At 47.1% G+C, this 1,153,433-nt stretch overlaps 1 protein-coding gene across 1 annotated transcript; it reads left to right on the top strand.

Annotated features, from left to right (window-relative positions):
• Positions 1–15,939: 15,939 nt before the first annotated feature.
• On the top strand, positions 15,940–951,491 carry AMMECR1 (AMMECR nuclear protein 1). The gene is made up of 6 exons (XM_069612614.1): positions 15,940–16,399; positions 252,139–252,249; positions 446,533–446,647; positions 535,267–535,357; positions 632,161–632,257; positions 947,458–951,491. Exons 1-6 carry the CDS (start codon positions 15,975–15,977, stop codon positions 947,570–947,572), a joined length of 954 nt encoding a protein of 317 aa, XP_069468715.1. The 5' UTR covers positions 15,940–15,974; the 3' UTR covers positions 947,573–951,491.
• The last annotated feature ends 201,942 nt before the right edge of the window (positions 951,492–1,153,433 follow it).

Consider the following 1,153,433-nt stretch of genomic DNA (forward strand, 5'->3'; position numbering starts at 1 on the left):
ACTGTAGTTAAGTAGCTGACTCAGTACTCTGTCTATTGTTTCAACCATCTTGCTTTCCTTCCTCTCTATTGCTGGTTTCCTCGTTATTGATCTGTGTGACATTTTAACTGTACAGTTGATGCACTTTAATGAGACTTGATAACATTGGTGGTACCACTTTCGAATTGTATATATTTATCATTTTTGATTTCCGAGTACAAAGTGCGTTATTGTGATCGTGTACATACCTTTGAATATTAATTATATAAAGACTGTGTTTTCAGTAATACAGTGGGGGCTTGGAGACTACACTGTACTTAATAACCAGTCCGCATCACCTCCCAAGAAGCTACACCTTGATTGCTCGTCCATTGCTACCATAATGGAGAATCTTGGCTGGGGTCTTCTGTGCCTCTCCTCTACCATATAGAGAGCAGAAGTACAGACACCCCTCTCCAGTCTTTACACTGGTGGCAGCGGTGGGATGCTTATGGTTTTAAGAATCAGTGTATAACCGTGCCACTTACAAAATATCTGCACTTTATTAAATTAAGGTTTGGTTGTGTACAAAATAACTGCATTACAAGCAACGGAGTCTATTGCAAATGGTAAATTGACTAGGATGAGCTTAGAGGTTCTCCAGAGTGCTTGTGAAGCCAGGGAGTTAGGCTTTGTGGATGAGTCTAGGGCTGAGCTGATAGCTGCCCTGGTGGACTACCAGACTGATGGTGAAACTCTGGATGAGGGGGGGGGAGAGGGGAATGCAACCAATGAGGACTCTGCCCCTGAGGTTTCTTCTGAATCTGTTTCTGGGAATGCCACCATTCCTGCTGCCTCTGTTCCGAACCCCAGCAATTCCTCGGAGCTTGAGTTATTAAGGATGAAATTGGCCTTTGAATATTGCAAGTTGGAAATAGATGCTGAGCTTAAGAAGGAGGAGTTGGCTCAACAAGTGGAGATCAAAAATAAGGACCTTGAACTCAAGAACCAGGAGACTGAATGTCAGCGAATCCAGCTAGAGAAAGCTAGAGTGGAGACTTCAGCGAAACCCAGTGAGAGTGTCAGGTCCCCAGCAACTAAATTTATGAAAGATTTGGTTGGTGTGTTTGTGGAGGGTTCTGATATCTTCCAATGGATTGAAGCGTTGAAATGGCTTGTGCAATTCATGATGTTGACAAAAGAGATTGGGCTAAGTGTTTGTTCAGCAGAGTGCCTCAGACTGGGTATGACTGTATTCTGAAGCTGAGTGTGGAAGAGAGGGGTCAGTATGAGTGTATGAAATCTGCTTTAATTGCCATGTTTGGCAAGACACCTACCCAATACCTTAAATGGTTCAGGGATTTTAAGAAAAGAGAGAATGTGTCTTGGGTTGACTGGGCGAGTGCTGCGCATATGAACATGATGGGGTGGATTGATGGTTACAAGGTGAAAACTTTTGTTGAATTGTCCCACCTGTTGTTTTTTGAGCATTTTTCTGAAGCCTGTTCACCGGAGCTGCGTCGGTATGTTGCTGACCAGAACATTTTGGATCCCTTTAAGCTGGCTAGGCTGGCTGACAAGTGGGTCTCCCACAGGGGTGTCCCCTAAGGACTCCAGTGGGAAGGACAAGGACAAAGAAAAGGGGGCCTCTCAGAAAGCTGAGGAGTCCCAAAAGCAGTCACAGTCGGGTAAACATAAACCCTCCTCTCCTAAGACCCAAAAACCTAGTGGGGATAAGTCATCTGTAGGTGGGAATGAGAGTAGTGGTCCACCTGCTGCAAAGCAGGCTCCCAGTGGTTCCAGTACCGTACCCCGCACTCCCGGCACTTGTTGGGATTGTGGGCCTCTGGATCACAAGAGGGGTGACTCCAAGTGTAAAGGTAAGGCACTTGGAGTATAGGCTGTTAGCCTGACCTACCCTTACCCCATGTCCGAGGTGGAGGCCACTGGCCTCCCCTCCTCTACACGGATCACATTTGGTGCTCCTGTAGAGATTTCCTTAGTGTCCCTTGGGGCCTGGGACCAGTACACGGAAGTACTGGCGACTATCCCACAGAACACCCATAGATTTTTGAGAAGTGTCCTCCTGAATGGCCAACCTTCTACTAGTTTGAGAGACACTGGGGCAAGCATGACAGTGGTGGACAGGACCCTGCTCAAGCCAGAGGACTACGTAGGTGCTCCTCTGAGAACCACCAGGTTAGCTGGTGGGCCTCCCAAATTATCGCCTGTAGCCTCAGTCACACTCGTAATTGGAGACAAGACAAGCTTCCTGTCCTGGTTCAGCACAATGTCCCTGCTAACATTCTGTTAGGTAATGATCTAGGAGAGTTGGGTTTGATCTCGGATGGTCTTCCAATGACTGCTGCTGCGGTCACTAGGTCACAGGTGACCCCGGGTTTGACTGTGAGTCAGGTACCCGAGCCAAAGGCGCTGCCTAAGGCAAGATGAAGGTAGAACAAGAAGGCCACCTCTGTGGAGGGAAATCCTTCTCTTCCTGCTGTTCCTACAGCACCCATTGGAATTAATGCTCCGGACGGGCTAGGTCCAGTGCTCAACCCCGTCTCAGCTCCTGTGGGAGAAGAGCCAGAAGACTCTCCTGTGGGAGAGGTTCTCAACCCGGAGGATCAACCCGATCTTCAATGATTGTTAGCTGAAGGGGGACCCTCCCGGGCAGACTTTTGTAAAGGACAGAGAGAGTGCCACTCTCTCTCGAGGGTCTGAGGAAACCGGCCCTGTCCCAGGCACAAGGAGAAGTACCTAGGACATTCTGGATTTATTGGGAGGGTGAGCTCCTTGTTAGTGAGCCCACTAAGCCTGAACCTGGTGCCTGTTACGCTCACCTGGCTCCCACAGAGGCGTCGATCGGAACTGGACAGCTGCGGTCTCCACCAATGTGACGCGTAGGGCCGAGATGACGGACTGCACTGGCCCACCTAGCTTCGTTTGCTTGGCCCGTAGGAATATTCTTCTGATGGTTTGAAAAGATGAGCTCTCCATCCTGCATTGAGCGCAGGGGCGCGTTGATAACCAGTTGCCTCACTGGCTCAAAGGAATTGGTGAGTTCCAGAACAACATTGACTCCAAGATTCCCGGCAAGACGCTGTAAGTATAAAGTTCGTAAGAGTTCAAATGCCTGACTTTCACTCTTGTCCAATTCCTTGCAGGTTGCAGCTTGACCCTAATGAAGAGTTCCCCGTGGCAACCGGTAGTATTCTGGTAAGGATTTGTATTTTCCAACACAGTTCGATAAAATAATGTCAATATGTAACCTGTTGCTTTCTCCCTTATTGAGGCACTGAGAGAAAGTATGAAGTCTTGGGGAATAATACCTCAAGCGGTAAAATCTGGTAAGTCTATTGTGGTGAGGAGGGTTCCCCTTGTTAGTCCCTTTGTTTCACCTTGCTGTCCTTTTGTTTCCCCTTAGGGGCCGGGGTTCGGCAAAGATACAGTGGAAGCTGAATAGTATCAGTAATCAGGTAAGTCTATGGGGGGTAACTAATATTCCTCTGTATATTCCCTTGGCTCACTTTGCTCTTCTTGTCTTCTCCTTAGGTGCCGGAGTGTGGCGGGAACATGCAGGAGGATGCGATGGAATGTGAAGATGCTGCGAAGGCCGGTGAGTTCAGCGCGGCGCTGCAGCAGGTGAGGCGACGCGCATAAAATAACTTCTTTCTTCCAGCTCGAAGGTGCGATGGATCGGGAATTCAGGTAAGAATTAAAGGTATTGCTCTTGTTCTAACCTTTTCTCCTTCTTTCTCCCTTTTTCTAGGAGCTCCAAACTCGAGGCGGGCGTGGCAGAAGGCTGGATGCAGACTTGCAGGCACGGTGAGCATTACGCTGCTAGATGCAGAATAACGCGAAGCGTGTGCTGCTCTTCGGGCGTGGTTTAAATAGCCTCCAAAGTAGTCCCAGGTAAGTATTCCTCCCCAGCCCCGCCCAAGTAAAAAATAGTCCCTCAGTAAAGTAGTCCCTTCCAAGCCTCTTTTGGCTTGGAGCTCTTGCAGCATGGTCTGCATCAGGTAAGTTTGCAGCATGGTCTGCATCAGGTAAGTTTTAATCTTTGAGCCTGGCGCCTATGGCGCCAGGGCTGACTCTCCATATGAGCCTGGCGCCAGAGGCGCCAGGACTGGACCCAAATAGCCCCTTTCAGGGGTTGTTGGGCTTGCTTAGGATAACTTGATGCCTGCTTCCGGGGTTGCTGGACTTGGTCTGGGTCCCCGGGGGTAGGCATCATGACAGCACTCCCCCCAAGGCCCCTCCTAAAGTCGTTCTTCCCTGTGGTTTCGGTTTGTCTGGGAAATTTCAGTGGAATTTTTTCACCAATCGGGGTGCATGAACATGGTCACTAGGTTCCCATGACCTTTCCTGTGGTCCGTAACCTTTTCAGTCGATTAAATAAAAGAGTTTTGACTTTATCAGCTTGGAGTCCAGGATGTTCCTAACTTCAAATTTGGGTTCTCCGTCTACAAGGATATGGTCTGGTGGCTTGGTTAGTCTTGTCCCTGGTTGCACTGGCTTCAAAAGTGACACATGAAAGACGGGGTGAATTTGACTATTAGCAGCTAAGTCCAACTTGACAGCCACCGGGTTGACAATGGCCTTAATAGAGTAAGGTCCCAAATATCTGGGGTTAAAGGTCCGTGTTACCTTTAGAGGTATATGTTTTGTGGCTAACCATACTTGGTCCCCTATCTGGTATTGTGGAGTATCACTTCTATGCCGATCAGCATCTTTCTTGTATTTTTCTTTCGCCTGTTTTAAATGTGTAGTTGCTTCCTTAAAGGCTTGTGTAATCATAGCGTGCAGATGGCCCACTGCGGGCATTTCTAAGTGTTGGGGTGAGTCAAGGTCTGAGGTTCGAGGATGGTGCCCATATAAGGTATAAAAGGGGCTTTGTCCACTTCCAGAGTGTATTGAATTATTGTATGCATATTCAGCGATCCAAAGAATGTCTTTCCAATTACTCTCAGTCTGATGTAACATACAAGGCAGCTATTGTTCAAGAGTCTGGTTGGTCCTCTCCGTTTGACCATCGGTCTGGGTTTGGTGACTGGTCGATAACCTCACATCGATTTGTGCCAATTGACAGCATTTTTTCCAAAAATGTGAAATTAATTGACTGCCCCGGTCAGAGACCAATATGGACGGAAATCCGTGTATGCGAACACTGTTTTCGAGGAACTCCTTGGTCAGGATTGAAGCTGAAGGTAATCCCTTTAAAGGAATAAAGTGGGCCATATTGGAAAAAAGATCCACAATAACTAGAATGGTGTTAAATCCATTGCATGGGGGTAGATCAGTAATAAAGTCTAACGATAAGGTGTGCCATGGTGTAGGCGGAATGTCTAAAGGTTGTAAGAGTGCAGCTGGTTTTTTCTTTTGACTTTTGTTTTGGGCGCAAATGCCACAAGACATCACAAATTATTTAATATCCTTTTGCCAGGTGGGCCACCAGAATTGTCTTTTAATTTTAGCTTCAGTTTTTGCAATACCTGGGTGCCCCTCCATTAGGGTATCATGATAGTTGGAAATGACTAGCTCTTGTAGTTCTTTGTGTGGCAGAAATAGCCACCCTTGGTAATAAGGCAGATCATTGCTGACAGAGTAGTCCGGGCCTTTTTTTAACCCAGTCCTGCAGGGCTGTAAGATCAAAGAGTTGCTGGATCTTTACCTGAATGTCCTTTAGTGTCTGTAGAGTAGTCATGCCAAGAATTCTTTGTTCGGAAATTATAGGTACTGGTTCTGGGTTCACTTCTGCCTCTCCCATCCCTATTCGGGATAAGGCATCTGCTTTACCATTCTTACAACCTGGTCGATAGGTTATTACGAAATCGAACTCGGCAAAGAACAATGCCCATCGGAGTTGACGTGAGGATTGGGCCTTGGCTGTCTTTAAAGACTAAGTTCCGGTGATCAGTGATCACAGTAATGGTATGCCTGGCACCGAGAAGATAGTGTCGCCAAGCCTTGAAGGCGGATTTAATGGCCAATAACTCCTTGTCGGTAACTGCATAGTTTAACTCGGGTGCCGAGAACTTTCTGGACCAAAATGCTACTGGATGAAGCTGGCCAGTTTCAGGGTCCTTTTGAGACAGGACAGCTCGCATGGCTAGACTGGATGCATCAGTTTCCACTATGTATAGAAGTTCAGGGCGCGGGTGCTTTAATACAGGTCCAGACGTGAATTTCGCTTTCAGCTCTTGGAAGGCATTTTCAGCTTCTTCAGTCCACATAAAGCATTTATTTTTTAGCAAGAGTGCTGTGATGGGATGTACAACGTGAAAAATTCGGGATGAATCTGCGGTAGAAATTGGCAAAGCCTAGCATGCTTTGTACTCCTTTAACTGAACTTGGTGATGGCCACTTAAGAATTGCGTCCACCTTTCGGGAGTCCATTCGGACTCCCTTTGGGGTCAGGATAAACCAAAGGAATTCAACTTCTGTGGCATGAAAAATGCATTTTTCCAGTTTTGCATATAGTTTGTGCTGGCGCAATTTTTCAAGGACTGCTCAGACGTGCTTCACATGGTCAGATTCTGAAGAGGAGTATACTAGAATATCATCGATATATACAACAACACAAACGTCAATGAGTTCACGAAGGACATCGTTCATGAAGTATTGGAAGGCTGCTGGTGCATTGCACAACCCGAAAGGCATCACCTGGTATTCGAATAACCCATACTTGGTGCGGAAAGCAGTCTTCCATTTGTCGCCTTCTTTTACATGTACCAGATGGTATGCCCCCGGAGATCTAATTTAGTGTATATACAAGCGTCCTTCAGTTGGTCTAGTAGTTCAGGGATCAGAGGCAATGGGTGTAAGTTCTTAACAGTTATCTGGTTCAATGCGCGGTAGTCTATGCACGTTCTGAGGTCACCTTCCTTTTTGGGCACGAAGAACAAAGCTGAAGATGCAGGGGACTTGGATGAGCGAATAAAGCCATTGGCAAGCTACTGGTCTAAGTATTGTCGTAGGTGAAGGTTCTCAGGTTCCATAAGGGCATAGATCCTGCTACAAGGGGGTTGTGCACCGGGTATGAGATCGATTTGACAATCGTACGATCTGTGAGAAGGTAAGGTGTTTGCCTGTTCTTTTTGGAAGACATCCTGGAATTCTTGGTATTCTGGAGGTAGTTGCATGACTGCTGTGGTTACTGTGGCCAGGCCTGCATTCTGACTTTTCTTTGGGTAACAGGTTTGTGCACAATCCAGGAAGGTTATTCTCTTCTCTCGCCAATCAATACAAGGATTATGCGTTTCCAACCAAGGTATCCCCAGTATTATTTGGAACTGTGGGGCTTTGATTAGATCAAACACAATAGTCTCTTGATGCCCATCCTGACCCAATAGTGTCATCTCTGCGGTGGAATGAGTTACAGGCCCAGAGGCAATTTCAGTTCCATCGACTGTGGTGATGACATCTGAGGTGGTTTTTCGGCAGAGAGGTAGATTCATCCTGGAAGCCAATTCATAGTCCACATAGTTTCCTATGGCCCCGCTATCAATGTATGTCCTTACTGCGTGCATACGCGATGGCTGCCCTGGATCTACGAGGACCATTGGTATGATGAAATGCGAGGTCTGAGTATCCTTCTTCCATCTCGGCAAGCGGACCTCTATGCTTGTCGGGCGTGGTCGTTTCCTGAGACTGACTCCATATGGCTTTTATCAGCAGCTCCTACCACCTTCTTGGGTGGTTTTACAGGGCAATCCCGTAGAAAATGCCCAGAAGTTCCACAATATAGACACAATTGCATTAGCCGTCTCCTTTCTCTTTCCTTCTGGGTTAAGGATCCTTTCACCCCTCCGATTTGCATGGGTTCTGAAGCATCTGCTCCTTTGGGGTTAGAGTGGGTTTTGACCAACACCCGATTCTCAAACTTGGCTCGATCAGCCTTTCTGTTCTGAAATCTGTGATCTAACTGGACCACTAAGTCTATATATTCAGCGCAGTCTTGAGGTGGGTTCACGACTTGAGCCAAGACATCCTTGAGTTCTCCTCGAAGCCCTCGATGAAATAACGTGATTCGTTTTACCTCAGGCCATCCTGTTTCCACTATCAACCGATTAAAGGTTGCGATGTAGGATAGAAGGTCCTGGTTACCCTGTCGTAGGGACAAAAGTTTGTTATCCAGGGCCTGTACTTGGGAGTGCCGGGCAAATAGTCTTTCCATGCTCATTTGAAAGCCCTGAAAATCCTGAAGAATTGGGTCATCCTGAGTAACTAGTGGAATTGACCAATCAGCTGCACTGCCGCTGAGATATGACAATACAAAGGCTACCTTGGCTTAATCGTTTGGGAAGGCTCCAGGTCTGAATAAAAAGTGCAAGCGGCATTGGTTCATAAACACGGCGAACCTTTTGGGATCTCCGGCAAAGCGTTCGGGTGGAGATAATGGAATATTTCCTGGTAGGTTTATTTGCACGGGTTACTCGATAACACAGGAGCTGGATTTCCCCCGGAACCAGGTAGGGGTGCTTGTCCAGCCTGGCTTTGCAATAGTTGCCTAGCAAGGTCATCAGTTCGCTCCTTTGACAAAATCAGTTCTCTCCTAAGAGCATTGGCTTCTTGACGGGCGGAATACACTTCAGCCCTCAGTTCCCCTAGTAATTGGGAAAATTGGTTAGTCTCTGAGGTATCCATAACGCCCGGGTGGGAATTTGTGGGTAGGCTTTGCGTTCTGTTACGCTCACCTGGCTCCCACAGAGGCATCGATCGGAACTGGACAGCTGCGGTCTCCACCAATGTAACACGTAGGGCCGAGATGACGGAGTGGACTGGCCCACCTAGCTTCGTTTGCTTGGCCCATAGGAATATTCTTCTGATGGTTTGAAAAGATGAGCTCTCCATCCTGCATTGAGCGCAGGGGCGCATTGATAACCAGTTGCTTCACTGGCTCGAAGGAATTGGTGAGTTCCAGAACAATATTGACTCTGAGATTACCGGCAAGACGCCGTAAGTATAAAGTTCGTAAGAGTTCAAATGCCTGACTTTCACTCTTGTCCGATTCCTTGCAGGTTGCAGCTTGACCGTAATGAAGAGTTCCTCGTGGCAACCGGTAGTATTCTGATAAGGATTTGTATTTTCCAACACAGTTCGATAAAATAATGTCAATATGTAACCTGTTGCTTTTTCCCTTATTCAGGTGCTGAGAGAAAGTATGAAGTCTTGGGGAATAATACCTCCGGCGGTAAAATCTGGTAAGTCTATTGTGGTGATGAGGGTTCCCCTTGTTAGTCCCTTTGTTTCACCTTGCTGTCCTTTTGTTTCCCCTTAGGGGCCGGGGTTCGGCGAAGATGCAGTGGAAGCTGTGCCGACCCGTGAAGAGGAATAGTACCCCCGGTGGTAAAATCAGGTAAGTCTATGGGGGGTAACTAATATTCCTCTGTATATTCCCTTGGCTCACCTTGCTGTTCTTGTCTTCACCTTAGGTGCCGGAGTGCGGCGGGAACATGCAGGAGGATGCGGTGGAATGTGAAGATGCTGCGAAGGCCGGTGAGTTCAGCGCGGCGCTGCAGCAGGCGAGGCGACGCGCAAAAATAACTTCTTTCTTCCAGCTCGAAGGCACGATGGATCGGGAATTCAGGTAAGGATTAAAGGTATTGCTCTTGTTCTAACCTTTTCTCCTTCTTTCTCCCTTTTTCTAGGAGCTCCAAACTCAAGGCGGGCGTGGCAGAAGGCTGGATGCAGACTTGCAGGCACGGTGAGCGTTACACTGCTGGATGCAGAATAACGCGAAGCGTGTGCTGCTCTTCGGGCGTGGTTTAAATAGCCTCCAAAGTAGTCCCAGGTAAGTATTCCTCCCCAGCCCCGCCCGAGTAAAAAATAGTCCCTAAGTAAAGTAGTCCCTTCCAAGCCTCTTTTGGCTTGGAGCTCTTGCAGCATGGTCTGCATCAGGTAAGTTTGCAGCATGGTCCGCATCAGGTAAGTTTTAATCTATGAGCCTGGCACCTATGGCGCCAGGACTGACTCTCCATATGAGCCTGGCCCCTTAGGTGCCGGGACTGGACCCAAATAGCCCCTAGTAGGGGTTGTTGGGCTTGCTTAGGATAACTTGATGCCTGCTTCCGGGGTTGCTGGACTTGGTCTGGTTCCACGGGGGTAGGCCTCATGACAGTGCCCTCAAGAGGTTGGTGGTACCCCAGGTTTACAGGCCCTTCCTACTGCAGTTGGCGCATGAGGTGCCCTTGGCTGGTCATCTTGGTACCAAGAAGACTAAGCATAGGCTCTCTGCCCATTTCTACTGGCCCTGGATGGGAGTAGAAGTGGAGTCCCACTGCAGGACCTGCCCAACTTGTCAGTTGTCTGGCAAGACTGGAGGCAGTGTCATTTCCCCACTGCAGCCATTGCCAGTGGTTTGCACACCATTTGAGAGGGTGGGCATCGACATTGTCGGTCCCCTGCCCACTCCCACTTCAGGTGGACATCGGTTCATCCTAGTTTTGGTAGATCATGCCACCAGGTACCCTGAGGCTATACCCCTTCGGACTGTAACGGCCAAGGTTGTTGCCAGGGCTCTCCTGGGCATTTTCACCCGTGTTGGATTCCCTAAGGAGGTTGTCTCTGACAGAGGATCCAACTTCATGTCTAGTTACATGAAAACCATGTGGAAAGCGTGCAGGGTAACCTACAAGATCTCCACCTCGTATCACCCCCAGACCAATGGTCTGGTTGAGAGATTTAATAAAACTCTCAAGGGCATGCTAGGTGCTTTGGAAGAGCCCCTAAGGAGGAAATGGGATCTCCTCCTGCCATGCCTGCTGTTTGCTTACAGAGAGGTACCTCAAGAGGGTGTTGGTTGCAGCCCCTTTGAGTTACTCTTTGGACATCCCGTGAGGGGCCCCTTACCTTGATCAGAGAAGGTTTGGAAGCCACTCCTCCAGGTCCCGCCAAGCAAGTGGGGGACTATGTGTTAGGCCTCAGAGGGAGGATGACACAGATGATGGGTCAGGCAACAGCGAATCTCAAGGTCAGCCAGGAATTGAACAAATACTGGCATGACCTTAAAGCATCACAAGCGGATTGGACTCCGGGACAGGAGGTCCTCGTGATGGAGCCTACCAAGGCTCGGGCATTGGCAGATAAATGGACTGGACCCTTCAGGATAATCTCCAAGATGGGCGAGGTCAATTATCTGGTTGACATGGGAATCCCAAGGGTAGCTCCTCAGGTATTCCATGTTAATCGGCTCAAGCCTTTCCACAGGCGAGCGGAAGTCTCATGTCTCTTGCTAGCTTCAGAGCAAGAAGAGGATGATTTGCTGCATAGCAACCCTCAGGATGGCTCAGTGGAGGGAGTGCATCTCTCTCCAGATTTGACAACAGAGCAGCAGAGGGCCTGCCGGACTTTTCTCCAGCAGTATGCCTCTCTGTTTTCGCTGACGCCAGGCCTTACACCGTGGTATAAGCACGCGATTGACACTGGTGACAGCGTGCCTGTCAAAAGCAGGAGCTACCATATGTCAGACACTGTTAAGAACCACTTCCAGGCCAAGGTCGCCAAGATATTGGATCTGGGTGTTATTGAACCCTCAACCAGTCCTTGGTCCAGTCCCGTGGTCCTTGTCCCCAAGGCAAGTTCCCAGGCAGGTACCAGGGATTGGAGGTTCTGTGTGGACTACCGAGGAGTCAATGCCGTCACCAAAACTGACGCGCACCCATTGACCAGGGCTGATGAGCTCGTGGACACCATAGGTGCTGCCAAATTTGTGAGCACCTTTGACCTCACCTCAGGCTATTGGCAAATAGCTCTGACGGACCATGCCAAGGAAAAGACGGCGTTCTCAACACCAGAGGGACTCTACCAGTTCATGGTCATGCCTTTTGGGTTGAAGAATGCCCCCGCCACCTTCCAGAGATTGGTCAATCATGCTCTCAGTGGGCTGGAAGCCTTTTGTGTGGCTTATTTAGACGACATTGACGTCTACAGTTCCACTTGGGAAGAGCATTTGACACATCTGGATAAGGTGTTGCAGGCCTTGAAAAGGGATAACCTCACTATCAAGGCCACCAAGTGCCAGATAGCTCAGCGGAAAGTCACATATCTTGGTCATGAGGTAGGAGGGGGTCAAATCCAACCTCTCCCCAGTAAGGTACAGGATGTACAGGACTGGGAGACTCCCACTACTCAAACCCAGGTGAGAGCCTTTTTGGGCCTCACTGGGTATTATCGCAATTTCATGGCGGACTATGGAACCATAGCTGCACCACTGACCGCTGACTTCCCCCAAACAACGTAGGAAGGTTAATTGGATGGAAGACTGTCAGAGGGCCTTTGATGGCTTGAAAGAAAGTATGTGTAAGGCACCTGTGTTGTGTGCGCCCGACTACAGCCGACCCTTTATCGTCCAGACGGATGCCTGCGACACCGGAATTGGAGCAGTCTTGTCCCAGTTAGATGACAAAGGGAGGGAACATCCTATCATCTTCATCAGTAGACAACTCAGGGGTAGAGAACTTAGGTGGGCTACTGTTGAGAAGGAATGTTTCAGTATAGTTTGGAGCCTTAGGCGTTTTAGGCCCTACCTTACGGGGTCTACCTTCAAGGACCAAACAGATCATAAGCCCCTGAAGTGGCTTATGCAAATGAAGGGTGAAAATCCGAAACTGCTCAGGTGGTCCATTAGCCTGCAAGGGCTAGATTTCACCATAGAGCACAGACCAGGGAAGAGTCACGATAATGCAGAGGGCCTTTCCAGAAGGTATGTTGACCGTCTGGATGAGGGTGTCTATCCCGTGGGAGATTAGACACCCTCCACCTCAGTCTGGGGGGGAGCGACTGTGATGCTGGAAATGCATTGGAGGGACAGGGCCTCCGTATCCTTGTCCTTTACTGCCTTTTTATCGTGTGTTCTGTCATATTTTCCGCGCAGGAATTCATGTGGGACTCCTGGCGGTACAGCTCTCTCTTTTGATTTGGTGTACAGACCCATGGGATACCCTTAGGGCACCCATGGGAGGAGTTACAACCCTGTGCCCCTAGTGTATGTTTTTGGGCACCTGTGGGTGGCCCACAGAGCAGGGTATGGGCTGGTGGCAGCTCCATGCTGAATTTGACAGGTGCTCTGGGTGTCCTCCATTTTGGGATACCCAGGCCCTGCCATTGGAATCAGTTGATTCCTGATAGGAAACAAGATGGCTCCTGTGGCCTCTTGCTTTCTATTGCCCGTTACCTTGTTTTCCCAAAGTCCTGGGAAGCCCTGACTCTGTCCCTTCCCCCTGACTGACTGTTGGGTGGAAGTGCCATATATGGTGTTATTGTGAAGGCCCAGCCAGACTAGCTGGAGCCTTCCCAGTGACTGTATGTTGTGGGTACCGCCTGTGGGTGGGACCTGGGTGAACGGAGTGTGTGACCAATATGCACTTCTTGTTGTGGTGGTCTGGTTTCTGCATGAGAGACAAAGACTGAGACAGCCCTGCCCGAAACTGGCCTGAATGCAGTGTGTACTGTTGAATGGCTGGGTACTTGTTCCAATCCACATTCCTTGTTGTGAGTGTCTGAGAGGGAGGAGGATGGCCTGAATGCACTGTGTGCCTGATTGGCTGACTGACTGCATGAATGCCCTTCTGTATGATTGGCTGCTGAGAGTGACCCTGCAGTGTGGATGAGAGACAATAGTATATCTGCGGACCTCTCACCACTGGAAATTGTTCAGAAGCGTTCAGAAGCTGTGTCTACACTTTAAGAGTAACTGGAACTGCTGATCCTCGACGCCCAGCTGGAAGAAGACTTGCTGTTGCATTTGCTTCGACCGATCTGAAAGCTGCCGAATCCGTTGAAGACTGATCCGAGAGAGGACCTGGTAAGGCACCCTCTTCCCGTGCTCCGAGGGACCATCGAGCACTGCTAACCTTTGCCGAAGCTCCCTGGAAGTCAGACCCTCGAAAGGCTGCCGACCCGAGACGGGACCGCTGAGGAGAACGAAGCAAAGCACCCGGACTTCGCCGCTGTCGAAGTCCATTGCTGTCGAACAGGGTTTGCAGGTTTGTGTAACCGCTGGAGGCCCGTCGAAGTTGTGTTGCCCAGATGCGGGGACCGCTTGACGCCGTGACGCCGACGACCGGAGCGACCCGCTCCTTTGCCTAAGAACATTTGCATCGAAGGACCCCCTTGTCCGTGCCGTCGACCACTTTATCCCGCCGGAGAAAGTCAAGGACGACCACCGCGCCGAGGAGAATCCGCCGGTGGGATTCCCGCCACCTCACGACCACAAAGACTTCAACGACTCGACGCCCTTGCTGGGCCACAGTTCTTTACACTCTTTGCAGTCCAGAACTATCGTCACCGAGGTGCCCCGCACGGCTCTTCCTTGCAGGACGCGAATGACCCGTCGCCGACGAGCACCGCTCGGATTGAAGCTGCCGCCTCATCGACGCCCTTCTACCCTGTTCACCGTCGGAAGTTCGCCGTCCCTTGACTCCTGCTTTAAAAGGAGGGCACTCAAGAACGGTTGTTGATTCCCCGACGCCGAACGCCAAGTTCGCCTTCTTCGACGCCTCGTGACTCCTGCTTTAAAGGGGGTCACTCAAGAAGGATCTGGCGATGCCTCTTCAAAGAACTCTACTCCACCAGGTACATTGGGGGGTAAAAACATTATAGGAGGGAATAAGACTATTGAACAATATACAGACTGGGCTTGTGCTATATATCTTATTTTACAGGTTGCCCAGGTGGGGGGGGGGGATCTCCACACAGAACTGTAGTTAAGTAGCTGACTCAGTACTCTGCCTATTGTTTCAACCATCTTGCTTTCCTTCCTCTCTATTGCTGGTTTCCTCGTTATTGATCTGTGTGACATTTTAACTGTACAGTTGATGCACTTTAATGAGACTTGATAACATTGGTGGTACCACTTTAGAATTGTATATATTTATCATTGTTGATTTCCGAGTACAAAGTGCGTTATTGTGATCGTGTACATACCTTTGAATATTAATTATATAAAGACTGTGTTTTCAGTAATACAGTGTGTGGACATTCCTTTGTGGGGGCTTGGGGACTACACTGTACTTAAGAAGCAGCCCGCATCACCTCCCGAGAAGCTAGGCCTTGATTGCTCGTCCATTGCTACCATAATAGAGAATCTTGGCTGGGGTCTTCTGTGCCTCTCCTCTACCATATAGAGAGCATAAGTACAGACAACCCCCTCCAGTCTTTACAATTACGGTGTTTGGTTTTTGGAGTTTCTTTGTGCTTTCCTCCGTTTTGTTCCTTGTTATATAAGGGGGGGAGATGTGTTGTGCTCTACACCTGTCTCTCCTTGACTCTCTCTGACCTGTGAGTGTGTATGTATGTAGGTTAATTATTAATATGGAATGTTGAGATGTAAGACTACTTGAGATTCTATCAAGTGTCAGTTGGGATCTGGAGCTGGAGTTAATGAGGGACCGGTGGATGTCTCCCTACATAAGAACTTGACCTACATGTAACTTACCTGTTCCCCGTGTACCTACCTGCGGTCCATGTGAACCTACGAATTTAGTAAATCTATATGTTTAACCCCAAGTGTTTCGGTACAGTCTGTACCTCAAGGGTTAATCCCATCAGCGTCAATGCGCCTCTTCTCCATAGCTCTCAACCATTTGTGTTGCAAAGGCAGGTGAAATCACCCGATTTTGTTTGAGACTCCCATTGGAATGAATGGGCGTGCAGGAGTCTTGGCGGGTGAGTCAGCCCTTTACAAGGCGGGTGACACCGGCCAAAAGCATGTGAATTGAGAGCTAGGCAATTTCTCAAGGCGCCTCTTTACAGTACACAGTGCAGACTTCGTTCCAGATCTCGACTCCGTCCCATATCCCAATCCTCCTCGGCATCGTGATGGCTACACCTCCCTTGGCTTCTGTTCTTCCTCTAGCTGGAAACCCTCCCAACCTTCGGAAGCCGCTCCTCAGACACGGATTCCGGGATACGTCTACCGGAGACGCGCACGCCCCCTCCCCTTTTCTCAGCTGGTCTGCCATCCCGCGCACGCAGGCACGCACGCGCTGACGTCCGGGCCAGTGGAGCCAGGAATGGGTCGGAAGCGGAGCGTGGGGGGAGAGCGTTCCAAGATGGCGGCGGGTTGCTGCGGGGTGAAGAAGCAAAAGCTATCCAGCTCACCCCCCTCCAGCGCAGGTGGCCCCGGCGCCGGAGGAGCCTCGCACTGCAACGGCGGGGAGCGGCAGTGCCGTGGCGAGCTGGGGCTAGGCGGGCCCGCTGGGGGCGCGGCAGCAGGCAACGGTGGCGGGCGGGTGGTGAATGGCCTGGGGGGACTAGGCGGATGCACCTCCCTGTCACCCGCTGCTGGATGCACATCCCTCTCTCCCTCCAACCACAGCCCTGGGGCCCGCAAGATGATTGTGTCGGCCGAGATGTGTTGCTACTGCTTCGACGTGCTTTACTGTCACCTATACGGATACCAGCCTCCCCGGAGCCCCCGCTTCACCAATGACCCATAGTAAGTGCTGGGAGCTACACACCTCTAAACTGTTCAAAGCAACCAGGGGGCACTGTTCACTCTAGTCATAGGCAAGGATGTGTTCCTATTCCATTCCTGGCGTTTACACACATTCTATTATTTATACTAGTGCATTTCATTTGCAGAGTTGGGCATGTCGCGAGAAACTGTTTTGGAAGTGAAAGAAAACATCAAAGGAAAAAAAATCGCACCTTCAAATAATATTACCAAAGTGCCTCTACGCGCACCAGTACAGTACAACCAAGAAAAACGTATACACGCAACGTGCTTTTGGAAATGCACATGGCATTGTGTGCCTGACGTAGAAAAAAAAAGAATTCAGAACAAAACACATGCTGCTTCTTTAGAACTGGTAATGTGATCTGGACTGACTTACAAAAACATACATACACTAGGGATCTGCATTTAATGGGATGCCCTTGTTTCAGGTAGGCCACTGACAGAAGTAAACAGTGGGCGTCTTCAAAAGACTGACTAAAATGACTGTTATGAAAATAAATTGCAATGTTTGTTTTTCCATCCGCGTACATACTACTTTCGGCTAGGGACATTTGGCAGCTGTTTTTCATCTAATATTCCTACCAAGAAACACAACGTGATGTTTTTTTGTTTTTTTTTAGTCTTTTTTTTTTTTTTTTTTTTTTTAACTGCCTTACGATCCTCTTGTTATCATTTGTGATTTCTACCTTGTGAAAGGATAAGTTTGATGTCAGCATTAACATTGTTATTACATGCTGACTGTTAAGGCCTCTAGCTCTCTCTGTCCCGCAGGAGCTTACATGGTGCAACCTATGTGTGGTTCATGCATCGTATTTGCTGCTGGCGGTTCAGTCACATGTTAAGATGGCAATATTTACACACTACTGCAGTGCTTTAAATTTGGTGAGAAATGGAGGGGGTGCAGCGACGACAGGGTTTGGCCTAACTTATGGGCGTGATCTGAAGTGTTCCCAGCACACGACCATGAAAAGTTGTCGGGTTACTTTTTTTTTATTTTTTTTTTTTGTCTCGTACTGGGGATTCAATCGAACCCTGCAGGTGACAAAGCATTGTCGAATTGCACTGTGCTATTTCGTTGGTGCTCTACATTTTGTTTCATTCCATTAGACTGTCATGCAATCAATTGGACAAAACCAATAGCATCTAGCATCTACAAAATGGCGCAATGTGGTGTGACACTGGCTTGTCAGCAGGCCTCGCGTTCGATTGTCCCAACACGGGACAATATAATACGTTTTTATCAAATTGTCTGTTTTCCAACCCGTGCCCTGCTGCTGTCAAACCAGTATTGCAGCAGACTGCTATTTCATATTTGCACAATTTATATCTGTGAATGAAACAAATTAAATCCACCACCTAAGTAACACTACACTGGCTAGTAGCCAGTGTAAATCCCACGAAAGGAAAAAAAAGTGGCTGCCTGGGGTAGGGTGAGCCGAGGGCTTCGACTCGATCTAGATTTTAAAAACGAAGCTTCGTTAGTCCATTTTATATAAACTGTCATGGGTTTAAATATCAATGTCTGCTGAAACTCACTGTTGCGCTGCCATTCTCTGCCCCAAGATTTCAATGTAATTTAATCCTATGAAGCTGGTGGGTTGTTAGCGTTATAAATGCAGTCCCATGCGTTCTGTTTTACACCCACAGATGTACGTTCTTTATCCATGGCATGTAAAACTGGAGCCGTGTCCGTATATTGTAACGTGTTTCAAAGTAATGCTAAGATATGGCAGTTAACGTGCCTATACGCAAGCGTTTGAAGGCAAGAGGGGGAACGGATGGAAGACTGAAACAACGATCTTACTAGGCCAGGTGACATTGAGATTGCGCAAGAGGAGAGGGGGCGAGGGGCAGTGCAGTACATAGGTTCAACAGTAGTAAATAAATAAAAATAATAGGTAAAGTGCCGCCAGTTGGTGGCAAGTACAGGGGTAAGTGCAGACATGAAGTGTCAAGAACCTTACTAACCCTTCCCACCGTTGGTGACGGTGCGCTATATAAGTACCTATAACATAACCAAGGGCATGGGTTGCCCAGGAGGCAGTGTTGGCCTGCAGCTGATGGGGTAGGGCCCCTGGGCCCCTGTGCCACAGAAGCTGACATATTCATGCTACATTGTCAACTAGCCTATGCTCTAAGTTCTTTTAGTAGGCATTCCACTTGTGCAAGATTTTCTTCTTTTGGGCTTGGTGGCCCTTGTCAGTGTGACCATACCTGTCTACACACCTGCAGCAGTCGAAATTTAAGCTATCGTAAACGATAGCTAAAACTAGTTGCTGGGTATCGGCATCACTTACTAGGCAGGGGCCTACCCCCTAGACAACCCAGCTCATGGTTGTCTAGGGGCAGGCCCCTTCCTAGTAGGTGATGCCCGATACCCGTCAACTAGTTTAAGCTATTACCCTAATTTAGCGTGCCCCAAATCTAAATTTTGTGGCATGCAAGCATTAACATTTGGTAATTATGGTTCTTTATACACCTTTCCAGATACAGTTGATGTCTCATAGGTATGTTGGTATGTCACTAGTTTTGTCTGTGAGCCAAATGTAGATCCTAGTAGCTGTTGGTGTTAAGCTAATCGGGCTCTCCCAGGCTAGGAGCAGACGCTAAATAACTCGGCAATTTCGAACCCTTCCCCCACCACATTAAATTCATTTGGCCACGAATCCGCATGTCTGTCAATAACCTTATTTATTTTAACCTCCCTTGGCATCAATTGATATCTCATGGTTGTGGGGCCGTCCCTGTTGCTTTTATATTCCCAAAGTAGGCCAAAGTGAACATATGTAGCTGCCTGGAAGAGCCCAGTATATTATTGTTGCTTCTTCGATTTGTGTGAAATAACGTTTTCCCTGAGGGGTGGGAGTTAGGGAGCCCGCGGGGGTGGTGGGTGGAAGCGAGTATTGCCGTTTTGGGTCCTGCCCGAAAATGGCGTTATTTATTTTATACATGTGCATCTTTTCTCTCTATTTTCTGTGATAAAATACTGCTTAGAAATGAACTGGCGTTGAAACTTTAGAGCCTTTTCTAGTCTTTTGGTTGTTCGCTATACATTGGAGCTAGAGGACACATTGTATAGGTTCGTTGTCGAACATGTAATGTTATTTGTAATAAAGTATTTGCGTGTTTACCCATTGGCTCTCCTTTTTTCCTTGTGTACTTATTTCCGTCAAGAACACGTTCACTGCCAGCTTTGTTTTTTATGTTCTAGATCGTGGCAGTTTCCTCAGTTTTCCTGTTTATAGGCGGACGATTCATCTTGAAAGAAAGCTCTTTTCTGGTGTGGTCCAGTGGTGTATGTGCGACGCTTCACGCCTTTTCTCTGGTTTGTCGGAATCTAGTCTTTCCCAGTGCATACCTATTAAACCGCCTTCCCACGGGCACCTGGTCGAGCTTCATTGTCACGTCAGTGAATGAACTGCCTTCATTGTACTCTGGGGAATTTACGCGCGTTTCACAGATCATTTCACTAGCAAATCGATCGCCTTGTCAATTTAGTGTCTTCGAGATGGGTAGGGGGCGCCTATTGTTAGTCTGAGCTTTTCCAGTAATCACTTGGCAGCCAACGTGGTTCTGTTGGGCAGCCACAGATTCACACTTACTGTTGCTTTTGTAAAACTTGACCATTGCAATGTTATGACCAAGGCAGCAGAGGCGAAACCACGATAATTTTCATTGTGTGAATTCACCACAAACCAGTATTACTTTGTTTTCCTCGCCAGATTTACAAATTGCTTGATGTTGCCCTTTTTTTTGGCGAAGTAATATTGGAAGTTTAGATTACTGGCAGAAGTACACTTTATTGCCGTTGCAAACGATAAGTATGTTTAGGATAACCTTGCATGACGCCAGCTTTTTATGTAACTACACATGGTCAAATATGTTTGAAATAAGAATGCCTATTAAGCACTTTTCTAGTACGAGCCAGCAAACGTCGGTTGATTGCAGGTTTCTTATGAAGATTATACAGTAAAAAGTTGGAAAACCCGTATCTTTCCTGTATAATGCATACATCGGGAAACACATCTGTAATTGTAATTTGTTTATTTGTATAACGCTGAGGGGGCTACAACATGTCTTTTGGTAGCAGCGCTGGATAGAAGTAAAGGGACTACACCCAAAAGGCTGGCGCACGAGCAAGTTCACGGCTAAGTTCCGCTTTACCGCTCGTGAGGACTTTGTGGCTGTTGCTTCTCTGCACTTTTGCATTTGGACTGGACTGCCTCTCGCCTAGCCAGGTGATTGCTCTGGCTAGAGGATTTGGACCATTAAGCCCACTAGAGGGAGTTTTCAGCTTTTCAGCATTTTAGCAATCCCTTGACATATGTTTGTTTGTTTTGTTTCACAGTGTTTCCTCTCGCATTGAAGCGGATTGCATTACTGGTTACACCAGCCTCGATGATTGACACCTCCTGCTAGCCCTGCCCAGGAAAAGGCGTGTTTTTCACTCCCTCACCTCCTACTAAAGACAGCCATACGCGCACAGCGCGCGCGCACGAGCAAGTTCACGGCTAAGTTCCGCTTTACCGCTTCACCGCGTTACTGCGGTCACGGCCTGGCTCCCTAGTGCTGGTGTTCCTCTACCCAGTCCTTATCTAGTTCTCCGAGGTCAGTTTAAGTGTTGTCTTACAACGAATGTCCTTTGTGCCGTACTCACTGAAATCAAATATGCCAGATCTTGCTTTACATCCCAAGCCTAGCTGTTCTAGCACTGGACTAATCCAGACGAAATTTCCAGCATTTATTCTCTCTCCGAGAACCCCAGTCGGCCCCACTTCTACCACTTCCACCATGGGCCCGTCGGTTGGTCCCCCCCGGACTATCCCCTCCTTGTCACAAGGGTCTGCGGGGTCCCACATTCCGACTATGGGTCAGCAAACTGTCCCATGTGTGGTGCCCCCCTGCTCACCCTTTGTTCTGACGAGTCCTGCTCGTACTCGGGGCATTTCCGACAAAACGATTCTTGCCTCATTGAAAGTACGGAACGTGAAGAGGAAATTTAGTACTTATTCTAATGAAACCCTCTCGCCTATCACTCCAGGTTCTCCTATAATCCTAGATAGCACTAGTATTTCACTATATGCTAGCCACCATGAAACTTTGCAGTCTGTACAATCCCATTGTGATGTGGCCCAATCCGGCCACACTCCTCAAGATACCTACACTACACCGATAGACTCTGCAATTGCTTCCTTTGCCCTTCCTACGCCTCGTGCAGTCGTGCCTGCCCGCAATACGCTTGCTACAGGCTCCAATATTGGTGTTGAATTAGCTTTGCAGGCCATTAACGCCTCTATTCTTGGAATGCATAAAATGTTTGATATTATGAATACAAAAATCACAACTCGAGGCATACATCTGGAGGAACTCCTACACTGGAGTCGTCGCCATGATCAGTTGAACCCCTCTCCACCTTTACCATCAGAAAGGCCATTGGAAAGCTGTGAGGCCTCAATTATTACCTGTGGTAGCCTCACTACTCTAGACAGGCAGACAGGTACAGCTGTGCCCCCCCGCGATTTGTGTTTCACATGTGAAAAGTGCGAATGCTCCATCTTCCTTGCCGCATTTCCACAATGTTATTTGTGCTCTTGACGCTTCTTCTAGCTCTGTGACACCTATCCCTGTGCCTCTTACTCAGCCTGCCATAAATAACATTGTTTCGGTGCCTGTCCCTGAGGTGCCTCTCCAGTTTGCTGCCACTGCTCCCCTTGTCACATTGCCCACCTCTGAGGGTTCCTCTCCAGCAAATCCCATTGTGGCAGTAACGCCGGCAGCCTCTAGCGGCAAGTTTAGGACCACAACGATCTCAAAAAATTCACATGCCGTATTGAAAAAAACAAACAGCTGCATCGTCGAGGCAACAAAAACACTCTGAATGCCTTCTTTAAAGCTATAGGTGGGTCTTTGGAAGCAGAGCCGAAAGTTCTTCCCCAGAGTCTCCCCCTCACAAAACCCCTAGCTACCTCTGCCCCTGTACTGTTGCAAGCGAGTATTCCATCGTCTGTTCACACAAAGGAGACGGCATCTGCCGTGCCTGTTGACACTCCGGCACTGATAGCTCCCCACCCCCCTTTTGACGATTTGGTTGAGTCACTTGAGACGTTAGAGCAAGATGCTGATCGAGTTGTAATCGATATGCCACCCAAAAAAACTGTCTCTTTTGCCCCAAGTGTTAGACGGCCCGCTGCTGTGTCGTCTGCTTTAAATCAGGACCCATTGAATGAGTTGAAACAAGCCGTTGACAAATTTCTGGAGGAAAGGTTCTCCGCTGTACCCACGTCACAACTCACGTCTGCTATGACAGATCCCCCTCAACCTATTTCTAAACCCTCTGATATGTCTAATTATTCTAGTCTTGAGCAGTACAATCTTGAGTCTCAAGTGTCTGGGTTCAAAGACTTGCACTCTCAACACACGCACCAGCTCAGACTGCCTAAGCCTCACCATTCTGAAACAAGGCGTCCTCTTCCTCAATCCTCTCAAGCCCCTTCCACTCTCTCGCCTTGCACATTCATTTTAAAATGTCGAGATGGTTCGTACCCTGCTTATAACTTGAATAGAAGGAGTGTCTTAAACATCTTTAGCGACATTGATGAACTAAGGGATATTACTACCTTTGATATAGCACAAATCGAATTTATCTCTGCTTCCTCCAATTCTGTCATCAGACTATGGATTCCATCGACCATTGTTGCCAATACTATTTGGCGAGCGAGAATGACTGTTTGAAATGGGCTTTCTATTGGCACATGAGCCGAGTGTCACCACGCCCCAATCTAGGGTCCCCATTCCAAATCCACGCATTTATGAAAGACAACAAATTGATAGAAGTGACATTAATACAGTGCATGATTCTCGGATCTTCACTCAGAATTAACCATCATTGTGCCAGAATGGCAATCTTCTGAATCTTGCATGTTGGAATACCAGGGGGCATAATCATTTACACGTTTCTATTAAATCCATGCCTGTAATCTATCACATTCTCACCTTACAAGAGACTTGGCTTTTAGTCCCCCCGGTGTGGGATGGGTATGAAATTACTCTGCTACCGGCCATTCGAACTAAAGGCAGACCCACTTCAGGCTTGTGGTTGCCGTTCTCCAAAAGGCTGGTCTTCATGTACACGCATGGGCTTCCTTTGGGGCTCACCTACAACTAGTCAAAATTGATCTGAATACTGCCTCGCTTGCATTGTTGAATGTGTATAGAAATACTGCTGCTTGTTCTGATGATGACTTTTATTGTGGTCTTATTTCATTGTTGGATATTATTAATATGGCGAACATCACCAATTTTACCATCATACTGGGGGATCTTAACATGAATTGTATTGCTAACAACCTATACTCAAAAGATAGCTCCCGGTGGATTCAACTCATGAATGAACGTAATTTTATTATGATCAATGGGGCCCTGAAAGGTGATTCACCTCCTCAATCGACCTGGTATCGCAATAACAGTGCAAGTACAATTGATTACATTTTCGTGGATTCACCATTGTTTAAATTCTGTCAGGACCTCTCAATCACTGCCTATCCTGGCAGTGATCATAAGCTACTCTTCCTGACCATCTTATGGCAAACTTTTGCTCCTAAATCTTCTTCAGTCAGTTTTGGATTTGCCATCAACTCGGCCAGATCCAGACTGAAATGGACAGATCACCGTCTCTATGAATTTGAAAAATTAATTCAAAAGAATTTGCATACATTGGGTGTACAATACACTGATATACTTGCACCGTTTGCGCATACCATTTCTACTCCCACGCAACTCCAAACTAAACACCCCCATATCTATAATCAGTTGGTTAAAGAACGAAAGACTGAGTTTAGGCGTCTAAAGCGCCAGATACAAAACTCCTCTTCTCGCGATCGCTGGCAAGCGCTCATAAATCTGAAAACACAATACAAAAACTGGCTCAAGGGACATAAATCAATGATGTTTCAACATGACAGTGAAATAATGTTAAAATCCCTTGCCAATAAAAACTCGGCCCAAATGTGGCATCTTCTACACAATCATGCATATAATAGAGATGCTGAAGCACAACTAAATGCAGTAAATGAATCACAATGGATTTTGTATTTCACAAATTTATATGCTGACGCCAATTTTGATCCAGACTCCTTTCGCTCTGTTAGAGCACTTTATTGGAACCTGGCTTTTACAATTGAGGACATTGTATTAATCATCAAAAAAGCTAGTCCTTCTCGAGCTGTTGGCCCAGATGGCATTTCCAACGCCATGTTGAAATTAAATCCTGACATATGGGCTCGTATACTTTATTGCATCTTTCAAGATATATTGCATTCATGCACCATACCTCTATCCTGGAAATCCTCTATTATCATCCCGATTTTCAAAAAAGGTGAAAGGTGTTCCCCTCAGAACTACCGTCCAATTGCACTTTTAGACTCACCGAGTAAAATTTTCACTAAACTTGTACTGATTGAATTTAATAAGTGGACGCTTCAGAATTCATATAGAGACCCGTTCCAGACTGGTTTTATTGTGGGTATGGGTACCCAGGTTAACCTCTTTGCACTGAACTCTATTAAAGCACAGTGCCAAGAGTCGAAACAGTCTTTATTTCTGGCGTTCATTGATTTACATTCTGCTTTCGACTCCATTTCTCGCTCTCTTCTTTTCACAAAACTAAAACGTGACCACTGTCCGCAAACATTGTTTGAAATCCTTTTGGCTCTCCACTCTGATACGTGTATTCATGTTCGACTAAGCCTCGATGGAGCCTTGTCTTCCTCTATCCACACGGCTCGTGGGCTCAAACAGGGCTGTCTTCTGGCGTCATCCATTTTTAATTATTTTATTCATGACATAGCTCTCGCATTTCAAAATCTTGGTTCAGACTCTCCAAAAATTAATAATCATCACGTTCAAAGTTTAATGTATGCTGACCATATGGTATTGTTGTCAAAAACTCAAATTGGCTTGCAGAAATTGTTGACAGCTTTTGACTCCTATATTATTCAGAATGATTTAAAAATTAATACCAATAAATCTCAGATAATGTTGTATCAACCGACCAAAAGAAACAAACCATTTATGTGGAACATTAATCAGCTACATCTGCTGATTGTCCCTCAATACACCTATTTAGGTATGATATTTGAACTGCGGGGGTCCTTTAATGCACATTTAGATGGAGTTTTGAAAAAGGTGATAACGGCCTCGTCACAAGCTAGTTTGATTATGTCCAGATATGGCAAATTTTCTATTATACCGGCTCTTGCTTACTGGAATCAGAAAGCAGTGCCATCAATATTGTATGGTCTTGAAACTCTCACATGCCAGTCTAAACTTGTCTTTCATAAATGGGAAAGCCAATTTTGGAAAAAGATATTACGATTACCAGCTTGTATCCCCATCTCGTGGATCGGATATGAGTTGGGCATAATTTCACTTGAAACCTTATACATTTGGCGTCTGTGTGCGCTCTTCAGAAAATGTCTCTTAGCATCCAGAGATCGCACCTTACTATCAGAACTTGCATTTCATGTTTCACACTACGCAAAAATTCTTTGTCTCATGGGTGACTACTGCATACTCTGCATTAAGTAGTGCAGATGTTTCTCTTGATACATTAATTAATAATCCTGATAAGGCAAAGCGACAGCTGTATGAATTTGACTGGATTAAGACAAATAAATTGTGCCTAACTTATTGTGATGGCAATGCTCTCCGCTTTCCTCCAAAAAAGATGAAAACACTTCCTCTCTATCTAGTCAAAGCCCCAGCAGTCAATATCCGCTCAGCAATCATGCGTCTACGTTTTAACCTTTGGCCCACCAAAGCCATTCTTTACAGACGCAAGATAATATCAGATTGTGATAATTTTTGCCGCTTTTGCAGGAACAGTTGCCAACCTGAGACTTTGGAGCATCTGATTATTGAGTGTCCTGCTCTTACTTCTCATAGACTTAAGTTTTTGGGACGTCATTGCCGGCATCTGGGTTTTTTAGAATGAGGCATGTTGGCTCACAATTTTGAATTCTGCGTACTTGCCCATTCAAATTGCAGTTGTTAAATTTATTGAAAGTCTGTCCTTGACAAGTTCAGATGTTTGATTTACAAACACAATTGCATTATTATTTGGTCATACTTATTGAGATCTAGTTGCTGGCCTCTTGATTTCGTGTATAAATAATTGTGGTATGAAACAATGAATGTATTGCCAGAGATAATTCGTTATCATGTTCATTTTGTTTTATGTGTTTTATGTGCTTATTCAGTCTGACAGTTCACTCTTAACAATACGACTAGATGTGGTGTTCTGTTGCACACTATTCAACTGTTTTAACATTTTTCATTTTTCGTTAATTATGTTTTCTTTTTACCTTTGTATAATATTTATCTTTGTTTTGTAATTCTTTTGAAAGGTTGATTTGTTTCAACCATTTCAATAAAGAAAGAAAGAAAAAAAAAAAAGAAAAAGAAAAAAAAAGGCTGGCTAGCTCTCAGACCTGACAAGCCCCGGATCTTTTCCAGACCTAGCGACATCCGTATCTCTACATGGAAACAGACATGAAGGTCCCTGAATCCCCATCTATACAACAGGAGAGCTGTCCCACATTTTCCCTCTCGCCCCAAATTTAACCCAGTTTTGTAGTTTATTTTTATTTTTTTTTTATCCACAGAGCACCAGGGATCATACAAATGGTAGCAAACCATTTCATTGTTGGATCACCCCCACTCAAAAATTCATTTGCAATCTTGTTTACTTCTACTGGCAACTCCTGAATGGCTGAGGTTGTCTCTTACATTGTAAGAGCTTACTGAACTATCTCACAACTTCATAGATCCGCTCCTACCACCACGTAGCTGACCTATCTAATTGAGCACTCGCTGCTGAAATAAGCAGGCAATGCAACCCGGTCGACTCGCCTTTTAAGGTTGTTCTTGTGTATCAGTGAGTTGGGTTACACTACTTTTCTGGCCTCAAGTTTGCCCTACCCACTAGCCTTTGGTTTGTGATAATTGGCGCATAAAACGTGTTGTACATTTTGTATGTGGAGAACTACGGGGCCAGGTGAATTTGTATGCCTGTCTGGCAGTTTGAAACTTGAAATGTTTACTACTCCTACTTTGGGTACAGCGTTACTAAACTGCACGTTAATTAAAATTACAAACATTAAGGCAGAGCCAGGAGCAAAAGCAGTGCCCCGATTCCCCCAGGCTTGTACCCACTACACCAGCAATGGCTTGTTAAATAATCCATATTTGAATAACGTATTTGTGATTCCACCTCATCTTTTTATTTTTTTTATTTATTTTTCTATTTTTTTAAAACTTTTTTATTAGTGGTTCGGGAACACACAGTACCAGCAGCGTCGTACAAATTAAAATCAACATGATACAGAAATAGAGAGGTAGCAGTACATATAACCTGAATCAACAAGGGGTATCGAGTCTAAACATCACTGTCATCATCAGGGATCATATCACAAAGAAACATTCTGAGGGGGCCCTAAATGTCCCTGGGTCTGCTCACAGAGGGGCATGTGAGGACAAACTGTTCTTCAGCCTCATTCACATAGACCAGCTCCCGGAGGAACTGTTTCATAGTGGGTGATGCCGGGTTTTTCCATTGTTGCAGAATACATTTTTTGGCCACTGCACATGTGACATTAAATAGTCTTCTGATCTTTTCGGAGCATTTTCCTATATCCCCAAATAAGTATTTCTGTGGAATCAACACCGGGGGGATTTGTGTGATTTCATCAAGTACATCTGCCACCTCCCTCCAGAAGACAGTCACCACCGGGCAGCTCCAATACATGTGGAACGAGCCCGCATACTGTTTTGCATTTGGGGCATTGACTCGGGGCATCAGGAGCTAACTTGGCTATTTTGGCAGGGGTGTAGTGCAACCTGTTAAGGATTTTAAACTGGATCACTCGTAGTCTGGCGTTTAGGGAAACCTTCTTGGTGAGAGAGCAGTACCTGTCCCAAGTTTTATCATCTAGAGGGACCTGGAGATCTCTCTCCCATTTATCTCTGCTCAGATTAGCTGTTGGTGAGTGTCTGTACTATGGCATATAGGCTGGACACCTTCAAGCGGTCCCCGGCCGTGATCATCTGAACGCAGGGGTGTGTAGGGAGTTCATCAGGGAAGGTTGCCCAGTGTTTTTGGAAAGCCGATCTCATACGGTAGTACTGCAGTACCCTTAGTGGGCCTCTGCCGAGCGCACCAGTTATCGGCTGAAGGGTTGCGAAATTCCCCTCAATGAACATATCTCCCAGGCGCATCTCGTCCCCCGGGTCCCAGGCTGATCGCAGACAAACATCATGTGTCGGAGGGATACCAGGGTAGTTCCAGAGAGAGACCTCCGGGTTATACAGGGTCGACAATCCCAGTTTCCCAAATATTGCCCTCCAGGCCTTAACAGTACAACTAACCGGGTTGAAATCACACGTGTCCTTATAGTGGGCATCAAAGATTACGGACTGTATATTCGTGGGAGCGGTGGTGAGTTCCTCTACATCAACATGCGGTGGGCCGCCATCCCTGGAATACCAATACTTAGAGAACTGGGCCTGGGACACATAATAATATAATTCAAAGTCCGGGGCCGCCAGGCCGCCCGACGAGTATGGTTCAGTTATTTTTCCCCACCCAATTCTGGGAGTCTCCCCATGCCAAAGGAAGGCTGTAGCCATTGACTTAAGTTTAGTGAAGAAGAGTCTTCCCGGCCAGATCGGTATGTTTACAAACGGGTATAGCAGTTTAGGTAGGCCTACCATTTTAAGAACCGCTACCCTGCCATGTAATGATATCGGAAGGCGGTCCCATAATAGAAGCTTGGTCTTTAGGGCCTGTAATGTGGCGTCGTGGTTATCAGCGTATAACCTATCCTTACCGTGTGACACAAGTATTCCCAAGTATCTGATAGATTCACTAGACCATTTCAGCCCACCCAATGAGCTGGGGCAGCCGGTTGCCGGTGTGAGAGGGAAGACCTCCGATTTATCCTTATTTATGGAGTAGCCAGAGTATGAAGTGAACTCTTGAATTTCCGCCATCACAGGCTATAAGTTGTTATTCGGTTCACGGATATACAGTAGTGTCGTCCGCGTACAAAGAGATCAGCTGAGTCGCCCCCTTTAGGTTAATGCCCCTGTTGGAATGTCGGAGCCTGACCGCTATTGCCATTGGTTCTATTGTTAGGGCAAATAGTATAGGTGAAAACGGGCAGCCCTGCCTAGTGCCCTGTCCCAGAAGAAACATATCTGAAACTGCCTTGTTGGTTAGGATCCGGGCCCCGGCTTTGTGTAAAGCAACCTCATGTACCTGATGAAGTTCGGGCCTATCCCAAATGCCTCAAGTACTGCTAGTAAGTAGGCCCAGGACACAGAATCGAAGGCCTTTTCAGCATCCAATGAGACGGCCACAGCGTTTCTTCCCGGGTCAATCTGGGCCATTATGCCAAATAGCCTACGCAGGTTAAGCGCTTTAGATCTAGCGGGGACAAACCCATTCTGATCCGGGTGAACGAGTGTCGGAACCGCCGGCAAAAGCCTGTTGGCCAGCACCTTGGCGAATATTTTGGCATCCGTATTAATAAGAGATAGCGGTCTATAGGACGACATCCTGTGGAGGGCGGCGAGGTTTAGGGAGAGGTTTAGGGAGAACAGTTATCAACGCCTCTCTCATGGATGTAGGCAATATATTACATTCAAGGCATTCTTCCCAGACCCGCCGCAACAATGGAACAAGCTCAGCGCTGTATTCCTTGTAGAATTCTGCACCCAGGCCGTCTAACCCTGGAGCTTTATTAGAAGTTAAAACTTTAATCGCCTCAGAGATCTCATCTGCAGTGATAGGTTGGTCCAGTGTCAGGCGGGTCTCCTCTTGGAGTTTCGGCATCGACAATGCCACAAGGTATGCCCCTATCTCAGTAGCCGACTTAGTGTCTCTATTTTTGTACAATTGTTCGTAGAACACAGCAAACTCAGCATTAATTTTGTTCTCGTTAACCAAAACCGCACCGTTGGGTTTCTGTATGCTGGTAATTTGATTAGTGTGCCTGTCCTGTTTGAGTAGATTAGAGAGTGTCCTACCCGCCTTGTTGCCCTCGCCATATCTTCAGGCACGGATTGGTGCGGCAATGAACTGCACTTCCCTGGAGGCTGTTAAATTCTTGGAGATGTTGTTGTATGTCAGCTAAGTGTCCTCCAGAACTTTCAGTTTGCCTTCAGTCAGGGCTAGTTCAGCCCGCACTCCCTTAAGAAGACCCACAGATTTGGAAAGTAGCGTACCCCTGACCCAAACCTTGAAGGATTCCCACACAGTGGAGCATTTATCGACTGAGTCGATGTTAATCTCGAGGAACTCAGAAATCTCAGTGTGCAGTGCCTCCACCACCCCGGGGTCCCTAAGCAAGTCCCCGGGCATCCTCCATCTCCTGGAGGGTCTAGGGCAGTTATGATAAGTGACCTCCAGTGTTATAGGGGCATGGTCAGACATCGTGCGAGCCAGTATTTCACATGCCTGTGTTCCTGCGATCAAGGAGGGGGAGACAAACCAGTAGTCGATTCTGGACTCGGAATCATGAACCGATGAATAGTACGTGTATCCCCTCGTAGTCGGGTGGAGGACACGCCAGGCATCCTCTAGGGAGAGCTGCGAAAGGATACTTTGCATAGTGAGGGCAGCCCTGGTTGGCGCTCTAATAATCGTACTGGATCTATCCAGTCCCGGGTTCATGGCAATATTAAAATCCCCTCCCCAGATTATATTAGGTATATCGATTGCAGAGATCTGTTGGTATACATCCGTATAAAAGGCAGGGTCATCGATGTTCGGCCCATATGTGTTGACCAACAATATCTGCTGACCAGCGATCATGCCCCAGACGAGAACATGCCTACCCTAAGGGTCCAGTTTATGGCCTTCGAGTCGGAGCCCAAGATTCGGGTGTATGAGCGTAGCGACCCCCCTGGACTGGGATAAGTAGTTGGTACAGAACCTGGACTTGCCCCAGCCAGGCAACAGTAAATCATTATCAGAACCAACAGTATGGGTTTCCTGCAGCATAATAATCTGAGCCCCATGCCTGACCATGTAGTTTCCCAACTTCCTGGCCTTCAAACGATTATTTAGACCCCTCAAATTCCATGAAACAAGTTTAACCCTCAAAGCGTGAGCAGAACCTTGCAAAACGATTGTGAGGATAATAACCCAAGACCCTCAGACGTCAAGTCGGGCATAATGGACCATGCTAGTGCTCTCCAGACCACTTGTTTCAACCGTAACTTATAACCATTTTCCAACAAAACTTTCCAGCAACAAAGACCCATGCAGCTGAGTAACCATCCAACCACAAACCGTGGGGTTCGAAGAAAACAGTCCCCAACTTTCCCCATTCCACCCCGCCCACCACCCTCACCGTCTACCCCAACTCAACAGTGACCAATCCCAAACTTGTGGAATACTCCCAGGGTAGCCATGTTGCCTCACATGACCGCCAACCCCGGCCACCAGCGCCACCTCGCACAGGAGATGGCGGACTGTTATCTCCCATCACAAGGGCCAAAAAGCCACTGAATGCCAAATCATGAAAATATGTGATTCCTAGTCTGCCGGCCGGGGTCTATTGTTCGGGGCAGGTCGCTCCCCCCTCGGAGGGAGGGGTATAGAAGATTCGATGTAGGATAGTGCTTCAGATGGGTTCTCAAAAAAGTGCGACCTTCCAGCATGTTGGATTCTCATTTTGGCCGGGAACATCAAGGCGTACTTGATCTGCCGTTCTCTAAGGAGTCTCTTTACCGTTTCATATGACCGTCTGCTAGCCTGGACAGAGGCGGAAAAGTCAGGATAGATATGTATACGGTTTCCCTTGTAATGCAATGTGCCGGCCTCTCTAGCCAAACGGAGGATTGTGTCCCTGTCTCTGTAGTTCAGCAAACAAGCAATTATGGTTCGTGGTGGTGCCCCCGGCTTGGGCGCCGGGGCAAGGGTACGGTGCGCCTTCTCAACAAGGAAGTGTTCAGACAGTGCCTCAGGCCCAAATGAGGATTTAAACAGTTCTTCCATGTGTTTCTCCATCTGGCCCTTGCCGAAGGATTCGGCCACACCTACAATGCGGACATTGTTTCTTCTGGACCTGGATTCAAGGTCCTCATACTTGCTCTGGAGCTTGCTCATCGTGTCTTTAATATAAGATATATCACGGCTGTGGTGCCCAATAGTATCCTCATTAGCTCTTATCCTGCCTTCAGCCTCGGTGACCTGAGCACTTTCCTTATCGATCCTGGCCTTCAGTGAGCCTATGGTAGCTACTATCTCGTCCAGTTTAATATTCACTGCCAAAAATCCGTTCTGAACTAGCGTGGCCAGTTTATCCTCCCTGTCCAACACATCCCTTTCGATCTGTTCTTCCTCATCTGGCTGCGTGCAAGTTGCCACAGTTTGGATAGCCGTACTGGTAAATGTGTCCATGGGGCCCTTCTTCTTGCCCCCAGGGGTCTTAGTGGCTCTGTTTGACTTACCAGACTCCCCCATTGTTGTGTCTTCACTGTACATGTAATAGACCTGGCAACGGATCTCAGTAGGGTCGCGGCCCACCACACAGGGAGCAGACTCAGTGTCCCAAATGAAAAGAGAGGAGCGTGGGCCCAGCGGTCCGCGTATGTCGTGTAGCTGGCACCCAGCCGCGCAGACAAGCGGAGGGGCTCGGAGGGGCAGGTTGTGCAGCAGGGGAGGCCCACGTCTGATTAAGAGGGGGATTAAGAGCCTGGGGGGTTACGGACCCAGCGGCGCCGGCGGGGTTCCGCACCCGGCAACAGCTTACTTCGCCAGATTGGCAGCCTCAGGACCAAGCACCAGCGAGAGTCGGATAATACCAGAATCAGGAGAGGCAGTCCAGCAGATAGCGTCGGGTCAAAGCCAGGACCGGGGAAGGGTAGGCCATCCAGCGCCTGGTTACTGGTGATTTGGATCTGTCCAGTTACCAGTCCCTAACGCAGTTAAACTCGCCCCCCCAGATGCAAAGGCTGTCTTGGCAGCAGGCTAGTTTGGCTCCCAGTGTGTTTTGGAATTCCGTAGTTGGAGAAATAGGAGTTTATTATGCTGACTTCGGTCTGTTCAATCCAGCCCCTCACCACCAGATATCGTCCGTCCCTGGTCTGCCTCCCAGCTCGATACTTTGAATGGGACCATTGGGCTAATCCAGATGAGCACTCCCCGGGCATATTTGGAATAGGGAGCCCCATAACACTGCCCATCCCAGTGATCTCTCAGCACCCCCAGGGTTTGTTGCGTCAGGTGGGTCTCCTGAAGCAGAGCAATGGACACTCTCCTCCTATTAAGGAAAGGCTTAATTCCGTTTCTGCGTCTGTAGGTGCCCAAACCCTGGACATTCCACGTTAGTATTCTAATGTTGTTGGCCATTTCGGTGTGTGCGTCCCCGCTGGTTGGCTCTGGGGTCGTCCAGCCACTGATCTCTCCCCAGCTGATGAGCTGGTCCACCGCTCCAGCTGAGCCCCCCCCCCCACCCAATAACATTCAACAGCACACCCGTTCTTCATGTAACATGTCCCAAGGCGTGCGGGCTCTGATGTGTCAGCAACCGGCCGACACTGAACGGTTTGTAGGGTGTGTACTTTCGCCCCGTCTGAAACACTTGTGTACGAGCGCAATAGAAATACAATATCCACCTAGAAATAACTTTTGTCTGCGTTTCTCCCCGCCTCACATCTCACTTTCAGCTGAACACCCTCGATTCCTTCTAAAAGGGTTACACATTTTGTGTTCTTAATAGATACTGACTTCTCAGTCACTATCCAAATCAATTAAGTTGCTCGAAAATAACATTTCCAAATCCATAGTATGAAAAAGATCATTGCTGTCCTTGGGATGACCTACAAAATCAATCTGGCAAGAGCATTACTTCTGGCTAAACTTGATTACAGAAACAGCTTCTACTTGGTACTGAATAAATAGGGGGGCCGTCGATTTCACCTCCTTAAAAAGTGCGGACAGAATTGTGCAGTGCCTGCCTTCATTTATAAATGCACTGTTTCCCGTTTCTTTATCTGCAGCACTTCTGAAAGGGAGGCAGACGCCTGACAAAAAGGAAGAATGCAAAGGCAGTGCTTGCCACAGGAGAGCTGATTAACAATGTTTATCGCTTCTGTTACTGCCTTTCAAGAAATAAACACAGCACCACAATGTGCTTACTTCTTAAAAGGAGCGCTCTGACCGAAAGGCACGCAACACTGCCGATAAACATAATCGGCTGTCAATTGTTGCTCAAACTGAGGTATTTGCACTCCCTATGTCCCCCAACCATGACATGGTGCTACTGCCGACGAAGGAGGCGCGCCCCGCAGTTTGAAGAACACTGGTTTAAACGCACCAGGAGGCTGTGTAGATTAGAAACCTGCCATATTTCAATGTGTCATACTGGGAGGGATATTACCTCATTCTGTCTATAATATATCAACACTAATGTGTTATGACAATTCCTATTCTCTGGCATGACACTGACTTTTCCAAATAAATTCTCAAATAGCCCTTGTGATCTGAAACTGTTACTGAGCCAGGAGGATAGCTCTGGGGCAACACGTTTGTCTGGACACGGCCACACTGGGTTTAATCCCGGTCCCGCACTTAGACTTGTCTCCGGTTTGAAGCGTGCTATAAAAAAGTAATCTTAATTACGGGCTTCATGTTGTGTTTTTTTTGTTTTTCTTTCAGTTTGTTGTAGCCCCCTGTAGGCTGAACAGCAAACTTGCACATTCTCAAACTCAGCCCCCCACCCTCCCTCAGGACTGCAAGCAATATGTATGAGGAGCGGTGGAGGGTGGGGGGGGGGGCAGGGGCCTCAATCTAGCATGGTCAAATTGGCGTTGTTTTGGTCCCAGACAGCTTTCTTGCAAGATTTCCCAATTGAGTACCTTCCTTCTCCCAAAATGATCTGCTTTACTTTCTTGTTGTGAACCAGGAATAGGTTGCCGCTGGGTGCAAGGGTAATAGTGAGTTCAGTGGACTTCTCGCTGTTTTAGACTAGCAACACATTGTCCAGGATTTCCCCTTCCTGTTCCTCGGAGGTGAGCACGGCTTGAGGCTTGCTGGGCGTGTTTACAAACCAGACATCTCTCTTGAGTCCCCTTTCTGTTATGTAACCCATAAACAAATTTCCTAGAGGGAAAAACAAGAGGCCTGTTGCTCACAATGCGGCTATAGAGGTGATTTCCAGTAATGACCATATTCAACTGTTAACTCCACAATTGTGACTGTCGCAAGCCAGCCAGTGATCAAACACGCTAGAAAAAGAGCGGCTCGGAAGAAGAAAAAGCAACAAAGCACTGTAGGGACAGTGACAAGCTGGCTTCTCAGTGATTCGGTTGAGGTTACAGCTTGTCCTTTGGCAATCCTGCTTGAGAACGGCTGGGCCTCAGGCCAATGCGCCGCATTTAAATTTAGATGCGCGCCAACAGGCTGGGGGTGTCTTGGCGACTGCCTCTACACAGGCTGGGAATTTACCAGTACGATGGCGCCTATTGTGCACCTGCAGTCTGCCTGAGGAATGATCATCCCCTTAATCGGAACATTTACAATCCGGAAGGAAGTGGCCCAAGCACTGAACAATCATTAACGGAAATTAACTGTTAAGAACTTGTGGCAAAATGGCATCGCTGCACACCATGAGTGCCTGTGACTTTGATTATATCGAGCCCGTGAAGTCAGGGTTGGGTGTGGGGGGAGGAGGGGTTTGCGTGGGTGCACTGTTTATCGGTGATGGCCTCTTTTAATAAGAGCTCAGTCCGATTGTTTTTTTTTTAGTACGAATTGGACACTAGCCTTGGATACTGAGCCTATTGTAATTACTGTGCAAATTCATTAAAACATGGTATGGTGCCGGGGTTAAAAGGGAAGAATGATTTGGCACCTGTGGCATTCAATGTCCAAAGCTGGCTATGGTTAAAGAGCTGGGTTTGTAGGTATTGCAAAATGAAAATGTACAGTGGCCTGTTAGAACCCCAGAGTCCATGCCATATTCTTCCAGAAGGGCCCTTTTATCAGGTTTTGGTTGAATCATTCAGTTCCCTGCTTCAAGAAAATTGGTTAACTGCCATTTTTGGGGTTCATGGGTACAGTATACATACACCAAGCTTTGGCCGAGAAAGGAATAGTACCCCTATGGTGGACTATTAATTGTTGTAAAACAGTTTGGATCTACCATGTTTCTCCCTATATACTCTAACAGTGATGCACTTGCAGTGGAAGTGAAACTGGGGGACTGACGGATTAAAACGTAATTGTTCAACATTTCCGACCCTTCTGTAGGAACGGGAACTGACTATATATCTATGTGGACAGGTTGATTACAGATTGTTAAGGTTTCTGATGAGAATGGTACACTGCTGCGGGGGGTGATCTGAATGCAAGATGTGCTGGCCACTTGAATAATGATACATTCTGTACTCTAATCGCGGGCAGCAAAATGCCATTGAAAGATGTCAATGCCAGGGGTAAAAGGTGGCTGTGCTTTTTCTCTGAGTGGAAGTTGGTGATCCTAAATGGGAGAACCAAAGGTGATATTCCGGGAGAGCCCACCTGGTCTGCTGGAACAAGGAGGGCAACTCTGGATACTGTGTGTTGTAATATACTGACAGACAGGATTGGCTTATTGAAAGTTTGCAGCAGAGCGGCAGTGATCATGCAGTACTGAGTCTTGCGTGGTATTTAGAGTTGTATGAGCAGGGGTCTAGGGGCCCGGTTGATCTTGTCTCCTGTCAGGCAGGAAATAGATTGGTCTGGACGGAGTGTAATGTCTCGAGCATGTAGCATGCTGAGGTTTGAAATGCAACACTCTAATTCCAATTTAAATTTGCGAGCTGTTAACGACATTGAACATTGGTCTAAAGTGCTGGCTAGTAGATCTGGTAGGAGGGGAGGAAAGATTTTAGGGTCTAATAAACAGTCCACACTTATCGTCAATCATGAGATTAACCTGACTAATAGAAGATTACGAAAACAGTTGAAACCTAAAAAGGAGAACCAACTCGTCTTATATCTTGCTGAGAAGTTCCCGTAGGCTGAAGAACCAATATAGAAACTAGCTCGCCAGGAGACGACGTAATATACGTGTCTTCTGTTTCCTTTACACGAGACTTGGCTCGTGGCTACATTAGTCCCTGTGTTCCGGGATCTGAGAACGCCCGCTGCGAGAATGCGAATGCAAGTTGAACAACTGTTGCAGTGGAGGCGTCATTCGGTGGGGCCTTTTAGTCTATCTAGGATGTAATCACAATAAAAGGCAAATACCTTAATATAATACTCTCTCTCGCGTCATCTCATTACTTACATTACAAGTGGCAATGAGGATTAGCCCCTGGCCCCACCGCGTCTGAGTCCGGCCATCCCAGAGCATCGTAGCGGCTCCTTGCAGTCCTGCAGGACACTGCTGCCGCTCCTCTTACTACGTGCATCGAGTTTCCCTTCCAGCAATCCGGCAGGTACTCTCTCTTACCATTGCTATATATATATATATATATATATATATATATATATATATATATATATATATATATATATATATATATATATATATATATATATATATATATATATATATATATATATTTCTATGCGGCCCTACTCACGGAGAGTCCCTGTGTGTCAATAGGACTCCTCCGACTCATTTCCTGTACATGCGCAATTGCCTGGCACGATGCCGTGGGACTTAAAAGAAATACGCTCGCCGCGTTCGCAGCAATTTAAAGGCACATCGTTGGGAATCCATGCTTTACATGCTCCAATCAATGGAAACAACGTATTTGCTCAAACCTTGATGGCAATCAATGAATAATGCCTCGTTGGTGACAGTCACTGTTTATGCCCCTATCTTTCTGCAACTACAACAGGGAACATTCTTTCTTGATTTTTGGTGGACTCATATCATGCTGCTGTCAACTATACCTACAAGTAAATACACAGTCACTTCTTTTGTATGTAACACTGAGCACTGTCTGCAAGTTGAAATAAAAATTGTTTAGAGTTATTGCAATCTACTATCAACCAAACCTGCAATATAACGTGATAGTTACTTTGTGATAGCTACATTTCTGTGACCACTTCAAAGGAGAAATGAGAAGAAGCTAAGCACAATCCTAGAACGGTACAAATACGGAGAGAGTGCAATTAGAAGGGTAGAACGTGGAACAACACATAACAGAATTGAGGAAATTGGCCAAAACTTGAATTTTAATGCACAACTGGAGGAAAGATTGAGAGACCAGTTCATGCTAGAATGCATTAGCAGTAAAGTGAGGGAAAGATTGTGGTCTGAAGATGACCCACCTTTGGATACTGTCTTACGTGTGGACAAAGAGGGTCTCCAGTTAAAGTTTCGAAAATAAAGGATCGAATGACCTTTTATTCGAAAGTCAAAGGGTTCATTTTTTAAAATAAACATTTTAAAAATTTCTATATTTTTAAAATTTGGTTTGGTTAAAAAAAAATGTTTTAATACAGAAAATGGAGGGGTTAGGGGGAACCCCCATTAAAAAAAATGGAACCTTTTTTTCGACCCTTTGACTGTCGAATACATTTTTTGATTTGGATACTTTAACCTAGAACTGCCAAAGAGGTGGAACACACAGAAAAATGTGTCAAAGAATTGGAAAATAGTCTGAACGGTTGAGATTAAACATGAAATTCCAAAAATAGCCACCACTGCAAATAATGCCAATAAAAATAATGAATCCATAGCCCAATCGGCGGAAACAGTGAGTAGACGGAGCGCACTTGAGGGTTCGTGAAACACCATGGAAAGAAGACAGGAGAAGCGGGATGTCTTCCAGGACACAAGCTATGAATTCAAGGAGAAGTCCACGCAGACAAAGAGAGTCCAAAGAGAAGGAACACTGGCAGGTGTTTCAGGTGTGATGGTACAGACCATTGGGCGAATAACCCGGAATGTCCTGCTCTCAAGATTGTGGCAAATGCAAAGGACATTATGCCAGATGTTGCAGAGTTGAGAATACCTTGACAAATTGGATAGGAGATGAAAATTACAGTGAGAAGAATGTATGTTTGTCATAACTGATGAAGAAAATGAAAGAAATGGAATGTCCCAAAGCCACAGTATGTGTTGATGGTATTGACATGCATATGATGATACTCAGGTGCCAAATACACCCTTGTACCGCAGAATCTATGGGACAGAAGTAAACATGAATACTTGCATGAATCAATATATAAAACCCAGAGCATATGGGGGAGTTAAAATAGATATCATTGGGTGATTCTGGGGCACATTAAAGTTTAAGGACAGAAGAGCAAATGGCAAAATATACATCACAAGAGCAGGAATGACACCTTTTATTAAGTTGGACTCATCAGAGCAAGCTTAAAGTGAAACTTGATGCCGGTGCCAGTGAATCTGTACTGGGGGTCAAGAACGCCACAATCAAACTCTGGAAGTCTAAGCATACCACAGAGATCGATAAAGTGTTTGTGTGTTCAGGGATGAAATTGGATATCTTCGTGGCTATGCACATGAAATTAGAATGAAGCCAGGACATATCCCCGTAGCACAAAAAATATATACCATTCCACTTTCCATGAGAGAAGAAGTGAGGAAGGAGATCAAAACTCTAGAAGACCAGAGCGTTGTAGAAAGCATAGATGCCAGTGAGTGGGTCTCGCCACTAGTCGTTCTCACGAAAAAACGGGGAAGTTGAGAATGTGTGGACATGCGAGAACTCAATAAGTCTGTTGTTCCTGACAGACACCCTCTTCCTAATATCCAAGAAATTGTGTCCACAATAGGTCTGTCGAAATATTTTTCCACTCTTGATCTAACTTCAGCACACCAAGTTAAGCTACACAAAGATTCAAGAAAGTTGACGGCCTTTATCACACCTGACGGTTTGTATCAATATAAAAGACTACCTTTTGGATTAATATCTGCTGCCTCAGTCTTTCAAAAAATTATGTACCGGTTCTTTGAAGGAGACCAGGGTGTCCTCTGCTTTCAAGATGACATTTTAGTACACGCTACTGATCAGGAATCACATGAGACTTCAATATGTATGTAAGAAACTGTATGAAGATGGTATGACTTTAAGTAAAGACAAATGTAACAACCATCATGAAATTGATTATCTGGGACACATGATCAGCTTAAGGGATACGACCAAAAAAAGAATTAGCTGATTCTATAAAGAATATGCCTGGACCTAAGTCTAAGGAGGAAGTACGTACCTTCATTGGGATGGCGGAATACTATTCCAAGTTCATACAAGATTTTGCACTCCACACCATACTACTTCATGAACTCTTGAAGAGTAAGACATTCGAATGGAGTGTTGAATGTGAAGAGGAGTTCGAATTAATTTAATCAGCACTGAACAAGACACCGTCATTGAAGAACTTCAGAAGTGGCAGGAAAACTATTACCACGGATGCTAGTAATCTAGGGCTTGGAGCGGTCGTCACTTGGGAAGTTGGCGGAAAAGAAGTCTTAATTGCTTTCGCATCTAGACTTTTGAAGGGTGCAGAAAAATCTTATGCAGCCATAGAAAAAGACATTAGCAATTAAATGGGCGGCAGAGAAATTCAGAAATTTAATCTGGGGTGTAGAAGTAGAATTTCGCACTGATCACAAACCTCTGATTCATGTTATCATGAATAAAGGCCTGGATAAGGTGTCTAATCGAATAAAGAGATGGGTGATATTCTTAGAAGAGTACAACTGCACGGCGCGATATGTGCCAGGTGTGAGGAATCTCGCTGCTGACCGCTTATCACGTCTTATGGCCATTTCTGAGACTGATGATGACGACTCAGAAGTTGTTCTGAACATGGATACACTATCTATATCGAAAGAGGAATGGGAGGAGACAGAAAGACAGGATTACTATGATGGTACAATTGAAACAAATAATCTAGAGTCAAAATCCTTTTGAGGAAGGCAACATTTGAAGAACTTAATCTTATGGACTATTGGAGTGTTGCTGAAGGATTAAATGTGGAAAGTGGTGTGCAGTCATAATGTCGACATCAATAATGTCGACAGTCAAAATGTCGACAAATTAATGTCGAAAAACAATGTCGACAAACAAATGTCGACATTATTCGATATTTTTTCGACATTAATTTAGTGTATGCATAAATAAATAAATAAATATATATATGATGTGTTGAGTATGAGGGGTGGTTGGGGGGGTGTGGGGGGGTCGGCAGGGGGGTGTTGGGTGAGGGGGGGTTGGGGGGGGACCCCCCCATAGTAAATACAATTTTTATTTATTTAATTATTGAATAAATAAATAAATAATTGGTATGTGTTGCGTATGAGGGGTGAAAGGGTGGTTGGGGGGGTGTGGGGGGGCGGCAGGGGGGTGTTGGGTGAGGTTTATAGTCATAATGTCGGAAAAAAAATGTCGACAGACAAAAATGTCGAAATAAAAATGTCGAAAATAATAATGTCGACATCCTATACTTATAATGTAAAAAGTCATTTTTTCGAAAAAAAAATGTCGACATTTTTTTTTTTTGACATTATGACTATAAACCCTTAAAACTATCAACACCTCACCCAACACCCCCCTGCCACCCCCCCACACCCCCCAACCACCCTTTCACCCCTCATACTCACCACATACCAATTATTTATTTATTTATTTATTTATGTATTCAATAAATAAATAACCTAAAAAAGGATCATTTACTATGGGGGGGGGGTCCTCACCCAACACCCCCCTGCCACCCCCCCACACCCCCCCAACCACCCTTTCACCCCTCATACTCAACACATACCAATTATTTATTTATTTATTTATTTATTCAATAATTAAATAAATAAAAATTGTATTTACTATGGGGGGGTCCCCCCCCAACCCCCCCTCACCCAACACCCCCCTGCCACCCCCCCCACACCCCCCCAACCACCCCTCATACTCAACACATCATATATATATTTATTTATTTATTTATTTATGCATACACTAAATTAAATTTCGAAAAAATATCGAAAAATGTCGACATTTTTGTTTGTTGACATTATTGTTTTTCGACATTAATTTGTCGACATTTTGACTGTCGACATTATTGATGTCGACATTATGACTGCACACCGTTGGGTGAGGGGGGGTTGGGGGGGGACCCCCCCATAGTAAATACAATTTATATTTATTTAATTATTGAATAAATAAATAAATAAATAATTGGTATGTGTTGAGTATGAGGGGTGAAAGGGTGGTTGGGGGGTGTGGGGGGGGGTGGCAGGGGGGTGTTGGGTGAGGTGTTGATAGTTTTAAGGGTTTATAGTCATAATGTCAAAAAAAAAATGTCGACATTTTTTTTTCGAAAAAATGACTTTTTACATTATAAGTATAGGATGTCGACATTATTATTTTCGACATTTTTTTTTCGACATTTTTGTCTGTCGACATTTTTTTTTCGACATTATGACTATAAACCGTGGAAAGTGACAATCGGGAGAGGTGACACAATTATACCACACACAGGATTACGTGAAAGAATTGTTGAACTGGGTCACAAAGGCCACCAAGGAGTAGTCGAGATGAAACCAAGAATACGTGACGATTATTGGTGGCCAGGATGTGATTTACAGATTGAGAGATTCATCCGGGACTCTATCCTTTGTTATTAAAGTGATAGAGTAGGCATGTGTGAAGTATCCCATGGCGGTGACGAATATTCCAGAGAAGGTTTGGGATGATCTGGGTATGGACATATTGGGCCCAATTTATAGTGATGGCAAGCAACAATTTTGTCTGGTGGTTATTGACCTCTTGACCAGGTGGGTGGAGGTTTTAATTAAGCCGTGCATGACGGCTAAAATAGTTGTGTGTTTTTTGTTTTTTTTTGTCTGAGATCTGTGCAAGGGAAGGGATTCCTAAAAGCATAATGACAATGGTGTGCAGTTCCGTTCGAAAGAGATGCAAAGTTTCTGTACGAATAATTGCATAGTGCACAAGAGAAGCACCATTTACCACCCACAGACGAATGGAGTAGTTGAGCACTTTAACAGGGTACTCAAGGATGCCATTCATTGGGCGTGGGCAAATGGGTTGAGAAGGAAGGATGCTGTTAAAAAGAAAATCATTGTTCACCGTTTCACCCCACATTGCACGACAGTATTGTCCCCATTTGAGTTGAGTAGGGGACGTAAGGCGAACACGAAATTGACTCCATCTTAGTTGGAGAGAGCGACTGTAAAGAAATATTTTGGAGATGTGTGTGAGCATATTAGGAACACCCAATTAAAAAACAAACTATTTCATGACAGCTCCCGATGTGGCATCAAAAGGAAAACCTTTCCAACAGTAGGAGGCTTAGTAAGAATTTAGCTTCCTCCTGTTCTAAAGGATGGACCACTTAAGTGGTCAAAACCTGTTGGAGTGGTTGAAGCTTTTAAACATGCAGTGAAGGTTGAGGATGGGGGAATCTGGAACATGGTGAGGTTGTATGTGATGAATCATCATAGTGTGTGTGTGCACTGGAAGAGATAGTCACCAGTAGTGAGGAAAATGTGAGTGGTGGTGAAGATATTAGTGAGAATGAAAGTGGTCAAGGAAGGAGTGAAAGGAAGTGATGAGAACATAAGAAGGTATGAGAAGTATGTTAAAGATGTAAGGAGACGAAAAGTGGCTTAGAAGATTTCCTTGGCTAAACCAGATTTTCCCCACAAGTCAAGAGGGAGAATCATTCGCAGACCTGACCGTATGAGAGATTTTGTGTAGGAACACAAAACGTGAAGAAACATCACTGAAACCCTGGTTGGTCAGCGGAAGGCTAAAGAGGGGAGATGTGTAATATACGTGTCTTCTGTTTCCTTTACACAAGACTTGGCTCGTGGCTACATTAGTCCCTGCGTTCTGGGATCTGAGAACGCCCGCTGCGAGAATGCGAATGCAAGTTGAACAACTGTTGCAGTGGAGGCGTCAATTGGTGGGGCCTTTTAGTCTATCTAGCTCCTGTGTACATATAAGAATGTAATCACAATAATAGGCAAATACCTTAACATAATACTCTCTCTCGTCACCTCATTACTTACATTACAGACGTAGAGAGGGTTTATCTGTAAATTGGCAACACATTTTCGAGGTCTTGAAGAGTGGGGATGTCAGGAATATGTGGGGGGAGATGTCCTTAATGAGGGAGGGTCCCCTGGTTTGTAAATCCAAATCCCATCATGGAGGGGGCATGGGTAGATAACACCGAAGACAGAATGTTTATACGTAAAGGACAGGACAGAGGTAGTAGGAATTCCCTCCCAGGAATAGCCTATTGAGTTTGACATTGCTAATTAGTGTGCACATTTGCCTAAGTAAAAAAAAAACCTCTAGGGCCCCGGGACCAAATGGGTTGACGGCTGCAATGTTGAAGGGGGACTTAGAACTAGGGGCAGGCATATTTGAAAGTTTGTGCTGCAAGGGAGATACCGGACTCAGATTTTGTTTCCGGTCTTTGAAGCAGGGGACCAACTACCACCTGAACATTATCGTCTGTTATCACTGCTAGACATTACTGGAAACGTGCTTGCATCCTACTTGTAAGAACATCTGCAGACCTGGGTAAGCAGTAACATTTTCATCACTTCTAGACTGATTTTCGGCCGGGGTCTTGTACGACACATATCCGAACCTTGGACACGATAATCGCCAAAGCAAAATTGAGTCAGTGTGTATTGCATATGTGCACTTTAGGTCCGCTTTTGATCAAGTTGACCGCAATAACCGATGAAGAAAATGCGAAAGTGCAGCTGTCCAAGTTGGCTACTAGAAGCAATCACGACCTTGCAAGCCGACACCGCAGCCCAGATTCGGTTGAGAGATAATGGACTTATCTCCAAAAAGATGAGAATTAGAAGGGAAGTAAGGCAGGGATGTATGCTTGCTCCCTTGCTGCTCGGTATCTATATCTCCAACCTTTTGGGTCGGCTGATCGATAGTGCAGGCTGCCCCCCGTAAATTGGTACTTGCCATGTTGTATGCGGACGATTGGCTATATTTGATCACATGCTGACAGGGATGAAGTCCATGTGAATAAATGGGGGCAGTATTCGATAGAGAATCCGCTATTGGTGAACTTAAAACAAAGGTAATGTTGGTGTCTGCTAAAAGAATGAATAGATATAGTATAACTGTAAACATGGGTCCCTTTTGAATACACTGAATCGTATAAATATTTGGGACTGGAGATGTCGACTACTTCTGAGTATGGTGATATAATCCAGAAGGGCAAAGCTAATAGTTTGGTGAGAATTTACCACCGAACACGCAGGCTTCTCATTAAATGATTGATACTCAGTGGTTTTGCGCCACAATTCTGAATGGTTTAGATGCATTGGCGATAAAGGACCTGAAGTTGATAGATGTTACAGAGGAGCACTTCTGGCCGAACGCATTGGGGTTACCTAGATCTTCCTCGATTTAATGTGCGTCTTGAACTAGGGCTGCTTTTATTGAAAGCTGAGCTCTTGATACGCAAGGGGTGTGGGGGTGTTTTTTTTTGTTTTGTTTTTTATGCAACAACGTCCCCCAGTTGCCATATTATTGACCAAATTGGGTTAAGGTTATGACCCTGACCTAGTTTTGACCACCAAGGAGCCGTTTGAAATGCTTTAAGGAATCGTGCTCCATTTGACTGGTTCCTTGATCTATATTGGTGCTCAGATTTTTCCACTTTAAAGGGTGTGCTTATAGCAGTCCAGTAAAATGGGACTGGCAAAGCAACTATGACCATCTTGCCAAATTAAGCGGATCTAAGTGGGGCCCAGGCGTTACATCGGTATATGAAACCTGAATTATAGTTGTTACTTTGCCCGGAACCATCAGTGCACAGTTTTTGTTTAAAAATGCACATGAACCAGTTGCGAGTTCAAGCTGGTGGTGGGGCAAAATAGAAGCTTGCAAAAGATGACAGATTTTGCAGAATGTATACCATCAAAAGAAATCGAGATACTGCCAAACACGTCCTTACTGAGTCCCTGTCTATGGGACTGTTATACATGGCTACTCTGGGACCCCTTGCACATGACCTTAATTCGATAAAATCCTGAGTTCTCGGACTTTTGTCTAAATGCTGAATTTAGTAAGACTCATTTGAGTACTCCCTTATCTACTTGATTGACAAAATGGGGAAAGCGGGAATATTTGAAATGTATTTTACTGCCTGACATGCTGAAATTGTTCCAAGAGAAAGATGTTTTAAACATTGAATTGATACGTGAATAAGTTAAAGAATGATGATTGTGTTTTTATTGTATTAAGAGTTGATAGATCGTGCATGTATATTTATTTTGTAAATGGGTCGATATTACTGGATTTTGTATTTGAAAGTGTTGATATTGTAAACGTTCTTGTTAGAATTATACACAAATCAAAACGCAAGCATTGCCTGGGTTTAATAATAGGACGTTCTTTTAGATAGCTGTGCATAATATGCAGTTATTTGACATTTTCTTGTACACGTGTTGAGTTTGATCCGAGTTATAATCCCCATGGGAATAGCAATCAATAAAGTCATTGTGTCACTTAAAATGCTGGCAAAGAAACAGGGGAGTGCATTTTGTTTACCAGAGTAAAGGAATTAAGTGGCTATTTTCATGTAGTTTTTGGGAGGGCAGGGCTTTTATTTGGGGTTTTCCGCTGGCCACACAATTTACACTTGTCCATAGGCAACCGAAAATTCCCTTTTGGCAAGTAAAAATGGTGTGCTGTATGCATGTGGAGAACTGGCATTCATGTCTGGGGTAAAGTGACGTTTATGCCTGGGAGTAGTTTGCAACTTGATCAACCCCCTATGCCAGGGTACCAACGTTTGGGCTAGTGGCTCCCTTGAGGCGAGTTATAATTGGGGCGCCTTGACTTTCTCCAAAGGCAGATTTCTCAGGTCTGCAAGTTGCCAGAAATGCCTTAATTGAATGCACTTTATTCTAGATGGGATAGTGGTCTGACATGCCATTGTGCCAGTGGAGTAAAACTATTCAGTAATTCTAGCTGTTATTATTGAAGGTGGCTGGCAATTTGTCCACCCCACCCGTTGATGATTGGGATGATCCTTGCATAATGCAGCACAGATAGTACAGAACATTTCTGAAGGAGTGAGAGGGGCTCTGTTAAGTTATGCTTCTTGTTGGATTGTGCATTTCGCTCGCTGCCGTTATGAGAATAATGCCCTTGTAAAATGTGCGGTGCAAATAACTGTGTGCACACCCGAGACAGAAAATGCAGCCTTTGATTCCAGAGACTGGCTGGTCAATGCTTAAAGGAATGGTTCGGTCAAAAAATGTTATTGCCCCTACGGGTCGGCCATTTGTTTTTAAGCCTAAGTCTCTCGATTTTAGAAAAATCTGCTATGGACCTTACCCGAGTTTTCGTCCATTAAACGCACGCGAAAACAGGCACCAGGGAGCTGCCATTTTGTGATAATCCTATCATTTCCCCCATCGCCCTGGCTGACCTGCTTTTGCGGCACTAAATCATATCCCCCGCCCCTGAGCCTGTCATCAGCAGACGCGTACCGCCCATTTCGCAACGCCAAAGCACGTCTCGTGTCAACATTCGCTGCGCTTCAGCTAATGACGTGTCGCCATGGAAATGTCAGGACGCCTCTTTCCTCAATAAGTATAAACAGACCGTTTCACAACACACAGCAGCAGATTTCCGATTCCATTCCCCTCTCTGTGCTACTTTGAGTATTCTGTGACTCGTTTCTGTGCTCTGGTCAGCTACCTTCGTTGCTTGTAGCCCGTGAACAGAAACCAGTACCACCGCTATCAATTGTTTTAGTTTGTGTAACACACAATGGATACAATAATGCCCTACATGTACGAGCCCGAGTATACCGAGGAGGAAATACTGGAAAGGGAAACACGCAAAAACGATGGGTCTTCGGACGGCAGTTGGGAGGACGATTCAACAGCTGAAGAGCCTGGACCTAGTCGCATGTACGGTGTTTCCACCTGGTGCACATGCAATCGGTGCAAGCTAATGCCAACCAAGGAGGAGAACTGCTGCTGCTGTGAAAACTCGGGATGCGTGGCCTACATTTCGGTGGCGAGCCACGACCGCAATGCATCACCGAGCTGCCAGACCTCAGGGCAGCCTGCCTCACACGGTCCGTGTTGAGGATAATGATGGTGCTTATGCACGAACTTCGTGCAACTGTTCGTCCTCGTAATCCGAGTAAAGAGTAAGTATACTCTGCTTGTGATGCCACTCCTATTTCATGGTCTTCTACATATCATGTTGACGCATGAAAGTCGTTCAATAGTTTGCAGTGTCTAGATGGCATTTGTCCGAGCAGAATGCCATTAGTTATAAGAATTGTCATTGACAACAAACGTTTATTAAACTTATCATGGTCATTTAAAAACAGTTTGTTTCATTCTCCAGCATGGGGTCTGGCATGGATTCACATGCTCATGAATATTCCCCGTCGTCAGGCCGGGAATCCTCGGTATAGAAAAAAAAATCGGTATCAGTTTCGTTTCTGATCCAATCACTGGTCTCTGGGTCATACTGCCCCCAGCCAATGACTGCCTTCTCCCTAAGCCCCGCCTCCGGCAGCCATCCTCAGATTTATACCGCATGTTCAAGTGTTGGGAGTCCTCGTGCTGTAGCTCTCGAGCTTTTGCTGCGTTTTCGTGCTTTTTCAGGAGATTTTTCTCATTTTTCGGTTAAATAGAGCCTCAAGCTCCACCGTTCTACATCCGATCAACGGGGACCCGTTTCGGAGTTTTCTACGCCCCTCAAGGGTGAAGGTTTCGTCGAGTTACGCTTTTGGAGGATCCCTGAAGTTCCCAGGCCTACCCCGGACATGGCCCAGGAGAAAGGAAGCTCGATGCCCGGGAAGCTGTTTAGGACCTGCCCTGGATGCCAGCTTCAGAATGTTTTCAAGGAGAACGAGCATTCGTTATGCCTCTGCCTCCATGAGGACAAGACGCACAAGGAGAAGGACTGCGTTTTGTGGGAACATGTCGGAGCGGACCATGAAGGATCGCCACCTCTGTCTCGCCAACTGGCTGGAAGGGAAGAGCCCGTCAGGCGAGAAGAAGAAAAAGTCAGAGCGGTCTTCTAAGTCCTGTGAGGGCGCCCCGGCGACAGGGGCCCAACAAAAGGCTAAGCACCGCGGGCACCGGGAGCGCCGAACGGTCGGGCTCCTTGGCTGCCAGGCAGAGCGCATCCTCCCCGGTGCCATCAACCACGAGCCAACGCTCTGGCTCGGGTAAGAGGAAGGAAAATCACGTCCCTCAACTACTGTTTGAAGTAAGGGCGATGCTCAAGAAGGGTGCCATCGAGCTCGTCCCAAAGAGGCTTCGGGGCTCCGGAGTTTACTTAAGGTACTTCTTCGTAAAAAAGAAGACAGGACGATGGCGCCCCATCCTGGACCTACAACGACTGAACAAGTACATCAAGGCACAGAAGTTCCGTATGGTCACCCTCCAGCATGTGCTGGGACAGCTGGAGGAGGGCGATTTCCTGTCGTCGTTGGACTTGGAGGATGCCTACTCCCATATTCTAAAAAGACACTGAAAGTTCCTCAGGTTCGTGGTCCAAGGGCAGCACTACCAGTTCAAGGCCCTCCCGTTCGGATTGAAGTCGGCACCCAGGGTGTTCACCAAGTGCCTCGCACCGGTGGCGGCGCGGCTGCGCCCACAGGGGATCCACGTCTACCCCTACCTGGATGACTGGTTTATCCGGGCAAGGACAAGGGAGCTTGCCGTGGAGCACACTGCGAAGACCTTCCAGCTGCTCACGGACCTGGGATTCTCCATCAACTTTCCAAAATCCCACCTGGTTCCGTCGCAAGTCGCCCTGTTTCTGGGAGCCAAGCTCGACACAGTGGCGCGGCTGGCCTTGCCGTCGGAGGAAAGGACCAGAACCATTCTGGGCAAGGTGCAGCGTCTGCTGGCCACGGACATGGCCAGGGTAAGATCTATCAAGTCCCTCCTCGGGATGATGTCCTCCTGCATTTATCTGGTGCGCCTTTGCAGGTTTCGGATGAGACCCTTACAGGAGTTCCTCGACGCCAGCTGGATCCAGTCGACGGGCAGCTTCGAGGACAGGATCCCTCAAGTTCTGTCAGGCGATCCGGTGGTGGGGTACCCGTACCCGCTCCCATCTGTCGGCGGGCACGGACTTCCAAACCCAGCTCACCAGGTGACGGTGATGACGGACGCCTCCCTGGAAGGTTGGGGAGCACACTCCGGAGATTCACGCGAGAGGCCTTTGGCTCCTGGAGAAGTCTCTCCACATCAACATCTTGGAGCTCCGCGCAGTTTTCTGAATCCTCAGGTCTTTTCTTCCGTCCCTCAAGGGCAAGGTGGTGAGGATCTTCACCGACAACACCACCACGATGTTCTACATCCGGAAGCAGGGCAGAACCAGGTCCCCGGCCCTATCCAAGGAGGCCCAAGATCTGTGGCATTGGGCTGTCGCCCAAGGGATGTTTCTGGTGCCTCTTCATCTGGCAGGAATAAAAAACGCGATCGCCGACTCACTCGGCAGGGAGCTGCGCCAGGATCAAGTGGATCGACTCTTCCGACGATGGGACGAACCCCAAATCGATCTCTTTGCGACAGCGACGAATTCCAAGTGCCGGAGGTTCGCCAGCAGGTTCCCCCAGCCGAGGAGCATGGGCGATGCTTTCTCGTTCCACTGGGACGGCCTATTTCTTTATGCGTTCCCTCCGCTGCCGTTGCTGCTCCGGCTCATCAACCAGCTCAAGAGGTCCCGGTGCAGGATGATCCTCGTCGCACCGGCGTGGCCGAGACAGATCTGGTTCCCGGACCTTCTGGACTTGTCAACGTCCCCACCAGTAAAGCTGCCGATGGACGCAGACCTTTTCTCCAGAGAAGGAGGTGCCATTCTTCACCACAACCCGTAGTCGCTGAACTTGCAGGCCTGGCTCCTGCAGCACTAGAGTTTGGAGGGTACGACATCCCGGCCGACTGCAGAGAGGTTCTTGCAAACGCCAGGGCGTCCTCAACTCTCGTGCTACGGACATAAATGGAAGAGGTTCTCTGTCTGGTGCCATGCACAGAGTACTGTCGCTGGCCAAAGCTGGACTGGCTCACGCCTCCATCAAAATACATCTGGCTGCAATCTCCCGATATACCAGGACGACGGGACGGTTGTCCTTGTGGTCTCATCGCCTGGTGAAAGAATTCATGAAGGGACTATTCCGATCATTCCCGCCGGTGAAGGCTCCTGCCCCGGCGTGGGAGCTTAATGTAGTGCTGACCAAGCTCTTGGGGGCCCCATTCGAGCCTATGCATTCGGCGCCTTTGAAGTTCCTGTCATGGAAGACAGCTTTCCTCGTGGCCATCACCTCCGCACGATGAGTGGGAGAGATCCGGGCCCTATCTTGCAAGCCTCCATACTTGACTTTTCATGACACGAGGGTGTTGCTGAGGACACTCCCATCCTTTATGCCCAAGGTGGCGTCGGACTTCCACCTCAACGAGCCCTTGGTGTTGTCAGTTTTCTTCCCGTCGCCGGCCGAGAGGACTTTGCACTCGCTGGATGTAGCTAGAGCACTGAAGTTCTACGTGGACCGCACAAAGAGTTTTCGGAAGACGTCACAGCTGTTTGAACTTTGGGACTGTGAATCAAGGGAAGGCTCTCTCAAAGACTTCCATTTCCAGATGGTTCTCCGGCTGCATCATGCACTGCCACCGGTTGGCAAACCGACAGCTGCCCGGCCGTCCGAGAGCCCATTCGACCAGAGCTATCGTTGCTACCACGGCTTTCCTGTCTGGTGTGCCCCTGCTGGACATCTTCAGGGCTGTGACGTGGAGGTCGACGCACACCTTCACAAGATTCTACTGCGTCGATCGGAACTCCAGGGAGGAGTCCAGGGTCGGCCAAGCAGTGCTGCGCAACCTTGTTCGCCTAAGGTGAGCCTGGTGAGGAGGTAAGAGTTGCTTAATTTTGAGTTGTTGTATTGCTTAATGTTGAGCCTGTTGCCACCTCCCGTGGTTGTGCATGTGTTTACTGCTATGTATTCTCTTATTCATAAGCATGTCAATCCATGCCAGACCCCATGCTGGAGAAGGAACAAGTTACTTACCTGTAACTGTTGTTCTCCAGCATGGGTCTGGCATGGATTCACATGCGAACCCTCCCGCCTACCCCTCTGCGGCTCTTCACTTGGTCATACTGCCGCTTTACGTGCTACCAAATCTGAGGATGTCTGCCGGAGGCGGGGCTTAGGGAGAAGGCAGTCATTGGCTGGGGGCAGTATGACCCAGAGACCAGTTACTACTAAGAAAGACAGATCAGAAACGAAACTGATACTGATTTTTTTTTTTCTATACCGAGGATTCCCGGCCTGACGACGGGGAATATTCATGAGCATGTGAATCCATGCCAGACCCATGCTGGAGAACAGTTACAGGTAAGTAACTTGTTCCTTCCTTTTCACAGGTGGTACAGGCTGGTGGCCTATCGTTCCTTTACAGGGTGGCTTCACGGGAGGCTTGGACACCGCATTCGAAGAGTGATACCCGCCTGTGCCGTTCGTGCCATAAGAGAAACGTTCCCGAGTGACAGTGGTCAGTACAGGGGATTTTCTCTTGCTGTGCTGCAACCTGAACTGTACAATGTGTAAAGTTTTGTATTTTTGTGTCATCAAAATAAGCTACAAAATAAAACACCATATATTTTAACAACATTGTTTCGATTTTTTAAATCAGTCAAGTGTGTCTCCATTCAAGGATGGACGTCGGATACCTGTGCTCTGAATGGGTGAAGTTAAGGTCGCTGTGAAGCGGGGTGGTCACTATCTAAGCTAACATAATATATTATCAATAATGCATGCACTAAATAACACTTGTTCAAAGTCTTTCAGTCGGTTATGTCTCTATAAAAGTCGCACATATATCAATACTATCAATTAACATTGGATTATACAGGCAATACAAGGGTCTTGACCACTATAATACACTGAAGTGTGGGTCTGTGCTCACACGAATCTCCGATATGTGGCATTTGTTATTGATAGGCAACGATATACTGCAGTAGGGGGTCTAATGTTAGTTTGGGATCTGCTAGGTGGGCATCATGGCGTGGTCAGTGGTCTGGCACATGAAGAGAATACCTTGCAGGGACACAGGGTCAGAATGGCAGTAACTTTCCACTGGCGAGGGTGCGTGGGCAAGGACACGTTTGTGGAGATAAACGAGCCATGTGCTTGGTTCAGGCCGGTTCACATGCAGGACCGTGATCTCAGAGTGATGTTACATTTATTAGCTGTTGCAAATACCTCTGGAGTTTTCCAGTCAGAGTGGGAACGAGGCTGTGGGCCATGTGCTCTGCGCGCTGTACTATCGCAGTGAGGCCTGGTCACCAAAATGGAGTGGAAAGGGGGTACAAAAATGGATGCCCGTGTCCTGCTCAGTGTTCCCATTTACGTGAATGTCATGCAAAGTTAACATCACATAAGGGCAAGGGGCGAGCCCACTACTGGAGGCACTTGGCACGAGTTTCTACTGAGAAGTAAAGGTTGAGAGGGGCCCGATGGCCCCTCGCTCCCACACACTTGCCTGCACGCCAAAAGGCGGTTCGCACCCAGGGATGAGCGCTGGCATGGGGGGGCTGTGACGGGCGCAAACGGCCAAGGTGCCAAACAGCATGTACACTTCAAAAGGTATCCCACGCCCAGGGGCCATCGCTCACATGGCCTCCTCAGACCCTGTGTCTCCAGGCAGGCCTCCCCTGAGGCAGGCCGCACCCCTGCAATAAACATAATACCACGACATACACACGTCTTTCATTCACAAACACACCCCTGTTTCTAATACTTTATAAACCACTTGATATGTCTCATGAGAACATCTTTGTGCTTTGCAAGTCAACTCCTGAACCTTCTACCTGAGAAGCACTGAGATCTATGCTAATCTGCTCGTCGCCGTGCTATCTGTGACCGCTTCGAGCAAACTCGTCAGTGTGCTACCTGTGGCCATCTACCTGTTCGCCTGCAACATACTGCTCGGCCTGCTGAATCCAACTGTTTGTTGGTCAAGGTAAGGCCATGTATCCTAGTCATATTTCGGTCATTTTTACATTTCAATCTATTTGCTATTACAGTACCCAATAGAGCTATGGTCATTGGTCTCATTGCTGAGTTTCAATTGTTATGCTATCAATAGATCTATTTATTTTCATCTGTGTCAATTGTCATCGAATTGCATCCTTCGGGGGTCCAGTCTATAATGTAAGCATGGTTCCTTTTCGTGCAAGACAGAACATCCAAGGGACAAGTCACATGTTCAGAGTTTAGTCACATAATTTAAAAAAATTCTGTAACTTATGCAAATACTAAGCCGCACATGATGAACTGGTATAGTTCCGGCGACCAAAACAAACCTTGCATTGAGCATGGTATGGTTCATTTACTTTTTTGACATTTTTATTCATCAAGGTTTTATCTTGATATTTACTTTTCAGAATTTTCAACAATGCCTGCCTGTTCGATTAGCGGTTGCCCTTCGAAGATCCATGCTAAATCTGAAGGCACTACAATGCATGTATTCCCGAAAACTGTTGATCGAATAAGAGAACGGGTCAGACATTGCAGATATCCACTGGATGAGCCGGAAAGTAGAGTCCAACAAGTCTCTGAGGACAAGAGGGGTGATCGATACCGCATCTGCAGCCGGCACTTTCCCTCGAACATGTACACCACATCTTGGGTAACAAAGAAGAATAAACGGCGATCGACACAAATTGCTCGCAAACGCTATTCCCACTCTATTCGTCCACAATCCGCCACTGGTGAGTCAAGTGTCCGTTTTTAGCTTTAGGCCTTGCGGTAGTGTGTAGGTAGCCGAATGGATTAATTGATATTTTAGGTGTTTCCAATTTGTAATACTTTCGACATTGATTTGAGTGTATAGCTTTTTGAATGACATTTATCAATATATTATTTTTAGATTTCATAACCCACAAACGAAATCTATGTATGGGCACAGGGAACTGTGCTACATTGCGCATTACTCAAGTATTCTGTCTCCTTACATGGCAAATTTAAATATTGGCATTTCATTATCAAACAATAATTTACCTTTACAACTTCTTGACTATCCCTTGAATCTGAAGCAAGAACATTCTACCTCCGTCACGTGCTCGCAGTTATCAACCACTTCTCGCTTGATCAGGTAATCATACTTGGCTATTCCGCTACGACTTGTTTTATGCATGTCAAGTAATAGTTTGGATGTATCGTGTGATTATTTTACCAATTGTTTGGTTGGTGCTTTCCAATTGATAACGACCTTAGTTGTCGTCCCCTGGTGTTTGTTTTCAGTTATAATTAGTGTTATCCATACTAATGCAAGTACTGTCTTTCAGGGAGATGCTGAAGTGTCCACCACATTGTCAACAGCCCTAGATGTTCTTCAGCAGCCCGAGGTATGGATACTGACAGCTCAACTGACCGTGATCATCAGGACTGGAACACTTGTCGTTTGATTGTTCTACACCATGTTTCATTTGTGGTTAGCCGTTGATATGTACCTGTGCGGTCGACCCCAAGCGTGTGTTGTGTTTTCAATATTGTAATCCTTACTAATGCAAATACTATGTTTCAGGCAGTTGTTGAATCGTCAATCCAGGCACTTGATGCGGAGCCTGACATTCAAGTAATTACGGTGGAAGCGGGACCATGCGGATACGAATCGGCGCAACAGCTTTCGGAAGTGCGCGCCACATTGACAACAGCCCTAGATATTCTTCAGCAGCATGAGTTATGGATACTGACGGCTCCATCGAGCGTGATCATATAACGTGATTCCATTTGCTATACTTTCTTCCCTATTAACGCAAGTACTGTGTTTCAGGGAGATGATGGAGCTTCCACTACAATCGCAAGATCCCATTTAGATGATGCAGATGTAAAGAAATCGGAGAAATAAGTCGATTAAATCTGATCATTTTTAAATATTCCTTGATTCTTTTAGACAATGCAACATTTGTGGTTATCTCTGTATATGTACCTGTGCCGTCGACCCCAAGTGTGTGTTATGTTTACGATATTGAAAACCATACTAACGCAAGTACTGTGTCCCAGGGAGTTGCTGATGCCTCCTCTTCAATACAATCATTCGTGGCAGTCCATGTAGAGCCAGAGGTATGGATACTGACGGCTCCATCGAACTGGGTCATCAGAGCTCGAATACTTGTCGTTTGATTGTTCCACACAATGTTTAAATCGTGTTTGGCTATTGAGATGTACATGTGTGTTCGTCCTCAGGTGCGTTTTATGCTAACAATATTTTGATATTCGGTAATGAAAATACTATGTTTCAGCAAGTCGATGGAGCCTCATTCCGTGCTGTCTATGCGGATACAGAAAATATAGTCGTTGCAGCGCAAGAGGAAGGGGAGACATGCGGATACGTATCGGAGCAACAGCGTGCAGGTGTTGACGGTCGAGTCAAAAAAGTTGCAAAGAAACAAAAATAAGGTTAGTTACAAACAGTTCATAACTTTAGAAATTATTTTGTGCTGGGGACTATTTTATGTTTTTTTCCAGTCAATTGTACTATACTATATCTTGTTTTTAAATTGAACATCCCTTTTCCAATCTGTCCTCTAGTTACCCGTCGGTCTACGAACTATACATACACAGACAGTGAAGCGAATGAGAGATGTTGCTTGCCAGACCATTTACACTATGGAGGAACTATTAATTCAGACGCAGCATGTTGAGACTTCGGATGCTCATGTCCAATGGCCAGAACATGAAATGATTGTGTCCGGAGAATCCAGTAAAGTTGTATTGGACCATTGCTACAGTACGACTGCACCGCCGCAACAACTTGATACTGGATGTATTGAAGATAGCTCTGAAGTAGTCGCAGATCAATTCACACAATCTACACCCGCCAAAAAATTGCCACCAAAAAAGCTGTCGACATTGTTGTGTTCTCCCATCAATGTTGAAGTAACAGATGTTGAAATGACAGAGAATGAACCAGCAGCAGCATTCACCGACGCATCAGAACTTGATAGCAGCGATATTTCTTTCAAATGTGGTGATATGTCCTCAACGTCACAGGCCGAAACAACTTTGACGCAGGATGACAGTCTAATGAAAGAGGGCAAATACATAGTATTTGACAGTTGTTTGATGGATATTATAAGTATGCTGAAATGTGGGCATTCTGTCAGAGGGAAAGTATGTGGGAAGCCATTGGTTCATGTGACTCGTCAAAAACAAGGCAGTAACGTCACAATACATGCCGCCTGTAGATTACATCATACGTTCTCATAGTCTGCACAACCAATGCTGGAGAAACTGCCAGCAGGCAATCTACTGTGTGCAGCTGCATCACTTTTTAGTGGCTCCAGTTTTAGAAAGTGAGTCTTTCTTTCAGTTTGTGGGACTCCATTTCATTTAAAAAAACGCAGTACTACAAATACCAACATGATTATCTGTTTCCGGCCATTAGTGATGCTTGGAAAATTGAACAATTGTCTCTAGCAAGTACATTCGAAGGCAAACGATTCAGGCTAGCTGGCGATGGACAGTGCGACAGCCCTGGATTTTCTGCCAAGTACTGCACCTACCACTTTCAGGACATGGATAATAAGAAAATTGTGAGTTTGGTGGTCGTGCAGGTAACAATTTACATCCTCAGTGGCCATGGAGAAACTAGGATTTATAAAATCAGTGGAATATCTACAATCGAGGGGAATGCACATCGACCTCATAGCCATGGACAGACACTTTTCAATTGCCAAGACAATGAGAGAGCAGTTCCCACATATTAAACATCAATTTGACGTATGGCATCTTGCTAAATCAATCTATAAGAGAATCTCGGCTGCAGGGAAAAAAAAAGGTTTGGAAAGTATTTCAGAGTGGTCCCAGTCTATCGGCAACCATCTTTGGTGGAGCTCCAAAACTTGTGAAGGGTCAGTGGAAATACTACTTGAAAAATGGCGGTCACTGATGCACCAATGTACCAACGTGCACCGCTGGTCAGAAAACCTACATTTCCACCAATGTGAACATGGCCCATTATCCCCAGTGGAGGCACGGAAGAAGAAGTGGTGGTTGAATCCATCTTCACCGACACACAAAGCCATTGAGAAGATTGTTTTCGATAAAACTCTATCAAGAGATTTGAGGGGACTGACAGAATTCTGTCACACAGGAGGTTTGGAGGTGTTCCACAATATGTGCCTAAAGTACAGGCCAAAGCGCTTGCATTTCAGCATACAGGGCATGAGACATAGGACTCTACTTGCCGTCTTGGCCCATAACGAGAATCTCGGTCGTGAACAATCTAGGCCTAGGGGTAATGTAAGGATGCCTCGCTACACTAAGGCCTTTTCAAAAAGAAGTAAGCAATGGGTGATCAAACCAGTCTATGAGGAAATGGAGTTCGACTTTGTCAAAAGCCTTATTGTTGCTGTATTAGAGAAGCACAGATATGGAATTTTGAACGTTTCTGTGCAGAGCACTGATCCATTGCCACCCAACATTGCCACTGTGCCATGTCCACCCAAAGGAGAGCTGGTTGTGAAGTACAAATCCCAGTTTAAATAATTGTAATACGATTGTCTTTTTGTAAATACATTTTATTGTACAGTGTGCATACAAAGTACGCTAACCCTAACCTCTACCTTCACCATCCTGGGTGCCGAACAACCTGGGTGTCATCTTTGAATTCTCTCTCTATACCTCATATTGCTGACCTTGTCTATATGTGTATGTATATATTTTTGTTGATGTAACTAATTTTCGCAATCTCTTATAAATGCTGGGCACTGTTAACCGAGGGGAGGCTTGCGTATTGCAAATAAGAAAACAAACAATAAATCTCACTTTTAACTCAACTCCTCGGGTACTTTATACTTTACCTGACCTTCCCCAAAAAAATGAAGTCTCAATAGTTATGGTTCTTTGGGGCTTCAAAGCTCGCAGACAACTAGGACAAAATTGGGGGCCTTAGAACGCGCCAAGCGAGCCGTTGCAGATGGGAGAGCCAGTTCGCATTTGCACATTGAGGCGCACTACATAGATGGATTCGAAACTTCAAGTTCTCACAGATGGCTTTACTATGGGATGTTGCAAAGAAAGAATGTATGCTCATTTCGAGTGAAGGTCAGCAGCTTTAATTTTCAGCTTTCGCCCTGAAGAGGCCCACAACTCGCACTGGCAGTATAAGGGTCTATTGTTTTTTGACCTTGAGAGACGGGGACCATGCAGAAAGAATTTCATTTGAAGGGGTGCTTGGGGGTGCAATAACGTAAGAGACGATAAGGCAGAAAATTCTTAAACTAGAGAGTTTCATGTTAGTTCAGTATACGAAAAATCGTTGTCAAGAGCACAGTGGGATTTATGGACTGCATTACGCAGAGACACAATGGAAATTGCAAATATAATGTAACTCTTTAGACACTTTTATACCGTAATGAAGAATTAATGAATGGATGCATGAATAAATGAATGAAGAGCTTTGAAAACATTTGTGGGATCGTCCTTGTAGCGGGCACATGGGCATGCAGGCCCACATTCCACACGCATGTAGACAAAAAGTCGTTTCTCATTGTGTACTAACCTCGATTTATTTTGTTAGTTTTCGCATTGATTTTAGAGCCGAACATACTCCATTGCACTATGCTTGAAAGCAAATAGTTTCAGCTCGGCCGTAATAAATAAAATGAATAATATTAATAAAGATCGGATGGCGAGACTAATTATACATTTTATGTTTTCAAAACGGGTATATACTTCCCTTTTGCCACTGCCACCAGTTTCAGACAGCGGCAGACGGTTTCTTCAGCCGCCAGCTGCAGCTTAATGTAAACAACTGCACCATTCTGATGATCTTATGGGACGATCGCCAATGGCCCATATGCGCTTACGCGGTACTAGCGGCTAGAAGCAACATATCAACCTTTACGCTGGCCTAGTGCCTACTTGAGGGAACAGCCTTGCGGTTCAAAGTGCGACAAAAGTGCTTCTTTGAACGAAAACCAACACCCTGTGTACCATAAAGGAACAGCGCGTGACTCGCGTTAACATTTTACGGATTTGCGGATAGAGATAAAAGAAAATAAATGACTTTCGGAGTTCATATGGCAATTGCTAAATATTCTATAAACGTTTAATGTCAAATGTACTTTACCAAATTTACCGTGTTGCTGTTTGATTTTAAAGTACAGTTTCATATTCCGAATTGTGGCGCGCTGTGTTGTGAGCTGATCTGTGTTGGTTTCCGGGTTCTGTGTGAAGTCGCGTAGAAGACGACTGAGCGCGTTTGCCTAGGCAGCACAGTAAGTTCACGGAGAGAGGCGGGGAATATGAATGTTTTGATAATGTCAGGCTCAGGGGATATGATTTAGTGCTGTAAAAAACCAGGTCAGCCAGGGCGATGGGGGAAATGATAGGATTATCAAAAAATGGCAGCTCCCTGGTGCCTGTTTTCGCGTGCGTTTAATGGACGAAAACTCTGGTAAGGTCCATAGGAAATTTTTCTAAAATCGACCGACTTAGGCTTAAAAACACATGGCCGACCCGTAGGGGCAATAAAAAATTTTGACCGAACCATTCCTTTAAGGACATGACGAGAACTGCACTGCAAGTAAATGGAAACCTTTCTACATGTAAAAGTTCAAAAATCCAGATTACGTGCTTTTAAAGACACATCCTATATTGATTCATCCTTTGCCTAATCGGTATGTGAAGACATGTATAAAATGCAAAGTGAATTGGGAACTGACATGTGTATGTGTAAAGTGTTTGTCACATCCAAAAGAATGTCAACACACTTCACAGCATTTGTTGGCGCATTATAAAAATTAAAGGACAATTCCAGGATTTCATCAGTTATATTTCTAATATTGTTTGCAGAAGATGTACTTGGGGATCATAATGAAACCTCATTCAAAGTTCTATTGTATTTTGCCTTGCAGTTCACTTCGAATAACACCATTTTATTACATTTGAAACAAGACCTGTAGAAAGTATTGACCACTCTTGCAAGGTGGAAAGCTGTAGCAATTGCTCTAATCCTTGGTACATGTAGCTGGAGTTAAACTAGAATTCACCTCACTTCAGCGGCCCCAGCCACATCACAAGATATGAGGCCATGATTAATTGTGTAGTTTCAAGCCTCATTAAACATTCAGACATGGACTAATGAAGTACAAAGAGGCCAATCGCATATCAAATCCAGGCCCTTCTAAAATAAGTTTTTCTTGAGTCATGGGATCTATGTGAACTAGTCAGACTTGTAGTATTATCACGATGGTACACCCTCTTTTGGCGCGGCCGTTTCGCCGCGGGCCGGTTTGGCGCGCCCAGTTCGGTACGCCCATTTTGGTGCTGGAGCCTTTCTGGCGCCGTCGATTTGGCACGAGGGACGTTTGGACGTGGCTGACATTGCAGCCACGTCAACTCCCTCATGCCAAATTCAAAAGAATAATTCTTTTCAAATACAGCACGTTGACAGGTACTGTGCCTGTTAACGTGCTGCATTTGAAAAGATTAGTGGGTGGGTGTGGGTTGCACCTTTTTGTTTGGAAAATCATGTCACGAGTGTAAAAAAAGTCGTTTTTCATCTCCCACTCGCAGAGCCAAAGCGGTGAGCCGTTTTAAAGGGCAGCGCACACACCTGTAAGTTCAAGCAATCACGATAACACAGAAAGGGCTAGATTTGCCCTGGATGGCATGTGTCCTTGTTTACTTTTTTGGAATCGATTTTCTCGTGGCTGTTTCGCCCAGGCATTTCTAACACAGGCCCCACAGCAGGCGCCACAGGAAGACATGCGGGCCCCAGAAATGACAACCGCTGCAAACGGCCGTGGTTATTTTGATTGCATTATTGGCGCCCAGTCTACTGCCCTTCAAACCTGAGAACTCTACAATGGACGGTGTAAGCAGTGGGAACACAACCCCTTGAGCTGACTTACCCATGTTGTATCTTTGCCCTAGTTCAACGGGACAGAGCTTTACCATACTCTATATTTTTCATACCTGCCACCTTACACTGACCTGTAAACTAAACCCCCGACCCGTCCACCTTTACCGTCCCTTTTATATAGTGCTGTTTGCAGTAGCTGAGGCTTCTTGGAGCTGTTAATGGCAATTGCCTTTGCTGCTCCTTGTACTGTTATCCGGATTGGGGCTTGTTGTCCTCCTTGCAGTATTGGACTTTTCTGAACACCCTGGTGTACACCCCCAGCTTAGAAGTGCACCAATTCTTTAGGAAGGCTTTGCACGGCAACCTAACCAATTGTGCTCTCACCTTCCAACAGCACCTCTTTAAGCTTCTGTCAGTGCCAAGATAGCTTAGGGGGAAGGTAGCGCTGTGCTTTATGAAACTTGAATAAATAAAATAAACCACGGAATAGATCATGCGCAGACCTATGCAGCAAATGCATTGGCCCACTGAGCTTTCTGACACTTCTAATTCATGCTTTACACACAGCCCCCGCATTAAAGGCATCCCTGCCCCCCTCCCCCACCCAAGCACTTGCAACAAGCAGAACAGCGGGGCTCGCAAGAGAACACAGGAGCCTGAGATGTTCTGAATTCCAGGCGCAGGGAATTCAGCATTCCTGGCGCCAAAAGATCCCGCGGCGAAACGTCCCCGCGCCGAACTGGGCGTGCCAAAATGGGCGCGCCGAAGCGGTCGCTGCGATTTGGCCGCACCGAACTGGCCGCACCAAATCATCCTGCTCCGTATCACGAAGGAGAATATGCATGGGATGGATCAACAGTGACCTCTTTTGGCAGATGTTGGCATTGCCTCACTTACAAAAATGAATAGGAAAGTTACATGTTGGTTTCTAAACCTAAAATATATTAATTTGATAAATAATATATCTAACTTAAAACACATTACATTTTGTCAACAAAAAAAGATCTTGTAGCATAACTTTCTTAACACAAGTCATACATACTGTCAGGTGTCTTGACCCACATTTGAATTATTACGCTACAACATTGGTGCTTAGAAAATCCAAGATGGCCGAAAAGCCCACACTTGCGCCAGAATCCAGGAAAACCAAGCAGTTTGCGCACACCAAGATGGTCGCCTAACCTGCCACCCACCAGTGCAAGTGTGATGGGCCCGAAGCGCCATGAGTGAAACGTAGTGCCAAAGGAAAAACAGCAGTGCTTGTTAGCTCAAAAAGCGCTTTGAAATCACCTTTGTTTCTCTGAAATGCAAGCTCAAAATGCCTATTCCAAACATTGCAAGATATTCAAAAATCTCACTGAACACCAGCAGACATTTGGCAGAATGTAGTCTTGTGTGCATACAAAATCTGGAAAGATGAAGAGCCTAAAACAATGTTTATAACAAAACTGGCTGAGCTGTGGATGTCAGCAGCTTAAGTGAAATGGGATTTAAAGCCACTAAAATCGAAATGTTTAAAATAAATGAGTGACCTACTTTTGAGTGGCACATAGGTTGCAACTGTTTAAATGTCATAGTTTTGAACTTAGAATCAGCGTTCTAGCTGCATGTGGAAATATTGTAAGTTTGATTTGAATGAAGAAAAACTGGGACAAAAGTGACACTTAGCTGAAGCCTGGCTTAAGGAGATTGAATTCTGCCTGACAACTACCCCCGACAGGAGTGCAAACTTGCCCAGCAACTGCATTCCCATGCCTGGCCTCCCTTCTGCTGCACCACCAAAAGGAGATCACACCTCTCTGATTGAATCAGAGGAGGGGCACCTGGGACTGCAAAGGAAACAGAACAACGAACCTTCCTTGGCTCAGGCAAATGTTAAACTAGGAGGGTCGTAAATGGCTTCCTCTTGGAAGAAACTGGCAGGAGCAGTGCTTCTGGGAGCCACTTGAGCTGGAGGCGGGGACAGACAGAAATCCCCCCCATTGTGCTTTGAAACCTAAACCACACCCATCTGGGCCAGAGCATGATTTTAAAAAGAGGGATAATTCATAGTACGAAATTATCAAAATTATATAATATTTATTCTTGTGATTTTTCTGTGCACATTTTAAGAGGTGTTAGGACTCAGTGGTATGTTCTGGGCGGTAGTAGCGGAAAATAAGGTATTATTCCAAATGTCTGTCTGTTCAGAATCTGACACTTTATCATCTGTTGCCCATATTCCTTGTGCACATGTTTGTAAATTCTGGAAAGGTTTAGAGGTTGTTCTTGATGAAAAGGGCAGAATTCTGTCAGAAGTGGACACATCTTACAAAGACAGGGATCGGATGATTTGGTGCTACAGAAAATGTTAAATGGACATATATTAGAAAAATTGTACATAGATAAATATGTATTTGGATCAAAAATAGATTTGTGTGCAAATTGACAAGGGGAGGATCCTCTGACCCATAAAACTACCACATCACGATGACACTTCATTTTCTTCCCCAATCAGAGGACGGTAGATTCTCTCACCTATCGGGATCCTCAGAGGGTTGGGCATAGAAAGTTAGCCTTCCCACCCACTTTCAAAAGACATAAAAGGAGCCACTGGGACCCAGGTAGAGACATTCACTTTCCACTTCAAACTGATTTCTTGCGAAGCATTTTGCCGGACCAGACAATATCCAGAAGACTCCAGAACCAGAACTTAGAATCCAGAACTTGTAGCAGAGGGGCCTCAACCACCAGCTGAATGCTTTTTCAGCAGGCCTCAAAATCTTTTGCACTCTTCAACAGCCAGGCTGTGCTGTTTGATTCTGGCCAGAACCCTGAGCCAGAACCCAGAAAGCAGTGCTGTATCCAGAGAGACCCAGACCAGATCGCTGTGACCAGAACCAGTGCCAGAGACCGTCCCGTGGCGAGAGAACTCCAGCTAACCTTACCAGACCTTGACGGCCTAATTCAAACTTTTCGTGCGAGTACCCAGCCAGAACTGTGCATAGTCATCTATTAGTTTAAAATAAACTTATCCCATCCAATTCAACCTGCCTAGAACTGCATAGAAATCATGTGTCCATTCTGTGATTTCAAACCTGTGAAAGTCTCTTGCCATTCTGAATCATTATTCCATTTCTGAAAATCTACCTCCACAAAATTGTCTATCTTTGGAACCGCGTGTGCTAGGAACTTTCATTTTAAAGCTAAGATCCTGAGCTTTCCAACAAGCCCTAAACCGACTTTCTACTAGTAGTTTTTCCGTAATCGCGCTCGACGCATTCTGAAAAAGTGCCGCGAATTGAAAACTAGCTCAAACTTCACCTGTCAAAAATAGCTGTCTTTTGCTTTGCATTGCTGAGATTCGTTTCAACCTAATAATCCCTCAGGAATAATTGGTAGTGTTGACCTGAACCAATCTTAAGTAGCTATTACCTACCCTGAATCTCCTATAGGGCATTAAAATCTTTTTTAGCATATTTTCACTTCAGTACAAATCGCATTCAAAATATTTTTGCATGTTTTAAAAGCATACCGGTTGCTCCAAGATTACTCGAATTTGAACTCAATCTGTATCGCGTGTTGATTGTATTCCTGAAAACTGTGTGCTTTCCTTCCATCTCTTTATATTGCATAGGGGGGAGTGAATTGCCACAAGGGGAAAAGTGATTATATTATCTCTTGTTGAAACCATATCAGTTTATTTCTGTACTGCATTCTTTTCCATCATTGAATTTCCTTGAAACCATAAAGCATCCTTAGCTATCTTATTCTTTTTATACCAACTCCTAAATGATTAGAAAAGTGTGCTAGTGTAACATTATCCATTGTTGATCACTGTCATATTCTTTAAGTGTGCTATCAAATATTAATTTATTTATAAAAGTGTGATACATATCGTTTCATTTTCCAATAAATTTGTAAATTACAAAACAAACCTACTTCTTGGCTCAGTGAGGTCAGGGGATTCAAAGAGGGGCGTTATACTAGGGTTTATTATCCAGATCCATGAACTTGTCATAAAAATATATAATTAAGGGCTTCCCTCGGGCATCCCAGACTCGACATTGACTTAGTTGGAGTGCTGAATTGAAGTCGCTTAACAGAGTGGGGACTCGAGCCGGGCCATCTGGATTAGATCTACCACTTGTGCAGCTTGATACAGTGTGCTAACTGATAGGATACATAAATCTTGTTGGATCACCACGCTGTATTACACTGTAAAAACACTCCTCAAAGGAACGCTTTAAGGAAACGGTCTGTTTTGCAAAATAAAATACTAACTTCTGTAAATCAGGAAGGAAATCAATTTCCAGAATGACTACCTTGGTAGATATCAAAACAGCCAGAGAGCACCTCTTACATAAGCTATTTGTGAGAGGCGAATGGACGGAACGGGACCAGAATGTGTGGTTGCAGGCAATCGCGCAACAGGTCACTGTAACTGGGTCAGATATATGGAGAGATCAGGGTCACTTACATGTGGCCCTCAGTGAACTATATATGGCCCCTAAGGCTAAGGATGAGCACAACAAGATTGCCAGGGTAGCGGCATATTTATATATGGGAGCCATACAGGACAAATGTGCTGAAGGCCAAGATCTGGCAAATAGGCAACTGATGGCATTAGAGAAGGCCCACTCTGACCTGGTCTCTTCCGAGCAGAGGCTGCAGAGGAGCCAGGAGTCAGAAAATGATGGTAGGCAGTATATCATTAAAATAAGAGGTTATGGGTATCCTGCAACAGGAAAAGTCTGACCAGGTTACCAGATTTCTGGCCTTGCAGAAGGAGTACCAAGAAGGTTTGGACGCCCTACTGCAGAGCTAGAAAAAGCTGGAGCAACAACTGGACTTCAATAGGGCATGGGCAGAGCAGGGAGTCACCCTGCAAAGCCACCTAGATAGGGAAAAGGCAGAGAGCAACAAACCGATTCTGAAAGACCTGGATACCCAGGCAGAATTTGAAGAAGAGCGCCAGAAAGCTGGGGCCCTTAAAAGGCAGAGGGCTCTTAGTCAGGAAAGGGACACCTTAGGCCAGGAAGTCTGCCAATTAAAAGAACAAATTGAAGAAAATCACCTGACCCTCCAGGGACTGGGTGACCTCCAAAAAGAGCATCAGAACTTGTTAGAGCACACCTGGAGGGTGGAAGATGCTCTGGCAAGAAAGGAACAGGCCAGTAGGGATGGGACTCAGGAGGTAACCCTCCTGCAGCAAAGACTGGCCCAGTATTCCAGGACCAACCAGGAGGCACAGAGAGAATGAGGCTCTCTGTCAGCACAATGATAGGCTCCAGCAACAGGTAGCCATGCAGGAGAGACTGATAGTCTAGTAAGGCCTTAACTGAGGAACTGAAAGCACAGGCTCTTGCATGGCAACAGGGAGCATGGGCTGATAGAGATGAGGTTCGCTGGGAAAGGGAAACACCCGAGCATAACCTCAGGAGCCCTAGTACCAGAGGCCTTCATCTCTCCCAGTCCTTGGACTCTGCCATCCCCATGTCGCACATGAGCCCAGGGCCACGGGGATGGCAGATTACCTTCCAGCCAAAAGTATGGGGCTCATAGGCCAGTACCACCCAGGAATGGATGGGCGGGCATCTGGGTATGGGCACCTATGTACAGTGCAATTTAGTGGGGAACCCCAGGAGAGTAGGCCCACTAAGGGCATCCTGAAAACCTCTGCCCAGTTAGGTCAGTGGGGGGGGGGGATACTCATCAAATCCTGGCAGCAAGGAGGAATCTGAAGACTCCTCTCAGCGTCACAGGAGACCAGGTCCCCACATTCTGCCAGCCATTCCCAGGCTCGCAGAATCCGGGAAAACCTGGAAGATCAGACGTGCACCTCTGGGAGCAGTGATTCTGAGTCTGAGGATGAATGGACCCGAACCGAAAAGGCCAATAAGGCAAAAAGGGCCTTGCTTAAGGACCCTTTAAAACAGATCAAGGCAATAAGGAGCGTCATCACGCCTTATCATAAGAACGCCAAGTATTCTGTTTGGGAACACTTGGAGCTTTATGAGCAAATGATGGAGACCTTCCATTTGAAGGACAGCAGTAGCTGCATTCAGTATGTCAAATGGACATTCTCCCCAGAATACTCCAGTTTCTTTGCAGGGCTGGAGGACCAAAACCATTCAAGATGGTCCACATATAGGGCGGCCATCTTGAAACATTTTTCTGTTCACAGAAATCCCCAAGAGGCTCGCAAGGCAGCCTACAATTTGCAATGTGGGTAGGATCAGGCCCCACAAGAATTTGTGCAGGAATTGAAGCGTGCCTTTGCGCAGACTACCAGAAGGGTGCGCAAGGACAGTAAAGAGTTTGTAAACACGTTTTTCCATGCTTTGCCCAAATACATCATGACCCAGCTAGTGAGAGATTTTCACGAGAAAAGATCACTAGATTGGGTCATTGAACAGGCCACCCGAATCTATGAGGTGCAGAAGCCCATAGAAAATAAAAACAATGCCCAGAAAACTCCCAAACAGACCAGCACCCCCTGCTGCTGCCAAGGTGGCAGAGGTAAAAGTTGCCCCCATTTTAGATTTGGAGAAGGGGGGGGCCTAAAAACCTGCCTGCACTGAATAATTCTCAGCCCGGAAGGCCCTTGGGCAAGTCACAAACGGGGAGTCAAGGAGGTAGTCCCACAAATGGGGTCCCTCGATCCCCTGACTATATGTAAGTCCCCGCTACAAGGGAAACCGACCCATCCTGGGGTATGTGTGGACTCCTCCAGCCCAAGGGGGGGGGGAATCCAACCAGGCACCCAACCCAGGGAACTTCCCTCCTAACTTCCCACAGGAGGGCAGAAATTCACCAAACCCTGGGCAGCACTTTTTTCCCAGGTATCCAACCAATTTCCAGCCCCAAAATCATCCATCCTTCTTTCCTCAATTCCCTGAGCCCAGACAACCTAATCCGGGAGAGGGGAGGCCAAGGGTGGAGGGGTACCCAAATCTTCCCAACCCGGGGTACTACCAGAGAAGGGATAGCTACCCTTCCCGGGATCAGCCCAGGGGAGAAAATAGAACCCCGTATCAGCCTGAGCGGGTTTCCCAGTTAGAGCGCCAGGTCCAAAATATGGCACGGGATCTGGGTCAGAGCATGCCGGTGCAGAATGCCCCAAACTCTGGACCTGGTGCTCCAGAACAATGACGGGGGCAGCACCCCGATAACCCACCGGTTCCCAGGGAGGAGGCACAGGGGGAAGGTGGGTGTAAAGCCTTGGAGGAAGTTCCTTCCCCACTTGTAAACAGCCCCTGGAAACCCAGTAACCGGAAACAAAATCTCCTACCCCTGAAAGTCTGCCACCCAAGGAGCAGAGAGGAGGTAGGAGAAACAAAAGACCCAAACACACTCATTTTGTGGAGGAGGTACAGGTCTTCTAATTTGAGGGAGAGGGATCCTCAGAGGATTCTGGGAAAAGGATCTTCTCCTTCAGAGATGGGGGAACTCCTCCCAAGGGATTCCAATCCAGACTGGGTAGATGTGGGGATTGAGCTGTCGCCGCCCATCATTCTATCACAGAACCAACGATACCGAAAACCCCTGGTTCAAACCCATCCGGGAGACTGCCTCCAAAAAGGGGGGCGCGGCCCAGAACCGGAAACGGGGGAACCAAAAACTGCATCCATAGACTGGGTAGATGTGGGGATTGAGCTGTCGCCGCCCATCATTCTATCCCAGAACCAACAATACCGAAAACCTCTGGTTCAAACCCCTCCTCGTGACTGCCTCCAAAAAGGGGGGGGGGGCGGCCCAGAACCGGAACCAGGGGAACCCAAAACCGCATCCATATTCAATTGCCAACTTTTTCTTTCAGATTCCCAAAACTCCCTGCCGAACTCTGCCCAAATCTTTTCTCTCGCAATGTCCAAAACCAGAAAATTAGCCCACCAGTTGTCCAAAAATGTGCATTATCTGTGCCCCATTGAGGAGAAGGAGGGAAGATACTATGCCCCGGTACAAGTACAGGGGCAGGATACAATTTTGGCACTGGTGGACACTGGATCCCAAGCTACCCTTCTGTCCAAAAGGGCCTTTGATGAACTAAATGCAGGAAGGGGGGAGAATTACTGAATTCCTCTCACCTCTCTTCCTGGACAACTTCAGAACTTTGACGGGAAGGAAATTCCCGTCGACGGGATTGCAGATTTGGACATTAAAATTGGGCGACACAAGGTGAAACACCCGGTCATAGTAGTGACGCCCGAGGTCACCCCTTGTTTACTAGGGAATGACCTGAGAAGGTTGTCACCCCTAATAGATTGCGTAAAGAAGGTCCTCTGGACCCAGACTAGCCGGCCAATAAAATTAAAACAGAGCGTCAACCATGTTAGTTTAAACAGCACCTGCCACATGATTGAACAAAAATCTGACCAAGTAGAATTTCACTTCTAGAACAACCAAATTCCAGACGTTACAGTAATAGCAGTAGGACAACAGACTGGGGACGGGGGTCCTCTCTATTTCTGAAAATCAACCTTCCTTCCAGTTTAAGGTGGTATTCCACACTGGAAGGAAACACTCTGAAATTCTTTACTAATCCACAATCAGACATTCCCACTCCAATAGTCCAGAAAGATGTGAAATCAGCTCAGAGCCTGGCTGATATTCAGCAAATTGGAGAGCAGTTGTTCATCCCTGTTCAGTTAAATGATGGGAAGGACTCTGTTCTCGCCCTAGTGTGTGTGAGCAACGGTAAGAGCTTCATCAGCGAAGCATGTTCCGCCAACTCCCAAAAGATCCAGCCATTCCCACATTCAAACTGATAGACAAATGGGAAATGGATCTGGAAACGCCCAATTCCAAACATCTCCTGCCAAGCAGGTGTATGCTCAAAATCTCCATTGGCAACAGGAGCATAGTCCATAATTGTTGGGTCGTGCGAGACGTCACTGCCGCCTTTTACTTAGGCAGTGACATTCTCAATCGCTTTGCCATTAGTTTGGACCTAATAAACTTCAAAGCTTGGTCCCGATTAGCAGATAATCCCCTGGGCTTTGATGATCCAGAAAAAACATTTAGGTCAGCTCAATTGCTACCTTATGCAGTTGAAATTCAGATTAAAGAGGAAGTGAAAGTTAAGAGGACAAATTGAAAAACCCTGATGCTTATATTCATCTAAATGCTTCTCTCCAACAGCAAGGGCTGGGGGGTAAACCCAACATCATTAGTCAACATAGAACATGACACCATTCCAATAGAGGTGGATAACAGCGACTTAGAGTACTCCAGCCACAGGCACCATTATTGGAATGGCGGTTGATGACCGACATTTCTCCATTGATTTAGGAAATGAACTGTTAGGACTAATCCCCAAGGACTGTTTTGACGGTGATAGTGATGACAATACAACACCAGACAGGATCTTTACCCGGCATGGGGGGGGAACTTCCTGGTGTACACTTCCTGCCCTTATGATAAGGAAGATGTGGCTTGTGACTTCAGGAGGGATGAGGTGATTTTCCAGGTCCATGAGGGCTGCCTTTCCCACCTGAAGCCTCCAGTCCAAATCAGCACTGACCAGGGACTTCTCCACCCAGCTGGAGGAGGCCGCTGAGATAGCAAAACCAGAAGTCTTTCCAGGCTTCAGGCAGATGGTTGGAGAGAGTCAACCTAGCTGATGCCTGCGTGACTCTGGAGCAGAAGCAAAAGTTGAAACAAGTTTTCTTGGATTTCCAAGATCTCTTTGCGGTGGACCCATATGACTGTGGTTGCACCGACATCCACACAACAACAATTCCCACGGACCCTGGCATGAGTCCCTTACTGAAATTATTAAGAACCTTGAGTCCCGGGGAATAATCTGTCCAGTACACAGCACCTTCAATAATCCGGTGCTGGGAATATTGAAGCCAAACGGCCAGTGGAGAGACTGCACCGACCTTGGGGAGGTCAACAAACGGGTCCATACTTCCCGATGGCCTCTTCCCTACATTGACCAAGGGCTGGCCCAGAACCAGGGGTCACAGGTATTCATTGCAATAGACCTGACCAATGTATACTGGACTGTGCCTGTCAGTAGGGAGGACCAATACAAACTGGCTTTTACCTTTGGGGGCCAGCAGTACACATGGACCCGGACTCCCTTCAGATACCTCAACTCCGGCAATGAATTTGCCCGACCTGGGTGCAAGGGGTAACCTGGCTTATGTAGATGTTCCTCCACAGATGAACTTTTGATGAGAACATGTAGCAGCGATCTGTTATGTTCTGACACAGTTGAGGGCCGCCGGAGCTAAACTTTCCTGTCAGAAAGCACAGTGGTGTAGAACTTGTGTTAATTTCTTGGGGCATGAGATTACTCCTCAGGGTCTCTGTCCCCAGGAAAAGAAAGTGGAAGCACTCCAGAAACTGAAAGACCCCACACCTCGGCGGGAACTAAGGAGCCGCCTTGGACTGACTAATTACAGCAGAAAGTTCAATGAGTGCTACGCAGAGATCACCAGACCCCTGATTCATCTCTTGAAGGGGTGGGTCAAGTGGGAATGGGGTCCAGAACAATCCGAGGCAGTAAGACAGCTTAAAAGAAGCCTCTCACAAACGCCTTGCCTAGCTTACCCTGTCAGAAATAAGGAGTTTTTCTTGGAGACGGGGTTCTCTAATACATGCTTGACTGCAGTATTATATCAAAAGCATGACAAGGTCAATAAAGTAATCTCCTATGCGAGCAACACTTTATCCTCTGTGGAGGAAAAATTCAACGATTGTGAGAAGGCACTCCTGGCAACGGTGTGGGCATTGAAGAATTACCGCCCGTTTATCCAGGGGGAACACATCATAGTGGAGACTCCACACCAGCCTCCTAAGTGACAGAATCCGAGCCGGAAATGTGAGTAATTCCCGAATTACTTCCTGGATTCTGTCAATGCAAGGCTTTCCTGTGGAGGTCAGATATGGCCAAAACAAGAAGTCTCCTCGCCCAACGTCTGGCTGACTTGCATGATTGTGCCAGAGAAAACTGTCTCGAGAAAGAAAGTCTAAAAATCAAGGACAACATGAAGGCATACCTTAATTCCCCACACAAAGTCTTTGAAGAAGACAAGTGTGAGGGACTGCCCACTGAATCCAAGTGTGGATGGATGCTCTTACCATGTTGACAACAACAGGGAAAAAGAACTTGTGGCCGGCGTAGGGAATGCATGGGTCAATGAGTCCCCAGAACCCTCCGCTGGGTACAAAATTGGCCATCCTCACTGCTGTCCAACATCAACTCCACGAACTGGTCATAATCACAGATTCAGATTATGTATGGAACGGGGTCGTGGAGCACCTGGTTTATTGGAGAACCAGAGGCATGTATGTTCTAATAACAAACCCTTGAAACATGGGAAGTTAATTCAAAACATTGATTATCTGGTCACCTCGAACGGGATGACCATCTACTGGAAAAAGATCAAGGGTCATTCCAAAGTAGAAGGACCAGACGAAACTGGAAATGACTTAGCTGATCAGCTGGCCAAAACCGGGGCCATCCAAGGGGATCTAATAGAGATTGAGTCCCTGTTGGGGGAAATCCAGGTCACTGTTGTCACTAGATCCCAGACAAATGCTCACAATGATCTTTCAACTGCACAATGGAGTAAGGAGACCCCAAATGCTGATTTGATTACTGCTCAGAAGGGGGATCCAATAACTGGTAAGTTTTACCAACACATTGAGGACCCTGAGAACTTTCCCCTGACGGATACCGATTGCATTGGGAAAGAGGACCTTAGAGTGTTGATGAAATGTCCAAAAATGTTCCGAATCCAAGACAGTTTGTTGGTAAGGAAATCCCAAGCTGGCCATGATCAGTGGGTGGTCCCTACCTCATTCCGAAGCCTGATGTTAAGTCACGCCCATGATGCGGCCACCGCCGGTCATAGGGGGTTTCATACAACACTTGAGATCTTGAGAGGTTGCATACTGGCCACACATGGGGCAGGACCTCGACCAATACTTTAAAAAAAAAATGTTTTTAATTAATTTTATTCAAACCAAACAACAATACAAACAAACCCAACACGCAGTGTAGTTTACAACAATTCCATTAAACACCATTTGTATTTCCATTTTGCCACTGCTCCCCAGGTCCCACCCTCCATTATGAGCCTATTTATACTTCGCATTCAACATCTGCTACATGTGGCCGGGTCTCACGATCATCTGATTCCGTCGGGTCCAATATAGATCAGTATAGAACAGTTCCGCTATTAATAATTTCCATGCCATCAAGGTACCCACTTCTTCCTCCCCACTCATGCTACTCGGCTCCTGCCCTACTACCGTTTCGGCCTCCGGCCATTTCTGTAACTCCTTCCAACATACCTCCACCCGTGGTTTGTGGCACTTCTTCCATCCCATGGCGATCCTCTTTTTTGCTAACACGTATGCCAAGTTTCTCAACATGTTTAAGTTTCCGTGGTCTGGGGAACCCTCCCAGCAAGCAGGCCCAGGCCATATCTGACAAGCGTGACCCCTTTTGTCACTAATTTTTGTGCCACTTCATCCCAGAAACATTCGATTACTGGGCATGACCACAACATGTCATGTCAGCGTTTTCCATGTCGCACTTAGGGCACGCCTGTCGCCCAGCGTTTCGGTTCTTGGATATCCTCAGAGGGTCATGTATTCTCTATGCGTTATGTACAGCTGAATTTGTTTAAGTCTTGCGTTTCGTGACACTTTTTTGTGATATCCTAGGGCGCGTTCCCACATCCCATCTCCCATTGGGGCCCCCACCACCTCCTTCCAATCAAGTCTCAAATGTGTCAATTCCTTCCCCACCTTGGTCATTACCATCTCATACAATCTAGAAATCTCATGCCTCCCTTCCAATATGTCATATATTGCCCCCACAGTAGCATCTGGTTCCTCTGCCAACACTGTTTCAGGCCACGTTTTCCGAATTTTCTGAACCATCCTATGGTATGTAACATATTGGCCAGTATGTAATCCCACCACCTCCGCAAGTTCTTTGAAATCTCTGATGGTCCCCTCTTGCCAGATGTCCCCTAACGTTACCAGCCCCACTGATTCCCAGTAGGTTCTGATAATCACCCTCAGCTGCTTGTCCCCTCCTGCTAAAGCGACCAGCGGTACTTGCGGGGAGCACGGGAATGGGTCCTCCATCATCCGACACACTCAACGCCACATTTTCCACCCCAACATCATCCTAGGGCACTCCTTCATATTTATCTCAGGCAACCATATCATTTCCCTTAAGTAAAATGGGGTACAAACCCGCCCAAACAACCTATGTTCAGGGGTCACTTCATCGGAGAGCCAATTGACCACATATTGACTTGCTATATAGTAGAACTCAAAATTGGGCAGCCTGATACCCCCCTTTTCGTAGAAGTTCTGCAACTTCCATAGCGCTACTCTATTCCGGGTACCATGCCATAGGAAGTCCCTGCACACACTATTTAGTTTAGCGAAGAACTTCTTGGGTATCATATGTGGGCTATTACTAAAATAATGTAAAAGCCTAGGTAGGACCACCATCTTAAGCATTGTCCCCCGTCCCATCATAGCTAGGGGCAACTTCTCCCAAAACTTCATGCATGTCCGTATTTTCTGAACAGCTACCTCGGTGTTGTGCTTATGTTCCTCTTCTGCGGTGTGATACACATCTATGCCAAGCTAACGGAAAGAACCAGTCACCCATGGTATCTGTAACACCGGCAACCTTTCCTCTGGGGTCCCCTTATAGCTACCTAGCGGGAACATACTAGATTTTTGAGGATTTACCGCTATGCCGGACAACCCCGCGTATTTCTCCATCACTTCAAGGATATATTGAAGATTCTCTTCTGGGTATTTCAAGTATAGTAATAAATCATCCGCATAGAAGGATATTAGATGCCGCTTCTCCCCAACCTCAATACCGATCGTATTGTTGCCTGAGGTATATCGCTCTGGGCTCCAGGGCTAGGATGTAAAGCATTGGGGACCAGGGCCACCCCTGCCTGGTACCTCTACTAAGCTGCCATCTCTCGGATATCACTGATCCCGTTCGAACTCTGGCTAACGGCTCACTGTATAGCATTTCCGCCCACCTGATATAACCCGGCCCTACTCTGTAACCTCCCAGGGCCGCCAACAGCCATGGCCACTTAACGGAGTCAAAAGCTTTTACTGCGTCTAGGGATACAATCGCCATTTCGCCTTAATTTCTATCCGCCCATTCGATCACACGGTGGAGTCTCCTATGATTATGGTTTATATTCCTATTCGGGACATAGCCCGTTTGATCCGGGTGGATTAATTTACTAATTACTCTCTGCAATCTGTTTGTCAGGACAGTCGTCAGTATCTTGCTGTCCTGGTTCAGCATCGACAAAGGCCTGTAGGAGCTAAAGCTACACCCCGGTTTGTTGGGTTTAGGGAGCGGTATTATGATCGCTTCTCTGAGTGACTCCGGCAACCTTCCCATCTCAAACGCTTCGTTAAGCATGTCTAGCATTGGGGGGAGCACTTCTTCTCTATATACTTTATAAAATTCGCTAAGGAACCCGTCTGCTCCTGGGGTCTTACTGGTGGGCAACTGCCTCACAACCTCCTCCAACTCCTCCAGGGTAATTGGCGCATCAAGCTCTTCTCTCTCCTCATCACTTAACTTAGGTAGTCCTAGATCTTCTAGTGTTTTGGTTATCTCCTATTGACTACTCCCCTCCTTGTCCCCGTATAGCACCCTATAATAATCCGCAAATTCCTTGTTGACTCCTTCTTGAGTGTCTAGTACATCGCCATCTTCTCTAGTTATTGTCCTAATCGGGGGTCTAGGGGTCTCACTCTCGTACAGCCACGCTAAAAGCCTACCCGTTTTATCTCCTCCCGCGTGCTGTCTTTCTACATACTTTTTATAATTGAGGTTAAAGAGCCTTTCCCAGTGTTCTGCACATTGCTGTTGTAGTTTAAGTACTAGCTCAGTGTCCACACTGCCACTTTCTAATGTTCTTTCTAGTTCATGTTCAACTCTCTGTAGGTCAGCCAGTACCCCACCTTGCATGCCCTTTGACTTAGGGCTGCCCCCCGCATCACCACCTTAAAAGCTTCCCATAGTGTACCCGCCGAGTCAACACTACCAGTATTCGTTTCAAAATAGTTACCGATCTCATCTCTTATGTCCTCACGAAAAACCGGATCTTTGAGTGCCTCCGCTCGGAGGCACCATGTCGGGATCCGCTCCCTCGGGGGGGGCAGTATTGCCACCCGAGGACCAGGGGCGAGTGATCTGAGAGGACCCTCGCCTTGTATTCTATTTGAGTGCTCTTCGCCATTACATCCGGCGTGGCAAAAACATAGTCCAATCTCGTGTGTAGCTGCTGTGGGCAGAATAATGCGAATATTGCTCATCATTGGGATGTTTTGTTCTCCATACATCTACCAAGCCAAAATCGTCTAGTAACACCTGCAATGCTTTGGCCGCTGGGGTGGGCCTGCCGATCAAGCTATCAGATCTATCCACCTTGGGGTTCATTACACAATTGAAATGCCTGCCCCAAATAACCGCACTTCCCACACACATACTAAGGTTGGTGCACAGAGTCCTGAAGTATGCCGCTGTGTTATGGTTGGGGGCGTACGTATTAACGATGCATACCTCTTTATTCTCCAACAGCCCTCTCAATATAACCACCCTCCCGTCAGTTTCAGCCACTTCCTGTAGTAGCTGAAACGGGACATGAGGCGCCACCCAGACAAGCACTCCCCTAGCGTAAGCAGAGTACGACAAACCCACCACAATCCCTTTCAATTTTTTCCCAACTAGCTCCAGCTTCTCCCGCGTCAAATGCGTCTCCTGTATCAATGCAACATCTATCTTTTGCCTTTTCAAATACAGCATGACTTTATTCCTCTTCATATAACTGTTAAGTCCCCTGACATTCCACGTCACTTTCCTGAGATCTCCCATGGCGCTCTGATATCTTCCTCCCTCATTTCCAACCGAACCCTCCCAGTCATGCTATGCAGATACAACCCTTCAGCTCTTCCATGTAGGCTTATGTTTAAACTTAAACTCCCCAAAACTATGTACACCCCAAACGTCCCAGCTCCCTTCCCTCCCCCCACCCAACCCTTCCCCAACAACGCCCCCTCCAACCTTTGCCCAGCTCCATCCCTGGATCTCAGGCACCCCCACATCTAGCCCCGTCTAGCACAAACTTATGCTCAGGGCTCAGTAGGGTAAAGTCGCCCTAATGGCCACTTAACTAGTATTGCGGGGGTGGGTTGCTTCCATCCTATTGCTCCTACTTCCAAATTTATTACGGATTGTGTTAACCCTATGCAGCTTCCAATTACAATTTACCTACTATATTCCAGTCCATGACGGGCACAAGGCCCGAATGCTATCCAGTGTTCAACCAGTCTTGCTTCCCGGTATAATCTGGTACCCCCAATGTCCGTGGCACCAGTTTTACAGCCGTCCTGTTCCTGCCGGTCACGGTCCACTTCTTGTTCCGGGTAGCCTTGCAGATCCAGCCACGTTACCACCTCCTCGGGAGTGTCAAAAAAGAGCGCTTTGCTCTTATGTAGCACCTTCAGCTTTTCCGGGTACAGGAGCATGTACTTGATGCCTGCTGCTCGCAACCTAATCTTGACGGCCACGTAGCTGTATCTCCGTCTCTGCACCAGCATCGTATAATCCGGGTATGCTGTAATGTTGGCGGATGCCTTCTGTATTGTCCCACCTTTATGGAAATATTCCAGGATCTTCTCCCTATCTCTCTAGTTCAAGATCCTCGCGATGATGGGTCTCGGCGGAGCCCCAGGTCATGGTTTCCTCATCAAGGCTCGGTGCGCCCGCTCCACCGTGAATCCCTGCGAAAGCTTATCTGCTCCTATTTCTTGTAAGATCATGTTTTCCACGTAGTTTGTACGGTCTTGGCCCTCCTCCCCCTCCGGCAGGCCGACCACCCGTATGTTATTTCTCCTCGCTCTTCCCTCCGCTTCTTCCACCCGATTTTCGAGGTTAGCAACCTGCTGTTTGAGCACATGAACTTCTTTGCATTATTTGTGCTGACATCTGTATTGGTCTTTATGGCACTCTCCAGCCCACTTGTTCTCTCCGCCAGTCCCCTGACATCTTGCCGTAACAGGGTAAGTTCAGTTCCGACCGCATCTGTTTTGCCCTCCAGGGCTGTCCGTAAATCCGCCATTGCCGCGCCCCACTTGGTGCGCAGCTCCAATATAGCCTCCAGGATTTGATGCTTATCTCCTTCTGGAGCTTCTTCAGCAGTTGTCGCGGACGCGCTCCGCTCCGATGTTGTGGGGGTCCTCTGCGCTTTCGCGAAGACCTCCATTGTGGGTTGTTTGGTCTTGGTTCTCGGACTTTTCACCGACATGATGCAACCTTGCCCACGTGTCTGGCTCCGGCCGGTGCCGCTTAGTTGTTGGGGTCTTTGTATATCAACCTACACCAATTGTTACACATGAAGTTGTTATTCGGGTGGATTGTAACTTTCCGCGTCACAATTACCTTTCAGTGTCCGTGCCCGTTATCAGCAGGGTGTTGTCTTCTGCGTTTTCAATGTTTCTTCCTGGTCTCTGCACCCATCAAAGGCCGATGGTACATACAAGATGCATACTCATTTTCTGCGTCCCAACCCTTACGAGGCCGCTTCACGGTCCACCAGTGTAATCCTTTGTTCAGGATTGGTCGCCATTTTGTTTTGAGCGGTACAGGTCTCGGCGCCACTGATTGTGTCCGTATTTGCTCATCCACTCCTCGGTGCGGCTTCGGGATGTAATCCCTGCGTGCTCGACGCTTCCAACCTATTGTGGGAACGCTGTCATTCTTCTTGTCCGTTTCGTGTATACATCGTCCTGGTCTAGTGGGAGCGCCAAGGACGTGCATCCTATCTCATGGCCCGGTGCCCCAACGCTGTGTACATCCTCTCGGGCTATTCGTGGGCTTCTCTCCAGTAGTCGGCCGCTCACTGTTCCATCCGCCGCTGCACGCCTGCAGTCCATTCACTGCCCGCCTGGCACCCGATTTCAAGTGCCGCGGGGGTCCCTTTGTGTTGGCAAGCCGCCATCTTAGTATCAATTGCGCCGCTCCTGGATCAGGACACAAAGTGGCCTAATTCCATCTGCTGTGTCCACTTTCTCCCACCGATACGCTCATCTGCTGCCCAAAGTATTCACCCAGATGCAGTATCTTTTTTCCGGTGGAATCAGCCGTCAACACATGCGTTTTGCTCCGAATCAATACGTCGGATCAGAGCTCCAAGGAATCGCAGCCTACTCCATGGCTGCTTGACCACGCCCCCCCGACCAATACTTGAAGGGGTGTCTTGTGTGTGTGCACAATTTCAGCCAACATCCCTCACACACCGTGCGCCTCTCCAAAAGAGGGGGATGACACTGCCATGGTCAGATTTGCAAGTCGACTTCATAGGCCCCGTGATTTGCTCCTCTAGGGGTAAATAAGTACATATTGACGGTGACATGCTTATTTACTAAATGGGTGGAATGTCTCCCGGCCCCAAACTGCAAGGCAGAAACAGCAGCTGCCCTGATGATCAACCACATCTTTTCGCGTTTTGGTCTACCCCAAAGGATTGGGTCAGACAGAGGTAGCCATTTTACCAGCGAAGTAATGACTAAGATGTGGGAGATATACTGGGGGTTAAAAGGAAGCTACACATTGCTTACCGGCCAGCCTCTTCTGGTGCAGTGGAGAGATACAACAGAACCATTGTGAGCATCTTAAAGTTTGTGGCAGATTCTGGGCCAAGTTGGGATATCTGATTACCTCTGGTCCTAATAGCCATCAGATCTACCCCTTCATCTGCAACTAAAATGTCACCGTTTGAGCTGATGACTGGACACAAGATGGTGCTTCCCCAGCATTTGCTCTACAGGACCCAAGAGCAAACCTTGTTCAATGCTTCTACTACTCATGAATATATTGAGAATTTAAGGAAACCACTTCAGCATGCTTTTGCCTATGCTCAGCGGAATCTAGAAAGAGTATGAAAACTCACTATGATTTGAAGACTACTAGGAAGGAATACAATGTGGGACAATTTCCAAAGGAACCAGGCCAAACAGCGAAAATTTCTGCCTACATGGGAGGGACCTTTTGAAATTGTAGACAAGATCTCCCCAGTCGCTTACAAGATCCGCATCCCCAAAGGTAGTTTGGCGGAAGGGGAAGACAAGTGGGTCCATATAAATCAGTTAGTGTTGCCATCCCAGGCGCACACTGCAGCAACTGGAGGAGTCCTCTGCAATACCAGAGGGGGCCGCTCCAGAGTAATACAAGTCCAACCCTAAAATATCCCACATATAGCCTATAAAATTCTATGATTCTTGAATGCAAATGTCTCCTGATTTATAAAATGTATATGTTCGCCCCGCCATTAATAGTGGTGGGGAAAGGTTTAAGAATATGTTTCTGCCGCTTTGCTTTGTCATCCTAGGAGAGATGAAACCATGGAGACTGACCAAGGAGGACGACCCAGGGACTGAGAGCAAAAATCCAAGGGGCCCGAGGTACCGCCCGAAACCCCCATCAGGACTGGCGAGGAGAACCGATCGATCCACCGTGATGAAGGAAAAATGCTGAACTGTGCAATCTGCGGAATCGGAAAAAATGCTGAACTGTGCCATCTGGGGAATCGGAAGAAGATGATGCGGACATACCAGCGCGTGGATCAAAACATCCTTTGCACCCGACTCACCCTCGACTCGAAATCCAAGCGTAGTCGGGCGGGGGGGGGCTTGTCGGGTGTCTTGACCCACATTTGAATTATTACGCTACAACATTGGTGCGGTGGGTTTAGAAAATCCAAGATGGCCGAAAAGCCCACACTTGCGCCAGAATCCAGGAAAACCGCACAGTTTGCACACACCAAGATGGTCGCCTAACCTGCCACCCACCAGTGCGAGCGTGATGGGCCAGAAGCGCCATGAGTGAAACGTGGTGCCAAAGGAAAAACGGCAGTGCCTGTTAGCTCAAAAAGCGCTTTGAAATCACCTTTGTTTCTCTGAAATGCAAGCTCAAATGCCTATTCCAAACATTGCAAGATATTCAAAAATCTCGATGAACACCAGCAGACATTTGGCCGAATGTAGTCTTGTGTGCATACAAAATCTGGAAAGATGAAGAGCCTAAAACAATGTTTATAACAACTTGCTGAGCTGTGGATGTCGGCAGCTTAAGTGAAATGGGATTTAAAGCCACTAAAATCGAAATGTTTAAAATAAAGAGTGACCTACTTTTGAGTGGCACATAGGTTGCAACTGTTTAAATGTCATAGTTTTGAACTTAGAATCAGCGTTCTAGCTGCATGTGTAAAAATTGTAAGTTTGATTTGAATGAAGAAAAACTGGGAACAAAAGTGACATTTAGCTGAAGCCTGGCTTAAGGAGATTGAATTCTGCCTGACAACTAACCCGACAGGAGTGGAAACTTGCCCAGCAACTGCATTCCCAGGCCTGGCCTCCCTTCTGCTGCACCACCAAAAGGAGATCACACCTCTCTGATTGAATCAGAGGGGGGGCACCTGGGACTGCAAAGGAAACAGAACAATGAACCTTCCTTGGCTCAGGCAAATGTTAAACTAGGGGGGTCGTAAATGGCTTCCTCTTGGAAGAAACTGGGAGGAGCAGTGCTCCTGGGAGCCACCTGAGCTGGAGGCGGGGACAGACAGAAATCGCCCCATGTGCTTTGGAACCTAAACCACACCCATCTGGGCCAGAGCATAATTTTAAAAAGATGGATAATTCATAGTACGAAATTGTCAAAATTATATAATATCATTTATTCTTGTGATTTTTCTGTGCACATTTTAAGAGGTATTAGGACTCGGTGGTATGTTCTGGGGGGGTAGTAGCGGAAAATAAGGTATTACCCCTAATGTCTATGTTAAAAATCTGACACTTTATCATTGATGCCCATATTCCTTGTGCACATGTGTGTAAATTCTGGAAAGGTTTAGAGGTTGTGTTCTTAATGAAAAGGGCAGAATTCTGTCAGAAGTGGACACGACATCTTATAAAGATAGGGATCGGATGATTTGGTGCTACAGAAAATGTTAACTGGACATATATTAGAAAAATTGTACTTAGATAAATATGTATTTGGATCAAAAATAGATGTGTGCAAATTGTCAAGGGGAGGATCCTCTGACCCATAAACCTACCTCATCACAATGACACTTCATTTTCTTCCCCAATCAGAGGACGGTAGATTCTCTCACCTATCAGGATCCTCAGAGGGTTGGGCATAGAAAGTTAGCCTTCCCACCCACTTTGAAAAGGCATAAAAGGAGCCACTGGGACCCAGGTAGAGACATTCACTTTCCACTTCAAACTGATTTCTTGCGAAGCATTTTGCCGGACCAGACAATACCCAGAAGACTGCAGAACCAGAACTTAGAATCCAGACTCCAGAACTTGTAGCAGAGGGGCCTGAACCACCAGCTGAATCCTTTTTCAGCAGGCCTCAAAATATTTTGCAACCTAACTCCACTCAACAGCCGGGCTGTGCTGTTTGATTGTGGCCAGAACCCTGAGCCAGAACTCAGAAAGCAGTGCTGTATCCAGAGAGACCAAGACCAGATTGCTGTGACCAGAACCAGTGCCAGAGACCGTCCCGTGGCGAGAGAACCGCAGCCAACCTGACCAGATCTTGATGGCCTAATTCAAATTTATAGTGAGTACCCAGCCAGAACTATGCATAGTCATCTATTAGTTTAAAATAAGCTTATCCCATCCAATTCAACCTGCCTAGAACTGCATAGAAATTGTGTCCGTTTTGTGATTTCAATCCTGTGAAAGTGTCACTTGCCATTCTGAATCATTATTCCATTTCTGAAAATCTACCTCCACAAAATTGTCCGTATCTTTGGAACCGCGTGTGCTAGGAACTTTCATTTTAAAGCTAAGATCCTGAGCTTTCCAACAAGCCCTAAACCGACTTTCTACTCATAGTTTTTCCGTAATCGCGCTCGACGCATTCGGAACAAGTGCAGCAAATTGAAAACTAGCTCAAATGTCTTCACCTGTCAAAAATAGCTGTCTTTTGCTTTGCATTGCTGAGATTCATTTCAACCTAATAATCCCTCGGTAATAATTGGTAGTGTTGACCTGAACCAATCTTAAGTAGCTATCACCTACCCTGAATCTCCTATAGGGAATTAAAATCATTTTTAGCATATTTTCACTTCAGTACAAATCACATTCAAAATATTTTTGCATGTTTTAAAAGCATACCGGTTGCTCCAAGATTACTAGAACTTGAACTGAATCTGGGGAAAAGTGATTATATTATCTCTTGTTGAAACCATATCAGTTTATTTCTGTACTGCATTCTTTTCCATCATTGAATTTCCTTGAAACCATAAAGCATCCTCAGCTATCTTATTCTTTTTATACCAACTCCTAAGTGATTAGAAAAGTGTGCTAGTGTAACATTATCCATTGTTGATCACTGTCATATTCTTAAGTGTGCTATCAAATATTTATTTATAAAAGTGTGATACATATCTTGTTTTATTTTCCAATAAATTTGTAAATTGCAAAACAAACCTACTTCTTGGCTCAGTGAGGTCAGGGGGATTCAAAGAGGGGCATTATACAAGGGTTTATCATCCAGATCGATGAACTTGTCATAAAAATATATAATTAAGGGCTTCCCTCGGGCATCCCAGACTCGGCATTGACTTAGTTGGAGTGCTGAATTGAAGTCGCTTAACAATACCCTGGTATGTCACCACAAATTAGTCATGCTCACCAAATTGAAAAATTAACTTTTATTTATGATTTATAAAAAATAAATGAGTATGGTTTTCAAAACATTTCAGCTTTTCAAAACTTGACTACAAAATGTTTTACATTAATTCCTACGCACAGTTTATATTAACTCATTGACACAAGTATAAAGTATCACATTTTCATCCTACACAACTCATCCAACAGCTCTTGTGAATAAAGGCTGTGACACAATAGTATATCGATTTTATATAGCAGTTAGCTAGTTTGTTATACTTGGTTCAAACTGAATCTTTGTTTGAAAAACTGTGTATTAGTAAATGTATTCTTGATATACATCTTTCTCAAGCTCAATCTGTTTCAATTCTCTTTTTTAGCAACTTTATCAGGAATATAGTTCTAATTTCAAATCAATACAATCATTATAGTGGGTAGGTGAATGTTGCGTCTTTGCAGACATACTGGACTCCCAATTACTTATACTGGATTCAGAAACACATTCTTTTGTAGAGTAGGTGGCGATAAATGTTACCATCTCAAAATATAGTTACTTTGGGAGGATAGCTCAGCGACCACGTGCTTGCCTTGGAAACAAGACGAAACGAAGCAACACAAGTTTGATCCCCGGGTCTGTAGTTAAAAACCTCTGGGTATTAAACGCATTATGAATACGCAACTAAGACCCATTCCTCTGGGTATTAAGCGCATTATAAATATGCAACTAAGAGACCTATTCCTGTAACAGCGCCTCAATGCCACAGGGCTGTTTGAGCACTTTAAAAATGTAAATAAAAACTAAGAGGTTTTATATTCTATTTCCAGGTCAAGTTGCCCAGAGGACATCTCTTCTAGATGTGTTGAAGGTTGTGTACCTGTTAAAAAACACAGGGGGCAACCATTTGTTCTACAGTGTGGGCGGCACAGTGCCAGCACTTCCAAAATAAGAGGCAATCTTTGTGACTTTCCGTATTCCTCATTATTATGTAGTGTAGATTAGCTATCTTCATGAAAACCCTTTAGCAAAACAATTTTTCCTCACCTAAAGAGCGTGTGTATTTGTGGTATTAAAAACAACAAAAAAGAGCTAGGGAAAAATCCTCAGTTCATAGTATGCTCGCGCTCTGCAATCAAGTTGCAACTATTGATCGATCATGTTATGTTCATAATACTTCAAAAGAAATAATCCAAAACTTTGTCAATTGTTTTAATTGCATGCATACAAGGCAGTATGCACCCAGAAGATGTGTCCCAACAGTGTTTGCCAATGCATTTCTGACATAGTTCGTCTTCAGGGCTTGGACACTGTATATGAAACAGGCCTTCACGTATCTGGAGTTATAACCGGTAGAGATGAATTTAATCCTGATAAGTCAATGTTATGACAATGGAACTCCAGATACGTTAAGGCTTGTTTCAAAGCCAGTGTCCAAGCTCTGAAGACGAACTATGTCAGAAATGCATTGGCAAACACTGTTGGGACACATCGTCTGGATGCATACTGCCTTATATGCGATAAAAATAATTGAACCAGTTTTGGATGATCTCTTTTGAAGTATTATGAACATAACATGATCAATAGTTGCAACTTGTTTGCAGAGCGTGAGCATTCTATGAACTAGGGATTTCTTTCCTAGCTCTTTTTTTAGATTTGTAACATCCTTGTGCCAAGGCTTTATTGGTACGCTCCAATTAATTTTGACCATCCCATTTTGAGTAATTACTGATTACCGTTCACAAATCAGTGGTGCCGACCCTTCTCTCCTTTTTATGAATAAAAAAAACAAGCAACACTGAATAATGCACAACCAATTTCCCTCATGTACCAGAAGAGTTGTCCATTCGATAGGGGGAATCTGTCTACCCTGTGGGTGCTTTGTGGTGCCTCTTCTGGCTTTGTGCCTTCACGTGTCCACAGTTAAATTCTTGTCTCTATTTTCGTACACATCCTGGTACCTTAACTGGCGGTTACTTCTCATCTTGTTCCTGCCACACATCTTGTGAATGGCGCTGCCCCATATTCAAAGAATCAGGGTACAAACAGCGTCCGTGTGTTCAAACTCGACCACTACATTGTAAATGTAATTGTTGTAGTCTAAACCAGATGGCCATTTGGGAGAAGTATTTCACGTAGTTTCATCGAATCATAGCTATCTGTTTTTTTATATTTGACAGGTAAGGAGGTGCCTCCTTCTCCACAAATGAGTTCTCTCCCATGGTGCTTTGCTGCAGAGCTTAACAGGATTTTCAGAAATGGAAAAAGCCATTATTTCCCAAAGTTCTATTGCTAATAAAGTTTGGCTTGCTGGATGGATTTCAATGCCATTTTTCTAAACCAAGGGATTGTCAAGCTATCTTCGAGATTTTTCAGTCGGGGGGGGGGGGGGGGGGAGGAATTATACACACGCGCTTAGGACATGATTGAGCAATATCTCAAACCGTGTAGCCTTCAGACGATTACATAGTGAAATGCATTGAAATATATTCAGGCAATGTGCATATATTAACTATTATGAACAGCGTTTCTTATTCAGTTTTCGTGTCTTAACTTTGTGCCAGATTGTTTTTGGAACACACAGGTACATTTCAACAATACTTTTATACTGCACTAGAATGGTCTGGGATGTGTCCAATGGTATAGTTTGTTTTGTTGATAAATGGTTCTTAATGCTCCCGTAAAGAATAACCAAAACCCATGTCCTAAAGACTACAATGGACTATAAAACCTGATGGGGTTTAGCAATACTTTTGCAACTTTCTAAGGGGGAGGAGACTGCTTAAGTAAACGCAGCCCAACTCTCCCTGCAAGCCTATGCAGGAGGGAGGTTTTCTAAGAGGGAGGAGACTGCTTAAGTAAATGCAGCCCAACTCTCCCTGCAAGCCTATGCAGGAGGGAGGGGGGAAATCCCTAATTTATTCTGGCTGAAATTGCAATTTTGGACCTCTGAGTCTTAGACTTTGCTTTTTGCTTAGAGCTACTATTTTGGACTGAGCTGCATAAAATAAGCATTCCTACCTATGGCAATCGGCTCACCACCTATTGACATTTTTATTCTTGGATTTTTGATATGGTCAATTCCAATTGACATCTTTTTAATGCATTTATCTATTTTGGGTGCTTTTTGCTAAGAGACCATGGTGATTTTGATGGGTAGTTTTTCCAAATGATTTGATGTTTGGATTATTTTGGATTGTGCAGAACACAAGTTTCCCGCTCCTGTCTCCCTACTCTGAGTACAGTAGCGACTAGGAGGGCCTGTTATCTTTAATATGACAGTGGGAAAGAGGGAAAGGGTTCTAATGAGAGTTCTAATGAGGTAGATGGATGCTTTTGTAGTAGCTTTTATTCTTCTGAACCAGTCTGTTCTTGATTAGCCATACAGGCCATGACAATGATGGCTACATGTTCATTGTTAATGTTTTGCATATGAAGTGACTTGCGTAGTTACAATAGTAGTAGTCATGTTTCTTTACTATTTATTTTGCATAAAACAAATTGCGCTATACAGGAGAGTGTAAGGGCATTCGAGTGCTCATTATTGTGAATCAAAGCAGAAACCGAGAATATAAAGTGTGGGCCTTCTATTTGAAGTACTGTATGTTGACATACTGTATATGGTGCATGTTTCGATAAGTAAAGGATTAGTAGCAGGTTTGAGCAGTGGACCATCAATAGTAAATTACTCCTGTATAGGGGAGTCAGAGTAGCTACCCAGTGCAGGGATTTGTTGCCTAATCATTTGATGCACAGTAACTGGTATCTGCTTTGCTTTACCGCTATTCCTATAACTGCTCCTACTTGGAGGGGGTGGGGTCTAGAGCACTCTCCGCAGGGTGAAAGAAAAGCTATTGTTTGTTTTCTTTCTAATGCGCACCAAACCCGAAGGTAACGGGGCACAACAGGGAAGTGCAAGGCTTACAAAGTTACAAATAGGTAATGGCGATACAATCGCAACAAAATATACAAAATAGTTACAGGTATGAATACAAAGTAAAATATAGACAAATGTACAAGTTATATACAATTAAGGTGGTCCTAGAGGGCAGTGTAATAAAGCAAAGCGCTAAGGTCATGTACGTGGAAGTAGAACAACTTGGTGGTCGGTGGAGTTGAGCATGTTAATGTAATTCTTTCTAAAGTGTAAATATGGTTGGTCTACTCTGAGCTCGGGTGGCAGGGAATTCCAGAGTTTAGCAGCCTTCACAGGGAAGCTATTACCACCGATCTTGGTAAGTCTGAATCTTGGCACCACGAGACAATTGGCATTGCCAGCTCTTGACGGCCTAATGGTCGGTCTTCTGTTTAGCCTGTCTGAGAGGTAGCTTGGGGCAGCATTGTTTAGAGCTTTATGGGTCAGGGAGACAGTTTTTAGCAAGATTTTATGGGTGGAGAACCATTTATATTGCCTTCTAGTAGCGGATATATGTTCTCGTTTATTGATACCTAGGGCAGATCTTAAGGCATTGTTTTGAAGAGTTTGTAATTTCTGAATAATAGCTTTATTGGCACCACTGTATAGAGCATTACAATAATCTAATCTCGATAGTACTAATGCTCTAGCCAGGATCATGCAGCTATCATTTGAGAGGAATGGTTTACCTGCCCTAATGAGCTTGCAGGTGTAGGCAGTAGTGGAAGCCAGTGATTTCACTTGTTTGTGAAAGGACATGGTCAAATCAAGATAAAAGCCAAGGGTTTTTACTTCCTTAGTTACTTTAATGACATTTCCATCTATGGTAAAATATTCTTGGTCTAATTTGTTAAGGTTAGTGTGAGTACCCAGGATTATCAGCTCTGTCTTCATCATTCAGGCATATTCGGTGTGGCCATCCATACCTTGATGAGATAGACACTGTTCACCAGCTCCAAATCCTTGCCATAATCCCCAGAAAGAGGGAGGAGAATCTGTGTATCACCTGCATAGTTAGTGTAGGTGACACCCAGAAGGTCAAGATCATCGAACAAAGGTTTGGTGAATGTTATACAAGGTGGGGGAGACACATGAGCCCTGAGGTACACCACACGTAATGGGGATGGGGTCTGCTGCTGCTGATGGGGAGAAGACCCTCATGGTTCTCTCGCTAAGGAAAGATTCAATCCATTTGATGGCTTCTGAGGAGAAGTGAGCTGCTGAGTCCATGTGATTGCACAAGACCTTATAATCCACAAGATCAAATGCAGCTGAGATACCTAAAATTAGGAGGGCTGTCTTACCTTTTATCTCTCAACTCGTCAATCTGTGTTTTTAGATCGACCAGGGCAGTTTCCGTCCCATATAGTGGGCGAAAGCCAGTTTCTTACTCCCAAGAGCTTGTGTAGTTCAAGAAATTTCTGTCTGTGTATATGCGACCTTATCCAGTATTTTAAGAAGGAATGGTGCCGTTGTGATAAGTCAGTAATTGGTAGGAATACGTGGGTCTAGGGTTTGCTTCTTTAGGAGAGGGAGTACCCATGATTGTTTTAGGTTGGAGGGGATGGTACCAGAAGTGAAAGAGGCATCAATCGATTTTTAAATGAATGGGGACCGGTCTCTAGCGGCATCTTTTATGACTTGTGCTGGGCAGAGGTCACCTTTACAGTTAGAGGGTTTGAGAGATGAAAAAACTTTCTCTACTTCTAGAATGGAAGTTTTGGTGAAGCAAAATCTAGTGATCTGGGCCTTAGGAGTGTCGCTAGTACAAGGGGTGTGCTGTATATTTACAGATTATTTTTATTTTTCTATTCTGGAGGGTCTTTATTTTATTGGCTAGAGCGTTTTGAATATCAGAACACCAGGGTTTATTTTTAATGCAGATGCCAGGTCTGGCAATCGGGGACTCTAGTTCTTTTAGAATAGTAAATAATTCCCTCATGCTTGAGTTAAGAGTTGGCGATGCGTTCGTTATAGGAATTTTGTTTGGCCAGGCAGATTTCATTTTTATATTGCTTGGAGATGGAAGCTAATCTGATTTTTGTTTTCGTGAGGTAGGGCTTTTTAAAATCACATCACTGCTATGCTACACAGGAATCAGAATTGGATAAGCAGGAGCTAAAAGCAACTCCTGGGTATCTTGGGTTGGTTACCACTGGGGAACAGGGAGCAAGTACATAGCATTCTGTATATCTAACTTCCACATAAGATGCAAACCTAACATTTTGAGCCTTATTTATTACTCCTTTATATGGCATGATATGATTATTCATTTATAACGTGCCTCTACACAAGTGTTTCTAGCCGCAACAAGACATGGTGAGGCAGACCGTGAGGGCAACACAACGATCCTATTAGGCCTTGTGTCATTCAGATCGTCCAAGTGTGGGGGCTGGGGAAGAGTAAAGGGGAGGGAAGGAGAAGTGCAGCCAGGGTAGCACAGCTCTGGCTAAGTGCAGGGAGGCAGGGGACTGTAGGGTTGCAGATGCAGCCCAAAGTGCGCTGTAGGCCAGGAGGCAGTGCAGGGGCTACTGGTCGTGGAGGAGCCTTGTGCCCATTAAGATTCTGAGGGTAGCCTGGAAAATAGTCGGCGCAGCAGGCGGATAGGGAAGAGAAGCTGCTTCCGGAACCTTGGGTGGTCTGGCTCAAGTTTGATAGAGGCAGAGAGGCCATTTCAGAGGGAGGCACCTGCAGAGGAGAGGGAGATCTACCCACCCACCCACCCACTCGCTGCCTGGAGGAGTTTCTGACCCTCCAAGTTGGAGATGGCTGAGCGAAGGGCTCGCGAGGGAAGGTGTTAAGGAGAGAGAATTGGGTGTAGTGCGGGCCCCGGCCCCAGAAATCTTTGAGTGGATGATGCAGATGGTCTTGAAATTGATCCTTCGAGCCAGTGGAGATTTCAGGGCTGCAGAGATACGTTCCCCGGGCTTGAGGCTAAGGACAAGTCTTGCGGTCCTGTTGTGGATTAGTTGCAGAGGGCAGAGTTTAGAGGAAGGCAGATTAAGAGACTGTTTCAGTAGTCCAGCCTAGAGAGAACCAGGGCTCTGGAGACAGTGAGCTTCTGGGGGAAAGTGAGCAAAGGAAGAATACCTCTGTGGAGGTGCAGCTGTTGGTGGGACTTCTTAGCGAGGTCTGTGAGGAGAGTGTAGTTGAAGATGAGACAAAGGTTTTTTGCCTCACAGGGAGGCGCAGGAAGAGGGCTCAAGGTGGGCAGCCAGAGTCAGAGAGGGAGTAAGGTTCCCTATTAAAAGGATCTCGGTCTTGCTGGTATTAAGGCAGAGATCGTTGGAGGCACACCACTCCTGAATCACAGATTAAGTCGGGAATGAGCGAGAGTTGAGAGGAGGCTGAGGGGAGACTGAAGTAGAGCAGTGTGTCCTCCGCATAAGTTAGAGGAGAAGGTAGAGAGAAGGTGGGCCAAAGGGGCCAATTAGACATTGGAACACCAGGTTGAGAGGTTGGAGCCCAGGGGAACACCACACGTGGAGAGAGAAAGGTGGTAGAGAGACAGGAGCCAAGTTGGACCTGGGAGGGTCAGTCCAGGAGGAAGGTCAACCAAGCCAGGGCCTGATCTGTGATGCCCAGGTTCTCACAGACGATTGATCAGGATGGCATGGTTGACCGTGTCCAAATCAGAGGAAAGATCATGGAGATCACGGTTCCGCAAGCACCTCTGACCTTCCTCTTTTCTTCTGCCTTCGCGCCCCCTCTCCCCTGCTGATCGTTCTCTCTTGGCACTGTGCACCTGGCCACCCTCTGTCCTCTGGGCCCAGGTACCTGCTCACCCTGCCACCTTCCCGCACTGCCTCCGGGCCCCCCCTTGCACTGGGGGTCTATCTATACCCATACAGCCCCCCTTTTTCTTCCTGCACTTATCAGACCTACCCTGTCTGCTGTCTTAAACCTAGCACTTGCCAATTGCTGGCTCCACTACCAGTTTGTTGCCTATATTATTTATTACTAATCCTTTGCTTCACACTTTCCACTTCTCCCCCCTTCCATGCAGTTTTTCCCTCTCCCATGTACTTGCGCGTTCTCATTGTCAATGGGCCTAGTAAGATCGTTGTTTTGTTCTCCCCTGTTCCCCTCCCTTGCCATGTCGCGCTCTGAAACACTTGTGTGCGAGCGCAATAGAAATAAAATATCAATATCAATGAAGGATGAGGACAGAAAGAAGGCTAGATTTGAGATTAGTGATCAGATCTTCGCAGGTGTTCAGGAGAGCAGTTTCCGTGCCGCTGGCTTCTCTGTCTCCATGACTATCAGCTTGACATCAACCAACAGATTCATCGTGGAAAGGTAGCAGGGAGATGGCCAGCTTTTCCAAGAGTTTGCCCACGAAAGGAGTGATGGAGATCGGGTGGTATTTTGCCAGACAGGAAGGATCAGCGGAAGGTTTTTTTCAGGAGGTGGTGAACAAGGGAGTGCTTCTGGGGGGAGGTGAAAGTTCCAGTGGCAAGTTGATTGCAGAAATCGTCTAATGCTGCACAGAGTGGTGACTATGTGGTCCATGACGGTTCTGGAGGTGCAGAGGAGCACCTGCTTGGACGACACTTTCATGGATCATACTTGTCCATAAACAAGTCAGGTGTGATCAGAGAGAAAGAGGGAGCCAGCCAGAAGGGCGTGGGGCAGAGGGAGGGAGGGAGGGAGGGAAAGGGAAAGGTAGAGGGAGACTAAGTGGCTAGAGAGGGCAGGATGTCCTGAGTTTTAGTGGTGAAGTGAGAATCCAGAGCTATACAGAGGGCCTGGGAGGGAACGGGAGAGGTGGAGACTGCAGAAGGATTGACAAGCTCCTTGTAGATTTTAAAGAGTTTCGGCCGGGTTGCTACAGGCCACAGGGACGCAGGGTCTCTTCTTGGACAGGACAGAGTCTGTATTGCCTTTTGGAGCAGGCAGCAAGCCATTTATTTCAGAGGATGCGCCGATGCCCTCTACTTCCTCTCAGGCACCCTGCACTTGAGTTTTATGGTGGTGAGGTCAGAGTCTTACGAAGAGTTGCATTTGGAGGTAGGTTTCAGGAGGATTGTCATGACCAGTGCTAGGACATCTAGAGTGTTGGAAAGATGCCGCCTGTGTCATTATGAAAGTAGCAGCGAAGGCCTCCACTGACACGCGCTTCATGGGCCGGATGACCGAGAACGTAGGTGGCAGGGCTTGGGTCGGCTTCACCTGGGGGACAGAGCGCTTCATGTGGGAGAGCAGAAAGTGGTCAGTCCAAGACTGGAGCAGTGAGAGCATTAAAGAGGGGGATGTCTGAGGAGATAATATCCATAGTGTGGCCAGCAGTGTTGGGCGAGAGATTAAAATAGAAAGAGTGAGAGCATCGCGGAAGAGCCCCAAGAAGGGGTTTGAAGCATCCAGGTGGATATTGATGTCTCTGAGGAGAAGTTGAAAGGCAGAGGCAAGGAGATGAGAGGTCAGCCCATTCTGAGAGGGCGACCTGGCCAGGTGGCCTGTAGATGGTGCCCAGTCGTTGAGGCCAGGAGAGATAGTAAGCCTGCAGACTGGGCATTGAAAGGAGGACTAGACCTGTGTAGGAATGCACTCCGGAAAGATCAGATCTACTCCAACTCGGGGACGATTGGTTCTGGGCTCAGAGGATCTTGTAGCCGGAGGGAGGGTTGTCAAGACCTGTGACAGAGGTGGCCGTGGACCATGTCTCGGTGAGAGCGAGGACATCTGGTCCAATTCTTCAAGGAGAGTTGAGAGTAGCGCGATGGAACAGGTTGCCACATTTGAAAGACTTTTGTGAAGTGGTACAGGCTTGAGATTTATCCTGCAGAAGTGGTAGAGGGACCCGAGAGAGTGGGCAGAGGAGGAAGGAGGTGGCAGAGTAGCCAGAGAGGATGAGGAGAGTGACAGAGGTGTGGTGGAAGATGAAGGTGGGGGACATGCTAGAGAGCTGCTGGTAAGAGTAGCAGGAGAAAGGAAGTAGATAGACGCGGGAGACGCCTATCAAAAAGGTGGAGATTGGGCTGAGGGCCCTGGACCAAGACAGTGCCATTCAGATACAGTAATGATCCTCTTAGAGGAGTGGAAGGGGGCCAAAAGGACCTCCCACTGAGCGCCTGCATTAATGGGGAGAGGAGGAAAAAGGAGAGAGTAGAAACCATATGAGGGGTCCATATAGCTGGAGAGGGAATAGAGTATGTCGATAAGAGTCTGTCTGAAGGAAGCCCTGATATGGGTATCGGTGATGAGGCATGGGTTGGAAACCAGGATGTTCCTTTGAACTTCTTCCTTCCAGTTTTAGGTAGAGGGTACAGGATAGGAGATAGAGTAGAAGTTGGAGAGGATGGGGAAATGGAAACCACCATAGAGTGTGCGAGGAGGCGTAGGAGGAGGGAGGGACGCACACATTGCCACACAGGATGCGGAACAGGGTGAAGGGGGGAGGGGGGACCACACAGCAGGTAGGTACACTCAACAGCATGAAGGAGCTCCCTATGCGGAGGGGGAGCAGGCGAGTGGGAGAAACCCAATGAGACACAGTTCACAGTCCCTCAGTTATCACAAAGCAAACCAAATTCAACTTCCCTAAAAGAGGGGAAAAAGACCTAGTTTTCAAACACTGCATATACATGTATTCCTAGTGCTCATTTATTGTGTTGTCCCCAACGCACAGTTAATGTCCCTAAAGGTATGTTTGTTCTGTATCAGCTGGTCTTGGGAGTCAAATATTGCTCCTGGTCGTCATCAAGCTAACAAGACTCATCTGGGCTACAAGCAGGAGCTAAATAGCTCACAGCTCCCCATAATTTTGATCCCTGCACTGAAATTTGACTTATCTCTGGACTTAAATGTATTAAGTAGACTTACCTGAAGAAGCAACAGTGATGTTTGGTTAATCAGTCAGAAGTCGGTGATTGTATGCAAGTGGGCATTGGTGCACCTTCCAAGGAAATCCGGCCCAAGTGGAGGTGGGTGCATTAAGGGTGATGCTCCCTTCTCTGCTTATGATTTCACAGGTCATTTGCTTTTGCTTGGTGTGTCCATGCATGGAATAAATCAACCATAACTTGAATTGCTAAAGAATTTTTTCTTTTTCGAAGGTTTCGGCTAGAGGGCTTGGAGCAAAGGAAACACCAGGGGAGGTGGAGGCCAGCATACACCTAGTGTGACTGGAGTAGGGAGTCATTTAAAAAAAATAAATGTAATAAATGTAATGATGCAGGGAATTCTTTTTCTGAAAGGGAGTCTGGTAATCGGACCCACATTTCAAAAAGATGAATGTCGAAAGCATGGTGCTTTAATGTGCCTTTGCTGCATCAGTCTCCTGACATCTGCAGATCCTGCCGTCCAGTGCCATTGGACAGGTTTAACAGTCGTGTCCTTTCCTGACTGTTGCTGTGGCCCAAGACCCTAATGTATGCGCCTCTGAACTAAATGTAATAATTGTGTTCTTATCATCTGATGGCCTGGTAAACTCTAAGAAGCCATAATTGGCTATATTATGTTGATTGTTAAGAGCACATGCTTATTTAAAGCCATACCAATTTGATGTCATAGGTGTCAGCTTTGTGAACCTAGACCAGCAATCTGAGGACCGTGGTTATTTAGCAAGCGAGACAATAGGCAGGATTCAGCCTTCCTTTGGATTCCCCCAGCGTAAGTAAGACTTCCTCTCAGGGCATTGGAGCTCACACCAGGAAATTATCTGGGAATCCTGCTTCAAAGAGGAACTCTCAAAGGCCAGCCTCGCACTGGGGTGCTGCAATACAGTGGGCATGGGGAAGGAGCAGAGTTAATGTAGCCTGAGAAGAGGTTTCACAATCTTGCTTTGCTGCTGGGAGCTTTTTTTTTCTTTCTGTTCCCTCAGTTTCCTGCAAGACCAGGTTCTCTTGGGTATGTTGTAATGGGGCAAGGGCCACTTGTTGTAGCAACAGGGATTTGGACACCCATATAGCAGGCTTTTTTCCCTGTCAATTTCACATTGACCTTTATAATGCAGGGAGGGCTTCTGCTTCCTTGAATCATTTTGGACTTCCAAGAAGAATACACTAGGCTTCTATTGGATTGTAGGCCATTCCAAAGTCCATCCATGAGGGGCAGATGGAAAGCATCAAAGGAAGAGGAGAGTTTTGTCTCACTTAACTGCGGGAGAAGGCAGAGCCTACAATGATTCATTATTGGAATGTAGGATTAACATACACGCTGTGATGAATAAGAAGATATCACTCCTTTCCCTGAGAGGACCTTTCCCTGTGTTGCCATGGGATGGCAGCCGCAACCAGATCTGGGGGTGACTGAGTGATGGATACTGGGGGAGAGGTGACTCTCGGGGGAGACCAGATGATGGCGTTGGAGAAAAACACAGGCTCCCCATTCCCTTCAGGCATATTTCCTCCATCCCCCATGCCTTAATGGCATATTTGTACACCCCCACCCCACCTCCTAATCTATTGTGATTAATCCCCCAAACTTCCATTAGGAAGAATGTTAACAGCTAGGACAAGAGAGAGGCAGAGAGTAGTGAGGCTCTCTTCCCCGGAGGCTCAATATCCACGTCCTTAAAGTCATTCAAAAAGCATCTCCATAATGACGGACATGAGAGTGGCGAAATGAGGATCGTGAAGACCAATGCAGCGGTCTAGTTGTTGGTAAATCAGTAAGCAAGTTGGGAAGGGTAAGTTCAAATACGGCCCACCTGCAGCAGATTTAGGAGGAGAGGGAAGAGCTGCAGACGCTGAACTCACAACCTATAGTACTGCCAAGCACCACGCTGAAGGCAAGCATGCAGTGACTGGCGACCTGAAGGCAAATCCCCTACGGGAACTGAGAAACCAGGGTGCTGGAGATCCGATGGTGAAAGTGATCGGTAGGAACTGCGCACTGCGAAAGACCAGAGTGCGCATCGCTTGACTGGGTGCACACAAAACCAGAACGTCAAAGCGGGGAGAGTGGCGAAACTATTGAGACAACCGGTAAAATCTGGGAAGGAAAATGGGTGGCCAGCTAGAATATTTAGCTCTGCAGAAGCACCCGAATCAGCCGATGAACCTAAAAGAAACAAGGGGTTACCGGGTGGCCTAATAAAGTACATTATATCTTGAGAATGCAGCGTGAGGGAAACAGTACTGTTACTAAAGAATTGGAATTATTTGCGAAGCAAGTTATCCATGGGTCTTTAGACCCCAAGCTGACAGAGTAACCCTTATAGTAAATCCGGGCAGGCAGGAGGGTATACTAGGTGAAGATTATATAATAAAGTCCTGGTAGGAAAGTGCACTGGGTGAAGTGAAAGTTAGGCATGTGTGTGACAAAGTCTGGCAGGAGAGTATCCCAAGGAACCAAATACCTACCACGGCCCTGTTGTGCACCATGCCACACACTCTGCCCACAGCCTTGCGCATGACACCACGCAATCCGCCTTCACGCCATTGCCTAATGCACACATTCATACCATGTAATCACCAGGCACTGCACAACTGTTTCTGCCCATGGCTCTTTGGCACACCATGCCACGCATCCTGGCCATGGCTCAAGCCACCACGTTTCTTGCCCCCCCTGCCCCACACTGCGCCACACAACCCCCACCCAGCTCCACCACGTTCGGCCCACGCGTTCGCCCCATGCGCCTTCTACGCATTGAGAGGAGCCTGTATTCCTGACATCATGCCACGCATTCTTCCCATGGCCCTGCTGTGCACCGCAGCTTGCAACTTTCCCATGGCCCGCCACACTCAATCAGCCTGCCGCGATTCCAACAAGACCCTGCTGCGAGTATACCGTTATCAGCATTGGGATTCAATTTGATATTTAGTCTCTTCTGATGTGACCAACTCAATAGTGGAAGTGACCCCCTTGCTGGAAACATATACCTTTCCTCTCGCTTGTCTGCCCTTGGATTCTAATATCCAAAAGCACCCTATCAAAATCTATAGGGATTACAGTCTATTTGGCACCACAGTCTACCACCATCTATGTGCTTTTCCCATCATTGTTTATCATAGCCATCAGTTTTTCTGCATCAGCGTCCGTATCCTCAATGGCATCCAACATATCTATCACGTATGTGCACTCCAATTCCTCACAACTCCTCCACATAGTCTGGCACATGGCCCTTTTTGTTGCATTTCTTCCACCATGCCTTTAGACCTGTACATTTGTCACTGTTCGTCAAATGGTAGAGGCTGTTGCAACAGTAGCATTTCTTGCTTCCTCTTTCCTTTCTTTGAAACTGGGCTTTTTTTTTGGTGACTAGTTTCTTTTCTATTCCTTTGCTCTGAACTGCTAACACATCCATTGGTTGCAGTTATCCTACCTTCTCATCTTCTGTCTATTATTTTCTCTAGTTCTTTGACACACGTGTGTGTTCAACATCTTTGGCAACTTTAAGAACTTCTTCTAGGGATGGATTGCTCTTTTACCACAAATCCTCTCACTTTGCAGTCCCTGCATACAGCATGAACTGGTCTCTCAAACGTTCTTGCAATGTATTCCCAAAATCACAGGCGAAGGCTAGACTTCTTAAAGCAGTTATGTACTGCTCTACTGACTCATTTGTTTCGTGCTTCCTCTTTCTGAAATGGTACCTGGATAACACAATACTCTGAGATTCATCATGTCTGTCCAACATCATTATGCAATGGAAGATTGGCCTCAGTAGTTCGACAAACACTTTTGTGAGGATCCTGCAAGTAACAACCTATTGTGATGAAGATGATGCATCCATGCAATCTTCATGTCCATGTAAGCACAATGTAATTCAAAATGGCCGCACATGATATGATAAGGTGCCTTCCTCAAATGCCTGTTTATTAGTGAAAGGCTTCCTGGGCCCATGCATGTACGCTCACAGTTCCACTTGTTGAGACCACTACCAAATTCCAATGGCCTCCAGATGCTCTGTAATTCACCAGGCAAGGAGAATTATCCCTGGAGCCTGCTGGCAGGCAGGATTCTCGCCTTCAGCGATTGCGTCGGACCTGCGGAAGTTGGCTCACAACTCCGGCACAGGTCCAGTAGGGCAAACCGCTACTGGCTTGGTCTTCCAGTGCTTATACAACTCGTTGCCAGTGAAATGAAATATCTGGATTCAAAGGTCGGTAATGCTTTATTCAAGTGCAGTCTTGTATGCTCCACCGCCTTCTCTCTGCAGCCTCTTGGTTTCTCAACATGCTCTCTCCAATATCATTCCAGATTCTCTTCTCTGCATTCTGATTCTGCTTTATAGCCGAATGCTACAACTATCTCTGTGTACAGATTTTACCGCCTTCCTGCCTTTTCTCTCTTCCCAGCCCCTTTCACTTCTGCCTCGTGATTGCTGGAAAGCGCCTTCTGATGCCGAGCTGTCTTGGCCTGGTGTATATAAGTTTACAGCTTCTAATGCTGGTTGGATGTTAGTGGGGATTGCTGTTCTAACCTTTGCCTTACATGAGTCGACACCTTTACAGAAAGATGGTGGCCAAATGACTGTTTCTAGTTTTTTTTCCGACAAGTACTTTTTATTGGAATTTGTCAAGAGATACAAATTAAACACAACTCAGTAACCAAACAATATCCTATGAACATAACAGGAAGAAAAAAAAGAAACCCCCTGCCCTCCCACCCTCCAAAAAACTCAGGAGCCGAAGCACCGACGGCAGATGTCCTTGTAGCAAACACAGTAACAACCAGGTATGAAGAATCAAGCATCGCATATACATTCAGGCAACCATTCCCTTGAAACATTAATTCACTAAAAGTCTGTGTCCTCTTGAGAAGGTATGATTCCAAGTAACTCCATACTTCTAGGGCACCAGGCTCTACATGCTCTCTCTGTCAAAGTTCAATAAGGGAAACCAATTCGACAGAAATTCCTCATGTCGGCCCTGTAGAGAGTATGTAAGCCACTCCATAGCGACAACTGACCACAATCTCGCCATCCACTTGTGTTCTCGAGGGGGAGGGTCCTGTGACCTCCACTTATGTGCCAGTGTTGCTGCTATCATCATATTGACGTACAATATACGCTCTGACTTTCTAGGTATGACCAGGCTTCGGTGGAGGCCCAGCATCAAGATACTGCCATTGAGCTTAACCTCTAGTACCCTTTCGATGGACTGGTGAACACTCCCCAATAGGCGGCTAACTTCGGGCAATCCCACCAAATGTGAGCCCACAAGCCCATCTCTCCACAGTTTCTCCAGCATAGCGGTGAGGCGGATGGCAGCATTTTGTTAAGTCTGACTGGCGTTAAGTGCCATTGATAGATCAGCTTCATCCACATCTCCCGGGTCTGGAGAGATCTATTCAATTTCGGGATCTGTCTCCATAGCTCCTGCCATTCGTCTATGTCTAATACAACACCCGTGGCCTTTTCCCATTTCTCCAAATAAGCTCTGAGTGGAATGGCTTCCCCCATTTTAATACCCTTGTAGATAGATGCCACAAGGCCCTTATCCCCCTCATGTGTAGCTAGATAATTCTCTAACAGAGTCACGGGTCAAGTGCCTGCCTGCTTCTGGACTGGATGGGACAACCAATGCCTCAGCTGTATATATCCAAGCCTATGAGATTCCTTCAGACCAAATTCCCTCTTACACTGTTGGAAGTCTTTCAACTTATCCCCCTCTAATCATCCGACATCCCCCTTGGTGCCAATCTCCGAATGCTAAAGTTTTGTAGCCTGGTGAGAATTGCGGGTTATCATAAAGTGGAGTGTAAGGGTAGGGGAAAGTAGTTGTATGTGGCTTCGCGATTGCTGCATCCCAAGCCCGTCCCACCGTCGTGGTGATTTGGCTCCTGTACATCTGAGGGGGTCGGTCTTCCTTTGGGAGCCAAAGTGCACTCTCTAGACATCTGGCTACTACCGCCCTGTCCATAGGTCTCCACGGCTTGTCCCGATCATCCTTCTGCCAATCCCGAAAAACTAATCTGTTCCAGTTTCTAGTTTTAAAAGAAATAGTATTAACTGCAATGTCTGCTAGACAAAATGGCATACCCCTTGTCCATGCAGGAAGCTGGTTTGAGCACCTTTTCGGCCCTTTTAGTGTAAAGGACCTGCAAGCCTTTCTGGGAAAGGGAGCCTGAGGGCTAGTGCTGGCATGCGATGCGGGAGGGTGTCTGAGAGGGGGTGGTCTGGCCCCAGTATTACTCTGAAGGGACCAGGCCCCAGTCACAGTGGTGAAGGCGAAGAGCCAAGTTTGTAGGTGCTTTCTGAACGTCCAGAGCGAAGGGTGAGCGGCAGAAAATTCCAGAGCTTGAGGGCAGTGACTGGGAATCTAGTTACACCTGCTCTGGATCTCTTGAATCTGAGAACGGTGTGGTCGTGGCAGTCGGTTGATTATGTGGCCCTTGTCGAATTGGCTTTTTTGAGCCTCTGTGAGAGGTATGCTGGGGCTGTATTGGTTAGGCATGGAGAGGGTTTATATATAATGCGTTCATGAATTGGGAACCAGTGCACCTTTCTTCTGGCATCTGAAATGTGCTCCTCTGTGGGAATACCCAGGGAGGCATGGGGGGGGGAATTGTTTTGGATGGTTTTCAGTTTGATCCGTTCAGAGGTGCCAGTGAATGGAGTGTTGCAGTCTTATTTAGATCTCGCGATGGATCGATAGATGGTGATGCGCTTGTTGGAAGAGAAAGGGTCTGCTGAATTTGTTTCGTGGTGTAGGAAGCAGAGGCTATTATATTTATAACACGCATAATACCCAGAGGTTTCGAAGCGCTGACCTGGGGATCAAACCTGTGTTGATTTGTCATCTTGTTCTCAAGGTGAGTACGTTGCTGCTGAGCTATCCTCCCAAGGATGCAATTGCGCCGACTTTCTACGGTGGTGGTTAGGTAAATTTGCAGTGTTTTCACTGCCAGTCAGACCGGGATAGAGATGGTGTCCAGGAAGGATAGCTTAGGGGCAACGTGCTCTCCTTCGAAGCAAGACGACAGAGCAACACAGGTTCAAACCTGGTTCCGCACTTAGAAACCTGGGTCTAGTTGTTTGAGTAGCTCATGTCACCCATCTACCCCTCTAAGGACAATATTGGTTAAATTAAGGAATGAGTGTGAATCAAATAATTCTATGATTTTTAAGATGACATGAGTTACCTAATGTGTCTAGAAATCCCTATTCACATTTTAGCGGCTCTATATGACAAATACCCGGACAAGGACAGCCCACAGAGAGCACATGCATGTCCAGTCCTGTCAATGACCCTAAACCCAGAAGAGAACCCTTGTTGGGGGCAGAGATGGGGAACTGTAACGCTCACCTGACTCCCACGGAGGCGCTGGCCTGGTTCGTGCTGCTGTGACCTCTTCTAAGGTGATGCGCAGGGTTCGGAAGACGGACTGGACCGGGCCCCCAAATCTGGTTTGTCTGGCTCGCAGAAGTATCCTTCTGTAGGCGAAAATAAAGGATTAACTGTCTGCGGGGTAATGCAATCAGCCTCCCACTTTCCCCTCTCACCCTCCTCGAAACCCTTCTGTGATTCCTCTTAGCGTCTCACCCTAGGGTCTGGAAGGACGATCTCTCCATCCTGCTTCTGATGCAGGGGCGCGTTGGTATCCAGTTACTTCACTGGATTTTCGGATTGGTGAGAACCAAACTTGCTTTGCTTCCAGGTAAGTTTTTTGATAAGAGGTTCCCCTTGTGTCCATGCATTAATGTACTAATGCTAGTGTCTTTTTCCCCATAGGGGCCGGGGTACGGAATGCCGGGGAACAGGCACCGACCCGAGATGAGAGGTGAAATCCTTGTAGAAATCAGGTAAGTCTTTAATGAGCGTTTTTTGGTAATGTCTTTTCATTATCTCATTAACGCTGATGTCTCTTTTTCCCCTTAGGGGCCGGGGTCCGGAAATGCCAGGATGCGGCGCGGACCCGAAATGAAGAGGGAATGAATTAACAGGTAAGTCTTAAAATGGAGGTTTAGCTTTCCTTATTCCCTTCTCTCTCTCACCTTTTGTTCTGGTCTTTTTCTCCCTAGGTGCTGGGGCGTGACTGCGAATCCGGATGATCGCTGCTGAACATGGAGGCGCCCTGTAAAGGTGAGTGGAATGCGGCGCTGCAGCGATCGATGCGATGAGCTTTTAAATAAAAGTCTTCCTTTTCAGGATTGTTGGCGAGATGTCTCCGGGATGCGGATTTAGCAGGTAAGGACTTTTCCTTCTTCTGTTCTCTTCTTCTCTTCCTTTGCAGGTGATCCAGGATGCTGGCAGGAGTGGCAGAAGTCAGGATGCAGGAGCAGACAGTGAGCGTCCAGCTGCTAGATGCAGAACAACGCGAAGCACGTGTGGCTGTTCGGGTGGGGTTTAAATAGCCTTGGAAGAAGTTCCAGGTATGTATCCTTCCCTGACCACGCCCGGATGGTAAATTAGTCCCACATGTAAACTAGTTCCTTTCAGGCCTCAAGGAGGCCGGGATCCTGCAGCATGGTCTGCATCCGGTAAGTGCACCCAAGCACTTCCATAATGAGCCTGGCGCCTATGGCGCCAGGACTGATATCTTTTATGAGCCTGGCGCCATTGGCGCCAGGACACTGTCCAAAGGGCCCCTATATGGGGTTGCTGGGTCCTTCCTTGGGGACTGGCTGTCTGCTTTCGGGGACGCAGGGCTTGAACCGGCTCCCCGGGAGCGGGCATCATGACAGGAACATACAATTCAACTTTATGGTGGACTCAGGAGCCAGGAAGTCGTGCATTAGCGAAGGTGACTTCCTGTTATCAGGCAAAGCTATCCACACGCAGGGATTCTCTGGAGCTGTTTTAACGGTTCCTTACACAAAAAATGTAGATTTAATGGTAGGGGGAAAGGGTCGTAAGAGCCTCATGGATTCTGAGAGCTCTCCCGTCAACTTGCTCAGCGCAACGCCTGGTATGTGTTCGATGAGGGAAATGCTTGTGATGCATGCCATGGCACGTGATGTGGTGGTACAAGGCAGCCCTGTCAACCCAGACATGTCCATTTACGGCATTGCAGTGCTCGCACAAGCTGTGCCCCAGATTACCAAAACCTCCCGTACCATGGCAGTCTGTCACCGATAGTGAGACTGGTAAGACAATTTTGCTTACACATTCAATAGCAAGTCGATGCACGTTCCTTGAATTTAAATGCACATGCTCTCCAACAACGGACAACTTTTGACACTGAGCAGATGCAGACACTTGCTTCCGCTAATGTAGTTCCTTGAATAAATAACTTGTGTGCTTTTAACAAAGAGCAGATGCATACACTTGATTCTTGGCTTCAGCGAATGGCGACGAGCAGAAAATCGTGTTTTTCCCTGTTCTAGCAGGGAACCTAACCGCGAATGGTAACATCATGTCTTAAACGACATGCAGCAGGGGAAAAAGATGCCTCCACACCATTTACATAAAAGCAGTCAAAGGACCGGAAACGCCAATAGACACTAAAAGCACGTGCATGTTTAAGGGTGTGTAGAAGCAATTGACAGGCTTTATCCCTTCGCTGAAGCAAAAGCCATTCAATGCAATGAAATTGCCATGGAACACACAACTCTTGTCTCTTATAAATTTGCACATAGAGGATTGTATGATCAAAAAAGCAAAGGAGAACACTAAGCATTAAACTCCCACATGGCGGATATGACGCACAAATCTGATCCCTTTTTTACATATAAAGGGCAAGCTAAGATGCGGCGGAAAAGTTTGCCCATCGTGCAGCAGACTGACAAGTCTTGGGGGTGGGAGGAGGTCCCTCAAAGATCCCAGAGAAGAGGCGAGGGAGCGAAATAACCGGGCCCAGCTGACCAGGAAGCCAAGGCAGCTCGGAAGGCATTGGGCCAGGTGCAGCACATTCTGCTCTGAAGCGGGAGTTACATTTTGGGTCTTGCTGTGTGCGTTTTGAGACTAAGGCGTATAGTATCTTATACCATAAAATAGCACAACATAACGTATAAATCCCAGGTCACTCATGCTGCTAAAATAAAAATGATCCCTTGTTCTATTCTCTATTAATGTAACCATGTTTTTCGCTCATATAGGTGTGGTGATGTTTTATATTCCCTTCTGTTACAGCATGTACAGTGCAAATTAGAGCTTGTAGAAGATGGGTCTGATATTAAATATATATGAACCTACTACTCCCATTGTCAAGTGCATAATTATGCTGATGGTCACACTCTGGCAAAATGTTCCAAAGCGCAAGGGGTGTGGATTATCATGAAACATGACTACTGACTCCGTGTCCACTATCTACAGCCTCAACTGAGGTGGAGGTAAGGGTCAATGGTCCAGCTTGACCACAGGCGATCATGACATGCCATCTTGGCACAGTATTTTTGGTCATTGAACGGGACGTGCAAGGTGTCTCGTTCAATGACTGAAAATGCTTGTGTTTTTTTGTTGTTTTTTTTAAGCACCCTGGATTACAGATTTGGTAACCCTGGGTGCTAATGGCGTTAAATCCCCGTTCCAACAGCTGGGGTGGGGGCTAACAGCCCATAGCCCTCACTAATGGCCCATTACCCCCCGTTCCAGCCCTTGGAATGGGTGCTTAACGCCACATTATTTACAAACACTTCTGCTTTAAATGTCGTGTTTCTACCCTAATGTTTATTGATTTTGTCCCAAACGGAGTTGGATTCAGATAGGTGGGTTTGTTCCAAGTCACTTGGCCTGGGGAGCTAAAAGTAGCTCCTGGTAGCAGTTTTGTGTGAAGCTAACCAGGCTGTTTAAGGGTACAAGCAGGAGCTAACTTGCTCCGAGCTTACCTTAATCGCCGAACAATATGATAAATGGCTTGCAATGCGGAGTACGATGGAATGGTCTTATTTAATGAAGCATCTGTGAAAATTGACACTTGACTAATAAGAATACACTGCCTTTAATGTGACCATGGCACTGACACGATTAGCTTGAACTGATATACAAACGTTAAGTCAGCAATACAGCAGATATTAGAGGAACCTCGACACCTTTGGTTGGGGCTTCGAACCAAAGGGCACTTCAAATAAAGCGTGTGCTGCAACTTGGTATTGAATAGATCAGTAGTATAATTATAATTTGTTATCGATAACATGCGTTAAAAAATAAACCCCAGAGGTCTCCAAGCACGGACCCTGTGTTTGAACTGTTGCCCCGCGTCATCTTCCAATGCTCCTGGGCTATCATCCCGACTTTTAAAGCTTCTGAATTTGTTACTGCAGCTACATATTAAACTCAAGACATTGTGCCTGTGAAACAACTTAAGGATGTTTTCAGCAATAGTGATGTATGTATATATATATATATATACTGGATTATGCTGTGTTCTAGCCAGTGCTCCAGATAAGATTTTTTAGTACTTTACTCCCCATTTAGTTTTTTTAAGTTTTGAGTCAAATGAATTTTATGAAGTACAAATGTAAGTCCAATAAACAATGGTAGTATTTTATAACAGAGTAACATTTTTTAACTGTAAAACTGAAATGCTTTTGTCATTATTTCTTTGCACCTAGTCATTCACACACGTACTCCTACGTCCGTCCCCTTTTCTCCTTTCTTGTGGGACATTCCGTCCTTCGGGATGGGATCGGAGCACTTTTAATAGCATCCTTTTATTTTAACGTGGGGCCACTGCATGTCACCGTAGCCCTGCCTTCCTGAGCTCTGTCCTGTGCATCACCCTTCAGTCCTTTTCTCCACGCGGTCGGCGCCGGATGCACTTGCATCACAGGGAATATTTTTCTTTTTGTTCCCTTGTCCTTCATTCCTGCTCTGGTTCCACGTCCATCTTGTCCTCCATCTATGCCGGAGTGTCTGGGATTCGTGTACCGTTAATTGTGCAAGCATCTTTTCTTGCGGGCGGATCCCTCTTCTCTTTGCCTGGAGTGCTTAGACTCGGAACACCGGTGGGGCTCAGGCTTTTACTGCAACTCCCCCTCTGTCTGTGCACTCCAGTGTCGGCTTGTCAGGTGGGTGGAGGTGTTTCAATGCATTCCTCCGCCACATTTACAGCAGTTCATCGAAGAAAAATGGAAACGGCCGGTAAGCTTGTTTCTTTTTAGGGCACGCTGTCCACTCCTTCCTGGGGTTTTCTGGGTACGGGAGGGGCTCAAGTGGCCTTATTACCATGGATCTCCCTGAGGTGTCCTGAAAGGGGATCTAACATGCACTCCAGAGTTTCCTCCGAGGACCCCTTTTGGAGTCCAACGCTAGGCCCAGTACTTCTGTAGCTATTGTCACTGGGATCAACCCCGAGGTTTCCACATCAGGAACTAAGTGTACCGAGTCTCGACTCGAGGTCCATCTCAAAGTGACTAAAAGTACCTGGGTTACTCCCAAGGTTCCCCTTCTTGGGACTATATCTAAGACCAGCAAGATTGAGGGGCCCCTTTAAGGGTCCTGGCTTCAGGGGGTGACTCTAAGCCTTCCAACGATCAGACCTGTGGTGAAACCAATCCTGCTGAGGAGGCAAAGAAAGCCGGTCAGGCACCATAAGTTGTCTAGTACCCTATTTGGGGCTAATTTATCAGCAGTCCCTAAGGTGTCCCAGAAACACTCTAGATCTGCTAGCACCAGCTCTCCTGAGGTTCTTGTCACAAGGCTAAAATGGCACACAAGTCCCCGGACTGGCAAGTTTCAGACACTTATGCATTCTGATCCCATGAAGGCGTACTTTAAGGATTTATTTAAGGAAATGTATCCTAAGCCGCCTGAACCTGCTCCGGCAATGCCAATGCAGGTTCCGGTAGTGCCACCTCCTCCACCTCTTCCTCCTCCGCTTTCACTTTCCCCTGTGGAAAAGACTTTGGTTGCTTTGTCAACCATGCCCTCGGTGTCTGAGGCGCCCACGTGCATCGGATCAGTCTTCTGCTCCCGCCTCACTGGCAGGGATAAATTAAATGGGGTATCAATTTGACGTTCTAACTGTGCAAGAAACCTGGTTTACTTCAGCAATTTAACTTCGATGGCCGTATTATACGAAAGCTTGCTAAAAGGGCTAGCTCTGGGAGGCCAAACATTTTGGTGGACAGGATCACTGGTGGGGACATTTTGGGGGACATGAATAAGCTTAATATTTATGCCTCACCAGGGAATACCGAAAGTAAAAACAAAAAAGGAAACGCAGAGCATGATTACTCATCGATTGGGTGTTGGAAAAAGAAAAACCTCAATTTTGGTACTGAATTCAGTGCTAAACTGCTTGAATATAATGTGGACCTAATGGACCGTAATGTGGGCTATCTGATATCTTCTGCCGTACAAACAGACGAACTGACAAAGTCTGAACTAGATTAGATTTTTTTTAAATTATAATTATGACCTAAAGTTAATAGGAGTTGTTGGTGGGACGTAGCCGGAGACTATACTTTTGTAACAAACATCTTTATTTGCATAGCTAATTACAACTACATCAATGGCATTATTATAGCACAATGCAAGGTAAGTGATCACAACCCTATTATAGGTAATAGTTAAATGGGCAGCAGTCAGACCTGGAATGAGGGCAAAATATTACCATGTTGGCACTGCTGATCTAAAAAAAATCACAGACCATGTAAAATGGAACAGACCAAGGTTGTTACGTAAAGCCACTGATATTTTTGTTTTTTTTTTGTTTTATAGTATTTGGGGCCAGTGGGCCAATGATCATGAATAGCTGAGCCATGAAGCTACAAACACATATACGTGATATCGATGGAGACAAGAAAAGTTTGTCTGAGAATTCCTGCTCAAGCAGTTGGTGGATCAAATTGAGATGAGATAAAATAAAGGGAAATGCACCATTGGTAGCACCAACTCTAGGAAAACCTGAAGGTCTGAAAAAAGAAATTAGGGATAGTAATTGTATGAAATCTAAGATTCGATTCTGTAATCTGAAAAAGGGTTGGATATAAAAAAATGGTTAAAAGCACAACAGATTCTGTGAAAGACAAAGTGGGCAACTACTCATTGAGGTGATCAAACTTAATAAAACATGCCTATTTTGGGCTTTGGTGAATGTAGACAAGACAGCCAATTTTACTTTGAAATTTGTTTATTGACATTTCTTAGCATTACATTCTCAACATCTTTGTCGGCATAGCTTACCAATAATAACATTTTAACATAAAATGGAACAAAACAGTACAAATAAACAGAGGTAGACTCTGGTGTAAAGTACTTAATCTAGTTAGGTTAATTGCGATGTGTCCATGGTAAGTACAAGTGTGGAATCGGGGAGTGAGGGGGGGGGGGAGAATTGGTGTAGTGGCATTGGTCCTTATGCCGCTGTTCCCAAGGGGGCAACTATGGGGTTGACACGCTGGTTATCGGCCAGATTATTTGCTCAAGGCGGTTTATTATCCGAAGAATGAAACAAATCCCATGTTAGGGTTTTCCATGCATCAAGTGCCACACTAGCGCCATGTGGGGATGTAATCTTTCCAGGCCCGGGTTTCTGCTTCTACCCAGCACTTCATCTCCCCATGCCATGTTAGGTTCTGCGGCTCATTCACCCGTTTCCAGGCCATTGCTGCAGTCCTTTTAGTTAACACACAAGCGATGTCCTTGAGTTTCATTACATGTTTTACTTAGCCAAACGGGGGTATGTGCCCAACAAACTTTCTTTAGGGGACCAGTCGTACCTGGCTATGCCAGCTGTCAGGTATGCTCTACTTTGGACCAAAGGTGGCATACCTTGGGGCATCCCCAGAACATGTGTAATAGATCTGCCTTTTCCGTGTTGCACCACATGCATTTGGGAGGGGCTTGTCTGCTGAACTGGGCTATTCTATATGGGGTCATATATGTATGATGTAGTACGTTAAATTGTATCAGCCTAAACCATGCGTTTCTGGATACTTCCTGGGGAACGCTGAAGCGCTCCCTCATTCGTGTCTGTGATCGCCTGCCCCAGGTCTGATTCCAATATAGTTTTCAGATCTGTGCTACTGGGATTGGGTCCATCGATGAGTTGGCCATATATCTGGGATACCAGTCTCCAGCCGTCCCCTAGGTTGTACAACAATGTCAAAAGGGGGTGTGCCTCAGGCTCTACAGGCCACTCACCCCATTTCATACGTGCAGTCCACTTAACCCGCTGATACCACAGGAATTGCCCACTCGGTATGCCATCTACCGTTTGAAGTGTTGCAAAGTCCCTGAAGTTACCTTGTTGGAATAGGTCCCCCCATGTGTAGACCACTTTCCTTTCCCAGCGTCTGATATGTACCAGATCAGTGCTAGATTTGCATAAGTCCAAGATCGGGACCTCAGAGTATGAGTGTTTTAAGTGTAGTAATGTGCTGGTTATGTGCCATATTCGCCGTCCTAGGACCACCAGCATGGGTGCGTTGCTAAGGCATATTTGAGGTGCCCAGATAAGTTCTCTCAGGCGTAGGGGGTCAGTTAGGTGCTGTAGCAGTCCAGTTTCTGCTGTGATATTGTCTGACAAACATCGGGCCACAAAGCTTAGTTGTGCAGTCAAGTAATAACTCTCCATATCCGGGACCTGACTTCCTCCTGCCCTGTGGGGTAGCATTAGTGTGGACAATGCTAACCTGTGTCGGCTGGTCCCCCACAGAAAACCTCTAAAAAATAGTCTCAAGTAGGCGGAAGGATGGGGGCTTGATGTAGTGGTACACGTTTTGAAAGTGGTAAAGAAATCTGGGGAGGATTATCATTTTAATAGACGCCCTACCCATCACAGATAAGGGGAGTTTGTACCAGAAGCTAATAGACTTGCGTAAGGCTCTCAGTGCAGTTCCGGTGTTGTGGTTATGTGGGGGTGTGCATTACAGTGACGCCTAGGTACCTGAATGAAGTCAGTTGCCACTGGATTCCCACCTCTGGGAGTTCAATATGTAAACCCCTGAGACCCGCTACATGGAAAAGACAGGATTTTTGCCTACTAAACCCTGAGACGACAGAGAAATTGTCCAAAACCTCAAGTATGCAAGGTACATTTAAATGGGGGTCCCTGATGTATAGAATTACATCGTTGTAACGCTCACCTGATTCCCGTAGAGGCGCCGGTCTTGACTGGGCGTATACCGTATCTTCAAAGGTGATGTGTAACACACGGCTGGCTCTTTGGGCTGGACCTCTGTGCACTGTATGTCTGACTCGAAGGGTAAGATGTCTGCAGATAGAAAATATGGGATTAAGGAACTGGGTTATTGAATGTCTCTCTCTTCTTCCCTTTCTCTTCTCCTGTAGAACCCCAAAGGTTAACGCTCTCACCTTAGGTAAGTGAACGCCGTGCTCTCCATCTGCCTCGGGGCAGGGTGCTGTAACCAGTTTCTTCACTGGATAAGGGGAGCAGGCCTCTTGACTTCAGAGGACTGCTGTCCGTCGTTTACTGCACGAACGGTAAGTTTCGAGTAATTCTAATGTCTTTAAAGTCTTTAGTAATGATGTTTCTTGTTTTGCAGGGTTCCGGCGATGGCGGATGACGGGCTGAAGTGAGTTGAAGATGGAGCCCGTGTGATGAATAGAAGCGCCTGGAAGCACGTAAGTAAGCGCTTGTTGCCTGCTTCACGATGCGCTCTAACTGTCTTTTTATTTTGCAGGTACAAGTTCGGAGCGGCTGCAGGGTGCCGGAATACCCACTGGGTTAGATGTGGAAAGGAGTAATGGCACGTGAGTATTAAAGTTCCCCAATGTCTTTAAACGCACCTTGTTTTGTCTTTCAGATGCCAGAATGCAGTGTGAAGACCTCCGGAGCGCACGAAGAGTAGGTAAGCCTTTGTCTTTCAGATGCCGGAGTGCAGCGCGAGGCGTTGGTGACAGCCGATGGACCAGGTAAGTGAAGAGCTGTCACTGAAGACCGTAATGCTAACCTGTTCTTTCTTGTCTTTATAGGTGTTGCTGAAGACTGGACTCAGGATGGTAAGCCTTTTTCCTTAGGCCCAGGATCAGATGCAGAAGACACGATGAGCGTTCTGCTGCAGAGGATGCAGAATAACGCAAAGCAAGATTCATCCATCGGGTGTGGTTTAAATAGCCTCCTGTAGTGCTTAGGTGTCTCCTTCCAGAGCCACTCGGAACCTGGGTTATGGATCTGCTTCCAAGGGAGTTGGGAAAACCCTGACCTTTTGGAAGCAGAGATCATGACAATCGTCTGCATACAGCGAAAATATCTGCTACACCCCGCCCATCTGAATGCCAGCATCAAAAAACTGTTTCCTAAAATAGATAGTGATTGGTTCTAGGCCTAATATATAAAGCATAGGAGACAGTGGGCAGCCCTCACTAGTACCCATGCTTATATCCTATATCGAGGGCACAAGCCTGCCAGACTTCACTCTTGCTTTGGGATTGGTATACAGAATTTTCACCCATTTGATAAAGCCAGCCCCAAACCCAAATTCCCCAAGTGTGGCCAGTAACCATTCCCAGTAGATGGAATCAAACGCCTTTATAGCATCCAATGATAGTAAGGCATAGGGGTCGTTATGCTGGTCAGTCTTGGCTATAATGTGTTTGAGCCTACGTAGATTTGCTGTGGTCTTACGGCGGGGTATAAAGCTGTTCTGATTGTTGTGTACTAACTCGCCAATCTGTCTAGAGAGCCGGGAGGCCAGTATCGTGGTCAATATATTAACCTCATAATTAAGCATTGCAAGTGAGCGGTAGGAATCACACTTGTCGGTTGGTTTTCTGGGTTCAAGCATTGGGATAATGAGTTTCCCCTCATGCTCTCAGGTAGGGTCCCTAGTTTGTTTGCTTCCTGAAATAGTTTGCCTAGCAGTGGCGTGAGGGATGCTTCATAAATGTTGTAACACTCCGGGGGTAACCCATCAGTACTTGGGGTTTTAGAGGTAGCTGAAGATTTTATGGCCTCTGTAATGTCTTCAGCTGTGATTTCTGCGTCCAGGGCATCCCTTTGTGCGGGTGTCAGTTTGGGTAAACCGATTTCCTCGAGTGTGCCTAGGATTTCTTTCCTGTGGTATGGGGGTGTTGTGCGAGTAAAGTTGGGTGTAAAATGACCTAAACGCTTTATTGATGTCTTGCTGTGTCTCGGAGTTGGGTACCATCCACCCCCTTCAATGTGGTCGTGAGGTGTTAGGGATGCTCCCTTTTGCAGAGCCAGGCCAATAGTCTGCTGGGTCTGTCTGCCTCTCTGTGTCCCCTTATGGTTCTAGTAGTGTAGTCTAATTTGGCCAGTCTGTCCCATGTCTCACTGCATTTACCCCGTAACTGACGCAGTGCCTCTTTGTCTTGCTGCGTGCTAGGGGAGGTGGATTCGACCTTTTTTTAATTTTTACCTTCCCACTATTCCAGTTCTTTTTGCAGTATTCCTCTGATGCTGCCTGCTTTTGCGATAATTTCCCCTCAAATTACTAATTTAAGGGCTTCCGATACTGTGCCCACCCTTTCCACACTGCCCTCGTTTTCTTCAATATATTTTTCCAAGGAGTGGTGAAGGTCGCTCTTAAATATCGGGTCTTCCAGGGCCTTGGTTGGCATCCTCCACAATGGAATGGGGGGGGGGGGGTCTGGAGCCAGTCATACTCCATTGTACCTGCAGAGGCGAATGGTCCGATATGTATCGCCCTAAATAGTGTGCCGATCCCATGTGGGCGAAACTTTCCATACCAGTAAATATATAATTTATCCTGGTGTACAGGTTGTATGGGGATGAAAAAGAGAGTAACCCTGCCTCCCCAGATTTAATTCTCGCCAAACATCTGTCAGATCGAGCCTTTCTAACGCGGAGTTCAGTGCAGTGGGGCCACCGCTGCGCGGTTTAGAGGGGCAGATCTGTCCAAATCTAGGTCGCGGACACAAATCCCCCTTCACCCCCCCACCCCCCAAATGAAAAGGCTATTCATGAGTTACTTTGGTGTACAGCATCTCTAGATGGGCTGGGATATTGCAGTTGGGGGAAATAGGAATTCACTAGACACACCTCCACCTGTTCACTGTATTCCCGCACTATCATGTATCGGCCTTCCGGGTCTGGTTCCTCCTTAAGCAACCTGAAGGGAATCTGGGTGTGCTAATCCACGTGAACACCCCCCGCACGAATCCGAAATAAGCCGCTCCAAACCCCTGGCCTCCCCAACGCTCCTGTAGCTTAGCCATGGTCTCCTTTGTCAAGGGTTTCTTGCAGTAGGACTATCCCCATTCTGTTCCTGCGAAGGTAGGTGCCCAAACCTCGGACATTCCAGGTTAACACTGTGATTTGTGTTGCCAAATTAGTGTTAAAACCGTTTGTGAGGTTAGCCACATCACCCCCACGTTGTCGCGGAGGGGCAGTGTTAAGATGACCCTTGGCAGCATAAACCGAAGGGACTGTTCCTCCCAGATCCCCATACCCCACCCCTCCCGCACCACACTCTTTCACCTGGAGATTCCGCAATTATCCAACCACCCGCTGTTATAAGTGGGAAAAAAACAATAGAAAACTGCTCCCAGCTTACACCGTAAAATGGTTGCGCTCTGGAGCCCCCTCAACCATCTGAACATGTCCAGGCCATTTGACACAGGGAAAAGTGCTGTAAACTGGCCTGCACCGAATGTTCCTTGAGGTGGGTGTTGGTGCACTACACCTGTGACCCGGTGGGCTTGCCGTCTGAACCGAGACTTAAATTGACTATGCAGTGACAATGGGATGTGGTGGACATTTTATCGCAACTTCTTTAGATAACGAGCCTTCTAATACATCCCCATACTCCCACCTCCCTGACCTCTCGTCATTCAAGTAATGGGTTTGTCGTCTTCGGCCAAATTGTTGTCCTCCAGCCACATTTTAGCCGCCTCGGGTGTTTCCCAAAAAATCGCTTCCCCTTTATAGAGCACTTTCAGGCAAGATGGATAAAGTAGCATGTATTTGAAGTTGAGTTTTTGCTTTTATCGGTACGAAAGAGTTCCTGGCTCGTTGTACTACAGGTGTGTAATCCGGGTAAATGGCTATCTTGGAGTCTCCTCGCTTGATTTCCCAACCTTCTCTTGAATACTAGCAAAAATCCTAAATTTCCGGATCGAGCCCGGGTATGAGCCAGGTGGGGGTCGTTTCTGCCGAGACCTGTGGGCCCTCTCCACTGAAAAGCCTTGGGATAGGTTGCCGGCTCCTATCTCTTGTAGTAACATGGTTTCCACAAAATCGGTTGGGTTCGTGCCTGCCATATCCTCCGGGTTGCCTAGAATGTGGACATTGTTGCGGCGGGCGCTCCCCTCCGCATCTTCAGATTGTGCCTCTAGGTGTACCACTTTTTTTCCTCCAGTCCTTGGACTCTAGCTTTAAGGTCCGACGTGGTCTTTGTGGTTTTTTGTAGACCTGCTTCTGCAGTGGACACCCTACCTGCTAGGTTATCCTGGCGCATCAGTTGCATTTCGGACTTGACCTTGTCTATTTTGGTGTCGATAAACGATCTGAGTGCTGCTATAGCTTGCTGTACCTAGGCGTCTTTAGCATTGTCCGAGTTGGAGGGTGGCTCCTGTTGTGTGGGATCCTCCGGTTGCTGCTGCTGCTTGGGGTTGGCTGCTGAAAAGGATTCCATTATCGACCAATTGGCTTTATTTTTGGAAGGGGACGTGCCTGTTTGAGTTTGCAGGTGTGTTGCTATGGTGTCAGATGGGGAAGGAGTCCCTGGGGTGCAGGGAGTATATAGGTACGACACAATAGCATGAGGGCGTGCGTCCAGCGAATCGTACACCTGCTGATCTTGTGGTAAAGCACTGCAATCCAGCCTGAGCGTATCCAGAGTGTCCGGACGCCCTTCAGATTTCAATCAGCTGTGGCAGATGCTGGAAACGTGGGTGGGTGTTTACAATCGTGCCCTCCGTCTATCCCATTATCACTGTGCGACCATGGAAGCAAGAGTGAGTTTCCCCTCGGAGTCGTTCCTGTGGCTCAGTGGGTTTGCAACTATTAGGCTAGGGTGTCTATTTCGCGCAAAGGCCTGATCAGCCAACTGGGCACCCTCTGATCCTGCACCCCGTAGAACCCGTCAAATATGAGTTAAGTGCTCTGGTGCTTGCGTGGTTGCAACCCTTGGCTAAGAGCTCCAGGTGGGTGTTTGTTCAACAATTATGGCCCAGTAGGTGGTCCAGAAGTCTCTGGGAAACCACAACAGCAAGATAGGTCTACGCACTCTTGTGTGAGATGTCCTGTTGTTGTAAATTGTTTCACAGAAGTAACCATTAAGAAATTGGTGAAAAAAGCCTTTAAGATAATGGACTATGAACAAAATGCAGTGGACCTTGCCACAAAAGTGAACACTTTTTTGCCCAAAATGGGACAGCATTCTGTTTTTACGGAATTCCCTAACCGTGATCTCAGAAAAGATTATAAGGGGGGGTCAAATTTAACGTGGTCAAATCGGGGGCGGTATTTGGTGCTTGGCTAAAGACTGAAGGATCTTCAAGATCATGCAGAATTTGCAGCGCAGACCACATGGAAAGTGTTCGACGCCTGTTCACCATATGTAGTGGTATGGAAGCGCTTAGTAGGCATTTACTGGCATATTGTGGAGAGCAATAACAAAGTATGAGGAACTACAGACCATACACCTGAATGGTAATGATCCATTTCGTATATACAACACCTGACCAGTCTATGTAGAGATCAAAATGCCACTAAGCAAGATTGTCTAGGTTACTATATGTATGAATGTACTCCAATGTTTGTATGCAAGATTGTCTGAAAAGGCCATTTTATTTTGGGCATTATACAAATAAGTTGTTTAAAAGGTTTTCTTGTAACTTGCAACTAATGGGGGGTTTCTAATGACCACATAACCTATTAGTAATCCAAACTGGTGCTCGGTTTTATATTTTACTTTTCCCATGGATCGTTTAGGGCTTTGTAGTGGATAACCCCATTTAGTGTTTGTTTCCTGCCTCAATAGGGCAACCAGTGTGCTCCACGGGGTGGAAGGAGTGAGAGTTGAGGGTGGTTTGTTCTGTCTCAAGGATGTATTCATCCTGTGCAGGGCCCCATGGAGAGCCACAGGGATTATTGATGAGGCTGTTTTTGCAATTACACCCAATTGCATAAAGCACAGAAAACTGGCACGTGGCCTGCAGGATGAATAGCAGGCTCCAACCCTTTATTTTCAATTCACAATGCAACTGTCATGAACTCCTAGCATTCCTCGTGAAGAGAGCTTTCAGGTGCAGGAAGGAGCCTGTGTGTGGAAGTGCCTGTATACCTGATGTTGTTCCTTTTTGAGATTTGGTTTCCTTTGCCCTTTAAAAGTGTAGGTGCCCAGAAAACCGTTCCATGCTTGCCTATAGCAGAGAGGCACATTTCTCTTTTCATAACAGACCTTGCAACTCCTATGTTTGCACTGTCTGTGATTCACAATGGCAATTGCAAAGTCCAGTGCAACTTGACATGTGTGATGCCTGCTATTGTGAGTAGCACTAGCTGTGTATGCAGCATGTTTTCTGCTGGTCCCTGTTCTGTTAAATGAGTCTTTCCCTGTATGCATTAAATACAATGCATACTCTCATTTCCCAACTTCTATTCAAACATGGTGTGCTGCGAACTATCTTTGCCAGTAAGACCAAGAACCTTCTCATTGGTGCTCACCTCCCTCCCTTCCCCCATTAATCTCTGGCCGCCCTCCTTGGGCTCCCTTCCCCTCTTGTGAGGCGCAAAACCTAGGTTATGCACTCTCTCCTCCTCGCCTCATATTGCTGACCTCGCCAAGAAGGCTCACTTTCAGAATCACCTCCTTAGAGGCATCCTTTAATCACTTTCCCCACACTCACGCTTGACTTCTGCAACAGCCTCTTCCTCAATCTGCCTCTTTCCTCCTTCCACCCTCTACAACTAATTCAGAATAGGACTGCAAGACTTAACCTTGGCCTCAAGCCCAGGGACGGATCACACTTCTCCAGCCTTAAAATCTTTCAATTGGCTCCCGGTAGCTGCATGGATCAAATTCAAGACCCTCTGCATCGTCCACAAGGCTTTCTGGGGCCTGGGACCGTGCTACATCCAACTTTCATTCCCCAAGTACCTCCTTGCTAGAGTCCTTTGGTCCTCTCTAATTCTCTGCAGGTATGACGCTTCCCCAAGCAGATAGTGTGGGTAGATCTTTCTTCGGCAGGAGCCCCCCCCTCTGGAATGGCCTCCCCGCCCCTCTGACTTGAGCCGGATCTCAAGTTCTGGAAACTTCTCAAGACCTTCCTTTTCTCCTCCTTCCCTCTCTCCCTTCCTTATTAATGCTTCCTTCTCCTGTGACTGGCTGCCTAGACCCTACAGAGTCCTACAGGGGCCATGCCCTACCTCAGCCTTTCTGCCTCCACACCCCACTATCAGCACTTCCCTTCGGGCACCCTTCTCGGACTACTGAGTCTGGTCCACCCTCCCTCAGTGCTCTAGCTAACCCCTTTCACTCCCCCCCCCCCCCCATCGCACTTGCCCTCCGGCTCCCTCTAGCACTTAGCAAGCCCCTGGGGCCCCTTACCTCCTGCATCACCCTCCTCCCCCGAGCTTCCCTTGCCCCGACCTGCCCTTCCTCCCCCCGCTCCTCCTGTTTGCTGCATTTGCACGATCTGAATGTCACAAGGCTTAGTAGGACTGTTTGCTTATCCTCCTCTTCCCCCCCCCCGTCTCTTTAGTCTTGGGGCGCCTGGAAACACTTTCATTTATAAATGTTCAATAAATAAAAAGAAATCTGGATATGATCAAAAAGTAATATGGCAAAATAGTTGCTTTTTTAAAGTGTTTTACAGGTTTGCAACCAGATGGATTAAATCTGCTTATGTCGAATATTTGGCAGACTATTCCATTTTCAACTGTGTTATCAGATACACTGCCTAATCTCGAAATGCAACTGTTAAAATGGATTTCTGAACTTTGACCTGGAGTGACAGAAGTTCAGAAGGCCAGCCTAGTTTCTTGGAACAGGGTAACCTCTGGCAAGCCAGACCAATCAGGGTAGCGATGGTGGCGTTCAAGACTAAGTCTCAAGAGGGGTGAGGGTGACGGAAAGAGCTTAATGAGCACACAAAGCAAGGACACTTACAAATTACTCCAGACAGGTGTTATATTAAAAATATAGACACATTTATTACAAGGTCTTTGTAACATCGACCATAGCAAAGAATCCAATAATACTAAAGTAAACCAACACATCACAATCAATACAATATATATAGAAGACCGCGGGGTCTAAGGAGTTAGGCGCACGCAATATGTAGACCACCTAGATGGGGAGGAAAACGGACAGTGCAAGTAATCATTAGACCCAGTTCGACATCCGAAATACACCTAACTAGGAGGAAGTCCGAGCCCTACGAAGAGAGTAGCCTTATGCTCAAAAGTACATGCAGGCGCTGGTGCCAATGGACAAAGGAGGGCCTCTTCAAGGATATCAGTTCAGGAAGGTGAATGACGCGATGCAGAACAAGTCCCCAATACTCAAGCAAGGCCTCCACTGGTGGGCAGAGGCAGGGTGAGAGTGCGGGATAGAGTCGCTATTTCGCAACAGCGGTAGCAGAGAAACGGGCTCCTGCGCGAGGGGCCACCGGTTGGGGTATGGACTACTCACCGGTCTCTGACGCAGGCAGACCCAGACTTCTCCAGTTCAGTTCACGTTGCTGGCAGGTTCAGCTGCGATGATCAGGACATTTTGACACCGTGTAGATTCTGCATAGCAGGATGCAGGGTCCAGGGTGTCCCAAATGCAGCGGACGTGCACAGGTTGTTACCGCAGCAGGGCAACACGGCAACCGCATTTACTCTGGTCCGGGCGCACTCGTCTCACTTCAGACCTGGGAATGCCAAGTGTACGAATTCGGTGTGAGGGTGCCGTGGACGCAGAGCCAGGCAGTAGCCCAAGTAAGTTTCAAGGGGTTCCCCGAAACGGCGGCGGTGACGGAGCAAAGCGTCCTGCGTAAACTGGTCAGGCCACTGGTTGGCCGAGGAACACTTCCGAAGAGGCTTACTTGCAGGTTTTGATGAAGGTGCCGGGAATAGTTAGTCCCACTACTTCAAAGGGTCGAAGCGCCTTTGCAGACCTTCTAGGACGATCAGATGCAGGGGGGTCTTGCAGGACGACAGTGCTCAGTGTGCCAAACCTTCAGCGGGTCACCAGCGGTTCCTCGACTCAGCTTCTTGTTGCAGGATACTTGGCTCCTTATCCCTTGTTCAGTGTGAACTCAGGAGATCGACATGGCAGTGGTGTTTTCAGCCTCCTCTTATCCAAAGTTCCCTTCGCGCCAAAACGGAGAGGGCACAATGGGAGATCGGCTCACAAACACTCACACCATACGTGGACCTATCACGGACCACGGTGGTCCCAGGCATTCAGGACACTCCAGACTCTCTGGCACCCAGGATGTGTTTTGGGAACAGACATCCCAGCCCACATCCTGGAGGAACACACAAGGCATGCAGAAGCCCACGAAAGTGTTCTGTTTCGCGGGAAAGTGCATGACCAAATGAGGACTGCCCCGGGTCGGCTCGACCTGGGGGAAGGTGAAGGGGCAAGACAGTCAGCGGACAGGACAAATAACCTCGTGGCATGGCCATTTTGGTGCCAGGCCACTCATTTGTGCCAAGCGCGGATAACATGGCGAAAAAGGGTTCAAAACACAAGAGAAACAATAGGTGCCACCAGTCCCGTCCGTGACACACTTGCACATTTCTTAAGTCCAGCGAGAGTTTCTAGGGCCTTTGGAATGACTAGAGACCCAAGAGCGCGGTAATGTAAGTTACGGTGCACTCTTGTTTCATGTTGCTCAAAAGCTGCAACATGAGGAAAGGACTAAGGGAAACAAAGTCTCCCAGTACTGACTGTCTTAAGGGCATGTCAGTTTCCCCAGAAGAATTGAGCGAAAGTGCAGAGGAGTACAGCAGAAGTCTGCGCTTCTCTGGCAAAGTCTAGATCAGGGTGTAAAACAGCAAAAAGTTTGGGGGTTGCCACATGGAGGGAAAATTACATACAATTATGAAATGTTTCCTAACAGCAACGCCGTTGAAATGACAGATTAGTCACTTCTAGGCTGCCTATTTCCTCCATATAAAATAGCAGGTTATCGGTCTGGGGATGGGGGTTAAGCAGGATGTGCAGTAGAATTAATTGGCTAAGAAATGGTGCCTAGAATCACCAAGCTTGGGACCCCAAATGCCGCTTTTAGTTTGGGCTTTTAGATGGAAGAGCCTCCTATAAGCAGGAACACTTGCTTAAGAGTACAGCTAGGGAGATATGGCATATGAGGAGGGACACAAAGCTTGTAGGTGTTTGGTTATTTGCCCACCCATTGACTGCCCATGCTAATCCCTATAGCTATTACCACCCAGTTCCTTCCGATCCCCGCCCAAAACACCACCGAATGGGAACTCTTTCAGCTTGCTACAATCAAGTCTTCCCATCAGACTTCAAAAGTGCCTGCCAGTGTTTTTTCAAATCAGTCTTCTGGGGGTTAATGACTTTATTGGAGCTGTAAACCTACTGCTGGTCTAATAAAAATGGCTAAACGTAGTCTGCCTTTAGCCACTGTATTTATAAGTACCAAGTGTCATTCACTGAAGTACTGTTTAAACAAGCCTTGGCAAAGCCAACACTTTTGGCTTGTGTAGAAGTATTCGGCAGCTGGCAGGCACTGCTATTTGATGTCCAGGTACTACTTGCACCTGCTACTATCAATAGCCAACTAATATCACTACACCAGTGCTTGACAAGAGCCTGTCCCAGAACTACTCAAAATCCCAAACTGTTGACATTGCCAACGCTTGTTTTTTGCAGCAGCTGTGCTTTGAAACACACATTTTCCTTTTTAGTTTACTCTAAAGCACCAAATATAAGGTGAAACTATTGCCGCATTGGAGTACTGATCGGCAGAAATGGCATACCGGTGTGGCATTCCTATAGCCCTATTCCTATTTACGTTCTTTGCTGTCAGTGTCAAAACCTATTGTCCCCTGGGCAAGTGGATGATGGGTAAAGTCTGCATAAGATTGTTTTGGGACTTCAATGTGTACCTGGCTGCAACATGCCTACCAGTGTGTGCTGGTGACTTGGCTGCACCGCTCCAGTAACTGTTGGTTGGAGAATCCTATTGCGCAGGTTTGTGTATGTGTGGTAAAGTGGCCACATTGACTTTGCCACATTGGCGTGGTATAGTATCCCCAGGTCCACAACAGGAGCATTAAAAGCCTATCACTGGTCAGACCATTCCCTTTGAGAAGGGAAAACCAGAAAAAAACAATGTCCCATAATTCCCATCTTGAACAAACAAAAACCTGGACTGCATCCAGGGAGAGTGAAATTTGGACCCAGGAGGTAATGGACCATATTGAAGACATTTTGGTCACTTAGACCAGCTAGAAGACTGGAAAATGTGTCCTTAGGCCAGATGGCCTAAACCATGTTAATAGATCAACAAGAAAGGGAAAAAAAAACCGGATCAGAATCTCAAAACGTGCTTGGAGATTCAGGAAGATCATTGGGAAGACTGGGGACTGGGGTAACCCACAGAAGTGTTTTCCACCCCGCAAAGGGGGAATTCTTGAGGAGAACACCTAATCACTGGTTTGAAATCCAAAGTAGCAGCAGAAAGCCCCGTCCTCGCTCCTACAGTTAGAGACACACAGAACCACACTTCTTCCCTCACTAACCGATCACCGGAGAGAAAACCTGTGTCCCTCACAATTACCAGTACAGGGGAGACCTGATTACAAGTAGCTGAATTCTCCATTGTAAAACGGAATTGATACCAGCACTGCACCAAGCAAAGGAAAAACATTTGTCTCCGAACTCTCACCCCACAAGACTAATGCCCAGTACATACCCTGAGCTGTTTGACGCAGGTCACCAAAATGAAATTGAGATGGGGGGAGGGGGAGAAGAGTGTGAATCTCCCCAACCGGAGACAGGAAACATACCATCAGCTCCTTCCCACCTAGCAACAAACTGGCTGAAGGGGGTTCCTAGGTGGCACGTATTCACCCCCTAATGAACTTAGGACCACACAGCATCTCAGCCATGGAGCATGCCCAGAGCGGGCATACAACCCCTCTGGTCAAGCAGCAGGAAGCTAGTCAGTCCAGGCACTATATAAGGGCCAAGAGTGAAAGGGAGTTTTGTGGTACAAAGTTGTGTGTTGTAATATAGAGGAAGAAAATTGCTGGAGCAGAGGAAGGTTTGCCAGCCTGGCTGTAAGACCTGGAATGGAAGACCAGAATATCTCACCCAGAGGTGAGACGAAGACTGCTGCACTAGTTTTAAGAACTGGAGCCGAGGAGGGGGAAGATTCCTTGGCAGATTGCATGACCTGGAATGGAGTGGTGAATTCTCCCTCCAGGAGAAGTGTGGCTGATTGGAAGACTCGGATAGGAGAGACTTTAACACCTGGAGACCGTAGGAGACTGAAAGCTGGATTCCAGAAATATAGAAAGGAAAGACCTTGAAGTGGAGACCAGAGGGCAACTGAATAGAGTCCTGGCCACTGCCCTAGTCACGAGAAGAGCAGAGTAAGCAAAGGTATTTCCCTCGTCAAATGCCTTTGACGAGGGAAATACTTGGAGTGTGAGGGGTCAGAGATGAGGCAGACAACTTTGGGACGGTTTTTCATCCCAACCATGACGAGGATTTCAATGCTTAAAATAAACTAAAGCAAACTCTAAAAAGGTTTCTGTATCTCACACTTGTACATACAACAAGGTAATATATGCCAGTTCAAAAGCAACTATCGCAACAGTTAAATTCTCAGTATGACGTCTGTGTCCCTTTTTAATCTTGGTGAATTCCCCTTCACCAGATTCAAGCAGGATTCTGTTCTACGTTTCCAAAAGAATAAGACAATCCTGTCTTGTAACAGTTCCAATGAAGTTCTTTTGATTCCATTTTCGTAATTAAAGTTCCTACATTTCAGAATGGTTCAATGTTTCTTTCTCTTCCACGTGTGATATTAAGAACTCAAACAACCTTCAAATAAACAAAGAACATTTCCGTAGTTCTTCAGGATCAACATAAATTGTCTTTGTCAGGATGTTGCTGCAGCAACATATTTGGTTTGAAAACGTTAAAACACTTCTGCAGCAAGTTTATACAAAACTTGCTTCATCATGGACGGTTTGTCCGGATTATTCGTTAATACCACCTCACAACACTTCATCAACTTCTACCTGGTTTACTTCCATGCCAGATCTATTATTTCAAAGTTCTCTGTTGGTGTACTCTCCTGCCAGGCCAGAATCAATTACAAACTACCAGTACTTCTGTGGTAAAGATCAGCTTATAACAAGTTGGCAATGTATCTTGCTTCACAACTCCACACTTAAGAATTTCTTCAGGGAAAATGAGATTAAAATTATTGCTATTTAAGATAAACTTGTGTTTTCTACACACTCTGCAAGTTATGCTCCACTCATTGTGAATATCCTTTTACCAGAAGGGCAGCCTTCTTGCCACTCTTCTTTATCAACCAAATACTGACAATTCAGTCTCCCTCTTACTCTTTGTTGGCTTTGTCAATGTGGATTTAAACCAGTTCCTTTTATGATCACATAGGCAATGCGTTTACAAACCTTCAGACTTTCATTTGCACCCTCCTGGCTTTGGCAATGATGCCTTGTGAAAACTAATATGGCTTTGGCAATGGTAGTTTGTAGTGGGTTCTTGAATTATTGCCCCTTGTTGCTGGCTGTCACATTGACCCACATGCCTGTAATTGCACCCTTTTTGTCTGATAATCAAGCCCTTGCAGTCTTCTGCGGCCTGCGCCACTCATACAGATGTCTCTGCTCCAAAGGCTCTCTGGTGCTCGCCTGCCAACGGAGACGGCCTTACTGTGTCGAAAGCTTTTAAAACTTTTGCTTCCCACCATGCAGCCTCTGCAATTTGGGTCTCCAGGGGGAAGGCTTCCATCTACGACACTTCCCGCTGTGAAACCTCTGCAATTAAGGCTTCTGGAGGCAAAGACCCTCTCAGGACCGGCAACTGCTCACCAATGGTCCTAGCTTCGCCTGCCTTCTCCAGATTCTGCTTCTGCTGCAACGTGGAGAGTTCACAACTCCTATGACTACTGCACTACTCCTTCTCTCTCATGGCCTGCACCTGAGGGGGCCTTTTAAACCTTCCAGTCTCCCTCATGTGTGGGTCATTTCCATTAACTGCACTTTGCAGTTTTGCTCCTTCAGCCCTCTTCATTGTCCCAGTACTTTGGAGATTATGGGACTTGGGGTCCAGAATGTAAAAATCTGCTTTTCTCATGGGAATTTTATTCTCCTGCTAATTTCTTTCCTTGTGATATTCCTATAAGGAATATGATTAAGGATTAATTGAAAGATTCGGCTTTGCAGAGAAATGAAGATCTCCAGGGATTAAATTGGTATGATTTACAGACTTCACTATTCTTTTTGGAAGTTGACGGACGTTCCAGCTATATGAATCTTAATGGTTTTAAAAGGGGTTTCATTTCTCCCAATGCATAAGTGATTATGAATGTGTTTACCCACATTAAGATGTTCAACTTGGGAATTATAAGTTCTTTCCGAAAACAAGCCATTACATATATTGGGAATTGCTGATATTTCTTCCCTAGAGGAAGACAAATACTGCGTCTCACCTAACAGAGTCCTTCTCTAATCCCCTGCGGCCTTTCTCTTCTGTGGATTCTGATTAGGAGAGCTGGGTATGTCGCTTTAGTTGGTGCTCATGTTTTCAGCAAGATTAACCCTTCTCGGAAACCTTTGAGACTTCGGAGGAAGGGCTGATAGCTTGTGACTGAGACCCTTGGTATTACAAGAAGTGGAGCCGAGCAGGGGTGTGACACATGTCTGTAGCAGAAGATATGCATTAGATATGCAACCACACAAGCAATTTCCCCGAACTAGGTGTCATGATGCCTACCCCCGGAGCATCAGGCCAGGCCCAGCACCCCCGGAAGCAGGCATCATGCCCTCGGGTAAAAGCCCAGTAGCCCCTTATAGGGACTCTTTGGACTCAGTCCTAGCGCCTTTGGCGCCAGGCTCATGTTGGACATCAGTCCTGGCGCCATAGGCGCCAGGCTCATAAAGGGAGGTGTTTTGTGCACTTACCTGATGCAGACCATGCTGCACGCTTCAGGCCTCCCTGAGACCTGAAAGGGACTATTTTTTCATAGGGACTATTTTTTCACTCGGGCGTGGCCAGGGAAGGATACATACCTATTTGGGGAAGGATATATACCTGGGACTTCTTTGGAGGCTATTTAAGCCATGCCCAGACAGCAGCTCATGCTTCGCGTTGTTCTGCTTCCTGCAGCTTAACGCTCACCGTGTCTGCTCCTGGACTACAGCCACGCCCGTCTTGAACCTGGAAGACCTGCAAGGAAGGAAGAGAAGAGAAAGCTGAAAACCAAGGTTTATTTCAAGCTTCTTACCTGCATCCGGAATCTTCTCGCCAGCATCCCTGAAGGAAGACTTCAATTTAAAAGCATTGCGTTGCTCGCTGCAGCGCCACGCTTCACTCACCTGTCCTGTCCTCGAGACATCTCCCGGCTCCATCGCGGCTGTCAGCATCGGACGCCACATCTCTGCACCTAGGGGAGAGAGGAAGAAACAAAAGGTGAGCAGAAGGACACACAGAAGGAAAGCCTGATTAACAGCCATAATACTTACCGGCTTTTCTTCCACATTTCGGGTCAGCGCCGCCCCGTTGGCAGGTACCGTACCCTGGCCCCTATGGGGAAAGGACTAGAGACATTTCAGAGGAATGATAAGGACATCTAGAGGGATCGCCCTCATTACTACTCACCTCGGCAGGTTAACCCCTCGACGCATCGCCTTCATTCTGCTCCTGAAATAAAGGACAGATCACAGGTGAGAAAGACAGCATAAAGGGGGCCTCACTTGAACTTTGAACTTTCATACTTACGGCGCATCGCTCAGGAAAGTCAAGTGGATTTTGCCAGCGCCATTCTGAAAACCAGTGAAGTAACTGGACGAACGCGCGCCCCTGCACCAGAAGCAGGATGGAGAGTTCAACCTTCCAAACCATAAGGTGAGCTTAAACCGGGTTTGGAGGAATAGAGAGGAACGTGCAGGGGAAGGGGGGAGCTAGCACACCATTCTGCAGACTGTTAATCCCCTTTCTCATCTGCAGAAGGATATTCCTACGGGCCAAGGAAGCACGATTTGGAGGTCCTGTCCAATCGGTGTTTCGGGTCCTGCGCATCACGCTAGAAGAGGCCGCAGTAATCCAGACTAGATCAGCGCCCCCGTGGGAACCAGGTGGGCGTTACACTAGGCCACCTGAAGTTAAGGCAGGCGTGGTGTGTGTATGATAACTGTTAAGCTACAGGAATGAGTTTGCAATAAATCCTTTGGGCGAACGAAGACCCGTGAGACTGGGCACGCAACCAGCTGCCAATGACTATGCACATTTTTGTCTTGACTATGTGCCAGCTATTGAATGCAATGTTAACCAAAATGTATATAAGCTGCATGAACTTTGAATGCTTAGCTCACTCCTGCGCAGTCTTTTGAGTGTGCAGGGAGTCCTGTCCTTTTGCGAAAGCCTAAATTGAATAAATGGATGACTTGACTTATTTGGTTTGAGTCTTATTCATGGGGTCCCTTATACCAGGTTTTGTTGAGCAAAAGGTGTATCCTCACCTCCCAGGTGATCCTCCCGACTAATACCACCCACAGGGTCAGGATCGGGAAACTTCTGCCTTTCCATGGCCACCTCGGAGGAAACTTTTGGTAGGGTCTTTGTGAGGACTCCACAGGATTCTTAACGGAAGGTGAAGACAAGGTCTCTGACCAAGGAGAGGGCAGAACAGGAAAGGGCAGAGGGCCTGACAAGAGAAAGAAGGGACTGAGGTCCTGAATGGAGAGGAGCAAGTGTCTCAAAGGTGGCAGAGAAAGGAAAGGTTGAGACCCTGGCATAGGAGATTGAGAAGGCAACGCACCGAAATGGGAGAAGGCAAGGAAAGTAAAAGCTTCCCTGGGGGTTAACTCATGAAAGAACAGTGTTCTTGTTACCTTTTGGGGAACACTATAACAAACACCAGCAATACTGATATCCTACGCATCAACTTGAATATCCTCAGGTTATTTGTTGTGTGGGGAAAGTCTTCAGTCGAACATTTGTTGTACTCCCTGGCATACTGCCACATTCTAATACTGAGTAGGTACTGCAAACTGCCATGTTTAAACAACATATTTTTGACCGTGCAAGTTGAGGCTGTAAGCTTTACTGCACATGTCTTTGCAATTAAGACGATTCGCCCAATGTGTAGCTATGCTCGCCTCCACAACTCACTTGGGACGTTTCCTTTTTGGCATATGTAAGCATGTTTTAGACTCCTGCTTTCTAAGGAAAATTGGCTTTAGCAGACTGAAGTCGTACTGTAAGCATGCTCGCCTGCTTTAGACTGTGAACATTTAAGTATATTCAGCTCCACTAAATGTATAATTTTATGCTGTCCTTCCTGATTACGCTAAAGATAGGAGTTTATCTCGCCCTTTTTAGTTTTATAAAATGGCAAACTTTGAAAACGAAATATTTGTGTCGTATTTCTGAACCCACCCCAGGAGCGCGAAGTCCGTGACTGGGGAAGAGGGACAGGGAGCTCCCCAATCATATGAACCAGGGCAAACTGATCACAGGCATTACACAAACGTGTACAGTGATCAGCGCAACTATTGCAAAGAGTTTGGACAAAGAGTATCTACATCAGATCGGTATGAGGTCAAGGCGGACAGCCAACTGTGCTAAGCAGCATGACTAGGTCCCAGCCTTTACCACTTCAGACAATGGTTAGGGTTGCCAAACTTGTTGCACCACTCATATCGATTGATCCTACTGCCCCAAATGTTTGTTAGTTATTGCTCGTCAAAAGATTTCATGCTTGGTTGACACTAAAGCATCACGCTCCAGACTAAAACCTTGTGTTTTATCACGCACAATTTGTTCTGATGAATTTAATGCTGTAGGTATAGGGTGTCCTATGCGCCTTATCCTGTCTGCTCTGCTTGTTCACAATGGGTTCAATGTCTGACCAACCTACGTTTTTACTGAGTGCCTATTCACCGGTAAACTTGTTTGGATTAGATTTATTGTGTAACCTAAGCTGCTATCTTTACTGTTTGACTGGCGTATACCTTGACTTCCCAGCCATAGAGAGCATGAGGTGCTGGTAGTATTACCCTGGAGATCGGGCTGACGCTCCCTGTTCACGACTGGAAATGTTGAATAGAGTCCCAGTCAAATTCTAGTCCTCTCATGCCAATGCTGGTTATTTGGTCAATGCTGAGCCTCTCAAAAATTATTTAAATCCAGCCAAGCCCCTACCATATGTACCTCCGTATCCTATTTCTCGAAAAACTGAATTGGGTGTTGGTCCTGTAATAGAATCCCTTCTTCAACAAGGTATTATTGTACCAACACATAGTTCCTGCAATGCTCTGATTTTGCCCACAAAGAAGCCAGGTAAAGAGGACTTGCGTGCAGTTCATGCCAAGGCATAAAACGAGCACTGTCACATAGCAGTTTTCTATGCATAATTACATTGCTACTGTAATACACTAGATTGTCTCCATGCTTTACAGTGAAGTTTAGGTTAACTTATCTAAATCTCAGTGTCAACTAATATTTCATTTTGCAGTGAATATCCTATTGACGAGTAAACACTTTATGAACATGATCGTACAGCAAATGCTTTTGATGGCAACACTAGTTATGTAACCCGCTGGTTGCATTCATCTGTGCACTGGTGCTCAACCCATAAGCTGATTCCATACGCCTGACATTCCATCTCATTACCCAGTGCTTTATACCAGCTATCCTGAAAGTGAGATGGCCGGAAATGAGAATATTCCACCTAGTTTGCCCATTTCTCTGCCTGCTACGCGAGCCACTCTTAGTCCCTTACTGTTTGTCCTTTTTAATGAAAACTAGCTAGATGTTTACGCAAAGTAATGATCAATAGTTCCAACCAGTCTATGGATCTACTGCACTACCCGTACACTGTAGTCAGAGCACGATTTTCTCTCAGATTAGAATTTCGTTCTACGTTAGCATCTGCGGGAGAGAGCTTGCAGTGCCTGCTAACCTTTTATATTTTCGACCCTCATCTAGTGCAAAGTCTTTTCGCCCACACGCACTGTTGAGTAGATTTTATGAAGGGCAAGTACCATTTTCAGGGGATTTTTGAAATGTTTATTTGGCACTTACTTTGGTGTAAATATGAAATATAAATGTTAACTGTGCATGGCTGGCAGCAGGGTGCCATAACCATGTTTGTGGTGATGTGCACCTTTTTGGAGAAAGTGTTGGGAAGGGACTACGGTCTTCCCGCACCCCCCAGTGCTTTAGAATCAGACACGACTTCTTTTGACTTCCTTTAGGGGGGAACTGGAAATGCTTTTTCATCCAAATAGAATCACACAAACATGGGCAGACACTAAAGAAGGAAGTTATTGTTTAAAATATAAAGCACAATTAGCTCTTAGCTGGATACATACGTAAATGTCAAATCCTATGCAATTCTAAAATCTTAGAACGGTATGATAAAAAAAACAACCTCCCCCCCTCTCTACCTGGAAAGAATGCAGCCTGTGCTAAAATTGGACTACAGGCTTTGCAGTGTTCGCGCTAGCAGTGCGAGTTCACTGACAAGCTGTTTGCTGTCTGTCAAAAGCCCATACATGCTAAAATGGGATTTTACATGCTCGATGCACACAATGCAGAATTATGGAAATAAGGTTTAAAGGAGATGATAGGACCAGATAAAAACATGAGTAGAATGAGTGGAGTATGGATAGAATGAATTAGTTTGGGAAATGTTTAGTTTTTCCTGGGGCTAGGCCTCAAGGTTTTTAAAAGGCTTAGTGTGTTTCTGTGTAAGGTAGCTATATGTAAAGTCACATGTCCTGACAGAAACCGCTGACGACGAAGAAAGGAAGGCTTTGGAGCATCCCTTGTATGTAAGCAGGAAGGCTTGGCATGGAGCCACAGCCTGTATCCAGTGACGCCACTACAGCAAGACCAGACTATATAAACCGCAGCCTGGCACCAGTGTGGCAGGAGAAATGAAGGAGGACAGGAAGTTCAGATAGAGTTCCTTGCTACCTTCCTCATGTTCTACAAGATTCAATTTGTTATCTTTACTCTTGGCCTTACTCCCCTAGAGGGGTGCATTTACTCTGGTGTGAGCGTAATTAAGGGACAGCCTTCTAATTAGGGATACCCTTACAAACGCAAAGCCATCCGTTGCCATGGGTCGATTGCAGGTCTAGTTGAATTTGCCTGTGTCTTCTGCGGTGCACACAACTGCTGTATTGTTGCTTATTTTATGTATTGGGTAAAAATTACCTCTGATGACATTAAAATATTAGTATAACATTGCTAATACACCTCTTTGCAAATATCCTGTAATCTGTAAATCTGATGTGTATACCTAAATTTGTACCATTTTACGCTCACATAATGTATATTTATAAATGTTGTATCTTACTGTTTCTTATTTTTATTTTTTTTTTTTATTTTTTTTTTGATGCATACGCACCTTTACAAAATTTACAGCAGAATTCAATACATCTCTTAAACAGACATCTTAACATTTAAATATAGGTACAAAAAAACAGTTAAAATATGTATAAAAGAAGATTAAATAAATTTATAAAACTCTAGTTTCTCAGCAAAATCATTCGTATACTTGATATGCATAATATCAGGAAAATCTCATTACTTAACAAAGTATTAAGTCTACACCACATACGACTCAAGAGCTGCATCTATAATTTTAACCAAGCGAACAGTCGCAAGAATTATCGAGTTACTTGACCCCCACATACATCGAGTCCAGATTAACTCTCTGCTACTTAAAGTGTTGGTGGGACTAAAAGAGGAAATGATTTTTAGACGTTCGATTTCAAAGGTTGGACATAGCAGAAAAAGATGTTTTAAGGTCTCATTAATTTCAGGTGTTTTACAAAATCTACATCTAGTGTCTGCGGCAGTAGTATCTTTATTTGCCCAATGTTTCATTCTCATCTTGGTATGTATCAAGTCTAAGCGAAAGCGCATATATGTTGCGCGGATTTCTTCACTTGGTAACAATAATAGATATTGCAGGCGAGGTGTTTGAGCATGTCTGAAATGTGCGTATTCAGTAAATGAAGAATACTGTGTTAATTGTTCGCACGTTTCAGCCCTGTCATTCCAAAATAAACGCTTATGTGCTGTACAAAACCTTCTTTGTAAGTCGTCTGCTGCTATGTTGATGTTCTCTAGGATAAGTTGTATACGCTGTTGAAAACATGCAATGGACCTAGGCTTGGATTCCCTTAGCATAATGAAAAAGTCTTCATATAAAGAGTTTTCTTCTGGAAAATTCATCTTAAGATAAGTTTTCAACAAACGCCAATTATGACGAGAAGCCAAGGAATTCAATCCTAGCTCATGTCGGACAATTGCATTAGGAAGGGACGCAGGAAGGCGAAGAATTGCCTTCCACATCCCAGCTTGTACTTTATTCAGGAAGGGTGATAAATCTAATAAATTCAGGTCCAGACCATATAAAATAATGGCCTCTACCTTTTTTGAATAAAATTCCAATAGGGGTACCAGGGAAAATTTGCAATGTTTGCGGAAGATTAATCATTTGATTTTGTAGAGGAAGGACTTTTTCCGCAATTGACTGTTGCCAAAACAATGCAGAAGAATTGTTAGCCAAGTTATACCCTAAGTAAGTTGTCTGAGTAACGATTTTAATATAGTTTGAATCCAAATTCCATCGAAACTTTCGTAACTTTTTTTTAGAAGATAGTATCAGAATGCTCGATTTCAATGGATTTATGGTAAGGTTATTTTGTTTACAATATATTTCAAATGTTTCTAATTTGTTCTGAAGTCCAGAATGAGTACTATCAAAAAGTAACACATCATCAGCATATGCAAGCCAAGACAGACAAAGCTTACCTAGCTTGACTGTGAATGAGTGATTGTAATCCCAGATCCCTTCAATATCCGAAAGATATAAGTTAAACAGGACTGCTGCCAGATTGCAGCCCTGTTTAACACCAATAGCAGTTGGAATAGGCTGTGTGAGGTGGCCCTTGCTAGTAATACGAACTCTAATTGAGGTTTTATGATGTAAAAGCGCTATTAACGCCACCAGACCCGGCGGAAACTTAAGATCCAACATTTTGGTCCAAAGCCTGCTTCGAATAACACAATCAAAGGCAGATGACAAGTCCAATGAAGCAATAAAGATTGGTCCATTAGTAGGGGTGTGAGCTTCAGCAATTAAATGTGCTAAAATAGATGCATTCAATTGAGTTCCCATTTTCTTTCTAAATCCTGTTTGGGCTTTGTTAATGCAATTGTATTTTTTAAGGTGTTGCTCCACCTCATTGAGTAGTAAAAGCGCAAAGATCTTAGCAGCAACGTCGATCAGAGCAATTGGTCTGAAATTGAGTGGATCATTCAAGGGACCTTTTTTATGGAGAGGAATAATAATAGATTTAACCCAAGATATTGGGAGAGTTTTGCTTTTGTAAATGGCGTGAAACATCTTCAAAAATACATTAGCCCAGAAGAGGGGATCGTCCTTTATAACGCATGGTGGAAGCCCATCCGGGCCTGCACACTTAGAGGATTTAAGCTTTGTGATTGCTAACAATACATCTTGGACGTCCCAAGGACAGGTCATTGGAATAAATTTTACTAAATCCAGGATATTCACTTGATTAAATCTTTCTGGTAGATGATATTTTTGTACAAAAAATGTATACCAAGAGTTACCATCTATAGACGACTCTATGGAAGAGGGATCAGAGTACTTAGATGCTCTAAGAAATTTCCAGATGTCCCGAATATTGTGCTTACAGATGAAACGCACCATCTTCTGATTTTCCATCAAATGAAATGCAATTCGGGTCGATTTTACCTTGTTTTTGAAATGCCTCAAAACCAATTTTTTAGCTTTGGACAAGTTGTACCAATTTGTCCTGCCATATTCATTCCGTATTGCACGCAACGCAAAATTTTTCTCCTTTTTTAATTTTGCAATAGATCTTTCTAAGGTAAAACACGGACGAGCAGGATTCAAATTATTCTCAGCATCGTGAGCCAACGTTCTCAAGTGCTGTTGTATCATCTGACTATTCCACTGAGAAATAGTCTGAGCGGAGATATCATCTAATGAGTGATCAGGCCACCAGTCGCGATTAACTAAAAAGGTCAGACGCCGACATGTGGATATGTTCCATCTGATAGAGATGAACGGTCTATCATTCTGGATTAAGCCCAACGAATGTACCCTATCAAAGGGTTCAATGTTAACCGCTAATGAGCATTCTAAAATGGCATGATCTCCATAAGGTGGAAAGTGGGGTTTAACCAAAGATAATAGACCCGAAAGGTGCCTTGAGCTGACTATGTAATCATTTGTGGAGAAGGCATTCCCCCTATGCCAAGTAGATGAGGTTTTAAGGCAGACAGCTTTACTTATACATAGGTCCCAATCAGAGAAAAAGTTGGCCCATCTTAGGCCATTCGCACAAGAGATTTTCACATGGTGCGCCAATTCAAGCCGCCGGGAAGCATTGGGATATGTGAATAAGTGGGAGTTAAAGTCGCCACCAATTAGTATCTCAGCTGTTGGGGCGCTATGACAAATGTCCATAAGGGCATCGTTTAACATAGTTATAGCATCACCAAGCAGTATTGAAGTCGGGTTCCAATAAAGGGAGATTAACATTACTCTACGTGGTATGTCCATATTAATAGTCACATCTGCCAATAGAAACAGCTGGGTTGAGACTCTATGATTTATTACAAAAGGAAAATCGTTATTTAATAAGATAGACAAGCCGCCTAACGGGCGACCAACAGGTGGTTGCACAGCTAACTGGTTGATGGCCGTAAATCCGTCTAGTTGAAGGTCATAAACACACATAGTTTCTTGTAGAAATAAAATAGAAGGCAGGCTTTTAATAGCCTTATCATGGAGCCGTGTTAAAAGGTTCTTAAAACCACAGCAATTCCATGAATGAATAATAGGGTTTATACATTACGACTTTGCCTCAGCAATAGGCAAAGATGACCCTGAAAGTGATGAAGCTTTAGGGGTAGGCAGAATCCCCACTAAACCATTTAATGCCAAGGTCAAAGAAGCCAATTGTGCCAGGATCTTTGCGTTTTCCGATTGCTCTGATAGCATTTCCTTTTTGCTGTTATCTTGTTTCGCAACCAAGGGCGTGAATCCTAAGAATTGCATGGCCTTTTCTAAGTGTGGAAAGGCTTGCAATTCCAATCCCAAAGATAGCAAATCAGTTTTATGTTCCCAAATGAGTTTGGCAATAATGGACGATACTACTTTACACAGCATACGATTATTGTTAATCAGAGGCAACCTAATCCATTCTACATCTTGAGAGACTAAGTTGCGTAGTGAAGGAATTTTATACAAAGTATTCAACAAAAAAGAGCGGTTGATGGGTGCCATACCATTGATCTGCGGATTGCTGGACCATCCAATTAAGGTCTGATTTTCCTCAGCAATCTCATGCAGAGCCGTAGGATCTATATTGGTAGATATTGTTGACGGAAAGGGCAACCTCATGTTAACTGATTGAAGCATTTGCTTCAACCCATCTTGCTTTTCTACAAAAGACGAAGGCCCCAACACTGCTCCATCATATGTGGATGCTGGGCTGCGCACAGCCTGGACAACAGGTATTTCGTGTTCCACTTTAGACATGGTAAGGGACGGTTTAGCAGTATCTACCAAGGCAGCATGTTTTACATCGCTTTGCATCAAGCTCTGTGATACTCTCGTGAACTTCAAGCACTGATGAGGCGTGATTAGGTTGATGAATCGTTGTCGAAACTGAGGCCACGTTCGATGCCTCTGAAACAATTAAATCATTCTCAGAGGTGCTTGAGGCCACATGGCAGACTGTTTTTTTGTTCTCAATCGGAAGAAAAAACCTATTCAAGTTTACTTGATTAGTAGCTGCCTGTGGTAAATTGCCCACAACGCTAGAAAGGATATGGGAATCACTCCGAGTTTCAACGGACCCTTCCAAGCTTATTTGAGGTTCAGAATTATGGGAGCCCTTCTTTTTACCCTTCCGTTTGTTTTTGGGGGCCTGCCATTGAAGTGCAATCCGACTCTCCTCATTTAGTTGGCTGGAGTCAAAGGGCACTTCTGCATCTTCAGTATCCGTCAACTGCACAACATCATCATTTATAATACCATTGACTGCCGAATTTTGCAAGGAGGAGACTGCAGTGTAATTTTTGCCAGAGCAATTCGTGTTTTTTTTAGTCTTATTTTTGCGTTTTATCGCTCTCTGATGGGCTTTTTTCATTTTGCGTGAGGCGTGATATATATGATTAGGCCCGGCCGAATATCTCGTTTTCTCGTCAGAGACAGACTGGTCCATTAACGCTGTAAGAGCGGATGGACTGTCGGGCGTAGTTTCAACTACAATAGTGGTCGAAGGGATGTTTCTAATGTCACCTGTTTCCACATTGAAAAGTTTTGAATTAAACATGGTTTGTTCAATCTGTAAGATTCTTTCATGCTGCAATTTGGCAACTTCGGCCCACTCTGTAGAATGGGATATAGAAGTTGATGAGGCCTCTGCAGGGTCTTTAACCACTGCTTTAGCAAAAGAGGTGGGCAGACCATGAAGAAGCAGAGGGGACTCATTCGTTTGCGTACTTTGGGAAGTTAAAGCATGCATGAAAGAGGTCGTCGGCATACTCCTCCTTGCAATCTCGACCATTCGTTCCGGGCAAGATGCGTGAAATTTATGGCAGGCCTCTTGGGCCAAAATGTATCCCTCGATCCTAGCCAGCTGTAGAGAATTGGCACTAATTGAGTCCTTCATATCCTTCAGAATTGCGTGAGTAAATTCATGTCCTTTATCTAAAAGATTAAGGATACGAGTGAATACTGGAAATGAATGAATTTCCTGTGCTAATGGATTGGGAGAATTCCTGTCGTTTGCATAAGGAGAGCTTGAAGTTTGATGAAAAATGGGCTCAACGGAAAACCCAGAGGGATGCTGTTTAAATGGGGATTCCTGTTTCGTTTGCTTTTCACATTGTACCTTGTTGTGAAGTAAAGATGCATTGGGGAATGAAATACTCGTGTCGCATTCAACCAAGAGAGCTTGAATGTTTGACTGAGGCACATCTCTATTAGGCAACATGCTAGAATGAAAATGAACCTGTTCATGTAGACCATGTGAGGCTGCAGCAGGAGTAGAAGGGCCCAAAGAAAGGCTAATAAGTCTTTCTAGGGCCTCAATTACGCCAGGAGCCAACATAGAGACATCAGAAATCATGGGCGGAGATTTACACATTTCTCCCAAAAATACTTCTACATTGTGATCTTCATCATTGGCTGTTTTTAACGAAAAAGGCGTATATATATTTTGGTCAAGTAACGGCTCAGTAAGAGGAGTGCCTTTTGCAAAATGCTCACAACATTCCAGTGATGTTTTTGAAGCGACAACCTGTAAGGGGCTGTCAGGGGGAGTAGAATGTGAGCTTTCCGTATTTAGGAGAGCCAAGGACGGCTTTATCTTTGCTGGAATCTTACCCGTATCCAGCAAACATTTACCATTCCTTAAGGTAGTAGATGAACACTCCATTTTTCTAAATAGCTACACTCTGTCAACTTTAACAAGACTCGTGCATCAACCAGGTTAGAGGGCAAAAAACAAACAATGCTGATCACTCTTACTAAGCCTCAAATATAGCTAAATCACAGTACCTCACTAAAGCCAAAAATGTTCAGTAAGACACTCCACTCGCCAACCGCCACGCGTCGCGCACCGCGAACAGCCAACAGTCCTTTGCGGTGCTTCGCGGTGCGCGGCGCGGGTGCGCCAGAGAGCCGAGGATAAGGGGAGGTGTGGAGGGCGTGGAAAGGCGCGGGCCAATCAACAAGTACCGAAAAAGAAAAAGAGCAAGCTTAGTGAGGTGCCGAACATGTAAATTATTAAATTAGCGCCTCCCACAGTCCAGTCCAAAAGTACAGTCTTTCCTCCAATGCTGTGAAAAAGTGCACTGAGAAGCGAGCCCAATCACCTGGAACTGACGAAAGTCAGGCACTGCAAGGGGTTACAGGAAAAGACTTCCTCCTTGCAGAACAGCAGCGCGAGTGTGGAAACTGAGATCAGAAGCGCTGAATACGTTTTCCAAGCGGCACAAAAACGGCGAGCAGCTTAGTCCAGGACAGCCAACAGTCCTTTGCGGTGCTTCGCTTACTGTTTCTTATAACATGCCTGTACTTTGTTACATGCAAGCTCAGCACCCAGTTGCCTAAGGGCTCGGTGTGCTCTATAAATATAAACTAATAAAATATTTGATTGCTATTCAACACTATTTTAATGAGCACATTTTGCTGATTAATTTTTGAAACCTAATGTATGCTTCGAATGCAGTTTTGCTTCTGGCTTTTAACATTGTACCTAACCCAGCTACCATCCTGTCATGCATTTCCTACTCCTCCAAGCACTTCACTGTTTTAGATCTGTGTTCAGCCATTTTTCTTCATAGCTATACATCCTGACTGCCAGTATCTGTTCACATTGGTTCCAACCACACCCTTTTACCCCATAACCCACACATTTGGAAGTAATTTCCACAAAGAAAATTACCACTAAGTAATGTACTTCATGGAAATGGGACAGTTTGTCTTACCCATAAATACACGCAATATACATTCACTTGTCTTCCAATGGATACATAGAAAGCCCTACCCTGCTCTCCCAAATTTTAAAGAAGGATATGGACTCAGTTTGGTTCTCGGGAAGGTCAATGCTTGTGCAGTACTGATCAGCTCCTAGCCTTCCTCTCCCTGGAAGGATGTGAGGAAGACTCTCATTCTGTTGAAAGAAAAAGGTCACGAAGCATCTTAAGACACGTTATAGTTGTGCCTGCCCTGTGTACGATATCTGGGCCGTGGGATTTCAGCTAAGGTTGGATTAAAGCGATCCAGAAAGTCCCCAAACTAAAAAGCAGATGAGGGTTCCTCAGAATGGTCAGTTACTGCACACAACGGGTCCCGGGATATGTATGCATAGTGAAGCTCCAGAACATTCTGCTTCCTGACGCCAGGGGTCGAATAATGCATAAGATGCCTTTGTCACCATTAAGCAAGCACTTGCAACAGCTCTGGCTTTAGGTTTACTGTTCTAGTGAGCCCTTTGTGCTTTACTGTGGCGAGCACAACAGGTTTTCTCAAGGTCTGTTGACTCAGTTAACATGATGACCATCGTGGCCCTGTATCCTACCACAGTGTAGCTTTAGATCCAGTAGCCGTGGGACTCCCAGCTTTTCTGCAAGCCGTCGCCACACTGTTGATAGAAAAGACTGGCTCACTAGTGCAGGGTCCTCCTGTCACGATTGTGGTTCCCCATGCTGGGTTTTCATTACTACTTAAAGGGAAGAAACAGCATGTCTAATTCTCCTCCTCACCCGATTTGAAAAGTTGCACATTTCTGCTGCTAATGTAACTTTAAATCTATGCTCCGTCTTTAATCCTGCTTTCTTTACAACACCACAGGACTGGAAACCACATGTTGTAGAGACGCTTCTGTCTTCCCATGCTGATTTATTAGATGTGCCCCTATTGAACCCAGACCTGATGCTCTTCATAGACGGATCTTCCATCCGTGTCCCAGAATCTGGAGAATTGGTCTCTGGTTATTCTTTATGTACCCATGTTGTCCTAAAAGCATACTAGTTACCTATGGCAACATCAGCCCAGGTTGCTGAACTCCTCGACCGTGCCCTTGCCTGGGATGGATCGACTACAATCTATATCGACTAAAGGTACGGCCATGGGGTGGTCCACGACTTAAGTTCTTTGGAAGCAGCGTGGGTTTTTAACATCCATGGGCAACGGGCACCCAATATTGAATGGAAAATCTGTGTTGGCCTTATTGAATGCATTACTTCCCGCAGCTATCGTTCAATGTAAAGGACATGATCTCTTGTCGTTCACATCCCAAGGAAATATACTATCCGATTGTGCAGCTCTTCTGGCAGCCTTAAATGGGTCCCTGGCTCCTAATGAATTTCTTGTTTGTGTTGCAGTCCCACGGTCACTGATTGCTTTCCTTTCCAGTTTGGCAATCCTCCAAGCACTGAAGCCGAAAAGGTCACGAGGACCCAACAGTATTGTAAATTGGGAGTAGATTCCCTGTGGAATTCCAACCCCCCCGCCCCGCAGATGGCCACCTGGTACTTCTCCCCTATCTGGTCCTTGGCACTCACGACTTGGCCCTTTCAAGTAAAAAATGCTATCGCTCTATTGAATTGAGATTGGATGGCCTCTGGTTTAGCCTCTATGGCTCAAGGCTATTGTGAGAATCATTACATACATATTGGGAGAGCGTTACCCATGAGGCTGTCTGCATGCCGTACACCAGAAGGTCCCTTACTGCAAGTGCAGACAGTTCATGCGGCTTCCTATATGTACGCACTTTACATATTGCTTAGTGATGGGGAATGTATTCTCTGGGCGAGTAGAGGCATAACCATGTAGAAAGGAAGATGCTGTTGGTGCCTAAGAAGTTCTTGGCAGAGTTGATACCACAATTTTGGGTTGCCTTTCAGTGTGTATACAGTGACTGAGGTACCCATTTTATTGGCAAGTATATTAAAGAAGTGTGCAAAGCTCTCAACAGTTGCATTGTGCTGATCACCCCATTCCACCCTGCATGTAGAACGATGCAATGGGGATCTTAACTTGAGGATGTCCAAGTGTGTAAAGAAACTGGGTTAAAATTGCCCCAATCCTTGCCCCTGTCACGGTTTGCAATGCACAATGATCCCGAACAGTCTGCCCACCAATCCTCGCAGGTTGTCCTATGAGAACGGGAACTTCACCTACAGCAGTACCCCAACTCTAAAGTTTGCCTTTAGATGAAGATCCATAACTCCAATACTGTTGCACTGTTTTATTCTCTCCACGCTCAGGACTGCGATACTTGCCTCACCCTCTACAGCCAAGAGACTGGGTAATGGCAAAGGTTAATCGGTGGAAATCTGCACACCAGCCTATGTGATGTGGCACATTCAGGATCTTGTAACTATTAATAGTTCAGTCAAATGTGCTGGGATCTCAGCCTAGATTCACGCAGCACGTTGTAGCAAATTCACAAAGTTAAGCTAGTCATGACTTATCACATACACTGAATTTCAAGTGTTTTGTTGCCTTAAATCTGGGTAACTTAACTGTACCTTAACAGTTTTTTTTCAGTGTATTTCAAGGGTTTTGTTATACCATTTCGTTTTTTACGGGCCACTATCCATGACCTTCGGCCGTGCCCTCTGATTCCCCTGTAGGTTTCCTTTGGACCTACTACTTGGCCACTGTAAATAAACAGTTACTCCTACGTCCCGTCCCCTTTCCTCCATACTTATGGGACATCTCTCTGTCATGTGGGGACGGGACCGGAGCAATTTGTAAAAAGCATCCAAAAAAATGTTTTCAAAAATGTTCCTTCCTCTTTCTGCGCGGGGCCCGGCACGTGGCCGTAACCCTGCCCGCCTTGGCTCTGCCCCATGTATCGCCCATCAGTCCTTTTCTCTTCTCGTTCATCGACGAGAAGAAAAAATGCCCTGTAACTTTTCAGAGCACCCCGGCCGGGGGATACCTTTCCAGGTTCCTCTCAGGCCGGGAGGGGCGTTGATCGCTTTGTCACTGGAGTTCGCCCTGAGGTGCCAGTTGGGCCTAATAATTGTACCAGAGTTTTCTCCGAGGGTCTCTGTAAGGGGCCTGTGGATACCAGAGCGTGCTCCGAGGCCCCTCCTGTGGGGGCTGTTTGTAGACCCAGTTCTACTAAATCGTGGGATACAGGAGCTCACTCTGAGGCCTCTGTCGGCTTCCCTCAAAAATAAGACCGGGATGCGCCCCCAGGCCTTGGTGGGGCTTGCTATTACTGAACGGATGTACGAGGCCCGCGCGGATAAGGCGCTCACCGGATGTGGGTCTGAGGTCCCTCTTTCAGAGGCAAAAGTTACCAACATTTCTGAGAGGCCTGGCAAGGCCTTACCGATGAAGGCTGTTTCTCACCGTTCCCGCTCTTGCGGCGACACCAGATCTGTTGAGGGGGCAAAGAAGAAAAGCTCTTCTTTTACCGGCAAGGCTGAGGTCCTTCCTGGGAAGGCTAATTTGGCGGTTGGAATGTCGCAGAAACATTCCAGGCCTCTCAGTACCGGCTCTGCCGAGGTTCCTTATTTTACGGCTAAAGTTAAGACCCCTGATCCATCAACGGGGACCCCTGCCTCACTTCCTCACGTGCCGCAGTTCCCCTCAGACGATGACAAAATGGCACCTGTTCCTGCCACGACCGCGGCGCCCATTTTGGGTGCTACCCGTACAACTACGCCATCGGCCTCATGTGTAGGGCTGGGTTCCTTGGGTGAACAGAGTCCCTTGTGCGCATCCTTATCGGCCAGTTTGACTGGAACGCCCGGATGCCTCTTCCGCACAATGTTTCATTGCCTGCGGGGTCGGCACCTTTTGATTTATGTGGATACGTCGGTGGGGGGGGCCTGTGTGGCACCCTTCCCCGTTACGTCCCTGGATTTATCCACCTCATGAGAGGCCTCCTCAGGTTCCGAAGCAGTCACCGGAGGAGGCCTTTTTCGGTACTGTTCAAATGTTAATGCATACCGACCCCATGAGGGAATATTTCAAAGGGCTTTTCAGGGAGATATGTCCACCCGCGCCTCCGGCTCCACCGTTCCTCTAGTGGTTCCGCCGGCACCTCCCTTGCCTGCAGTGCCTCCCCCGACTCTTCCCCCTTTGCCCCCATTGTCCCCTGTGGACAAGGCAGCGCCTGACACGGTTCAGGATCCTGACCTGTCGCATGAAGCGCAGGGCGATCAGGACAACGAAGACCTGCCCCTCTCTATTAGAGCTTTTCATGACCGGGTACTGGACATGATGTGCTTCTTAGATGTTCCGGTGCCCGAGGCACCCGCTCCGCAGGAGGACGTTCTGGCCGAGGTCCGCAGGGTCTGTGAAAAGCCACACTCTGGACTTTTTGTCAATAAGAAGATTGACGTGAGATACAGGTTGCATTCTTCGGAAGAGGTGACCCTGTCGTCTTGGGCCCCCCCCCCCCTCCTCCACAGTGGTGCCGCGGCCACTTTGCAATCCAGGCCTGCAGCATCCTCTTCCACAACGGCTACTCAGGTTCTGGGAAAGGAGGACAAGCTCCTTGACTCCCTTGGGAGGAAAATATTTGCCAACTCGGCCTTGCAGCTCAGGCAGGCCAACGCCGAATTGGTATTAGCGGGAGCTAATATGCGGATGTGGAAAGGTCTGTTGGAGTTTGAGGAGTTTATCCCGGTCGAGAAGCTGGAAGACTTTAAAGGGGGCCTATCTGACGCCACGGTCTTGGCCCAGGATCTCCTGGAGGCTGCGGCTCATCACATAAACACCTCGGCTCGGGCCTTATGCTGGAGGTTGATACCTCACGGCAGGCGTGGTTGCATGCAACTAAATTCTCAAAAGAAGTGCAGGACAAGGTGTTGGACCTTCCGTTTGATGGGAAGGAGCTCTTTCATTCTACAACAGATGTACAGCTCGCCAAGACGAAGGATAGCACTCAGACAGCTAAGTCCTTGTCGGTCCTGGTTAAGACTCCCTTCAAAACCCACAGACTGTTGTTGCAAAGTCGACCTTCCTCTGGCTTTAGGGGCCTTCTCGACCGAAAATCTCAGAGTGGATACCCCTGCGGGGAACAACCGCCGTAGGCAACAACGGACGCGGTTTTTCTCCCTCTCAGCCTCCTCCTCAGGTGGCAACGCCACTGATAAACCTACTAAATGAGGTTTTTCCGCGCTCGCACGAGACCCCGGTGGGAGGATGCATTGCGTCTCATTGGGAGGCGTGGCAGACCATCACAGAAGACAGATGGGTCTTGTCAGTCGCTCGGGCGGGCTTCCGCTTACCTCTACCTCCTACCCCACCCCTTAAAGCCGTGGTTCAGAGACTTCTGGACCTGACCTCGGAGCTGTGGAACCCGTTCCCCTTGGGGAGCGAGGGGAGGGCTTCTACTCCCGGCTGTTTACGGTGCCCAAACCCAACCAGGCTGCCCTGCGCACCATCCTAGACCTTTCCCATTTCAGTCTTTTCCTACCCCAAGAGAAATTCAAGATGATCGCACCCAGCCAGATACGGTCCTCCTTGCAGATGGGCGATTGGCTCAGTGTGATGGATCTTCAGGATGCGTACATGCATATACTGATTTGGAACCTACACAGGAGATATCTCCGTTTCTCTTTGGGAGAGGAGCACATGCAGTTTCGAGTGCTTCCTTTTAGCCTCAGCTCGGCGCTGCATGTCTTCACAAAGATTGTCGGTGATTGCGGCCCATCTTCGTCTCCAGGGTATCCATGTGTATCCATATTTGGACGACTGGCTCTTACGCAGCCCTTGTCCGCTGGCAGCAGCGGGCAATCTCCAGTCTCTACTTCAGCTCCTGTTCCATCTTGGGCTGTCGGTGAACTGGCGGAAATCTTCCATGACGGTTTTGCAGGACCTGATTTTCCTGGGTTTTCGTTGGAACACAATCGACTGCAGAGTGTACCTGACCGGGGACAGAATGGCGGATATGTTAGCCACGTGTCAGATGTTTGCGCAGTTGGAGAGCATGTCGGCCTGGAGATTTCCAGAGGCTTCTGGGCCTCATGAGTGCTGGCTCTTCCTCTTGCTCGTCTCAAGATGAGACGGACCCAGATGGCTCTTCGGAGTTCCTGACATCAGGCTGTGAACCCGGATTCCAAGCTGATAATTCCGGATTTCATGAGAGTGGACCTGGAATGGTGGTCATCTCAGCAACGTGTCGGTGGGTGCAGGGTTTCAGGACCCAGCTCCTATGGTGACGATCACGACTGACTTCTCCCTCCTGGGGTGGGGTGCAACGTTAGATCTTCTACAAGTCTCGGACTTCTGGTCGCCTCAGGACAAGCTCCTTCACATAATGAATCATCTGGAGCTTTTGGCTATCTTCCTAGCGCTCAAGGCATTCAGACCGGTCATTGCCAACAAGGTGGTCCGCATACGCACGGACAATGTGGTGTCGATGTATTACATCAACAAGCAAGGGGGAACAAAGTCTCCCCCCACCACACCCCCTCGTGGACCTGTCCATCCAGATTTTGGGAGTGGGCCGTGCTTCATGGTGTCTGGCTGCTTGCAGTGCACATCCCGGGCCAGCTGAATGTCACAGCGGATGCCCTCAGCCGGCAGACAGTGGTCAGCTACGAGTGGGAGTTGAAGGCGGAGGTCCTCTCATGGATCTTCTTGCGTTGGGGCACACCAGGGGTGGATCTCTTCGTTACGGTGGTGAACAGGAAGCTTCCTCGGTATGCTTCCAGAGGGGGTCTGGGAGCCTCCTCTCAGGGGGATGCTCTCGAGATTCCATGGCACAAAATGAGAGCTTATGCCTTCCCGCCTCTGCCTCTAGTCCATCGAGCAATGTGGAAGCTGAAGAACTCTGTGAACTGCTCCCTTCTACTCATAGCCCCCTGGTGGCAGGCCAGGTTTTGGTTCTCCGAACTTAGACACCTGTCGGTGTATCCGCCGATCAGGTTACCAGTGACCCCCGATCTTCTTCATCGTGGTGAACAGCAGATATGGCACCCCTCCCCACAATCGCTCAGCTTGGTGGCATGGTGCCTGAGTTCAGGTCTTTAGAGCACCTTAACTTGTCTACAGATAACATGCGTATTATCCAGGCAGCCAGGAAACCCTTGACCAGATCCCACTACAGGAGTAAATGGCTCAGGTTCTGTCATTGGCGTTTGGGAAAGCAGTTGGACCCAAGGGTGGCTATGATTGACACTGTGCTGTCCTTCGTGTCCTCCCTAGCAGAGTCGGGTGTTCACGTTCTGTCCTGCAGAACTTACCTTTCAGCGGTCTCCGATTATCATTCTACAGACCAATGTTCCTACTCTGAGTAACTCAGTCGTCAAGAGGCATTTTGCAGGCTTGACACGCCTCTACCCTTCAGTTCGTAGTCCACACCCACCGTGGGACCTAAACGTAGTCCTGACGGTGCTGTGCCATAAGCTTTTTGAACCCATGGCCACGGTGGACCTCAAGTACCTATCCTGGAAAGAACAAGTTACTCTTACCTGGTAACGTTCTTTCGATGGTATGGTCCGACGACGTATTCCATATCTGACAGGTAATGTCCACAGCTGTGCTGCTTCGGAAAATCTTTGGCGTCTGCGTCGATGCGCCGTCCCCGGGGACGACCTCCGACGGCCAACGTCACCCAATGTGATAAGTAGGACGCACGACGCCCATAGCCTCAGTTAAGGTTTTTTCCCAGAACGTGTGCCACCAGTTTTCTGCCAGTCAGACACACAAGGCCTTGCGGAACGCAAGCTGCAATCGCAAAAGAAATTCTGCAGCGCGGAAGGCAGGGAGGGAGCGATATGGAATAAGTCGTCGGACCATCCCATCGAAAGAACGTTACCAGGTAAGAAAATAACTTGTTCTTCGAGGGGATTGGGTCCTCCGACCTATTGCATAACTATGACAGACTCCCAAAGCAGTACCAAGCAAGGAGGTGGGAAAGAATTTAGAATACAAATTGAACATGCCCAATCAAATTGCGGAATAGAGAACTGCCTTGCCAAAGGCCAGATCTTGCCCTCTGATGGAATCAAGGGAATAGTGACGTACAAAAGTATGTACTGAAGCCCAGGTGGCTGCATCACAGATGTGACGAATAGGGACTCCCCTCTGCAGGGCAGTAGACGCAGCCACTCCTCTGGTAGAATGGGCCCGCAAGCCAGCCGGAGGGTCCTTACCCGCCAAGCGGTAACACTCGGAGATAGCTAAAATAATCCAACGAGACAGTCTGTTTCGTCACAGCTTGTCCCAAACGCTTTCCAGCGTAACCAATGAAAAGTTGATCGTCCACTCTGATCGGGGACATGCGCGAAATATAAAAGCTCAACGCTCTACGGGGATCAAGCCTATGGAGCCTCTCCTCTTCCTTACCAGGATGTGGAGGAGGATAGAATGGCGGAAGAACAACCTTCTAGCTCAAATGAAATTCCTAAATCACCTTTCGGAAGAAAAGGACGAACCCTAAGGACAACCCTGTCCTTATGAAACACAGTGAAGGATGGCTTAACTGAAAGTGCCTGTAACTCACTCTGCGAGCGGAAGTAACCGCAACCAAAAACAGTTTTCAGAGTTAACAGCCTCAAAGGGCAAGAATGTAAAGGCTCAAACGGAGCACCCATAAGAAACTTAAGAACAAGGTTCAAATCCCAACCTGGCACCAAAAAAGGTGACGAAGGGAACACATTAGTGAGCCCTTTCAAAAACTGCGAAATTAAAGGAATCTTAAAATGGGAACACTCTTCAGACGAGCGCTTAAATATGGACAGTGCCGCCAGGTAACCTTTAGTGGTCCCCACTTGCAAGCCCCTGTGGGCCAAAGAAAGCAAAAAAGAACCATGTGAATGTCGCATTCAAAAGGATCCACATTCTGAACTCTGCACCACTTGCAGAACTTTCTCCAACGGCAATGGTACAGAGACTTTGTTGCCGGCCGCCTGGCCGAGAGCAACACCTCCATCACGTCTTCAGGGAGGTCGCAATCGTTATACCTCAACCTTTCAGAAGCCAAGCATGAAGATTGAGGTATCTGACCTCTGGATGGAGAACCTGACCCCCCCCTCCCGTGAGAGCAGATCGTCTCGGTAGGGAAGACGACGTGGAGGTCAGATGGACAAGTCTAGAAGGTCCGGGTGCCACGTCCTCTGCGCCCACGCCAGAGCAATGAGGATCATCCGGGAACCGAACCTCTGTAACCTCTGCAGCCCTTGCGGGATGACGGGGACTGGAGGAAACGCGTACAGCAGTGGGAATGACCACTCCACCACAAACGCGTCTCCTAAGGCTCCTTTTGGAGGAAATTCCTGCAAGCAAAACCTTTCGCACTTCTGGTTGACACTGGAGGCGAAGAGATCCACTTGAGGGGTCCCCCAAAGGGCGAAGATCTCCAGGAGAATCTCCTGAGCCAGCTCCCACTCATGAGAGATCGAGCTCTGCCTGCTCAGAGCGTCCGCCGTCTTGTCGTCTCCGGCCAGATGAACAGCCGAGATCGAAACTTCCTGCTGGATGGCCCAGAATTCGAGCTGCCCCCCCCCCCCCTTTTTGTTGAGGTTGTGCATGGCCACCGTGTTGTCCGTTAGAATCAGGACACACTTTCCGCGCACAGTCGGCAGAAAAGCCTTCAGGGCTAGCCTGACGGCCCTCCGCTCCAACAGATTGATATGGAGTCTGGACTCCGATGGAGACCAACGACCGCTGACTGTCAACTCGTTGGCATGAGCTCCCCATCCCATGAGGAATGGTCCGTCACGATCGTCACCTCCGGCCAGGGCAGCTAAAATGGGGCCCCCTTCATCAGATTGCCCTCGACGGCCCACCACAGAAGGTCCCGGGCTACCGAGGACGGCACCTGAACAGGGTCCGACAGCCTGCCGGAGGACTGAGACCACTGGAGCTTGAGTGCCCACTGCAAAGATCTCATCCGCAGACGAGCCTCTGGCACCAGAAGAATGCAGGATGCCCTGAGGCCGAGCAGTCTCAAGAACTCGGACGCTGGGAGATCCTGGGCAAATTGAAACTTGTTCACCATCTGCTGAATATGAAGAGCCCTCACCTGAGGAGGAAAACACTGCCCCAGGGACTTGTCGAGCACTGCTCCGATGTACTGGAGCCGCTGCATTGGTGTCAAATGGGACTTCTTTAAATTGAGGGAGAAGCCCAGCCTGTGAAGGGAGTGGCAGGTGACGGACAGATGATCCAGGACTTGCCCGGGAGAGCTCCCCCTGATCAACCAATCGTCCAGGGAGGGGTAGACGTGAATCCCCCCTTTCCTGAGATGCGGTGCCATCACCACCATGAGCTTGGTGAAAACCCTCGGGGCGGAGGTCAATCCGAACAGCAGGACCCGAAACTGAAAGTGCGAGTCGCCAACCGCGAACCTCAGGTGATACTTGTGCTTGGGATGGATCGGCACATGGAAGTAGGCATCCTTGAGGTCGAGAGACACCAACCAGTCCTGAAGCTGAAGGGCCTGGAGGACTTGCGAAAGAGTCACCATCTTGAACTTGTCCTTCCTGAGGAGTTTGTTCAAACCGCGCAAGTCCATGATGGGTCTCAATCCCTCGTCTGTCTTCGAAATCAAAAAATAAGGTGAATACCATCCCTTGTTCCTCTCCGCTACAGCTACCAGTTCTATAGCGCCTTTCTCCAGCAGGGCTTGAATTTCCTGCGCAAGGAGCGGATCCGGACACTTCAAAGAGAGGTTCCCTGGTGGATTGTCGTGAGGCCTCTGCCTAAAAGGAAGACAGTAGCCGTGGGTTCTGATCTCCAGAACCCACACATCCGAAGTAATGGCTTGCCGCTCTACAAGATGCTGTGCCAGCCTTCCCCCAACCGGCGAACCATGGTACCTGGCCTCATGACTGAGTGGTAGCGGCTGCGGCGTTGCCTGAGGGCAAAGAGGCAACTGCCCGAGCGGCCTTGGCACCTCGAGTACCTTTTTGTTTCCACCTCTGGCACTCTTACGATGGCCTCTTTGACTGCTAGCTCCCCTCGCTTTACTGAAGGAAGAGTAATGGCGAAAGGAACCTCCCCTCCATTGCTGTCCCCTAGGCCGAAAAGGCGGAGGTTGGCGAACTGCATCGCCCAACCACTTCGCTGCAGCTTTGGAGGTCTGCAACCTCTCAAGGCTCTCGTCAGCCTTGCTGCCAAAAAGGTGTTCACCATCAAAGGGCATGTTGAGGAGCCGGGACTGCACATCAGGAGCGAACCCAGACTTCCGCAACCACGCAAACCTGCGCATTACGGTGCTCACCGCCATGGACCGGCTGACACAATCCGCCAAGTCCAAATCCGACTGAACGGCCTCACGCATGGCATCCTTGCCATCCTGAACCATAGCAAGGAAACCATCCCGTTCGTCCCCTTCGGGAATATGATCAGCCGCTAATGCAACACAGTTCCACAGAGTGTGTGTGAAACGAGACAAGGCACATATGGAGTTGGCCGCCAGAAGCGCCATACCCCCCGAAGAAAACGCTGTCTTCGCCCAGCCGTCAAAACGTTTGTCGTCTCTATCCGGAGGGATGGTAGGATACGACGCCTGCTTTGCCGGGGCCGTAGCCGCCTGCACCACCAAACTCTCCGGGGTGGGGTGCCTAGACAAGTAGCAGGGGTTGCTACTGGCTGGACGGTATTTTCGCGACAGACTTGCCCACTGCCGGGAGACTCTCCGGAGCAGTCCAAGCCGCCGCCACCCTTCTCTGCAGAGCCATATGAAAAGGCAAAACCGGGTCAGTGGGTGGACCGAGATCAAGAATGTCGTGAGATCATCCTGAACGAACTCCCCTGGGGGAGCTGACCAACCCAAGTACTCTGTAACCCGAGACATAAGGCGCCGATATGAAGAATCGGCATGAGTGCCAGGATCCGGCCGACAAAACTCCACCTCCGGAGAGGTGTCCAGTCCACTGGCATCATGCAGTGACTGCCTCAGGTCATCACACTGGCTATGGCCCGAGATAAGCTCATCTGGAACCGTAACCGGAACCAGGCCGCCATCAGAGCCTTCATCACCCTCTGAAATGTACTCCTGGCGGGGAGAGGAAGACCTCTGTGGACCAAAGCAGTGCCGGACCTTTGCCATAGCCTTTCTAGGGGCAAACCCCGTGCCGCGGGGCCCCTCCGACACCACCGCCTCGAAAGGCGTCGAGGGCGCCGAACGAGTCGGCGCCGACAGAAAATGCGTCGACGTCGAGCGAATCAGAGTCTGTCAGCTGGAGCGCCGCCAGCATCGGCGGCGTCGACACAGTCCTTGAAGCCGGAGCTCCGAGCGTGTCTCTCGACAACCTAGGCGTCGACGACCCCCTCTGAGGCGGAGCCTCGAGAGAAATCGTCAACGACCACGGCGCCACAGGCGTCAACGTCTTCTTCGAAGACGGCACAGGATCACACGGTCTCGAGAGTGTCGAGGACCGGGACCTGGCACGCGCATGGCAAGAACGGCTACCCTTGTACGAGCGGGACCTCTCCTGCGAGCCGCGCCGACCACTCGAGCCCGAAGGGGTACGAGCGGTGTCTCGACCGGTGCCGACCTACCCCACTCGGAGGTGCGGACGGACCGGTGCCATGCGATTCCAGAATCGCTAGCATCTGCTTCCTGAAGGAAGCCCATTCTTCCGGTGTCGCTTGCATGGAGGGATAAGCGACCCGCCGACGGGCGGAGTCCTCGGAAGAGGACGGGGAAGGCGACCTATGCCGGTGCTTCCTGGAATGCCTCGAAGAGGCGGAGGAGTGGCGAGACCGATTCCTGGAAGGAGACCCACCAGACTTCCGACGATGACAGTCGCCCCTCGAGTCATCTGTCGAAAGCCCCGCAGACCTCGACTTCCGGGGCTTAGACACCCGGCCTACCGACAGCTTCTTCTTGCGTTCCCGCAAGGCCTTTGCCGTGAGCGACTGGCAGTCGACACAGTCGTCCGTATCGTGGGCCTCCCCGAGGCACCAGAGGCAGGCGTCGTGCGAGTCCGTGACCGACATCTTGGACCCACAGTCCCCGCAGTTCTTGACGCCCGGATGCGGGGTTGAAGATGAGAAAGACATTGCCACGAACAGGTCTTCGCAACAAACTGAACAAGTTCAACGAACCGAGAATTGAAAACAGCAAACTCCGAGTCGAGGCGTACCGAGATTCACGAAGCGAACACGTTTGCGGTAAGAACAGAACTGAGGCTATGGGCGTCGTGCGTCCTACTTATCACATCGGGTGATGTCGGAGGCGGTCTTCGGGGACGGCCCATCGACGTCATTGACGCAGGACGCAGACGCCAAAGATTTTCCGAAGCAGCACAGCTGTGGACATTACCTGTCATAGATAGAATACGTCAGAGGACCCAATCCCCTCGAAGTGTCCTTTCTGGTCGCCGTTACTTCAGCAAGGCGGGTGAGTGAGCTCCAGGCCTTGTCAGTGGAGCATCCCTTCTTGGTCTTTCACAAGGACAAGGTGGTCCTACAGACAAACCCTGCCTTTCTACCGAAGGTGGTAACTGAATTCCATCTGAATCAGTCGATCTCCCTGCCGGTCTTTTTTCCGAACCCTACCGCAGAGGCAGAAGGGGTTCTGCACTGTCATGATGGCAAAAGGGCTCTTAAGTTCTACCTTGACAGGACTTCCGAGCTTAGGAGTTCTCAACTTTTTGTGACTTTAGTAACCCTCAGGGTAAGCCGGCGTCTAAGGCAACTAATTCTCGGTGGATCGCCGCCTGCATTACTGATTCTTTCACCGTCCAAGGGCTGAAACCTCCTAACGGTATTCATGCACACCTGGTGTGGGGCAAGGCAGCTGCGGTTGCTTTTCAGAAGTATGTCCCCTGGGAATCCATCGCTAGGGCAGCTACTTGGGCCTCCCCACCTGCTTTTTGTAAGCATTATTGTCTTGGCATGAGTTTGAGAGATGATGCTCAGTTTGGTCAGGCTGTGCTGAAGAACCTTTTTCAATAAGGGATATTTCCATCCACCCGTAGTTTCAGTTAGGAGTGCTTTGGAATCTCCCATAAGTATGGAGGAAAGGGGACGGGACGTAGGAGTATAACCAGGTTACTCACCGTAGTGACCACCTTACTCCTAGTACATAGTCCCCTTTCCTCCATATGCCCGCCGTCCCCTCTAATAAGGTTCCTCTGTTATTGCTAATAGGTCTCTGACCTGGCGATACAAAAGGACTGATGGGCGATGCGTGGGGCGGAGCCAAGGTGGGCGGGGTTACGGCTGCATGCCCTGCCCCGCGCAGAAAGAGAGTAAGGACACATTTTTGAAAAACAATTTTTTGGATGCTTTTTACAAAGTGCTCCGGTCCCGTCCCAACAGGACAGAGATGTCCCAAAAGTATGGAGGAAAGGGGACAATGGACTAGGAGTAAGTTGGTCACTACGGTGAGTAACCTGGTTATTTCTGTGAATGCCAGCAAACAGTGGTTATTTAAGCATGATGCACGCTCGTTCCTTATCCCATTTTCTACTATAACCCTGGATATCCCTGGTATAACCCTGGTAATGCAAAAACATTCAAACTCTGAACTTGGTCCTCAGTAAATACCTTCAAGAAGACTAAGTTTCATCACGAAGAAGTGAACTATCGAATAGAACACGGATTATGGAGCTTTAAACTGGAAATCTGAAATCTCTGAGCACACGAGAAATGCACAAGTCTCGACAGCAGTGCATCATGCCGTCTAGATACTGCATAAAGTCTTGAAAAAAGAATGTTGCAGTAAAAAAAGTGTCGGCTCAGACTCTAATGTGATTTCAGTACAATTACTTAATGAATGGCCTTAGAAATGTATTGTTTTTAATGCCCATAGCAATTGGATTGCCCGGATCAGGGGTTCTTACTTGGAATAATTAAACTTAAAATTATACAGGCAGAGCGCATGCTTGAAATGACCAGTACCACAAATCTGTCTCATCACTTCAGATCGCCCAAGTCTCTGCCCTGGTAGTCTGGGTTTAGATATTTTGCTTAATGTTCTAGATCCTTTTTTAGCACTGATGTAACTCACTTTTTCGGAAGCCTTCGGTCGGACCATGTCTGGCCTCTGCTTTTTGTCAAGCAATATGTCGCATCCTGCACCTTTCCACTTGAGAAGACCCTCTTTCCCCCAATTCCATGAGGGGCTTTGAAATATTTCACCACACAGGACAAAAATATATCCTTTTTTCCCCTCACACTTACTTGGGCCATGCAACTGCAGAATGTCTCTAGATAGGGTCCTTGTGCCGCTGTGTGCACTTCTCAAGGTATTAGTGGCCTAAATCCAATGCTTCTCGTGGTGTCAAAATTTTCAATGAAGAATTGGAAATGAAAGCTCCCTTCTGGGTTACCTGAAAGGAGCAGGATTACTACTTATTTGAATTCCTAGACTTTCATAAAACAGCCTGAAGATTGGCATGGATTTTTTTATTTGAATTTACTTTTTCATGGGTATTTTCTTGTGTACATAACAGATGGAAAAATGGCTTCAGAAAGTCTTTGAATAGTGGAAAACTCAAGTTAGTTCCATGTTGAGCAACTTGTTCTTTGTGAATGACCGTTAACTGTTTGTCAGGCTTTGAAATCCGATGGTGGATTCTGGAGTGCATTTTAAAGAGATGGAGCAAAGCGGAAAGTCAAGGAGCATTTGACCTACGCCTCCATAAGCTTGTACTTTCAAGACAATGTAATGACCAGCTTGTGCTCTTATGCTTGGAATTCTCAAAATTATTCACCATGCTCGCACAATAATCCCTAAGTTTGGGTGGTACAGTCCGTAGATGTTTAAAATCACAATACTATTGGAGGCAGCCACCGTTCTGAAACCTACAGAGAGCAAGAGTGTCGGATGAAAGCTACATGCACCACATCTAAAGTGTAGGTGAAGCGTCCATATTGCTGAAAGGCCTGCACCTGGTCACAAGCAATAATGCAGATTCAGCAAGCTGAAGTGATATGGTACTGAAAGGGAGGTTTCTATGAACATGTTTTAGAATACGTAATCTCTGCATTGAGATGACATTACAGATGTTCTTGGAATGATTGAGTAACTTGTCCATTATTAGAAATCATGATTGAGCAGTTAGTCTTTTTGCAAATAGGGGTGGGAGGGTGGTTTAGGATTCGGACATGCCATAGTAGAATTTAATGACAACCGATAAAGGTGCTTATTTTGTGTCCACCAGAAAGTCATTGGGGTTGCTTTGAGTCTTGCCAAAGACACTGCTGGACTGGCAAAAGAGCTACTTCACATGCCGCTGTGGTCCCGCTCTTAAAGAAGCCATCCTTGGATACTGCTATACTCTCAAACTTATGCCCTACCTCTACTTCCTTTTTTCATGAAACTTCTCGAGGCTTTAATTTCCCCTCCTTTGTCGTCTTTTCTGGAGTTCTCCTCAGTGCTTGATCCCTTTCAGTCTGGGGTTCGTCCCGGTAGGGGGCACTGAGTGTCCTTGTATCAGTAATGGATATGACCAGGCTTGTGGATGGGGTAAGGGGGTTGGGGGCCCTGATTTTGCTGGATTTATCAGTGGCTTTTGATAGTTGACCACCCCCCCTCCTCCATGCTCGCCTAGCTTCCATTGGTATTTCTGGCTCTGTCCTAGCCTGGTTTTGTTCTTTAATGACCGACCGATGCTAGGCTGTATCTTTGCCCCCTTTGTTTTCTAATTTCTATTCTCTTGTTTGGTCCACCAGGGCTCCGCCTTGTCCCTGATTAATATGTTGCCTGGTGGCGCTCATCCGCTCCCGTGACTTGGTGTTACTCGTACGCAGACGGCATGCAAATCCTGGTCCCTTTAGACCTCCAGTGGGCTCCAACATAATGGGGGACAAGACAGTGGTCCTGGTTGTTGGGATCCCCTTACCCCCTTTGCTGGAATCCTGATCTCCTTTTTGGCCTCCTTCGCTGGGTGTGTTCTCTATTCTGGTGACAGTGGTGGAAAAACCTAAGGGTTTATCTGTCTGCATCCTTGTCTATGGCTTTGCAGGTTAGTGCAGTATGCGAGGCGTGGCATTTCCTGTTGAGGGTTCTCCGCAAGAGTTTACCTTTTCTTCCATTTTCACTTCACCCTTTAGTTGTGGCTTCTCTAGTCTCCAGTAGGCTTAACTACTGGAACGCTCTTTACCTGGCTCAGCCAGTGGGTCTTAACCATGGACAACAACTGCTGCAGAACCTAGCTGCTCGGGTTGCCACTGCTACACCCTGTGACTCCCATTTCAGTCCGGTTCAGCAACGTCTGCACTGGCTTCCGGTGAAACAGCGCACAGCTTTGAAGTCTCTGCTTGGTCCACTGGGCCTACTATCAGGTTGGGGCTGATTTCCTTGGAAACTTCCTACCTTATATTCCTAGTCGGACCCCTCGCTCTGGGAGTGAGCACCTGGTCTTGGTCTTTAAGTTCCGCCTTCAGAGAGTTGGTGATCGGGCCTTCTCTGTGGCGCCGGGTAAACTTTGGAATAGCCTTCCACTTAAACTGATCGAGAACCATCTGCACTTTGCCATCTTCTTAAAACAGTTAGTTTCTGCTAAATCACTGATTGTTGCGGCCCTGCTGTGTTCGTCCTTGACCCAAGATGCCCTTCGGTGAAAGTGCGGGCTATAAATTCAGCTAACATACCATGAAATCCCTATAAAGGGTGTTTCCATGTCTTATTGCCAGTTCCTCAATACCAACTGCTTGGTCCAGGCTCTTCATGCGTCTTGTGTTCTGAAGTTATTCCAATTTATCCCTGACTATAATTTGTTCTCGAATCACTTATGGCTTAACTAGCCCTTTTACTCCGATGCCTAAAACACAGCCAAGTTTGGAAACGGTGGGACCTTCATTTCCTTATTAAATTCTTTGCACAACGACCTGGGCACAACTTCTAAATTTGTGATGTCAACACTGATCACCATCACTCGTTCTGTTAGCTCCTTTTAGAAAGTTGTGGATGAGCACACCCCATTAAGGGAATTTACATCTGAAAAAACAAGAGAAACAAACTGGCAAAAGAGAAACAGTATCTGTAACATAAATGGAGAACACACTATGCATTTGCTGATATGCTCAAATGTTTCTATAGGCGCACTATTCAGGGTTCGGAATTACAGTTGGATGAGCAGGAAAAACAGCTCCTGGTTGTCGGGCATCACCCAGTCGGCAGGCGCTACTACAGGTTAACTAGTAGCGAGTACACCGTGCACTGCAAATCTAACTTGCACATGAGATGCACATTTTAACAGTTTGCTTGCTAGGTTCAATTATATTTAAATGGGTCCAAGATGTATCCTAATTATTATTCTTCATTCAGTTCTCAATTTTCGGTGACCTTAGATGCCGATGGACCATGGTTCTTCTGGGGCTTTGGTTCTGTTTGGTCGTACAGCCGCATTGTACACGTTACAGGTTGGGCATAAGAGGCTTATACCTGAAATGGAAGCAGCCTTTCCTATATAACAAACCACTAATGATGGTACCTTTCTGCCTACCCACTTTGTCAAAAAAGACCTGTGTAGTCGTAAGGTTTGGCACTGACCCATTCCCCCAGAAACACTTGTGCACAGGCGCGTTATAAATGCCGTATCATATCATTCACCTTCGCCACTTCTAAATATTGGGGTGATGCTTAGTCTGGATTGTAATGATTGTTATATTGGTCGTTCGTTAAGTGTGCTCCCCAATCTTATGCCCTGTAGCATACAATCCCACTGGAGAATTCTGAAGACAAGAAGCAGGCATAAAATTGATGCAAAGGTGGTCCCCCTTTATGCAGAGTAAGTTACCACATAACATAAGATATATATTAAATGGGTTTACTTGCCCAGTTAAACGTAGCCTGCCATTGAAAATAAATCTTCCTAAAGACAATGTACGCATGCAGTCACACAACGGCACTATTAAGAGTTTCTAATAATTCGGATCCTAAGTAATACAAGGCTACCTCTAAACAGCACTTAATGCCGCTTATCGGCTAGTATGTCAAAGCACTTTTCAGTTCATTTACAAAATGATTGTCAATAATTGAACACACTTTATTTTCTCCAGTATCGAAAACAAGGAATGGTATGTATTCAATTGATATTTTATTTCTGTCGCCCACGTACACAAGTGTTTAAGAGCGCGAGAAGGGTTTATTGGAAAAATGACATTTACATACATCTACATTAATTTGCCCCACGGTGTATATGTGGCGTTATGAGTTTATAGTCTGTGCTATTTAAATGCAGACTAACAATTGCATCAGAATTCTGCAGTTTTATGTCTGAAAAACAACCCCTCTTGCCCAAGATGGGAAAATAGTTTTGTGATTTTTCGCCAGCTGGATCACCGTGCAATGTCAAGTGAGAAAACGCTATATTATATTGGGATTATTTTCCATAGGAATGGCATTAGGAATGGCGAACGCCCTTTCACCTGCCCATTTACTTATTTATATCGAAGGCATTCACGGATCATACGCTGTCGAGCATTTATTCTTTATGCATTGGTGTGGACATCGTCATATCACATCCTAATGTAACTCTGTGAAAACACTTTGGGTACTAGTTAACTTTCACCTACCAAATTCTACTCTTGCTCGCACTACTAAGCGTTACCTATTTTATGCAGCACAGAAAAAAGCGAACTGTAGCCGCCCTCTGCTAATAGAATGGAAACAGGCGATCACTCACACCAGCAATTACAATATCCTATTTTGTGAATGATGGTTCCTCAGCCTCTTTGCTTGCATTTAACACACAATTTAAAGGTGTTCTATTTGTAAGGAGTCCCCCTCCACGTGGGAATAGCCTCCCAAATCTCCTGCACCACAGGGACTGAGCAGTACAGTAGCTCCAGGGGCTTTACTTGTATTTGGGAAGTTTTCATACTTTGAATATTTCAATTCTCTAGCATGGATTCACATGCTCATGAATATTCCCCGTCAGGCTTGGAATGCTTCGTAAAGAAAAAAATCCGTTTCAGTTTTGTTTCTGAACTGCCTTTCTACTAATAACCAATCACTGGTCTCTGGGTCATACTGCCCCCAGCCAATGACTGCCCTCTACCTAAGCCCCTCCTCTGACAGCCATCTTCAGATTTTTACCGCACGTTCAAGTGTTGGTAGTCCTCGTGCTTAGCTCTCGAGCTCTTACTGCGTATTGCATTTTTGCAAGAGTTTACTCTTATTTTCTAGGTCAAATCCAGCCTCAAGCTCCACAGATTCATCTTCAGATTAACGGGGACCCGTTTCGGAAATCTCTACGCCCCTCAAGGGCGGAATTGAGTCGAATTTCACTTCTTGGAGGATTCCGGGAGATCTTTGAGGCCTACCCCGTGTGGACATGGCCCAAAACCAAGCAGACTCGACGCCCGTTGGATCCAAGCTGTTTAGGATCTGCCCAGGATGTGGACTACAGAATGTCTTCAAGGAGGATGAACATTCCCGGTGCCTCTACTGCCTGCACTCTGACAAGTGACCTGTGGAGGAGGACTGTGCGTTCTGCAAGAACATGTCTGTCCGGACTTTGAAGGACCGTCGTATACGACTCGCTAACTGGCTGGAGGCAAAGAGCCCAGCAGCAGGTGAGAAGAAGTCTGAGCGGTCTTCTAAGACCTTTGAGGGTGCTCCAGCGACGGGGGCCCAACAAAAAGCAAAGCACTGCAAGTCCGCGGGCACCAGGATTGCCGTTGGTTCAGGCTCCTCGGTCGCCAAGCCAGGCGCAACATCGCAGAGGCCATCAACCACAAGCCAACGCTCCGGCTGGAAGAGGAAGTCGGACAACCCGGGTAAGCTTCGGGAGAAGCCCTGGTCAGGCCCGATGGAGAAAGCCAAGGGGGGAGCGAGGCAGTGACCCTCACCCCACGGTGAAGGCCTCGAGACACGCCTAAGGTCGTTAAGGCCCAGATTCACCCAGCTAAGGCCTCGATTGAGGGATTCCTGGCAGCCCTGGCGAAGCCTGCAAAGCTGACCCCAGTGGAGACTACCTCCAGGCCTAGAGTTTCCCTGCCATCCCAGAGGGAATCTTCTTTCCAGCCTACCGAAAAGACCCCCGTGAAACCCTGGGCCGAGAAGGAGGGGGGCATGATAGACCTAACAGACAGTTGCCTCCTCTGAGGACGATCTGTCTGGCCTCAAGTCAGTCCACGACAAGAGGTTTGTCGAGGTCAGGGCCTACGGGAAGGATCCCGACGAGGCGGACATGGAGAGCGAGGGTGGAGCCGATGAACAGCAGATTGACTAGGAACAGGACACCACTCAGCTGATGCTCCCATTGCAACCGATGCCGACGGACAGGTCAGATGACATTTTGCTGGCGCTGCACACCTTGTGCACAGAGAGGACAAGGTTGCCCTTGGCTCCAGCGGCGCTGGACCGTCAGTCCTCCAGCCCAGTGGAGGCGAGTCCATCCTCCCCCGCCATTCCATCCTTCACCTCCATCCCCTCCGCCGAGGGATGAGCCGGCGACGGCGACGATGGGGACGGACGGTGGTGGCGACGACGGAACAGATCTCCCATCGCCCCTCCCCGGGCTTCCCCTCCTGACAAAATTGGCTCCTTTCACGCCATGATCGCCAGGGCATCTGAGCTTTACCTGCTGTGTGTTAGGCTCACCTGGCTCCCACAGGGGCGTCGATCGGACCTGGATAGCTGCGACCTCCTCCAACGTGAAGCATAGTGCAGAGATGACAGACTGGAGTGGACTGCCTAATCACGTCTGCTTGACCCGTAATATTCTCCTTATGTTTGTAAATGATGAGCTCTCCATCCTGCATGGAATGCAGGGGCGCGTAGATACCAGTTACTTCACTGGTTTGAGGGCGTTGGAAGAGTTCGGATGAATATTGACTCCGAGGTTCCAGGCGAGAACCCGTAAGTATAAAGTTCAAAGTGTTCAATATGTCCGATGTTCACTCTTGTACATTCCTTTCTTGTGTTGCAGCTGGGTCCAAGGGAAGATTGTCTTGTGGCAGCTGATGGGTAATTGAAAGGAAGCGCCCCCAATTCAGCACGATCCTCCCCGCAATGAGAGACAATAAGGGACTCTCCCGTAGTGGGAATAAGACCAAGACAGAGTGCGGGTGAGCGTAAGTGGGAGTTTATCCAAGGATAAGGCATGCAAAGAACTCTGCAACCTACGAGAGCGCTCTGCCTGACAATAGCAAAGACAGGCGTATTTCTAATACAAAAAACGTCATCAACACCTAAACACTATAGGGGGCACAAGTCAATTGGGATTGGGTGGTGTCGACTAACTATAAGTGTTGCTGGCGCGGGGTTGGTCTTGGCGGGACGACGTCACTGGTCAGCCTCGTGGGTTGGGTTGGGCCTGGCAGGCCGGCTTGAGGTCATCCATGCGGTGTTGATGTGCTGGGGCAGCCTGTGACAATAACGAATACCTTTCCTGTCTCATTTGCCCTAGGCCATGCACACTACAGTTATTCAGAAAATGACATTTACGTTCATTAATAAATCGCTTCACTAGCTTATCTTATAAAATAAACACAACACATGAGGAATGCACCTCGTGAGAGGTCTGGTGGTTGTTGGTTGGGGTGAGATTTACCTGAGTCTTATTGACCGGTATTTTAGGTCACGGGACGGGGCTCTGGGACCTGGGCCGAGTGATACATGTCTGTCTGCTGCGTTAGAAGTTATTATATAGATGGGTCTCTGTGTCTTGTCCCAATGATGGGGGTCGTCCTTACACGGGGTCAGGATTCTTGGGGGGGTTCGTGGGGATTTATGAGAGGGTGCTGGTAGATCAGTGGGTTCATCCGTGGGTTTATTACCGTGCTGTAAATAACACAGGTGGCGGGCTGTGGCCTTGGTTGCGGCGCCGGGGCCTCTGACTCTCTGAAGTAACGCCAGCTTGGTTGGGGGAGGTGAGGGAGCGCAGCACAAGTCTTAGCTTTTTTATCTGGCAGGCTTGGTGGGGTGGGAGAGGGAATGACCTTGCATATACTCACAAAGGTATTTTCCTCGTGCGTTGCTGATCAGTGAATGCAGAAGTTTTATACTGTTCTGCCTCATTTTAACGTTATTCAGACACACATATATATATATATATATATTTCATTTTCGTTACACATTTCTTTAATACAGTCGGTTCCAGTACCTTTTCATTACCTAACATTATGTTCACTACATTGTGTGCGTATTGTATGTACATTAGACGTTATACGAGGGATATCTAGGTTATGGCCTACAGAGATTGATGCTCGCCGCTTTGGGTGATTCAAAACATATATGAGTTCAAGTTTCTACATACTATTGAAAAACACTTTTACAAATAGAGGTTACACGTTTGGTCAACATCTTTCTCCGTGGTTATAGCAGCATTAGTCCAGACCTGGAGGGATATCATATAACGTTACATTTTTATGGTTCGTTCACATTTTAAACAGAGGTAGTTCATTAACACCAATACTTGAACTATTTTCTACCTTCTTCAGATAGTGATGCTTCAGCTTTTTTCCCCGTTGCCCCGGCCTTGCGGTCTGGGTCATACGGGGTGCAATATCACATTGTTACTAATATAATGTTGCCGTGTTGGCATCTCGGGTTTAGCTCATCTCCGACTTTCTCATGGGAACGCGCTCGCAGCGGACCTGCCAGGGCTGCTGAGGCGGCAGAGATGCATGAAAGGCCCTCCAAAGGTGGGGGCCTCGTTACAGTGTGCTGAACTCACACCATGTTTGCTGTGCACGATGGCGTCTAGGCCTAACTTAAGTTTCGGTAAATGCAAAGACAGGGTGCGTGTGGGCAATGTCGTCGGCGGGTGAACCCCCCTCCACCTGGGCCCGGGTGGCATGAGGGTGCTCCCACCGAGCCATGGTCCTCACCTGGGGAGGGAGCTGTAGGTGAGGAGGGCCTCGTGGCCATTCCTCCCCTACATTTCCCCCCTTTCGTTACTTAAAGTAACGAATTTCTTTAGCTCTTCTAATCTTCTACATTCTTGTTCTTCTAACACTGCACCATCCCATGCAGGGGTTCCTTTTATAGGCATCCATGCTCTGCACACCCCCCTTAAGCTCTCACCTCTCCTAGCATACTCGTCTGGTGTACATGTCAAATATATACAGTCGCCGGTCTCTTCCAGATCTACCCAGACCTCCTCATACCATTCCAGTTCTACGTCTCGTGGTTCTTTAATCGTGGTGTGCCATAGCTTATCTACTATGTACTTGTCACGGCACATAGGCACTAACTGGTACCTGGGGGTGTTGTCTGTTCCTGTCTGCACATGTACTTCTTGTGTTGCTTTAATTGTACCACCGGAGTTGCCCATTGTCACCATCATCATTGCACCGTTAGGGACTGCATTAGCACAACATCGGAGGCCCACCTGGCACAGGCAGAACATCACAAGGATGATCACCACTATTGGTATCAGGAACTTCATTGTCACTCCAAGCCATGAGGGAACCCAGGAGAAGATATTGTCGAACCACGAGCTATCCTCAGCTCCACCTTCCATTTTCATCTTCTCGCCCAGGTTATGTACTGCTTCAATAACGTGGGACAGGGACCCATTTTCTGCGTCTTCAGAAGGTACGAACGTGCAGCATGCACTTCCTATTTTTCGGCAAACACCTCCATCGATTGCTGTTAACAGGTCTAGGACATACCTGTTTTGCATGGTCATTAATCGCAGAGCTCGTAGTTCCACCTTTATTATGTTGAACCCTTCTTCAGTGTCATTGGCCAACTGGATCAGTTCCCACCGTGTGATCTGGAGCCATTTTGCATTTGCTCTTGCTTGGACACTTGATACTAGTGAAGCAAAGAATGTTTCCACGGAGCTGAACAGGCGATACTTGTCTGGGATCTGTGCCAATAAATCAGATGATGCTTGTGATATGTAGTTCGAGGCTCGCTTGTTCCTTGAGAGCTCTTCTCCTTTCCCTCCGGAGGACAGGACATAAAGGTGCGCTTGTGTAGTTGGAGACGCTGCATTCTGGTTCAAGCCTTCGTTCATCGTGTTACTTCTGTCAATATGGCTTTCAGGAATCACCATTAGTGTTGAATGCAAAGTGGCCATTGAGCAGCTACCACTCCATGATTGGGGAAGGTGCAGGTACGCCTTGTTCCCGCATACCCAGTAGGTGTCCATTAGTGCTGCTGTTCCTTTTTTCATATCTGGGATGGTGAGAGTTTTGTTACAGTTCTTGTTCGTTCCTATTGCCATTTTTCCTTCTCCCTTGAAACATAGTTTGTTTTGTATTTCACTTTGTAGCTTAAAGGGTTTTTCCATCGCTGTTACCCATGTTAATTTAGGGATGTGTTCTTTCCATATTGGCAAGCACGTTCTTTCCATCCACCGCAACTTTTCCGGTTGAACACCCTTCAGTGCTTCTGCCTTGCACAGCACTTCTTCGTCTTTCCATTTGCTTTCGGAAAACAGTGTCCCTTGTATTGCAAAGAAAGGTTCTTTAAGGCAGATCACTCCAGACGCTTGCGAATAGCACGTTTTGTTGTTCTGTACCATTCTGAAAGAGACATCGTGTGCTTGGAAAGTGTTCTTTATTCTACACAGCGTGAGATGAAGGAGACATTGGGCATCCACAATGGGCAATTCTCGTGGCAACAATACTTTAGGTGTGCCTGATGCATGGGGGATAAGTGAGCAGACATAACAGCTCTCATTGGTTGTTTGTTTAGCTGTTGTGCTCATATCTGCATACCATTTATTTGCTTGGTGAGGGTGTCGTGGGTCTTCCATTTTGTCTAACCCTAGCCCATAATACTCATCATACCCTTTTCCACCAGTCTCTCTTCTCCGCCTACTTTTCTCCCTTCTTCTGTACCTTCTCGTTATAGGAGGTGAAGAACCAGGCCCCCCTTCCTCCCTCCCACCCCCCTTTTCTAATTCTTCATATAGGGACGTGTGTTCTGTCATCATAATCACTTTTCCATCCTCATTAATAAACAAGAGATCGTTGTTTGAAATTGGGGCGGGAGGGATCGTGTGGTTGTTGTATGTTCCAGGTTGGGACATTGTGTCATTATCTACATTTTTGGTTCTCCATTGTGAGAGGACAGCAGTGGGTGGTGTAGTATAGTATCCCCACACAAAGTGTGATCCATCCCAGATCAAGAAATCACCTTCTTTGATACCTACAGTCGGAATTGTTTTCGTTCCAGGAGCAAGGGTGGTGTTGTTCCCCCCTCCCCCCTCGTTCATCTCGGTAGAGATGAACGCTATAATCCAGTGTAACACCAGACAAAACATTGAGATGAAGAACACGATAGCACACATTGATAAACCACATTCAAATGAATATGTTAATCTAGCCACTAACATTTCTCTAAATCTAACATATCTATTAGTTGCAGGCTGCCCATTCGATGCCATGATAAATCCTGTTTGAGACACAAAAGTTCATTAAATACAAACATGTAAGCATTTCCACATTGTAACGTTTCGGTGATAAAATATAGGGTTGGGTGAGGAAGGGGGTTTGTTGACAGACAAGGTAGCTTTCAGTCAATATTATTCGTAACTTACTATATATATATATAAATAATAAAAAAAAACATGACATTTTTAAAAACAACAATAATAAAAAACATCTTAAATAGTACAGGAAGGAAAAAAAAGAACCCCACGCAAAACTTTCAAAAATTGTAAAAAGAAAATTTACATATACATGTGTACATGTTTTAGTCCAGGACATTTGTTGCGCGCTAATTGTGTTCACTGTTCATCTCATGAAGCACACAAAATTCAAATCATTCATTCCGCACAACTTCATCGTCCGCTGTTGCCTGTGCCTCATCCTGCACCTCACTCTCCGCAGCGCTGTAAGCTTTACGTACATCTGTCAAATGCACCCAATATCGCAGGCCCTTAACCTTTACTGCTGTAGGCGTGCAAAACACTACCTCATAGGGGCCATGGAAGCGTGGTGCGTTCCACCTCCGCACAAAACTTCTAACATATATAAGGTCCCCAGGCATTAGCTGTAGTAGTTTTTCAGGCAAACCGTTTGGTTCAGTCGCGTTCCCCTCCTCTCTTGTCGAGGGGGGGGCTAGTTGCTTTGAAATTACGCGCGCTGCCCGTGTCAATTTTCGCAGGTATTCTGTGAACTCCTCCCCCAATATGGCTGCGCTTCTGTGTGCATCAGAACGCTCACGGAGAGGCGAATGCGCTGTGTGCATTCTTCTTCCCGTGACGATCTCGTGCGGGGACAAATGGTGATCCTTACTTGGCTGGTTTCGTAGCTCAAACAAGGCCAAAGGCAGGCAGTACATCCAAGTCTTTTTAAGGGAAAAACAAAGTTTTGATAATCTGCTTTTTAACAGGCCGTTTATCTTTTCTACGACGCCATTACTTTGAGGATGATAAATCGAACATAATTTGTGCTTTATTCCCAATAATGTAGTCACTTCTTTAAAGAGTTCATTAACAAAATGCGTCCCGTTATCTGAGCGAATAACGTCGCAAATTCCCCAGCGCGGAAACACTTCCCGCACTAGGAACTTCGCGGCGCCCTTCGCGTCAGGGCGGGCACAAGGGCCTGCCTCCACCCACCTCGAAAATGGACATACAACCACAATCATGTATCGAGCCCCGTTACACCTTTCTCCCATGTCTACATAATCAATGTGGAGCTCTCTGAATGGGCCACTTGGTTTTGGTATCGTACCCCTTAGTGTACGCAATGTCATACCTGAGTTGTAAATTTGACATGTCGTGCATTCTAGAGCTAACCTTGTGACGTGTTCCTGGAGGCAAGGTGTAAACCAATCTTCTTGTATCTCTGCCATTATGTGTTTCTTTGTGTTGTGTGCAGGAAAGTGTAGTTGTTGAAATGCTATTTCTAACAGCGTGATTGGCATTACCACTTTTCCTGAACTCTCTTGTCGCCACAATAAATCAGTCGGTGATTTGCTGCATCCTCTCTTAGTCCACAGCAATTTTTCCTCTGCACTAGCTCCCTCTTGCAGCTCTATTATCTCCTGTGTGGACATCATGTTGTATCCTGTGGGGACTTCTTGGCTTGCTGTGTGGTGCAACATGTACTCTCCTATTTCACCTTTTTGTAGATATGAAGCTGCTTTGGCAGCGGCGTCTGCTGCCGCGTTCCCCAAAGATACAAAATCTGTATTGGTGGTATGAGCTTGACATTTTACGATGGCCACTGCCGTGGGGTCTTGCAGGGCCTCAATCAGTTCTTTCAATAATTCTGCATGCTGGACTGGCGTTCCGTCTGCTCGTCGGAACCCTCTCCGCCCCCACCGGGCCAACCCGCCGTGAACTGTTGTTGTCATGTATGCTGAGTCTGTATATATGGTCACTGCGCACCCCTTGGCGGCATGCAATGCTTCTATTAGCGCTATTAGTTCTGCTGCTTGCGCTGAATAGTGTGATGGGAGGCGGTGTTGTACTAGTATCTCATATTCATCTTCCTCTAATCGTACCACTGCCATACCCACATGCTTTTCTCCTGTCTCCATGTCTATTGATGCTGACCCGTCCACAAAATACACCTCACCCTCGGTCAGGGCATTTTCAAAAATCACTTGATCCTTACTTTCGTCACCTGTGTACGTGGCGCAGTTGTGGTTTTGCATGTCCTCTATGGTGCATGCCTCTGTGATGAATGTGGCTGGGTTCACTGTTTTACATCTTACTATATGGATGTTAGCGCTGGACAGTATTATCTCATATGCTGTGGCGCGTTGTGTTGTCAATGTGCTCTTTGTTCGCTCTAATATTGCAAAAAGTGAGTGTTCCACGAACGGTGTCACCGGGCAGCCCATTACTATCGTGGCACTTTTTTCAATTGCGAACGCGGCTGCAGCTAGGGATTGCTCGCACGCGAAATGACCTTGCATTACTGCGTCTAGGGTGCCGCTGTAGTAAGCTAGTGGTTTGTGCCCTAAGGATGTTTTCTGTGTCAGTACTGCTGTCATCAATGTTCCTTTGCAGTGTGAAAATAAGAAGAACTTGCGCCCATAATCTGGGTTTGCTAGTACTGGAGCGCTTGATATCAGCTCTTTTAGTGAGTTAAATGCTGTGTTCGTCACCTCTGTCCATTCTATGTGTTTGTGTTCTTGTTGTGCTTCTTTCAGTGCCTGTAGCAGGGGCCTTGTGTACGCCGCATAGTCCAATATCCATGCTCGGCAATAGTTACACATACCCAGAAATTTCTGCATCTCTTTTACTGTTTTGGGCTCCCCAATTGTTCTAATCGCCTGTGCCCTGTCTGGTATAATTCGCTTGCCATCCTTTGATATCAACTGACCCAAGTATAGGACCTCCGTCAGACAGTATTGTAACTTCCCCTTGTCCACCTTGTACCCCTTATTTGCCAATAATGTCAAGAGTGTTATCGAGTCCTGTCTGCATTCTTCCTCAGCCTGTGCACAAACCAATAAATCATCAACGTACTGAATCACTGTGCTTTCTACAGACAAATTCCCCAGATCTTCATGTAGTACCCTGTTAAATATGCTTGGGCTCTCGCAATATCCTTGTGGTAGTCTGCAGTGTTCGAACCTCCTTCCTCCCAATGTAAATGCTGTCAAGTACCTGCTCTCTTCTGCCAAGGGAATCGAAAAGAATGCATTTTTTAAGTCAATTACTGTGAAGTGTGATGCTATTTTTGGAATGTTGCACAGTATTGTCGCCGGGTTCGGGACTAAAGGGAACTCCTTCATTACCACATCGTTCAATGGGCGTAAATCTTGTATCATCCTCCATGAACCCCCCTTCGCTTTTTTGATTGGGTAAATGCATGTGTTGCATGGGGAGTTTGAGGGCACTATTATACCCTGTGCTAGCAGTGCTTCTATTGTCTCTCTGATCCCTTCTTCTGCTTCTCGCGACAGTGGATATTGTTTCACCCGGGGTAGTATTGCTCCTTGTTTTACTTTTATCACCACAGGCTGAACTTCATGTAGCAACCCTACATCGTGGGGGCCATTAGTCCATAAGTTAGCGGGTACTGAACTCATGTCTTCATCAAAAAATGTATGCGGTGCTCCTACTACCGCCATTAGTTCAACTTTAGTTTGTCTGGCTGTAACTACGATGTCGCAGGGCATTGCCAGTTCCATCACTACTTCACCATCTCCCTCAGTGTCAGAAAATAGCTCCTCGTCCGAGAGCTCTCTCAGGGGGATATTTGCATTTGTACACAATACTGTCCGCCACTCACACCCTTCCATGTCAATACCAATCACGCATATTCTGTTTGCTGATACATGTATTGCATGCAAATCCAATGATAGTACTTCCCCAAGAGCAGTGTCAGGGCTTGCTATGGGACGAAAAAGGAATTCTGCTGGTATTCTCCACTCCACCCTTTTTAGTTCTGGTACTATGAGAGCCAATGTTCTCATGCCTTCAACAAACATCTCCTCATTTCTTGGTACCCCTCTGATCTCTTTTATTGTTGTGTGGCCGTGTATTACTGCTAATATACGGAGGGGGCATATGCCTGGCGTTGAACATACGATGCCGCTCCCTGTGAATGATATGGTCATGTTTAGTTTGCTCAAGAGATCTCTCCCCAGTAAGTTGATGGGAGAGTTTTCATAGTACAGTAAGGGTGCTTTCACTGTTTTACCCCCCACTGTCACATCCAATACCTCTGTGTAAGGAACTTCAATTACAGCCCCAGAGAACCCCTGCGTCTCTAACGTTCTATTAGATAACGGGAACCGGCCCTCTCTAATGCATGATTTCTCCGCTCCCGAATCCACCATGAATATGAATTGCTTGTCTCCTATCTGCGCTCCTATCAATGGTTCCTCTGATGCATTGTGGGTCGTAGACAGTACTGGACACGCAAGTGCTCTCTGTGGGCTGTCCTATGCGGGGTGTCTCATTGCCCCCCCTTGATCGAAAATATTCCCCGAAACTACTGACACTCCACTGTAAGGTGCGGGGGCTGGTGCCCCATTAGCTCCTGTGGCGAAAGTATTACCAGGCGTGTAGTGCACATTGTCATTATTCTGTGGGCTGGTTTGTGTTCGGTATTGATGTCCGTGTAGTTGTGCGTTACTCCTTTGTACTACATTGTCTGGTTGCTGGTATTGTCCCATGGGGAGGCCGTAGGGGCTTCCTGGATGGGGGTGTCCGTACTGTTCTATCTCTTGGAAACCGTTGTTTTGTCTGCTCCTACATTCCCTTGAGTAATGCCCCCATCTCCCACAATTCCAACAGCTCCCCTGTGGACCTCTGGGACCCTGCCACCCATTTCCTCCCATTCCTCCATACCCTTGTCCTCCTCTTCGCCCCCTGTACCCACCTCTTCCTCCTCTTGGGGCCCACTCTTGCCACGTTGGACCTCCGTTCTGCTCCTGCTCTGTCCACTGTCGTTGCCCTTGTCCTGCCCAATTCGCTGCTATTCTTCCTTGTATTGCTATTTGCCCCTCCTCTCCTTCCTCTCCCTCCCGTATGAGTGGGAGTCCCGCTACCGCTGCTGCGACCTTCACCAATTTTGATTGCACCAACTTCGCCTCGTCCGCCAACCTTTTCTGTGCTACTTCCCTCTCTCTTTCTTTGATCCGTTTACAATGGTGTACTATTATGCTTTGGATCTCCGGCCAGCCTTTTGCCTCAACACCTGCTATTTTATCTAGTGCCTTTTGCACTTCCTTTGGGAGCCCTCTTTTAATGATGAAGTAAAATAGAGACGTGGATTGGTGCCAGGGCGTACCCGTTTCCGCTCTCCACATCTCCTGCACCCGGAGAATGTAATCCATAGCGTCCTCCCCATCATTCATGGTACATTGCATTACTGACTGCAGATCAGGGGTATCTGGGAAAGTTTCCCGCAGTGCGTCCCACACCCTTGCTCGCACGGTGTTAAAAGAAGCCCCATCATGGCGATCACACTCCAAAGTTACAGCTGGAAAACCCGCTTTAGCCCACACTCTGTCTGCCTGATCCCCTACTGAGGACACTAGTAGGCTTTTCACATCGCCTACTGCCAGCGGTATACCCGCGGTATGTTTTTCAAATGCATATATCCACTTGCTTGCCCCTCCTGACAGCTGTGGTAGTAATTTCATTAAGTTAGCCTTGTCCATCTGAGCCCACGGTATATAGTTCGGCCTCCCACCTCCCCTGTGGAGTAATGGTAGTTGTAATTTCCCTTTTGCCGTTGCAGCTTCCTTTTCCTTAGTCACTGCTGACTCTAATGACGCCATCTTCCCCACCCTATTTCTTAGTCGTCCTATCCATTCATCCTCTATAGTCCCCAGTGAACATGCCCCATCTAGCTCCTCGCCTTCTCCTCCTACTGCCATGCTCAATCTATCACTCTCATCCCCCCCTCCTCTGACATCACATAACAAATCCTCTCTGATCCCTCTCTCTCTCGAGACATCACCAATGCTTCCTTCTGCTGTCCCTACTTCTATTATCCTGGTCGGTTCTTCCTCAATTCTGAACAGTATTTCCCCCTTTTTCCATCCTTCCTCAATTTGTCTACTTTCGCTCGACGCTCTAGACGTGCGTCCAGATTGTGTGGGGGCGCACGCTGTGCGTTCACATATGTCTTTTATTCTTGAGAGCTCATCTCGTGCCACTGTAAGCCTCGACTCTAAGTCACTCGTTAACTTCTCTATGTCCACTCTCTGTGTGCCTCCCTGGGTGTGCTCTCTAGTGTTTTCGTATGGTGGGGGTGCAGTTGGTCTTTGTGGCGTGCTGGTTGAAGGGGGAGGCACATAAATCGGGTCGCTATATCCTGTTGCAGGGGCTGGTTTAGGTAATATTGGGTACAACATAACCACTTCCGCAGGCTGTTCTGTACTTAACTGTTCCTTTTCCTCTCGCGGGATCATTAGTGGATTGTCTGTGGTGGAGGGTAAATCAATATTTGGAGCTGGAGCTTTGGGTGGGGGTACTTCCTCAAACAATCTCCAAAGATCTAATATCTCCTTCCTGTTCTGCCATTTTTTTCCCTTATACTTAAGGCGAATACATGTACATACCATATCAAGAACGCTTTTGTCAAAAGACCCTCCTTCTGGCCAAATCTGGGGCAACCCCTCCCCTTTCAATTCTGTTAACCATTGATCATGATATTTATTTATGCGTTCAGCATATCCCGGCAAGCTCTTGCAAATGTGTGACAAGGGAGTTTCAGCCCCCATCCTTTAAATCGCTAGCGCTACCTTGTTCGCTTTCGTTACCTTTTATTAGCTGTAAATATGCGTATGTATTCCTTTATGGCACAGACAAGAGCGGACCTCTTAAAATTATCACCCACCGTTATTCACTGCACAAATCTCTTCTCACTCACCATATCTCATCTCCTTCCCATTCCCAGGCACTCTTATGTGATCTCACTTGTAATTGATCAAGTACTGGTTATGGCCACACTCTCTGACACCACCTCGCGGCCACCCGTTCGTCTCTCACACTCGTACGGTGCGCGCACCCTTCACAATGCTTTCCACTCACACTCTTTGTCTTTCTCCTCCCTTTCCTCCCTAACCAGCTGTCCCTGTTTTCCTGCTAAGGTTACTGTGTTCACGTCTGTACGTGCCACTACTGAGTCCCCGCTTTTTAAGATGTTCTAACTTCTTTATACCCTTCTCATTTTCGCCCCCTACCCCGTGGAAATGGAAAAACAAGAAATAGAGAGAGAGAGCACAATCACTAAAAAATATTCCCGGTGTCTCCTTTTGCTAGACACCAATAACTTATTTCTCACTTCTTCATATATTCCCAGTACTAGTCTAGATAGCACTATGCGGCGCCGCCTTCCACCCCCTCTCGGAGCTAGGTTTCCGTCACTTCTACCACGTCACTTATTTCTTACTCCTAATGGCCATATGCAAAAGAAAGAATAAAGAAAATTTCAAGACCCGTCTGTAGTAGACCCCCGATATTCTTCTCCTCTACCTGTCCCCGTTCTGTTATTCCCAATTCCCTTTCTTTTCCCCTTGACGATCACTCGCACTCGGTACTCACGTGCCCGTCTTGAACCGATACTCTCCGAAACTGGGTCCGTCCAGGCGGCGTCACCGGTAACTCAACGGTCAGCCCCTGGCTCCGGCGAGCGGCACTCAAAGGGGATTTTTTTCCAATCGGGATCCCGTACCCTTTCTCATTGAGTGCGCACTTCTTATTGTGCCGGTCGCCGTTGGCGGGCGGCCTCCCGGAGACGGCTCACCGTGCGTATCCCTTCTCGACCGGAGATTCTCGTGCCACAAGGGGGTCGTTTAAGAAGGAGTTAGGAAAAATAGTTTGGAGATATCACGCTATCGGGGTCACCACTGAAAGGAAGCGCCCCCAATTCAGCACGATCCTCCCCGCAATGAGAGACAATAAGGGACTCTCCCGTAGTGGGAATAAGACCAAGACAGAGTGCGGGTGAGCGTAAGTGGGAGTTTATCCAAGGATAAGGCATGCAAAGAACTCTGCAACCTACGAGAGCGCTCTGCCTGACAATAGCAAAGACAGGCGTATTTCTAATACAAAAAACGTCATCAACACCTAAACACTATAGGGGGCACAAGTCAATTGGGATTGGGTGGTGTCGACTAACTATAAGTGTTGCTGGCGCGGGGTTGGTCTTGGCGGGACGACGTCACTGGTCAGCCTCGTGGGTTGGGTTGGGCCTGGCAGGCCGGCTTGAGGTCATCCATGCGGTGTTGATGTGCTGGGGCAGCCTGTGACAATAACGAATACCTTTCCTGTCTCATTTGCCCTAGGCCATGCACACTACAGTTATTCAGAAAATGACATTTACGTTCATTAATAAATCGCTTCACTAGCTTATCTTATAAAATAAACACAACACATGAGGAATGCACCTCGTGAGAGGTCTGGTGGTTGTTGGTTGGGGTGAGATTTACCTGAGTCTTATTGACCGGTATTTTAGGTCACGGGACGGGGCTCTGGGACCTGGGCCGAGTGATACATGTCTGTCTGCTGCGTTAGAAGTTATTATATAGATGGGTCTCTGTGTCTTGTCCCAATGATGGGGGTCGTCCTTACACGGGGTCAGGATTCTTGGGGGGGTTCGTGGGGATTTATGAGAGGGTGCTGGTAGATCAGTGGGTTCATCCGTGGGTTTATTACCGTGCTGTAAATAACACAGGTGGCGGGCTGTGGCCTTGGTTGCGGCGCCGGGGCCTCTGACTCTCTGAAGTAACGCCAGCTTGGTTGGGGGAGGTGAGGGAGCGCAGCACAAGTCTTAGCTTTTTTATCTGGCAGGCTTGGTGGGGTGGGAGAGGGAATGACCTTGCATATACTCACAAAGGTATTTTCCTCGTGCGTTGCTGATCAGTGAATGCAGAAGTTTTATACTGTTCTGCCTCATTTTAACGTTATTCAGACACACATATATATATATATATATATTTCATTTTCGTTACACATTTCTTTAATACAGTCGGTTCCAGTACCTTTTCATTACCTAACATTATGTTCACTACATTGTGTGCGTATTGTATGTACATTAGACGTTATACGAGGGATATCTAGGTTATGGCCTACAGAGATTGATGCTCGCCGCTTTGGGTGATTCAAAACATATATGAGTTCAAGTTTCTACATACTATTGAAAAACACTTTTACAAATAGAGGTTACACGTTTGGTCAACATCTTTCTCCGTGGTTATAGCAGCATTAGTCCAGACCTGGAGGGATATCATATAACGTTACATTTTTATGGTTCGTTCACATTTTAAACAGAGGTAGTTCATTAACACCAATACTTGAACTATTTTCTACCTTCTTCAGATAGTGATGCTTCAGCTTTTTTCCCCGTTGCCCCGGCCTTGCGGTCTGGGTCATACGGGGTGCAATATCACATTGTTACTAATATAATGTTGCCGTGTTGGCATCTCGGGTTTAGCTCATCTCCGACTTTCTCATGGGAACGCGCTCGCAGCGGACCTGCCAGGGCTGCTGAGGCGGCAGAGATGCATGAAAGGCCCTCCAAAGGTGGGGGCCTCGTTACAGTGTGCTGAACTCACACCATGTTTGCTGTGCACGATGGCGTCTAGGCCTAACTTAAGTTTCGGTAAATGCAAAGACAGGGTGCGTGTGGGCAATGTCGTCGGCGGGTGAACCCCCCTCCACCTGGGCCCGGGTGGCATGAGGGTGCTCCCACCGAGCCATGGTCCTCACCTGGGGAGGGAGCTGTAGGTGAGGAGGGCCTCGTGGCCATTCCTCCCCTACATAATACAGACTCTTACCTCAACACCAACACTGTCCGGCAAAAGATGCGTGTGTTTAAATTGCTGGTTTCTTTCTCCTTACAGGTGCGGCGTAAGAAGTTGCGGTTTGTTACAGAAAAATGCCTCCGGTTGTTAATCGGGTAAGTCTATGGTGTAGAGGTTGTATTTGTTGGCTCTCTCGGCTCACCTTATGTTTCTTTTGTCCCCTAGATGGTGGAATTCGGCAGAGAAAATGATGGAGGTTGCGCCGGATCGAAAAATGCTGTGAGGACTGGCGAGTATGGCGCGGCGCTGCAGCTGGCGATGCGACGCCTGTAGAATAATGTCCTTTTCAAGTTCGAAGACGTGATGGATCCGGAATTCAGCTAAGGATTGAAATATCTGTTTTCTAACCTTTCTTCTATTGCTAGGAGCTCTGGATTCGAGACGGGCGTGGCTGAAGACTGGATGCTGACTGCAGCCACGGTGAGCGTTACGCTGCTGGATGCAGAATAACACGAAGCATGTGCTGCTGTTCGGGCGTGGTTTAAATAGCCTCCAAAGTAGTTCCAGGTAAGAAGTCCCTAGAACCACACCCGAGTAAAAAATAGTCCCTGTAGAAAAATAGTCCCATCCAGGCCTCACATTGGCTTGGATTCATTTGCAGCATGGTCTGCATGAGGAAGTAAATTCTGAGCCTGGCGCCTATGGCGCCAGGACTGATTTCTATTATCAGAAAGCAGCCGGGGCTGCTGGGGTTTTATTAAATACCTGGATGCCTGCTCCCGGGGCTGATGGGCTTGATCCTAATGCCTGGGGGTAGGCATCATGACGGCACTCCCCCTCGAATTCAGGTTCTCCATTAGGATGGGTTCAAGTGGTTTGGTTAATCTTGTCCCAGGTTGAACTGCTTTTAGAAGTGAAACATGAAAGACAGGATGAATCCGCAAATTAGAGGGTAATTCCAATTTGACGGCCACTGGGTTTATAATGGCCTTAATGGTGTAAGGTCCCAAATATCTAGGATTGAAAGTTCGAGTTCCCTTTAGAGGTATGTGTTTTGTAGCTAGCCAAACTTGATCTCCAATCTGGTATTGTGGAGTTTCACTTCTATGTCGATCAGCATTTTTCTTGTTTTTCTCCTTTGCTTGTTTCAAGTGTTCTATTGCTTCCTTAAAGGCTTGTGTAATAGTAGAGTGCAGATGAGTCACTGCAGGCATTTCTAAGGGCCTCATTACACGGTAGGCAGTAAACCATGGCGCTATTAGCACCATGGTTCATGCCGGTAAAATACCGGCACCGCCTTTGTGGAAAGGGGAATTACCGCCCTATTCCAAGGTTGGCGGGGCGGTAATTCCCCCTTCCACCATTGCCCTTCCCCATTTCCATTTTTGCCCCATAGGGCTCTATGGGAATGGGGAAGGCGCTAATTACGGTACCGCAAATTGCGGTACAGTAATTAGCTCCACTGGTCACTTTGCGGGTTGGTTTTTAACGCCTGCAAAAGGCAGGCGTTAAATTCCCCAACCCGCAAAGGGACCTCGTAGTAAGGCGGTAAGGATTTACCGGTACTGGTAAAATACCGGTACCGGTAAACCCTTACCGCCTACTGTGTAATGAGGCCCTAAGTGTTGAGGCGAATCGAGTTCTGAGGTTCGAGGATGATGTCCATATATGGTATAAAAGGGGCTATGTCCGGTTCCTGAATGTACAGAGTTATTGTATGCGTATTCGGAAATCCATAAAATATCTTTCCAATTGCTTTCGGTTTGGTGTAGCATACAACGTAGGTATTGTTCAAGAGTCTGGTTGGTCCTCTCCGTCTGACCATCAGTTTGGGGGTGGTGACTGATTGATAGCCTTACGTCGATTTGCGCCAATTGACAGTCAATTAATTTCGCAATTTTGGAAGAAATGCTACCTCGGTCAGAGACCAATACGGTAGGAAATCCATGGATTCATACAACGTTTTCGAGAAATTCCTTGACCAAAATAGAAGCGGAAGGTAATCCTTTTAAAGGAATAAAGTTGGCCATTTTGGAAAAAAGATCCACAATAACTAGAATGGTGTTAAATCCATTACACAGAGGTAGATCTGTAATGAAATCTGAAGACAAGGTGTGCCATGGTGTAGGTGGAATATCCAAAGGTTGTAAAAGGCCAGCTGGTTTTTTCTTCTGACTTTTGTTTTGGGCGCAGATACCACAAGACATCACAAATGACTTTAGGTCCTTTCGCCAGATGGTCCACCAGAATTGTCTTTTAATTTTAGCTTCAGTTTTTGCAATACCTGGGTGTCCTTCCATAAGGGCGCCATGATAATTGGAGATGACTAGTTCTTGTAGTTCCTTGTGTGGTAGAAATAGACGTCCTTGATAGTAAGGCAGGTCATTGATGACTGAGTAATCTTGGACATTCTTTACCCAGTCCTGCAGAGCTGCTGGATCGAAAAGTTGTTGGATTTTTAAATGAATGTCTTCTAGAGTCTGTAGAGTAGTTATGCCAAGAATTCTTTGTTCTGAAATTATAGGCACCGGTTCCGGGTTCGAATATACTTCTCCCATCCCTATTGGGGATAGGGCATCTGCCTTGCCGTTTTTACAACCTGGTCGATAAGTGATCACAAAATCGAATTCGGCAAATAATAATGCCCACCGAAGTTGACGTGATGATTGGGCCTTGGCTGTTTTCAAATACTGCAGATTCCTGTGATCTGTGATTACAGTGATGGTATGCCTGGCACCGAGAAGATAATGCCGCCAAGCCTTGAAGGCGGACTTGATGGCTAATAACTCCTTATCAGTAACCACATAGTTTAATTCGGGTGCTGAGAACTTTCTTGACCAGAATGCTACTGGATGAAGTTGACCGGTTTCGGGATCCTTCTGGGACAGGACTGCTCCCATGGCTAAACTGGATGCATCAGTTTCAACTATGTATGGAAGCTCAAGGCGTGGATGCTTTAAGACAGGTGCAGACGTGAATTTCGATTTTAGCTCTTGGAAGGCTCTTTCAGCCTCTTCAGTCCACAAAAAACGTTAGTTTTTTCGCAAGTGCTGTGATGGGGTGTACAATATGTGAGAATTCAGGAATAAATCTGCAATAGGAATTAGCAAATCCAAGCATGCTTTGTACCCCTTTAACAGAACTGGGTGATGGCCACTTGAGGATTGCGTCCACCTTTCGAGAGTCCATTCGAACTCCTTTTGGAGTCAGTATAAATCCCAGGAATTCAACTTCTAGAGAATGAAAAACACATTTCTCCAATTTTGCGTATAATTTGTGCTGGCGTAGTTTCTCTAGGACTGCATCAATGTGCTTCACATGGTCTGATTCTGAGGAGGAGTACACTAGAATATCGTCTATGTATACGACAACACAGACGTCAATGAGTTCACATCGACATCGGACATAAAATACTGGAAGGCTGCTGGTGCATTGCACAACCCGAAGGGCATCACTTGGTATTCAATGGGTATCGGTTTTTTACTGTAATCTGATTTAATGCGCGGTAGTCTATGCACGTTCTAAGGTCACATTCCTTTTTAGGCACGAAGAATAGAGCTGAGGATGCAGGAGATTTGGATGGACGAATGAAGCCATTAGCAAGGTATTGGTCCAGATATTGTCGTAGGTGAAGATTTTCGGGTTCCGTAAGGGCGTAGATTCTACTGCATGGAGGTTGTGCACCGGGTACTAGGTCAATTTGACAATCGTATGATCTGTGAGGTGGTAGGGTATTTGCCTGTTCTTTTTGAAAAACATCCTGAAATTCTTGATATTCCTGAGGTAACTGCACAACTGGATTAGTAACAGTGGCCAGGCTTTTCTTCAAGGTTTTTTCCAGGTAACAGGTGTGTGCACAATATGGGAAGGTCACTCTCTTCTCTCGCCAATCAATACAAGGATTGTGTTTCCAACCATGGCATTCCCAGAATTATTTGGAATTGCGGGGCCTTGATTAAATCAAACACAATAGTTTCTCGATGCCCATCTTGACCCAACAGTGTCAGCTCAGTAGTGGAATGAGTTACAGGCCCAGAGGCAATTTCAGTTCCATCGACTGTGGTGATGACATCCGAAGCAGTCTTTTTGCAAAGGGGTAGATTCATCCTTGGGGCCAATTCGTGGTCCATGTAGTTTCCTATGGCCCCGCTATCAATGTATGCCCTTACTGCGTGCATACGTGATGGCTGCCTTGGATCAATTAGGACCATTGGTATAATTAGGTGGGAGGTCTGAGTGTCCTTCTTTAAGCTTGGCAAGCGGACCTCTACGCTTGTCGGGCGTGGTCGTTTCCCGAATCAGGCTCTATTTGACTTTTGTCAGCAACTCCTACTACTTTCTTGGGTGGTTTTATAGGGCAATCCCGTAGAAAATGTCCTGCGGTTCCACAGTACAGACACAATTGCATCTGCCGTCCCTTTTCTCTTTCCTTTTGAGTTAAGGGTCCTTTAACCCCCCCCGATCTGCATAGGTTCTGATGCATCTGTTCCTTTGGGGGTGACATTGGGTTTAACCCATACCCGACTCTCGAACTTAGCTCGCTCAGCCTTTCTATTCTGAAGTCGGTGGTCTAACTGGACCACTAAGTCTATATATTCTGCGCAATCCTGAGGTGGGTTCACAACTTGAGCCAAAACATCTTTGAGTTCTCCCCGAAGCCCACGATGAAATAATGTAATTCGTTTCTCCTCAGGCCATCTGGGTTCCACCACCAACCTATTGAAGGTTGCGATATAGGTTAGCAGATCCTGATTACCCTGTCGAAGGGATAAAAGTTAGTTATCCAGGGCCTGTCCCTGTGAATTTCTGGCGAATAGTCTTTCCATGCTTCTTTGAAAACCCTGAAAATCCTGAAGAGGATCATCCTGGTTGACTAGTGAAATTGACCAGTCAGCTGCGCTGCCATTAAGATATGATCGTACAAAGGCTACTTTGGCTTGGTCATTTGGAAAAGCTCCAGGTCTGCATAAAAAGTGCAAGCAGCATTGATTCATAAACATTGCAAACCTTTTTGGGACCCCAGCAAAGTGTTCGGGTGGAGCTCAAGGAATAGCCCCTGGTAGGATTACTTGCACAGGATTGCTCGATGAAACACGAGCTGGGTTCCCCTCTCTCCCCCCCCCCCCCCCCACTCGAGGTGCATCCAAAGGATTCAGCGGCAGCTCTTTGTCATACCATCAGACGTCCCGCTCTTTGCAGAAAGCCTTCAGAGGCCGCAACAAGGCTGCTGGACATCGTTGTCCTCGCCAAGGGGACCAAGGTGGCAAGGCTTTGACGAAGCAGGACTGAACCAGCCATTACATCAGGCCCCAACCCGTGCACCCCAGTGGGAGGCCGGCTGGTGAAATTTGTCAGGGTGTGGAAATCCATCTCCACCGACCGTTGGGTGCTGGATGCCCTGTCCCACAGGCACACTCTGTAGTTCCAAAGGACGTGCCCAGACTTTTCCACTGGTGGCCAGGAAAGAAGACCACATCCCACAACTACTTCAGGAGGTACGAGCGATGCTGGCAAAGAGCGCGATAGAACTTTTCCCGAAGAGACTCCGGGGCTCTGGAGTATACTCGCGGTACTGCCTCGTCCGAAAGAAAACCGGTGGCTAGCGCCGATCCTGGACCTCTGCCGCCTCAACAAATGCATAAAATCCCAAAAATTCCGGATGGTCACCCTTTGGCATGTGCTGGGACAGCTGGAAGAAGGGGACTTCCTGTTGTCGCTGGACCTGGAGGATGCATACTTCCACATCCCCATACACAAAGGACATCGAAAGTTTCTACGCTTCATGGTGCAGGGGCAGCACTATCAGTTGAAGGCACTTCCCTTCAGTTTGAAGTCGGCACTAAGGGTCCTCACCAAGTGCCTGGCACCGGTGGCTGCGCTTGCAGGGAATCCACGTCTACCCCTATCTGGATGATTGGCTCATCAGAGCGAAGTCAAGCGAACTCTCCGTCGACCACACAGCGAGGACCGCCCGCCTGCTCACGGAACTGGGTTTCTCGATAAACTTTGCAAAGTCTTGCTTGGTGCCATCGGAGGATGCCCTGTTCCTGGGAGCCAGGCTCAACACGGTGGCACGGCTGGCTTCACCGTCGGAGGAGAGGATAAAGGCCATCCTGGGAAAGGTACAACGGCTGTTGACCATGGAAGAAGCCAGAGTGAGGTCCATCAAGTCCCTGCTCGGCATGATGTCATGCATCTACCTCGTGCGGCCGCTGCAGGAGTTCCTCGACGCCCGGTGGATACAAGTGGCGGGAAGCTTCGAAGTCCAGATCTCTCTCAACGGGACTTTCTGTCAAGCGATCCAGTGGTGGGGAACCCGCGTGCATCTCATGGTGGGCATGGACTTCCAGACCCCAGCGCATCAGGAGATGGTGACGACTGACGCCTCCCTGGAGGGATGGGGCACGCACACCAGAGATTTCCACTCGAGGCCTTTGGCTCCTGGTGGAGAGGTCACTGCACATCAACGTCCTGGAGCTCAGGGCCGTGTTCTGGGCCCTCAGTCCTTCCTTCGGAGCGAACAAATTGCTCGTTTTTTCGGAAGAATTATTCTTAATTTACACTATACACCAAAGTGGTGAGGGTGACGATGTTCTACATCCGGAAGCAGGGGGGCACCAGATCCCCAGCTCTCTCCAAGGAAGCACAGGATCTTTGGCACTGGGCCGTTGCCCAGGGGATGTTCCTGGTACCCTTTCACCTGGCAGGAGTGAAGAACACCGTCGCCGACACACTCAGCAGGGAGCTGCGCTATTGCCACGAATGGGAGCTTTGGCAAGATCAAGTAGATCTCCTAATCAGACGATGGGGCAATCACCAGATCGATCTATTTGCGATGGCGATGAACATCAAATGCCTGAGGTTTGCCAGCCGGATAGTATGGGGGATGCATTCTCCTTCCCCTGGGACGCCCTGTTCCTCTATGCATTCCCGTTGCCGTTCTCCTGTGACTCATCAGTCAACTCAGATGGTCCCGGTGCAGGATGATCCTCGTCGCACCGGCGTGGCCGAAGCAGATTTGGTTCCTGGACCTTCTGGACACGTCAGCGTCCCCTCCAGTCAAGCTACCGACGGACAGGTATATTTTCGCCGGGGAAGGAGGCGCGATCCTGCATCACGACCCAGGATCTCTGAGCCTGCATGCCTGGCTCCTGCAGCACTACAGTTCAGAGGCTACGACATCCCGCCGGACTGCAAGGAGGTGCTTGCCAGGGCTTCCTCAACTTTTAAGTGCTATTGACATAAATGGCAGAGGTTCTCTGTCTGGTGCTGCACACAGAAGATCAACCATCCGTGGATTACGGCCCCTCAAGTGCTGCCGTACTTGATGTCACTGGCCAAGGCGGGGCGGTTGCATGCCTCCATCAAAATGAATCTGGCGGCTATCTCACGCTACACCAGAACTCCGGGCGGTCGTCACTGTGGTCTCACCACCTGGTGAAGGAGTTCATGAAAGGACCGTGCCACTCGTTCCCACCCGTGAAGGCTCCGGCCCTGTCGTGGAAGCTCAATGTGGTGCTGACCAGGCTCATGGGCCCGCCATTCGAGCCTTTGCATTCGGCGCAAGCTGAAATTCCTATTGTGGAAGACAGCGTTTCTTGTGACCATCACCTCCGCACGACTAGTGGGAGAGATCCAGGCCCGCTCCTGTAAGCCTCCGTACCTGACATTCCACCAGACGAGGGTAGTGCTGAAGACGCACCCCTCCTTCATGCCCAAGGTGCCATCGGACTTCCATCTCAACGAACCCTTGGTGTTGCCTGTTTTCTTCCCGTCGCCTTCATCGCCGGCTGAGAGGACTTTGCACTCTCTGGATGTGGCTAGAATGCGGAAGTTCTACGTGGACCGCACAGTTTTTGGAAGACATCACAGCTGTTTGTGAACTTTGGCCCAGTGAACCAAGTGAAGGCCCTCTCCAAGGCTTCCATTTCCAGCTGGCTCTCCGGCTGCATCATGCACTGTCACTGGTTGGCAAACCAGCCGTCGAAAGCCCATTCGACCAGAGAGACTGCTCCTACTACGGCTTTGCTGTCTGGTGTATCCCTGCAGGGCAGCTACGAGGAGGTTGACGCACACTTTCACGAAATTCTACTGCGTCGGCCGGGATTCCAGGGAGGAGTTCAGAGTCGGCCAAGCAGTGCTGCGCAACGTGTCCTCTTGAAGGTGAGCCTGGTGAGGAGGTAAGAGGTGCTTAATGTTGAGTTGTTGAAATTCTTAATGTTGAGCCTTGCCATCTCCCGTGGTTGTGCATGTGTGTACTGCTATGTATTCTTGTATCCATGAGCATGTGATTCCATGCCAGACCCCATACTGGAGAAGGAACAAGTTACTTACCTGTAACTGTTGTTCTCCAGCATGGGTCTGGCATGGATTCACATGCAAACCCTCCCTCCAACCCCTCTGCGGCTCTTCTCTTGGTCCTGCTGACACTTTACGTGCTACCAATCTGAAGATGGCTGCCAGAGGAGGGGCTTAAGTAGAGGGCAGTCATTGGCTGGGGGCAGTATGACCCAGAGACCAATGATTGGTTATTAGTACAAAGACAGTTCAGAAACTAAACTGATTTTTTTTCTTTACCGAGGATTTCCAGCCTGACGGGGAATATTCATGAGTATGTAAATCCATGCCAGAGCCATGCTGGAGAACAACAGTTACAGGTAAGTAACCTGTTCCATATGGCGTGTAGTTAGTTGAGAAATATCTCTTTCAGAGGCCTCTTAGTATTTTGTGAGAATATCCCCTTCCTAGAGGGTCTCACAAAGGACAGGGCTGCTCATTAACCCTGAAAGCTTGTTCACGGGGCCTTTTTGTCCTGGGGATTTAATGGGTTTCTTGTCAGATGGTGATGGATGTGCCTTCGACCCAGGGCAAGTGTTTGATATAAAATCAGGCTTGTGTGCAGACCATAGGGTATTTGAAGTTCTGCCCTGCTCGATTTCTTAAATAGGGATTTAACACTGTCCCTTTAAAAACCCTTGAATCATCGTAGCTTAAACTGACATGTTTTTAAAGTGCACCACATTGCCATTGGACAATAATTCAACTGTGTTGAGAAAATGCATAAAAAGATTCGTTTTGACATTTGATTTATGTCAGGAAAACTAAAAGTGCACCATTCAGAATACATGACATTGTTTTCGAGCACTGATGGGCAATTCCATAGTTTAGTTTATAAGGAAAATGCTTTAAGCTCGACCCTATGTTGATCTGAAAATATAGGCCACTACAGGAAAAAATTCATTATTACACCTCATATGGGGATACAGACCTTCCTGTTCTAAATGCACACTGAGGTATCCCATACAAAGACAGGTACAGATCAATATTTTCATCAGTCTATTAACAAATTAATTTGTTCAAACACTATCCCTAACCAGAATCGCACCCTATCCCTGTGGGGTGTGCTATCCCTAGGCTGAGGTGGTACACCGCCTATCTAATAGGATAGGAAAGAGTGAAACTGTCCCTACCACTAAAATGAATAACAATGACTATTTGAAAACTACACAATTCTACTAAAAATAGATGGGATCCTGTCCCATAGCTATCTGCACAGACGGACAGTTCACGTGGTAATATTTAATAGGTGGCACAATACCTTGATTAGTCCCCCTCCGTGAAGTATGTACCTCCTATGCAAGAGAGGTTACTTCTCTTAATAATAAGAGGTAAGATACTATTTCATCATAGGAGTTTTTTAAAGGTCTTCCTCATAATAAAAATGTGAACCTAGTTTCAATTCTACGATAAATGGAAACATAACCAAACGTGTCATCTAGACACTGAGCATTTGAAGATGTTACTTGTACTGTGTATCTCAAGGATCACTCGGATATCAGCACATTTGCGTGGTCTACCGGTTTCAATGACATTACTACTGTAGTCCTCTTCTTCAGGACCAATTTCTTTTATGAATGCATCCAGTCATCTACCCATCATATGAGATGGGGCATCCAACCCAGCCTAGGGAAGACAATTAGAAATAACCATTATTTACCCAGGTGTAATGTCATGAACTACTCTTAGAAAAAAGCACTATATGCTGGTGAATCTGTTCAAAGACTAATCAGTTGATTTGGTCCTACTCCGACATGTTGGGATATTAGATAAATAAACACACTCCCCTCCCCATCTTTTTCTATGGGCAAGGTTATTGTACTCCCTTCCCATCAGGGTCCCCAACTTCTATTTATAATGGAGCCCTTCAGGTAAAACATCATTAAAACAAAAGGCATATTTGGTTGCCAAACCATCACTATCAAGTTACCTTATCTCCTGGCCATGTTTTGTGTGGGCATTTTGTACAGGTAGTCATGACGGTTCCTTTTGCAGATCCGTCTTTTTTGGCTGATGTAATTAAAGCAAGACACCCACACATAAAAAGAGGAATACAACATGTAAATTCGTTTTGAATGCATCAATATACTATAGTTAGCAACTAGCAAACCTATTCCAAAATTCGGTTTTGTTGTTACCCCAGCCTACATGGCAGTATAATGCATGCCCTATCTCTACAAGGCTTGCTCGAGTTTTTACAGCATTCAGGCGACACTCGCAGTGGCCTTTTATCATGTGTTCTGCTGTATAACGTATGAATGTCTATCGGTCTCTTTCACATTCACGTCTTGACTGCCCGAGTGCAGGATCTCAATTATATATAATATTTATATATATTACATGGCTTGCGGTAGCGGCCATGTAGTTATGGTTAAGTTGTTAAACCCATAGGAAGAGCACTTTTTGGGTGGCTTGTAACTTCGCTCCCCCTGGACGAATCCTTACCAAACTTTACAAAAAAAGTACATGGCCCACTCTAAATTTGTTTCAAAGTTTGAGGTTTGGTCAACGGGGGGGCAAAGTTATATTGGGGGTTTCCCAAAATGTCTTTTTTTCACATAGACATAATGGGGGAAAAAACTTTGCTCACGCCTACAGCCCAAACCGCTGGACGGATTTTCACCAAATTTGCGGCAGGAGCGGCGGCTTGTTCCCGAAAGCGTGCTTTTGTTTGGTGTAAATCTGTCCAGTATGGTTTGTTTGACCAAAATGCAAGTCAAAAAAATGTGTGGCATCCACGGACAGGGCACAGATTGGCTTCGAGAGCAACATGGTGTCCGCGGACATCGGATGTGCCTGCTGATTGAGTGGTGAAAAGCATGAAGTGCGTCAGATTTCTTGTAACACCTGCCATCTTGGATTTGTGGACTTCGCTGGTGTCCATGGACATCGCGGTAAAAACATATTAAAAAACACAACATTGCACTTGTCAAACTTATCAAATAAATCTCTGGGGAGGTGAGGAGGATGGGATATGGCTGCAAGAAGCAAAAGAAGTGTTTTTCACCACGAAAGTCCGCGAACAGTTCGGATGTTCGAAAACAGTCATGTGAAGTTCGCGGACACCGCTGCATTGCTTAAAGTTGGTGAAAAGCAGTTCTTGGATGGCTTATAACTTTGGCGCCACTTAATAAAACAGCATGAAATTTTGCAATCTTATTCCTGACCTGATTTCGAATTGGTTTATAAAGTTTGGGTTTCTGTCAAGTGGGGCAAAATTAGAGGGTAGGGGGGGTCCCAAAAAAATGTAAAGGCTTATAAATGAGGTGTCATTTGACGAATCTACACTTAATTTGGCAAACTGCTAAGTCAGACATAAATGTTTTGCTAAGTTTAGTGTGATTTTGTCAAGATGGGGCAAAATTAGAGTGGTGGTCCCAAAATATTGGAAAGGCTTATAAATGTGGTGCCATTTGACAAATCTACACAAAGGTTTGCAGAAAGATTATAGATCTAGATTAAAGTCTGAATGGATTTTGTCAAGTGGGGGCTAGGTTATGACTATTGTATGTGCATACATTTGACACTTTTGGAAAAAATAAAACGTGGGTGGATTTCCAGCAACTTTGTGTAAGGAGCATTGGCAAGTACCTGAAAGCATGGTTTTGAAAATGTGCCTGTGTTTCATTTTTTGACAAGTGTCATAATTTAGGGACAAAAAAATAGTGATCTGCCTTTGGTGTAGCCTCTGGCCATGGGCAGTGGCCAGATTGTCCGGGTCATGATACGGACAATATGGCTACTGGCCCGGACCACGAGGGAGAACACTTGGGGTTAAAGTGGCTATGTCCACCTGGGACTGGCTTTGTGGTAAAGTTAACCAAAATTTGGATAGATTTGAAAGGGAAGAAAAATTTGCTTGTGGTAATAGTCATAGGGTTCTCTTTTCGCCTTCTGTGGTGAAGGTAGTGGGCCCCCACCCGGAAAGGGACGTGTCTGTCGTGACGACCTCTTGAGCTTCCGGAGATTTTCCCTTGACCACCAGCGCAAGTTCTGAACCAGTGTTGGCGAAACAACCACTAGATCGTCCCACTCACCACTTGCCCGAGACCATTGTTTCACCAACCATTCCTGCATTTGGCGCATGCGCAGGCGGGCGACTAGGTAAATGCATGATGCCATCATATCTAGCAGGCGCATTGCTATGCGTACGCTTATCCGGAGACTGGCTTGATACTGGGGTATTTGCCAAAGCATGTTTTGCACTCTTTCCATGGATGGGTAGGCGAAGCCTGTCTTTGTATCTAATACAGCTCCTAGGAACTGTTTTGATGTGTTGGGTATCAGACTTCACTTTTTCTAGTTTATTGAGAAGCCCAATTGGAAGAGAAGGTCTATTATCCTTTGCGTGTTTACTTTGCAAAGCTAGTAGTTTTCTCCCGTGATCAGCCAGTCGTCCAGGTAAGGGTACACTGGTATTGACACCCTGCGTAGGTGCGCTGCCACCACCGCCAGTACCTTGGTGAACACCCTTGGAGCCAAGGCTATACCGAAGGGCAGCAGCTTGAACTGATAGTGTTGGTTTGCTACTTTGAATCACAAGAATCTTCTGTGCGCTGGGAACATTGAGATATGAAAATGGGCATCTTTCATGTCCAATGTTGGAATGTAATCCCCCCCCTTTTAACAGAGGGAATACTTCCTGTAGCGTTGTCATGCAAAATGTTTGTGGTTTTACAAATTTGGTTGCCGGGCGCATGTTCAGATCTTTCTTTGGAACAAGGAAGTACGTTGAATAAATACCCTCGTTTACCTCTTTGTGTGTTAGGCAGAAACCTGTGCAGTTCCCTTAGGGACCACTGCAAAAGATTTAAGACAACAGGTGTTTGGCAGTAAACCCACTTGGTAGCAGTCTGTACCACACAGATTCACTTGGTAGCTGCGGCTGAGCAGTCAGACTTCCCTCAAGAAGAGTTAGGCAGTATACAGAGCATACAAGATAGGTACAGAAATACAGTAGCACAAGCAAACACTGACCAGAGCTTGGGTGTAAAAGTATATACTTATTTATTTAACACACTCTTATAAAACACACTAGCACTAAATTGGTAAGATAAGTTCACAATCACTATTATCATATGTACATCCCTGATTACTTGTTGGACAAGTCTTAGTTAACGCCACTTATTTCCAGATAGAGGTGAGCGCTTAACGTTCGATGGCACTCTAACAAGTTAAATAAAAAGGAGGGAAAAGCAGAATTATGGAAGCATACACACTAAACACTTTTTAAAGAACCACAGCAAGTTTTAGGAAGGCACAGTCTACTGGTGGGCAAGGAAGTTTAGGCGCCAGGCCCACTTTCAAGTGAGCCGGACGGAAGATGCCAAAGATCAGACAGTTACAGTCTTCGAAGTTTGTGGAGGTAGTTCGAAAAAGGTTTAGTTCAGTGCAGAAAAGTTAGCTAAGGTGTCCCAGGCTAACCCAGGCTCGAGAGACAAGGATTTAATACACCCCGTTCAAACGGCTGCAAGGGAAGCCAGGCGGAACACGGTACATTAAATGGAGAGGATCCTCCAGCGAGGGCAGTTGTTCCTGGCAGCGGGTGCAAGTCGCAGCGTCGTCCAGAGGAAGAGAAGATCTCGTTGTGGAGGAAGAATGAAGGTTGTTGCACTGCCAGGGAAGAAACCAGCCGCAGAGTTCTCCGGTACAAAGGTACTACCCTTTCGGTTTGCGGTAGTGTTTGAAAACGTGGAATCCCGGTTGCCGGGGCGCTTGGCACAGGCAAGGCGGCCACGAGATGCTCCAGGAAGCCGAAAAGAAGGTAGACTGGTTATCCCCACCAGTCGAAGGAAGAAGACTCTCCGGGCTGGAGATCTCCTCTGTCGTTGGGAAAAGTGGTGAGACGGTTCAGCAGGGCTCCACCGGTGGTGTCGTCGTTGCAGGCCGGCTCAGCTTCTCCCTCCTCGGATTCTTGGGTCCTGTGGCGACTTCTGAAGTTCCAGTCCCCAAAGCCTTGCTTTTATGCAGCACACCCCCATTCACTCAGCCTAGCTGTTAATCAAACATGCTAAGTGGTGAGCCGGCCGGCTCACCACTTGGGCCAATCACACAATAGTGCGACTTGAGTTACCAAGGTAACTCAGTCCAGGGTGCCTAAACCCCCCCCGCCCCCCACACCCCCTGTGGTAGCCAGACAGAGTGGCACCACTTTTGGAGGCTTCTGTGGAGAAGCCCGCCAAAAAGTGGAACAAAGGGCTCGACTTGGGTTGGAGTCACAGAAGAGAACACAGAGTTCTGGCAAAAAATACCAACCGGCGAATTAATATTAAAGAAATAAACCGGCGGTATGTTCGAGGCTATAAGAATTAAATAAAGTTGGTAACCTCGAACAATGGGAAAATCCCATAGAGATATATTCGCGGTTGAATATAAAAAGTAGTATCCACTGCCACCAGCCAAATCTCGATCAGGGGGGACGGAGACGTACCCCCTCGAACAGACCCCGCGGCCCCGACCAGTACGTCCACAATATAATAGTTTGTACTGGTTTCTGTTCATAATTTGGGACTAGCAAAGACAATGGTGACTTTACATGCCCTGGGAGACAGTAGTCAGTCCCAGGGTATGGAGTCTATGTTGGGGGGTCGCTACGACACCCCTGGGTTACGGCACGGAGGGTGCTGTGTAACCCACATCAAAAAAACACACGAGACCCTATGGAGTAAAAGACCCCATAGCCCATAAAACACATGGAAAGTTAAAGGAACACCTCAAATCATGTCTAAGAGTGGGAGCAAAAGAATCTCACTCTTAGCAGGAGAGAAAAAAATAAACCCCAAAAATCCAGCAAAGCTGCTGGGGATTTTGCGAAATTAGCCTTACAGAGAATTCTCCCTAACAGTGTGGCACAACCTCTATGGCGTCCTTGAGGAGTAGAGCTTTCACCTCTTCTAGCAGGATAAGTTGTTCTTCCTGCATTGGTTTCTTTTGGCGTGAGGAGAGGTTTGACAGTTTTCCTTGAAGCTCTATACAATAACCCCCATTCACCGTTGACAACACCCATTTGACCAATGTTATACCCTCCCATGCGCAGGTGTAAAACGATATTCATCCCCCCACTGTGGAGGCATGGGAGGGGACCTGTAGCGGGGCGTCATTGCTTAGAGGGTGTCCCTCCACTTCTGGTGGGGGAACCTCTGCCTCTTCCGCGGGCCCTGCACTGACCCCCTGGGGTAACCCTGGGTGGCGTGTTGATTGGTTTTCAAGAGGAACCTTGGTTTTGGTTGTATCCGGTTCCTCTCTGCACGCTTTGCCCCCGAAAGCAACGAAAATTACTACCACCTCTTTGTGGTTGTCGATTTGTCAGTTGGCCAAGTGATTTGAGGGTCTCGTATTCGTCCTTGGCGGACTTGAGGGAGTCTTCAACTGCTTTCCCAAATGATACGTTCTGCTCAACTGGCATATTTAGTAGGGTAGCTTGAGTTTCAAGTTTAAAACCGGTCTGTCTAAGCCAGTCTGTCTTAGCGTTTTAAAATGGTGGCTTCTGCAATAATGCATCCAGCGTTCTCAGCTGTGTCGAAGTTATTCTTTAAGAGGATGCCTGCTGTAGCTCTGCCTTCGGCAGCCAGAAGGGAGAGTTTTGCCTTCAGTGGCTCTGGCGCTGACTCTCCTCGTGCCTTTACCTCATCCCACTTTGTGCAGTCATAACTGGATAGCAAGGTGGACTTGTTTGCTATATGCGCCTGGTATGCTGCAGTGGATGCTATCTTCCTGACCATGGCATATCATTTTTTTGCTCTCCTTGTAGCTTTGGAGGACGACAAGGGGGTACCAGCTGTCTTGCGGGTGGTGGTAACGACCAGAGTGTCAGGTCGAAGATGGCGATGGCCTCTTATATATAGGGGTTCGGAAGGTGCAGGTCTAAATAGCTTCTCGATCCTAGGGTTAACTGCTCTGGTATTGTTAGGTTGTTCTATGGAAGGTTGGATTCTTCTTTGGACCGATGTGAGTAGGGGGATAATCTGGGTTGCCGTTTTTTTTTTTATCGCCCAACATATTCTCTGCAAAATCTTTGTCCTGTTGTACCTCTTGTGTTTCGATGCCGAAATGCTCTGCAGCCCTTATGGCTGATTTTCTACAGGGGAGTCTGGTAAGACAGGGTTTTGCGGTACTGGAGTCCATTGCAAATACCACAGACTCAGTCTTCCTGGTCTTGGTCGTCTTCTCCCCCAGCGTTGTAACCCTCAATGTAACCATAAGAGGGTTCACTCTCCTCTGTAATCATCCTCCCCTACATCCTGGTCGTAGGAGATACGAGGAGTCTTGTGTGGTGATTCAACCGCCAATTCTATTGGTGGGAGAGCTCTTTTCTTATAGGGTACATCCGATGCATGGGACTGAGAGGCTGTAGGTGTTATGTTAGAAGTAGATGCCTGTGTAGTGGGAGGCATGGTGTTTAAGTTTTGCAGAATTTGTGGGTGTTTTTCAAAGAAATTTGCTAAGCAGGTCATGCGACTCATGACTCTGTCAATATCCTGTGCAGACCATTTGGCTGAACTGGGTATAACCCCTCGGTAGGTGGAGGCAGGAGTGGGGCTAGAAGGGGTATGTTACTCTTCAAGATTTATAGGGTCAGGCTGATGTGTATCATCGGACTGTATTGTAGTGTCCTTTAAGGCCTACCTCTATGTTGGCCAGAAGGTTTAGTTTTCTCCTTGCCAAGTGAGTCTCTCTAGAGGAACTGGACTTGTCTCTCTTCTTATGGTCCCTTATGGAGGATGATTTTTTGGAGCTCGGCGTCAAAGAGGGGGTTAAGGACTCCCTGGGCTTGTCCCTGGATGTAGGCCGAACTTTGACCGTGGGGATAGCTTGCGCGGTGTCTTTCGCTGTTGTGTGGCCGGACCGGGGGGAGGGGGGGGGGAGTATTGAGTCGGGTGACTTTGGGCTTGTCATGCGGCAGCCGCTCGGAGCGCCCAGAGGACATTTGATCAGGCGATCTGCCCTTCACTGTCGACTCTTGGTGTGCGACCTTACTCGCATCGCCGTGGGGGAGTATGGTGCCCTATGGAGGACTCGGCCTGCATGGCCTAATGGGCCCAACGTTTAGTTCGCCTGTCCTTGAGGGTTTTCGGTCTGAGTAGTTTACAGGCCCGACAATGCACCTCGTCGTGGTCTCTAATCAAGCAGAGGTTACAGACCATATGCTTGTCGACCCACGTTAACTTCCTATTGCAAGAGGGGCCGAATTTAAAAGGAGCACGCTCCATAATCTATGTAGGCAGCTGGGCGACTATGGTAAAGGGTGGGAATATACATGTTTATGACAACCCCCCACTCTCCTTACTGTAAGGCCGAGGCCAAAGGGGCCTTCCAAGTCCGGGTGGCGCAGCTGAAGTCTCTCCGTCCGACTGTCAGCTTCAAAGTCGTCTTCAGTCTTTACCGCGTCAAGTCACGGCGTAGGCAAAAGGACAGGAAGAAACACTAACTTAATAGTTCAATGGCATACACTGAAAATGGACTCCGCTTATATTTAGCGACCGCTCACGATGGCGGAAAAAACAATCTGAGGAACCCCCACACATGAGGGATTATGGGTACAGGGGACGTCACAATAGGGATAGGGTATGCCAGTAATACTATTTCGACACCCATTTTCGAGTTTCGAAAAACTGTAATACTCTGCAGCTTCCACTAGATGTCGACATATGCATAGCATGTGATCTAAGCAGATTACACAAGTATCAGAAATATATATATTCAATGAAACTGTTAAAAGGACGTTATGGCTAAGTTGCACTAATAAAAACCTATGAAATTCAATAAAAAAACATTAAAGTGACATTATGGTTACAAGTAAAATCGAAAATCCCCTGAAATTCTCCAGTTATGGTAAGCTAAGCAACCATAACTTGCACCACCACCGTGCACTGCTAAGAATCACACCTAGGACATCAAAGAGGACATCACAAATATCATTGATGACATCACATGTCTAGCCCCTTCTTTTTTTGTTCACTGCCATATCTAGGCCAGATAGTTTTATTTGCTGACAGTCAGAAACGTAATATTCAAAAGATATTACATTTATAGATGTTGCTATTCTCACATGTTCTTACACTACTTTCCTTAGAATTTAATTGCATCTTATGATGTACATATATAGGGGAGGAAGCCGGCCTGAAACACAGCAGTCATTTTTGTGCGTGAATACAATCATGTAGGTTATACACAGTTGCTAATGATACTGCCTCTTGTTTACTTTACTCTTCATATATAAGACCCATATTTGTATTCATTGTTGTCTGTTTTGTGTGTATTGGAAGTATGTTGTAAGTGATGCATTATTAGCTACTCAATACGTGTTTCACAGTACGGAAAAGACTGCTACATAAGCATTCACCGTTTTATTATATAACGTTGGAAAATTTCACCTCTATGGTGTATGCTGCAGCCAATACCTACATTTCTGTATGAGTAGGTTCCTGTACTGGAAAGAACACTGCAATGGAATGTTCTAAAGAACACTACATTGCATAATGAAGTATTTAGTTTATTACACATCTCCTGATCATCCCTGATACTTTTTTGCCAACATTACATTCACAACCCCTTGTATGAAAAGTAAATGCACATGTGATGTCATCATTGAGGTCATCAATCTTTGTGATGTCATCTTTGATGTCCTGGGTGTTAGTCTTAGGAGTGCACAGTGGTGGCGCGAGTTATGGTTGCTTAGCTTACCATAACTGGCGAATTTCAGGGGTTTTTCCGATTTTACTTGTAACCATAACGTCCCTTTAACCAAGTTTTTTTCATTGAATTTCATAGGTTTTTATTAGTCCCTTTTAACAGTTTTTGTCAATTGCATAGGTTTTTACCAGTGCAATCTATTTTCCTACAGCTTATGTCATACCTACCCAATATAGCAATATTTGTGTCCAATTTACAAAGTGTCACATTAAAACTCTGCCATTTCCCACCTTCTAGAATCATTTTTAACAGGTCTATATACTTTTTGCAACTATTTCAACTGGTTTTGCAGACGTCTACGAACATCTGACTTCATTGCAGACTTCTGGACAGTGCCACATGACCATACCCTGGCGTACAGCATGATGGCGTGTCCGAGAACCGGTCCGCACGTCACAATAAGATCTGTGCTTCGCAGACAGTTGAACTGCATTTTCTACTGATCTAGGAACTTTCAACTTAAAAATTTCCCTTGCACAGCTCTTACACCTATTCCTACTCATTATCCATTAACAATCTAGTACACAGAACATGCTTTTAGGAAAACTGCTATTTATCTTAAAATGGCATCAGCTAATGCCATCCCTCCTCCCCAAGAGCCACCATGACTGCTGTAATCAAGGAGTATGAGAAACACTGCCCCCTACCTTAGAAATAACACACAGGCAACAATTTACCCTGTACACCTGCCCCTCCATATTAGTGTTTGGCGCCTCTTCCCTCATTTCCCTCCCCACCTTTCATTCTAAGCTCTCCTGCCAAAGAAAATACATACGAAAAAAACAAATGTTTCTTTAGGAACCACCTTTCACAGTTAAAAAATGGAATTTAAAAAAAAACATTTAGACTCCCATCTACTTTACATTTCTCAGTAAAGTACGTAGACTCAATAAGATTTTCCAACATTTCCATTTGCTTTTTGTGTTATGGTAATGGGAATATTGTGGCGTTCATCCCCCGTTCCAAGGACTGGGTACGGTGGATACTGGCCAGGCAGCCCAAGTTATCAGCCCAAGCGAAGCGAGGGTGGATAACGAGGTCTCCGGACCATTATCCTCCCATTTCAGCCCCTGTAATGGGGGATGAAGGCCATTAGCACCCTAGGTTCCCAAAGCGGGAACCCGAGGTGCTAAAAAAAAAATTATTTCTTCCTACACGTGTAGGAAGGAAAATCCTTTTCCAAGATGGCCACCATGGAAAGGGATGGTGGGTTCCATAGAGGGCCCCTCTTTGCTTTCCATGGCATCCTGCAGAAGGCGAAAAGAGAACCCTATGACCATATTACCACAAGCACATTTTTCTTCCCTTTCAAACCTATCCCAATTTCGAATAACTTTACCACAAAGCCAGTCCCAGGTGGACATGGCCACTTTAACCCCATGTGTTGTCCCTCATGGTCGTCCGCAGTAGCCGGCCTGTGGTCACAAGTGACTGCACAGAAACACGTAAATGTTCTGGAGTTATTGGAAGTCCTCAAGGCCCTACAAGCCTTCAAGGAACACCTGACGAACCTGTCGATACAAGTCCTAACAGACAGCACAACCGCAATGTTCTATGTCAACAAGCAAGAAGGTACACCCTCTCCAAATCTGTCCAAGCTGGCACAGAAATTATGGAAGTGGGCACTCAGACGAAGGATGATCCTGTCCTCCCAACATGTTCCAGGGATACTAAACACACTAGCGGACTCTCTCAGCAGAGACCCTCTACCAGAAGAGCACACGTGGAAACTACACATGGTCGTAGACCACATCTTCTTTCTTTGGGGTTACCCCTCTCTAGACTTGTCGCTACAAATGAAAACCAGCAATGCCCAGACTTCGCGTCCAGGTTCCCCAGCAACACTCCAAGCGAAACGCCCTATGGATGAACTGGTCAGGGATATTTGCATACACTTTTCCCCCCCCCGACTCCATTAATCAGCAGGATAGTGGACAAAATACACAGGGAACAAATAACACTCATCCTGGTTGCTCCTATGTGGGTGAGACATTTCTCCAGCATGGGGTCTGGCATGGATTCACATGCTCATGAATATTCCCCGCCAGGCTGGGAATCCTCGGTAAAGAAAAAAATCAGTTTCAGTCTAGTTTCTGAACTTTCTCCTAATAACCAATCACTGGTCTCTGAGTCATACTGCCCGCAGCCAATGACTGCCCTCTACCCAAGCCCCTCCTCAGGCAGCCATCTTCAGATTTTTACTGCACGTGCAAGTGTTGGGAGTCCTCATGCTATAGCTCTCGAGCTTTTACTGTATTTAGCTTCTTTTTTTTTTTTTTGTTTACTCATTTTCTTTGGTCAATCGAGCCTCAAGCTCCACCGTTTTCTACTTCTGATCAACGGGGACCCGTTTCGGAATTTCCTATGCCCCTCAAGCACGAGTTTTCGTTGAGTTTCGCTTCTTGGAGGATTCCAGAAGTTCTTTGAGGCCCACACCGCATGGACATGGCCCAGGACAAAGGAAACACGACACCCGGATCCGAGCTTTTCACGACCGCCCCGGATGCGGAGTACAAAATGTCATAAAGGAAGATGAGCCCTCTCAGTGCCTCTATTGCCTTCACAACGACAAATTGCACGTGGAAAAGGACTGTGCGTTTTGTAAGAATATGTCCGAACGGACAATGAGATCATCTTACTCGACTAACTGGCTGGAGGGGAAGAGCCCACCAGCAGGTGAGAAGAAGTCCGAGCGGTCTTCAAAGACATTTGAGAGCGCTCCTGTGACGGGGGCCCAACAGAAGGCAAAGCACCGTAAGTCTGCGGGTACAGGGAGCGCCGATGGGTCAGGCTCTTTGGCTGCCAGGCAGGGCACAATGTCACCGACGCCATCAACCACGAGCCAACGCTGTGGCTCAGGGAAAAGGAAGTCGGAGAACCCGGGTAAGCTTCGGGAGAAGTCCCGGTTGATCTCGACGGCGGCAGCCGAGGGGGAGCTACCCTCCCCCCCCCCCCCCTCACCCCCAGGTGAAGGCCTCGGGCGCGCCCAAAGTCACGAAGGCCCTGATTCACCATATCGAGCGATTCGTGGTAGCCCTGGTGAAGCCTACAGAGGCTATCCCAGTGGAGACTACCTCCGGGCCTAGAGTTTCCCAGCCACCACAGAGGGAATCCTCTTTTCAGCCTATCTATAATATCCCTGTGAATCCCCGGGCGGAGAAAGAGGGGGGGCTCGGTAGACATTGCGGACACAGATACCACCTCTGAAGATGAGCTGGCTGGGGTCGCAAAGATCCTGGACAAGAAGTTTGAGGAGGTCCGGTCCCACAGTAGGGATCCCGGCAAGGCGGACGAAGAAATCGGCGGTGGTGCCGACAAGGAGCCGCGGACCGTGGAGGGAGGACCCTACTCCCCAACCGGTGCCTATGCCACAAGCCAACTCAGGAGCGATCTTGATGGCTATATACAGGCCTTTTGTACGGAGATAAGGACAAGGTTGCCCTTACCCCCAGCGGACGAACCAGCAGAGCCTGGACTGTCGGGAAGCCCACCAAGCAAGCGGAGGCGAATCCATCCCCCTCCCCCTTTCCAGCCGTCACAGCTTTCTCAGCCTTCACCTCCTTCCCCTCCACCAAGGGATGAGACTGGAACGAAGACGGCGACAACGGGGACGGACAACGGTGGTGACGATGGAATGGACCTCTCTTCACCACTTCTGCGGGCCTCGCAACCACCCCCCCACCCCCCAACGAGATTGGCTCTTTCCAGCCATGATCGCTAGGGCATCCAAGTTCTTCCAGCTCTGCCCCGAAGAACAGAAGGAAGGTTTCCTCTACCAACGGTGGGAGGCCAAGAGGAAGACTGTCCTCTCGGTCCCGTTACTGGATGACATATGGGACGAGGGGCTGGCACTCCTGTAGAACCGGTCCACGGCTCCTGCTAAGATACGGTACAAGTAGTAGAACCGGGTCCAGGACTCCGCCCCTATGTGCCATAGGGCACAGCCGTCCCCGGATTCAGTGGTCTCCGCGGCAGCCAAGAAGAAAGCGGCGGGAGCGATGGCTTCGACTTCAACATCCCCGCCGGGCGGCGATGGGAATAAGCTGGACGCCATGGGATGACGGGTCATGCCGGTGGCGACGACAATTAAAGCGGCCCACGCCCTCACAATCGTGGCACGCTACGACAGGGAGCTGTGATTCAAGATCGCTCCCCTGCTGGACTTCCTCCCGGACAACAAGAAGGCTGAGGCCCTAGAGATCCTACAGGAAGGCAAGGTAGCTTTGGACCACGCCATTACAGTGGCCACGGACATCGCTAACACCGGCTTTCGTCAGATTGGCAACAGCGTTTTCCTTCGCCAGCGTGGTTGGCTTAAGGCCACCGACTTCTGCCAGGACGTGCAGACCAGGGTCCTGGACATGCCCTTCGACGGAAACAACCTGTTCAGCAAGACAGTGGATGAGTCACTGCAGGCGATCAAGGCGGACACCGAGCTGGGTCAGGCCTTGGGTGTTCAACGACGGCCGTCCTTTACGAACTCCGGAGGCAAGCAAGGTGCCTCCAAAGGATTCGGCGGCAGTGCCTCGTACCGTCAAGTGGCCCGCTCCTCGTCGCAGGAAGCCTACAGAGGACGTGGCAAGACAGGATCGCGTCATCGCCAAGGAGGCCAATGCGGCAAGGCTACGACCAAACAGGACTGAACTGGCGGTGGCGTCGGGCCCCCACCCGAGCCCCCCGGTGGGAGGCAGGCTGGCGAAATTCATCAGCGTGTGGGAGTCCATCTCCACCGACCGTTGGGTGCTGGATGCCCTGGCCTGCGGGTACACCGTGGAATTTCAGAGGTGCACCCGTGGCCAGGAAGGAAAACCACGTCCCACAACTACTTCAGGAGGTACGAGCGATACTAAGAAAGGGAGCCATAGAACTCGTCACAAAAAGGCCTTGGGGCTCCGGAGTGTACTCGCTGTACTTCCTCGTCCGGAAGACCGGCGGTTGGAGACACATCCTGGACCGTCGTCTAAACAAGTACATGAAGTCTCAGAAATGCCACATGGTCACCCTCCAGCATGTGCTGGGACAGCAGGAGGAAGGCAATTTCCTATTGTGGCTGGACTTGGAGGATGCCTACTTCCACATCCCCATTCTAAAGGGACATCGCAAATTCCTGCGATTTGTGGTCCAGGGGCGGCACTATCAGTTCAAGGTCCCTCCCTTCGGATTGAAGTCAGAGCCGAGGGTGTTGACCAAGTGCCTGGCACTAGTGGCGGTGCGGCTGTGCCTGCAGGGGATCCACGTCTACCCCTACCTGGAGGATTGGCTCATCTGAGCAAAGTCTAGGGAACTTGCCGTCTATCACACAGCGAAGACGATCCAACTGCTCATGGATCTGGGATTCTCGATCAACTTTGCGAAATCCCACTTGGTACCGTTGGAAGTCGTCCTGTTCCTCAGAGCCAGACTCGATACAGTGGCGCAATTGGTGTCACCGTCGGAGGAAAGGACGAAGGCCATCCTGGGCGAGGTACAGCGCTGTTGACCTTGGACGCGGCCACGGTGAAGTCCATCAAGTCCCTACTCGGCATGATGTCATTGTGCATCTACCTCGTGCGCCTGTGCAGGCTGCGGATGCGTCCACTGCAAGAGTTCCTCGGCGCCCATTGGATGCAAGCGGCGGGCAGTTTCGAAGACAGGATCCCACTCGACGAGACTTTACACCAAGCGATCCTGTGGTGGGGCACCCACATGCATCTTGCGGCGGGCATGGACTTCCAGACCCCAGCACATCCGGAAACTGACGGATGCCTCCCTGGAGGGATGGGGAGCCCACACCAGTGATCTCCACACAAGAGGCCTTTGGCTTCCGGAGGAGAGGTCATTACACCTCAATCTCCTGGCGCTCCGAGCCGTGTTCTGGGCCCTTGGGTCGTTCCTTCCATCCCTCAAGGGCAAGGTTTTGAGGATCTTCACGGACAACACCACCATGATGTTCTACATCCGGAAGCAGGAGGGCACCAGATCCCCAGAGTTATCAAAGGAAACGCAGGATCTGTGGCACTAGGCCGTCGCCCAAGGGATGTTTCTGGTACCTTTCCATCTGGCAGGAATAAAGAACACAATTGCCGACTCGCTCAGCAGGGAGCTGCGCTCGTGCCACGAGTGGGAGCTGTGGCAGAATTAAGTGGATCTCCTATTCCAACGATGGGGCAATCCCCAGATCAACCTATTCGCGACGGGGACGAACGCCATGTGCCGAAGGTTCGTCAGCAGGTTTCCCCATCCGAGGAGCATGGACGATGCCTTCTCATTTCCTTGGGACGGCCTATTCCTGTATGCGTTCCCACCGTTGCCAACTCATCAGTCAACTCAGATGGTCCCGATTCAGGATGATCCTCGTCGCACCGGTGTGGCCGAGGCAGATTTGGTTCCCGGAAATTCTGGACATGTCGGTGTCAAACCCCCCCCCCCCAGTCAAACTGCCGACGGATGCAGATCTTCTCGCTAGAGAAGGAGGCGCCATCCTCCACCACGACCCGGGGTTGCTGAACCTGCAGGCCTGGCTTTTGCAGCACTAGAGTTCGGAGGGTACGATATCCCGGCGGACTGCAAGGAGGTGCTTGCAAAGTCCAGGGTATCCTTGACTCTCAAGTGATATGGACACAAATGGAAGAGGTTCTCTGTCTGGTGCCGCGCACAGAAGATTAACCCTCTGTGGATTATGGTCCCTCAAGTGCTGCCGTACTTGCTGTCGCTGGCCAAGGCGGGGCTGGCTCATTCCACCAAGATCGATCTGGCGGCTAGCTCCCACTACACCAGAACTCCGGGGCGATCATCTCTGTGGTCCCATCCCCTGGTGAAGGAGTACATGAAAGGACTGTTCAGATCGTTCCTGCCGGTGAAAGCCCTGGCCCCGGCGTGGGAACTCAACGTGGTGCTGACCAGGCTCATGGGGCCGCCATTCGAGCCGCTGCATTCGGCACCGTTGAAGTTCTTTTCTTGTGGCCATCAACTCCGCGCGACGAGTGGGAGAGATCCAGGCCCTTTCCTGTAAACCTCCATACCTGACATTCCACGAGACGAGGGTGGTTCTGAGGACGCACCCCTCCTTCATGCCCAAGGTGCCGGCGGATTTCGAGCCCTTGGCGTTACCTGTTTTCTTCCCATCACCGGCTGAGAGGACTTTTCACTTGTTAGATGTGGCTAGAGCGCTGAAGTTCTACGTGGACCGCACAAAGAGCCTGCGGAATACGTCACAGCTGTTTGTGAACTCCAGCTGCATTATGCACTGTCACTGGTTGGCAAACCGACCCTTGCCCAGCTGTCCGACCAGAGCGATCGCTGCTACCACAGCGTTCCTGTCTGGTGTGCCCCTGCTGGACATCTGCAGGGCTGCTACGTGGAGGTAGAAGCATACCTTCACGAGATTCTACTGCGTCGACCGGGATTCCAGGGATGAGTCCAGAGTCGGCCAGGCAGTGCTGCGCAACCTGTTCGCCTGAAGGTGGGCCTGGTGAGTAGGTAAGAGATGCTTAATGTTGAGTTTTGCCACTTCCCGTGGTTGTGCATGTGTGTACTGCTATGTATTCATGAGCATGTGAATCCATGCTAGACCCCATGCTGGAGAAGGAGCAAGTTACTTACCTGTATCTGTTGTCTCCAGCATGGGTCTGGCATGGATTCACATGCGAACCTTCCCTCCTGCCCCTCTGCGGCTCTTCTCTTGGTCCTACTGCCACTTTACGCGCTACCAAATCTGAAGATGGCTGCCAGAGGAGGGGCTTGGGTAGAGGGCAGTCATTGGCTGAGGCAGTATGACCCATAGACCAGTGATTGGTTATTAGGAGAAAGACAGTTCAGAAACTGAAACTGATTTTTTTTCTTTACCGAGGATTCACAGCCTGACGGGGAATATTCATGAGCATATGAATCCATGCCAGACCCATGCTGGAGAACAACAGTTACAGGTAAGTAACTTGTTCCTTGTGCAAGCTGGCGGTGTGCGATCCCATCCAGCTCCCGTACCAAGTCAACCTGTTGACTCAACACGGGGGAGTAACGTTAGACCCACAACCTCACTCTTTGAACTTGGCAGCATGGCTCCTGAAGTCATAGTTTGGACACCTCAATCTTCCACAACGGTGCATGGACATCCTAAAGGAAGCACAGAAACCAAACACCAGACACTGCTATTTCAACAAGTGGAAGAGATTCGTCATCTGGTGCCAATCTAAACAGATCAACCCCATAGAGTGTATGCCATCACACATTCTTACTTGCATGCTCCACCTGTTGGATTCAGGGATGGTCTTTAATTCTCAAAGTCCACCTAGCAGATTTATCAGCATACACCGCCTCTCAAAGTAAAATCTCATGGTGGAAAAGTGCCAGTCATCAAAGCTTTCATGGAGGGAGTGAAAAGAATACATCCTCCAGTCTCTAACCTCCCTACCTGGTTGGGATCTAAACATAGTACTAGCAAAACTCATGGGACCCCCCTTCGAGCTTTTGCAACAGGCTACCCTTAGAGACATTACATATAAGACTGCCTTCTTAGTGGCTATCACTTTCATAAGAAGAGTCAGCGAGATCCAAGCCTCGTCAGTGCAGGACCCCTTCTTTGTCATCCATAACGACAGTCTGGTTTTACAGACTCGCCCTAGGTTTTCACCTACATTTATTTCAACGTTTCATGTAAACCAGTTTCTGATGCTTGTTAATCTGCTTAGAATCACATGCTGTGCATATGGTGCGACATCCAGTGGTAACCGCGGAGTATTGCATTTTGTCTTTCGGGGACCGAAAGGGGACGTCGGCATAGGCGTGTCTGAAACCCTATCCCTATCGTGACGTGTGTAGTACCAAAAATCCCTCACGCGCCGAGATCCCTCAGATTGTTTTTTTCCGCCCAGATAACTGGTCGCCCTATAGCGGAGCTCTTCATGAGACATTGTTTATCTTACCCAATTGTCGGTTTTATTCCTTGTTAAGTCACTTCGCCCATCAAGAACATCTTCAACGAAGACGAAGGGGGAATCGTCTACGGCTGTGGGTTCCGACGCCTAAGATCCGGCGTTTGGACTTCCACGTGGTCGGGCCTTCTGGCCGGCCTACACAGTAGGGAGAGTGGGCTCGGGGTTTGCCATACTGTTATGTCTTTCCTCTTTTCCACTGCTTTCCTTTTTTGGTCTGGTCACCCTTCCCTTCTGCTATGGAAAGGACTCCATTTAGATTCTGCCCTGTGTGTAGGGTCAGATATCCGTGGAAAGACTAGCACATGTCGTGTAACGCTTGTCTCCCCCCTAGAGCACGACGAAAAGCGGTGTTCGGCGTGTAAACTCCTTAAACCCTTAAGGAGCGCTGGTTGAAGCGGTGGGCCGCGTACGGAATGTCACACATGGAGACTCCCTCCCCTGCCGCGACACCAGCCGAAAGTGACGGGGGTACATCGGATGACCAAACGTCCAACGCGGACATGTTAGACCTTGAGGCGGACTATTCTAGGGCCGCCACGGGACATGGGCGTACAATCGCACCGCACAAAGCACACAACCCAAGCGCCGCCCTCGACGACTTCGTCGAAGAAGGCGAAAGCGCCAACGGGTCTGCCGGAAACTTCGGCGGTGCCCACGGATCGGTCTGATCCGAAGCCTTCCCCGCATCCGCAGCAGCGCATGACGACTGGGCATAGCAAATATAACCAGGGCGCTACTCCCCAAATTACACTCGCCGAAGTTTCCGTACAAGAAACTTCGACTGTTTCCAAGGCCCGAAAACTAAGAGTAGGCCTCTACCCGAGAAGCCATCCGCTGGCCCTTCTGGAGCCGCGGAAGACATTTTCACTGCCGACACCATCGGGGCGTTCTCCCGAAGATTCGGTGACTATCCGTAAGAGCATCAATAGGATTGCTACGGCGGTGGGCCTAGTTCCGGTTCCGCCCACAGTTATGGGCCAATCCGCTGAAAATTTTTCCACGGATTTGGAAGACGTTCCCGAAGACTCTTATGAAGAAAGCCAGGTACCCCTCTCAAGAACCCTGAGGAGATCCTCTCAACGCCTTAGGGCGGAGAACACGGTTCCTACTCGGCTAGGTCCATTTGGGTCATCCAAGTGGACCACGGAGCAATTCGAGGGGTGTATGGATCGGCTGGAGCAGTTTTTCAGGGTTTCTGATCAACCTCCGCTGAAAAAAGCTCTGGTAGACCCTAACCCTCAAACACAAGATGTCCAACACCTAGATGTCCAACACCAAGTTGACTATCAAGAAGATGTCCAGATCGACATGTATAGAGACATCTATACAGAGGAAAAGGAGTCCTCTTTTCTGGACAACTATGGGGAAGATCAAGGAGCAACGGACAACTGGGAGGACACCCAGCAGGACGATCACAACTCTGATATCGTTTACCTCGACTCTCCCCCATCCACCCCGATTCGGCAAGCTTCCCTGGTGGATGATCAAATGGCTTTCAACAACATGTTGAAAAGAGCAGTGGAATTCTTTAAAATTGCCATGCTTGAAGCCTTGCCCGAACAAGATTTCGCGGAGGACATTATTAATGAAAAGCCTACGGCAAGCCAGTCTATCCCTCAAGCTCTGTAAAGAGACGGCTGGCCCCTTCCTTACTCACACCCGCTCAGACTATGACTGTGAACCCAAGGGTCGAAAAACGTTTCCGACCCTCCGCCACTGACCCGCTTTATATCAAAGGACACGCAATCCCAGACTCGCTGGTGGTGACCAACACTCGCAAGAGAGCAGGGGTTCCCCTTGCCACGGGAGTGTCAACTCGGACAAGGAGTCCAAAAGGTTGTATGCCTTAGCCAAACGGGTTACGTCGGCGGCGGCCTATACCGTCCGGATTGCCAATAACACAATGTTACTAGCAAGCTACGTCGACACCCAATGGAACCTACTGCACGAAGGCCTTAAAAAGGTACCGGAACCAACCAGAGCCAAGCTTCTCGCCATTGTCTCGGAGGGCAAACTTGCCAATCAGAATGTGGTAAAGAATACCCTGGACACCGCAGAGACAGCAGGCAGGTCTCTCGCACAGGGTACTCTCCTAAAGAGGCACATGTGGCTGCACACGTCGGGCTTCAGGCCTGAGACCCAGGCATCCATTATCAAACCCATCGAAGAGGCCAACCTCTTTGGGAAGGCGGTAGACGATGCGTTGGAGACAGCCAAGAAGGAGCATGAGACTAAGTCGCTGCACCAAATTTCCCAGAAACCCTCTTCACAGAGGGGCAGTAATTCTCGGAGGTCCTTTTGAGGAAAAGCCTGCGCCGCTCAAAATGATTTTGGCACGGGCAACTTCAACTCAAGTTAAACCGGCTGCAAGCCCCACTTACTACCCCCAGAGGGGTCAGAAGCGCGGAAAGAATAGAGGCAGAGGCTCCAATTCCAGAGGAGCATAAACTTCGGGTCAGAAATGACCTCCAGGTCCCCTCCAATGTCTCCCCAGTCGGGGGGCGATTAACATCTTTCCTCAAGGCATGGAATGGGAGGGGATAACTTCAGACCAGTGGGTCTTAAAGACGGTCGCCCACGGTTACTGCGTGGAATTCGCCCGACCTCCACAGTTCAGACCGCCGAAACATCGACGCCTTTCACCGGAACATCTGCAGATCCTGATCCAAGAGGTGGAAGCGCTGCTGGGAAAGGACGCCATAGAAGCCGTCCGATTATTCAGGTAAACGAGGGTCATAATGGATCTCACCATGCGTCCTGCTCTAGACCTGCGCCCAGCGAACAAGTTCATAAAGCCCCAGAGGTTTTGCATGGTAACACAGCAAGAGATGATCCCATTGCTAAAACAGGGGGACTTCATGACAACATTGGCTATGAAAGATGCATACTTTCATATTTCAATGCTGCCAGTGCACAGAAAATTCCTAAGGTTTGTGATTCAGGACAAACACCACCAGTTCAAGGTACTCCCCTTTCGGCATAGCCTCGGCGCCAAGGGTGTTTACCAAGGTCCTGGCAGTGGCAGCAGCACACCTGCGCAGACTTTCAGTTCCAGTTTACCCTTACCTCGACGATTGGCTCATCACGGGGGACTCGTTCGATGTTTGTTTTTCGAACACCCAAAAAAAAGTAGACCTACTGTTCAGCCTGGGATTTTCCATCAACGAAAAGAAATCCAGCTTAGTCCCCATCCAAGTAAAACAGTTCCTGGGGGCTCTAATTCGTACAGAAGACGGTCTAGTCTTCGCTTCCAGCGAGAGGGTTCAGAACATGCTCGCTTAGGTTCCTCAGTATGTAGCCAGTCGAGAGGTAACGGTACGCAAATCTATGCGTTTGCTAGGGATGATGGCGTCATGCATATACTTGGTTCCCCACGCGCGGCTGCACATGCGTCCCATGCAAGAGTGGCTCAACAGCCAGTGTTGTCAGGCCAGCGGACAATGGGAAGGTCTGTTAGTTGTCTCGCCAGTCTTCGTTCTCTCTCTGCAGTGGTGGTCGAAGGAAAACCTCTTGAAGGGGAAACCTTCACCACCCCTGCAGTGGAAGCCACACTCACGACAGACGCATCTCTGACAGGGTGGGGGGCTCACCTGCTTCAACAGACAGCGCACGGAGTGTGGTCCCCTCAGGTAGCGTCCAACCATATAAACCTACTGGAGCTACTAGCAGTGTTCAAAGCATTGAAAGCTTTTCAGGAGCAACTGCAAGGGAAGACAGTGCTGGTCCTAACCGACAGCACAAAAGCAATGTATTACCTGAACTGAACAAACTGGGGGGGGGGCACTCACACTCCAGGGCTATCCAAGCTGTCGCAAAACATCTGGATATGGGCTCTCAAACACAAGATGTTCCTGATATCCCAACATGTTCCAGGGGAACACAATCTTCTGGCAGACGTACTCAGCAGAGATTTTCCTCTGCCAGAAGAGTACGAATGGCGACTGCACGAAGACATTGTATCCAACGTCTTCGCAGAATGGGGGTTTCCAAGGATCGACCTGTTCGCTACTCAGGAGAACGCCCAATGCCAAGATTACGCCTCCAGATACCCCCAGAACCGATCCAAGGGAAACGGTCTCTGGATAACTTGGTCGGGGAAATTTGTCTACGCTTTTCCCCCCCAACTCCCCTTCTGAACAAGATAGTACACAAGATGCACCAGGAACCAGTCACCATGATTCTGGTGGCTCCCATGTGGGCCCGCCAACCTTGGTTCGCGCACCTGATGGAAATGTCCATCTCCCCACCAGTCAAACTGCCCTGCCCGTACAACATGTTGTCTCAAGACGGGGAGGGGGGAAGACTCTACACCCATGCCCACAAACTCTGAACTTAGCAGCCTGGCTCCTGAGGTCATAGAGGTTGGACATCTGCAACTCCCTCAAAGATGCATGGACATTCTGAGGGAGGCAAGAAAGCCTAACACACGTTATTGCTATGCCAGCAAATGGAAACGTTTTGTCATCTACTGCAGTTCCAAAGGCGTCAATCCCACCGATTGCTCGCCTTCACACATTGTTATATCTAACCCATCTGTTGGACTCTGGGTTAGTCTTCAATTCCTTAAAGGTTCATCTAGCGGCGTTGTCAGCCTACACCACGTCGCAGCAGAATGTGTCGTGGTGGAAAATACCTGTGATTAAAACCTTTATGGAAGGGGTTAAAAGAATGTATCCCCCATCACTCACCCAGCCCCTGGGTGGGATCTAAATGTGGTTTTAACTAGGCTCATGGGACCCCCTTTTGAGCCTATGCATAAAGCTAGTCTGAAATACCTGACTTACAAGACAGCCTTTCTAGTAGCTATCACTTCTATCAGAAGAGTTGGCGAACTACAGGCCCTCTCGGTTTTGGACCCCTTTGTTACAGTCCACAAAGATAAGGTAGTTCTGCGCACATATCCCAGATTTGCACCGAAATTTATTTCGAAGGTCCATGTGAACCAGTCAATTGAACTACCCACGTTCTTCCAGATACCTACTAACATGGCCGAAAGAAGCCTTCACACACTAGATGTGCGCAGGGCAGTCACGTTCTACATGGATAGAACTAAACCACTGAGGAAAACTAAACAATTCTTTGTTTCAGTAGCAGCTGGTAGAGAAGGGGACACTGTCTCTAAATCGGCAATATCAAGGTGGATTGTCAAATGCATCACACTATGTTACACTCTTGCAAAGAGAGAACTACCCTTCAAGCCTAGAGCACATTCTATTCGAGGCACTGGGGCATCCATAGCATTCATTGCAAATGTTCCCCTAGAGTCCATTTGCAAAGCGGCAACCTGGAGTTCTGTACACACCTTTACAAAACACTATTGCCTAGACACTCATTCTAGGTCTGATTATCAGGTGGGACAAGCAGGACTAAGACATCTTTTTTCTACTGTTCCTTCTTACAACCCACCTCCAACTCCGGGTACTGCTCTCTAGTGTATGCACAGCATGTGATTCCAAGCCGATTAACAACCATCAGAAGACATGCATTACTTATTGTAAAAGCATTCTGATGAATTGTATCTGCTTAGATTCACATGCACCCTCCCTGCTCGGGGTCTAAGGAACATAGACTTCTTACTACTTTCTCTCTTCATGTACTCACTCACTATAGCCTTGAGCTCCCTCATGGCAGAAAAAATACAATCGGAGGGACCTCGGCGCGTGAGGGATTTTGGGTACTACACACGTCACGATAGGGATAGTGTTTCAGACACGCCTATGCCGACGTCCCCTTTCGGTCCCCGAAAGACGAGATGCAATACTCCGCGGTTACCACTGGATGTTGGACCATATGCACAGCATGTGAATCTAAGCAGATACAATCATCAGAAATGCTTTACGGTAAGTAATGCAGGTCTTCTTTCAAAAGCCAACTAGCTCAGCTGAGGTCAAACTGCACACACTAGATGTAAGGATAGCAGTTCTCTACTACGTAGATAAAACCAAACCCCTTAGGAAAACAAATCAACGGTTTGTCTCCATGGCTACAGGCAGACAAGGAGAGTGCGTTTCAAAGAGCAATCTCCAGATGGATAGTCAAATGTATACAGTTATGCTGTTCATTATAACAAAAGACACTGCCTTTTACACCTAGAGCCCACTCCACAAGGGGCACTGGGGCTACGTTCGCTTTTCTTGCAAAAGTACCATTAGACAACATTTGCAGGGCAGCTACATGGAGCTCAGTTCACATCTTCACTCGGCACTACTGCATTGACACACATTCCAAAACAGATACACAGGTGGGACAAGCGGTTCCAAAACATCTGTTTGCCGCTACTCTTTGTCACAACCCACCACCTTCTCATAACACTGCTCGTGAATCTATGCATAGCATGTGATCTAAACAGATTACTCAAGCATCAGAAGGAATACATTACTCGCCGTAATCGTATTTCTTGTGCTTGTACCTGCTTAGATTCACATGCGCCCACCATTCCTCCTGAGAGAAGGTGCATAGATGTTTACTTGAGCTTTCCATGTATGCATGTATCTGTTTGGGAACTCCCACATCACTGCATGTGGCCCGGGTACATATTTTCAGAACCGGTTTGGATTTTGTCCACGTAATGAGACAATCATTCTTACCTTGCAGTTGTTCCAAAGTACGTGAGTAAGGCAGCAGGGCTCCGATAGGAATCTCACGCAGAGTTACCATAGTGACGTGCTTGCATGTTTATCATATCTTGGCTTGCATGCAACTTGCTGTGTCACCAGTGCCTGTGTGCCGGCCATTTTATGACGGGGCATTCACGCATTCTTATGCAATGTCCTTCCATATTATGATGCTCAACGGGTTCCCCCATTACTTTATATTTCATCGATCAGTGCTATGTTTTGTAATCCTCATTGAGATTGATTGTAAACTTTCATAATATGTCGAAGTAATCTGTGTTTCTTGAATTAAATTGGAGACTGTCCATGAAAGTAGTCATTTTTAATCTATCAGCCTGACAGATTTTCAGCACAGATGTCGACAAAAACCACCTCCACAATGTGACGTTAGATATATGTATACAGTAGTTATGCTGTTTTTAATGTTTTGTGGGCCAAGGCATCCCAGTCGTTGCACCGACCATTGAAATTCTACAAAAATCGCCCGTATGTACATCAATGAATACTGAATAATACCATTCTGCCTTTATTAATGATGATGCACCAGTTTTTAGAAAAACCAGGGGTGTACCTCATGCTTCCAAGGTGACCGAAAAATGTCCTACGGTTGCAGGTTCTTACTCCATCGTTTTTGGGGATACCAAGAGCAGGCGACTTTCGTTTTCTGGTCTAACCTTTTAGCACAGTTACGATATGAATTGAAATCCATATACCATAGGTGGAGTTAAGCCATTCTTAATACAATCCCTTGTTCTCAGCACTACGTGCATGTTAAGAGTTGATGATTCACAGCTACTTCATCAATGTTAAATCATACCATTGTATTTCTTCGTTCAGACCCTTTCTGTGTCGAGACGAAAATCCAATATTCTCTTTTTAAATGGAGGTTGTGGTAATTACCCCCTCTGCGAGGTGGATTAATTTTTCTCAAGGATTGTCCATGTAAATTGTTTTGCTATATGTTCCAATTATTTAAAATGGGCCACTAGAGGTACAATCATGCTCATGGTCCTGATGTATGACTTGTGCTCCATTAGCCTCTTTTTGTTTTTAATTTGTTTTTTTTTAATGGGTCGAGAGGTCATCCCCACATATTTGAGGCTGCATGGACAAGTAATCAGATTTCTGATGTTTGTTAATCTGCTTAGAATTGCATGCTGTGCATAGTCCGACATCCAGTGGTCGCTGCAGAGTATCGCATCTTTTTTTTCGAAAGTCGAAAAGGGGACGTCGACATAGGCGTGTCTGTAATACTATCCCTATAGTCACGTGTAGTGTACCCAAAATCCCTCACGCGTTTAGGTCCCTCAGATTGTTTTTTTCCGCCCAGAATACTGGTCGCCTTATGCGGAGCTTGTAAGAGACATTGCCATTTACCATTTATTTGACCCTTGGTCGATTTGTTGGTTATCGTTTAATTCAACCGCCTCCAGCCCTCTTTCGACGGTCATTCAACTTCCCCGCCGAGTCAAGATCTTTGGTGGTGGGTTTGATGGAGGCGATCCTATCGGCGCTGCCGAACACGTGGCCCGGCCTCGCTGGCCTACACAGTTGGGAGAGTGGGTGGGTGGTTGTGGACATTTGTTTCTTCTAGAATGCCTTTCCCTTTCTCCCCCCTTTCCTTCGGGGATCGTTATCACTTATTACATCCTTGGCTATGGAGAGGAACGTAGGGTCAAAGGTGGGCAGCCTACGGTATGTCGAAGGAAGATTCCTCACCTTCGGCCGCCGAGTGTGACGAGGGGGATAATGATAACACTTCCTCCATAACAGAGGTTGGCGACCTCTCTATGGAGCGCACCCGTTCCACCGCGTCTGTCTCCAGCCCCGAAAAGCTCTGCTCCAGCCCTACTTATGGTGATGTACACCCTGGCAACACTGACGCACACTAAAAAATCACTAAACTCACAACCCACGGCCATTCCTCGATGAAATCGAAGAAGACATCCGTGCCAAGACACTGAATCAGCCGGCAGCCTGCGCCGACCGTAAGGGTCGCCAGCCCTCCCCGCAGCCGCGTACGCGCCTAGCAACTGGGCCATCTTCAACTAAGGGTGCCACCACCAAAATGTCTGTCAAAATGCCTCGTAAGAGGGTGTCTGTCTACGGTAATGTTCCGGCTCTGCCGAAAACTATTCACGACCAGCCCTCGACGGACAAACTAGTTGTGGAAAGCTTAGCTAGAATAGTCTCCAAGGACACCCGGAGATGGGTGGTGAAAGAGTCACTGAAGCCCGCTCACAAGGTCAGACGTCGAAATCTATGGAGGGTATGCCGGAACCTCCCCCCACGCCGAAGGGAAAACCCAGAGATACGTCCCCAGTGCTGGCCCCACGAGAAGGGTTCTCAGAGGGCGAAGGGGGTATATCATCCACGCTATGGGAGAAATCTCGACGCCTAGAGGCGGAGGAGCAGGCTTTTCCGCCACTAGACCGTTCAGGGTTATCCCAGTGGACTAAGGAAAGATTTGAATCATGTATGGACAGGCTAGATAGGTTTGTGTCCACCTCTGAACACATTACACCCAAGAGGCCAAGGGAGGTGCTCCCTGAAGACCCTAGGGCCAAATTTCCAAGACATTTCGACTCACTTGAGGAAGAAATTGATACATATCACCTCACTGAAGAGGATCCACATTTTCAGGAAGATGAAGAATTCCTAAATACTGAGGATCTAAAAGACCCAGGCATATGTGAACCACAGTCCTGGCAGTCACCAGGGGTGTCTACAGACCCTGATGTTTTAGATCTGCCCTCTCCTCAGACCACACCGGTCAGAGACCCGTCACCTGTGGATGATCAACCCACTTTCAATGCCATGCTACGCAAGGCGGTAGCACATTTTGAAATTGACACAGGGGAAGCTATCCCAGAAGTAGATTTTGTTGAGAAAATAGAGGAAAAGCCGCCTGCTAGTGAAGCCATACCCCTTCTTGCTCAGTCAAGGGACGCCTCATTCCCTCTTTATCTACACCTGCATTGGTAAGAGGGGGTCAATCCAAGAATAGACAAGCTTTTTAGCCCCTCACCTTCTGATCCCTTATATATTAGGGGTCCCTCTATACCTGATTCCCTGGTTGTAACCACCACGAGGTAAAGGGCGGCGGTTCCGCTATCTACTAGCGAAGCACCCCCAGACAAAGAGGGGAAGAAGCTTTATGCCTTAGGAAAGAGGATTACATCCTCAGCAGCTTTTGCCACGCAGATTGCCAAAAACACAACTTTGTTGGCTAGCTACTCTGATGCCCAATCGGGATTGTTGCGCGAAGGCCTACAAGAAGCCCCTGAGCCCTTGCAAACCCGCTTGTTAGCCATTGTGACAGAAGGTACTCGGGTAAACGAACAGCCTCAAGAACACCTTAGATGCTGCGGAAACTGCTGTCCGTTCACTAGTCCAGGGTGTACTTCTGCGTCACGCTTGGCTCAGAAACTCCGGTTTCAAGCCAGAAACACAGGCGTCCCTCATCAACAAACCCCTTGAAGACTCAAACTTGTTTGGCAAGGCAGTGATGACTCACTGGAAACCGCTAAGAAGGAACATGAAACTCTAAATACTCTGGACCAAATCACAAGACCTCCTAATAAGCAAGGTTACGGCAACGGGTGTTTTTTTCGTGGCCAACGACAAAATCAACAATACTCAGCCGGCAACTGGTCCTCCCCTCAGGGAACCAATGGACAATATGCTCAGAGGATAACGTTGTGGCAAGGGAAGAGGTGGGGGATCCACTCCCAGAGGCTCCCCGGCTACCAACACCAAATGAGCCGAAAGTTCGGTCCCCTCCCATGCAGCTCCTGTCGGGGCCAGTTAACGTCATTCCTACAAGCATGGGAGGGAATTACCACAGACCGCTGGGTACTGTAAACAATAGCCCACGTTTACTGCATCGAATTCAGTCGGTCCCCAACATTCAGACCCCCAAGGGGGAAGACTCCTTTCACCGGAACACCTCTCCATCCTTATTCAGGAAGTCGAACTGCTACTGGAAAAAGGAGCAATAGAGGTTGTGCCTCTATCACAGGTAAAGGAGGGAATTTATTCAGTGTACTTCTTTGTACCCAAAAAGGATTTAACCATGTGCCCTGTACTAGATTTGCGCCCAGCGAACAAATTCGTAAAAACTCAGAAATTTCGTATGGTGACTTTACAGGAGGTAATCCCCCCCTACTCACACGGGGGATTACATGGCAACACTGGACATGAAAGATGCATACTTTCATATTTCAATGTTGCCAGTGCACAGGAAATACCTCAGGTTCATGATAGAAGGCAAACACTATCAGTTCAAAGTGCTACCCTTCGGCATAGCCTCAGCGCCAAGAGTATTCACGAAGGTAGTGGCAGCGGCACACCTGCGCAGATTATCCATTCCAGTCTACACTTACCTTGACGACTGGCTCATAACAGGGGATTCTTAAGAAACATGCTTCTCAAATACCCAAAAGACTGTAGACCTTTTGTTCCACCTGGGCTTCATCAACGAGAAGAAGTCCAGCCTAGACCCCAGCCAAGTCAAGCAATTCCTAGGGGCTCTAATTTTGAAAAAAGGAAGGCCTCCGTCCAGAGAGCAACAGGAAAGGAGGGAGCACGTGTGCCGATGAGGAGACCCTCTCTCTTAGTGGCATTCAGGCAAAGATCAATGGCGGCTCTCCACTCCTGGATAGCGTACACAGTCGGAGATAAGATAAGAGGTGGCGGAATGGAGCCTGAAAATGAGCGGAGTGTCGTCCGCATAGCACTGAAAGTTAGGGCAGAGAGCAGCATTGCGGTGGGCAAGAGGTGCCAGGTGTTAACTGCCACGGAGAGAGGTTAGACCCCTGGGGAACACCACAGGTAGAGATCGAGAGGAAGGACCCAAGTTGGACCTGGGACGGTCTATCGGAAGGGGAAAGAGGTCAGCAAGCCAGTGACTGATCGGTGATACCCATGTTATCACAGACTGTTGAGCAGGATGGCATAGTTGACAGTGTCAAAGGCAGAAGAGAGATCAAGTAAGATGAGGACACAGGGTATTGGAGTCAAGGTTGGAGAGCAGGTCTTCATGGATGTTCAGGAGAGCAGTTTCTGTGTATCTGGCAGCTCTGAAGCCAGACTGATGGTCATGGAGACAACAGCCAACTTAATGTGAAGATTACGCTGGGGGATGGCCAGCTTTTCCAGTAGTTTGCCCAGGAAAGGAGTGATGGATATTGGGCGGTAGTTGACAGGACGGGTTGACTGAGCGTTTTAGAGGGTGCACAAGGGAGTGCTTCAGGGGGTAAGGGAAGACGAGTGGCGAAGGAGTGGGAGCCAGGGTGTCAATGTGGTCCTTGATGGTTTTAGAGGAACAGGGGGTGAACCTGTTGTGACGAGACTTTCATAGATCAGACTTGTCTAGAAATCTCATCTGGGGAGAACAGGGGAAAGGCAGAGAAGGGGTAGAAGTGGCCACAGAAGGGCCAGAGGAAGAGAGGGGCATAGAGGAAGGAGGAGGCGAGGAAGAGAGGGGGGACAGGATGTCCTGAGTTTAATAGGTGAAATGAGAAGCCACGGCCGTGCATGGGGCCTGGGAGGGGAAAAAGGTAGTCTGCAGCAGGACTTCATTGATGGCTCCATTACCGCACCCAAGGTCCCCCCACTAGGGATTGATCTGTGATTTACCGTTCCCGGTACCTTATGTTACAGGAGATGTGTGGTGTTAGAGAGAAACAGTTGTGTGGGCTTTAGATCTGTGGTGGGCAACTTGGCAAGGTTAGGACCTGGGGGGCTGATGCTTACCACCACATCAAAAGTTATTGGGGTCTGGTTGATGGAGTGTAGCCGGCTCAGGCCTGGCTGGCTGGGGGGGTCAGCGACCCGCTGGCATGTTAGTGGAGATGAATGAACACAGCGCAGAGCCTGGTACGGTTTCACTCTTCGCAGGGCTCATTCCTCGAGGCGATACTAAATATTCACAACACTGGAGAGACCAGAGAGAAATTGACTTTCGTGGGAACAGGGCTCGTGCGGAGCCAGCATGTTGTGCCGACATTGGGCTTGGTAACCCTGTGTGAACTCTGTACGTGAACACCGCAAGCCAGCAGCTTGTCCTTTCTTGGCCAAATTTAAAATGGAGTCGTGGGACAGGGACATTGCTAATGCTATTCACCTACTTCTATGTGCTGCAGGGCCTTTTACGAGACCTGGGGATGCAGACTGCTCCCTTCTTGCTTGTTTTATAGCCTTGCATGGGGTTCGCCTTATTTGGAAGCGCCTGTCCTGTCAGGATTCCGTCTTTCAGGAGAGCAAGAGTGATCAGGGTTTCAACCAGTAGCTATGCTAGACACCGCGGGGGCGCCGATACTCCGGCTGCAAGAATAGCTGTAATGCCGGTTCCTTCCCATTCACGATCAAGGCACACTACAGTGGATGCAACCGTTCCATGGCTCCACCCCACGCTCCCGATACAACCAGCAAATGACCTGGAGGTTGCCATGGTGATTCTGGTGTCTGTTACATTGCAACGTACAACTCTTTGGGGGCGGGTTCACGGGTTCCCACGGTTAGGTATTTAGCTTCCGGGTGCCAGAACTATGTGCTTCTGATTTTGTCTAAATCCAGACGTTATGTAATTTTCCTTGTTCTTACCATGCTCCAGATTTCCTGCTCATCTTGTTTCCTTGTCCTTGCCCCCATTGGTCTGCCTTACCTCAAAATAAACACTATTGCTGCATGACTTGCTACTGCCTGCCGACTTTGCTCCATCAAACGGATTTGGACTACAAAGCCCACCAGCTCACCAGTGTGATTGAAATCCCCCACTCCAGCCTCAGGAACAGCCATTCAACCCGACACACACCTCACGTGTGTTGCCCTGTGTCCAGCGCAGGAGCTCTTGGACTTCCAGTCCTGGCACTCAACTGCCTTTAGGCATCCACATTACGTCGGGACAGGCTTACTTGGGGGCAATACACGCCGGGTGCGGTGTCTGGACGAGCATTCCCCATATTCACGCCTGGTAAGTTTTCCTGTCGTCTCCTGATCCTAGTATATCATTACAGGGCTTATCATTGTTCTTATATCTTCTTGTTCTCATTCCATAGGGGATATCTCCTGCACACTTATAGATTGCCATCTGCCAATAAAAGATTTCTTTTAGCCTCTCCACTAGGGATCGTTGACACCCATTTGCAGGTTAGCCAACATTCAATAGTCTTGATAAACCGTCACCACCATTGTGTTCTTTGGTTGACTATCCTTGTGTTTTAGTCTCCCAGTGCGACTGCTGTCCTTATTGCAACCGACGTTGCCTGGTTCCAGCTGGTGTTGATCTCTGTAGCTTTCTCTCGGTTACATTGGTAGGGAGATCTCTTTGCCTACACTACGCTGGCAATACCTCTCGTCCACATTGCTTGCTATACCAGGTCAGAAGCCTTAACAAAGCGAATGGACGCCAGTGAAATCTTGGCCAACTTGATGCAGATGGCGGCGGAAGTATGCACAGAAATGGCAGCAACCCATGCTGCTTCTCAGTCACACACAAATGATGGCTGAACTCTGTGCGGATATGGTTTCGGCCCATGCAGCCACGCAGGGTCGGATAGAGGGGTTGCAGGCCGGTGCCAATCTTGGGGCCGCTACGCCTCCACAGGTGTCTGCTCCTGTTGCACTGGACCCAGTTCCATCGCCGGTCACACCCCCAATCTACCTGACTGCTCGGTTCCCTTTGTCACCCCCAGAGCGCTTTCATGGAGACCCTAAGGTGTATTGTACCTTTTTGAATCCATGTAGGCTACACTTTGTGTCGGCCGAATGCGTTTCCTGATGGCGGCTTTTGTGTCCTCCCATTTGGGAGGAACCGATGCCGCTTGGGCAAATCCTCTACTCTAGGCCGGTAGCCCATTTCTCTTAGATTGTGATGCCATTTTGGATGCCATGAGTTGGTTTTCGACACTTGTTATAAAACCCAAGCCACGGAATTGGAGCTACTGGGTCTGCAACAAGTTGATGCTTCTTGCATCAACTTGTGGCCGAAACTAGTTGGCCAGAGGATAAAAAGGCCTCCTTATTTTATAAGGGACTAGCAGACAGTCTAAAAGACACATTAGCCATGGTACCAGTGGTACCAACAGGCTTTCATGAATTATTGGATCTTGTTCTTCAAATAGATGCAATACGGGCTGAAACGAAAGGGAAGAGGTGCGGTTCCGGTCATCCCTGTGCCGCACCTCAGCTCTCAGGGAATGCAGAACCTATGCAGGTCTGTGTTGCACGGGAGCCTTTGACCGCTGCGGAAAGAGAAAGGCGGCGGACCACTAACCTTTGTTTCTATGCGGCTCTTCAGAACATTTCCTGAAAGCCTGTACAAAAAGTTGGGAAACGGGAAGACTCTGTGATGGACGGAACCCAGTCACCGAGTTGCTTGTCTCTGGATTCCAACTCCCTTGTGATTAAGGTCACCTTCGATCTCCCTTCTGGTTCTTCATGGTTGGGGGAAGTGGTGATAGGCTCCGGAGCCATGGGAAACTACACCAACCAGGTTTATGCTCATGGTAAAGACATCCCTTTGGTCACTAAAGAACGTCCTGAACTGGTGAATGCAGTTGGCGATTCCACTTTGGTTTCTGGTTTAGTCACTGAACAGTGTTTATGGACGATCACCATTGCAGGACATAAACCATATGTTTTGATCATCGCCGCCCCCCAGTAGAAGATAATCCTGGGTCTTCCTTGTTTGACACTGCACAATCCAGTCATAGATTGGATAGCCGAAGTCGTCTTTTCCTCAAAACACTGATTATCACTGTATGAAAACCCAAGATTCCATAAAGAAATCCTTGTCATTCATTAGATGCCGCCCCTCTCATCAGAGCATTGCCCAAGGAATACCATGCCTTCTAGGAGGTCAGTGCCCGGGGTGCTGACATTCTACCCCGCACAGGCCCTATGATTGCCCCATAGATCTGGTTCCTGGGGCTAGGGTTTCCTCTGGCCGTATTTACTCTTTGACGGTAAAGGAAGATGCGATTCTGAAAGACTACATCGACAAAACCCTGGCTAACTGCTTTATCCAGCCATCACATTCCCCGGCGGCATCGCCCATGTTCTTTGTTCCCAAAAAGGAGGGGGGATCTTCGTGCTTGCATAGATTACTGTGACCTATTTTCAGGGATGCTTAGGAACCAGTATCCTATTCCCCTCAATTTGGTTCTCCTTGACCAATTGGGGTCTGCTAAACTGTTTACCAAGCTAGACTTGAGAGGGGCGTATAACTTGGTCTGTATGCGCAAGGGCTACGAGTGGAAAACTGCATTGAAAACTAAATATGGACTGTATGAATATTGTGTGATGCAGTTTGGCCTGTGCAACGCCCCGGCCACCTTTCAGCACTTCGACATGTTCAGGGACATGGTGGATATTTTCCTTGTTTACCTTGACTACATCCTGGTGTATTTGCCCTCTTATGAAACCCATGTGGAGCATGTCTCACAGGTCCTCCAACGCCTCAGGGACAACCATTTGTATGCCAAACTAGAAAAATGTGTTTAATGTAACCCAAGTCGAATTTGTAGGCCATGACATTACAAAGTCGTACAAATGAGCACCTCCAAAGTCCAAGCAGTCCTGGATTGGCCTGTACCAAGGGACATCAAGACCTTGCAATCATTTCTTGGCTTTGCCAATTACTACAGACGGTTAATCCATTCCTTCTCGAGGATTGCTGCCCTTCTAACGTCCCTTATGAGCTCCAAAACTCCTTTTGTCTGGGGTCCAGCCGCCCAACAGGCTTTTGCTACTTTGAAATCCACTTTTACAACGGCTCCGGTCCTGATCCACTCAGATCCCCACCTTCCGTTTGTAGTTGAAACGGATGCGTCGGATACAGCCGTCGGTGCCAGTCTGTCAAAACTGCAAGGATACTGATATCCTACATCCAGTGGCCTTTCACTCAGGAAAGTTGACCTTGCGTGAGGCCAATTACACCATCACAGAAAAGGAACTCCTGGCTGTACAGGACGCATTTCTTGTATGGAGACATCACCTCCTGGGAACTGCATTACTGGTGCAAGTATACACCGACCACCGGAACCTCCTAGCTATGCAGTCGATAAAATGTACCACGGCTCACCATGCATGGTGGCACGAGTTTTTCCTCTATGTACCACTTTGTAATAACTTATCGACCAGGTACAAGGCATTCAAAAGCCGACGCTCTAGTCAGTCTTCATGGGTCCCCACCATGTCCGAAGACCGGTGGTCCAATATTGCTGCCTCAGCATGTGGTTTGTGCCTGTACTCTACAGACACCTTTGCTCACCATCTTGTCCGATTGGGTATGCAAACATCCTCAAGAAATCAAGGATTGTGATCGCGGAGTGTTCCAGGGACTCCCTTATTACCAGAGTTCCATCGATCTACCTGTGGGTTCTCCCCGTGTTACTGCACTAAAATGGGTTCATGATGCCAAGTGTGCGGCTCATCCCGGGGTCAGGAAAACCACTGAACTCTTGCGCCGATGGTGTTACTGGCCCTCCATGGGCAAGGACGTAATAGAGCACATTGCTTCCTGTCCTGTGTGTGCCCAGTGCAAGAACCATCCAGCCAAACTTGTAGTCCCCTTACGTCCTTTACTCATCCCGAAACGGCCGTGGGTCATGTTGACCATGGACTTCATTGTGGAGTTACCAAAGATGAATGGTTATGATTCCATTTTGGTGGTAATCGTTTCATTCACTAAAATGGCCCTATTCGTTCCTTGTAAAGGGCTCCCTACTGCTGCTGTTTTAGCTTACCTGTTTCTCCATAATGTCTTCTGGTTCTTTGGCCTCCCAGACATCATTGTTTCGGTCTGCGGTTCCCAATTTACATCACGTTTTTGGAGGGCGCTTACATGTTCTTTGTGAATCGACGATCGGTATTCGCCTGCCTACCACCCTCAGACGGACAGTCAGACTGTACGTCTGAACACTACCCTTGAGCAATGCCTACATTGCCTTGTTTTACAGTATCAAGATACCTGGCTTTGCCTCTTGATTATGGCCGAGTTTGCATATAACTCACTTCATACTGCTGCTGGTGCTTCTCCCTTCTCTATCTATGGCCGCCATCCTCGTACCATCCCCTTGCATCCTCTCTTCTCCGACCAGTCCAGGGGCTAGCTCCTGTGTTAGGGACCTGACTAAAGTATGTGATTCCATCACGTCCCACCTACATCAAGCTAAGATTTGTGATAAGATCTTTGCGGACGCCCACAGAAGACCTGCTTCTTTATATTCGGTAGGTTCCAAGGTCTGGCTATCCTCTCGCAACCTACGTATCCCAGGCCGTCGGTGCTTACTCCCTCGTTTTGTTAGTCCCAACCCTGTCACGGACGTCATCAATCCTGTTACTGTGCGATTGGGTTTGCCCACCTCATGGAAAATCCATCCCATAGTCCATGTTTCCCTTCTGAAACCTTTGCATTCTTCCACCCGGTCTCCTGTCGGCTCTCCTACTCTGATCCCGCAGCCTTCGGATGAGTATGAAGTCAGTGGTATCGTGGATACCAGAGTACGCCAGGGTGTGCGTATGTATCTGGTTGATTCAAAAGGTTACGGCCCGGAGGAACCCTCTCACAATATCCATGCCTCGGCCTTGCTAGCTAAATGCTGGTCGTCAAGGGGTGTAAGGGATTCTTTAGGGGTGGGTACTGTCAGGATTCCGGCTGTCAGGAAAGCAAGAGTGATCAAGGTTTCAACCAGTACCTATGCTAGACACTGCAGGGGCGCAGATACTCTGGTTGTAAGAATAGCTGTAATGCCAGTTCCTCACCATTCACGATCAAGGCACACTACAGTGGATGTAACCATTCCACGGCGCCAAAGAAATCCAAACATAATTCCGCTCCCGATACAACCATCAAACGACCTGGAGGTTGCCATGGCGACTCTGGCGTCCGTTGGGTTGCAACGTATGATGCTTTGGGGGGGCAGGTTCACGGGTTCCCTCAGTTAGGTATTTAGCTTCTAGGTGCCGAACTCGACGATTTAGATTTTTGTCTAAATCCAGACGCTATGTATTTTTCCTCCTCCTTGCCTTGCTCCTGATTTCCTGCTCACCTTGTTCCCTTGTCCTTGCCCCCATTGGTCTGCCTTACCTCGAAATAAAGAAACCTGAGTTGCTGCACGGCTTGCTACTGCCCACCGAATTTATTGGTCTACCGCATCTCAAACCCGGACTGCTGCATGACTCGCAATTGCCTGCCGAATTTGCCCTTGTTCTACCGCATCTCGAACTGACTTGGACTGCTGCCACGACTCCTTACTTCTGCTGACCTTGCTCCATCAAACGGATTTGGACTACAAAGCCTGCCAGCTCACCAGGGTGATTGCAATCCCCCACTCCAGCCTCAGGAACAGCCTTTCATTCAACCCGACACACACCTCACGCGTGTTGCCCTGAGTTCAGCACAGGAACTCTTGGACTTCCAACCATGGTGCTCAAATGCCGTTAGGCGTCTGCATTCCGTCGGGACAGGTGACCCCTGGAACTAGAGACTTTTAGTCACTGTTGCTTCAGGCATCCTCGTGCCGTCGGGACAGGCTTACTTGGGGCAATACACAATGGGTGTGGTGTCTGGGCGAGCATTCCCCATATTCACGCCTGGAAAGTGTTCCTGTCCTCTCCTGATCCTCGTATATCATTACAGGGCTTATCATTGTTACATCATCTTCTCATTCCATAGGGGGTATCCCCTGCGCACTTATAGATTGCCATCTGCCAATAAAAGGGTATTTTAGCCTCTCCACTAGGGATCGTTGCCACCCATTTGCAGGTTAGCCAACTTTCAATAGTCTTGATAAAACCATCACCACCCTTTTGTGTTCTTTGGTTGACTATCCTTGTTTTTGTTAGTCTCCCTTGCAACCAACGTTACCGGATTCCAGCTGGTGTCCATCTCGCTTAACAAATTGATTTGTGTATATCTTTCACTCAGTTACATTGGTACGGAGATCTCTTTGCCTACACTACACAGGGAAGACATCTTGGCCACATTGCTTGCCATACCAGGTACTTTGACGGGGGGGCTAGGCTCATTTCCTTCCCAACACAATCCAAAAACATTTTACAAAAAGCAGACTTGAAACCATCCTCTCCATGGTCTTTATATGGAGAATGGCACGCTTTACTAAACCCAGTGTGGTCTCCGCCTCCAAGGTCTGCTTATCGACTGACTACCGAGTGGGAAGCGAAACAATCCTTCAAGTAATCCTCAACATCAGATTCAATACACTATCTTCACTGCTGTACAGGGCCTCATAAAATTATGCAAACCTCTGGAGAATACCCTCGGGTTCTCGTTTAACTTTTCCCGTCCCTGATCTGCTCCACCGTTCTTATTCTTAGCTGTCCCCACCCTCTGAGATAGGTAGACCCCACTCATCCCCCTTCTCATATCTCTGCTTCGTGAAATTCATGCTTCAGTGGCACTCTCTCAAAAGTAACAAGTGAAATGCTTGCCTCTTCTTAGTCTTCAGTGTTGCTTCCACTTATCCATGGCCCTAATGCTGTCTCGCAGCTGGGCAATGTCTTCCTTCAACCTATTCTCTATCGGGACCCTTTCCTGATTCTTTTTTTTTTTTTGTAGCCCCCCCTGCAATGAGTCCTCTGAAAGTGGCCATTACTGCCTCCCAGACATGTCGCTGTGAGGGCTCCTCTGTATCATGCATCTAAAAAAAGAACCCAATTTCGAAATAAAAAGTTGCAAAGTTCCAGCCAACACGTGTTTTGGCCCAGCTGGGTCTTTGTCAAGACCAAGGGGTGGGTGGGTGCTTGATCGTATCTCTTCCCTGTTCTTCCTTAAGAGTATGCTCTCCAGCTGTTTCCACAAGGATCTGCATGTGTTTCAGTTTCCACAAGGATCTGCATGTGTTTCAGTGAAGAAAATGTTTTATGGTAGCATGGGTACTGCTTTCCATTCAATGTAGGAAAATCTGGTTAATTATGCAGTGTTAACACGTGTTTTGAGACTGCTAGGTTTGTGTCAAGGTCAGCCAATTTCATATGCAAGAATTAAGATTACCCATTCGGAGTATCACAGTATGAGGAAGAATCACCACCATGCATGTGATCCCCATTGATAGATAAAATATGCCAATTTTCCCAGTGTGTTGTGTATAGGGTGTATGGACATAAAGTGATTAACCATATAGTTTTTGCCCAAATTGAGATCATAACATTGGTACATGTTGTTGAAAGCACCAAAGGGATAGGAAAAAAGGAGAAACGCTGGCACATCAAAACATTGCTGATATTCATTTCTGTTAAATTGTAATTCAAACACCCACTTCAATGACACCTGTGAACCCTTGTGAGAATTCTTGCCCAAGGGGGAGCGTGGGCTCTTGTAGCGAAGTCCTCAATAGTGATACATTTATCAGAGCGAATCTATTCCCAGTTAGTGTTCCTTATGAGTAGTCCAAGAAACAAAGTTTTCTTTAATGAGGAGCTGGATCCTTCAGACAGGTCAATTAGAAAGTTGGAAAATGGCTTTCACGGTGCTGGGCAGTATATATTAGGATATTACCTCTCTAGCTGTTTATGTCCACAAAGATGTAGGATGTGCTTGGTTCAGCATGTGCTTCAGTGGAGAAAAATTGAGGAAATTCAATTATAAAATACAGTAAGGTCTATTAGAAGTGCTAATTGCCAGTAATATCTGTGATGAATCTTACCAAGTTCTAGTGTTGCGGGGGTTCTGCATTCCATTAAATACAGGAATATCTCTTAATTATTCAGTGTTGTTGCAAATATGGGCTTGTATGATATGTGCATAGGACATGAAAACGTGACACTTGGGCGGTCACCATACTGGAAAATGCGACATTACGGTCCAGTGTTACCCACAAGAGGGAAGGGCTTGCCTATATCAATTGATGGATGCGTTTTCCTGCCGAGATTTGCCCATCACGGTGTTCCGTGGGTGATTGCGGATGCCATTTTGGATATTTATGGAGCACCCAAGCGTCTGATGTCCTATGATGGGACACTTGTCCATACTGTCCAGTGAGTTGCTAACTGAAGTGAATTATGAGAACAGAATGGCTTTTCCTCTGTACTTCAGCGAATTACTTGTTAGTTAAGTTAAAGAAAACCTCTAGAGCGGAGATCCCACTGTGCGTAATAAAAGTATTGCACATATGAAAAGTCCATGCTCTGCAGAAGCCTACCCGGTCATACTGTTGAAGTTAAGTGAAAGCCTGGGCACCGTAATTTCCAGTGCGTTTCTAACTCCTTTCAGTGCATTCTGGAAAAGGAATTGGTCCAACAGTACTTAAATCGATTAATCATACTAATGTGGTTTCTAAATATTTTGAGTGCATTCCTAAAGGGAATGGGTCTCCGACTGTACTTCATTGAGCTGAGTGTACAGCTAATGGTTGGATGAGTTGCAGTGTCTTGTAGAGTCTTTTCTACTACATGAGAGGTGCAGTTTCAACCAAGTAAATCTGTTCTAATCCTTACTAGATGGTACTAAAATACCTTGCTTGAAGTGGTATGCGATTGGATAAATGTAAAAGCTAATAAGCATGTTTTTCATGGAGTGCTTTGTACTGTTGGTAGATGGTACTTTCTGAGAGCTACTGGGAGTAATTTCTCTTGATTTATTGGGTTCAGTTGGTCTATAGAGGAAAGGACAAACAAAATAATGCGTACAGGAAAGTTGTCAATTCAAGGTCCCGGGAGGATAGCTTAACGGCAACGTGCGCGCCTTGGAAGCAAGACGACACGAAGCAACACAGGTTCGATTCCTGGGTCCGCGCTTAGAAACCTCTGGGTGTTTAAGCGCGTTATAAATACGCAACTAAGACAACAACAAAAAAACAAAACCATTATGCAACTGAAAAAACAAACAATTCCTGTAACAGCGCCTCGATGCCCGCGGGCTGTGTGAGCGCTTTAACAATGCAAATAAAAAAAGTGGAAACAAAGCTTAGAAGAAGGTGAAGGTGGCTTGTTTTGGGAAGAGTTGGTGGGGAGGGTCCTCCAAACCGTTGACTGGTGTCATTGTGTCAAATAATACCTGTCCTTAAAGAAAAACATTCCATTTATGATCCGTATTTAAGCCATCCAATGCATATCCAAATGTACAGATATATCTGGCTTCCTGCTGTTGTAGCTTCTGCTGTCACTTCCTCTCTCTCCACATGGAATGACTTCAAGACCCACAAGTTTGATATTTCTTTTGTCGTCCAGCTGGTGATTGCTTTGTCAGTGTGATCCGAGCGAATACTTGCTTGCCTGCCTGCCAGCATACTCGGATTCCCGGATCCTTGTACTAAACTATTGTATAGTACTGCCAATTTATACACGTCTACACACACCGTATTTACTGAGACAAATGATCAGTTTTATATTGAATTCACAATGTCTGTAAGGTTTTTGGTGTTCAGAGCAAAAGGGCACATGGAGAAGTTCCCACAGTTGGTGGTGAATCCCACAGTATTGGATTGTTGCATCCATCAGATATTCTCCATTGTCTCCACCACAATTTCTGTATTCCCTTGATGGGAGAAGATCTATTCTCGTGAATGTGTTATTGCAGGGAAAAGGTGTACCCACCAGGCAGACTTTTAGATCTTCACACATCTAACCAAAAGTGATCCTCAATAAGACTTGTAAACTCACCATACTCGCTGTTCTGCTGCCTCTAGGCCCCTGACTTCACTGACCTCAGGGGGGGCTTGAATCCTATTAAAATCTCCCCCACGCACACTTCGTAAGACCCTGTGATCATTATTAGATTTGTATGCCCTGCCACTGAAGAAAGGGTAATTGGCCTGCAGTGGGTGCATAGTGCCATCAGAGACCCTTCGCTCCCTAGGAACCCTTGATCATAAGCAGCCTCCCCTCCAGTGCCCTCTTCACTTGGGTGTATATACACAAACGATTTCACCAAAAGAATGCTGACACAAACGCTGGGTGGAGTTGCTTGAAGTCTCTCCATAACAAGGATTGCATGTGCAGCAAATGGAGCCCTTCCACATTCTGTGTGATGTTACAAAGGACTCAGAGTCAAAAAATCTACTCCTATAAACCCTGTATCTATGCTGCACTTCCAAAATCCTAGATCTGTCTACATAGATCTTTTTCCCTACCCCACCTAAACACCTCACTTTAAAACCAAAACACCTTTACCCACAACTTATCCAAATCGATTAGCAAATGACCAAAGAGATGTCCAGAAAACCTTGGGCCACTAGGGATACAGATTGCCAACAGCCCAGTGTGCTTTTGTCGCCTCACTGCATGCCAGCTCAGTTGAGATCATGTCTGTCGGGCTTCTAGGGGTCAGCAATCACCAACAATTGTCAGCAATGTCTTCCTTCATACAAGGCAAGTCTATGAAGAATTATTCTGGGGAGAGAACTTCATCTTTCTAAACCCTCCAGCTCCAGTCAACTTTTTCCATGCACTAAGCTGCCTTAGAAATAAAATATCAATAAGCTGTACAAGGGCATTTTTTAAACTCGTCCTCATCTGCAATTGCCCCTCCGAGCGAGTGAGCATTAGCACTTTGGATGGATTTTAGGGTTCTGCAATGTGTTGTGCTTGGATGGATTTGGGCAGGCGCAATCCTTTGTCCCCTTTCCCAGGACGAGCACTCTTGAACCAATAAAAATAATGGTTTGTCCATTTATCTTAATGCGGGGCCACCGCATGGGACTATAGCCCGACTGCCTGAGCGCTGCCCAGCGCATCACCTTTCAATCCTTTTCTCTGCAGGGTCGGGCACACTTGTATCTTAAGGATTTTATTTTTTGTTCCCCTGTCCTTCATCTTCCTGCTCCGGTTCCACGGTTGTCTTTTTTCTGTCTATGCCGTAGCGTCTGGGATTCGTGTCATGTTTGTGCAAACTTAGTTTCGCAAGGGCGGATCTCCATTCTCTCTGGAGTCCTTGGGCCCGGAACACTGGTGGGACTCTTGCTTCTACTGCAACTCCATCTCCGTTCGTGCACTCCAGTGTCGGCTTGTCAGGTGGGAGGTGGTGTTCCAATGGATTCTTCCTCCGAATTTACAGCAGTTCATTGAAGGAAAAAGGAAGCATCTGGTACACTGCTTCCTTTTTTTTTTAGTGCACCCCTGCCACAGGACTTTCAGAGTCATTTGGTTCCAGGAGGGGCCCAAGTGCCTCTAGTACCAGGGCTCTCCCTGAGGTGTCCTGAAAGGGATCTAACCTGGACTCCGGAGGTTGCTCCAAGGTCTCCTGTAAGGGGGCTGTCGGGTCCGATCTTAATCCGAGGTTCCCCATTTGGGGGCTCAAGTTAGACCCAGCATTTCTGGGGCTGTTTTCACCGGGGTAGTTCCTGAGGTTTCTAAGTCTGAAACTAAACCTACCGAGACTAGGCTTGGTTTCCTGTACAGCGACTAAAGGCACCAGGTTACCCCCGAGCATCCCCGACTAGGTGCTATAATGAAAACCGAATAATACAGGCTGTCGGATGCAGCGCTGAGCTCGATGAAGATGACTGTTATGCACTGAACCAGAACGATTAAGGGAAGAAACCTTGGCCAGTTCAGTCACGCCGTAACAATTATAAAAAGTTTGGCGAATTTGACAGAAATCAAAACCATTCCAACCTAGGAAGTTAGAACACCGAACCATACTTTATTCGCCTTGTGCCACAAGGTCATTTTATCAACATAAACTCAGTACTCCATCAAATTCGGCTGAACCGCCTCAAAGCATGTGAATTTGATGCACCTGGATTAAAGAAAAGGGCACCCCTAACTCGCCAAATTTGTCAGACTGAGGACTGATTGGATCATCATTAACTCTTCGTTACACGCCTCACACGAACAAGGGTAACTACTGGCTTGCCCTACTTTTGATTACCCACTATAATGAATGGGGTGATGTAAACAGCCTTCCTCAGACCGGATTTACCACATTATGCCCAGCAGGTGGCTTGCTTGCTGAAACATGTATGGGTGTCTACAGATTTGTTTAAAAAACACCCTAATAATTACTAAACAACCAAAATTGGTTATGATGATCTCGCATACGTAGGCAGACTTGCGTAGAGAAAAGAAATCAGAAAATTATGTGAACAAGGGAGAAGCTCACTTTAACAAGTGTTGAACACTTGTGTGTTTTTTTACTATGATTTGTTCTTTATCCTACTTTTGTTTGTGAATTTGACAACTCTGCTCTTGTTTTTTATCCAGTATACACTTTTATTTTTGCAATTTAACCTTTAAAAAATAAAAATTCTTTTATGATAGTCTGTTTACGTTCGGATCGTTAATGGGAAAACTTTGAAGAGAAGTGATATCTGCTTTTTGGATACAAGTATTAGAAAAAGAGGATTAGATCCTAAAATATTATAGCAGTTTTGGAACTATTAGTATTTCACGCTATAATTAAAACCTGCAAAATCGAGGGGGGGGGGGGGGCCCCTCCCTAAGCCTTAACACAAACAATCCGGTGGTTGCACCAATCCTGCTGACGGGGCAAAGAAGGAAGGCAAATGCCTCTGGTCTTAAAGTACTGGCTCTGCTGAGGTTCTCTCATAGAGGGCATTCTTCAGCAGAATCTAAAGGGCCTCAAAAGCACTGTAGATCTGCTAGCACCACCTCTGCCGAGGTTCCTGTCACAAGGCTAAAATTGATTAAAAAAAAGCCCCCTGATGCCCCTGTGGTGACAATGGCCTCACTGACACCTGTGACACAGTTTACTTCAGGCAGTAACAAAATGGTGGCCTAACCCACCCAGTCTGACCTCTCTCACCGTTCTCAATGACTGGCACCGAGTGGACAATAGGAATTCGTTCCGCCCTCCAATGGATTGGCATGCTCCTTTTTTTCCCGCTATCAGTCTTTCTCCCTTCTACGTCTGCACCATTGGTTTACGTGGATCCAGTTGGTGGAGGGCCTTCCTGGCAATCGGCCTCTTTGCATTCCTGTGGGTATGCCCCTTCAGAGCAGCCCCTACCCACTCCTGTGCCTAGATCTTCCCCTGGGGTGTTTTTTGGGCAAATTCCAGGCCCTCTTATGCACTCTGACCTGATGACAGTATACTTTAAGGATCTATTCAAAGAAATGTATTCTAGGCCTCTCGAGCCGCAGCCTGCTCCTCCTACCCCCAACGCAGATTTCGGTAGTGCTGCCCCTCCTTTCAGTGGGGCCCCCTCCTACACTGCCACCACTTTCACCAGTGCTTAAGATGCCAGTTGCGGAGTATGCCAACTGTGTGAGGTACCACATGCTGCGGATCAGTTTTCTGTTCCCACCACAACTGACGAGGACCAAGCGGACCAGGAAAGCGAAGATTTGCCCCAATCAGAGCTTTTCATGACCTGTTCGTGGATATGACTTTGCTGGATATTCCAATACTGGAGGCTCTGTCTCCTCAAGGAATTCTTTCAGGAGCCTTAACTCTTACGACGCAGGAGCGCACAGACCTTTTCCTTCAAAAGGATGTTTGCTAAAGCTCGCAAGTCTTGGAAAAACCTCATTCCGGGCAGCTTGTAAATGGGAAAATTGACGCTTGCTACAAGCTACACTAGTCAGAAGACCTACCTTTGTCTGCATGCCCACTCCCTTCATTAACGGTGGTGGCAGCAGCTACGCTACAGTCTAAGCCGTCCTCCACATCCTCTACGGCTACCTCGCTGCTCCTGTCCAAAGAGGAGCAACTTCTTGACGAAATTGGAGGGAAATAAAGTATTTTCCAATTCTGGTTTTCAGCTGTGCCAGGCGAATACCAGTCATCCTTGCAGCAGCAAATCGCAATCTGTGGAAGGAGCTTTCCGAATTTCAGGAAATGTATTCCACAGGACAGACGAAGATTTTTAAAGAGGGCATATCCAATGCCAGAGTTCTGACTCGGGACCTGCTGGAGGCCGCGGCCCATCATCTAGACACTTCTGCTTAGGGCCTTACGGTTGGAGTACACTTCTCCTGCCAAGCGTGGTTGCATGCTAAGTGCTCAAAGGAGGTTCAGGACAAAGTACTCTATCTTCCCTTCGAGGGTAAACCACTGTTGCACTCCTCCACCGATGAGGAGCGCAATAAAACTAGGGCAAGCATGTAAACTGCTAAATCTTTCTTGGCCTTTGCAAAACCCCCAGCTAAAGCACCCTATACACAGGTCGGGGACCCAGATCCTTCTCAGGTTCCAGGAGCATCGAGCACGCTGCTCAGAAAGTTCCTCTAGTGCACATTGATACAAGCCGCAAAGGCAGAATGGCGAGTTTTTCTGTGATCAGCCGCTGCCTACTCTGCAACAGGTCTCTCCCCGATCATCCAAATATTTTCCATCGGTCACCCAAGACTCCAGTGGGAGGATGTATATCGTCTCATATGGAGGCGTGGCACACTATCATAGAAGATCAAATGGGACCGCAAAGACCAGATTTTCCTCTGTGGTTCCCAATCGGGGCCTAGGGCTAAGCCCAACGCTTCTGTGGCTGCTTCAACCAGAGTGATTCCCCAGGTTTCTCATTCTGGGACTAAACCTACCGGGCCTAGTCTTGCAGTTCCTGTCAAGTGGCTAAAAGTACTGGGGTAAAACCCAGAGGATCCACAATTGGGGGCTTTTTCAAAGATCAGCAGGGTTCAAGAAGCTCCTCTGGCTACTGGGTGTGACGCTAAGCTTTACCACAAACACTCTTGAGGCCGTGCCGGTCCTGCTGAGGGGGCAAAGGCCTGAAGTCTGAAAGCACTGCCCCTGCCGAGGTTTCCTCACTGAGGGCTAATTATTCAGCCGAAACCGAGAGGGCTGATAAGACTCCAGGTCTGCTAGTACCAGCTCTGCCGAGGTTCCCTGTCAGAAGGCTAAAACTGATCCAAAAGTCCCTACAATCCCTGTAGTGACAATGGACTCAGTAAAAGCTCACTTCAGACCGTGACAAAATGGCAGTTCGACCCACTTGGTTTGAAGTGGCCATTGTGACAAGCTCTTCTACACCAAACGTTCTCAATGGCTGGTATAAAGGGGCCTACCTTTTGGGGGGCGGGGGGTGATTCATGCCAGAGTTTTCCTAGTAGTTGACAGAATTGGAGATTCATCAACCACGTGCTTTCCTTTCCTGAACTCCTCGCTCAGGTCAGCATGGTGGTTCCAGAGAATCTTGGGCCTGATGGCTTCATAGGTTTATAGCACTACCTCTTACAAGACTGAAGATGAGGCACACACAGCTTGTGCTGCGAAGCTGTTGGTCCCAAGCTTTGGACCCAGACTCCAAAAGGATTCCGATACCATCCTTCATGATGGTGGATCTTCAATGGTGGTCAATCTCCAGCAACCTTTCAGTGGGGGAAACTCCTTCCAGGAGCCCTTCCCACAGATTATGGTTACAACAGACTCATCCCTCCCAGGGTGGGGAGCAAAGTTGGGTCACCTCGAGGTGTACGTTCTGTGGACGCCTCAGGACAAATTCTCATATCAACTACCTTGAACTCCTGGCAGTTTTTCTGGCATTGAAAGCTTCCAGCCTTCTATCGACAGTGGTGTGAATTTGCACATACAATTTTGAAGTTTGTTCAACGTTATAAAATGGCCGGGGGCACCAGGGTGCCTCCTAAGGTGGATCTATCCATCCAGATTTGGAATTGTGTAGTCCAACACAATGGTCTGGGGCTGCTTCAGCCGGGGTTCCTGAGGTCGACCAGTCTGGGATTAAATGTATAGAGCCTAGTCTAGAGTTTTCCTGTAAAGTGACTAAAAGTACCAGGGCTAATCTGTTGACCCTCAGAGGTTTCTTTGCATATCAACATTCTGGAATTGAGGCAGTTCACTGGGCATTCTGTTCTTCCTCCTCATTCCGGACTCGGTGGTGCGGATTCTCAGACAACACCACAACTATGTTCTATCTACACAAACACAGGGAGTGGGGGGCGGCACACATTTACAGCCCCTGTCTCAGGAGGCTTAGGCCATTTGGCACTGGGCCATAGCACACAAGGTTCAGTTCCTGGCTTTCTACTTGCGAGGGACTCAAAACATTCAGGCGGATGCTCTCAGCAGGAAGTCTGTTCAGATGCACGAATGGCGGCTGAAGGACGACCAGGTGGCGAGAATATTCAGGAAATGGGGGGGGGGGGGGGGACTCCCACTCTGGACGACTTCACCAGCCCAGAGAACAAGCAGTGCTGTCTTTTCGCCAGCAGTGTCTCTCATTTGGACTCCAGGGGGGACGCATTCTCGTTTCTGTGGAAAGGCCTGTTCACCTACCAGTTTCCTCCTTTTCCCCTAATCAGGGAAACAATTCAGATGATTTGCAAAGTTCCATGCAGGATCATCCTGTTGGCCCCGTTCTGGCCCAGACAGACCTGGTTCTCATACTTAATTCACCTAGCAGTGGACAACCATCTTCACCTGGGGTCGGAGCCGGATCTTCTTTCACCGGACGAGGGGAGGGTGTGGCATCACAACCCAGGCTCCTTCAACCTGGCAGCGTGGCTCCTGACCACTCTGAATTTGGAAATGTAACGATCCCCCAGGATTGTTGCCGCATCTGCCATTGGTGGCAGCAAAGGCGCCATCTACCAACGCGTCATACACCCGTAAGTGGAAAAGGTTCACTATCTGGTGTTTGCAGCAGCCAGTCTTGCAGCCATTCAGGGTTTTGCCTCCACAACTCCTTCCTTACCTTCTGCTGTTGGCGAAGGAAGGTCTGGCATTGTCTTATCAAGGTCCACTTGGCAGACATCTCAAGATTCACACGGCAGCTCAACTCTAATCCTCTGTTTAGTGATAGATTGATTACACATTTCCTCAAGGGCCTTTTGAGGACTATCCCTACGCCCCCAACACCGTGACCAGTCCCCCTATTGCCCCCCCCCCCCAAAGTAGTTTTCTCCAGTCTGGTGTCTCAGCTTGGTGCTCGCAGCCCTCATGAAACCACCGTTTGAGCCTATGTCCACGGCTGCCATGAAATTTCTCACCTGGAAGGTAATTTTTCTGGTGGCCGTTACATCTTCCAGGCGGTTTCAGAGCTGCAGGCTCTGGCCATTGACCCGCCATACCTGCGTTTCATGAAGGACAAGGTTCTCCTCTACAAATCCCCACTTTATTCCTAATATTCCGTCAGACTTCACAAGAACACTACGATAGACTTACCAATCTTTTTTTTCCTAAGGCTTCCACTCTTCCGGAGAAAGCATTGCATTCATTGGATGTCAAGAGACTGTTTTAAGTTCTATCCGGACCGGACTAAGTCGTTCAGGGCTTCTAGGCAACTCTTTGTGGCTTTCGGCCCCTCAAACAAGGGGAAGCCGATTACGAAGCAAGGCATCTCACGATGGGTGTCTACGATATCATTCTGCCACAAAAAAGCCAACAAACCTACAGTCTACTCCCAGGGCTCACTCTACAAGGTCCACGGCGTCTTCAGCGGCTCTCTGGGCGGTCATATCGATCAATGACATTTGCCGGGCAGCGACGTGGGCAGTACCGGACACGTTTAGCAGACACTACCGTCTGAATCAACATGCTCAGGGCGTGCAAGTGGGGCATGCTGTGCTTTAACGCCTGTTCCAGTAAGGTAAGCCCTACAGCTTCCGGGGTTTGGGCTCTGCTCAGGTTTCAGTTTTTTGTGAATAACAAAGTGATGTTTTTCTGCTGTTTAGATTACCTCTAGTATGAGTCCTGTTTGCCTGTTATGCACCTCCAGGTCATCCTACTGCTACGTAGTCTATTCACAGCATGTGAATCCATGAAAGATCCATTTCTGGAGGAGGGAGTAGTTTCTTATAACTCCATTTCGAATGGCTTATGTCCTCCAACGTATTCCACATCTTTGACATGTAATGTCCACAGCTGTGTACTTCGGAAACCTTTTCAGCAGAGGGCGTCATGCGTCAATGGCGTTGGGCCGATGTCCCTCAAAGGCCTCCGTCGAGGGCGACGTCACCGTATGTTATAAATAGGACGCTCGGCGCCCGTAGCCTCCAGTCTGTTTTTTCCGCGAATGTGTTTGCTTCGGAAACTCGCCGCGCCTCGTGTATTCCTCGTGAATGTCTTCTTTTTTGACCCCCCTCCGACTCCACGTCGGCTTCAAGACTTGCCGGGACCGCAAGTCTAAGATGTCGATTACAGACGCGCATACTATTCCAAATGCCAGTCTCTAACTGCTACGGCCTGGCGGGAGCGTAAGGGGAAGCTTCAGGTAGGTAGGGGTTCTAAACCCAGTAAGTCCCGTAAAACTTCTAAGGGGATGTCCACCGACGATTCGAGGAGCGACTCGCTGTGTCGGAAGGAGTCCTGGGGATCTTTTTCCTGGAGTGGTTCCCGCCTTTCCTCGTCTCGGCATGCCAGGAAGCGCAGTCACTGGTCACCTTCCCAGTCCATGGAGGATGGAGCCGCGAGGAAAGTGGCTTGTCCAAATAAGTCCATGACTCCAGAGGAAAGGCTGCCTTCAGGGAGCAGATGCTGGTGATTTTCCATCCCAGGGCACAGTTCTGTCTGTGCCTTCAGATGAAGCCGGCAAGGAACGGTCTCGATCCGTGGCTTGTGCGCCTTCTGCCTCAGGTCCTCGGCGCGATCTTCATTGGGAACCTTCGATGTCCCGTTCGGGCAATGCTCAGGCTGGTCGCAAGCGACATGCTTCCAGGTGTACTTCCAGGTCTCGTTCCTCATCCCCAGCAAGACAGCAGAAACCTGGTAAGGGCTTGAGGTCTGCATCGACTGTCGGCATCGTGTCTGTCGAAGCTCTGCCTTCGCACCAGCCCTCGGTGAAGTTATCAACGTCACAGCCGTTGGCGCCCTCGACACCTTTTCGACGGAATTTGCTGAGGGAGATCCCTGATACTATGGATCCTCCAAGGAAGACTACTAACAAGTCTGTGAGGCCTGTTAAGGACTCCGACCCTCTGCTGTCGCGAGACAGGACTCTTACCTCCCTCTGGATGACATCCATCAGTAGGAGGAGAGGTCAGATTTCGATTTTGACCCTGTTGAGCCTGATGTGGCTCCTGTCTTTTCTGGGGACCATCAATTGGAAGAGTTAATACAATCTCTTCATGATGCCAGTGGCTTAGACACTTCTCCTGAGGTAGAGTTTGGCAGGCCTGAGCCTGTGGCTCATGCTGAGTTGTCCTACAGGTGACTGATGGCTAGGGTCACTGAATATCTTGGTTGGTCCAGTTCTACTGAAGCTTTTATTCAGGATGACTTAACAGATATTTTGGATCAAGGTCCGTCCTCTGACCCGGTGTTTTCATTTGACATTGTAGAAAAGGGTGGCGGGTGCTTGGCAGACACACGGAATCTCTTCTGGCAGCTAACAAATCGTTAACTAAAAAATACCACCCTTCTGGAAGCGACCCGCCCCCCAGCTACCTTGAAATCTCGCCCCACTCCCGAGAGTTTGGTGGTTCAGGCGGCTACGGCCACCTTGAGGGGGGAGGGAGGAAGAGAGGTAAAGGGGAGGGATGGGGGTCCGGTTCTCCATCCAGAGGTCAGGACTCTCAACCTTCATGCTTGGTATCTGAAAGGTTGAGGTATAAGGATTGGGAACTCCCAGATGACGTGATGGAGGTGTTGCTTGCAGCCAGCAACAAAATCCATGTACTGTTGGCGTAAGTTTTGCGACTGGTGCAGAGGACAAAATGTTCCATTCCCTTGGTTCTATCTTTCTTGCTTTCTTTGGCCCACAAGGGCCTTCAAGTAGATAACATTAAAGGTTACCTGGTGGCGCTGTCTATCTTCAAGCGCTCGTCTGAAGAATGTTCTTATTTTAAGATTGCTTTGATTTCCCAATTTCTTAAAGGACTCCCTAATGTGTTCCCGCCGTCCCCATTCAAGGTGCCGGATTGAGATCTGAATTTGGTCCTGAAATTTCCTATGGGTGCTCCATTTCAACCTTTGCACTCTCTTGTCCTTGAGACTGTTGTCTTTCAAGACTGTGTTCTTGGTAGTGGTTACTTCTGCTCAGAGTGTGAATTGTAGGCACTGTCATCTAAGCCGCCCTTTACTGTGTTCCACAAGGATAGGGTTGTACTGAGGGTACATCATCCTTTCTACCTAAGGTAGTATCTGAATTTAATTTAAGCCAGAAAGTGGTTCTTCCGTCTTTCTATCCTCCTCATTCCGGTGAGGAAGAGGAGCGACTCCATAGGTTGGACTCCAGGAGAGCTCTGGGCTTTTATATTTCTAGTATGTCCAGGGTCAGAGTGGACGATCAAATCTTTGTGGGGTATACTGGACACTGATTGGGCCAGGCTGTTACCAAACAGACCTTGTCCAGGTGGATTATCCTCACCATTACTGAATGTTACCGATTGGCGGGCAAGGACCCTCTGAAAGATTTGAGAGCGCATTCCACTAGGGGTGTGGCTACTTCTGCAGCGAGGAGTTCCTATTAGGAGTATTTGTGAGGCAGCCACATGGGCTTCTCTCCACACCTTTTGTCAAACATTACTCTGGATACGCTCCATGGACAAGATATGGCCTTTGGTAAGGCGGTTCTTTATTCTGCCATCTGATTGGGTATTATAAATTATTTTCCCTCCTCCATTTTCTGGTACTCCTTTGGGAATCTGTCAAAGATGTGGACTCCGTTGGAGGACACAATCCATTTGAAGAACAAGTTACTTACCACTGGTTACGTTCTTTCGACTGGATGTTCCTCCATTGTATTCCACATCGCCTGCCCCTCTGGAGAATTTCCTATGCTATTGCAGTTTACGTTTCCGCAAGGCTATGTTCAGTCAAGCAGGCATTGGATATGTGCATCTCACACCTTATGGGGGGAAAACAGAGGCTACGGGCGCTGTGCGTCCTATTTCTAACATCCGGTGAAGTCGCCCTCGATGGAGGCCTTCGAGGGACATCTGCGTCGATGGCCGGACGCACTGTGCCGAAAAAGTTTCCGAAATACACAGCAGTGCACACTACATGTCAAAGATGTGGAATACGTTGGAGGAACATCCAGTCGAAAGAACATTACCAGTTGGTAAGTAACTTGTTCTTCTCCAGTGTTGGTCCTTCATGGATTCAAATGTGCCCTCCGGACTCCCCTCCCCCCCTTTCAGGCAAACATTCTCTTAAGGCATCCTTCTTGTATGTAGATGTTAAAATCTGAAGGGAAGCTGCGGGGCGGAGCCATTTACTGGACGTCCCGTTGGTGCGGCCTAAAGCACCCATAAAGACGTTGATCGGACACTCGAGGTGTAGAGTTTTTCCACAGGAAAACCACTATATTAAAGTTACTGATGTTTACCAGCCTGGCGACGGTAAATATTCACAGCATGGGAATCCATGAAACATACCAACGCTGGAGAAATGGAGTTACAGGTAAGAAATGACTCCCTTCTAGAAGGGAAGGAAGGTCGTTTTGAGGCTGCGGGAGCATGTGGGCTGGGTAAAAGGAGGATTTATGAAGGGTATAGTGTAGATTTTTTTTTTTCTAGTAATCTGGATCCAAGAGCTCTATTTTTGAGCAGCAAGAGATTAAATGCTTCACAAATAAATGTGCCAATCACGGTATGTACCAGTTAGGTGAAGGAAAGTGTTTTAAGTGAATTAAAAAAGCAATTTCTATATGTTCGAAATGTTCATTATACTTCACAAAATGCTACAAAACCTGAAATTTGGCATCTGGGTAGGTTCCATGGCGTAGACAATGTAACTAGTATAAAGAAAGATCGAATTATTTTTTTAAGCGGTCTGCAATTTACCCTTGCCAAATGGCTCTTCGTGTCATAGTTCTAATTTATTTGTTCCTAAAGTTCAGCAGTTCATTGTTCCTAAACTTTACACAGGATCAGCATTCTAGCTGACATTAGCAGCACACTTGCCTTTTGAAGTCATGTAGGTGACACAATACAGTGATTTTGTTGTAATGCTGGTGACTGGAAACTGCGCAGGTCTCTTCAATAGTGTCTGCAATGACATGGTCATTCCATCGTGGCAAATCTCTTATAATTACAGAAACTTAATTTCCCACAGAAGTTGATAAAGTATGCCATCTCTTCAGCCCTACACGTATGGCACTTATGTTGAGGTTGCTGCTGCCTTGGCTGTACATCGGGACACCAATGTTGGTGAGCAAACTCAACACCCCAACTCTAAGTAGCTGGAGCCGATTTACAGGATTTAGGCTTTTCTCATGGTCCACCCTATCTGGCTTGCTCCAGAAATGGAAACAAAGACAATTTGTTCACACCAGCTCCTACAGGAATAATTAGCAATATTGTCTACAAGAAGTATTGGTTTTGTTCATTAAATAAACTTCAAACTAGGAATGAAGTAGGAATTACTGTGCAGAGCACAGTTACACCTGCTAGTATAACATAAATGTAGGAATTACTTCCAAGTTAACCGAAAACCGAGGGTGGTATTAAATGGGTTTTATGTTTTGGGGGATGTGGGATTATCTTGGGAAGCTTTTATTTGTGGATCAAAATTGGGAAAAACCTGTGCCACAGTTGCGAGTGGTGCCAAGGCAGGTTTTCATTATACTTTGTTTGGACTGAACACGCATATCACATGATTTAACATGGAAGATCTCAATGTATTTATAAGATCTCTAAATCCTTATTGAGGGACACATCGGCAGTGAAGATCTCCATCTTCATATTACACTTGTTTACAAACGGCTGCAGTTTTTAATTTTTTGGATCAATGCAACATGTATGGGGCATTAGCGGGGTAGGAGTCGACTCACTTCTGAAATTGATGCGGTGAGGAAGGAGAAAAATATGCATTTTTTCAAAGATCGATTTTCATTTTGATCACAATTCTTATTGAGCAACAAAAGCATAAATAGTTCACAAATACAAAATATGAGGTCGCTATCAACATATGCTAGTTTGGGGGGGATAGAGAAGTATCTTTTTTTTTTTTTTGTTGTGCTTTAGTTATTTACAAAATTTCACACATTTTAATGCCCACATATTCCATAAATACACATAAAAATAAACCCATATTTACATTTTGTAGATGAAATCAAATTGGAATAATATTTTTCTCAAATTCCCCAATCGGTCACTACATACATCATTCAATTCTTACACTTCTCTATCGACTTCCAGCAGTCTTTTGTTTCAGCTGCTGACTGCTCGAACTGTTGCTAAAACATACAACATATTACCTCCTGCTAAACTTATAACAAACTTCATCTGATTGCGTTAATTTAATCTACAAATTTACCATAATATATTGCTTAAATCCACAGATATTAAATCCACAATATCCACAGATATTGTTAGAATGTTGTGCAGCTTCCACATGGTCTGCTACTGTACTTAAACGACAGCATCTAGTTTCTAGTTTCCATCACATACCAGACCAACCACCCGTCAAAGCTTTAATCTTGCGATTCAGTCATATTGGCAGGAAAATCCTCTTGAATCTCAGGTATGGACACGGGACAAGATGGCACTGTCTCCAAACTCCCTTTTACGTTTCCTAAACCAGAGATGACTCTTTTGCCTTCGCACATGGTCATGACTTTTTTCCTAGTCCCATAATTTAATGCGTTTAAGTTCATGAATGAGGGGACCCTGACACAATTCCCATTGTGGCGTCCATACATCTCTCCAAAAAAATTATCATTAATCTCTAAATTCAACAAAGGGATACCTTCCCTCCACCAGTGCCTTTTTTTAAGATTGGAAGTATTAGTTTGCTGCTGCTTTCGTTAATTTAATCAGCAGAATGCCTCAATTCAACTTGATTTTAGACGCTAGGGAAGGAAGGCCCAGTTCCACTCTAATTGCCTTGACTGGGGTCACTTTGGAGAAGCCTAAAATTCTCTGCCACACTTCTCCTTCCAGTTATCCATCCATCATGATTAGAATTGCTCTTTCAGTGCATAGACTATACTCTCTTCCAATTTTTGTTTATACAGCTGTATCTCTTATTATTGAGGGCCACATCAGTGAAGATCTCCATCTTCATATGACAGTGTTAACACATGTTAAACAGCAGTTTCCAATGTTATGGAACATGTTTGTGGCATTAGAGGTAGGGGTTGGGTCAGTTCTGAAATTTTTTAGTAGGGAGAAAATAGTTTTTTTTTTTTTTCCTGGATTTTCATTTTAATTGAAGATTGCAATTCATTGAGCTGCAAATAAAGTATAATTACTTCACAAATACCAAGTAATGAGGTGGCAAGCAAAATGAGATTTGGGGGGGAGGGTAGAAAGTATTTTAAATGAACTTGAATAATCCATGAAGATCTTGTGTTTTGTCACAAATGGATTCAAGAACACACCAACTCTCGACCGTTCAAGGGTTCTTGTTTTTGTCAAGGGGCTTGCTTGTTTCCTTTTCTCTCTGTAGTCTTGTATGGGCCATTCCATTTGTAGCCCAGGCATCGCTCAACTCCTGGCATGTCGCTTGATACAGATGCATCCTATAGTTTCTATCTGACGAAAAGGCAAACCTGGTATCCTACTAACTTCCTGTGTGAACAATCTAGTGGTCTGTGACCTAAAGTGCCTGAGCAAAAGGAGGATACCTGCAATGATGGGTATCTTTCAGATATTCAGGCACAACTTGGTCTCTTCTTCCTTGACAACCTGTACATGTCCCTCCTTGCCACCCTTCTCTCCACCATGCCTAGCTCTCCCCTGTACTTCAAATCCAATGCTCCTCCGCTCTCCTGCTACGCTCCACACCAACACCACCCCGCTGGCCACCCTGAAGAGCCAGGGGTTTCATTACAGTCTCTTTACAGTGCCAAAACCCAACCAGGCTGGCCTGTGCAATATACTGGACAGATCGGTTTCTGAACTCCCCCTTCCCCGATTGGATCAAATCTGTGCAAGGTGATCTTGAATTTCCAATCTCCCTGCTCAGATTAGATCTGTTTAGTGGATCTGAAGGATTCTTAACTCCATAAACCCACGTGGCCACCTCATTCACTAGAAATTCCAACAGTTGTGTACAAGAGGACTCTCTTCCATTAGTTTCCTACCTTTTGACTTGAATTCGGCTGAAAGTGTCTTCACAAATATGTCAGCTGTTTCAGCCTTATTCAGACTTGGCGGGAGCGGGGCCGTGGGGGAGTGGACATAAGTAGTCACTACTGAGGTCTCATTGCCATTTTTATTGGAACACATCCCAACATTTTTCTGCACTTGCTTTACTGTCTAGTTCAATCAGTAAATTGAATGAAATCATACTAGACTGCCTCAAGACCTGAATTTCGTAGGATTTTGTTTGGATTCAGTATTGGCCATGGTATTCACACCAGAGAGGACTATTGACTTGCAAGAGACTTGCCCCATCTTCCTCAAATAAGTACTTATGAGCGATTGGTGGTTTAAGAGATTGCTTGCACTGATGGCCTCATATGGCCTACAGACAAGGGGAGTATCGGACCCGTTTCTCCCTAGAAATTGAGAAATTGGCAAATACTCCCAAAAATAAAAATGCGGAGTAAAAATACTCCCAACAAAAAAGAGGAAAAAGACATGAACAATCTTGCACCCCTACTTTCGTCCTCACAGCTCCATGGATATGTTTGGACCAAGAAACTATTTTACCTGCCTGATTATAAGAATTAAACATGTATCTATTAAAGTGCATGAATAAATGGTGCAAAAATCTAGTCTTCTAGTTAAATCATATTTTTCCTTATAAAATACTGTCATTGGGAATTGGACTACGCCCTAAAAAAAAAACTTTTTTACTCCAAACTTTTAAAAAATAGGCATTAAAATACTCCCACTTCCAAATCTTATTTGGAGCACTGGTTAAAGTGATTCCACTAGAGACTGAAGATAAGATCCCAGATTGCTTTGAGGCATTTGTGGTCTCAAGCTTCAGACCTTCAGGTCCTTCTAATGACTGCAGACTTGAGACACAACCTGGTTATGGTAGTCTGTCAGGTTTTCAACCTGTGGAATCCTTTAAAAAGAAAGCCGCATACAAATGGCGTGCAGCTTAGTGCAATTTTTCCTAGTGCTCAAAACCTCCCAACTGAACATTTTGAACAAGGTGGTGGTACAAATCTGAACTGACAATACAAACAGGGCAGCACAGTCTCACCCCCTTATCTTGCTGATGGTAAAGATTTGGGAATGGGCAATTAGGTGCAGGAGATGGCTTCAGGTGGTCTTTGAGGGACCGAGAATTTGGCCACAGATACCCTGGTCATCTAGCCATTGTAGACCATGAGTGGGAACCAAACAAGGTCTTGAATCACATCTTCAAAGAATGGAGAGTTCCTTAAGTCGATTTATTTATGACGGAAGGCAACAGGAAAGGTCCCCTTTATGCTCTATCAATGGTCTGGGGGTGAAACACCTTGTTCCTTGGGAGATACCTTTGAGCGGGATGTCCGCTATAGCGCCCATAAAGCACTATCCTGTTTTAATCCATTCGGTACTCGGCCAGGATATTTAGTTACATTTCCAGACCCCTATTGGTGGGAACAACTCCTCCGTTTTAGGTTGAACTTGCTACAAACTGGGGAAATGGTTTCAATTAGAAGTGGAGAAAATTCTGGTGACCGTTGTGTGCCCTCTGTAAGGTGGCAAGCTAATTGCAAAACCGTGAACACTTTAATTTAGAATGTGTTGCATTACAGGATAAAAGCATCATTATTTTGCTAAATTGGTTCATGATTTTAGATGGCTTTCAATTTCCGACTTCTGTGATAGGGCTACCAGTGGCCAGACAATTTGACCATTGCAGTTCTGATATTTTTGGGAGTGGCGTAATTCCGCATTAAGGAAAGCAGTTTGAGAGGACGATTTTATATAGTTTAATTTAAGTTGTATTTTTAATCATTTGTTATTTGTCACTTGGTTCATGAGATTGTATATTTTATGAGTTTACGGTATGAATAATATGCAATCTGTTTTACCTAAGATTATCTACTTTTATGAATCTGATCTATATTGTTCAGGGAATTATTGAATCTAGTTAAAATGTTAGCATTTGTATCCATGAAATAGCATTAATATGAAATGTTTATTGTAAAAGGTTTATGCAAGTTTAACTTTGTTGATGAATTCATAAATAAAATAAAGCCCTACTGCAGAAGTCAGCCACTTAATATTCATTGCACCTTGGTTGCCAGCAAGATTGTTTTTATGACCCGAGGAGCGTTGCAACGTGCCTCCCCATTTGACTAATGGATCGCACAGATGATTATCGGGAGAACAGCCTAGTATTGCCCCATTCAATTGCAACCTGGCATTGTTCTTGAGATCCTGTCGCTGGTTAACTGTTTTTGAGAAGAAAACATGCTTCATTCAAGTGGTACATTGCTCTTCTACAAGAGCCCTATACAACATCTAGTAGCTAAGACGTAGTCACTGGTATTTAGAGAAGGTGAAAAAACCAGTTGAACGTTTCTCTAGGTGATTCCGTGGCTGCAAGAGATCCCAAAAAAAAAGAAATCAAGTTATATTCTTGCAGAGAACTTACTTGTTGGCTATGGCAGCATACTTGCACACAGGGAATTTTTATTTTGTTATATTAACTATTCCAGAAGTTGTCATTTTGATGGTGTATCCCATCTCTATCCCCCACTTAAGACACTTCATGCCAAATGTAATCTTAATGTAGTTTTAAAGGCTATGTTTCACAGTTTGAGCCTCTGGCTACAGTTTACTTAACGCCCATCTCCTGAAGTCGCATGCCTTGTGGCCTTCCCAGCAGCAAGAATCGGTGATTTGCAGGCTTTTTGTGCTGAGGAACCTCTTTACTACTTTTAATCAAGCTAGTAATCCTTCAGACCCGCCCCTCTTGTTTATACATAAGGTAGTTACAGAATTCCATATTAACCAAGCCTTTTCTTGAATTTTATTTTTTCGTGAGCATTCTTCCAACATTCTTGCACAACCTAGATGGTCGAGCTCTTATATTGAAACTAATAATTCAGCCTTTTTTTTTAATTCAGCCGATTTACATCAACTTTACAATATTTATAACAATCACATATGCAAAATTTAAATAAAAGCAAGAAAAGCTAAACAAACAAAAGTATTTCAAAGAAAATACTACATAAAACATCCAAATTAAACAAGCTAATGATTTTATTTTACGTCAAAATAATTAAAAGGAATTACATTTAACATGACTTCATAAAAATGACTTCGAGAATCACTAATGTTCCCAAATTCAGAAAATGTTTCCTGACATACTTCAATATGGTTACAAGCTTCTCGTGCGATTCCTCAGCTTATTTGAGGTGAAGTAACTTTCATGATTCTTATTTGTCTACACTTGTTCAATCTTCATTCAACTATCTTTATGCATTTCCTTGAGCTTTAATGCATTCAGAAAGGCAACGGCCTCAAATCTCAATATGTTGCCACAAAATGTCATTTGCCATAAATCAGCAGACAGTTCTCTATACTCTCGTACAGATGCTTTAAATATTTTACACAAAGACCTTAAAGCGCAACACAGTCAATTAGTACAGGTCATTCAGTTTCATGTTGATTAACTACTTTGCAAAAGCGACAGACATTTTTTCCAGCAAATTAAGTTTCCCTTTAGCCTGATTCTCCTTAGTTTTCATAAATTAAACCTTAATCGCATAAAGTCTCCTCTGAGAAGGTGAAGGGGGATTTCTTCAAGTACAGTTCTAGGGCACCGTTTTTTATGATGGAAAGGATTGTCCCTAAAGTCTCGGTAACGCATGCATTTCTCTCTGGTTTTAATCCAATCCCAACGGAATAAGTTTTTACCCTAATGGGATTTTGCAATCGAGTGAATCATATGCTTAGGCTCACACTATTAGAAGTCTCCAATTTCACATTGACGCATCTTTGGATAAAAACACATGTTTGGAGAGTATACCTATTAACATAGTTGAATCTATCGCTAGAATACGCTTCCTAAACAAGGCAATCATTTGCCACAAGTATCTTGCATACAAGGAGATAAGACCCAACTAATTCCTAATCCAGTGAATTGCAACACAATTAGGCATTTTGAGCAAACGCTGCCAGAAGTTTCCTTCCAGTTTAAACCACACCCCTTCTAAGACAGTCTTCTTAGTAGGGGTGTCGCGGTATTAGTTTTATGACGGTACAATAACCTTCTTGCGAAATGACGGTATAGCATGGTTATCACGTTACAGCAGGTGGAGTTAACTACTCTTAACAAATATTTTCTAAAAGGTCATAAATTGTCAGATTTATCATCACAAACAAAACCAGGCACCCAGAATTGGGCTTTTCAACATACTTTCCACTGAAATGCCACCCCTTGCTTCCACCAAACACACACGTGTGGAGAATAGGAGCGTGGGGGGGAGCCCTGCTGCGACTGGCAAAGCAAACTGAATAGCTTCTCTTAAGTGTTCATTTAGGCTTTTAGCTCCCCCACTGGCTACTGGTGAAGATGAACATGTTGGCATCTTGATAACCTGCATGCCACAGATCAATGGATTCCGATGGTAGTATACGCTTGTGCGCACACACACATGCACACGCACACTCTTTAAGTTACAGCCTTTAGTTTACTTGCGGGCCAAAAGGTGTTCAGTAATCACAGACATGTTACCCTTTGGTATGGCAGCAGGGAATACCCACAGAGAGGAGTACATTTCGCAGTGTGACTTATTATATGTAAATTCAATGATAGAACCAGGGAAATCCCCCATTCTCATATGTTTAGAAAACAATATCCATTATAAATATATAAACCCCAAAGCCGCCAACCCAAAGTAAACCCTTTTGCTTCTTGGCACTGTATTTACTCTTCCTATTGCTGACATATTGATTTTGTGTTGGGCACGTGTAGTTTATTGAATAGCATTAAAAACTGCTCCAATTGAAACTACTTGGCAGACAGCACATCCAACAGTGCAAGACCAAGACTGCAGAGCACTTGCTTACTGCAGCCTTTCCAAATCAGATTGAAAAGCACACTTAACGGTATGAACGGTATACCGGTATAAACAATGTGACGGTTATTATTGTTCAATTAAGTGGTTCACGGTATCTTTAACGGTATACCGTAATACCGTTACATCCCTACTTCTTAGTCTCCGAGCCATACAGTTAGAACTAGTGTTACTTTTTGTAAGTAAAACGTCAGTATAGGTGATATGGATAGATATGGAAAGTTCTCTGTTTTAACTTGAGAAATGAAGCAGCTTAGTTTTACTTCCAAGGCTGCCGGATGGACTTTTTCATTATGTTGTTTAGCAATTGGGACTCCCAAGTATTAGTGGACGCATTCCAGTTCTTTACCATGTATAGTCCATATGAGATTTTTTTCACTTAGCTTTTTTGCCTCAGATTATAACTTTAGTCTTGTCCAGATTGATGGTAAGCAAATTATACTGGACATGCGCTGCCAAGGCATCTAAAAGATGTAGGCCTTTTGGCGTTTTGGAAATTAAAACTAAGTCGTCTGCATACAATAATGCTGGAATAGATTGGCCAGCTAATTTGGGTGCATCCAATATTATATTAGCAAAAACTTCCTGAATATTAGAAATACAAATAATTAAAAAGGGCAGAGGCGAGGATACATCCCTGCTTGAGACCTACTTGTTTCAATATAAGATGACGTCCCTTGTACATTTCATCTAACCTGCATTTTAGTGTTTGTATGTAGTGCTTTAATCAAAGCCACAATCTACCTTGGACAACCTGCGCAAAGCAATTTTTGGATTAACAATTCCCTGGACACTGAATTTAAAGCTGCATGCAGATAAACAAACACAAAATATAGATTGGTTCAAGGGCACAAAATGAGAAATAATGGATGTAATCATTAACAGATTAATGGTTGTACCCATGCAAGAAATAAACCCAGTCTGGTAGGGGTCTCGCTTAGATTGCTGCGTGGTCCATTTATTGAAATCTCTTAAAATGAAGCGAGAAAAAATCTTCAGTGGAGCATCAAGAAGGGCGATCGGTCTATAGTTTGAAGGGCAGCACAGATCACCCTTCCTGAAAATGGGAACTATGATTGAACACGTCCAAGAACATGGTATATTAGAATTTAGTATTCCTTGGTAGATGGAGGTATTTTGGCCCACAATTGGGGGGAAAAAGTTGCTTAAACATCCAATTGCTCAGCCCACCAGGGCCAGGACCTTGATTTTTCTCAACAAAGTATTGAATATCCTCTTAAATTTGTAGTTCTTTAAATCGTGTATGTCTAACATTATGTGGTGCACAATTATCAGGAAGTTGGTACATCTTCGAATAAAATGCAACCCATTCATGCTCATGTACCTCATTAATTTGTACTGTTAGTTTTTAGAGTGTGTGGCTATGTTAAGTAAGGACCAAATCTGAGAAGTATTTTTTGGCTTGAATTGCATTTAACATAGCTTTGCCATCACACTGCAACAAATACGCTTTGTGATCGCAACCAATTATTTTATTTACATTTTAGTGATTGAATTATTTCAAATCTTTCAGATACAGGAAGGTTTAGTGCCAATTTTTTTTGTGTGCGTTAAATGGCTCGCTCTTGAATGAGAGGGTGAAATACAAGTTTAGGTTGATAACACCGAACTGTAGAAGACTAATGAACCTGATATAATAGCAAGGTAGATGTATGACCCCCCCTGGCCATGCTACTCAAAGACTTGTGCATCATGTTGCTATTGAATTAGGACCGATGAAAGTCCTTGAGTTCTTAATGGTCAGGATTGGTTCATAACAACCATACAAGGATTTCTGTTACCATCTCACATGATCACTGTAAAGATAACTCGTGATCGCTATGAGCCTGGTTACCGCAAATCTAATTGCTTGATTAAAGGTAGTTTGTCTGCAAAAATATAATCAATTACTGATTCCCTCTTGGCTCTACGCCAAGTGCCCTTCGGGGGTATGTCACCGGCGACCAATCCATTGAACATTAATAGTTGTCGCTCCTTCATAAGTGATAACCACCTTAAGCAGGTAGAATAGGTTTTTGCTCTATTTGATCCCAGACACTGTTAATTTAAATAGCCAACTAAAATAATATTGGAAATCTCAGGCATTTGTTGATATATTAAGTAGCTCTTCTAAGTCACCAAAAAACTTTGCGTCAGATATGGCCATCAGGTTTCGGTAGATATTAGTTAAGGCAATCACACCTCTGTACTCCGAGACCCCCGGCTGGCCCAGAGAGCCAAGGCTTGCTCAGAAGTACTTTAAGACGAGATGGCTGCAACCTTGAGATGGATGGGGGTGCAGATTCATTACTCCCACACTAATCAATAAGGACAACTCAATGGTTTGGCAAAGGGAGTCCGTTTAATGTACAGAAAACGGGGAGTTATGATATCAGCACTGATGCGATCGTCCTTCTCGCTTCAAACTCCAACGAACTTCATACAAGTCGTAACATTTATACTCAAATCGTCATCACTGATGTGCAACACTCAAAAGTTAAACATGCAATTCTATTGGTTAGGAAAAGGTAACTTTAATATAGGTACTATATCTGTATATGGTAACGGGAGTGAGGGGATTGGGTAAACTGTCAGGTGGGCATCTAAGCCCTTCCTTCAGAAATGACTACTGTAGATGTCACTAAAAGTACGTCTTATTGGTTCGAACTATAGGACCCTAGATTATTTGGTCCATTGTGATTGGGTTGGCACCAACCCCATGCATACTTTCCACTTCGCTTAGCAGCATGCAGAATGGTTGGTCAGGTGTGGGGTGCCCCTTAGTTACCCGGCCTTCCTCCGATTATGGTTACAATCAATCACTTTAGTGTCCATGTGTCAATTAGTTCACTGTGGTTGGCCTCGAGACTGCATCTTCTGTCTGGTAAAGTTCTGGTATCTCCACCTGGTTAGGTGCCAAGCATAGGTGTGAACACTCACTTCTTTCTCGACTGGTCACGTGATTCCTACACTGTGAATTTGTCTCTTTTCTCTCAATTTGTGTATTTGATTCTCCTTTAGCCCGCCACCTGCCTATGTCGTCTTATCTCTACCTTTCAGAGGCAGGATATTCTGTTCTCAGTTTTAATTAGATGTAGCTACTGTTACCTTCTTTTATTAGTATGCCCTTGGCTTTCCTGACACGAGTTGCCCCTGCCTGTTTCGATTCAGCCATCTTTTCTTGTTTTGCAAAATATGAATCTTTTCTTATTTGGACTTTAGTAACCTGGGTTGATTCTGCTTCTTGTGCAAAGTAGAAATACACTTATAATACTGTGCTTTATTTTGAGGTAGTATAATGGCGCTTGCCGCACTGTTCTTCTAAGCATAGCAAGCTGCACTGTTTTCTTAGCTTTCTTGCGGTTCCAAGCATATTTACAGGTGTAAACTGGTTGAATGCCTTCATCTTGCTTACAGCTTTAACCTTCTTTGCATTTCGACATCGTCCTTTCAGTCTAGGTTCACGATATCCTTATTCATGGCGTTTCGTCTGTCATTCTCTGGTCATCATCTCTTCTATCTGCGAGTCAGTCCGGGTTCTTGTGACGTTGTCATTTGTCTTCCATTAAGACCTTTTTGGTTTCTTCCGGGACTGTACTTGGGCAATCTTCATTTCGTCTCATTTGTTGGTAGGGTTTCCTCAATGGATACCTTACTAGCCATGTTTTCCTTAGTACTGGTACTTCAATAGGTGCTGTTCTTCCCGATGGGGACTGGACAGAGCCCTATTGCAGCTCTCTGCTGGTTTATTTGCTCATCATACGTCGCATATCTCGGTGTGAACGTTCCTGGTACTTCAAAATGGACGATTGGAGTGCAGGCTTTATTTGGGACCTCCTCTACACTCCCCGATCTGGGCGATTCATTGAGCACTTTCCCTTCTGTCTTTGGATTCATCTTGCTCGGTTCTTCTGTATTCATCTTCACTCAATCATCTGGGTTCATTACTTCATCTTCAGGATCTCTTTGGTTTTTCTTCTTGAGAAAATGTCTTCGTCTTCTACCCGGAAGTTGGGTTTCAAAAAGTGTCCGGACTGCCGTTCCAAAATGTCCATTACGGACCTGCATGACGTCTGCCTCTGGTGCCTCGGTGAGAGCCACGTCACTGACGATTGCAATGAATGCCAGTCCTTAACTTTGAAGGCCTTGTGGTAGCGGAAGAAGTTGTCGGTAGGTAGGGTTGCTAAACCCCGTAAGTCGAAATCTACTGGTCTTTCGACCAACGATTCGAGGGGCGACTCTCCGCATCGGCGTAAGTCCAGTGGGTCTCGTTCTAGGAGTGGGACCCGCCATTCCTCTGCCTCTTCGAGGCATTCACGGAAGCGCCGTCACCAGTCACCTTCCCCATCCTCGTCAGAGGACTCTGCCAGACGGCGGGTGGCTTGTCCCACGAAACACTCTTCGCCGGCCGAATGGGATGAATTCCGCCGGATGGCGATTTTCGACTCGCAGGACACCGTTCCATCCGCACCTTCGAGAGAAGCCGACAAGGAACACGCTAGAGCCACTGCTTGCACGCCTTCGGGCTCGGGTAGTCGGCGCGATCATCGGGAACCGTTGCAGTCCCGATCGGACAAGGCATGGCGCATGCTTCACATGTATAGAACTGCAGGAATTTGTATACTTGGCTAATAGCTGACAACCTGAAAATGTGGCACCCGTTATGCAGATAATAGATTTTTTAGACCCAGCCTCTGCTTTTCTCAGCTTTCTGGTTCTCATAGCCTGCTTTTTTCGGGGCAGAGGCCCAGTTGTGCATGATGTCGCTCCAGCAGCTTCTACTCTGTCCTAATATCCTACATAAAGCAGCAACACAGGCCTCCAAATCTGCTTTCCGCAAGCAATAATGTATGGCTGTGTACTCCAGTGCAGATGCTCAGTTTGCACAGGATTTTCCATGAAAAGTAATTGGCCTTTTAAGGGTTTGATTCAGTAACCCTTCTGATCTAAAATACCCGATTACTACAGAGGAACAGTAGTAGTACAGTTACTACTGTACTTCTAGTTGATGGGGGGGGGGGATGGGGGGAGAGGGTGTGGCCCCCCACCACCCTTTTCTGTTATGACATTACCATCTTAAGCTCTACAGTGGCGATCCAGTCCTTGTGTTGGACAGATGTAAAAACTACTGAGCAGAGCTTAGTAGGGCAGGTACCTATTTTTAAAAACACTGCTCACTTATCTTTTCTTAAAAGCGCTGCATCCTTCCTTGTAGACGGATAAGTCACTGGGAAGAATAACAGGATTAAGCATTAGGAATGCAATAGTCACTATGGTGAGTACCATTTTATCATGATTAAGCAGGTGTGCCTTGCTTAACTTTAATTGTGATCCCATTTAAAAGTTGCATGTTAATTTAAACATGATATATTTGTATTGATCATACTTTTAAATTAACTATTTTCTCTTCTCATAGCCCGCTGTTTGTAACGTGGAAGATTGGGCGAGATAAAAGATTGCGGGGATGCATTGGTACTTTTTCTGCCATGAACCTGCATTCAGGACTCAGGGAGTACACGCTTACTAGGTAAGAGTTTAACTGCAAGTGCTATAAATTGTTGCTGCACCAAAAATTGCAAAATGTACATATCCTGCCCTTCTCGCCATGTAGTTTTCAATCGTATCCTTACATTTAACAGAATGTTAAAATTGCTTGAAGTAAAATCACCCCTGGTGATTTAGCCTCTTGATCGAGCTAACTTGGGAAGCACAAGGACTGGACTAAAATGAGGATTCAGTGGCGCAAACCTAATGGCAAATATCACATGGGTGTTGAGTTCGACAAATATTGCAGTCCGCTTCTTGAACCGTTAACACAATATAATCTAGAGCATTCAGTGTATTGGGAGAGGAGATTGGCGAGTAAATCGAATGCACGAAATTACATAATTAGTAGCAATAGAGGAAATGACATGCACTTTCGATCTCTAGTTTCCCAGTTCCCTGTGCGAGAGCCATCAACCCTTTTTTTTTTCTTGGGAATTGTAGTTTCATTTCTATTTTAAACGTAAGACTACAATCCAGAAAGCAAAAAAGGACCGATGGCTTTCACTTGCATGGAGCTGGGAAAATTGAGCTATGCTGACATCGCCCCTGTGCCTCACACATCACTACAGTGCATCACACAGATGTCGTCTTATTGATCACATGTTTCAGTTTATTATAGAAGATTCCTGCCTGAAAGACTCTGGCATTTCACATGTAGTGGTTTTCCATCAGTTCCTGTAGGAATTCAGTCTACACCAGTCACCACGTGACATTGATGGCATCTTCCACATATACAAAGGCAGAATCATCAGTTTTTATGTTCTGTTCAAACAATACAAATAGTCACGGAGACAAGTTGAAAACGGGGACCTATATTATACATTAAATAAATGGAGCATCGCACTAAGCCTAAGTATTAGCTGAAAAGACCTAAGTTCTATGGGCTGTTACGGATCGGTGTTGTATGCACTCTACTATATTTGAGAACTTGTACGATAAATTAGGAAAGAGTGTATAGAAATCTACCCACATTCCCACGTTTGCATGTAGACTGCAACTCATACATAATACATTTATCACATTGTTGGTTTCTTAGGAACTGTGCCTACATGCACAGCTTATTAAACACCTTATAATAAATCAAAACATTAGTAATCGGGGTGTCAATTTCTTACTGTAACCTCAAATTCATATAAATCTGTATTCCTGTTGTGGTAAATGAAATAATTTGCACTCTGTGGTCACCGAATAGCCTGTGGTGTATATACTTAAATTACACATTCAAGCATGCCGTTTACAACTGCACATTTTTCGTCCTAGTAAAAGAATGGAAATAACGGTAGGACCCTTCACTGTTGTGGCGACAGGCTTATCCCTGATATTTCTTCTGATGTGCGATTGGTAACGGCAGCATTCATCAAACACAATATTTTAAACTTGTAACTGCTTAATCTCTGAATCATTTAGCACTCTTAAACCGTTGACACCGTTGATGTCCAATTAAGGGGTATCTTGTTGTTCAAACCTGGATCGCTCCATCGACCAGAAAACATTTACAATGATACTAGTTCTAATTGGGAAATTCAAATTCGTAGGTTTTCCATTAACCCATATGTAACTTGTCATTGGTTTGAGAACTCCACTCATTGTAAGGAGATGTCAATTCCCCACACCTCCCAAAACTTTCTATTTCCTGCCAACATAGTTTGTCCTGGCTGTAACTTTCTCATATATTGCTGCTGGGGAAGTTTGAGAGCCCACAGTAACCAAGTGGGGCTTAATCCTATCCACACATCTAGAGTTCTCCAGGGGCACTGAGCAGCAGGATCTGGATTGGTTGTGCTGGAGGTTTAACTAGCGAGACGCCCCAGTGCCTAATCTGCGTGAAAAGGAAATGGTTACATGTTCTGCATGTGGGTTTCACCAAGTGGCATTGGATCCTCAGTTTCTGTACCTCGAGTGCTTGGAGCCTGAACACCACTGGGGTGCTTCTATTGGGAGTTGTTGTAAGTACATACACACTGTCGACTCCTGCAAGGCTGAGTGGAGGTTTCTTGGCATCTGGGTTCCATGTCATTTAGGGTCCTTAATCCACATGAAATGCTGAACGCCAGTAAGTGAGTTGTTTATTAAGGCACCCTGGCCTGGCAATCTCCTCCCGTGGGTCTCCGGTCCTGGGAGTCTCTGGTCCCGGCAGGGATCATTCCAGTCCCAGCACTACCGGGGTCTTGTTGCTTCCTGACATTTCCACTATGCAGGTGATGGAAGAAGTACTCTGCCCTGCAGAGTCTCTCATAAATCGCATATCACCTTCTCCCCCTACCAAGTCATGACTTACCTTCTCTGGTACCAGGGCCGTAGCTGGTAAACCCTTCTCATCCAAATTGTATTTATTTATAAAGTGTGTCGGTCCCTCGGGCATATGGGCGCTTTTACAAATTTAAGGTTACAGGTGATGGAGGCAGCATAAACAATATCAACATATACAGAAAAGGGTGCATTGCATACTTCAGTGAACTTTTACAGAGTATAAAGGATTCACTGCGTGTGTAAATGATTTTTATAGAATATATACATTATGTATACATGAGTATAATTTTACAGGGCAGATGCATTAAAGTACCTAGATTATATTGAGGTTAATCTTGTAATGGTGTACTTTGGCAACTAGGAATCATAGATCAGAGACCATCACTGGTCAGAGTGTAGCCACCGCTTAACATTCATCTTGTAAGAGTGGAAGGAAGGTAATGCTCTTAAGGTGCCTGGAATAGAGTTCCAAAGTTGAGCCCCCCTGACTGGGACACTGGAAACTCCTGTTTTCTTTAGTTTAAAATTGGGGACTCTAAGGCTGTTAAATTGGGCCTTTCTGATGGGTCGTTCTGATGAGCGTTTAGTGAATCTATTTGTCAAATATATAGATGACTTATTGGTGAGGCATTTGTAGGTGAGGTTGAGTGATTTGAACTTAATTCTGTCATTCATGGCAAGCCAGTTGATGGCGCGGCTCATCTGGGAGATGTGCTGTGATTTGGGAATGCCTAGGGCAGATTTTAAGGCCTTATTTTGCAGTGCCTCAAGTTTGTTAGTATTGTGTTTACTGGTGCCCAGATATAGTGCATTGCAGTACTCCAACTTGGACAGAATTAGTGCCTGTGCAATCGTAGTGCAACTTTCAGTATTTAAGAATGGTTTGCATGCTTAGATCAATTTTCAAGTGTAACTGGTTGCGGAGGCAATGGCATTTAATTGTTTATTGAAGTTTTTACTTACTTCGCGACTTTGATCTTGATTCCATCAATAGCGACGGTATTGTGTTGAAAGTTTGCTCAGCTTATTGGTGGACCCAATGATTAAGAGCTCACTCTTTTCATCATTGAGACATAGTCCGTGGGTGGCCATCCAGGTTTGTATAATTAAGTATACTTTATTGATCAGTTCTACATCTTTGTTGTCTCCATGGATAGGGGTGAGGATCTGGGTGTCGGCATAATTGGTGTATGAGACCTCCAGATTGTCAAGTATATCAAATGGGGGCTTTGTAAATATATTATACAAAGTAGGGGAGACGCAGGAGCCCTGTGGTACGCTGCATGTGATGGGTGCAGGGTCAACTGCAGAGGAAGGTGAGAAGACTCTTCTGGATCTGTTATCTAAAAAGTTTATCCATGTGGTGGCTTCCTTGGAGAAATAGGCAGCTGATTTAAGGTGGTTGCATAGCACTTTGTGGTCAATCAAGTCGAATGCAGCGGAGAAGTCCAAGAGGAGGAGAATGGAAACTTCTCCTTTTGTCTTTCCGATCATCTAGTTGGTTCTGTCTTGGCTTAAAACCTGATTGGCGGGTGCCTATAAATTGTTGATCTCCAGATAGGATTGAATCTGGAGATGGGCCGCTCTGTCCAGGATTTTGAGGAGAAATGGTACTGTGGTGATTGGCCTATAATTGGTGGGGATGCTAGGGTCCAGATTTATTTTTTTAAATAACTGTAGTACCCAAGCATCTTTAAGGTTGGTAGGTACTGAGCAGGATTTGAAGGAGAAGTTGATTAAGGTGGTGATGAAAGAGGCTAGTTCCTTTGCAGCTTCTTTAATGATTGGTGCTGGGCACGTGTCCCCAAGGCACCGGCAGGGCTTGAGGGATGAGATGTTTTAGGCCTCAATTGTTGAAATGGAATTAACTTTGAATAAGTCACAAGGTTTGATTTGACTGTTCATTTCTTGTAAAATAGTTTCTTGTGTTGCAAGAGCAATTGGTTCAATGTGTTAATATGCCCGCAAAAATATTGCGATACAAAAATATCACCATATTTTTGCTGCGATTTTGACCCATGGACCCTGCGGGGGACACCCCTGCTCCCACAAATTATCCCCCCAAAAATATCACCTATGGCGAGACAAACCGCCATATGTACTGCAATATTTTGTAGGGATACCGAGCAATCCTATGAAAGCTAGTTTTTTGGCTAGAATTATCTAGGAGCACGGAAATTCTGTTGCATAGCACATTTTGGATATCAGTACACCAAATTTTGTTTTAATACACAAGTCGATGGGAGCGACTGGGGATTCTAGTTCTTAGTATAGATGAGATTTCTCAAGTACTAGAGTTTTCTTTTTTAATTCTTTCATTGAATGTCTCTTTTTTTGGTTTGAATAATGTATTTTTTGTATTGATCAGATGGGTTATTTTTCCAACCGGTTTCAGCCTGTCTTTTATCTTTGCGAAGGGCTTTTAGACTGTTGGTAAACCAGGAGCTTAAGTGTGCCAGTGGTTTTTCTTTAGAGTTTTAGCGGTGCAATGACGTTAGAAATATTCCAGTTACACTAGATTGTGAAAGAAATTGAACTTCATTAAATACATGGTAATGTCCAAATGTCCAGCCACAAGTTAATTGTGAATAGCCCTATTTCCTGGTGCCACACTTTCAGTGCACCCAGGAAGCAGTTTTCTGAATCGTTGCACTCATGTTAATAATCAAATACCTGGAATAGCCCATGCTACTTTGAAGTGAGCGCCCTCGTTCTCTGGTTCTCCTTCACTGTCACATCGTCACCAGGCTTCGTAGAGTGGCAAGGTCCTTCTGCTCTTTTGGGCAGATCCTGCATAAAGAGTTTTTAGTAGCTATGAGTCTCTTGTGTTAATTGAGTAAAACATTAGTGAGGTGAACATTCAAATAAATGTTTGAGTAGTTCTGGTAGAGGAAGACTTGGTGGGCTTCCTAACGAAGCTTTATCTGGCCTTAAACCCGTTTTCTTTTAGTAGTGCTTACCAAATACCAAAGGAAAAGCGTCTGGCCACCTGTGGCGTCAGATCAGAGCTTGACTGGTCTGTTCGTGAGAGTACCATTTTTGTCTCTCTACTGCTCATGCAGACTATTGGACGTGGGGACTATGGAGACAGTGGAGCTTATCTTTGTAGTGCTTTGCATAGTAGCTTCTCTGGACAGCTAGTGAAGGAGTCCGCCTGTTGCATATGGCAGACTTCAACCCAGCCCTAAAAGGTAGCAACAATAACCAGGAAGTGTAGGGATGAATAATGCATTTCTGGAGCTATATAATCAACTGCTAGCAGATGAACTTCGCTTATTGGATGTACAGTTTTTTCAACATTATTTTGTTGGCACAAGCTGCACTGGCAACAAGCTTGTGGTATGGCAGCACAATCGGGGCCATGCCAGTCATGGTACAGTGTGGCATGCATACCTCCTGATAAATGTGAGACAAGTAGGACAGAAGTACCAAAATCACAATAGCCATCTAGTCAAACTGTATCGGTGTGCAGATCTCACCTTGAGCTGAAGTCCTTTTCAGATTCCGGTGCAGAATCTTGAATGTAAGAAAGCTCTTTGTGTATGTAATGGAGGTGGTTGATGCACTTGATTCTCAAAACATTCATCCTGAGAGTTGGGAACCAGTTATTTGTTTTGCAGAAGTCTCTACATATGCTATCGCCAAAAATCTCAATCAAAATTATGAAGTGGGCTGCACACTCAGTTAACTGACTGGTAACATAACCGTGTCTAAAATGGCTACAACATAGCTGCGGTTTTTATTTTGCAAACTTGAGGATCTAAGGAAGCTTTGGCTCCACACTTGCACCAAAATCTAGTGCTATGCCAGTGGCAGAATGAGTGTGTAGATATGGAAACTGCTGTTGTCCATGCTTACAGGTGTTAGTGCAACTACTTCTGCTACTGTTGTTGAATAGATGTTGGATTATATACTGTTCTAGTACTACCACCTGCTGGAGTCTGCAAATTGTGTACCCACTTGTCACACAGCCATTCTCATTTCTGTTACAGGATCAGTCAATGAAATACTCCCAAGTCTGCTTTTGCAGTGGGGTGCAAAATGACCCTGCCTGGGCTGTACATGTTAATCAGGGATGGCAGCAGTCATGTGGCCCAGTTATGGGGTTTTCAATCCAATGGTGTGGGTAATAAAGATGCCGCGTTTAGGACTGGGCAATGTCCTGGTTGAGTGATTTCCATGGTAGGTCTGTGGCATATGGAGCAGCTACCTCGAACGGGGATACATGCATTGTTTTTCGATCTTTTATTTAACATTGAGCTCAGCAGCCAATATAAGGTACGACATTACACCAGAGTTGTGGGTTGCATCCAATTACTCATAGTATGTGGTCCTGTCACTCTATAGAGCGCCTACAACCTAAATAATACTGGCAAAGATTCAATCTTATGTACCACACCAACGGACATGTCTGTGTGTTAACAGCTGTAACTAATATGCTAAATCATGAGGAGAATCTTCTAAGCATGGGTGGTTTGGCAGTGATCGCAGGAACCTTCTCGGAATATTCGATGAATGGCAACCATGTCGATCAGTATTTTTCGTATCTCCTCTCACTTACAGCAGTGATTATTTATTTTTCTTTTTTTGGGGCTTTATTTGTTTCACCCACCAGAATGTACCGAACCTTCACCCACCACATGTGGACCATCGGTCCTTCCTGGTTTTTCCAATTACGGGCAATAGTTATGTTGGCTGCTACCACTAGATGACCAATGAGTAGCTGGAGTGACACTCCCAGTGTCACCCAAAAGAACAATTGGGGGGGGGGGTCCTTCTATAACTGCAAGCCAGTGATTCCGTTAATTTGCACCAGCACCTCTTTCCAAAAGTGTACTCCTACGTCCAGTCGTCCTGTATGGGCATGCCTCGTGAGGGCCTGAAACTGAACCTTTTTTCCACCAAAAAGACAATACCCCTTTGAATTTACTGGCGCACAGCCCCAGTTGTGCTGGCTCTTAACCCCGCCCACTGAGGCCACACCTCGGCCCCCTTTTCTGTGTCGACTGGAACAGACCACTCCACCAGCGCTCCTGGGTGAGGGCCAGCCTTGTAATTCCATGTGCTTTCACTGCAATCTAAGCTTTTCTTTTTATATTAGATTTGGGAACACCATCCACTGGTGCCCTAGTTTGTCACTGGCACATGTCGACTGGCAGGCCAGCCCGTCAGCCCAGCAATCAACAAAGGAGAGGTTTTGCTCCTAGGGCAGACTGGGTACCACTGACGCCAGTCACTTGGTCCACATCGTAGCCCAACATCTCTGGTTCCAGGTACAAAAACCCTGTGTATGGACAAGGGCGGGGGAGGCAGCTGGCATATTAACCCCTGCCCCATGCAGGATTGTACACAGCCGGCCTGTGAGGGCAGGTTTCTTTGTCTAATTCATCTCCCTCATACGGCCCCCACAAATGGGCTCAATTCTCAGGGGCATTATTAAGGACATGTTGCCCCTGGCTACACCAGTGCAACTCACAACAGAGCCCATGCCCCCTCCTCCTGCACCACCTCTGCAGCAGCCCATTACCAAGGCTCCAACAGCCCCGGTGCTCCAGTTTAGGCAGAGGGAAAGAAATGACTGCAAAGCCCAGACTAGGGTAGGAAAATCTGCGGAGAAAAAATCCCTGGTAACAAAGGCCCGCTGGTGCTGCATCATGGTTCCAAATCTCGACCGTGCAGAAAAAAAGAACTGAAGAGTTGAGGCCAAGGGTGTTGGATGGGGAGCACTACCTACATCAAAATAATAAAGGACAGACTTTTTGTGCTGAAACTCTGGCCCAATTGATGGAATGTCCCATAAGAATGGAGAAAAGGAGAATGGCATAGAACTGCTCTAGTACAGGGAGTGTTGTGGCCATGGAGGAAGCTGTGGGAATGTTTGTTTTATTATTTTAAATGCGCACCAGACCCGGGGGGTATCAGGGCGCAATAGTTACAGGAATATTCAAAGCTTCGTTTCAGAGCTTGAAATACAGTTACATAGAGTGAAATACAGTACATGGAACGATGAGGACTAGAAGCACTAAGGCAAGTTACAAATATGGCACGCAATACATATTTTTACGTTTTTTTTTTTTTTACCCCAGATCCGGAGTGGGTAGTGTTATATCTTGGTTACAGGGGCCTAGGGTCACAGGGTGGAAACTGCATTGCTAGGTTTACAGGTCAGAAGATTTGAGCCATGTGATAGTATTTGATCTGAAGTTCAGGTAGGATTGGTCTTCTCGAAGTGAAGGGGGCAAGGCGTTTCAGAGCTTGGCTGCTTTTACGGGGAAGCTACAGCCACCAATCTTGGATAGTTTGAATCTGGGAACAGTCAAGCAATTCAGGTTAACTTGTCTGGAAGGTCTTAAAGATGTCAGTCTGTGGAATCTTTCAGTGAGGTAAGTAGGAGCGGCATTATTTAGGGATTTCTGGGCAAGTGACGCCATTTTTAGGAGGATTTTCATTGGTCGAGAGCCAATTGTTTTGTCACCCACTGAGATGTTATCTCTTCTGGCAATGCCTAGGGCCACTCTTGAGGCCTTATTTTGGAGAATTTGAATTCTCCTGATGTTTTTTTTGTTCAAGCCTGTGTAAAGGGCATTACAATAATCTGAGCGGGTCAGAATAAGGGCTCTGGCCAAGATGATGCAACTATTGTTAGAGAGAAAGGGTTTGCCAGTTCTGATAAGTTTACAAGTGTACACGGTAGTGGAGGCTAGTGTGTTAACCTGTTTAGAGAAGGACAAGGTGGAGTCTTTACCTCCTTGGCCACCTTGATAAGGTTACCATCAATTGTAAAGGATGAGTATTTCGGACCTAGTTTTTTTTAAGTTGGAGGGGGTGCCCAAGATGATGAGTTTGGTTTTCTATCATTCAGGCATATACCGTGTGTGACCATCCATGCCTGGATGATGAGGTACTCTATTCAACAAGGTCAAATCCTTATCATCCCCTGCAAGTGGAAGGAGAATCTAAGTATCATCTGCATAGTTAGTGTAGGTGATACCAAGATGATCCAGATCATCGAAAAGGGGCTTGGTGAAGATGTTGTACAATGTGGGTGAGACACAGGATCCCTGTGGCACACCGCAGGTGATGGGTATAGGGTCTGCTGTCGCAGAAGGCGCGGAGACCGTCATGGTTCTGTTGCTTAGGAATGAACTAATCCATGTTATAGCCTCTTTAGAGAAGTATGCTGCTGATTTGAGATGGTTACATAATACCTTTTGATCCACCAAATCGAAAGCGGCTGAGAGGTCAAGGAGAAGTAAAGCAGATTCCCACTGTCTGAGTTCATCAATCTGGGCCTTTAGAGCGATGTTGTGGATGGAAACCACACTGTCTTGCCCCTAAAAGGTGGTGCAGTTCCAGGTATTTTTGAATTTGCTTCTATGCTACTTTGTCTAATATTTTTAAAAGAAAGGGAACTATTGTGATTGGCCTGTAATTGTTTGGTGTTTTGGTGGTCTAGAGTAGGCTTTTGTAGTAATGGTGCAAGCCCTCCCATGGACGAGCCCCGAAAGGTGACGGACTCCATCTCCCCTGGGGCAGAGGACCAGCTGGACACCGATGAGGAGGAACAGGGCACTCCATCCTCGGCAAACGCCTTCCATTACAGGATTGCTGGCCTGGCCGAATACCTGGGCATCCCCAGCAGGAGTTCTGGCGGAGGTCCTGAGCATCCGGGCAGAGGTGGGGTTTGGCATCCCCCTACAGAAGAATGTGCAGGCTTTGGCCAAAAAAGGCTGGCTAAAGCCCCGCTCCACACATGTCAACAAAAAGCTGGATGCTAGGTTTAGGCAAACAGAGGGGGACAGCATACTGCTCTCTATGCACCCGCAACATCATCAGTTATCGCTGCAGCATCCATGTATGCCAAGCCTCAGGCTTCATCTAGTACGGCCACGACAGCCCTCCTGAACAAGTAAGAGAAGACTCTCGAATCCTACGACAAGGTGGTCTACTCAAACGCCAGATTGCACCTCAGGCAGGCTAATGCAGGCGCCATCCTCGCTGCGGCGAAAACGCCTCTGGATGGAGATCGCAGATTTTCTGCCTGACCTTCCTAAGGGCAAGCAAGCCTCATAAGCGGATCTAGCTGAGGCGACACACGTGGCTCTGGACAATATGGAGGCTTCTGTAGGCCACATGGACACAGCTAAGGGAGCAATCTGTCTGACAACAAACATGAGGCGCACAGCCTGGCTAGGTTCAACCCAGATGTGCAGGATAGAATCCTCGGTCTTCCGTTGGAGGGGGGGTGGTCTCCCATTATTCCACTGATGAGCTGCATAAGAGCAACGCTCAGACAGCAAAGTCTCTTGCCATTTGTTAAGATGGATTTCTAAACTCTGACCTGGAGGGGCAGAGGTTCAAAAGGCCAGCCTAGTTTCTTGGAACAGGGTAACCTCTGGACAAGCCAGACCAATCGGCGTAGCGATGGCGGCGGTCAAGACTAAGTCTCAAGAGGGGTGAGGGTGACGGAAAGACCTCAATGAACACACAAAGCAAGGACACTTACAAATTACTCCAGACAGGTGTATTAAAAATAAAAAAAATATAGACACATTTATTACAAACACCTACCAAAAAATGCCCAAGCACACAAGACTTCAAATTGTGTTCAAAATTTCATTCTATTTATCCAAAAAGAGTGAACATAGTATAAAAAGCATACATAACAATACCTAAGCAGACCAGGTGTCATGCAGCACTCACCCACAGCGGGTGGAAAACGCCACGCGTTCCGCTCGACTCGCGAGCTTCCTCAGGCTAGTATGATTGCAAACGTTTGTTTCCTTGTGTTTTTATACCCTTGCACTGAAGGTGATTGGGTCTGCATAGCTGTGCAGCTTACATAACGTAAAAAAAACCTTAACAGTTAATTGTTTAGAACTCTATGGTTCTGATTGCAACAAATCCGCCATTGTTCAGTGTGTAAATACATAGTTGCCCATATTTGTGAGTTGCCTAATTCCCCATTACTATACTGGGTGTATGTCAGCTGACGATAAGCCATAACAGCCCTTCACCTTCACTTGCTTTACAATGTTAAAAGAAGTGACCACAAGTAAAAGCGCTAGTGCGCCTATTTAATTTAATGCTGCACCGTGATAGAAAAAATGTCTTCACGGTGCTGCTCTCTTCCCGCTAGTGGCATAAAATGCCCTAAAACGAATGTGTGCTGCTACTGCCCTAAAACCACAATGCCCGCTTCCGTATAGTAAAATAAGCCTTCAAGTGAAGGCCCCCTATATATGCACACTATAAATGCATATATATATATTTCTGATGTTTGTTAATCTGCTTAGAATCACATGCTGTGCATAGGTCCGACATCCAGTGGTCACTGCGGAGTATTGCATTTTGTTTTTCGTAGTCGAAAAGGGGACGTCGACAAGGCGTGTCTGTAACACTATCCCTATAGTGACGTGCGTTGTACCCACAATCCCTCACGCGTCTAGGTCCCTCAGATTGTTTTTTTCCGCCCAGTTTCTGGTCGCCTTTCGCAGAGCTCCTAGAGAGACATTGCTATACTTACCACGGACCTCGGTCCTTTTGTCATAACTTAATATACTGATAACGATCCCTCCCCCTCGACGTTAGCTGTGAAGCTGTTTCTCCGCCGAACTGATTTTCGACGGAGATGAAGAGCGGAGGAGATCCTTCGGCGCTGCCGAACACGTGGCCTGGCCTCGACGGCCAACTTACAGTAGGGAGAGCGGGGGTTAGAACTTTGTCTCTTCTCTTTGAGAATGTCTTTCTTTCTCCTTTTTCTTTCCCTTGGGGTTGTTATCGCCAGCTATTATTGCCTCAGCTATGGAGAGGACACCATTTAAGTTTTGCCCACGCTGCAGGGGCAAATATACTTGGAAAGATAAGCACAAGCTCTGTAATCGTTGCTTACCCCTCGATCACATAGAGAACAGCTGCGCAGCCTGCAAGCTCTTAAAACCCAGGACTCTTAAAGAACGTAGGGTTAAGAGGTGGGCGGACTACGCGATGTCGAAGTCAGTTTCCTCACCCGCTGTTACTGAAAGTGACGAGGAGTGCGATAACTCGACGTCCGTTACGGAAGTCATGAACCCCCAGAAGGAGCGCTCCCGCTCCTCGTCGTCCGTCCCCGGCCCCGACGGGCTCGGCTCACGCCCTGCTTATGGGGATGAACACCCCGGCGACAAGGACGCACAAACCCCATAAGGCTAAACACACTACCCACGGCTCTTCTTCGTCGAGAACGAAGGATCCATCAGCGCCGAAGGGGACGCAGGGCACTCCGGCGTCTACCGCAGACCGTAAAGGTCACAAGCCCCACCCGCAAACGCAGCCGCGACCAGCGATTGGGCTTCCATCTAACACGGGCGCTACCCCAAAAACATCCGACGCAACGCTCCATAGAGCGACCGTCTAGGTACAACGCGCAACGCACACAACGTCGACACCAGAGCCCTCGACGGACAAAATCGTGGCCGAGAGCCTAGCGAGAATTGTCGCCGAGGACAAACGTACGCGGACGACGAAACAAACGTTGAATACCGCGTCGAAAAAACACAAAAGTAGCCAGGAACTGCCCCTTTCTCCAAAGAACGCTTCCGAACTACCTGAAGGCTTTTCAGAAGGAGACGGGAACCTCTCGTCGACGTTGTGGGAGCGTTCGAAACGATTCGAAGGCGAAAACACTAATTTCCCCCCTCTAGACTATTCAGGGGTACCCCATGAGACCCTTGAAAGACTCCATTCTTGCATGGAGAAAATGGAAAGGTTTCTAGGAAACCAAGAAGACCCACCCACTCACAAAAGACAAAGAGAATGGCCACAGGATGACCCTAGAGTCAAGATTCCTAGGCTGGTTGACCTCACTGAGGAGGAGCAATACCTCCAAGAAGATGAGTGTTTGGGTGGAGAAGAAGAGGTAGAACTTGAGGAAGAGGGGTTCGAAGAAGATCCTTACACCACTGCTACAGGGTTTGAAGAGGATACAGCTACCTCGCAGCCCTGGCATTCACCGTCAGTGCAGCCTTGGCAATCCCCATCAGTACATTCAGACCCTGAGGCCTTTCTCCCTTCTCCCTTCTCCTCTCAAGGATTCACATGGGAACCCCTCTCCCATAGATGACCAACCTTCCCTCAATGCACTATTGCGCAAGGCAGCAGCGCATTTTGAGATTGATACAGGGGAAACGCTTCCAGACATTGACTTTGTAGAAAAAGTCATCAAAGAAAAAGCCCCTGTTAGCCAATCTATTCCACTCCTGGCTTCTATTAAAAGAAGAATTTCTCCTTCCCTTACTAACCCAGCTTTAGTAAGAGGGGTCAACCCTAGAATAGAAAAGCTCTTCAGCCCTTCATCCTCTGACCCTTTATACATTAGAGGACACTCTATTCCGGACTCCCTTGTGGTTACCAACACAAGAAAAAGAGCAGGGGTGCCACTATCCACTAGTGAAGCACCTCCAGACAAAGAAGGCAAAAAACTCTACGCACTGGGGAAGAGAATCACGACCTCCGCCGCCTTCTCTACTAGAATTGCTAATAACTCACTTTTAGCTAGCTACGCAGATGCACAGTGGAACAAGCTGCGCAGCGAAGCAGAGGAAGCACCTGAACCTCTGCGTTCTCGCCTGCTAGCTATAATATCAGAGGGCACACTGGTAAATCAGGGCATCGTTAAAAAATCCCTAGATGCCGCTGAGACGGCTGGCCGCTCCCTAGTGCAGGGAATACTTCTCAAGCGCCACGTTTGGCTACGCAATTCAGGTTTTAAGCCCGAAACCCAAGCCTCCCTCATAAATAAACCCATTGAACAGATGCATCTGTTTGGGAAAGCAGTAGATGAGGCCCTAGAACATGCTAAAAAAGAGTTTGATACCATCAAGACTCTGGATCAAATTTCTAGGCCCCCTAACAGGCGAGGCTATGGTAATAAACGCTCCTTTCGTGGCCAAAGACAGCAGCAGAACCACCAACAACAACAATATTACTCTGGCTCCAACTGGCCCACTAACCAGGGTAACACCCAGTTCAGTCAAAGAGGCCAACGCCGTGGCAAAGGAAGAGGTCGTGGCTCCAGCCCCAAAGGTTCCACGCCCAATACCAGCAAATGACCCGAAAATTCGGGTCCCCTCCCATGCATCACCGGTCGGGGGCCGGCTAACATCGTTCCTTTCAGCATGGGAGGGAATCACGTCAGACCGTTGGGTATTATCCACCATAGCCCACGGATACTGCATCGAGTTCAACGGTTCCCCGAAGTACAAACCCCCACGGAACCGGCGCATGACACCGCAACAACATATTTGTCAAACCCCAAAAGTTTCGTATGGTGACCTTACAGGAGGTAATCCCACTGTTATCACAAGGGGATTACATGACAACACTGGACACGAAAGATGCATACTTTCATATTTTAATGTTGACATCGCACAGAAAATACCTCAGGTTCAAAATAGAGGACAAACACTACCAGTTCAGAGTACTACCCTTCGGGATAGCATCTGCACCAAGGGTATTCACGAAAGTACTGGCAGTGGCAGCGGCCCACCTGCGCAGATTATCCATCCCGGTATACCCTTACCTCGACGACTGGCTCATAACAGGGGATTCTTACGAAACATGCTTCTCCAATACCCAAAAGACCGTAGACCTTTTGTCCCAACTGGGCTTCTCCATCAACGAAAAGAAGTCCAGCTTAGACCCCAGCCAAACCAAACAATTCCTAGGGGCTCTAATTTGAATAAAGGACGGCCTCGTATTCCCCTCCAACGAGAGGGTCCAAAACATGCTGTTTCAAATTCCCCATTATGTAGCAGGCCGAGAGGTGACGGTACGCAAAGCAATGCGCTTGCTAGGGATGATGGCGTCATGTATTTATTTGGTACCTCACGCGCGCCTGCGCATGCGCCCTATGCAAGAGTGGCTCTACAGCCAGTGGTGTCAGGCCAGCGGACAATGGGACGATCTAGTGGTGGTCTCGCAGGCCTTGGTTCTCTCGCTACGGTGGTGGACAAAAGAAAACCTGTTATTAGGGAAAACATTTGCCACACCCGCAGTGGAAGCCACTCTAACCACAGACGCATCCCTTACAGGATGGGGGGCTCACCTATCCCATCAGACGGCACACGGAGTGTGGACTCCGAGTTTAGCATCCAAGCATATAAACCTGCTGGAACTACTAGCGGTGTTCAAAGCACTGAAAGCCTTTCAGGAACACTTACAAGGAAAGACAGTGATGGTCCTCACAGACCGCACCACAGCCATGTACTACCTCAACAAGCAAGGGGGCACTCACTCTCCAGGACTGTCCAAGCTGTCCCAGAATATATGGAAGTGGGCTCTCAAACACAACATGTTCCTACTATCACAACATGTACCAGGGGAACTCAATCTGCTAGCAGACAAACTCAGCAGAGACTTCCCCCTGCCCGAAGAGTACGAATGGCAATTGCACGAAGACATCGTCTTAGACGTCTTCACGCAATGGGGATTCCCGGAAATAGACCTGTTCGCAACCCTGGAGAACTCACAATGCCAAAGTTACGCCTCCAGGTACCCCCAGAACCAGTCCAAGGGGAACGGTCTGTCGATTCAATGGTCAGGGAAATTTGTTTACGCCTTTCCCCCGACTCCCCTTCTCAACAAAGTGGTGCACAAGATGCACCAGGAGCAGGTTACCATGATGATAGTGGCCCCAATGTGGGCCCGGCAGCCATGGTTCGCTCACTTGATGGAGATGTCCCTATCTCCCCCAATGAAACTTCCCTGCCCGTACAACATGCTGTCACAAGACAAGGGCAGGACACTGCATCCATGCCCTCAGACCATGAACTTAGCAGCCTGGCTCCTGAGATAATAGAATTTGGACATTTACAACTCCCACAGAGATGTATGGACATCCTCAGGGAAGCCAGAAAACCTAATACTCGACACTGCTATTCTAGCAAATGGAAAAGATTCGTTATCTGGTGTAGAGGTACTAGCATCAACCCAGTTGACTGCTCTCCTACTGACATTATTCTATACTTGACCCATTTACTGGATTCAGGTTTAGTGTTCAATTCCATTAAAGTCCACCTAGCGGCACTTTATGCATACACCACTTCCCAACTTAAAGTGTCGTGGTGGAAGATACCAGTTATCAAAGCCTTCATGGAGGGGGTAAAGAGGATACACCCTCCGATAGCTAACCCAGCTCCCGAATGGGACTTAAATGTGGTACTTTCCAGACTCATGGGCCCTCCCTTCGAACCCATGCACAAGGCAACTCTTAAAGATATCACCCTTAAGACTGCTTTCCTAATAGCTATCACCTCCATTAGGAGAGTAACTAATGGAGGTGAACTACAGGCTCTTTCTGTACTAGACCCCTTCGTAACAGTTCACAAAGATAAGGTGGTTCTATGCACACACCCAAGGTTTGCACCTAAATTCATCTCGAAATTTCATGTAAACCAAACTATAGAACTACCAACGTTCTTTCAAAACCCTTCCAGCTCGGGAGAAAAAAGTCTGCATACACTAGATGTACGCAGAGCTGTCATGTTCTACATGGAAAGAACCAGACCACTGAGAAAGACTAATCAGTTCTTTGTCTCGGTGGCAGCAGGAAGAGAAGGAGATGCGGTCTCAAAATCCACTATATCTAGATGGATTGTTCAATGCATCACTCTCTGTTACACTCTTGCTAAGAGAGAACTACCCTTCAAGCCAAGAGCACATTCCACTCGAGGCACTGGGGCTTCCATAGCATTCATTGCAAATGTTCCCCTTGAGTCCATCTGCAAACCGGCTACCTGGAGTTCTGTGCACACCTTTACAAAACACTACTGTCTAGATGCACACTCTAGATCTGACTCCCAGGTGGGACAGGCAGTATTAAGACATCTTTTCTCTACTGTTCCTTCTCATAACCCACCGCCAACTCCTGGTACTGCTCGCTAGTCTATGCACAGCATGTGATTCTAAGCAGATTAACAAACATCAGAAGACAATGCATTACTTACCGTAAAAGCATTTCTGATGGTTGTATCTGCTTAGATTCACATGCGCCCACCCTTCCTCCCCGCTCGGATGGAAGGAACATAGACTTCCTTTTATATCTCTCTTTTCTGTACTCACGCACGTCTATAAGGCTCCCTCAGGGCAGAAAAATACAGAGGGACCTCGACGCGTGAGGGATTGTGGGTACAGCGCACGTCACTATAGGGATAGTGTTACAGACACGCCTTGTCGACGTCCCCTTTTCGACTACGAAAAACAAAATGCAATACTCCGCAGTGACCACTGGATGTCGGACCTATGCACAGCATGTGAATCTAAGCAGATACAACCATCAGAAATGCTTTTACGGTAAGTAATGCATTGTCATATGACCACGGGGTCTAAGGAGTTAGGAGCACGTAATATGTAGACCACCAAGATGGGGAGGAAAACAGGCAGTGCAAGTAATCATTAGACCCAGTTCGACATCCGAAATACACCTAACTAGGAGGAAGTCCGAGCCCTACGAAGAGAGGAACCTAATGCTCAAAAGTACCTGCATGCGCTGGTGCCAATGGACAAAACAAAAGAGGGCCTCTTCAAGGATATCAGGCAGTTCAGGAAGGTGAATGAAGCGATGCAGAACAAGTCCCATTACTCAAGCAAGGCCTCCACTTGTGGGCAGGGTGAGAGTGCGGGATAGTCGATATTTCGCAACAGCGGTAGAAAAGAAACGGGCTCCTGCGCGAGGGGCCACCGGTTGGGGTATGGACTACTCACCGGTCCCCGACGCAGGCATACCCAGACTTCTCCAGTGCAGTTCACGTTGCTGGCAGGTTTAGCTGCGATGATCAGGACGTCTCGACAGTGTAGATTCTGCGTAGCACAATGCAGGGTCGAGGGTGTCCCAAATGCAGCGGACGTGCACAGGTTGTTACCACAGCAGGGCAACACGGCAACCGTGTTTACTCTGGTCCAGGCGCACTCGTCTCACTTCAGACCTGGGAATGCCAAGTGTACGAATTCGGTGTGAGGGTGCCGTGGACGCAGAGCAAGCAGTAGACCAGGTTTTGAGGGCTTTCCTGAAACGTCGGCGGTGACCGAGCAAAGCGTCCTGCGTAAACTGGTTAGCCCACTGGTTGGCCCAGGGACACTTCCGAAGAGGCTTACTTGCAGGGTTTGATGAAGGTGCCGGGAATAGTTGATCCCACTTTTCCAATGGGTTGAAGCGCCTTTGCAGACCTTCTAGGACCTTGACGACTTTGCAGGCCTTTGCAGACCTTCTATCTGATCAGATGCAGAGGGGTCTCGCAGGACGACAGCAGTTCAGGGTGCCAAACCTTCAGCGGGTCACCAGCGGTTCCTCGACTCGGCTTCTTGTCGCAGGATACTTGGCTCCTTATCCCTTGTTCGGTGTGAACTCAGGAGATCGACATGGTAGGGGTGTTTCCAGCCTCCTCTTATCCAAATTCCCTTCGCGCCAAAACGGAGAGGACCCAATGGGAGATCTGCTCACAAACACTCACACCATACGTGGACCTATCACAAACCACGGTGGTCCCAGGCATTCAGGACACTCTAGACTTTCTGGCACCCAGGATGTGTATTGGGAACAGACATCCCAGCCCACATCCTGGAGGCACACACAAGGCATGCAGAAGCCTGCGAAAGCGTTCTGTTTCGCGGGAATGTGCATGACCAAATAAGGACTCCCCCGAGTCGGCTCGACCTGGGGGAAGGTGAAGGGGCAAGACGGTCAGTGGACAGGACAAAACCTCGTGGCATGGCCATTTTGGGAGCCAGGCCACCTATTCGTGCCAAACGCGGTAAGCACGGATACATGGCAAAAAAAGGGTTCAAAACACAAGAGAAACGATAGCTGTCACCAGTCCCTTCTGTGACACACTTGCACAGTTAATAAGTCCACCGAGAGTTTCTAGGGCCTTTGGAATGACTAGAGACCCAAGAGCGCGGTAATGTAAGTTACGGTGCACTCTTTTTTTCATGTTGCACAAAAGCTGGAACATGAGGAAGGGACTAAGGGAAACCGTCTCCCAGTACTGACTGTCTTAAGGGCATGTCAGTTTCCCCATAAGAATTGAGCGAAGGCCCAGAGGACTGCTGCGGAAGGCTGCGCTTCTCTGGCAAAGTCTAGATCCGGGTGTTAAACAGCAGCAAAAAGTTTGGGGGTTGCCACATGAAGGGAAAATTACATACAATTATGAAATCTTTGCTAACACCATTCTTACAAGACCGGCAGCTAAACTTTTCTCAGACTCAGTCCTGCTCAGACCAAGGGCGTTCATTTGGCAGCTTCTACGAGTTCCTGGACTGCAAAGCCAGACAGCAGAACAGGTCTTCCAGTCCCCCTCTTCAGCCTCTGACCAGAAGAAACAACGTTTCGTTTCAGGTGCACAGCACCGCAGTCGAGGGCAGGGTGGCCCTGCAGAATCGGGTTTGCCAGCAAAGTGTGCGGACGCATGGGTTATCTCAGTGGTGTCCTGGGGCTTCCAGCTATCTCTTCATTCTCCCCCTCAGAGTTCCCCTCCACTCCCACAGATCGGCACACCATTCCTAGCGGAGATTCGCTCTCTTTTAGAGAGTGAAACGGAAGAGCAGTTCTCCAGCATTGGATCTTTCATGGATTCACATGCTTAGAACATTCCCCGTTGTCAGGCTGGGAATCCCCGGTACATTATATATATACCCTTTCCCGTAGGAAAGCTTTTTCAACGCTTATGCGTCCTAGCCACCTCGTTTTGTATCATGCGTGCCCGCGTCGTCAGGGCGTCATGATATAAATACAGGCCCCGCCCCCGCGCTCCCTCAGATTTCAACCGTCTTTCAAAGTAGTGGGATCCTCGTGTTTTACTACTAGTGAAAACTAGGTTGTTTTTTGTCTGTTTTCGCTTCGGCGAAGTTCAAATTCCGGCGTACTATGTCTGGAAAAGCGTTATTTCGCCCGTGTGCAACCTGTGGCCTCAAAAAGGTTTATGAAGGTGATGGCCACATGGACTGTATCTACTGTCTCCACCCGCACCACTCGGCGGATACATGTGAAATTTGTCAGGGTTTCTCACAAAAAACCCTTAAGGACCGAAAAAGAAGGCTGGTCGACTGGCTTAATGACAGAGCAGGGGCCTACCCGTCTTCGGAAGTTGGCTCCACGGCCTCCAGGGGTAGGTCGGAACCTCCATCGAAGAAGGTACGGCCAGCTGAAACGCGCTCTGAGGACAAGCATAAGAGGAAACAGGATGGTTCCTCCTCATCACATAAAAAGTCCTCCTCCTCATCATCATCTAAGACGGAGAGGCTAGCGCTGTCGAAATCCTCCTCAGGGGACCGTCCCAGGTCTTCCATGAGTCGGGAAGCCTCAGCCGGGAAGTTGGCATCCAAATCGACAACGAAGTCTAAGGGCTCGACGACGACTTGCTCGTCGACCTCGGTGTCATTGACGATGCCTATTACAGTTCAAGCAGCAGCGGTGGGGATTCCTCCGTCGACGGAGACTCAGTCCATGGCTTGGCTGCCCGAGGTCTATGACCCGATCCCCCCGGAGGTCTTACTGCAGCCAGACACGGCCGGCTCGGCGGAAGGAGAAGGTGATCTGGTTCTGCAACCATCGGATTTAGGCTTACGGCCTTCCACGTCGACTACGACGAGTGCAAATGGGGGTGTGGTACTGATATCGTCCACGTTATTGACCCCACAGACGGTTTTGTCTCTGGATGTGCTTAATACTCTTCAGAAGCTCCTGCAACGGCTGGATACGCAGTTCCCTCAGCCCGGGACGTCATCGTCACTTCTGTCTGTACCTTCCGTCGACGAGCAAACTTGCACGGCTCGATCGACGACGAAACACCCATCGGCTCCCCAGGCAGTAAAAGATCGTCCTCGAGCTCAGGAGGAGGGTGAGTTGTCGGAGTCCGATTCTGTACTGGGTGATTCAGGGTCAGACATCTCCCTGTCGCCTTCAAGGGACCCGACATGGAACTCGGATGTAGAGTTGGAGTCTACGAGGAGCCAGTCACAGCCATCTCCCCCGGATGATGTGGGAGCCTTCCATGCAATGATGGGGAAAGCTTGTTCCGAATTCGGCTTGATTCCGGAGGAGCAGAAGAAAGACTGTTTCCTTTTGACCATATGGGTCAAAGGAGAAAATCGGTTTTTGCCATCCCAATCCTGGACCTCGTGTGGCAAGAAGGTCTCAAAACGATGCGCCATCCGTTCTCGGAGCCGGCCATAAAGGGACGGATCGAGAAAAAGTTTAAAGCCCCGGAGTCCACTCCAAAATGTCTAACATCACAGCCTCTGTCGGACTCGGTGGTGTCGGCGGCAGCGGCTAGGAAGGCCAGGGTCCAGCAAAAATGTTCAACGCCACCTGAAAGTGAGGCTAGGAGACAGAACGCCTTCGGAAAGAAGGTGCTCTCGGTCGGAGCGACGACAGTAAGAGCAGCCAATTCCTTAGCAATTGTGTCTCGATATGATAGGGAAATGTGGCACAAATTAGCCCCTATCCTAGAACACCTGCCAGACGAACACCAGAAAGCAGCTATGTTACTGGTGCGGGATGGCGAAGAGGCCTCGAACCACGCTATCAATATCGCAGTTGACCTAGCAGAATCTGGGTTCAAACAAATCAACCATGGAGTAGTGCTTCGTCGGCAAGCGTGGCTCAAATGTACTACTTTTCGTCCTGAAGTACAGTACAAAGTCCTTGACATGCCATGCGAAGGGGAACACCTGTTTGGCGAAAAGGTTGATGAAGCGCTGAAAGGGATGAAAGAAGACACGGATACTGCTAGGTCGCTCGGCGCCCTGCAAACAGGTAGAAATTTTCGTTCTTTTCGCCCCTTCAGAGGTGCTTCTGGAAACTCCCGCTTTGGAGCCTCAAGGGACCGTGGATTCAACAGGCCCTCTTACTCTTCACAAGGGTTCAGACGAGCGTCCCAGTCGGCTCGTAGAAGCAGGGATTATCGGGCCTCCAGAAGGCGAGGCTCGGGTCAGTCGTCGACGAAGACCAAGCAATCCAACAACCAATGACGGCCTTCGGAACGTCCTGGGGGGTCGAGTTTCTCATCACTTCGACCGATGGAAATGCATCACCACAGATCGATGGGTCCTAGACACGATTCGCATGGGTCATGCGCTCCAATTCAAAGACAAGCCTCCGCGTCTTCCTCCTTTATTCTCGACACAGCCCCACCTCCTAGTCCTACGACAAGAGGCGGCGTTTATGTTGCAAAAAGGGGCGGTAGAGAGAGTTCCTGTAGCACAGGAAGGACAAGGAGTTTATTCCAGGTTCTTTGTTGTAAAAAAGCCAAACGGCAAATGGAGGCCCATTCTCGACCTGAGGGTACTCAACAAGTGGCTAAAGAGCCTAAAATTCAAAATGCTAAAGCTCCAAGAGGTTATCAGGTCGGTGCAACCCATGGATTATCTATCATCACTAGACCTTCAAGATGCTTATTTTCACATTCCAATACGCCCACGACACAGGAGATATTGAAGATTCGTCGTGGGGAAAAAGCATTTTCAGTTCAAGGTCCTCCCTTTCGGGCTCAAATCCTCCCCCAGGACGTTCACCAAGTGCTTGGCCCCTATAGCGGCCCATTTAAGGAAGGACGGTCATCATGTCTATCCATATCTGGACGACTGGCTGGTCAGAGGTTCATCCAAGGAACAGACACGAGACAGTCTACGAGCCACTATGTCCCTCTTACAGGAACTGGGCTTCGCAATCAACTTCAACAAGTCCTCCGTAGAGCCTTCGAGGACCTTGGTCTTCCTAGGAGCGGAGTTTCATACACATACAAACCTGGTGAGACCATCCAGCGAAAGAATTCAGAAACTTCAAAACAAGGCTTCGGAATGGAGAGGCGGTACCAAGGTCTCAGTGCGCAAGTACATTACCCTGCTAGGGACCATGTCGTCCTGCATTCCGCTAATAAACAACTGCCGTCTGTTTATGAGGCCTTGCCAGGAATTTCTAGCGGACTGTTGGGCGCAGAGCCGAGGTCGCTGGTCCGACAAACTGGTCGTCGACGAACAACTAGTTCAAGCACTCGGCTGGTGGAGAGTGTCTACTCATCTAACGAAAGGGATGCCTCTTCTGGAACCAGAGTTTCAAAAGACGGTGGTGACGGATGCATCGCTGAGCGGATGGGGAGCTCATCTGGATATGTTACAGGTACAGGGCCGGTGGTCCTTGCAGGAGTCCTCCCTGCATATCAACCTGCTGGAATTGAGAGCAGTGCGATGGGCTCTAAAATCTTTTCTTCCGCAACTGAGGGACTCGGTGGTGCGTGTCATGATGGACAACACCACTACGATGTTCTACTTGAGAAAACAAGGAGGGACACGCTCCAGATCCCTATCGACTGAGGAACAGAAAATCTGGCATTGGGCCATTCAACACAACATGAAAATCTTAGCGTTCCACCTGCCAGGCGTGAGAAATGTGGAAGCAGATGCCCTCAGCAGAGAAATGAACGAAGTTCACGAGTGGGTACTGAACGACCAGCAACTACAACAAGTATTCAAGAAATGGGGACACCCGCCCATAGACCTGTTTGCAACGAAGAACAACAAAAAATGCCATCAGTACGCAAGCAGATGGCCTCAGAAGGGCTCTCTGGGGGATGCGTTCTCCTTCCCTTGGACGAACAATTTCATGTACGCATTCCCTCCATTTCCCCTGGTCCGGAGGACATTGCAATGGATCCTCAGGTACCCATGTCGTGTAATTCTGGTGGCCCCATACTGGCCCAGACAGGTGTGGTTTTCGGACCTGCTACACTTAGCGGCGGCGGAACCGATGAGATTCAAGAAGACCCCAGACCTTCTGTCTCGACAGGACAGTGTGGTTTGGCATCACGACCCGGACAGCCTCCAGTTGACGGCCTGGCTCCTGACTTCGCCGAATTTGGTCGGCTAACGATTCCGGAGGACTGTCGGCGTATCCTAGAAGCGGCAAGAGCACCTTCCACAAACAAACGCCTCATACTCGTACAAATGGAAAAGTTTCTGTCAATGGTGTGAGGATCAACCAGGCTTGGCCCCGCAATCGATTAAGCCAGAACAGCTCCTGCCATACTTGCTGCTCTTAGCCCAGAAGGGCCTGTCGGTATCTTCAATAAAAGTACACCTAGCAGCCATTTCCAGGTTTACTCGTCGACGGCACTCTGCACCTTTGTTCAGCGACCGCCTGATTAAACTTCCTTAAAGGCCTCTTTCGGAGTTTCCCGCCAGAGAAGAAATTTCCTCCGGAGTGGAGCCTCAATCTGGTCCTAACATCTCTTATGAAGCCTCCTTTTGAGCCAATGTCATCATCGTCTCTAAAGTTTCTATCGTGGAAATTGGCCTTCCTAGTGTCCATCACTTCAGCACGACGTATTTCAGAAGTTCAGGCTCTAATGGTAGACTCGCCATACTTACGATTTTTCAAGAACAAGGTAGTCCTAGCCACTAACCCGCAGTTTATACCTAAAGCTCCGTCGGTGTTCCATAAACACTCCTCTATTGTGTTGCCTACGTTTTTTCCGGAGCCATGCTCGGGAGCGGAGCGCATGCTACACACATTGGATGTGAAAAGGGCCCTTAAGTTTTATCTCCATCGAACGCAACCGTTCAGAGAAACAAGACAGCTGTTCGTGGCTTATGGCTTGGGTGCTAAAGGAAAAGCAACAAGGACTGTCAAGATGGGTGTCATCTACCATTTCGTACTGCCATTCTAGGGCAGGGAAACCTCTTCTGCGACGGCCAAGAGCTCACTCAACTAGAGCAGCGGCATCGTCGACGGCACTGTGGGCCGGAGTCCCTCTGGGGGACATCTGCATGGCGGCTACCTGGGCGGCTACACACACCTTTACCCGCCATTACTGCCTGTCGCAGCAACATGCCGAAGGTACCCGAGTGGGGCAGGCGGTGCTTCGACACCTATTCCAGTAAGGTAAGCCCCGGCTGAGGGGTTGCATCCTATGGAATTTGTGACTGTATGTGGTTCGTTTTCCTGTGTTAACTATTACTGATGTATATATGATCATAGGGAACGGGCTCTGCGAACAAAGTATATGGGTTTGCATGCACGCCTCCTCTTTGGGGGTGGTACTGCTGTGTAATCTGTTCTAAGCATGTGAATCCATGCAAGATCCAATGCTGGAGAAGGGAATAGTTTCTTACCTGTAACTCCATTTCTCCAGCATTGGTATCTTTCATGGATTCACATGCGCCCACCTGCCTCCCCTGAACATGCAAACCGGTTCCCCCACTACTTTGGGGGCCGAAATCTGAGGGAGCGCGGGGGCGGGGCCTGTATTTATATCATGACTCCCTGACGACGCGGGCACGCATGATACAAAACGAGGTGGATAGGACGCATAAGCGTCGAAAAAGCTTTCCTACGGGAAAGGGTATATATATAATGTACCGGGGATTCCCAGCCTGACGACGGGGAATGTTCTAAGCATGTGAATCCATGAAAGATACCAATGCTGGAGAAATGGAGTTACAGGTAAGAAACTATTCCCTTCCCCTCCTCACGCCCCAGCAGGGGAAGGGCTTTTGCTCCTGCATCTTCGCTATCCAGAAGAACCAAGTGGGCCTGTGAGTGGTGTTGGATCGGTCTTCCCTGAATCTTTACCTAACCTTGCAGAAATTCAAGATGGTGCCGCCAGCGCTCATTGCTGAGACACTGTGTGAGGGAGACTGGACGTGTTCCCTGGACTCTAGGGACGCGTATCTCCACGTTGTGCAGCCTCACCAGGCCTTCCTCAGGTTCCAGGCCATGGGTCTGCATTTCCAGTACAAAGTTCTGCCCTTTGGGTTAAATTCAGCTGTGGCTCCATGAAGGCGGTGGAGGCTTTCATCAGGTTGGAGGGGCTGCATGTCTACCTGTATCTCGACTGGCTAGTCGGGGGTACTTCCTGGGAGAATGTTTGAGACTCGGCAGACAGGCTCATCTCTACACTATTTGACCTGGGATTTTCGATCAACTACCAAGTCTCAGCTCACCCCTACAGAGAAGCTGGTGTTTATGGTCACACAGCAGCAGAAGGTTTTCCCCACTGAGGACAAGGTGATGGCAATTTCGATCGGCAGTCTCCCATTTCTGCAGCAGGTCAATCGCCACAGCCTGGTGGCATGAACACCTTCTGGGTGTACTAGCAGCATGTCTCCTGGCGGTCATGTACAGCAGACTCCAGTTGCATTTCATGTATTCTTGGGGATCGGTAATCGGGTCGTCAGGCGGCCCTAGACACCATCCCACAACATCTGGACTACGACCTCAGATGGTGGCAACAGGAAGAGAACATTCTGGTGGGCAGACTGTTCTGTCCCCCCCCCCCCCATCCTCCCCTAGAGTACACCATTCACCATTACAACGGATTCCACACTCTATCGATGGGAGCTACCTTGGGAATGCAATCTGTGCATGGCTTCTGGACCCTGACCAACTGGCAGAATCAAGTCAACTGGCTGGAGCTTATGGCTATGCAGTTGGGACTCGGGGTCTTTTCTACCGACCATCAAAGGCTGGTCGGTGTGCATCCAGACAGACAACACAATCTGCATGTTAATCAACAAAAGGGGGCACCAGATCCCCACAACTGTGCGCATTGATCCTGGAGATCAGGGAATGGGTCATCAGCCAGGAAGTGTGGCTCTCGGCAGTCCACCTTCCAGGAGAGTCCAACCTGGAGGCAGACAGGCTCATTCGCCTGACTGCCGACAATTACGAGTGCCAACTGAATGGGAGAGTGCTCCAGGAAATGTTCATAAGATGGGACCCCCAAACAGACCGGTTTGCGACAGTACCCAATTGGACGTGTCACCAATTCATGTCCTTGGAAGGAAGGGGATGCACCTCTCTTGGGGACGCACTCCAGATCCCTGGGACTGGATGTGGGCATGTGTATGCCCACCCACACTGCTCATGCGCATGGTAGTGAGCAAGATCAGGAACTCCAGGAACCTCAGGGTCATCCTCGTGGTGCCTCGCTGGTTGCCGTTGCCCTGGTTCTCAGACTTGCGACAGATGTCACTTCAGCCGGAGATTACACACCCTTCGGGAAGGGCCCTCTACTAGCACAGCAGGGAGGCACAGTGCTACACCCCTCTCTGGAGTGGCTAGCCCAATCAGCCTGGTTCATGAGTAGCTAATGCTCCAGCACCTTCAGAAGTCGGAACAATCTGGAGATCACGCAGCAGTACAAAAGTAAATGGATGAGATTCTGCTTTTGGGCTAAGGAACAGGGGGTGAACCCACTGACATGCACCCTCGACCAAGTCTGATCATTCTCTGCCTAGCTCGCCAGGTAGGGCATCCAGGTTAATACCTGCCCGCTATCGCTGCATACAGGAACTCCGACTCTCTCCTGTCTTCTGCCAGTCCCATAGTAAAACACCGGACAGGGATGACCACTTTCTAGGCCCCCATCCTCTCCACCCACCACCCCGGTTGAACGACCACATCCATTTTGGGACCTGAATGTAGTACTAAGTGCGATAGCACACAAACCATTTGAACTCATGGCCACGGCAGACATTAAATTGGTCACTCTGAAGACTGCCCTTCTGGTTGGGCTTACATTAGCACGCAGATTGAGATCCTGGCGTTGGTTGCCTCGGAGCCATACACTAGATTTCACGAAGACCAGGTCATGCTCCGCACGCACTCCAAGTTTCTTCCGAAAGTGGCATCCTTGCATATCAACGAGGTGATTGTGCTGCTCACATTCTTTCAGGACCCCAAGGAAGATGCAGAGGAAACACTCCAGTGCCTGGATGTCAGAGCATTGAAATTCTATCTGGACAGAATGAAGGGCATCCGCAAGACGGACACTAACATTTGGAGGTTCCAGGCCTGCGCAGCAAGCCTCCAAGGCATCCATAGCTCGATGGATGGTGACAGTAGTCTCTGGTAAAACTGTGTGGATACTCTGCTGTGATGTTCAGGCATCTTGCGTTTACGATGCGAGAAGTCCCCTGGCGAGTAGATCTGACTAAGGAGCTTGAATGGTGCGCTACACGTTTTGTACAGGATCGAACGATTGAGCGTCAGTGTTGCTAGGTAACTGGAGGCAGCCACGAGTCATCGGCTATCTGCTGTCAGTATGCGTATGCAGCAATTGAAAACACAAGGTCTCCCAGTTGAGTGAGCCATGGAATTGTGGCTTTGTTTCCTAGGCAACCTTAGTCAGATCTACTCGTCTGGGGACCTTTCTCACAGCAAATCCAAGTTCCCTGCACATCACAGCAGAGTATCCACACACAATGTTTTTCCAGAGACTGCAACGCTATAGGGCTCCCCTATCTTTTTTGTCCGGAGGAAGGCGAGTAACCACCTTTACTGCCTAAACGTACTGTCCCCTGTGGAATACTAATGGCTACAACAATGGGCACGCACAGTCATTGTGATTAGCACTGAGCTCTACGTAGACCCCTGAGCCCATGATTAGGTCGATGTGGCCTTTTTTAATTATAAGATTGATTAGTCAGAGGGGTAATTGATGTAATTAACTGGTTTGCACTAGTGGACACTCGCCTGGGTCCTCCCTCCATAATATCTGACTGACCTATTTCTTCCTTGTATTCCAAGTATCTGTATGTCTATATGTTTACAAACCTTGCATGGTATCCGTATTGTCTATAATTTGTGAGTTTCATTTCTAAAATCTTCTCAAGTGATGATGCATTAAGTAAATACTTTTGCAAAAGAACTGTATAACTACTCTGCCATATGCAAGGCAGAAAATAAAGTTTGCTACGTTTGAGGCTTTGATTTAAAATGGTCAATGACTACAATTATTCCACAAGTACCTTGCGACTGTCCATACCCATCAATTAGTTGGATTTCATTTTCATTCAGATCTATTCCCTGACGGGAATTCTTTTTTTGGTTTAGATTTGTACTTCCCCCAGTTGGGGTCGGAGTGTGGGTTTAGTTTATTTATACTGCACACAGAGCCCAGAAGCAAATGGGCGCTGTGCTTACAGATTACAAAAGAACACAGACAGAGTACAGTAGTATAATATAAAGAGTTACAAATACAAGCGGAGTAGACGGGTATCCATTATTTACATACACATGTACAGGACCATGGCATAATTATGCAGACGAGATAAGGTCTTGCTCGTGGAGCCATGTTTTTACCTTTTTCCGGAAAAGGAGGTAGGTTCCTCTCTCTAAGGGTTAGAGGCAGGGCATTCAATTTCTTTGCAGCAAGGACTGGAAACTCACCCCACTTGCTCATTGTTTTTGAAGTGAAGTATATTGACACAGTGAGTCTGGGCTGTTCTGATGGGCCGTGTAGCGGTGTGGCGGAAGATCGTTTTGGAGAGGTAGATGGGGGCTTGGTTTGATAGGCACTTTTGAGTGAGGGAGTGTTTTGTAGGCTATTCTTTGGTTAAGCCAATTTAGAGTGTCTAGTTTCTGAAATGTGTTGATTCCTAGGGAAGTTTAATGCTGCTCTGATGGCATTATTTTGCATAACCTGCATTTTTTGAGGTTTTGTTGTGAAGTGCCCAGATAGAGCGACTTGAGCGCCTCGCCTAAATGTACCCTTTAGTTCTCCTGTTACCTGCTAGATAAGCCTCCAGTTTAGCATGCACGAATTGCAGCTTTCAGAAGGCCGATCGGGAACCCATCTGCTTCTGTAACCCCTCAGCTGCGAACTGCTACCTCTAGTTCAGACCTAAAGAGTTTACGCTCTTGTGTGCGCCGTAGTGCAGCTTATTTCCCCTCTTATGACAGCTTTCATAGCGTCCGCGTCCCAGATGATTGCCATGGAATGATCAATGCTATGTTTTCCGCAAAGTAGTTCGCTATCACCCCAGATGATTCCTGACCTAATACTGCGTCCTTCAGTATGGTGGCCATTTAGCATCCTGGGGTATATAATTGTGGGTGGCCTAACTGCGACTGCTAGGGACACCAGTACTGGAGTGTGGTCAGAGAGTGTACGAAGACCTATTACTGCCTCTTAAACGCACAGGAACCAAGTGCTAGAAAGCAAGAACAGATCAATCTTAGAAAATCCCCTGACATGTGAATAAAATGTGAAATCTCGGTCCTCCTACAAAATGGTATTCACACATCAACCAATCCCAATTCATGCAGCCGACTAACAAGGGAAAAAATCGTTTTTATAATAGCCTCTGGCAGGTTGTCTTGTCAATGTCCAGGTTGGGGACAAATTGTTCTCCACCTATTACTATTTGCCCCTCAATGAATGCCAGTACTGGGGCTTGAAGGCGCTAAGGAACTGCTATGGGCACAAAGTGAAATCGGGGAGAAACTGTGCCCAAACAAAATTCCCTTGATGCAAATTGGGGATCCTGCAAAAATATAACGTTATTCAATGGTACATGTCTGGCCAGTAGTATAGCTATACCATGCTGCTCCCCCGAACCCCCCCCACCCCCCCGATGCAAACAACTGTTGCATGTAAGACTTATGCAACAGTTTCTGTTCATCAGCCTTTAGTAGGTGAGTTTCCTGCAAGAACATAATAGCCAGACAATTTGTTAGCTTCTGAAGTACTGATCTCCTATTCATGGGGTAATTCAGTTCCTGGACATTCTGTGTACCTATTCAGATCCCTTCACACCACCCTCATCTGGCAATGGCAAAACAATATGTACAACCTGTTAGCTGAGATGGATGCTCCTATCAAAGATGCATTACACCTCTTGCCATGTTTTGCTGCCAGCATCAGTCCATTTTCAAAACTCTAGCTACAGACCCCTAAACAAAGTGAAATCAACAACATATACTATGCGTAAACCCCAGTATGGTTGGACTGCCAGACTTGGAGGTATACATAAACCAATAACCTAGGTAAAACCTCCTCCCCCCCACTGTACAGTCATTAGACTGGCAGGCAGTGACATTAGTGCTCGCTTTTCAAAGCAGCTTGAACCAGTCCTGCGTGGCAACGGAATAAATTGTTTCCCCTTTTCTGTGTGGGCGGGCCTTTCGTTCTCCTGGCCTTCCCAGCTCTGGCCCATCTCATGGACGATCCTGAAGGTCACGACAAAGGCACATTATCCACTTTGTCCATCCCAGGCTCCTCTCCCTCCGATCTCAACAGCTGTTCACCTTCCTCCATAGATCTGATGGCCCACTTTTTCCCCTTGCAGGTGAGCATGGTATGGAACCCCTATCTATATGCAACTTGTTTTGCTCCACAGCCATTCAGTCATTGGGCACAGAGATCTCCTCTGTGATAAGGTAGTGGCTTCCAGTGCCTGAGCAAAACACGAGATGGCTGGAAGGTTTAGAAATAATCTTAACCTCTGGCATTGCTCTGGGCAGTCCATGCCATCATACTTCGCCTGCCAAGCCATTACCAAAGCGGAAAGACCTTATGCAAATCGAGCTTGGTACCACTCCGAAAGGGGCAGTCCATCCCGAACTGCTTGGTCACAACCTATCTGCACATGACCACAATCATCTCTGGACAGTGAGATTCTAGTGTTTGAAGGTGCGGTCCGGTCTGTCCCTTGATGCCCTCATTAGTTCTTTGAGAGCAAAAAAGTGTACTCGGGTCAGCAAATCCGGTGGCTCCCTGATTTAGAGAGGCTCTAGGCCCCGTCCAATGTGTCCTGTCAAATGCCAGTCGTCGGGCAATTCAAGCAGAGAACAGAAAAGGCTTTTGACAAACTGGGCGCTCTTACTCGGAGTCCCGCTGGGACCCCTCTGATGCAGACATTTTCTCTGAGAACAATTTTCAGCATCGGCCTGCTTCTCCTCCAGGTCCTCACAGCGAGCTTCCAATATCTCAATTTTGTGAGCTCATTTACTTATTTCATAGGACTAAGCACAGTTTCCACCTCATTGACCATACTTTCGTCTTCCAGCATATTTATCAAGCGCTGAGATTTTGTGGGATAGCTTCAACATGCTGTTATGTAATTCCTTCTTGATTTCATGATGCATATCCTGGAGATCTGCTTTAGTAGACACCGAAGATGAAGACGCTGATAGGGGTTCGAAACATGCACATGTGCAGAGTTTCCCACAAGAGCCACAATCTGAGCACTGCCTGCTCTGAGCCCCCCATGCAAGGTCCATGAGATCAGGAATGAGAGCCGGAGTTGAGCAGCCAGGAAGCACTACTCCACAACACCCTTTAATTCACACAACGGACAGGTGTGAGGGTGGAATTCCAGACTTTGGGTCTGTGTACCCCCGCAGTTCACCTTCAACAAATACCTCATGGGACCCCAAGCTGCCTCACATCAATCAGTGGTCCACAGAGTATGCCAAAGCCCTGCATGACCACAGTTTTCTCAGTCAGGATTGACTCTGAGCCAGACAATCTGGCGCTTTGTAACTGCAGTGACTGCTGGTTGCCATCTTGGGCTTCTGAGCCCTGCATTTTCGTCTTAGCAAGTGCCAGCTTCCAGGGGGAGCCCGGCTGTAGAAAAAAACTCTGGTGGAGCCCCTTATCCTTCCAATGGTCGCTGCTGCCGTCCATTGATGTCAACAGTCAGTTGGGGGAGGGATAAGGCGGCATAGTTCCCCTCACATCAGAGGCACTCTCGAAGACATCCAGCAAGATTGCGCTCCAGGCCATGTCTGCATTTGCATGGTTTTAACTGCAAGGGCATCAGCGGCTACCACCCTAAGACATGGGGGCAAATAAGAGAACTGGGGGTAGGACAGGACTGTAATAGGTTACCTGTCTCTGCTTCTGGCTGTCTGAGTGAGGACAGCGGAGGGGGATTTGTGGAAATAGTTTGAATTGTTTTTTTTTTTTATTTTTTATTTGGTAGCGCTAATAATTCTACGAAAGATAGCGCTCTTTATAGTCTTAAATGCTGTCTCTTCATTCCACTAAATGTTCTTGGGTATTCACTTTAGTCCATTACTGTAGTGGTTTCCCAAGCACTGCATAACGTAGGATCCAGTGTCTGCAATAACCAGTTATCCCTATAAATGCCCACATCTGAGTCACTCTGTGGGTTGGGCACCTTCAAAATGGCTTCTGTTTATCGGTTTTCAATCAACTGATGTCTTCTCATAACGTCATGACGTTATTTATGAATGCTTTCCCTACACAGCTGGTTTGTCTATAAGCAATATGTCCCTTGAAGGGTAAAGCAGCCAGCAAAGTCTGTCTGTTTACTGGTGTCTTAACATTTAATATACAAATCAATATAACAAACTTGCTAATGTGTTTTGTTGTTGGCCCACTATAGTGTTTTCTTTGTAATGTCTAAAGAATGTGTAGGGGAATTAACCCGAACGATGATAACAATCCCAAATAGGCCAAATAATCGATGCACCATTCGCAAGGAAACCCATTTTATTACATGCAAATCTTTTATAGCGGAAAACCAAAATTATCAAAACTATGCATAATAAAGATTCTGATGCTTGTGAATCTACTTGGAATCATATGGTGTGCACATAATCTGACATCTAGTGGTAATCGCAGAGTATTGCATCTTTTTTCCGAAGATCAAAAAGGGACATTGACCTGTGTGTTTAATATTATCCCTATCATGGTATGTATTGTACCCATGATCTCTCACACGTAGGGGTCTCCCCAGAATTTTTTCACCATACTGGTTGGTAACTTTCATGCTGAGCTTGTATTTAGATTATTGCTGTTTTCTTATGTCTTTGCATCATTACGAATACAGTTTCCTTTTTGCCGTACTGTGAATCTGATATCATTCTCATAGGCTGGCGCCCGTCTTCACCATCCGACTTTCGGCCTTACAGTAGGGAGAGTGGGGGAACCAGATTGTCAACATTTCTCTTTGGAGAATGCCTTTACTTTCTTTCCCATCCCCCTTTCCATTGTCTAGCTGCTCATTTTCAACTTCATGATGGAGAGATCCATTTAAATGTTGCCCTGCCTATAATATGACGTTTCTATGGAGGGACTCCTATAAGTGTAATAACTGCTTATCACGTGAACACGAAGAGCAGCATTGCAAGACCTGTCCACTCTTTAAACCTAAAATGCTTAAAGGCGCATGAAGCGTTGGGTGGCCTATACCATGCAGGCAGTTAAATTTCCCCTGCTGTCGCCTTAGGTGAGGATTCCTCCAGCAACCACGACTTCAGTTCAGAGGCCAAAGACTGCGTTGTGGCATGGATGAATTCCATGTGCCTATCCCAGCCCTCCTAGGCATGCTGAACTTATTGCTATGGGGAGACCACCCACTGGCGACCGGGGCACACATTCTCATATCACCAAGGCTAAACACACGCAACCTTTCGGCCTTCTTAGACTATGGCATCGAAGAGGCCTCTGGCACCTGCAGGCCCCTCAAATGTTTTGGCAGGGCCTGGTGAACCTGATGGTCTGGGCCTGCTGCGCCTCTGCATGTTTTGCATGGTGTCAAGTCTCCCACTCCCCAGAGTGCCTCCCCTTAAGTTTTGGAACTAGTTTCCGACATGTCAAACACGTCGCAACACACTTCTTGAAGCCAACCCCACCCTAAATTGAGGGAAAAACGCACTGAGGTTCTTTCCCCATGGGGCTCCCATGGTTCTGTTCCTGGTCACTCTTCTTTGCCTCCAGGTTATACCCAGGCATCCTCCATACTCTCCCGTCCCCTTTACTCCATACTTGTGGGATATTCCGTCCTTTGGGACGGGACCGGAGCACTTCAAAAAGCATCAACAAATTAGAATTTTTGTCCTAATTTTAAACTGGGCCACCGCACGTGGCCGTAACCCTGCCCTCCTGAGCTCTTCCCCGCGCATTGCCCTTCAGTCCTTTTCTTTGCGCGGTTGTGGCTGGACTAGCTCGCATCACTGGGTTTTTTACTTTTATTCCCTTTGTCCTCCCTGCGCCGGTTCCTCGATGGACAATGTGCGCATTATCCAAGCGGCCAGGAAGCCTTCTATGAGGGCTCAGTACAGGAGCAAATGGCTCCAGTTTTTCCATTGCCGTTTAGCTAAACGGCTCAATCTCAGGCAACCTTCGGTCGACACATTCTATTTTTTTCTCATCTGGCCATTTTCTAACTGTCCACGGAGAGATGTTCCTTTTCATTGACTAATCCAGTCATCAAAATGCATTTTGCGGGTCTCTTCATCTCTTCCCGCCGGGGCGTTATGCCATAATCCATTTGAACCCATGGCCACTACTGATCTTGGGTACATTTGTTGGAAGGTTGCCTTTCTGATTGTAATAACATCGGCAAGGTGAGTTAATGTTCTCCACGCTTTCCGCGGAACATCATTCCTCACTTTCCACAGGGATATGGTTGTGCTTCACACTCCTCCTTCCTGTCTAACGTGGTTACCGATTTTCATTTGAACCACTCTGTCTCCTTACCTGTCTTCTTTCCTAACCCGGCATCTGATGCCGAGAGTTTTACACAACTTGAAAGCCAGACGAACTGTAAAGTTTTTACCTCGATAGAACGAGCGAACTCAGCAGATCCTCACAACTTTCTCACATTCAGAGGCCTGAAGGGGAATCCAACTTCCAAAGCACCAATCCCTCTGCTGGATTGCTTCATGTTTTCAGAATCCTATAGCATTCAAGGCCTTCAACCTCCGAAGAGCATCCATGCACATCTAGTCTGTGGCAAAGCGACTGCTGTTGCCTTCCAAAAGTATGTCCCTTGGGAGACCATCGCCAAGGCCGCTTCGTGGGCCTCCGCATCAGCTGTACCTGAGCTCCAGGGCTGATGCCCAATTTGGCCAGGCTGTTCTTCAGAACTTATTCCAGTAAAGGGCTTTTCCATGCACCCGTACTACCTATGGTGTGTGCTTGGGATCTCCCACAAGTATGGAGGAAGGGGGACGGGACATAAGAGTATAACAGTTACTCACCTTAGTGACTATCTTACTCCTAGTCCGTAGTCCCCTATCCTCCATATGCCTGCCCGGTGTCCCCGCTATCATCTATCCTGTCGCGGGGCGGAGCTCAGGAGCGCAGGGTTACAGCCACATGCGGTGGCCTCACCTAGAAATGGGAAAAAAATTCAAAAATGTTGATGCTTTTTGACAAGTGCTCCGGTCCCGTCCAGAAGGACATAATGCCCCACAAGTATGGAGGAAAGGGGACTAGGAGTAAGTTATTCACTACGATGAGTAACTTTGTTGTTATCACACTCCTTGCATTCCTTTGTGGAGGGCCCTAGGCCATGCAAGTCTGAGGCTTCAGTCTCCCGTGGTCCACCCTTCCTCTCCTGGACTCAAGCTACCTGATCCCTCGAAGATATTTTTCCGGCCGATCAGTACGATCAAGATGAAGACTTGTTCTGTGTCCCAGATCATGATGGGCCCCAGGACCCTGTCTTAGGTGACGTGGACACATGGCTTAATGCAGATGACCAGGGGGAATGACATACTACCCCCTGCTCATGAGACCGAACCTGATATTTTCTTAGATGCCACTTGTGTTACGCAGCCCAGGCAGTCTTCCCCTATTGACAACCCGCTGCTCTTCAATAATCTTCTTAGGGAGGCAGCGGGCCACTTCAAGATTGCTACTGACAGGCAGTGTCTGACTCTGACTTTGTGTAACACATCCTCAATGAAAAGGTTCTGGTCAGCTAGACTATTCCCCTTCTCCACTCGCATTGCCCCCTCTTTACTTGTGCCCTCCCTTACTCTGGCAGTGAATTTGTGCGTTGAAAAGATCTTTCGATGCATGATCTCTGATGTCCTCTATATTCGGGGGCACTCCATTCCAGATTTTTTTTGTAGTCGGCACATCTAGAAAACATGCATGCGTTCCCCTGTCTTCAGCTGAGACTCCTCCCAATATGGACTGTAAACCTCTACGCTTTGGGTAAGAAATACTACTTCAGTGGCCTATAGTACCCACCTTGCCAATAACACCACTCTGTTTACCAGCTTCGATGTCCAGTGGGGTCTGGTAGAGGACGGTCTACAGAATGTTCCTGAACTAGCTAAATCACAACTGCTTGTAATTGTGCAGGAGGGAAGTCTGGTCACGGAAAAAATTCTAAAGAAAACGCTTTCCTTCTCTTGCCTGACTACTCAACGCATCATATTCCCGCTATACGAGCTCCTGCCGGTCGTCCATCCGGTGGTATTATGATAGCTATAGATAATGCCCTCATGTTTAATTCAAAAATTGTTTGGCATGCTAATAACCTTCTAGCAATATTACTGGAAACCAACAGTTACAATTATCGTCATTTAATTGTCATGACCATTTACTGGAATCCGTCTACTACCCCCATTGATGAGATGATTGAGGCAGTTGAGAATTGCTTAGAATTTGTAACTCACGAATACGATAATATTGAAATCATCCTTGGTGGTGATTTTAATTGCGATTGCAGAACCCCCAATGAAACTGGTGGATCTTCTAGAAACCTACTTTCGAAAACCAGAGGTAATATATGGAGGTCCTTTTTGAAAGATTGGGATCTAGATCTTGTTCCCCCCCGTTGACCCGTCAAATTGGATCACATGGTCAAGGGATGGCAAAAGGTCAACAATTGACTTCGTATTTGTTAGTCACAATTTGCTTCTACGATCATCTCCTCTAAAAATGTCCATGTTGCCTTTTGGTGACCACGCTGTGTTATCAGGCAACTTGAAATTCGACATTTCCATTACTGGTGTTGATCATGCTACTGCATTGTGCGAAGTAGATCGTTCTATGACTTCTATCAGATTGTCTATGACACTGTGCAAGCAATTCACTCAATTTGTAAAGTTAGCCATAGTACTTTGGAACAACTCGGAACGAATGCACACGACTGTTCTTGAGCACCGATATGCTGAAATAACGCATGCAGCACTAACATATTTTAGCAAAAAGAAAAGAACCGATATTAAAAATCGTCACTTCTTTGATCCTCTTTGCAAAGCACAGAAGCGGGAGAAAAACAAGGCTCTTAGAGCTTTGAAAAAATCCATTGATCTTTCGCGGGAACGGTATCTCGCGCGGCGTAATTCTATCGTGTCAGCATATAAACGCAGCTTGAAGCAGATAAGGCTAATAAGACACAATGAAATAAATTGCGAACTTATTAGAGCCGTTGTATCCCACGATACTCGTACTATATGGCGAACGATCAAGAGCCACACCTCCCAAGTATCGCTTTCTACGCCGAATGTTATATCAGAATCCACCTGGTATGAGTATATCAGACACAAATTTAAGACTCCTGTGCGATTTTCGAATATAACGATCTCTGCTTTAAGATATCATGACCTGCCGCGGTTGGTTTGGACTATCGCTGACATCAAGTGGGCGATATCTAAACTCAACTATTCTAAATCATCCGGCCCCGATGGCCTGCCTCCCTGTCTATACAAAGATGACCCGGATTTGTGGGCATGTATCTTAAACACCAAGTTTCAGTTCATCCTTAATACAGGAGCTATTCCTGTCTCATGGCTAACTGCCAATATCATCCCGATCTTTAAAAAAGGAGATGCTGCGTTACCGCAGAATTATCGACCTATTGCGCTAATTGACACTGCGGCTAAATTATTTGCCTCTCTCCTTCTTCACGACCTGGAGAATCACAGTGGAGTACTAGGACTATATTCCAAATACCAAACTGGCTTTAGGAAAGGTATGTCCACCTCGCTTAATGCCATGATTATGGCTTTTACCATCGCAGAAGCTAAGAAATTAACATCTAATCCTGTTTACATTGCCCTCATCGACATGTCCTCAGCCTTCGACACGGTGATTCGTAACTTATTATGGGCCAAACTTACCAATATGGGAATTCCATCTGTCCTTATTTACTGGCTCAAAGCCTTACATACTAACACCGCTTATAGAATTAAGCTCACCTCAGAGGGACGTATTACTAAAGCTATCAGCACAGAGGTAGGCCTAAAGCAAGGCTGTAACCTCGCCGCCACCCTTTTCAATCTATACCTGTCCGATCTCGATAAAGGTTGGGATGCAAAAAATCTCTTCTCTGTTAAAATTGGCTTGATCCGTCTCAAATGGCTCGCCTTTGCAGATATTATTCTATTCGATCCCACCCCGTCAGGCCTCCAACTCAAACTACGGCTATTTGAGGAATTTGCATTAGCACACAATTTGACGCCTAACCCTGCCAAAACAGCAGTAATGCAATTTGGTGTTCGGAAGCGAACTGGCAAGTCGCAATGGCACATCATGCAGACTCCCATCCCTCTCATTACAGAAACGATTTATTTGGGTTATCATCTAACAGAGAAAAATTCTATCTTAATGTGGACTGACCTACTCAATAAAAAGATTAGACCCCTGATTTCACAATCCAAGGTAATTTATGCGAAATACTGTAAGTTTTCACTAACTCCCCTCATCGAGTTTTTAACTCTAAAAATTGAGAGTGTAATTCTGTACTCTCTCGACATATGTATGGGTGAGATGGGCCCAATTCTGGATCAATTGCAAGGAACTGCCCTGAAACGTGCCATGTCGCTTCCGATGTCCCTACCTAACGTAATCTTGAGGCATGAATTAGGTTTAGTCGCTCTATCCACTCGTTGGAAATGGCGACTTCTAACCAATTTCGCTAAGATTGGACATCCTATAGCGAACTCCCTACATGTTGAGTTGAATCGTACCATTAACTTGTTGCCCACGTCCTCTATGGCTCTCTATGTGACAAAAATGGCTGCTATACTTAAGATGGCCAACATCACTGTAGATGTTCACTACAGACCAGATACGATTACATTGTGCTTTTTCCCTGTAATTCTACTCGGAAGCTGTTCCTTTGGTTTAAATTTAATTTGTTCCATACCAAAGAAAGAGTAGTAAAATGGGTTGGTCATAAGTTGTATGCATCGAGTCCTCACTGCAGATTTCCTATGTGCACCGCAACCATTGAAACATTAAAACACCTGGTTTTATATTGTCCCCATTTTAAGAATCAAAGAACGATTTTACTAACTGAATTTGTAAATATTAACTTTACTGATTGCCTTCCTTTCCTTTGGGCTAGAATGATGCAAGGCAACCATAAACCGCTCATATTTGCTCTAACGAAACTATGTAATGTAATTGCAAGAGAATTGGAAAAAGACTTTTACATGAATACGTCATGAATTATTCTTTCCCTTTTCTCTATCCTTTGCAAATCTGTATAAGATTGATGATGCACGCCCATTTTAATGAGTAGATATTTTTATCGTTTATTTCCTTTTTCTTCCTTTTTTCTCTTTTTTTCCTTTAGCAATATGTCATAGGAATTCTTGGTTTGTAATTTTACTTGAAGGATGGTCAATTTTTATTTCTTTTTTATGATTATATATTGTAATGTTCCATGTTTGTAGGTATTTTATGTAATGTGATTGTACTCCTCTTCCTTTTGTAAAGACTCTCCTACTTGTTAGGAGAGTCAAATACAAATAAATAATAAAAAAAAAAAAAGAAAACGCTTTATGCTGCAGAGACTGGCAGCGTGTTTGCAAAAGGGACACTTTTAAAACACCCTGCTTGGCTGAACTCCGGGTTTAAACCTGTGACTCGAGTCTCACTCATCCATAAGCCCATTGAAGACTGAGCTCTTTGGCAGGGCAGTGGACGACACTCTCGAGGCGGCAAAGAGAGAGCATGCCACTAAAATCTCCCAACCAGATTTCCAGCAGTTTGTACATACAGCATATGTTTAATACCCGCTGCTCCTGTCGTGGGCAATCCTTCTTTCGGACTGCTCAGGGTTCCTACGTAACAAGTGGATCACCCTGGTACTTTTTCTTGCCAAGGAGCATCAAACATGATTCGAACTAGACAGCAAAGCTTTTGGCGTGGAAAAGGAAAGGGGTAGGAATGCAGCTGCCTGACACTCCCCGGTCCCAGTCAGCAAATGACTTCAGTTGAGGTCCCGTCACATGCCTCTCCAGTCGGTCGGATAACATGCTTCACCCACCTACAGGTGGGGATCACTTCAGACAAGTGGGTTCTGCAGACTGTAGGTGAAGGTTATTGCATAGTTTCTTCAAACACCTCTATCACCCGGCAAAGAACAGACTCCTGTCTGAATACCATCTGCTCATCCTTCAGGCTGAAATGGAGGCCCTGCTGCAAAAGGGAGCGCTGGAACTCGTCCTAGATCAGGTAAACAAGGGTATCTATTCAATATATAATTCTTATAACCAAAAAGGATCTAACCATGCACCCTGTATTAGATCTACACCCTGCAAACAAGTATGTTAAGCCTTGTACGTTCAGGGTGACAACTCTGCAGGAGGTAATTCTGCTGCTGAAGCACAGGGATTACATAGCCACCTTAAATATGAAAAATGCATTCTTTCGTATTTCAATGTTGCCAGGTCAAAGGATCAAGATGGAGAATAATCACTGTCAATTCATAGTTCTCAACTTCGGCATTGCCTCAGCCCCAGGGTTACTACCAAGGTTCTCGCAGTGGCGGCAGCTCATCTGCACAGACAATCTATTCCAGTATACCCTTATCTACACAACTGGCTCATAACAGGAGACACATCAGGCGTGTCTGGAGCACACCCAAAAGACAATAGACCTACTTTTTCAACTGGGGTGCTCATCAACAAAAATAAATGGTTATGTGCCCATCCAAGTGAACCAATTTCTTGGGGCCTTAATTTGCAAAGACTTCCTCTCAAACGAGAGGGTCCAAAATAAGTAGTTCAGATCCCTCGGTATGTATGTAGCTGGTCGGCCGATAACTGTTCGTAAAGGCATGTGTTTATTAGGAATGATGGCATCCTCCATTTTCCTGGTTCGACATTCCAGTTTGCACATGTGTTCTATGCAACAGTGGCTCTCGAGCCAATGGTGTCAGGCAAGCGGTCAGTGGGACAATCTAGTGGTTGTCTCGAAAGCCCTCATTCTATCACTGCAGTGGTGGACGAAAGACAACCTTCTGAAGGGAAAATAGTTTGCCACTCACCACAGATGCATCCCTGTTAGGGTAGGGAGCTCCACGCCTACACCAGACAGCGCACAGCATATGGTCACTATCAGCAAACAAACACATTAACCTGTTAGAGCTTCTAGCAGTATTCAAGGCCCTGAAAGCCTTTCAGAAAAAACTGCAAGGTGGGCATGTTTTATTTAAACAGGGAGGTACTGTCTCTCCAGTGCTGTCCAAATGGTCAAAGAGCATATGGAAATGTGCACTCAAACACTTGTTTCTCCTGTCACAGCACGTTCCAGGGGAACACAATATTCTTGGAGACGTGCTCAGGAGAGACGTTCAACTTCCCGTAAAAACACGAGCAGCACTTGCACAGCGTCTTTGCAGATTGGGGACATCCACACATTGCCCGCTTTGCAAAACTGGAGAATGCACAATGCCCAGACTATGCCTCCAGTTATCCCCAAAAGATTCCCAAGGGGGAGCAGTGTCTGGATGAAATGGGGAGGGAGATTTGCTTATGCCTTTGTCCCAAACTCCTCATCAACGCGATCATTTACAAGATGCACAAGTTACTGTAATCCTGATAGGACCAATATTGGCTCATCAGCTTTGGTTCTCGCATCTCATGAGAATGTCCCTTTGCCGTCCAGTGAAGCTGCCTTGCTCCTACAACCTGCTGTCCCAAGATCGGAGGACATCTCTGCACCCTTGCCTTCAAACTCTCAACTTAGCAGCATGGCTCCTGAAGTCATAGTTTGGGTGTCTCCAACTGCGTCAAAGGTGTATGGACATTCTTAGAGAGGCACTGAAACCAAATACCAGGTTCTGTTATTCCATTAAGTGGAAACGTTTTGTTATTTGGTGTGATACTTCTAACATCAACCCAATTGACTATTCACCCACGCTCAGTTCTTTATCTAACTCACCACTTGGACTCCTTTTTTAACTCACTGAAGGTCCACCTTGCTGCCCTCTCTTCTTACACCACCTCTCAATGCAAGATTTCCTGGAAGTGCTGGTAATCAAGGCTTTCATGGAAGGGGTGAAAAGACTTGACTCACTTATTCCTAATACAACTCCCGGATGGGACTTGAATGTTGTCCTCATCTTATGGGCCCCCCTTTTGAGCCAATGCACAAAGCTAGCCTTAACGCTCTCACCTATAAGACTGCTTCTCTAATGTATATTACTTCCATTAGGAGAGTTGGTGAACTTCCAGCTCTCACTTAAGGACCCATTTGTTACTGTTCATAAAGACAATGTGCTTTTGCACACACCCACGCTTAGCACCTAAATTAATTTCCAAGTTCCATGTAAACCAGTCCATTTAACTGCCAACTTTCTTTTAGAATCCCCCTATCTCAGCTGAAAGACGCCTCTATACACTGGATGTTAAAACAGTGATGTAGTACCGTAATAAGACAAAACCACTTCGAAAGACAGATCAATTCTATGTCTCTGTTGCTGCTGGTAGATAAGTGGAACGTGTCTCCAAGTCAGCAATGTATCCAAATTTGTTACTCAGAGATTTACCCTTTACACCTACAGCACATTATACTAGAGGCAGAGGAGCTACTACAGCTTTCTTTGCAGATGTTCCTCTAGATTCTGTTTGCAGAGCAGCTACCTGGAGTTCTGTTGATCCCTTTACACAACATTACTGCTTGGGTACATTCTAAAGACTGATTCTTGGGTGGGTCAGGCGGTATTAAGAAATCTGTGCTGCTGTTCCTTCACACATCCCACTAGCATCTCCTGGTACTGCTCGCTAGTCTATGCACAGCATTTGATTCTAAGCAGATCCACAAGCCTCAGACATAAATTACCCACTGTAATCTGCTGTGCCCACCCATACTCTGGTTTTGGTGTTGAAGGCATAGACCTCTTACACCTTCTTTTCTGTACTCGCACATGGTCTTCAGGATCCCTCATGTCAGAACAAAAACAAATGGGGGCACCTCTGTGTGAGGGATCATGGGTTTACTACACATCCCGATAGGGATAGGGTTACAGACACGCCCAGGTCAAGCCCACCCACACTTTAGATTTTTTGAATAAAGATCCAATATTCTGCGATTAACACTAGATGCCAGACTAAATGCACAGCATGTGAATCAAAGCAGATTCAAGCACCAGAAATATGATCACGGTGTGTAATGGATGTCTTACAACATGATCCCTCACTCTCCATTGACTTAACGCCTACATACAATTCTAATTATCCTCTTTAGTCCATTGCCCTTTTGGTCCCACATTATCTGAAACCCATTCCCCCCAATAAGTGACCTACATCACTACAAAACTCCAGGGTTGATTGACAACCAGGTACATTGTTGCCATAATAGATTTCTTTAACAAGCACATGTTCATCACCTGATGTGCAGCCCTCAATCGGAGCCTGTTCAGTGCAAATATCGTTGCCAACCCTACTTTGATAATACAATGGGCCTCCTCATTATACCAAACACTATGGCACCCTTAAACGGCTCCCTCGCCTTGTAGATAAATGTATCACATTTGCTCCTCCAGTCAAAAATTGCGGTACAGCCCTAGCACATACCACCCCACAACACCCCACACACCTTCATATCTCTCGGGGAACCCAGGTGCCCATGAATGAAGTGATCAGGGTTTTGCTTATTTATTGATCCCTAGCAGCACCTGCAGTTCAAATATAACTGCTCTTCGGGGGAGGGCAGTAGTGCTCTACATTTTCACCAGGCCTCTTGGCATCACAAAACCCTATGGTCTGTTCACGTGAATTCAACCTTCTTCAAAAGGCACATCCTTACCCTTCCTCCCTGGACCGAACATTCCTTTCCCAGCTCCTCTGAGCTCTGCAGCGGACTCAACTGTTATCTGCACAGTGCGGCTGCTTGTAACCTTGACAGCACAACTTCTCTCTGGGGGAAAAATAGGGGGTGGGGGGAAGAGACTGGTCTCAGGATCAACTGGACAGAACCACAGCTCCACGTTAGGCATGTTTCTCACACTTTCACCACACATCCTGTAACGTGTCCTAAAATCCAACATGGCGGAACTCCTGCTACCTTTGCACCTGGAGCTTGCCTTTACTGCAACGCTTCTGACTCCATGTCACACTCCTATCTATGTTGGCTACCTACTGGTGCATCCTATAAACTACTGCTTAATGCAAAATACCTCATTTTCTTTAACTTCTGCACCCGCAACTTGAATACATTGTTCCGATGCTTGTGAATCTGCTTAGAATCCCATGCTCTGCATATAGTCTGACATCTAGCGGTAATTGTGGAGTATGGATCTTTCTTTCGAAGATCGAAGGGTGATGTTGACATGGGCATGAGTGTAACCTATCCCTAATGTGATGTCCCGAAAATCACTTGTGCGTCGCGGTCCCTCAGATCGTTTTTTTCTGCCCAAATAGTTGGACGCCTTATGTGGAGCTTGCAAGCGTTAATATTGCTCAATATTGTTAGTTTGTCCCACGAACTACAGTCGTCTAGTCTTCTGACTACTCTTTTTCAGCGACTGCTCGTGGACTTCATGCTGCCAAAGACGTCCACTACTGCTCGGCGACTGGTGTGTACCAATTGATGTCTGTCCACCGCATGGCCGCGGTCCTCTGGCCAGGCCCTTAATGAGAGGGGCCCTGGGTTTATTCTTTTTCAAGAATGCATTTCCCTTTCCCTTATCTTTCCCTATTTGGTCTGGCTGCAGTCTCTCTCTGCTATGGAGAGGACACCCTTTAAATGTCAGTCGTGTAACCGCAAATTTTCTTGGAAGACACTCATCGCCATTGCAATAGGGGTTTACCTCAAGACCACGACAAGTGTTCTTGTAAGTCCTGCAAGCTCTTTCGTCACAAGACGTTAAAGGACAGGCAGACAAAACGGTGGGCGGCCTACACGATGGAGGCCGACCGTCATTCCCCCGCCGCTTCGGGTGACTAGGAATCCAGCGACAGCCATGGCTCCGAACTGGAAGCCATACAACTTTCAGCGGAACCCTCATGCCACCGGCTCTGTTATGGGGAGTTTACACTTCAGCGACAAGAGCACACACGCGCCACCTAAGCCCAAACACAAAACCTCTAAGGCCTCCTCGACGGACACGTAGAAGAAGCGCATATCGCCAACAGCTCAGCCGAAAACCTTGTCTTCCGACCCTCGCGATTCAGTGCCCTCTGCAACAGTTTTCTTGGCATGCGACTGGCCTTTCCTCTCTAAAGGGCAACCCAGAAAAAACAGTCACCGACAACCCGTCCAAGGGTGCGCAGGCTTCGGCTGAGTCGTCAACTGTGACGGCACCGGTAGGAACATAGAGACCTGGCATTCAGCCACCGAAAATAGGCATCCGTTTCGCAGCTATTATTTCGGCGGCGGGAGAACAAAGGGGCTTCCCCTCTCGTCGATAGGAGTATTCTAAAGCCCCCAGTCTCTCTCAAAGGCTTTATCAGGAAAATCTTCCCCCTTCTGACAAGCCTTTTCCACCTCCAGACCCTTCTGCATCTTCACTGTGAACTAGGCAGAGATTTGAAAATTATATGGAGAAGATGGCCCAATTTATAGATTTCTCAGGTAAATGTATTACTCCCAAGAGACCTAGGGAAGAGGACTCATACCACATTTCACGAAGTGCAGAAGCTTCCCATTCCTACACAAGGTCCACCAAGAGGAGGACTTTGATTACTCGGAACAGGAGATCCGGATCAGCCAACAGATCAGGTGCCTTGGCTTTCACCCACACATACCCCTGACCCGGACATTTGCCTAGATCCACCTTCACCTCAACAAAGGCAGTCCTAACCTGTGGATGACCAAATGTTTAATACTTTTCTAAAGAGCTGCTGATCATTTTGGGATCGCTACACACGAGGCAGCCCCTGGTTCTGACTTTGAAAATATTCTCAAGGAGAAGCTCCCACTAGTCGGGCTATTCCATTACTTTAGTCAATAAAGAAATGCCTAGCTCCTCTATTTTCACCATCCCTCACATGGGCAGTCGACTCTCGGGTTGCAAAATTGTTACTGCCTCTCTCCATCTGACCCTATGTATCTAAGCGGTCATGCCACAGCGGACTCCTTGGTTGTTACAACCACTAGAAAGGGCAGGGGTTCCACTATACAGAGCAGAAGCTACCCTGGATAAAGATTGCAGAAAATTGATGCCCTAGTGAAACATATTACTAAATCTGTGGCCTATACTATCTAATAGTATGACACTCCTCCCTAGTTACAACAATGTCCAATGGGGCCTTCTGCAGGAAGGCCTTCAAGAGGTCCCAGAGCCCACACAATTGCGCCTGCTGGTGGTCGTGACTGAGTGCAGACGGGTGACATATAATATATTAAAGAAGACTCTAGACGCTGCTGAAACTGCTGAACGTACTCTAGCCCAGGGGACTACTTAAGAGACACTCCTAGCTGAAGAACTCTGGCTTAAAACCAGAGACTCTGGCGCCTCGGATTAATAAACCTGTCGATGACTCCAACTTATTTGGCAAGGCTGTCGATGACGCCCTGGAGACAGAGCATGTGATGCTGAAATCGGCCAGTTCACGGCCAAACCCTTCCACCAGCTGGGAGGCTCAAATTCTCGCTGTTCCTTTCGTGGTCAGTCTTTCTCCCAGTCTCCCCATGGTCAATGACTCGAAGTACCCCATGGTCCTCCGGCATCTGGTAACAGCGAGTATCATCAGAGAGGGCAACGTAGAGGCAGGAACTCTACTCCAAGAGGCTCCCCGGCCGCCACCTCATTGACTCGCCGGTTTGGGTTACCTCCCATGCCTCCCCGGGCTGGGGACGCTTAATCATTCATGCTTGGGAGGTGATCACATAGACCATTGGGTGAAAGACTGTCACCCACGGTTACTGCATAGAGTTCCACCGGCTACCTCGATACCACCCACCAAAGAGCAGATGCCTATCACCAGCACACCTGCAAATCCTGCTGGAAGAGGTGCAGATCCCTCTGGAAAAGGGCACTGTAGAAGTCCCCATTCACCAGGTAAACAAGGGTATTTAGTCAGTGTACTTCCTTGTACCCAAAAAAGGATCTCGCCATGTGCCCTGTGATAGACCTGCACCCAGCGAACTAATATGTCAAGCTGCAAAAATTCAGAATTACAAGATTGCAAGAGGTAATCCCCCACATTGGATATGAAAGAAGCATGCTTTCATATTTCAATGTTGCCAGCGCACATAAAGTACCTAAGGTTCATGATGGAAGACACCTACTATCTGCTCAAGGTTCTTCCCTTTGGCATTGCCTCAGCTCCAGGGGTGTTCACGAAGGGGTACTGGCGGTAGTAGCTGCGGACCTGTGCAGGCAGTCCATCCCAGTCTATCCTTACCTAGACTAGCGAATAACACGGGATTTGTACGGAACATTCCTAACTAATAACCAGAAGACCGTAGATCTCCTTCAGCCTAGGGTTCTTGCTCAATGCGAAAACGTCGTGTCTAGACCCCAGCCAAGCTGGTTTTTGGGGGCTCTAATTTGGACCAAAGACAGCCTTGTCTTTCCCTCCAAGAGGGTTCAAAACATGCTGTTCCAGATCCCCGACTATGTACCCAACCGAGGTGCCCGTACGCAAAGCCATGTGACTGTTAAAGATGATGGCCTCCTGAATCTACCTATTTCCACATGCACGCCTGCGCCACATGCAACAGTGGCTGTCGAGCCAATGGTGTCAGGCCAGTGGACAATGCCACAATCTAGTGGTTGTCTCTGCAGCCTTCACTCAGTCTCTGCATTGGTGCTCAAGGGAAAACCTCCTGCAGGGTAAGACCTTCACCACCCCCGCAGTAAAAGCCACTTCCACCAGAGTTGCATCTGACAGGGGCCTCACCTCCATCAGACGGCGCATGGATTGTGGTCCCCAGCAGTTGCATCCAACAAGTTTTGTGATTGGAACTGCTAGCACTGTTCAAGGCCCAGAAGGCTTTCCAAACTCACCTCGAGGGGGAAGACCATTCTAGTACTCAAAGACAGTACTATGGCCATGTATTACTTAAACAAACAAGGGGGCACTCTCTCTCTATATGGCTGTCCAAATTGTCCCAGAACATATGGAAATGGGCTCTCAAACACAAGATGTTCCTCCTGTCACATGTTCCAAGGGAACTCAATCATCTGGCGGACATACTCAGCAGAGACTTCCCCCTACCTGTAGAGCACAAATGGTGACTACAGGACGACACTCTACTCAACGTCTTTGCAGACTGTGGCTGCCCAGAGTACGACTCTGGAGAATGCACAATGCCTAGATTACGCCTCGGGTATCCTCAGAACCAATCCAAGGGGGAACAGTCTCTGGATCACCTGGTCAATGAAGTTTGCCTACTCCCTCCGACCCCCACTCTCCCAGATTCCCCGGTACAACAGGATAGTGCACAAGATGCACCAACTGCCAGTCTGGGTGATTCTGGTGGCCTAGATGTGGGCCTGCCAACCTTGGTTCTCCCGTCCTTGGAAGCTGCCATGCCCTTACAACATGCTGTTGCAAGACCAGGGGGAGCCACTACATTCATGCCCTCAACTTAGCAGCCTTGCTCCTGAGGTCATAGTTCGGGCACCTCCAACTCCCTCAAAGATGCATGTACATACTCGGGGAAGCACAGAAACCTAACACCAGGCATTGCAACTCCAGTAAATGGAAACTCTTTGTCATCTGGTGTAATGGCAAAGGCATCATCTGGTGTAATGGCAAAGGCATCAATCCTATTGAATGCACACCAAGACCTATTGTCCTGTACCTAACCCATCAGTTAGATTCAGGTCTGGTTTTCAACTCCCTAAAGATCCATTTAGCTGCGCTTTCAGCATACACCACGTTCCAGAATAGTTTAGTGGTGGAATATTTCAGTAATTAAAGCATTTATGGAAGGGGTAAAAAGGCTTTATTTGACACCCAGCTCTCGTTGAACTTACCAGATTGATGGGGCCTCCCACTCCCTTTGAACCAATGCCCAAAGGCTAGCCTTAAAGCACTCACCTACAAGACTGCCTTTATGGTGGCGATCACCTCGATAAGGAGAGTTTGTGAACTGCAGGCCCTTTCAGTTCAGGACCCATTTGTCACAATTCACAAAGATAAGGTGGTCCTGCACACTCACGATTTGCACCTACATTTCAAAGTTTCTATGTAAACAAGTCCATAGAACTACCCACCTTTTTCCAGAACCTCACTAATGTGGCGGAAAGAAGCCTCCACACACTAGATGTGACTGGAGCGGTTATCTGTTATCTGGAAAAGACAAAGCCACTAAGAAAAATAGAACAGTTTTTCGTTTCACCAGCAGCTGTTAGAGAAGGGGACCTGGTCTCTGAATCGGCTATTTCAAAGTCGATCGTAAACTGCATCACACAGTGCTACACTTGCCAGGAGATCTGCCATTCACACCTGGAGCACACTACTCGGGCACAGGGGCTAACATAGCATTCATTGCAAATGTTCCTCTTGAGTCCATTTGTAAAGCAGCAACCTGGAGTTCTGTACACACCTTGACGCAACACTACTGCGTAGATGCACACTCTAGGTCTGATTCTCTGGTGGGTCAAATGATGCTAAGACATCTCTTTGCTACTGTTCCTTTACACATCCCACCACCATTTTTGGGTACTGTTTGCTAGTCTCTGCACAGAATGTGATTCTAAGCAGATTCACATGCGCCCACCCTTCCTCCCCTCGTGGAGTAGAAGGAACATAGCCATTTTAAACCTACTCTTCTGAACTCGCTCATGCTGGCTAGAAGGCTCCCTCACAGCAGAAAAACACAACCAGAGGGACCTCGACGCGCAAGGGATTTTGGGTACACTACACGTTACGGATAGTGTTATGCCCATGTCGACGTCCTCTGCGATCTTCAAAAGAAAGTTGCAATACTCTGCGATTACCACTAGATGCACAGCATGTGAATTTAAGCAGATGGTCATCACATGCTATTACAGTGAGTAATGCTTGTCTTACTCTGTGTGGCTGTACAGTGTTTCTAATGTGTGAAAACTAACTCCAAATGGATACATGCACATTCTGCTGCGCCAAACAAAATTACTCGCACTAGGCCACCTGCTAATGTTTTGCGCAGTCTAAATCTCTTCACCTGCCTGGGTCATTGCACTTTGATCCCAATAAATACTTTTTGAACACTAGTACTGTCCCGTATACAGTTGAAAACAAAGTTGCCAGCATAAACCTCAAGTAGAACATCCAGTCAATAAGTCAACCCTATTTAAACAGATGATGCGTTCTCCTAAATAGTCTCCAGATTTTGTTTCGATGGTAAGTCTTAAACACTGTCCAGTGATCTTTGGACCAGGCCGCAGGTGGTGCCATTTCCCCGCATTTGGTCTCCTACACATTTCACCTCGTAAGGTTCTTGAGCCAAGTCCTATCTGGGAAATGTTAAATACCACCAGTTAACTTTGCCAATAGCAGCGCTAAAGCAAATTGCTTGTCTCTTTGGCAAATTACATATGTATCCCACAAGACAAAACACGGGATCCTCCCGTACTGATATTTCAACCATGGTTTCTAGTTCTGATATTCCTTTTTTTCAGAGCACAGCCACTTGTTTACACAATCGGAACAGGTTGGGTAAATTTCATATGGAGAAATTTTAAATGCAACTGTTTCTGTGGCATTTATGGTTGCTATTCTGTTTAACCACACACATTCAAGTAAAAAACAGAAGAGTGCCCCAATCCTTTGCCCTGATATTGTGAGGAAGACCTCCAATCCCCCATCATTCTACATAATACTGAAATCGATGTTGTGTGTACTCACTGCTCTCAGGTTTATCAATAGGGCATCTCCTGAAAAAAAAATATTGAAAGTGCTGTTTCAACATTACTGCCTTCTCTAGCTTAGGTCATTAATTGAACCAGAGAAGTAAAATTGTCATTGCTGAACAGGTCTTCAATCCTAACTTTGCAAGTTCCCGGCCCACCCTGTATCAAAAGAGCAATCAATCATCCGAATGTCCTCAAAGAATATTATTGTGCAATGGTGCTTGTTGCTAGTTTGATTGGCGATATAGTAGCTCTTTACAGGGCTAAATGCAGTCTATACAGTGCCTGCCATACTAGGATATTACAGGAAAAATATGGGCTATCAAATAGTATAGCTCCATGTGTAGTACGAGACTCCCTTCCACCAGCAGTATGGTCAGGATATCCCAAGAAACACTACTGCTTCCCGGCCCATATTAGTCCTATCATCAACGCGTAATACATGTTTGGTATGGGTATGTTTAGAAATGAGTATAATTTGGCCAGTTTAACAGTTTTAACCATGGACACTCTTGCTGTCATGGACAATTGAAGCCTTGTCAATTTATCAACTTTTTGTTCATTAGTGTTAAGTGTCTGTGTCTATAGTGTGCTCAGTTCTCTAGCAATCATCCCACTGTATCCGACTAAACTCTGCCATCAGCGAAAGCCCCAAGCATCCCGCAGACTCAGATTTGGACCAGTTTTCTTTTTTTAGGCTGGTGTGTAAACCAAATTCCACTATTGTGTCCAATAAGGCGGCGGGGGGCTGTTAATTTTGTGATTCTTAACCTTAGCAGTAGAGTGAAATGTCTTCAGCTCTAAGAATACTAGCAAGAGGCTCTATAACTAACACAATGGTGAGAGGGCATCAATGGTGTGTCTCTAAGTAATGGAAAGGGTGACAATTGTCATTATTCAGACGTCTGGCAGTAGGTAGTCCATATATCAATCACCAAGGATATGATAGTTTTGCCCACCCCTATTCTGCATAATATTGCAAATAAGAGCATCCAGTTTAGTGAGCCAAATGCCTTTTCACCATCTAAAAATATTGCCACTGCTTGCAGGTCATGGTCTCTGGGAAAGTTTAGCAAAGGGTCTAAGGTTAAGATGGGTAGACCTGCCCGGAAAATAAATCCAAACTAATCTGGCTACATCAGGGAGCCTATCTTGTGATAGGAGCAGGGCAGGCAGTGGAGGAGGGGGACCAGTTTAAGTGTCTTGGCCAGGATCTTGTAAATGAAGTTCAAAAGTGACAGGGCACTATAAGATAATGGATCTTATTACCATCTTTAGACTGTAGGTAGCCTCTCTCATGGAGGGGCGTAACTCCCCATCCGCCATGGCCTTCTTTAAAACATCAAGCAGTAATGGTCCTTCAAGACTAATTTTGTAGAATTCAACTCTTAGCATAGTTCTGGAGCTGAATAGGCTATCAACAGATGTTATGTGCACATTGAAAGGGGCATTATCTTCAGTAATCAGAGCCAATTCGGCTGGATTCAATAGCGTTAAATGACACCCAGGTGACCGGTAGAGTGCCGTGTGGAAAACAACAAATCCTTTAATGTCATTCTCCTTATGAAGGGCACCATCCTGTTCTCCAACCGTGTGTGCGTGGGGAAGTTCTGTTAATTAACCAATACGGTAGTTATCCCTGGGCAATCAGCCCCAATATAGATTTGCTGTGACTTTGCCTTATCACAAGTGTTCTCATGTTTGGCTTTTAATGTTTTAAGCAATCTTTCAAGTTCACCCAATGACCCTTTAAGTGATTTCAGCGTCCCAACCTCTTTAGAGATGCATACTTCCTGGACATAGACCTTAAGTGTTTCCCAGAGTGTTGCCATGATTTCTACCAAGCCTTTATTCCACTTCGGTTTGTCGTATAGCTCTGATTTGAAAGCGGGGTCTGTGAGCGCATCCGGTTTATCGCCACAGTCGTCCTCTGGTTTAAATGTACTCAACAATACTACTGAAGAATGATCAGACATCGTTTCTGGAAGAATATCACATGACTGCATGGTCCCCAGAAAGGGCTGATATATAAGCCATATGTCCATTCTTGATTTCTGTGTACTACAGAGTAATATGTGAACTTCTGTCTCCTCACTCAATCATCTTCAAGTGTCCACCAGATCAGATTGCTCACAATTCAAGCAGTTCCTTAGCTTCACCACCCATCACTGCTGTATCGGGTGAAGCTCCATCAAGCTTGAGGTCACTAATGGTATTGAAGTCTCTCCCCATGATGATTGTATAGTTCAGAAAGTCATGCAGCTTAGGAGACAGTGAATCAAAGGATTGCGTAGTTGATGGGTGTCTGGTAGTAATGCTAAATTGCCCATACACTCACTGGCTACTATCAAACCTTCCCTCAGGATCCTTTACAACTTTATGCAGAAGAAACTCTAACATATTTTATCATAAGGTTGACCTCCAAACCCTCTTGGTGTGCAGAGAATATGGAATACCATTTCAGCCTATCCCAGTGTTAACCAAATGTACCATGTCACGTCTCTGATGCATTTCTTGCAACATTATCACATTTGCAGGGTGCCTTTTCCAATACGCTAGTATCTTGAGAGTTTTCGATGACCGTTAATCCTCTAGTGTTCCAGGTAATGGCACTCGGGTGCTGGTGTTGAAACTATGTTCACTGTGCACATTTGTTTTAACCATCTCCAGAACCGTTATAATCACAAGCGAGTAGTATATTGTGATCCAATAATCCACATCCTAATGTGCTTTATTAAGAATTGCTTTATAATCTTGAAGTGTCCTATAAATCTTTGCCCGAAATCGCAGATGAGACCTAAGGAATATCCCTTTCCCAAAGGGCCATAACCAACCACCAGTGTAAGCCACACCCTTCCCCAAGAAAACAAACTATTCTGATGCTTGTGAATCTGCTTAGAATCATATGCTGTGCATATAGTCCAACATCTAGTGGTAATCGTAGAGTATTGCATCTTGTTTTTCGTGGATCGGAAGGGGCCCTCGACATGGGCGTGCCTGTAACACTATCCCTAACGTGACGTGTAGTGTACACAAAATCCCTCAGATGTCGTGGTCGCTCGGATAATTTTTTTTCCAGCCAGCTAGCTGGTCGCCTTATGTGGAGCTCTTACAAATTGCAAATTAAAACCTTTTGTGCACAACCTATTCGTCCCCTTCATCAATGACTGATTTCCAGCCAGCGACGAAGACCACCACAGACTTTCGACGGCTGGTGCTCTGGTCGACGCTGTCTACCGCCTGGCCGAGCCTTCTGGCTGGCCAATACAGTAGGGAGAGTAGGGTCCGGGGGCCTCCATACAAAAATGCATTTCCTTCTCCCCTCTCTTAGACCCTCTGGTTTTGCTGTCGCCATAAACCTGCGCTATGGATAGGACACGTTTTTAAATTTGGCTCTTCTTGTAAAGGCAAGCACCTTTTGGAAAGACACGCACCGGAGGTGCAATAAGTGTCTCCCTCGATCACCACGAGGCGTCCTGTCGGTCTTGTCAGCTCTTGTGTCCTAAGACGATCAAGGAGCATAGAGTTAAACTGTGGGCGGCCTACACCATGATGCAGCCCGAGGGTAGCTCAAGACTGTCACCCATTGTTATTGCAGAGAGTTCAGCCGGCTACCTTGATTCAGACCACCGACGTCCAGGCGTCTAAAACCAGAACACCTGAAGATCCTTCTGCAAGAGATCGAGATCCTGCAGGAAAAGGGCGCAATCAGTCATCCCTCTTTTACAGGTAAACAAGAGTATTTATTCAGTGTACTTCCTTTTACCCAAAAAGGATCGCACCATGCGCCCTGTGCTAGACTTACGCCCAACGAACAAATTTGTCAAACCACAAAAGTTCTGAACGATAACGCTGCAAGAAGTAATCCCTCTGCTAACACAGGGGATTACATGGCAACATTGGACATGAAAGATGCATACTGTTGTATTTCAATGTTGCTGGCACACAGGAAATACCTAGGGTTCATGATAGAGAACAAACACTACCAGTTCAAGGTCCTTCCCTTCGACATTGCATCAGCACCAAGGGTTTTTACAAAGGTGCTGGCATTTGCAGCAGCTCACCTGCACATGCATTCATCCCAGTTTATCCTTACCTCGACGACTGGCTCATCAGACTCCTATGAAACATGCATGTCAAACACTCAAAGGACGATAGACCTACTCTTCAGTCTGGGATTCTCCATAAACTAGAAGAAATCCATCCTAGACACCAGCCAAGTCCAGCCATTTCTGGGGGCCCTAATTCGGACCGAAGACAGCCTAGTCTTCCCCTTCCAACGAGAGGGATCAAAACATGCTGTTTGAGATCCCTCAATATGTAGCAAGTCGAGAGGTGACGGTACGCAAGGCCATGTAACTGTTGGGGATGATGGCATCCTGCATTTATTTGGTCATTCACGCACGTTTGCGCATGCGCACCTTGCAAGAGTGGCTCAACAGCCAGTGGTGTCAAGCCAGCGGACAATGGGAAGATCTAGTGGTTGTCTCGGCAGCCCTCATTCTGCAGTGGTGGTCGAGGGAAAACATCTTGAAGGGGAAGACCTTCACAACCCCCACAGTAGAAGCTACTCTCATGATGGATGCATTTCATGTGGTGGGGAGCTCACCTCCTTCAGCAGATGGCGCACAGCGTTTGGTCCCCAGCAGTAGCATCCAACCACATAGACCTGTTGGAGTTGTTGGTTGTGTTCAAAGCTCTGTAGGCTTTTCAGACACAGTTGCAGGGAAAGAAAGTACTGGTCCTCACGGAGAGCACCACGGCCATGTACTACCTGAACAAGCAAAGGGGTACTCACTCTCCAGGGCTATCCAAAGTGTCCCAGAACTTTTGGAAGTGGGCTCTCCAACACGATGTTCCTCCTGTCTCTACACGTTCCAGGGGAACTCTATCTTCTGGCGGATGTGCTCAGCAGAGATGTCCCACTGTCCTTGGGAGTACGAATGGCGACTACACGAAGACATTGTGTCCAATGTTTTTACAGAATGCGGCTTCACAGAGATCGACTTGTTTGCAACTCTGGAGAACTCACAATGCCTAGATTACGCCTCCAGGTACCCTCAAAACCCATCCATGGGGCACCGTCTCTGGATAACTCCCCCCGCCCCCCTTAAGGTGGGCCTGCCAACCCTGGTTCTCCCATCTGATGGAGATGTCACTCTCCCCTCCGATGAAACTACCTTGCCCATACAATATGCTATCACAGGACAGGGGAAACACTTCATCCATGCCCACACTCTCAATTTAGCAGGCTGGCTCCTGAGGTCATAGTTTGGACATCTCCAACTTCCTCAGAGATGCATGGATATACTTGGAGAAGCAAGAAAACCTAACATCAGACATTGCTACTCCAATAAGTGGAAATGCTTTGTCATCTGGTGCAATTCCAAGAGCATCAATCCCATTGACTGCTCTCTTAATCATATTGTACTATACCTGACTCGCCTACTAGTCTCGGGTCTAGTTTTTAATTCCCTAAAGGTCCACTTAGCTGCACTTTCAGCCTATACCACGTCCCAGAGAAAAGTGCCGTGGTGGATGATCCCAGTAATTAAAGCTTTTGTGGAAGGAGTTAAAAGAAGTTGTCCCCCTATTTCTAACCCAGCTCTGGGATGATACCTAAATATGGTATTAACTAGACTTATCTCCCTTTGAACCTATGCACATGGTGACCGCCTTCTTAGTGGCAGTCACTTCAATAAGGAGTTTTAGTGAACTACACGCCCTTTCATTTCTAGACCCTTTTGTCACAATTCAGAGATAAGGTGGTCCTGCACACTCGCCACATGGTTTGCGCCCAAATTCATTTAAATGTTCCATGTGAACCAGTCAATGGAACTACCCACATTCTTCCAGAATCCCACTCACGTGGCAGAAAGAAGCCTACACGCACTTGATGCGCGCAGGGCTGTCGTGTACTATCTGGAAAGAACTAAACCACTACGTAAAACCAGTTTTTAATTTCAATGGCGGCTGGTAGAGAAGGAGACCCTGTCTCTAAATTAGCCATCTCAAGGTGTATTGTCAAGCCTCTCTGCTCGAGGCACTGGGGCTTCCATAGCTTTCGTTGCAAATGTTCCCCTCGAATCAATTTGCAAGGCAGCAACCTCGAGTTCTGTACACACCTTTACAAAACACGATTGCCTAGACACACTCTAGGTCACTCTAGGTCTGATTCTCAGGTGGGACAGCAGTAATAAGACATCTTTTCACTACTGTTTTTGTTTGACATTTCACCACCAACTCCGGGTACTGCTCGCTAGTCTCTGCACAGCATGTGATTCTAAGCAGATTCACAAGCATCAGAAGACATGTATTACTTACAATCATCAAATGCTATTACGGTAGCTGCTTAAATTCACTTGCGCCCACCCTTCCGCCCTGCTCGGATGGAAGGAACAGACATCTTACCACTCATGCTCTCTTTGTACTCACTCACATCAGTCAGAAAGCTGCCTCATTGCAGACAAAATACAATCGGAAAGACATAGATGCGTGAGGGATTTTGTGTACACCGCACGCCACGTTGGAGATGGTGTTACAGGCACACCATGTCGACGTCTCCTTTTGATCCCGCGCGATTACCACTAGATGTCGGACTTTATGCACAGTATGTGAATCTAAGCAGATACAAACATCAGAAATGCTGTTAAGATAGGTAATGCATGTTGTATAGACCACTGGGATCATACTAGTGAGGACCAATTAAAGGCACCACATCCAACACTTTCTGTAGTCTCCAGATAAACAGAACGGCTTATTTTGCAACTGTATAGCAACAATATCACAGAGCCAACTGCATGATCTACCTCCTCCAGAAAGATACCTTGATATTGAAGTGTCAATGAATATTGCAGCTTCACCAAAAAAATGGCTTCCTTTGAATAATCTTCAGTCGTAAAGGAAACATTTGGTACTTAATATTTTTCTCTTACAGCTGACTTTTCACATCAATAAGTCTTCCCGACAGCTTTTACTGGGTGGCTGAAGTCTTGGAAAATCATAAGTTTAGCATTTTCATACTGGCAGCCGCCTTTTTCTCTAACTGCCTTCAATGAGGTCTCAATTTCCATAATGAAAAATCCTCATTGTTGAGGGTGCAGGAATCCCTGGGACAGGCTGAGGACCCAACTAGCAATGTGCCCACTCCTTAAGGAAATGACAGGAGAATAGAATGAAAGGATATTTGGTAGATGCTTTTCCAAAAAAATTCCAATGTGCCTAAAGTAGACTATTAAGGTAAGCCCACAATGGGACGGTTTAATCAAGACCACAACTCCGATGGGTTTTTTTTTTTGCTAACACCCCCTTAAACTCAGTTTTAAATAACTACCTTGGTTTCTGAAGCATGCACTGTCTTCAACGTCACTCAGTAGCACTTGGCCGCTTTTCTGGAACGTAGGTGTATGTAATAGGGCAAGAGTGATAACCTATAAAGACCGGAGGAGGGTAGGGTGTATTCTGACCGGTTCTAGATTTTATAAGATGCTTAAAAGTGGGTCTAATTTATCCACAAAGAGGTTCGCCTTGTTTTTTTTTCCTTGTCCTTCTATTGAAATGATCTATCCAGGGGTCAATTTTCCCAGGGAGGAAAGGGAGGGAGGTTGATGATACCCCATGAAGGCTTCATAGATCGATGGTTCATTGTGAAAGGGAACCAGTGAAAACAGTCTCACCTGAGGTAATCTCCCACCTCCCCAATCCCCAAGGACACTCCACCCAGGTGATCCTCCCTCGCATCTCCACCCCCAGGGTCAGGATCCAACAGTGATGGTCTTTTCCTGGCCACCTAAGAGGATCCAAAAGAATTAGTTCTGAGGACTCCCTCTGGTATCCCATACATCACTGTCCATTAATTCGCAGCCTGGATGCCACCTATACTCACTAAATTCGGTGGACTCTTCTTCCCCAATGGATGTTGGCACCTCACTCAGCAGTCAAAGCCAATGCAAGGTTCCAGGTAGTCCTCCCAGTGGTCTCTGCCCCTTCATTTAATGTTTCGGTGAAGGACCTCCAGACGAGCGGCACCTTATTGCTTGCGTTGCTCCGCATCTGATCCACACATCGTTGATATTGATATATTTGTATCACGCTCTTACACAAGTGATTCAGACCGCGACGAGGTAAGGGAGGGGAACAAGGGAGAAACAAAACGATCTTACTAAGCCCAGTAATATTGAGAACGCGCAAGTTTATGGGAGAGGGAAAGTGCAAGAGAGTGGGGTACAAAGTGGAAAGTGCTGAGCAAAGGAAATAAAAAATAAACATGAAAAAAATATATAAAAGCAACAAACCGTGATAGTGCAGCTGGCAAGTGCTAATTTTAAGTTAACAGGGTGAGTCTGAGAAGTGCACAAGAAAAGGTGGGTGTGGGGGAACTGTAGGGTTACAGATACAGACCCCAGTGCAAGGGATTGCCAGGAGGCAGTGTGGGTGGGTGGATGTCAGGGTGAGCAGGGTGGATGTCAGGGTGAGCAGGTTACCTTGGCCCGAGAGTCAGAGGGTGACCAGGTGCAGGATGCTGAGACAGAATAGATCAGCAGGGAAGGGGAGGAGAGAAGGCAGAAGCAAAAAGGAAGATCTTGAGGTGCTTCCGGAGATGGTTCATTAAGTTTGAGTAGCAGGGAGGCTGTTCCAGAGGGAGGCTCTCCTGCATACTATTTACAAAAGGCCTGCAGCAATGCTTTTTCCATCCTTGTGCCTCACCTGGGTGATGAGCCTGCCTGATAACGCTGTTCCAAGGCCTCAAAAGCTTGTCTGGTAGCCAAGAACCCCTTTCCCCAAAAACTGCTCCAAATTCAGGTCATGCAGTTTCTCCAGTTTTCTTTTCAGTTTTCTGTCAGAGCAGTGCCAGCACAAGGATGAATTAAAACATTTTTAATTTGGTATTTATAATGCGCCTACACAGCAAATGGTGTTTCAGTGTGCGACAAGGGGTGGGGGGGGAGGGGTTGGGATGAAGAACAAAGACGGTCGTACGTGGCCTTGTCATTCAGATTTTGCAAGTGTGGGGGAGAAAGGTGGGGAGGGAGAGTCGGTCAAGATTGAATGTGCTAATGGTAAGAAGGGAAGGGAAAGGAAGGTCTGTGGGGAGAGCACATAGGTGCTGGGGGAGGGGAGAGAGAAAGTGGCAGGAGAGTGCCCCATGGCTAGACGAGTGTTAAGGGCATGCCATGTGAACGAGTGCTAGGAGAAAGCATGTAGTGCAGGGAATGAAGGTCCACATGCCAAAGTGAGAGGACGTGGCTGGATGGGTTCAATAGGCATGCAGGCCCAGCCAAGCTAGAGCAGAGGGAGGGTGCCCGGTAGAGTAGGTGTAGGTTAAAGGGGCAGGTGTTGGGGTCTGGGGGGGTAGGGGAGACTAAGTTGCTGGAGTAGACTGACGTGGAGGGCCTGGTGCCCTGTATGAATGAAAAGAAACCGGGCAGCCAGTCCATGCAGGGAAGGGGGAAGGAAGAAGAGAAGGGCCTTGAGAAGCTTTAGTAACTTAAGGTGATCCGGCTTAAGTCTGAAGGGGGCAGGGAGATCATGCCCGAGGGAGGCTTCTGCAGAAAAGCGAGATCTACCCCCACTTTCTGGTTGGAAAAGCATCTGATCTGCAGAGAGTTGGTGCTAGAAGACCGAAGGGCTTTAGCAGTGAGGTAATTGGGGAGAGAGTTGGATGTAGCGGGGTCCCAGAAAGCCATGTGGATGATGCAGAGGGTCTTAGAACTTGATCCTCACAGCAACTGGGAGCCAGTGGAGAGATTTTAGGGCTAGAGAGATGTGGTCCCTGGGCTTGAGGCCAAGGATAAGTCTTGTAGTCCTATTCTGGATTAGTTAAAGGGGGCAAAGGGAGGATTTAGGCAGATTGAGGAAGAGACTGTTGCAGTAGTCCAGCCTAGAGAAGCACACCGCTCTGGAGACATTGAGTTTCTAGGGGAAGGTGAGGAAAGGGAGGATGTCTGAGGGGGTGCAGCTGAAAAGTGAGCCACCTTGGCAATGTCGGGGATGTGAGGAGAAAAAGGAGCGAAGACAACAAGGTTTTTTGCCTCACTGAGGTGAGGTGAGTTGGCCCATGGAGGGCAGTCAAGAGTAGGAAGGAGCTGGGGTCCCAATGAAAGGATCTCTGCCTTACTTGGCATTAAGGCAGAGATTGTTGGCAGTACACCATCCCTGAATAGCAGTCAGTCAGGAATGAGAAAGGAATAGTAGGAGGCAGAGGAGAGAAGCTTGAAGGAGAGCTGCGAGTCGTCCGCATAACACAGTGATGAGACAAGGTGACTATCTGATGGGCTAGAGGGGCAAGGTAGATGTTGAATAGCAACAGCGATAGGATAGAACCCAGAGGGACGCTGCATGTAGTGTGATGGAGAGAAGGGCCCAAGTCAGACAGTCCGTTGCCAGGTCCGTGATGCCAAGGGTATATCAGGGCAGATTTATAAGGGTGACATGATTGACTATATCAAAAGCAGAAGGGTCAAGAGGGATTGTATCAAAAGCAGAAGGGTCAAGAGGGATGAGAATGGAAGGAAAGTTGGAATCGCGATTTGAGAGCAAGTCTTCACGGGTGTTCAGGAGTGCAGTTTCCGTACCTTGTTCTCAACATGCAACTTCTTTAAGCAATTCATTGTCTCTGAACTGCTCTCCTAATTCCTAGGTATTATCTGTTCGGACAGTGGCAGGCATTTAAGCTGTGTCTAGAATGCATGTGCATGGAGTTTTGGGTATGATGCATCGAGTATGGAATGACGGATTCAGTGGGGTTAGTTGGAGGCGCTAGGTAGAGTTTTAAAGCATGTGCTTCATTGGCAGTCTTAATCTTGCCTATTAACCCTAGTCTGTCTTGGATTACAACAACAAAAAGATTTCAGTTTACAAATCTGTCTCTGCTGTTATGGGAAGATCTGACTATTCATTCAAATGTGATTGCATTAGTAACAGGCAGCCTTCCTTTTACTACAGCTCTGCCACATTCTTCCCACAATCTGCAAGTGTCCTTTGTTGCGCAGCTTTCTGAACTGGACTGAACCTCTTGAGCACACTAAGGGTTGGGGTCCATTCTTAGGACTTGCTATCTCTTGCTCCTTCGTTAATGACGGGAAAGTGATTTGAATCAGGTGAAACACCACTTGTTTGTCCTCCTTCCCATAGTTTTCCAGTTTGGACCCTACCTCAAACACTAAGACATCTTGGGGGTGAGGGTACATGTTTTTGTACTTGACACTGGTTGGAGGGTACCAATTTTCAATCCAGATTGATGAATGACTCTGACCTATTGAAAAATGATGTCAGGACTGTCTGACCATAGTTACATATTTATTTTTTTATTCTAGACCTGTACCAATCTCAATCTTTCTGATTGCATGTTTTTTTCTGTCTGGTTTACAATACATAGAGATTCACAGATGCCAAAATATCAAACCGTCACCTGTTGGTGAAAATACGCCCATTCGTCCATCAGTTAAATGATCTAAACAGACTGTGCATTCTGAAAGAATATACCTCGTATCATAGTATAATTTTCACTTTGTTATGGATCCCGGGAACTACTGGAATAAAGGTTAAAATGTATCATTTTCTGCAACCAAAATATGGGCGTGCACTCTGAAGGCATTAATATGGTGTTGCAGAGCAAAAGACCTAAATCTATTTTTTGGGTCATGTAGTTGCCTCCGCCTAGTCTCTTCAGAGAGGTTTTTTTTAATGCCTGTTTATCTTATAATGTAGCTTTGCTTTGTCAACTATTAACTAAGACGGATCATCACAGGACGTGCACCTCCAACACGTAACATTTAGATTTCTCATTTGCAACTTCCATTTCCACAGGTTCCGTTACCCTGAGTGTCACTGACTACAATATCATGAACTGCTCAAATGCTCTTAAGAAGACATACAATCTCTTCTTTCAAGACCACACTTAATTTTCTTGGGTTTCCCAGCACAGCCCATGTTAAACTGTTCATGTTTTCATTGGTCCCATTTACTGTAGGATTTGCTGTCTCTTATAGGATATTGGCTAGTAGATTAGGGACTTTAGAAATGTCTGTTCCAGCCACAATACTCCAGTTTGTTTATAAAGAGCACTTTGTCTAATGTGAAGAATACGGGCCCCTTTTCAGTTCACATGCTAGCCCAGTGAATCATGCCCATGTACTTTTCCCAACCTGTACTATTACTTTGGTTAGCCTGTGGTTCCAGTCTAATAACCGTACTTATTGGCATATCCCTAAACCTTTTCTGTCCTTGCTTGTGTATTTAACTACTGAAATAAGTAAGGCTTAACTAACAGGTGGACTTTTCTCAAGAAATGTTAACCCATGCCTTTTTAATCTTTATATTTCTGATGTGGGATCATTTCTAGCGTCGGCATCTTTTATTCCCCCAAAGGTAAATGACTTGGATATTTTGGCTTGCAAACGCTGATGACATCATGTTAGATCATACATAACTAGGTCTCCAGTGGTTTATCAGCTCAGTCAGCCAACATGCTGTGATTAATGATCTTACAATTAATCCTCAAATTGTAAGAATCTGTTATCCTAAGCAGCCATACAAATGTGCATGGTGACTTAATGACATTACACTAATTATTCAGGATTCTGGTTGGAGGCTCATTTGAAATCTTTTTATTCGCCAGATGCTTTTGTTTAAAGCCGCCTCACTGATTTCATAAAGGAAGTGTGTGAACAGCATGTTTTGTAGATTCGCTATGGTCCCACTGTTAAATTTGTATACAACAAAAATAATTCAATCTTTCCTTTTTGTGGTATGGAAATGTGTCATCTAACCTGTGAATCAATCAATTTTGGAATGTAAAATGTGGAAAAGGGGACTCGGCCTACCAAATTGTGTTCCACTTGTCCTTGTGGGATTTGAATTGGGTTGATCTTTTTGCATGGTTCAAATGGAAAATCGTGACCTTTTATAGATTAGTACTACCCAAAAAAATGTGTTGCGATATTCACAATCTGTTTTGATATGAAATATGGCTTTGTGCATGATTTTAAGTCCAAGTGTGACAATATTTTACATGGTATCTCAAAATCTGCTGCAAGTCCGATATCGAATCTTCTGGGGGGCTGGAAGCAGCTGTTTTATTGGACTATAGTGAGACAGTTGATAAAATGAGCCAGGACAGACCGTAATCTTGTTAAGTTAGATAAACCCTTCGGTATGATTCCTGAATGCAATTTGGAGGTCCCAATTGATTCATTCCTGAATGCAATTTGGAGGTCCCACATCTTACTGTTTAGATTAAATTTATTACCAACAGGAATAATTATGGCACTTTGTAAACTAGTAGGCTCTGATCTTGCATCAGGTCTGTATGCAATTAAAGCTGCTGCCCAGTCTCTTAAACATCTACTAATAGAATACTCAAAGTTGGAGGTTGAGCGCTTTCTTATTGGGGAGGCAACTATGTAAATCAGCTGTACTGGTTTTCATAGAATGACTTCTTGTTGCGCCTGATAAGTGGAAATAAATTCTTGCTTATGATTGCGATTTTTAAAATTTCTGCAAAAAACTCAGGTAATTGAGGCTTTACAATGGCTATTTTAGCACTACTCTTTGCTTAGGCTCCTAGTTATCTACTCATGCACATATTTGGTATAGTTTCACTTTCAGATATTTTAGGAATCGAAACAAAGCACTTTACAATGGAAGCCATGTTGACTGTTTTTATAAACGTCTTAATGTTAAATCGCTGCGTCACAATAGTTTTAGCATGATTTATTTGGTTAGGCTATTTGTGTCCAATTAAACTTGTTTTGCTTTTTGATAACCTATTAATAGGCACTGTGCACTTTAAAATGGAAGCACTAGTTTATGGTTTTGTTTTTCTATGTATAAAAACTTTTTTCTGATTTTATATTGGTAATCAAAATGACCACTCCAGTAAACAATCAACCAAACAAACCACCAATCACCATGAAAAGAAACTGGAGACCCATCAAAAACTCCAACCTTATTGAACTCCTGGAGCTCAGCAAACCGCACCCAACATTTATGAAAGACGACCCGGACCAAAAAGTAGCCCTGCTGCACTCCTGGGTTATAACAACTATAGACAACATTGCTAAAGAAAAACCCTTTCGCTCCTTTTCAAACGGGCAACGGCAAAATGGTTCACCCCATTACTCAGCACCATGAAAAGGAAAAACTGTAAACTAGAACTTGATTGGAGAAAACAAAACGACGCATCAAATACGCTGAAATTCCTACAACACAACCGCGCATACAAAAAGGAAATACAAAAAGCAAAGAGGAAACACTAAGACAACCGAATCTTCGAAGCACGAAACACCCAAAAAGAACTCTTCAAAATCATTTAATGAAATTAAAAATCCTCCGGGATGCAACAACACACCAACTCAGTCAACGAAACTATGCAATGACCTTGATGACCACTTCAAAAACAAAATTGCCACCATCCAACAAACCATACAAAGCAGACCACCCGATCTGGCTACGACCCCCACCTACACTCAGGAGGAACACCCCAACAAACTACAAAGCTTTCCAGAAATAACAGTGGAGACATTCGTCAAACTGGTGAATGAAAGCAATAACTCAGGGTCTCCCGAAAACCCTGCCCGCCAGACCTATACAAATCTATTCTTAAACCAGGAACACCCATGGAATATCACAGGAACGTCCAACCTTTCCATTGCAATGGGGAAAGTGCCACAACCCTTCAAATCTGCATACATCAGGCCACTAATCAAAGAAAGATACAGCGGGAACTGTAGTGGACCTTTCCAACTACAGACCCATCTCCAATATCCTGTACACAGCAAAGCTGCTCAAAACATACATATACAAAATGACTCAAGAATTCATAGAATAGCACGGTCTACTAGACCAGGCACAAGTTGGCTTCAGACCAATGAGTGGAACGGAATCTGCCCTCCTCTCAATATGGGACGACCTAAAAATGAACGCAGACTCGGACAACAGCACTGCCTTGATACGCCTAGACCTAGCAGCAGCATTCGACAGAGTTGATCATGACACCCTCATTACGAGAGTCGAAGGACTTGGAATAACAGATACTGCGCTACTATGAATCAAATCTTTCCCAACAAACAGAACGGAAACCGTGTGGATGAAACCCTTCAAATCCAGCCAGAGAGATTCCACCTGTGGAGTACCACAAGGATCATCCTTCACCCGCTACCATTCCACATCTACCTATAGCTACTAAAAGAAAAACCATCAAAGGTCACGGCCTCACCTGCTACAACTACGCCGACGATACAAAAATATTAAAAATACAAGACAACCTGGAAATGAACACAACGCTAGAAAACTGCCTCCGCGATGTATTCATCTGGATGAACTCCAGCTCCCTCAAAATCAACCCAGGCGAAACAGAAATGGTCACAAAAAATGGAGGAGAAAACCACTTCATCCCTTGACCATGGGAACTCGGGACATCCCCAGCACCCTAGCTGATTGTAAAAAAACCAAAAAAAAAAAAACCAAAAAAAAAAAAACCTGGGGGTCCTGATGGACAACAATCTGACGCTAGAGCCACAAGTAGAGGCTCTTCTCAAGAAATGCTTCTTCCTCCTGCGAGCGGCAAAGAGAATCCTACCGTTCCTATCATTCGCCAATAATACAACCACCATCATCGCCCTCGTCATGTCCAGAGTAGACTACGCCAACAGTCTAAACTAAGGTATGCCTGAACAACTCTAAAAAAAAAAAAGCATGCAAAATGCGGCAGCCAGTCTGCTTTTGAAACTACCCCGAAGAGAACACACCATGCCAGCGCTGAAAACACTACATTGGCTACCAATAAAACAACCAATAAAATTCAAAACCATGTGCATCATGCATAGAGCAGTACACAACCAAGGTGCCAAGTTCCTGAGGGACAAACTGCATCTACACCAACCAACAAGAACGCTCAGATCAAGCACCGACTTCCGCCTGGAACAGGAACCCTACAACAAAAGAAAACTCAGTTCCTCCGTCTCTCACCAAGGACCGAAAACCTGGAAAAACCTTCCAAAGCACATACGTAACACAAGAAATTACTCAAAACTTGGTTTTTCACGTCATAACTAGAAAGACTGGCCACAGGGGCACACTGACAACTAAAACATTGATGAACGAAGAGACAGACCCTGATACACACCAAGCAACCTACAGAAAAACCCGAAGGAAAAACCCCAGGACATAACAGACGACTAACCGAGAGACGGCGGTAATAGTACTAAAAGACGGAATACATAGCAAGACGAAGACGCACATGGACAACTCCTCAATTGGACCCTACCCTAAACTATAGCCATTCCCAACGGACCTCATCACAGCAGACAGCTAGGGAATAGTAAACACGTCCCATTAGCTCCAATCCAGAGGATGATAAACGGAATAAGCACCCACTTTGCACAATGCTCATCAAGATACAGCGGGAAGCACAATGTGCCATCAGACACAAACTACAAATGAACAATAGCCCTAAGGAAGTACCTCACGGGAACCAAAGAACCAACTGAAAGGTAATCCTGATGGGAGGAAACTAACGACTGAATACACAGGTTGTCCAAGACGCACACTAGGATGACATCAACCGCATTCTGACCCTGAACCAGTCAAAGTTTCAACTGACCAATGTCACATTAGATAACAAGAGAATATATATATAGTACCAACCCAGTTCCACACCCAAGGAAATGGTTCAGACACAACTACAACCCAATACAAGACTTATTATGATATAGCTGGATACGCGCAGCCCCACCACAGAGAGACGGCCCATAAGGAACCAGCAACAACCCCACCCACAGGGATACAACTAAAACAGAACCAGAAGTACCTGGACAGACCCCATAACCCAACCCTCAATTTTCTGCATACTCAACCCACACAAAACTCGCAACCATTTCTCTACCAGCAATCCACACACACTTTACCACACCAACAACACATAGACAGCACCTACAGCATAGGAGGCCTCGCCTAATCTGATACTTGCACCAAAGCCCAGCACTAGGTGTATACAGAGCTGAAGCTGCCAACAGCACACCACTTCTCCCACTCTCCTACTCGCCTCCTCCCATCTAATCCTACCCGCCCTCCTGTTTACAGATCCGCCAGAGCGCCTGCGGATTAATTCTGTTGGTGACGGTGCACTGCATAAATACTTATAACATATATTCATATATGTGGAAGCTTTATGTATACGGTAATGTGTTTTTGAGTGTAATTTGTTTTCTGTTTGTGTAAGGTGTACTGGTTTAAACCAAAATCACAAAAGAACGTATTCCACATGAACATTCGTAGCTTTGCTGTTTAGTTTCCACCCTTGGTGTTTAATTTCTGTTTGCAAAAGTGCGACCTCTCATTTCACAAAACTTATGCATGTTAACTAACTGTAGCTATGTTAAACAGTGAGAGACTGTTTTGACAGTACGAGTTACATCACGTCATGGGGTTATACTTGGAACATTACAGTAAGTGGAACAGGCCCGAGGACGGGAGCGCAAGGGAGAGGACAGAGGACCATTGGTGTGGCCGGAGAGCAGGGCTCGCACCAACCCACGCAAACCCCTATTAATATTAAAATAAAATAGATATGAATTCTTACCGTCTCCAGGTCCCATACTTCAAGAAGGTAGAAATTGACTCATTGGTTTGTTCCCCTTTATTTACTATTCCAAGGTAAGATTTGGAACGGGGGCATAGTGCATTCCTTAAGTATGACTATGGTTGTGTTTGAAATCCAGGAATGGCACTGTCGGAGACTGCTTCAAGCCTCACTATGCACTCAAACTTTTTCCGTGAAGCTGAAGCTTGTGGGATAATCTATCTAGTTGAGGCATATTTGGGAGAGGTATCCCTAAAATGAACATTACCGGGAAGTAATTTCTCCTGCTAAAGGTATTTATGGTCCTACAGCAGGGGTCAAGGCAGTATTGGGGAGCTTCTGAAAACCCATGCTTTTTGATATTTGGAGACGGACAAGGCAAACAATTCAGCATCCCTTAGCCTCCCATTACTTCGCCTCATTGAAAACACATAAGGGCTATTAAAAACCATGATAAATTCATAGCAACGTAAAACAAGTGAGATTAGTACTAATACATTGACCTTGAACAAATCCTATAGAGGAGCAGCAACTGGCCTAATATTTATCCATATTGTATGAATTTCTTTAATTCAAAACTGTCAATGTAATAGTGTCTGTGCTGGTGGCCTGTCAATAGATGCGGAAAAGACTACAATAGCAATGTCTGCTTTCTTTGGACTTCAATATATCGGACTTTGTCTACCTTGCATTGCTTAAGTTTCTAGTGGAAAGTGATGCACATACATTTCCAATTGCGATGCCTGGGACAATAGGTTTCTGAAGTATTTCAATGAGTATTGCACAAATGTTTAAAACGATCATATTTGATAAAGCTGAGCATTTTTTTATTAATGTACTTTTTACTTTAGACATGTAGATGACCATTGAAGAAAGCAAATTGATGTTGATGTGACTTGAATGTCCACTCATGACTAACACTAATGAAAATGAATGTATAAGTCCGAAAATAGTGTTGAACATAAACTTTGCAGAAGACCTGCTAGATAAGTATAAATCGGTGTCCTTTCAAAATATATTCTAGTATGAAATATCTACACTTCAATAGGACTTGCACCCCTAGAAATTTGTCATACCTTCTGCGACTTTTTTGTGGTACTTCCTGAATGTTATGATACGCACCCGTTTGGATTTCATAAACTAGGTGTGCTTTACAGCTACCTTGGAATAGACCACTTCCCACCAGTTTACCATTTGGTTCAGGTGCACACTTACATTTATTTGGTTCAACTTGTTAGAATAACGTTTGACATTGGCTACGTTGAAAGCCAATCAAGGGAAACCTATTTCACATTGATCTTAAAATGTCATTTAAAAATTCCTTCTATTAGAGGAATATACTAATGGATGTTTCCATGTGCTCTGCAGTTTGGGTGGTTGGACTGTTATGCATTGTAGGGTTTACACCTATTGCAATATTACATTTTGTTTAGCAGTTTTTGCTGTAGTCTGTTTAGCACAGAGTAGGCATTATTCAGGAAAGTGGAAAAAAAAATCACAATCCTGATCAACCCATTCAGGTAGTATACGCAGACATGTCACTGCTGTCTAAATAACAATTGTTATACATTAAAACATGTTTATTCAAAGCATAAAACACAGATTATTTGAAAGTTTTAGAATGTTTTCTATCTTGTACTCGTACGTCCTGTACCCTTTGCTCCATACTGGACAGGGGGTGTCACTTGCTGGGAACGGAACCTTGTTTCACTTAAAAAACATTTCCATTTAAACGTGTGGACGCGTGGTACCAGTAGAGTGCGCTCCGCTGAATCCACACTCCGGTGCCTCACTGCAGTCCTTTCCTGCATCGACAGGTGTAGACCCGCTTCACTGCGCTTGTCGCCTTTTCCCTTGTAATCCCGTGAAGCAGAAATTCACCATGAAAGCTTTTTTTCCAAGTTTTATTCATTTTCACAATATTCACCAGCCTCCGGTGCCTCTCTTCCCTGGTGGATGTCTATCTAGGCGGCCTTAAGTAGATGCCTGTCCTGTGATCTGTCGTAGCATCGGATCCTCTAGATGAGCATCACTGTTGGGAAGGCTGCCTGCGTTTGACACCCTCACCCCGCAGTCATTGAAGAATCGTCTCGTCAGGTGGAGGGAGCTTTTTCCAGGTCTCCGCCGGAGCAGCCTAATGAATATGTGCGTAGGAAGTGAAGGCCTAAGGTAAGTCCCCTATCTATTCACCAAGGCACCCTGTATGGGGATTCATTTCCTGGGAACCCTCGCAGTGGGGTGGGGATCACGCATATTGTGGTGCCAGTCTGGTTCCTGAGGCTCCACAACCTACTGACCTTAAAATTGACATGGTGTGAAGTCCCTACTGGTTCCCAGCCTGAGGGACCGTGAGGGTCTGACACGGGAGTACTCGTGAGGGGCATTGCTCTAGCACCGGATCCAGGCCCGATAGGGCACCTGCATGCAAGAGCACTACCGGGTGCAAGCCCGAGGTCCACTAGCCTCCCAGGTCAGTACCTGAGATGCATTCAAGTACTGAGCAGCAGCTCGAGGAAAAACGGGCACCTGCTCATGCAGGTACGTCGCCGGATGCTCTTTCCTGCTAAGCCAGACAAAATGGCGGCTTCAGGTGACAAGATGGCGCTGCATGAGGGCACACACCCATCACAGCCTGTGAGTACTGAGCATGGAACGCCCTCCATGCCAAGGCAAGACTTCACTCCTAAAGTAGTGGTCGCCTAAGCACACACTGCAAATGTCTTGGTGTACAGCATACCTGGTACCGTCCCTATCGGTCCAGTATACAGAGGCAAGCTTCATGCAGGGGGCTGGTAGGACTCTGCCCGCAGCGCCATACCTTTCTTCACCGGCGTGTGAGGAATGCTTCTTCGAATAATGTATGACCCTAATGAGGTCCCAACAGATGGCTGGCATACTAAAAGGCCTCAGGAGGGAAGTAAGGCCAGTACCTCCACCTGAACTGGCTCAACCACTGCCCTGGTGCAAGTGTCCCCACCGCCTCCAACACCAGCTGTGCTTCCAGTGCTGCCTCCAGCTCCGCACCCAAGGTTAGGGCTGGTCACATAAGGAGTGGCAGAGGTCCTGCCTCAACCTGCCCCAAAGCAAGATGCCCCAGATCAGGATGCTATCCCAGTGGCCGGAACACAGCATAACGAATCTGGAATCTGATCTGCCCCACTCCTCCTTAAACCCCCCCCCCCACCCCGATACTGACCAGGAGGATGATGTAAAAGCATCTGCGTCCACTAGAGCGATACATGACAGACTGGCAGGCTTGGTAGAATACTTGGGAGTTTCACAGCCTCAGAAGAAACGGCCTAAAGCAGGGGTCCTGGCAGAGGGTCTAACTCTTGAGCGTCAATTAAGTCAGGAATACCTATTCAAAAGGCTGTGTTAGCCTTGGCCAAAAAAAAGGTTGGGGCAAGCCTCGCACCCAACTAATAAGAGGCAGGGCGCCAAGTATAGGCAGGTGGAGGGCGACACTGTCTCGCAACCACATTCGTCTGTCATAGCGATGATGGCAATGTATTCCAAGCCGCAGGCTTCTACCTCTTTGTCCGCCACCATGTCCCTATTATCTAAGGAAGACAAGACTCTGGAAGCCTTTGGGAAGGTCTACCTTAATGCAGGCTTGCATTCGAGGCAGGCTAATGCAGATGCCTTACTTGCAGCATCCAACCAGAGACTATGGAGAGGTCTCGGAATTTCTGCCAGAACTGCCTATGCACAAGCAGTCCACATTTAAATCTGGCCGGGCTGAAGCCTAGACGGTGGCCCAGGACATCATGGAAGCAGCAGTGGCTCACATTGATACAGCTGGGTGAGCCATCTGCATCCCTTTCAAGGGGATTTGGGGGGGATTTATTCCACTGCTTCACGGGTCAAGAGCTGAATAAGGCCAGCTCCCAGACTAAGTCTCTAGCTAGTTATCCAGCCAGCGTAGGCGCAAGCAACAATGATCCTTAAATAAGTGCTTCTGCCAGTCCCCCTCCCAAGCACCAGCCTCAGATGGAAAGAAACCATGAGGGGGCATCCGGGGTTCACAGATTTCCAGTGGGTGGCGGGCCTGCCTCTCACGTTCAGTTCTGGCATCTGCACTTTGCAGACCCGTGGACCATCTTGGTGTTCTCCACTGGTTTCAGTCTTTCCCTACCTGCTGTGCCTCCTTTCTCCCCACCCCTCTTACAGATTGCGACTCCCACTCCATTACCAGTACAAAATACTCCCATTTGGATTGAATGCGCCCCTCCTGGTTCTTACCAGACTAATCAATTCAGTTGCCTCGATACTCTGTGCTGAAGGTCACCAAGTTTTCCCGTGCCTGGTTGACTGGCCAATCTGAGCGATGTTGCCAGGTGCGGTTCAACGAACAGCACAGCATCCCATAAGACACTATGTACAAGCTGGGATTCCCACGCAGTCATTGGTTTTTCTTCACCCACTATGGGACATGCAGGAGCAAAGGATTTTCCCTATGCTGGAAAGGATCAAAACCTTGAAGGCTTCCATTTGGTAACTTTCTGAGCAGAACAGCTATGACCACATGGTGGTTCCAACACTTGCTGGGGGTCATGGTGGGTTGCCTCCTGGTGGTACCCTGAGAATTCAGCTCCATCTGGCGAGCTGCTGGAAACGGAAGGACTTGCATTCCACAACAATATCCATGCCGTTGGATCTGCGCCCAGACCCTTTATGGTGAGAAGAGAGCCACCTCTCTGTGGGTATGCAGTTTATACAACCAACGGCTTCCACAATGATTGCAGCACTGAGGGCTGGTGCACGTAGAGTCAGTGAGTTACAGCCACTCAGTCCGCGAGCTGTGGTCCTGCATAGACAGCCACATAAACGTATTACAGCTTGGCTATACAGCTAGCGTTGAGAGCCCTCCTACCGATGGTGGGGTACAGGGCAGTCTTTATCCAGTTTCACATGCATGTATTACATCAACAAGCAAGGGGGGGGGCGTGCGTGCCAGATCCCTGTCCATGTGCAGACTAACAATCCAGATATGGGAGTGGTCCGTCCCTCAGTATCCACCTGACAGTGGTCCATAATTCAGGTGACAGCAATGTGGAAGCGGACAGGCTAAGCAGGCTGGGAGGGGACAACTACAGATTTGAGATGCCCCTGAGGCTGCAGGATTTATTTTTAGCCTAGGGCCATACAGTGGACCTATTTGCCACCGAATCCAACAAGACCTGGCAACACATTGCATCCTGGTTGGTCAGGGGCAAACGCTCTCTGGTGGGGACGCTCTTCACCTGTCCTAGGACAACCTCCTGGGCCTATGCGTATCCTCAAACTCCACTTGGAGTAATGCGGGAGGTCTGGGACTCAAAAGTTCTTCTCATACTAATGGTACCCCAGTGGCCAGCCAGAATATGGTACTCTGATCTGTTACGGTTAGCGTCTCCTGGGCCAATTGCTCTACCATTGTTGGAAGCTGCTCCCCTTACTCAGCAAGGGGGCGGGGGGTGGCAATGGTAAGCCCAGTGCAGGAGAAAAAAGTCCTGGTTCTGGAGTACGTGCAGCACTTATCGAAGGAAAATGTGCAAAATCATCCAAAAGGTGAAGGACTCCACGTTGAGTCGATATAAAAGCAAGTCGACATGGTTCTGTTGCTGGGAAAGAGATAACTGGATAAACCCGATGGCTTGCTCCCTGGACGGCGAACTGTCATTTTCAGCTCACCTGTCATTATTGCAGGTGGGCACATGTGGCACCTATCTGGCGGCTATAGAGCGTATGAAAACCTCACTCAGTCATATTCCACATCCAATCCAGTGGTGAAGGCATCTTACTGGACTGATGAGGCTATAGCCTCTGATTAAGCACCCTGTCTGTTACTTAAATGTGGTGCTAAATGAGCTTGCACATAAGCCCTTTGAGCCAATGGCTACAACACTCATTCATTAGGCTAGTCGCCATCAAAAACACGTTGCTGGACGGTCTTGAATCAGCACGTAGAGTCAGTGAGTTACAAATGCTAGTGGCGTCTGAACCGTAGAAATCTAAATCCCAACCTGGAAAGAACAAAAGAGCTTGAATTTCGACACTTTGATCGTACCTTTTGGAGGAGCAAAGCTGGGCTCTCAAGCCTCGAAAGCTTCCATAGCAAGATGGATGGTGTCGGCTATTGAAGCTTACAAGCGGCAGAACAAGGATAGTCCAGCAAATTTACACACCCTTTCAATCAGGGCGAAGGTTACCGCAGTGGCATTTCAAAGGCATATGCCCTGGCAGGTCATCAGCAAGGCCGCAATGTGGGCTTCACCTTCAGATTTTTGCAAACCCTCTCGTGTGGAGAGCAGTGTGTAAGGTCAGATTCGGCTTTTGTCCAAGCAGTGCTGAGGAATCTTTGTGGTCTGTAGCTTACCTCTCCTCCCGAGGGGGTTATCAGTCGTAATCGCCCATGCAGTATCGAGGCAAGGGGTCAGAACGCAGGATTAATTACAAGTTAGTCACCATAGTGACTGACCTACTCCTAGTCCCCTTTCCTCCATATGACCCTCCATCCCCCCAGCCCCCTAAAATGTAGTTGGCTTAAACTGGCCGGCGTGTAAAAGGGGACTGAAGTGAGAGGGTGGGGACAGCGGAGCGCACGCTCCTGGTACCGCGCCTCTGTGTACCTTTTTAAAGGCGATATGCTTTAAGTGAAAAAATGTTCCATTCCCGTTCCTAACGAGGAACACCACTGTGCAGTATGGAGGAAAGGGGACGCTAGTCACTATGGTGATGAACTTGTAATTTAATCAGTGGATGCAAAATAGTTGATTGTTCATAGACTTCAAAGCACCCTTCATTTCGGCCTATGGTCCAGCAATTCTTTTTTTTAATTTTTATTTTTGTTCAGAGGGTTACAACAGTACTAAACTGGTTGGCAATTGGCGAAGCGCATCGATCATAACAACATAGATGGACATTAACAGTATAGGTTGCACATTTTCACATTGCATAGCAGTACTAGAGTGGCGACGTCGGATTATCTTCTCCATCAGATATCATATTACACAAATATAGCCTGAACAGTGCCCATATATCTTTGGGTCGGCATCTCGAAGGCAATGTTATAATAAATTGTTCCTCCAGTTCGTTAATCATTGACAAGTCTTTCAAGAAGTCCAGCCGCCTTGGAGGATGTATTGATTTCAACATTTCAGTATATTACGTTTTGCAACCACACATGCCAAGTTAAATAGTCGTCTAGTGGTGGTAGCGGTTTTACCGATATCCCCAAAGAGATATTTCAGTGGGGAAGGTGTGGCAGGTATCGCCGTGATATCTTCCAGGATCTCCGCCACCTCCCCCCAGAATGCGGTGACCAGTGGACAGGCCCAGTACATGTGAAAAGAGTCTGCGTCAGGGGCATCGCATTTAGGGCATTTTCCTGTGTGACCTTGTACAAATTTAGCCAACTTAGCTGGGGTATAGTGTAGCTGGTTAAGGACCTTAAACTGAGCCGAAGCCCTGAGTTCATGGATACATGTTTGGTCAGCTGGCAATATCTCAACCACGTGTCTTCACCTAGTTCCACCCCCAGGTCACGTTCCCAGTTCCCTTTAATATCATTGCTCGACTTGGAATGTGTTTGGACTAGACTGTAGAGCGTAGACAGACTTTTACTATGACCACCCGGTTCCGTCATGGCTGCAATACATTCATGTGTGGCAGGTTCCTCTGGGAACGAGGGCCATTTAGCGGCAAAGGCAGCCCTCATTCTATGAAACTGAAATCGCTTAAGGTGATCTCCACCCACCGGACCAATAAAATCTTCAAGAGCACAGTATTTTCCTTCCAGAAACATATTGCGCATTCGAAATTGCTTTTGTGGGTCCCAAGCACCCTGGAGGGCCCTATCAAACGTGGGGCTTATGCCTGGGAAGTTCCATAGTGGTACTTCTGGATCGTACGGGGTTGTAAGGGCGAGCCTATTATATATCATAGACCATGCGATATGGGTCGTATTTGCATGACTCTTTTCGTTTAAGATCGAACATGACTGCTCGTACTTCTATAGGGGAAGCCGCAAATCTTTCCGGGGGATGTGTGGAGCAGTGTCTTCCGGGTCAAACCAGTGTCTCGCAAACTGTGCCTGAGATGTTAAGTAATAGAGTTCAAAGTCTGGGGCTGGAATCCCACCCTTTTCAAAAGGTTCTGTCATTTTGGACCATTTCAACCTAGGCGTCTTCCCTCCCCATACAAAAGTGGTGGTTGGAGTGTTGAGTTTATTAAAGAAGGCTCTGCCTGGCCAGATCGGTATATTGCAAAAGAAATATAGGAGTTTGGGTAACACCGTCATCTTAAGTAAGGATATTCGCCCATATAGGGATAAGGGGAGCCTATTCCAGGATTGTAGTTGAGCTGTAAGGGATTGTAAAAGTTCACCATGATTTTCAGTGTACAGTGTGCTACAGTCTTTTGAGACCATGATCCCCAAATAGCGCCTTTGTATAGGTGACCATTTAAATCCTTGTGTATTCGACATTTCTCTAGTACTGGGCGTGAGCGGGAACAGTTCCGACTTGGATACGTTGATCTTGTATCCCGAGTATTCAGAGAACGTCTCAACCTCCAACATGATTGGGTTTAGGTTTACTTCCGGGTTCCTAATGTATAATAGGGTATCGTCCGCGTATAGGGAGATGATCTGCGGCTTCCCCGTCATGCAAAGGCCTCTACATGCATGGTTTTGTCGGAGATATTCAGCCATGGGTTCTATGGTGAGCGCAAACAGGATTGGGGAAAAGGGGCAGCCCTGCCTCGTGCCTCTACCCAGACGAAACGGGGGCGACATGGTTTGATTAGTTAGTATTTTCGCTCCCGGGGAGGTGTACAGTAGCTTAACACAGTTGACAAAGTAGCTGCCCAACCCAAATCTCTCAAGGACCTGAAACAGATAGACCCAGGAGACAGAATCAAACGCCTTCTCGGCGTCAAGGGAAGCCGCCACCGCGTCTGCCGCCGGATCTATATGTGCCATAACTCCGAAGAGTCTGCGCAGATTGAGAGCAGTAGACCTCGTTGGTACAAAGCCCGCCTGGTCGGGATCCACCAGTATGGGCATATAGGGCAGCAGCCTGGTGGGCAGAATTTTGGCGCAAATCTTTGCATCTGTGTTAATAAGCGAAAGGGGTCTATATGACCCCATGTCATGAGGGGGGTCTACGAGGTTTAAGCAGAACAGTTATGACTGCCTCTCGCATGGTGTCTGGTAGTATACCACAATCCATTGCTTCTTCCCAAACTGTCAGTAAGAGAGGGGCGAGTACGTCGTGATATTCCTTGTAGATTTCGGCGCCAAGTCTGTCAGGACCAGGGGCTTTACCAGGGGTTAACGCCTTTATTGCCTCCGTAATTTCATTTAGTTTTATGGGGTTATCCAATAACATGCGCGTATCAGAGGTCAAGGTCGGGAGATCAATAACATGCAAATAACTTGCTATTTCTTGTTTAGTTTTGGTATCTATTAGAATATAATGTTTTGTAGAATGCAGCAAACATGTCATTGATTTCTTGTTCACCATTCACAATGTCCCCACTGGGCGCCTGGATGGCTGTTATAGGGGGGTGACCCTGCTCGGTTTTGAGCGTCTGGGCCAGGAGTTTCCCTGCTTTATTACTTTCCCCGTATCTACGAGCTCGGATCGGGGCAGCCATATACTGTACTTCCCTTGCAGCAAGTTTATTAAAGTCTGCCAATGTTGTGTGTATATCTAGAAGGGCCTCCTTACTGTGCGTACAGGTGTATTCAAACTCCAGGAGCTAGAGTTTGGCTTCTGTGGCGTCCAGCTCTTGTCTAACTGTTTTAAGTAAACCTGTGGTTTTACCCATAATTGCACCCCGAACCCAAACCTTAAATGTTTCCCATAACGTGGCGCGCCGTTTTACCGACCCCTCGTTCAGTTGAACAAATTCCTCTATTTCAAAACGCAATGATTCGCAGACATTCGGGTCTCTAAGTAGGGCAGGGGGCATTCTCCAGCGTCTGGCCTTGGGGATAGCCTCATCAACCCTCAGAGTAAGTGATACAGGGGAGTGATCTGAGTGGGCACGGGGATACATTTCACAATGCTGGACCATATTCACAAGTGTAGAGCTCATTAACCAGTAATCAATTCGAGACTCTGAGTCATGTACTGATGAATAAAATGTGAAGCGCTGCTCTAGGGGGTGTCATTCTCGCCAGATGTCTTCTATAGTCATTTGTTGCATTATTTGTCGTATGGCTACTGCGGCTCGGGTTAAGGGTCTGTATGTCGTAGACCTGTCAAGAGATGTGTCAAGGATTGTATTGAAATCTCCCCCCAGACCACCGCGCTGTCTCCAGCTTCAATATATTATATATGGCATTATAGAATTCAGGGTCGTCAATATTGGGGCCGTACGTGTTAACCAAGACCATATTTCGCCCTGCCAACTCTCCCCATACCAACACATCTTCCCTGTTGATTGATCTTAACGTCATGAGTGCGGAAGTTCAGTTTCGGGTGTATTAGGGTGAGGACTCCTCTAGATTGGGAGGAGTATTCGGTATAATATCTCAAAGGGCCCCACCTAGACAGGAAATTGGAGCAGACCTGCCCTAGTGCGTGCGTCTCCTGCAACAGTATAATCTGGGGGTTATGTCTGGTAACATATGCTGCGATTTTTCTAGATTTAATTGGGTTGTTCAAGCCTCGTATGTTCCATGAAAGAAGTTTAATACTTACACCCTCGTCACTCAGTACCATAGTACAATGTCAATGTCAATGAGTGAAGTAATTCGCCCGTGCCACAAACCATAACGGTCGTGCCTGCTGTAACCTGACTCTGCATTTTAAAACATTTGCCAACTGTGGCAACAACTTGTGCCCTTCTCCAACCCCCACCCTCGCCATCAACCCCAACCCGATGATGTATCCCTTACCCCATAACCTGTGGAACGTTCCTGAGGGTAGCTGGTCGCAGTCGCCAGGCCTCCATCAGTAGAGGCTCACGATCCCAACTTTTCCAACACAATAACAACTGGGGCCGTTATACCCAAGAGGGTCAGCCACATAACTTGATCAGGATGTTTCCATAGTCTCGATTCAGTCTGCTGAGTCCGGGATGTCATCCCCCGTCGCGGGGACCTATTTCGGTCTCTTAGATAATCTTCCGGAGGCATGGGGATGGACGACTTAATATACGAAATGGCATCCGCCGGGTTCTCGAAGAAATGCGATCTGCCTCCATGTTGGATCCGCAATTTTGCCGGGAAGATGAGGGCATACGGGATACGGCGCAATCTCAAGAGCTTTTTGGCCTGTTCATAGGATCTGCGCTGCATCTGGACGCTTGTCGAAAAATCAGGATATATGTGGACTTTGTTGCCTTCGTAATGCAGAGAGCCCTTTTCCCTGGACAGCCTGAGCACCGTGTCTGTCTCTATAATTGAGGAGACGGACAATGATCGTGCGCGGTGGTGCCCCAGGCTTGGGCGGTGGCGCAAGTGTACGGTGAGCCCTCTCAACCAGAAAGTGGTCGGAGAAGGATTCCGTTCCAAGAAGGGTTTTCAACAGGGCCTCTACCTGTTTCTCCATCGGGCCCTTGCAGAAGGATTCTGGAACGCCGACAACACGGATATTGTTTCTCCTGGATCTAGATTCGCGGTCCTCGCATTTTGCTTGAGTGTTGCGTAGTTCACCTTTAAGCTGTGCTATGTCACGGCCATGCTGTGTTATCGCATCCTCGTTAGTGCTGATTCTGCTTTCGGCCTCTGTAATGCGAGAGCTTTCCTTGTCCACTCTAGCCTTGAGGGAGCTGATGTTCGAAACAATATCGTCTAGCTTGACATTCACAGCTAGGAAGCCGTTCTGCACCATGGTCATAAGACGGTCTTCTCTGGCGTCCTGCCCCGTCTCAGCTAGTGTCATTTTCCATGGTTGTGGCGGCCGGTGTCCCCTGAGGTTGGGTGCTGGCAAAGGAGTCCATCGGGCCAGTTTTTTTCCCTACTGCGCTTTTCTTATTGTATCGGCCCATGAGCCGTCTTTGCAGAACAAGGCCCGATGACGTGGGTCAGGTCAGATTCACACGATGGTATAGTATCGTTCGTGCAGTTGGTTCTGTTATAGTATGCGATGAGTGCCGGTATATCGACTCATAAAACCCAAAGAAGTTGTTGTTGTTGCATGGGTTCTGATCTAGCATGCGGTAATGTTCCCTTGTATCCTGCCTGATAATGTAGGCTGAAGGTGAATCCCAGGTGAATCCCAGGCAGGGGTTATGTCCGTTATAGGAACTGCCAACCAAAGTTTCTTGGTGGGTCTGGGGCTGAGCTGGGGCGCGGCAGTGGCGCCTCTGATCGCACCTGTTCTTATATATGGAGGGCCACCACCACTCACGCCAGCCGCAAGCCTCAACGACCCACCAACGGATTGCTGGTAGTGTGTCGAGTCACCTTTAGCGCTCATCCATGACAATCAATGTCCAGCCAGTTGTGGCGCAGTTAGGGAGCCAAGTTGCCGTGGATCACATACTTCTCCCGATGGTGCAGGTCTGCTAAAGGATCAGTGGAGATGTACAGGCCTCCTCCCAGCAACAAAACAGAGCAAGGGGCAGCACCCACAAGTTAACAGCACGGAGGTTTTGCCGGTATAATATAGCGCAAGGTCCCCTCTACGGATGTATCGTGCTCTCCCAGAAGGATATTAACGCTGTATATACGCTCCGATGTAGCTGGGTCCGTGCACTTTCAAGCCCCTCACCTGCTTTCGTAGCGCCAGTCGGGACGGGAGACCGCGCGTCGACCCAGCAGTTGTTCGGGAGGTGGGCAGTAGCGGCAGCCAATCTTCGTCTCGCAGGGGTCTCGGCACCAACACACACGGTCTGCCCGCAGGCCTGTGTACCAAGGAAGCGCCGCCGGGAACAGCCGCCAAGATCAGGGCCCCTCCCCCACACGGCCCTCCGGTGTCCGCAGAGCCTCGGTCTGGCGTGTGACTCCTCCGGTTCTCAGGGGCGGCTTGTAGTCAGCCGAGCAGTCCGCCCAGCGCAACGAAGCTTCGAACTCAGCCGCGCCTCTGCGGTTTCGCACAGGATTTGCACACAACGTGCAGTAGGGGTGCCGGCATCAGCAGACGTAGTCGTATCGTATCTTCACGGCCCCAAACAGGATTCATTTATGTTAAGGATGTCCTCGGGATCGGAGCACTCCGATCAGGCAGCCATATTAGTTGCCCGCAACAGCGCCCCCCCCCCCCCATGACCAGCAATTCTAAGCACATGGAATTAAAGAACCTGGTTTGCAATGCTCCATGTGCTAGGAAGAACTATTCTCAGAACCAGGCTGTGTGCCTCTTCTGGATGCTGATCCTTCTTGTGGCTCACCAGGAGCCTGGAAGATTGCTGAGCACAGACGAGAAAGCTTCCCTTTCAAGACTGGGAACTGCTGCACCCCCTTTACGCCCAGGTATGGTGCACCCATCTTTGTTGGGCAGTTTGCGGAATACAAACTAACTTTTCCTTCCCCTCTTCATTGTGAAGAAACCCCTGCAGGCTTTGCAGCATAATTTAGAAATTGAAGTTATGTAGATGCTGATGCACTAGGTGGGTGGCCGGTCGGTATATATGCTTTCATTTTGGCCTGTGCAGGTGTGCACTGTATGAGGGGTTTGGGCAGTGAGGGTGCTAGAGGGCCACCCAAGATGGCCGCCAAGGCTTGAGCTCCCGCTCTGCCCAGGATTAATCCGTACGAATCCTGCTGTTCCCGGCTTGGCTCTACACGACCAAGGGTGGTTCCCGGCTCCTAAACCTCTCGTCTCCCCTCTCCTCGAATCTGGAAGAAAATCGGCCTTTCTACAACCCAGAACGACCCACCCGGTGCTGAGGCCCGCCATTTCTCGCGCGCCGGCCATCTTGGTGCACGAGCAGCCCCAGGAGAACATTCGATCAAGGCACTCCCCGACGCCGAGGCTGTTCTAACATTCGCAGCTCAAGAGGAGACTCAAAGTGCAGAGGAAACCAGAAAGCCCCCCCGCCCTTGCCAGGCACCCACCACGTATAGAACCGGCCGGCGAATTGTCGGCGGGGCGCTGGCCATCAACATCCTCGTCAGCTCCGTCCCCAGAGAGAAAGAAACCCAAGGGATCCTCCATAAGAAACAGCACCCAACAATCACCCCAGTGAATAACTAGGAGCCAACTGGAACTAGCACAATATAGCTAACACGACAGGGCAGAGACGTTGGGGAAGCCCCAAGCGCCCCTAGCACAGCATCTGTTCCCACGTTCAAGTTGGAGGGGATCCCGACGGACAAGTTGGGGGTTGTCTGCGCTATGGGAAAAGTTTTAAAGTTATTAGTTTGGACATGCGCCATATGTTCACGCCCGATCCCGACCTGTGCCCCTCCGCCCTGACAAGCCGACTACTGCTACAGAGCCTTCCACATCGAAGCCGCCGCATCACCCGGCAGGAGTCCCACTGCGCAACAAGTACAAACACCAGACCTGGGCTGGCCTCATCGCGGCTGGCTGAAGCGAATACATCGAGACACGATCAACTCTTCAACCCGCCTCATTCAAGGTGTTCACATGGAACATAAGAGGTGGTAACATCCCGATCAAAACCAGAAAAATCCTGCAATACTTGAGAAGGAACGAAATCGACATAGCCTTGCTTCAAGAAACACATCTACCCCCTGGGAAAGAACACCTCTGGGCCAGAAGCTGGGGCTGCCACGGGTACTTCTCCTCATATTCATCGTACTCCAGAGGAGTCGCTATACTTATCCATAGGAGAACAAACTTCCGGCTAATCTACTCCGTAAAGGACACCGAAGGCAGAGCCATTCTAGTGAGTGGCACAGTAGCTGGCCAAAGTATAACCCTTGTCAACTCCTACGCTCCAAACGCAGACGGCCCTGACAACTTTAGCTGGGTACTAACACAGATCTCCACCCAGGCCTAGTCAACCATAATCTGGGGGGGTGATATGAATACAGCACAGAGGAACGAGAATTACAATTTCTAGCCCGTAACAACCAAATCAGGCAGTATGGTGAAGGCCAAAAACCCGGCGCCCTTCTGGCAAACCTGATGAGAGCAGACAACAAGCTACCCCCTATAGAAGGCATTTGCTCCAAACAAGGTAAGATGATCCACACAGACGAAGGAATGGCTGAAGAATTCAGGCTCTTCTACCGAGACCTTTACAGCACAAAGCATAACAGTGACTCAAACTCTATACTGGAGTACCTCGAAGATACAGAGCTGTACTGGGTCGAGTCTCATCTGCGGGAACCACTCAATGAATTGATCACACCAGAGGAGATCATAGAAGTCATCAAGACGCTCCCGAACTCCAAAGCACCTGGACCAGATGGCCTAACGGGGGAATTTTATAAAGCATTTGCGGTTACCCTTGCCCCCCTCCTAGCGGCCGTATATGAGGAGGCACTTGAAAAGAAGACATTTCCCCCCTGCCCCCCATCCCTCTGTGCCGCTAACATCATCCTTTTACACAAACCCGGCAAGCCTCCAGAAGACTGCACATCCTATCGCCCCATCTCCCTGCTTAACCTGGACAGTAAAATTCTAGCAAAGATACTTGCGAACAGGTTGATGCCACTAATGCCCGCCTTGGTCCTCAAAGATCAGGCGGGGTTCATTCCGGGCCGCAACACGTCCTTTGGAATAAGAAGAATGTTCGGCGTTATCGCAGCACTGGATCCCGCTCAGCAGGCAGTCGCGGTTCTTCTCGATGCCGAGAAGGCATTTGATTCGGTGGAGTGGCCCTTCCTGTTCGAAGTGCTTACCAGGATGAGACTGGGTGCCCGACTCATCAAGCTAGTGTCCCTGCTCTACACCAATCCACAAGATAGCATCATTGTGGGAACAGCGAATTCGGCTCCCGTGGAATTACAACGCGGAACAAGACAGGGTTGCCCACTTTCGGCGCTGATTTTTGCCCTAATAATGGAGCCCTTGGCGTCCAACCTCAGGGAACTGAGGCAACAGAGAGGACTTAACATAGGACCACACAAGCTCATCACATCCCTATACGCAGATGACGTGGCGCTGTTTGTGCGCGACCCCGAAGAAAATCTAAATCCAGTAATGAGAGAAGTCATTAAATTCGGAGCAGCCTCAGATTTAAAAATCAACCAGTCAAAATCCATCATATTCCCATTGACTCCATCGACCAGGGCGTTTGCAGACGACTTTCAGTTCACATGGAAAAGATCCAAGGTCCGGTACCTAGGGATTCAGTTGGCACTGACTCATCAAGAGGTGTTCCGGGACAATTACGAAGAAGTCACCAAATCCTTGCAAGATAAAGTGGCACGATGGAAGTGTCTGCCATTGACTCTCTGGGGAAGAGCCTCCCTAGTCAAGATGGTGATACTACCGAAACTACTGTACTTATTCACAAACATTCCCATACTACTGCCACAATCGTATCTGAAAAGATTGAAAAGCTTGGTTCTTGAATTAATATGGGCGGGTAAGATGGACAGAGTGGCGCACTCAACACGGTCTTCCGGTGACGAGCGGGGGACTAGCCCTTCCAGATCTGGAGAAATACTTCTGGCCGGCACAAGCACCGTTCCTTGGTCATTGGTACGCCACACAACCAGACAGACCCCACGTGCAAGTGGAACGAGCTCTGGCGACGCCCAACCTGTTGAGTGCTGTTGTATTCGGCCAGACACCGGTCCCCAATAACACCATGAATGTGATGCTCGCGATGTACAAGATTTGGAAAACGCTCGCCCAAAAATATGGAGTGCAAATGCGGTACTCTCCCCTTCTTCCTGCGAAATTCATACCAGGGGTGCCGCTGACATCCGAGAAAGTATACCACCAATGGGTTGAAAAGCTCCACATAAACTCCTTGGGAGATTTCTTCATTGAGGACAGTTTCATAACCCCGCAACAGGCCAGACAGAGGGGCGGCAATACCGCACTTGACGCACATCTATTTTAGGACTCAATACACTTTGCAAGCAAGCCTGCCTGACTTCCCAAAGCAACCACAAACCTGGCAGTTACTCCATAACACAATACAAGCACAGGGAGAAGGCAGACTGGTATCGCAGATCTACAAATCTATCGTCACCGACACGACCACCAGTGACTCCTGTGTAAAAACCAGATGGGAAAAGTCCCTACGTACATTCATCCCTGAGGAAGACTGGATCTTCATTCTGAGACAAACGCAGAAGATAGCTCTCAACTCCCGCTTTAGGCTAATCCATTTTAATTTCCTTCACCAAACCTACTACACACCTGCGAAAGCAAACCAACAACATCCAGAGGCTTCTGCAAAATGTGAAAGATGTGGTTCACCCTCGGCAGACTTTGTGCACCTCGCATGGGACTGCCCCAAACTGTCCCTATTCTGGAGCCAAGTTATGGAGACAACAGCCACGATCGTGGGAGAAACCGTGCAGCCCGCCCAGACAGCAGCCCTGCTTGGTATGACGAGGCTCATGTCAGCACCAATAGGAAAACTGGCTGGCCTGCTGTTAACTCTTGCTCGAAGGCGGATTGCCATGGCCTGGGGTCGTGGCCTTGCCCCCCCCCCCCCGGTCGCCGCTTGGCGTAAGGACATTCTGTGCTGCCAAGATGTTGAAACAGACTTCATTAAGCTGTTGCCCCTCCATGCCTGCCCGCCAGACATCTGGGGCCCCCTGGTAACTTTTCTGATGAATGAAGCAGAGGATGCCCCGTCCCCCCCAGAAATCGACGGTTAGAAGAGGAGGCCATATTCAGCGATCTATTTAGCTTAATACCTCCACCCCACTGAGACATTGAACTGGGGCGTTGCAATACGCGACACTATGTGCACTGCACTTCGGAGCGGGATGTCGGGAGGTTGGGGGAGGGGGATCTGTGGGATTTGGCGCAAGTTAAGTTCACCCTAATGTGGGTGTGTAGTTGTACTGTGTTGGCATAAAAGTAAAAAATAAAGGTTTAAAAAAATAAAAATAAAGGGCATGGGTAGGGGGCAGTGGTATTTCGAGAAAGGCATAAATATTCTGCCAGCAACTCAGTTTCCTGTGCATGTATCTTTTGACCTGGAGAAAATGGGGTACCTAAGAGAAGCATTAGCTACTAAAGGCGATGAGGAAATTAGACCCTTGCAATGGGAAACATACAGTGGGAAGATTATGCTAGACATAAATATGAGAGAAGCACAGATTAAAAAACGTAAACTGCAATCTGAAAGACAGTGCGTGCATATGATTGGAGATGAAAAAGGATTGGGAAGAGGGAGACTGTGAAGATATGATAATAAAGGGTGTATATGTAGCCAGAGCTAACGCCTCAGCCCTGACACCTGAATGAGTGACCTTAGAGGATGAGACAGACCTGTTAGAATCTTTAATGGTTAAAAGGCCTCTCCCACCCCCTATCTGGTACCTGGTGATATGGAGATCTCCTCGCCACCTCGTGCCCACAGGATTACAACCCGTGACACAAACTGCTGTAAGGGTAGTGTTCGCATGGATCAAAAAATTGGTAGGAGAACAAGCCAAAGTATACGTGCACCAGCAAAGAGAGAGGCTTACATTTACAATAGTGCGAGAACTAACTAGGCGAATGTGGCTGTTACATAAAAAAGTGAATGAGGACGAAGTGTACCCCCTCCCGATCAACATAGAACAAGCAATCCAAGAGTCTAAGCTTGATTCAGACGCCTGTCTAAATTCCTATTTTGGATCAAAAATGCCCGAACAAAGTCTCCTATGAAAGGTGTCTGGGTTAGATGCTGATAAACCCACACACCAGGTCCACGTACCCTGGAACAGAATGAAGTTACTGTCTTTAATAAAAAGATGACCCAGCTATCGGACAGAATCCTGAGCACTGCTAAAACTGAGATCCTCCCCATTGGGACCTCTGCTCCCTCCTCACTCCTTCCCTTCTCTCTGGCCTTCTTTCTTGGGCTCTCCCCTGCGCCTTCAACTGAAGCCAGAAACCTCTAGTCATCTTGAACTCCTCTTTACTTACTCCCTCACACTTGGGACGTTGCCAAGAAGTCAAAGTATCAGCTCTTCCTTCTCAAAGGAATACAACCTTTTCCCGCTTTCCCTCAGTGGCTCAATGTTACTCAAGCTCTGGTTCTCGCTAGACTGCACTACTGTAACAGCCTCCTCCTGACTCTTCCTTGTTCACTCTGCGACCCCTCCAGCTTATCCAAAATAGGGCAGCAAGACTTATCCTTGGTCTTAAAGGAATAGTTCACTCAAAAATTGTATTGGCTCAAAAGATGGGCCATGATCAAAAATATATTAAAGTAGCAAATGAGGCTGTCACGCATTTCAAGCACTAGGAGACATCCATTTTGTGAAATGGATGAGCCTCCCGTGCTAGTTAATTTCTGCCCTTGCGGCACAAATGAAGCAAAAGCCAGCCAGCTGTAATAAACAAAAGCTACCAGCAGGTGGCTTTTGCTTCATTGCTGGAGAGCAGAGATTAACACAAACTGCTGCCGGTAAGTGATTTAAATATCATTCTTTTTTCAAAGCGCTGCAAAATAAATGCTGCAGTTTTCTTTCTAACTTGGAAAGAAAACCGCAGTGTTTATAACGTATTTGTTTGCAGTGGCTTCAGCTTAGTCTCCAGGGCATAAATGATGCAGTTTTCTTTCTATGTTTCCCGGGCTCCTCCGAGGCAGAGGAGCCCGGGAAACGTAGGAAGAAAACCGCAGCATTTACAAATAAGTTGCATTCCTGAGCCCAGGAGACTCAAAGCGAAAGCCACTGCAGTCAGAAATACGTATTTGTAAATGTTGCAGTTTTCTAACCACAGCAATCACAAATACAACATTGTATTTTTAATTGCCACACCTTTGCTTTGTGCCTTTCATTATGTTTTCTGTGCTTCCCTGGGCTTGGGGAGCACCAAAAACGTAAAATGAAAGTGTAGGCAGCCTCCATGTACAGCTCTGCTATGGCTGTAGTAAGCACAAGCTCCCAGTAGGGGGCTTTTTCTGCTTGTTGTCACGATTCATTCCCCTGGTCATCCTGGCCAAACCAGCATTTCGGTTGGGGCCAGGTTACAGGCTTCCATTGTGGCCTCAAGGGTCACAAAACACCATAAGGGACTCTCTTGGAGCCATTCCTGGTGCCTTTGGCGCCAGGCTCATACTGTTATGTGAAGAATAACCTTTGGATTGGGACTTATGGAGGCACTCACATAGCTCAGTTCCAAAGGACTGAGCTATGCGGTCTAGTGTTTCGGGTGTGGGTGTGGCTGGGACTGGGACTACTTTACCTTGAACTACTTTACTTGGGCTATATAAGCCACTCCCAAACAGCAGCACATGCTTTGTGTTATTCTGCAGTTAGCAGCGTAACGCTCACTGTGTCCAGTTCTGATCTGCAGTGTGCAGAATCCTGTATCTGGAAGAAAAACACCATTATTCAGCGCTTACCTGTAAGTAACAGCTTGGCTTTGGTCTTGAATCTTCCATCTTCAAACTACCACCAGCTGCTCACCTGAATACACGCGATCCGGGGATTCTTCATCACGACGCTGCATCCATCTTCGGAAAGCTGCAGCAACCTGAAAAAGACAGACATTATTAGTGAGCGCTCGCTCACGGTCACGCAAGGACAACGAAAACCACTTACCAGGTGTAGTCTCTCATTGATCTCGGAACATCATAACGACCTGCAAAGGAAGCGGCGCAGGCACAGCTCAGCAAAAAGAAAGGGCAAGAAAGCGCCGCGCACCACACATTCACTTACCTTGCTGGGATTCTCATCCTATAAAGCACGGCAACGCCAAAACTCAACTCATCTGAGGGAAAGAAACTAGAGACATTAATAACAAAAGGCCAAAGAGGAAAAGAGCAAGATAAAAGATAATATTCCCCTCCTGTTTCCTCCCTCCTCCCTTCCTCACCCCCCCTACAGATTAATTGATCTACTTACTTTTTTTTTTATTGGTTCGATTCATGATTGTAAATTGCTTCTACTGTTATATTGTGTTTATATTCTGTTTAATGTAAAGCGCTTTGGATGAAAGCGCTTTGTGAACTAAATAAATACAAATGCAAAAAGACTGTAAAACAGTAGTACCTACCTAATCAGGCAAATAGGAGTCACAGCAGGGCTGGACCCGAACACAGGGCAACGCACCAGTGAAGCAACTAGTTTGCAGAACGTCCACACCTCCAACGCGCCCCTGCACAGACGCAGGATGTAGAGCACACCATACCTAATAAGGTGAGGAGAGAGATTGGACTTAAGGGAGGAATTTGAGGCTGAGCGAGGTGGGAATCAATCCAAGAGACATTTAAGCCTTATATCCAGTTCTCCTGTATTGCAGGCGCTATCCACATCCAACACTATCAAGGGAGAGGGTTCCAGAGCGCTAATCTTCCAGCCAGAGCTGAGTGGCATCCCTGTGGATATCAGGGGAGCGCAACACTTGTTTAGTGCCGCCAGGGCAGAGTTTAAGATGAGCTGAGGAGGCTGCCTTAAATGGCAAAATGGATGCTTCCATGTAAACGCTGTGAGCATTGTATGCTCAAAAGTTTACATAGGAAGTTTCTTTAAAATTGTTTAATGTAGGTTTTTGATTATTGGCCATCTTTTGGGACTATAATATTTTTGAGCGCACTATTCTTTTAAGAACAGGGACCGCATCTCTCTTGCACTGGTTCCCGGTTGCTGCACGGATTAAATCCAAATCCCTCTGCGTCATCCACAATTGTGTCTGGGCCCGGGGACCACACTATCTTCAACTTTATCTAACTAAATACTCTCACTCTAGGCCACTTCACTCCTCTGGCACCAACTCTTTGTGTGTAAAGCGTTTTGCAAAAAAGAGGGCAGGGGGTCGCTTAATTTCCTCTGTGGGCTCACTCCTTTGGAATAGCCTCCCTCTCCACCTGCTCAAGACCTTCCCCTTTTGTTCCTCTGCCCCCCCCGCCCCCTGTTCCCCCTCTTTCTCTACTTGGCTAAATGAACAGTTGGAATCAGTGTCCTTTTGGACCTCAAAGTTCAACCGCATCTTCGGGGCCTTGACCTCCCACACCAATTCTTCCCAGCTCCTGTCTTTCCACAACACTTTGCATCTGCATACCCTCCGCTCTGGAGACGCGCACTTACACCTCCCCTGCACGGCCTAGGCCGTGCAGCACTCTTAATTCCTAGCTTTGTCCATTGCTCCCCCTCGGGCTTGAACTCCTCAGCACTTACCCCACTTCCCTCTTCCTTTCTGCACTTGCATGTTCTGAATACTCACATGGCATAGTAGGTTCGCCCCCTCACTCTCCCCCCTCCTCTTAAATATTGCGTTGTAATTTTGTAATGTATTTCCCCCTCTCCCGCGATCGCCCTCCCTGCCCTGTGGGCGCTTTGAAATAGTGGTACTTATTGTATAAGCGCCTAACAAGCAAACAAATGAAATATACTCAGACTGATTGCACCTTAGACGGGTCCGCTAACCCTTGGTGATAGAGATCAGCTGTTCTCATGTATACTGCTGGCAGACATATGGTGCCAATGGTGGAAGGCTGGGGAATTGTCCAAAGTAGTAGCTCTTTCAGCAGTGTTGATGACATGTATCCAGCAAGTGGTTCCCTGCAAGCAAATGAATTGGGATAAGCTGACAGCTTGCAGGCAGGAAGAAGGGAAGTCAGTTGAAAAATATTTTGGATGAAGTGAAGAAGCTTTTACCTCGTTTAGTGGGATGGATAGGTCTACCCCTGAGGCGCAAAAGGTGTTCTGTTCCCATTTTGTTGAAGGGTTGTTATCTCACTTAAGAAATGACATTCAGACAGGAGTCCACCTGGCCAACCCAAAGTGCAGCTCAGATATTGACCATGGCTAGGTATTATGCAAATCTCCATGCTAAAGACAAGGGGGAAAAGCAAATGAGTTAAAGACCAGAGCATTCATGCAGTAGGCTTTTCCCAAAAGAGGTATGGAAATCATCTGCATTCAGAGAGGAAGATGCATGTACGGGGGAAGAGTAGAAAGCGCACCGCCAGGTGGAGGAACACTAGTGGACCCGGATTTTCACTATTGTAAGGCTGAGGATCATTGGATCAGGCAAAGTCCGCTAAGGAGAAGATGTTGTGGATGTCATGGAGTCGTGGCATGTCAAGGGTACCATTTTTTTTAACGGTGGATGGCGGCATCCAAACTGATAGTGGGGGGGCCACTCAAGGGAATAGCGACCAGCTCAATTACTTTGGCTCGCCACAGGCTCAGCAGTATTAGCCTAAGTAATATTATGTGGACAACTATACAGTTGGTAACTATGCGGAATAGAGCTGCCCAGGAGAGGGAAAGGAGAGCGAAAAGGTTACGCATCCCTGTAGATCCAAAGGGACAATTCGTTGAAATGGTGGTACACAGCAAGCAGGCTAAATACCTGCTGGACACTGGTGCCTCCAATACATCGATATCCCACAAAATAGTGTCTTCCATTCCCCTCTCCAGGAATATTAGTTTTTCGCAAATTAACCTAGCCGAAGTCCATTATTGGAACCAGTGTTAGTTACCATTGGTACCATCTCATGTAAGGCTCCGCTGGTGTACATGGACAAAGGCTTGCATGCTAATATTTATTGCTCGCCTGATGGAGTATATTTGATGTGTTCTGTAGAGTCCTTCTCAAAGTGCTTTGTTGCACTAACGCCTTACCTCTAGCATTAAAACAAATTAACCATTATTTGGGCCAATGTCTCTAATGATGTAGGGTGCATTGTAGTGGAGCCAATTAAAATCGGAGTAAAACCAGGGGCTTTGTTACCCAGAGTACCCCAATATAAGATAGCAAAGGAAGGGTTACAAGGCATTAAACCAGTAATACAGGACCTATTGAGGAAGGGAATATTAAAGTAAATAGTGGGGTAGTCCCTGTAGCAGTCCTATTTTACCCATACAGAAGCAAAGTGAAGGAAAGGCAGCTTCTCCTACTCAGTGGAGACTAATAATTGATCACTGCACCATTAACAAGTTCATAGTTCCTCCGTTCCCTGTGGTCTCCGACAAAATCTCCCTTTTTACGATGATTCGCCGTCAGCAGAATATTTTGTCATTGATCTAAAAATGCCCTTTTTTTTAGCATTCCAATACAGTTGGTACCTATTTGCTTATAATATTGAAGGACTATCGTATACTTTCTCTAGAGCACCGCTGGGCTGCACTGAAAGTACAATGCTTTTATAATATGTTGATGCTCTTTTAATAGCGGCTGACGTGCAAGAGCAATGTGCAGATTGCGCAGTGGCTCTGTTGCAGTTCCTAACACCCCTTGTGCATAAAGTATCTACTAGTAAGTTGTAGTTTTGTAAGAGACGGGTCACTTATTCGAGACATCTATTGTCAAAGGGGGAGAGACACCTTAATCTGCAGATCTTGGAAGATATTATGAAAATGGCTGTCCCGACCATGCAGCAAGTAGTCAGGATTTCTAAGGGAGACATCATTTTGTAGTCCGTTTAGCCCTCATTTTTCCCTCGTGGCTAAACCATTGCTAGAACTAACCTTGAGCAACACTCCTATTCCTTTGCTGCGGACTATTAGTCACCAGGAACGTTTTAACACACTAACATCACTACTTTGTAACTCGCCTGCTTTAGGAACTCCACACTATACAAAACCCTTTACCCTGTTTGTGCATGAAAGCCAAGACTGTGCATTGTCTGTATTCACGCACCGCAAGGGGGTAAAAATAGGCAATGTGCAGATTTTCCCTCCACTTTGGATAAGTAGAAAATTGTTTGCTAGGTGCTGCTGCTGCATCATTATCCATGAAACCAGCAGATGCCATATTGTTAGGCCACCCTCTCACTCTCTGTCCCTCATGCAATAGACCTATTGATGAATAAAACAAAGACCCAACATTTAACGAATGCAAGGCTTATTAGGTATGGATTGACATTATTGGCACCACACATTACGATTCAGCGTTGATGCCCTAAATCCAGCCACCCTGCGATTCCTCCCTTCTGATTGTTTTGTGGAAATGCATGATTGTGTACTAACCACTGATGAGACAAAGGGACGGGGTGGATCTGGTGGATGTCCCTGATAAACAGCTGGACGGTACTTTGTATGTAGATGGGTCTTGTTTCAAATTACCAATGTCACCTCTACAGCAGCATATGCCATTACAACCTTAAAAACAATAGTTGAAACCTGTAGGATTCCTCAGCATTCAGCTGCAGCCAAAGTATTGCCCTTACCACGGCATGTGAACTCTGTGCAGGACTTGCGGTAAACATTTGGCGTAGCACACAATGTTTGTCACCTATGGTCTCAAAGAGGGTTCCTGACTTTACATGGCAATAAAATTCATGTTTTTGTTTTTAAATCTTCAAATTACTGAATGCCCCGACACTACCATTGGCCATTATTAAATGTGCACACAGCAATTATAGATACAGGAAAAGGCAATGTTTTGGCTGATCAGACTACCAAAGTAACTGCTCAGCCTCCTGGATCGCGTATGTAGGTCTCCAACACACAAAAAGACACTGACATTTAACACTATAGAGACGGTAAAACTTGCACTCCTACGTCCCGCCCCCTTTCTTCCATACTTGTGGGCCATTCCGTCCATTGGGACGAGGGGACTTTTTAAGCATCAAAAATAAAAATGGATTTTTTTTTTAACGTGGGGCCACTGCATGTGACTGTTGACCCACCTTCCTGAGCTACCCTTCGGTCATTTTCTCTGCGCAGTAGGATGCACTTCCATCAGAGGGATTATTTTTCTTTTTGTTCCCTTGTCCTTCATTCCTGCTCCAGTGCCACGGTCATCTTTCCTCTGTGTATGCCAGAGCGTCTGGGTTTCGTATCCTGTTAATCGTGCGAATTGCGTTATGCAAGGGCGGATTCACACTCTTTGCCTGGAGTGCCAGAACCCTGTTGGGACTAGTGCTTCTACTGCAACTCCTCAGTCCGGGCTTGTCAGGTGGGAGGATGTATTTCAAGGCATTCCTCCACCACATGTACTTCATTGAAGAAAAAAGGAAATGGCCGTAAGTTTGTTTAGGGCACCCCGGTCAGGGGACTCCTTTCCGGTGTTTTCTGGGTCTGGGAGGGGCTCAAGCAGCCCTATTACCAGGGGTGTCCCGAAAGGGATCTAACTGGCGCTCTGGAGTTTCCTCAGAGGACCCCTGCAAAGGGGCTTGCCAAAACCGGATCTTGGGTTTCCACATCTGGAACTAAGTGTGCTGAGTCTCAGCTCAAGGTCCCTCTCAAGATGACTAAACATGCCGGGGTTATCCCCTGCGGTTCCCCTTCTTGGGGCTATATCTAAGACCAGCATGCTTGAGGGGCCCCCTTTTGAGGTTTCTGGGTCAGGGGGTGACTCTAAGCCTTCCCACACTCAGACCTGTGGTGGAACCAATCCTACTGAGGGGGCCTTGAAGCAGGTAAAGCACCATAAGTCTTCTAGCATGGGCTCTGCCGAGGTTCCTTGTCACAAGGCTAAAATGGAACATAATACCCCTGACTCCCCTGTGGTGACCACAGCCTCACTTACACCTGTGCCGCAGTTCGCCTCAGGCGTTGACAAAATAGGTGTCCAACCCCCACAGTCCACAGCGGCCATTTTGACTACCTCTCTTGCACAAACGTTCACCACAGCTGGTGCTGAGGGGGGCCTGTTTTTGGGGCAGAACAGCCTCTTCCACGTTTTGTGGATAACCCATTCCACCCTCCAATGGATTGGTGTGCTCGGACTAGTCTCGCTCCCTCCTATGATCTACATGGATCCAGTTGGTGGGGGACCATCCTGGCAACCATCCTCTGAGATCCTGGTGGTATACCCCTTCCAAGCGGCCTCTACCCACTCAAGCGCCTAGACTTTCATCCGAGGATGCATTTTTTTGGCAAGTTTCAGACGCTTATGCATTCTGATCCCATGAAGGCGTAGTTTAAGGATTTATTTAAGGAAATATATCCTAAGCTCTCCTGCTATGTCAATCCCTATGCAGGTCCCGGTAGTGCCACTTCCTGTGGTGCCACCGCCTCCTCTGCCTCCACTTTGCCCCATGGAAAGGAAACGGACTGTTCAGTGAGCCGTCCCTTCGGGTCCTGAGGTGCCACATGTGGCGCATCAGACTTCTGCTCTTGCCCCATTGGTTGAGGACCAGGTGGACAGCGATGCCTTGCTCTATTCGAGCATTTCACGACCCGGTTGTGGATATGATGACATTGCTAGACATCCCAATACCCGTTCCCCCAGCTCCACAAGAAGGGTTACATGCCAGAGTCTTTACTGTGGCAATACAGGAGTGCTCCGCCTGTTCCTTCAGAAGGACGTCCTGGCCGAGGCCTGTAAGGTCTAGGGAAAAACCTCATTGTGGGCAACACCTAAAAAAGAAAATTGATGCTCGCTACAAGCTACATGCGTCTGAGCACTTCCTTGTCTGCATGTCCACTCTCTTCCTTGATAGTGGAGGCAGCAGCTACGCTCCAGTCCAAGTCGGACTCCACATCCTCCACTGCAGCGTCTCAGATCCTTTCCAAAGAGGATAAGCTTCTTGGCGCCATTAGGGGGGGGGGAAGGTTTTTTCCAATTCGGCTCTTCAGCTGCGTTAGGCCAATACCAAACTTATCCTGGCCTCTGCTTATGTCAAACTGTTGAATGAGCTTGCAGAGTCTCACGAATATATTCCTCCTGATAGGTTCAAAGAATGTAAGGGTGGCTTATCCGATGCCAGGGTTCTGCCGCAGGATCTACTTGAGGCTGCAGTCCATGTAGATACTTCTGCTCGGGGCCTTATGGTTGGAGTAGATACCTCCCACCAAGCGTGGCTGCATGCTACTAAGTTTTCAAAGGAAGCTCGGGACAAGGTGCTTGATCTCCCCTTTGAGGGTAAAGAACTGTTACACTCCTCCACAGATGAGGAACTCGCAAAGACCAAGGCAACCACTCAAACTGGCAAGTCATTGTCAGTTCTTGCGTAAACCCCAGCCAAAGGCGCCTTATTCTCAAGAGGTCGGGATCTCCAACTAGTTCCTTCTCTTGCATCGGAGGCTTTCCGGAACACCGTGCGTGCCGCACAGAGGCCCCAGCTGGTGGCTCCTGCCATGAATGGCAAAGGCAAGGTGGCTGGTGTTTTTCGGCATCAGCCGCCCCCTCCAGCAACAGGTGGTCTCCCTGCTGATAAAACATCTAAATATTGTCCATCGGTCGCACAATACTTTTGTCTCATCTGGAGGCGTGGTAGACCATCACAGAAGACTGATGGGTTTTGTAGGTTGCCCAGGCGGGCTTCCGCTTGCACCTCCCTCCTTACCCACACACTCACCCTCCTCTCCAGACTGGGTCGCCCTCCCTCAGAGCAGAGGTACAGAAACTTCTAGATCTCAGAACAGTGGAACCTGTTCCCTTGAGGGAGCAAGGGGAGGGCTATTACTCCCGTCGGTTTACAGTGCCCAAACCAACCAGGCTGGCCTGCGCACTATCCTCGACCTCTCAAAGTTCAATCTTTCTACCCCAAGAGAAATGGAAGATGATTACGCCCATCCCTCCGGAAGGGCGATTGGCTCAGCGTGGTAGACCTTCAGTAGTCCATCAGGATGCATACATGCATATTTTGACCTGGAGTCCACATCTACAATATCTGCAATTCTCTGTAGGAACGGAATACTTCCAGTATCGGGTGCTTCTGTTTGGTCTCGGCACTGCGTGTCTTTAAGATGTCGTTCACCGCAGCATCCCTCAGACTGCAGAGGGTTCATGTATATCCATACGCAGGCCGCTACGGCCAATCTTCAGTCACTGCTTACGCTCCTGTTCCATCTTGGGCTGTCAGTGAACTGGCAGAAATCATCTGACGGTCGCTCAAGACCTGATCTTTCTCGGTTTCCGTAGGGATACTGTCTGTACCAAAGTCCTCCTGCTGGAGGAAAGGATTGCAGACCTTTCGACCATGTGCCAGCTCTGCCTGCAGTCCCATCACATGTCAGCTTGGTGGTTCCAGAGACTCCTGGGCTTTATGGCCGCTTGCGTGTTAGCTCTACCTCTTACACGCCTGAAAATGAAGCGCACTAAGCTTGCTCTTTGGAGCTGCTGGTCCCAGGCTACAGAACCGGATTCCAAGATGATTCCAGTCCCATCCTGCATGAAGGCAGATCTTCAATGGTGGTCATGAAAGCAACCTTTCAGTGGGGGGAACCTCCTTCCAGGAGCCCTGCCCACAAACAGTTACTACAGATGCCTCCCTTCTGGGGTGGGGAGCAACACTGTATCACCTCAAGGTCTAAGATTTGTGGATGCCTTAAAACAGGCAGTTCCATATCCATTACCTGGAGACCTATTACTACTTTCCCGTTACTGTTAAAAATCCTAGACCGCGCAGCATACCTGCAAATCCAAGAGTACTTGGAAGCCAGTAATCTTCTAGGCCTTAGACAATCTGGCTTCCGCCCCAGACACGGAACAGAGACAGCTCTACTAGACTTAAAAACTCAAATTGAAGTTTTAAAGGACAACGGCAAACTTGCCCTATTACTTCGACTTGACCTCTCCGCGGTATTCGATTTGGTCAACCACCAAATCTTATGCAAGCATCTTCACTCTGCTGCCTATTTCTCCCCATCAGCTACGGCCTGGATCAAATCATTCTTGAGTAATAGATCTATGCGGGTCTTTTCTCAATCTGCAGCTGCAGATCCTTCCCCTATTCACTGCGGCGTCCCCCAGCGCTCTTGCGTGTCGCCAACACTCTAATGTTTTTACAAAACCACTCTTCGATGTACTTGACTATCTGGGTGTCTCCTATATGAATTACGCTGACAACACCCAGATACTCATTCCCATCACTGGTGACTACCTGGCTGACACCAAGGCCCTGAATGACGTCTACCTGGTCATCCAAGCTTGGATGGCACAACACCAGTTATGCCTCAATGATGACAAGACTGAGCTCCTTATCTTGGGCACCACGCAACTCCTTAGTAAACTTGAGCCGGCCTACCAATCGTTTATCACCGATGGCAACGCCATCCAATTTTCGAAAGACACTAAAACCTTAGGCGTCTACCTTGACGCCACCTTATCCCTTTCCCGACAAACAAATGCAGTCAGATCTGCCTCAGCATACACCTGCAAACTCATTGCAGCCTGCAGGCCATTTCTGACTACCCCAAACTCGGTCACACTGGCCAGAACCGTCATTATGGCTAAAATCGACTATGGTAGCGCCCTCTACCTAGGAACCATCCAAGAGAATCTGAAAAAATGCAAATCTCCCAGAACAACGCCATTAGAGCAGCCCTAAACATCCCCCGAAACCACCACATCTCAATCTAGATCCAATCTACACTGGCTACCGATCAAACATAGAATTGCACTGAAAGCCTTAGGCCTTATCCACAAATGCCTAGCCAACCAAGCCCCCCCCCTATCTCTGCAGCCGGCTATCCCGCCACGCGCCTACCCGCCCTCAAAGAACCGCCCAAACCCATTGTTTAACCATCCCTAGGTTGAAATTACAAAAAGCGGGTGGATCAAGCTTCCCCGTCCTAGCTTCCAAGCTTTGGATTACCCTCCCCCTCACCATCAGATCTGAAGAATGCTTTAGTGCCTTCAAGTCCAAAACGAAATCCTGGCTCAACCTTGAAACTCGGATTTCTTATGTACCTGGGAGCCATGTCCCAGTAAAACGCCTGCCCTAATCTCTACTCTGTAAATTATGTATATTTCTGTATGCTCTGAATACTTTGCACTGTATGTAAATTTGAATATATGTATGCTCGTTATGTAACCATGTCCTAAATTGCGCCCTGATGCCTCCGGGCCTGACGGCGCACGTTACAAATAAAACAAAAACAAAATACAAATCCTGGCTGTTTTTCTGGCGCTCAATGTTTTTCAACCCTCTATCACCAACAGTGTGGTTCGAATTCGCACGGACCATTCTGTAGCGATGTTCTACATCAACAGAGGGGCACCAAGTCTCCCCTCCTGGTGAACCTTGCTATCCAAATTTGGAATTTGGCTATCCAACACAATGTCTGGCTCCAAGCTGTGCACATTCCGGGTCACATCAATGTGGCTGCAGACTCCCTCAGCCGTCAATCGGCTGCAGGTTAAGAGTGCGAGATGAGCACCAATGTTCTCACGAAGATCTTCCAGCAATGGGGTACTCCAGCAGTGGACCTCTTTGTGACATCAAACATGAAACGTCCCCTTTATGCTTCCAGGGACAGGCTTGGAGTGTCTTCCTTGGGGACTCCCTCGATCCCGTGGGACAACATGAAAGCTTATGCTTTCCATTCTTTGCCGCTGATTCGGTCACTTTGGAAAGTCTGGAGTGCATCCAACTGCACTCTCCTTCATAGCTCCTTGGTGGCCAACCAGGTTCTGGTTTTCAGAACTGCAGCACCTGTCTGTGTCCCCTCCGATCAGGTTGCTGCAGATTCCAGACCTCCTTCATCAGGGCAATCACCAGTTGTGGCACCCATATCCACAATCGTTCAGCTTAGTGGCCCTCCTTGGATGGATCAAAGCCGCCTGGGCTGGACCCAACATGGTTGTTGTGGGAATTCCCAGGCCAGACACCTAATACACACCCAGCTCTTTCATGAGTGGGTTACTGCTCACCAAGCCGACAGCCAATGCTTGTGGCTTTAGCTGTATAATTGAGTAATCTTAGTCACCACCAGATGTGACTTAGCTTTATAGATCAATAACTGCTAACAGGCTCCCGGGGTAAACAATTAAGATTTCAAGCAATCTACTTTATTGGAAATGTGCTTTTAATTTAACTTCAATGTTGCAATTTTGACTTTCTAAGGCTGTTATATTTTTGACTTTTGTTTTTACCAACCGTGCAGACGGTTAGAACCACCTCTGCCTCTTAGATCTTTGTTCCAGTACCTGTGTTAAAAAAAAAATACATTTGACCTTAAAACCTGCCTTGCACCGCAGCTGCTGGGGATTTTCCAGAGATGGTCTCAGCAAGTAACACTTAATGCTTTTTGGTATGGGCCCTAATGAAAATGGATTCCGATTAATATTAAATATCAAAGCTCAGGCTATCCTGCCCTCACCAGATAAAATTGTAGGACTTGTGTATTTTCAACCTGCACCCATCAACTCCAAAGGCTTAACCACTGCTGCTCCCACTGTCCTAACATTGCCTGCCTTGTTTCTTAGTCTGGTCAACTGAATTTGCTGTAGGTTCTATAGAACACTCTAATTCAAAGCATGGTCTTTCTGGTTAACTTTTGAGACCCACTTCCCAATGTGGTGCTGTTCTCCTTCGTGCCTGGTAGTTATCAACCCTTATGAATTCTTCAAATCCTCTGCTGTGTCACAACCCCAGTTCATTTTCAGATATTGTACCGGTTGATTTCCATTGCAATCATTGATCTTTACCCCTCTCCTGGAGAAAATGATAAATATTAGAATGTATAGTTGTGGAGTGTTGACGCAGAATGTTGTGAAGTCAGTGCAGTCTGTGAAGGGAGGAAGGAGGAGTGACACCCTCCACTTGCTGGTAGAGGGGAGAAGAGCCATGGATTCCAGAAACCCTCATGATCATGGAGTCCGAAGGGCTCAAAGCCAGGTGAGGATGCTTGCTACATCTCATGCGCGGTCTAATGGCCGGGCGTTTTTCAATCCTAACATTCACTGCCCTGGAGATTAACCTTTGAGACTGTTGTTGAAACCCCTACTTCCTCGCAAAGTCCTATTGCATCTGGGGGAGGAATGACCAATGAGCCTCGTTTCTGATGACTGCCCCTTGATTTCAGAAACTGCGTTTAAACAGGCAGAGGCGATGGCCACAACCCTGCCCTCGCGACCGCCCTTGCTGGGCGAAAGTGGGGGGTTTACTGTTAGACTCGTTCACTGTATTTTTGGTCAGCAACCAGGAAAGAGATGATAGAACAGACAAAATTAATGTGGCCATTCCCCCAGCGAGAGAAATTCTAATTTTGAGGTTAAACCCTCAGGGGAAGAGCGTGATGGGAAATATGACAGCTGCTGCTCCTTTGCACGGCGGAAAGAACAATTCTTCCCAGAGCCAATTCTTGAGTATACATGCACCTGAGATGATGTTGACAAGTACTGTCTGAACTGGTAAATGCCTTTTCAAAGCGGTCCCAGACATTGAGTCACATTCTGTGTCAGTCAGAAAAATCACAAACACTAGAAACATAGACTGTGCCCAGAGAGAGAGCAAGCTCCCCATCCATCCTTACAAAGCCACACCATTGACTTTGAAGAGAAAGGTGGTAATCGTAGTTTCGCCAAACCAAGAAGCAAGTTGTTACCTGAATTCAAAAACCTTAAATGGCATTTTAGGCCACGAGACACCCTCTCCATTGGCCTTAAAAGAGAATGACAGCCTGAATAAACCATTTAAATAATGCACACTGTGAAGTGACAACTCACTTAAAGAGCTCATGCATCAGCCCAGGGAATCCGAACTTAATAGATAAATGGCTGATGCGATCAGATGCTGACTTATTAGCCAGCCCAAATCCACGGACAAACTCATCCCAGGAACACGATAACTTGGTAGCAGTTGGAGAGGATACCCAGTAAGCTGTGGTAGGGAATATTTCTATAGTAGCGGTTCAGGTGGAAACTGGAATTGCAACTGCCTCCAGCATTCGAGAAAGGGTCCACAATCGAACAAACCCCAAAGGCACATCCTGAAATGCGGAAAGACCTCTTATGTTAATCCAACTTCACAAAGGAATTCGCGCGGTGAACTATATTGGGTAGATCAACTTGAAGCAGATATGCTTGTCTTACCGGTGAGCTTGGTAAGAATTGGGGTACATTTCCCTGAATTATGGACCAGGAATGAGTCCTTTAGAGCTGGAAAATGATCCTTTTCATGAAGTAGGATTGGTCATAGAGCTTAATCCATTGATCCCTCAAAATGAAATTAAACCAGTGAGTACACCAAGCACTGTAGTAACTGACTCGCAAGCCCTATTTGGTCACGCGGTTAGTATAACTGCCAATCATGAGGATGACAAAGCTGTGGACAGGACAAAAAAGTCCTGCCTCTGTCAGGTCAGCACAAGTGAAATCTCGTGGTGATTCAGAGGGTGAGCCTTGGGAGTCCCATGCAAGAAGAGGAGACAAAAATAAAAATGCAGCAAGGTCAGGTAGAGGCTGTATTGAAACCGAAATTCGAAATGGAAACTGGGAAGATTTAATATCCCAACTGCAAACAACAATTGGAACAATGCTAACAATATATTAGCCCCGTATATGAAATTATACGAAAATCTAAATGACAATTTAAAAGATCAAACTTCTCTTTTGCCCCCGATTAATTCCAAACTGGTGTTTATTTAATCCCATATTGAAGCAACCAGGGAAAGAAGAGGAAGAGAAAAAGAAACTGAATTTTTAAAACACGTATTGATCCATTTGAGGAGGCAAGAGGATAAGACAGCGTTTTTACAAAGCTTCTGTGACACCGTCAATTTAATGAAATCAGATTAACGTAAAAGCAGCGAACATGAATCAACCCAGGAAGAGGAGCGGAGAAACAGAAAAGTGCCTAAAGATCAGCATCTATTCTTAAAACCTCAGGAACCTAGAAGGGTCACAAGTCAAATTCCTAAACTTTGGGACTGTTATTGTGGAACCAACCTTTGAAATGGATCCTCTACACGACACGGATAGGTCCGAGAGCTCACCTATCCGCCGTTCTCACATAACTGATACTCTACCCCAACGAGGATGTTCGAGTGAGCAGGGGACGTGTTTGGAGACAGGAATCCCTGAGATGCAACTAGAGAAAACGCAAGATTCTCCCCATTATACCATATTTGAAACAAACGCTGTAATCCTGTCAAACCCCTTGGATAAAGCTAAAGAAAAGAAAAAACATACTTTTTGAAAAAAAAATACTCTGATTCAGAAATCAATGAAGCGGGAATCGACAAACTTTATAAGAAATTTGAGAACTGTTTCTGCGATGTCCAGCATGAGCTCTACAGTGATGACAAATCCTCAAATACCCACTGTAGAAGCGACAGTCACATAGGGGGCTGCCCCTTTAGTATCCAGTCCTCATGTAATTCAAGAGAAGTGATTATGGAGCTGGAAGGAGAGGAAGATTATTTACTGCAACTCTCGATTTCTGAAGATTACGAGGGGGAAGATGATCAGAGGGTCCGTGAATCTGATTATGACCAAAGCCGGGAATCCTTGGAGAGGGAACAATATGATTTGATGCACACAACAACCAGAATAGTCCTTCCTTTGAAATCATGGAGGAAAAACTGAAAAGAATGACGTATATCCAATCCCCCAGCACCACTTGCTGCTGGATTCAATGATTGAACATTCTTGCAAGAATCCAGAATTGATGGAGTGGAAGTGGGAACCCCAAGATAAGTTCAAGTGATCCAGAGCCAAACTGAACGAAGACAAGAGATTAAGCGATCACGCCAGACCCTATTAACAGGAAGATCGAAAGGTCCTAATTGAAAGGGTGCTCGTAGAAGACGGTCTAATCTTAAAAAGGGCCAATCTCATGAGCTAATTCCTTCATGTTTCCCAACTACGGTCATAGAATCAAATAAATAAAATCAAAAAAATAGTTGACTTTCCCAAAGAAACTGAAAATGACGGTGTCTTGATGTGACCTCTACAGCACAGATTGCGTCAATGGTGAGCGCAGTTGAGGAACTACGATCTCTTGGATTCGACATTAAACAATGCAAGAATTCGATTGATAACCTTCATGACCCTCAAACATCCTTGATAAGATTCAGAGCTCGAGAGCGCAGAGAGAAGAAATAAAACTTCAGATTCCTCCAAACCAGAGAGATCACAACCAGTAGTCCTAAAAGGACTCTATGCTCTGAAAATAACTTTTTAAATTTTCGAATATGGATGATAGACTGGATATTCCGTTTTCAGACAAATCCAGCAATAAAAGGGATTAAAGGAAGGGCCAGTTCGGGGCAATTGACACTGGTTAACAAATTGGGTGGGGGGGTGTAAAGTTCTATGGGTGAAACATCCAAGCACTCGCATCCAAATAATGTCTATCTGCATCTGACTTCATGGGAATCCATGGCCCTCTAATCTTTAACTTGTATTGGAATCTGGAGGCTTATTCCTCGGCGAACTTAGTTACAAGCGTTATGATTTGGATCGATTGGATTCATGTGGAGCTGGAAGGGGCCTGGATAATTGTGTGGTGGTCTAAATATCGAGTGTCTACGATGCTTGCGAAATGGTAAGAATGGATCAGGAAAATTGAACCAAAAGAAGATGGCCAGATGTCGAGTTTGGATGGAGGAAATTACACTTGGAGACCTCAGAATGGTTAATGGCCAAGTGAAGGGGGATCCAAAAGCCGTGGCGACCTGGCATTCAATTTTTTCCAGTGCAATTTTGGATTTCTTTTTTGTTTCAGGCAGAGTTTTCCCCTTTGTCATATCTTTGAGGGTAACTCCAACTAAACAGTGACCCATGAGCACCTTGTCCTGGTGTGCGAAAACCCCAGGCAGAAGAAAAAGCAATGGCACCGTGAGCATAGACGGAGAATCACCGTTGGCAGTACATGAAACGACCAACAAACGGCATTGGCAGCATTTTGGCGACTTGCGAATACAGGAAAAGCTATTGACCAGCTGTCCTGGGCCTGCCCAATGTAAGCTCCAACGCTCTCAATATGACGGGAATTGACAGGAGATGACTCTTACCCGCGTGACTACAGTTGCTAAAAAAGATTGAATAACCAAGGGTGTCCCTCGCAACTTGTGACTGTCGTTACAGAGTCCAATAACTACCAACTTGGATGATTTGTTCTACACACCGTTGTGAAACTCCATTTCTTGATATATGGAGTCCCTTCCCTGCTGTTGAGTCCCAAACTCCTTTTTGGATCATTTATCGGACAAGAAGAGTGTTTTGGATTACCAATATACTTGTACATGTGCTTATAGCTACTGCATGTGTTACTGTGTTTTTTACGTGCTGGTAGTCGTATTGTTCTGAGTTTAAGGATTAACTCATGTTATGTGTCCTCCTCACCAACATTAGTAATTGTTTTTTTTGGTTCTGGTAGACGGCAGACTACCCCTGAAGAATTTGTTTATTTTTTGTTTTCACACATGTCCAGAAAGAAACATGTTGGGAAAATGATGAATGTATGAATGAGAATGTCTGAATTTGAATTACAATGAAGGTAGTGAGCGATTAGGTTGATTTGAGTGACATTTACACAACACTACCCCGGAGTGACCCCACTCTTTATTTAATCCTGGTTTTCACTTGGTTTATTACTATTAATTTTTGGTATCTTTGGTTATTACTCTATACTTTTTCTATCTGTTCTGCTGTTTTATCTCCATTCTGTGAAGAGGTACATGGTACTAGCACTTGTACTTTATACCAGTTTACTGGTCGTTGTTTTTATTGATGACTATGAAGTAATTCAAAGTTTTTTAATGATGACAATAAATGTGATATATTTTTTTCATAAACATGTTTGGAATCCAATTAATAATGGGTGACTAACGCTGTAGGTATTGGGACACAAATTGAAAAGGGACCAACTTAAGCCCCTTTGCACTGTTTTGTTTACGGATTTAGGTTTTTCCTAAAAATATAGAGGTTGTGCCAAGAAGGCGGCTCATATTCCTCTTACCTCTCCTTAGGTGTTCTGTTGTAGAAGAAAAAGCTGGACTTGCATATAAAGTGATGAAATAAGAAAATAACTCTCGTAGGGGAACTGTCTCTGTATTAATCCAAAAACTGTCCCCACATTATGTTAACTTTGAAAGCTTGATAGGATAGGAATCCTGAAGAGGTTGACTATGTTCCTTTGCTAGCACTACTAAAGGACCAAAACATGGTGGCAAACCCAAACACAAATTTAATGGCATAGTTGCAGAAACGAGTCGGCTATCTTAAGACTTAGGATCATTAAAAACCCTGCCTGGTTCAGATAGAGATCAACAAATTAGACTAATAAAAAAATATAGGAACTCGAGAGCACCTGGCCCGGATGGGCTGACAAACATATTTAAAAAAGCTCCTGAAGAGTGGCCAGCCTTCGATTTGTCACTGTTTGAAAGGATTGCAAGTGGTGGTCAAATCCAGGAGTCTTGGAAACGAGCAGTGGTGATCCCCATTTATAAAAAGGGGATAGAGGGAACCCATGAACTACCGACCAATTGCTCCGTTTGATGCTCTAGGAAAGGTCTTTGCAGGTGTCCTGCTCAAGCGCCTAAAAGGTGTTTCGGAATCAAAATATTACTACCCAAGGCAAACTGGCTTTATCAGCCAGGTAGGTTGTGATTTGAACCGCTTCCTTATTAGTCTTACTCAAGATGATGACGAAGAAGGGAAATCTATATAAAAGTCATCAATGGGCTGCTCATTAGATCTGCTGGTGGCTATTAAAGCACTTTATGCCAGAATTGTAATGCAGCTCAAGCTAGACCATATTGGAAACCTAAATAAAAACTGTAAAAGGACTCCAACTGGGATGCACCCATTCATTGCAATCTTTTTGTCTAGGACTTTAAAGAGATCCTTGACCCACCAAGGTCTTGCCCACCGAAGATTAATGGAACGTTGGCCAGTTGGTTGTTGTACACCGATTTAGTCTTGTTGGATAAGACTCCCATCGCACTGCAGAGAAAGATGGAAGCTCTACAAACCTAGGTAGACCAGAAAGGTATGAAAATTAACGTGAAGAAAACAGAAATCCTGACTATAGGAAATTTTAAAATAAAGAAATAAGAAACCATTTTCTTGGATGTTGGGCTCAAACAAAATAAGATTGGCACCTGAAATAAAATACCTGGGGATAACAATTGGCTTTTATTGCTGGGAGAAACCTGAGCTACTTACCCTGCAGATAAAAATCAAACAATTGATGGCACAAGGTACAATGATGGGGAGAAAATATGGGAACTTCTCCCTACTACCAGTTATTGCCTTCTACAACCAGAAAGTAGTTCCCTCATTAATCTGTTTAGATACAGTGGCATGGAGGGAAACGACAGATGCCGGTTATATAAACTACAACAAGAATCTCTCAGGCAGTTGATTCTTTTTTTGTCCCGAGTTAAGATCTGAGAGAACTCCTTACTTGCATGACCACATGGTGAAATCTTTTGGATTAGATGCAGAAGCATGGTGGGAATATCTTTACGGAGGATCAAACTCAACGTCAACAAGACTCTTGGTGACATTTTTAGAGTTCATCTTTAGCTAAAAATGTAAAGGGTATCCCACATAAACTCAAAATAAGAACCTGGTGAATGTTGTGTGAAGGTAGACTGTTCCTAGGTCCACACAACCAAAGATGAAACAGAATAAGTTCAACTACGGAGTATAGAATATGGTGGGAGTCATAAGGGACAACTACTTGAATTGTTTAAAGGACACCTTACTTTTTCTAAGGGGCACTTCCTCTGCACTTGCCTTGTTTTGATCCCTTGATTATGGTTTTTGGACATACTTTGTGCGAGGAGGGTGTTTAATTTGGTTGATTTTAAAATGGCTGTGGATGGAATGACATAGCAAATGTTTTTTATAAAGTGAATACTAATAAATAAAAAACATTAAAAAATAGTTCAGTCTAGAGCATGTCTACTTTCAGCACGCCTTACTGAAACAAATGGGTACTTGCTGTCCCTTTCCCATGTTCCCTCTGGTTTCGCTATTGACTCCTCCCCTTTGGACAATGCCGTTCTCCCACCTATTTTTCCTCCTACCATTCGTGCTATCTTAGTGTAAATTCAAACCTGACTAACTTCCCTATCACTTATTTGTACTTGTACCCTCCTCCTATTGATCAGGTATTCTCAGATTTCAATTGTCTGGCAACCCTATGACCTATACTATTTATCTTACCCTGAGCCTATTTTTTAGAAAACGGCCACTTTGAATGGATTGTGTCCTCCCACGTATTCCTCTTCTTTTGGTATCTTTCCCGCTTCAGCACAATTCTCGACCAAGGGCGCTGTGTGCGGTCTCGTTGAGTCGATGTCCCTCGAGGGCCTCAGTTCTACTGTTGACGTCATCATTAGTATAATTAGCACATGCAGAGTCTGTTGGTATCAGTTCTGTTTTTCAGAGCATGTGCTTCGAAGAAGTGAGCGCGCTTCGGTTCTTCTCTGAACTTCGTCACTCATTTTCTGTACTAAAATGTCTTAGTCAGCGGCATCAAAGCCTAAAATGGACTTCATGAAATGTCGATCACTGACCCCCACCGGATATGCCTCTGTTGTCTCTGAACTGAACATCTGAGTGTGACTCGTGACAGGTGATGACCGACAGGGCTTTAAGGGAGCATAAAGGTAAATTGGAGGTGGGTAGTTTACCTTCGGATTCTCATTCGAAGAGTTAAAGAAAATCCAAAGTAGAGATTCTCCTTTGAGAGAAAAAATTTAAAAGTTTAAAAGATCTCAATTGAGTAGTCGATCGCGTCATTATTCGTCTCACATTCGAGCTCTAGTGATTCCTCGGCCGAGGTATTAAAATGTTTGTCGTTCTCCCCATCAAAATGGGATGCATCTCAAAAAAAAATCTTAAAAATCTGCAACAGTGGCCCTACCCCCTCGCAAGAAAAGCAGAAAGGCCATGCCCCAGTCGATCTGCCTAAAGACAGCAAAGGGAAGCCTGAGGCGAAACCCTATGAATCTTTGAGTCCAAGGCATAAACTTGCATTACATGGAGAGAAATCTCGATCTGCTGAGAAATCGTCTAGGGCTTTGACAAGCCAAGATTCCAGCCCTTCAAAGGTTCCTTCAAAGAAGCATGAGAAGTCTGCAACTCAGATGGTCTTCCAAACAACATCCACGTCGGGTGCAGTCAACGCCAGTGTCGAAGTAGACTGACAATCAAATTCAGCGATACCTACTTTGAAGTTGTTGACTATTTCTTCGAGGTTGTAAAGCCCACAAATATGCAAGAAAAGATTTTCAAACCCTTATCTAAAAAAAGTATTTTTTAAAATCTTTAACTTCAATTTATGAAGACCATGAACCCTCGGGTGACACTACACGACCATTTGGCTTACAATTTGGGACACCAGTGGTATAGATAACTCTCCAGAATTGGAATTTTGGGAAACGACCTCCTCCTGACCACGCAGAGTCCTCATACAGACAACTGAGGAAGGTGGTTTAATTTCTCGGTTGGAGAAGGCCTGCACCAACTTTTGAGCAGGTTGACCTAACTGATATACTGGATCAGGGTCCCCAGAGATCCAATTTTGCCCTTTCATATTGCCATACAAAAAAGGTAACATCTAATTGGGAAAGACCAGAAACTGCACATAGAGTAAATAAGAACCTCTGAAAACAATATAGGCCATCCAGCCGTGACCCCAAATATTTAACATAAAACACCAGAGAGTTTGATGGTTCAGGCTGCCACATTGCCTATGCAATCTGCATACCCTGCTATTCCTTCCGATAGGGTTGGTTAGTGAGTGGATGCCTGGGCTAGAAAAATATTTACTGCTCGTAGTATGGCTTTAAAATAATGAAACGCAACATGTGCCTTGTCAAAATGTACATTTACCCTGTGGGACTGCATAGCTGTGGCGGCTGACCACATCCTAGAAGAAGACTGCTTCCTGGCCATCATCGAGGATGGTATGGCAATGTGTGAATGCCTCAAGTCAGGTCTGGATACTGCTGATAGTATTAGCAGGTCCATGGCAACTAGCACCGTGCTGCACAGGTTTGCATGGTTGAAGTCCGGATGTGCAATCTTGACTCCTCAATATGGCCTTTGACTGCTTGAGGCTGTTTGGCAGCAAGACTGATGAAAGCCAGAAATGTGCAGACCGCTAAGGCGAGAGCTAAATCTTAGTGCCGCCATTAGAAGCTTCAGCATTTCTACCCCAGTACATCTTGGAGGGGTAAGTCCTTTTGATTCTACTCCTCAGTTGGGAGAGGACAGGCCAGTCATAGAGGTCAGAGTAGATTCTATCGTGGTGGACAAGCCAGAGGTGCTAAATCAGACCTAGTAGCGGCAGTTTAACCCCCAGCCACTGCTTCAGCCACCTCAAAACCACTCTGAGGCCTTAACCCATACGGCCCTTGTGGGAGGCAGACTTTCTCAGCAGAGAATGGCGAGGCATTACTTCAGGTGCTTGCAGACCTCCAGATAAGGTGCGTATTCCGCACTTTTACGCATGGAATTATTGCCATTACGCAGCATTTCATTTTGTACTGCGTACCGATTACAACTTTGATCTACAACTCTTTTGGTCTACGGGTTTGAGATTGGGTGTATGTTGAATACGTTTTACTCTCTTGCAGAGGAGAAAACTCATTTTAACTCTCTTGAAATGGCCTTTACACTCTAATTTGAAAAATCATGCGTAAAACACTCCCACCTCAAAATCTTATCTGGAGCACTGGGGCTTGGGCACTATAAATGGTAGCCCAGGGTTACTGCCATAATTAAAATAAAAAAACTCAATCATCCCCCATGGGAACAGCTCTTTAAAAAATTCCAGATCTGCTCCTTGTGCTGGTAGGTTCCTCCTTTCCAGGATGAGGAGGTGGGAGAGAGATGGCAAAATCTTTTGCCACAACCACGACGGAAGCCGACTTGCGGTGCTTGGCTTTGTCTTGGGCCCCCATCGATGAATCACCCTCAAATGACTTAGAAGCCCGCTCTGGCTGGCTGGCTTCTGGAATATATATTATTCATTGGCTATACAGGTCCTAAATTGGGTTTAGCTGTGACAATTATTCTGGATATTGGGGAATGTTACAGGTTAGCAGGTAAAGACTGGCCAGAAGGTTTACAAGCACATTCTACAAGGGGCATGGCAACCTCTGCTGCTCTTCAGAGAGGGGGGTATCAGTAAAAGACATATGCACAGCGGCCACTTGGTCGTCTTTTCAGACTTTTGTAAAACATTACTGCTTGGATTCTTCTTGTAGTCAAGGACAATTTGGAAAAGTGGTCCTTAATTCAGTCAATGATAACATTTAAGGACAGTAAAATTCATACTCACCACCAAAGTATTACTGCTTTGGGAGTCTATCAAAAGATAAGGAATACGTGCGGGACACAATCCAATCGAAGAACAAGTTACCTACTAGTGATGACGTTCTTTCGATTGGATGGTCTTCCCACGTATTCCTCATCGCCCCTCGCAGCCTACACCACCTTAGAATTTCGTGTCTTAACATTTTATGCTTTCTTGGACCCTACTGTCTATGGTACGCCTTGTAATTCCTCTACGGGAGGGGGAAAAAACAGAACTGAAGCCAACGGGCGCTGCATGCGCTACTTGTTCTCTGCAACCCCACATCCCTTGCACCTCTCAACAGCTCCTATACCTCCTTGCTTCAAATTCTCTTGCAGTCTTCCTAGCCAGCTTCAAGGCATCATCTTTTCTTCATATCTTTGAAGTGCCCCAGTGTTCTGTCCTTGGCCCCTTACTGTTCACCCTTTACATCTGATTCCTCTCCTCCTTTGTGTTCTGCTGAAACCTCTTAACATAATACCAAAGTCAGCAAATGCTTCCCTACTTTTACTCCTGTCTTCTACATTTATATATGGTCTATCTGCCACTGTATGTTACTTTGCCATCTCTTGCTGAATTCCTAAGTAGGCTACCTTCCTGCCTCCAATGCCTGCCCTTTCCTTTGTCTGCCCATCTCGTTTGCTCCCGTCCCACAGAGCTCACATCCAGATTTACTCCTATGTTCCGTCCCCTTTCCTGCATATTGTATGGACGTCCCTCGCTGGGGATGGAAGACTAAACTTTTTTTCACCAGAAAAATCATCTTCCCCTTTAAATTTTGATGCATGTGGATGCGCAGTCCTGGGAGCATATGCTCCCTTGACTCCGCCCACCAGCACCACTGCCCAGTCCTCTTTTCTGCGTCGACTGGAATGGCCCGCTTTCACCGGCGTTTCTGGGTTAGGCCTCCTGCCGAGTAATTCCACACGCTCTTCCCCGGAGAAGAACTTCAATCAGGTACCATTCTGACCTCTGGCGCCACGCTCCTCCCCGCTGCATGTTGACGTCAGTGGGCTTCAGCAGGTGTCCAGCCTGGGAGGGTCTCTTCCCTACGTCCGACCCCCACATTCTCTGCCTCTGCTGCCTTGGCTCCGACTACGGCTGGGAATGGTGTACCGTGTGCCACGCGCTGACACTGCACACTCTGAAGAACAGATTAGCTAGGTGGAGGGAGCTGTGCGGAAAGTCGCTTCCAGAGGACCTAAAGGAGTTTAAGCACAAGACCAGGCCAAAAGGTAGGGGGCACTGTTCTCCGCACCACGCAAGGAAGACTCCTTCCCCAGGAAGCGCACGACCAGGAGGGACATGACGGGTCCTGGTACCAGCATATGTACTGAGGTTGCTTCGGCTAAAGACCACCAGGCTGAGGGGTTGCGAGATCTTACCGGTGACTACGCTGAGGGGCTGCAAGGTTCCATTACCGGGTCTCAACCTAAGGGTCTATGCCTTAATACCAGACAAATGTCTGATGGGGCGCCTGTGCGCAGCACTAACGACACCATAGCCGAGGGCACTCTGCCTACCGGGACCCGTCCTGAGGTGCAGGGTAGGCCTCAAACTCCATTGCTCCGCATCCTGGACGAAGCCGGGCCCAGCGCGGCAAGCGCCACGACTCCAGCACGTGGCATGCAGCCAGACAAAATGGCGGCTCACCTGACGCATACCCTTTTGGGGACCAGGTAGGGGAACGAGTTTTCAGGTGGGACTGGCGCATCAATCAGTGGCTCAGGGCAGATGCACCTCACGACTTGGAGCAAGACATGGTGCACCCAGGTCTCGGTAACCTCAAGGCACCGCACCCATGCCCGCTCCACCGGCCTGTGAAGACAGGTTTTTTGAGAAATTTCCGACTCATGACGTCTCCGCTGATGGACATCCTCCTGAAGGATGTTAAGAGGGACATGCTCCCTCCGGTACAGTCTCTTGCACCCAAGGCCACCTCACCCTGGAGTCCAGATCCTCTGGGACCAACGCAGCCCCAGCTTCCTGCGCCAGTCACCACGCCACTGGCTCCTATGCCTTTGCCAGTCACAGCAGGTCCGCTGCCGCAGCAGCTGCCGGCACCTATCAGTACGCCACAGCTCCCTGCTCTCGGCACTCCTCCAACTGCTTCAGACCAGCAGGACACATTGGTGGACCCCGACAAGCCATTGTCGGTCAAGGCCTTTCATGAACGGCTTGCGGGCCTGGCTGAGTATTTGAGACTGAGGGATAGAAGTGGCACCACTTTTTTCTTTGATATTAAATAACATCAAATCCCTTTCATTAGGTGTACATTTCTAGTAGCTATCAGGCTTTAAACAATCCTTTGACACATGGATCCATAAAAACCTTGAACAAGCAGGTGGAACCACCTTGTATTGCCTGATGCTCTCACCCAACTCAATTTGAGTTATAAAATGTCCTTTTCATAGGTATATCCAAACTGCTTCTTTGTTCTTCATATAGTGTATCAGTACTTTACTGTAACATCCTTATGTACTGAAGTGTTAAGTATTAAATTAACCACCAGTTCTTTAGTTAAAGTTTTTATTCCAAAGTTTCAAAGCCTAAATGGCTAATGGCAAAACTGACTCCTAAATAAAAAAAAAATGTATCTACAAGCTAATGCATTTCAGAGTTTTTACTCCATCTTCATGGCTATGATCACATAACCACATTAATCACACCACAGCCAGGCGCACCAGTGCTCAGACAAGGGGGCGTACCTTTGGAGGTTTCAGGGGCTTCCAGGAGAGACAGTCCAGTCAACCAGACAGATCCCCAGCCAACACGGGCGTAAGCAGAACAAAGCGGTGCACAAGGGCTTTTCCCAGTCCCACTCCTCAGCTGCAGCCTTAGAGGGCAAGAAAGCATGACACAGCCATCCGGATCCCCAAGTCTCCGGTGGGCGGGGGCAGGCTTTCCCTTCATGCTCACTGCTAGCGGACAAGGTTCTCGGACCCATGGATACTCTCGTGTCCACGAGCTTCTGGCTTCCGATCCCTCCCCCCCTCTGCTCCTACAGATTGGTACAGCAACTCTGGTGGTGGAAATTCACTCGCTCATAGAGTCGAGCAGTGAAAGAAGTCCCAGCCTCTCAGTGAGGTCTGGGCTTCTATTCCTGGATTTTCACCATACACAAGAACCAAGTTGGCCTGAGAGTTGTGTTGGACCTTTCAACCTTGAACCTTTCCCTACATCTCCAAAGGTTCAAGATGGTTACCCCAGCACTTATAGCGTAGACATTGTGTGCGGAAGACTGGATGTGCTCCCTGGATCTGAAGGATGCATACCTAAGAGTCCCTATATGGCAACCCCATTGGTCCTTTCTGAGGTTCAGGATCATGGGTTCTCATTTCCAATACAAGTTTCTACACTCTTGCTTCAACTCAGCCCCCAGGGTATTTACAAGACTGGACTCGGTGGCAGCCCTGGTCAGGGTAACAACATCAACCCATACCTAGACGACTGGCACGTCGGGTCATTTTTAAACCACACGAGCTGGGGGTTTTACATCAATCTCAAGCAGTCACAGCTGCAGCACTTTCAGAGTACCCTTCCTGGGCTATATATGGAATACGAGCGCCAAGAGAATTTTCCCCTCGGCTGACAAAATCTCAGCCATCAAGAGGGCCACAAGGCATTTTCTCAGCAGAGCAGTGACCTCAGCATGGTGGTACCAACACCTCTTGGGCATCATGGCGGCATGTCTCCTTGCATTGCTGTATACAAGGCTGAAAATGAGGCGATTGCAGTTGCACTTTGCAGCCTCCTGGAGTCAGGAGAAGGGTTCCCAGGCGGAGCTGGTCAGCATTCCACATCTCCACCAGGACCTAGCTTGGTGGAGCACGGGCAGCAACCTGCAAATAGGCAGACCCTTCCGTCAACCAGCACCTCAGGTCACCATCACCACAGACGCATCCCTAGAGGGCTGAGGTGCTACCCTAGGCAGCCAGTGTCTATGGTCCCATCAGGAGCAGGCGGCCCACATCAACTGGCTCGAATTGATTAAAATCTGGCTCGCGTTCAAAGCGGGGGGGATGGATGTTTTCATCCTCTAATCCAGTGGTTGAGACACCTGGTGGGACTGTTCAAGCTTTATCCACCCATCAAGAAACCACACCCTGTGTGGGACCTAAGCATGGTTTTAGGCGCACTGGCGCATAAACCATTCAATCCTAAGGTGTCTGTGGACATCAGGCTAGTCACCATTAAGATAGCCCTCCTGGTGGGTCTTACCTCGGCACGCTGGATCGGTGAGATCCAGGCACTGGTGGCTTCTGTGCCTTATACTACTTTTCGTAAGGACAGTCTTAGAATTCATCCCGCATTCTTACCTAAGGTTGTCTCCTCTTTTCACCTAAATGAGATGGTGCTAGCAACTTTCTTCGTGGACCCCAAGGACTACGCTCGGAGGGTATTGCACTGTCTGGATGTCAGGTGTATGTTATGTTGAGATACTACCTGGGCAGGAGTTTCTGCAAATCAGACGCCCACTTCGTCTCCTTCAGTTGGTCAAAGCCTGGTTGCCAAGCCTCAAAGGCTTCCATAGCAAGGTGGATGGTTACGGCTATCAAGGAGTTGTACGAGGGGAAGCACAAGCCTCTTCCAGTAAATATGCATACCCAAGCAATCGGAGCTAAAGCCATGGTGGTTGCTTTCCAGAGGCACGTTCCTTGGCAGGTTATCAGCAAGGCCGCTACATGGGCTATGCCCTGGGCCTTCTGTAAGCACTACTGTTAGGATGCTGGCTCCAGGTCATACGCAGCATTTTACCAGGCAGTCTTACGGAACTTGTTTTCATAAGAGAGCATCTCTCCACCTTGGGGCTACTCAGTTGTACTTGCCCATACAGTATGGAGGGATGGGACATAGAGGTAATTATGTTACTCACTGTAGTGACTAACATACTCCTAGTCAATAGTCCCCTTTTTGTCATACCTCCCACCGTCCTCCCCCTAATAAAAAAGGTGTCATTAAGCAATGTTAATATTGTTGACCCGTCAAGGGAGACTGAGTGGTGCTGGTGGGTCGAGTCAGCCGCTTCCCTGCGCGCATCCAAATTTAAAGGGGAAGATTTTTCTGGTGAAAAGGTTGTCTCCTGTCCCCAGTGAGGGACGCCCATACAGTATGGAGGAAAGGGAGCTATGGCCTAGGAGTACGTTAGTCACTACGGTGAGGAACTTATTTTTGACAGCGACCTTCTTCTTCACCTTATTACATGTAGCCCTCACCCACTAACTTTAAAAAAAATATTCTTGGCCCTGCAAAAAACGTTTTTGACCAACCTTGATTCATTCCTCTGAACTCTAGGAATTGAACAGCAGCAGGTGATCTGTGTGGGAGATTTGAATGTCTGGCTCGACCCCACAGCACCGGACTCTCTGGGCCAGAGGAGATTTTGAACAGTCACGATTGAGACTTATGGATTTAAGTTCCCCCCTGTTGTGTCCCAAATTGTCTATTGCGTTCTCACAATGATGCCAGACTGTGATGTCTTGCTCTATTTAATGTCCCATATTAACTGCCCTTCCCAAGCCACCACATTCCAAGTTCCCCTTGCACCATTCTACATTCCTTTACATTTCTTTATGCTGCTATTACAGCGATTACACTACAACAACCCCCTTATCGGATTTCATACCCATACATTTATAAGATTCATATCTACATTTACTCAATCAAGCAAGACTGCTTGCGAATAACTGAGGCCAACCCTGCTCGGCTGTTTCAAAGGCTTCAGAGTTCTGCAAGTACAACGATGAAGACACTCCAGAGCCTCCAGGAACGTCACCAGACACCACCTCCTTCATCCAATTCCACATCAAGCCTTTCTTCATCAGAATCATCTCAGAACATCCTTCGAAAGAATGAAGCATTCCTGGTCACCTCAGTCACCCCCTTCAGCTGTAATAACAGGCCCTTTAACCTTCTTGATTACTAGGGGCATCTGCCTATATCTCGTCCAGCGTCCTTTGTCTCTGCTGGACCAACAGTCTCGCCAACTGCCAGCTAATGTTGCTTCCTTTTTCTGTCTGTCCATTCCTTGATTCTTTTCCTTTCACACTTTCTTGGATCTCATCTTCTCCAGGGGTATAGTCCTCAAGTTGTGGGACCCTAGTTCTGGGCTAGTACCATATCATTAATTCTGTAGGCGAACACCCAGTCATTTCATGAGGCGTGTTGCGATAACTCTGTAACATCTGTGATATTGCCTGTGGCATTGACAGATGATCTGCAACAGCCTTCTACCGTGTCTGTTTTTTTTGGATCCATAAACCTTTCAACCATGCCATTAGCCTGCGACCACAGCGGGGGGGATTTACTGGTGTTTGAAACACAAGTGTAACGCAAACCTTCCAAACTACTGCCCTTGAAAAGGCAGCCCATTATCAGTCTGTACCACATTAGATACACCCCATTCACTGAACATCTCATCCAGGACTACCACCACATGGTGAAAATCTGTTGATGCCACATGCTTGAGCAAAGGGAACCGTGAATATTCGTCCACCGCCACCAACAGATGGCCTCCTTCCTCCAATGGTCCATAGAAATCAATTGCCACCCTTTTGCAATGGACCATCTGGCAGAGGCACTATTTGAAGTGGGCCTGTGGCCTTGTTGGATGCAGACACTTGACAAACGAAACAATGTTGCAACACATCTTCAACAATTGTGTCCATGTGTGGAAACCACACCTGATTTCTCAGTATCTTTTTCGTATTCACAACCCCCCAATGACCCTCATGTGCCAGCATCATAAGTACATTTCTCAAACTTTTTGGGGCCACCAATCAATTCCCCCTGAGTAGCACTCCTTGGTTAGTTGCAGCCAACTTATTACATACTCTTGCCATCCTCTCCTGTCCACCCCTTCTGCAAATTGTTCTGTGTTTAGACACCTCCATCTGTCAACTCTAGCAAGCTGAACAGCTGCCTGAATTGTTGGATCGGCCTTGTTTTTTTCCACAAACACCTCCTTCGTAATGGCCAGAGGCAGGCCATCAAGAGAAGTATGATATGTACGCCTCACTTTGCATCTCATTATCAGGTACCCCTTCAGGATGTCGAGACAGTCCGCTGGGTTGGCCTCTTTACCCGGCTTGTGAATGATCTAATCCTATCCCTGCAAGCGTATGCCCCATCTCTCTATGCGTGGAAGCATGTTAACTCTAGGATTCCCAAAGAGCGCCAAAAGGGCTTGATATATTTTGAGAGTAAATGGCCTGCCGATCACAAAATGACTAAACTTCTCATATGCCCACACTGCAGCAAGACTCCCGCTCAGCTTGAGAATACGCTTGGTTTTCAGAGCTCTACTACCGTATGCCACAATGCTTCTTTACCGGCCCCCCTTTTGGGTCTGTGTGAGCCAAAATAGCACCCAGACCAACCGGCCTGGCATCCACCGTAATTTGTTTCCCAGCTAGGATCAAAATAAGCAAATTGTTTATCAATAGTCAATTCCTTTTTGGTTGTTTCAAAGGCACCCATACAATCGTCATTCCAAACAAACACCTTATCTTTCTTTAACAATTGCCTGAGGGGATCAGTCACCATTGCACAGTTGGGAAGATATCGAGCACAATAACCTGTCATTCCCAAGAAAGATCTCAGTTCCACCACATCCTTTGGAACTTTCAAACCCAGGATGGCATTAATCTTGTCAGGGTCTGCTTTGAGTCCCTTCTCTAAAAATGTGACCAAAGAACCGTAGGCTCTGTTGATTGACATTGCACTTCGGGCCATTTAAAGTTAGTCCATTGTCTTCCAAAATCTTAAACTTGTTTTGATTGATCATGCTGACTTTGGGAAATGGCATATACTAAAATATCATCACTATAGTTAAACACATTTTTTACTGGTGCTATGAGTCTCCTAATCGTTTCTTGGAATATTTCAGCAGCAGAAGAGCTGCCAAAACACTTGTATCTAAACAGACCTTCATGTGTGGTAAAAGTTGTAATGGGCCTAGATTCAGGATCAATTGCCAATTGATGGTACCCCTGATTCAAGTACAACTTTGAAAATCTGGTGGCCTGATTTAGTTGCATTATCATATCCTCAATGTTGGGCCCAGGAGGTCTGTATTGCAGTATTCGGAATACACATGTCAACACATAGACAAAGACGACCATCTGCTTTGGGTACCACCACCAGAGGAGACACCCAGGGTGTAGGACCATCAATTCTATCAATGATATAATTGTCAAGCAGTTGTTGTAACTCTTTAGAGACTTTTGCCTGAAAATGAAAACACAGGACGAACAGATGAATCAATGTGCAGATTTATTACTGTCTTTCAGCTTCCCAACACCTTGGAACAATTTCAGAAATGTCTTTTAGCTCCTCAATGTCCAATCCCTTGTCTGTCAATACTTGTAAGTCATATCTTGGAGGAAATCCTTGGATCATCTCAGACTGTTCATGTTCGTCATCAATAAGCCACAACTCAGTGGCACTTTTACAGCTAATAAGGCACCGACCCACCACTGGACTTATGACATGTATGTTGACTAACACCGTGACCCTTGTGAATTGGATCCCATTGAAATTGTGCTTTAGAGGGTAATGGTTATGTGGCTCCCCATTGAAAAATGTGAGCTCTTGATGATCGTAAAGGGTATATGAGAGCTATTCCTTCATATGCTTTTTCACTCATCACATTCACTGTGGCACCTGTATCAACCAGAAACGGTATGTTTTATGCACACAAACTGTAACCTTTATGGCCACTCTGTCATCCGATGTATCAAAGATCAGACTCGCATATTCCTTGCTGTATCTGTCATATTCTTGATATTGATCCATAGTCGAGTGTTCTTCCTCAATTGGCAGATTTTCATATGGGTCCCCACACTGCATTTCCACCTGGTGTTGAGCTTGATATGACTGTAGAGTCTGATCTTGTTCTTGATTAACTTGTCAGTTACTTCTATCTGTAGATTGTCCATGGCTCTGATGAATCCCGGTTGTGAAGCCTGATGACACGCTCTGGCAATTACATTGGGCCTTGTAAAGTCTTTCTCTGGGTATGTTCTTGCGTTGAAGGTCTTTTGCATATCATACCTCCTGCTTGGCACCATTTGCGTGTTAGATCTGTATGCAGGCATTAGCGGCACACTCTCTTGGCAAATCGTTTGAAAGTGATTTTCCTGGCCACATCGCACACACATTTGTCATAGAGCCGGGTAATGGACCCTATGTAGGAATTTAAATCCACAACGATAGTGTTGTCTTTCCAAATGACTTTTGCAATTATTGTTCCACCCCTCCTCTCGAGGTGATGAGTCATATGGTGTGCCAGAGTATCTCCTTTGTCCTTGCATGTTCGGTCCTATAGCAGCAATAGTGTCTAGGCTCTTTAGAGTCTCCATTTGCTGCTTGAGTGTCAACTCTCTCATGCACTCTCACCAGTTGAAGTACTTCCTTTTAAAGGAAGAGGTTTCTTCAAAAGATGCTTCCTGAACTGTGACAATATGCATCCCTCAATGGCTCTCAATCTTATTCCTTCATTGGCACTAAAATTCGCAAAATCACAGTACGTTGCCTTCCTTTGCAGCCGTAACAAAAACTGCGCTACAGTTTCCTGCAGGCTTTGTGTGCATTGATTGAATGTGTAACGGTCATAGTCCCTGTTGGGCACAACTATTAACCGCCCACTAATTGCTGTTACTAAGAGTTGGTACATCGCTTTCTCTTCTGGTGGTATGGTCTTGATGCTCTTAATTTCCTTTCCAACCAGATTAATAAAGATGTCTGATTTATTTGGGGCATCTTGATTTCCTACCGCCCTTAAAAATTCCTCAAACTCATCCACCAATTCCTGCCAGCATTGTCCCTGGTCTTCCTGTGGCTCAAGACTGAATGTGTTTGCGCGACGTAGATAATTGACTGGATTTGTGGACATAGACATTCCAGATGTGCCCTGAGATGGGTTTCTAGCTCCACTTGCATTGACAGAAGACATGTCTGCTAATTCTTCAGACGTGATTATTTTGCTGCTTCTAATTTATATGCTGTATGTCACTGTTTGAATATATTTCTCTCCTTTTTCAAATTGGTTATTCCTCATTTGTATTCTTCATGCTTTTATTCGTTATGCAGTTTTATCTTCACATGTACTCTCAGGCCGTTTGAAATGTATTTAACTCTTTATCGACTGTGTGCTTTTAATCGCCTTGTTTTGCCAAGTTTCAATGTTTCATCTACTGTAAAATGCCTGTCAGTCTGAACACTGCATAAACAAGTTGAGTTTGCCGACATGTTGTAGTTCCCGTCAATCTTTCATGTGCTGTACTCCGTTATTGTCCTCTAGCATTAGTTATTGCATTCATAACATTTGACTGGATGAGCTGGATGGGTTGTTTGTCTGGATAATAACGATGCCATATTCACTATCATATTCATTTCAGAATGCTCCAACAATGCGGCATTAGAAACAGCTTTTACTTGCGGTCGTCGTGTTACTATATCTGGATCTGGCACTTTAGTAAATTTAGCTTTCATAAAATGCCTTTCTTGAGGGCAGCCTGTTGGCTCTTTTCACTACTTTCTGTACACATGTCACTGTAAATTGTTTCAATTTCCGATCCCTAGCATCTTGAATGTTTATAAATGACAGCCGCTCTGCATGTCTTACCAGTCTTTGCTTTCTTTTCTTGCGCGTTGCTCCCGCTTTACAATTTTCTGTTCCTTTTCCTGTAACTATTTGTGTCGTTGCAGTTGCCACTTCCTTTGTGGCTCGCTTTATCGCCCTTGGTCTGAATTCTGTCTGATTCCTTTATTTCCACCGTCGTGTCAGTCACCTCCTTGGGCTGTTTTGTCCGAGCGTGGCTTCATGCTACCAACATCGCGTGTCTCGTCTGTGTCCTCGTCTCCAAATGTGTCCCAAATTGTGTCCATTACGCTCTGTCATTAATGACGTCAGACTGCGATATGTCTTTCTCTATTTAATGTCCCATATTAACTGCCCTTCCCAAATCACCACATTCCAAGTTCCCCCAGCACCATTCCATATTCTACATTCCAATACATTTCTTTATGCTGCTCTTACCCTACAACTCCCCCCCCCCCCCCCCCCCAAAACCCCAGCAGGGTCACTGCCTTGATCTCATTCTCGTTCGTGGCTCAGGCGTGACCATGTCCAATAACAAACCGGTCTCTTGATCAGACCATTTTATTAGACTGCTTGGAGCCCTCCTAGCCACACACAAGATCCACATCCACCAAAATGCTGACGACACGGCTATACCGCGAGATCGATTCCCAACAAGGACAATCCTTCAAGACCCACATAGCTAAGAAAACTTGGACAGCTTGGTATCGGCTCTCCCTCCTGCTGAACGTTTTAGATCCACTGTTCGAGTACTGGTCATATACCACCTGGATGGGGGCAGTGCACTCCTTGAAGGTCTCCTGTCCTCCCTTGTGCCTCTGAGAATCGTCGTACACGCGGCTGCACGGCTCATCAATGGTCTATGCAGATATGACCACATCACCCCGGCACTAATCGACCTTCACTGGCTCCCACTTTATGCCCGAATCAACAAGTCTTGCTGCATCATCTATATGGCAGTCAAGTCACCCAGCTACCTCACAAAGAAACACAGCGTCTCCGGCGGACAGTACACCACCAGAACCCAAGACATTTGCAGACTTGAAATCCGCCCCTGCAAAAAGGAAAGGCCCAGAAAACAGGCCTTCTCTGTGCAACCTCCTCGCCGTCCGCTTCAGACTTGCCCCCACGCTCCAACAATTCAGAAAAGAACTCAAGACCCACCTATTAAAGGAATCTCTCCTGCTCAACACCTAGGCCATGATGTTGCCCCTCGCACCACCTAACTAGATGTTGCCTTCTCCGCCACTTCGTACAACCGTGCACTTCATGTGCCCCTCTGTATGCTATCCTCGCTGTATATCTGTTACCTCTGAAATGCGATCTATGCTGCATCTTTATTACTTCTCGAAGCTAGGTCCGCACTCAGTAAATGATTATCTGATATAAATGAATTATCATTTGTGGTGATGCTGGACCTATCAGCTGCATTTGATACCGTGGACTGAGTACACCACCTTATCATGCCTCGAGATGGTAGGGGGGAGGGGTGTTTCAGAGCATGCCCTTAACTGGTTTAACTCATTTCTGTCTAACTGTTGTCAACAAGCGAAACTCTGGAGTTATTCTCGGACACCCTACCTCAGAAATGGAGCATTCCGCAAAGCGATTTGCTCTCACTGTTGCAGTTTAATCATTACATGCAACCTTTATTGAGCCTGCTGAGGAAACGCAATGTTGGGTTGCAATTATATGCAAACAGATTTTCCTGACATTGAATAATTTCGAGGAATCCTTTCATAGAGCAGGTCAATGTTTGGAAGAAGTTGAACTGTGGATGTTTCATGAACTGGCTGCAGTTCAACCCAAGCAAGACTGAGGTAGCTCTGTTTGGACCTAAACTACTTTTAACAGATTCGAAGTGCCCCCCCCCCCTTTGCTTTATGGGTGCAAGCTTAAATTATGCTCTTAGGATTATGAATTTGTGTTGTACGTGACAATCTAATATCTGTGGCGAAAGCCCGGTGGGAGCCAAATTGAAGTCTGTTTTTTACTTTTCACCTTTTGCATCTTGCCCTTCCGTTTATCCTACAAAAAGAACATGTCACTGTAGTGCAGTAGTTAATTAACGCTCGACTCCACTACGCTGGTATTCCAAAGAGAAAAATAGATCGCATAGTGTTCAAAACGCTGCAGTTAGGATAAACCCGATCTCAGCTTTGCAGCTACCTCTTCATTGGCTTCCGGGGAAGTAGCAAATTGATTTCAAGATTCTATGTTTGGTCTTCAGATGCCTACATAATCTTGCTCCCGCATACTTTATGGAGAAGTTGATTTGGGACCAACCTAATTGATTGCTGCGCTCAGACAAATTGTTATTAGTAATCCCTCCCTCTCATTGTATTTCCAGGGGAGACCCACGTTTCGCAGTCTATGGACCTAGGTTATGGGACACTTTTCCTTGGGAAATATGACTGAGTTGATACAGTTCAACAAATCCCTAAAGATGTTCTTGTTCAAATAGCCCATAGAAACAGGTCTATTTGTAGGAATCCAAGCTTCTCATTGAAAATTGGAGTTTAGGAACATCTGCACCCATATGTAGTCGAGTCTGCTCGGTTTGCTTGTTACAAGTACTTCAAAATTCTAATTCTCATGTTCCTAGGATTAACCTACTTAACATCAGGCAAAACTGCCCCTTCACTTACAGATCCACTAAAACAGTAATTCTAACATTTGTGCCTAGACAACTGTCAGCCTTGTTTGTGGTCTTGCTCTGCACTTTTCGCCACTGTAACCTCTACAATTTCCACCCACCTGTCTAATATCAAAACAAATCATGCGGATTGACTGAATTAGAAATAATCTCTTTTCAAATTGCTACTGCGCACCTTTAAATTGCTGCATTCTCCCTCCTAACAAAATCACTACTCTTTGCCAGGCACCCTCCACTTTTCACTCCCTAATATCAGTCCCCCATCTTCCATGTGCTTATTTTTTTTTTTTTTTTTAATTGTATAAAACAATTTTTAAAAAATTCAAGAGGGGAAAGAGGAAAGGAGAGATAGAGGTCCCCCCATTAACTGATCCAGATTCCCTGCAAAAACTAAGACAATCTTTGTCCAGAGCCCCATGCATCTCATGTGCTTATCATTTCTGTGCCACCTTGCTCCTTGTTCTGCACTGCTGAAATCCCATGTTCACTCAAATACAGTCCATGCATTCAAATCTGCACTTAAACTACACCTCATGAACCTAGAAAGTGCTCCTTTCACTGCATACTATATTCTCATCTCACCTTTCTGCTCTCTACCTCATTGTTCATTAATACCTGTTCAGATCAGTCTTCGCTGTTCATTCTGTACCTGGCTCGAACATTCTTCCCTCTTGCCCAAACTACCGGCAAGCAACCCTGCATTGTACGGCACCCGACTCAGGGTGTCAGTGTTTCTGCTGGGAACACCTGTATCCACAATAAATACAAATATTGTGTACACCTAATTCTTTTTTTGGGGTATGGGGGGGGGGGGGATTTTCAATGCCTGGTTCTACCCAGAGCTTACCATTTTCATAGACCTATTTTGATTCAGATTGCTGTTAATAATGGTACACCATGTCCTGCTCATTTTAGCTCCATTTCACTGTTGGTTGGGATCACAGCACCTGCTCTGGTTACTTCGTTCAGGAATTCAAAGCATTGTTACTTTCTGGTCCAGGAAAGAATGATCCTGCTTTCAGCACAGTACCCATAAAACAAAACTTTTGAAGAAATGCATTCTCTGTATTTTTGCAAAGTCCTCAGGCAATTCTTTTTTGTGTGCTTGGTTTACTTAAAGTATTTAAAGCCCTTGCAATGTGGGGAGCACCTCCCTCGCTTGCCATTACTCTGTAGCTGGTGGCAAGCATTCTAGAGCTTCACAAAAAACCTTGGATATATTCAGTTATGGCTCCTCTTTTCAAATGGATGCTTCCAACCTTTTGTTCCATCCTTTGCGCAAATGACCTTTGTGCTCTGTAGGCACCTGACGTGACTAAGTCTAAAAATCGGGTGTCTAGTCAAAATAACAACGTGGGTGCACGGAGTGCAAATATTTTGCGTGCCAATCATTGCAAAATTGCTGCTGAGACCAAGATGATTTGTTAGTCCACCCAGGGGCTTTATAAAACTATACCTTGGGCAATACCCAAACTCCAGCTGCTAGTGTAAGGATGTACCACTTGAGATGTTTGTAACAATGACAGAGCAGCCAGGCTTATGTAGGTGGGCGAGAGGGCTGTAGTTTGGTACAAAGGAATTGTAGCAAATAAACACTGATATACTGTATTGTAGAAATAATGGTTTATTTTATATATACTCACAGGCAAAGCGAATTCTTTAGAAAGTTAAGTACTATTATCATTCATAAACAATTATAAAAACCAGCACAATACTTATGGTATGCAAATGAAAGTATAAAGAGTAAAACCTAGTGATACACATGTAAAATGGCAGGTTCTATTCATGGGGAGTAAAACAACATTAGTTAGACTTTTAGATTGGCCAAAGGCAATGCAAGGTAAGCAGTCCCTATTGATAATTACCTAGTGGTATTCTGTTTGAGGAATACTATAGTTATACCAACACTGTTACAAGTACCTGGCTACTTGAATAAGTTATTCTGTTTAAGGAATACTACACATAATCTGCCAAGTTAACGGGTAAGCCCCTTGCAACATAAGTAATTTATTCTTCTCTCAGGAATGGATTGTTACACGAATATTACTTTTCAGAACACAGTTCAAAGTTAACTAACTTTTCAGAGGGGCAGTCAGCAACTCCTGGATGAATAAGAACTCTGGCTACACATTTAAAATGGCACTAAGCTATTCAAGGTGTCTAACCATATTGGTCCTAAACCCTTATCCTATTGCAGGAATATTTAGTTATACCAATGTTACTTTGCAGAAGAGTGGAACACAAGTCTAAGGTAAATAAGAACTCTATTTACTTATTAGAGGGGCAATCGGCAACTCTAGTATAGGTAAGCTCTGTAATGCTGTTTTAGAAAGGCCCTAAGCAGTTTAGGGTAAGCAAAACCAAATGGTACGCGTTTAGAATGGTAGCAGCTATTCAAGGTGAGTTGGTAGATATTTACACTGAGGAATAATAAATACCAAGGCAATTGCTTTCTTATTAGCGTTTTGTTTCAAACAAGTGTACAAACCTTTCACTATTACATACAAGAAAAAAAGATCACAAAATACAATTCATAATTTTACATTTTCCATAAATAAAATCAAAACCAGTTTAAACATTAGAATTGATTACATTATAAAATCCGAAATGGGGATAACAATTAGGTGGGGTACATTTAAGTTTCTTCTGTAGATCTTCAATTTTCCTTAATAGGGCGAGGAACCCACACAATGCAAGATTCGGACTCTGCTGCTGCCCTTCCATCATGCTAGACCCCTTAACGCCACTCAGTTTTTTGTCCCAAGGTATTCATTTATTTCCTCACCAAATGCTGGACAATTCGTTAGTAAATGTATGGTTTGTCTAGCAGCAGAGTTTGTGCAAAACCTACATGTCTGATTCCCCGGACCCAAATCCCACTTGCATGTTCTTTTAACATAGGAATTTGGTTGATTCGAAAGCTTAAGTACATCGCCCGCAGTTTTGGCCATGGGAAGATGAGAAAAGATTTGGAAATCTCCCTTTTACTGCAAAATCTGGCATACTCTCCATACAGGGTATAAGTACCCAACTGATCTGCGGTAACCGCCCAGTCATATTTGAAGAGATGCTTCTTTACCGTGACCGTGTTAGTAATAAGTTCTTCTTTAGAGGAACCAATGACCACAAGAGTGTTTCACTCATCTGTGCCTTAAACTCTGTGATGGTGGCACCTGAGTCTCCCCAACTCTGGTAGAGGGACATTGATGGCAAATTTTATAATTTAGCAAATTCAGCCAGTTTCCTCCACATGGCTCTGGTTGCCAGGGAGATTAAGCAAAACTCATGTCTAATGATTGAGTTCGGAACAGGGCTTGCTATCCCAATATTTCTTTCCAAAGCATCCCTTGGACGGAGTTAAGGTAGGTCCCCAGGTCACTCAGTGAGATGTCTGAACCAACAGGATGGGTTCTACACTTAACAGATAGTACGGCAGCAGGGTTTTTAAGGGGAAATGACAGAGCTGGGAGTGAACCCGCTTAATTTTTGCTAGCAGAGGGGCACATTTTTCCTTAAGTCTTCCAACCCTCCCTGGAGCTTGTTTTGATAATGTTTCCCAGATGTATCAATGATTGTACCCTCTCCAGGGAGGGTTTCTCCCACATGCCATGTCATAGCCTTGGGCCGCCTCTTATAAAATAAGGTGAATGGACAAAAGTCCAAAGTTAAGGTTATTTTCTACTGCATAATTAAGAGTTCTCTTCCTCTGTAGCCCAATTGGTGTCAGATCAAACAAGATTATATTGTATGCAAAGGTGATCCAATCAAGGGAAACGGAGCCAATTTAATTGTGTTGGTGGTACCGCCCTCTTAAGGTCAGCCAAGTAAAGATTGAACCAGGTTGGAGCCACAACACATCCCTGCTGCAAGTCAACTTAGGTAGCTGTAGGGTCCGTCGGGGCACCTTCCCTGCTCAACCTAACCCTTAGTGTGGTATCAGTAATGCGAAAAGCTGTATCAGTCTGGTTGACCTGTTCATTGCTTTGAGTTTCTTCCACAACCTCAGTATATTTACGGTATCAAAAGCATTAGACACATCGATCTATGGCAGACACCACCTTTCGCCTTTTCACAGCTGCTTGCAGATGAGACAGTCTGGGCATTTAGCGAGGTACCCATTCCTGCTCGGAACGCTATCTGATATTCTGAAAGCAGGTTTAATGATGTAATTTATGCCTTAAAATCTTAGTAGAAGGGTTCCAAATATTTTGCTGGAAGAGTCCAAGAGGGCTATAGGTCTAAAATGATTTGGATCCCTCTTGTCTCCCTGATTAAAAATAATTGGAATGAGGGATTCTCTCTACGTACATGGTACAGTGAGTGTTAAGTTGACGTGATAGAAAAGGTCCCGTAGGGGATAGAGCCAGACCTCTGGCTTAATTTTGATTAAAGCAATGGTACTGTTGTCTGGGCCAGGGGGCCTTAACAGTGTTTCTTGACCAATTGCCCATAGGACATCAGCAATTTCCCAACCAAAATCACTTGGTTCCATCCCCTCATTAACTAAACCTAGCTGACCTTCGCCTTGGGGCTGAGAGTATTTTTAGTGATGTAGTTCACCCAGTTTTGTGCAGTAATGTCGCACTGAATGTGTCCCTGCAGCCCTTTGGTGAATTCTCTCCCCCCGACCCCCATTATTCTCCAGATATGCTCTCATTTTGGATGAGTGTCTTGACAACCTCTTGGTTGTCTCTTATGTGTATCCCATCAGAGATTGGAGGTTATGTTTATATTTCGATAGGATCTGCCTTCTGGCCTTTTAGAACGTATGACAACTATTTTTGAGTTTTTTAGAGATTTCCATTGCCTGCTTTGCCTCCCTAACCCTTGTGTCCTAAGCATGATTGTGTTTTAGTACCCATCTTTTGGCCCCTAGTTGTAAGGAGTTTCATGCATTCCAATAAACTTTGGTTATAGTAGTTGGCATTTATTCTCGCTCTTCTTTTCCATCTTTGACAACTCGTGTTCCCACATGATAGTAAAGATTCTAAGCATTCCATTTCACCATTCACCTGCCCCCTCACCGGTGTAATGAATACTGTACCATATTCCAGATATGTGGGATTTGGCAAGTGCATAGTGGGGATCAAAAAGAAATGGTCACTACCAAGGGCGTCCCCCCCCCTCTCCAGTGGGGTCACATAAACAACCCAGTTCAGCAGATACATAAACGTAGTCAATCTATGACTTCCTAGACCCCATGTTGCATGGTATTGATCCCATACAACCCCCCGCTGCACAAATCTGGAGGTATTCCTATTGGTGGAATGGGCCCCCTCCTCTTTGTTGTATTTGGACGCAGGTTGTGTTGAAGTCACCTGCCACAATGAGGTACTAGTTATGTTCCCTCCCCCCAACCACTCTGTAACCAGGAAATTTAGTTCTGAGTGGAAGTCAAAGGTTTTAGTGTTTACTTGGTTCCAGTATACATTCACTATCTACACATTCGCGTGTATAGACAGAAAGTAAATGTTAATGTCATTCAGGCCTTTCGAACAAACCATTATCTCAGAGTGGATACAGTCCTAATTTGGCAATTGAAAGTCCACCTGTGAGTTGTCCCTTTTTGGCCTCTGGATGCCGTCTTGCAGTACGTGTAGTAACATTCCAGCTTCAAGATGTCCAATGCCATGGTTTCTTTTAATAAGATCACGCTTGCTGTAAACCCAGACGAGAGTGACAATCTAATTTGTGGGCGCCGCACGTATTCCAGGACATTACGTTCAGGGGGCCTCATCAAAGACTCGTTTGCTTGGTGTTCTTAAACATTTTGATTGTGGCTTCAAGCCAAGACCAATCCTCTAGGTCTGTTCTTACATCTGCTGAACTCCCAGACTTGTTTGTTATGGCTAATTCCAGAGCTTGTGCTGGTAGTATAGGCGTCAAGTAAACCTCAACGTCCTCTTGTGTTTTTAGTTTTCCTAATTGGTAGCCAAGAGTTTTAAGGGCTTCTTGATCCATAAAATGTGTGCAATCAGGTTGGAGGTGTAATCGCAAACTGACACCCCTGCTCCTTGTTTTGGAAGGTCTACTCTTAGGATATCGTCCGATCTCAGGGCTCAAAACTGGGGAATTGGCCGAAATCCTTTAATCATTTGGCCCCTATTGATGTGAAGTTGCCAACATATTTGTGGATCAATTTGCCAGCTCATTATTGTGCCCTCAAAGATCTCGCATTGTTTGCTGCACAATGGGACCCGACATAGCCTGTGGTTGCCAGTTAGGAACAGAAACCGCCAAGGGTAAATTTGGTTCGACCAGCGTGGTAACAACTAGACTTGATAGTGTTGAAGGCACGGACTCGTTTCCGATGTTCTTTATGTAGTCATGTTGAGAAGGCATAAGATCAGCGTTGGGCACCTCAGGATTTTCCAAGAATATCGCTATTTTAGATAGATTTTTCTCCGTTGTTACTTTAGAAGCAACTCCCTTGTTGCCAGAGTTTCTTGCAGTCCGATTTGGACCTGATTTGTTTTGGTCCATCGCCTCTCCTGAAAGGGCATTGATAAAATGTCTAGAGTTTTTTGTTAACATTTGGGGGTGGAAGATTTTTTGGCTTTATTTTGAAATTTTACTTTCCTCTCGTCTGTTCACTCTTATCCTGCTGAATTACTGATGGTATGTACGTCTTCTGCTGGGCTGAGTGCCTCCGGGAGGGTCTCCTTTTTCTTGAGACACAATTCAACAAGTGGCATGGAGCTGTCTGGAGATTCACTGGTAGACCTCTGCCTGCTCAACACTCATTTCCACCCAAGCCTCCTCTTGCGATAGTATTTCAGCCCTACTAGGGGCCACATACTTTACCCCTTCGGTGATCCTAGATTCGGAGCGCCGCCCCCCACCTCCCCCTTCTTCCACTGACTTAGGCTTTCTGCCTTGGTGGCCAGCAGCTTATTCAGCCCCTGGTCCAATGAGTTTAGTTTTAGGGCATTTTCTTACACCAGCTACTTTAGGTTATCCTATAACCTCAGCAAGGATGCCAGCATTATATGGAGAGCCGAGATAGAAGCTGGTCCTAGAGTTTCCATCTGCGGCATGATGTTGGACTCCTGCTGCATCGTGATGTTCATAGGGGTAAAGTAATTGTCATTTAGTGGTAGAGTCTGGGCTTGTCTCATCCTCCGTGAAGTCTGGTTGTTAATTATTGAGCTATTTACAGAACTCAAATAATGGTCATTTCAGTTTCCAAGAGTTCCATGTTCTGGCTGGCAATGGGGTATACTTTTTTTTTAGATGTTAGATGAACGCTCCATACCACCATTCATGTCGTTAGTCTCTCAAAGGAGTGGTCAAGTACTCCGATTCGGTTGTTTAGGATAGTGGGCTTTTGGATCTTGGTGTTTTCCCATGATTCTGTAACTAGTGCATTGGTGGTGATGCCTGTCCCTGCAAACATATTCTCAGGAGATGTGAGGTTTGAATTTGCAAAGGTTACATGGGCTTTTCCCCATGATAGGTACAACTGCTCCAGTTTTCCCCTTACTCTGGTCCTGAACCTCCTCGTTTGAGCCATGCGCATTCACCAGCACTTCAGAATACAAACTAGGAGTTCTGGTTGCTTCTAGGACCGAGTCACTATAGGTTCCCCCCTTTTTCTCCTTCGTCTTCCTCTGACAACAGCGTGAGTTCACTATGGCGTTGGTTGGTTGGTGGTGGATTCCACTTTAGGAACTACATTTGGTTCCAAAAATCCCTCTTCAGTTGGGATTGGTGTAATTCACTCAGCCTTTCCGCTTCCTTGTTTACTCTACGCTATGCACCCTTTTTTTTGTGATATTCAACTTTCCATTTTGTAGTTTAGACATTTGTATTTCACACACTTGCAACGAGTCTGACTAGGTTCGAGACTCTGCACTTGGCTGACTCACAAGTGGACAAATGTGTATTGTTCACGTACTTTCTTTCCACTGTGTTCTCAGCTCAAAGGGTATGTATGATAAGACAACCACCCTAGTCACCCAGTCCGCAACCTAATGGACTCTCAATCTGATAGCAAGGAATTTCCATAAGCAGTGTAGCAGTGAGTTGAAAAAGTGCAGTTAGTTTGAGGGGTTTAACAGTGTAGGGAGACTTTTACTTAACCTTGTGCAAATGTTCCAGAGCCGCTTTGTGTAGTCCCTGTAGACCGGCGACTCCACTGATAATCCTTTCATCAGTACCCCTGACTGATGTGTTGGCAGACAGGGGATTGCAGACTTTCAGCACTTCTGTCTCCTTTGCCCGACTGGCTGTGGTAAGGCGTGTGCAGTCTCGCAGACCACTCCATGAGACGCTGATGTTTTTAAGCAAAACTCCTCATCGAGGATGGAAAGTGGAGACAGACTGTAACACGACGCACAATCCGAGTGGATCACAATTCAAAGGTAAGTAAATAACCTGTACTTTTCAGAGGCGCAACAAGCAACTCAAAGTTAAGAGGTTAGTGACACACTTTTTGTTTCAGAAATTAAAGTTCCACACAAACACCTTTACAAGTAAGTACTTTGCAACACTGTTGTTTTCTAGTCATAGTCCATATACGTTGCTGGCCTTTGTTTTGTCTGCCTGCGAGGTGCCCGTATGCCTCCGGTCAATTGGTGCGCCATACAAATATATTTAAAAGAGTCCTTCCCTGTTCTAAGGCATGAGTAATCTCATAGGCAGAAGAGGGGCGCTAGTGGTTTTGTCGCCAACTGTAGGCAGGTTAAGATGAGGCTCAGATTAACAAAGTCCAGAGTTCCAGATGATATCTCGTCGAAAAGGTACATACAGACTTTAGAGTTAGTCGAAAGTGTTCAGGGACTTCGTAGAAGGTTCCCTAGATGAGGTCCAGTTTTAGGATTGGGTAACAGATATGGGCGACCTCCCAAACACACGAATCACCCACTCGGCTACATCGGAATGACACAGAACTATAGTACTACCAAAGCCTACACAGTACCTCAGCAATGAAGAAAAGTTTGCATACGGACGCCTTCATGATGCAGTAGCACAGGACCAGTCTCTGGATTCTTGGTCATGGTGACGAAAGAACAGACACTGGGAACGTGCAGCAGCAGTCAACAGAGAAAATTCCCAACAATGGATTCTTCTGTGCTTCTCGCAGCTCTGTTGATTTGGTACCCCTTTCAAGGTACGAGATGGAACCATTGTCTCTGGTCAGATTCTCCTTGCTATTTTGGTCCTGCGCTCTGTTGCAGGGACTTCAAGGAGTCGAATCTTGTCTCTGGAGGTCTTGCAGGAGTCTGACTTTGGAATACGATGAACAGCACTGTGGCTCAAGTTCTCAGGGTATTGACGCTTTGCAGCCGAGGAAGGTCACTGCACGTCGTGGGATGGCTTGTTTTGCAGGCCATCTCAAGATGGTTCACAACTGTCTCTGGGTCGGAGTAGTTGTCTTTGGGACTCCTAGGTCTCATGGAAGAAAGGGTCAGAACAGGCTCTGGCTGCACAACAGGCATCTTCGGTCGCTGGAATCAGCTACAACGGTCTTCTTAGTCTTCCTCTTTGGATTCAGCTCCAGTGGTTTTGTTTTCAGCTCTGAGAATCGGACAGTTTATATCTGGGCAGTCAGCCCTCAGCGGGAACTGGGTTCGCTCAAGCACACCAGAAGACAAAGGCACAGTTTGGACTCCTACCTCACTTCGTGCCTTTGCATACACTGGAGTTTTAGCGTGCTATTTGGAGCGTTCCCGCCAAAGACCCAACTTCAACCAGGGCCTCACCCAATTGGGACGGCTGAAGAAGACCCAAGAAAAAGGACAAGCAAACTTAAAATGGCAAAAAAAGAAAAGCCACCATTCTAGCAGAATGGTGACCCTTTCTGTACTTAACGCTGCTGGTTTGAGAGCCTGGGTGTAATATTGACACAAGTCGGAAAAGTATGTCTACTGCCACTAGCCATAATAGTAAGTTTGTCACAGTAACAGAAATGTTATTTGAGTAGTGAGAAAGGGGATGCTATGCATCTCCCCAGCACCCGACGCAAGGTGGGGTGTGCTGGTCTCACTATTTCATTTCATATTAATTGTATATTGTTTAAATTGCACCAATACAAATCTGTTTATATCGAGAGTAAAAAAGAAAATTAAGGATTTGGAAATAGTTCATATCACATTCAAAAACAAGATCTGACTAAAATTACCTAGGTGCATTTCGAGATCAATAAAAGTCACTAAAAATAAAAGGGAATTCATGATAGTACAATTTTTAAAATTGTGTGGATTATCACAATAGACCTAGAAACTAACTCCCCCTCCCCCCTCCATGTAGGCCATCCACCCTAGCCAAATTATGAACAAATTTACCAAACTGCCTGATGGTGTTTTCAATTCAGTGCTATACAACAGCACATGTTTCAAATCTCAGTAGTAAGGAGGACGTTTACGAAATCTACAAAAAGCTAATTGCTTTGGCAAACCTCGTCCTATGCACAGAATTTCATTTGTATTAATGTCATTCAACCGGAATCTCATATGTTGTGCCAATCTTGTTCATGTATTTTGAAACTTAATTTTCCACTACCCAACACTTAATTTGCGAATGCACATTCTGGCATAGTGGATGTTTACCTATTTGATTCCACGTTGATATCCAATCATTTTGAGCAATTTTGTTTTTCGCTTGAGTTGGATCATGAATCGATAGCTCCTCGTTATTACTAAAGTTTGAATTATGCCTACACAATGCAAAAGGTGTTACAGAGGCTCCACCAATGTCTCCCGACACCATTACCTAGCTGGTTATATAGAGTGCCATCACAGGAGCATAACAGTTTCTGGTATAATATCAAACGTCACCACTGACCAGTACGCTGTAGGGATACCATACCTAGCTTAAAAAAAAGTTTCCATTGGGATGAGAAAAAAAGCACTTTTCTCCAAATTAGAAACTCGTAATATAACACCTCATCTGACAGCCAAACGGGAAGTACTTCAAAACCATATAGCAATTTGAGAATTAATTTCCCATGATACAATTTTAGTACTGGTAATGGCGAAGATTGGCCAAGTTTCCCATCTATTGCACTCCTTTGTCGTGTTAGGAGTAAAGGTTTTTCTTTTTAGCCAGGCTCTTAAAACCTTTTTATTAGGGTGAGAGCCAAAAGGGACGCCTAAATACAGGATTGACAATACTATTTCCAACCTTTCCTCTTCAACATGACAGGGATAACTACTCTTTTTCTTGTTTTTGCAGAATGTAATTATTTTTGACTTTGCTGGATTAATTTTCAAATAATTATTTTCCATATACTTGCTCAAGGCACTAAGAAGATGCTGAAGTCTTATTTGGGATCTGTAGGACACAATAAAATCAGCATACCCTAATAGAATAAGGCTTCACCCAGAAAGTGCTCCACCCTTCACATACTAATGGAAGAACTTTGGACTGGGTAGCAGACCATAACTGTAATGCTACCATCGCCTCCATATCCCCCCAGATATGGTCGGACCACTACCTTATAACCTTTACCTTAGCCACTGAAAAACCCATCTCCTTGCCCGTATCGCCAGCTCCCCCTATTCCCACTCAGACCAAAAAGAATATTACCTGTGACAATTTACTCCCCCTTATCTTCCCGACTTTTAATGCTATCCTGGAAAATCTGGGACCTGATGCATTGGTCAGGGAATATAATCGTATCATGACCACCTCCCTAGACTCAATAGCGCCATTCAAATTAAGACCGAGCAAACCCAAGGCCCATCTTAATTCTTGGTACACACCTTATCTTAAAACACTACGTACCAAAAGAAGGCAATGTGAGATATCTTGGAAAGCACAACCGTCCGAAGAAAATATGACTTTCTCAACTCCATTATAGCCTTATAAAAAAAGGAAATACTGCTAGCCAAACGTGAAACCTACAATGCTAGAATATCCCAAGCTAACTCTAGTATGAAGGAACTCCTTGTCATTCTTAAAAAGCTAGAAGCCCCTATCCCAGTGCCAGACAACTGTATAAAGGATAAACATTGGTGCTCGAACATACAGCAAGCACTTGCCAACAGTTACAACACTACAAATAAACATTTCTAAGAAAAAAGCTTCCTTAACCAGCAGCACGTCTAATAGAACCACACTAGATCCGTCCAATAACACTGTCAAACCTTCCTGCTTCAAGTTCTCTAAAGTCACCATAGTTGAAACTGAAAAAACGATATCACTCAAACCCAATTGTCAGGTTGATCAATGCCCCGCCATACACCAATTATGCAGATGATACCCAGATCCTCCTACCTCTTACTGGTGATTACGACAAGGATTTGGCCTTGGTGAAAGTTATCTCTTATCATCCATGCATGGATGGCCACACATGGACTATGCCTGGTTGATAACAGATCATTATCCAGGGCACCCCATTGTCCCTCAAAAAACTGAGACCCAAATACTCGGCCTTTAACATAGACATAACATCACCGTTGCTATGGAGGTGAAAGCCCTGGGGTTCTACTTGGATTCCACTCTTTCCTTCAACAAACAGGTCAACACCATGGCCTCGGCCACGGTTTATACCTGCAAACTGATTAGAGCAGGTAAAGCTTTTCTCTCCAATGCTAGCTGCATCACCCTTGTCAGAGCACTTACCTTATCAAAGCTGGACTACTGCAAAGCCTTGTATATAGGGGCGAACAAACAAATTATCAAGAAAATCCAATACAGGCAAAACAATACTCTCAGATCTGCACTTGGAACACATCTCCGAGAAGAGCCAACAACTGGCTGTCCACACATGACAAAATTAAACTAAAAGTTGCCTCTCTCGCGCATAAATGCATGAACAAGGCAGCATTACGTTACCTATCAGATATAATTGTCACGAAATCTGCAACAAGAACTAGACTCTCTTATACGAATTGCCTCTTGATTCCCAGATTTAAGCTTACCAGAGTTGGAGGCAGGAGTTTCCAGGTGAAGGCAGCCCAACTATGGAACTCGCTCCCTCCCAACTAAGAAGAGCATGCATACCAAAAATTACGTCTGTGCCTAATAAAGTGGCTTAAAGACACAATGTCTAGGTTGACCCATGACACCTATACGAACGGGCCCATTACCCCATACACATTCCAGTACTGACTACCGACTGTTTTCTACTCTCTACAGACCACTACCTTATGAACCATGATCCCACATGCCTGTTCTTAGCCCAAAGCCTGAATATCAGGTTCTTAGCCTATAGCTTGAATCTTATGTATGTAAATATCGTGTATATATATTTTACCTGTGTAACCATATTGCATTATGTAAATGTATTTATGTGTAACTAAGCGGTAATTGATCTTATGCAATGCGCCCTAATACCCTTGGATCTGGTGCGCAATACAAGTAATAAAACAAACATATGCAGCCCATATTAAACATTTCCTAAACTTAGCACTCACAAAGGTCACCTACTCTATGATTTCATTGTCTGCCACAAATAAGTGCCACAAATTAGTTAAAAAGAAACGGGGCCAAGACACAACCCTGCCTTAGGCCCGAACAAGTACTGACTTCCCTTGACATTCCTTCAATAATTAGTCTGACTTGAATGGCAGTATCTGTGTGTAAGTGAACCGGAATTTGAAGCAGGCCTGAAGGGAGTCTCCAATCACTGAGCTTTTGCCATAACAGGTTGCGATCAACTAAATTAAAGGCCATTGACCAAACCAGCGGAGCTGCATAGATTGGTGTCTTGTTACTATTCAGCGCTGTTTCAATTCAGGAAACAAATGTTACAATCCGGTGTCTAGTCAAATGGTCGACAAATGGTCGACACAATTTGGTGGACAGGACAAATGATCGAATTTTTTTTTTAGTTATATATATTTTTTTAGGTTTTCGTTTAGGGAAAAAAAGGGGTTTTTAGCAAAAAAAAGGGGGGTTGGGGAGTGGGACCCCCAAAAAATAAAATGTGAAAAAAAATTAAAAATTCGATCATTTGACCTGTCGACCTTTTGGTGTCGATCATTTGTCCTGTCGATCATTTGTCCTGTCGACCATTTAGATTCGACCAGTTGACCTACAACCTTACAATCCTAGATTTCTAGGGAAACCCTGTTCGGTATTTACTCAATATACCATTATCCTCCTCCCATTCTTCCAATTTCCTTAGAATAGTGGCCGCAAAAAGCTTACTGTCAGCATACAAAAACGTAATTGGCCTATAGTTTACACACTTAACAGATAATATAGGACGTTTTCCAAGTTATGGGGGCATGTTGAAAGATAACATTTTTGAGCAGAAGATTTAAAATCCCGGCCCCCAAGGCTGACTGACTTAAACTTTATTGGAAAGTAGGTTAAGGCTCCCTGCTCAAAAAATGCTGGCATTCTTTATTAAACATTCTACTTCTTCCTGTGTAATATCGAACTGCCAACTAGATCCAGATTCACCTGTAGAAAGGGGCCCATCATGCAGCTTTTTCGCACAAAGATGTTTAAAGTGGTTTACCAAGGCACTCTCAATTGGATTTATCTGCATCAGTTTGTTTAGCTTCCGATCCATGAATTACTTTCCTAACATTTTGATCAGACTTGCCCAAAATGATGCATGGCCTCACCATCTTTTTGTCTCAGGTCATACCTATGTCTTATAAGCCAATTGAGCGGATATTGTTGCTCCTTTTTAATTAGGGCAATCCTCTCCATTAGATTTTTTGTATTCTTTGTAATAAGTCTTGTCCTTTTTCTACTGGCCCTTTTCCCTAACAGAACCAGGTTATCAAACCCATGGTTCCTTGGTAAGGTTGATTTTCAATTGAGACCTACCTACCATAATAGCATTGATATTATGCCAAACCATGCCATTTAACTCATTGTAGTTTCGCCTTTAGGTTCGAAGTGATAAATATTCTTTCCATTTTATGATTGAAGATAGTATTAGAATCATTGCATTTAAACTGGGTCCCTCTACAGTTCAGTCATTCTACTGACAGCATCCCTTTCTAAAGTGCCGCCCTGGAACCCAAAGTCTCACTATTTAAAATGTAAAGGGGATGGCGATCCCTCTCTAACTTTGAGAATAGTAACTCTACAAGGTAAGTCAAGGGAAAATGGAAAGGAAAGCCCCAAGGGCAACCGAGCAACACTGTACAAAAAGTGCTATTTGCTGCAATAAATAAATGTAGATGGACAAAAAGTCATAGGAAAGGATACATTCAAAAGTATACTATGGAGAGTCAGCAAAATCACTTCCTATTAAAGAGTTAAAGGCGGAGTCGGTGGGAAAAGGTTACCACTCACTTGGGGGCATGGAAAAATAATCCACAAATCAAGCAAAGTGTTGGATGTCTCACAGTGGAGGGATATTTTTCATTAAAATGAAAATCTAACCCAAGTGATTCTGTGATATTTCTGCATATTGAATACTGAACACAAAAAAGATTATTTTCTGGCTGTTTTTGTGCTGCCCTCTATGTGGAACTGACACTAAATGTGCTCCCTAACTGCCCTTGCCCCAGAATCTCATCCCGTGCCCGCTCCGGCGCTAGAGTTGCTTCTTGACAATTTTCACCCCAGTCACCTTTCCTCAACTGCTTCCTTGCACAAAGCATTCCTCCTCTAACCACCCCCCACCAAAGACAAGTCACACAAACGCAAGTTTACCCACTCCCTGCCCCCCTCCCTTTCCCGCCACAAACATTACTCCCATGCAGACACAAATGTAGTTACCTGGTCCGCCAGCGTCATCCCTTGCTGGGGCTGACAGTTTGATTTAGAAAGTAGTCTGAATTAGCAATTTTAAATGATTATTAAAAATAGTTTTTTTTCACTTGGTACCAAAAAGGCAGGCGAAAAGATTTTATTAACCAGACTTGTTGTGATGGAGTATTCCCATGTAGAGGTTGCTTGCTGGAACCATTGATAATGCCATTTAAACTTTTCCTCAGGCATATGAAATAAGATCTATGGTGGTTATGTTAAGTTATTTATAACGTGCACTATCACCACTTGCGTGCTCCCCTGGTGCTCTGGCAGATCTGAAAAGCAAGAGGGTAAGGTGTGGAGGGTGAGTTAGTAGGACTGAGCGGGGGAAAAGCGCAAGAGCTGTGATGTGCTGTTGGCAACTTTAGTTTGGTTTACACCGTTCGATAGGCGCAAGTGTGAATTTTCAGTCGGTAGTTGTCATGTGCTGTTGTGGAAGGCTGTGTGGGTTGTTTTAATGCAGTTTAGTGAAGTGCGTGTGGTATGTTGTGCTGCAATGGTTGTGTTTAGGTAATTTGAGAGGTGTAAGCAGAGGGGTACGTACGTTTTTTTAAAACATTTTTTTACTTTTTATTTTTTTAAGTACAGTTGGTTAGTGGCGATACCCATTGTATCCCCGCAACCTTGCCCATCTGCGGCACCCTTTGCTGCCAGTGTTGCGCATAGTGTTGCTCTGGGGGGGGGGGTGGGTTTTGCTCCCATTTTCTGTGCATAGCTGTGGGTTGCCAGCAGGGCTGTTCAGTGGTGATACCTTCTCCACTCCACCCCCCTCACCCTCTCCCCTGCGTTCAGACAATGGATGTCAATATTGCTCTGTCCCCTGGCATATCCTGGTGTGCAGACACGATCGCCTCCCTACGCCCCTGAGCTCCCCGGGCCCTGTAGTCCATCTGCTCAGCCGCCACTCTCCTCCCTTCAATCCCAATGCCCTCAGTCTGTGGTTCAACCCAGGTCGGTTTCTGGTTGGGTCCTCCATGGGAACAGGTGCATCTGGGTCACCCTCTCACCTGGAGGCCTCTGCACTTCCCTACAACTCTTTGCAATCTGGGCTAGTCCCCATTCTTGCCATTCCGTCAGGCGTGTAGGTGTTGCTCATTTGTAGAAGAGCCAGGAATGTATGAGTTTCTCATTTTTTAGATGGCCCTTCATGCTTCCTGTTTCGAAAGGGATTGGTTCCTCCGACATATTCCACATCTATGACAGGTAATCACCACAGCTGTGATGCTTCGGAAAATTTTCGGCTCCTGCGTCTAACGTCGATACGCTATCGTCGAGGGCCTCCGTTGAGCCGACGTCACCGAATGTTATATGTAGGATGCACTACGCCCGTAGCCTCAGTTCCGTTTTTTTCAGCGAACGTGATCGCTTCGGTTCTTCTGATTCTATCAGTTCTTCGAACTTGGTTTGTGAAATTATCATGTCTTCTTCTTCTACCCCGCAGTCGGGATTCAAGTAGTGTCGGGACTGCAGTTCCAAGTTGTCACATACGGACCCGCACAACATCTGCCGCTGGTGCCTCAGCGAGGACCACGCCATCACACAGACTCCGAGGGATCAGGAGACCCTAAACACTGCTGGAGCAGTGCATCGTCCCAGGGGAGAAGCAGGAGCTCCCCCCCCCCCATCCGGAGGTAAGCCTGTGGGCTCACCCTCTTCCGAGTGAAGTTGCCGCATTTAGCAACACTAGCACTACTTTAATGCGCATCTCCGGAGTAGAGCAAGCCTTTCCCCATATGTCGCTCTATTGTTGCCTTTGGCTTTACACGCCGTTTCTGAAATCCAGCTGATGTTCTAATGCAATGTTGGTGCCATTCCAAGATGGCCGCCCAACGCTCTTAGCCCATTCCGCCATCGCTTTCGAGCTCTCTTGCTGCCGCCTCGCCTGATTGGCCACTCGACCACACCTGACTTCAAAACAAAGCCTATCATACGCTGGGAGGCGTAGCCGGCCTCCGCACCAAGGCCTGCACAAAGGCTACAGTCCTGTCCCTGCCTGTCCCTGCCTGTCCTTGCCTTTCCGGCCGTCGGCCAGACACCCTGCATCACTGCTGATAGACGTGCCAATCCTGGCGAACCCCCTGCAAAACAGGTACACTATTGCTGGCAGTATCCCTTCGCCTCTACTGACTGCTCCACTGTCGCGCTTAATAACTACTGTTGATCTAACACGTGAGAGCCAACGTGCTCAGCTGGTCAATCCATCTATTGCACAGATGTACATTAGAAATGGACTGCCCATGCTGCATTTATGATCACTTCCATGCCGTGCAAATGCACTCTATTATCTTATCTCTTGTTTAAATAACATGCCACATAGACCTCAGCAAATTACCCCTCAGTAATTTATTCTAAGCTATCCATCTCATACTGTATTTGATGCTTTAACAAATTCCGCAATTAATGACTCACTGTGAACTGCCCTAGTTACTCTGTTTTCAAATGTGTTTTTGGTTGCGCTGTGACTCTCGTATTTTGGTGAAACACTGCCCTTATTGCTCTCCAATGTGTTTTTGGTTGCGTTGTGACTCTCGTATTTTGGTGAAACACTGCCCTTATTACTTTACGCTTTCCAATGTGTCTTTGGTTGCATTTAGGTGAAACACTGCCCTAGTTACTCTATGCTTTCCAATGTGTCTTTGGCTGCGCTGTGATTCTCGTATTTTGGTGAAACATTTCCCTAATTACTTTTACGCTCTCCAATGTGTCTTTGGCTGTGCTGTGATTCTCGCATTTAGGTGAAACACTGCCCTAGCTACGCTATGTTTTCCAATGTGCTTTTTGGCTGCATTGCATTTAGATGTAACACTGCCTTAGTTAGCTAACCTGTACTTGCCTAGCTTGCCACCACTTGTACTTGCATAGCTCGCCTGCCCACATAGGTCCGAGCTCATTTGTACTTTGCCCAGTACGCCTGCCCGCTCAGGTCTTAGCCCATTTGTACTTGCCTAGATTACCTAACCACCAGCATACGGTCGCTTACCAGATTGCTTAGACTTCCCACTACCAAACTGCCATAACCAATACAGCTACACATCTTCTGCACACGGGACTAGCCCACACCTATAGTCAGAACTTGATTTGCCTATCTTTAACACCTCCCTGCCCATGACCAGAATGAAAATCACCCACTACCAAATATTACTCTTTGGACTGAGCCTCCTCACCACCATGGCACTTGCATCCGCTGCCTCACAACCCCCTAAGGATAGAAATATGAGACTGAGGGCAAGATTGTCCCCTCTCCATGAACCATCATCCTATCACAACTATAGAGGCTATATCGATTTAGCAAACAAACGGTCGCAATACCTCAAATCTACCCCTCTCCACCCTGCCCTCATAACAACTAACCAGTCTCCATCACAAAGAGTCATCCCAACTAAAAATAAACAACTCCCCAGTACTATATCAACTAGCACCCTATCACTAACTGGGTCACTCGTCAGTGCTAGATCCATGGTAGCCCACGCTACAGAGATCTCTGACACTCTAACCAATGAGAACCTAGACCTATTGGTCATAACTGAAACCTGGCTCCATGAGGCGGCTGGCCCTGCCATCATGCTAGCAATACCTGATGGCTACCAACTACTAAGAGTCGACAGACCTAATGCCAAAGGAGGCGGCCTAGCCATCATTCACAAATCCACCTTACCCATCAGATTAGCTACTACCCAGATACTTCCATCATGTGAACTCCTTACTGCTAAACTAAACCTTTCCTGTAACCGTACCCTTACCATGTATGTTATCTACAGACCACCTGGACCACTAGGATCCTTTGAAGATGACCTAACCAGTATCTTAACTAATAACACCAAAGACCACGCCCAAATCCTACTATTGGGAGACTTTAACCTGGGCTTTAATGATTGTAATGACAAACACGCCCTATCTGTTGCTTCACTATTGAACGACTATGCCTTAACACAAAAAGTCTCCTCCCCTACTCATGCCAAAGGAAGTACCCTAGACTAGGTTGCGGATCGGAATTGCAACATTAGCATTACCAACATAATGCCACAATCTTGGACTGACCACTACTTAATTGTATTCAATGCCTCACTGGACATTATCCGACTCAAACCTATACTTATGGCCCCGCCACTCCCCACCAGAAGAAAGACATTACAGCAGAACAACTTTTACCCTACCTCCTCCCCACCCTCGACAATTTAGATAACATCACAAGCCCGACATCGCTTGTGGAAATCTACAACAGTACGATGATTAAGGCACTTGATTTGATTGCCCCCACCAAAATTTGGAAAAGCAAACAACTTTATCACCTAAACAATTGGTTCACACCACAGTTGAAAAACCTCAGACTTCAAAAAAGAAAGTTGCAATCAATTTGGCAACACTCACCCACTGAGGAGAACAAAAGTAAATTAGCCACTATTGCCAAACAGTATAAAAAGGAAATTATAAGCACTAAAAGGAATACCTTTAATGATAGAATATCTAAGGCCAAATCAGACACCAAGGAACTATTCTCCATCCTTTGTGAAATGGAATCGACCCATACCCCCGACTGATAACGCTCCCAAAAATAAACTCTTGTGTACTAATATACAAAATGCCCTGGCGGGTAAAATTAGCTTGCTCCAAACCCAAATTGCCAAGAAGAAAAGCCTCCCTACTCTTGCCAACGGAGACTACACCTCAGTCACAGCTTCCTCTAAACCAGCCCAACACCCCTCACCCATTTAGCTTCAGACAAATAACTATATTAGAGATAGAACAAATCAGGCTATCTCTAAAGCCATCCAATTGCAAAGGAGATAACTGCCCTGCCCAAATTATAAAAGATGCAGCTAGAGACCTAGCCCCCTTCATCTCTAAACTCATTAATGCATCCTTTAAGTCAAACCTCGTGCCCAACAACCTAAAACAATCTTGGGTGCTTCCCCTGCTAAGAAAACAAACACTTGACCCCGCAATACCAACAAACTACAGACCCATCACCGCTGTCCCATTTCTACTTAAAATCATCGACAGAGTAGCTTACCTGCAAATTCAGGACTACTTGGAAACTTACAATCTACTAGGCTCATGTCAATCTGGCTTCCGTCCCCTTCACGGTACTGAAACAGCCTTGATTGACCTTAAGACCCAAATTGACGAGTTGAAGGACAATGGCAAATCAGCTATGCTACTCCTCCTTGACCTATCTGCGGCCTTCGACTTGGTAGATCACGCAGTCTTATGCAATCACCTTAGTTCCGCTGCTCATTTTTCAAGTGATGCCATAACTTGGGTACAATCCTTCCTTGCAAACCGGACAATGAGTCTTCTCCCCCCTAGCAGCCGCAGATCCCTCACAAGTTTCATGCGGTGTCCCCCAAGGATCATGTGTATCTCCGACAATGTATAACATCTTTACTAAGCCTTCGTTTGACAAGTTGGACAGACTGGGTGTCATCTACACTAACTACGCAGATGACACTCAGATCCTTATCCCCCTTTCGGGAACTTCTTGGAAGACACGACCTTAGTAAATAAGATATATCTCCTCATTCAGGCATGGATGGCAGCTCATGGCCTCTGCTTGAATGACGACAAAACTGAATTACTGATCCTCGGCTCAGAGATGGCCATTAAAAAACTCGACCCAAATTATGCTTCATTCAACATCGACAATAATGTCATCAAAGTGATGCCTGCAGTCAAAACCCTCGGGGTCTATCTCGACTCAGCACTCACCTTTAAGAAACAAACTAACTCACTAGCATCTTCCACTGCATATACTTGTAAATTGATCCGAGCATGCAGACCATTTCTAACTGAAACTAGTTGCATCACTCTAGCTAATGCACTCATATTCAAACTGGATTACTGTAATTCTCTTTATGCAGGATCTAATAAGTATATCCTTGATAAACTCCAAACCCTCCAAAATAACGCTATTAGAGTAGATTTAAATATTCCCAATAGAGCTCATATCTCCACCTCCAGAAAAAATATCCATTGGCTAAAAATCAAAGATAGGATTGCCCTCAAAACCCTCTCCCTTCAAAATGTCTTAACAACATAGCTCCCCCCAACCTGGTAAATAGTCAATAGGAGAACCTCTAACCGTCCCACTAGAACGTCCAATGCCTATACCTTAATGGTGCCCAGATACAAAAAGAGTACAGCGGGCGGCTCCAGTTTCCCGGTCATAGCTGCTCAAACCTGGAATAGACTCCCTCTTCATCTCAGAATGGACCAACCCTACCCTAGCTTTAGGAGGAAAGTCCTCACCTGGATACGTTCCAATGACACTTAGCTCGAACTACCCACTGCCACCTGCTCTAGAGACCCTGATGATCGCTACTAGATTAATTGGTTTCTGGTCAAATAGCCTAACTGTATTTTTACACCTGCTTGTACATGCACCTTGTTTCTAATTTGAACTGTATAACTGTATTCTCCTGTAACCTAGCTCACCAGTATCCTGTATTGTCTGGCTTCTGGTTAACTAGCTCTAACTATATCTTCACACTTGCTCGTACATGCACCTTGTTTCTAACTTGAACTGTACAATCGTATTCTCCTGTATCCAAGTTCTCAAGTATCCTTGTATTGTCTGCGCCCAGCTACCTTTCTTGGGTTTGGTTTTGCGCTATACCAAATAAACAACAACCAATGACTGTGAGGAAGGCCAGTCTTTGACATCAAAGGTCTTGCGGGAGCGAAAGAAGCTGCTGTCGGTAGGTAGGGTTGCCAAGCCCCGAAAGTCTAAATCCGCTGAGCTTTCGACCGATGATTCGAGGGGCAACTCTCCACATTGTTGGCTTCGGTCCAGGGGGGTCTCGGTCCCGGAGTGGTTCCCGCCATTCCTTTTGCCTCTTTCCGAGGACTCCGGCAGACGGCGTGTAGCTTGTCCTACCAAGCATTCCTCTCCTGCGGAATGGGACGCATTTTGTAAGGAAATGTTGGTGATTTTTTGAGTCGCACGGCTCCGTGCCGTCTGCGCGAGAAGCCGGCAAGGAACGCGCTAGGGCCACCGTTCGCACGCCTTTGGGCGGTCAGCGCAATCACCGGGAACCTTAGAGGTCCCGTTCGGACAAGGTGGATCGCTCTAGCCATGCCCGCTCTAGGTGACGGTCCTCGACGCCCTCGAGACTGATAGTCTGTGAGGTCGTCTAAGAAGACGTCGGCGCCATGTCTGTCAAGGGACTCTCTCGAGACTCCGCCTCCGAGGAAGTCATCGACGACACCGACGGCCTTGGCGCCGAAGGACACGCTTGGGGCGCTGCCCTCGAGGTCTGTCGAGGCCGATTTTGTCAAAGCCTTTTTTGGAGGCTTTACCGGTGGTACCCCGTGCACCGGTGGAAACTCCAAGGAAGACCCTGTATTTGAGCCTTTTTTTGTGCCCTCTTCCAGGGTTTTCTATCAGCCTCTGGATTACATCTCTGAGGTGGATGAAGGGTCTGAGGAAGGTTTGGTTCCTGATGAGGTTCCTGATGACCTGTTATCTGGTCATAGCCACTTGGAAGACCTGCGTCAGTCTTTGCACGACGCCAGTGGGCTTGATACCTCCCTGGAGGTTGAGTTTTGGCAGGCCTGGTGCGCATGCTGAATGTTCATACAGGCGACTCATGTCGACTGAGTACTTGGGGTGGTCTGCGCACCAGTGGATTTTCTGCAGGATGACCGGACAGATATCCTTGACCAAGGTCCGCCCACTGACCCGGTGCTGCCATTTCATGAGATTTTACAGAGAAGGGTGGCAGCGGCTTGGACTGCTCTGGAGAGTCTCCCGGCTGCAAGCAAGTCGTCGAAAAAATACCGTCCAGCCAGTAGCGACCCCTGCTACTTGACTACGCACCCAACTCCGGAGAGTTTGGTGGTGCAGGCGGCTAAGGCGTCGTACCCAACCATCCCTCCTGATAGGGATGTCAAACGTTTTGATGGTTGGGCGAAGAAAGTGTTTTCTTCAGAGGGTATGGCTTTCCAGGCAGCCAGCTCTGTGTGTGCCTTAGCACGTTTCACTCACTCTCTGGAATTGTCTCTTTGGCATCTGAACATATTCCCCAAGGGGAGGAATGGGATGGTTTTCTTGCCCTCATTCAGGATGGCAAGGATGCCATGTGTGAATCCGTTCAGTCGGGTCTGGACATGGCAGACTGTCAGCCGGTCCATGGCTGCGAGCACCGTGATGCGCAGATTTGTGTGGTTGCGGAAGTCGGGGTTTGCTCCTGACGTACAAGCCCGACTTCTCAACATGCCCTTTGATGGTGAACATCTTTTTGGTAGCAAGGCTGACAGGCTTGAGAGGTTGCAGACTTGCAAAGCTGCAGCCAAGTCGTTGAGCGCTGCAGTTGGCCAAGCTCCGCCTTTTTGTCCTAGGGGACAGCAATGGAGGGGAGGTTCTTTTCGATACTACACTTCCCTTGGTAGATCGAGGGGAGCTGCAAGTCAGAGGGGCCACCGTAGGAGTACCAGAGGTGGAAAACAAGGTACTCGAGGTGCCAAGGCCGCTCGGGCAGTTGCCTCTTTGCCCCCCGGCACTGCCGCAGCCGCTTCAGCTCAGTCATGAGGCCATGTCCCATGGATCGCCGGTTGGGGGAAGGCTGGGGCAGCATCTTGTAGAATGGCGTGCCATTACTTCAGATGTGTGGGTTCTGGAGATCATAGCCCACGGCTACTGTCTTCCTTTCCGGCAGAGGCCTCACGACAATCCACCAGGGAATCTCTCTTTGAAGAGTCCGGATCCGCTCCTTGCGCAGGAAATCAAATCCCTGCTGGAGAAAGGTGCCATAGAACTGGTGCCTGTAGCGGAGAGGAACAAGGGATGGTATTCCCCATATGTTTTGATCCCGAAAAAAGACTGGGGATTGAGACCCATCATGCACTTGCTTGGTTTGAACAAGCTCCTCAGGAAGGACAAGTTCAAGATAGTTACTCCCCAAGTCCTCCAGGCCCTTCAACTTCAGTACTGGTTGCTGTCTCTAGACCTCAAGAACGCTTTCATGTGCCGGTTCATCCCAAGCACAAGAAGTACCTGAGGTTCGCGGTTGGCAACTCGCATTTTCAGTTTCGGGTCCTGCCGTTCGGATTGACCGCCGCCCCAAGGGTCTCCACCAAGCTCATGGTGGTGGTGGCAGTTTATCTCAGGAAAGGGGGATTCACGTCTACCCCTACGTGGACGATTGGTTGATCACGGCGCGCTCTCCCGAGCAACTCCTGGATCATCTGTCAGTCACCTGCCGCTTCCTTCACAGGCTGGGCTTCTCCCTCAACTTGAAGTCCCACTTGACACCTACCCAGTGGCTCCAGTACATCGGAGCATTGCTCGACACATCCCTGGGGCTGTTTTTTCCTCCCCAGGTGAGGGCTTATCACATTCTGCAGATGTTGAAGAAGTTTCAACATGCCCAGAGTCTCCCGGCGTTCGAGTTCTTGAGGTTGCTCTGCCTTATGGTATCCTGCATTTTCCTGGTGACAGAGGCCAAGCTGCAGATGAGATCTCTGCAGTGGGCTCTCAAGATGCAGTGGTCACAGTCCTCTGGCATGATGTCGGATCCCGTTCAGGTGCTGCCCTCGGTCGCCCAGGATCTTCTGTGGTGGGCCGTCGAAGCAATCTGATGAAGGGGGCTCCATTTTGGCTACCCTGGCCAGAGGTGACGATCGTGACAAAAGTATCCCTTACGGGATGGGAGCTCATGCCAACGAGTTGAGTCAACGGTAGTTTGTCTCTGTTGGAGTCCAGACTCGATATCAATCTGTTGGAGCGGAGGGCCGTCAGGCTAGCCCTGAAGGCTTTTCTGCCGTCTGTGCGGGGGAAGACTGTCCTGATTCTGACGGCCAATACAGTGGCCATGCACTACCTCAACAACAAGGGGGGGGCAGGGTCTCTCCCTATGTGCAGAGAGGCGATGCAGCTCTGGTTCTGGGCCATCCAGCAGGAAATTTCGATCTCAGCAGTTCATCTGGCCGGAGATGAAAACGCAGTGGCAGGCGCTCTGAGCAGGCAGCGCACGGTCTATCATGAGTGGGAGCTGGCTCAGGAGATTCTCCTGGAGATCTTCGCCCTTTAGGGGACCCCACAAGTGTATCTCTTTGCCACCAGTGTGAACCGGAAGTACGAAAGATTCTGCACGCGGGAATTTCCTCCAAAAGGAGCCTTTGGGGACACGTTCGTGGTGGAGTGGTCCTTCCCACTGCTGTACGCGTTTTCCTCCAGTCCCCGTCATTCCGCAAGTGCTGCGGATGTTCGGTTCCTGAATGATCCTCATTGCTCCGCATGGGCCAGGAGAACGTGGTACCCGGACCTTCTCGACATGTTAATCTGCCCTCCATGCCGTCTTCCCTATCGAGACAATCTGCTCTCATGGGGGGGGGGGGGAGGTGGTCAGGTTCTCCATCCAGAGGTAGAGTCCCTCAACCTTCATGCTTGGCTTCTGAAAGGTTGAGGTATAAGGATTGGGTCCTCCCTGAAGACGTGATGGAGGTGTTGCTTTCGGCCAACAAAGTCCCTGTACCGTTGGAGAAAGTTCTGCGACTGGAGCAGGGTTAAGAATGTGGATCCTTTTTCATGTATCATTCCAGTTCTGTCTTTTTTGCTTACGTTAGCCCCTGAGGGCCTGCGAGTGGGACCATTAAAGGTTACCTGGCGGCGCTGTCCATATTTAAGCGCTCGTCTGAGGAGTGGTCTATTTCAAAATTCCTTTGATTTCTCAGTTTCTGAAAGGGCTCACTAATGTGTTCCAACTGTCTCCTTTCCAGGTGCCCGGTTGGGATTTGAACCTGGTTTTAAAATTCCTCATGAGCTCCGTTTGAGCCTTTACATTCTTGCCCTTTGAGACTGACCTTGAAAACTGTATTTTTAGTTGCGGTTACTTCCGCTCGCAGAGTGAGTGAGTTGCAGGCACTTTCCGTTAAACCACCATTCACAGTGTTCCAGAAGGACAGGGTTGTCCTTAGGGTTCGTCCTTCTTTTCTTCCGAAAGTTGTCGGAATTTCATTTAAGCCAGGTAATTCTTCTGGCGTTCTATCCTCCACCGCATCCTGGTAAAGAATAGGAGAGGCTCCAAAGGTTGGATCCTAGGAGAGCTTTAAGTTTCTACATCTCGCACTTATCCCGGGTCAGATTGGACGATCAGCTCTTTGTAGGATACGCTGGAAGGCGTTTGGGACAAGCTGGTACTAAACAGACTTTGTCTAGATGTATTATCTTGACAATCTCAATGTTACCGTTTGGCGGGTAAAAACCCTCCGGTAGGCTTACGGGCCCATGCTACTAGGGGTGTGGCTGCCTCTACTGCCCTGCAGAGGGGTGTTCCCATTCATAACATTTTTGAAGCAGCCACATGGGCCTCTGTCCATACTTTTGTAAAACACTACTCCCTGGATACTTTCCATGGGCAAAATTTGGCCTTTGGCAAGGCGGTCCTCTTCTGCAATTTAATTGGGCCTTCTAAAATTCTAAATTCTTTTCCCACCTCCTTACGTTGGTACTGCTTTGGGAGTATGTCATAGATGTGGAATAAGTCGGAGGAACCAATCCCTTCTAGGAACAAGTTACTTTCTTACCTGGTAACGTTCTTTCAATGGGATGTTCCGATGATGTATTCCACATTGCTCCCTCCCTACCTGGCCCTCTACAGAATTTCTTATGCGATTGCAGCTTTAGTTTCCGCAAGGCTTTGGTGCCACACGTTCTGGGAAAAAAAACTACAACTGAGTCTATGGACGTCGTGCGTCCTACTTATAACATCTGGTGACGTCGGCTCAACGGAGGCCCTCGAGGACCGCGTATCGACGTCATTTTCCGAAGCAGCACAGCTGTGTTGATTACCTGTCATAGATGTGAAATACGTCGTCGGAACATCCCATTGCAAGAACGTTACCAGGTAAGAAAGTAACTTGTTCTTCTCTGGGGAGGGAGTTGCTGTCATGCCTACCCCCGGGCATCAGGACCAAGCCCATCGGCTCCGGGAGCAGGCATCCAGACACTTATTAAAACACCAACAGCCCCGGCTGGGGGCTGTTTGGGTTCAGTCCTGGCGCCATAAGCGCCAGGCTCATAGACTTTACTTACCTGATGCAGACCCTGCTGCTAGTGAGTCCAAGCAAACGTGAGGCCTAGATGGGACTATTTTATTACAGGGACTATTTTTTACTTGGGCGTGGTTCTAGGGAACTTCTTACCTGGAACAACTTTGGAGGCTATTTAAACCACGCCCGAACAGCAGCACATGCTTCGCGTTATTCTGCATCCAGCAACTTAACGCGCACCGTGCCTGCAGTCTGCATCCAGTCTTCTGCCACGCCCACCTCGAATCTGGAGCTCCTAAAACAGAGGAAAGAAAAGGACAAGGTTAGAAAACAAACTATTTTCGAATTCCTCACCTGATTCTGGATCCATCTCGCCTCCGGACCTGGAAAGAACATCATTTCTGTATGCGTCGCATCTCCAGCTGCAGCGCCGCGCCATACTCACCATCCTCGCAGCATCTTTCGATTCGGCGCAGCCTCCATCATTTCTTCGCCGAACTCCGGCACCTGAGGGACAAAAGAAAACAAGGCCGAGCCGAGAAAACCAACAAATATAACTCTTATCACCATAGACTTACCTGATTTACCACCGGTGGCATTATTCTATAACTCTACACATCTTCATGTGCCGCACCTGCAAAGAGAGAAAACACGTTAAACACGTGCAACATTTACCGGACAGCGTCGGGTAATAGTCTCTTACCTGAGCTCCACCAGCTGCTACAAGAGCATCTTCTCACGATCTCAGCTGCAAGACAAGGAAGGAAGGGGGGGACAAGAGTGAAATATCGGACATATTGAACTCTATGAACTTGATACTTACTGGACCTTACCAGGAACCTCAGTGTCAATACTCTCCGGAACTCTCCCACGCCTTCAAACCAGTGAAGTAACTGGAATCAACGCGCCCCTGCAATCCATGCAGGATGGAGAGCTCATCTTTCAAGAATATAAGGTGAGATTGCTGAGAGGGCACTTCGGAGGTGATTAGTTGGGAGGACTGTGGGGGGTGCCATCACTTGAATCCATGGGTGGCTAAATCCATCTCTCCACTTGCAGGAAAATACTTCTAGGGGTCACGCAGACAAAATTAGGAGGGCCAGTCCAGTCAGTCATCTCTGCACTACGCATCACATTGGTGGAGACCGCAGCCGTCCGGATCTGACCGACGTCCCCCTGTGGGAGCCAGGTGAGCATAACAGTTCCAAAGTGTAGTGGCTAGGCAAGAGAATGCTGGCCCACAGTTTTTTTCCTCTCATGGTTTAGGTTCCAATGCAGATGTCATCGCTGGATCGGGAGTTTTCTGGTTGGCTGGTAAATTATTTTTCTTTTGTATGTTATGCATATTGCTTTGAATTTAATTTGTTTTGACTGGCAGTCATTGTTGCATTTTTAGCGCTGGAGGGATGTGGTCCCTTTGTGAGAGTTTGAGGAGAAGTCTGGCTGCTGCGTTCTTAATACATTGCAGTACTCCCAAGTCTTGTCCCCTTTCCTCCATAAATGCATGGGTGTCCCTCGCTAGCGATGGGAGACAGAACCTTTTTCCCCAGAAAAAAATCTTCTTCCCCTTTAAATTTAGAGGTGTGTGGGGGTGCAGCCCTGGGAGCATGTGATCCCCTGACTCCGCCCACTGGCGCCACTCCTCAGTCTCCTTTTCCTCATCAAAGGGCTGATTTCACCAGTGCTTCTGGTTTTGGCTTCGGCCTTGTTAAAACCAAGCGCTCTTCACTGGATACTTTCTTCTGTCTTTTGTCTTATATCTTCTTTATCAATCAGGTACTCGGTCCTCTGGCACCACGCTCCTCACTGGCGCATGTCGACATCGGCGGGCTTCAGCAGGTGTCCAGCCTGTGAAGGGCTCTTCCTTACGTCCGTCCGACCCCCACGCTGTTTGCTTCTGTTCCCTTTGCACCGACCACGGCTGCGAGTGTTGTATCTCGTGCAACACGCTTACCCATGCGCTCTGAACAGGTTAGCTCAGTGGAGGGAGCTCTTCGAGAAGTCTCCTCCAGAGGACTTGAAGGATTTTGTCAGACACAAGTCAAGGCCCAAGCTAGGGCCATTTTTTTCCATTGCACCATGCAAGGGCCACTCCTTCCCAAGGAAACACGAGCGGGAGGATCATTTCAGGTTCTCGCACCAGCACTGAGGCTATTTCAGCTCCCGGCCGCCAGGCCAAGTGTTAATTAGAACCTTCCGGGGACAGTGGTGAGGGACCCCAAGGTTCTTTTACCGGGTGTACACCTGAGGGGCTACGCCCTAGTACTGGTCAGGTGGCTGGGGAGGTGCCTGCACGCAGCACTACTGGCGATACTACCGAGGGCAACACGCCTACCAGGCCCTGCCCTGAGGTGCAGGGTAGGTCTCATGCTCCACCGCCAAGAGTCCTGAAGGAGGCCGGGCCTAATGAGCCAAGCACCACGACTTTGGCACATGACACCCAGCTCAACAAGATGGCCGCTCGTCGATACAGCCCCTTAGTGCGGAGCAGGTGGGAGAGCGGGTTACAAGGGGTGGACTGGTGTCAACCAGTTACTTGGCCTAAAGCTTATCCATCACCATCGCAGGGCAGATTTACCCTGCAACCGGCAAGACAGAGTACGCTCCGGCCCAGGAGCTGCCTGCTACGCAGTCAACATCACCTGCCACGCCACCGGCCTGTGATGACAGGTTTTTTTTTTTTTTTAAGTTCCTCGCTCTTATGAGATCTCAGATGGGGGCCATCCTTCGGGGTGTGATCAGGGCCATGCTCCATCCGGCCCCTCCGCCTGCACCTATAGTCATTCCTCCTATGGCTCCAGCGCTGCAGGCCCCAGTGCAGCCCCTGCAACCCTTGTCCGCTCCTTAGAATCCGACTCGCCTGTCTCCCACAGTTCAGGCGGTTCAACACCAGCCTCCGCACCAGCCACCGGCTCTGGATTCCACACTGCAGCCCTCTGCGCCCAGCACTCCTCCACCCACTCCGGACCAGCCGGACACCCTGTTGGACACTGACGAGGAGGATGACTCTAACACGCAGTCGTCAGCCAAGGCTTTCCATGAATGGCTTGCAGGTTTGGCTGAGTATTTGGGACTTACTCAACCCGAAGTTGAACTGGAGGCGGGGGGGGGGTTCTGGCCGAGGTCCTAGCTCAATGCCCTGCGGCTAGAGCGGTGATCCCGATGCAGAAGGACTTTGTCGCCTTGGCCAAAAAGGGATGGCTTAAACCCCATTTGGCCGAGCCTGTCAACCGGCACCTCGACGCCAAGTATAGGCAATTGGAGGGGGAATCCACTCTTGTGTCGGCGCACCCTCAACTGCACTCTTCGGTGAACGCTGCAGCGTCCCTTTACTCCAAGCCTGTGTCGTCTTCGGCCACCACGTCCTCGGTACTTCTAGGCAAGGAGGAGAGAAGATCTTGGAGGCGAACGGAAAGAAAGTTGACTCCCAACGCCTCACTGCACCCTCGTCAATCCAGTGCGATGCTATGCTGGCAGCAGTTTACCAGAGGCGTTGGTATGAAATAACTGACTTCCGTCCAGTGCAGAGCCAGCCATGTTAAAAGGCAGGTCTGGCAGAGGCTAAATTGGTGGCGCAGGACCATTATGGATTCCACCGTGGCCCACATTGACACCTAAGGCCAGGCTATCTGCATCACCACGGAAATGTGAAGGACTGCCTGGCTTTGTGCTTTCCAAGTTCAACCCGGATGGCCAGGAACAAATATTGGACCTTCCTTTTCAAGGGTGGTGACCTTTCACCCCACCACTGATGAGGAGCTATATAAAAAGAAACCGTTCCCAAACTGCCAAGTCTTTATCCTTACGAAGGCGACTGTTAGGGAGAATTCTCATTCTGTCTAATTTCCCTCACCTAGTGAGTCCCCCAGCAGCTTTGCTGGATTTCTGGAGTTTTTTTTCCCCACTCTTACCTGTGTTTTGTCATGTACATTTCGAGTGGATTGTGTCCTCAAACGTATTCCTCATCTTAGATGTATTCCATCCAGCTTTGCTGCTCTTGGGAAATTTTTTCGGCAGAGGGTGCTGTGCGTCGATGTCGAGTCAATGGTCCCTCGAAGGCCTCCGTCGAGGGTGACGTCATCGGGTGTATAAGTAGCACGCGCGGCGCCCCTTGGCCTCCGTTCCGTTTTTCCGCATTATACGTTGCTTCGGACATTCGGCGCGCCTCGAGTTCTGTGAGAATATATAATAATGAAATATGTCCTCGTCATCGATGCCGACCACGACCCCGAAATCGGGATTCAAAAAGTGCAAATCGTGCGAGTCAAAAATGTCGATCACGGACCCGCATCGAGAGTTTGTGGTGCCTCGGAGAAGGCCACGACATGGAGGCCTGTACGAAGTGTCAGGCGATGACGGGGAAGGCCTTGCGAGAGAGGAGAGGAAAGCTACAGGTAGGTCGAAAAACCGATCGAAAAACCTCTAGCGTCGAGCCGAGATCCTGTGAGGAGATGTCTCCTCGACGCGAAAGGCGTCGATCGAAGTCCCGTAGCGATTCCATCGCTCGTCTTAGTCAAAAAGATCGAAGAAACTGCGCCACAGGTCTCCCGCCACCTCGTCATCAGCTGAGTCTCCAAAAAAGATGAAATGCCCCACGAAACATTCGTCTGCCGAAGAGTGGGAAGCATTCAGGGTCAAAATGATGGAGGTGTTTGAAAAACCCCCGAGAGTCTGGTCATACAGGCAGCCACAGCTTCTAACAAACTTGCATACCAGTCTATCCCTCCAGACAGGGACGATAAGCGCGTGGATGGTTGGGCACGGAAGGGATTTTCAGCCGGGAGCATGGCATTAAAATCTGCCAACTCCACATGTGCCTTGGTAACATTTTCGTACACTCTTTGGGAGTGCATTGCAATGGTGGCGGAGCACATACCAGAAGGGGAAGAAAGGGAAGTTTCCTAGCCATCGTTGGATATGGAAAGGAAGCCATGGAGGAATCCCTTCAATCTGGATTGGACACTGCGGATAGTGTAAGCAGGTCCCTGGGCACTAGCAAGGTAATGCGCAGATTTGCCTGGTTACGGAAGTCTGGTTTCGCACCGGACGTACAGAACCGCCTTCTGAACATGCCTTTTGACGGGTCTCTCCTTTTTGGCAACAAGGCTGACTAGAGCCTTGAGAGGTTGCAGACCTCAAAAGCAGCTGCCAAATCTTTAGGAGCTGCTATTGGGCAACATCAGCCTTTTTGTGCGCAAGGACAGTCATGAAGGGGACGATCCTATCGTTACTACACCTCATATGGAAAGGCGAGAGGAATGGCCAGTCAAAGTGGCCAGAAAAAGGCCACTCGTGGTGGACGAGGAAAACGTGCTAAGCCAGCTCCAGCTGCAGCCTCTCTGCCATCAGTGGCTGCAACATCCGCCACAAAACCGCTTTGAGGACATGCATCACAAAACACCTGTAGGGGGCAGGCTGTCAGAGCATCTGCAAGCATGGCGAGCCATTCCTTAAGATGTTTGGGCTCTAGAAATAATAGCCCACGGTTACTGCCTTCCTTTTCTAACGCAACCTCAAAGCAATCCACCAGGGAGACACCCGTTGAAGTCTTCAAACCCACTCCTACAGCAGGAAGTTTTAACCCTGCTGGAGAAAGGTGCTATAGAACCAGTACCTGCAGAGGAGAAGAACAAGGGATGGTACTCTCCGTATTTTTTGATCCCCAAAAAGGATGGAGGCCTGAGACCCATCTTGGACTTAAACAAGTTCCTCAGAAAGGACAAGTTCTAGATGGTTACCCTTTCTCAGATCCTTCAGGCCCTTCAACTTCAGGACTGGTTGGTGTCATTGGACCTCCAGGATGCTTATTTTCATGTGCCGATTCATCTCAAACACAGAAAATACCTGAGGTTCGTAGTTGGCGACTCACATTATCAGTTTGGAGTCCTGCCATTCGGGTTGACCTCCGCCCCGAGGGTCTTCACCAAGTTAATGGTAGTTGTGGCAGCGCACCGCAGGAGGGGGGGATTCATGTCTACCCCTACCTGCACAATTGTTTGATCAGAGCGCGTTCTGCCACGCAAGCACTGGATCATCTGAAAGTCACCTGCCACTTCCTCCACAAACTGGGCTTCTCCCTCAATTTCAAGAAGTCACAGATGACACCTTCCCAACAGCTTCAGTACATAGGAGCTGTATTAGACACGTCCTTGGGAAAGAGCTCGCCTCCCAAGTCGAGGGCTCAAGACATTCTTCAGATGGTTTCCAAATTCCAAAACGCCCAAAATCTCCAGGCTTACGACTTAAGGTTGCTCGGCCTCATGGTATCCTGCATCTTTCTGGTGCCAGAGGCACGCTTGAGGATGAGATCCCTTCAATGGGCCCTAAAGACTCAGTGGTCCCAGTTCTCTGGTCAAATGATGGATCATCTTCAGATTCCGAACAAGGTCAGACAAGACCTTCTATGGTGGACCTGTACAGAGAACATCCTAAAAGGAGAACCTTTTGGCAACCATGGCGGAGATCACAGTAGTGACGGATGCCTCACTCCTGGGGTGGGGAGCTCATGCCAATGATTTGACAATCAACGGTTGTTGGTCTCCATCGGAGTCCAAACTACATATCCACCTTTTAGAGCTGAGGGCAATCAGACTAGCGCTGAAGGCCTTCCTGCCATCTGTCAGGGGAAAGAATGTCCTGATAGTGCATGGCCACTGTGTTATCCATCATTATCTAAACAAGAGGTGGTGTGGGGTCACTACCCCTGTGCAGAGAGGCAATGCAGCTCTGGTATTGGGCGATTCAGGAGGGAATCTCTTTAACAGCAATTTATCTAGCCGGGGAAAAGAATACGACGTGGGATACCGTGCTCTGCCTCTGAGCAGGCAGAGCACGGTATCCCACGAATGGGAACTGGCTCAGGAAGTCATTCAAGATATCTTCACCCTTTGGGGAACCCCTCAAGTAGATATTTTTGCAACCAGAATCAACTGAAAATGCGAAGGGTATTGCTCAAGGGAATTCCCCCGAGGGGAGCCCTGCGGGACGCGTTTGTGGTGGAGTGGAATTTCCCACTATTGTACGCGTTCCCTCCGATTCCCGTCATTCCTCAGGTCATCAGGAGGCTGAGAAGGTTTCGGTGCCGCATGATCCTAATGGCCCCGGATTGGTCCAGGAGAACGTGGTACCTGGACCTTCTAGACATGTCATCTGTCCTCCAGTACGTCTTCCTCAGAGAACCCTCTCTCTCAAATGGAGGGTCCGGTTCTCCATCCAGAGGTCAAAACGCTCAACCTTCATGCTTGGTATCTGAAAGGCTGAGATACAGGCATTGGAACCTTCCAGATGACGTTATGGAGGTGTTGCTTTTGGCAAGAAGGCCAGCAACAAAGTCTCTATACCGTTGGAAAAAGTTTTGCAACTGGTGCAGAGAAAATAATGTCGATCCTCTTCTATGTTCTATTCTGGAAGTATTCTTTCCTTCTGACCCTAGCAAATAGAGGTCTGAATATCGGAGCAATAAAACGTTACCTTGCGGCGTTTTCCATTTTCAAGCGCTCATCGGAAGAATGCTCCTACTTCAAAATTCCTTTGATAATACAATTCTTAAAAGGACTCACTAATGTGTTTCCTCCTCACCCATTTCAAGTACCGATCTGGGATCTAAATTTAGTCCTAAAATTCTTAATGTGTGCTCCTTTTGAGCCTATGCACACATGCCATTAAGATTACTAACTTGGAAAACAGCCTTCTTGGTTGCTCTAACATTAGCACGAGTGAGCGAATTGCAGGCAGTGTCTTCTGGGCCACCCTATACTGTGTTCCAGAAGGACAGAGTTGTGTTGAGGGTAAAACCATCATTTTTACCGAAAGTAATATCTGATTTTCATTTAAGTCAGAAAATTGTCTTGCCCGCATACTATCATCCACCCCATCCTTCGAAGGAGGAGGAAAGATTACACAGGTTGGATCCGAAAAGAGCTTTAAGCTTTTACATCTCTTGACTTTCCAGACTTCGAGTGGACAACCAGATGTTTATAGGTTACACAGGAAGGAAACTGGGTCAATCTGTGACAAAACAGACAAATTCACACTGGATTGTGTTTTGCATTTCAGAATGCTACAGACTAGCTCAAAAAGACCTTCCTGAAGGGTTAAGGGCTCATTCCATCAGAGGCATTGCTTCCTCCACGGCCCTTCAAAGAGGTGTTCCAATAAGATCCATTTGCGAAGCAGCAACTTGTTCTTCGCTACACACCTTCTCAAAATTCTATAACCTGGATGCTTCCCAGTCTAGGGAGCTAAGTTTTGGAAAAGCAGTACTATACTCAGCCATCTAAGAGTATCGAAAAATCTACCCCCTCCTCCAGAGGAATTGTCCATACTGCTTTGGGAGTCTATCTAAGATGAGGAATACGTTGGAGGACACAATCCACTCGAAGAATAAGTTACTTACCAACTGGTAACGTTCTTTCGATTGGATGTTCCTCCAACTTATTCCTAATCGCCCTCCCAGCCTACTGCTCTGTAGATTTTTCCGGGTTATTGCCATCTCAAATCTCGAACGGCTCATACCTGTCTGTCGGCACAATCTACACAGTACAAGATCAAAGATAAAAAGGGGAAAACAGAACTTAGGCCAACAGGCGCCGTGCGTGCTACTTACACACCCGATGACGTCACCCTTGACAGAGGCCTTCGAGGAACACTCGACGACATCGACGCACGGCGCGCTCTGCCGAAAAAATTTCCGAAGAGCAGCAAAGCTGGATGGAATACATCTAAGATGAGGAATACGTTGGAGGAACATCCAATCCAAAGAACGTTACCAGTTGGTAAGTAACTTGTTCTACTGTTGTGTGGTCTTGGAGTCTGGAGCACACCACTCCAAGAGCCCAAACTTGTGTGTGATACACAGCACAGTCAGTGCGGTAACACAGGGTTGTCTCTAAGTCTTCCCAATGACTCCTTTTTCTGGGGCGGACTACTGTCCCTCAGAAACAGGTAAAGTTGCCATTAACTTTACATAGTCACTTTAAAACTAAACTACAGACCCAGTACAACCCATCTTACATGGAGTACTGGAAAAGGGTTAACTACTACCCCTTGTTGTCTGTGCCTCTGAGCTTTGTTTTGCTCTTTTAACATTTAGACTTTGCTGGTGGCAGTGGTATCTACCCTAACTTTTCTACCGCGATTATACTATATAAACGTGGTTTTCTCCAGCATGGGGTCTGGCATGGATTCACATGCTCATGAATATTCCCCGTCGTCAGGCTGGGAATCCTCAGTAAAGAAAAGAATCAGTATCAGTTTCGTTTCTGATCTCTCTTTCTTAGTAGTAACCAATCACTGATCTCTGGGTCATACTGCCCCCAGCCAATGACTGCCCTCTCCCTAAGCCCCGCCTCTGGCAGCCATACTCAGATTTTTACCGCACGCTCAAGTGTTGGGAGTCCTCGTGTTTGGCTCTCGAGTTTTTTTACTGCATTTTCACGCTTTTTCAGGAGAATTTCTCATTTTTTCGGTTTAATCGAGCCTCAAGCTCCACCGTTTCTACTTCCGATAACGGGGACCCGTTTTGGAATTCTTCTACGCCCCTCAAGGGTGAAGTTTTCATAGAGTTTACACTTCTTGGAGGATTCCGGAAGATCAGCGGCCTACCTCAACGGACATGGCCCAGGACAAGGGGAGCTCGACGCCCGGATCCAAGCTGTTCAGGAACTGCCCTGGATGCGGATTATATAACGTTTTCAAGGAGGACGAGCATTCGCGATGTCTATACTGCCTCCATGGGGACAAGACGCACGTGGAGAAGGACTGTGCGTTCTGCAAGAACCTTTGAGAACGGACCAAACAAGATCGTTGTTCCCGCCTCGCCACCTGGCTGGAGAAGGGCACAGCAGGGGAGAAGGCGAAGAAGAAGTCAGAGCGGGCTTCTAAGTCCTTTGAGGGCACCCCGGCGGCGGGGGCCCAGCAGAAGGCCAAGTACCGCGAGTCCGCGGGCTCTTGGAGCGCCGAAAGGTTGGGCTCATCGGTTGCCAAGCAGGGCGCTACTTCCCCGGCACGTTCGACCACAAGCCAGCGCTCTGGTTCGGGGAAGAGGAAGTCCGAGAACCTGGGTAGGCCGCTGGAGTGGACCCGGTCGATCTTGAAGGGGGAGCGAGGTGCTGACCCTCCCCCCAAGGCAAAGGCCCAGGACCCACCTAAGGTGGTGAGGGCTTTGATCCACCCGGCTAAAGCCTCTACCGAAGTGGTCGCTGCGACCCTGGCAGAGCCGGCTGAGACTACACCAATGCCTCTGGGCCCAGAGTATCCCTGCCGCCGCGGAGGGAATCCTCTTTCCAGCCCATCGCTAAGACCCCCGTGAAAGCCCTGGCTGAAAAAGAGGGGGGGGGGGGCGGTGGCCATTACAGACTCGGAATCAGCCTCTGAGGAGGAACTGGTGGAGACCGAGCAGGGCCTCAACGAAAGGTCCATAGGCCTCAACGAAAGGTCCATAGGCCTCAACGAAATGTCCATAGGCCTCAACGAAAGGTCCACAGGCCTCAACGAAAGGTCCATAGGCCTCAACGAGAGTTTCGAGAAGGTTCGATCCCAGGGGACGGTCCCTGCTGACGTGATCGAAGATGGCAACGACGACGAACAGCGCCCAGTGGAGGGGCCATCCCGTCCGTCACGGCCATTGCCCGAGCCCCAGGATGGCTCGGCGGCCATTTTGTTGGCAATCCAATCCTTATGTACCAACGAGATTACCACGCACCCCGACGGAGGAGCCGGAACCAGGCCCGTCGGGAAGCCTTCCGAACAAGCGGAGGAGAGTCCACCCCGCTCCGCCCTTCGTGCCTGCGAGACCGGTGGACCCCTCATCCCCCTCGCCGGACCTTAGAGAGGATACGGAGACGGACGATGACGGCGGCGATAACACAGCGAACATCCCGTCGTCAATCCCCCCCCCCACCGACGAGGTTGGCTCTTTCCACGCCATAACCAAGGCATCCGAGCTCTTCCAGCTCTGCCCTGAAGAACAGAAAAAGGAGGGGTTTCTGTACCAACGGCGAGAGGCTAAGAGGAAGATGGTCCTCGCGGTGCCTTTACTGGACATCTGGGACGAGGGGCTTGCTGTCCTCAAGAACCCTGCCACGACACCCGCCAAGAGGGACAAGTACGCGAAGAAGTACAGAGTCCCCGATGCCGCCCCCTTGTGCCTCAGGGCCCAGCCCACGCCGGACTCTGTCATCTCGGCAGCGGCTAAGAAGAAGGCAGCTGGTGCGGCGGCTTCAACTTCCACTTCCCCGCCGGACAGCAAGGGCAAGAAGTTGGACTCTATGGGACGAGTCATCTCATGGGCGGCGACGACGATTAAGGCGGCCAATGTCTTAGCGATCGTGGCCCGCTACGACAGGGAGCTCTGGTTCAAGATGGCTCCCCTGCTAGATTTCCTACCTGATGACAAAAGGGCAGAGGCCCTAGAAATTCTGCAGGAGGGCGAGGTGGCGTCGGATCACGGCATAACGGTGGCAACGGACATTGCCGATACCGGATTTCGCCAACTGGGCAATGGAGTTTGCCTCCGACGACGAGGATGGCTCAAGGCGACACTTTCGCCAGGACGTCCAGACCAGAGTGTTGGACATGCCGTTCGACGGCAACAACCTTTTTGGTAAGGCGGTGGATGAGTCTCTACAGGCCATCAAGACCGACTCAGCGACGGCCCGGGCCCTTGGGGTGCTTCAGCAGCGATGGCCCTTTCGGAGCCCCGGAGGCAGACGGGGTGCCTCCAAAGGATCTAGCGGTGGCTCCTCCACTTACCGCCAGGCGGCCTGCTCCTCTTCCCAGGAGGCCTACAGAGGTCGCGGCAAGCAAGGGGGTTCCCGCCATCGTTGCCAAGGAGGCCAAAGCGGCAAGGCCACTTCCAAGCAAGACTGACCCGGCCAGGTTGTCGGGCCCCCACCGAAGCATCCCGGTGGGAGGCCAGCTGACAAAGTTCATCAGAGTGTGGGAGTCCATCTCCACCGATTGATGGGTGTTGGACACCCTGGCCAAGGGGCACTCGCTGGAATTCCTAAAGTGCCCTCGCATTCCTCCCGTGGCCAGAAAGGAGAATCACGTCCCTCAACTGCTGTTGGAAGAAAAGGTGATGCTCAAGAAAGGTGCCATCGAGCTAGTCGCCAGGAGGCTCCGGGGCTCCGGAGTGTACTCAAGGTACTTCCTCGTCAGAAAGAAGACAGGCGGTTGGCGCCCCATCCTGGACCTGCGTCGGTTAAACAAATACATCAAGGCGCAGAAATTCAGGATGGTCACCCTCCAGCACGTGCTGGGACAGCTGGAGGAAGGCGACTTCCTATCGTCGTTGGACCTGGAGGATGCTTACTTCCACATCCCCATTCTAAAAAGGCACAGGAAGTTCCTCAGGTTCGTGGTTCAGGGACGCCACTACCAATTCAGAGCCCTACCGTTCGGATTAAAGTGGGCACCCAGGGTTTTCACCAAGTGCCTGGCACCAGTGGCGGCGCGGCTGCGCCTGCAGGGGATCCACGTCTACCCCTACCTGGAAGACTGGCTAATCCGGGCAAGGTCAAGGGAACTCGCCGTCAATGCTACGTCAAACATGCTACGATTATCCCTATCCTAAAAAAACCCTCGGCTGACCCACTCCTCACCTCTAACTACAGACCCATCTCCCTTCTTCCTTTCCAAACTCCTTGAGCGTCTAGCTTATTCCCAACTCTCTTCTTTTGTCTCCTCCTCCTCCTATTCTTCCTCCCTTTCAATCTGGCTTTCGACCTAAACATTCCACTGAAATCGCTCTTACTTTGATCCTCAACTCTCTCCTCGGCATGCCAAGCAATCATCCATCCTTATTCTCCTTGACCTCTCTGCTGCCTTTGACACTGTCGATCAACCACTCCTCCTGCGCACACTCTCCTCCTTTGGTTTCAAGGGCCCTGTTCTCAATTGGCTATCCTCTGACCTCTCTTCTCGTTCCTTTACTGTCTCTTGGGGTGGTCAGACCTCTTCTTCCTTCCCTCTAACATATGGTGTTCCTCAAGGCTCTGTGCTTGGTCCTTTTCTTTTCTCTCTTTATACATCACTCATCGCCCCTGTTATCTCCTCCTTTGACATCTCCCATCACTTTTATGCTGATGATACTCAACTATTTATCTTTCTCCTCCTTCACACCTGACCTTCATCTCAAAATCTCCTCCTGTCTCACAGCCATCAAGAACTGGATGTCCTCCCGCTTCCTCTCTCTTAACACTGATAAGACGGAAGTCCTTTTCTTCCCTTCTAACTCACTTCCTTCTCCCTCTCCTCCCCCATTCATTCACTTTCCCCCCTCCGACCTCCCTATCTCCTCCAAGGCTCGCAATCTGGGTGTTATTTTTGACTCCTCTCTCCTTCTCACAACACATTTCACTTACCTCTCGCTCCTGCCGCTTCCATCTATACAACATTCGCAAAATCCGTCCCTCCCTCACTTTCCATGCAACCAAACTCCTTATCACCTCTCATCTTTTCTCGGCTATTTTACTGCTCCCTTTTATTCTTTGGATTTCCTGCCTCCCAGCTTACCCCCCCCTCAAATCCATTTACCACTCTGCTGTTCGTACCCTTTTTCTCCTTACCTCTCGTGATTCCATCTCCTCCTCGCTCTCTTCTTCTTTGGCTACCTTTCCACTCAGGTAAAATTCTGCTTTCTCTGCCTTGTTTTTAAATCCTTATATGGTCTCGCTCCTCACTTCTCACCTTCTACTCCCCCTCACGCCCTCTTCGTTCTGATGACCGTTTCCTCCTTACTGTACCTCCTTCCCCTTGTGCTTCTTCCAGGTTTCGTTCCTTCCAACTTCTTGCTCCTCTTCACGGAACGCACTCCCTCTCCCAATCCGCTCTTCCACTACCCTTCCCTCATTTCACACATCCCTTAAATCCCTTCTCCTCCACTCTCCTCCTTGACGATCTTCACATTCTATCTTCATCCCCCCCTCTCCCTCCATTCTCCCACCTTCCTATTCCTCACTTCTTTTCTATTCCCCCTCGCCAGTCCTACTTCCTCTCTACCTCCCCTTCTCCACAGTTAACTTCTTTTTGCACTGTTTTACTGTCGAATGATTCATCATGTAATTTTGCTCACATTGTTTGTTTATTGTTCACTGTATGAGTTGTTCCATTGTACAGCGCCTTGGCATAAAGCGCTCTATAAATAAACAAATCAATTAATCAATCATACGGCGAGGACCGTCCGGTTGCTCACGGAGCTGGGGTTCGCCATCAACTGCCCCAAATCCCACCTGGTTCCATCGCAAGTAGCACTGTTTTTGGGAGCGAAACTCGATACAGTGGAGCAATTGGCCTCCCCTTCAGAGGAGAGGACCAAGACCATCCTGGGCAAGGTGTGGCGCCTGTTAGCCACAGACGTTGCCAGGGTGAGGTCCATCAAGTCCCTTCTCGGGATGATGTCCTCATGCATCTACCTTGTGCCCCTTTGCAGACTTCGGATGCGTCTGCTACAGGAGTTTCTCGACACCTGCTGGTTTCAGGCGAGGGGCTGCTTCGAGGACAGGATTCCTCGTCACCCCGGTGTTTCCGGAGACGGTGACTACGGACGCCCCTCTGGAGGGTTGGGGGGTCCACACCAGAGATCTCCACGCAAGAGGCCTTTGGCTCCCAGTGCTGCGAGCAGTGTTCTGGGCGCTCAAGTCGTTCCTCCTGTCCCTCAACGACAAAGTGGTGAGGATCTTCACCGACAACACCACCACGATGTTCTATGTATGGAAGCAGGGGGGCACCAGATCCCCAGCCCTATCCAAGGAGGCCCATGATCTGTGGCACTGGGCCGTCGCCCCACAGATGTTTCTGGTTTTATTCCACCTGGCTGGAATAAAAAACACCATCGCCGACTCACTCAGCAGGGAGCTGCGCTCGTGCCACGAGTGGGAACTGCGGCAGGATCAAGTGAATCGACTCTTCCAACGATGGGGCGAACCCCAGATCGACCTGTTGGCGACGAACTCCAAGTGCCAGAGGTTCGCCAGCAGGTTCCCACAGCAGAGGAGCATGGGCGATGCTTTCGCTGTTCCCTTGGGACGGCCTGTTTCTATACTCGTTTCCCTCCATTGCCGTTGCTGCTCTGCCTCATCAACCAACTCAAGAAGTCCAGGTGCAGGATGATCCTCGTCGCACCGGCGTGGGCGAGGCAGATCTGGTACCTGGACCTTCTAGACTTGTCAACGTCCCCGCCAGTCAGGCTGCCGGCGGACGCAGATCTTCTCTCCAGAGAAGGAGGCGCCATTCTCCACCACGACCCACAGTCGCTGAACTTGCAGGCCTGGCTCCTGCAGCACTAGAGTTTGGAGGGTATGATATCCCGGCTGATTGCAGAGAGGTTCTTGCAAAGGCCAGGGCGTCCTCAACTCTCAAGTGTTACGGTCATAAATGGAAGAGGTTCTCTGTCTGGTGCCGTGCACATGCACAGAAGATTAACCCTCTGCGAATTACGGCCCCTCAAGTGCTGCCGTACCTGCTGTCGCTGGCCAAGGCTGGACTGGCTCACGCCTCCATAAAAATACATCTGGCTGCCATCTCCCGATATACCAGGACGAAGGGACAGGCGTCCTTGTGGTCTCATCGCCTGGTGAAGGGATTTATGAAGGGACTAATTCGATCATTCCCATCGGTGAAGGCTGACCAGGCTCATGGGAGCCCCATTCGAGCCTATGTATTCGGCGCCTTTGAAGTCCCTGTCATGGAAGACAGCGTTCCTCGTGGCCATCACCTCTGCATGACGAGTGGGAGAGATTCAGGCCCCATCTTGCAAGCCTCCATACTTGACTTTTCATGACACGGGGTTGGTGCTGAGGACGCACCCCTCCTTCATGCCTTCCACCTCAACGAGCCCTTGGTGTTACCAGTTTTCTTTCCGTCGCCTTCGACGCCGGCCGAGAGGACTTTGCACTCGCTGGATGTAGCTAGAGCGCTGAAGTTCTACGTGGACCGCACAAAGAGTTTTCGGAAGACGTCACAACTGTTTGTGAACTTTGGGTCTGTGAATCAAGGGAAGGCTCTCTCAAAGACTTCCATTTCCAGATGGCTCTCCGGCTGCATCATGCATTGTCACCGATTGGCAAACCAACCGCTGCCCGGCCGTCCGAGAGCCCATTCGACCAGAGCGATCGCTGCTACCACGGCGTTCCTGTCTGGTGTGCCCCTGCTGGACATCTGCAGGGCTGCTACGTGGAGGTCGATGCACACCTTCACGAGATTCTACTGCGTCGATCGGGACTCCAGGGAGGAGTCAGGGTCAGCCAAGCAGTGCTGCGACACCTGTTCGCTTAAGGTGAGCCTGGTGAGGAGGTAAGAGATGCTTAATGTTGAGCCTGTTGCCACCTCCCGTGGTTGTGCATGTGTATACTGCTATGTATTCTTTTATTCATGAGCATGTGAGTCCATGCCAGACCCCATGCTGGAGAAGGAACAAGTTACTTACCTGTAACTGTTCTCCAGCATGGGTCTGGCATGGATTCACATGCGAACCCTCACACCTACCCCTCTGCGGCTCTTCACTTGGTCATACTGCCACTTGGCGTGCTACCAAATCTGAGGATGGCTGCCAGAGGCGGGGCTTAGGGAGAGGGCAGTCATTGGCTGGGGGCAGTATGACCCAGAGATCAGTGATTGGTTACTACTAAGAAAGACAGATCAGAAACAAAACTGATACTGATTTTTTTCTTTACCGAGGATTCCCAGCCTGACGACGGGGAATATTCATGAGCATGTGAATCCATGCCAGACCCATGCTGGAGAACAAGTGTTACAGGTAGGTAACTTGTTCCTTGTTTTAGGCTATTATATTAGCCTCGAACATAAACCCGCTTGACCAAATGCTCTTTCTTTTTTCTCCGGTTGGGTTTAGTCACCATTTCTTTTATTAAAGTCCTTCTTGTGTTTTACTTTGCACTGCAAACCAGGTTTGCCTTCTTTGTTCACTGTCTTTTAGCGGGCTTCTGCCAAGAAGCCCTCCTCTAGGCGCCTGGGTATGTAGGTGGGCTGAATGTGAGGGAGGGGTGTAGTCACCCACCTGCACAGGGTATCCTAGGAATCCCAAGTCGCACTTTGCCATGATTGGCCTAGGTGGTTGTCTGGGCTGGACAACGCCCCCTGCTGCGTGATTGACAGCCAGGCTGTGTGAATGGGGGATTTTCTCATAAAAGGCAGGACTCTTGGGCTGGAAGTCAATCGCCACTGGAACTGCAAGGAACCGAAGAGAAGCGGAGAAGACGGCTGCTGCAACTACCCTGTCTCGGTGAAGCCCTGCTGCAGTCCTGAGCCATCTACCCTTAGACGACCAGAGAAGATACAGTCCAGAGTCTTCTTCCCTTGAGCCTGATGGGGGTCAACCAGCTCATCTTCCACAACCAGAGGATCCCCCTTCGTGGTCGAAATCACTGCACCTTGCTGTAGTGGTCCGGATAGCCATCTGAAGAGCCTCTCCTGTTTTAAAGGAGGACACTTTTTATTCTGTGTCGCTGCTGCTGGCCTCATCCCTGAGTGGTGCAGACCCCTCCAGACGTCCTTCTGGTCTCAACAACCGAAGCTCCAGGAACAGTGGCTCTGCAGGAAACTACCAGGAACAATTGCCGTGGCACTAGCTTCTTCATTGAATAAGGTACTGTTTCTGCTTCGAGGAACTAGGGTGAATCCTTTTTCTCCTCCAAGGCTTGCCCTTGTCTTCCTTCCCTCTTATAACTTTTGCTTCCTCTGTTGACAATATCCAAGTACTCCTAGCAGCGTTGAATCTTGAACTGTCTGACTGTGCCATCCTCGACAACAGGAACCAGGTTCCACTTGACACTAGCTCCGGCCTATTGACTTTTGTATTTATGTCAGCAAGTGTTCTCTGATTCTGTCTGCCTTGACAAATGTATTGCCTACGATTTTTGTCCCCAACTCTCTCTGGTTAGCCCAGGTGTTAAGTGTGTTTTTCCCCGGTAACATTTCTTGCCGCGGATACGCGTTTCTTTAATACGACTTAACTGTCAAAGTGATTGCATACGTATCCCCGGTAACGTCTTTTGTTTCGCAACACCGGTCCCCCAAAACATAAGGTACTTCCCTTGAGTTGTTCTGTGCCAAGAGAATTGGTTGTTGGTAGTGTATTTTACATGTGGTTTTGAATTTATAGAAGTGTTGTTTATAACAGCTGGTTTAAAAATAAATGTACTTATATTTTTTACCTGAAACCTTGAGTCAGTGTTTGCTTGAGTCACAGTAATTGTGGTCCCTCTGTGTAATCTCTGCTACTGCTCATATACTCTTGAGATAATCCTGGCTGCTCCGCTACTGCTACCACTTTAACATGGTAGTACAGGCTTGTACCAAAGGTGAACTTGTATTACCACTTGTAGTCTTAATTTTGTGTAGTGGTCCCTAAGGGCACTGCACAGGATTCTGCCTAACAGCCACGTCCAATTCGTACACCCAGTTGCATCAACGATCCAAGAAGGGGCGAGCGTTTAGCGGATTCTGGGGCGTCCAGACAGCCTGACCGTTCTCAGAGTCCGCACTGGCGTAAGTAACAAAAGGGGAGAGCAAGGGCTTCTTTCAATCCCCCTCCTCAGCACAAACACATTTGACTCTTTAGGAAAGAGTGGTAGCTAGTTCTACAGTGGTTTGCTGGCTGAGCAACTACTGCGGTGGTGTAGTAGTGTATTGGGTGTCCATGATTGTTCCTTGTAAATGGAAATTACTAGGCTTATTGGTGGCAATAAGACAACTCACCAGTAGATGTACAGATTTGGATCTAGATAATTAAGATGGTGGAGCCTGGTAATATCAGCAGGATGGAAAGATCTTTCGCTGAGACAAATGTATAAATATTAGTTCCAATGGCATTAGAAGTCTTACATTCTTAGCTACTGTTGGGGAAAGAGTTATTTAAGCCTCCATTGATGACTTGAGGGGACATCTGCAAATGGTAACCTTCCTCAGATTTGTTTTTCTCTTTAAGATTGTACTAATGAGTTCTATGGTCCTTCTGACAATCTCCGCTCCTTCCCCCCAGCCTGCTCTTTTCTACTATCGCCACATTAGCAGGTTTCTTCTAAGCGTTAAAATGCGTTAACATCTGCTTCTGGTTTAAGATATTAATGCCATCTACAAATTCTGATGGCTAAGTTTTTCTACATAAACATTGAGAACTTTGTGTATGTATGTGCTGGTTTTTATATAGTGCAAATCACTATCAGGAAATTGAACTCGGTACAAGTGGAAGTACAGGGAAGACGGAGGGGAGAAGTGGCAAGAGGTGAGGTGAGATGAGGGGAAGGGAGAAATGAAGGTAACTTAAGTTCAGCCAGTGGTTGGCTCCAAAGTGCAGAGAGATTGAAGTGTTGTGATGAATGGATCTCCTTTGCACATGGTTATGCATTTATATCAGATCTTAGTAAGAAAAATATTTCAACATGGTAGCATGACTTGGGTGAATGAGTGGTAATGAAGTCTACCATTTTGGGAGACCCCAGTCTTCAACACATACATTGTCATGGCTAGCTACACCTTAAGAAATGAAATTGGTAGATATGTTGATATTCACCCTCTGGGTGGCTGCAAAGGATAATCGTTCTTGTGACGTAAAGACAGAACAAGATCTCTTTGGTTCATCACTGACCATTTTTACTTGTCTCTTTGGGCGGCAATATTAGTTTATTCAATGTGCAGTATTCAATTTAAAAGCAAAAATCGGTGCTCATTTTCGCACCTTCAAATGAATTGCCACAGTGGAATTGTTGCAGTAGAACTGACCAGCCTCTATTAGTCTTTGGTCTTTACATCATATTTCCACTTTCCAGGAAATGAGACGCTCTGCAACCATCTCAACCAATTCTGTTCCTACGTTTACAAAGCCATGTAACTGTCCTATTGTCCAAGGTCTCTCTAGCTTTCAGAAAAAAAGCACAGCACTTGCCCCTACAGGAGTTTTCGATCGCTACCCATGGCACATCGTGGCGAAGAACCTGGCACACCAGCCCTGCTCTGATAAGTCCACACAGACAATGAAGAATCCAAACCCACGACTACATAATCAACCCGAGAAGATAGAGTAATGAGGCTCAAGCCTCCGTATCCAATAATCACCCTTGATTCGTAAAATGTATCGGCAAAGGGGACAGCCTATGGGGAGCTACTTGTTACCAAATGCACCTAGGATCTGTTGATAAGAGGCTATATCAATCTGCAGAATGTTCTCCTTCATTGGGAATGTGGCTTTTCATCTACAGCTTTTATTGGGATCCATTCAACTATCTGACCTAAAACTCCATATTTCGAGGGGATTGGGTCCTCTGACTTATTCCATATCTGACAGTAATCATCATAGCTGTGCTGCTTCGGAAAATCTTCAGCGTCTGCGTCCTACGCCGATGACGTCGATACGCCGCCCTCGAGGACCTCCTCCGACGGCCAACGTCACTGGATGTTATAAGTAGGACGCACGACGCCCGTAGCCTCAGTTCCGTTTTTTTCCACGAACGTGTTCGCTTGGGAGATCTCAGCGCGCCTCGACTCTTTGGAGTTCCTGTTCTTTCTCCGTTCTTCGAACCGGTTTCGTATTGTGAAGTCTTTCTTGGTGAAGATGTCCAACTCGTCTTCCACACCGCGTCCGGGCTTTAAGAAGTGCGGGGACTGTGGCTCCAAGATGTCGGTTACGGACTCACACAACGCCTGCCTCTGGTGCCTCGCGGAGGCCCATGACATGGATGACTGTCGACTGCCAGTCGCTCGCTTCAAAAGCCTTGTGGGAGTGCAAGAAGTTTTTATCGGTAGGTAAGGTGTCCAAGCCACGGAAGGCGAGGTCTGCAGGGCTTTTGACGGACGATTCGAGGGGCTATTCTCCGCGTCGTCGTCAGAAGTCCAGTGGGTCTCGGTCCCGCCACTCCTCTGCCTCTTCGAGGCATGCCCGGAAGTGCCGTCATCGGTCGCCTTCCCCGTCCTCTTCCGAGGTCTCCGCCCGTCGGTGGGTCGCTTACCCCACCAAGGATGCGACGCCGAAGGGATGGGCTTCCTTTGGGAAGAAAATGTTGTCGATTCTCAAATCGCAGGGTACTGGTCCATCCGAGCCTCCGAGTGGGGTCAGTTGTGATCGGGCGAGACACCGCTCGCACGCCTTCGTGCTCGAGTGGTCGTCACAATTCACGGGAGAGGTCCCGCTCGGACAAGGGGAATCGTTCTCGGCATCCTCGTTCCAGTTCCCGGTCCTCGACGCGCTTGAGACCGTGTGAACCTGTGGTGTCTTCAAGGAAGACGTCGACGCCGGTGGCGCCAAGGTCGTCGACTGACTCTTTCGAGGCCCCGCTTCGAAGAAGTCATCGGCGCCTCGGCTGTCGAGGGACACGCTCGGGGCCCCGGCCTCAGACTCTGTCGGCGCCGTTGATGCTGTCGGCGCTGCGTTCGGTGTCGACGCCGATTCACTCAATGCCCTCGATGCCTTTCGAGGCTGTTTCGACGAGGGTTCCCCGGGCTCGGTGGAACCGTGTAGAAAGGCTCTGGCAAAGGCCAAGCATGGCTTTGTTCCACATTCTGTGCCTTCTTTCCGCCAGCTTGAGTTTATTTCAGAGGTGGATGAGGGCTCTGATGGCATGGTTCCGGATACGGTACCGGACGAGATTTTCTCGGGCCATAGCCAAATTGAAGACCTGCGGCAATCCCTGCACGATGCCAGTGGGCTGGACACCTCTCCGGAGGTCACGGAGTACTTGGGATGGTCTGCTCCCCCAGGGGATTTTCTTCAGGGTGACCTTACGGATATCCTCGACCAAGGTCCACCAACTGACCCGGTACTGCCGTTCCATATGGCTCTACAGAAGAGGGTGGTGGCGGCTTGGACTGCTCCAGAGAGTCTCGCGGCAGTGGGCAAGTCTTTGCCGCAAAAATACTGCCCAGCCAGTTGCGACTCCTGCTACTTGACCAAGCACCCCACTCCGGCTCCTCAACATGCCCTTTGACGGGGAACATCTTTTTGGTAGCCAAGCTGATGAGAGCCTTGAGAGGTTGCAGACCTCCAAAGCTGCAGCAAAGTCGTTGGGCGCTGCAGTTCGCCAACCTCTGCCTTTTCATCCTAGGGGACAGCAATGGAGGGGAGATTCCTTTTGTTATTATTCCTCCTTTGGTAAAGCGAGAGGAGCTGCCAGTCGGAGGGGCCACCGTAGGTGTGCCAGAGGTGGAAATCAAGGCACTCGAGGTGACAAGGCCGCTCGGGCTGTTGCCTCTTTGCCCTCCGGTAACGCCGCAGCCGCTTCAGCTCAGTCATGAGGCCATGTCCCATGGTTCGGGGGTTGGGGGAAGGCAGGCGCAGCATCTTGCAGAGTGGCGCGCCATTACTTCAGATGTGTGGATTCTGGAGATCAGAACCCACGGCTACTGTCTTCCTTTCTGGAAGAGGCCTCAAGATAATCCACCGGGGAATCTCTTTGAAGAGTCCGGATCCGCTCCGTGCGTAGGAAATTCAATCCCTGCTGGAGAAAGGCGCCATAGAACTGGTGCCTGTAGCGGAGAGGAACAAGGGATGGTATTTCCCTTATTTTTTGATTTCCAAAAAAGACGGGGGATTGAGACCCATCATGGACTTGCGCGGTTTGAACCAACGCCTCAGGAAGGACAAGTTCAAGATGGTTACTCTCGCTCAAGTCCTCCAGGCCCATCAACTTCAGGACTGATTGGTGTCTCTCGACCTCAAGGACGCTTATTTTCGTGTGCCGATACATCCAAAGCACAAGAAGTACCTGAGGTTCGCGGTTGGCGACTCGCACTTTCAGTTTCGGGTCCTGCCGTTCGGATTGACCTCCGCCCCGAGGGTCTTCACCAAGCTCATGGTAGTGGTGGCAGCGCACCTCAGGAAAGGGGGGGGGTTCACGTCAACCCCTACCTGGACGATTGATTAATCAGGGCACGCTCTCCCGAGCAAGTTTTGGATCATCTGTCAGTCACCTGCCACTCCCTCCACAAGCTGGGCTTCTCCCTCAACTTAAAGAAGTCCCATTTGACACCAACTCAGAGGCTCCAGTACATCGGAGCAGTGCTCGACACGTCCTGGGGCAGTGTTTTCCTGCCCAGGTGAGGGCTCATTACATTCAGCAGATGGTGCACAAGTTTCAGCTTGCCCAGAGTCTCCCAGCGTTCGAGTTCTTGAGAGTGCTTGGCCTCATGGCATCCTGCATTCTTCTGGTGCCAGAGGCCAGGTTGCGGATGAGATCTTTGCAATGGGCACTCAAGCTCCAGTGGTCTCAGTCCTCCGGCAGGATGTCGGACCCTGTTCAGGTGCCGTCCTCAGTCGCCCAGGACCTTCTATGGTGGGCCGTCGAAGACAATCTAATGAAGGGGGCTCCATTTTGGCTACCCTTGCCGGAGGTGACGATCGTGACGGACGAATCCCTCACGGGATGGGGAGCTCATGCCAACGAGTTGATGGTCAGCGGTCGTTTATCTCCGTCGGAGTCCAGACTCCATATCAATCTGTTGGAGCTGAGGGCCATCAGGCTAGCCCTGAAGGCTTTTCTGTCGACTATGCGAGGGGAAGAATGTCCTGATCCTGACGGACAACATGGTGGCCATGCACTATCTCAACAAAAGGGGGGCGGGGGGTCACTTCCTCTGTGCAGGGAGGCGATGCAGCTCTGGTTCTGGGCAATCCAGCAGGAAGTTTCGATCTCGGCAGTTCGTCTGGCCGGAGATGAAAACGAGACGGACGCTCTGAGCAGGCAGAGCGCGATCTCACGAGTGGGAGTTGGCTGAGGAGATTCTCCTGGAGATCTTCGCCCTTTGGGGGACCCCTCAAGTGGATCTCTTCGCCTCCAGTGTCAACCGGAAGTGCGAAAGGTTCTGCTCACGGAATGTCCTCCAAAAGGAGCCATAGGAGACGCGTTCGTGGTGGAGTGGTCATTCCCACTGTTGTACGCGTTTCCTCCAGTCCCCGTCATCCCGCAAGTACTGCGGAGGTTAGAGGTTCGGTTCCCGGATGATCCTAATTGCTCCGGCGTGAGCCCGGAGGACGTGGTACCCGGACCTTCTCGACTTGTCCATCTGCCCTCCCCGTCGTCTTCCCTACCGAGACGATCTGCTCTCACGGGAGGGGGCTCAGGTTCTCCATCCAGATGTCGGATCCCTCAACCTTCACACTTGGTTTCTGAAAGGTTGAGGTATAAGGATTGGGACCTCCCTGAAGACGTGATGGAGGTGTTGCTCTCAGCCAGACGGCCAGCAACAAAGTCTCTGTACCGTTGCCGTAAGTTCTGCGACTGGTGCAGGGTTAAGAATGGGGATCCTTTTGCATGTGACATTCCCATGGTTCTGTGTTTTTTGCTTTCTTTGGCCCACAGGGGCTTGCAAGTGGGTACCGTTAAAGGTTACCTGGCGGCGCTGTCCATATTTAAGCGCTCGTCTGAAGAGTGTTCCTATTTTAAGATTCCTTTAATTTCTCAGTTTCTGAAAGGGCTCACTAATGTGTTCCCTCCGTCACCTTTCCAGGTGCCCGGTTGGGATTTGAACCTTGTTTTCAAGTTTCTGATGGGTGCTCCGTTTGAGCCTTTGCATTCTTGCCCTTTGAGACTGTTAACTCTTAAAACTGTATTTTTGGTTGTGGTCACTTCCGCTCGCAGAGTGAGTTACAAGCACTTTCAGTTAAGCCACCCTTCACTGTTTTTCATAAGGACAGGGTTGTCCTTACTTTCTTCCGAAGGTGGAGTTGGAATTTCATTTAGGCCAGAAGGTTGTTCTTCTGGCGTTTTACCCTCCTCCACATCCTGGTAAGGGAGAGGAGAGGCTCCATAGGCTTGATCCTAGGAGAGCATTAAGCTTTTATATTTCACGCATGTCCCGGGTCAGAGTGGACGATCAACTCTTCATTGGTTACGCTGGAAAGCGTTTAGGACAAGCTGTGACGAAACAGACTTTGTCTCACTGGATTATTTTGGCTATCTGAGTGTTACCGCTTGGCGGGTAAGGACCCACCGGTCTGCTTACGGGCCCATTCTACCAGTGGTATGGCTGACTCTACTCCCCTACAGAGGGGTGTTCCTCTTTGTAACATCTGTGATGCAGCCACCTGGGTTTCGGTATGTACTTTAGTACGTCACTACTCCCTCGATTCCATCCGGGGGCAGGATCTGGCCTTTGGCAAGGCGGTCCTTTACTCCGCAATTTGATTGGGCATTCTAAATCTGTTTTCTAAATTCTTTTCCCACCTCCTTGCATTGGTACTGCTTTGGGAGTCTGTCATAGATATGGAATACATTGGAGGACCCAATCCCCTCGATCCTGCAATGACATCCGCATAGAACCTAAACCATGAGTGGAAAAATACTGTGGGCCAGCATTCTCTTGCCTAGCTGCCACACTTTGGAACTCCCTCCCCAGAGAAGAACAAGTTACTCTTACCTGATAACATTCTTTCGATGGGATGGTCTGACGACGTATTCCATATCGCTCCCTCCCTGCCTTCCCCGCTACAGAATTTCTTATGCAATTGCAGCTTACGTTTCCGCAAGGCTTTGTGTGTCAGACTGGCAGAAGACTGGTGCCACACATTCTGAGGAAAAAACTACAACTGAGGGTACGGGCGTTGTGCATCCTACTTCTAACATCCAGTGACGTCGGCCGTCACTGGTCCTCGAGGGCGGCGTATGGACGTCATGGACAGACGCCGAAGATTTTCCGAAGCAGCACAGCTGTGGTGATTACTGTCATAGATATGGAATACGTCGTCGGACCATCCCATCGAAAGAACGTTACCAGGTAAGAGAGTAACTTGTTCTTCTTTTCAACCCTCGATTGTTTTGGTGTCCCAATCTATATCGAATGGGAATGGGGTTAGTCGGGAGAGGAGTAGGTCGATGACACACCGGTCTTACATTTCAAAAATCACTATTTGTGGAGACCGCAGAGCGCAGTAAGTGTTCTGAAACTGCGCATTTTTTCCCTGGCTTTAATCTGTTTAAAGTAGCTAACTCCTCCAAGTCGCACTCGGCCTCTGAGTAGAAATAGACCATAAAACGTTGACATTAATATGGTTGCCACAAAGTGAAGTGTCTTGCAGGTTCGAGACCTATTTAATCTCTCAAATTTCATTGACCCTTTTGCATTATGTTACTACTTCACCCAGTTACTCTACATTAACAAGTTTTATCCCAGAAGAATAATGAACTTAAATTCAGACTTTTTATTAATGTCTGCTGAAAATGTTGCAAAATGAAATACCAGTCACTGATTTAACTAGCACTTTGTTCTTTTGGGCCAAATGCGCAATTGTGTTGAAAGCAACACAAAAACTCTGGTTAGGCTTTGAGGGCAAATCTCATACTTATCTGCTTCAGAAGTCTTCCCTGTTACCAAGGTCTTCTGCTTTGTGCAACTTTAGGAACTAGATAACGAATTTAGGCACTGATTCTCCAGTGCAAAGACATGCCGATGCATTTTGAGGCGAAGATCACTGCACTGTTTGTGCTGCTCAGCCTATTTTGTACGTATTATCCAGGACTTTAAGTGGGCTGGGTCTAGCTGGGGCAGAGCCCCGGCAGTCTCAAAAAATGGCTCTCGAACAGGGACTCAGCTGGTTCTAACCCCTGGCTAGCTCCAGATATGCCAAAACCTTGGGCAGCCTGTTTAGCCAAAGCCGTGTGGTTAAAGGGCCAACCGCAAGATGCCTCCTTTTTCTAGTGGGAAGCACTGACACCTGCTTGCGGCCCTTTAACCATGAAGTACCTTGATGAAAGAGCGGAGTGTTGGATCTTCACTAAGAAACAAACGGAGAGTTTGGGTGCACCAGCCCTCCCGTATGTTGGTGAGAGGGGTTTAACTTAGCAGACAGCCCTTTCACTGAAGGAGCTGCATGGTGAAAGGATTGCCTGTGGGGTTCGACAACTCCCGCAAGCAGCCCTTTTACCATGCCACGCCTTCAGACACGTCTGTCTCCTAGTGGCGTTGGCTTCTCATTAAAAATGCAGGAGAGCCAGGGCGCACTGGTATCATATCTTTGGGGCGCCTGGCATATCTCCTTTTGTTTGATAATCACAGGCTCGGACACCCTCTACAAAAAAGGCTGGGTGCACCAAAGGTATGATACAAGTGCACACAGCTCCCCTGCTTGGCTCCCACTTCCTGGGAGCAAAGCAATTACCATGCCCCCACCCTGCACAGGTGAGTGGCTGGCTTTAGCTATGGGGAATGGCCGAGGTACACACACCCGTACTTCTACCACGCCCCTAATTGGTGCCCTATCCCCCACTCAATTCTGCCCTCCACTTAAAGCAGGCTTGTCCACCTTTTTTGAATGTGGTGCCGAACCATTTGCTTTTCGTCACCCAGTGGGGCGGCGAGCCAAAAGTCAACAACCTCACCCAAAGCAGTATATTAAAAAGTGATATTGTGTGACCTTCGACACAATAGCATCACAGGCAAGGATGCGCCTTGCAGTTTCAAAGATATTTTTTGGTGTAAGGGGCAGTGAGTATCTAAGGGAGCCCCTCCATCAAATGATCTGAGGTCAGTTGCTTGTGATATCTTTCAGTGTATGTGTTAATATTTTCCTGAAATAGTGGGTGCGAGGGAGCTATAAGGATCTAGGGAGGGTTTGGGGGGGATTCCCCCTCCAAGAATATTTTTTCAAATATGGGGTCGCAATAGTGCATACTCCTACGTCCCTTCCCCTTTCCTCCATACTTGTGGGACATCTCTCCGTCCTGTGGGACGGGACCGGAGCACTTTGTAAAAAGCCTCCAAAAAGGTGTCCTTCATCTTTCTTGCGCGGGGCCTGGCACACGGCCATAACCCCGCCCACCTTGGCTCCGCCCCGCGCCCATCAGTCCTTTTCTCCGCTCGATCGGGGCTGGACGCACTTGCATCCTCGGAAGATTTTCTTCCCTTTTTCCTCTCTGGCTCTCGCTAGCATTAGTTTACTAGTCTGTCTTTCAGATTAGACTTTCCAGATTGTTCATCGTGTCACCGTTGCTTCGCAAGGGCGGATTCCCATCCTCTTTGTTTAGAGTGTTTGGGTCCGGAACACTGTTGGGACTCCTGTTACTGTGACTCCCTTTCGGTCCGGGCACTTCAACGTCAGTTGGAGCGGTGGGAGGAGGTGTTCCGACGACCTCCTCCTTCGCATTTTCAGGCGTTCTTCGACGAGAAGAAGAAACGCCCGGTAAACTATTTACTTCTCAGCGAAGTGTCCCCCCCCCCCCCCCCTCCCGCTCTCCCCCTTGTGGACCTGTCCATCCAGATTTGGGAGTGGGCCGTGCTTCATGGTGTCTGGCAGCTTGCAGTAAACATCCCGGGCCAGCTGAATGTCACAGCGGATGCCCTCAGCCGGCGGACAGTGGTCAGCTACTAGTGGGAATTGAAGGCAGAGGTCCTCTCATGGATTTTCTCGCGCTGGGGCACACCGGAGGTGGATCTCTTCGCTACGGCGGCGAACAAGAAGCTTCCTCAGTATGCCTCCAGAGGGGGGCTGGGAGACTCCTCTCTGGGGGATGCTCTCGAGATTCCATGGCACAACATGAGAGCTTACGCCTTCCCGCCTCTAGTTCACCATGCAATTTGGAAGTTGAAGAACTCGGCAAACTGTTCCCTTCTACTCATAGCCCTGTGGTGGCCGGCCAGGTTTTGGTTCTCAGAACTTCAACACCTGTTGGTGTATCCGCAATCAGGTTACCAGTAACTCCCGATCTTCTTCACCAAGGGGAACAGATGTGGCACCCCTCCCACAATCGCTCAGCTTGGCGGCATGGTGCCGGAGTTCAAGTCTTTGGAGCATCTGAGTTTGTCTGCGGATAACATGCGCATTATCCAGGCAGCCAGGAAACCCTCGACCAGATCTCAATACAAGAGTAAATGGCTCAGGTTCTGTCATTGGTGTTTGGAGAAGAAGTTGGATCAGAGGGTGGCCACGATTGACACGGTGTTGTCCTTCGTGTCTTCCCTAGCAGAGTCAGGGGTTCATGTCCTGTCATGCAGGACTTATCTCTCAGCGGTTCCCGCTTACCTTGCTACAGACCTGTGTTCTTATTCTCTAACTAACCCAGTGGTGAAGAGGCATTTTGCTGGCTTGACACTCCTCTACCCTCCGGTTCGTAATCTGCACCTGCCATGGGACCTAAATGTAGTCCTGACGGCGCTGTGCCATAAACCCTTTGAACCAATGGCTACGGTGGACCTAAAGTACTTGTCTTGGAAAGTGTCTTTTCTGGTCGCCGTTACGTCGGCAAGGAGAGTGAGTGAGCTCCAGTCATTGTCGGTGGAGCATCCTTTCTTGGTCTTTCACAAGGACAAGGTAGTCCTTCGGACAAACCTGGCTTTTCCACCGAAGGTGGTGACCGAATTCCATCTGAATCAGTCGATCTCCCTTCCGGTCTTTTTTCCGAACCCTGTCTCAGAGGCGGAAAGGGTTCTACACTGTCTTGATGTCCGAAGAGCTCTTAAGTTCTACCTGGACAGGACTTCCGAGCTTAGTTCTTAACTTTTTGTGACCTTCGGTAACCCTCAGGGCAAGCCGGCGTCTAAGGCAACTATTTCTAGGTGGATCGCCGCCTGCATCACGGAGTCTTTCACCGTCCAAGGGCTGAAACCTCCTAAGGGTATCCATGCACACCTGGTGCGGGGCAAGGCAGCCGCGGTTGCTTTTCAGAAATATATCCCTTAGGAGTCCATCGCTAGGGCCGCTACTTGGGCCTCCCCATCTGCTTTCTGTAAACATTACTGTCTCGACATGAGCTGAAGAGCTGACGCTCAGTTTGGTCAGGCTGTGCTGAAGAACCTGTTTCAGTAAGGGGTATTTCCATCCACCCGTAGTTCCTGTAAGGAGTGCTTGGGAATCTCCCACAAGTATGGAGGAAAGGGGACAGGACGTAGGAGTATTACCAGGTTACTCACTGTAGTGACCACCTTACTCCTAGTCCATAGTCCCCTTTCCTCCATACGCCCGCCCGCCGTCCCCTCTAATAAGGTTCCTCTGTTATTGCGAATAGGTCTCTGACCTGGCGATAGAAAAGGACTGATGGGCGATGCACGGGGTGGAGGCAAGGTGGGCGGGGTTACGGCCGCGTACCGGGCCCCGTGCAAGAGAGGGACACATTTTGGGAAACATTTTTGGATGCCTTTTACAAAGTGCTCCGGTCCCGTCCCGCAGGTCGGAGAGATGTCCCACAAGTATGGAGGAAAGGGGACTATGGACTAGGAGTAAGGTGGTCACTACGGTGATTAACCTGGTAATTTTACAGTAGAAAAGGTGACCAAAAAGCCATAAGTTTACAATCAGTTCTGAAGGGGAACATGAACATTCCATGTCGCCAACAGCAAACGAGAACATTTTACAACACAACACACGTTAATGATCAATGTGTCCACAGTGTAAGCCAGCATTGTCACTGATGTAACACATTGTCATGCTGGTTGTGCTCAAAATATGCCTATGTAGCAGCATGTCTATCCTGGCTGTTCCCAATTTAGGACAGCATTGACCTGTACAAAGCATGATTGATGCTGCCTGCGCAGTGTGCCCAGTACATATGGCAGCTTATCTACTGTAATCCATTCATTACTTGTGTTGAAAGAAGCATAATCCAATTCAACAGATAAAATGTGGAAAAGCAATCACCCAAAGGTGAACTTAATTGAAGAAATGCAATGTGAGCACAATCTTAAAGTATGAAGAACTAGACATGGCCGGGTGCCCTCTGCTCCCAGCGCCGATGGGCGGCCGGTACTCGGATCACTCCAGCCGAACTGAGGGCCGTGTTGTAGGAACCGGGGTGGGAATTGACCTCATGGTGTCTGCTGTAAAGCCCACAGTGTCTTGGATCTGGTGGGCTACGGTCTTATGCGCTCTGAAGATTCACTCCCCAGCTGGCCTTCCTCCAACAGGGGCATGGACACCTCCGAAGGGCTGTTTTGCCTCATCAAAATTAGCACTTGTCAGTTACAAAAACTAGATAGAGCCCCAGGCATTTTACCTGCTGTGCTGCTTTACCGGGTATGAATGGCACGAATGTGTTGCCAATTTCCATTGCTGAAAGATGGAAATAGTGTTACCGTGCAAGGCATGTATTTATTGTATTTATTTCCACTACTACGACCTGCCTTGCATGGTAACAGTATTTCCATTGGCTGTTCCTCAGCCAATGGAAATTCTAATGTGTGTGGACTACAATTCCTACCCTGAAATTGCAGCCACAACACTCACTGCGTATAAAATAAATGCAAAACGTACAAAAGTAACCCTAATGCTTTGTGTTCTTGGGCTGGCTTGGAGGGCCGCATGTTGGACAACCCTGACTTAAAGCAATGCTGGACATGCTTATCTTGCTGGGATCCTTCTGTAAGACCTTTACAAGACTTTGTTGCAGCTTCCATCGACCCCATCCACCCCTCTCTCGAAATGGGTAATTGGTAGGCAGGCACATTTGCTAAGCCGCCTAATTGGCCCTAATGCATACATGGCAACTAACACTTTTTGATAAGCATTGGTGGTAGACATTTATAGAATTTCTTAAGGAGTTCAAATAAACAATGCTCAGCGATTTGTTTTAAATTGAATGCCTTGTAAAGTGATCTTTTGACGCAAGCATTTCTTCCACTGTGTAGATCAGTGGAGAAGTGGGTTGAAATCTGGGCTTACCACTGTGTGGAATAGACGTGGTACCAGAAACGTGTTCTGTGCTTTGAGGCGAAACGTTTTGTGGGCAGTGTACTTCAAATACGAGAAGTTAGTTGGCCCATGCTTTCAACCCCTCCCCCCTTTTTTTGTTTCGTACCAATGTATTTGGGTGGGGGCTGGGGTGTATAATTGAGAAGGGTTTGGGCTTTAATGTAGTGCACAATTAATGTTAATGCTACGACTTCCTTTTCCAGCACAGCTCCACTTTTCAGCACAGCGCTAGAGTGCATACCTCACGCTTCTAAGTACTAACGTCCGGTGGTGTTATATACAAATTGCAGGTGCCTCAATCTTCAAAGTGTTTTGGCAGGCTGCTGCCAGATTGGTGGTTGGTGCATTAAGGCTTTAGGTTGACCAGGGCCCTGCAGTCTCCAGACGTAATGCTGACCTGGGGCTCTTCTCACTACCCTGCCTAGTTGCACCCAAGCCTTTGTGGTCATGTCTCGGGTAATGTGCAGCGAGATTGATCCATTATAATAGTTAATATTACTGCACCCACCTTCTTTTTGTTTGATAATCCGCGATGCTAACGCCTGAAGACAACCCTTTCAAGACACAGTAGTGACCATCTGTTAACCAGGGAACGCTTGGGAAGGATATTTTTGCAGAACATCGTAAAAGGCCCGACTGTGGTGGCACTGCAGATAAAGAAATGGAGTTCGGTGCAGCAATCTCTCCCATTGAGATTTTACAGGGCACCACCGCCTCCCAGCCAGGGGCAGCCTCAAATTTTTGGGGCGTCTGGATGGCAGTTTTGAAACCTGTTGGTGAGACGGGACATTAAACCTATTGTGCTACTGATCTGCGCTCCCCAGTCCTAGCGCCCCCTCCCCAAGCCTTGGAGGCTTAGTAGATATTACGTCTTCCTTTGGCCCATTAGATCAATCTTTCACCCCAACTCACCAGAGGCGTAGCCATGATTCTGTCACAAGTGGGACCTGTAGCTAATGAAGTAGGGACCACACTAAGAAGAACTTGCAGAAGGAAGGGCTCTTCTTCCCCCAGCCAAATGGATAGGAGTGACAGAGTAGTGAGGGAGGGAGAACCAATCAAGGGGGGAGAGGAGGTCTGTCCCCCTTGAGAAAAGTTTTAAAATAATGGGTTAAAATAGTGCATTGTACAGTACACTTTCTGTAATCCTGTTTGCTTTGTTCATAATGCCAGTAATTACACTATAACAAAGCATGTGCATGCTAGCTCTCCCAATCAATACATACCAATATCCCCCATGTAGTAACATACTCCTGTTGGTTTTCCTTTATCCAAAAAAGGCAGTAAAACATGCCATGCTCTTGTCAGAAAATGTTCATGCTCCAATGCCTCTCCCCTGCTTGCATACATAGATACATACACCAACGCAGCTGATCCGTCATTCACAGGAGCACCCAGAACATTTAGACTTTGTGCTCATTAACACGTGCAGTCCCCTTTCCTCCATACTTATGGGACATCTCTCCGTCCTATGGGACGGGACCGGAGCACTTTGTAAAAAGCATCCACATTTTTTTCAAAAATGTGTCCCTCCTCTCTTTCCTGCGCTGGGCCGGCACGCGGCCGTAACCCCGCCCACCTTGGCTCCGCATCGCCCATCAGTCCTTTTCTCCGCACGATTGGGGCCGGACGCACTTGCATCCTCGGAAGACTTTCTTCCCTTTTTCCCCTTTCTGGCTCTCGCTAGCGTTCGTTTACTAGTCTGTCTGTCTTTTAAACTAGATTTTCCAGACTGTTCGTCTCACCGTCGCTTCGCGAGGGCGGATCCCCATCCTCTTTGTTTAGAGTGTTTGGGTCCGGAACACCGTTGGGACTCCTGTTTTTACTGTGACTCCCTTTCGGTCTGGGCACTTCAACGTCGGTTGGAGCGGTCGGAGGTGGTGTTCGGACGGACTCCTCCTTCGCATTTTCAGGCGTTCATCGACGAGAAGAAAAAACGCCTGGTAAGTTCTTTACTTTTCAGAGCACCCCGGCTGGGGGATACCTTTCCGGGTTCCCCTCGAGCCGGGAGGGGCGTTGATCGCTCTGTTACCGGGGTTCGCCCTGAGGTGCCTGTCGGGCCTAATAATTCTACCAGAGTTTTCTCCGAGGGTCTCCGTAAGAGGCCTGTGTCCACCAGAGTACGCTCCGAGGCCCCTCCTGTGGGGGCTGTTTGTAGACCCAGTTCTACTGAGTCGTGGGGTACCGGAGCTTGCTCTGAGGCCGATCTTTTGGCTTCCCTCAAACGAAACCGGGGTGCCCCCCGAGGTCTTGGCTGGGCTTGATGTTACCGAACGGATGTTCGAGGACCGTGCCGATAAGGCTTCTACCAGGCCTAGGTCCGAGGTCCCTCATACAGAGGCTAAGGATACCAACAGTTCTGAGGGGCCGGGCAAGGCCCTGTTGGTGACAGCGCACCGTTCCCGCTCTTGTGGTGACACCAGATCTGTATCCCAAAGAAGAAAGTTTATTCGAAGGCTCAGTTGGCGGTTGGTATGTCGCAGAAACATTCCAGGCCTCATAGTACCGGCTCTGCCGAGGTTCCTTACGTTAAGGCTAAAATTAAGACCCCTGACCCATCGACGGGGACCCCTGCCTAACTTCCTCATGTGCCGCAGTTCCCCTCAGATGAGGCAAAATGGCGGCCGTTCCCAACACGACCACGGCGGCCATTTTAGGTACTACCCCTAAAACTACGCCATCGGCCCCTGGTGTAGGGTTCCGTCCTTCGGGTGAACCTAAGGTCCCTTGTGCGCATCCTTACCGGCCGGTTTATGATTGGAACGCCTGGATGCCTCTTCCGCCCAATGTTTCGTTGCCCGCGGGGCCTGCTCCCTTGATTTATGTGGATTCGTCGGTGGAGGGGCCGGTGTGGCACCTTTCTCCGTTACGTCCCTGGATTTGTCCACCTCATGAGAGGCCTCCTCAGGTTCCAAAGCAATCTCCTGAGGACGCTTTTTTCGGTAAATTTCAAGTGCTTATGCCGACCCCATGAGGGAATATTTCAAAGGGCTTTTCAAGGAGATATGTCCACCCGAGCCTCTGGCTCCACCCGCTGCGTCGGTGGTCCAGCCGGCGCCTCCCTTGCCCGTGGTGCCTCCCCCCTGCGCTTCCGCCTGTGCCACCATTGTCCCCAGTGGACAAGGCAGTGCCTGACACGGCTCAGCAGGATCCTGACCTGTCAGATGACCCTCAAGGCGATCAGGACAACAAGGACCTTCCCCGCTCTATCAGAGCTTTCCATGACCGGGTGCTGGACATGATGATTTTCTTAGATGTTCCAGTGCCCGAGGCACCTGCTCCACAGGAGGGCATGCTTTCTGGGGCATTCACCTTGTCTCCTTTGGAGCGTACCGGCCTGTTCTTGCAGAAGGACGTTCTGGCCGAGGTCCATAGAGTTTGGGAAAAACCACACTCGGGACTTTTTGTCAATAAAAAGATAGACGCAAGGTACAGGCTGCATTCTTCGGAAGAAGTGGCCTTGTCTGTCCGCCTCCCTCCTCCACAGTGATGGCTGCGGCCACCTTGCAATCCAGCCCTGCAGCATCCTCCTCCGCAATGGCTACTCAGGTCTTGAGAAAGGAGGACAAGCTCCTGGACTCCCTTGGGAGGAAAATATTTGCCAATTCGGCCTTACAGCTCAGGCAGGCCAATGCAGAATTGATTTTGGCGGGAGCTAACATGCGGATGTGGAGAGGTCTGTCGGAATTTGAGGAGCACATTCCGATCGAAGTTGGAGGATTTCAGAGGCCTTTCCGATGCCAGGGTCTTGGCCCAGGATCTCCTGGAGGCTGCGGCTCACCACGTAGACACCTCGGCTCGGGGTCTGATGCTTGGGGTTGATACCTTGCGGCAAGCGTGGCTGCATGCCACTAAGTTCTCGAAGGAGGTGCAAGACAAGGTTCTGGACCTTCCATTTGATGGTAAGGAGCTTTTTCACTCCTCTACTAACGTAGAGCTCTCCAAAACCAAAGACAGCACTCGGACGGCTAAATCATTGTCTGTTCTGGTTAAAGCTCAAAGGCTGTTGTCGCAAGGTCAACCTTCCTCTGGTTTTAGGGGCTTCCTCGACCTTAAATCTCGCAGAGTGGATACTCCTGCGGGGAATAACCGCCGTAGACAACAGCATAGGCGGTATTTCTCCCGCTCCTCATCCTCATCAAGTTCAGGTGGCACTGCCACCGATAAGCCTGCCAAGTGAGGGTTTTCTGCGCTCGCACGAGACCCCGGTGGGAGGACGCATTGCGTCTCATTGGGAGGCGTGGCAGGCCATCACAGAAGACAGATTGGTCTTGTCAGTCGCTCGAGCGGGCTTCCGCTTACCTTTACCCCCTATCCCACCCCACAAACCTCCTTTTCAGCTGTCAGGCTCACCCTCCCTAAAGGCCGAGGTTCAGAAACTTCTGCACCTCAGAGCTGTGGAACCCGCTCCCCTTGGGGAGCGAGGGGAGGGCTTCTACTCCCGGCTGTTTACAGTGCCCAAACCCAACCAGGCTGGTCTGCGCACCATCCTAGACCTTTTCCAGTTCAATCTTTTCCTACCCCAAGAGAAATTCAAGATGATCACGCCCGGCCAGATTCGCTCCTCTTTGCAGATGGGCGATTGGCTCAGCGTGGTGGATCTTCAGGATGCGTACATGCATATCCTGATTTGAAATCCACACAGGAGATACCTCTGTTTCTCTTTGGGAGAGGAGCACTTCCAGTTTCAGCTGCTTCCTTTTGGCCTCAGTTCGGTGCCGCGTATCTTCACGAAGATGAATTCGGTGATTGCGGCCTATCTTCGTCTTCAGGGTATTCATGTGTATCCCTATTTGGATGACTGGCTCCTACGCAGCCCTTGTCCGTTGGCAGCAGCGGACAACCTCCAGTCTCTCCTTCAGCTCCTGTTCCATCTTGGGCTGTCGGTGAACTGGCGGAAATCCTCCCCGACGGGCTCACAGGACCTGACTTTCCTGAGTTTTCGTTGGAACGCGATAGACTGCCGAGTGTATCTGACCGGGGACAGAATGGCAGATCTGTTAGCCACGTGTCAGATGTTTGCGCAGTCGGAGACCATGTCGGCCTGGTGGTTCCAGAGGCTTTTGGGCCTCATGCCCTCGTGTGCACTGGCTCTTCCTCGTCTCAAAATGAGACGGACCCAGGTGGCTCTTAGGAGTTCCTGGCGTCAGGCTGTGGACCCGGATTCCAAGTGGATAATGATTCCGGATTCCATGAGAGTGGACCTGGACTGGTGGTCATCTCTCAGCAACCTGTCGGTGGGCGCGGTGTTCCGGGACCCAGCCCCCATGGTGACGATCACGACAGACTCCTCCCTTTTGGGGTGGGGTGCGACGTTCGATCTTCTTCAGGTCTCGGACCTCTGGTCACCTCAGGTCACCTCCTCATAGCTTCTGGCGATTTTTCTGGCGCTCAAGGCGTTCACACCTCTCATTGTCAACAAGGTGGTCCGCATAAGAACGGACAATGTGGTATCAATGTATTACATCAACAAGCAAGGGGGAACCAAGTCTCCCCCTCTCGTGGACCTGTCCATCCAGATTTGGGAGGGGGCCGTGCTTCATGGGGTCTGGCTGCTTGCAGTGCACATCCCGGGCCAGCTGAATGTCACCGCGGATGCCCACAGCCGGCGGACAGTGGTCAGCTACGAGTGGGATTTGAAGGCGGAGATCCTCTCATGGATTTTCTCGCATTGGGGCACACCGGAGGTGGACCTCTTCGCCACAGCTGTAAACAAAAAGCTTCCTCAATACGCCTCCAGAGGGGGCCTGGGAGCCTCCTCTCTGGGGGACGCACTCGGGATTCCATGGCACAACATGAGAGCTTACGCCTTCCCGCCTCTTCCCCTAGTTCATCGAGCAATTTGGAAGTTGAAGAGCTCTGTCAACTGTTCTCTTCTACTGATAGCTCCGTGGTGGCAGGCCAGGTTTTGGTTTTCAGAACTTCAACACCCGTCGGTGTGTCTGCCGATCAGGTTACCAGTAACTCCCAATCTTCTTCACCAAGGGGAACAGCAGATATGGCACCCCTCCCCACAATCGCTCAACTTGGCAGCATGGTACCCGAGTTCATGTCTCTAGAGCATTTGGGTTGGTCTACGGATAACATGCGCATTATCCAGGTGGCCATGAAACCCTCGACCAGATCCCAATACAGGAATAAATGGCTCACGTTCTGTCATTGGTGTTTGGAGAAAGAATTGGACCAGAGGGTGGCAACGATTGACACGGTGCTGTCCTTCGTATCCTCCCTAGCAGAGTCAGGGGTTCATGTTCTGTCTTGCAGGACTTATCTCTCGGCGATCTCCGCTTACCTCTCTACAGACCGGTGTTCTTATTCCTTAATTAACCCGGTGGTGAAGACACATTTTGCGGGCTTGACACGCATCTACCCTCCGGTTTGTAGTCTGCACTCGCCTTGGGACCTAAATGTAGTCCTGACGGCGCTGTGCCATAAACCCTTTGAGCCAATGGCTACGGTTGACCTAAAGTACGTGTCCTGGAAAGTGTCCTTTCTGGTAGCCGTTACGTCAGCGAGGAGAGTGAGTGAGCTCCAGGCATTGTCGGTGGAGCATCCTTTCTTGGTCTTTCACAAGGACAAGGTAGTCCTTCGAACGAACCCAGCTTTCCTACCGAAGGTAGTGACCGAATTCCATCTGAATCAGTCGATTTCCCTGCCGGTCTTTTTTCCGAACCCTGCCTTGGAGGCGGAAAGGGTTCTGCACTGCCTGGATGTCCGAAGAGCTCTTAAGTTCTACCTGGACAGGACTTCCGAACTTCGGAGCTCTTCCCAAATGTTTGTGACTTTCGGTAAGCCTCAGGGCAGGCCGGCGTCTAAGGCATCTATTTCCAGATGGATTGCCGCCTGTATCACGGCATCTTTCACCGTCCAAATGATGAAACCTCCTAAAGGTATCCATGCACACCAGGTGCGAGGCAAGGCAGCCGCGGTTGCTTTTCAGAAGTATGTTCCCTGGGAGTCCATCGCTAAAGCGGCTACTTGGGCCTCCCCATCTGCTTTCTGTAAGCATTACTGCCTCGATATGAGCTCTAGAGCTGACGCTCAGTTCGGCCAGGCTGTGCTGAAGAACCTGTTTCAGTAAGGGGTATTTCCATCCACCCATAGTTCCTGTAAGTAGTGCTTGGGAATCTCCCATAAGTATGGCGGAAAGGGGACGGGACGTAGGAGTTATAACCAGGTTACTCACCATAGTGAATACCTTACTCCTAGTCCATAGTCCCCTTTCCTCCATACGCCCGCCTGCCGTCCCCTCTAATAAGGTTCTTCTGTTATTGCTAATGGATCTTGACCCTGCGATAGAAAAGGACTGATGGGCGATGCACGGGGCGGAGCCACGGTGGGCGGAGTTACGGCCGCGTGCCGGGCCCCGCGCAGGAAAGAGAGGAGGGACACATTTTTGAAAAAAATGTGGTTGCTTTTTACAAAGTGCTCCGGTCCTGTCCCATAAGTATGGAGGAAAGGGGACTATGGACTAGGAGTAAGGTGGTCACTACTGTGAGTAACCTGGTAATTCACACTTCATTCATTCATAGGTGTGCACTTGCAGACATCTCCTAGCATACAAACCTACAACCACTTACACACTCCCTTGCATGCATACAATACCTGCATGCACACTTTTTTTTTGTTATTGGTAATTTTTGAAAGCATGGGTCATGTAAAAGCTGAGCCGGTAGTTAAGCCTTTTGCTGCAACATAGGCAGGGGGGGGACTACTGATATCACCTGTATCAGCTTTTATCCTAGGCCTTTATGTTCACTTCAATGACTGTTTTCTCACCTCAGAGATGTGTATTTGCTTCAGTAGATACACTGCTCTCCGAGGTGAGTAATGTGATAGGTTCTTGCCGGCTAAGCCCGGCTCGGCGTAACAGCAGTTATGCCAGCTGTATCAAGGGGGAGTGGGGGCGGCAGTGGGGGGTGGCGAGGGGTATTGGGGCTTTAGCCCATTACTGGCGCCGCCCCTGCTCCCATCACTTCCAAGTACTTTGGCATCACCCCTTGTTAGAACCCCAGACTTAAAGCACTGATGTTCTTTGGTGAATGTAGACAGATTGCATGTGGTAGATTTCTTGCAATTGCAGGTGCATTTCCGTACACGAGCAGCGCACAGTACACGTGGAAGTGCATTTGCAAAAATGTAACCGATTTTGATTTCAGAGCAGTAGCTGGTACTTTCTACAACGGCTAATGGCGAGGTGTTTCAGAGAATGTACAGTAATAAACTATGTGCCCGAATCATGAAAAAATGCACAATTCCCCAAGGCCACTCCACCTCTTAAATTGTGCTTCACATCCGAAGAAACCCGCCAATGTGCGCATACCGCTTTTGTAATAATTTGCTGCTTTTAAAAGTTTACAATAGCACCTTGGCGCTTGCAGACGTCTACTGATACGCTTTTAAGATTAGGGAGTTGAGACTTTCAGCAAGTGATCCCACCCTATTTGGATAGTGACGAGGCCCATCAGTGCTGTGCAGTGTTTGTCACCTATCCGAAGTGGTTAATGATGCATTCTATGGGTGTGGAGTTTGGGGGGTGGGGTGGCGTCTGAGATGAACACGTCTGTTACTTTTACTTGCATGCAGGGCTCATCTAGAGATGCTATTTTACAGTATTTGCACCTGAACACAGTAAAACGGTCAAATGGATTCATTGTCACCATGCTAAAAAATATATTTGCCAGGGGTTTATGAAAGTTTTCTTCTTTAACGGAAGATGAAAAAGCGCTGTGAAAAACGTACATATTTCTTGAACAAGAGCACAGCAGAGGACACCTCGGTTCCACCTCCGATGCAGTCCTTAATTTGCAAGTTACTAACCTTTTTTTCTTTGCTTTTTTTCTCGAAGTAATTTCGCCTGCTTCGCATAAACTATGCATTTCAAAAAAGCAAGGAATCTGAAAAAATAGCACAGTGGTTTCCAAGGACGCTGGGACGCTGAAAGTTCCCATGGGCACGCCAGGGAAGGTACTGACACGTACTTTCCCAGGCGTGTCCTCGGGTACTGCACGTACCAAAAGATAAGCATGGCTTTAGCACATGCAAAGCAAGATTTGCAACCAAGAGAATTGCTCATTTGATAACTATACTTTACACGTGCAAACGCAGCACTTGTGATGGAGAATCGGGTCTTAATTTGCACAACAGATTGTAACAGTTTCAATACTGTAGCATTGAAATCGATAATATAAAAGGTATATTTTTATCATTACCGATCATTTAATGGTTTCTGGTGGCAAGTGTTTTTTATAACTGTGGATAACTGTTTTGTAGCCGACATCACAAGGGGTGTTTTTACACCGTACCATCATCTTTAGTTCACCTGTTACAAATGACTGACACTCACACTGTCATGGCTCTTGAAATGAATACTCTAGCATTAAATAGCACAGCTTAATGCATTTTCTTTCCTCCTCTCAGTGCCCTTAAAGATAGCCGTTTTCCCCCAATGACGAGGGATGAGCTGCCGCGGCTTTTCTGCTCAGTGTCTCTACTAACTAACTTTGAAGATGTTTGTGATTACTTGGACTGGGAGGTAAGTTTTGAAATGACAAACTGGACCCGACTTGGTGTCTTAATGAAAATGTGCAAAAACTTCCTAAAAATGTGGGTTCAAGGATGCAAATCTTGTTTGAATTTTAGGGACATGTATGCAGCAGATACGTATTTATTAAAGACCAGTGGTTACTAGATTCAATGGCTTGATATTCATATTGCAAACCCAGTGTCATCGGCTTCCTCCGACTACCTAGCAGATTGTGTCTTGTGGCATGAAATGCTAAAACATTAGACCTATGCTTACATTTTAAATCTTCAAAAACCATGACATTTGCAATACAAGCAGTTATCCGAGTCTTCCTTAACTTCAATGCTTTAAATGCATCTGTCCATGCTGGTAATGGCCGTTCTGGTTAGGTTCTCTGAGATTACTATACTATGCTGGTGAATTGGTGCAGTATAAAAGCCTTCTAACCTAATGCAACGCATGTTTTGAGGCCTGGTGACCCCTTTTTCTAATGCAGTGTGTCTGGAAAACTGGCATTAAGTTATCCGTCATTTTGGTAACCGGGTGCCGTGAGGTGCATTATAGGTGCCAGACAATAGCTTTTACTATATGAACTCAAATTGAAGTTTAAAGTGGCTTATCCTTTTTTTTTTCTTTTCTTTTTCTTACCTCTCCGCGGCATCCCACCTTGTAAGTGTAAACATTTGTCAAGTAGCATCGAGTGATTGTAAATGAGGACTTTGAGAAAAATTTGATTGCTCAGCTTTAAAATTCGAGGCCTGGATTGAGAAAGTTATAAGAGGAAGATATCCGGGGTGCTTTAGTTTTCGGAAAGAAGCCATGGCCATGGCGAATGTTTTCAAATGTATTTTGTGTATATAGTTTTTAAAACACTTCAGGGCTCGAATTAAGATTGGATAATCAGTAGCTTAAATCAGCTCCTGGGTATCCATAAATACAATTCGAGGGGATTGGGTCCTCCGACGTATTCCATATCTATGACAGGTAATCACCACAGCTGTGCTGCTTCGGAAAATCTTTCTGCGTCCTGCGTCAATTACATCGATACGCTGTCCTCGAGGGTCTCCGTCGAGCCGACGTCACCAGATGTTATAAGTAGGACACCAGACGCCCGTAGCCTCGGTTCCGTTTTTTCCGCAAACGTGTTCGCTTCGGAGATGTCGGCGTTTCTTGGTTCTTCTGAGTTCTGTTCTTTCGGTTCTTCGAACCTGTTCGTTGTGAAGATTATCCATGATGTCTCTGGCTTTTTCCACCCCGTTGCCGGGTTTTAAGTGTCGGGACTGCGGGTCCAAGATGTCGTTGACGGACTCGCACGACGCCTGCCTCTCGTGCCTCGGTGAGGGCCACGACACGGATTATTGTGTTGACTGCCAGTCGCTTACGTCTAAGGCCTTGCGGGAGCCTAAGAAGAAGCTTTCTGTCGGTAAGGTGGCCAAGCCTCGGAAGTCGAGATCCACAGGGCTTTCGACTGACGATTTGAGGGGCGACTCTCTGCATCGTCGGTCCGGGGGGGTGTCTCGGTCCCGGAGTAGGTCCCGCCATTCCTCTGCCTCTTCGAGGCACTCACGGAGCGCCATCATTGGTCACCTTCCTCGTCCGAGGGCTCTGGCCCTCGGCGGGTTGCTTGTCCCAACAAGCATTCTACTCCTGCGAAATGGGATTCATTTCGACAGGAGATGATGCTGATTTTTCTGTCACAGGGCTCCGCTCCATTCCGTTCCGTCTGCGCCGTCGAAAGACGCCAGCTGTGACAGTGCTATAGCGCCACTCGCACGCCTTCGGGTTCGGGTGGTCGTCGCGATCGAGCACCTTGGAGGTGATCGCTCTAGACATGCCTGCTCCAGGTCCCAGTCCTCGATGCCCTCCAGGCCATTCCATCGACGCCTTTCGAGGCTTTGTTGGAGGTACCCCGTGGGACGGTGGAACCCCCTAGAAAGGCTCTGGCCAAGTCTAAAAATGTCTTTGTCCCTTTTTCTGGGCCCCCATTCCAGCCTCTGGATTATATTTCTGAGGTGGAAGAAGGGTCTGAGGAAGGTGGTTTGGTTCCTGTTGAGGTACCGGACGATATTTTGTGTGGTCATAGCCAGCTTGAAGACTTACGTCAGTTGTTGCACGACTCCAGTGGTTTGGACACCTCTCTGGAGGTGGAGTTCGGTAGGCCTGAGCCTGGCACCCACGCCGAGTCCTTGTACCGGCGCCTTATGTCGTGGCTAAAGGAATACTTGGGGTGGTCTACGCCACCAGTGGATTTTCTGCAGGATGACCTGACGAATATCCTTGACCAAGGTCCACCAACTGACCCGGTACTGCCATTCCATATGGCCTTGCAGAGAAGGGCGGCGGCGGCTTGGACTGCTCCGGAGAGTCTCCCGGCAGTGAGCAAGTCTTTGCCGAAGAAATATCGTCCAGCCAGTAGCGACCCCAGCTACTTGACTATGCACCCCACTCCGGAGAGTTGTTTGGTGCAGGCGGCTACGGCCCCGGCAAAACAGGCGGCGTACCCTACCATCCCTCCTGATAGGGACGAGAAACGTTTTGATGGCTGGGCGAAGAAAGTGTTTTCTTCAGGGGTATGGCTTTACAGGCAGCCAACTCCGTGTGTACCTTAGCACGTTTCACTCATACTCTGTGGAATTGTCTCGTTGGCAGCTGAACACATTCCCGAAGGGGAGGAACGGGATGGCTTTCTTGCTCTTGTTCAGGATGGCAAGGATGCCATGAGTGAATCCGTTCGGTCGGGTCTGGACGTGGCAGATTGCATCAACCGGTCCATGGCGGCGAGCACCGTAATGCGCAGATTTGCGTGGTTGCGGAAGTCGGGGTTTGTTCCTGATGTAAAAGCCCGGCTCCTCAACATGCCCTTTGATGGTGAACATCTTTTTGGCAGCAAGGCTGGCAAAAGCCTTGAGAGGTTGCAGACCTCCAAACCTGCAGCAAAGTCGCTGAGCGCTGCAGTTCGCCAACCTCTGCCTTTTCGTCCTAGGGGACAACAATGGAGGCGAGGTTCCTTTCGATATTACTCATCTTTTGGTAGATTGAGGGGAGCTGTTAGTCAAAGGGGCAACCGTCGGGGTACCAGAGGTGGAAAACAAGGTACTCGAAGTGCCAAGGCCGCTTGGGCAGTTGCCTTTTTACCCTCAGGCAATGTCGCAGCCTCTTCAGCTCAGTCATGAGGCCATGTCTCATGGTTTTCCGGTTGGGGGAAGGCTGGCGCAGCATCTTGTGGAATGGCGTGCCATTATTTCAGATGTGTGGGTTCTGGAGATCATAGCCCACGTCATAGCCCTCTTCCTTGCCGGCAGAGGCCTCACGACAATCCACCAGGGAATCTCTCTTTGAAGAGTCCGGATCCGCTCCTTGCGCAGAAAGTACAATCCCTGCTGGAGAAAGGCGCCATAGAACTGGTGCCTGTAGCGGAGAGGAACAAGGGATGGTATTCCCCTTATTTTTTGATTTCCGAGAAGGCCGGGGATTTGAGACCCATCATGGACTTGCGCAGTTTGAACAAGCTCCTCGGGAAGGACAAGTTCAAGATGGTTACTTTTTCTCAGATCCTCCCGGCTCTTCAACTGCAGGACTGGTTGGCGTCTCTCGACCTCAAGGATGCTTACTTTCATGTGCCGATCCATCCCAAGCACAAGAAGTCCCGAGGTTTGCGGTTGGCGACTCGCACTTTCAGTTTCTGGTCCTGCCGTTCGGATTGACCTCCACCCGAGGGTTTTCACCAAGCTCATGGTGGTAGTGGCAGTGTATCTCAGGAAAGGGGGATTCACGTCTACCCCTACCTGGACGATTGGTTGATCAAGGCACGCTCTCCCGAGCACGTCCTGGATCATCTGTCCGTCACCTGCACCCCTCTTCACAAGCTGGGCTTCTCCCTCAACTTGAAGTCCCACTTGACGCCAACTCAGCGGCTCCAGTACATCGGAGCAGTGCTAGACACGTCCCTGGGGCAGTGTTTCCCTCCCCAAGTGAGGGCTCATCACATTCAGCAGATGGTGCACAAGTTTCAACATGCCCAGAGTCTCCCGGCGTTGAAGTTCTTGAGGTTGCTCGGCCTCATGGCATCCTGCATTCTTCTGGTGCCGGAGGCCATGTTGCGAATGAGATCTCTGCAATGGGCTCTCAAGATGCAGTGGTCACAGTCCTCCAGCAGGATGTCGGACCCCGTTCAGGTGCCGTCCTCGGTCGCCCAGGACTTTCTGTGGTGGGCTGTCTAAGGTAATCTGATGCGGGGGGCTCCATTTTGGCAACCCTGGCCGGAGGTGACGATCGTGACGGACGCATCCCTCACGGGATGGGGAGCTCATGCCAATGAGTTGACAATCAGCGGTAGTTGGTCTCCGTCAGAGTCCAGACTCAAAATCAATCTGTTGGAGCTTAGGGCCGTCGGGCTTGCCAAGAAGGCTTTTCTGCGACTGTGCGAGGGAAGTGTGTCCTGATTCTGACAGACAACACAGTGGCCATGCACTACCTCAACAAAAAGGAGGGGCAGGGTCACTTCCTCTGTGCAGGGAGGCGATGCAGCTCCGGTTCTGGGCCATCCAGCAGGTAGTTTCGATCTCGGCAGTTCATCTGGCCGGGGACGAAAACGAGACGGTGGATGCTCTGAGCAGGCATATCGCAATCTCTCACGAGTGTGAGCTGGCTCAGGAAATTCTCCTTGAGATCTTCGCCCTCTGGGGGACCCCGCAAGTGGATCTCTTCGCCTCCAGTGTCAACCGGAAGTGCGAAAGGTTCTGCTCGCGGGAATTTACTCCAAGAGGAGTCTTGGGAGACCTTTCGTGGTGGAGTGGTCCTTCCCACTGCTGTCCATGTTTCCTCCAGTCCCAGTCAACCCGCAAGTGTTACGGAGGTTCGGTTCCTGGATGATCCTCATTGCTCTGGCATGGGCCCGGAGAACGTGGTACCCGGACCTTCTCGACTTGTCCATCTGCCCTCCACGCCATCTTCCCTACAGAGACGATCTGCTCTCACGGGAAGGGGGGTCAGGTTCTCCATCCAGAGGTCAGATCCCTCAACCTTCACGCTTGGCTTCTGAAAGGCTGAGGTATATGGATTGCGACCTCCCTGAAGACGTGATGGTGTTGCTTTCGGCCAGACGGCCTGCAACAAAGTCCCTGTAACGTTGCCGTTGGAGAAAGTTCTGCAACTGGTGCAGGGTTAAGAATGTGGATCCTTTTTCATGTGCCATTGCTCTGTCTTTTTTGCTTTCTTTAGCCCACAAGGGCCTGCAGGTGGGTACCATTAAAGGTTACCTGGCGGCGCTGTCCATATTTAAGCGCTCGTCTGAGGAGTGTTCTATTTCAAAATTACTTTGATTTCTCAGTTTCTGAAAGGGCTCACTAATGTGTTCCCACTGTCACCTTTCCAGGTGCTCGGTTGGGATTTGAACCTTGTTCTAAAATTCCTAATGGGTGCTCGATTTGAACCTTTACATTCTTGTCCTTTGAGACTAACCCTTGAAACTGTTTTTAGTTGCGTTCACTTCCGCTCACAGAGTGAGTGAGTTGCAGGCATTTTCTGTTAAGCCACCCTTCACGGTGGTTCATAAGGACAGGGTTGTCCTTAGTTTGTCCTTCCTTTCTTCCGAAAGTTGTCTTGGAATTTCATTTAGGCCAGGTCGTTGTTCTTCCGGCATTTTATCCTCCTCCGCATCATGGTAAGGAAGAGGAGAGGCTCCATAGTTTGGATCCTAGGAGAGCTTTAAGTTTCTACATTTCACGCATGTCCCAGGTCAGAGTGGACGATCAGCTCTTTATAGGTTGCACTGGAAGGCGTTTGGGACAAGCTGTTACTAAGCAGACTTTGTCTAGATGGATTATCTTGGCAATTTCTGAATGTTACCGCTTGGCGGGGAAGGACCCTCTGGTAGGCCTATGGGCCCATTCTACTAGGGGTATGGCTGCCTCTACTGCCCTGCAGAGGGGTGTTCCTATTCGTAACATCTCTGAAGCGGCCACTTGGGCTTCGGTCCATATTTTGGACGACACTACTCCCTAGACTCTGTCCATGGGCAGGATCGGATCTGGCCTTTGGCAAGGTGGTCCTTTACTCTGCAATTTGATTGGGCATTCTAAATTTCTATATTCTAAATTCTTTTCCCTCCTCCATACGTTGGTACTGCTTCGGGAGCCTGTCATAGATATGGAATATGTCGGAGGACCCAATCCCCTCGAAGAACAAGTTACTCTTACCTGGTAAGGTTCTTTCGATGGGATGGTCCGACGTATTCCGTATCGCTCCCTCCCTACCTGCCCCGCTACAGAATTTCTTATGTGATTGCAGCTTACGTTTCCGCAAGGCTTTCTGTAGTTATTCTGGCAGAAGATTGGTGCCACACGTTCGGAGGAAAAAACTACAACTGAGGCTACGGGCGTCCTACTTATAACATCCGGTGACGTCGGCTCAACGGAGGCCCTCTAGGACAGCGTATCGACGTCATCGCAGGACGCAGACGTCGAAAGATTTTCTAAAGCAGCACAGCTGTGGTGATTACCTGTCATAGATATGGAATAAGTCGTCGGACCATCCCATCGAAAGAACGTTACCAGGTAAGAGTAAATTGTTCTTCTAATCCAAACTGAGATCACATTTTCAAATAACTGGATAGTTGGAGTTATTGATTGGTAATTAAGACCTGCAGTGATTACATCTATCAAGGAAAGGGAGATGTCCTTCTCAGACCTGAATGCTTCAAGCAGGTAGGCTAAATGTAAAGTAAACTGTATTCCATCTTAATTTGTGATCCAATATCACTGTTTTGGTAATTACTTCCTCACTTGTTTATTACTTCTGGCTAGTCACGTCACCAGTTCAGAGAAAATGTGCAGTCATTCTTTATAGTTCATTCGCAGCCAGTGCTGTGGAAGTGCAAAACCAAGTGACACTAAAGTACTGTTGCTTTTCATTGCAACGTCTTTATGCCCGATTTATCGGCAATGCTATGTATTAGATGTAGAATGAGGGGGCGCGCAAATAGTCAGTCATCTGTGGTGGAAAGTTCTGAATTTCTATGAAGAAAAGCACACAACCATTGTCTGAAAATTTTATTTTCGAGGCAGGAGTGGTCCCAATGTTCATCGTGTGCTATAATTATTGTGAAAAGGGAATGCAAATGAGCAGGCGTTTTGTATGTAGGAACATTTAGATGAGGCCGAGATATTTCATAGCCCACTTCCCGTATTAGAAAACAGGTTTTTGACGTACAGTTTAGATCGGTCTTTGCAGCTGCCACTCCACTCTAATTGGCGGTTATTATTCTGCGTCTCCCTCCTGCAGGTAGCCGGTTTGGCAACACATATTCAACCCACAGGACTATTGTCATAGCATGACAAACCTGTGCCCTGTAGGTTACATACACATCTCTGCCACGTCTGCTCAACCCACTAAATGGTCTGAAATTCCTTGGCTTAAAGCAGTATGAACAAGGGATACTAGCACATACCAAGTACCCTCTTACTCTGACTTTATCCCTGCTTGTTGTAACATCAACTCGGCTCGATCCGGGCAGTAATCTCTTCGATTGTCACTCGTGCGAGGGGAAAATTCAGTTCTGGTTTTGACTGAAATGGGAGCACCAGCGTACTGAATTTATTTTAGTGATGGCATGCAAAGACACAACATTTATTTGTGATGGAAGGCAAGGTCCTCGGTGTCCCACCGCAATGCACTGCTTAGTTTACGGTCTGAAATTACTTTAATAATAACTTGGTATAACAGGCACGATCCGTATTGGGACACCTCGCAGTACATCGCTGCACAAGCGTGAGCACTAAACTGTTTATACCGTATTTCACCTCCATTTCTTGTCCTGCTAACCTTCCAGTCTAAGGAACACAAACCAATCCAATGGGTTTTATTCCTAAATAGAAAATGTGATCGGAAAAATATGCACATGTTCAAACTAATGTATGCCTAGAAAGTTGTTTTATAAAGTGCAACGGCTGCCATTCTAGTGGCGTCACTGCACTGGTCTCTGGAAGAAAGGGCACTGTGATGGGAATGTTAGCGGGAGAGCCGGGTTCTAAACTGTTCTGTGATTCCTGGTAATCAAGATGTCTATTCAGTGAGGGATCCTGGGTTTAGTAACCTTCTCAACCATCATGCATTGATGACTGCTTGGAGAACCTGAGGTGGAATGAGGGGGTTTCCTGCAACATTCCTGCTTTACAACCAAACAAACATTCCAAACCTTCAGAGTTGTGAAGCGTAAACTCTCCACACCTTCCTTGGAGTTTAGTGTAATAGCTGCTGAGGGTTACGAGCGTTCAGCTGCAGTGTGAGGCAGGCTGAGTGAATAATGCAAAGGTTGTAAAAGGAAATGTATAGAAACATTAAAGCGCTTTACTGTGCCAAAACAAATCGAAATAAAAAATAAGATCATGGTGAGCTGGTTATTGGCAAAGACGGGTCAAAACATATATTAAAGATATTTCAGGCTCAGCTGTCATTGATTTTGTTTTTTGTATAATTGTAATAAAGGGTGCTGTTTTAGGCACGTTTTAGTTGGTTGCCTTGATCCCCCTGCCTTTTTCCGATGCTTGAGTTAAAGTTCTTAATTTCCTGTGTTTCTGGAGAGTGCTTGGGTGAGACTGACCTGATTGAATCTGGTCCTTGGATCAACAGTTGAGTGCCATTTCCTTTTTTGAAGCCAATTGAACATCCTCTGTTTTTAAGGATTTACTGAACATCAAATGATCACTGAAGATGCAGAGTTGCCTGGGTACCAAGCTCTAAAGGTTAGTTTCTAGGACTCCAATGACCCGCCTAGTAATTTTCTTCAGAAGCAATTAGCTCTCACTAGAGCCTCACATCGTAATCCAAACATCTTCCCGCCAAGTGCATGTGAGATGAACATGATCTCGGTTGTCTCTGGAACTTGCTACGGCTACCATGCTGTATTATATAAGGGAGTTTGAAGCAGATTCTGATACTTAACTGGGATGCAAAGTTATTTCTCCACAGTGATGTTTGTTTATTTGATATGACGCGCAGAACCCAGAAGTAACGGGGCGCTACAGAGAGCAGAAGGTAAGTATACATAAAGACTTGGTTACAGGGTAGGAAAACAGTTGAAAGGTAGGTAGAGCATAGCGTTTCTTACAACGGTCTGTTGAGTAGACATATATACAAGTATACGTACAATATTATACATTTTGGTGGGTCTGTTTATATACATATATACAGTGAGGTTGGATACGGATGCAGAGGCACTGTTCAGTCATGGGGATTGTTTGTACGTAACCAGGCGAGGGTGTTTCGCCTAAAACTATAATAAGATTGGTCAGTTCCAATGTTGAGAGGGAGGGCATTCCAGTGTTGGGCAGGGAAGCTGCTACCGCCTGTTTTTTGCTTTCTGAATTTGGGTACCTGTAGGCAATAAGTGTTGGTCGACCTGGTGGAGGTTTTTTACTAATCTGGTTGCCAGGTATGGGAGGGGGGGCAGCGTTGTTTAAGCATTTGAAGGTGAGTGATGCTGTTTTGAGTGAGATGCGGTCGCAGATTTGGAGCCATTTATGTTCTCTTCTTTTGTTAGATATGTGTTCCTTGTGTGGTAAGTTGAGGGCTGTCTTGAGTGCATTGTTTTGCAGAGTTTGGAGCTTGTCTGTTATATATTTGTTGGCTCCTAGATACATGGCATTACAATAGTCGGGTCTGGATAATATTAGGGCATTGGCGATGGTAATGCAGCTAGCTTGGGAGAGGAATGCTCTACTTGCCCTGATAAGCTTGCAAGTGTAAGCAGTAGAGGATGCTAGAGAGTTCACTTGTTTTTTTAGTGACATGGCTGAGTCAAGGTGAAAGCCTAGAGTTTTCACTGTATTGGCGACTGTGATAGTGTTGCCATCTATGTTGAAGGCCTTGTAGTCAGGACTGAGTTTTTTTAGGTTGATGTTGGATCCAAGGAGCAGTATTTCGGTTTTCTCATCATTCAGGCATAGGCCGTGTGTGGCCATCCATGCCTGAATGATGAGGTAGATTTTGTTTACCAAGGCCGTATCTGAGTCGAAGTTGCCCGAAAGGTGTATGAGAATCTGGGTGTCATCTGCATAGTTGGTGTACGAGTCTAGTCTCTGGAGAAGTGCCACTCGTGTGTTTTTGTGATTTATTTTGTAGACGTTTAAGCAAGTAGTCCGAGATCCCCAAGCAATGGCTGCTGACGAAGGGGAAACATCCATTATGGCAAGGTGCTCTGTATGAATTTTAGATGGAAAAAAGCAGCTCTGAAGTATTGCTACAACTTCTGGTGTGGGACTCCATGAGAATATTCGGACTACATTTTATTTATTGGACATTTATATGGCACCTATAAAAAGTATTTGTAGGTTCCACAAGACAAGTTTGGTGGGGCAGAGTCCGAGTTTGTGGGGGGGGGGACATGGGAATCACAAAAGTATAACTAAAACTGTTATATTGGCCTTGTGACAATCATACCATGCAAGTGCATGACAAGGTCAGTGCAGAAGGGTTTCGGGGAGAAATGCAGGAATGGGGTGCCCAAAGGGAGGGGTGGACAAGTGCTGGAGGGGGGTTGCTAAGGAGGCAAGTGCCAGGGGAATAGAGCAGAAAGGGAGGGTGAATGCATTGGGCAGGAAGGACCAGGTTGGGATAGTCCGGGAAAGGGAGCCTGAGGGCAAGTGCTGGCACGAGATGCTTTAGGGGTGCTCGGGGGGCCTGGTAGGGGTGGTCTGGCCCCTGTATGACACTGAAGGGACCAGGCCCCAGTCACAGCGGCAGAGGGAAAGTTGGCACGGCTTGGGAAGGGGAGAGGGAAGGATGAGAAAATGTGAAAAGGTAAGTCTTGGGAAGTTTCTGGAACTTAAGATCCAGCTCAAGACCGAGGGTGGCAGTGAGGCAGTTCCAGAGGGAAGAACCACGGTTGTTCAGGATAGCAGTTTCCGTGCCTCTGGATGCCCCCTGAACCCGCACCGTGGTCATGGAGGCAGCCAGCCGCTTCGGTGAGGAGTCAGTTGGTCTCCATGTGTTTGCCCAAGAAAGCGCTGATGGATAGGGCGATAGTTAGCCGGCAGGAGGGGGTCAGCAGACTTTAGGAGAGGGTGCATAAGGGAGTGCTTAAGGGGTTATGAGAAGGAGCCAGTGGCAAACGAGTCATTGCAAAGGTCAGCCAAGGCTGGTGCGAGAGGCAATGTTGTCCTTGATGGTTCTGGAGGAGCAGGAAACTTAGAGGAGACTTTCATAGAGCTGACAATTCTAGAGATCTCATCTGGTGCAATGGGAGAGGAGAGTATGGGAAGGAGCAGGTCAAGGGAGGCAAGTTAAGGGGGGGGCAGATGAGAGGACAGTATGGCCAGAGTTTGAGAAGTGGTGGCCAGAGCAGAGGTCCTGGGAGGGAGGAGACGACTGCAGTAGGATTGGCAAGTTCCTTGCAAATTTTAAAAATGTCAGTTATTGGTGGCTTCAGCGATGCAGGCTTGGACATAAGCCCTCTTCGGGCAGATGGCGAGACGGTATTTCCTTTGGAGTAGGCGGCAGGCCTGTTTGAGAATTAGCTAGATGCCTGTCACTTCTGCGCTGCAGCTTTGCGCATGTTCCAAGGATGCCAAGTCAGAGTCATGCCAAGAGTTGCATTTGGAGGCAGGTTTCATGCGGATCCTCATGACTGGGTAAAATATGTCCACAGTGCTGCAGATAGAGATAGAGATGGAGGTTAGCTAGAACAGTCGGGTGAGTCAAATGAGGGGGGTGGAGGAGGGATGAAGGAAGAGGCAAATGCAGCGACTGATGCATGCTTCGTCGGTCAAATGATTGAGGAGACTGGCAGTGCAAGTGGAGGCATCGGGACCGGAGAGGTCAAGGTTTCCTTTGCAGATGGGGAGCAGGTGCAAGTGGATCTAGGTCACCTAGCCCAAGCCCCGCCCACCTGGTGCCTTCCTGCCTGCCGCTCTTTTTCACCACTTAGTAAGTCCCGCCAACCTGGTGCCTTCCTGTTTGCTGCTCTTTTTCACCACTTGGCAAGCCCCGCCCACATGGTGCCTTCCTGTTTGCTGCTCCTTTTTCTTACCTAAGGAGCCCTCCAGCCTCTTTTCCTTTGCAGTTGGGGAGCAGGTGCAAGTGGATCTAGGTCACCTGGCCTAAGCTCCGCCCACCTGGTGCCTTCCTGTTTGCTGCTCTTTTCCATCACCTTGCAAGCCCCTCCCACCTGGTGCCTTCCTGTTTGCTGCTCTTTTTCACCACTTAGCAAGCACCACCCACCTTCTCAGCCCTGCCTCTTCCTTCCTGCTCTTAACTATTAGATTAAGGGCGTCTCTCGCCCGGGCGTCCTAAGCGAAGGGCAGACGATGAAAAGGGGAATTCCTGTTTAGACCAGGAGGACCCAGGGCCCGACCCCCTGCTCAGACAGCAGATAGGCATGCACCAACATGTGTAACTCCCTCTGCCCCCCCCCGTGATGTTCCCTTGTGCCCCCCCATTCTCGCACACAGGTGTTGCCTGTTTTGCTTGATTCTTCTACCCTGCTCCCCACTCACCCCACTCAAGCCTACTTCTGCAGGAGTCTGTCCTGATGCATTCTGGTTTCACCATCACCGTCTTGTGGACAATGCTGGATTTGACTTTTAAGGACTTCATTCATGGTGCGTCACCCTTTCTCAACTCTCATGCTGAACTTCTTTTGCATCTAGTACTCATGGTGGCCCTGAATCATGCTGTTCCCATCTTCATCTTGTATCCTGGCTTGTAACATTGTGTTACTACTGACTTCTGTAATTGGATTCACTCTCCCCTCTTGCTTCTCCACTCTTTTGACTGCTAACTCTGTTCTCTCCTCCTTTCCCTTCTCCCTTTTCCTATCTCCTCCCCTTACTTTCTTCTTTGCACTTACTCGATCAGAATTATCCCTGGACCTAGTATGATAGCAACCTCGTCTCGCCTCATCCCTCCCCTTACTGGTTTTTTCCTCCCCAACCCTCTCCAGCACTATATGAAATGTCGTCAGGCCTAATATGATAGTTGCTTGTTTTGTTCCTCACCTACCTTTCTGCACCCCTCTCCATCACCTCTTGTTTTTTTTCCGGCTCTACCAGAAATGTCGTCAGGCCTAGTATGGTAGTCGCCTGTCTGTTTCCATTTCCTTCCCACTCTCCCCCTCCCTTATCTATGTTTTAGCTCTTGCACTATCTGAAATGTCGTCAGGCCGAGTATGATAGTTAATTTCACATCCTTACTGTTCATGGCCTCTAAGAATGTAATTGTTTTTCCCCTTGTTCCCTCCCTTGCCTTGAAGCGCTTTGAAACACATTGTGTATGGGCGCTATATAAATAAACTATCATATCATAAGGTGGGAAGTGGGGAGAATGGTCAGACCAGGAGATGGGTATTAAGAGGGTTGGAGAGTGGGATGCCTGAGATTAGAGCGCCCAAGGTGTCTGGCAAAGTGGGTAGGAGGGATGGATAGTGAGGGAAAGAGTTAGAGGTCATGAAAGGGAACCATAGCCACATCTGGAGAATCGAGATGGATGTTAGTCCCCAAGGAAGATCAGTTTGGGGGAGGAAGCAAGAAGGGAGGACAGGTCAGCCCATTCTGAGAGGAAGAGGGAGGACAGTCTGGGGGCGCCTGTAGATGGTAGCGAGAGAAGGCAGGCAGCCTACAGACTAGGCTTTCCGAGGATGAGTAGGTTTGAGTCGTGATAATGGAGGCAGGAACCCACTCAGTGAAGATCAGAGCCACTCCACCAGGCCGGGAGGGTCTGGATTTAGACAGGATCTTGTAGCTTTCCGGGAGAAGTGTCAAAAGCTGTGATGGAGCTGGAGTGTGAGATAGCAGAGCGAGAATTGAGGGTAGCTAAGTGAAGCGGGTTGCCACCTTTTAAAAGATTTGCAAGGAAAGGGCACAGGTGGGGTGCCACCACTGGGGGAGGGAGGATGAGGGATGGCGGGTGTGGTTTGGGGAGTTGAAGAGAGATCGAAGACATCTGTCAATGAGGAGGTTGGGCTTAGACCCCTGAGCCATAATAGTGCCCTTATGATGAACATTAATAGTGCATTTGGAAAATGCAAAGTGAGCCAAGAGCACTTCCCATCTGGTGCCACCAGTAATGGCTGAGGAGGAGAAAGGGGGAAGTCCATAAGTCAGAAGACGAAACGGCAAAGAGAATATCAATGATGGTCTGTCCGGAGAAAGCATAGGGTTGGAACTCAGGAATGCCTTTCTAAGTTTCTTCCTACCAGACTTCGTGAGAGTGGCAGGATAGGTGATGGAAAAGCAATAAGAATAGATGGAGACGGAGAGCACCATGGGTCCAGAGACCAGAAAGGAGGGGGGAATGAGAGGTTCTGCCTGATGACTGGTGTTTTTGAGCAAGGTGTTTTAATCATTTAGGTTTTCGTTATTCAAAGTTCGGTTTTATGAGGCTTTTCTACTGCATCAAATCGGCACTGTAGTCCATGTAGTCCTAGAGCTCTAGTCTTGTCCATACATTGTAATTTTGCTAGATTTCCGTACATTCTGCATCCAGAAAAGTAGAAAATCTCTATGGAACTGTGTATGTGTAGGAAGATTAAGGCAAGTCATTACAAAATCAACCCCATTCCAGACCTTCCCTAGATGAAATGAGTTTGTCCTTTGCCATAGAACAAAATTGTCTGATTCAGTTCTAGGCCACTGTAGCGTGGGATCTCATTTGTGTTTAATCACCTTTGAGGGAAAAATCTTAGCTCTCAATTACTTATTTTAGAAAGTAGTCTCAAAATTGGCAGACTTTAGCTTGTGGAAAGCCTTAGTTCATGTTGGTGTGTAAAAGACCAGCTTTATTTTATTCAACAATTGTTGATGATAATTCTTTGTTAGGATGCATTCAATCAATTTACTGGTTGATTCATGTGCAACTGTTATGGTTGGACCACAGTCTAAATATTGCATTACTAGGCACAGTCCATTTTAGGTTTGATATTATTGGGGGAACTTCTGTGTCTCATTAGTAGAGATATTGGAGTATGCTTCTTACTTGACAGTATAGTGTCTTAACCTCATGACAGTGGGGTTCAAAGCATTTGTGCTGGGGAAATGAAAGCTTTTGGTTGACCAATGGTTTTCCTCCCTTTAGTGTGCAGAGTCATGACCTAGATTTGAATTTGGCAGAACTTTCCACCCCCCAAAACCAGGCACACACATTTTATATTTAATGAATAGTTTTTTATGAACATGTGACCTCCGGATTAATAATGATTCCCAACAGCCTCACTCCCCTTTAGGACATAGTTTTACACAGGTCTATTTATTAATAAAATAGAAATAATTAAATCAATTTAAGCAAATTCTGCATCCGATTTTCCAGCTCCAATGTTCAAAACTATATTTACATGAAAATAAAATTTTAAAGAACACGTTCCACCATGTGTACATTTGATTTATCCTGAGCACAGATCCACTATGCGTTGAACAGTGTACGAGGGCTCGGATTTTTGAAAAAAAGTCTGAATTCCAAACTGCATTCTAAAAAACTCAGTTGCAAGACAAGCTACTTAACATTTATGTATGTGAATCACATACAAATTAAAGCTTATGTTTGGTAAACTCCCTTTAGTGATGTTTCTATTGCATTAATGTGTAAAGTCTACATTTCTTATTTTCAACGTGCAACTTAAAGGCAGGAAAATGGCAAGCGATTATTCACCCTTTCCCAATTTTCTTAAATGGATCAGCACTAGTAACAAGACTATGATTGGTGTTGTAACCCGGAACTTACTTCAAATAACTTATTTTTGTAGGTATGCAGTGATCTCATTTTAACTCTCTGAATACTTCAATATTTGATAATTGCACATTGGATTCGGAAGATGTCCTAGTATACACACAACGTGGAACCTATTAAATCACAGCTATAATTTCAGAAGCACATATACGTCTGTAATATTCCCTACCTTCTCAGGATGTACAGTCAATTTCTAAAACCCCACTTAGTAATTTCAAATGAAGAGCTATGATTGAATCTATTCCCCTTTACAGTGTTCCCCTCAGAATTCTATTTCCCCATGGAATTATACTTGCATAGGAATTTCTTCTCACTCTGACAGGTGGGCACTGAAAGCAAGCGTCCCCAACAAGCACGATCCTCCCCGCAATGAGAGACAATGAAGGACTCTCCCAAAATGGGAATAAGGCCAAGACAGAGTGCGGGTGAGCGTAAATGGGAGTTTATCAATCAGAATAGGGCATGCAAAGAACTCTGCAACCTCCGGGAGCGCTCTGTCTGACAATAGCAAAGACAGGCGTATATATTTACAAAAAACGTCATAAGAACCTACACACTATAGGGGGCACAAGTTCAAGGGGATTGGGTGGCGACGACTAACTATAGGTGCTGCTGTGATGTGGTTGGCTTTGGCTGGAAGACGTCACTGGTCAGCCTCGTGGGTTGGGCTGGGCCTGGCAGGGTGGCGGAGTTCATCCGGGCGGTGCTGTCGTGCCATCGCGGCCAATGTCAGAGATGAATGTCCTTTCCTGACTTATTTGCCCTAGGCCATGCACACCGCAGTCATTCAATCGTTTCAATATTATCTTCTTTAGTAAATCTTCCAATAGGTTATACTACAGGTTAATGCAACACAGGAGGAATGCACCTTGTGAGGGGTCTGGAGGTAATACGTCAGGACATAGTTACCAGTGTCCTGTTGACCGGGGCCATAGGTCGAGGGGCTAAGCTTCAGGGCCTGGGACGGGCGGTACAGGTCTTTCTGCCTTGTTAGAAGTTGTTATGGATGTTCCGCTGTGTGTTGTCAAAGTGTCGGGTGTCCTGATTGCACAGGGCCATAAGTCTGAGATGGTCCGGTGGGTTGTGAGGTTTACAAGGGGGCGCGTGTGTTCAGGCAGAGGTTTACTGCTGTGCTGTAAATAATGCAGGTGGCGGGTGGCGGCCTTGGGTGCTTCAGAGGGGGTTACAAGTCTTTGAAGCGGCTCCAGTCTGGTTGGGGGAGGTAAAGCAGCGTGGCGCGGTCTCTGCTCTCATGCCTTTGGCAGCCTTCGCAGGGTGGGAGGGGGAATGACCTTGCACGTATTTCACAAAGGTATCTCCCTCGTGTGTTGCCGATTTAGGTAAAAAACATCAAACATTTGAACATTCTATAATACTTATTCAAATCATTTTAAAACATGCATTTCAACTTTGCTGGATGTGTCTCGATTATACCCAGACTGAACACCGTATTCGTACACTATGTTTTAACAACTACAGTATTTAGTTATATGCATAAACAGTTGCAGTAAGTGAGGTAGTAGTCGGGTTGGTGGAGTACATAGGAAATGACTCGCCACTGTACGTGACGGTGGTGGCACATAAGGGGCTTAGACATACACACATGACAAGTGCATTTCTTGCGCATCCTTCACATGAGTTCCACAGTATGGTTACATTCGTTTTCTCGTGTACTCTAGCAGCATTAGCTCGGTTAGGGTGCAAAACCATGGAGGGTAGGTTTCCCAGTGATACACGTAACAAATAGATCCCTGGAGCGTTCCTTTATTATTAGCACCCAACTGCAATGGTGTGGGCTCGCCATTGCTTATATCATGGAAGCATGCTTTATGTTTATGCATTTTACAGGTTTTTGTAATATAAGAGATTTTGTGGAGAAAAGCATACTTTGCAAGTGGTTTTGGCATTAATATGTAGATGCTTTCTGCCATCTGAGGACCATTTTACTGTTCTTTTCATTGCCCAGGCCTGCTGGCCGGGTCATGCTGGGAGCGATGATACACTGCGGAAGGTGAACTGTTACAATGTTAGTGTATTACGCTAGCTCATGTCCGTCTTGTTCGTGGGAACGGGCTCGCAGCGGATCTGCCAGGGTGCTGCGGCAACAAGGATGACTGAAACCCTCCAAGGGTGGGGGCCGCACTACAGTGCGCTGAGCTCACACCATCTTTATCAGACGAAATGGTTTCTAGGCCTAGCTAAATTTTAATACATGTGGGCAATTAATACGTGCGGGCAATGTCTTCAGTGGGTGAACCCTCCACCACCTGGGCCCGGGTGGCATGAGGGGACGCCCAAAGGAGCCATAGCCCTCACCTGGGGAGAAAGCGCAGGCGAGGGGGGGGGTCTTCCTGGACCAGTCCTCCCCTACATTTCCCCCCTTTCGTTACTAAAGTAACGAATTCTTTAAATCTTCTATCCTCCTACATTCTGCCTCGTCCATCACCGCCTCATCCCATGCAGGAGTTCCTTTGATGGGCATCCATGCTCTGCACACCCCCCTTAAGCTCTCACCTCTCCGGGCGTATTCATCTGGGGTACACATTAGATATATGCATCCACCATCTCCTTCCAAATCTACCCAAACTTCCTCATACCATTCTAATATACGGGGCTCTTTGATGGTGGTGTGCCACAACTTATCTACAATATCTTTATCGTGGTATATAGGCACCAGCTGGTACCTGGGTGAGTTATCTATCCCTGTTTGTACTTGTGCTTCTTGCATCGTTTTTATTGTACCGTGTGAGTTGCCCATTGTCACCATCATCATTGCACCATTTGGTACTGCGTTAGCACAAACTCGAAGACCCACCTGGCACAGGCAAAAAAGTAAAAGGAGGAACACAACAGCTGGTATTAAAAATTTCACAGTTGTTCCAAGCCATGAGGGAACCCAGGAGAAGATGTTGTCGAACCATGTACTCGCTTCTGCTCCACCTTCCGTTTTCATTTTTTCTCCTAGGTTGTGGACTGCTTCGATCACATGGGACATGGAGCCATTCTCTGCGTCTTCAGAAGGTACGAAAGTGCAGCAGGCACTTCCTATTTTTCGGCAAACGCCGCCGTCCATCGCCGTCAACAGGTCCAGGACATACCTGTTTTGCATGGTCATTAGTCGTAAAGCTCTTAGTTCCACTTTTATTATATTGAATCCTTCTTCAGTGTCGTTTGCCAGCTGAATCAATTCCCAGCGTGTTATCTGGAGCCATTTTGCGTTTGCCCTTGCTTGGACACTTGAGACGAGCGAGGCAAAAAATGTTTCTGCTGAGCTGAATAATCGATATTTGTCTGGGATCTGAGCCAATAGTTCTGATGATGCCTTTGATATGTAATTTGATGCTCGTCTGTTACGGGTCAGCACTTCTCCCTTGCTTCCAGAAGACAGGACATATATTTGTGACTCTGCAGTTGGTTGAGCCACACTCTGCATGCGTTCCTGTGTCCTTTTGCTCCCATCGATGTGGCTTTCTGGTATCACCATTAGGGCTGAGTGCAGAGTGGCCATTGAGCAGCTGCCACTCCATGACTGGGGGAGGTGTAGGTATGCCTGGTTGCCGCATACCCAGTATGTGTCCATCAGGGCCGCTGTTCCTTTCCTCAGATCTGGAATGGTGAGGGTCTTGTTGCAGTTCTTGTTTGTTCCCATGGGGGTTCTCCCTTCTCCTTTAAAACACAGTCCATAGTCCATTTCGCTCTGCAGTTTGAACGGCTTTTCAATGGCGGTTACCCAAGTTAGTTTTGAAATGTGTGCTCTCCATACTGGTGTACATGTTTCCTCTATCCACTGCAATTTATCCGGTGCCACACCTCTTAGTGCTTCCGCTTTGCACAGTACTTCTTCATCCTTCCGCTTGTTGTCAGAAAAAAGTGTCCCTTCTATTACAAAAAATGGTTCTTTCAAACATACCACCCCTGCCGTTTTTGGGTAACATGTTTTCTCGTTCTGCAGCATTTGAAAAGTCACTTCGTGTGCCTGGAAGGTGTTCTTAATCCTGCATAACGTGAGATGAAGGAGACATTGGGCATCTACAATTGGCAACTCTTTGGGTAACAATACTTTGGGTGTACCTGATGCGTGAGGGATGAGAGAACAGACATAACAGCTCTCGTTTGTTGTCTGTTTAGCTGTGGCACTCATATCTGCATACCACTTATTTGTTTGATGGGGGTGTCGTGGGTCTTCCATCTTATCTAGATCTAGCCCATAGTACTCATCATACTTCCTCCTCTCTGCTTCCCTCTTCCGTCTGTTCTTGTTCCTCATGTACTTCCCAACTCCCTGGGCAGTGGATAAACTAGACCCCCCTTTCTCATTCCCGCCCCCCTTGGCCCATTCATCATATATTTCGTGCATTGCTAGTAGCTTTTCGTCTTCTTTCCTGACGTTATCTGGCAGATTGTTTTTTAGGATGGGGGCAGGCTGGCTGTTGGGGGTGTTATACAACCATGATATGGCAGACGGATTTCGGTCATTGAGACTGTGGGCATTGTAATTAGATACCCCTGGTGGAGACACTGTGTTGTTCTGTATTCCACCTTGTGGCTTTTTTCTTTGTGAGGTGACAACACTGGATGGTGTGGTATGATACCCCCATACAAATTTAGTTCCGTCCCATATCAAAAAATCACCTTCCCTGGTATTGACACCTGCAGTTGCATTGGGCCCGGTGGTGCTGTTAATTCGCCCAGTGGTGCTGTTACTCCCTCCCCCCTCGTTCATCTCGATAGAGATGAACGCTATAAACCAATATGTAACCAGGCCAAACATCATAAAAAACAATGTGATGCATACCGATAATCCACACTCATACGAATATCTGCATCTCTCATGTACTAATTCTCTCATTCTACTAATTCTATCCGTTGCAGGCTGCCCGTTAGATGCCATGGAAGCTCCTGTTTGAGATATAAAAGTGCATTAAGTACATGCATGGAAACATTTTGCTGGCACCATCGGTGCCAATATAAATTTGACGGGGAATGGAAGCGGGTGGGGATGCGGTGAGGGGTATTCACAGACAAGGGTATATACAGGCCATAACTTGGTCATTTCATTAATTGCATATGACTCAACAAGATAAAAAAGAAAACACATTTTTTTTTTATTTTTTTTAATATCCTTATCAATTATTCTCCCATTCAAGTCCAGTGCTGACATACACACACAAGTTCATATTCAGACATTCTGCTCAGTTATATTGTTTGCTGTTGTCTGTGCCTCCTCATCTACCTCCTCTTGTACATTGCTGTATGCCTTCCGTACGTCGGTCAAGTGCACCCAGTACCTCAAGCCCTTCACCTTCACTGCCGTGGGCGTGCAAAATATTACCTCGTATGGGCCATGGAATCGTGGTGCATTCCACCGACGCACAAAGCTTCTAACATAAATTGAGTCGCCTGGCATCAGCTGTAGCTGTTGCTCTGGCTCCATGACAGATCCTGTTACATTTCCCTCTTCTCTAGTGAAGGGTGGGGACAGTTGTTTTGATATGACGCGCGCTGCCCTTATCAATTTCCTTAAATAGTCTGTAAACTCCTCTCCCAATATTGCGGCGCTTCTGTGAGCATCTGAGTGTTCGCGCAGTGGAGAGTGTGCTGTATTCATTCGTCTCCCGGTCACGATCTCGTGCGGGGATAAATGGTGGTCTTTGCTTGGCTGATTTCTCAATTCAAATAGCGCAAGGGGTAGGCAGTAAATCCAATTCTTATTCAATGAAAAGCATAGTTTTGATAGCCTGCCCTTTAACAGTCCGTTCATCTTTTCCACTACGCCATTACTTTGGGGATGATAAATCGAACACAATTTATGTTTTATTCCCAATAAGGTAGTAACTTCCCTGAAAAGTTCATTCACAAAATGAGTGCCGTTGTCTGAGCGAATCACGTCACAAATTCCCCAGCGCGGGAACACTTCCCTTACTAGGAACTTGGCGCGCTTTTGGCGTCAGGTCGCGCACAGGGTCCTGCTTCCACCCACCTTGAAAATGGGCACACAACCACGATCATGTACCGTGCGCCATTGCACCTTTCCCCCATGTCAGCGTAATCTATATGCAGTTCTCTGACTGGGCCAATGGGTTTAGAAATTGTTCCCCTGAGTGTGCGTAGTGTCATTCCTGAATTGTATATTTGGCATGTTGTGCATTCCATTGCCAATCGAGGCACATGCTCCTGGAGACAGGGCACGAACCATTCTTCCTGTATTTCCGCTGCGATGTGCTGTTTGGTATTATGTGCAGGGAAGTGTAGCTGTTGAAATGCAACTTCTAGTAACTGTAGCGGCATTACCACTTTCCCCGAGTTTTGTCGCCACAGTAGGTCTGTTCCCGACTGGCTGCACCCCCGTTTTGTCCATGTCAATTTCTCCTCTGCACTAGCTCCTTCCTGTAATTCTAGTATTTGTGATATGGACATCATGTTGTACCCTTCTGGGGGGCTCGTCGGTTCTCTTGTTCTTCAGCATGTACTCACCTGCGTCATATTTCTGAAAATAGGAAGCCTCCTTGGCGGCAGCGTCCGCTGCCGCGTTCCCCAAGGACACAAAGTCTGTGTTGGATGTATGGGCTTGGCACTTCACTATTGCTACTGCAGTAGGGTTTTGTAGGGCCTCAATTAATTCTTTCAACAATTCTGCATGCTGTACTGGTGTTCCGTCGGCCCTCCTAAATCCCCTACGCCCCCATCTTGCTAGACCTCCATGTACTGTCGTCGTAATGTAAGCTGAGTCTGTGTATATTGTCACTGCACAACCCTTTGCTGCATGTAGTGCTTCTATGAGCGCAATCAGTTCTGCTGCCTGTGCAGAGTAATGTGATGGGAGGCGGTACTGTACTAGTGTTTCATACTCACCTTCTTCTAACCTTACTACTGCCATGCCAACGTGTTTTTTCTCCCGTGTCCACATCAATTGATGCCGACCCATCCACAAAGTACACTTCCCCCTCGCTTAGAGCGTTCTCACACACCACTGTGTCCTCCCCTCCTTCTCCTGTGTAGGTTGCGCAATCGTGGTTCTGCATATCCTCTAATGTGCACGCTTCTGTAATGAATGTGGCGGGGTTCACTGTCTTGCATCTCACTATATGGATGTTGGCGCTGGACAATATAATCTCGTAGGCTGTCGTGCGCTGTGTGGTCAGTGTGCTCTTTGATCTCTCAAGTATTGCAAATAATGAATGTTCCACAAACAATGTCACAGGGCAACCCATTACTATTGTGGCACTTTTCTCAATTGCGAATGCGGCTGCAGCGAGTGATTGTTCGCATGCGAAATGACCCTGCATCACGGCATCTAAAGTACCACTATAGTAAGCCAATGGCTTGTGTCCTAAGGATGTTTTTTGTGTCAGTACTGCTGTCATGAGTGTTCCCTTGCAGTGTGAGAATAGGTAAAATTTGCGTCCATAATCAGGGTTTGCTAGTACTGGAGCGCTTGAAATTAGCTCTTTCAATGATTGAAATGACATGCTCATTTCTTCTGACCATTTTATTTTTTCATTCTCCTGTTGTGCTTCCTTGAGTGCTTGTAGGAGGGGCCTCGTGTATGCTGCATAGTCTAGTATCCATGCTCGGCAATAGTTGCACATCCCCAAGAATTTCTGCATATCTTTCACTGTTGTGGGTTCTCCTACTGATCTTATTGCTTCTACCCTGTCGGGAATTATCCTTTTTCCATCTTTTGATATGAGCTGTCCCAAGTATAGGACCTCAGTCAGGCAGTACTGTAGCTTCTCCTTGTCTACCTTGTATCCCTTGTTGGCCAGTAAAGTCAGGAGCGTTGTTGAATCTTTTCTACATGTTGCTTCATCTTGTGCACACACTAATAAATCGTCTACATACTGAATAATCGTACTCTCAACTGATGGGTTTCCCAAGTCTTCATGCAATATGCGGTTGAATATGCTCGGGCTCTCACAGTATCCCTGTGGTAGTCTGCAGTGTTCATATCTCTTACCCCCCAGCGTGAAGGCTGTAAGGTATCTACTCTCTTCAGCCAGGGTTATTGAGAAAAATGCATTTTTCAAGTCCACTACTGTGAAATGTGATGCTGCTTTTGGGATGCTGCATAGTATTGATGCAGGGTTCGGGACTAGAGGGAACTCTTTCTGAATTACATCATTGAGGGGGCGTAAGTCCTGTATCATCCTCCAAGATCCCCCTTTCGCTTTTTTGATTGGATAAATACATGTGTGTTGCATGGGGAGTTTGAAGGCACTATTATCCCTTGTGCTAGTAGTGCATGTATTGTTTCTTTTATCCCTTCTTCAGCTTCACGAGACAATGGATACTGTTTGACTCGGGGTAAGATTGCTTCTTGCTTTAGTTTTATTATTACAGGTTGTACTCCGTGCAACAGCCCTACATCATGGGGGCCTGTTGTCCATAAATTGTTTGGTACGAGCTTCATGTCGTCATCAAAAAATGACGGTGGTGTTCCTACCACTGCCATCAATTGGACGGGGATCTCCCTGGCTTGGATCAAAATGTCACAGGGCATCGCTATTTCCATTACTATCTCACCATCCCCTTCTGTGTCTGAAAAGAGATCCTCATCTGTTACCTCGCGTAGGGCGAGGTTGGCGTTTGTACACAGCACTGTGCGCCATTCACATCCTTCCCTGTCCACTCCAATCACAGCGATCCTTTTCGTTGATACCTGCACAGCGTGCAAATCCAACGATACCACTGATCCTGGTGCTGCGTTTGGACACACTATGGGGCGGAAGAGGAACTCTGCTGGAATCCTCCAATCCATGCTTCTTAGCTCTGGAATTACGAGGGCCAAAGTCTTTAGCCCTTCAATAAACATTTCCTCATTTTGTGGCAGCCCTCGTATTTCCTGTGTGGTTGTGTAGGCTTGCACTACCAACATCGCACGCAAGGGGCATATCCCGGGTGTAGAACACACTATTCCTCTTTCAGTGAATGATATGGTCATGTTAAGTTTACTCATAAGATCCCTCCCCAACAAATTTATTGGGGACTGTTCGTAATACAATAAGGGTGCCCTCACAGTCTTGCCCCCCACCGTTGCATCCAAAGCTTCTGTGTAAGGAACTTCAATTACAGCCCCAGAGAACCCCTGCGTCTCTAACTTCCTGTTAGATAACGGGAACCGGCCCTCTCTGACACATGATTTCTCCGCTCCCGAACCAACCATGAATATAAACTGCTTGTCTCCCATCTGTGCCCCTACCAATGGTTCCTCTGCTGCACTGTAGGTGGTAGATAGAACTGGACACGCAAGTGTTCTCTGTGGGCTGTCCTATGCGGGGTGTCTCATCGCCCCCCCCCCTTCATTAAATACGTTTCCTGAGACCCCTGACATGCCGTTGTAAGGTGCGGGGGCCCCGTTTGCTGTTGTTGCGAAAGGGTTACCTGGCGTATATTGCATACTGTCATTGTTTTGTGGGTGGTTCTGTGTTCTATACTGGGGTCCCTGTTGCTGGCCGGCATTACCTTGGCCTGGGTTTCTTAGTTGTTGTTGTCCCATTGGGAGGTCATATGGGCTTCCCGGGTGGGGATGGCCATATTGTTCTACCTCTTGGAACCCGTTATTGGGTCTGCTTCTGCACTCTCTAGAATAGTGCCCCCATCGCCCGCAGTTCCAGCAACTTCCTTGTGCACCTCTAGGGCCCTGCCATCCATTTCCTCCCGTTCCCCCGTACCCCGTTCCGCCTCCTCTTCGGCCCCTGTACCCACCTCGTCCCCCTCGAGGGGTCCACTCTTGCCACTGCGGACCTCCACCTTGCTCTTGCTCATTCCACTGCCGCTGTCCTGCTCCCGCCCAATTAGCTGCCATCCTTCCTTGTATTGCTATCAGCCCCTCCTCCTCATCGTCTCCCTCCCTGCTGTGTGGGGGCGTAGCTACTGCTGCTGCGACCTTCACCAATTTTGTCTGTACTAACTTCGCTTCGTCTGACAATCTTTTCTGAGCCACCTCCTTCTCCCTTTCCTTTATTCGTTTACAATGGTGTACTATTATGCTCTGAATTTCTGGCCATCCCTTTGCTTCAATACCTGCTATCTTGTCGAGCGCTTTCTGCACTTCCTTTGGGAGCCCTCATTTTATAATGAAGTAAAATAAAGATGTCGATTGATGCCAAGGCGTGCCCGTCTCCGCTCTCCACATCTCTTGGACCCGAAAAATGTAATCCATAGCCCCCTCCCCGTCATTCATTGTACATTGCATCACTGACTGTAGGTCCGGTGTATCTGGGAATGTTTCGCGTAAGGCGTCCCACACCCTAGCCCGCACTGTGTTAAAGGAGGCCCCATCATGGCGGTCACAATCTAACGTTACTCCCGGGAAACCGGCTTTAACCCATACTCTTTCAGCCTGATCGCCCACCGCTGATACGAGCAGACTTTTCACATCTCCTATAGCTAGGGGTACCCCAGCAGTATGTTTTTCAAAGGCGTATATCCACTTACTTGCCCCTCCTGATAATGGGGGCAATAGCTTTAATAAATTGGCTTTATCCATCTGTGCCCATGGGATATAGTTAGGTCTCCCTCCTCCTCTGTGTATCAACGGGAGCTGTAGCTTTCCTTTCGTTATGGCATCCGGACCCGATTTGGATGCTGATGTTTCTAGTGATGCCATTTTCCCCACTCTGTTCCTTAGTCGTCCCGACCACTCATCGTCCAGTGTTCTCACTGAACATGTGCCATCCCCCCCTTCGCTTCCCCCTCCTATAGCCATGCTCAACCTGTCACTTTCTTCTAATTCGTCCCTTATGTCGCATAGTAATTCCTCTCTATCCCCCATAGGCCTTTCATCATTGTCGGTATCTCCCTCACGTGTCTCTATTTCAATTATTCGTGTTGGTTCTTCTTCAATTCTGAACAGTATCTCACCTTTCTTCCACCCCTCTTCAGGTCTTCTTGTCTCGCCTGGCGCTCTAGACGTGCGCCCTGATCTAGTCGCATTAAGTGCTGTTTGTCCGCACATGTCTTTTATCCTCGAGAGCTCATCTTTTGCTATTGAGAGTCTAGACTGTAAATCATCTGTGAGTTTCTCTATGTCCACCCTTTGTGTACTCGCCTGTCCTCGCTCCCTTGTACTTTCATATGGTGGGGGTGCAGTGGGCCGGTGGGGTGTAGGGGTTGTCGGGGGAGGCACATACGTCGGATCACTGTATCCTTCTGCGGGTGCAGGCTTTTTTAATATCGGGTACAAACTTATTACCTCTACTGGTGGCGCTACACTTGACAATTCTTTGATATCTTTCTGTATCATCAGTGGATTGTCTGTAGTGGATGGGAGATCAGGATTTAATGCTGGTGCTTTAGGCGGTGGTATCTCTTCAAATAACCGCCAAAGATCTAATATTTCCCTCCTATTTTGCAACTGCTTCCCTTTGTACTTCAAGAAAATGCATGTGACCACCATATCCAGAACACTTTTGTCAAATGACCCTCTCTCTGGCCATATCTGGGGTAACCCCTCTCCCTTCAACTCAGTTACCCATTGGTCGTGATATTTCTTAATCCGCTCCGCGTACCCTGGAAGACTCTTACAAATATGTGATAAGGGTGTTTCTCCAGCATGGGGTCTGGCATGGATTCACATGCTCATGAATATTCCCCGTCGTCAGGCTGGGAATCCTCGGTAAAGAAAAAACCAGTATCAGTTTCGTTTCTGATCTGTCTTTCGTAGTAATAACCAATCACTGGTCTCTGCGTCATACTGACCACAGCCAATGACTGCCCTCTACCTAAGCACCGCCTCTGGCAGCCATCTTCAGATTTTTACCGCACGTTCATGTGTTGGGATCCTCTTGCTATTGCTCTCGAGCGTTAGTGCTATTTTTCGCGCTTTTTTCACAAAAAAACTTCGATTCTTTCGGTCAAAGAGCCTCAAGCTCCACCGATCCTACATCCGATCAACGGGGACCCGTGTCGGATTCATCTGTGCCCCTCAAGGGTGAAGATTTCGTCGAGCTACACTTCGGAGGAATCCAGAAGCTTCTCAGGCCCGGTCTCGGAGATGGCCCAGGAGAAGGGAAGCTGGACGCCCGGAAAGCTGTTCAGGGTCTGCCCTGGATGCCAGCTGCAGAACGTCTTCAAGGAGGACGAACACTCTTTCTGCCTTTACTGCCTTCATGAGGACAAGACGCACGTGGAGAAGGACTGTGCGTTTTGCGGCAACATGTCGGAACGGACCATGAAGGACCGCCATCAACGTCTCGCCAACTGGCTGGAGGGTAAGAGCCCGTCTGGCGAGAAGAAGAAGAAATCCGAGCGGTCTTCTAAGACCTTTGAGGGCGCCCCGGCGACGGGGGCCCAACATAAGGCCAAGCACCGCGAGTCCGCTGGCACCGGGAGCGCCGAACGTTCGGGCTCTACGGGCGCCAGGCAGGGCGCACCCTCCCCGGCACCATCAACCACGAGCCAACGCTCTGGGTCGTGTAAGAGGAAGGCCGAGCACCCGGCGAAGCTCCTGGAGAGGCCCCGGTCGAGCTCTAAGGCAGAGGAGGAGCGTGGCAGTGCCCCCTCCCTCAAGGATAAGGCGGTGAGCGCACCTAAGGTGGTGAAGGCCTTGATCCATCCGACCAAGCCCTCTATCGAAACGGTCGCGGCGGCCCTGGCTCAGCCTGTGGTGGCTGCACCAGTGGTGGCGACCTCAGGGCCCAGAATCTCCCTGCCTCCTCGGAGGGAGTCTTCCTTTGTGCCCATCGATAGGACCCCCGTGAAACCCTCCCTGGGGAAGAAGGGGGGCAGGGCGTCGTCGGAGATTCGGCCTCAACCTCAGAAGAGGAGCTGATCGAGGTCTTAAGCCACGGCCTAGGCGTGGAAGAAGGCCCGCCCGTCGGATTCCCCTCTGCCAGCACCGCAAGACAACTCGGCGGCCATTTTGTTGGCCATACAGTCCTTATGCTCCGAGATAAGGACGAGGCTACCGTTACCGACGGAGGAACCTCTCCCGTCGGGGGATCCAGAACCGGGACCTTCTGGTGTTCCCCCTACCAAGAAAAGAAGGATCCATCCACCACCTCCTTTTCAACCGTCGCGCCCCGTCCAGCCCTCCTCCCCGTCCACCCGAGGGGATGATACGGGGACTGACACGGCAGCGACGGGTACGGACGACGAGGCATACGACGAGGATTTTCCGTCGTCGCCTCCCACCAGGGCTTCTCCGCCCGACGAGATCGGATCTTTCCACTCCATGATCTCCAGGGCTTCCGAGCTTTTCCAACTCTGCCCTGAGGAGAAGAAAAAGGAAGGCTTCCTTTATCAGCGGCGCGAGGCCAAGAGGAAGACGGTCCTCTCAGTGCCTCTGTTGGACGACATTTGGGATGAGGGCCTTTCCCTCCTCAAGAACCCTTCCACGACGCCAGCTAGAAGAGACCGGTACGAGAAAAAGTACCGGGTCCCGGACACGGCCCCCCTGTGCCTCCGGGCGCAGCCTACCCCGGACTCCGTCGTCTCCGCGGCAGCCAGGAAGAAAGCGGGGGGGGGTGCGGCCTCCACATCAACTTCCCCGCCGGACGGCGAGGGAAAGAAATTGGATGCTATGGGACGTAGAGTCATCTCGTCGGCAGCGACGACGATTAAAGCGGCCAACGCCTTGGCTATCGTGGCCCGCTATGACAGGGAGCTCTGGTACAAGATAGCTCCCCTGCTGGATTTTCTGCCGGACGACAAGAGGGCGGAGGCCCTTGAGATCCTGCAGGAAGGTGAGGTGGCCTCGGACCACGCCATCACCGTGGCGACGGACATCGCCGACACCGGGTTCCGCCAGCTGGGCAACGGCGTTTGCCTTCGACGTCGTGGATGGCTCAAAGCTACGGATTTCCGGCAGGACGTCCAGACCAGAGTCCTGGACATGCCCTTCGACGGAAACAACCTGTTGGGGAAGACAGTGGACGATTCCCTTCAGGCCATCAAGGCGGATACTGAGATGGCCCGGGCCCTTGGAGTCCTGCAACGACGGACGCCCTTTCGGAGCGGCGGAGGCAAGGGCGCCTCCAAAGGTTCCGGCGGCGGTTTTGCTTCCTACCGTCAAGCGGCCCGCTCGTCGTCGCAAGAGGCCTACAGAGGACGAGGCAAGTCTAGCGGACCCCGCCGTCGTCGCCAAGGAGGTCAAGGCGGCAAGGCTGCGCCCAAGCAGGATTGAACCGGCCGTGGGGTTGGGCCCCCACCGAAGCACCCCGGTGGGAGGCCGGCTGGCGGGCTTCGTCAGCGTGTGGGAGTCCATCTCCACCGACCGTTGGGTGCTGGACGCCCTGGCCCGGGGCCACGCGCTCGAGTTTCAAAGAAGGTGCCCGCGCGTCCCCCCCGTGGCCAGGAAAGAACTTCACGTCCCTCAACTTCTCCTGGAGGTAAAGGCGATGCTCAGAAAAGGCGCCATCGAACTCGTCCCAAAGAGGCTTCGGGGCTCCGGAGTCTACTCGAGATACTTCCTCGTGAAGAAGAAGACGGGAGGATGGCGCCCCATCCTGGACCTGCGACGTCTGAACAAGTTCATCAAGGCGCAGAAGTTCCGGATGGTCACCCTCCAGCACGTCCTGGGTCAGCTGGAGGAAGGAGACTTCCTATCGTCGTTGGATTTGGAGGATGCCTACTTCCACATTCCCATCCTAAAGGGGCACCGCAAATTCCTCAGATTCGTGGTCCAAGGGCGTCATTACCAGTTCAAAGCCCTTCCCTTCGGACTACGGTCGGCACCCAGGGTATTCACCAAGTGCCTCGCACCGGTGGCGGCGCAGCTGCGCCGCGAGGGGATTCACGTCTACCCCTACCTGGACGACTGGCTCATCCGCGCCAAGACAAGGGAGCTCGCCGTGGTCCACACGGCAAGGACCGTCCAACTCCTCACGGACCTGGGATTCTCCGTGAACTACGCCAAATCCCACCTGGTGCCCGCGCAAGTCGCACTGTTTCTGGGAGCCAGGCTCGACACAGTGTCCCTTCTGGCCTCCCCGTCGGAGGAGAGGACCAGGACCATCTTGGGCAAGGTGCAACGGATGTTGGTGGCCGACGCGGCCAAAGTGAGGTCCATCAAGTCCCTCCTCGGGATGATGTCTTCCTGCATCTACCTCATTCCCATGTGCAGGCTCCGGATGCGCCCGTTGCAAGAATTCCTGGATGCGCGCTGGATCCAGACGACGGGCAGCTTAGAGGAAAGGATCAAGCTCGACGAGAGTTTCCGACGAGCGATACGGTGGTGGGGCACCCGCGCGCATTTGATGGCGGGCATGGACTTCCAGACCCCAGCCCACCAGGAGACCGTGACCACGGATGCCTCCCTGGAAGGGTGGGGAGCGCACACCGAAAATCTGCACGCAAGGGGACTCTGGCTCCCGACGGAGAAGTCCCTGCATATCAACGTCCTGGAGCTCCGTGCAGTGTTTTGGGCCCTCAGGTCCTTCCTTCCGTCCCTCAAGGGCAAGGTGGTGAGGATCTTCACCGACAACACCACCACCATGTTTTACATCAGGAAACAGGGCGGAACCAGGTCCCCAGCGCTGTCCAAGGAGGCGCAGGACCTGTGTCATTGGGCCGTTGCCCAAGGGATTTTTCTGGTGCCGTTTCATCTGGCAGGGATAAAAAACACCATCGCCGACTCACTCAGCAGGGAGCTGCGCTCGTGCCACGAGTGGGAACTACGGCAGGATCTGGTGGATCGCCTCTTCCGACGGTGGGGCACACCCCAGATCGACCTGTTCGCGACGGCGACGAACACCAAGTGCCGGAGGTTCGCCAGCAGGTTTCCCCAGACGAGGAGCATGGGCGATGCTTTCTCGTTCCCCTGGGAGGGCCTGTTCCTCTACGCGTTCCCTCCCTTGCCTCTGCTAATCCGGCTCGTCAACCAGATGAAGAGGTCACGGTGCAGGATGATCCTCGGCGCACCTGCGTGGCCGAGGCAGATATGGTTCCTGGACCTTCTGGACTTGTCAGCGTCCCCGCCGATCAAGCTGCCGGCGGACGCGGATCTACTCTCCAGGGAAGGAGGCGCCATCCTCCACCACGACCCGAAGTCGCTGAACTTGCAGGCCTGGCTCCTGCAGCGCTAGAGTTTGGAGGATACGACATACCGGCCGATTGCAGAGAGGTCCTTGCAAAGGCCAGGGCGTCCTCGACTCTTAAATGCTACGGACACAAATGGAAGAGGTTCTCTGTCTGGTGCCACGCACAGAAGATTAACCCTCTACGGATTACGGCCCCCCAAGTACTGCCGTACCTGCTGACGCTGGCCAAAGCTGGTCTGGCACACGCGTCCATCAAGATTCATCTTGCTGCGATCTCCCGATACACCAGAACCACGGGGCGGACGTCCTTGTGGTCTCATCGTCTGGTGAAAGAGTTCATGAAGGGACTGTTCAGATCGTTCCCGCCGGTGAAGGCTCCGGCCCCGGCGTGGGAGCTCAACGTGGTGCTGACCAAGCTCATGGGACCTCCGTTCGAGCCTCTGCACTCGGCCCCGTTGAAGTTTCTATCGTGGAAAACAGCTTTTCTTGTGGCCATCACCTCCGCACGACGAGTGGGAGAGATCCAGGCCCTTTCCTGCAAGGCCCCGTACTTGACTTTCCACGACACGAGGGTAGTGCTCAGGACGCACCCCTCCTTCATGCCCAAGGTACCGTCGGACTTCCATCTCAACGAACCCTTGGTGTTACCTGTGTTCTTCCCGTCGCCTTCGTCGCCGGCTGAGAGGACTTTGCACTCGCTGGATGTAGCTAGAGCGCTGAAGTTCTACGTGGACCGCACGAAGGGTTTTCGGAAGACGTCACAACTCTTTGTGAACTTTGGACCTGTCAATCGGGGGAAGGCTCTCTCGAAGGCTTCCATTTCCAGATGGCTCTCCGGCTGTATCATGTACTGTCATCGGTTGGCAAACCGACCGCTGCCTGGCCGTCCGAGAGCCCATTCCACCAGAGCGATCGCAGCTACCACAGCGTTCCTTTCTGGTGTGCCCCTGCTGGATATATGCAGGGCTGCTACGTGGAGGTCGACGCACACCTTCACAAAGTTCTACTGCGTCGATCGGGATTCCAGGGAGGAGTCCAGGGTCGGCCAAGCAGTGCTGCGCAACCTGTTCGCCTGAGGTGAGCCTGGTGAGGAGGTAAGATGCTTAATGTTGAGTTTGATGTAATGCTTAATGTTGAGCCTTTGCCACCTCCCGTGGTTGTGCATGTGTGTACTGCTATGTATTCTTTATTCATGAGCATGTGAATCCATGCCAGACCCCATGCTGGAGAAGGAACAAGTTACTTACCTGTAACTGTTGTTCTCTTGCATGGGTCTGGCATGGATTCACATGCGAACCCTCCCGCCTACCCCTCTGCGGCTCTTCACTTGGTCATACTGCCACTTCACGTGCTTCCAAATCTGAAGATGGCTGCCAGAGGCGGTGCTTAGGTAGAGGGCAGTCATTGGCTGTGGTCAGTATGACGCAGAGACCAGTGATTGGTTATTACTACGAAAGACAGATCAGAAACGAAACTGATACTGGTTTTTTCTTTACCGAGGATTCCCAGCCTGACGACGGGGAATATTCATGAGCATGTGAATCCATGCCAGACCCATGCTGGAGAACAACAGTTACAGGTAAGTAACTTGTTCCTTCAGCCCCCATCTCTGTGCCCTCCTAGTGCTGTGTTTCTCTGTGTGTCTGCAACTACAAGGTAAATGCAGTATCAATATATATTATTTATTTATTTTTTTTTTTTTTTTATGCTACTTCACATTCAATGTTGGGCTCGTCTGGGCTCTCCCCCCTTCCCCTGATTGCACGATACAAAACTAGCTATACACAGCGTCTACTCTGTTCTCTTGGGGGGGCACATACAAGGGCAACCCATCATTTATTTTGACTATCAATCCGGAAATCAAAACATGCACATCTCACTTACCATGACCATTTAACTATTATACATTTATAACCGTTATGCACATTCACAACCTCAAATTGTCCCCTGACACATACGAGGTGCACACACCTCTTGGTAACACTCAATGCACCATTCAAGCTGCCCTCCCTTTCCTCCCTAGCCGGCTGTCCCTGTCTGTCTTACTTAGATAGATGGATGCGCATATGCATATATTTATATGTTTTAACCTGCTCTCCCCCTTCTAGTAGGACCCTTTTTCTCTTACTTTCTTCCCAAGTTCGTGCTAATCTCGCTTTTTATTCTCCCCCTACCCCTAAAGAAAAAGAAAAGAAAGAAGTAATAGCGATCACTAATATATTCTCAGTGCCCCCTTTTGCTGAACACTTTTATCTTGTATTTCACTTCGTCATATATTCCCAGTACTAGTCAATATAGCACTATGCGGCGCCGCCTTCCACCCCCTTTCGGAGCTAGGTTCCCGTCACTTTTATCTCTTATTCACCTCTTAATCCTAATGGCCATATGCAAAGAAAAAGAAAGGAAATTTTAGAATGATCTTTAGTATATCTTCGTACCCCCTTCTCGTTCCCTGTCCTACACTTCTCTCCCCGCTCCCTTTACAATCGCTCACACTCAGTACTCTCGTGCCCGTCTTGAACCGATAGTCTCCGAAACTGGGTCCGTCCAGGCAGTGTCGCCGTCGGCTCAACAGTCAGCCCCGGCTCCGGCGAGCGGTACTCAAAGGGGATTTTTCAACCGGGATCCCGTACCCTCTCTCTATTGAGTGCGCACTTCTTAGTGTACCGGTCGCCGTTGGCGGGCAGCCTCCCGGAGCCGGCTCACCGTGCGTATCCCTTTTCGACCGGAGATTCTCGTGCCAAAAGGGGACGGTTATAATGAGTTAGAAATAAAAATCACGCTATCGGGGTCACCACTGAAAGCAAGCGTCCCCAACAAAAACGATCCTCCCCGCAATGAGAGACAATGAAGGACTCTCCCAAAATGGGAATAAGGCCAAGACAGAGTGCGGGTGAGCGTAAATGGGAGTTTATCAATCAGAATAGGGCATGCAAAGAACTCTGCATCCTCCGAGAGCGCTCTGTCTGACAATAGCAAAGACAGGCGTATATATTTACAAAAAACGTCATAAGAACCTACACACTATAGGGGGCACAAGTTCAAGGGGATTGGGTGGCGACGACTAACTATAGGTGCTGCTGTGATGTGGTTGGCTTTGGCTGGAAGACGTCACTGGTCGGCCTCGTGGGTTGGGCTGGGCCTGGCAGGGTGGCGGAGTTCATCCGGGCGGTGCTGTCGTGCCATCGCGGCCAATGTCAGAGATGAATGTCCTTTCCTGACTTATTTGCCCTAGGCCATGCACACCGCAGTCATTCAATCGTTTCAATATTATCTTCTTTAGTAAATCTTCCAATAGGTTATACTACAGGTTAATGCAACACAGGAGGAATGCACCTTGTGAGGGGTCTGGAGGTAATACGTCAGGACATAGTTACCAGTGTCCTGTTGACCGGGGCCATAGGTCGAGGGGCTAAGCTTCAGGGCCTGGGACGGGCGGTACAGGTCTTTCTGCCTTGTTAGAAGTTATGGATGTTCCGCTGTGTGTTGTCAAAGTGTCGGGTGTCCTGATTGCACAGGGCCATAAGTCTGAGATGGTCCGGTGGGTTGTGAGGTTTACGAGGGGGCGCGTGTGTTCAGGCAGAGGTTTACTGCTGTGCTGTAAATAATGCAGGTGGCGGGTGGCGGCCTTGGGTGCTTCAGAGGGGGTTACAAGTCTTTGAAGCGGCTCCAGTCTGGTTGGGGGAGGTAAAGCAGCGCGGCGCGGTCTCTGCTCTCATGCCTTTGGCAGCCTTCGCAGGGTGGGAGGGGGAATGGCCTTGCACGTATTTCACAAAGGTATCTCCCTCGTGTGTTGCCGATTTAGGTAAAAAACATCAAACATTTGAACATTCTATAATACTTATTCAAATCATTTTAAAACATGCATTTCAACTTTGCTGGATGTGTCTCGATTATACCCAGTCTGAACACCGTATTCGTACACTATGTTTTAACAACTACAGTATTTAGTTATATGCATATACAGTTGCAGTAAGTGAGGTAGTAGTCGGGTTGGTGGAGTACATAGGAAATGACTCGCCACTGTACGTGACGGTGGTGGCACATAAGGGGCTTAGACATACACACATGACAAGTGCATTTCTTGCGCATCCTTCACATGAGTTCCACAGTATGGTTACATTCGTTTTCTCGTGTACTCTAGCAGCATTAGCTCGGTTAGGGTGCAAAACCATGGAGGGTAGGTTTCCCAGTGATACACGTAACAAATAGATCCCTGGAGCGTTCCTTTATTATTAGCACCCAACTGCAATGGTGTGGGCTCGCCATTGCTTATATCATGGAAGCATGCTTTATGTTTATGCATTTTACAGGTTTTTGTAATATAAGAGATTTTGTGGAGAAAAGCATACTTTGCAAGTGGTTTTGGCATTAATATGTAGATGCTTTCTGCCATCTGAGGACCATTTTACTGTTCTTTTCATTGCCCAGGCCTGCTGGCCGGGTCATGCTGGGAGCGATGATACACTGCGGAAGGTGAACTGTTACAATGTTAGTGTATTACGCTAGCTCATGTCCGTCTTGTTCGTGGGAACGGGCTCGCAGCGGATCTGCCAGGGTGCTGCGGCAACAAGGATGACTGAAACCCTCCAAGGGTGGGGGCCGCACTACAGTGCGCTGAGCTCACACCATCTTTATCAGACGAAATGGTTTCTAGGCCTAGCTAAATTTTAATACATGTGGGCAATTAATACGTGCGGGCAATGTCTTCAGTGGGTGAACCCTCCACCACCTGGGCCCGGGTGGCATGAGGGGACGCCCAAAGGAGCCATAGCCCTCACCTGGGGAGAAAGCGCAGGCGAGGGGGGTCTTCCTGGACCAGTCCTCCCCTACAGCACCTTCTTAAGGACTGGTTCCTTTCTCTCCCCCCTAGGAACAGGTAGGCATCAGTCAGCAAGTTGGGCCAGCCTCCGACCACAGCCTGCTCTCACTCTTTGTATTGGGACCTGTCTGATGGCTTTTCCACTGAATGTGACCTGGGTCTTTAACTCCAGGTAGGCATCACATGCAGTGCTAGACTATTAATACAAAATTGCCCAATGGAAAGCAATCTTATCACATTCTCGTCTGTTACCAATTCACACTGAGTGAGTGTCCAGAATCTATGGGTTTGATATATTTTATTTGTATCGCGCTCGTACACAAGTGTTTCAGAGTGTGACTAGGCAAGCGAGGGGAACAGGGGAGAATACAAAAACGATCTTACTAGGCCCAGCGACATTGAGAACGCGCAAGTGCATGGGGAAACGGAAAAGGGAAAATGTGCATGGAAGGGGAAGAGTGGAGAGTGCGGGGCAGAGGAGACCAGGTAAACAAATAAAAATAAATAGAAAATGGAGGCAATAAACAGTGGTAGTGCAGCCAGCAAGTGGAAAGTGCTGTGTTTATGGCAGCAGACTGGGTAAGTCTGATAAGTGCAGACAGGGGGCGGTGTTATATGGGTACAGATACAGTCCAGCAGTGCAGGAGGGCGCCGTCGTGAGCAGGTACCTGGGCCCAGGGGAAACAGGGTAGCCAGGTGCACAGTGTCAAGAGAGCCGGTCAGCAGGGGAGAGTGGGAGAGAAGGTGGAAGCAAAAGGTGGTCTTGAGGTGCTTCCGTAACTGGAGCTGGTTCTCAAGTTTTAGAGTGGCAGGGAGGCTGTTCCAGAGAGAGGCCCCAGCCGAAGATAGAGATCTACCCCCAGCTCGTTTCTTTGCAAAAAGATAGACCCAGAGGGAGTTAGAGGAGCGAAGAGCTCGAGAGGGGAGGTGTTTGCGGAAGGATAGCTGAAGGTATAGCAGAAAGCCTTGTGGGCAATGCAGAGGGTTTTGAATTTAATCCTTGCATCCACTGGGAGCCAATGGAGAGATTATCCCAAGGCTTGAGGCCAAGTCTTGCAGTCCTGTTCTGGATAAGTTGCAGAGGACGGAGAGTAGAGGCAGGTAGATTTAGAAAGAGGCTGTTAACAATAGGCCAACCTAGAGAGAACCAGAGCTTGGGAGATGGTGAGCTTCTGAGTTTGAGTTTAAATTCTGAGTTTGAATTTCTATAGAGCCAGAAACCACACCCCTTAAGATGTGCATCATTTCTCTAATAAATTGGTCAATGTATGTTATTGGACAGTGTTCCAAATGTGGCATCACACTAAACAACCCCTCTTTACTCATTGGGCATTTTACTGAAGAGGGAAGTCTTATGGGAGTGACATCTACACTGTTTGCTTCCCATTTGATGTGATGTCATCTTCGAGATTTCTACATTAAGCTCATGTTCCTCACATTTTATCATGTTACTAATCGATTCATCAGATTGCTATTGCTCGGGTGCATCAAATGATGCGATTCTCAGCTCGACACTAAGTGTGGTGGTATTGCCTTTTCCTAACTAATACATTTACACAATTACATTTCCAGCCTAGAATATAAGGCTCTTCGGCATGGACGCTATGATATATAAATCACTGTGCACACCTTCTGCCCAAAAAACTACATTTGCCTAATTTACACAATTGCATAACTATACATCATTTTACATTCAGCTGATGGAGCATTTCCCCCTGAATTTCAAAAGTTTAACACTACGACCTTCCATTCAGAAGTTACAGCACTACATTTGGAATTACATTAAAGTTCACAAACTTTAGATTTTTCTTATGTCCAAAATATTGCATGAACTTTCCCCTCTCTCTGCCTGGTAACAGAATATCTGGTATTGGTCCCTTTTAGAGCTGGTGCATTTGACTCCTGTGAATGTTTTGGTCATGGTGCAAGCTGTATCAAGGTAGGCTACTGGCAAGGCCCTTTACGACTTTGTTCCCATCCCCTTAATTATTCCCTTGATCTCGCCCTGTTTGTCAGAAATCAGTCTCCAAAGTGCGAGGTGCCTCCCCGTGACCTGAAACTTGGAATTTGATTTCTTGAAAGGACTACTGCGAAGTCTGTTGCATTTTTGGGGTAGTTTTGCACCGACCCTGTTGCAGATGAAAGTTGTTAATGGCGGCACCATTTGTTTGTATTTCCTAGGCAGCTCTCGGAACTGGGGTCCAATAAATGCCATACAAGTTTATGGTGAGCTTCTAAGGCCAGTGTTTTCTCTTGGGAAAGCGGGACATCCATGTCCTATAGCTTGTTAAGGGATGGAAGCACTAGTTTTTCCAGGATGGTTTCATTCACAATTGTAGCCTTTAAAGTCCAGATTCCCCCTTGCTTTTACATTTCCACACAACACGGCAACATAACGTGCTCTTTTTTTGATTATTTCTTTCTAGAAAGCTGATTTACAGTCCTGTAAAGGCAAATAGATACAAGGCAAGGTCCAATTCCCCTCTTCCTTCTCTCGGCCTCTACCCTGCTAACATTTCTCTCTGCTCTATCCCTCTCTCCCTGCTGTATCCCTCTCTTTTCCTGCACAGACTGCTGACTGGCCTCCTGATGTACCTCAGTCTCCCAGGTCCCTGGCACCCTTCCCAGTCCCCTCACTCTTACCTCCGGGCCTTGCACTTGCATCATTGTTACTGCTTTTCAGAGTGGCATCTCTCAGCACTTACCCCAGCTTCAGACTGGGTGCACTTGGTCCTCTCCCCTACTCCCCCCAGCACCTGTCTGCACACTTAAACGATCTGAATGCACCATGCCGTGAAGATGTCTGTTTTTCCCTTGCCTCCCCACCTTGCATGGTGGCACCTCAATGCACTTGGAAAAACTGCAGACTCTTCGGACCCATTTGCTGTTATCTACAGTTAAATGTATTATATGCACTTGTTCCATGCACCCACTCTGCCCGTGCAGACTTGTATCGTTCAGAAATTCAAGGGCTCTGAATGACTGTTTTTGCCCCTTGTTCCCTCCCATCTTAAGCGCTTTGAAACACTTGCTTTGTGTATAGGCACTTTACAAATAAACAATACAATACCATAGGTCTTCTATCGAATGCTGTGCTTTACATTTCCGATTGGACAGTACTTTTAGTAAGCTGCTGGATAATTTTGGGTAATTGTAAGAACATATTTTCTCGGTTTGATCAATTATTGTATATAAACAATTATAATAGGCTGCAAACATTGCACATTCCCGTACACGTGTCCTTTCTCAGATGCTGTGTACAGGCTGCTGCTTGCATGTTTGTTTTTAAAGTGGTGCTTTTCTTTCCATACTTTTCTATGGTAGATTTCCCTACAGTGGGTACAAATGAAAACCTTTTTACCAAAATCCTCATCTCTAGTGTCGCTGGAGTCTACTTTCAGGATCAAGTGACTTACTCGCTGGGAGTTTTTGCCATGGCTAGCTTTCCCCTTTAGTGCTTGCTATTGCCTCAAACTGGTCTTCTGATCACTTGAAGCATCGGCAAGTGTGGCTTCATGCTTGCTTTCTGAGGGCAAGAGTCTTGAGAAAAGGACAGTTGGAGAAAACAGAACAAGGAGAGAAACACTTACCTGTGGTGGGTGGGCGCCAAGTGGTTCATGGAGAACCCCCTCCGACTTGTCAGGGGGGCCAGTTTGCTTATGTCTTGGCAGCAACACCCGGTGGCCAGACCGGACAGGTCCCAGACACATTCTTGGGCCATGCAGCCATGCAGTATGGCAAGGGCCACCTGGGCTTACAAAGAACAGCCCGGCCAGAACCACTTGTGGGGCGACTGCATCCATGCCCCAAAGGCCCGCCTCATGGCCAGCAAGGCGGGCCAGTGATAAAGTCCTCCCAGGCTGCATATGCCAGGAGCAGCCCAGGAGGTGAAGCAGAGTTGTGCAGCAGAAGCCCGTGAAGATAGAAGTCCTGTGTTGGCCTTGGTGGCCAAACCAGGTGAAGAGGAGGTGGAAGTCCCGGGATGCTCTGAGCGGCCTGGGTGAAGAAAGCCCCTGGCTGCCCAGCGGAGTGGCCAAGGTGAAGATGCAGGCAGGCCAGGAGAAGGCTGCAGCGGTGAGCGTGGTGACATCCCCATGGTAACGCAGACACCGCCAAAAATAAAAATGGTGCCAGGGTGTGGCAGGGATGTCTGGTGGGCCCCCAGCCAACAAGGCCCACCCTGAATATTAATACTGCAGGGTTGCAGTGGTGAGTGAAGGTGGCCCCCTAGCCAATGGGGGCCACCCAGCAATAACAAATACTGTGGAGCAGTGGGTGGACGGACCCTCACTTGCACAGGGGCCACCCAAGAGACCAACAGGAGAGCGGGTTACCTCATGTCAAGGACTGGGCTACTCTGAGGCAAGCAGAGGGGGGGCCGGGCAAGCCCACTTATTTATCCAGCATCATCTGAGAACTGGCCCACACCTGGCAACCCTTCTTCCTCACCTTGAGCCAGGGCACATGGACAGGCACCAAGGTACTGTGAAGGAGTGAATGACTGCAGCATTGACCTCATTGTGACATAGCGTTTATTGTTAAGTCTCTGTATATATGCACAAGTAATTATGTGTAGATTTTTAATGTTGTGTAAGGTAAATGCTAAGAAGGGGTTATGTTAAGTAGGGTAAAAGTGAAGTAGGGGATTGGTTGTAAAGATAGATCTGTTTTTGAGTAGGGGAGGTACTGTGGCGTGAGTTAGCAGGATAGGTTGGTGGCTTGCCTGAGCATGCCTGGAAAGATGGGATCACCCCAGAGGCTATCCTCTGGTCTCTCACTCCATGTGGGTGGTGCCTGAGGTTAGGAAGGTGATTGGTTGTGGCAAATGCATCCTAAGGACCCCTGACACACTTCCAAGAAAGGGTGAAAGAGGGGTCCCCGTCGGGATCCCTATAAAAATGTAATCAGGTGTGTGTCCATTAGTCATTTAAGAACTCTGGGTGTAGCCAATCTCCGGTATTGCCCATTTCAGTTGCAGGTTTTAGTGCCTCACCAGAACAGCTAGTCTGTGTGGTGATGCCAGTGTGTTCCAGTTCTGTATATAATAATGGGCTCGCCGGGCCAGAGAGAAACTGGGGCTACTTTCAACAGATTTCATTTCTTTCCCCTTTTTTAATTCAGTGTTCCTAAAATTCTAAAGCAGAAAACAGTAACCATGTCCCACTGAAGATTTACACCAGACTGTAACACTAACAAATGTTGCGATGCAGACAGTGGGCGGTGGTGTTGTGCAAAATCAAGCTGCCATCTGAGTATCTAAACTCTGCAGCCAAAGTTTTGTGCAAAGTCCTCCTAATTATCGCACTAGTATTATAAGTTAGTGTAAATGCGTTCGCTCCTGTTGTGTTTTGAATAAAGCTTCAGTGACAGTTTGGTAATTGGTATGTGTCATGGTAAGTTTTTTCAGTTGACTAATGGAACTGGGTGGTCGAGGTGTTTTTTTCTGTTGCCCGGTTCAGGTTTAATAATTCCTGTTGCACCCTAATCTCCTGCAGTTGTGGGTTGTTTCCCAGTCTGTATGTTGTAGAATATTCTGCTTCCTCCGCCCCTTACCTTTCATGGTCCCTAAACCATATAGCATGGCTCAGGCTTGGTTGAGATTTCCATGCTGTGGCAAATTATCTGATTGCCAAAACAAAGGTCCAATTTGGGATCCTGGCTAGTCCTGTTCTTTGGGTCATTTTGGGAAGGATGCCCAGTGGTGATCTTCCAGGTGTTATTTGGGATGTGATCTAGTTTGAGTTTAGTTATTTTGTTTCAAATCTCACCCCAATACTGGGAGATTTTTTGGGCAGTTCCAGAACACATTGATTAGTTCAGTGTTTTGCTGTTGGCACTTAGGGCAGTGATGAGGAGTGGTTGAAACATTTTTGCCATTTTCTTCAGTGTTGGGTAGACTATGTAAGAGATTATATTGTATTACCTTAAATTGATGTTTGGCATACTGTCTTGGGTTAAGGAGTATGGACCTCCTTTGTGTCAACTGCACTACCCATATCCTTCTCCCAGGTACTGATTTCTTTTTTAGTTCTGTTTGGGATGTCTTGTCCAGGAATGTAGAGTATCACCGATATCAGTCCCCCACTCATCAGATTCATAGTGTTTAGGGTATTGTCCAAGGCTGCTTCATCAGGCATGTTGTTGCAATATCGTCTAGCCATTCCAAGTCACATGTGTTAGAATTGCCCTGCGGCATGTTGTGGGCATTTTTAGTTTAGTTTACTTTATTATTTGATAATGCGCACCAAAACCCAGGGGTAGCCGGGCGCAGCAGTTACAAGAATACTTGAGCTTAGTTACATACAATAGTGCATACAGAAGATACAGTACAAATGTTAACAATTTAGCAAGCATGTATAAGGGGAACAGGAGGAGGGGGGGTTCCTATACCACAAGAAAGTCGGGTCAGGGATCAGGAATTACACAGTGGTTATTCACTGTGGGTAGCCAATGGTGAATCCAGGCCAAGAGTTAGTTGGCGTGAGACCAGAGCCACTTTTTTTACGTGGCGTCTAAAGCTCGAGTATGGTAGATTAGCTCTCAGTGCAGCGGGGAAGGGCGTTCCATGCGCAAGCAGCTTTTACAGGGAAACTGGCTCTGTCCGTTTTTTTTAATTTAAATTTCAGAATTACCAGCAAGAGGTGGTTAGCTGCTCTCGTGTGGTATGTGAAAGATTTTCTATTTAGATTATCTGAAATGTATGGACGGGCGTTGTTGTTCAGTCCTTGGTGAGTGAGGGATAGTGTTTTGAGGAGGACTCTGTCGCTAATTTTTAGCCAGTGATGCTCTTTCCTAGTATTGGATATGTGTGCTCTGCGAGGTATGTCCAGAGCTGCTCTAAGGGCATTATTTTGTAGTGTTTGCATTTTGTTTATGATAGACTTGCTGGCCCCGAGTAGAGGGCGTTGCAGTAGTCTAATTTCGACATTACTAGGGCGTTGGCTAGTGTTATGCAGTTGGATTTGGAGAGGTAAGGTCTGCAAGCCCTGATTAATTTGCAAGTGTAGGCCGTCGAGGATGCAAGGGCATTGGTTTGTTTTTTGAGAGAAAGTGTAGCTTTGAGGTAGAAACCTAGAGTTTTTTCCTCAGTTGCTACTTTGATTAAATTGCCATCAATATTGAAGGCACGGTAATTGGGACTGAGTTTTTTGAGGTTGGAGTCGGAGCCCAAGATCAGTATCTCTGTTTTGTCGTCGTTCAGGCAGAGGCCGTGTGAGGCCATCCATGCCTGAATGAGGAGATTAATCTTATTTACTAGAGCTGTATCTTCGACAAAGTTGCCAGAAAGTGGTATGATCTGAGTATCATCCGCATAGTTGGTGTATGTTATCCCCAGTCTGTCAAGTTTGTCGAAGAGTGGCTTATTAAAGATATTCTACATTGTTGGGGGGACGCATGAACCTTGTGGGACACCACAGGTGATATGTATTGGGTCCGCAGAGGCTGAGGGGAGAACACTCATCGTCCGGTTGGCCAGGAAGGATTGTACCCACGCTATCGCTTCACTTGAGAAGTAGGCGGCAGACGCTAGGTGGTTGCATAACACTGCATGGTCCACCAAGTCAAAGGCCGCCGATATGTCATGGAGGAGGAGCATAGCTGTGTTGCCTTTATCCTTCAACTCGTCGAATTGAGTCTTAAGGTCAAGTAGGGCCGTTTCAGTGCCGTGTAGTGGTCTGAAACCAGATTGGCGCGATCCTAGTAATTGGTTTGTCTCTAGATAGTTTTGTATCTGGAGGTAGGCTACTCTGTCGATAATTTTAAGGAGAAATGGTACCGTGGTGATGGGCCTGTAATTAGTAGGGATGGCTGGGTCAAGGGTCTGTTTTTTAAGGAGGGGCAGTACCCAAGATTCTTTGAGGTTAGTGGGTACAGTGCTAGTTCTAAAGGATGCGTTAATTAGCTTAGCTATGAAAGCTGCCAAGTCTCAGGCTGCGTCCTTAATGACTTGTGCAGGGCAGCTGTCGCCTTGACAATTGGAAGGTTTCGGGGAAGATATCAACTTTCCAGTTTCCACTATGGATATGTTGGTGAATCAGAATGGTTCAAAGTTGAATTGGGTGACTGTTCTGGGTGTATCAGGCAATTGGGTAGCCTGGGTTGCAGTGGCACTCGGGGAGGCTTTTTTTATAGCAATTTTAGATTGAAGAGTTGTAATTTTGTTTGCTAAGGCATTTTGGATACTCGTGCACTATTGTTTGTCCTTGGGAACGTTGTCAATGGGAGCGATCGGATTTTCCATTTCCCGAAGGATGGAAAAGAGTTCTTTTGAGTTGGCGTTAGCTTTACTGATTCTCTCGTTGAATGTATCTTTTTTAGTTTGAATTATTTGCTTCTTGTAATGTTTGGCAAGATTGTCAAGTAGTTTTATTCTCAATTGGGGGTGTGTAGCTCCAAATAGCTTGTAGTTAGTGTTTTTGGGTTCATAATTCTTTAAGATGGGGGGTAAACCATGAGTTAAGGTGGGCTTTTTGTTTATTTTTGCGTTCTTTGATAGGGGCAATGGCATCTAATGCGTTGGACATAGTATTGTTAAATGTCTCCACTAGCGTATTTGGATTAGTGTAAATAGTACTAGCTCTAAGATCTGGTAGGAGAAGCGGAAGTAGTTTTTCAACCGTAATGTCTTTTTTGCTTCTTGTATGCATAGGTGGAGCTGTTTCCAGGTTGGCTGGTTTAGGAGGCTCTATGGTGGACGAGAAGCAGATAAGGTGGTGTTCAGTCCATGTCTGAGGTAGTATATTAGAAATGGTGGTAGTGCAGTTGTTCGCTATCCAGTCTAATGTGCGACCTTTCATGTGTGTAGGGGCTAAGACTTTTTGGGTAAGGCCATGATCGTTTAGGGTGGATAGAATGGCTCTGTTTATCCTCAACATCATTAAAGCCCAGATTAAAGTCGCTAGCAGAAGGAGCTGGGTGTAGGGTTTTTGATGATGTTACTGAGGAGGCTGGATAGGTCTTCTTCAAAATTACCCAGAGGGCCTGGTGGTCTGTTTACCAGGAGGACCGTTGGGGTGGTGCTGTTTGAAATAGGAATTTTAGCCGAGAGAAGTTCGCAGGATGTGATTTCCGGGTGAGGGCAGAGTCTAGCAGCTAATTTAGTTTTGGCAATTATAGCCAGGCCACCTCCCCTACAGTTGGGGCGATCGACTTAGTATATTGTAATTGTCGGGTATGGGAATCATGAGTGCGGGACCTGCGGCATCAGGGAGCCATGTCTCAGTGATCGCAAAAAGATCTAAGTCATCTGAGGCAAGTATGTCAGCAATTTCAGTATTATGTGCTACCAGGGATCTAGCGTTGATGAGGGCACCTGACAGGGTGGAGGATGTAGTTTTCGATTGTGTGAATCAAGGCAGGGGAAGGTTAGGCTTCTTCTGGACCTGCGGTTGGTCTTTGTATCTTGGGTTGTCTATCTGCAGATAGGGAAGGCAAGTTGCAGTTGGGAGCAGTCAGGATAGGACTGGACCCTGGAGGAATAGTTTTTATGTTTAACGTCATATAGACGTGGCAGTCTAGTTCTGCGCTGGATGTTTCTCTCTAGCAGGTTACATGGAATGGTATTGAACTGGTCCATTGTTAAGATAATAGTAAGGTCCAGAGGAGGGAGTAAAGTGCGTATAAGAGGTAGGTCTTAGAGGTGCACATAGTGGAAAGTGTCATTAAACGAAGGGGCTTCTGGGTTTCACAGTCCAGTAATGCCTAGGGTGTGTGCTGCACGGGGCTTCAAAGTTTGGCAATCCTAACATTGACTGAGATGTACACAGCAGGCGGGTCTGGATTTGGCCGTCATATCTGTGCCTAAGATATACACAATAGGAAGCATTTAACTTTGGCAGACCTACAAATGGGGGTAGTCCACCTTCTCCAGACAAGTCTTACCATGTTGCGATGCCGTTTTGCTCCCACATTAATCTTGTGTTGCAATAACGTGGTCGACAGTTTGCACCTAATACCGAATGGATTGTCGCGAGTAAGGCACTCCTGTACTCAGTCTTTTGCATATTTGGTTCCATACTTGATCAGAAGGGTTCTAGTGTTCGATGTTTTGAATGGATTGTGTCCTCCCACGTATTCCTCATCTTTGATAATCTCCTTCCACCATCTGCTGCTTTGTAAAAAGAAAATGTTCTGTTCAGGGTGCTGTTGTCTAGTCAATTACCCTCAGCGGCCTCCGACAACTCTCAAGCATGACACCACCGACAGTAGATATAACATGCACCGCTCTAGTTAATTCAGTTGTGTTTTAATGCTGCTTTTGGTTATTCTTGATAATGTTGACTCCGAAAACAGAATTCAAGAAATGCAGACACTGTGGGGGCAAGATGTCCATTACAGACCCTCACCGCATTCCTCTGGTGTCTCGGGCACAAGACGAAGGGCTGCAGTTCCTGTCAGCCCATGACATGAAAGGCCTTTAATGTGCAGAAGGAGAAACTCGCTACAGGTAGCCTCCTTTTTATAAATCCTCATCGACTCCTTCGAAGAGAAGATCTGAGGGGGTTCACCACTGCGGAAACGCACTCTATCTCGCAGTGGTTCTCATCACTTGTCTTTGGCTTCTCGTAAAAAGGCCAAGAAAATGTCAGATCCAGCTGGATGTGACTCCTCTCCTGAGCGCAAGTTAGCATGTCCATTTAAGTTGACCTCTTATGCCGAGTGGGAACTTTTCGTCTTCAAATGTTAAAGATCTTTAAGAAGGCGGCTCTGGCTCCTTCTAAAGAACAGTAAAAGTCCCATGACCATATAGTGCCTCCTAAGGCCGAGCAGGCATCTTCAAAGGTTATAGCTTGTGTGCCCTTGGGCCAGGGCTCTAAACAGTGACGCCCCTGAGGGCAGTTCAAACCTCCGAGGCCTAATTCTCATTCTTCTGTGACTCCGAGTCATAGGTACAGTTCTTCGATGTCCAAGCCTTTGGCGTCAAACCTTACGTTGGTGGAACCTGTGACTTTCAAGTCCTTATCCATTTTTGAGGAAGAGTCCTAATCATGCTACCTCGCCTTTTGGACTTGTATGGAACCCCACATGTCCCAGAAGCTTTAATATCTGAGGAATTGTGAATGGAACACGTGTTTGACTCTTTGAATAATGCAATTGGCCTTGACACATCTCATGAGGTGGATCTTGCAACATTAGATCCCTCAGAGCATCTAGAGGCCTCTTGCAGGTAGCTCATGAATAGGGACACACAGTATCTGAAATGGGGGAAGGCCTACAGTTTTTCAGCAGGATGGTCTCACTGACATTTTAGGCAAGGGACCACAGAAGGAGCCTGTGTTACCATGTCACTCTGCTTTACAGTAGAGGTTAATGGCAAATTGGGAAAATCCAGATAAAAATCCTGCAGTCAACAAGAATGTCACAAAAAAATAAGCCTTCTAGTGTAGACCAAGATTTTCCATCCAAGCATCCCACTCCCAAATGTTTGGTAGGGCAAGCTGCCACTTCAACATCCAGGGCTGTTGCCTATCCAACTATGCCACCGCATAGGGACGATAAAAGATTTAACACTCTGGCTAAGGGTTTTCTCTGCCAGTAGCATGGTATTTCAATATATTAACAATACTTGTGCCCTAACAAAATATGCCTTTATGCTATCGGATGTCATACCCTTGGCTGTGGAACACATCCCCGAAGGGGAGGAAAGAAGGTTTCCAGAATATTAAAGATGGCAAAGAAGCCATGTGAGTTCTTGGAATCTGGACTAGATTTTGCTAACAGTGGAAGCAGGGCCCTGGCAGCTAGTACAGTGATGCCCATATTTGCTTGGCAGTGGAAATCCGGCTTTGCGCCTGATCATCTGTCAATAAACATGCCCTTTGATGGGTCCCATCTATTTGGAAGCAAGGCAGTGGAGTCTGGAGAAGCTTCAGACATCTAAGGCAGCAGATAACGTGCTTAGCACAGTAATACGACAGCCGCAACAGGCAAATACCACTTCCAAAGGTTGGAAGGGTCGACCCTTTTGTTAAAATACTTTGGAAGGGCAAGAGGCCAGACAGACAAGTTTCCTCGAGGTGGACAAGGTCTTGGTGCAAAGTCGGCCCAAGCGACCGCCTCTTTGCCTTCAGCCCATTCCACAACTGCCCCAGCACCTGAGACCTTGGTCCACACGACTGTTGTGGGGGGGGCAAGCTCAGTCAGAATTTGGAACAATGGTGGACATTGAGTCCGATGCTCGGGCCTGGCAGACTGTAGCAAAGGGTTACTGCTTTCCTTTCTTTAAAAGGCCTCCAGATCATCTACCAGGGAGCCACTCCGTAGGGTTCCAGATCTGTTCCTTCTGCAGGAGATCTCCTTCCTGCTGGGGAAAGGTGACATAGAGCCAGTACCTGTAGCGGAGAGGAACAGGGGGTGCTACTCGTCTTACATTTTGATCCCCAAAAAGGATTGAGATTTTGACCTTGAGATATTTGAAAAAGTTCCTCAGGAAGGACAAATTCAAAATACTTCCTCAGATCCTTTATGCCCGCCAGCTCCAGGAGTGGATGAGATCATTGCACCTTCATAATGCTTAATTTCATGTGCCTAATCATCACAAGCACGGGAGGTACCCAAGGTTTTCAATTGCCAGTTCTCACCATAGGTTTCGGGTTCTGCCATTCGTGCTCGCCTCCGACCAAAGGGTTTTCACCAAGCTGATTGTGGTAGTGGCAGCAAGTCCCATTCGTCCGATGGTCGACAAGTTCCAGAATGCCCAACCTATTCCGCCTTCACTTTTCTGAGGTTGATCGTCCTCATGGCAGCCTGCATTTTTATGGTTCCAGAGGCTCGTCTCAGAATGTGGTTTCTCCAATGGACCCTCAGGTTTCAATGGTCTCAGTTCTTCGGCAGAGTGACGGACCTTCTTCAGGTTCCGAGCAAGGTCTTGCAGGATCTCCTGAGGTAGGCCTGTGAGGAGAAAGTGTTGAAAGGAAAGCACCCTTTTGGCAACCATGGTCAGAGATGACTGTAGCTACGGATGCCTCCCTCACGGGTTGTGGAGCCCACACCAACGATCTTACGATTTGGTGTTGCTGGTCTCCATCGGAGTCCAAACTATAAGTCAACCTTTTGGAGATGAGGACAGTCTGATAATGACTGACAACAAAGTGGCCATGTGTACTATCTCAACAAGAGAGGCGGTGTAGGGTCACTACCACTATGCAAAGAGGCAATGCAGCTTTGATTTTGGACACTGCGAGAAGGAATCTCTCGCAGCCGTTTACCTTGCCAGAGAAGAGAACACGACGGCAGATGCTCTGAGCAGGCGGAGCAGTGTCTCCCACAAGAGGGAGCTAGCTCAGGAAGTTAAGGAGGTCTTTGCCCTTTGGGCAATCCTTCAAGTGGATCTGATCATGCTCAGTATCAACGGGCAGTGCAACCTGTTCTGCTCCGGGGAATTCCCTCTGAGAGGAGCTCTGGGAGACACATTCGTAGTGGACTGGAAGTTTCCACTGCTGCAAGTTTCCTCCAGTCCCTGTCATTCCTCAAGTCATCAGGAGGTTGAGTAAGTTCGAGAAAACAATGTTCCTGATTGCTCTGGGTTGGGCCAAAAGAATGTGGTACCCCGATCTTCTGAAGTCCATCTGCCCTCTAATTCGTCGAGGGAGGTCACATTTTCCATCCAGAGATTGGAACTCTCAGCATTCACGCCTGGTTTCTGAGAGGTTGAGATGCAAAGATTGGGACTTTCTAGAAGACTTAATGGAAGTGTTGGTTTTGGCTAGAAGACCAACAAATAAGTCTCGGTACCGCTGCTGTTGGAATAGGTTTTACAGCTCTTGCCGTGCTAAGCATGTGGACCCTTTTGTTTGTGACAAACCAATGGTGGTGTCCTTTTTGCTTCATTTGTCCAACCATAGACTCTAGGTGGCCACTATGAAGAGCTACCTCTCGGGGCCCTCCATTTTTAAGTGCTCACCAGAGCAGCGATCCTATTTCAAGATCCCTATCGTCTAATTTTGGAAAGGGCTCACTAATGTGTTCCCTCCAGTCCCTTTCATTATACCTGTTTGGGATTTGAACCTTGTACTCGTATACCTCTTGGGCTCCTTTTAAGCGACTACATTCATGTCTGCTAAGGATGCAAACTCTTAAAATGGTTTTCTTCACGGCCATTACATCTGTGTGTAGAATTGGTGAACTACATGCTCTTTCGTGTAAGCTGCCTTTTACCCGCTTTTTCAAGGAAATATTTTTTCCATCCCACCTTTCTACTGAAGGTAGTTTTGGAGTTTCATCTTGCTCAAATTGCTAGTTTTTCCTACTTTTTATCCTCCACTTCATCCTTCTAAGAGGAGGAAAGACTGCATCGTCTTGAGTCTGGAGTTTTTACAGCTCTAGGATGGCAAGACTTGGACAAGACGACCTGTTTGTGGCTTGTACAAGTCGCAAGCTAGTACTGGCTGTGACCATGCAAACCTTGTCCCACAGGATTATACTTTACATTCAGAATGCTAGAAATGAGCAGGTAAAGTGGTTCCTGTGGGCCTGCAGGTTCATTCTACTATGTGTGGCCGCTTCATCTGGTTTACAGAGAGGGGTACCAGTACAAGACATCTCCGCTGCTGCCGCTTTGTCCTCTCTGCATACATTTTCAAAAAATTGCTGCCTGGGCAATCGTGACAGGAGGCATGATTTGGGAAAGCTGTACCTAACGGCATTAATGATAAGTACATGTTTGTTCCCACCGTCTACATCATAGTGCTTTGGATGTTTATCAAAGATGAATACGTGGGAGGGGACAACCCATTCAAAGAACAAATTACTTGCCTGTGGTAATGTTCTTTTGACTGGCTATTCCTCCCACTTATTTCTCTTTGCCAGTGGTCGAAGTGAACAAAAAGAAGTAGTGGAGCTATGTTCCCTGCTGACCTGCCCACGCTCCCCACAAACCCCATCACCACACACCCACCGACACACAATCCAAACCCGCAAACAAACACACCTGCTCTTTATGGGAATGTTAGTGCAGTGCACTGAAGTGCAAGCTTCAACTTCTTCCTACACTTTTATTTTAAAACAAAACCATTGCAGAACGGTTTCTTTCTAAAATAAAAGTATAGGAACTAGGAAACTTAAAACTAAAAAGTATAGGAGCACCGCTCCTGCCCACTTCGACCTCTGCTCTTTGCCCTTCCCATCCTACCCCTCAGTAGTATTTCCATGCATTAGACCTTCCTCTCTTTACCGTCTGGTTGTTTTGACCTTGCAAATATCTGTGTTCTGAAGAGCGGAAAAACTAGAACTGAAGTAACGTTCATGGTGCATGCTATATGTGCTGTCAGTGACTCCATGCTCTAGAGCGGACGGATGCCGTCTGACATAAAGTAGACTATGCAATGCAAGTAATTTGTTCTATCCACACTTATAAATTAATAAACAAACAATGCTTCGTTAATTGTGTGTGGTGAGATAGAGCTTCTCATTCTTGGCTGAGGTTGCCTCGTCAGCAATTGTAAAGACATATCGAATTTTTCGAAATCCGGAACTCGCAGTCTTTTAATCATGGGTGTGAAACCAGCACTGCGGCTCAGAATCTGTCATGTGGTCATGTGGTTATGCTGGTCCAAATGCTTTGAATTGAGCTGAAATGAGCTTGCTGTGCAATCAATGTCATCCTTCTCCCTGGTAGTATCCAAAGAAAGGTTAATGCAGAAAAAAGAAGGCAGCCAGTGAAATGGAAAATTATTGTTCTGATGGTGTCTGCTGATTGCAAAAGTGCAAGAAGCAAGTGTTTGGCCTGGAAGCAGAATAACTCTCAAAACTGTACACCACTTCTAACCACTCAAGTACGAATATTGGAATAGATGTCTGCAGCAATTGGAGAGAGCAGCCATTGAAAATGACTGCCACCTTTTGGAAATAGCCCAAGGATTAGGCCCATATTTATCACGTACTGAAGCTAATGGCTCATAACCTGGTTGGACGTATCATTTCACCCAAATGTTTAATGGTCTGTCCTTGGTAGTACACAGTGGGATTAAGATTATACAAAGTATTAGTGCGGAATGTAAAGGACAAAAGACTCCTCATCTCCTCCCTCCAATTCCTCTAGTATTGACTGCTTGCGTTCTCACTGTACATTTTTACACCTGATCAAATGAATAAAGCCATTGACCAACTACCCTGGGCATTTTTGGCAAACCTGATCCCTGCAGAAGTTTTCCATTATGGCCAAGATTGGTGGGTCAGCTCTTCAAAGTATTTTTTCCTCCTTGCTCTGAACAGTGTTTTCCCCGTTACCCGACTAAATTTTGTCATTGTTCCATTGTACAAAAAAGGCCCAATAAACCTAACCTGCTGGATGCCAATCCGCATAATTGCTATAGATTGTAAAACCTGTAGTCATATTATACTTATGAAAATAAATCATTGTGAAATTGATTAACTTCGCCCAGGGAAGTTTCATGCCCGGGACTACAGGGGATCAGATCTCAACTTGACTAATCTATCCAATAAGTAGGCTTTTGCAAAGAAAATATTGCTGTACTTGGCTGCGTTCATTTTCTCATCGACCTAATGGCAGAGACGCTTTTGCCAAGAACCCATGGCTCGAAGTGCCATCACGCCTATAATAAAGATGAGAATGGGGACCAAATGGCAGAATATCTGCAATTATGTTGAGATTATTATGTTACAATTGCTCTTTTATAACACGCTTAATACCAGAGATCGGTTTCTAAGCACAAGACCGAGATTCAAACCTGTGTTGCTATGCTTGGTCTTGCTTCCAAGACAAATGCATTGCCCCTGAGCTATCCCCCTGGCCAAATCTTGTGTATTCTCAAATAACATTCTATAATGGCTGTGGAAGTGCAAACTAATTCAACACCTGAAAATGGGTAAACCAGATGGTTTTACTCTCCCATTTTGTAAGACATACGCAGAGACCGTCTATTGCTTTCTTGCAAACATGTATAATTGGCTGTGGCAGGGAGATAACCTACTCAGACTGAGAGCTGAGCTTCAAGAAGTGTGATTCTGAAGGAGAGACTGATCAGTTAAGGGACACCTTTTGTAGACCAATCTCCTTGCTTAATTGAGATGTAAATATCCTGGCCAGGATTTCAGCTTCAAAATGAGAAGTCTTCCAACTCTGATGCAAACAGACTAGGCTATACATACAGGATTGGCGGGGGTAGGGCCGTGATCAACTTGCAGAAGACCCTACACCTTATGATACTTCAGGGTTCAACTTGGCTGACTTTGCAATGTTGGCCCTAAATGCAAAATGACTGACAGTCAGCTGTTTTCTTTCTGTGGATAGTTTTTTCAAAATGTGGCTTCGGGAAAAAAATGCTTAAGATGGCTCGGAAAACTTTAGTCCTAACCCTCTCCATGGGTAGTAGTGAATGGATTGAGTCAGATGCATTTCCTCGCTCGAGGTATGCAGCAGGGCTGCCTGCCTTCCCCAGTTTCTATACATTTTTGTGATGGAACCTGTGGTAATGCATACATGAAATTCTGAATTTGCACAACTCCATAAGGTGCAGGGATGCAAATACAAAATGATGCTCTTGGCGTACAATATGTTGTACGCCGGTTCCATTGGTTACAATTCCAGTGATCCTGGCCGAACTTAATCTATATGGGAAATGCTTGGGATTCAAAGCAAATCTCACTAAATCCATGTTCCTATTGGGTGAAATCCCTTCTTGTCCATAATTACAATATCCTCCCATTTACTAGAGCAGATGATAGTCTCTTTAATCTCAAGGTATTTAATGCTAAAAATTTAGGAGCTAAATATAGTGAGAATTATCTCCCACCTTTAAAAGGGAGGAAAACAGATTCGAGCCCATTGTCAAAATGGAAGTGGCAGGCTTAACATCGCCAAGATTCATCTCACAAGGTTTCTCTTCCCATTTCAGGTGCTTCCCATCATGCAGCATGGGCATTTTTGTAGGCATCTGAAAAGTAATAGACTAGCCTTTTTATAGAATAAGATGAAGCCCTGCATATCATACACAATATGGCCTCTCAAATTATTGGACTGAATTATCTTCCTCTCCTCCAAACCCCCTGAAACACTTGCATCCCCCAAACCTACTTCCTACTCTAACAAGATCATCCTGACCTGCAGCAAATTAACAATTAATGGGCCAGCACTTCACGCAATCTTCCATCATTAATGCCTCTCTCAATTAAGGGTAATTTTCGGACACACAAGACTCTTCTCATATGACCTTTTGCAAAAACTGACCCTAGACCCAGACACTTGGCCAACTACTGGCCCATTATGAATCTTCAGTTTATTGGCAACCTTTTGGAAAAAGTAGTCACTACACAACTACTTGCTGGAATCTAATAACTCCACCTCCTAAATTACTGTCAGGGTTCCGCCCCAATGTAGCATCGAAACAGCCATCATTTAGGTAGTTGATCATGGCGTCCAAACCATAAGGGTGACCCATGCCTCCTCGTTCTACTTGACTTCTTAATTGCATTCAACACAGGTGACAACTGAATCCTCCTCGCCTACAGGATGGGATTCTTGGACACAGTTCTGAAGTAGTTTCCCCTCCTACCGCTCAGGCAGACAACATACTTTGCAAATAAACACATTACTTTCAAACAGACTTCCAGTCCCCTGCAGAGTCGTCCAAGGCTCCATCCTCTCATCAATCCTTTTTAACGTTTACATGGAGCCTCTGGGCACTCCTCAACGATTCCTTTACAGCCATCCCCCAATAGGCAGACAATACTCGGTTGATGGGTAAAAAGGCCACAGGACATCAGTAGCCTCTGCGATTACCTATCCCTCATCCAGCCGCTTGCTTAGCTCTCTTAATAATCAGTCCGCCATGCCAGAGCATGTCTTATTAAAAGATGCACAGAAATTAATCACCCTATGCAAACTGAGTTTTCTTCCTTTGCAGGCCAGGATATGGTTTGACTGCATGCATCATCTACAAAGTCGTCACGAGTACCACACCTGCTTACCTGGCAGCCAAGTTTCACGTATCTAGTTGCACATGCTCCACGTACAGAAAATTCACTAAATGACGTGATTCACAACACACTTGCAAAGGACGGACCTGCAAACATTTTCTCTTCATGCACCCGTCCTCTAGAAGTTGATCCTGGGATCGGCTTGGAATTCCCCCACAATTCTCCAAATGAACCGACGGACAACAACTCGCAGTAGTACTGCACTACTGTTTTTTTATATTAAGACATCATTTTTCATATACACACAAAACAGTAGAACAATGGGTAACACATGGGATGCTCATGTCAATACTGCTAAAATATCCTAACACGATACATTGGTAAGTCAGCGAGGATGTAGTAGACCTGTATACAATAAGTCTTTCTCAGGAATTGTAAGCATCGGCTCTATGCTGCCCATTTTAAATGTTAGCTCAGGCAAGCCCCGAAAACATTGTGTTTTGGGTAATGTTGATATGACAAATATTTATGATGTGTAGTAAAGAAAAGTGTTTAAGCTGTTGGGTTTTAGCTGAACAAAGGGGGACATTCTGACAATCATGAAGCCTGTTTTGATATATCTTGAAAGGCCCTCCTGTTGAATGGCTCAAATCTTTTCTGTTGAAGCAGTCTCCCAGAGCTTGTACCACCAGATGTTTTGCTGACCATCTGGTGATTTCCAACATTTGGCAAGTGTAATTCAGCAGCGAACAGTAAAGGACTAAACAACAATGCTTTAGCCCCTTTGGGTAGATGACCTCGGCTGTTCTCCCCCACCCTCTCCCAGTAAGACTACCAGAAGGTCCATTGGTCACCGGGTCACCCTCTGAACTCGGGCCCAGGCTCCTGCATGTCCAGTTGCCCTTGCACTGCCTCCAGGCTCCCCAGCACTTAAGGGTCTGTATCTGCAACCCTACAGTCCCTTCTCTCTGCACATATGAGGCACCCACTGACTACAGTTTTTAATCTAGAAACACTTGTGTACAGGTGCGTTATAAATGCCACATCATATCATTGGCAGTGCTGCATCCGTGATCTTAAATTTGGGCTAGTACCTCCTTCTTGATTGTCCACAAGGTGTATGAAGTTGTCTGATGCCAGCCTCTCCAGCAATATGGACAGCATGAAGAATTGATCATATTGAGGCAGAACGAGTGCATGTACATCTGAAGAGGACTTTGTATACATTCTCTATTTGTCACGCCACAGGAGGAGTTTGCTGTTCTGGAACATATTCTTCCCCAGGACTCCTCACCTACAGTCAGTTGTAAATACCTTTCCCACTGAGTGATATGTTATGTTAAAGTCTTATACTGTGCAATGTTGCCACCTGCATGGTTTCTTGGTTCGCTGGTGGATCTGTAAGGCAAGGGAGAGGGGGTGGGTTAAGTTAGTAGAGCTGAGTGGGAGAAAAGAGCAATAAAGCTGTGATGTGCTTTTGGCAGCTGCAGTTCCGTTGACAGTTTTCCGAGCCTAGGTGTTTTTCAGTTGGTAGCCGCCATATGCTGTTGGGCTGTGTGGTGCGTTGTTGTGGTGGTGGCGGTGTAGTGCAGGTCTTTTGTTGTGCTGTAGAGGTATGGTTTAGTTCAGTTTGAGAGGTGTATGCAGAAGAATGTTTTCTTTCGTTTTTTTGTAGGGTTGGTTAGTTGCAGTATCCTATACCACCCCCTCTGTTTTGATTGACTGGGGTTCCATATATACCTTCCCTGTCATACGTTCTGGTGTGCTAAAATGACCACTCCAATGTTGTGTGCTGAAGTATTTACTCGGGCTATTAAGTGGCAGCACCCTCTCTACCCCCAGTGTTCAGAGCAAGTGCTGTCCACAACCCCCCCCTCAGCTCCTCCCCCCCAAAAACAATCCGCACAGGCTCCTCCAGAGGGAGGGGGTGTGTGCGCTCACTGTGTTCCGTCCGTTCCAAGATCGGGACACCTCTTCCCCTTTTTTCATCTAAGGCCCTCTGTGGCCCAATTAAGTCAGACCCATATCTCTCCTGTTTGACCCTGGATGGGTACACTTAGTTCTCTCTCCTATTCATGTTGGAGATATTTCTAACGCGCACATACACAAAAAGGCATCTTGGCGCAAGGATTAATGTACAATAGGCATTACACAGCCAGAGCCTAGAATAAGTTGGCGACGGAAGTGAAGGTGATTATGAATGTCTCAGGCCAACATGGAGACTGTTCCAGAGCATGCTTGCTGCAACCGAAAAGGCACGTGCTCCCACTCTGCTCCATTGCAACTTGGAAACGACCACCAGACAAGTTACCGGATCGAAGAGACATGGCCGACACATAGGGCAGGAATTTCCCCTGGAGAAAATCGGCACCCACTTTGTAGTAGGGCCCAGTGGATGAGGCATACAGATTTAAGTGATCAGGAAGCCCTTGTAGAGCCCTTAAAACTGGGCTGATGTGCAAGCCATAAGGATTATCAGTGGCCATTCTAGCTGCCAGATTCTGCAACAACTGAAGTCTATGGTTCAGACCACTCGGTTGGGCTAAATACAGGGCGTTGCAGTAGTCAAGGCTGCTGGTGACTAAAGCAGAAACCACAGCTGGTTGAAGGGGAGAGGGCAGAAATGGCAAGACCCTAGGCAACACCTTCAGTAGAAAATGGCCACTCTTACAAACAACACTGACCTTGGAGGCCATAGTGAGGATGACAGGTAGACCCCCAGATCTTTCACCACCGTCACTAGAGTGGGGGAAATCGCCAAGTGAGGGTGGCCAGAAGGAAGGATACGAAGAGCCAGAAATAGAAGGGGCACCCACCACCAGAACCAGAGTCTTCTCCCTGTTTAGTTTAGCCAATTTCCACTCATCCACCCCTTCACGGCCCCGGGCACTTACACAGATGGGACGATGCATCCACCTGGTCAAGATCTAACCGGACCAGGATCTGCGTGTTGGTGAAAGAGTAGCACCTGAATATCTGAGCGGATGAGCTTAATGAGAGGCTGCACATAGACATTAAATAACATCTGGGACAGAACAGATCCCTGAGGAACACTAGAAGATGGTGCAACTTGGGCAGAAAAGAGGCCAGGATGGTGATTGACTACTATCAGACAGAAAACACGTGAACCAGGCCAGGACGGCCCCAGAGATGCCGGCTGAGGCCCACATGGCTAGGAAGATAGTGTTCAACAGTGTCAAAGGCAGCTGACGGTCAAGTAGTATCAATGCAGGCACTCCTTACCATCTACCAACCTGACCAGATCGTCCATTACAGATACCAGGGCACTCTGGCCCTCTCCTTGGATCGAACCCAGATTGAATAGGGTCATTTGAGATGGAGGACTCGAGAAAAGAAGGAAGAGGAGATAGTGCTTCAAGAAGCTTCATGAATAAAGTAGAGACAGGTCGAAAGTTTGCAAGATCAGACACATCCAGTGACTGCTTCTTTTGAAAGGGGCACCACAATTGCTTGCTTCTAATCTTTCGGAATGCTACCCGACTGGCAGGATAGATTAATAGCCTCTGTCACCACTGGGATCATTACTGGCAAAATGTTGTGCAGGACACTCAAAGGTACAGATCTGATTGGGCTGCTGATTTAAGCTTGCAGATAGCTAGAGCAACGGCGGCGTCAGAAAAAAAAGGGGGGGGGGGGGAACGTAGACCAGTTGCAAAGAGCTTGCTGGCCATAGTTGTCACTAGCCCTAGAAAAAGAAATCTGGTCTGGTGGCATGAGGATGAATTAACTTTATTTTAGAGTGAAAAAAGGTCTGCCATCACAGTGTAACCGGGAAGGAGGATCTACGGCCGGAATAAACAGAGCTGTAGAAAGATCTGACAAAAGTAAATGGTTCCCTGGAACAATTAAGAGCCATTTAAAACCTTGTGTAAAAAAAAAAAATCTGTTTAGCCTGTAGGATAGCACCATGGTACTGCCTGGAGAGCCCACAGAAAACCTTTTCGTTTGGGCCATAACGGGTGCAATTTCCGCTCGGCCAGTCGAGCCAATCTCAGAAAACCAGAGCGGGGGCGCTGTTGCGCACGACTAAGATGGCCGCCTAATCCAGGAGCTCCGGCTCGTATGAATCCTTGTTACCAATATCCTCCTTCAGGGCCGCTTATGGAGTGAGGAAAAGGCAGCGCTAAGTGGCGCCGGATAACAGGCACAGGCTGTGCAAATCTGAGGCTGCTGCGACAGAACATACCCGAGCAAAGCTGCCCAGAAGATCCTGCGGGCTGCGGCTTTGTGGCGAGCCGCCTGCGAGCTCCGGAGGATTCCCCTCTGAGTCGCTGGGGGAGGGGCTGCGACACGCTGTGAGCCGCGGCTCGCCCGATTCCTGCGGAGGGGGCTGGGCGCTCCCGCCCTCGACCTGCTGGCATGCTTGAGCCCCGTGAGACCTCGGTGAGCGGTGGAGACACAAGACAGTTCACCCCGTGTGTCGAGGCACTTTCAGGTGCGGCGTGCCTGTGGCGGTCCCGTCCGCGGTTGGTTGGAGTAGAGGCGGGCCCCCAGCCCGCGAGCGGCGGCCGATGCACGCTGCGACCCCTGGCCTTGCCGTGCGTTTTGGCCACTGGCGGCTACGCGGAGCACAGGTGAGCACACGGATGGTGATGCGTGCGGTGGGGGAGACATGAACAGGAGTTGCCCGCACTAGGGAGGACCTCGGTTGGCGCCATATCAGTTGGCCAATTCAATCACGGTAACTGGGTGAGGCGACTGAGGGCACCGTGCAAGGGTAGTAATCCCACACTAATACCCCCAGGACACAGCTGCGGCACAGGCGGACTCCCAACACAGGAGACTTGCCGGCTAGTGCCACGGCCCTTAACTATTTTTAGCGCGTTTTAGTGGCGCAATCTGCCGGTGACTACACGCGGCAACGTGTTCCTGGAACACGAAGTGGAGGGTTCCCCCTGGACAGATGGCGGGACCCCGGGCTACTGCACGAACCCGTGTGGACGCCCGGCAGTGTGAGCTGTGACCCCTCTCCTGGCACACCATTGGGGGCCGTGCGAGCCGGAGCCACGCAAGACCCCAGATACCCAGAATCCAACGTCCGATACTGCGGTGACCTCCCAAAATACCGCTGAAAGTGTGCATCTACACAACCCCTGTGCTCACACCACGTATGGCCTGATCCAGACGCTCTCAGGCGCTCCTGGAGTCTGCTTTACACTCCTCTACTGGGCCATAGAAACATTTGCCAGTGGGACCCTTTCACGTTACTAGCCCTGCATAAAGGAACCCTGAAGTCTGCTACAAGTGTGTGGGGATACGTGGGAGGACACAGGCCACTCGTCTCGCCGCATGGGCCGCCGCGAGCAGAGGGGAGTGCGCTCCAAAACAACGGGCCCAATGGCCTCCTACACCAGTACCCAGCCTAGCGGATCTGCAACACCTCTGCCGAAGCTGACGGATAGCCAATCTGCGCTACCGATGGATGAGAGAGAAGACAGATTGATGTCAATGGTTCAAAATGGCTTCCTGGCGGTTAGCACTAAATTAGACGATATTGGGGCAACAATTAGCTCCCTGAAGGCGAGGGTGGACAAAGAGTGCACGCATTACTGAGGCCAAAAATAGGATTGGCACTAATGAAGATTCAATAATACAGCATGGCCGCAACATCGCTCAACTAAAGGGTGACCTCCGGAAGACCCTTGATAAATGTGAGGACCTCGAATCTCGTTCCAGAAGGAACATCCTCCGTCTGGTTGGGGTAGCTGAATCTTTTGGTAAAGGGTCCATGGAACGTCAAGTGGAAGCTCTCCTAAGAGACCTCCTTAGTCCAGACTCCTTTTCGGACCATTTCTTTGTGGAACGTGCTCACAGCACGTCGGCACCTCCGCCTAAACCTGGAGCGCCACCTCGCACGATAATAGCCCGCCTCCTCAATTATAGAGATAGAGACGCTATCCTGCGGATGTCTAGGGAAAAGGGGACTTTATTACACGAAAATAACAGGATACACATATATCCGGATTTTTCTAATAATGTACAGACACTGAGAAGATCCTACGAACCTGTTAAACAATTGAGGCTCCGTCAAGTTCCCTACTCGCTTGTCTTCCCGGCAAAGATGAGGATACTACATGGAGGTCGGGCCCATTTCTTTGAGACTCCTGCTGAAGCTATGTCGTATGTTGAAACCTCTATCCCTTTGCCGGCCCGTGATCGGGCCATAAATCGGAATCTACCGCCTGAGGCTGCAAAAGAGCCTGATGACCCTGCTGGTTGACCACTTTTTGTTCTGGCTGCACTGATGCATCGTTTAAACCATAGGGGGTGAAGCGGCCCTGATTGTCGTTAATTGCTGAAGTAGAGCTGTGTTGGTTTCCAGGATTGGCGGCCATGTGGGTGCAACTCGCACCCCAAGGAGTTTTTCCAGGTTATGACTCAAGGGTTACATCATCGGGTTGGGGTTGATGATGCGGGTGGGGGTTGGGGGGGAAGAGCGGGTTATGGTTGTGCCTGGCGTCATACCGGGCCTTTTGGGGGAGCTATTACTCAAAGTTGTTAAGTTAAAACCAGAGAGCGGTTTTTCAGCAGGTAGTTTGTGCCTCTTGCGACGGAGGCAATGGTACGGACAGAGGCATGCCACACGGTTTGAGTACGACACAGGCTAACAAGGGCCTAAATATAGGGCTACTTTCATGGAATATCAGGGGACTAAATAACCCGGTTAAGGCAAGGAAGATTGCAGCGTACATTACACGCCAAAAACCCCACATCTTATTTATACAAGAGACACATGCGCTTGGGCAGGTCAACACTAAATTCCTGCCAAAATGGGGACCTCATAGATATTACACAGAATATTCTACACAATCCAGGGGAGTGTTGATGCTCATACATCATAAGCTTTGCTTCAAATATCACTCTAGCAAAATAGACCAACACGGTAGATATGCCCTGGTGTGGGGGGAAATGGCGGGATCCCCAATAATACTGGTTAATACATACGGACCCAATATTGACGACCCACAGTTCCATTGTACAATGCTTGATTTGTTGTCCACGTCAGGGGAGGCACAAATAATCTGGGGTGGCGACTTTAACATATTTGATCAATCCATGGATCGCTCCTCGATCGCCCCTAGAACCCCCTCCAGGGCTGCACTAGCCGTGAAACAGCTAATGGAACAGATGGGCATGATAGACATTTGGCGTGCTCTACGCCCATGTGAAAAGAAATTTACATTTTATTCGACTGTACACGATTCCCACTCGCGTATTGACTATTGGCTCGTTAGTCACTCCCTGGCTGGGGCGGTCTCCAGTTGCGAAATACATCCCCGCACCTTTTCAGATCACGCACCAGTAACACTTGATATTAACCTGAGTAATGTCTCCCCACCAGCACGAAGGTGGAGAATGCCCCAGACGATCCTGCGGGACCCTAACGTCTGTGAATCCCTACACACGGAGTTTTTGGAGGTGAATGAGGGTTCGGTCACCACATATGCCACCCTGTGGGATGCATTCAAGGCCTGGGTCCGGGGAGCTATCCTTGGCAAGTCCACTGGTATGTTGAGATCGGTGAGGAGTGAACTGGACGTTGTCGAAGCCAAAATAAACGTATTGCAAACCGAATATGGTATCACGCGGGATAGTAAAACCCTGTTACAGATTCACACTACCCTAAAAGAATTCCATGAACTGGCGAATAGAGAAATCTTGTACATGGCCGCCCCAGCCAAAGCCCGACGGTATGGGGAGAGCAACAAGGCAGGGAAATATCTAGCCGATATGCTCAGAGCTGATAGATACCACAACCCGATCCCAAGCATACAGACACCAGCGGGAATAACGGTCAATACTGACCGGGACATTAACTCCGCGTTCACTGAATTCTACTCTACCCTCTAATCATGACAAAAAGAACAGAGAAGACACGTTCCGGTATTTAGATAATCTAGATCTCCCTACACTAACCGCTGGAACCCGTGATGTACTGGACAGACCTGTTTCTGTCGAAGAGATCGCGGAAGCCATCAAATCCCTATCGAGTGGTCGTTCACCTGGCTCTGATGGCCTAGGTGCGGAACTATATAAGGAATTCTGTGATGAATTGGCCCGCTACTGTTAAAGGTGTGGGATGAGGCGATGAACCAAGGGATTCTGCCAGAATCGATGCGTGAGGCGATCATTATGGTCCTTTTGAAACCCTGTAGACCCCCACATGATATGGCTTCCTATAGACCTCTCTCCTTGATAAATACCGATGCGAAAATTTTCGCTAAAGTGCAGGCCACCAGACTCCTTCCATATATGCCGATCCTAGACCACCCCGACCAAGCGGGCTTCATTCCTGCCCGTTCAACGGCTCTTAACTTGCAGCGGCTATTTAATGTAATGGCACGAATAGACCCAGAGGCTAAGGCTGCCGTGGTAGCGCTGGATGCCGAAAAGGCTTTCGACTCCGTATCCTGGACGTACCTCTTCCTAGTACTAGAGAGATTTGGTTTCGGTCAGTACTTCATCAAAGGTGTACGACTACTATACACACCGACTGCCAAGGTATTGACCAACGCCACACTATCCCCTACATTCCATCTCCACAGTGGGACCAGGCAGGGCTGTCCCTTTTCACCAATACTCTTTGCACTTACCATAGAACCTATGGCAGAATTCATACGTCAAAACCATTCGCACAGAGGTCTCAGAATTACTGGGCCCCCCCCAGATTATTTCGTTATATGCTGATGACACTCTACTTTACGTCCGCAACCCCGGGGAGAACATACAAACCCATCATGTCCGATATACAGGAATTCTCAAAATATTCAGGATACAAGATCAACGTCCCAAAGTCTGAAATATTTCCCCTGACCGATGATACGGGCGACCTGGCTGGGATTGAAGGGTTCAGGCTCGCTCCCAATACGGTTCGTTACTTAGGGATTATGGTCGCTAGAGACAAACAACTGTTGTACACACATAATCACGGGGAACTGTTGCAGAACCTTACGACGAAGCTCCAATTATGGGCCAACCTGCCATTGTCCCTGTATGGCAGAGTGGCACTACTCAAGATGATCGTTCTCCCTAAACTATTGTATCATTTCAATAACATCCCGATCTGGCCTGGTAGACCCTTTTTCTCAAAGCTTAAATCACTCGCCTCTTCATTTATTTGGAACGGGAAGACAGCCAGGATGGGGTGGGACAAGATGGTTGAACCCTTTGCACAGGGTGGTATCTCGGCACCAGATTTTGAACTATACTATTTGTGTGCACAAGCACAATTTGCGAAACATTGGTTTAACGCTGACGACACAGCCCCACACGTATTGATTGAGAAGCACTCTGTCCGTCCCAATGACATTCGTTCAGTCCTCCTTACTCCTAGATACGGTGACACCTGTCCATTTGACCCGGTCTACACGACCACTCATGCTTGGGTTAGATTGTATAAGAAAATGGGTATAGACTCCCCCTACTATCCAGAAGTCCATCTGTGGAAATTCTCCGGTATTTCCCCCACATTTGATCAGGCCCTCCAGCGTTCCTGGGACCCCAGGGGACTGTTTACATTAGGGGATATGTTCCCAGAGGACAAATTTTGCGACCTTGCGAATTTCATCCAATACCATCGAATGAGAGCCGCGTTTTCCGCAAGATGGCCAACTTTCCCGTTAGAACCCTAAACACATGAATGCATTAGAGCGATAGTGTCCACGAGTGGCCGCGGCAAAGGGGTCTCGATGCTGTATTCCCTGGCGCAGGCCCACTTCCCTTCACGGAACACGATTAAAGAAATTTGGGAGCGGATGTGGGCACCCAGATAGATGATATCCGCTGGGCCCGTTACTGTCAACTTACCCGATCTGTCTCTATGTACTCTGGGCTCCGTCTGATCCAATTTAAAATCTTGAACCAACTCCATTACTCCCCTGCCAGAGTGGCTAAGTTCGTAGACAATTGCACGGGTGCCTGCCCCAAATGTGATGCTCCGGGTGCGGGCCCTTACCATATGTATTGGTCATGCCCACTGGTTGTGAAATTCTGGGGGGAGGTTGCGGAACTGCTCGAAGACATAACTGCTATCCCGGCGACGCTCGCCCCCCTGAAATACTTGTTTGGTGACATTGGCAAGGTGAAGGAGTCTACAAGACGGTTGTTCAATGTTTCATGTGTTGTCGCCAAACGGTGTATCCTTAAATGCTGGAAGTCTGCAACCGCCCCGACCAGGGCTGATTTTCTAAAATATTTATGTACAGTGAATGATGATTAAGAATTATTTGCACTATCGGTCCCGTCCCCATGCCGCCCTAAAGACATTTCGACATTATTACGCCTTTACCTATGTGATTTGAACTCCGATGCTGATACTACACCCTCATCCTCACCATGATGTTCAGTGACTTGCTCTTTGTTTGCATATGCTACTACCGCACCCGATGCATATGCTGTAAGTGATTCAACTGCGGTATGAAGTTTATTTGATCTGTTGCGCTGTAAACCTGCTCTCTTAATAAAAATGTTTAAAAAAAAAAAAGAAAACCAGAGCTGAGAGGGGCACTTTCGTACTTGAGTGTTTTTCAATGGGGCCAGCTGTTCGGCTGCAGCCAAGGGCACCTGGGAGAGAGAAGTAAGATCCACGGGAGAAGACCTGGAACAATTAGCTTTAACCAATGCAGTCCTCTGTGTTCCCTCTACTGCATGCCAATTCCTCCTTAAACACGGGTGGATGAGTAGCGGCTACAGGGGTTAGTCCAAGCAGCACAAATGGAACTAGATAATGGTCTGCAAAGTACCCGCTTGACTAGATGGACAGACAGGATTCAGATGCAAAAATCAGATCCAATATCCCCCAAACTGGTGAGTGGGCTCCAACACATTCAATGAACCCCATGTCAAACAGCGATTCAAAAAAGAGAAGTAATTTTGGTGTACAAGGAGGATTGAACCTAATATTGAAATCACCCAAAAGAATTCGGTTAAAATACTGGACGTGCAGGAGAGCTACAAGCTCTAGAAAAGCACTCAAAAAAGCTGTGCAAGTTCCTGGTGGACAGTAAACTAGTAAATGGAGGGCGTGACGAGCAGAAAGCTTCACACATCAAAAACGGTTCCGTAGGCCACTGTGTGCTAATGGAATGAGAGATATGTTCAAGGAAGCCTTAAATATAAGAGCAATACCACCCCATGAGCTAGTAGACAGATCTTGATGAATAATTCTATACTCCTTTGGAAGTATGAGGAAACAATGGGGCAGAACACTCTGAGAACAATGTTTCTGTAAGGCATAAGATATGTGGACTTGTCCCATTCAGAAATGCGTAGATGTGATCAGCATGGGCTGCCAACGAGTGTTTTCAGTAGGTAGTCTTTCAGAATTGGAGGAACATCGGCCCTAATAGAGGGGTTCACTGATTTACCAACCTTAAAACCCGAGTGGTATAGCGTGTCTGCCGGCGCCAATGCCAGAAGGACTTTTTGGGTATATTGGAGTCTTAGTAACCTGCCAAGACCTGGACGGGCCCAGACAGGCTTAACTGTGGCACAAATTCGGTGCTCTGAGAGCGCATGACCACTGTGCTGTCTGGGCACAGTGTAAATAGGGCACATGGAATTACCCAAGATTGACAGCCCCCGCCAGTGAACCACTATACAAGGAAATAAGGTAGCCAGAATAACAAAATTAGCTAAACTAAATGAAATAAAACTACAATAATGCGTGCAAGTATGAGGCGCCCTGTCACTTGCCGCTGCCCGGGAATATCCCAGGGCCTAATGGGAAATAGAAATTGTACAACTATAAAACTAGCAGCAGTGAAATCAAATAACCACTTTAATCAAAGAAAACGCCAGCAGCGCAAAGCCATACCCTGTAAATCCATTCAGGCGCCACGTCCATGCACTCCACCCCAGCCTACTCCCCAGTCCTTTTCAGTTGTGCGTTCATTTCATGGTGCGTGGATGTTGTTCAGTCATTTTCGTCCGAAGAGCCTGGTTTTTAGAAGTTTTCTGAATTTGAAATGGTCCTTCATAGCTCGTATTTCTATGGGGAGGGGGAGTTCCAAAGTTTACGGCTAAGCAAGAGTGCGGATCCACCAGGTTTTTTTCTTGTGTATGGTTTAGATTCTAGGCGGATGTTGCTGGATCCGAGTGTTCTAGTTGGCTTGTAGATGGTGGCTTTCTTTAGTATGATTTCCGCTCCTAGGCCATGGATTGCTTGTTTTGAAGTTGAGTTTTTTTTTTAACTTTTTTTTTTTTTTTTAGCCAATGCAGCAGTCTTGGTGCTGGAGTCCCTTCGTGAGTTCTGTATACATTGCAGTTTCTTCAGTAAATCCGACATTCAGAGGTATAAGATTTTGGCGTAGTCTGTCCTTGTCATGAGGGAGCTGATGCCCAGTATTTTGTGTGTGAAGGAGGGGAATGGTAAAATCCTTTTGGATGTGTGTAGATGGAACAAGTATTTCTTTATTATCACGGTTACTTGCAGGTCTATGGTTGGCTCGTTGTCTATTAGTATTCCAAGGTTTTTAACGACTTTGGGTGCTGTCGAAAATGTTCCCAGTTCTGTGGGCTGTAGGAGGTACTGGTCGTTTCCTGTTGGATGTAATCGTGAGAAGCTTGGAACCATTCTAACTTGTCTAAAGGTTTTTACAGTCTGGCCGCTTTATTTTTGACACCCCTCCATTAGGTATCCAATATCTAATCTGACAGTATCTATATTGTTAACCTTCTGTTCTTTGAAAGGGGTTTTTGAATTCTTCGAAGGGAGAGCTGGGTGTCACAATGGTACAATTATGACAGGTGGACAAGTTCTCCCTGCCATTCTGTGTTCTCCCATGGAAGCCTGGGGTAAAACTCTACCAGACTGGTGTCTTCCACAATCTGCTTGCTTTGTCCCAATCATAGTTAAGACAAGGTAGAGGGGAGGAGCGTGGCAGTTTTACTCCAATGTCTTATTAAGAAAAGGCAGGGCGTGTAACTGAAGATCTGTGACAGATTGTCAGATAACCTCCTAGTGTGCATCACTGGCCTCATTCCGCCATTCCAATACATGTTAAACATTGCCTGCTATAATATTCTGTAGCATAGGAAGGCCCATTTGCAAGGAAGTCTGTAATGATATGGGTCCGGACTCAAGGTAAGTTCTTCACAAGCCTTTAATGTCTCCGATTACATGTTGACATAAAGGAGAGCAGACACTGGCTTCCCACCCGGCGGGCACACACACACCCACCAACTGACTCCCATAGAACTCACACACGTCACACAAATCATACAATGCACTTGTTTAGGCGCGTGCATCCACTCCGTATACATTACATTGTAATGACTCACTACCAAGACAGATTATAACAAAGTCTTGTTTAGTGACCCGCAGTGTTAGATTAGACCAGATAAACCACCCCAATTTGTGGAGGCATTGGTAAGGGATAAGAGCATTATGACCGGAAGGGCTAATGCATGGTAGGTATTGCACAAAAAAGTAAATAAAATGCCGGATGTGTTTTTATTGCGCATTTGGCATGATACAACATGATGAACCAAAATCTCAAACTAGGTGAGTGGGGGTGTCCCCCGCTCACCTAGTTTAGCCTTATCGGTTTAGGGGGTCGTGGGTGTGTCACCCACATACATTAAATGGTAAGCAGGAGAAAAAATATCAGAATCCAAAAAGCTTGAGGTTCAAAATGGGAGCAAGTCTGCGTCACAATTTTGAATCTCAAGCGCTTCGGAATTTGGCATTTTAACGTAGATCCACGTGGTAGATGAACTGTGGAAAGCTATTCGTTTTTGAAGCTGTAACCAATCCAAGCGATCTGGTTCTCCCATCTTGCCAGATCACAAAGGGCTTTAAAGAGGGGAAGGAAGTTGGCATGATAAGTTTTGTGCGACCATGTCAATTTAACCCCAGGTAGTTCAATTCAGTGTTACTCTCTAAGGATGCAAAATATAAATTTCATATCATGACGCCCAGTGCCTCAGATATTTAGCCCCATTGATTTCCCGTAATTGATTGAGAATCCAAAGCCAATTTTTGAATGCCTTCAGCTTTGTCATTAAGTGGGGGTGTCCACTGGGACCATGATCTGGTTATCAAGATGTCATTGGAGTATAAGGCGTGCTTCTGCTTTCTGTGATTTTATAGGAATCCCTCGGATTACAGGATCAGCCCTGATTCGATTAGCCATGGGCTCAAATATTGGGCGAATATTAGGGTGTTGATGGACCTCCCTGGGGATCCCCAAGGAGGTCCGAATGTAGGATGAGTAATCACAGTTGATATGAATTCTAGTTTCAGATTGGAAGCAAGCCATAACTAGAGTACCAAAGTTGGGTCCAAACCCAAATACAGTTTAAACAATAAAGCTCCAATACACATGATCAAAGGCCTTATTAGCGTTTAGCACCAGCAAGGATGAGGGGATTTTTTACACGTCTGTCAATAGCCTGTTGGATAGCATGTATTCTGAAGTTTGTAATGGAACCGGAATAATTGAGATTGGTGAGTGATGGAAGGACTTGTGCCAGCGTGCGTACTTATGAGTAAAGCTTGATGTCTGCGTTGAGTAGGGAGATCGGGTGGTAGGATTTGACTAGGGTAGGAGCCTTACTGGATTGAAGGATAAGGGAGTCATGGCTTCCCCCATGGATCCGGATATCACCCCCAGATCATGAAAGGAATTGATTAACAGTGTGAGTGGGCCGACTAATTGGGTATCTAATGTTTTAGAGTGATGGCGTAAAGCTGTCCGGGCTCGGACCTTTTGGAAAATGATTTTGACCATTCCTTTTCTTCCCTAGTGATTGGGTGCTCTAATCTGTTGGCGGCTGTCCGGGATAGTTGGTGGGAAGCGCTGATGCTTTGAGATGAGATATTTGCATTTCAGGCTTAATCCCTCATTCGACATCAGTTTTCTATTAAACTGTGGAAAAAAAGAGTTTCCAACTGTTCACTTCAGCGTACCCCACTAGTCTTGAAAACCCATGATGTGATTTTTAGTTTTCTGGACCTTCAGTTTGTATACAAAGTAGGTTTGCTTTTGTTACTTTGCATATAGCAATGTTTTGAACATAGGAGGCAGGGTGACAGTACCTGCCCCAAATAAAGCTTCTGAATCATTCCAGGCCAAGTTCTGTGTAGGCTTTTGAGATCTGGTTTTCTGTTGATGTGTTCTTGCACCTGGGACTTAAGTTTCCCCAGGCAATTTTCTTGGATTTAAAGTAGGCTACTGATTGGCTTATAAAATCACATTTTATGACAGCCTTCATGGCTTACCACAGAATTCCTGGGGGAGTCTTGCTGTTGTCAATGTTGGCAAAGTAATTTTCGATGGCTGTAGTTATTTCTTTGTGTATTATAGGGCCATGTAACAGCGGTTCATGCACATTGTGGGTGTTTCTATTGATTCGCAAGTGGCTGTCACTATAGAATGATCAGAACAGTCTGTGGCCAATATCTGAGTTGTATGGGATTAGCAATGTATAGAACAATAAACTATGCAAGAGAAGCTCATTAATGTGTGAAAAATGCATATACTCTTTCAGCCCAATATGTAAACACATTGATCAAGACCAATAGTACCAGACAGAACTTGACATACCTTAATGTCTTCCCACCTTTTGTTTTTTACGAAAATGATTCAATCTCTTTATTTTTTTATTTTTAGAAACCAATACACGGACAATTCATAGATATACATGTTACGTTACATGGTATTTATATAGTGCTCTATATATCATTGGTATGATCTCAAAGCTCTGGTAGGTTGAACACCCTTGGGGAACCACAGTTAAGGTCAGAGAGGTGGTGTCGTAGGGTGCACCAGTTATGTGTGCAGCTGATGTAATAGCTGTATGGTAGCTGCATCCTAGCATTAATTGTGGTGTTGAAGATATTATTTGGAATGTGTGCAGTCTTGTGGGTGGACATCCAGACTGGGATTGGCTGTGTTAGGCCTGAAGGGCGCTTATGTGAGCAGCTAGGCCAGAATGTCATCGGATAGCTGCGTTTTATTAGGGTATTGAGGTGTTCATTGGGTAGTGTTTGTATGTGAACAGCTAGGTAAAATTTGTCAGGGATATAGCTGTGTTCTAGTTGAGTGGTGTATAGTAGAGACTATGCGTAATGATGTGATATGATGGTTCATCTTATTGACACACTGATGCATCCATCCATTCATTTCATGTATTCTATCATTTGCATCCATTTAATCGTTTCCATCCCATCTATCCCATTCCCTCCCCTCCATTCCATCGATTCGATCCATTCCCTCTATTTTATGTATTCTATCCATTGCGTCCATTTAACCGATTCCATCCCTTCTATCCCATCCATTCTAGCCATTGCGTCCATTCTTTTCTTCCATTTCCTCAATTTCACTTGCTTCTTTCTAGATGCAAATCAGGCTAACGTGCCCAATCCCATTTAGGTGTGGCACATGCTAATAATCACGATTCCAGGTAATTGACATTTGCAATTCCATCAGTGTGTGGCACTTGCTAACATTTGCGATACCATCGGAGTGTGGCGCTTGCTAATGTTCACAATACCATTTAAGTGAGACACATACTGTCATTCACAACATCTAAGTGTGGTGCCTGCTAACCAACACTATTCCAGCTAAATGTAATACATGCTAATATCCACGGTTCTAGCTAAGCATGGTACTTGCTATCATTCATAATTCAATCTGGGTCCAGCGCCGGCCAATGGTCCTAAATCTATCAAATGTGGTACTTACTAACCCTCAATCTATGTACGTATGGAACTTGCAAGGTCAAAATTACATTCCTGTCTTCAATAGCTCTAGGCTGATAGTCATAATTCTATTTAAGTATGAGCATTGTAAATGTTTGCCTGGCAGTTCATGCTTTTGTAAGGTAATGTAGAGTGGCAGGGCTTTCTGGAGTAGAGTGAGTGCTCTACTCCCCACCCACGCCACACTTACTTTTTTGGTGTTGTTGATGGCTGGCTTCTCTGGTTCCCCTGCTGACACCGGCAGACACTATCTGGAGCCACCTCTGTTGGAGCCGCCCTTTGCCTCGGGGCCCTTAGCCGGAGGGGCTGCACGGACAGAGGGCTTCCCTGGGAAGGTCAGTTATGAGCAGTGAGTCAGCCAAACAGGAGAGGATGCGGGACTGGAAGCTGGAAACCAGAGAAGAATGTAATGCACTTTGAGCGCTCATAGTAAAAACCCGAATAAATGGCCCAAAATGGAAGGTGCCTTTTGTAGGCACACCTTACTTTTCCCCAAACACGACCAGCAGTGATAACTGCACTTAGTATCGCTAGACAACTCAATTTATTCTTCCTAATACATACAGATCCAGCACATCATACATATACATTACTTTTTCCACAAACAATCTCCAGGTTACAATACTGCATCCAATCTCATAACCAGATCACCAAACTAATACCACCTAGAACTAATGAGTGTCTATTTCTTGTACTCTCGGACACATTTTTCATCATGTTCACGTTAGCCATCAAATCAGGCTAAATACTGCTCCAGCCTTCATCAGGACCAGAATGGCATTTGAATAATGTACCACTCCAACTATAATTCAGGGTGTCTACAATAAAAACAAATTCAACTACATTACGAGTTCTGTTTGTACTCTGCTACTTAAAATGACTAAATCATGTAATACAATTTAAGTTACAACTTACTTTCATCACACTGGTGCATACTTTGTATTTGTCACACACACCTTTTTAAATTTCCCCAGCCGGTACTCTACATGACCTGCCATTTTTCAATGTACCCTCTTCTGTGGGTGCAAGATACAGGGGGAGAGGGAGAAAGCAAAATATCAACGCCCATGGAGAAACATTCCATACATCACGTACGGACACATTCTTTGCTGTAGGCTTACTTACCTTTAACTCTACTGTTCAAGGCCCCTTCAGATGTCTTGTGTCAAATAACGTGCCAACTACTGCCCAGCTCCGTTAAGGCAAATTGCCCAGGGATGACTCCCTCTTTACTTTTCAATATATGGAAGGAGCCAACTGGTACAGGTTGAGGAATATATTACCATCTCTGTACCTGTGAGATTACATGCTGTTGTGGAACTATATCCTGTTAAATGCTCACTTAACTTTTAAGTATTTGAGAATAATAAAGAATTGGAACACATCTAATATGCATTTAAACGCAATGGTTCAAACAAAATGGACAAAATGAATGGCTCATCTCTGGTTCTCTTGTAGTAGCAGCTCCTACCTACAGTGTGATGCATGGAGCTGGTTTTAGCTCTTGTTCATGGAATCTCAATTTCAAACCCTGTACTACATATAAGTATACACTACGGCACGGATTGTGCTCACCGTGTCATTTCTCTTGATCAGGTGATATCCTTCCATCGACCCCCGAGCTGCTCCTGACTATGAAGAGCGAGGGCCCCCGCCTTTGCTCGTAATCTGCATGCTCAAGAGAAGTGATACGGCGAGCACAATCAGTGCCGCAGTGTATGCTTATACATATGTAGTATGTTCTGAAGAATATCAGAGACCAGAACAGCCCAGGGTCTCTGTAAGATATAGTGCACCTGAAATAAGACTGGGACCTTAATAGGGTTTTATGCGTCAAGATTCTTGAGGCCTTGGTGCGCTTGACAAATAAACAAAATACGAATGTCCTTTCATCAGGCATTTCAAAGCCTGCATAAAATAACAAAGGTTAATCACATTTTCTGTGGGGTGGGGGGTCCCGCCAAACGCCCCTCCCCTACCTATTTGTAACTATACTCTACCTCCCCCAACCCATTATCTGCCCTTTTCCAACCCCCCCCAAAATGTGATAAACTTGGTCGTTATTCTTTACATGTTTAAAATGCAGGCTTTGAAATGCCTGACGATAACGTTGTACCCTTGATAGCTGACGTATTGGATGCCTTGCCGACTGATTGTTGCTGAAACAGCACCTGATCCATGGAGGGGAGAGAAGTATGGGGATACATGAGCCCCACATCTGCATCCGAAAGACAAGTCGAAGAGGAATCGGTATTCACCCAGAAGTGAGCATGTAACAGCATATAATTCCACAACAGCTGGAGCAGCATTTAGCCTGATTGTATGGCTAACAAGAACTGGCTGAAACACATGTCGACTGAGAGTGGAAGAAATGCACATTAATGGTAGTTCTAGGTGGAATTAGTGTGGTGTTCTGGTTATGAGACTGGATGCAGTATTGTAACCTGGAGGTTGTTTGTGGAAAAAGGAATGTATGTGTATGATGTGTTAGATATGCATATATTCAGTAGAATACATTGAGGTGTCTGGAGAAATTGCCGTTATGTAAATCCTGTGCGGAGGAAAGGGCTGTGCTTTGTGATTCTACAGCGGGTCTACTACAGCGCTGTTGAGCCGCTGTTTGGCTCTGGTTGGCGAAGCCAAGGACCCGGGTCCCAGCTCGTTTTTCAGCCCGCTGAATTCTCTGACTCCTTTCTGTTCATCTTCTCTGTCCGGATTTGTGTGATATGGTCTGCAGAGGGACCACAGACGCGGAAAAAGTCTGCTCAGCTGAGACGTCTGCCAAATCCCTGGTCCACGATGAAGGCAGCTGCCGGGGATAAGGTAAGCAAAGCCACTGGACGGGCTCTTTTGGCTTTTCATTCCAACATTGACTTTGGGTGCCGCTTCGCTGCAGCCTTCATTAGCGTTGCAAACTGGTGCACAGTGTCAAGTATCTGCGCCCCAAATTTCATCTTTATCCACATGTTCTGCTGTTTCTGCAGTCCAAGCCATTTCTTCTTTGCATACTAATACCGACCCTAATCGAGCTGCTATTCACGAACAGTCCTCTAGAACGCATGCTGTGGCAGTTGATATCACCTGTGGCGTCGTCAATACTGTTCCGGCCAGCGCTTCTATTCCCTTGGTTTGCCTGTTAGAATATCAGGCCTTCTTTCAGCAACAATTCTTGGACAATCCCCCTACCCACTCCATGCTCATTCCCTGTCCTTCATCTGACATTGTGGTGCCGAAACAGCCCTCCTCCCCCATTTAATTCTGCGATTTCCTTCGAGTTGGCCTCATTTGCCTCCACAGCGCCTGATGCTGTCAAATTAGATGAAACTACCCAAAACAGTGCTCTGTATTCTGATAAAAGGACTCTGCCACACTTGATCAGCGACGAGGAACTCCTGAGGATTTCGAACTCTGTGCTGAATATCCAACTGGCCTCTTCATTGAGTTCTAAACCACATTTGGCGGCTCCTCTGTCTTCTATGGCCATTTCTGCTACAAATTGCCCTCCCTTTGATGGGGCCACTCTACAGCAGATGAAATCTTCAAGCTGCCCTTTGTCAAAATCTTCGTCAACAACGACGGGAGCGCTTTTCTCTCCTGCAACAAACACGACTTCTGCTACTGTCTCTGGAATTCGGTCTTCATCTCAGATCCCATCTGCAAGTAAAAATTTATCGAGGCCTCTTGAACCTGTTCAATGCTCCTCGTCTCTCTTTACTCTTCCAAGCTCCCTAACCAATCCTATTGTGATGAAGATAGCTGGTCACGCCTCTTCAGAGTCTGTGATCGATGACTTTGAATTTGGCAACAACAGTACTTTAGCTTGCCAAGCGCCGGAGCCTGGTCAACCTTCTATGTTGAACTTAAATGAACCATCTTCGGAGGTTCCTCCTTCCTGCGCAGTTCATTCTCTTGTCCAGGATTCTCAACTCCCTCACACTCATCTTGAGCGGAGCGCGATTGCTCGTGCTAGTCGCTTGCAACGAGTTGCTGAGCTAAAAGCAAGGGGTACCTCCTCAACTCCCTCCATGGGTGTGAACTCTTCGATGAACGCAAGTACCCCTCAAGCTTCTTTGGCTCATTCCAGAACTGTCACTCAAGAGCCAGTCCATGCTGGAAATTTAAGTTCCTTAAATCCGCAATACAACCTTGAAAGCTCAGTGTGTTCTTCGACGTCTCATGATTTCATCCCACAATCATTGGGCATTTCCATCGAAACCCTCACGCAAATACATAACAATGTCCTTGCTGCCTCTGCAGTTGCACTAGCTCCGTTTTCAAAACTCCTTGAATCACTGACGGGGACAATAAGTGACCAAGGAGCTGCTCTTTTTAACCTAACAACAAAAATAGACAAGCAATTTTCAGGCTTTTTGCAAGTCCAAATGGAGTCGAACGCTGAAAATTCAGCGAGATGGCAAGACAGGTTGAGCGATTTAGCAGCTCGCCACCACTGCCAAAACGACTCCCTGATGGATGGCTTGCTTGAATCAGTAAAATGGATGCGAAAGAATGCTAATTGTTTTCCATTGGAAACCTCCAATAACCGTGACAATCTGCTTGGTACTCAACAGCTACATGGTTCAGAGGTTCCAGCCGTGCTTGCTAAAAACACGGTCCAGTCTGGCCCCATGGCGAGCAATTTAGCAGTCGGCCATGGAGGCCCAGACTCTACCACGATCATAGAACTCGCTGTGGCTCAAATCAACAACCCTACAACAATTGAGATCTCCGCTCAAGTCCAAACATCCGATCATGTTTCCTTATCAGGGAACTCCTTTGATATATTTAAAGGCCCTGCAAAAACTATTACATCGAGTCTTGAAATTAAGCTTCAAAGAGCTTCTGTAAAACAAGCCAGGCAACTCAAGAAAAAAAGCTTATCACCAAAACAAGTACAACAACATGTAAAAAAATGTATAAAACATCACGACCCCAAAAAAGATAACCCTGTTTGATCGGAAACTCAACCCAATCCATGCAGTCTCTACTGCTTCAAATTGTCCATTGAGAGGTTCAGGAGATTTACCAGAGCCTGTAAAGATTTCTGCTAAACACCGGCGAGTAGGATCAAGTGATATTTCCACCAACAATGTCACGCCTGACTCTTCCATCGATCTATGCTACTCGGTCGCCTTTGACGATACTAATGATGTCTCTGGTGTGGCGCCTGGGGTTACCCTAATTGAGCCCCTGATGATGGAAAGATCAGTTTCCACTGGAATTCCGAGAAAGCTGTATTGTGGGTCCAATGTAAGAAAGCCCACTGCCACCATCAAGAAGGCTTCTCAACAAATTCTAAGTTTAAAGCTAAATCCTAAACAAACTCTGAATCAGTTGAAATCTAGCTTGTTGCAACCTATTCGAGCCTCCGCACCCACAAACTTCTCAAAAACATCCTTCCAGTGGAAACTCCGTCTTCAAAACATTAATTCGGACGGCAACAAAGTTAATCTGAATCGAGCAAATATTTTGAAACTTTTTGCATGTATTCCACCACTACGAGCAATTTCCTCAGATGATATCAAAATCGTGGAATACATAACGGAATTATCATCCGACCAAGTTCTTCTACATATACCATCTGCAGCTGTGAAAAACTTGCTACTACAGGCAAATGAGGATCTTTTGCTCTATGGTTTTGATCTTACTGTTGAACCCGCTCTTATGAGATCACCTTCATCCTTCAAGGCAAACCATGATAATGAAGAGCTTTGCAAGATCAATCAACGATCTGCCCTGCGTCAATCTCTAGCGCTCTCTTCAGACATTCGCAACGCATCAAGCATTTGAAGAAAAGGCCACAAACGAGCAAAGATTCCCTAAAGGACCCAGAAAGTAACCACGAGGCAATTCTGCTCAGCAGGAATTAATTTTACTCTCATGGAACACGCGTGGATTTAAGCATCTTCAACACCTTTCAAGAATCTCTGGAGAACGTGTTTGTTATCTGCTTACAGGCAGCTTGGCTACGCGACCCACCATCTTGTGATGGATTTACCATTCTGATAAATCCAGCCGGTAAAAATACCAAAGGTCGCCCTTTTTCCGGCCTGATAACCCTTCTAAAAATACAGAACTGGTGGTCATTAGTAGCTTTTTTCCAATCCTAATCCATTCGTTCAAAGTACATTGGTTAAACGATCATTGTCTAACAACACTTCAAACCTGCTGATAATCAATGGATACTGGAATCCTGCGATTTCAGCTTCATCTTTTATTGATGCAGTATTGACAGAAATGGAAGAAAATCTTTTCTAGCCTATCACAACGTCTCCGTGCTAATATGTGGCGATCTTAATTGTAGTTGGTTTAGATATGATCCTGCCACGAGGACAAAAGCTCGGCTTCCCGACAATGAGGTCAAACTTGGTTTTGCAATCTCCTTCAACGCAATTGTCAAATGATGAATGGATCTATTAATGGCGACTATCCTCCTAATCCGACTTGCCACAGTATGTGCAGTTCAAATACACTAGATTACATCTGGGCTTCGATGGACCTTTTCGACAAAGCTATTTCTCTTAATGTGCAGCCGATGCTACACAGCGACCACGATCTGCTACGGATTGTTTGGCTAGAAGCTCGCTCCTGTGCGTCAGAAAAATATCCTTTTCAATTACAAACAAATGTCGCAGGTAACAGGCTGGTCACAAACGGCAAAGCAATTGCATCTCTAAGCCAGAGTTTAAAAGCACTGCATACCGTAGAATATGCCCCTTTGCTGAGTGCCTATACCTTGAAAATCTCTAATTCAAGACTGCTTGGGTCTTCTCCAAAACATCTTTACAGTGCTGAAATAGCATTAGCAAAAAAATCATTAAGGAAGGACCTACGGCAAATTAAAAGAGCTCAGCAATTCTTGTGCAAAGGCAAAGAAAGTTAGGGATCGACGTAAGATCTATCGCAACTGGCTAAGATCGCACTTAATTGCAATTGACCAAAGTCGAGCAGAAACAATGCTAAAACTCTTGTCACCAAGAATACACGTGAAATTTGGGCAATCCTGAACAAGGGCTCCTCGATCTATTCCATCAATTTCTAATGAAATCCCAAGCAGTAAATGGCGAGACTATTTTACCGCCATCTATGAAGAGCCGGTGTGTGAGGCCCCGAAGCTAACCATAGTGACACCTGCCGTTTGGGACATAACACCTTCCTGCGAAGAGCTTGAAAGCCTGATCTCTAAATTAAAGAACTCGCGAGCCGCTGGTCCCGACCAAATTTCAAATCTTATGCTTAAAAAGCACAAAGTATTGTGGGCCAAATTTATTAACGGGCTATTTCTTCAGATCACAAACAGCAAGGAACTCCCATCCTCCTGGTCAAAAGCAATTGTGGTGTCCATATACAAGAAGGGCTGTCGGGCTGATCCAGCGAACTATCACCCGATCGCCCTTCTTGATACAATTGGGAAAATCTTTGGCTCCATTCTGCGACAACGTCTGGTGAATTGGGAGCTTTCTGCGGGCATAGTCGATTGTCGCCAAACGGGCTTCACAAGCTTCACGAGCCAAGTGGGCGTTGATGTAAACCTCACAATTTTGTCAATCTTAAAATTGTCAGCACTGGAGGCCAAGAAAAAAATCTTCTTTGCCTTTGTTGATCTCCGCCAAGCCTTTGATGCTGTTAATCGCACTAAATTATGGGCCAAATTACGTTATTGGCAATGCCCAGAAATGCTGCTAGACCCCATAATCGTCCTGCACTCTAATACTTCCATCCAAATTAGAGTGAATTCACAGGGCGATCTCACTGAATCGATAACATTTAAATGGGTCAAACAAGGATGCCCACTAGCAGCAGATTTGTTCAAACTCTTTCTTGCTGATTTACCAAAGTGGCTAGATTCTGTCCATTGCTTCCCGCCAAAGCTGAATGGATGCTCTGTTAAATACCTGGTCTACGCAGACGACATAGTGTTGGTGGACCAAACCCAAATTGGATTACAACACCTGATTCTTCGTCTACACGAGTTCTTAACTGCTAATGACCTGCTGCTAAATACTGAAAAAACCAAGATCATGAGTATTGGCTGATCCATGTCAAAGAAGGATAAGAGCTACAGATGGTTTATCGAAAAAAAGGCTCTAACTGTTGTCAAGTCAATTCGCTACTTGGGCGTAATGGTAAACGATTCAATCTGTGAAGCTGCCTGGACTAGCGACCTGGTAACCAAAATAAAAAATCTGAGTATCCAAGGCGCAAAAAATTAACAAAGACTACGGAAAATTTTCAAGAACTCCTGTAATAATGTTCTACCTTCAGAAGGTAATTCCAACTCTTACCTTCGGTGGCGTATCAGCCTGGAATATCAACCATAACCTGTGGCAAAAATTAGAAGGCACGTTTTGGAGGCGTGTGCTAGGCCTTCCTTACTATATTTCAATGTCAGCTCTGAGCTATGAACTAGCCCTAAACTCAATCTACATGACAATTGTGTGGAAATCATTATCCACTTTACGCAAAATGTCGCTTGGTTCTTCCATTCCTGCGTACAAAATCTTTCAGAATGAAGAAGATGGTCATGACTCTTCTTTAATATCATCATGGAAACTCAAATTACATGTAATTATGGAAGATGCTGGCATATCTGAAGAAGAGCTACTCTGTCGTCCCCAACATGCTAAAAAGAAGCTAGCTGCATGGGACTGGATAACCTATAATAATCGCCTAGCACGCAAATCTTCCCTGCCAACCATCAGAGGTTTGGTGAAATTAAATCTGCAACCTAAATATCCTACGAACTGTCCATCTCGTCACCACAGGTCACAGTTCCTTAGATTCAGATTGAATGCCTTAAACACCAACGAAATACTTTGGCTACGTAAGAACAAAGAGGCAACAACCAACACCTGTCGTTTCTGTAAATCCTATGAAGTTGAGTCCCTAAAACATTTAGTCACCGCATGCCCAACGTTGACTAACCTACGTGAATTTCATTTAAGTGAATTTAAACCTCAACTCTATATGCCTGATGACTGGTGGGAGCATGTTGTAGCAGGCCATAACATAAAGCTCTCTTGTGGTCTAATTAAATTTCTCGACGCATCTTTACAGCTAGTCTCAATCTGAGCGACAAATACGATCTTATGAATCTGCTGAGGCTGCTCTTTTCTGTGTCTATTTTCTTTTTGTTATGATCTGTTTCTGATCTAATCTTGATTTCTTTTGTATCTTTTATCTTTTTGATAACATCGATTTTGGTCTACAATCTATTGAGTTCATTCTTTCTGAAATTAATGTAACAAAAGTTCGATAGAATATATTGAACTGAAGTTTTACAATAAAAAGTATATGAATTGTCAATGTGTATTGGTTTTTAAAAAAGAATAAAAAGAGATGATATAATTATTTTAAACAAAATGTGTAAAGACAATTAAGGTATGCTATGTTATGTATGGTACTATTGGTCTTGATCCATGTTGTGTTTAAATGTTATTAGAGCCTGGAAGATCAAGACCATCAGGTACCCTTGATTATTGTAGGACTTTCATGCCTATTTCAAGACATTGTATGGTAAGTGTCACTTATATAGTGCCTTTTACCATTATAGGCTCGGTGCTAGTGGTGTGAACGACCTCCGAAATCCAGAGTGTTGGAGATTACTTAATAGGATTAGAATGCGTGCGGGCCTTTGGCTATTGTAAGATGTAGGAGGGCTGGCTGGGCTCCGATTTTAAAATGAGAAAAATAAAACTCATTCCATGAGTCGGGCATGTTAATAGGTGCTGTTGGGAGGGGAGGTCGGGAGAAGGTGTGAGTGCAAGAGACTAGTTGTGTCCAGCTGGCTCAAAGTTGTTGTAGGTCTTGGCTACATACTAATGGCGGTGGTGTTGAGGCATAGTCTGGTGCAAGTAGGCGGAACAATAATGTGAACAGTGAGACCGTTGCTGTATTCTAATATGTGCGGGTAGCGTTGCTGTATTCTAATATGTCCGGGTAGCCATGCCTGTGGCCGGTATCCACTGTAGTGGTGTTTATATGTACATTGACTCTGATGGAGATTTGTTGTAAATGCACCGGTTTGTTTAGATAGTGTCATCCTAACTATTCCTGCGGCTAGGACAGTAGTTAGCGACACAGGCTTACCTTCAAAAATTACCGTTAGTATCAAGGCCGGGTGCAGTGGGAAGCTATCCTGGCAGATCTATAAGTGCAGAAAAGGCAATCTCAATGTCTTCTAGCTTCAAATAAACTGTTTGTCCTCAAGGATTTCAAGGTGCAATGGCCGGTTCTCCCTACGATCTTCAATTTGCTGTGGACAGGACATTATAAAATCTGCATAAATGAACATTCCTTACCCCAAAAATCCATCAATGAGCAACTGATTTCCTAACCTCAAAATCCATTCAAGTACATCACCTTTCCCTCTCCCAGAATACAGACAAATGCAGTACACAGATAACTCCCAACACATCTGACTGTGCTGCAGGCAATCTAGAGTTTATAATAATGTTGAAGTAATAGTGTTGTAAACTGCAATGAAAACCTGCCTAGATTCACCTTTGTCAGTGTAGTGAAGAAGCACTTGGATTCAGACATTGGCAGTTACGCAATTAGGCTAAATGAAAGTAGCTGTGAGATTTTAGGTAGTAAGAGTGGTTGGGTTTTACTGGAGTATGGTAATGGTTGTACTTCCCACACTACACTTATCAGTCATCGTCGGTAGGCGAACAGGGGCAGAGTGGTGTTGCTCAGTAGGGAACTGCCCGTTGCTTCTGGCCCTTAGTCGATGGCTGCCCAGGCAAGGTTGTCATTGGGGCTCTCCTTAAAGAGGGCAACCTCCTGATTTTAGCAGCCAATCGGTGGCCTGTGTAGAAGGACATGGGAGGTAATTGTGGGAAGGAGGGCGCAGGGGAATAGGTACATATCGATAACAAGGTGGACATAAATCAGCCAATGCGGGAAGCAAGGTAATACCATTGGGAAAGGAAAATAAAGAAATGTGGGTCGGGGCACTTTGCGCAGTGTGGATGTGTGAGTTGGGGGGGGGGGGGGGTTTCGTGGGCTTTACAACCTGCTTCCTGTGCTCGAGGCAGTAAGGAGTGCTGCAGGGCACTTGGTAGTGTTCAAGCATTTCTAAAGTTTGTGGAAGAGGCCAGAAGTGTCATCCACGGTGGGGACAGGAACCAGGTTGAAATATGAGTGTCTGTGTAGGCCGCTAGGGTAGGTAGGTGTATTAAGAGTTCATGCTGATTATTGTTGGGAGGTATGTCTCTAGAGTCACCGGGTAGCCTAACAAGGTACCCTTCAAAAAGAGAAATCTACCATTGTGGTCTTTCAGTATGCTCTTTTTAAGAAAGGGAGTGTCCTAGTTTATGGGTCCTATAGTGTCCCATACTCCTCTAGCAGGTACCTCCTTTTTTGTAGGGGCAGATGCTAAGTACTGTTTTGGAAAGACTCTATCGCACAAGCAGCTTTTGTCCTGTGGATTTAGGTGTTCGTTTAATCATGACCGTGCTTGCAACTTCTACCTGTAGCTTCCTCAGCATCAATCTACTGTTGGAAGGGTAATTTAGGCACTGAGCATTAAGGGTCAGGATTTTAAAGGTGTCCACCTCCTGGCTCACCACTTTGGTAGTGAGGGCGGATTGGGGGTGACTGAATCAGACTAACGTAGGAGGGGGAAAAGGTGCCCTTTCAATTCCCACCCAAGGGAATCCAATTAATCTTGTTGTGTGAAGTGTAACTAGAGCAGTTACTTCGTGCAGTGTGTTCAGACCAAACCGGAACAACCTTGCTCCCACCATCCGAAAAAACGGAACAAAACGTAGCCTGTCACGATATTGGCTACTGCAGTGGCGTAGGCTAGACCTGCTTTTGTAACATGCGTCGCACAAGTCTAGGGCACTGGTTCATTGGTAAGAATAGACCGACTTCTAGGTTTAGTTTTAGTGAGGCTGAAGCCTTGCAATAAATCGTTAATAAGTGCATGATCGTTGTTTCCTGGAGTCTAAGCTGTGCCCATTGTATTCCAGGGTGTTTGAGGCAGCAGTCTCTGCATTGGTGTTGTAGCGTGCACATTAGGGGGAGGCAGTAGAGGAGGATGGATGCCTCCCACCTAGGCCTACTCTGCCTTCTGGTTCTTATAGCTTTGGTCCATTTGACGACCGGGGAGGAGTATGTTCGTTGGGTTGTGCTTTTGCTTCAGGCGAAGGCGAGGAGGCCTGCATGATTGGATTCATTAGGAGAATTGCATCTTGCAGATAAACGCACATGTGAACCCCCACGTACATTTCACACCCCTCGTATAGCCGGACCGCCAATTTACAAAGGCATCTTTTAGCATCTTTGATTGGGCAAGATCCTGTACGGACATTTGCAAACCCTGAAGACTACCTCCGAGGCCACCCTGGCAGCAGCCACAATGTCCTCATTTGTCCAGAATTAGTGCACCCTGGTTAAGATGTTTGGTGTTAAGTTGTTTCAGAGCTGCGTAGAGTAGTACACTGTGAAACCTGCCTCAAAAGCATCCATCTCCCGTTGGATAGCTTAATGTATCTGCGAGGCCTACAAAATTGAAGGCCTGTAGCCCCCAAAGGGCATTCATGTGCATTTGGTCAGTGGCAAAGCGGCTGCTGTTGCCTTCCAAAAATATGTCCCTTGGGAGTCCATAGCCAAGGCTGCTACGTGGCCTTCCCATTTGCCTTTTTGCAACATTACTGTGTTGACCGGAGCTCCCGGGCTGACGCGCCAGTTCGGCCAGGCAGTTCCTAAGAATTTTTTCCAATATGGGACATTTGCATCCTCCCGTTTTTCCTTTGGTCAGTGCTTGGGAGTCTCCCACAAGTATGAAGGAAAGGGGACGAGACTTAGGAGTATGGCAGTTACTCATCGTAGTGACCACCATGCTCCTAGTCCATAGTCCCCTTTCTTCCATCTGCTCGCCGTCTCCTCCAATTAATATCCTCTATTTTGCTAAATGGTCATTGACTTGGCGAGCAGAGCTCAGGAAGGCAGGGCTGCGGTCACGTCCAGTGGCTCCTCGTAAAAATAAAAAGATAAAAATAGTTTTTGGACGCTTAAAGTGCTTTGTCCCGTCCCGATGGACGAAATGTCCCACAAGTATGGAGGAAAGGAGACTATGGGCTAGGAGTAAGGTAGTCACTACGGTGAGTAACTTTGTTGATTAACGATTTCAGAGGACCGCGTGTGATTTTGACAACCAATTGAGAACTCTTAAGTACAACTTGCAGCCCAGCAGAAACCATTCACACCCACCACTTGAAAACCTTTCCCCTGGCTTCCTTTCTATGTCTGAATTTAGTGAAGGGTGCACAACATCGTGTACACACATGTGCCTTGTCATGCTTGTGCCTTAAATGTCAAGTGGTACTTTTAATGTGATAGGTATTCAAGGGATTCTGGGCAGGCCCTTTAAACACTTCCAAAGACATTTATCAATATTGTTGATTTAATTCACATTGTCCTATATAAATATACAAAGCCAATACAAATATTCACAAAACATTTAAATGTTTCTATGCTAAGCACTTATTGTATAGCAAATACTTGATCAATTTCATGGATAGTTTACTGAGGTTTCAAATGTCCACAAGCTTACTTATTGAATATATACAAGGATTTCAAGTATTAAGCTGTTACTTGAGTTTTCCCAAAGTCAACTGTGTGACTTTACAAAATGATCTCAATGGTTTGTATATCCCGCAACCCCCTACCCCGGGTAACTCTTACCAGTCTGTACTACTTATGGAACTTTGGTAGAGTGGCAGAGCAGTCAAGATTATCATAAGAGGAAGCTGTGATCTGTAGGTAAGTACACTGAACCTAGCTAGTATTGCAATTCAGAGAAACACTTAATGTGTAATATATATATATATATATTTTAAGAATAGTTTAGAATACTTTTCGAAGGCCACTGCTTAGTTTGGAGTTACTTGCGGTTACAGCATTTGACACTAATGACCGTTCTACTGTATTATTGGTAACGTGCACACACCAAGTAATACAGTAATTGTATTTAGTTAGCAAAACCACATAAGATAATGACTTTTAGGAAGGAAAAAAGTTGGTTAGTGTAATACTAGCAGGGTTTAAGTCCAGAACGGCAACCCTAGCTAAAGGCAGTTCGGAGAGGTCTCAAAGTCTTGATAAGCAGCAGAACAAACTCCTGTGCATATTTTCTAGTCTCTAAGATGAAAGATGATGCAACTAATGTTGGTACCCCTGTTGAAGGACTCGCTAAAGGGACACAAGCTGCAGCTTGCGTCAGAGCTAAGAGGGAGTTGCCTTGGCAACACCTCCATGCACTCAAATGCTCTGGAGCAACTTTTTGGATTAAGGTTAGCAATAACTTTTTCACCACAGTACCGTAGGTTTGAAGAAATGTTTGTGGCTGGACTCTGCTCGATGTGGAGGCGCTGTACCTGACCTGGATTCTTTGGTCTGGTGACGAAAGGCAGGACAATCGACAGGCTGTCTCGGCAGCAGTCTTAAGGGACCTCTGGCAAGGATTTCAGAAACTACTCTGGTCACTTGTTTTGTTGCCTTTTCTGCAGCACCAACAAAGGACGCGATTCACCCGGTCATGCCTATTCTGTTCCTGAAGTCCTGCACTCTGGTGAGGGGATTTTGACGGGTGGGATTGTCGCTGGAGTTTCACCTGGAGCTCCGAAAACACTTGGACGGTTTGGGCCTCTCCACGACTATGCACTTGAATTGGGTTGGAGGTCTCCTTGTATTGAGGTTCTGCAGCTCTGGAAAGTAGCAGCACCCCAGGAGATCGCTCTGATTAAAGTTAGCTTTGGGGCTGGTTGTTCCCACCAGTCAAAGGGAAGGAGTCCTGCTCCTTGGGGTTCTTCTGTTGCACAGAAAATCTTCAGAGCAGCAGTGGTCGCTTCGCAGAGTTGCAAAGGTTCTGCAGGTGTCTGGCCATTTTCTTCTCCGGTTTCTTCAGCTTCCAGTGGTTAACTTGCCTTTCACCTCAGGAATCGCACCTTTTATTCAGTTTCAGAACACTCTGCTGCAGTCTCTCTCAGCAGTTTACAGAAGGGGGTGGGTGGCTGTCCATTCGGGACAGCCTGACCCTCATTGGAAGCTGGTTCCATTCAGGCACTCAGGCAGACAAAGAATAGGGGAGTGAAAAATTCCTCCCCCCACTTCCTGCCTGCCAAGACACACTGAAGCCTAAGCGAGGACACCTAAGGGTTACAGTCAAAGGCATAGCACACAGAGACCTCCCCCTCCCAAAATGGTAGAAGAAAGGCTAACAAAGAAAAACTGCGCTAGAAATGGTGAAAAAAGAAAGAAGCCACCAAGTTAGTACTTAAATGACCTTTTTGTGCACCAGGACTAGATGAACATAGCCTGCGGTAGAGAATTACACAATAGTTGGTAGAACACGTCCTCTGCCATCAGCCATAACTAGAAGGTTGTCTGTGAGAGACAAAGGAGTAGAGAGAAGGGGATTCTAGGTATGCCCTTGGACCTCCCCATAAATTGGTGCATGCCAATCTCTCAGACTATAACGTTTTGGGAGAGATACAAAGTGGCTCACCATCTTTAAGAATTGTAGTTACTCTGGGATAAAGAAAGGAATCTCAAAAGAGAACCCAAAGGGTTCCTAGCAACACTGCCCAAAAGGATAAGGAGCTGGTTGCTGCAATAGTAAAATACAGATGCCTTAAATAGATATGGAGAAAAGTAGACTACATAGGACAGGTAAAACACAGAGAACAGAGTTCCAAAAGACAGCCCATTAGAATGAATGAGTGGAAAAAGGCTCCACTCATTCAGGATTGAGGAAAAGGGTCCAGCAGTCAAGCCAAAAGTACTGGGGGTCTCACTAGGAGAGGGGTTGAGGCATGAACATGATAAAGCTCCTTAACATTAGCAGATTAATCTAAACTAGCCTTGGTGAAATTACGGTGGGTAGTTTGAATTTATACCAAAATGACAATTGCATGCGGTTTCTTTTTTTAGTATGTAATTAAACAGACCTTTTAAAACAGTTTTTTGCATCTAGATATTGTGAAAATGCATGCTTTAATCGCATTTTTATTCGACAAATGGTTGTACTGCTTTAAAGATTTTTAAAATCATTTATTAACAATTGAATGCCATTTTTCATAGCTTTTTTTATTATAGACATGTAATTGTATTGCTTTTGGCAGCAATGCAGTCTGTTTTCTTCCTTGTGCATGTGCAGTATTTGTGATCTATTATCAAGTGAACATTTTGACATTGAAGAAAATCGGACAACTCAGCTACTTAAAGTGCCAAAATAGCCTAGGAGTAGATCTTTAACGGGCTATTACAATGTTGTTTAGTTTAAAGGAAATTGGCAACACGTTAAACTCAAGCAGTGAGCTGATGTGGATCCTCGCCAGTCAAAAACTGCAATGAGATTATCTATGTACTCAATTTCTATGGCCGTTTAGAAACTGATTGAATAAAAAAAGAGAAATTGTAGATATCCACGTACGGGATGTCAACTTATTATTTTAAACCTTTTTAAAAGTGTACTAACCATGCTGCCAATTTCTTTCAGGTGGGTGTACATGGCATTAGAATAGAATTCATCAATGAAAAAGGATCCAAACGCACCGCCACCTACTTACCGGAGGTTGCAAAGGAGCAAGGTCATTGTTGCGCTTTATTTCATAAGATCTGGTTAAAGATTTAAACGTACATAGAGACCAAAATGCAATATGTGACCTTGCACTGATGTCAGATGGTGGATCATTCAATTGTAAGCAATTTACCTTACATGACGCTTTTAATGTCTATGCAAATTAAAACGATCATTGTTGGAAACCATATTGCACACCACTAGAACTATCAAAGGTTTATTAAATGCTTCATGCAACTTGATGGTGGCGTGGTAAAATAAATTCACCTGTTACTTGATAGATTGATAGACTTATAAGAATATGTGTATCAAACTATCTCGAAAGCAAATCTCCATCATAGACTCACTTTTTACATTGGCATTGACTTTATATTACATGAACATCTTTAGATTTTATTTTCAGATTGAAATGTTGTATTGGGAATTTCCTATGAAAGTCTTTTTTAGAATGTGTACTTGTATTTTGTTTCATATAGCATGAACCTAACTTGGGAGCAACTGAGTGCTGTACATGTGTTGGAGAAAACAAGATGATTACATTTGCAAGGCAATCCAGTGTGGTGGTAATCCAAGACGATTGATCCTAAATCTCATCTAGGAATTCCTTAAAAAGCAAAGTTCTTTTCTGACCTGCAGGAGCATTGGAGAGGTTGGGTCACGACCAGGATGCTAGTCTGGTATGTTGGGGCACAGCAGGAGAAGGAATGTCTAGCGTTTTGCTCTTTATATTTTAAGCCTTGCAATGGTTTGGCTCCTGGAGCGGTGTATGCTGCCAGAGTTGTTAATTTTGTAAGCAAAGGTAGGCAGACGTTCTGCCGATGGTTGCCTTGTTTGTGATGATTTTTCTCACAATCCTGATGTGTAATAGGTAGCCAGTGTAGCCCATACAAAATTGGGGTGATGTGGAATCTCTTGGAAACTATTATGAGCCATGCACAGCTCGATGGACCCCCTTTGGAGGGGCCATATGTACGTAGGCAACCCAGCAAGGACCATTTTCCCCATCAATGTGTGCAATCAGAAGGGTCTGTAACGGTGTCAAAGTCCTGTGCTGGGAGAAAGGGCTTAATCTTGTGCAGCAGTGTTGGCTTCTACCAAGCAGTCTCAACCCTTTTATTGATAATAAAAGATGTACCTGTGTACGATGAACCTATGGGAGTTAGCAGAAGAAAGAGAGGCTTGAACCTATCAACGTGCATGTCATTCAGCCAGCCTTGAATGATTTCCGGTTTGGATGGGTGGCCATGGAGAATAAATTCAGTTTTGGTTGAGTTGAGCTTTAGGTAAATGCTTGTTATCCACATTTGAATGGTGGGATGTCATTCCCAGAGGCATTATGTCTTTACAACAGTTCACTCTGAGGTTCAGCTGGATATTGTCCATGTATTCTAGAGAGATGTTTGGACTGTCGGAGTGAACCTAGCGGTTCCATGTGCAGGATGAAAATCACTGGGGAGAGTGTAGAGCCCTGTGGAACTCAAGATAATAGAGTGACCGTCTTATCTGAAGGTGCCCCTTGGTGTGTGTCTGATAGGTAAGAGGAGACCCAATTGAGTACTGTGCTTAAGAACCTTATTCTTTGCCTAGAGGGGCTGGTCTGTGTGTGGTGGCTGACCATATCATGGTAGTATAAAGGTGCTGGAGGAAGAGTCAATCACTGGATAGTAGCTGTCCTGCATTTGGGACAGAACCCAAATTGGTAATCCCGGAGCACGTCATGATGCCTGATATTCACAGGGAGTTTATTGGACGATCTATAGTTTGAAATGGGTAACCAGTTCATCCCATGCATCGTAAGAAGAGTAGCCCTAATTCCTTTTCCATAGCATTGTTATACATAGGGTAGGTAACTTGAAGAAACACCTTTTAGTTTCCTTTAGCAAATCCTTTATCAATTCTTTGTGTATGTCTTTAGAGTATCCACTGACCCTCCAGGGGTGTAGCATTAAATTGCATTTAAAGACCTAATATCACAGACTGCATTAGACTAGCTTTCCAATATTCATAACAGAATACAATGTACATACCATACTGGTCTTACTGTTCCTTGGCGCAGGCCTTGCAAAACAAAGAGGCAAATACCCTTGTGGGTTTTTGAAAATGGCCCCCTTCTTTCCAAATAGAAATATCGCATGTTAATGTTTACTATATGTAGCATGCTTAAATTAATGAGCTGGAAGTGGAGTTAGAAGTGTGGAAGATTAAATAAAAAAGAAAAATCCCCGAATCTGCTCCAAAAACTGTCTTGTATACCTTGTCAGACCAGATGTGAAATGAAGCAAGCCTTCGTCCCATCTAATGCCACTCTTGGTATGCTTCTTACTGTTGCTGCTGGTTCCCTCCATCTTTTTCCCCTCCTACCCTTCGGCAGTCTTCTCAGCCTTGACGGTCTCTTCCCCTTAACCCGTCTCAGCAGTCTCTTCCCCAACCTCCTGACTAACTCCACGGTCACTCCCACCCCTCTTGGAGCGCTGTGAATTCACCCCCCCCCCACCCTTCACAGTGCCCTCCAACCCCACTTTTCAACAAGCTCTAGGTTGTAAAACAGTGATGGGCATAAAGGGAATAGTTTAGGTATGGAGCCATTACGTCTGTAATGGACTTACCATTACTTGGTTTCAAGAATTCTGAAGTAAATATCCGAAGCGTAACAATTAAGAAAATCAGCTAGCCAATCTTGTATAGCTTTTATCACATAGGCAAACCTACTATTCACTATAGAGGTTGAAACCTTCATTTGTTCTTTCTCAACCATGGGATCTTGAAAGATTTTGCTCTCGTCAGGACGTGTTGCAAAAGTAACTTGGAAACAACTGCTCTTGCATATTTTGAAAGGCAGAGAACACAGGGGGCAGGGGCACTGCATAACACATCCTCAATAAGACCTTCCCTCTGCACTGCCACGTTGGGTGAAGATTGTGGTAACCCTTGTACATTTTGTACAAACTTGTTTCTGTCTGCCATTTAAAGTGAAATATATTGTAGCTGTCTCTAAATTTACCCTTGGTTCTATATCATTCATGGTTGGGTTACATGTTTTTCTGTAACGCATTAGACGCCTTGGCCAAGAAAATCTCCTTCCCTGCGTAGAACACCCCATCAATTATCTGGACCGCCTCTTTAAGATTTTGTAATGTCTGAGCTAATGAATTAATATATAGATTAAAAAATACAAGGACCGAGACACAACGTTAACGAATACCATTTGAAACTGGAAAAATAGTACAATGGGTCATCCAGAGTTTTGAGCCCCAACACTGCACTATTTTCATGATTTCAGACCGCAAATCAATTGGCTTTCCGAACTGATTTAAATTTGCTCAATTTCTGGAAGTTGAACAATCTAAAGCCATTTTTTGCTCTATAAAGGCAACATACAATGGTTCCATTTCTAGGAATTTAGCAGCTAACAAATATACATTTAAAGATTGGTAATCTGTACTCCTCTTAAACAGTGCAGGGTGAGATCTATAACTATCCTAATCTTATCCATAATCTTTTGTAGTAACCATTTACCAAGAATCTTTGGATTTGTCGCCTAAAATGGATATCTGTCCATAACAAGATGAATCCCTTCTAGCCCTTTAAAGATGGGATAAATTATGGGTGTTTTGTCAGGATTGGCGGTATAACCACGTAGAAAATATTGGCTTAAGGGCCTGCACAAGAAAGACCCCCAAATGTCAAATTGTTGCTCAAATTTGCCGGCATAAAATCGTGACCTGGACATTTATTCTGCTTCATACTGAGAATGCCCCTCTCAGGAGTTGAAAAGACCATTTTGCCAACTTCCTTTGTCGTTGGTAGAGCTGTTACTCTGGGAGGTTACGTAGCTAAATCAATGCCATTTTAAATGAATGCAAGACATTTTATCCAGTCATATGAAGTTACATGATTTATCATTTTTAAAGTATCAAATATGGGGTTACCAACAAATTCACAGAACCTTCTTTTATTTACTTTCTTGAAAGCTAACAATAGTCACCCACAAGGGTTCAGTTAGCGCTTTTTTTCCTCTGCTCAGTAAAAGACTTAAACGTTTTTCTCAACAATGCAACCTTGCATGGATCCCTGCTTAAGCAATAGAGCTTGACATGCTTTATTAAGTCTGCAGCCATGTCGGTTAAAACAATATGCGATTGGCAGTAATTGCCTTTATTGCGTGGGCGCAATAAATGCCCAAAATCTAGGATTTTTTTCTGTAGTTTTAAGTGGATAAACTGGCTAAATGTTCAATGTTTGCATAATAAGGAGCCAGAATTGGATCACCATATTATCCCAATGGTATTCTACAGTGAAAAGCGGACACATTGTCAACGTCTGTTTTAGTTTCATTCACTGTGGGAGTTGGAACAAAATTAAATCGGATTGGACATTATCGGCTCTTAAAATAACAGCAAAAGCATAACTGTAAATTATAGAATGTTGTGCCCAGTGACTGTCTATGGTAAAGCGACCATTACCACATGGTAAACCCAATTCAATAATTCAATTCTATAAAATTGAAGTACTACTAGGTAAGCAATCCTTATTAATTACAGATGGCAGAATATCCAAAATCGGATCTTAGTTGGCATTTCATTTCTCTGAGAAGTGCATAATGGTACACTGACACAGCCAATCTCTTGTATTGGTCTTTTAAGGCACTACATGCTTTCTAGAGCCGTGTCCTTCTTGGATGGCGTTTAGTAATATTTACATCCCCGGCCACTTATAGCCAGTGGTGGCTCATAAATGTTTTAATTTGAGGGGTATAAACATCTCCCATGAATGTTTGCACATGACAAAGTGTAGGCTCAAGCCGTGGAATGTAGACGCGGAAGCCTGTTGCTCTGTTGGCCATCAATATCCTTTCAAGTCTCCTGAGTCCGAATTGAATAGCCAGTGGAGCAGGCTTGTTAAACTGCCACCCGACAGAATTGGCAACGTTCTGCTGCTTTCGCAGAGTAAATTGGAGCCTGGAAGCGGGAGATCGTAACTTACCTACCAGACGGCCTCTGGCGCTACGAGGACCCAGGCGCCATCTTGCCAAACACAAGATGAGCAAGAGGAGCTGCGTGGTGAATTTTGCGGTGGCCTGCAAGATTCGGGAAGCTACAACTTGTATGGCGAAGCAGCAGATCACTGAAGAGCAGTCTGGGTGGAAGACCGGTATAACACTCCTGGAGGCGGGGGAGACTAACAGCTTTGGTGTGAACGTTGCCCAAGGAGTCCCTTGTGTCCGAGGCAGAGCTTGCCGCCTGGGTGCAACCAAGAGCGGGGAATGAGCCACACTGGTGAAACGAGACCGTATGGGATACACAGTACCGGTTATACACTGAAGTGGTGGGGATAGAGGGCAGGGGGGTGGTCACCTCCTGCTGCGGATTGCTCGCAAACTGAAGCTGCCGACTGCACACGACAGCGAGACCATAGATGTAGTCTCCTGGGTACGTGTTGAGATCTGACCAGGAGAAATAGATCGCTCTCGTTGGGGCGAACCTCTGTTGAAGAAAGAGTCTGCATTATTTTGGTCCATCTGCTGATCCTATGCGCTGGGCTATACTACTCCCAGCGGCTAATCGCAAACTTCAGACCTGCTTAGTGCAGACACAGACCTGGTTACTACTGCAATGCTGCTGAGGAGTGAAAGGTAAAAGACGCCATTGACATTTCATTGATATTGTGGGTACTCCTCGGTAGAACCCAGGAGAATTTGGAATTGCGTGCTACTTGTGAAACACTGGTAACAGTGGGTTACTGTCCCCCTCCTCCCTGACTCTGCAAGACTATGGTGAAGGAAAGCGGAGGGAGCACTACACCAGAGCAAGATGGAACACTTTGCAACGGATCTCTCAGTGACCACTCAGTCCTCCTCAAAGATTCTCTGACCCTGAGGAAACATTACAAGACCCACATATCTCTCTCGCTGAATGATATAATGGTTACCATCCAGGAATCTCGCACATCAGTGGAAGGGAGGATAGATTGTCCTCGGAAATCTCCTTACGCCAATGCAATGCTAAGAATGGAAAAACTAGCGACAGTGACACAGAAATTGGGCGTCCGCGAAAATCGTGCAGAAGACAGTGAAGGGAGGTCTAGACGAAATAACCTCTGCATACTAGCGATACCAGATGGATCACAGGGTCCAAGCATGGAACTCTTCTTCGAACAATGGTTTACAGATGAAATGGGACCCAAGAAACTATAATTTATTCTTGGTGAAAAGAGCCCATAGGGTCCCAAAAGGAAGACATGTTCTGGGGGCACATCCCCACATGGTGATGGCTAGACTCCTAAACTACTGAGATGCTGTACTACAAATGGCAAGAGTGACAGGTCCCATCACGTTCAATGGCTCAAGGATAGATTTCTTCCTGGACTACACGAGTAAGGTGTGGAGAGTCCGCAAATCATTTGACGCAATAAAGAAAAAGCTAGAGACTAATGGCATCAAATATGCACTGTTCGCAATTAAAGGTATGTCACAGAACAAAAGCTCTTCTCTTCAACACACCACAAGGGGCCTGGGAGGAGGATACCAAGGGAACGAATCCCAGCTTCAGTCGGGTACGGGAGAATGCCACACAACGAACATGTAAGATTATTAGCATGGAATGTTGGTGGCATCTGCAAGTATAAAACACAGGATCATACTGTAATTTCTTAACACATTCGCCTGATTTCGCTCTCCTAACAATCTGGCTGGGATGAATTGCTGATTATTTGGGCGATCTAATTGCAGGAGCTCCTTCCATGCCGGATTCACTAGGGGCGCACTAATCTTGATCCACAAAAGGGTGCCATTCTCATTTATTGAGGTTCAGGCAGACCCCAGGGATAGATACGTGGTGAGTTATGGGGGGTGTCATCTGGGGCATTGTGGCAATATATGCACCCCCTCTTACACAGGAATTGCTTAATGATCTCCAAATGTATTGTAATGTCCCAAGCGGATAGATGGGTATCGGGGGGGGGGGGGGGCTTTTAATGATGATCTAGATGCCAAATTAGACAGATCCTGATTGGGTAGAAGAAGCCTTGATGCACCCACCAGACTGTACACATTTGCTTCAGCAATGGGCTTGTTAGATACGTGGAGGGAACTAAATGCGGTTGAGAACGGGGTTCTCCTTTCTATCCGGGGTGCACTCCTCCATGTCTCGATTAGATTTCTTTATTCCACAGAAGGAGGGACACGGGCTGGTCACTGCTAGGTTCCTAGCTAGGGGGATCTCGGATCACGTCCTGTTACTTATTGAACTCGAGTGATCGTGGGGGGGTTTGAGGGAGGGAGGGATCGCGGGTTGACTCCACAATGGATTTTGAACTCCTATTACTTGGGCTTCCTGGAGTATGCGGACACACTGCAACAAGCAGGATTATTTTACTGTTTAACGAAGGCTCAGTGGAGAGTCCTGTTGCGGTCTGGGAGCGGTTTAAAACTCTAATAAGAGGGGAGACATTGTCATTGACTGCAATGCTCTGAAAGAAGTATATGGCTAAGGTGCGAGAAGCACAGATGGCAGTAACAGCCACAGAAGAAAACTTCATTAGGGCTAGAACCTCTAATGCACAGTTGACACTTCAGACAGCTCAGGAGACTCTCTGCAATATGGCATTAGACACAGCAAAATTGGTGCACAATGTGTGACAAAGCCAGATTTATGAAACCAGAGATAAAGCAGGGAGGATGCTTATATGGTTGGGGAATAAGACCACATGCAATAACCAAGTTTGAACTCATTATTTGCGAGCACGCATATTGTGCAAGAGTTCGCTGAGTACTATGAATCCCTGCATATGATGCCCCTGGCAAGCACCCAATAGAAGAATGGTTTGGCGTTGACAACGCAGTGAATCTCCTGCAGCTGATGATGCAGCAACGGGCTGCACTGGACGCTGAAATTTCAGAAGACTTGATAGACCGCCATTTCCCAACTCCAGTCTGGGAAGACCCGGGCCCAAACGGATTTCCTCTTGAAGTGTGGAAAAAGCTCAGGGACACATTGGTGTTCCCCGATGCATTGGTTATTTATGTAGTAACTGGGATCAATCCCAACTGAAAATGTTGTTTCCGCGTCCCGCGTCGTGACGAAGTAGAGCTCTACTTCGCCGGGACGCGGAAACGACATTTTCAGTTGGGATTGATCCCAGTTATTACATCTTCAGTAATGGTTACAAGAAACAATGCTGGATGTGCCCCGATGTGAGAAAGGCACCTTGCCGAAACACTTGTAATGTATAGGGCAATTTAATTAAACCTTCCTATCACATAACCCTACCTGGATTCAGCCTTATTTTCTTCTGGCGCAGTAATATGGTGCAGTCACAGCAGCTTGTTTTTTGAGTTTAACAAACGGAGTCGAGTAACTCAGTCTCCATTCTATGACGCACCAATGCGACAGCGCACATTTTTGCAATTAACCAGGTCGCGGAGGCATAAAGTGATATCGACCCAAAGTTCCTTCACATTAGTTTGGTTATTTATGCAAAGCAGACGTGACGGCATATTACCAGAGGACCTTAGAAAGGTGCGTATTGCCATACCGACCAATCTCGCTAATCAACAGAGAAATCAAGATATTGACAAGAAATAATATCACTCTATGCGGATGATTTGCTGGTTTACATGGGGAATCCCTCCACCTCCTCCAGGGTAGCAACGAAACTCATGATTGACTACCAAGGCTTCAGTGGCCTAAAGGTGAGTTGGCAGAAACCGGTTATTTTACCATTACCATCCCCCCCTCAAACTCCCCTCCCAAGACAACACCATCGGGTTTAAATACTTGGGGATTCAGATGGGGATACACAACACTGGATTCAGAGAACTACATTTATACCCGATAATTAAGAAATGTAAACTTGAACTTGCGTACTGGCTGACTTTGCCACTGAACCTAATGGGCAGAGCAGCTCTTTTCAAGATGATATACCTGCCCAAGTTCTTGTATGTATTGCAGAATGTTCCTTACATGATTCTGGGAAAGGTATTCGGGGACATTGAAAAGGTGCTGAGGGAGCTGCTATGGAGTGTGGGGGGCAAACAAGCTAGAATATCCCTACGAACCCTGCAAAAATCGGTGTGGGAGGGCAGGTTTGTTTTGCCCTGCCTGCAGTAGTACTACTGGGCAGCACAGATTGGAGTAATTAATGATTGGTTACAGGCGGACCCTAAATTACCACACATTGCAATTGAACCTAGAGTCTAGCACTCCCAGAAATACGTGCAGCAGATATGGGGTGTAGCCCACAAGCATATAGGGTGGAATGTGAGGCCCACCTTGATTCAACCCCTGTCGGGCAACTCCCGCCTTGCCGGCTCAATAAGATGGGTCACTTTAGGAATTGGGAGAGTTGTGGGATTCTGTCCCTTGCCGACGTGATACAAGGGGGTGGGGTGGGGGGGAGAGACTCTTTCTGTTTGCGAAGCTACAGGAACAGTTTGGCCTCCGTGATTGTGAAAATTTCAGATACTTGCAGCTTAAACATGCGGTTTGGGCACAATTTCCAGTTCTGCTAGATATTCCGCTGAGCTCCCCACTGGTGGCTAATGTGTTCCCAGCATGTATCACAACCAAGGTCACGTCCACCCGCTACCAAGTTATGTGCGCATTCGGGACTCTAGAGCTGTCTAGATTGAAAGAAAGGTGGGAGGAAGACGTTGGCCACTTGGACCTGGAGGAATGGGTGGAGGTGTTGTTTCCTAGAGCGGCGGGCATATTGATGAAACTTCGCTTAATACAATAAAATTACGCACCACGTTTTACTCATGCACAATGTTGTGTGGAGGGTTGAGGATGACAAATACTTGATGTGCAGAGATGAGAGGTACGTTCAACAACATATGGGCGTGCCCACAAGCACATACGTTTTCGGAAGAAATGTATTGATAACATGTCAGCAGCATTAGGTTTCAGTGACCATGGAACCCAAATGTGCTTTATTGGGAATATGGGGAGGAAACGGGCTTCACCAAGTTTGTTGGTTGCAATGGGACAGGTTAATACTATTGCAGTACTTTGGGGGGCACTGGACTATCTCCGGCTATTCCGATGGCTCGCATAAATTGACAGGTGCATGGCCATGGAGAGAAGTGTATACAATGCAAGGTGGTGTCCACGGAAGTTTGAACATTTGGGGCAAATGGGAAGAGGGCATTTAAGAAAAAATGGGTTGGGATCTGTTCATAACTTCGCAAATTATTGTATTGATGCTCACCAATGTTTTAAAATATTTTTCTTACTGGAACCTACTTTTTTGTTGTGCCAAGAATGCTTTTAATGCAGTGCAACAAATAAAAAAGTTTTAATGAAAAAAAACAATGCACAGCAGCAGTCATTTGAGTGATTCCTTTTCCCGCAATATATGCCTGTAGTCTTCCAGTGTGTAAAGTAATTTCTATACTGGCTTGCCAAAATGTCCATTCTAGCTGTTAACGTAGGCTAGTATTACCACATAACATACTCGTGCCTTTGCCCATAATGCCATGCCAATGCAAGAAAATATGCCCCTGCTGAATGTGGCAATGTATGCATGTACACCCACATAAATATACTCCGGTTAGCTTGGCCTATAGGTCCAGGAATATGCTTTAAGAAGGCATTTCAATGTTGGATGTGCCAGTATTCCCACATTAGAACACATGTTTTGTTAGTGGCATTGGTGTATAATAGGTAAGGGAAACCTCTCCATGGATTTAGCAATATATATCCGGGAAAGACATTTTTGATGAGCAGGTGCCAACATGGGTTGGGCATTACTCTGTAGGTAGTAGCTTTAGAGCACCAAGAGCTAATACACAGCGTTCCAGAAATCCAACTTGCACACAAGATGCAAACACTCATAGCCTGTCTGTTCCGTTCTGTATTAAATGTGCCCTTTATTTGTGTCTGTCCATATTACCAAACATAGTTAATAGATGTGCATGTGTGTATGGGCCAGTTGGCTTGGGGAGTGAAAAAGTAGCTCCTGGTAACTGTTGGTTTCAAGTTAATCGGGTTCTCCTTAACTAGAAGCAGGAGCCAAATAGCTCCCAGCAATTTCAAATCCTGTATATGCAAATATTCACAAGTAAATATACACTGAAGTTGGTTCTACCTGTGAGGTACTAATGTCATTGTGAGAAAAAGTACTTCTTTCCGCCTTACCCGCACACCCTCTGCATATTCGCTGCTGCTCCACACGGACCTGCACACGTATACACATTCCAGTCACACATTCACTGACAACACCCCATCACATTCTCGCACATACTTGTGCATATTCACACGACTGCACTCAGATGCACCCTTTCACACATACATCTACATTTGCCTGTATGTTTCCAGCACTCTTCAGACTGTCTTGGCACATGCTGAACCAAGTGTCCTGCCTCCTCCATGGTGCCGCAGCAGTTCACTGACCCATGGCTGCCGTCAATCAGGGGGACAATACAGACTTTAAGTAACAGCATTGTGACTGATTGCCATCTAGCAAGGGTGTAGAAGTCCTCATAGTTTCTCATTTCATAAGCTCCATGCCAAACGCATAGTGTACAGCTGTGCTTTGCTGCTTCATTAGCCTGATCTGCAGCTCCTGCTCTCCAGTGGCCAGAGCCGGTTATGGGGGGCAGGGGGACCCCGGGTGCTCATTTGACACCTGCAGGCAATCTTTTTTTTTTCTTTTTTTTTTTTTGCTGCCTCCCAGCAAGACTGTAGCCATGGGAGCTCCCTCGTTCCTTTGTGAGGGCAGGTAACACCCTTCCCAGAGAGAGCCACTCCACAGGAAGCTGACCTGAACTAGAATCCAAGGGCACAAAATGCACAAAAGGAGTACATTCACACCAAGGTGCTTCATACCAAAAGGGGCTTTGATTCTAATGAGGCGAAGAGGCGGCAGAGTTGGTGTAGACAGAGGGCGCTCCTTACAGTGCACCCAGTCACTAGCAACTTTGCATTCGAGCTGACCCTGGTGGTCCTCACAATACACTATTTTTCAAGCATTGGAACCCCAACGAGTGACTGCGCAACACAGCTCCCTATCTAGAACAATGCAACTGATGCATTCAAGTCACTTCTAACAGCACCAAACATCCAGGTTTGCTGATGTGGAACCGCCAAAAAGCTACTATTGATCCATAACTGCCCGTGGTCCATTTCGGAACCTAGACACTGGTTAAGTCACTTGTGCACCTTTTTCCTAAAGAAATATCATTTTAAAAGAATATTGTGGTTATTGACAGTCTTTCAACCCTGCATTACTGTCATTCTCATTTCTTGCATATTCTCTTTTCTTTCCACAGGGTGAATTTTGTGCAGTTTTCCATTTAGTTTTCTTGTAGATGGTGTGTTTAAAGCATATATTTATAGAACCTTGAATTAGACCTTCCCTTTTGTTTTGGATTGTTAATTGTTATACTTTGCTGTTTGGATTCCTACTGAATCATGTGCTCACCCTTGGGGTATAGCCTTCCTTCAACCCATGTAATCATAAAAGATAGAGGTATATCTCTTAACTGTATTTTACTTTTATGATTGATGACTTTTGGTTTGTATAGGTGGGGGATGCTTTACTGGAACCCCTTCACCCCGTTGATTACTGGGCCATACTGCAAACGTTCCAGGCTTATATTGGAAATGTTTAATTGAATTGTGCGAGAATCCTGCAACGCCCCATGTATAAAATAAATTAATGTTCTTGATGCTAGGACTCTAGTTATTACAGGGCTTCTGTTAAAACAGGGCATGAATGAGAGTATAAAGCACTCCTTCATGCCCTGTATTTTTTTTTTGGTCTTGGCAGTTTACTGGTCCCGCTTGACGCCAGCTCATCAAACGCATACTAAACATTAGTTACTTTAAACATGTGCACATTTTCGAGAAGCGCAGTTGACTGAGGCAGACAATTCCCTAGATTGTCGTCATACTACATTGAAATTATGGTATTTTTTTTAGCACAGACTCTGCTTCCAGAAGCGGAGCGCTTTACAGAGGTATACGAGAGTACAGATGCATTACCAAGCACTTTTCAGATAACGGAACAGATATACAGTGGGGGTAGGATACATAGCGGTACAGCTGGCCAGAGTGGAGGGGGGAGAGTGGCAGATGGCGACTAGCGCATCAGGTGGTGTTGGGGGGGGCGATGTGAGGGTCTAGGAGAGACTCCTTGTAGAGGTGAGTCTTAAGTTCTTTTCTGAATTGGGCCATGTGGGTGTGTCTGATTCTGACAGGAAGGAGGTCCCATAGTCTTTGGGCATAGGCAGAGATGTTTTTCTGTTCCTGCTTTTTGCTGCAGTGGATTTCATGTTTGCACATGTCCTCGCTTCTGGTGGTGTGCTGTGCACTGGAGTTTCTCTGCGAGATAGCTGGGTGACTTAAGGGGGCAATTTTGTCTTGCAACAATTATCACTCCCAACAAGATGGGAAAGGGCTTACACTCAATCGCTGAACACAGAAAGACACAAGGATAGCTTGTAGTCTAAAACTGCCTAAAGTGGTACTAAAGCTAGGTTTCGCTGATGTGCCGCTTATCTAATAGATGACAGAACAAGAAAAGAAAACATAGTTTGTTTCTTAGGCTATTCAAGCCTTTGACTCTAAACCCCTTCTTTCCATCAAGGGATCTCAATCACTACACATTTAAAATGCAGGAGAGAGGGCAATCTAACAGCATTCAATTGTCTATTTGCAGTATAATACAAATGTAATGACCTATGTACAATATGAAAGACTCCCATTATTTCTAAAAAGAATGGAACATTCTAAAAACTTCCAGTAATTACTAAAACATCCAATTTGTATGTTTATGAAGACCACAACGCATCTACTTTTGTGTGCTGACCCATATTAGTGAAATGTGACTGCACAAAGTGCAGAGAAAAACGTTATGGTGGGATAGCAGTTTTATCATGATCGGTTTATTCTGTCACCGGTTTCGGTGGAGGTAGAAATTTGACCCACTTCCTTCAGGGCCGTCTCCAGTAACAATGTGGTATACTCACTATCGGGAGTATAATAGAAAGGTGCCATCTCATAACGCACCTTCAACAATTGCCTTGTTCGACTGGTGACTCTGTAACGGAAAAGATATGTATAGGTGTACAGGGTCACGCTTTAGTTGCAAGGCTAATTCAATTAGATGGGGAAATGGCGTCTCTTTGCATTTCCTAAATATATACATCTTGTCTAGCAATACCAATTCCGTTATTCAGTCAGTACAAGTTGTGCTAAATTGTTGAAGATAAATGATGAACCTGGAACTACTGATGCCCGTTATGTGCCTGTTTTAACATTAGGACATCCTGAAAATGAGATCCATCAGATGTCCTATAAACAAGAGTGGTACCAGAAGCACTGATCCGAGTTACTGTCCGTGCTTTCCTTCAACTGATTTCTGTTTGTGAATGGTGCTCCAGTCATGAAGGAACCACTCGGTTCATGAGTGTATTACCGTCCACTTGTACAAGCTGTCGAAGAAAAGTGATCGAAGGATCAGTGTGTCCAGCCACTTTGATACGTGAACACTATGAAGTTGGATAATTTCACTGACCTCAGTTAGCATAGGTGGGCTGTGTGCTTCTACACCTTCTAATCGTATTGACCCACTTGTTTCGGGGGACTGGCAAATATAAAGTAAATGGGGGGGCAATTTAAATAAGGTGCAGCTGCTTTACATTGTGAGCTCTCTACAACTCAACGTTTTCTTATCATATTCTCTAAGGGGGCAAGCTCCTTTCTCTATCAAAAATCAAAGGCAGAGTTCTTACTGCCAGGTTTTTAACGCACCGAGGTCTGCTCCGCTTGCCGAGCATTACAATACACATCCAGCCATGGCTTTCTTTACTAGAATTCTCAGCAGTAGTCATGGACGGTCATGTGACCTGTGGTGCGGGTGTGAGGGTTGGCTCGCGTTCCACGTCGTCATGTTCCATGGGTCAGGCGAGTCAGGCTACGTTGTACCTGTCAGTGTAGTAGGGCATTTCATTCATGCCTTGACAAACGGTTTGAGTAAATCATTTTGGAAAAGCATTTCTACATGTTTGAAATTATATGTAGACAAGCAGCGATATCCTGATCACGATCATCACCTCTCCAAAATGTAAAATCATACTTTTAAGTCCCTTACCGTGACGTGGGAATCTCTTCTTCCAGGTTTGTGTGTAAATGTCTTTCCCAGAGTGACACATCGGTCCATAACTAGCTTGTATCTGCCATCTTGGGACTGTTGTATTCATGGCAACAGCCAAGCGAAAGGGGCCCAAGCCATGTATCTGGTTGTGAGCACATATTGCTCTGGTGTGCGGTCGGTTATTTCTTAGTCGTCATGTTGTTGGCTGGTTACACAGGGAAGGGCTAATCTAAGGGGATGCATGGCTGGCCCCAATGTGCGGGTGACCTTAGTGGCATTATTCTAACATTGTCAGGGTCTGCAAAATTATAGATTTATTAATACCCTCTTGGTCTGTACGTAGGCGAAATATCCAGTTCGGTTTTCTTCTTAATAGTAGGGACTGGCTATCGCCTCCTCTCCTCAATTATCGTCCACAATATTTCTGTTGGTGCATGTTGATAGAATTGGAAGTGTGCCACCATGCACGTGTTTTCGCATCCCTGCTGGTTGCATGACATATTCTCTTGGACCTGTTTCTTTATGGGTCTGCTTGTCATCCCGACATATCTTGGATTGTATGGACACGTAATTAGACTCCGTTTGAGCAGTTACAATTAGTCACCGATTTTGTCTCCAGGGGGGTGAGTAAGCCGAGATTCAGAACCTTTGTTCGTCTGGTAAGTGTGCATATGTTACACTGGCTACATGGGTCATGTCCCGACTGTAGGTCTGTGTCCCATAGTGTGCCTGTCGTTCAATCAGATCAGGGGTGTTGGTAAGACTGAACCAGTGTATCCTGTAGGTTTTTTCTCTTTTTAATTGCAAATCTAGGGGTAGGCAGATTACTGGATCCCATATTCAAAATTGGCCACAATTTAAGGATTTACCTCTTAATCCTGTTGGTTTTGTCTGAGTGGCTGAAGACTGCTGTTATCATTTTATCCCCTTCGGGTTTCTTGTTTTTTTGTAATCTAATATCTCGTGGTATGTTCAGAGCTCTTTTTCTTGCGCATTTAATTTTCTTAGGGTACCTTTTTGAGTTTGTCAGTCAGTATAGCTGCTTGAGTATTGTATTCGGTTACTGTTGAACAGTTCCTTCTGTACCATAGAAATTGCCCGAAGGCTCTTGGAGTGCTCTAGCTTCCATCCCAACAGGGAGTTTTGATCCGTAGGTTTTCGGAAGATTGTAGTCGTACGGTTCCCATTGTATGGGCGGATCTCTACATCCAGAAAGTGAATGACCTCCTTGCTCAGTGTAGGTGAATTTCAGATATCGGTTTCTGGAGTTGAGCCAATCCATAAAGTCGAGAAAGATGGTCTCCTCTCCTGAGAACACGAGCAATATATCTTTGTATCGTGTCCGTATGTATAGTCACTTGGTTTTTATAAGGGTTATCTTTATAGATGTGTTTATTTTCAAAATTAGCCATATATTAGTTGGCCAGTGACGGCGCAAAAGTTACCCCCATTGCGGTCCCTGAACATTGTTCAAAAAAAGTCATCTTTTTACAGGAAAAAATTCCTGGTCTGTGCAATTTCTGCCAGTTGTAATAACCGTTTTGGGATATCAAAGGTCGGTGTTAGATCTTGGGAGTCCTTGGTCTATTATCAATAGTATCCATCTGGGGGATGTTTGTATAGTGATTCGAGATCAAGAGTGACTAGGAACTGTTTGCGGATCTAAATTGAATCCTTTCATTAGATTCAATATGCCTGTGGTGTCTTTAAGGTACCAGCTCATTTTTGGGATTACAGTTTTTAGAAAGAAATCCACAAATTGTGGTGATGGCTCAAGGATCGATTTGATACCCGACACTATTGCCGGCCAGGTGGCGCAGAGATCCTTTTATGCACTTTTGGTAAAGCATAAAAGACCAGGATCTTGGGATACTTGGGGCATAGAAATTCTGCTTCCCTTGGGCTAATGGGTTCTTCACATGGGGCTTCCTCCACTATTCCAGTAATGAGTATTCTTAATGTGTTTGTGTGGTCTTTAATTTATTAATTTGTATAGCACACCATAAAACCCAGGGGCGTAAGGGCGTGACAAAATCATACATAGAATAACAAAGAGTTTGCAGTATGACATTTTTATTTAAAAAGCAATGTCTTAATCCTTTTCCTAAATATTGCTATAGAATTGATATGAGGCCAGGTGGGATATGATTCCATGCTTTAGGAGCTGCCATAAAAAACAAACTTTTAATGACTTGGGTGAGATTACATTTAGAGAGCTGTAGCTGGTTTGAGTTAATAGACGAAAATAAGTTTAGGACTGTTCAGGGTGTCAATCTGAAGACCTCCCCCATTAACCTTTTCACACAATAAAGTCTTTCATATAATTGGATGTTTTAGTATTTTCAGTCATTTTCATTGGCACGTAATGTGGCCCTTGTCTAACTTGCCCTTCAACCATTCTAAACTATACCCTTGTGTGTTGCTTGCCCTAGTTTGCGCTGGTGTAACTATATCTGTCCACTGAAAAGGTAGGCTCTTTCAGAAAAATGTATTAGTGACATGGTGAAAAGCTGCATATAGATCCTTCCAAAAAATTTAGGAAGGAGTCAGATTGAACTACAGTTTGAGCCCAAGAAAGGGGAACATGCTGTTGAATTCATGGGGTTGCGTTAAAAACAATTCTGCCTAGAAATACCAGACGGTAGTCATGTTTAGTTGTGTGTGAAGAAAGTGGGTAAAATTTCTATCGCCACTGAAACCGGTAGACAGTATAAACTGTGATCAGGTTAAAACTGCTACCCCACCATACAGTTTTGCTCACCAATACGGGTCGTCGCACCAGAGTAGATCTGTTGTGGTCTTCATTTACCTACAGATTGGATGTTTTAGTAATTATTGGAAGTTTTTAGAATTTGCTTTTCTTTTAGAAAGTCTTCATATTGTCTATAGGTCATTACATTTGTATTGTACCGCAAATAGACAATTGAATGCTGATACGATTGCTCTCTCTCCCCCGCATTTTAAATGTGTATGCTTGTGATCCCTTGATGGGAAGAAGAGGTTTTGTGTCAAAGGCTTGAAATAGCCTAAGAAACAATTAAAAAATGTTTTCTTTTCTTGATGTGTCTTCTGATGTATCCTGAGCCAGAGATGACAGGGAGCAGGAACCAGGTTGACTCAGGTAAGTGTTAAAGGAAACAGGCTTTATTCTTCTTGGTTACATAGCATAGTCATAAGTAGGAGAGTAGGTGATAAGCCTCTGCCCTGGTTCCTAGTCCATCTCCCAGTCCCAACCGTCACTCTCCAGAATCCTCAGGCCCCCCACACTCCAAGCTCCACTTAAACATTCTAGGAGGCCCTTGCACACACTCAGCCATTCATCACAGTCCTACCAGGATACCACACCTTCTGGTCGATAAGTGGTACAACAGCTAAACCTAGATTTAGTACCACTGTAGGCAGTTTTAGATAGACTTCATGCTATCAGTTTATCTCTTGCTGGTGTTCAGAGATTAAGTGCAACCTCTTCTTTCCCATCTTGTTGAGTGTGATAATTGTTGCAAGACAAAATTGCAGAGTTCTCTTTTGTGTAAATATACTGTCTGTTTAGGACTAACCCTGTTTACTTGGTTAGTAGGCACCCTTTTGTGTTGACTTGAGGGGGCGACTGCCTTATAGATGATGCAGCAAGACCTGAAGGTGATTTGTGCGTGCAGTGGGAGCCAGAGAAGGTCGGGGTGATGTGGTCGTATCTGTGTAGTCCGTTGATGAGGTTTGCAGCCATATTTAGGACACTTCTCAGGGGCTCAAAGGAGGACGACAGGAGACCTTCGAGGAGGACATTGCTTCCATCCAGGTAGGCTAGGACCAGTGCTTGAATGGTGGATCTAAAGCTGTCCAGAGGGAGGAAGGGCTCTATTTGCAGCAGGAGGGAGATCTGATGCCAACCTGTCTGAGTTTTCTTAGCTATGTGTGTCTTGAAGCAGAGGCGTTTGTCGATGTGGAACCAAGGGGACTTGGCACAGGAGGGGAGCTCAGCTGTGAAGCCATCTGGGTTCATGGTTTATAGCCCAGTCTGTATGGCTGGGTATTCAGTGTTGTTGGTGAGGAGTAGGAATTCAATCTGAGGGGTTGAGCTTGAAGTATGTACTGGATATCCAAGACTGGATCAGCGAGAGGCAGATTTTGGGGCTGTGGATGTCCTTGATGGAGTAGAACTTTAAGTTTAGCTGTGTGTCGGCGGATTGGTGTAGGTGGATGTTTTGCTGGAAGGGCTCCCAGCGGCTCCATGTATAGATTGAAGATCACTACGGATAAGATGGAACCCAGCTGGACTCCACAGGTGATGGGTAGCATTGGCAATGTAGAGGAGTCCCTCTGAACAAACTACCACGGTAGACCTTGAGCCAGCATAGGACAAGGTTGCTGATCCCCATGCGCCGATGTAGGGTGTCTGTGAGCGCCAAGTGATCTACAGTGTCGAAAGCATCAGAGAGGTTGGCTGTCGTCAAGGATGTTGAGGCCGTCTTAGACCACCTGTATGGTTGCCGTCTCCATGCTGTATTTGGGTCTGCACCCGGATTGGAACGTTTGGAGGGGATTGTTGGTGTCAATGTGTTGCTGCAGTTGCGTGGCTATCGTTTTTTTAATGACCTTACCTAGTGCTCCCTACAATGCGACGAGTGGGATTTGTACTGTAGAAGTGCATTTTCATTAATCTATCATAGATTGTTTCCTCTAATTGCCCACCTTTGGTCAACTTATGGTCTTTTCTGCCCATGTTTGTTTTGGTTAGTGATCATCCGTAATGGTGATACTTTGAACCACCCTCAATTTTAACAACTCTTATGGCAGCCCCTCCTTGTGCAAGGCCAACTAAAGCAGCATGGCCTATACACAGGAAATTACTTTGTTTTATCTAGTTAAACACTTGACATACAAAACATTCAAGTATTTTCTATTTGTCTTGTTGTAAGGGTATGCCATGGGATTTCAGTGTTTGTTGGCCAGTCATCCATTGGCCTGGTTCTGGCTAACCACTGTTAATACTTTATGAATATTATGGCAGTCTGTGCCAAATGCATTATCTAACTTATAATCCTAAATCTCTGGCTTTATCATTGTGGTCCCCAAAACATAGCACACATTTCAATCGGCAATATTATGATTGCAGGCACTATTGACGGTACAGTAATAGTGCAGCCTTTTTGTTTAAGATGTAAAGCGATATTGTACAGCTGACACTAATTAGTTTCAACCATAGGACGTTATGGGAAATTTTAGGCAACTGTCCCCCTTGGAGAGATTGAGTTTCAAAACCAGTTCCTAACACAACAGTAGATAACGCAGCATACCTATATGGCTAAAACCTTTCACTGGTGCAATGATTTATCTTGCTCGCCATGAAGGCACAGTTATTTCGCTATTTAGATCCATCTGCGTAGGGAGTGAGGGAAAAATGTGTTTTTGGCTGTGGATTGTCTCTAACAAGATCACATATGTTGATGGCCAGGACAGTAGACATATATATTGGCAGCATGCAGAGTTTCACTAAGGAATGTGCACTCTAGCTTCAAGGATTGCCAGCAAGACCTTCGTCCCTTCAAATAGGATGCATCTTATGTGATTTGTTAGCATCCTTGACCTCATGCTCTCTTCTGCTTCACGTTAGGGGGGACACTGATAGTGTTGTGAGTTTTTGTATGGGATCATTTAAGTTTATAAAGTCGACTTGAAGGGCAACAGCTGTTCAATTCTTGACACTCTTTAGAGTCATACAGGCAAAGAATCACATTTTTGTCTTTGTATACCATCACCTGTGATCGATTTTGGTACCATGATCCTTTTACTCTGTTTTGGTTCCGTCCCGTTAACAAATAAGATGGCAGGTTTGACACAGCTTTACCAAAGCATGTCGAAAGTCGATGACTGAACATGCTTGTTTTTATGGGATTTCTAAAGTGAAAGACTGCTTTGGAGTGCTTTTCATAGGATTTGCACCTGGGGAGGAGTTGTTGGGTTAGCAGGCATAGTTGGGGGAGGGAGGAGAACAGCGCATTGGGACTTCTGGAGTGCCAACAGTAGGGTTCAGAAGTTTACCAGCGATATGTTTTTGATGCGCTGTCTCCAGGGTTTTCCTGAAGTGCGATGGGTGGGGGGAGCATTGGGCATTGTATGCATTGGGCATTGTATGCATTGGGTGCATGCTCCAGAGACCAGATACCTAGTAAATTGTAGTTTCGTAGGATTGCCCGTTTCCAGTCTACTGATGTCATGGTGTCTAGTGGTTCCTTGACCTCTGGAGATGGTGAGCTTCTCTGCGATACAGGTTGTTTTGCTTTTGACTGCTTTGTAGGTGGTTTTTTGAAAGATTACTTGATGTGGTAGCATTTCAGATGAGCTGAGGTGGCAGCTTGTACTCCTGCAGGTTGGGTGTTGTCATCATCCAGGTCTGAAATGAGCAGGGCTTTGACAACTGTTCTAACACTTAGGCCAGGGTGAAGGGCTTGAAGTTGTGGAGTAACTTGAACTGGTACCATGCATTTCCATTTCTTGGTGATGTTTTGAATGCGAGATCAGAAGTGACAGACCATTCTTCAGTCGGTTGCTGTTCTTAGTGCAATGGTCTTTTGGTAAAGATACATATCCTCTAGTCCTAGAATTCCCTCTGGACGTACTATATCAAGGTTAAAGATGGAGACAGCCTTGTCAAATTCCACAGATTACTGCGTGGTGCTGGGATTTGTTGGCGAGCCTATGTCGACCAGTTGGCCTTTGTTGCACCTAGGGAGCACACCACTGTAAAATGGTCACATCGAATCCCATGGGGGCAACAATGACTGGGTTTCATGGTCAACTGAAATGATTCTGGCAGAGCTCTATTAGGAGAAGTGGCTATTTTGTCCAGGATCTGGAGTGTTGTCAAACTTTGATGATGGTGGTCCCTGTACTGCATTGTAGTCCAAATCTTAATTGATATATTTATAACGCGCCTATACACAAGTGTTTCAAGGTGCGACGAGGCGGGGGGGGGCAAACAAAGGGAGGAAAGACAACGATCCTACTAGGCCAAGTGTCATTCAGATCTCACAAGTGCATGGGAAGGGGGTGTGAAAAGAAAAAGTGCCCGGGGGAAGGGAGAGGGGAAAAGTGCAGTACATGGGGGAAAAAGTGGAAATAAATAAAATAAAAAAAAAACGGCCAGCTGGTGGCAAGTGCAAGGAAGTGCAGACAAAGTGCTAGTAGTGGGACTGTAGGGCTACAGAACGGTCCCCAGGTGCAGGGGTTGCCAGGGAGGCAGTGCAGTGGTCAATTTTCGGGGCCTAGGCCAGCAATCAGAAAGGGTGGCCACGTAACCTGGGCAGTTTCGGTCTGGAAATCAGCAGGGGAGAAGGGGAGAGAAAGCAGAGGCAAAGAGGACGGTTTTGAGGTGCTTCCGGAACCGGAGATGGTTCTCCTCGAGTTTCAGGGAGGCAGGAAGGCTATTCCAGAGAGAAGGCCCAGCCGAAGAGAGTAATCTGCCACCAACTCATTGCTTGGAGAAACGACTGACACTGAGGGAGTTGGAGGCGAATGAGCAAAGAGCTCGAGAAGGAAGATATTTAGGAAGTGTGTTGAAGATATTTTTTCGGCCCCAGAAGGCCTTGTGAACAATGCAAAGGGTTTTGAACTTAATCCTCGCAGCCACTGGGAGCCAATGCAGGGATTTCAGTCTTGGAGATACACGATCCCTGGGCTTGAGGCCAAGGACAAGTCTTGCAGTCCTGTTCTGGATAAGTTGCAGAGGGCGGAGAGTAGAGGCAGGCAGATTTAGATAGAGGCTGTTACAGTAGTCCAGCCTAGAGAGGACCAGGGCTCTAGAGACAGTGAGCTTCTGAGGGAAGGAGAGGAAAGGAAGAATACCTCTAAGGAGGTGCAGCTGGCAGTGTGACTTCTTAGAGACATCAGAGATGTGAGGGGAGAAGGAGAGAGCAGAGTCGAAGATGACCCCGAGGTTTTTAGACTTACAGGTGGGAGTAGGAAGAGGGCCAAGAGAGGCCGGCCAGAGAACTGCAGGGAAGGAGGGAGTGCCGATGAGTAGAATCTGTCTTGCTGGCATTGGTTGTTCTGTTGATTGTGCTGAACGATCATTTAATGAAACTGAATGGTGACAGCCTTCTCAATCACTTTGCGAAGGAAGGGGAGATGATTTGGGGTGATAGTGGCTAGGCTTTCTCGGGTTCAGTGAGGTTTCTTCAGCAAGGGAGGATCTGTCAGCGATTATGGTGTCTAGGAATGTGCCTTGTGTTACGGAATAGTTTAATAGAAGTGTGAGCAGGGCTCTAGATATGTTTTATTGTTTTGTAGGGGAATAAAGATATTTTAACTCCCAAAATATGTAACTTTGCAATCCATACCTTACACCTAGAGGTTTATGCACATTGCAAGATGCAGTTTTACTCTGAAGTTTATCTTCAGGAGGGTAGAGGGTTGCAAGACTGTTGGTCAGGTCATAATTGTCCGTAATTTGCTCCATCTTATTTCGTTGCACCAAACACCACAGCTGTCCTGCCCATAAAACCCTGCATCTTGTGAAGAAATTGTTGGTGTCGCGGTTTCAGCATTGCAGGTTCTGGTAGGTGATTGACGCAAAATGTAATGACTTAACAGATCACTCTGTGCTTGTTGCATGCTGTCTTGGTGGTCATGGTGTAGTTGTAGTAATATGCAATTAGACCATGCACAGATGCCTTTTTTCTCATGGTGCATGTGGACTGTAACCTGCATATATACTCCTGGTAACTTAAGGTAATTTCCCTCACCAAGATTTTCTTTCATGTTTTTCCCCTTACCTCCCATGTCTTTTACAGCATAATCCCATTAGTCTTCATTATAAGCTTGTAGTTTGTGTGATTTGGAGTTTGCACCATTTGACCAACACACTATCACCTAGGTCATGCTGTTGCTCCCTTTGTCCCCAAGACTGGTTTCTGTAGAACACTCGGAGGTAGCTTCCATACCAGACGATAGCTTTTCGAAGAGAGAAAGCCAAGAGTATGGGGCATTAGAAAACTGATGTGGTGTAGCATGTTTCAAAACGTGGTGATAGTCACATTGTCCAGGGCCCTCTAGTAGAGTGCAGACATTTTCCACTCATGAAATGTACGCAGGTTCCAAGCAACCTATGGCATGATAAAACTCTGAAATGACCTGTTCAATACATATATGGACATACATTAAAACGAATGACATCAGATTCCATCAGGGAGAAGACTCTGGGGATTCCTTAATTTGCAGAGGGCTCTGGCGCTGTCAAGTCAAGCTTACCTCATTGTATAGCCAAAACATATCCTCCATGTCACCATTGATTTTGGAAGCACAGCCTGCCTTCCCATTGCATGGATACAATAACGTACAATCTCTTGAAGTCTAAGTCATGCAAGCAGGACACTAGGGAGCATAGTAAAAGACCTGTGTGCCACAGCCCTTGTAGTCTCTTTACGGTCACTTTTCAGGCTCATGTTCTCTTGTGCAACCTGAGTGACCAAGAGGAATGCAACATCCCACTGGTCATGGAGGTGCCAGTGATCTTAGTTGGTCACCAGGAACTCATTGGTACACAAATAGCGCAGAATTAAACAAAAGTTCGTCTCCTGCATTGTTTAAGCTAGCAGTGCAGTCTGATAAGTCTGCCTAATACTCCTGTCCAGCTGTACTTCACATTTTAGTGTACGAAATACTTATCTTGTCTCCCAATCTACATATTTGGATACTGAGTGATGAACAGGCCAATTTCTTACTGGGTTGTGGTACTGGTGACCCATCCATCCAGGTCTGACACCTTTTCTCTTGGTCTCTTAACCCAGATTTCCCCAACCTACCGTTCTTCTCCCACCAATTGAGGCACTTTGGGGACCACGGATGACAATTCAGACAGCATCATTTTTGGTTCAACTCGAACTAGGGTGAATATTTGTCTTCCCTCCAAACACCCTGAAGTTTCCTCATTGCTCAGTTAAATGCGTTGACCACACATTCACGATACTTGGAGCTGCTGCCTTAATGTTTACCCGCTTGCTTCTAAACAGGGTTTGCCTCAGGAAACTTCCAGCAGCCCACTCAATCTACATTGCTGATTCCTTTTTAAGTAGAAACATGAAATTGAATGAGGCGTATGAAAAATGAAAAAGGCAAGAAGCAGTGCAACACATTTCAGTAAGGTGTTTTAACACTAGGTGGTGATGGTTTAGATTTGAGTTACTTCCTCCGTGGAAAACTCAAACGGAAAAAGTGGTACCTGGCACCCTCTGCACACTTGCAACATTATTGCCACCTAAGCTCCTACTGGGTCCATTCAGCTGCCTTATTCTTGCAAAGCACGGTTTGAAAGGAGATGGTTGTGGAACCACACCCCATTCTGGACACTGTTAGTGATGACTAGGGGATGATTCAGAAGACAAATTCTTAATGTTCTGTGGAAAAGTGCGCTTTTACTCCCTACATTGACACACCAGCCCCTTTACAGCCAAATGCTGGAAACCTACCTTTGTGATCATCTCTATTGTGCCAGCCAAATCCGCTTTACATGTGTCACCCCAGAACCTAAAGCTGCTGCCTTTGCAATAGTGCTTTTTGCATATTTGTGGACTGTAACTGTAGGGTGCCCGAAGAAGGAAAGCTCTGTTAAAAGCTATCCACCTGTCAATCAGCTTCCCTACAAAGCATCTGTCCTACATAGGTGAAATCTGCCATGACAAAAAACAATTTCCAGTCTAGACAGTTCATGCATGCAAAACATTTAGTCTTTGAGGTCTACATTAACTGCAGTATTTTCTCACTAATGAATGTTTAATGCTATAAACACCTTATGCAAGCTCTAAGCCAGTAAGGATCATGCACAATTTTGACTGGAATTTCTAGGAAATGTATTTGCTTAAGCAAGGCCTTGCCTATTTACCTGATTACATTTTCATTAGTGTGATTGGGGGTCTTCCTACAATTTGTGAATTGGAAATAGCCCTAGCATAGAAAGGTTCTTGATGGGGACTGTCTTTTAGTCCATTGCAACATCCTCTCACCAACCCTTGTCTTGGGGCAGAAAACTGCTTAACCGTTGATTGCCTTATTTGCAGTTGGTGAGATGATTGCAGATCCGCTTCCCATCTAACGTGCATGATTGCTGCACACAATTCTTTTATGAAGAATTCAATTTCTTTTTGTAGTGCTAGGAGGCAATAGATTTAAAATTATTGGTATTGGGACTAGGAAAGACCCATTAAAGGAATGCAATTACCCAAGAAGGGGACCTTGGCCATCTGTCCATGGAATTCAACACTTTGCAAAGGCTGCCTAATTATTCTGCATTACATTAGTCTGCAAGTTATCTACATGAAATGTTTGAATGATAGTCTTGGGATAGATATTCAAACTTTAAAGGATGGGATTTTGTGTATGTTAAATCGTCTGTAGTATATACGTAGCTAGGGGGCAACAGAGCATTGTGCAAGGGGATACATTAATCACATTTTATGTTTATGATTAATGTGGAACGCTATGGAGCAAGTGGATAAAGGGTTTCAGGCAAGGCATACAGGTGCTTTCTAACTGAATTTAACTTCTTGGGACTGATTTGCTCATTGCTCCCACCCCCATTCTGCTAAGAAAGAAAGCAGATGATTTCCATTCCCAGAGAACCCACCGGCTTCAACTCTTTAAGCTGTTGCTTCTCCTTCTTTCTCCTTTTTCTAAGCTTGTTTACCAGGGATAGAAAAGCAGTATTGAAGGACAGCAGCTAGGTTGAGAATTACCAATATAAAGGGGACCCCTTCATGATGAATAGGGCATAATTGCATATCTGTATGATGATTGTGGTGTCTGTGCTGCATCCTGGCAGGAATCCAGATTGATACTCTGTAGGTGGCTGTATCCTGTGATACACGAGAGCAACTGAAGATTGATTTTGCAAGTCATCTCGGTAGAACCTGGGATACTTTAGTAGGGAGTGTATCTGACCATAGCCAATAGATCCAGGAAGAGTACCTCAGTGAGGCAATCATTTGATATGGAGCAGTGCAATGAGCCCTTTACAACCTAATTGAGGCTGGAAATATGTAGTTTCTATAGGTGATAGCTTTAAGGGCTGTGAATATGCTGGTCAAATTGTACATTGTAATGGTCCTCTCACTTGGACATGTGTCAAACACTTCAATGAGTAGGGGGTTTCAACCACCTTACTGAAAATCAAGAGACCTGAATTCTTCCTCCCTGGGGCGCCACACTGAATTCCTCCTTTAATCTTGATCGGTGACGTTTCATTTAAGACCCACACTACAAAGTGAACTATGTCTCAACTTCTTGTCTGGCACTGCTGGAAGCTACCCTATACACCCTCAGTCCTATGATGACTGGTTGCGAAGTAAGACCACATAATCCCAACTCTGAGCTAATGATTACCCCTCCAAGGCCATATCTCCTTCAAAAGCCTACATCACATATAAAGCAACAACAAAGGTCTGCCCTTGCTGAAAAAAAAAAATCACCATCTTTGATGGCCTCTGATTAACGATTGAAGACTGCCAGACTACATCACTGCCAGAGTGCAATCTAAGATGTGAGAATGAAAATAAAAATCTTATTAGTTTTGCTATGCACGGTCTCGATCCATTGCAAATCATATTATCCCTAGCAAAATCCAACTTTGCAATGAACACCATGTCTCTTGTCCCTGTGGTGGTCTCCTTCTCTGTATTATCCCATTTTAGTACAGTATGTTTCTATCTAGCTAGATTTGACGTATAAAAAAAAACATAGATTTGTACAATGCTGACATTATTTACCTAATTTCTCTGTAGGCGTCTAGTCCCTTTTGATTTTCGATGTTTTAGTGGGATATGACTACTGCCCACAACACATTTCACGGTGTTCAGTGGTCCTCTCTATAGGTAGGCGCCCAATTGCTGTGCTATAATGGTAAATGGGAGCTGGACATGGCTTTAAGAGGCTTTGTAAAACGGAGGCAATACAATTACAGGTGTGGAGGACAAGTGTCCATTACAATATCTCCTTGCGAACTGGACCAAGAACAGTTAACCACTTGGTCAGGAAAGGTAACATGCCACATTGTGTTTCTTTGCAGCTAAAAACAGTTGCGAACATGGGTTGAATTACTCACTCCTGATAATCCTTGCAGCCTGATGGTGAGTGCAGGCACCAACGATCAGGACTCCACAATCCTCCAACATCAAGAGGAGTTTACAGTTGGTAATGAGTGTCAGGTGATGCACACAACTAGTCAGCAGTAAAATGAATAGTATAATCCTCCCCAGGGAAGTAAGAGCAGACAGATTTATAGTACTGAGTGCAGATCCGCGGCATGGCAAACCCACTACAATAAAATAACAAACAATGTAATACTCTCCTCCCTCTTAAGGGAGCATGTGGTTTCCTCCTAAGCAAACAGTTGTTCCTCTTATGGATGCCTGAATCCCAAACTTGACAGTTTCCTCCATACACCCAGAAGAGTATTCTTCCTGGTCAGTCTCCTGATTAGAATGTGGGGGAAAAGTACTCTACAGCAGCTAAAAGAACTTCTTGCTCATTGTTGCACGTAGGATTCTATTCCTCTATTGTGAGTACTTCAGGACCAGTTCTTACCAACATTCTTTTGCAGTACACACCTTTGGAGTCTTGTAAGCTTGAAGCAGTATAGGGATGGTAGCTAGTGGTTGAGTCATCCCTGGCCCTACCTAAAAGGCTTCCAGTTCAGAGCACTTATCTTAAATAACCGTATCGGGTTTCTCCAGTATATGGAAATGGTGCACTCTCCTAACCTCCTCCCTCAGCTTTGTTGTCTCTTAAGTGCTCTGAATGACATCATTTAAACTCTCCCATACCACCTATTGCCGCATTTATCTCCGTATTATGTTGCTCAAGCAATAAATCAAATTTGCTCTTTCCCAGTTCTTGCTCTACATGAATTGCACTACCTGCCAAAGTCTCCAAATTACTTTCTACAGCTTTGACTACTTGAGTGGTTCGAATCATGTGCTTCAATCCCTCATGCAGTGTTTATGAAACACATCCCTCTTGTAGCAGGTCATCTTCGACTGAAATCTCCTGCTAAGCAGTGCTGGCTATTCTTTTCTGGGTGACTTTGAGTTTTGAAGAAATCCTTGCTGCTATACTGCCTCACTTTGTCTGCCACTTAGTTTGCACGGCACCCATTCATTAATTCTAACAAAGGATCAATGCAGTTTGAGAAAAATCATAGTTCTAGTCTGACCCTTTTCCACACCTTGAAGGAATCGCCAACCAGGCCATATTGAGCTCCCTACACTGTACTGTCAACAAGCAGTCCATGATTTTACCTCATTATCAAAGTTGCTGCAGAATGTCTCATTTAGGTATGGGCAGATACCCACCTAGCCAGCTCCAAGGCTTGATGCCAGTGGCTTCTAGACCACTGTTTCTGATGGGTCTGGTTCACTTCTGAATTGTCACCCCTTTCACTCATATAACTGCTCTCCGTTTACTTTCACTGCTGCTGCCACTGCCAAAAACTGAAATCTGGTGCCGCAGTGTCATTTACTGGGAGTTTTCTTGATTAGTCTCCAATTGGGTGTATATAGAATTACAGCAAAGACTGCCAAGAACACTGGCCACAGCATTGGTGTCAGTATGTGGTGCTTTACAGGTGGTGAGCCATCAGGCTACACCTTGGAGCAGCGATCCGAATTTACTCAATTTGACAACCAGATGAATGAAGAGGCACTTGCATTTCAGAGTACAAAAAATATATGTTAGTCCAAGAATAGTTACTAACTATAGATGTCTGACAGTACATCATAAACACAAAACTGCATGTGCATGTATAATTCTCGTTTTTGCTATCTCTGTTCTCCCTTCCCCACTCGTACATATGTATGCATAGTGACACAGTTCCTAGTTTTTCCTCTGTGTGCGGGGGCAGCCAACAGCAATCTACATCATACTACCTTGCACAGATGCTTGTTCTCAGTGAATCCTCAGAGGTCGAATGGCATTTGCACGAATTTAAGGCTGGAGCATAGCCTCCTGCAATTTGTCCCTGGAGATCTGCTCAGTAATTCTAGTAGCCGAGACTTTGATTCTCAGCCAATAGGCTCTCAATTTAGGTATAGAAGTCTAGCCAGGAGCAAAGTGTTAGCATGGTTTTTGGGGGACTGCACTCGGCTAGGTTCAGCTTTTGATGATCCAGCATATATTTTGCAACCAGTGATTAAGGACCCTGAGATGAGCAGGATGCGTAAGCTTTTGCTACCGTTATCAACTGAATTGAACTGAATTAGGCCTGTGGACTGTTAAAGGGAGGTTCCCTGCCGACAGACCAGGGTGCATCCTTTTCTAAATAAAATTACTGTAGACTATTGTATGCTTCCTGTGCAGGATTGGCAACTTGTATCCGATTTTGAGATAGTGTGCCAACCAGAGAGCGACCATGATCCTCTAATTGTCCCTTAACATTCAGCTGGAAGACTGCAGGACATTAAAGGGCAGTCTTGTCATTGCAGTGAAAATATCACCCTAGAGACATAAGGGCAATTTGAACAGCCAAGCTGAATTATAGAAGGGGACTGTCTGAGGCAAAATCGCGATGTTATATTATGGATGATCATAGTGCAGGGTTTAAGTGTTACACTAAGTAATGATGCAAGTCTTAATTCCTCTTTGTTGGGGAAGCATTTTTCTTCATTGTATAATCCCTCCTCTAGCGACGCATTCGCCATCCTTGACCATCTCGCCACCCTTGACCATCTCGCCACTCATGACAGTTCTGGAAAAGACAACTATGATGTTGTGTTTTCTTGTTCAGAGGTTCAACAAGCTTTAGTGTCTTTAGCTGATGTCAAAGCCCCTAGGGCGACATGGTACTGCTGGACATTCTTAAGCTAACAACTACCGGCCGATTCCACTCGTAAATGTAGTTGGCAAATTAATTGCATCATTTTTGGAAAAGAGACTATCCAAGTGGGCTTCGGACAACATTATCGATGCACGACAAGCTGGTTTCACTAAAGGAGTTGGTGTTGAACTAAACCTATCACTTCGTTCAATCCTAAAACTTGAAACCCTATGTGACCACAAATCATTGTTTTTCGCGTTTGTCGATCTACAACAAGCGTTCGACAGCCTAAACAGATCATTGTTGTGGAACAAACTTAACCTCTGGAAATGCCCACCTGACTTACTCCAGGCTATCATGCTTCTTCACACGAACACATCTATTTGAGTGAAAACCAACGCCCAAGGCAAACTGACCAACAAGATCCCCACGGAGTGGGGTTAAGCAAGGCTGCCCGTTGGCTGCAACCATTTTCAAATTATATATATCCGATCTACCATCTGCCTTGATGGACTGCCATTGTTTTGCCCCAAAGATCAACAACCACCATCTCAGTTGGGTCACTTATGCAGACGACCTGGTGTTGATTGTTCGTACCCAAGCTGGTCTTCAACGACTGCTTTCACGTCTAGAACTGTATTTGAACCAAAACGACTTGAAGATCAATGTCACAAAATCCAAAATCTTGAACTTTGGCTCCAAAACAGGAAAGAAAAGGAAGTTGTTTAAATGGTACGCCTCAGGCAAGAGCCTGGAACGGGTCAACAATATCCGTTACCTGGGGGTGTATTTCATCAGAGAGCATCGATGGGTTACGGACTTGACCTCCAAAATCAACAGTTTGAAACTTCAAGGCACAAAACTGCACACTGACTACGGAAAGTTTTCATTATGCCCGGTAATAATGTTTTACCGCCAAAAAGTAGTCACTGTTGTAACTTTTGCAAGCTAGGCAAGATTCAACATCAGCCATCACATCTGGCCAATTTTAGAAGGCCTATTCTGGTGAAAGGTCCTTGGGCTACACAATTGTGCCTTGCTAAAATCCATTAGACACGAACTGGGGCTCCAGTCACACACTTCTCATGTGATTTGGAAATCAGTCTCGCTATTGAGAAAAATATTGATGGACAACACACCGAAAGCGTACACAATATTAGAGGGCGCAACAAACGCTAGCCTGCCGAAATCATGGTCCGATAGACTGACTGATCTTCTGATTGACGCCGGAAGCAGCATACAAATGCTGATGGAGAATCCATGCAAAGCAAAGAAAATGCTAGCCTGTAGGGACTGGATTAATACCGCTGACCAAAGGGCAAGCCTCAAAACTAGTCTATCTTTGATCGGCGGGGCCTAATCCTTACATGAACCTGCAAAATATTTAATCAAATTTCCATCAAAATACCACCGTAATCCGTTACTACGATTTTGTTTAAACTTAACTCCAACCAAGGAACTATTATTCCGCAGACAAACTGGTACGGCTAACAATTTTCGATTCTGTGAACAAACGATCAAATGTTTAAAACATCTAGTTATAGGTTGCCCAGCAACAGTAACTCAAAGGTCTAGATTTTTGGAGAAATATGCTCCACTGAACAACATCTTGTCTGAGTGGTGGTCATACCTACTATTGTCTGGTCGCAATTGTCTTTTATCCTGTCCTCTAATAGACTACCTCAATAATGTGTTAGCCTCCTGAGACTTGAGGCTCGAAGTTGCAAGCGATGATCGATTTTGATTTCGATTTTCGTTTCTGATTTTAACTTTGACCTTGATTTTGACACTGACTTTTGATTTTGACCCTGGCACTGATGTAACTCGCATTAATATTTCGTTCAATGCATGACAGGATGGAACTTTTGAAAGATGTAAACAAAGTTTTTTGATATAAAACTACATTTTACAATAAAAAAAACTTGTCAATCTGGGTTCTGGTATTTACCCAAATTTTTAATGGAGTTAGTAAAAATCCTCTCCTTCCGCTGAGCTGGAAGCAGACTATTGTACCATTTTTCAAGAAGGGGCACAGGACAGATCAGTACTGTTACTGCCCTGTCTCCCTGATTGACGCGTCAGCTAAGTGGTTTGGGAAATAAGTTTATATTAGACTGCATGACTGGGTTAAGTCCATTGCAATGTGAGCTGAGGAGCATTATGGCTTCTGAAACGGAAGTGGGACCGTTGAGCAGGTGCTGAATTTAAGGCTGATTTTGTATAGATTTGTTCTCCAGTATGGAACCCCCTTTATATCTGGGCTTTGTGGACCTTAGCTCTGCATTTGACACGCATTATGCTCTGGGAATTTCTATCGAGTGTAGGCCTACCCAGGTCGATGCTTTCCATTCTGGTTTCTTTGCACGATAACCTTATTGCAAAAGTGCGTATAGCTTGCACTGGTGAGCTGTTCCCAGCATTTTAATCAATGCGATGGGTTAGACCGGGTTACATTCTGGCACCCCGGTTTAATTTCTCTATTCATTCCCTTTTCACTTTGCTATGCGCTACTACTTCGAACACCACAAGGTGTGCTGGTAGGAACGTCTGGACTTTGGCTTTTGCAGAGAAAGTTTTCCTTACTAGTACACTTAAAGCATTATAACTTCTGGTCTCCGGCTCTGTAGTTCTTATGGAATCCTTTGATTTTTATCTTCTGTCAAATCAAACGTGATGTGTGTGAGTGGTCACAGGGGTAAAATAACAATTCTTGCAGCGACTAAGGCTAGAATCAGTGAGAATTTGCATACTGGGAGATTATTTTTAAGAATAACTTGGACTAGCGCTCTCTGGTATCTAGCTGCGCCATAAAATGTGCACAAGTCAACAGTGCAGTACTGTGATTCAGCAGGAATCTGGGTGGTTGCAACCTGGACATACATCGCATTTACAGTGCTAAAGGTGTGCAGTTGCAGGGCAGAGGCGGCCGGGGGCTGTTCTTCTGTAGCACTGATTCAGCGGAAAGAGAATAATTTCCTGCGCTATTTATTTGGGGTGTTGGGTGGCTCCCCAATTTACCTGCTACACCTTGAAGCTGGATGTGGGCTTCATGTCAGACACTGTTAGTTTTGAACCTCTGATATAATGGACGAGATTATGGTGTAAGAGGGAGTGTGATTATCACCTAAAGTGTTCACTTTTCAAGGACCTGTTGGCCTCAGAGGTAGGCGGCCGCAGTCCTTGGTTAGTCGATGAAACCGGTTTGTCTTCATTGGGTCCAAGTAACCCTATCATCATGCCCCTTGTGGAAGCGGCAACTGACCTTCTCAAATTAAAGGCTTTTATGCAGGGAAAAGACGTGATTTGCCAAAGCTCTGAATTGGTAAAGTCCATGGTACAACACGATTTCGAGCATTAGCCCCAATTCTGTTTGGACAACTATACAAACTGGTTTTCAAACTCACGTAAGGGAGGCATTTTACTTGACTTGGGAGCTAACCATTTACTACTAGCCTCTGTAGTATTTTAAAAAAAAAATCTTTTTATTTGAATTTTCAAAGAACAATCACTTGTCATACATTGTGAAACGCCAAAGAGGTGACATCCTTTAAGGCCGCAGAGTCAGTTTCTCATGCCAAGCAAAACCAGGAAATAGCTGCACAGTCCCCTCCTCACACCTCCTTTGTTTCCCTACCTCCAAGCTCCTGCTACCCTCTACTTTTCAACCCCCCCCCCCCTCTCTTGAGGGCACATAAATACCAATAACCTGTTGACTCGTCCCTTCAGGGGAGACTGAAGTACAGATTTAACTCCCAATTTATCCCGGATCTCGTGCCACATGGTGTATGGCACCTGGGTTCCTTCCTCCAGATTTACCTGAACACTCACATCCTTCTCTGTAGGGGTTAAATGGAATACTGGCAAGTCGAGGCTTCAACTCAGTTCTGTTGTGATCGGAGTGCAGTGGATGATTTAGCTATTTTTTTTATTTGTGTGCCTGATTTTGAATAATATAAGAAAATGATATATTTTCAGGCTATACAATGTTAGAAGTCAGAACATTAAAGGAGGCTACAATGCTTCTTACTTTCTCTCCCTTGCAAGAATGTGGCCCATTCTATTTGTTTTTATTGAAAATACCCTATCCCTTAGAAAGCCGATTGTCTTTGTATGCTATATTTATTTCGTGTTTTTAAGTTTATGAAACTTTTTTCGAAATACATTTAAAAAAAGGTAATGGTGATATGTTGCATCTTACATAACATCACAAAAAACTCAATTGTAATATGCCTGGTCGTACTATGGATTTAAGATGAAGGTGGCATGAATTACCATACTGTGGAACCTGAACTTTTATCCGGTTGAGGTGAAGATGGTGGGGGATGACTGGAGTAATTTCCTTCGTGTAATCTTCACGTGTTGGGATTTTTTTCCAGTGAAAATAATTTTAACAAGTTTAATAGTAACATGATTTGTCAGTTATTGCAAACAAGGGTTATACGTGCACATATTTGTTCATGAGTGAAAGTAATCCATTTACAAGAAAGTGGCTATTTGCATGTGTACACTTCACATTTCACCAGGATCTGCAGAATGTCTCACCTTTCGTGAGAATACACCTCTTCATTAAAGAACAAATACGACGTTTACGCTTTTCAGCAATTCATTTGTAATGGCCACATGTGTAGAATGCCAGCAGGGAAAAAGTTTCCGCTTGGTGCATATGTAATTGCATACTTTTTGTTTACAATAGAAGTGTTCTTTTGTGGTAGGCATACATGAATGTGTGCAATAATAATGAGGCTTCAAAATATTTCATTATAGAAAACTTAACTTACAGCTCGGAAAGGAATTTTCGATAGTATGTTCAGGGTTTATTATGTCACTTTGGACAGAAAAAGTGACACGCGGCAAAATGTCTTAATCTGTCTAGCAGGCTCCACCACACTCCCCTAGCGAAGGGTTTCTCAGAGGATTGAATACAGAGCTTTCACTTGAACTGGACAAAGGAATAGGTTCTGGATCTTTCTCAAATATTCTGATGACAAGTTTGTGGTATTACTTTTTAAAATCTCACTTTGGTGGATGCAGCATAATCTATTTACAACCGCAGCAAGTATGTCAGTAGTTTTACCCGTGTCCATATTTTCTCTAGCATGTTCTGGAGAGTATGTTCAAGTCATTTCTCATCTTGTGAAGCACTTTGCCTTGAAATGGAACCTAGCAGTGTTGTGTTCTGTTCATCGCTCTTTGTTGTGCTAGTAACCTGAAACTTGGTGTTAGGAGCAGCAACATAATAATTTTGTAATTTTCTGTTCTTAGTCCAGAATTAAACTATCCATAGTCCCTGTTCTCCAGGATAATCCTGTTTTATTAATCCAGTAGGAGAATATTGGACTGTGTTGCTAGCTTCTCTGCCATCTTAAAGTAGTTTGTGCTTCAATCTGCTTTTTCTTATCTTCCAACGCATTGTAAATGTCGTTGTCCCCACTACTGGTGATGCCGCAGATTTTTCAGCGTCCCATTCAGGGCAGGGAGGCTAGCTCGTGGGCAATGTGCTTGTCTTGGAAGCAAGACAACGCAGAGGAACATAGGTTCGAATCCTGGTGCATCGCTCAGACTGGTCCCTGGTGGTAAGCGCGTTATAAAAGATTGATTAATGGTTTCTGACTGTTCCCTATGAATGACAAAACAGAGGACTAAAAGGGCATCGGGAGGATAGCTCGGGGGCAACATGCTCGCCTTGGAAGCAAGACGATGCAGAGCAATCCGGGTTCAATCCCCGGGTCCACGCTTAGAAACCTCTGGGTATTAAGCACGTTATAAATAACCCATTGTAATATAAAATTACTGTTGGAAGGAAAAAAACATTATTTTGTGGAACTATTCAGCTTTTTGCATTTTTCCATTTCTGTATAGTTGTACACCTAATCCCACTGACAACCCTTCTAAGCTTAACTCCAGCCCAATGTCTTCGAATGTGGAGTCCAGGTTCGAACATTAATTTGAGGACCTTCATTTTTAATTAGCTTGTATTGTTCATTTTATAAAGTGCTATGAATGCATTACAATATGCACGCACGTTCCTGTAATCTTTGTTAATAGTTCAATGAGATTTGTTTCCACCCCTGGGTTTGCCTAGTCTGCTTTTTGGAGCACTTGCATCTGTCCAGTCTAGTAGATGAATGGCCCTCCCCTGTTCCACTTAAATGCTGTTTTGCCAAAACGTACTTTTCCTGAACATTTTTAATGCAAGTTATAACACATCTTCGGTGTTCATGCGTTGGGAAGAAACTAGGATGGATATTCCCCGGGCAGAGCTCCAGGGCTGTTCTGTTTCACCTGAAATATAGTGGATAGCAACTAAAACTAAGAATCAACTGTTTCTGAGGAAGCTACGGGTGCCGCTAGGCAGACATAGGAGCCCCCAAGGAGTCTGACAACTGTAGTGGAGCCTTCCATTCTGCATTGATGGCAATGTGCCTGCCGAAGCATAATGCAGGTAAGTCTCGGTGCAGAGGCTTGCCCGCAAGGGCACCTGTGGCAAAGTGGCCACAGGAACACTTCCATCGTTGATTTCCCCTGAAGAGATTGTGTGTGTGATGCAGGGGACAGTGTAGTCAATTGGTCGGGGGGTGAGATTGCGGATTGGCAGGAGAACTGTAACCAGGGAGAAGCGGCATGGGCACCAACACAGAACCCATACAAGAGCTGTGAGCAGCTTGCAGCTCATGCGTAGAGAACGATGGGGCTGTGTATGCCTGTATTGCCCACACGAGATGAAAAGTAATACTTGCCCAGACCACTCTATTTAAAAGGCGAGATGAAAAAGACTCCCTGCATCTCAAACTACCACGGTTTCTGTGTCGGAAGTGGTGTGTAGCTTCAAACAGAATAAGAGGCAGTGTGCATCATGGAGGATCACAGTGTCACTTTTGCGGAAATCCTAAAAGAAGATTCAGCCCCTCTAATTTATCCCTGTTGGTAACCATGGTGACAGTGGACATATACAAACTAAACTCTCAGAACTCCATACCCGCTCTATAGTAGTGAAGCAAATGGTCACCATTGAGGTTGACCTCATCAGAATGAATGACTTGAAACAGATGAACCACAGTGCCAAGCAGTTTGCTGACAAAGTGGAGGTGCTAGAAGGTGGTTCATAGCACTGCACCATCCTTGTACTACGAGAAGGAACTGAAGACTGAGAGCCATAGGAATATGACTAGCCACTTCGTCAAATGCTATTTCCAGATGAGACATTCTCCGAACAGTTTGTGGAAGAGAGTCCACAGATCGCCGGGTCCCTCCAAACATGAAGCGTCCGCTTGTCCGTTAATTATGAATTTTCTAAATTGACTGACATCTCATTGCATGCAGCTGGTATAAATGGAACAATCCACTTTGAGAACGAAACTCTACAATGCTTCCCAGACTTCAGCCCAATTGTCCAGTGAGCTAGGAGAGAATTTGGTGCTACAAAAGTACTGCGGGGTAAAGAGATACCATACCTCATGTTATACCCAGCGAGCTTACGTATAATACGTGTGAGGAAGACTTGTACACAGACCACCTACAGGTAGATCAATTTGCTGATTTGTTACCAAAGAATGCAAGCAAAAGGAGGGCTGAATAACCGAATCGACATGAGTGCTCAGTGCTCCATATAAGATTTTGAGGTGGGAGTAGTTTACTCTCTAATTTTAAACTTTGAGAGTAAATGTGATTTTAAGCGAGTAAATGTGGGATTTTAGGAGTAAATTAAATGTGATTTTAGGAGTAAATGTGTGATTTTAGGAGGGTAAATGTGATTTTAAGAGGGTAAAAATGACTTTTCTCCTTCGAGAGTAAAATGTATGAGACATCCAGCAGACTTGTAAAAAAACTGTATGGAAATCTTTACTATGCGGCCGCTTTCTGCGTTGACAGAATAGAACTTTCATTATTTCTGGCCATTTCATCTCTCCTGTATATATTTAAATGTTGAAATCACAAAAACCTAACCAATTGTATAGTAAAGCATACATGAATTTGTATTGTGTGTTTTGAGATTCGATAGCAGAATTGCCTTTTGATGTTTAATGAAAGTCCTAATTTCCTGGAGCTATTACTACCTAATGGTATGTTATTGTAAAACAGTGCAGAGAGGCAAGGACTCCATGCTAAATTCTTTATCTGATCTAGTGGTCAAATGGTTATTTATATAGCTCTTTTGGCAAAACGCTGTACATAGAACATATTTATCACAATTACCACCAAACCAAAGTCGGTACTCCTTTATCGACCTCGAAAGGATGAAAGGCTGAGTTGGACTTGCCGGGATTCGATCCCTCAGATCACGCAGAGATTGCAGCAACCAGTGCTCATCCTGCTGAGCTATCTTATTGGCTAACATCCTTAATAGGTTGGTTAACACAGTATCGACTGAGGTATAATCACAGTACCTAGATGTATTACGAACCATTTATGAAGCGCTACATAAAGTTAAATACCTATCTGGATTATCACAAGGACAGGTTTTGCTGAGCTATTTCAATTACCAATGTAACTTTCACGTGTTTGTTTTTGAACAGCGCTTGCACTTTCAAGAAAGTCAGGTTTTGAATGTTTTATTTGTAGTCTTGAAGATTTGAGAGGCTACAACACCTGTGATCAGTGCAATGACAACTACTCGCCCTTGAGCAAAGACTCTGCTGCCATTGACCATTTATAATAATGTACCCCATTGACTGCAAGGTTAAATGGATGTAAACTAGACTGTGCATAGTCATCATTTTACACAGTTTTTATAATTAGACTTTAAATTGTAAGTGTAGAAATGATCTGCCTCTGTATGATTATGCACACCGCACCGGAACTCTGAAAACTACAATTCTGCAATACTGGTTTGCTTTCACTGGAAAAAAAGCATAACTTGTTAAAAAAAAAAAAACACCCTACTTACTGGCTGCACTGCATACCATCACTCCAGTAGTGGGCTTAAGTTGTGAATGCGGTCTGCCGGGCATGCGTGGACCTGCTTCCTTGTCCTGGTTCTAGACTGCAGTCGGCTGCTCACCTTGGTTCTTTCCTCCTGTCTGTGAGGAGCAGGTTGCCGATGTCTGACCATGAAGTGGAGACCTTGAGGAGGCAGTGCTCCGTGGCCTGCTTTGAGCCCCTACCCCCAATGCTGAGTGGCTCTCCCGTTCCGCTCTTACTGAGGGGGTGAGACTTTGTCCTTTGTACAGGCTCTTTCTCTTAGTCTCCTGGTGTATTTCAGACCCTCCTTGGATGGGAGACATCCCATTGATTCTGGGTTTCACCCTGAGGCTGTAATTGAGATAGTTTAGAGACCAAGCCATCCAACTTAAAGGGGCCCTACACATGGCAATCCTGTTCATAACAAATTAATGCATTGACTGCTAAGTGCAGGAAGGTAAAAGGGAATATCTGCTTCGCAGTCCTTGTCCCCAGAGTTGGCCACCAATTTGATCATGGTTGCCCTATCCCCTTAGGAAGATATTGCGTAGCGGGTTACTCTCCCCAGTACCAAAGGGGTCACTACCCGTTTGGGAGAAGGAACAAATTCACTGGATTTGTCACATAATACACAGTGAACTCCACTTAACCTGTAAGCATACAACTTCAGACCCAGGGACTAGATTCAGGTAGGGGTCCATTAGGAATGATCAGATCCAAATATCTAACAGAATGTTTTGAGAAAGCAACAGGCGTACTAGAATACGACCCCAACTTAGTCAACATATAGGCTGGGGACTTTAACAGTATTAGAGACCCGTTAATTCATAGTATTTTGGGGACACATGACCGATGAACAATTAAATCGGCACAATTGAAGGGCTAATAATACACCATAACATATTAAATGCATGGATAAATCACAACCCAACAGCCAAAGAATACGCACATTACTCTGGCCCCCATGACTTGTCTGCCAGGCTGGATTACATTTTCCTTAACCGGGAAACGGTTCTAGGAGTAGGTAGCACTCATCCAAAATGCTGTGATCATAGTGCGTTAATGAGCATGATAGAACCTCTGAGTAAATCATAGAGGATACGACAGTGGCAATTTAAACCAATTTCCCTGGCAGACCACGTCTTCAGGGATGTTTTATCTGCCATCAGGGAATAGTTTCACAAACACCTGGCTTCAGTAGACAGAAGGCAGACTCTATGGGAGGCATTTAAGGTGTGTATCTAAGGGGTGTCTGTATAGCGAAAGGAAGATGCATACAACATATGGGTAGCCAGGCAAAAGCCACCCTTCCACAGCAAAGCAACACCTGTATGAGAAGATGAAGCAATATGTAGAGACTGCAGAGACACATTACATTCCTAAACAGACATACATTAGTAGGGAATTATGGTGAGAAAGATGGACCCAGTAGAGTGCTAGCGTGGGCAGTGACTAGAAAGGCCATCGGTGTATCCTTTCATCGAGACAACCGACAGAGCGTGACTCACGGACCCCACACAGATGAAGCCTTTGAATCTTTTTATAAACGGCTGCACACTTTCACAATAAACTGTACCAATGGCCAACTAGACAAATACTTCAATCAAAACACCTCCCACACTCTCCTCTCGGATGACCCAGCAAGGAGACCCTACCAATAACAATAGAGAAGATTAAGGAAGCTATACAAGGTTTGCCTAGTAAAAAAAACACCCCGTCCAGATGGCCTCCCCTGAGAGTTGAACTAATATTTATTTTGGCATTACAGGTCCACATCCACTGAATGTCTGAGGAAGTCTATAGCAAGAGCTATACATGCCCCAAATTAATCCGACAACACAACTAGTCTGGATGTCCTACCTCAGAACTGAATTTGCATAGGCTTTTTACCACTATCTGCCCATTCCATCCCCACGTCCTCCGCCACCATATGGTACTTGCATTAGTAGATGCCAAGAATGCATTGAATTGTCAAATGAACACATTTATGAAAAACTATGCTTAAACTAGGTTTCCCATAGGTATTTGTGCGCTGGATACAAATACTTCCAAACATTTGACCTTACCAAAGTCACTAGTCCCGGATTTCCGTTCTCGCCGGCTCTATTTGCATGTATGATTTAGCCACTGGGCCAGCTGCTGCAACACACATACCGAAGGATCATGGGTACAGTAGACATCACACTAGGGATAGAATTACTGACACGTCCTGTCGACTGCCCTTTTCGAGTTTCGAAAACAACTGTAATACTCTGCAGCTTCCACTAGATGTCGGCCTATGCATAGCATGTGAATCTTAGTAGATAAAAGCATCAGAAATAAGATTACATTGAGTAGTGGATCCCATATATATCTTTCTGAGGCTTGTGGAATCTGCTTAGATCACATGCTGTGCATAGGCCGACATCTAGTGGAAGCTGCGGAGTATTACAGTTTGTTTTTCGAAGTCGAAAAATGGGCGTCGACACAGGGCGTACCAGTAATACTATCCCTAGTGTGACGTCCCCTGTACCCATGATCCCTCACGCGTCTAGGATCCCCAGATTGTTTTTTTCCGCCATTCTGGTCGGAAGCACTTCATCGGAGTTCCCTGGCTTTGCCATATTTTCACTCTAATCTAATTCTAATTTGCCCCGTTTGGCCAACCTTTCGTCGATCAACATCTCGACGCCGAACCGGGGAGGAGATCAACGTCGAATACCCGACGGATTGGGCCTTGAGGCTTCCGCCTCGGCTCGGGCCTGGGCCGCTGGCCTCGGCCCTACAAGTAGGGAGAGTGGGGGTGGTACACTTCCACACTCGACACCTTATTACCTACACACACTTGCCCGCTGCCCACAGGCGCGTATGGAGGGTACGCCCTTTCAGTTTTGCCCCAAGTGTAATAAGAAATACCCTTGGGTAGATAAGCACGCTACGTGCAACCTTTGCCTACCCAGAGACCACCCCGAGACGGGTTGCAGGGCCTGTAGCAGGTTTAAGGCAAAAACTCTTAAGGACCGCTCCACCAAGCGTTGGGCCCACCACGCCAAGCTAGCAGCTATGGAGGCGGAGGGTACCTTCAGCGACGGCAGCGACGCCGAACTTTCGGACGGCGAGGGCACCAAGGCGTCGAAGGACAGCCGAACGCACGTCCCCGGCCTCGGAAGGTCGTCCGTCCCGGCGACTATGGGGAAGTCCCCCGGCGACAAAAGCGTTACACATATACACGCTAAACACAAAAAATCCACCCGAGATTCGACGTCGTCGAAACCTCGGAAAGAGGCACAGAAGGAGCGGTCCGAAAGGACGTCCTCTGGGCGGTCCCGGTCGAGGTCGCCGCACGACGTCAGGCAAGCCTCCACACTTGCACAGAGTGCCTCGACAATTAATATCCCGGAAGATCAATCGTCCGGAGACGAACACGACTTCCACCCCCAGACTGCACCCCAGGAAAAGGGTACATCACTTGGGAGTAAAGAGGGGCCAGTTTCGAAGGCTAGTTCGAAAGACAGGGATTCCACCTCCGATCCTCGACGCCAGGCGTCGAAAGATAAGGGAAAGGGGAAACACACTTCCACCCACGGGGAAGGGGGTAAACAGCAAAGGAAACAACCCTTGCAGTCCTCCACTACAAAAGAACTGACCAAGTCTTCTCAGGGCCAATCCATAGAAAGTCCCAGCAAGGTCACCCCAAGCTCAAAACTCTGGTCATGCGAGGACATTGACAGAGTAATGTCAAGGATGTCTTCCTTGGCGAATTTTTTCGAAAGACCCTGAACAACTCTTTGCTTTAAACCCTCAGGAAGATTCTCCCTCAGGGTCAAGGGACCCTATCCCCTCAAATAAAAGACCCCGGGTCGAGACACCATTTAGGCCTTTAGACCCCATCGAGGTCCAACCCTATTCTTACCTCTTCCCTACAGACCAAGGAAACTCTTCCCTTATAGAAGGTCAGGAAATTGACACGCCAGAAGATCCTGCAGGATCAGATTATTACGGCGAAGACGAAGACGAGGATGAGCCAGAAAATAGCCCAGATATTTTCAGAATGGACTCACCAGTCGAAAGGGAAGCCCCAGTGTCTGACTCCCCAATAGATAATCAGCCCCTCCTGAATGAACTGCTCTTTCGGGCAGCTAACCACTTCCACATAGACACACAAGGTGTCCAGGAAGAAAGGGACTTTGCAGAAGAACTAATAGGGGAAAGGAAGCCAGTAGCCCAGACCATTCCCATCCTAAAATCTGTTCAACGCAGAATAACACCATCCCTTGTCAACCCAAACCTGACAAGACCTGTAAATCCGAGAGTGGAGAAGCTGTTTAAAGCAGCCCAGTCGGACCCCCTATATATTAGAGGTCAACTTAAGCCAGACTCTCTAGTAGTAACCAACACCCGCAAAAGAGCTGGTACACCATTATCTTCCTCTGAGGCTCCCCCCGACAAAGAAAGTAAAAAACTTTATGGTTTTGGCAGGAAAGTAGCTTCCACGGCAGCCTACCAAGCCAGAATCGCGAATTCCACCACACTGTTGGCTAGCTACAACTGTCACCAGTGGGAAGAAGTGGCAGCACTAATAGACTCTGCTCCCGAACCCCTTAAAAGCCAGCTAGCTCGCATTTGTGCGGAAGGAAGGAACGTGTCAGGCTGCACTGTAAAAGCAACTCTGGACGCCGCTGACAATGCGGGTAGACTTATAGCAGAGGGGACTGTCATCAAAAGGCATGCTTGGTTGAGGCAGTCGGGATTCAAAGCAGAAACACAAGCTGCGCTCTTAGACAAACCAGTGGAAAGTGATCTCCTGTTTGGGAAGGCAGTCGAGGACGCTCTAAAAAACGCTAAGGAAGAATTCGACACCCTCAAATCCCTTGGCCAGTTAACTACCAAACCACCTAACCAAAGAGGGAATGGCAATTTTCGTCGCCCCCGCGGCCAAAATTCCAATAGAGGAAATAGCTACTCCCACACCCAGGTTACACAGTGGAACACCAGCTCACAACAGTCTACCCAGGCGTATGGTAGGGGTAGTAAAAGAGGACGTGGTAGAGGCAGAGGCAGCCCCAGTAAAGGAGGAGGCACGCCTCCACCAAAGCAGTGACGCTCAGTTCAGGGTCCCTTCCCATGCAACCCCAGTAGGGGGACGAATATCAAGTTTCACCCAGGCATGGGAAGGGATAACATCCGACAGATGGGTGCTGTCAACAGTATCCAATGGGTACTGCATAGAACTACTGCAACGTCCCCTAAACCATCCTCCAAGACAAAAAGTCCACTCTTTACAACATCAGAAGATCCTCCTCGAGGAGATCGCCATTCTGCTAGAAAAGGACGCGATAGAACTCGTCCCGGGACACCAGGTAAACAAGGGTATCTATTCAACTTACTTCCTTGTGCCAAAGAAAGATTTAACAATGCGCCCAGTTTTAGATTTACGGCCTGCCAACAAGTATGTCAAGCCCCAAAAATTCCGTATGACCACACTACAAGAGGTAATCCCACTCCTAAAAAAGGGGGATTACATGGCAACCTTGGATATGAAAGATGCCTATTTTCATATTTCCATGCTCCCGGCGCACAGAAAATACTTGCGCTTCAAGGTGGACAGTCGCCACTACCAATTCAAGGTACTGCCCTTCGGGATAGCTTCTGCACCAAGGGTATTCACCAAGGTACTGGCGGTGGCAGCTGCACACCTACGCAGGGAGGCAATCCCAGTGTACCCTTATCTGGACGACTGGCTCATAACGGGGGAAACCCCAGGAATCTGCAGGTCAAACATTCAGAGGACCATCGACCTCCTCCACGAATTAGGCTTCTCCATCAACGAGAAAAAGTCAAGTCTGGTGCCAAGCACCTCAAAACAGTTTCTAGGAGCTATCCTAGATACTCAGAAAGGATTGACCTTCCCTTCGGAAGAAAGAATTCGGAACATACTTCTGCAAATTCCGCATTATCAGTCAGGTCAACAGATAACAGTACGCAAAGCTATGCGGTTACTCGGCATGATGGCGTCATGCATTTACCTGGTCCCCCACGCGCGTCTGCGCATGCGTCCCATGCAGGAATGGTTGGCGAAACAGTGGTCTCAGGCAAGTGGTCAGTGGGACGATCTAGTGGTCGTTTCGCCAACACTCGTACAGAACCTACACTGGTGGACAAGAGAGAATCTCGCAAAGGGGAAACCCTTTTACGATCCCGAAGTACAGGCAGTGGTAACTACAGATGCATGCCTGACGGGGTGGGGAGCTCACCATCTCCACCACACAGCTCAGGGTCTCTGGTCTCACTCAGTAGCCAAGAACCACATCAATCTGCTAGAGCTTCTGGCAGTATTCCGAGCGCTGCAGGCGTTCGAGCCCCATCTACTAAACTTGTCGGTGCAGATCAGGACGGACAGCACGACAGCCATGTTCTATCTGAACAAGCAAGGAGGGACTCGTTCGCCAAATCTGTCCAAACTTGCCCAGAAAATATGGAGATGGGCACTCAGACGGAACATCTTCCTGTCATCGCAACATGTTCCAGGGGAGCTCAATTCCCTAGCGGATGCTCTAAGCAGAGACTCCCTCCCAGAAGAACACGAATGGGTCCTTCACAAAGACGTAGTAGAAGATCTCTTCTCTCAGTGGGGTTTCCCCACTATAGACCTATTCGCCACAAGCGAAAACAAACAATGCCCAGGATTTGCATCCAGGTTCCCACAACCGGACTCCCAGGGGAATGCCCTGTGGATGAACTGGTCAGGGATGTTTGCGTACGCTTTCCCACCAACTCCTCTCATCAGGAAGGTGGTGTACAAGATGAACAAGGAATCGATGACGCTCATCCTAGTTGCTCCCATGTGGGCGAGACAACCATGGTTTCCACACCTACGCAGGATGGCGGTATGCGAGCCCATCAGACTCCCAGCCTGGTACAACCTTCTGTCCCAGCAACAAGGTCAAACAGTGCATCAGGAACCCAACTCTATGAACCTAGCAGCATGGCTCCTGAAGTCATAGAGTTTGGACATCTCAAATTACCACAGAGGTGTATGGACATTCTAAAAGAGTCTAGGAAACCAAATACAAGGCACTGTTACTTTGACAAGTGGAAAAGATTCGTTATCTGGTGCCAAAGTAAACAAATCAACCCGGTTGATTGCACTCCTTCCAACGTTGTAACATACATGCTCCACCTGCTGGATGCAGGGTTGGTTTTTAACTCTCTGAAAGTACACCTGGCAGCCCTCTCAGCCTACACCACATCCCATAACAAGGTTTCGTGGTGGAAAGTACCAGTGGTTAAAGCCTTCATGGAAGGAGTAAAGAGACTTCACCCTCCTATCTCGAACCCACCGCCAGGATGGGATCTCAATGTGGTGCTATCTAAGCTCATGGGGCCCCCCTTCGAACCCATGCATAAAAGTAGTCTCAAACACCTGACTTATAAAACGGCCTTCTTAGTAGCCATTACCTCCATAAGAAGGGTCAGTGAAATTCAGGCTCTGTCAGTGCAAGATCCTTTCTTTACTATCCACAAGGACAAACTGGTTTTACGCACACACCCTAGATTCTCACCAAAATTCATATCCAAGTTCCATGTAAACCAGTCCATCGAGCTTCCGGCTTTCTTCCAAAACCCACAAAGCTCAGCTGAGGTGAAACTACACACCCTAGATGTGCGTAGGGCGGTCTTATACTATGTAAATAAAACCAGACCGCTAAGGAAAACAGATCAACTGTTTGTCTCCGTAGCTACAGGCAGAGAGGGGGATCGCGTCTCTAAGGGCGCTATCTCAAAGTGGATTATCAACTGTATACAGCTGTGTTACTCTCTTTCTGAAAAAACTCTGCCTTTTACGCCAAGGGCCCACTCTACCAGAGGCATTGGGGCCACTCTGGCTTTCATTGCAAATGTTCCCCTTGACACCATTTGCAAAGCAGCTACTTGGAGCTCTATTCACACTTTTACTCAGCATTACTGCATTGACACTCATTCCAAGGCAGATACACAAGTGGGACAAGCGGTTCTAAGACACCTGTTTGCTCATGACCCTTCTCACATCCCACCTCCTTCTTCTGGTACTGCTCGCTAATCTATGCACAGCATGTGATCTAAGCAGATTCCACAAGCCTCAGAAGGGATACATTACTCACCGTAATCGTATTTCTGATGCTTGTATCTGCTTAGATTCACATGCGACCCACCCTTCCTCCCCTCCGAGAGAAGGCGCATGGTTGCTTGTAGTCTTACCTTTCTGTCTATCTGCTTGGACTATCTGTACTCACGCTACTCCTCATGCTACCTCATGTCAGGAAAAACACAATCTGGGGATCCTAGACGCGTGAGGGATCATGGGTACAGGGGACGTCACACTAGGGATAGTATTACTGGTACGCCCTGTGTCGACGCCCATTTTTCGACTTCGAAAAACAAACTGTAATACTCCGCAGCTTCCACTAGATGTCGGCCTATGCACAGCATGTGAATCTAAGCAGATACAAGCATCAGAAATACGATTACGGTGAGTAATGTATCCCATATCCTTCCAACCCAACAAATCTTCTGCCAATCATTGCAGATATTGTAGGTTTTTGTAAGCCTGCCAAACTTACAATAAACTAGAATAAGTCAGATACTACCACTGAGGAAGAAAGCAGGGGAGTGTCCGGTAAAAGGAGAGAGAAAGTTGAGGCCATGCACGACTAAATATTTGAGTTCAGTGCCATTATAATAGAAGCTCTGTACACATGCAACCAGCCAGTTCTAGAGCAAATGAAAGGGAACATTAACAAATGTACAAAATTCCACTCACTCATTGAAGAATTTCAACACTGAAAATAGTAATTTTTCCCCAAAACTCCTATACCTTTTCCAAGAGATACCAACATATTCCGAAGCACTTTTCTAGTTAACACTATGGTCTAATCATATGGGCCAAGCGGAGCTGTAGAGTGAACATGCACTATCTGACTTTCTCACACTATAGAGGGTTAGCAGTTCCAAACATTTATATTTACTACCAAGCAGCCAATCGGGATTACTAGCTCCAAAAAATAGATGCTACCCCATATCTGGATCGAGCAATCTGAGTGATGACACCACTAAATGCGACACTAATTGGACTTCTAAGACATCCTGCCTCAAAATAGATTGGGGTGTGGCCATCTGCTGGAGCATGAGCACTTAGCTCTCTGGGACTCCCAGGCCGCCCGTTGAAAACCTGAAGGAATTTTTTTTTTTTTAAAACTGATGGGGCACAATTTGCCCAACTGGCAGAGGTTGAGGTACTTCTGGGAGTCCCCCAGTGGAGGTAGTCGGATCTCCCGGACGGTGCAAGACCTGGAAGGCAACATGGCCGCCAATGCTGGATGAGTTTGGGAGGGCCGTCGCACCATAAAACTAACGGTGTGGTGGGAGAGGCCCCCAGCGACAGGTGCTGGAGGAGCGCTGCATATTAGCGGAGGAGTGTGGCTGTCCTCCAGGAGTAGGTCAGTGTGAGCATAGGTCATGTGTCCCTGGAGGGAGATCGGTGGCGCTGCGCTTGAAAGGCAGCACAGAAGTGAGTGATCCTGATGTCGGAGGATGCTCCCCCTTAGTAACGCTATTGGAGGGTGTGTGGCGGAGATCAGTGAATTTGTGGCGTCTTTCGGTAACGGCACTGGAGGATGTGGCATTTGGGGAGAAAGCGGGAAGAACGTTTTTGGGGTGGAAAGATTAGGGACCCTGTGGGAGTCTAAGGCCACGATTATGGGCATCTGTATACTTAAACGACGGGAGTAGAGAGTATTACAGGATAAGTTACTAAAATTGGAGGGGTTGGTATCCAATCTAGAGGAGGATATGGCGGGGAGAGGGGCGGGGGCTAAATTGGCAGAGGCCTTGGTCTCCTATCGGGAAACGTAGGATTCGCAATCCATATTTGAGTAGATGGGATGTACGGATAAGGTGGGGGCATTTACTGGCCTGGTTGATTTGTCGGGAGCAACTTCGGCACACTATAAACACAAGTCAGGCGAGAGTCTGGGGAATTAGCCACCACCCAGGAAGGAATCAATGAGACCTTTTGAAGTTTTTACCAATCCCTATATACGAGTGAAGAGATGTACTTGGTTGAGGATGCAGAGGAACTATTGGACTTGGTGCAACTGCCAGTCTTGGCAAGGGAAACTTAGGGATAGATTGGAGGAGCCCATTGAGAAATCTTAGATAAGCAGGCCTTTGCGGTCTATGAGTAAAGGTAGACCCCCAGGGAGTGATGGCTGCCCAGTAGAATTTTATTGTAGATACAAAGATCTGGTTCCCTGGACGTCATGATGGAGCAGTAATAACTGTTTTGCTAAAGGAACACAAGGACCCACTAGACTGCATCAACATCCAATAGTGAAATTGGGCTGCAGGACACAAAGATTTTGGGTGAGGTTTGGGCTACCAGAGAGTCCAGGGTGGCTCTGCTGTTGATGCATCCAGACCAGTGCAGATTTATAGGGGGGCATAGCACTACAATGAACCTATGCTGCATACATCATGTGATGGACCAGGTTAAAGATTCTCAGGAGGACATGGCATTGACCGCCTTTGATGCAATAAAGGCCTTTGACTCAGTGGAATGGCTGTTTAGGGTGCTGCGGGCGTATGGATTTGGGGACATCTGCCGATGGCTACGACTTCCAAGGGTAAAGATGAACGTCTGGGTTTCGCCGCAGCGGACATTGGGTACCGGGACAACACAGGGAGGGGGGGTGTCTGGTCTTCTCAATATTATTTTCAATGATCATTCAGCTGCTGTGGAAGATTGGAGCCTGTCCCTGTCCCCCGACACAGAGCGCTGGAGAAGTGTGCCGATTAAATCCAGCAGGCGAGCCTGCACGCACCCACTTCATGCTGGTAAGCTCTCTGACCAATGAGCACCCAGCCTTTATTGACATATTGCCCGCTTGTTGGGTGATCTGCATTTACATCTACGGTCAAAACCATTTTACTGCCGAGAATTTGTCCAAGCACATGAGGAGCCTCTAGAAAATGGCATCTCGTTATTTGTTACTATGTTGCTAAGCAACCTATCTAGCTGTGGATAGGCTGCCTTCCTGAATATCGTGGAAGCATTCCCACCGGAAGGCGATAGCCGGTCCATCCTCGCAAGGGCCACCTCTTAAGAGCGACTCCTGTCTGCGCCTGTCCACGCTGTAACAGCCGAACAGCGTTTTGTTCTTCCTGTGTGCTGTCCCTTTTTCTATCTACATTCGATAAACTAGAACATTCACATGGTCTCCTTCAATGCACTCCACCAAGCTAGCTTGCAAAGGCTGGGGTAGTTATACTTGCACACACCATCCTTGCAACCTCCGGACTCCTACGTCACTATATGCTGTGGTAAGCGACCATGCTCTAAACACTAAAGCCTATTGGCTTACCCACCTGTCACATGATCTGTTGAATTAATGTTATGCTACTGCTAGGCTGAGTCATGATTTGCTGTTGCTTTGAAATGTACAACTGTGCTATACCACTGCGTCACTATTACTAATCAACTGAGTGCATGACATCATTAGAATGCAGCCTAACAGGCAATTGATGCAAGGTCTATAATTGCACAAGCGTGCTTCTGTTTTATAGGATTACTGCATTATTATTTCATTATTATATCCAGTGTAATCGTGTACCGCTCCTTAATGTTCAACCTCTGAAGCCCAGAACACCCCTGCACTATTGTGTGCAATATCTGCATACCGAAGGCAACCCTTTTGTGATAGGGCGATCTGTCGCTAGCCTGAACACCACGTTCAGCCTATCCGTATACTTTGTGCTGTTCACGAAGGTCTAGCTAAGTCATATCACCATGCATTGCGCCCACTGCATTCTGCACACAACCTGCTCCTAGCCTATGTATGCTCCATAATCTGCCCGACTAGGTGGAGTGCCCGCTACATCTGAAGCCTCATCCACTTTGGGGCCATAGTCTTACTGCACTCTAGCTCCCCCCCATAGATATAACAAGCAGAAACATGCGCAGGCTTGTCTCAGCGCAACAGTACACAGGTACCCCATACTTCAAATTGAATGATCACCTTCCTTTACATTACAGCCTCCCAATTCATGACTATCTATATTCCCTGAGTCTACTTTGCTCACGTACCTCAACTAAACGCTAGGTACAACCGAATACCTACCTTTCCAAGGATTACAGTACTGCCTCCACATATTCTCATACTCCCCAAACCCCCCCCACCCCACGACGAACTTGACACCCATTACTCCCAAAGGACCTCTTCAGGCAGCAGTCTCTAATATCAAGGGGGCCCTTATCAATGCAAGATCACTCATTGCTCATGCCCTGGACATCTCTGATCTCATTACTTCCAACAATCTAGACTTTATAGCGGTCACAGAAACCTGGCTACATCTTGCAGCAGGCCCAGCCTTCATGCTAGCAGTCCCTGATGACTACAACATCAGATCTAACAGAACTACTAAGAAGGGCGGTGGGGTATCTATCATTGCCAAAAATACCATGGCCAATAGCCCCTTCCCTTCAGGAGAACTCATCTCTGTCAAACTCCCCTTATCAGAACTAGCACTCCTCATCCATACCTTATACAGACCACCTCGCCAAAGCTCCTCCTTTGAGGAAGACATAACCGGCCTCTTATTTCAAAATACAAAACCTAACTCGCAAATTCTGTTCTTGGGTGACCTGAACCTTGTCCTCTGAGAACTCTGATGCCAATGCTCTAGCCATCCAAAATACCATCTCAGAACTGGGCTTCGATCTGAGGATTTCTGACCCTACACACTGCAAAGGCAGAACTCTAGACTGGGTAGCCGACTTTAATTGCAATGCTAAAATTCTAGCTAACGTGCCATGCGTTTTGTTAGACTAGCATGTCATTACCTTTGAAATCAATTACATCAAACTAGCGCCACCCAAGGATTTCCAATCCCTGCCAACCCTAACCGGGAACAATCGACTAATCTCTCTAAAAGTATGCTCCAACCTATAACTAATCAGCTACCTCCTGACCCTAACCTGGCTTCTATGATTGAATTGTACAATAAAAACCTTCTGAAGGCTCTTGACCAACTAGCCCCACTCAAATTATGATAAGCCAAACCTGTAGCACATCATAATAAATTATTCACACCTGAGCTAAAATTCCTAAGCAAAGCCAAGAGATGCAGAGCCATCCTGGAAAAAATTCTTCTACGCAGAATAAGGACAACTTTACAACTGCCTGGTCCACCTACAAAACAGCCATTTTAGAGACAAAAAAAGGAAAACTACAACACAAGAATCACTAACGCCAAATACAGCACTAAGGAGCTCTTTACCGTACTCAAAGAATTGGAATCTCCTAACACCCCTCCTGAAGCCTGCACAAAAGATGCCCTCTGGTGCACCAGTATCCAAAACACCCTACTTAACAAAAATACATTACTACAATCAAAAATTGAACTTAAAAGAGCCAGCCTCTCCCGTACCGCCAAAACATGCAATACTAACACCAATTTGCCTAATCTAAGTTCCCAAAATGCCACACCCCTTACTCAAATCAAACCATTTGAATTTGCCTCTGTCTCCCCAGAAGTCGAGTCCATCATTAGAATCATCAAGCCATCCAGGTGCCAAGGTGACATATGTCATACTTCCATCATAAAAGAGCAAAAGAATTTGCCCCTTTATCACCTCCTTCATAAACGCATCCTTTGCCTCTTCCACCGTGCCTCAGAAGCTTGGGTTATGCCCCTCATCAAAAAACCTAACCTAGACCCAAATATCCCCACCAACTTCAGGCCTATCACCACTGTACCATTCCTCCTAAAAAAAAATTCTAGACAAGGCTGCCTATATCCAAAATCACTTTTGAGACTAATAATCTCTTGGGCCTCAGACATTCGGGTTCAGACCAAGACACTGGACAGAAACAGCCCTCTTGTATCTGAAAATCCAAATGGATGAGGCCAGGGACAATGCAAAGCCTGCTCTCCTTTTATTACTGGAGCTGTCGGCGGCGTGCCACTTGATCGACCATAATATCTTAACTGACCACCTCAGCACAGCCGCCTCCTTCTCCAATTATGCTGTAGCATCGGTCAACTCCTTCCTGGCGGGTCTTTTTCCCCACTGCGTCAGTCATCCCTTCCCCTATCACATGCGGAGTCCCTCAGGGCTCTTGTGCATCCCCCACCCTAAACAATATTTTCATTAAGCTCCTATTTGACCACTTAGATGAATTAGGCAGAATTAGGCATATCATACACTAATTACACTGATGATGTGCAAATACTCTGTCAGGCAATTACCAATTAGATGCCACTCTCCTAAATGAAATTAAATTTACAGCAAGCCAAACACAGCCTTTGTCTCCACGACAACAAAACCGAGCCCCTCATCGGTTGCAACTTACAACTCATCATGCTAGACTCTAAATACGCTTCCTTCAATATTGATGGCAATTGCTTTAAGGTTGACAAGGAAGCAAAAACATTAGGCTTCTACCATGACTCTGCTTTAACTCTCCATAGACAAACAGCCTACACATCCAGACTCCTAAACACCTGCAGGCCCTTCATGACTTCTAATAGCTGTATCACCCTAGCAAGAGCCCTCATACTGTCCAAATTGGACTATTGTAACACTCTACTTGGGCACAAACCAGAAAAATCTCTGCAAGTTACAAGTCTTGTAAAATAATGCTCTTAGAACGGCCCTCAATATCTCGCGCTCCTGCCACATTTCACAAACCTGACAAAACACTAACTGGCTCCCTATCCAAGATGGTATCACCTTTAGAACACTCATGATCACTCACGTGCCTCAACAACTCGACCCCGAAATACCTGATTAACAAATTCTCCAGAAAGGAACCTACCAGACCCACTAGATCCAGCTATGCCCACTGCCTCAACATACCGAAAAACATACTTATCAAAGTTGGTGGTTCCACTTTCCCTGTGCTTGCTGTTCAGACTTGGAATAAACTTCCTCCAACGCTAAGATCCAAACCTGTGTTCCTATCCTTTCGGCACAAAGTAAAAACTTGGTTGCTCTTGCAATCGAACTAGGGACCATTGCTTCCAGCTTGACCTCGACCTGCTTCCTCACCGACCGTGCCCATAGTTTAGGTACCTGTCGTCCTTTGGTCTCCCCAACCTATGATATCCCGCTACCTTAACTATGTCTGAAAAATGTCTGTAATCTTTGTACATTCTCTACATATCTGCATGTATCTGTTTTTTTTTACTTGCATTGTATTCCTGTATTGTATATTCTGTCTTTGTATTTACACTGTATTCCTGTATTGCATAATCTATTGTATGTGCACTTTTCTTGTAACTTTGTATCTAAGTAAAGCGCCCAGATACCCTTGGGTTTGGTGTGCTATACAAGTAAATGAAACACATACTAAAACCACTGACGCAATATCTCAGAAAAGAGAGAGTGCGGGGGAGTATTAGCGGGTGGAGTATTAGCTGGTGGTGTAAAACACATGGTTTCCCTATATGCCGATGACTTGTTATGTGAGTAACCCGTTGGAAAACTTGCTGATATTGCTGGAGGTATTAAGTAATATCCAGAGGTTATCTGGTTTCCCTATTAATAAGGAAAAGATATTATTCCCACTGGGGGCCTTCGCAGCCAGGATTCCACTGCACTCCCAGACTGGGGATCAGGTGGGAGGGGGGGGGGCATTTAAATACCTAGGCATCCAAATCTTGCTTACTATAGACAATGTTTATGTAAAACACTGGTAGAGCACTGTACAGAATATGAAATGTCTTCCAATTCTGGAAGAAGTTAGCGATATCGTTAATGGGGAGTGTAGCGTGGTGTAAAATGATCATTCTCCCAAGGCTTCTCTACTATTTTACCAATATACCCTATGGCATCCAGCTTTTTTTCTGAATGCTGGATGAACAGGTTATGGCATTATTGTGGAATACAGAGAAGGGTTTCGCTGGCAACCTTGCGAAGCCCACGCCTGGAGGGGGTCCTTAACTTACCGAACTATGAATGGTACTTCATGGCAGCATAACTGCAATTGGTGCATGGGCTGACACAAAAGGGCAATCTGTTGTCTGGTTTATTGGGGGACCTCGCAGCTTATCGGACAGCAGTGGAGCTATTGTGGGGCATGGTTGGAGGTAAGAGGACCACCTGTGTATTTCAGGTGGTACAGAAGATCTGGAAGAAACTTTTCGGCAGACTATGGAAGCCATGGTTATATTGTGTGGACCTGCCATGGAGTGCGGACCTGGAACTCAGGTCAGCAATACGGCGAATGGGGTTCTCGAACCTGATGAAGGATGACAGTCAGTGGGTGGTTTGTTTGAGGGGAGGAGGAGGGGGAAGCTGATGAAGTTTGAGGAATGTCTCTACTTTATCAGACAATACGGAGGCTGTTTCTCCTAGGGGTGTTGGCAGTTAAGACCAAGTGGGAAAAGGGATGTGAGGGACCAAATTTCTGAGGCGAATTGGGGTATGATGTTGGAACATGTCAGGAATGTCTTGAGAAATGCCAGATTTCAACTTATTCAATTTAATGTTTTACACAGGGTGTATGTGACCCCAACTAAATTGCATGCATTGAATAATACCGAGTAGTAATTGTGCCAGTTGTCAGTTGGGACCAGTGGGGATCTGGCACATGCTGTGGGGATGCTCAGTGATCGAACACTATTGGCGGGCAGTGATCTCCAATATTTACTGACTGCTTAACTCCAGTTTTGAATGTAGCCCAAGAGTTTGCCTGTGGGGGCGGATACAGTTAGGGAAGCGGCGCAAAGTAAGGAGATGACTGGCTCAATTTATTCTGATATTAGCAAAAAGAAGGGTGGCCATTGCCTGGAAGAAACTTCCGGGCCTGTCCTTGATGAAATGGATGAATGATATCCGTAGGTGGTAAGTGGCAGACGTGGAATTCTGCAACGGAAGCGGGATCCGGAGTTGGAGGATGCGGTGGTGGTAGATTAGAGTCGGCTATTGAATGAACTACACTCCTCGAGTGGCAGAGAGGGGCCTGAAATGGTTTGGAGGGGGAGGGAAGTTAAGGGGGGAGGGGCAGAACGGGTAATTAATGGCAGTATGGATGGGAGGTACTGATGGTCTGTCATGCTGGATATGTAGTAATTTTGGATGTCCGATTTCTTCCTTGGTTTTTGAAGGTGTAATTGTCAACACTGTACTGTGACTTCTATGCATATATACATCTTGGAGCAAAATAGCTGATACTCAAATGCTGGCATTCCCCAGGAATGGAGCCAATGTGGGGTTCTTGTATACAGAAAACGTGGTGAATTTGAGATTCATACATGGGGGCAATATGGTGTTGAAGGGCAAAATCTTTACACTTGAGAAGTTCCCCAAAATTGATGGTAATACACAAGCCAATACAATATCTTACTGTAGGGATCTGCCTTTTCAAAATTGGCCAAGTCTTCTGAGACCACCAGATAAATGCATCATAGCTGATGAGATTGGGAGAGATGCTGCAGCCACAAAACTGTGTCTAGAATCTTTACACATGTGCAGGGGAACAAATGGGCATACATGCATCTGTTTTTAAAAAAAATGAACTTTAGCTGGCACTGGAAGAAACATAGATTTGTGGTTTGACTTGGTCAACTAGCTCCAAATTGGCATTAATACATAATACATGTGTACGTGGACTATACTCCACATTAATACAGTAGAAGAAATTTGACCTGCAAAAACCTGACTGCTTTAAATGCGAGCCAGTGTCCGCAAAGCTCATGTACATAGTATTGGAATGCAATGGAATTGCATGTTTTTTTTTACAAATGTAACACCAACCATGACAGGATGCCTGCTATGTTTTGATGCTGAAAATACATTGTAGAATTCCCATTTACCAGAATGGCCTTGCTGTTTAGCTAAAAGAGGCATAGCATCTCAGGCCTCCAATAGTAAATAACTGGCTAAATGGTATGATGCACAGTCATTAACTTGGTCCAAAAGATGTGATATGTTCTGTTTATACACCCTGATGTGCTGTGCTGACGAGAACCGAACCTGATATAGATAATTTGATTAATTATATGAAAAGATCTGTTTAAATGAAATCTCAAATGCCTACAGTTTAGGCTGACCATGTCACCTAACTGATTTATATCCTGCAACACCATCTCTACCGAACTGGTGATTTTCAGTTAAATGTGAAACGTTCATGTTACAAAATGACATGGATATTTTGACCGATTTGATATATGAAGTTGATGTTCACTAAAAACAATTATAAACAGTTATTCCACACAATGTGTGCCTTGCATTGAAGATGCTTTTCATTTAGACTATTTTGACTAAAACATCATTTTTGGCACTTGGGGAGATACGATATGACGTGGCATTAATAAGATTCTCCAGCATGGGATCTTAATGGATTGACATGCTCATGAATATTCCCAATCAGAATGGGAATTTCCGGTAACGGACAAAACCGTTTACCTTTAAACTAAAACTGCATACTACTTGTATAGCCGATTGCTGTCGCTTTGGGTTATACTGCCCCAATCAATGACATCCGTCCTCCTTAGCTCCACCCCTGGGGCCATCTTCTGATCTTTACCACACAGTTTTGTGTTGGGAGTCAAAGTTTCGCTCTTCAAGATCTTAACTCAATTTTGCCCATTTTCTTTTTTTATAAATTTAAAAATATTTCCATTGGTCACATTGTGACTTGCAGGAATGGGGATCCGTTGTTGGTAATTGTTCTGGGTGTTGTCGGAGTCGTGTGGAACCATTGTCCCAGACTTGGGCCTACTACATGAAGTATGGCGTAGGCATCGAAGAGCCTCTAAGGGCCTGTTCAATATGCAGACGAAAAAACATGTTTGTGGAAGATCACCATCAGAAGTGCATCTACTGCCTTCATCCGGACCATGATGCAGAGGGATGTCTGATCTGCCAGTCCTTCTCCAAGACACGGATGGACTCCAATAGGAGGTTGGTGACATGGACCGATGAAGGTACGGCCTCTGACTCGGTGTCTGTGCACAGACATGTCTCTGCGCACAGACATGTCTGCTAGGACAAGCAGACTGAAATAGTGTACTCCCTCTGGCAAGAGGTTGAGATCCTTTGAGGACACTGCCAACAGGAACATACCGAAAAAGGCAGTCTTCCCAATCTCAGACTACGACCATGAAGACTAATCCTACGTCGAAGGATGTAGATCATCGACATAGTCACTGTTGACTGGTCAGGCCCAATCGACGAAATACTGTCATCCAAGTCATTGATGACTTAGACAGTTTTCAAGGTGACAGAGGCTTCCAAGGTGACCCTGCCTCCAAGGCCTCCTCAGCTTCAGTTGGGGCTGTGCTGCCCGGTTATTGACTCCTTCCCTAGGGGTTCTGGCATAGGGAAAGTTTCCTCCTGCACTCTTTCTCCTTGGGCCCACCAGGCCTGAGCCACCCTGCGCTTAGTCTCTGGAGCAGCCTCCCAGGGTGTCCACTCTCCCCCACCCCCAGCTCGGTCACTTCAGACATCCACTTGTCATTTGAGTTCCTGGAGTTTCTTTGGCGGAAGGTGGTCAGGGTGTCCCTGACCCACAACCAACTCTGCAGGATACATGGCCACCTTGTCCCACGAGCCCTTGGCCGCATGTCCCAATACTGGCGCCTGCTGCTCCCAGGGATGTCTATAGAAATGTTGACCACTCTTGATACCTTGGTCTCTGAGGTTCAGTAGTATCTTCACCTGTGGTTCCTGGTGCTCCAGTGGGACTCAGCCCAGCTCTGGAAGGAAGCCCACCTAGGCCTCCCCGGACTTGCCAGACGCCACCATGTCCAGGACCTGCTGTTCCTCAGCAGCCACCTGTTTGATGCTGTCCCCCCCCCCTCTCTGTTCTGGGGGAGCCTGATCTTACAGGCACGGATACGGATGGCTCTCCAGGGACAGATTAGTATGACTACATCCCTGCGGATGCCGGGATACCTGATGCAGACTTGCCGACCAGAGACCCCCCTCTAGAGAAGATTGGATTATTTTCAGCTTATTTAACCTCATCCCCGAGGAGAAAAGGGAAGGTTTTCTTTTTAAACGTTGAGTCCTCCAGGAAGACTACAGTATGTCTCCCTGCTGGGCGACGTATGGGAGGACGGCTTGGTGGTAATGAGGAACCTCTACTCCGCTTCTCCATAGATCGTTTGGAGAAGAAATACAGGGTTCCCGATACTGAACCTCAGTGCCTCATATCCCATCCTTCACAAGACTCTGTGGTCTCCGCTGCAGCAAGGAAAGGTCAGCGACCCCGTCTTCTTCTTGTACTGTTCCACCAGATCTAGAGGAAAAGAAATTGGATGCTGCAGGAAATGCACATCACTAGCACTGCGGCATCCACTATCCAAGCCACCAACGCCTTAACCATTATCTCGCCTTACGACAGAGCTTTGGTACAAGGTCCATACTTGAATTACTCCCAGATGACAAGAAGTCAGACACTTTAGCCATCTTCCACGAAGGTGCGGTGGCCTCCACCATACCATCACTGTTACCCCTTGACATTGCATACTCTGTTCTGGCAAATGGAGGGGCGGAGTGGCTTTACATCAACGAGGCTCTCAAAGCCAATGCTTCCACCCAGCGGGAGAAGTAAAGGTTGTGGGCATGCCATTTGACGGGGACAACCTCCTTTTCAAGGCAGTGGACAAGTCTTCTAGCGTCAAAACAGACACGCTTGCAGGCCTGCAGCGAGGGGCCCAACGCTGTGCCCCAGCGGACGGGACGCCAACAGCCAAAGAAACCTAACATGGCCCCACCCCTGTTTCCCCCCCGGTCCCTTTCGCACCCCAGTGGGGAACAGTGTTTCTTTATGTACACCAGTGATGCAACATATCCACGGACTAATGGGTGCTCAGTATCACCCAACATGGTCACACCTTGGAGTTTCAAAGCAAATGCCCTTGCATCCCTCACACCACAAGGCAGGACCTGCATGGGGCCCAGCTTCTCAAGGAATTTCAAGCCATGTTGCGGAAAGGGGCAATGGAGCCTGTGCCTACGACTCTGGGGCTTCCAGCGTGAACTCCAGATACTTTCCTGTTCAGGAGTCCGAAGGGTGGAGACCCATCCTGGATTTAAGACCTGTTAAATTCGCAAAATCCCAAATGTTATGGATGATCATGTTGATACGTGCCCTAGCAGCTAGCAGGGGATTTCCTGGCATTCCTGGATTTAGAGTATGCGTACTTTCACATCCATCCATCCATCCAAAATACAGAGTTCCTCCACTTCATCATTCAAGGAAGACACTACTGGTTCATGGCACTGCCCTTTGGCCTGAAACCGGCCCCAAGGGTCTTCAAGTGCTTGGCTCCATTAGCAGCTTCTCTTCACTGCAAAGGGGTCTGTCTATCCATACCTGGACGACAGGCTCATCTGGTCCTGCTCTCACCACCTGGCGGTATGGCGTACAGCAGAAACAATCCAGACTCTAATCTCTCTGGGAATCTTGATAAATTATCCCAAATCCTGCATGATGTTGTCCCAGAACGCACTATTTCTGGGTTCCTGTCACAGTTATTTTTATGGCAATCCCGTCAGAAGACGGGATAAAGACAATCCTGGGGAAGGTTCAGCAGCTGTTGGCAGCCAAGATTACGACAGTACGGTCCATCAATTCCCTCCTGTGGATGATGTCCTCTTGTATTAATTTAGTTACTCATTGCAGGCTGCGGATGAGGGCTCTTTAGGAATCCTGGACACCAGATCAAAACAGGACACGGGCTTCTGGACAAGATCGCCCTCAATCGGGCATTCTACCCTCAATCGGGCATTCTTTCAAGCCCTGCACCAGAGGCCCATTTGCCCCACCCCCTCTCAGGGGGTCTCCATTTCAGACCCCTGCGTATCAAGAGACTGTCATGAACGACACCTTTCTGGAGCGTTGGGGCGCGGCCAATCCTACGCCAGAGGGAAAGGGTGTTGCACATCAATGTCCTGGAAATAAGGGCGGCCTCAAGTATTTTCAGCCTCCGCTCCAGGAGAAGATAGTGTCACGTCTTCGTGGACACCACCACGTTTTACATAAGGAAGCTGAGGGGGGGGGTGTAGAATGCACCTCCCCGTTCTCTCTGGAGGCCCACAACCTGTGGCACTGGGCCATTGCTCAACTTTTTCTTGCCCCATATCACCTAGCAGGTGTTCTAAACACCATCGCCGACTCTCTAAGCAGAGCATTGCAATCCTGCCGCGAATAGGAGCTTCAGCAAGCGCAATGTTCCTGTCTGTTCAAAGAGTGGGGTCACCCTCAGATCGAACTCTTTGCAACACCGGCCAACACCAAGTGCAAGTAGGTATCCTCAAGCCAGCAGTCTGGGAGACGCATTCTCATTCCCTTGAGAGGGCCTCTCTGTACACTTTCCCACTGATTTCTCTGTTGCTACGAGAGATCAACACACTCAGACAATGTCATTGCAATATGATCCTCATTGCCCTGGCATGGCCCAGGCAGATATGGTACTTGGACCTTCTCTGTCATTGGTGCCAGCCATCAGGCTACCTCCCCTTCCAGACTTTCCCTCCAAAGGAGGGTCCATCCTGCACCACGGCCCAGTGTCCCCAACACCGCAGCCTGGCTCATGCAGCCCTAGAATTCAGACACTACTTGCTGCCTTCGGTATTCAAGGACATTTAGCCAAGGTCAGGGCTCCATCTACTTGTGTTTTCTATTTTGGAGCATCATCCTTCTGTCTATGCCGCAGCGTCTGGGATTTGTGCCCTGTTCATAGTGTGAACTTCATTTTGCGAGGATGGATCCCCACTCTCGTGCCTGGAGTGCTTAGGCCCGGAACTCATGCTTCTACTGCGACTACCTCTCCGTCCAGGCACTCCAGCGTCAGCTTGTCAGGTGGGAGGTGGTGTTCCAGCAAATTCCTCCACCACATTTACAGATGTTCATCGAAGAAAAAAGGAAGCTACAGGTAGGTTTGTTCCTTTTTTAGAGCACCGCGGCCAGGGCACTCCTTCCTGGGGTCTTCGGGTCTGGGAGGGGCTCTGTTACCAGGGATCTCCCTGAGGTGTCCCGAAAGGGATCTAAGCGGCACTCCAGAGTTTCCTCTGGGGTCCCCTGCAAAGGGGCTGCCAGGACCGGATATTCATCAGAGGTTCCCCCCTTTGGGCGCTAAAGTTAGGCCCAGTACTTCTGGGGCTGTTGTCATCGGGGTCAGTCCCGAGGTTTCCACATCTGGAACGAAGTGTACAGAGTCTCGGCTCGAGGCTCCTGTTAAAGTGACTAAACGTACCAGGGTATCCCTGAGGTTCCCCATCTTGGGGCTATATCTAAGACCTGCAAGATTGAGGGGCCCCCTTCGAGGGCTCTGGCTTCAGTGGGTGATTCTAAGCCTTCCCACACTCAGGCCTCTGGTTGAACCTATCCTGCTGAGAGGGCAAAGAAGCTTGTTAAACACCTTGAGACTTCGAAGGACTGGGTCAGCCGAGGTTCCCTCAAGGAGGCGGGGGGGGGGGGGTGGTGAAATTAAGTCTAAGGGGTCATAGAAACACTCTAGTTCTGCTAGCATTGGCTCTGCCGAGGTTTCTTGTCACAAGGCTAAAATGGAATTTAAATCCCCGATTCCCCTGTGGTGACCACGTTCTCACTGGCTCCTGTGACGCAGTTCACCTTGGGAATTAACAAAATGGCGGTCCAAACCCCGGGGTCCACAGCTGCGATTTTGTCTACCGCTCACACCAACGTTTACGTCTGGTAGTGAAGGGCCTGTCTTTGGGGATGAGCAGCCTTTTCCACGTCTTGTTGCATAACAAGAACCCTTTCCACCCTCCAATGGATTGGCGTGCTCGCACTATGCTGCTGCACAGAGTCTCGCTCCCTGCGTCCGCTCTGTCGGTTTACGTGGATCCAGTTGGTGGAGGACCGTCCTGGCAACCATCCTCTTTACGATCCTGGGGGTATGACCCCTCCGAGCAGCTCCCATATGGGGCTCTGGGTGTTGAACTTCCTTCCAGCAATGGCCAATTGAAATTGCTAATCAACATCTATTGGCATAAAGGTGTGGGTGAAGTTGAATTTTGTGTCCACTATCACTCAGATTATCCTAGATTGGATGCTTGCTAATGACTCGGGACATGTTTTATTAGCTGGGGATTTAAATTGGGATTGTATATTTGAGTATTCACTGTGGGAAACATGTGAGATGAACACTTCCAACTTGTGCTATACGAGGAAGAAACAGGATGGCTACACCTGGTACACTGAGTTGGGTCACATCTCTGGTACGAACAGCGGTAGATGATTTGGGTAATCACTAAGCACGGCCTACTCCAGTTAGTAGAAGTACACATTGCTATAACTCTGACCTGGCATTAGCAAAATCGGTTAAGAATAAAAATCTTAGACTTCGACTAGCAAACCTTGACATGCCCATACGCTTAGGTCTCATTAAAAAAAGCCAAACAAGCCTACAAAAATGATTGCAAAACAATTAAACATCAGTTATTGCAACAGGACTCCGAATTAATGCTCCTGGCCATTATGAAGGCGAATGTGGGTGCCTTCTGGTCCATTGTTAATTTACAGGACAGCAACCCAGCCACTGCCCTATTAAATCCAATCGTGGTTTAAGGCTGGTCAGAATTGTATTCCAACAGATTCGCTCCTAACCCGATGCAGGGAAACAATCACTCTGTGAACTGTGATTCTTTAGGCCCTCCTACTAAACCCCCGATTGAGGTTGATACGGTGCTGGACTTAATTCTAAAGTGTAACAAATCTAGAGCCCCTGGTCCAAATGGGCTAACTAAACACCTTCAAAGCCGATCCTAATCTTTGGGCTAACCCTCTGTGCCTCGAGTTCCGAGACATCTTACAATCTGGGGTATGCCCCTTCTCTTGGTCCTCTGCACATATCCCTATTTCCAAATGTGGCGGTAGTTCTGACCCAAAAAATTACCGGCCTATTGCGTTCATTGATCCAGACTGCAAAATCGTCTCTTCTTTTCTTCTATCACACTTGAAGGATTGGGAAAAAAAAACAGCCACCCCTTGAGTCCTTTTCAAATGGGCTTTCGCAAATCCCAATCTACAAACATTAATGGGATTGTGGTTAAATGCATTCAGGAGGCTGCCTGGACCTCTGCTAGGGGCTCTACTTTTATGGCCTCTGTGGATCTCTCTGCAGCCTTTGAACTGCGTTAACCGCACCAGGCTATGGTGTAAACGTTCTGCCTGAGTCCTACCAAGGGGACTAAGGAGCCTTCATGAGGCGGTTTACTGTAACTCGGGTGTAAGAATTTGGTTAAATCAAAAGGGAGCATGTCAACCGTGGTCCACACATACCATGGGGTTAGCCGCATGGGTGTTTAATCAATATGTCTAACGTAGTGGAGCACTTACTGAAGGAAGGCCTCTTAGCACCAAGACTTGGCCCTGTGAAGTTTATCTGGTTGGCCTATGCGGATGATTTTTTAATTTTTTATTTGACCTTACTAAGATGGGGCTACAGCGCCTGCTCAATGCATTTGCCAATTATGCTAAGCTAAATGGCTTGAACATTAACCCTGCAAAAACCAGAATCCTCACCTTATCTAAAGGACCTTGTAGGAAGAAAATTAACTCCTGGAATCTGGGGGATGTAAGAGTAACCGGCTCCACCTGCTTCACCTACCTTGTCTACTATGTCGGGGCTAGTAGAGGCTCCAAAGGGCAGATAAACCTACTCTTGAATAAAGCTAAGGTACTTGCTAATCAGATCCTTAAAATCGATTGCAAATATGGTCTATTATCTATTAGATCTGCCCTTCTTTTTTTCCAGGGCAAAATAGCCCCGAAATTGACATATGGTCTGGAGTTATGCATGGGGTTAACTATTTCCAAACTTGATGCGATTGAAGGTGACATCTGGAGACGGGTCTTACTTTTACCTAATGCAGTCCCTTTGGCTGCGATTCGATATGAGCTTGGCTATATCTATTTAAAAGGTTGAGTCTATTGGAAGATGCTTACGCTCTATGTCAAACTTAAGGTACCTACACTCAACACCTTATATGAACTTGTTGGGAATAATATTAATCGATCCGGCATTTTATCTATATTCGCCAAGTTGTGTGAATTTATTCTGTGTAACATCAGTTCAGATTTAGTACAGCTAGCAACTAATCCTACAAAAACTAAAATGTAGTTGTGGCATTAAGATTGGTGCCTGACTAGGAATGCTTTTCACTCATACAGCTCTATGCTCCACCTAGCACGTGAACATATGAAAAGAGGTACTCTCTCTCTACTTCTCACGATTTTTCCCAATCCAATCGGTTCCATCGACAAATCCTACTTAGATTGCGCTGGAACATTCTCCCAACATTGGACACTAAACTGCGGTGGAAACAGATTCTGGCGACAGATAGCCTTTGCAGATTTTGCCATCTAGTTCCTGAAACAGCTAAACATCTCGTCTTGTTCTGCACGCAATTTAAGGCCCTCAGATTTCTGTTTGAACGCACTAAACTGTCTATATTTGGGTCTATCAACTGAACTGGTATGGCAACGCTGCCTGTGTATCCAAACTACCCGCGAGGGCTTGGCTCTGTCTAGCTTCATTCGTATTCTTCATTTGGACCATGTGATTGACTGCTTACCGAAGGGTATAAATGCATAGGACTTTTCTTTTCTTTTTTAGTTATTAATTCCTAGTATCCCAAGTGACTACTGTTTATGCTAAAATGCTAATATATTGTATATGCTTTTTTCTCTATTGTTTTTGTTTGATTTACTGTAGCCTTTCTCTCTTTGTAAAGGTTTAATAAAACCATACACAATTAAAAGAAAACAGGTTGTGGATTCGGTCTCTTCAGGAGTTCCTAGATGCCTGCTGGATACAAGAGGCCGGAAGCTTTGCGGACAAGATCCCTCTCGATGAGGAGTTCCGTCGGGCGGTGAGGTGGTGGGGCATACACTCCAACATCGCCCGGGGCACGGGTTTCAAATCCCCCCCCAACCCTCCAATACCAGGAGACTTCACCATGGAAGCTTCCCTGGAGGGCTGGAAAGCCCACACCGAATGTCTGCCCTCCAGAAGCCTATCGCTGCCGGAGAAGGATCTCCACATCAATATCCAGGAGCTGCGTGCGGGCAGTGGGGAAAGGGGGGTGGGGATCTTCACGGACAAGACCACAATGTTCTATATCGGGAAGCAGGAGGGCACCCAATCCCCAGTGCTCTACAAAGAGGTGCAGAACGTGTCACTGGGCTATTCTGACAAGAGATGTTCCTCATCCCCTTTCACATGTGGGAGTCGAACACCATAGCGGACTCCCTCAGCAGGGATTTGAGCTCCTGCCACAAGTGTGAACTTCGTCAGGACCAAGTGGAACGCATCTTCATCAAGTGGGGCAGGCCCCAGATCTATTGCATTGCGACGGCAGAGAACTTCAAATGCCAGAAATTTGCCAGCAGGTTCCACCAGCCGAGGAGCATGGGGGACACGTTCTCCTTTCCGTAAGGCCTGTTTCTGTATGCATTGCCACTCCTGCTGCGAGTCATGAGCCCACTCACAGTGCCGATGCAGGATGATATTAGTCGCCCCGGCGGGCCAGAAACAGATTTGGTACCCAGACCGTCTGAGCCTGTTGGCATCACCTCCGGTCAAGCTGCCAGTGGTCGCGGCTCTGCTCACCAGAGAAGGCAGTGGAATCCTGCATCATGACCCAGGATCGCTGAACCGGAGGGCTTGGCTCCTGCAGCCCTAGAGTTTGGAGGATACGAGTTGCCGGCAGACTGCAGAGAGGCCCTTGCTGAGGTCAGAGCGTCATCAATTCGTGCTATGGTCACAAGTGGAAGCATTTTGCTACGTGGTGCCGGTCGCAGAAGATCACCGCTCTGAGGGTCACGGCCCTGCTGATTCTGCCATACTTGTTGTCCTTGGCCAAGGCGGGGATGACACATACCTCTCTCAAAGTACATCTGGCGGTTATCTTTTGCTACACCAGGTCTCCAGGAAGATCTTCTCTTTGGTGCCACTGTCGAGTCAAGGAGTTCCTTAAAGGGCTATTCCAATCTTTCCTCCCGGTGAAGGCTCCTGCCCCGGCATGGCAACTCAACATGGTGCTGACGAGGTTTGTGGGAGCCCCCTTCGATCCTATGCATCAGGCCCCTGAAGTTTCTCTCATGAGAAACTGCTTTCCTTGTGGCCATCACCTCTGCCAGGAGAGTAGATGAGATCCAGGCCCTATCCTGCCAAGAGACATATTGCACTTTCTACAATTTGAGGGTGGTGCTGCGGACTCACCCCTCCTTCATGCCAAAGGGTGCATCGGAATTCCACTTCAGAGCCTTCGATGTTACCTGTGTTTTTTCCGAAGCCTTCGTCACTGGCTGAAAGGGCCTTGCACTCACTGGACGTTGCTCGTGCTCTGAAGTTCTGGCATGCAAAAAGAGTTTTCGGAAGACGTCTCAACTATTTGTGAACTTTGGTCCTGTGAACCACGGGAAGGCCATGTCCAAGGCTTCCATCTCTAGGTGACTCTCCGACTGGATCAGTCATCGGTTGGCCAACTGACCGTGCTGCCTGGCTGTCCGACAGCCCATTCCATCACAGCAATCACTTCAACGACGGCGTTCCTGCCTGGTGTGCTCCTCCTGGACATTTGCAGGACTACTACGTCCATGCACACCTTCACAGGGTTCTACTGCGTCAACAGGGATTCGAGGGAGTCCATGATCTGCCAAGCAGTGCTACGCAACCTGTTCGCTTAAGGGGAGTCAGTTCCAGAGGTAAGAGTGTTGCTTCTGTTGAGCTTTGCCACCTCCTGTGGTTGTGTAATGTGGTACTGCTATGTATTGTTTATTCAGGAGCATGTGAATCCATGCCAGACGCCATGTTGGAGAAGGAACACGTTACTTAACTGTAACTATTGTTCTCCAGCATGGGTCTGGCATGGGTTCACAAGCGAACCCTCCCTCACGCCCCTCAGCAGCTCTTCTCGTCATACTGCTATTATACGTGCTTACCAAATCTGAAGATGGCTGCCAGAGGTGGGGCTTAGGGAGAGGGCAGCCATTGACTGGGCGCAGTATGACCCAAAGTACACTGATTGGTTTGGAGGAGAAATAGTTTGTAAGCGAAATTATTTTCTTATTTTTTCTTTACCAAGGTTTCTTGGCTCTGATGGGGAATATTCATGAGCATGTGAATTCATGCCAGACCCATGCTGGAGAACAATGGTTACAAGTAATTAACGTGTTCCTTCTTGCCCTCCTAGCAAGAGTCACCCACAGGAGCGCCGTATGTGGACAGAGCCCTCTTTGGACTGTTTCCTAGGATGGCCTCCCTTGGGACAGTCCTTATCCAATCTGCATGACTTTCCTGCCAGCCTCTAGAATGAAGTCTGCTGGCCACCTTTATACCTACTTTGGGGTATGGAAATCCCCTAAAGCTGGTTCCTTGATTGGCTGTGACAGTTCGTGGGCTGTTGGTTCCCCAATGCAAAACTACGTGGCTCTAATGTCCTGCTTGTCATACCCCTAACTCCAATAAATTCTGGCGCAATTTATAGGTTGGTATAATTCTCTCACTGATGACACACCAGTGGACACAGCTCTGTCTGCACTTTCAGTCAGATGCCATCAAGGAATATGCTGAATCCATGTCCCTATGTCCTTGGAGAGATGGCTACGAGTGATTTTGGATGGTACATCTCATCACCCCATTGAATGTACTTGTTCGAATGGCCAAAGCTTCCCCAAGGTTAGGTCACACGGTTCCTTCTTGTGAGCTACCATACAAATTCCCTTTTACTAAAGAATACATTGATGTTTACCATTCTCCAAGAACAGGGGTGCATATTGCACCTTTTTATCATTGCAGTGCATATTGGGCAGTTTGAAATATTGAACGGCACACTTGGGGCTTAAGCTTTTCATAGTATTATGTACCCTTCAAGTGTATAGTGCTTTCATGATTTCCCTGTATGTAAGGCATTATGCTGCTTGTATCTACAGGCACTTGGTATGTATAAATCAAATTACTTTGACAAGAATGTAGACTCCATCTTTATACACAAGTCTTTCATGCCTGTCTAGGAAAAGAAAGAAGGGACGGAAGCCAGTGATGGCTCCTCACTTGCTCATTACCCCATTCTAGGGTATGACTCATTCAAATTAAATGTCATACTCTTGTCTGCTACAAACAAAAGTGAAAGCAATTTACGGTGTGGTGCCAGTCAAATAATTCTACCCTGGGGAGGCCCACCCTGTGGTGTCACAGGCTTGTTAAGGAGTTACTCGGAGGTCTCGTCCGAACGTTCCCTCTGGTGAAGGCTGCTGCCTGTGTGGCAACTGAGTGGGACGCTGTTAAAGATGATGGGTCCTCCGTTCAAACCTATGCCTCAGACTCTTTTTTTAGAAGTTGGTCTTGGATGACTGCTTTCCTGGAAGCAATCCCCTTTGCCATGCGGGTTGGGGAAATGCACGCTCACTCATGTAAGCCTCCATGTTTGTCGTTCCACTCTTCTAAGTTAGTTCTACAAATACATCCTTCCTTTATGCCCAGGGTCCTGTTGAACAAGCCTTTAGTCCTACCGGTTTTCTTTGCAAACCCTTCTTCATCTGCTGAAAGATCTTTGCATTGAAGTTCCATGTTGCACACACAAAGGACTATCAAAATACTTCTCACTTTTGGACCAGTGGGACATGGGAAGGCTCTATCCAAGGCTTCCATCTCCAGGTGGCTCTCCACCTGTATTATGCATTGCCATGAGCTGGGCAGCAGATCGTTAACAGGCCGCCCGAGAGCCCATTCACCAGAGCCGTTGCATTGTCAACAGCATTCCTCTCTGTGCTGAGATCTGCAGACCAGCTACGTGGAGGTCTAACCACACCTTTGAGATTCTGTCAACGGATTTCAGGGAGGCGTCTTGTGCCGGACAAGCAGTGCTTTGCAATCCGTTTTCAGGGGGTAAGTGTATTGCTTCTGTTGAGCCTTGCCACCTCCAGTGGTTGTTTAAGTGTACTGCTGTATAATCTTATTCATGAGCATGCGAATCCATGTAGGACCCTGTGCTGATGAAGGATCAAGTTACTTACCTATAACTCTTGTTCTCCAGCATGGATCTTACATGGATTCACTTGTGAACCCTCCCTCCTTCCCCTATTGGCACTTCTTGGTTCGTATTGTCACTTTACATGTGCAACCAAATCAGAAGCTGGCCACCCGGGTTGGAATTTAGGACGACCAATGTCATTGGTTGGGGCAATATGACGAAAAGTGACCGCAATTGGCGATACAAGCAGCAATAAGTTTTAGTTTAAAGCTAAACTGCTTTTTTGTTACTGAGGATTCCCAGCCTGACTGGAATATTTGAGCATGCGAGTCCAGGTAAGATCAATGCTGGAGAACAATTGTTACAGGGAAGTAGCATGTTTCTTCTTGACAAGCGGCATATTCCACTCAAACTTTCAATGCTTTGACTGTAAACTTGCTCTTTGATTTTGTGCCATGTTCAACAGATGTCGTTCATTTTTAAAAAAAAATTTGCAACGATCTTTACTGGCATTTAGTTACACAACAGAAATCAAACATCAAAGCATTTCCATTCAGTTCAAGCCATGTTGGTAAACACAATATCCCCAGGTTTGCCTCCCCTGTCTACATTTCCACCAACACTCTAACCTCCTTCCCTCTGGCCTTCCCTACACCTTGTCTGCTCCTCTCACTTCCACCCCCTCACTTCCACCTCCATTTCCCTCGGTACACTAGTGCAGCTACGGGATCACGCCCCTCCCCTTCTGATCCTTCTACCCCCACTTCCCCATACCTTGTGTTTTTGCAGAAATCCCCTGCTTTCAAAAACCAACACTTCCAGGTCCGTAAACCCATACAGCCGTCCTCCCATAACAGATGTAATGCTTGATTGCTTTCTTTCTGTGCTCCTTAGAAGCAAGGGAGCATAAGCTTACCACAAATGCCATCCCTACAGCCCAGTATAGTGACCATGTGTTAATATTGATCAGTCTGACATGGTCAACACCTGATTTTACTGACACCTCATCGACCGTGCCCACACATTTGGAATATTTGATGGTTGCTAGAAAAACAATAACAGTTGCATTAACTACTTACTGAATCACCCAATGCCTAAATCAGAATCCACCAAAATACAGACTCCTTTGCTGACTGGAAACTGGGCACTGTCGTTTGTGTGTTATGTCTCAGGGCATCTGACTATAAATGTACCATTAAATTACGTTTTCCATCTTAGTTCAGAACTTGACCATTTCTGGATAAATACAGCATACAAAAATACATATAGGTGTTAATCTAACTGCCAGCTCCTTTTCAGTCTAAATGGGCTTTTGGACGACAACACGTGTTTGTGACCTACCTTATGCATAATCCTGCACTTGAACCATGAGTCCTTTTCTCCGCAAGAACTGGACTGGAGTAGTTTATAGCGGCTGTACTTTTGGTTCCATCTGATATTGTTGCTGGTATAAAGTTGCCAGGTATGCCACTTTTTTTTTTCCCCCCGGCCCCTAAAGTTCTTTCCTCAAATATTCTAGGAGGGTATCATTATCTCAATCATAGAATATTTGGGCAAAGTGTTTGATTTACTGAATGGTGCATTTTTCGGATAATGCCGCCTGGCGGCCATTTCCCCAGCAACATTATCACTAGATGCCCTGCCCTTATGCGCCATACCTGGGCATTCCATGTCATGTGTCTGCCCTTTTTGCCCTTTTTTTGCATTCCATTTACCAGGAGTGTCTGGTGTTATCACGCCTGGTCGCCTTGTTTTTTATTGACACTTTTTCCTCCATGACCTTTCTTTTGAGGCTCAGAAGATGGGAGGATAAGCTTCCACCCCTTGTTGAGTGAGTTCAACAAACAAAAGCCCAGCCAGGAGTGGTTGCCAGGACCATTTGTTTGTTGAGTAGGTCTATTTTTTAGTGCCCCTTGGGTTGGGACCACTTGGTGAGAGTGAGGGTTTAGCATTAATTCCACGCCCCTTACTTCATTGTTTGGAACCACCCCAGTAATTCACTGGATTGCTCTAAAGGGCCTAGACATTGTCCCTATGCGTGTCCCCCTACATGTGCTGCACTGCCCTCAAAGGTCAGTATATAGCGGTGGTCTTATAAAGTGTCCTCCTGCCAATAATATTCGCCTTCATCACATTGTTTAGAGGGATTTCAATGCAAGTGTAAAAGGATGTTAATTTAAGTAGTAAGTGAGTGATCATATTAGCAACTCTCACAATAGAGCGTGTTTTTGGGGTGGGATGAAAGGTTATTTTACTGTGTGATAAACTTGTTCCTTGACTCAGTATGGCCCTGGGACGTGGGGTGGAGTACCTAGCTCTAGTTTCATAAGTTTCCTTTGAGGGGATTAGTTGAATAGCCATGTCTTCAGTTGTTTCTGTATGTCATGCAATTTACTTCGAGGCAAAGATGAGTGGTGATAGTTTTATGGCCAGGGCCAAGAATAATCTCCTTGTTGCTCGTTATTGGAGTTGGGGACTAGTTTTGCTTTACGTTCGAGTTCAGGAAGGAGTATAGTGTTGAAACGTCCTTCTGTAGGTTAGTGGGTCTTTTCCATCTTGGGAGCAATGGGAGATGCTCAGGGTTTTAAAATTAATCATTTCCTTGACTGGCAGCCAGTAAAGCATATTTAGTGCTGGCGCAGTAATTTAAAATGTCTTCATGAGTTGTAGTTGGACTCCTTTGTTTTGGACTCTTTCTGTAGTTTATCGGGTAGTAGGGGAGTCTGATATAGATAGAGGGTGATGGTGTGGCATAATCTAGCCTATATTGAACTAGTGATGTCACAGCTATGGTTTTATGGTTGACGATTAAATTATAATCCTGTGTAGAGTAGAGTTTTATTTGTTTGCCACGATTCCTCGGTTTGAATGTTGGGGGGAGGAATGGGTTTCTGATGCTTCTGAATCTGTTTAGAATCGCATGCTGTGCGTATAGTCTGACATCTAGTGGTAGTCGTGGCCTATTGCATGTTGTCTTTCGAGAATCGAAAGGGGATGTGTAGACATGGGTGTGCTTGTAACACTATCTCCAACGTGAAGTGTAGTGTACCCAAAATCTCTCGCGCGTTGAGGTCCCCCAGATTGTGTTTTTCCACCCAGCTAGCTGGTCGCCTTATGCAGAGCTCGTAAATTGCTAAGTTTCTATTTCATTGTCCATGACTGTTGGTTGTTTAATATTCACCAATTCTTCAACTACTCCTGAACCAACGCCGAAGACTGCAGATTTCGGTGGCTGGTGCGTCGGTGGACGCTGTTGACCCGGCCAGGGCTATACAGCAGGGACAGTAGGGCCAAGGGTTCTGATTCTTTAGAAGAATGCATGTCCTTCTCACCTCTTTTCCCTTGTGGCTTCACTGTCGCTTTTAACCTGAGCTATGGACAGGGCTCCTTTTAAATGTTGCCCTTCTTGCAGCGGCAAATATCCATGGAAAGGCACTCGCCGGAGGTGTAAGAAGTGTCTACTTCAAGATCACAACGAGCAGTCCTGCAAGTCCTGCCAACTTTTACAACCGAATACGATAAAAGATTGGCGGACGAAGCAGTGGGCGGCCTATGCCATGCAGTTGGCAGAGAGTAGCTCTCCCATCGGCGCAGGTGCCTCGAGTGATGAGGATGTAAGCGACCGCCATGGCTTTGATGCGGAGGCCATTGGCCTCTCTGCAGAACAGGAAAGTTCTGAGATGTCAATCCCCGGCAGGCAGGCCACCGGTTCTGCTATGGGGAGACAACACCACGGCAACAAGGACACACCCACACCATGTAAAGAAAAAAACACATGCCCCTGAGCCTCCTCAACAGACTCGTCAGGAAGGCCACAGATGCCAATGTCAAAACATTTGACAGAACCCATGATCGGCCGCCCTCCCTGCAACTGTCGATACGGCATGCATTCAGGCATTCAAGTCAAAAGGGCATCTGCACCAAACACCATAAGAATGCTGAAACGCCTCATAAGGGCGTGTCCGCGCCAAAGGTTTCGGCTTTGCCGAAAACCGTGACAAAGCAGTTATGCCCGTCAAAATCCCTTCCCGATGTGCCAGAGATATGCAAGGGTCTCACGAAGATCATCTCGGCAGCAAATAAGCCAAAGGACACGTCGAGACGGTCAAATATTTAGATTGGGTACCAGCACCTACCTAAGACACTGGCAGACAAATCTCGACCGCCTAGAGACCCAAGTCCTCAGAGTCCTTTCCCCCTTCAGACACCTCTAGTTCATCCTCATGGACCAGAGATAGGTTTCAGGGACACATGAACAAGCTTTCCAGATTTTTCTGAAAGGTTTATAACCCCAAAGAGTCCAAGGGAGGAAGACTCTTACTCTACTTTGTCCAAAGTTCAAAGAACTTCCAGTCAGTTCCCTCATGAGGTGTTTGACCTGTCAAAACCTGAGGAAATCCATCGGGACGCTTATGATCAGGGAGGGAATCCCTTTCAGGAGACGGACCAGTCTCCATAGAAGGGCGATTAACAAACTGTAGGCGAGGCACCTTGGATGTCACCTTCCACTACTCCAGATCCAGACACCCTGTGTATAGATCCTCCCTCCTCACCGACAATCCTCACCTATTGATGACCAGACTGCATTCAATGCTATTCTTAAAGGCTGCTGAACACTTTAAAATTGCCACTCAAAAGGCGGTACAAGACACTGACTTTGTGGAGGACATTTTAAAAGAAAAACCACCCACAAGTCAAGCGATGCCACTATTGAATTCTATCAAAAGGTGCATCGCTCCCTCTTTGTTTACTCCATCTCGAACAAGAGCTGTAAATCCACGAGTCGAAAAGCTTTTTCCGCCCCTCTCCAACAGACCCGCTATATATCCGGGGACATGCCACTCCCGACTCCCTAGTCACCAACAACAAGGAAGAGAGCCGGAGTACCCTTGTCTACGGCTGAGGCACCTCCAGACAAGGATTAAAAAGTTATGCACCCTTGGAAAGCGCATTACATCAGCTGCTTACTCCACTAGAATGGCTAACACCACATTGCTGGCTAGTTTTAGCAATGTCCATTGGAATTTGCTCCACGGGGGCCTGCAAGAAGTCCCAGAGCCGGCACGATCACGCCTTCTGGCGGCTCTTTCAGAAGGGAGGCAGGTCAATCGGAACATCCTCAAAAATATCCTGGATGCTGCAGAAACAGCGGGACGAACACTGGCCCAAGGTACCCTGCTTAAAAGGCACACATGGCTCAAGAATGTGGGATTTAAGTCTGAGACCCAGGCATCCCTTATTAACAAGCCAGTTGAAGAGACTAACCTGTTTGGGGAAGGCAGTAGATGAGGCCATGGAAACTGCTAAAAAGGAAAATGAAACATTAGGGTCTTCACGTAATTTGGTTTAGAGACTTTATCAGCAGCGAGGGGGTACCTCTCGCTGTTCCTTTTAGAGACAATCCTTCCCACATTCCCTCCCCCCACAATCAATACAGAACAGGGAATACACCATGGTCCTCCCGACAAGGGGCATCTGCCACAGGCCAATATCGGAGGACAGCGCCATGGCAAAGGAAGGGGTAGAAACTCCACCCCAAGAGGCTCCTTGGCAAAATGACTCGCCAGCCAGAGTCCCCTCCCATGCTTCCCCGGTCGGGGATGAATAACATCTTTCTTTCATTTATGGGAGAGAATCGCCACAGACCAGTGGGTGAAGACTGTCACCCATGGTTACTGTATAAAGTTCAGCCCACCACCAACGTCCAGACACTTATCGCCAGAACACCTAAAGATCCTGTTGCAAGAGGTGGAGATCCTGCAAGAAAAGGGCACGATAGAGGTCGTCCCCATTCTACAGGTAAACAAGGGTATTTGAGTGTACTTCCTTGTGCCCAAAAAGGTTCTCACCATGCACCCTGTGCTAGACTTGCGCCCAACAACCAAGTTTGTCAACTCTCAAAAGTTCAGAATGACAACATTGCAGGAAGTAATCAGTCTACTAACACAATGGGAATTACATGGCAACATTGGACATGAAAGATGCTTACTTTCATATTTCAATGCTGTCAGCGCACACAAAGTACCTAAGGTTCATGATAGAGGGCAAACACTATCAGTTCAAGGTCCTTTCCTTCAGCATTGCATCAGCCCAAGGGTATTTACAAAGTTGCTGGCGGTAGTGGCTTACCTGCGCAGGCAGTCCGTTCCAGTCTATCCTTACCTCGACGACCGGCTAATAACAGGGGATTTATACAGAACATGCCTATTAAATACCCAGAAGACAGTAGATCTACTCTTCAGTCTGGGATTCTCAATCAACGAGAAAAAGACCAGTCTGGACCCCCTGCCAAGTCAAACCATTTCTGAGGGCTCTAATTCTGACAACAGACGGCCTCATCTTCCCCTCTGCGAGGTTTCAAAACATGCTGTTGCAGATCCCTCACTATGTAGCCAGTCACGAGGTGACTGTACGCAAAGCCATGCGACTGTTGTAAATGATGGCCTCCTTCATTTACTCAGTCCAACGCGCACGCTTGCGCATTTGACCTATTAAGAGTGGCTCAACAGTCCATGGTGTCAGGCCAGCCGACAATGGGACATTATTGTAACGCTCACCTGAATCCCTCGGAGTCGCAGGTCTGGGCTGGGGGTTCTCGGAGTCTTCTAGGGTCACGCGCAGGCCTCGAATGCCACCCTGGAAAGGCCCTTTCCTCACTGAGATCTTGATCTGAAGGGTGAGGTGTCTGCAATTAGGAGAGCAAGGGGTTAATAAGGATATATAAGCCTGACTGGGCAAGCTGACTCCCCTTCCTGGTACTCCCCAAGTAGTTCGTAGGCTAAATGTGCTCACCTTATATAGGTGAAAGCGGAGCTCTCCATCCTGCGTCTGTGCAGGGGCGCCGAAGCCAGTTACTTCACTGGTTAATTGTCCAGCCTCTTGGTTGCAGAGATTGAAGATTTGGAGCTAGGCCGTCGTTAGCAGCACGAACGGCGGTTGCTTGAATATGGAGGTCCGGAGAGCGATGGAATGGCAAAGGTATTGCAGGCAAGTAAGTAGAAAATGTCAATTCGAAGTTTAAAGCACTTCTTAATGTCTCTTTTCCTTTTTCAGGTTGCTGAAGCAGCTGGGTAGAAAAATAGATGTCGAGGAATGCGCCGAGGAGTGAGAAAGATGAGAGCTGCCCAAAACACGTGCGTATGGATGGAGTTTTGTATTTCTTAATGATGTCCTTTTGTTTTGCAGATGCGAGTAGCAGCATCGGCGGAGGCGAGAAGAATGCAGCGCAGGTAAGGAAAGTTTCAACGTGGTTACTAACCAATGTCCTTGCTTCCACAGGGTGCCGAAAAATGGAAAGCTGCAGCCCGTGGCTTGAGATGCACCGATGGATTGGGTAAGTGCTGCGCTGGTTTTTATCTCGTGCTAACCTGGTGTTCTTTTCCCTTCTCAGATGCTGCAGAAGACGAAGATGGTATTTCAGAAGGTAAGATTACGGATTTCACTTCCCTAGATGCAGAAGTTGAAGATTCTCTGGAGCTGACACGGTGAGCGTCCTGCTGCTATTGCAGAATAACGCGAAGCACGTTGCTCTGATCGGGCGTGGTTTAAATAGTCCTACTGGAGTGCTTAGGTGTCTCCTTCCACCGCAGCCTCGCCCAGGTAAGAAGTCCCAGCTTCCAGAATAGTTCCAGTATCCAGTCCCAGGGAGTGGTGCTGGCCACACCCAGAAGGTAAAGTAGTTCCAGCCATGGATGGATGAGGATTTCATCCTGCAGGTGAGTGAGCAGCATGGTCTGCAGCCGGTAGGTCCACCCAAGCACCATTCCTTACATCATGAGCCCGGCACGTCCTGTGCCGGGACTGGGTCCCCTTATGAGCCTGGCGCCACTGGCGCCAGGACAAGGTCCATAAGGCCCCTATGGGAGCCGATGTGTGCCTGAAAATGAAGTTGTGACCCAGCTTCCGAGGCAGTTGGGCTAAACCTGACTCCTTGGAGGCTGCGGTCATGACAATTATAGTGTTTTTTTTTGGCAGCCCTTGTTCTCTCTGCAGTGGTCGAGAGAAAACCTTTTACAGGGGAAAATCTTCACCACCCCTGCAGTAGAAGCCACTCACCACAGATGCATCTCTCGCAGGGGGGGGGGTTCTCCCCTCCTTAATCACAAGGCGCACAGCGTTTGGTCCCCAGCAGTAGCATCCAACCACATAAACTTGTTGGAGTTGTTAGCGGTGTTCAAAGCCCTCAAGGCTTTTCAAACACAACTACAGGGGAAGACAGTAGTATTCCTCACGGACAGCACCACGGCCATGTATTACCTGAATAAACAGGGGAGCACACGCTCTCCAGGGCTATCCAAACTGTCCCAGAACATATGGAAGTAATCTCTCTGATACAAAAAGTTCCTCCTTTCTCAACATGTTCCAGGGGAACTCAATCATCTAGCAGACATGCTAAGCAGAGACTAACCACAGAGTATGAATGGCGATTACATAAAGAATTTGTTTCCAATGTCTTCGCAGAATAGGGCTTCCCAGAGATGGACTTGTTTGCCACTCTGGAGAACACACAATGCCCAGATTACGCCTCCAGGTACCCCCAGAACCACTCCAAGGGAAACGGTCACTGGATAACATGGTCAGGGATATTTGTCTGTGCCCCGCCCCATTCCCCTACCCCCCTCCCCACACTCCAAGATAGTGCACATGATGTACCAGGATCCAGTCACAATGATTCTGGTGGCCCCAATGGCGGCACACCAGCCCTGGTTCTCCCATCTGATGGCAATGTCGATCTCTCCTCCGATGTAACTACCTTGCCCATAAAGCATGCAATCACAAGACAAGGGGGAAACCCTCCATCCAGGCTCGCAGACTCAACTTAGCGGCCTGGCTCCTGAAGTCAGAGTTCGGGCGCCTCCTACTTCCTCAGATGCATGAACATAGTTGGAGAAAAAAGAAGCCTAACACCAGACATTGCTTCTCCTATAAATGGAGATAATTCGTCATCACCATCAATCTAGCCTACCGCCCACCAGGCCCTATATCTGACTTCCATGATAACCTGCTACACCTCCTAGTAAAAAATTTAAAAACAGCCACAAAAACAATCCTCTTGGGCGATCTCAATTTGGGATTCAATGACCAGAAGGATAGACCAGCGAAAGCCCTGGCACAAGCACTACAAGAACTAGGTTTCGAACAAAAAATCCACACACCTACACACTGCAAAGGACGCACCCTTGACAGGGTAGCTGACCATAACTACGACATCAGCTCTCACTCCCAACCCCTGGTCTGATCTACTTATACATTTTCTCATCCCCACACATGTAACCACAGCTAAAAAAAAGAGCCCATTGCAGCCAGCCATGGCCAGAAGTGCCAGGAACCTCAGTAAAGAAAGGATTGTCCCCCACCTAGACCTCCAACCTCCCCTCCGCCTCAGACCCAGCGGTACTGGCGGACATCTATAAATCGACAATTAGTACAGCGATAGACATGACCACCCTTAAAAACACTCTAATACATGGTTCTTGTCGGACATAAAGGAACTTCGTACCCAGAAACGCAAAGCGCTGAACTGGCAAAGCTCCCCTAAGGCTTCCTCGCTATCCTTGTACAAATTACTGGCTATACAATACAAAAAAGCCATAATTAAGGCCAAATCTACATCATAAAATGACAATCACAAATGCTAGCTCCGAATCGAAAGAGCTCTTCGCCATTTTAAAATAATTAACCACACCAGCCGCCAAGACCCAAGAGATTGTTGAAGATCAATCCTGGTGCAACACCATACAGTCTGCCCTACTAAACAAGTTTAACTCCTGCAAACGAAAATTCTAGACCACCACAAAAACCTCACTCGCCACATTAAATTATCCTCCTAGCGTTGAGATAAAGAGGCCTCAAAAGACCCAAAACACCTTTCAAATTCAGAGAAATCCCAGAATCAGATGTAATGGCGATTGTGAACAAAATCAAGCAAAGGCGATGCCAGCCCTGCCAAACTAGTCAAAGACACTTGTACCGTTTCTCAAGACATTCATCAATGCCTCCTTCAACTCTATAACTCTGTCCCGGATAGCCTTAAAGAAGCCTGGGTGTGCCCACTTTAAAATAAAAACACCCTAGACCCAGAAATTGCCAATAACTACAGACCCATTACCACCATCCCATTCCTGCTCAAAATCCTGGACAAAGTAGCCTACACGCAAATCCAGCAATGCCTGGAAGGAAATCACATCCTAAGAAAGACAATCAGGCTTTCGTCCAGGACACAGGACTTTGTCAAGACCCTCGCCCAAAACCCCCTCTGGCAAACCCATTGGCCAGGTGGAGTCAGGACTCGGGTCTCTAGAGCCTGGCATCCTCTTCCAAAACCCTCTTGGGGCCATGCCTGGCGCCGCTCAAACACCATGAAAAACATGTGCTTAGGAACTACTTAATATGTTGTCGGCCAACATGGAGGCATCCACATAGCTTGGTTCTGAGGAACCAAGCTATGCGGTCTAGTGTTTTGGGTGTGGTAGCCTAGGGGCTATTTAAACCACACCCGAGCAAGACAACACGCTTCGCGTTACTTTGCAACTTGCAATGTGACGCTCACCGTGTCCAGCTATTCCCTCGAACATCGGAGAAGCAGAGCCTGCAAGGAGACCAAAGGAACATCATTAGCAGCAACATCTTACCTGCAGTCTTCATCTTTAGCCACTCGCAGCTACTGAGAACAGCTTCCTCGAATCTGCGCGCCTCCCGGACAGAACGACCTGAAAGAGGAAGATAGAGGCAACTTTAAAGAAAGCAGTAGACCTTTGCAAATTACGAACTGCTCAAAAGGCTTACCTGGCTGGTCGCCTCTCGGCTGGCACCACTCCGGACATTCCACTCGCGCTGAAGAACACTGTGACCTACAAGGAAGGAAAACACAGGTTAGCAAAGGCAAGACTTCGCAGCGCTGCGCATAGCGCTTACTTACCGCATCAACCAAGTCAGTTCGCCGCGCTGAAGCTCCGCATACCGAAAAAAGAGACATTTTAAACAAAGAAAGGCATGCAGGATAGCAACAAAACTAAAGAACAGCAATAAGACCTACCTGAAGGTTATCAAACGGTCCAGCGTCAGTGAAGTAACTGGACCGCACACGCCCATGAAAGACAATGCGCCCCTGCAAAGAAGGCAGGACGGTGAGCACGCCTAACTCTACCACAAGGTGAGGAGAGGGCGCCAGAGCGACTGAAATCATACGGGGGTGGAGGGAGGATGCTTACCCCAGTCGGTCATTCTTGAACACAGGCCTCCTGTATTTTCAGGCAGAACCTTCCCCGCAGACCACATCAGGGCAAAGCTGAGAAGCATACCAGCGAGTAACCCGGCTGGGTGGGGTCCCTGTGGAGACCAGGTGAGTGTAACAACTTAGTCAGCCCTACTTCATCTCAAAATACAACTCTGCGACATCATGAACAAATACAAAGGCAGACCGGCACTTTTGCTCCTACTAGATCTGTCCGCTGCCTTTGACCTGGTCAACCACGACTTCTTGGGTATCTTAGGTATGCAACTAAAAATCTCTCCCACTTCTCTCCACAAGCCATCTCATGGGTTGACTCATGAAAGTCTTTTCAGACTCTGCTTGCGCCGACCGACCACCATCAACTGTGGAGTCCCGCAGAGCTCATGCACAGCCCCTACGCTATACAATATATTCACCCATCCACTGTTTAATGACCTGGATCGTCGCGACAGCCTACACCAACTATGCAGACGACACTCATGTCTTATTCCCCCCTCACTGGCTTTAGCGTTAACCAAGATCTACACAGCCATCCAAACCTGGATGGCAGCCAACGGACTCTGTTTAAATGGAGACAAAACGGAGCTCCTCATACTAGGCACCAAGGAAACCCTGAACAAGCTCCCACCACAATACAAAACATTTAATATCGACAACTCCACCATCATGGTTTCCTCAGCGGTAAAAACCTTAGGAGTATACCTTGACTCAACCCATCAATGTCACGTCAGGTCAATGCCATAGCCGCCTCCGCCGCACTCACCACTAAGGTAATCAATGCAGTTAAACCCTTCCTCTCTACCAAAAACTTCCTATCCAAAGCCAGAGCTACAGTAGGCACCAAATTGGACTACTGCAATGCCCTGTTCTTGGGCACCTCTGCAAAAAATCGAAACAAATAGCAAGTAACACAGAATAACGCCTTGAGGGCAGCACTGAGTATTCCCAAAAGGGAACACATCTCACAGGCTAGGAATGATGCACACTGGCTACCAGTAAAAGATTGCACCCTTTTCAAAACCATGGCCATCGCACATAGATGCCTCTCCCATGATGCCCCTCCTTACTTATCAGAGAGGATCACTCTCAACTCGTCCACCAGATCTCATCTGGCGAATCAGGTATACATTCCCGCCTTTAAAAGATGCAAAGCTGGTGGGTCCAACTTTCAACACCTAGCACCCAAAAGCTGGAATGCACTACCCACAGCACTAAAACGGAAAAAGGCTACACTGCCTTCCTCAAATTGCTGAAAACCACTCTGTTCAACAGTCGTATTTCCATCTTTCCGATATATGTTGCCTCAATGTTACTCTGTGAACCTACATACCTGTATTCATTGTATTCCTGTACCAAGTGAGCATACGTTAATCGCACCACAATGCCCCCGGGCCGATGTGCGCTATACAAATTCAAATAAATAAATAAAATCTGGTGCATTTCCAAGAGTATCAATCCCATAGACTGCTCACCAACCCATATCGTCTTATACCTAATTCACCTACTTGACTCGGGTCTGGTTTTTAATTCCCTGATGGTCCACCCAGCTGCACTTTCAGCTTATACTACGTCACAGAAAAAGGTGTTGTGGTAGAAGTGAAATGTGTCTTGATCCCAGTGATCAAGGCTTTTATGGAAGTGGTTAAGACTTCACCCCCCTATTTCAAACCCAGCTCCCGGATGGGACCTAAAATGTGGTATTAACTAGACTAATGGGACCTCCCTTTGAACCTATGCATAAGGCTAGCCTCAAAGCACTCCCTTACAACAGCACCTTCCTAGTGGCAGTCACTTCAATGAGTACACTTGCGTCCCGTCCCCTTTCCTCCGTACTGCATGGGCCTCCCTTTGTAGGGACGGGAGACGGAAACTTTTTCACCAGAAAAAAATCATTCTTTCCCCTATAATTTTAGAATTGCGTGCCGGTGCCGCCCTGGGAGCATGCGCTGCCCTGACTCTGCCCTCTGGCGCCACACCCCAGTTCCCTTTTCCACATCGTTTGGATCGGGCTGAATTCACCAGCGCTCCTGGGTTTGACTTTTTTATTATTCAGGTACTCAGTCCTCTGGTGTCGCGCTCCTCCCTGGTGCATGTCGACTTCAACAGGGTTCAGCAGGTGTCCATCCTGTGACGGGCTCTTTCCAACTAAAGACCCCCATGCCCTCTGCCTATGTTGCCCTGGCCCAGACCACAGGTGGCAACCTTGTACTACGTGCAACACCCTCTCCTCAAGGTCTCTGAAGAACAACTAGCCAGGTGGAAGGAGCTCTTCCAGATATCGCCTCCAAAGGACCTAAAGGACTTTGTCTATCATCGATCCAAGGTAGGGCTGCTCTTTTCCAGCGCACCCCGCAAAAGTGAGACTCCTTCCCAAGGACTTGCCTGCGTGGGAGGGACCGCTCAGGTTCTCATACCAACACGAGTACCTGGGCTACATCAGCTACTGGCCGAGGGGTCAGTGGATCCTCCCGGTGACGGTGCTGAGGGAAGGTTGTTTTAGCGGGTCTTTACCCGAGGAGCCACACCCTAGTACCAGCAATATGTCCGAGGGGGCGCCTATACGCAGTTCGCCCTCTGCGGATCTGCCGGTAGAAACACCTACCATGCCTCGGTCTCAGGAGCAGGGTAGGCCCCATGATCCACACTCTAGTCCTAGACGGGCCTGGACCCAGTGAGCCGAGTAACACGACACGGGCACGTGGAAGGCAGCTCGACAAAATGACCGCAGTGCCAGACATTCCTGACATCCGACCAATATCACACCAAGGCAGGGAGCAGGTGGAGGAATGTGGGTCAAAATGGGACTGGTGTCAATCAGGTATGTGGCCTACAGCCTACCTTTAATTGCGCAAGGCAGGTTTCTGCTGCGTCTGTATAAGCAGGGCACACAACGGCTCCGGCAGCCGCCCGCTACCCTGTCAATATCGCCTACCACTCTGGCCAACAAGGACATATTTTTTTGAAAGAGTCCTCTGGCTCATGAAATCTCCTCGGATGGGGGTCCTCGGGGACGCCACCGGGGATGTGCCCCCGCCAAAAGCGCCCGAGGCCCCAGTGCAGGCACCCCTGGCCCCTGTGCAGCCTCTGCCACCCACTCCGGTCCCCCAACCGATCGTGTAGGTGGTTCCGTACCAGCCTCCGCTGCAGCCTCAGGCTCTGGTCTCCACGCCCCAGCCATCCTCCCCCCAGCACCCCTCCACCTATGCCGAACCCTAAGGTAGACAAGGATGAGGCGGAGGACCCTGACACGCCGTCGTCAGCCAAGGCCTTCCACAAACGTCTTGCAGGGCTGGACGAGTACTTGGGCCTTCCTCAGCCTGAGGTTAAGCAACCAGCAGAGGGGGCCCTCGCTGAAGTCCTCCCACTGCGTCCCACAGCAAGAACAGGGATCCTGATGCAGAAGGATGTGGTCGCTTTGGCCAAAAAGGGCTGGCTCAAGCCCCACTCAGTCCAGCCGGTCAATCGGCATCTGGACGCCAAGTACAGGCAGATGGAGGGGGGGGGGGGAATACACTCTTGCTATCGGCCCACCCTCAGCTGCACTCTTCAGTGATCGCTGTGGCATCACTATACTCCAAGCCTCTGTCGTCCTCGGCCTCCTCCTCCGTGGTGCTGTTATTCAAGCAGGAGAAGATCTTGGAGGCGTACGGGAAGAAGCTGTATTCCAATGCGTCCTTGCGTCCGGACATCCAGGAACGCATCTTAGATCCTAGTCAGGCCAACGCTGATGCCATGCTGGCAGCCGTTAACCAGAGGCTTTGGCGGGAAACTGGGGATTTCCTCCCAGAGCTTCCGGCGCAGAGCCAATCACGATTTAAGGCGGGATTGGCAGAGGCCAAGATAGTGGCACAAGACATCCTGGAGTCCACTGTGGCCCACATTGACACCTGGGCGGGCCTTCTGCATAGCCACGGAGATAAGAACAGCCTGGCTCTGTGCTACTAAATTCAACCCAGACATCCAGGAACGCATCTTAGATCTTCTGTTCGAGAGGGGTGACTTATTCCACTCGACCACGGATGAGGAGCTGAACAAAAAGAAAAACCGCTCACAAACGGCCAAGTCTTTATCCCTCCTTACAAAGGCCACGCCCAAAACATACACCCAGTCACAGCAGCGCTCGGACAAGGGGCCTACATATGCAGGGTTCCGCGGCTTCCAAGAGCAGAGGTCAGGCAGCCTGACTGTTCGTCGACCCAGCATCGGCGCAAGCAACAAAAAGGAGAGCAGGGGGAGAGTAAGGGCTTTTTCCAGTCCCCCTCCTCCGCAACAGCCTGAGGGAAAGAAGGTATGACACTCCCCTCCGGGTCTACGTGTCTCCAGTGGGGGGCATGCTTGCCCTCCATGCACGTTTTTGGCGCCAGAATTTCCTGGACCCCCTGCTTTAGTATCCATGGGGTACCGCCTCCCTATCCCAGCCTCTCCTCCTTCCCCTCCACTCCCAGAGGTTGAGACAGCACCTCTTTTGGCAGAGATCCAGTCGCTCGCCGTGAACCAAGCAGTGGAGGAAGTCCCAGCCTCCCAGCGAGGCTTGGGCTTTTACGCCAGGCTTTTTCGCCATTCAGAAAAAGGACCAGGCGGGCCTGAGAGTTGTGCTGGACCTTTCCACCCTCCACCTCTCCCTACCTCTACAAAAATTCAACATGGTTACACCAGCTTGGAAGCGGAGACCTTGTGCAAGGGAGACTGGATGTGCTCCCTGGATCTGAAGGACGCGTACTTGCATGTCCCGATCTGGCATCCTCATTGTTATTTTCTACGATTCGGGATCATGGGCTACCATTTCCATTACAAGGTGCTTGGTGCTTCCTTTCGGCCTCAACTCGGCTCCCAGGGTCTTTACCAGGCTGATGAATACAGTGGCGGCCCTCCTCAGGTCGCAGGACCACCACATCTACCCGTACCTCGACGACTGGCTCGTCAGGGCGACTTCTCTGGAAGCAGTGCACCACACGTCCCATGCTCTTATGAACACTGCACAAGGTGGGGTTTTAATGCAGGTTCACCCACCCCGCTCCACATAAACTAGCCCTCACAGCGATGTTACTGAACAGGTCACGCTAGGTCACTGCAGCCTCTCCCATGCTAATTTTGAGATCATACAGGGTGCCAGGAGCAAATCTACCAGGGCCCTGTATAAGAGCAAAAGGACCAGGTTCTGCCACTGGGCTGACTCGAGGGATCTCGACCCCCTTGCATGTACCATGGACTACATACTCTCCTTCTCAGCGCACCTCGCCCATTCTCGCATGCAGGTGGACACTTGCCACACTGATCTGGCAGCCATTGGGGCCTACAGAAACTCGGAGCAAGAGATCTTTTCCTCTTCCAACTCGATTGTAAAGAAATATTTGACAGGACTCGCCAGGCTCTACCCGCCCATCAACAGACTGCACCACGTGTGGGACCTCAAAGTTTTGGGCGCCCTGGCATACAAACCATTTGAACCAATGACGTCTGCGGACATCAGGCTGGTCACCATTAAGACAGCCTTGCTCGTCGGTCTCGGCTCGCAGAATCCACGAAATCCAGGCGCTGGTCGCCTCAGCCATATACAACCTTTCACAGGGATCAAGTGGTCCTGCAGACACACCCAGCATTCCTACCTAAGGTGCCTTCCGCATTCCATCTGAACGAAGAAATTGTGCTGCCTACGTTTTTCGCTGAGCCCAAAGAGGACGCACAGAGGGTTCTGCACTGCCTTGATGTTGGGCGTGCCCTGAAATTCTACTTGGACAGGACCAAGGGCTTTCGCAAGTCGGACGCACTTTTTGTCACCTTTGGCGAATCAAGGCCGGGGTATCGGGCCTCCAAGGCCTCCATAGCCTGTTGGATGGTGTCGGCTATCAAAGAAGCTTACGTGGGACAGCATAAACCACTGCCGACCAGCATGCACATCCAGGCGGTCAGAGCCAAGGCAACGGCCATCGCCTTCCAGCGGCATGTCCACTGGCAGGTTATAAGCAGGGCGGCCACATGGGCCACCCCTTCGGCTTTCTGCAAGTATTACTGTTTGGATGCCGGCTCTAGATCAGACGCGGCCTTCGGACAGGCGGTTCTTAGAAACCTGTTTGCTTAAAGAGGGTCTCCTCTCCACCCTGCGGCTACACAGTTGTAATCGCCCATGCAGTATGGAGGAAAGGGTATGGGACGTAAGGGTAATTGTTACTCCTCATAGTGACTAGCGTACTCTTAGTCCCCTTTCCTCCATATGTCCCACCATTCCCCCCCCCCCACCTAATAAAACTGCTGTCATTAGACAATGTTAATCTATTCTCAACACGTCTATGGAGACTGAGGTGTGGTGCCGGAGTCAGGGCAGTGCATGCTCTCGGAGCCGCACCCCCACGTGCCTCGAAATTTAAAGGGGAAGGTTTTTTCTGGTGAAAAAGGATCTGTCTCCTGTCCCTCGGAAGGGACGCCCAGGCAGTATGGAGGAAAGGGGACTAAAGACTAAGAGTATGTTAGTCACTACGGTGAGTAACTTACAATTTATTGAACTACAGGCCCTTTCAGTTAAAAACCCATTTGTCACTATTCAAAGACAAGGTGGTTCTGGGCAGTCACCCACGGTTTACGCCTAAATTCATTTTGAAGTTCCATGTGAACCAATCAATAGAACTGACCACCTTCTTCCATAACCCCACTAATATTGGCAGAAAGAAGACTACACACACACACTTGATGTGCGCAGGGCAAGCTTCTATTATCTGTGAAAGACAAAACCACTAAGGAAAACGAACTAGTTTTTTCATTTCAATGGCGGCTAGTAGTGAATGGGGATCCTGTTTCTAAATCAGCCATCTCAAAATTGATTGTACATTGTATCACACTGCTACACTCTTGCCAAGAGATCTGCCCTTCAAATCTTGAGCACACTCTGCTCAGGGCACTGGGGCTTCCATAGCATTAATTGCAAATGTTCCTCTAGAGTCCATTTGCAAAGTGGCAACCTTGAGTTCTGTACACACCTTAACAAAACACTACTGCCTAGATATTAACTCTAGGTCTGATGCAAAGTCCTCTCTTTTCTACTGTTCCTTCTCACATCCCACCACCAACTCCGGGTACTGCTCGCTAGTCTATGCACAGCAGGTGATTCTAAGCAGATTCACAAGCATCAGAAGACGTACATTACTTACCGTAATAACAATTCTGATTATTATATCTGCTTGGATTCACATGCGCCCCCCTTTCCTCCCCGCGTGGAGTAGAAGGAACCTAGACATCTTACTACTTTCTCTATCTGTACTCACTCACGATAGTCATAAGGCTCCCTCACAGCAGAAAAAACACTACCAGAGGGACCTCGACGCATGAGGGATTTTGGGTACACTAAACATCACGTTAGGGATAGTGTTACAAGCATGTCCATGTTGACGTCACCTTTCGATTCTTGAAAGACGAGATGGAATACTCCGCGATTACCACTAGATGTCGGACTATAATGCACAGCATGTAAATCTAAGCAGATACAATCAAAAATGCTATTACGGTTAGTAATGCATGTCATATAGAGCACTCGTGGCAAAAAAAATGAGTATGGAAGAGTCCTATTAAGTTCTCTTATGAAGACCTGATTACCAACTTGGTTGCTCTTTCAATTAGGGAGAAATCCTCCCAAGAGAAATTTAAATATGAAAATTATGGAGAAATTTGCAATGCAATTAATGATATGGACAGACCTTATTAACACCCCACCCTCCTTCCCGCCCCCCTCATATCACCCCTCTTATATTGCTGTTTTGGAGGCTTGTGGATCTGTATAGAAGTTATGTAATTTATTTAAAATGAAATAACTGTTAGTTTATGCGGCAACAATTCTAACCTTTATACACAAAGTTCATTCATTTATAATACTTAACTTTATGTAGTATTTGAGTACCACAATACAGTCAAATTTTAAATCCACAATGAGAAAAGTACTCAAAACACAGATTAATTTATGTATTTGACTCCTTGGACGACATTCTTTCTAGCGTGTCTGATGGAAAACAGTTGGGTATGTTTACTTTCCTAAAACTAAAATTGACTTAATAAAATGAGTTGTAAGAAGCAGTTTTTGAGAATTACTTTGACAAGTTGCAAGTGACCTTTCTGGTTCCTAGATTTCTTACCATTGTAGAAGCTATTAGACAAAGGTCCATATCGGATAAGGGGTTATTGAGGTGTTAGAAGTTGCTGGATTGCAGAGCATCAGTTCTGTTTTGGTAGGGATACGTTTTATTGGGATTGTGGTCATCTGGGTCCACGCGTGCAAGGCATGTTTTGCTATCTGGACCGTTGGTTGTAGGTTTGTAGATGGTCATCCATGTCATTGTAGCGGATGAGGCCATATCTGTTGATTAGTTCCAGTTGGGAAATCCTGTAGATGTTGAAAAGAAGCGAAAGTGGGGATCATTGAGGTACTATTCAGGTGAGTTGGAGAGGCTTTGATTTTGTTGGGAGTCATGATGGTGGTTTTGGCTTTGCAGTTGTGTAAGGATGTGATCCAGCAAAGAGGTACCTTTTTAGTTCCAAATTCTTCCAATCTTTTTAAAAGGATCTGGTGACTAATGGTGTGAAGAGCAGCTGATACGTCAAGCTAAATGGTTGCAGTCTAAGCCCATACTCTTTCATCCAAGAGGAAGTTAGCGGCGTCTGGAACTAAAGACTTCAGCTGTGCAAGGCCCGGTCCTTAGCCGCAAATTTAAGTCAAGGAGTAGGGGCAGGGTATGGTATGGTAATGATATCCCTTACTCAGCATTCAGTGGTTTCAATTGGGCACCACTCAAGTATGTATGATTCTGTACATGTGTGTATGGAGGACCGGGGGTTGGGGGGGGCTTGTTTGTGTACGGGGAGGGTGTGAGCATATGGGGGGAAATGTGTGCATGCACGCCAGTGTTGGGGCGGGAGATCCACGAGTCACACAAGGGTGCATATATAGGTGAGCATGTGCGCATACACTACTTCTGTTGTCTTCAGGATGAGTCCCTCCCCATAAATGTTTTAGAATTGAAGGCAGTCTTCTTGCCTTAATGACTTTTGTGCCCTGTGGTGGGTCGCAAAGTGTGGCTTTTGACCAACCCAAGTAGTGGAGCGGGGTATAGGATCTTCCCTTTTGAAGATGGTGGTTCAATTGTGGAAATGGTCCATTTTATAAGGCCAGCTCAGTGGTAGTTGCACAATTGGGGTGCTGAATGGTCGGGCCAATTCTCTGGGCAGGATGACCCAGGTTTCTCCACAAGTGGAAGCTCTTCCAATTTTTCTACAGTGGGGGCGCTCAACTAGTTATCTGGTTTGGTTCTTGTTTTATGGGGGGATTTCAATACAAGAAATTACCTCCTTATTTTCTTTCAGGGTCTGGTCCACTGACAAGATTCCTTTTGGGGGCTTTTTTTCATTGGCAGTCAGATGCTCTTATTGCCCCCTTCTCCATTTGGCCACACATCTGTAAGTTAGATTGAGGTGGCAGAACTTTGCCTATCGCCTCCTCAGAGGCAGGAATATGGTTCTCAGAACTTTAGTTTTCCTGCCCATCATTGACCATGCACTTGAAGGTACTTCTTTGCAAGGAGGTAGTCTTCATCCATCACATCATTCACTGCCCTTAACAGCGTTGTCTCGGAGCACCCGATCTTTAGGGACCTAGGTCTCACTCAGGCTAGATGTTTGATAGACCACCATGAATCTCTACTAAATAGCAGTATGACAACAAGTGAACTCGCTTTTCACCATAGCATAGCCGGGCAGGTTATCGAACTTGAGACTACTCTGGACAATATCATATCCATGGTATATTCTTTGGCCGGGTCTGGACTAAAGCTGTACTCATGCAGTTTGTATTTACTTACATATTATTCCCTCGCTGACCACAATATCCAAGCCTGGCACATCCAATATGGATGCAACCGTCTGCTGTAGACCAGCCAAAACCACTCCAGGTAAGGAGCTTTTTACAAATCTACTCCGTACTCGCGTTTGCTTGGCTGCTAGACTAATGAGGCTATGCGTACACACAAATCAAGTCACACTTGACTCACTACCACCATCCACGTCTCATCGAAACGCCCGCCTACAATCCAGACTCTTGAACCCTGCCCCTACTGCAAGACTGCCTTTCCCCAAGCCACCAATCCTGCCCCAACAGCACAGCAACTACTACCTGTATCACACGTAACATTAACTCGCTCATATCAAACAATCTATTGCTGAGTATCACCCCTGATGTAAATACTGTGATACCACATTTGTCCACCGCTAATGTTGATTGCAATGTGGTGAATCCCACCCCCTGGTGCCCACCACTCAAATCAGCTACTAAGGATGTATGCACCAACAAGGCTATAACCAACCATGCACTCACACCCCCAAATCCCTCCCACCCACTCCCCCTCCAACCCCTGAACCACACCTCAAATGTGCCATGATCAATGCCAGATCTATCAATGCTCATGCTCTAGACATACATGACCTAATCTCCACCCACAACCTTGACCTCCTCTTTTTTTCTCCCTCCAGGCTACACCATCATCAGACAAGATCGCCCACCCAAAGGGGTTGGTGTAGCGCTTATAGCCAAAGACTGCCTAGCCATTAGAAAAACTGAGAAATACATGAACAATAAGTGATTACCTCCAACTCAAACTCCGTCTCTCTCCACACTGCACCATCGCCATACACTTGGTCTACCACCCCCCAGGTCCCCTAGGAGACTTACAACATGCACTCACTCGCATCCTCTCAGATAATCTAAAGAAAACTTCCAAAGTTATCCTTCTCAGTGATGTCAATCTAGGTCTCCTTGACATGAAGGATCCAGCTGCTAAATCCCTTAACTCCGCCTTTGAGTCTCTAGGATTCAAGAACACTGTTTCCGATACCACCCACTCTAGGAAGAACCCTGGATTGGATCGCCCAACATAACTGCCTTATCACCATCACAAGCAATACCCCATCCCATGGTCTGACCACCACATCATCTCTTTCAGCATACCCACAACAAACCCCTCTACACCATCTCCTCAACCCTTACCACCTGCCCTCGCAAGAAGCTCTCGCCAGCTAACTAAAGAGAGACTACTACCCTTCCTCCAAGGCTCAGCCTTCAGACCACCCTTCTCCACGGATCCAGAAAGCCTTGCACTCTCATAAAATGCCACCATCAAATCAGCCGTCAACGCCATAGCCCCACTCAAACCCCGCAAATAAAAACCCACGAGAGAATTAGAGACCCCAGGCCTGCCCCCCTTAACCTCACCAAAGATAAGACATGGTGTGATGAAATCCAAACAGCCATGCGCAACAAACTCAGTACACTCCAAACCAAAATCCAGTCCACTAAGCACCTGCTCCCCACCACCACTACCCCCACCCCTCCCGCATCCCTTGACGCTACCCCTGTCTTCTCATTCAAAGCCATATAGAAACAAGACGTGATCAACCTCATGAGGACACTAAAACTGTCCAACTGTAAGGGTGACTGCCCTGCCTCTATTATTAAAGACTGTGCTAAGACCCTCGCACCATTCCTGACTGCTTTCATCAATGCATCATTTGCCTCTGGGAAAGGACCATCCTGCCTCAAGGAAGCCTGAAACCCTCTCTCGACCCTACTTCCCCCAATAACTACAGGCCCATCACCACCGTCCCCTTCTTGCTTAAGATACTGCCTATCTGCAGAACTTCATTGAAGAAAACAAGCTCCTAGGGCTACACCAATCGGGCTTTCGCCCCAGACATGGGACAGAAACCGCCTTACTTGACCTAAAGAATCAGATGGACGATGCCAGAGACCTAGGCAAACGAGCACTACTCCTACTCCTTGACCTCTCCGTAGCATTCGACCTAGTAGACCACGATGTTCTATGTCACCACCTTTCCACCCCAGCCAGATACTCCCAAAGCCACGACCTGGATCACCTCCTTCCTACAAGACAGAACCATACAAGTATTCTCTGACTTAGCCTCTGCCTCGCCCACTATCATGCTCTGTGGAGTTCCACAAGGCTCCTGCCTCTCGCCGACCCTCTACAACCTCTTTACCCGCCCACTCTTTCTCATCCTCAACGCTATGGGCATCTCCTATACAAACTACGCGGACGATACACAGATCCTCCTCACCCTCATGGGCAACTATGACAGACTCCGCTATGCTGAACGACATTTACACCATCCAGGCCTGTATGGCAATACACGGACTGTGCCTCATCTCTGACAGGACAGAACTCCTCCTGGTAGGCTCCCCCGACACACTAAAAAAACCTCAACTCACAATTTAGCCACTTCACTATTGACTCCATCAAAATTCCTGTATCAGACTCAGTTAAAACCCTTGGAGTCTATCCAACCTATCCATGAGCAAACAAGTTGGTGCTATCGCCTCCTCGGCAGCCTACCATGCCAAATTAATTAACGCAGCCAGACAATTCCTTTCCAAAGAGAACTGCACTAACATAGCCAGAGCTATCACAGGCTCAGGGTTAGACTACTGCAACGTCCTCTTCCTTGGAACCTCCACCAAAAGCCTGGACAGACTACAAGTCATCCAGAACAACGCACTGCGCGCAGCTCAAGGCATCGCAAAAAGAGCACATTACTGCCGCAAGGAAAGCAGCCCACTGGCTTCCAATAAAAGAGGAAATCTTATTCAAAACCCTGTCACTGACCCACAAGTGCATCCACCACTCTGCACCCGAATACCTAGCAGGTGGCTCCAGCTTCCCCTACTTAGCACCAGCACATTGGAATGCCCTACCTCCCACTATACGAGGTGAGTCCTCCCTCATGACCTTTCTCAAAGCCATGAAAACAGTGCTCTTCACCTGAAATACGCCACAATCTACAGCCCTAATCTACCTGTTAATCACATAAATGTGAGTCCACATAAATGCGACTCACCTATGCCTATATGTATATTTTATGTATCCAAATGTATTCTTGAAATTTGCTAATTGCATAACTGCTTCTCCCCATGTGCCCTCTCCCTATAACTAAGCTCGCCTCAATGCCCAAGGGCTGTTGTGCGCTATACAAATGAAATTAAATTAAAATAAATAAAAAATGTGTTAGGATGACTGCCCTAGAGTTTATTTCGCCCTATGGCAAATAGTTAACAGGACTCTTATTAGTCCCCTGTTTGATAAACCTCAATCCACCCGGGTCTTGAATATTTGGGATTCTTACTCCATTGTCATACAAGCTCTTTGGGCCAATGTCATTTCCAGTAGGTCACGTGGAAAACTTAATTCCATGTGGCACTCTCATCCGACCTAAAGGTTGGTTACTCTTGACCTAGCTTACTCAGCAGAAAAGGTGGTACTTTCATCATTCTTACTAAAATTGGCTTGTTTAACTTAAACCAGGAAATATTTGTACCTGTTTTTTTTCCTCACTCAATCTTCAGAGAAAATTCTGCACAAGCTGCACCTTTTTTATTTTTTTAAAATATTTCAGTTTTTTTAATATACTATCACTACCACCGGGTGTTTAGTTTGAGTGCTTGGTAACTGATCTTTTTTATATTGCCATCATTACCCACAATGTGGTACTCCATGTGTGACCTCTGAAGGAGGAAGGCACGAGTCAGGCCAGAGGTTAATCAAATTTGTTTCCATGTGGCTGCATTGTTTTTCTTTGGACAACGTTTGTAAAGTACAGTAGCTCCTGCATTGCTAATTAGAAGGAACTCTTCCAGCATTTTGGTGTTAAAACAGCGGGAACATTATTCTACCTTTGCCTTGAATGACAATACAGTGCATTCCAAAAGTATTGAGAAAATGAGTATATGGACTAGAGTAGAGTACAAGGGGTGCTATGAGTAAGACATTTTTTCATCCAGGTAATATACTACTTGGGCGGTGCCAAATCTTTATCAAAAATGACTTTAGCAGTGTTTTTCTTGTCTTTCTAAAGGTACCAATCCTCTTAACTGGCTGTCAACATTGGATTGGTTTGCATGTTTTTGTAATACCTACAGCAAAAACACCAGCTCCAGAGTGTATTTAATAGGAGGGTTTGCAGTACATGCCTTACCCCCTCCAAAATATTTGTAACTCTATCCCTCTTCAATGGGGTGGGTGAGGCGAACGGTACAGTCAGTATTTTTGCCGCCACCCTTGATGGGCAGGTATCTGGACCTGTAACGATTTAGGTTAATAGGGTGATCGAACATTGATCTTCAATTATTGTAGAACACAAGCGCACATTGATCTTCAATTATTGTAGAACACAAGCTGGCCACTATTTTGAAAGGCTAATATTGCACGATTATTTCTTACATTATCCATTGTAAACAACTTCACACTTGTCAACCTCTGGGTGTGATCTGTGAATATTCTACCAGAGCCAATGTGGGATTGATGGGACTTTGTGGGACAGATATGTAGGCATGCTTTTTATTGGCGATTTAAATGAATCCTACGTTGCTTGCAGTGCACACTGCCATGATTTGTGTAATGGAGATATGAATGTAGGTTGGAGTAAGTAAGGTGGTTATGTTAATGGTGACTCTGGCATTCTTAGTCTTAATTTCTCACCCATTGTCAGCAACAGCCCACCTCCATCATTGACTTGGTCTATTCAACCAAGTGGTTTATGAAGTTTACAGAATAGCGTCTAGATTACATTCCTGTGTGGTTATGTTTAATTGCGTATCTTGGTAGATTGGCATTAAAAGCTGTGCACAGGTTTCTGTACCGTTCTGTTAACAAGCGTCCTGTGAGGTTAAAAGGGAAAGACTAGGAGTCCCAGAGTCACCATGTGAGCAACGTTTTCTTGCACTTGCTCAAAGAGGACAATGTGTCTAATGGGATCACCTTTCTGTCTTTGTAGGTTGGGACCACATTCAGACCATAGATTCCTTATTGCGGAAAGGAGGATACAAAGCTCCAATCACCAATGAATTCAGGAAAATGATAAAACTGACCAGGTATTTAATCATGGATCTTAATCTCTCTTGAACACATTTTTTTTAAATGCTCCTTTGCGATCAAGTGGTGCTAAAACCTTTCAGTAGTCAATCACTGCTGTACACTTAGGACCATATACCCTCATTTGCAATAGACAACCTTGATCCTCCATCTGGGAGGATAACATGAGTTAAGTGCTGGTTTCCCACATAGGGCAGGACTACACGTTGCAAGTTCAAATCACGAAATCAACATAGCTTTTCATCCTTCTGAGAACAATACATTGGAAACCATTTTTTAAAAAAAGATAACTTATTGTGTGCTCCCCATTTGTTTAATTCTGAACTCCCTTCCCTCCCCAGGGTATGTCGGCTGCAGGCGGCTTCCCGAGATGTGCACCCTGAGATTGCTAGCTACCGGCCTCTGACCCCATGCGCTCTGTCTTGAGTGCCTGGGGCCAGACCACTGCTGGGACGTGTGCATGGCATGCAGCGCTCTCGTTCACCGGGCCTTGAAGAATCGTCTATTATGCTGGAGGGAAATCTTCCCTTTTTGTCGTCCTGGTCATCAGTTTGACTCCAGGACCCCACTGAAAGACAAAACAAGGCACCTTAGCACAGAGACTCTTTTAAGGGGGTTTGCATTGGGACGAGGGACCTTGGATTCTGGTTCTGGCAGACCCAAGCCAGTTAAAGTTACCAGCTCCCAAGCTGAGGGGGCCCAGTGGCTCTTCCGTGCAGTCCATGGAGGGACGATCAGTTTGTAGTCTTCTGCCCAAGCGGGCAAATGAGTAATGTTCTAGTCCATTCAAAACTACCAGCTCCTTAGCTGAGTGCTCCCAGCCTACTGGAGCCACCTCTGATGTCGTTGTGCAGGTCGATTTGACTACCAGCCAGCGGGCTGAGGGCTCTCAGCATACCGGAGCGATCTGAGGTCAACGGTTATGTTTAAGGTTCTAGGGCCAAGGAGTGGCCTTCCATGTCTCAGGCAGCATGTGGCGCAGGGCCTTTGCGCCCTGCCTCCCAGGTCATGGCACAAGACCCAAAGATAGCAGATAAGCTCGCGGGAGATCCTGCAAGGCTGACCGCCATCTTGGTTTCGGGCCTCTCCTGGGTCCTTCGCACACAGTCAGCCCTGCAAGAAGGTTCCTGTTCCTTGGGAAGCAGTGGCGGACCCTTTGGTACAGGCGTATGGTCTCCGCAGGGTTACATCTACCCCTCGCAGCCTTACTGCTGCCTGCCCCAGGCTCCTAGATGCTTCAATCAGGAAAGACCGCCCAGTGTAGCTGAGGGCCATGCCCCTCATGATACAGCAGCGTGTGAGTACCGCTTTTTAAAACCTTTTCCTCCTCATGCGCTCCCACAGAGGACTGGGCTCCTCGAGGGCATCGTCAAGGAGGTGATCCCACAGGTGGTACCGCCTAGGCCTCTGCCCTGTCCTACGGCGCTTCCAGTACTGCTCCCTAGTCCTCCTGCGGTCCAGGCCCTTCCAGTACTTCAGAGCCATCCTCCTCCTGTACCGCCTCCCCTGCAGTTGCATATGGATCCACAGCTATCTTCAGGTTCAGATCAGGCACCGAACCCCCCTTGCCGGCTCCTGTGTCCCAGGGCCCGGAAGACTGCGGGTGCCCAGGACAAAGAGCCTTCAGCCTCAGTGAAGGCGTTTCATGAGTCTTCAGGGCCTTGGAGTTCTTGGGCCTGGTGGGTTTGGGGGTGGGGAGGTCCCTCAGCCAGAGCAGTCCCCTCAGGAGTCTGGGTTATTGACGGAGATGCTTGCCTGGCATGCCACGGGCCGTTCGGGCATTCACCTCCAGAAAGATGTCCTGCAATTACCAATAAAAGGTCTTGGAGTAGCACAGGGTCAATGCCCAGATGGACAAGAAATTGGACAGCCGGTTCAGGCTTTTGAATGGGGAGCTGGTCCTCCTGGCCTACCATCCCCAGCCGCACTTTTCAGCGGCTTCCTTATTTTCCAAACCATAGTCGTCTTCAGCAAGGTCTGCCTCTAGTTGTCTGTCCAAGGAGGACTAGTCACTTTAGTCTTTTGGGAAGCGTTGCTTCCTCAACTCTGGTCTGCATTTGGAGCAGCCCGACACCCGCCTAGCTGCTTCAAACCAGAAGCTGTGGTGAGAGATCAGGGAGTTGCTGCCTGACCTCCCTCTGGAGAAACAGGCCTCCTTCAGTCGGCCTGGCAGAGGCCCGGGCAGTGGATGCATGCCACTAAATTCTCCTCTGATGTGCAAGAGAGGCTCCTGAATCTTCCCTTTGAGGGGCCAGATGTTTTTCATTTGTCCACTGATGAGCTGACAAAAAAGACCTCCATCCTGACTAAACCAGGGCAGTAGTCCTTCACTCGGCGCAGGACTGACTTCAAACACTTTACATTTAGCGACTTCAAGGGGTTTTGGCACCGCGTGCACCGGGTCCTGATGGGTCCCCTGGCGACCACCGGAGAAAACAGGAGAAACTATTGCACATTTTATCTGCTCCCCCCCTCCTCTCGCGCAGATGCCAAAAAGCAATGATGTAACGGCCAGGCAATATCTCACCTTTAGGGGGGGCTAGCTGGCTTTTCCAGGCCTGCTGGAAGCAGTGTTTCAAAAGTCCTAAAATCCTTTCTATAGTCTCCACCGGCTCAAGGCTGACTCTTATTTTACGGGAGATCCTCTTTTGAAGATGCAGGCGGTGAAGCTGGTCAGACAGGGGATCTGGATTTTGCAGTACCCAAGAACAAGGCTAGCTTGAGGGTGGTCCGGTCATTCCTTCACCTATCTTTACCGCTCGAAAGCTTAAATATGATTACTCCAACACACGTAGCTGGGTCTCTATGCTCAGGTGACTTGATGTGTTCCCTATACTTCAAGGATGCATACCTTCATGTCCCCTTCAACCAGCCGCATCAGAAATTTCTGCTTTTCACGATTGTTGTACCACTTCCAGTACAAGGTGCTGCCTTTCGCCCTCAACTCGGCTCCTCGTGTGGTCACAAAGATGAATGCAGTGGCTGGTCCTCCTGCTGGAAGGCCATCACTTGTACCCTTATTTGGACAACTGGCTGTTAAGGGCCAGCCCGCCCGAGGGGGCGGTGCACTCTTGCCAACGGCTGGCAGACGGTCTTCACCAGCTGGGGTTCTTCCTCAACAGCGGACGTCGCAGCTGGGAGCCCCCTTTTCCCTGCCCGAGCCCACACTGATGGTGACAAAGGATTCCTTGCTTTTGGGCTGGTGGCACGGGGCTACCCTGGAGGGCTACTCGATTCCTGGTGCATGGTCGAGGGAGGAAGCCCTCCTGCATATCAATCTGCTCAAACTTGGAGCAGTGGGCCCTGTCCTGTGCAAGGAGGCAGTCGACCTGGGAATGCCCTGTTAAGACGGGATATGGATTTCCTCGGTCTAGCTCCTGCGTTGCTGTCCCCCGGAAGCGGACCAGCTCAGCAGCTTGGGGTTGAACACCTACGAGTGGGAGTTGCACCAACTTTGTTGCCCCTGTTCCAGAAATGGGGGTTTCCTGATCTGGAATTTTTCGCATCTCCTCTGAATTCCAAGTGCCCCCAGTTTGCTTCATGGTCAGGGTCCTCTGGGGGGACACTTCAAGCTCTGCTGGCATGGCCGCAGGTGCTATGTGTATCCCCCTCCTGTGTTGCTCCAGCAGATCCTCTGGGGGTGTCAGTGGGCTGCAGCCTCATCCCGATTGCCCCTGACTGGCCATCAAGGACTTCGTTCTTGAATCTGCTGCAGTTGTACTCCCTGGGGGCATGTCCATCTTCGATTCCCCAGCAGGGATTTCCTGACGCAGCAGGGCAGTGTGGTGGAGCACCCGGACACAGCCAGGCTGGCCCTAGCCGCTTAGTTTCTGACCAGCTGAGACTGGTGGAGCACCCGGACAAAGCCAGGCTGGCCCTAGCAACTTAGTTCCTGACCAGCTGAGACTGCACCGCGCTCGTTTCTCAGAGGGCAACAGGGAAATCGTACAGAAGGCCAACTCTGTGATCTCAGTACAAGAATAAGTGGACTACATTTTGCCACTGGGCTCATGACAAGAGGCTGGATCACCTGACCTGCTCTATGGACAACGTGCAGGCTTTTTCCGCACATCTGGCTCATTTCCGGCATTCAGGTTGATACGTGACGCACTGATCTGGCTGCCATTTGGGGCCTACAAGAATTCCCCACAGCATAATTTTTCAGCAGGAAATCCAGTGGTTAAGGCCCACCTCAAAGGGTTGTCAGGCTATTTTCTCCAGTGTATAGGCTGCATCTGGTCTGGGACCTTTATTGTGGGTATCTCCGGCCTTGTAACGCAAGCCCTTTGAGCCTTGTTCGACATTCGGCTGGTGACACCGAAGACAGTGTTATTAGTGGCGCTCAATTCTGCGCGCATGGCTCCCCGAGCTGCAAACGTTGTCGTCATGGTAGCCCTTCATGTTTCATAACAAGGTCATCTTGCACACTCAGCCAAACATCTTGCCCAAGGTGGTCCTCTATTCCATTTGAATCAGAAAATCTGCCTGCCAGTGTTAATCCCGAACCCACACTGAGGCCAAAAGGGCCTTGCATTCCTTGGACCTCAAGAGAGTCCTCAAGTTCTCTCTCTTGAAAGAAGTCCTTCAGAAGTCTGAGGCGTTGTTAATCACCTTTGGGGTCACATCCCTGGTTTACAAAGCTTCTATCGCCTGTTGGATGGTCCAGGGTATACATCCGTGGGCAAACAAGTTCCTGCATGGGTTCATGCCCATTCGGTCCAAGCTAAGGCCATGGTCGTTGCATTTCAGAGACCTGCTTCTTGGGATGTCATCAGCAGGGTGGCTACCTGGTCCACTCCGTCGGCATTCTGAAAGCACTAGTCTCTGGATACTAGCTACAGGCGGGATGCAGGGTTCAGCCAGGCGGTTCTGGAGAACCTTTTGTGCTAGTCTTAAACATGAGGCAGGTTGTCGCACCTCCACCCGATGGTCTTGTCCGGTGGAATCATCCACAAGGATGGAAGAATGGGGATGGGACGTATGAGCAATTAGTTATTCACTGTAGTGACTAGAGTACTCTGTCCTTATTCCACCTTCCTCCATACGTCCCACCACCTTCCCCTGCTTGTATGCCAGGGTATAAAATATTTGACATAGCCAGGTATCAAAGCGTTCGATGTGGTGAAAGGGGACTAGGGTGCGGCACTGGATGGCGGGGATCTTGGGAGTTTCCACGCCTGGGGCCACACACTGCACTAAATTTAAAGAGGGAAGCTAAATTCTTCACTGCCAAAGGTTCCTGCAACATCCCCATGTTGGATGCCCACAAGGATGGAGGAAAGGGGACTAAGGTCTAGTACTCTAGTAACTACAGTGAGAAACTTTAATTTTACGTTAATGTACTGCTTTTACATTCTTGATGGCTTTGTTTGATTCTCATTGATGTTTAGTTCGTTACTTGACCGAGGGAGGACTCTAATTTCAAGAGACTTGTATCATAAGTGGAATCATAGAAACTGTATTCATCTTACAGAGAAAGTCAGGTCCACTCTCCCCACCACCAACCTTCACATCCTCTTGACCTGAAAGGATGATTTGAGGATTGTTACTCGCCCTTGGAGCAACAATGAACTGGGTAAGACGAGACCAATTGAAGTAGAAGATCGACAAGCAGTTACTTTAATGTGACTCGGTTCATGAATTTTTGGAAAAGGCTCAGGAGAACCCATCTCCAGTTACTGCAGTTCCTAAATTACTTCTTGCATACTTGCCAGAAGAGAGCGCAGCCAATACTGAAACCATCAGGGTTTATATTTTTACCTCAGCTGATGCCAGATATGTTTGGTATGCTGGTAAATGTTTATGCCGGTAAGAACAAAGCTCAGAATTTCACCATATATTTATTGTGGTCGTCAACTGAATCCCAAATTGTCATTGGTAAAAGGCTGGTCAGGGTCCTAACTATGGAAGGGCCATTGATAAGGAATGCAAAGAAGTGGTTACTCGTAGGAAAATTTATTTTACTGGTGCTTTACATGATTCTTATATTGGCCATGTGAAGCTGATGTGACCGATACTTGTGGGCCTAGCTTGTCAATGAGTTTGGTTTTTGGCCAGGCCAATGTTTTAAGAACACAAGAAGAAATGAGCGCAGACTGCAATTCATTAAAAGCCAAGTTTTAGGAAGAGTGATCCCCATACTATTGTGAAGGTTTGTCACCCTTCGGATTTATTGGCACCTTCCAAGAGTGGATTTTCTATTTATTTTTTTAGATGCAGTACTGTGCCTGTAATGACAATTGGACACTAGGCAGGTGACGGAGCAACCAAAACGATGGAGCAGTGACATTTATGCACCAACAATCTGATTTCTAAACACAGCGAATGAAGTATGTGCCAAGGGCCATCTTTTGCCACATTCCACCTGTCCATTTGACTGACTTCATGGGAGGCGTGCAAGTCGGAAGACGCTTGTCGACTTCCTTGCAGGCGGGTGCTCTATGCCTTTCCATTCCTGTCCACCAATAACGTTCTGTCAGCCTACATTTGGATAGGGTTTTACCCAAGTAACCTTCATGAGCTACATTAAACTCTGTGTAAGGTTCCATTCTGACTGCCAGCCTGTATTTGTGAATTTGGCAATTTGCTGGAGAATATTGTCGGTGTGATGCTCAGTTCTGAGTGCTCTTCGGCATTGTGGATCGATGCTACCATGTAGTTGTTGGTGTCCCCGTCATTGTTGGGATTGTGTGGTAGTGGAAGGCTGTATAGGCAGTCAGCTTGGGACTTCTGCAGAGTTGTGAATGCTGTAAGTTGTTTCGAGTCATTGTGGATGCAGACTTGGTGCTATGGATTCTTGAGGTCTTGTTTGGTGAATATCTTGTACAAGCAAGAGTAGTTATGTGATGTTCAGCAGTGGGTAGGAGTATGTTATGATGTCCATGTTTAGGCTACAGAGTTCAACACGCATGCGCATCCTGAAACCCCTTTGTTTTTTTTAACGTACATTTTTATTGCTATTTCCATAAACAGTAAAACATTAGTAACCAGAGTCCCTGCCTCCTCCTTCCCCACCCTTTGGTTCGATAGTAGATCAGCTTGTTGTTTTCATCCTGGAGATAATTACATGTCCAAGTCCACAGTGAGTTCCTGGTATCTGTTCTTGTCGGACAATATATTTTGCCTCTTCATGAGCGCACCTCCCCTGGGGGGTCGTCCAAGCCTACTATGCCCAAGAGCTTCATGCTCCTAGGGCACCACGACTGCCTTGCGCTGTCCTGCAAGTAATTCAGTAAGGATGACCAATCCATAATGGATCTCAGGTGGTCCCCTTAGATGGAGTACGTGAGCCATTCGAGCGATGAGGGGCTCCACATTTTTTGCCACCCATTTGTGATCCTGTGGAGGGTCTTTTGCTTTCCATCTGCAGGCCAAGACCACTGCTGCGGCCATCATAAATACATAAAGCTTGCGGCACGCGCCAGTTTCAATTGAGGACAACGCCCCTCCCAACCCCTATAATGCCAGGCCCGTATTGCCCCTGTAGGTTAGATCCAACACCTGATTGATTGCTTCCATGATCCCTGCCCAGTATTTCTCTATTTTTGGACATTCCCACCATGTGTGTTCCCAAGTACCCACCTCTCCGCACTCCCTCCAGCAGAGGCGGGAGGCCCCTGGATACATTCTATTAAGTTTGGAGGGGGCCATGTGCCACTGAATGACCAGTTTCAGCCACATCTCCCTTATCTGGAGGGATCTCGTTAGCTTGGGTATGTGGGCCCATATCCAGTGCCAATCTTTTTCCTCTATTGTCGACCCTGTGGCTGTCTCCCACTTTGTCATGTAAGACCTTGGAGGTGGATCCTGCCCTGCTTTCATATGCTTATAAATGGCTGCAATCAGGTGCTTGTCTCCCGATTCCTTATCAAGATATCGCTCAAAATGGGTTAATTGGCGTTTTGCATTAGGGTGGGATGGGTAAGCCAGTGCCTAATTTGAAAGTATCAAAACCTTTCGGTTTCACCAGCGCAGAATCCACCTTACATTGATCAAATTGCTTTAGTTGCCACACCCCTCCACGAACATGTCTCTTATCATCCAGCAACCCCCCTGCTGCCAAGCCTGAAATGCAGTTGTGTTGCATCCTGGCTTAAACTGTGGCTTACCAAACAATGGAGAGTAGGGCGAGGGTAGGTTGTTAGATGAGCCTGGTGAACCGCCTCGTCCCAAGTTCATGACACTGTCTAAAATGGCACTACTGTACATCCGGGCCGACATGTCCTGTTTAGGCGTCCACAGAACTCCTTAGAGATCCTCTCCCAGCATTGCCCTATCCATAGCGCTCCATACTCACCCCCCCCACCCCCCCCTATCATCTTTTTGTCTTTTTGCCAATCCCGGAGCACTTTCAGTTGTGCTGCCCTATGTACACTCTGAAATCTGGTTGGCCCATACCGCCCTGATCCGTGGGGGTTCTCATCACCCTGGTGGCTAGCCTGGGGGGGGTTTGTTGGCCCACACATACCTGCCTGACATTTTGTTCAGGGTCCTAAAAAAGCCTGGGGGGAGATATACCGGCATGGCTGAAAAAAAGTACAGTAGTTTTGGGAGTACTGTCATTTTTAGCACATTAATACGTCCCAACCAAGAAACCGCTAGTGGGCCCCAGTCTACCATCTTGCTCTTTAGCTTCACCAGAAGGGGCGGTAATTAACTTGATACAATTGGTTAATTGAAGTGGATAATTTTATTCCCAGATAGGTGGACTGCTCAGCCCATTTTATAAGGGGAGGTGGCCTTCAAGGTGTGGGCTACTGTCGACTGGACTGTGAGATTAAGGATCTCAGTTTTAGCAGGGTTGATTTTCAGGCCTGCCGCGGCGCCAATTTGGGTTAGCTCCCTTTCAACTGCAGGTATGGGAGTGCACAGGAGGGTCAGGGAAAGTATCATATCTTCGAGGGGATTGTGTCCTCCGACGTATTCCATGTCTGACGGGTAATGTCCACAGCTTTGCTGTGCTCTGGACATTACCTGTCATAGATGTGGAATACGTCGGTGGAGCATCCCATCGAAAGGTTACCAGATATTGTAAGTAACTTGTTTGTCAGCGAATGCCGCTATCTTAAGAGTTTTCCCTGCGACGTGGACTCGTTATGTCCTGATTGGATCGGACTGCTTCAAGGAAGGGTCCTAAGTGTAGCGCGCACAGGATTGGAGAGAGCGGACATCCCTGTTTAGTTCCCCTCTCAACTTTTACCGGGTCTGTCAACTGGCCATTCACTGTCAGGCGGAGGGTTGGATGTCAGTAGTTTGCCCTAATCCATTACTTTGGGGCCGAAGCCCATCCTATACATAGTCGCGAAGAGGAATGCCCACTCCACCCGATCAAATGCCTTCTCCGCGTCGATTGCCATGAGGAGAGAGGAGATTCCACTTTTATGGGCCTTCTCTCTCTATCAAGTGGGTTAGTCTTCTGACATTGTCGCTGGTCTGCCTACCGCTAACAAATCCCGATTTGGTCCGGGTGGACCAGTTTAGGGATTATGTGCTCCAATCGCATTGCTAGGATCTTGGCGTGTAGTTTAGAGTCTACATTAATTAGAGCTATGGGGTGGTAGGAAGTGCAGTCGGTGGGGTCCTTGCATTTTCTTATGAATGACGACCACTTGATATGGCGCTATCTCGGCCTATTTGGTTGAAGAGGTTGGCCAAGATAGGAATAAGCTTTTCCTTATGCAATTTATAAAATTTGGCCATGTACCCATCCGTGCCGGGTGCTTTACGACTGAGCAGGGATCTAATAGCAGCTCTAACCTTGTCCTCCGTGATTTCCTTTTCCAGGAATTCCCTCTCCTGCTCATTGGTACGGGATAAATTAGCTCTATTTAGATAGTTTAGCTGACAAGTCTGCAATGGATTATCGGATGCATAGAGAGAAGAGTAAAACTGGGAAAATTCCTTAGCTATATCCTCGTTCTTTGAGCTGGTACTTCCACCCCCACCCTGATTTTTAAGATTGTCTTCTCTTTCTGCTCCTTCCTAAGCATCCTTGACAACAACCGATCCACCCTATTAGCCTTAATGTAAATTTTTTGCCTGAGGTATAGTAGGTTCCTCTCAGCAACTCGAGTCTGAATCAGTTCTAGCTGGCCTTGGACCGCCCTATACTCTCTTCTGGAGGCTGGGGAGGGATTTTTCCCCATCCTAGCTACTATCGCTTTGAGCTCATCTTCCAGCCGAGCCTCCTAAATTTGAAGCTCCCTTTCCCTTCTAGCTTTAAACGCTATTATTGCCCCTCTCAGTAGCCTTAAAGGCATCCCATCTAACCTGGGGGGGGCGACGTGTCCCCTGCTGGGTGCTCCCTGAAAAAGCACTCTTTCCTCCTCCAGCTCCCGGGCAAGCACTTGGTCTTTAAAGAGTGAGGCCGGATAACGCCATTTCCTCAACCCCGGGGGTTTGCATCCTATTCTCAGGGTTATAGTCAAGAGGGCGTGAGCGGATGGTATTGTGTTGCCTATGGAAATATCTAGGGCCCTTCCCAAAAGGGTGGGTGAAAGCCAGATAGTCTATTCTTGAGTGGGACCGGTGTGCGTGCAAATAAAAGGTACACCCCTCTTTCTCTCCTTTCATCTCCCTCCACGCATCAACCAAGGTCAAGGTAGCCATTTTATCCTTCAATTCTTATGTTGGTCTCCCCCGTGGGGTGGCCTGTCCCTCGCTCCTGTCCTTTGCTGGGTCCCATGCAATGTTAAAATCACCGGAAAGGATGATGGAATATTTGGCAAACCTCTCGAGCTTTAACAGGACACTCTAGAGGAAATGGTCTTGTGTCGTATTTGGAGCGTGCAAGGTTTCCACAGAATTGCCCGTCCTCTGCCCTCAAGCTGCACTGCCAAATATCTCCCCCTGATCGTCCCCATCCCTCCCAATGATACGCATATCGAGACCATCCCTGAGTGCCAATAGGACGCCTGCTTTAATGGACTGGGTGGCTTGAAGAGATCTGGAATAGCCCCATAGTTTTACCCTACCCCTGTCTAATGCTCTGATGTGGGTCTCTTGCAGTTTGAGGATATCTGGCTTTTCCCGCCTAATGTAGCGCTCTAGCTTCTTGCGCTTAACCGGGGAGTTTAGGCCGTTCACGTTGATAGAAAGGATCTTCATTTCCCCAGAGCTAGTCGTATCGGAACCAGAAAACATGGATGGGATGCAACCTCCTGCCTCTCTGCTACCAAGCACCCTCCCTGGGGCGCTTCCTTTTCACCTGGACTCTGAATCTCGTCACCCTTGAGCCTGTGCCTGTGCTCTCGAACCTCCCTCCCCCTCGACACACCCTTACCCCATGCCCATGGCGGAGAGAAACGGCTGGTCATAGGCCCCCCTCGAATCAAAACCTTGAGAGCTGTCCCTCCAAATGCCCCCAAACTGTTCCAACACTGGATCTCCCAATCCCATTCCAAGATATGCGCCCCCCCCCCCCCAAAGACCCCTTTGTAACCATTGAAAAATCATGACCTTGCATCTTCATTCTTCTCCATCGCCCTCCCCAGGCGTACTTTTCCTGATCTGTCAGCCTCCCTCATTACGGGTCATCTCTCCCATACCTGGATCGTTTAGCTCGAAGAGGCCTGTTCCTTCCTTGATGGTGGGACTCTGACTTGAATGGGTGTTATTTTTCCTTGATTTCTTTTTTTTTTTTTTAGCCGAGCTGTGGACCATTCCCACACTCTGCGGCCGACCTGCTGGAGAGAGCATGGGGTAGGTGGCGGCAGAGGCGCCTCTTCCAGTCCCAGGAGGGCGAGGCCCTGTTCACATGTAGTGATTTTCTGAGTCTTTCCGCTTCAATCGAATGCCAGGCCGAAGGGGTGTAGCCACCTATACCGAACATTGTGGGCCCGAGGGTGGGCCAGTACCGGAGCCATTCTTCTGCGCTTGATTAAGGTTGCTTGAGCCAGGTCCTGATATAGCAATATCTCAGCCCCCTTATAGGTGATTTGGCCAGCCTTCCGTGCTCCCGAGAGGATTTGCTCCTTCAGTGTGTAACTGTGTAGTGCCACCAGGACATCTCTAGGTCTTGAGCATGGGTCTGATATTCTGGGTCCCGCCCTATGTATTCTGTCAAAGATTATGTTCACCGCTTCTGGTGTATCCAAGAGGTCTACAAAGATGCCCTTTACGACCTGGGGCAGGTCCTGTTCCTGAGTGTCCTCTGGTAGCGCCTTACGAATGTTCAAGCGTCTAGACCTATTTTCCAAGTCTTCCACCTTTGAGTTCCAGGTTGTGCGTGGCTGTCGCCAATGTGTCCAGAACAGTCAGACTTCCTTGCGTCCTCAGCCAGGTTCTGGATCTCTCCAATTTGTGTCAACCCTTTCCTCTATCTTACTAATGTCCCTCTTAATCTCCTGTAGGCCTTCAGCCAAATCCTCCCTGAGAGCGTCCATTTGATTTCGACTAGCTGTGGTAATCTTATCCGCTATTTTGGCCAGAAGAAGTTTCAGTGCCGATTGAGTAACTGGATGTTCGTGAGCTCCGTGTCCTTGGCCTATATCTTGGCCAGTGTGCCCTCCTGTGCTTTCCTCTGAGGCCTTTGGAGAGATGGAGTTTCTTGGCTTTACTCTTAGACATGCTATTAGCATCCCAGGGTGTTGTGCTCTAAAGAAGAAAACGTCCTCCAAAATCCTCCTGCACGGAGGGTCTCTCAGACGGACAGCTTGCGGCCTGGACAAACCCTCCAGCGAAGGCTTCTACCCACTCCAACGACGGTGCTGAGCCAGCGTATTGGGGTAACAAATGGAGGGGGGCCTCCACATGGGTCCAGGTGCTCTGGTTGGGTCTCTGGTCGTGGCTTCCCTCCAGAGACGCTGTCAGCAATGCAGTTCTATGTTGCCCCCCCCGCGCGCCCACAGCGGCCAAGGCCTGCCCGGGTGCTGAGGAGCAGATACTACATGTCCCTGAGGGGTTGGGGGGGGGGGGGGGGAGGGGGGTGGGGCTAAATGCAGACCCGGGCACCGTGGCACTGGGCCGATGTCCTTTGAATTGGGTGTCGCAAGCGTTGTATGTGCACACCAATCCAGGTGTGTGGCGTGGGGGCCTCCCGCACAGGTCCAGTCCTCCCGGGCCAGGGGCTCTCCAGAGGGGTGCCCGCAACCCACCCCTCACCCCCTAGTATTTCTTTTGAGGCCCCTAGGGGGGGTCCCGCCATAAGGGGGGGGGCCGAATTCCAGATAAAGTAGAGGTAGCAAGCGTCTGGCGCGGGGCTAGCCCTGGAGGGTTGTCGCCTGTGCTGGGATGGTAAGCTACTTGAGCGGGATCGTAGCAGTCAACTCAATGGGGCTGCTGCGCATACCTTGTTAGTGGATGCTGGTCTTCAGGTTCCTATTCGCTGTTGCTTTCCCTACAGTGAGCCTGCCCCCAGTTCTCCTGAGGGGGGAGGGTGTGTGGATCGGTCACCCCGCGGCGTATGCTGCAGCACACCCCCACCGATGTCAGCGTGTCCGCTGTGCTCGCGGGGCGGTTCCTCAACATCCGCCGCGCTGGGGAGGTCGTGCCCGCAGGTCCCCCTGGGTGGGCAAACACGGCCAGGCGCTGTTGGTGTAGGTGGGGGGAGCCTGCCCCCTCCGAGGGCCTGATCCCCAAGATCCCAGAGTCGGGGGACCTCTTGTTGATGGGGCACCCCCGACCGTCAGCGGCTGCAGATTGCAAGTCCTCTGGATCAGTCCAGGTGCGGTGTGGCCGAGGGAGGCACTGCGCACTCCCTCCCGCCTCGGACGTTCGCTTCGTTGGCCGCAGACTCCGCAGAGACCCGGACATCTCCTATCGCCCAGCGGCACCCCCTTCCTGCCGTTGCTGTCGCCTGGGGAGGGCTCTGGTGGTCAGCAAGGGGGTTTACAGGGCCTCTGAGTCAGGAGCTCAGTGGCCGCAGTGTTTACAGCATCGAAGCCATCTTGGAATTCCCAAGATTGGATTTTCTTGAAGATGGGTCAGTTCCAGCCCCACGTGGATTTTCTATGAAATCGTTAATTGATATTGTACACGCTTGAGGTGCCTTCCATATCTTACCCAAGGTCACATTGTATTGCACACAATCTTAATCGGGTCCTATACCTGGATCAGAGCCAGTTCACCTCAACAAGAGAAGACTTAAATGCAGGCAGTTCATGACCACACAAGCAATTCAAACGTTCCAGGGTTCATCACAGATCTGATTCAACAAGCTCCTACTCTTCCTCGGTCTCCTGCAATACCAACCACAACAAATAAGGAAACTGACAACCTTGCACAAAAACCTCAATGTGTATCATGTAAATCCTATGTGTAATGCACAATCCTTACCAGCTGCTACGATTGAAAATGTTTGCCACACCACCCACAAATGCATTCCAGGAGTGCTACAATTTTCAGATTTGCAGACCCTAGAGCCAGAACTTGTTGAAATAGAAATGCTGGCGGACAGTCCTAACCAACATTTTGACCAGATAAAAATGGCACATCGCAACAGCCCAACTTGAAGAAATTAGGACCTTGCCTTTTTTGACTCCTACAAAAAGAAACCCTGATGCCAAGCTCTAAAGTTAAATCGGAGTTATTAACTAAAAGGTGAATTCCTGCAACTCTGTTCTGCTTTGATAGCAGCTCAGGCCCAGCGTGGAGGCTCTTAACAGCCTGTAGTAACACTGCTAAACCTCTGGGAAGGAAGTCGCTAGGTGGAGTATAGGGAAAACATCTGCCTAAATTATACACAGCACTTGTCGCAAGCTAATTTTAAATACAATCTTCATGTCCTTTAAGTTATACTTGTGGTGGAAGATCACTCGTTGGAGCAAAATATTTGATGAAATTTCAGGCACAAAGGTTGCAATCAAAAGTCAATCTCTGTGAAATGTCAGATTGTAAAAACAATTCCGAATCCTGCCAATACCCTCAATCTTTACATGCTGCTTGTTGGTTAATATGTTGCACTTTTTCTACTTGTTCGCCATCATTGAAATCTGGTTCAAGGATAGCTCCATCACGAGCTTTGACACACTCCTCCCTGAAGGCTACAAAATCCTCCCTGCACCCAGGCCTAAGACTGGTGGGGGGAGTGGCGCTTATCTTCCCAGAAAGGATAGCTGTCCATCATCCCTACTCAGACCTACTCCTCCTTAGAGTGCCTAGTCTGCAGACCCATTATACCCAAAATCTTCTCTCATTATGCCACATTCTATCGGCCACCAGGTCAGTCACTCTTCTTTCTTGAATGGGCTACCCTGGCTTCCTCCCTACTCCCCTCTTCTCAACTCCTTCTGATGGGTGATCTTAACATCCATCTGGACTCTCCTGACTCCGCAGGTCCTTTCTGCAACCTCTGCGACTCTCGCCATTTCATCCTTCCTTCTGGCCCCACACACATCGTGGGCCACACCTTGGATGCCCTCACCTCTATTGACATCCCTCTCACTATCTCCCTCTCCTGGAACGACCACTCTGTCCTCTCAACACACCTGAAGCTCTCCTCTTGCAGCAATAAATAGGGCACAGCCACTTGTCTTCAAAGTCACCAGACCCATGAAAAAAGTGACTGGCTGTGTTTTCCTTCTCCTCTCCTCCACCCACTCCTGCGGCTGACTCCCACCCTGACACAGCCCTCGCTAACCTCAATCTCTTAATCTCCAACACTCTTGCCATTATTGCTACTGTCATGAGGGTCTGACTGAAGCCTTCCAAAAAGTGCAACTCTTGGTATGACTCTGACCTAGCTGCCCCTAAATACAAGTGTAGGGCAGCTGAGCAGAAATGGGATGCGTCGGGTGAACCATCAGACAAACTGGCCTTCTGCCTCCTTCAAAGACATCATCCACTCTGCATCCGCACCAAGAAAAGTCTATATTCAAGCCTGCATCTCTGCGGCATCAAACATGGCTGAACTTTTCAAAGTCTGCAAGGAACTGACCAATCCTACAGCAGCCTCTTCTCTCACTCCCACCCAGGACCTTTGCTCACCCTTGGCTGCACACTTCACCACAAAAACCCAAGACATCCTTTCCACCCTATCTTCCACAGCATACACCAAAAACTGACCCCCCCCCCCCCCTTACCCTCTTCTATTTTGCCCGTCACACCGGATGAGGGCACCAGACAAGTCTGACCTATGAAGGCTTCATCCAAACAGGTAGACCCCTGGCACTCCAAACCCATTAAAAACAATATCAACTCCCTTGCCTCAGCCTTGGCTGATCTCTGCAAGCTCCCCTTTTCACTGGAGTTTTCCCCAACTGCCCTGAAGCACTCCCTTGTGCACACTCTGCTCAAACCCTCTGCTGACCCCTCCATTCTGGCAAACTACCACCCTATCTCCATCACTCCTTTCTTGGGCAAAATTCTTGAAATACTGGCTAACTCTCAGCCGACCTTCCACACTGAATCTATTGGCTCCTTCCACGACCATCAATCTGGCTTCATAGCATCCAGTGGCACGGAAACTGCTCTTCTGAATAGCCTTGAAGACCTGCTCTCAAATCTTGACACTTAACACCGCTTCTATCCTTCTCCTTGACCTCTCCACTGCCTTCGACACGGTTATCTACAACATTCTGATCGCACGTCTCTGACACACCCTGGGAATCACAGGTCGGGTACTGGCGTGGTTAACCTCCTTCCTACGCCCATCCCAGGTGGAACTCTGAGCATTTCACTAGACTATCACTTTCTCAACCTGTGGCGTTCCCCAGGGATCTAACATATCCCCCCTGGTTCTTCAAGTCTATATGTCTGCACTGGCACGTGTTATCGCCACTTTCACCCCTAATTTCCAGTGCTATGCGGATGACCCGCAACTATCTTTCAGGCTACTCTAAGCCGCTTCCTTCTCTTTGCTCATATCGAACTGTCTGTCCACTATTCAGTCTTGGTGTGCTGCAAACGACCTCTGCCTCAACTGTTAAGGATTTCAATCGGGCAATACACCCTGGTCTCAGCCTAGTATGCAGTGCACAAATGAAATGCTTATTATTGTGTCTATAGGTTCAGTATTCTGAGTGATATACCACTCATATCACACCCCTTCCTAAAATACCCCGACGTCACAATCGACCAGGAATCGGGCTGGTTGGTAAAGGTAATATTTATAATTCAAATGACACGTTTTAATAAATGGGGCAGCAATCACCAATCTGGTGACAATACAAAAAAGAAAGTAGGTAAGCCAGTTGAATTCACTTATAGCAACACAGAATATAAAACACAGGTGAAAGAACAGTTTTGGCTTGTTGAAAAGGTGGCGCTTAAGTTAAGATTTCCCCCTGCAAATTTCTCAACTCACAAAGAAGCAATTCTACACAGGTGTAAGGAAGCAGCAGGTGTTCAGAAATAAAGAACAGTGTACAGGGGTTGAATACAATCTTCCCTCCCCAAACAAGAGACATTTTGGAAGTCTCTCACTTTTAAAATGACATTCGAAAATGGCTGAGCAAAACAATCAAGTGTGCAAAAAATCCTTAAATTGATATAAATCTCTATGGGAGCAACACTGAAAAGATGCTAATAATCATAAGCTTTAGTATGAAAAACAGTACACACTTTGAATCCTTATGGAAGTTTGGAAATAATTGGAATTGAAATTCACACGTGTAAAACTTTTGCAGAAATGTGAATTCCCGCCTAAAATTCACTAAACGGTTTATAAGAAAAACTGGTCAAATATGGATGCAGTTTTTGTGTTGGGATGTAGCTAAAGGTCTTATGTTTAAGTCAGAGTTGAAATGAAGGCTCTAGCTATTCAATTGAAGAAGTTATGCGAGTTTGAATGAGAGGTGTTTTCAGAAAAATAGAACAGAGAACAACTGAAAAAAGATGTAATGGCTAAAAAAAAGAGAATGCCATCTGTGAATCTCCAGTTACACTACTGCTTGTAACCCTTCATGTGGCGGACACCCCGTTTTCATTATGGGAATTACTTTATTTAATCCAAATTGATAATGGCTTATGGTCTAGTAAAACAAAATGAAGATAATATCGCTTACACTCGGAATTGCAAGAGTGATTCTACAATATTATAGGTTCTTAAGTTAAAGATGGGATAGGTTATAGATTGGGATAGGACAACGTAAGGCAATATATGCTATGGTTTACTATGATTCCTATTGATACAGTCCACTTTAATTTAAGATTGTGGACTTTCAAGCGCTCTGGTCATCACGGATCGGGTCTAAGGACAGCAGGGCACCTCTGGTGGAATTAGGTCAGCTGGGTGGTTCTGGTCAACTGGGCTGGCACCTCAAACTGGACTGCACTGGTTACTGTAGACCAGAGATCAGTCGGATGGCGAGTTTGGAATAGGCAAGCCTTTATGGTAGCAAGCCAAACTGGATCAAATTGCTTCCCTTAGGTTTTGGGATGAGTCAGGATTTGGGACTAGCCGAAAAGAAGTTTAGCAATGCAGAGGTATTGGCTTTGCAAAGAAATCTGGTATCCGGAACAAGATGGAGAATTCAGGAACAGGGCGCCACGCGGAAATCAGGATGGAGTCAGGAATCGGTGTCTGTGTTTTGAGGTTCCCTTATTTATCATGCCAAATGACATCACTCAGTTTATGGTAGGGGCAGACTTGCAACCCACACCCATAAGGCTATGATTGGGCAAGAACACATTTCCCGCCTTGCTTTTTACTGGTTGGATGGCAGAAAGGGTTGTCGTGTTTTATATGATCTGGAAACCTCCCATAGCTATTGGGACCAAAATCTAACTTTCCCACAAATACATATTTATGTACGTATGCCCTCTAAGAAAATCAGATACATAAATTAAATATTTCCTGGGTCACATTTACATCCAACTTCCAAGTCGGTGGGACTTGGTTTTTGCCTTTCTGTTGGATTTCGGCAATTTGTAACCATAAAAGGTTTGGCCTAACTTTTTCTAATTCGGTACATATATGTGCAATCACCCCTAGAACATGGGTACACAATATTAGATTTGCAACATTAATAGTTTCTGCACAATTGGTCTTTCTTAACTTCTGTTCCTTAATCCTACCAAGTATTCAAATGGCTAGCATAAATTCAGATTTAAATTTATGTACTTTTCTCTTTTTCTTATTCTTGCTGCCAAGATAAATGTCTTGAGGTTCAGTAGCAAAATAAGCCTTTTAAACCCAGAAATCACATGTCAGTTATTTTTTCTTCCTTCCCAAGTGTAAGCAAATGGCAAGTCCTTTTGCTTGCACTTCAGTTGTATTTCAATGAGAAGCCTCTTCCTGGAGAGAGGAGCTCCCTGCCCCTCCCCTGGAAGGATGAGTGTTCAAGCATGCTATTGTCTTTGCCTGGGGCACAGACGAATATCTAATGAAGCCCATTGTCATGAGTATGCAAGGCCTCCCAACAGCAATTAGCCTTTCCTGTCAGCAGTGAAGTTGGGTTTAACTTTAACCTAAATCTTTCATTTAAACATATAAAAATGAACACAGTTTGTTGATTTTTACATTAGCAATCCTTTTTAATTAAGAATTAAGTCTTTAAGCAAAACATGCTTTCACAACAGGTGATTTTGCACTTCATTCATGAATAGCACATTAAACTTATTTCTTTAAATCTGATTTTCCTCTGCAGCAGCGCATACACATTTTAGTCAGCATTAGTTTTTCCCTGGAGAGCTGGGATTGTTTGCAGTCTGGACACATGGATCCTGCCTTTTAGAGTTTCTCTCTGCACAGCTGATTGTTACTTGTAGCAAAGTTCAGCCGCACTTTCAAGACCCCCCCCCCCCCCCCCCCCACCACCCCTGCCCTCCTGGAAAATGAAAACAAGGGTTCTTGGGTTGCTTTTCCATTAGATGCATTTTATAGAGCTGTCCGTCAATGAGGCCCGGTTCCTCTGAGCCACACTGGATGATCCTGTGCATTGCAGTACCCTTTTAATCTCGATGATTCAATGGAAATGAATGGATCTAGCGCCAAAAACAGCAATTTTTAAGGTTGCAAAGCTAACATTTCAAAAGGCATTTTCAGTTTTCAGCACAACTCATTCACTTTGCTCCATGTTGAATGTTGCAGAGCCCACTGGCATGCTCCTGCAGTGAGAACTGTTTTCACCCCCCTGACTGTGTGTGGTATGGTGTGCAGCCTTTTTCTGGTTGTGACCCAAACGCAGTTTTGAAGGTTTTGGCGCGCACTGGAGTCAGCGCATCCATTTTGGGCTGTTACTTTCACATTTGCAAAGTGAAGCAGTGGGGCACATTGGAATGGGTCAAAATATCCGACACAACGCCACTAAGACTGAGATTGTTCGCATTGGTACCCCTGCTCCCGCTTTTTGCTCTGGCCGGCCTCCCCGGTCCCTGCTTCTGCGCACATATCTTTGACTCCACTTTCCTCCTCCTCACATTTGACATCTCAAGTCTTATTGGCTCCCCCTCTTCAGAGGCACTTTATCTTTTCTCCCAGAGGCTCACTGTCTCCAGAGCCCTGGTTCTCTCCAGGCTGGACTATAGCAACAGCCTCTTCCTCAACTTCCCTTCTGCCCTGCGCCCTATGCAACTCATCCAGAACAGAACCACAAGACTTATCCTTGGCCTCAAGCCCAGAGACCGCATCTCTCCGGTGCTGAAATCCTGTCACTGCAATGATCAAATTCAAGACCCTTTGCATTGTTTACAAGGCTTTCTGTGGCCTGGGACGGACCTACCTGCAATGCTGCCTACCTAAATATTGTCCCTCACGTGCCCTCTGCTAATCTACGGCCAACCTTCTATGAGTGAGTCGGTTCTCCAAGCAGAGACATGGAGGGAGATCCTTATCCTCAGCAGGTGCTTCACTCTGAAATGGCCTCCCTGCCACCCTCTGTCTTGAGCCGAATCTCCTTAAATTCCAGGAACGCCTCAAGACCTTTCCTCTTATCCTCTTCCTGCTCTGTCTACCCTGCTAATCCAGTTCTGTCTTTTCCCCTCCCTCTTCCTTAAAGCATGCTGATTGGCCACCGGGTGTACCTCTGCGTCTCACTGGTCCACGGCACACCCACCAGTCTTCTCTTGCACTTGCCTCAGGGCCCTACACCCCACCCACACTCAATGCACTTGAGAAATTAACCTAAGAGTTGCTCTCTCTGCACTTACTCCAGTCTCAAGTGACCAGGTGCACTTGATCCTCCCCCCTCCCTATCACCCTCTGTGCACTTGCTTGATCCACACGCACCGTGCCTGAAGATAGTCCGTCTCCCTTGTCTTCACCCCTTAATTGCACTTTTAAAACTGCAGAATCGCCATCAAGCCTATTTGCTGTCTCCCAAACTGTTAAATGTGTTTTTCACGCACTTACTCTACCCACGCAGAGTATTATCGTCTCCGAATTTCAAGGGCTGAGTGACTTTTTTTTTTTTTTCTTTTCTTTAGCACTTTCACTTTGGAACCTGTGTATAGGTGCAATATAAATAAACAATACCATACTTATGTACAGCACAAGTCACTTTGCTTTGGTCAAATGACAGTTTTGGCAGTTTTATTTTTTCCAATATGAACACCCAAGTATTGGTATTGTAGAAATGTTACACAGAAAAATGTATTCTTTTTCAATATATGTTGCCCATTAGCAAGGTGTTCCATGTGACTGTGGAGTGGTTTGGTTTCTGGCATATGTATGTAAATAAAAGCTATAGTAGATTGCATCAAAAGCTACAGATTTAAATTTAGAACACAATATATTGGTTTAGTTACAGTGCATCAACTCAATTATGATTTTCTGAAAGGACATTTCCTTGGATGATTTGGGTGTATTGAATTCTGGGTCTTCTCACTTGAACGCAATGCTGTTGGCAAGATTTGACTGTTCAGTTAATTACATAATTTTACATGGAATTGGTTTGGCTAAGCTCCTTTCATCCCAATAGATCTTTTTAAATTAGTAGGACCACACTGGTCTTGGTTTATTAATTCTGTCAGGCGATTTTATTTTAATTTTTTTTATTTTATTTATACGCATTGGCACATGGTTGAATGTACTTGGCTAGGATTTACAAAATGTGTAGAGGTGCTGTTTGTACTACACTGAATCATATCACACTTCACTTTGAATATAGTGAGAAAGCAATGTGCATGTCACACTAAAATGGTAACTCTATTTGTAATCGGCCCCCTTTAAATGTGTCCCCTCTCAGTTGCACCCATTCAGGGACTTAGCAGAGAAATTATTATGGAGGACATGTATCTAATTGCTTTGCTACTTTTTGTACTCCCTTTTGGGTAATTCATATAATGCAGAGAGCCAGGACGCAGCCTCCCAGTAAATCTACCCAGTCAGCTGGACCCCTTTACTGTCTGTTTTGTCCACCTCAGGGAAATCCGGGCTGAATCGAAGAAAAAAGCGCTACAGGTTTCCTCTTCGACTTGGCCAATGAGCTCGCTCATCCCTCAAAAGGTCATTGCAACCTATCGCTTATCCAGTTAGTCTGCAATTCCCTTTTCTACAACCTTCAAAATCCCAGAGCTCTCTTAATTTCTGTAGGTTGGTGAAATATTGCCATTGGCTTGCTTAACGAGTTGACACTCCCAGAAAATACACACCTTCATCTCATGGGTTGATAGGTTGATAATGTTTTTGGACCTGAGACAATGGTGGTGCTCACAATTTTGATTCAAATTCAGTTTCTGTCCTAACCTTTGGTCAACATTTTTCCCATTTGTTAAAATACCGATTTTTCAGGATTGCACTGAATTTAGACACGTGACATTTTTTGAGGTAATTGGCTGAATTATTACTTATATAATTATGAATTAATAAATTCTGTTGTCTTTAGGGCACATTGTCCGCTCACCTGCCTTTTTGTTCTAATCCCAAGCATTGAGAATTTATAGCCAGAATCATTTTTTTTACATTTGTTTTCATGTGCACAATTTGAAAGCGATGCAACTGCACACTTTCAATTACCCAATCATATTCACAGATCACACGGGCCCCTTTGTTTAAGCTTAGTTTATGGGCAGAGTTGAAAGTTAACATTTTAAGTACATTGATTACCTATTGGGCTTCAGTTCTAAAGCACAGAGCTGTTCACATGGACCAACTCTGGCTTGATCAGCTGGGGGCACAACATTTTGAATTGATTTGGAAGGCAAACAATGTATTTTTGTAAGCCCTGTGCATGTGATTAGTTTGTTGTACTGAGCTAATCTTTTCTTTGACTGGCTATGGTCAGTTGCCCATAATTTAGAAGAGAACGCCGCACCGGGTAAATGTACTGCTGTTAGGGAAAGAACCACTTTTTTGCTTCAACATTGTTTCACATGTTCTGTGTGAAAGAACCATTTCCATTATCAAACGTATTCATCTTGCTACAGAGTTTTGAGGTAAAAATAAAGTCCTTTTCCTCATGAATGAAATTATACTGGCCTCTATTTGAAAAAACATGGCATGTTTGCTTCTAAAATTTTAAGGTGAATTACTTTTCTTGTGTACTTTTTAAAATCTGTACAAATTGATTGGGGTTTTGTTGTAATGTGCACAGGCGCCTGTGGAATGTTGATGCCAGTTCAGGAGTCAACATTCCACAGCGGCCAGTTGATCAGGGACGCTGGAGGAGGGAGCTGGCCTGTGGGGTCCATGCAATAAAGAACTTGAATACTCTTACCTGTGTGAGATCTTGTCATTGGCGACGAGGATTTGTGTGGACCCCGGTTTCACGCGTGCGTCGGGCGGCTATCCCTGCTGCCGCAGGCGCAACTTCAGCCTGATCTGCGCTGCAACGCGGACACCCTGCGGAGTCTTGGCGGCGACCACCACAGCCGAAGACCGTTCTTGGGTGCCGGAGGATCGGTGGGGGCCCCGTGGGGTACTGGAGGATCGGTGCCGCTTGTGCTGTCGCCCCCGCCGGGTTGTGGGAGTCGCGTGCGGTGGCGGTTGCAGGCGGGCCCCGCCTGCATGTGTGCTGCTTTGTCTGGCCGTCTCGCTGCTGTGTGAGCTTGTCAACCACGGGCTGGTTAGGCTAGCGGTGGTCTCCGGCGGCTGATCAGGTGTCCAGCCGGGGCACTGGCGAAGGAGTGGCCTGGGACGCGATACGTATGCGCGTTTTCCCCGTTGTCCTTAGTTTGTGTTGCAGAGCGTGGCCGTAAAGGGGCGGGGCTATCTTTGGAGTCTCCGTGTATATGCAGGAGACGACGGGTGCCCTGCGGCTGTGAGGTCAGCTGTTCGCAGCTCTTCTTCCGAGGGAGAAGGAGGAGGAGCTGCGGTGGCCCTGCGTAGCGTGGCTGCCAGGCCAGCTGACCGCTGCTCGTTTCCTGTGGCAGAAGGACGTGGATAAAGCGGCTGATCCATGCTACGTTCTACGGGCATTTCGGGGAAGTTGGTATGTGCTATGGGCCAACTGACTGCGGCTGTGCTATCTGAACAGGCCGATGACAGCGAGGTTGGGGCATACAGCTGCTAAGGAGCACCGGTAGGTGTGGTGACTGGTGCGTGCTGGGCTGTGTTTCCTTGGATGGTTCATATCACGGATGGCTTTGGATTGCTTCTAACACGGATTGCATCTGACGCTCTGTGTTGACTCACCCGGTGCCAACTGGTTGGTTGGGTGTACTGTAACGTTTGGGTGCACGTAGACAAGGTGACAGTTGCAGAGACAATTAATCATTGTTGGGAACAAGTATCCTTGAGGCTCAGAGAGTGGGGTGCAGAGTCCTGTTTTGGGCCTAGTGACCAAGGCATCCTAGGTTTGACATGTTGCCTACAGCTGCCAGGCCTCCACCTGCCTTTTTGCCAAACCCTGGTGAACCTGCTGCCCCTTGGGAGCAGTGGGTGGATGCCTTCAAAGTGTACCTGAGGGCTGCCGGTGGTGCAAAGTTCAACGATGATGAAAAGGAGGCTGCATTGCTCAATTGTATTGGTACTGAGGGGTTGAGGGTTTTTCGTCACCTGCCTAGAGAGAATGTAATGGTTCAAGGGGGCGGTGAGGGAGAGATGGTTATAAGCGCTTATGAGACTGCTTTAAGGAAATTGCAAATGCGTTTTGGTAAGAGAGTTAATGTGGTTTTAGAGCGATATAAATTCTTTTCTAGGGCGCAAGGATCCACGGAAAGCATAGATACTTATGTTACGGCATTACGTGCACTCATGGCCACGTGTGGGTTTCCTGGTAATGGGGATGAACGTATCAGGGACCAAATTATGATGAAGACATCCAATCAGAAGATCAGAGAAAGGGTGTGGATTGAGAGTGATCCATCATTAGATAAGGTGTTGGAGATTGCTAGAGCAATTGAAGCTTCTAAGATGAGCGTACAGATTGTTACTAAAGAGATGCGTCTAGGGAGGTGGTTCATGCTGTAATGCCAAAGAACAAGAAAGGTTTGGATAAAGTGGTTGGTCAAGGGGGTAAGGGGTCTAAGAGCAAGGATAGGTGTAAAAATTGTGGTTGGTCCAGTCATGCGGCCGATTCTAAGTCCTGTCCTGCTTGCAATGTCGAATGTAGGAAATGTAAACGTCTGGGCCACTTTGCACGCATGTGTAAGGGGCAGGTGGTGGCTAATGTGGCTCCAGACGATTCCACCATGTTGCTAGAAGGTGCATAAGGAGGAGGACCTGGACAGGGTATGATACTGCATGTGGAGGGAAGTGGGCGGAAGGGTCCCTGGGTGTCGGTATTGGTGGATCAGCATCCTGTGGATATGCTGGTGGATTCAGGGTCACCTTACATACTGGTGGCTCCTGAAGTGTATCAAGAAGTATTGGGTAAACAGGTTTCAACTTTGTTGGCTCCGGACATCAAACCATGCGCATATGGGCAGAATCCTATTGATCTACTGGGATACAATTGGTCCAATTGTTACTTCAAGGGGAGGCAAGCTTTGGGTAAACTGTATGTGGCCTCAAAGGGCACTAGTGTGTTGGGATGAGCAGGCAGCTCTAAAATACAGATTCATCCTGGTGAGGAAGTGCTGGTTCTCAGTATTGAGGAGGGAGCGGGGCAGAGCGACATAGTTACCCCAACAGTACTTATGAGTGAGTTTCCCGAAGTATTTTCGGACACTCTTGGTAAGCTTAGAGGTTTTACCCATCGCATTGTCTTGAAGAGGGGTGCAGTCCCCAAAGTACACAAAGTGAGGAGTGCCGCTAGCGGCAAGGGAGGCATTGAAAGCAGAATTGACCAAACTGTAGACGGCGGGAATAATTGAGCCTATCGAGTTGTCAGAGTGGTTGTTTCCCGTGGTTTTAGTCAAGAAGGGTGACGGGAGCATCAGAATGTGCGTGGACATCCGGGAGCTCAATTCTAGCATATGGGTGGATCGGCATCCTTTGCCGAACATTAATGAGTTGTTGTTGACATTGGGGGATGCCAAGTATTTTTCCACCTTTTGATCTGTCAACAGCGTACCATCAAATTGACCTGCACATTGAATCTAGGCCTCTAACTTCATTTGTGACTCCTTTTGGGGTATACCGGTTTTGTCGCATGCCATTTGGCCTTGCTTCAGCTTCTGCCGTGTTCCAGCGGTTGATGCAGCAGATGTTTGGAGGGTGTTGGGAGTAAGTTATTTTCAAGACATCTTGGTGTGGGGCAGTAGCAGGGAAGAACATGATGTTGGGTTTAGGAAGGTCATGCAGATTCTTAGAGAGGTCTGACTGTAAAATTAACCAAGTGTCAGGTAGGTGTGGAGGAGGTTACCCATTTAGGTCATACCCTGAATTCGCAAGGTGAGAGTCCCAAGGGGGAGTTGGTACAGGTGTTGAGGGACACACCAGCCCTGATCAATAAAGACCAGCTGAGGGCCTTCCTGGGCCTTGCAGAGTATTATGTATTTATATCCAATCATGCTGAGAACACTGTGGCCATGAGAACTCTGATGAGGAAGTCAGTCAAGTCCGTGTGGTCTGAGGAGTGTGGGGCAGAATTTGAGCTGGTTAAGAGGGATGTGGAGAATGCTCCGTGCCTGAAGTCATTTGATCCAAAAAACAAGACTGTACTCACTGTGGATGCGAGTGAGGTGGGTTTGGGTGTGGTGCTAGTTGGGTGCGGTGCTAGAACAATGGGTGGATGGTGAATGGATGCCGGTGGCTTTTGCCTCGAGGACACTGAGATGTGGAAACTAGGTACTCGGAAATTGAAAGGGAGACCTGGGTCGTGTTGTGGGCCTCAAAACATTTCAGGACATTTCTGTGGGGTATACCGTATATAGTTAGGACGGACCATAAACCGTTGGTGCAAGTGTTCTCTACCAATGGTGTCATGGCGGTATCCCCGAGAATTTGCGAGGTGGTCGGTGGAGCTACAGGATTACAATTTCTCTTTGCAATACTTTCCAGGGAAGTTTAATGTCGTGGCGGACTGTTTATCCCGTCCGCCTGTGATGGAGGAGGACAGTCACAATCCGGCAGGGTTGGTGAAAGAGAGGACTTGCAGGGGTGTCAAGTTGCTTACGTTGCTTCTGCTGTGGAGAAGTCGTTGTGGGATGTGGAGTCTGAGGCTGATGTTGAACTAAAATGGATTAGGGAAGGTCTGGTCAAAGGTTGGCATACCGTCAAGGACAAACCCGAGGGAAAAGCTATGCTCAAGTATTGCATGAATTGGCTAAGGGTCCTTGGGGTGTGTCCAGAGGTGTCAGGTTAATTCCCCCTGTAAGTCTGAGGTAGAATGGTGGAATTGGCGCATGTCGGTCATTTGGGTCGGTCTTTGACCAAGAGGAGACTTACAGAAGAGTACTGGTGGCCGCCCATGGACAAGGATGTAGAACAGGCGGTGAAAGATTGTCAGGCATGTGCTGTCAGTGATAAAAGCAAGGTACTGCATCCCCAACCAGTACATCCTGTAGAGGTTCCTGAGCAAGTATGGACCAAATTGGCTTTGGACATCATGGGTCCTTTTGAATGCTTACAGCCGGAGTGTAGATATCTGTTGGTGGACCATACGTCCAGGTGGATTGAAGTGGCGGCCTGTGGTAGTGTCAATACCGATTCTGTTGTTGCTTGTCTGAGGAAAGTATTTGATCGTAAGGGATTACCTGCCAGTTTAGTTACAGATAATGGTGTGCAGTTCACATCCAGAGCTATGAGAGAATTTTTGGATCAGCATGCCATTTCCCATTACCGGACTGCTTTATGTAATCCATGTGCAAATGGATTAGTTGAGAGGGCTAATGGTACTATTAAGTCGGCTATACAATTGGCCTTGGCTAATGGTTTGGATTGGCAGGAAGTTGTGACGCAGTACCTGGCTGCATATCGTAGAATCCCCTGCTGTGGTTACGGGGAGGTCTCCATTTGAGCTCATGAGGGGCAGGAAAGCAGGTACAATGTTGAGAACTCTGGCTATGGGTGGTGGCCCATGTAATGTGGATCTGCAGGGTATACATTGCAGTATTCTGGCGCGCCAGGAAGCTATGGTCTCTTCCCAGAAATTCAGGAAGGAATTAAGTGTTACGCCTGGGGATGATGTGCACATAAAAAATCCCAGGATGGTTCACAAAGGCAACAGCACGTTTTTACCCTCGAGGAGAGTTGTTAAGGTTGGACAGGGTCATGTACAATTGGAGGATGGCTCTGTGTGGAGTTAGAGACGGGTAGTGGTGGATGGGTGCAAGCGTGCTGGAGGTTCAGATGCAGAGTTTAATCTGGAGTCTCCAGAAACGGTTCTGGACTATGATCCTGTGGGTTCACAAGCGGTCAGGTGCGAACAGGAAGAGGATGTTCCAGGCCCTTTCTGGCTCAGGTGTGAATGTGGAGTGTCAGAATGTTCCTGCTCAGCAAGCTGATGTGGGGAAAGAAGGGGGCCGCCTTGCCAGGCGGTGTGGGCCCCCCATAAGGTTTAGAGACTACATTTAAGTGTTGCAATTTTGTGCATTTCAGATGCAATGGCTTTGATTATGATCCTGGATTATTGCAACACATGTTATGTATGAAGGTCCGATATATGTTACTGTTTGTTTCCATTTGTTATTTCTTTTTGTTTTGCATTCCAGTTTGCTTTACAGGTTAATACTTTTGTTATGTAAGGGAAGAGGATATGTTGTAATGTGCACAGGCGCCTGTGGAATGTTGATGCCAGTTCAGGAGTCAACATTCCACAGCGGCCAGTTGATCAGAGACGCTGGAGGAGGGAGCTGGCCTGTGGGGTCCATGCAATAAAGAACTTGAATACTCTTTCCTGTGTGAGGAGATCTTGTCCGGTTTCTTCAGTTAACATTTCTTACATAATATGTAGAAACTGATTCCAGTTCTGTGGATTATTTTTCTCTCGTCTGTTTCATATTGCGTAAGAGGTAATAAAGGCTTTTAATATTTCTTTGAGAGAAGTTTAGCAGGACCCACGGTACTTTGCAAATGAATGAAACAAGCACACCTGAGCACCACATGCTTATTCTTTCTCCCAGTCTCCATTTCACTTAACGGTTGTCTACAACACAGGCTTCACAGCCACTGGACGATGAATACATTGGCCTGGAGGTAACCAGGAATGCATGTTGGAATAGTATCAAAGGGCCAAGAGTCCGTTCCCCATTTCAACTTATTACGTTTTCACTCACTCACCCACTGAAGAGGAACCAATGACAGAAAAATCAAACCTGAAGTCCTGGTCAGCTATCAATACTTAACTGGTTTAAATGGCCTTTCAACCTTCAATCGGAAATTAGATGAGAGCATTGCAAGGTTTCAAACGAGAGTGCAAATTTGCAGATGCCAGACAGGAATGATCTTAAACTCAAATAAGACAAGGGCACCACTCCCATCGATTTTGCCCATTTTCTGTAACCTCTCGTGATAAACCAAAGAACTAACATCCTAGTCCCCCCGAACATATGTTTACAGTAACCCTTTTTCTTAAAGCTTAGAGAGCAATCGCCAAAGAATGGATTTCTGGCTCCCACTTCTCCCATTTGCCCTTGCTGCCCATGCCTGCCACACGCATCATTCAATAAGTAACTTGATCTTATTTCTGAGATTTCGAAGTTGCAATAAATTGGGGTGCTTAAACTTCATGAAAGGTGGTAGTATTGTGCAGATTATGTTTCTTCTCTGGTGCAGAGGGTTATTGTGTTATGAGCGCCAGCTCATATACATGCCCATTGCAACAAGACTTCGACATTGCAAATTACTTTGATTTGCAATCCATACTCGGCTGGCAATTCATGCTGATCCACTTCCATTTGGACTCTGGTCAGCTTCCCACGTACTTTTTTTAAAAAATGTATTTTTTATTTGTATTGCGCCGGTAACTCGCAAGTCTCGGGCGCAAAAACATGGACATGTGGTACAATAATAATTACCACAAGACAAGACTCAACGTACAATTAAAGATGGGAGGTCTGAGTAGGGGGATCAGTTGAAAATATGGGTCTTCACTAGTTTACGGAAGCGCAAGTCATTGGCTTCCCTTCTTAAAGTGGTGGGGAGGTTGTTCCATAGGCCGGCGGCTAAGATGGGGAAATCTTTCCCCAAGCCAAATTTGTGTTTGTGAGTGGCTACTGTGATCTTTCCTTGATCTGAAGATTTGAGCGTGCGATTGGGTGCATACAGGTGGATTTTGGTGTTTAGCTAATCTGGTGCTTTCCCATGGATGCATCTGTGAACCAGGGTCAGTGCCTTAAATTGAACACACTCCAATTTTGAGCCAGTGTAGATCTCTTCTGGAGTCGTTGATGTGGTCGGATGTGTTTTTCTATGAGCCTCACTGCGTTATTCTGTATAACCTGATAGCTGTGGAGGGATTTTTTGTTACACCCTAGCATCAGTGCATTGCCATAGTCCAGGCGGGATAGAATTGTCGCCCTAGCAATAGTGGCACAGTTACCCTCGGTCAGATAGGGCCTCTTAGCTTTTAGAAGTCTAAGGTAGTAGGCGCATGTTTAATTTATGTACTGGGCTTGTGCATCAGTGCTGAGAACCTGTATTTGGGTGTTTTCTATCAGAAATGAGCTGTATTCGCGAGAGAGTGTGGCTCTGGCCTGGTGGGATCCGAATACCATTAACTCAGTTTTCTTGCCGTTAAGGCACATCCAATTTGTGTCCATCCATAGTTCTATGATAGTATAGACCTTGAGGATGTTAATTGTCTTTCTTGTGATCTACGTATACAAACTAACCCAAGAATACGTTGAAAAACACCACCTGCTAGACCAAGCTCAAATCTGCTTCAGACCCACACGAGGTACAGAAACAGCACTATTATTTATCTGGGACGACCTAAAAACAAACGCAGACTCCAGCACAGCATCAGCCCTTATTCTGCTATACCTCTCCGCAGCCTTCGACACAGTTAGCCATGACACCCAAACCAAAAGACTAGAAGACATGGGTATAACCGACACAGCGCTATGCTGGACTAAATCATTCCTAACAGACAGAACAGAAACCGTTTTGATTAAACCCTTCAAATCCACCCCACGAGTTGACTGTGGAGTGCCACAAGGATCCTCACTATCACCACTGTACTTCAACATCTACCAAACCCCAGTTATCAGAATCTTCAAGAAACACATCACATGCTACAACTACGCAGACAATACTCAAATCATCTACAAAATCAAAGACACCCAAGCCGATCATTCAAACCTAACCGACTGTCTAAAAAGTCTTCAACTGGATGAATACCAACAACCTGAAAATCAACCCAGGAAAAACAGAAATCATGATCATATCCAAAGACCAAGAGAAGGAAACCGCCATCCCGTGGCCAACGGAAATGGGAATCGCACCATCACCATCTAAGGTAGTAAAAAATCTGGGAGTCCTTGTGGATAACACCCTAACCTTAGAGCTGCAAATAAACGCAACAGTCAAATGCTTCCTCCTCCACACGGCAAGAAAAATACTACCTTTCACCTCCTTCACACACAAAACACTATAGTCGGCCTCATCATGTCAAGTATCGACTATGCAAACAGCCTCTACCTAGGAATACCAGAATACCTACTGAAGAAGCTACAACAGATCCAAAACACAGCAGCCAGACTACTCCTCAAACTATCCAGAAGAGACCACATCACCCCTGCCCTAAAAACACTACACTGGCTCCCAATAAAACACTATCACCTTCAAAACAATGTGCATAACGCACCGGACAATCTGCGGACAAGGAGCAGAATTCCTACAAAAGAAAATGACAATCTACAAGCCAACGAGACCCCTCAGGTCAACCAACGAAATCTGCCTGGAACTAAAACCTTACATCAAGAAAAAACTTGGAGGCACCGCCTTCTACCACTTAGCCGCAAAAACCTGGAACAACATCCCAAAAGAAATGAGGAACACCAAAGATCACCTTAAATTCAGAAAATAACTAAAAACCTGGCTGTTCAATACCAGAGACTAAAACTGAAACAACAGTAAGACAAACGACTAAACGGGAAAGGACATTGACAAACCCCCAGAAACGACTGAGAAGCACTCAGGGCACCGGGAGGGGTGATGCCAGAGTGGTGAACATGCGAGACCCATTGATATGGAGGCAATAACCCCAGCCAATCCTTACCATCCCCTACCGCCCTATAGCTACAACTAGGTACCACTGGGTTGTGGAACTGGCGAGATACAACCAATCACCACACTGATATATGGACACTGGCAGGTGCACTAGCCATGTGGGTGGGGGTGAGGAACATGCAAGGTTGTTGACGGAACGGGCGGAAAAGGCAGCGAGATGTTCAAGGGGACTCGAATACAAAACGAGCACGAACCTCCAGAGGCACACGGTGCCCAAGCACCCCCATCGAGCGAGATTACGCGAGCCCAACTGGTCAACTCAGGATAGAGATGCCAACTAACCGATACCACTAACAATTTCTTCCTCTGCATACACCTCTCAAACTCCAAACCAAACACAACCACAAACCTCCAGCACAACAAACCGCACAAACTTCACCACACTGCAACAACAAAACAATAAACACACAGACTCTCACATCAGTACACGATGACTACCCGCCGCATACACCCCAGGCCCAGCCGACGGACCCACCGGACTGAGGCTGCCAACAGTACATCACTGCTCTCTTGCACTTTTCCAGCCTCCACCCACTAACTCACCTGCCCTTCCCTCTTTCAGAGCGCCAGGGGACCACTCCGGTGGTGATAGTGCGTGGTACAAATGTGCTTTAACATTAACATCTCCACTAGGTTCAATCACCAGCTCAGTATCATCAGCGTAGTTGGTGGGGAAAAGGTGTCAATGTGGTCTAGTACAAGGCAAAGGTATCTCAGATACAGGTTGAATAGTAGTGGTGGCATACTGGCCCCTTGTGGGATGCCACAGAGGATTTCCTTTTCTGCAGAGAGAATGCATCTCCCAGTGAACCTGTGGGATCCTGTTTTTAAGGAACATTATCCAACCTATTGCTTCTACCGAGCAGTTGATTTTTTTTTTTTAACGCGTTTTTGAGGAGGTTGTGGTACAGCAGATCGAATGCTGCACTAAGGTCAAGTAGGATGAGGAGCCCTGCTTTCCCCCTGTCCCTTTTTAATGCTTAACATTTTAGTTTGGAGATCAAGCATGGCTGTCTCAGTGCTGTGTGCTGGTCTGAATCCTGATTGCTGGTGGTGAAGGGATTCTGAGGCTTCCACATGTGCTTGGAGTTGTGAGGTGGATACTTTATCCATGATCTTCAGGATGAAGTTGCAGTTTGTGATGGGCCTGAGGTTGTTGGGGGCGTCTCCGGGGTCCAGATTTGGTTTCTTGATGAGAGAGGTTACCGTAACCCTTTTGTCTTGTGGTACTATCTGATCCCTAAAAGATGTGTTAATAATGTTGGTCAGTATCGGGCAAAGATTTCTGGGTGCTCCAGTATCATTTTTGGGGGTAGGACATTTTCAGCGCTCGAGGTCGCTTTCATGGAGGCAAGTGTTTCTATCATGTCCTCGGGAGTGATGTCTGAGAACTTAAAAACTTCGATGTTGATAGGCTCTTCTGCCGGATGGACTGCATCTTTGTTTTTTTGCTTGAGATTTCATGATCAAGTCTCTAGTTTTTTTAGATTTCCTGAAAAAAGGCATTTTTGGTTTTGTCACACTCCTCTTGGGATTGAGTGGAAGGAGGTTGGGGGGGGGGGTGATTACTCTGGGTTTTTCAATGGATTTCTGGATGTTAGTTTGCTGGTGACGTTGTCTGCAGTAGTGATTTGTTGTAGAAGTTCTTTTTTGCTTCAATTATCGCATTCTTATACGTTTTCTCATTATCCTTCCATTTTTCCTTGTTAGCCGTAGTAGGGTTTTTTTGCCATTCTTTTTCTCTTCACCTTTTTTGTTGGGCAAGTTCTTTAGTGAACCATGAATGTTTGGCGTTGGTTCTAATAGTCTTAATTTGTGGTGGGGCCTTCTGGTCTATCATTTTTTTGGGGTTTTGGGCTAGTAAGTTAGTATGGTGTAACAGGAGTCGTATTCATTGAAGTTATCCTGGACTTCATCTAAGCAGAGTTCGAGCTGCTCTTTGTCAGTTTTTGATATTCTGTTACTTTTATCGGGCGGTTGGGGAGTTTTTCTCTGGGTGATGGAGGGATGATGGAGAAGGTTACACTGTGACGATTGGACCAGATACAATTTTCTGTCTTGTAGTCATGTGACTCTAGGTGGTTAGTTAAGACCCAGTCTAATTGGTGCCCGTTGTCCATTGTAGGTTCATGGATTGTGACTTTAAAGTCGCTGTTTCTTAAGGTCTTGAGGTTAGTGACGTCTATCTTTGGAGTTGTCATACCATCGATTAAGATCGCCAACTAACAATGAAGCAGTGTTTTAACCTTTTAGTCGGTTAAAGAGAGGGGCGATCTCTTTGTTAAAATCTGGAGTGGTGATAGGTGGCCTGTAAACTACAATTAAGTTGAGGCAGCTGATCGCTGTGGGTGAGTTTTAAATGAAGGATTTCACTTCCACTGCATGTAGATTTGCTTGGGTAGAAGTGTATAGAGTCAGATTCTCTGTTGGTGTAGTGGATGTCATAGCCTTCAGGAACTGCTATGTTGCAGGCCGGGCCTATGATGGCTCTTTGAACCAGATTTCGGTAATGCAGAAAATATCAGTTTTCATCAATGATCCTGTCATGGATACATTGGGCATGTTTGTTTAGGGAACAAGTGTTTAGTAGACACACCTTTAACTCAGGTTTGTGCGTAGTTACGCCGGTATTATAAGGCTTCTGGCCTAGTGGCAGTCTAATTCTTTTCCAATATCTTTTTTTTGCCAGATCTTCGTGTCCGAAGTCTGTTTCTTTTTTGTTCTGTCGCAGGCTGATTCTGCCGCCATTTTGGCTTTGATGCGTTGGTGTTTATGGACATCAAGGAGAGTATTATACTCATCAATTATATCATGGCAGTGACAGCCTACCTTTGACAAAGGGAAACCGCATTTACCTGTTGCTCTTTGCTGAATTGAGCCTGATTTATCACACCAAACACTGTTGGCTCTGCTATTCTTCATGGGTCTTTGGGGACAGAATCAATAGGTTGTGTTTTTCTTAGTCATTACATTGGTCTTTTGTATGGCACTTGAATTGATGTAAGCATTGCCGTTGACTAGTTCCCAAACTCTAGGATCCGCAATATGAGCACTTAATTATGATATCAACATAATTTTAAAAAACATGTTGGGAAATTGACACCCTCCATTCAGAAACTAATGTATATTGCTACTGTACTGATTATCTGGAAGAGGGAGGGTAACCACAAGATGTAGGCCCCTTGCGTCCCCAGCACACTCTAAGGTACTGTCACAGACAGTCAATATGTATAGTTCTCTAGACATAAATGTTAACCATCATCTCGACATACCGCTATGTCAAAAGCTTTGTAAATGATTCAATTATCGGTATTACCAAAGAGATTTATTCACAAACTTTAGTGGACTTCTCTTAATAACATACATATAGTTTACAAAGAATAAAGTTGTATGAAACTTTTAGAAGTCTCTGTAATTTCCTCACACGTAATAAAATCAAAGTTCAAACATAAAAACTCTATGCGTTTCGGGAAAGCTCCCTTCTTCTGGAGTGGATGTTAAAGATTATCAAGAAAAATTTCTGTCCAATGGTTAATCTTCAATATTCTAAACTTCCGAGACGTTGTGTCTGGATATCTACAAGAGAAGACATTATTCTTGTAATTTTTACTCAATCAAAAACAAGTCTTACTAATTACTATAAGCAGACTACCATAGTGCTTCCTACCTCACATCGGTGCCACGAGGTTGAAACCCTGGGTCTAAGTGGATGAGCTTAACATCTATCAGTCTTCGTATGTCAATACTGGTAAATAAGTATCCTACAAGACAAAGGTAGGTCTAATTAGTAAAGTATCAAAAATCATGACAAGTATTCATAACAGGAGAATCCAAGAGAATAAGAGGTACCCCGGATATGAAACTGCATGGAGCTTGGGATTACTTCGCTACATTCTTTAAGTTGCCTGTAGTTCAAAAATCTCTAGTCCAAGTCATGCGTTGGCAGGAGTGGCTGGAGTTTCAAAGCAAGAGGGTGTAATGTATTAGGTCCTCCCTTTGCATACCCCAATGGGGGTCCAAGATCCTAATTTGGAAAGAAAAAATTAAGACTGAAATTCAATCAGTGTCAGGGCTTCAGTTTGACCTCAAGAATAACATATTTAGGTATTAGGTGGGAAATAGAGAGTGGGAAACTCCCAACAATCTATAATATCCTTCAGATAGCTTACCTATTAATGGTATCTGGCGTGCTGATAGTAAGGATCCTTCTCGTGTGCCTAATGGGAACTGGCTGCTATTCGCATTGCATTAGGTAACGAGACTAGCTCGTATATTCAGTTTAGCAGGAACTGACTTCCTGCAACATTCGCGTCATGTGAGTCAGCGCGTGACGTGCGCGATGACGTCTCGCGTGAACGCGCAACGTCATCGCGATGAGAGCACGAATCATATTGGACCAAGTAGAATTCACAATGCTGGTAGAAAATAGAGTGCTTGTGCATGTATTCTAATAAGAGCACATTAGCTCAAATACTGTAGCCAAAGTCGTCATATCACTCGTTTGATAAGAAAGAATTGGAGGATTATAGAGATGGACACCCAATTACAAAAACTCTTCCCTGAACCGCGCCTTACTGCCTACAAGAGAGGTAAGAACTTCCGGGACCAACTGGTAAAAGCAGAACGTACCCAGGAACAGCGACAACAAACATTACATACCCAAAAAAACTGTACTTTCGCATGCCTACATTGCGGGAACTGTGATAACATTACCAAAGGGAACTACATTAGACATCCAAGGACAGGTGCGAAGATCAAACTAAGAAATTATGCTACCTGCGATACCAAGTCAGTCATTTACGCATTGTGTTGCCCCTGTGGGATCGATTATGTGGGACAAACGGGAAGGAAAATGAAAGAAAGGTGCAATGAGCACAAAAGTAACATTAGGACGAAGAATGAACGGTCACCAGTGGCATGACATTTTTTGGAAAAAAGGCATACGATAGCCCAATTGCGTTACCAGATAGAAGTAGTCTCAAAGGCAACAAGAGGAGGTAACCATTCCAAAAAACTCCAAATATACTGGATTGATAAACTGGACAGTATGACTCCCTATGGAATGAATGAAGAGTTTCATCTAGGTGCCTTTTTATAAACCAGCTACATGAACACAACATATACACAACGGTTGAGCCATCAGGTGATTGGTGATCTAATCTAAAGATCCTAGATGACCTCATACTATTGACCAAGCATTGTTGAGTACAATTTGATGAGAATAACATACATTACCAGCTTGTATCTAATTAGCCAGGCATCTAATGATCCATATTTGTACCAAATCATCATGAGTTATTGTCACCATAAAGACCGATGTGAAAATGACTACTGCATTAATTTGTTGTCTTTAGATTGTGAACAGAAGTGCCCCGTGGTTGACCTGTCTCTAACCACATACCATTCCCGACATAATCTAACTACCCCCCAGATTTAGACATCCCCCATCATTCTGATACTTACCCTGCCTAACTATGGCCTAGGGAGACTATACCCTTCTGGTACTTATGATCTTGATTTATTGAGCTTTTCACGTTAATTATTCCCATTGCACACATACTTAGGTTTTACCTTTTTCAGAGGCCAACGTGGGACGTCATTCCTATCATATCCACAGTCTCACTTATTTCAATTTTAGCTAATGTGCTCTTATTAGAATACATGCACAAGCACTCTATTTTCTACCAGCATTGTGAATTCTACTTGGTCCAATATGATTCGTACTCTCGTCGTGATGACGTTGCGCGTTCACGCGAGACGTCACCGCGCACGTGACACGGTGACGCACATGACTCGAATGTTGCAGGAAGTCAGTTCCTGGTAAACTGAATATACGAGCTAGTCTCGTTACCTAATGCACCGCGAATAGCAGCCAGTTCCCATTAGGCTCACGAGCAGGGTCCTTACTATCAGCACGCCAGATACCATTAATAGGTAAGCTATCTGAAGGATATTATAGATTGTTGGGAGTTTCCCACTCTCTATTTCCCACCTAATACCTAAATGTTATTCTTGAGGTCAAACTAAAGCCCTGACACTGATTGAATTTCAGTCTTAATTTTTTCTTTCCAAATTAGGATCTTGGACCCCCATTGGGGTATGCAAAGGGAGGACCTAATACACTACCCCCTCTTGCTTTGAAACTCCAGCCACTCCTGCCAAGGCATGACTTGGACTAGAGATTTTTGAAGTACAGGCAACTTAAAGAATGTAGCGAAGTAATCCCAAGCTCCATGCAGTTTCATATCCGAGGTACATCTCTCTGTTATTCTCTTTGATTCTCCTGTTATGAATACTTGTCATGATTTTTGATACTTTACTAATTAGACCTACCATTGTCTTGTAGGGTACTTATTTACCAGTATTGACATACGAAGACTGATAGATGTTAAGCTCATCCACTTAGACCCAGGGTTTCAACCTCGTGGCACCGATGTGAGGTAGGAAGCACTATGGTAGTCTGCTTATAGTAATTAATAAGAAAGTCTTGTTTTTGATTAATTGAGTAAAAATTACAACTAAGAATAATGTCTTCTCTTGTAGATATCCAGACACAACGTCTCTGAAGTTTAGAATATTGAAGATTAATCATTGGACAGAAATTTTTCTTGATAATCTTTCACATCCACTCCAGAAGAAGGGAGCTTTCCCGAAACGCGTAGTTTTTATGTTTGAATTTTGATGATTTATCACGTGTGAGGAAATTGCAGAGACTTCTAAAAGTTTCATACAACTTTCTTTGTAAACTATATGTATGTTAATAAGAGAAGTCCACTAAAGTTTATGTGAATAAATCTCTTTGGTAATACCGATAATTGAATCATTTACAAAGCTTTTGACATAGCGGTATGTCGAGATGATGGTTAACATTTATATCTAGAGAACTATACATAATGACTGTCTGTGACAGTACCTAGAGTGTGCCGGGGACGCGAGGGGCCCACATCTTGTGGTTACCCTCCCTCTTCCAGTTTTTCCAAACCCACAACCTCGTGTCAAGGTTGTTACACTCCTCAGCACCTCACTACCAATCTTAAAACCAACAAATAGGTTTCTCCAGGACAACAATAGGAGTGCATATGTGCTCATTGTTTTTTGTTGTACTGTACTGATTATGTCAGATTGCTTAATGTACACGTGGACTCCTTAAGTAGGTTTTCAGATTCTGCATGAGTAAAAATGTATCAGTAGTCCAGCAGAATATCTACCAGTTGGTGTTCACTAGTTCTGGGTCTCCTTGCAAAACAAGACGTGATCATATATGTATTTCAGACTGCAGAGAGGGTGGCATACGTCCTTTGGATGCTCAGACTCAATACCATTTCTTTACTGCTCCCTCATCTTAAAGCTATGCATGTTTAATGATCTTCTGGTACTGTGAAATGTTGCAAGAGTTTGAGTTTTCGTAGGCTACTAGTGGTGAAGGATTAGAACTCTAAGTAGGAAGGACCTCTTCACCCCGCCACTCCCCACTTAGTCTCTAGCAGCCTGGCCCCTGAGGACCTCGCATAATCTAGGCGATTGGAACCCTGGTGGTCTTTCACAACAAATCTGGGTTCATCTACCGACCTAAGCCTGCATTCTGAGCGGTTTGCTCATTTTTTGCCTCTGCTCCTATCACACCGCCCACTCAACAGGATCAAATTCCACCCCAAATAATTTCTGACATCTCCCCTCACCACTTAGGCCTTTTTCCTCCAGCATGCGGTCTGGCATGGATTCACATGGTCACGAATATTCCCTGTTAGGCTGTAAATCTGAAATAACTGAAGACTACTGGTAGGGTAAGTACAGTTACGCTTTAATGTCCATAGGTTTGCTACTCACTCTGGGCTCGCAGATACACAGGGGGGAAGGTAGGAGCACAAGACAGGAACAAAAGTGTGGTGAACACTGGTTTCCCCCCCCCCCCCCCCACACCCATCCAAGCAGCAAATCACATCAACTGCCCCAACGGTAACCTTCAGAACCAGAGCATACAAACTTTCTACATGAAACCTGTGTCACCCACTGCACCCAGACACATTACTAAAGATACCTCCCTAAAAGAAAAAACTGTTTCACTTTCACTTTAAAACTTTATTCCTCCTCTAAACCAATCGCTGTCCTCTGGGTCATATGACCCCCATCTAATGAGTCCTCTCCCTAAGCTCCTCCTCTGGCAGCCATCTTCAGATTTTTACTGCATGTTTCAGTGTTGGGAGTCCTCTAGTTGGCTCTCTGAGCTATTGTACGTTTTTCGTGTTTTTCTACTAGAAAAGTTGCTTTTTTGGTTCAAAGAGCCTGTGCGCTCTTTCATCTGCTGACCGTTGCAAAACATTGTTGGTGAAGTTCCCTGCCCCTAAAGGGCTAGGATTCATCAAAGATTCTCGTAGGCCATCTTGGGCCTACTTTGCGCCCTCTGACCATTACTTATGAGAGGGATGGAAGGTCCCTCTTCAGACCCTGCACGAAATGTGGGCTGCGGAATGTGTTTGTGGAGGAGAAGCACCTATCTTGCCTCTACTGCCTACACCCGGACTATAAGAAGGTAGATCGCAAGATGTGCCTCCAGTTTCTCCAAGAAAACGATTAAGGACAGGCATAGTAGGCTGGCGGCATGGCTTAACACTAAGGCCTCTGACTGGTGCCACAAGCATGGCCATATCTCGTCCGGGACTGGCTGGTCCGAGCAGAGGTCTTTGAAGTCCTTTGAGGGCGCCTCATCTGTGGGGGCCCAAGAGAAGGCCAAGATCGTCAAGTCAGTGTCCACCAGGTTCGCTGCGGAAGCGGGTCCCAAGGTGGATAGGATGCAATCAGCATCTCCTTCCGACTCCATTGGCAGCCTACCATCAAGCTCCTCTTCAAAGAGGAAGTAGTGTCCCCGGCTAAGCTACTGGAGTCATCCGAGAAGCCGCAGATGGAGAAGGCCGCACAGCCTGTGCAGGCTCAACGGGCACAGGCCAAGATCTTGTCGGCTACTCAGTCGACGGGCAGCTAAGGGCAGCAATCCCACAGTGCGACACCACCGCAGCGACGTTTGCAAAATCTGCAGGTACGCCAGAGGGATGAAGTTACCGGCTCCAGTCCTGGTTCAGAACCCTCATGGAAGGACCCGGAACAGCCCTCCCAGGTTGTCTCCCAAGCCATGTAGGTCTCATCCATGGACAACGAAGATGAAGAGTCCATGCATACAGTCGACAAAGACGGCAACGACAATGCAGGGCCTAGTTTTCCAGAGTTGCCTTCTCAGCCAAGGCACATTTTCTTGGATATTCTGTCGACTCTCCACACCTTTGGTGTGAGGGGGGGGTCAGAGATCCAGATGTGGTCCCCCAGGTCCTCTGCTAAAGAGGAAGTGTCATCTAATGCCCCATATAACTTCTTCCAGCGCTTCTGGACCCAACTCCCCCAGCATACCCAGGGATGGGATCGTATAAGGCCACGACGACGGATGACTACTAAGACATCGTTATATTTTTTTTATATCGTGCTCATACACAGGTGTTTCAGAGTGTGACCAAGCAAAGGGAGGGGAACAAGGGGGAAAACGAGAACGATCTTACTAGGCCCAGTGACATTAAGAACGTGCAAGTGCATGGAATAGTGAAAAGGGATGAAGTGTGGAACAGAGGGGAGAACAGAATAAATAAGTGCAATAAATAAAAAAAAAGTCAGTGAAAAGAGGTAGTGCAGCCAGCAAGTGGCAAGTGCATGATTAGTCAAGAGTATCTGATAAGTGCAGAAGAAGAAATGTGAACTGTATGGGTACAGAAACAGATCCCAGTGCAAGGGGTGGCCCGCAGGGAGGCCGGGTGAGCAGGTACCTGGGCCCGAAGGACAGAGGGTGGCCAGCTGTACGTGCCGAGATGGAAACCAGATAAGTAGGGGAGAGAGGGACAAAGGTGGAAGTGAAGAGGAAGGTCGTTTTGCAGCTGAGTCGCCACATCTGGATGCCACGCATATGGTTTCCCCACCAGATGAGGTGGGTTTGTTCCACTCCATGATCGCCAGAGCCTTCGAGTTATTCCAGCTGGTGCCCGAGGAAACTAAGGGAGTGCTTCTTGTATGAAAGGCGAGATGCCAAGAGGAAGACTATCATGGCAGTGCCTTTTCTGAATGATATTTGGGAAGAGGGCATAGCCCTCAAAAACTCTTGCACAGCTCCAGCCAAGCGGGATAGGCTGGAAAAGTATAGGGTGCTGAACTCTGCATCCAAATGTCTGAGGTTGCAACCACGACTTGTGTCGGCGGCCGCAAGGAAGCGGTTGGCTAACCGTCCTCAGTCCCTCCGGAGAGTGAGGGGGAAAGGATGGACGCCATGGGGAATAAGGTCATTTACACCATAGCGTCCACAATAAAGATGGCCACCGCACAGGCGATCGCATCCAGGTATGAGCGGGAGTTGTGGTACAAACTAATCCAAAAGTTCCTCCCGACGATGAGATGGAGGCCCTCGCCCTCTTCCGGGAAGAAGTGGCATCGGACAACGCTATCAGTGGCAGTGGATGTCTCTGACACAGGGTTCCGGCTAATGGAAAACAGTGTCTGCCTTCGTCGGCAGGGGTGGATGAAGGCCTCGAACTTCTGTCAGGAGGTCCGAGCCAAGTTGCTGGACATGCCCTTTGATGTAGAAATTCTGTTTGGGAAGGCAGTCTACGAGCCCCTCTAGGCCATCAATACGGTCAATACGGTACACTCCCTCGGCACTCCAACAGCACCGCCTGTTTTGCTCTGCCATGGGAAAATCGAGCAGGTCTTTGAAAGGGTTCTCCACGTCGTACAGACATCCTTCCCGATCCTCAATGCAAGAAGCCTACAGAGGCTGCTCCCAGGCCTACGGTCGGAGTGGACAAAATTGCTGTCACCAGACGTCGGGGCCTCACTCATTCACCCTGGTGGGAGGCCTGTTGACTAGGTTCGTCAGCGAGTGGAGAAAGATCACCACTGACAGATGGGTGCTGGATGCTCTCGCCTAGGGGCACACCTTGGAGTTCCAATGCAGGTGTCCTTTTATTCCGCCGGTTCCCCGGCAGGAGCAGCACATCCCTCAGCTTCTGGAAAAGGTACAACCCATGCTACGAAAAGGGGCGATAGAGCTGGTTCCCCAATGGCTCGGGGGGGGGGGGCGCTACAGAGTTTGTTCCAGGTATTTTCTAGTCGGAAAGAAAGCTGGAGAGGAGGGGGAGGTTGAACTAGAGGCCCATCCTGGACCTTCAACATCTGAACAAATACTTCAAATACCCGGAATTCAGGATGGCCATGTTGCAGCACGTGCTCGGCCAACTGGAAAATGAGACGACTTGACGTACCTGGAGGACGCATATTTCCACAACCCCATTCACAAGAAACATCGGAAATTTCTGTTTCTTGGTGCAGGGCCAGCACTACCAGTTCAAGGCCCTACCCGGCTCCAAGAGTATTAATGAAGTGCCTGGCACCAGTGGCGGTCCATCTACGTCTACAGGGCATACATGCATAGCCATACCAAGACAACTGGCTGATTCGTGGGAGCTGGCCGTCCACACGAAGGTGACTGTCTGGCTATTGACGGACTTGGGATTCTTTGTCAACTATCCAAAGTCCTGCTTAAGGCCATTGCAGAAAGCGCTGTTCCTAGGTGCCAGAATAAACTGTCTTGCCTGGCGTCTCCCTCGGAAGAGAGACTAACAGCCATTCAAGGAAAGGTGCAACAGCTATAGTCGACAAAGACTGCCATGGTTGGCCATCAAGTCATTACTGGGCAGGACGTCATCCTGTATCTACCTAGTCTGCCTCTGCAGATTGCAGATGCAACCCCTACAAGAATTCCTGGATGCCAATTGGATACAGATGTCCGAAAGTTTATTTCTATAGGGGAACATGACGTATCTGCCACTTTGACGTTTTATTGCCCCTACCAGCCTACCCCGCAGTACAATTTCCATTTCATTGCATTTTCCACTTTTACCGGGTGAGTAGCTGCTGGGCGTGGATAAATCAATACATGTAAAAATTGAAACTGAAGCCAACGGTCGCTCTGTGCGCTCTATACCATCGGTGACATCGACACCGAGACTTTCGAGGGACATCGAGCTGACGGGCATCGACACGCAGCGCCCCCTCCTCGGGGAAAAAAAATTCAAAAGCAGCTAAAGATGGATATGATGAGATCATAAGATGAGGAATACGTGGGAGGAACATCCAGTCGAAAGAATGTTACCCCGGCGAAGTAACTTTTTCTTCTTCCATAATGTCTTCACTATTATAAGCATGAGGTGCATAGATTTGATTAACATACCCTGCTTCTGCCTTCAGTTCCTTTAAGGGATAAATTCCCTGTTTCTCTTCCCTGACACTATTAGTTTTGGGAGGAGTGAGAGCAGCCAATGTCATTGCTTCGTCCTTAAACTGATTAAGCAGCCACTCCTTGTCTGCCGGTTCTTCCTTCTTTTTTGGATGCATTTTCCACAATTCTAAAATGGCTAACCTTTTCAGAAATTTTTTTCCCCTTGTATGTAGCATACAATTACGCTGTTGTATGTCGTAATACTATTTTTGACAACAAACCACCTTGAGGCCACGGCAAAAGTGCTTTATTCTCTGTAATCCTTAAGCGACTACTTGTGATACTGTTTTATCTTTGCCGTATAGCTTGGAAATGTCCTACATAGGTATAAGGGAGGTGCATCTCCCATAATGACTAGGTTCTTAAAACACACAAATGTATTTGTACACGCACCCTCAAACGCCTTTTTTTTGTTTATTGGTTTAAGAAATTAGCATGCTTCCAAGTATACATTGTCAATTAAGATATAACCATCCATTGGTGGTCAGTCAAAATCTCGAAAAAATAATCTTGAATAACAAGGTCGAAAAAAAAAGACTGATAAAAAAAAGTCGAATTTTTTTTTTTTTATTATATATTTATTTTGGGGTCCGGGATTAAAAAAAAAGGTAAAAAAAGGGGGGGTTGGAGGGGAACCCTCCCATTTCGAATAAAAAACGTCATAAAAAAAATTTGACTTTTTTTCGAGATTTATTTTTTCGAGATTTGTAAATTCGGTATTATGACCATAAACCATAACCATTTACATTTAGGTTTATCCAGTTCATTCTTTTCCATTCTACAGTCTCAAGACTTTTATCAAAGAGTCTCTGCGTAATTTGACAGGGCTTGATCTTAATGTCACAGAGCCGGATTTCCATTTGGCCACATAATCTAATCCTCATTCATTCGTCATGGACAGTCAGCTTCGGCCTTTAACGCCGCAATCAATTTTAGCACTTCCAGGCTGTTAGGCAGAAACCTGTGCAGTTCCCTTAGGGACCACTACAAAAGGCTTAAGACTACAGGTGTTGGAAGTAAACCCAATTGGTAGCAGTCTGTACCACCCAGATTTACCTGGTAGCTGTGGCTGAGCAGCCAGACTTCTCTCAAGAAGAGTTAGACAGTATATAGAGTATACAAGATAGGTACCAAAATACAGTAGCACAAGCAAACACTGACCAGAGCTTGGGTATAAAAGTATATCATTTTTTATTTAAAAACACACCTTGTAATATACACTAACACGGCAAGCAAGTTCAAAACAGTCACTATTAATATATATATACATCCCTGATCACTTATTGAACAAGTCTTAGTTAAAACACCACTTATTTTAAGACAGAGGTGAGCGCTTAACCTAAGATGGCACTCCAATAAGTTAATTAAAAAGGAAGGGAAAAAGGCAGAATTAGGAACATTCACAATACCAACACTTTAGGAGAACCAGAGCAAGTCAGAAAAGGCAGAGTCTACTGAGGAGCAAGAAAGTCATAGGCCAGACCCACTCTTGAAGAGAGCAAGACGGAATGTGTCCAAGATCACACAGTTGAATAGTACTTTCAAAGAGTCGTTGCAAAGAGTTTGAAAAGGGTTGGCTCAAGTTAGGAAAAGTTAGTTAGTAGGTCCCAAGTCACCCCAGGATAGAAAGTCCAGGATTTACGGGACACCTTGAACAGTCTGTTGCAAGGGAGACCAGGCGGGTCTCAGTACCTGAAATGATGAGAAAGCTCCAGCGGGGGCTGTTGTTCCTGGCAGCGGGTGCAAGTCAGTGCTTCGTCCAGGGGAAGAGGAGATCTCGACGTGGAGGAAAGCTGGAGGTCGTTGCACTGCCAGGGAAGAAACCAGCTGCAGAGTTTCCCGGTTAAAAGGTACTACCCTTTTATTTGCGATAATGGTGAAGCGTGGCTATCCAGCCGCCGGGGTGCTTGGCACGGGCGATTCGACCACGGAACGGTCCAGGCAGGCGAAAAAGAGGGCGCACTAGTTATCCCCACCAGCTCAGAGGAAGAAGACTCTCCGGGATGAAGATCTTCTCTGTCGTTGGGAAGTGGTGAGACGGTTCAGCAGGGCTCCACCGGTGGTGTCGTCGTTGCAGGTCGGCTCAGCTTCTCCCTCTTCAGATTCTTTGGTCCTGTGGCGACTTCTGAAGTTCCAGTCCACAAAGCCCTGCTTTTATGCAGAAAACCCCCATTCATCAGTCCTAGCTGTCACTCAAACATGCTAAGTGTTGAGCCGGGCGGCTCACCACTGGGCCAATCGCACAAGAGTGCAACTTGAGTTACTGAGGCAACTCAGTCCAGGGTGTATAAACCCCACTCCCACACATCCTGTAGACCCAGACAGAGTGGCACCACTTTTGGAGGCTTCTGTGGAGAAGTCCGCCAAAAAGTGGAACAAAGGGCTCGACTTGGGTTGGAGTTACAGAGGCGAACACAAACGCCATTTTAAAATCGAGTCCTGGCAACTGTTCCCACCAGTCTCGGTCCAGGGAGACCTGGGACATCTTTTGTGTTTTCTTTAGATGGATTGAACGTAGGGAAGCTAAGCTGGGGCAGACAGTCAACCAATGGGCAGTGGTTTCAATGGAAATCTTGTTTTTACAAAACCTGCAGTAAGCTTAATTCTGCCGTATTCGTTTCCTCTCCAAGTCTATTTCGTTGGTATTAATTATGTTCAATCTTCCTAAGAGGAGGTCCCGATATACCAGGGAGGGACATTTTTTCAAGCATAGAGGTTAATCATTTAACCTCTTCTTTTCGCGTTCTTGAGTTGGTCTGAGGGTCTTGATTTCTCTTTGTAACTGTTTCTATCCAGTCATGGCTGCTATTCGCCTTTTGATTTTCATGGGTTTGAAGAGTAGTTCATCTTCACACAGGTCTCGTTCTTAAGATTTTCAGTCGCCATAAATGAAGTGCCCAATCTTGTGTTGTTTCCAGGTGAATGAAAATGCCCGTAGAGTGCCATTGTTTTCCATAGTATCATGCTCTCTAGCGATTGCATTTTAAGTTCATGGCGGATCTCAGCCATCTGAAGAGATTAAGGTAATCAAAGACATTTCCGCCAAAACAGGCCCTCTAAACGTGACCATATTCTCCATGGTAAGCAAAGCATACCCTCAGCCCCATAGGTGAAGATTGCAGCAACTTTTGGCAATAAAACGATACGAGGGGTAACAGATTATCTGCCATATTTTTGCAGGATTTTGGCCCCCTGGGCAGCTAGACGATTCGTTTTTATGCGAAGGGATCAGTTTTTATTAATCTGCACTCCGAAGTATAGCATTGAATCCACAACATCTAGTTTTATGTCATTTATCCACCAATTTTGCGGTTTTTGACTCTGACTTGGCTGTTAACATCTGTAAGATTTTTGATTGTGGGCATTGATTTTCAGGCCATGTGATTGCAGATATTCTTGAAAGTTTATTCTTCTTTGTAGACCAATCTGAGTGTAATCCATGAACACTATCAGCGTAAAGGATCCAATGAATTTCTTCCTTATTGATTTTAGGTGGAAAAGCTTGTATAGCTTCTTGGGGTACACTCGGGTCCGCAATGTACAGGTTAAAGAGGAACGCTGCTAACCTGCACCCTTGTTTCAAGCTTCTATGGGTCCCTATATTTTTGGAGAGGACGCCAGAGTTTGATAGTCTCACTTGCACAGATGTATTTGTGTATAAGGCGTGGATGGCACAAAGAAGACTTCTGGGACAGTTCCACACCTCAAGTTTCTTCCATAATTCTGCTCTGTTAATGCAGTCAAAGGCTTTTTCAAGCTCTAAGAAAGTCATTATAGATTTTTGATTTGGCTTCTAGCACCTTAGTTTTCAATAGACCGAGTATGAAGATCTTTAACACTGTTCCGATCCCTTTTTATGAATCCAGTTTGATGCAAGTCAAAGATTCCTGTTCTGTGCCCATAGGATTAGATCTCGCAGAAGTATAGTCGCAAATAGTTTACCTATAGTCTAAAAGTGCTATGGGTCGTTGGTTCCGAGGATCTGTTCTATCTCCTTTTTTTTTTAAAATCAGGACTATTATAGCTCCGCGCCAGGACTTTGGCACCTGTCGAGTAGTTGGAACTTGTTTGTACACTTGCATTAAGATTTTATTCCACTCCTTTGGATTACTTTTTAGTAGATTCGAAATCTTGCTGGGGCGAGACCCTGCGGTCCTCGAAGAGCTAAGATTCTTAATTCGTTCCTCTATATCTTTTATTTCGAGGGGATTGGGTCCTCCGACGTATTCCATATCTATGACATGTAATCACCAAAGCTGTGCTGCTTCGTAAACTTTTTTCTGCGTCCTGCGTCGATGACGTCGACGCGCCGTCGTCGAGGACCTCCTCCGACGTCATCCGATGTGATAAGTAGGACACACGACGCCCGTAGCCTTAGTTCCGTTTTTTCCGCGAACGTGTTGCTTTGTGAATCTCGGTTAACGCCTCGACTCTTTGGAGTTGTGTTCTTCTCGGTTCTTCGAACCTGTTTGTTTTGTGCAAATCCTTCGTGTGAAGATGTCTTCTACTTCATCTTCGACCCCGCGTCCGGGTTTCAAGAAGTGCGGGGAGTGTGGGTCCAAGATGTCGGTGACGGACTCGCACTACGCCTGCCTCTGGTGCCTCGGGGAGGCCCACGACACGGATGACTGTATCGACTGCCAGTCGCTCACGTCCAAAGCCTTACGCGAACGTAAGTTGTTGTCGGTAGGTCGGGTGTCCAAGCCCCGGAAGTTGAAGTCTGCGGGGCTTTCGACGGATGATTCGAGGGGTGACTCTCCGCGTCATCGTCGGAAGTCTCGTGGGTCTCCTTCTAGGAGTCGGTCTCGCCACTCCTCAGCCTCTTCGAGGCATTCTCGGAAGCGCTGACACTGGTAGTCTTCCAGGTCCTCTTCGGAGGACTCTGCACGGCACGTCGCTTACCCCATCAGCCGTGCGACGCCGGAGGAATGGGCTTCCTTCGGGAAGAAAATGCTGGCGATTCTTGAGTCGCAGGGTACTAAGCCGTCCGCGCCCCCGAGTGGGGTTGGTCGTGAGAGATCGAGAGACACCGCTCGCAAGAGTGGTCGGCACGAGTCACGGGAGAGGTCCCGTTCGGACAAGGTGACTCGTTTTCGACATACCCGTTCCAGGTCCCGGTCCTCGACGCGTTCGAGACCGTGTGCACCTGTGAGGTCTTCGAGGAAGACATCGATGTCGAGGGCGTCGACAGGCTTTCTCGAGGCTCCGAGGAAGTCGTCGAAGCCGTCGACGCTCAGGTCGTCGAGGGACACGCTCGGGGCTCCGGCTTCGAGGGCTGTGTCGACGCCGCCAATGCTGGCGGCGCTCCATCTGACGTCGACGCCGATTTCCTCGACGCCGATTACCTCGACGCCAGCGCCGATTCGCTCGACGCCTTTCGTGTCGGAGGTACCCCGTGGCACGGGGGAACCCCCTAGGAAGGCTCTGGTTAAGAGCAAGCACTCTCGGGTGCCTTCTTTTCGCCACCTGGAATATATTTCAGAGGCGGATGAGGATTCTGATCGCCTGGTTCCTAGGCAGGTTCCAGATGAAATTGTCTTGGGCCATAGTCAGTTTGACGATTTGAGGCAGTCACTGCATGATGCCAGTGGACTGGACACCTCTCCAGAGGTGGAGTTTTGTAGGCCTGAGCCTGGCTCTCATGCCGATTCCTCGTACCGGCGCCTTATGGCTAGGGTTTCTGAGTACTTGGGATGGTCTGCTCCCCCAGGGGAGTTTGTGCAGGATGATCTGACGGACATCCTTGATATTGGTCCCCCAACTGACCCGGTACTGCCGTTCCATATGGCTTTACAGAGAAAGGTGGCGGAGGCTTGGACTGCTCCGGAGAGTCTCCCGGATGTGGGCAGATCCTTGTCGCGAAAATACCATCCAGCCAGTAGCGACCCCTGCTACTTGACCAGGCACCCCACTCCGGAGAGTTTGGTGGTGCAGGCGGCCACGGCCCCGGCAAAGCAGGCGTCCTACCCTACCATCCCTCCTGATAGGGACGACAAACGTTTTGATGGCTGGGCGAAGAAAGTGTTTTCTTCTGGTGGTATGGCGCTTCAGGCGGCCAACTCCATTTGTGCCTTGTCTCGTTTCACACACACTCTGTGGAACTGTGTTGCGTTAGCGGCTGAACATATTCCCGAAGGGGACGAACGGGATGGTTTCCTTGCTATGGTCCAGGATGGTAAGGATGCCATGTGAGTCCGTATAGTCGGGTTTTGACTCAGCTGAATGCGTCAGTAGGTCCATGGCGGCGAGCACCGTGATACGCAGGTTTGCATGGTTGCGGAAGTCGGGGTTTGCTCCTGATGTGCAGTCCCGGCTCCTCAACATGCCCTTTGACGGTGAACACCTTTTTGGCAGCAAGGCTGACGAGAGCCTTGAGAGGTTGCAGACCTCAAAAGCTGCAGCGAAGTCGTTGGGCGCTGCAGTTCGCCAACCTCCGCCTTTTCGTCCTAGGGGACAGCAGTGGAGGGGTGGTTCCTTTCGCTATTACTCGTCCTTCAGTAAAGCAAGAGGAGCTGGCAGTCAAAGAGGCCAACGCAGGCGTACCAGAGGTGGACGACAGGGTGCCTGTGGTGCCAAGGCCGCTCGGGCAGTTGCCTCTTTGCCCTCAGGTAACGCCGCAGCCGCTCCCACTCAGTCATGAGGCCATGTCCCATGGTTCGCCGGTTGGGGGAAGTCTGGCGCAGCATCTTGTAGAGTGGCAAGCCATTACTTCAGATGTGTGGGTTCTGGAGATCATAACCCACGGCTACTGTCTTCCCTTTCGGCACAGGCCTCGTGACAATCCACCGGGGAACCTCTCTTTGCAGAGTCCGGATCCGCTCCTTGCGCAGGAAATTCAAGCCCTGCTGGAGAAAGGCGCCATAGAACTGGTGCCTGTAGCGGAGAGGAACAAGGGATGGTATTCCCCTTATTTTTTGATTTCGAAGAAAGACGGGGGATTGAGACCCATCATGGACTTGCGCGGTTTGAACAAACTCCTCAGGAAGGACAAGTTCAAGATAGTTACTCTCTCTCAAGTCCTCCAGGCCCTTCAGCTTCAGGACTGGTTGGTGTTACTCGACCTCAAGGATGCTTACTTCCATGTGCCGATTCATCCCAAGCACAAGAAGTACCTGAGGTTCGCGGTTGGCGACTCGCACTTTCAGTTTCGGGCCCTGCCGTTCGGATTGACCTCCGCCCCGAGGGTTTTCACCAAGCTCATGGTGGTGGTGGCAGCGCATCTCAGGCAAGGGGGATTCACGTCTACCCCTACCTGGACGATTGGTTGATCAGGGGGGGGGCTCTCCCGAGCAAGTCCTGGATCATCTGTCCGTCACCTGCCACTCCCTTCACAGGCTGGGCTTCTCCCTCAATTTAAAGAAGTCCCATTTGACGCCAACACAGCGGCTCGAGTACATCGGAGCAGTGCTCAACACTTCCCTGGGGCAGTGTTTTCCTCCCCAGGTGAGGGCTCTTCACATTCAGCAGATGGTGCACAAGTTTCAGCCTGCCCAGACGCTCCCAGCGTTAGAGTTCTTGAGGTTGCTCGGCCTCATGGCATCCTGCATTCTTCTGGTGCCAGAGGCTCGCCTGCGGATGAGATCTTTGCAGTGGGCACTCAAGATGCAATGGTCGCAGTCCTCCGGCAGGATGTCGGACCCGGTTCAGGTGCCGCCCCCGGTCGCCCGGGACCTTCTGTGGTGGGCCGTCGAAGGCAACTTGAAGAAGGGGGCTCCATTTTGGCTTCCCTGGCCGGAGGTGACGATCGTGACGGATGCATTCCTCACGGGATGGGGAGCTCATGCCAACGGGCTGACAGTCAGCGGTCGTTGGTCTCCGTCGGAGTCCAGACTCCATATCAATCTGTTGGAGCTGAGGGCCGTCAGGCTAGCCCTGAAGGCTTTTCTGCCGACTGTGCGAGGAAAGAGTGTCCTAATCCTGACGGACAACACAGTGGCCATGCACTACCTCAACAAAAAGGGGGGGCAGGGTCACTTCCTCTGTGCAGGGAGGCGATGCAGCTCGAGTTCTGGGCCATCCAGCAGGAAGTTTCGATCTCGGCAGTTCATCTGGCCGGAGACGAAAACGTGACGGCGGACGCTCTGAGCAGGCAGAGCGGATCTCTCACGAGTGGGAGTTGGCTCAGGAGATTCTCCTGGAGCTCTTCGCCCTTTGGGGGACCCCTCAAGTGGATCTCTTCGCCTCCAGTGTCAACCGGAAGTGCAAAAGGTTTTGCCCGCGGGAATTTCCTCCAAAAGGAGCCTTAGGAGACGCATTCGTGGTGGAGTGGTCATTCCCGCTGCTGTACGCGTTTCCTCCAGTCCCCGTCATCCCGCAAGTGCTGCGGAGGTTACGGAAGTTCGGTTCCCGGATGATCCTCATTGCCCCGGCGTGGGCTCGGAGGACGTGGCACCCGGACCTTCTCGACTTGTCCATCTGCCCTCCACGTCGTCTTCGCTACCGAGACGATCTGCTCTCACGGGAGGGGGGTCGGGTTCTCCATCCAGAGGTCAGGTCCCTCAACCTTCACGCTTGGCTTCTGAAAGGTTGAGGTATAAGGATTGGGACCTCCCTGAAGACGTGATGGAGGTGTTGCTTTCGGCCCGAAGGCCAGCAACAAAGTCTCTGTACCGTTGCCTTTGGCGGAAGTTCTGCGACTGGTGCAGAGTTCAGAATGTGGATCCTTTTGCATGTGACATCCCCATGGTTCTGTCCTTTTTACTTTCTTTGGCCCACAGGGGCTTGCAAGTGGGTCCCATTAAAGGTTACCTGGCGGCGCTGTCCATCTTTAAGCGCTTGTCTGAAGAGTGTTCTTACTTTAAAATCCCTTTAATTTCACAGTTTCTGAAAGGGCTCACTAATGTGTTCCCTCTGTCACCTTTCCTGGTGCCCGGTTGGGATTTAAACCTTGTTCTTAAGTTTCTTATGGGTGCTCCGTTTGAGCCTTTACATTCTTGCCCTTTGAGGCTGTTAACTCTGAAAACTGTGTTTTTAGTTGCGGTTACTTCCGCTCGCAGAGTGAGTGAGTTACAGGCATTTTCAGTTAAGCCACCCTTCACTGTATTTCACAAGGACAGGGTTGTCCTTAGGGTTCGTCCTTCTTTTCTTCCGAAGGTAGTGACAGAATTTCATTTGGCCCAGAAGGTTGTTCTTCCGGCATTCTATCCTCCTCCGCATCCTGGTAAGGAAGAGGAGAGGCTACATAGGCTTGATCCTAGGAGAGCTTTAAGCTTTTATGTTTCACGCATGTCCCGGGTCAGAGTGGACGATCAACTCTTTATTGGTTACGCTGGAAAGCGTTTGGGGCAAGCTGTGACGAAACAGGCTTTGTCTCGCTGGATTATTTTGGCCATCTCGGAGTGTTACCGCTTGGCGGGTAAGGACCCGCTGGCTTGCGGGCCCATTCTACCAGGGGTATGGCTGCATCTTCTGCCCTGCAGAGGGGTGTTCCTATTCGCAACATCTGTGATGCAGCCACCTGGGCTTCAGTACATACATTTGTACGCCACTATTCCCTCGATTCCATCCGAGGACAGGATCTGGCCTTTGGCAAGGCGGTCCTTTGCTCTGCTATTTGATTGGCTAATCTAAATTTTGATTCTAAATTCTTTCCCTCCTCCTTGCTCTGGTACTGCTTTGGGAGTCTGTCATAGATATGGAATACGTCGGAGGACCCAATCCCCTCGAAGAACAAGTTACTTTCTTACCTGGTAACGTTCTTTCGATGGGATGGTCCGACGACGTATTCCATATCGCTCCCGCCCTGCCTTCCCCGCTGCAGAATTTCTTTTGCGATTGCATCTTACGTTCCGCAAGGCTTTGTGTCTGACTGGCAGTTGACTGTCACACGTTCTGGGGGAAGAAACTACAACTGAGGCTACGGGCGTTGTGCGTCCTACTTATCACATCGGATGATGTCGGAGGAGGTCCTCGACGACGGCGCATCGACGCAGGACGCAGACGCCGAAAAAAGTTTCCGAAGCAGCACAGCTGTGGTGATTACATGTCATAGATATGGAATACATCGTCGGACCATCCCATCGAAAGAACGTTACCAGGTAAGAAAGTAACTTGTTCATCTATATTAATATCGATAGACCAAACTTGTTGTGCGTTTGGAGTTGCGGTATGAGCTGGGACTTCCAGCTGTGTGAAAAATTGGTGTAGTGGTCACACCATCTGGCTTCATTAATTTGTGCAAGCATGTTATCTAGTTGAAAAGATCTGCCATTCTTAAGTAATTCTCACAAGTGAAGGGTTTTGTTCTTGGCAATGGCTTTCAGCATAAGTTCGGCTTCACATTGCGTTCGCTGGCATTTAGTCGTGATCAGACAATTTTTAAATTGCTGTTTTCTTCAACTGAGTTTTTCTCTCCAATCAATCGTTCTGGTTTTCTTTATTAAACAGATATCGGCTCGCAGGTGTTTTTTCTCGTTGTGCACCGCTTAGTCATAAAGATGAGTTGTAGGAGATGATGCACTGGATCCATGTACTCCCTATGTTTTTGAACTTTCGTTACTTCTAAGGCCATTGCTATTGGATCATGATCACTTGATGACTGGAGCTTGACTTCGAGTTAATTAGTTCAACTATTTAGGTTTCCTGATACAAATAACTAGTCCAGACAATATCTCTTCTCATCTCCGCCTCACGTACTGCTGCCTGGAGAGTCACCTACGGTTTGGCCGTTGATCATATGAAGGTTTCTTCGTTTGCTTCCAGCTGCCATAGACTGACATTCCCTTGCAGGTCTTTTAATTGTTTTGGATAGCCTTTTTCATCCAGTAAGTGGATATTAAAATTGAAGCATACAATGACCTGGGCTTCCTTACAACCAGTTATAGCATGATCGATCGCCTTACATAGTGAGGTGGCAAAGATATTTTCAGGCGTCATATTTTGCCTCCAATAGACATGTATTAGTGTCACTTTTTCATGGTTGTTTTTGTCTCCTTTGAAGGTATATGACCTGGATGTATGGGTTGGGGCTATGATGATGGATTACCTGAAATTCTGAATCTACTTTTCAGTGTTAATAGCCCAGAGAATGGTCTACCCGTGAGTCCCTTGCTAGCTGGAGTTATATAGGACTCCTAGCCATCTTAAGCAGGGGGGTTTCTCAGCCAGGTTTCCTGCATACATATGACATACATATGACATTGTATTTTAAGAGATGTTTCCTTTCTTCTGTAAACAGTGGTTTAAAACCTCTAGTATTCCAGCTGGCTACGTTGTTCTATTGGGTCTTCCTGTCCACCAGTGCATCAGCAATCCATTTCCACATGTTATTTTTTCAGCGTCTCTTGCCGGAGGCATTTTGTTGCTTACTGTAAAGTGAATTTTACTTAAGTCTTGTTCAGATTTCTACACTTTTCTGAGATGTTTTTGTTTCCGTTTGTTCCGCAAGTGGCATATTATCAGTTTCTCGTTGCTGAAATTTGGTGTCAGGCTTGACCCACCTTTTTGAATATCTGGGCTGGGCTTGTTTTGGTTTTGTGCCTGCACTGTTCTTGTAACTAGTCCTTACAGCAAATGCCTTGTCTGAGTAAGCATGACTACTAGAGTAGTGATGTGCCCTCCTTTCCTCTTTACTTTTATCTGTGGACCGATTCACTCTTAATACTTTAGGTTCTTTATTGTAGAGAGTTGTGAAAGATTCTTGAAGGTCATATCCTAGACGATGTAATTGTTTTTTCTGATCCAGGATGGGGAACTTGGTTTTCTGTGAATTAGTATTCAAGACTAATTCGTCAATTGACTTTTTGAGACAAATTCTACGATCTTGATGTCTTCATTGACTATCGATCTTAAACTAGGTATCTGTTGGCATAGTTTAATCACAGTTAATCTATTCAAGATGGGGGGGCATTTCGGCCTTCATCAATTCTTTCTAAATGAAGTTTGAGTTTCTTCTTTGCTCATATGGCTTGGGTCACGTCGACTTTGTCTTCGAAATTTAGGCACTGTGATAGAGGGGTGCTTCTTTTGTTCTATAAATGTTTCTCTTTTGTTCCATAGTTAGAAAGGGTCTGCGATCACCTGCTTTAACTGGGGAAGTATTTCACTTTTCTTTTTTACAGCATCTTTTTTACTGGAGGCCGCTGAGATCTTAGCTGCCAGCCCTACAATTTGAGCACATTCGGTTTCAGATAAATTGTTCCAATGGGCGTCCTACTCTCGCTCGATAAGTTTGAATAAATCACTGAGGCAGGTTGAGTCTTGCATGAGCTCTTCGTCCTCTTCATCCACGGTCAGCACATCGGGGAACATGGTCAGATTTCTTTCTGCTTTGGCTAAATCCTTAAATGCGAGGACGAATTATTTGTGTGCTTTTTTTGCAGGTTGGATCATTTTCAGTTTCGGGGGAGTTCTTACATTTCTCAGGAACGCTCGTGAACCAGTGGCTTTGTTTTTTTTTTTTTTTTTTGTATTGGCTGGTTTTAAAAAAAATTTAATTTATAGTAATTTTCGCTGCAGCTTGACTTGAGTCACCTTTTTGCCTCGCTGGAATTTTATCATTGAAGTTGAGAAGATATTCTCTGACATTTTGACTTCTCGATTTTGCTGGGTAAGATCAACTGGAATGACTAAGGTGTCCGGTTTATGAATGGCCTCAACAGCTTCCGTCCTTGGAGGCTGTGAGTTAATACATGTTTTCTCCTTCCACATGTAGCGCATCCATCTGCAGTCCTCTACGATTGCCTCCATTAACATGGGGTTGTTGTTTGCCTCTCTCCTGACCAGGTCCGCGGGCCGGTTTTGCCACATCATTGAGGTTTCTGCCTCCCTTTCTAACTGGGATTATACATTATTTGCTCATGTCTCTAATGTGGATAGTTTTGATTGTAGAATTGCGGTTAGAATGTTCTGATCCCTAATGGCTTCATGGATGGTTTCATATAGTTTTATGAAGGGCGATAATGAAGGCTAGGATTGTTCTCTGAAGTTCTGCTGGATCCAAGTTCAATGTGGGCTTATTTAAGTGTTCCTTTGCAGGTTCCCAGTTTTGCTCTTCCTTAATTGATTCACGGAGGCTACTCAATTCAGGAGAATTTGAGGTGTTTCGAGCCGTGGGGTGCGTCAAATTAGCTCACCTCTGGTAGTGCATTCGGCAAGAGGGAAGGAGCATTCCTCCTGACTTCTTGTCAGCGCTAGGCCTTATATGTTCAGGTGGGGGCACTTCATTCGATTGGGATGCGCTTAAAGTGGGGTTTGGGTCAAATCCATCAATATTCATATGATTCTCTAGTTCCGACAACCTGGTGTGAATGGAGGCCAGACTTTCTCTTTTGAGTGGATATCTTTTTTGCCAATATTGAGGTCTTTCACCAGTTGTGCTGCAAGCACCACATTTATGTTCTTGGGTTCGACGCCTTCTATGCTAGCATCAGCTATGTGGGGAACTTTTTGCGCTGGGGGGAGTCCTCAAGTCGGTTGGATGGTCAGTGATGGGGTCTTTATTCACTGCGTCGCTGCCAGCAGTTAATTGATATAATTTTATTGGCAAGTCGTAGGCGCATGCAGCCTCCGAGGTTGTGAAGACCTCATCTGAGACATCTTCCAATACCTCGAAGCTAGAAGTTGATAGCGCTAAGGAGGCATTCAAATGCCGCCCTTTATCATAAACATTCCTTAAACAGTTTTAGAATCTCTATTGTTTCTTTTTTTTAATTTTATTGATTCTCGCTGACTTATTCTTATTGCCACTGCAAGAACCTTTGATTTTTCTTTCTCTGATTGACGTCAATCACTTGATCTTAAAGGCGAAGTTCACTCAAAAATGTTACTGTCTCAAAAGATGGGCCGTAATCAAAAATATATTAAATACTTATTATAAGAAAGTTCCTATGTAAAATTCTGAGCAAATGAGGCTCAGTCAAAAATGTGAAGCACTAAGATGTATCCATTTTGTGAAAAGAATGAGCCTCCTGTGCTTGTGTTCACCTCTGCACTTGCGGCAAGAATGAAGCAAAAGCCCCCTACATGGAGCTTTTGCTCCCCTATCACATGCGGAGTCACTCAGGGCTCTTGTGTATTACCCCACCCTATGCAATATATTGCTCCTATTTGACCAATTGGATGAATTAGGCATATCATGCACAAATTACTCAGATGATACGCAAATACTCATCACTCTGTCAGGCAATTACCAATGAGATTCCACTCTCCTAAATGAAATTTACAGCAAGATGCAAGCTTGGATGGCCACACACGGCCTTTGTCACAACTACGACAAAGCCAAGCTTCTTCTCATCGCCTCCAACTTAAAACTCAACAAGCTAGACCCTAAATACGCCTCCTTCAATATTGATGGCAATTGCATTAAGGTTGAAAGGGAGCAAACATTTTAGGTTTCTACATTGACTCTGCTGTAACTCTCCATACACAAACTAACGCCACTACTTCAACAGCCTACACATCTAGACTCCTAAAAGTCTTGCAAAATAATGCTCTTAGAACGGCCCTCCATATCCCACGCTCCTGCCATATTTCACAAACCCGACGAAACACTTAATGGCTCCCTCTCCAACATAGGAGTACCTTTAGAACACTCATGATCACTCACTAGTGCCTCAACAACTCAGCCCCGAAATATCTGATGAACAAATTCTCCAGAAAGGAACCTACCAGACCCACTAGATCCATCTATGACCAGTGCCTCAACATCCCTGCTGCGGAGTATTAGTTTGTTTTTCGAAAATCGACCTAGGGCGTGCCAGTAATACTATCCCTAGTGTGACGTCCACTGTACCCATGATCCCTCACGCGTGTAGGACCCTCAGATTGTTTTTTTCCACCTTACTTGTCGGAACCATAGTTGCGGAGTTCCTGGCTTTCAGCCATTTTATCATAATTCATCTAAAATTCCCCGTTCTTTAAATCCCACGTCGGGATTCCGAAGATCGACGCCAGTCCAAAGAACGAACAGCCGTCGAGACTGCACAACGGACTTTGGGCCTCGGAAGGTCTCTGACCTCGGCCCTGCAAGTAGGGAGAGTGGGGTGTGGGCATACTCACTCGTTTACTTCCTACATATACTCGTCCGCTGCCATAAAGTAACATATGGAGAGTACTCCTTTTAAATTCTGCTCCAAGTTCAACCGTAAATTTCCTTGGGTAGATAAGCATAACACCTGTAATCTCTGTCTGCCTAGGGATCACCCTGAAGCGAATTACAGAGCGTGTACGCTTTTTAAAGCTAAAACACTGAAAGACTGCTCCACTAAACGTTGGGCCCATTACTCCAGGCAGCTCGAGGCCATGGAGGTGGTGGGTTCCTTCAGTGATGGCAGCAATGCCGCCATTTCGGATGGCAAGGGCACAGGGGCGTTGATAGACACCCAAGCGCGAGTCCCCGGCCTCAGAGGATTGTCCGGCGGGGCAGTTATGGGGACTACACCCGGCGACATGAGCACTACCCACACTACTGCACCTAAACACACTAACCCCAGCCGAGACTCGATACGCGTGTCGAGTGATCGGAAGAAAGGCACAAAGAGTGCGGTCCACAGAATCTGTGTCCCCTGGGCGTTCCAGGTCTAGATCGCCTCATGACACACTGCAACCGTCCACGATTGCCAAAGGTGCCATGTCGTCAGAAGACGAATCCAACCTCTACCCCCCAAGCAGCACGCTTAGTCGGCTCCGGCAGTCCTTTCCACGTCTGCCTCCGAGTCTTGACACACACCCTCTAAAGCTACAGAACCTAGCCAAACCACCCCCGAATCTCAGCGCCAGGCATAGAAAGATTCAGAGAATGGCAAAAACTCAGGCAAACATGCCTCTACTCATGGTAAACGGGAGAAACAGCAGAAGTCATCAGAGAAAACATCTGTACCCCAGGTCCAGAAGGACAAACATAAATCTTCGGATAAAGATAAATCTAAGACCCCTGATCCTATCACTAGGCCTAAAGTTGTCCCTCCCACTCCACAGGATATGGGAATAGAAGAGGAACCTCAGCAAGAGGTATTCATTCCGAGTTCCAGGGAATGGAACTCCGATGACATGGACAGGGTGATGAGAAGAATGTCTTTTATAGCTAATTTCTATGAGGAGAAACCCTGACTATTTTCTGAGCTATCAGAATACCCCTGACACCTCTACTCCTTCATGATCCAAAGACCCTCAGCCTCCTAGTAAAAGACCTCGGAATATACAAATACTGGACGACCAAGCAGGGGTCGATTATTACGGAGACAACAAGGACCAGGATGAGGAGGAGGGAGATGAGGCAGAGGCCTATATTCTAGACTCACCTATCCCCAAAGATCCACCGGTCAATGACTCACCTGTGGATCATCAGCCACTAATGAATGAGGTCTTAGCTAAAGCTGCATAGCACTTTCAGATACTCAAGGGGCTCAAGAAGAGAGGGACTTTGCAGAGGAAATCATGGGGGGGGGACAAGAAGTCCATTGCCCAAGCCATACCAATTCTGAAGTCTATCCAACGCAGAATTGACCCCTCCCTCCTCAACCCTAATCTCAACTGACAGTCAACCCCAGAATTGAAAAATTCTTCAGGGCCGCCCCTTCCGACCCACTTTACATAAGGGGTCAGCTTAAGCCAGACTAATTGGTAGTTACCACCACCAGGAAAAGAGCGGGGACACCGCTAGCATCATCAGAAGCTCCCCCAGACAAGGAGAGCAAGAGGATATATGGTCTAGGAAGGAAAGTGGCTTCCACTTCTGCTTACCAGGCAAGAATCTTGAATAGCACCACTCTGCTGGCAAGTTATAATTGTCACCAATGGGAGCAAGTAGCTGCCCTCATTGCACCAGAAGCACTAAAGAGCCAGTTAGTGTTGGAGGTTAGATCGGTGTCCGGGTGTATTATGAAAGCGAATTTTGACGCAGCAGACGGTGCAGGCCAGCTCATTGCAGAGAGCACGGTCAGCAAGAGACACGCTTGGCTGAGACAGTCAGGGTTCAAACCCGAGACCCAGATTACTCTTATCGACATGCCGGTGGAACCGAATCTCTTGTTTGGGAAAGCAGTAGAGGAGGCACTCAAAACTGCCAAAGAATACGATACCCTAAGGTCTCTGGGACAATTAACTAACAAACCCACGAAGCAAAGAGGGAATAATAATTTTCGTCTCTCACACGGCCAAAATTCCCAGAGGGGTTCTATTTACTCGCAGGGGTAGGGTACATCGTGGGGTGGCAACCAACAGACTACCCAAAGGTTACGCCAGAGGTAACGAGGGGCCGTGGTAGAGGCAGCGGCAGCCCAGGTAAAAAAGTGACTCCGCTCAGGGTCCCTTCCCATGCATCCCCAGTAGGGGGGGGGTGCATTTCCACCTTCACCCAGGCATGGGAAGGGATCACCTCGGACAGATGGGTGCTGTCCAGTGTCCGCGGGATACTGCATTGAACTGTAGGAGCATCCCTGCAACCACCCTCAAATACAAAAATACACTCTGGACCACCAAAAGATCCTCCTCAAGGAAATCGTCGGTCTTCTCGTAAAGGACGCAATAAAACTCGTCCCGGGCAACCAGGTAAACAAGGGTATTTATTCAACTTACTTCCTTGTGCCAAAATAAATCTGACAATGCGCCCAGTATTAGACTTACGCCCTGCAAACAAGTATGTCAAGCTCCAAAAATTTTGCATGACTAAACTCCAAGAGGTAATCCCCCTCCTAAAAAGAGATTACATGGCAACATTGGACATGAAAGATGCCTATTTTCATATTTCAATGTTCCCAGCGCACAGAAGATTCTCGCGCTTCAAGGTGGACAGTCAGCCCTACCAGTTCAAGGTGCTGCCCTTCGGTATAGCCTCGGCTCCAAGAGTATTCACCAAGGTACTGGCGGTGGTGGCGGCGCACCTACGCAGGGAGGCAATCCCAGTGTACCCTTACCTGGACGACTGGCTCATCACAGGGAGACCCCAGTAATTTGCAGATCCAACATCCAAAGAACGATCGACCTCTTCGAATTGGGTTTCTTAATCAACGAGAAAAAATAAAGCCTGGTGCCAAGCACCTCCAAACAGTTCCTAGGAGCTGTCTTAAACACTCAAGAGGGGTTGGCCTTTCCATCAGAGGAAAGATTTCGGAATCTACTACTGCAAATTCCTCTATCAGTCTGCCAGATAAGGGTGTGCAAAGCGATTTGTTTGCTAGGCATGATGGCGTCATGTATTTACCTGGTTCTGCACGCGCGCCTGCGACCCATGCAGGAATGGTTGGCCAAAACGGTGGTCTCAGGCAAGTGGTCAGTGGGACGATCTAGTGGTCGTTTCACCAACACTGGTACAAAGTCTTCGCTAGTGGACAAGAGAACCTGTCAAAGGGGAAACCCTTTTACGATCCAGAGGTACAGGCGGTAGTCACTATGGACGCGTCCCTGTCGGGGTGGTGAGCACACCTTCACCACACAGTTCAGGGTCTCTGGTCTCACACAGTGGCCAAGAATCACATCAATCTGCTAGAACTTCTGGCGGTCTTCAGAGCGCTTCGAGCATTCGAACCCCACCTGTTGAACCCGTCAGTGCAGATCTTAACAGACAGCACAAGGGCGATATTTTACATAAACAAAGGGGCACTCGTTCACCAAATCTGTCCAGACTTGCCCAGAGAATTTGGACATGGGCACTCAGACGGAACATTTACCTGTTATCTCAACATGTTCCAGGGGATCTCAATTCACTAGCAGACGCTTTGAGCAGAGATCCCCTCCCGGAAGAACATGAATGAGGTGTACACGAAGAAGTCGTGGGAGACCTCTTCTCACAGTGGGGTTTTCCCACTATAGACCTATTTGGCGCAAGCGAAAACAGACAATGCCCAGGATTCGCATCCAGGTTCCCCCAGCCAGGCTCCGTGGGGAACGCTCTATGGAGGAACTGGCCTGGGATGTTTGCCTACGCTTTTCCACCAACCCCTCTGTTGAGGAAGGTGGTCAAAAAGATGCACAGGGAGTCGATGACGCTCATCCTAGTTGCTACCATGTGGGCGAAACAACCGTGGTTCCTGCACCTGCGCAAACTGGCAGTGTGCGAACCCATCAGACTCCCGTGCTGGGACAGCCTACTATCCCAGCACGAAGGACAAACAGTGCAGCCTCAACCCAGCTCGATCAACTTGGCAGCATGACTCCAGAAGTCAGTTTGCCCATCTCAATCTACCACAGAGATGCATGGATATCCTAAAAGAATCAAGAAAACCAAACTCAAGACACTGTTACTTTGATAAATGGAAGAGATTTGGTGCCAGAATAAAAAAATCAGCCCAGTTGACTGCACTCCTTCCAATATTGTCACCTACATGCTCCACCTGCTGGACGCAGGGTTGGTATTTAATTCACTCAAGGTACACCTGGCGGCACTGTCAGCCTACACCACCTCCCATAACAAGGTGTTGTGGTGGAAAGTACCAGTGGTTAAAGCCTTTATGGAAGGGGTAAAGAGACTCCACCCTCCCAATTTCGAACCCACCACCAGGATGGGACCTTAATGTGGTGCTTGCTAAACTCATGGGCCCCCCCCCCTTGAACCCATGCATAAAGCTAGTCTCAAATGCCTGACCTATAAAACTTCCTTCTTAGTAGCCATTACATCCATAAGAAGGGTCAGCTTGATGCAGGCTCTGTCAGTGCAGGATCCTTTCTTTACTGTTCATAAGGATAAACTGGTTCTACGAACTCACCCTAGGTTCTCACCCAAGTTCATTTCAAAATTCCATGTTAACCAATCCATTGAGCTACCGGCCTTCCAAGAACCCAAGAGCTCTGCCGAGGTGAAACTACACACTCTAGATGTGCGAAGAGCGGTCCTCTACTACGTAGACAAGACCAGACCGCTAAGACAGACAGATCAACTGTTAGTCTCCGTAGCTACAGGCAGAGAAGGAGATTGCGTTTCTAAAGGTGCCATCTCAAAATGGATAGTCAAATGTATCCAGATGTGTTACTCCCTTTCAGATAAAACTCTGCCTTTTACGCCAAAGGCCCACGCTACAAGAGGTACTGGGGCTACTTTGTCTTTCATTCCAAATGTACCCCTTGACACCATTTGCAAAGCAGCTACATGGAGCTCTATTCACACCTTTACTCAGCACTACTGCATTGACACTCATTCCAAGACAGATACTCGAGTGGGACAAGCGGTTCGAAGACATTTATTTGCTCATGACCCTTCTCACATCCCACCTCCTCCTTCTAACACTGCTTGCTAATCTATGCACAGCATGTGATTTAAGCAGATTCCACAAGCCTCATAAGGGATACATTACTCACTGTAATCATATTTATGATGCTTGTATCTGCTTAGATTCACATGCGCCCGCCCTTCCTCCCCTCTGAGAGAAGGCGCATGGATGCTTGTTGTCTTTTCCATCTGCTTGGATAATCTGTACTCGCGCTACTCCTCATGCTACCTCATGTCAGAAAAAATACAACCGGCGGGTCCTACACACGTGAGGGATCATGGGTACAGTGGACATCGCACTAGGGATAGTATTACTGGCACGCCCTAGGTCGACGCCCATTTTTGAGTTTCGAAAAACAAACTGTAATACTCTGCAGCTTCCACTAGATGTCTACCTATGCACAGCATGTGAATCTAAGCAGATACAAGCATCAGAAATAGGACTACGATGAGTAATGTATCTCTTATCAAAGCAGCTGGTTCCAGTTTCCTGTACTTGCTGCTAAGACTTGTAATAAACTACCTCCAACACTAAGATCCGAACCTGTGTTCCTATCCTTTCGGCACAAAGTAAAAACGTGGTTGCTCTTGCAATCGAACTAAGGACCATTGCTTCCAGCTTGACCTCGATCTGCTTCCTCGCCGACCTTGCCCATAGTTTAGGTACCTGCCGTCCTTTGGTCTCCCCGACCTATGACATCCCGCTACCTTAACTATGTCTGAAACATGTCTGTAATCTTTGTACATTCTCTACACATCTGCATTTATCTGTATATTTTTTTTAACTTTTATTCATTTTAGTATTTTTAAAGCTCGCAGCAGCCCACAGGCATTGTGGCACTGTTACAAAGAGTGAGTTGCAATAGCATAGTGAGGCATAGTTGCTGGTTACATGCAACAAGGGGACAGTTTACACATAGTAAGAAGTTGTATGTACAGTATAGAAGGGCTGCATACTTAGTTACATTTATGATTACAGTGCATGCTTGGTTACATTTCTCAGCGGTCATGGCTGTGTCAATTAAATAATGTGGTTTTAAGGACTTTGCGGAAGGTGGAGAGGGAGGTTTCAGAATGTAGTGCGGTGGGGAGGGCATTCCAGAGTTTGGGTGCTTGATAGGGAAAGCCTATACCTCCAGCTTTCGCTCTTTTTACTGAGGCTATGTGTAGTGGGTTGATGTGGGGTATCCTTCCTGGACGTGTGGAGGTTTCTCGTTTGATATCGGAGAGCTGGGCGGGGCAGTGAGGCTAAGGCATTTATGGGTTAAGGTCAAAGTTTTGAACGTTATATGTTCCTTAACAGGAAGCCAATGAACATCTCTTCTGGCCTGGGTTACATGGTCTCTTTTTGGGATATTAAGGGCCGCTCTGAGCACATTGTTCTGCACTGTCTGTAATCGGATAGTTTTTTTCTGAGGTGCCTACTAGGAGGGCATTACAATAGTCAAGCTATTGAGAGGCAGTTCTGTTTGGTTAGGTAAGGTTTAACTGTGCTTATTAGCTTGGTGGTGTGAGCAGAGGCAATAGCGTTGACCTGGATGTTCATTGATAGTGGCGTCTAAGTGGACTCCTACGGTCTTTACGGATGTGGAGACTGGGATGGTCGTGGGGCCAATTGAGAAGTTAACATATTGAGCGGGAGGTTTGTTCAAGATTTCTTGTGGGCCCATGATCTCGGTTCTTTCCCCATTGAGACAGAGACCGTTTATGGCCATCCACGCCTGAATGGTGGAATAGATTTCGAAGAGGGCTGCTGAGTCTTGGTCGTAAGAGCCAGTCAGAGGGAGGACGACATGGGTGTCATCGGCAGTTTGTATACACTATGCCGAGGGAGTCCAGTTTGTCAAAGAGGGGTTTGGTGAACAGGTTGTAGAGTGTGGGGGCAGTGCAGGAACCCTGTGGAACACGCAGTGCATAGTGGTGGGGGTGGCGTTAGCTGTGTCAGAGAATACTTTCATAGCTCTTCCTTCTGAGAAGTGATCCATGAGGCAGCTTGGTCGGAGAAGTGAGCTGCGTTAGAGAGGTGGGAGGTGAGGGTTTTATGATCTACAAGGTCAAATGCGGCAGATAGGTTGAGTAAGAGTAGGAGGGCTGGTTTACCGCTGTCCATTATTTTAGTGATTTGGTTCTTTAAGTCCAGGAGGGCCGATTCTGTGCCATGGCCTTTGCGGAACCCTGATTGCCTTATTCCTAGGATTGGGTGGGTTTCTTAGAAGAGCTGGATTTGGTTGTGGGCAGCCTTGTCTAGGATTTTGAGGAGGAAGAGGACAGTAGTTATGGGACGGTAGTTGCTGGGGGCGGATGGGTCTAGGGAGGGTTTCTTGAGTAGAGGACTGTGATGAAGTGGGGAAAGAAGAGCCAGATCAGAGCACAAGCCAGAGGCAATTAGACAACTGTTCACTCAGCCATGAAGACTGAATGGTGGTATGTCATCATGCCTCTAGATGGGAGGGTCTATGAAGAAAAGACATGCTCCCGGTCCAATGAGGAGTGAAAGAATTCCTTATGAGGTACTTCTCTCTAGTAATAGAATGCTCTCTCTATTGTTTTTCCTTATGTGTGGGTTTGTGTGATCAGCCGTTGGAGGCGGAGGAGGAAGAAGGAATCTCCCAGGAAGGCGAGCCTGTATACGAGTGGGTTTATTAGCAAAGGGTGTTCGTCTGCTGAGTGATTGTGCTCCTTTTGAGCTCTGATGTTAAATGTTTACCCAAGTTAGTCGACATATGAAGCCTGAAAGACTTTCCCAAGTTGAGAAACATTCGGAACCTAACGGACGAAGGTTCTGACCTGTGAGCGTGTGCGCCGCTACAACGAACTGTGAGGCAGCTGAAATTGAGTGGCGAGGTGAGCACTGCTGATCGCAACGTGTTGCCCTGGCAGATGATCCGCGAAGAACTCGCTCGCTGCACCGACCCCCCCCCCCCCCCCCCCCCCACCATCGTGGGGGAGGAGCCTGCCCGGCGATCGACAGAGGCTCCGAGAACAGCTGATTCAGCGCAGCTCCCGAAAGCAAGGGAGAGCCGCGGGCCGACCTGGCATACGAGCTGTCAGTTACCTGGAACAGACACGGATGAGAGGTTCGGAGCGTGTTCAAGGCCGAGGCGGAAATCCCTGGAGATACGGAGGCGAACGAGGAATTGAAGGTGAGAAAAGTTAATTACTCGCTCGCAAAGCCAGAAGGCGTGAACAATACTGGCCTTACCAAACTTTTAGGATTGAACTGCTACATGTAAGATGGGACCCAGGGGAGCCTATGGGTCACGAACAACCTTCTTTTAAAAGGGGCATATAGAAAAGCAAAGAAATATAGAGCTAGATGACAGGAGAAGACAGCCACCTTCAGTCTGGCTCTGCTTAAGACTTATGTTTGTTTCACCCTGGAAAGAGAATTAAGATCGGAGAAGGGAAAAATCTCTTCTCTGGAAACTCGCCTTGAAAGAAAGTTTAAAGTGTTCCACAGAGCAAAGGACATTCAGAAAGAGACTTGAGAGGCTGCTTGGTGGAAATGGTCTAATGCACGACCCGTTTATGCACTAACCGTCAGTTCCTGATCTGTCAGGAGAATAAAGTTAACCTCAGTTCCCTATAACTTGTGTCCAGAGTGGTCATTTCCCCTCCCAGCTCGTTACATTTGGTGGAAGCGGTGGGATCTGACTGATCCACGATGGAGGAGCTGATAAAGACTCTGAGTGAGGGTCAACAATTACTACAGCAGGCCCTGCAACTACAAAGCCAGCAGGCGCAAGCCGATACAGGCTTTCCAACAGGCTTTGCCGGTCCAACAGGCCCAATTGGAGGCCACGAACATAAGAAACCACAGACCCGTACCAACCTCAGTACTACAAAAGTTCTCTGCCGGTGAAGACCCCTCGCACTTCTTTGTCAATTTTGAAAGGGTCGTCAGGAATGCGCAGTGGCCCCCCGAGAGGTGGTGCCATTACATCGCACCATTGATGACCGGGGAGATGCAGAGCGCGTATCAAGCAGCGAACCCGGCAGGAGACGCCGCTTATACCGACATGAAGCGGGTGGTACTGGAGCACCTAGGCCACGACGAAGAGGCGTACCGGATCAAGTTCAGAGACACTAGACTTATGCCCAAAGAGACTCCTCGCCAGCTTTTTTACTGAGTAAAAGTTGGGGGAAAAATGGATGTAGACAAGTCTCCACTACACAGGAGGTGGCCGAGAAAGTCATATTGGAGCAGTTTGTAGAGGCTTTACCATCACCAATGCAAAGGTGGGTCAGACAACACCACAGACCCTCTTTGATTGATGCAGTCAATATAGCCTCGGCCTACCAGAAGGCTGGTCAAGCAAAGGTGTTGGTATATCCGTCCACTCCCAAGACCGGAGGGAAATCAGGTGGCCGTGAGCAGTCATCCCCTAGCTATATCCCGATGGCCGAATTCAATGGTAAGGATGCTGGAAGATTCAGACCAGCAATTGAGAGTACTGGGGTGACACAGCTGACTAGACCACCCAGCCTTGCGGCAAGAGGGCCCCAGTGCTTTGAGTGCGGCGAATGGGGCCACCTGGCAAGGATGTGTCCAAGGAAGACCAAAGCAGAACCTATGGAGGTGGGAGTTCTCGAGCCAGCGAAAGAGATTATAAGTGGTCCTTGTCCAAGTCGGAGAAACACGTATCCCTATGTTTGTGAGGCGGAGGTAGAGGGTCGAGCCACCAGAGCCATGCTCGATTCGGGAAGCTTGCAAACGGCGGTGAAACCGGAGCTGGTAGGTGATCTGGGGAAAATGGAGGAAAGAATGGCCATCAGATGTGTGCATGGTGATGTAAAGAGCTATCCAATCAAAGATTTTCGGATAAGATTAGCAGATGAAAGAATGACTGTGAAGGCAGAAATTATGCCTACGCTACCTGAACTTTTGCTAATTGGCTCGGATGTGCCTGATCTTCCTGGTCTGATACAAAAGCTGGACGGTCAGTGGTTAATTGAAGACTCCTTCCTACAATTGTGAGGCTCGAAACCCGCCGAGTAAGTCAAGAAAAAGTAAAAATCAGAAGAGGAGGGAGAAACGGGTCTGGGTCGAGAAAAATGTGTGTCCCGTAGCAGTGAACTGGAAAATAGACGAACAAGGGGCCAGCTTCCGCATGGCCCAAGAACTTGACCCCCTTCTGAAAACTGCTAAAGATTCAGTGGGAATAGAGCTAAAGGGGAAGAAAACCCTATTTCGTCAAGGAGAATGGTTTGTATTACAGGGTGACAGAGGCATCAGACAAAGAAACCATCCGGCAATTATTAGTTCCCAGCAAATATTACCGGCCAGTTCTTGAAGTTGCCCACCTTCAAATAGGGGAAGGTCATCTAGGGGTTGAAAAGACCACGCAGAAGATTCTGGCCAGATTTTGTTGGCTGGGAGTTTTCGGACAGGTAACAAGATTCTGCCAACAAATGTCCTGAGTGTCAAAAGAAAAATCGACCGAATGTGTCAAAAGCTCCACTTCAATCAATGCCTCTGATATTAGAGCCTTTCCAACGGATTGGGATGGACATAGTGGGACCATTAGATCCCACTAGTAGAGGTCATAAATACTTACTAATGATTGTGGATAATGCAACCAGATATCCGGAGGCTTTTCTTTTGCGTTCTACAACTGCGCAACAAATATGTAATGTCCTGGTCTCATTCATTTCAAGAGTAGGTATTCCTAAAGAGATAGTGAGGGACAGAGGCAGTACTTCAGGTCAGCCATTCTCACAGGTTTGTGAAACCCTGCACATCCAACAGCTTCGTACGGCAGTCTACCACCCACAAACCGACAGCCTTGTTGAGAGATATAACCAGACAATAAAACAGATGCTGAGGAAGACGATACAACCAGGGGAGGGAAATTGGGACAGAGTCTTACTGTGGATTTTAATGACACTAAGGAATACCCCCCCAATCATCGACAGGGTATGCCCCATTTGAACTTTTTGGGAGACCAGTGAGAACACTGTTGGATATCCTAAAAAAAGCCTGGGAAGGACAGCCCACATCTGAGATCACGTTGACAGAATATGCTTCAGAGCTAAAAGCAAAAGTGGAAAAGCTTCAGTCACTAGCTCAGAGCCACCTGTTACAAGCTGCCGGAAAACAAGAACAATATTACAATCAAAAGTCGAGAATGCAAACTTTCCAAGTTGGAGAACAAGTCCTTGTGCTCTTACCCACGACGGAGAATAAATTGTTGGCATCCTGGAAGGGTCCGTATACCATTGAGGGAGTCCTGGGGCCAGTAACCTATAGAGTTTGCCAACCGCAAAGTAAAATATTTCTTCAAAACTATCATTTCAACTTGCTAAAAAAAATGGACGGAACCAGAAGCGAATATAGCAATGGTTAACCTGGAGGAGGGATCAGCAAAATACCTGCCGGCGACTGTGACACCGCTTGGAAAAGAAGTTCTCAATATCAATCCGGGACTGACCACAATTCAGAAGGAAGGCCTGGACAAGTTGTTTGAACCGTATGCAGACTTGTTTTCATCAATACCAGGAAGGACGTCACTAACTAGTCATCGCATTCAGACCAACCCAGGGGCAAAAGTAAGATTGAGACCATACAGAATTCCGGAGGCCAGACTACAGGCGGTGGAGAAAGAGGTACAAGAGATGCTTCATTTTAGGGGTGGTTGAACCCTCGCCTAGCGATTGGTGTTCCCCTCTTGTGATGGTACCGAAGCCCGACGGGAGCATTTGCTTTTGCATGGATTTCCGAAAGTTGAACGAAGTATCCAAATTTGATGTGTATCCCATGCCCAGAATCGACGACCTTCTGGAGAGGCTGGGTGAAGCTAAATACTTATCAACCATTGATTTGACCAAGGGATACTGGCAGATTCCGTTGCTTCCGGAGGAAGAAAAGACTGCTTTTGCCACCCCTAGAGGTTTGTTTCAGTTTACTGTTCTCCCGTTTGGACTTCATGGTGCTCCAGCCACCTTTCAAAGACTAATGAACCACCTGATAAGGGGCCATGAAGGCTACGTGGGGGCATATTTGAATGATATTGTGATATATAGCCAGGATTGGTCTGATCATTTGAATCACATAGCAGCAATTTTCCAAACCCTGAAAGGGGCAGGCCTACATGTTAACCCAAAGAAAACAAACCTAGCAAATCCACACACCAAGTACCTGGGATATTTTGTTGGACAAGGGACAATATGACCCCAACAAGAGAAAGTGGAAGCCATAAGACGGCTTCAGTTCCCTGCCAATACCAGACAGGTTAGAGCGTTCCTTGGGTTTGTTGGATACTATCGTCGTTTTATACCACATTTTTCAACTCTTGCAACTCCTCTGACTAATCTACTAAAATCTGATGCCCCACCGAAGAGGGAGTGGAGAAACACTAAGATGGAGGAAGCATTTGAGGCCCTGAAGACAGCTCTCTCAGACAAGGCTGTCCTACACTGCCCTGACTTTAAGGTGCCTTTTGTTCTACACACAGATACTTCTGGAATGGGTCTGGGGGCGGTGCTGTTCCAGAACAAAGGAAAAGATGAGACCCATTTTGTTCATCAGCAGGAAGTTGATGCCTCACAAGCTAAAATATACGACGATAGAAAGAGTGTCTAGCTGTGAAGTGGGCAGTAGAGTCCTTGAGATACTACTTGTTAGGCAGGAGGTTTACGTTGGTGACGGATCATGCATCGCTGGTATGGCTGTCCAGGAACAAGGAGACGAACCCCAGGGTCCTAAGGTGGTTTTTTATCATCACAGCCATTTTCATTCCAAACTGTCCACCAGCCTGGACGAAAGATGGCTCAAGCGGATTTTCTCTCAAGAATACATGCCCTTCCCGATCGTAAGGGCTTAAGGGGGGAGGATATGTGATGAAGTGGGGAAAGAGCCAGATCAGAGCACAAGCCAGAGCCAATTAGACAACTGTTCACTCAGCCATGAAGACTGAATGGTATTATGATGTCGTCATGCCTCTAGAGGGGAGGGTCTATGAAGAAAAGACATGCTCCCGGTCCAATGAGAAGTGAAAGAATTCCTTATGAGGTACTTCTCTCTAGTAATAGAATGCTCTCTGTTGTTTTTCCTTGTGTGGGTTCGTGTGAGCAGCCGTTGGAGGAAGAAGGAATCTCCCATGAAGGCGAGCCCATATACGATTGGGCTTATTAGCAGAGGGTGTTCGTCTGCTATGAGTGATTGTGCTCCTGTTGTGCTCTGATGTTAAAAGTTTACCCAAGTTAGTCGACATAAGCCTGAAAGACTTTCCCAAGTTGAGAAACATTCGGAACCTAACGGAAGAGGGTGCTGACCTGTGAGCGTGTGAGCCGCTACAACGAACTGTGAGGCAGCTGAAATTACGAGTGGCGAGGTGAGCACTGCTGATCGCAACATGTTGCCCTGGCAGATGAGCCGCGAAGAGCTCGCTGCACGGGCCCCCACCGTCGTGGGGGAGGAGCCTGCCTGGCGATCGGCAGAGGCTCCGAGAACAGCTGATTCAACGCGGCTCCCGAAAGCAAGGGAGAGCCGCGGGCCGACCTTGCATACGAGCTGTCAGTTGCCTGGAACAGACACAGATGAGATGTTCGGAGCGTGTTCATGCCGAAGCGGAAATCCCTGGAGATACGGAGGCGAACGAGGAATTGAAGGTGAGAAAAGTTAATTACTCACTTGCACAGCTAGAAGGCGTGCACAATACTGGCCTTACAAAACGTTTAGGATTGAACTGCTACATGTAAGATGGGACCCAGGGGAGCCTATGGGTCACAAACAAATGAACAACCTTCTTTTAAAAGGGGCATAAAGAAAAACAAAGAAATATAGAGCTAGATGACGGGAGAAAACGGCCACCTTCAGTCTGGCTCTGCTTAAGACTTATGTTTGTTTCACCCTGGAAAGGGAATTAAGATCGGGGAAGGGGAAAATCTCTTCTCTGGAAACTCGCCTTGAAAGAAAGTTTAAAGTGTTCCACAGAGCAAAGGACATTCGGAAATAGAGTTGAGAGGCTGCTTGGTGGAAATGGTCTAATGCACGACCCGTTTATGCACTAACCGTCAGTTCCTGATCTGTAAGGAGAATAAAGTTAACCTCAGTTCCCTATAACTTGTGTCCAGAGTGGTCATTTCCCACCCGGCTCATTACAAGGACGTACCCAAGCTTCCTTGAGGGTAGCAGGGACGATGCCTGAGGCGAATGATGCATACATGAAATCTGTGAAGGTTCCGACTAAGGAGTCGGCACTGTCCTTAATGATGCTAGGTGGGCAGATGTTACCTTTGCATGTGGAGGTTTTGATGTGCTGTAGGAGTAGTGACTTCTGTCTCAAACATTACTGAAGGTGAAGAGGGGAGGGGTAGGCTTATGTGTGGTGGCTGGTGGACGGTCATTGTATTCCTGTATTGTACATTGTCTTTGTATTTACACTGTATTCTTGTATTGCATTATCTATTGCATGTGCACTTTTCTTGTAACTTTGTATCTAAAGCGCCCAGATACCCTTGGGTTTGATGCGCTATACAAGTAAATAAACCAAATAAACAGCCGGAGTGCTGCAGTGCTGGTAAGTGCTTATTGGTTATGCTTTCCTGGGCTCCCCTGAGCTGGAGAAGCCCGGGAAACGTCTAAGTCCAGGCAATTAGAAATGCAACCACGTTGTATTTATGATTGCAGTGGCTTTCGTTTCAAGTCTCCCGGGCTCCACCAAGCTGGGGTAGCACAGGAAACTTAAAAAGAAAGCCAGAGTAATCTTAAATACAACAAGGTTGTATTTATAATTTCATTGCCTTTTGTTTTAAGAAAGTCCAGGCAATTATGAATACTTCACCGGCATCCGGCAGAGTATTCATAATTGCTGCGACTTTAGTTTTCAGTTTCCTGTGTTTGGGGAAACTAGGAAAGAAAGTCGCAGTAATTATGAAAGCTCTGCCGGCAGCCAGTGAAGTATTTATAATTGTTCTGCCTTTCATTTTACGTTTTCTGTGCTTCCCTTGACTTGGGGAGCACAGACAACATAAAAGGAAAGTGAAGGCAATTACTGAGGCAGACTCCTCTCTTCGTTTTAAGCCCTGCTTTCTGGCAGCAACAAGCAAAAGCACCCAGTAGGGGGCTTTTGCTTGATTGCCACCAGAGCCGAGCTTAACCTGAACAGAGGCGGCTGCTTGATATCACAAAATGGAGGCCCCCATGTCAAAGCTTTGAGCCTCATTTGCTCAAATATGTACATAGGAGCTTTCTTTAAAAATGTTTTATATAGAGCCCATCTTTTGGACAATAATATTTTTGAGTGAACTTCCCCGTTAAAGCATGATAATTAGTATATTGTATTACTATTTTGTTTCTTAGTTAATACACAATAAATGTTTTATACTGACAAACGTATAACCCCAAAATGTGTGCACTTTTCTTTTCATGTGATAACTTAACTCTACCTTCTCTCAGTAGATGTATCTCATCTCATATTTTTACTCCATTTTGGAGTGTAATATGCACTCTTCATATTGGCACTAGCCTCAGGAATACTTATACTCTGTTTAGAGTTTAGTACGTATTTTTTGGTCTCATTCTTTAAACACAAATCCCTTTATTATATTTGTACACTTATAATTTGCAACCTTCAATGCTCTACTTAAGTCTGTGGCTCAGCTCGAGTCCCTCGGCATCAGCTCCCCCACCCACACCCCTCAATCGACCAGTTTGCCATCAGTCCTCTGGGCACCTGCAGGGACGCGGCCCGTATTTCTTCAAAGGGGCCCCTGCCAGCCAATTATTCCACACTTGTGATTATTCGCTGAACTCAACGGGAAGCTCCACAATCTTCTGGCTAATGGCAGGAGTTGCTGATTGTCTGAAATGCTAGCTCTGAGCCTAGGTCGACAGTATCTTGAAACATCTGCAGTTATCAAATGTGCAATAGCAACTTGAAGCGTTTTAATGCACAGAATGGAATTGCCATACTAAATGACCCCAGACTCCAATAACCAGACAGACCCAAAGAATATGGCAAAACTACTACTTTATTATTAGATCAAAATAAAGTAGGGCAACCTGGCAAACCACAAGCAGTAGTCCTCACACGTGATATTAATTGCATAAAGGCTTTATACCTCAATATGCGTCAGCTATGACGCCATCCTACCTGGCAAACTTAAAACCTGTTGAAGGGAGTGGTTACTTAAGGGAACATTTGTACTTATAGTATAAGTGTTAACTTCATTGGCTGCCCCTTATCTAGTAGGCACGCCTTTAATAACCTCTAAATACTTTTAATACTGATTATAACAGAATACAGTAGCAGATTGGCCTGTGCAACTTTGTATAGCAGGTTGCTACATAGACCCAGATGATTGGTTGGCTTTCTCTCTCAACCTTGGACTTTCGGCTTGTTAGCAGCACGTAAGCAAAACAAAACCCAGGTGCAGAGAACGTCTGACTACTACCAGTTGCTCCAATTAGTCCATCTCATCAGTCAGGCTCTTAGCCAAGGTTTCTCCTTTGTTGTTGACCTTGCAGCCTGTTCCTTGCTCTGGGATCTTTGAGGGAGTATGGATACACCGTTATCTTATCCCGGAACTTAATCAGTGGCCATTCTTGTCACCCTCTGAGTCACGTGTGAGGAGAACACGAATTTGTCCATGTCAAGCTCTTATTTACTGCTATTTGATTTAATTGCGCTAAGTGTTATTACTCCGTTTGGCCTTTGGAGACTTGATCAATCACTTACTCACATATGCTTTCTGCATGTTTAATTATCAAATACTTGGCACTTGTGGATGTGTTCTTAGCTTAATCTAAGAGAGAAACGTCATTTCCATGGCTTATCCTCTTGTCTCCCTTTGTGCCTTGCAATTATTCCTTGATCGACATCCTTGATCCCAAACAAAGAGGCTCCTCTCCATCCTTCACACAAAGCTGTTTTTCCAGCGGCTCCCGTCTTGGTCATTTTCTGAGGTAGCTCAGTTGGATTCAGTAAAAGTCTGACGTCCATCTTTTTCCCCATGGCTACTTTAGTCACATTATAGGTTATATTGCAGCAAGCTCCAATGTCTTCGCTACCTTGTGTTTTCACATATATGCATTTACTTCACCTCTTCTCACTTACTTTGATACTCATGAGTTTTCAGACTTCATTACATGTTTCTCTTGCTTCAATTGCATCGTTTTATTCTTTTGAATATTCTTAGTTTCTTTGCGTCCATGTGGCATTACTGCAAAAGCCGTTAGGTTTTCTGTTCAGTACTTCAATGTTCATTGCGGTATGTCATCAGTCTGTCTCAGTTCGACGGTACTTTTGATACGGTTGTCTGAGTGCATAACGTCCCTCGTACACTTGATGCCGCATCGGGGCAATGCTTGGTGTAATGCATACGACTTTCACGGTCCCAACGTGACGGAGGTGAGCAGCATAGCTTGACAATGATGTATTTGTCTGCTCCTCTAACTTTTTTTATTCTAGAATGCAGTGTACAATATATCGCACCTATTGGTTGGAGCTGGGGCAGAACTTCTACAAGCCTCTGTATTGCTAGGTTGTCAAATTTGGAACCATTTCTTCGGGCCATTAGCTGCGCTATCAATTTGATACTCAAAAGGTGTGTTTTGCATTCACAATAGCATTTTTGTATTCTTGTTGGAAATGTTTTAATGAAGGTTTTATTTTCTACATCTCCACTCCAGTGCTCTAATACTAGATTTAATAGTTTTTAGGTCAGACTTCTAGAATTTAATATTGGTCTCGAATCTGATTGTCTTCCTGTAAAGAGGTGCCTTCTTATTTATAACAGAGTTAATACTTAAAATATCTTACTAGTTTATCGAGTGGTTGTTTTTGGTCAATCATATCAATGCTATTTTGAATAGGCAGAGCTAAAACACTCAATGCGCAAGTACACCAGCATAGACCCATTGGTAGCATGACATTACATTGATTCTACTATATGATTTAGGTCAATAATTCCAGTTATGCTGTGTCCCCCACATTTATTTTAGTTTATTTTAGTTTAGTTTGGGGGGGGGGGGTGTTGGCTTCTGGTTCTTGTTACTAGGCCATCTTATGGGGAGTCTCCCAATACCTCCTCTTGGTCGTTTCTAAGGTAAGATTTCAGTGGTGCCTAGATCTTTCTACTGGTGGAGTTAACACTGTTCACGTATCGCTCCTCCGTGTCATGCACATATAATGGGTCTCGTAGCCATATCTCTACTGTAGGGGCGGCCTTTGACTTCCATAGCAAACTTATCAATGCCTCCTTTACTACTGGCACAATTCGCATTAACCTAAAAAAAAACCTAGGTACTCTCCCTTCTGAAAAAACAAACACTGGACCCCAACATTCCCACAAACTACAGGCCCATCACCACGGTGCCTTTCTTACTAAAAATACTAGATAAGGTAGCATACACCCAAATTCAGAACTTATTTGAGGTGAACCATCTCCTTGGCGCCCGCCAATCCGGTTTCCGACCTCAACATGGCACAGAGACTGCCCTTATCGATTTAAAGGCCCAAATGGACTCGCTCAGAGACGAGGGTAAATTAGCACTCCTCCTCCTACTAGACCTCTCAGCCGCTTTTGACCTGGTGGACCACAGAGTCCTGTGCAATCACTTGGACTCTGCGGCCCACTTTTCAGGGGCGGCTATAGTCTGGATACAGTCATTGCTTAGTGACAGGACCATGAGGGTGTTCTCCCCTTCAGCGGCAGCAGACCCGATACCCATCACTTGTGGAGTGCCCCAGGGATCTTGTGTCTCGCCAACACTTTACAATATCTTCACCAAGCCACTCTTTGACGATTTCGACAATCTGGGTGTCACCTACACCAATTACGCAGACAATCCCCGGTAAGTGGTAGGAGAATCTGGGTATCATGTGGAAGATCTGGCTTTGGTGAGCAGAGTCTATAGCATCGATCAGGCATGGATGGCCAACCATGGCCTATGCTTGAACGATGACAAAACGGAGCTCATCATCCTGGGCACCACAGCTTGCATCTCTAAAGTCAACCCTAATTACTCAGCATTTACCATCGATGGGAACACCATCAAGGTTGCCAGAGAAGTAAAAACTCTAGGTTTCTATCTCGATTCGACCTTATCCCTTACCAAACAGGTAAACTCACTGGCCGCATCCACGGCCTATACATGCAAATTAATTCGAGCCGGGAAACAATTCCCATCAGATGACAGTTGCCTAATCTTATCCAGAGCCCTTATCCTTTCAAAATTAGATTATTGTAATTCTCTCTACATAGGGGCATCTAAACAAACCATCAGAATACAAGTGCTCCAAAATAATGCTCTTAGAGCAGCGCTAAGTATTCCCAGAAGAGCACATATTTCTGAAATGAGACGCCAACACAAACGTCTCTCTACCCAAGAAAAAATCAACTTCAAATCTGCCTCCCTCATCCACAAATGCTTAAAAAAACAAAGCCCCTATCTGCCTAATAGACCGATTTACTAGAAAAATGTCCACTAGACCAACAAGAATAATCAGCCCCAACCGCCTTCTAGTGCCCAGATTTAAACTGACCACTATTGGAGGGTCCAGCTTCCCAGTTAGGGCAGCTCAATTGTGGAACTCCCTACCTCACGCACTTAGATCTGACCAAATGTTCAACAAATTCAGAAAACACAATAAAATGGCTCACTGAGAATGCCCTGTAACACTCATTCTCCCCCTGCACCTACTGCATGTATTGTACCTGATATAGATTTGCTATTAAGTAACGTCAGCTTTATGACTTGTCTGCATACCATTTGTACTTGTACTCTACTGCCCCAACCTTTATCCTGTGGAGCCAAGAAAATTGTTCTACCATGTTCTGTAAATTTGGACCTTCTGTAACCAAGCTGTAAGCCCTCTTGTCACATGCGCCCTGCTACCTCAGGGTCTGGCGCGCACAATAAATAAACAAACAAACAAAACAAACAATGTTTCTTTTCGCCCCGGCCACTAATCTCCGGATTTTTACAGATGCCTTTCCGATGTCACCCAGGAGATATTTTTGTGTGAGAGCTAGGATTTGTAATCCTGTGATGTCGCTTCTTTTTTTCAGCTATAGCTTGCCAGGAGGATTTTCTTGGGGGACATTCCCAGTACATGTGTATGGAGTCTGCATTGTTGTCACATTTGGGGCAGGCTGTTGGGGCTGCTGGGTCATACTTGGAAATCCGTTTGGGAATTATATGTAAGTGGTTTAGAATTTTAAATTGAGTTAACCTGAAGTTTGAGTTCATGTATGTCTCCCTAGTGTAACGGCAGTATCTAGACCATTGGGCGTCTTCTATGTCAATGTGCAGGTCCCGTTCCCATTTACTTTTCATAGCATTCCCGGTTGGGGTGTGTACCTGGGCCACTTTCTACAAGCTCAATATCGAGCCGGTGAATCCCTCCGGGGATAGTACTGTTAGAAATTCATGAACCAGTGGGACCGCAGGGAAGGCCTGCCATTTCTTTTTGCACACAGCTTTTATTCTGTAGTACTGTAGCGTTGTAACAAGCTCCTTCCCCACTTTGTTATGCACTATATCCAATGTTGCGAAATCGCCCTCCGGGAATAAGTTTCCTATTTTCATTTCCTTTTCCGGGTCCCACTTGCGCTGCATGGCTGTATCGAATGTTGGTTCTAGGTCGGGATGGTGCTATAGGGGGGAGTGTGTGGCGAATATGGGTTGTCACACCCCACTCTGGTGAACAGCGCCATCCAGGCCCGGATTATGGAGCTAACTGGATCTACTTCTTTGATATTACCCTTTCTGTTTGTATGTAACATTGTCCGGATGTCTGCCGGGGCTACAGTGAATTTCTCGGCACGAACATGGGCGTGGTTTTCAGCAGTTCCCCCCAGTATTTGGCGAAGTGCGCCTGTGCTGCGTGGAAGTATAGCATGAAGTCAGGGGCCGTCAGTCCCCCAGTCTCGTTCCGCTCAGAGCCTTGACCATTGTAGTCTCACGGATCTCCCGGCCCATACAAAATTGATTGCTAGTTTCTGTAGCCTCTGGAAGAAGACCCTGCCTGGCCAGATGGGTATCCCGCAGCACATGTATAATTTCGGCACCACCACCATCTTGAGCAAGGCCAGTCGGCCGTCCATGGAAATCGACAACTTGCCCCCTACTGCGAGTTTGTGTTCTAGCAGTTTCAAGTATGGCTCATAATTATTGTCATACAGGGTCTGTTTGTCAGTGGACATTATTATTCCCAGATACCGTGCTGATGTGGGGGACCATTTGAATGCCTCAGTGGCCGGGGATTGCTCTGTGGTTGGCGTGAGTGGCATTATTTCTGATTTTGTCTGATTAATTTGATATCCGGAGTACTCAGAAAATGTATTTATTTCCTGCATTATTGCCGGTAGATGTACTTCCGGGTGCCTGACGTACACCATTGTGTCGTCTGCGTATAAGGACAGTAATTGGGGGTTACCCCTAATCCGGATGCCCTCCACGTGTGTTCATGCCTGATCTTATCGGCCATACCCTCTATTGCAAGTGCAAATATGAGGGGGGATAGTGGGCAGCCCTGGCGGGTGCCCCTGCCTAATTCAAATGGAGGGGACAGCGTATTATTAGTTCTGACGCTAGCCACTGAGTTCTTGTACAATATGCGGATATAGCTCTTGAAAACTGGCCCAAATCACATCTTGCTAGTATAGCAAACATGTATTTCCACAATACAGAGTCAAACGCTTTTTCAGCATTAAGCGTAATTGCTGTGGCTTTTGGGTCTAGCTGTGATGTAATTGCAAATCTCCTCAGGTTCAGTGCAGTCGAGCGAGTAGGAATGAACTCCATCTGATCTGTGTGGATTAACTTGTTCAAGTGCGGGAGCAGTCGATTTGCCACTGCCTTCGCAAAGATCTTCATGTCAGAGTTTATCAATGACAATGGGCGGTACGATGCTTGGTCCTGAGGGGGTTTATGTGGTTTAAGGAGGACTGTTATGATTGCTTCCCTCATGGTGGTAGGTAATTTTCCCTGTTCCAGTGACTCCTCCCATGTCTCCAGTAGTCTCGGGGCTAGCTCAGATTTAAACACCATGTAGAGGTCGAGCAGGATGGCATCTGACCTGGGGGCTTTGCCTGCATGCAGGTCTGAGATGGCTTGTCCTATTTCTTCCGTCGTCAGTGGGAGGTCGAGCAACAATCTATCATCGTCCCCTAGTGTCAGTTATGGGAACGAGTCCATGTATGCGAGGTCTGCCTGGGGAGCTGTCTGTGTTTGCATATAAATTTAGATAGAATTGCTGGAAGAAATCATTTATTTCATGTGGTGCAATCTGCACGTTCCCATCCTTGTCATTGATGGTAGTGATATGTCTTGAACCCTGTTCGGATCTGATTAGGTTAGTCATTGGCTTGCTCGCCTTGTTCCCTTCGCCGTACTTATGTGCCCTTGTGGGTTGGGTCATATAGACTTCTTGTTCTGCAAGCATTTTAAATTCTTCCAGCCGCTCTTGTAACTTTTGTAGATGGTCCTTCGCAGGAGACCTGGGTTGTTGGGCCTCTAGGTCATTCACTTCCCGCTCTACCTGGGACAGGTTTTTCCTCATTTCCCTCAGGGCGCCGTATGATGTCCCCATCAGCTGGCCTCTCAGCCACACCTTGAACGTCTCCCACACAGAGCCCATGGTCTGTACTGTGGCCCTGTTACGTTCGAAGAACTAATCTATCTCCATTCTCAGTGATTCTCTCACCGATTCGTCCTTTAGCATGTCTTGGGGCATGCACCATATGCGGGTGGTACATTCCGGGTTTTCGGGTAGAATTTTCAGGAGGACCGGGGAGTGGTCAGACAATGTGCATGGCAGGATTGAGCACAACCAGTAGTCTATCCGTGAGCTAGTACCATGTACCCCTGAGTAAAAATGTGTAGTCCCTCTCGAGTGGATGCAGTTCCCGCCATATATCTGACCAGGGTAGAGTGATCATTTCTTGCTGGAGCGTGAGTGCTGCCTTGGTGGTTGGCCTTTGGTTCCCTACCGATCGGTCCAACTCTGGGTTTAGAGTCAGATTGAGGTCTCCGCCCCAGATCATTTTAGCGTCGCCTATTGGTGATATTAGTTCCAGGATGCGCAAGTAGAACTCGGGACAGGCTGTGTTTGGGCCATACGTATTGACTAATATGACTTCCTCATTGTGCAGCTAGCCCCACATTATTACATAGCGGCCCTCTTCGTCAGTTCGGACCTTGGTCATCCGAAAATTCTCTTTTGTGCATTATAATAAGGACCGCCCGCACCATCAATGAGTAATTTGTTGTCGCTTTTGTGTGGCCCCAGTTTGGCGCAAATGTGTTTGCGCCTTTCTTTGTGGCGTGCGTCTCTTGTAAGAATAAAATATCCACCTTATGTCGGGTAGCGTATGCTAGTATCTTTATTATAGTATCTTTATTATTGGGTGTGCCAGACCCCGCACATTCCACGTGAGTAGCCCAACCCCCTGCATCACCTGCGTCCTCAGATGTGTTATTGCTGGTGTGTCGCAACCTCTTACTCAGCTGAGGTTCCATCCAGTTTCTTGTACCGTACTCAACAGATTTCTTTTTAACTGTTACGCTTCGCCTCTACCACTGATCACGTCCTGCTGACTTAGCCGGGTACTTGTTCGTGATCATAGTACACACATGTGCTCCTTGTACAACTTCCCTTGTGCAACTGACCCAACTCCCATCCCGCCCCCTCCCCCACCATCTCCCCAACTGGACGGTGTAGATCCCATTGAACTGCTCAACCTTTGAACTGCTGGGTTGCTCTGTGCGGTCATACTCCCCTCTCCGTCTGCCAACCAGACCGCCTTTGAGGCCGCCGCACCTGTGTCTTCGCATATCCGGGATTTGTGTGGTTTCGGACCTTATGTTCAAACTCTGGTCTCATTTGCTGTGGCCCGGCGCTGGGTCCTTTCCGTTCACTGCTAGTGGGGATATTCCTTTCGATGTATCCCATGGCCTCCTTGGGGTATTCAAAGAAGTGTTTTGCCGGCGTGTTGTATGCGTAGTTTGGCTGGTTACATCATTGCATAGGGGGTGTCTCGAGCCCTCAGCGCTCTCTTAACCTGATCGAAGTTGTGGCGGGCCGCTTACACTCAATTTGAAAAATCGGGGTAGAGGTGAATCCTTGCAGAATCGTATGTCAGGGTGTCTCTTTCTCATGATAGCCGAAGGATTGCATCCCTGTCCCGGTAGTTGAGAATACGAGCTGTGACTGTTCGCGGTGGTGCGTCGGGTTTTGGGGGTGCTGCCATGACCCTGTGGGCTCTTTCCACCAGGAAGTGCTGTGAGAGCTGTGAATCCGGGAGTATTGCTCGGATTGCCTCTTTTGTGTAGTCCTCCATGGGGACATTGATTTGTTTTTCAGCCAGTCCCACCACTAATATTGTTTCGGGGGGACCTTGATTCCAAATTCTCGCACTTCGTCTGTACCACCTTCAAGTGCTTCTTGATGGACTCCGTCGTTGCCGTGGGTAGTTACGGTGTTTCGACAGTGCTTATCTGGTTCTCCGCCTCTAGTACACGGGCATTCACTTGCTGGAGATCCGTCTTGATGGATGTAATGGTGGTGCCGAGCTCATCCAGTTTTGAGTTTACGGCGGCAAAGCCATTCTGCAGTGCCACCATAGAGGGGTACGGGGAGTCTCCTATCTGCCTCCATGGTTCCGGGGTGGTGGAATGCGATGATCCGGCTATTTGGTCTCCCAAATTAGTGCTGGTGAATGCGTCCATAGGCCCCTTCTTATTGTGCCTTTTGACCCTGGGCATATTATGTGTAATGTAGACTGCGTTTTATCGCAGACCCACCGGCCTTTGTTGTGCGTGGGCTCGCTGTACCGTGGGACAGCTGAGGTCGTGCTTTGGGGTTTTGATTCACCCGACCAGAACACCCAGCCGCTGCAATTTAAAGTGTCCCCCTCCTGCTCTGCGGAGTATGTTCTTGCGAGTATTATGAGGGGAGCCAATGTTGACGCCCGTGGCTAGTGGCCACGTATGTTCACAAGTGTCTGCGGTAGGTGCTGCGGTGTAATTTGTCACCCGCCTCTTTGATGGAGGGTAGGATATTCAATGTCACCTTTAATCCTCCGGTGGGTGTGGGGGGGAGGGATGCGGATCCCCACCACCAAGGGTGTGGGCCTCTTCCAGCCCTCATATTGCTCCTGGGACCTGTTATCAAGGTCCTGGTGTGTTCGCAGCCTCCAGGGACAGGGGACCCGCCGTCACCTACCTCTCAGTATGGTGTGTCGGATCCTTGTAGGCACCTCTGTGTGCCCAGGGTCATGCTGCACAGTGTGGGGAGAGAATGCAGGCCCACTCGCTGAGTGGCTCCTTTTGTAGACCGAGGCTATCTTAGCCCATGTGGCCCGCCCAGCTCGTTCTTTATCTCACGCTCTACTGTGGATGTGATTGCTGGGGGGGGTAGGGGAGGCGTTGCCTCGACCCGGCCGCTCGCTCTCGGCGCACACGGCAGCCACCGGGGAGGGCAAGCCCGCACCCGCTCCTGCACTTGGGTGCCCTCGGGCAGTAGTACAGCCGCAGGGTTTGCCTGGATCCCATCCGCTCCCCTCGGCGCCCTGTCTGTCTCTAGGGTGTTGGATGGTGGCCGCTAGCAGACCGCTCCTCCGCCTGGATGTCTAAGGAGGGTGTGGGGGGGAGTGGAGGCTGGACCCGGCTGGCCAGCTGCTCGCACACAGCGCTATCCCAACGATATCTAACACGGGCCATTCTTGTATCAGCCCCCTCGGTCTCCTGCATTATTTTCGTTCGCCGGCGGGGAAGTCAGCCGCATCCCGGTGGAGGAAGGGCAGGTGACTTTCCACAAGTCCCGAGGGCTGCCGTCACTTCTTTCTGGGGTTGGGTGGTATCGGGATTTACGCTTCACCACTGCTTCGGTTGGGGTGAAATTGGGTCCTAGATATGCAGGATTTCATTCAGGATTTGTGAAAGTCGGCGCAGCTATTCTATCAGGCAGCCATTTTCTTTGGTGTCCGACAGCGCCCCCTTAGGCAAAGCTACATTAACTTTAGTAATGGTTGCGATATGGAATAACCTTAATAGTAAGGCAATACGGCACATGATTGAGTACTAAATTAGAACATAAGATGGTCGGACCAGTATTAGAGGGGATCAAATTTCTTACTATCATCCAGTCCGAAGTGCCTCCCTTGCTATGAGTTGGACAAATAACTGTGATCGAAGACCAGAGAATCTAGGCTAGACCAAAGTTCAAATGCTTTTACATCGGATTTCATCAAAGCCTAAATTACCTTTATCGGAGATGAGACAAATTCAGTTAAATTGGAAGTAAAGTGTGAGGGTGGTTATGGTTGTCGGTATAGAACTAAACAATACATGCAGTCAAGAGGACAAGACTGAGAACTAAACATGAGCGATGCTACATGTAAAAAGATAGGCCCACCTGTTTGTAAGAATTGCTTCCAAAAAGAATTCAGTAGGCTCAGAATGTTTATGGAGGAGCATGACCCAGATGCAGGAAAGTCTGGATATTGTCACAAGTGAACAGTTCCTGGATTCCCAATATACAAAGAGCAGTTTGTACTGTTCTGTGTAGACCAACGTCTCCGCTTTTAAATGATTGCTATTCATGGACTACATTCTCTGTGTTGTACAGAATAGTGTAGATCACAAAGTCCATTGCAGCATTAAGCACAGGAAATCTAAATGGCCACTAGTGTGCCATTTAAAACTAAACTTTAATTTCAGTAACAGTATTTGCAGATGTTTCAATTTACTTCAAATAATGGATATCTTTCACTTGGAACCGTGGTACTCAAAGTTAAAGTTGTCTTGCTTAACTGGTGATTTGAAGGGAGTAGAAAAACACTGAATGGATAACTAGAAATACTGTATTCACAAGGCCTGACTGGCCCTGAAATACGCAATGACACAGGAAGAGCCGACATACAAAGGGCATTGATGATCTGTTTGCGATGGTACCAAAGGTTAGGCCAAAGTGGCTAATGCCTGATGTCCATAATGGAGCTGCGCGGATGAATTTGGCAAAGTGTAGGCCTGCCATAAAAGAACTGCATTGGCAAGAAGTTAAGGAGAGGCTGGTGAACTATGCATAGCACCCAGCATCTGCCCCGAAGACATTAATAGCATACAAAAAGGTATGTAGGCAATGCACTGCCACCTGTAGGAAAAATCAGCAACTCCACACTAGAAGAACATTCATATTGAAATGAGGCAAACATCTTACATTAAATGTTTACTCACTAAATTGCTGCCTTGCAATGCAATCTGATTGAAACATAATTTTGGCAGTTTGTAGATGGAAGTAATAACTATCGGAATGTTAAATATATACCTTGCCATGTTTTTATAGGTGAAAAATGCCAAATGTCCAAGTGCGCAAAACTTCATTGTGCATTTCAAGTTTCTAAATGTACGTATGAATGTACAGAATCTGGAAATATTCGTTTTGTTAATTTAGCATATTTTAATGAGTATAAAAACTAAATGGACTCTTTAAAAAAAGTATTCTAGTCAAAAAGACTTTTCACACAATACATAAAATGTTCACTAAACATACATTTCATCAAATCACAAGAAGAAAAAACAAACCCTATTAAAACCAAGATGTTATACAGACTTACTAAGGAGAAATTAACAACTTCACATGTCAATGTTTCATTAACAGAACTCGTCCTTTTCCAAAATGACTAGGTTCCAATCCACCAGTCATAGTCCACAAATCTAAAAAATGTTTTACCCTCTGGCCCCAGTTTCCCTGACAATTCACCATAAGGTGTTGGGTTCCGGGGTTCCCACAAAGTGGACAAAGTATCTGCTAGAGAAAGGGATCCATATGTAAAGAAAAGCTCTCTCATGGGTATGAGAATGAGATGGAACCTTAGGGAATGAGCTCTTGCACTTGGAAAACTCAGATAACATGATAAGAAACCTTGTGGTTTGTCACATAGATTGAGAGAATACAGTACTTCGCATTTCGTCAATTGTTATCCAATTCATACTTTTCAGACTTTTTTTTTTTAACATACATTGGGTTATAAAAGTTATCAGTTTCTCAATCCCAAAGGATTCCAGGGGCATGTGATCGGAAGTTATCCAAAAACTGATTAGAACTTTCTAACATCAGGACTTCATACAAAGAACTCAAATTTAGTACGAATATCAACCTGTATAGAGAAATTACCCTCCATTCTACATGTGAGCTTAAAGATTGAAGTCCCAACTCGTACCTTAAACAGGCTATGGCAGGTTCAAAGGAAGATTAAGGGCAAACCTCCAGAGTTTACCCTGCATCCAGGCTCAGTCCAGCTTTTTCACTAATGGATTTATATCTAGACCATAGATGAGGGAAGGAATAGCCTTACTGATGAGAAACTTAATCAAGGGCACCCAGGAGAATCTGCAGCAAGCGTGTTCCTTCGTTTGGCAAGCCAATTGAATCATTTTGCCATGCATTATTGACCTCGCGTGTTCCTGTGACAGAAAAAAATCTCGCTGTGAAGCCCAGATACTGTACGTCCTTAACCATCGGAATTACCTCACAAGAGCGCCTCCAGCTAAAGAAGGTACTCTTTACCGGACGATTAAAAACCACTACTCTAGACTTAAGGGGGTTTATCTTGAGATCATTGTATATGATATGATTGTTTATTTATATAGCGCCTATACACAATGTGTTTCAAAGCGCTTCAAGGCAAGGGAGGGAACAAGGGAAAATACAACCACATTCTTACAGGCCATGAGCAGTAAGGATGTCAAATTAACTATCGTACTCGGCCTGACGACATTTCAGATAGTGCAAGAGCTAAGACATAGATAAGGAAGGGAGGGGGAGAGTGGGAAGGAAATGGAAACAGACAGGTGACTACCGTACTAGTCCTGACGACATTTCTGGTAGAGCCGGAGAAAAACAAAAGGTGAGGGAGAGGGGTGCAGAAAGGGAGGGGAGGAACAAAACAAGTGACTATCATACTAGGCCTGACGGCATTTCAGATAGTGCTGGAGGGGGGGTGGGGAGGAAAAAACAGTAATGGGAGGGTGGAGGAAACAGACGAGGTTGCTAGCATATTAGGTCCATGGACAATTCTGATAGAGTAAGTGCATAGAAGAAAGTAAGGGGAGGGGATAGGAAAAGTGAGAAGGGAAAGGAGGAGAGAAAGAGTAAGCAGTCAAAAAGAGTGGAGAAGCAAGAGTGGAGAGCAAATACAATTGCAGAAGTCAGTAGTAACACATAATGTTGCAAGCCAGGATGCAAGTGCATACCGTGCATACTCTTCCATGGCACTCAGCAAACGCTAGAGTACCACAGCTGTAGTCCAGCAAGAGAATATCATAGGCATAGGCTACCCAGTTTAACTTCTCAGAGCAGTAGTTCTGACTTATAAAACCAGTCACCCAAGCTATATGCAATGTCCTCCAAATATAAGTTAAAGAGGCAGGGAGCTACTATGCAACCCTTCCTCACCCGTCCTCTCACTAGGAATCGATGCAGACAGATTACCCCGAAGGTCCAGCTGCACCTGTAAATGAGAGCGCTGTTGGAGTTTGACTATTGCTAATAATGATGCTGGTAGGCCCCACTTTTTAGTGTTATGTATGTGTGTATATGTATGTATATATATGTATGTGTATATATATGTATAAATATATAATTTTCATATAGAGGGAGACCACTGTTTGCAAAAGAACTAATAGAAACTGTACTCATAATTAATCCATTAAGCTTAATGGACAAACCTAGTCTGAGTCCTCTTTGATGTTTGGACAGGATTCCATTCTTGTTTGCCAAAAGTTCTAATTCCATCAGCACTGTTCCTGCAAAACCTTTACCATATGCGTCAAGAAGGGAGATCAGGTGGTAATTTTAAGTACCCACTGCCCCAATCGCCCTTCCTATAAATAGTGATAACAATCGCACGTTGCCACGACTCTGGTATGGACCTCCACCTGACAACTTCATTTAACAGTTGGAACAGTATGTGCGACCACAAAGGGGTGTCACTTTTAGTATCCGATTTGAAAAGGCTGTTCGGTTCTGCCGCACATGATGCAGAGGATTTCTGAGTTCCTTTATGGATTTCTGTGTGATATTCAATTCCCATATATCCTCAATTGAATATGTGCCTAAGCCAGTGGCAGTGCATAAAGTGCAGCGAAATTGTCCCGCCACACTGTCTCCTGAATAACATTACTCTGACTGGTTCCCTCTGCATTTATGAGTGACCAGAAGTTCCTAGAGTTGGTCTTAACAATCGTCCTAAGCAGCTCTTCTCCATCTTTCTGTAATCAAAGATACCTGTGCGATTTAGAGCAATTTATATACTTCTAACGAAATTCTCTAATTTGCGGGTTATACTCTATGCTAAGGGATTTGTTTTTTTTTATCCACCTGACATCTCTCCTATACTGTATCTTCCTTTGATGTGTTTCCTCATCAAATATATGTACATTTTTAGACTTAACTCGCCCAATGGGCTCTGAGTCTGCTGCCCACAGGAATTCAGCAAAAGCAAATTGATTACAGGAGTTCTCGATCGATTTCCTCACATGTTGCTATACTTCTTGACAAGCTCTTATTCAGCCTGGATCCCTCTCCAGCAAATTTTATCAACCTGTGTTTACCAGTACATCAAGAGGACAAACCATTACTGATTCTGTCGATGGAACAGAAAACACCCCTACAAGCATGTCGTGATCACTTGACCTGGAAAGGAATGCATTTATCAAACAAATCTTTGGATAAAAATAATCAATTATTGAACCATGCAGCCCTCGAGACCAGTTCAGAGATGGAGAAATGTCACCTATGATGCTCCCATTAACCATGTACAAATTGCTGTCAGTTAGGCAAGAGTACCATTGATTACCATTTGGTGTAGGATCACAAGATTGAACATCAATCGCCGACATTTTAAAACATTGCGAATTTAGATCTATTAGGATTATACTCGCTAGCCAATTTGTCATCTCAATATGGCTCACCTCTGTCAACATCTGCAAACAATCTGAGGAGTGAGAACTTGCGGGGTTCCAATATGTTAATCATCCAGACCATGGTCTCACTGGGATTCCTCAAATTAACTTTTACAGCCAAGATCCCTGAAGTCTAACCAATTCCACAGATGAGAAAATAGAATTTCTTGTCACAATTAAACCCCCAGCAGGTCTCCCAGTTCCTTGGCCTTGTGCCAATTGGTCTATAATAGTGAACCCATCTACATCAAAAGTGGAGACCAGCTGTGTTTCCTGCAGGGCAATTCTATTGTGATGATTAAAAATCTCCTCTCTGGTTGCCATATTTTTAAATGAACTGGAGCCCCGCGTGTTACACCCAATTAGTTTTATCTCCTGACAGGCTAGAGGGATTCATCAGCCAAGCCAAGTTTGTGGAAGACCTGGGAAATTATGTCCGGTACTAGGTAGGGACCAAGCATCATTTCTTAGCTAGGTGCTTGTTTGGAATAGTGGTAACCCTTTTCTGTGTTTTCAAATTATCGACATCAGTTGAGTACATTGAGGATGTAGACACATTCGGACCCAAATGAGAAGCCACTTTTCCACACTCTCTCGAAATAACTGTGTAAAGGATCCACAGATCTTTCCAAACCTTGTCTCAATAAGGCTGGTGCGGTTCCAAATATTGCATTTGACCGTGATCTAATTTCTACAACATGTATCTGGAAATCTAACCTATTCAATATCCTGTGTAGCAGAAAGGAAGAGATCATCCCCTTCATGAAGAAATTACCAAATGTTAGGTCCTATTCAACTGTCATGATTCCTGCCCCTCATGTCCCCAGCCCTCCAAGATATCAGGCTGGAGCTAGGCCACGATCACCTACATGGCCCTCCAAAGACCCATTTGGAGTCAGACTTGGCGCTTGTGGCACCAGACTCACTCAATCCCATTGGATAACATTGGGGATTGGACTTGTTGTGCATTGATGTGGACAAGATGGATGCCCCCACATATTCCGGTTCCCGGAACTGCATGTGCAGTCTAGTCTTTTGGGTGTGATTCAGCCCAGAGACACCTGGGATACCAAGAGACTATTTAAGCCACGCCTAGGCTGAGAAACATGCTTTGTGTTTTCTGCACCTGCAGCGTGACACTCGCCGTGTTCGGATCGGTCTCCAGTAGGCCTGCATCTATCTTCTGCGCTTTTGCCCATCTTTCATCGCTCCTTCTGTTCTGCGGGCATCTTCGGCGGTGTAATTCCCATCCCGGCACACCGTTTCCTAGGAAAAGGGAAAAGAACAGAAAAAAGGCAATAGTAAGCATTCAGCAAATCTTTGCTTATTTTTAAAGACTGTACCCGCTTCAAACGCTTACCTGAATCCCAGCCGCTCTAGGGGAACTCTGTCTCTGGAACTTCTCATCCATCTGCAAGAGGGAAAAGACTCTCCAGGTTAGCGTGGAAACATCTAGAGGCGCCGCATACCGCGCTTACTCACCGAATTTCTTCTTCATAACCGGCATCCACGCTAAAAACGTTGCGGCACCTAAAGGACACAGAAAAAGAACTCAGTTCAATACAAATACGAAAGGGTCGCATCGCGCTTTCACTGACCTTCAGCGCTACTCATCTCAGCAGCACGTCGCCATCTCCGGACGCTGGCTATTATCTAAGGAAGGAAAGGAACGAGGTTTGAGAACTGTTCAAAAGACTCATTATACTTACCGCTCGGACTCTTGCCAGTAAAGTAACTAGGCAGCAACGAGCCAGCATCAATCAACGCGCCCCTGTGCTGAAAGTAGGACGGAGAGCACACTTTCCAAGAAAACAAGGTGAGCTGTGGATCAAAGGGAACATGATCCACGGGGAAGAAGGGTTTCAAGCACACAGAGAAAATAGGGAGTTAAACTCTACCAATCCTGTGTTTCAGGCCCAGTCTCCAGTCGAGTAGACTCCAGGGAAGGGTTTGAGGTCGTAAGAGGTCAGAAAAGGCTGAGTGACGTCCCCGTGGATACCAGGTGAGCGTTACATCAACGGTTTTGATTTGTTTCCATTCAATCTTTTCAGCAAAATCTTGGAGATTGCAAATGGGTGTAGACCTTTCGAGATGACCAAGTCCATATCCTGCTAAACTCCTGACTAGGTCCTTTGTGATGTTAAGCGCTATGCCTGCAGACTCCATGGGTCTTTGGCTTCTAACATTTGTAATGTCTGATCAATTTCATCCATTTGTGTGCAGATCTTGGGCGTGTGATTAAATGTGGGGCCAAAGTTTGAATTGTTGGATCAGCACTTGGAAAACTTGCTCTTGAGTTAACTGAGTCTTCTCTACCACCGGGCCCAGCCCTAAATCATACGTACCAATAAGAACTTGCTGAAGAACATCATCCACAGCTCCATTATTAGATACAATTTGGATAGGAGTTGTGGATTGCGAAGTAGTAGTTCTACCACGTAAAAATACTGGCGCAAACGTCAGCACTTTTTAGACCATTTCTTTTTGTACCCCCACGCTAATTTTCAATAATGCAGAACTTGACTCTAGTGATTTTAAACAACCTCCCCTCTGCCCCTGTGACATTTCTTGTTTTTTTGCTGCATGGGACGCAGCTGAAACTTCGTGATCTTGACCATACTGTACAGGATAGCTATCGCTCTTTGAGTATGCTTTCTTCAAGAGGCGGCTACCGTTACCTGATGGTAATGTAATCGCACGGACAAACTGAACAGCCAAAGCCTTCCTCTTCCTAGGAACTTTCTGATTCTTAGTTTTTGGTTCCTCATTGATATAATTTCGACCTTCTCACCCCTTTCCAAACCTTTTCTTTTTTCTCTTAGTTTCTACCATTTGGCTTCCGGGGCTTAAACCCTGGTTCATTACCCCCAAGGCCGCAAGTTGGGCTGTGGTGGCAATTCTTCCATGATGGAATTGGAGCGTTATCGTCGAATATCTGAGGCCCAGCACCCAAACTGCTCATTTCCTCTGGCCCACCACATTTATCAGGTGTTGCATGTCATTGTGTGATAAATTTACATTATTATTCAGATGATCAACTGAGGCGTGTGAGGGTGACCATTTCTCCTGGTATTCTACTACGACCAAAGACTACTGTTTCAGATCTGCTTTTAATTATACAATAGTTGCTCAAGGAGGAGTTGACTGCAGTTTTCATCCCTACTATAGATCTTTCACAAGCACTCACTTCTCTCGTCAATTCCAGCAATAGACCTGTATGCAACTGCACATCTCCACGCAACAGTTCAAACACATTTACCAAGTAATTCAACACGAAGTTTAAAGCTGTTAAAAGTAACATCACTTCTTTACAGACCCCAAGCGGTTCTGCACCTGCTCCCAATTCGATTTTATCAAGAGTTTGCGGAGCGGCCATATCCCCCACTTGAGGGCCCAATATGAGTGGTAATATGGGACTCTAGGACAATGAAGTTGTGGGCAAAACTTGAGGTATTCACATCTTTGGCCCCCACCGAGGTTAATTGAGGCGAGCTAATGTCTCTAATGTCACCATCAAAGAGGAAGCTGTGATCCGAGCGACTGTTATAGATTCATTGGAAATGGGTGATCTATCTCCCAAACTGCAACTTTTACATCTGGGGAAAACAATCTTTAATAGTTTTCTTCATAGTTGTGGCAGTCAGGGTGAATTCCATACCCTTCTCCTTGGCCGCCCTTGAACTCAGTATATTGGGGGTAGAGCTAAATGTACCTCCCAAGTCAGCCTGCCCATTCGGATTAAAAAGGGAGGGTAGCTATGCGTCGTTCTTTACACATGGTTAAGATAACTGAGTTTTTTTGGGATTTGTCATGTGGTTTAAAATTATTCCTTAGTGGTTTGCCAATTGGGACCAAATCATCCAGTTCTTGAGCACTCAAATCATCATCCAGTAGAGCACTTCTCAGATAGTATATGCCATTATTGTAGAATTTAGACTAACAGGAGATAACTGCCCCCCACCCCCCTCTCCCTTTGAGGGAAAGTCTTGTTCTGGCAAATGTTTTTTATGTTAAAGGTACTTGTATAGCGCACCATCACCAACGGAATTGGTTCCCAGGTGCTCTGGCGGATCTGTAAACCGGAATGAAGGGTAGGGTTAGTCAGGAGGAGGGGAGCAGGAGAGTGGGAGAAGTGATGTGCTGTTGGCAACTTCAGTTCGGTATACCCAGAGTGCTGGGCATTGGTGCTAGTATCGGATCCGGCAAGGCCTTGAGTGCTGTGGGTGAAGTTTGTGTTGTTGATGCGGTGTGGTAAAGTGCGTGCGGATTGCTGTGAGAGATGGTTGTGTGGCTTTGTGTGGGTTTAAGTATGCAGAAGATTGAGGGTTGGGTTAGTGGGGTCTGTATCCTTATTAAGGTACTTATGGTTCCGTAAGAGTTGTATGCCTGTGGGTTGTTGCTTGTTCCTCGTGGGTCCACTCGCTTTGGTGGTTCTGTGCAGATCCAGCTGTGTCATATTGAGTAATATTTGGATTGGTAGGTGCGTCTGAACCCGATCTTCAGGTGTGGGACTGGGTGGGTAGTATCTATTCTCAGGTTATCTAGTGTGACACTGGTCGGTTGAGGCTTTGAATCGTTCATGGTCGGAACTGTGTTTATGTGGTGTCCTGGTGCATCCGTCTTGGTGAGCCTGTGTGTTTAATCATTTGTTTCCTTCTGTCCTGACTGGTTGTTTGGTTTCCGTGGGGTGAACATCCTTGGGGATATTGTTTAGTTGTAGTTTAGTGAGATGGGGTGTTGTGCTTCCTGCTGTGTATTGGTGGACGGTATGTAGTGATGAAACATTCTGTTTCTCACCCGCTGGATTGGGGTTTGTGGTGCAGTGCTTCCTTTCCCTCTCTATATTTTGTCCTTGGGGCTGTTGGGGATGGTTGTAATTAAGGTCATGGTCCTCTTGATGATTCGTCCTAGTGTTTTTGTCTTGCTATATGTACTGTTTTTGGTCGTATTGCGGCTGTCTCCTGTTTGGTAGTTTAGTATGTCGTGGGATATTTACCTTGGCGTATCCCCAACATTAACAAACAAATAATGCAAAATAGTCTCAAAGGTGTGGAGCCTGCTGTCACCGATTGCAGAAAACACGTCCAATAATGGGGTGTACTGAAACAAACAGCCCAGAGTTATTAGTTTAAAACAGGTATCCGAAAAAATAAATAAATAAATCCAGATGTCAAACCACACCTTGATAGTCCAATAGGCTGCTTCAGACACACAGTTTGTCGTTAAAACCAATAAAGTAAGAAAAAAAATGCTCAAATTCACTGAGCGCTAACTAAGCAAATAACTGAGCATTCCATGTCCCACTTCTGCTGTACTGAAAATGCTGGTTCGCGGAAGAAAACGCCAGCACACTGCAGAGCTCATACTAACAGACCAATTGCGGCACCAGCACACCAGTGGCCGCAACTCCTTGCAGAACCACCAGCACCCAGTAGACTTGCAAACAAACTACCCTGTTACGCCCTCTTGCTCCTGCTCTCTAGTTAGCCAAACAGCCCAGCAGCAGCAACAGTGTCACTCATTTGTTCGTTTGAAATTGCACAAAACAGCTAGAGAAGCGACCCACAGGAATGCGCCTATACCCTTCAAGCCGCACAGAGAGAATGGAAGCACTAGAACTCGGCCGCTTCCAACCCCATACACCAGACCAATAAAGAAATGGACCTTTCTTTGAGTGGTGTCCCCCAACTTAGTGATTTTGGGCCTGGAAAGCCACATCTATGTCACAAGGCGGATTTGGAGTCACAAAAGATATATAGTTGCATGCACATAGAACAGGGTAAGAATATTATGGAATATACAGATGAATATTGAGGGTTTTGGTACCACCTGGAGATTGAAGATCAGAGCTACAAGGCTCGAACCCCCCAGGGAGTCCATAGGGGGTGGAGGGTGATGAAAAGTCTATGGTGGAATTTCAGTTCTAGATAAGCCACCTGAAGAGAGGGGTTTGCTAAGGAATGATTTCAGACTGTCTATATCCCCGGCTGATGTCCCAAACATCAGTAGTCGCATCTCAAAAGACAAATCAAGACCAATATGAACCTCAAGCTGTCTATATAGATGGACCAAGACTAAATCTTGGGATAATAAAGGAAAGGCAACTACAGGGAATGCAGTTTGAAAATGGGCATGCAGGCGCTTATATCTCAGTGCCTTGTGCTGCCCCTCCCCCCCCCCCAATCTACACTGAACACAAAGTGAGATGCTTTTTTAAAGCCCAATTTACTTCGTACTGACAAACGAAAAATGAAATCGTATGCCACTGTAATGCAAAATTGCCTTTTTGTAAAGTTCAGTACTATTTCAAATGTAATTAGCTTAAGCCAGTCCAGCATCCTCTTGGGTTATAGTATTGTTGGAAAATACTGCATAGGTTGCAATTGTGCATTAATGCAGCTAGGGGAGGCCATAATCCTAGCTTAGATGCTCCAACAAAAATACATGTCAACAATTCTTAAGAAAAAAATGAATTCTTTAAAGTGCAAACCCCCATTTTCCTTAATCTTTCAATGTACAGACAGGCTCATGTGTAAAGACAGTTCCCCAGCATTGGATCTTTCATGGATTCACATGCTGTGAATATTTCCTAGTCGGGTTGGGAAACCTCAGTAACTTTAACTTAGAGTTTTCCAATGGAAAACCTCAGAACTTTAGTGTCCTATGAACGTCCTTTTTGGATGCTTTAGGCCCCACTAATAGGACACCTGGTATAAATAGCCCAGCCCCGTGGCTTCCCTTCAGATTTCAACCATCTCCAAACCGTTGGGATTACCTCGTGTTTGTGTTTTTGCACATGCGTTTTGTTCGTGGGCTAGGATGCCGCCAGGAACCCAGAACAATTCTCTTTTTCGGCCGTGTGCTACCTGCGGCATGAAGGTGTACAAAGGGGATGGTCACATGGACTGTCTTTACTGTCTTTACCCTCATCACTTGGCGGATACCTGCGAGATGTCGGGTGTTTTCGCAGAAGACCTTAAAGGACCATAATCGACGGCTCATATGTTGGCTTGATGAGGGCAGCTTCTGGGGTGGGTTCGGCCCGGGTGAGCCAGTCTTCTGGAAGGGCAGAGAAAACCGCCAAGCAGCGTCGGGAGAACCCCCTGCTAAGAAGCATTGGGCTGCAGTGCCTGCATCGGTGGTGGGGAGTGGCAGCAAGTCTTCAAGGCCACATCAGTCAAAGGGGGCAAGTGGCTCTTCGTTGTCCAAGCAGGGTCGACCAGACATCTTCAGGGGGTCTGGTAGTAGGCCCGAGAAGTCTACGGTGTCAGAGAAGGACCTGGCAAAACGGAGGGAGACTTGGTCAAAGCACTCTTCCAGGGACTATCAAGTCTTCGTCCAACCAGGATTTTTCGAAGCATTGTTCCGGTTCTTCCAAGGAATCCGGGTCTCTGGTAAAAATTGAGGCCAGGGGACGAGGTTCCGATGACAAGCTCGTCGACCATGGTTCCGTCGTCGACGGTAGTGCTGCGGTGTCATTGGCGTATCCACGACTTAGACGGATAGTGGTCCGCTGCTGTTGTCGTCACAGGTGGAATCGGAAGGGTTGTTGACGACGGGTGGGGCATGGCAGTCCGTAGCCTTTGAGTCAGCCCTTCCTGAATATTTTGCAGAAAGATCCTGCTACATTTTTCTGTTTCTTCGGGAATGGAGGAGGAACAGGAGCCAGTGTTTGACCCGTCAGCTTTGGGACCACCACTTTAACCTTTGGTTAACCTGCAATCTTTGCTGTCACTGCAAGTACCGTCTACGCTTCAATCTTTGTTGGGGCAACTGGATGTGAGGTTGCCTCCTCAGAGTCCTGCGGTCAAGGGGGTTGTCTGGTGAGGCGCCTAGGAAGTCTTCTGTGGCACCGTTGCCAGTGGGGGTTGGGTTGTCTGCGGTCTCCTCCTGAAGAGGGCGAACTACCTGATTCGGACCCTGAGTGTTCCGCGGTACACCCCGTCTACTGTGTAATCGCCAACCAGGGATGATGCATGGGACACAGAAGTGGAGGTGGAGCAGTCCCGTAGTCCGGCTCAGGCATCGCCTCCAGATGATATTGGAGCATTCCATGCCATGATGTCGAAAGCATGTCTGGTGTTTGGGCTGGCGCCTGAAGAGGAACAGGACGACTACTTCCTTTTCGACCATAAGGGCAAGCAGGGCAAGGAAGTCTTCTCGACCACGTGTGGCAGGAGGGCCTGCGGACGATGCACCAACAGTTTTCAGAGCCAGCTGTGAAAGTTAGCCTTGAAAAGAAATTCAAGGCTGTGGAGTCTACCCCTGAATCTGTGGTGTCTGCGGCTGCCAGCCGTAAGGCCACGAGCCAACATAAATGTGTGACGCCTCGAGACAGTGAGGCCAGGAAGCAGGACTCTTTTGGTAAAAAGGTCTTGATGTTAGGGGCTACAACTGTGAAGGCTGCAAATTCCCTGGCGATAATGACCAGATATGATCATGAAATGTGGCATCGGCTGGCCCCAATTCTGGAACATCTGTTGGACCAACACCCAAAGGAAGCCATGCTGTTGGTTCGAGAGGGGGAGGAGGCCGCCAACCACTGCATCAATATTGCTGTGGACCTGGCGGAGTCTGGTTTTAAACAGATTAATTTAAAAAAAAAGTTTATTGCATCAATTAGTTTCCAAAAAAACTTGAAATGCTCATATAAAAAAAAGAATGAATCCGTAATAAAAAGAGAAAAAAAACAAGAAATTAATCAACTCTAGAGGGGAGAAAAACTAAAAATAAAAACCGCCAATGTTCAAACAGAGCAGTATTTGAGAACGAAGGCACTGGGCCTCAATGTACAGAATTGAGTTCATGGGCCGTAAAGGAACTAAGTGTCCAAAATTAAAAAGATTTCTCTCACAAAGTTCAACAGTGCCAAAGTTAGAGATACTTTTCCTCCCCATCTTAAGATAGACCACCTCTATAGAGGAGGTTTAAGTTTAAAATTCTCAGTGTTTTGCCAACCATGTTTCTCTAAGAAGTGTTAATGAAGTACAGCTCATTATCAGATGGCATAATGTCTGTCTCCTGACCACAACAACGGCATGACAAAGTCCGATGTTCCCTATTTTTGGTCCTTCTTCCCATTACTTCTCTTGTAGGGTAGAGGTTCAAGCGGAATCTCAGGAATTGATGCCTTTTTTTGGGGGGAGAAGGGAATTCATCCAAGTAAGGAGGCACTGTGCCTCTACAGTAGTAGTCTTCCCGGACCCTGGACATGGACTTGAATGAATTGAGCTTGTCCTGGGTGGAGATCCAATCCCAGTCAGTTTTTTCTTCACCTTTTACGGGTTAGCCACTAACAGATTTTCTGTTTGGACAATGTTGTCCAAGATGCACTTGCAAGTTTTCTGCCATGTATTTAGAAATGGAACCTGTTTAGTGGACAGCGCTTCGTTAATAGTCAAAAAACCACTTCTTTCCGGAGGACCAAGGTATTTGCTATATAGGGTCAGAGATTTCCAAACCATAGCAGTATAGAGGGAGGTTAACCCAGTTCTTTCCTCACACATTCAATGGGTAGAGATGGTGGAAGCCTCAAAACTCTTTTCCTAAATAAGCCTTCCAGTAAACGCCAAACCTCGGGGGCCAGGAAAAAGTTTGCCTTGGCAGCATAGGTCAGGATAGGTGATCCTTTTAATTTATAGAAATCGATGAGTGGTCGACATGAAAATGAACAGTAGCATTGATCAAGAGATCTTGCGATGCCAAATTCTTGACTTTGCTTCTTCGCCTCTCCACTTTCAGACCATCATTGATGCTGTTATTTAGTGAGATCCCAAGGTAAATAATGGACGATGACCACAGGAACAACTTCCCCAGACAAGGACCACCTGAATTTCTTGACGTTATTGGTTCCTAGTACCAGGATATTAGATTTTTTTTTTTGGGATTGATTCTTAGACCTTTTTCCTGAGTGTAAGATTCCATTGCTCTTAGCTGTCGCTGGAGACCTATCTTCGGTGGGAATGTTCTTGTTGCATCGAAAACGTCATGCATATCAGAAATAAATAGGCAGAATACTGCTGGAGCCAAACGGCACCCCTGTTTTCAGCCCCTTTTGTGAGACAATGTTATTCGAAAGAGTTCCATTTCTGACCAGTCTGATTCTGAGAGTTGTTCCACTGTGCAATGCCTCGAAGGGCTCTCTCAGGTCATTTGGGCAGCCCCATTTTCTCAGTTTGTTCCACAATAGTCTACGGTCAACTGAATCGAATGCCTGTTCAAGGTCAATGGACGCAATGTAGATAGTTATATTTTTTTTCCTTGACCATACATTTTAGTATGTTAATAATTAGAACAATCAAGGTCATTCCAATGCCTTTACGAAATCCCGACTGCCAAGGATCTTGATGGTGGGTCAACCAACTCTATTCATTCAGGTGTCTCAAGACTATTGCAGAAAATATCTTTCCCACCACGTCTATGACCATGAGGGCGATAGGTCGGATCCAGGAAATTATAGACCTATCGCCCCTCTTGAAAATGGGCACAATTATTGACCTAGTCCAAGAATGAGGAACCCTTTTTTCTCTCTTCATGACATTAAACAGGTTTGTCCTAAATGGTGCCCATTTCTCCGGGTCTCTCTTAAGAATGTCATTGGTGAGACCGTCGGGCGCTGCCACCCTAGAAGAGTTAGTTGTTAACGAGATCGAGCATATCCTGTTTCTCAATTTTTAGGTTCCAGGGTTCAGTCGATGTGAGGGGTTTTTGTACAGCACAGTCTCTCCTCTCAGAGTATAGTTTCTGGAAGTGTTCCTCCCAAGCCGAGCTTGAATCTAGGTTTACGGTTTTCGATTCCGCGGGGGTACAGGTGTCGATTAATTTCCAGATGCTAGAGATATTTTTGGTTGTAACTAGATTTAACATCTTCTCACTGTCTTGTTGGAGTATAGAATGTTTGTGTGGGGTGAGCCAGTTTTTGTAACTGTTTCTGGTTTTCTTGAGCAGCGCTAAGTCACCTGGTGATTTTGATTTTTTTAAAGCGCCTCCTTGCCCTTGCAACAACCTTTTTTCGAGCTTTTATTTGGTCGTCGTAAACGTGCCTGTAAGTAGTGAGACTTCCATTTCCTGACTCCATTGTACGGAATTCCATAAGTACTTTCGTATATTCGATGATGTTAGTACTTGATTCATGATCACCAGATTTTAAACTCATTAGTCCAATAGTGCACTCTTTTCTCTTAATTCGCAGTCTGTTGCCTCCTGCCCAGTTCAAGGTAATGATCCGGAAGGTATTGATCCGGCGTATAGACATTTCTGTCCTAGACCTCCCTTTCAAGTTCAAGAATATTGTGATCACTCAGGATCGAGGGGACAACTACCAGGGATTTTAGTTTCCCCATCAAGCCTTCTGTGACAAAAATGTAGTCCAGCGTACTGTCCTGATTCACGCGCTTCCAAGTCTTGGCAGCCGGTTTGTCGCCCCTCAGACTGCCGTTATCGATGAAGATGTTTCTTCTTAGCTCTCTTTCAAAGTCCATTCCCCTTATCATGTTCTTGGTGCAGAACAAGGGCAAGACCTCCATTTTGCTACCCTTTTTGTCAAAACATTCCATGTTGAGGTCCCCACACAGGAGGACCTCCAAGTTAGGACACAGGATTCTTTTATCATCAGTTGCTTTTAGGAGTACTTCCTTGAAGTTGTCATTGTGTCTTTCAGAAGGGCTGCAATAGATGTTAGAGATAAGGAGCCTCCATTCCAGTGAATTGTCCAAATCACTTGTGGATGATTTCACTTTAGTTAATTGGATCCATGGGTTTTGGTTTACTGAGACGACCACCGTTAGGCCACATGACCATTTAATACCAAGTAAGAGGCCTGTGCTGGGTCTACCTTCGGAGCCCTTCAGGGCTGGTTTAATATAAAGATCGAACCCATCTAGAAGGGGAAGGTCCCATAACCAGGTCGCCTGAAGGCAAAATAAATCGTATTTGGACAGATCCAGAGCTTGATTTCCAAACAAGTGCGAGAACCCCCTTGTGTGCCAGCTCATGAATTTTTTCCCTCTGGACGAGCTGGTTCAGTAGACACCGGAGGGTTCCTGCTGGCATTATGATTTTACTGCTAGGAAGCCTGGCAGCCAGCTTCAGTGCTCTGAGCCTCCCGCGGAGTTGTCCAGATTTATTTTTTAAAAGGAACACGTCCTTCCACCTCGAGCATCCACCTGGATTACATCCCTCCACTTTTTTTTACTATAGCCACTTTCTGACTAGAGTCAGACCCTGATTTCAGCGTGTGGGATCTTGCTGGAAGTTGGTCCCTTACCTCAGGGCCTTCCAACAGGCGAGATTGATCCTCGTCTAACTCTGTGAGCACCCAGGTGCAGTACAATGCTATCGTGGCGCTGCTCATTGTGGAATTCAATCAGTTCAATGTCCTTTGATTTTAATTGTGCAAGGGAATCGACTGAATGGAGGAGTCTCATGACGTTGGTACGATTCATGGTAAGATTGTCTTCGTAACCCAGAGTTCTCTCCAATAATAGTCTGCTTTTTCCCCTTAACAGCCTTGATTTCGGGCCCATTTTCTTCAATTTGAAATTTGGGCCCAGAGCGTGGCTCCACCGATATTTGATCAACCCAGGACACTGATCTTCTAGGACCATTTTGAAGGTCTTTCTGAGCACTGTTTTCGTTTTCGGTGAGCTTAAGTGCCAGTAAGATTCTCTTGCTTTCCAGGGTCCTAAAACCCAAGGATCTAGTATTTTCGGTAAACTCCTTGTCTTGTGCCGAAGTAAGCGCCAGGTTTTCCCTCGAAGTATGGACTTTGAACTGCCACATATGTTTCTTAGTGGAGTCACCACCCGAGGATTTCGGGTTTACTGGTGGGAGATTGATGCTCACAGCGGGACTGCCCCCACCATCTTTGGACTTTGATCGGCTACATCGCAGTTCCGCTCAGTTCCTTTGGCCTTGACAGTTTCGGGCGGGTCGTTGTCCTGCATAGTGCTTTCAATTTCAGACGAAGCAGACCCCACCTCCTCTGCCCAGGAATGATTTGTTTCAGTGTACAGAGATAGGTCCATGGGGGAGATTTCCACACTATCACTCTTCTCAGTGCATGTATCTTCTTCAATTGTATCTAACGTCGCATTTGTTGATTTTGTGGACACTGCGCCTGGTTTCTTTGTAGATCTCTCAAATGTACGGTTTGTCTGGAGGCACAAGGTTTCTGGTTAGTGATGGTCTTTTTGTAGCTGTAGTACGGGTAAGGCCTTTCTGCGGATTTGTGTTTGCACAGCCTATTTGTTTTTTTGACAAGATTTTGGATTTTTCATAGTTCCTCACGCCCTTTTTGTTTACCACTAATTTTTCAGCGTCCGATGGAACTAGGCCGATCTGTGGTTTTGTAAACAAGTCGAATAGTTTAACATTTGTTTTTGGGGCACACCCTCCTGATGGTTTAACTTGGGCTGGAGACAAGGTAATGGCCCCAGCAGTCGCCGATGTGCTTACATCTTTTAAAGAACAGCCTAACTTCTCTGTACCACTATCAGCCAAAATGCTGATGTCGGTGCTTGTTGATTTGTCCATTTGGTTTGAGTAGGGGAGATTTTCCTCGGGGTCCTTCGTAACGGTGGCGTCCATGGAGGTAGATGATTCTACTGGATTTGCCACACCCGAAAGGGATCCACTCACTCCCACTGATTGTGAGCTCAACCGCTCTGATCTTCTCATTTCTTTTTCCTTGATAATCGGTTCAATGATGCTCTTAAGAATTTGTACTGTCTGATCCGCATTTTTGTCCAGATTGGAGCGCCGAAATAAACCCCTCTACAAAAATCATTTTGGAGTATAGCATAGTAATTGTAGTCGTAAGGGTCCTTTTTGGTCTCTTCCTCCACCTGGGTGGTGGCCAGAACCGTCAAAAGAACTTCATCCGTAGGAGAAGGTTGCCTTCTAAAACGTTTACTGTGGAAGGAAGCCTGCTGCGGAAAGACCCCTTTGTGAAACCTTGGGGAGTGACCCACGCAACAGTTGCTGTCTGCTTTGAAGTGAAGACCCCCCCTTCATGTGACACCAACTCCCTGTTTTTCCCCTGGACCTTGAGCATTCCCCCCCCAACCCCGATGATCAAATGAGTCAAAGGTCGGGTGAGGAAAAGATGGATCAAAAGATTCAGGCTGATGGTTACCCTTGTAGGGCTGGTTAACCTTGTGAACAGCTGAATTGTTTAAGCCCACCGCAGGGGTGATGCCAAAGGGTTTCCAGCCCTGTTTTATCCTTTGGTGTTGGGTTTTAGAGGTGTTTTTACGATTTTCAGTGCCAAAAACAAATGGATCAGCAGTGTCTGGATTATTTCTCCTGGTTTTGGCCATCCAGTCCCCATTGAACGAGTTTGACTCATTACTCAGTGAAGATGGGGAACTTGCTTCAGGCATTGTTGGAGGGGCTACACAGATTGGTTCCCCTTGAGGCTCCTCAACAGAGTTTTATCTGCCAACACCCAAAGCATCCACGAGGACTGCTCCAACTGAGGGCTCCTTTGTTATGTGATCCAGTGAGTGGCCCAGGGGTGAGCGTCGGGTCCACCCTCCGTTGCGAGGGACACCCCCCTCCGGCCAGCCCCTCGACCGTTCCCTCTGGGTGTTGCAGGATATTGTCAGAAAACATAGTTTTGCATGTAATATCCACATTAGGGTAGAGATCAGACTAACCTGTCCTGTGGCTCCGTTGTATTGGGGACTGGCAAAGATGGGCTGGTAGCCATTTCAACGAACAGGAAAAGTCAATAAGGACTGTAGTGTTCGCACCGGAGGGGAAGTCCCGGCCCAAGATTTCACCCACGGCCTTTCTACCACCGTGCCTCGTTGCCTCATAGAAGTAAACTACCAAGGACTACTTTTTTTTTTTTCCTAATCCGGATTTCTATCCGGTAAACACAGTGAGTTCCACCCACCCTCATTCCGCAAAAAAACGGCTGTAGGCTATGGCGTCGTGGCAGCATTTCAGCTGGCGAAGAACAAGAGCAGCAAACAGCAGAGCGACAGAGGTTACCTTTACACACGGGTGGCCCCTCCGAGCGCTAAAACACAGTGTGCGCCGAGCTACGGAGCCGTGATGCCGCCGGGTTCCCCCAAGTGTTCCACCTGCAGTCCGCTTGGCCTCCGCTCCTCTAGGATTCTCTGGGCACTGGGCTCTAGATGCTGCAGCTGGAGAGCTGGAAGAGCCGTGCGGTGGTGCCGTGCACCCTCCGAGGTCCTTGTCGGGTTAGAGAAAGGGACCTCACCTCGCCTCACGCATACTCTCGGTGAGAATCAAGCCGCACTGAACATATTAATAATGGAGTAGTGCTCTGACGGCACGCCTGGTTAAAGTGTAGATTTTGGCTGGAGGTACAACATAGTCATCGACCTGCCCTGTGAAGGTGAACAATGAGGAGGCCCTGAAAGGGATGAAAGCTCAGCGAAAGAAGGGTTCTTGGACCATGGCGTCCAAGGGGCGACAGACTCAACAATGACTGCCATATGGACAATCTGCTGGGGGGCAGGGTCGCCATCCATGCCGAGGAGTGGCAGAAAAGAACATCAGATCGCTGGGTGCTGGACACAGTGCTTCTTGGCCATTTGTTGGCATTCCAGCATCCTCCGGTTCCTATTCTGCCGGTGCATGGGCTGCAGAAGCATCTTCAGATCCTGTGGCAGGAGGTAGCGCTCAAGCTAGAAAAGGGGGCGATGGAACCAGTTCCGGTTGCGGAGCAGGGCCACTGGGTGTATTCCCAGTACTTCGTGGTGAAAAAGCCCAATGGCAAGTGGATCCCTATTCTAGATCTTTGGGCGTTGAACAAGAATCTGCAATGCCTGAAGTTCAAGATGCTCACTTTTCAAGATGTCATCTGTTCGGTGCAGTCAGGCGAGTTCCTGGCGTCCTTGGATTTGCAGGACACCAATTTTCACATCACTATGCGGCAGAAGTACCGCAGATTCCTGCGTTTTGTTGTCTGAGGAACACTATCAATTTCGGGTCCTCCGGTTTGTCCTGAAGTTGTCCCCATGGACGTTCACAAAATGCCTGGCACCAGTGGCAGCCTTCCTCCAGAGGGAAGGTCATCATGTGTACCCCTACCTGGACGATTGGTTGGTGAGGGGTTTGTCGCAGGGAAGAGCACAACAGTCTTTCCTGGCGACCATGCAGCTTTTGCAACAGCTGGGATTTGCTGTCAACTTCGACAAATCGTATTTGATGCCGTCCAGGGATTTGGTGTTTCTTGTGGTGTAATTTCTTACCCGGCAAAATCTGGTGAGGCTGCCCAGTGAGCGTGTGGAAAAGTTGCAGGCCAAGGCAGGCAAGTGGAAAAGGAGCACAGTGGTCTCGGTCCGAGGTTACATGTCGCTGTTGGGGGCCATGGCATTGTGTATCCCTCTTCTTCCCGATTGCTGCCTGTTCATGAGGCTGGAGCCTATGGCGCCAGGCTCAGACTTTACTTACCTGATGCAGACCATGCTGCAAAAGAGTCCAAGCCTACATGAGGCCTGGATGGGACTATTTTGTTACAGGGACTATTTTTTACTCGGGCGTGGCTCTAGGGAACTTCTTACCTGGAACTACTTTGGAGGCTATTTAAACCACGCCCGAACAGCAGCACATGCTTCGCGTTATGCATCCAGCAGCGTGACGCTCACCGTGCCTGCAGCCAGCATCCAGTCTTCTGCCATGCCCGCGTGCCTGCAGCCAGCATCCAGTCTTCTGCCACGCCCGCCTCGAATCCAGAGCTCCCAGAATAAAGAAGAAGAAAAGGATAAGGTTAGAAAACAAACTTATTTCAAATTCCTCACCTAATTCCGGAACCATTTCATCTCCGGACCTGGAAAGTACATCAGTCCTGCACGCGTCGCTTCGCCAGCTCCAGCACGGCGCCATACTCACCAGTTCTCACAGCATCTTTCGATCTGGCACTGTCCATCATTTCTTTGCCATAATCCGGCACCTAGGGGACACAAGAAAAAACAAGGTGAGCCAAGGGAAACAACAAATACCTCTTACCACCATAGACTTACCACCGGTGGTATTATTCCATAACTCTCCACATTTTCATATTCCGCATCTGTAAAGAGGGAGAAAAACAACACGTTAACGCATGCAATAGTTAACAGACAGCGTTGGGTAACGGACTCTTACCTGAACGCCAGCAGCAGCTAAGAGACCTTCTTCTCACGAACTCAGTTGCAATTTAAGGAAGGAAGGGGACAAGAGTGAACATCGGGCACATTGAACTCTTTGAACTTGATACTTACCAATCCTGCTAGGGACTTCAGAGGATGCTGTAGGTCTGGATTGCAACGTAGCCGCAGCCAACACTGTGGAGGAGGGAGGCGGACAAGACGACAGGGCCACCTCTTCTGAAGAAAGCAGCCTGTACCTCGCGTCTGTCATGATGCCTACCCCCGGGCATCAGGACCAAGGCCCTCAGCTCTGGGAGCAGGCATCCAGACATTTGTTTAAACCTCAGCAGCCCCGGCTAGGGGCCGTCTGGGTTCAGTCCTGGCTCTCCCAACTCTTTCAAACCAGTGAAGTAACTGGTATCTACGAACCACTGCAAGACATGCAGGATGGAGAGCTCATCTTTTACAAACATAAGGTGAGGTTACTAAGGGGATATCAGAGGTGACTGGTGGTTAATCCCTGTCTCCACTTGCAGGAAAATACTTCTTCGGGTCCAGCAGACAAGACTACGCGGGCCAATCCAGACGGTCATCTCTGCACTATGCATCACGTTGAAGGAGACCGCAGCTGTCAGGGTCCGATCGACACCCCTGTTGGGTCCAGGTGAGCGTAACAGCGGCAATCTTTTTATTGACAAAGTCCAGAGTGTGGCTTTTCCCAGACTCTTCAGACCTCGGCCAGAACGTCCTTCTGCAGTACGCTCCAAGGGAGACAGGGTGAATGCCGCAGAAAGCACGCCCTCCTGCGGAGCGGGTGCCTCGGGCACCGGAACATCTAAGAAACTCATGTATGTCCAGTACCCGGTCATGAAAGGCTCTGATAGAGCGGGGAAGGTCCTCGTTGTCCTGATCGCCTTAAGGGTCATCTGACGGGTCAGGATCCTGCTGAGCCGTGTCAGGCACTGCCTTGTCCACTGGGGACAATGGAGGCAAAGGCGGAAGAGCAGGGGTGCACCAGGCGCAAGGGAGGTGCCGGCGGAACCACCGGAGGCACAGGTGGACATCTCTCTTTGAAAAGCCCTTTGAAATATTCCCTCATGGGGTCGGTGCGCATAAGCGCTTGAAATTTACTGAAAAAGGCATCCTCAGGAGATTATTTCGGGACCTGAGGAGGCATCTCATGAGGTGGACAAATCCAGAAACTTAACGGGGAAGGGTGCCACTCCGTCCCCTCCAGTGTATCCACATAAATCAAAGGAGCCGACCCCGCGGGCAACGAAACATTGTGCGGAAGAGGCATCCGGGCATTAGAATCATAAACCGGCCGGTAAGGATGTGCACAAGGGACCTTGGGTTCACCCAAGAGACCGAGCCCTACACCAGAAGCCGATGGCGTAGTTGTAGGGGTAGCACCTAAAATGGCCGCCGTGGTCGTGGCTGGAACAGGCGCAATTTTGTCCTCATCTGAGGGGAACTGCGGCACGTGAGGAAGTGAGGCAGGTGTCCCCGTCGATCGATCAGGGGTCTTAACCTTAACATAAGGAACCTCGGCCGAGCCTGTACTATGAGGCCTTCAATGTTTTTGTGACATATCAACCACCAACTGAGCCTTCAAAGGAAGGACCTCGCCACTGCCGGTAAAAGAACAACTTTGCTTCTTTGCCCCCTCAACAGATCTGGTGTCACCACAAGAGCGGGAACGGTGAGCAACCGCTTTCACTGACAAAGCCTTGTCCGGCCTCTCAGAACTGTTGGTAGCTTTAGCCTCTGTACGAGGGACCTCGGACCCAGGCCCGGTAACAACCTTATCTGCGCAGGCCTCAAACATCCGTTCGGTAACTACAAGCCCAGCCAAGGCCTCGGACTGCACCCCGGTTTTGTTTTTGAAGGAAGCCAACAGAGGCCTCAGAGCGAACTCTAGTACCCCACGACTCAGTAGAACTGGGTCTACAAACAGCCCCCACAAGAGGGGCCTCGGAGCGTACTCCGGTGTTCACAGGCCCCTTACGGAGGCCCTCAGAGAAAACTTCGGTAGAATTATTAGGCCCAACGGGCACCTCAGGGCAAACCCCGGTAACAGAGCGATCAACGCCCCTCCCGGACCGAGAGTAACCCGGGAAGGTATCCCCTGGCCGGGGTGCTCTGAAAAGTAAAGAACTTACCGGGCGTTTTTTCTTCTCCTCGATGGAACACCTGAAAATGCAAAGGAGGAGTTCGTCGGAACACCTCCTCCCACTGCTCCAACTGACGTTGAAGTGCCCGGACCGAAAGTGAGTCACAGTAAAAACTGGAGTCCCAACGGTGTTCCGGACCCAAACACTCTAAACAAAGAGGTTGGGGATCCGCCTTCGCGAAGCGACGGTGACACGATGAACAATCTGGAAAGTCTAATTTGAAAGACAGACTAGTAAACGAACCCTAGCGAGAGCCAGAGAGGAAAAAAGGGAAGAAAATCTTCTGAGGATGCAAGTGCGTCCAGCCCCGATCGAGCGAAGAAAAGGACTGATGGGCGATGCGTGGGGCGGAGCCAAGGTGGGCGGGATTACGGCCGTGTGCGGGGCCCCACGCAGGAAAGAGGGACACATTTTTTTTAAAAAATGTGGATGCTGAGATGTCCCACAAGTATGGAGGAAAGGGGACGGGACGTAGGAGTAAATGTATTGTCATTCAATGTAGAAAAATGCACAAATTAGGTGCCCTGTTCTGCACCCACAGGTTCTCTAAATACATGGGTGCTTATTTCTCTAAACATGTGACTTTCACTAAACATGAGTTGTACTTGAACTCTGCTTGGGTGCAACTGTGAATACAGCTATGCATGTAGCTTTAAATTCATTTGTGAGTATTGTTTTCAGGCTACTTGGATGTGCAACTGTTCAATCTATATATGTCTGCACAAATTTAATGCATCAGTGTGTGTTTTACAGCCTGCATGCATTTACAGGCAGAAAATATACTATTCCCTGAAACATGTACAGTGTTAAAAGGAAGGGAGTAGTGTCTTACCTGTAAATGCATTTCTCCAGCGTTGGTATATTTCATGGATTCACATGCTGTGAATATTTCCCAGTCAGGCTGGGAAACCTCAGTAACTTAAATTTAGCATTTTCCTATGGAAAACGTCTACACTTTAGTGTCCTATGAACATCCTTTTTGGATGCTTTAGGCCCCACCAATCCGAGGCCTGGTATAAATAGCCCCACCACCGTGGCTTCCTTTCAGGTTTTAACCTCCAAAAGTAGAGAGAACCCGAACCCAGGTTTGCCTGCAGGGGCGGATGGCAGGCGCATGTGAATCCATGAAAGATACGGAGGCTGGAGAAATGAAGTTACAGGAAAGAAACTACTCCTGTCTCCAGCATTGTTTCTTTCATTGATTCACATGCTGTGAATAGATTACATAGCAGTACAACCAATGTGTGGTGCTGTGTCACAGGCAAACCAACAAACAGTATTTAATCACATAAATGAGACAACAAACCCATCAAGTGACATAGCAAATCGAAAGAACCCCGAATCACTGGGGCCTACCTTATTGAAACATGCGTTGGACGACCGCATGCCCCACCTGCACATCATCCACATGTTGCTGTCCCATTCAGCAATGCCTGGTGAAGGTATGCACCACCGCCTAGGAGGCTGCCTGGCAAATGTCCATCAGCGGTATCTCAGACCACAACGCCGCCGACGACACCTTGGACCGTGTAGAATGAGCCTTTACATGCACCCCTCAAAGGCTTGCCAGCTTTTACGTGACAAAAACGAAACAGTAGAGGAAACCCAGAGGGAAAGTCCTTGCTTGGAGATGGCCTGCCCCTTGTTGGACTGCCCAAATACCACAAACAGCTGCTTCGACCACCTGAAGTCCTGTGTGCGATTCAGATAAAACTTTAGTGCCCTCTTAGCGTTCTGAGAATGCAGGGCCTTTTCCGCTGGCGTGGATGCATTAGCAAAGAACAAGGGTAAAGCAATAGAGGCAAGTTTGTGAAATGCTTACGGCACTTTAGGGATAAAGTGCGGGTTAGTGGCCAGGAGAACCTTATCCTTCAGAAACCTTAAATAAGGCATGTCAAGGACCAGTGCTTGCAATTCTGACACCAGCCTGGCCGAGATAATCGCCACTAGAAAAGCCACTTTCCATGAGAGGAACTTCAAGGGAGCCGTCGACATGGGTTCAAAAGGAGGTTTCATCAAAGCTAAAAGGACCACATTAAGGCTCCACACCGGTGCAAACCTCTTCACTGGAGGAAATGTCAGAAACGACCCCTTCAGAAAATATTTCACCAAGTGATCGCTAAACAGAGGAGCAGCATGGCACTTCCTTGTGAACCGAGAAATTGCCGCCAAAGGCACTTTAATGGATGACAACGCCAGGCCCCCTTCCGCCAGGTGTAACAAGTACAGGAGCACCTGAGAACATAATCTCATCCATTTATGACCATACTAGACATTCGTGGAAGGTGCCCTCACTGCCTCCAAGATCCGCCAACACTCAGGATATTCCTAGACGACCGAACTGAGTGGTCAGGACCCACACCGCCAGGCTGAGACATGCTGGATCGTGATGCCACATTCTGCCGTCGTCCTGAGACAGGAGATCCGCTCCCTACCCAACCGGCTCTTCCACTACCAGATGAAGGATATCTGAAAACTACATTTGTCTGGGCTAGACCAGGGCCACCAGAATCACCCGGCATTGGTACTTCCAAATCCACTGGATAGTCCTCTGAATGAGCAGGAAGGGGGTGGGGGGACCGCATACGCGAAAAGACCCGTCCACGGGAATGCGCCCCTCTGCTGGCCCCTCCATACACTGCTTGTTTTCCCTCGTAGCAAACGGATCCAACGGAGGACGCCCCCATCGCCGGAAGATCTGCGTCACCTTCTGCTCTTTCAGCCTCCACTTGTGCAGCTGACTGGCCCCCCTTCTGAGCAGGTCCGCTTGAACATTCAGAATTCCGGGCAGATGGAAAGTGACAATGCTGATCCCTTGAGCTAGAGCCAATGCCAGACGACCTGTGCCTCCTTCGACAGGACTCTGGAATGTGAGCCCCCTGTTTCCTTAAATAGAACATGGTGGTGGTATTGTCCGTTAAAACCCTCAACACCGATCCACGGAAGAAACTACTGTAGGGCCTAGTGCACAGCCCTCAATTCGAGCACATTGATATGTAACAAAGTCTCCACCCGAGACCATAGGCCCTGCACCTGTGACCCGTTGAGGTGTGCCCCCCATTCTACCTGGGAAGCGTCCGTTACAATCGTAAACACAGTCTCTGGCTCCAGCAAGGGCATGCCCCTCAAAAGATTGACTGTGCCCGTCCACCAGCGAAGGGCGTCCACGAACTTTCATCTTTCACCAACTTGTTGGACCATAACCCCCGACTCTGCAACCAATTGTCTGCGAGGAACACCTGCACCAGCCTCATGAACAGGCAGCAATCGGGAAGAAGAGGGATACACAATGCCATGGCCCCCAACAGCGACATGTAACCTCGGACCGAGACCACTGTGCTCCTTTTCCAATTGCCTGCCTTGGCCTGCAACTTTTTCACACGCTCACTGGGCAGCCTCACCAGATTTTGCCGGGTAAGAAATTACACCACAAGAAACACCAAATCCCTGGACGGCATCAAATACGATTTGTCGAAGTTGACAGCGAATCCCAGCTGTTGCAAAAGCTGCATGGTCGCCAGGAAAGACTGTTGTGCTCTTCCCTGTGACGAACCCCTGACCAACCAATCGTCCAGGTAGGGGTACACATGATGACCTTCCCTCTGGAGGAAGGCTGCCACTGGTGCCAGGCATTTTGTTAACGTCCATGGGGACAACTTCAGGACTAATGGGAGGACCCGAAATTGATAGTGTTCCTCTCTGACAACAAAACGCAGGAATCTGCAGTACTTCTGCCGCATAGTGATGTGAAAATTGATGTCCTGCAAATCCAAGGATGCCAGGAACTCGCCTGACTGCACCGAACAGATGACATCTTGAAGGGTGAGCATTTTGAACTTCAGGCTTTGCAGATTCTTCAACGCCCAAAGATCTAGAATAGGGATCCACTTGCCATTGGGCTTTTTCACCACGAAGTACTGGGAATACACCAAGTGGCCCTGCTCCGCAACCGGAACTGGTTCCATCGCCCCCTTTTCTAGCTTGAGCGCTACCTCCTGCCACAGGATCTGAAGATGCTGCTGCAGCCCATGCACCGGCAGATGATGAGCCTGGCGCCTAAGGCAGGAGTATCCACTCTGCGAGATTTGCGGCCGAGGAAGCCCCTTAAACCAGAACTGAACCCAGACGGCCCCTAGCCGGGGCTGCTGAGGTTTAAACAAATGTCTGGATGCCTGCTCCCAGAGCTGAGGGCCTTGGTCCTGATGCCCGGGGGTAGGCATCATGACAGACGCGAGGTACAGGCTGCTTTCTTCAGAAGAGGTGGCCCTGTCGTCTTGTCCGCCTCCCTCCTCCACAGTGTTGGCTGCGGCTACGTTGCAATCCAGACCTACAGCAGCCTCTTCCACGATGGCTACTCAGGTCTTGGGAAAGGAGGACAAGCTCCTGGACTCTCAAGGGAGGAAAATCTTTGCCAACTCAGCCTTGTAGCCCAGGCAGTCCAATGCTGAGTTGATATTGGCGGCAGCTAACATGCAGATGTGGAAAGGTCTGTCTGAGGAGCACATCCCGGTCGAGAAGTTGGAAGACTTCAAAGGAAGCCTTTCCGATGCCAGGGTCTTGGCCCAGGATCTCCTGGAGGCTGCGGCTCATCACGTAGACACCTCAGCTCGGGGCCTGATGCTTGGGGTTGATACATGCCACTAAATTTTCTAAGGAAGTGGAAGACAAGGTGTTGGACCTTCCATTCGATGGTAAGGAGCTTTTTCATTCTTCTACTGATTTAGAGCTCACCAAAACCAAGGATAGCACTCAGACGGCGAAATCATTGTCTGTTCTGGTTAAAGCTCCGTTCAAATCCCAGAGACCGTTGTCGCAAAGTCGACCTTCCTCTGGTTTAAGGGGCTTCCTCGGCCGCAAATCTCGCAGAGTGGATACTCCTGCGGGGAATAACCGCCGTAGACAACAAGGCACGTGGTTTTTCTCCCGCTCCTCATCAGGTTCAGGTGGCACTGCCACCGATAAGCCTGCCAAATGAGGGTTTTCCGCGCTTGCACAAGACCCCGGTGGGAGGACGCATTGCGTCTCATTGGGAGGCGTGGCAGACCATCACAGAAGACAGATGGGTCTTGTCAGTCGCTCGAGCGGGCTTCCGCTTCCCTTTACCCCATACCCCACCCCTCAACCCTCCTTTTCAGCTGTCGGGCTCACCCTCCCTCAAGGCCGAGGTTCAGAAACTTCTGGACCTCAGAGTTGTGGAACCCGTTCCCCTTGGGGAGCGAGGGGAGGGCTTCTACTCCCGGCTGTTTACGGAGCCCAAACCCAACCAGGCTGGCCTGCGCACCATCCTAGACCTTTCCCAGTTTAATCTTTTCCTACCCCAAGAGAAATGTCCTACCCCAAGAGAAATTCAAGATCACGCCCAGCCAAATACGCTCCTCTTTGCAGATGGGCGATTGGCTCAGCGTTGTGGATCTTCAGGATGCGTACATGCATATCCTGATTTGGAATCCACACAGGAGATACCTCCGCCTCTCTTTGGGAGAGGAGCACTTCCAGTTTCGGGTGCTTCCTTTTGGCCTCAACTCGGCGCTACGTGTCTTCACAAAGATGTCTGTGATTGCAGCCTATCTTCGTCTCCATGGTATCCATGTGTATCCTTATTTGGACGACTGGCTCTTACGCAGCCCTTGTCCGTTGGCAGCAGCGGGCAACCTCCAGTCTCTCCTTCAGCTCCTGTTACATCTTGAGCTGTCGGTGAACTGGCAGAAATCCTCCACGATGGTCTCACAGGACCTGATCTTCCTGGGTTTTCGTTGGAACACGATCGATTGCAGAGTATATCTCACCGGGGACAGAATGGCGGATCTGTTGGCCACGTGTCAGATGTTTGCGCAGTCGGAGAGCATGTCGGCCTGGTGGTTCCAGAGGCTTCTGAGCCTCATGGCCTCGTGTGTACTGGCTCTTCCTCTTGCTCGTCTCAAAATGAGACGGACCCAGATGGCTCTTCGGAATTCATGGCGTCGGGCAGTGGATCAGGATTCCATGCGGATAATGATTCCGGATTCCATGAGTGGACCTGGATTGGTGGTCATCTCTCAGCAATCTGTCTGGGGGTGAGGGGTTTCAGGACCCGTCCCCACGGTGACGATCACGACGGACTCCTCCCTCCTTGGGTGGGGTGCGATGTTAGATCTTCTTCAGGTCTCGGACCTCTGGTAACCTCAGGACAAGCTCCTGCACATAAATCATTTGGAGCTTCTGGCGATCTTCCTAGCGCTCAGGGCGTTCAGACCGCTCATTGTCAACAAGGTGGTCCGCATAAGAACGGACAATGTGGTATCAATGTATTACATAAACAAGCAAGGGGGAACAAATTCCCCCCAGCCCATCTCGTGGACCTGTCCATCCAGATTTGGGAGTGGGCTGTGCTTCATGGTGTCTGGCTGCTTGCAGTGCACATCCCTGGCAAGCTGAATGTCACAGCTGATGCCCTCAGCCGGTGGACAGTGGTCAGCTACGAGTGGGAGTTGAAGGCGGAGGTCCTCTCATGGATTTTCTCGCGTTGGGGCACACCCGAGGTGGACCTCTTCGCCACAGTGGTGAACAAGAAACTTCCTCAGTATGCCTCCAGAGGGGGGCTGGGAGCCTCCTCTCTGGGGGATGCTCTCGAGATTCCATGGCACAACATGAGAGCTTACGCCTTCCCGCCTCTGCCTCTAGTTCATAGTGCAATTTGGAAGTTGAAGAACTCGGTGAACTGTTCCCTTCTACTGATAGCCCTGTGGTGGCCGTCCAGGTTTTGGTTCTCAGAACTTCAACACCTGTCGGTGTATCTGCCGATCAGGTTACCAGTAACTCCCCATCTTCACCAAGGGGAACAGATGTGGCACCCCTCACCCCACAATCGCTCAGCTTGGCGGCATGGTGCCTGAGTTCAAGTCTTTAGAGCATGTGAGTTTGTCTGCGGATAACATGCGCATTATCCATGCAGCCAGGAAACCCTCAACCAGATCTCCATACAGGAGTAAATGGCTCAGGTTCTGTCATTGGTGTTTGGAGAAGAAGTTGGATCTGAGGGTGGCCACGATTGACACAGTGCTGTCCTTCGTGTCCTCCCTAGCAGAGTCAGGGATTCATGTTCTGTCATACAGGACTTATCTCTCAGCGGTTTCCACTTACCTTTCTACAGACCTGTGTTCTTATTCTCTAACTAACCCAGTGGTGAAGAGGCATTTTGCTGGCTTGACACGCCTCTACCCTCCGGTTCGTAATCCGCACCCGCCATGGAACCTAAATGTAGTCCTGACGGCGCTGTGCCATAAACCCTTTCAACCAATGGCTACGGTAGACCTCAAGTACTTGTCTTGGAAAGTGTCCTTTCTGGTTGCCGTTACGTCAGCAAGGAGAGTGAGTGAGCTCCAGGCATTGTCGGTGGAGCATCCTTTCTTGGTCTTTCACAAGGACAAGGTAGTGCTTCAGACAAACTCGGCTTTTCTACCGAAGGTAGTGACCGAATTCCATCTGAATCAGTCGATCTCCCTTCCGGTCTTTTTTCCGAACCCTGCCTCAGAGGCTGAAAGAGTTCTACACTGTCTTGATGTCCGAAGAGCTCTTCAGTTCTACCTGGACAGGACTTCTGAGTTTAGGAGTTCTCAACTTTTTGTGACCTTCGGTAACCCTCGGGGCAAGCCGGCGTCTAAGGCAACTATTTCCAGGTGGATCGCCGCCTGCATCCTGGAGTCTTTCACTGTCCAAAGGCTGAAACCACCTAAGGGTATCCATGCACACTTGGTGCGGGGCAAGGCAGCCGCGGTTGCTTTTCAGAAATGTTCCCTGGGAGTCCATCACTAGGGCAGCTACTTGGGCCGCCCCATCTGCTTTCTGTAAGCATTACTGTCTCGACATGAGCTCTAGAGCTGACTCTGTTTGGTCAGGCTGTGCTGAAGAACCTTTTTCAGTAAGGGGTATTTCCATCCACCCGTAGTTCCTGTAAGGAGTGCTTGGGAATCTCCCACAAGTATGGGGGAAAGGGGACGGGACGTAGGAGTATTACCAGGTTACTCACCGTAGTGACCACCTTAGTCCTAGTCCATAGTCCTCCATACGCCCGCCCGCCGTCCCCTCTAATAAGGTTCCTCTGTTATTGCTAATGGATCTTTGACCCGGCGATAGAAAAGGACTGATGGGCGATGCGTGGGGCCAAGCCAAGGTGGGTGGAATTACGGCCGCATGCCAGGCCCCGCGCAGGAATGAGAGGAGGGACACATTTTTGAAAAACATGTGGATGCTTTTTACAAAGTGCTCCGGTCCCGTCCCACAGGACGGAGAGATGTCCCACAAGTATGGAGGAAAGGGGACTATGGACTAGGAGTAAGGTGGTCACTACGGTGAGTAACCTGGTAAAACTACATCTCAACTGCACAGAATAGTAATTGGTCAAATAATTTTCTCTGATACCATACTTGTCTTGATACAGGTGAAAATCAAATGTTTTAAACACACTTGTCTCATTTTCAACTGAGATCATGGAGTTATGTTTAGATTGGTGCAAATGTAGAATAGGAGCGTTGTGATGACTCGAGGGAATTAGTCACTTCTCCCAAGGGGGGGGGGGGGCCCATCCTGTGAGGCTAGGGAGGGGACCCTGCTTAACAATACCCTCTGTAGGGGTAGAGGCAAGTGGGACCTCACAGGTAAAGACTCCCCCTTGGGGGACAATGACTCATGTTGCTGTGAGCAACTGCCTAAATCTACTACACACAAGGCTTACATGGAATGTTCTCAAACACCAGAAACTTTACATGAATACTGGTATGAAGAAACTCTGTAAAGATACCAGTATCTTGCTTGAAAGGACAATGTTCCGAAAATAACCAATTGACTGACTACAAGTACGTTGATTAACGTAACTTCGTTGAACTGAGAGACACACAGAGTAAAGCATACTTTGGCCCGGCAGGATGCCAAGCAAAGTAACACCTGCAGGAATCGGAGCCCTCGAGTTTCAAAATCGCTCGACTGCACAGAGTGGCATGCTAGAACTGCAGTGTAGCTGCAATGCGAGAATCCAGCAGGGCATGTGCCTGAGAACGGATGGTGGGACCACAGGGAAATGTCCATGGTGGACCGCTGCTCCGAACAACTCCGCCGAGACCACTGTATGGAACAAGCCAGATGGTCTCTGGTTCCCCAGTCAAATAACAAGACGAAGCAAGAGGACATGAGACCTAGCAAAACCAAATGCTGACGAGAGAAATGTACTGGCGTTTGCATCAAAGTAAGGAGTATTCCCGACTCATGAAGATGTTCTCCCTTGAAGATATGATATATAGCATTTATAACAGGTCTGTAAACGGGTGTTTCTAGGCATGCCAAGATAAGGAGGGGGAAACGGATGGAGGACAAAACGATCTTACTAGGCAGTGTGTCATTCAGATCGGAAGAGGAAGGTAACCAGGAGTATGGGAGTCCTGGGTGGCATTGAAAAAGAATCGTTGTTATAGAGCCAACTAATGTCAGTACTAATTATGAAACTAAGTTAATCTTAAAGCGGGGCGTGGCCAAGCGGGCCATGTGAAGAGACGTGTGCTGAGGGAGCTCCTCCGATCCTGCATTGATCCTGTGATAGAAGTGTATGAATAAACGTCTGTCTATGCCTACAACTCCAGGTGCAGACTTATGAGCAGAGCGACCGTGCCCGCTGAAGTTTGCAGGGATCGCAGTGGAGCCGCGACGGAGAAAATCCCAAAAGAAGGAATCGTGAGCCGGACGGAAGGAGGCGGCAAGATGGCCGCCCGAAAGCACGGACAAAGGAATCGGCTGACCGAAGTGTGGTGAGATGACCGCAGCGGACTGGAGGGACACGGCGGTGCTCCAGATGAGGGCAAATGCGCTCGGCAGGATCCGAACACCCGCAGCGTGACAGGATGCCTTTACAATCCTCCTAAAGCGTACAACGATCAAGGATGACCGAAAATATATGCGCATAGACTGACAGCGGTCGGAGCGTGAGAGGCCTGAAATAACCTTTCTGCGGTGTGAAACGGCTGAGTGTGGCAGGAGTTGTGAGACGTTTAGATACAAGATTGGCCTTGTGACAGTGGAGGAGAAATGGCGGACGCCCACGAGAAAAAAAGGAACACTGGGAAGAGGAGCTGAGAGTGGGCAGTGACCGCGGTGCTGTGCAAGGCAAGACGGGCGAATCAACTTGAGAACTGCAATGTATCCGCAATCGGAGACATTCAGACTCCAGCTAGCCCTCGAGACACGTGAGCAGTAGCGCTCCAATACCACGCTACACCGCAGCGCTACAGTTGGCGGGCGGCAGACCGAACTCCTGCAGAACAAATCCGGAAAGGAATAGAAGTCATCGCCTCGTGCCGGTAGACACTGTAGCAGAGAGCCCTGAAACGAGATCCAACTCTACACTATTGCGGAGACGGAGGGCATGGGAGCCCTACATACCGGCAGGAATATGGGAGTGATGAGGCCAACGCTGGCTGAGGAGAAAGACTGACGTGTACAATAAAAGGTCCTTGGAGCACGCGACTGCCACGGATCACCTGTACACGGTCAGTGTCTATATGGGAGCTGCGCAATAATGACACCCGAGGTGGTGACCCAGGATAAGGTTCAGAGCCTTGCAAAGCTGCCGGCGTAGAATAAGGCAGCAGGACATTGAGTGCATAACATGCTGCATGGCAGAGGTCACACTAATTAGTGCCGGTACAATCCCAAACAAAACAGGGGCACTTCCAGGGGCACAATTGCCTCAGTGACACGTGGGACTTGTTGGTGATCCGGACAAGTGATACGAAGTACCCCTGCGGAAGAATTGTCTACCTACGTGGGAGAGCACAACCCATTGCGACAAACGGGGAATAGGCTCAGGACACTGGTGTGGGGGTCGCCTCAAAGACGGAAGATGGCAACGGGCCGCCCCTCTGGAACTATGCAACAATAGTCCGGACGCACTGCATGGGAGGTGGCACCACTGCATTCGGGGCAAAGGTGATGGTGAATGCTCTGCACCGTGAACTGTAAGAAGTAGTAGGCGAGTCCGAGACTCCAACGGGAGGAAACCAAAGACACATTGCATGTTGGTGTGTACTAAGGCTGAGCGGGTGTGGAGCAGAGAAGGCTGGCGGAGCTTCTGAGGTTTGGTGGCCCCCCATGCTTGGGTAGGGCATTGGTCATTGGAACGGAGAGTGTGCCCTTCTCCCCCTGATTGTTGAGCAGTCGATGCGGGTGGACCCACGACATACGGCTGCTGCGTCATGTCGAATAAGCCTCTCGGACAGAAAGTGAAGCAACCTACGCTGGATGATTTTGCCAGAACACCGACAGGCCCCGAAAGCGTTAGGAGCAAAGACAAGCCTCCCGCAGGTGGCATGGCTGCAGCGGGTCCAAATCAAGAGGTTCTGGCTGCAATTGCGGATTTGAAAGCAGCCTGGGAGGCCAAGCTTGAAATAGTAGTGGCTGAATTGAAAACTGTGTTGGACCTTAAGGTCGGTGAAGTGCAGGAGGAGGTGAACCTACTCCAACAGGATGTGAGGTCCTTGTCGGAGCGCACAGATAGCCTGGAGAAAGAAGGGAGCTCGAACACAGCGGACTGCGCCACACACAAGTCGGAACTGCATGCCCTGGTGCAAAGAGTGGGCAACCTGGAGAGCAGAGCGGAGGAAGCGGAAGGGCGTGCCCGAAGGAACAACATCCGCATTGTGGGCATACCAGAGGGAACAGAGGGCCACAACCCCACAGAGTTTATTGAAAACATGTTCTTACAAGAGATCACCGGAGGAGTTCTGTCTTAGGGATTTGCTGTGGAACGAGCGCACAGGGCTCTGACGAGAAGGCCGCCGCCAGGCAACCCGCCCAGGCCAGTGATTGCCAAGATCCTTAACTATCGGGACCGGGAGAGGATTCTGGAACACTTTCGCAAAGGTGGAACAATCAAGCGAGGGGAGGCAAATATAACAGCCTACCTGGACTACACCCTGATGGTGCAGAGGAGCCAAATGAACTTTGGGGCTGTTAAGAGACTGAGGGAGGCGGGGCAGAAATAAATGCTACTTTACCCGGCAAAACTGAAGGTCTTTCATAAAAACAGAACTTTATTTTTTCGACACTCCGGAGGATGCCATGGGATGGCTTGATACGCAGGGCTGCCCCCAGGAGCCAGACGTCCAGGTGGAATAAAGAGGCAGAGGAGATGAGTAAATAGTGATGGGAGGGAGCACAGTGAGACTGTGCGGCTGGAGACTATGGGACTTGATTATAGTCATTGAAGTGGCCTGTTCGTAGACTGGCCTGGAATTGGATAGATAATGCATTGTTTACACTATGGCTGTTGCTTTGGGAGGGAGCCTTTCAGGGCTAGTCCTCACACCCCCTATTAGTATTAATAGTCAAGTGGCCACTAGGGCGACTTCACCCTACTGACCTCTGAGCGTACCAGACCGGGCTAGATGTGGGGGTACCTGAGATCCAGGGATGGAGCTGGGCAACAGTTGGGGACGGAGTTATTGGGGAACGGACGGGGTGGGGGGAGGGGTGGGAGGTGGGGAGTTGGGTGTGTATATAGTTTTGGGGAGTCTGAGTTTAATCGCGAGGGAAGGAGATGGGTATTGATGAATCATGGGGGAGCTTAAAATAGTGACGTGGAATGTCAGGGGACTCAATAGCTATCTAAAACGGAACAAGGTCATGCTGTATTTGAAAAGACAGAAGATAGATATTGCATTGTTACAAGAGACTCACTTGACCCGGGATAAACTGGAGCTGGTGAGGAGAAAGTGGAAAGGTACTGTAGTGGGGGGTCCACGTACTCGGCCTATGATAGGGGTGTGCTGGTCTGGGTGGTGCCACACGTCCCGTTCCAGCTGATGCAGGAAACGGTGGATACTGAGGGGCGTTTGGCCATAGTGCGAGGGGTGGTGGAGAATAAAGAGGTGTGCATTGTAAACACGTACGCCCCTAACCAAAACATGGCGGAGTACTTCCGGAATATGTGCACCAACCTGAGCGGGTGCGTGGGTATCTGGGGAGGGGATTTTAATTGTGTGCTGAACCCCACAGTGGACAGGTCGGATGACAAGATGGTCAGGCCTGCCCCAGCAGCTAGGGCATTGCAGGCGTTGCTAGACTACTTTGGACTGGTAGATGTGTGGAGAACTAAGCACCCTACTGAGAGGCAGTATTCACACTACTCGGCCCCACAACAGCTGCACACTAGACTTGATTATGTTTTTGCCACGTCGGAGGTGATGATAGAGATCGCTCACATAGAATATAAAGCGAGGGTCCTGTCGGATCACTCGCCCCTGATGGTGGGGTGGCAGTACGGCAGCCCTAGGGCACGGATTCCGACGTGGCGCCTCTGGGCGGAGGCGCTTAAAGACCCGGCTTTTCGGGAAGATATAAGAGAAGAAATCATTAGTTATTTTGAGGTAAATACAGGCAGCGTTGACTCGGCGGGGACACTGTGGGAGGCCTTTAAGGTGGTGGTACGGGGGGTGGCCATTGCTAAATCGAAAGGCCTGCAGGATGGGGTTCTGGCTGATTTACAAAGAGTGGAAGGCGAGTTAGAGAGAGAACTAAAAAGAGAATGCATGGACACCGAGCTGGTGCTTAAACTACAGCAACAGTGCACGGAATACTGGGAAAGGCTCTGTAACCCCGATTACAAAAAGTACATTGAGAGACAACATGCGGGTGGAGATAAAACGGGCCGTCTCTTGGTGTGGCTATATAAATGTGAAACCCCGAGGCCCCCGATTAGGACAATAACCAGAGAAGATGGGGAGGTGACAGACACCCAAGAGGGAGTAAACAGGGAATTTGCTGACTACTATAGAGAGTTATATGGGGATAGAGGAGGAGGCAGCCGGGATGAAATGTTGGAAACTCTGCAAGACATTGGGTTGCCTAAGATAAGCACAGAGGAAAGAGAAGAACTAGATGCTCCAATTACGTTAGAGGAGTTGGAGGAGGTTGTTAGGCAGCTACCTACTAGTAAGACTCCGGGAGCAGATGGATTACCTAGTGAATTTTATAAAGCATATGGGGCTGAAGTGCTCCCCCCAATGATGGAAATGCTCAATGAGGACTTTGAAGTGGGACGATTGCCGGAGTCACTCAGAGATGCGGTCATAATACCGCTCCCTAAACCTAATAAACCTGGGCATAGCTGCGGATTGTACAGGCCATTGTCGATGCTGAACCAGGACAGCAAGATATTAACAGCTGTCCTGGCGAATAGACTGCGGAAAGTAATTGGCAAATTGATCCACCCGGACCAAACGGGCTATGTCCCGGACAGGAACATTACTCACAACCACAGGCGACTCCATCGGGTGATCGAATGGGGCTGTGACAATGGAGGAGAGATGGCAATCGTGTCGTTCGACGCGGTAAAAGCTTTCGATTCGGTCAGATGGGCGTGGCTGCTAGCGGCTTTGGGAGAGTACGGAATGGGGCCGGGGTACATTAGGTGGGTCGAGATGCTGTATAGTGCGCCACTGGCCAGAGTGCGGACGGGTACAGTGATATCTGAGAGATGGCAATTTAGCAGGGCACTAGACAGGGGTGCCCCTGGTCCCCGATGTTGTACATTTTGGCCCTGGAGCCTCTGGCATTGTACCTGAGGCAGCAATACGATACGATAGGTATCGAGGTTGGGGGGGAACGGCACCGGATATCCCTGTATGCGGATGATTTATTATATTTGAGATACCCGGAAGAAAACCTGCAGTATATTCTGGAGGTGATGGAAAGGTACGCGAGGTTGTCTGGTATAGCGGTGAACCCCCACAAATCGAGCATTTTCCCGTTGGGCAGTTACAGAGGAATCCCTGCGGAAAGGTTGCTGGTGTTGTGGGTGCCGTGGACTGTGGGTTCTTTCCGCTACCTGGGAATAGATGTGTGCCACACGGCGGAGGAGGAACACAGGTGTAATACCGAGATGGCTGTCGAAAAAATCTGCAAATGCATGAGTTTTTGGGAGAAGTTGCCCTTAGCGATGATGGGGTGGGGAGCGATGCTTAAGATGGTGGTTCTGCCCAGGCTCTTGCATTATTTTAGCAATATTCCACATATGATTCCTAAGAGGTTTTTTGTTCAATTAAATGGTGTGTAGGGACTTTCTGTGGCATGGTATCCGGAATAGAGTAGCGCTCTGGAAGTTGCAGAACTTTCACGAAAAAGGGGGTGTCAAGCTACCTAATTTTGAGGCCTATTATATAGCGAGTCAATTACAGTTTATGGCCAAATGGCTCTCCGATGAAGTGACCCCAGAACTTAGATTGTTCGGGCATGACTGTGCCCCGTTTTACCTGAAAGAAATTATCTGGTTGCCTGAGTCAGTAATAAGGGAGTACCCGGGGATGGTGAGGCTTGGGTGGAAAATGTAGCGACGAGCACGTATAAAGATGGGGGACCCGCTCCCGTGTTCCCCGCATGTACCTCTGGTTGCTTTGGCGGTTAGAGATGAGCAACTGAGGGTGATTATTGGAACCTATTGGGAGTCAGTGGGACTGGTAACGTTGGGTGATATATGGCATGAGGGGGCCATCAGGGAGTTTGAAGGACTTGGAGAGGAGGCGGGACTACATGGGGGCCAATATGTTACGGATCACAGGCTGGTGCGGAGGATTCGGATAACGTGGCCTGAGACAATTCTGGCAGAGGAGCCGGACGCCATCATGGGGGTGATATATGATACAACTGAGGGGGGGCATGAAATCTCTAGATTGTATGAGATGGTAATGACTAAGGCTGGAAAAGATTTGACACATTTGAGATTGGATTGGGAAACAGAGGTGGGAGCCCAAATGGAGGATGGGATGTGGGAGAAGGCCCTAGGATATGATATGGCATTTGTAACGCGCCTATACACAAGCGTTTCAAGTGTTTCAAGGCACAATACCATAAGAAAGTATCTAGGAATGCCAGATTGCAGCAAATACAGCTGTACGTAACGCATAGAGCGTATATGACCCCGCTGAGGATATCTAAATTCCGGAATGCCGGGAGACAGGCGTGCCCGAAGTGCGATGAAGAGAATGCTGACACATATGTTTTGGGCGTGCCCAGTGATCGAGGGTTTCTGGAGAGAAGTTGCACAAAAGCTAGCGGAGAAAGGGGTCACGCTCGCCGTTGACACGGCTTGGGCCTGCCTGTTGGGAGGGTTTCCTAGGCCTCGGAAGCTGAAGCATGTTGGGAAACTGAAAGACGTACGTGCTTGCAAAACGAAGGATAGCTATGGGATGGAAAAGGTGTCATAAGCCACGGGTGGAGGTGTGGTGGAAAGAATTACAGAAATGGGCAGAGGCTGAAACGGTGGTGTGGCAGGAGGCAAGTTGCACGTCTTGGGAGGAGGAAGTGGGTACCCTGCTAGCATGGAAAACATTGATATCTGGCCTATTTGGAACAATTTTAGATCCAGAGGAATCTGATAATGACGCCCATCCATGTGTGGCAGATACTGGGTGTGAAGGATGAACAGGCTCGCGAAGGGGGGTGGGAGCAGGGGGGCAGTGAACAAAGACCAATTGATGTTAAATGTAAGGATTGTGGATTGCACTGCGTGTTTGGTTTGTATTGTTTATATTGAAAAATTAATAAGTCTTTTAAAAAAAAAAGTTAATCTTAAAGCAAGAGTTTCCAAAGAGTGAGAATTCTAAAGGGAAAACTATTAAAAAGCTGAATGAAGAAAGAGAAGAAGCCTTAATTGTTATAACCTGGCAAAAAGGGAAAGAGTCTAAAGTAAATCTGAATACAATAATCTGAGACCACCAAGCATTCAAAGGTTGAATAAAGAAAGAGAAGCCAATGATAAAAAAATGTGTACTTGATAAGAATAACGAACAAGTAGTACCACAGATAACAGATCAGGAGGACCAAAGTGAACCAAACTATAAAATACCAAGCGGGATAACAGCCCCAAGCCATGAATGTAATCAAGTATATATTAAGACCTACAAAGTTGTAAAAGATAGAACAAGGAATTCCCTAACGGAAGAGGAAAGTTCACAAATCCATTGGAAGTGTTACTGATCAAAGTAACACAAGTATATTTAAGGATCCTATACTTAATTCATAGACTGATAATCAAAGTATCCTTTGGAGAAGGGAGTCCTTCTCCAAGCCTTGGTTGTAGGGTCAGTTAGGGTAGTCTTGGACAGCAGGCTCCTTTATTTGGACTTCTCTGACAGACTGAGTACATTATTTCAGGTAGGTAGAGAACCCCTATAGTGATATGAAAAGTTAGGCTGTATGATTTTTTTTATTTTAACAAACCATCCTGAAAATGCCATCCGAGAGTCTGTCCTCCTTCAGACTCGCCACAGTGTAGAATGTTTGGTGTCTTATAGTATTCGATGTATATTTAAATTAAGAGTGAATCCACGTATGGACTGATAACTAAGCAATAATATCTGGGTTTGCACGGGACTATTAACTTGGGACCTGGGCCGGTACCACCCCGATAGAGCGCAAGGACACAGCTATTATTGCTATTGGCACACTAGGTTAACATCCCAAGGGGGATTGTAGAAATGTAGTTTGAAGGGTTTACATGCTCGCCACGACCTTTTCATTCATTCAACCAAATTCCCCGGATGGCCACCATGGAACTCGAAGGCAGGGCTCCAGGCGTAGCCCCTCTTCCATTTCCATGGCAGTCCCAGAGGGAGGAGCAGCTCAGAGGAAGACTGGTGGGGTGACCAAACCGGCCATTGGTGGGCAGGGGAGGTGGGGATGGCAGGGGCGGGTCCGAGCAGCCTCCAGCTTGCTTGGAACATGGGCTTGGATAGTGGTATTCAGTCTGAAATCTAATCGGCTGCGGCACCCACCCTGGTTGCTAATAGCGAGTTTAATAAAGGCCAGTAAATCGTTTTTGCTTGACTATTGGTTTTGTTCTACCTTTTGCATTGGTATTGAGCTCCATGGTGTGAAGCTGGAGGCCCATTTGCTTTAAGTCCCTTGAGTCTTTGAAATAAATGTTGATTATTTTTTATTTTTTTGTTTTTGATTACCTCATTCTATTCCTTACCCATAATTGTGGAGGTTGACTGGATGACTGGGGATCTGAGACTTGCATAGTGGTGAACTGGGGTTATCCACCCAGCTCTTTAAGATGAGGTAGCAATACTTTGAGATGGATGGGGATGCAGAAGATGCTCAAACATCAATCAAACTAAATCAGGTAGTTGGCAAATAGCATTCTGTTTGAGACAATTGCAAATAAAAAGGGAGTTAAAACTAACATCGACAATTCTCTCGATCTTCTTGCTAAGCAAGTTAAATAAAAAACCATGTTGTATAATAAAAACTTGTCATTGCTAACGTCCTACGTAGTGAACTACAAAACCTATTTGAGAAATTGATGGGATTAGAAGTAAAATATAGGTATACGTACCATACTTGTTGGGAAAGTGATTGGGTCTCGAACATCAGGTGGGACAACTAAGCCCTCTAGTGCAGGTCACTATGAATGGCATCAAATATACAATGTTGCATTGATTAGACAAACTATAGGGATCTATACTACGTGGCCCTCTATAATTGGTTGCCCCCCTTGTATCCGTCAGTACTTTTCCACATACGCTAGCAGCACGCAGGCTGGAATCCTGATGCTGGTGGGCTGGTCTTGACATAGCTTCCCACCAATTAGCCTTCTATCTATCATCTCTCGGTCTGCCAGTCAGTGAGCCCTCTGAAGACTGGCCTCGAGTTTATTCGTGCCTGGGAATAAGAGGGAGTATAGCATACTGTCTCCTGGAGTTGGCGTAGCACATCATGATTATCTATTTTCACTCATCCACCTGACTGAAGACCATGTTTTAGAGTTCTGCCGCATTTAGATAGCTCAGCGGTTTGAGCGCTCGCTGCTGCGATCGGAGTGTGATCTACAGGTCGCAGGTTCGAATCCCGGCAAGTCCAACTCAGCCTTTCATCCTTCCGAGGTCAATACATTTTGGTTGGGTGATATTGTATGTAAATCTGTGCTCTGTAAAGCGCTTTGGATTAAGGTGCTATATATATAACACATCATTATCATTATTTAATGAACCTCTGACGCCTTCATTGTTTTCGTGCCCGTCTTCTTAACAGAAGTTTGTTCTTTTCACACACTTGTAACCACTGTCTGATCCTTGAGGCCCAGAACGGCTGGCTTCTTGGTGCTGGTCCAGCCTCGCCTTTCTTTTTCACCTCTGTAATTAATTTACTTTTCAACTGTGACGCACTGGAAAAGCCTTTCTTTCTCTGCGTCCAGCTCTTCTAAAATGCATAGTGGAATCGTCCATAGTTCATTCACTCCTATACATATATATGGTGCATGCTGCATATTCACTACATAACTAGCCTTAAGAATACTTTGCCTGCTTGCGTTTCTTGCATCTGTACACTTGTAAAAGGACTGGATAGCTTCATCGTTCCTGTTGCAGAAACATCTTCCTCATGAAATGTTGCTTATCTTTGACACTTTCTTAACACCTATAGAACGTTTACGTCCCCTTGCCTCTTCATCTCTTCTGGGTGCGTCAGCCCTGCTTCCTGTGATGTCACCAATCTTCCCTTTTGCTCATTCTTCCCTCTTTTTCTGGTATTTCATTCTAATGGCCATCATATTGTCGTGTATGCAGGTATGGCTTTCTCAATGGGAACCCTGCTTCCAGGATTCTCCTTGATATTGGTATCTTCACTGGCACTGCACGTATTTCACATTCTGGTTCCCAACATATAGGCAACATGGGAGTGGTGCTTGAGGTGGGGGGTACTTGGCTCCTACTCCACCCCCCTCTGGGCGATTCGATCACTCTCCCATCAGTCTTCACATATAGACATCCTCGTCTGAAGAAATGCTTCTTTGGGACCCATATTTTTATCACTCCTTTTAGGCATCCAGCTTATTTCACAAGTTCATCCTTCTTCCAAGTCATAAGCATGCACTGTCCACTTGGACTGCAGTAGATCCCCCTTCCCCACATATTACTTGGAATTCTTTGGGTACAGGAGGTTCGTTCCCTCAGGTGCATGGATGCTGGCCTTCACATAGTCTCTGATTTCTTCATCTGTTAGCTCTTTAGTTGTCCTTCCTGAGTCAACATCAATCATGATCTTCATTCCTATTGCTTTCTTTGAAGTCTTCTTACATTGAGATAGCCACTCTGATTACACATAATCCAAGAAAAAGCATCACTATTAGGGCTTCAAGGAACTTGAACATATCTGCCATCCATTGTGGAACCCATTCAAAGAGTGAGCCAAACCAGCTATCAAGAATGTCTTCCACTTAGTCTACCATTTGGATGTGTAGCTTCGTCAGCATCTCTATGGCCTCTGTCAAAGTGCCATTTTTGTCATCATGAGATGGCATGAACGTTCAACAGGATTCTCCAATTTTGGCACACACCCCCATCCATGGCTGTGATCATGTCCAAGACTTATCTATTCTGAAGAGTCATCAGTTGTATGGCTCTTCCCTGATAGCATTGAATCCGTTGATAGTCGTGTTGATTTTCTGCAACAACTCCCATCTGGTTGTTTGTAACCACTTAGTATTTGCTGCAGTCTGGATCCTTGGCATGAAGATTATTGTGAATATCGATGAAGTCTGACTGAAGAATCTGTGCTCATATGGAATGGAGTCAAAAGCTTCTATTGACTTAGCTGAGAAATAGTTTTCTCTTCATTTCATTTATCAGCTCCAGAGATCTCTTTTCCTCAGATGAGCATCTGCTTTTTGAAAGTCACCAATGTTTAAATCGCTTTTATGAATCGCCAATGCTGGAAAATGACCGTTCACTATAGAACATTGTTCTCCCCAATCTTTGGGCAGCTTCATGTAAGCTCTGGATCCACATGCCCTGTGGGATCCATTATCACTACTCTTCCAATGCTCATTCCTGGCACGTTAAAGATTCAACCACAATGCTGGTCCTCCAACTTTTCTTGTGCCATTGTTTCTGAAATACAGCTTTGCACTTTCCAGAGGCACTATCTGCAAAGGCCCCTCTGTCTTCAACACAAGTCAATAGTTTAGCAAGTCTCGGCCATAAAGGTTTGCATCCATTGGGTACAATGCCAATGGTTTGTAGAAACCAATGACTACCCACGCTCTGCATATGACCACAACTTCCTCCCATCCATCTGGTGAAAGTACTGATCCTCAAATCTGCATCTGGCCTGTAGTCTTCCATCTTCAAATGTCTTCTGCAGTTTTTCCTGGACTCTCAAGTCTTATGTTTATTTCCCATCTGATTCCAGTTCCTTTAACTCCAGGCTGTTCATATTTTATCACGTGATTTTTAGTGTGGGCTCTTAATCTTGTCTGTGTTTTGAACATAGTCGTCTTCTGGATCTGTCCGTTCAGTTGCCCATTTTAGGTAAGCTGTTTGGCCCATGAACTGACCTCTTGTTCGACAGAGTGCAATGTGAGATAGGCAATGTGCTGTCTGGACATATATTTCAAAAGCTATGAACATTTTAGACTTCCCAGTACTATAAGGCAGGAATGCACATAGATGGCATTGTCCTTTCAGGTTCTCCTTCCCACTTCTTTCCTGTGCTGATACCACATGTTTCCCAAATGTGTTGTACTATCCAGGTAATTATTCAGTTCATGAGCAACCTCCCTAGTACTTCTCTTAGGTATCCCTCTTGTCTCTTGAGCTTTATGAATCATCTCACGAAGTATATCCGCATTCCTTCTCACTGCAGGAATCATAGGAACATTTGTCAGTGAACTTGGTGTCTTTACATGTGCTACTGGTGTAGGGTCAATCACAAATGATCTCCTCATTTACCTTTCCTTAAGAATCTGTATCTGATGCTCAGAAAATATTTCTAAAATATTTCCTGAATAAGAAGGTCTGGTAACACTTGCCACAGAACCAGGCACCCTTCCATAAGCTGCTGGAGTAGGGACAATAAGGTCTCAGTGGTCTTACACTTGCCACTTCTGTACCTTCCTGCTGCATAAGAAGATAGGCAGGGATCTTTGTTTTATTTGGATCTACATAATAAACAGTATGTACTGTGAGAGAAGAATCACAATGAATAGGATACATGTCTAAATAATATACCAGTAGGCCCACTTCACGCAGCAATAGCTTCTTGCTCTGCATGGTGGTCTCACGTTGTTGGCCACGTTATTACTGTCTGTTGCCCATCCTCAATCTTTTTTTAAGGAATAAAAAAAACATTTTAATCGGGCAACATCATGAAATACTCTGGTAATGGCTGGATCTGCTCCACAAGCAACAAGTTGATTACAGGACGATTAACAGGATTCCTGATGAACACAAAGGAGTCGTCCTTTCTTCAAATGAAATGAGGGTGTTTCCAGTAAATAGAAGACCACGGACAGTAAGTTCTGAATGTCTTCTCTCAAGTCTCATTCAGAGTGTTCTGTGTTCTCTCAGAAAATAAATATACTTGCTCTATGATGTCATGTAGCAATTGATTGATTGCCACTAGGTTCCTAGGAGATCTCAGGAAAGTATAAACATCAGTTTGTCTTCCAACAAGATGAGGGTGTTCTTCAATCAAGAAATAAGACCATTCCAACTAGTCTATTGGTGTTCTACTCAGATGTTTTCCAAACAGTACTCTGGAAGCTGGAACTTGCTCTATTATCTATTATGGCTGCAAGCAATCTCCTCATGATTGGACCATTTTTAGGATCCTGCAGGAACAGATGAACGCTAACGGTTCTCCCCATAAGTGCAGGTTATGCACGAAGGATGAAGTGCAAAACAGAATGATCCGGTGAATTTGGTCATCAGGAACTACTATGGGTGCTTCCAAAAAGAAACTTTGTGAGAAGGGAATCGGGGGAACTGCTCCCTCTTCCAATCATCTAAGATGAAATCTAGGTCTGGCATTGCCTTTTCTTTTCAAGACTTCAGTATGTCTCAGTCTAACATTAGCAAGCTCCTGTGGTTCAAGAACAATAGCTTTTTCTTTCACTCCCTGTCTAGCAGCTTCAAAGAGTATCCCGAAAGAACCACAGTCATATGCTATATGTCTATTGGACAGTCTCTGCATCCTTCTTCCTCGTCATCGAAACTAGTCTGCATGTGCTGAACTGCTTCTCTGCTTGCTTCTGACTGGGGTGGGAGTGAGTGGGACTCTCCGGTATAGAGTTTCACGTCGCAAAGGAATATCCAAGATAGTCTTAAGACTTTTCTGATGTTTGTTAATCTGCTTAGAATCACATGCTGTGCATAGGTCCGACATCCAGTGGTCACTGCGGAGTATTGCATTTTGTTTTTCGTAGTCGGAAAGGGGACGTCGACAAGGCGTGTCTGTAACACTATCCCTATAGTGACGTGCGTTGTACCCACAATCCCTCACGCGTCGAGGTCCCTCAGATTGTTTTATTCCACCCAGCTACTGGTCGCCTTTATGCGGAGCTCCTAGAGAGACATTGCAAAATCGTTTCTTCGACCTTTGATCGTTTGTCATTAATATCAATAACGTAGATCCCCCCCTCCCTCGACGCAGAGCTGTTACTTCGACGGAAGGACGAGCCGAGGGGATCCTTCGGCGCTGCCGAACAAGTGGCCAGGCCTCGCCGGCCATACACAGTAGGGAGAGTGGGGTTTTGTAGTTTTTCTTTCTTCTCTTTAAGAATGCCTTTCTCTTTCCCCTCCCTCTCTTTCAAGGTCGTAGTCACACTTATTACCCTCAGCTATGGAGAGGACGCCATTTAGGTTTTGCCCGCTTTGCAATGGTAAATATACCTGGAAGGATGAGCACAAACGGGGCAACCGTTGCTTATCCCTCGAACACCAGTGTGACGAGGACAGTGACTACACGGCCCCCGTAACAGAGGCTGTAGACCTCTCAAAGGAGCGTTCACGCTCGTCCGTCCCCGGCCCCGACAAGCCCGGCTCACGCCCAGCTTATGGGGATGAACACCCCGGCGACAAGGACGCACACAGAAAAACACCAAAGCACATACCCCCCGGCACGCATCCGTCGAAGACAAAGGCAGCAATAGCGCCAACGGGGACGCCGGGCCCACCGGCGTCTTCCGCCGACCGTAAGGGTCATCAGCCCTCCCCGCCACCGCTTCCGCGACAGGCGACTGGGCATTCTAAAAATAAGGGCGCTAACACCAAAACCTCCGGCGACGCGCATCGCAAGAGCGCTCACGTTGCCAACAAGGACTCGACGGGCAAGGACTCGACGGGCAAGGACTCGACGGGCAAAGGCTCGACGTTACATAGCACGACGGCGACCGATCCCTCGGAAGAGAATGATCGCCGAAAGCCTCGCGCGAATAGCATCTAAGGCCGGCCAGAGACGTACGTACGGCGAGTGAGACGCCGAAAACCGCGCACAAGGCCAAAGATACGCCAAAAGCGCCGGAAAACAGATCAGGCCAGTTCCCGACGCCGACAGAAGGCCCTAGCCAGTGAGAAGGCTACTCAGAAGGCAAAGGCTCACTTTGTTCGATGTTATGGGACAGAACCAGACAATTACAGGAGGAAGAAACTCCTTTTTCTTTCCCAGACCGTCCTGGCCGACCTCAGTGGACCTTTGAAAGGTTCCAGACCTGTATGGACAAACTAGACAGGTTCATGTCCATCCCAGAAGACAGGGCACCCAAGAGACCAAGGGAGGCACCCCTGGAGAGTCCAAGGGCTAAATACCAGAAGTTTTATAACCTCATACAGGAGGACATATACTCTTACAATCCCACTGAGGAAGACACCTTCTTCCAGGAGGAAGATGAGTTCACCTATGTTGAAGACCAACAAGAAGAGGAAGGTTTTCAAGAGGAAACTAACCTATGTGAGGAGGGATTCCAGGAAGACACAGGCAAGGGTGACCCAAATCCCTGGCAGTCACCGGCTAGGTCGACAGACAGACAGTGGCAGTATAGTCATCAGGTCTACTGAAACTACACCAGTCAGGAACCCTTCGCCTGTCGATCAACCCACCTTCAATGCACTGCTGAAGAAGGCAGCAGCACATTTCGAAATTGAAACTGGGGATGTCACCCCAGACACCGATTTTTGTGGAGAGGATGATCAAGGAAAAACCCCCCACTAGCCAAATTATACCCATCCTCGCCTCAGTTAAGAGACTTATTACACCTTCTCTTTCCACTCCTGCATTGGTGAGAGGGGTCAATCCGAGGATTGAGAAACTGTTCTCTCCCTCTCAATCAGACCCATTATATATTAAGGGTCACTCAATCCCGGACTCCCTGGTCGTGACCAACACCAGGAAAAGGGCAGGAGTCCCACTATCTACCAGCGAGGCACCCCCAGATAAAGGGGGGAAGAAGCTGTATGCCCTAGCCAAGAGAATCACCACCTCTGCAGCATTCTCTACCAGAATTGCCAATAATAATACCCTATTGGCAAGCTACGCCGATGCTCAATGGGCTAAGCTCAAACAGGACATCGAAGAAGTTCCCGAACCCCTAAGGACTTGTTTACTGGCTACAGTTAACGAGGGCTCTCTGGTCAATCAAAGCATCGTCAAGAATACCCTCGATGTAGCAGAGACGACTGGCCGCACTTTGGTACAAGGAATTTTACTGAAGCGTCACGTCTGGCTTCGCAATTCCGGATTTAAGGCGGAAACACAAGCGTCCCTTATTAATAAACCCATAGAGGAGTCCAACCTCTTTGGGAGAGCAGTAGATGACGCGCTGGAGAACGCGAAGAAAGAATGACACAATAAAGACCTTAGACCAAATTTCAAAACCCCCTAACAGGCGGGGATTTGGTAATAAGCGCTTTTTTTCGTGGACAACGCCAGCAACAAAACCACCAACAACAACAGTATTCTACCAGCAACTACCAGGGTAATAGCGGCCACTACAATCAGAGGGGTCAACGCCGTGGCAAAGGAAGAGGCCGGGGTTCCACCCCAGAGGCTCCCAAGCCAACAACACCACCAAGTGACGTGAAGATTCGCGTCCCCTCCCATGCAACGCCAGTCGGGGGCCGGTTAACATCCTTTCTTCCAGCATGGGAGGGAATAACATCAGACTGCTGGGTTCTTTCCACCGTAGCCCGTGCTACTGTATAGAGTTCAACAGTTCCCCAACATACAGACCCCCGAGGGGACGCCGCATGACACCAGAACACCTCGCCATCCTTCTCCAAGAAGTGGACCAACTGCTGGAAAAAGGAGCCATAGAGGTTGTGCCTCTATCTCAGGTAATGGAAGGTATTTATTCAGTGTACTTCCTTGTACCCAAAAGGGATCTAACCATGCGCCCTGTATTAGATCTGTGCCCAGCGAACAAGTTTGTCAAACCCCAAAAGTTTCGTATGGTGACCTTACAGGAAGTGATCCCACTGCTATCACAGGGAGATTACATGACAACACTGGACATGAAAGATGCATACTTTCATATTTTAATGTTGCCAGCGCACAGAAAATACCTCAGGTTCATGATAGAGGGCAAACACTACCAGTTCAGAGTGCTACCCTTCGGCATAGCATCTGCACCATGGGTATTCACGAAAGTACTGGCAGTGGCAGCGGCCCACCTGCGCAGGTTATCCATCCCAGTATACCCTTACCTCGACGACTGGCTCATAACCGGGGATTCTTACGAGACATGCTTCTCAAACACCCAAAAGACTGTAGACCTTTTGTTCCAACTGGGCTTCTCCATCAACGAGAAGAAGTCCAGCTTAGACCCCAGCCATGTCAAACAATTCCTAGGGGCTCTAATTCGAACAAAGGACGGCCTCGTCTTCCCCTCCAACGAGAGGGTCCAAAACATGCTGTTTCAGATCCCCCAATATGTGGCAGGTCGAGAGGTGACAGTGCGCAAAGCGATGCGCTTGTTAGGAATGATGGCGTCGTGTATTTATTTGGTACCTCACGCGCGCCTGCGCCCAATGCAAGAGTGGCTGAACAGCCAGTGGTGTCAGGCCAGCGGACAATGGGATGATCTAGTGGTGGTCTCGCAGGCCTTGTTTCTCTCGCTACGGTGGTGGACAAAGGAAAACCTGATAATAGGAAAACCCTTTGCCACACCCGCGGTGGAGGCCACTCTAACCACGGACGCATCCCTCACAGGATGGGGGGCTCACCTATCCCATCAGACTGCTCACGGAGTGTGGACTCCGAGCGTAGCATCCAAGCACATAAACCTACTGGAGCTACTGGCGGTGTTCAAAGCACTAAAAGCCTTCCAGGAACACCTACAAGGGAAGACAGTGATGGTCCTTACAGACAGCACCACAGCCATGTACTACATCAACAAGCAGGGGGGCACCCACTCTCCAGGACTGTCCAAGCTGTCCCAGAATATATGGAAGTGGGCTCTCAGACACATGTTCCTACTGTCACAACACGTACCAGGGGAACTCAATCTGCTAGCAGACAAACTCAGCAGAGACTTCCCCCTGCCCGAAGAGTACGAATGGCGATTGCACGAAGACATCGTCTTAGACGTCTTCACGCAATGGGGATTCCCGGAAATAGACCTGTTCGCAACTCTGGAGAACTCACAATGCCAAAGTTACGCCTTCAGGTACCCCCAGAACCAGTCCAAGGGGAACGGTCTGTCGATTCAATGGTCAGGGAAATTTGTTTACGCCTTTCCCCCGACTCCCCTTCTCAACAAAGTTGTGCACAAGATGCACCAGGAACAAGTTACCATGATACTAGTGGCCCAATGTGGGCCCGGCAGCCATGGTTCGCTCACTTGATGGAGATGTCCCTATCTCCCCCAGTGAAACTTCCCTGCCCGTACAACATGCTGTCACAGGACAAGGGCAGGACACTGCATCCATGCCCTCAGACCATGAACTTAGCAGCCTGGCTCCTGAGATCATAGAATTTGGACATCTACAACTTCCGCAGAGATGTATGGACATCCTCAGGGAAGCCAGAAAACCTAATACTCGCCACTGCTATTCTAGCAAGTGGAGAAGATTTGTCATCTGGTGTAGAGGTAAGAGCATCAACCCGGTTGACTGCTCTCCCACACATATTGTTCTGTACTTGACCCATTTACTGGATTCAGGTCTAGTGTTCAATTCCATTAAAGTCCACCTGGCGGCACTTTCTGCATACACCACTTCCCAACTTAAAGTTTCGTGGTGGAAGATACCAGTTATCAAGGCCTTAATGGAGGGGGTAAAGAGGATACACCCTCCGATAGCTAACCCAGCTCCCGGATGGGACTTAAATGTGGTACTTTCCAGACTCATGGGCTCGCCGTTTGAACCCATGCACAAGGCAACTCTTAAAGACCTCACTCTTAAGACTGCTTTCCTAATAGCTATCACCTCCATTAGGACAGTAAGTGAACTACAGGCTCTTTCTGTTCTAGACCCCTTTGTAACAGTTCACAAAGATAAGGTGTTTCTACGCACACACCCAAGGTTTGCACCGAAATTCATCTCGAAATTCCATGTAAACCAGTCAATAGAATTACCAACGTTCTTTCAAAACCCTTCCAACTTGGGAGAAAAAAGTCTGCATACACTGGATGTACGCAGAGCTGTCATGTTCTACATGGAAAGAATCAGGCCACTAAGAAAGACTAATCAGTTCTTTGTCTCGGTGGCAGTAGGAAGAGAAGGAGATGCAGTCTCAAAGTCCACTAGATGGATTGTTCAATGCATCACTCTCTGTTACACTCTTGCTAAGAGAGAACTACCCTTCAAGCCAAGAGCACATTCTACTCGAGGCACTGGGGCTACCTGAAGTTCTGTGCACACCTTTACAAAACACTACTGTCTAGATGCACACTCTAGATCTGACTCCCAGGTGGGACAGGCAGTATTAAGGCAGTATTAAGACATCTTTTCTCTACTGTTCCTTCTCATAACCCACCGCCAACTCTGGGTACTGCTCGCTAGTCTATGCACAGCATGTGATTCTAAGCAGATTAACAAACATCAGAAGACAATGCATTACTTACCGTAAAAGCATTTCTGATGGTTGTATCTGCTTAGATTCACATGCGCCCACCCTTCCTCCCCGCTCGGATGGAAGGAACATAGACATCTTTCTACATCTCTCTCTTTTCTGTACTCACTCACGTATAGAAGGCTCCCTCAGGGCAGAAAAAATACAGAGGGACCTCGACGCGTGAGGGATTGTGGGTACAACGCTCGTCACTATAGGGATAGTGTTACAGATACGCCTTGTCGACGTCCCCTTTTCGACTACGAAAAACAAAATGCAATACTCCGCAGTGACCACTGGATGTCAGACCTATGCACAGCATGTGAATCTAAGCAGATACAACCATCAGAAATGCTTTTACGGTAAGAAATGCATTGTCTTACCGCTGATGGCTTAACAGCTTCCACAATGAAGGGACCGTTAAACCGTGGCTCATGCCACTTGTGGACAAAATTCCTGATCAATATTTTATCTCCTGGGGAAAATCTGTGGTGGTAATAGTTCATTTTTGTCTGGTTAATGCATGGTCTTCATCTGTGTTCTGAGCCGGACACCCCCGTCCGTTTGAGTTGTTCTGAAATAAGACACTTGTAGTCGTACATGTTAAGTAGGCATGTAACTAATTTCCTAACAATTCTGCTGTTGTCTGGGCATCACGTCTAGTTTTCGATGGAGTAGTGAGGGGAGTCCTCATTCGCCTCCCTGTCACTATCTCATGGGGCGTAAGATGGTGGTCAGAGCCTGGCTGATTCCTCAACGCATATAATGAGAGGCAGGCAGTGTAACTATCATTTTTTCAATGTAAGCTTCAATTTAGCTATCCTTTACTTAAGCAAGCTGTTGAGTCTCTTGCATAGTCCATTGGCATGCGGGTGATAAGCCAAAGAGAACTTATGCTTTATACTAAGCAACAAGCTGATTTGATCGAATACTTCATTTACAAAATGTGGGCCATTATCTGATCTTAATACTTCACATATTCCCCATCTGGGAAATACTTCTCGTACAAAAGATTTCGCTGCGCAAGTGGCGTAAGGGGGTGTGCAAGGGCGTGCTTCAATCCACCTTGAAAATGGACATACTACCACTCTTATATCTATATCCATTACAGGTCTGCAGTATATAGACAGTCGATGTGTAAATGCTGAAAGGGATCATTAGGCGGCAGGATAACTCCTCTGACTGTTTGCAGCATGTGCGCAGCAGTAAACCTTTGACATACGATGCAATTTACTACATAAAATGCAACATGTTCTAGCAGGTTCGGTAGTAGCCAGTCCACCACAATAGTAGCTGTGAGGCTTTCTCTAGTGACATGCGCAGGGTAGTGTAGCTGTTCCAATGCCACCCTTGATAAAGCTACAGGCATCACCAGTTTACCAGTGCTTTCCTGTCACCACAATGCTTCGGAAGAGGTTAAAGAACAACCCCTCCATGTCCACAGATCTTTCTCATCCTGTGGAGCTTCCCCGCGGACTTTGGTTAATTGGGTTTTAAAACTTTCATTCACACTCCTCAACACCACCATTCTTTCATATCAGGCGTGTCAAAGCTCATTATTTCCACTGAATATGTAACTCTTTTTGCTTCTTTGTCTGCGGCTTGTTTTCTGCGCAAAATAAAGTCTGATCCTTTAGTGTGCGCTGCGCACTTGACGACCGCGATGCTTAGTGCTCCAATACGTCTGTCCAATAATGCAGCGTTTTGCACTGGAGTGCCGCCCGCTCAGAGGTAGCCCCTCCTTCTCCAATGTGCTAGTTTGGTGTCTACTTTCGACGTCGCATAGGCGGAGTCACTGTACAGTTACTTCCTGGTCTACGTGTTTCTCGAGGGTGACAATCGGCGCCATTAATTATGCAGCCTGTGCTGAAAAGTGAGTCGGTAGTCGTGCACTTACCAATACTTCAAATTCCCCCTTAGCCGTGTGGTTTATCACAGCGGCACCTGTATATCTCTGCCCATCATTTTGATCGATTTTTGAAGAACCGTCAAAGAGAATTTCCCCAGCTGTTAAAGAATTTTCCTTCACCCTCAGGATCTCATTAAATTCCTCATAATGTGAGCAATCATGTGCATGCGCGTCTTCTGCCAGTGGTTCCGCTAAACATGGCAGGGATCACTACTTTGACAATTTTTATCGCTGGATTCGATATGACCACCTCATAGGCAGAAGCCCTTTGAGATATCAAAGTACCTTTTGGGTTTCTCCAAAATAGCAAATAAAGCATGCTCGACAAATAACGTCACGGAACACTGCATCACTATGCTGGCAGCTTTCTATATGGCGAACGCGTCAGCTGCCAAAGATTTGTTCGCAAGGGAAGTGACCCCTCATTATTGCGTCCAGAGTCCCACTGTAAAATGCTAGAGGCTTCTATCCCAACGTGATTCTCTGCGTGAGGACTGCTGGCATGACTCTGCCATTCGTGTGCGAAAACAAAAATAATTCCTCAGCATAATTGGAAATCCCTAAAACTGGAGCTGTGCAAATTGCCTTTTCCAACTCATCAAACCCTTCCTCCATTTACTCAGTCCAGGCAGTCTTTTCCTGTGTTGCCTGTGCCTTTTTCAGAGCCTGTAACAAGGGTCTTATATATGAACTAAAATCGAATAACCATGCTCTAACATAAGCATGTGCTTTGTGTGGCTTTTCTGTTTTCAAAATTGCCTCAGCCCTTTCAGGTTTAACTTTCTTTTCTTTGTGCAAAATGGAACTGCCCTATATATAACACCTCTTGTTGACAATACTGCAATTTTTCCATGCCTACTTTATATCCCTTCTCTGCTAGAATAATCATTAGCGGAACTGAGTCCCGCCTGCACTCTTCTTCTGATGTGCTACAGACTAAAATGTCAACCACGTTTTGCACACAACACTTTGCAAATCAATATTGCTCAAGTCCATCTGCGGGACTCTATTGAAAATCGATGGGGAATCACAGTACCCCTGGGGTAATCTTGTGCTTTTTAACTTAGTTTGTCTGAATGTAAATGATGTCCGATCTTGAGAATCTTCATGCAATGGGATTGAGAAAAACACATTTTTCATGTCGATCACTGTTAAATATCGCGCCTCAACAGGGATACTACATAGGATCATTGATGAATTAGGAACTAGAGGGAACTCGGCCTCTACAATCTGATTAATTGGGCGCATGTCTTGCACTAAACGCCACAATCCTCCCCCCCCTTCGATTATTTTCACAGGGTAGACTGCAGTATTGTATTTATTTGTATAGCGCACCAAACCCTCGGGTATCGGGCGCATTATTCCATTTACATTTGTGCAAGATATAGATACAGGTTACAAGATACTTGTATAATAAACAGTGAAATAATATTTACAGCATTGGCATTTTACATGGGCAGGAAATAATATATGGCATTATGTAGGAAAGGATGCAACAAGTAGAGCCGTTGTAGTTAGTTGGTTTCAAGGATGGTGAGCCATTTCTTTGTTCTTGTCCTGAATTGGTGGAGTTCTCAAGGCAGTAAGTATGGAGTTCCAGAGTTTGGAAGCTATTACAGGGAAACTGGTGCCTCCAGATTTCTGGTGATATACCTAGGGACTTTGAGACTGTGTAGTTGGGCTGATCTGTTGGGTCTGGACGACTGGGTTTTGGTGAAACTGCCGACCAGTTAGTTAGGTGCAAAGTTTGTTACACTTATGAGTAAGGGTAAGTGTTTTTAGAGAGATTATGTTTCTGATAGACAACCAGCCGGCGTTGTGCCTTGTTTCAGAGATGTGGTGGGAGTAGGGTATGTTAAAGGCTGTTCTGATGGCATTGTTTTGGAGGACCTGAAGTTTTAGATTTCTTTTGCTAGTTTCGAGGTAGAGAGCATTAGAATAATCCAATTTGGATAGGATCAATGCTCTAGCTAAGGTAGAGCAGCTTCTGGAGGAGAGAAATGGTCTGAAGGAGTGTATTAATTTAGAAGTGTAGGAACTGGCGGTGGCTACTGAGTTCACTTGTTTTGTCAGTTGAGGACTCTAGATAGAGGCATAAGGTCTCGGCGACTTTAGAGACCGACCGGATGTTAATGCTGTCAATATAGGAGTTGAATGTGGTGTCAAGTTTGTTTAATTTGGCTTGTGATCCAGTTAGCAAGAATTTCATCTTCTCATCGAGAGAAAGGCCATGGGTGGCCATCCATGCCTGATTTATGAGGTAGATTGTTTAGTAATTTAGAGTCGGTGTCGTGATTGCCAGAAATCGGGATGAGGACTTGGATGTCATCTGCATAATTAATGTAGGTGACACCCAGGTGATCCAGATCATCAAATAATGGCTTGCTGAATGTTACATAGTGTGGGTGACACGCAAGAGACTTTTTTCTTTTTGATTTTAGTTTGTAGCTGCAAGATTTTATCAAGTAGGGCTGATTGAATATTGGTGTACCAAGCCTTGTCTTTAGCACACGACTCGGAGGTTGGGGGTGGCCGATTCTTGCTCTCGGAGAATCTTGAAAAGTTATTTCGGGCCTGTTTTAGCATTGGAAATTCTATTATGGATTTCGCTTTTCGTTTGGAGGATGGCTAGCTTGTATTCCTTAGCTGCTTTTAAGAAGGAATTTCTGGTAAGGGTTGAAGGTTGGTTTTTCCAGGCCGATTCAGCCTTCCTTTTGTTGTCGCATAGAGTTTTAAGGTTGCAGGTGAACCAGTTATTGAGATATGCTTGAGACTTGGCTTTCCTTAATTTCAAAGGGGCAATAGAATCTCTGGCTTGGAGGAGCATGTGGCTGTAAAGCTTCACAAAGGTGGTTGGGTCAGTATTGGTGTTAGTAGTTAAGCGGTTGTAATAGGTTTTCAGTCGTGTTGTATCGAGTTAAGGTGGGAGGAGCCAGGAAGCTGGTAGAGGGGAGGGGGAGGAGTAAGCAGGGCAGCATGGTGAAGGTGATTGCATGGTTGTCAGTCCATGCACATGGTGCATTGACAAGGATGTTGGTTTCACAATTGAGGTCAGCTATCCAGTTGAGAATTCTGCCTTTGTCATGGGTAGGTTTGTAAATGCAGTGGGAAAAGCCTAATTCTGTTATTGTGTTAGCTATAGACAAGGCTGTGCTGTCTTTAGGGTCAAGGAAGCCAGATTAAAATCGCCAAGGAGTTAGATTTGTGAGCCAGGTTTGGTGTCTGTGGCAAGGAGGAGTTGTAAATCTTCCTCAGATGTGGCGATAGGACCAGGTGGTCTGTAGATGAGATGGTTCTTATGAGTGCGTGAGGCGGATAGGGGGAGTTTCACAGAGAGGAGTTCAGCAGAGGGGAACAGAAGGCGGGCGAGGGCTCCGATTCCAAGGTCAGTTTTGCTGATGGCAACACCACCACCTTTGGAGGAATCTGTATCTCGTGATGGTGTATTTGTCAGGTAAGGTTAGTGCCATGGAGGGACCTGCCTCAGAATGCAGCCAGGTCTCTGTAATGACAAGGAAGTCTAATTGGTTGGCGTGATAAGGTCTGCCACTTCTAATGCATGGGCTATTAGTGATCTGGCATTTTTAATAAGGGCACCTTTGATGGACATGTTAGGATTGGTATGGTTGCTGCTGCCACCAGCACCTTTCGTGGTGCGGGGAGTGTTCCTACTAGTATCATTCTTGTTGGCCTTCCTAGTAATGCTAGTAGAATTGTTGGTAGTATGCTTAATTGAGGTTTTAGTAGTCGGTGTGGAGGTGTGAGCTTGGATGAATCTAGATCTTAGTCTCGGGTTTCTAGTTGCTGACTTATCTGGTTTCAATTTTTTATTGGTTGTGGTTGTAGGCTTGCTCTGTGGTTTGATAGAATGGTATTGTGGTTTCAGTCTCGATCCTAGTCTGAGATTTCTGATGACTACAGTGCAAGGTTGATTAGGTGTAGGTCTGGAGGCATAACGTTGTAATAAGGCTGGTGAGATCGTTTCAATGTAATTTATGGGTGTGGGTATATGGTAAGGTTGAGTTAATGGAGGCAAAAAACTGCGTGGGTGCTGTGGAGTCGTGGCGCGGGAGGGCAGTAGACATAGAGTGACACTCTATTCTTAATAAAGGAGGCATAGTCTGTCGTAGTGCTAGTGATGCATTCCATCTTACAAGGGCTTAAGGCTATGGCTTGTAGGAGCAGGAGGGATATACTTGAGTTAAGGTAGGACGACAGACTGTTTCTGCAAGGGGAGGCTAGCATTGGGCATGGCTAGTTTGATGGAGGGTGACTAGACACAGAGCACAGTAGCTCGTGTGCCATGACTGTGTTAGCTGGTACTGTAAATGGGCATAGGCTGATGCAATTGGGCAAAGGCTGAGGTGTGATTGTAGGCTAGAACACACCAGTAAAAATTAAGTTGGCAGCTTTTCACCTAGTCCTTAGCCTGATATCTGTGTAGGACATAATATCATGTGGGCCAACTCATGGTGATGGACGGTAATGCAATTGGGCACAACTGATGTGGCTTGTATATAGGCATAGGCAAAAAGCAACTATCATCAAAGACACGATGGCACATGCACCGCTAAGGACCACAGTGAGGTACAGGTAATGCGCCACAATGACCTACAGGTAATGCAATTGGGCACAACAACCACAAGAAGGTACAGGTAATGCACCACAATGAGGTATGTTGGTGCAATTAGGTACAGCAGTCAGAGTGCTGTGGCTGGAAATTGGCATCTGCAAAATACGACTATCTTCAGGGATATAAAGGCACATGCACCGCATAGAGCTGCGGCACGCGGTTCTGAAAGGCGAGGCGATATGCTCGCAGCTGTAGCTTGCTGCTACACTAGGATTGTATGGACTGAAGGAGGCGAGTTTAGATTGGGGAGGCCGATGTGTGTTGAGCAGAGTGGATGGCATAAGCGTGTAGCTTATAGTAAGTGGGGTGCGGGAGCAGTCAGGGGGAGTAGCGAAGGGCGAGTGCTTGCGCAGGCAAGATACTTACTCACGCAGGGGCATAAGGAGTTGATTGGGAAATAGGGAGGCAAGCTGTTAAGGCAAAGCGCGCAGATTAGTTTAAGACAATTTAATTGCAATGTAATGAGAGCAATGTTACATCAAGGTAGCTTAAGTATAAGTTGAAGTCACGAAGCCCATCTCGTGTGATAGAAAGGTTACGGCTGGTGCTATGCACGCGAGATCTGAGAGCAATGGATTCGAATGTGGATTTAGTTGGGAAATGTTTGTGGCAGTTCTCCAGTCCTCCCGGCTCTGACAGGCTTGGGACAGGGCCTTTATTTGAGGGCCTTCGTCGAGGGGCCGGCTTCTGCCAACTGGTGGTTATGGTTGGTTAAGTAGCCGACTTGTCACGAGTGGTTGCCTGGCAACGTAGTAAACACTAATTCGAAGGTGATTGCAGTACGATGAAATGCGGCAGCGGACATCTTATGCAAGTAACAAAGGGACAAGCCTGCAGGGCCAGTAGATCACACGTGGAGTCGAGGTGCTCCACATGGATTTCAAGCCCAACAGTGCTGATCCATTGAATGTGCTAATGAGACTGACTTGCATGAATTGTATGGTGACTCTGACCATCACTAAAATGCCTTGATCCATCATGGCGGATATTGTCTTAAAAATAGCCTTGTCTGGCTCTCGAGACATGGGATACTGATGTGCTTGTGGCAAAATTGCCCCTGGCTCCAATTTAATCTCAACCTCTCCAACTCCAGTTAATAGGCCTACGTCATAAGGACCTCTGGTCCATAATTAAATGAGCACTTTCACCTTGTCTTCATCAAAAAATGCGGGATGCTGCCGTACTATCATTTTCTGGGGAACTTCTCTTCTTATTGACAATCCAATAAGTGATGCTCACTTCAAATACTACTTTATCTGACGGGTGGCTTGTCAGTGACGTCAGTCAACCTATTACCCTCTCCAATGGCAATACCTGTGCTCCATGTCCTGCCATCAATATAAACTCCTTCAAGCATAGCTATCTATTCTTGCACTTTAGCTGCTTATAATTCTAAGGGAAAGACTTGTCCCCTCTCTTCATCCAAAGGTATCCTCGGTCTGAACAAAAATTCATTGGGTATTCTCAGTCTTGCCCACTAAACCAGGCAGCCATGTTAACAAAATGTGTACCCCATAGTGAAAGACCTCTGGTTCTAACGGTACCCTTTGTATAGCATTCGCCCTGTAAATGCCATGATAAATTCACTCTGGTTTAATGCATTCCTGGCATTGAACACACTATACGTTCATCATTAAAAGAAATCATCATATTCAACTTTGTCATTCAATCTCGGCACAGTATTTTAACTGGTGTTTATCTTTAATACTATAATGGCACCGACATATCACATTCTCCCATAGAGACTGGCAATCTTTCATTAAAAGGAACTCTACTTGTAGCTCCTGTGAAACCTTGAGCATTCAAGGCTATTCCCGATAACGTACATTTCACGTCCCGTATACATGAGCGTGTTTCACCCATGTCTACCAAAAAAGAAAAAGATGTGCCTCCTAGATTGACGTCAATCATCTGTTCCTCTTGAGGATTGGGAGTCACGGATTGCACTTGAACACATCAAGTCACCCTGTGAGCTGTACTATTGTGGGTACATGCTAATTCCTGTGCCCGTGAAAGGATTCCCTCCCTCAATGGTAACACCCCCCCTATCCTAGGAGTCAGTAACTGCCCCTTGTCTGGGTCCTGCTTTATCTGCATGGCTGTGTGCTGTGACTGCCCTTGTGGCGGATTCAATGGTGCTTGCTGTGGTTGCAAAGCCTGTTGCATTCTCAGTGCTTGTGCTTGCTGCACTGTCTGATTTCGAGCAAACCTGTCCCTACTTTGTTGGCTATATGCAGGTGGATAAGCGGTACCACCCCTTGGAAACTGCCCATTCTGCACGCACCCTTGGCTCCTACATGTTTGCACTAGGTGCCCTGCCATTCCACATGTTGAACATGCAAGAGGGAGTCTCCTAATTTTCCCTCCCTGCATGCCCTGATTGTCATTCTGCATAGCTTGAAACCCATCTTGGTTATTCTGGAAATGTCCCTGATTATTCTGGAAGCCTCTACCTCGGAAACCTCCCCTACCCCTTGGTACAAATCCATTATTACCTTGTTCAAACTGCCTTTGGTTATTCACTTGTGGCATGCCTGCTGCGATCCTGGCCCTTCTCCACTAGTCAACATCGCCCCTTCTTTGCCGTATTTTGACCATTTCTTTTGCACTAACTTTGCTTCTTCAACTTTCCTATCGTCATCTTTTCTTTGATTTTTCTCTTGCAATGGTCAGATGTATTTCTGACCACGGTTTTACCTCCATAACCACCAACAAAATACAGGTATTGATTTCCCCCACGGTTTCCACGTTTCCAAACTACATTCCTCCGGAAAATTCTGAATGCAAACAAGAGGATAATCCCCTTCCTCCATTTTTTGTGCCATTATAGCTCCCATATCTGGATATTTCACTCTAAGCACTTTCCAGACTGCTGCTCTACAATTATTAAACAATGCCCCATTGTGGGGAGCGCTGTTGAGCAGCCTGAGTAATGGCTGCCTAGCCTTCGAGCTCCGTGATATACCTGCAGAGATCCGACCTCATCGGCAGATTCCCTGTCTGTTTCCAGCCACAACCGTCGCCCTATACTACGAACACTCTGGGGCACATCCACCTCAAATCCCGGAGTGAATCGGTGCTGTGGCCCAGATACGCCCAACTGGAAATCTGACAGCCTCGTGGATCCCTGGGACGGGCCACAGCGACCGCTAAACTGTCTCCTTAGGCCGCGGCTGCGCTGTGGGAAGCTGCTGCTGTGGGCACCTTACATCGCCTGACACCAGACCTGCGGCGGACTCCGCCACCCAGCTGTGTCCTGCGGACACCACCTGTACACTTAATCCGGCAGTGGGCCCCGCCAGCTTGTGGCGCTCCTTACCTGCTGCTGCCCTGGATTCGGGAGGAGGGCCTGTCGCCCGCTCCCTTGGCGCCTGATCTCCTGTGTGTGGCGAGGGCTTCTAGGAGGCCGCGCTCTTTGGCTTCGCGTGTCTGTCGCCCACCCACGCTGCGAGAGGGGTGGCTGTACTGTGTCAGGTGCCGGGCGCGGGCCACGCAGCACTGGGAGCCTCGCGCCACGCCGACCCTGCCACACACTGACACTGCCTCCCAGCACCCTCGCTCCTTCAACCACGACACCCTGAAAACGGGAGGGTCCGCAGGTACCAACCTTGCCGGGACGACCTTCCAGGGAGTGCCAGCTGCTGCCCAGCGCGCTGACCCTGCAACGGGACACAGGTGAGAGCCACCCGACTGGGGGCTGCGCGCAGGCCACAGTAGCCCGAGCCAAGTTTTAGCTCTTGCCCTGCTGCATATCTCGCTTTCCGCCGCGCCCCCTCCACCCCCCCTGTCCGCTGCACAGAGCGGACACCGCCATCTGCATGACCCTCACTGTGACTTGCCGCCGCCTGTAGTGGGGCCCCTTGAGAGCGGTCCCCACTCATCATCCATAACTCGACACATGCATCAGGGCTGCATCATTCGGGCCCACCTAGTGCATCGGCCCCACCACACCCTTGTGAACTCAGTATATCTCGTACCTGATCCGCACTCAGCATGGCACCCTCATGGGGGCAGAAAAGGTACTACACATCCTACTCCACACAGGCCAGAGGTGTGATGACGCTAGTTCATAAATCTATTAAGTTCACATTGCATAAGAGCTACATAGATCCCGAAAGCAGGTACGTCGTATTACATTGTACATTAATAAACAAAGAGTACCTCCTTGTAAACACGGATCCAACATAGACACCCCAGACTTTGTAGACACTGTTACTGCTGGGTTACGTATGAATTTGTATCTGGGGGTCCACATGAACTTGATACTAGACACTATCTTGGACAGGCACTGCACCCAGTCACCTATCCGGCGTGGCGCGCAGATTGCATACCCATAGCGCAACACTAGACATCCGTGATGCTTGGAGGGCATTAAATCATGTGAATATACCTATTACTCCTCTGTCCACGATAGCGCCTCCAGAATCGGTATGTTCCTAGTTTCCAGTGAATTGATGGGTAGGGTGGAGGGCGCGCAGATATTGTCCCGCGCTATCAGACCACGCCCCAGTCACCCTGACTGTGGCACTGGGAGCACTCATCCTGAATTTCAGCACATGGTGTTTCAAGTCCGCTGCCCTTAAGGACATTGTGTTCAAGGCCAACATACTGGCAGATGTAGAGACTTTCTTAGAGTGTAATCCCCCAAAAGATACCTCCCTGGGAGTCCGGTGGGATGCTTTTAAAACATACATAAGAGGGATGGCCATATCTAGGGAAGCTGGAGTACTAAAAGTGATAAGGGAAGACCTCAGTCGCTCTGAATCCCGGCTGCGGGAGCTGGAACAGGACTGCCCAACGGTGGCTGACCCCGCCAAACTCACACAAATTAGCAAAGAACTCTGGACATTTAACACGCACGCCACAAGAGAAATACAATTCTGTAGCCACCGTGAAGGTATGGAGAGGGGGATAGACCTGGGAAAATGCTAGCTAACATAATTAATTAGGGGTGAGTGGGGCCAGGCCCAGTTTGCCTCTTTCAAGGATGACCAAGGCATCCCGCATTGGTCAGATCAGCAGATACTAGATATATTTACGGAGTTCTACTCAAACCTATATTCCCGTCTTCCCGAGCATAGCGAACAGGAGAGATCTTCTCGACCAGATCCCCACTACATATATTTCCTCCTCGACCAGAGACCAGCTGGATTCCCTGATTCTATTAGACAAGATTGTTAAAGCCATCTTAGACCTTCCTAAGGGCAAGGCACCCGGCCCCGACGGGCTTGCCTCCGAATTCTACCAGGAACATGTTTCCATACTTGCCCCCAAACTGCCAGAGGTCTGAGAAGAGTCACTGTGTGTGTCTGTACTACCCCCTTCCCTGCGCGAGGGTGTTAAAACAGTGCTGCCCAATAAACCTGCCGATGAATGCAGATCGTATAGGCCCCTTTCCCTCATGAACATAGACACCAAGATCTTCGCTAAGGTGATAGCGAACCGCTTCCTTCCGTTCATGATGCACCTGGTCCATCAAGACCAATCCGACTTCGACCCCGGGAGGTCCACCTCTCAATATTCGAGGGCTATTTAACGTGATGGCCCATATTGACCAGGACTCAAATGCCGTCGCAGTTACACTGGACGCTCAAAAGGCATTCGATATGGTCTACATGTGGCTAGTATATGAGACGATGTGCATCGCCCCAATATGATTGGATTCATTAAATTACTCTATTCCTCCCTGCTGGCCAGGGTCCAAGTCAACTCCCTAACATCTACCCTGTTCACACTGTTCAGGGGCAGCCGACAGGGCTGCCCATTCTCCCCAATCCTCTTTGCGTTAGCGATGGAACCAATGGCGGACCACATTAGAGCACACCACTCCCGCAGGGGAATACGCTTAAAACACACCCGAGATCATATCTCTTTATGCTGATGGATCCCTATATGTAAGGGACCCCAGCACTCACCTTGACCCCATACTACGCGACATTACTCAAATAGGCACCTTCTCGGGATTTACCATTAATTCCAAATCCGAGGTCTGTCTTCTTACCAACTCCACCCCACAACCGACAACTGAATACTCATTTTGTTGGTCCCCCGCTGGGATCAGATACTTTGGGGGGGGGGGGGCGCAGGTGTCACTATCTAAAACCACCCTGCTGGCAGATGACAACCTTGCCGCAGCACAGCTAGTCGATACGAAAATTGCGCGGTGGCGCACTCTTCTGCTAGCTCTTGCTAGTAAGCTCTCCCTTATTAAGATCGTCTTGCTCCCTAAATTGCTCTGTCTTCAGTAATAAACCCATTTGGGCCGGGGCAAAATGCTTCACGAACATACACAAAACCTGCGCGTAGTTCCTGTGGCACTTGGGTACTGTGCGAAAGAAACGCTCAGATATGGTGCTTCCATATGAGTGGGGTGGGGGGCGGGGATTCACTGCTCCTGATCTAACCTTATACTGGATGGCGGCACAGGCACAGTATGCCACTCACTGGTACCCTGGCTCCCTAACTCACCCACATGTCAAATTAGAAGCCATGGCTGCTTCCAGAGTTAACATAATGACCCTCATACTACACCAGCATTATGTACCCGACTCCCCCCTTGATCCCCCCCCCCCCCCTTGATCCCCCCCCTTGATCCCCTCCTTGATCCAATTGGCACCACCCTGCGGGCCTTGAGATGAATGTTAAATGCAACGGTGGAATCCCGGCCCTAATTCCTTCCCGTATGGGGGTTCCCCGAGCTGGAACCAACGCACAACACTGCACTACCCTGGTACTTGGGGGCTCTGGGCAACCAGGCGCTAACTGACTTCTACCCAGACGGTAGGTTTATAGACCCACAGACATGGAAGCCGGGCCGCTCTGGAACAGCACTGAAGATGCTGCAATATTATAGGCTCCGGGCTGCATTCCGAGCCTGCTGGCCCGCTTTCCCAGACGAGCCCCCCGACACTGCAGAGATCGCATACATTGCCAACTCGTGTGGCGCCCGCAGGGTTGTCTCCTCGTTATATAAAATGTTACTGGTGAGCGCCCCAGCCAAGCCTCCAAGAGCGCGCAGTGGATGGGTGCATGAATTGGGCCTTGAGGTCTCTGACCAGTTATGGGAAAAGATGTGCTCGCATACTAACAGTGTCCCTCAATTTTCACTTCAGGGCCATACAATATAAATGACTGAACAGCCTGTATTACACCCCTCTTAAGGTCTCGAAGATTGCTCACACCACCACTCAATATTGTCCTCACTACAGTGTCGAAAATGCGGACCATCTACACATGTTCTGGTCACGTCACAAATTGGGAGACTTCTGGGAGAGAATCCTAGTGACACTAGCTGATATCATTGGCACTGTGGTTGATCCCGACCCGCTTTTAGTCCTGTTTGGGATATGGGAAACGGACGACAACAGAAGCATGGCCACGTTCCTAAACATCAGCTGTATTGTGGCCAAAAAGAGTATGCTTCAAAGCTGGAGGAGCCCCTCTCCCCCGACCTTTCAGAAGTGGCTAAATGCAATTACATGGCCCCGAAACTGCAAAGAAGAGTACCTTACTATGCGCCTCACTCATTCTCGTCCCAAGAACATATGGTCTGCATTTAACCGGTACCTTAATCGCCTAGAGGAGCCCTCATCTGAGTGGTTCCTCCCAGGTCCCACAGTGATATCCTTCAGTACCGTGGGGCACACTATTGGTATTATTCCCCCACCAGCTGGTATAATGTTCTTGTAATTGTTGTATGAAGTGCATTGTATATATTGATTGTAACGCCCGCCATGAGATGTTTGTTGTAAACCTCTGCCATCAAAATAAAAACTTTAAAAAAACAATGCCCCATTGTGACCAGTGTTCTGCGCAGTGACACTTGCGTATCCGGCTCTCAATGTCTGCTTTCTCCACAAGGATGGGGGCTAGAAGATCTTTAATGTCTCCTATGGCTAACATGTTTCCTCTTTCATTTTCTCCAATTCATGTATCAATTTCCAAGCACCGGAAGTCAAACTAGGGAGTTTACACCTTAAATTATCCTTATCCATCTGTGCCCAAGGTATACACTATGGGTGACCCCTCATTTATCTAACAAATGAAACTGCGAGATCCCAAAATCTCATTAATTCCCCATCGTCTGCCTGTCCTTAGCAGGGACAGCCGTTCTGCACTCTCTTCTTCCCGGTAGTGATCTTCGCCTACTCACGTAAGGTGGCAAGTCCCCCTCTCACTATGGGATCGCCCTTTGGGTCGACCTAGCCGCGTCAAAGAGTCTGACGTCAGTAATTTGGGTAGGTCCAAGTCTGACCATCTTACTTCTCTGTCTGTCGGAGGGCATCCCACAATGCTACATGCATTAGCTCCCTCCGCCCCACAGAAGGTTCTCTGTCCTCATCTGACACATCCTGTCCCCAACTCGTGTGACTTCCCTCTTTATAGTCTCTGTTCAAAGTTAGCCTGTCCAAAGACAAAGCTCTGTGTTGAAGATTATACAAACTTCCCTCCTTGCCTTGCGACTGCGTATTTTCAAATTGATAATTTTTTCCCTTTCCTTTTGATTCTTTTTTGGTCCTCACATCATGATAGACCTTATCGATTTTGTCCCCAATGCTTCTTATGTCAGTTATCGTCTAGATTTGCTCTGGATATACCTGGCATTGGTTCCTGTGTCGTGAAATATTCTATTACGTCTTCCAATGCTACTACTGGATTTGATTCCATTAACTCTCTCTCTGTGATCAATGTTGCGTGCCCTTTGCCTCCTTTTGAGTTCTATCTCTTTGTCAAGCTTTGTTTCCTTTCTTCCTCTTACTCTTTCCTCTTCCTGTCTTTTCACCTCTCTACTCTAGTTTGCCCCATGTATTTCTTCATCCCTTTGTCTTTGTATTCTTTTCTCTCTTAATTTCCGTTCTTCCTCTTCCTTTCTAGCTTAACCTGTTTGCTTGCTCTCTGCCTGTTATATTTCCTTTGCTCCTGCTTTTTCTTGCTGTCTCAGCTTCTCATCTTGATGCAGCTGTTCCCGTCTTTCTCTATTCTTTCTTTTGGCCTTGTCTTTCAATCATTCCTCTCGTTCCCTGTCTTTTTTATCTTGTTCGTTCTGATCTTGCTTTTGCATTACTTCCTCAAGGCTCTTTCCGTCAACTTTGAGCAAAATCTGACTGCCCATCCATTTGTTCTGTATGAGCGCTACCTCATCAGCCTCATCTTTCTCTCCTTTCCTTCGCTTTATCTCCCTTCCTATGTCTAGTGATGTACTTGGTCGATCACTTCTCTCCTTGTCCTGTGGGACTTTAAAAATCAAATATCTTTCTGGAATCTTTTCTGGATTTTCATCGCTGCTATGCGCAGGCGACTCATATGCCGGGTTTCTGTACCCTATTGCAGAAGCACTCTGAATGGGTGCATGGTGTCATCCTTCATAATATGGCCATTTACTTTGGGCGCGGCAGGGGGAGCAGAAGGCTCCTCACCCCCTCTTTGCACTGATTAAGCATCCAGTCTTCAGCAGGTGGGTCTTCCCTTTGCTCCTGGTACATTTTCCACAGCTCTAAGCTCAATAGCCACTTTTCTAACTTTTTTTCCCCTTGTGTGCTGCATGCAAATATGTCATGTGTTGCAAAACTGGCTTTGCTTGTGATTTCCCCCTTCTCCCCACCCCCCTTGTGGCCATGGCATAAACCTCATCTGCCGTGCCCATAACCCATTCCGCACTGTACTGCTTAAGCATGGGTGCGTGTTTTGTCAACTGTTTGCACAGATGTATAAGCAGTGCAATATCCTCCATTTTGACTAGTCACACTTGAATGTCAGTACTCACCGTTTTTATGCTTTTATAGAAACCATACAAAGCAGACCGTCTGATCTGACTACAACCTATACCGGGGAGGAGCACCCATACAAACTACAAAGCTTTCCAGAAATATCAGTGGAGACATTCGTCAAACTGGTGAATGAAAGCAATAACTCAGGGTCCCCCGAAGACCCCTGCCCACCAGACATATACACATCGATTCTTAAAAAAGGAACGCCCATGGAATATCACAGGAACGTCCTCAACCATTCAATCGCAACTGGGAAAGTGCCACAAGCCTTCAAAACTGCATACATCAGGCCACTACTCAAAGATACAGCGGGAAACGGAGAGGATCTTTCCAACTACAGACCCATCTCCAACATACCGTATGCAGCCAAGCTGCTTGAAACGTAAAGTTCTGATGTTTGTTAATCTGCTTAGAATCACATGCTGTGCATAGTCAGACATCCAGTGGTCACTGCGGAGTATTGCATTTTGTTTTTCGTAGTCGAAAAGGGGACGTTGACAAGGCGTGTCTGTAACACTATCCCTATAGTGATGTGCAGTGTACCCACAACCCCTCACGCGTCGAGGTCCCTCAGATTGTTTTTTTTTTCGCCCAGTTATTGGTCGCCTTTATGCAGAGCTCCTCGAGAGACATTGCAAAATCATTTCCTCGACCCTTGGTCGTTTATTATTAAATATCACATAGATACCTCCCTCGATGTAGCTGCCAAGCTGTTCTCCGCCGAGCAAGATCTTCGACGGAGGGACGAGCGGAGCAGATCCTTCGGCGCTGCCGAACACGTGGCCGGGCCTCGCCAGCCTAACACAGTAGGAAGAGTAGGGTTGTTGGTCATTTCTTTGTTAACACTCTGAGAATGCTTTTCTCTTTTCCCTCCCTCTCTTTCAAGGTCTTAATCACATTTCATGCCCTCAGCTATGGAGAGGACGCCCTTTAGGTTTTGCCCGCGTTGCAAGAGCAAGTTTACCTGGAAGGACAAGCACAAACGGTGTAACCGTTGCTTGCCCCTCGATCACAAAGAGGACGACTGTGCGGCCTGTAAGTTACTTAAACCCAAAACTTTAAAGGACCGCAGGGTCATAAGGTGGGCAGCCTATGCGATGTCTAGGTCTGACTCCTCGCCAGCTGCCGCCACCGCCGAATGTGCCGAGGACAGTGATTACACGGCCTCCACAACAGAGGTTGTAGACCTCTCGAAGGAGCGTTCCCGCTCCTCGTCCGGCCCCGACAAGCCCGGCTCACGCCCCGCTTATGGGGATGAACACCCCGGCGACAAGGACGAACACAGGAAAACACATAAGCACATACCCCACGGCACGCATTCGTCGAAGATGAAGGCAGCCATAGCGTCAACGGAGGCGTCGGGTCCACCAGCGTCTTCCACCGACCGTAAGGGTCGCAAGCCCTGCCCGCCACCGCTTCCGTGACCGGCGACTGGGTTTTCTGTAAGCAAGGGTGCTAACCCCAAATCCTCAAGCGACGCGCCTTGCAAGAGTGCGTACGTTGCCAGTAAAGAATCGGCATTGTCTAGCGCGACGGCGGCCGATCCCTCGACGGAGAAGCTGATCGGCGAAAGCCTCGCGCGTATAGCTTCTAAAGACGGCCAGAGACCGACGGCGGGTAACACGTCGAAAACCGCTCACAAGGCCAAAAACGCCGAAGACGCCGGAGGGCAGGCTGGGACAGCTCCCACCGTCGACAGAAGACCCTATCCAGCGAGAGGGTTTCTCAGACGGCAAAGGGACTCTATCTTCGACGCTATGGGACAGAACTAAGCAACTACAGGGAGAGGGAACTCCCTTTTCACTCCCAGACCGCTCTGGCCTACCTTGTTGGACTGTAGAGAGGTTCCAGTCATGTGTGGACAAGCTAGACAGGTTCATGGCCATCCCAGAAAATAGGACACCCAAGATGCCAAGGGAGGTACTCCAGGAGGGGCCATGGGCTAAATACCCGAAGCTCTTTAACCCCCTACAGGAAGACATGAACTCTTACGACCTCACTGAAGAGGACTCGGTTCCAGGAAGAGGATGAGTTTGTGAATAATGAAGACCAACAAAAGGGAGAAGGTTTTCATGATGACACTAACATAGGTGAGGAGGGCTACGAGGAGGACCCAGGTGAAGGTGGCCTACAGCCCTGGCAGTCGCCATCAGGGTCTACAGACCCCGACATAGACATTTCTTCTCCTCAGACCACACCGGTCAGCAACCCATCTCCAGTAGATGATCAGCCCACCTTCAATGCGCTACTGAGGAAGGCAGCAGCGCATTTTGAAGTTGAAACTGGGGAGGTCACCCCAGATACTGATTTCGTCGAAAGGATTATTAAAGAAAAACCTCCCACTAGTCAAACTATTCCTATCCTCGCCTCGGGTAAGTGACGACTCGCCCCATCGCTGTCCACCCCCGCGCTGGTAAGAGGGGTCAATCCAAGAATCAAGAAATTGTTCTCACCCTCTGTCAGACCCATTATATTTCAGGGGTCACTCAGTCCCGGACTCCTTAGTGGTGACTAACACAAGGAAGAGGGCTGGGGTTCCGCTGTCAATCAGCGAGGCACCCCCAGATAAAGACGGGAAAAAGCTTTATGCCTTGGGCAAAAGAATTTCCGCCTCAGCAGCGTTTTCAATTAGGATTGCCAATAATAATACATTGTTGGCAAGCTATGCTGATGCTCAATGGGGAAAGCTTAAGCAGGACATCGAAGAAGCCCCTGAACCTCTAAGAACTCGCTTATTGGCTACAGTTACAGAAGGAGCTCTGGTCAACCAGAGCATCATTAAGAACACTCTTGATGCTGCAGAAACTGCTGGCCATTCTTTGGTGCAGGGAATTCTGCTGAAGCGTCAGGTCTGGCTTCGCAATTCCGGTTTCAAGGCAGAAACACAGGCGTCACTCATTAATAAGCCAATATAAGAGACAAATCTCTTTGAAAGAGCAGTGGACGATGCACTGGGAAATGCGAAGAAAGAATTAGACACCATAAAGACCTTAGACCAAATCTCAAAACCTCCAAACAGGCGGGAATTTGGGAACAAGCGCTTTTTTCGTGGCCAACAGCAGCAACAGCATTACACTGCGGGCAACTGGCCCTCTAATCAGGGTACCAGTAACCAGTATAACCAAAGAGGACAACACTGTGGCAAGGGCAGAGGCCGAGGCTCCAGCCCCAGAGGCACCCCGGCAAGTAACACCAAATGACCCGAAGGTTCGGGTCCCCTCCCATGCGTCTCCGGTTGGGGGCCGGATAACTTCGTTCCTTTCAGCATGGGAGGGAATAACATCAGACCGGTGGGTATAGTCAACCGTAGCCCACGGGTACTGTATAGAGTTCAATTGGTCCCCCACCTACAGACCTCCAAGGGGACGACACCTGTCACCAGAACACCTCGTCATCCTCCTGCATGAAGTAGAACAGCTGCCACAGAAAGGAGCAATAGAGGTCGTGCTCCTATCTCGGGTAATGGAAGGTATTTATTCAGTGTACTTCCTTGTACCCAAAAAGGACCTAACATGCGCCCTGTACTAGATCTGCGCCCAGCGAACAAATTTGTAAAACCACAAAAATTTTGTATGGTAACATTACAGGAGGTAATTCCCCTGCTATCTCAGGGGGACTACATGACAACACTAGACAAGAAAGATGCATACTTTCATATTTTGATGTTGCCAGCGCACAGAAAATACCTCAGGTTCACGATAGAGGGCAAACACTACCAGTTCAGAGTGCTACCCTTCGGCATAGCGTCTGCACCGAGGGTATTCATGAAGGTACTGGCAGCGGCCCACCTGCGCAGGTTGTCCATACCGGTATACCCTTACCTCGACGATTGGCTCATAACAGGGGAGTCCTACGAGACATGCTTCTCAAACACCCAGAAGACAGTAGACCTTTTGTTCCAACTGGGCTTCTCCATCAACGAGAAGTCCAGTTTAGACCCCAGCCAAATCAAACAATTCCTAGGGGCTCTAATTCGAACAAAGGACGTCCTTGTCTTCCCCTCCAACGAGAGGGTCCAAAATATGCTGTTTCAGATCCCTCAATATGTGGCCAGTCGAGAGGTGACGGTACGCAAAGCAATGCGCTTGCTAGGAATGATGGTGTCATGTATTTATTTGGTACCTCACGCGCACCTGCGCATGCGCCCAATGCAAGAGTGGCTCAACAGCCAGTGGTGTCAGGCCAGCGGACAATGGGACGATCTAGTGGTGGTCTCGCAGGCCTTGGTTCTCTCGCTATGGTGGTGGTCGAAGGAAAACCTGGTAATAGGGAAACAATTCGCCACCCCCGCAGTGGAAGCCACTCTAACCACAGACGCATCCCTCACAGGATGGGGGGTTCACCTATCCCATCAGACTGCTCACGAAGTCTGGACTCCAAGCGTAGCTTCCAAACAAATAAACTTATTAGCGCTACTTGCGGTGTTCAAGGCACTAAAAGCCTTCCAGACACACCTACAAGGGAAGACAGTGATGGTCCTCACAGACAGCACCACAGCCATGTACTACCTCAACAAGCAAGGGGGCACTCGCTCTCCAGGACTGTCCAAGCTGTCCCAGAACATCTGGAAGTGGGCTCTCAGACACATGTTCCTATTGTCACAACGTGTACCAGGGGAACTCAATCTGCTAGCAGACGAACTCAGCAGAGACTTCCCTCTGCCCCCAGAATACGAATGGCGGTTACACGAAGACATCGTCTTCGACGTCTTCACACAATGGGGCTTCCCAGAAATAGACCTGTTCGCAACTCTGGAGAACTCGCAATGCCTAGATTACGCCTCCAGATACCCACAGAACCGCTCAAAGGGGAACGGTCTCTGGATACCATGGTCAGGGAAATTTGTTTACGCTTCCCCACCCCGCCCCCCGACTCCTCTGCTGAACAAGATAGTGCACAAGATGCACCAGGAACCAGTCACCATGATACTGATAGCCCCGATGTGGGCCCGCCAACCATGGTTTGCGCACCTGATGGAGATGGCCCTGTCCCCACCAGTGAAACTGCCCTGCCCGTACAACTTGCTGTCACAGGACAAGGGCAAGACACTACACCCATGCCCACAGAACATGAATTTAGCAGCCTGGCTCCTGAGGTCATAGAATTTGGCCATTTACAACTCCCTCAGAGATGCATGGACATTCTCAAAGAAGCTAGAAAACCCAACACTCGCCACTGCTATTCTAGCAAGTGGAAGAGATTTGTCATCTGGTGTAGAGGTAAGAGCGTCAACCCAGTCCACTGCTCTCCCACAAAAATTGTCCTTTACCTGACCCATTTAGTGGACTCCGGTCTAGTGTTCAATTCTATTAAAGTCCATCTAGCGGCACTTTCTGCATACACCACCTCTCAACTTAAGGTGTCATGGTGGAAAGTCCCAGTTATCAAAGCCTTCATGGAGGGGGTAGAGAGAATACACCCGATAGCAAACCCAGCTCCCGGCTGGGACCTTAATGTGGTACTTACCAGGCTCATGGGCTCACCCTTTGAACCCATGCACAAGGCAACTCTTAAGGACCTCACCCTTAAGACTGCTTTACTAATAGCTATCACCTCCATTAGGAGAGTAAGTGAACTACAGGCTCTTTCTATTCTAGACCCCTTCGTAACAGTTCACAAAGATAAGGTGTTTCTACGCACACACCCAAGGTTTGCACCGAAATTCATATCGAAATTCCATGTCAACCAGTCAATAGAACTACCAACGTTCTTTCAAAACCCTTCCAATTTGGGAGAAAAGAGCCTGCATACACTCGATGTGCGCAGAGCTATCATGTTATATATGGAAAGAACTAGGCCACTGAGAAAAACTAATCATTTCTTTGTCTCGGTGGCAGCAGGAAGAGAAGGAGATGCAGTCTCAAAGTCCACTATATCTAGATGGATTGTTCAATGCATCACTCTCTGTTACACTCTTGCTAAGAGAGAACTACCCTTCAAGCCAAGAGCACACTCTTCTCGAGGCACTGGGGCATCATTGCAAACGTTCCCCTTGAGTCCATTTGCAAAGCGGCAACCTGGAGTTCTGTACACACCTTTACAAAACACTACTGTCTAGATGCTCACTCTAGATCTGATGCCCAGGTGGGACAAGCAGTATTAAGACATCTTTTCTCTACTGTTCCTTCTCACAACCCACCTCCGGGTACTGCTTGCTAGTCTATGCACAGCATGTGATACTAAGCAGATTAACAAACATCAGAAGACCATGCATTACTTACCGTAAAAGCATTTATGATGGTTGTTTCTGCTTAGATTCACATGCGCCCACCCTTCCTCCCCGCTCGGATGGAAGGAACATAGACATCTTTCTACATCTCTCTCTTTTCTGTACTCGCGTATAGAAGGCTCCCTCAGGGCAGAAAAAATACAAACAGAGGGACCTCGACGCGTGAGGGATTGTGGGTACACTGCATGTCACTATAGGGATAGTGTTACAGACACGCCTTGTCGACGTCCCCTTTTCGACTACGAAAAACAAAATACAATACTCCGCAGTGACCACTGGATGTCGGACTATGCACAGCATGTGAATCTAAGCAGATACAACCATCAGAAATGCGTTTACGGTAAGTAATGCATTGTCATACAAAACAACCTAAGAGTTTATAGAAGAGCACGGCCTACTAGACCAGGCACAAGTTGGCTTCAGACCACTGAGGGGAACGGAATCAGCTCTACTCTCAATATGGGACGATCTAAAATTCAACGCAGACTCGGACAACAGCACTGCTTTGATACTCCTAGACCTATCGGCAGCATTTGATACAGTCCACTTTAACACCCTCATAACAAGATTAGAAGGACTTGGAATAACAGAGACCGCCCTACTATGGATGAAATCTTTTCTAACAAACAGGACGGAAACCGTATGGATGAAACCCTTCAAATCCAGCCCGAGAGATTCCACCTGTGGAGTACCACAAGGATCAACTTTCTCCCTGCTACTATTCAACATCTACCTGTACTACTTATCAGAATCATCAAAAGCCACGGACTCACCTGCTACAACTACGCTGACGATACACAAATAATCTTCAAAATACAAGACAACCCAGAAATAAACTCAATGCTAGAAAACTGCCTCCGCGATGTATTCTTCTGGATGAACTCCAACTCCCTCAAAATCAACCCAGGCAAAACTGAAAAACCGATAGTCACAAAAAAGGGAGGAGAAAACCAATTCATCCCTTCGCCAAGGGAACCCGGGACAACCCCAGCACCCTCGCCGACTGTCCATCGGAACCCCCAGGTTTTATTTTACAATCTCACGCTAGAGCCACAAGTAAACGCTCTCGTCAAGAAATGCTTCTTCCTCCTGCGAGCGGCAAAGATAATCTTACCATTCCTATCATTCGCCAACAAAACAACCACCATCATCGCACTCGTCATGCCCAAGGTAGACTACACCAATAGCCTATACTTAGGCATGCCTGAACGACTCCTAAAAAAAAATACATTCAAAACGCGGCAGCCAGAGTACTTCTGAAACTACCCCGAAGAGAACACACCGCGCCAACGCTGAAAATACTACATTGGCTACCAATAAAACCATGAATAAAATTCAAAACGATGTGCCCAAAAAAAAAAAGAAAACTTGGAGGATCCTCCTTCTCTCACCAAGCACTGAAAACCTGGAACGACCTTCCAAAGTACATACGTAACACAAGAAACCACCTATTCAGGAAATTACTCAAAACCTGGCTCTTCACGTCATAACTAGAAAGACTGCCACAGAGGCACCGAAGTAAAAAAACAAAAAAAAACCTCAATGAATGTAGAGCAACTGCGATACTCACCGATCAATCAATGGGAAAAGCCAAGGTAAACATCCCACAACATACTAAAGGACTGAACGGGAGACAGCCGCAATACGACCAAAGACAGTTAACATTGCAAACTAAGACAGAAAGATTAGAATGAATCATCAAGAGGACCATGACCTTAACTATTACCTTCCCCAACAGCCCTAAGGACAAAATACAGAGGGGTTAAGGAAGCACTGCACCACAGGCCCCAATGCACTGGGTGAGAAACAGAATTTTTCATCACTACACACTGTCCACCAATACAAAGCAGGAAGCTTGATGCCCCACGACACAAAACTACAACTAAACAATAGTCCCAAGGATGTTAACCCCACGGAAACCAAAGAACCAGTCGGGACAGAAGGATGCGAACGTCTGAATACACAGGCTCACCAAGACGGATCCACCAGGACAACAAATCAACACGACTCTGACCCGGAACCATTCAAAGCCTTAACCGACCCGGGTCGCACTAGATAACCTGAGAATAGTTATTACCCACCCAGTCCCACACCGGAAGATTAGGTTCAGATGCACCTACCAATCCAAACTATACTCAATAGGATACAGTTGGCTGAGCGCAACATCACCAAAGCGAGTCGGCCCACGAGGAACCAGCAACATCCCAACCCACAGGTATACAACTGTAACGGAACCATACGTACCTGAATCAGGATACAGACCCCACTAACACAACCCTCAATCTTCTGCATACTTAAACCCACACAATACCACACAACCATCTCTCCCAGGAATCCGCACGCACTTTACCACACCGCATCAACACATGAACTTCACCCACATCACTCGAGGCCTTCGCCTGATCCGATACTAGCACCAAAGCCCAGCACTCTGTGTATACTAAGCTGAAACTGCCAACAGCACACCACCTCTCCCACTCTCCTTCTCCCCTCTTCCCGACTAACCCTACCCATCCTTCCTGTTTGCAGATCCGCCAGAGCGCCTGGGGACCAATTCCGTTGGTGACGGTGCGCTATACAAGTACTGATAACATAAATACTTTTCAGAAAAATAATACAATATGAACATGCACCAATCATCGCAGCTCCAAGCCTTTTAGATCACGTTCTATTTCAATCTATTTTATTCACGAAACACTGTCGGTCAACAAAATTAAATTTAAAATCCTTGTGCTTTCTTTTCTGTTCCTTCAATTTTCACTATTTCTCCACCACATAAATATTATACAACAGACCGACAATACTGACAGACTTGGCTGGGCCACATATATCTCTCTGTCCACCCTCATTGTGACTGTCCTTGCCCCTAAAATTACTCCTACGGAGTGAGGTGTTCCCTTGAACAGAACAATCTGTAGTCCAAGTCATCCACCTTAGGAATCTGAAACAGCTCCTTTTAAATAACCATTGATGTAGGTGTCGGGCTTAACATATAGATCTTATTTTATTTATTTTTTACATTTGTAAAGCGCAGTGCAGCCCAAAGGCATAGAGGCGCTGATAAGCGGTGTGTATGAAGGCTTGATTAAGTGTTACAAAAAAGCCGCCCCAGAAGAGTTCTTAGAATATACATAGTGTTACAGATACATAGGTCCAGGGTAGCGAACAAAAAACAGGCACATTATTTGAAGAGACTAGTCTTGATGGCCTTGCGAAAGGCAGTGTGAGAGTCGAGTCGTCTGATGTGCGGTGGAAGGGAGTTCCAGAGGGTGGCTGCCATGGTGGGAAAACTCGTGCCACCAGCACGCACTCTGCGGGTTATTGGCACAGTTAGTAGATTGGAGTAGGCCACTCTGGAGGGCCTGGAAGCACAGGGTTTAGAAAATCTCTGGACGAGATATTTAGGGGCCTGATCGTGAAGACATTTGTGCGCGAGGGCAAGGGGTTTGAACAAGATTCTTTCCTTGACTGGTAGCCAGTGGACATGACGCCTGAGGTCAGAGATGTGGTCCCTGCGTGATAGTCCAGTGGCGGCCCTTAGGGCATTGTTTTGTACTAGTTGGAGTTTAGCAAGGTTTTTTCCTGACATCCCTATTAGAAGGGCGTTGCAATAGTCCACTCTTGAGCCAATGATTGCCCTGGCGATAGTTAGGTAATTCTGTTGGGAGAGGTACGGTCTGATTGCGTTGAGCAGTTTGGAGTAGTAGGCTGAGGAGAATGCAATGGCATTGACCTGCCTGTTCATGTTCAAGTTCGGGTCCAGGTAGACACCCAAGGTCTTGACTGTTTGGGAGACAGGGATTGGAATGTTATCTATGGTGAAGGAGTTGTATTGTTTGTTTGTCCAGCTTGCCCAGGGTGGACGGGGAGCCAATCAGCAGAAGCTCGGTTTTCTCGCTGTTGAGGCATAACCAGTTTTCTGCCATCCAAGATTGGATCGTGGTGTAAATGGAGTTGAGCGTGTTCAGGTCAGACAGCTAGTCCCCGGAGAGGGGGATAAGCACCTGAGTGTCATCAGCATAGTTCGTGTATGAGATGCCCAGGGCGTCGAAGATCTTGAACAGCGGCCTCATGAAAAGGTTGTAGAGGGTTGGATGATGCTCGGGTCAGCGCAGGAAGAGTCTGAGAAGACTTTCATTGCTCTGTCCTGCAGGAAGGTTATCCAGTTGCAGGCAGTAAGGGAGAAGTTGGCTGCGGTGGCAAGATGGTGGCAGAGGGTCTTGTGATCCACCAGATCGAATGCAGCTGATAGGTCCAGAAGGAGGAGTAGAGCAGGTTTGCCTGCATCTCTGAGGTCGTCCATCTGGTTTTTGAGGTCAAGAAGTGCTGTTTCGGTGCCATGTCTTGGCCTGAAGCCTGACTGCCGAAGACCAAGAAGATGGTTATCGTTGAGTAATTTTTGAACTTGCAAGTATGCTGCTTTGTCCAAGATTTTTAGTAAAAATGGGACAGTGGTAATACGCCTAAAATTCCCTGGGACCGAAAGGTCTAGGGAGGGTTTTTTGATGAGCGGACGAACCCATGCTTCCTTGAGCTCAGCTGGAACATGGCCAGACTTGAATGAGGCATTAATGAAGGCAGTGATATGAGGGGGTCAAGGGCGGGGGCACAGTCCTTGATCACCTGGGCTGGGCAGACGTCCCCTTTACAATTGGAGGGCTTGATGGATCTAAGGAGGGCAGCGACTTCGGTTTCAGTCATGTCCTTAAACTCAAACAAAGGGGCTTGGCTGGTGTCAGCTAATGGAGCAGGGGAGCCAATTTGTTTGGCTAGAAAGTTGAGTGGCTTTTGGTGTGGAAGGATCTTGGCGTGAAGAGTGTCCAGTTTATCCAGCATGGCGGATTGAATTTTGTTGCACCACCCTTCATCTTTTAGGAGAGTGGGAGGCGGGGAGGCAGGGGTCTCAAGCTCTCTAAAGATGGAGAAGATTTCTTTGGTCCCTGATTTGGCTTCTGAAATCCTAGCGTTGAAAGAGGACGCCTTAGCCTTGATTATGGCGTTTTTGTATTCAGTGGATAGGGCCTTAAAGGCTGCTTTGGTGGTGTCTTTGGGGTTATTATTCCAGGCAGAGAGTGCAGCTCTTTTTTTGACGTAGCTGTGAGCTCCTGGGTGAACCAGGCATTGGTATGTTTGACCTTTTTTGCTTTTTTGAGGGTAAGTGGGGCTACAGTGTCCACGGCCTTGGTGATGATCCTTTATGTAAAAAGGAACATAACCTCTTACAAACATCCACCCTCCACAGAATACTTCGTTCAGGATCACCATCCCCATCTACCTTTCCCCCAAATCATCAGCTTTCAGGATGGACAATGGCCCTTTATACATTTCCAAGTCATCAACAACCATGTTCAGCTGCTGTTCAATTATTGCTAAAAGTTGAGTCAGGGGAAATAACAGTTTTCGATCCGTGCCGTTAAACATGTGATCCCACCATTCCTCTGCACACAACAATGGGTGGATGGCACCCCAAGGTCCCAAAAGTACTGTTCTGTTGTCCCGAAAGCTATTACAAGACAACACTAGATGTTTCAGGGTCTCCGGTGCTTTGGTACAAAATCTACATCTAAGGTTTATGTTTTTGTTACATTTCCATTTTTGTAGCCGCTCTTTCGTTTTAAACAAATTTAAACGAAATAACATAAAGCGTCTCGTGCCATTGGTTCCGCAAACAAATGGATGTACCCTTGAGGCGTAGTAAAGGGGCGGACTTCCATCGGCGCATTTGACATCAGCTTTGCCGTCGCTCTTTCAGTACACGTTTTCTCCCAGTCCAAGCGCCAGATTTTCATTTTAGCGGCAACTGGATTTTCGTGAAGTAAGCTGGGCTTGATGTCGTATTCTAATAATAAGCTTTCACATCTGTGCATCCATAAAGCCACCATATTCTGACCATTCGACGTTGCGCTATGGAAAAGTTCAAATTGCAAGATGTTTTCTTGCACTCGAGTTTTTCGATATAAGGCCAGTAAACTCCACACGATCCTTGCATGCAATGAAATCAGGGATAACTCGTATCTGATACACGAGGTCGAGTTCCCTCTGGGGAGACCCAACACCTTTGACCTTGGTTCTCCAGGGAGGGCCACAATTCATGAGAGCATCCCAGAGCATTTTCCGCTCCATAGATCAGGACCGGCACGACATTTTTTGCTGATGGAACATCCGCACCGGTTCCAAGGAGAATTTCCCATATTTCTTTTTCATTAGCAGAGCTTGGTTTGCTAACTGGGTGCACTTCTTTTTCGTGTCTGCTACCCACGGGGCATCATTGATGCATGAACTTAGCACCATTCCCAAATATTTAACTTTGTGTGATGTCATCGGGGACCCACTCATATACCATTTTAGGTTTTTTGCTTTCCTTGAAGTAGCCCCTTTTAGATTTTTGAATATTAATACTTCACATTTCCTTGCGTTAATCAGCAGGTGATTTTCGCCAACATAGGCTTGGATTGCGTCTAATTTGCGTTGCAAGCCGACCGGCGTCAGGTCCATGATCACCAGATCGTCGGCATATAAAAGCCAGCTTACGTGCACATTATTTACTTTAGGTGGATTAGAGGACACTGTATCTAACGAGTATCCCAAGTCTGATATATACAGACTAAATATTGCAGCAGCAAGCGGGCACCCTTGCTTGACTCCCTTGTACGTCTTGATTATGGTTGACAAGGACCCTCTTTGATCAAGTCGAATTTTAATCGAGGTGTCCGTGTGGAGCTCTTGTATTGCCGCTACTAGATCTTCTGGACAGCCCTACCTGTGCAATTTTAACCATAGTAAGTCACGGTTAACAGTGTCAAATGCGCTAGAGAAGTCGATAAAGGCCAAGTAGATGTTAGTGTTTGATCTCAAGGCCTCCATTTTTAACAGGTTAAGCAACAGTAAGTTTAAAGAACAGCCCACTTGTTTTACGAATCCCGCCTGGCGGGCATCAACGTGACCTGTTTCAACCGCCCATGCTACCAATTTTTGTTGTAAAACAGTGGCATAGATCTTGCCCAAGACATCCAAAAGAGCCACTGGTCGATAGTTACCTGGATTCGACCGGTCTCCTTTTTTAAATATAGGTACTATGACCGCTGATTTCCATGATTCAGGGGATAATCCCGTGTTTATTCTTTTGAATAAGGTTACGCATAGCTCTGCCCAAATCTCAGGATGTTGTTTGATAGTATAATTGGTTAACCCATCCGGGCCAGGTGCTCTCGAGCTATTTGCTTTTGCAATTATCGATATGATGTCCTCCTTACAATAATCGATTGAACGAGGTGGAAAATAGGCGCACCACTATCATGCCCCTTATATAGCTCTTCAAAGTGGGCGATCCAGTCCTTCTCCAACACTGAACTCGTTTGCAAGGCCTGTTGCGGTGCTTGCATGGTGTTAATAATCCTCCAGAACTCTCCTGAATTTTTGTTCTTTAATGCCATCAGCATTGATTCTGCATCATTTTGGACTGTCATATGTTTATGGGCCTTTAGCCAGTTTTTATACTTCTGTTTTGCCATTCTAATGTTCTCTTTTCGAACACCATGGTCTCCCAATCTGGCGTGACGGATCACTTGTCTCATCTGCCTTTTATGGACCTGTATCTCCTGGTCAAACCAGTGCTTGCGCACCATATTTGAGTGTTTAAGTCCAACATGTTTGTTTTTGAAGTTGAGCAGTAGGTATGCATAGTCGGTTTCGGTACTGTTCTGACAATAAGCTGTTGCCAACTTCGCCACCTCATGCGACTCCAGCCGTAGTCTAACCCTATTAGATGAGACTCGTATGTTGTGATTCCACCGCTCAAAGTCCTCCTTTGATTTCATACTGAGACTTGTTAGTAGCATGTTATGATCGCTATTCATTTGGCTTCTAACTTTGAAGAAATTTATACGAGCATGTAGATTTCTGGAGACAAATATATAATCAATTGTTGATTTAGCCTCAGCTCGATGCCAAGTTGCGGTTGGTTTCAAGTCTCCGATCGTGTTTCCATTTAGCATTTGCATTTCTCGGATGTTCATTTCCTCCAACCAGCTATTACTCAACACCTTTGTGTTTTTAGTGGTAGCGTTAAAGAGATCGATGTTCAAGTCCCCGCAAATCAAAATATTTGCGTGCTCCTTACGCACAAACAGGGTATCAAGAATCTCAATGATTTGATCTACAAATTCTTGAGTCCCAGCCCTCAAGTGGTTCCAATACACATTTAGAAGAGACATCTCATCTGGTTCTTCGGCGCTACCCCTATCGTTTATGATCATAATTTCCTGTATGAAGGGGGAGTGGTTAATCGACTCGTTAATCCTGTAGCCCGAAGTTTTCTTCACTAGAGTTAATAACCCTGCCGTCGGGCGTCCTTTTTCTATCTTCATAGCAGGATTAAGTGCCACTTCATATTCACTTGTAAGCGGGCTCTCTCTTAACCAAGTCTCTTGCAAGCACACAATCGATAATCCTTCCAGCCAATTCGTGTTGAAAAGGTGCATAAAGCCTCTGGTGTTCCACGAGGCCATTAAGCACTCGCCAGAACCGGGAAGTACTTGGCATTATTGTTGATTTTTTGTGTTAATCGTTGAGGCTACCCAACCCCACTCACAGTTGGTAATCTTGGAACTCAGGCCCATGGTGTCCGTGGCTGATATTAGTCTGCAATTTTGACCTCCGTTAATCGTGATTCTTATGTTTGCTTTAGGTGCATCTTGGGAGCTCACATTTCTGAAGATAACTTCGTCTTTTTCAACTTGTTTTGACTCAGGGCCCCTTGTTCTATTGTCGAGGTTATAGACTTTCCTTCCAACAAAGTTGCTCACTGAGCACTTCTCTGGTGCGTTGTTGTGTCGTCGTAAAATACTTGTTTGTTGCAAGCATTTTGAAATATCACCAATACTTCTGTCAAGACATTCAGGCTGATTCGTCCTCTGTACTGTCAACTCGTACACTTCAAACCCCAGTGAAAATAGAGCAGCGTTCGCTTCCATGATAGATTTAACTATTAACGACGAGGACACGTGTAAAATTACCTTGTCGTTCCGATTTTCATTAGGAAATTCAACGACCTTAACATCACTAGACTTAATAGCACGTAGACTAGGGATCAAGTCGAATAGATGAATGATGTTAGCACGATTTAAAATCAGTTTGTCCACGGAGTCCAGCCTTTCAATCATTAATTTTAAGACCGGCGTTGCTCCTTTAGTTTTTGTCATTTGCTCTTTGTTCCTTTCTCGAGCAATTTCCCTGGAATAGGCTTTTGTATGGTCTAATTTGTTGATGTCGAATTTTATAGTCTCCGCAGCACGCTCTTTGGATCCAAGAGCATAGCCGACTTTCAAATCGACTTTTCTCGGTATATCTGGGCAGGCTTCATTCGAAATTATAGGTTTTGAGCCTTCCTGTTTGGCGCACAATTGCAATCTTTTTTCATGCATCGTCACAAAGGGTGGACTTGGCGGGACAGTTTGGTCCATTTTCAATTTTTCTGGTTCGTCGACAATCCGACATTCTAACAATCTTCTCTCGAGCAATTAATGGGGATGTTTGTCGATCATCCTTTCTAGGACTCTTATTCGGCCGTGATGAAGTCTCCGTTGCTTTAAGCTCCTGAGCTGCTATTAGCCGGTTCGGTTGCGCAACTCCCAAAGGATCTTTAGGTCCCGTTTTGATACTATGCGGTCTTTGTGAGCTTGCGATGGTAGGGGTCACGGGAACAGAGCGTTGAAGGTCTAAAATATTTGCTCCTTCATTTAACCGTCTGTGTCAACAGGATCCACCTCCAGTATATCCGTATCATTGTAAGTTGACATATTTAAAAGCTCTTCAGGAATGCTCTTTAACACTTCGTCGTTCTCATCCTGTGAATGCTGATTTGAGGCTTTTATAGGTAAGGCCACTTTGGACGTCTTTACCTCTGTTTTCTTACAATTTTCCGTCACGATTTGAACGATTTTAATGTTCCCTAAAAATTTTCTTGCTCCTGTATTTGTGCGACCTCTCTTTGCTGGCATGTTTTTTGATTTTTTTGTGAGATTTGCCGCTTTGAGCTTTTGTTCCGCCAGTGTTGCGCTGTTAGGCGTTCCATCAAAGATGGAAAATATCTGACGTTTATCTTCTTCATGCACGCTCCTTTGCCCCTTATCCTCCTTATATACGGGAGTTTCCAGCGTTGAAGTAGTAGGAGTTTGATCCTCGATCGCTAGCCGTTGTTTGCAAGCTCTTGCTTGTTCAAAGGCTGTATTGAAGGAGATCTCGGGTAATTTATCACACTCATCAGAGCTGTCAATTTCTATCATTGAGTTGTCTGTTGTTCCGAACCTGACTGGCTCAGTCGGGGTCACTGAGTCTGTACTTTTGGCGCTTGAAAGATCAATAATAATATCCTGTGAAGACCGTTGCGCCTCTTCAGGGATATCAGCCGCTTTTACTGTACCACCAGGATCACCGCCTAGTGGACCTTTCGCCTTTTTTGGCATAGGTTCCAAGGATCCGTTTATAGGTTGTTTTGTAGGACGACCTAATATGGTAGTGTTTTGAAATATGGCCAGCGCTTCGTGCGCAACATCAGCAAGCAATTTTTTATCGATTGCATCATTTCTCTTTTGCTCGCGTGTTGATTGCAATGAAATGTCCAGAGATTTCAATATCTCGAGCACCTTTCCTAAGGACTGGCCACTTATTTGTTCCACATGAGTCACTTTTGAATTCAGTAAAGCGGTCAATGTTGTTAGATCCTTTAAAGAGTCATTCAGATTTTCGTAGAGTTTCATGTAGGGGGCCAGAGAAATTGCTACTGATGAAATTAAGACAGAGTGCAACTCAGCAGATAGACCCCAATTCTTGGATTCCAGCAAATTAGCATCGGAGGCACGCTTCGATGGAATAGCCAATCTACGGATTCTTCGTCTCCTTATTTTAGGAAAGGGATGCTCCATAAGTGAGGAGTCAGACAGATCACATGACCCTGAGATAGTGGAACTGGAGTGCAGTATAGATCGAGTGCTCAAATGTGTTGAGTCCAACTGCACCTGTTTAGGATTGGTTGCTCTTTTTTGAGAGTGTATGTGGTTGAACGACATATCATTAAAAAAAGATGAGTTTCTGCTTACAGGTGACTTCCTCCGTTTATATGATACATTAGACCATATGTCTTTATTTGAGTCAATAAGTTGTTCATTATGCTGTTTAAGAGTAGACTTTTGCAAGTGGCCATCCTGGACAAACGCTCCTTTCCCCACAGTACTATGGGCTTTGTTCATCACAATGAGATAAGCTAGAATGTTATTTGCTATGTCCATAGAGTCACGACGTCTCATGTTCGTGTGGGGCTTGGCTACTCACTGGGCCTCCTCCCACCTCCAAGGTTGAAGTAGCCAAAACTTTTAATTTCGCTTGCTTTACCGCCACGGTTTCACCATCGTGACCCGTGCGTATAATGCTCATCCCCTCATCCGCTGCGAGCATACTCTCACCTGTCTCCAGGGAGTTCCCTAGCCTTCCCACAGCAGCAGGGCACTGACCCACAGTCCCGCCCCCGACCTCAAATGCCATGACCAGAGTGGCCGGGGGGGGACGCAGAACTCAGCACCACTGCATGAGCATCATCGCAGGCCTCGACTCCCGCCTGCTGCACAGCTCCGCCCCCACACCCAGCACCGTCACTAGTCCGCGACGGCGACCTGGCCTCTCCTCCGCCGCCGACGCTGCCGTGCCGGCCGGCACCAAAGCCATGCATCACCACCTCCGCGCAACCGGCGAGACCAGCAGAGACAGACCCGCTCGCCGTGCACGGAACTCCCTCCACGGCACCCCCGGGAACGACGCAGACCGAAGACTGCTCGTTCACCATGGGTGAGTGAAGGCTGAGAGGTTCATCTTTCGTGAGGCTCACACCAGAGCCCTCTTTACTTTTTTGTGATGAGCATGTAAAATCACATGTAGGCCGTGTAGAACTATTGAATTTGGGGTTTTCGGGGTGACTACAGCTGTCATTCCCCACACATTGATGTACATTTTGTAGATCACACTCCCTCTCGAACACGTGATCATCATCCGAAATGTTTGTGTACGTGATGTTTTCCTCACTAGTGGCAATGTTGACATTGTCGCAGGTAGAAACACATGTAAAGAAGCGACTAGTTTTTTTTTTTGTAGCAGTAGAAGTTTTGTTTGAGGTTACATCACACCCACCTGGTCTCACGCGTCTTCTTTGGGCACGCGTTCTAAGTGCTTTCGTGCAGTTATCCGCCATCCCTGCCAATACCCGCCTAACAGCCAAAAAGGTCCTCAGCCCTTCACTCCACAGGGCTTAACGCCGCAAGGGCGCTGGAGGCGGCCTTAAGTAGTCAGCTGACTCTCAGCTGTTAACGGCACACGCACCTCTGGTCCAACACATGGAAGTCTCCAACAGTAAGCAGTAGTCTTCTCCAGCTCGCCACAGCCTAACAGCCAAAAAGGTCCTCAGCCCTTCACTCCACAGGGCTTAACGCCGCAAGGGTGCTGGAGGCGGCCTTAAGTAGTCAGCTGACTCTCAGCTGTTAAAGGCACACGCACCTCGGGTCCAACACATGGAAGTCTCCAACAGTAAGCAGTAGTCTTCTCCATCTCGCCACAGCCTAACAGCCAAAAAGGTCCTCAGCCCTTCACTCCACAGATCCTTTTGAAGTCTTAAGCAAGTACTGATGGATCATTAGAGAAGGGCGGAGATAGTGCAGGTACCAGGAGATGTTTAGTAAGGTTTAGTAAGGTTCTCCTTTGTGAGCTGCCAAGAGCTTCTGGTGAGTGCGGCAGGGAGCAAAATCGCTGGCCTAGGCGGCCCTTTTGATGATGTGATGTCAAATTTAATGCAATGGTGGTCAGACCAAGGGATAGGGGAGATGTCTTTGACCTCTAGGGTGCAGTTGTGGTGGGCAACCCAGTCTAGCGTCCGCCCTTTAGAGTGGGTGGGCCTGGAGATAGATTGGGAGAACCCAAGGTTGGAGAGAGCTTTGAGAGCAGTGGCATGGGAGTCCTTAGAGTCATTGAGACCGAGGTTAAAGTCACCTAGGAGGATAACTTTAGATGAGCTTTTTAGATTGTGAGAGCGAGTGAATTAGGGCTTCCTGGAAGTCATTGCTCGGCCCAGGCGGGCGGTAGACAGCATGGAAAGCAATGGTGCAGGTGGCTGAGAGCTGGAGTTTGAGCAGGAGGTAGTCAGAGCTCTGACCCAAGTTTGCTTGAATCCTTCTCAATTGTAGATTCTCCTTGGCAATGACAGCCACCCCCCCACCTCTGAGTGGAGCGATCTTGTCTATGGATGGAATACCCTTCCGGGATGGCAAGTGAGAGGGCAGGGCCAGATGTATCGTTTAGCCAGGTTTCACTAATGAAAAGTAGGTCAAGTTTATTAGAGGTGATAAGGTCGTGAATATCGAGAGGGTGCGCCGGCAGGGACCGGGCGTTAACTAAGGCACAATATAATGTGGTGTCCTTAGGTTGCAGGGTGTGGTCAGTGGTGGCAGGAGTTGCCACAGTGCGAGTTAGCAATACAGGGCAAGGCGCAGCACTAATACCAGGGGCAGCAATCATAGAAACAGACAGCAGAGTATAGGGCGCATCAGTATTAGCAGGGGCAGCAGTCATATAAGCAGGCACCAAGGTACAGGGCGCAACACTATTACCAGGGGCAGCGATCATAGAAACGGGCAGCAGAGTACAAGGCGCATCAGTATTAGCAGGGGCAGCAGTCATATAAGCAGGCACCAAGGTACAGGGCACAGCACTATTACCTGGGGCAGCAGTCATAGAAGCAGGCAACAGAGTACAAGGTGCATCAGTATTAGCAGGGCAACAGGCCACGATACTGGGAGAATATTGCAAGACACTATCAGTAGCGGCGTCAAGGAATTGCTGGACATGGTCAGGAGTAGTACCAAGGTTGTATGTGACGGGGTCCAATAGGGTCCGCTTGGCTGACAAGGATGGGTGGTCCCAGGTGAAGAGGTGAGTCGGCAAGTATCTTGGTGCGAGCCGATGGGCAAGAGGCACCACACCAGAGTGCCGTTGGGAGCGTGGACGCAGGTTCTGCTGCTGGATGGATGGATGGAGGCAGGCGAGTAGCGTGGTTGGCCTTCCATGGAGTGGTAGTGCGGGAGCAAGCCCCTACATCAGTGGCTAGAAAGGAGGGAGGGGCCATGCAAGGTGCAGGAGCATGGCAGTGGGGGGGGTGACGCTACCGTGGCGCCAGAGGGAGCGGGAGATCCTGGCCTCAAGTCGGGCTAATCTGGAGGAAGCCCCAGGGGAGGAAGTAGTCGAGGGGTAGGCAGATATGCGTGACCCGAGCCGCAGGTTCCTGGTTGCGAGCATGCAAGGTAGCATGGCATGAGGGTAGTGAGCAGGGTCATGACCCTTACCTTGAGGAGAAGATCTGGAGGCTGCGGTCTGCGCGGTCGAGCAGCGGAGCCGCTGAGAGCGAGCTAGGCCTTTGCTCCTGGCCTTCGCTCTGCTGCGGCTTCGCCTATCGGTGTTCCTCCAGCCCATATAACGCAGGGGTGGAGGGGCGGGCCTGGTGGGTGGACCGATGGCCATTGGCTTCCTCTTGTTGCCGGATGGTCATCATCGCAACGGCCGTGGCGGCCATTTTCGATTTCTGGAGTCTCGGCTCCTCTTGGTTGGAGGTGGGGGCAATGGGGGCCAAAGGCAGCTTCGGGAGTCCTGGAGATCCGGATGGCTTCAGTGAGGCATGGGTGGGATAAGAGCGGTGGGTGGCTCTGTCGGCGGCTGTTCTCGCGCGCTCCTGCGCTAAGAGGTGCAGGGCAGGGGTGCACGGCGTGTCATCTGGTGCAAGTCCCCTCGCAGCGGAGCCACTGAGAGCGAGCTAGGCCTTCCTTTATCTATGTATCTTAATTGCTTGACGCTCCTCATTTCAAGTCAATTACTCAGTAACTTGACGCTCATTACCCCAACTAACCCTCTGTTACATATTTCCCCTTATCACTTTCCTATACTTTAACACCCATTCGTATTTTGCCACCTCACTTATTCTACTCGCCATTCGTGTTTTCGACTTCCGACTCTCTGGATCGTCGCCTCCTCAACCAGCCTCTTCAGCCTTTGGTCCGCTCAGCTTCCTGTAGACATCGGGAAGAGATTGTTTGAAACCGGAGGCCTGTCCCACCTGCACTTGCATGATTTTTAAACTAACTGCTGCTATCTACTGGGAGCTTCACGTCCTTCCAACTAAATGGCAGAGGACGTCTGATATTTCCGGGACCCCAAAGCTTACTAGGTCGACTGATTTTTAACCATCCTCTCCACTACCACGTGAACTGGGGTCATCAACTCAGCCCTTAAAGACAAGGTAGCAATACTTTGAGAAGGATGTGAATGCAGAAGATACTCGGACATCAATCAATCAATCAAACTAACTCAGGAAGTTGGCAAATCACATGTTTCATTTGCAGTTGTCTAAAACAGGTAGTTACAACGAACATCAACAATTCTCTCGATCTTCTCGCTCAGCAAGTTTCATAAAAAAGCAGGTTATACAGTAAAAGCTTGTCAGTACTGACATCCTACGTACGAAACTACAAAACCTATTTGAGAAAGTGATGGGATTAGAGGTAACGTCTAGGTATAGGTGATTGGGTCTCTAATATCAGGTGGGACAACTAAGTCCTCCTCTAGTGCAGGTCACTACAAACGTCCTCAAATACATGGCGTCCCATTGATTACACAAAACATAGGGCACTTTACTATGTGGCCCTCTATAATTGGTTGGCACCCTTGTATCCGTCAGTAGTTTTCCACATACCCCAGAAGCACGCAGGCTGGAATCCTGGTGCTGGTGGGCTGCTCTTGACCATAGCTTCCCACCAATTAGGCTAGCCATCATCACGCTGTCTGCCAGTCAATTAGCCCTATGAAGATTGTCCTTGGGTTTGTTCTTCATGCCTGGGAATAAGAGGGAGTACAGCATACTCTGTCTCCTGGAGTTGGGGTAGCATGTCATGATTATCTTTTTTTCACTCATCCACGTGACTGAAGACCATGTTTTAGAGTTCTGCTGCATTTAAAATAATCTTATTTAATGAACCTCTGATGTCTTCATTGTATTTGTGCCCGTCTTCTGAACAGAACGTTTTTTAGAGAAAATATAACCTGTCGCTGGACAAGGCCGCAGTGTTGAGCGATGCAGATGCACAGGAGATGCTGCCTGACTACACGTAGCATGCTTCTTTACATCCACACATCCGGGTCTATAAGAATTGAGGCACGGACCCTCTGCGGCAAAACCCTTGCAGGACAAGGCTGCACTCTTGAGTGACACAGGTGTTTGTCGGCGATGGTGTTGCGGCATAGACGGCGAGTGCGGACGATCTCACCCTACTGTCTGCAGCCGCCAGGTAAGAAGTTGCGGGGAGAGTTAGCTTGCTTCATGCCATGCATCCCCCCCTGACCTGGTGCCCCTGCTCACTCTTGCACATGTTTTCCCTGTGACCTGACCTGCCACCTTAACCCCTGCTACTTGCGCTCCATCACATCCTACTCCACGTGTGTTCCCCCTCGCAATCCTAGATTGCGTGCGCTCCCTCGCATCCCAGGCCGTGTTCATTCCCTCGCATCCTGGGCCACATGCATTCCACTCGCTATCTGGGTCTGTGTGCGCTCCCTTGCATTCTAGGCCACGTGTGCTCCCTTGCATCCCTAGATTGCGTGCGCTTACTCGTATCTGAGCTGCGTGCACCAGCTCAACTCTAGGCAGGTCTCTCTCCACTTGGCCGTGTGCCCCCCACCCCCCTGCATTCCCTGCGGGCCCTTGCCGTCTCCTACCTATCCCCCTTTTTCTTGCCCCTTATTTATCCACGTCCCCTGACCTATTGTGTAGTTTCTGAGGTTTTTTACTCTTCTCAGTTGTTGGCTGGTTTTGCATTGCCTGCATCCCTGCTGTGTTCATTGTTTTCTTCTAGGTTCCCTGGTCGATTTCTTTTTTTTTTCTGGCATTTTTGTTATCCATTGTTGTTTTTCTCACATTGTAGGGACTACATCCCTGCTGTTTGTCTCCTTACTCTAGGTTCCCCAAGTGATTGTTCGGTCTTTGCTCTGTTTTTCCTTGGTAGTTTGCTTACATTGTACTGCCTGCATCCCTTCTGGATCCATTCTTTACTTCTAGATTCCGTTTGCAACAGATTTGTCTATATGCTACATCTGATTTTCTGTCATTGTTCTGTCCTGTGTGCGTGAGCCCCTCTCGTTTATCCCCCGGCCCTATTGTGTCAGCCCCTGCCTGCTCTCTTGCCCCCTCCGCTCACCCCGCTGCACCCTCTATGTGCCCTGTCTAGATCTTCGTCATCTGCTTTTCTATAGACTACCCTATCCTTACTAGGTCTGGCAGGAAGAAGTTCAAAAAGGATATCCTGGTCTCCAAACCAAGCCTCCCTATCGCCGATACCTACACCAGTGCTTCCTCCAGACAGACCCTTATAGACCACCTTTGTCGTTCCCCCTCCAGACCTATGGGACCCCCTGCACTGCATATGGTCTCTGGGCTCTCACCTTTTTCCTCTTCACATATTAATGCTGGCACCCGATGGGAGGCCCTCATGGCTCCCTTCCACTCCTTCAAGACCATTAATGTTTACCTAAATGGCACGGTCCAAGGCCCTCCGTTCAACCTCCTCCTTTTTGATAGATGCTGCCCGCGCCTTATCAACTTCCTTTCTTCTCCTGCTGTCCCTTCTCTTCCATATCTGGCTCCTCTGCATCCTACAATCTATGCTACAATCTACATTGACTCCGCTGCTTCTCTGGCTCCCCCTGTTGCCTCTTTCCTCTGCCACTCCTTTGGCACCCACCTCCTATTCCTGGGCTACCTTGCCCTCTCCTCCGTCCATTCTCGGGCACCTACAACACTTCTGCAGAGCGAGCTCGGACCTGTACCCCTCCACGGAAGTCTTACAAAGAGGGCAACCTGATCCGCATTGCTACTCTCAACACGCTCAGTGGTCAAACACTCCTCTGACATCTGCCGTCTCCTTGAAAAACTCAATCTAGATGTACTCTGTCTGACCAAGACGTGGTTCTCCGTCAGCTGTCACAAGCTTTGACACTCTCCTTCCTGATGCCGTCAAGATCTTCTGTGTGCCCAGAACCAACCGTCTTGGTGGGGGTGTAGCCTTGATCTTCCCGGAGTGGGTCCCTGCTTCTATCATTCCTATGCAGGGCTACTCCTTTGAATGCCTGGTCTGCAGGCTCTCTATCTCCTGGCCTTTCTCTCACTGTGGCCACTATCTACCGATTGCCCAGCCAGGTAGCCTCCTTTCTCCGAGTGGGCGGACCTCTCCTCCTCAGACCTTAACATCCACTTGGATGCTTCATGTCCTTCTGCGGGACTCTTTCTCAACCTCTGGCTCTCTTCTTCCCTCTGGCTCGACTCACTCTGCAGGGTACACCTTGGATGTTCTGATTTCCTCAGACCTCAGTCTCTCTTACCCTCTCAGCGCTCCTCTCTCTCCTGGAGTGATCACTTTCACCTTTCCCTTCATCTCGCTCTACCCCTCAAACCAAGCTGACTCCAGCACTGCCTCCTACTTTCTCGGTCATCCGACCCATGAAGCGTGTGTCAACTAAGGCTTTTGTCGCTACTTTCTTTCCCACTCCTGCACCTTTTGCTTACTCGCATCCTGACACAGCCCTCTTAACCTCCATCTTGCTATCTGACACTTTAAATGTACTTGCCCTTCATGTGGATCCGCTTGCAGCCCAAATCCAAGTGCAACTCTTAATATAAATCCAACCTAGTTACCCTCAAACGCAAGTGCAACGTGGCTGAGAGGAAGTGGTGAGCTACAGGTGAAACCTCTGACAAACTGGCCCGCTGCCTGATCCAAGTGTGATACAGACTGTCCTCACCAAGAGGAGAGCATACATCCAAGCCTGCGTCTCCGGCATCTAACAACTCGGCCAAACTCTTCAAAATCTGCAAGGAGCTGACCAACCCTCCTGCAGCATCTACCTCTCCTGTTCCCTCCCAGGCCCACTGTACGGCCTTGGCTTCTCATTTCATCACTCTTCCCCTTCCTCCACTCCTGACCTGCCTGTGGCCTCATCTCCCCCCTCCCTTCTTTTCCTTTCCCATGTTCACCCCTGATGAAATTTCTGCTCAATCGCCTCTGTGATAACCTTGGCATCATTGATCAGGCACTGGCCTAGCTGACCTTTCTCACTGATCGACCCCTCAGGTCCAGCTGGGGGTCCTTCCTCTCTTCTATCTCTCTACCTGTGGTGTACCACATGGGTCTAACCCTTCTCCCTGGCTGTTTAACCAATACTTAGCACCTCTTTTCCACTGCATTGCTGCTCTCTGCTCCAACTTTCAGTGTTAAGCATATGACACCCAGCTCTCCTTCAGGCACCCCTCAACTGCCTCTACTCAGTCTCTCATGCCAGACTGTCTCCGCAATCCAGGAGTAGTGTGCTGCCAATGATCTCTGCCTTTAATGCCAGTAAGACTGAGATCCTCCTCATCGGAACACCAGCTCCCTCTGGCTGCCCACTCTGGGCCCTCTTCCTACTCCTACCTGTGAGGCTAAGAACCTTGGTCATTTTTTACTCTACCCTCTCCTTTTCTCCTCACATCTCTGACTTCCCTAAGAAGTCAAACTATCAGCTGTACCTCATCAGAAGTATTCTTCCTTTCCTCACTTTCCACCAGAAGCTGTGTTTTCCAGAGATCTGGTGCTTTCTAGGCTGGACTACTGCAACAGCCTTTTTCTAAATCTTCCTGCCTCTACTCTCCGTCCTCTACAACTTATCCAGAACAGGTCTCCGAGAACTCAACGGCCTCAAGCCCAGGGAGGGTATCTCTCCAGCACTGAAATCTCTTCACTGGCTCCCAATGGCGGCAAGGATCAAGTTGAAGACCCTCTGCATCGCCCACACGGCTTTCTGTGGCCTGTGACCACACTTCCTCCAACGCTCTCTTCCTAAATCTCTCCTTTCTCAAGCTCTCTGCTCATCCACCTCAAACTCTGAGGGTCAGTCGCTTTTCCAAGCAGAGGGTTTGCAGCCTCCCTCAAATTTGAGCAGAACCACCTCTGGTTCTGGAAGCAACTCAAGACCATCCTCTTTGCTTCCACTTTCTCTCTTCCTCTCCTATGCTGATGATCCTTCTTGGCCACGCACTGGTCACCCGGCCACCCTTCGAAACTTGCCTCCTGGCTCCCCCCAGCACTTGTGGTCTGTATCTGTAACCCTACAGTCCCCTCTGTGTGCTCACGAGTCACCTGTTGGCTGCATTTTCTTTACATGCACTGAGCCACCTGTCACCGTTGGTACCCCTGATAACCCTTCACATAATTGCCCCCAGGCTACAGCGGGACTGCAGCATCCAAGAATGGCCCTATAGGCCTCTAAGAACTTGATCACCTGGCGCCTCTGGCGCCAGGCCATTACAGTGAATAAGGGCAAGTGTCACAAGTACTAATCTGAATCCAACATGGAGGCCTACACCACAGTCTTGTTCCCCAAATGACCATGCAGACTAGTGTTTTGGGTGTGGTTGGGCCCTCGGTTGTGGCTGGCTATATAAGCCACGACCCGGCTGGAAATCATGCGAAGCGTTATTCTGCATCCCTGCAGCGTAATGCTCACCGTGTCCTTCTCCCGCTTAACTGAACTTCAGTCCTGAAACCAACCACCGATCTACAGGGAGAAAGAGCAGACCAACTTTATTCTCAGCGCTTACCTGGAAGCAGTGGGACCTTGAACTCCATCCAGACAGTCCTCTCGCTCATTGCTCCGGGAGTCTATCGCAGCCTGCAATGTTGGAAAAGGAGAAAACAAGAGGCAGCAGGTTAGATTCATTCACGCTTGCCTCAGCCCAACGCTAGCGTTTCGCCCAGTAGAACTTGCCTGTCCTCTTCGTTAGTACCCATAACGTGATTTCCGCATTCCATCCTTCTGCGAGTGAAGTCTGCCTGCGGCTCCCCGCCACGAACGCTGGCAGAGGCAACACCTGCGGAGACAAAAAGAGACAATACATTAGTCGGGCATATAGCAAACAGTTGGAAAAAACATGGAAAAGAAGAGCAAATACTGAAGAGAGGACAGACAGAAGAGAAGCCCGAAGGACAATTGAGAAAGAATACAAAGAGGACACTCATAACATACAGAGAAAAGGACAGTTCCACTATCCTAAAGCAGCAAAGCGAGAGTCGGAGCCACAGCTGGTCTAGGCTCGACACACAGGCCCGTGGACCAGTAAAGCAACTAGGTCCAATAGGACGCCTGCATCCACAACAGCGCCCCTGCATAGAGAAGCAGGACTGAGGGTTCATCACTTACAAACCCAAGGTGAGAGATAACCCTGAGGGCAGGGGTTAGTGTCCAGAGGGGTGTGGGGGGTCACACCAATTAAGAACACTTCCTAATTACTTCCCTCACCTTTCATAGGAGCAGTCTCCTCCAAGGTTGATCATTGACCAGGGTGACCTCAGAAGTAGTGCCCGCAGACGGCCATTCCCAGCATCGTTTGGCACCCCCACAGAGACCAGGTGAGCGTAGCACCCCAAGCTGGCTGCACTTATTACCTGCACTTCTCCATCCCCCAAACCCCCTTGGCACTTCTCCCCATCCACTCCCCCACACTTGCGCAATCTGTTTGTCACATGTTCCAGTAAGATTGTTGTATTGCCCTCCCTTGTCTTGTTGTGCCTCGAAACACTTGTGTACAAGCGTGTTATTAATGCTACATATATCACTAAGGAACGTGCCTTAGTTAACTTGTACAACTGTAGTTTTGCTTCCCTGTGATCTTTTTTTTCTCAATTCTTGTAGCGTTCTTTTCTCAATTAGCCTTATGGTATTATTGACTGTATTGGATATCCGTTCCAGCATTAGAGCACTTGCTATATTTGTTCTCTAGCCTTTGGGTCTTCTTTTGATAAGTCTTTTTTATGTGCCTCCTTGTTTTTAATTTCTTTTTTCCATTAAAGAATATTCCCTGTCAGTTCAGGACTCCTCTCAAAATCACTTTCACTTACAAACTCTTTCCTATTAACCAATCGCTGAGATCTGGGTCATACTGTCCCCAGCCAATGACTGCCCTCTCCCTAAGCCCCTCCTCTGGCAGCCATCTTCAGTTTTACCGCACGTTCAAGTGTTGGGAGTCCTCGTGTTTTACTCGGAGCTTTTCTACATTTAAGCGTTTTTTTGCATTGAGTTCCTATTTTTGTCAAATGGAGCATTGTGTTCTTCGTTTCTATGACTGGTAAACTGGGATACGTTGTCTGTCTCAATGCCCCTCAAGGGCAAGAATTGTCGAGGGCTTCATCGAAGATTCCAAAAGGCCAACGGGCCTATACTGCTCGCCGGACCATGTCGGAGGAAAAGGACTGAGCTTCTCCCTTCAAACTCTGCTCCAGCTGGGGATTGAGGAATGTGCTTGTGGAGGACATACACTCCAGGTCTCTCTCAGCCTGGTTCACAAGGAAGCGGATTGTGAGATCTGCCTTGGTTTCACCAAGCGCACCGTCGAGGATTGGCACAGTAGATTGACGGCGTGGCTCAACGCCAAAGCGGCTACCCCGTGTGACAAATCGGCATGCATTACCCAGGACTGGCCGGTCCGAGGAGCGGGCTTCGAAGTCCTTTGAGGGTGCTCATTCGAGGGGATTGGGTCCTCCGACGTATTCCATATCTTTGACAGTAATCACCACAGCTGTGCTGCTTCGGAAAAATTTTCTGCGTCGATGCGCCGTTCCCGAGGACGACCTCCGACGGCTGACGTCACCCGATGTGATAAGTAGGACGCACGACGCCCGTAGCCTCAGTTCCGTTTTTTCCGCGAACGTGTTCGCTTCGTGAATCTCGGTACGCCTCGACTCTTTGGATTTTCACTTGTAATCTTCTCGGTTCTTTGAACCTGTTAGGTTTTGTGAAAAAGCCTGTTCGTGACGATGTCTACCTCGTCTTCAACCCCGCGTCCGGGCTTCAAGAATTGCTGGGACTGTGGGGCCAAGATGTCGGTAACTGACTTGCACAACGCCTGCCTCTGGTGCCTCGGGGAGGCCCACGACATGGTCAACTGTGTCGACTGCCAGTCGCTCACGGCCAAGGCATTGCGGGAGCGCAAGAAGAAGTTGTCAGTAGGTAGGGTGTCTAAGCCCCGGAAGTCGAGGTCTGCGGGGCTTTCGACAGATGATTCGAGAGGCGACTCTCCGCGTCATCGTTGGAGGTCCAGTGGGTCTCCTTCCAGGAGTAGGCCCCGCCACTCCTCTGCCTCTTCCTGGAAGTGTCGGCATCGGTTGCTTTCCCCGTCCTCTTCCGAGGACTCCGTCCGTCGGCGGGTCGCTTATCCCACCATGCAAGCGACACCAGAGGAATGGGCTTCTTTCGGGAAGAAGATGTTAGCGATTCTCGAATCGCAGGGCACCGGTCAGTCTGCGCCTCCGAGTGGGGTCGGTCGTGATCGGTCGAGACACCGCTAGCACGCCTTCGGGCTCGGGTGGTCGGAACGGTTCGCGGGAGAGGTCCCGCTCGGACAAGGGTAACCGTTCTCGCCATGCCCGTTCCAGGTCCCGGTCCTCGACACGCTCGAGACCGCGTGATCCTGTGCAGTCTTCAAGGAAGACGTCGACGCATGTGGCGCCGAGGTCGCCGACCTCTCTCGAGGCTCCGCCTCCGAGGGGGTCATCAGTGCTGTCGGCGCCTAGGTCGTCTAAGGACACACTCGGAGCTCTGGCTTCGAGGCCTGTGTCGATGCTGCGGCTGACGTTGACGCCGATTCGCTGGACGCCGATTCTCTCGGCACCGACTCGTTGGGCGCCCTCGACGCCTTTCGAGGCGGTGGTGTCGGAGGGGCCCCGTGGCACGGGGGTAGACCCTAGAAAGGCTCTGGCTAAGGTTAGGTGTAGATTTGGTCCCCAGGTGTCTTCCTCTCACCGCCTGGAGTACATTTCAGAGGGTGATGAGGGCTCTGAGGGCTTGGTTCCGGTGCCAGATGAGCTTCTCTCGGGCCATAGCCAATTTGATGACCTGAGGCAGTCACTGCATGATGCCAGGGGACTCGACACCTCTCCGGAGGTGGAGTTTTGTAGGCCTGAGCCTGGCACTCATGCCGATTCTTCGTACCGGCGCCTTATGTCTCAGGTCACCTAGTACTTGGGATGGTATGCTCCCCCAGGGGAGTTTGTTCAGGATGATCTCACGGACATCCTCGATCTTGGTCCCCTACTGACCCAGTACTGCCGTTTCATATGGCTCTGCAGAGAAGGGTGGTGGCGGCTTGGACTGCTCCAGAGAGTTTCCCGGCAGTGGGCAAGTCTTTGTCGCGAAAATACCGTTCTGCCAGTAGCGACCCCTGCTACTTGGTCCAGGCATCCCACTCTGGAGAGTTTGGTGGTGCAGGCGGCTACGGCCCCGGCAAAGCAGACGCCGTATCCTACCATCCCTCCGGATAGGGACGACAAACGTTTTGATGGCTGGGCGAAGAAAGTGTTTTCTTCAGAGGGTATGGCGCTTCAGGCGGCCAACTCCGTATGTGCCCTGTCTCATTTCACACACGCTCTGTGGAACTGTGTTGCATTAGCGGCTGAAAATATTCCCGAAGGGGACGAACGGGATGGTTTCCTTGCTATGGTCCAGGATGGCAAGGATGCCATTTGTGAGGCCCTTCAGTCGGGTTTGGACATGGCAGATTGTGTCAGCCAGTCCATGGCGGTGAGCACCGTGATATGCAGGTTTGCGTGGTTGTGGAAGTCGGGGGTTCGCTCTTGATGTGCAGTCCCGGCTCCTCAACATGTCCTTTGACGGTGAACATCTTTAGGCTGACGAGAGCATTGAGAGGTTGCAGACCTCCAAAGCTGCAGCAAAGTCGTTGTGCGCTGCAGTTCGACAACCTACGCCTTTTCGTCCTAGGGGACAACAATGGAGGGGAGGTTCCTTTCGTTATTACTCGTCCTTCAGTAAAGCGAGAGGAGCTGTCCGTCAAAGAGGCCACCGTAGGAGTACCAGAGTTGCCTCTTTGCCCTCAGGCAACGCCGCTGCCGCTACCACTCAGTCCTGAGGCCATGTCCCATGGTTCGCCGGTTGGGGAAGGCTGGCGCAGCATCTTGTAGAGTGGTGTGCCATTACTTCAGATGTCTGGGTTCTGTAGATCATGACCCACGGCTACTGTCTTAACTTTCGGCAGAGGCCTCACAACAATCCACCTGGGAACCTCTCTTTGAAGAGTCCGGATCCGCTCCTTGCGCAGGAAATTAAAGCCCTGCTGGAGAAAGGCACCATAGAACTGGTGCCTGTAGCAGAGAGGAACAAGGGATGGTATTCCCCTTATTTTTGACTTCGAAGAAAGACGGGATTGAGACCCATCATGGACTTGCGCGGATTGAACAAACTCCTCAGGTAGGACAAGTTCAGGATGGTTACTCTCTCAAGTCCTCCAGGCCCTTCAACTTCAGGACTGGTTGGTGTCTCTCGACCTCAAGGACGCTTACTGCCATGTGCCGATCCATCCCAAGCACAAGTACCTGAGGTTCGCGGTTGGTGACTCGCACTTTCAGTTTCAGGTCATGCCGTTCGGATTGACCTCCGCCCCAAGGGTTTTCACCAAGCTCATGGTGGTGGTGGCAGCACATCTCCGGAAAGGGGGGGGGATTCACGTCTACCCGTACCTGGACAATTGGTTGATCAGGGGGAGCTCTCCCGAGCAAGTCCTGGATCATCTGTCCGTCACCTGCCACTCCCTTCACAAGCTGGGCTTCTACCTCGATTTAAAGAAGTCCCATTTGATGCCAACACAGTGGCTCCAGTACATCGGAGCAGTGCTCAACACATCCCTGGGGCCGTTTTCCTCCCCAGGTGAGGGCTCTCCACATTCAGCAGATCGTGCACAAGTTTCAACTTGCCCAGACGCTCCCGGCGTTCGAGTTTTTGAGGTTGCTTGGCCTCATGGCATTCTGCATTCTTCTGGTGCCAGAGGCTCGTCTGCGGATGAGATCTTTGCAGTGGGCACTCAAGATGCAGTGGTCGCAATCTTCCGGCAGGATGTTCAGGTGCCTCCCTCGGTCGCCCAGGACCTTCTGTGGTGGGCTGTCGAAGGCAATCTGATGAAGGGGGCTCCGTTTTAGCTACCCTGACCGGAGATGGCGATCGTGACGGACGCATCCCTCATGGGATGGGGAGCTCATGCCAACGAGTTGACAGTCAGCGGTTGTTGGTCTCCGTCGGAGTCCAGACTCCATATCAATCTGTTGGAGCTGAGGGCCGTCAGGCTAGCCCTGAAGGCTTTTCTGCCGACTGTGCGAGCAAAGAGTGTCCTAATCCTAACGGACAACACGGTGGCCATGCACTACCTCAACAAAAAGGGGGGGGGGGCAGGGTCACTTCCTCTGTGCAGGGAGGCGATGCAGCTCGAGTTCTGGGCCATCCAGCAGGAAGTTTCGATCTCGGCTGTTCCTCTGTCTGGAGACGACGACGAGACGGCGGACGCTCTGAGCAGGCAGAGGACGATCTCTCACAAGTGGGAGCTGGCTCAGGACATTCTCCTGGAGATCTTCGCCTCCAGTGTCAACCGGAAGTGCGAAAGATTCTGCTTGCAGGAATTTCTTCCAAAAGGAGCCTTAGGAGATGCGTTCGTGGTGGAGTTGTCATTCCCACTGCTTTATGCGTTTCCTCCAGTCATCCTGTAAGTACTGCGGAGGTTACGGAGGTTCGATTCCCAGATGATACTCATTGCTACAGCGTGGGCCCAGAGGACGTGGTACCCGGACCTTCTCGACTTGTCCATCTGCCCTCCACGTCGTCTTCCCTACCGAGACGATCTGCTCTCACGGGACGGGGTCAGGTTCGACATCCAGAGGTCAGATCCCTCAACCTTCACACTTAGCTTCTGAGAGGTTGAGGTATAAGGATTGGGACCTCCGTGAAGACGTATTGGAGGTGTTGCTCTCGGCCAGACAGCTGGCAACAAAGTGTCTGTACCGTTGGCGTAAATTCTGCGACTGGTGCAGAGTTAAGAATGTGGATCCTTTTGAATGTGACATTCCCATGGTTCTGTCTTTTTTGCTTTCTTTGGCCCACAGGGGCTTGCAAGTGGGTACCATTAAAGGTTACCTGGCGGCACTGTCCATATTTAAGTGCTCGTCTGAAGAATGTTCCTATTTTAAGATTCCTTTAATTTCTCAGCTTTTGAAAGGGCTCACTAATGTGTTTCCCTCCGTCACCTTTTCTGGTGCCCCGTTGGGATTTGAACCTTGTTTTTAAGTTTCTTATGGGTGCTCCGTTTGAGCCTTTGCATTCTTGCCCTTTGAGACTGTTAACTCTTAAAACTGTGTTTTTGGTTGCGGTTACTTCCGCTCGCAGAGTGAGTGACTTACAGGCACTTTCAGTTAAGCCACCCTTCACTGTGTTTCTTAAGGACAGGGTTGTCCTTAGAGTTCGTCCTTCCTTTCTTCCGAAGGTGGTTTCGGAATTTCATTTGGGCCAGAAGGTTGTTCTTCCGCCATTCTATCCTCCTCCGCATCCTGGTAAGGAAGAGGAGAGGCTCCATAGGCCTGATCCTAGGAGAGTGTTGAGCTTTTATATTTCACGCATGTCCCGGGTCAGAGTGGACGATCAACTCTTCATTGGTTAAGCTGGAAAGCGTTTGGGACAAGCTGTGACAAAACAGACTGTCTTAATGGATTATTTTGGCTATCTCCGAGTGTTAACGCTGGCTTGCAGGCCCATTCTACCAGGGGTATGGCTGCATCTACTGCCCTATAGAGTGGGTTCCTATTCCTAACATCTGTGATGCAGCCACCTGGGCTTCTGTACCTACTTTTGTACGTCACTACTCCCTCGATTCCATCCGAGGACAGGATCTGGCCTTTGGCAAGGCAGTCCTTTATTCCGCAATTTGATTGGGCATGCTAAATATGTGTTCTTAATTCTTTTCCCACCTCCTTGCTTTGGTACTGCTTTGGGAGTCTGTCAAAGATATTGAATACGTCGGAGGACCCAATCCCCTCGAAGAACACGTTACTCTTACCTGGTAACGTTCTTTCGTTGGGATGGTCCGATGACGTATTCCATATCGCTTCCTCCCTACCTTCCCCGCTGCAGAATTTCTTATGCGATTGCAGCTTATGTTTTTGCAAGGCCTTGTGTGTCTGACTGGCAGAAGACTGGTGTCACACGTTCTGGGGAAAAAACTACAACTGAGGCTATGGGTGTTGTGCGTCCTACTTATCACATCGGGTGACGTCGGCCGTCAGAGGAGGTCCTCGGGGACGGCGCATCGATGTCATCGACGTAGGACGCAGACGCCGAAATATTTTCCCAAGCAGCACAGCTGTGGTGATTACTGTCAAAGATATGGAATACATCGTCGGACTATCCCATCGAAAGAACGTTACCAGGTAAGAGAGTAACTTGTTCATCTGTGGGGGGGACCAAGACAAGGCCAAGCACTACGAGGTTCCGTCGGGGTCGCCGAACAAGCGGGTCGCGCGACGAGCAGGGCAGGCTCATCGTCACCATCTGCCTCCATCTCAAGTCATCGCTCCAGCTCCTCCTCGAAGAGGAAATCGGCTGGAAGCTGCGGGAAAAGCCGAAGACCAAGCTGCTGATTAAGGTAGCCGACCTGCCCTTGAAAGCCCAAGTGATCCAGGCAAAGTCATCCTCGACGATCGAGCTGGTGGCGAAACGGGCTTTCCTGGTCCAGAAGACCCAGACGGCGCCTAAAGTGGCCCTCCCTCCCAGGCAGGAGGCTTCAGCCAAACCGGTGGAGAAAACGCTGGAGAAGAGGATGCCAGCCCTGAGCACGAGGCTGACCCCTCAGGACGCAAAAGAGGGGAGGGTGAGGGGGAAGGGGAAGCTCCAAGGCACAGATATTTCTTCTTCGGACGAAGAGGACCTGTTGTCCATTCACACGGTCCCGGAGGATGAGGAGAACGACGGCAGAAACGCTGAGGGGGGACTACTAAAACGTGGGCACTGGGCCCAGTGAGCCTAACCCCTCCCCTCCACCCACCAATACCTCTCGAGGCCATATGGCTGGTGTTGGAGATCCAGAAGAGGATGCCGACTGCAACCCGGCGCTGTTTGCTGTGGCCCCGGGGCCTATGCTGGCAAAGAGGAGAAAGCGGCACCCTATGCTGCCTAATCAACCGCCGCACATGCCCCCACACCCTGGGAAACAAGAAGGACACAGTGACTGACACAGATTACGATGGCAGTGTTTCCCCGCTTCTGAGGGCTTCTCTCCCAGACAAAGTGGGATTGTTCCATGCCATGGTCGCCCACGGGTCTGAGCGCTTCCAGCTGACGCCAGAATAGACCAAGAAGGAAGGTTTCCTTCAACAACACCAGGAGGCCAAGAGGATGACCATTCTGGCGGTGCCCCCCCTGGCCGATGTGTGGGATAAGGCCCTGGCGCTGATGAGGAACCCCGCCTCGGCCCGTCGAAAAGAGACCGGCTGGAGAAGAAATACCATGTGCCAGAGTCTACACCCAATTGCCTGCAGTCACAGCCCTCGCCAGACTTTGGTCTCGGCAGCTGCCAGCAAGAGATCTTGGAATTCCTCAGCCTCTTCCTCCACACAGCGAGGGGAAGAGGTTGGCTGCCGGGGGTAGAAAGGGGATCTACTCAGTGGCAATGACGGTCAGGGCAGCGAAAGCGCTTGTGATCCTGGCCAGATACACCAGGGAGCTGCTGGAATTCCTCCCCAATGACAAGCAGGTCAAGATGCTAGTGATCCTCCAGGCGGACGAGGTTGTATCGGACCATGCCATCACTGTGGCCCTGTACATCAGACACAGGGTTCTGACAGATGGGCAACAGTATCTGCCTTGGTTGTCATGGCTGGTTGAAAACAACCAACTTTCAGTAGGAAGTCCCGACGAGCGTCCTGGACATGCGTTTCGACTGGGTCTACCTCTCTGGGAAGGGCCTTGACGAATCATTGCAAGCCGTCAAGACCAACACAGACGGCCCGTGGCCTTGGCACGCTTCAGCAGCATCGTCCTTAATTTCATGCCTCAGGAGGGAAATCCAGCAGGTCGTCAAAGGGTTTCGGCGGGGTTTCTTCCTCTTACCGCCAGCCCTCCAGTTGCACGACCCAGGAGGCCTACAGTGGTTGTTCCAAGGCATTCTGAGGTGGCGGCAGTTGTCTCTCCCAAGGCGGCACGCAGGCCCCGAAACAAAATTGAACTGGCCAGGATGTCGGGGGGTGGGGGGGCCCCCTCTCATGCACCCCAGTGAGAGGCCGACTCGCGGACTTAGTGAGTGAGAAAAGATCTCCACCGACCGATGACTCTCTCGCTCACGGACACTCTAGAATTCCAGCAGAAGTGTCTGTGGATACCACCGTTGGCCAGGCAGGAGCAGCGCATCCCTCAGCTCCTGCCGAAGTACAGGCCATGTCAAAAAAGGTGGGAGAGAGCTTGTTCCAAAGCAACTCTGAGGCTCCGGAGTCTACTCCAGATACTGCTTAGTAAAAGACCAGGGGCCGGGGGCCCATTCTCGACCTGTGGCATCTCAACAAGTACCTCAAGCCTCAAAAATTCAGGATTTGTCACGTTGCAGCACATGCTCCGCCAACTGGAGGAAGGAGACTTCCTGATGTCGCTGGATCTGGAGGACGCAAACCCACGTCCCCATTCACTAGTGTTAGGCAGAATTCTCAGAAATGTGCCAATTCACTCCACCTTAGAGACCCCCAGCAACTTTGCTTGATTTTGAGGACTTGATTTTATTTAACCTGGAGAGAGCGTGACCCTTTTTTCCCACTCAAGTAATTTAATGTGATTTTGTAAACTGTTTTTTGGTTGTGCAGTCTGACAAACTCCATAGACATTCTCTTATAAATTGTGTCACACTGCACCATCAGTGCAGTGACACAGGGGAGTCTTCCAGATTTCCCAAAGGTTTAACTACCTTCTCTGGGTTAAACTACTGTTTCCCAGAGCAGTAAAGTGAAATTGACTTTACTTACCCTTGTAACTTTCTAGACCCAGCACACACCATCTTACAATAGTGTGTTGGAGTGGTTACCTAGCAACCCTCTTTTCTAGCTTCTCATGCAAAAAATGTTGTTACCGTTTTCTCACTGAATGGCTGGTGGAAGTGGTTTTGTTTGAACTACCATGGTATGTATTTAACGCAGGCTTTGTTCGCAGCTACAGTAAAGCACCCAAGGGAGCCATCTTTGACCAAATGGCCCCTGGTCGTCTTTTATCGCCATTTCTTTGTCGAAAGGTCCTCCTTGAGATTTACTCTGTGCACCAAATCAGGTTTTGTGTTTGTTCATTTTGCCTTCGGCGGGATTCACGAGTGAAACCCACCTCCTGGCTCCAGAGTGTCTGGGCTAGGCAGGAAGTGAGAACGATGCCATAAACTCTCTGTGCTTAGTCTCCTAAGAGACCCCAATGCACTGTGTGGTAATTGGCCAGCTGACTGGCCGGCAAGAACAGCCACCCTGCTGGGTGACTGACAGCTAGGCTGGAATGAAAGGGAGAGACCTGAATAAAAGGAGTCTTTTGGCTTGGAAGGCAGAGTCGACCACTGGATGAATGAACCAAAGAAGTTGAGGATGCCTGCTGCAAATCTTGGACTGTTGGTTTTCCCGGTGAAGCCCTGCTGCAGTGCCTAAACACCAAGTTCGTATCGACAGAGAAGCCCCTGCACGGACGACTTCTCCACTTGAGTTGGTGGGACCAATCAACTCCGAAGTAAGCCACCTGGACATCCATCTCTGAGCTGATTGAATTTCCAGAGTTGCTGCAGGAAACCGTATAGCCAGGGAGAGGAACACCAGATTGTGTGCATTGCTTTTAAGCTGGCCTAGTGCTTTTCGAATATCCTCCGGTCTCCCAAGAAGCAGGAATGACCGAGCCTGAGCCCCCTCAACAGTGCGGAACCCCAGAAGGAAGGAAAGTCCATCTCGACAACCAGGAACCGCGGTGTTGAAATTGATGGTAGACGTGAGGACCTGAAACACTGAACAACCACTGAAAGTGAAGTTTGCTAGTTTTGACCATCCCAGTGCATTGCAGGAGTCCCCGACGTCCTCCCTCTTGTCCCCACTACTGAGGTTCAGCACGAAAAGTATTGGAAGTTCCTGCGCTTCATCGTACAGGGAAAGCACTACCAATTCAATGTCCTTCCCTTCAGACTGAAGTCTGCGCCCAGGGTGTTTACAAAGTGCCTCGCACCAGTGGCAGCCTGTCTGCGTCTACAAGGGATACATGTGTACCCGTACCTCGACGACTGGCTCATCCGGGCCAAGTTGGGGGAAGTTGCCGTTGAATGCATGGAAAAGAACGTCTGGCAGCTGACTGGTCTGGGATTCTCTGTGAACTTTCCAAAGTCCTGCCTGATTCAATCGCCAAACGTGCTGTTCCTGGGGTCCAGGCCAACACGGTCTTATGCCTGGCAGCCCCCTCTGGTGGATCCAGGTGTCCGGAAGCTTCACAGACATGAGTGTTCCGTCGAGTGATAAGGTAGTGGGGGCGTAGAGATTTCCAGAGCCCCCAATACTGGGAGACGGTCACCATGGATGCTGCACTGGAGGGCTGCGGAGCCCACACCGGACGTTTCCACACCAGAAGCCTGTGACTACCGGAGGAGAAGGGAGCTCCACATCTATGTCCTGAAACTGCGAGCAGTGTTTTAGGCCCTCAAGTTGTTCCTCCCGTCCCTCAAGGGCAAGGTGGTGAAGGTCTAAACGTACAATACCACCACTATGTTCTGCATCAGTAAGCAGGGAGGCATCAGATCCCCAGCCTCTCTCCAGAGAGGCGCAGGACTTGTGGCACTTGGGCCATCGCCCAGGGGATGTTCCTCATTCCTTTTCACCTGGCAGGAGTCGAACACCCTCGCAGGCTTCCTCAGCAGGGAAGCTTGCCACGAGGGGGAGCTTCGGCAGGATCAAGTGGACAACCTCTTCATCAAGTGGGGCAGACCCCAGATCGATCTGTTTGCGACAGAGACGAACTCCAAATGGCAGAGATTCACCAGCAGGTTCCACCAGCCGAATAGCATGGGGGATGCGTTCTCCTTCCCGTGGGAAGGCCTGTTCTTGTATGCATTCCCTCCGTTTCTGCCGCTGCTGCGAGTCGTCAATCAACTCACAGTGCCGATGCAGGATGATCCTCGCCGCTGAGGCAGATTTGTTACCCGGACCTTCTTAGCAAGTCGACGTCACCGGCAGTGGTCACGGATCTGCTCACCAGAGAAGGAGGTGCAATCCTACATCTACAAAGCAGTCGCGAGTAGCACACCAGCATACCTGCCAGCTAAGTCACATATACCTGGTTGCACACGCTTCTAGCTGGTGCAACAAATTGACCAACCGGCTTGATTCACAACTTGTCCGCAAAGAGAGAGGGCCTGCAAACAATCTTCTGGTCATACACCCACCCTCTGGAATACAATCCCGGTGTCGGCTTGGAATGCCCTCACAGTTCTCCAATTTAGCAGATCTCTCAAAACATGAAACTTTTGACACCTGACCAAGGATTAATTCCAATGGATGCACATACCTCACAGTACTGTGCTGCTGTTAAGATGCCTGCCCAAATGCTACCTACTCACACTCTGCTGCTCTCGAGTTAGGTCTGCACTTTAAACAATACAATAAAATAAATACATCTTTGCTCTCCTAACAGCTGAGAACATGTAACACTGAACTCTGCAAGTCTTTCACTGGTCAGCCACTTTCATTTGAAATGTTCTCATACAGTTTAACAAGTGAGTCTAACACCTACTGTAATGCTCCTCAAAGCTAATGGATCCGATGTCACTAGATGTAAGAAATTTAGTGGGGTATAATGCCAGGGAATTCACCCTTCTATTTGGTATTTGGTATCTGACGTCTAGTAAGTCTTATGTCAGATCTGACGTGGGAGTTTATTTCCCCTCGGTGACCTAGAAAACATCTCATCATTAGCCCACCTTCACTTTCCTTATCTGTGACCTGCGTCACCACTAGGAATAGATTCAGATGGCCCGGATGAAACCATTTTGAAGTATTTTTAGGTCCTGCCTCATCTTCCAGATGTGTAAGAATTGAAAAGGGCGTCTTAATCTGGTTATCCTAATTTTGATCTGTAACCTTAGTTTTGAAAATTCATTTCTGATTAGAAGTCTCGGGAGGATAGCTCAGCAGCAATGTGCTCGCCTTTTGAAGCAAGACGACACGGAGCAACACAGGTTCGATCCCCAGGTCCGCACTTAGAAACCTCTGGGTATTAAGTGTGTTATAAATTACCTATCATATGTCTGATTTTGCCAAATATTAGTGCAAGTCTTGGAGAATCCTACCCCAGCTAGGGAGGACTGCATTCACCTATGATGTCCATGTTCACCCTCGTTTTACTGCACTTTAAGACAAAATTAGAATACGTTTCTTACCTTGCTTCTGGTTGTAACACATTCCGGCACCCCTGCGACAGATGCAATAATTGCACTAAGCAAGCGTTTTGCTAGTGTTAGTTAGGGAATAGTTATTATGTTCTGAGGTTCCTCATTTTAGATGTTAAAGGCTTGGCTTTTCTCTTGATACACAAGTCCTTCACTTCCAAAGTGCTGCGATAATTCCCACTTTAATCTCCAGAACACTGCTCTCCTTTCCCTGTAAATCTTCTCAAGAACTGAAGGAAGCAATTAAAATGGACCGTAGTGAACCACAACTTTTGGCCCCAGTTATTGCTATTTTAGGGCCTTTAAGACGTTTTTAATTTCTTCATCACTGTTGGCTCATAACATATGGGCTTAGTTTTATGTAACTGATTTTAGCTCCGATTGTGCCCAACCGAAGGCCAAAACAAAAGTGTGGTTGGGCATGCTGTTTGGTAGAGCTATATTAAATATGAAATGTATAGTAAACAACTTGCCCTGATGCTCAACCACAAGGATTCAGACTATACTGCACAGATGATTCCTAATCGGGTTGAAACCTGTTTGAATTGAGTTGTCTGTCTTTGGTTGAAAATGCTATGTATAACATGGCACTGCTGTATTATAGAGTGCTACTCATTGGTGTGCTCATTGGCTACAGTACCGAGGGTGGGGGGAGGGGCTCAGAGTGAAGGTGGTGCAGCTTCAAACATTTACCACAGTTCAAATGTTTTGTTACGTATCACAATCACTTTAATGTCACTTCATCTGAAGTTTTATTCTGTTCGTTCAAGATGTTTGTTACATACCCACACAACCTGTAGTGCTACTGTTCTTTTCTAAACACAGATGTCTTATTTAATGTTAGAAGAATCCCATATTGCATACTTTAAACATACTGTTACGGGTCCATTGCCCACTGGCCATGGCATGTGGCCATGACCAGTGGCCACTTGTTGCGATAACAAGAAATAGATTGGGTGCACGATTTGGCAATTTTCCTCCCATGCGTACGTTGCCTGGAGGGTCCTTTAATGTTTGCACTTGGCTCCAAATCGGTATCCTACATGCAGATTTCATAATTTGGACTACCGAAAGCAAAACAAATGTCTAAAAAGCAGTTGAAATTGCCTAGATGGCTTCCTTTTGCACTACACTGTGCAAACGTAGTAAATACTACATGCCATTTAATCATGGGCACATTCACAATTGATTCCACTGGGATCCTCAGCACTTACCCCTGCATTAAAGTGTTATCTAGCTGGCATACATTTTGTAGTGTCGCATTTATATTTTGAAAATTGTGGCGGCGGAAAAGGTAACTTTGTATCATGGCCCCTTTCATTATTTAAGTGTCGTTAAAAGCATGATTTTTATGCTAAGCTACTACTTTAAACCCCTGACTGTTTTAAAATTAATTTCCAAACATTTTTGACCCCACAACCATCTGCCCCCTTTTTCCCCATGTAAATTCACCTCAATGTTCCCACAAATGTTCAGCCACATATGTCCAATGGGTCACCGCAACTCAAAATGTGTGTGATATATAACCAATCAAGATGGAGACTTGTGGGCTTTCCTGGGGAATTTAAAACGCATCATAGTGGTAGCATTTTGAACTGCTGCAGCCTTCCCAGAATGCCTAAATGGAATTACGGAAGGCGAGTCTTGGTGGTTATTTAATAATGCTACTTGATGGGTGTCAAAAGTGGTGGGCATAGCATGTGCATACTTTATTTACCTGAAGTTTCCAAGTTATTTGTCCAGATATTTTCCTAAGTCACAGACCTGGTCAATCATTTTATGTAGTGGATGAAGTGATAACACACATTCTGCTATTCCAGATGTCTGACTGCCAGAGCTAATAATTTGTTTTGCAGCTTCATACATGAGTTGGTTCTGGTCCATCCACTTGCGTGCAGTGGACCTACTTGGAGCAAAGTTGCAGAGGTGGAAGGTCGGCTATAATGCAAGCATAGCTGTGGCGATTTGATGTCCCTGTGTGTACGAACATTACAAAGGAGTGAATAGCTTTGCCACATGTTGTAGGTAAAGTCTAAAACAACTAGGACTAAATCTTAACACCTTGGGCATCTGGTTGGAGAGAAACGACTGAACAGTTGTTCTGCTGTCCATGTAGCCAAATGTCTGGACCAGCATGCCTGTTGACCCCTATCCATGTCATGTCATCAAAAAGAGGTCCCTCCAGTCTCAATGCAAAGACTAAAATGTAAGTCTGGCAGGTAGCTAGTTGAAAATCTGTTGAAGCTACCTGCCAGCTACATTTCTGGTCTCCATAAGAAGATGGCCACTGAGTTCCACTTGTGCTGCTGCCAAGTTCTGCAGATTTCCCCTTAGTATCTCCCCACCTCTACCATTCTTAAACGGGCACGGTTTGCCTGCTATTCGGTTCGACTAGGAATCGAGTTTCTCCAGCATGGGGTCTGGCATGGATTCACATGCGCATGAATATTCCCCGTCATCAGGCGGGGAATCCTTGGTAAAGAAAAATCATTTTGTTTCGTTTCTGACTATTCTTTCTACTAGTAACCAATCACTGGTCTCTGGGTCGTACAGCCCCCAGCCAATGACTGCCCTCTACCTGGCAGCCATCTTCAGATTTTTACTGCACGTTCAAGTGTTGGGAGTCCTCGTACTTAGCTCTCGATCCTTTACTGCATATTGCATTTTTTCGAAGAGTCTACTTATATTTTTGGTCAATCAAGCCTCAAGCTCCACCGATTCTACTTCTGATCAATGGGGACCCGTTTTCAGAATTTTCTCTGCCCCTCAAGAGCATTTTTTAATAGTTTCTACTTCTCAGAGGATTCCTGAAGATCTTGAGGCCTACCCCGTGTGATCATGGCCCAGGACAAAGGAAGCGTGACGCCTGTTGGACCCAAGCTGTTCAGGAGCTGCCCTGGTTGGGGGCTACAGAACGTCTTTGAGGATGAGCACTCTCGGTGCCTCTACTGTCTTCACAACGACAAATTGCACGTGGAGAAGGACTGTGCGTTTTGTAAGAACATGTCCGAACGGACAATGAGGGATCGTCTTACTCGACTTGCCAACTGGCTGGAGGGGAAGAGCCCGGCAGCAGGTGAGAAGAGGAAGAAGTCCGAGCGGTCTTCTAAGACCTTTTGAGGACGCTCTGGTTATTGCGGGGGGTGGTGTAGGGGGTGGGGGTGGGAGGGCCCAACAAAAGACAAAGCACTGCGAATCCGTGGGCACCGGGAGCGCCGATCGGTCGGGCTCCTCGGCTGCCAGGCGGGGCGCATTATCACCAACACCATCAACCACGAGCCAACGCTCTGGCTCGGGGGGGGGGGAAGAAAATCGGAGAACCCGGTTAAGCTTCGGGAGAAGTCCTGGTCGATCCCGACGGAGACAGCCGAGGGGGAGCGAGGCGGTGACCCTCCCTCAAAGGTGAAGGCCTCAGGTGCGCCCAAAGTAGCAAAGGCCCAGATTCACCCGGCTAAGGCCTCGATCGAGGAGACTACCTCTGGGCCTAGAGTTTCCCTGCCACCGCAGAGGGAATCATCGCTTCAACCTATCGGTAAGACCCCTGTTAAACCCCAGGCGGAGAAAGTGGGGGGCGGTGGCCATTACGGACACAGATACCTCCTCTGAAGAGGAGCTGGCTTGCGTCGCAAAGATCTTGAACAAGAAGTTTGCTGAGATCTGGTCCCACGGGAGGGATGCGGACGAGGAAAGCGACGGCGGTGCCGACGAGGAACCCGAGGCCATGGAGGGAACGGAGGATCCTACTCCCCAACCGTCGCTCCCGGTGTCTATGCCACAAGACAACTCAGGACAGTTCTTGATGGCTATTCAGGCCTTGTGTACGGAGATGAGGACAAGGTTGCCCTTACCCCCGGCGGACGATCCAGCGGAGCCTGGACCGTCGGGACGCCCGCCAAGCAAGCGGAGAACTGATCGCCTTTCCAGCCTTCCCCTCCTCCAAGGGATGAGACGGGAACAAAGACGGCGGGGACGGATGACGACGGGGGTGACGATGGAATGGATCTTCCACCACCACCCGCTCGGGCCTCCCCTCCCGACGGACAAGAGGGCCGAGGCCCTGGAATTCTTACAGGAAGGTGAGGTTGCTTCGGACCACGCCATTACGGTGGCCACGGACATCGCTGACACCGGCTTTCGCCAGATGGGCAATGATGTTTGCTTTCGTCAGCGCGGCTGACTCAAGGCCACCGACTTCCGCCAGGACGTGCAGACCAGGGTTCTGGACATGCCCTTCAACAGGAACAACCTGTTCGGCAAAACATTGGACAAGTCACTGCAGGCCATCAAGGCGGACCACCGAAACTGCTCGGGCCTTGGGTGTTTTTCAACAATGACGGCAGTCCTTTCGGAACTCCGGAGGCAAGCAAGGTGCCGCCAAAGGATTCAGCGGCGGTTCCTCATCATGCCGCCAAGCGGCCCAGTCCTCGTCGCAAGAAGACTACAGAGGACGCAGCAAGACAGGAGGATCTATTCGTCGTCGCCAAGGCGGCAAAACCGTGGCCAAGCAGGACTGCACCGGCCGTGGCGTCGGGCCCCCACCCATGTACCCCGGTGGGAGGCCACCTGGTGGAATTAGTCACCGTGTGGGAGTCCATCTCCACCGACCGTTGGGTGTTAGATGCCCTGGCCCGCGGGCACACCCTGGAATTTCAGCGAAAGTGTCACTGTATACCACCCATGGCCAGGAAGGAAAACCACGTCCCACAACTACTTGTGGAGGTACGAGCGATGCTAAGGAAGGGAGCCATAGAACTTGTCGCAAAAGGGCTCTGGTGCTCCGGAGTGTACTCGCAGTAATTCCTCGCCCGGAAGAAGACCGGCGGTTGGCGACCCATCGTGGACTTTTGTCGTCTAAACAAGTACATCAAGTCTCAGAAATTCCGGATGGTCACCCTCCAGCACGTGCTAGGACAGTTGGAGGGAGGCGATTTCCTATCATCGCTGGACTTGGAGGATGCCTACTTCGACATCACAAATTCCTACGGTTTGTGGTTAAGGGACGGCACTACCAGTTCAAAGCCCTTCGCTTCGGATTGAAGTCGGCGCCCAGGGTATTCACCAAGTACCTGGCACTAGTAGCTGTGCCTGCAGGATATTCATGTCTACCCCTACCTGGACGACTGGCTAATCCGAGCAAAGCCAAGAGAACTCACCGCGATCACACAGCAAAGACCGTCCAACTGCTCACGGATCTGGGATTCTCGATCAACTTTGCGAAATCCCACTTGGTACCGTCGCAAGTCGCCCTGTTCCTGGGAGCTAGACTTGACACAGTGGCGCGATTGGCCTTCCCGTCGGAGAACAGGACGAAGGCCATCCTGGGCAGGGTGCAACGGCGGTTGAACATGGAGGTGGCCAGGGTGAGTTCCAACAAGTCCCTACTCGGCATGATGTAATCGTGCATCTATCTCGTGCGCCTATGCAGGCTGCAGATGCGACCACTGCAGGAGCTCCTCAACCCCCGTTGGATGCAAGCGGCGGGCAGTTTCGAGGACAGGATCGCACTCAACGAGGCTTTCCGCCAAGCGGTCCGGTGGTGGGGCACCCACGCACACCTAGCGGCGAGCATGGACTCCAGACCCCGGCACATCAGGAAACGGTGACGACGGATGCCTCCCTGGAAGGATGGGGAGGGCACACCAGAGATCTCCACGCAAGAGGCCTTTGGCTCCCGGAGGAGATGTCTCTGCACATCATTGTCCTGGAGCTCCGAGCCGTGTTCTGGGCCCTCAGGTCATTCCTTCCGTCCCTCAAGGGCAAGGTGATAAGGATCTTCATCGACAACACCACCACAATGTTTTAAATCCAGAAGCAGGGGGGCACCAGATCCCCAGCCCTATCCAAGGAAGCACACAATCTGTGGCACTGGGCCGTCGCCCAAGGGATGTTTCTGGCACCCTTCCATCTGGCAGGAATAAAGAACACCATCGCCGACGCACTTAGCAGGGAGCTGCTCTCGTGTCACGAGTGGGAGCTGCAGCAGGATCAAGTGGATCTCCTGTTCCGACAATGGGGCAATCCCCAGATCAACCTATTTGCGACAAACGCCAAGTGCCAGAGGTTCGCCAGCAGGTTTCCCCAGCTGGGGAGCATGGGCAATGCCTTCTCTTTCCCCTGGGACGGCCTATTCCTGTATGCGTTCCCGCCGTTGCTGCTGCGACTCATCAGTCAACTCAGACGGTCCCGGTGCAGGATGATCCTCGTCGCACCGGCGTGGCCGAGGCAAATTTAGTTCACGGACCTTCTGGACATGTCAGCGTCCCCCCAGTCAAACTGCAGACGGACGTGGATCTTCTCGGCAGAGAAGGAGGGGCCATCCTCCACCACGACCCGGGGTCGCTGAACCTGCTGGCCTGGCTCCTGCAGCACTAGCGTTCGGAGGGTATGATATCCCGGCGGACTGCAAAGTGGTGCTTGCAAAGGCCAGGACGTCCTCGACTCTCAAGTGCTATGGACACAAATGGAAGAGGTTCTCTGTCTGGTGCCGTGCACAGAAGATTAATCCTCTGCGCATTACGGCCTTCAAGTGCTGCCGTACTTGCCATCGCTGGCCAAGGCGGGGCTGGCACATGCCTCCATCAAGATCCATCTGGCGGCTATCTCCCGCTACACCAGAACTCCATGGCGCTCGTCGCTATGGTCCCATTGCCTGGTGAAGGAGATCATGAAAGGACTGTTCCGATCGTTCCTGCCGGTAAAGGCTCTGGCCCGGGAGCTTAACGTGGTGCTGACCAGGCTCATGGGGCTGCCATTCGAGCCACTGCATTCGGCACCGTTAAAGTTCCTTTCGTGGAAGACAGCATTTCTTGTGGCCATCATCTCCGCACAACGAGTGGGAGAGATCCAGGCCCTCTCCTGTAAACATCCATACCTGACATTCCACGAGACGAGGGTGGTGCTGAGGACGCACCCCTCCTTCATGCCCAAGGTGCCGTCGGACTTCCATCTCAACGAGCCCTTGGTGTTACATGTTTTCTTTCCGTCGCCTTCGTTGCTGGCTGAGAGGACTTTGCACTCGCTGGATGTAGCAAGAGCGCTGAAGTTCTACGTGGACCGCACGAAGAGCCTTAGGAAGACATCACAACTGTTTGTGAACTTTGGAACTGTGAACTAAGGGAAGACCATCTCGAAGGCTTCCATTTCCAGATGGCTCTCCGGCTGCATCATGCACTGTCACCGATTGACAAACCGACCGTTGCCCGGCCGTCCGAGAGGCCATTCAACCAGAGCGATCGCTGCTACCACAACGTCTTTGTCTGGGGTGCCCCTGCTGGACATCTGCAGAGCTGCTACGTGAAGGTCGACGCACACCTTCACGAGATTCTACTGCGTCGGCCGGGATTCCAGGGAGGAGTCCAGGGTCGGCCAGGTAGTGCTGCGCAACCTGTTCGCCTGAAGGTGGGCCTGGTGAGGAGGTATGAGTTGTTAATGTTGAGTTGATGAAATGCTTAATGTTGAGCCTTGCCACCTCCCGTGGTTGTGCATGTGTGTACTGCTATGTATTCTTGTATTCATGAGCATGTGAATCCATGCCAGACCCCATGCTGGAGAAGGAAAAAGTTACTTACCTGTAACTGTTGTTCTCCAGCGTGGGTCTGGCATAGATTGACATGCGAACCCTCCCTCCTACCCCTCTGCGGCTCTTCTCTTGGTCTTACTGCCACTTTACGTGCCACCAAATCTGAAGATGGCTGCCAGAGGGGCTTTGTCATTGGCTGGGGGCAGTATGACCCAGATACCAGTGATTGGTTTCTAGTAGAAAGACAGTTCAGAAACGAAACAAACTATCGAAGATTCCCAGCCTGACTACGGGGAATATTCATGAGCATGTAACATGCTGGAGAACAACAGTTACAGGTAAGTAACTTGTTCCTTACCGCCTATGAGTAGTTTGAGTTGAGACTGCATGCAGACCATTGATTCCAGCACAATATTTGTAAGCCTTACGGATGGATAGGAGAAGTCAGATTGTAAACGGCCTTAGTCACCATGAGCTGTGAAAAGGAGAAAGACTAGAAGCCCACTGCCATAAGAATAAGGGTGCCATCCATAACGGACTGTTTTATACTGTAATAATGTTGGATGTTTAACTCAAGTAGTGGCAGTTGCTGTCTCCATAAAGATCTTCAGAGATGGCCCCATTCAGGTTGTTGAAAATTCATGCTAGAATGCTGCCTGTTAAGATGGATTTCTAGAATCTGGCCTTGTGGCAGACTTTAGGAAGCCACCCTAGTTATCGTGAACAGGGAACTCTTGAGAGGTTTGCCAATTAAAATGCATGAATGAGCAGTCAGGGCTTATTTTCAAGAGTGTGGTCGTGGGCACGCATTGAGTCCACATCTTATGGCAACCGTTAATTCAATTTAGACAGTAAGAATATAAGTTTATTATTGGCCTTCTGAACACTCTTACAAATGAATAAAATAGTATAATCATCCAATACTCTTAATACAAATATATGCACTCACTGCAGTTCAAATATACGTTGCAATACCTTATTCTGCAAACAGGTAAGTAGATTACATGCAGTAACTGATGTAACCGGCTCACAAATTAATTCCCCAATTTAAGCATTCTAAACCCTAAGAAGAATTGGTCCTTGTGCCATAAAGTCACAAGGGTCACAATGATACTACCCTGAAAAGAATCTCTGCAGGTAAGTAGTAATTCACTTGTGTTGTTGATAGTTCAAAATGTTGTTCCACAATTTTACTGAAGGTAAGGACATTTTTTCTTCTATTTCATGTTGCTCTACCCAGGTCCGACTGTAACGCTCACCTGGCTCCCACGGAGGCTCTGGTCTGGATTGCTGTGGCCTCTTCAAGCGTGATGCGCAGAATTCGGACCACCGATTGAACAGGACCCCAAAATCTTGCTTGTCTGGCCCGTAGGAATATCCTTCTGCAGATGAGAAAGGGGATTAACTGTCTGCTGAATAGTGTGCTAGCTCCCCTCTTTCCCCCTTCGTTCTTCTCCGACTTCCTCCAAAACCCCCGGTTTAAGCTCACCTTATGGTTTGGAAGGATGAACTCTCCATCCTGCTTCTGGTACAGGGGCGCGCGTTCGTCCAGTTACTTCACTGGTTTTCAGAATGGCGCTGGCAAATCCACTTGACTTTTCTGAGCGATACGCCATAAGTATGAAGATGCAAAAGTTCAAGTGTGAGCCTCCTCTTATGTTGTTTTTCCTAACCTGTGATCTGTCCTTTATTTCAGGTGCAGAACAAAGGCGATGCGTTGAGGGGTTAAATTGCCGGTGGTAAAATCAGGTGTTAGTGATGAGGGCGACCCCTCTAAATGTCTTTATAATTCCCCAGTAATGTCTTTTGTCCTTTCCCCATAAGGGCAGGGGTGCGGTACCTGCCAAAGATGCGGCGCTGACCCGAGATGTGGAATGGTTCACCAAGAAAAGCCGGTAAGTAATATGGCTGAAAATTCGGCTTTCCTCTTGTGTTCCCTTGCTCACCTTTTGTCTCTTCTTCTCTCCCCTAGGTGCAGAGATGTGGCGACCGGTGCTGAGAGCCGCGATGGAGCCGGCGGCGTCTCGGGAACAGGTGAGTGAAGCGCGGCGCTGCAGCGAGCAACGCGGTGCTTTTAAATGGAAGTCTTCCTTCAGGAAGCCTGGCCTGAAGATTCCGGATGCAGGTAAGAAGGTTGAATAAGTTCTTGGTTTTCACCTTTCTCTTCTCTTCTTTCCTTACAGGTGTTCCAGGTTCGAGGCGGGCGTGGCTGGAGTCCAGGTGCAGGAGCTGACACGGTGAGCGTTCAGCTGCTGGGATGCAGAACAACGTGAAGCACGTGTGGCTGTCCGGGCGTGGCTTAAATAGCCTTGGAAGAAGTTCCAGGTGAGTATTCTTCCACAGCCCCACCCAAGTAACAAAATAGTTCCTTCAGAAAAATAGTCCCTCCTAAGCCTCATTTGGCTTGGTTCTTCATGCAGCATGGTCTGCATCAGGTGAGTGTGCAGCATGGTCTGCTTCAGGTAAGTGCACCAAACACTTCCCCTTATGAGCCTGGCGCCTATGGCGCCAGGACTGATGTCCAACATGAGCCTGGCGCCAACGGCGCCAGGACAGAGTCCAAAGAGCCCCTATAAAGGGCCGCTGGGGCTTTTACCCGGGGGCGTGATGCCTGCTCCCGGGGGTGCCTGGCCTGGTGCTCCGGGGGTAGGCATCATGACACCGACTACTAAAAGGTATTTGAAATGGAATGTAGGAGACAAAGGGACTTATTGCCAATGTTATCCTATGGAAGACAGTAGGGGGACAGATGCACTGCATTTACGCCCCCCCCCCCGACTCTTATCCTAGATGTCCTTGTGGATCGTCTGAGTGGTGCTGGGGGCTTGATCATCTGCTGTTGGTTCCAGTGAGTGATGCCCACGAGTTGCGGGTTCGAGGATTGTCCAGGCAGGTGCAGCTGCAACCTCTGGTGATGAAGAAATGCCAATGCGCAGACCTTCTCAGGACACTTCACAGGTTAGAGAAAGGTGAGGTCCAGCAAAGGGCTCTGCACACTGGCGACAGATGTTCTTCCAGTCACGATTACAGAATCTGCTCCAGGACAGGATCCCTTGATGGGATGTTGAAATTAGGGGAGGAGACAGACTTGTGGCACGAGCTGGCGACCACCGAAGTGCCAGGCTTGAATGTGGAAAGGCAATGCTTCTAGCGAAGTAGCCCGCGAGAGAGCTGGTCAGTCCACCGGGCAATCCAAGGGCACTTATGAAGGCTTTGAGACTGGTTGGTCCTACCAGTCCAAGGGCTAAAGCACCGCTCAGTATCTTCAAAAATCAGATGGTAACAAATGGATTTGCTGGGCCGGACAAAGGAAGAGATGCTGGGCAACTCCAGGGCTCGTCTTTGGATCATCAGCAGGCTGTTAGTCTGGAGATTCTTGGCTCCAGCGATGATCAGTTGAAATGGCTGCAGAATTCCTCTTATCCAAAATCCGAGCTGGAAGAAAGTACAAGCCCACCAATGGTAAGGATTTGCACCATTCAAGCAGCCGGGGGAGAGGGAACTAAAAATAATCCAAACATGTATATGCTGCCCCCAGCTTGTCTTTAAGCATAAATAAAAGTAACCTACAATCCCATGTGTAAAATGCTAGGGTGATGCAAAAGTATCCTCATTGAATTATACTATAAGTGCTGAGTTTAATGTTAAAAAGTACAGTACTCATCGGACTGGTCAGGTTACCATAACAATGAGCAAAATGTAAGTGAAGCTGGAGGCTTTACTTCACTGTAAAAAGTCAGGACGGGTGTAAAAACAGAGCAAAAAGAATTGGGGTTCATAGGCACAATGGAGGGACAATTGCATAAACAGAAATCTTTCCCAACACTTCTTCCTGGATCTACTCTGCTGTTAACATTGCTTTGAAAAGGCAGTCGGGCCATTAAAGCCAGATTTTAGAAACATGTACCTGGGCATCACATATTGCATATACTGGAATTGAGTAGACATTGTCCTTGATTACAGAAGTAGTACTGAAAGTGGAGTGTGAAGATTTGTTTTCTTTCCCGTTGGGAGATTGAGCCACTGCTATTGTGCTACCCAAAGCTAGGCCAACTTTATTTTTCACAGCTGTCATTCTGGCTTCGCCCTGTCAATATATTTGAGGTTATGTGTCCTATCAACACCTGTTTTTTCGACCAGTGTTTTCCAAACACATTTTGCTGGAAAAAAAGTTATTTATGTGGCTTACTCCCACAGCCCCCTCCTCCACCTATTCTTAACTGCAAGACCTTGGAACCCAAGATGCTGAATTTACAAAAGACGCATGTATTCTAGAAACTCGTGCAGAGCCCAGACAGAAGCTTGCGGCCAGAGCCAAAGTCGGGAACAAGGAAGGGAAAAATATGAATAGGTACGCGGGCACAAGATGACTGTTTCCAGGACGAGAAGCGGTAGACTCGCAAATTAATTCATTTAATAAGAGCACAAAAGAACTATTGATGTACAGGTGCATGATATCAGTATAGCCAAAAGACGACGTAGAAAGTAACTGACTAGCGTCCCAAGTGGCAGCAAAGAACACATGCACGTCAGAATTGGCTAAAACCTTAGAATACATAGAAGGAAATCCACTCTCAAACACGGTACCCTAACCAGTGATCCAGGTATGAACACTGGCTATTCATTACGAGCTAAACACAGATAAGTCACCAGCACAACTCCCTCCGTACAGACGGCACACAAGGCCAAGTATAAAGGGAAGGCCTCATCACGTCGGGATGACCAGGAGTATTCTTTAATTGGAAGTATGCAGACTACGGAATTCTGTTCCCCCATGTATGTCTCGCTCATATCGTTGCATCTCGTCTGTGTTCAAGGTCGGTAAACTAGGTGCCAACCAATTGAAATTCCCCTTTTCATGCCACCTATGATCATGCCAACCAATTTGGTGGACCTGTAATTGTATTTCGAGGGGATTGGGTCCTTCGACGTATTCCATATCTGACAGTAATCACCACAGCTGTGCTGCTTCGGAAAATCTTGTCTGCGTCAATGACGTCGATACGCCGTCCTCGAGGACTTCCGCCGACGTCACTGGATGTTCTAAGTAGGACGCATGACGCCCGTAGCCTCAGTTCCGTTTTTTCTGCGAACGTGTTCGCTTTGGAGATCTTGGTGCGCCTCGACTCTTTGGAGTTTATTCTTTCGGTTCTTCGAACCTGTTCGTTTGTGAAGTACTTAACGGGATGTCTTCCTCTTCTTCCACCCCGCGTCAGGGCTTCAAGAAGTTTGGGGACTGCGGGTCCAAGATGTCGGTGACGGACTCACACGACGCCTGCCTCTGGTGCCTCGGGGAGGCCCATGACACGGATGATTGTGTCGACTGCCAGTCGCTTACGTCCAAGGCCTTGCGAGAACGGAGAAGAAGCTGTTGGTCAGTAAGGTGTCCAAGCCCCGGAAGGCGAGGGCCACTGGGCTTTCGACGGACGATTCGAGGGGGGACTCTCCGTATCGTAGTCTTAAGTCTAGGGGGCTTCGGTCCCGGAGTGGGTCCCGCCACTCCTCTGCCTCTTCGATGCACTCCCGGAAGCGCCGTCAGCGGTCGCCTTCCCCGTCCTCATCCGAGTGCTCTGCCCGTTGGCTGATTTCTTATCCCACCAAGTGTTCCTCTCCGGAGGAATGGGCTTCCTTCGGGAAGAAAATGTTGGCGATTCTTGAATGGCAGGGCACCGGTCCGTCCGCGCCTCCGAGTGGGGTCGGCCGTGACCGTACTAGAGACGCTGCTCTTACGCCTGCGGGCTTGGGTGGTCGGCACGATTCGCGGGAGAGGTCCTGCTCGGACAAGGGGAATCGTTCTAGTCATACCCGTTCCAGGTCCCGGTCCTCGCCGCGCTCAAGCCCGTGTGCACCTGTGAAATCTTCGAAGAAGACGTCGACGCTGGTGGCGCCGAGGTCGTCGACGGACTCTCTCGAGGCTCCGCCTTCGAGGAAGTAATCGACGCCATCGGTACCCAGGCTGTCGAAGGACCCGCTCGGGGTTCCGCCCTCGAGGCTTGTGTCCAAGCCGTCGATGCGGTCAGCGCCACGCTCGACGTCGACGCCGTTTCAGTCGACGCCTTTCGAGGCTGTGGTGTCGGGGGTACCCCGTGGTACGGAGGAACCCCCTAGAAAGGCAAAACATGTCTTTCTCCCTTATTCAATGTCCACTTTCCAGCCTATGGAGTATATTTCCGAGGTGGAAGAGGGTTCTGAAGATGGGTTGGTTACTGACACGGTACCAGATGAGATTCTTTCTGGTCATAGCCAGATTGAGGACCTTCGTCAGTCACTGCATGACGCCGGAGGTGGAGTTCTGTCGGCCTGAGCCTGGCACCCATGACGAGTCATTGTACCGGCGCCTTATGTCGAGGGTCACGGACTACTTGGGGTGGTCGGCGCCCCGAGTTGATTTTGTGCTGGATGACCTGACGGATATCCTCGTCCAAGGTCCACCCACTGACCCGGTACTGCGATTCCATATGGCTCTGCAAAGAAGGGTGGCAGCGGCTTGGACTGCTCCGGAGAGTCTCCCGGCAGTGGGCAAGTCTTTGCTGTGAAAATACCGCCCAGCTAGTAGTGACCCCTGCTACTTGACCCCGCACCCCACTCCGGAGAGTTTGGTGGTGCAGGTGGCTACGGCCCCAGCAAAGCAGGCATCGTATCCTACCATCCCTCCTGATAGGGACGACAAGCGTTTTGATGGCTGGGTGAAGAATGTGTTTTCTTCAGGGGGTATGGCTCTTCAGGCGGCCAACTCCGTATGTGCCTTGTCACGTTTCACGCACACTCTGTGGAACTGTATTTCCTTGGCGGCTGAACATATTCCCGAAGGGGACAAACAGGATGGTTTTCTTGCTATTATTCAGAATGGCAAGGATGCCATGTGCGAGTCCGTTCAGTTGGGTTTGGACATGGCAGACACTGTCAGCCGGTCCATGGCGGCGAGCACCGTGATACGCAGGTTTGCGTGGTTGAGGAAGTCGGGGTTTGCTCCTGATGTGCAAGCCAGGCTCCTCAACATGCCCTTTGATGGTGAACATCTTTTTGGCAGCAAGGCTGAAAGCCTTGAGAGGTTGCAGACCTCCAAAGCTACAGCGAAGTCGTTGCGCGCTGCAATCCGTCAACCTGCGCCTTTTCGTCCTAGGGGGCAGCAATGGAGGGGAGGTTCCATTCGTTATTACTCATCCTTTAGTAAATCGAGAGGAGCTGTGAGTCAAAGGGGCAACCGTAGGAGTGCCAGTGGTGGTAACAAGGTACTCTAGGTGCCAAGGCCGCACAAGCAGTTGCCTCTTTGCCCTCGGGCAACACCGCAGCCGCTTCTGATCAGTCATGAGGCCCATGCTTCGCCAGTTGGGGTGGAAGGCTGGCGCAGCATCTTGTAGAATGGCGTGCCATTACTTCAGATGTGTGGGTTCTGAAGATCATAACCCACGGCTACTGTCTTCCTTTCCGGCAGAGGCCTCACGACAATCCACCAGGGAACCTCTTTGAAGAGTCTGGATCCGCTCCTTGCGCAGGAAGTTCAATCCCTGCTAGAGAAAGGTGCCATAGAACTGGTGCCTGTAGCGGAGAGAGACAAGGGATGGTATTCCCCTTATTTTTTGATTTCATGGACTTGCACGGTTTGAACAAACTCCTCAGGAAGGACAATTTCAAGATGGTTACTCTTTCTCAAGTCCCCCAGGCCCTTGAACTTCAGGACTGGTTGGTGTCTCGACCTTAAGGACGCTTATTTTCATGTGCCGATCCATCCCAAGCACAAGAAGTACCTGAGGTTTGTGGTTGGCGACTCACACTTTCAGTTTCGGGTCCTGCCGTTCGGATTGACCTCCGCCCTGAGGGTTTTCACCAAGCTCATGGTTGTGGTGGCAGCCCATCTCAGGAAAGGGGGGGGATTCACGTCTACCCCTACCTGGACGATTGGTTGATCAGGGCGCGCTCTCCCGAGCAAGTCCTGGATCATCTGTCCGTCACCTGCCACTCCCTCCACAAGCTGGGCTTCTCCCTCAACTTGAAGTCCCATTTGACACCAACTCAGAGGCTCCAGTACATCGGAGCAGTGCTCAAAACGTCCCTGGGGCAGTGTTTTCCTCCCCAGGTGAGGGCTCATCACATTCAGCAGATGGTGCACAAGTTCCAACATGCTCAGAGTCTCCCTGCGTTCGAGTTCTTGAGATTGCTCGGCCTCATGGCATCCTGCATTCTTCTGGTGCCAGAGGCCAGGTTGCGGATGAGATCTTTGCAATGGGCACTCAAGCGCCAGTGGTCTCAGTCCTCCGGCAGGATGTCGGACCCCGTTCAGGTGCTGCCCTCTGTCGGCCAGGACCTTCTGTGGTGGGCCGTTGAAGGCAATGTGATGAGCGGGGCTCCATTTTGGCTACCCTGGCCGGTGGTGACGATCGTGACGGACGCATCCCTCACAGGATGGGGGGCTCATGCCAACGAGTTGACAATCAGCGGTCGTTGGTCTCCATCGGAGTCCTGACTCCATATCAATCTGTTGGAGCTGAGGGCCGTCAGGCTTGCCCTGAAGGCTTTTCTGCCGACTGTGCGAGGAAAGAATGTCCTGATTCTGATGGACAACACAGTGGCCATGCACTATCTCAACAAAAGGGGGGGGCAGGGTCACATCCTCTGTGCAGGTAGTTGATGCAGCTCTGGTTCTGGGCAATCCAGCAGGAAATGTCGGTCTCGGCAGTTCATCTGGCCGGAGACGAAAACGAGATGGCGGACGCTCTGAGCAGGCAGAGCGCGATCTCTTACGAGTGGGAGTTGGCTCAGGAGATTCTCCTGGAGATCTTCGCCCTTTGGAGGACCCCTCAAGTGGATCTCTTTGCCTCCAGTGTCAACCGGAAGTGCGAAAGGTTCTGCTCGCGGGAATTTCCTCCAAGAGGAGCCTTAGATGCGTTCGTAGTGGAGTGGGGCTTACCACTGCTGTACGCGTTTCCTCCAGTCCCCGTCATTCCGCAAGTGCTGCAGAGGTTATGGAGGTTCGGTTCCCGGATGATCCTCATTACTCTGGCATGGGCCAGGACGACGTGGTACCCAGACTTTCTCGACTTGTCCATCTGCCCTCCACGTCGTCTTCCCTACCGAGACGATCTGCTCACACAGGAGGGGGGGGGGGGGGTCAGGTTCTCCATCCAGCGGTCAGATCCCTCAACCTTCACGTTTAGCTTCTGAAAGGTTGAGGTATAAGGAGTGGAACCTCCCTGAAGACGTGATGGAGGTGTCGCTTTCTGCGACTGGTGCAGTGTTCAGAATGTGGATCCTTTTTCATGTGACACTCCTGTGGTTGTCTTTTTCACTTTCTTTGGCCCACAAGGGCCTGCAAGTGGGTTCCGTTAAACATTACCTGGCGGCGCTGTCCATATTTAAGCGCTCATCTGAAGAGTGTTCTTATTTTTAAATTCCTTTAATTTCTCTGTTTCTAAAAGGGCTCACTAATGTGTTCCCTCCATCACCTTTCCAGGTGCACGGTTGGGATTTGAACCTTGTTCTCAAGTTTCTAATGGGTGCTCCGTTTGAGCCTTTGCATTCCTGCCCTTTGAGACTGTTAACTCTTAAAACTATTTTTAGTTGCGGTCACTTCCGCTTGCAGAGTGAGTTAGTTACAGGCACTTTCAGTTAAGCCACCCTTTTGCTGTGTTTTACAAGGACAGGGTTGTCCTTGGAGTTCGTCCGTCCTTCCTTTCTTCCGAAGGTGGTGTTGGTATTTCATTTAAGCCAGAAGGTTATTCTTCCGGCTTTTTACCCTCCTCCGCAACCTGGTAAGGCAGAGGAGAGGCTCCATAGGCTGGATCCTAAGAGAGCTTTAAGCTTCTACATTTCACGCATGTCCCGGGTAAGAGTGGACGATCAACTCTTTATTGTTTACGCTGGAAGGCGTTTGGGACAAGCTATTACTAAGCAGTCTTTGTCTCGATGGATCATCTTGGCAATTGCACTTAGGTGGAGCTTTTGACCTCAACATCCAAGAGGCTGATACTTACCTTGTATTCCCACTGTATACAATCACACCTGTCCGTTGTCATTCGCTTTCGTGCTTATCGAAAGTTGTGTAAACTAAGAAGAAAACATGTGTTCTTGAAATAAATTTTATTTGTTCAGCACCACACATCTTGTCTGTAGGATCTCTTATCCTGATTCTTTTGATATTTATATATATATGGCATTCTACTCTCTGCAGGCAACGGGCACATGCTTTGGAAATGAAGCCAAAGAGCAAGATATAGAGGAAAAGGTTGAATGCTTCCTCACAGCTGGCCCACTGCTCTGTAGGGCCGATGCTGGGTTCTGCTGTGATGACAACCCCTGGTGTCCATAAGGCAGTACAAGATCCCCAGCCCATAAGCACGCACTAGCATAAATGCACATTCATCCAATGTCCCATTTCTGCGGCAAAAGCAAAAACGTCAAACTGGTGCAACACCTGAAAAAGATTAGTTACTGGACACATTGGGTAAGCAAGAGGTCTGAGATTCCAACAATCTTGTCAAAATCCAGACACAAAACATTGGAAGTCGGAAAACAGGAGCTGAAGGATGCCAAGTCGAAGAAGACACAAAAAATAGACAACACAGATTGTATGTAAAAAATCGCACACATTGTACAACCCTTCATTGACTGTGGGGACCAAAGCCCTGCCATTGTGTCAAAACTCTCATGCATTTCTCACTACTGTGGAAACTGAGGAGGGGGGCCAGGTCTCTCTGGCGAAAGCCCCTTGACTGGGAAGCTCCCATGTCTAGTTTGAGTAATGGAGTCTGTATTGTTTGTATAACTAAAAGCATTTGGTCTTCATACGGTTGGCAGAATTATTTTGTGATCAATACCTTTGTATGTAAATCCCAATGCACATGCAATCATGCTTTTCTCTGCAACCTGTTCAATGTTTTTGATGGAAAAAAAAAATCTACATATCTGTGGAGGGGAAGAGCACCATCTTCGGCCATACAGAAGAATGGTGTCTCAAAACTATCAGAAAAGGACGTAGTCTCACACGGCTCACACACTTGGAACACCTTGGTCTGAGGATAGATTCTCAAACCTCCTAAGGATTAGGAATCCTTTTTAGATTTTTGCAACAAGCTACCCACAAAAAGAAAGAGTGAATTTCTTTTTCAACAAAGAAAGGAAAAGTGTAAAAGAGGCACACTATCAGGAAGACCTGGTAGAGGAGAAAGAGGTCTTTTACTCCTATGAGATTATTGAAGAACATGGAAACATAGAAATTGATCCCAATCACTAGACCATGTCATGTGCAGAGGATTACAGAACCTCATCCTCTCCTACGGAAGACGAAGGATCGTATGCTGACTTGCTGAAAAGAGCAGCAGCAAGGTTTAACATTCAGATGGGGGAACCACAAGAAGAGACTCGTTCCATAGAGGATGTCCTCAAAGAAAGGTCTGCATCATAGGCCATCTCATTAAAGTATATAGGAGATTGCTTGCCACAATTGCTTGCAACAATGCAAACAAGGCCCATTAACCCAAGAATTGAGAAAATACAATTCAGCACCTACTGGCCCTCTACCTAAGAGGCCAGCTCTAAGATTCCCTAATAGCAACTACCACTAGAGAAAGAGTCCTGCGCCCCCATCGACAAGTGAATTGCACCAGACAAAAAAAAGCAAAAAGATGTATGCTTTTGGGAGTAGAATATCTAAATCTGCCTCATATAAAGTAAAAATTGCTAAAGGAACAGTTAACGTTTAGAAGTATGATGGGGATCAATGGGACGAAATAGAACTTAGTGATAATGTAGCAGAACAAACAAGATTAGCAGTGTAAAGATAAGAGGCAGAAAATGCCTCAAATGTAATGAACTCTCTGGATGCCGCAGATACATAATTTAGAAATATTAGAGGGGCAGCAATTTTAAAGACGCGCGCTTGTCTTAGGGACTCGGGCTTCAAACCCGAAACACAGGCTAACCTGACAAAACCATTCAAGGATGACTGCCTGTTTTCCACAGCTGTAGACAAAGCTCTAGAGAAAGCTAGCTAAGAACATGACACCCTTAATACTCTAAACCAGATTTCAATTAAATATTTCCCACAGATGGGACATTTTGGATGCAGTCCTTTACCACACCAAGGTAGCTCAGCATTCCAAAGCAGCCATACTCTGGGAACAAGTAATCATCCATGCGCCACCCCGGCAGGGGTAGAGCACAGGGCAAGCCTCTAGAGGCTCAGCCCCTGCCAAAAAATGACTGCGCAATAAATCTCCCATGCAGCCCCAGTAGGAGGTATCATTTCAGCTTACACCCACACATTGGAGAGGGTACTGTTAGGGAGAATTCTCTCTTTAGGCTGAATTTCCTAACCTAGTGAGTCCCCCAGCAGCTTTGCTGGATTTCTGGAGTTTGTTTTTTCCTCCTGCCAAGAGTGAGACTCTTTTTCTCCCACTCTTGGACATGATTTATGGTATTCCTTTGACTGGTAATGTGTTTTATGGGCTATGGGGTCCTTTACTCCATAGGGTCTCATGTGTTTTTCCTATGTGTGTTACACAGCACCCTCTGTGCAGTAACACAGGGGTGTCATAGTGACACCCCACCATAGACTCCATACCCTGGGACTGACTACTGTCTCCCAGGGCATGTAAAGTCACCATTGGCTTTACTAGTCCCAAATTATTAACAGAAACCAGTACAAACGATCATATTGTGGACATACATTCGATTGCCCCGGGGTCTGTTAGTCGAGGGGGCACGTCTCCATCCCCCCTGATCGAGTTTTGGCTGGTGGCAGTGGAAACTCATTTTTATGTTCAACCGCCAATATTTTCCTATGGGATTTTCCCATTGTTCGAGGCTACCAACTTTAATTATTTAATTCTCATAGCCTCGAACATACCGCCGGTTTATTTAATATTAATTCTCCGGTTGGTATTTTTTGCCAAGACTCGATTCTAAAATGGCGTTTGTGTTCTCTTCTGTGACTCCAACCCAAGTCGAGCCCTTTGTTCCACATTTTGGCGGGCTTCTCCACAGAAGCCTCAAAGTGGTGCCACTCTGTCTGGGTACCACAGGGGGTGTGGGAGGGGGTTTAGGCACCCTGGACTGAGTTACCTTGGTAACTCAAGTCGCACTCTTGTGTGATTGGCCCAAGTGGTGAGCCGGCCGGCTCACCACTTAGCATGTTTGAGTGATAGCTAGGCTGAGTGAATGGGGGTTTTCTGCATAAAATCAGGGCTTTGGGGACTGGAACTTCAGAAGTCACCACAGGACCTGAGAATCCGACGAGGGAGAAGCTGAGCCGACCTACCACAACGACACCACCGGTGGAGCCCTGCAGAACCGACTCACCACTTCCCGACGACAGAGAAGATCTCCCGGCTGGAGAGTCTTCTTCCCCTGACTGGTGGGCACAACCAGTTTACCTTTTTTTCTTCGCACCCCAGCCCGGTTTGTGGTCGAACTGCCCGTGCCAAGCACCCCGGCAGCTGGATAGCCACTCACCACTGAACAGCGAATCACCGGACCGCTCCTTGTACCTGAGAAACTCTGCGGCTGGTTTCTTCCCTGGCAGTGCAACGGACTCCTGTCTTCCTCCACGACGAGATCCTCTCTTCTCCCGGACGAAGCACGGACTTGCACCCGCTGCCAGGAACAACTGCCCCCGCTGGAGCGTTCTCACCACTTTAAGGTACCCTGTCCGCCAGGCCTCCCTTTAACTGGTCCCTTACTTTGGTCCAACTCCTTTTTGAACCTTTACAAGACTTTTGTGCACTGCAACCGTGTGACCCTGGACACATTTCGTTTGGATCCGCCGAAAGTGGATCCGGCCTCTTGAACTCTAACTTCACGGTTTTACTTTGCCTTCCTCTCGTGTTCTGATAAGTGTTGGGATCTGTTTCAACTTGTTCTCTGCTCTTCTCTTCCTTTTTAAAACAAACTATTAGAGTGCCATCTACGTTAAGCGCTCACCGATGTCTGAAAATAAGTAGGACTTTACTTAAGACTTGTCTAATTATTCTTTTAAGGGAGTGTATAGCTTTTAGTGACCGTGTTTTTGAATTGCTTAATAGTAGTGCCTGTGTGTTTTTCTAGATGTGGTTTTAAAATAAATAATTATATCTCTTTTACACCAAGCCCTGGTCAGTGTTTACTTGTTCTACTGTGTTCTCTTGACCTATTGTGAATACTCTGTATACTGCCTAACTCTTGTTGAGGGAAGTCTGACTGCTCAGCCACAGCTACCAAGTGAATCTGTGTTGTACAGACTGCTACCAAGTGGGTTTACTGCCAAACACCTGTAGTCCTAAATCTTTTGCAGTGGTCCCAGAGGGAACTGCTCAGGTTTCTGCCCAACAGGTACAATCAGACCAGTGGATCTATAGACAGTAAAGAAAGGGTACTGCATAGAGCTATTGAGAACTGCACAATCACCAACCCAAAAGAAGCATACCCTTGGAACAGATGAAGGTTCTACTGGAGGAAATACAAGAACTCTTACAAAACGGAGCGATAGAAGTACTAGCAAATCTGGTAAACAGAGGAATCTACTTTTTATTTTCTGGTACCAAAAAATGATGAAACTGAGGCCAGTGCTAGATCTAAAACAAACTGTCAAACCTTCAAAAATTCAGGATGACCACTCTATAAGAAGTCATACCTCCTACTAAAGGAGGTAATTTATATGGCGACACTAGATTTGACAGATGCATACTTTCATATTTCAATGTGCCAAAATCACAGAAAATACCTCTGATTCAAAATATTAACTAGCACTACCAATTCGCCCTAACGAGGAACAAGAAAAACATAACCGCAGAAACGTCTACCTCTAATATTCCCCAATCTTAACTCACTACCATATACCACTGATCCCACAGTCCTAGTTAACGAATATAATAAAACCATGACCCAAGCCCTAGACACCATTGCCCTCTAAAGATGAGAAAATGCAAACCCAGAGCACATCTGAACTCCTGGTTTACCCCACACCTCAAACCCTAAGAAAAGAATAAGTGAAGTTACCTGGAGGCAGACACCCTCCGATGTAAACAGAGCCAATCTTATCAATATCTCAACCACGTATAAAAATGAAATACTGTGCACTAAGCAAGAAACCTATAACGATAGGATCTTGCAAGCCAGCTCAAGCACAAAGGAACTGTGTGTTATCCTAAAAGTACTTGAAAACCCAATCCGTGTGCCTGATAACTGCGTGAAGGACAAAACCTGGTGCTCCAACATACAGAAGGCACTCACTAACAAAATCAACACCCTACAGGATAGAATTTGCTAATACTAAACTAAATGTACCCAAAACAACCACACAGACTAGCACCACACTGCCTCCACCCAAGCCAGCACAACGCTTTAACTTTGCCAAAGTTACAATTCTTGAGGTCGAGAAAATCATTCTCTCCCTTAAACAGTCTAAATGTCAGGGAGATGAATGCCCACCTCAAATCATGAGATGCAGCCAGTGTCATGACCCTTATCCCAGATCCCCACTGGCAAGTCAACCTGCCAGGTAGGGCCAGGTTTCGGTGTTCCATTATGGCCTCCGAGTCCTTACAACCTCATCCGAGACTCTTGGAGTCAGTCCTGGCGCCCTTGGCGCCAGGCTCATATTCATTATGGAAAACATCTTTAAGTCAGGACTATTTACTTGGGACTACTTTCTTTGGGCCTGCAATCAACATGGAGGCACTCACATAGCCCAGTTCCCAAGAACTGAGCTATGCGGTGTAGTGTTTTGGGTGTGGTGGCCTGGGACTACTTTCCCTGGACTACTTTACTGGAAGGCTATTTAAACCACACCTAAGCAGCAGAACACGCTTCGCGTTATACTGCAGTTTGCAGCGTAATGCTCCCTGTGTCCAGTCTGGTCTCCAGTGTCCTTGATACCAGCAACCCTTGGAACAGCAAACCTGCAGAGGGGAAACATTGTTATAGGAATCTTACCTGTGAAAACCATCCAGTCTTCAGCCCGTCAACTCATGATTCTGCTTACCTGTGGTCAGTTGATCCAGCAAACTACATCTTTGGGGCACTGCATGCTTTCCGGAACGATGCAACCTGAAAAGGAGAGGACAGCATTAGTGAACGCATACCAACGGCTTCACATGAACGGACATCACAAGAATCTCACCTGATTAGTCTCCTCTTGGTCAGCATGGTCCCGGAACATCACGCTTGCCAGAAAAGAACATTGCAGCCTGCAAAAGAAAGAGGAAGACACAGGTTAGCATATACAAGGCGAAGCAGCGTCGCGCATTGCGCATTACTTACCGGACAGCATTGTGCACTCTGCGCCATCCATTACTGGCAGGTGCTCAACCCAGCCTGCACGAAAACGCCAAATCTCTTGCACACCTAAAGGGAAGAGAAAAGACATTAACCACGAACAGTATTGAATACAAAGACTGCAAGGCAGCAAGACCTACCTTAAAGATACTTGAAAGCAGCTGGCACCAGTGAAGTAACTCTGTCGCCCACGCGCACTTGTGACTACGCACCCCTGCCAAAGATAGCAGGATGGAAAGCACACCTTATACAGAAACAAGGTGAGGAGAGAGGGCCAAGGGAAGGTTTGAATCCAAGGGAGGTGGGGAGAGAACCTACCAGAGACAGCCAGTCTTGAACCCAGCCCTCCTGTATTTCAGGCTGAACTTCCATCGGAGGCACCACCCGGGATCGGAAAGAGGGTTTGAGGCGCATATCATCAACCAGGGCCGAGTGGCGTCCCTGTGTATACCAGGTGAGCGTAACAGCCAGAGACCTGGCACCCTTCATCTGGAAGTTAATCAATGCCTCTTTTTCAACCGGCACCATCCCAAGCAACCTAAAGGAAACTTGGGTACTCCTGCACCTCAAAAAACAAACATTAGATCCCACCAACTACAGGCCCATAACAGTGCCTTTCCTAGGGTGGCCTACATCCAAATGCAGGATTATCTGGAGCATAACCAGCTATTAAGCTATTAGGATCATATCAATCAGGATTTAGGCCCCAAAGTGGGGCTGAGACAGCGGTGATTGACCTCTAGGCCCAAAGAGACAAAGGGAAGTTAGCCTTACTACTCCTTCATGATCTCTCAGCAGCATTCGACTTGGTAGACCCCAAGGTCCTATGTAACCACCTTGACTCAGCTGCACACTTCTCTCAGAAAGCCATAGTCTGGATACAATCCTTTCTAAACAGGACTATGAGAGCCTTCTCGCCCTCAGCAGCAGACCCCATTCCCATTACTTGTGGAGTGCCTCAGCGCTCATGTCTCACCCACAATGTATAATATATTCAACAAGCCCCTTTTTAATGCTCTGGATTGTCTCGGTATCACCTACACTAACTATGCAAATACCCCGTTTCTCATGCCACTTACTGGGGATTATAAGGATTTGGCCTTGGTAAATAAAATCTACCTCATCCAGGCATGGATGGCAGTCCATGGTCTATACCTGAATGATGACAAAACTGAACTCATTCTGGGAATCGCGCCCAATCTCAAAAACTTGGTCTCAAATACACCTTCAATGTTGATGGCAACACTATCAAGGTTGCCAAAGAGGTAAAAACCCTAGGCTTTTACCTGGATTGTAGCCTCACCTTAGCCAAACAGGTCAACTCTATGGCATCTGCCACGGCCTATACATGTAAATTGATTAAAGCGGGCAAACCATTTTTATCCAAAAGCAGCTGTACTACTCTGGCCAGAGCTCTAATCTTGTCCAAACTGGACTATTGTAACACCCTATATCTGGACGCCAATAAATCTATCGTCAGACAAATCCAGACTCTGCAGAACAATGCTCTCAGAGCATCACTGGGCATAGCCAGTAAAGAGCACATCTCTGAAGTAAGGAGACAGAATAAATGGCTCTCGACAAAATCCTACTTAAAACTGCCTCACTTACTCATAAGTGCCTAAACAACACTTCACCCCGCTATCTCATAGATGGACTTGACAGAAAATCCACCAACCAGCCTACCAGAGCTGCTAATACTAACTCTCTGCTAGTTCCAAGGTTCAAACTGATGAAAGCCGGATGTTGCAGTTTCCCAGTCAAAGCTGCTCAGTTCTGGACTCCCTACCTCCATTTCTGAGGGCGGACCAAACATGCTCCAACTTCAGACATAACATCAATTGGTTCAAAGAAAATGACCATTAATTGCAGGCCAGCTACCGTACGGACCCCACTCTTTTGCACTGCAAATGGACAACGTACTATAGACTGTAAATAGACTATCATTTTGACCCTCCCTTTCTATGCAATGTCTTCTGACCTTGCTTACTGTATGTATATATCTTGTTACTGTAATTGAATCTCAACTGTATTATAATTGTACAACTTCTAACTATGTAACTCTGTAACCTTAAGCCGAAAATATTCATGTACCTGCTCCCTCATACCCTTGGGTCTGGCGCGCATTACAAATAAACCAATTCAAGGTACTTTCTTTTGGAATTGCCTCAGCACCTCATCTATTCACCAAGTTGTTCTCAGTGGTTGAGGCACACCTAAACTGTGAGGCCTGTGAGGCCATACCAGTATACCCCTTTCGAATGGATTGTGTCCTCCAACTTATTCTTCATCTTAGATGTATTCCATCCAGCTTTAGCTGCTTCGGAAATGTTTTGTCGGCAGAGTCATCGAGTCGATGGTCCCTCGAAGGCTTCCGTCGAGGGTGATGTCATTGGGTATACAAGGAGCACGCACGGTGCCTGTTGGCCTCAGTTCTGTTTTTCTGCGGTACATGTTGCTTCGGAGATTCGGCGAGCCTCGAGTTCTGTGACGCAGTAAATACTGAAGAATATTCGATATGCCCTCGTCATCGACCCTACGATCAGGTTTCAAAAAGTGTAAATCTTGCAGTTCGAAAATGTCCATCACGGACCCGCATCGAGAATGTCTGTGGTGTCTCGGGGAAGGCCACGACATGGAGGCCTGTACGAAGTGTCAGGCAATGACGGGGAAGGCCTTGCGAGAGAGGAAGGGGAAAACTGCAGGTACGTCGTAAATCCGACCGGAAAGCCTCTAGCATCGAGTCGAGGTCCCGTTAAAAGTGTCATCGACGCGAAAGGCATTGGTACAGGTCCCGAAGCGATTCCCATCACTCTTAGTCTTCGATGAAAAAATCCAAGAAAAGATGCCACAGGTCCCGTTCCACCTTGTCCTCGGACGAATCCCCAAAAAGGATGACATGCCCCACAAAACATTATTCCTCCGAAGAGTGGGAAGCATTCAGGGTAAAAATGATGGAGGTGTTTGAAAAAGTGAAGCCTTGGTCCACGACTTCTTCGGAAGCCGGCCGGGAGCATTATTGCTCCAACACTCATGTGCCCTCGAGCCCGGGGGATCGAAGGAGGAAGGATCGGGAACTTTCCAGGAAGCTGAGTGAAAAAGACCGTTCGAGGTCACTGATGCCATCTGAAACCCGACGCACCACTAAGGGCAAGTCTTCGAAGAGCGCCTCAACGCCCTCAAAGCCGGCTCCATCGACCACTATTTCGTCGGCGCCATCGACTGCTTTGTTGACGTCGACCCCAAAGCCCTCGGCTCCAGTTCAGCCACTCAAACTTGGACAAAGCAAACCCAAAGCTGTTAGGCAGAAACCTGTGCAGTTCCCTTTGGGAACACTGCAAAAGATTTAGGACTACAGGTGTTAGCAGTAAACCCACTTGGTAGCAGTCTGTACCACCCAGAATTACCTGGTAACTGTGGCTGAGCAGTCAGACTTCCCTCAAGAAGAGTTAGGCAGTATGCAAAGTATACACAATAGGCACGCTGATGCAATAGCACAAGCAAACACTGACCAGAGCTTTGGTATCAAAGTATATAATTATTTAAAAACACACTGTTTGAAACACTCAAGCACTCTTATTTGTAAAACACTCTAAACACAGTTACTATTATGATATATACAACCCTTATTCCTTATCAGACAAGTCTTAGTTAACACCACTTATTTCCAGACAGAGGTGAGCGCTTAACTATAGATGGCACTCCAATAAGTTCATGAAAAAGGGAGGGAAAAAGGCAGGATATGTGAAGATACACCACTCTAAGATTTATGAACACGTTTAGCAAGGCAGAAGAGCAAAAGTCACTTGTGAGCCAAAGTTCATAGGCTGGGCCCACTCTTAGAGAGAGCAGAGCACAAATGCGCCCAAGATCAGTTACACTAGGCTTTGAAAGTCTTGCAGAGAGTTCAAAAAGAGTTTAGAGAGGCTCAGAAAAGTTTAGCCAGGATGTCCCAGGCTAATCCAGGTTCGAAAGCCGGGGGCTAAATCTACCCCGTACAGTCAGTGGCAAGGGAAGCCAGGCGGAACGCGGTAACTTAAGTGGGAAGGATCCTCCAGCGGTGGCAGTTGTTCCTGGCAGCGGGTGCAAGTCTCGGCGTCGTCCAGAGGAAGAGAAGATCTCGACTTGGAGGAAAGATGAAGGTCGTTGCACTGCCAGGGAAGAAACCAGCCGCGGAGTTTTCCGGTTAAAGGTATTACCCTTTATTTCGCAGTCGTGGTAAAACGTGGTATTGCGGTTGCCGGGGTGCTTGGCACAGGCAAGGCGGCCACGAGATGCGTCGGGAAGGCGAAAAGACAGTGAAACTGGTTATCCCCCACCAGTCAAAGGAAGAAGACTCTCCGGTGGGAGATCTCCTCTGTCGTTGGGAAAAGTGGTGAGACGGTTCAGCAGGGCTCCACCGGTGGTGTCGTGGCAGGTCGGCTCAGCTGTTCCCTCGTCGGATTCTTAGGTCCTGTGGCGACTTCTGAAGTTCCAGTCCCCAAAGCCCTGCTTTTATGCAGAAAACCCCCATTCACTCAGCCTAGCTGTCACTCAAACATGCTAAGTGGTGAGCCGGCCGGCTCACCACTTGGGCCAATCAGGACGGAGTGCGACTTGAGTTGCCTAGGCCACTCAGTCCATGGTGCCTAAATCCGCCTCCACCCCTCCTAAGTACCCCAGACAGAGTGGCACCACTTTGGAGGGCTTCTGTGGAGAAGCCCGCCAAAAAGTGGAACAAAGGGCTCGACTTGGGTTGGAGTCACAGAAGAGAACACAAACGCCATTTTAGAACCGAGTTTTGGCAAAATATACCAACCGGAGAATTAATAATAAATAAATAAACCAGCGGTATGTTCGAGGCTATCGTAATTAAATAAAGAAAGATAGGAGCCTCGAACAATGGGAAAATCCCATAGAGAAATATTCGCGGTTGAATATAAAAAGTATTATCCACTGCCACCAGCCAAAACTCGATCAGGGGGGACGGAGACGTACCCCCTCGACTAACAGACCCCGGGGCAATCGAATTGCCCCGGCCAGTATGTCCACAATATGATGGTTTGTACTGGTTCTGTTCAGAATTCAAGACTAGTAAAGTCAATGGTGACTTTACATGCCCTGGGAGACAGCAGTCAGTCCCAGGTTATGGAGTCTATACTGGGGGGGTCACTATGACTGTGTTACTGCACTGAGGGTGCTGTGTAACACACATCACAAAAACACATGAAGCCCTATGGAGTAAAAGACCCCATAGCCCATTAAACACATCTAGAGTCAAAGAAACGCACTCAAATCATGTCCAAGAGTGAGGGTAAAAGAGTCTCACTCTTGGCAGGAGAAAAAATTAAACCCCAAAAAATCAAGCAAAGCTGCTGGGGCACTCACTAGGTTAGGAAATTCAGCCTAAACAGAGAATTCTCCCTAACAAAAGCCCATCTCAATTCATGGTATACCTCGTACCTAAAATCATTGCGCAAACAAAAAAAAGGCATTGTGAGACAACCTGGCGAGCACAACCTTCTGACGAAAACAAAGCCAACCTCAGCTCCATCACAGCTCTATACAAAAAAGAAATCCTCGCGAAACTTACAACGCTAGAATTGCCCAAGCCAACTCTAGCACGAAAGAACTCTTGTCATCCTCAAAGAGCTAGAAGCACCCATCCCTGTGCCAGACAACTGCATCAAAGACCAACTCTGGTGCTCAAACATACAATAAACTCTACCTAACAAAGTCACTACCCTCCAAACATATATTGCCAAGAAAAAAGCCGCACTCGCTGTCAAAAAACCCATTAGAGTCAACCTAGAGCAACCAAGTAACTCTACCAATCACCCAAGATTTAAGTTTTCCAAAGTCACCATAAAAGAAACAGAAAATACCATACTATCTCTCAAACCAACCAACTGTCAAGGCGACCTATGCCCCGCTCAACTTCTAAAGGATGCAGCCAGAGATCTCGCCCCCTTTATCACGAAACTTATTAACTCATCCTTCTCCGCCAATACCATCCCAACCAACCTCAAAGAATCATGGGTGCTTCCTCTACTGAAAAGCAGTCCCTAGACCCACTAATAACCACCAATTACCGTCTGATTACTACAGTGCCTTTTATCTTAAAGATCTTAGATAAAATGGCATACTCCCAGATACAAAAATACTTGGAACCCAACTCTCTACTAGGAACTAGGCAATCAGGCTTCCGACCCCAACATGGGACAGAAACAGCCCTTAGACCTCAAGTCACAGATAGATGAACTCCAGGATGAAGGGAAATCAGCCCTCCTTCTACTCCTGGATTTATCAGCTGCCTTCGACCTGGTCGACCACAGGGTCCTATGCAGCCACCTGGACTCGGCAGCTCATTTCTCCAAAGAAGCCATAGCATGGATACAATCATTCCTAACCAACAGGACTATGAGAGTCTTCTCTATGGCAGCAGCCAACCCCATATCCATAACTTGTGGAGTGCCCCAGGGATCCTGCGTCTCACCCACCCTCTACAATATATTTACCAAGCCCCTTTTCGATAATCTGGACCTTCTGGATGTCACCTACACTAACTATGCAGATGACACACAGTTTCTCTTACCGCTTACAATTGATTACGACAAAGATTTGGCCGTGGTGAAAAAGATATATCATCCAGGCATGGATGGCCACCCACGGTCTGTCTGAATGATGACAAAACAGAGATCATCCTGGGCACTCCCTCGTTCCTCAAAAAGCTCAGCCCCGAATACTCAGCATTCAACATAGACAATATCATTACTGTCGCCATGGAGGTTAAAACTCTGGGCTTCTACCTGGACACCACACTCTCCTTCATCAAACAGCACAATGCCCTGGCCTCGGCCACTTGCATATACATGCAAGTTGATTAGAGCAGGCAAAGCCTTCCTGTCACAGGACAGTTGCATCACCCTAGCCAGGGCCCTCATTTTATCCAGGCTGGACTAGAGCAACGCTCTATACATAGGAGCCAATAAACAAACCATCAAAAAAATCCAACTCCTACAAAAAAATTGCGCTGAGATCAGCCCTAGGAATCCCCAAGAGAGGACATGTCTCCAATACCAGAAGAGCCAACAACTGGCTCTCCACTCATGATAAAATAAAACTAAAAACTGCCTCCCTCACCCACAAATGCTTGAACAATGCAGCACCCCGTTACCTATCCGACAGATTCACTTTGACGCATACCACAAGAATCACCAGCTTAGCCAACACCAACTACCTCTGGGTCCCCAGATACAAACGTGCCAAAATCGGAGGCAGCAGCTTCCAGGTCAAGGCAGCACTCCTATGGAACTCGCTACCATCCCCTCTAAGAATCGATCAAACCTATCACGTTCCGTCAGAGCATCACTAGATGGCTCAAAGATGCTGACATCTAGGCATATACCCTGCTGACTGTCTGGCACCTTCCTCTACACTGCACGCACCAACCACATCAACTACTTTGTAAAACTATGCATGCCTCAATGTACCTACCTGTATTTATCGTAACCTATTGTGCCCACATGTAACCAATGGGCACCTGCACACAAATGTATTTTACATGCTGTAACCAAGCTTTGAATATCCTTATGCCTTGCGCCTGAATACCCTTGGGTCTGGAGCGCATTACAAATAATAAACTGAACTCGGCCAGAAAAAGAAAGAGAAGGCTGCAAAGGCTGTAATGCCTTCAGATTCCACTAATACACCTCTCCCAGAAAAGGTTTTAAACCTCTTCCAAGGAAGGCATTTTTCAAATCCTTGACGTCAATATTTGAAGAACAGGAGAGATCTGATGAGGAGAATGTTCCTTTTGGACTGGAATATTGTACTCCAAATGTCCCAGAATGCCTGATTTCTGAGGAAAGCAGGATGAGGGACCTGGTGGAAACATTACATAATAAGTGCACGTGGCATTGATACATCGCCTGAAACAGATTTTGGCAGGCCAGAACCAGGGGAGCATGCCAGTCCCTCATACAGTCAACTAATGACAAAAGTGGTTGTTTATTTAGGGTGGGCTAGACCACCGACCCAATTCATCCAGGATGATCTGACCGATATATTGGATCATGGTCCCACCCTTCCATGTAGCCTTGCACAATAGGGTGGCCAAAAATTGGGAGACTCCGGATTCTATTCCTCCAGTGAATAAATCCCTTACTTCAAAATACCACCCTTCCAGTAGCGACCCCGTCTATCTGTCTGAACACCCCACTCCCGAGAGTCTGGTGGTCCAGGCAGCCACAGCTTCAAATGAAATGGCTTTCCCTTTCGTCCCTCTGGATAGGGACGACAAGCGTGTGGATGGTTGGGCACGCAAGGTATTTTCAGCTGGGAGTATGGCGTTAAAATCAGCCAACTCCACATGTGCCGTGGCAAAACTTTCGTACAGTCTGTTGGAGTGCATTGCAATGGCAGCGGTGCACATACCAGAAGGGGATGAAAGGCAAGGATTCCTAGCCATTTTTAAAGATGGAAAGGAGGCCATGCAGGAATCCCTTCAATCTGGTTTGGACACTGCGGATAGTGTGAGCAGTTCCAAGGGCACTAGCACGGTAATGTGCAGATTTGCGTCGTTACGGAAGTCGGGCTTCTGTACCAGATGTGCAGAACAGTCTTCTGAACATACATTTTGAAGGGTCGCACCTTTTTGGCAACAAAGCTGACGAGAGCCTTGAGAGGTTGCAGACCTCAAAGGCAGCAGCCAAGTCTTTAGGAGCTGCTATTAGACAACCTCAGCCTTTTCGTGCGCCAGGTCAATCTTGGAGGGGACAATCCTATCGTTACTACTCCTCATATGGAAAGGCGAGAGGAATGGCCAGTCAAAGGGGTCAGAGAAAGGCCACTCACGGTGAACAAGGAAAACGTGCAAAGCCAGCTCCAGCCTCTTTGCCATCAGCAGCCGCAGCAACTGCTACAAAACCTCTTTGAGGACTTGCATCACAAGACACCTGTGGGAGGCAGGCTGTCACAGCATCTGCAAGAATGGTGAGCCATTACTTCAGATATTTGGGCTCTAGAAATAATAGCCCAAGGTTACTGCCTTCCTTTTCTAACGCAACCTCAAAGCAATCCACCAGGGAGACACCCTCTGATGTTTTCAGACCTGCTCCTACCACAGGAAGTTCTAACCCTGCTGGAGAAAGGTGCTATAGAGCCAGTTCCTGTAGCGGAGAGGAACAAGGGATGGTACTCCCCTTACTCATTGATCCCCAAAAAGGACAGAGGACTGAGACCCATCTTGGACTTAAGAGGCTTGAACAAGCTCCTCAGGAAGGACAAGTTCAAGATGGTCACTCTTTCTCAGATCCTTCAGGCCTTTCAACTTCAGGATTGCTTGGTGTCATTGGACCTCCAGGATGCTTATTTTCATGTGCCAATTCATCTCGAGCACAGAAAATACCTGAGGTTCGTAGTTGGTGACTCACGCTATCGGTTTTGAGTCCTGCCATTCAGATTGACCTCCGCCCGAGGGGTCTTCACCAAGTTAATGGTAGTGGTAGCGCACCTCAGGAGAGGGGGGATTCAAGTCTACCCTTACCTGGACGATTGGCTGATCAGGGCACGCTCTTCCGAACAAGCACTGGATCATCTGAAAGTCACCTACCACTTCCTCAATTTCAAGAAGTCACAAACGACACCTTTCCAACAGCTCCAGTACATAGGGGCTGTATTAGACACATCCTTGGGAAAGAGCTCGCCTCCCAAGTCGAGGGCTCGAGAAATTATTCAGATGATTTCCAAATACCAAAATGCCCACAATCTCCAAGCCTACGACTTCTTAAGGCTGCTCGGCCTCATGGCATCCTGCATCTTCCTAATGCCAGAGGCACGCCTAAGGATGAGATCCCTTCAATGGGCTCTAAAGACTCAATGGTCCCAGTTTTCAGGTCAAATGACAGATTTTTATCAGATTCCGAACAAGGTTAGTCAGGATCTTCTGTGGTGGACTTGCACAGAGAATATCCTAAAAGGAGAACAGTTTTGGCAACCATGGCCGGAGATTACAGTAGTGACGGACGCCTCACTCATGGGGTGGGGAGCTCAAGCCAACGAACTGACAATCAGTGGTCGTTGGTCTCCATCGGAGTCCAAACTGCACATCAACCTTTTAGAGCAGAGAGCAATCAGACTAGCGCTGAAGGTTTTTCTACCTTCTGTCGGAGGAAAAAATGTTCTGATAATGACAGACCACACAGTGGCCATGCATTATCTAAACAAAAGAGGTGGTGTAGAGTCACTACCCCTGTGCAGAGAGGCAATGCAGTTCTGGTATTGAGCAATTCAAGAAGGAATCTCCTTAACGGCAGTTCATCTAGCCGGGGAGGAGAATGACGGCGGATGCTCTGAGCAGGCAGAGCACGGTGTCCCACGAGTGGGAACTGGCTCAGGAAGTCATTCAAGAGATCTTCGCCCTTTGGGGAACCCCTCAAGTAGACCTATTTGTGACCAGAAGCAACCGGAAGTGTGAAAGGTATTGCTCAAGGGAATTTCCCCTGAGAGGAGCCCTAGGGGACGCGTTAGTGGTGGAGTGTAACTTCCCACTATTATACGCGTTCCCTCCGATTCCCGTCATTCCTCAGGTCATCCGGAGACTCAGATGGTTCAGAAACCGCATGATCCTAATTGCCCCAGATTGGGCCAGGAGAACGTGGTACCCGGACCTTCTAGACATGTCCATCTGTCCCACCTTGCGTCTTCCTGAGTGAGAGGATCTTCTCTCACAAATGGAGGACCAGGTTCTCCATCCACAGGTCAAGATTCTCAACCTTCACGCTTGGTATCTGAAAGGCTGAGATACAAGGATTGGGAACTTCCAGATGACGTCATGGAGGTGTTGCTTTCGGCAAGAAGGCCAGCAACAAAATCTCTATACCGTTGCCGTTGGAAAAAGTTTTGCAACTGGTGCAGATAAAAGAATGTTGATCCTTTTTTATGTTCTATTCCAGAAGTAATGTCCTTAGTACTCTTGTCCCTAGCACAGAGGTCTAAATGTTAGAACCATTAAAGGTTATCTTGCAGCTATTTCCATTTTCATGCGCTCGTCGGAAGAATGCTCCTATTTCAAAATTCCTTTTAATAGTACTTGGAAGGACTCACCAATGTGTTTCCTCCTTACACTTTCCAAGTACCAATTTGGGATCTTAATCTGGTTCTAAAATTCTTAATGTGTGCCCCTTTTCAACCCTTGCACACTTGTCCATTAAGATTACTAACATGGAAAACTGCTTCCCTAGTTGCTTTAACATCTGCAAGAAGAGTGAGCGAATTGCAGGCACTGTCTTCTGGGCCACCTTATACTGTGTTCCATAGGGACAGAGTGGTATTAAGGGTTAAACCCTCATTTTTACCTAAAGTTGTGTCCGATTTTAATTTAAATCAGAAAATGTTTCTACCCGCATTCTATCCCCCACCCCATCCTAGTAAGGAAGAGGAAAGCTTGCACAGGTTGGACCTGAGAAGAGCTCTAAGCTTTTACATTTCTAGGCTTTCCAAACTAAGAGTGGATAATAAACTTTTCATTGGCTACGCCGGAAGGAAATTGGGTCAATCAGTGTCAAAACAAACCATATCACGTTGGATTGTGCTTTGCATTTCAGAATGCTACAGATTGGCGGAGAAAGACCCGCCAGAAGGCTTAAGGGCCCATTCCACCCTTCAAAGGGGTGTTCCCATAAAATCCATTTGTGAAGCAGCAACTTAGTCATCGCTGCATACATTTTCAAAATTCTATAGTCTGGATGCTTCCCAGTCTAAGCAGCTGAATTTTGGTAAAGCAGTGCTATATTCAGCCATATAGGGGTTTCAAAAATCTACTCCCTCCTCCAGAGAATTTTCCATACTGCTTTGGGAGTCTATCTAAGATGAGGAATACGTTGGAGGACACAATCCGTTCGAAGAACAAGTTACTTACCAACTGTTAACGTTCTTTTGATTGGATGTTCCTCCAACGTATTCCTCATCGCCCTCCCATCCTACCCCTCTGTATATTTTCTGGGTTATTGCCACTTCAACTCTCGCAAGGCTAATACCTGACTACCGGCACAATCTACACAGTAAAGCAAGATTGGGGGAAAAACAGAACTGAGGCCAACGGGTGCTGCGTGTGCTACTTGTATACCCGATGATGTCACCCTCGACTGAGGCTTTCGACTTGGTGCCCCCCTGCAGAGAAAACAATTTCCGAAGCAGCTAAAGCTGGATGGAATACATCTACGATGAGGAATACGTTGGAGGAAAATCCAATCAAAAGAACATTACCAGTTGGTAAGTAACTTGTTCATCTAGATGATTGGCTGATAATCTTCAGCGTTGACACACACACACACCCCTCCCCCCTACTCCCCCCCCCCCCCCCCCAACCCCCCCCCCCCCCTAGGCTTCTCAATCAATTGGAAAGTGAAGTCTCGCGCTAAGCAGCAATATGGTTTCCTGAAGGCAGTTATAAACACGAAAAGCCACTGCATACCCAACACTAGAAAGAGTGCAGGGTTGGCAAATGCTTTTCAAACCCGGTCAAAGTTTGTCAGAAAAGTAATGAGACTCCTAGGCATGATGGCTTTGTGTATAGTCCTAATAGCCCATGCACGATAAGACTTCAAGTAATATAAGAGTGACTAGCAGAACAGTGGTCACAGACAACAGGTCAGTGGAACGATTTAGTGGTAGTAAACAAGTCTCCTCTGGTGGCCACCAAGCAACATGAGCATAGGAGGTCCTTTCGTGTCACCACAGCCACAAATAACCGCTACATCACTGGCAGATTGGGGGGCACATTGCCTACACATCACTGCCCAGGGCAAATGGACAGCAAAACAAAAAACCTATAACAAACTGGCTAGAACATCTAGCAATAAAGATTGCACTGCTTTCCTTGCTAAGTGTTCTCTAGGGAAAGGCAATCGTTATACAAACTGACAACAAGACTACAATGTTCTCTATCAACAAACATGGCGGAACTCACTCAAAACCGCTATCCACCATAGCACAAAAATATTTGGCACGTGTACAAAGGGGCATATACATACAAGCACAGCACGTGCCAGGGATTTACAACTGCCTAGCAGACTCGTTTAGCCAAGCCTCAATATGATGGTCTGGAGGGTTAAGATGAATTCTATACCTTCCATCCATCACCTTGTTTTGTTGTAGTCACCCAGAGTGGGATGGGTATGCCCACATGTAGGTCCCGTGGCATACTGGGCCTAGAGACCCAAGCTACTCATCAATGAGGCCCAACAAGGCCGAACATGTTTGGGGATGCTTGTGGTCTCATGCAGAAGGGATGTGGCAAAGCAAGTCTGGCTGGACTGCCCCTTTTGGGATGACACAGGCCTGATTTGCATAACAGCCTCCCTTAAACTTGAGACCACCATCTCTGGTTCCGGAAGCACCTCAAAACCTGAAAATGAATTCCAATTTTACATAATTATAATAGTGCGCCTGACGATAACAATAATAATAATAATTTAGCATTTATATAGCGCTACAAACCCTCAGGTATCTGATCGCTGTTTATTACCCACGGTGTGTGGTGCTCATTTATCGACCTCGGAAGGATGAAAGGCTGAGTTTGGCCCTGCCTGGATTCCAACCTGCATCAGCAGGCTCTGCACAGATGTCAAAGCGAGCGCTCTACTTGCTGTGCTATCGGACCGGCTATTAAAAATTAATTATTTAATTAATTGAAATGCCTGACTTCTGTTGCCAGAAATCTATGGATGAGCATCTTGGAACGCAATTCTCTAGAATGTGAAAGCTCAACTATTAAACTACATTAGAAACTTGTACAAATGGTGCATAAGTTGACTGAACTTATTTTGTGTTCAGAAATGAAGGGGAGAAAATCCATAGAAAACTGAAAAAGTTCTAGAAAACAAGTGGCTCCAACACTTACGCAGGTACAGTTAGTACATGACAGAATACCATCTGTGTGGGTGGTAGCTTGAAGTTTTTATTTAATAATGAGGAATTCTGACTCTGAATTTGAGCTCTGCTTAACACATTCATAAATACTCCAGGCCAAGCATAGTGTACACATGTGACCCTGCTAGGTTCAGTGTCCTGGAACCCCCCAGGGACATTCTGAAGACCACCACCAGCAACCTTGGCATATAACTTTCATTTCTCCAAGGAAGCCACTGCCTGGATTAAATCATTCCTTTCAGACCATACGTCAAGAGTAGCTATTGGAGATGTATAAAAAGACCCTATCCCGGTCCAGTTGGGTGTTCCCAAGGCTTGTGCCCATCTCCAACGCTCTACAATGCATATACTAAATTGCTATTTGCAGCATTAGATGCAATGGAAGTATTATATACTAACCTGCTGACGATACAGAAATACTGATCCCTATCTCGGCAAACTCGAGCAGGACACCATTTGTGTGAACAAAATATAATCCATCATCCAAAATTGGATGGCAACCAATAGCCTCTGTCTAAACGGAGATCCTTATAGTAAGTGCCCCCACAAAAATAGCTAAACTTCACCCACATTACACAGCTATAATCATGGATGGTACCCTCATTACTATCTCCAGCCAAGTAAAAACTTTAGGGGTCTATCTGGACTCAAGTAACTCTAGTTTCCTCGTAGCTGCCCCTAGAATGTGGAATTGACTCCCTAAAGATATCAGCAATGCACCCTCATTAATCAAATTTAAGAAACTCCTCAAAACATGGCTATTTAATAAATATTAAGTCTTATTAGACAGTTACTCACCTACTACTCACTATCGAGCCTGAATACCTTTGCAATCCCATACCTAGATTGCGCACCCATATGTAACTAGATATTAGTCTATAAAGTAACAATATTCCTAAGTACGCTTGCTTCTAGAAGCTCTTACCATGTAACAGACGTTTTGTCTCTGCCAATTCATGTCATTTTGTATTTCACGGTACTATCTCAATATATTGTGCCTGTAACAACAAATTTTAACACCAAGTAAACCTGTACAATTACGCCGTGATACCCCTGGGTTTGAGCATATAACAAACGCAATAAATATAAAATAAATACAAATCTAAAACTGCCTTGCATTGGCAACAAGCCAGGCCAAAGGTCACCATGTGTATTCTGAATAAAGTTGTAGGTGTTTGACTTTGTAATCACAGGCACCCCTTTCTGTGTTTCCTGTGGTGGGGGGAATCTGGTGGCTGGTTAAGATATAAAGCTAAGCCATGTCTGGCTTGTCATGGTGGCTCCTGAAGTGCCCACGTTACCAAGAGGTAAACCAGGTATGCTTTTTGGCCTGTCCATTTTCCTTTTGATTGGTATTACTGCAGTGTTCGACTGAGTCGGCATTCATCCCTCTACTACCAAGCAATAGTTTTACCTGTATGAAGGGTCTGCTCTTAAATGCCTGTTTTCTCAGTATTGGTTGTACCATCCTAAACCGATCCTATCCTAGGGCTCAAGACTAGTAAAGCTCTGTGGTTAATCGGGCAGGCATACAGATGATCAAGCCCAAGACACTGCAGTATGTTAAATATAACCAATTTGAACATAACATCCTAGTTGGTCGCCTATAGATATTGTAGTTGTCATTTATATAGCGCCTTTTACCATTATTATAGTCTCAATGTGCTAGTGGTGAGAATGCCTTCTGGGACCGTAGACCCAAATGTGGGAAATCCTGGAGTAGGTTTGGAATTTGTGTGTGCATTTATCCATTGTGAGGCGTGGGAGGGCTGGCCGAGCTGCGATGAGCATCCCACGAGATAAGGCATGTGAATGGGTGCTGAGAGGTCAAGAGAAAGTGTGAGTGCAAAAGAATGACAGAGGATGAGCTGCAGTGCTTAGAAGGGTGGCCTAATGGATGGTTTTCACTCATTTAATTTGTTTTAAGTGCTCCTCTCAAGGTTCAGAACAGTTTTATGATCAGTGCCAGTTTTTAGTTTCCACACAGGGCACGTTTCCACATTAGATGTGAAACCTATGCAAGCATGTATTCCGCTCTTGCCCTTTTTTGGGAAATACTGTCAATTTCAATTTTTTTGTGTCAAAGGTGGCTCTATGAAGGCCTTCACGACCGTTGGTTAGTGGCAGAATCCCTGTTAAGTCAAAACTATGGAATAGTTAGAGCATGATTGTAGGTACATTTTAAGGCAAATCGGGCCTGAGGCTGACCAATTGATACATGAAAGTGATTCATTACTGTCTTACATATGCAGGATTGTACAAGTTAATAAGGTTCTAGTCTGGAAAACATTGGCGCTAGGCTTGAGATTTCCATGGAAACTTGATTCAAAACTGATGTAAAACTTCCCTGACCATGTCTTCTCCTAGCATTTAGGTTTATGGTCCTAGTTTTCAATGGGATGTTGCACTTACCATACAACAGGATGCGTTTGTCGAATACTAATTGGTGTGTGGGGAATCTTGGTTTCTGTGTGCAGTACTGCTTTGCGGTATTTCCTTAAGACAGTGAGAGGCTTGCATTTCTCTCCCGAAAGCGAGGGACGGAACCGAACCTCTTTTCCACCAGAAAGACATTGCTCCTTTAACTTTACTGAGACAGAGGTGTGGCCTAGGGAGCACGGGCACCCTTAACCCTGCCCCCTTTTCCGCATCAATTGACCTCTCCACCAGTGCTCTTGGGTGAGGCCTAGCCTCGAAATTCTACACGCTTTTCCCCGGTAGCTTAACTTGTTTTTTTTCTTTCTCTACAGAATTGGGAACACCGTCCACCGGTGTGCACGCTCTGCCCCCTGCGCATGTCGACCCAGACAGTCTTTGGAACGTGCCCGTCATGCAATGGTTCCTTCCCAACAGCATATCCCCACTCACTCAGTCTTCGATGCCTTGGTGAGGACCACGGTTGGGACGGATGCGCTGGAACGACTTCCTCATGCCCAGGTTGCTTAAGCACTTATTAGAGCGTTGGAGAGAACTGTTCAACAGGACTCCTCAGAACATCCAGGACTACTTCCGGAGGAAGACGCAGAAGGTAGGTGCATTGTTCTTCAAGGCACCCTGCAGAGGCGACTCCTTCCCAGGCAAACCCTCTGGCGGGAGATGTCAGTCTGGCCCTCTCACTGGCTCAGGGAGCACCAAGGCTCACGCAGCTACCGGCTTCACGGCCAAGGGGTCCAAGGGCCCTACCGGTCCTGCAGCCGAGGGGGCTGTGAGGTCTACTACCACCGACCCATCCCAAGGGTCATCATCTTGATACCGAGTATCTACCGGACGGGTGCCTTCATGCAGAGCTAGCGCTACCAGGTGTATACCTGAGGTGCAGGGCAGAGCCGGTGCAGTCGGGCATACAGGCCGAGCCCAGGAACACACTGGCTACTGGTCCACGTGCCCATGGCATGGACAAAAGGGTGGCCACTCAAGAGCATCAAAGGCAGGAAGCCTCTCAAATCTATGTGGAGGCCCGCCAGCCCCCAGAGCAGAAAAGGAGATGTTTTCCTCCTAGGACGGACTGGGTACCACCGATCCCTGTCACCTGGTCCACGTCTTAACCCAACATCTCCGAGTCCCGGTACAGTGACGCCCTGCAAGGGCTGGGCTGGAGAGGCAGATGGCATATTCTCCCCCTCCTCATGCACAAGATTGTATTCAAATTTTTTGAAAAGTTCATGTCCCTCATCCAGTCGCCACAAATGGGCTCAATTCTCAGGGGCATTATTAAGGACATGGTGCCCCCAGCTGCACCGGCGCAAACCATGCCAGCACAGCCCATGCCTCCTCTAGCACCATTACCACAGCAGCCCAGTCCTGAGGCTCCTGCTACCCCGGTGCAAGTCCAGTCCCATGCCACGGCGGACCCCCAGAAGGCAACAGGTGCCACCCCTCCAGTGTCAGAGGACCAGCAGGACACAGACGTGGAGAAGTCTTCCATGACAAGATTGCCAGCCTGTCTGAATACCTGGGTATCTCCCAGCCACAGAAGGAGCTCCCTGAAGCGGGAATTCTATTGGAGGTCCTGAGCATCCTAGGTCTGGCATCCCCCTAAAAAAGGATGTGGAGGCATTGGTCAAAAAAAGGGCTGGCTCAAGCCCCACTTCACGCAACCCATTAACAAGAAGCTGGATGCTACTTTCAGACAAACTGAGGGGGACAGCATACTGCTTTCCGCACACCCGCTGACCTTGTCATCAGTAATCTCTGCTGCATCCATGTATGCCAAGCCCCAGGCCTCGTCCAGTACCGCCATGATAGCCCTCCTAAGGTCTACTCAAATGCTGGGCTGCACCTCAGGCAGGCGAGAACAGATGTTATCCTTGCTGCAGCTAATCCACACCTGTGGAGGGAGATTGCAGGTTTTCTGCCTGGCATCCCGAAGGGCAAGCGGACCTCTTTCAAACCTAGCCGAGGCCAACCTTGTGGCGCAGGACATAATGGAGGCATCCGTTGGTGACCTCAATCCAGCGAACAGGGCAATCTGTCTGGCAACAGACATGAGGAGAATTGCCTGCCTTACGGCTACCAGGTTCAACCTGGATGTGCAGGATAGAATCTTGGACCTTCCGTTTGAGGGGTTGATCTCTTACACTCCACTGATGAGGAGCTCGATAAGACTGCAAAGTCTCTGGCCATCTTTACAAAACCGGCACCTAAACCGTTCTCGCAGGCACAGTCCTGCTCAGACAAGGGGTGTTCATTTGGCGGGTTCCGGGACCGCAAGTCCATACAGCCGGGCAGGTCTTAGTCAGCGCCAGAGAAAATGCCATAAAACATCTCATAAGGAGTTCTTCCAGTCCCCCTCTGCTTCCTCATCCTCTGACCAGAAGAAACAATGGTGTTGCTTATCGGGTTCACAGCACCCCAGTTCGGAGTAGGCTGGCCCTATACAGTCAGGCTTGGTGGGCAAAGTTCGCGGACGCCTGGGTCATCTCAGTGACGTCCTGTGGCTTCCATTTTCCTTCTCCCCTCCAGTTCCCCTCCCGCAGATCGGCACACCATCACTGCTAGCAGAGATGCGCTCCTTTGAAGAGAGCGAAGCGGTCGAGCAAATCTCCCCTCCCCCGCCCCATAGTAGGGCTTTTACTCCTGCATCTTCGCTATCCAGAAGAACCAGGCAAGCCTGCGTGTCGTGTTGGATCCATCGTCCCGGAACCTTTACCTACCCTTGCAGAAGTTCAAAATGGTGATGCCAGCGCTCATTGCTGAGGTGCTGTGTAGGGGAGACTGGAACGTGTTCCCTGGACCTGAACGACTTGTGTCTCCACGTTCCCATTGTGCAGCCTCAACAGACTTTCCTCGGGTTCTGGGTCATGGGCCTGCATTTTTAATACAAGGTTTTGCCTTTTGGGCTAAACTCCGCTCTGAGTGTCTTCACAAGGCTCAGGAATACAATGCCGGCTCTCCTTGGGTCAGAGGCGTGCCCTGTCTACCCGTACCTCGACGACTGGCTAATCCGGGGTACTTCCCCAGGACTCATCTCTACCCTATTCAACCTGGGCCTCTCGATCTACTACCAGAAATCTCAGCTAAATCCTACACAGCCCCTAATGTTTCTTGGTCGGGTGTGGGAGACACAGCAGCAGAGCGTTTTCCCCACGGAGTACAGGGTGACAGCGATACAATCAGCAGTCTCCCATTTCAGCAGGTCAATCACCACAGCCTTATAGTATCAACACCTTCGGGGGCGTACTGGAGGCATGTCAATCTCCATCCCACAACACCTGGACCATGACCTCAGATGGTGGCAACAGGAACAACATTATGGTGGGCAGACCCTTCCGGCCAACCCTATAGAGTACACAATTACCACAGAATCCTCACTCCAAGGTTTGGGAGTTACCCTGGGTGCCCACTCTGTTCACAGCTTTTGGACCACGGTCGACAGGCAGAATCACATCAACTGGCTGGAGCTTATGGTGAAACAGTTGGGACTGTGGGCTTTTCAACTGACCATCCAGGGCAGGTCGGTGTGCATCCAGACAGACAAGAGGACCTGCATGTTCTGTATCAACTAACATGAGCACCAGATCCCCGCAATTGTGCATGTTGACTCTGGAAAACTAGGAATGGGCAATCGGGAAGTGTGGCTCTCGGCGGTCCACCTCCTGGTAGAGTCCAACCTGGAAGCATACAACTCAGTTGCCTGGTTGCTGACAAATACGAGTGGCAGCTGAACGGGAGAGTCCTCCTGGAAGTATTCAGCAGATGGGGGTCAAACAGACCTGTTGGTGACAGCACAGAATCAGACGTGTCAACAGTTTGCGTCCTGGGGAGGAAAGGGATGCAACACTCTTGGTGGATGCACTCCAGATTCAGAAGGACGGGATGTGGGCGTATGCATTCCCACTCACACCGCTCGTGCACAAAGTAGTGAGCAAGATCAGGAACTCCAGGTACCTCAGGATTATCCTCATAGCGCCTCGCTGGCCAGTGCGCCTATGGTTCTCGGATCTGAAGCAGATGTCTCTTCAGCCACAAATTCTACTCCACCCCCGCCCCCCCAACCTCCCTCGGGAAGGGCCCGGTATTCGAGCAGCAGGGAGGCTAGCTCTAGCGGCCTGGTTCCTGAGCAGCTATCTCTCCAATACCTTAAGTTGTCCACGACAATCTGGAGATCATTCAGAAGGCCAGGAGCCTGGCCACACTCATGCATTACAAAAGCAAATGGACAAGATTCTGCTTTTGGGCTAAGGAACACTGGGTGAACCCACTGACATCCACCCTCGACCAAATATTGTCATTTTCGGCCTATCTTGCCAGGTCTGGCGTCCAGGTTGATACCTGCAGAAGGTACCTGGCCACTATTGGTGCTTATAGGAACTCCGGCTCTCTCATCCTGTCCTTGTCAATCCTGTAGTAAAGGGTCACCTCACGGGGACTGACCAGCTGTACTCCAGTGAAACGCCCTCATCCCGTCTGGGACCTGAATGTGGTCCAAAGCGCTACAGCTCATAAAATATTTGAAGCCATGGCCCCGGCGACATTAGATGCGTCACACTAAAGACAGCCCTTCTGGTTGGACTTGCATCAGCTTACAGAGTAAGCAAGATCTAAGCGTTAGTCGCCTCAGAGCCATACACTAGATTTCAAAAGGACAAGGTCGTGCTCCGCACACATCACAAATTCTTTCCGAAGGTGGGTTCATCCTTCCATATCAACAATGAGATTGTGCTCCCTCATCCTTCCTGGACCCCCAGGAAGATGCAGAGAAAACACTCCACTGCCTGGATGTCAGGAGGGTGTTGAAAGTCTATCTAGAGAGAACAAAAGGCATCAACAAATTGGACGCACTGTAACATTCAGAGGCTCTAGGCCTGGGCAGCAGGCCTCCAAGGCATCCGTAGCTCGATGGATGACAGCAGCTATCCAGGAGGCATACAAGGTGCAACGATCCGCCGCAGGGCATGCATGCGCATGCAGTGAGCTAAGGCGAGCGTAGTCGCTTTCCAGCACCACATTCCCTGGCAGGTGATCAGCAGGGTGGCAAAATGGGCCATGCCTTTGGCCTTTTGCAAGCACTACTGCTTGGATACCAGTGCCAAGGCTGATGCAGCATTTGGCCAAGCAGGGCTGCAATTCTATTCACCTAGGTGAGTCTCTCCTCCCCAGGGCGTTGTCAGTTGTAATCGCCCGTACTGGATGGAGAAAAGGGGACGGGACGTAGGAGTAATACTGGAGTGACTGAAACCTCTTGTCCTCTTTCCTCCATATGTCCCACCATCCATCCCCTTATAATAAAACCAGTAGGGTTGTTCACCTGCAATAAAGCCAACGCATCTAAGGGGACAAAGCTGTGGTGTCGGTCAGAGGGGGTTAGCAAATTGTGCGCTCCCTTGGCCATGCCACAGTAAATTTAAAGGGGAAATGTATTTTTGTGGTGGAAAAGAGGTTCTGTCCCCTCCCTCGCAAGGGAAGCCCATACAATATGGAAGGAAAGGGGACTGGACTAAGTACTTTAGTCACTCCGGTGAGTAACACTTAATTTTTCTGGCATTTAATGCTTTTGCTGTATTGCTTTCTGATGCACATTAGTTTGTGAACAAGAAAATTGACAGATCTCTGCTTTAAAGGAAATTTGGCAATATGTTTAACACATCTGTGGTTGGACTTTGACTGGTTTGAAATATTTGCCCTCCCTTATATTCGTTCCACACATTTCTAGAGTGGGAATCTGACCGGGGGGGGGGGGGGTCGGGTCGGAGGGAGTTCTCATTGAGCTTATGTTTGTGTGGGAGCTTGTGGCTGTAACTCGATATGCCTATTTAGGATCCATGTAGGTGGCTCTTATAAAGTTTACACTGGGAAAGCCGGTACTCTAAAATAGGCCTTCAGTCTTTGACAAAGATAGTTTCCAACTTCCTCACCCACAATGGGCATGGCTTTTTTTTCCAAGCCTACCTCTTCCATGTGGGCAAAAAATGATTCACCAAGTATGTCAGAAGGGATCTTTAATTCTATTTGAGAAGGGCAAAGCCTCAAGTGAAGTGTCTAGACATGTTTGCCTCTATGCCAACGTTTATCCGTGAAACTGTACAGCTATTCGTGGCCTGTCCCAGATAGGATCAGCAGAATCATCATTCTAGAAGTCTAAAAAGCTCTCAACTGAACAGAAGCAACTAGTCTAATATCGGCGTGAAAAGCACCATCTGCCCAAAAGAGACAGCCCTCCCTATCTGAGCATACATTTGTGAGGGACTTTGCCAGTCACCCCCTTTCTGGCATATATATGTGCTTTGTGCTTCTCCAGGAAACGTCATACTCTTAGACGCCAGCCTAGATGGGGTAGAGTAGGCTCAATGCTGACCTAACACTTTATGGTCCACGCAATGTTCAGGTCGGCTTAGATGCTGTGGGTGGAGATAATCTGATACATTATATGCTAGCTTCTGTGCTGAAGACTATATCGCTAAATCACTATGCCACAGTCCCAATAAGTTGGTTTGTAGACTACATACTGCAATGTAGAGTAAAGACTTTACAACTCCAAAGTGCTGTAAATGTGCATGAGCTGCTTGTGACCAGAGCTACTGTAATATCCAGGAAAGAAGTCAAGATGCATATTTGGCTTTAGATCTGGACGGCCCAGTACATGTTTCAGAAATGCAATCAATATTCCGTGTCTGCAGGGTCCTTCATTTTTTATATTCTACTGGCTGAATGCCCTCATAACACCAGATGCAGTGGGAGTTGAAGTCCAAAATGGATGCACTGAAGAAAAATGGCAGTTATTCCTCCAATGATCTTTCCATCTAAATCATCTTATGGAACCGGATCAATTTTTTCCACACGTAAGCTGAAATAATGATGGCATCGTATTTACCCATTATGTGGATGTGTTTTTGGGGGGGGGGGCGGAAGGGCATACGAGTCAGCGCTCTGTTTTATGAATGTGGTGTAGTAAACGAAATGTTGGGACGTCTACAAGGCTCTGTATACTGTAAATGGTGGGATAATCGGTTCTAATTGCTGTGCTTTATTTAGGATGCAGTTTTCCTTTAGAAAAGGACAGGTGCCATGCCATATTCAGGTGAATGGGCTCTATTTTCAGGCAAAATGACTGGCCGAATGAGGGTCATGGGATTCTAATATGGTTGCCTCATGCCATACTATGCAATCCAAAAGGGTTGCAGTCCTACCGACTACCCTCAAATAAAATTCAGAAACTGCTGACAGGTTTTTAAAGGTTGCTGTGCACGGGCATTGTTTGAAGAATGTGCTATTTTCTGATTTGCTCTATTTGCATAGCTCAGGATGATTAAAGTACTTTTGATAATGTATCTTTAGAAATACACATGGGTGGCCCTCGCCATACATTGTGTGGGGTTTCTAATCGAAGTTTCGATTTTTCTGCCTTTTTTTAATTGTATATGGTTACAAACCTTTACAAATCACAATTCGTACAATACACTAACGGAAATGAAAAGAAAAAAAAGATGAAAGAGCAAAGCACAAAGAAATTAATTTCCCTAACTCAATTGATATCGAAACATAGGAACCACTAATAGAAATAGACAAAAATCTTGTGATATGAATTTTCTCACAGTAAAAAACAATGAGTAGCAAAATAATCTACACAGAATAAACTAAAATGAATGGAGTCTGCTCAAAGAGCGTTACCCACAGCCAAACCACACACGATAGAATAGCTAAGAATAGCTTAGCGATCAGTGTTCACTGTGTTAAGTTTTCTGCCTTATTATATATATAATTAGGCCAAAGGCTTTGTCCGAGCTTTGGGGACTTGTCTTCCTGTGGATTGGTCGATCCTCTGGCGCCTTTTACAACTCATCCACACTCAAAGGGAAAACTCTGGAAACAGCCACTTTCATGTTTCACCATTTATTAGACAAACATTTCTTAGTTGAATTTCACGTTTTCTTACAAAACCTGTTTTGTAACTCTTCCAGTTCCTTTTTTAAGCTGCTCAGGCAACTTAAAAAAAGGAACTGGAAGAGTGAACATTTTAACTGGTTAAAAATCATTTAAGCCAGTTATCAAATATAAACAAAAAGACCCCTCACGTCAGCATAGTCAGATGGTAAACCATTTGATGAATCTAGATTTCGTCCCCTTCTCACTATGAGGCTGCTCCTTTAAATGAGAACTCAACCCCTTCCTACAACCCGAAGAACTACTTCCCTCACCCTACCATCCCCCTTGAAAGTACTAGAACGAGGGAGAATACGAATGACCCAAGTGAAGATCCCTTTGCCAGTATTGTGACGAAGAACCCCAATGATTTACAAGGGAGGCCTAAGAACATTACTGTGATGAGGGAGAAGTGTGGAGGCATGATTAACTGTAGGAACCAGGTTGAGCAGTCTAGTGTCTTCCCAAGTCCTATTGGCCAGAGCAGTATAAAAGGGAAGACTGACTCAGGAAGTATGAGGGACTCTTCCTGGAGGAGCAAGGAGCAGGAATGCTGTGCTGACCGTGAAGCTGTGGACTATAGGCTCTGTCCGAAGGAGGGGGGACCTTTGTCTGCCGCAAAGTGCTGAAGACTGGGGAGCCCAGGAGAAACCCTTGTTCAAACGACCTTATGGAGAGCCTAACCCTACATGGGGGAACCAGGGGAATCCTGTAGCACTCCAGAGAAGGGGGATTTGGGGCGGGACTGCAGAAGGCTATAACCAAAGCAGAAAGACCCCAAGACCGACCAAAGACTACCAGGAGAGACCCTGAAAGTACAGGGGTTACCGGGACGGTTGGTAGGGGCAGAAGGGAACAGTGAAATACCCTGACCAGTTAAACTGGGGTACTTTGCTTTCCTTCTACCCCTAAGAAGACTGGTATCAGACCCGCTCCCAATGAATATTACCATCCTCTGTCATCTTCCTTGTCGCAGTGCTTGGCATGCTAATGAACCAGGTCTGCCTCGCTGTCATGAAAGAACCTTACGGGTTTGAGACCTATATCCAAGAGGTTCAAAAGCAAGGTGAAACAAGGAGAGATGAGACCAGGGGGAAGGGAAGCATCCTCCCTGGTGTTGAGAACTGCATAAGAGAAGGAAGCCTCTTGACATTGTAAGAAGCCTAAAGAAAGCCAACAGAAGGGAGATATTTCTGATGGTGTCTGTAACCATAGTGAGAAGCCTGAGTGAGGCCGAGAAAAAAACCATTCCCTTGGGGGTCAACATTTTGACTGGAACGTTTCTTTCTTTTGAGCCAGAGACCTTTGCTACTGTGGAACTTTGTTTATTTTAGCACCATTTGGAACTTCATATTTTTAACTTTGAGAAGAGCACCCTGCTGCACAGAGAAGGCCTTTGCACCTTGTATTCAGTTGTGTGAGGGTTGGGGCGAAGGTTCTGCCACAACGGTGGACTTAACTTTTTTTTTTACATCTTGACAACTTTAAGATTTATGTTGAGGCAGGCTTAGCGTTGGGGCTAGTGAGGCCTTTCTCCATAGCGCGTTTTTCCTTAAGTCTGTCGCAAAGAATGCCATCCTTTTGTCAGGGTCTTACTCCTACACCCACATTGATGAAATGTTGCTTAAAGTATGTCCTGCACAGTTCCCACCATAAGGATAGTCAGTGCCTTCAGACTGCTGTTGGTCCGCAATGAAGTTTTCTTACTCTCCTTCCGTTTCATCATCGAAGAATAGTAACGAGACCGCCATGGGTGTGACCTATGCAGCCCATCTCAAGAGTCCTTTTACAGAGCTTTGAACAGTACTTGTCAAGAGGGTTCTCATTTAACATTCTGGGATTTGTTTTAAAAAACCAAATGCCAAAATACTTGGTTTTATATTGCTGTCCGATATTTTTTTTTTTTTTTTTTTTTTAATTTTTTTAAATTTATTTTTTATTGTATTTTTTTCCCTTTTTTCGTGGGCGCTTGGCATTTATTTCAATATTCTGGATTGCAGTTGTGTTGTGATTCTTAATATCTTGCTAATGCAGATCCTAGTGTGTTTTCTGTGTTTTGCACACAGAATATGTGGTCTCTCCAACCGGTTAAGATTCTGGGTGATCTTTTCTCCAACTCTGGTAATAGTCAAACTCAATGTGCTGCTGCAGTTTTCCAATCGGGCTGACCCTCCCACCTTACTTCGAGTTATTGATCATCCCTCTTCATAATGAAAAAATTCCCTAGTCCCAGCCACCACCTCAAAGCAGCCAGGTCCATCTTGACAGCTTCCTGGCATCGGTCAAAGATGGCCTCCACAATCCACTAACATAATGGCGTTGATTTACAGTGCTCTAAGATTTTAGACCAAGGGGAGAGCTAGGGTACTTTAAACTAAGGGGGTCCCCTAGTGATCTCTCAACCTCAACAATAGATACCCATCAACATAGCCTCAGTTGTGTTTACCACTGGGATGCCAAGGTATACTTCAATGCATTCTATTGTTATTGGTTATTTGTAACAGGCTTAATACCCAGAGATTTCTAAGCGCGGATCCAGGTTTAACCTGTTGCGCTGCGTCTTGCTTCCAACGCGAGCGTTTTGCCTCTGAGCTATCCTCCCGGCCCTAACTCTAAAACATGGTAATGCCTGCTGCCTAGGTCTTGTCTATTCATCTCCACACAGTACTTTCTAAGGGAGATTTGTTTCCAAGTGGATTTGGTGAGGATTTCTGTGTCTCCTGTGCCCCTGCAGTCTCTTCTCACACTAAAGTTCAGTTTCTGTTGCCGCACCATTCCCCTGGAGTCTGTGGTTGGTGGACTAGGTGTTTGGTGACTCATCCTTTTTGGACAGAAAATCTTAGTGCGCTTCATGTCTGTTCTCCATCCCATTAGTCTGATTCCAGTCTGGGTTTACTTGGTTGCACCCAAGTGCAATCTGGGAGTTGGGATTCTGAAAGACAAGAGAACTGGGACTCCCAACTCGCTTCTGGGTTTGGGCGGCTCTGTTATTCACACTGCAGGCTCTTGATATTTTCAGTGGCTGCATGCTACAAAGTTTTCGAAGGCGGTTCAGGACAAAGTACTGGATTTTCCCTTCGAAGGTAAGGAACTATTCCACTCCTCCACTGATGAGGAACTCCACAAAACTAAGGCAAGCACTCAAACTGCGAAGTCATTAGAGGTTCTTGCCAAAAACCCCAGCTAAGGCAGCTTATACCAGAGGTCACGGTCTCAAACAAGGTTCTTCTCTGGTTTCAGAGGGTTCCAGGACCGCCAGGCAGATGGGCCCGCTGGTGGTCCTCCCAGCAAAGGCGAGGTGATCGGTTTTTCTCTCGGTCAGCAGCCTCCTCTTCAGTAACGGATGAGTCCAAATGTTTTCCATTGTGTCACAAGACTCCGGTGGGAGGACGAATATGGTCTCCTCTGGAGGCGTGGCAGACAATCACAGAAGACCGATGGGTTTTGTCCATCACCCAGGCTGGCTTACGCTTACCCCCTCCACCCTACCCCCACCCTTTCACCCTCCTCTTCAGCAGACTGGGTTGCCCTCACTCAGAACAGAGGTACACAAACTTCTAGACCTCGGAGCAGTGGAGCCTGTTCCCTTGCAAGAGTAAGGGGAGGGCTATTACTCCGATCTGTTTACATTGCCCAAACCCAACCATGCTGGCCTGCGCACCATCCCCAACCTATCCGATTTCAATCTTTCTACCCCAAGAGAAATTGAAGAGAATTATGCCCAGCCAAATTCCTCTCTTCGGAAGGGCGATTGGCTCAGCATGGTAGACCTTTAGGACACCTACATGCATATCCTAATCTGGAGCCCGCCTCGAATATCTGCTCAGTGGGAACGAATCCCTTCCAGTATTGTGTGCTACTGTTTGGTCTCAGCTCGGCACTGCATGTCTTTACAAAGATGATGGTGTTCATTGCAGCATTCCTCAGACTGCGGGGAGTTCATGAACATCCATACTTGGACGATTGGCTCCTGCGCAGTCCTTGCCCACAAGCTGCAACGGCCAATCTTCAGTCACTCATCCAGCTTATTTTTCATCTCGGGCTGTCGGTGAACTGGCGGAAATCGCCGATGACGGTTGCTCAAGACCTGATCTTTCTAGGTTTCTGTGGGATATTGTCAGTACCAGAGTGTTCCTGATGGAGGACAGGATGTCAGGCCTTTCAACCATGTGCCGGCTCTTCCTGCAGTCCTCCCACATGTCAAGCTGGTGGTTCCATAGACTCCTGGGCCTCATGGACTCTTGCGTGTTAGGTCTACCTATTGCACGACTGAAAATTAGGTGCACTCGGCTTGCTCTTCGGAGCTGCTGATCTACGGATCCAGAATTCAAGATGATTCCTGTTTCATCCTCCATGACGTTGAATCTTCAATGGTTGTCTTCCGCCAGCAACATTTCAGTGGGGACCTTCTCCCAGGAGCCCTGCCCACAAGTAAGTAACTACAGACTCCTCCCTTCTAGGTTGGGGAGCAACACTGCGTCACCTCGAGGTGTGCGGTTTGTGGACGCCCCCAGGAGAGGCACTCCATATCAATTACAGAGAGCACCTGGCAGTTTTTCTGTCGCTCAAGGCTTTCCAACCCTCTATCACCAAGAGTTTGCTACAAAATTTTATGTGCAAATTCTACCAATGTTCTACATCAACAAGCAGGGGGGCACCAGGTCTCCTCCTCTGGACCTTGCTATCCAAATTTTGAATTGGGCTATCCAGCACAATCTGGATGTCTGGCTTCAGGCAGTGCACATTCTGGGTCACATCAATGTGGCTGCAGACATCCTCCGCTGCCAATCTGCGGCGAGTTACGAGTGGGAGATAAACACTGTTCTCATCGAGCTTCCATCAATGGCATGCTCCAGCGCTGGGCCTCTTTGCAAACTTGACTAACAGGAAAGATTTCCTTTATGCTTCCATGGACGGTCTTGGAGTGTCTTCCTTGAGGGACACTCTCGAGATCCTTTGGGACAACATAAAGGCTTACTCCTTTCCTCCTTTTGGTCGCTATGGAAACTCAGGAGTCCTTCCAACTGCACTTTCTTCTTCATAGCTCCTTGGTGGCCAGCCAGGTTCTGGTTTCGGGGGGAAAAACTGCAGCACCTGTTGTTTTCTCCCCATCAGGTTGCCACAGATTCCTGACCACCTTAACCAGAGCAATCGCTGATTGTGGCACACCTTCCCACAATCCATCAGCTTGTCGGCCTGGTACCCGAGTTCTGATCATTAGCCGCAGTTCAACCTCTCAGAGGATAACATGCTCATAATTCAAGCGGCACGTAAGCCTTCTACGATGGCTCAGTACAGGAGCAAATGGCTTCGATTTTGTCATTGGTGTCTAGCTAAACAGCTTGATCCCCGACGGGCTTCTATTGACTGTCTTGTCTTTTGTGTCAGACCTTACAGCATCTGGCACCCATGACTCATGCAGGACATACCTATCCACCATTGCGGCTTGTCTGTACACAGCTCTTTTTCACAGGCAACCCCAGTCATTTAAGAGACATTTTTCAGGTCTACATCTTTTTCCGCCGGATCAGCCTTCTAATCCCAAATGGGATCTGAACGTGGGCCGCACTGCTTTGTCATAAGCCTTTTGATCCTATGGCCACTACCGAGCTCAAGTACCTTTCTTTGAGGATGACTTCCTTGTTTGCGGTAACATCTGCGAGAAGAATAAGTGAGCCTCAAGCTCGCTCTGTCGATCATCCATTCCTAACTTTCCACAAGGATAAGGTTGTACTTCGCACTCGCCCTTCTTTCCTTCCCGAAGTCGTTTCTGAATTCCACTTAAACCAGTCAATATCTTTACTGGATTTCTTTCCAAACCTAGTGTCAGATGCCAAGAGGGTTTTTCACAACCTAGACGTCAGGCGTGCTCTGAAGTTTTACCTCGACAGAACAAGCAAACAGTTCTTCACAACTCTGTTACGTTTGGTGACCCAAGAGGGAAACCAGCCTCGAAAGCATCCATTTCTCGTTGGATTGCTTTATGCATTTCCGAGGCCTACAAAATTCAATGCCTTCAGCCCCCAAAGGGCATTCATGCACATTTGATCTGTGACAAAGTGGCTGCTTTTGCCTTCCAAAAATACGTCCGTTGGGAGACTGTAGCCAGGGCTTCTACGTGGGCTTCCCCTTCAGCTTTTTGCAGACATTGTCTTGATCTGAGCTCCTGGGCTGATGCCCAATCTGGCCAGGCATTTCTTAAGAATTTGTTCCAATAAGGGACAATTTCTTCCTGTTTTTCCTTTGGTCAGTGCTTGGGAATCTCCCACAAGTATGGAGGAAAGGGGACGGAACATAGGAGTATGACAAAGTTACTCACCGTAGTGACTACCTTGCTCCTAGTCCATAATCTCCTTAGTCCTATCCCCCATCCATTTCCTCCATACTTGTGGGACATTCTGTACCCTTCGGGACAGGACTGGAGCACTTTTGTAAAAAAAAAAAAAAAAAATTATCACATTTTGATTTTTGTCCTTTTTATTTTTATTCTGGGTTCCGCACGTGGCCGTAATCCTGCCCTCCTGAGCTCCACCCCGCGCATCGCCCTTTATTTATTTTTTTGCGTCTGGGCGGGACGCACTAGCATCACCAGGAATTTTTTCTTTATTCACTTTGTCCTTCCTTCCTGCTCCAGTTCCACGATTATCTAGTCCTCTGTTTATGCCGGAGCATCTGGGATTCGTGTCCTGTTCTTCATGCAAACGTAGTTTATCAAAGGCGTATCCCCACTCGTTGCTCAGTGTTTAGGCTTGGAACATCGCTGGGATTCGTGTTTCTATTGCGATTCCCTCTCCAAAGGCGGATTTTGCGGTGCGAGGTGTCTCAACACGTTCCTCCTTCGCATTTTCAGCTCTTCGACGAAAACAAACGCCCGGTAAGTTTTTAATTTTTAGGCAAGAGGACTCCTTCCCGTGGTCTTCCAGGACCGGGAGGGGCTCGAGTAGCTCTGTCACCAGGGATTCCCCTGAGGTGCCCCACAAAGGGCTTAATGGGCGCACCAGAGGTTTCTCTGAGGGTTCCCCCAGTGGACCTGCCAAAACCGGACACTGTTCCGAGGTTAACCGTATGGGTGCTAAAGTTGAGCCCAGTTTTTCTGTGGCACTGGATAATGGGGTTCGCCCGGAGGTCTTTCCACACAGTCACGGCCCAAGGCCCCTTTTGAGGGAGTTTATATGTCCCGGATTAAAACCAGAGGTGCCTCTTTTTGGGGCTAAATACAGTACCGACAGTCGAGGGATCCTCTTTGAGGGTCCTGTAGGTGAGTTACATTAGTCAACCGTCCCATGCTCAGTGTCGTGGTACTGGTTCCATACCGGGCTTAATCTCAACAAGAGGATTGACGCTGGATACAAGCGTCATGCCTCGGAAGAGTCTTATCGTCTTGTCTGCTCCCTTGAATGGTGGTGTCCCCAGCCACCCTCCAGTCCAAGCCGCCTCTGCAGTGGCCCAAATCCTTTCCAAAGAGTATAAGCTCCTTAACGCCTTTAGCAAAAAAGTATTTTCCAGGTCGTTGCTCTAACTTAGTCAGGCTAACACCGAGCTCATCCTGGCAGCAGCCAATCTAAGGCTGTGGAAGAAGCTGGTCAGTTTCCGGGAATGTCTTCCTGCGGATAGGTTAGACGACTTTAAAGCTGGTCTGTCGGACGCCAAAGAAGCTACAGCACACCACGTAGATGCCTCCGCTCGAGGCCTTATGGTTGGGGTTGACTTCTCCCAAGTGTGGCTCCATGAGACAAAGTTCTCGAAGTACAGGACAAAGTACTGAACCTTCCTTTTGATGGCAAAGAATTGTTCCATTCCCCCACAGATGAAGAACTCACAAAGACCAAGGCGAGTACCCAAACCGACAATTCTTTATCGGTCCTGGGGAAAGCTCCAGCTAAGCCCCCTTATACATAGAGGTCAGGGTCCCAAACTCTGTCATTCTCTGGATTCAGAGGGTTTCAGGATTGCTGTGCGCGCCAAACTGAAGCTCCCGTTTGCGGGCCCCGCCGAAAGCAACAACGGCAAGGTGGTCTGTTTTTCTCTCGCCCATAAGCCTCCTCTCCAAGGACAGGTAGTCTCACTGCTGACAAATCTTCCAGATTATATTTTTGATTGGTCGCACGAGACTGCGGTGGGAGGACGAATCTCATCTCATCTGGAGGCGTGGCAGACCATCACCGAAGACGGGTGGGTTTTGTCCATCGCTTGGGCGGGCTTCCACTTGCTCCTCCCCACACTTCAACCCTTCCTTCCAGCAGATCGGGTCGTTCTCCCTCAGAGCTGAGGTAAAGAAACTTCTGGACCTCAGAGCAGTGGAAACTGGTCCTCTCAGGGAGCAAGGGGAGGGCTTCTATTCCCATCTGTTCAGTGCCCAAACCCAACCAGGCTGGCCTGTGCACTATCCTCGATCTTTCCCAGTTCAATCTTTCTCTTCCCCAAGAGAAATTAAAGATGATCACACCTTGCCAAATAAAGTCCTCTCTTCAGAAGAGCTCCTGGCTCCGTGTAGTGGACTTTCAGGATGCATACATGTACATCCTGATATGGAGCCTGCATTGGAAATATCTGCGGTTATCCCTGGGAGAGGAACACTTCCAGTTCTGTGTGCTGCCTTTTGCTCTCAGCTCATCGAGGCGCACCAGACACTCCACCGAGGGCCCCGGCAGCGGGTCTGCCGAGCCCAGATCTTCTTCTGAGGTTCCCTGTTTGGGGGCTAAGTTTGGGCCTAGTTCTTCTGTGGCTCTGGATACCAGTGTTCGCCCTGGTGCTTCTGCATCTGGAGCTAACTGCACCGAGTCTCGGCTCGAGGCGGCTATATGTATCAGGGTTAAACCTGAGGTTCCCCTTCTTGGGGCTAAATCGGACACCAACAGAATTGAGGGTGCCTCATCGAGGGTCTTTGCTCTAACGTATATACCTCATTTTGCCCACTCGCACCGCCATGGTGATACCAGTTCTGTTGAGGGGGCAGAGAAGGCAGTCGTGCACCACAGGCCTTCTAGTACCAGCTCTGCCGAGGATCTCCACTAGAGGCTAATTCTTGGGTAGTCCCTAAGGTGTTGTGTAAACCCCCTAGATCTGCCAGTACCAGCCCTGCCGAGGTTCCTTGTGTCAAGGCTAAGATGGCACACAAGGCCCCTGACTCCCCTGAGTAGACTATTGCCTCACTTGCTCAGTTTGCCTCAGGCGTTGACAAAATGGCAGGCCAACCTCCGTGCACCACGGCAGCCATTTTTTATACCTCCCTCACAGCAGCAGTGTCGTTTGTGTTCGCAAGGACAATTCGGTGGCGATGTTTTACATCAACAAGCAGGGCGGCACCAAGTCTGCTCTCCTTGTGGATCTTGCCATACTAGAATTGTTGGATAATGATCTCTGTTGGGGTTGTGGTCTTAATGGGGGCAACCTCATTCATATGCTATGGTCATGCCCAAGGGTATCTATCTTTTGGAGGGATATTTTGAACAGTCTAGATATTGTGCTAGGGGACTCCCTACCGCAAACACCTTACTTGATGAGATTATCGAGCAGGGAGAAGAGGGGACATGGGCATTGTGAGAACAGGATGGATTAACAGGGCATTAGTGGTAGCGGCTAAACAAATTAAAAGTTTGGAAGTCAAGGAAAAAGCTTGTTGTGGATGAATGGCTGAGTGATGTCCGTACTTTGTCTGATTACGCGAAAATTATGTTAACGAAGCAGAAGAGGGAGGCGCATTACCTTAGAACTTGGGTTTTTTTTCATTGAATTATACAGTTGTTCACCAGTTACAAGCATCATTTATTGGCTGGATGGATGGGAGTTATTGTTTTCGTACTTGATGATGGGTGTTTGTTGGTGTATTGTCTTTTGTTTTGGGATGTTGGACTTTCAACTGTACATAGGGATTTGTGGTAGTGTGTTCAGGTTTTAAAGTTTTGGATTCAAGTTTGGTTAGATTTAGTTAATTGTTATTATAAGTATTATACAATTTGAATGCATATCTCTGATGTAATGGATATGTACATTTTACTTGTCTCTTGTATGTTTTACTTTCAAAATGATAGTGAATAAAAAAAAATTGAGATTGTGCCATCCAGCACAATGTTTGGCTCCAGGCTGTACACATCGTGGGGTCACATCAATGTGGCTGCAGATTGACTGTCGCCAGCAGTTAGTTACGAGTGGGAGATGAACAGCAATGTCTCCTCCAACATTTTCCTTCAAACGGGCACTCCAGAGGTGGACCTCTTTGCAACATCTTCAAACAAACTTCCTTTATGCGTCCAGGGACGGGCTCGAAATCTTGTGGAACATCGAAGCTTATGCTTCCCCCATTGCTTCTGATCCATTGGTCGCTCTGCAAGCCCGGGAGCACATTGAACTGCACTCTCCTGTTAATGGCTGCCAGCCAGATTCTGGTTTTTGGAACTACAGATTCTGTCAGTACTTCCCCCAACCAGATTGCCGCAGATTCCTGACCTGCATCACCAGATGGGGCACCCCTCCCCACAATCGTTCAGCTTGCCGACCTGGTGCCTGAGTTGATTGTTAACCCAGTTCGATGTGTCTGAAGACGATATGCGCATCATCCAAGCGGCCAGGAAGCCGTTGGAATCCCAGGAAGGGATCAGTACAGGAGCAAATGGCTCTGGTTTGGCCATTGGTTTTTAGCTAGACAGCTCGATCCCAGGCAAGCTTTGGTCAACACTGTTCTATCTTTTTGTCTCATCTGGCTGCTTCTGGCATCCATGTTCTGGCATGCAAAACGTACTTATCCGCTATTGTGGCCTACCTGTCCAGACAACTGTTCCTTTTCATTGACTAATTGACTAATCCAGTCATCAAAAGACATTTTGCGGGTCTTCATCTCTTCTCGCCGGTGCGCACCCCTAATCCCAAATGGGATTTGAATATGGTCCTCACTGCGTTATGCCATTTGAATTCATGGCCACTACATATCTATAGAAGTACCTTTCTTCGAAGGTTGCCTTTCTGACCGCGATAACATCGCCAAGGTGAGTAAGTGAGATCCAAGCTCTTTCCGGGGAACATCTGTTCCTCACTTTTCATTTGACCAATCGATAACCTTACCTGTCTTTCCCAACCCGGCATCTGATGCCGAGAGAGGTTTACACAACTTGGAAGTCAAACGAGCCCTGAAGTTTTACCTCGATGGAACGAGTTAACTCAGCACAAGGGAAACCAGCCTCCAAAGCAACTATCTCCCGCTGGATTGCTTCATGTTTTTCAGAAGCCTATAGCATTCAAGACCTTCAACCACCAAAGAGCATCCGTGCACATCTAGTCTGTGGTAAAGCGACTGCTGTTGCCTTACAAAAGTATGTGCCTTGGGAGTCCATCGCCTAGGCGGTTTCGTGGGCCTCCCCATCGGCTTTAACTGAGCTTCAGGGCTGATGTCCAATTTGGCCTTGCTGTTCTTCAGAACTTATTCCAGTAAAGGGGTTTTTACCTATGGTGTGTGCTTGGGAATATCCCACAAGTATGGAATAAAGGGGACGGGACGTAGGAGTATGTTACTCAATGTAGTGATTACCTTACTCCTAGGTCATAGTCCCCTACCCTCCATATGCCCGCCCGCAGTCCCCTCTAATAAGTAGCCTCTATTATTGCTTAAATGGTCTCACATCTGGTGATAGAAAAGGACTGATGGGCGATGCACGGGGCGGAGATCGGGAGGGCGGGGTTACGGCCTTGTGCGGTGCCATGCGTAAAAATAAAAGGGCACAAATCAAACTTTTGGATGCTTTTTTACAAAAGTGCTCCAGTCCCGTCCTGAAGGACGGAATGCCCCACAAGTCTGGAGGAAAGGGGACTATGGACTAGGAGAAAGGTAGTCACTACCGTGGGTAACTTTGTTATTACCCGATCCGCCTGCCGTCCCCTCTATTAAGTATCCTCTATTGTTGCTAAATGGTCCTCGACCTGGAGATAGAAAAGGACAGAAGGGCAAGGCGCGGGATGGCGCTCAGGAATGCGGGGCTACAGTCACATGCGGTGGCCCCATGTAAAAATAAATGACAACGTTTTTGATGCTTAAAGTGCTCCTGCCTCATCCCGATGGACGAAATGTGCCACAAGTATGGAGGCATGGGGACTATGGACTAGGAGTAAGGTAGTCAATACGGGGAGTTACCTTGTCATTCTGAATGCCGGGAATTCCCCAGCAGCCATGGTATGGGGAACCTGTGAGTCACAGAACAAGGAGAGCCTCATTTAGATCTTCAAGCAATGTGAGCGGGTAGAAACACTCTGAAGAGCCCTGAGCCTCCATTTAAGACCCATCTGTGTACATACCTAGCTCAGGAGGGTTCCCATCATACATCCTGTTAGTCCTGGCAACAGTTTGCCAAGTTAGTCCCTTCAGAATTATTTTGAATGCAGTGATGGAGCTTTATGATAACCTTATATGCTCGTCAATATTGGTTTCACTACATGGGTTTCTTATTGCAATCCCTAAGAATACATTGTGGTACAAGCGACTTCAGGCTCTATCATTACATCTAGCACAGGCGAGACTCTTCCCAAAATCTTGGTTGGCTTCTGCCTCTGACCAGACCATTAAAGTTTTCCCCTATCCATAGAGGGACTCAAACAATCGGGGCATCTTCACCCCATCTATGGCCAGGGCAGCAACCTTACTTTGCTGAAACCCCAGTTGTCGGAATCCCCTCCCAAGGGGCTTCAAGCATTGAGTAAAGGTCATAGTATCTAAGGCGAATGAATCTTAAACCAGTCTCCATAAAGGAGCTTTTACATATGTCCCAGGATGCCCTGCATGAATCGCCCTTTAACGCAAGCCAGAACTCACAGGCTGTAGACTTGGTTCTTGCAACAAAAGTAAACTTATTAACATTCCCATGAACCTCGGAATTGCAATTATGAGAATCTATTTATCAACTGAATACCAGTGTACAAATCGTTGAAACGAGGGTTGAAGAGTTGGAATCTACCTTCTGTGAACACTTATGCTCAATCGAACCAAAAGCAGAGGATCCGTGTTCTGGATGAAAAGCACAAGCAATTTTGCAGAGGAGTTGGGAAGACTGCAAAATAGGAGGAGGAATAATATCAGACTTGGAGATTAGCAATTCACGTCTCTGGAAGCAGTGACACATTTTCTGAATGTAGTGTAACACTAGTCCTCACCAAGTCAAACCTCCTTAGCAATTTGGACAAGGGAACTGGTCACAACCGACCTCTAGAAGAGCCAGACTACGACTTTCGAGGCACCCCTCTCTGGGTACACGGAACGTAGCATTCCCCTCCAGACTGTATGTCCTAGCTAAGGACATTACTTGGATGGTTCCTGGAAGTGCTGCTTTTCTTGCCTATTCATATGTGGTGTTTGAGTTTAAGCTTTGAAGATAAAATTGTGATCTATTTTGCCATGGCAGGAATTGAATTTGAGATTTTATGGGCAGGAATTAAAAGCATCTCCTGGGTATGGGGCATCACCCTGTAGGCAGGAACTATCTCTGGTGGACCAGGAGCAAGTACAAGTGCACTATAAATCGAACATTCACAGCTGGTTCAAACATCAAAATGTTGTCCATGATGTATGATCCATTCTTCTTTAAATGTGCCTTAGATCTGTCCTTTAATCACCTTTCAGATTACTAAACATACAGACTTAATATCACATATGTTTTTTTGTATGTCGCCAATTGGCCTGGTGGCTCAAAAGTATCGCCTGGTGATTGTTGGTTTTTAGCTAACCAGGTTCTCCTAAGCTAGAAGCGGGAGCCAACTAGCTCCCACCATTTTCTAACCCTGCTTGGGCACTCAGGCTAATGCTTATGGCCATTTCGCCAGATGAAGGGATGCACACTTTAGCTGCTATGTTTCATGCTTCCATTTTAACACCTTTTTGGGGCTAATGTGCTAGAGTCACAATTATAGAAAGCAATTAGTTGGCTCTTATTTTGGCTAATATTTTATTATCAGATTTGAGGATTTAAAGCGGGTGATGGAGCTGCATTTCTACTGTAGTTTTCCAGGCCCCAACAGAAACAGAACGTTGGATTAATTTAAAGTTGTGGGCAATAAGCTTTTGTCGAAAGCTTCTTCATATACAGATCGTATGTAGGGAATAGAGTCTTCCAGGTGTGCTTTGTAAAGGTAAAACGAGAGACTGCCAGGTTCTCGGGATTTCATGATTTCATTTAAAATGTGTGCCCAGCACTGGCCCTGCCTTGGTGTCTCTAAGCTCCTTACAAAGGTGAAAAGTGGTTGATTTAAATCAGATAAAAAAATGTTTTATTGGGCTACAATAAGCAAACAGTAAAAATAAGCAACATCATTCTTGCTGATTTAATTTTCGTACAAATTAAATCTGTCAAATTTCATTGATATATAACAATTGTATATGTGATAGCAAACTACTGCATAAACATCGCAACCAACCGCATTGTATATGGATCGTAACCTACCGCATAAACAACGCAACCAACTGCATAAATTCAACCAAAACAGATCAGGCAATAGCATTGGATTATGTACACATTTCACCAATATTTCATGTAATGGCGTTGGGTTTGGGCCTTGTGTTAAGACGTCAAGTACTCTTCAATACAAATGGGAGCATACAAAATCTACAGCACAGTGTACCCTGGGGATGCCTGCTCTTACCCTTCTTGCTAAGAGCAAAGGTATTGCATTAAAACTCATACACCATAAAATAGGGTAATTGCAGTAGGTAACTCTGCGGTTGGAATATGGGGCTGGATTGAGCAGTGTATTAAATTAGATTGGTTTCTTCCGGAATAAAGATGTGATTGAATCTGTTCTACTTCTTTACTTTATTTTCTATTAGTTGGTTTTAGAGCCGTAAACTCCAATCTGCTTACCAAAGGATTTCGAAAGAAAATATCTTTACTTTTGAACAAGGCTTTGTTGAAGTTTGTGAAAAAATCACCTTGAATTCTTATACAAAATAGTTGTCCTATGTTGCATACATTCTAATGACTAAAATACCCCTTCGTAATTCCACCATAATGGACAATGACCTTAAACCTAGTGCTGAACAGATGCACTGTATTAGGGTTTATTGAGGTAATCCTAAAGTAGTACACCATAACCTGACTGTCAACTTGTTTAAGCACGAGTACTGGGATTTAAATCCAGTTTCTAAACAAACTGCTGTGAAGACAATGCCTTTCTTGGAGACAGTCATTAACCTTTACAGAGAATAGCAGCCCGTTTGCTTGGTAAAACCTGTAATGGATGCCCGTTTGGAAACTGCTTTCAAAGTGATTCTCTCCTTTATTTAGATCACTTTTACCACTAAAGAATTTAACACCCAAGTATATACAATTTCCCCCTTGTTCAGTGTGTTACTTCTACTTGTCAGTTGGTATATTTAACACCATTGGGACCAAAATGCATAATGTTTGTCTTCTTGAAATAATTATTTGTGTGAGTATTGGTATGGCGGCTAAAGTTGGCTTCAGACCCATCACATTCTGGTCCATCAAAATGTCTACATATCCCATCCAATCTATGTGGGCAGAAGCTAATTTAGGAAGGAAATGTACTGCTGATAGACCACCCAGCATAGCTGCAATACAAAGTATTTAAAATTAATGGGTCGATCAGGTATCTCTGCTTTAAGCCAGTGTTGTCAAATTGTTGGGTAACTGTACCCCTCTTGTCCTGGTGAATTTTCAATGACTTCTCGGAATACAGTTGCTTAATCATATAGAGCAGCGTTTAAAGTATTCTCAATTTATATCGTTTACTACAAAGGAGTTTGTGGTCTACACCAACAAAAATGCTGTACACAAGTCCATAAAGGCAACATAAAACGAAGGTGATCCACCATTCTTAGCTCAAATATGCAACAGTTGCACTATTAATGTTTTGTGTGTAGTAGAAGATACATTTCGAAGCCCAGTCTGGACAATGTAGTATTTTCTTTTTAATGTGTTACCCATTTAGCTTATTCCTGGAGGAGGATGATTATCTGTAATGTATGCATGAATTTCTCAGTTTGCCTCAAGCCATATACTAGGGTTGCTGGCAGCATCAACCTCAGTATGTCCTGCTCTATATTGAAAGTCAAACTCATTGCATGATCGCTGTGCAAAATAGTTAATATCACTTTGGAGTAAGTTGGATTATTCATGAAAAAACAATGTGCACTTAACTTTCCATGTTAGTTTTCCCAGAATATCTCCTGGGATCCATCCTGAATAAAGCCATATTCTTCTGCATGGGGTCTGGCATGGATTCACATGCTCATGAATATTCCCAGTCAGGCTGGGAATCCTTAGTAAAAAGGAAAATAGTTTCACTTTCAAACTGTATTTCTCCTCTAAACCAATCACTGTCCTGTGGGTCATACTGCCCCCATTCAATGACGGTCCTTTCCCTTAGCCCTGTCTCTGGCAGCCGTCTTCAGATTTTTACCGCATGCTTCAGTGTTGGGATTTCTCGAGTTTGCTCTCTGAGCTATTTGTACTTTTTGGGGGGAATTTTTCAACGAGAAAATTTCAATTTATGTTCCAAAGAGCCTGTGTGCTCTTTTCCTCATCTGCCAGTAACAGGGATCCGTTGTCTGTGAAGCTCCACGCCCCTCAAGGGCAAAGATTAATCGAAGCTTCTAGAAGCGCATATTGGGCCTACTTCATGCATTCCGACCATGATGGAGGAGGAAGAAGCAAGGTCCCTCTTCAGACCCTGCACCAAATGCGGGCTAATGAATGCGTTTGACAAGCACCTACAGTGCCTTTACTACCTACACCCAGACCTTAAGGAGGTAGAGTGCGAAATATGCCTAGGTTCCTCTAAAATGATGAAAGGTAAGCCTAGTAGGCTGACGGCATGGCTTAACTCGAACAAGGCCTCTGCCCCGAACATGTTCATGCCTCGTCCAGGACCGGCAAGTCCGAAGAGCAGTCTTCTAAGTCCTTTGAGGTTGCCCCAAATGTGGAGGTCCAAGATGAGGCCAAGATCCTTAAGTCAGAGTCCACCGGGTTCACTGCTGATGCAGGTCCCAAGTTGAATAGGGTGCGACTTCCACCTCCATAGCCAGCCTACCATCGAGCTCCTCTTCAAAGCGGAAGCCATCCATCCCGGCTAAGCTATGGGAGAAATCGGATGAGCCAAGGACAAGAGAAGGCAGCGCAGTCCAAGCAGGCTCAACTGCCACAGACAGTCACTGTCGACGACTTTGGATGATGGTCGCAAACTTCCGTCAGGAGGTCCAAGCGAAGGTGCTCGACATGCTCTTCGGCGAGGTTCTGTATGGGAAGGCAGTCGACGAGGCTCTCCAGGACAACAAAACAGATGGTGCATTCGCTTGGCACGCTTCAGCAGCACCGCTAGTCTTTACGCTCCTCCAGGGCAAAACTGAGCAGATCCAAGGGATACTCCGTCGTACAGGCATCCTCCCTGATCCTCCACGCAGGAAGCCTACAGAGGTCACTCCCAGGCCTATGGTACCAGAGGTCAGCTTCGCGGCTGGTCACAGCGTGCTGGTGCCCAAGAAAGCTTGAACCAGTAAAGATGTCAGGCCCTCACATTGCAACACCTGCTTGGCCAACTGGAGTTCCTATGGTTCGTGGTACAAGGCCAGGCAAACACTACCAGTTCAACGCCCTACCTTTCGGCTTAGTCAGCCCCAATGGTGTTCATAAAATGCCTGCCCCAGTAGTGATTGACTGTTACGAGCCTGCTACTGTGAACTGGTGATCATACGGTTACTGATGGTTTTAGGGTTCTCCGTAAACAATTTGAAGTCCTGCTTAATGCCATCACTGGACACGCTGTTCCTCGGTGCCCGACTCGACAGTGGCTTACCTGGCATCCCCATCGGAGGAGATGCTAAAAGCCAATTCAGGGAAGGTACAGCGCCTGTCGGTGAAGGCGGCCACGGTTCGGGCCATCAAGTCTTTGCTGGGCATGATATCCTGCATATACCGCTGTATCTGCAGGTTGCAGATGCGACCCCTACAGGAATTCTTGGATGCACGTTGGATACAATTGTCCAGAGATTTTGTGGACAAGATCCCCTTCAATGAGTACTTCTGGCAGGCGATAGTGGTGTGGGGGTATGCTCCCACATAACCCACGGGATGGGATTTCAATCCCTGCCATACCAGATGATGGTCCCCACAGACACCTCTCTAAAAGGTTGGGGAGCTCACACCGGACCTCTACATGCCAGAGGTCTGTGGCTTCCGGAGAAGGATCTGCACATACACATGTTGGAGTTACAGCAGTGTTCTGGCCCCTCAAGTCTTTCCTACCGTCTGAGAGGCAAGGTGGGGAGGATCTTCACCGAAAACTCCACCACCATGTTCTACATCAGGAAGCAAGGGGGCACTCTATCCCCAGTGCTCTCCAAGGAAGCTCAGTACTTGGGGTATTGGGCCATGGGACAGGGGATGTTCCTCGTCTCGTCCCGTTCCACCTGGCAGGTGTCCAACACCATCGCCGACTCCCTCTGGGAACTGCGCTCCTGCCACGAGTGATAAAGTCGTCTCGGGTCAGGTGAACCATCCTTTAGTCAAACATCTGATTTTTTAAATATATATATATATATATATATATATATATATATATATATATATATATATTTAAAAAATGTTTTTTTTTTTTTTTTTTTGTTCGCCGCTGTGGCAAAAAAAAACACCCGAAGTTTGCAGATTCCACCAACCGAGGAGCATGGGGGACGCATTCTCCTTCCTGTGGGAAGGTCTGTTTCTGTACACTTTTTCCCGTTTCCTCTCCTGCTACGTGTGATCAACAGAGTTGGTGCAAGATGATACTCCTTGCCCCCGGCATGGCCGAGGCAGACTTGGTATCCAAACCTACTCGGTCAAGTTGCGGGTACTTCCGGATCTGCTCACCAGAGAGGCGCACAATCCTTCATCACGACCCAGCATCTCTGAACCTGAAGGCATAGCTCCTTCAGCTTTAGAGTTTGGAGGTTATGAGCTACTAGAGGACTGCAGGGAGGTCCTCTCCAAAGCCACGGCTTTGACTCTAAAATGCTATGGCCATAAATGGATGCATTTTGCTACATGGTGCCGGTTGCAGAAGATTACCCCTCAGATTCTTCCATGCTTGCTTTCCTTGGCAAATGCTTGGCTGGCTCACGCTTCCTTAAAGGTACACCTGGCGGCCATCTTGCGCTACTCCAGATCCCTCGCTGTTGTCCCACAGACCCGTTAAGGATTTTCTCAAGGGGCTTTTTCAATCTTTCCTGATGCTAAAGGCGCCGGCCCTGGCATGGGAACTCAACGTGATCCTGACAAGACTCATGGGGGCACATTTCCAACCCCTGCATCAAGCCCCAATCTAGTTTCTCTCGTGGAAGATGGCATTCCTTGTTTCCATCACCTTAGCCAGATGAGTGGGTGAGATCCAGGCCGTAGCCTGCAAGCAGCTGTATATGATTTTCCACTAATTGACAGTGGTGCTGCGTACGTACCCCACTTTCATGCCGAAGGTTTAGTCTGAATTACTCCTCAACAAGTTTTTGGCGGTTTCTGTTTTCTTTCCGAACCCTTCGCCGGCTGAGAGGACCTTGCATTTGCTGGACGTTGCTTGTGCCTGAAGTTCTACGTGGCACGCACAGTTTTCTCGGAAGACTTCGCAATTGTTTGTGCGTTTTGGACCGGTGAATCATGGGAAGGCCTTGTCCAAGGCTTCCATTTCAAGATTGCTCGCCGGCTGCACCATGCATTGTCACTGCCTGGCTAACTGGCCTCTGCCAGGCTGCATGAGAGCCGACTTGACCAGAGCAATCGCTGCAACGGCGTTCCTGCTCGACATGGCTTAAGGCGGGTCTGTTCCACAGGTAGTTGTTAATTCTGTTGAGCCTTGCCACCTCCCGTGGTTTTGTAATGTGCACTGCTGTGTATTCATTGTTCATGAGCATGTGAATCTATGCTAGACCCCTTGCTGGAGAAGGTAAAAGTTGCTTAACTGCAACTATTGTTCTCCAGCATGGGTCTGGTGTGGATTTACATGTGAACCCTCCCTCTGGCACCTCTGCGACTGTTCTTGGTCATACTGCCACTTTAAGTGCTTACCAAATCTGAAGATGGCTTCTAGAGGCGGGGTTTAGGAAGAAGAGTGTCATTGGATGGGGGGGTAGTATGACCCAGAGGACAGTGATTGATTTAGAGGAGAAATACAGTTTTAAAGTGAACGTTTTTTTCTTTTACCGAGGATTCCCAGCCTGACCAAGAATATTCATGAGCATGTGAATCAATGCCAGACCCATGCTGGAGAATAATAGCTACAGGTAAGTAACTTAAGCCATTTCTTTCATGTACTTTTAGACAAAATCTACCCATTACATATACATGTGTATGTGGGCGTATGGGAGCATGGCAGGGGAGGGGGAGCATAAGCCTTTGGAAAGACGAGTTATGGCTGCTTTTATTTCCGAGGGGAACATTCCTAGGCAGACATAGTCTCATGATCCAAACAGTATCTCTCATTCAAATTTCTAGCCATTTCATCTGCGGAGAATGTTGATTGGGATCGATACAGCACTTTAACACTTATTTATGCGTCCATTGCCAGTAACCTGTACTCTCTTCTACCAATATTCACCCATTCTCTATGTACCAGCCAGTCCGGTATTCTGGTAAGCCTTTTACTTTTCCCCATAACTTCAAGCAGCCATTGACTTATACATGTATTTAATGTCAGAATCTGCCGTTACGTCAAACCTCTCCAAGTTCAATGGAGCAAATCACCTACAATATAATTATCTGAATCCTATTGTATTTAATGTGCGTTAGTTCATAAAAGATTTCACATTTAAGACGTTCAAAAGTGAAATGAAAACAGTAATCAAATGTATAAAATATATTAATAGATGCAATTCAATAGTCAATTTAACATTTTTATAATTCAACATTTCATAGTTTTTCAAAAGCTAGATCTATTAAACAAGTCTTTAAGCCACCAACCACACCCTGTAACATGCTAAGTACAGTGCCCTATTTTTAGAATTTAGGCAATATGTCCAAAAAGCCTGGTCTTTAATAGATTCTAGCTCATGCACAAATTGGCCTAACAGACCTGTGTAAGTCGATCCAAACTCCTTACATTCTATTAGCACATGTCAAGTTTCTAAAACTGTTATATCTTAAAAATTCGACAGCATCTTTTATCAATTGGCAATTTCAGTGCAGGACTTTCGACAGACAAAACAGGAAGACGATTAATGAGTTGAAAGTAAAAATCCTGAGAAGGTGATGGGCAGAGCAATAAATATGATTTAGATGTTTTAAAACTGTTGTATTGGTGACACACCCATAGCTTTAGTCTTGCTAAATTCTCAAAATTGGATAGCCAATCCCATCGCTCAGCCTTGTTTACAAATTATTTTTTCAACACCTGAAAACCTTCTGTCCAATTCGGATGTCGGTCTATGCTGCAAAAAAACAAAAAGGGGGGATTGGTAGTAAATAATCTTCACGCGGGTTAGATCGCATAACATCTCCAAGTAAGGATAACGGGGGACAACTAGGTTTCGTCATAGCCTTTATAAATAATACCCCCTATTTAATCAAAACACTGGTCTCTAGTGATATTAAGCCCAATTCTAATCTCAGAATTGCCATTGGTGCACAAGTCGGCAGATCAAAAATGTCTTCCAATACTTCCACTCCAGTACGTGAAGCCATGCAAAGTCATTCACAGTCAAAGCCTCTAAGCCATAGCTGATTACAGCACCGAAACATTGCTTATAAAGGCGGTAAAGGTGGAAGATGCTGAAACCAGCAGTTTTAGGTAATTTTATTCATTAACATAGTAAGTCGGGCAGCCTTATTTTTCTTATAGGAAATACAATCTGCATAAATGTCTGGCACCAATATCCAAACCCAGATGTTTGTGGCTATCTATATACTCTATAGTACCTTTAAGGGGGGGGGGGGGGGGCATTTAAGGTTTAACCTTTTACCCGTCTTATCCTGATTAATTACAAACGCATTTTGAGCCTCGCCCAAGATAGTGAGTTAGATCTGCAATATATAAACAATAGGGCTGCCAAAACACACCCCTGTTTAAATCCTTTACTGGTTTTTATACAGGCCAAAATATCCCCCTGCTGTCTAGTTTTAGCTGGACACTAGTGTCATTGTGGAACAATTTCAACAAGTATAAGTGTTCCGGCTTTTGCCATGTTCTCTGTCGACCGATCAGCTCAAATAGATGAACAAAGCATATATCACAAGTGAGTACTTGCAAATAGCGCAACCTATCAACAAATAAACAAGTCTAAGATTATGAGTAGTTGTTGAGACAGCTCTAAAACCAGTTTGAAACCTAGCCAAGATAAGGGCGGATTCAGTTAATTTGTCCAATAAAAAGCAAGCAAACACTTTCCCCGTACTAGCCAACATTAATACAAGCCTATAATTAGAAGGCCCACACTGCAATCACTTTTTTAAATATGGGTACTAGAATAGATCTCCATGTCTTGGGTACATTTTCAGTGGCAACTACTTTCTTAAACAAGACTTCTAGTGTTCTTGACCAGGCCTCAGGATCACATAATACAATATTTGAGACCGTTTGGTCAATGCATCTTAGAATTTCAATGTTAATTTTTTAAAAATAAATTTTATTAAGTTGAAATAAATCAACTTCACAATCATTTAACATAAAACAATTAAAAAAAACTCACAAAGAGCATTTCTCCTTAAAACATTTTACATAAATTATAAAATCATAAATTTAACATTTGATAACATCAATTCTGTTGATACAATTAATTTCACTGTTTGTCATAAGTCATTAGGTTTTTCAAATTTCTCAGGAAGCTTAGAGCACCTATTCTTAATGGGGTGTAACGCCACACATAATCAACCACATCATTTTGGGAGTTATTTTGCTGTAATCTATAACAGCTGGTCTCGAGTACCAAGATTGTTCGTCGCATAAGGCCTTATATTCAACTAGCAAGTGACGCAAGGTCTCCATTTGTGTTTGTTTTACAATAACGACAAAATTGTACATGTGGCAAAATGACCTTACACCTGGCCAATATCTCGCTGGTGGCCACAGATTCAACCTCAAGCTTAAAAACTCTGATCAATGTTGCGTTGATGGACATTTGATCAAGTAAGGTTCAGGTGTGCTGTATTCTTTTATGTATGAAGACCGCCCCGTCAAAATCGCGATATAAGAGACACGTGGCTCTGTTTCTTGCCCTGTCCCATTTAAACAATTTTGCTTTTACATAAGTGGGGTTCTGGATGAGGGTCTCAATAAATACATCAGCATAGGCTAAGGCATTTATAACTTCTTGGTGCCACTTGCGCGCGAAATCATCTTCAGATGAAAGAATGTAATGTGCGAGAGCATCCATGAGCATGTTAGATTTATTGGCTAGAAGACATTTTCTACATAAGGCTAACAGTTGCCATAAGTAACGAGCATAAAGAAATGTTAAACCCGGCTCATTACGAATGAGTGCAATAGCTGTACATCGAGGCAACCCAAGCGTTTTTCTCCAGAATTTGGACTCAAATTTGCACCATAATGTTTCCGATAGAATAGGTAAAGTTTCAGAGCCGTATAAAAGTATTGGGGTCACTTTTTGCCAAAAGTAAGTTAAGGCAGGCTGAATAGAAAATTTACCAAATTTAGCTTGAATGATGCTTGTCTGAGAGATGGTCCTATCAAGTTTATTTTTCAAGTTAGTAATTTCAGCATCATTACGAGCACCTGAAATTATGACTCTGAATACGTATATTGGTGAACACACTCTAAGCTTTCCTTTTGTACTACCCATTTGGTCTTCATGGTTTTGGATTTTGTATTGGGGTTGAACACCATAACTTTCATTTTGTCTAAATTTATTGTCCGAGCATTTTCTTTTACCCAAGTAGAAAGGGCATCTAGAAGATTTTGGAGCCCGACCAGTGTTTTGGATATTAACACCAAATCACCGACATATAGTAATGCCGGGATTTTTTTAGTAGCTAGTCTGGGAGCGTCTGACAAAATATCGCTAAAGCGTCTACAAATGTCTGCTATAAAAAAACTAAACAACGTAGAAGCAAGAATGCACCCTTACTGCAATTCTCTATAGGTCTTAATAGAGGTTGACAGTAAACCTTCTAAATTTAATCTAATTTGGATACTGGTGTTAGTATGCAGTGCATTAATGAGTGCAACAATGTAAGGTGGACATTTTTCAAGAGCTAGGTTTTTCATCAGCAATTCGCGTGAAACTGAATCAAACAGCATGCAGATCAACAAATACAAAATACAAGGATTGTCTGATGCTTTGATGTGTTTTTTCATAGATGTTCTTGCTAGCAGATTTACCCAAACCCGCAATAAACCCTGTTTGACACAGATCTGTTTTGGAATACTCGGAGACCCATTTGCTGAAGTCTCTCAGAATGAATCTTGCGAAAATCTTGCCCGGGTCATCCAAAAGGGCAATCGGCCTGTAATTAGATGGGCAGGACTGATTGCCCTTTTGGAATAGTGGTAGGATAAGACTTCTGCCATGAATCAGGAATAGTGCTAGACTTGAGGACCTGGGCAAATACATTATACAGAATTCTGGCCCAAAGCTCTGGGTGTTCGAACATATGGTTATTTAACCCATCAGGCCCAGGAGCTCTTGAGCTGCTTGACTTTATTATAAACTGTGGAATGTCTTCCTGTATCTGCAAGCAGTCTGCATGAAATGTGTGAGTAATTAGCATGCGTTCATCCAAATTAGGCCTAGCATACAATGTTGTGTAGTACGAAACTGTCGGCTTCCAAGACTCCATTTATTTGTACTGGTATCTGGCTTGCGTGATTTGCTATATTAAGCAAGGCCCAAATTTTGGCTATGTTTTTACATCTGATTGCAGTCAGCATGGCTTCTCCATCACCTTGTTGGAGCCAAGCTTTATGTGCCATGATCCAGTTTCTATATTTGTTTATCAAAGATTTGATGACTTTAGATCTTAAATGAAACAGAGAGAGAGAGACACACATTTGACATCCACCAACATCACTGAGGCCGATCTACCCTTTGCTTTCTTAATAGCAGGTGATAATAAAATGTCATAACCATTCCACGTGTGTGTTAGTGAGCCAGGTTTTCTGTAATGCTATTATGTGCCACAGGTATTCCAGCTAGCAATGGAAATATCAATTTGATGACACCCACACTGCAGTTATGAGGGAATATAATTTGTTTGAACTTGAGTACTTCTACGTAACCCACCACTTAACAATTTTTCAGATTGGGGCTCATCATTGCCGTTCTATAGTTTCATCACCAGAAATTATACATTTACCATCAACCCATGATTTGTTAGCATTTTCATAATTTTCTGGGTCAGTGGCCAACAAAAAAACCTAATGTAACCGGTTCCATTCGTGCTTGCCATAAAACATTACTGACCACATTGGAAGATATCCACAACCTAACTACTGACAAGTCAACATCACTCAAACTCCACTTGTGAGATGTCACCAAAACTGGGCAAATCACTGCAGATGACCAAAATGCTGGCTCTACAAAGATCATACATCAGGAACGGAGCACCACAGCACTTCAAAATGAATCGGTGATGTGTCCCTGGATCAAGATTGTCTTGAATCCTTAACACCAACCACTTGATTGTTCTATTGTAATGACACCTTAACATTAGGCAGGTGCCGAGCGTCAAGGGTTACATCAATGGTCTCAGCACTCCTCACAGCCCTTTTACCAGATACATTAGTATTAGAATCGCTGATTGACCCCATCTGCTTTACTTGCAAGTAGTCATCCATAAGTCTATGGATTTCTGCTTTGAGATCCCCAACTTTGTTGTGGGTTACTAGATATTTGGTCAGCAGGTTTAATTGCTTCAAGATTCTTGGTTCAAGGGCTGACATGTTGGTAATGTGTTAACATTATGGGCTGTAGATGATGATCTTATAGAGGAAAGAATGTATCCTGCTTGTGACTCTAGATTAGGAGCCGATGGAGTAACTGTCTCAGTTCCGGACTTGAATGTTTGAACTTCATATATTCATCTAAAGATCTCCTTACGTCAGCCCTCACATCTTTTAAGATTTCATCAGAGTAAGGGGATTTATTGAAATCACACTGTGCATTTAGAAGTAGCAATATCCAACATTGTCTTCTTTGGCAGTTGTTTAACCCTACTCATGAGGTTGCGTATTTTCAGAGCAATTAGTGTTCACAATTGTCTGATGGGACTATAGTTGTGCGCTATTCTGATTTTTGCGGTTTAGTCAACTTCGGCGCTATTGTGTCGTGTATCACAGGCTTTTGCGTAGTGATTGGAGGAGGCGTTAAGTTTGTTGGAGTCTCAATCATTGCTACAAGGTCATTGAGAGGTGGATAGTCTAAATGTAAACTCATATTTTTACCACTGCCTTTCTGTTTCTGTTTCACTAGGTGTTTGTGTTTGTTCAGAGCAAGATTGCCAACACTGAACCCTGGCGTCTGAAGAGATTTTAAGAGATTTACAAATTGTTTAACATTGGCCCTATTATTTGATGGCAAGTTTTTTTCATTTTTCGATTTGGGAAGAGGTTTGCTTAGTTCTATTCCCTTTACAATATTGTTGGTTTCAACTGTTTGTTTTTCAAACAAATTGTAGATTTTTTTTACGATTGACACTTAAGTTATGTTTTAGGAGACATGGAGTTTGACATTGGAAGAACCTGTCCAACCTTTTCAGGTTCTTCAGGACTGATGACATGCTCGAATATTGGGAGTGCCTTGGTTTGTGTAATTTATCACAAGTTGGCCCTGGAAGTGGTGACTGTGATACAGGATTAGACTCAAGTGTTTGGACATACATATTTTGTTCAGAATTTGCAGTTTTTAACATTCCAGGTTTTCATCCACATTGCAATAACATCAATCTTCTTTGTCTGTTCTGTTATTTTTAGATCTAAGGTCTCAAACAGTTTTACTAAGGACATTATAGTCGTGTTCATGGCAAAGGGCTACATTTTTGGGGAACATCAATGGCCATGGATGAAACGGAGGAAGCCAGAGGAACCGGGATCTTCCGGGGAGTCGGGTGTGCATAGGACCTCGAGCAGACCATTGAAATATTTTCTGAGTGCTCAAACAAACTTGGAGATTAATATAAATTTATCTCAACAGCCTGTGTGCTCGCCACTCTAGGAGATACAGGGTCTGCAGGAAGATTTGCATCATGACTTCCAGGAATGTTATCTGACGGGACTTGGTTGCTAGAAGGGGTAAGTTCAGTTCCGTTAAGGCTGTCGCGCATTTTCAAATGGTCAACAAGATTATGATTAGGTAAGGGTGGGTGCAATTTAGTAGCAATAGGTTCTTGTGAGATTAAATTCACTACTGGAGTAACATTCGACTCATCAGGATTAGTCATAATCTGAGTATAAGAAATGGTGACATTGCATATGGGGACATCACTGTTTTGTCCGCACACATGACCAACTGTCTCATTATTGTGATTCGTGTTTACAGCAAAGTCTGTTGGCACACGTAGTGTGCAAAACTCACATAGGTCTCCAATAGCCGTTCTTTTTTCAGGTAGCAAAAGCAGATGTCCACAGATCTTCCTTTTGATGATGATGGAAGGTGACGGTCTTGAAGGTGAAGGTTGCAACATTAGAGGCACGCACGGTGCAGCATGCCAGTATTTAGACTAACGTATGCCTTTTCCCGACATGTTATGGATCTAAACAACCTATGGCCTCACCCAACTAAACGTTGGAACTATCGTTAATTTTCACCAGTATATCTTCTCTACACATCAAGAACTCGAAATTGTTCTCCTCAGGCACCAACCCTGTTTTACTTTGGCTATAAGAATACCGAAAATCATACTTTAATGTTTTCCTCCACTCATCTTCATTTATGGCGTTGGCCACCATTTCACTTTTATTCCCCTTTGCTGTTCCTAGTAGTTGCCAAATTTCCTTAGTGTTCAGTCCATTTAATGCTACTACCATCCTCTACCAATGTGCATTTCTAATGGATAAACACCACCACTTGATCCAGTTACTATCATTTTTGATCTTTTTTTATAATTTTCAATGGTAACTTAAGATCATTGTTACAGGTCAGTGTTGCAATTATCGTTACGCGTGCGTCTCTTAGCATCGCTGACTTCCCTGTCAAAAACTGTTTTCCTTCCATGAACTATATTACTACCTTTCTGCAAGCCAACAATCTGAACATTTAGCCACCCAACTTTCAATCTAACCGATATGTTTTATCAGTTGCTCAAACATTTCTTCCCCAAATTCTCTGGTGAGCTTAGCTATTTTCTGAACTTCTTAAATGTCCAACTTATGCGGCTACAAGCGCGATTTACATCCACATCAGTCCTCTTGTAGGGTTGTTCATGTACGCTAGCAGAAAGATGCACCAATAATATTGCATGATCACTATAGCTGTTAATGCAAAACAACTCTTCTACGTGAGAGATCATATCCCTACTAACAAAAAATAATGAAGTATGGCTTTCTTTCTGCTACTCCTAACCCCCCCCCCCTCCTCTCCTCCCCCAAGTAAAATTTCCAAGATTTTCACCCGTGGCATGTCCATTTAGTATGACAAGATCCCATTGTTTAGGAAAGCTGCAGTTTTCCCTGTCTTAGACCTCTTCTGCAACATAGTGCTTTTGCTTTTAACATCTCCAACATCAGTGCAACTATTGTGGCATAAGCAGTGGGTGTTAAGAACCACTTCCAACAATATTGAATCGCCATCATCTCCCTCAATCCATTCGGTAAATAGTTCAGAGATGGTTTCAAAATGTTATTTCTTTAAGAGCATCCCCTTGAGGGTCATGACACATTCACTACCAACATTCTGTGATAACTGTCTGGGCTGATGCCCTGGATTTCAATTGCAATAATATTGTCATGGGAAGATATCTTCTATTAGCAGAGAATATGCCTCACTCCAACCAATAGACCTCCCCCCCTGAGGCCTACCTAACATCACTCTTCTTAGCACCCGTTTGATAAATCCAGAAGCCATCAAAATATATTTCGAAGGGATTGTGTCCTCCGACGTATTCCTTATCTTTGATAATTCGTCTCCAGCTTGCTGGCCTCGGAAATGTTTTCTCTGTAGAGGGTGCTGCGCGTCGACGTCCGTCGATGTCCCTCGACAGCCACCGTATCGGCGCCGACGTCACCATGCCCATAAATAGCCACGCGCGGCATCCGTTGCTCAGGTCCGTTTTTCCGTGAGCTTCGTGGGGCCTCGGAATATCGTTGCTCAGTTCAGTCAGATAAAACCTCTTATTATTTACTCGAATACCAACTCGTTCTCGATGGCTTCTTCATCGGAACCGATGACACTGCGGTCCGACTTTAGAAAATGTCGAGACTGCGGTAAGAAAATGTCGATAACAGATCCACACAGGATCTGCTTGTGGTGCTTGGGAGTCGAGCACCATTGTTCGGAGTGTCAGGACTGCTTGTCCATGACTGCGAAAGCCTTGAAGGAGCGCAAGGGGAAGCTCGAGAGAGGTAAGTCAGTCAAAACCTCCTGGAAAGTTTCTTCGGCCGAGGCATTAGTCTCCTTGCCGTCGAAAGCATTCCCATTCCAGGTCTGGAAGTACCCACCATTCGTCGAGATCTAGACACTCAAAGAAGAGACGTCGAAGATCCCCTTCCTCGTTATCTTCTGTTTCCCCAGAAAAGGTCTCCTGCCCCACAAAACACAGCTCTCAGGCTGAGTCGGAGGAATTCAGGAAGAAAATGCTAAGCGTCTTCGAGAAAGCGGCCTCGACCCCCTCGAAGACAGCTGAGGGTGATACCCCGGGTGAAAAACCCAAAAAATCGAAACGCCACGAGTCGCTGCACCTGGTGAAAGAGTCCACCCGAGAGCGCCACGGGCCATCGGGTAAGGAGGCACCATCTTCGCCGTCGTCGAAGATCCCTTCGATGCATGGATCTGCGCCATCGACGCCGTTGTCAAAGGGTTCTTCGATGCATCGGTCGATCGAATCGACACCATCGTCGACGCCGATGAAAGAGAAAACCACGGCTACTTCACAGCCAACGGTGATACCAAGAGCCTCCGTCACGACGCCGAGACCGTCGTCGACATCCTCGAGTAGGATCCCGATCCTCTCAAGTTCTTCGAGGCCTCTTCCAGTTTTCTCTGCGCCTTCGAAGCCCGTCACATCAGCGTCGACTACTTCGACGTTTTCTCGCCCAATAATGACAAGTTTGGCTCCTTCTGCCTTAGAAATGGGTTTTACACCATTTCCGAGGTTCGAGTACCCCGGATTATCTTCAATCTATGAAGAAGGGGAGGATTCTGACCAGGAAACCTTCGGGTTGCAGAGGACCACACTACCTGTTTGAGAGGATTTTACCTCTGAGGAAAGAAGGTTGAAAGACCTACAGGAATCATTACATGAGGCAACTGGGCTGGACACTTCCCCAGAAGTGGAATTTGTCAAACCAGACCAAGGGGAACATGCCAAAACACCCTATAAAACCCTAATGGCAAGGATTATTGAATTTATGGGTTGGTCTGCGCCTTCACCTGTTTTTCAACAGGATGGCCTGACAGACATACTGGACAAAGGTCCACAGGAGGATCCTGTGGTCCCCTTCCATGCAGCCTTGCAAAGGAAGATTTCATCTAATTGGGAAACTCCTGAGGTTATCCCTGCAGTCAATAAAAGATTGTCAGCCAAGTATAGGGTAGTTGCGGCTGACCCTGAATACTTATCAAAACACCCGACTCCAGAGAGCCTGGTGGTTCAAGCGGCAACTTCATCAAGCAGCAGATCTGCTTACCCTACTGTCCCACAGGATAGAGATGACAAAAGGTACGATGCTATGGCAAAAAGTCCTTGCTGCTTGTAGTATGGCGTTGAAGTCCGTCAACGCCACCTGTACGCTCGCCAGGTTCAGTCACACACTGTGGGAGTCTGCTTCATCAGCAGCTGACTGCATACCGGAAGGAGAGGAAAGGGAAGCCTTCCTTGCCATCATCAAAGATGGCAAAGATGCCATGTGCGAGTCACTTCAAACTGGCATCGATTCCGCTGACAGTATCAGCAGGGCCATGGCGGCAAGTACGATAATCTTCAGGCATGCGTGGTTGCGAAAGTCTGGCTTTGCTCCAGATGTACAGGCCAGACTTTTGAATATGCCCTTTGACGTCTCTTCTTTATTCGGTAAAAAGGCTGATGACAGTCTGGGAAAGTTGCAGACATCTAAATCAGCGGCAAAATCTTTAGGAGCTGCAATCCGCCAAACTCCTTTTCGCCCCTCAGGAACCTCTGGTAGAGGAAAGTCCTTTCACTATTATTACGCATTCGGGAAAAGGCAGAGGACAGCCGGCTCAAAGAGGCCAAAGGAGATCCACCCAAGCAGGACGGGTCAAGAGTACTAAAGCCGCAGCCGGTGCCTCTTTACCCTCGGCATCTGCATCAGCCGCCCCCAAACCACTCTGAGGTCTTTCCACACAAAACACCTGTAGGGGGCAGGTTAACTCACTAAGTGACGGAATGGCAGGCTAATACGTCAGATGCTTGGGCATTGGAGACAGTTGCCCAGGGTTACTGCCTACCCTTTCTACACATCCCTCAGTCATCCACTGCGGCACAGCTCTCTAAAAGTTCCAGATCCGCTCCTTTTGCAGGAAATTACAGACCTGCTAGAGAAAGGTGCCATAGAACCGGTACCTGTAGCGGACAGGAACAAGGGCTGGTACTGCACCCCCCACTTCTACTTTCTCATACCAAAGGACGACGGAGGACTGAGACCCATCCTGGATTTACGAGAATTGAACAAGTTCCTCAGGAAGGACCAGTTCAAGATGGTAACTCGCTCTCAGATCCTTCAGGCCCTCCAGCTCCAGGACTGGCTGGTATCTCTGGACCTTCAGGATGCTTATTTCCATGTGCCAATCCATCTCAAACACCGGAAATACCTGAGGTTCGCAATTGGCGACTCTCATTATCAATTTCGAGTTCTGCCATTTGGGCTGACCTCCGCCCCGAGGGTCTTCACCAAGCTAATGTCGGTAGTGGCTGTGAGTCTAAGGAGGGACGGGATCCACGTCTACCCCTACCTGGACGATTGGCTGATCAGAGCTGTATCTTCGGAACAAGCTCAGATCCAGCTAGATTATGTCTGCCACTTCCTTCACAAACTGGGCTTCTCCCTCAATTTAAAGAAGTCACAGATGATACCATCAGAGACTCCAGTTCATTGGAGCGGTCCTGTGCAGAGAGGCAATGCAGCTCTGGTTCTGGACAATTCAGGAAGGAATCTCTCTATCGGCAGTCCACCTAGCCGGAGAGAAGAACTTGACAGCAGATGCTCTGAGCAAGCAGAGCACAGTCTCCCACGAGTGGGAGCTAGCTCAGGAAGTCCTTCAAGAGATCTTCGCCCTTTGGGGAACCCCTCGGGTGGATCTGTTCACCACCAGCACCAACAGGAAGTGCGATCTGTTCTGTTCAAGGGAATTTCCCCTGAGAGGAGCTCTACGGGACGCGTTCGTAGTGGACTGGGAGTTTCCACTCCTTTATGCGTTTCCACCAGTCCGTTATTCCTCAAATGATCAGGAGGTTGAGAAGATTCTGGAAAACCATGATCCTAATTGCCCCGGACTGGGCAAGGAGAACGTGGTAGATATGTCCATCTGTCCTCCAATCCGTCTTCCACTCAAAGAGAATCTTCTCTCAAAGAAGGGAGGTCAGGTTCTCTATCCAGACATCAGAACCCTCAACCTTCACGCTTGGCTTCTGAAAGTGTGAGGTACAAGAAGGCCAGCAACAAAGTCTTTATACCGCTGCCGTTGGAACAAATTTTGCAGCTGGTCTAGAGAAGAGAATATCGACCCTTTTTCATGTGATACACCAACGGTGTTATCGTTTCTACTCTACTTGGCAAACTCAGGCCTTCAGGTTGGCACTGTAAAAGGCTATCTCGCAGCGCTTTCAAGCGCACTGCGGAGGAGCCATCATATTTCAAACTACCTCTAGTAATACAATTTCTCAAGTGATTAATGTTTATCCTCCAAGACCATTCCAAGTTCCGTTATGGGACTTAAATTTGTCTTAAATTTCCTAATGGGTACTCCATTCGAACCACTCCACTCTTGTTCGCTGAGATTTCTCACTCTTAAAACTGTCCTATTGGTAGCACTAACATCTGCTAGGAGGGTGAGCGAATTACAAGCTCTCTTGTAAACCCCTCCCATACAATTTTCCATAAGGACAAAGTTGTCCTACAGGTGAAGCCTAATTTCCTCCCAAAGGTGGTTTCTGAATTCCACATCACTCAGAAGATTACCTTGCCTTCATTATATCCCCCTCCCCATCCGGAGAAAGAGGAAGAAAGGCTACATAGGCTGGACCCAAGGCGGGCTTTGAGCTTTTACATCAGCAGGCATGCTAGGAATAGGCAAGCAGACCAACTGTTTGTAGGATACTCAGGTCACAAGTTGGGACTACCCATAACAAAACAGACCATTTCCAGGTGGATTATTTGGGCCATTCTGGAATGTTAAAAACTGCCAGGGAAAGAGCCACCCCAAAATCTTAGGGCTCATTCAACCAGGGATATCGCAGCCTCTTCGGCCCTCCAAAGAGGGGTACCGGTCCTAGACATATGTGCGGCTGCCACATGGTCGTCTGCACATACATTCACAAAGTTTTACAACCTGGATTCCTCCACTAGTCAAGAGACCAGATTTGGCAAAGCCGTATTACATTCGGTTCATTCCTAAAAGGGATACGTGACATTATTACTCCCACCTCCAATTACATGCCACTGCTATGGGAGTCTATCAAAGATGAGGAATACGTCGGAGGACATAATCCCTTCGAAGATCAAGTTACTTCTTACCTTGTAACGTTCCTTCGATGGGATGTTCCCCCGACATATTCCTTATCGCCCCTCCCATCCATCCCCGCAGTAGTACTTCCCTTGTGGTTGCAGCTTACACTCCTTCAAGGTCAATAACCAAGTCAGGCATGAATTATCTTATGCTACAAAACGGAACTGAGCAACGGATGCCGTGCATGGCTATTTATGGGCATGGTGACGTCGGCGCCGATGCGGTGGTTGTCGAGGGACATCGACTCGGCGGACGTCGACGCGCAGCACCCTCTACAGAGAGAATTTCCGAGGCCAGCAAGCTGGAGACGGAATTATCAAAGATAAGGAATACGTCAGAGGAACATCCCATCGAAAGAACGTTACAAGGTAAGAAGTAACTTGTTCATCTGCTTGGATCACAGGCTATGCATAGGCTGACATCTAGTGGAAGATGCAGAATATTAGTTGTTTTCAAAACTCAAAGGGATGTCTACAGGGCGTGCCAGTAATACTACTTGTGTATGACGTCCACTGTACCCATGATCCTTCATGCGTCAAGGTCCCTCAGATTGTTTTTTTCCACCATTGTGACTGACACTTTTCGCAGAGTTAATTTCAGCTAACGCCATTTGCTTATGAAAAATGAAGACTAGTTACTCTTTTCTGTCCTTTTCCAAACCGACTTTGACTAATTCATCAACGCGGTGGAAAAGACGACCGTCTGATAAATTCCAGACTTGATGGACCCTTTCGGCCTCGGAGGCCGCACCGGGCCTAGGCCCTAACAGTAGGGAGAGTGGAGGGTGGTCATTGTAGAATGCATTTTCCCCTCTTTTCCCATTCTCGCCTGGCTGCCATTCCCCTTAAACATGGAGAATACCAGATTAAAATGTTGCCCTCCATGCAATAAAGAGACCGGAGGACTAAATGCTGGGTCCATCACGCCATGCAGGCTGAGGCCGCCATGGACTTGGAGGGAACCTCCAGTGATGGCAGTGTTGCGATCTTTACAGACAGCGAAGGTGACGGGGAACCGTTAGGTTCCCTAGTGCAGGCCTTCAAACACGAGAGACTGGGCCAGCGGTTCTGTTACGTGGCCGACACCTGGAGGCGAAAGCACTAGCACAACCCCCGACACTAAACACACTTCCCAAGGCAAGGAATCGACATTGTCGACTAAACGCCCAAACACGTTGTCAAGGAGATCTACAGAATCCCTGTCCTCTGGGCACTCAAGGTTCCGATCGCCCCATAACAGGCCCCACAAGTCTAAAGACGAGCAAGACGCTATCTCCTTTTGATTCGATAATTCGTCCTATAACCCATCTCCAAAACATCGACTGAACGCCGGGAGACGAGGCTGCGGTCCGCCCCACGGTTGAAAGTCAACATCACACGTCAAATACTGCTGTAAGCTCCAAAAACACTATCACACCTAATGAAAAAACATGTCCCTGTGAGCCTGCTAAAATCCAAAAGCTCCAAGAAACACTCCTCCACAAGCCCCAATCATAAAGATAAGCATAGTAAGGACAAGTCTACCCCTACTCCTAGGGCAAAACACTCTGACCCACAGGAGGAAGTTTCCTTGGCAGAAGCCTTAAAGAACAAAGGCCAGCCTCAGACTTCGGCCCAGCCTACACCCCTAAAACAAGACTCTACCCCTCAGTACCCTGGTGTCATTCCCATTTGAGCCACATGGACTGCGGAAGATGGACACGGTCATGACTGGGATGACATTTATGGCCAATTTTCTCGGGGAAACGGGCAGGGGAGGACCCACAGGCATACCAGAATTTTCAGAGCACATCTACAGCTGAGGCTTCCACCTCCCAGCCCATAGCTAAGAAAGCTCGACCTGATACTCTGCCTATTCCAAGAACAGCCCAATCTAAACAAAGTGATCTGTATGATGTTCCCACAGACAAAGATAATGAGACATATCAAGAGACTGATCATTATTCCGATATGTATAACCTTGCCTCACCAATTCAGCAGGATTCGCCAGTGGACATTCAGCCTCTCCATAATGACATGTTAATCAAGGCAGCGGAACACTATGGTATACAAACCCAAGAAACTCAGCTAGACAAGGACTTCATAGAAGATATATTGGGGGACAAGAAGGCAGCCACCTATTTCATCCCTATTCTGCAATCTGTCCAAAGAAGGATTCAACCTTCCCTGGAGACGCCAAAGTAGGCACAGGCAGTCAACCCGCGAATTGAAAAGCATTTCCGCCCAGCGCCATCTGACCTCTACCTCAGGGGCCAGCTCAAGCCAGATTCGCTTGTGGATACCACAACCCATAAAAGGGTAGGCACACCATTAGCCTCTTCAGAGGCACTCCCAGGTAAGCAGAGCAAAAAACTCTACACAATGGGGAGAAAGGTGTAGTGACTTTGGCAGCTTTCCAAACAAGGATCGCCAATAATTTGACGCTGTTGGCAAGTTATAATTGCCACAAATGGGACGAGATAACTACCCTGATAACCTCGGATCCCAAGTCTTTAAAGTTGCAACTAGCCCTGGTAGCAGCAGACGGCAAGGCAATATCCAGCTGCATCCAGCCGTAGAAAGATGCATTAAAGTCCGCCAAGGAAGAATGACACCCTAACATCTCTAGGCCAGATGACGAACAAACCACTAGGCCAGAGAGTCAGAAGCAATTTTTGTCGGTTTCGTGGCCAGAACTCTGAGCGGCTCCGGTTACGGTCAGAGCTCTTTTTGGAATAACAACCAGGGCCAAGCCTCACAGGGATACCAAACAGGCCAGTGCCAATCTTGTGGCCAGAGGAGGTCCTCCACATCTAGAGGTTGAGGTACACCTCCTAAGCAATGACAGCCCGCTACAGGTCCCCTCCCATTCCTCCCCAGTAGGAGGGTGCATCTCACACTTCACTCACGCATGGGAGGGAATCACCACGGACAAGTGGGTGTTATCGACAGTAGCGGGAGGTTGTGTGGAGCTCATCCAAAAACCACTAAACCATCCACCGCGTCAAAGAAGATTGAGAGAAGAACTCATCCTTCTAGAAGAAGTCAGCCCGCTGCTACGCAAGGACGTCATAGCGCTCGTACCAGCGAACCAGGTAAACCAGGGTATCTATTCAACCTACTTCTTTGTGTCAAAAAAATCTATACACCCAGTGTTAGACTTATGCCATGCAAAAACTTATGTAAATCCACAAAGATTCTGCATGACAACGCTACAAGAGTTATTCCCCCTGTTAAAGCACAGAGACTACATGGCAACAATGCATATGAAAGATGCCGATTTTAATTTCAATGTTCCCAGTGCACAGAAAACACTTGCGTTTCAAAATAGCAAACTAGCACTACCAATTCAAGGTGCTACCCTTTGGAATAGCGTCTACTCCAAGGGTATTCACCAAGGTACTGGCGGTAGAAGCAGCGCACCTGCGCAGGGAGGCAATCCCAGTGTACCCCTACCTGGACAACTGGCTTATCACAGGGGAATCACCCATGGACGTTATTTAGCGGTCGCCGGAGGTCTCCCTTGCGACCTCTGTGGTCTCCCTTGCGACCTTTGTGGTCTTCCTTAGTACCTCTTTTATAATGCAAGCTCCTGGGCTGTGGCCAGCACCATGTGGCTCTTTACTTCTGGAGTGGCTGGCTTTCTTGTTCAGGCCCCTTAAAAAAGGAAGAAAAATAAGAGCAGGAGTGCCACAAGTCTTAAACATTTAGCACTGACCCTAAATAAGAAAGAATAGGAATATGAAATGTGACTTTCTGGAATTCTATATAATAATTGCTAGACTCATTAAAGGTTTATTTCAGGCACACTTCAGGGGGTCAGTCACTGATTTAGTCTGTTCTTAAACACCAACTCAGCCTTTCATCGTTCTGAGGTCGATAAATGAGTACCAACACAGGTTGGGTGATATTGGGTGTAGATTTTTTTCTATATAAAGTGCTTAAGCGCTATATAATAACACCATTATCATTTGGTCATGGACGTCTGCTTGCAGTCACAGTAATTTGGTAATATGGGTCTATACACACTGATCTTAACGATACATATGGCAATCCATTCTTGTATGAAATGTACATCACATTATAGTGATATCGTAACCATATTTCTCGTAGTGTACAATGCTATGATGCCACTTCATGTTTTGTCAACGGATGAAAGGTTGTGTTCCATCGCTTCCTGCGATATCACTTCCGGGTGGGGTCAAAAGACATCACTTCCTGGGATGTCATCAGGGCGTCAAGGGTCATATGATGTCACTTCTGCTACTGCTGGCATTTTGGTGAAATGACGTCCCTGGAATCACCCCATCTTTGCAAGCAAAACATGCAAAGAACCATAAACTTTCTCTTCCAATAAACGAGTCCAGCCTTGTGCCAAACACAACAAAACAGTTTCTACTAGCTGTCTTAAATATGGACGCAGGGTTAGTCTTTCCATCTATGGAAAGGATTCAAAACATGCTATGGCAAATACCTCTGTATCAAGAAGGTTGCCAGATAAGTTTACGCAAAGCAATGCGATTACTAGGCATGATGGCGTCGTGCATTTACCTGGTGTCCCACGCACATCTGCGCATGCGCACCATGCAGGAGCGGGTGGCGAAACAATGGTCTCACGCTAGAGGTCAGTGGGACGATCTAGTGGTCGTTCGCCAAGACTAGTGCAAAATCTATGCTGGTGGACAAAGTAGAACCAGTTAAAGGGAAAAACTTTCCACAACCCGGAAGCGCAAGCAGTCGTTATAACAGACTCATCACTCTCTGGGTGGGGGGGGGCACACTACCTCTACCACAGGTTCTGTGGACTTGCATCACTGCACAGAACCACATCAACCTGCTGGAACTCCTACCTGTATTCAAAGCGCTTCAAGCATTCTAAGTATAGCTAACAAACCAGTTGGTTCTAATCCTAACCGACAACACCACTGCAATGTTCTACGTCAACAAGCAGGGGGCCACACTCTCCAAATATATCTAAGCTGGCACAGAAAATATGGAGATGGGCACTCGGATGGGGGATGTTCCTATCACCCCAACACGTCCCAGGGGTTCTCAACACTCTAGCAGTCTCTCTGAGCAGAGATCCCCTACTAGAGGAACACGAGTGGCAACTAAACCCAAGTATTGTAGACCACATCTTCTCTCAGTGGTGTTACCCCACGCTAGACTTGTTTGCTACAAGAGCATGCCTTGACTTTGTGTCCAGGTTCCCCCAACCAGACCCCAAGGGGAACGCCCTATGGATGAGCTGGTCAGGGAAATGTGCTTATGCTTCCCCCCCCCCCCAACTCCTGTAATGAGCAGGGTAGTGAACAAGATTCACAGAGAACAGATGACGCTCATCCTAGTTGCTCATATGTGGGCAAGGCAGCCATGGTATCCACATCTGCGCAAACTGGCAGTGTGCGATCCCATCAAACTCCTGTGCCAAACCAATCTATTGACCCAACACAGGGGAATAACCGTGAACCCTCAACCATACTCTATGAACTTGGCAGCATGGCTCCTGAGACATAGAGTTCGGACATCTTAATCTACCACAGCGGTCTATGGATATCCTCAAGGAGGCACGAAAACCAGACCCTGTTATTTCGACAAGTGGAGATTTGTAATTTGGTGCCAGTCTAAACAAACCCTATAGAATGTACTCCTTCCCACATTCTAAATGATATGCTCAACTTGCTAGACTCTGGGTTAGTATTCAACTCTATAAAGGTCCACCTGGTGGCCTTATTGGCTTACACCACCTACCAGAATAAAGTATTGTGGTGGAAAGTGCCGCTCATCAAGGTATTCATGGAGAGAGTAAAGAGACTCCACCCTCCAATTTCAAACCCACCGCCAGGCTGGGATCTTAATGTAGTACTCACAAAGCTCGTGGGGCCCCCATTCGAGTCTATGCATAAGTCTTAAACACCTGACTTACAAGACTGCCGTCTTAGTGGCTATTACTTGCATAAGAAGGGTTAGTGAATTGCAAGCATTGTCGTTGCAGTACACTTTCTTTGTCATACACAGACAAACTGGTTTTACGTCCACATCCTAGGTTCTCTCCTAAATTGATTTCCAAATTCCACGTGAACCAATCCATTGAGCTACCGGCTTTCTTCCAGAACCCAACTAGCGCAGCCGAGGTAAAACTCCACACACTAGATGTAAGGAGGGCAGTCATTTACTATGTAAACAAGACCAGGCCGCTCAAGAAAACAGACCAACTGTTAGTCTTGATAGCACCAGGCAGAGAAGCAGACTGCATTGCCGAAAATGCCATCTCCAGATAGTCAGATGCATACAACTGTGCTATTCATTATCAAACAAGATGCTGCCTTTCATGCCAAGAGCTCACGCCACAAGGAGCACAGGAGCTACTCTGGCTTTTATCACAAATGTCCCCTTAGACAGCATTTGCATAGCAGCTACATTGAGCTCAGTGCACACTTTCACTCAGCACTACTGCATTGACACTCATTCCAAAGCAGATACACAGGTAGGACAAGCAGTTCTAAAACATCTATTTGCAGCTGAACCTTCTCACGACCCTCCACCTTCTCCTAATGCTGCTCACTAAGCTATTCATAAGATCTTAACTAAGCAAATCCACAAGCCTCAGAAGGGATACATTACTCACCGTAATCGTATTTCTGATGCTTGTATCTGCTTACATTCACATGTGCCCACCCTTCCTCCCATGAGAGAAGGTGCATAGGTTATATGAGCTTCTCTGATATTTATCTGCTTGGATACACCTGTACTCACGCTACACTTCATGCACCTAATGTCAGAAACAAAACAATCTGAGGGACCTCGACGCGTGACGGGCCATGGACCTCACACTAGGAATAGTATTACTGGCACACCCTGTCGACATCCCTTTTGAGTTTCTAAAACTGTAATACTCTGCAGCTTCCACTAGATGTCGGCCTATACATGGCATGTGAATCTAAGCAGCTACAAGCATCAGAAATTCTATTACGGTGAGTAATGTATCCCTTCTGAGGCTTATGGAATCTGCTTAGATCACATGCTGTGCATAGGCCGACATCTAGTTCAGTTTATTTGTAATGCGCACCAAATCCTGGAGTAACTGGGTGCCAAAACCTAGGAGTGTTACAGGCATACAAAGGATTACAACAAACCAATAAAAGCGCTGGTTGACCGGTGGTTACTGGAAGGGCAAGATTTGATACAATACAGGACAAACAATACAGGTAAGCCATTAAACAAGTCGCTGGGGGTTACAGTTTTAGGCGACAGTGCCAGGCTGACAGAGTTGCATATAGAAATACAGAAGAATTGAGCAAGGCACGTAGGCTTTTGGATCAGTTTTTGCAGAGCAAATTGGCTGTCCGTTAGTGTTTATCGAAGAGCCAACTCTTTACTTTGGCTCTGAGGGTCCAGAAGGAAGGTTCTGATGAGAGTGCCAAGATTTAGCAGCCAGTGCAGGGAAACTAGCTCCTACAGCTCTTTTCAGTTTGAACCTCGGGATGGTAAGGCAATGCGAGTACAGAGCTCTGGTAGGCCTGGCTGATTGGTGTTTGGAGAATTTGACGACAAGTACTTGGGGGCAGAATTTGACACATTTGTGGGTAATGACTAATGTACAGAGGGAAATTCCATCATGTACCTGGAGGCAATGGGCATCCTGTCTGAAACTGATGATATGGTTGAATCTGGAGATGGTCAGTGCCGATCTCAGGGCATTATTTTGTAAGACCTGGAGTCTGTTGAGGTTCCGTTCAGAGAAGCCTAGAAAGAGGGTGTTGCAATAATCTATCTTGGAGAGTATTAGGGCCCTGGCTAACGAAATGCAGCTGTTAGGTGACAGAAATTATTTGCATGCGTTAATCAGCTTATTGGTGTAGGCAGTAGTGGAGGCGGTGGCACTCACTTCTTGAGAGAGAGGGTGGAGTCTAAGTAGACTCCCAGGGTTTTGATTTCCTTGGCAACTTTAATCAAGTTCCCATCGATGTCGAAGGACTTGTATCGTAGGTCTAATTTGTTGAGCCGTATTTGGGATCAAAGATTAGGAGCTCAGTTTTCTCGTCATCGAGACAGGCTGTGGTCTGCCATCCATGCCTGAATCTCCAGATATGTCAATCGATTTAGAGTCATCTTCATAGCACCCTGTCAGCGTAATGAGAACTTGGTTGTCATCAGCGTAATTTGTGTAAGTGACACACAAGTTGTCAAGAAGGTCAAAGAGGAGCTTTGTGAAGATGTTGTAAAGCATCAGCGAGACGCAGGAGCCTTGTGGAACGGCACACTGGATGTGGATTGGTTTGGCTGAGGGTGCGAGAGAAATGACTGTATGCAGCTAGAGGCGTTGCTAGAAAAAGGCAGCTGCTGTGGTCAGATGATCAGTGAGGATCTGTTGATCGACAAGATGAAATGCTGCCGATAGGTCTAACAGCAGGAGCACAGCCAGATTACCATTATCCTTGGCCTCATCCATTTGGATTTTGATGTCCAAGAGGGCTGTTTCTGTGCCGTGTCTTGGCCTAAAGCCTGATTGTCTGCTGCCTAGTAAGTTGTCCTCCAAATGTTTCTGGATTTGTAGATGGGCCGCCATCTAGTATCTTTAAGAGGTAGGGGACATTGGTGATGGGCCTATAGTTGGTGGGTATATTTGGGTGTAAGTTTTTATTATTTTTTTAAAAGAGGCTTAACCCAGGCTTTCTTGAGGTTGTTGGGGACTGAGCTCGTCTTGAAAGAGTTTATCAGAGTAGCAATGAAGGGGGCAAAGTCATTGGCGCCTTCCTGAATGATAATGGCAGGACAAAGATCTTCTTGGCATCTTGATGGTTTAAGGCCTTTGATGTTTTCGGCTTCTTTGAGTGAGACAGATGGAAGCTACAGAGTATTAGTTGTTTTTGAAATTCGAAAACGGACGTTGGCGGGGCGTGCCGGTAATACTATCGCTAGTGACATCCACTGTACCCATGCACCTTCACGCGTCGAGGTCCCTCGTATTGTTTTTTTCTGCCATCATAGACAGACGCTATTTCACTGAGTTCTCCTTTCGGCATACCGCCATTGAGTTATACATGTTAGAGATAGTTTCTCTTCCTATCCTTTATATTCTACATCACCGACTATCGAGAACATCCGACAGCGGTGAAGATACGTCCGTCGAAGACTCCCATTTGACTGATCCGTCCGGCCTTGGAAGGCTGCTTTGGCCCACACAGAAGGGAGCGGGGGGGGGGATTTCAGAATGTATTTACCCCTTTTTCGTACATTAGTCTCACCTAGCTGCTGTCTTTCCATAATGGATAGAACCCCTTTCAAATATTGCCCTAAGTGGGATCACGTCGAAGACGTTAAAGGACCGTTTAACCAAGCGCTGGGCCCACCACGCTATGCAGGTTGAGGCCACTTCAGTTTCCCAAGCGCAGGCACCGACCCCATCAGACAGGCCGGCGGCCCGGTTATGGGGAAGACACCCGGTGGCAGTGGCGCTCTCGCAACCCCTTCCCCGAAGCACGCAACATATGGCCGAGACTCGACACGTTCATCTAACAAAACCCCACGCACACCGTCTAGGGAGAGGTCCATAGAATCACTGTCCTGAGCACTTGAGGTCCCGATTGCCACATGACAGGCCCTGACTGTCGAAAGACAGAACAGACCTTGTGACTAAATCCATTCCCGAATGTCGCAAGTCAGTAGACTAGACTTCGGATCATTCCGTAGCTGAATTTTGGCTTTCTTCGTCAAACGGTAAAAAAAAACCTATACAGGCGGGACTAGCCCATTTGGTTAAAAACATCCCAGAAGGCCTAATAAAGGGGAGGGAGTTCAAGAAGAAGACTTCTAAGACCCCTCACAGGTAAAGGTTCCATATGGATAGGTCCCCACACAAGGGTAAGGACTCACAGGAACAAGATTCCTTGTCTACAGGCCTAAAGAAGGGCCAGCCTTCACCACAAGCCCCAGTCACTCCTCAGGATCAGGGGTTTCCATTGGACCCATGTCCATTCCTAGCTCTGCCCAATGGAAATGTGAGGATATTGAGTGGGCCATGAGGAGGATGACCTTCCTGGCAAACATTTTTGAAAGACCCCAATTACTTTGAGTCTTCAGTCCACCCCAGCCAAAACAGCACCCTCTAGTTCTCAGGTCACTCTATCAGCCACTGCTTCTCAACCCCCTTCAGAGGTCTCGCCACGATATACTCACTATTCTATCGCAGCAAACCTCCCCCCTCAGTCATTGACCTGTATGACCTGGACACTGACAGAGGACCTCTATGTAACCCAAGAGGCTGCAGATCCTTACTATGGCGATGATGATGAAGAGCCAGACACGTAGATCATGGACTCTCCCGTCAACCAGGATACCCCTGGGGCGGATGCGCCTATAGATGACCAGCCACTACTAAACGACGTGCTCATCAAGGCAGCTGAGCACTTCCAGATAAAAACTTAACAAGACAAAGACTTTGATGACTTTTTGGGGGATAAGCAGGCTATCACTCAGTTCATTCCCCTCCTCCAGTCTATTCAGGGGAAGATGCAACCTTTACTGGAAATGCCTAACCAGATGCAGGCGGTTAATCCCCACATCGAGAAGCTCTTCTGACCTGCTCAATCAGACCCTCTCTATCAGGGGGCAGCTCAAACCTGACTCGCTTGTAGTTACAAAAACAAGAAAGAGACCGGGAACACCCCTAGCCTTCTCTGAAGCACCTCCGGACAAAGAGCAAGAAGCTGTACATGATGGTCAGGAAAGTGTCATCTTCGGCTGCCGTTCAGGTGAGAATAGCCAATAACACCACTCTTCTGGCGAGTTATAACTACAATAAATGGGATGAAGTATCAGCTTTGTGATTTTTCGGCCCCTGAGCCCCTTAAGACACAATTGGCCCTTGTGGCTGAAGGAGGCCAGGCAGTTTCAAGCTGCATGTTAAAAAGTAATCTGGACACCACTGACAACGCAGGCAGGATTATTGCAGAGGGAACAATTAAGTGTCATGCTTGGCTACGCCAGTCCAGCTTCAAGCAAGAGACGCAATCCACTCTTCCTAATATGTCCATTGAGCCCAACGTACTCTTTGTAAAGGCAGTTGAAGACGCCTTAAACTGCTAAAGAAGAATACGATACACTAAAGTTGTTGGGCCAGCTAACTAATAAACCCTCTGGCTAGAGGCAATAGTAATTTTCGTCGCTCATGTGGACAGAATTCAGAGGGGTTCAGGCTACAATCAGAATCGGGGAGCTTCCTGGGATAACAACCAGGGCCAGGCCTCAAAAGGTTACCAAAGAGGGGAGTGCAGATCCCGTGCCCGGCGAGGTAATCATCTGGAGGCGGTACCACACCTCCACAACAGGGACTATTCACTTAAGGTGCCCTCCCATGTCTCTCCAGTAGGAGGGTTTATTTCAAACTTCACCCAAGCATGTGAGGGAATCACCTCAGACAAATGGGTGCTATCCACCGTAGCGGGCGGTTATTGTATGAAGCTCAATCAGCGACCCCAGAACCATCCCCCGCACCAGAAGACTCACTCGAGGGAAGACCAATGCATCCTTCTTGAGGAAATCGCAACGCTGCCCAAAAGGACGCCATAAAAATCGTCCCGGCCAATCGGTAAAAACAAGGGTACATATTCAACCTACTTCCTTGTGCCAAAGAAAGATCTAACCATGCGCCCAGTATTAGACCTACGCCCTGCAAACAAATATGTCAAGCCACAAAGGTTCTGCATGAGTACGCTACAAGAAGTAATCCCTCTGCTAAAGCATGGGGATTACATGACAACATTGAAATATGAAAATAAGCATCTTTCATATCCAATGTTCCCAGCGCACAGAAGATTCTTATGTTTCAAGATAGCAAACCAGCACTACCAATTCAAAGTGCTCCCCTTCGGAATAGCATCCGCACCAAGAGTATTCAAAGGTACTGGCAATGGTGGCCACGCACCTGTGCAGGGAGGCAATCTCAGAGTACCCTTACCTATACGACTGGCTGATTACAGGGGAGACACCCCAAGTTTGCAGGCAAAACATTCAAAGAACTATCAACCTTCTCTTTCAATTGGGCTTCTCAATAAACAAGAAAAAATCAAGTCTACTGCCAAGCACAACCAAACAGTTCCTAGGATATGTAATAGAATCAAAAGAGGGTATTGGGGAGAATTCTGAAGTGTGCTGATTCCTCTCTACCTTGGAGACCCCCCGACCCCCCCCCCCTGTGTATTTGCTGGATTTTGGGACTTTTAATTTTTGACCTGGAGAGAGTGGGACCCTTTTGCCCACGCTCTCTAGTATTTTGGCGTGATTTGGACTGTTTCTTTTGGTACGCTTACTTTCTACTCTACACTATCACACAATTAGAATGCAGCTATACCCCTGATCAGGTTGGCCTAGCTGTTCACATACGAACATTACCCCATGAACACCTAATCACTCTAATAAAACCCAGCTATCCCATGACAATTCGTCCTAACGGCTCACATTAAGCATCCTACAGGCCTAACGCAGCCAGAACCCAGTCTGGGTGTCCACCCACCAGACTGCACACATTTAACTGATACCTTCACCACCAAACGCTAGGATGCAGCTACCATCTGGCAATCACATCAGATACACACATCTGGTGCACCCTCAAACCCTACGACACTTGCTGTCTACTGACCTGGACTGCGGTCCTCAAGGGCGTTCAACCTACCAGCGCTTTGAGATCATATATAGCGCTATATAAATGCCAAATAACATAACACAGCTCAAGGTCTGAGATTTGTAATTTGGTGCCAGTCTAAACAAATTAACCCCATAGAATGTACCCCATCCCATATTCTATTTTACATGCTCCACTTGCTAGACTCAGGGGTTAGTATTCAACTCTTTGAAGGCCCACCTGGCGGCATTGTCAGCCTACTCCACCTCCCACAATAAAGAATCCTGGTGGAAGGTGCCGGTCATCAAGGCTTCCATGGAGGAGGCTAAAGAGACTTCATCCTCCGGTTTCAAACCCGCCGGCAGGATGGGATCTCAATGTAGTAGTCGCTAAGCTCATGGGACCCCCTTTCGAGCTGATGCACAAGTCAAGTCTTAAACACCTGACTTACAAGACTGCCGCCTTAGTGGCTATTCCTTCCATAAAAAGATTTAGTGAATTACAAGCATCATCTTTGTCATACACAAGGACACACTGGTTTTACTTACTCATCCTAGGTTCTTTTAAGTTCATCTCTAAATTTCTTGTGAACCAGTCCATTGTGCTTCTGGCTTTCTTCTAGAACCCAAAAAGCTCAGCTGAGGTAAAACTCCATACACTAGACGTAAGGAGGGTGGTCCTTTACTATGTAAACAAGACCAGACCGCTAAGGAAAACAGACCAACTGTTTGTCTCCGCAGCCCCAGGCAGAGAAGGGGATTGCATTTCCAAGAATGCCATCTCCGGATGGATAGTGTGGTGCATATAACTGTGCTATTCCCTTTCAGACAAGACCCTGCCTTTCACGCAGAACGCTTACTCCACAGGGAGCACGGGAGCTACTCTGGCATTCATTGCAAATGTCCCCCTAGACAGCATTTGCAAAGCGGCTACATAGAGCTCAGCAGATACTTTCACTCAGCGCTACTGCATTGACACACATTTCAAGACAGATACGCCGGTGGGACAAGCGGTTCCAAGACATCTGTTCGCCCATGAACCTTCTCATAACCCACCACCTTCTAACACGGCTCGCTAATTTCTGCTCGGCATGTGATCTAAGCAGATTCCACAAGCCTCAGAAGGGGGATACATTACTCACTGTAATCATATTTCTGATGCTTGTATCTGCTTGGATTCACATGCGACCCACCCTTTCTCCCCTTGGAGAGAAGGCGCGCATGGATGCTTATGAGCTTATCTGACACGTATCTGCTTGGATACAGCTGTACACCATGTCAGAAAAATAACAGTCGAGGGGATTGGTTCCTCCGTCGTATTCCACATCTATGACGGGTAATCACCACAGCTGTGCTGCTTTGGAATATTTACTGCGTCGATGACGTTAATCTGCTGTCCTCAAGGGCCTCCGTCAAGCCGACGTCATTGGATGTTATAAGTAGGACGCATGATGACCGTAGCCTCAGTTCCGTTTTTTCCGCGAACGTGTTCGCTTTGGAGATCTCGGCGCGCCTCGGTTCTTCGAACTTGGTGCTTGTGAAGATATCATGTCTTCGTCTTGTTCTACCCCGCGGTCGGGATTCAAGAAGTGTCGCGACTGCGGTTCCAAGATGTCGCTTACGCACCAGCACAACATCTGCCTCTGGTGCCTCAGCGAGGACCACACCACTGATGACTGTGACGATTGCCAGTCTTGACGTCGAAGGCCTTGCAGGAGCGGAAGAAGCTTTCTGTCGGTCGGGTTTCCAAGCCCCGGAAGTTGAAATCCGCTGGGCTTTCGACCGACTATTCAAGTAGCGACTCTCTGCGTCGTCCTAAGTGCAGGGGGTCTTGTCCCCGGAGTGGTTCCCACCATTCCTCTGCCTCTTCGAGGCACTCGCGGAAGTGCAGTCACCGGTCACCTGCCTCGTCCGAGCACTCCGCCAGACGGTGGGTGGCTTGTCCCAACAAGCATTCCTCTCCTGCGGAATGAGACGCATTTCGTAAGGAGATTATGGCGATTTTCAAATCGCAGGGCTCCATTCCGTCCGCGCCTTTGAGAGAAGCCGGCAGGGAACACGCTAGGGCCAATGCTCTCACACCTTCGGGCTCGGGCGGTCTGCGCGATCGAGAGCCGTCGAAGTCCCGATCGGATAAGGTGGATCGCTCTAGCCATGCCCGCTCTAGGTCCAGGTCCCGGTCCTCGACGCCCTCGAATGTCAGCCTGTGAGGCCATGTCTGTCGAGGGACTCTAGGCTTCGCCTCCGAGGCAGTCATCAACGCCATGGGCGCCGAGGCCATCGAAGGACACGCTCGGGGCACCACCCTCGAGGCCTGTGTCGAATCCATCGTCACCACGCTCAACGCTGATTCCGTCAAAGCCCTCGTCGCCTTTGTGGAGGCTTTACTGGAGGTACCCCGTGCATCGGTGGAAACTCAGAGGAAGGCCCTGAGGAAGTCTGCAAGGCCTGTATTTGAACCTTTTTCTGTGCCTTCATCCAGGGATTTATTCCAGGCTCTTGATTACATCTCTGAGGTGGATGAAGGGTCTGATGAAGGTTTGGTTTCTGATGACCTATTGTCTGGTCATAGCCAGTTGGAAGATCTGCGTCCGTCTTTGCACGATGCCAGTGGTCTTGATACCTCCCCGCAGGTTGAGTTTGGCAGGCCTGAGCCTGGTACGCATGCCGAATCTTCATACAGCCGCCTCATGTCGAGGGTGACTGAGTACTGGGGGTGGTCTGCGCCACCAGTGGATTTTCTGCAGGATGACCTGACAGATATCCTTGACCAAGGTCCACCCACTGACCCGGTGCTGCCATTTCATATGGCCTTAGAGAGAAGGGTGGCGGCGGCTTGGACTGCTCCAGAGTGTCTCCCGGCAGTGAACAAGTTTTTGCCAAAAAAAAATACCGTCCAGCCAGTGGCGACCCGAGCTACTTGACTACGCACCCCACTCCGGAGAGTTTGGTGGTGCAGGCGGCCACGGCCCCAGCAAAGCAGGCATCGTACCCTACCATCCCTCCTGATAGGGACGACAAACGTTTTGACGGTTGGGCGAAGAAAGTATTTTCTTCAGGGGTTATGGCTCTGCAGGCAGCCAACTCTGTGTGTGCCTTAGCACGTTTCACTCACACTCTTTGGAATTGTGTATCTTTGGCGGCTGAACATATTCCCAAAGGGGAGGAACGGGATGGCTTTCTTGCCCTTGTACAAGATGGCAAGGATGCCATGTGTGAATCTGTTCAATCGGGTCTGGACGTGACGCTGTGTCAGCCGGTCCATGGCGGCGAGCACCGTGATGCACAGATTTGCGTGGTTGCGGAAGTCAGGGTTTGCTCCTGATGTACAAGCCCGGCTTCTCAACATGCCCTTTGACGGTGACCATCTTTTTAGCAGCAAGGCTGACTAGAGCTTTGAGAGGTTGCAGACCTCCAAAGCTGCAGTGAAGTCGTTGAGCGCTGCAGTTCGCCAACCTCCGCCTTTTCATCCTAGGGGACAGCAATGGAGGGGAGGTTCCTTTCGATATTACTCATCTTTTGGTAGATTGAAGGGAGCTGCCAGTCAAAGGGGCCAACGTAGGAGTACCGGAGGTGGAAAACAAGGTACTCTAGGTGCCAAAGCCGCTTGGGCAGTTGACTCTTTGCCCTCAGGCACTACTGCAGCCGCTTCAGCTCAGTCATGAGGCCATGTCCCATGGTTCACCGGTTGGGGGAAGGCTGGCGCAGCATCTTGTAGAATGGCGTGCCATTACCTCAGATGTGTGGGTTCTGGAGATCGTAGCCCACGGCTACTGTCTTCCTTTTTGGCAGAGGCAATCCACCAGGAAAGCTCTTTGAAGAGTCCGGATCCGCTCCTTGCACAGGAAATCAAATCCCTGCTGGAGAAAGGCACCGTAGAACTGGTGCCTGTAGCGGAGAGGAACAAGGGATGGTATTCCCCATATTTTTTGATCCCGAAAAAGATGGAGGATTGAGACTCATCATGGACTTACGTGGTTTGAACAAGCCCCGCAGGAAGGACAAGTTCAAGATGCTTACTCTTTCTCAAGTCCTCCAGGCCCTTAAACTTCAGGACTGGTTGGTGTTTCTCGACCTCAAGGATGCTTATTTTCATGTGCCGATTCATCCCAAGCACGAAGTACCCGAGGTTCGCGGTTGCCGACTCGCACTTTTTTAGCTTCGCGTCCTACCGTTCGGATTGACCTCCGCCCCGAGGGTCTTCACCAAGCTCATGGTGGTGGTGGCAGCGTGTCTCAGGAAAGGGGGAGATTCACATCTACCCCTACCTTGACGATTGGTTGATCAGGGAGCGCTCTCCCGAGCAAGTCCTGGATCATCTGTCAGTCACCTGCCACTCCCTTCACAGGCAGGGCTTCTGCCTTAATTTAAAGAAGTCCCACTTGACACCTACCTAGCGGCTCCAGTACATCGGAGCAGTGCTCGACACATCCCTGGGGCTGTGTTCGCCTCCCCAGGTGAGGGCTTCTCACATTCTGCAGATGGTGCACAAGTTTCAACATGCACAGAGTCTCCCGGCGTTCGAGTTCTTGAGGTTACTCGGCTTCATGGCATCCTGCATTCGCTTGGTGCCAGAGGCCAGGCTGCGGATGAGATCTCTGTAGTGGGCTCTCAAGATGCAGTGGTCAGTCCTCCGGCAGGATGCCGGATTCCGTTCAGGTGCCGCCCTCGTTCACCCAGGATCTTCCGTGGTGGGCTGTCGAAGGCAATCTGATGAAGGGGGCTCCATTTTTGGTTACCCTGGCCGGAGGTAACGATCGTGATGGACGCATCCCTTACGGGATGGGGAGCTAAACTAACGAGTTGACAGTCAGCGGTCGTTGGTCTCTGTCGGAGTCCAGACTCCTTATCCATCTGTTGTATCTGAGGGCCGTCAGGCTAGCCCTGAAGATTTTTCTGCCATTTGTGCGGGGGAAGAATGTCCTGATGGGCAATACAGTGGCCATGCACTACCTCAACAAAAAAGGGGGGGGCAGGGTCTCTCCCTCTGTGCAGAGAGGCGATGCAGCTCTGGTTCTGTGCCATCCAACAGGAAATTTCGATCTCGGCAGTTCATCTTGCCGAAGTCGAAAACGAGGTTGCGGACGCTCTGAGCAGGCAGAGCATGGTCTCTCGTGGGAGCTGGCTCAGGGGATTCTCCTGGAGATCTTTGCTCTTTGGGGGACCCCACAAGTGGATCTCTTCGCCACCAGTGTCAACCGGAAGTGCGAAAAATTCTGCTTGCGGGAATTTCCTCCAAGAGGAGCCTTTGGGGACGTGTTCGTAGTGGAGTGGTCCTTCCCACTGCTGCATGCGTTTCCTCCAGTCCCCATCATTCTGCAAGTGCTGCGGAGTTTCGGTTCCCGAATGATCCTCATTGCTCCGGCATGGGCCAGGAGAACGCGGTACCCGGCCCTTCTTGACATGTCCATCTGCCCTCCACGCTTCTTTCTTACCGAGACGATCTGCTCTCATGGGAGGGGGGGGTTCAGGTTCTCCATCCAGAGGTCAAGTTTCTCAACCTTCATGCGTGGCTTCTGAAAGGTTGGGGTATAAGGATTGGGACCTCCCTGAAGACGTGATGGAGGTGTTTCTTTCGGCCAGAAGGCCCGCAACAAAGTCCCTGTGCCATTGGAGAAAGTTCTGCGACTGGTGCAGGGTTAAGAATGTGGATCCTTTTTCATGTGCCATTCCTGTGGTTCTGTCTTTTTTGCTTTAGTTAGCCCACAAGAGCCTGCAAGTGGGTACCATTAAAGGTTACCTGGCGGCGCTGTCCATATTTAAATGCTCGTCTGAGGAGTGTTCTTATTTAAAGATTCCTTTGATTTCTCAGTTTCTGAAAGGGCTCACTAATGTGTTCCCACCGTTACCTTTCCAGGTGCCCGGTTAGGATTTGAACCTGGTTCTAAAATTCCTAATGGGAGCTCCGTTTGAGCCTTTACATTCTTGTCCTTTTGAGACTGTTGACCTTTTAAAACTGTATTTTTAGTTGCGGTTACTTCCGCTCGCAGAGTGAGTGAGTTGCAGGCAATATCCGCTAAGCCACCTTTCAGTGTTCCATCAGAACAGGGTTGTCCTTAGGGTTCGTCCTTTTCTTCCGACGGTTGTGTCGGAATTTCATTTGAGCCAGAAGGTCATTCTTCCTGCATTCTATCCTCCTCCACATCCTGGTAAGGAAGAGGAGAGGCGCTCCATAGGTTGGATCCTAGGAGAGCTTTAAGTTTCTACATCTCGCGCATGTCCCGGGTCAGAGTGGACGATCAGCTCTTTGTAGGATATGCTGGAAGGCGTTTGGGACAAGCGGTTACTAAGTAGACTTTGTCGCGATGGATTATCTTGACCATCTCTGTTACCGTTTGGCAGGTAAGGACCCTCCGGTAGGCTTACGGCCCCATTCTACTAGTGGTTTGGCTGCCTCTACTGCTCTGCGGAGGGGTGTTCCCATTCGTAACATTTGTGAAGCAGCCACATGGGCCTCTGTCCATACTTTTGTCAAACACTACTCCCTGGATTCTATCCATGGGCAAGATTTGGCCTTTGGTAAGGCGGTCCTCTATTCTGCAATTTGATTGGGCATTCTAAAATTCTAAATTCCTTTCCCACCTCCATACGTTGGTACTGCTTTTGGAGTCTGTCATAGATGTGGAATACGTCGGAACCAATCCCCTCGAAGAACAAGTTACTTTCTTACCTGATAACGTTCTTTCGATGGGATGTTCCGACGACGTATGCCACATCGAACCCTCCCAGCCTGTCCCTCTACAGAATTTTTTATGCGATTGCAGCTTACGTTTCCGCAAGGCTTTCTGTAGTCATTCTGACAGACGATTGGTGCCACACGTTCTGGGAATAAACTACAACTTATAACATCCGTTGACGTCTGCTCGACTGAGGCCCTAGAGGACAGCGTATCGACGCAGATGCCGAAAATTTTCCGAAGCAGCACAGCTGTGGTGATTTCCTGTCATAGATGTGTTATACGTTGTCGAAACATCCCATCGAAAGAACGTTGCCAGGTAAGAAAGTAACTTGTTCATCTAAGGGACCTCAACGGGTGAGGGATCATGGGTACAGTGGACATCACACTAGAGATAGTATTACTGGCACGCCCTGTTGACGTCCCTTTTCGAGTTTCGAAAACAACTGTAATACTCTACAGCTTCCACTAGATGTTGGCCTATGCACAGCATGTGAATCTAAGCAGATACGAGCATCAGAAATACGATTACGATGAGTACCTGGGGTTTCCCCCGTTATGAGCCAGTCGTCCAGGTAAGGGTACACTGGGATTGCCTCCCTGCGTAGGTGTGCAGCCGCCACCGCCAGTACCTTGGTGACTACCCTTGGTGCTGAAGCTATCCCAAAGGGCAGTACCTTGAATTGGTAGTGTCGACTGTCCACCTTGAAGCGCAAATACTTTCTGTGCGCTGGGAACATGGAAATATGAAAATAAGCATCTTTCATATCCAAGGTTGCCATGTAATCCCCCTTTTTTAGGAGGGGGATTACCTCTTGTAGCGTGGTCATACGAAATTTTTGGGGCTTGACATACTTGTTGGCAGGCCGTAAGTCCAATACTGGGCGCATTGTCAAATCTTTCTTTGGCACAAGGAAGTAAGTTGAATAAATACCCTTGTTTACCTGGTGTCCCGGGACGAGTTCTATCGCGTCCTTTTCTAGCAGAATGGCGATCTCCTCGAGGAGAATCTTCTGATGTTCTAAAGAGTGCACTCTTTGTCGTGGAGGATGGTTCCGGGGACGCTGCAGTAGTTCTATACAATATCCTCTGGATACTGTTGACAGCACCCATCTGTCTGATGTGATCCCTTCCCAAGCCTGGGTGAAGTTGGAAATGCGTCCCCCTACTGGGGTTGCGTGAGAAGGGACCCTGAACTGAGCGTTACTGCTTTGGTGGAGGCGTGCCGCCTCCCTTGTTGGGGCTGCCTCTGCCTTTACCACGACCTCTCCTATTACCCCTGCCGTAACCCTGGGTAGACTGTTGGTTGTTGTTCCACTGTGTACCCTGCCCTTGGGAATAGGTAGATCCTCTCTGGGAATTTTGGCCGCGTGGGCGACGAAAATTACTATTCCCTCTCTGGTTAGGGGGTTTATTGGTTAACTGGCCAAGGGACTTGAGTGTTTCGTATTCGTCCGTGGCATTCTTCAGTGCGTCTTCGACCGCCTTACCAAACAGATCGGTTTCCACCGGTTTGTCCAACAATGATGCCTGGGTTTCTGCCTTAAAACCAGACTGCCGTAACCACGCATGTCTCTTGATAACAGTGCCTTCCGCTATCAATCAGCCTGCGTTGTCCGCGGCGTCGAAGGTTGCTTTCAAAATGCAACCAGACACGGCTCTACCGTCTGCGGAAATCCGAGCTAACTGGCCCATTAAAGGTTCAGGAGCAGAGGCTATGAGTGCCGCGACTTCTTCCCACTGATGGCAGTTGTAGCTGGCCAACAGGGTGGTGGAGTTTGCAATCCTTGCTTGATAGGCGGTCCTCATTATCCCCATAGTTCCCGTCCCGGTTTGTTCTTCTATCATACCAAATTCTTGGTCCTCACAAAAGGAAGCCTCTCCTTGATACAGTGAGTATGGTCTTGCGTATAGTTGTACCTCAAAGGGTTCTGACCTCATCAGAGTTTCAAACCGGGGCTTTTTACTCAGGGGGGGGGGAATCAGTAGAGCCTGAGGGTGTCGCCCCCTGTGGATCATACGAGAGGAAATGTTCTGGATTTTTAACATAAAAATCTGCCAAAGACATTCTTGACATGACCCTATCTAGGTCTTCACTGGACCATTTTTTGGAACTGGGGATGACTCTCTCAGCAAGTCTATGGGATTTATCTTGAGTAGCTTTGCTGGCTTTAGACATATCAGCAGACCTGGTTTTGCCTGTCTGTTTTGGGGGAGTGGTGTGTTTCACAGGTGTGGAAGAGTGCAAAGGTTGTTTCTTCTGCTGTTTTCACCCCTCCCCGTGAGTGGAAAAATGTTTTTCCTGTCCTTTAGTGGCTCCGGAGTTTTTCGACGCCTGGCGTCGAGTATTCGGGGGTGGTGTCCCTGTCCTTCGAGCGTGGGGCCTCGCTGGTTTTAACTTCGGGCTCCGACGGCCTGGGGGTGCAAGTCGTCTTCATCTTCCGACGATCGAACTTCTGTTAGCCTAGGGAGCGAGGCACTCTTGGCAAGAGTGGAGGATTGCCTGGAGTCATACGGCGATCTTGATCGAGAGCGCCCAGAGGACACCGAATCGGACCGTTCTGTTTGTGCCTCTTTCCGAGAACTTGACGTCGTCGAGTCTCGGTTGGACTTAGTGTGTTTCGTGTGTGTAGTATGTGAAGCGCTTGTTGCCGGGGGTCTTCGCCATAGCCGCCCTGCCGGACGACCTTCCGAGGTCGGGGACCTGCGCTCGGCTGTCTTTCGACGCCGTAATGCCCTCGCCGTCCGAAAGTACGGCGTTGCTGAAGGCGCCCTCCGCTGCCATGGCCGCCTGCCTGGCGTGGTGGGCCCAACGCTTCGTCGAACGGTCCTTAAGTGTCTAAGGTTTAAACCTACTACACGCTCTGCAGTTCGCTTCGGGGTGGTCCCTCGGCAAGCAGAGATTGCACGTGGCGTGCCTGTCGACCCAAGGGTATTTGCGATTGCACTTGTGGCAGAATTGAAAAGGGGTACCCTCCATACGCACCTTGAGGCAGCGGGCTGTTAAGTGTAGGAAATGTATAAGGTGTACCTATATACCAAGAGTGTAGAGTATGTACCACCCCCCACTCTCCCTACTTGCAGGGCCAAGGCCAGAGGCCTTCCAAGGCCCGGGCCGAGGCCAGCGGCCTTCCAAGGCCCGGGCCGAGGCCAGCGGCCTTCCGAGGCCCAAATCCGTCGTGCAGCAGCTGACGGTCGATTTCTTCTCCAGCCGGCGTCGAGTGTCGAAGTTCGACGTTGGGGGTGGGGAAGGATGTCAATAGATTAATATTTTAAATTTTTAGCAAAAGTATGGCTAAGGCCAGGGGACTCCGCAAAATGCTTCCGACCAGTATGGCGGAAAAAAACAATTTGAGGATCCTAGACGCGTGAGGGATCTTGGGTACAGTGGACATGGCACGCCCTGTGTTGACGCCCATTTTCGAGTTTCGAAAAACAAACTGTAATACTCCGCAGCTTCCACTAGATGTCGGCCTATGCACAGCATGTGAATCTAAGCAGATACAAGCATCAGAAATACGATTACGGTGAGTAATGTATCCCATATATACACATATACACATATACATATATGTATATATACATACATACATGTATATATACACATATGCATATATACACACGTACATATGTATATGTACACACGTATACATATATGTATATGTACACACGTATACATATATGTATATGTACACACGTATACATATATGTATGTATACATATGGAGGGAATAGAGAAGAAATTTCGGCAAAAAGAAACCTGCTGCATTTTAGACCTTGAGAGCAAAACACCCAGCGGGCATAACACAGACGAACTATACACGTTCCTGGGCTAATTGCTCGAACAATCATGATGCCATAAAATTGGCACTGTCAGCCGTAGTACCCAAGTGGACCTCTTTATAATTGTCCTAAGAAGTTAACTCATTATCTGAATTAGATTTTATCCAGAAATGAAAGAAAGGAGCCTTTCGAGTTGTTTCGTGTCCTTTTGATTTCCCACCTTTTCTCATTTCCAGTATCAAGATGACAGTAGAAACTATGTAATTTTAATTCACCTTTGGGATTTGATGGGTTTGTTTGATCTAGAACACATTTGGCAATTGTAATGTTTTTTGATTGGGTGTGACGTGTACGTTCGCAGTGAGATCTTAAACCTTTTACCATTGGGAGTCTGTATATAGATCTCAGTACTTGTTTTGGTTAAACTGTAGGCACCTGCACTTTCTGGAATGAAAACAGGATTAGCTCTTTAAATATTGCTGCTAGCACATTGCACTTTGAACCAATGAACGAGTACCTTGTATATGCAAACCGAAGGCCAATCGGTGTCTGTTAAAGAAAGTAACTGCCATTGTCTATAGGCACCATGGCAGGTCATGTGAACGATATTTTAGATCAAATATTATGCGCACTATGCACTTTATAATTATGCTGCTAATATGCACTGTATACCCATGCTGCTAGCAATATGCACTTTAGTATCGTTAAAGTAGTATTGTACTACCATTGATAGTCAGCACTTTAGACACAGCTGCATTTGAATCTGGTTTACGAATGTGTAGGATTATGGTTTGTGTTTCTGTGACTTGCATTATAGACCAACAATGCAATGTCGAGCACTATGCTAGAATATAGAGACTATATGCCTGTTATGCCTGTTATTGGCACCGTTACTGTATGGTAAGATAGCCACACACCGAGTATAAGAAGAACTCTCACAGAGAACCAGGTGCAGCACCATTTCACATTATAGACCCGTTTCAAAATGGCTGACATGGTTTTGCAACAGACAAATGAGGTAATCGTCTTTCTGTGTTTGATCACATGTCACATGGGATATTTTAAACCCACAACAGTGTTCGGATCACTAGTTGTGAACAAGCAGACAGTGGACCGCGAAACGCGTAGACTCCATCTACTATGCGCCAGTAACCTTGGGAGGACCACGCTGTGAGTGGTTTGTGAAAACTTTTTGTCTGCCATGAGGATGTGCGACAATTTTATGGAACTTTGGAAATTGAAATAAAGTGGAACTTTTTTTGCGTTTTTTGGTTTCCTGACTTTATTTGGGACTAATAAGGAGTGCTCCTCCAACAACTGCGAAAACAGCTGAACAAAGACATATGTATATATATACATGTATATACATATGTGTACATGTATATATATTTTCTTCGGTAAAAAATATTTGGTTCCCCACCAGAATATCTAATGAGCCAGAGGAACTCAGTAGATGGCTAAAGCCCCGGGTGTTCGATGTTAAAACCGAAAGACTTCATGATCATAAGGCTGATTTGGCCGGCAGAGAGTCCAGAAGCCATCTGAGCACAGATTGTGCATCTTCCTGTAAAACAACTCGGGTTACCATTTTACCATCAATATTCGTAGACCTTTTCTGACCTCCCAGTAGATTACCACCATCTTCCCCAGCAGCTGCTTCCAATAAGCACTTGTCAACATCAATTTCATAGCCCAATTTTAAGCTTTTTTCAAAATGTGCATGTACCATGCATGCTGTTTCAAAGTTGTTGGTGTATGCGAGATACATTGGGATAAAGAAACTCCAGTGGCTCAGCAAAGTCCAAATCATCAGATTCTAAAACCTGCAAAGGCACTGATTTGTTGAAATGAATCTGAATGGTTGATCCTCTTATTTCTATTTTTTTTTGGTTAAGCCACTTTATCGTAAAATAAAATACTTTCCGGGAATCCTTGCCATTCACTTTACATTTGCTCTATGAACACTTGGAGTCAAAAGCCTTTCTCTTTGGACGCTCGGGAGCAGAACAGAGTTGATCACACGACAGTCTTCAAGGTCCACTACATTGTATTCCAGATGTTCAACTTGCACTTAGCTAGTTTCTGACATTAACATTAATCAACCAGCTTTTCTGGACCATCTTTTAGAAGTCAGACTCCAAAGAATCATTATCAACTGGTTGTGCCAGATTGCACAAAGGTGCACTCGAGTTTGCAGGTACCATTGCAGTGTAGCAGTTTTATCAGAGGATGCTGCTGAGCCAATATTTCTCATTGGAACAGCCTGTCCTACTGAAGCCACCTCTTCAGCACGAGCCGAAGGCTGAGCGACAGTATCAACCTTTTACCATTTTGTGGTTGTTGCCACAAAGCTTTAACAAAATGTGCATGGCAAATTGTAGTGTTACCATGAAGTACTGTAGCTCCGCATAGGCTTCATTCTGTTCACGCATGGTACTTGCTGCATCAATCGCATCAGTTGACGCATACTAGTTAAGTGATGCAGACAATCTACAATATAGTTTTTGTCCGTGCAGATTACGCAACAATTTTTCTTAATTACATTCCGCAATGGAGGCACATCCGCTACAGTCGCAATGATCTGTTGGAGCGAATAACACATCTCCAACAAGGAGTTATGATTTACATTGGTCAAGTTAGTTACACGGGTCCGGTATCCCCATGCAGTGCCTCTGGCTCAAACTGAAAAAAGACTGATCTTTCCCTTGGGATTGTTTCCATCATAGTCAACGCAAGTGGTGTGATCTTGCTCCTCCACCCCCACTTGCGTGTTATCGGTCATATAATTGCCGGGGTTAGCAACTCTGGTTGAAGCTTTTTTAATGTAAATTGTAAGAGTTGGACTTAGTTTTCATTCTAGACGGCAGCATTTATGATTTACAGTATCCAAGTACTTAATTACAAGGTTGAAGTCTGAATAGCAATGCACCTTATTTTCAAAAGGTGCCAAGCCAAATTGCTGACTGCACACTTCGAGCCGCACTTGCCAGCGTGCGCGCTGACGCCTGCATCCTGGTTTTAGAAGCAAGCAGGCAGTGAGCTGAAAGGAACTCGGTCAGCGAGCACTCCAAGGGAAACATAGCTCTAATACGGTCTGCTTCGCTCCATACGGCTTACTGCAGGACTGCACACTTCCAGCCTCACTTGCCGAATCATATTTAAACTGCAATTTCACAATTTGTCTCCACATTTAGTCTATGTATGTCCTGCACAGTGCAGGTTCCCTTCAAAGTACATGTCCGTCATAGATCTAAATTGAATACTCCCCACAGTTGAATGCCGGATGAGCCAGAGCGATTGAAAAACTAGTTTTGGCAGCGCTTTGGGCTTAAACGTCCATAATGTTCTACTGATCTGTGATTCAGAAAGCACTATAACAAGGTTGTGCAGACCATTGTTCAAAATGGTATGCAGGGCTACATTTTAATCGTCTACCAATATTGCACTAGTAGTAGATAGGAGCTGAGATCAACATGGACACCTGAATGTATATATTCTTTGACAAACTTGTGTTCTCAGTTCCAGACTTAAAAAGAAAAATAATTTGATAAGCGATTGAACCACCCGTGCTGTCTTAGTGGTCTAGCATTACCCCGAGAGCTATTGACAACATCCCACTGTATTAGTCACAACCCAAACTTTAATCCCATCCAAGTGTATCGGCAATTGACAACATACGTTCAGTAAGGTGAGTCCATGTTTGAGGCATACAAATTAATATGTAATTTGTGACCTGCAATTACATCTGCTACATTTACAGAGCAGTCTTCTGAACCAATCTGAGATTTCACAAGTGTGAAATTCAGTGGTTTGTTCAAAATAGCTACCCCACAATCATTCGTAGGATGTATTATATCTAAACACTCCTCAGCTTGAAACAAACTTGTGCGGAGTGAAGGGGGAAGGATGCTTCTGCAAACATAGAATATTGATCCCCTGCTTATTGACAGAAGTCAATACTGTTCTAATATTTCTGTAGCAATGTAATCCCCCAACAGTCCCCAAGATTAGAAGCTTATTTAATGTAGGATCAGCCCAAGAGTAGCCATAAGAGTAATGCTGCAGCTCATCAATATTTGACATTGATTTATAAGGATAGCTAAGGTCCTAAATCCAGACCCTCTAGCATAACAAACTTTCATTTGCTTATTAGCTGGGCTCCTTTATATACATTGGTGCAAACACAAAACTTTCCCCCTCAAACGTCTAGTGAGAAAAATTCCCAACAGTTTTCAACCCACCTAAATCACCTTTCAGTGGTCACCTTTGTCGGGTCTACTGGACAGGTACATCTCCTGCCATCTCACCCCAGTCATGCATAACTATCAAAGGAAAGCCATATTAATCATGTCTCAACATTGCATCTTACTAATAAGATACCTACTGACATCAAGTATATCATTTATCCTCCATCTGATCTGACAATACCTATATCGTTACTTCAAGTGGGATCCTTACATAACAAAGGAGTTGCATCTATAGCAGGACTTCACTCTTATAGGAGGTATAGGTTATGGCGTCAGACAGGGATGTGCGAGTGCAGTAGATTCTACAACTTGCATTCTGGTTTTATTGTCTGTAAAATAATTTTTTTTCTATTTCCAACCACTTTTGACTCGGTACATCATGGAATAATCTTGTTTGTTTCTGCATAAGAGTTTGACTGCTTCACATTTCGTTCAGGCTCTCTACTCTGTGGCTGACAGCTGGGAGTATTTGAAGGAATTCGTTTTGAGAAATGTTCACACTCCCTAGGAGAATGCATGCTCTTGTCTCCACTGTAATTTAGAACCTCACCAAGATAATGCTTCTCAGTTGTGCCCCTGACTTGGGTCAAGGGCACTTAAGTGCCTGTGTGCATGGTCACGTATTTACTGCAGAGAGAAATTAACTGGGGCAATTTGTGAAGAAAGTGTTTTGAGTATTCTCCACTTAGCAGTTTCAGCACCCTCTCATTCCAATAATGGGTGTGTTGAAAAATTGCTGCGGCATGATCTGCCTTCAGCTTTCTTTTGTAGCTCCTTGATTGATATTTTTTTTTTTTGTTGTCTTTACCCTTGGTAGATATTTTTTAAACTAATTTTCCACTATCCTAACTCGATACTCTTGTTCTCTGGAATCAGGTTTGAATATCAACTGTAGAAGTGGGGTTTCCCATTTGAGTGGATAACTTAAAGTGGCTGGTTTTCAGTTAAGCCATTATGCCATGTGTTATGGAGCTCCCGTCCTCTACTGCAGTAAGCGGGATGTTTGGCATATTTACAGGAGTATCTTTACCAGAACACACATTTTTGTAGGTCGACAGACTTGGTATTGGTCATCCTCTGTCATGTCTGTTTAGAAATGTCCTCCCTGCAAAATGTGAGCAGGACTAGACCATAGTTTCAGATAATTGATTAGTATGTCAGTGCTGGACTGCCCTTGTGGCTGAGACTAGACTGTTAAGCAAATGGATATTTCTCATCTGTGAAGGGTACAGTGAGCTAAAACTTGGTTGTAGACCCTCCCGAGGGGGAGAAATTCCATAAAACCGGTTATTTGACCCAAGTTCCTTCTCAGTAGCAGGGCTCCCACACCCTTGTTTACATTCAGATGTATACAGCAATCCCTGAAGGCCCCTATTCTTGTGCCTGAAGGCAGCCACACACAGGCCAACCTTTGGGAACCAGACCCCTGCACATGTCCCAAAATGGTCCTATTGAGTGTGACTCCACTCCAATGATTAACTGCTCTAGTGTGCAGAGGTAGCCAAGAGCCAGGATGTTCCCCCCTCCCCTCCTTCCCCCTGCTGCAACCGAAATCTTGCCAATAGTGGCAGCTCCATGCGGGAGGGAGCTCTCGCTCACACATCGTCCTCAATCCTGCCTAGCGTCTGACCCCCATAAACCACATAATTAGTCCAATATTCAGTTGACTGAGTGAATGGAAATGGAAGGTGATGAATATAACTAAAGCTTATGCACTCCACATATGGCAACAAAGCGGTTCCTGATTTGCTGTGATGCCTGAAAGACTGCATAGAAATTACATGAATCCTCCGTGCATAAACATTGGCAGTGATCTAAGACTTGACTGTAAAACTACATAGGCACCAACAGAATTATAAATGGGAATAAGAATAAAGGGGAATAAAGGGTAATCAGTTATTTGCAGAGGCTGTGCAAATCCTTCCTTGTGGCAAAACGTGTGGTCTTTCCTCTAAAGCAATTAAAGTAGGTAGGAAAATGTTGGATATAATCTGAACAGGTTAGCGAGTGTCTGAATGTGTCATTGGGAAAAATTCAGTGCTGGTACGACATGGTAATGTGCAGGAGAGTAATGCAGGAGTGAAGAAGTGCTTGGGGGATTTCAGGATTGTCTCAATATTTAGAATGTGACAATATTCCTTTAATCTTAATTTTTATCCTAGCATTTACAATACACATTGAATATTTCTAATCACTTGTTTTTTCCATTCTAGTTCCTGCTTTCAAACTTTGTAGATTTGTATTCATGGAAAGGGGATGTGTAGTGTCTTGAAAGTAACCTTAAGGTGTCGGCATACTTTAATGTCAGAGAGTCTAGGATTAGTCAAGGGAAGAGAAGGGTGTCTTTACTGTTGGCCACTATTAATCAATCATGTTGACATTGTCTTCATTTCACTGTCAGGTGACATTACCAGACAAGGTTTTCAAGAATATTACCCAATGTTTTACCTCGTATAGAGTTGTATGGGGTAGAGGGATTCATCAAAACGTTCCCGAGTATGCAATGAATGATGGTGGGAGAGACATTGTTCATATTTTTGTCCTGCATCTGATGAAAGGCTAAGAAAGCGGTCTTCCTTACTATGTGTTGTGCTGAAATACATTTTCAGAAAACTATTTAACATGGACTGGAGATGAATTATTGGAAAATCTTCACTATAAGACTGAATTTTACATGGATACATGTTAAAACTTAATAGGAATATTGTTTTGTATGAAGACAACTGGGACTAAATATTGAGCGTTCAAAGAAATGCATGATCTCTCTACTCAATACATTTCTCGAGTTACATTTTTATACAATAAAAAACAAATCGGGCATGCCCCTTAATATATGTTTTAAGAGAGCACATTGAGAGCGGCTCATGGCAAAAACCTGCTTGCTACATGCTCCCTGTAATTTTGGACAACTACTAAGTATGCTTGAGCCCGCCTGGTGCTATGTTCATATTTGATTCCTCAAGGATTACATAAAAAAGAGAAATGAAATACAGAGAAAAGCTATACTAAATGCTGTCAATACCTAAATAAAAGTTAACATGACACAATGGCCCTCATTACGACCCTTGCGGAAAGCGACTGACCGGAGCGCCACAGCGTAAATAGCGTTTCCGCCATTGCACGAAGGAGCAAAGTGCGGCCCATTCCGACCCATCGGGCACGAGCACCACGCCACGGCGGAAGTGCAAAGTCCGCGATGGCGGAAATGACCCCAAAACGGCCCACACCGCCGCCGTACGGCGCCCTAGGTGCAATACCGCCACCCCTCTTAGCGGTCACCGCAGTGTGCGCCTACCGGAAAGTACGGTGACCGGAAATATACGGAAACGGAAGTTAAAACATGGGCCCGGAACGGGAAACATCCCGGCGTACACCTATAAAACCACTAAAACCACACAACCACTAAAATCACTACCCTGAAACACACCCCAACCCGTCACCCACCCTAGCGAAACCAAGACAAATGGGAAAAGTAGCGAAGAAAGCGTGCGACCGCAAGCGGCAGGTCCACTTCTCCCGCGAGGAACTCACCGTGCTAACAGAGACCCTCCAGGAGAATGCTGCCGTCGTCTTCTCCACGCAAATGACCAGAACGGCACTTGCAAACAAGAAGACCATATGGGCTCTGGTGGCACAGCGGGTAAGTGCGGTGGGGACCGCACCCCGCACCCCACAGCAATGCCGCAAGCGATGGGACGACCTGCGGATACGCGTCCGCAGCATACTCTCTGCCAACCGCAACATTGCCACAGCCACCGGGGGAGGTCCTGAATCACCCATCAAGTTGACCCCCTGGGAAGAAATCTGTGCCTCCACCATCGGAATGGAGAGCATAGAGGGAGTCGGAGGGATGGAGAAAGGAGTGCAGACATCCGAAGATTCAGGTAGGTGTACCAGATAAAACAATGCCAAATCCACACAGTCCATCCATGTGAAGTACCATGCGTCCACATAGTGCAACAGAAACACATGTCCAGGAGAACGGCCACACACATCGGCCTGATAGCGCACGTTAAAACCCACAATAAATACATAAATAATTAAAAACCCCTAATACACGCACTACACGTGCAGCAGGCACACCCTAACTGCAGGCTGCCAAACAACTGCACCCTCACTCCACACACAAATCAAAGCACCTCCAAGGACCCGACCCAAATCACCCTCAGGTACCACCCCAGAGCATGTGATACAATGCCATTCCAATTCCCACAGACCCATCATTAACCCTCGCCCTCCTTTACTCCACCACAGGGTCCGATCCAAACGACGAGCTACAGGACACCCCTACCAGCACACCTGCAAAGAGGGCCAAGACCAACGGCCAGAGACCCTCCACCTCAGCTGCACGCATCAAGACACGGCAGCAGCACAAATCAGGTGGCAGCACAGAGGAGGGAACATCAACAGGCACCCCAGCAGCCAGCATGCCCACAACACCACCACCACAGGTCCCCCCAATGGATGCCACAGAAGGCACTGCCTCTGGTGGCAGCAGCACCATAGGTGACACCCCATTGATGGCAGCATGCTCCGACACAGAAAACGGGGATGTCGAAGTCAGATCCATCCATGACCTGTCCCAATCCCCCTGTCTGTCCCATCCCGTACAACATGAGGATACCACGCAGGGGCACCCACAAGACAACGACTGGCCATCCCCCACAAGCCCTGTGGCAAGGCAACATGAGGACAACAGCCCCTCTGTGACACCCCCGCAAATGGGCATGGCCCAGCAGAGGCAACAGTCCCTCGACAAGTTAATCGTGCAACAGCAGCAAATGGCCACGCTCCTCAAGGACCATGCCGATGAATGTGGGGGCACTAAGGCAGACATAGAAACGTCAACTGAGACACTTAGGGCAGAAATGGAGAGAGGCACAGAGACGCTAAGGGCACAAATGGAGAGTAGCACCGAGAGCCTGAGAGTCCAAATGGAGAGAAGCACCGAGAGCCTGAGGGGGGAACTGCATGCGACGTCCAAAGACGTATGTGCCGAACTTGCCGCAGTGCGCCGTGTGCTCACTGAGCTCTCGCAAACCCTTAGGGACATGCATGGACGTGAGCAGGCAGACACATCATCCGTTGCAAGTTCCGTCCAGGGCAGCCCCCAACGTAGATCTGGAAGGAACCTGCGCTCCACAGGCAGGGGTGCCCCTGATACCCGCAGAGGGGGCTTGCAATAGCGACAGCCCACTGACAATGAGCATCTTTGGACACTGGGGTTCGGGGGGGAGGTAGGAGGGTGGAGGGGGTGTGTTGGGCTCACTTGGGTGGCGGGTCGATAGGGTGTTCAACATGACATCACATATGCCATATAAAGTGCACGATCAACCAATGAGATGTGTGGACATTGATTTTTGTGTACTAGGCCATCATAGGCGTACAGTCCATATTGTGCATGTCCCAGACACGCACAGTGCCACGAGTCCCGTGTCCATGTATCAGCCACCAGGCGTGAGTGCTAGAAGCATACATCAATGAGATGCTGACGAATGTCACGGGCCTCCGGTGCCTCGCAGACTCCATGAGGTGCTGCCACATCCCCACCCTCATCATGACCATCATCAGGTGCTTGCAGTTCTGCGTCAGGGGGCATGGGCACATTTCTACGTACGCACATGTTGTGGAGCATGACACATGCCATCACCATCTTTGCAACCTTCTCATGGCGGTACAGGAGTGCCCCGCCAGACCTGCTGAGGCAGCGGAAACGAGTCTTCAGTAGGCCGAATGCCTGTTCAATGACTACACGGGTACGTGAGTGGGCATGGTTGTAGTCCTCCTCATGCTGGTCCCGTGGGTTCCGGACTGGTGTGAGGAGCCATCTCTTCAGTGGATATCCAGCATCACCTGTATGTGGACGAGAAACCTATGATGTGGAATGCCATTGCTACGTACGCACACCCCCCCCCCCTTCCTGCCAGGTCATTGCCAAATCACATTCCCCACATAATCATGCATGTAATGACTCACCGAGTAGCCAGGATCTGTTCCCTGCGTGTCGCTCCATGTAGCGTGGTATTGTAGAGTTCCTCAAGACCATAGAATCATGGGTAGATCCAGGGAATCGGGCACAACAATGTGTAATGATCCTGTTGGAGTCACACACCATTTGTACATTCAGGGAATGAAATTGTTTTCTGTTGCGGTACTGGGCCTCCATTGCATGTGGGACGACCAATTCCACATGGGTGCAGTCGATGCCACCAATGCAACCCGGTATGCCGGCAAGTGCATGGAATCCCACTTTTGTGTTGGTAATTTCCTGCTCCGAGCGTGGTAGAGAGATGTAGTCGTCTGCGTGCTGCAGGAGGGCATCGAGCACTTGCAATAGTGTCCGTGAGAACAGTGGCTGAGAAATGCCATGCAACTGTCCGACTGTGTGCTGGTAGGTGCCTGTGGCCAGGAAGTGGAGTACAGACACCACCTTCAGTAGGGGTGGGATGGCGGTTGGGCTATCTATCATGCTGACAAGGTCAGCCTGTGTCATGTCCACAATGGCGGCTATGGTGTCCCGGTCCAGACGGTAGAGGGTGTGGATCTGCTCATCAGTGAGGTTGAACGGATGTGCTCGGAGGCGTGGGATTGCGGGCTGCCTGCGTGGTGGTAGTGGCTGTGCTGGCGGCCCTTGCTGGCCCTGCCTTGCCCTCCTCCTCCTCCTGCGTCTCCTTCGTGCGGCCGGTTGCAGTTGGTGTTCGTCTTCTTCTTGGAGTTGGAGTACTTGCAGTGCTATCAGGTCCCCCAGGGCCAACATCGCGAGTCCTGCCGGTAGCATTTCGGTGTGGTTGTGGGAGGAGACTGGCTGTGCAATTTATGTGATTTCAGGCTGTATGGCCTCCACCTGTGGTGATTAATTCCACCTGTGCAAGCTGCTCTCCCCTTTGGCCGAGCACGTCCCGCGCACAACGCTGCAAATCTGGGAATGGCATCTTGCTATTGCAATCATGTATTTGTACCCGATGGCCGTGTGACATTGGTTGACATGTTCATTCTGCTGTGGTCCCATTGTTGCACATACTATCTGTGCAGTCGCGAACAGACTTGTGAAGGGTCAGTGGAACGTAGTACTCGAGTAACGGTGGGCCCTCATGCATCACTTTACCGAGTTGCAATGACGGGCGGGGCGTCCCATTTGTGGGTGAAGGCAGTTGCCATTTTCACACACAGCCGCACTCGATGGAATAATTAGTGATTTCAAACGGCCACAGATGCCTTTTCGGCGTGATGTTGCAAATGTGGAATTCCAAGGGCGGCGCTTTCGGTTTCCAGCTAGCGGCGAGGAGATGCCCACAGGTCTGACTGCAAATATAACGTTCTGTTGTTCAATGTCCTTGAGACAGGGCCCATGGCGAGGAAGCAATGATTGATATGAATAGTTTGGGATGCGCATTTGCTACGTGGGCGATGAGGCCGGCCGTTCCCAGATACATGTTACTTCACAACACTGGAATTACGGGCTGGGGCACTGTGGATTTTGCAGGCTGCATAACGCACAGACTCAATGGATGTTTCTAATGTTATGTGAGTAATTATTCAGGCGTTTTGATTCCGGGATGAGGGAATGATGAATGGATGCATGGGCAGGTGATTTGATACAGAGTTTGCCATGTACAGGGCTTCTTGGGATCTATCCGCCTCCCCTACGCTATGTGATGCAGGGCTGCCATGGTGGGACCATCGTCTATCTGGCCTTGTTGAGCCCTCCCTGTCTCGACACGCCCTCAGACACTTGTGTCCATGCACATTAACATTCCCATCTGATGGCTTCTGTTTTGACAGACGCATGCACAGGTACACTCGTTTGTGATGGTGTTTGCACCTCGATATAGATGGTTAGGAGTCGCAAGTGGTTTTGGGGTGGTGATGATCCTTTGGAGTGGGCTAGCATGCATATGGCTGTGGATTTCGTGTGATCATTGAAGTGAGTTGTTGGAATGTAGTTCTGATGGCCATTCTGTTCTTTTTCTTTTGGTTGACAGGTATCTCCTCCCCTTTTGCCACTGCCATCTGTATGCCACTCCTGCAGATGGCTTTTACTCCCGACACCTGCTGCTTCGTGTTAATCAGTGGAGCAGCATTACGATCTTATGGGACGATCGCCAATGGCCCACATGCCCTTACGCTGTACTGGTGGCTCGGAGCAACATTTCGGCCTTTCGGCTGGACTAGTGCCTCCCCATTGGGACGGCCCTGCGGTTCTGTGCGCTTCCATGTTGCCTTTTCGTACGTGAATGTGGCTCTGTGTACCATGAGGGAACAGGACGACACACAAGTAGTGGCTGGTCATTTCTTGCGGATGCAGCCCACAATGGTGATTGGTGTTTAGGAGTTCATGGCCTGATGGCTGTATGGGCTTGGTGACTTTGATGTGCATTAAATTTCTATTCTGATTTGGCCCGTGTAGCGTTTTTCTTTGCAAGTGATGTGGCATATGCCTATTTGGGGGGCGATGTATTGTGAGGAGATCTGCATTGGGTTCCAGCTTCGGAGTTTAGTTGCGTGGTACTGTACTGGGCGCGTTTGCCTACTAAGCCCGTGAGGTCAGGGATGGGGGCTGCCAATATGACAGTTTGAATGTTGTCATGCTCAGGGGCGGGGGATTGGGTTTTGTGTAACAGATGCCGGTCAGCCAGGTGGACTGGTGGAATGATGTGATTCTCGGAATATGGCTGGTCACAGGTGCCTGTGTTTGCGTGCGTTTCTTGGTGGGGGACTGTGGTCATGTCCATTGGGATGGCTTCTGTGTTCGTGCCATCTGTGCCCTGCAGCTCCCATTGGCCCCTCTTGTGTTTCTTTTGTTCGTTGCCATGCATGGGTGACTTGTACATTTCAATGGTTGCATTGTGGCTTCATTGCACCTACGGGGAGTTGTACTTTGTGGGCAGGGAGCGCTGTACAGGCACTCAGTGGGGCCGTTTACGGTTGATTCGCGATGCCGTACTTCTCACCATGGCGGAATGGTACATTACGCCATGCCTGATGGCGTTAGGTACATGTCCGCTAGGGTCGGAATTGGCGTACCGTTGCGCCATGGTGGTGTTTGCGGTTTCGCATGGCGCGCGCGCGCGTGCTTGGTGCAGTTAGCGTTGGCGTTCACTACGGTGTCGCTAATGGCTTCGTACTTTGCGGTGACGGGTCATAGTCGCACCGAGCGCTATTCGATGGCGGTATTGCATTTCCGCCATCGTTTTCCGATTTCCGCAAGGGTCGTAATGAGGGCCAATGTGTTTCTACTACAGATCAGGAGCAATCTAAAAGTCAAGATTATGAATTTAGGGAACACCACTCTTTATAATAGCATCATTTTGTTGCAATTACTGCGGTTTCACATACTTGTTTAAAGCTGTTCTCAAAACCACAATAGATGTACACCTTATAGTTTTCCGGAATATTAACGATGAGATGGAACTAATAAACAACCACCATGGGCTTTCATTTATTTTAATGCATTCCCACATTTAATACTTCCCAAATGCTTCAGTTACACTATCTCAGTGGTTTTCAAACAATGGGACAGACCTCCATGAGGGGGCCAGTAGGATTTCCGGGGGGAACAAGGCTTTCAAATTGGCAGGACAATAACTGATAGAAAATCGAGGCACATTTGAGTTTTGCATTATGTCGATAGAGTAGGCTGAGCATTCATATTTTGGAAACCACTGCACTAACTGAAGGTCACACACACTATTACCTCATCTAAACATTAGTTTGCTAAATGCCGACCCGTAGGATATGTAATCTTCAGATTTCTACTCAATATGACCTTAAAATTACACATCTGCATAGAAAGACCTTTCCCACTCCTTTCACATTTAAACTGCTGTTTCGAACCAGGTATTTGTCATGCTCTTCATATTTGACCTGGTTTCCTTTTTGCACAGTTTGTTTGGTACTTTGCTGACTTGTTATGCTATAGCATCCTACCATCCCTTGCCCTGCCTAATGGTGTATTCTAAGAAACTACACAATCTGCACCAAAATGCTTTGTGTATCTGATGTAGCAGGTGGGTAACTCATTTGTGCATAACCTGAATTTTTGTGGAGAACCACTCAGACTGCAAGTCTTAAAGCACTGCATGCTATAATTGTTTCAACTGTAAAATCGAATTTTGGCAATTTGCAAGGTTGAATTTTCTCTTCATCACAATCTATGCATGTATAGTTTTTAAATCAAACATTTTATAAGATGTGTAATAAGCCTTTTTGCAGGGAAATTGCCTTTGAGAAATTGCATTCTAAAGTATGTTGTGAAGAAATATTGACATTTATTTTTTGTTTTGATATAGGTACCGCAGTGAGAAGATGACTATGAGTTATGCCGAGTACCTTGCTCATCGTCAGCATCATCACTTTCAAAATGGCATTGGGCACCCTCTTCCACCATACAACCATTATTCCTGACACTGAGCCGCATGACCAGTCACTGGACCTTTCTGCAGACCTCTTCCCAGGAGACCCAGCCCCCTCTTGGTCTAGCTATCTCTATTACTGTACAATTTTATGATGATAGTTTCCGTTGTCTTGAAACTGCTCATCTGATATTTGGTGAGCTAATCAGGGCAACGGATGGGAAAGCTGCAGTAAGACGCCAATTTTTTACTGAAGTTAGTTTTTTGCAGCATATAATCCCTTTTTCTTCCATCATTTTAATTGCACCTCAATTTCAATAACCTTGAATTACATAATTCGGGGGTTACTATGACTGTGGATAGAAGGAAGAGTTTAGGAAGGATGTGAAGTTTCTCATTGGGACATTGTTTCCTGTGCAAGGCAGATGCGACTGTGTCATTTATTAGGAATTGTGTAGGATAGTGAAACATATCAGTCAAGTGATTATGCTGGTCGCATGGTCAGATCCTCAGTGAGGATATTACGCCATGTGTAGTTAGCTGAAACCTAGCTCTCGGATACACAGCCAATTCCATCTATATTCAGTAGGGTAACCCCTCCAGTTTAGCACTTGCCTAGGCAGAGATTTCTAATCATGCAGTCTATTTTGCATTAGTACCGTTTAGCATGCTAAACCAATAAGATAAAAATCACATCCAGTCCAATCACTTAAATTGTATAGACCATAAGTGTACCACTAGTATTGGGACAATGGCCAGAGAAGTATAACACAAACAACTTTATTTTTTAAGTTGCAGACTAACCAGCAAAGGGTGATAACTGACCCGCCACACAACCCTAGATTTTGGAGCTAAAGAATTCCTTTGCATATCATGCAGAATTGTACCAGGAACAAGAAAACCCTTTCACAAATGCAGTAATGTTTATTCCAAAACTACCTTTTAGTGTGCATTGGGGTGCTTAAAATAGTTCATCTGCTCATTCAAATGAAGAAATCTGATCAAGCAAGCTGTTCTAATGACCAGCAAAAACGTTTGCCTAGTCAGTATGCATAACTTCTGTTTTGAGGGAATCCCCAAATAGACTATACATGTTCTCTCCCTCAACTCATTTGTACTTCCTACATTGCATCACCCATTGCACTAAAACCCCTGCTTCCATCATGTAAGCTTCCATCAGTAAGACGGGAGGCTTGGGGCAATAGTTGGAACTTACTTGCACAATTCGTGTTAAAAGATAAGTTGTTCATTTCCTCAGTGGGATTTCTACCAGTTCATAAAAAAATATCTGGTATAGTGCCATTGTTGCACACACTATATAACATTCGTAGAGATAACATGTTTGTTCATGTTTTCATAATGAAGTAACTATCAGTTTAGAAGAATGGAACCTAGAAATGGTGCCTATATTCTACATTATCTTTACCAATGTTTTTCCCGATCAGTGCTTTACTGAATGGTTGGCTGCTTGTTGATTTTCATTGGCATTCAAGTTGCACATAACTTGAAGAAATTTCCAACTCTTCATTTTATGAATTGTAGGTCACAGGATTCCTTCATCCACAGTATTAGTTGCCCGAGTAAATTTGATATCCGTTGTGATGCCTTAAAGCAAACACAGGGCCTGAACATTTAACAGCCAAGTACATGAGCAGGTTTTGCAAAAATTTATCTAAAGCCAATCTGCAAATGGTTTGGTTGACGGTCTCCTTGTTTGGTTTTGAAATGTGTTCATTTGGCTTTCTATCTGCCTTGTAGAGCAACACCTAAATCTATTGGAATACTTGGCTGATAATTTCTGCTCCTTTTTAAGCACAATGTGTGCTGCAAGAATACATTTCAGAAAGCCACCAATATTGTCACACAACCCCACCTTATTCATCTCGTTACTCTCTCATTCTATAGAATGAGTGAATTTTTCCGTAGAATTTTTTTTTAACGAAAATCTATTATAAATATATTTAAAGGTGCTAATCATCCTTGGGCAGGTCACGTGACTGGTCATGCGGACTCGAAAATCATATCACATTTTTTAATAAGCCTCGATATATGCAGATGTTATACAGATGTTTCTTACCAGTGTAATAATGATATACTGATGGAATTACAATCCTGCAGGTTTGACAAGGACGAGGTCAGCAATATTTCCACCATGGCTTGGGGGGGAGGGGGTGGTGGGAAGCGGATACCTTTGTCTCCTTTTGTACACAACATAATAATGCACAATGCATTTGTTTTTCTTTCAGTAGTTCATTAATTATAATGTTCAAAGGGGAGTATACAAACTAAAAAGGTGTGCTTGTAGTGAAATAATGTATTTGTTGGATTGAATAGCTAAAAGCTATTCAATTTTTTTTAATAGGTTTCCGGAAAACACGTTTGGCACAACTTGGAAGATTTTTATTATGACTTCAATTTTGGTTTTATTTATGCAAACTATACATAAATTACTCAGATATAATTGGTGACATTTTGAACTTAAAATGTGTTATGCTTACGTAACACTATTAATTGTAATTGGCACATATTTCAATGTAGAGGTAGAATTGTAAACCTCTTGATTTTTATTATATTTCCCATGGGAACATTTTTTATTTTATTGATCAAATCAGAAAACTGTTTAGTTCCTTTTTTTAATGTAATATTTTAGACTTATCACCTATTTATCATTTTGCCCTTTTCCCCAATTTAAGAATACATATTTTTAATTGTTGCACTAACATTTTATTCTACAACCGTGGAAAATCTGGAAACCTAGAACTTAAACTGAGTAATTGTCATTAAAAAATACTGATCAGTCTTGTGTCAGTATCTCTTCTATGTTACAGAATAATGTTGTATTAATAGCGGACTATAAACTTGCAATATGTTTGCTTTCCTGTTTTAGTGGAAAAATCAAGTCATGGATAACGTTGCACACCTGAAGCTTGTCTATATGCCCCTTTTTGTCTTGAAATGTGCAGGTGGTTTTAAAATGTCTGGAGTAGGTTACATCTTTTTTGTGTGTTAGATCGAACCAAAGAAGCCTCCAGCCATGCCCAAATGCTGCTCTAAAAGCCTGCCTTCTGTTCCTTACAAAAATCCTGCAGGATTAAATGTGTTAACTTTTTTATTTTTGTACAGTTTCTAACTGATTTTTTGCTAGTGATGTTAATTGAATTAAGTTTATTTGAAGAGTTGGAATGAGTCCATGCTCTGTTTAAATGAACAGGAAACTTTTCATTTTGTTTTTTAAAAAAAAAAGAAATCCTAATGTGTGCCTCTCAGAATTAAGGGTTTCTTGTTACATTCATTCTTGAGACCAGCAATGATTCTTTATATACAAAGATATGGTTTCCTCGTTTTTTATTAAACTGTTTCAGAGAATACAATCTCTTACTTTGTGCTGGATCCAGTGGATGCACTGGTACACAACCGCACTGAAAACCTTTGTTCAACTCTTTTGTAATAACATATATATGACTGTTTTTGTATATCAAAGTTAATTCTTTTCAGAATATTTGGATCTAGTATCTAAGTTATTTTAGTGTTTTATACGTTATAAAATAAGAACTACTTTAAATTGGTCACCAGCACAATGAGAAATCGACAATGCAGTGGTGATACATTAAATGGATCTACAGCTGCCTGGAGTAGCTTGTCAGCCACTATTTTCTTTTTCTTTACTTGAATATTGATTACAATTATGTCACCAAAAATTACCTCCCCTCCCATTATAACTAGATCCTATTCCCCCTATGCATTTAACTGATATTTGTTTGACAAAACTGTTAAAATGGGCATTTTATAAGTAGGGCAAAAAAGGCAAAAATGAAGAAAGGCAAAAAAAATAGAAGGGTATCTGTGGATCTGTGAGATGGCTGTGGAAAGATATTGTAGTAGTTTTAACACTATTGTTAATACCTTTTTAAATCATTTACCCAATAAAATAAGGAAAAGACATGTTGAAACAGTGCTTTTCTTATTTCAAACCATTGTCTCCGTTTATTTTGTATATCACTTGTAAGTGACGACTTAAAATTGGAAACTTTCTTTTTAGAAAAATGTGTCATGTTAAAATGTGCAACTGATGTGTGACACCTAACGCCTGCTAACCTCTACCTTGCCAGGTGCATGTAACACTTCGACCAATTGCTTAAACCTGAAACCTATTGCAACTTTTTTCAGTTTGAACTGGAAAAATCAAACCAATACCCCCTTCCCCCCCATCTAGATTCCCACTTAAGATACTGTTGTAATGTACTTTCTTCCTGTCTTGTCGCTTTGCTTGAATGTGATGTCATGAGATTTCTGAGAGTGGAATGTGATGAGAGTGCTGCCTGCTTAATGTTTCTTGCATGACAGATAGGAGAGGCTGGCTTGGCGAGAACGTGCACGAGTGAATACACCTTAATGTACCAGAGTCTTGCCCTGTGTACCTTTGGGACTTTCTTATTGTGTACTGCAACATTAAAAAAGCTTTCCTTATGTACTAGCGGCTCTTGTTCATCTCTTAGTGAAAAGGCCACTTTGCAACAATGGTGACGAGGCGAACCCACCCCTTACCTGTTTGATGAACCTGTGCTATGCTGGGGGGAGGTGGGGATCCTGGGGACATCCACCAAACAGAACTGAAGAGAAGTACCCTCCCTGTAGAAGTTACCAGTCTCAATACGAAATGGCATTAGTACTGTATTCTTGTCTGAAGTATCTTTTCAGCTAGAGAGCTGAGGTGACCTTGAAGTTTCCATGATGCTGATGCTGTTTCATTTTATGATGAACACATTTCCCATTGGGAGGAGCGGACAGCCAAGTGTGCTACCTGTGCACAGTATGGTCATCTGTTTCTAAGGACCCGGGTAAGGCAATCTCATGGCCGTGTTGAAAGCGATACCTGAGAGAAGCTGGTTTACTCGTTACTGAAAATTTTTGGCTCTGTGAAAAGTTGTCGCTATGCTTGCCATGAGCACAGTGTACCCCTCTGGGAGGAGGGTAAGAAGAATCGTGGTGGGATCCCCAACCTGTGAGCGAAACTGTTGCATCTTGTTCAAGGTGTACAATTAGTGATGAGAGAGTTCAACAGGAGAAGGCAGAAAATGGAACTTCCATGCGAAAACTTACCATTTGTCTGCTGTGGTCAGCACGGTTTCAACACATCACGTGCTAGTTGAGTCTGCTGTGTAGAGCCAGGAGTTTCCTTGGTGTTGAACATCGATCTTGAGTTGCGTATACACGCTGGTATGCTGATGGAGCTGCAGGGTTCCTTCTGCGGCCGCAACTGAAGTTTGATGTCTGCGGCGTCAATATAAGCTCACATACAGTAAAAAGTTTGTAGTGTGCCTCCTTTTTTGAACTCATGGGTTTGGAAAAAGCAAACTTCCGAAAACAATGAATTTTTAGGTGCGGGAGGGGTGCGATGGTGGTTGGTTTTAAAGGTTTCAGTGGTCTTGAGTAAAAGTATGGACATTATTCTACAGGGGATAACGGCAGCATAAAATGCCCTCCACAGTGACTAGTAAGAAGATCCCTACCGGATATGTTTGGGAGGACCTGAACCGAGAACGATTACAGGTACCGTTTATAAAGGCACAAGGGGGGAGATTACTCTTGTGGGATCAAGTTATCAAGGCAGTTTAAATGCAACCGAGGAAGGAACTTCTGGATGTGCTCAATGAAACAGTCGCAAGTATGTTATGGGGTATAAAGATCCTCAGGAGTAGCAACTTTAGCAAGTGTTGGGGCAAACATTATGGAGGCTTGCTAGTTACAGTAATGGGGACAGAGGTTTATTTGCCTGGGACACTTCTGCATGTCATTTATTTGTGGGGAGAGGCCTCTATTGGATGTGCATGTGATGTGTGAGGATGCCCATCGTGTACTTTGAGTTGTAGGATGATACAAAGTTAAATGAAGATTATATTGAGCACCATGTTAAGAGTTATGCAACCATGTTTTTCCCCACAGGAGCAAGTTTAAATATTTACCATATCCTGTGAATGCCTTTTTTTCTTTTTGGGTGGCAATGAGTTCTTGCCAATGTATGTTACATGTGTTGAACGTATGAGACCATTTGACAAAACGGATGTCTAAACTGGGGTCGTGGTCTAGCAAATGAGTGCAGGTGGGGGCAGTAGTGTTGTGATGTAGGCGAGTGCTTGCCATAGTGAGGTGACTATTGGAATTGTGGGAACACTGCCTTCTTGCCGCTCTATGGTGTTGGACGCCTATGTTCAGTTGCAGGTGGTGTTGAACACCATTTGTGAGAATGCTGCAATCAAGCGAGTGCGCCAGGTGATGGGGTCACATGAGGTTTTTACACTCTGTGGATGTGTGAAGTGTCGAAGGCCTTGCAGAGATCTTTGGAGTTAAGTGCAGGGTCAGTTGCTGAGTATGTTTCAGTTGTATGTGAGGTGCTTGCTGTCTTAAGGGTGGTTACTGGACAGTAATTTTGTATTCGAATGGTTAAGTGTTTTTGAGAGATTTGTGATAATATTTTTGTTTTCCTGTTGGAATGTTGTCACCGCTTACATTTTTGTAATTTGAGGGGGTCTCAGGGTTTGGTGTTTTGTGATGCACTGAGGGTGTGGTCTCTGGGTGGTGTGACACATGGCTGGGAAGTGTCGCCCAGCGGCGGAATGGCTTGGGAATACCCTGGTGTGAGTGTTCACCAGATTCACTGTGGAGGATAGATGACACCCAGGGCCCATGTAGAGGTGGTGGATTTGTAACTGGTGGTCATATATTTTTCCGTTTCAGATTCTTCTCATAAGGAAGATGTGTTTTTAATGTGCTCTCTTCCTGCCTCGTCTGCTTTGCATGAATGTGATGTCATGAGAGTTCTGAGAGTGGAATGTGGTGTGACTGCAGCCTTCTGAATGTTCCTTGAATGGCAGTTGGAGAGAGGCTGGCTGTGAGATTAGGTGTGCCGATGGACATTCCCTAATGTACCTTTTGCATACTGCAACATTAAAGCTTTTCTTTTGTATTTTCTGTAGAAAAGGACTCTGCAACAAATAAATAGCGAGTTTACTTTTCTGTCCTTCTGGCAGAATGTTCAGTTGATAAAAATTCGATAATCTTTGGCGCACTCCACATGCACATTAGTGGAAACATTAAACCAATCAAAGACCTGGGGAACCTCCCAAGGTTCTGCTTGCAACCCTTTAAAACGGGTTCTACACTTCAACTTTTGTATATCTTCCCTCATAAGAAATTAACATTCTTTACTCCTTTGCCAAAAGGATAAAACATTATTTTATTGAAGTCTTCACACCCCTTCAATCCTTAACAAAGCTGACTGTGCTACGCCAATACATGCCAAACAAGTCCATCTTCAGGGCATTATACTGCAATAAAGTATAGCAGATGGTTAAATCATAGTCTCCAGAAATACCAATAAGATCAAATAATGTGTAACTGAAGACCTCACAAATCGTGCTAATCTCATAACTGTTATCTAGTTGAAATGGAGAGCATCTCAGAGACATGTTAAACACCATCTACAAGTTATCTGTAAATTAGACGGACATTAGTGATACACTTTGTTTCTCTTCACTTACAAGATTTACAAAATAGAAGTTCATAATCCGCCCCATCTCCATCACCCCTTCCTGGGGAAGCTACTTGAGAAATTGGCCCTGCCCCAACTCTCACACTGAACTTGGTGTCCTCCATGACCATCAATCTGAATTCCGAGCACGTAAAGGCGCAAACTGCTCTTCTGAACACCCGTGAAGAACTGCTCGCATCTTTGGACTCCAACTCCCCAGCTGTCCTTATCCTTCTGCATTCGACAGTTAACTATTCCATCCTCATACAAAGGCTCCACGATACACTTGGTATCTCGGAACGGGCACTAGATTTGCTGTCCTTTAATCCCTAACTGCTCTTCCCAAGTCATCCTGGGCCGCTTCTCCTCTCCCACCTCCACCTGTGGTGTCCCCCAGAGATAGATACTCTACCCCTGGCACTTTAACATCTACCTTGCTCTGCTTGCATGCCTCATCTCCTCTTTCTCCTCCAACTTCCAGTATTACACAGACGAGACACAGCTCTTTTTCAGACTACCTGCTGAGCCTCTTGCACCTTCCATCATCCCTGTCAATCTGCCATCTGGTCCTAGTGCACCTCCAATGATCCCTGCCTCAAGGCCTGTAAAACTGAGATGCTTCCCATTGGGACCCTTGCTCCCTCCTCCTTCCCCTCACTATGGTCCTTCCTCCATGGGCTCTTCCCCTGTGCCTTCAACTGAAGCCAGAAACCTTGGAGTCATCTTGGACTTCTCTCTCCTTCCTCTCCCGCACTCAGGACATTGCCAAGAAGTCCACCCAACAGCTCTTCCTTTTCAAACTAATTCTACCTTTTCTCACTTTCCCTCTGAGGCTCAGTGTAACTCAATCCCTGGTTCTCTCTAGTCCTGACCACTGTAACAGCCTTCTCTTGAATCTTCCTTCTTCCACTCTGCGACCCCTTCAGCTTATTCAGAATAGGACAGCTAGACTTACCTTTGGCCTTAAGCCCAGGGACTGCATCTCTTCTGCACAAAGTCTTCACTGGCTCCTGGTTGCTGCACAGATTACATTCAAATCCCTCTGCATCATCCACAAGACTGTCTGGGCCCAGGGACCGCACAATCTTCAATTCTATCTTGCTAAATACTCTCCCTCTAGGCCTCTTCTCTCTTCTGGCACCAACTAGTTAGGTTATGTTACTTTGCATTTATATAGCGCCTTATATACCATTGATATGGTCTGAAGGCGCTGGTAGGTTGAACGCCCTTGGGAACCGAAGCTCAAGTCAGTAGAGTGTGTCAAAGGTGCATGTGAGCCCCGGATATGTGTGCAGCTGGTGTGGAATTCGTGTAATAGCTGATTCTTAGTGGTGGTTGAGAGATCAAGAGTATGTGTTCGTTCTGGCAGGATTTATCCAGGTGTAATATGTGAAAAGTACCGGGAAGTATGTGGATTTTGAGGTCATCTCAGATTGAGGTTAGGGTGGTTTTGGTTCCGTGCCAGGCTCTGAAACCTGATTGTGCAGGGTCAAGGAGATTGTTAGCTTCGACAAAGGCATTTAGTTGGGTTTAGGCGGTTTGGTCAATGAGTTTGGCAAGGAACCTGGTGTTTGAGATGGGGCGGTAGTTTTTGGGCTCGAGCGGGTCGAGGGAAGGTTTTTTATTAGAGGTTTGACATGAACTGTTTTGAATGCATCGGGAAAAATACCTGAGGAAAGGGAGTCATTTATGATGGATCTTGCGTGTTTTCCTGCGCAGGTAGAAGCGAAAATTTCTGTGGCTGGGCAAGGGTCTAGCGGAGAGCCGGATGGTTTGCGGGCAGAGAGAAGTTTGAGAAATTGGTCGGGTGATATTGGACTAAAGGAGTCAAACGTTGGTTGTGCAGTGCTTGTAGGCGGTGGGTTGGCCGGTATGGGGGGAGGGTTGCCTGGTGGATGTAAGAGCCAGTTTGGTGGTTAGCGCATTTGTTCTTTCAAGAGCCGTGGCGTGAAAGTGGAGAGAAATTGAGTCGCACAGTGATTGTGAGGGGGTCGGGACGGTGGTAGTGCATGCCGGTTTGGTGAATTCATTGATTTTGTGAAGTTCTTTGCTGGGTTTTTGCAGTTTAGGATTCGGGAGTTGTAGTGGGCTTTTTTTGCTTTTAGTATTTCGGCCTTGTACTGATGAAGGTGTCGGGCCAAGGTGGCTCTGCTGTCTTGGGTTTTGTCTTTCTGCCATTTGCGTTCTACGTATTTATATAGTTGTTTAGTGGTCTTCAAATCATCTAGGAAAGATGCCACGGCGGGCTGATGGTTTGCATGAGGGTGTGAGCCGCATTAGTGAGGCATTGAGCCATGAGTCGAGGGTGTCGGGGGTTAGTTCATTGGGTTGGCAGGTAGGTGGAGGAGTGCGTCGGCTAGGTCTGGAACGATTATGAATTTTTTCCAGCATTTGCGTAGTTTCGGAGGTTCAGGTTCGAGTACGGGAAGTGGGTCGGGTGAGCGAATGGCGAAAGAAACAATGAAGTGATCGGACCAGATGATAGGGGTGGGGGGGGTTTAGATGTATCCGGTTGTGGGAGCTAAAGATGGCATCAAGAGTGTGTCCTTTATAGTGAGTCGGGCCGTTTATGTGGGGTTGGAGGTTAATCGCGTCTAGACCGTCAACCAGAGAGAGTCATAGGGTTGGTGGGGATGTCGAGCCATATGTTGAAGTCTCCAAGAAGGGTGAGGTTGGGATGGTTTAGTTGAAAGGTGGCGATAGTCACAGAGGTTGTTTGAGAATTGTCTATCGTAGCCAGGGGGGTTGTAGATTATTGGGAAACTGTGTGAGAACGACGGGGAGAGGGATAGTTTAACGAGGAGTGATTCGCAGGACGGAATGGAAGGTTGATTGTCGATGATTGAGGCGTGCAAGTGAGACTTAGAGGGTCGGTTCAGTGGGATGGAGTAGTCACGGGGGAAGGCTTCATTGGCGATTGGGGCAAAGTCGTCGGAGAACAAAGTTTGGGTGATGAAAACCAGGTCTGGTTTGTCAGAGGCGAGGAGGTCAAAGATGCTGTCTGTTTTTTGCTACGGATCGGGCATTGAATAGGATGCAAGTCACTTCGGTAGGTGAGGTTGGTGTTGGAGCTGCAGCGGAGGAGGTTTGGGGGAGAGCGTGTGGAAACGAGAGGGGTGGGGTGGTTGATGATCGGTGGGAAAAGTGGGCGAGCAGAAAAGTTGGCAGGTTTCAGGTGGGAGTGGATGGATGCGTGTGTTAGGGTGATTGGGTTTGGCATGGGGGATTTGAAGGTGGGGTGTGGGCGGTTAGGAGTTTAAGTTGTGGTTGGTGAGAAAACGAGGGAGAGGGGTTTCAGGAAGGGTGAAGCAAGGGGGGATGTGGTGATTGGGGGAATGAGGTGGAGGGTCGAGACAGGGGAGGCGATGAGTGCTGTGAGATTGAGGGGGACCAGGTACGTTTCCTCTTTAGTGTCTTTGTTGCGATTGGTGTGTGAGAGAGGGTAGAGGGGGGTCTGAGGGGGAGAGGGATGAGGCTTCTGTTCTTGCTAGGGCTAGGCGTGCAGTTTTTAGGGTGGGGGATGATGGAGGGGGTTAGTGGGATCATACCGGGCACCCCCCCGTGGATGGTTGCAGGGCGGGGTGTGCCCGGTATGATAGTGAGGGGAGCGGGCATGATCAACGTAGGTTGGTCGGTGGTGGGGTTCGGGGGAGCAGTGGTCTTAGGGTGGTTGGCTCGCCATCGTGCCCCTCTGGCTTGGTGTTTGGAAAGGGGAACGGTAGAGGATGTGAAGGAGGGTGGGATGATTTGGGAAGGGGGGGACGGGAGGCAAGGCAGACCGCAGAGTGGAGGCGGTCCACAGTGGTCATTTCCGGCCAACCCTGGTGAAATGGGTGCACTCATGGTTAGTACGGGCTATTGGGTGTAGTTTCAAATACAACTTACACTTTATTGGGCTTTATAAGTTCAGCTATATCACTGGGTGAGATTGGTCTTGGTTTCAGGGTTCCACTAAGCAGGGTGATATTATTCACTAATTCTAGGTTTTAATGTACTAGTTGTAACTAGGCTTCAGATATTAGGTCGTTTTGAAGTGTAGCTAGACCTTAGTATATGCCGTTAGGTGGCCTATTTAGTTGCAACTAAAGCACAGTTATGCTGTTGGGTAGACTTTCTTCTAGCGAGCTGGAATACAGGTAAGCTATTAGGGAGAAGTTGAATGTGGCAATGCCACAGATATGCTTTTAGGTGGTCTTTTAAATGGAGGTTGGGAGGGCTTTCTAATTGTAGTTATAAATTCAATGGGCGCACGCTATTAGGCACACTTTTAGATTCAAGCAAGGGGCGCTATTAGGCCCACTTCTAAATTTGAGTTTTGTACAGGTAGGATATTAGGGATGCTTCTATATTCAACTAATAACTCAAAGCTAATGGGCACACTATTGCACAGAGAGGGATATTATGTACACAGGACATTAGGCACACTTTCAAGTTTAATTTGCACTGACAGGGTATTAGGGATACTTCTGAATTCAGCTAGGGCACGTTATTAGGCACATTTCTAAATTCAGCTTTACACAGAGGGGATATTTAGGCGCACTTCTAAATGCAAGTCTTGCACAGAGCGGCTATTAGGCACACTTTTAACTTCACCAGGGCACCCTATTAGGTACATTTCTAAATTGCACTATGCGCAGAGAGACTATTAGGGACATTAGTCAGTTCAACGAGGGCACGCTATTAGGCACACTTCTCAGTTCAACTTTACACAGACGGGGTATTAGGCATAATTCTAAAATCAACTTTGCACAGAGAGGTTATTAGGGATACTAGTCATTTCAACCAGGCACGCTATTAGGTGCAGTTCTAAATTCAACTTTGCACAGAGAGGCTATTAGGCACAATTCTAAAATCAACTTTACTCAGAGAGAATGTTAGGCACACTTCTAAATTAAAGTCTTGCATAGAGAGGCTATTGGGTACATTTCTAGATTCAACCAGGGCAGGCAATTAGACACACAGTTCTAAGTTCAGCTTTGCACGGGGGGTTATTGGGTACACTTTAGGTTCAGGTTTGCACTGGGAGGATATTAGGGACACTTCTAAACGCTATTTGTCACAGAGAGGCTATTAGGCACACTTCTAACTTCAACTTTCACAGAGAGGATATTGGGTACACTTCTAAATTCAACTTTTCACGGAGAGGATATTGGGCACACTTCTAAATTCAGCTTTCTGCAGAGAGGATATTGGGCACACTTCTAAATTCAACTTTTCACAGAGGGGAAGTTGGGCACACTTCTAAAATCAACTTTTCACAGAGCGGATATTGGGCACACTTCTAAATTCAACTTTACCTAGAGGTGATTGGGTACAGTTCTAAATTCAAGTAGGGCACGCTATTAGGTACACTTTTAAATTCAACTGGAACATAGAGAGGAAATTAGGCACACTTCTAAAATCAACTTTACACAGAGAGGTTATTGGGCACACTTCTAAATTCAACTTTTCACAGAGGCTATTGGGCGCACTTCTAAATTCAGCTTTCATAGAGGCTATTGGGTGCACTTCTAAATTCAACTATTCACAGAGAGGCTATTGGGCGCACTTCTAAATTCAACTATTCACAGAGAGGCTATTGGGCGCACTTCTAAATTCAACTTTTCACAGAGAGGAAATCAGGCACACTTCTAAAATCAACTTTTCACAGAGAGGCTATTAGGGACACTAGTCAGTTAAACCAGGGCACGCGATTAGGGACACTTCAATATGCACATTAACTACAGATGGAAGAGATTACAGTGGTTTAGCTTTCGGCAGGTGAATGGTAGGGTGGTATGGCGTGAAGTAATTGCTTCTGTCCCCGCCCTTGCCACACTTACTTATTGTTGGCTTCTTGCTGCTCCTGCTGATACCTGCAGAAACACCTTGGAGCCGTCACTGAAAAAAGCGTCCTTTGCCTTGGGTCCTTAGCCGCCGGGCTGCCGGGAAGAGGGCTGCCCAAGGGGGACTGGTAATGAATGGGCGTCCTCTTGTCAGGGCCAATCACGGCACAGTGGGTGGGGAAGGAGGAGGGCGGGCCAAGGAAGCAGGAAGGGATGCGGGTGGGAGAACGGGCAAGACGGGGGCGCACCAGGAGGTGGGAGGTCGGTGGAACCAGGAAGCGGGTGCGGGGAGGGAGCGGGCAACGAGGAAAGCGGGTCCAGGGCCTGGGGGCACACACATATATGCCTTCCTGGACAAGGCGCGGCCAAATTACCAAAGAGTTACATAAGAGCTGCCACAGGAATGGAAGTGGGGCTCGTGGGAAGACGTGGGTCGCTAGACCTCGCAAGGCGGACAAAAGCACCAATCGGGGTGGGGTAGGTGGAACCAGGAAGCGGGTGCGGGGAGGGAGCGGGCAACGAAGAAAGCGAGTCCGGGGCGTGGTGGCACACAAATATTCCTGGACAAAGCGCGACCAAATTACCAAAGAGTTAACTTGGAGCTGCCACAGGAAACTAGTGTGTAAAGTATTTTGTTAAACGGAGCGCAGGGGGTCACTCATTTACTTCTGTGGGCTCCCTCCTTTGGAACAGCCTCCCCCTGTGCCTTGAGCAGGATCTTGTCAAATTCCGGAAACTCCTCAAGACTTTCCTCTTTTCCTCATCCTCCTTCTCTCCTCTGCTAATCCTACAGTTGCTGAATCTGTGTCCTTCGCGCATCTTCGGGCCTTGACCTCCCACTCCAATTCTTCCCAGCTCCTGTATATTCACAGCACTGCATCTGCAAACCCTCCGCTGTGGAGACTCGCACTTAAACCTCATGCGGCCCAAGCTGTGGAGCACCCAACACAAACAACACTTCGTCCATGGCTTACCCACAAGCTCAGACGCCTCAGCACTTACCCCTTCTTCCTGCTGCAATCGCACGTTCTGAATACTCGCAAGGCATAGCAAACAAATAAAATTCACAACACTACATACCTTTCTCCCCCCTCAAGAAAACATGGGCAACACTGGCGCCTGTAGAAAAACTAAAGCAAAATCCTAATTCATGTATCTTTTTTATATACACCCTATGTTTCTCAAATGGTTTCATGTATGAATGTTGAAATAATTCTCACCCGACAGTTATCAGGGTCAAACACTGTTACCCACAAGAGCTCTATAAGACAGAGCAGTCTCGTATGTGAAATGGTGCCAAGGCCATAAAAACGCTACAATCTGCATGTATGCACAAACGCGATGGCTATTAGAACAATCTAGTCCTGTAGAGCCTAATATGCTGAACTTTCTCAATGGCATCCTCCCAACAATGTAAACAATAAAATGCAAAGATAACAAGTGGAATGTGTAAAGGTTTCCCTAATTAACAGTTCATCACCTTATGTTCATTGGAATATAATCTCACATTTGGAAATCCTTACAATCTACTTGGTGTGATGGTAGGTTGCTATGTTTATGGATGCATATTCATGACCATCTCTTGAACCATAGTCTTTAACCTCAAATCTGTTACAAAGATGAGTTAGTTATAGTACTAATACTAACAAAGTAATAGTTGTTATAGTACTAATACTAACAAAGTAATAGTTATCTAGAACATCAAATAAACAATCTAGAATACTGTACAGTTTGAGGTTCTCTTGCAGATATTTATGAAGATACTATAATGTAAACACAATTCATTCTTCATATGGAAATACAAGGTCCAATTTATGACACTTTGATATTTAGATGTAGCAATGGAGGTTCAATTCCCCGTTCATCCCACTTGGGAACACTGAATCTAGTCTACTAATCCAGTAAGCGTCTCTGTTCTAATTTGATCACCAGGGGCAGTGTGTTTTTTTGGAATCCATTGCTTCTAGTATTTTAAATATAATTTGTGCCACCTGATGCTTCCTTTGACGTCGAAGCCATCAACTAAATCCTCTGATCCATCTTCTAAACCGTTGTCGAAGAAAAACATTTAGAAGTCCTTTGGGATTCATTTTTGAAGAGGATGAAGATGATGTAGCCTTAGGGTAGGAACGTTTTGGCATGGCCAATGTCCACAAGTAACTAATTTCTGAGGAATCTCGATTAGAACTTGGCTACTTGCCTTAAGGAAGCCAGTGGTTTAGAATTTTCTCCAGAAGTGGAATTTGCTTCACCAAACTCAGCTACTCATTCTACTGTTGCATACAGGACAGTGATGAACAGGGTCACTGAGTATTTGGGTTGGGGGATGTCCTGCTAAGGATGTGGTGCAGGACAACCTTGCATATATTCTGGACAAAAGTCCTCCCTACTACCCCCCCCCCCCCCCAAAGAACTGGTACTGCCTTTCCATTCCGCACTTAGAAAAACTATCTTGGAAAATTGACAGAAGCTGATGCCACTCTAAACCATGAACTATTGATTCTGATTTTCTCTACATACACCCTTCTCCTGAGGGCTAATGGTACAAGCGACTCCTTCCACATCTAAAGCAACTGCTTATCCAGTCATCCCACCTGGTAGGGATGAAAAGAATATGACCTGCTAGGAAAGCGTTTGCTCTGCTGGGAGTACAGCGCTTAAGTGCGGAGGACGAGTATGTTTGTCCTATTTGCATAGAAATGCTTAGATGCTATATTCCCTCCTATTCCTGGGTTGGATGGTGTTGCTCGATATTCAGGATGTTTACTTTCATGTGCCTATACATCCCAAGCAGGATAGTGGTGGTGGAAGTGAATCTAAGGGGTGGTGGGAGGGATTCACCTCTTTCCCTACCACTACTGGCTGTTCAGAGCTCGTTCTCCCGAACAGGCTCTGCAAAATCTAAACGGCACCTGCCCCACACTCCATAAACTGGGCTTCTCCCCTCAACTTCAAGAAGTTCCATGTGACACATTCCCAAAAGCTGCAATTCATTGGAGCAGAAGGCTTCACCTCCCAGGTTGAGGGCTCAACCTATTTTGCAGATGGTGACAAGATTTCAAAATGCTCAACATCTACAAGCTTTTCGATTTTTTTTTTTTTTTTTTTTTTTTTTTTTTTTTTTTTTTTTTTTTGAGGTTGATCTGTCACATGGCATTCTGAATTTATCTGGTGCCAGAGGCTCTCCTAAGATTGAGCTTTCTCCAGTGGAGCCCTCTAATCCCAATGGTAACAATTCTCAGGCAGGATGCCTGACCTTCAGGTCCTGAGCAAGGTTGCAAAGGATCTCCTGTTCACTGGGCCTGCATGGAGACTGTGATAAGGGAACTGTTTTGGCAAACCTGGCCGGAGATAACTGTAGTCAGATTCATCCCTCACGGGATGGGCAGCGATCTGACTGTCGGCGGTCTTTGGTCAGAATCAAAACTACAGACAAACTTTTTGGTGCTGGGGGCGATCAGACTAGTCCTGATGGTCTTTTTGCCTTCCATACAGGGGAAGACCGTCTCGATAATGACGGACAACAAAGTGGCCATGCATTACCTCCACACGAGAGGTGGTGTAGGGTCACTGTCACTGTGCAGGGAGGCAATGCAGTTCTTGTTTTGGGCACTTCAAAATGGAATTTCTCAATCAACCATTCACTTAGCTGGAGAAGAGAACACAGCGGCAGACACCCTGAATAGGCAGTGGAGTGTCTCCCTCGAGTGGGAGTTGACTCTGGAAGTCCTCCTAGAGATCTTTGCCCTATGGGGAACCCCTGAAGTGGATCTGTTTGCGTCCAGTATCAACATGAAATGCTATTTATTCTGCTCCAGGGAATTTCCTCAGACCGGACATCTGGGGGACGAGTCGGTAGTGGTCTGGGAATTTCAACTCCTGTATGCGTGCCCGCCAGTCCCCGTCCCCCCTCGTGTAATCAGGAGGTTGGGGGAAGCTCAGGAAGTCCATGATTCCGATTGGGCTAGGAAAATGTGCTACATGGAACTTCTGGACATGTCCATCTGCCCTCCATTCTGCCTTCCCCCAGAGAGTGGACCTACTCTCACAGAGGCAGTCTTCTTGACCCAGAAATCAGAACTCTGAACCTTCACACCTGGTTTTTGAGAGGCTAAGATACAGACTGGGACCTCCCGGAAGATGTTATGGGAGTGTTGCTTTCGGCCTGAAGACCAGCAACAAAAGCACTATACTGCTGCCGTCGACACAAGCTTTGCAGCTGGTGTAGCGTTCAAGCATTTGATCCTCTCACTTGTGATGCACCTACACTGCTTTTTTTGTTACACCTAGCACATCAGGGGCTGCATGTGGCCTCTTTAAACAAACGCAAGAACAAGTTTTTTATTTTAAAATAACCATTTTTTTAAAGGTTTTTATTAAATTTTACAAACAAACAATAAAACCAAACAAACAGTGCATGATCCAACAGTTTCAAAACACTTTAGTTCCTAACCACTACTCCCTCTAACCCCCCCCCCCTCTTGTCAGTCTATTGCATTGAACCTTCAGTTTCCACACCCTGTGGTTCTGTCTCCTCCTCCACAGGCTCAGTCGGGTCGTCTAATGACCCAAACAATCTGGCTATCAGTGATTTCCAGGCCATCAGGGACTCATTCTCCTCCTCCCATTGCTACACGCTTCTTGCCATGCCATGGTTTCGGCTTCTGCCCATTTTTTTCAGTCTATTCGCCAAGACTGCAGGTAATATCTTGCCGTCTTGGTTCAGCATTGACACAGGTCTAAAGGAACCACAGCTACGCCCAGGTTTATTTGGCTTAGGGAGAGGTACTATGACAGCCTCTCTCAGTGACTCCGGTAAGCGGCCCATCTCGAATGCTTGATTTATCATTTCTAGCAGCGGGGGGAGGACCTCTTCTATATATACCTTATAAAATTCGCTTGGGAGCCCATCTGTCCCCGGGGTCTTACTAGTAGGCAACTGCCTCACCACCTCCCCCAGTTCTTCCAGGGTAATCGGGGAGTCCAATTCCTCTTTCTTCCTCGCATATCTTGGGCAGCCCCATATCATCAAGCGTTTCCTCTATCTTTACACGGCTACTTTCCCCATCCTCCCCGTATAACCCTTTATAATAATCCACAAACTCTTGATTAACGCCCTCCTGGGTGTCCTCTATGCTACCATCTTCCCTCTCTATAGTTCTAATTGTGGCTCTGGGGGGGACTCGCTCTTATATAACCACGCCAAAAGTCTCCCTGGTTTATCACCTCCCACATGCTGGCTCTCTATGTACTTTTTATAATTGAGGTTACACAACCTCTCCCAGTATTCCGCACATTTTTGCTGTAGCTTAAGTATCAAATCTAGTTTCTCTGCTGTATCGTCACCGGCTTTTAAGGACTCTTCCAATGTTGCTTCCGTCTCCCTCAGTTCAACCAAAACCCCACCCTTTAGGCCCTTGGATTTCGCCATGGCCGCCCCCCCCTCATGACAACTTTGAAGGCCTCCTATAATGTCCCCGCTGAGTCCAAACTCCCAGTGTTGGTTTCAAAATAGTTTACCATCTCCTCCTGCAAATCCTCTCTAAAGAAGGGGTCTCAACGCCTCCGCTCGTAAGCGCCATGTCTGGATCCTCGCCCTCGGGGGGGGGCAGTATTACCATGCAAGAATCAGGGGCGAGTGGTCCAAGAGGACCCTGGCCCTGTACTGTGTGCCGTCACCGCTATCATTTCAGGTGATGCCAAGACATAGTCCAGCCTCGTTGATAACTGATGTGGGGCTGAATAATGCGGATATTGCCTTTCCTCTGTGCCACACTCTCCATGCATCTTCCAACCCAAAATCATCAAGCAGTGTCTGTAGCGCCCTGGCTGCAGGGGCCGGTCTATCCAATTTATACGTTCGATCTATCCACCCTCGGGTTCAATACGCAGTTTTGAAGTCCCCTCCCCAGATCACTGCGCTTCCCACACACACGCTTAGGTTCGCACTCAGTGTCCTAATGTACGCCGCTGTGTTCTGATACGGGGCATACGTGTTAACAATACTTATCTCCCTGTTCTCTACCAATCCCCTCAGTATAACCATCCTCCCGCCTGTCTCAGCCACCACTTGCAACCGCTGAAACGGGACATGTGGCGCCACCCATATAAGTACTCCCCTTGCATAGGCCGAGTACGATGAGCCCATCAACACCCCCTTCCACTTTCCCGCAATCATGTCCATCCTCTCGCGCGTGAGGTGGGTTTCCTGCAGCAAGCAAGATCTATTTTCTGCCTGCGCAGATACAGCATAACCTTGTTCCTTTTTAAATAGCTATTGAGCCCCCGCACATTCCTTGTGAGTATTTTAAGGTCCCCCATGGCCTGGTCTAATCCCATTCCCTCCCCCCCAGGTGTCTAACTTTGAGTTCCAATCGAATCCATATAGGCTCGCATCCGAATCTAAAACCACTTTAACAAACACAAACCAACCTTCCCGCTCCCTCTCCCCCCGCCTCCCATCCCTTCCCCAACACTCTTCTCACCCCTCCCCAACTGTTGCCCAGCTCCATTCCTGGATCTCAGGCTCCCCCGCATCTAGCTCTTTCCGGCTTTTGCCTGTACTCGAAGCTCCACAGGGTGAGGCCGCCCTAGTGGCCAACCTACTACAACTATAATTCGGGGGGGGTAGGGTACTTCAGCCCTGCGCTCCAATAGCACATCGAATACACACATCGAACTACACATTGCCATACAATTTAAGTATATATAACCGCCACTATATTCCAGGCCATTAAGTCTCTCACAATCAGCAATATGTTATTGAATATCAGCCTCCCGCAGCCAGGCCCATCGTTCTCAGCCTTCGCCTAGGCGCCCTTAGGATGTTTGCTCGCCGCCATAGCAGTATGCATACCATATCTGAGTCACTTTTCATGTCCATTTTGTGTCTCTTCCGTGTCTTGATCTGGGCAGCCCTGCAGATCCAGCCCTGTTGTTGCTTCTTCCGGAGTGTTATAAAAATGCATTTTGCTCTTATGCACGACCTTCAATTTCGCAGGGTACAGCAGCATATATTTTATCCGAGCCGCCCGCAGCCTCCTTTTGATAGTTACATAGCTGTACCGCTGCCTTTGGACCAGCATAGTATAATCCGGGTATGCCGTGATAGTGCTCGAGGCCCTCTCAATTGTTCCGCCTTTCCGAAAATACTCCAATATTTTCTCGCAATCTTTGTAGTATTTTAGCAATTATGGCTCGTAGAGGGGCCCCTGGTCTCGGCTTCCTCATGAGGGCTTTATATGCGCGCTCCACCACAAAACCCTGCAAGAGTGTACCGGCCCGATTCCTTGAAGGAGTAAGTTCTCAATGTAATCAGTCAGGTCCTCGCCTTCCGGCAAACCCACCACGCCAATATTGTTTCTCCTCGCTCTCCCTTCTGCTTCTTCTGCTCGAGACTCCAAGTTGGCCATCTGTTGCCTAAGTACATGGATCTCCTTTGCATTGTTGGTGCTGATGTCCGTGTTAGATTTCACCGCACCCTCCAGGCTGCTTGTGCATTCCGCCAGTCCCCTGACATCTTGTCTCAGCAGGGAGACTTCGATGCCCATTGCTTCAATTTTAGCTTCCAGGGAAGTGCGTAGGTCTGACATCGCAACCCCCCCAAGATTCCTTCAGCTCCGTAATGGCTTCTAAAATCTGATGATTGTCAGCCGCTGTGGCGCCCTCAGCCTGTGCCATCGGGCCTTTGGTTGCGATGGCCGCAGGAGACTGTTGCGTTTTCGCAAAAATGTCCATCGTGGGTTGGTTGTTCTTATTCTTACCCACGGCCCCTCGCGCCACCATTTTCTGGTCACCGTTGGGTCTCGCTAGCGTCCGAGTGTCTCCCCAACCGTAATTTCTGCTCTTTACCGACTGTCGTGGTGATCTCCAGGCAGTCGCAACATCCTCTCACCGCTTCTGGTTGTTGATCAATGCCGAGCGAGCGCTTCTCGTGCTTGTTGTGGTGCGGCCTGCATTTTCACACCTCTGCTGCCCTCGGGCCCCTGCCGTCCGGGCCAGCCCCAAAGCCTCCATGTCCCAAGGCCCACAGCCCCCAGGGGTTTTGTTCCGTCTTCACCTCGCCATTAACGTTCTTTCCCTGTGGCCGCCGCCTCTATTCATCCTCTTCGGGTACCCTAGTTTCGTTTCCTTTGTTGTCGGCCATCTTGTGTGACAATGGACCGAACTGCCGCTGTCATTCGTCGAGCAATTCCTCCAGACTCCCGCTTACGATTCTCTCGATCTTTATACAATGAGTAGAGCATACGTTCCCGTGCGTGTGTGATCAATTCTGGAACCAATGGCGCACTTTCAAAGGTAGTTTTTACGGATCATCTGTCGGATCCTCCGGAGCTACACGGGAAGCACGTCCTACTCCATGTCTGCTCAAGCCACGCCCCTTAAAAAAACATTGTTGTATAGTTCCTCAATATTTTCCTCCGGTTCCTTTCATAGTCCCGGCCTGGGATCTAAAATTGGTATTAACATTTCTGATGGGAGCTCCATTGAAACGTCCCCATTCCTATCAGCTCAGAATATTGACTTTCAAGACAATTTTCGTAGTAGCCATCACACTGCTTGCAGAGTGAGTGAGCTACAGCCTCTGTCCTGTAAACCTCTGTTCACTACATTTTCTAAGGATAAAGTAGTCTTGAGTGTCCACCGCTCTTGGCTTCTTAAGATGGTGTCTGAATTTCACCCGACACAAAAAGATTACCTTGCTGGCATTTTACCCACCTTCCAAGGAGGAAGAGAGGTTACACAGACCTAACACAAAAAGAGCTCCGATATTGCAATATTGGCAAATGTCAGGCACTGGACACAGACTGGGTCGAGCAGTGACCAAACAGAACTTGTCACACTGGATAATTGTGTTTCAGAATGTTATTCGTTGGCTGTGAAAGATGTCCCTGGAAATCTAAGTGCACATTCCACCTGAGGAGTGGCAACCACTTTGGCTCTACAAAGAGGTGTATCGGTGCAGGACATTTGTAATACCGCAACCTGGTCTTCTATGCACACCTTTTTTTAAATTTATTTTTAAAACTATTTTAATTCAGTTGTACATATGAGAAATCATACAGCTGAAAAACGTACACAATGAAAGACATTACTGACAGATATATAAGCCCACCCAAAACCTCCCCACCCCACCCGCTACATGAGCTGGCCACAATAACGTTCAGTGGCCCTGCAAGTACAGTTTTGCCATTTTGTGTTTAAATGTTAGAGCCTGGAAGTCTTGGTCATACTCCAAAAGTGGGGGCTCAAATGTTCGAGAGCTGGTGCAATACCCCTTCCTTTGTTCCAGTTGCTTTCTCCACAACCAGAATGTCCCAAATTTTGATCCACCAAAGAGATAAAACTAGCCCTTCTGAGGACCTCCAGCTGCAAGCTATTGTGATCGAAGCAGCCAGCAAAAATGTAGTTATTAATTTAGCTAGAGCCCCAGACTTAGGATAGACTTCCACAATTAGGGCACTGTAAGGATATTTGGCGTGTTACAGCACAGAGTACAGCACTACTGCACCGGTAGCAAACAGCACAGAGTACAGCACTACTGCACAGGTAGCAATTTTTTTTTTGCAGCACCACCACAAGGGTGCGGTGCATTGCTATATGTGTTACCAGATTAACAAGGAAAGACAGGCCATTCAGTCAAAAATGATTTTAACATATAAGATGCAAATCTATTTTTACAGTTAAAAGCACACGTGCAAATTCAAAAATGCACACTATTTTTCACCTGAAATGCCTATGGTGCGAGAGACACATTTGAAAATAATAACTAACATTACTTATAACTAACCTGACTAATGAAACATAATCCACTAATAAAAATGTGTCTCCACTGCAGAATTAGGCCTATTCTGAAAGTGAACTTTTAAACGCACATCCATTTTTTTTTTCTCCGCTGCCCTGTCCACATAATTACAGGAAGCAAAAGAGCTCGAAAGAACAGGAAATCAGTTGGTTACAAAGTATTACTATAAAAATGAGCCATTGTGTAGAGAAGGAGGAGATGGCATGATTGATTCTGATTGGAGCAGCGTCATAGCAAGTATCATGCTAGAGGGAGTGATCAGAGTTTTGCTGGGGGAAGTTTGAGGAGAGAGAAGGGCAGTCAAGATTTGGCAGAGCTGGGAGAAGGAGCTATTTTTTCCTGGTTGGAGCATTCCTATCTGCAAAAGCTGAGAATTCCAGGCAATGACCCCGGTTTGAGAAGGAAAGGCGCTCCTTTTCACTGGGGTTAATCTTCAAGGGAGCCACATTCAGAAAGAGAACAGCTGAAGAAAACTCTGAACAGATAAGGTAATTACATAAGTGTGGGAGCTGAGTGTATACGAGAATGTTCAGTCAGAGTAGGAAAGGAGATTCCGGTGCCTTAATCACACGTTAATGTTGCAAATTGTGTTCTGTTCTCCGCCATTTTTTCAGTGTATTACAGACAATGCTGTTAATGTGCTGTTTTATTTATTTCTGTAAAGAGTGAGATCGTGTTTAAATGCAACTTTTATAATACAGAAAAATATTTGAAAGCAGACCGGTGGTGTGTCTTCTATTTACCAATACAGTGCTGATGATGAGGGGAGATTTTTAAACAATGCAATTGTCATTTTAAGACAGATGTGGGCATGATCATATTCAGTATGGACAGTTGAGAGTGATTGTTTGTAGCATAGCTCGTTGGAGGTACATGAGCCAACGGGAAGAGGGACTCTCTGAACATAGTTCCCTACCGTATTTAAGGTAGTGGAAATTACCACAAAATTACCACTCTCTGTCGTAAATAAGTCAGTGAGATTGCCCATGGTGGCACACTAACACTAAAAATGTGGTATTCCTAAAATGTAGGTCTGAGGTCTCTCTAGTGATTACACGAAAAATCTAAGCAAAGATAAGGGATTCTGGACATTGGGGCCACAAATAAAACAAGGGAATTATGCTCACCAAAATACCACCAACCACGCATGTCTGGGTGCTGAAATAATGCATGTCCACTGTATTATTGTTGCACATGGCCAAATCTGAATACAAGGAGTGATTATTGCTAAGTTATTTTTCGGCGGTAATAAAATACCGTCAGGCCCCAAATCTCCACAAAATACCCAACATATTTATGGTGCGTTGCAGGCCGGGAAAGTGATCAAAGAGTACCTACTGGGCGTGGCAAGTGTGTCTCACACTGCCATTTGCACATTAAAGGGAACCCATTTTATAATGGCAGTGTGCCACTAAAAACGAATTTCAGAATGTCACAAAGGGAAACCACATTCTCAGATCTAGTGCAATATTTAGAGGCAAAGTTGTTTGCACATGGGAATTGGTCGTCAAATAGCACGTTAGAATGGACTAACCGCATTCAGGGTGAGGTGCAGAAAGAAAAACTAGACAATATTTTTGCAGAAGGCAGCATAATTCAGGTCTGCCTTACAAGATTATTGAATGCAGCCGATAAAAGTGCAGAGAAAGACTGTTTAATACGGCTATGCGGCAAAATATGGTTTATTTTAAACAAGACTCTGCAAATGCAAGAGAATGATACTCAGCTAATTAACAGGTTAAAGACTGAATTAGAGGGGGCAAGTAAAAATCAGGAAATGTTGAGAGCAGAATTGGATGTATGCCAAAAAGACATGCAATTAAAATGCAGAGACTTTGATACTCAGTTATCCAAAAGCAAGAAACAATTTGAAGATAGTGAGCAAGAATTGGCACACTTAAAAGCCTTAGTGGATCACATTAGGCAGGATAAAGATGAGGTTGTTTCAGAAATGCAGATTTTACAAAAAGAACATTGTGAAAAAGAAGGTGATCTCCAGAGTGCAGAACAAGAAATGATTAAAATGATTCAAGAAAGAGACAAGAGAAATAAAGAGTTCAATGAATGCCAAATGCAAATGTGTGACATGCAGGGGGTGATTAATAAAATGAATGGTGAAAACAACCATTTGCAAGATGAAGCCAACAGACTCCTTAAAAAGTGTAAGGACTTAGAACAGCAAATGTGCATTCCCAGGTCCCAGGAGAGGCGGCAGGGTACCACATTCAATGGAGTGGAGGTGAATTCTAGCTCTGCCCAAAGAGCTAGTGCTCCAGTGACTGGGCCGGTGACTGAACTTGGTTGCAGCGCCCTTGGGGGATTTGATACTCCCATTGGGGGCAGCCACCAATCTCATACACCTGAAAACAGGTTTGAATCACAAAATAATGAAATTCCATGCATTGCAACAAGTAGCCCCATAAAAATAATGAAATCCATTAAAGCCCTGATCAAACCATTTAAAAAGGGAGGTGAATGCTGCATTGAGGATCACTTAGAAGCGGTGCATGACATTTTTAAAGCACTCCAGATACCTAAGGAACAGTACAGACAATATTTTCATTTAACTTTAGATGCCCCGACGGCCAGCATCATAAGGGGATTAAATGAACAGCAGAATATGACATGGCTGGAGTTTGAAAAAGCAATTAGGCGTCATTTTTCTCCTTTTCAGTCATTGCAGGAGGCAAAGAAAGTCGCGTACACAATTACTGCTGGACCTAATATATCCCCTCGCCAATTTTTACAAGACTTAAAAAGAGCATTTTCTCGCTTTGATGTATCTTTTGACTCAAATTCCAATGAGTTTAAAACTGCATACTTCTATGGGCTACAGAAAGACATCATATCCCAATTGGTCCGTGAATTTGACCGGGACAAGTCCCTTGAATGGATTGTACATCAAAGCACAAAACTATATGAGGTACTCTATTGTCAGGGTAGAGAAAGTGATAAAATGAAAGATACTAGACCTAAATCTAAAGAACCCTCAGCCACAGTAATGGAAATCAGGTCAGCCAAAATGTCCCTTGAGTCTGCTCAAAGCCAAGGTAAAAATAATGTGACACCTGAACAAAGGGGTAATCAACAAAGATCGCCATTTCCTGTACCAATGTTCCAATCACATGATCCTAGTAATAGCGCTACATCAGCCCTAGGTATTTAGGGGACAGACCCCGGGTAGGATACCGGCCTGATATGGCAGGTATGAACAATAACCAGAGACAAAATCAAGATCAAAGAAATGATGGTCCCTACCAGTCATTGGGGACACAGAGCAGATTTGATCCCAGCACCATGATATATGGTAATCGGGATAGGCCCCGATATGTGGATCGATTTACTGATAATGGAAATCAACCTAGGGGCCAGTACCCACAATCTGAGAGACAGGACATGAGGCAAAACGTGAACTACAGTCCACGCCAGTACAATGATTCCCCACCAGGGGACTATAATCAAAGGATGGGTGCAACCTGCTCCCCTCCACAAATGAATCAAGAGTTCAGAAACCATCCTAACCGACATCAATCACCTGAGAGGTATCAGAATAGATCCAATCAGGGGGAAAACAACCAATATCGACCTAGGCCACAGAAAGAGGATCCTAGAGAGATGGAAAGGTTCCAGTGCCTTGAGGCCCAAGTGAAAATGTTAGCTGAGCAAATAGGAAAGCTCTATACAGCGCAAAAACAACCTTCCAAAGAGGGGGCTGATGGCCATAGCAATGACCGGGGGGCTTCCGAAAAGTGACTAAGTACTCATGATAACTGCAGTGCCAAAATGACAGATTGCTCTGATATAATTTTGCATAACGACTCTGAGATGCCTAATGGATTAAAAATGAAAGTACCAGTAAATGAAATTGTGACAGAAAGTGCAAATACTTCTAAAAAAGAGGTACGGTTTAACTTAGAGCTAAATAAAACAGTAAAGATTTGCACAAATGAAAAAGAAACATTAGGAATGCCAAAAGAACAAAGGAACAGATTTAAGAAAAATGACTCATACATGGGGAATACCAGTGAACAGGGAGTAAGTGGGGATGCTATAGCTCCTTCCCTGGGTAAGCCAAACAATGACCAAACACAGACAGAAGAAGGAAATACTCACAAGGAGGGTACAAGTCAATCACCTGAAGAATTCTTTGAGCCACATATTTTTGAAGAGGCTGAAAGGGCTGGTATCACACTAAAAGATCACAAATGCACAGAATTAAAAAATGACAAATTGCTGAATGATGTTGTTACACATGTTCAGTTGGAGGATTGTAATGTGGTCTCTGATGTTACCCAGATGGATGGGCGAACAGTGGCCACACTCCAAAAAACCTCTGAACATGGAGAAATGAATAAAATCTCTCGCGCAGAAATGGGTAAAAAGGAGGGAAAAATGTCTTTCCATTTACCAATGTGCTTAGCCAAAAGTGAAAAAGACCTGAGAAAGGTGAGCCCTGAAATCAGTAAGAATTCACATTTCTTATGTGTATTAGAGGAAGTTGAGGACAGATATTATGCACCCATCACTGTAGAAGAAAAAATGCCACACCTTTGCTATGATTGACACTGGCGCACAGGCCACAATTATGTCCAAGGAGCTGGTAAAGAGTATCAATTAAGGGAGGCCTCCACAGAGTCAGATCACAGTGAAGGAAAATCAAGGCCCAGTGCATAACTTTAATGGAGAGGAGGTGCCCATCATAGGTGTAACTGTGGTTGACATAAAAATAGGAAAGCACAGAATGAAACAAGAGGTATTGATCACATCTATTTGTGAAATTCCATTTCCGATGGGGACAGATTGCCTGAAAAGATTGTCTCCTCTCATAGATGGGGTGAATGGAGTGCTGTGGTCATTAACCAAAAAACCATTGAGGCCTAAGAAACTAAAATCTCAAAACAGCAATATAAATGAATGTCACACCGTTGCCAAAACAAATGATGCTGTGGAGGTATATCTCCAGAATAGCTGCATACCTAGTGTCACTGTCATATTAATGTGTCAAGACAAAATGCAGAGCGACAATGAAAAACTACCTGTACAAATATACTTGGACCCAAGGAAAGATTGGCAGACTGCCATAGATGAGCACACATTATGTTTTTATCTAAAAGAGAAAACGTGCAAACAGAATATTTCTCCTAAAAGAGATTCAGAAAAACACATTACCACTCTGGCAGAAATACACATGGAAGATGAGCAACCATGGGTTCATGTTGGTATAAATGATTATTTTAAAACAATAAAAGCCACTTTAGCGCTTGAACATGAAAGGAGTTTCATTAATGAGAAATTGTTGCAAAAAATAATGGAAAGGGAAGAAATCCCGAGATTTAGGATTAAAAACCAATATGTTTCTGGCTTGGACAGTCCAGACTTTGAAAACCGAATTGCAGGCAGATGCATGCTTAAAATTAGCATCGGGCAGAAAACAATTTACCATAATGTATGGATAGTGAGTGGAGCACAAAATGAATTTTACATGGGAAATGACATCATGCACAGAATGTGTATGGTGTTAGATTTCCTTAATCAAAAAATATGGTCACGCCTAGGTGGTCCGGCACCTGAATTTGAAGACAAAAGAAGGGCTTATCATTGTGCACAACTGGTTCCTTATGCAATCGAATTACAAATGAGGAAAAATACTATTATTCCTGCATTTACAAAACAGTTTGCAATAACACTGAAATGCAAAAATGGACAGCAGATGAAAGGCTCTGATGCATTTGTATGCCTGAATGAATCCATAAAACAGCAAGGCCTGGATTATGAATACATTCCATTGGTAGACATTGGTGAGGGATCTGTAAAAATCATGGTAAATAATAAAGGTTGTCAGGATATTCATTTAGAGGAAAACTCCCCATTAGGAATGGCCATACAAAAATCACATTATACGGCAGATTTAAATAACATGGTGATTGGGAATATTCCTGAAAAATATGTAGATGCCAAGGGCGAGTTGCCAGAACACCTGGACTCTCAGCCCAAAGGAATATTTAAAATTCATTCTGTGTATCCTTATGATTCAAATGAGACAGTGTGCTGCCATCAGGAGGATTGCATAATATTTAATTTAAATGAAAATGAAACAGAAAATCAGCCCTTTGAAGTGGAAGCTGATATGCCAAAATATTTAAAAGTGGCAGCTTTACAAAAAGACACAGCCACACAGTTAGAAGAAAGCGCCGAGATTCCCTTACCAGAAGATTTTCCAGAATTTTCCAAAATGGTAGAAGAGCAGATCTCCTTAGCGGATGCATGTGAAAGCAATGAAGAGAGGGACAATCTGAGGGAGATATTTATGGAGTTTAAGGATGTATTTGCAAAAGATGCTTATGATTGTGGTTTAACTGATTTACATGTGGCCACACTACCAGAAGGGTGTAGCAGAAACCCAGTGTTTGTACGCCAGTAAAGACTACCGCTGGCATGTTTAGAATCATTGGCAGAGATTATTAAAAATTTGGAATCACGGGGAATCATCAGGCCCATTCATAGCACATCCAATACACCTATTTTAGGTGTATTGAAGCCAAATGGTCAATGGCGGCTGTGTGCAGACTTGAGAGAGTTAAATAAAAGAGTACCAATATCTAGATGGCCACTGCCATTCATTGATCAGGGCCTAGCTCAGGTACATGGTTCAAATGTATTTACCACATTAGATCTCACCTCTGGATATTGGTGCGTGCCATTGGCAGAGGAGATACAACATTTATTTTCTTTTACATTTGACAGGACTCAATATGCCTGGCTTAGAGCTCCGTTCGGGTACATCAATAGTGGGAGTGAATTTGGCATATTTTTGAGAAAGGCCATGCCGGATGCAGCGGAAAGAGGAACAATAGTTTATGTGGACGATGTCCTGATAAAAAATGAAAGCCTGAAAAGCCATTTTGATGAAATAAGACATGTACTTGGCCAATTGCAGAAAGCAGGCACCAAAGTATCTTTGCAAAAAGCACAATGGTGCAAGAAAAAAGTGAACTTTCTAGGGCATGAAGTGACTGAACATGGGCTAAATCCACAAAAGAAGAAAATAGAGGCCATACAAAGATTAAAAGATCCTAAAAATGTGAAAGGAGTAAAAAGTTTATTAGGGATGACAGGCTATAACAGAAAGTTCATTGAAAATTATGCAGAAATCACTCAACCATTGAATAAACTGATTAAACTGAATACTCCCTGGAAATGGGAAAAAGGGCAGTCTGATGCAGTGGCTAAATTAAAGGAATGTCTTGTAAAGGCACCATGTTTAGCATACCCCATAAAGGACAGGGATTTCTTTATAGAAATAGGTTTTTCTGAACATTGTATGTCAGCAGTGTTATCACAAAAACACAATTTGAATCACAAAACCATTGCTTATGCAAGTAAGGCATTTTCCCAAGTTGAAATGAAATTTAATGAATGTGAAAAGGCCCTATTAACCTCTGTGTGGGCGCTACAACATTTCCGCCCCATTGTTCAGGGAGAAAAGGTAATTATTGAAACAAATCATCAACCTTTGCCATTTTTAGAGAGTAAAAGAATTAGATCAGGTAATCTAGCGCAATCCAGAATCACTTCATGGACGCTGGCATTACAAGGTTTTCCCCTAGAAGTGAGATATGGACAAAATAAAAAGAACCCAATTGCTCAAGGGTTAGCTGACTTACATGACTGTGCAGCTGAACAAATACCAAATGAAATGGAAGTAGAAACTAGTTTGCAGGAATTTGAACAATCACCACACAAAGCTTTTGATGAAAAAACGTGCAAGGATTTGCCAACTGTATATGTGGATGGTTGTGCTTTTCACATTGAAAATGACAGTAATAAACAGTTAGTGGCAGGAATAGGAAATGTCTGGTTGAAATGTGAAGGTGTCCCCAGTATAGGGATGAGGATTGGAGATAGGAGCAGTCAGGTGGCGGAATTGGCAGCCATTTATAAAGCAATTGCTACTGCAGTTGATAAAAAGTTCAGTGAAATTGTCCTGGTGACTGATTCTGACTATGCACGGAATAGCTTTGTGGAGTATTTACCTGGTTGGAAAGCAAGAGGCATGGTTACATACAACAAAAAGCCACTTAAGCATGGAAAAATGATACAAGCTATAGACAAATTGGTGTCAGAGAATGAGTTAACAATATACTGGAGAAAAATTCGTGGGCATTTAAAAACACCAGGAGAGGATAAGGAGGGAAATGATAAGGCAGACCACCTGGCTAAGATTGGGGCTGTGATGGGAGAATTGCTACCTATTGATTATTTAATGGGTGAAATACAAATTGATACAGTCACACGTTCTAAAGCACCAAAGGAGGTAGATCAACCGGTGGTGCAGTGGAGTCATGACACGCCAGACCAAGATTTGATTGAGGCACAAAAGAATGATCAAATTTTGGGAATCTATTATAATCATTTGATAGACCCCGAACAAAATCCTTTAACAGAAAATTATTGTATGGGAAAAGAAGAGTTGAGGGTGCTATTAAAGAACAAAACACGAATTAGATTACAGGATGGACTCATGATTAGAGAGTCCATAATAGGACAAATACAGTGGGTAGTACCCCTTTCATTCAGAGGACTAATGCTACACCATGCACATGATGCCATAACCGCAGGCCATAGAGGTTCACAAAAAACATTAGAAATACTAAAAGATTATGCTTACTGGCCACATATGTCCCAAGATGTGGAATTATATACTAGAGGATGTCTAGTATGCGCCCAATTTAAACCTGCTTCACCAATGCATAGAGCACCATTGATGAAAAGAGGCCTAACTCTCCCATGGTCAGATTTGCAAATAGACTATGTAGGTCCTTTAAAAAGGTCGAGCAGGGGACACCGTTATATTTTGAGTGTGGTATGTTTGATGTCGAAGTGGATTGAATGCATTCCTGCACCAGATTGTAGTGCGCACACAGCAGCCACATTGCTGGTGAACCATGTGTTCTCAAGGTTTGGGTTGCCACAAAGAATTGAGTCAGACAGAGGAAGTCATTTCACAAGTACTCTAATGAGTAAGGTATGGCAAATACTAGGTGTGAAAAGAAAACTACATATCGCATATCGGGCGGCGTCTTCAGGTACAGTTGAAAGAAGCAATAGGTCTGTTGTGGATATTTTAAAGAAATTTGTGGCAGAAGCAGGTTCCAGCTGGGATTTACGTTTACCGTTGGTTTTGATGGCAATCAGGTCGACTCCTGCCAAAGCAACAGGTGTTAGCCCCCATGAGGTCTTAACAGGTAGGAAAATGGTGTTACCACAACACCTACTATACAAAACACATGAGCAAACCCTTGTGAGTGCATCCACAGTTCATGAATATATTGATGAACTGAGGAGGCATTTGCAACATGCATTTGCTTTTGTGCAGAGAAATCTGGAAAGAGCTGCTGACAGTGCAAAATCGTATTATGATAAAAAGACATCAGTAAAGGAATACAGTGTAGGGGATCAGGTATACAAGTTTCATTTTGGAAAAAGTAAACAGAAAAATTCTAAATTTCTAGCAGCCTGGCAGGGGCCATTTCGAATTATAGATAAGGTCTCTCCTGTAATGTATAAAATTTTTAAAAATGAAGGTGAGACAGCAATAGAGCAGTTTGTCCATGTAAATCAAATCAAACCATGCCATCCCAGACATGAGATCAGGCAGCTTGAGCATGTAGAAACAGATAAAGTCCCTTAAACACAAAAAGAGAAAATAAATGGGTGTAATCAGGAGGCAGTGACAAAGAAGTTAAAAAGTTGATTGTAATGATGGCACATAAACACTGTAGTATATGTAAAAATATATAATATAAAATAAATAAATAAATAAATAAATGCACATATAACGGAAGCTCATGGTTGGTGTGCAGAGAGAAAATGTATTAAATATTGAATGCTGTTTATGTGTGCTTGTTTTCTTTTAACTTGTGTTTAATTTCAGAAAAAAAAAAAAAACGAAATATTTTTACCAAGCATGTTTTATTTTTGGCAAAAGGGTGAAGTTAGTATTGTGCTATGTACTTAATTTGTTTATTTTCTATTTGATTTAGAAAATTAACATTATTTGGTCGGAGGTTCCGGGATCAGAGGCCACGGGAGACGATGGAGTCCTGGAGTCCCCTGGATGAAGACCAAAAGATGCCTGCCTCCAGGTGGAGGTGAAGACAAGATAACCAGAATGCTAAAAAAGATGACTCCTATGGATCTAAGATTGCCAAGATGAAAGTGTACTCGAATGAACCAAATAACATCGCTGGTCGGGACATATCAGAGGAAGACAAGAGTGCTGACATATGGAGTTCCATGTATTTATTATTTTAATTATTTATTTTAATTTGTTATATTAATTATTTGTTTTGGTTAGTTGTTTTATTTCATTGTTTTAATTGACTTGAAAAATCTAAACTTAGAGTAATGCCACTTCCACTGAGAAGGCAAATGTAGAATATTTTGTAAACTAATGAACTCAGATGAATACTGTATTGATTGCAACTTTTTCATTGATGAACATGAATATTCATTTTATTGGATTGATATATTGTGAAAAGAAGAAAAAGAACAAATTGTTTTTAGGAATTGGCTTGGATCGTAGCCAGATTCTAAAAAACAAAAGGAGGGTATGTAAGGATATTTGGCGTGTTACAGCACAGAGTACAGCACTACTGCACCGGTAGCAAACAGCACAGAGTACAGCACTACTGCACAGGTAGCAATTTTTTTTTTACAGCACCACCACAAGGGTGCGGTGCATTGCTATATGTGTTACCAGATTAACAAGGAAAGACAGGCCATTCAGTCAAAAACGATTTTAACATATAAGATGCAAATCTATTTTTACAGTTAAAAGCACACGTGCAAATTCAAAAATGCACACTATTTTTCACCTGAAATGCCTATGGTGCGAGAGACACATTTGAAAATAATAACTAACATTACTTATAACTAACCTGACTAATGAAACATAATCCACTAATAAAAATGTGTCTCCACTGCAGAATTAGGCCTATTCTGAAAGTGAACTTTTAAACGCACATCCATTTTTTTTTCTCTGCTGCCCTGTCCACATAATTACAGGAAGCAAAAGAGCTCGAAAGAACAGGAAATCAGTTGGTTACAAAGTATTACTATAAAAATGAGCCATTGTGTAGAGAAGGAGGAGATGGCATGATTGATTCTGATTGGAGCAGCGTCATAGCAAGTATCATGCTAGAGGGAGTGATCAGAGTTTTGCTGGGGGGAGTTTGAGGAGAGAGAAGGGCAGTCAAGATTTGGCAGAGCTGGGAGAAGGAGCTATTTTTTCCTGGTTGGAGCATTCCTATCTGCAAAAGCTGAGAATTCCAGGCAATGACCCCGGTTTGAGAAGGAAAGGCGCTCCTTTTCACTGGGGTTAATCTTCAAGGGAGCCACATTCAGAAAGAGAACAGCTGAAGAAAACTCTGAACAGATAAGGTAATTACATAAGTGTGGGAGCTGAGTGTGTACGAGAATGTTCAGTCAGAGTAGGAAAGGAGATTCCGGTGCCTTAATCACACGTTAATGTTGCAAATTGTGTTCTGTTCTCCGCCATTTTTTCAGTGTATTACAGACAATGCTGTTAATGTGCTGTTTTATTTATTTCTGTAAAGAGTGAGATCGTGTTTAAATGCAACTTTTATAATACAGAAAAATATTTGAAAGCAGACGGGTGGTGTGTCTTCTATTTACCAATACAGTGCTGATGATGAGGGGAGATTTTTAAACAATGCAATTGTCATTTTAAGACAGATGTGTGCATGATCATATTCAGTATGGACAGTTGAGAGTGATTGTTTGTAGCATAGCTCGTTGGAGGTACATGAGCCAACGGGAAGAGGGACTCTCTGAACATAGTTCCCTACCGTATATAAGGTAGTGGAAATTACCACAAAATTACCACATATAGCTCTCTGTCGTAAATAAGTCAGTGCGATCGCCCATGGTGTCACACTAACACTAACACTGAAAATGTGGTATTCCTAAAATGTAGGTCTGAGGTCTCTCTAGTGATTACACGAAAAATCTAAGCAAAGATAAGGGATTCTGGACATTGGGGCCACAAATAAAACAAGGGAATTATGCTCACCAAAATACCACCAACCACGCATACCAACCACGCATACCAAATATGCATGTCTGGGTGCTGAAATAATGCATGTCCACTGTATTATTGTTGCACATGGCCAAATCTGAATACAAGGAGTGATTATTGCTAAGTTATTTTTCGGCGGTAATAAAATACCGTCAGGCCCCAAATCTCCACAAAATACCCTACAGCACCTAAGAGAAAGAACCTCAGGGCACACTGGGAGTTCAATGTGAGTGATGGCCTTAACCAAAGTAATCTCTTTCCTGAAGAAATTGATAAGCGGACAGTCCACCACATATGGAAGTACGTCCCTTGTGCCCCACAATTTTGCCAGCATGTTGGTGTCACGGATGCCTGAAAATTGTGTAATTTGTACTGGGGAGTAGTAGCAGCGGAACAATAGTTTTAGGGCACATTCATTATTGGTGACATTGGGACGAGAAGTCGTTCCTAGGCCAAATGTCCAGCCAAAATTGGTCCTCCAGTGGTTTACCAAGGTCCTCTTCCCACTAACCCATATTGGACGGTCAACATATTAGCCCTTAAAAGTGTGTATAACCGTGGACGCTTTTAAGTTGTGTGCCCTCTTGAACGGTAAGCTATTTGGGGCTCTGGTTGCTTGTGGCATTTTGTCTGGTTTGTGAGTGCAAACTCCAATGATGTAATTGTGTATAGGAGAACCTATCTGATTCCGACAGTTTGAAAGTCGCTTTACAGTTTTCAAACGTGTGTGGAAGACTCCCTTCGAACAGATATAGCGTAAGCAGGCCACCCCATTTACATTTTCGAAAGACCGCTGAATGCATACATGGGGAGAAGGCCGGATTATGGAAGACTGGGGAATACGGGCCTACACCTCTAGGGATCTTTGTAAGTCTCAATGCCCTGTCCCAGGACCGCAGGGTTTTCTTTGAGATGAGCAAAGTTTCTGTGCTGAGTAAGGGACAAATGGCAAAACACTAAGGGGAAGTGGCAATCTAGACTGTTCGATTTCAACCCACTTCGGCAGAGACATGGGAGACATCATGCCATCAAATGCGAACTGTGCTGATGCATAGTATCTGTGCAGATCCAGGACCCTTAGCCCCCTCTCCCCCCCAACATCACTCCCCTGGGGACCCTGGGCTTCCTACTCCGCCAGATAAACCCCAACAATTTCCGTTGAAGGCGATGAGTGACTTTTGCGGGATTGCTACCGGGAGGGACGAACAGAAATAAATGAACAGAGCGAGCCAGTTAATCATGGCAGTTATCCGGCCCATCAAAGAAATGTCCTGGATCGCCCATCTAGCCAAATCGCCCGCTAGCTCTCTAAGGAGGCGGGGATATTTGCCATAATAAACCCTTGGCGGAAGCCGTGATATCGACCCCCAGGTATTCTATTGCTTTCACATCCCACCGCATCGGGCAGTCCCACCCCTAATGCCACAGATTTTTCTAGTTAATTCAAAACCTGCCACTTGTCCAAAGAATTGCAATTCCTGGAGAGTAGCTCAGGGAGTGGCGGTAATTGGTAATTGTGAGTAAGACCTCGTCTGCATAGAGAGGTAAGTTCTGTTGCGAAGCCTGTATCATAACCCCCTTGATTTCCGAGTTATTGTCAATACGCTGAGCGAGAGGTTCCATAATTAAAGCGAATAACGATGGGGAAAGAGGGCATCCCCGTCATGTCGCGCATGTTAGAGGTATCGGGGGCGTTTGTTCCCGGTGTAGGGTCCTAGGAGAGATGTAATTGGCCGAGATCATTTTACGAAAAGAGGGGCCAAATCAAAATGCTTCCAGATTTGAATGCTTTAGTATCATCCATCGTCAGGAGTTCCAGTTTGCTGTCCTCCAATGCTGCTATTTCTATCAGGTCCAGGGCTCGCCAGATATCTCCTGTTTTTCGCCGTAGGACAAAGCCTGTCTGATCAGAGTCTATCAGAGTTGGGAGAATTGGGGTATGGCGATTGGCTGGTACTTTCGAATAGATGCTAGCATCAATATTCAGAAGCGAGGTAGGCATGTAAGATGCACACTCCCTGGGGTCTTTGTCGGGGTTTAAACCAGATGGTTTAGGGAGGACTGCATAGAGGGGATTGTAGTTCCCGTTTCTTGAAAGGAATTAAAGAGGGCAGTCAGTGGGGACACACGTTGGGCTCAGAACAACATATACAATTTTGTTGAAGAATCATCAGGGCCTCCACTTCCATCGGGATTGGGTCTTCTATTGCTTCGATATCCACCCTGGAAAGGTGTTTGAAAGAGGCTTCTTCAATATACTGCTTTTGTCCCTCTAGGGAGCTGGGCGGTGCTGCCATGGAGTCAATTAAGTGAGATCTAGCTAATTGTAATTTTGCTTGTTCCTCATACTGTACAACCCCCTGCTGGTCTCTTAGGCCCATAATCATGTTCTGTCTTTTCGACTTGCCCAGTTTCCTAGCCAAAAATTGGTTGGCCTTATTACTTTTGGCATAGTACCCCTGCTTAGTTGCTAAGAGTGTGCAGCCTCCTCTGCGTGGAAGGCCTCCAGTTTATTTCGGGCAATTCGCAAGGCTCTCTGAATTTTAACACTTTTATATTTCCCCTTCCTTTTCATAAATGTCTTGTTCCTATTGGGCTCAGGCTTGTTTATTCCGCTTATAGTAAACTGAGATGTGGGCAATTGGGACTCCCCTGATCGCTGCCTTCATAGCATCCCAAGTAGTAGTTGTTGAGGTAAGTGTGACAGTTTTCTCTCCTGTATGGCTGTGGCCACTCTGTCGAAGGGCAATATCATTTCAAATTGGATCATACAACTGCCACTGTGGCCTGGAGGATGGGGCCAGGTCACAAAACCTAAGCCTTAATTGAACCGGACCTTGGTCAGACAGCACCTTGGGGCCAATAGATAGCTTTTCAATGTATGACATAAGTTGAGGAAACGCCAGGATTAGGTCTATGCGAGAAGAGCGGTGAACATGAGAAAAGAGTAGTCCCATTCCCCCGGGTGTAATACCCTCCACATGTCCACCACCCCGAGAGACCTAAAAAGAATTGAATGCTTATGTATTCTTGAAGCCTCTCGGAGTGGGGTTGTGCGTTTTATCCATCGTGGCATCAGGAACCCCATTAAAATCACCCTAGTTGAGAACCTGACCCTCAAGGAAGGAGAGAACTGTAGCCTCCAAGTCTTTGAAAAATTGTTCCTGCGGGAGTAAGAAGTACAATTGCACAAGCATACCTTTCACGTCAATCTATCGCCCTCCAGGGTCTTGTGTAACGTCCAGTTTCTCAAACGCTGTACCATTCACCAGTAAGATGGCTATCCTCCCCGCCCCCAGTTATGGAGCCAGAGTAGGCCAGAAAGTGTTTTGGGAAGTCTTTGTCCAATAGACAAGCGAAATCTGAAGGGAGAAGATGGGTTTCTTGTAAAATCACTGTGCCGTCCAAGTCCTTAAAGCATTGCAGAACCGACTTGGGTTTTACTAGAGAGTTTAGTCCCTTGATAGTGAAACTAACTCCAAATTATGATGAGCCAAAGGGAGTACATCAGGGACGGCATCTACTGTAGAGGGGGGGGGAAGGGGCCAGGAGTGTTATCTGCTATTAGATGTTTGCATCTGCAGAAGTCAATGTGCCAGCCATAGTTTCAACTGAACCAAAAAAGGCAAAAATAAAACCACTTCAAAAAAGAACTGAAAACTGCAGGGCTGCCACTCCTTCGGCCTCCAGGTGAGTGTTCACTCTGGGAAGGGCTTTATCTGCATGGAGCCCATAGCTAGCCAATGTCTGTCGGCACTTCCAGCACGCAAACTGCTCATTTCCTGACCATATACAGGTAGTCTTGCGCAGCCATGCCAGGAGTCAGGAGTGTGGAGGGAATTTTCCGGGTTTACGACCTTTAGGGTTCCTCACCCAGGAGTTAAGTTTCATCTGTGGCCCTTCAATCGATGTAAGAGTCTGACGGAGAGTCTCCCTCTCCCCCTGGTTGGGAGATCCTCAAGATCCTCTTGGCTTCCTCCAGTCTGTCGACTGTGCGAGTTGTGCCCTTCAATGTGAACTGTAGGGTAGAAGGGAATAACCACTGGTACTTGATGTTTTGATCCTGCAATAATAGGGATAGGGCCTGGAGTGCTCTTCGCTTCTGAATTATCATTGCCAGGTCTTCAAATTTGTAATGTATCCCCTGTGAGTTCATCTTGCGCAGGCCCCACAGCCAAGATTTCTTGCTTGGTGGTAAAGTGGACCCTGGTGATTACACCGGGAGGAGAATTTGACGGTGGTCTCCTATGACTCCGCAATCTCTGAGTGTGATCAAGGGGGAGTACGGCCTTAGCCAGATGAGGCAAGAGTGCTTGGAAAAAGTCCCCCACATAGTCGTTCAGGTCTTGGTTGGAGACGGAGGAGGGCACCCCTCTAATTCGTAGATTGTTCTTCTGGGCCCTGTTCTCCATGTCCACCTGCTTACTTTCCAAGGAATCACTTTTTCCTTTCCAGGGATTGGATCCTCTGTTGCATGTCCGCAAGTGTGGTTGCTTGGTCCTCTGTCCCTCACACTCTTTGTTCTACTTCCATTTTTGTCTATTTCAGCCATACAGTTCCAGAATTCAGATTTAATGTCTGGCATAAAAGCTTGAATGTCCTCCTTAGTAGCTAGTTGTTGTGCAGGTCACTCCGGAGACTGAGATGATTTCATCCTGTCCACTTTTTTCCCCTCTATCAGAGGGTAGCAACATTGCTGTTATATCTGCATACTTCTGAATTTATTATCTCGACATGCTTCCCAGTGAAGCCCGGAACATGCACACCAGTGGGGAGCCTGGAGTGATTGTGTAAATATGTATTAGCGAGAAACAAGATGCCTAAACTCATCCTAGACGGTCACCCGGCAGGCACCAGACCCTGACTGAGATGGAAGTGGCTTGGGGAGCTGCAGAGAGTCCTGGAGATTAAAGCCTCGTCAAGAAGGCTCCAAGCACAGTGCCCTTAATGGATGATGGAAGAGCCTGGGAGCCAAACTCCCTTCTTGCTGCATGGGAAATAACGGGCCTCTGGTCATCCCTCCGCACTCCAGCCCGGAGCATATGCTGCATGTGGTGGAGCTGCTGCCTAGCAGACCTCTGCAAGAAATCCAACTGAGGGGCCGGCACTCCCCCAAAACCCCCTTGGCTTAACTTCCCCAGGGACCTTTGCTCCCGCCCCACTCAACGCATCTTCCAGGCGCGTTGGAACAGGCGGAGGGGGTGCAGGAGGACAACACTGGCAGAACTCCGATTTCAGTGCAAAGCAGTACTGGGGGCAGCGCTTGCAAGCTGGTGGACCGGTGTGGTGTTCATCGGAGTTGCAGCACAGCCGTTGGCACCATTTGGATCCACGCTGCATCAGAGCGGCTTCGGCTGTCTTCGCCTTTATCTCACTGTGTGGGCCAAGTTTGGCGTTGCTTTTCTCCTGGGCTGTCTATCCAGTTTCCCACTTCGTTCGCTGGGCTTACCAGCTGTGGCTAAGACCTGGAGGCGTGCAAGTATTCTCTCAATTGCCGACCTTCATGCAGAGGCCATCAGCAGAGCGACTGTATCGTCTGCGCTGCTAGCCATGCACCCCCGTACACACACCTTTTTAAGACATTACTGTCTGGACACTTTGTTGGGTCAGGACACAAGGGTTGGAAAAACTGTTTCTGATGCTTGTTAATCTGCTTAGAATCACATGTTGTGCATATATTCCGTCATCCAGTGGTAACCGCAGAGTATTGCATCTTGTCTTTCGAGGATCGAAAGGGGACGTCAACATGGGCGTGCCTGTAACACTATCCCTAACGTGATGTGTAGTGTACCCAAAATGACGAGGCGTCCTGTAAGCTCCTCTGTCCCAAAACTGTTAAGGAGTGCTGTTTGAAGCGGTGGCCAGCCTACGGTATGTCACAGGCTGAGTAATTCCCCCGCCGCCACAGCCGCCAAGTTTGACGAAGAGGTTAGTGATGACCAAGGCTCCTGCTATGGGGACTGTACATCCCAGTGACGGGGACACACCCGATTCCCCACACAAAGCACACAACCCACAATTCTGCTTCAGTGGTCCAGTCGAAGCGCTTCAAAGTGCCAATGGGCACATCGAATATTTCGGCGGCCACCGCTGATCTTGATGATTGGCAGCCCTCCCCGCACCCACGACAGCAGGATGCGTCCCAAGAATAAGGGCGCTAGCACCAAAACACAGTCAAGACACACCACAAAAGAAAGCACCGACACTGCCCAAGGCCCCGGTTGTGCCGAAATCCACTGCACAGCCCCAGAGCATCAGCGATAGTATCGCAAGGATCGCTTTGGTGGTGAAACTTAAAGAACAGTCGAAAGATACGTCGAAACAGAAGGAACGGCCTAAAGACACGTCATAATGCCCAGAGCCTCGCAAGGAGTACTCAGAGAGCCCTTTGTCGTTCTCTAAGACATTAGGAGAAAAATCTCGACATTCTAGGGAGGAAAATCGTCAGGAAAACGCATTTACTCCCCTGGTCTTCTGGTTCATCATCATGGACCAGGGAGAAGTTTGAGGGGTGCATGAACAGACTGTAGAAGTTTTTTGAATTCTCAGAGAGGTTTGCTCCCAAGAGATCGTGTGAGGATCTTCCTTATACGCCTATGGCCAAGTTTAAGAGGACCTTTGATCCTCATGAAGAGAATGTTTATGACCTCACTGATGAGGTTCCTATAAATCCCTACGTACAGGATGATCCCTTTGGGAACCCTACTGATCCCATGGAAGGTTGGGAAGACAACCATCCGGTTGATAATCAACCTTGGGCGCACCCTGACGCTCTGTGTATGGATTCCCCTCCTACCACACCAGTTCGTCAGGCCTCACCTGTGGATGATCGGATAGCATTTTAACGCCATCTTAAAGAAGGCAGATGAACATTTCCAAATCGCCACACAGGAGGCTGTGTGAATTAGGATTTTGTAGAAGACCTAAAGGAAAAGCCTCCTGCCAGTCAGGCCATTCGATTACTGAACTCTATCAAGAGACATCCGACTCCTTCGTTGTTATCACCAGCTCAGACCAGGGTGGTTATTCCCAGAGTGGCAAAGTTGTTTCGACCTTCTCCTACCGACCCCATTTACATTGGGGGACATGCCACTCTGGATTCCCTAGTAGTTAACTCAACAAAGAGGGCGGGTCTATCCCTGTCTACAGGTGAGGCCCCGCCTGATAAAGAATGCAAAACGTTGTATGCACTGGAATAAAGTGTCAAGACTGCTGCTGCATTCTCCACCCGAATAGTCAACATCACTCTGTTGGTTAGCTATTCAGATATACAGTGGAACCTGCTGCAAGAGGTCCCTGAACTGGTACGGGCTTGGCTGCTCGCGATTATATCAGAAGGCAAGCAAGTGAACCACAAAATTCTTAAGAACTCTTTGGACGCTGCTGGAACAGCGGGAAGGACCTTGGCCCAGGGTACCCTACTAAAACGGCACACCTGGTTGAAGAACTCGGGTTTAAGCCTGAAACCCAAGCATCTTTAATAAACAAGCCAGTTGAGGAGACCAACTTGTTCGGCAAGTCCGTGGATGAAGCACTTGAGACAGCCAAAAAGGAACATGAGACTCAAGACCTTAAACCAGATTACCCAAAGGCCTTCACAATAGAGAGGGTGCGGCTCTTGTTGTTCCTTTCGTGGACAATCTCGCTCCCCTCAAAACCAGTATGGTTCAGGAAACAACTGGTCCTCAGGACCAGGATCGAACGCCACCACCACGTATCCACCTAGAGGGCAATGGTAAGGGCCGGAATTCCACACCCAGAGGCTCCCTGGCCTCAGGTCAGAAATGGCCCTCTGATCCAGGGTCTCCTCTCATGCCTCCCCGCTCGGGGGATGTCCAACATCATTCCTTCATGCATGGGAGGGTATAACGGACCAGTGGGTGCTCAAGACCGTCGTCCACGTGTACTGCATGGTTTTGCTGACCACCTCTATTCAGACCACCAAAATCAAGATGCCTGACGCGGGAACACCTACGCATCCTGCTGCAAGAGGCCGCGATCCTGCCGGATATGGGTGCCAAAGAAGTTGTCCCTCTTCTGCAGGTAAATAAGGCTATTTATTCAATATACTTCCTTGTACCCAAAAAGGATCAGCACCATGCGTCCTATGAGTTTCCATAGCGCCCAGCACCAAATTTGTCAAACATCAAAAGTTTCATATGGTCACGTTGCAAGAATTCCTATGCTGACGCAGGGGGATTGCATGGCAACATTGGATATGATAGATGCATACTTTCAATGTTGCTGGCGCACTGAAAATACCTATGGTTCATGAGAGGACAAGCACTATCAGTTCAAAGTATCCCCTTTGACATTGCCTCAGCACCAAGGGTGTTTAGAAAGGTACTGGCAGTGGCAGACCTGCAAAGGGACTCTGTCCCAGTTTACCCTTACCTCGATGACTGGCTCATAATGGGGGATTCCTACGGAACATGCCTGTCCAACACTCAAAAGACGATAGACCTCTTATTCAGCCTGGGATTCTCCATCAATGAGAAGAAATCCAGCCTAGACCCCAGTCAAGTCTAGCAGTTTCTAGGGGCTCTAATTTGGACAGAAGACTGCTTAGTCTTCCCTCTCCGAGAGGGTTCAAAACATGCTGTTTCAGAGCCATCAGTATGTAGCTACTCGAGAGGTGACAGTACGCAAGGCCATGCGACTGTTAGGAATGATGGCATCCTACATTTACTTGGTTCCTAAGCGCGTCTGCGCATGCGTCCCATGCAAGAGTGGCTCAACAGCCAGTGGTCAGACCAGCGGACAATGGGATGATCTAGTGGTTGTCTCCCCAGCCCTCGGTCTCTCTGCAGTGGTGGTCGAGGGAAAACATCTTGAAGGCAAAGGCCTTCACCACCCTCGCAGTAGAAGCCACTCTTACGACAGGCGCATCTCTCACGGGGTGAGGGTCTCGCCTGCTTCAGCAGACTTCGCACCGCGTGTGGTCCCCAGAAGCAACATCCAACCACATAAATCTGTTGGAGCTATTGGCCATATTCAAAGCACTGAAAGCCTTTCAGACACAGCTGCAGGAGGAAGACAGTCCTGATCCTCCAACAGGATGTTTCTGTTGTCACAGCACGTTCCAGGGGAACTCAATCTTCTGGCGTACATGCTCAGCAGAGACTTCCCACTGCCCGTAGAGTACAAATGGCGACTACACAAAGACATGGTCTCCAACGTTATTGCATAGTGGGGCTTCCCGGACATCGACTTGTTTGCAACTCTGGAGAATGCACAATGCAAAGATTACGCCTCCAGGTACCTCCAGAACCAATCCAAGAGGAACGGTCTCTGGATAACATGGTCAGGCAAATTTCTTTGGCTCCCTCCCCGCTCAACCCCCTCCCCCGACTTCTCTAAGCAACAAGATAGTGCACAACATGCACCAGGAACCAGTCACCATGATATTGGTGGCCCTCATTTGGGCCCGCCAACCCTGGTTCTCTCCCCTGATGGAGATGTCCTGATCTCCTCCAATGAAACTGCCTTGCCCATACATCATGCTATCTCAGGACAAGGGGGAAACACTGCACCCATGCCCGCAAACTCTGTACTTAGCGGCCTGGCTCCTGTCATACCTGCCTCCCCATCCGGCTCCGTTACTACACCTACACGTTCCTGTTTCCTGGTTTCATCAGCTTTGAGAACGGCTAGACCATTCTGTACTCAGTGGAAGCTGTCCGGGAGACGCTATTGCTAAAATCACGTATCACATGACCAGCGCAGTGACGTCTACGTACGCACGTCAGCTGACACCATTTAAGGAAGCGGAAGCTTTGTACATACGCTTCTGATCGTTGTTTGTGATTCTCGCGTTCCGGAGCTTGTCTGCTGTTCCTCGCAGACGCCTGCCTTGTTTCGGAGCTTGCTGCTGCTGTTTCCTTGCAGTTGTCGTACTTACCAGGGTACGGTTGCCTTCCTGTGTTCTGACGCAGTTCCCCGCAACTCCAGTTCCTCCTCGAGCTGCAGGAGTCACCGCACAGCCCTATTCTATGCTGCACCATCAACCTGCTCTGCCTCAATCTGCTTCAGACCCTGCAGAGTCCCGCTCTGCATACCGCTGTGCTTCAGACCCTGCAGAGGCCCGCTCTGCATTCCGCTCCGCTCCAGTCTACCAAGACTCAGCTCTATCTCAGTCAACCATCACTGCCTTACTTACCGAACTCCTACTGCTTGGGCTTGCTTTCCTGGATCAAGACCTTCACATCTCCTACATGTGCACGGGATTCTGGACGCTTTCCTGCGTGTGCACCAACCCGTCTCTAGTTCGGCCCTCGTTCCGCTCGGGTTAGAACCCTCACTACCCTTCCCTTACTGTTGTTTCCTTGGATTCTTTGGATTTTCTTAGAACTTCCTTGGCAGCTTATCCAGGTCAGTGCTTATAACGTAGGTTCATATTATCATACATGTCAAACATCATTCTAAATAGTTCCTCTTTATCAACAGCTTGGTGAATCTTGGTCCACCCATGCCCTTCCCACTAATAGCTCTATCTGACTGTAGGTTTTACTAGTCAGAGAGTGACATTAGTTAGAAGGTTCTCTTTGATACGCTACGTTCTACCTCCGACGTCTCCGTTGGAAGAAGTCTTCGAGTGTATCCTTTGCTACTACCAGCCTGTATCCTTTACAAAAACCTTGATTTATTTTCTTGTGTTCATTGTGTTTAATTGTCTTGAATCAAAGCATAACAGCTCCTGGGTTCATAGAGTTCTGGCATCTCCAACTTACTCAGATGCATGGACATACTTAGGGAGGCCAGAATACCTAACACTCGATATTGCTACTCCAGTAAATGGAAGCGCTTTATCTGGTGCAACTCCAAGGGTTTCAATCCCATTGACTGCTCTCCTACACACATTGTATTGTACCTGTCTCACTTAATAGACTCAGGCCTGGTTTTTAATTCCCTGCTCTCTCAGCCTACATCACCACAGGTGTTGTGGTGGAAAATACCAGTTAAGGCTTTCATGGAAGGGGTTAGAAGGATTCACCCCCCATTTCTAACCCACCTTCCAATGGGACCTACATGTGGTATTGACTAGACTTATGGGGTCTCCTTTTGAGCCTATGCATAAGGCATGTCTCAAGGATCTTACCTATAAGACAGCCTTCCTAGTGGCTATCACTTCTATTAGAAAAGTTAGTGAACAAGGCCCTTCAGTTCTAGACCCTTTCAGTTCTAGACCCTTTCGTTACAGTCCAGAGATAAGGTGGTTCTGCGCACTCACCCTCGATTTGCAACTACATTTATTTCCAATTGTTACGCTCACCTGGTATCCACGGGGGCGCCACACGATACTGGGTGGAGGTCTAAGTGTTATCCCAGACCCATGTGCCAGACCTTGGGTAGCGCCTAAAACAGGAGAATGGAGGGTTAAGATACTGGTTCTGTGATGGGTGGACTCCCACCTCCCTCTGGTCCAAACCCCCTCCCTTGGGGTTATTGCTCACCTTAGGTTTTTGTGCGTTGAACTCTCCGTCCTGCGTCTCTGTGCAGGGGCGCGTGGTTGGTGCGGGCCTTCCGTGGACCTAGTTGCTTCACTGGTCTGTGTGCCCTTATGTCGGGTGCAGACCGGCTGCGACTCCGACTCTGTCTTCTAGGTGAGTTATAATGTCTCTTCCGTTTTTATTCTGTCTTTCTTTCCCTCAGTTTTCTTTTTCTTCTCGGCTTGTTGCTCCACTATGCTGTTCCCTAACAATGTCTTTTAGTTTTCACAGGGATGGTTGCGATCTCGGAGTTGCCGCACCGATGGCAAAGACCACGGTGAGTTACTGATGCACGGAGAACTGTGCTGTTTATTGGTGTTAATTGCTAGCCTTTGTTCTCTTCCCTTCTTTGTACAGGTTGCGGTGATGTTCCGGAGTGATGAGCGATCGAAGCACTGCTTGCCGAGGTAAGTGCTTTGTTAATGCTGATCTTGTTCCTTCTCCCTTGCAGGTTGTTGTGAAACCCGGAAATGGATGATGTAAGAGAAGCATAGGGTGCTGCCAGGACTCGCTGCTTGCCGAGGTAAGAATTGTTATTAATCCTGTCCTTGTTTCTTTACCTTTGCAGGTTTCGGCAAACTCCGAAGATGGACGAGGTAAGTGAAGGGCAGGATGGATTCAAGACTGGTTACTTCACAGGTAAGTGTTCTTGCTTGCTAATGTTGTTCTTCTTCCAGGTTATTAATGGAATCAAGATCTAGGGCTTCAGGATCGGGCCGACAGAGAAGCTGATTAGCAGGAGCTAGACACAGTGAGCGTTAGGCTGCAGGAGTGCTGAATAACGCGACTCGTGTTCTGCTGTTTGGGTGTGGTTTAAATAGCCCAGGTAAAATAGTTCCAGGTCCAGCCACACCCAAAACACCAGACCGCATGGCTTGGTTCTAAAGAACTGAGCTGTGCAATAGGCCCCATGTTGGTTTAAGGTCCAAAACTGGTATTGCTTTATTCCTGATAATGAGCCTGGCGCCAAAGGCTTGTGTATGTTTCTGATGGATTTTAAGGCCCTTGGGGCCAGTGTGAAGGGCTTTAGCCCCACTTCTGCCAGGGGGCTGTTATAACTAAGGGGGTCAGGGGCATTGATTGTGACAGCACTCCCCCTTAAGGCCCCTCTCGGTATTACCCCCATCTGGCCCAGGTTTGGTCAGATGGTTTCGAAGAAATTCTTACCAGGCGTGGCGCATGGACGTGCTCGCTAGGCTCCCATGTCTTGTCCTGAGGGCCGTATCCCTTCATCTCCGAATTGGTAGTCTGGGGCTTTTCTTCGGTGTTGATAAGAGAATCTTTTCTGTCTTTCTTTGGCTTGGATCAAGTGTTCTGCTGCCTTTTTGAAGGCTTGAGTGATGGTTGTATATAAAGTCTTCACCGTGGGCATTTCCAAGGCCATGGGGCTATCTAATTCGGAAGTACGTGGGTGCCTTCCATATACGATATAGAACGGACTCTGTCCGGTACTGGTGTGTAGCGAGTTGTTGTAGGCATATTCGGCTATCCACAGCACATCCTTCCAGCTTTCTTCCACTTGATGTAACATGCACTGTAGGTATTGCTCTAGTGTCTGATTCATCTGCTCCATTTGGCCATCAGTTTGGGGATGGTGACTAGTGGACAGACGAATATCGATTTGGGCAATTGCACAACTCTTCCTCCAGAAGTTAGACACAAACTACTCCCTCGGTCAGAAATCAGGAAGGAGAGGAAACCATGTAATCGTACGATTTGCTCTAAAAACACATTTGCCAGACTGGATGAGTTTGGTAGACCCCTAAGCGGAATGAAATGGGCAATTTTAGAGAATAGGTCAACAACCACTAGGATAGTGTTGAACCCTTGACAGGGAGGCAGATCTGTGATGAAATCGAGGGAAGAGTGTGTGCCATGGTGCAGGTGGAATTTGCAGGGGTTGAAGAAGGCCAGCATGTCTTTGTTTCTGGGATTTATTCTGTGCACAAATGCCACATGACAGGATAAACTGCATAATGTCCTTTCGCTAGGTTTGCCACCAAATTCTTTTCACCTTGGCTAGGGTCTTGGCAATTCCTGGATGTCCTATCAGGTGGTCATGATAACCAGAAATGACTTGTTCTTGTAGTGCCTTATTTGGTAGATAAAAATACCCTCTGAAATACTGGAGTTGGTTCTTTGTTGTGTAATGTTCACCTTGAGTGGTCCAGTCTTGTAGAGCCTCGGTGTTCGTTGGGAGCCGAATTTCCTTTTGGAGTTCATCCAGAGAACGCAAGTCCCAGTAGTTTGTCACCTGGAATAAGGGCCACCGGGTCTGGGGTTGAATATGCATTCTCATCAATACTCATGCAGGATAGGACGTCAGCTTTTCCGTTCTGGACTCCAGGTCGGTACGTGATTATGTAATCCTATTCTGTGAAGAATAAAGCCCATCTGAGTTGACGGGATGATTGAGCCTTTGTCGTCTTGAGGTATTGTAGGTTGCGATGGTCGGTGATTACTGTGATGGTATGTCTTGCGCCTAGGAGGTAATGTTTCCAAGCCTTAAAGGCTGCCTTAATCGCTAGGAGTTCCTTGTCTGTTATTGCATAGTTATGTTCAGGTGTAAATTTTCGTGACCAAAAGGCCACGGGATGTAACTGGCCTGTTTCGGAATCCCTTTGGGAAAGAACAGCCCCCATTGCCATGCTGGAGGCATGTGTTCCACCACATATGGGAAATCTGGGCGGGGGTGTCGAAGCGCCGGGGCTGAGGTAAATCTTTTCTTGAGTTCCTGGAAGGCCTTTTCCACCTTTTCTGTTCATTAGAACAGTTTGTTGTTTTTTCGTAATAAATAAGTGTTTGGGTGCACAATCGGGGAGAAACCCGGGATGAATCGGCAATAAAATTTTGCAAAGCCGAGCATACTTAGGACACCTTTGACTGAAGATGGTGATGGCCAGCTAAGGATGGCGTCTACTTTGTGCATAGCCATCCTGACGCCTCTGGGAGTGAGGACAAAACCAAGGAACTCGACTTTGATGACATGGAAGGAGCATTTTTTTAGTTTGGCGTATAGCTTGTGCTGTCAGAGTTTTGCAAGGACGGAGCGAACGTGCCTGACATGGTCCTGTTTAGAAGAGGAGTACATCAAGATGTCTATGTAAACTAGGGCACATACGTCGATCAATTCCCGTAGTACATCTTTCTTGAAGTACTGGAACGCGGCGGAAGCGTTGCAAAGCCCAAAGGGCATCACCTGATATTTGTACAGTTCATACTTAGTACGAAAGGCGGTCTTCCATTCGTCTCCTTTCTTTACACGCACAAAATGGTATGCCCCCCTGAGGTCCAATTTGGGTAAATTTGGGCATCCTTGACTTGGTCCAGCAGTTCTGGGATAAGGGGTAGAGGATAACAGTTTTTAACTGTTACCTGGATTAGTGCGCGGTAGTCGATGTGCGTTTTCAAGTCCCCCTCCTCCTTGGGTACGAAGAATAGGGGCGAGGCTGCCGCGGATTTGGACGGGCGGATAAAAGTATGCCAGGTATTGGTCCACGTAGTTACCAATGGCTCCGCTGTCTGTGTGCCTCCACAGCATGCATGTGAGACGGTTGTTGGTGACTGATCAAAATCAAAGACAGGGCAAGGTGTGAGGTCTGTGGCTCTTTTGCTTCGCTCGACAAACGGACCTCTACGCTTGCCGGGCCAGGAAGTTTTCCGACTCTTGTTCTCCTCCTTCTTTCTCTGTAGCTCCAACTGTTCTCCTCTGGGGTTTTACGGGACATTTTCTGAGGAATTGACCTGATTTCCCGCAGTCCAGGCATAATTGCTGGTGTCTCCTTTTTGTCTCTTTCGGCTACAAAACCATTATATTAAAAAAGACAGTCACAAGGGGGGCATTGGTTAATGGGCTCCGTACCACCCTATTTGCATGGGTTTCGAAGTGGTTTCTGATGAACGCGGAATGTTCTCCTTTGAGTGTACATACACAGACCGATTCTCCGTTCTGGCTCGATCTGTCCTTCGATCTTGCAGCCTGTGGTCTAGATGCACCACTAGGTTGATGAATGCTGCAGTCTTTTGGCGGGTTTACCACCTGAGCTAGGAAGTCCTTCAATTCCCCCAGTAATCCTCGATGGAATAAGGTTGTTTGTTTCTCCTCAGGCCACCCAGTTTCAACGACAAGTCTGTTAAACGTGGCGATATGTTAACAAATCTTGGCTGCCTTGGCGGAGGGACAGAAGTTCATTATCCATAGCTTGGCCCTGAGTATGTCGGGCGAACATCTTCTCCATCTTCTGTGGAAACCCACTGAAAACCCGCAGGAGTGGGTCATCCTGGCTTACTAACGGTATGAGCCAATCTGCGGCACTGCCACTCAGATATGACAGAAAGAAGGCAACTCGTGACTGATCGTTAGGAAAGGCTCCGGGTCTACAAAGAAAATGGAGGCGGCACAGTTTATGAATACTGTATATTTTCTTGGGTCTCCTGTAAAACGTTCCGGTGGGGCCAAAACAACTGCCCCAGGGAACGCCACCTACACTGGATTGACGGATGTGGCTGGAACCGACGGAATACTTCTGACAACGGAGCCTGCCCAGCCTGTGTTTGGAGCAATTGTCTGGCTAATTCATTGGTGCGGTCCTTGTATTTATTTTAATTCTTATAACGCGCTGCATGCCCGTAGGCCTCAGGGTGCACAAAAAACAGAGACATAGACTGGGCAACAAGAGAGAGCAAGCAGGATCAGAAAGGGTCATGATGATTACTCCATGTTACAAAGGTAGGTTTTTATGGCTTATTTAAATAGGTCGTTTTTGATTTGTCATAGCCCTGCCAGCAGAGCATTCCAAAGTAGAGAGCCCTGAACGTCAAGCGCGGTGGCTCCAAATTTTGCAGTCTTAAATCTGGGGGAAGCAAGGACTGTGGCAGAGGATGAACGAAGATTTCTTCCATTGATCTTGATGTTAATGCGCTCAGACAAGTAGATGGGACTGCTGAAAGAGAGGCATTTATGTGTCATAGTGAGCATTTTATGTGTAATGCGATGTTTGACTGGTAGCCAATGAAGCTTCTTCCTGAAGATGGAGATATGGGAGCGACGAGTTTGAGTGAAAGTGGTCCGCACGGCATTGTTCTGGGCCACTTGTAAGGATTGGATATTTGCGGCAGTAGTACAGGACAATAGGCTATTGCAATGGTCCAGTCTGGAATTTATCAACGCTGCGGATAGAAGAGCACAGTTTTCGGCTGTTATAAATGGACGGATGTAATCGATTCTCTTATCGATCATGCCGCTGCTAGACCTGATATAAGAGGACATGCAGCTTCATGGATAATTCGTCTAAGACAACTCCCAGAGTTTTTACCTTCCTCTGGACTGTAATGATGTTGCCTGCAATAAGGAAGTTGGAGTAATCAGTATCTAGTTTGCTCCGGGTGTTCTTGGAGGATACTATCATTAGTTAGATTTTATTGTTTAAGGCTAGAGAGTTACAAGCCATCCAATCCTGGCCTCAACATCATTTCTGTACTGACCACTAAGATCTATGACCACCTCTGTCGTCTGCATAGTTGGTATACTGAACACCAAGTTTAAGAGGTCCAAGAGAGGGCGAATGTACAAATTAAAAAGTAGTGGCGACATGCAGGAGCCTTGTGGGACACCACATGTTTGAAAGATAGGAGTGGAGACTCCCTACACAAACCCTAACCATTTGAGGGCCCAGAAAGGAGGCGATCCAGTTAGATGCCATTGAGGAATAATTTGCGACCTCTCCGAGCCTTGTCACTAGTAAGCTGTGATCTACCAGATCAAAGGCTACAGAGAGGTCAAGCAGCATCAGTAGTGCAGCTTGATTCTTGTCAGCAATGCTCGCCAGTGTGGATTTAAGGTCGAGCATGGTTGTTTCAGTACCTTGCTGAGCCCTATAACCCGACTGTCGAGTGCCAAAGATCTTGTCTTCTTCAACATGAGCCTGGAGTTGTTTGTAGGCCAGTTTGTCCAGTATCTTCAGTATAAAAGGCACGTTGGTTATTGGCCTATAATTATCCTTATTGGTGGGGTCTACATTTTCTTTTTTCAGCAAGGGTGTTATCCAAGCTGATTTACGCACATCTGGTACCACATGTTCGTCAAAAGATAGGTTTATCAACTTGGTGATCCAGGGTACTAGCAAGTCAGTCGCTTCTTTGAAAATGTTCGTGGGACAATCGTCACCGGGGCAGGAAGTAGATTTAAGATCTTGTATGACCTTGAGCACTTCCTTTTCAGAATAGTGGGAAAAGGAGAATTGGGGTATGTTATCTTCATTGTTATTGAGGTGCTTGGCATTTTCTGTGGGCAGTGGTTGTTACGTTGCTAAGGGCTTTATTGATTTTGTCTTTCAGATCCAATTTTCGAAAGGAAAGCATCGTGGATGTCTTGACACCATTTGGAGTCTTTAGTTAAGTTATTGGAAGGTGGAGACTGGTCCTGAAAATCAGATAGGATTTTAAACAGTTCACCAACATTGGATTTAGCATTTATAATTCTTTTATTGTAATGTGTCGCTTTGGCATTAGTGATAACTTTCTTGTATTAATGGGTGGATTTTTTGGAGGCATCTAGTGTGTTGTTGTTCGGGTCCTTTCTCCAGGATCTTTCCAGGGCCCTTTTGTTTTGTCTGGCCCCAACAATGTCATCTGAGAACCAGGTGTTTTTTGTAGTTTCAGACTTGGATTTCATTTTCACAGGTGCATGTTCATTCACAGCTTGTTTGATAGAGAGAGTCCAGTGGTTAACTAAAGCGGAGGAGTCCGCTAAGTTAGTTATAGGTTGAAGCTTGGATGCTACTAGGGATGAGAATTTAGGAGATGTAATGTTTTTCAAATTACTAGTTAGTATTTGCATGGCGGATTGGTGTTGAGTTTATGTGGAGGACCTGGTAGTGAGATTTTTGCCTGGATAAGAGTGATCAGACTATATACATGGTGTAACGAAGATGTCTGAAATAATAGCATTTTGTGAAATAAGCCAGTCAAGTGTGTGTCCACTCTTTTGTGTGGGTGTTTTAATCCACTGGGTTAGTCCAATAGAGGTGATAGAGTCCTCTAGACTGAGTCTTATTTTTTCAAGATGGTCGTTGGCCCAGTAGTTAAGATCGCCCATGATAAGAGGGCTCTGTAACGCTCACCTGGTTCCCCCGGAGGCGCAGGTCTTGATCTGGCGAGGATACTGTCTTCAGTGTTAGGCGCAGGGTTCGTTTTGCTCCCGGACTGGGCCCCCTTCCCACCGACAGTTTAAGCTGAAGAGTGAGATGTCTGCAAGGGTAAACCAAGGTATTAGTGTTTGGAAGGTTTGGAAAGTTCCTTGCCCCTCTCGCCCTTTCTTTTCCCGTGGAACTGGGTTGATATTGCGCTTACCTTATATAGGTAATTGCCGGGCTCTCCATCCTGCGTCTTGTGCAGGGGCGCTGGGTCCAGTTGCTTCACTGGATGCGAGCTCTGCCTCTTGATAGCAGAGGATTTGCTGAGAGCGAAGACGCCGTTAATGCACGAGCGTGCCTTGTAAGTAATAAAGTTCCTTTTAGATTGTTCTCTTCTCTTTCAAAAGTCTTAAGTCTTTAAAGTCTATGTCTTTTCCCTTTTCAGATGCTGTGGCGATGAAGATTATCCTTCTAATGGCATGTAAGTAGAAAGACTGTTCTAGCGCTGTAGAATGCACCGTAATGTCTCTTTTGTCTTTGCAGGTGCCGAGGAGCCGCGCGAACAGATTGGAAGCAAACGTAACACAGGTGAGCAGTCTTGTAACTAAGCGTTACTAACCGAAGTATCTTGTCTTGCAGGTGCCGAAATGCAGCGCGAGCTGAGTTGGTATGGGCGTAACACAGGTAAGCAGGCTCTGTAGTTAAATATTACTGACCGATGTTCTTTCTCTTTGCAGTTGTCGGATGCCGGAAGAGAAAGGCAGAAAAAGGCGCTTCGGATGCTGCCGTTGGATTAGGTAAATAGATTCGCTGCCTTTGCTTTAGCCTAAACTGTGCCCTTGTCTTGCAGGAGCTGCAGAAGACTGAAGAAGACTGAAGGTTGGATCCCAGCAGGTTATTTCGTATTCACTGGATCTGGAGCTGGAGGTTTCCTGGAGCTGACACGGTGAGCGTCCTGCTGCAGATGCAGAATAACGCGAAGCACGTGAAACCAATCGGGTGTGATTTAAATAGCCTTCTGTAGTGCTTAGGCGTCTTCTTCCACGGCCCCACCCAGGTAAGAAAAGAGTTCCAGATTTCAAGAAGAGTTCCTGTGTTCTGCTTCCACGGAGTGGCTCTTGCTCCACCCAGACAGAAAAGTAGTCCCAGGCAGAGATGGATCAGGAGACCAGTTAGCTGGTAAGTAAGCAGCATGGTCTGCTACAGGTAGGTCCACCAAGCACTCTTACCTAATATGAGATATGAGCCCGGCGCTTCCAGTGCCGGGACCGGTCACCATCATGAGCCTGGCGCCACTGACGCCAGGACAAGGTCCAAAAGGTCCCAATCGGGACTGGCTGGTTCCTGGGATCAGAGTTATGGGCCTGCTTCCAAGGTCGTGGGGCAAGTCCTGACCCCTTGGAAGCAGGGATCATGACAGCACCCCCCCTCAAGGCCCCTCCCAAGGTTGACTTCTCCGGAGGTCTTGGTTTGTTAGGAAATGTCCGATGAAATTTCTTGATTAGTCGGGGTGCATGTACATGTTCTGCAGGTTCCCAAGATCTTTCTTGGGGGCCGTAGCCTTTCCAGTCAATCAGGTAGTGTAGTTTTGATTTGGAGATCTTGGAATCCAGGATATTTTTGATTTCAAACTCAAGTTCTCCGTCGACTAGGATAGGTTCAGGAGATTTAGTCAATCAGGTTTCTGGTTGAACAGTTTTTAGTAGTGAAACATGGAAGACTGGGTGCATTTTCATGCGAGGGGGTAAATCCAACTTGACCGCTACTGGATTTATTATGGCAGTGACCGAGTAGGGTCCCAGGTATCTTGGGTTAAAGGTGCGTGGTCCCTTTAGGGGTAAATATTTGGTGGATAACCAGACTTGATCTCCTATTTGGTATTGAGGGGCTTCCTTTCGATGTTGATCTGCTCCTTTCTTGTATTGATCCTTGGCCCTTTGAAGGTGGGTAGTGCTTCCTTGAAGGCTTGGGTGATGGTTGAATGTAGGTGGTCAACTGCTGGTGTTCCAAGATCCTGAGGTGGATCCAAGTTAGAGGTTCGAGGATGATTACCATACAAAAGAAAAAACGGGGTCTTCCAGGTTCCAGAGTGGACTGAGTTATTGTAAGCGTACTCGGCTATCCAAAGGATGTCCTTCCAAGTTCCTCCTGTCTGTTGCAGCATGCAGCGTAGGTACTGTTCCAAAGTCTGATTGGTCCTTTCGGTCTGACCATCGGTTTGTGGGTGGTGACTGGTGGAAAGCCTCACATCAATTTGAGCCAACCGACAGCAACTCCGCCAGAAGTGGGAGATGAATTGACTTCCTCTGTCTGAGATTAAAACTGAAGGAAAGCCATGCAACCGAACGATGTTTTCAAGAAATTCTCGAGCCAGGATTGCTGCTGACGGTAACCCCTTTAGTGGGATGAAATGTGCCATTTTTGAAAATAAGTCTACGATTACCAGGATTGTATTGTATCCGGAACAGGGAGGTAAGTCGGTGATAAAGTCCATGGAAAGGGTATGCCAGGGATGAGGTGGGATTTCAATTGGTTGTAAGAGGCCTGCTGGTTTTTCCTTAGGACTCTTGTTCTGGGCGCACACTCCACAGGACATGACAAGGTTTCTGATGTCTTTTCTCCAAGATGGCCACCAAAAGTGACACTTGACCTTTTCCGAGGTCTTGGCCATACCGGGGTGTCCTTCCATTAAGGAGTCGTGATAACAAGAGATGACTTGATTTTGTAAGCTGGTACAGGGTAGATAAAGTCGTTCCTTGAAGTATAATAAGTCGTTCTTTACTGTGAAGTCTTCCCCCTGAAGCTGCCATTTTTGTATGTCTGTTGGAGTTACAAGTTGTTTAACCTGGGCTTCAATTTCTTCAATGGATTGCATGCCGATCAGACCCAGGATTCTTTGTTCAGGAATAATAGGTATGAGCTCAGGGTTAACCATGTGTTCATCTACTCCAATTCGAGAGAGGGCATCCGCTTTACCATTCTTATTGCCTGGTCGGTAGGTGATTATAAAATCAAATTCGGCAAAAAATAATGCCCAGCGAAGTTGTCTGGAGGATTGAGCTTTGGCTGATTTAAGATACTGTAGATTACGATGGTCAGTAATGACAGTGACTGTGTGTCGGGCTCCTAGGAGATAATGCCGCCAGGCCTTAAAGGCGGACTTAATAGCCAACAGTTCCTTATCGGTAATGGTGTAATTGATTTCTGGGGGTGGTAATTTGCGAGACCAAAACGCCACGGGGTGCAACTGGTTGGTTTCTGGATCTCTTTGTGAAAGCACTGCTCCCATAGCAAGGCTGGAGGCATCGGTCTCGACGATGTAAGGTAGTTCCGGGCGGGGATGTTTTAAAATCGGGGCGGAGGTAAATTTAGTCTTTAGCTCCTGAAAGGCTTGTTCTGCCTCGGTAGACCATTCAAAACGTTTGTTTTTTCTGAGGAGAGCTGTAATGGGTTGGACTACCCGAGAGAAGTCTGGAATAAACCTGCGATAGAAGTTGGCGAAGCCCAACATACTTTGAACCCCTTTTACAGATGTTGGTGAGGGCCACTTGATGATTGCGTCTACTTTCCTCGAGTCCATGTGAACTCCGTTAGGTGACAAAATAAATCCCAAAAATTCGACCTCAGTGACATGAAAGACGCACTTCTCTAATTTTGCAAAAAGTTTGTGTTTGCGGAGCCTCTCCAGTACTGTGGTGACGTGTTTTTGGTGTTCTGCCTCAGAGGACGAATAAACCAGAATGTCGTCAATATATACAACTACACACACATCAATGAGTTCACGGAGCACGTCATTCATAAAGAACTGGAATGCGGCCGGTGCGTTACACAACCCGAAAGGCATCACTTGATACTCGAACAGTCCATACTTGGTACGAAAGGCCGTCTTCCATTCATCGCCCTCCTTTATTCGCACCAAATGGTAGGCACCTCTGAGGTCCAACTTAGTATATATGCAGGCGTTTTTGACTTGGTCAAGTAGTTCTGGGATCAATGGCAATGGATACCTGTTCTTAATTGTAATCTGGTTCAGGGCACGGTAGTCTATACACGTTCTTAAGTCTCCCTCCTTTTTTGGTACGAAGAACAGAGCTGAGGAGGCTGGGGACTTCGAAGGACGGATGAATCCATTAGCCAGGTACTGGTCCAAATATTGCCTTAGGTGGAGATTTTCAGGTTCAGTAAGGGCATAAATCCGACTGCACGGAGAAGTGGATCCGGGAATCAGGTCTATCTGACAGTCGTATGATCTGTGGGGAGGCAAAGAATTAGCTTGGTCTTTCCGAAAGACATCTTGGAATTCCTGGTATTCAGGAGGCAGTTGTGGACTCTCAGCAACAGTTGCAGCTAGTTTGGTGGAGGGCTGAGGGTAGCAGGTAGAAGCGCATTCTGGAAACCGGATTGTCTTTGCTCGCCAATCAATTTGAGGATTGTGTTTCTCCAACCAAGGAACTCCCAAGATGACTTGAAACTGCGGGGCCTTGATCACATCAAACACGATCTTCTCTTGATGCCCATCTTGGCTTACTAACGTTACTTCCATGGTGGTGTGAGTTACGGGTCCGGAAGCTCTTTCCGTCCCATCCACGGTGGTAATGACGTCTTTCACCGTCTTTGGACAAAGAGATAGATTCATCCTGGTGGCCAGTTCACAGTCCAAGTAATTCCCGATTGCGCCACTATCAATGTATGCTTTAATGGCATGCATACGATTAGGTTGTTCAGGACTCACGAGGTCCATGGGCATGATGAAATGCGAGGTCAAAGAACTGGTTTTAACACTCGGCAAGCGGACCTCTACACTTGCCTGGCGAGGTGGTTTCCCGACTCAGAATTCTCGGTACCTTTATCAGACGCCCCTACTATCTTCTTCTTGGGCTTCACTGGACAATCTCGAAGAAAGTGCCCTGAGTTTCCGCAATAGAGGCATAATTGCAGTTGTCTCCTCCTTTCTCTCTCCTTTTGGGTTAAAGGTCCTTTTACACCCCCTATTTGCATGGGTTCCACAGAATCAGTTCCTTTCGTAGAACTTTGTGGCCTTGAAAAAAGTTGGGTTTCAAATCTGGATCGATCGGCTTTCCGATTCTGTAGACGATGATCCAATTGCACTACCAGATCGATATATTCGGAACAGTCTTGTGGAGGATTTACCACTTGAGCCAGAACGTCTTTTAATTCCCCACGCAGACCTCTGTAAAACAGTGTGATCCTCTTATCCTCCGGCCATCCGGTTTCCACCACTAGTCTGTTAAATGATGCAATATAAGTCAGAAGATCTTGATTGCCCTGTCGTAGTGAAAGAAGTTCATTGTCCAAGGCCTGTCCCTGATAGTGCCTTGCGAACAGTTTCTCCATACTGGCTTGGAAGTCCTGGAAGTTATGGAGAATGGGGTCATCTTGAGACACTAAAGGAACAGACCAATCTGCGGCACTGCCACTGAGATAAGAGAGCACGAAGGCCACTTTAGCCTGGTCCGTTGGAAAAGCGGCGGGTCTGCACAAAAAGTGCAAGCGACATTGATTGAAGAACACAGCAAACCTTTTCGGATCACCTGAAAAGCGTTCGGGCGGAGCCAAAGGTATATTTCCTGGTAGATTGATTTGCACCGGATTCGAGGAAGCTGGAGGAGCGTGGCCCCCACTTGGGGTTGGTAGAGGAGTTTGTCCAGCTTGGGCTTGCAGCAATTGTCTAGCCAAATCGTCTGTTCGCTCTTTGGAGACCACTAACTCCCTCCTTAGGGCATTTGTTTCCTGACGTGCAGCGTGTACTTCCGCCCTCAAATCCCCGAGTAATTGGGCCAACTGGTCTGTGTCTGAGGTTTCCATTGCGCCTGGGCGGGAATTATGTGGTAAGGCTTCGCGTTCTGTAACGCTCACCTGGTTCCCCCGGAGGCGCAGGTCTTGATCTGGCGAGGATACTGTCTTCAGTGTTAGGCGCAGGGTTCGTTTTGCTCCCGGACTGGGCCCCCTTCCCACCGACATTTTAAGCTGAAGAGTGAGATGTCTGCAAGGGTAAACCAAGGTATTAGTGTTTGGAAGGTTTGGAAAGTTCCTTGCCCCTCTCGCCCTTTCTTTCCCCGTGGAACTGGGTTGATATTGCGCTTACCTTATATAGGTAATTGCCGGGCTCTCCATCCTGCTTCTTGTGCAGGGGCGCTGGGTCCAGTTGCTTCACTGGATGCGAGCTCTGCCTCTTGATAGCAGAGGATTTGCTGAGAGCGAAGACGCCGTTAATGCACGAGCGTGCCTTGTAAGTAATAAAGTTCCTTTTAGATTGTTCTCTTCTCTTTCAAAAGTCTTAAGTCTTTAAAGTCTATGTCTTTTCCCTTTTCAGATGCTGTGGCGATGAAGATTATCCTTCTAATGGCACGTAAGTAGAAAGACTGTCCTAGCACTGTAGAATGCACCGTAATGTCTCTTTTGTCTTTGCAGGTGCCGAGGAGCCGCGCGAACATATTGGAAGCAAACGTAACACAGGTGAGCAGTCTTGTAACTAAGCGTTACTAACCGAAGTATCTTGTCTTGCAGGTGCCGGAATGCAGCGCGAGCTGAGTTGGTATGGGCGTAACACAGGTAAGCAGGCTCTGTAGTTAAATATTACTTACCGATGTTCTTTCTCTTTGCAGATGTCGGATGCCGGAAAAGAAAGGCAGAAAAAGGCGCTTCGGATGCTGCCGTTGGATTAGGTAAATAGATTTGCTGCCTTTGCTTTAGCCTAACCTGTGCCCTTGTCTTGCAGGAGCTGCAGAAGACTGAAGAAGACTGAAGGTTGGATCCCAGCAGGTTATTTCGTATTCACTGGATCTGGAGCTGGAGGTTTCCTGGAGCTGACACGGTGAGCGTCCTGCTGCAGATGCAGAATAACGCGAAGCACGTGAAACCAATCGGGTGTGATTTAAATAGCCTTCTGTAGTGCTTAGGCATCTTCTTCCACGGCCCCACCCAGGTAAGAAAAGAGTTCCAGATTTCAAGAAGAGTTCCTGTGTTCTGCTTCCAGGGAGTGGCTCTTGCTCCACCCAGACAGAAAAGTAGTCCCAGGCAGAGAAGGATCAGGAGACCAGTTAGCTGGTAAGTAAGCAGCATGGTCTGCTACAGGTAGGTCCACCAAGCACTCTTACCTAATATGAGATATGAGCCCGGCGCTTCCAGTGCCGGGACCGGTCACCATCATGAGCCTGGCGCCACTGACGCCAGGACAAGGTCCAAAAGGTCCCAATCGGGACTGGCTGGTTCCTGGGATCAGAGTTATGGGCCTGCTTCCAAGGTCGTGGGGCAAGTCCTGACCCCTTGGAAGCAGGGATCATGACAGCCTCTTACTTTGACCGATTTGTGTTATGAGGTCAATGAGGAGTTCTTCGAAAAGGCGCATATCCTTGGGTGGCCGGTAGACAGTGAGTACATTAAGAGAGGTATTAGAGGACATCTTAGTTTTTACCCACAAGGATTCACAACCATCAGGTGAATTGTGTAGTAGTACATGACAATCTAGGCTGGATTTGCACATAAGTGCCCCTCCGCCACCTTTGCCCTGAGAGCGATCTGCTCTAAAGAGTGTATTCATTTGGGGTTGAGAGAGTTGCTTGAGTAGGCAAGTTGGAATTGAGCCATGTTTCATTAATACTGAAAATCAGGGTTGCAATCATTGACATGGTCTGCAATTTCAACGCCATGTTTGTAGAGAGATCGAGTGTTAAGCAAGGAAAGGGACAGTACTAACAAACGTGTGATGTTAGAAGAAGTTTCACTAGTAGCGTGTGCTGTTTTGTCTAGGCACATGGTTAAGTATAGTACACACTATACTATACTAGTACACCTCTCACTAAGTCCACTGAAAGTGTATTAAGAGAATAGGACTTACTAGTAAAGTTGTTTGACGCACAGTCAAAGTTTAAGGAGAGCACAGAAGCCTAGTAGAGAGTAGGAACCAGCGAGCCGCGGCGTGACCGGTGACAATCGACTCCCTCCTAAGGGCGTTGGTTTCTTGCCGGGCGGAGTGCACCTCGGCCCGTAATTCTCCCAGTAACTGGGCTAGTTGGTCAGTCTCTGATGTTTCCATGACGCCCAGGTTGATGTTTTTAATTGAGGCTTCGCGTTCTGTTGCGCTCACCTGGTATCCACGGGGCGCCACACGATACTGAATGGAGGTCTAAGCGTTATCCCAGACCCCTATATCCTTGGTTATGTGCCAGACGTTGGGTAGCACCTATAACAGGAGAATGGAGGGTTAAGATACTGGTTCTATGATTGGTAGACTCCCACCTCCCTCTGGTACAAATCCCCTCCCTTGGGGTTATTGCGCACCTTAGATTTGTATGCGTTAAACTCTCCGTTCTGCGTCTCTGTGCACGGGCACGTGGTTGGTGCAGGCGTTCCGTGGACCTAGTAGTTTCACTGGTCCGTGTGCCCTTATGTCTGGTCCAGACTGGCTGTGACTCCTACTCTGCTTGCTGTCTTCCAGGTGAGTTATGTCTTTTCCGTCTTTATTCTGTCGTTCTTTCCGTCCGTTTTCTGTGTCTTCTCGGCGTCTTGCTCCACTATGCTGTTCCCTAACAATGTCTTTGTTTTCACAGGGATGGTTGTGATCTCGGAGTTGCCACGCCGATGGTGAAGATCACGGTGAGTTATTGATGCACGGAGCGCTGCGCTGTTTATTGGTGTTAATTGCTAACCTGTTTCTCTTCCCTTCTTTGTACAGGTTGTGGTGATGTTCCGGAGTGATGAGCGATCGAAGCTCTGCTTGCCCAGGTAAGTGCTTTGTTAATGCTGACCTTGTTCCTTTTCCCTTGCAGGTTGTGGTGAAACCCAGAAATGGGCGAGGTAAGAGAAGTGCAGGGTGCTGCCAGGACTCGCTGCTAGTCTAGGTAAGAATTGTTATGAATGCTGTCCTTGTTTCTTTACCTTTGCAGATTGCTGCGAACTCCGGAGATGGGCGAGGTAAGCAAAGCGCAGGATGGATTTAAGACTAGATACTTCACAGGTAAGTGTTCTTGCTCGCTAATGCTGTTGTTCTTCCAGGTTATTAGAATTTAGATCTAGGGCTTCAGGATCGGGTCGCCGGAGAAGCACATGAGCAGGAGCTGGACACGGTGAGCGTTACGCTACAGTAGTGCAGAATAACACTTGTGGTTTAAATAGCCCAGGTAAAATAGTTCCAGGTGAAGTAGTTCCAGGCCCAGCCACACCCAAAACACTAGACCACATGGCTTGTTTCTAAAGAACTGAGCTTTGTAATAGGCTTCCATGTTCGATTAAGGTATAAAACTGGTATTGCTTTATTCCTGATAATGAGCCTGGTGCCAAAGGCGCCAGGACTGACTCCATGTCTGTTTCTGATGGAGTTTTAAGGCCCTTGGGGCCAGTGGGACGGGCTTTAGCCCCACTGCTGCCAGGCGGCTGTTATACTTGAGGGGGGTCAGGGGCATGGATCGTGACACCAAGTTCCATGTGAACCAATCAATCGAACTCCCTATTGTTTTCCACAACCCCACTAACGTGGCCGAATGAAGCCTACACACATTAGATCTGCGCAGGGCATTCCTGTTTTACCTGGAAAGAACTAAACCACTAAGAAAGACAAACCAGTTTTTAATTTCAGTGGCGGCTGGTAGAGAAGGAGATCATGTCTCTAAATCAGCCATCTCAAGGTGGATTGTCAATTGCCTCACACCCTGTTACGCTCTTACTTAGAGAGAACTGCCCTTCAAGCGTAAGCACACTCTAATTGAGGCACTGGGGCTTCCATAGCATTCATTGCAAATGTTCCCCTAGAGTCCATTTGCAAAACAGCAACCTGGAGTTCTGTGTACACCTTTACAAAACACTATTGCCTAGACACTCATTCTATGTCTGATTCTCGGGTGGGACAAGCAGTACTAAGACATCTTTTCAATACTGTTCCTTCTCACAACCCACCTCCAACTCCGGGTACTGCTTGCTAATCTATGCAAAGCATGTGATTCTAAGCAGATTAACGAGCATCAGAAGACATGCATTACCTACCGTAATCGCATTTCTTATGATTGTATCTGGTTATATTCACATGCGCCCACCCTTCCTCCCCGCTCGGGTGGAAGGAACATGTACGTCTTACTTCTTTCTCTGTTATGTACTCACGATAGTCATTAAGCTCCCTCGCAGCAGAAAAAATACAATCAGAAACCTTGACGCGTGCAGGATTTTGAGAACACTACACGTCACGTTGGGTATAGTTTTACAGGCACGCCCATGTCGACATCCGCTTTCGATCCTCGAAAGACGAGATGTAATACTATGTTAACACTGGATGTTGGACTACATGCACAGCATGTGAATCTAAGCAGATACAATCATCAGAAATGCTATTATGGTAGGTAATGCATGTCTTTGCACAACATAAACCAGTAACAAAATCCACTGGTGCCACCTCCTTCTAGCTGCTCTGGGAGTCTGCCAAAGATGAGGAATCCGTGGAGGGAATAATCCAATAGAAGAACTAATTACTTAACCCCAATAATGATCTTTCTACTGGATGTTCCTATCACAGATTCCTCATCGCCCTGCCAGCCTACCGCTCTTGACTGCGGGTGAATTCTATTTAATGCAGTTCTCTTTCAACGCTTATGCCAGTTATGGATCTTTAAGTCGGCTGTGCGAAAGGGGGGGAAAACTAGAACTGAGGCAACAAGTGCAGTGTGTCCTGCTTATACCAACGTTGCGTTGTATCATTGGGATGGAAGCAGCCGAGGGATATCGACCCAACGCTGCACAGCACCCTCTGCTGTCAAGGTTTCTGAAACTGCATGCAGAATATTGGTGTATCAGAGCTCAAAGATGCGGAATCTGTGGAATGAACATCCAGTAGAAAGAACATTATCAGAGTTAAGTCATTTATTGTTCTTTACTAGGTACTCACTCTTTAGACTAGTGGTCTGCTACCTTTGGCATGCAGATATGTTGGACTACAATTGCCATGATCCCTTGCTATTGACTGATGGCTAGGGATGATGGGAGTTGTAGTTGAACACATCTGAAGAGCCAAAGGTTGCATACCCCTGCTTTAGACAATACCAAAATATCAATATTACACAACTTAAAAAACATTGAAATTCATGAGTGACTTTCTCAGCCAATTTTACAAATAAAGTACTGTCCTGCACATCTCATCATACTAACAATGGGGACACATCCTGTCTTTCTGATAACTGGGCTCTATCCAATCTTATTATATTCTTGCAGACAGACAACTTAATATTAATGCCATACTGCAATTTTCTTAATATAACTCACACTTGTTATATTTTGTAACTGCACCATCAATTGGTGCGTTGTCTGATCCCTGCAGGGATGTGCCTGATATGTTGTGAATTCCTGAATCTAGGGAGTCAAAAGAAATTACACTTATTTATATTTACATTTGTATAGCGCACATACAGCCCAAAGGCATCATAGCACTGTTACTTGTTGCATACTTAGTTTCATAAAGGTTACATACATGTAATGGAGGCAGGTTACAGATAATCCAAAAACTGGTACATAAGGTTACATACATGTAATGGAGGCAGGTTACTGATAATCCGATAGCGGGTACAGAAAGAGTAAACAGTCATTAGAAATGAGCTATGTTTAGGACAGGTTGATGCGTTCCAGGTGATGGTAGGGTATGGGTTAGGTTTAGTTGAAGAGTATGGTTTTAATCGCTTTACGGAATGCTAGATGAGACTTCAGCTCAGAGGGGTGGAGGTAAGGCATTCCAATGTAGTGCAGCTAGGTATGGGAATCTTGCCCCACCTGCTCTGGCTCTCTTGACTCTAGGGGTCGTGAGCAAGTTTGTGTAGGGAGTTCTGGTAGGCCTCTTGGATCTGGTGGGGTGCATCCCATCGGAGAGATAGGGTGGGGCGGTGAGATTGATGCATTTCTCTTACTGGGAGCCAAAGTGCCTGTTTCTGGCCTCCGTAATGTGCTCTTTCTTGGGTATTCCAGTGGCTGCTATAAGAGCGCTGTTTTGTATCATTTGAAGTTTAGATAAGTTCTTGGAGGAAGTGCCCAGGAACAGAGCATTACAATAGTCAAGTCTTGACCCGTTATGGCTCTGGCAATTGTGATGCAGTTATCCTTTGATAGAAAGGGTCTGGCTGCTGTCAGCAGTTTGGCATGATAGGCTGCTGTTGAGGCAATGGCGTTTACTTGTCTGGTCATTGTTAGATTTGAGTCTAGATATACACCTAATGTCTTTACTGCGTTTGCCACTGGTATTTTTATGCTGTCAATGGTAAAGTGAGTGAATTGGGAGTCAAGGTTCTTGAGCGTCTCTTTAGAGCCCACTATAAGTTCAGTTTTGTCTGAATTAGCTTAAGCCGGTAAGATAGCTCAACGGGTTGAGCGCTCGCTGCTGCGATCTGAGCGTGATCTGCAGGTCGCAGGTTCGAATCCCGGCAAGGCCAACTCAGCCCTTCATCCTTCCGAGGTCGATAAATGAGTACCAATTTCGGTTGGGTGATATTGTATGTAAATATGTGCTCTGTAAAGCGCTTTGGATTAAGGCGCTATATAAATAACACATCATTATCATTAATTTAGGCATAAGCTCTTGGCTGCCATCCAAGCTTGAATTGTGTTATAGATGTAGTTAAGAGTCTTTGAGTCAGTGTCATAGTCTCCTGTTAGAGTGATGAGGATCTGGGTATCATCAGCGTAGTTTGTGTATGAGATACCCAGGGAGTCGAGGATGAGGAATAGGGGTCGAGTGAAAATGTTGTAGAGGGTGGGCGAGATGCATGATCCTTGCGGAACACCGCATAAGATAATAGTGGGAGAGGCTGATGCAAGGTCAGAGAAGACTTGCATGGTCCTCCCTTGTAGGAATGAGGCGATCCATGCTGTGGCATTCGGGGAGAGGTTGGCTGTAGTGGAGAGGTGATGGCATAGGACTTGGTGGTCGATGAGGTCGAAAGCCACTGATAAATCTTAAGAGGAGGAGAAAAGCAGGTTTCCCTTTGTCCCTTGTGTCGTCCATTTGGTTTTATAGGTCAAGTAATGCTGACTCAGTCCCGTGACCTGGCTGAAACCTGATTGGCGAGGTCCAAGAAGTCTATTTTCCTCAATTAATTGTTGTACTTGTATGTATGCCGCCTTGTCCAATATTTTAAGAAGGAAAGGGACCGTGGTAATGGGTCGGTAGTTGTTGGGTATGCTTGGGACGAGGGAAGGTTTCTTTGAGAGGGCGGACCCAGGCTTCCTTCAGGCATGATGGGAATTTGCTTGTGGCAAAGAAGGCTTTTACAAAGGCTGTGAGGAAGGGGGCGAGATGGCTGGTGCATTCTTTGATGTGTGGCTGGACATAGGTCTCCTTTGCAGTTAGATGGTTTGATGGTTTTCATAATGCTGATTAGATCTGATTCTTTGATTTCCTTAAAGGAGAAGGGGTTTGGTGCCGTAGGTGGGGGTGGCGGTGTGATGTTGGAGGTCGGGATGTTGAGTGCTTGCCTGGTTGTTTGAATTTTTGCTTGGAGTGTATTGAGTGTACCGTTCATAGCTGATTGGATTTCATCGCACCAGGTTTTATCCTTGGTGAAGTTCTGTTGTTTTGGTGTGGGGGTCTCTAGGTCTCTGAAGATCGAGAAGATTTCTTTAGTATTAGATTGTGCCTCTAGGATTCAAACATTGAAGGAAATGCCTTTGGCCCTGATTATAGCTTTTTTATACTCTTTTGTTATAGATTTGAAATTGAGTTTTTCTTCCTCTGTGTGCATGGTTTGCCAGAGGGTCAATGCTGCCCGCTTCTCCGAGCGGAGTACGAGGAGGTCTGGGGTAAGCCAAGCATTAGTGTGGTTTGTGGCTTTAGCCTTGCGTGTTTTAAGTGGTGCAATGGCTGCGACAGCTGCCTTAATGTTTGTATTGTAGGATCTGGCTTGGACCTCAGGATCAGCTGAGAAAGGGGGGGGTCTGAATGCCAGTCCGACTAGGAATGGGATAAGGTTATCCTTGGTGAGCTGCCTAGAGCTTCTGTTGAATGCTTTGGGCAGAGATGGCTCATGTGTTTTTGTTTTTCTTGGTAATGGGGATGTTAAAGTGAATGGCATGGTGGTCTGACCATGGGATGGGGGTGTTGGCGGTGATGGAGATAGGACAGTTATGCTGAGCTATCCAGTTTAGGAAGCGACCTTGTATGTGTTAGGGAGAATTCTCTGTTTAGGCTGAATTGCCTAACCTAGTGAGTCCCCCAGCAGCTTTGCTGGATTTCTGGAGTTTGTTTTTTTTTCTCCTGCCAAGAGTGAGACTCTTTTTCTCCCACTCTTGGACATGATTTATGGTGTTCCTTTGACTGTTAATGTGTTTTATGGGCTATGGGGTCCTTTACTCCATAGGGTCTCATGTGATTTTACTATGTGTTACAGAGCACCCTCTGTGCAGTGACACAGGGGTGTCATAGTGACACCCCACCATAGACTCCATACCCTGGGACTGACTACTGTCTCCCAGGGCATGTAAAGTCACCATTGGCTTTACTAGTCCCAAATTATGAACAGAAACCAGTACAAACCATCATATTGTGGACGTACTGGTCGGGGCAATTCGATTGCCCCGGGGTCTGTTAGTCGAGGGGGCACGTCTCCGTCCCCCCTGATCGAGTTTTGGCTGGTGGCAGTGGATACTACTTTTTATATTCGACCGCGAATATATCTCTATGGGATTTTCCCATTGTTCAAGGCTACCAACTTTAATTATTTAATTCTCATAGCCTCGAACATACCGCTGGTTTATTTAATATGAATTCGCTGGTTGGTATTTTTTGCCAGAACTCGATTCTAAAATGGCGTCTGTGTTCTCTTCTGTGACTCCAACCCAAGTCGAGCCCTTTGTTCCACTTTTTGGCGGCTTCTCCACAGAAGCCTCCAAAAGTGGTGCCACTCTGTCTGGGTACCACAGGGGGTGTGGGAGGGATTTAGGCACCCTGGACTGTGTTACCTTGGTAACTCAAGTCGCACTCTTGTGTGATTGGCCCAAGTGGTGAGCCGGCCGGCTCACCACTTAGCATGTTTGATTGACAGCTAGGCTGAGTGAATGGGGGTGTGCTGCATAAAAGCAGGGCTTTTGGGACTGGAACTTTAGAAGTCGCCACAGGACCTGAGAATCTGACGAGAGAGAAGCTGAGCCGACCTGCTACGACGACACCACTGGTGGAGCCCTGCGGAACCGACTCACCACTTCCCGACGACAGAGAAGATCTCCCGGCTGGAGAGTCTTCTTCCCCTGACTGGTGGGCACAACCAGTTTACCTTCTTTTTCTCGCATCCCAGGACGTCTTGTGGTCGAATTGCCCGTGGCAAGCACCCCGGCGACCGGATAGCCACTTATCACTGGACCGCGAATAAAAGGACCGCTGCTTTTAACTGAGAACTCCGCGGCTGGTTTCTTCCCTGGCAGTGCAACGGACTCCTGTCTTCCTCCCCGACGAGATCCTCTCTTCCCCCGGACGAAGCACCAACTTGCATCCGCTGCCAGGAACTACTGTCCCCGCTGGAGTATTCTCACCACTTTAAGGTATCGTGTCCGCCAGGCCTCCCTTTCTAAAGATTGCTACAAGGTAATAATAATCCCTTCACCTCCTGGACTGGGCTGGCCGCCTTGACCATATAACTGGTCCCTTTCTTTTGGTCCAACTTCTTTCTGAACCTTTTCGAGACTTTTGTGCACTTTTCAACCGTGTGACCTTGGACACATTTCGTTCTGATCCTCTTAAAGTGGATCCTGCTTTCTGAACTCTAACTTCACGGTTTGACTTTGCCTTCCTCTCTTGCTGTGTTCTTTTGAAAGTGTTGGGATCTGTTTCAATTTATGCTCTGCCTTTCTCTCCCTTTGAAACCGAATTATTAGAGTGCCATCTGCGTTAAGCGCACACCGCTGTCTGAAAATAAGTGGGGCTTTACTTAAGACTTAATATTCTTTTAAGGGAGTGTATATCTTTTAGTGACTGTGTTTTTGAACTGCTTAATATTAGTGCCTGTGTGTTTTATTAGATGTGGTTTTAAATAAATACTTATATCTCTTTTACACCAAGCTCTGGTCTGGTTTGTTCTGTGTTCTGTGTTCTTTTGACCTATTGTGAATACTCTGTATACTGCCTAACTCTTCTTGAGAGAAGTCTGACTGCTCAGCCACAGCTACCAGGTAAATCTGGGTGGTACAGACTGCTACCAATTGGGTTTACTGCCAACCACCTGTAGTCTTAAATCTTTTGCAGTGGTCCCAGAGGGAACTGCACAGGTTTCTGCCTGGCGGTGATGGAGATAGGACAGTTATGCTGAGCTATCCAGTTTAGGGAGCGACCTTGTATGTACGTGGGTGTGGTGATGGTGTTTATAAACTTGGTTTCGAGTGCTGTGGTAAGTGTTTTGGCTGAATGATTGTTGGCATCATAGAGACCTAGGTTGAGGTCGCCTAGTAGTATGGGTTTGGTAGTGTATTTCAGATTATCGGAGAGGAGGTCAGTGAGAGTGGTCTGGAAATCACCTATGGGACCAGGTGGTCGGTAGACGAGGTGCAGCGTGATGGTGCAGTGGTATGATAGTTTCATTTTGGTAAGCAGGTAGTCACCGTTTTCGATGTTACCTTTGTCTAGCTTTCTGATTGCAAGGGTATTTTTGGCTATAATGGCTACTCCACCGCCTAGGGTGGTGCGATCTTGCCTAATGATGGTGTATCCTGGTGATAGGGCTAGATTAGTGCAGGGCCTGAGGCTTCATGAAGCCAGGATTCAGTTATGGGGAAATCAAGGTCTTGTGTAGATATGAGGTTGTGGATGTCTAGGGCATGGGCATTGATGGAGCGTGCGTTAATGAGTGAGCATTTAAGATGGCTAGGTTTGCTGGCAGTGGTGCAATTATCAACATTGCGGTAAGATGCGTCAGTATCGGCAGTGCCTACAGCAGTAATAGGTTTGCTGGCAGTGGTACAATTATCAGCATTGTGGTAAAATGCGGTGGTATAAACATTTCCTATAGTAATATCGGGTGGCAATCTAGAGTGGGCAGGAGTAGACAAGTCATAGGATTGGCTTACTTTCGTGGGAGCGACTTCTGAGGTAATGCTCAGCAGGAGCGGGGCTCTAATTGGCGCATGGCTGGTGGCGGGGGGGAGAGACGTTAATCGTGTGTCTCCTTGTGGGTTTTGGGCTGCTGGGTCATGCTTGATATTTTGCTGGGGTGGTAGGAGGCCTGGTACCCATATGGCCATTGCGGTATGACAAGGTGTGGATGCTGTGTTGCAACATCGAGTAGCAGCGCGATAGTAAGCGCTTATGCCTGGAGTAAGGGGATGGCTGAAATACACGTTGGCGCTCACCTTTGTATTGGTGCTCAGGATCAGCGATGAGAAGGAAGCTGGGGTGTGCCATTTCGCTGGCAGACTGTAGTCAACTCGCATACCGGAGCAAACCGGGCCAACAGGGGGTGATGGCCTTTATCCTGGCCTTGTTCCGCCATCGGCTTCGGCCTGCTGGTGGGGCGGACCTGAATGTTTATGGTTGCTTAGCAACCGAGAGCTTCGCTCTCATGATGCGTTGGGCCGGCCATTTTGGAAGGTCAGGCAGCAACGCGATCTTCCATCTGGGGAGTTTGTATACTTGCAGGTGCCTGAAGGTGTGCAGTGCGGGTCAAATCTGCTTGGGAGGCAGGGGCTGTTAGGGCTGCAAGTGTGCTTCCGGGTGAAACAGCGTGGAAGCTGCAGTCGTCGTGGCTGAGGTCTCGCCTGGAGTACAGGGATGTCCGCTGGGGCACACCAGGGAGAAGGCCTCCTGCCCTCTCAACCTGTGTGGCTGCCTGGAGGTGGGGGAGCTCCACACTATTGCCCGTTTCTCATTCCTTGTATAGAAAATGCATGTCTGATGTCCATGCACTAATTTTCCATAATATCAATGCTTATAGGGACAGCATATTAGGTAAAGGAAACAAGTCTTTTAAAGGGTAATATTAATTTCTTAAATTATTCAATTGTTGGCCCATAGGCACTTCAACTGGTGCTGTAAAAATGAATCTAGCTTTTCCTTTCTTCTGTAGGACATAACTGAAAAGATTTGAAGTCAAACAAGAAAAGGTTAAAATTGTTAGTAGGTTGGATGCTAGTTTAAAGAATTATTGCTTTTAGACCCCAGTCCTTCTGTTTGTTCTTACCTGGAAACTGCTTTTCTAGGGATCCACCATGAAGTGGTTATCAGGTAATGTTAGCTGTTAAACTAGTGCATCCGTCAATGCGTCAAAACGCGGGACTTCGTGCACTAGTATCACACATGTGGGAGGCCATATCTTAGTGTTGCAGATGGTGGCCTACATTGTCAACATATTTTTCAATGGTCCTAAACATTCATGCAAGAAATCTTGAAGGTTCCACAAAGTTAGCCATTCTTGCCGTCTTGAAAAGCATTTTGTTGAAGCAATGTAGGCTTTCTTATAAAAGTCTTAATAAAAATATATATTTTTTGTTAACCATAATATATTGCCTTCCGAATTGTTCATAACTCAATTATGAAATATAACTACTTCTTATTAAAGGGTAAATTGGAAAATCCCTAAGCATTAGTCAGCTAAATGCGTGGAGCACACTTTTTCTTTTCAATTGACTATCTACCGTCCTCTTGGGTATTGTTGGCTTAATAGTTTACAAATGGACGTATGGCACAACAGTTATATACAAAGATCTTGTATCGGCATAGTCTACCTATGAAATTAATGTCATGTGACGTCCCCTTTCATTGTCTAGGGCAGGCTACTACAAATGTATGCTCTATTGCATGTGAACTACTTGTACTCACGCACATGGCCCCTAGTTCTTGGACTGTAAACACTGACCACCCACAAATTCCATGTACATTTCAGTTTTCTGAAGTTTTCAAGTTGTACAAAATAATATAATGGAGAGGGGCCTATTCCCCATTTTGTATTTCCATTAATTACATCAATTGCCTTAATTAAGATGCCTCTTTTGGCTTTCTGAAATGAATCGGTTTTTTTAATCCATGCATCTTGATCTTGATTCCACCACAGAAGTAACTGCATAATGTATTTTTTCTAATAGTCAGTAATTCTATATCCTAGTCCATTTGCTTTTTTGGACAAAGTACTAGACCAGTGAAGATGGAGTTGTACACAGCTGTACACAGACCAAATCAAATTAGTGAACACGGAATTCTTTATTATATTAGTTTTGCCTACTTATAAGAGTTTACATGGACTAATGGAAACTTCTGCAGGTGGTTTGTCATGAGTTATATTCTCTATTATTATTAGTGATTGGGTGTGTGGGATCCTGGCATAGAGGGCCTATTGTCGTCAGGTGTACTAGGCTCAATATAGGATTACATACTATGAATATATTTTGAGAAAGAAATGTCAGCATTCTGTGACAAGATGTTCTAAAATACACCCTAAACCTGGCACTATAGGTTTACTTGGAGGCATTTGAAGATTTTATTTCACGAGCTTTGGATGGTATACCAGGATAATGTGGTGCCAAAAACGACTTGATTGCGAAATAACCCCATTTAATGCCATCTTTTCTCTAATCCTGTTTGTGTGCAGTTTAGGTCTCTTTTTTTTCCAAAGATTTGATTAAACAATTTCTGGCGTTTCCCATATACTTCATTCTGTCCATAATCATGGTGGTGTGCGCCTCCTCTAGCATCTTGAAGGACAATTTACAGTTGGTTAAGTTTTTCAGAGACTCTTCGTTCGAATGGATTGTGTCCTCCCACGCATTCCTCATCTTTTATATTAAACATCCAGCTTCAGCTGCTCCAGTATTTATTTTTTCGGCAAAGGGCGATGTGCATCGATTCAGTCGACTAGATGTCCTATGTACGTACTTCTTGAGGATGGTGTTATCTAAAGTATATATATATAGCACATGCAGCGACTGTTGGCTTCAGTTCCATTTTTTTGAGTAAACGTAAGCTTCAAGAACTACAGCGCGCTTCAGTAATGCCGTTCGCGAAAGATATGAAAATGTCTTCAGTCTATCCCGTAGACTTGGTTTAAAAAGTGTCAAGACTGCGGTTTGAAGATTTCTATAACTGATCCACATCGAGTATGCTTGTGGTGTCTCGGTGTGGAGCACAAGACCTCGGCCTGCTCAATGTCAATCGATGACTAGAAAAGCTCTGAAGGAGCATAAGGGAAAATTGTCCGTTGGTAGAAACCCCAAGAAATCCCCATTGACTACCCCATCAAAGAAACCACCTTTTGACAATGCAAGAGGCGACTCTCCTTGAAGAAAGAAGGCAAAACGGTCCCGGCCGAGGAGTGGCTCGACTTCAACGTCTTTGCCTGACTCCTCTCCTGAGAGCTATATCCTGTCCCATTAAGGCCTCCACTCCTGCTGAATGGGAAACATTCAGGCTAGAAATGCTGAACATTTTTGAAAAACAACCCTCGACAAGCCATGCTCCTAACATGCCTTCTAAAGCCGGGAAGGAAAGGGCTTGAGCAAAATCCTGCACACCACCTAGCCCAGGACGGATGCCAGATCCATATCGAGAGCTGTTGAGGCCTCGACATGATGAGAAATCATCGAAGGATCCTTCGAGCCGCAAGTCAAAGAATAAGTCAAGGTTGTTGACGCCAGCTGGGCCCTTGACGCCATCGAAACCTTTGGTGCCCTCGAAGTCTAAAACATCAACGACTCCTCGAGCATGGATTTCAAAACATTTGAAATCTTTGGCACATTTACCAGAAAAAACTTGTACTCCTTTACTTGGAAAGGATTACTCTAAGTCACTAACCTCTATTTAAGGACAATGAGCCATCTGATAATGAATCACCATTTGGGTTACAGTATTGTACACCAAATGTCCCTGATAGCTTTCTATCGGAGAAATTAGGCTAAAACACCTTTAGGAGAATTTGCAAATAGCCAGTGGAGTGAACGCTTCACCAGAGTTAGAATTTTGTAAGCCCGAGTCTGATGAACAAGCAGATGCATCATATAGGCAGTTGATGTCGAAGTGGAGTAGACTTGCCCTGCTCTTTTGAACAGGATGATATAAGAGACTTCCTTGGTAAAGGTCCGTAAAAGGATCCCATTTTACCTTTCCACATTGCTCTTCAAAAAAGTCTGATTGCCAATTGGGAGACACCCGAGTCCAGTCCGGCAGTAAACAAGAACTTGGCAAGAAAATACTGCCTATCTAGTAGTGACCCCAACTACCTATCAAAACACCCCACCCCAGAAAATCTGGTGGTGCAGGCAGCAACTTCAACCTCAAAACAAGCAGATTATCCAACCATTCCACCAGATAGGGATGACACAAGGGTAGATGCATTGGCAAGAACAGTATTTTCTGCAGGGAGCATTCTTCTGAAGTCAGCCAACTCCACATGTGCATAAGCAAAGTTTTCATTCACTCTATGGGACTGCATTTCCATGGTGGCTGAGTATATTCCCGAAGGGGAGGAAAGACAGTCTCTTGGCCATTGTTAGAGACGGTAAGGAAGCCATGTGCGAGTCTCTTCAGTCGGGTCTGGATTCTGCTGACAGTAGAGCCATGGTTCCAAGCACTGTACATGCAGTCTAGGCTCCTTAACATGCCTTTTGACGGGTCTCATCTTTTTGGCAGCAAGGCTGACGAAAGCCTTGAGAAGCTGCAGACCTCGAAGATGGCAGCCAAATCTTTGGGTGCTGCCATTAGGCAGCCTCTGCCTTTTTGCCCCAGTGGCCCATCTTGGAGGGGTAGATACTTTCGCTACTACCCAGTTGGAACAGCAAGAGGAATGGCTGGTTAAAGAGGCCAAAGTAGATTCTCTCGTGATGGGAGAAGTGCAAAGGCTGCTTAAGCAGGGGCTTCTTTACCAGCAGCCACTGCTTCAGTCACCTCAAAACCCCTTGAGGCCTTGAGTCACGAAACCCCAGTGGGAGGCAGACTGTCTCAGCATCTGAAAGAATTGCGAGACATTACTTGGATGCTTTGGCATTAGAAACCATAGCCCAAGGTTACTGCTTTACCTTCATTCAGAGACCTCAGAACCATCCACAGTGGAGCCATTCTTTGAAGGTTCCAGATCCGCTCCTTCTGCAGGAAATTTTGACCCTGCTAGAGAAAGCTGTATAGAGCCGGTACCTGTAGCGGAGAGGAACAAAGGACGGTACTCTCCATATTGCCTAATCCCAATGAACTTCAGAGAGCCGAGACCCTTTTTGGACCCGAGATACTTGAACAAGTTCCTCAGGAAGGACAAGTTCAAGATGGTCACACTTTTTCAGATCTGTCAGGCCCTCCAACTCCTGGATTGGATGCCGTCCGGATTCTTATTTTCATGTGCAAATCTATCTCAAGCACAGGAAATACCCGAGGTTCGCTGTTGGCGGTTCTCGTGATCAGTTTGGAGTTCTGCCATTCGAACTGACCTCCGACCCAGAGTTTTCACCAAACTGATGGCGATGGTGGCAGCGAGTCTCAGGAGAAGGGGCAATTCACATCTACCCTTACCTGGCCGATTGGCTGATTAGGACGTTTTCCTCTAAACAAGATCACCGTCTCCAAAGCTCCAGTTCATCAGGCCATACTGGATGCATACTTGGGAAAGTTCTCGCCACCTCAAGGTTAGGGCTCAAGACATTCTGCAGATGGTCTCCAAGTTTCAGAGTGCCCAGCGTCTCCCGGCCTTCGACTTTTTGAGGTTCCTCAGCCTCATGGCATCCTGCATTTTTCTGGTGCCAGAGGCTGGCCTGTGAATGAGATCCCTACAATGGGCTCTCAGGACACAATGGCCTCAGTTCTCGGGCAACATATCAGACCTACAGCAGGATCGCACAGGATCTTATGCGGTTGGCCTGCAAGGACAATATTATAAAGGGAGAACCTTTTTGGCAACCGTGGCCAGAGTTAAAAATAGTGATGGACGCCTCACTCACGCGGTGGGCTTCCCACGCCAACGATCTGACAATAAGTAGTCGTTGCTCTCCATCGGAGTCCGAACTACACATCAATCTTTTGGAGCTGAGGGCAGACCTGCGCTGAAGGCCTTTCTGCCCTCTGTGTGGGGAAAGAAGGTCCTGATCATTACGGACAACATATTGGCCATGTACTACCTCAACAAGAGAGGTGGTATAGGGTCACTAGCACTGTGCAGAAAGGCAATGCAGTTCTGGTACTGGGCAATTCAAGAAGCAATCTCCCTAACAGCAGTTCACCTACCAGGAAAGGAGAACACAGCAGCATATGCTCCGAGCAGGCAGAGCAGTCTCCCATGCGTGGGAACTAGCTCAGGAAGTCTTTCAAGAGATCTTCAGCCTTTGGAGAACCCCTCAAGTGGATCTGTTTGTGACCAGTGTCAGCCGAAAATGCAAACAACTGTCCATGGCAATTTCCTCCAAGAGGAGTTCTAGGAGATATATTCATGTGGACTGGCAGTTTCCACTCTTATAGGTGTTTCCTCCAGTTCAGTCATTCCTCATGTGATCAGGAGGTTGAGAAAGTTCGGGAAACACATGATCCTAATTGCCCCGGATTGTGCCAGGGGGATGTGGTACCCGGTCCTTCTGGACATATCCATCTGCCCTCCAACACGTCTTCCACAAAGAGAGGACCCTCTCTCGCGAGGGACGGATCGGATTCTCCATCCAGAGGTCAGGACTCTCAGCCTTCACGCATGGCTTCTAAGAGGCTGAGATACAAGGATTGGGACCTCCTGGATGACGTAATGGATATTTTGCTTTTGCCCAGAAGGCCAGAAACCAAGTCTTTGTACCGCTACCTTTGGAACAAATTCTGCAGCTGGTGCTGTGAGAAGGATGTAGACCCTTTACTATGCAAAACACCAGCAGTGTGTCATGGACATGAAGTCAGGGGCATAGGCATGCAGGGGTCGCACGCACAGGAGACATGGGTGGACACTGTAGTGGTGCTTTGGTGCCATGCTCAAGAACAAAAGTAAACAAGAACATCCATTTATCACCAAAAAGCTTTTATTATGGACATAGCACTTCAAATGCATTAACCTTGAACATTCCATCCATTATGCAGGATGCATTAACCTTGAACATTCCATCCATTATGCAGCCTCAAGTGTATTCTTGGGTGTTCCTGCTAATGGATTGCCTTCGCACATGCTCACTTTCTAGGAGTGGCAGGGTGTGGCTGGTAAGCCGGCCCTAATCGGCGTGCCCACGATCTCAGCTATATAAACTGCCCCGATCCTCAAGACAGACGCTTTGTGTTATTCTGCACATGCATGAAGCGTAACGCTCACCGTCGCCTGAGGTCAGACTTACCTCTGAAGATCCTGCTTTCTGGACATCTTGCTTCCTGCCAGCATTCTTACCAACTGGGGGAAGCTGTTCTTACCTGTACATCTCTTCGGCGAACCAAGTATTCACCTTTACACTTTCCGGAACGCTGAAATCTTCATCTTGGCACCGTAGCACGACACGCTCCATCGTCAACAGCAGCGCCTGCAAGGAAAAACAGAAGACAAGGTTATACATAAAAAAAGTTTAAGGTTGTGCTTTCCTTTAACCATCACTTACCTGCTGTTGAATAGTGCGGTAGCATCCATCTTCCATCCCGCCGCGTCTCGCATCTCACAGCTGCATTGAGGCCGCATTTCCATCTAAGGGAAGAAAACAGAAGAGAGACATTATTGCGGGCATAAATAGGAGCAACATATAAAGACATTAAACAGAACGAACAGCATCACAAGAGCTCAAGAAATACTTAGTTGCAGCTGGACTGGACTAATCCTTATCGGGGATCAGTGAAGGAACTAGATCCCATTTGACGCGCACCTGCCAGAAGTGGCAGGACGGAGAGCTTATCTTCCATAATTCACAGGTGAGCTTTATGGGCCGGCGTATGCTCACAGAAACGGTACTTTGGTGTGAAGGGTTCGAGAGATACAACAATCACAGATTGGCGCACTCACACACTCTTATCTCCACGCAGGAGCAGTATCACCACATACCACCGCTCACATCTTTTCTACTGAGGGAGAGGCCTGAAGGGGGTGATTCAAGTTCAGGGAGGGCTACAACCGTGCCCCAATGCCTCCGCAGAGGCCAGGTGAGCGTAACAAGGTGTTCTCCAGCATGGGGTCTGGCATGGATTCACATGCTCATGAATATTCCCTGTCGTCAGGCTGGGAATCCTCGGTAAAGAAAAATCAGTATCAGTTTTGTTTCTGATCTGTCTTTCGTAGTAGTAACCAATCACTGATCTCTGCGTCATACTGACCACAGCCAATGACTGCCCTCTCCCTAAGCCCTGCCTCTGGCAGTCATCTTCAGATTTTTACAGCACGTTCAAGTGTTGGGAGTCCTCGTGCTTAGCTCTCGAGCTTTTACTGCGTGTTTCGCGCTTTTTCAGGTGAATTTTCTCATTTTTTCGGTTAATCGAGCCTCAAGCTCCACCGTTTCTTCTCCCGTTAACGGCTACCCGTTGCGGGATTTTCCTACGCACCTCAAGGGTGAAGATTTCGTCGAATCAACTTCTTGGAGGATTCCAGAAGATTTGCGGCCTACTTCGAGATGGCCCAGGACGCGAGTTCGTCACCCGGACCCAAGCTGTTTCGCAGCTGCCCTGGATGCGGGCTGCAGAATGTGTTTGGGGACGAACATTCGCGATGCCTCTACTGTCTTCATGGGGACAAGACTCATGTAGAGAAGGACTGCCAGTCTGCAAGAACTTGTCGGAGCGGACCATGAGGGAATGTCGATCCCGTCTCGCCAGCTGGTTGGAGAAGGGCTCAACGGGTGAGAAGAAGAAGAAGAAAGGGTCCGAGCGGGCTTCTAAGTCCTGTGCGGGCGCCCCGGCGACGGGGGCCCAACACCCAGGCCAAGCGCTGCGAGTCCGCTGGCTCCGGGAGCGCCGAAAGGTCGGGCTCTTCGGTCGCCAGGCAGGGCACGCCTTCCCCGGCACCGTCAACCACGAGCCAGCGCTCCGGTTCGGGGAAGAGAAAGTCCGAGACCCCGGGTAAGCTTCGGGAGAAGCCCCGTCCGATCTCGGAAGAGGGGGAGCAAGGCGTCGCCCCTCCCCCTAAGGAGAAGGCCCGGGACGCACCTAAGGTGGTGAAGGCCCATACCCAGCAGGCAAAGGCCTCTATCGAGGCGATCGCGGCGACTCTGGCCATGCCGGCAGAGACCCCGCCAGCGGAGACTGCCTCCGGGACTAGAGTTTCCCTGCCGCCAAGGAGGGAATCCTCTTTTCAGCACATCGTCATGGCCACCATGATGGAAGAAGCGAGGGGGGGCACGGTAGCCTCCTCGAGCTCGGAGTCAGCCTCGGAGGAGGAACTGACCGAGGCTGTGAGGAATCTCAAAGTCTAATTCGAGAAGGTTCGATCCCGTAAGGAAGATCCTCGGGAGATAACTGAGGAAGACGACGATGGCGAGGAAGAGCAGCCTTCGCTTCCGGCGCAGCCGGAACCTAGGCCTCAGGATAGCTTGGTGGCCATTTTGTCTGTGATCCAGTCCTTATGCTCTGATTGGAGCAGAAAAAGGAAGGTTTCCTCTATCAGTGCCGGGAGGCCAAGAGGAAGACTGTCATCGCGGTGCCTCTAATCGATGACATCTGGGAGGAGGGCCTGTCGGTTCTCAAGAACCCCTCCGCACCAGCCAAACGGGACCGGTACGAGAAGAAGTACGGGGTCCCCGAAACCGCTCCCCTGTGCCTCAGGGCCCAGCCAACGCCAGACTCGGTCGTCTCGGCGGCAGCTAAGAAGAAAGCGGCGGGGTCAGGAGCCTCGACGTCGAATTCCCGCTGGACGGCGAGGGAAAGAAGTTGGACGCCATGGGGCGGCGGGTCATTTCGTCGGCGGCGACGACGATCAAAGCGACCAACGCCCTGGCGATCGTGGCCCGTTACGATAGGGAGCTCTGGTTTAAGCTGGCCCCCATATTGGACTTCCTACCGGATGACAAGAGGTCCGTGGCCCTGGAAATTCTTCAAGAAGGCGAGGTGGCGTCGGACCACGCCATAACGGTGGCAACCGATATTGCCGATACCGGGTTCCGCCAGCTGGGCAACAGTGTTTGCCTACGACGACGGGGTTGGCTCCGGGCGACCGACTTCTGTCAGGACGTTCAGACCAGGGTGTTGGACATGCCGTTCGACGGCAGCAACTTGTTCGGGAAGGCGGTGGACGAATCCCTCCAAGCCATAAAGACGGACACAGAGACGGCCCGCGCCCTAGGAGCCCTTCAGCAACGACGGCCCTTTCGGAGCTCCGGAGGCAGACAGGGTGCCTCCAAGGGATCCAGCGGTGGCTCGTCGTCCTACCGCCAGGCGGCACGCTCCTCATCTCAGGAGGCCTACAGGGGTCGCGGCAAGCAGGGAGCGCCTCGCCGCCGTCGGCAGGGCGGCAAGGCCGTCACCTCCAAGCAGGACTGAACCGGCCGTGGCCTCGGGCCCCCACCGAAGCACCCCGGTGGGAGGCCGGCTGACAAAGTTCGTCGACGTGTGGAAGTCCTTCTCCACCGACCGTTGGGTGCTGGATACGCTGGCAAGAGGACACTCTATCGAATTCCTGAAGAAGTGCCCTCACGTTCCACCTGTGGCCAGGAAGGAAAATCACGTCCCGCAACTGCTGTTGGAAGTACGGGCGATGCTCAGGAAAGGTGCCATCGAGCTTGTCCCGAAGAGGCTCCGGGGTGTACTCAAGGTACTTCCTCGTCAGGAAGAAGACGGGCGGCTGGCGCCCCATCCTGGACCTTCGTCGTTTGAACAAATACATCAGGTCACAAAAGTTCAGGCTGGTCACCCTCCAGCACGTGCTGGGACAGCTGGAGGAAGGCGACTTTCTATCGTCGTTGGACCTGGAGGATGCATACTTCCACGTTCCCATCCTCAAAAGTCACCAAAAGTTCCTCAGGTTCGTCGTCCAAGGACGCCACTACCAATTCAGAGCACTGCCGTTTGGATTGAAGTTGGCCCCAGGGTCTTTACCAAGTGCCTAGCACCTGTGGCGGCACGGCTGCGCCTGCAGGGGATTCACGTCTACCCCTACCTGGACGACTGGCTCATCCGCCCAAGGACGAGGGAACTTGCTGTCGAACACACTGCGAGGACCGTCCAGCAACTCACAGACCTGGGATTCGCCATAAATTACCCAAAGTCCCATCTGGTGCCGTCGCAGGTGGCCCTGTTTCTGGGAGCGAAGCTCGATACAGTGAGGCACCTGGCGGCACCGTCGGAAGAACAGACGAAGACCATTCTAGGCAAAGTGCAGCGCCTGCTAGCCACGGACATGGCCAGGGTGAGGTCCATTAAGTCCCTCCTGGGGATGATGTCCTCTTGCATCTACCTGGTGCGCCTCTGCAGACTACGGATGCGCCCTCTTCAAGAATTTCTCGACGCCCATTGGATGCAGGCGACGGGCACCTTCGAAGACAGGGTCCCCCTCAACGAGGTGTTCCGGCAGGCGATTCTGTGGTGGGGCGTTCGAGCGCGCCTCACGGCGGGCAAGGACTTTCAGACGCCGGTGTACCAGTGACAGTGATGACGGACGCCTCCCTGGAAGGCTGGGGCGCCCACACCGGAGATCTCCACGCAAGAGGCCTCTGGCTCCCGGAGGAGAGGCTCCTGCACATCAACATCCTGGAACTCCGAGCCGTGTTCTGGGCTCTCAAATCGTTCCTCCCGTCGCTCAAGGGCAAGGTGGTGCGGATCTTCACGGACAACACCACGACAATGTTTTACATACGGAAGCAGGGAGGCACCAGATCCCCAGCCCTATCCAAGGAGGCACAGGATCTGTGGCACTGGGCGGTTGCCTAGGGGATGTTCCTGATTCCCTTCCACCTGGCAGGAGAAAGAAACAACATCGCCAACTCGCTCAGCGGGGAGCTATGCGCGTGTCACGAGTGGGAACTGTGCCAGGATCAGGTGGATCAACTCTTCCGACGATGGGGCAAACCTCAAATCGACCTGTTCGCAAAAGCGACGAACTCGAAGTGCAAGAGGTTCGCCAGCAGGTTTCCCCAGCCGAGAAGCATGGGCGATGCGTTCTCGTTCCCCTGGGATGGCCTATACCTGTATGCGTTCCCTCCGTTGCCGTTGCTGCTTCGACTCATCAACCAGCTCAAGAGGTCCCGGTGCAGGATGATCGTCGTCGCACCGGCGTGGCCGAGGCAGATCTGGTTCCCAGACCTTCTGGACTTGTCAACGTCCCCTCCCATCAAGCTGTCGGTAGACGCGGACCTTCTCTCCAGAGGAGGAGGCGCCATCTTCCACCACGACCCGGCGTCGCTGAACCTGCAGGCTTGGCTCCTGCAGCGCTAGAGTTTGGAGGCTACGATATACCGGCCGATTGCAGAGAGGTTCTTGCAAAGGCCAGGGCGTCCTCGACTCTCAAATGCTACGGTCATAAGTGGAAGAGGTTCTCTATCTGGTGCCGAGCACAGAAGATCAACCCCCTACGGATTACCGCCCCTCAAGTGCTGCCATACCTGCTATCGCTGGCAAAGCCTGGGCTAGCCCATGCCTCCATTAAGATTCATCTGGCGCGATCTCCAGATATACCAGAACCACAGGACGGACGTCCCTGTGGTCCCATCGACTGGTAAGAGTTTATGAAAGGACTGTTCTGGTCGTTCCTGCCGGTGAAGGCCCCGGCCCCGGCGTGGGAACTTAACGTGGTGCTGACCAGGCTCATGGGGCCCCCATTCGAGCCGATGCACTTCGCACCGATGAAGTTTGTGTCGTGGAAGACTGCATTCCTGGTGGCCATTACCTCCGCACGACGAGTGGGAGAGATCCAGGCCCTATCCTGCAAAGCACCGTACTTGACTTTCCATGCCTCGAGGGTGGTGCTTAGGACGCACCCCTCCTTTATGCCCTAGGTGCCGTCGGACTTCCATCTTAACGAGCCCCTCGTGTTACCTGTTTTCTTCCCGTCTCCTTCGTCGCCGGCCGAGAGGACTTTGCACTCGCTGGATGTGGCTAGAGCGCTGAAGTTCTAAGTGGACCGCACAAAGAGTTTTCGGAGGACATCACAGCTATTCGTGAACTTTGGACCTGTGAATCAACGGAAGGCTCTCTCGAAGTCTTCTATTTCCAGATGGCTCTCCGGCTGCATCATGCACTGCCACCGGTTGGCTAACCGACCGCTGCCAAGCCGTCAGAGCCCATTCGACCAGAGCGATCGCTGCTACTACGGCGTTCTTATCTGGTGTGCCCCTGCTGGGCATCTGCAGGGCTGCTACGTGGAGGTCGACGCACACCTTCACGAGATTCTACTGCGTCGATCGAGATTCCAGGGAGGAGTCCAGGGTCGGCCCAGCAGTGCTGCGCAACCTGTTTGCTTAAGGTGAGCCTGGTGAGGTAAGAGATGCTTAATGTTGAGTTTTTTGTATTGCTTAATGTTGAGCCTTTTGCCACCTCCCGTGGTTGTGCATGTGTGTACTGCTATGTATTATATTCATGAGCATGTGAATCCATCCCAGATCCCATGCTGGAGAAGGAACAAGTTACTTATCTGTAACTGTTGTTCTCCAGCATGGGTCTGGCATGGATTCACATGCGAACCCTCCCGCCTACCCCTCTGCGGCTCTTCACTTGGTCATGCTGCCACTTCACTTGCTACCAAATCTGAAGATGGCTGCCAGAGGCGGGGCTTAGGGAGAGGGCAGTCATTGGCTGTGGTCAGTATGACGCAGAGATCAGTGATTGGTTACTACTACGAAAGACAGATCAGCAACAAAACTGATACTGATTTTTCTTTACCGAGGATTCCCAGCCTGACGGGGAATATTCATGAGCATGTGAATCCATGCCAGACCCATGCTGGAGAACAACAGTTACAGGTAAGTAACTTGTTCCTTATCCTTTCTACTGTACCTAGCCAATCTGGGGCTCCAGATCGAAACAAAGGCTATTTGGTGGCGCTATCCATCTTTAAGCGCTCGTCTGAAGAAACTTTATATGTTAAGATACCACTGGTGATACCATTTCTGAAGGGACTCACCAATGTGTTGCTGCCATCTAGATTTCAGGCTCTAGCTTGGGACTTTAATCTGATGTTGACATTTCTTATGTGTGCCCCATTTGAACCTCTACATTCATGTCCATTAACCCTTTAAGTGCCACTGACGAGCCGGCTCGTCAGTAGAAAGCGCTCCAGGCTGCCACCGACGAGCCGGCTCGTCGGTTTTGGCACTCTGCTTTGCTCGATCCCTGCAACGCAGGGATCGAGCAAAACTGTAATCCATCCCCCGGGCTATATGAGGTGGAGGTCCCCCCCTCACTGCCTGTGGGCTGGATTACATTCAGTTTCACGTCGGCGTGCGTATAACTTTGTGAATGGCTGTGGGTAGGTGTGGTGGAGGCAGTGGTATGTTTGTGGATAATGGTAAGTGCAACCTGTTTTTGTGAATGGGTGTTTTATGGTGTGGGGGAAGTTGCACAGATCCACAGTGTTGTGCTGGGTGTGGGCAAGGGTGGACTGTTGTGTGCATGGCCATTACTTGTAAGAGATTTTGTCTTATTGGGGTAAATTCAGGATTTGGTATTTTCTTACCATAAAAATATTGGCAGTAATTTGGCGGTAAACTAGTCTTACATTTAGAGTGGGTCTGGCATCACACTATTTTAGTAACCATATCTTGTTAGCTTGTATTGGCGGTAATTTTAGTGGTATCTTAACTTGCGGTATTTTCAGAAATCTTATTCCTATGGTATAGTGGTGAGCATGTTTTTTTACTACACTATAACTCCATCATAAAACAAACCTTTCCTTTCTATAAGAATGTCTTCTAGATGCCTGTAGAGAGCCCCAGACTTGGAACACTTGAAAGAACCCAATGAGCTTATTCATGGCACCACCTATAGTTTGTGGCTGATATTACTGGTTTATGTACATCCAGTATTCTATGTTCCGGATTAGGCTCCCCTTCCCATCAGCATGCAAGGAAGGAATCGCTCATCACATTGAACACAACTTATAACTTTGTAAATGTCGATTACTGACTTTCTCTTGTTTGCTATTTTTGCTACAATGATAAATTGGTAAATGCACTACTGCACTGGTATAAACATCACTTTTTCGTCTCCTATATAAATAATTTGCAGATACATGAATCGCACCAAAATCTTTTTTTTTATCTGCACTTTGTATTACAATATAGTTACAAACCACAGAATCTTACCACATGATATTTACAGCATCGCCTGCAAAATATGAAAGAACAGAAACAAACATGTATTTTACAAACATGAATGTATGTCCTCACACTTTGAATACAGAAAGATAAAATAAACATATGATTTCTAACTTCTCTGCACTGGCAAAGGATCCTAGCAACATACGCGCACCATTCTCTTTTTTTTTTTCCTCCTCACTTGGCACAAATCTCTTACCAAGAGATCCCCGCACAACTTCACTGTCTTTTGCAGTCCCAGTGTCAGCGCAAAACTCCTTTTCATGTGTAGGGAGCGCCAACTGATTATATTCAAAGACCGCGCTTGACCCTTTGATAACAGTGTCTGTCTGCTGAACCCAGCACAAACTGCCAACTCCCCTCACTTTACTTCTTTAGGAAAACACTCATTCAGCCCCCTGTTGACGTGGCTTGTCTGTCTACAATCCCTACCAATCAGGGTAAAAAGAATGTGCCCTGTGCCAGCCTTCGTTTTCAAAACAATGAAGACTTCATATCCAGAGTAACTGTTTCGTTTTGCTTCCTGCATCTGCAAATATTTTCTGTTCTCCACAAGCTGAAAAAAAAAACACTAGTGTGCATTTCCTCATTGAAAATGATTTTTAAACAGTGCACCCATACCATGGACTGTGCCTCATTGTGCATAGAAGACTGCATTATAATGTTAATTTGAAAGTAGTACTTTAGTTATGTCAATCAGTTATGTACTCTAATGTAGTCTTCACACATGAAGCATCCAATATAAATTGTGCACCTCCATTATTTTTACCTGGCGGCACACTGTTTTTTTTTAATGTGTTCTCTGAATGCCTGCAGTTTGAAACTGGTCCTGGCTGTGTTTTTCTACTATACATTGTATGCTGGCAATAATGCTATAGATTATATGCTGGCAAAAATGCTGTATTATATTTGCTGGCGATAAAAAACCCCATACATGTTCTTACAGTGCATGGCCAAAGGTGCACTGGGTGCAGTGTTTGCATACTGTCAGTATGGAAGAGGATATGGTTGAAGTGCAGCTTATGTGCTTGGTTACTATGCTGTGTGCAGATTTGGTGAAGTGGGCCCAATGTTGTGAAAATGTTGTGGTTAGGTTGGCGTTGACACAATACTTTGTGAATGGTTAGGGGTGGTGGAGGCCCTGGTATGTTTGTGGATTCTGCTAATTGCGTCTTGTTTTCGTTAATGGGTGTTCTCCAGCATGGGGTCTGGCATGGATTCACATGCTCATGAATATTCCCTGTCAGGCTGGGAATCCTCGGTAAAGAAAGACTCTTTCTCCTAACAACCAATCCCTGGTCTTTGGGTTATACTGCCCCCAGCCAATGACTGCCCTCTAACCAAGCCCCTCTGCTGGCAGCAATCTTCAGATTTTTACAGCACGTTCAAGTGTTGGGAGTCCTTGTGCTATAGCTCTTCAGCTTTTATTGCGTTTTGCAATTTTTCTAAAAGTTTTGTTCTATTTTTTCAGTCAATCGAGCCTCAAGCTCTATTGATCCACCTTCCGATTAATGGGGACCCATTTTTGGATTCTTCAGTGCCCCTCAAGGGCGAATTTCATCAAATTTCTTTTTGGAGGATTCCAGAAGCTTCTTCAGGGCCTACATCGCGTGGACATGGCGGATGAGGAAGAGGACTCGGCGCCTCTCTAAGGTTTGCAACCTACGGAATTTCCTTTCAGATGGACATTCCCTGTGCCTTTAGTGCCTGCACTCGGACGCGATGCACGTGGAGGATGACTGGGCTTCTTATCAGGAGATGGTACCCTGCATGCTGAACGACTGATATAGGTGTCTCAACGAGAGGCTGCATGCCAAGGCCCCTGCTCTGGGTGAGTCCCGACAGCATACCTCCGCTGACCAGAAGGGTGAGAGGTCTTCTAATACCTATGAGGGCACCCAACATAAGGCTAAGCACTGCAAGTCCACTGCCGCCAGGAGCGCCGTTGCAAGTACAGTGTCTCCGGCATATTTTACAACGTTCAATATCTCCTAAGAAGAGGAAGTCGGACCATCCGCGCAAGCTTCTGGAGAAAACCCAGACAGGCCCTAAGGAGTGGTGGCATCCCTCGCGAAGGCTGCCGAGGCGGATCTGCAGAGCACTGCCCCAAAGGCAAAAGTATCCCTGCATGCCAGGAGGGAGTCCTCTTTTCAACCCATCGAAAAGGCACCAGAGAAAATGATGCTCATCATTTCCCTGAAACTGTCTCCCTTGGTCGCAGAGAACAGGGAAGGGGGGTAGCCCTTAAGGGCTCTCATAGCTCTTCTGAGGAGGAGCTTATCAAACTCCGGACCCTCCAAGAGGAACGATGCATCGAGAGCAGGCCCTACGGGAAGGATCCCTGCGAGGGCGACTACTAAAATGACGAGGAGCAACAGGGCGTTGAGGGCTTGAGGTCCAGCCTAAGCCTCAAACACCCTTGCCTCCATCGCTGCAGCCTCAGCAACCACGTGGAGACATCTCGGTGGACATTCTCACTGCTCTGTATACCCTATCTTCTGAGATCTGGACAAGGAGGCCTCTCGCGCTGGCTGCCCTGGGACCATCGGAGGAACCACCATCCAAGAAGAGGAGACTTCACCCTCCACCTCCTTTCCACCCTTCGCCTCCCTTCTCCACCCTCCAGCCCCCTCCCCCGAGGGATGATACAGGTCCAGACACGGCGACGACAGGCAAGGATGACTATGGCGGATTCGGGAATCTCCCGTCTCCGCTGCCCAGATCTTCACCACCCAACGAGATGAGCTCGTTCCACGCCATGATCTTGAGGGCCTCAGAGTTGTTCCAGCTTGTCCCGGAGGAGAAGAGTTTCCTGTGCCAGCGCTGTGAGGAGAAGAACACTGTACTTTCAATCCCACTCTTGGATTACATTTGGAACGAGGGGTTGTCCCATCATGAAGAACCCTTCCTTGGCCCTGGCAAAGAGGGACTGTTATGAGACGAAATACAGGGTGCCGGACTCTGCGCCCAAGTGCTTACGGTCCCAGCTGTCCCTGGACTCTGGTTTTGGCAGCGGCCAAGAAATCTTCGGGTGCCTCCTCGTCAGTGGCTGCTTCCCCCCCCAGACAGTGAGGGGAAGAAGTTGGATGCCATGGGGCGAAGAGTTATCACGTCGGCAGCAACGACCATCAAGGCCACAAATGCCCTCGAAGTCACACTCCACAAGAGTTTGTCGAGCGATACAGTGGTGGACATCTGTCCGTGGTGCCGATTTCCAGACCCCACCTCATCAGACGGTCAGGACGGACGCCTCCCTGGAAGGATGGGGTGCGCACACCGGAAGTCGGCTTGCAATAGGCCTGTGGCTAACGGAGGAGAAGACATTGCACATCGTGTTGAAGCTGGGGGCAGTGTTTTGGTCCCTCAAGTCCTTCCTTCCCTCAAGGGCAAGGTGGCACCAGTCTTCACGGACAACAACACCACCACAATGTTCTACATCAGAAAGCAGGGGGGAACCAGATCCCTGGTGCTCTCCGAAGTGGCGCAGGACCTTTGGCACTGGGCCGTAGCCTAGGTGATCATCATCCCGTTTTTATCTGGCAGGAGTGAAGAACACATTGCCGACTCTCTCAGCAGGGAGCTCTGCTCTTGCCAGGAGTGGGAACTTTGGCAGGACCAAGTGGATCACCTGTTCCACAGATGGGGCAATCCCCAGATCGATCTGTTTGCGGCATTGACGAACACCAAGTAAGGCAGGTTTGCCAGCAGGTTTCAACAGCTGGGGAGCATGGGGGATGCATGCCCCTGCGACTCCCGGTTTCTGTATGCGTTACCTCCAGTGCTTCTTCGATTAGTCAATCAACTCCTACGGTCCTGTTGAAGGATGATACTCGTCGCACCGGCGTGGCCGAGACCGATATGGTACCCGGACCTTCTGGACATGTCACCGTCCCCTCCAGTCAAGCTTCCGGCGGTCGCAGATCTTCTCGCCAGGGAAGGAGGTTTGATTCTGCACCAAGAACCAGGATCGCTGAACCTGAAGGCCTGGCTCCTGCAGCGCTAGACTATGGGGGCTACAATCTCCCAGAAGATTGTAAGGAGGTGCTCACCAAGTACAGAGCTTCCACTTGTGCCCATAGCATTTGAGAGTAGAGGAAGAGGTTTGCTGTTTGGTGCTGTACTCAGAAGATCAACCCTCTACGAGTCACTGCTCCACAGGTGCTTCCCCATTTGTTTTTGTTGGCCAAGGCAAGACTGGCCCACGCTTCCATCAAAGTTCATCTGGCGACTATCTCACGCTACTCTAGATCTCCTAGACTATCATCCTTCTGGTCGCATCGATTGGTCAAGGAGGTCATCAAAGGACACTTTCGCTAGTTCCTGCCGGTGAAGGCTCCAGCCCCGGCGTGGGACCTCAATGTGGTGCTGACTAGGCTCATGGGTCCTCCGTTCGAGCCTATGCATTCGGTGCCACTGAAATTATTGTCGTGGAAAACAGCTTTTCTTGTAGCCATCACCTCTGCACAACGAGTCAGAGATCTCCAGGCCCTCTCTTGTAAACCACCTTCATTCCACGAGACGATGGAAGTGCTGCGGACACACACCTTTCATGCCCAAGGTGCCTTGTGACTTTCGTCTAAATGAGCCCTTGGTCTTGCCTGTATTCTTCCCGACGCCTTCGTCACCAGCTGAGAGGACTTTGAACTTGCTGGATGTTGCTAGAGCGCTGAAGTTCTATGTGGACTGCACAGAGTTTCTGGAAGACGTAACTTTTTGTGAACTTTGGCCTTTTGAACCATGGGAAGGCCCTCTCCAAGGCTTCTGTTTCCAGGTGGCTCTCCGGCTGCATCACCCATCGTCACCGCTTGGCAAACTGACCGTTGCCTGGTTGTCTGAGAGCCCACTCAACCAGAGCAATCGCTGCAACTACGGTATTCCTGTCTGGTGTGACTGTTTGACATCTGCAGGGATGTCACGTTTAGGTCGACACACACCTTTACGAAGTTCTACTGTGTCAGGGATTCCAGGGAGGCATCCAGAGTCGGCCAAGCAGTGCTGCGCAATCTGTTTGCTTGAAGGTGAGCCTGGTGAGGGGGTAAGAGATGCTTAATGTTGAGCCTTGCCACCTCCCGTGGTTGTGCATGTCTGTACTGCTATTTATTCTTTATTCTTCATGCGCATGTGAATCCATGCTAGACTCCATGCTGGAGAAGGAACAAGTTATTTACCTGTAACTGTTCTCCGGCATGGGTCTGGCATGGATTCACATGCAAACCCTGCCGCCTACCCTTCTGCAGCTCTTCTCTTGGTCCTACTGCCACTTTACGTGCTACCAAATCGTCTGCCAGAGGAGGGGCTTGGGTAGAGGACAGTCATTGGCTGAGTACAGTAAGACCCAAAGACCAGTGATTGGTTGTTAGGAGAAAGACAGTTCAAAAGTGAAACTGATTTTTTTCTTTACTGAGGACTCCCAGCCTGACTGGGAATATTCATGAGCATGTGAATCCATGCCAGACCCATGCTGGAGAACAACAGTTACAGGTAAGTAACTTGTTCCTTTTATGGTGTGGGGGAGTTGGGCTGAAGGGCCGCTACCTACGTATGTTAGGTTTGTGCATAATGGTAGCTGGGCACATGCACGGATCTATATGGGAAAGACACGGAATTTATACTTGGGGCACGCATATGAGGATGGGACTTTCAGGGAATTTGAAGCCATGATAGAGAAAGACGACCTACCCAAAGGCCAATTCCTATGGTACAGAAGAATTAGAGAGGACGCTAAAAACTGGCCAGAAGAACCAGAGGAAGACCCATTAATAACCTTATTATACAATCTGGGAGACGGATGGAAACCTGTGTCTAGGCTCTATGCAGTTAGCGGACAGACCAAACCCCAAGAGTGAGGCCCTTAAAATGAAGTGGGAAGCGGACCTGGGTGTAGATATCACTGAAAAGGAATGGGAAAGAATCTTGATGTACTCCAGGGAGATGTCGAGGAACACAAGGTTCAGATTAATCCAACTACAGGTCTTGTACATATGACTCCAGAAAGGATAGCCAAGTTCAGCAAGACTGATACCCTCCTGTGTCCCCGATGCAACTCAGATAAAGCAGGGATGACACATGTTCTGGAGTTGCCCGTAGATCCAAAACTTCTGGTCCAGGATAGAGCAGTTCTGCAGAAGAGCAGGGGTGACACGATACGAATGGTCCCCGAAAGAATGCCTTCTGGGAGCCTACCCAAGAATAAGCAAACTACGACACATAGTGAAACTCATGGATCGGGTCTGCATGCTAGCTAAAAGATCCATAGCTATGGAATGGAAATCTCCCAGGGGTCCACAGTTTGTCAGGTGGCACAAAGAACTGGAGCGCTGGTCAGGGCCTGAAACAACGGTATGGTGAGGAGTGAACAGAGCGGGAGGAGAATTAAGCCCAGTCTACGAGGACTGGAAATCCCTAATACGAGAGGTATTCCACCCATCGGACGACAAACCCCCCTGAGCTGCCCCTATCTACCAGAACAATAACATTCTAAAAACTGACTCCAACATCTGGTGGGGGAGTCTGCAGAACTGCCAGACCTGGCACCCCCAACCAACCCACTGTCTGGGAATTCCCGATGTCCGTCAGAGCAAGCAGATCAGGCCACGAGCCCTAGTCCATATAAGCGGCTACGAATACTAATGTTTAGTTTATTCACTGTTTTTATTTTTCTTCTTTTTCTCTCCCTTTTCTCCCCTCCCCATATTATGTTAACCAGTCATAACTAATTGTTTATTATGTAAACGCTGATAGTTGATAAATGCCAATAAAAACATTTAAAAATAAAATGCACGGATCTATAGTGTTGTGCTGGTTGTGGGCAAGGGTACACTGTTGTGTGCATGGCCAATCGAGTGCTGGTTGCGCGCCAGGATCTTTGTGCATGGTGAAATAATGCATCCTTTACCAGGAGTTTCTGGTAGAGGGGCTTTGGAAGCAAAGGCACTGTGAGTGTTTAACTGTAAATATGCAGTGGTGTACACAGCTGCCAATGAGGGAGTGTTGGAAAAATGCCAGTGCAAAAGGAAGAAGTACTGTCTGCTTTACTGGGGCGTGGCCCGTGCTGCAGGTGGGAAAGCGCACGTGCCGCATCCTACCCTTCTGCGCATGGAGCCTTCGCAAATGGAACTGTGGGGATTCTCCAATGAGGTGTGGAGGGTGTGGTTCACAGGAAGGGGCAGTGACATATTTACCAAAACTTTGATGCAGTGGTGTTGGCAGAGATGGATAGATAGTGGGCGATACCTTTGTGCGCGATCTGCACAGGTATGCTGTGGAAAGAGGCTTTGATACTGACTTTCAGTTGGAAGGAGTGCAGGCTTTTTTGGGGCACAGTGTAGGAATGTGGTTTCGGGTGCATGGAATTCCTTTGCAAATGTGTGGCCTCTGTTGGTACTGTCGATGTGGTGGTCGTACATTTTGGAGCACTCAATTTGGAGGTACATGTCATGCTCACGTTTACTCACACACCTTAAGAAGTTGATGACTGCTGTGATGCAGATGTTTCCCACTGCGAAGGTGATTTTCTCATTGATAACGCCACGAGGAGCATGGGACCATGCCGGTTTAATTTGTCCACAGCCAGAGTCCGGGGTGATGTTGGATAAACGGAAGCATGTGTGACTTTGTGCATTGCTGGGATGCTCTGCACCGAGTATGAAAGCATTAATAACCAGCAAGATTTCCAGTGGTTCGAAGGAAATGCTATTTTTTTTACCTCCATTTGCAATGGTGTTTTGTTTGCCACTCTGCACGAAGCATTGCAGAGAATCCTTTAGAAATGGAGGTGAAGTGTTCATCTTCACTCGAGAGAAATGTCAGGAGGAGAAGCAAAGAGACAGTCAGCAAAAGAGAAAACACAAAAATGTATGCATGCACATACATAACAAAATAAAAAGAAAAGAAATGTGTTTTTAGAGACAGTAATAACACAATCCCCTACCCTATTTTACATTCCTCCCCCGTTCCCCTCCTAGCACGCTAACTCTGCAGATTCTGCAGTAGTTTGTGGACTAGACGTGCCACATCCAGCTCTTTGTAGGATGGCAGCTTTGGCATTGACGCTGTGGAGGCTAAGCCATTGTGCAATGTGGTTGCTGGTTGTGGTATGTACACAAGCACTGTGGCAGAAGGTATGTTTGTACAGAGAAATGTAGGAGGCTATGGTGAAAGTGTGCAAGGTAAGGGGCAGGCATCCTGTTTGTATGCATACGCTTGGTTAACGTTGCTAACATACATTCCGTGCTGCTTTTGTGGGATCACTTTTCCGACGTTTGTAGCACATGCATTACAGTGGAAAGACCATTTTGTGCAGTCAACAAAGGTATGTGACATTCATCCTGTTATGAATGCTGTGTGTGTATCATATGATGTGATATAGTATTCTGTGGCATTTGTATGGTGACTACAAACAAGTTTGTGTGAAGGCGGAACAGAGACCACACAGAGACATTGATCCCACTAGGCCAGGTGACGGAGTGTACAAGTAAATGGGATAGGGCAAAGTGGAGTACATGGGAACAACAAAAATAGCAATACGTGCAACTACGGCTGGTGCTGTCAAATGGAACGATAAGACATGAAGTGGTGGGTGGACTGTTAAGGTTGCAGAAAACAGTCCCCAAATGTTGGGTTTGGCAGAAAGCAAGTGCAGGGGTGGAACTGTTGGGAGGGAGGTGGCCTTGGGGTACAGATTATAGGGTGGGTAGGAATTTTTAGGCAAGAAGTGATCAGGGGAGAGGAGGGGGAAAAAACACATGAAAGGTTTTGAGGTGCTTTCAGACCCTAAAAGAACAAGTTACTTTCTTACCTGGTAACGTTCTTTCGATGGGATGGTCCGACGACGTATTCCATATCTGTGACATGTAATCACCACAGCTGTGCTGCTTCGGAAACTTTTTTCTGCGTCCTGCGTCCTGCGTCGATGAGCCGTCGTCGAGGACCTCCTCCGACGTCATCCGATGTGATAAGTAGGATGCACGACGCCCGTAGCCTCAGTTGTAGTTTTTTCCCCCAGAACGTGTGACATTAGTCAACTGCCAGTCAGACACAAAGCCTTGCGGAACGTAAGCTGCAATCGCAAAAGAAATTCAGCAGCGGGGAAGGCAGGGCGGGAGCGATATGGAATACGTCGTCGGACCATCCCATCGAAAGAACGTTACCAGGTAAGAAAGTAACTTGTTCTTCGAGGGGATTGGGTCCTCCGACGTATTCCATATCTGACAGACTCCCAAAGCAGTACCAGAGCAAGGAGAAGGGAAAGAATTTAGAATCAAAATTTAGAATAGCCAATCAAATAGCAGAGCAAAGGACCGCCTTGCCAAAGGCCAGATCCTGTCCTCGGATGGGATCGAGGGAATAGTGACGTACAAATGTATGTACTGAAGCCCAGGTGGCTGCATCACAGATGTTGCGAATAGGAACACCCCTCTGTAGGGCAGTAGATGCAGCCATACCCCTGGTAGAATGGGCCCGCAAGCCAGCCGGTGGGTCCTTACCCGCCAAGCGGTAACACTCCGAGATGGCCAAAATAATCCAGCGAGACAAAGTCTGTTTCGTCACAGCTTGCCCCAAACGCTTTCCAGCGTAACCAATAAAGAGTTGATCGTCCACTCTGACCAGGGACATGCGTGAAACATAAAAGCTTAAAGCTCTCCTAGGATCAAGCCTATGGAGCCTCTCCTCTTCCTTACCAGGATGCGGAGGAGGATAGAATGCCGGAAGAGCAACCTTCTGGGCCAAATGAAATTCCGTCACTACCTTCGGAAGAAAAGGAGGACGAACTCTAAGGACAACCCTGTCCTTGTGAAATACAGTGAAAGGTGGCTTAACTGAAAGTGCTTGTAACTCACTCACTCTGCGAGCGGAAGTAACCGCAACTAAAAACACAGTTTTCAGAGTTAACAGCCTCAAAGGGCAAGAATGTAAAATCTCAAACAGAGCACCCATAAGAAACGTAAGAACAAGGTTTAAATCCCAACCAGGCACCAGGAAAGGTGACGGAGGGAACACATTAGTGAGCCCTTTCAGAAACTGTGAAAATAAAGGGATTTTAAAGTAAGAACACTCTTCAGACGAGCGCTTAAAGATGGACAGCGCCGCCAGGTACCCTTTAATGGTCCCCACTTGCAAGCCCCTGTGGGCCAAAGAAAGCAAAAAGGACAAAACCATGGGGATGTCACATGCAAAAGGATCCACATTCTGAAGTCTGCACCAGTCGCAGAACTTACGGCAACGGTACAGAGACTTTGTTGCTGGCCTTCGGGCCGAAAGCAACACCTCCATCACGTCTTCAGGGAGGTCCCAATCCTTATACCTCAACCTTTCAGAAGCCAAGCGTGAAGGTTGAGGGATCTGACCTCTGGATGGAGAACCTGACCCCCCTCCCGTGAGGGAAGACGACGTGGAGGGCAGATGGACAAGTCGAGAAGGTCCGGGTACCACGTCCTCTGAGCCCACGCCGGAGCAATGAGGATCATCCTGGAACCGAACTTCCGTAACCTCCGCAGCACTTGCGGGATGACGGGGACTGGAGGAAACGCGTACAGCAGCGGGAATGACCACTCCACCACAAACGCGTCTCCTAAGGCTCCTTTTGGAGGAAATTCCCACGAGCAAAACCTTTCGCACTTCCGGTTGACACTGGAGACGAAGAGATCCACTTGAGGGGTCCCCCAAAGGGTGAAGATCTCCAGGAGAATCTCCTGAGCCAACTCCCACTCATGAGAGATCGCGCGCTGCCTGCTCAGAGCGTCCCCCGTCACATTTTCATCTCCGGCCAGATGAACTGCCGAGATCGAAACTTCCTGCTGGATGGCCCAGAACTCGAGCTGCATCGCCTCCCTGCACAGAGGAAGTGACCCTGCCCCCCCCTTTTTGTTGAGGTAGTGCATGGCCACTGTGTTGTCCGTCAGGATCAGGACACTCTTTCCTCGCACAGTCGGCAGAAAAGCCTTCAGGGCTAGCCTGACGGCCCTCAGCTCCAACAGATTGATATGGAGTCTGGACTCCAACGGAGACCAACGACCGCTGACTGTCAGCCCGTTGGCATGAGCTCCCCATCCCGTGAGGGATGCATACGTCACGATCGTCACCTCCGGCCAGGGAAGCCAAAACGGAGCCCCCTTCATCAAGTTGCCTTCGGCGGCCCACCATAGAAGGTCCCGGGCGACCGACGGCAGCACCTGAACCGGGTCCGACATCCTACTGGAGGACTGCGACCATTGCGTCTTGAGTGCCCACTGCAAAGATCACATCCGCAGGCGAGCCTCTGGCACCAGAAGAATGCAGGATGCCATGAGGCCGAGCAACCTCAAGAACTCTAATGCTGGGAGCGTCTGGGCATGCTGAAACTTGTGCACCATCTGCTGAATGTGAAGAGCCCTCACCTGGGGAGGAAAACACTGCCCCAGGGAGTGTCGAGCACTGCTCCGATGTACTGGAGCCGCTGTGTTGGCGTCAAATGGGACTTCTTTAAATTGAGGGAGAAGCCCAGCCTGTGAAGGGAGTGGCAGGTGACGGAGAGATGATCCAGGACTTGCTCGGGAGAGCTCCCCCTGATCAACCAATCATCCAGGTAGGGGTAGACGTGAATCCCCCCTTGCCTGAGATGCGCTGCCACCACCACCATGAGCTTGGTGAAAACCCTCGGGGCGGAGGTCAATCCGAACGGCAGGACCCGAAACTGAAAGTGCGAGTCGCCAACCGCGAACCTCAGGTACTTCTTGTGCTTGGGATGGATCGGCACATGGAAGTAAGCATCCTTGAGGTCGAGTGACACCAACCAGTCCTGAAGCTGAAGGGCCTGGAGGACTTGAGAGAGAGTAACCATCTTGAACTTGTCCTTCCTGAGGAGTTTGTTCAAACCGCGCAAGTCCATGATGGGTCTCAATCCCCCGCCTTTCTTCGAAATCAAAAAATAAGGGGAATACCATCCCTCGTTCCTCTCCGCTACAGGCACCAGTTCTATGGCGCCTTTCTCCAGCATGGCTTGAATTTCCTGCGCAAGGAGCGGATCCGGACTCTGCAAAGAGAGGTTCCCTGGTGGATTGTTGCGAGGCCTGTGCCGAAAAGGAAGACAGTAGCCGTGGGTTATGATCTCCAGAACCCACACATCTGAAGTAATGGCTTGCCACTCTACAAGATGCTGCGCCAGCCTTCCCCCAACGCGCGAACCATGGGACATGGCCGCATGACTGAGTGGGAGCGGCTGCGGCGTTACCTGAGGGCAAAGAGGCAACTGCCCGAGCGGCCTTGGCACCACGGGTACCCTGTCGCCCACCTCTGGCACCCCTGCGTTGGCCTGTTTGACTGCCAGCTCCTCTCGCTTTACTGAAGGACGAGTAATGGCGAAAGGAACCACCCCTCCACTGCTGTCCCCTAGGACGAAAAGGCGGAGGTTGGCGAACTGCAGCGCCCAACGACTTCGCTGCAGCTTTTGAGGTCTGCAACCTCTCAAGGCTCTCGTCAGCCTTGCTGCCAAAAAGGTGTTCACCGTCAAAGGGCATGTTGAGGAGCCGGGACTGCACATCAGGAGCAAACCCCGACTTCCGCAACCACGCAAACCTGCATATCACGGTGCTCGCCGCCATGGACCTACTGACGCATTCAGCTAAGTCCAAACCCGACAGAACAGACTCACACATGGCATCCTTACCATCCTGGACCATAGCAAGGAAACCATCCCGTTCGTCCCCTTCGGGAATATGTTCAGCCGCTAACGCAACACAGTTCCACAGAGTGTGTGTGAAACGAGACGAGGCACGCATGGAGTTGGCCGCCTGAAGCGCCATACCACCAGAAGAAAACACTTTCTTCGCCCAGCCATCAAAACGTTTGTCATCCCTATCAGGAGGGATGGTAGGGTACGACGCCTGCTTTGCCGGGGCCATGTCCAACTGGTTGCGAGCAAACGCAACTGACCCTGAGGGAGTTGGAGGCAGATGAGGGAAGAGCTGGAGCAAGCAGATATTTAGGAAGTCAGAGTGCAAGGTATTGAGGTCCCAGGGACCAGAAGGCCTTCTGCATAATGCACAGGGCTTTTATTTTATTCTTCGCAGCCACTGGGAGCTATTGCAGACATTTTAGACCAGCAGAGATACGATTCCTGGTGTTCAGGTCAAGGACAAGTTGCACAGTCCTCTTATGTATGAGTGTTACGCTCACCTAGTATCCACGGGGACGCTACCCAGCCAGTTGGTCGTTGGTGCCCTTCCCAATGATTCCCTGGTGTGGTCTCAGTGTCGATGGGATTCCGCCTGGAAATGAAGAATATATTAGGACTGGGCGACCAAGGTAAGTTTTCCCCTACCTCCCTTGTGTTTCCAGCCCCTCCAGGTTCTCTTCTCACCTAGTTGTCTGAATCGGTGGGCTCTCCGTCCTGCTCTCTTGGCAGGGGTGTGTTGTCTTTTGTGGGCGGCTGGGCGGCCCAGTTACTTCACTGACTGCTGCCCTTGTAGTGTCTTTCAGGTAGGTCTTATTGCGATTGATGGCGTCGTAATTCTTGCATGCCTTTTCTCTTTTCTAAATGTCTTTTTTTTATCTCCCTAGGAGCGTGGAGTGTCTGCTTGGAGAACTGGATATGCTGGTTCTCCTCACTGATCTGGGCTTTTCTCTTTTCGTAGGTCGTGGTGAGTTCCCAGCACAGATGGAGTTCTGGAGCTATGCTGGCCGAAAAGCAACCAACCAGGTAAGTCTTTAAGCGCTTTGTGTCTCCACTACCTCCTTTAATTATGCTTTTCTCCTTTTCTCAGATCCTTCGATCCGGGCGGTGAACTCCACCAACAGAGCTACCCAGGAGCTGCGAGCAGTGAAGGATGATGAATGCAGGTAAGATTCTGCTGCTAACGATGTTCTTGGTTTTTTCTGCAGGTCCGGAATTCAACAGGCTCGTGAGAAAGCTGGACACGGTGAGTATCACGTTGCTAGAAACAAAGTAACGCGAAGTGTGTTGTCTTGTTCGGGTGTGGTTTAAATAGCCACTGTAAAGTAGTCCAAGTAAAGTAGTCCCTAGGCCAGCACTCCCAAAACTCTAGGAACCAAGCTATGTGGATGCCTCCATGTTGGCTGAAAGCCTAAATAAAGTAGTTCCTCCAGCAGATGTCTTTCCTTACTGATGAGCCTGGCGCCAAGAGGGCCTGAGAAGTGGATGCCATGCCTTATTAGTGATCCGAGCCCCGATACCACCTGGCCAATGGGCTTGCCAGTGGGGATCAGGGCCAAGGGTCGTGACAATGAGTTTCTGAGGGCAGAGAGTGGAAGTTAGCAGATTTAAAATTAGGCTGTGGCAATAGTGCAGTGTACAAAGAACCACAGCTGTGCACAAACTGACCTTTTGGGAACTGACTTTAGATTGGTAAGATACATTCAGTGGTGGCTTTGGTGCCAGCTTTTTACTATTTATGTAGGAGGTGGGTTAGTGGGGAACACATTTTGTAGCATTGTTCGATGGAAAGAAGAGTTCCTGTTTTGCTAATACACTGTATGATATGGGTAAATGAACACGTTGCAAGCAAATATCATTAAATTGCCACTTCATGGTAGGAGATGGGAGGAAAACCAGTATGCTTTTCAAATACCTAATGGGCGCTTAGAGGCAGAGATCGTGCAGAGGCACTTAACAGAGTTGTAAACATAGTGCCAATACAATGTTCATACCTTTATTTTGTGGTGATGGGTGGTCATGTGGATGAATGTGCAAGGTTTGAGTTAACTTTCCACTGGATGTGCTTTCCAATAACAGCACAGTTGCAGGCTGATTTTGTGACGGTACATATGAGGTCTTGTTCAGAATTGACAGTGTTAGGTGCCGACGTCTTGGATGGTATTTAAAGATCCGTGTGTGAATACTTACCAATACCCAATAAGGGTGTGGTGAGAAGAGGATAGTGGAAAGGGAAGTAGTGTTCATGCTTCACTAGGACGCGGCCCTTACAATACTTTGAGAAGGGCACATGCCACAATCTCTGCTTCGCACCATGCTGGCCAATGGAAATCGCACTGTGGGTCTTATCCGATCAGGTACTGAGGGTGTGGGTCACAGGAAGGGGCATTTATGTTGGGATTCATTACTCTGCGTAGTGAGGCTGGCTGACATGGAGAAACGCATTGGGTTGACTTTGGGTGATGCCTTTGATAGAAGTGCACAAGTATGCCCAGGAAAGGAACTTTCATGGCAATTTCCGTTTGGAAGCAGTGGACGAATTGTGGTACGCTGTGGATGACTTCCGTTTAGCCGATATGCATGCACTTTGCAGACAACTGCCCAGTTCCACTACTGTGCATGTTGTCATGCGCCGTGGTGGGTTGCAATTGGGTTACGGGTCTTGTTTAAGTTTGCTCTGTTGACTGAAGAGGCTGATGAATGCAGTGAAGAGGTTTTTTCCCACTGCCCAGGTGGTTTTGTCCGCCATACCACCAACAGTATGAACCACTCATTGGCTGTTGTACCCAGCTAGAGGTTGGAAGGTGTCTGATTAACAGAAGCATGTCTGATTTGTTTGTCCGCTCGTGACATGTTTTTTGTAACAATTACATCATTAGTTCTGAAAATACAGAGTTATTCCAATGAAATGGCATTTCGTTGTTGTACATTGGTAATGCTGTTTTCTTTGCTCATCTCCAAGATGCACTCAAAAGGTTCCTGTCAGATTCGGAGGATGAAAAGAAAACGCAAAACTGTATGAAACCGAAAACGTGTTCTTTGTGTGGAAGCAGATGATAAAAAAAAAAAACAGAACGGCTCCTTTCAGAGCCACCCCTACAAACGAAAGCCCTTACCTTGGTTGACATTTCTTCCCCCAGGCACGCACACAGCACAAAGCCTCATCTGTGGTTTTTCAGGCTGGTGGGCATGGAAATGGGACTGTGTAGGCTTAGGGATTGCACAACAACGTTTCTGGGTGTTGTCTGTATGCAGGGGACTGTTGTACAGACGTGCTAGTGTTAAATGGAGAGCGCACGTGCCACAACCTACGTTTCTCAGCATGCTGGCCAATGGAAATGTGACTGTGCAAATTGTCCAGTGAGGTGGTCAGAGTGTGCGTCACAGGAAAGGGCAGCCATATTTTGTTTCATTACTCTGTAGAGAGGCTGGCAGGGATGGCGAGACGCACAGTTTTCATAGTGGGTCATCCCTTTGTGGCAGATTTGCTCCAGTATGCCGTGGAAAGAGGCTTTAATGGCAATTTCAATTTGGAGGAAGTAGACACTTTTGGTGCAATGTCGCGGTCTGTACTTTGGACCATTTGCTTGCAGAATGTCGACAAGTGGCTAATTTTGCTACTGTGCAAGTTGTGGTCCTGCACTTTGGAGCACTGCTTTTGGGTTCCATAGCTTGTTAAAGTGTGTACTGTCAACTCAAAAAGATGATGGAAGCAGTGAAGCAAATGTTTTCCACTGCATAGGTGCTTTTCTCGTGTATACCACCAAGCATACAACTATTCCAGTGAATGTTGTCGGCAACCAAAGGTCAGGAGGCGTTTTATCAACAGAAGCATTTGTAACTTCTTGCGTGCTGCCGGGATGTACTCCTCTGAGAATGGCACCACTGGTTATCGATATGTGCACCTTCTCAATGGAAATGGCATTTCATTGTTGCCCAGTAGCAATGACATTTTGTTTTCCATTCTACAGGGTGCACTGAAGACACTATTGTAAGAATGTGAGGTGAAGTACAACAAACACTTATAAAAACCTGAAAAGAAAATATTTCTATGGAAGCACCTTTAAAAAAATATATATATAAAATGACTTTTGAGAGCCACCACTACAAACGACATCCCCTACCCTGGTTGACATTTATTCCATGAATCCCGTGCAAACTTGGAAAAGTCAAGCGGACATCGTGACAGTTGCAGGGTTGCACGTGTGACATGCGCCCCTTATGCACGTGGCTGCCATACATTTGGGTCTGTGGAGGCCACTGGATTGGTCAATAAGGTTTCTGGGTGTGGAGTGCATGCACAGACTGTGGTACACAGTATATTTGTGGAGCAGAATGCAGAGGGTTTGCTTATGGCTGTGTTGCACGAGCCACAGCGTATGCTTAGTGGAGATGTTCTACATACTTTACTTCACAGTGACTGGAACGCAAAGTCCAGTTGGCGCTGATTGTGGATTGTATCATGTGGATTTGTACGCATATGAAGTACCTACTATGAAGTGATTGATTTTTGTTTGTCTGTGTGAGACTTTGGTGACGTGCGATCATGACAATATTGTTGTTCATTGTGGAGGGAAAATTGTACAATATGTAACACGATTTTCAATGCCGTTTGCGCTAACGGAGTCCCGTGGCCAGGGCATGCATCTATTTCCAATCTCTTGCATAATTCCTTGTCCCAGTACGCAGACTCCCATGTCGGCCCGTTGTTTTTCATTTGGTCCGGAAATGGAGAAAGCGTGGCATATTGTGAAGAAGTGTATTTGTGCCTTTTTACGACTTGTGCCAATGTCCTATTTACAAATGGGAATCTGACGGTTCACAGCACAAAGTGTTTCCCCCACAAATAGCGTTCCTCTTAACATTACTGCATTTCCGTTTTCTGCTGGACCTACACAAATTGCCTTGCTGCCCTTCTTGGGAGTTATAAGAATGTTTATGGTAGATGTTGCGCACTTGCGGTCTTGAAAACACACCACCACGTAAAACCATCTCAACAACCACCCATTTCTTCCTGTTTTGACAGTGTTTTCCACAGTACCACGGTTCCTTCTATTTAGCACACAATCTGTGAAGGGTATACGATGCGTGGCGCCCTGCCTACCTTCATTGGCACTTACATTGTTGCACTCTGAAAGGAGGTTTCTTTACTTACCTTTTCTCCTTTTCCAGTTCATTAGCATTTCTTTTGGTCTTGTAACATGCCACCGAGGGGCAAGGACTATCGTAGGGATAATGTTGGGTGGCCTTCACTTAAATAGCCGCTGCTCATTGTCATGCTCCCGGATGGACTCTTCCCAAGCACTTCAAAGCAGCTTCCCTCTGTAGAGAACCGGGTTGCAGTACATGCGCACTACAATGCCCTTTGGCAGGCAAGGATCATTAGCGCAGCATATGGTGTACAAGGGTCTTTTAACGCTCCGTTGCCATACAGGAGTGCCCCTGTTGTCAGCCACAGTCTATGTGGAGAATGCAGTACATAAAATGACCCTACTGCATTTTTGTCAGGGTAGTACCCTGCCAACTGGTCCCTTATGCTTGCATTGCTGTTCTCGTCACCTGTGGTATGGACAGTTCATGGTACCCATTAACCGTAGTACTTGCTTGCGCAGAGATGAATGAATTGTGAAATGCAGCTTCAGTAAATGCAGGAGGAAGATATTTATTAAGCGCGACCCATGCGGCTATGGTACTTTTCTAACCACCTGTGCTATTTACTCTCCGAAGATTCTGTTTGCTTACTTTTCTTAACATGCACTACTATGTTAGTGATGAAGCCGCACCAACTTTGGCATTTCAGACTCACTACAAAATGTCACACTTGCAGTTAAATGTTATCTCCAACTCTATGACCCGCAGGGGAACCCTTCACACTTTCCTGCATAGTGCTCAGTGCAGAGACAATGTGTCTGTTCTACGGGTCATGAAAAGGCCAGCAGCATTTTCATCAACCTATTGTGACATTTAGCACGCCCACTTTACACTCGAGGTTGCTGTCCCTTGTTTTCCAGTGGTTCTCATACAGGCGGGTGTAGTGCAGCGACAAATTGGTAGGTTTGCAGAGCAACCCACATAGTCGTGACCAGTAGTTGAAATTAGGTAGCCTACCATGTGACTAGTAATTGAAATTAGGTAGCCTACCAATTCAATCTGTAGGGCTGGTGACAGAGGAGCTCTTACCAGCACTCAGAAGATGCCCAGAGCATGGACATAGTTCTAAAATGGAAAAACGGATAGACGGGCGCTCCCACAAGTACTTAAAAGAGCTTTACAACATGCAGCCATGTCGCTAGTACTGCGGTCCTACGGATACCTGCATTGTGATTGCACATACGCCGGCCATGTGCAGTGTGCATAGGAAACCTCCACATTAATTACCTGCAGTTATCTGAGCTAGTAATGTCCGGCACACATTCACCATGCTGTGTTAAAAAAAAAACACTCTTTGTCACCAACACTTAACATGCACACCTTTTTATTTGTAAGATACACCAACACCATTAACCAAGGGAAAGGGTAGCACAAATGGATACATAAACAGGGTATTTTTGCCTTTCCAAAAGTTTGTGAGGAGGCCAGCCAAGCTATCAGTGACAAAACGTTTTTAACGGGACGTTATAGTTTAATTGTGGTACCAAATACATATTACATTTACAGAGAACAGCATGCTAAAGGAACGTTCCGGTTACAATGTCCTACTAAAAACATATGCAAATAAGTAACAAATATTGCTAAATGGACATTATGGTGGGGTACTACAAACATATCACTTTTACTGCAACCATTGTGCTTAAGCAACGTTTCTGTTACATAGTTTTTTAGCAAGGCACTGTAATTCTCTAACACAAACATTGTTAAAGGGACGTTATGGTTAAGTTGCACTACTAAACCTATGAAATTCATTGGAAAAACGTTCCCACAGGGACGTTATGGTTACAGGTAAAACCGAAAAAACCCAGAAATTTGCCAGTGATGGTAAGGTAACTTGTGTTACCAATGTGCACTGCAAGGACTAACACCCATGACCTCAAAGATGACCTCACTAATGTCATTGATGACATCACATATCTGGTCCACTTGTTTTTGTCCACTGACATATCTAGGGCAGGTGGTGTTCTTTACTAAGTCAGAATATTAAAATGAAAAAGTTGCTGTATATCTAGACGTTAACCTTGTCATTTGTTCTTAAAGTACTTTCCTTAGGGTTTGGTCTCGGCTCATGGTGCACATACATGGGGCACTAGGCAGGCCTCAAACACACAATTTATATAAATGAAGATAAACTTTAATAGCTATTTTCTGATGATGCTGTTTCTTTCTTCCTTACTGTAGTTTCCCTGTATGTGCCTCTGATGTGTATGCATTGTGGGTCTTCATATGTAATGTTTATACTAGCAGAAGTGTGTAGTAAGTCTTGAATTGTTAGCTAGTTATTACATGTTTAACACTACACAATCACGCCTGACATTTTGTTACCAACTTTATAAACGCAACCCCTTGTAGGGACTTCATCAAAATTAATTTCACATGTGATGTCAACAATGCCATCTTTGAGGCTATGGGTGTTAGTCCTGGCAGTGCACAGTGGTAGTGCGAGTTATGGTTGCATACCTTACCATAACTGGCGAATTTCTGGAGGTTTTCGGTTTCTCCTGTGACCATAACGTCCCCTTCGAAATGTTTTTCCAATTCATTTCATAGGTTTTTTTAGTAGTGCAACTTAACCATAACATCCCTTTATCAATGTTTTTTGTTAGTCATATAATCTATAATATATCCTTTGATGAAATCATCCTTGAGACGGAGGCATTTGAGGGACATTGAGTCGACCAGCGTCCTCTGCTGAAAAATAAATTTCCGAATCAGCTGAAGCTGGATATTGAATAGCGAAGATGAGGAATACATGGGAGGAACATCCAGTTGAAAGAACGTTAACAGAGGTAAGTAACTTGTTCTTCTGCACTAGAACAATTAGGGTACCATTTCCATCTGTTGTCATTCTTCTACTGGTATTTTGGGACTTTATTGTAGAATTCTATGGATTCATGTGATCTTACAGGTGTGATTCAAATATAATCCACCATTCCATTTTTTTGTTGTTTTGATGGTCTCATTTACTTCAAAAAAATGTTCTGAGTTCAATACAATGCCAAAGAGGAGGAATAAACTGGGTCCAATGTCGGAGAGGTAACAGAACCCATACTGTCCTGAGGCAGGCAACATTTATTGGGACAAAGCAGGGTGTACAATTTGGCTCTGGGGGGATTCGAGTGACATCCATATTTATACACCGACAAATGTACAAAGGAATGCCAGATTTCATAAAACAAGCTATTTAAAAATAAATCTAGACTCCACACTGTGCCTGAAAGAAAGGATTAAAGAAAAGCTGGATATAGCATTGAGGGTAGACTGGATTGGTAAACATTGAGTCATCGGCATACCTGTGTATTCTATAGCCCTTCAAAGATCCACAAACATCTCCAAACTCCACAGACAAGGCCTCTAATGTCAGGGGATCCATTTTATTGTGTTTTATTCTTAATTTAACCTGCTGTATGAATGTGATTAAATTAGGCTGTACAACAGTGTATGTAAAGATTACAATATTAAGAGTTTGGTACAAGAACAATAGCGGATGAAAAATATAGTATCAGGATGTCATTGCAATACTCCTACTCATGCTGTAAGGTTCATCTTTGCTGTACATGACTGAACAGTTCATTACCAGTTAATTGCGAAGCCAGTGTAGCCTTTTCTGCCAGGTATTGGCATAGTGCAGAACTTGTCTTTGCACCTTGGCTGATGGGTGGGATAGCTCGCGGTAGGTTTCTTCGTGTTTGCTAAAACTAATTCCTTAATCCAATGGGTATCGCTTGCTTCTCCACGTTAAGGCTACATTCTTGGTGGCTACTAGTAATGCTGGAGAGATGAACCTGACAATTATTCTGTTGGGTAGTGGTAGACATGTGAGTGGGCCACCTAACAATGGTATTGGAGTGAGTGTGATTAGTGTGGCAATGACAGATGACCAAAGGTCGGCGAATGGGCAGCAGGCATAGGTTATATGTAAGAAGTTTGTATCCTCTTGCTTGCATTTGGGGCAAGTGCTTGAAGGGGATGGGTCAAATTCATGAATTTACAGCAGGGGGGGTGTGTAATACATTTGGAGGAACTTTAAGTGGGGAGTACATTTTAGAACCTCTGTTAAAATATCCAGATTGATTTTTGAAGAAATGCATTAATTCTATAAATCTTATATTGCAGACAGGGCATATAGCAGGGAAAACATTGGATGATGGATGGTGTCCCCTTGCACTGAAATCCCAAAGAACAAACCACTTGCAATAAAAACAGATACTTCATGGCAAATTACCTGTACAAGCTTCCAAAGAAAGTGTTCATGTGTAAAAATCACCCTTAGGTGTTTATAATTTTGATTTGACAGCACATTACCAGGTAGATGGAACAGCTGTGAGCTACAGGGGCTCCCAGCATAGTAACTCCATATGTTCATGAAAAGATGTACCTAATATAATGTGCCAAACCCAATAGATAATCCTTGCTCTATGGAAGATATTTATAGATTTGTGTGTGCTGCTTTCTCTTCACTATTCTCCCATGCTACATGGTGCATTAGAGGGAATCATTGTTTAAATCCCCATTTCAAGGTCACATCAACTGTACAAACAGGAAGTTGTAAGTGATTTCAATCCAGCACTCCAACTACGTCAATGCCTAGTATGGGATGCCCAATGGAAACCCTTATTTATATATTTTTATGTCAAAAGTTTCTTTAATTCTGGATGATGTACCCTTATATGACACCCCTCTCTTTGAATCCCCCGGTCTCACTGAACCAAGAAATAGGTTTGTTTTGCAAATTAAAAGATTTATTTGAAGAATTGAACAATATATAGATTACACTTTTATAAATATGAATAATATCTGAATATCACACTTATGAATATGAACAATGATCAGCAATAGGTAATATTACAATATCAACAATCTCTTTAATCAATTAGGAGTAGGAAGAGGAAGAATAATCTAGCAGAGAATACTTTGTATGGTTCAAGGAAATGCAATGATAAGAAAGAATGCAACACAGAAATAAAACTTGATATGACTTCAATCAAAAGACAATATGATCACTCTTTCCCCTGTGCCTACTCATTCCCCCACATGAAATATGAAGATATGGAATGAGGGCACACAGGTATCAGGAATACAATCAACAATGCAGTTCAATCCCAATTCCAACAGCAAGTTTAGAGAGAACAGGTATGATTTTAAACAGGTCAATTGCTTTTAAAAGTGGTTTGAATTGAATCGGAAAAATGCAAAAAATGATTTTAATTCACTAAATGGATTCAGAACTAGTGAGAGTGGCTTTGGATAGGTTCAGGTCAACACTAGCAATGATTATAGAATGATTAGCAGATGGAAAATGAAATTCAGAAGTTAAAAGCAAGAAATAGCTATTTTATATAGAATGAAATTGAGGCAAAGGCGAAGTCGCAGCAACTTTTCCACGTGCGGGAAACACGATTACGGCAAAACTGAGGATGTTAGCTTCAAAATGATATTTAAATTTCGTTTCTAGGACGTACGGTTCAAAAGTTAGAGGTTTTTGTGAAGGTAGATTTTTCAGAAACAGAGTCAAGATTTCAAAAATGAAAGATTGTGCTTTAAAGATTAGGAACCAAGATGGACTTGTACTAAAGAGCTATGAAAGTACAAAATACCCAGTGGGACAACCACCAGACCAGGGTGCCTTCTGCTCTGATTGCTGTGCGCCAGGACACTTGACTTTCTTCCGAAAATATCAGCGCACAGATGATTATCGCTACAATTATCACAGGCTATATAATGAGAATGATTCAGGATGGACACAAGATTCTATAATGCAGTTCTGGATAGGTTGAAATGGATTGAATGATTACTTTAAACAAAGAGATGACTATGCACAGTTGTAGACTAAATACTCACTACTATGGCTTTGGAATTGAATAGGCCCGTCCAAGATCTGGTCAAGGGTTTGGCTGGGATTCGCTCGCCACCGGACAGGTCTCAGGCACTGGGTTCTGCTCTCAGCAAGGCCCTCTGGTCTGCGCGGCCTCTTGGAATGGATCTGACAGGTTCTGGGTTACAGCTCTGCTCTGCGGGTCTGGGTCTTCGTTCTAGCACCGGGTTCTTAGCTAGAATAGCAAAACAGCTCAGCCAGGCTGTTGGATTTTGTGGTGCCCCTTGGAAGTTTAGGGGTTAAAATCAGGTTGCTTAAGATTCTTAAGGCCAGCTGAGAAGACTTCAGCTTTTTGCATTAGGCCTCTCTGCTTAAAAGTTCTAGGGTCTGGTTTCTTGATCTGGTTCTAAAGTCTGGAGCCTGGATCTTCCTGCAGGGTGCTTCACCAAGGAATCAGTTGATGAGTGGAAAGTGTGTGTCCTTCTGGGTCCTTAACAGTCCCTATTTATCCATTTCCAAAGTGGGAGGGGAGGCTGATTATCTATGCCCAACCCTCTAAGGATCGGATAGGTCAGAGAATTTCCCCTCTCCTGATTTGAGACAGGAGCAGTGTGTCAGAGTGACACTGTGTTTATGGTCCAAAGGAAATCCCTCCCCTTTGCTTTTACTTAGGAAATCTATTTTCCCCACAAAACATATTTCCAAGATGTACAACTTGTTAATAATACATAATTACATGACAGATTGCTTGAGGTACATTGCTGTCCAACCCTCATCTTCCTGCGAGCTTTAGTTCATAAATGACAACTTTTTCACACTTTTGGTGGGTTTCTCAATGTTAGTTCTGCACCAATTTTTATATATGCATACACATCCCATCTGGGCATATTCCTGTAATTTTTCATGCTCCTAACATAAACACAATGGCTGGAATATGAATCATTTCCGGGGTTCAGTCCCAGAACATCGCACAGATTCCAGATTAGTTTTAAACTGTGGGCGAATTTTTCATTTTAACAACCTATAAGTTTCATATTTTTGTCAGTTCAGTACTATTTTTTAGAAGTATTTTCCTTAACATATATTTAATCCAATCTCAAATCCACATTTTCAGTCTGGCTCGCCTCCAAGGTCTTGGCTGAGTCAGAGTCACATGGCCTTCTTCCTGCCAGGGCAGTTTCTATTGACGCCCCAAATTAGCATCTCCATTCAGCTCAAGGGAGCCCTTTGACTGCACTCAGAGCAACAGGCCAGGGTGCCCCTCCCAGTTCCTTTTCACACCAGCTTGCCGGTTTCTTAGCAGAGCACAGGGGAACAGGTTCCTTTGTTTAGGGAGGAGGTGTGGAATGTGTTTGAAGCCCAGCGTGGGAAACTTTAACTTTTAAACCCAGTGTCTGAAAATGACTTGTCTTAAAATATAACTTACATTTTTAACAAATACATCAACCAATTTCTTACTTCAAGCCTTTTTAGAATATAGTTTTGAATTGTATCCACCTCTTAGGCTTCTGATAGCAAGTCTTTCTTTGGCACAGTTTGAGTTCAATGTACAACTTTACACATGACAAGTTTTAAATCGCCAGCTTCTGATAGAGGTGGGTAATGGTATTGCACCCATTTTTGACAGATTTTTTCCAGCTCAACCATCCTCAAAAGTCGACTTTGTTCAGATAATATATACTTCTGTGGACATTGTATTTATGTGGATTCTCGAAGTAGAATGATGTTCACCACCCAACAATGAGGTTGTATCTTTTTGAGTGGTTTGTGAGCCATGATTTTTGCAATTTTGACAGCCTGGGGATTTTTAAAACAGCTGTTTCTTTTGCAATGATTTTGCTCTGTGGGCAGCCAAATGATGGGTTTTGGCAGTGGTCTCCTGTGTTCCCACTGACATAGGCAAAGGTGGATGTCGGCCTATTTTTCAGATTTTTACTGCGCATTTTCTGGTGATTTTTAGAGGGCAGCATGCTTTCCGGCGGGCATTCTGATGTTTCTGCTGCAAGCAATGCACAGTAATGTTGCAGCGCTTGGACTAGTGGGTTGAAACATCCCACAAGCCCCCCTCTTGCAATTTTGCGTTGACACCCATCAATGGGAATTGGCAAGACTGGGATGTCAGCCTCATCTCTTCTGATTCCATCAATGGCAAAGTTCAGCATCTTTTCCTCCATCAGGGGTGGATCGATCGGTTCTCCTCGCCAGTCCTGATGTGAGTATTGAGCGATACTCTGGGCCCCTCGGATCTTTGCTCCCGGTCCCCGGGTAGTCGTCCTTGGTTAGTCTCCATGGCTTATCTCTCTCCTAGGATGACAAAGCAAAAACATATTTGTAGACATTTCCCCACCACTATTAATGTAGTGGGGCGGACATATACATTTGAGAAATCAGGACACATTTTTATTATTGTGTTTTATAGGGTATATGTGAAATATTTTATTTAAAACTTTTGTTTATTGGAAGAAGGTTGAGACACGTACAACACAGATTACATATTGACAAGGTAACCACATAACAGCATGTATATGCATTACAACACGACAGTCATTGCTAGCTCGTATTGGGAGGGTTGACACTGTGGAAGAGCACAACCGACATATTCATCCAAATGGGTTAGACTGGGCTAATGGGGGACGGGGGGTGAAGGCAGAGTCAATCTCATCTTTGTTGTTCAGATAACTGCAAAATTCCGACCACACATTCCTGGGGCGAGAGGATGTGGGCAGGGCCCCAATGTACTCTTCCTTGCACGTTTGCACCCAGGTGAGGGCCTTCAGCTACATGTTAAGAGTGGGAGGGGTGCGGCGCTTCCAACATTGTAACATGCATCTTTTGGCAACAATCGCACTTACATTTAAGAATTTTGACATTTTTCTTTAGTTTTCCCCAGTCCAAATACCAAACAGCAAGGCTAACGGGTCGGGCTCCACCGGGGAGCCAATCCCCTCCGAGAGCGCCCTTGCCACCTCAACCCAAAACATGTTCAATGCAGCACAGGACCAAAACATATGAGCATGATCTGCCTCGCTCGATTTACATTTCGGGCATGTATGCGTCGAAGTGAGTGTGAATTTCGCTACTCTGTGTGCAGTGTAATAAAGCCAGTTCAGAAGTTTGTATTGTATGCAACGGAACTTAGCATTAAGTGAAACTTTGCGCGTGTGTGCACACATTCTACTCCACATTTCATCAGTGATCACCGTTTCTTGCTCCCTGGCCCATGCTTCCCGTGGTTCCAGGGATATATTCTCTAGTTTCCCCATCTGCATCTTGTACAAGGAGGATATTATACCCCTACCACCTGTGGAATTTGCGATGTATTGAAGTTCAGGTGAGTCTGGAGGCTCCTCTGGGAAGGAGGGCCACTTTTCCCGTATTGCTGCTCTCAGCCTATAGTATTGGAGAAAGTCAAGGGCAGGGTTAGAGTGCCCCGGGCGCCATGTTTGAGGGGTGATAAATGTGCCATCAGGGTATAGGTCCGTCAGGGCCCGATAGCCCAGGTCTTCCTAGCGTTGAGACAGATGTTGGTCGTATGTAGGGGGGAGGCCGGGAAACTTCCACAAGGGGAGCCACTTGTAATATGGGTGCTGCTCTTGACTAGAATGAAAGATATTATTCCACGCCCTGATCGTGGTGGCCACCGGGTCGAATGGGGCTTCCACATGAAATGTGGAGTGTAACAATAAAGACATGATGTCGGTGCCCTCTCCAGCCATTTTCTCAAATTTAACATGTGGGGGCGGATTTAGGTGTGCGTACCAGTGAGTGGTGTGTTGGGCCTGTGCAGCATTCCAGTACAGTGTTAGATCTGGGGTCATGACGCTAGTACTGCGGTCCTACGGATACCTGCATTGTGATTGCACATACGCCGGCCATGTGCAGTGTGCATAGGAAACCTCCACATTAATTACCTGCAGTTATCTGAGCTAGTAATGTCCGGCACACATTCACCATGCTGTGTTAAAAAAAAACACTCTTTGTCACCAACACTTAACATGCACACCTTTTTATTTGTAAGATACACCAACACCATTAACCAAGGGAAAGGGTAGCACAAATGGATACATAAACAGGGTATTTTTGCCTTTCCAAAAGTTTGTGAGGAGGCCAGCCAAGCTATCAGTGACAAAACGTTTTTAACGGGACGTTATAGTTTAATTGTGGTACCAAATACATATTACATTTACAGAGAACAGTATGCTAAAGGAACGTTCCGGTTACAATGTCCTACTAAAAACATATGCAAATAAGTAACAAATATTGCTAAATGGACATTATGGTGGGGTACTACAAACATATCACTTTTACTGCAACCATTGTGCTTAAGCAACGTTTCTGTTACATAGGTTTTTAGCAAGGCACTGTAATTCTCTAACACAAACATTGTTAAAGGGACGTTATGGTTAAGTTGCACTACTAAACCTATGAAATTCATTGGAAAAACGTTCCCACAGGGACGTTATGGTTACAGGTAAAACCGAAAAAACCCAGAAATTTGCCAGTGATGGTAAGGTAACTTGTGTTACCAATGTGCACTGCAAGGACTAACACCCATGACCTCAAAGATGACCTCACTAATGTCATTGATGACATCACATATCTGGTCCACTTGTTTTTGTCCACTGACATATCTAGGGCAGGTGGTGTTCTTCACTAAGTCAGAATATTAAAATGAAAAAGTTGCTGTATATCTAGACGTTAACCTTGTAATTTGTTCTTAAAGTACTTTCCTTAGGGTTTGGTCTCGGCTCATGGTGCACATACATGGGGCACTAGGCAGGCCTCAAACACACAATTTATATAAATGAAGATAAACTTTAATAGCTATTTTCTGATGATGCTGTTTCTTTCTTCCTTACTGTAGTTTCCCTGTATGTGCCTCTGATGTGTATGCATTGTGGGTCTTCATATGTAATGTTTGTACTAGCAGAAGTGTGTAGTAAGTCTTGAATTGTTAGCTAGTTATTACATGTTTAACACTACACAATCACGCCTGACATTTTGTTACCAACTTTATAAATGCAACCCCTTGTAGGGACTTCATCAAAATTAATTTCACATGTGATGTCAACAATGCCATCTTTGAGGCTATGGGTGTTAGTCCTGGCAGTGCACAGTGGTAGTGCGAGTTATGGTTGCATACCTTACCATAACTGGCGAATTTCTGGAGGTTTTCGGTTTCTCCTGTGACCATAACGTCCCCTTCGAAATGTTTTTCCAATTCATTTCATAGGTTTTTTTAGTAGTGCAACTTAACCATAACATCCCTTTATCAATGTTTTTTGTTAGTCATATAATCTATAATATATCCTTTGATGAAATCATCCTTGAGACGGAGGCATTTGAGGGACATTGAGTCGACCAGCGTCCTCTGCTGAAAAATAAATTTCCGAATCAGCTGAAGCTGGATATTGAATAGCGAAGATGAGGAATACATGGGAGGAACATCCAGTTGAAAGAACGTTAACAGAGGTAAGTAACTTGTTCTTCTGCACTAGAACAATTAGGGTACCATTTCCATCTGTTGTCATTCTTCTACTGGTATTTTGGGACTTTATTGTAGAATTCTATGGATTCATGTGATCTTACAGGTGTGATTCAAATATAATCCACCATTCCATTTTTTTGTTGTTTTGATGGTCTCATTTACTTCAAAAAATGTTCTGAGTTCAATACAATGCCAAAGAGGAGGAATAAACTGGGTCCAATGTCGGAGAGGTAACAGAACCCATACTGTCCTGAGGCAGGCAACATTTATTGGGACAAAGCAGGGTGTACAATTTGGCTCTGGGGGGATTCGAGTGACATCCATATTTATACACCGACAAATGTACAAAGGAATGCCAGATTTCATAAAACAAGCTATTTAAAAATAAATCTAGACTCCACACTGTGCCTGAAAGAAAGGATTAAAGAAAAGCTGGATATAGCATTGAGGGTAGACTGGATTGGTAAACATTGAGTCATCGGCATACCTGTGTATTCTATAGCCCTTCAAAGATCCACAAACATCTCCAAACTCCACAGACAAGGCCTCTAATGTCAGGGGATCCATTTTATTGTGTTTTATTCTTAATTTAACCTGCTGTATAAATGTGATTAAATTAGGCTGTACAACAGTGTATGTAAAGATTACAATATTAAGAGTTTGGTACAAGAACAATAGCGGATGAAAAATATAGTATCAGGATGTCATTGCAATACTCCTACTCATGCTGTAAGGTTCATCTTTGCTGTACATGACTGAACAGTTCATTACCAGTTAATTGCGAAGCCAGTGTAGCCTTTTCTGCCAGGTATTGGCATAGTGCAGAACTTGTCTTTGCAACTTGGCTGATGGGTGGGATAGCTCGCGGTAGGTTTCTTCATGTTTGCTAAAACTAATTCCTTAATCCAATGGGTATCGCTTGCTTCTCCACGTTAAGGCTACATTCTTGGTGGCTACTAGTAATGCTGGAGAAATGAACCTGACAATTATTCTGTTGGGTAGTGGTAGACATGTGAGTGGGCCACCTAACAATGGTATTGGAGTGAGTGTGATTAGTGTGGCAATGACAGATGACCAAAGGTCGGCGAATGGGCAGCAGGCATAGGTTATATGTAAGAAGTTTGTATCCTCTTGCTTGCATTTGGGGCAAGTGCTTGAAGGGGATGGGTCAAATTCATGAATTTACAGCAGGGGGGGTGTGTAATACATTTGGAGGAACTTTAAGTGGGGAGTACATTTTAGAACCTCTGTTAAAATATCCAGATTGATTTTTTGAAGAAATGCATTAATTCTATAAATCTTATATTGCAGACAGGGCATATAGCAGGGAAAACATTGGATGATGGATGGTGTCCCCTTGCACTGAAATCCCAAAGAACAAACCACTTGCAATAAAAACAGATACTTCATGGCAAATTACCTGTACAAGCTTCCAAAGAAAGTGTTCATGTGTAAAAATCACCCTTAGGTGTTTATAATTTTGATTTGACAGCACATTACCAGGTAGATGGAACAGCTGTGAGCTACAGGGGCTCCCAGCATAGTAACTCCATATGTTCATGAAAAGATGTACCTAATATAATGTCCCAAACCCAATAGATAATCCTTGCTCTATGGAAGATATTTATAGATTTGTGTGTGCTGCTTTCTCTTCACTATTCTCCCATGCTACATGGTGCATTAGAGGGATGCATTGTTTAAATCCCCATTTCAAGGTCACATCAACTGTACAAACAGGAAGTTGTAAGTGATTTCAATCCAGCACTCGAACTACGTCAATGCCTAGTATGGGATGCCCAATGGAAACCCTTATTTATATATTTTTATGTCAAAAGTTTCTTTAATTCTGGATGATGTACCCTTATATGACACCCCTCTCTTTGAATCCCCCGGTCTCACTGAACCAAGAAATAGGTTTGTTTTGCAAATTAAAAGATTTATTTGAAGAATTGAACAATATATAGATTACACTTTTATAAATATGAATAATATCTGAATATCACACTTATGAATATGAACAATGATCAGCAATAGGTAATATTACAATATCAACAATCTCTTTAATCAATTAGGAGTAGGAAGAGGAAGAATAATCTAGCAGAGAATACTTTGTATGGTTCAAGGAAATGCAATGATAAGAAAGAATGCAACACAGAAATAAAACTTGATATGACTTCAATCAAAAGACAATATGATCACTCTTTCCCCTGTGCCTACTCATTCCCCCACATGAAATATGAAGATATGGAATGAGGGCACACAGGTATCAGGAATACAATCAACAATGCAGTTCAATCCCAATTCCAACAGCAAGTTTAGAGAGAACAGGTATGATTTTAAACAGGTCAATTGCTTTTAAAAGTGGTTTGAATTGAATCGGAAAAATGCAAAAAATGATTTTAATTCACTAAATGGATTCAGAACTAGTGAGAGTGGCTTTGGATAGGTTCAGGTCAACACTAGCAATGATTATAGAATGCTTAGCAGATGGAAAATGAAATTCAGAAGTTAAAAGCAAGAAATAGCTATTTATATAGAATGAAATTGAGGCAAAGGCGAAGTCGCAGCAACTTTTCCACGTGCGGGAAACACGATTACGGCAAAACTGAGGATGTTAGCTTCAAAATGATATTTAAATTTCGTTTCTAGGACGTACGGTTCAAAAGTTAGAGGTTTTTGTGAAGGTAGATTTTTCAGAAACAGAGTCAAGATTTCAAAAATGAAAGATTGTGCTTTAAAGATTAGGAACCAAGATGGACTTGTACTAAAGAGCTATGAAAGTACAAAATACCCAGTGGGACAACCACCAGACCAGGGTGCCTTCTGCTCTGATTGCTGTGCGCCAGGACACTTGACTTTCTTCCGAAAATATCAGCGCACAGATGATTATCGCTACAATTATCACAGGCTATATAATGAGAATGATTCAGGATGGACACAAGATTCTATAATGCAGTTCTGGATAGGTTGAAATGGATTGAATGATTACTTTAAACTAAGAGATGACTATGCACAGTTGTAGACTAAATACTCACTACTATGGCTTTGGAATTGAATAGGCCCGTCCAAGATCTGGTCAAGGGTTTGGCTGGGATTCGCTCGCCACCGGACAGGTCTCAGGCACTGGGTTCTGCTCTCAGCAAGGCCCTCTGGTCTGCGCGGCCTCTTGGAATGGATCTGACAGGTTCTGGGTTACAGCTCTGCTCTGCGGGTCTGGGTCTTCGTTCTAGCACCGGGTTCTTAGCTAGAATAGCAAAACAGCTCAGCCAGGCTGTTGGATTTTGTGGTGCCCCTTGGAAGTTTAGGGGTTAAAATCAGGTTGCTTAAGATTCTTAAGGCCAGCTGAGAAGACTTCAGCTTTTTGCATTAGGCCTCTCTGCTTAAAAGTTCTAGGGTCTGGTTTCTTGATCTGATTCTAAAGTCTGGAGCCTGGATCTTCCTGCAGGGTGCTTCACCAAGGAATCAGTTGATGAGTGGAAAGTGTGTGTCCTTCTGGGTCCTTAACAGTCCCTATTTATCCATTTCCAAAGTGGGAGGGGAGGCTGATTATCTATGCCCAACCCTCTAAGGATCGGATAGGTCAGAGAATTTCCCCTCTCCTGATTTGAGACAGGAGCAGTGTGTCAGAGTGACACTGGGCCTCATTCCGAGTACGGCGCTAACCAATGGCGCTATTAACGCCTTGGTTGACGCCGTACCCGGACCGGCAGCGCCTTGGTGGTTGGCGGAATTACCGCCCCATTCCAAGGTTGGCGGGGCGGTAATTCCCCAATCCCCATTTACCCTTCCCCATTCCCATTCTTGCCCCATAGGGCATAATGGGAGTGGGGAAGGCGTCAATTACGCCACCGTAAATTACGGTGGCGTAATTAACATCAAGGTCCCTTAGCGCCATGGTATTTAACGCCTGCTAAAAGCAGGTGTTAAAAGCACCATGGCGCTAAGGGAACTCGGAGTATGGCGGTAAGGGATTACCGCCACCGCTCTCGTTAGCGGTGGCCGCTATCCCTTACCGCCGTACTCGGAATGAGGCCCACTGTGTTTATGGTCCAAAGGAAATCCCTCCCCTTTGCTTTTACTTAGGAAATCTATTTTCCCCACAAAACATATTTCCAAGATGTACAACTTGTTAATAATACATAATTACATGACAGATTGCTTGAGGTACATTGCTGTCCAACCCTCATCTTCCTGCGAGCTTTAGTTCATAAATGACAACTTTTTTACACTTTTGGTGGGTTTCTCAATGTTAGTTCTGCACCAATTTTTATATATGCATACACATCCCATCTGGGCATATTCCTGTAATTTTTCATGCTCCTAACATAAACACAATGGCTGGAACATGAATCATTTCCGGGGTTCAGTCCCAGAACATCGCACAGATTCCAGATTAGTTTTAAACTGTGGGCGAATTTTTCATTTTAACAACCTATAAGTTTCATATTTTTGTCAGTTCAGTACTATTTTTTAGAAGTATTTTCCTTAACATATATTTAATCCAATCTCAAATCCACATTTTCAGTCTGGCTCGCCTCCAAGGTCTTGGCTGAGTCAGAGTCACATGGCCTTCTTCCTGCCAGGGCAGTTTCTATTGACACCCCAAATTAGCATCTCCATTCAGCTCAAGGGAGCCCTTTGACTGCACTCAGAGCAACAGGCCAGGGTGCCCCTCCCAGTTCCTTTTCACACCAGCTTGCCGGTTTCTTAGCAGAGCACAGGGGAACAGGTTCCTTTGTTTAGGGAGGAGGTGTGGAATGTGTTTGAAGCCCAGCGTGGGAAACTAACTTTTAAACCCAGTGTCTGAAAATGACTTGTCTTAAAATATAACTTACATTTTTAACAAATACATCAACCAATTTCTTACTTCAAGCCTTTTTAGAATATAGTTTTGAATTGTATCCACCTCTTAGGCTTCTGATAGCAAGTCTTTCTTTGGCACAGTTTGAGTTCAATGTACAACTTTACACATGACAAGTTTTAAATCGCCAGCTTCTGATAGAGGTGGGTAATGGTATTGCACCCATTTTTGACAGATTTTTTCCAGCTCAACCATCCTCAAAAGTCGACTTTGTTCAGATAATATATACTTCTGTGGACATTGTATTTATGTGGATTCTCGAAGTAGAATGATATTCACCACCCAACAATGAGGTTGTATCTTTTTGAGTGGTTTGTGAGCCATGATTTTTGCAATTTTGACAGCCTGGGGATTTTTAAAACAGCTGTTTCTTTTGCAATGATTTTGCTCTGTGGGCAGCCAAATGATGGGTTTTGGCAGTGGTCTCCTGTGTTCCCACTGACATAGGCAAAGGTGGATGTCGGCCTATTTTTCAGATTTTTACTGCGCATTTTCTGGTGATTTTTAGAGGGCAGCATGCTTTCCGGCGGGCATTCTGATGTTTCTGCTGCAAGCAATGCACAGTAATGTTGCAGCGCTTGGACTAGTGGGTTGAAACATCCCACAAGCCCCCCTCTTGCAATTTTGCGTTGACACCCATCAATGGGAATTGGCAAGACTGGGATGTCAGCCTCATCTCTTCTGATTCCATCAATGGCAAAGTTCAGCATCTTTTCCTCCATCAGGGGTGGATCGATCGGTTCTCCTCGCCAGTCCTGATGTGAGTATTGAGCGATACTCTGGGCCCCTCGGATCTTTGCTCCCGGTCCCCGGGTAGTCGTCCTTGGTTAGTCTCCATGGTTTATCTCTCTCCTAGGATGACAAAGCAAAAACATATTTGTAGACATTTCCCCACCACTATTAATGTAGTGGGGCGGACATATACATTTGAGAAATCAGGACACATTTTTATTATTGTGTTTTATAGGCTATATGTGAAATATTTTATTTAAAACTTTTGTTTATTGGAAGAAGGTTGAGACACGTACAACACAGATTACATATTGACAAGGTAACCACATAACAGCATGTATATGCATTACAACACGACAGTCATTGCTAGCTCGTATTGGGAGGGTTGACACTGTGGAAGAGCACAACCGACATATTCATCCAAATGGGTTAGACTGGGCTAATGGGGGACGGGGGGTGAAGGCAGAGTCAATCTCATCTTTGTTGTTCAGATAACTGCAAAATTCCGACCACACATTCCTGGGGCGAGAGGATGTGGGCAGGGCCCCAATGTACTCTTCCTTGCACGTTTGCACCCAGGTGAGGGCCTTCAGCTACATGTTAAGAGTGGGAGGGGTGCGGCGCTTCCAACATTGTAACATGCATCTTTTGGCAACAATCGCACTTACATTTAAGAATTTTGACATTTTTCTTTAGTTTTCCCCAGTCCAAATACCAAACAGCAAGGCTAACGGGTCGGGCTCCACCGGGGAGCCAATCCCCTCCGAGAGCGCCCTGGCCACCTCAACCCAAAACATGTTCAATGCAGCACAGGACCAAAACATATGAGCATGATCTGCCTCGCTCGATTTACATTTCGGGCATGTATGCGTCGAAGTGAGCGTGAATTTCGCTACTCTGTGTGCAGTGTAATAAAGCCAGTTCAGAAGTTTGTATTGTATGCAACGGAACTTAGCATTAAGTGAAACTTTGCGCGTGTGTGCACACATTCTACTCCACATTTCATCAGTGATCACCGTTTCTTGCTCCCTGGCCCATGCTTCCCGTGGTTCCAGGGATATATTCTCTAGTTTCCCCATCTGCATCTTGTACAAGGAGGATATTATACCCCTACCACCTGTGGAATTTGCGATGTATTGAAGTTCAGGTGAGTCTGGAGGCTCCTCTGGGAAGGAGGGCCACTTTTCCCGTATTGCTGCTCTCAGCCTATAGTATTGGAGCAAGTCAAGGGCAGGGTTAGAGTGCCCCGGGCGCCATGTTTGAGGGGTGATAAATGTGCCATCAGGGTATAGGTCCGTCAGGGCCCGATAGCCCAGGTCTTCCTAGCGTTGAGACAGATGTTGGTCGTATGTAGGGGGGAGGCCGGGAAACTGCCACAAGGGGAGCCACTTGTAATATGGGTGCAGCTCTTGACTAGAATGAAAGATATTATTCCACGCCCAGATCGTGGTGGCCACCGGGTCGAATGGGGCTTCCACATGAAATGTGGAGTGTAACAATAAAGACATGATGTGGGTGGCCTCTCCAGCCATTTTCTCAAATTTAACATGTGGGGGCGGATTTAGGTGTGCGTACCAGTGAGTGGTGTCTTGGGCCTGTGCAGCATTCCAGTACAGTGTTAGATCTGGGGTCATGAAACCTCCTTTTTCATAGGGCAGAGTCATATGTTGCCACTTCTTGCGGACCGCCCCAGAGTGCCAGAGAAATTGAGCAAACGCCATGTGGAGCCCTTTGAAATATTGCTTCCCCGGCCACACTGGTACATTAGCAAATATATAGAGGAGCTTGGGGACTGCAATCATTTTTATTAAGTAGAGTCTGCCTGCAAGGGATAGCGGGAGATTGCGCCACTTAAGCATCTTGGATTCAAGAAGCCGTGCCGTTGCTTCGTAATTGTCTGCCAGCAGGGAGGCTTTGGCCAGTGACACCTGCACCAGGTACTTGATGCCACATGGGGACCAACTTATGGGGAATTCACACAACGGTTGCTGAGTTGCTTTTGTTAGAGGGAAAATGTCGGACTTAGAGTAGTTAATGGTAAAATGGTAAAGCCTGAGTACGTACCTATTTTTGTTATGTCTCGAATGATAGAGTCTAAGTATGTGGAAGGTTGTCTGACATATAGGAGTACGTCATCCGCATACAGTGAAATAATTTCCGGTGCATCCTGTAGGCGAATGCCCTTTTGGTGTGTGTCTATCCCTGACATGATCGGGCATGGGTTCAATGGTGAGCGCAAAAAGGATGGGGGAGAATGGGCAGCCCTGTGTAGTTCGAAGGGGGAGTAGGAAACAGTTAATTAGCACCCTAGCCGATGGCCCTGTGTATAATAGCTTGATATAAGAGATCATGTTTGGACCTATGCCCATTTGCTCCAGTACAGCCCATAGATATTGCCATGAAACCATGTGAAATACCTTTTGGTCGTGTAGTGTGACCGCCATAGCGTCAGCCCTCGGGTCAATTCTGGACAGCACGTTAAAGAGACGGCGGATGTTAAGTGCCGTAGAACGACCAGGGACAAATCCACTTTGGTCGGCATGGACCAGATGGGGCATGAGCGGAAGGAACCTGTTGGCAATTATCTTAGCAAATATCTTCATGTCAGTGTTAATAAGCGATAGGGGCCTGTAGGACCCGCATTCGTCCGGGGGTTTCCCAGGTTTGGGGAGGACTGTGATTAGAGCTTCTCTGAGACAAGGGGGATAATGTGTGATCGGAGTGATTCAGACCAGACACCGAGCAATATGGGCGCTAGGATGGCAACATGCTCCCGGTAGAACTCAGACGTGAGCCCGTCGGGGCCCGGAGCTTTGCCCTTAGGAAGATCCGAGATCACCCGGACTATCTCGTCTAAGGTGAACGGGACATCAAGGAGTTCCCTGGTGCTCTGAGAAATAAGGGTCATCGGGATGGACTCTAGCAGGTCATCAAGGTCACGGGCTGTGTTCAGGTTGGGGGCCATATAAGGTGGCGTAAAAATTGGCAAAAGTATCAAGAATGGCCTCGTCTGACCAGTGTCTTAACCCTTTTTCATCAACAATACTGTCTATCCGGGACCTACCACCTTCCGCCTGCACCAGCCTAGCCAAAGTTCTGCCCGGTCTATCCCCCTCACCATATCTACGGGCAGCCACAGGGCGAGCGTAGTATCTCACTTCGCTTAGGGCGTGTACCTCAAATTGTTCCAATTCTGTTCTAATCTTTTCTAGGGTCACTGGAGTTGGTTGGGATGTGTACTCCTGTTCTAGGGCTTTAAGCTTGGTTTCGGAGTTATTCAGGGCCTGCCGTATGGCCTTGAGGACCCCAGCTTCTCTAGAGATGCACATCCCTCTGATGTAGACCTTGAACGCCTCCCAGCGGATCTCTTCGGATGTGTCGGAGGTATTGTTGTTGTCGTCGAAGAACAAGTGTATGTCCACTAATATGTCAGCCTTAAAGACATCAGAGAGGGCATCCGATTTGAAACGCCAGGTGGGGCGGGTCCCGGCAGTGCTACCTAGTTGGATATGTAGTAGCACGGGAGAGTGGTCAGAAGGCGTGCGCGCGAGAATCCAGACATCCGAAACCCTACCCATCTGGTCACCAGACAGGAGGAATAGATCTATTCTCGAGGAGCTATCATGTACCGTGGAGTAGAAGGTGTAGTCTCTCTCCTGGGGGTGAAGTGTTCTCCAAGCATCGTATAGATTCATGGTTCTCATGTAAGTGAGGAGTCGTTTGGCCACACGGGTTGTGGCTCTACGGGTGGTGTGCGTTCTATCCAAGACATTATAAAGTATAAGGTTCATGTCCCCACCACATATAATGGGGACTCCTACATATTTCATGAGGATGGCCGATATCATATCTATAATATCAGGGGAATCAGAGTTGGGGGCGTAAGAGTTTACGAGCAAGTATTCTTCATTAGCTAGAGTACAGTGTAGAATCACATATCTACCTTCCGGGTCAATGTGGGATGTATGAAGTATGAACCTCAACAACTTGTGGATAAGGGTGAGTACACCCCTGGCTTGAGTGGAGTATTGGGTATAATATCTGTTGGGGCCCCAGGATTGTGCAAGGTTTGATGATAAAAGTTTCATAGCGTGCGTCTCCTTCAATAGAAGAACTTTGACCCCATTTCTCTGTGCATAGGTCGCTATCCTTCGAGACTTAGTGAAGTTGGTCAGCCCCCGTACATTCCACATCAACACTCCAATAGCCATATTAAAGATTTAGGGTACGTCCCAAATGTGGAATCTGACTTCGAACATCCCCATAAATGCTGCAATGAGGCATATCCGCCTTCCTTTAATACCGGTCACAACCAGCCTGCCATTTTGCGTAGAACAAACCCCAACTGTCCCTCCCCCAACCCTCACCGCCCAGTACGTACTCGCAGTGCATTGAATCCCACCCTTGAGACAAACTACGTGCCATCCCCAACGCCAAAGAAATAGCCCAACCAGGGCTTGAACGCAAACCCTCCGCCAAAGGCGGCATTGCAGCTGCAGTGGGGGCTGCCGCTGCCGTCTGGTCCACAATTGTTAAAACTTTGCATGATGAACATCATTGACATTTTCAATATTATCGGCTGATAAGGTTCAGAGTACAAGGAAAGGATACACATGTTTGCATGGGATAACAAGGTCCAAGAGAGGACTGCCAGAGGTCAGTGTGTGACAGTACAGGCTGTATTACAGACAGACAGGCTCAACACGTGGCGTTGTAAAGCAGTGGTTCAAGGAAGTATCCCCCTCAAAAGGAGACTACTAGATTAAATGACAGTGGACCGAGGCTGTCCCGCAGGTGGGGGACTCCGAGGGGACGGGCTGTAGTACACCAGGGGAGCAGCCACATGATTGCCCACAGTCAGTGGAGATCAGTGTAGGAGCCCGGGGTAAACGGCATTAGTCATTGTCCATTGGGTCCCCTGGGGGGTCCAGAAGCGGGATCTGCGCCTCGGTGAACTTAACGGCTTAGTCTGGGACCGTAAAGAAGTAGCTTTTGTTGCAATGGATGAATTTCAGTCGAGCAAGGAAGAGCATTGAATATTTTATTTTCCTGTCTCTTAGCATTCTCTTCACCCCGCTAAATCGGCGTCTCTCTGCCTGAACTCCCACCGAAAAGTCATGGAAAATCCTGATGATTTGCGATTCCAGCCTCAGTTCCCCCCTCTCTCTTGCCAATCGGAGTATGTGATCTCTGTCTTTGTAACTCAGCAATTTCACAATTATCGGTCTGGTGAAATCCCCTGGTTTAGGGCGGGGTGCCAGAGAGCGATGCGCCCTTTCAACTGTAAAGAATGGCGAGAGCTCGGGGTTACCAAGGAGCTCTTTGATGAGTTGCTCGACCGCGAGTTCCATGCGGCCTTTCAATGCAGATTCAGGAACCCCCACAATGCGGGTGTTATTTCGCCGCAACCTCGATTCGAGGTCGTCATTCTTGGCCTTGACCTTCTTCATATCTCGGATGAGCTCTGTGACAGTGTTTTGTAGGGTATGGATGTTATCCTCATTGGTCCCTATCCTCTGCTCTGTCTCGGTGATCCTGGCGCCCTGATGGTCAATTTTTGCCCTCAAGGAGGCCACATTCGCATTGTCATCATCCAGCTTTTCATGGAAGGATGCAAAGTTTTTAGCCATGGATTCCATCATAGTGGTAAGGTCAGGTTGCGGGGGCTCTGGTAAAATCTCACCGTCTTCATATGCTACCGAGGAAGACGCGTGGTCCGCCCTGGGCGGCACCTTGGCGAACTACTTTGTTAGCACCCTGCGCCCTATTGGACATCTTTGTGGTAGAGAGCCTTGCTCAGCTTGGAAGGATTGATGTTTGCCAGCTGGCGCGCTGTGGAGCGGACGATGGTAGGCCAGTGGCTGCAGTTTGTGGATATCGTAGGTTACCAAGGTAATGGTAATGATCCGGCTGGGTGAGGAAGGCCGTGCGTGGCCAGGCCGAGAGAGCAGTGTGGTCATGAGCCGAGGCCAGCTAGGGGGGATGTAAAGGACTGGACCAGCCCGGGACTCGTGGGGTCCAGAGGTCTCGCAGGCGGAAGGAACCAAGGGGGAAGCTGGCGTATGCTGCGTAAGTAGTGGCTCTTGATGTACTCTTAGGTCCTGGGATGCCGAACTGGAGGTAGGTCGGCTAGAGGATTACCTACTGTGTAAGGGGGCGATTCCGTTCCCACCAGCTCAGCAAGAGTAAGTGGTGCGACTCCCCTTCCAGCAGTACCTCGAGGGCGGCCAGTTCCTCGAAGGGGACCACTGCGCAACAACACGTGGAGCTAAGCGTGGCGGGGGGGGGCAAAGACAAGGCAACTAAAAGCAGGTAGGCCACAAGCACCCGAGTCTCGTAGATAGAAGAGCTGGGAGGATGCCTCATGCGTGGACAGGTTCACATAATTTGGTGGTAGCGCGCTGAATGTGGTATAGGCAGCCGGGGGGGGAGTGGGCTCGCGCTAGGAAAGGCAGAAGGATGCAGTATAGTCCGTGACACCCAGCTTGTAGCCTTAAGGGAGGCTGACCCCACATGTCTTGTAAATGGCAGCTGCACCCCCAGCGGGACCAGGTCCGGGGCCAATGAGCCAGGGGGCCACGGCCCGCAGCATCCAACCGGCGTGATCCTCAATGGTGAAGAGCAAGTAGCTGGTCAGTCCCACTGCCCAGGCGTGTCTCCGGGAGTCCCCGCAAGCCGGTCGCGGCCGCCGTTCGGGCACGGGGAGAGGCAGCTGCCCGAACGGCAGGTCCACCCCGAGTAGAGCCGCCAGCAGCAGCGAGCACGGCCAGCTGGCACGGGCCACGTGGCCTCCAGCCAGCCGGTCAGGAAGCTGCACCTATATTCAGGCACGGAGGGGCTCGCCTCAGTTCCATGAGCCGACAGGCAGCCGCGTCAGGCCGCCGCGCTGATCGACAGCGGCTTGGCAAGCGAAGCCCAGCAGTGCCCCCCTCACGGGCAACAGCATGGGAGCCAGTCCCCTCCAAAAGGAAGCAAAGCTGGGGGCCCACAGATGGCGGTATCACAGGGTCCAGAGCCGCAGCACCCCCCCCGGCGGCAGGCAGAGCGGGCGGCCACTAACTGCCAAGAGCGTCCACCGCGGGCCCCATAGGGAGGCCGCACTGGATCCACGGTCTGCAGGTACCGATTTCGGCTCAAAATGCAGACAGACGTAGCAGGGAGTATCAGCAAGAAAATCGCAGCAGTATCTGTAGCAAACACTTAGGATTAACGCCGATAACAGGATTCTGGTGGGCCGAGATGGAGCTCCCAAGCTAAGCAGCCATTTTCCTCGGCTGCACAACAGTGCCCCCTATATGTGGAATATTTTAGAGTTGGAATTTTATGGATCTGGAGTGGCTCCCCCTGGGGTTCCAGAAGAATCCTCCAGTTGCTGCAGAGTATGCCTAGAATGGCAACACTTTAGTTGATTAATGTGGACCCACTTATCTTCCCCCTCTGCCAAACAGCTTTTGGGGATTCGGATCTTGTAGGCGACTGGTGAGATTTTGTCTACAATTTCAAAAGGACCCCTCTAGGTAGGCAGAAATTTGTGTTGTTTGGCCTGGTTCCTTTGGAAATTGTATAAGTAGACCCGGTCTCCTACATTGTATTCCTTTCTGGTAGTCTTTAAGTCATAGTGGGTCTTCATGCTGTCGGCTGATCTTTCTAGATTTTGCTGAGCATAGGCAAAAGCATGTTGAAGGTATTTTCTCAGATTTTCAACATACTCGTGAGTTGTGGAGGCATTGATAAATGTCTGCTCTTGGGTTCGATAGAGCAGATGCTGGGGAAGCACCATCCTGCGTCCAGTCATCAGCTCAAACAGTGACATTTTAGTTGCAGATGAAGGGCTAGATCTGATGGCAATTAGGACAAGAGGTAATCGAATATCCCCACTTGGCCCAGAATCTGCCACAAACTTTTTTAATATGCTCAATTGTTTTGTTGCATCTCTCCACTACACCACTAGAGGCTGGCCGGTAAGCAATATGTAGCTTCCTTTTGACCCCAAGTATCTCCCACATCTTTGTCATTACTTCGCTGGTGAAATGGCTACCTCTGTCTGACTCAATCCTTTGGGGTAGTCCAAACGCGAAAAGATTTGGTTGATCAGGGCAGCTGCTGTTTCTGCCTTGCAGTTTGGAGCCGGGAGACATTTCAGCCATTTAGTAAACAAGCATGTCACGGTCAACATGTACTTGTTCCCCCTAGAGGAGCAAATCACGGGCCCAATGAAATCGACTTGCAAATCCGACCATGGCAGTGTCATCCCCCTCTTTTGGAGAGGCGCACAGTGTGTGAGGGATGTTGGCTGAAATTGTGCACACACAAGACACCCCTTCAAGTATTGGTCGAGGTCTTGCCCCATGTGCGGCCAGTATGCAACCTCTCAAGATTTGAAGTGTTGTATGAAACCCCAATGACCGGCTGTGACATCATGGGCGTGACTTAACATCAGGCTTTGGAATGAGGTAGGAACCACCCACTGATCATGGCCAGCTAGGGATTTCATCACCAACCAACCGTCTTGGATTCAGAACATTTTTGGACATTTCATCAACACTCTGAGGTCCTCTTTCCCTATGTAATCGGTATCCGTCAGGGGAAAGTTCTCAGGGTCCTCAATGTGTTGATAAAATGTACCAATTATTGGATCCCCTTTTTGAGCCGTAATCAAATCGGCATCTGGGGTCTCCTTACTCCATTGTGCAGTTGAGAGTTCATTGTGAGCATTTGTCTGGGACCTAGTGATATCCTGGTCACTGCTTTCCCTCAACAGGGACTCAATCTCAATTAGATCCCCTTGGATGGCCCCGGTTTTGGCCAGCTGATCAGCTAAGTCATTTCCAGTTTTGTCTGGTCCCTCTGCTTTGAAATGACCCTTGATTTTTTTCCAGTAGATGGCCATCCCATTCGAGGTGACCAGATCATCAATATTTTGGATTAACTTCCCATGTTTCAAGGGTTTGTTATTAGCACATAGCATGCCTCTGATTTTCCAATTAAGCAGGTGCTCCACGAACCTGTTCCGTACATAATCCGAATCAGTGATTATGACCAGTTTGTGGAGTTGATGTTGAACAGCAGTGGGGATGGCTTAATGCACAGCCCTCAACTCTGCCACTTGACTACTTCGGGGACCAATCTTGTACCCAGCGGAGGGTTCTGGGGTCTCATTCACACATGCATTCTCTACGCTGGCTGCCAGTTTTTTCCCCATTGTTGTCAACATGGTAAGAGCATCCATTCACATAGACAGTGGGCATTCCCTCACACTTGTCTTCTTCAAAGACTTTGTGTGGGGAATTGAGGTATGCCTCCATGTTGTTCTTGGTTTTTAGACTTTCGTCCTCGAGACAGTTTTCTCTGGCACAATCATGCAAGTCAGCCAGACCTTGCGTGAGGGGACTCTTCTTGTTTTGGCCATATCTGACCTCCACAGGAAAGCCTTGCATTGAAAGAATCCAGGAAGTAATTCGGGAATTACTCACATTTCCGGCCTGGATTCTGTCACTTTGGAGATAGTGGAGACTTCACACCAGCCTCTGCAATATGATGTGTTCCCCCTGGATAAACGGGCGGTAATTTTTCAATGCCCATACCGTTGCCAGAAGTGCCTTCTCACAGTTGTTGAATTTTTCCTCCACAGAGGATAAAGTTTTACTCGCATAGGAGATTACTTTATTGACCTTGTCATGCTTTTGGTATATTACTGCAATCAAGCATGTATTAGAGAACCCTGTCTCCAAGAAGAACTCCTTGTTTCTGACAGGGTAAGCTAGGCAAGGTGCTTGTGAGAGGCTTCTTTTGAGTTGTCTTACTGCCTCGGCTTGTTCTGGACCCCATTCCCACTTGACCTCCTCCCCTTCAAAAGATGAATCGGGGGTCTGGTGATTTCTGCGTAGCCCTCAATGAATTTTCTGCTGTAATTAGTCAGTCCAAGGAGGCTCCTTAGTTCCCGCAGAGTTGTGGGGTCTTTCAATTTCTGGAGTGCTTCCGCTTTCTTTTCCTGGGGACAGAGACCCTGAGGAATAATCTCATGCCCCAAGAAATTTACACGGGTTCTACACCACTGTGCTTTTTGAAAGGAAAGTTTTGCTTTGGCAGCCCTCAACTGTGTCAGAACATAACGGATCTCCGCTATGTGTTCCTCCACAGTTGAGCTTTTGATGAGGACATCATCTACATAAGCCAGGTTACCCCCCTCACCCAGGTCGGGCATGGCCTTATGTAGAAAAATGTTGAACTCATTACCAGAGTTGATGTATCCGAAGGGAGTCGGGGTCCATGTGTGCTGCTGCCGCCCCCCAAAGATAAAGGCCAGCTTGTATTGGTCCTCCCTACTGACAGGTATAGTCCAGTATCCATTGGTCAGGTCTATTGCAGTGAATACCTGTGACCCCTGGATCTGGGCCAGCCCTTGGTCAATGTAGGGAAGAGGCCATCGGGAAGTATGGACCCGTTTGTTAAGCTCCCTAAGATTGGTGCAGAGTCTCCACTGGCCGTTTGGCTGCAATATCCCAGGCACCGGATTATTAAAGGTGCTATGGACTGGACGGATTATCCCACTGGACTAAAGGTTCTTAATTATTTCAGTAAGGGACTCCATTGATGCGAGAGGCAAGCAATATTGCTTCACAAACACTGGAGTCATGCCAGGGTCCGTGGGAATTGTTGTTGTGTGGATGTCGGTGCGACCACAGTCATGAGTCCACTGCAAAGAGATCTTGAAAATCCAAGAAAACTTGTTTCAATTTTTGCTTCTGCTCCAGAGTCTCACAGGCATCAGCTAGGTTGACTCTCTCTTCAACCATCTGCCTGAAGCCTGGAAAGACTTCTGGTTTTGCTATCTCAGCGGCCTCCTCCAGCTGGGTGGAGAAGTCCCTGGTCAAAGTGCTGATTTGGACTGGTGGCTTCAGGTGGGGAAGGTAGTCTTCACGGACCTGGAAAATCACCTCATCCCTCCTGAAGTCACAGGTCACATCGTCCTTGCCATAAGGGCAGGAAGTGTACACCAGGAAGTTCCCCCCATGCCGGGTAAAGATCCTGTCTGGTATTGTGTTGTCATCATTGTCACTGTCAAAACAGTCCTTGGGGATTGGTCCTAACAGTTAATTTCCTAAATCAATGGAAAAATGTCGGTCATCAACTGCCCTTCCAATAATGGTGCCTGCCGCTAGAGTGATACTCTTTAAGTCACTGTTATCCACCTCTATTGGAATGGTGTCATGTTCTACATTGACTAATGGTGTTGGGTTTACCCCCAACCCTTGCTGTTGGAGAGAAGCATTTAGATGAATATAGGCATCAGGGTTTTTCAATTTCTGTCCTCTTTTAACTTTCACTTCCAGGGAGAATTGTCGGGTCCTTTCTGGGATGGTGACTCTCTCTCCAATCTGAATTTCAACTGCATAAGGCAGCAGTTGAGCTGACCTAAATGATTTCTCTGGGTCATCAAAGCCCATGGGATTATCTGCTAATCGGGACCAAGCTTTGAAGTTTATTAGGTCCAAACTAATGGCAAAGCGATTGAGAATGTCACTGCCTAAGTAAAAGGCGGCAGGGACGTCTCTCACGACCCAACAATTATAGACTATGCTCTTGTTGCCTATGGAGATTTTGAGCATACACTTGCTTGGCAGGAGATGTTTGTAATTGGGTGTTTCCAGATCCATTTCCCATTTGTCTATCAGTTTGAATGTGGGAATGGCTGGATCTTTTGGGAGTTGGCGGAACATGGCTTCGCTGATGAAGCTGTTAACGTTGTTCACACACATTCGGGCGAGAACAGAGTCCTTCCCTTCATTTAACTGAACAGGGATGAACAACTGCTCTCCAATTTGCTGAATATCAGCCAGGCTCTGAGCTGATTTCTCATCTTTTTGGACTATAGGAGTGGGAATATCTGATTGTGGATTGGTAAAGAATTTCAGAGCGTTTCCTTCCAGTGTGGAATACCACCTTAGACTGGAAGGAAGGTTGTTTTTCAGAAATAGAGAGGACCCCCATCACCAGTTTGCTGTCCTACTGCTATTACTGTCACGTCTGGAATTTGGTTGTTCCGGAAGTGAAATTCTACTTGGTCAGATTTTTGTTCAACCATGTGGCATGTGCCATTTAAACTAACATGTTTGACGCTCTGTTTCAATTTTATTGGTCGGCTAGTCTGGGTCCAGAGGACCTGGTTTACACAGTCTATTAGGGTTGGCAACCTTCTCAGGAGGTCATTCTCCAGTAAACAAGGGGTGCCCTCTGGATTCACAACTATGACCGGGTGCTGGGGGCGTGGCTTGATGGCCACGTAAGGGGACGCATCTCTCCGGGGCTCCCGCAGATCCTCTACCGATCCTCGGAATGCGGGCGATACAACAGATCAGCAGTGCACCCAGAGATGCATGAAGATCCTGTGCACACATCGTGCGCAATGCAAGATGGAATGACGGTCGCTACAGGGAGCTATGGTCTGAGGAAAAGTGAATCATGCGCCCGAAACTAAGGGCTACCAAAATAGCGGCTGCACACAAAGGATCATAAACTGACCGGGATATCAGTGCGTATGGAGATGGCTGGCACCGCTGGGGCGTCTGCTGCGACGCTGCCGCACAAATACACCGCATTGGCGGGTGACCGGCACTGAGCTGGAGGAGGCTGGCCGTGCTGAGCAGAGGAGCGCCGACCTTGGGGACTGCTGCCAAGGAGGGGAGGACCCCGAACTTCGCCGCTGGGGACACACAGACAAAGGAGGCAACAAACCACTCTGGGCCACACAGCCCACACTGCAAGCGGAGTCGGATGCAGCCCCGGACGTGTGTGCCCCAGATTGTGGACCCCCCGCCAGCTGAGGGGGGCACTCGAGTAGTTGAGCACTGGCCCCGGCCGCGATGAAGCAGCAGTGAGAAGCCGTGCCCGAGGCACTGGGGGCTGGACAGAGCCGCAGGCGGCGAGCGCTTTGGAGGGTGTGCAAGCCAGGGGTGTCGGGCAGCATTCGTAATTAAAGAAAATCTTGTCTAGGCGGTAGCTACGAAAAAGAAACATTTCAAGAAACTCCGCCCTTTCACAAAAAATGGATTTTAAAATGGGGAAAAACAATAACAATTGTATAACATTTATGTAGAGGGCTTCGTACTGATTGGGAAAATGCCCCTACTCGCGGCCGCATTATTAACAGAAAAGTGCAGGGTGTAAGCCAGGCGGGCCGTGCAAGCCAGGGGTGTTGGCCCCTGTGAAGGCAGGCACATGCACGAGAGCCCCCCTGGTGGGGACTCCATGGAGCGGAGCGCCAACTACAGCGCCCAATGTGAGGTGCGGACTGAATGAAAGGGATGGAATCCCCAAGCGCAGCAGCTCACGGAGACACAAAGCAGTGAGAAGAAGCAATGGAGGTGACTCCGGAGGGGGGATGCCACACAAGATCCCCCTTGCCCAGGACTGAGGCTGGACTGCTGGAGGCGTGCCTCGGGGGAGCGGGGGGACCTATTGGGAAAACGAAATAAAAAGGGAGAAGAGACGGAACTAAATCATTGAGACTAACAATAACAAGTATAAAGACACCACATTCCAAGAGTGGGGCGCATGGTGCACAACACACACAAGCTGCCTGCATGGGAGTGAGCCGAGAAGGCCCCACTACCCTTGAGTGGGGCGTGATAGCGCTAACACAAACACTGGATGGCACAATGTAGCCCGAAACATGGCGGCGAGCCTGAAGGCTGCGAAACACGGACGGATCCTAGCGCAGTAAGGGTTAAGAGGAGCGGAATCTTCTGGCTGCCGGTGTCCAGCTGAAGGGACACAATTGGGTGCACATACGTGGGAGGACACAGCCCATTCCTAGTGGGCAGCGGGCAGCAGGGGAGGTCTCCCATCGGAGTACCATGCACTACCCTCTGGAACAGTACTACATCAAGTAGACCCTCGCAGAAGAGGCGGCGGCGCCAGCACACACGCGGCAAAATGTCAAACAAAACAGACCAAAGAGCAAGCAGCCCACGTTGGAGGCTTATGCAAAGACACCACCCGAGGCGGAGGGAACCCGGAGTAAGGATAAAACCACAGCTGGGGCAGAAGAGGCCCTGGGCACTATCCAAGAGGTGCTGGCGGCAATTACGGACCTTAAAGTCGCCTGGGAGACCAAACTGGGCCTGGCCATGAATGAGCTGAAAGTGGCATTAGATGTTTAGTTTGGAGCGGTCCAGAAAGATGTGAATTTGCTTAGACAAGACGTGAGATCGCTTGCAGAGCGCACTGGAAACCTGGAGAAGGATATGGCCCCAAATACAGCAGACTGCGCCACCCATATATCGAAATACATGCCCGGGTGCAGCGAGTGGGCAACTTGGAGAATAGGGCAGAGGAAGCTGAAGGACGTGCTAGACGCAACAATATCCGTATAGTTGGCCTTCCAGAGGGAATGGAAGGACCGAACCCAACAGAATTTGTGGAAACCATGTTGCTGCAGGAGATAACCGGGGGGGCCCTGACACAGGGGTTCTCGGTGGAAAGAGCGCAAAGGGCGGGACGATCGAGAAGGGGTCTGCCAAAATCACTGCATATCTGGACTACACCCTGCAGGTACAGCATAGCAGAATGAACTTTGGAGCAGTGAAAAGAAGACTGCAAGAAACAGGACAGAGATATATGCTGCTTTACCCGGCCAAGCTGAAGGCGTTCCACAAGAATAACTGTTTTTTTAAACGCTGGAGGATGCCATTGACTGGCTAGATATGCAGAGTCGCCCCGAAGAATCGGAGATCCAGACGGCAGCTGACGAAGATAACATGCGGCTTTGGCACCCTCGGTGACAGAGCACAAGACACTGAGACTAGAATATAGCATTGCATGGGACTCTGGGATGGTGCTGCTTAGACTGTATATTTTTGTAAGATCCGACTGAACGGAACAATCCCAATCAGATGAGGGGGAGCCCTGGGGAAACAACCCTGGAACCTCTATGGCATCACGCTTCGCAAGGTCACTACTAGCTTGGTGACGCCCCGCGGGGCCCTTGTACTCTCGGAGACATGAGACAGGACCAGACGCGGGTGGGCCTGAGATCCAGGGATGGAGCTGGGCAATTGTTGATGCTGGGTAGGGAGGGGGGGTAGGGGGAGTTGTGTGGAGCGGAGTTGAGGAGGTTTGGGGGAGGGAGGGGTCAAGGAGGGAGGAGGGGTTCAAGAGTCGGACAACAGGTCATCAGGGGAGATATTGGAAGGGAAAGTGGAGGGGGAGTTCAACAAGTAGATGATGTCGGGTAATCTCAGGATAGCGACCTGGAATATGCAAGGCCTCAATTACTTAAAACACAACAAAGTGATGATGTATTTAAAGAGGATGCGCATTGACATAGCCTTGCTGCAGGAGACCCACCTCACCAAGGAGAAGTTGGAGGTGGTGAGAAGAAAATGGAAGGGTAATGTCATAGGAGCCGCATACTCGGCATATGCTAGGGGAGTGATCACTTGGTGGCACCGCATGTGCCGTTCCAGCTGCTCAGCTCTACAATGGACCCAGAAGGTAGAATGGTGGTGGTGGTGGGACTTCTAGAAAACAGGGAGGTGAACATCATAAATCTGTGCGCCCTAACCACGATACAGCGACATATTACAGATTCCTATACAACAAAATTAGCCCCCTGGTGGGTGGCGCGGTGGTGTGGGGAGGGGATTTCAATTGTACTCTGAACCCCAGGATAGATAAGTCAGATGATAATTCAGGAAAGCCGGCGCCAGCTGCTAAAGCATTGAGGATACTACTAAAGTAGAAAATAAGGGCACCTGGCGGAGTCCTGATTTACCCAGGTGGGCACATGTATACACATAAAAAATAATCAGGATGAAAGATCCTACAAGCGGTTTGTCGTTCTGAATGTTGATATTTATTTCACAACAACATGGAACATTTCTAGTGACTCAATAGTTATTTTACAGTACTTCCGATAAGCACGAAAGCTTAGAGCACAATGGAGAAGGGTGATTGTGTTCAGTGATAACACAGGTAAGTGTCAACCTCAGAGATATTGAGGTCAAAACTTCACATAGAGGCACATTCAAAAATGAGGTAGGAAGGACCTACAATTTGAAGAGGGTGCGCCTGGGACAGAACGTGGTCTCAGGCATGGTTTACACAAGGTGTACACAAAAGTTTTTACAAAAACATACACAAGAGGGGGATAGTACAGTTGTGTCACGGGGGATCGACACAGGTGTGTTTCGGCCACAGAGGGCTTGATTGGAGCCTGTCTGTGTGTTGGCCTTCGTCAGGATGGACACCGGTAGCGGTGTGGTCCGTGGTATCGTCTGCTGCTGTAGCAGTGGGAGGCTGTAGGCAATCCTCAACTGGTTGCTGGATTGCGGGTGCGTGTTGCACTTAGTGGTCTCCTGAAGGCCGAAGTCCCTCAGTGAGCTGGATCGGGCCAGAATGGGTCCCAATTTGCAGCCTATCCGGAGCAAACGTCTCTGCTGGGTCCTCAGTGGGCAGAAGTGGCTGTGCACACTTCTGCCCTCTGAGGACCCCGCAGAGACGTTGGGGGACAGGGAGGGCAGACGGAGGGGAGGGGTTCAAGAGTCGGACAATTGGTCATCAGGGGAGATATTGAAAGGGAAAGTGGAGGGGGGAGTTCAGAAGTGGCTGTGCACACTTCTGCCCGCTGAGGACCCCGCAAACTATAGGAAATATACGGAGAGGTTACATGCAGGGGGGGATAAGCCGGGTAGATTACTGGCCTGGCTATACAAGAATGAGACGCCTCGTTCGGTGATCAGAGAGGTTAGAGACGCGGAAGGCTGAATTTATAACACCCAGGAAGGGGTAAACGAGGAGTTTCTTAAGTACTATAGACGATTATATGAGGCTACAGGGGAAGATATGAGCCAGGAACTATGGGAAACAATAGAGGATATGGGGCTGCCTACCTTGGACGACCTAGAGCGCGCAGACTTAGATGCCCCCATTACCGTTGACGAACTGGAGGTGGTGATCCAACACCTCCCCACATGTAAAGCACCCGGTTCGGATGGGTTACCAAGTGAATTTTATAAAACATACAAGCAGGAGCTACTCCAGCCGCTGCTGGCCATGCTTAATGAAGCCTATTAGCGTGGGGAACTGCCGGCGTCCCTCCGCGAAGCAGTGATCGTCCCACTCCTGAAACCAGGTAAGCCGGATGTGGAATGCGGGTCCTATAGGCCATTGTCCATGCTCAACCAAGATAGCAAGATACTTATGGCAGTGCTAGCCAATAGACTAAAGCGGGTAATTGGCAAATTGATACACCCAGACCAAATGGGTTATGTCCCCGGCAGGAATATCACAGATAACCATAGGCGGCTGCACCACATTATTGACAAACTAAGGAAGATTTGTGTCTTCATGTCGCTGGACGCGGTGAAAGCCTTCAACTCTGTGCGGTGGCCGTGGTTGAAAGCGACCCTGAAAGGATATGGAATGGTACAAGGTTATACTAGATGGGTCCAGCTGCTATACAGTTCCCCGATTGCGAGAGATAAAACGGGACCCACAATCTCAGACAAATGGCAACTCAGTAGGGGGACCAGACAAGGTTGCCCCTTGTCACCCATGTTATACATCCTGCCATTAGAGCCGCTAGCAATATTCCTGCGGCAACAACAATACGGGGAGGTGGGCATCCGCACGACAGGGGGTACACATCTGATATCACTATACGCAGATGATGTGCTTCTCTACTTGCGCTACCCGGAGGAAAACTTGCAATATGTGCTGGATGTGATGGATCGTTATGCCACCCTCTCGGGCATATCGGTGAACCCCGGGAAGTCCAGCTTGTTCCCTTTGGGGAGGTACGGGAGCACCACATCGGCGAGGCTACCCGTCCTGCAGATACCCTGGCAGACTGTTACATTCAGATACCTGGGCGTGAACATTTATCACAAGATAGAGCACAACCGCAATACAGAGAATGCGATTGAGTGCATCAGGAAGAGTATGACGTTCTGGTCCAGACTACCGCTGGCCATGATGGGGAGAGCGCCGTTGCTCAAAATGGTTGTCCTGCCCAGACTCTTGCACTTTTTTGTGAATATCCTTTACCTGATTCCCAGACGCTTTTTTGTGAAACTCCATGGTATGTGCAGGGGCTTCATATGGGGCAGCTCCAGGAACAGGGTGGCCCTGTGGAAGCTACAAAACACTTATGATAAGGGGGGCATAAATCTGCCAAACTTTGAACTGTACTACTTGGCGGGACAGCTGTTGTATGTGGCTAGATGGCTTTCTGCGGAAGACTCTGCCCCATACTTCCTAAGAGAGACAGTGTGGATGCATAGAACTAAGATGGTGGGGTTGGGGAGACTGTTGGAGTTGGGCTGGGAAGTTTGGCGCAGAGCATGGAGAACGGTGGGCAACCCGGACCCGCCCTCTCAGCAGGTCCCGCTGGTGGCTCTATGTGGGGACAACTCCCAACTGTTTGAAGAAGTCCGCAGGTACTGGGAACCTGTGGGTATAGCCACCCTCGGAGACATGTGGCAGGAAGGGGAAGTATTGGCATTCCAGAGGTTGCAGGAGGAGACAGGGGTTCATAGTGGCCAATACATAACATACATCAGGCTCCTGAAAAGGTTAAGGGGAAGGTGGCCCGAGACGGCGCTGGCGGAAGAACCTGATGCCACCCTGGAAACAATGTATGACATCTCAGAGGGTGGACACGAAATATCTAGGATATATGAGCTCTTGAGAGCGAAGGCAGATAGGGAGCTACCACAGCTGAGGCAGGACTGGGAGGAGGAGATGGGGGAACCCATGACCGATGGACAGTCAAAGATACCATAAGAAGTTGTCCCGGAATGCTAGACTCCAGCAGATCCAGCTGTATGTCACCCATAGAGCTTACCTGACCCCTGGAAGAATAGCCAGATTTGGAGGCTCAGCCTTACAGAAATGTCCCAGGTGCGGGAGGAGGAGGCAGGGTTGCTGCATATGTTCTGGGCTTTCCCAGAGGTATACAGATTTTGGGAAGAAATAAAGACGAAAATGGCTGGTGGGGATGTGGTGCTGGATGTGGGGTCTGCTGGGTCATGCATGCTTGGAACTTTCCCCAGGCCGCGTAATTTAAAGCATATCAACAAAATGAAAGACCTGGCCTGTATCCTGGCCAAGCGCAGGATTGCAATGAGCTGGAAGGCTGCCCATAGGCCTAGAGTGGAGACATGGTGGGCGGACCTCCTGAGATGGGCGGAAGCAGAAACTGCGGTTTGGTTTGAAGCTGTCACCAGGGGGGGAGAGGAGGAAGTGGGCCCCCTAATAGCCTGGAGGCAGCTAGTGACTTCAATGGCAACTCTCACCATGCCAATCAGGAACCAGAGGACTCAGATGTGTTGACAAATACTGAGATTCCCGGAAATATTGATACAGATGACACTGTTGAAACAACTCGAGTTTGTGGGGAAGGAGGGGGGAGGACGGGAAATGTATAACTTGCTGGTTTGACATTGATTACGAACTTCCTAAAAGTTGTAATGTTTGGAGTGTTGTTTTTGGAAAATAATAAAAATTGTTTAAAAAATAAAATGATCTGCCTGCAAACAAGAGCCTATGCCACACTGTTTGTTAATCTTTTGGGGTTGTTCCATAGATATGGTGAATGCTCCGATTTGAAAAAACTCAATATTAAGTCCTGCAGATTTCTGTGTCTGTGATGTCAGCAGGAGATCTTATTATTATTTGTTGTGTTAACTCCGATCTTTTGCCAAATAAAGAAAGTTGACAAATAAATAAAATAAACATAACTATGACTGGGTGCTTCACCTTGTGTCGCCCAATTTTAATGTCCAAATATGCTGTCCCCTCGATGGGAATTTCCTTCCCGTCAAAGTTCTGAAGTTGTCCAGGAAGAGAAGTGAGAGGAATTTGGTAATCCTCCCCCCTTCCTGAATTCAGTTCATCAAAGGCCTTTTTAGACAGAAGGGTAGCTTGGGATCCAGTGTCCACCAGTGCCAAAATGGTACCCTGCCCCTGTACTTGAACTGGGGCATAGTATCTTCCCTCCTTCTCCGCAAGGGGGCACAGATAATGTACATTTTTGGACAACTGGTGGGTTAATTTTCTAGTTTTGGACATTGAGAGAGAAGAGATTTGGGCAGAATTCTGTGGGGAGTCTTGGGAATCTGAAAGAAAAAGGTGGCAACTAGAGATGGGAGAAGTTTTGAGTTCCCCAGGTTCTGCTTCCGGCCCCCCCCCCTTTTTTGGAGGCAGTCACCAGGATGGATTTAAATCAGAGGATTTTCATGTTGTTGGTTCTGGGATGGGATGATGGGCGGCGCTAGCTCAGTCCCCACATCTTCCCAGTCTGGATTTGAATCCTTTGGGACCCATTTTTCTTTGGAAGGAGTCCCCCCTCCCCCACCCCCTCTGAAGGAGAAGATCCTTTTCCCAGAATCCTCTGAGGACCCCTCTCCTTCAAATTGGAAGATCTGTACCTCCTCCACAAAATGGGTCTGTTTGGGCACTTTGTTTCTCCTACCCCCACTCTGCTCCTTAGGTGGCAGACTTTCCGGGGCAGGAGATTTTGGTTCCAGTTCCTGGGTTTCCACAGGCTTTTTACAAGTGGGAAAGGAAGCTTCCTCCAAGGCTTTACATCCCCCCTTTCCCCTTGTGCCTCCTCCCTGGGAGCCGGTGGGTTATCGGGGTGCTGCCCCCGTCATTGTTCTGGAGCACCAGGACCACAGTTTGGGGCATTCTGCGCCAGCATGCCCATCTGAGAGTTCTGCTGAGCCCTCAGCATGCGACTCAGATCCTGTGCCATATTTTGGACCTGGCGCTTTAGCTGTGAAACCCGCTCAGGCTGATACAGGGTTCTGTTTTCTCCCTTGGGCTGATCCTGGGAAGGGTAGCTATCCCTTCTCTGGTAATACCCCGGGTTGGGAAGATTTGGGTACCCCTCCACCCTTGGCCTCCCCTCTCCTGGATTAGGTTGTCTGGGCTCAGGAAATTGGGGAAAGAAAGATGGATGATTTTGGGGTTGAAAGTTTTGTGGATACCTGGGGAAGACGTTCTGTCCAGGATTTAGGGAGTTTCTGCCCTCCTGGCGGAAGTTAGGAGGGAAGTTCCCTGGGTTGAGTGCTTGGTTGGATCCCCCCCCCCTTGGGCTGGATGAGTCCACACATAAACCAGGATGGGTCTGTTCCCCTTGTAGCGGGGACTTACATAGTCAGGGGAGTGAGGGATCCCATTTGTGGGACTACCTCCTTGGCTCCCAGTCTGTGACTGGCCTGAGGGGCTTGGAATTATTCGGTTGTGCAGGCAAGTTTTTAGGCTCCCATCTCCAAATCTAAAATGGGGGCAACCTTTACCTCTGCCACCTTAGCAGCAGCAGGGGGGTTGGTTGTTTTGGGGTTTTTTTTGGAGTATTTTTGTTTTGTATGGGCGTTTGCACCTCATAGATCCGGGTGACCTGTTCAATGACCCAGTCTAGTGATCTTTTCTCCTGAAAATCTCTCACTAGCTGGGTCATGATGAATTTTGGTAGAGCATGGAAAAACATATTGACAAATTCTTTGCTGTCCGTGCGCACCCTTCTGCGCAAATGCACGCTTTAGTTCCTGCACAAATTCTTGGGGGGCCTGATCCTCCCCACATTGTAAGTTGTAGGCTGCCTTGCGAGCCCCTTGGGGATTTCTGTGTACAGAAAAATGCTTCAAGATGGCCTCCCTATAAGTGGACCATCTAGAATGATTTTGGTCCTCCAGCCCCGCGAGTATTCTGGTGAGAATGTCCATTTCACATACTGAATGCAGCTGCTACTGTTTTTCAAATGGAAAGTTTCCATCATCTGCTCAAAGAGCTCGAAGTGCTCCCAAACAGAATACTTAGCGTTCTTATGATAAGGCGTGATGACGCTCCTTCTTACCTTGATCTGTTTTAAAGGGTCCTTAAGCAAGGCCCTTTTTGCCTTATTGGCCTTCTTAGTTCGGGTAACCCTGGTCCATTCATCCTCTGACTCAGAGGCACTGCTCCCAGAGGTGCCCGTCTGGGCTTCTAGGTTCTCCTGGATTCTGCGAGCCTGGGAATGGCTGGCAGAATGCTGGCAGAATGGGGACCTAGTCTCCTGTGTCCTGAGGTGCTCAGAGGAGTCTTCTGATTCCTCCTTGCTCCCAGGATTTGATGTGTTACTGCCCCCCCACTGTCCTAAATGGGCAGAGGTCTTTAGGATGCCCTTAGTGGGCCTACACTCCTGGAGTTCCCCATGAAACTTCACAGTACTTGGGTGCCCATACCCAGATGCCCACCCATCCATACCTGGGAGGTGCTGATCTATGAGCCCCATACTTAATCTGCCATCCCCGTGGCCCTGGGCTCATGTGCGCCAGGGGACATGGGGGTGGCAGAGTCCAGGGACGGGGAGAGATGAAGGCCTCTGCTACTAGGGTTCCTGAGGTTATGCTCAGGTGTTTGCCTTTCCCAGCGAACCTCATCTCTATCAGCCCCTGCTCCCTGTTGTTATGCTTTCTGTTCCTCAATCAAGGCCTTACTACTCTCTGAGGAGCCTATCATTGTTCTCACAGAGAGCCTAATTTTCTCTCTGTGCTTCCTGATTTGTCTTTGTATACTGGGCCAGTCTTTGCTGCAGGAGGGTTATCTCCCGAGTCCTGTCCATACTGGCCTACTCCTTCCTTGCCAAAGCATCTTCCACCCTCCTGGTGTGCTCTAACAAGTTTTGATGCGCTTTTTGGAGGTCACCCAGTCCCTGGAGGGCCAGGTGATTTTCTTCCAGTTTCCCTTTTAAGTGACAGACTTCCTGGCCTAAGGTGTCCCTTTCGAGGGGATTGGGTCCTCTGACGTATTCCATATCTATGACAGGTAATGTCCACAGCTGTGCTGCTTTGGAAAATCTTTGGCGTCTACGTCCTGCGTCGATGACGTAGATGCGCCGTCCCCCAGGACCTCCTCCGACGGCCGACGTCACCCGATATGATAAGTAGGACGCACAACGCCCATAGCCTCAGTTCCGTTTTTTCTGCGAACGTGTTCGCTTCGTGAATCTCAGTACGCCTCGACTCGTTGGAGTTGCTGTTTTCTTCCTCGGTTCGTTGAACCTGTTCAGTTTGTTTGTGGCGATGTCTTTTTCATCTTCGACCCCGCGTCGGGCTTCAAGAACTGCGGGGACTGTGGGTCCAAGATGTCAGTCACGGACTCGCACGACGCCTGCCTCTGGTGCCTCGGGGAGGCCCACGATACGGACGACTGTGTCGACTGCCAGTCGCTCACTGCGAAGGCCTTGCGAGAACGCAAGAAGAAACTGTCGGTAGGTCGGGTGTCTAAGCCCCGGAAGTCGAGGTCTGCGGGGCTTTCGACCGATGACTCGAGGGGTGACTCTCCGCGTTGTCGTCAGAAGTCTGGTGGGTCTCCTTCCAGGAGTCGGTCTCGCCACACCTCTGCCTCTTCTAGGCATTCCAGGAAGCGCCGGCATAGGTCGCCTTCCCCGTCCTCTTCCGAGGACTCCGCCCGTCGGCGGATCGCTTATGCCTCCATGCAAGCGACACTGGAGGAATGGGCTTCCTTCGGGAAGCAGATGCTAGCGATTCTGGAATCGCAGGGCACCGGTCCGTCTGCGCCTCCGAGTGGGGTCGGTCGGCACCGGTCGAGAGACACCGCCCGTACGCCTTCGGGCTCGGGTGGTCAGCACGGCTCGCGGGAGAGGTCCCGCTCGGACAAGGGTAGCCGTTCTCGCCATGCCCGTTCCAGGTCCGGGTCCTCGACGCGCTCGAGACCGCGTGATCCTGTGCCGTCTTCGAAGACGTCGACGCCTGTGGCGCTGAGGTCGTCGACGATTACTCTCGAGGTTCCGTCTTCGAGGGGGTCGTCAACGCCGTCGGCACCCAGGCTGTCGAGAGACACGCTCGGAGTTCCGGCTTCGAGGAATGTTGCCGATGCTGGAGGCGTTGCAGCTGACGGAGACGCCTTTTCTGTCGACGCCGACTCGCTCTGCGCCCTCGATGCCTTTTCTGTCGACGCCGACTCGCTCGGCACCCTCGACCCCTTTCGGGGTGATGTCAGAGGGGCCCCGTGGCACAGGGTTTGCCCCTAAAAAGGCTATGGCTAAGGTCCGGCACTGCTTTGGTCCGCAGAGGTCTTTCTCTCCCTGCCTGGAGTACATTTCAGAGGGTGATGAAGGCTCTGATGGCGGTCTGGTTCCAGTTACGGTTCCGGATGAACCTATCTCGGGCCATAGTCAGTTTGATGACCTGAGGCAGTCACTGCATGATGCCAGTGGATTGGACATCTCTCCGGAGGTGGAGTTTTGTCAGCCGGAGCCTGGCACTCATGCCGATTCGTCATATCGGAGCCTTATTTCTCGGGTTACCGAGCACTTGGGTTGGTCGGCTCCCCCAGGGGAGTTTGTTCAGGATGATCTCACGGACATCCTTGATCTCGGTCCACCCACTGACCCGGTTTTGCCTTTTCATATGGCTTTGCAGAGAAAGGTGGCAGCGGCTTGGTCTGCTCCGGAGTGTTTCCCGGCAGTGGGCAAGTCTTTGTCGCGAAAATACCATCCAGCCAGTAGCGACCCCTGCTACTTGTCTAGGCACCCCACCCCGGAGAGTTTGGTGGTGCAGGCGGCTATGGCCCCGGCAAAGCAGGCGTCGTATCCTACCATCCCTCCGGATAGGGACGACAAACGTTTTGATGGCTGGGCAAAGAAAGTGTTTTCTTCTGGGGTTATGGCGCTTCAGGCGGCCAACTCCATATGTGCCTTGTCTCGTTTCACATACACTCTGTGGAACTGTGTTGCATTAGCGGCTGATCATATTCCCGAAGGGGACCAACGGGATGGTTTCCTTGCTATGGTTCAGGATGGCAAGGATGCCATGTGTGAGGCCGTTCAGTCGGGTTTGGACTTGGCAGATTGTGTCAGCCGGTCCATGGCGGCGACCACTGTAATGCGCAGGTTTGCATGGTTGAGGAAGTCTGGGTTCGCTCCTGATGTGCAGTCCCGGCTCCTCAACATGCCCTTTGACGGTGAACACCTTTTTGGCAGCAAGGCTGACGAGAGCCTTGAGAGGTTGCAGACCTACAAAGATGCAGCGAAGTCTTTGAGCGCTGCAGTTCAACAACCTCTGCCTTTTCGTCCTAGGGGACAGCAATGGAGGGGAGGTTCTTTTCGCTATTACTCGTCCTTCAGTAAAGCGAGAGGAGCTAGCAGTCAAAGAAGCCATCGTAAGAGTGCCAGAGGTGGAAACAAAGGTACTCGAGGTGCCAAGGCCGCTCGGGCAGTTGCCTCTTTGCCCTCAGGCAACGCCGCAGCTGCTACCACTCAGTCATGAGGCCAGGTCCCATGGTTCGCTGGTTGGGGGAAGGCTGGCGCAGCATCTTGTAGAGTGGCAAGCCATTAGTTCAGATGTGTGGGTTCTGGAGATAATAACCCACGGCTACTGTCTTCCTTTTCGGCAGAGGTCTCACGACAATCCACCAGAGAACCTCTCTTTGAAGAGTCCGGATCCGCTCCTTGCGCAGTAAATTCAAGCCCTGCTGGAGAAAGGCGCCATAGAACTGGTGCCTGTAGCGGAGAGGAACAAGGGATGGTATTCCCCTTATTTTTTGATTTCAAAGAAAGACGGGGGATTGAGACCCATCATGGACTTGCACGGTTTGAACAAACTCCTCAGGAAGGACAAGTTCAAGATGGTGACTCTTTCTCAAGTCCTCCAGGCCCTTCAACGTCAGGACTGGTTGGTGTCTCTCGACCTCAAGGATGCTTACTTCCATGTGCCGATCCATCCCAAGCACAAGAAGTACCTGAGGTTCGCGGTTGGCGACTTGCACTTTCAGTTTCGGGTCCTGCCCTTCGGATTGACCTCTGCCCCGAGTGTTTTCACCAAGCTCATGGTGGTGGTGGCAGCGCATCTCAGGAAAGGGGGGATTCACATCTACCCCTACCTGGACGATCGGTTGATCAGGGGGAGCTCTTCCAAGCAAGTCCTGGATCATCTGTCCGTCACCTGCCACTCCCTTCACAGGCTGGGCTTCTCCCTCAATTTAAAGAAGTCCCATTTGACACCAACGCAGCGGCTCCAGTACATCGGAGCAGTGCTCGACACGTCCCTGGGGCAGTGTTTTCCTCCTCAGGTGAGGGCTCTTCACATTCAGCAGATGGTGCACAAGTTCCAGTTTGCCCAGACTCTCCCAGCGTCCGAGTTCTTGAGACTGCTCGGCCTCATGGCGTCCTGCATTCTTCTGGTGCCAGAGGCTCGTCTGCGGATGAGATCTTTGCAGTGGGTGCTGAAGCTCCAGTGGTCTCAGTCCTCCGGCAGGCTGTCGGTTCCTGTTCAGGTGCCGCCCTCGGTAGCCCGGGACCTTCTGTGGTGGGCCGTCGAGGGCAATCTGATGAAGGGTGCCCCATTTTGGCTGCCCTGGCAGGAGGCGACGATCGTGACGGACGCATCCCTCACGGGATGGGGAGCTCAGGCCAACGAGCTGACAGTCAGCGGTCGTTGGTCTCCGTCGGAGTCCAGACTCCATATCAATCTGTTGGAGCTGAGGGCCGTCAGGCTAGCCCTGAAGGCTTTTCTGCCAACTGTGCGCGGGAAGAGTGTCCTGATTCTGACAGACAACACGGTGGCCATGCACTACCTCAACAAAAAAGGGGGAGCAGGGTCACTTCCGCTGTGCAGGGAGGCGATGCAGCTCGAGTTCTGGGCCATCCAGCAGGAAGTTTCGATCTCGGCAGTTCATCTGGCCGGAGACGACAACGAGACGGCGGACGCTCTGAGCAAGCAGAGCACGATCTCTCACGAGTGGGAGCTGGCTCAGGAGATTCTCCTGGAGATCTTTGCCCTTTGGGGGGACCCCTAAAGTGGATCTCTTCGCCTCCAGTGTCAACCGGAAGTGCGAAAGGCTTTGCTCGCGGGAATTTCCTCCAAAAGGATCCTTGGGAGACGCGTTCGTGGTGGAGTGGTCATTCCCACTGCTGTACGCGTTTCCTCCAGTCCCCGTCATCCCGCGAGTGTTGCGGAGGTTCGGTTCCCGGATGATCCTCATTGATCCGGCGTGGGCCTGGAGGACGTGGTACCCGGACCTTCTAGACTTGTCCATCTGCCCTCCACATCGTCTTCCCTACCGAGACGATCTGCTCTCACGGGAGGGGGGTCAGGTTCTCCAACCAGAGATCAGATCCCTCAATCTTCACGCTTGGCTTCTGAAAGGTTGAGGTATAAGGATTGGGACCTCCCTGAAGATGTGATGGAGGTGTTGCTCTCGGCAAGGCGGCCGGCAACTAAGTCTCTGTACCGTTGCCGTTGGAGAAAGTTCTGCGACTGGTGCAGAGTTCAGAATGTGGATCCGTTTGAATGCGACATTCCCATGGTTTTGTCTTTTTTGCTTTCTTTGGCCCACAGGGGCTTGCAAGTGGGGACCATTAAAGGGTACCTGGCGGCGCTGTCCATATTTAAGTGCTCGTCTGAAGAGTGTTCCTATTTTAAGATTCCTTTAATTTCACAGTTTTTGAAAGGGCTCACTAATGTGTTCCCTCCGTCACCTTTTTTGGTGCCAGGTTGGGATTTCAACCTTGTTCTTAAGTTTCTTATGGGTGCTCCGTTTGAGCCTTTACATTCTTGCCCTTTGAGGCTGTTAACTCTGAAAACTGTGTTTTTAGTTGCGGTTACTTCCGCTCGCAGAGTGAATGAGTTACAGGCACTTTCAGTTAAGCCACCCTTCACTGTATTTCACAAGGACAGGGTTGTGCTTAGGGTTCGTCCTTCTTTTCTTCCGAAGGTGGTTTCGGAATTTCATTTGAGCCAGAAGGTTGTTCTTCCGGCGTTCTATCCTCTTCCGCATCCTGGTAAGGAAGAGGAGAGGCTCCATAGGCTTGATCCTAGGAGAGCGTTGAGCTTTTATATCTCGCGCATGTCCCGGGTCAGAGTGGACGGTCAACTTTTCATTGGTTACGCTGGAAAGTGTTTGGGACAAGCTGTGACGAAACAGACTTTGTCTTGTTGGATTATTTTAACTATATCCGAGTCTTACCGCTTGGCAGGTAAGGACCCTCCGGCTGGCTTGTGGGCCCCTTCTACCAGAGGAGTGGCTGCATCTACTGCCCTGCAGAGGGGAGTTCCTATTCGTCACATCTGTGATGCAGCCACCTGGGCTTCAGTACATACTTTTGTATGTCACTATTCCCTCGATTCCATCAGGGGGCAAGATCTGGCCTTTGGCAAGGCAGTTCTCTATTCCGCAATTTGATTGGGCATGCTAAATTTGTATTCTAAATTCTTTCCCACCTCCTTGCTTGGTACTGCTTTGGGAGTCTGTCATAGATAACGTCGGAGGACCCAATCCCCTCGAAGAACAAGTTACTTTCTTAACTGGTAATGTTCTTTCGATGGGATGGTCCGACGACGTATTCCATATCGCTCCCTCCCTGCCTTCCCCGCTGCAGAAATTTTTGTTGCGATTGCAGCTTGCGTTCCGCAAGGCCTCGTGTGTCTGACTGGCAGAAAACTGGTGGCACACGTTCTGGGAAAAAACTATAACTGAGTCTATGGGCATCGTGCGTCCTACTTATCACATCGGGTGATGTCGGCCGTCGGAGGAGGTCCTCGGGGACGGCGCATCAACGTCATCGACGTAGGATGCAGACGCCAAAGATTTTCCGAAGCAGCACAGCTGTGGACATCATAGATATGGAATACGTCGTGGGACCATCCCATCGAAAGAACGTTACCAGGTAAGAAAGTAACTTGTTCTTCCCGAGCAAGAGCCTGCCTCTGTGCCGCCAGGTCGTCCTTCTGCCTTTGAAGGGCAACAGTTTTCTGGCGCTCTTCATCAAACTTTGCCTGGGTGTCCAGGTCTTTCAGAATTAATTTGTTGCTCTCTGCCTTCTCTCTATATAGATGGCTTTGCAGGGTGACTACCAGCTCTGCACATGCCCTGTTGAAATCCAGTTGTTGCTCCAGCTTTTTCTGGCTCTGCAGTAGGGAGTCGAAACCTTCTTGGTACTCCTTCTGCAAGGCCTTCAGCTTAAGGCCCAGATTTCTTCCAGCTCAACCATCCTCAAAAGTGGACTTTGTTCAGATAATATATACTTCTGTGGACTTTGTATTTATGTGGATTCTCGAAGTAGAATGATGTTCACCACCCAACAAGGAGGTTGGATCTTTTTGGGTGGTTTGTGAGCCATGATTTTTGCAATTTTGACAGCCAGGGAAAAAACAGATTTTTAAAACGGCTCTGTGTTTCTTTTGCAATGATTTTGCGCTGTGGGCAGCCAAATGATGGGTTTGGGCAGGGGTCTCCTGTGTTCCCACTGACATAGGCAAAAGTGGATGTCGGCCTATTTTTCAGATTTTTACTGCGCACTTTCTGGTGATTTTTAGCGAGCACCATGCTTTCGGGCAGCCATTCTGATGTTTCTGCTGCAAGCAATGCACAGTAATGTTGCAGGGCTTGGACTAGTGGGTTGAAACATCTCACAAAGTTAACCGTTTAGACCTCAATTACAAATCAGATAAAGCCTTGACTAATCAACCTATGCTCTTTTGAGGAGGTGTTTGTTCCAATTCGAATTCTCAATCTATCCTATGGCCATTTTAGAAGACTTCATAGAATCTGTACGAACGGAATAGGATGTGATAAAGAAGCACAGTCTTGCAACAAACTACAATAGAAGCTGCTCTAAAAGCTTTAAGAGTCAAAAGGGGAGATCCGAATCAGATAGACTAACTTGTCTTGGACTAGAGTGACAGTCCCTGTACTACCTGCGGACTTGGGATCTGTAGAGGACAGCTTGCATCGTGCTCGGGTGCTTGAAGAGGCGAGAACACTTTGCACAGTCTCTTATGCTTAGTTTGACGATTTCGGGCCCTACTGCTCTTATACTCGTACTGCAGCCGTGTGTTGCGGTGAGTATGCAACATTGAGACCCACTGACATGCAAGTGCTGATATTGTCGGCATGCATATATACATCAACGCAATTAAAACTGTAGCTATGCCTAGTTTATACCTTTTTTATTATACGCTTCCACTGAGGAACTGTAAATTGCCTCTAGTCAAACCTCCTAGGCTTACTCAGTTTAAGAACAGAGTTTGGCTTGTTTAAGCCTTTGCATGCATTTATTGAAATGGGATTCAAGGTTGCATGAAAACCTAAAAGGTATTTTGGAATGGGAAGCATCCGAGACATGTAAAATAATGTAGGCATCCCATTTCTATCGTATTAATCCTCCCAGTTAAGGTGAAGAGCATAGTCCACCTATCCAAGTGTTCTTCAATTTTGTTTGTGACCAGTGTGTAATTGGTGGCGAGTACATTTTTCAAGATCCAAGACATTTTGAATATGAATAGGTCCAAAGAGAAATGGAGAAAACCCCAGCCTTGTTTTCCATTTGCCATCAGTTCTAATTTTGGGAAATGCATCTTCTATCGCACAGCCATTCCACAAATCAAATTCAGGCTATCTAGTAAGATGGTGATTGTTCAGAACATATGTATAGCACAACATCTGCATAGAGCAATATTTGACCTCAATCACCCCCGCCCCCAATCTCAACCCTAAGCAGCAGAGATTCGTTAATTATTGCTTCTAGGCTTCAACAATTAGAGCATACGAGGGGGTGGGGGATAACGAGTAGTCTTGCAATGTGCCAGAGTATAAGTGGAAGGAAGGGGAACCTTTGAGAAATTGTATAGGACACTTACTAATGATTGACATGTCCCCACAATACTAGTTGTATTCATAACTTTGAAATGACTACCCACTTTGACCCTGTCAAAAGAATGCTTTGGCATCTAATGACAGCACTATATAGCTTTGGCTCCAGCAATGTTTAATAAAGCCGGTTTGGTCTTGGTGGGCAAGACACTCTAGAAACATCTCCAGACTAAATGCAAGACACTGGCCTGAGGGTGAGTTTATCCTAGAAATAGATCTGTGCAGGATGCTTGGAGTGTCATTCTCATTGGCATCATTAAAGGCCTGCACTCGATATGGCGCCTAGCTTCTCAAACTCCGTTCAGCAATAAATGCCAATCCTATCTGGGCCACCATCCCTGACCCAAGTGAGCCCAACAATTGTGGTTTCAACCTAATCGCCTGTTTGGGGGAGCTCAGAAAATCCAGGTGAGTATGTGATCATTTGGGAAGAGCTACCCTAGACAGGTGCACACGTAAGTGATCATCACTATACACTACAGAGTAAACACTGTTACTGACCAGTCAACTACCAGAGCCATCTTCAACCAATTTCAGCCTCCACATGAGGACCCCTGACAGCCTTCACGTGTGTTTCATTTACATGCAACTTCAGTTTACTGTGGGTTTTCTGTAGTTTGTTTTCCCAATGTATTCCATGACTTATTTTTTCCCTAATGTATTTCCACCTTACACTGTATGTGACTCTATATATTATTTTCCCTGCCTTCAAATCTCCACTGGCTCGCCCCAGACTACAGTTTCTGTGCGTGTTTATTTTACCAGTACATGCATATTTCCCAGTATTTTCTATCGGTTTATGACAAGCCCTGGCTGCATCTCCTGTGATAGTGGTTTATTTCTACAAAGTGCTTGCATGTTCTCCTGTGTTTGTATGTTGTCCATGACAGAAGCCTGGTCACTATAGCCTGAATATCCTTACCTTTAGTTACTTCATGCCGAAATCTGTATTTGTTTACTGCATTGACTCTTCACTGTACTTGGTTTCCACATTGCTTGCTCCCTGAGTTTTGCACTTTTACTTCATGATCCCTGTAGTTTCCTGTCTCCTGACACACTGAACTTTGCCTGCCTTTTACCCTGTGTTCCTTCACTGTATGGATAGCAAACACTGTCTTGTGTGTGCCTTACTGTGTATACCAATTTCGAGTTCCTGCTATTATGTTTAATCTTATGTTCTTCCACTGTGTGTCCCTTGCACTGTATACTCCAAGATCATGTAACTACGTCTTGTTATGTACTCCCTGTAAACTTTGTATGCCATGTTCCTCCATGTAACCTGCATGTGCCTCTGTAACAAGCGCCATGATGCCTAAGAGCTGCTGTGCGCTCTACAAATGTTAATAATAAATACTGTGCATGGAAGTGTTTGTGGGAAGGCGGGGACACCAGCCATGCTCTTTCCCAGACAAAGGGACCCCATTCCCTCCAAAGTCCAGCCAACCCTCCTGGAAACTAAACCTGTTCCCAGCCCAGACAACAGCTGCCAGCTGTACAGCCAGGGGTAATCTGCAGCCTTGGGCTGGCCCTTTCATCTCTGCCTGAGAACTTCCTCCACAGTATTCCCGCCAGTGTTTGTCCACCTGTCCTGGACCCTGTGATTGTTCCCCTCCCTGTCACGTGGGTACTGGGAACAGCCCAGGAACCAGTTCCCCTATTGTGTGTGGGTTGGTGTGGGCGGGCTCTGGAAGGGTGGGGGGGAGCAACTGCCTCATAAGTATGTGGACAGAGAGCTTCGGGGCTCTTTCTTTGGTTGCTGGTGGTTGTGGTATGCTGAACATGTGTGTGGGGGAGGAGAAGCTGCAGAGTCCCTTTTTCAGGTACCCTTCTGCCTGTCAGCCCTTCTCCCCTTTCCCACCCCTTGTTCCCCTTTCCCCCCAGCCTACTCTACTTTTCCATGAGTCAACCTCCTGGCCACCTCTTCTCTCCCCTCTTTTTCTTTTTTTTCTTTCTCTTGCTCTTACTTTCTCATATATTTATTTCATAGCACAAAACCCAGAGGCATTTAGGCGCTAGTTACAGAAAGTGCAATGTATTTAACAAAACATGCTTAAGAGTTACGAAGTGAATACGCAGGATGGTGAAGGCTTGCCTTATGGTAGGGGGAGCTACATCAGATGTCCAGACAAGCAAAGGACAAAATCGGTGGGTGTGCGGAGTCTGGTAAAGCCTTGTCTCATGATATTGGGGTGGGGGGGGGCTGTATCAGGTGTGCAAGTATGCATACAAGATATACTTGAGGACCTATCCCTACACTGGGTCCCTAATATGACATAGGTGTATGCAGCATTAACAGGCAGACATAGGGGAACAGTAGGTGCTAGTTAAGATTAGTGGCATGCTGCAGAAGTCTGGGCATAGCATGTTCTAAGCAAGGGTACAGATTGGAGGTTACAAGTTGCAAAGGTTATGGATATAGAATGGCAGTCAATCCGAAATTGTTAACATAAATACAGTCAAATTCAATGCATTGAGATGAGCGATTAATGAAATGACACTGTACTAGGTCTGGCATGGTAGTGGAGCGGGAAACAAAACACAGGCACATAAGAGCCTGTAGTATAGGGTAGTGGAGGACATGCAAATAAAAGGATTATAGAGTACTTTAACGGACAGACTTCTGGGTGGCCGTCCAAGCCCTGGTTTTCCAGCTATGGATGAGGGCCTTCGAGGGAGGGGACTGGGGGGGGATGCTTCACCTGCCAGCTCCCCTCGATGCACTCAAAATGTGTCAAAGTTGGGCAGTCTGAGGCATGGGAGGGCTGGAGCAGGGCAAGGCAAAGCCCATTCCTTGCTGTTGGTGTGCCATCTGCCATCTTGGAAAGAAGCTGATGCTCTGGTTCTCATAGTCGGGACACAGCAAGGTCCTCCACTTGCCTCAGTGCTCGCCTTCTGCACCCTCTGAATGGAGCTGGATGCTCTTTTGACCCATCTCCCCCACGTGGCTCTGCCCTTTGGCTGGGGGAGGTCTGTTACTGGTCTACCAGCCCCTTCTCTCTCTCCTCTCCCACAATATACCCATCTGCTGTTTTCCTCACTCCCCACTCCCTCTCAGTGCTCACAAGCTGCCCATATGTTCTTCTCTCTTCCCCGTCCCTCTTGTCTGCCCCACTCAGCTTGTTTCTCTCCAACCCTCCCTTCTTCCCTTGGTGCCCCTTCACGGCCCCTGCATTCTAGGGTACTCTACAAGCCCCCGGGTCCCGTGAAGGTAGGTATGCCTAGACTGTGTGTCTGCCGTTGATGATCTGCCTTGTGCCCGCAGACCTGTTTATTTATTTTTATTTGTTTAGTTTATTAATTTATATAACTGTCATGGCCTAGGGCATGTGCATCAGGGCCGGGCGTGGCCATAGACTATCATTGGAAGGCACGTGCAAGAGTCCCTGGGAGGGGCAAGGTGGAGCCACAAGGCGGGGCCAAAGGGAGGGGCCAGGTACAGCCTATTTAAGGCCACCCCACCCACATGCCTCCGCTTCGCGTTATTCTGCTTTCAGCAGCATACCGCTTAACGCTGTCCTTACCTGTTCATCTCTTCGTGCATCCACTTGATTCCAGCTGCTCCATCGTTGAAGACCATCTTACCTGAATCCAGCTACTCCACTGCTGAAGGCGCTCCTTACCTGATTCCAGCCACTCCATTGCTGGGCACGCATCTTACCTGCATCCCAGCGCGGTCAGTCGGAGCCTTTCCTCACCTGATCCGGGCTTCCAGCAACGTAGAACATCCACTTCTTTCTTCATCTTCGTGGTACATTCATCCTGCAGCCGCGAAGCTGCTCCTGAGCCTCCAAACTTTGCTCTACTCTGCCAGTCTTCTCCTGCAAGGGAAAAAAGAACACAACAGGTTAGAAATCATGTAAATAATGAACGCTTGGCTGTGCCATACCTGAGTCTAGAGTTCCATTATAAAGGCCAACTTATCAACTAATGCGGGAGCTCAATCTTCCTCAAGGGAACCCCCGAACTCGCTCCTCGACTCCAATTGGCCATCTTCACAGCCATTGGGAAAGAGAGAAGACATTGCAATAATTACTATTAATAATCAGAAAGACATTATAAGAAAACGAACATTAATCATAATCAAAAGACTTACCTTCTAAGTGGATTGGTCGCAGCCTGTCTGGATACCACTTCCACGGACTAGTGAAGCAACTAGGTCCACTCCATGTGCCCCTGCTACAAGAAGCAGGACGGAGAGTTCAGCTTTACCAAACCACAGGGGCAATACCAGTGTCCAGAACAGCAGGCTCAGCAGCAGCTGGGGGAGAGAGTCTATCCAAGGGAACCAGGCCGAGGGAGGGCTCCAACCGTGCCCCAATGTCCCCGCAGAGACCAGGTGAGCGTAACAATAGCGCACCAAACCCTCAGGTATCTGGGCGCATTCAGCCGGTTACATTGTAACTTTTTTTCTGTAATTGTGACCAATGGTGGAAACCATAATACAAATCGGTAAGTACTGATGCATACAATATGTACAGTTATGCGACAACGTCCAGTGTCAACTTAATATGTAAACTATTTATATACAGTATAGGCGTATATATAGTGGAGACAGTTCAATGCAAAGATGGTAACCGATTAGCACGGCTGGAAATCTGACTACAGGAAAGTGTTATGGCATCTCCTGGGTGAGAAGCCAGTTTTTTTACTTTTTTTTCTGAAGCAAGAGAATGAGGGTTCTGCTCTTAGGTCAATAGGTAGGGAGTTCCATATTTTCAAAGCTAGGACAGGGAAACTGCTATCCCCAGATTTCTGAAGGTTGAATCTGGGGACTCAAAGGCAATGTTGAGTCATTCTAGTTGGTAGGTCCGATAGTTTTTTTGCAAATTTACAAGTCACATATGTAGGTGCTGAATTGGCTAGACATTTGAGAGAGGCCTAGGGTTTTCAATGAGATTCTGCTCTTGATTGAGAGCAAGTGGTGATTGCGTCTGGTGTCTGATATGCGATGCAATCTTGTTGAAGTCCGATCGGCGTGCGTTATTTTGCAATATTTGTAATTTATTTAGGTTTCTCTTGGTTGTTCCAAGATGTAGTGCGCTGCAGTAGTCCAACTTTGAGAGAATAAGAGCTCTGGCCAGAGTTGAGCAACTTATTGTAGACAGAAAAGGTCTGCAGGAGTTTATTCATTTACTAGTGTATGCTGTGGCAGAAGCAGTCGCATCAACTTGCCCGTTGATGGTCAAGGCTGATCCAGGTAGAAGCCCAACGTTTTGCCCACTTTGGACACTGATAAAGTGTTGCTGTCAATTAAGAAGGCATTGAATTTGTTGTCCAGCTTATTTAGTTTTGTTTGGGAACTGATAAGTATTTCCGTCAGACAGATTTTATTCAGAGGTTTCGAGTCAAGGTCATAGGTCCCAGTGATGGGGATGAGAATTTGGGTGTCATCTGCATAATTAGTGTAGGTGACACCCACATGGTCAAGGTCGTCAAACAACGGCTTGGTACAGCTATTGTACAACGTTGGTGAAACACAAGACCCCGGAGGTACAGTGCCTGGGTGAAAAGACTTTAGTTCTCTAGTTCAGCAATGATCGGACCCAAGCAGTTGCTTTGTCGGAAAGGTGAGCCTCGGAAGATAAGTGGTTGCACAGAACTTCATGACTGACCAAGTCGAATGCTGCCGATAAGTCTAATAGTAGTAAGAGGGAAAGATTTCCTTTGTCTTTTTGGGCATCCATTTGTGTCTTCAGGTCTATTAAGGCAGTTTCTGTACCATGTCAGGGTCTGACTCCTGATTGCTGTAGGCCTAGAAGATTGTTAGTTTCTAAGTGACCCTGAATCTGTAGGTATGCAGCCCTGTCTAGTATTTTCAACAGGAAAGGTACAGTAGTAATATGTCGGTAGTTCGTAGGGACGTTTTGGTCCAAGTAGGTTTTTTTTCAGCAGGGGGAGTACCCAGGTGTCTTTTTCAATTAGTTGGGACCGTACAGGTTTTGAAAGAAGTGTTATGAAAGGGGTAAGATCACTTGCTGCCTCGTTAATGATATTTGGCGGCCAAATATCTCCATGGCATCTGGATGGTTTGAGGCTGGTCATTAGATTTTCAACCTCCTTAACCGAGAGGGGAGTGAATTTGAATTGGCTACAAGGATTTGCTGTAGAGGGCCAAGTCTGGTGTGCCAATGGTTCAGCTGAGATATTATGTTTTTTGTTTTCTATCATGGCTTGGAGCATCGATATTTTATTGAGGGCTTCTTGGATCTTGGTGCACCAAATGTTATCTTAAGTGCAGGTTTCGATGGATGGTGAATAGTTCCCTAGTGCCTGATTGGGCATTGGAGATTCTGTTGTTGTAGGTCTTGGTTTTGGTTTGGAGGATAGCTGTTTTGTAGCAGCTGGTGGCTTTTAAGAATGCGTGTTTATTTAAGGCTGTGGGATGGTTTTTCCACAAGGTTTCTGCACTTTTGGAATCGCGTAGTGTTTTGAGGCTAGCAGTGAACCAAGAGTTGAGATGAGCACGAGGCTTGGCTTTGCACATCTTCAAAGGTGCTATTGTATCAATGGCATGGCTGAGAGTTGAGTTATATAAATCAACTAGGGTAGAGGGGTTAATGTAGTTCAGAAAGGGTTTTAATCAAGGCAATAGATTCTCTACTGTGATATTCTAATTTCTGATAAGGGTGGAAGGTGCCAGAACCCTAGTGAAGTTAGGTAGGGTGCTAGCCTGCAGGTTGAATGAGACAATATGATGGTCCGACCAAGCACAAAGTGTTAGCCAGTATAGAGGTCTCGCAGTTTAAGTCTGCAATCCAATCTAGGATTCTACCTTTGTTATGAGTAGGCATAGTGCTGTGGTGGGAGAATCCAAGTTCCGAGATTGAAGTGGCAGAATCGGCAGTGTTTTTATATTGCGCCGAAAGCCCACAGGCAGCAGGGCGCACACATATAGACACGGACTAACATATAAAACGAGATGCTTTCCTACTTGGCTAAGGCGGCCTAAGACCCTAGGTCATGTTTTCATCTGAACAGGTTTGTTTTCAGCGCTTTCCTAAATGTTTGTAAGTTCTTCTCTAGTCTCATCTCTATTTGTAGACTATGCCACTTCTGGGAGGATTTCACCAGAAAAGCCTTGCCTAGACCGTTGGATCTTTTTGATGGAGGGCATTCGATCTTACCCAGGGCCTCGAATCTTAGTGGTCGCCTTGCTACGTAGAGTGATTTTATTTTCTTTAAGTTATACTTGAGCCTGCCCGAATAGACATCTGTGTACCATAGTCCTGGTCTTGAACTGAATCCTGTATTCTACTTTCAGCCAGTGTAGAGCTTGTCTGTCCTCTGCAATATGGTCTCTCCTTGCTTTTTCCCTTATTATTCTTACAGCGCTGTTTTGCGAGGTCTGACCTCTTGCTATGCGACCTTTACTTGCGCCGATCAGAAGTTTATTGCCATAGTTGAGTCTAGATAGAATTGTGACTCTTGCTGTGGTTGCACTGTGGCCCTCAATCAAATATGGGCTGATGGATTTGTGTAACCTTACTTAATCTTGGCAGTTTTTAGTGATGGAAGTAACCTGTGCATCTGCACCCATTGATGCTTCAAGGTATATTCTCAGCATCTTCACATTCTCGGCCACAAGGATAGGGGAGTCTTTGATGTTAATAGTCTTGCACTCTTGACTTAGCTCGAGCTTGAGAGGACCTGAAAATGTGCAGAGAATTAGTGTCCAGTGTGCCTAACGTACTCTGCTGGCATGAGGTCTACTCTGCCAGTATTTCTTTATTTAGATTTGTAGAGTTCACATCAGCCCAGGGGCATCGTGGCTCTTGTTAGACATATCTTAGTTGCATATACATGTTAATCCCTAGAGATACGGGAACAAGTATGACATTTGTACAAATTTACAAGGAAGTATATTTACATAGGTTCACGATAGTTACATATTATTTCCTACGAAATGCAGGGAGTTTGTTTTCCGCTCTAATGTCTGCAGGTAGTGCATTCCAGCAGCAATATATCGGAAGCTTACGCCACCGGCTTTGGCTCTATTGATGTGTGGGATGTGGAGTAGGTTGGTGTATTGCGTCCTGGTGGGACGTGTGGAGGAGGGTTTGGAGATTTTGGAGATGGTCTCGGATAGGTAGGAAGGGGCGGAAAGAGAGAGGTGTTTGCGTGAGGGTGAGGGTTTTGAGCGTGTTCCGCTCTTTAACCGGGAGTCAATGAGCTGTATGTCTGGCCTGGGAGATATGCTCTCTCCTTGAGATGCTTAGAGCGGCCCGGAGAGCATTGTTCTGCGTGACTTGTAGTCTAGGTTTTTTGCTGATGTGGCTGCCAGGAGGGCATTGCAATAGTCCACTTTGGCTCCAATGGTTGCTCTGGCTATTGAAAGGCAGTTGGGTTTTGAGAGGTATGGTTTTATGGCGTTTATTAGTTTGGTGGTATGCGCAGAGGAGGACGTGATTGCGCTAACTTGTCTGGTCATGGATAGTGAGGTCTAGGTATACTCCCAGCGTCTTGACGGCTGTGGAGACGAGGATATTGGAGTTGTCTATGGTGAAGTTAGTGTACACTTTATCTAATTTGCCTAGGGTATTCTGTTGACCTAGTATCATGATTTCAGTCTTATCCCCATTGAGGCAGAGGCCATTAACTGCCATCCAGGCCCGTATGGTGGAGTAGATCGTGTGGAGTGCCTTGGTGTCTTCGTGGTATGATCCAGATAGAGGTACAAGTACTTGTGTATCGTCAGCGTAATTCGTATATGTGATACCAAGTAAGTTAAGCTTGTCGAAGAGAGGCTTTGTGAACAGATTCTATAGTGTGGGTGCAGTGCAGGATCCCTGAGGGACTCCGCAATGGATTGTGGTGGGTGTGACGTTTGCTGTATCCGAGAAGACTTTCATGGCTCTTCCCTCGAGGAAGGAGGTGACCCAAAGAGCTGCTTCTTTAGAGAAGTTAGCCGAGTGTGTGAGGTGAAAGTCTTGTGATCGTCCAGATCAAATGCGGCTGAGAGGTCTAGGAGAGGCAGCAGGGCTGGCTTGCCTTTATCCATGATTTGGGTGATCTGATTCTTTAGATCCACCAGGGCTGTTTCAGCGCCGTGTCCTTTTCGGAAGCCTGATTGCCTGGTCCCTAGGAGGGAGGGAGGGAGTGAGTTTCTAGAAAGTGTTGGATTTGGCTATAAGCGGCTTTGTCCAGTAATTTCAGAAGGAATGGCACTGTAGTTATCGGTCTGTAGTTAGGTTGTAGGGGGACGAGAGTCGTTTTTTTTAGGAGAGGGCAGAACAGGCCTCTTTGAGGCTGGCCGGGATAATGCCTGATTTAAAGGACGCATTGATGAAGGCCCTGAAAAGCAGTGCGAAGCAGTCTGCGCAGTCCTTGATGAGCCTGGGTGAGCATATGTCGCCTTTACAGGGGGAGGGTTTGAGATTTTTGAGTAGGTTAATAACTTCTAGTTCAGTGACGTCTCTGAAAGAGAAATCGGGTATGGCAGACTTGGAAGAAGCGGGTGTGGGGTTGGTTGGCTTAGTCCCTGTCTGTCGTGGTAAGGCTTTGCAGTGGTCCTTGATTTTCTTTTGGAGGTGGTAGATTTTGTGTAGCATGGCAGCTTGGATACTAGCACACCAGGCTTCATCTTTGATTATTTCATCAGGTGTATTAGGTGGGGAGATGAGCTCATTGAAGATGGCAAAGATTTCCTTAGTGTGTGATTTTGCATTGGAGATACGTGTGTTGAATGCGTTAGCTTTGGCTGTGGTGATGGCTGCTTTGTATTGGTGAGAGATTAAGTTAAATTCGTTTTTGGCACTGCAGCAAGGGTTGGTTTGCCAATTTTTGAATGCTGCTCTTTTGCAAGAGCGCAATGACTGGAGTTCTACAGTGAACCAGGAGTTGGTGTGTAGTGATCTTTTCTTTTTTCCATTCGAGTGGTGCTATTTCGTTAATTGCTTTAGTGATAACATCTTTGTAGATGTCTGCTAGAGTATTAGGGTCGTTGGCGAAGGGGGGTGCTAGTTCGGGGATGTTGATGTAAGGGCGCAGGTTGTCCTCGTTTAGCTTCTTGGAGCTTCTCACTTGCGCTGCGGTGGCAGGGGTGAGAGTTGTGGCTTTTGGCAATGGGAACAGAGAATTCCGTATAGTTGTGATCGGTCCAGGGCAGGGAGGTGTTTGAGGTGATAGTCGAGAGGCAATTATGGTCTGCGATCCAATCTAGGATGCAGCCTTTGGAGTGAGTAGGACTTTTTACTTTCTGGGTGAATCCTAAGTCTCTAAGTTCCTTAGTGAGGGTGACAGCAGGTTTGTCTTTAGCATCATTGAAACCCAAGTTGAAGTCTCCTAGTAAGAGGGTCTTTGTGGAGCTTTTGATATTATTACTGAGTATGTGGATGATTTTTTCCTGAGAGTCTAGGGTGAGGCCTAGGGGGCGGTATAGTATGTGAATATTGATGGTGCTGTTGGGGGGACAGTGTGAGTTTAGCCGATAGGTCAGAGTTGCTGGTCAAGGAGTGACTGACAAGTCGAAGGTGGAGGCTCTCTTTGTAGATGATGGCTACTCCGCCTCCTACTCGTTCAGGTCTATCTTGGCTGAGTATGGTGAAGCCTAGTGGTATGCAAGTGCAACGGCGGGCCTGATGCGTCATATAGCCATGTTTCTGTGAGGGCTAATAGGTCAATGTTGTTTATGGTTATGAGGTCGTGAATCTCTGATGCATGAGCGGGGAGGGAGCGTACATTGAGGAGAGCACATTTGATATGAGGTGTGTGTATTTTTAGCGGTGGTGTGGGTGGCATTGGAGTCTGATATATTGTGTGTGGTGGCAGTGTGGGGCCTGATTTGGTTGGTGGGTGATTGTTTGCATGTGTGCAAGTGTTCAGGGTAAGGGGTGTGAAACAGTAGTGGCCACAATCCAGTCTAGTAGAGTGGCCCAAAACCAGCAGTAGGCAGATTCAAAATGGAGCAGTGTGGTCTAAAAACATGAGGCACATTCAGCTATGGGCAGTGTGGCCTAAGAACAACATGAGGCACATTCAGCTATGGGCAGTGTGGCCTAAGAACAACATGAGGCACATTCAGCTATGGGCCTTGTGGCCTAAGAACAACATGAGGCACATTCAACTATGGTCAGTGTGGTCTAAACACAAAGGTGTGCAGTATTGGTTTTGAGCGGGATGGCCTGATGACAAAGATAGGTAAACGCAAGGTTTGTGGGGACAGCTCGTGTTCATAGTGGGTATTGCAGTGAGTTCTGTGAAGATGGAGTGGTCATGAGGTGTGTGACGATGCCGCTTACCGCGTGATGGGGAGCAGTGCTGGAGAAGAGGAGGACAAGTTGGATAGAAGGTTGCGCCTTGCGGCTGCACTGCGCCACGGATAAGTGAGAACAGGATCGGCCTTGGCCCTTTCTACGAGGACCGGTTCACACCTTCTGAAGTTTAGGATTTGAAAGCAGATTGCGCTGGGCCTTACGCGGTGGGACAGAGAGTAGATGCAGCGCTGCGCCTCCAGGTGCTGAACAGGCGTAAAACAGGCCTTTACCTTCTGGGCCTTCACCGGAAGGGTTTGAGCCGGTTTCCGCCTGCCGGTTCTAGTCCGCTGATTATATGTGTGCAAATTTTGCTAGGCAACGTGTTGAGCCTCGTTCTGGTGCTGTGAGAGTTCCGGCAACTCAAGTGGATGCCTCGCGCTTCGTGCGCGTTCCGATGGGCAGTGCAAGAAAAAAAGGCTAAATGAACTTATGAGGTATCCGCCTCATGGGGTGCTGCCGACTGCGATGTGCTCACCTCACAAGGGGTGTGCCTGCAGTGGGATGCTTCAGGTTCAGCAGTCAGTGAGGCTGTAGCTGTAGGGGGAGGGGCCCTGCCCGCTCCTTGCTGGGACGGCAAAATGCAGTAGTAAATCTGTTCCTGATTTCTAACTTGAACAATGACTCTGAACAGGGAGAACACGAATGAATGCACCAGTCAGTCAGCCTGCCTGCTGTTGCCAGAGGGGGACCCAGTCTACCTGCATACACAGTGCACCCTCACCGGGTCTGTTACTCTCTGGTCCTTAGCTGTGGCTCTGCCTGGTGTCTCCCACCCTGCCCTCCCCATTTTGGCCTGCCTCCAAGTCCACATTTGCAGTGAGATTTTTTTGTGGTGCAAGCTGCATATAATGCCATCCAGGTAGTAGGTTTCCCGGTCCTCAAAGTAAAACTTTTTGTTGTTTCCTGGCTTTCTTCTGTTATTTCCTTATGCAGTACTCAATTCATAGTCACTCGCCTCCAAATCCTAGAGAAGCCGGTTTGCTTGTCTTTTTTTTATTCCAATGTTGCTATGTCAGTGAGAGTATTGCTGCCTGTTCATTTAAAGATTGCCATTATGAAGACCATACGTACATGCACTGGCCTCTTATGTAAGCTTTCATCTAACATCTTGAATGTGATTTCAGTATTAGAATTAATGGTAGTCAAGGGAGATTGACTAAAATCTATATCTTTCAACATGGCCAAGTCAAGTTGCCATCTAGGAAGAGGTCTCAAACAAGGGAAGAGTTAAGACCATTGTTAAAGGGGCATGATCTGAAATGATAATTTGGGAGAAATGTGGCATCAATTTAACATGCACACACCATAAGTCTAATCTAAATGTGTGGTAATGAGTACCAGTTTTAAACTATTTCTGCAGGGTGAATAGTGCTCCATGTCATCTATCAATGTGAACAGTGTTCCAATGGCATGCAATTGGTTGTAGCTGGATTATGTCAAATTGGGTGTCAAAATGTAAAGGTAATGTGAAGGATGGCAAACATCAAACATTTGTGGAAAAGCCATCTGGCAATACAGTCTCTCTATACGCTCCAAGAAGAGGGCTTACATCCTGGTCTGCATCTCTGGAGCCTCGAACAACACGGCTGAACTCTTCAAAATCTGCAAGGAACTAGCCAATCTATCTGCAGTCTCCACCTGTCCTCTTCCCCTCTCAGGTCCTCTTTACTGGCCCCCATTTCTCCTCTAAAATGTAGGACATTGAGCTCTCTCTTCCTCCCCCTGTCCCACTGGCTCCCTGGCCTCTCTTCCACCCACTCTCCTCCTTCTCACCTATTACTACGGATGAGATCTCAGAGTAGTTCCCTCTATGAATGTCTCATCCAAACAGGTGTCCCCTTGTTTTTCTAGAGCCATTGCGGAAAACATCTTGTCCCTTGCTCTGGCTCTTGCTGACTACTGCAACCACCCTTAACATCTGGCTTTCTTTTCGCTCAAGCACTCCCTTGTGCACCCCCTCCTAAAAAGCCTTCTGCCAACCCCTCCTGTCCAGCCAACTACCAGCTTAACTCTATTACACCCTTCCTCAAACTCCTGGAGAAGTTGATCATCCAACTGACACAACATACTGAGCTCGTTGGTTGTTTACATGACCATCAATCTGAATTCTGAGCATTCAGAGGCACGGAAACTTCTCTCCTGAACACCTTTGAAGATCTGCTTGTAAATCTTGACTCAAACTCTTTTGATGTTCTCATTGACCTCTCTTCTGCCTTTGACATGGTCAACCATTCTATCCTCATAAAGTGGCTTCAAGATACTCTGTAACTCAGACTGGGCACTGGATTGGTTGACCATCTTTCCCACTCACCGCCCTCCCTGGTGCTGCTGGGCTGATTCTACCCCTCCTCCACCCCCCCACCCCAACCACCTCTCTACATGTGGTGTTCCCCAGAGCTCTAATCTCTCGCCTTGGCTTTTCAACATCTACCAAGTACCTCTTGCTCACATGATCTCTGCCTTCTCTCATTGATTCCAGTGTTACACAGATGACATGGAATTCTTCTTCAAGCTCCCCTCTTCCTCCGCCGTCATCCCTGACTGCATGTCCGCTATTCAGTCTTGGTGCACCTCCAATGATCTCTGTCTTAATGCCAGTAAGACTGAGATCCTGCCTATCGGGACACCTGCTCTCCAGTTCCCTCCTGCACTCTGGCCTCCCTCTATGGGCTCTCCTTCCACTGAGGCCAGATACCTCAGTGTCATCTTCAATCCCTCTCTCTCCTTTATTCCTCAAATCTTTGACCTTGCCAAGAAGGCCCACTTTCAACTTCACCTCCTTAAAGGCTTTCTCCCTTTCCTCGGAAGCTCAATGTCTCTATAGCTCTGGTCCTCTCCAGGCTAGTTTATTGTAACAGCCTTGGTTAATATCAGGAAAGGTTTATAAATTGTTTCATTAGTTTGACAAGTGCAATGTTGTGCTTTTTAATGTTTTTAATGCAATGTTCCAGGACATCGACATATTAAACATGGCAGGCGTTCCCCAGAATATTGATACACGTTGTGCTCTTCCCACCCAATCAGCGAGTGTCTCATGTCTGTGAACATCGCACCTGCCCTCTGGGCCAATCCGGGGCCCATCTGCGGACCGAAGAGGGAAGTCAGTTTGCAGACAGAATCCAGATATTACAATTTTTTTCCCCTACTTTTTGGGCATTTAAAAAAAACAACTACTGGACACATTTACAAAAGCACGCTTTCGGGCCCAAGCTGGCGCAAATTTGATGAAAATCCGTCCATCGGTTTGGGCTGTAGATGTGAGCAACATTTCTTTTTTTTCCATTGTGTCTATGGGAAAAACCACACATTTTGGGACCGCTCCCCAATAACTTTGCCCCCCCCTTGATGAAACCTTGCCAACTCATTGATCTGACAGGGCCGTATACTTTTGCAAAGTTTCGTGAGGATTCATCCGGGGGGAGGGACGATATAAACCACCCAAAAAGTGCTCTTCCTGTGGGTTGAGCAACTTAACCATGACTATAGGGCCGCTATTGCAGGCCCTGTAATTCAAGGAAAAAAATGCTAGTTGCAGAGACGTTCAGGTGAGAACGTAACACTGCAAACCCCCCCCTGAAATTCAGCAAAAGCAACCTTAACTTTGCTCCCGCTGATGCACAGCCTATGACCACAATGATGCCATCACAGATCACATCACTGATGACATCACTAATTACATTACAACAGTAACTGGCATTAAGCATGGCCTTCAGCTGTGGTCAGTGTGCATTGCCAAATATATTTTAAATTAATGGGTACTAGTCATGGCCTTCAGTTATGGACAGTGGTCATTACCTTCACTCACATGCACTGAATATTTTAAAACACCAACATGCTACCAACCCTAGGTTTTGTCCTTTAACAGTGGATACAGCTTTCAACCGTGTCCATTGTATATTATATACACTGACCAGGCACTAGCCATGGACTTAGCACAATACTGACCAGAGACCACAATCTTTGGCTGTGCCCACTATATATACTAACCTATAAATGGGCCACTAGCCATGGCCTTTGACCATGAGCAGTTTGTACATCTTTTGGCCATATCCACTGTATATTTTAAAATAATATGCAATAAGCGATGACCTTCGGCTGTGCCCACTGTGTATTATTTACACTAACTAGCCATGGTCTTCAACACAATACTAGCCAGTGGTCACAGAATTTGTCTGTGCTGAGTGTATATTCTAACATATTAATGGGCACTAGCTATGGCCTTTAGCCATGGAACTGACTACAGCTTTCAACGTTGCCCACTGTATATTTTAAAACCGTGATGTCCTACTAGGCATAGCTTTAACCATGAACATTTTTATTTTAGAAAACTATCTTACCACTAGCTATGTCCTTTGTTGCTGGCCAGCGACCCCAGCCTTGGTCATGGCCATATCCATGGCCTAAATTGTTATTAAGGTAAACAAAGTTTTCATGAGCTAACTTATAAATGATGGAATGTTTAATTCCATTATTGATGTAATCCGTTATATACAATGTAATTAGTGTTGTCATCAGTGATGTGATTTGTAATGTCACCAGTGTTCTCATACAACATGTAATTAGTGATGTCATCAGTGATGTAATCATTGTTGTCATAGGCTGCGCAACAGGGGGCGTGAAGTTAAGGTGGCTTTAGCTGAATTTAAGGGGTTTTGTTGCATTAAGTTCTCACCTAAATGTCCTTTATCGGCCATGGTTACTGCATGGATGGGAAACCCACTGTAGCTGAAACATCTTTTTTTTATTATGTATAAAAGATTGCAGGCTTTGAGAGCTCGCAATATTTTTAGTCAATGTGCAGTGAGAATACATTATTTTCCACAGAATCACAAACTTTGGTTAAGCAGTGTGCTACAAGCCCCTTGTTTTATTGCTGGTCTATTGGTGACTGTTGTAATACATCGCAAAATCCCAACTAATCGCATTTAAGCAGCACAGAAAAAGGCAAAAAAATTATCAGCTGCAAGAATAACATATGCCCAGGTACTTTTGCCCCCAAAGCGAAAATCAAAAGCTAGCACCCATGAATATGCGCACTGTAAGTGACCAGATATTTTAAAGTGAAGTATACAAAAGTAGTTCAGTTGACCTTCTCCTTAGAAGAAAGTGTGCAAGACAAAAAAAGCATTGGACTTTAAAATAAATTTAATGAACACAGAACAATAACCTGAGAGAGAAAATCTTGCAATAAATATGCTGGCAAAGTATAAAAGGTGCTCTCCTTTTACACCCAGAAAACTGTAGTGAAATATTCCATGGAAAACAAAATCCCAATACAGACCAAAACATCTTTGGTCCAAAGTTCTACACCTCCCAAAGGGGACTGCCACAGTTTGTGTAAGATACGAACTCGGGTACATCTCAATTCAAGCAAGAGTTGCCTGGAATCTCCTAAGTCTTTTCAGGAAAACAATACTAATGAACCCGCCTCGACAAATTGCAATACTCACAATCCAAACTCTGAAAAAGTTCAAACAATCCTGTGCCAATGGAATGAGTTGTGTCGTGAGGTCCTTGATACCTACGGCATCTCGACACAAACCCTGCTTGAAAATCCTGACTCTGCGAAACTAAAGTTGTGGAGAACCGATTGGATCAACACTTGCAAACTAAGATCAGAATCACGAACAATGAAAGAAGCTCCCGAAGAGACGAGAGCTTATGGCCGTCATCCAGAATACTTGACTTGTTTCCCGGACCAGTGGTCTAGACTCATATATCTGCAGTTTAAACTCAATGTACTGCCTACCAAGGAGCGATTGTGCTTTTGGTCCCAGTCACATGACTAAGATCTAGTCTGTCGACTCTGTAAAACCTCAAATGAAACGCTCAAGCATCTAACAATGACATGTTCTGGGCTCGAACAAGAAAGAAACATCATCTTTGGCCCAGTAACAGAGAAATTTCAGTTTGTATCTCGGGAAGATTGGTGGAGAGCCATGTTTGATGGGTCAAACAGATCTGTGCTATATGCCTTGGTCTCTTTTCTTCGCGTCATAAAAGACCGTTTGGACGTAAAACCTGCTCTTTAATCGTGGGAGAAGCTTGGATGTGCGCCCAGTAGATAAAAGATGTGATCTATCTATGGAATTGGACGCAAACATGTAATTTTTTTTTGATGTTGTACTGTGTTCTTTGGATGCTGTTTTTCTTGTTTTTTTTTTAATGTTTGAAAAAACCAAATTTAAAAAAAAAAAAATAAATACAGACCAAGTGCTTGTGGACTTGTGTGTAAGCGTCTGCACTGGAAATGACAACCTGAGTAAAATCCTGGTAGCCACATACTTCTGCAAGCTTCTCAAACTCCAAAAAACAGGGCGTTGCGTCGGCCCTCTGAAAAAAGTGTTATGCTGTGCTCCCACATGTGTCCTTTTTACTGGTGCCCTGAAAAGCAGCCACAACCAGGGGAAAATAACTGCACCAGTGTCCAGGATTGCAAACACTCTTGCCACATTGTGGGCAAATACTCATGACTTACTTGCCTTCTCATCATTTTCCCTGTGATGGCTCATGTCTGACTTTCAACAATACTCTGCTTTATAAAGCGAACTTGAAAAGTACACATACCATTGTGTCACTCAAATATATAAATCCTTATACAACTATGTTAGGCAAAAATTCCCCCATCTTGATTGTGAGACTACAAATGCCAGAAATCAATGCAGCAAAGGCAAATGAATGGTCTCCGAGTGCAAGCCTTTCAGGGACTGACAGTAGCATGGTTTAAAAAATAATAATTTGGATACCCATTTGGTCGCTCATCCATGCAGTAACCAGAACTGACCCTACTTAGCGTCAAAGCAAGGAAAGGGCAGGCCTGTTTCTCTAAGTGGTGGTGTAATTTTGGCTCATTTATCCTCACTTTGAAGCTGAGCATGGCCTGCCCTGGTTACAGCATGGATGGGAGACCTGGATGGCAACCATGTCACTGGCTATTTCTTTTGTCTTCTTAATAACTTTATTTTTTAATGTATCTTTACGAAGCTTTGCAGTCTGGGGGGGGGCGCAAGTCTCTAATCACTTTTGAAATTTCGGACAAATCTGCTACTCTAATCAAAAGTTCACAATAGATTTTTAATTGGTCTCTATGGGAGTCCGACTCACCTTAACTATAGGGCGGCTAACGTGCCCTATAATATGTGTAATATATAATAAAGGCATACATTTGCTTATGGTCTGGAAATTGAGTTGGATCATCGACACCAGTCTTATTTCTATAGTAAAGGTCATTCATTGGACCGTTACCAATTGTACGATCTGCTACTGCAATTAGCGTATTAATCAGTCAGGCCTACAAACCACGTGAGATCTTTTAAAAATCTCAAAATATGGCATGTCATTTGGTGCAAACTCTAACCCCAATTTCTACTGAAATCAATGTAACCTGAGAAAAATGTAATACAATAAAAGTCTTTGTGTGAAATGTCTTGCAGATGTATTGCTGAACATGTCGGACAAGCTGCTGCTCAAAACCTATGAGAGGGTAGTGGGAAGCTGTGGGGTATTGCGCACCTTTTTAAAGCTGCAGGGGTTGTTGAAAAGATCAAAAGAGAGAATGTGATTGAATGGTAATCGAAGGGAGGATTCTTACACTCTACATGAATACTATTTAGAAGCCACCAGCCCCAAAGGGATACAATAACCAGGAATTGAAACCATCAATGAAAAGCACATTTAATTGATTTAAACAAATTAGCAAAGCATAACAATAGATGTACATATGTCCCAACAGCCAAAGATGTTTATGCAAGTATGCTTTTACAGAGATTCTCAATTTTAAGGCAGGGATCGCTGTTCCTAATGCTTTCAAATACATTGTCAAGCAGTGTTAGATACCTCTAAAAATATGGACAGACACCTGTAATCAGTTTTTGAGGAAGTCAATTTAGAGCCTTGCGGAAGAAATTGGACTTCACATAGTGTCACACACCCTGACGCCAAGCCATCTATAGTCGAACCCTATTATGGCGTAATTTTAGTGGCCACAATAAGACATCTTACAGATGTTTATAAGGATGTATAATGCTAAATACTACAGGTTTATCAAAATGGGCCCCAAGTAGGTGACCGCCGATAACTCGACTTTGGCAGAACCTTTAAGCTATTGTATGAAGCTCAAAAAAGCCTAAAACATTTAGAAAGGGGGCCACGTGAGTATCTCAAATCTGCTAGGTGTGTTTACCAAGGAGACTGACAGATTGCATATCGTCCGATGACAAAGTGAAGATGCTGGTGGTAAACCTTGGCAAGATGGTTTTTCGGTCCATCCGTAGAGGCTGATGTTAAGCCTCTGAAATACTGAACTTTCTTCACACGTAGCTGATGGTAACCCTCTGCTAGATTGTGTGTCTTCGCTAGGCCTTAAGAGCAGTTTACCCACCCCAAATGCACATTTATTGAATCCTGCATTTGGGTTGCTGCCATTGTGGCGGGCCAACACCTCATCCAGCCGAATGGTCCTCCGATGCCGATGATATTATAGTGTTGGGACACAAGGAGGATGTGTAAGGGATGCAAGAGGCAAAATGAGTGGAAGAAGGGGGGTTTAGATCATTAAAGGTTTGGGAGCATGATGCAAGCAGGGTGAACAGGTGGGAGAATGGGGTGGAGCCTACCATTAAAGGGCAATACTAAAAAAGACAGGGTATGAGGGGGTGGATTCCCCAATAACGAAGACGGAGGGGATTAAGGCAAGTGGATTTGGGGAGGAGGGTTGTAGAATAATCGGTGGGAGAGATTTGGCAAGACTTAGTGGGCTCAAAATAAATAAATATTGACAAAAGTGAGGACACAAATCCCATAAGAGTAGTAGGAGGTTATCTGTAAGCCTGTGTGCTTGTATTGTACTAAGTGTTTATAAAAGAGTTCTCTAGAAGCAACTATTCCTCCATAATCCATGGAGCCCCAAACCTTTTGCATTTGTTTCTGTAGTCTCACCTCACCTTTTACAGTGGAGCGCAGCCTTCAGCTGCTCTCCAATGGGCTTTAGCTCTTTGTTACGGCGAACTGACATGTCCTTCAGGCTGTCAGTACTGAGAAACTAGTCTTTCGACTTTGTTACCACTTGTTATCATTGCATAAAGTACCTTACAGCGCAATGAGGCCATCCTCTAAGAAATTTTTGGTGAATATACAATGTGCCTTGGAACAGACTGGTGGCAGCAGTAGCCTTTTCTTGTATTTGTTTAACTTTTTACCGAGCCTAAACGTGTTTGGCTCATGACTGTGTCTAGTGTCTAACATGGCTGTGCCATGAGGGCTTGTCTGCTCCTTTGGCCATTATGTCCCTTGGCCTTCCCCCTGCATTTGCAGGGCCTGGATTTCCTTATTTGGGCAAGCAGTTGCACGCAAAAGCTGCTTGTTTACCTGGTCCCTGTTGGACACATGTGCAGGCGCGCAGGAAGTGGGCTGGGACTGTCTGGTCCCAATCCGCACTACTACTGGTGCCACAGTGTCTGGTGTGCGTGAGAGTATGATAACCCCAGTGGTCCCTGATTGAACCACTCCTGGTGTGCATGCATGGAGCAGATCTTGCCACTGGTGGGCTGGGTGTGAGCACTCACCTGACTCTGGATAAGAGGGGTACTGCGTTCATTCCAGCAGATCAGCAACAGATCAGAACGATGTAAAGAAAGAGCCGTGTGTCAAGATTAGGAGCATATCGCTTTGTGGGACAGTACATGCAGCGATTAATGAGAGAGGTTAAAGAAGGAGGGGCGGTGAGTGAGTATACTAAAGACTTTTGCCTACTTCATGGTGGCTCTGCTCTGAAGCTGTTACCACAGTAAATAGGGGGCGGTGTTGAAAAGAATCGGGCGGTGCAAGCCCAGCCAGCATGGTGTGTGTGCCCCTCAGGAAAGTATTGCTCTCCCATTGCTGCTATGCTCTTTGGTTATGTATATAAGTAATATATGTAATACATGTTGTGAGCGTGATGGGTAGCGCTCGGAGACAAGTGTTGGGAGCTCAAAAGCAAGTGGAATTATATCGGTCTGTACTTATCCTTTAACTGGGGAAAAAAAGTACTACTCTCACCCACGTAATTGAAACGGTTGTTCATTACGGGTGGGTGTTTCCCACTGAAGGCTCTGATTGGAGGATTGCCAGCTGCTCACTCCTTCAGCTTTATTTGCTTCGGAGGGTGGGGGGGAGTGGCAGTGTGGTCATCTCTTTTCAAATTAATGCAGCGGAACACTGTTTGGTGCCTTGTTGATTTTTGCGGGTTGGTACTGAGGGATTTTCAATTAAGTACACTTATTGTCCATTCTGCACCCGGGGGGAGGGGGAACTATTTGGTAGTATTTCTAGGGTTCTCCCGTGGATGTGTGTAAGCAGCAGGGCTGGAGTTTGAAGGTTGGGCATTGCAATGATTGCCAATTGCTTGGCGGTGCTGTAGATGTGGTGACTTAAATCTATTTTTTCTCCCTGGCTCTTACTAGGTAAAGTGGAACGGCGGGATAACCATATAGTGGGGAATCAAGCCGTGGCAAGTTAGTTATGGCAGGACCGTTGAGGAGTGGCAAACTGATGTCCTCTATTTTGGTCAAAAAAGAACTGCAAAAAAATAATGGGGAGTTGCCATAGAAAGCTACGTAGATAATTCTGGGGACAATAGTTTGGACCTGGAGGACATGCAGCAGGTTTTGGATCCATTCCCGTTGACCAAGGAAGCGGCTGCAATCAATACTGAAAATAGTTTTCTGGAGGGAGGGAGGGTTGAAAATCCCTTGCCCCAGTTTGATTGCCTCCCTTTTGCCACGCTGTATGGGTTGGGCTCTCCTGCTCTAAATGGACTACCAAGATTTTCCCCCTTGATATAGTTTTGGACCCGGATTTATCAGTTCAACACAGCTTCCTTAATGTCCGGGACCCCCCTGTCAGCCGGTCACTCCAAAAAGGAATCCATCTTAATCCTCCCCTTGATACTTCAATGATGGCCCCGGTCGTGACGGCCGAACTAGATGAGCAGATTCTTCTCTCCTTGGGTCCCTCCACCCCAATTCAGCCAAGAGGAGGAGGGCATAGACAATGTACATTTTCATAAACTGGAATACGAAAGTTCCCAGGTCCCCAGAACTGTCTCCTTCCACCCTATCCGTCCGTGCCATTTCCAGGATAAGCCCGTGGGTAGGAGGAGGAAGAAAAGGGGGAGAAAAAACATTAATCTCTCCTCCTTTTCTGATCCCGTAGGATCATAGTTTAGGAATAAAAATGCAATGCTGTTCTAGCCCTGGATCAAACTCTCCCCCCCCACCACACTTTTCCAACTTCTCTTCCAAGGGTGGCTCATACTATAGAGTCTTCTTTTCTTCAAGAGCAGCAGGAAGTTGAAATTACTTTCCCAGTGCTGACCAGGATTTGAAACCTTTTGAATAAAGGGCATGAGCGTACCCACTATGAAATTAGGGACTCGAACATCAAACTAGCTGAAATCCTTTATATATTGAGCAAATTAGAGGGCCTTAACTTCTGGCAGGAAATCATAAAGAAGTTGAAAGAAATCCCTCCCTCTTTTCCTCCCTCAGTAAGATGTTCAAAAGCCACGCAGATTAATGAAATTGTTACTAAAGAGATTTCCTCACAAACAGCGTCTCTTTTGGATCCCAATGACCAAAACCAGACAAATGCCGTTCAACCATCTTTGCTTAATCAATCACCGGGTATATTGGTTGAACTAAATCTTATGACAAAACTGGTAACCCAGAACTTTGACCAGGCTCAAAAGTTAAACTCAATACAGAAACAGTTGGAGGATATAATGGCTCTAAGCCACTATGGGGAGCTCCCTTCATCGGCTGTGTTGGTGGGCAGGGAAAAACTGGATAGTCCAACAATGCTTACCGACATTCTCGAGGAGGAAGCAAGAGATTTGGTGATAGAGAAACGAGCACAGACAGCCAGCCAAGGGTCTGGAGAAGAAAGTAATTTTAGATTTTCCATTTCTCGTGAAGAGAAAAAAACGCTATATGAAGGCGCTCTGAAAGACGCTCTGCCAGAGAAAAATGGTTCTACCTTGCTCAAAGGCAAGAAAACGGGGAAAACAAGGGCTTCAGCGCTAAGTAGCTCACAGTTGACAGTATCTCGGGAGGAAGGTACGCTTGATTTGAGTCAATTACATGAGGCCAGTAAAAAAGCATTAGGGCTAACAGATAATCAGCCGAACTTGGACTCTCTGCAGAGAGGGATACTTGTGAAACTGAAGAACGATGGAAAAGATATTTCTTTGTGTAAAAGGGAAGGAGGGGCTTTGGCGAGAGACACTCTATCCTCAGCTTTGAAGGCAAAGTCTCACTCTAACTTTAAGAGCAAACAAAAGACGCTTGTGGGGGAACAGATTTCTGTTAGCTCCCAAAATAACTTGCTTAACATTTTATTTCTTTTTTAAACTAAAGCTTCCCCGGCTGGGATGGCATAGCGCATCAAATCCTTGCCTACAAAAGATGAACCATGCCTCGTTAGAGAGGAGGAAGTGCCACCAAGGGTCAGCTCAACGCAATTCCTTATTCCAGCTAAGAGGGTTTCCCTCTCTTTGCCTGGGCAGACGTTAGAGCCTATAATTTCTAAAACCGAAATTGTGATTGCGGCTAAGGCAGTTAACAAGAACTTAGATAACCTGTTCCGCCAGGTAGAGGATGTAAGGGCTACCAAGACCTCCTCTCCCATAAGTGAAGCGGTTGGAATAGCCGTTGAAGATTCGGTAGTCATGGACTCTGTACCCTCGACTAGAATGAGCACGCATTCAGTCCTTCCGGAGCGGTCACCAATAACAAAAGTGATTGAGGGGGACCTGCTCGACAAGAATGTATTAATACAAGGAATATTGGACCAGGCAAGACAGAAAGACTTACTTCCCCCCTCAAAAAAATTCTCTCGTCTTGGAGGTGATTGTTATGCTCATCTGGTCTCTGTGGGGGCGTTGGGGCACGGTTGGAGCCTTCCCTCGACTCTGCTCCCTGGTGCTGGCTGTCTTCCCCAGCTGCCTCGGAGAATAGGGTTTTGGATACTGGTGCCGCACCTGAGGGAAGAGGAGAAGCAATGAGGATGGCGTTGAGGTATCTTGAATCCCCTCGTCCCTTTCGCGCCAGAACTGTGTGCGCAAGAGTCTTCCCATGCAAGCCCCACCTATTCTTTTGTGATGCTGGGCTCTCCGTCCTGCTTTCTTCAGCAGGGGCGTGTAGAACGGGCTAGTTGCTTCACTGGCCCACGAAGTGGCGATCCAGACCGGCTGTGACAATCCACTTGAAGGTAAGTCTTTGGCTCTTAATAATGTCTTTTGCGGTGAGTATTGACGTAGTGATAAGCAATAAAGGTAACTTGCTATGTCTCTGCTTGTTCCCCAATACGTGTGAAAATGAGGGTCGGAAGCGTAGAGCTGCTCTTGGAAGTCACCTGGGGATGATGGGCTCTCAAGGACAACAGGTGTACTGGTTGATATGATGGAAGTCAAGACTCGGGTAAAATGCAGCCCAGAGTGTGTGATTGTGAGATTTCTAACCTGTTGTATTCTTTTCCCTCTTAGGAGCGGGCCAACGGAGTGGAGTAGAGTCTGGAGGCTAGAAGATAGTTTGATGGCTCCGGAAGAAGTTTCCGCGCTGAAGAGGAGAAGGTGAGCGCTGCACCCGTGTCGGTAGGAGGCCGAAGCGGAAGAGAGAAGGCCCCGACTCCGGCGGAATGCCGGTAGAGTGCACGCGCAGCGATGGAGTGGCTGGAGTCAGGTAAGCACGCCTTCAGCGATGGAGCGGCTGACGTCGGGTAAGCACGCCTTCAGCGATGGAGCAGCTGGAGTCAGGTAAGCACGCCTTCATCTATGGAGTGGCTGAGTCAGGTAAGCACACCTTCAGCGATGGAGGGGCTGGAGTCGGATAAGCACGCCTTCAGCGATGGAGGTACCGGATTCAAGGCAAGGTACGGCGGTAAGCGTCACACTGCAAAACAGAGTAACGTGAAGCGAGGGCATACGGCTGGGCTGGCCTTATATAGGCTGGCTCCGGCCCCTCCCTTAAACCACGCCCTGTGGCTCCACCTTGTCTCGCCCAAGGATTCCAGCACGTGCCTCCCAATGCGATCCTATGGCCACGCCTGGCCCGAATGCATTTGCCTTAGGCACAGAATGTTCCAAGCACATATTTCTATGAGCCTGGCACCAACGGCGCCAGGACTGGGTCCAAGTGGCCCTTGGGGGCGATGAAGGCCTGGGCCCTTGCCCCATGGCCATGACAGTGATGAGCTTCTAACAAATAAATTATGTATAGATGGAACGAAAGAATCAGGTATGAAAGGAACTGGAGTGTCAAGGGCTTTGATAGACTCAGCAGTACTGAAGCCACGTTGAGATTGGTAGTAAAATCATTGCTACAAGATCATATGGCTGCATTGAAATCTAAAAAATGTTCCAGAGAGGTAGCGCAGGTGAGTCAGGGCTTTACTGGCCATGTAAGTGAGAAGGACCTTTTAACCTGGGCAAAAACTCCCGGTACCTACTTGAAGGGCAAACTGGTCAGAGGTCTCTAAATGCAGGGATACCATATATACTAATAGTCCGGAGGAAAGTCAGCGTGGCGACGATGAGAATAATGCCACCCCAAGCAACTACCCTAACACTTTATCTAAGTGTAACCTGGATCAGACTTGCTGGAGAAAGTCAGCCTTTCCAGATTATCAGAGTGTAATTTTGTATTACTTGTTTGAACATGACTCCTGAGTCTCTCTAATTAGTGGCAGAATCTTAGCAATGTGCAATGAAATTGAAGCACTTAGGACTGTCTCCTCCGCGGACATCAAACTGGTAGATTTCATTAATCCGAATCGTTATGATTGTGTCCGCTTGGTGTTCTATACAAGGGCAATGTGTGATGCTTTCCTGGATGCCACAGAGGAATTTAATAGGATGGGTTATGATATCCTCCCCCATCCCAAAAAAATGGCAGAGTAGGCCTGAACATAGAGCAAGCCAAGCCTGGGGATACGCCAGAAGAGGAAACCAGTTGGAGATGGCTACCCTTGACGCTGAGAGACTCTTATCGCTCAGCTAAAGCATATGAAGGCCTCTCTTTAATGTGAATGGCCTATCCGCTTTGTCATGAAACTCAAGGGGTTACTCTCATCTCTTGAGTTCACCGGTATGTGGAAAACTAACCCAATACTCGGTTGTGTGTTTGCAGGAAACGTGGATGACCGTGACTTTTGTGATGGATGGATACTCATGTTTTCAGGAAATGGCCACGCAGGGCATTACGGGCCACCCTTTGGGGGGTCTCTTAACGGCTGTACAGATTAAGGGACCCTTGAAAGTTTGCAATCATAAACAGATTGCAACTGGATTTTTATCGGTTCTCCTTGAGATGACACTGCAGATAGGGAAAACCCTAATGTTGATCATTAATATCTATTGGTCTGCAAAATGCAACCTGGAAGAAGCGCTCGTAATATTGAATACTTATGTTTCTGCAGAAATGTCGACACATCCGGGTCTTCAAATTATGGTTCTGGGCGATTTAAATGCAGATCTGTGCTCTAATTCATACTCTGGATTGGAACTAGATTCTTTCAAGTATATTGAGATGAATGTCCTAGGTAATAACCGAAAATTAAGGCAGGGGAAAATGTGGCTTTCATTTTTACTGGACTGGGGGATTGTCCTCTGCTTCTGTCAACCGAGAAAAGGAAAGAATGATTCCTACATGGTCGAATGGTGTACACTCGTCGACTATGGACTATATATATGTGTCACAATATTTACTTGAGGCGGTGGTGAAGTTTGAGATTAGCAAGTCCCTTTATAGTGATCATAGCATACTTATGGTCTCTTTCACCCTGGAGGGGCAGAAACCCTTCGGGTCAAGTTATCTGACTAACCTATACATAAATCCCTCTAAAAATAGATTGATATGGTATGAGGGTAATGTTATGAAGGCTAATAGGCTTTTTCTGAAAATCCTGGGGGAATCAAACATTGAAGAAAAGACTGTTCTTTTCTCCCATAATAATTTTGGTACATTGGTAAGATCTACATTAGATCTAATCTCGAACAAGAAGCGGGCCACTAAGTGCGAGGTTAAACATGCCCACATTTATGATGGGATGTAAGAGCGAAGAAAGCGGCTCTTCATAAAGAAACCAGACAACTCAGGAGATCCTCTCCAGATATCGAAAGCTTGAATCCTCAATATTAGAAAGCTTAAACAATCTTATAAAAACTGGCTAATTTGCTATAAGCTCTCCCTTCACCAGGCAGACAACAAATAGATCCTATCTGCCCTTAGGGATGGTTCTTCCAGACAATTTTGGCTACTGTTAAACAATCTGGAATCCCCTCAAGTAATCGCCCAAACTAATCCTATTTCGGAGCCGGTATGGATGGGGCATTTTGATCAACTATATAGACAACAAGCCTCAAGTAAAAACTGGATTATGACCTTATCGCTCTGGTCTGTAAATGTTAGTGTCTCAGAGATAGTCGCAAATAAAATCAGCTAGTTCCTCGAGAGCGGGAGGCCCCAATGGCCTGTCGAATGCTACATTCAAAGGTAACTCGGGTAGATGGGCAAAGATTCTCTATTTCTTGTTCAAAGATGTTACTAGAACTAAAACCATACCGATACCAGTTTTTAAAAAGGGGGACAGGAGTTCCCCCAATAGTTAACGCCCACTCGCTATTCTTGATGCGGACTCAAAGATCTTTGCGGGACTTGTACTAAAGGAAATAAACTGGTGGATGAAGCAAGAGTCCATCCTTTCCCCTCAGCAATACAGGTTTAGAAAAGATACTGCGACAGAAGTGGGTGACCTTCTTCTGACTACTCTTCAATCTAGGGCTTGGAAAACGGATGCAACTCCTATCTACCTGGCGACCATAGACTTAAGTATGGTCTTTGATAGTGTGGACAGATATACTCTGGGGGAAATTGAAAAGTCTGGGGAAAGAAGTACTTTGTGAACTTTACGCACCACTGTGCACTTTTACACACATATTGAGCACAAAGTTAGGGTTGCCACCTCTGAATATTGTTGGTGCTATAAAGGTTATTCACCCTTTTGCTTTGCAGGTATTGGTGGAGTTATCAACTTTCTCGCACTGACTCCAGTGACTGCATATATTGTGAGGCAGGCATGGTGACGACAAAGACACCGGTTATATAGATCTAAAACCCTTATTTAAAATATTCAAAGTGATGTTAGAGTCTTCTAGGCAAGGATTCTGTAACTTCATATCAGTCCACAAAAGTTCCTAGGTTACTTGGACTCCCTTCCGCTAATGTCTCAAAGTTCACATTTCCTTTAGGCCTCTCAGGGCTCCCTACCCCAAGCTTATTTTATTTATTGTTCATTTATAACGTGCTTAATGCCAGTGAGTGGTTTCTAAGCACAGGATCAAGATTCGAACCTGTGTTTCGCCACGTTGTCTTGCTTCCAAGATAAACGGGTTGCCCCTGAGCTATCCTTCCTCCCCAAGCTCAGGCCTTTCTTGTTTCAACGGTTCAGCACAAAGTTCACAAAAAAGTTCTGCTTTTCAAGATTCACTTTCAAAACACAATTCTTCCTCTTTTGTACAAACAGCCTTTCACACTATTTTGGGGATTTTGCTCCCACTTCACTTTTGGCATAGCTCCCCCTTTTTTCACCTTCTCTCAAATAGTGCTATTTGTATCTTCCTTTTAATGCTGGGTCAGTATCAGAGTCTTTCGAGAATGCCCAGCTTTACTTTCCCCTATGCACGACCTCTCTGATGCGTCAGGCACTTCACGTTCATTTGATATGTGCCGCTCGCATGTTTCGGTTTCTCTCCTTTCTTTCGTGCCACTTGCACACTTTCAAATTTCCCTCTTAGCCTCACACGCAAACTGGGTTTCTTTGCATTCAGAAACTCACTGGTTGCCTCTATGTTGTCAGGAAGGCTTGAATGCTTTGGTGCGGAGGTCAGGGTCTCACCACCTGCCCCTCAGATACCCCTGGGACCTGGACCCCTCCCAGAGGAATGAGCATCTACTTGGCCACGGCCCACAGGACTCCGCATGTCCAAATCCGGCTTCTTGGAGACATGGCTCCCTCGCCACGGTGCAACCCTCTCACAGTACTGGGTTAGCATCTCGGCGTCCCTTTCTCCTCCTGGATATTTCAGGGACCTCCAGCTACAGCTTCCTGTTCCCTGGCTTCCATGGCTCACTCAGCATTCAAAATGTTCTCTCTTTCTCTGGCCAAATGTGGTTTAGAACAAGAAGGGATCACCTGCTGGACTCAACCACACAGCCTTCCTTCTGCTCTTCGAACTGCTGCTCTGCTGAGTGATCCACTTTTTTTTTTTACACCTCAGCTTTGTCAAGGGGTTTCAGGTGTGAGTCCTTGTCCTCCCTTGCCTGACTCCAATTAGACCAATTAATGGGGCATGCCTGATTCTTCGGTTTCTTTTTCTTCATCCCAGTACTACAGTGGTAGGTAAGAGCATGCAGGTGTGTATTAGCTGTTGTCAGGTGTCTGACTCTGCCTAACCTTGTTTGAGGAACATGTTGGTAGCGTGGTGTGTTAGGCCTCTCCATTCATCTTCCTCCTCAGAGTAATGTAGGGACCTTTCCCATAGGTAATCTTTCTTACTCTCGCATGCCTCTCCCTCGTCTCAGTATGTGTTGGAATTGGGAAGGGGGAACAGCAATGGGACTTCAAATAGCCCATAAAGGCTGAGGGAGAGCGGGGTGATGGATGATTGGGAAAGGGGGGGGAATACAGTGTCTCATCCTCGGGCATCCTCTTCCCACTCCCCAAGGATCCCCCCTCCCCCTCAGGTGATCCTCCCTCAATTGTCCACCCCCAGGATCAGGATACAGCAGCGATGGCTCTTCCCTGGCTACCTGGCCAAAAGATCCGAGGGGAGAAAATGTGATATATATATATATATATATATCACATAGCATGTTGCTTGTGTGGTGTTTTACTATTGCATGTCATTTTTCATTGTGCCTATAATAAATATTATATTTTCGTATACTACTGTCGAATTATAATTCTTGGTGTTTCACTGTGTGTGCTCTTTGGAGACCCCTGATCATCCTCACTCTTCCTGAGATTTAGCCGAACTGCTCTCCAAGATACTGTGACTTGTTCTGGCCATCTTCCCAGACATGTTCCCCTGTTAATCTAACAAGAGTGACCTCCTAAACATAGGTCCACTAGGGAAGAGTTTAGAAATCCATTCTAACACGAATGTAACAAGACTAGTAAGCCTCCAAGAAGCAGTACTTCCTCCTAATGTTGCAAGAGAGTTGATGGTGAGCCTCTGAAAAGCAAAACAAAAGCTGCAAAAATAAAGTTCTTGACGGTTAGGGTGAAAGTCCTAAAGTCGGACTCCAAAATGAGCCTTCGGATCTTTGTTTCTAGTCATGACTGTTGTTAGAAGACTTCCTAGATACCACGTTTAGGGTTGAGTAAGACCAATCCACACCTTGGTTGCGTTTGAATTGGCAGTCAACAGACGAGCTGGGTGGAGAATAAGGATCTGTGTAGCATATGAGAGCACACAGTAAGGAAAGGCCCACACACTTTCCTTACAGGCCACTAACTGTATACGTTAGTGTATATAGGGGTAGTGCCTTCACCAGTCGGTACGAAGTGTTCACAAGCAGCCACCAAGTGTTCTGTTTTCAGCTCAGGTATTTAGAACTGAGCACATCTCTAAAGTTAACCAATAGGGTAAAAGTGAAAGTAGCTGTCAAACTGGGAGTATAGTCAAAATAAGTCTTGGCAGTACTCAGGTAGCACCCATTGCTTTCCTATATGCCAATGTTAATCACTGTGACAAAGTCCAGCGGTGAGGCCCTGGGTATGGAGGTAAGGAGCGGTCAAAGTTGCAAGTGTACTGATGATTCATTGTGTGCAGGTGGTGTTGACCTGCAACGAAAGATGCACAAGGACGCTGGGCATTGTTGCTGGAGCCAGCATAGATGAACTAGGTGAAGGAGGTTGGTGCAGCTAATCCTATTGGAGAAATTGCAGCTTCTGAGGATGATGGCGCGAGCAGAAGCTAAGTAGTTGTAGCAGTCTTGGGTATTGAAGACTACCTACTGCCCTGTTGCACTGCAGGAAAGCCAGAGTACTATACACAGGGTGAGACCAATAAGTGGCTACTAGTATTATCCTGCTATGAGTAGCCCTGCTCGGAGAAGCCCTGCTGTGCTTGGGGAGCCAAGGAAAGAGCAACAGTGTGGTTCCTGATTGTCCTGGGCGGGTTTTCTGGAGCACTAAGGTTTCAGCTGTGCGTCGCAGTTGGACTTAAGAGAATAGGAGCAGAACCTTTTCCATAGCAAAGTCTTTTTTCCAGATGCTTAAAGGTATTGTGGAGATACCCCCACTTTGTATACATGTCTTAGTACTGGATTCACATCCAGCTGCCTATCTGAACTGCAGTATTAAAACAATCTGGCAGCCACCCAATAAGATGTGGTCACCACACAGGAGATTCCCAGGGCAGGATGTGTGGTCTTCCTTACATGCATCAGGACAAATCTGATCAAGTCTGCCCTCAGCTCCCAGCCTTGTGGAGCGTCACTAAACTAAAACCGCTGCAACCAACCAGTGTGTACATGTGTGCAGGGGTGTTGCTACGTGTGGATAAGATCTGGGGCTACGATAAATGTCGGGACAGTTAGGACTCGGGGCTAGCTAGCCTTTTGGTTGCAGTCCCTGAGCTTCTATCTGGGGCTACAATGAAAAGACCCGGGGATATAGCCTCCAAACCCCCCGCCCCCCAGCAACGCCCCTGCACCCGAGGAGCCTAGCAGGGAAACTTGCTTGGCAAAACAGACAACAGAATTCATGTGAGGGTGCCGTGACCTGGGAGTCTTGAGGACTACCAGGGACCCACAGAAACTGTTACCTTGTCATGGGGTTGAGAACAACAGAGCTGTGCAGGACTGCATTCATCCATACATTTTTATAAGGCAAGTGAAGATTCATGGTTTTTCATCTAGAAAAAAAAAGGGGGGCTATTTGTTCAGATGAAACAGTGGGAATTCTTTGTTCAAAGGCCTTTGTGCTTAACAAGTCTCTCGCAACGCAGCACATGAGCTCAGAACAAAACTTTTGTTTGAGACCACAGGTGTTTAAATTTAAGTTGCACTGTGAGCTCATTGCACAGTGTTGCCATTCTTTCAAAGTTTTCTGGTATTAAGAACACACAGGATAGTACCAGTTTTGTTTTTATGCATGCATTTATGCTGCATTATGCATGTTGCAGGAGCAAGGGTGTTTAGATGAGATGGCATCTGAGCCTTGAGTGCTTTTATTTTTCCCTGCCTTTTCACTGTTTTCCCCTCTTTCCCATTTAAAAAAAACTATATTTTATGTATTTTTTTAAGTCATTATTTTTCAAAAGATGACGATCAAGAAACAAAATTACATCATGTACACTCACAATCCTAGAATTATGTACAAATTCCCCCCTCACCTCCCCACAGAACAACACAATAGTCAATGATATGGAACAGTAAGAGAAATTTACCCCAAATCTTTGCAAATAAAGCAATTTTCCTATCCCTCCGATACAGCACTCTTTCCATCTCAGCCAAGCTATGCATTTTCCACCAACCACATCTCTATGGTAACCGCGTCCACTGATTTCCAGTGTCTTAGAATCATTTTTTTCCTACCATTGCGCCTCTAAAGATCCATTTCTTTTTTCTTTTACGTAGTCGTGTCGCCCAACGATTCATCATCTCCTAGTATAATTGTCCTAATATCAAGGGTAATCTTCTCATTCAGAACCTTTCTACAAAGTTTGTCAACCTCAAACCATAGACCCCTCACTTTTGCACAATCCCATAACATGTGTTCTAATGTGCCTGTGTCATGAACGCATGCCCAGCAATCGGAACCATCACTCAGTCCTCTTTTTTTCCAAACTCTCATGTGTCCAATAAACCCTATTAATGATCTTAATCTGGCAGGATCTTTGAGACAATCCTAAAGAGCAAAGTCTGACATTCACACATACACATGACAGTGATCTTCAGTAATGTCACTGCCTATCCTCCGACTCCATTCTGCTCTCAGAGAATCATTGCTTTTATAATTCGCCACATTTAGTCTATAAACACAACTAACCATACCACTCTCATCCCCTTTCGGGGTTTCTGTCCAAGCAGGTCCACATTTAACTGCACATCCATGTTCACCCCACCAATTGCCTTCCTAATTTTCTGGTAATCTGTCATTCAAAAATTAGAAATTATGAAAGTTGTTTGAATTTCCCTTGCAGACATCCATTTCCCATCTTTGAAAAGGTCTGCAATCCATTGCACACCAGCAAGGAACCACTCAGACCAAAAAAGAACCTTCCTTTCAAACTTAATACTCAGGTACATCCAGACTGAGACGCTGGGATCTCTCAATGCATCAATTCCTAAAAAGTCATTTAGAATCCTCCCAAGAATTTCTCAAACTCTTTGTCAATGGATATGTAATTGGTCTAGTCGTTAATACAGCCCTAGGTGATAGAGGACTACCGTGACTAGTTTCTGCACGCACCCAGTCATCCGGCTCTACTTTAAGGAATTAAACTAAGATTTGTGGCATAAAAGCCAAATGATATGCACTGAAATTTGGTACTCCCAATCCACCTCTGTCTAAGGGCAGTTGCAATTTACATATTTTCAAACGTGCTGGTTTTCGATCCCATAGAAAATCTTGAATCAGTCTGTCCAGCTCTCGCCAGTATTTCATTTCAATGTCTAGTGGAATCATACTTAGCACATCATTGATTCTCAGTGTTTAATGCATTTACCTACCTCTATAGTGAAAGATGTAAAATGCTCCATCTCTCCAAATCCACCTTCAACATAGTACAAACCATATTCATATTTTCTCTAACAAAATCGTTGATATTTGGCACGATCCACACTCTTAAATATAACAGTTTATCAGCACACCATCTATAGCCCAACTGCGTGATGACGTTTTTGTCACAAATAGGCTTCAAGGGCAGGGCCTCAGATTTAGCCCAGTTTATTTTATAACCCGAGTAATGATGGAAGGCTGTGAAGCTGTCCATACGTATGGACACTGAACTTTTTTAAATTCTTGAGAACCAATAACAAGTCATCAGCAAATAGTCACATTTTCTGTTGCATTCCCCAGCAGTTTATACCCTGTAGGCCTTTTTCAGCTCTCAAAGCTATAGCTAATGGTTCAATTCCAATACAAATAACAGGGGACAATGGACACCCCTGTCTTGTACCGCGTTCTAATTAAAATGATTCTGATCTTTGCGCAGTGTTGTTGACATCGGCTGTTGGTTTACAATATAGCAATTTTACCCAAGATCTAAACTGGATGCCAAATCCCATTTTCTCAAGGACCTTAAACATAAACTCCCAATTCACTCTGTCGAAGGCCGTTTAAGTAATTTTTATTAGAGTGCACTATTTTGATATACGTTTTCTTTCTATACATTTAATTCAGGACATAGCCGTGAATAGTAGTAGGCAACTCTTAAATCCCTGTGTCCTGCAAGTATACATCTGTGGTGCGCTCTACAAAAAATATACGGAAAAGGTGATTTGTGTTTAGAGTGTTATTTTAAGGGAGTTGAGTTGGGTTTAAAATTATTTGTGCTCCGAATTGACCAGTATCTGAGCAGTATACAGATGCCACCTGATAACCAACATCTGATGGTTGTATCCGTACAAGTTTCAAAGTCCGAAAACCCCACCCAAAGGTTTGAAGTAATGGGCAGTTTGCTGGGCAGTGTATACTGGTGCAAACTACTTTGTGCAACCGGTATGACCATAAAGGAACAAATTACCTACCTGTAACTTCTGTTCTCTAGCATTAGCAACTTTCATATATTGACAGCTGTGATGTTCCCCAGTCCTATAAGACTAGTTGATCTGTCACTACAGTGATCTGATGTGTTGGAGATTGGAATGGTGCACCCTGAATGAGATTAGTGGGCACAAACCACCAGTGCAGGGTGTTGTGAAAAAGGGCATTTGAGTGACAATTTATCTTCCCAGTTGCACAAGATTTGCATCCCTCAGGCATTTAGGAACTCCTGAAGAAGCCTCATCCGAAACCGGTAGTACTGTATCAAGAGGATGCCGGACATCATCCTAAGAAGAGATTTTAAAGAGTGGACTGACGCAAATGACTTCCTGGAGAGCAAGTTGGTCTTTGCAAGGATGGCGGTTACCCTGTCCGTCAACAGGGTAGCGATGCAAAAAAATGTGTCCAGTTGTGCTCCCAGGAACAGCATCTGCTAGGCAGGGTCAAAGCAGGACTTGCTGTAATTAATGGAGAATCCTAGCGAGGACAGTCAGGGATTGGACTTCCACCTGTAGATGTTGCCAGATGGACAGAGTTGCTTACCTACATACACAGGAATTCCTAGAATACCATCACATATTGTGCAGTCGGCAATCTGGATTCCACCCAAAGCACAGAAGCAATACTGCCTTACTGGATCTCAAGAACCAGCTAGATGATGCCAACGACCACAGCAACCTCTCTCTTCTCCTGCTTCTTGACCTCTCCACAGCGTTTCATTGGGTGGACCACCAAATGCTCTGCTGCCACCTCACGTCAGCAGCCACTTCTCCACTGATGCAGCCAACAGGGTTGCCTCATTCCTAGCTGACAGAACCTCCGGAGTCTTTGCCGGCAAAGCCTCTGCACACTGTGAAGGCATCATGAAGTAGACACAGACAACACAATTAAAATTTGGGCTATAAACTACTATTCAAAAGAAAAGAAGGTTGGAAAAAGGCCTAGCTTGCACTATGCTAAAGTGGGAGTTATCTACCTAAATTAAACTATGGATAGTCTGCGCAGGAAGTCCAAAGCAAATGTATATCTGTGTCCAAAACCTATACTTGTCCTCACATCTATTTGTATACAATGTGTAGGGATGTCGGCCTCAAAATCATAACTGTTCAAATAAAAGTTCAGAGCTTCGTCCAGCACTTGGTTTTCAAATGGTTTCCCTTCCCCCAAGGTTCAAATAGTTTGCAGTGCAAAAAGGGGTTCACCTTCCCCTTGCTTTCAAGTCTTAACAGTTTCAACACAACACAAGTCCTTGGGATACTTCCCAACTCTTCTGGCATGGTTACCGTTCACCAATTTCATATAGTTAAATGCCTCAATTTTAGATCACACAAGATTTCCGTGATATTCAATCACAAGCGTCTTTGTGGGCGATTCAAGTGGCTTTTCCATAGGCGCGTGTACTCAGTCTAGGTACAGTTGTCGGACCACACGGTCCACACATTACAGGCCACACAACCAACTCACCTTACTTGCTTCTTCATATGCATGTTGCCACTGTTTCAGCTATATAGTGGTACTTGGTTCATTCTTATTTCACATCCCCATGATGCTTTACCATTGATTGTTTTGCCACCAATCACTTGTTGCACTTTCACATATTCTAATGGCTCTTGCCAATGCTTATTCTCTCAAGTTACACAGTTCCTTATCTTCGTTATGGCTCTTGCCACTGCTTGTTCTCTCAATGTTACACAGTTCCTTATGTTTGTTATGGCTCTTGCCAATGCTTGTTCTCTCAATGTTACAGTTTCGTATATTAGGAAATTCCACATTTAACCGTGCTTACTTTCCTTCAGATCAGTATTCACAAAAAGGTTCATTTTAATTCAGATCGATATTCAAAAGTGCTTGCTTTCACTTTCATTCAGATCGGTTTTCTAGTATTCAAAAAAATACTTGCTTTCATTTAATTCGGCATTCATTAAAGTATTCATAAGCTTTACGTTCTTGCATGCTGTCCTGGTGTCCCCCTACCTAGGTTGACTCACTGCTTACAACATTCCAGCGAGGCCTCCAGTCGCCACAAGCTCTCTCTATCGTGCAGCGCCTCACTTCGTCTCCCTAGCAGCACTCTGTGGCTTTGCCCACACCACCGATGTTTCTCTCGCAGCTCGGCCCTCACACTGCAGCTTCGCCTGGTCACATCGGTTCCCTTTCCGCGTTCCGCCACCGGCCTCCAGCTTCCTTCAAACTTACTTCTCGCTGCATGCACTCTGCATTTTCCAGGGGTTCTCGAGCGCTCTGTCTGCCATGCCGCCTTCCAGGAGTGGTCTGCTCTTGTCCTGCAGTCCATAGGCTTGCTTCCACAGCTGACTCAATTTTTGCTGTACTTCCAGCTTTTAAACCTCTCACCAGTTTGATTGGTCCAAAAAGGACTGGACAGGTTGCCTAGCATCCCCTGAGTCAAAACACTCATGTAACAGGCAAATGTTATCCTTTCCTACTTTAAATGGCTGGTGGCAGTGGTTTAGATCAAACTACCATGAATTTTCCCGACCGCAAACAGTCGCTAAAAATCGGGTCAGCCATGTTTTTCAATATGGCACCCAAGACCTATCTGTAAAAACAGACATCGGTCAACTTTTTTTTGCCATTTCTTTTAGGAAAGGTCCTTCTTGTGTTTGTCTTTGTGCACCAAACCAGGTTTGGGCCCTTTGTTCGTTGGCTTTGGCGGGCCTGAAGCCCTCCTCTGGCGCCTGAGTGTCTGGGATGGAAAGGATGTGAGGGAGGTGCCCGAAACTCCCTGTGCTTAGTCTCTTAGGAGACCTGAATGCACTCTGGCGTGATTGGCTGGCTGGCTGTCCGACAAGGACAGCCACCCTGCTGTGTGATTGACAGCCAGGCTGGAATGAATGGGAGAAAACTGTTTAAAAGCAGGTCTCTGGGTCTTGGAATGCAGAGTCGACCACTGGAACGAAAGAACCCAAGACAAGCTGAAGGAAGAGGACTGCTGCAACTCCTGGACGACCGGTGAAGCCCTGCTTCAGGTCCGAATTGGCTAAAACGCCTTTGACAGAGAAGCCCTTCAAGGTTAACTTCTTCCCTTGAGTTTGGTGCGAACAACCAACTCAGAAGCCACCTGGACACCATCCCCCATCCTGGTCGAATTTACTTTAGAGTGCTGTTGAAAACCGGATAGCCAGTGGGAAGGAAAACCAGTTCATGGACTTTGAGGCACTCACACCTTAAACCAACGTTTTCCCAAGATTGTGGCCTCTTCCCTGGGCAGTACAGGAACCTCCCGACGTCGTCCTTGTCCCCACGACTGTAGCTCAGGAACAGCGAAATCTGCTGGAACTGCCAGGAACAACTGGCTCAGCTACAGCTCTTCTTCACTTTAAATATACTGTGCAAACGTGGTCCGGAAATCCTTTCGGCCACGGTGAAAGTTTGTGAAACTTTCCCAACTTCGAAGGCTTGTCCTTCCCTAAACATAAGACTTAACAGTTTACTACCAGAACTGTTCTATCCTATACAAAGACTCTGAACAATTGATTTTGGCCAAGGATAATGAACTGAATTGCTGGTTGTAGTTACTGAAACCCTTTGCCCTGCCTATGAAAGTATTTGTGCTGGTGATTCTTATAACCTTGTCTTTTCACCACCCCCTTTTAAAAGTATCTAAAGTGCCATTTTGCTCCCACTTCAGGGGAGCTGAACTTGTTCAGTAACTTATTGGTTGTGTATTTGTAGTGTATTAGTATATGATATTGAGCTGCCCTTACTAGTGTAATGTTTTCAAACTGACTGTGTAAATGTATATTCTTTTACCAAGAAACCTTGAGTAAGTGTGTATTTGAATCACTGTATTTTTTGGTCCTTTGTGTAACTTGTTCTACTGCTCACTCAACTCTTGAGATAAGTCTGGCTGCTCAGCCACGGCTACCACACAACTGTGTAGAACATGCTTGTACCAAAGGTGAAATTATACTGACACTTGTAGTCTTAATTGTATGTAGTGTTCCCAAAGGGTACTGCATGTGATTCTGCCTAACAGTAGGATTCAGCGCTGAAGCCTGCCAAAGGCAAACTACACAAATGACTCAAACCTGATGCAAACAGAGTAAAAGTCCATAAGACACTAACTAGCAAGAAATGGTAAAAAAAAAGACAGGGGCCATTTTGAGAAAATGGTCACCAATGGGTGCAGCCGACGTATAAACCTGCAGATCGATGCCACTAGGTAGTAAAAATGAAACCAGTGTCACCAGCTATTCAAGTGAGTTAGTGTAACACAATGTTATATGAGGAATGGGTTAAAGGAAGTACAGTGTAACCCCCCCGACCCCACAGCACTCCACATATGATGGTGTGTGCTGGAACCATGATGTAAAGGTAAGTAAGACTGGGGTCATCTTACTATTCTTGGGAACAGTAATTCACCCAAGAAAATGTAGTTAAACATTAAGAGAAGTCCAAGGGACTTCTCAGTGGCACTTCACAAAAGGTGCTGTGTGTCACAATGGAATAGCAGATGCCTATGGAGTTTACCAGACTCCCTAATACAGTAAGGAACATAGAAAATCATAGTCGGGAAAACACATGAGTGAGAGAGAAAAAGGCCCCCCCCCCTCACCCAGGAGTAAAATTTAAAAGCCGCGAGTCGAGCAAAAGAGCTGGGGGTCGCCAAGGTTAAAGGGAATTGGCACAGAATTGAAAATTCTCCCTTACACCATCAGGCTCCAAGGTCTCCACCCTCGTTTTGAACTATAATGTATCCCTCCCAGCACCTCGCAATACAAATCACACAATTGTCGCTCAACGATGTGCCCCGTCCATCCTCTTAGAACATTTCAGGACTTGTTACTTTGGGGTTCGTGGTCAAAGGGCACCTGGTGTAATGGAATTCAGGGACATTAAGGTTTAGTCAGTTCTATGGGCTATAACTCCTGGACGCCTGGGGATGGGCCGGGTCATGCGTTGTCCAGTGTGAAAACATGCACAGCAGGCGCTGGTCTGTGATCACAGCCTTGTAGGGCACATTCCTCTTGAGTAAAACACATCTTTGCAACACTGTTCGAACAATGAAGTGTGTGGGCAATCTGAACATAAACCCCAAAGACCCAACATGACACTTTCTATTTTATTATTGTTCATTTATAACGCGCCTAATACCAGCAAGTGGTTTTCGAACCTGTGTGGCACCACGTTGCCTTGCTTCCAAGAGAAATACGTTGCCCCCTAAACTATCCTTCCTGGACCTCTTAGCACTGCCTCCTTTTTGTACAGTGACTGGTAGTAATCGGGCCCCTTGATACCGAGGGTGTCCCCAACTGTTTTACCAAATACCTCATGTATGGGAAACAGGTTTATGAAAAACATTTTCTGGGTAACATATCACCCGAGGGTTAGAGTCATGAGATGAGGTTAACATACAGCATGTCGTTAGGGTTCCACAAGGCAGCCAATAATTATACCACACCCAGCACAAATAGTGTATGGACAGTGTCATGTCGGGATAGGGCGCACAGCTCTCCCTCATCATTATGAGGGGAAGGCCCATGATTGGGCCAATACTAGGGGAAGTGATGTTGGGTTAGGGCGAGGGGCGGAACGAGGAAGGGGAAGTTCAGTTCTGAGGTACACTGGCATTCAATAAAGACATATTATTGAACTGGCCCCTGTACGCCTCATTATTGCAGATAGGCCCCTCCACCCGAGAGATCATGTGTGAGCGAGGCCCTGGAAGCAGCAGGGTTGACGCTCAACAAAGCCAAATGTGAATTCCAGAAGGGCTCGCTCAGATTCTTTCATCACATCTTCTCGGAGAAAGGGATGCAACCCGACCCAGACAAGGTGGCTGCCCTAAACGCCGCCCAGCCACCAAAGAATGCCTCTGAAATCAGGTCGATCTTGGGACTCGCGAGCTACTGCTCAAGATACCTCCAAAATGATATGACAATCAGCACTCCTCTCTGCCTACTCACATGGAAGGACCAACCTTTCGAATGGTCGGCGGACTGTCTGCACGCTTTTGAGAGCATTTGCAATAACATCTCCAAGGCCGGAGACATGGCGTTCTTCAATGCAGAAAGGAAAACAGAAATAATAGTTGATGCCAGAGGCTTAAAGCTGCACGATAAGAAGACTGACCTACATAGGGGCCATATTGACACAGTGGGACCCCATGGACTTGAATGATCCTTTCATCATGTCATACGTGAGTAGAAGTCTCACTCACACAGAATAGGTGTACTCCAAGGGTGAAAAGGAAAGCCTAGCGGTCGTCTCGGCCTGTGAATATTTCTATCTTTTCTTATACGGCAAGGACTTTACCGTCGTCACAGACCACCAAGCTCTCCCGACGATCTACGATGACCCAAAAGCAAGGATGCCACCCAGAATAGCACGCTGGGGCCTGTGGCTACAGGACTACAAATTTGACATAGATCGCCCGTCAAAGGATGACAAACCAGCTGAGTAGGTGTCAAGACACCCCACAGGGCCGGCGCAAGCAGGCCCCTCCATCGCAACTACGTGATTCATCACCTGCAGCCTCTACCAGTGCACTGGACCACACTAGTGAAAGAATCTGCACGTGATCCAACCCTCTCAATCGTGGCACACTGCATCAAGACCGAAAGGACAAAACACCTAAAGGATCAGGCCAAAAGAGACTTGGAACCAGTGAGAGACGACATAAGATGTCTGGAGCTTATCAAGGACGAATTGACACTCGTAGACGACCACCTCATCATGAAAGAATGCAAAGTAGTAATACCAGAAGCGCTCCGACAAAGGACGGTCATGCTGGCGCACAAAGGGCACAGAGGGGTGGTCTCCACAAAACGCCTTTTGAGGCAGAAAGTGTGGTTCCCTAAGTTTGACACCATAGTAGAGGACCTTATAAGCCAATGCACTACTTACTTACAAGTGGCCCAGCACCTCATCCTAACCCACTGCAGATGGTTTTTTCCAGAAGCAGTGTGGGAAGAACTGGCCGTGGACATCTTTGGGCCACTAGGAAATGGGACATACGTTTTAGTATTAATTGACCAACACGTTTCCTGGAACCTCAACTGATAGACTCCACATCAGCCACCTGTGTCATACCTGCACTAGACCGCATTGCTAACAACGTACGGGATACCTAAGGTCATAAAGTCAGACAAGGGCCCTCATTACGATACTGGCGCTAAACTATGGCGCTATTAGCACCATGGTTGGTGCCGGTATCGTAACGAGTCCGCCAATGTTCAATGGGGAATTACCACCCCATTCCAAGGTTGGCGGGGCGGTAATTACCCATTGGACATTGGCCCTTCCCCATTCCCATTTTTGCCCCATAGGGCTCAATGGGACTGGGGAAGGCGCTTAGTACGGTACCGCAAATTGCGGTACCGTACTTGGCACCAAGGTCCCTTTGCGGGTCCCTACTTTAACGGCTGGACTAGACCAGCCGTTCAGGTCGGGTCCCGCAAAGGGACCTCGTAGTAAGGCGCTAATGGGTTAACGGCGCCGCAGCCTTTTATGGCGCCGTTAGCCCATTAGCGCCAGGGTCGTAATGAGGCCCAAGGGCCCACCTTTTACCAGTCACGGATTTGAACATTTTGCATGCTATATGGGCTTCCAACACAGGAAAATAACACCACGATGGCCTCAAGCCAACTGTATCGTCGAGAGATTCATGGCCAACGTCAAGAGAACACAAGTCGCTAACGTGCTCAACAAGCCAGCCCTATACCAACTCCTGTGCGAATATAGGCACAAGTCCCACAGCACCACAGGAGTGGGTCCATCTGATCGCATGTTTCGCAAAACCTTGTGAACACGCTTACCTGAAAGTACCATACAGCAGTCCAACTGCCACTAGAACAACAAGCTAGAGTCTGCAATCAAGAAGAAAAAAGGAAGATGAAAGACTGAGCAGACTCTCGGCGAGGGGCCAAAGAGTAGGACATAGAAATAGGGGATGCAGTACTAGTACGACAACCTAAAATGAGAAAGGAAGACCCCACATTCGTATCAGAACGGCTGGTTGCAACACAAAAAAGGAACCATGATAACCACAAGCGGTGAGAACCACGATTCCATAACCAGAAACCCCTCCCATTTTAAGAAACTTCAAGGCACAGCACCCTCTGCAGGATGTATATAAATTGCTCTTCAGAATTGATGGCGGGTGAACTGCTCACGGGAAAACTGATATTAGGTCAATTAGCACATATGAGGGGGGAAGCCGCCCGCAACCCACACCGAATCCACAAACCCCCGCCCAATCCCCTTACAATATTTATTATCCCAAACCCACCCCACACATAAATATAAGAACTTAGATACAGGTAAAGGTCAATTGTGCAGAAAGTCAATTAGGACCACTATTAGGTCAACTAGGACAAAGGGTCAATTTGGGGAATACACCGTCTGCCTGGGGATCTTCTGGAAGAAGTCAAGTGACCTATTCTCTGATTATTAGTATATGGGGATAGAGAACAGTCGGATGAAGAGTCCAGCAGTGGAGAATCAGAGGACCCATCACCAGTGAAAGCGCCCAGCTTATCGACACGACCCCAGAGATGCCAAATAATCGTAGAAATGGGGTAAACTGGGAAGTGAGCCGGCATACTAAAAAGGGGGGGGAGGAGATGTCATGTCTGGAATAGGGCACTTAGCCCTCCCTCAATCATTATGAGGGGAAGGCCCATGTTTGGGCCAAGACTAGGGGAAGTGACATTGGGTTAGGGAGAGGGGCGGGACGAGGAAGGGTAACTTCAGTTCTGAGGTAAACTGGTGTCCAATAAAGACGTATTATTGAACCGGCCCATGTATGCCTCATTATTGCAGATAGCCCCCCCCGCACCCAAGTGGTCCTCAGGGCTGGGGCAGGCCAGGATCCAACAGACAGGTTGTCCAATGCACTGATCTGACACACACACATGGATGTTAGCAAGAATCTAAACTAACACGTTTTTAGACCAACTATGGTAACACATTAGGGACCTGTGGTGTTCATGGCCTTTAGCTCATGTGGAGAAAAAACAAACATGTAACAAACAGTGGGGACTGTGGGCATTCAGAGCCTCAGTCACGCCTGTTTTTAAAAAAAATAAAATTATTTGTTTGACTCAATGAGTCTTTACAAAACATACCAAACAAACCAACAAATGAAGTTATGTACAAAAAAATACAATAAATCCAGGTCTAAAAAATGTTTCAACCAGTAAGATTGCTCAGCAAGAGTACTTGTCTTTCCAGTCCCATTTTGCTCACCAGCCCTTTTGCTGGGACCAAATATACACTGGTCAAGTTGATCCGAATTTCCTGTTTACAATGTGATCTCTCTAAACATCAATTTCACAATTTATTAGCACCTGAATTGCGGCTGCAGTGAGCATAACATTAGAGCCTGAAGTGATTCTATCCCACAGAAATTCTGAAGTGATGTCATTTTCCTTTCGTACAAAATTTCTAAAGAACCTTAAGCAATATTTCCATGAACCTTCACAGTCCATTAGCAGGTGCCTTAATGTCTGTTTGGCTGGATTTATACAGATCGAACATAATCTCTTGGCCCTATGTCCCAGATTTCGTTTCTCCAGCACTTCCCCGCAGCAAACTAGGTTTAATCTCATTCTGAGAATATTTATACGAAGTTTCCTGTCAGGAGATTTCATCAAGTATTTTTAGAGACACCCAAGTTTCTTTTCTCCCCTTAAAAAAGGGTTTGCTACTGGAACCTTTCTTACTTTTTCTATTGTCTCTATCCAGTTAAGAATTTCAAGTTCTTTTTTTGATTTTGAGTGGATTTGAGACCAGTGTTTCTATATCAAGTTCAGTTTTAGCTAGTGCTTTGATTACATTTCCTCTTAGGGCCGAGAGGATATCTGATTTGCAGCTTATTGTATGCTTTCTCATGTCACTGTACAGACTGGTTTCTTTTCCTATGATTATCTCTCTGTATAAAGTGATTAATTTCCAGTTAGCCATACATCTTAAGGACTTAAGTCCTAGCTCAAATCTCAGACTGCCAATGGGTGTACAATTTGGGAGACCTAGAGCTTTTTTCCATAGTCCCCCCTCGAAGAGCTCCCAGTTCGCGGACCATAAACTTGGTCTTGCTTCTAAACCGTACAATATTACTGGTACTACTTTGGCTAAATGGTACCTCACTAGTGGCATGATGGATAATTTGCAGAGCTTGTGGTTTAGTTTGATCATTTGTGATGCTGCTTGAGTTACCTTAGCTATCACCTCACCCTCTACCTTATAGATAGCAGTATTGGCGTGTATGTTGTAGCCCAAATACTTTACCCGTTCTACTACTTTAACTTGCTCTCCACCTAGTTTCCAGCTGGTAAATTTCAACTTTTTCTGCGGGTTTTTAAAGATGAGAATATTTGTTTTGGCTGGGTTAATTGAGAGACTATTGATCTTGGCATACTCATTCATTCTCGTTAACAATCGCTGAAGTCCTATTGGTGTTCTGTCTAAGAGTACTATATCATCAGCATAGGCCAACCAACAGGTCTTCCTCCCGTTCAAAATGGGGCTGGCCAATGCTGATGATTCTAGAAAGGGTCCTATGTCTGACAGAAAGAGATTAAAAAAGAGCGGTGCTCCTAGACAACCCTGTTTTACAACTCTATTTACCTCTATGAGTTCAGACAAATGGCCCATTTCATCCAAAGGAACTCTGAGATTGGTATTTTTGTGCAGTTCCACCAATATGGACAACAGCGATTCCGGTATACCCCAACTTCGCTGTTTATGCCATAGTAGAACTCTTTCAACTTGGTCAAAAGCTTTTGACAAATCAATCCATGCTCCATATAAAGGGGGACAGTTGTCTCTTTTTGTCTGTTCGTTTAACAGGTTTAGAGTCAAACCATTTATTGTTGTCAACATTCCCTTTCTGAAGCGGTTTGGTAACGTGAGAGTATTTGATGTTCTCCTACCCAATGTAATATACGGTTTAGGAGGAGCTTCATGAAAATGTTGCTCTCTATGTCGAGCAGGGCTATTGGTCTATAATTGGCCGCTGCTCGACGATCTCCATTTTTGAAGAGTGGTATCACCAACGCTGTTTTCCAAGATGTTGGGACTGCTCGCTGCCTCAGAATTTCTCTGAAAATACATGACAATAGTTGTGACCATAGTTCTGATTCATTCTTGAGTGTTTGATAGGTTAGGCCATTCAGGCCTGCTGCTTTAGAGATTGAGGCATTGATTATAATCTCCTGGATTTCTGTTACCTCAAAATCTAATTTCCATGGTGTTTCTTGGTTTAGCAGAAATTGTTGGGTATTATGACTTCAAAAGGTTTCTATCAGGTATTTCACCCAATCCTCTTCTGAAACCAGATTGCATAAAGAGTTGCCTGTTCCCCCTTCTAGATGGCTGATTGTTGCCCAAAAAATGTTTGAGCTATGTTCTGTGACGGTTTTTAAAACATGCTCCCCATCTTTTTGCATTCGGGCTTCTTTCTGCTATATATATATAATTTGTTTCCTCTTTTTTCTCTTTTTTTAGTTCTATTTTATATACACCATCCGAAAACCCTGATGCTTTGATTTTTCTTATGGCTTTCCTATGTTCTCTTTTTTTCTTTTGAGTTGCTTCATCGAATGCGTGTAAATGTTTTTGTTTCTCTATACCTGTTAATTCGCTTGGGGGTAAGGTTGCCCAGAGAAAGTTAGTAAATCTTTGTGGGCTGCATTCTGATTGCCAGATGTAATTTGGAATTTTATTTAGTTAATTAATGAGCTTTATTCCTCCGCTTTTATATTTCACAACCCTCACCTTACCTTTCATATTCTGCAGGTTCTGATTAATTACATTTACTGTAGAGCTAAGAATATTGGGAAAAGTAAGCTCCAATCTACTATGATCACTGCCCCCATCTTGTTTAATTCTGAAGACTAAGGAAGATGTAAATAGTCTCTGAGAAACAAAGATGTAGTCCAGGGTAGACGCGGATTTTCCTCTATGCCACGTCGTAGCTGAATCTTGGTCTACACCTGTGGATCCATTTACCATTTTCAGGTCCCAATGTTTCATAAATTCTAGCCACATTCTTCCCCTTCTTGATTTCTCATTTATGGGAAATTTCAAAGTACTTTATTTTGGCTGAATACAGTTTGCATTGAAATCACCAGCTAGAATTATATGACTACAGGCCGATTCTATTTTTATTCTTTCAAGGAGGAGGCCTAGGTTTTCTAAGAAGTTGATCAGTTTTGAGCTGGCAGGGTTCCAGTAGATATTAATCAAATTCCATATTGAGGGCTTACCCTCTTGGACAGCATGTGCTTTGCATGTTTGAATACTGATGTGGTTTTCCCATATTGGGGACTATACTTTTAAATATTTGATTTTTTAAGGCCATAAGAAGGCCACCTGAGGGTCTACCCTGTGCCTTTTGAGATGCTGAAAGGCACAATACTGTAACCCCTTCGATGATCAGCGGATTTACTAACCACGTTTCTTGTAATAGGATAATGTCTCCATGGGTAAACAGATGTGCCCACATATTTTTGGCTTTTATGTTACTGGGACCCCGCGAGTTCCAACTGATCACATTTAGACTATCTTTTCTAAAGTTGCTACGAACCTAGACCTAGTTTCTGAAGTACTTGGGAAAGGATCTCTGGCAGGTTGGAGAGTACATTTTCCTGTGTTTTCACTTCTTGTTCTGTGGTTCCCCCCTTGCTAAGTTTCAGTACATTTGGGATCTTCACTTTCTCCTGATTTAGATCAGAGGTTTCCATGGAAATAATGTTCTTTATAGTAGTATTTTCAGAGCCACTGACTGAAATTTCAAGTCTGTGGATTTCTAGTTCTCTTGATTCTTTAAGCAGAGCTTTCTTTGCATTGGATGAACTACAAACTAGTTCTACAAAAAAGGGGTCTGGCGACATTGGGAATGTTACACTGTCTATATCTTCGGATGAAAAGGAATAGAGGTTTCTTACTTTCTTCGTTATGCTTAGTATAACAGAGCGGCTTAAGGATTTGTGCTGTTTGGTATTTGAGCAGAGTCTGAGCCAGATTCTGGGAATTGCATAATCCTTGAAGTTGTTTAGGTTTAAGCTCTCCATATTGTTTGGGGAAGTTTTTATTGCCAAATTGAGTCTCTTGTTTGTCTTGATCATTTAGAGACACACATTTTCCCTGTCCATTTTGTGCCATATCTGTTTCCAGTTGGCTTGTTTTCATAGGACCTGCAATTATGTTCAACATGCGTGTTTTGTCAATAGCCGGGTCTCCCCACAGCCCCCCACACTCCTTACTCTTTGCTGCTAAAAATATTGGGGCTATTTTTACCTTTAGGTCATCATATACTGGTAGGGGGTTTAAGGATATGTTGTTTTTGTCCTTTGATTTAGGGCCTTTTTGCAAAAGTTGGAGCCCATTTGATTGCAATTTGTGCAGAGTTTTTTGGGAGAGTTTTTTTTAGCTTTTTTTAGATTCTCCGGATTGTTGGAATTGTTTGGATCCTCAGTGATACTCTGTTCTACTTCTGCATCTTGGTTTACCATCAGTTTGCAGTCCAATGCTGATTTTTTGCGGTGTGATGGTTCCTCCTAGTTCCTTGAAGATATCTGTGTTGATTTTTCCACTGTTCTTTGAGTTTTTTTTTATTTTTCTTATTTTCATTGCTCACATTTTACTTTGAAATATTTGTTGCTTCTCGAGATTCATTGGTTAACTTTCCCATGTCATCATTTTTTTGGATATTTTTAGGGATCGGTTGGTCTTTTGGTTTTTCCATCATGTTTTTATTGTTTGCATTTCTTTGTTCCCCTTTTTTACGAGATCTTTCTTATTCTGGAGTGTGCTTTTTTGTCCTTTCTTTCTCCGCCTGGCGTTTTCTCAATTTTCTCCTGCCTCTAGAGGTTTGACTGTGTCGGGGTCGCCAGTCGAGGGGTAGGTCTTTTTGCTTCTCTATGGAGGTTTCCCGATTGCTTTTGGCTGTCACGTCAATGATTTCCACTTCTTCATCCACTACATTAGCTAACCTCCTGAATTCCTCTAATACAGAATCTGATAGTGGCGTGTCATCGAATAAAGACTCCTGAGTATTTTCATTTCCTTGATTTGGTACAACCGCCATTAGATTTCCTCTCAGAAGATTTAGAGTCTCTTCCAATAGCTTGCTATTCTGTTCTTCTGATTGACTTCTTTTTTTGAGAATACACTGTATAGAGGGAATATCAAGACCTTGTTTTGTTATTTCCAATTTTAGGTCCCGAAGAGGCAGAGTCATGTTGGTGTTGAAGGCGGACACTAATCCAACCAATGTTGATTCACACAATGTTACTTCTTTTGTGACTTCGAACAGTGTACCGGTTTGTGTCTGTACCTCCGTTTTAAGCATTTCAAAAACTGATACTAATGAGTTCAGAACAAAATTCAGTGCTTTTAGTGTATCTGTTTTTGGATCTATCTTTTCCATGGAGTCTTCACTCACTTACTTTTTTTTTTTAGTTCTCTTGCGTTCTCGTTTGGGGATGATATTATTTCTTCCTCTGCGTCCATCAGGCAGAGACCAATCCCTGTCTTTTCAAGCAAGAGAGGGATTTCTATGCTTGTTAAAGGGACTTGGGGGATACTGTGGGTTTTCCCAACATTTAAGTGATTCTCCTTCCACGTCATTATGGCTCTTGTCTTTTTTTGCTGAAATGGTTCTTGATTTTTTGCTGAATCTTCTTTTTTGTTATAGTGTATTCTAGTCTCAGTTTGCATTTATTTATCAATATAGTACATGGATTTTTTTCTGTACTTATGAGGGCCATGTTTTCATTTGCTTCTCCAGCGTGTATTTGAACCTGGATTTGTTCTGGTGTATTTAGATATACAGTGTTTAGAATTGGCCGATTGATGGTTGCATTGTTAACTTGGTCCTCTGCTAAATATGACCCATCTTTCTCTCCCTCTATTTCTTTTGTGCTTCGCAATCTCATTTCTGTCATCCGAGGGGATTACCTCTTTAAATGGACGAGGTCTCTTTTTAAAAGCCTATAGTGCCCAACAGTAGGCAATGAACGTTGCTCCACACGTTATTCCACAGGTCAGCACAGCGTGTGGAAATGTAGAGCCCACCAGAGCCACAGCGGCTCAAACAGCGTAGAAAAAGACGAAAAGCACTGCCCTTTACTCTGTACTCAGGCTTCACGCCTGTTGATGCCACCCCACTAAGGGACCCAAGGTTATTCAGCCTTTTTGATGCCGTACATAAAGCTAACTGCAGCATACGACCGGGCTCAGTCAGACCCTGCAACGCCCTTATGAATTTGGGATGTGTCATTCATTGCTGAAACAGAGGACAGCTCTGTTGTGTTTGAATCATCCTTGGGGCATCTGGACGAGTACGTACCACTGAGGTCTATGACAAACCACAATACATTGCTGAGGCACAATTAATACCTGTGTAGAAATAAATAAGCCTGAGAAATATTGTATTGTTAATAGAAACACAGTAAATACTTGCAAATCAGTGGAAAAACTGCTCACACGTTTGACCCCTTAAGTGCCAAGGACGAGGTACCCTTCTTCCTCGATCTCCGGCTGTATTTCAAGCCGGAGATCGAGGGAGGTGTTGTTGGAAAGGGGGAGATTCTCCCCTTTCCAAAGACCCCTTTTGTGAAAGCATTGCTGGGCGCAGAACGCTCGATCCGTGCCCAGCAATGCCAACTAGACAACCAGGGATTTGTTTTGAAAGCGGGGGAGGTGAGGGGCTGCTTACTGTAAGTAGCCCTCTCCCACCCCCAGCCCCAAAGCATGGGGGCACATATATGGAAAACCCTGGGGGTAAATTGAAAAAAAATGTTAAACGAAAAAAGAGGGTGTGGCCCTCTCCCCCTCACCCCAAGGGGAAATAGGGGCACCTCTTGTAGCCCTCCCAGGCCTTGGGCACCCTTCTCCCCTGTGTGTCTTTGGTGGGGCTTGTGGGTAATACATTCTGGGAAGATTTGTGCAAGACCAACATCTTTGGATTCCTACAGGTGTCTTCATTTCAGAAATGCATGGGGTTCCCTGTTTTCCTTGGTGGTTTGAACACCCTATGCCCATATCTGTATGGTGTGCGTGTCAGAAAAAATCCTGAAATTCAGCTGTCGGAAAAGACTTGGGGTTCGCCCTGTTTTAGGCTTTCCCCTTTGCGCCCAGGTAGGTTCCCCCACAGATGTGAGGTACCGTTTTCATCGGCACACGTGTGGGGATGCGGGAAGGTAGGCCATGTGGTGTTGGCAGTGTTTCTGTGGGTGGCCAGAGAGTAATGACTGAGAATTGTGTTTATTTCCAGCCAATTTCAGAGATATTTCCCTCTGTCCACTCACCGAAACATGTCGCCAACAACAGATGTCATACCTTCCCGCGCTCCCACAGTTGTTCTGACAAAAACGGTACCTCGCATGTGTGGGTGCACCTACCTGGGCGCAAAAGGAAAAGGCTAACCCACTGGTAACCCCAAGTCTTTAGGCACAGGACATTTTGTTCATGTGGGCAACCTACAGATTTGGGCCTAGGGTGTTGAAGCCAGCAAGGAAAACGGGTAACCCGGTGCATTTGCCAAAATAGGACACCCGTGAGAATCTACAGAGGTCTGACTTGCACAAATCACAGCAGAATGTATTACCCGGAACTCCCATCCAAATTTGGGGGAAAAAAATAAATAATTTCCGCACATTTTCTCTGGTCACCCACCGAAACACGCCGCCAACAACACATGGCCTACCGTCCTGCATTCCCACAGATGTCCCGATGACAACAGTACCTCATATGTGTGGGTGCACCTACCGGGGGGCAAAGCCAAAAACACGGGTAGCCCCAACTCTTTTCACACAGCAGGATTTCGTCTCATGTGAACCCCATGCATTTCTGAAAAGAGGACACCCATGGGAATGCACAGAGGTCTGACTTGTGTGAAGCGGTCCAGAATTTATTACCCAGCCCCCCCCCCCTGAAAAAGTGAACATTGTGTTTTTCCCCCACCAAATATCACACTTTGTCGGGGATTGTGGGCAATAACTATTGGGGCAATTTGCAAAAGGCAGACCTCTGCGGATTCCCACGGGTGTCCTCTTTTCGGAAATGCATGGGGTTCCCCGTTTTCCTTGGTGGCTTGGACACCTTAGGCCCAAATCTGTAGGGTGTGTGCATGTGCAGAATTCCTAAAATTATGCTGTGCCGAAAGACTTGGGGTTAGCCATGTTTTAGGCTTTCCACTTTGCACCCAGGTATGTGCTCCCACACATGTGAGGTACCGTTTTCATCGGGACACCTGTGGGAACGCGGGAAGGTAGGCCATGTGTTGTTGCCGGTGTGTTTCGGTGGGTGAGCCGAGTGAAGTGTGCGGAAATTGTTTTTTTTTCACCACATTTCGGTCTCTGCTGGGGTTTCTGGGCGATTTGCACAAGTCAGACCTCTGTGGATTCCAACGTGTGTCCTCTTTAAAGAAATGTATGGGGATCCCAGCTTTCCTTGGTGGTTTGGACACCCTAGGCCCATATCTGTATGGTGTGCGCTTCAGAAAAAATCCTGAAATTCAGCTGTTGGAAAAAGACTTGGGGTTAGCAGTGTTTTAGGCTTTCCCCTTTGCATCCAGGTAGGTGCACTCACACATGAGGTACTGTTTTCGTTGGGACACCTGTGGGAACGCGGGATGGTAGACCATATTTTGTTGGTGGCGTGTTTTGGTGGGTGAGCCGAGTGAAATGTTTTCGGAAATTGGTTTTTCTTTTTGCCACATTTTGGAATTTGCCAGGGTTTCTGGGTAATAAATTCTGGGCTGATTTGCGCAAGTCAGACCTCTGCAGATTCCCACGGAGGTCTTTTCGGAAATGCATGGGGTTCCATGTTTTCCTTGTTGGCTTGGACACCCTAGGCCCATATCTGTATGGTGAGCGCTTCAAAACAAATCCTGAAATTCAGCTGTCTGAAAACACTTGGGTTTGGCCCCGTTTTCGGCTTTCCCCTTGGCACCCAGGTAGCTGCACCCACACATGTGAGGTACTGTTTTCGTCAGGACACCTGTGGGAATGTGGGAAGGTATGACAATTGTTGTATTTGTGTGGTGTTCATAACGTTTCGACCCATTTGCTGGTGCCCTTTGTCACACAACCCTTTCATTTCCAAAATATGCCCTACATTTAGTCGCTGCTTTAGGCACCATACACTTTTGTAACCTGCACAAGTCACCTACCCTTGAAAAGGTCTGCCAGTGCACTTTTAAAAAAAATGTATGCTTGTCGTTCCTCACCACATTGGTTTTCCTGATTTACACATGCTAAGTACGTCTGTTCAGGGCATAAGCATAAAACTCCTGCGTACCATGGCTCAGTGTTTGCTTGTGGTATTGCTTGTTTTGTGAAACTCTACAAAAAATGTGTGATTTCCTAACGGCAAGAGTCGGGGGAATGTAGCAGAGTATTGTTTTTCTCAAAATTCATAGAAGCCATTGCCGTACCAAGCCAACCATGTCCACCACATACCTTTTTTTTCGGTCATTTTCCCACTTTTTCCCCAAACTATGGAATAGATTTTCCCCTACCTAGTTGTTGCCTGAGTTGCGCAAATCACCCCTTCCTAAACTTGGAATTTTGTCTACTCTTTGTCCTCCAATTCGGCTTTCCTACCCTTTTCTTCCATTCCGTCCACACATGTCCAATTGGCAAAAATGGCCAAAATCACCTACCTCTCAGAAAACGGTTGATAACCACATCAAAATATTATTTTTTCGTTTCCACTCAACCTGTTCTTGAAAGCCAGGACATTGAGGAATTCAGCACAGCAACCCATTTGTTCCTAACTCTTCCAAGGAAAAAAATCACAGGCTTCTTTATACATCATTTTATTGGTATTTTTTTAAAAAACCCAAAATGTTCGCCCTTTTTGGTTATTTTCTCTCACCCCCCCTACAGCAACCTAGGATTCCTGGGTGGCGTTACAACCGCCTACATGTGGGGGAAATAAAGGGGCCAAATGTGGCTGAGCTATCTCATGTAACAAAAAAGTTACTAGGCATTGAATGACGACATACTGAAATCGCCAAAAAAGGCTTTGGCACGGGGGGGAGGTGGGAACCCATGACACTTAAAGGGTTAAGATGTTAAGGACCATTTGTGAACACTGCATCCGGTACCCGTAGTTTCTTAACCGTGCTGCAATACACAAACAATAGGCATCAGCAAAGCCATTCCCAAGACCTGCTCAAAGATTTAGAAGGTTGTAACAACGAAAACCAGCATACGCTGGAGGGATACAATGATTGTTTAGAAGACAGCATCGGACCACAACAGTTTTATATAATCGAGGATGCTGCATCTGTATACAGAAAACGGCCACGGGAAGGACAGTGAGCGGCACTAACAAGGTCATCGAAAGAGGGATAGGGACAGTCGAGAAAACAGTTTGAACCAAAATGCACAGGTGTAGAGTCGAACACTATCACAGCCGTCCTGAAGGTTAACATTAATTTTTAGGGTCCTATAAATAGGGTATATAGGGTCCTAATTATTTTGTACAGTTACATATGAGCGGAGGGAATCCGAACACCCCTCAAT

The sequence above is a fragment of the Ambystoma mexicanum genome, chromosome 5p, assembly GCF_040938575.1.
Source record: "Ambystoma mexicanum isolate Mex_15411 chromosome 5p, UKY_AmexF1_1, whole genome shotgun sequence".
Classification (NCBI taxonomy): Eukaryota; Metazoa; Chordata; class Amphibia; order Caudata; family Ambystomatidae; genus Ambystoma; species Ambystoma mexicanum.

Coding starts and splice junctions, on each gene's coding strand:
- AMMECR1 (XM_069612614.1), top strand. CDS start 15,975: ATGGGTCGGAAGCGGAGCGTGGGGGGAGAGCGTTCCAAGATGGCGGCG. Junction 16,400..252,138: donor CGCTTCACCAATGACCCATA/GTAAGTGCTGGG, acceptor CTCTTCTCATAG/CCCGCTGTTTGTAACGTGGA. Junction 252,250..446,532: donor AGGGAGTACACGCTTACTAG/GTAAGAGTTTAA, acceptor TCCTCCTCTCAG/TGCCCTTAAAGATAGCCGTT.